This window comes from Cydia amplana, chromosome 19 (assembly GCF_948474715.1).
Source record: "Cydia amplana chromosome 19, ilCydAmpl1.1, whole genome shotgun sequence".
Lineage (NCBI taxonomy): Eukaryota > Metazoa > Arthropoda > Insecta > Lepidoptera > Tortricidae > Cydia > Cydia amplana.
Window position 1 is genome coordinate 10,522,320 of NC_086087.1, and position 1,019,253 is coordinate 11,541,572.

The 1,019,253-nt window shown below is 38.4% G+C and overlaps 33 protein-coding genes and 3 long non-coding RNA genes across 42 annotated transcripts; 17 read left to right on the top strand and 19 right to left on the bottom strand.

Annotated features, from left to right (window-relative positions):
* Nucleotides 1-618: 618 nt before the first annotated feature.
* On the bottom strand, nt 619-8,169 carry LOC134656947 (very long chain fatty acid elongase AAEL008004-like). Its single transcript, XM_063512506.1, has 7 exons — nt 8,118-8,169; nt 5,112-5,183; nt 3,335-3,525; nt 2,891-3,031; nt 2,004-2,109; nt 1,779-1,912; nt 619-819 (listed from the first exon to the last, which is right to left on the bottom strand). Exons 2-7 carry the CDS (start codon nt 5,170-5,172, stop codon nt 643-645), a joined length of 810 nt encoding a protein of 269 aa, XP_063368576.1. The 5' UTR covers nt 5,173-5,183; nt 8,118-8,169; the 3' UTR covers nt 619-642.
* A 933-nt stretch (nt 8,170-9,102) lies between these two features.
* Nucleotides 9,103-56,061, top strand: LOC134656933 (sn-1-specific diacylglycerol lipase ABHD11-like). 2 transcript variants are annotated; one of them, XR_010097567.1, is made up of 4 exons: nt 9,103-9,578; nt 9,887-10,257; nt 10,721-10,932; nt 56,044-56,061. XR_010097567.1 is itself a non-coding variant. In XM_063512487.1 (3 exons), exons 1-3 carry the CDS (start codon nt 9,180-9,182, stop codon nt 10,866-10,868), a joined length of 918 nt encoding a protein of 305 aa, XP_063368557.1. In that variant the 5' UTR covers nt 9,103-9,179; the 3' UTR covers nt 10,869-10,945. The 2 variants fall into 2 exon arrangements, 1 of the variants encoding a protein (XP_063368557.1); XM_063512487.1 differs by lacking the exon at nt 56,044-56,061 and having other exon boundaries at nt 10,721-10,945.
* LOC134656778 (sn-1-specific diacylglycerol lipase ABHD11-like) lies at nt 11,345-13,227 on the top strand. The gene is made up of 4 exons (XM_063512302.1): nt 11,345-11,690; nt 11,910-12,132; nt 12,536-12,903; nt 13,061-13,227. Exons 1-4 carry the CDS (start codon nt 11,530-11,532, stop codon nt 13,200-13,202), a joined length of 894 nt encoding a protein of 297 aa, XP_063368372.1. The 5' UTR covers nt 11,345-11,529; the 3' UTR covers nt 13,203-13,227.
* On the top strand, nt 14,467-16,449 carry LOC134656926 (sn-1-specific diacylglycerol lipase ABHD11-like). Its single transcript, XM_063512479.1, has 3 exons — nt 14,467-14,995; nt 15,437-15,804; nt 16,139-16,449. Exons 1-3 carry the CDS (start codon nt 14,561-14,563, stop codon nt 16,275-16,277), a joined length of 942 nt encoding a protein of 313 aa, XP_063368549.1. The 5' UTR covers nt 14,467-14,560; the 3' UTR covers nt 16,278-16,449.
* Nucleotides 16,769-27,541, top strand: LOC134656865 (phenoloxidase subunit 2-like). Its single transcript, XM_063512395.1, has 12 exons — nt 16,769-16,917; nt 17,382-17,577; nt 18,021-18,129; nt 18,678-18,801; nt 20,601-20,809; nt 20,884-21,136; nt 21,477-21,629; nt 22,136-22,270; nt 23,118-23,299; nt 25,035-25,177; nt 25,507-25,742; nt 27,298-27,541. The coding sequence occupies exons 1-12, from the start codon at nt 16,807-16,809 to the stop codon at nt 27,523-27,525; spliced, it is 2,079 nt and encodes a 692-aa protein (XP_063368465.1). The 5' UTR covers nt 16,769-16,806; the 3' UTR covers nt 27,526-27,541.
* Nucleotides 18,795-20,280, bottom strand: LOC134656899 (2-(3-amino-3-carboxypropyl)histidine synthase subunit 1). The gene is made up of 2 exons (XM_063512447.1): nt 19,925-20,280; nt 18,795-19,846 (listed from the first exon to the last, which is right to left on the bottom strand). Exons 1-2 carry the CDS (start codon nt 20,163-20,165, stop codon nt 18,828-18,830), a joined length of 1,260 nt encoding a protein of 419 aa, XP_063368517.1. The 5' UTR covers nt 20,166-20,280; the 3' UTR covers nt 18,795-18,827.
* On the bottom strand, nt 33,564-37,741 carry LOC134656726 (MOG interacting and ectopic P-granules protein 1-like). The gene is made up of 2 exons (XM_063512238.1): nt 37,473-37,741; nt 33,564-36,960 (listed from the first exon to the last, which is right to left on the bottom strand). Exons 1-2 carry the CDS (start codon nt 37,492-37,494, stop codon nt 34,331-34,333), a joined length of 2,652 nt encoding a protein of 883 aa, XP_063368308.1. The 5' UTR covers nt 37,495-37,741; the 3' UTR covers nt 33,564-34,330.
* On the bottom strand, nt 40,745-43,762 carry LOC134656779 (protein unc-45 homolog B). Its single transcript, XM_063512303.1, has one exon. The coding sequence runs from the start codon at nt 43,599-43,601 to the stop codon at nt 40,761-40,763; it is 2,841 nt and encodes a 946-aa protein (XP_063368373.1). The 5' UTR covers nt 43,602-43,762; the 3' UTR covers nt 40,745-40,760.
* Nucleotides 44,330-50,268, top strand: LOC134656812 (T-complex protein 1 subunit zeta). The gene is made up of 6 exons (XM_063512337.1): nt 44,330-44,506; nt 44,920-45,119; nt 45,645-45,784; nt 47,888-48,035; nt 48,480-48,673; nt 49,289-50,268. The coding sequence occupies exons 1-6, from the start codon at nt 44,370-44,372 to the stop codon at nt 50,063-50,065; spliced, it is 1,596 nt and encodes a 531-aa protein (XP_063368407.1). The 5' UTR covers nt 44,330-44,369; the 3' UTR covers nt 50,066-50,268.
* LOC134657052 (CDP-diacylglycerol--inositol 3-phosphatidyltransferase) lies at nt 52,453-54,973 on the bottom strand. The gene is made up of 4 exons (XM_063512606.1): nt 54,854-54,973; nt 54,642-54,776; nt 53,895-54,212; nt 52,453-52,650 (listed from the first exon to the last, which is right to left on the bottom strand). Exons 1-4 carry the CDS (start codon nt 54,900-54,902, stop codon nt 52,484-52,486), a joined length of 669 nt encoding a protein of 222 aa, XP_063368676.1. The 5' UTR covers nt 54,903-54,973; the 3' UTR covers nt 52,453-52,483.
* LOC134657161 (uncharacterized) lies at nt 56,060-112,303 on the top strand. Its single transcript, XM_063512714.1, has 10 exons — nt 56,060-56,469; nt 91,205-91,315; nt 97,085-97,343; nt 99,695-99,854; nt 102,704-104,705; nt 104,780-104,881; nt 108,555-108,653; nt 109,259-109,994; nt 110,891-111,208; nt 111,989-112,303. Exons 1-10 carry the CDS (start codon nt 56,308-56,310, stop codon nt 112,042-112,044), a joined length of 4,005 nt encoding a protein of 1,334 aa, XP_063368784.1. The 5' UTR covers nt 56,060-56,307; the 3' UTR covers nt 112,045-112,303.
* A 7,064-nt stretch (nt 112,304-119,367) lies between these two features.
* LOC134656989 (oxysterol-binding protein 1) lies at nt 119,368-163,736 on the bottom strand. Its single transcript, XM_063512554.1, has 16 exons — nt 163,495-163,736; nt 160,278-160,466; nt 158,934-159,038; nt 157,208-157,364; nt 156,261-156,417; nt 144,841-144,965; nt 143,776-143,853; nt 140,716-140,823; nt 139,837-139,948; nt 139,371-139,557; nt 137,202-137,289; nt 135,091-135,264; nt 128,678-128,866; nt 122,799-122,941; nt 120,902-121,034; nt 119,368-119,586 (listed from the first exon to the last, which is right to left on the bottom strand). Exons 1-16 carry the CDS (start codon nt 163,638-163,640, stop codon nt 119,368-119,370), a joined length of 2,310 nt encoding a protein of 769 aa, XP_063368624.1. The 5' UTR covers nt 163,641-163,736.
* A 2,760-nt stretch (nt 163,737-166,496) lies between these two features.
* On the top strand, nt 166,497-176,428 carry LOC134656811 (apoptosis-inducing factor 3). Its single transcript, XM_063512336.1, has 4 exons — nt 166,497-166,542; nt 166,719-166,808; nt 167,514-167,848; nt 175,102-176,428. The coding sequence occupies exons 2-4, from the start codon at nt 166,742-166,744 to the stop codon at nt 176,398-176,400; spliced, it is 1,701 nt and encodes a 566-aa protein (XP_063368406.1). The 5' UTR covers nt 166,497-166,542; nt 166,719-166,741; the 3' UTR covers nt 176,401-176,428.
* Nucleotides 176,429-181,292: 4,864 nt separating this feature from the next.
* LOC134657008 (signal peptide peptidase-like 3) lies at nt 181,293-210,514 on the top strand. The gene is made up of 10 exons (XM_063512576.1): nt 181,293-181,467; nt 185,104-185,211; nt 193,774-193,925; nt 197,755-197,874; nt 199,758-199,934; nt 202,539-202,701; nt 205,803-205,939; nt 206,908-207,023; nt 207,954-208,112; nt 210,360-210,514. Exons 2-10 carry the CDS (start codon nt 185,141-185,143, stop codon nt 210,432-210,434), a joined length of 1,170 nt encoding a protein of 389 aa, XP_063368646.1. The 5' UTR covers nt 181,293-181,467; nt 185,104-185,140; the 3' UTR covers nt 210,435-210,514.
* A 4,181-nt stretch (nt 210,515-214,695) lies between these two features.
* LOC134656970 (coiled-coil domain-containing protein 86) lies at nt 214,696-215,808 on the bottom strand. Its single transcript, XM_063512535.1, has 2 exons — nt 215,517-215,808; nt 214,696-215,006 (listed from the first exon to the last, which is right to left on the bottom strand). Exons 1-2 carry the CDS (start codon nt 215,705-215,707, stop codon nt 214,706-214,708), a joined length of 492 nt encoding a protein of 163 aa, XP_063368605.1. The 5' UTR covers nt 215,708-215,808; the 3' UTR covers nt 214,696-214,705.
* A 247-nt stretch (nt 215,809-216,055) lies between these two features.
* LOC134656965 (actin-related protein 2/3 complex subunit 3) lies at nt 216,056-218,262 on the top strand. The gene is made up of 5 exons (XM_063512528.1): nt 216,056-216,196; nt 216,274-216,450; nt 216,688-216,883; nt 217,275-217,336; nt 218,103-218,262. Exons 1-5 carry the CDS (start codon nt 216,191-216,193, stop codon nt 218,196-218,198), a joined length of 537 nt encoding a protein of 178 aa, XP_063368598.1. The 5' UTR covers nt 216,056-216,190; the 3' UTR covers nt 218,199-218,262.
* Nucleotides 218,263-218,544: 282 nt separating this feature from the next.
* Nucleotides 218,545-221,381, bottom strand: LOC134657041 (short-chain specific acyl-CoA dehydrogenase, mitochondrial). The gene is made up of 5 exons (XM_063512594.1): nt 221,241-221,381; nt 220,751-221,128; nt 219,834-220,249; nt 219,169-219,411; nt 218,545-218,740 (listed from the first exon to the last, which is right to left on the bottom strand). The coding sequence occupies exons 1-5, from the start codon at nt 221,275-221,277 to the stop codon at nt 218,597-218,599; spliced, it is 1,218 nt and encodes a 405-aa protein (XP_063368664.1). The 5' UTR covers nt 221,278-221,381; the 3' UTR covers nt 218,545-218,596.
* Nucleotides 221,382-222,562: 1,181 nt separating this feature from the next.
* Nucleotides 222,563-228,956, top strand: LOC134656851 (polymerase delta-interacting protein 2). Its single transcript, XM_063512376.1, has 6 exons — nt 222,563-222,733; nt 222,805-223,084; nt 224,396-224,573; nt 225,206-225,369; nt 226,647-226,852; nt 228,746-228,956. The coding sequence occupies exons 1-6, from the start codon at nt 222,645-222,647 to the stop codon at nt 228,858-228,860; spliced, it is 1,032 nt and encodes a 343-aa protein (XP_063368446.1). The 5' UTR covers nt 222,563-222,644; the 3' UTR covers nt 228,861-228,956.
* Nucleotides 228,957-233,876: 4,920 nt separating this feature from the next.
* LOC134657001 (5'-AMP-activated protein kinase catalytic subunit alpha-2) lies at nt 233,877-249,137 on the bottom strand. Its single transcript, XM_063512567.1, has 8 exons — nt 248,745-249,137; nt 247,810-247,919; nt 247,266-247,461; nt 246,393-246,692; nt 244,957-245,152; nt 241,309-241,435; nt 235,475-235,594; nt 233,877-234,171 (listed from the first exon to the last, which is right to left on the bottom strand). The coding sequence occupies exons 1-8, from the start codon at nt 249,000-249,002 to the stop codon at nt 233,907-233,909; spliced, it is 1,572 nt and encodes a 523-aa protein (XP_063368637.1). The 5' UTR covers nt 249,003-249,137; the 3' UTR covers nt 233,877-233,906.
* Nucleotides 249,138-249,557: 420 nt separating this feature from the next.
* On the top strand, nt 249,558-275,292 carry LOC134656911 (zinc finger protein 569-like). Of its 3 annotated transcripts, none has more exons than XM_063512461.1 (10): nt 249,558-249,870; nt 250,792-250,917; nt 260,928-261,051; nt 261,587-261,681; nt 264,134-264,223; nt 264,549-264,667; nt 266,368-266,519; nt 270,722-270,885; nt 274,855-274,905; nt 275,004-275,292. In XM_063512461.1, the coding sequence occupies exons 1-10, from the start codon at nt 249,835-249,837 to the stop codon at nt 275,067-275,069; spliced, it is 1,023 nt and encodes a 340-aa protein (XP_063368531.1). In that variant the 5' UTR covers nt 249,558-249,834; the 3' UTR covers nt 275,070-275,292. The 3 variants fall into 3 exon arrangements, with proteins under 3 accessions (XP_063368531.1, XP_063368532.1, XP_063368533.1); XM_063512462.1 differs by having other exon boundaries at nt 260,967-261,051; XM_063512463.1 differs by having other exon boundaries at nt 260,976-261,051.
* A 3,378-nt stretch (nt 275,293-278,670) lies between these two features.
* Nucleotides 278,671-293,673, bottom strand: LOC134657162 (glutamate receptor 3-like). The gene is made up of 11 exons (XM_063512715.1): nt 293,354-293,673; nt 291,934-292,085; nt 291,376-291,598; nt 290,573-290,756; nt 287,082-287,257; nt 286,322-286,542; nt 285,954-286,059; nt 281,930-282,108; nt 281,222-281,326; nt 279,493-279,659; nt 278,671-278,908 (listed from the first exon to the last, which is right to left on the bottom strand). Exons 1-11 carry the CDS (start codon nt 293,502-293,504, stop codon nt 278,671-278,673), a joined length of 1,902 nt encoding a protein of 633 aa, XP_063368785.1. The 5' UTR covers nt 293,505-293,673.
* Nucleotides 282,480-284,793, bottom strand: LOC134656852 (large ribosomal subunit protein uL1). The gene is made up of 5 exons (XM_063512377.1): nt 284,713-284,793; nt 284,371-284,526; nt 283,764-283,919; nt 283,202-283,367; nt 282,480-282,674 (listed from the first exon to the last, which is right to left on the bottom strand). The coding sequence occupies exons 1-5, from the start codon at nt 284,715-284,717 to the stop codon at nt 282,504-282,506; spliced, it is 654 nt and encodes a 217-aa protein (XP_063368447.1). The 5' UTR covers nt 284,718-284,793; the 3' UTR covers nt 282,480-282,503.
* A 600-nt stretch (nt 293,674-294,273) lies between the features above and the next one.
* LOC134656752 (farnesol dehydrogenase-like) lies at nt 294,274-308,348 on the top strand. Of its 4 annotated transcripts, XM_063512270.1 has the most exons (8): nt 294,274-294,356; nt 296,990-297,089; nt 300,659-300,694; nt 302,214-302,379; nt 302,544-302,685; nt 303,546-303,675; nt 304,183-304,320; nt 308,278-308,348. In XM_063512270.1, exons 2-8 carry the CDS (start codon nt 296,994-296,996, stop codon nt 308,320-308,322), a joined length of 753 nt encoding a protein of 250 aa, XP_063368340.1. In that variant the 5' UTR covers nt 294,274-294,356; nt 296,990-296,993; the 3' UTR covers nt 308,323-308,348. The 4 variants fall into 4 exon arrangements, with proteins under 4 accessions (XP_063368340.1, XP_063368338.1, XP_063368341.1 ...); XM_063512268.1 differs by lacking the exon at nt 300,659-300,694 and having other exon boundaries at nt 296,990-297,125; XM_063512269.1 differs by lacking the exons at nt 294,274-294,356; nt 296,990-297,089; nt 300,659-300,694 and adding exons at nt 300,713-300,808; nt 300,958-300,993.
* Nucleotides 308,349-310,022: 1,674 nt separating this feature from the next.
* Nucleotides 310,023-328,977, bottom strand: LOC134657306 (putative tricarboxylate transport protein, mitochondrial). Its single transcript, XM_063512879.1, has 5 exons — nt 328,692-328,977; nt 320,348-320,474; nt 313,316-313,539; nt 312,406-312,570; nt 310,023-311,032 (listed from the first exon to the last, which is right to left on the bottom strand). The coding sequence occupies exons 1-5, from the start codon at nt 328,888-328,890 to the stop codon at nt 310,794-310,796; spliced, it is 954 nt and encodes a 317-aa protein (XP_063368949.1). The 5' UTR covers nt 328,891-328,977; the 3' UTR covers nt 310,023-310,793.
* Nucleotides 328,978-329,267: 290 nt separating this feature from the next.
* Nucleotides 329,268-334,985, top strand: LOC134656725 (SWI/SNF-related matrix-associated actin-dependent regulator of chromatin subfamily B member 1-A). Its single transcript, XM_063512237.1, has 7 exons — nt 329,268-329,432; nt 329,732-329,922; nt 330,337-330,499; nt 331,297-331,444; nt 331,965-332,176; nt 333,965-334,141; nt 334,807-334,985. Exons 1-7 carry the CDS (start codon nt 329,352-329,354, stop codon nt 334,951-334,953), a joined length of 1,119 nt encoding a protein of 372 aa, XP_063368307.1. The 5' UTR covers nt 329,268-329,351; the 3' UTR covers nt 334,954-334,985.
* Nucleotides 334,986-351,877: 16,892 nt separating this feature from the next.
* Nucleotides 351,878-846,773, top strand: LOC134656855 (uncharacterized). Its single transcript, XM_063512379.1, has 29 exons — nt 351,878-352,163; nt 601,911-602,202; nt 776,862-777,019; nt 786,847-787,002; nt 787,766-787,910; nt 789,613-789,810; nt 798,392-798,499; nt 799,779-799,919; nt 803,764-803,916; nt 824,916-825,046; nt 828,853-828,927; nt 836,207-836,360; nt 838,043-838,204; nt 838,472-838,571; nt 838,650-838,788; nt 839,002-839,174; nt 839,327-839,409; nt 839,511-839,675; nt 839,747-839,854; nt 839,927-841,838; nt 841,931-842,030; nt 842,240-842,477; nt 842,571-842,968; nt 843,054-843,241; nt 843,610-843,757; nt 844,134-844,264; nt 844,564-844,694; nt 845,258-845,458; nt 846,308-846,773. The coding sequence occupies exons 2-29, from the start codon at nt 602,071-602,073 to the stop codon at nt 846,449-846,451; spliced, it is 6,072 nt and encodes a 2,023-aa protein (XP_063368449.1). The 5' UTR covers nt 351,878-352,163; nt 601,911-602,070; the 3' UTR covers nt 846,452-846,773.
* LOC134657163 (trypsin-4-like) lies at nt 384,649-394,978 on the bottom strand. Its single transcript, XM_063512716.1, has 7 exons — nt 394,794-394,978; nt 394,294-394,552; nt 393,634-393,759; nt 388,112-388,305; nt 387,380-387,647; nt 385,465-385,590; nt 384,649-384,795 (listed from the first exon to the last, which is right to left on the bottom strand). Exons 1-7 carry the CDS (start codon nt 394,892-394,894, stop codon nt 384,649-384,651), a joined length of 1,221 nt encoding a protein of 406 aa, XP_063368786.1. The 5' UTR covers nt 394,895-394,978.
* LOC134657029 (uncharacterized) lies at nt 461,345-500,960 on the bottom strand. The gene is made up of 2 exons (XR_010097584.1): nt 500,923-500,960; nt 461,345-461,512 (listed from the first exon to the last, which is right to left on the bottom strand). It is a non-coding gene; the product is annotated as an uncharacterized LOC134657029 (long non-coding RNA).
* On the bottom strand, nt 531,505-916,610 carry LOC134656957 (protein D3-like). Its single transcript, XM_063512518.1, has 6 exons — nt 916,522-916,610; nt 915,445-915,531; nt 911,543-911,666; nt 910,665-910,878; nt 909,940-910,105; nt 531,505-531,516 (listed from the first exon to the last, which is right to left on the bottom strand). The coding sequence occupies exons 1-5, from the start codon at nt 916,591-916,593 to the stop codon at nt 909,967-909,969; spliced, it is 636 nt and encodes a 211-aa protein (XP_063368588.1). The 5' UTR covers nt 916,594-916,610; the 3' UTR covers nt 531,505-531,516; nt 909,940-909,966.
* On the bottom strand, nt 730,593-731,468 carry LOC134656817 (uncharacterized). Its single transcript, XR_010097561.1, has 2 exons — nt 731,088-731,468; nt 730,593-730,697 (listed from the first exon to the last, which is right to left on the bottom strand). It is a non-coding gene; the product is annotated as an uncharacterized LOC134656817 (long non-coding RNA).
* Nucleotides 852,902-855,169, top strand: LOC134656744 (uncharacterized). Its single transcript, XM_063512260.1, has 2 exons — nt 852,902-853,228; nt 853,849-855,169. Exons 1-2 carry the CDS (start codon nt 853,053-853,055, stop codon nt 855,116-855,118), a joined length of 1,446 nt encoding a protein of 481 aa, XP_063368330.1. The 5' UTR covers nt 852,902-853,052; the 3' UTR covers nt 855,119-855,169.
* Nucleotides 861,189-870,783, bottom strand: LOC134656896 (histone deacetylase 3). The gene is made up of 7 exons (XM_063512444.1): nt 870,330-870,783; nt 869,513-869,701; nt 868,365-868,639; nt 866,635-866,822; nt 865,367-865,507; nt 862,499-862,608; nt 861,189-861,387 (listed from the first exon to the last, which is right to left on the bottom strand). The coding sequence occupies exons 1-7, from the start codon at nt 870,568-870,570 to the stop codon at nt 861,230-861,232; spliced, it is 1,302 nt and encodes a 433-aa protein (XP_063368514.1). The 5' UTR covers nt 870,571-870,783; the 3' UTR covers nt 861,189-861,229.
* LOC134657014 (protein D2-like) lies at nt 878,128-891,743 on the top strand. The gene is made up of 5 exons (XM_063512582.1): nt 878,128-878,365; nt 882,629-882,752; nt 886,434-886,564; nt 890,357-890,439; nt 891,575-891,743. The coding sequence occupies exons 1-5, from the start codon at nt 878,207-878,209 to the stop codon at nt 891,711-891,713; spliced, it is 636 nt and encodes a 211-aa protein (XP_063368652.1). The 5' UTR covers nt 878,128-878,206; the 3' UTR covers nt 891,714-891,743.
* LOC134657164 (protein D2-like) lies at nt 895,396-901,113 on the top strand. Its single transcript, XM_063512718.1, has 5 exons — nt 895,396-895,581; nt 895,798-895,921; nt 896,995-897,125; nt 899,416-899,498; nt 900,966-901,113. Exons 1-5 carry the CDS (start codon nt 895,423-895,425, stop codon nt 901,111-901,113), a joined length of 645 nt encoding a protein of 214 aa, XP_063368788.1. The 5' UTR covers nt 895,396-895,422.
* An 869-nt stretch (nt 916,611-917,479) lies between the features above and the next one.
* Nucleotides 917,480-917,864, bottom strand: LOC134657039 (uncharacterized). The gene is made up of 2 exons (XR_010097586.1): nt 917,804-917,864; nt 917,480-917,676 (listed from the first exon to the last, which is right to left on the bottom strand). It is a non-coding gene; the product is annotated as an uncharacterized LOC134657039 (long non-coding RNA).
* Nucleotides 917,865-918,654: 790 nt separating this feature from the next.
* Nucleotides 918,655-942,939, bottom strand: LOC134656884 (uncharacterized). Its single transcript, XM_063512424.1, has 2 exons — nt 941,977-942,939; nt 918,655-919,451 (listed from the first exon to the last, which is right to left on the bottom strand). Exons 1-2 carry the CDS (start codon nt 942,896-942,898, stop codon nt 918,844-918,846), a joined length of 1,530 nt encoding a protein of 509 aa, XP_063368494.1. The 5' UTR covers nt 942,899-942,939; the 3' UTR covers nt 918,655-918,843.
* Between the last annotated feature and the right edge of the window lie 76,314 nt (nt 942,940-1,019,253).

Below are 1,019,253 nucleotides of genomic sequence, written 5' to 3' on the forward strand. Positions count from 1 at the left end.
ACCACAGATACAGTATCAGTTAAGGGCTCCACACACCCTGCAATAAATCGTACGCGGTTTTCGATCCTTTGACGACTGCATTCAATTGATATTTTTGGCGAACCGCGAGTTCTCAGTTCGGGGCGAACTACTAGTTATATATATTGATAAAAAGGTACGGACGTAAAAGTTCCAAAGTTAAGTGTGTGGAGTCTCCATACGGTGTGATATCTATAAAATCCGTTAAGCCGTTTGAACTTGAACTGAAGCGTGTCAAGGAAATATCTACACATACAATAGGGTATTTGACTGTATTTAAAATAAATTATTTTACACCATGCATGAAATAATCACCAGAAGATTAATAGAAAAACGTAGACAGCAGTTATTTTTAGACACAATTTCTATTTTAAAACCCGTATTAAACTATAAAGCGTAGGTAATAATTTGATTGTGACGTCACATGCTAGTGTTTCATATAAATTGCATAGAAGCAAATCAAGCAAAATCGTTTTGACAGTTCGAAAAAAGAAACTGATTTGACTAGCAGTCAAACACCCTATATAACTTTGACTTATTTCTGTTGTTATACACAAATATTACCTACTTTGAAATTAAATCTAATAAAATCAAACGAACTTGTATAAATAAATAATTTATTACCTACGAAGTCTTATTGCTAGTCTTCTTGTAAACATACTCCTTGAAGTAGAAGTCCAGGAACAGGAACAGTATGAAGATGTTGTGTGGGAGGAACACCAGGGAGACCCATTTGGGGTACTCGCACGATGGCTCGAATAATACGTGCCCGAAGTGGAAGATTAGGAGGGCGAACTGCAGCTGAAATAAGGAAATAATTGCTATCACTACATAGTATATAAAAAAAACCGGCCAAGTGCGAGTCAGACTCGCGCACGGAGGGTTCAAAAAATAGAGCAAAACAAGCAAAAAAGAAAACAAACAAAAAAACGGTCACCCATCCAAGTACTGACCCCGCCCGACGTTGCTTAACTTCGGTCAAAAATCACGTTTGTTGTATGGGAGCCACACTTAAATCTTTATTTTATTGTTTTTAGTATTTGTTGTTATAGCGGCAACAGAAATACATCATCTGTGAAAATTTCAACTGTCTAGCTATCACGGTTCGTGAGATACAGCCTGGTGACAGACGGACGGACGGACGGACAGCGGAGCCTTAGTAATAGGGTCCCGTTTTTACCCTTTGGGTACGGAACCCTAAAAACAGCCCTTTATCGCCCACTGCTGAGCATAGGCCTCTCTTCTAGTACGCCACTTGTCCCGGTCCTGAGCTAATCTCATCCAGAAGCCAGAAGCGACCCGCAATCTTCCGGTTATGATGAGTATAAAACAAAGTTGCTTCCCGCTGTCTGTCCCTACGTATGCTTAGATCTTTAAAACTACGCAACGGATTTTGATTCGGTTTTTTTTAATAGATAGAGTGATTCAAGAGGAAGGTTTATGTATAATTTGTTAACCCGTGCGACGCCGAGGCGGGTCGCTAGTTAGCATATAAAATAAATTATAAACTGATGGTAGGAAGATTACAATCTAACCCGACCTAACCTAAAGTGTCATTCTATGGAACTTGCTAACTATGTAAACAAAAGTCACTAGTAAATTGACATTCAGAGACGATTTCAATATGGCGGTTTGTTTACAAAGTTAGCAAGTTCCATAGAATGACACTACGTGAGATTGCAAACTAACGTCTGCACAATCTTAAAGTGTCAGACAAAATGAGAAGAGAAGCATGAAAGTATTAGTAGTAGGACACTTACAATCTGCAGCTGAGTGATGTACTTTTTCCACCAGCGGCGCACCCACTGCGGCCGCACCACGGAGATCAGGTAATACGTGTACATCACCGTGTGTACCACGGAGTTGATGAAACCTAGCATCACCCCGTGACCACCTGTAAATACGCAAACATAATTATATGAATGTTTCATATGATACGCGCATTTAGACGTAGCTCAGCCAGAAATGAGCCCAGTGTCTCATACCTGGCACATATTTGTTACCGACGAACCCGAGCAGGCACATGCCGAGGTGGTGGTACACGTGCAGGAACGACACTTGTGAGAACTTCTTGCGCAGAATGAAGAACACCTGAGAACCAACAAAAGTATTTATTTTATTTATTTAAACTTTTTTGCACAAAGAAAGAAAGATGTAGGTACAAATGGCGAACTTAATGCCAAAAGGCATTCTCTACCAGTCAACCATTGGGTCAAACAGAGACATAAGACATAAATGTTGGTGCAGGAGAGATTCATAAATTATAACTAGAAATGGAACCGATAAGTCAAATATTATATATAAACATACAAAATTATGATTAAACATGTTTAGGTTGTAGTCTTTGTAAATACCTAATCCCTGTCAAATCACGAACCCCGCCATGCAGTGTTTACCTCGCGCGCAACTTGATTCGCTAGCTAGACTTTTGCTGAAGACGCTGGACAGCACTCGTCGACTCTTAGGGGTTATGACTGATGACATTTTATTATCATCAATATATTTTTCTTCATTTAAATCCAACTTTGATCAAAACCATCTCTTCCAATGGATAATCTGGTTTAACCATAAGGTTAACAGAACTATCAAGCACTTTAAACGCTAAATCATGGGCGCATGTGACTATCCTCAGTTACATGCATGAGGATGTGACGACGAAAGAGTAGCTATGACTTCAGACATTTTCGGCATCCAAAGAGAAACTGAAAACTATAGCCACTAAAGGGACCAGTCCGCCGAACGATATCGGCCTGTCAGTTGTTCGGAACTGTCAACTTTTGCGTTTAACTGACACACTGATATCGTCCGGCGGACTGTTAATCAGTGGGCCCCTTAAAATTTCGCTTAGAGAGATAGAGAGAGCCTAACACACCGTATCCAGTAGATCTATAACTTTGATAACGTAGTACATGTAGACGTGGTGGATGACTATCTTCTCGAGTGGCGACTCGTCTGTTACCATCTTCTGGCACCAGACGCTGTAGTGCCCCGGCAGGTACAGGATGAACAGACACTGTGGACAAGTAGTTAGTTGTAACAAATCTTTTCTTGGAATTGCGTAATTTCTAATAACATTTTTCTCATCTGGGAAGACGCCTCAATCTTTAATTAGGTACTTGTATTACATTAGGTAGATTTTTTAAAAGACTGACTAGAAAGTGTTACAAGTTAAATTACCTATGTGTATATACATACAGATGTCCACAACGACACTGTAGTTAAATCTTCATAAAAAGAGTACGTAAGTAAGTCAATTAATTTTAAAGAGACACCATCTTTAGTTGTACTATAATATTAGTAAGATTTATATACTTACACGTATAGAGATGTACCCGGACAGATAAATCTGTATAATATTATACAGGGTGATAAGTTTCTTAAGCTCGAAGGGCGGCCGATTCTCCATCATGGCGGGGCCCCACTTTCGCACGAACTGGTGGTACAGGTACATGATTATCAGGATGGGGAACGGACTGGATACTAGGAAGAACTTTTTTGTCCGGGGATCTGAAAGAAGCAATACAGATAGAGTCCTACTGCGGCCGGCCTTGGGCACCCCCTCGACCACTGCCTCGTGAAGACACTCGATCAGTTTGTTTTAGCTCAAAAGACAAGGGTACATGTTCACAAAGATCACCCAGCCTCGTCTACGCTAATTTATAATTTTGATTCGAAATACGACAGCTGAAGTTGATTTCGCTGTACGTGTACATTATGCGGTAACTTTAGTTGTGAAAAGTTGACGTTTGAGAATCCATTTATCACAAAATATGTATAGTACCATCTAGTTCGGCTATCAAACTCGGAAGTACGATTTTTCCTTAGGATCTATAGGTACTTTACTACAATCAATACTTTACGCTTTATTTCATTTCCTTTGCACTGACTTGTTGTAAAATTAAACTTATTATTCCAAAAACTAAGTTGTACCAATAATATCTAGTTTTTCCCCTAGCTTGAAAAGTCAGATGGGCCAGATGGCAGGGTTCTTTTAATTCTCAACTAGAAAGTGCTATCAGGAAGCTATCAGTCTTTTAGGCATTGTCATGCATTGTAGACATGAATTTAGGGTAAAATATACAGGGTGCCCATTTGCCCATAAAATAATAAGATCGTGTCTCTTTCCCAAATAAAACTACTTTTTGTCTGCAATTTTTATAGCAAACATTGATCTTGATATTATCTGATGCTTCATATGAACTAAATACTTATATTAGGTAGTACCTAATAGGTACTTTAAATAGGTATATAACAAAGTATTTTCCTCATACAAAGTTATAAGTATTATATTCAAAATATGCAAGAATTCCCTTACCATGCTACTTACATTGAGCATAATGTGTGACCTCCGGACCCGTGACATCAATCGATTATGCAGTGACTTAATATTCATTCTATTCTATAACGGCAACGTAAAAGTACCTGATAATCTGGTTCATTGTCTGAACTCCAACCGATGACATTATTTATTGAAAATTATAAGACCGCATAAGTATTTTCATAAACGTCACCTCGGGCCGTAATGTCCGTAATCGTAAATAAGCATTTATTCGCTACGGTGGCTGAAAAGGATCCTTTTCAACCAAGAGAAAAGCTTTTATTTTTACAAGATTGCGCTTCGTGATTACTTTTAAAAAATATTTTGAAAAAAAAAAGAAACTTCCAAAGGCTAAGGCCCTATAATTAATGGCCGGCCGTCACAAAATATGGCGGTTTTCACTAGTCGCTTCCCTGTCTGTCTGTATGTATGCTTAGATCTTTAAAACTACGCAACGGATCTTGATGCGGTTTTTTTTTTAATAGATAGAGTGATTCAAGAGGAAGGTTTATGTATAATTTGATTACTTTTGTTAACCCGTGCGACGTCGGGGCGGGTCGCTAGTATGAAATAAGAGTGAAAAAATCGTCGCTGTTGTGCTTAATGTCCCTACAGAAGATGAAAGTGCTCAAAACTAAAAGTAACAAGTTTATTCGTAAAATAACTCAATTTCAATTCAATTCAATTTCAATTTCTTTATTCATAACGTAACTCAAACTTGCACTTAATGACTAGAATAGTCTTCACCAACACTATCATAAATACTGAAACTCACCAGCAAGATCCTCGTTGACATAGTGGTAGAACTGCGTGATGTTGTTTATAAGGGTCCCCATTTTGCTGGTCCCTGAAATATCAAGCAAGTTGTTAACAATAGATAAGATTGAGACCACACAGATCGACGCTTAAGGCCTCTACAGACCTTGCAACAAATAACATGCGATATACATTGTTGGTTAAGTAGGTCCAACTATGTAAAAAATGCGATTTTTAGTTAGATGAGTAGATATTCAGTCTGATTACCTAAGTGTTGTTGTCTAATATTTATGCACATGTATTATTTTACATGTAGGTATTGTAGGTAAGCACTAATTTTTTGGCAATTATCACATACGCATGTTTTTATCAGTTCCTGTTTAGCGTCAAACCGCAACTGATTTAAGTTTTGACTACAGCAGAAACCATCATCGTGTGAATTGAGTTTTTTTATGTAATATTCTGGCGTTTTGATACAAACACTTTGATATCAATATTATTTTAGGTACCTACCTGCTCTTTTCGTCACTTATTATAAACTATATATAAAAGTACTAAACCTATGTGAGTATGATGTGAGTAATGTAAATCGTCTAGTAGAGATACTCTCAGACCATATTTTACGTGTGGCTGTATGTTTATGGATATCCATAGGTGTGTAATTGCCTGTTGAATATCTTTCCGCATATTATAAAATAATAATAATAAATGTAAACTTCCTGCAGTCCGTGAGGGCAGCACGTATGCAGTGTCTATGCAAATCGGATCTATTGGATTATGATTTAATCACTTTTAATTATATAAATCCGTCATCACATTTTGACTTATTAATATCAAGAGAGCGATATTATAGGTACCTACCTACAAAGAAATATACCATATGCTTATTTTGAATTAGTACCGTTTTACTTTAGGTATTAATGTAAAAGCTGCATGCTCCGGAAGTTTCGTGCCCTAAATGCGCTAATTTCTGAAAAGCTCTTTAATTATTACCTAACGTTACGATTGTATAAAATACTTTTTTACAAATGTACTGTTTTATGTAGTCAATATAAAAACGTGTTTTTAAAATTAAACTATTTTTATCAAGAATGTAGGCGCTTTTCGCTACATACGGGTTTTCCCATGTAATCGGCTACGCTCGTAGCGCGTAGCTCGCGTCAGACTGCATCTTTATTAAATAACTTATATAATTCTGAATAACACTATTAGTACTTTAGGTAATTTTTTATACGCATGTTCTTACATGAACGCAAGAAATAAATAAGTTATGAGTTGGATTGACCTCTATGTGCCACTAACCGCCGGGTGCACCAAACCGTCTGTATTACTGTTTATTGTTAAAAGAGTTCCGTAGTTCTCTGCAAAGTTAAGTTAATCATCAGCCCATCGATTGTGATTGCAACCGGATCTTAAACCTTTATTCATAAAACTTTACTAGCCTAATTTAGTTAAAGTATATTTTATCCCTTTCTTAGAAATATACGTCAAAATGACAGATTAAGACAAACAATTATTAGCTAATTGAAGTTTGTAGCGTTATGAATAAGGGGGTTAATTTTTAATTTTCTAAGCACTTGCACCATTCCACAAACCCAGGGTTAACCGGTTAAACCTGGAGTTACCATGATTACCAGTACAATTTGACACTGGGTTAGCGGTTTACCCGGTTAACCTCGGGTTAGTGGGATGGTGGCGCTAAAGATGCTCCTTCGACTTTCTGCGTAAAAAATAAGACAAACAAAAAACAATGGATTCATTCAAATCATTGGTAAACAGACACACCAAGAGCATCGACATTTTAATAAAGGTTCAATCACCTTGTAGTGAATTACAATGAAAATTACCGAATGAATTAAAATAATAATGACGTAGGATTATTCGCGTAACCTTTGTACACTCCCTCGTCGCTGAGACACCCTGTATAAAATGTCGTTGGTTCTACATCGACTATGACAACGCTAAAATAAAGGAAAATAAACACTAGGTAAAGGTAATCCAATATTTGCTATTGGCTATTGGACATATATATAATATATGTACATATTGTAAAAAGTTAAAAACGATCTATGAGAATTAGGATGAAATTTTAAAGACGCTACATTTTGCAAATGGACTGTTTTGTTGACAGGGTGTATTGTAACACTGTTACAATAACAAGGGAAATTATACTACAGAGACTGATCCCTCGGTAAAGGGTATTTTGATAGAGTAGGACCAAGATAACTCTGCACAGATTTTGAAATGCCACCACGAGTGGCAAATTCGTATGAATTACTAGCGACCCGCCTCGACTTCGCACGGGTTATTACACAAAACCGTAAGAAATTATACACCTAAACCTTCCTTAAGAATCTCTCTATTGATAGGTGAACACCGCATGAAAATCTGTTCAGTAGTTTTTGAGTTTATTAGTAGTATTAGACATGACCTATTCCAATAGTCAGATAGCATTTTCATTTGAATTTCATACTGTTATTTTATTATAAAATACGTACGAGTACGACCACTAAACTAATCGGAAAAAATGTTTCTTTTGTTAATCAGTGTTAAATATTAATTAAAACTGATGAAAATAATCAATTAATAATGTATAATTAAAGAACCTTGTTATTTGCAGTTTGGGTACCTATATACCTACTAATTTTCGCAAAATTTCTGTCACTGATAGGTATCTTTGTACATTTTACAGTTACTTTTAGCCCGCTTTTTTTGTGCAATGAAGTTTAACCGCTCGAAAGCACTTCTATGTTTCAAAATCCTTTTAACTCCGGCATCGCGTCGGTAACGTCGGTATATTAACGACTTAAATCACTACACCTTATAAAACAAAGTTCCCCGCCGCGTCTGTCTATTTGTATGTTTGCTATAAACTCAAAAACTACTAAACGGATTTTCATGCGGTGTTCACCTACTCGTATCGATAGAGTGATTCTTGAGGAAAGTATGTGTATAATTTGTTAACCCGTCCGAACCCGAAGCGGGTCGCTAGTAAATAAATAAAAGTAACAAATGGTGGGCTCACCAGGGACGTCCTCCTCAAGGCGGATTAGCGGCAAGATTGAACGTTATACGCCGTTTACAACGTACGACATCGTCAATGAACTGTATTAATTACAAGTATATTGTGCATATCTTTACACATCGCAGCGATACATTGTGGACATTATCGTTCCTTTACACCATTTCTGCAATTCGAACGCAAGTGTATTAAAATCGGTCAAAAGCATGTTCAGTGTACCTATGTACCTACCTAGTCACTAAGATGAAGATATTGATGAGAAAGGCTGGTTTTAGTGTCACGCGGACCGTCCGTGCGGATCGCTCCGCACCATCAAATTGTATGAGAAAGCTGTCCACGCGAAGGTCGTCCGCGCGGACCCGTCAGCTTTACTCTAAAACGCTCCCTGAACTTAATACATATTGGTCCGGTGCGGAGCGATCCGCACGGACGGTCCGCGTGACACTAAAACCAGCCAAAGACGGACGTATCCATGACATTTACCACCAGCTTTTCGGTGATGAAAAAATCGTATAGTCGTCGTAAATGAGTGTAGGTACTCTATTTAGCTAGCTATAGCCCAATCCTCATAACTGGCCTGAGTCACAGGTTAAGTATATCCCGCCTGATGCGCTTGAGTCCAGTATGGTCCAGTATTAGGGCGTATTATAAGTAGGCTAAGATTGTTTAGGTACTTATTATTAGATATTTCTTTTTAATTTAGAATTTCGGACAACTGTGAATTGGCCTAATTTCTCACAACGGCCACCTCGATGACACCTGCGGGGACACCTCACTGTGCCATCTCATCGTGAACAAGTAAAAGGCTTCAAAACAATTACCCTTTATTTATTTTACTTACTTACATCTATGATTCAAAACCTTAACTTCGTCTACCTATTTCCTTATTATCTGACAACTGACGCGAAATGTCACATTACTAGATACCAATAATTTCAGCGTAATTGCTATTTATTTTCAAACACTTATTAAATATTAACAAAACAAAACAACTAAGTAGTTCAAGAAAATGTTATTTTATTGTAATCCATTGCTCCATTGGCTACACATCGTTGTTTGACATGAATGGATGTGTGGCCTCGAATGCAGTTCTCTAGATTAGTGAACATTTTGTCTCCCATAACGATTGGAACCAGGACTGCTGTGAACTTATCTTTCAAAATCGTAAGCGGTCCCGACAATGAACCGCCTGACGAAAAACCTCCGCTTATAATCTGCCACGGTTTACTAGGAACGAAAGAAAATTGGAAATACTTAGGGAAAACTATTCACGCGGTGACAAAAAGGGTAGTTGTGCGGATAGACTTGAGGAACCACGGGCTCAGTCCGCAGACCAGGTCGCATAAGTACGAGGAGCAAGCTGAAGATGTTCTGCAACTTATGGACAAGCTGGAGTTGAACAAAGCCAGTCTTATAGGACACAACATGGGTGCCAGGACAGCAATGTCAGTCGCTTTGATGAAGGTACCTACACACATTTAATATTATCCATCGTTTACTTTGAATCCTTTGATCCTTTCAAGGCTGATGCCCTAGGATGGTGTAAAAAAGCAGTTTGGGTCATTTCTTTCCTTCCCAAGGCATCTCTTGCTTAACAGAATGATGCTAAGTTGACTTGAGGCTATTTACAGATATCTTCCAGGTCAAAAAAGTAAAGATGTTCTTGATCACGTCTGTCATCTCATACACGTTAAAATTTCTATCAAAAATAGAGTTTGATGATGGTTAGCTTAGCTTCATTAACTGTCATCCAAAGCTATTTTGTCTTTCAGCCGTCGGCAGTAGCTAGCCTAATCTTGTTAGACATGTCACCCGCAACTACAAGCGCGGAGTTTACCACACTCTTCCCAAACATCATGAAAGCGATGACCGATGTTAAATGGAAGGAAAAACGCAAAGTCCACAGAGCTAGAAAAGATATCAAAGAACAGTTGAAAAGTATCATTACCAATGAAATCATTATGGCGAATGTGTTATCCAATATCAACATTAAACAAGATGGCACTATCGGGTGGACGTGCAATCTAGAAACGCTAATTAGACATTTTAAATACATTTCGTCGTTTCCATTCACTTTAGACAAAAACAAGAAGTACTTCGGACCAGCTTTGTTCATAGGCGGACAGTTATCGGAGTATATTCCGTAAGTATATAAAGTGTTTTTCTTTCATCTAAATCGGGGTTCACATCTGCATAAAGTTTTGTTTCTGATTCGTAATATAATACTTAATACCTGGGAGATAACATATAAAAACTCAAAAATGCAAAGCGCGCTAAGCGCCTAGAAAAACCTAGCTAGATCGATTTTTCGCCCCCGAAAACTATATTTCATCGAAATCGTTAGAGCCGTTTGCGAGATTCCCGAAATATATATGTATTATATACAAGAATTGCTCGTTTAAAGGTATTAGATTAATTAGATATATAATTAATTAGTATTCTACCAAATAAGACCCTATTTTGCATGGTTTAGCATTCCTTTTTTAACGTAGGTACAGGTTTTGTATCTAGGTAACAACAGTAGAGTGAAGTGGCGTACCTACTGTCGATTTGACTCATTAGATCTCTAGGGTAAATGTGCCCATCCAACAATATGGTTGTTCCAGTGCCGACGACCTACCGAGGATCAGAGCGCTCTTCCCCCGAGCCGTGGTGAAGTTCGTCCCCGGCGCCGGTCACTTCGTCCACAAGGACGAACCCAAGGCCGTGCTGGAACTGGCCATTGGCTTCCTCAATCATCACAATAATAACTAAGCTTTGTTGTGGATATTTGTTATAGAGCGTGTTGGATGTGCATTTGTGTTAACGTAATAAACTAGTATTTATGACAAGTCATTTCTCATTTTTATCTGTCGTCCTCCTGCGACACTCAATGCTTGTGCTAACCTAGGCTTTGCTACTTAGCACCCCCGAACTGGAAATTAACATGAAATGGAAAAACCCCTAGGCGCAAAAATCTTCGAGTCTGTTCGGAAAGAAAAGAGTCGTGGAATGTATTGGGCCCCATACATTCCACGACTCTTCTCTTTCCGAACAGTAGAGTCTGTGCGAAAAGAGAAGAGTCAGAAAATGTATGGGCTTCCTTACATTCCACGACTGTTCTCTTTCCGCACAGACTCTACCATAATTATTATACCACTTACCTACTTTACTCTTTGAGGTATACATTACCAATAAAGAGTTTTCTCTAAAAAGGACCGCCTCTGCGTTTAGTTGAGTAGTCATAATAACGTCGTAAACAAAACGCTGAAAATTTATAACAATAATCAAACGTCAAATAAAGTAGAAATACATTGAAAACGATAAATAATGCTTTAAAAATGTGATAAATATTTTCACAAAATCATATGTGTACCTAATTCGTCTATTTGCTGAAATGACATGATCCCAAATCCCTCGTTTGACCGGATATGGCATGAAGGTTTTACAGTTACTGCGGCACTGTTTCCTCGACTTACACACTCCGATTAGGATCCAAACACGGTCAGCTGTTGATTTGGCTTACAATGTGTACGGAAAGAACGAGAGTGGCGGCTCACCGGTGGTCGTCGTGCATGGATTATTAGGCTCCAAGAGGTAATGATAAATAAGCTGAACACAAATGTTTTTGCTTTAGCAGCCAAAAAACACTCATCAGTCTTGGACAAAAGGGAGGCCTTTGATTTACGTACACAACACAACAACCTTTTGAGCGCTACCCTCAGTTTTCCGCAGTAATTTTGTTTGCACATGTAATATTCCTAAATACCTGTTCATGGTGTTATTCTAATAGACGTTCTTGTTTATATTCAAAAGGAACTGGGCGAGCATGAGCCAAAAGATTTCAACAACGTGCCACCGGATGGTCGTAGCTGCCGATGTCCGCAACCACGGAGACAGTCCTCACGACAGTTCACATACCTACCACGAGCTGGCCGCCGATGTGGCCAAGCTAATTGACACCTTGGGTCTGAAGCGAGCTACCGTGATAGGTCATAGCATGGGCGGTAGAACTAGCATGGCTTTAGCGCTTACACAGGTATTCGATTATGTTTGCTTTTTGTACCGCTGGAGTGACGAAGGCCAAAAAGACCTATCCGCCCTCGGAATACCCAACTGGCGTGAAGTGGCGCAGAATAGGGTAGTGGCGCTCTCTTATGTCAGAGGCAGATCCTTTTTGGGTCACTGAGCCAGTGATGTATGTATGTGTGTGCGTGTTGCTTTTTGTATCGCAGGGGAAGTATTTTGCTGTAGTACTTTCTACGAACAAACCTAAAAGTATCTAGTGCGTATAATTATTTCGATGCTCTTGTCCAGTCAATCAAGTTTTTCAGCTCGTTGCTAATTAAATTATTACCTATCTCCCCTGATCGAGCCTAGACGGGAAGTAGGCAAGAACTTAATAGTCCGTTTGGCCTCAAATTTTATTCCTTGTATTACAGCCAAGGAAAGTCCACAGTCTGATCGTAGTCGACATCTCACCTGTCTCCACGGCTGGCGTCCTGAATGAATTCTTTCCAGTTCTAATAGACAACATGAAAGCCATCGATTTCCAAGGAAAGGCATCTGTAACCGACGCCAGAGCTTTTGCTAAAGAGAAATTACTGGCCACTGGCTTGTTCGGGGGAGGCAGTATCCATTTCATTCTAATGAATATCGGTAAGCGAGGCGACAAGATTGGTTGGATGTGCAACTTGGAGGCTCTGAAAAAGCATTTTATGGACATCGCGACTTTTCCGGAAGATTTAAAGAACATGCAGTATGAAGGTCCGGTCCTATTTATAGGTGGTACAAACTCGAACTACTTGCCGTAAGTACCTATGCATTAAGTAACTAATATGTCGTGTGTATATTTAACATGTGTCTGAAATAGATGTTCTTTATTTAGCAACTTGGTGAGATGATAATTATTTGGTTGAATACGGAGTGGTTGAAGAGTTGACTTAATTCTTTTATAATTGTTTCAGGACAGATGATTTAAAAGGAATCCAAAAAATATTTCCGAATGCTGAGCTCAAATATGTACAGGGTGTCGGCCATAACGTTCACGCCGAGGATCCAACAGCCTTCTTTAATTACGTCAATGAGTTCCTTACAAAACATAAGTAAAACCGTTACGTTGTCTACAGAAGAATTTCAATTATTCCTTTTTGGATTTGTACCAATCTTATATAGAAAAAAAATACTTGAAAATATGAAGGTTAGGTACTTCATTAGAGCCGTGTAATATTTATAGGCATTCTTAATATTACGAGCATGATGAAAGCACGACGCAATACTATTATTTATTCTGTGACGACGTTTTAAGAGCGGTTTCGCACTACGTCCGATCCGAATCCGATCCGAAGTCGAACTCGAACCCGTGAAAATATGGTCCGAAGTAGCCGTAGAACTATTTCTATGGTAATTTACGCCCTAGATCCGTCTGATTTCTTTCCGAAATCGGATGACGGAGTGCGTAATTTACCATAGAAATAGTTCTACGGCTACTTTGGACCATATTTTCACGGATTCGGACAGAACGTAGTGCGAAACCGCTCTAAGGGATTGTGCGTTCGATTCGAAGGGTTATTTGTTCTTCCACAGCAAAGAGGTTGACGTGTTATGTAGGTACGTTCACTTGCCACAGGCCACAGGCCTGTTGTTCAAAAGCTTGTAAATTATATAGACTGTAACCACGCTAAGTTTGCACCAACCTGTCAGTGTGCATACCTACATAAAGAAAAGAGCGTACCTACTCCCATCTTAAAGGCCGGCAATCTTTGCAGGCAACGCACTTATAATCACTCGGGTGTCCATGGATGACGGTAATCGCTTACCATCAGGCGATACGTCTACTCATTTATTTTCTACAATAAAAAAAAGTATCCCAAATTAAACAACATTTAAATATTGGCATGAAAATCTAGGGTGTTCCGACTTGGTTCTGACTCTAAAATCTTTCTGACACGTTTTAATTTGAAGGAGCATATGGGTATCCCCTTGATTTTAACGGAACACGTACCTATAGTTTGTCAAAGGACTGTCTCATTTCAAATATAAATAGAGAGAATCATACTGTCTTTTCTTACACTAGTACGAGCACCCAAAAGAAAAGGATTAGTATAGTTTTTTTTGTTCCTATTTACTGACAAATTGGTTTGACCAACTATAGCTGGTCAACCAAATCTTGTCAGTAAATAGGAACCAAAAAAACTATACTCATCCTTTTCTTTTGGGTGCTAGTACTAGTGTAAGACAAAGATAGTATGAATCTTTCTGTCTATGTTTGAAATGGAACAGTCCTTTAACACACTATATGTATATATATTACAGTTGTGAACTTGTCGACTTGTGTATCGAACAAACCTATATGAGAAACTATGTCTCAAACCGTTTCTTAATGTCACACAAATGTCACTTTTGACATCAATCATGTAATTTTACTATTTTTTTCAAAATTCTGTTTACAAAATTATCAGTGAAAAATGTTACCCTTCAAAGCTAATCCCAGGATTCTGGCATCATTTTTCAAAACATATCCCGTTATATCCTCACAAATCGTAAGGAAACGGGCGACATTCACTTCAGAAAATTCGGAGTCTGTCGATTTGTCTTACGCTTCTTATGAGAGCACTGAATCGGAGAACAATCCACTTCCTCCGTTAGTAATATTACATGGGTTGTTGGGGTCGAAGAACAATTGGAACAGTACAAGCAAGGCTATCCATAGAACTACGGGACGGAAAGTAATCAGTGTAGATGCCCGTAACCATGGCGACAGCAGGCATTCTTCGCAACATAGCTATGTCCACATGGCTCACGATGTTATGAATCTGCTCAAAAAGTTGGAACTGTCTAAAGTGTCTGTACTAGGACATAGTATGGGTGGCAGGACTGCTATGGTGCTATCATTGCTTTGTGTAAGTTAAAACTTTTTTATTACTGATTAAAGTCAGAAAACCTGCCAAGCTATTTTGTTTAATTCACATAGATTTTAAGTTCGTAAATAACTAGCCGTTTTGTTTAGTTCCTTCCTTGTGGATTAAAATTATACAACACATTTCCTGCACACAGAATAAATAATAAAATTAATGATTTAAAATAAAACTCACATAATTAGTAATTATACATCTGCGAAGAAATTCAAAGGTGTATGTGAAGTCCCCAATCCGCATTGGGCTAGCGTGGGGACTATAGCCCGAGCCCTCTCGCGCATGAGAGGAGGCCTGTGCCCAGCAGTGGGACGTATAAAGGCTCAATTATTATATTAATATTTTATTTTTCTTTGGTTATTCAATTACTGTTGTGTTATTTAGTTGTTAATTAACTTATGTCAAATTAATAATTATTTTTCTTTTCAGTCTGATCTAGTATCAAGTCTAATAGTGGTGGACATTTCACCAGTAAAGACCAGCCCACAGATAAACACAATGGCAAGCCTATTTGATGCTATGTCCAATGTCTCCGTGCGCCCTGGCATAGCCATGTCCAAAGCCAGGAAAGTAGCTGATGAACAACTCAAATCAATAACTCCCGATGTCAACTTGAGGAACTTCTTGATAACAAACCTGGTGCAGACACACACAGGAGGTTATACTTGGAGAGTGAACCTGCCAGCCCTAAAGGAGAACTTCACGGCACATATCTCTAACTTTCCATCCAGTTTGAAAGGTCTACAGTACTGTGGGCCAACTTTGTTTATAGGAGGATCTCTGTCAGACTATATAGGGTGAGATACTTTAAATTTATAAGCTTTTTGCTTGGTAAAATGGTTCAGAACCATAAGTACCTACTGTTTCATGAAGTCAAATAAACAGGAGCTCCTTGTTAGCATTTAATAATTTTCAGGATTGAATTATTTTATAACTAAAGTTGCAATTTCATTGCAAGTTGATTTCATTGAATAGGTGGTTAAAAATAATCTTTAATTATTGTTTTTTTTACTGGTTACCAGATTCATTAAAATTGTAATTGTCATCTGTAATCAAAGGTGCACTTAAATACCTTTACCATAAATTCTCCCGTAACAACAATTTCCTTAATTTTATTTGGTCTATTTTCAGTAAACATGACCTGCCAGAGATCCAAGAATACTTCCCACTGGCAGAACTGGTGTTCATCGAGGGTGCCGGCCACTGGGTGCACAGCCAAAAGCCTCAGCCCTTCCTGGAGACTGTGTGCAAGTTCTTAAAAGAAAAATGAATAGTTGCCAATTGTAGATATTATAGCATAATTAATTAGATGATATAATTTGTGATTTTGAAGTGATTACCATTGGAGATTTTACTTATTTTAGTTAACATTGTGATAGTGAAATGTACAAAATAAATCAGTTTTGTTGTTGTAAATATATATTTTTGTTGTTAACCGTAAAGTTTTTTTTTTGTCTTAGCAATAATGACTTTTTTCGAAATATGTGATAACACTACAGAAGATTTTGGAAAAGGGAAACCTACAGGCACTTAAAAATGTTAGACACATTAATTATTTTCGTGTAGTCAACTATGTTTAAAAATGTAACCACATTTCTGATAACAAAGTTGCACTCATCGAAAACCACATATTATCGTTGGTACATTGTGGTTTCGCACTCCCAAACATGTTGCACGCCTCACAACTAGACACCACTATAAAACAGGCCCCAGGAGCTCAGCACACCATTCCCACTTCACACTTCGTGAAGTGAGCACCAACATTCTTTTGTTTTTGTTTTTTTTTTCTAATAAAAACAATGGCCAACGTGGTGAACAGTTTGAAGCTGCTGTTCGACCGGCCCAGCGAGCCGCTCATCACGCCGAAGGGGGAGAATAATGCTGTGTTCCAGCTTACGGAACAGGTTCTGGTAAGTACCTTCTTTTATATCTTAATAGCCTCTGCCCGCCACTTGGTCTGTGAAATAGTTAAACAATAAACTGCCTTTGACTTTCTCTATACTTAATTTCATTTAAATCGGTTTAGAAATTTAGCAGTGAAAAAGCAGCAGACAGGGTATTACTCTCGCATTTTATAATATTTGTACGAATGTCTTTGAATTGGGCAGTATTTGAAAAAGATGCTCGGATGTGCTCTCCTAAAACCTGGTTTTAGAAACAGGGGGTCGTGTTTTCGAACCGCGGCTCGTAACGACTTTTTGAAAGTATGAACCTGCCTTTAGTTACCAGTCGCTTTTCGGTGACTAAAAACACCCTGAGGACCTATCTGAAAAAGGCCTAGTTACCCCTTCTGGGGTGGGAAATCTGGTGGCATTGTATCCATATATTCTTGGGTACCTAACATTAGGAAATGACGATGATATTAAAATTCTAGCCCGAAGAATACTCCTCCAACGGCATCGAGCTCAACAACCGCTTCGGCGACGATGCTTCCGAAAAGATCCCCGTCAAGTATCTCAGCCAAGTCCCGCAGTTCAACAAAGCGAGACAGCTGCCCGTCGACTCGGACTTCTCGCTCTTCATACCCTTACATCAGGAGTACGCCACTGAAGTCATCGACGCGCTGATGCGTGAGTAACATAAAAGCTGAGGCCTAATTTCGTCATATATTGACCTCTTTATCATTCTAGTCTAATACGCAAGAGCCCTAAAAGCAAATTCTTAAATTGCGGGCATCTTTACAATTACGCCTTAATAAATGGGCCTTAAAATGAGTAAAAGAGAAAGATGCCCGCAATTTGTGAACTTCGGTGTTCACGGTAGGCCCTCTGAATCTGACGATATTATGTGTAAACCGTGGTCTTTGGGGGCCTACCGCGGACTTCAAAATTGTTGTAGCTAGCTCTATCTTCAGTCTAAGGTCTAGGAGTACCTAAAAGAGACCAGATTATATCTAAATACTGTGTGGTTTTGATTTTCACCAACAACTCTTCTCTACTCTACAAATAAATAATTAATACAAATAAATTTTCAAGTTATTTAATTAAAAAATAATATAAATATTTTCCTCCAGGTGTCCCTGAGAACCAACTGCAGGATTTCCTGTCGACGTGCGTCTTCGCGCGCGCCAACCTGAACCCTCAGCTCTTCAACTACTGCTACTCTGTAGCTCTCATGCACAGGTAAGAATCTAGCAGTGATTGCGATAAGCCTTTATTTTTGACAATGTATTTAGAACTTTCGCGTATAGGGCATAGAGTACAATTTTCTATTCCCATTCCCAATCATTTGGAACCTTGGCACCTTTACGTGTTTAAGCCTGCACGAACCACGAACGCAGTTTTCCGGTGATTCAAATATTTAGCCTCGGAAAGTTTACTACTTTAATACACGGCTTTATATTAGGCTGAATATATTCAAGAGCAATGAAAATGGATTACTTTGTATCAAATTTCCACACAGAGAAACCATTGTCTCCCATATCAGTGCTTCTGAGTATAATATGATAATTGATCATGTTCCCACCACATCGCGAGACATTATAAATAGTATAAATACCAGACCAAACTAGTTTTTCATTTAAACAATTTTTTAAGTAGCAAAATTCTTTGTAAATCTATTCTACAAGTAGTATGTACATAATATTTACAAAATTCCAACAATTAAAATCAGTAATCAGTATCCAATGTAAAACATTAAACAATAATAATATTATATCACATTGTTACAGGCGTGACACTAGGAACGTCCCCATCCAGAACTTTGCAGAAACCTTCCCCTCTAAGTTCCTAGACTCCAAAGTGTTCTCCCAAGCGCGTGAAGTCGCGAGAGTAACCTCGGGAACCGAGGCTGCCGTAAGTACTAAGATTTGTACTATTTCCTATTTCCTCTCTTTCCCTTTGCCACCACAGCAGTTATCACACACCTTGTCACCTTCAGAGCATAACACCGGCTTGTAATTCGGAGTCCACGGCCCCAAGCTGGCATTCGAATAGAAATCCATGGGATATGTACCATCATCTTTCAGCCATTTACTGTTTCCTAGCGACACTGAAAACTCATAAGGAGTCAACAGGGGCCTCAGGAACGCTGTCCCCCAATCTATGGACAATCGCGGACATGCCACTTGCACAAAAGCATCAAGGTTAAATAGGGATAGTTTACTAGGAAAAATCTCGGATAACAAGATTTTTACATATTTCTTATCTACATTTTTAATTTGCTTTTCTAGATTGCTTAAAACTTTTGTACTCCCTTGCCGCCCAAGAGTCCCTAAAATGAGACCAAAGTTACCAGCATCTTCTGCTATTTTTATTTGATTCTGCCTGTTTTCTTGCATCAAGCTATGCTCATATAACTCTGATGTGAATTTCTTTTCATAAGGATCATATTTATAGGCTGGAATACTAGGATTGGCTATCATAATTGCTTCTAAGTGGAATCTCCCATCACCAAGATATATTATGTACTCTGAGTCAACTTTTGGTGCAGTGCACCCTAGAATTTCTCCCGGAGAAAGTGGTCTGCATTGTGGAACTGTCACTATGTATTCATCTGACCGAAGAGTTTTAGCAATGGCATGTAGAGTAGTGACAAACTGGATTGTGCTAACTATGGCTAGGTGTGATCTTTTAGGGAAGTTTAATTTGATTGTGTCTATAAAGTGTGACGGGTCAATCTTGATGTCCACAAATATGTAGAGTACCTTAACATCAGTGGTTTGGTCAATGGGTATGAGGCAGGAGTGTCCGTAGTGCACGAGCAGGTCGACACCGAGCGCGGCCGCGGTGAAGTCGTCGATGCAGCACGCCCCATATGTCACATCACCCATTATTAATGTGTCAGCCTCTGTGAATGTCTCAATGATGTCACACAAAGTCGTAGCGAAAATCGTTAACCCTGAAAATACAAGAAAAATCCTTAACATCATTCTTAAAAGCTTTGAAACTACGAAAAAACGAGTGATAGTTTACATACCTTCTGGCAATTGAAGAGCCACTCTTTTAGCACCAACCGATCTTATCCTCCATATAGTCTTATGGATTTCGAAGTTGTAGTTCTGAGGCAACGCTTCACATGCTCTGTTCAGTAAAGGATCATTTAATAACTCGTCAGGAATTTTATTCAAAGATCGAACGTTCGGTTTGAAAGTTTTTCTCTGTCCTTCGGGCTTTGCTCGCACTACGACCACGCCAGGGTTTTGGAGTAGGTCTTCCATTACTTCTTAGGTTGCTGAAAAGCTATGCCAAACGCTCACAATATCCAGGTTATATTTTTGTAAAAATATAAACACGCGCGCTGAGAACTCGGTCATCGATAGGTGGCCTACGTGACTTTTGTCATTTTTGCGTTCCGTTCCATAACATCAACTTAGCATTGAGAATCTTGTCTTGAATAATCAATAATAATATAATGTCGTCAATAATTATTAATTTTGATATTCATACACATTCAACTTATTCCAATTAAATTTATTAATTGTGTTCCATGCTAGTAGTAATGAGTTCAATAGTTAATGATTCTATTCTATTTCTCGCTAAAAACTAAATCGTTAACTTCGTGGAACGGAACAAAACATTGACAGCTGTCATCTGAGTGACATCACGTTCCGTTTCAACCATACGCTGTTTTAACTTGTCGCGTTCCGTTCCAGCGTAATCCCATTATCATCCCACGAGACTACACGGCCACTGACTTGGAAGAAGAACACCGTCTGGCCTATTTCCGCGAAGATATTGGCGTGAACCTGCATCACTGGCATTGGCACTTGGTGTACCCGTTCACTGCCAGCGACAGAGCCATCGTCGCTAAGGACCGTCGTGGTGAACTGTTCTTCTACATGCACCAGCAAATTATCGCGCGGTAAATAAAAATCTAAAGCATTAATATGTATATTTGAATTATTTTCCATGCTAAACGAGGGATTTTATTTGTAGTTACAATGGAGAACGGTTAAATAATGCGCTGAAGCGAGTGAAGAAGTTCAACAACTGGCGTGAGCCTATCCCTGAGGCGTACTACCCTAAGCTTGACAGCTTGACGTCGTCGCGTGGTTGGCCCCCACGGCAGGCGGGCATGCGCTGGCAAAGCGTGAACCGTCCGGCTGACGGCATCAACGTCACCCTCGAGACGATGGAAGGGCAGAGGAGGGCTATTGAAGAAGCTATTGCCTCTGGACGTGTTCAATTAGTAAGTTTTATTATTCTAAATTATATATTCATAGGATACATTACTATATAACTGTGGAATAAATCTAATCATTTATTGAGGTCTTTGGTCACTATCTTTCGGTAGGAATAATGACATTTATACTTGGTCAAGCAGATCCTGTCAGTAGAAAAAGGCGGCAGTTGAAAAATGTAGACGCGAAGGGATATCGTCCCATAGAAAATTTGAATTTCGCGTCTTTTTTACTGACAAGATTTTCTTGATCAGCTATAGTTATATCAGTTGATCTGTTTCACCCTGACCTAATCAGGTCCAATACCAGTGTTCATCAGTTTTCCGTTCTAATTTGTTGCGCGTGTAGGCGAGCGGTGGCACCATGCCACTGGACATCGACACGCTGGGCAACATGGTGGAGGCGAGCATCCTCTCGCCCAACCCGCAGCTCTACGGGTCCGTGCACAACAACGGCCATATCTTCTCTGCTTACGTGCATGACCCTGATCACCGGTATCTGGTAAGATGTTATATTACTCGTCTGGGGGGGTTTTTAACGACATAGTTTAAGAAAAGGAACGTGTATCGGGGTCTGTTTTAACCTTTTAACCGCCATAGAATACTCACCGAGCGTGCTCGTGTCGCCGGGGGGTACGAAGTTACACGAAGTTTTGTCTTATTTATCAGACAGCGGCGAAATGAGCCCGATTTTGTATGTCTTATATATCAGTCTACGGCGGTTAAAAGGTTAAAGCGCTCCCGTTCTCCGGCTTTCGCGAAAACCGAAATTCCCAAATTGCGGGAATCTTTCTCTTTTATTCTAATAAAGGCGTAATTAAAGTGCAAGAGAAAAATGACCGCAATTTGCGAACTACGATTTTCGCGGTGTTAGCCTTGGTAGTTAGTATTGAGGACACGACACCATGCGTTCCAGTTGTAAAACTAGTTTTCTTTTTGGGAGTTGGTTTACTCACTTCGTCTTCAAAACACAGTAAAGAAATCTTCTCATATATTTTTCTTACTCAGGAATCGTTCAGCACGATCGCAGACGAGGCGACGACGATGCGCGACCCGTTCTTCTACCGCTGGCACGCGTGGATCGACGACCTGTTCCAGTCGCATAAGGAGTCTTCGTTCGTGGCGCGTTATACTCGGTCTGAGGTACCATCAGTCCACCATTTATTTATTTATTTAAACTTTATTGCACAAAAGAAAAACTTATCGTACAAAAGGCGGACCATTCACCGTGATAACCAGAAGGGTTGGTTGCACCAAACCAGCTGTCATCAGAAACATGTTCGCAGTTGTTACAGGCGTAGGGTTTGCACGACGGATCCGAAATGTATGGGAAGATCCGCGGATCCGGATCCAGATAATTTCATACATTCCGGATCCGGATTGCAAACCCTATACAGGCGTGACACTATTAGGAACGTCCCCATCCAGAACTTTTCAGAAACCTTCCCCTCTAAGTTCTTGGACTCGAAAGTGTTCTCCCAAGCGCGTGAAGTCGCGAGAGTAACCCTTACATTTTGAAATGTATGGGATTTTTTCGTAGTTCTCTACTAAGAGACTGATCAAATGTCAATTGGGTTTGGTGCAATTGGCTCTCATAACACTAAGTACTTTCTCTCTAGCAAATAGCTGCCTTCTCTTACAGCTGAAAGCAGACACACCAATTACTCTATCATCGATAGATGTCGCGATCTCCAGCGTGCTACGGTCGCATTTTTATCGCTTGTCACCATGCCTGACACGTTCTAACAAGTATGAAAGTGGCGGGCATAGTGACAGACGATAAAAATGGAACCATGCTGCGCCCGCAGGATGAAAGATATTTATCAAGTCAAGTCTGATCGTCAAGTACTCCAAGGTCCACTATACTACACGCTCAATAAGATACATGTCGTCATCCTGGATAGCGCGCGGCGAGGTGTTCCTAGCATTCGCGAAAGAAACGGCTGTTGTTAAGCCTACTAACCTACACGTAACGGTCACGCTGTTTCAGCTTGAGAACCCCGGCGTAGCAATAACATCAGCCACGATCCAGAGCCAAGGCGGGCAGCCCAACACGCTGAACACGTTCTGGATGCTGAGCGACGTGGACCTGTCGCGCGGGCTCGACTTCTCCAACCGCGCGCCCGTGCTCGCGCGCTTCACGCATCTCAACCACCGCCCCTTCCAATACGTGTTAGTATTCTAATCTAAGTTACCAATAAAACCGGCCAAGTGCGAGTCGGACTCGCGCACGGAGGGTTCCACACCAACAACAAAAAATAGAGCAAAACAAGCAAAAAAACGGTCACCCATCCAAGTACTGACCCCGCCCGACGTTGCTTAACTTCGGTCAAAAATCACGTTTGTTGTATGGGAGCCCCACTTAAATTTTTATTTTATTCTGTTTTTAGTATTTGTTGTTATAGCGGCAACAGAAATACATCATCTGTGAAAATTTCAACTGTCTACACTGTTCGTGAGATACAGCCTGGTGACAGACGGACGGAAGGACGGACGGACGGCGGAGTCTTAGTAATAGGGTCCCGTTTTTACCCTTTGGGTACGGAACCCTAATAGATCACTAAAAGATGTCTCGCCGAGATTGTTGTCGATCCCATATTGGGATACCCTCTTCCAATCGAGGGGGGATTTAAATCTTCTCGAGGCAGAGGTGTAGGGTTGGAGCCGGTGTAGCTTTATTTGACGTTCAGTGCATTGTAATATGCCTACTTGAATAAACTATCTTTTTAACTCAAAGCATTTTAACTCTTCAGGAAGTCATTCAAATTATTGGTTCTTTTTTCTATTTATTTTATGGTGAAGGGAATGCATGATTAAGCACAAACGTAATCTTACATCCCCAGCAGAACTGGGGTATGTTACAATTACAATCCTACAGCTTGATCAAACGAGGAGCTATTTTAAAGAGTGTTGCCGGTTTAAATTGATTACATCATAACTTTTAGCTTTGCAAGGGGTCCCGACGGTTTTATAAAGCTACAAGTTCCCTACAACACGTAGTATCTTCTTATGCCGTAATTCATAAACGGCTGCTAACTTAGTTGATGATCGTTTGTCCCTATCCCTATCTGTCGTTATGCCAAAGAGGGACAAACGACGATCATCAGCTGACTTGGCAAACGTTTATTAGCCGGTTTAAACTCTCGCGCGAGCCACGAGACGAGCCGCGAGCCGCGCCACGAGACGCGAGTGTAAGCGGTGGGCTCGCGGCTCGTCTCGTGGCTCGCAAGCTCGTCGAGCTAATATAATTTAAACACTAACGGCACGGTATAAGGTTTATAACCGAATGACAAGCCGAACGCGAGTGTAAGCGGTGGACTCGCGTCTCGTGGCGCGACTCGCGGCTCGTCTCGTGGCGCGACTCGCGGCTCGTCTCGTGGCTCGCGCGAGAGTCTAAATTGGCTATATGAATAACCCCGTTAGTAGTTTGTGCTTACAACCCTGATGGTGTGTGTTTGTATCAGGGATGTTACGGAGCTCCGTTTCCGTTTCCGTTAAGTCGGAACTTCCGTTTGGTATTACACATCCGTTTCTGTTCCGGTTCCGTTACTTTTGAAACGGAAGTTATATCGGATGTCAATGCTTAGCGCGGCAGCGGGACGTGAGCGATGTACATCAAAAACAAACAGGTTTATACCAGTCATTCGCTCATGGCCCCGCTTGCCACGTGCTGCAGTAATTAGATGTTCTGGTATATCCGTGTTTTTGAATTTAAAGTACGTATTTGTTTGTGTTGTGTTGTGTAATGTATACCTACTGATAGTACTGACTCAGGCTCCGGTTCTGGTTCCGGTTCCGTTTTCGGTTCCGATTCCGTTTCTGGTTCCGATAAACTAAATTGAAAACATCTGGTTCCGCTTTCGGTTCCGATAAAACCACATCCGTTACATCCCTGGTTTGTATGCAGCATCAACGTGAACAACACGGGCGCGGCGCGGCGCACGACGGTGCGCATCTTCCTCACGCCCAAGGTCGACGAACGCAACCTGCCCTGGAACCTCAACGACCAGCGCAAGATGTTCATCGAGATGGACCGCTTCGTCGTGCCCTGTACGTACCTACTTAACAATATTGAGCGTTCAAGATTGATAGAAACCTAAATATACCTATGGAGGCTATGGGTTTAGAATCGCTTAAGGTTCCGTCTCACAGGCGCGTTTTCTGGGCGGGGCGCGCCGCTTTTACATATATATATACCGCTCAACGTCCTGCCCGGAAAACGCGCCTGTGTAAAGGAACCTTAGGTGCTCAGAATGTTTTTATTGCCTGGTGTAAGTATCTCGATTTCTCGTCACACCAATTTCGAAAGATTACGGCCTCGAAATGAAATTTTCGAATTTCCATATATGCCGTCTCACTAATATAATAATTTTTTGCAGTGAACGCCGGCCAAAACACCATCACCCGCCAATCCACCCAGTCCTCCGTGACCATTCCGTTCGAGCAGACCTTCCGCGACCTGAGCATCCAGGGTGCCGACCCGCGCCGCGACGACCTGGCCACCTTCAACTACTGCGGCTGCGGCTGGCCGCAGCACATGCTCGTGCCCAAGGGGACCGAGGGCGGCGCGCAGTACCAGCTCTTCGTCATGTGCTCCAACTATGACCTGGACAGGGTGAGTGAACGGGTTATTCCCACTAGTTACCACCAAGTTGTTACCAGTGGGTTACCACTGTAGTTATTCCCAGTAGTTATACTGGGAATTTTTTTCCCACCTTTTACCACTGGTAACTACTGGGAAAAATTATTCCCAGTAGTTACCACCAACTCGGTTTAGTGGTAACTACTGGGAATTTTTATTCCCAGTAGTTACCACCAAAACTTTGTTAAAGTTAAATACTAATAAAAACAGTATAAATAGTATAGTATAAATATCGAGTGATTTAATAAATAATTGTTAGTCGATTAGTGTTTTAGTAAACTGCCTTAAAAGTGACCAAAAATATAGTTAAACAGTTTAACCGGTACTAGTACAAAAACTATAATATATGTAAGAATAAATGTAATAATCCATTTAGATTATTTTTTAAGTGATTTTATTAGGTAATTCAAAATCACTCTGAATTTATACTCTTACTATTTATACTGTTTTTATTAGTATTTAACTCTAACAAAATTTTGGTGGTAACTACTGGGAATAAAAATTCCCAGTAGTTACCACTAAACCGAATTGACAGTAACAACTTGGTGGTAACTAGTGGGAATAACCCGAATGAACTGAATGAAACATTCCAGCAGACGCTCCGCGACCTCAGCATCCAGCGTTCGACCAGCTTTAGCGCCCATTTTTAAAATCCGGGACCATCTATCCGGTTCGAAGGACCAATTTTTAGGATGAGCCTACCCAAACCTATTAAATTCGGTAATAGATAATATCGCTATACATAGTCTTGCATAACGCTGTTTCGCTCGCACAACGGCGGATCGTGCGGAAACTGCATAAATGATGATACTGTTTGCCAATCAAGTAAGTACAACAATTACAAGTACTTGTAAGAGATACTAATAGTATTTTATACAATCGTGATATAATGGGGAGCTTTTCAGTCGAGTACCATGTTTAGGCAACGATGCTTGCTGAGTTGCCTAAGTAAGGTACGAGATTGAAAAGCTTGATTATATCATTATTGTATACAATACTTTTTCTACGAATCAACAAAAAAAATACTTAAAACTAGTAGAAGAATCATATATGTAGATAAAAAAACAAAAGTATACAGCTAAGATGCGCGAGCAGCCGCGATACCTTCATACTCGTACGCGACCCGGCACCCGCGCCCCGCGCCCCCGGCCGGTTGGTCAACGACACCTTCTCGTAACTCATGAGTCATGAGGCCCTGGTACTGGCTCCGCGCTTTCGATTGGTCAATTTCATTATAGTTGACTAAACTGTATCGAAATGGATATTATAGTTGACTAAACTGTATCGAAATGAATATTATAGTTGACTAAACTGTATCGAAATGAATATTATAGTTGAGTTTGGGTCCCATAGTGAAAAAAGTATGCGATTTCACTTTGGTATACGAAGTCTTAATTCAAGCATTGCAGTCGACGAGTAAAAAAACTAAGCTTTGTTACTAACTTATTTTAATAACGGTCCTTTAAGACACACAAAAAGATCATAACCATTTACAGGACATGTAACTTATCCTTTTATTTAATTCCAGGTGGACCAACCCGACGGCACGGAGCTCACCTGCGACCAGGCCTCCAGCTTCTGCGGCCTCAAGGACCGCCTGTTCCCCGACAAGCGCGCCATGGGCTTCCCCTTCGACCGGCCCTCGGCCTCCGCCAGCAGCATCACGGACTTCATCCTCGACAACATGGCGCTCACTGACGTCACCATTCGGCTGCAGAATGTGACCGAGACCAACCCGAGGAACCCAACAAATTAAACAGTTTAAAGGATCGACCACACCGAAACTTGACGCAGCGTATGTTTTCATATATGGGGCATTATCTATAAAAAGGGACTATTGTCGATGGCGCTTACGCCGCAGTGTCGCGTGGCATTGTATTTATATAGGAGCATCGTTAATAATGGCGTAAGCGCCATCGACAATAAGGTCCCTTTTCATCGATAACGTCACATATTGCTTCGTAAATATCTTTTAAGCAGTGGTGTGGGCGACATTAAGGGCTAATTTAGACGGAGCGCAACCTCGCATGCGATTTTAGTTACATTCCGGACGGTTGGTTACGTCCAAATCAACCAACCGATCAAAACCCGCAATATGTAATGAAACTCGCATCGTCTAAATGGGCCCTAAGTGTAACTAAAAGATGAAATTATATTCGAGAAAATGGCAAGTTAACTGGCTACTGATGCTAGTGTACATGCATAAGTATCTACACTATTCGTAATTTAGTTGAGCATAAAATTAAAAACGAGAGGCAGATAGACTAGTATTGTTATTGTTGTAATTAGTTTTAAAGTATTGTACTAATGTAATAGTAAGTAAACCCGTTTGTAGCGTAAGCAAGTATAATAAAGCAAAACATGAATTACTATTTTGGTTTCATATTCTATTCCAGGGGACCTAGCCAAGATGACAATCGTTTGCAGAAAACGGAAGTCTATCACTCTTCCATATTAGTTTGATAGAGACAGAGCGTTTCGTTTCTCTGCGGACGATTTGTCTTCTTGGCTAGGTCCCCAGTACGAACCCCCCCAAGTACAGTAATAGTATTTTCGCAGATGCTGATAAAAAATAAATTTAGTATTTAGTAAAGGTAGAATTTAGAAATGAAAAACAATTATTATTTAATACTTTAATTTTTTCTCAAGTCATAGTTTTATTCGGATTTAAAGACCACAAGGATGACAAAAACAAACATTTAAAAAGAAACTAAGCAATTTTTTATTAAACAAAATACAAAGTCAATAATACGTTACATTTTTATTTTATTTTGATTTTCTTTTACTGTACGCTAAGAATATAGAGTTAACCCCTTACTTCATGTCATAAATAAAAAGTATTTGTTTAAAAATGAACTTTAATAGTTGCTATATAGGGCTGCGCATGCGGTAAAGGGTTAAGTAGATACCTAAGTTTAAGTTACCTATCAACTACCTAGCTTGCATATACATAAAGGAGCCTCGTCTGCCAACAAACCACTCTGTGGTTTGGCAGAAGAATATATGTAATTAGTTGTAAGCAAGATCTCTGAATAAACGTTTTATTTTTTTTATTTTTTTATTCACCACATAAACTGAGACATATTCTACATTTCCCTTTCCAAACTTCATTCTTTTTTATACTGGTTTAACAATGCATACACATTTACAAATTCATCCAAAGGACCACAAGGGACGGCACTGGGCATAATTTTATTGATGACAATCTTGGTCTAGTCCAACCAAGTCCAATGTTCCAGCCTTCTATGAGTTTCTGATCAAGTCATCAATCATCCATTTTCTGACTCGTCTAGTAACTTCTTGTGGCAGCCCTTAGATCTGTAACAAGATAATACTATTTATATTCTGATAAGGATTTGTATGAAGGATTGAGACAGTAATGTATATTAAATCAGGCCTATCATTTTGGTATCATGTTGTTATCAATGTAACACATTTTCGGCTCGTGTTTGATATCATCATTACAATATTGATTAAAAAGTCGGATGTACTGTATATACAGGCAGCTTTAAAAAAAAAAGTTTTTAGTAGATATTTCATCACACAAAAGTTGTTCTGAAATTGTATATACTTGGTCAAGCAGATCTTGTCAGTAGAAAAAGGCAGCACATTTGAAAAATGTAGGCGCATAGGGATATCTCCCATAGAAAATTTGAATTTCGCGCCTTTTTTTACTGACAAGATTTGCATGAACAGCTATATCTGTTATGAGGGAACTACAGACAACTTTTTTTTTCACAAGTTCAATATAAAAAAACATACCTATGAATGTCTGAAAGCAGCAGCAGCGGCATGGCTGTTCTAGAAATAAAAATAATGAACAGTATTAGCTTCACATCAAAGTAACATATTTTTAAATTACATTCCAAATTGTGTCAGGCCTATCATTTAAAATCACGTGTTCATCATATAACACATTTTGGCTCTTGTGTTATTTCATCATTATCATCACTACATAGTATAAAACAAAGTCGCTTCCCCCTGTCTGTCTGTATGCTTAGATCTTTAAAACTACGCAACGGATTTTGTTGCGGTTTTTTTTAATAGATAGTGATTCAAGAGGAAGGTTTATGTATAAGTTGTTAACCCGTGCGAAGCCGGGGCGGGCTAGTTATGTATAAGAAAACTATATAATACATATATGCACATACACAATTGTATGTGCAATTATGTGCATTTTTGTAGGTTATGTTAAACTGTTGATCTCAAAATTACCTATGCCATTTTTTAGGTTATATTAGTTTAGTTTACTAAGCGCCACTTGCACCGTTCACTAACACGGGTTAGCCCGTCAAACTGTTAACTCAGTATCAAATTGTACTGGTAACCATGGTAACTCCAGGTTTAACCTATTAACCCCGGGTTAGTGAACGATGCAAGTGGCCCTAAGTAGGTAGTGTAGATATCAGGTTTCAAGAGGGAATTGAAAAAGTTTTAAAGTAAACACGCCTAAATAAACATGCAGAAGCATTTTTGGAGCCGATCGATACTATTTACAGAGCTGTTTAACTTCCTAATCTTATCTACTAGCTGCTGCAAAAACGCTTATCGTAAGCATTTAAATAATCATAGTTATCGAAAACGTTAAGAATACGACTTATCTCTCATCGTCGAAATTCTCTCAAAATTTAAATAGGGTTAGCACGTGCCGAATTTGGCACGTGGTTTGTAGCTTACAATGAAGATTAAGCTAATATTAATAAATATATACCTGGTAAACGTTACTACTTCTTGGAATTACTTAATAAATTAATAATTTATTGTATAACTTTTTCTTTAATCACAATATATTAAAATTAGTAAAATAATGTACAACTCACCTGTGCAAACTCGGTGCGCCAGCCAAAGAACACGAAGAATATAAAATGAAATGAATGATTGAAAAGAATGGAATGAAGTCATTATGTCAAAACCATAGATCTAGTATATTTTCTATAGATGTGCTATACGCGTGCGCCCGTGAGGGACAGAACATACACAATGCGACAAATTAAAAAGATTCCTAACAACATACTAAAAATAAATAAGGAACAACCTACGTAATTTAGTCGGATTCATTGCTACCCACCAAAAACCATACAAACAAAAAAAAAAGAGACTGTGACAAGGACAAACAATAACGCTTTCTCTGCTACTCCTAGTTCCATAAGAGCATCTCGTTCGGTCATCCATCCCCGGCTCTACCATTTCATCTCTATACTATTGTACCTCTAAAGCTTTGAGCGCCTACCGCGAACCACGTTCGACGTGTTGCCTCTCTGTCGCACTTGTAAATTCGTACGTAAGTGTGACAGGGCGGTAACACGTCGAACGTGGTTCGCGGTAGGCCCTCTGGTTTCCTCCGATAGCGGTGCCGTCATATAGCGGCCGTCTCCATACAAATACTACGAGATCCATATTTAGCCGTATTATTTAGTATGGAGACGCCGAGACGGCCGCTATAGCTGGTCAACCAAATCTTGTCAGTAAATAGGAACCAAAAAACTATACTCATCCTTTTCTTTTGGGTGCTAGTACTAGTGTAAGACAAAGATAGTATGAATCTCTGTCTATGTTTGAAATGGAACAGTCCTTTGACACACTATATATGACGGCACCGCTATCCTAGGAAAACCCATCTTAATTACTTAACCTCTATGTTAATGAATGAAGTTAAAGCGAGTGAATGGATTGTCGAAATTTACATTGGCGGGAATTTTTAAATAATAGATTAGAGGAGAATATTTAGAAATCCATTTTTCAAATTACATTATTTTTTTATGTACTGAATTCATACTGAATTGCATTGTCACCTGGGTGCGTAGACTAGATTATATATATAGCTGGTCAACCAAATCTTGTCAGTAAAAAAAGGCACGAAATTTAAATTTTCTATTACCGATTTTTGAGCGAAACTGATAAAACATTATCTAAAGAAGCTGTGACCTTAATTGCAACGCTTAAATGGCCAATTAAAGCACATTTTTAGAGCCTCAAAGTCTTCTTGTTTAGGGCCCCATTTTGCCGATACCTAAAAAAAGGACACAGGTATCATATCTTTAGCCAAGCTATTATTAGCCTAAAGCAATTCTAGTCGGTCTTTAAGCCAAGTAACCGTCGTCGATCAATCGATATATCGATATCGTCCTTTCGTTTAGGGTTCAACACAGACAAAACAAAAAAGCGGCAAATTTAAAAAATGTAGGCACGAAGGGAAATTTCGCGAGGCAGCCTACAGCGAGGCGTGCGTGACAATAGTGACATCGCCGACAAAATGCAGCAGCAGGAGAGTAGGCTGCGATGGTATGGCCACGTAAGGAGGAGACGACAGGGCCTACCGCGAACCACGTTCGACGTGATACCTCCATGTCATACTTACGTACGAATTTACAAGTGCGACAGAGAGGCAACACGTCGAACGTGGTTCGCGGTAGGCGCTCTGACCACATCACCATGTGGTACCTATATATAGCTTGGAAGAGAGAGAGAGAGAGAGAGAGTATGCAACTGTATACCTAGTATAATATGATTTGAGTTGCCTAGCGCATTAACTGCAGGTAGGGGGTCCTACGTGACGCGGTACAATTAACCATACATTGTTAATACAATGCTAGCTGCTCCGGTTTTCTCATATTTAAATATTAATATTAAGATAAGCGTATTGATATACTCTTAATCAATTTTCTTAAGAATGGGTTTCTTAACATCAGAAGAGCTCTTACAACGACAAGGTTCTAAAGAATCGAAAGTGATCTTAATCAGTAATAACATATACTAATCTATGATCTTAGATCGACAACAACCTGTAAACACGCAGTTAAAAGTCAACATATTGCATTTCTCTAAATTTCATGTAAGTAACAAAAAAAAGTATTTTAGGTAGGTAACAGTAATTTAATAAAGTAATCACTACGTAATTTCCAACTGTCTTGATTTATTGGTGTTTTTGGAATCAGAATCACGTTGAAGTTTGTAATTAGAAAGAATTACGACATTTATTTATACTGTAACAAGTATAAATATTAAAGCGCCTTATCTCTGTCATAGGTATTCGCGACGCGTTGCTATTAAAATAATGCAGGCGTCTCAAAGCGATGAAACTTTTACCTTTACGTGTAGGTAATTCAGACTGCATTGCTGGTCAATTCTAACTCGATATTTTCATTTAGTTACATTTTTTATATTGCCTGGTCGAAATCCTAAAGTGCGATGCGTGAATCGTGCACGACGAATCGTTATTGGTATACTTTTGTAACTGATATGGAATATCTATCGACGACTCCACCTAAATACCCATTTTGAAATATACTAAGTAGCTACGAGCGAACTCGTTATGTAACAGCTACAACCAAAATGTGTAGATACAAGTACCTATGTATATAACGTAAATACAAGTTGCTGTAAGTTACGTCGTAAGCTACCTTGGCATTATAAAACGTCGTATCTGATATGGGATCTTCCATGGAGTTAGTACCTTTTGGAGTTTGGACGTTAGGTACAGGCATCCAGTGGCGCCCCCTGTCGGGCCGACTCGGCTCCCAGGCATGATAATAATAATACCTCCCCCCCTGGCTGCCACGACTCGGCGTCTTGCCGAAGCCGCCATCTCGTCGAGCTTTCCATGATACGCGCCATTTGAAGGCGCGCCATGTGCATTTTTCGCGCGCTATCCCCTAGCAACCAGTGGAGGTCAACCTCCATACAATGTTGTACTTAAGGTTGAACTATGACTATGGGCGTTAGTATGCTAATATGAATCCTTTTAGGATTTTCTTACTATATTTATAATTATATATGATTTAAAAGATACTCAAATACAATGGTATTTTTATTAAATAAAAAAAATACATTATTTTCAGTTCTATAAGTACATTAACAATTTAGTAAACTTTTACCAAATCAACACTCCAGTCCAGTCTGTTAATCTGAGATCAGAAATAAATAAGAAGATCCAATGTGTATTGTGAGTCTGTGTCTAACTCGATTTGTAATTTTGAAAGAGACGGGATTTGTGTTGAAATATTATTGTACTTAATCTAAGATTACACTCTACCTTAACTAATCTATAATAACGATTCATGATTATATTGTACATACATAGTGAAACATACTTAAAATAAATATTTTACAATAGATCCAATGCCAAATTGAACCATGGTCACATTAAATTAAACTAGGCTTACAATAGTCGTTTTAACAGCAATTCCATAAATAAATAGGATCACTTTCTGAGGCACACGCGAAACTGCATTCACACGCTTACATACCCGACTACTAAATCACTGTATACAGGCAGATCTGTTATGCCACTGCGCCCACAGGGCCACAATGAGTCACAAGTATTGGAAACAAGAAGCTATTTTACATAGTCACAAAATATACCTATACCTTCTACTATGTAATAATTGTATCCTTGTATTATACACTGAATTTACAGCTTATATCGGGAGGCTTTTCAAAATAGCATTCACACTTCATAAACTAAATGGTCACTATTGGACGCGTTAGAGTGCAGAGGTTTAGGTCTATGTACACAATACTGCTGAGTTGGTAAAAGAGAGGCAGGTCCGCCGGTCCGCCCGCTATTTCCCCTTGGCGGTGATGGTCACGCTCGACTTGGCCGGCTGCGGGATGATCGTTATCTCGTCACTGATCTTCAGTGGCTTCAGGAGTGGGTCAGAGTTGGCCGCCGGCGGGGGCGCTTTGCTCTTGTCCATAACGCGCTTGGCGACCACACTGTGAGCCGAATACACGTGGTTTTCAAACTGCTTGTACATCCCGAATGTAGCAGTGCAGACCGTGCACTTGTAAGATAGGTGGGCAGGTTTGAGCGCCATGTTGTGGTCGCGGGCCACGTGGCTGAGCAGTTTCCACTGGTACACGCGCCCGCAGACGGGGCAGCGGCCCGCGTCCTTGCCCTTGTTGGCGGCCTCCTGCATCGAGCTGGTCACCAGCCCGTGCGAGCCCAGCAAGTGCCGCTCCAGACCCTGGTCCGTGAAAAACCTGAACTGACACTTCTGGCAGTTCAGAGGTGGTCGGTTATAAATCATCTTAGGATGGATTTTCACTTTGTGGATCCACTGCATGTGGTTCCTCAGCTGCTCCAAGTCTTTGATGTAGCCATCGCAAATCTCACAAATTACGAAAGTCGCCTTCGAGTTGGGGGCGGCCGAGGACGAGGGCTGCGGCGCGCGAGGGAGCGGGGTGATGGATATTTTGGGGGTGGAGTTGTTGACTTGATTGTTTCCGATGGGATAGTTGGAGATGGTGGCGATGGTCGAGGGTTGGTTGTGCATGATCATGACGCCGCCGCGGATGAGGGGCGCGCCGGGCAGCGGGGCGCCGCGCGCGCCGGCCAGCGGCGGGCGGCCGCGCGGTCGGCCCAGAGTTGGCATTTGTGCTAGCCCTGGACCACCCACTAGTGGCGGTCTGCCCATGATGCTGTTCCCGGCCTGCACTCTATTTACGTTCGTCGGGTAAGCAGACCCTACGTTGTTCCGCGCTCGCAGCTTGGGTATTTTCGCAGGAGGCTCCCATTCTAATGGGGGTCCGAGGTTGAACTCTGGCTTGAATTTCTTGGCGCAGGCGATGAGATGCCGCGCCAGCTTGGTCTTGCTGTTGTCCTCGAAGTGGCAGTTGGCGCACTGCTGGTAGGCGGGCGCGCGTTCTAGCCGCCCACGTATATTATGCTCGGCCTCCATATGGAACAAAATGTCGTGAGGACTGCGAATCTCGAACGCGCAAGTGTTGCACTTGTAAATATTGTTCTTCATGTGAGGTGCTTCCATGTGGTGTGACATAACGAGCATAGATTCTGTCTTAAAACTACAAAATTCACATCTAATCTGTTTAAGTGCAAAGGGAGCATTAGTTTTCTTACTAAATTCTAGATTTTGAGTGAGTGAGGTGATAGCGGATTCTGTAGCTTTTGTACTTCGTCCGGACTTTTTCTCTTTGTAAAGTTTACGATTCTGTTGCTTCAGGAGGTCAGTTTGTACATACTCTTGGACTAGGTTCAGTCCAATGTTGATGAAGAACTGACCTAGAGTGCAATCAAAGTAGCTGTCTTTTTTACCAGACAGTCCTTTTGCTGTTAATCCCATTGCATCATTGACTTCGGCTATGGGATCATCTTTATTTTTAATGACTATGGTGTCATCATCACTCATTTCTGAGTCAGATGACTCACCATCCCATGAGTCATCATCATCTTCACGTTTTCGTTTCTGTTTCTTTTCTTTCTTTTCCTTAGGAGGTTCTTCTTCAGCACTCTGGGATTCCTGACTTTCCTCTTCGGAAACTTCTTCACCCCGCTCTATTCTTTCTTGTCTCTCTTTTTCTTTTCTTTCCTTTTCCGCTTCTTTTTTCTTTGCTTTCTCCTGTTCCTCTTTCAGTTTGATCTCTTCTAGCTCTTTACCAAGCTTGTCTACAAATTCTCTAAATGGTTGAATTGATGGTTTTTCATATACATATGGTACAATGAATGAAGGGGCCTCCACTACAAACATGTCATCTGTTAGGGAAGGCAGTATGTTAGGTTGTGGGGTGGGAGTAGCATTTTGAGTGGATGGGGTATTTGTCGTACTACTGCTTTTGCAGCTAACTGGGGTGATTGTAGTTCCTCGAGCCGCAATGCTTTGGCACAAGTTCTGGGCATCCATGGCCAAGGTAGAAGGGGGCTTTGTTTGAGCAGGTGTGGCACTTTTTCCAGACAAGATTGAATTAGTATCAATGATAACAACTGTTGGTTCTTTTTGTTCCGCATCATTTGGTCTGTTTTGTTTAGCGGCCAGTTCAACCAGACTTTTTGTGTCACTGATCACTATAGGTTTGGTTTTGTTCTGTGCTTGATTGAGAGGATCCTCAATGGAGACTTCTTCTATATCAGATTCATCATCACCATTTTCAATTTTTGTTTCATTCTCTTTTTCTTCCATAGCTTTGTTACTGTCCTGGGAATCACTTGAGCTGTCATTTGAGTCTGTACTCGAATTGGATGACTCGTCATCTTCATTTTCTCCGTTGTCTTCATTAGTAACCATGCAGTCATCATCATCATCACTGGTGATTTCATGAACTTCTGGGCTGGGGCATACTCCATTCTGCTCCTGGGGTTCATTTTCATTTTCTTCATTTTCATTCTCAGAATCACTGCTGTCTTGTTTTGGGTGGCTTCCTTGTGAAGTATCATCATCACCTTCTGTGCGGTCATCTGTAAATAAGGAAACTTCTGTTTAAGATGAAGATGAATTCATTTTAACAATTAATTACAAGTAAAAACATAGATTTGCATATACTTAATTAAAATCAGCTGTTTCACAGTAGCCTGATTGGATAGTTATTTAATTAAGCATTATTACTACGTATTTTAACATATTAAGTAGGTCATATCACGAACTTGACCGTCTTGACGAGAGGTCGCCGTGCGACGACTTAAAAAAAAAGCTAAACCGCTGGAAAGTACGTAAGAAATCGAAACATAACCATTAAACTTGAGCACCCTTAACCTACATTTGTTCGCATCCCCGGGGCCATAAAGTACATCAGATTGAAAGAAAAATATTATATTTAACAAATAGCGTCACCAAATCATGTGGTGCGGGCACCGCCATATGGGGTTCCATGGCATTTCTTCCCAATTATTATTTTTACTATTCAGGAGCAAATAATGAAAAATCATACAAAAATAACTTTCAGGAATATGTAAACACATTTAATTATTACCTGTAGCAGTAGATATCGACATAATCTTGCGATTTTATTACCGAAAACCAAAAAAATAGCACAATAGCACAGTAGCGGAAACCAAACCAAATCAAGCTGTCATTTTAAGAGGTTTTTAAACAAGACGCGTTCTCTGCGTTCCGAATACAAGTAACGGTTTTTTAACTTGATCAAGTTTGGATGAACTATTAAACAAAATAACGTAATCTATTACATTAAAAATACTGTTTCACGTAATCTGTAACTATGTTCGATTTGCCATTATTCTGTTGCACAAATATCCTAGCCTTCCAAATATTACCGACCACATCATCCACATAAAAGACCTTCTGTTAAAAAAAAATGAGCTTAGGAATGGGAGAATGGAGAGGAATATGAGAGGTGGAGGGGGAAAGACGCGGTATTCGGGTAGCGCGCACAGTAAAAAAAGCGCTAAAGTTTAAAATTAGTTCATATGGAAGTAATTACTAATTTTGACTCTTTTATCATAATTACTCACATATACTTATGCCAAAAAGGCTAATATGATTAGTAAATTACGTTTAGTTTATCAAATAGTTTCATCTAAATTTTATAAACAATAAATGAGGGCATGGCGAGAGACGATGGCAAGCGCCCCGACGGGGCAACATTGGTGCCGTGGAAACTAGGTAGGGCCCTGGTGTGGGACGCAACGTGCGTAGATACCTTCGCACAGTCCCATATCCAGGCGACCCGCAACCAGGCCGGCGGTGCGTCTGACCAGGCCCAGGTTCTCAAGCGCCGCAAATACTCGTCCTTACTTAAGGACTACGAGTTTGCGGCGCTCGCAGCAGAAACACTGGGCCCTTGGTCAGCCGACATGCAGGCCTTTGTGAGGGCTCTGTCGGGCCCTGGCAGTTCAGCGAGGAAACGCCGCCAGCGTAATGGGCACCATGCCACAGGCGGACCTGCTGTATTGAAATTAGTATTAATTTTAATTTGTTTGTAGTTTTAGTTTATTTTAATAAGATAGTTTATATTTCATATGTTATTTAAGCTTTAGTCGTAATCTAATTTATTTGTTATTATATAAATAAAACTTAATTGGTATTATCCATAAATAAATACATCTATATACCTCATAAATGAGCAATAATAGTACGAGGGCTGTTTGATAAGTACCCGTTTATGAAAAAAATAATCAGTTGTTTTTGTTTATATGCATTTATTTTTCTTCATAGTCTCCTTTTAACTCTATACACTTGTTCCACCTATATTCAAGCTTCAATAAACCATCCAAAAAGTATGATTTCGGAAAGTCATTAAAATAGGCCTCTGTGGCGGCAATGACTTCGTCATTTGATCCAAATCGCTTACCACCGAGCCATTTTTTCAGGTTGGGAAACAAAAATAAATCGCATGGGGTCAAATCTGGAGAATACGGGGGGTAAGGCAATAGGGCGTAGCGTAATTGTGTTAATTTAGCCATCACAACTCTAGACGAATGAGCTGGTGCGTTGTCGTGATGAGACAGTACTTTTTTATTTTTTAAATGGGGTCGTTTGTCCTTCAACCCAGCGTCAAATTCATCCAATAAATTGGCATAGTACTGCCCTGTTATCGTTTTCCCCTTTTCTAAGAACTCAATATGTATAATACCCTGCGAATCCCAAAAAACGGTCGCCATGACCTTTCCAGCCGATGGAACGATTTTTGCTATCTTTCGCGCAGGTTCACCCGGTAAAATCCACTGCTTCGACTGCCCTTTCATTTCCGGGGGGTAGTGGTGACCCACGTTTCGTCTACGGTCACGAAACGACGCAGAAACTCCTTCGGGTTACGTTTGAACACGGCCAAACACTGCTCCGAAGTAGTCAGTCGGTTCCGTTTTTGCTCCTCCGTGAGTAAACGCGGCACCCACCTCGCCGATACTGTCTTCATACCCAATTTTTCTTCTAATATGTTTTGTACCCGCTCGATTGGAACATTTACAGCATCAACGATTTCTCGAAGTTCAATTCGGCGGTCGGCTAAAACGATATTTTCAATTTTCTTAACCATATCGTCTGTAGTCACCTCAATTGGGCGGCCTGGGCGATCCTCATCAAAGACGGTTGTTCTCCCCCGCTTAAACTCGTTAAACCAGTATCTGACGGTTGTCATAGAAGGAGCACATTCATGGTAAACCGCTTGCATTCTTACTTTTATTTCATCACATGTTTTTCCTTCCAAAAACAAGAATCTAATTACAGACCGATACTGCTCTTTCTCCATTTTCACAATTTTAAGTTCACGCTTTCACTGAATCGCTGTCAAATGAGAAATAAACAAAAGAATGCTGTTTTTTTTTAAATTTTCCCACCTCTGAAAAATGGCTTAAAACGATTGTATACATATTTTCGGTCCGTGATATTAATACATTTGGAAAACGGGTACTTATCAAACAGCCCTCGTAATATCATCACTGCGCCCAAGTTGCGTGTTTAAACTTCTTTAAAAGTAATAGTTTCATATAGTTAAGAGAGATGTTATGTATAATTATCATTGGAGAGATTTAAAAAAATTAAGACCTTGGCGTGGGTAATTTATTTCTATTTTTAAGTACCTATGTGAAAAATATCATACCTAGTAAGTATGTTTTTACCGAAATACAGCCGAAGTTATTACCTAATCGCCGGCTTGACGGTGGATGATAATTAATAGGTAATTTATAGAGTATTTACCTAATAAATAAATAAAATACGAACGAGTCAGAATGAGGGACTTGTTCCTATTATCACTATCACTACATAGTATAAAACAAAGTCGCTTCCCGCTGTCTGTCTGTATGTATGCTTAGATCTTTAAAACTACACAACGGATTTTGATGCGGTTTTTTTTATAGATAGAGTGATTCAAGAGGAAGGTTTATCTGTAATTTGTTAACCCGTGCGAAGCCGGGGCGGGTCGCTAGTAATTTATAAAATGCTATTATGGCATGACGGTTAGTAGAATAGTAAAACACTGCAATAATATAAATAGTACAAATTTTATTTACCCCTATATCATATCATCCTACCCATACAAAAATTAATCTCTTCATTATTTTATCTAGTTGGGATGACACATGTCTTAGACAACTATTAAGTACATAAACAATTATATGTAGGTATGTATATAACTATTTTCAAGCCAGTTATTGGAATAAATTTATTGGCAAAATATTAAATACTTCTGTTTTTTAAAACTCCTGCAAGTTTATTACGAGCAATTATGCATTCACGACATTGCTCTGATTATTTTTCAGGTTTTTTTATTCCAATACCAATTAACATAATGCTGTTAAATTTATTTTTCTGGTTCATCCTCAGGCTCCTCCTCATCTATTTCTTCTATAGGCGGCTTTTTTCCAAAGTTTTCGTCAGGCTTCCTTATAACGCCCAGCTTTTCTGCAGCATCCAAGCACTTCTGAGCATATTCCTTAATCCTAGTTTGTTCTGGATTCTCTATTTTAGTCAAGGCCATCAAGATTTCCATTACTTCCGTTTCAAAAATCCTGGCAGCGATGTCACTGTCCCCATTTATAATATTCAGGACTATGTAGGTGCCTCTGTACTGAATCTCAGGGATAGGATTGGCTAGTAAGCACTTTAGTGTCTCCAGCCAGGGTCCTACATCCAAAAGCTTCCTACAGCAGACCTTGCTCACTGAAGTAAGAATACACAATGCTCCAGCGGCAGCCAAAACTGTGTCTTGATCTTCCTCTTGACACAAGATGTAGAGATATTTCGTTTTATCATTATTTCCTTCATAGGATTTGAGGACTTCTTCAGATTGGAGTAAATTACAGATGCACTGTGTGGCTGCCCTTATGAGCATTGCATGATCTTCATACAAATAGTGTTCGATTTTAGCCAGTCCTCCCTCCTTCAATATTCTGTTCCTGGTGGTTTCATTCATTCCTGCCAAGTTGCAAAGGGCCATCAGAGCCTCAAAGTTCTCTAAAGCACTGCAGTCTGGATGAAGTAGAGCCACCAAGGGTCTGATAACTTCCAGATTTCTCTGTCCAGGGAAAGCTACTTCTGGATTGATGGTGATCCCAATTCTTGCTAAAGCCTGAGAAGCCTGTTTCTTCCCTTTGTCAGTGCCTTCCAAAGCCATTGGTATCAACACTTTAGCTCCACCCTGCTGCACCACAATGCCCCTCAATTCTTGCAGATTGCAGATAGCATTAAATACTCTTGATATCAGTTCCCTAGAGTTGTGACTCTCTGTTTTGGCAAGGGCTACTAAGCCAGTGGTCACTCCAGCTTTGGCTAAGATTGTTAATCTTTTGTTTACAAAGTCTTGGTCATCTAATTCATGTTGCTCTGGCACATGATGTTTGGCAAACTTTGCTAATTCTAACATTTCAGGTAGGAGCTCCTGCTTGTCATAAGCATTACATAAGTTGACTAGGGTAGTGACTACACCATAGAGGCATGATTGGTCTCCAGTTTTGGCCAATTCAATTAGAGATTGTAGGGCAGGTTTGTCTTCCACTAACTTTTCCTTCACATCTGCATCAAGAGTAAGATAAGACAGGCCTTCTGCAGCCCATTTCCTCATGTCCTTGTCTTTTGCAGGATTGACTAGGAATCTTCTGCAAGCCTCTGCTAACTTCTTAGTTGAACCTTCAGCAAATGGCCGGATAGAAGCATCATCTCCACCAAAACTGCCAATTTTGCAGAGTCCCACCAAGGCTCTGACCCGGACAGAATCATCCTTGCTCTGGTATAGTTTTTTAAGTATGTCTACTCCTTTGTCAATGATGGCTCTAGCTTTGTCTTTCTTGGAAGCAGCAGCAATCAGACATTCACATGACACTTTTTGCTGAAGAGGGTCCTCAGTTTGGGCCATGACCAAAATCATTTCCATGATGCCTTCCTTTGAAATAATGTAATTGCCAACATCAAGAGGCCCTCTGAGTAGTGATGTGATAGCTACTGTCACTCTGACTTTTGACTCCAGGTCAGGTGCAAGAAGTTTGTCCCTGACAAATTCATCAACATGACTATTGAACTTTTCTCTTGCTTCATCATAGTACATGTTTTCATATATCCTTGCTAAGCAGGCAGCAGCAATGGTTCTTGAGGAATTAGTGATGGTCATGGCTGATTCATATTTGTACTCTTCAAGTTCACTGCACACTTCTAATAGTCGTTCCAAGCCTTTTATTTCAACAAATCTTTCAGCCCAGTTAATTGCTGTGTAGTGACAGTTCCTCATAATCAGCTCCATGATGGCATCTCTCGCTTCACCAGTAATGACTCTGTTAGTGATGGAGTATGTCAAGCAGCTGAGTAGCGTGTCAATTTCACTCTTATATTCTTCACACACTTTGGTATCCGGCTTGCTGTCCTTCTTGGTGTCCATGCCGGTGAATGTGTTCAGAATCACTTGTAAACAATACTGTGCTGCACTCACCCGCTCCTCGACATTACTGTCAATTATCTCTAAGATCCATGGAATGCCCACAATTTTTATAATGTTTTTTGTTCTCTCAACATCGCCCTTGCAGAGTTGACTGATAACCCGGATAGCATTTGTATAGATGTCTTGATTCTTCTCAACCTTTAATAGCTTTTGTATTTTCTGAACCACTCCATTGTTGAACATAACACTAGCACCTGAGTTTTCTTTTGCCAGCACCACCAAGTTAGCCATGGCTTTCTCTCGTTTTTCTTTTTCTTCCGCTACATCGAACACCAGTTTGAACATCTGTTCGACTTTGTTGCCGGTCTGCGCGGCCTGGCGCGCGCGCTCCTGCACTATGGCATGCAGCCGCGCGAGGACGGGCTGAATCGCCTTGTTCGTCGGCTCCACCGTAAACACCGCTTTCGCATCTCTGTATGCTTCTTCAAACTTCTCTAAACTTTCTAGCGCCTGCGCTCTTCGAAACAAAGCTTTCGGATCTTCTGGCACGATGCGTAGAGCCTCATCGCAGTCCTTCACCACCTTATCATACTCCTTCGTCTTGAGATAAGCGGCCGCACGATTTTTTAGGTAAGTCGCGTGGTCCCGGCTGTCTTTCTCGGATAAATCTACCGCCTTGCTGTAGTATTCGATAGCCTCTTCGTAGTTTTCGGCTTTGTAGGACTCGTTGCCCTTATTCTTGTAAGTTTCAGCTTCTTCGCTGTGTACACCCATTGTTACGTTTCACTGTAATGACTGCGGTACGTTGCGCCAGCTCGCTTTTAAAGTTTAATTAAGGAATATTCTGGTAAACTCGCGAACATTGCAAATGCACAACTAAAATAGAAATTTATTTTTATTCTCCTCCATATACGTAAAGTAGGCTGAAGTAAGACGGTATGTATTACAACTCAGGAACGTTCTGGAACTTCATGCCAACTTGTTTTTAATATGTCAAATACCCAATTAATTTTTACTTAGTAAACGATGTTGTTTTGGTAAACTATTTAAAGATCAAACGTAATTATTAGCAATATTAAACATATTGTTTGTGTATTTTTATTTTTAAAACCATTCTTGTCATGATTTACATAAACATTTGTATAAGTATTGCACGGACATAGTATTTCAACGCACGGCCATGACTAATCTGTCAAAACTGACAATTTAGGGATACCACAAGAAAATATTTATAATATTTATTTTATTTCAAGTTGTGAAGGTTGCAATTTTAATATACAAAATAGCAATCAAAACTTAAATCCAAATTAAACTATAACCTTTCAAATAATCCATTGACATTAAACTGTTAAAATAATAATACAACCTCCTGTCGTCTCAAGTCATTCGTTTTCGTTCCCAGTCACAGTTCGTTCCATATTCGTTCGATGAGTGTTGATAATTAATCTGTGGTCTTGTTAATCTGTGGTCTTGTTCTGCTCATCCTCGTGTGCTTTTGCTTTTGCCGAATTTCTTTGAAGTATTTAGTTAATAACTGCAGATATGGCTGCTATCAGTTTGTTAAATCCTAAAGCTGAATTCGCAAGGGCGGCCCAAGCTTTAGCCGTAAACATATCAGCCGCAAAAGGTATCCAAGATGTCATGAAAACTAACCTCGGCCCTAAGGGAACAATGAAAATGTAAGTAATTCCATTATAAATGAAGACTTTCCCTATTTCATTTTGAGTTAATATACAATTTTATATCTCTAGTTTTTCACTGTATCGATGCCTCAGCGCTTAATCGCTTTCAGTCACATTTGAAGCGAAAACAAAAATCATATGACCAACCGCTGACTATGCACGATCAGTGAAATTTTACATATAAGTTTTTTTAACTAAAAAAATCAATCTTGTATCAATACATACACCAACTACTTTCAATATAAATTCACTATCAATATGAACTGGGTGCAGCCTGTCTTTAAAAAGTTAAACTCATTAGTTAAAGCAGCAGTTTTAAACTTTCGTTCACGTATGAGTGCTTAAGCAATAAAGCATATGACGGGTTACGTTTCAAAACCGATGTTAAAATTATAAAAAAAAAATTGCAGGTTGGTATCAGGCGCCGGAGACATCAAGATCACAAAGGATGGCAATGTGCTGCTCCACGAGATGCAGATCCAGCACCCGACAGCGTCGCTGATTGCGCGCGCCTCGACCGCACAGGACGACGCTACGGGCGACGGCACCACATCCACCGTGCTGCTCATCGGGGAACTGTTGAAGCAAGCTGACATTTATATTAGTGAAGGTATTGCATTTATTCTATATTATCTTTTATGCTTAGATCCACTGGGGTAGATGATGTAACAGGCACCACATCTCAAAAAAAACCGACGTGACATGGCTGATAATTGTTAACTGAGTCCATCAAAATCATTAAAAACAATTAGTAAGGTAATTACAATATATTTATTTGTTAAAGGGGCCAATATTTTACTTCTATAGTTGTGGCTACACAAGCAAAATCAGTTATGACCCTCTGAATCCTCTGATGATGATTTGTCTCATGACATGATGTGTTGCTTATGATTGCTCTGCATCTACACTGCCAGGTACCACATTAGAACTTTGATTATTCAGACCTGTTTAACCAATACTAGTTTGGATAACCAAAACGTGAGGACAAGCAGACCTTATAACATAAAAACAACAGTATATTGAAAATTTACATAATAGTTCAGGTTCCACTGTACAAGTATTTGGATTCACTTCATAACTAGTATGTAAAGCAAAGCTACAAGAATTAGTACACACTTAATATTTTTCATTCCAGGTCTCCACCCTAGGATCCTAACAGAAGGTTTTGATGTTGCTCGCAATAAGGCTCTGGAAATTTTAGAAAACATGAAGGTCCCCATTGAGATCAAGCGTGAAAACTTGCTGGATGTTGTCCGCACATCCTTGAAGACTAAGGTAAGCAACTATTAGGCAAGGTCTGGATAATCCAGATTGCACACATGTACCAGAAACCACATTACTACAGTATTGAGCAGCTATTTTTTGTTATTATTTTGTCCCGTTAGCCAGGGGACAATATTAGAAGTTACAAAAACTATTGTATCACTTTATACAAGTATGCTTAGTAGATGGCCCTTTATTGAAAGGGTTTGTAACTATTATAAAAATGTTTTGTTGATTTAAATACAATAAAACCCGGGTTATAACAGTGACCTAAGGGAATGTAACTTTGGCATGACTGAAAGTTGATTTAACCTACAATCTTGTACTGGCCGTGTAAAAAATAAAACTTAACATATAAAACCTATAATACATCTTTTTCTAATACATTCTAACAGCAAAATATATGCCACTCAGCATAATGCCGACGACTAAAGCCGCGTCTCCATTACGCGCGGCGGCCGCGCGAGCAGTGTTCGACCGCGGCAAACCTGTATTTTGGCTCGCGAGCCTAGTTCGGCGCCATCTTGAACTATAGCTAGGGTTGCCATAATTAGTCGGAACTGATAAGGGACAGTGGTATTCTAGGGCCATATTGCGCCTCAGAAACTTTCGCTGGAGCTGGGGTAAGCTCAAGAAGGCTTGTGTTATGGGTACCCTACTCGGACAACGATATATATAATATATAAATAAAAATACTTCAATAGGTACATAGAAAACAACCATGACGCAGGAACAAATATCTGTATCACCATACAAATAAATGCCCTTACCAGGATTCGAACCCGGGACCATCGGTTTCATACTCTTCATAGGCAGGGTCACTACCCACTAGGCCAGACCGGTCGACAAAATACGGGACAAAAACGGGACCAGTAAAAATACGGGACGTGATACTTAAATACGGTGACAGTCCCGTATATACGGGACGTATGGCAACCCTAACTATAGCGCGGCGGCCTCGCGCGGCAGGCGATCCGACGAATTCGACGATCGATCAGTTTGTACTCGGGAACCGTGGACGTACGTCGTCGTGCAGCTGCCGCTTTTATAATCGAACGAGCGAGCGAAGCGAAGTGAAGTTCTTACATTCAACTTGGAGCACACGGCTGGCTAGGGGCACGTCCCGGCATTTCGATGTTTTTAAGCTGAACTATCAGAAGATAGTTTGATACACAATAACTTAAGTAAATTTCTTCTAATTTAAATTAAATTGGGTAAACGTGTAGTTGAGGGCATTCTATTTTAGTCATTAAATTATGAGCAGGCTCGATCAAGGGGTTATTGAGCTAGAAGAGCTTAGAAGGCTAAAAAGCTATTTGTGAGGGGTCTTGCTATTCTGGTCATTTTTTTGCAAGAAAGTATGGTCGAGTTTGGTATCAAATGAAAGTGCTCGGCTTACACATTTATAATATAGTTTTTAAATTTACAATTTTAAAATAATGATGTTACATTTTGGCGAACCGCGAGTTCTCAGTTCGGGGCGAACTACTAGTTATTTATCATATTATTCACAAGAAACCTAAACGGAAAGTTCGATGGTGGATGAAAAAGATGTTTATGAATAGAATACTACATGGTGGTGTGAGACGTGAGACTTATGGAAGACATGAGATATGAAGTTGATTACAAAATTTCACAAGAATGACATCAAAAGATTACGAACTTTTAAAAGCATTAATTCCATGCATCACTTCTTAATGATCTGTTGCGATAATCACTACATTTACTATTCCATAGAAACTGTTTAGTTCCGTATAATTTAATTAAAGTACGACACTTTTCATTATCCATGTCTGCTGCCGCGCTCGCGAGCCAACTGAAATATGTACACATCCGTCCCAACTGCGCGCGAACATTCCTTTGCCGCGCGCCGAAACACCGACAATGAATGGTTCGTCGCGAGCCGCGTTCGAGCGAGCGAATGATCGAGTTAGCTCGCGAGCCAGCCCGGTATCGATTACGCGCGGCTGCCTCGCGAGCCAATGTTCGATAGCTTGCCGCGCAATATGGAGACGGGGCTTAAGATACTTAGGCCATGGCCGCTGGTTTTTAGGGCAACCAGGGAAAACACAAAATAAAACAAAACTAATTAAGCAGAGAACTTTATGTTGCCAGGTGCACGCCAGTCTCGCTGAAGTGTTGACGGACGCGTGCGTGGACGCGGTGCTGGCCATCCGCACGCCCGGCAAGCCCGTCGACCTGCACATGGTGGAGCTCATGGAGATGCAGCACAAGACCGCCACCGAGACCACACTCGTCAGAGGTAAAATGAACCAAATAATCCATTTTGTACTATACAGGTTACCTTTTATTTTTCTTCTAATACGGTGAACTACCCTATGTTTGGTGGTACTCTACAAAAATAGGTGTTAATAACTGATAGTTTTTAATGTGAATCATTGGGTTTGTGGATTTACTAAGGTGATACACCTATTAAAGATTATCACCTAGGGTTAAGGGTTATAATTCTCCTGTGTAGACACGTAAATTAATTGAACCCCTCACTTCCCAGCTAAGAGAATTTTGCTACCATGTGCTTTTCACATCACCTTCACCCACCCAGAAGAAAAAGCACTTTGGCTTTTCCAAACAGTTGATGCGAAAATCAATCATAATCCGCAGAGTCGTGTTTGGGCTGGCAAATTTAGACCCATGGGTGTTGAAGGTTTAGTGAATGAGCAGATAGTCACAAAGTGATTTATTCCAGGTCTCGTGTTAGACCACGGCGCGCGCCACCCGGACATGCCCAAGCGCGTGGAGAACGCCTACATCCTCACCTGCAACGTGTCGCTGGAGTACGAGAAGACCGAGGTCAACTCCGGCTTCTTCTACAAGTCGGCCGAGGAACGCGAGAAGCTGGTCGCCGCAGAGAGGGACTTCATCGACCAGAGGGTCCAGAAGGTTACATTTCTTTTGTAAACTATAAATTGTTTGGGCGGCTAGCAGAGGCAAAGTGGGCTGTTGGATTTCGATAGCCAAGGTAAAAGACGACGGGAATCGGCAGTCCTTTGTCTTTTAATATTAGGCATTTCAGGATGCACTGACTAAAATTACCAGAGCTATGTGTAGATCGAGTGGAACTCCTTATTAACCTTTTCAACGCCAAGAGCTACTAAAGTGGTCGAGTGCTGTCGTGCCCATGACGCCAACAGCCACTAAAAAGGCTATGACGGACGCTGTGAAAGCAATTTTCCTGCTGACAGATAAGGTTTATTTTCGCTCTTCATATTGCAACCATTTGGCGTATAAGCCACATTTTAGTATGGGACGAAAAGCGTTGAAAAGGTTAACAGTTACAGTCGACTGTGGCCGTCATCGAAGTCTTGCCACGGACGCCAACAACGGCTACAGCCGACAACTTCGCCAATGTAATAGGGATTTACGCGGGACTCCGTAAAGTTCAATTTCGCTTAAATAATTGCGATCGCCCGGCGTCGGGAGCACGGCATATTACTTCGCCGTCTGGCGGTTAAAAGGTTAAATCAGCGTCGTAAGGATACCATATTTTGTTTACAGATTATCGCCCTAAAGAAGAAAGTATGCGACGGCACGGACAAGACGTTCGTCGTCATCAACCAGAAGGGCGTGGACCCGCTGTCGCTCGACGCCTTCGCCAAGGAGGGCATCGTGGCGCTCCGCCGCGCCAAGCGCCGCAACATGGAGCGCCTCGCGCTCGCGTGCGGCGGCCAGGCCATGAACTCCGTCGACGACCTGCAGGAGGAACACCTTGGCTACGCCGGGCTCGTCTACGAACACATCCTCGGTGAAAACAAGTTCACCTTCGTCGAGGAGTGCAAGAACCCGCTATCCGTCACCATCCTCATCAAGGGACCGAATAAGCACACGCTGTCTCAAATCAAGGATGCTATCCGCGACGGTCTCCGAGCTATCAACAACACTATTGAAGACAAGGCGGTCATCCCCGGCGCTGCAGCCTTTGAAATTAAAGCTAATGTTGAACTGCAGAAGTTCAAAGACACTGTTAAAGGAAAGGCCCGTCTCGGCATCCAGGCTTACGCGGAGGCGTTACTCATCATTCCCAAAACTCTAGCGATCAACTCCGGATACGACGCGCAAGATACCATCGTGAAACTGCAAGAGGAGTCGCGCTTGAGCCCCGACCCGGTTGGCTTGGACCTGAGCACCGGCGAGGCCATCAAGCCTATGGATCTTGGAATTGTTGACAACTACATTGTCAAGAAGCAGATCCTGAACTCGTGCTCCGTGATCGCCAGCAACCTCCTCCTCGTCGACGAGATCATGAGAGCTGGCATGAGCAGCCTCAAGGGATAGTCGCCAATTATTTTTTGTGGTGTAAAAATAATGTCTCAAAATAATGATTTCGCTTTATTGAGAATAATTTTAGTTTGTTCAACAATATTTTGGTTTAAATAACATTGCATTTAATGTTACTACATATATTCTTATACTCTTTCACTTTTGCATAAATGCTGTTCACAAGTATTAATATTAAAAATAAATATAACTAACATTGATTTTGTTTTTTTTTGTTTTTTCGTATATCCTCCGAAAATATGGTAGCACTACACATTGTACACTGTGTATTTTACATAGTGATATAATTATTGTTTATGTGTAGCAATAACTATAGTACCATTGTCCATACAGTTAAATAATTTTATATTTTGTAGTTAGATTGAATTTTATAGCTATAGCTCTTGTTGAATATCAGTCAACTGGATATACTTTTTAATAGGGTGTACGTGGATAAAAGATAGTAATTCTATGATCTATGCCCTGGTAATAGTAAATACGATACAAGTGCAAAAACAACGTTTTACAGTACATATGGCCCTTTGAATTTTCGTCATAGTTACGTAATCTGCTAATTATCGCACTAGTGCGGTAAAATAGCACCATATGTAGGTATGAACTGTAAAATATATTATATAAAGTGGTCGTAAAATGCACAATTCAGTTTATAGGAATAGTTAACAGTTTGCACCTATCCATTAAATATAATAGAGACATCGATTTTCCTTATTCTAGATGTACTTAATTAAAAATCTTATCATTCTATTGAGAAATAAAATATTAAATAACCAATAGGCCATGCCTCTTGAAAAATGACTGCAAAAAAAACCAGACCTCATTGAAGATAAATGATAAATTATGTATTTATTGACTTAATTAAAACCCTTTATTACATGACTTTTGTGTTGTTAAAAATAACTGATATACTTTTTTTTTATTAGGTAAATACTGCCTCCGATATTCCCCATAATATTTTGACTGTACCTACAGGTCCTACACCTACTTTACTATAGGCTCTAGCTAATGTCCTTTTTGCATATAGTTTTATAAAATCCAGAACCAAGATTACAGTTCTGAATACCAGATAGGTGCATTACCGATATCCTATTTTGCCTCGGAGTTCGTACACAGTCTAAATGGAAATCATTTTCTGACAGTATTTACCGTTTTCAAAATCAGATTATTAGAGATCAAAACATAACTACAGCCTACTCGCATTGGGTTTTAACATTGAATGGTGACATCTATACACAACAAACAGTTCTAAAATTATCATTAATTAACACATTTAATATTACTATGTTATAGCTACTTACATGTACCCAACAAATACGTATTTTTTAAATACAAATAAAAAGTTAACATCACCTGATGTGCCACATAATAAAAAAATAGAAAACACAAGTTGCTTGTGGGAATCAAAACTGATGACTAGTCACATTGACATTATGATATTTAAGAGGTTTTTGTAAATAAAGCTTTAAATGATCTTATTTGTACTTATATTATACTATACATAATAAGGTAAATTCGTGGTCAAAATAATTATAGTCATTAGTAACACTTTATGATGCGCGCCCAAAATGTACAAATATTGACAGGTTTATAATTTGGCAACGCAAATGGGAGTCAAATTTAAGTCACTTAAATGAAGGGTTACCACACTTAATTTGGTTCCAGTGAGTTCCGGATTTTACAACCTGAATGTTCTAGGAACTGAAGTAGATTAATTTCGCATAATGTTTATTGATGGTAAAACACTGGTAACCCTGCTTGGAATAGTTGGAATGGAAGTCATATAGCCAGCCAGCAGTGACTAAAACGTTCAAACAGCATTCCCGTCACCTCTTAACACTATAAGTAAACATCTTAAAGATTATTCCTTGGTAAGTGTAGTACTTTTTAGCTTACCTACACCAGTGCTTAAGATATTCATGCATCATTGGCACAGCAAATTGTACGCAAAGCAAATCTGACGAATGGCATTTGCAAATTACTCGCGCACGGTACATATTGCATACTATAGTAGTTTCCCGAATAAGCTGTTATATGAATTTGAACCATATAGATTAAGATGGTAAAATTGCTTGTTCATTGTTTCTTCTCAGTCAGTTCGGATGTTATCCTTTCGGTAGCCACCACACTGCATACAAAGATTGGACTCTTAGCTCAAAAAAACACTTGAGTAAAGCTCTACTATACTAGGCAATGCACATGAGGAATTAGCGAACTCTTCGCCAAACAAAATACGCGTTCACCACATCTATGAATAGAAAATATGAGAAAATCGAAATTTCGTTATCTGCCTCTTTATCCCTAATGCATATTCGAGAGATAAAAACGCAAATAGACGAACGAAAAGTGGTGTGCGGTGGGTCTAGACTGGACGCTTCTGAGTAACACAGATGGCTGGCCAAACTACAACTAGTTATTAGCTTAATTAGCCTTGTCCTGCTTCTGGGCGGCCGCGGCGCGCTCGGCGCGGTCGAGCGAGGCGATGTTCATGGCCGCCACGATGCCGTGGAGGACGGAGATGGCTGCCTTCACCACCGCCACTGGCATGGAGACCAGAGCAATGAGCTTGTACAGGCCGATTCCGAGAACTGGAAAATAAATTGTAGCATTTTTAATATGTTATATAAAATTGTGAAATGGGTATGCTGCAAAATATTAGAATCTCTTGAAAGTTATAATAAAACAATAGTTGTTGGATGGTTTTACAACTTATTTGTATAGGTATTATTTATTAAAAATGCTAAAGTAATCTAAATTATCTAAAATTCTAAAATATTTGCACAAGGCGTTATATAGCAATCAACATTAACAACACCCATATCTGCCAATGATAAATGAGTAACAGATTTCATACTAATACAAAATTTTGCAAGGTTTTGATACTTTTGTTGAACTGACCATCTTTGGTGCTTGTCGTTCTACAAGGTTTCCAATGTATTTTTCTTAAATGGTTGTAATGTAACAACTATAATTTCATATAAAAGGAAATTATAATTAAAAACAACATTTAATATACTGTACAAGTTGTACAACAAATAATAAGGAAATACTTTTTTAACTATTGTGTTCTGAGTGTTCTGACTTCTGAAAGTACCTATCTATTTAGCATAGGTTGATGCACTGAATACATAAATAGTCAGAACTCACTGTTTGCTACTAATGGTTTGTTTGCTACTTATTCATTCATCAACACAAAACAACGACTTAGGTCAAGATGATAAGATTACATATATACAGTCCTGTTAACAAACGTACAATATAAAATAAGAATTACAATAATCAGCTAAGCTAAATATTTGGTGGGACTTTTTTGAATCCTATATGCTTTCATAATTTGACACACTTTTTAGGGTTAAAACGGGACCCTATTACTAAGACTCCGCTGTCCGTCCGTCTGTCACCAGGCTGTATCTCACGAACCGTGATAGCTAGACAGTTGAAATTTTCACAGATGATGTATTTCTGTTGCCGCTATAACAACAAATACTAAAAACAGAATAAAACAAAGATTTAAGTGGGGCTCCCATACAACAAACGTGATTTTTGACCGAAGTTAAGCAACGTCGGGCGGGGTCAGTACTTGGAGGGGTGACCGTTTTTTTGCTAGTTTTGCTCTATTTTTTGTTGATGGTGCGGAACGCTCTGTGCGCGAGTCCGACTCGCACTTGGCCGGTTTTTTTTAATTTATCCTCGTAAGTGTACTTGTACAAGTACAAATTAAATTCGAGTTTGAACTCGACACAAATAAAAGAAAGTTCCAAATTCAAAAGTGCCAAAATTGGCCCGGGTCTTATGAGGCTTTAGCAAACTAAAATAACTAAATGCATATTACCTGTAGGGCCAGTGTAAAAGTACATAACATACAGAGCCGCATAGAATGCTTCGTTCCCAGCACACATGAAGAAAAGCACATTCTTGTTGGTATAGTACAGCCGCATGATGGGGTTCCCAGACATGTCAATCAGCTTGTGCGAAGCCTTGCCCTGGACAGTCACCGAGTGCAGGTAGAGCCAGTGGCAAGTGATGTCGATGGCCATGGAGATTTGGAACCAGAAGGTGTACTTGGGGTAGAAAGTGGCGAGGGTCATCATGAGGCCTGCAGTGCCAGCGCGGTCAGTTAGCTGGTCTAACATTCCTCCAAACTTAGTACCTAAAAACAATGATATGCAAATAAATGAGTATATTATCACAACAACAACATTTTTTTTATAAAGTACATATCATTCATATACACATTTTAAATAATTTGTTTTTGCATAATCAATGAATATGACTTTAATCTTACTGTGTGCTGAAAACTTCAATACCTACGTGAAAGTACTATGATTGTACCTATACATACATAGTCTATGCAAGACTATTTATTGGTCATAATATTTATATAGGTAACTCATTTAGACTACAAAATATGATTAAATTAGCTTAATTTATAAGTTCTATTAAATTGATCAATTCCCTATTCATGTATTCGTTAAAAACAGTACACACAAAAACAGTAAACGCAGTTAATCTAAGTGTACGGGTCATGAGGTCATTCTAAGATAGGGTAAGTAATTGAATTAAGTGATGCCTTACTTACTCTGATTAAAGAACCGCGCAGCATGGCCATCCACGGCGTCCAGCAGCGCCGAGGTCACGTAGCAAATCACCGCGAAGACGCAATGCGTCGGCATATAGTAGAAGGATATGATAGCCAAGATGACCCTGACGAATCCTGAAATAATATAATGTAAACAATACAAATCAATAGTTCGCCATTTGTTTACAGTTACACATGACCAAAACACTTACCAATGATATTGGGAACAAAGAGAAATATGTTTTCTTGGGTTTCTGGCATCTTCGAAGATAGGTGTTTTAAATTGAATAAACTTTAAAATATAAAATAATATTATAGGCGGCGCCCCAGGAACAGAATTTGAATGAATGTGAATGGTGAATGAGTATATGAGGAACAAACAAGGAATGACGTAATGACATAACACAGCGGTTCTCAATCTATTTTTTGACGGAACCCTCTTGGAAAGCGAAATACTTGATGGAACCCTCTACAATACGGTGGCGGCTTGGAGGATACAACTAAACGGAGTAGCCATTAACAGGCTTTCCCCTCTGTCGAAAATAGGCGGCCAACGGTCATACACAATGTATGGACTGACGTTTATCTGACATGGCTATTTTTACGTTACGCATACATTTGACGTTCCCCTCCCCCGCAAAAATCGGCAGACTGTTTTGTACAGAAAATTACAGACATGGCGTCTCCGTTTGATTATATCCTCCAAGGGTGGCGGCATACTAAAATTTTTCGAGGCGACTAAAGCATAGTGTTCTAAATTCTTGCGGAACCCCTGCAGGGGTGTCGCGGAACCCTAGGGTTCCGCGGAACACATAGAATATGGCTGACATAACATATCATGATATCATAAATCTAGATCTAGTATAACTGGATCAGGCAGGAGCAGGGGAATGACCTAACGGGATAGTCTTATGTATCTTTCAGTAGGAGTAGCACAGAAAGCGCTATTATTGTTTGTCCTTGTCACTGGCTCACTTTTTTAAATTCCCCACCGTAAAAGTCATAACACACTACCGCACCGCACCGCGACCTTGGTGCCCTGCATCCATAAGTGAGAGCGAGAAACAGATATCTCTTTCGGTACAAATAACCCGAACAAATGTCGTGTTTTAGTATGTTGTCAGGAAATTTAAATATTTTCGCAGTGCGCATGTTCTGTCGGTTCTCCCTGGTTCTCCCTCACGGGCGCACGCGTTTAGCATATCTATAGAATATATACTAGATCTATGGTTATTGACGTTTAAGTGAACGAATGATAATGACAAAATAAATAAAAATAATGAAATAAAGTAATAAAAACATTAAATATTCTTTTATTATTTCTAAGTGATATGCCGATCAACAATGAATAAATTTATATTTAATTAATTTACAACCATGACAATTTTACTTCCACGGTGAGTTACTACTGAAAAAAAAAAACCAGTAGTTGACGCTGTTTATCGCTTGGGGGCGTCGTGTTCGTTAAAAAAATGTTAGTAGGAATCTGTCGAAAATGAAGAATTCGGTTTTGCTAATAGTTAGAACTTTAGTTATGTTGTAGGCGAATATTTTATCATGGTGTTTTATTAGCTAGGTAGTGAAATATATAATTTCGAAGGGGCAGGCGGTGAATCCGGTGCGTAAAGTCATAAGACTTGTGTCATCTGACTGCACTTCCTTTAAGATGGCTCCTCCGCCGGAGTATGATAAGGAACCAAAAGCCCCGGATAAAAGTGCGACTAATATTCCCAGTGAAGATTCAAAAGCATTGTACAATCTAGTTAATGAACATCAAACCAATTCGGACTCTAAATCTACGAATTCGTCTGCCAACGCCGAAGTGGAGGTAAGTTGACCTCTTTGCTGCCATTTTATTTAAATTTTGAAGTCTTTGCGAACTCTGTCGGTTTTGCTACCGGCTGTAGCTAACTGGCGTCGCGTGCCGTACAAGTATTTCGTAAACAGAAAATTGTGGTCCTATGTGAGTGATACTCAACACGTTTCGTGTGTACGAAAGTGAAAAATGGCGAAGTAATTGAATGTCAAAAACAATTTGCACTTTTTATCAAACAAGTGGTAAGCATGAGTTTGCACTATTTACAGACTATATTCTATGCATCCAGTAGTGATCATATTGCCCTTGTGAACAGTAATACAATTCCTTTGTTGTTAACCATACAAAATAAAAATGTACAAATACCTGTTTATCTATGACTACCTACGAAATATGATCTTGCTTGAAGTTTATGTGACAAATACGACTAATAAAACTGTGCACATAATACTTTTGTTAAGAAGTAGGTATAAAATGTAAGTTCATAAAAGTAGGTTGTGGCAACAAAAACAGGTAACTCAAATTAAAGTCAAGGTTTCTACTCAGTTACAAAATTACTACCTTGATTATTGTTCAGGCCAGGTATTTACAATCAAATTTTATCTAAATGTAAGCTACAATGTTACCTATTTTCTGCTTTTATGACACCCTCTTTTCTTGCAGAATTCTATTACAACATAATTTTGCACTCTCATATTATAGTCTCATATCAATCTCAAAATTTTCGGCTTATATTTTTCTTTAAATATTGCACAACTTTCACCACAACTCACTATTTTTGGACTTACTTGGATTGAAAACTGGAACACCATAATATTCTTGTATATTAGCTAGAGCTAAATCAGGTTAGCAAGGTAATGTTATTGGACAATAATTAAATTCGAAATTACCACTATGTATACACAACCAGCGATTTAAAACCCTAAATTATCTACCAAAAGGCATACATTACACAAGAGAAAGAGATTAAGAAAAATATAATAACTGATAAAAAAACAACTTGATTATATGTATAATATTCCAAATAAAAAAAAGTGTAGTGTAAAACATTAAATAAAATGGCCCACATACTATTTCCGGAATCCTCATACTTGTTTATACATAAAGAGTCAATAGGGAATAAAAACTTGTCAACATAGAACACTTCTATTCTAAAGCATGTAGATTATCTATATTTATTTATAAAGTGCAAGATGGAATATCTAAATGAATAAACTCACACAAATGTATCTAATTATTAGTATATTATGCAAATATGCACACATTCTTATTCTCAACCACACAACTTTCTAATGAGCAGTAATCTAATTAATGGCTCTTTATTTAATCTCGACTGTGTGAGACGGTGGCATGTGGAGTAATGGCTTAATTTTTTGCCATTGTGAGTTGGAACCAGTGAAATGCTCACATCTCAGACAGTTAGTTACGAGTAACATATCGGCTAATATTACAGAGGTTAGGTGCAGATCTTTGAGGGGGTGATAAAGGTATTTTTTAACATTTTTAGCCAAATGTCTTAGAACGAGGCATGTTTTATCAGTATTTTTCGTAGCACAGAAAAAATTCTGTCTAACCTAATTTTTATAACACCTCAATTTTACTTTTGTGCCATCAATGATTCTAAAAAGACATTTCTATTGGTCCAAAACACATTAATTTATCCGAAATAAAAGATTTGGTTTACAAACACCGCCTGCAATTCGAGAAGGAACACTTAGGGATCGTCCATAAATTACGCCACGCAAAATTTCAAGGTTTTTTGACCCCTCCTTGGATGCCAAGTGTGGCAGAACATGCATTCATGTAACCCATCTTTGCATGCCAAGTGTGGCAGAACATGCATTCTTGTAACCAATCTACTGACATGACAAATTGTACCATCTGTGTTCTAGCAAAATAAATGATTCTGATTCGCCCCCTCCTTGTGACACCTAGTCACATTTGGCAAAACCCCTGGTGTGACGTCACAACATCCTTCTCCTAAACGTGTGACGTAATTAATGAATGACCCCTTATTAGGGTACTAATAACACACCTAACTGTCCAATTCTATGTATTTAAAAATAAAAAAAACACACTGTATAATATTTAATTGTGATATAGGTAGTGATAATTGAAGTGTATTCTGTTATTTTTATTGCTATCATTTTAATGAAAATATTTGGGAGACCGAGCTTTGCTCGGAAAACATAGAAAAACTCAAAAATACGCGTTTTCCCAGAGATAAAACCTAGCTAGATCGATTTTTCGCCCCCGAAAACCCCCATGTAGCAAATTTCATCGAAATCGTTAGAGCCGTTCCCGAGATCCCCGAAATATATATACATATAAATATATAAACATATAAATAAATATGCAAGAATTGCTCGTTTAAAGGTATAAGATGTTTTGTTCAATAATACTACCAAAACTATTACATCAACTTCTGTCACAAGGCAAATGAAATGCAATTATTATTTTACTAGTCTTCAAAGAAACAATTCCTTATCAAAATCTACACAAAGCTCTATTGTTAAAGCTTCTAAAATTAGCAGTCAGGCGCCAGACAACAACTGCCACTCTGGCAGTGAAAATGTGCACAAGAATAAAGAAATTTGTCAGTACGATTAATTTTTATTCCAACAAAGTTCTTTTTAATATTTTTAATAATGGTAATATTATTTTTATTTAATTTTTATTTCAAAGTTTCAAAAATGTATTTGTTCAACATAGGTAGGTTACAAGATGTTAAATAAATGTTTCAGTATCACTATGTCGTGCCTATTGGCATACAACTTCAATAAAAATACACACTCTAATCATAATATCACAGATAAACAATAATAGTCAAAACAGGGTTATCTCATGCAGTAAATCTTAATAAAAATAATCTTAATATTATGTGATAATAGTGGTCAGGATTCGTTGTCAATACATTTTAATTTACAAATCAGTCAAAAATTCTGTTATAGAGTAGTATGCTTTCTCGGTAAGAAAAGCTTTTATTTGTCAGGATTTTTTTGCAGATTGCTCAATTTTGCTTCTCGTAGCCCCATTAGTGCTATATAAAATTATATATTAAAAAAATCTGTTTATTTTATAAAAAAGCATGCATACTTAACTACTAATCTTACTAATCTTATTAATCTTACTAATCTTAAATAAAAAAAAAGCGGCCAAGTGCGAGTCGGACTCGCCCATGAAGGGTTCCGTATTTAGGCGATTTATGACGTATTAAAAAAAAACGACTTGCTAGATCTCGTTCAAACCAATTTTCGGTGGAAGTTTACATGGTAATGTACATCATATATTTTTTTTAGTTTTATCATTCTCTTATTTTAGAAGTTAGGGGGGGGGGGGACACACATTTTACCACTTTGGAAGTGTCTCTCGCGCAAACTATTCAGTTTAGAAAAAAATGATATTAGGAACCTCAATATCATTTTTGAAGACCTATCCATAGATACCCCACACGTATGGGTTTGATGAAAAAAAAATTTTGAGTTTCCGTTCGAAGTATGGGGAACCCCAAAAATTAATTGTTTTTTTTCTATTTTTGTGTGAAAATCTTAATGCGGTTCACAGAATACATCTACTTACCAAGTTTCAACAGTATAGTTCTTATAGTTTCGGAGAAAAGTGGCTGTGACATACGGACGGACAGACAGACGGACAGACAGACAGACATGACGAATCTATAAGGGTTCCGTTTTTTGCCATTTGGCTACGGAACCCTATCAAAGTGCTTCTAATACTAATCAAATTTAGCTTCTTGAATGTTTCTTGAGATTTAGGTAAAGGTAAGTTATATTATTAGTATGTCTGGGCATACTAATAATATAACTTACGCGGCAAATTAATACCTAAAAGTTTGTAACAATAAATATGCCCCATAGAATACGGTAAAACTATATCACTAAAAGTTACATTTAAAGTCCGTCAACCAAATCTTGTCAGTAGTAAAAGGCGGCAAATTTGAAAAATCGCGGGTTAGCAACACTGTGTTCAAATAATTCCAAAACGCGTGTCATCTGTGTTTTATCTGTGGAATGTGGATCGTGAATGACAGCCGTCACCTTATTTGTTTTCATTTGGTTTTCATTCTGAATCGTTTCTGTTTCAAGAGATATTTCTGCTGTCACCATTAAATACCAATACATTAAATAAGAATAAGCAAAGCTAAGGGGCCTACAATGTACAATCATGCTCGTTGATGGAAAACATTACTAAAAATTGAGGTTATGACAAGTATTGGAAGAACTCTTTCGAACTTTTAAGATTATGTTCAGTTTTTTTGTTTTAGGGTTAAAAGGCATAAATAAAATTAAAACGTATGCCTAAATCTATCCAACAAGACCATAAATTGTGTCCTGGAAACCGTCCATAGGCCCACATGTCTAATATTTTCAGCAATCAGTTGTGACTATTTACAAAGGTAAACCTTTTAAACAGTATTAAGAGCCATGATTATATCGCCGTTCTTTTGCAATATCTACCTAATCCATACATGTTTGTTGCAGGATTAAATCTTGCCCAATATAAGGCGTTCGTAGTAGGTAGTATCTTTTCAGACAATTACTTACATATGGCGGTTTATGTACGTGTACAACGCAACCAAGTCGAAAAGTGACCCTTATCTTATTTACCTTTAAATTAAATAAACACCCAAATATCAGTTGTTTTATTTTTAATATGTATATTGTACAATATATACCAATCAAAAAAATTACACAGGTATGTCATATTCATCCAGAACAGTACACTAATTTACATTAACAAGTGGCATATTATATTGTAAATAACAAATGTATGCACTATCTAATTATCTGCATTTTGATATGATTTTATTTTAGTAAACTTAGAAGACATAGATAGGGAACAAAGAGAATATAAGCACTACGATAGGGAGTTGTTTTTGATATCTTCAAATTTGTTCATCATTTTGATTAACATTGTTTTAACATCGCTTTTAAATTGTCCGTCCATGTTTCAATTTTTTTCAATAAACCGCGAGTGACAATTTGAATTGACGTACGCAGGGCGCGCTCAGCGGAAAAAAAACTGTTGGTTCGATGTACATTGCTGCTTTTCTTAGCGCAATACTGCTCTTTGAGTGTTGCCCTACTTTAGTTTGCTTTACATTGCTGCTGACAAGATTTGGTTGACGGACTATAGTTTATACATGATATGGACAAACTTTCTCTGGGGGAAAACAATACGCTAGCCAAATGGACTCATATTACCTTTAGGTATAACAATAGTAAGCCGGGAAGCATCGGGTTTCGCATACATGTGAGAACTCCATAAAATGATTATTTCCATTTTCACTCTCTTTGTAAAGAGAATCTTGCTGTTAAAGCTTAAGGTCCAATTTGATATGATTTATGGGAGACATAAATCGTTTTAAAAATGCTTCTCACGTAGGTACCTACATTTTGACGTCATCCAGAACACCATGTGTTATGCGAGTCTTCGTTTGAATTGGCATTTTTTCGATTCAAACTAACTGCCGAATAAGTCGCGAAAGTGCGATGAGTAAGTGCCATGTGGTCAGGATTATAATTTTTTTGGGGTTCCGTGAGGTCAAAAATAACCCAACGGTGCAGTAGTTGGAGTTGGAGAGCATAAGTTACGTAAACACTTTTGAACGAGATACCATGACTCCTTTTTTAAAATCACAGAAACTATAGTAGACCAGACCCCACCTCCTTTTGCGTGACCCCACCTTAATGCAAAAGTAAGACCACTTCTTGACCCCTTTTCTTTATCGCGCCCCCTCGACTTCTCTAGTGGGTCCCTCAATTGATAAGTCCTAACAGAGACGGTTACAACTAAATCTGTTAAATTGGATCTCAACCTGTTTTTCTCTGCTAAAGCTAAACGTCCGTTGCTATTTCGAAATACAAGGTGCAAGGTACTAAGTTTGACACAAGTTAAGGAGTTGTGATATTCTCAGCACGGAACCCAGAACGCACAAAATGTAATCAGAACTTGCCATGTTTTTGTTGGTTTTTAAATGGAGAGTCATTACTAATCACTACGTATTGTAGTGTAGTATGTAGTGGGCGTCGCGATTGCGTTTTTTACAAGAGGCGCGGCGTACATTTTAGGCAACCGAGCTCGTGCAAACGCAAATGCAACAACTCAGCAATTTGCTGTAATGACAGCCTCGTTAACTCATTATGGTTTTGTCTTCGAATTGTGGCGCTTTTGCCATGTGAAAAATAAGCAGCGCAGTGTTTAGACTACAGGCTATTGTTGCTTATTATTACCTTAATTATATTATTGTTATCCTCTCAGAAGGCACGTCATTTGGTGTTGTTTGATAACAACTTTTAGCCAATTATGTTACTGCGTGAGTTATTTCTATAATTCAATTACATCGCCTTGTCACCTTTATCTTCAGATTTACTGCGTTATTTACCGGCTATCTCATGTCTATTATCTGTAAATTAAATAGACACTTAGATAAAATCTCGAATTGCAGTCGTAGTTTTGGCCTTTGTCAATCTGTCCAAGACACAGGCTATTATAATACGTAGCCCATAAATTCTACTCCGAATTTACATTGACAACCTATTTATTTTAATGTCGTTTTGTTTTCCTACTCGTAGGAAGTAAAATACCTCTGCATCATCATGGATGGGACCTTATCATGGGGAACCTCGGGTGGGCGCAGTCTGCAGGAGGGTGTCTTCCTGCAGCTTCTTAGAGCTATTTATTCGATTATCTCTTCTCTACATTATGTTTTCATGTAGCGAACTTAAAAGATGTCAGCAAATTCTCTTAATTTTAATCGTAGTGTAAATAGGTACCTAATTTATTTATTTAATTAATCCCGCTCTTTCATTTTAATCAAGTATTTTAATTACATTGGCGTATTAATAATAACATCAATAACCACAGGCAGCAGACCAGTGCTTGTAAATGAATTGATAATTATTGGACAGACTTTCATGTCATATGTGATTTCGTAATTACAATTTAATGGATTTAAAACTGGAGGCTATTTAAATCGTATCGCAGACCACATTATGAATAGCTATGGGCTTTGCCAATCGAGTTTTCAAATTGTACTAATTTATTAGCCAATTGTTGTCATGCCACTGAAGAATTTAGGGCCTTTTATAAATATGTTCATTTCTAATTGAAGCAAATATGATATTGTAATTGCTAGGTTTAGTTTAGACAGATATTGAAATGTTTTATTTACATTTTGTAGGCATTATGACTTATTAGACATCTCAACATCTGGCTACATTACGTATTACTTGCAGATGACTTATTACTGTGACGGCAAGTAGCGCTCCTACAGTGTACTGCAGGCAACAAATGTACGCCTACTTACGCGGACTGCTATGTCTAGTTATAACCGATTTTTTTTACAGGGAGGTCAGTATTTAAATTTACTTGTTTAGAATTGAAATAGGCAATTATTTGCACACAAACCTGCAAAATGTATAGCTTTCGGCGAAAGTAAACGACAGACGACAATGAGCGTCATATTTTGCTAAATGAACACCATTATTGCATCATTACAGGGTCGAACTTAGGTCAGTGGTTACGGTTAGGTTACGGTCACCGGATCCCGCGGCGACGCTGGCGCCCTGTAACGGAAGCCTAGGCGCCTCGCTTTGCCGAGGCATAGAGAAAAAAATACATAGAGTGCTCACTCCATAAATCAGTTTTAGTACCAAAAAGACTATTAGCATCTAGCATCGAGTAGCGGAACTATCTATAATTGTCAAGTAGCAGTACTGATAGTTCCGCTACTCGATGCTAGATGTAGACACTGAAATTAATAGTCTGAACTGATGTATAGAGTGAGCACTCTTGTCTTATTATATTTTTCTATGGCCGAGGTAGGAAGAGGGAATGTAGCAATGAGTAATAAGTATAGGTAGTCAGAATAAGTAGAATCACGAATACTTGATGCTAGGAAAAGCGGGGACTTGCGTAGAGAGCTTTACCCTTGAATTTCCCGCCTTTTACTAGTCAAATTGCTGTCGTGGCTGTATATTTCTATTTTCAGTAGGTTTTACCGCCAGTATTGAAAATACTTAGCTGTATATCCATCTGTATAGCTGTCTATAGTGTCTATGGTTAAGAAAATGCGACGCAAAACTTAAGATACAAGATTAATGGACTCTTTTGCTTTGGCAAGATACCTGCTCAATTGCCTATATGCTTCATGGTTATTTGTTTACCTAATAATGCCGATTCAGTATTTGTAAAAAACTGTTACTGGTTTTCCGGCTATAAAAATATTAAAATAAAGAAAACATGAAATATGTGCGGAAATCTTTCGTTTCGAGTAATGTGATGTGTCATGTTACTCGTGTTTCGATAGCCCCTAATGGTTTTTTCCAGTCGTGTCATGATACGCCACGCCATGTTTTCAGACTTTAGTGTATTAGTATATTTTATAGAACAAAGGGTATATTAAAAGGCGCAGTGAACATTCGCTTTATGTTGTACAAGTCAGGGATCGAATACCGGTATTTTTTGTATTGGAACGAAAACCGTATTATTTCGTTCTTTACTAATTATTTCATTTCTAATTGGGCAATCTAATAAAACGAAGTCGTTACCTAAAAACACAACTGAGTCCTACATTTTGAGTATAAAATAATTCGAAAAATATGGTTATTTCGAAGTTTTTGCAAAAAACCGGTTCCGATCCCTGGTACAAGTAACGTCGTTATCGTAACAAAACTTACAATCTGATATGCATCATGTATTTATATTTCAGTAGGTAGTTAGGTACATGTATTGTAAACTTTGTTAGCTCTGCAAAAAGTTGTATATTCGCAATCGAAATCGCCTTATAAAATTTCAGCGGTAGCCGAATGGTTTTTACCACGCGGTTTGTACGACTTTTTAAAAAGCACCTCTGCTCTAAGCACCTTGAAATAACTCCAATACATCTACGAATAAATTCACGGCGTATGTGTGTGTGTGTGTGTGTGTGTGTGTGTGTGTGTGTGTGTGTGTGTGTGTGTGTGTGTGTGTGTGAATCTCAATTTGCATGGGCAATCATGGGGATTAGAGACTAAGCAGTAGGTTAACTAAACCTTCTAATGAGAAGAATACAGGTGGCTCTGTGCTCAGCAGTGGGATAAATACCTATAAGCTGGTAGTCTGGTAGGTAACGATAAGGCCTAAGGGAGGTTTTCAATATTGACAGAGTTATAGGTCAAGGTGAGGCGAAGGCTGTTACAACGCGCTCGCTGACGAATGAATTATCTTGTTGAAGACAGAGCTTTGTTGCTCGTATGCATCGCTTGCTCGCTATTGGGTATTGATTGATCCATTGTTGTTCTTGTTATGATACGCTTATTCTGTTGAATTACCGACTAAGATTCAGAGCCTGAACAATTCCTAAACATTGAATACTTACGCCGATTCTCGTTGGCTGACTCTCTGAAGTTAGATATTTCTTAAAATATTTACGTTGATCTTATGAAGAAAGTGCCAACTTCAAAACTACTGATGAGATGTGTAGAGACACAATGTAACAGGAATTATAATAAAATCTTAATTGATATCCAGTGACTTTCAAATTAACATTCCTTCTGATCCCGGAGTTAGTGGTAGTGATTAGAGACACCTACAGATGTAAAAAAAATGTACATTGTTACGTTTCTAAAAGTAAAAAAAACTGCTGTGTTAAATAATGTACTATGAGTTATTTATTCTTATACTTGTTGGTAATTCACTTATCTAACTTACCGAAGTTTTAATTTTTAAGCAAGTTAAAATGTAAATGTAGGACGGCTTGTAAATTTTGTAGCTTAAATATAATTAAGAATAGATTACAATCAGGGCGTGTGATTCAGGTTAGATAGCGTTCATTGTCGCCAGTCTGATCGACCGCGCATGCAGGGAAACGGCGCCGGTGTCCAGAAAAATGAAAGATTCCTGGCATAATTCCAACACTGCAGGTTATTGTAGGTAAGTTCCAAAAGTGTTGGCGTGTCTCCAGTGCATTTAGTTCCTTTAATACCTATGTAATTTTGACGATTAGACTGTGCATTTTTACGAAAACATTTCCGTTTTATAAATTACGTGTACGCTGATCGCGGGCCGTAAATCGCCGTCCGGTCCGATTTGTTAACAACAAACGTCTTATATCTTAGACAGAAAAGTCGGATTTCATATCTACACTACATAGCATAAGTAATAGGTATCTATTACCTACATGAATGAACTAGGATACAAGAAGGTCTTTATCGCTCTATGTATATCTGATACTGTTAAACGAGCGTGACTTCTCTAAAACTGCTGTAATGACAAAATTTTCAGTATATTCAGGCTTACTAAAGTGATAAATCTAGCTATTTTTCCATCTTAGTGCCAATTTTGTTGCGTTGCATCGCGTAACTGTTGTTACAGTTTAAAAAGCTCGCGAGGGTGATTGCACCGCAGTCCCGTTATCTGTTTCGGCCGCCGCGCAACAGTTAGTTTTGCACGTGTAAATCCGCGGAGGAAGCAGGGTCCAAGGGCGCTATCGATTGCGTGGCCCGACCCTGACCCACGGAGTCCCGGTGCCGGGACTCGCAGCTAGGTAACGTCAATACCTTGCAAACATTCAATCATTGTGTTGCGTTATCTTATCAGTATTACAAAATAACTGTCACCCTTTCTTATCCCACGCTGGTAAATAAAAGTATAGGCTAAGCTCAAGTGCGTCGCAACAGTATCCCTTTTAGTAAAATACAGTAACAAAAAGACGGGTAGCTTAAATGTGTATAGGTGTAGTGTGTGAGACTTTGTTGTTTATCTTTTTTTTTTAAGTTCATGAACACGACGCAATGCAGATATGTAGAATGCTCCGCGTAATTTACAATGAATTGCATTACCCACGATAATGGCTATTTTTGGCTATGAGAGTTGTGACGAAGTGTTTACTAATACACTTCGTCACAACTCTAAAATAATAGACTATTTCTCATACGACTAAAAATAATGTCCTAAATGTCCTAATCATGCATTCTGCATTTTGTCATGACAATGAATAAGATAGACAACTTGAACAGCGTTACCTCAATAGCTATAATTAGTAAACAGTGGCATTATTTCAAAAGAGAACCATACATAAGTGTCATTCAATGAGATTGAATAGGTAATCTTTACCTTAAATTAATATTAAATGACTCCGTTAATATAATACATATACTCATTTACAAATTTAGAGAAACGCAAAAAAAGGTTTAACTACTGGATTACAGCACCTAAAGTCATTTCAAAAGTTAGTACTTTTAACTTTTATTTGCGTTCCTCTAAATTTGTGTATGAATGTATGAGCGAAAGTGCGGGCAGATAATTGTATTATTAAATTATAGAAGAAAATTTAAAATGTTTAATTAAATACGAGTAATATCCCCGCCATGCTTCGCTTTGAACTGTCGGAAACGCAAAACGCCACCATCTATCTGATCTGCGGGCTCAGCACGGTTCCATTTTTATCCACTATCACTAAGCCCGTCACTTTCGCACTTACATACTTGTTAGAACGTGACAGGCATGGTGATAAATGATAAAAATGCGACCGTGCTACTAGGGCTGATGCGATAAATCATGCTAACTCGACTCGACTCTTTGTTTTGTCGCGTGATAACTTAATAAAACAATTTTTTCCCGTAATATGTACAATTACCGTCAGATTCTCGGGAGTTGACAAGGCTGCGATATTCTATTAGGTATAAATGCGTCAGAGTGCGTGCCTAGATATTTTTGAGGTCATTGCGCGCTAAGGCCACATATGATGGCTTCTTTACGAATGTATTGTTACCTACCTGTAAACTTTAACCTTTTCAACGCTTTTCGTCCCATGCTAAAATGTGGCTTATACGCCAAATGGTTGCAATATGAAGAGCGAAAATAAACCTTATCTGTCAGCAGGAAAATTGCTTTGACAGCGTCCGTCATAGCCTTTTTAGTGGCTGTTGGCGTCATGGGCACGACAGCACTCGACCACTTTAGTGGCTCTTGGCGTTGAAAAGGTTAAAGTACGTAGTGTGTTAAAAACAACGTCGAATCGAAGTCATACAGTTGCCCCAAGATAAATCAGAGCGGCCAAGGTGTTCAACTGTTCACAAATATATGAACAAATCTAATATATCTGATGGCGACTGTACTCTTAAAAAGTAATTGTGAAATGGTTTGCATTTTGACTAATTATGATACATAACACAATAATACATATTATTAGTATTTACGTAAGCTGTTAGTGTTAATGCTGTTCTAATGTAATGCGCGGAACGTGTGGACAGGTAATTAGACTGGCGCCAAATTGAATTAATTAGGGCGATCGATGGTTCTGCCTTTAAACGATCGGTTATCAGGCCAGCGCGAGGTATTCGGGTTGATTTCATGTGCGATGGCGTGAAATTATATTGTAAATATTGATACTTTGACTTGGAAAGCTGTTTTTAAATGCAAGATATACCTAATACGGATATGCCTCACCTAATCAAATATGTATAGGTATGTAATTGTTAGTTATAGCGCAAAAAAGCTGCAAAGTTTCCGACGTCATCAGTACACTTTCCGTTGCATCATATTCAGGGTTTTGTGAATATGGATTTTGCGAACGGCTGTCACGGGCACAGTAGCGTGTAAATTTAATCACTGGTCTTAGACTAATACTTAGTAGATTTATATGAAACTAGCTTCTGCCCGTAACTTCGTCTGTGTGGTATGATGATTATGATTGATATGCCCTAAGACCTTTCCCGGACCTCAAACTATCTCCACACCAAATTTAATATAAATCGGATCAGCAGTTTCAGCGTGAAGAGGTAACAACTTAACAGACAGGAGACAGGCAGAGTTACTTTCGAATTTATAACAATATCTGGGAGACCGAGCTTTGCTCGGACAACATATAATAACTCAAAAATGCGCGTTATCCCAGAGATAAAACCTAGCTAGCTAGATCGATTTTTCGCCCCCGAAAACCCCCATATAGCAAAATTCATCGAAATAGTTAGTTAGTTTAAAGTTATTAGTAGGGATTAGCGCCTCCTCGTAAATTTGTTCTCGTTAGAAGTTCAAGAACTTGATATAATTTTCCGGTCACTGGTTCTGTAGGGTTCTGTAATGGGAATATCTAAATTAGCAATAAACAATATTTAGCAGCTGCCACCCCTGCCCGGCGAGACGGTATGTCTCGCAGTCACCGTTTCGGCATTTTTGGCATGCGTCCACATATCGGCATCGCGCCGTGAATTATGACATCCTCGCGAGGCAGACACGTTATCTTGAACGCGCTAATTGTGCTAGCAAGTAGAGACAAACTGACCTATACAAGTGTTACGTAAAAATATTGTTCCTTATCAATTATGTGCACGGAACATCAAATAGAAGTGACGGCCAAAGTGGCCAAATATATCAGAACACATCCTTATTTTTATATACAGGTCAGTTGACTGTTGTATCGGTGTCAGTATCAACGACACTCGGTGTAAGTGCTTAACGATGACAGGAGACAGGATTTTTTGTATCGAGCGGTTCAGATGTCCGAAAGTTATGAAAGTTTAACCATCACGGGCCTTTACTTTGTCACATAGTTATTCATAAATTGTACTTATACAATTTGAACGTCATCAACAATTAATTGACCAGTCGAAAATTCGTATTTAAACTTTTTTCCAACGCACAATGTTTATCAGTAGTAATCTTGAATGGGTTTCTGTTAGAAATAATATGCTCCCTTCCTTCTTCGCATCGATAGAAGTCGATGAAATGAGTAATCAATGGTACTCAATGTACTCATGCTAATGTATTAGTTACTCTAAACGTTCATCTAATCCAGATTATATAAACCGTGTAAAAGCCACATATTTCCGAGAGCGAATTTGCGTGAGTGGACGACCCCGACTTACATGGATGTCCGTAGTTACGAAAGACCTAGAGAATAAGAACATAGACCCAACGACGACCCGGGACAGATATAACTGGAGAAAATCGATTAGGAGAGCCGACCCCAAATAAAAGTGGGATAAGGCCGGAAGAAGAAGAAGATTTCCGAGAGCGAATTTAACGTATGTCGCTGACCGCTGTCGGCAGTTGTCACTCATTTGTCTCTTTAAATACATGCTTGACAAGGGATTTCTCCGAAAAGATTGGCCTTCTCACATTTCTAATCGTGAAAGAAAAAAAGTGTGTGTATCAGCTCCCGCACTAATGGAGTTCCACACAAAATTCCGCAAATTGACAGTTGTTATTTGTTGACATTAAGCAAGATAAGTTAATGATTTTAACAATGATTTTACTCGCCATACATTGTCATACGGGCTTCTAATTATGCATATGAAAATCGATTCTTAAGGAAGGTATAAGAGGAAAGGAAAACCGAGGAAAAGGTGGATGGACTGTGTGAGAGATGATATGAAACGAACGCAAGTGAATGATTAGATGACGGGCGACAGAGAGGTATAGAAGAGAAAGACATGCTGCGCCGACCCTAAGTACCTAAATGGGACAAGGGCAAGCGAATTATGAAGGATTAAACTTCAAAAAGCTTTCGACGGTTGACGGTATCTTACTGGCCTTGCTGACGGTCACCAAATAGCTAATAATATTGTTATCACTAATATTATCACTACGCTAAAAAGGGAGTCAAATAATATGGTGCGCCCGCGCATGGCTAAACAGGAAACACGCAATATCGCGTCACAAACTATTAACACTTAATAATCGTTTGTTATGTAACATTGTTATCGTACTTTTAGGTCTATTTATCTTTCTATACAGTCGACCGATTTGTTTGACCATTGTGATAATAAATTATTAGTTGTTTGTGTGTTCACTGTCGCGTAGGGCGTCGGTTCTGCCTCTATTCCCAAACTACTTTAGAAGTTCGTGGCTATTGTATTTAGACACTTAGCTTATTACCTAACGTTGGTAATCATAGTTCACCGATATTCTGGTAAAACTACACACATCGGACAAATTTGTGAATTAGTAGTGTAATATAAACGCGACATCGTAGATATTGGGCTCGGCGTAATAATTATGGCGTGACTATCGCACCGGCTGACCCAAGGTGAACATAGATGAGAAAGGCACACTACATTTTCTACTGGTAGTTTTCAGGTGCTAATTGACGTCTTTAAAAGCCAAACTTTTAAATGTAAATAATATATTTGTCATAAATTAAATAATACAGCTTAACTATTCCATTCGGATTTCATAAAGGCAGAGGCGCTACCTTTTTTTACGGAACTGACATCTATACCTATAAAGTATAGCTTATACCTTTATCATATTTTTACCTACATCCCACTATATAGCAATTTTCCCCCAATATTTTAATGTTATGACCTTGACCTTGTATATTTGTCCGCTGGCACAGATAAATTACCTAATCATAAGACGGAGCGTATTCTGACGCCTCGCTGTAACCAGGCGATCCCAATGGTCCCATACTAATTTAGCGAATCTTATGTGAAGGATTTGTTGTAGGTCCTTCAGCGATAGCCACCGCTATAAATTCTGGTCCACGAGCCAGGCGCAAATTTCGTCAGTCATCGCCTCCCGGGTGAAAACTCGTATACTGGTTAACGGCCATATATGATGAACCCTCGTGGACGTCAGCTGCCGCTACGTTGGTGGGTTGAGGAATGGCAGCCACCGAAACACGTAAAAAAAAATTTTTTTTTCAGTCATCGCCTCCCGTTTGATACTTAGTCAGATGAAAGTTTAGGTGCTATTGTTAATAAAAATAATCGTCAGCCGGTTGTATCGCGGTGGAATCACCGTCAGCTGTACACATGAACATGTAAAAAAAAATTTTTTTTTCAGTCATCGCCTCCCGCTTGATACTTTGTCAGATGATAGTTTAGGTGCTATTGTTAATAAAAAGACTCGTCAGCCGGTTTTATCGCGGTGGAATCACCGTCAGCTGGTCACATGAACATGTAAAAAAAAATTTTTTTTTCAGTCATCGCCTCCCGCTTGATATTTTGTCAGATGATAGTTTAGGTGCTATTGTTAATAAAACAAATCGTCAGCCGGTTGTATCGCGGTGGAATCACCGTCAGCTGGTCACATGAACGTGTAAAAAAAAAATATTTTTTCAGTCATCGCCTCCCGCTTGATACTTTGTCAGATGATAGTTTAGGTGATATTGTTAATAAAAAAAATCGTCAGCCGGTTGTATCGCGGTGGAATCACCGTCAGCTGATCACATGAATTTATAAAGCAAATAAATAAATACAATCTAAAATTTAAAATAATTGGTTTCAGTCATCGCCTCCCGTTTGATACTTTGCCAGATGATAGTTTAGGTGCAATTATTAATAAAAAGAATCGTCAGCCGGTTGTATCGCGGTGGAATCACCGTCAGCTGGTCACATGAACATGTAAAAAAAAATTTTTTTTTCAGTCATCGCCTCCCGCTTGATACTTTGTCAGATGATAGTTTAGGTGCTATTGTTAATAAAACAAATCGTCAGCCGGTTGTATCGCGGTGGAATCACCGTCAGCTGGTCACATGAACATGTAAAAAAAAAATTTTTTTTCAGTCATCGCCTCCCGCTTGATACTTTGTCAGATGATAGTTTAGGTGCTATTATTAATAAAAAGAATCGTCAGCCGGTTGTATCGCGGTGGAATCACCGTCAGCTGGTCACATGAACATGTAAAAAAAATATATTTTTTCAGTCATCGCCTCCCGCTTGATACTTTGTCAGATGATAGTTTAGGTGCTATTATTAATAAAAAGAATCGTCAGCCGGTTGTATCGCGGTGGAATCACCGTCAGCTGGTCACATGAACATGTAAAAAAAAAAATTTTTTTCAGTCATCGCCTCCCGCTTGATACTTTGTCAGATGACAGTTTAGGTGCTATTGTTAATAAAAAACATCGTCAGCCGGTTGTATCGCGGTGGAATCACCGTCAGCTGGTCACATGAACATATCAAGCAAATAAATAAATAAAATCTAATATATGTTCATAAGTTCATATGACCAGCTGACGGTGATTCCACCGCAATACAACCGGCTGACGATGTTTTTTATTAACAATAGCACCTAAACTATCATCTGACAAAGTATCAAACGGGACGCGATGACTAAAACCAATTATTTAGGTTTCCGTGCCTTCGCTTGAACCACTTACGAGATTGCCAGCGCTCGGCTGCTTTCTCTTCAGTACCATATAAGCCGGCAAGGCCCTTAGCGGTGGTTCAAGCGTCGGCAGGAACCTAAATATCCGTTTTTTACCCTTCGGGAAAAACGGTTCTATTTAGGTCTTCGTGCCTTCGCTTGAACCACTTATGAGACGTGTTTAAACCTCTGCCAGCGCTGGCCCGGGCGTACTGTGACTGTTAATATTTATGCAAAAATCACATAATGAGAATATGGGCCTGAAATTTATTCCGTATTGACATAATAAATAAAGGATTGATTGCGTCAACCTTTAATTAGATTTTCATCATTTAGAATTATCGTTATATGAGGTTATTCTTAGCACTGACTTGCCACAGAAGATAAATATTGCGACTATAAAAGTACTTGAATTTTTATATAAAACAACGGTTTGACTTTTAGTTGATTGACCTTTCCTTAAATGATTATTAAAGTCATAATCTTATATGAACCTGCATGTACTATCTTACGCAAATAAATTCATTATGAATTATAAGTAGGTACGTGTAGGTTGTACACATTTTTGTGTAACCACTATCTGAAGTAGAAGTTCTGATGCTTGTAAAGTAAACCTCATCAAGTGAATTTTACATCATACCCATTCAGACTACCTCTGATGATACAACAACCCACTAGGTGATAAAAAGGTTTTGTTGTATTATGTAATGATATTATTTCACAAAAAAAAAAAAAAATACTACTTGTCTATTGCTTAAACACAAATAATAGCACTGTCGGCTCATCCAAAAAACTATTTTAAATTTGTTACTAATAGGAAAAGCTTGGATCCTCTCTGGTTTAACGTATTCTATCAATTTAATGTAAATGGTAAGATGTATCATTGGTCAGATGTAATGTAATATGTTTTTTTTAATGTGGACAAATACCCAAATATTGTCAATATTTAGACAATAATAGTTATTGACTTGGTGTATCTTTATATCTATGATACTGTGCGTTGACTTAAGGTACCTCTATAGGATGTAGTATCGGCTCAGTTGAAACTATTACTAGGTAGCTGAGAATTGTTACTAGTTAATAACGTATACATTAAATCGTGAAGTGTCTTCTTCACTTCTGACGCTACTTTTAGGCAGAGGAGTGCTCGATTCGAAATAATATTAAATTATTTTCGCAAAAATATTAAATTATTTTTGCGTGCCTTTTGTGTCCGAGGCCTTGGCAAAGTGGGCTACTTTATGCCCCACCGATGAACGTCCTGACAACTTGGTGGCGCAGAGAGCGTGGGATGACATCCTGTGCAAGCTCGCGTTTTCGAAGTTGCAGAGTGGGGCCTCGGGAGCCGACCTGGCGCGCCTCATGGCAGTGTCCAGGCCTGAGTCAGGAGCGTGGCTGCATGCTTTGCCGTCTCCGCACCTGGGCACACTGCTGGATAACGACTCGCTGAGAATTGCAGTGGCCCTGAGGTTGGGATGCAAGGTGTGCGACGCGCACCGGTGTATTTGCGTGGTGTTAGTTGAGGAGAACGGCCATCACGGGTTAAGTTGCCAGAGGTGCGCCGGTCGGTTCCCTAGGCACCACTCTTTAAACGAAATTGTACGGCGGGCAATGGTGTCGGCCAATATCCCGTGCGTACTGGAACCACCAGGCTTGTCTCGGTCGGACGGGAAAAGACCCGACGGGCTCACCTTGGTTCCCTGGCGAAGGGGCCGGTGCCTTTTATGGGATACGACATGTGTTAGTACATTTGCAGCGTCCCATCTAAGGCACACGGTTAAAGCGGCAGGTTCGGCGGCAGAAATAGCGGCCAAAAGTAAGCGCGCCAAGTACTCCGAGTTGCAGGGGGCGTACGATTTTGTGCCGGTTGCTGTGGAAACGGCCGGAACCTGGTGCAGCGAGGCGGGCGAATTGTTCAGGGAACTGGGTCGGCGGCTGGCGGAGAGGGGTAACGACCCCCGTTCTGGGTCTTGGCTGGTCCAACAGGTCTCCATCGCCATACAGCGCGGCAACGCTGCAAGTGTGATGGGGACTTTTGGACCGGGCATAGCACAGAACGGGTTTTAGGTTAGGTTTAGGTAGTTTTAAGGTAGTTTTAAGTAATATATGTAGGATTTTTGTTAGTTTTGATTGTGACATGTGATTTTATGTATGAATATTGTGTCTTCTTTTATTTATAATTGTAAAAATTGTATTGTAATTTTAATTGAATAAACACCTTTTTCGCAAATAAACACATCATGTACATAATTTCTTACACATTTACGGAATATGTTGTCCTTATGTAATGGGCTATGTACAAATAAAGCTGGTATACCTAGTCAATAACTATTAATGTCTAAATCTAAATAATGTCAATATTTGGGTATTTGTCCACATTAAAAAAACATATTACATTACATCTGACCTAATATCACGTTGCCGGGTCTATTGATACTGCAAACAGCCTTATAGACGCGAGAGAATTGAGATAAATACCCCAGACGGGCCGACAATAGCGACCGGATTACACGATACGGACAAAAACTAGCAGCGGTGCCACGAAGCTTAGCAAAGAGAGCAAAAACTATACACGTCATGGGCCCCTCCGTGTATAATAACCTGCCAGCAATAATAACAGACGCACCTAGTTTGTTACTCTTTAAGAACAAACTTAAAACTTGGCTTGTTGAGCGGTCGTTCTATAATATAGAAGAATTTCTGACTGCGAAATATTAACGTAAATGAATGAAAATATAAAACTACGCAAGTAGCGAATCAACTTTAATACTTAGAATACTTTGTAATTTTTGTTTTTATTATGTTATTTGACAAAGGGATGTAACGATACCGATACGGATACGATATATCGGCCGATATAATCGGCAGGCCGATATATCGGCATCACCGATTTAAATACACCCGATATCATAACAAAATGTAAACATCCCACAGTAAGGTATTTTATTGGGCAAGAATATTCTTCACCTCAATTTTAACTTGATGTGTCAAAACTTACGTAAGTTTTACTACGATAGATTACTTACTCAACGTAACAGTGAAGCTGCTATAATCGTGCTATTTTGCTAATAGGAATATATTTTTCTTTGTTTTTATTTTTTAGTTTTTCACACTTTTTAAAATCAAATGTCTATTGAACATAAGTATGTTTTATGCATATAAAGGATATAATTATTAATTTATTTCAATAGTCAATAGTCAAAATATACTTTATTCATGTAGGCCTAGCAACAAGCACTTATGAATCGTAACATACTTATAAATTATCTTAAGCTAATTATCAGAGCAATTTATTGATGTTATTATTCCATAATAATATTGGATTATTATACAAATCTAATTTAACACAAATTTAAGAATTTCACAAAAGGATCATCAAACATGAAAAAAAACTTGTATAAAAAATACTAGTCTAGAATGTTTCTAGAATAAAATCTAAATGTCAAATAAATAAATAAAAAACACAAAAGAAGTACAAACATCGGAATATTCGGAATATCAATTTCCTCATCGTTAATCAAATATACCTAATAAATAAATAATCATTTCGAATAAAAATTAATCCCACGTTGTTTTATCATTCATGTAGTCTTGTGTGGTATAATTAGTGTTGAGTTGCTCACTCGTGAGGCACCTCTTTTGTACCACGCATTTTGTTAAATCGTCGCAGTACTTCACACCGCAAAAATGTCTTACTTCACCCCTCTATTCATTTTACTCATTTACTCGCGCGCATCACAACAGGTCTTACCATACAAATCATTCAAACACTTCATTTGAAAAAACCACTCGCGGCTGAGGCGCGCGAGCGCGCGATGCGCACAAGTACTCACAACTCGCAAGAGTTGCGATACTCGCGAGCGCGCGAGCCGCTCGGTACTCGCCGACATTCAAATCCTCATTTGAGTCTCAAATGAGTCTGTTAACTGCCGAACTACAAACCTTAAAGACAAAAGGTCCACCGAGAAATTCGTTGAAGTTTCGCTCACCCCCTCACGCGTCACTGACTTCCCAGTCAAAATGAAACAATGAATTATATTTATCCAAAGAGGGAGTGAGACAGACACACGCCCAACTTCAATGTCGCCTCGCCGAAAATGACACACGAAAGACAACAAGCGTAAGCGCTGCAGGCTTTCATACATCTTAAATATGTCTTTCAGTCTATACATTAAATATTTTTTGTTGCCGTTGGAGTTTTTTGAAGCCGGAGGAACGGTCGATGCAAAAAAAATTGTAGTACCTCACCTCATTTGAAGTAAGACATTGTAGTACTTTATTTTAGAAAATGAGGTACTCATACAAACTCATTTTAAATTGATGTCCCACCCATCACTAGGTCTATTACGCTTTAGAAATAAGTTTACGCTTTACATCATTAGATAGATAGATAGATAGATAAAAACTTTATTGGAAAACCATATCGTGACAAAAAAAATTGAACTTATGATAAGAATAAAACTAAAACTTATGTCTAAGTACTAAACTAATTACTAACTAACTACATACTAGGTTTGTTTTTTTGTCACGACTGTGTAGTCGCGAAAAGGCGCCGACTCAGCATGTGCTGCAGCATTGCTGCCACAGCGCTGGTATTCTGCCGGGACCTAGCAGTGCGCGCGCAGACTCACGGTATCAACAACAACCACCAGTGACAAAAATTACTAAAAAGTTATAGAGAAGCGTTATACAAAGAAAAATGGAGAAAACATTTGTGAATTAATTTAGATAACATAAAATTTAATCAAGTTTGCGTACAAATTATATCTAATTTTAAAACAAACAAACGGACTTGGGGGCTTTAGGTATTTTCCTGCTTTTGGATTGTTAATAAATACTGTTTGAGCTTACGCTTAAAAGTGTACTTCGACGTTGTATTACGAATTGGTGGGGGAATATTGTTCCAACACTTTGAGGCTAAATACCTAAAGCTTCCTCGAAAAGCAGCTGTCTTGTGTTTGTATGGAACCAGGACACTTGCTCTAGTTGACCGATATTTAATTGCCATGGACGACCAATTTAATTTATCAGATAGATAATTTGGGCTACCAGTCTTAATAATGTTAAACAGTAAACCAGCAAACAAGTATTCTCTGCGATTAGACATATTTAACATGTTACCTTTATTTAAATAGGGAGTAATATGAGAACGTGGAGGTACAGGGAAACAAAATCTCACACAGGCGTTTTGTACCCTCTGTAAAATTCTGTGCGTTTTCATTAATAGGCAAGAGCCATATGATGTACAACAATAATTGAACTTCGAGAGAATCAGTGAGTCACAGAGGCGGATACGTAGGTCAATGTCCAAATATTGGCGGATCTTGTACAAAAGTTTCAGCCTATAAAAGCAATTACGTGCAAGTTCTGCAACATGATTTTGGAACTGCAAAGTTGAGTCCATCAGAACGCCGAGGTTTCGGGCCTCCTGCACCATTTCAACCTCATTTCCCTGTATGGCTATTTTCGGAGAAAACTCTTCAACCTTTTCTACTTGTCGCTTTGACCCAAGTATCAAACTCTTCGACTTAAGTGGATTTAAAACAAGAGAGTTCATAGATGACCAGCTAGCAACCCTATCCAGATCTTCGTTAAGACGCCTAACCGCTTCATTAGTATCGGCAGGTTTAAAAGAAATATACACCTGCAGGTCATCAGCATACAAGTGATATTTACAATTTTGAATGTTCTTGCAAATATCAGATGAATAGATTATAAACAGCAAGGGGCCCAAAATGGAACCCTGCGGGACTCCTCTGTTTACAGGTTTCAAGTCCGAAAATTGGCATAGACCATCTGTGCCCTCCAATTTAGTCTGTTGCCAACGACCTGTTAGGTAACTTCTGAACCACTTTAAGGTCGAAACTGAAAAACCATAGTATTTCAATTTCGATAATAAAATAGTTATATTAAGTGTATCAAAGGCCCTTGAGAAATCGAGCAACGTCAAAATAGTGCCCATTCCATTATCTTGGGCTGTTAAGATCTCATCGATAACATCGTGAAGAGCAGTATTAGTACTTCGACCCTTCCTGAACCCAGATTGTAATGTAGGTAAAATATTGTTGTGTTCTAGAAAAGAGATTAGCTGATCGTAGACTACTTTTTCAAGGATTTTTGACAAAAATGGTAATAAGCTTATTGGCCTTAAGTCTTTTAGTTCTTGTGGATTGGTTTTTTTTGCGATTGGTCTAACAATGGCAGTTTTCCATAATTGGGGAAATGTCGACGACTGGATAGATGTATTTATTATATGCACTATGTACTCAAGAGTAAAAGGTAGGGTTAAAAGAACCATATCCGCAGTAATTCCATCACAGCCAAGCGCATTCGACTTGATACCTATAATTATTTTAGAGATAGTTTGTACATCAACGGGAATCAGTTCAAAATTATTAGAGCCAAAAGAGTTAGATTCATAGTAGCTTAGAAGAGTGCTATCAGCATAGTCAGATCCGGGAATATCTAAAAAGTGAGTATTAATTTCATTTGGGTTATTAATATGACTAGGTATTTCAATGGATGGCGTTAATTCTGTTAGCACATTTTGCTTTAAATGTTTCCAGAGTTTTTTGGGATTTTCGATATTTATATTAATATTTTTGTTAAAGTATGCTTTTTGTTCTTGAAACATACAGGTGTTTACTAGTTTCTTTAGAGTTTTGTACTCATTTTTATCAGACTCTAGTTTAGTACTACGATATTTGGAATGCGCAATATTGCGAAGATTCATCATATATCTTAGATTAGAAGTAAGCCATGGTTTGGAGTTGGACTTAATTGTAGTTTTACGCAAAGGTGCAAAAGTATCAAATAGAAACAGGATAAAATTGTTAATTAAGGTTACCTTTTCGTCAACCGTTCTTACTTCATATATTAACTTCCAATCTAGTTGCGTTAGAGCATTATTGAAATCAGTGATGTTAATATTTTTAAGCGGTCTACTTATAAGGCTTTTTGGCAGTAACTTCGGTTTTTTAACGTTTATATCGGCCAGTACCATGGCGTGGCTATTAAGATCTGGAATGTAGTCTGAAATAACATTCGTAAGAATATCATCAGAGCAGACAATGTCTATAAGAGTTTCACTGTGGGGTGTAAAATTAGTGGGAGAGGTAACATAGTTTTTTAAGTTAAATGAGTTCAGAAAAAGCGACAATCGGTGGGTTTTTTGGTCGTTTTTATCAAGAAGATTTATGTTGAAATCGCCCATCAAAATTATTTTATCATACTGTGAGAAAGAGGTTATAGTTTCGGCTAAACCATCCAAAAAGACATCCACATTTAGCCATGGAGGCCTATACGCTGTGCCTATAACATATTTCATTTTGTTCAAGGTTATCCGTATCCACATTTGTTCAATATCCGGAATCGGTGAAATTTTACAACATCTAAAACGTATACCTCGCTTGACATAAAAAGCGACACCACCTCCAGCCTGCCGCGTACCTAGTACCCTTGGAACATGTTGGAACTTATAATCAGACAACACAGGTGCCCTAGCCTCTTCGTCATTTCTTAACCATGTCTCGTTAATGGCAAGTATATCTGGAGAGTGTCGCTCGGCGGCCACCACGAACTCATTACGTTTGGTATTAAGGGATCCAGCGTTCAGTAATCCAACTTTGAACCTTTTTATTTTAACTATTTTATATATATTATTTTATCTTTCAGAACGCGTTTCTCAGATAAAGTTGAATCATTAATACTTGAACGCTTAATTTTCTGCCAACAATTTAACACCTCATATACAGAAATAACAGCATGCCTAGGATAAAATAACCTTTCTCCCAAAAATACACCATATAAAAAAGAAACCATATATGCACGTTTATATTTACAAATATCGAGTCGTCCATGTTCACGGGCCTTACAACTAAAATAGTCAAATGTTTTTATACGGTTAAAGCAACCAGCTAAACAGCGCATTAAACATAAGAGAATAATATTGCTATTGAGATTGAGACATGTAAAAAATATTATAATTGTAAGAACGAACATATTTATGACCGAAAAATCCTGTCCAGGTCAGAGTCCGTACGAATACGATTTTTTGTCTCGCCGTGAGCTCGTCGAGCGTATATCTTGCCGTCTCGCGTCCAGATGTACCTCCATTTAGCAGCTTCGGAAGCTTCTCGTGCTCTATAGAATAACTGCCGGTTATACCGCGACAGCCTTTCGTTTACAAAGAAGGACCGCGCAGGTGTCGTTAAACCCATGCCATCCGTGGTTAGACCACGTCGAACCCTTGCAGCTCGCAGGAACTGATCGCGGGTGACGCGACGCGTGAAGCGCACGACGATCGGGCGCGATCATTCTTAAATTTATTAATAGATAATTCAGTAATATGGTTTGGAAGTTTATTATAAAATCTCACACAATTACCCATGAATGGTTTTTTAATTTTATGGAGCCGAGTGAAGGGCACTGCGAGCTTATGTTTATTTCTAGTATTAATATTATGAATTTCACAATTTTTTCTAAAATTTACAATCTTTCTATGTACATACAGAATATTCTCATAAATGTATTGACAGTGCACTGTCATTATGTCAATTTCCTTAAATTTATCTCTAAGTGAGTCTCTATGGTTCATTTTGTATATTGCTCGAATAGCCCTCTTCTGCAGAACAAAAATGGTATTTATCTCTGAAGCACCACCCCACAGTAAAATACGAGGGGTGTTCAAAATATTCTCGGTATGAGAATGAAAACAAACAAGTACGAAAAGTTTGATATTTTTATTTTTCAATATACTCCCCCCCTATGTTCATACACTTAAAAGATCGATCAATTATTTTTTTTAATCCTGCATAAAAATATTTTTTATCTTTGGTGTAAAAATGCTCCTCCACTGCCGCCTTCAATGCTTCATCATCGGAAAATTTATTTCCACGCAGATCCTTTTTAAGATTGGGGAACAAAAAGAAGTCGCTGGGGGCTAAGTCCGGACTATACGGTGGGTGAGTAACAGTTTCAAACCCATATTCAACAATAGCTGCCTTGGCAATATGAGCAGTATGGACGGGGGCGTTGTCATGCAGAAGCATAACACCTTTGGTTAACTTTCCTCGCCTCTTTTCTTTGATTGCATCCTTTAATTAACGTAGAATGTTAGCGTAGTACTGTCCTGTGATATTTACACCTTTTTCTTTATAATCGATCAGTAATACTCCTTCACAATCCCAAAATATCGTGGCCATGACCTTGCCAGCTGAAGGGATGACCTTGAACTTCTTGGGATGAGCTGAACCCTTAATGTGCCACTGCATGGACTCTTGTTTACTCTCTGGGTCATAATGATGAACCCAGGTTTCATCTCCAGTAACTATTCTTTGCAGCACCTCATCAGGATTTTCACCGCACAGGTCAATAAAATCGGAACAACAAGCTACACGCATGTCTTTTTGAAGCCGAGTTAGCATTCGCGGAACCCATCTTGCACTTACTTTTGACATATTAAGATGGTCATGGATAATATCATGTACGGTACCAATAGAGAGATTGGTTACTTGTGCTATAGATTTTACCTTCACTCGACCATCTTCCAATATAAGTTTTTCCACTTTATCAATATTTTCGTGTGAAGTAGCTACTACAGGCCGGCCAGGTCTAGGGTCGTCTTCAACACTCTCCCTTCCACGTTTAAACTCGCTTGACCACTTTTGAATGGTAGATAAAGAAGGAGCAGACTCACGGTAAACACAATCCATTTCCTCTTTTATGGTTTTTTGATTTTTACCCTGTTTAGTCAAGAATTTTATCACGCATCGATGTTCTAATTTAGTTAACATTGTCAATTCCCACATGATGTTCATGTTTGTTCAGCAATTGCAGAAAAACAAAAGAACATCTCGGTTCGAATTATACTTTTTTTTAATGTCAATGAATAAACCTTAGCGGCCAGTAACGAAAGAAATTTTAGAAGAGGTTGTAAGATATCAATACCGAGAATATTTTGAACGCCCCTCGTACCATATGCCATAATGCTATGGAAGTAACTAAAATATACTAATCGAGCTGTTTTCATATCAGTTAACTAACGGATTTTGCTCAAAATCTGCAGAACTCAGTCTATTCGAAAGAGTAGCAATATGGGGACCCCACTGGAGTTTAGAATCTAAAGTTATACCAAGAAAAACTGTACTATCAACTAATTCCAATTCCTCATCCCTCACAATGACACTTGTTTGCACATGCCTAACGTTACTACTAGTGACAAACTTAATATATTTAGTCTTTTTCTCATTTAACAATAAATTATTAACATTGAATTATTAACATTGAATTTTATTTGATTTATTAACTAACTACCAGGCTATCGATATCGGTATCGGTATCGGTATCGTATCGGCAAAATCATGTATCGTTACATCCCTATTATTTGTATTAGCTATGTAAGTTGACATGTAATCACCTATTACCAATAAAGTATTAGTATGAGTATGAGTATGATACAAGTTACCAATTTACATTAAACTTATAGAAAATATGTTAAAAGAGGACCCAAGCTTTTCCTATTAGTTACAAATTTAAAACAGGTTTTTCGATGGGCCGGCAGTGCTATTATTTGTGGTTAAGCAACAGACAAGTAGTATTTTATTATAATTATTTTCTTAAAATAATATCATTACATAATACAACAAAACCTTTTTATCAACAAGTGGGTTGTTGTAAAGAAAGCATCAGGTAGTCTGAACGGGTTTGATGTAAAATTCCCTTATGAGGTTTATTTTACAAGCATCAGAACTAATACTCAGATAGTGGTTACACAAAAATGTGTACAACCTACACGTACTAAATTCATAATTTATTTATTTGCGTAAGATAGTACATTCAGGTTCATATAAGATTATGTCTTTAATAATCATTTAAGGAAAAGTCATTCAAGTAATAGTCAAACCGTTTTGTTTTATATAAAAATTCAAGTAGTTTTATAGTGGCAATGTTTAACTTATGTGGCAAGTCAGTGCTAAGAATTGTCTCATCTATCGGTAAATCCATATGATGAAAATCTACTTAAAGGTTGACGCAATCAATCCTTTATTATGTCAATACGGAATAAATTTCAGGCCCATATTTTCATTATGTGATTTTTGTATAAATATTAACAGTCACAGTACGCCCGGACCCGCGCCGGCAGAGGTTTAAACACGTATAAGTGGTTCAAGCGAAGGCACGCAGACCTAAACAGAACCGTTTTCCCCCGAAGGGTAAAAAACGGATATTTAGGTTCCTGCCGAAGCTTGAACCACCGCTAAGGGCCTTGCCGGCTTATATGGTACCGAGGTGAAAGCAGCCGAGTGCTGGCAACCGGGCGGTATTATTACTTGAGTGGCGCGATAAATGTCGCTACTAGTTGATGAATTCGCTAGATTATGTCTGAGTTAGGGCTTGCAATCCGGATATCCGGATATCCGTCCAATTTAATATCCGTATTTAGATTAAGTAATACTACAAATTTTAAGAAAACTATCTTAAAAACTTTGAAATTTATAATAGTATTCACGTTTTCGGTTGATTTTATTTATTTGGATACATTTTTAACGTTATAAAAACTGTTTATTGAAATATTACTCCTTGATTGCCGACTCTTCGTCGATATTCTTATGCAGATCGACCTAGCTCCGTAAAAGTAACTTTGAGCGTACTTTGTACCGTGTTCTTGTCAAACATGATTTGCTGTTATTATTGTTAGCGTCCGAATACTTACGTTATTAACAAAGGGCGAACAGAACTAAAACGAGTCCAACGGAGGAGGACTTCGGTTGATATTGAACTGCCGAACGAAATGCAGTAGGGTTTAGCAGACGATAAAGAAGGTTTTAGCATTTTCTATTTGAATAAATCTGTAATGAAAACCTTGATTGACTTTAAATGCAATGTAAAATCTCAACAAGAAGAGACTGGTCTAACACTTAGAAGATATTCGATTCTCTAAATATTATCAAAACCCCTATCAAGAAATAAATTTCGCAGCGCAGACTGCCAATATTAAATTGAGGGTTGAAGTATCGCCATAACCTAGTGTCAATAACGGCCATACAAGAGTCTCTCAAACAGCCTATAGATGGCGCGACGGTTGCGTCAATGGAGCAACGTCACTGCCATCAACACGTCAAACCACTTCTTTCCCATCGTGGCCGCAAGAGGGCGCTCGTTCGTCACAACAATGGCGCCAGCATTCCCGCCAAAACGGACCAATCGGCGGCGTTCGTACCAATCACGCCACTTGCACCTCACAACGTGATTGGTCGAGGCAACTGTAACCAGATTATTGGAGGGGAGTTCGTTATCCAGCCGTTTGAAAATGGAGACCGACGTGGGCATTACGCTTTGAACCTTCATCGAAAATACAAGTGTAAAGTGATTGGTTAAGGATAGTGCTAAAAGATAAGTACTAGATTTAGTCTTTATAGTTATTACCTGTGTCCTTGGTAGATTCGCTGCTTGTTGATTTTACAATTAGTATCTAACGGTTTTCGGTTGCTTTCCTTATTGTATTTAAATAACGGTCACGTTTGTGCTTAATATTAATCTTTAATTTAGATAGCGTTTTGCATTTAACCGTTAACTATAGTGATAGTGATTGGCTTTATTGGTTAAGTGTTGTAATTCGAATAGGGTTACGAGTTATCATTTGAAATCAATTAAAGTAGGTTTAATGATTCAGTTGTTTGGTTTAAATTGATGAGTATCCTTTTAATTCAGTGTTCCTATATAATATTGCCAGTAATACTAGAATACCTAGGTATTCTAGTATTTAGTACTCATCACTTTGGAAGCTAGGTTTTCTAGATTTAATTATTATTGTGCATTATGGTTTCAATTATCGTGAATATGAAGTCTATAGTTTAATAAACGTGCATTTGATTTTGATATGGTTTTCCTTATTCTAAATTAACCTTCACAAAGTACCCTATTTGAATCTACTCTCAACTGACATATCAGCGCAAGTAGTTAAGCAATAATTGCATTTTTAGGTGTTTGCTATTAATAAATAATAGGCGTAGCGATGTTGGAATAAATGACTCTCAGGTCAGGACATTGGGTGTTGTTTCTTTATTAACAATTGTTTAACACTAGTAAATTAATACTAACTAGCGACCCGCCCCGGCTTCGCACGGGTAACAAATTATACATAAACCCTCCTCTTGAATCACTCTATATATTAAAAAAAAACCGCATCAAAATCCGTTGCGTAATTTTAAAGATCTAAGCATACATACAGACAGACAGACAGACAGACAGCGGGAAGCGCCTTTGTTTTATACTATGTAGTGGTATAGTTTGTATCACCTGTTCGAAAAACCATATCTAATCTAGTCAGGCAATTAAAGGTTGTGTATGAAATCTTTGCCGAAATTCATTTTTAGTTTTTGGAGAGTATAATTTAATTTTGCCATTACGTGGCAAATAACACAATAATTCGTAGGTACTAACTTAACTAACCTAACTTCACGCGCGGTTACACCAGCTGTATGTTTGCACTTGCACATCAACTTCAGATCATCGGCGAAAAGGTAGAACGCCATAAATAGCTTAATACTTGCTGGTACGCAGCCTTGTGTACGTAATAGTAGTTTATGTGACTGCTACATACTGAGAGGCATTAAAATACGAGTGTGGGTTTAAGAAACGAACGGTAGTGAGTTTCTTAATAGGATCACACGAGTGTTTTAATACCTAATTATGTACAGTTACATACACTACTTTATCTAAACACATACTTAAAACGAATTAAAAGATCAAATGGCGGTGAATGAAAATTTTTTCAAGCATGTCACGCATCCGTAGTTTTTTAAATTACTAGACAAAAGAATGAAGTCCCTAATCTCATGTCACTCGAGATCAAATATCGTGCGGTTTATAATAAAAAAACATACTAAATTGACGTTTCGTATCGATAAATATTTTAATACCTGTATGGATACTAGAATAGAGACCCACTTGAGTATTGACTGCTATTCCAAATTTAAACTCATAACCTTACAACAATCTATAACATTATGTACATTAAAGTACAAATTTTCCTACTACCACAGATAAGAAAGTTCTCATAGTAAATTTAGTTGTAATAAAGCTGGTCATTTCCTACGGTTTCTGAACACATTATAGAGCACTAATGACATGTGTGTAGATAAAATTGTATTATATTACACTTTTTATTAAATTCATCTGGGTTTTATGAAATAAAAAGTAAGTATTCTAATTCTCCGTTTTATCCAGATATCCGGATACTAAAATAATAAATATTCCAAATATCCGGATACGAAAAATGGGCCGATATCGCAAGCCCTCGTCTGAGTTACAAGGGTGTTATCTCGTAAGTGGTTCAAGCGAAGGCACGGAGACCTAAATAATTGGTTTCAGTCATCGCGTCCCGTTCGATACTTTGTCAGATGATAGTTTTGGTGCTATTGTTAATTAAAAAACACATCTGGATCACATGAACATATATTAGATTTTATTTATTTATTTATTTGCTTGATATGCTCATGTGACCAGCTGACGGTGATTCCACCGCGATACAACTGGCTGACGAGTTTTTTTATTAACAATAGCACCTAAACTATCATCTGACAAAGTATCAAGCGGGAGGCGATGACTGAAAAAAAAAATTTTTTTTACATGTTCATGTGACCAGCTGACGGTGATTCCACCGCGATACAACCGGCTGACGATTATTTTTATTAACAATAGCACCTAAACTATCATCTGACAAAGTATCAAGCGGGAGGCGATGACTGAAAAAAAAAATTTTTTTTACATGTTCATGTGACCAGCTGACGGTGATTCCACCGCGATACAACCGGCTGACGATTTGTTTTATTAACAATAGCACCTAAACTATCATCTGACAAAATATCAAGCGGGAGGCGATGACTGAAAAAAAAAATTTTTTTTACATGTTCATGTGACCAGCTGACGGTGATTCCACCGCGATACAACCGGCTGACGATTTGTTTTATTAACAATAGCACCTAAACTATCATCTGACAAAGTATCAAGCGGGAGGCGATGACTGAAAAAAAAAATTTTTTTTACATGTTCATGTGACCAGCTGACGGTGATTCCACCGCGATACAACCGGCTGACGATTTGTTTTATTAACAATAGCACCTAAACTATCATCTGACAAAATATCAAGCGGGAGGCGATGACTGAAAAAAAAAATTTTTTTTACGTGTTTCGGTGGCTGCCATTCCTCAACCCACCAACGGAGCGGCAGCTGACGTCCACGAGGATTCATCATACGTGGCCGTTAACCACTATAGGAGTTTTCGCCTGGGAGGCGATTGGTCATGGAAACCTGTTCGTGGCTCGCGGTCTATTCGGGGGTCTCTAGCTTTTTTGCGCTATCACAGTGTTCAAGGTCAATACAAAAATAATATAAAGACTTACCAAACATTATTGTTATAATAATTTTAAATGTGATAAGATCCAATTCAAAGTGGCGCAAAATTTAATGTAGTTGACCCTTTAAACGAAACACTTAACTTTAGATTTTATCTAATATAAATAAGGTTTACAATCGGTTGTCGTCGATGGGCGAGAGCCTTGGAGGATACAACTAAACGGAGTAGCCATTAACAGGCTTTCCCCTCTGTCGAAAATAGGCGGCCAACGGTCATACACAATGTATGGACTGACGTTTATCTGACATGGCTATTTTTACGTTACGCATACATTTGACGTTCCCCTCCCCCGCAAAAATCGGCAGACTGTTTTGTACAGAAAATTACAGACATGGCGTCTCCGTTTGATTATATCCTCCAAGGCGAGAGCCTGTCCGTGAACGTTGGTCCATTTGATAACAGCGGGTCTATTCTCAAAAGCGCAGATACGCCGGGGTAACCGAACCAATGACGGATTGATCTCCAAATTCTTACAGTACGATTCGTTCGCGCAAGTGCGCAGCGACGCTATTTTTCCAAAAGCGCTGACTAGACGCCGACGCTCAATAGACGCCAGTGTGCGGTCCTGGCCCTTAGGTATTAGATAGGATAAAAGGCGAACCACAGCATCTGCTGTGGTCTCATCTCGCGCTCGCATCTGCGTATGTAGCACTAGCGTAGACACGTAACTTAATGATGAGTAGGTAAGGCCCCACAGGCGCAGTTCCGCCAACAATACTTCAAGCGAGATGCAGTACGGAGCCTCTCTAAGCTTCTACATATAACTCTATAGTCTATCTATACATTACAAGTATTACAACAAGCGTGCGCCGGAGTTCGCAGTTCGCATACGCAGTGCCGGCCCGAGCCCTTGATCAGGGTAGAGCGAAATCGGGTTTTGGCGCCCTTCGTTGGAGTTTTCAAGCGTATTTTCCATCTTATTACGATATTCTGAACTACGGCGTTGGTGTCGCAGTGGGCCATAGTCTTAACATTCTGGACAAAACATGCGGCCTTTATTAGCCTTTACTTGCCATCATGCGCCTGTGAGGATGTGCCGAAAACTAAATGTATGGAGCCTCTCTGTCGTGCGTTGGTGTGGTCCACGAAAAGATGTAAACTCATATGCAATTAGGGATTGCAGAACCGGTACTGTTTAAAAGAACCGGGATTTTCGGTACCGGGCAAAAATGGAACCGGGATTTCCCGGTATTTTCGGTACTTTCGGGACTGCCTTCAAAAATCAGTTTTCACATCAATTTTCAGTAAAAAAAAGCGTAAAACGACCACGGATTTCTTAAAACAATAAAAAAGTAGCACAGTGAAGGTACACACTTCTTTTGTACCATAATATGTGTCTTTACGTCACACAATCATTAATATAATTTGTTTTTCCTAAACTACATGATATTTTAACTATTTTTGTTGATTGGCAAAAACTGAATTGTGGCTCAGTAATGTCATCATTTGTTTTAAATATGTAAGACGTTTTGTGAAAAAGGATTAAAAAATTGATAATTTCGCATGCGTTCAAAATGGGCTGTGGACCTTCGAACATATAATAACAGAACTATCAATACGACAAATCAAGAAATTATTATTCAGCCAGAATTATTAATTCATTTAAAATATCATTATCATATGTGAGTTTCTTATACCGTGTTTGAATTTGAATCAAAAGTAGTATTTTATTAATTACAAAATTGTCTCTATTTTTGATTCTAGTTAATATACAAATATGAAATAACTAATTGTTCGTATAAAATTATTTATCGTACAAACATTTATGCCCTTAAAGTATCAAATTACGCAATTTTATATTGTTGGCATTGTCAAACCCATTGACTTTTTTTTTTAATTTATTTTAATGTAGTGGTCAGCCGTAAAAGTATTACCATCAGCCTTAGATTGATAAAATATATTTATTTTCTTTATAAAACATGATATTTCATGCTAAGTAACAGAAAGCAGTCAAATATTGTACCGGAAATTTTAGTCCCGAAAATCCCGGGAGTACCGGGATTTTAATTTTGAAATTCCGGTTCTTTGCTTGGCTCTAAATCCCGGGAATTCCCGGTATTTTCGGTACCGGTATTTCCCGGGAGCAAACCCTATATGCAATGCATGTCACTCTGTTTTTTTATTGTGTTTCGTTAGTACTTACACTTACACTTTCTTACACATACTATCACTCTTAAATGGCTGGGCCAAAATCAATATATCAAAATGTAACAAAGTGTGTTGTATTGTTGCAGAACAACAAACACGTGGAGACTCTAGACGACGGCCAGCTGCGCGCGCTGCTGGACGAGGCCATCACCTACAAGTGCCCCAAGGACCGCGAGGGCAAGAGCAGCCTGTTCAAGGTAAACTAACAATGATACAGGAAACGTATGCACCGGCCCTGGGGTCAACGAACCGAGCTCGCGAGCATGGAAGTACGATTGTGGCTCTTCAAGCCATCCAAAAAAATCACACTTAGGGCCGATACAGACGGACTGCGATATGTATGGGAATTGCACGCCAACTGCAACGTCGGTAGAGAGAGACATTGATTTATTACGATTATTTCAATGTAGCTACTTCGATTTGGGAGCTAAGACTGACAAATTGTTTTGTTTTTCTTCCTTAAATATAATTATTTATTTATTTGTTAGCCTGTTGTGTCCCACTGCTGGGCAAAGGCCTTCCTTTCTCTGTAACTGTGTATTGTAATACAAGATTATATTACCACAAAACATCAATTGCATGAGTGCATACTGCATACTATCATCCCATAGTTACTCGAGATAAATGCTTTCATTCATGTTCATTACAAGCAATGAATTAAAACCCTCATGTATTTTACTACTCTCACTTATTAGTATATTATTGCAGAGGCCGGGAAAGGACAATTCGTGGATGAGTTTCGATTTTGTCGGACGACGCGTAGCGGAGTCCGACAAAGAAGACGAATCCACGAATTGCTATTCCTGCCGAGGCATATATAGTGCTTTTCTCCAAAAAATGCGAGGAAATAAAGTAAAATAATAATTATTTAAGCATCGAGCATCACTCAAATCGAAACTTCACATCAAAAACGTCAAAAACAATTTCCCTCTTTAATTTATTATTAAAAGTTAAAGGCACAAACATATTCTGCCATTCAGTACCATTCAATATTCGTTCATTGAAAATATAGTTGGTCAAACCAAATTGTCAGTAAATAAGAACAAAAAAACTATACTCATCCTTTTCTTTTGGGTTCTAGTACTGGTGTAAGACAAAGATAGTATGATTCTCTCTGTCTATGTCAAACTATAATAAAATTGTGCAATATAAGCTTTATGAACACGGATGAGATCCTTAAAAAAATATAAAAATAATCTTTGATTTTATTAAGCAGTATTCGCACGATCATACACGAGCACAACGGTCTTGTAAGAACGAGACATGTAAGGTCGTTTATATTACTATCTCACTCTATCCTATAGCTTGAAATGATAGCTGATCGAGTCGTGTAGACGCGGCCCGCGGCTATAATAATTGGCTGTTTGCGTTTTTTATTTAAAAAAAGTAAAAAACACTACAGTAATAAGTTATTACTGTAGTGTTTTTTTACTTCCCGTCCGCTAGAACAGGACAGCGATAGTTTTATTTTTTTAAATTAGAGTTTGACAATAAAGAAGTACTTCCGGTACTATTTTTGCTACAATAAGGTGAACATTTCCGAGCATATTGGAGAAAAAACAGTTACCTTCTTATGATAGTGTTTCGTTTTTTTATGACCGCGACATTTTCCAAACTCGTTATGACTTTTTCGACTTGATCTTTATGATAAATTGATAATTGTGATAAAAGTTCGGACCAAGTTTGTAATTACAATTATTACACAACTGGGTGCAGTCACCACCAGATATATCGGAGCGGGCAAGGTGCTCAAATATATCTGAACATGCACATTATGCACAACATCATGATGATAGGATAGGAGGCGTTGGTCAGATTTTTGTGAACTCCTTGGTTGCTCTGATATATCTGATGGTGACTGTAATTGTCTCGCTGGTCAAATCATGTTTTTAATTTTTAGTTTCAGTGTTCTTTGTACAGACGGGATAAACCTAATATTTACATTAAAAGCGAGGTGGTATTTTAATAAAAACCTATAGGGAATGCTACTTTATAATGCTACAATAATCGTTATATTAAGTGAAATCCGATAGAAAATTTATGCAGCAGAGCTAGATTTGGACTGGACATAAAATCAAATAAATGTTGCGCAACTTTTTCTGTCATAGTCGTCTTTCCGACGCATACCTATATTTAATGCGATGAGTCTATTAGCTATCTACGTAATTATGACGTGCGAATATTAGTCCATGGCGGCGTTTTTACATTGAGTAATGCGGGAGCCAGGGTTGGGCAGTATTTCAATTACATGTATTTGAAATACGTATTTGAAATAGAAATTAGTATTTTGTATTTGTATTTCAAATACTACCTCAAAAGTATTTTGTATTTGGTATTTCAAATACTGCACTCACATGTATTTAGTATTTTGTATTTCAAATACTTCAAGCTTCAAAATACATTTCTATAAATACATTTTATTAAATTCTATAATCCTAAAATGTCTAATCTCCCGTACAAGCTGTGAGCCGACCGCGAACCTCCGATCCAGCCGAGATACAATTTTCATTGGCTGGATACTGGATCTATATTAGGTCAACTTCTGCGGGGAACTTTTCGTTTAAATCTAGGGGATAGGGTCATTGCAGTAGTTTCCGTCCATGCACTAGTTTTCGACGACTTGACGGATTATCAAATATATATTTCATTTTTAATTTACTACTTTTTGCGAAATCTTCATCTTCCTCGCGTTGTCCCGGCATTTTGCCACGGCTCATGGGAGCCTGGGGTCCGCTTGGAAACTAATAATAAATTGGCGTTGGCACTAGTTTTTACGATAGCGACTGCCATCTGACCTTCCAACCCAGAGGGTAAACTAGGGCCGTAATTGGAATTAGTCCGGTTTCCTCACGATGTTTTCCTTCACCGAAAAGCGACTGGTAAATATCAAATGATATTTCGTACATAGTTCCGAAAAACTCATTGGTTCGAGCCGGGGTTCGAACTCGCGACCTCCGGATTGCAAGTCGCACGCTCTTACCGCTAGGCCACCAGCGCTTCCTTTTTGCGAAATATCATTGTTATATGTAGACAGATATATTGCTTAGACGCCTTAGACATAAGGATTGAAATCAGTCCAAATTTGTGCAGGAATGTAGGTATATATTCAAATTTCGTCAAGTGGACGTAAACTAGAGCTGGACGAAAACTAGCGCAATGACCCTATAAGTTTATATGAAAGGATATTCGTTAACGTTAAAACTAAATGCTAAACAAAAAAATAAATAAAGGTATATTTTGTAATTGAAATACATTATTTTAAACACTGTAATTTGTATTTTGTATTTCAAATACCCGTCACCAAAGTAGTTTGTATTTTGTATTTCAAATACTTTTAAAAATGTATTTTGTAATTTGTATTTCAAATACGTGGAAGTCAGTATTTTGCCCAACCCTGGCGGGAGCTAGAGAGTCGAGCGCCGAGCTCTCGGGCAACCCAGCGTAGTGTGACATCCAGACCGTAACCGCTGCGGCATCCGCAGTTCTCACTGATACTGGTTACCTCAACGCGAATCGCAATCGGAACGACGCTCCAGCTCGGGGCGAGTGCCAGTGCCACCGACCGGACGACCTCCTTCCGAGCCTGGCCTGTAAAGCCCCCGTGTTTGCGCAGCGAGAATACCGCCCCGGGATTCTCCGTATGTGGCACGCAACTAAATACTCTAATTACTTTCTCTAGTCTGCTTAATTTTAACAAAATATATGAAAAAAAATTGTGCCTTAAGTTGGCTTTATATAGTTTGTTGCAACTGGTATGTCTAATGTAAACTTATGACAGCTTGAGTTACTGGCGTCTGCATTAGCTTTCAAATTTAAAGTACGACTACGAATACTTCTTAGACTTTACACTCTTCTATAATCTACTTTGATGTTAGCTTAGGGTCAATTTATTAGGAATTAAAAAAAAATAGTGCCGCGAAGGTATACGCAAGAGTTGCAGACGCATTATCACTACGTCTCATGCGCCGGTGTGGGGTTATACCTTTAAACTCCTGACATAACAGTTGTTTTATTTCCTATCAAATTGGCAAAACACCAAGTCGCTTCGTTAACTATTGTTGGTCCGATTGGAGCTTGGCTGGCTCTAGCTTGCAAGCCATGCAGCTTGCCAGCAAAACCTTGAGTTATCTTGCGTTGTGATCTTTGCCATTAATTTTTAATGGCCACAGTTACTCGTGTGCATTTCGCTCAAATATGACAACGCAGGAGATACGACTTTGTGGTAATATTGTGAAATGAATTCATTTTATAGCTCTGAATTCAAATGTTTTACCTCAGTTTTGTTGATTTTGGCCAGTTGCTCATGCGGAAAATATTGACAGGAAACCCATTATTGTATAATGGTGTGTGATTTTTATTGTTTCCGGAACACACTAGTAAAACACGATTTGGTTGTGAGATTTTAGAGGTTTCAGTCCGTGTAACAGTTTGGATATCAAAAAAGATAGTGGACAGGGACATTGACAAAGTATAGAAAGCATGTCGTGGATGAGCTTAGTCCTCCTTAAACAAAAATTGAAAGGTAGGTAAAAGAAGAAGAACGCACGAACGAAACCATTAAACACAAACACCTTACTGGGTCAAAAATTTATTGAATAATAAACAACAACTGATTATTAACGCGTGACTTGCAAATTGCAATGTGTTATATTAATATTAATGCTCATCATTATTTTTGCAATACAATAAACTCTGTAGAATCAACTTAATACGATTTCCCACATAATATGCTTTTCGCTTAAGACGCGATTTTTTACTACATTTTAAAACCGTAAAGACAAAACTTGCAATATGTAGCACATAGTTGGCAGATCCGGTCACAAAAGGTTACGAAAGGTTACTTATCTGGCTGTCTCAGCCAAATCCGCAATATGTAGGTGTGTACGTACATAAGTAGGTAGTTAGGTACAATAGGTACCTACGCGATACGATGATTGGCGCCGGCTTACGCAATTACCTACATTACTGGGAAATTATAACAAGCGTTTTATTATTGTACTCAAAACTGGCATGCGAATGTGAAGAAAATGCGACATTTAAGTTTGTACCTCGAACTTGACTATCTTCTTATCGTTATCTATTAGTGGCAACTTTTTCTAATTAGAGTAATTATCTTACTAGCAGTTAAAACATTAACTTTTAATTTAATTATCTTAGTATTCTAAGTATCCGCCTTTGATCAATCATATAATATTAATTATTACAGTGATTCACAATATCCATGCTATTACTAATAGGAAAACAAATGAATACCCGGTGTCAGTTAATCGACTGTAACTTAGATAAGCCTTTATCCTTGTTAATGTTTCCATAGGTTTAGTCAGGCATCCAAATGGTTATTTTATCTTAACAACCGTACCTATCTTTCGAAGGAGCTATGACATTTTCTCCACCAGGCGCCACCGGAAACCAAATCTGGGCATCGGTAGTTAGTTGTAGAGTTAAATGACTACTAAGTTTATGAATGATAATCAATTGTTACCAACCGGATAGTCAGGAGTTCAAGCTTTCAATTCTTAAACACAACAAAAAATCAACTCAGTTCAATAGGAAGTTCGAGGTAGTAGGTAGGAAGTAGGAGATAATATTTGACAAAACAGTCAGAAAAGTCAACCCAGGATATACTTCTCCGAAACCTCTCTAGCTCTGATTCATTTCAAGTCATAGAGTCATGGTAAGATCCTAATAGATGTGATTTTCGCGTGCGTCCGTGAGGGTCAAAATATAGGCAATGCGACACTATGATTGGTCGAATTTATTTGTCGCCCATCATAAATTAATAACCCATACTAATTTATGGTGGGGAATAAAAAAAAAGTGAGACTGACTCCTACTGAAAGATACGTAAGACTATCCCGTTCGGTCATTTCCCCCACCCCTCATGCCCGATCCAGTAAAAATACTCGATTCATGTTTCAAGTATATCTGCTGCTCGCTCGAAATTTGTGACCTCAATGTTGTTGCAGGAGCTCCTCGAGGAAGTGGAGCAGGACGAACAGGACGAGCAGGCGTGCGCGGCGGCGGCGCGGCTCGGCGGCGGGCGCGCGCGGCGCGGCGGCGGGCGCGGGCGGCGCGCGCTGCCGCACTCCAACTCGCTACAGGACCTGGTGGCCGCGCTGGCCGCCGAGCCCGCGCCGCGCCGCGCGAGACACAGCCACCACCCGCCCGCGACCGTGTCCGCGAGAGCCATACACGGCGGCAGTCTGCCCTCCGGCGTCGACACGTGTACTTTACCATCAACTCTTTGCATGACTGTGGCTAATACATTCTGTGTGGAAAGAGAAGAGTCGTGTATGGGAACCCAATACATTTCACGACTCTTCTCTTTCCGCACAGAATCTATAGATGGGATGTGCAAGTTGGCGATTTCCTGGAAGTTGGAAGTGTTCTCAACATTTTCTGTACCGTGGCGTACCGTGAACTAACCAAGGCGTGGGCGAATTCAGATCGGCGAGTCCCTTAATTTTCTTTCAAGGTGTATTCAAAATATAAAAAAAGCGGCCAAGTGCGAGTCGGACTCGCCCATGAAGGGTTCCGTATTTAGGCGATTTATGACGTATAAAAAAAAACTACTTACTAGATCTCGTTCAAACCAATTTTCGGTGGAAGTTTACATGGTAATGTACATCATATATTTTTTTTAGTTTTATAATTCTCTTATTTTAGAAGTTACGGGGGGGGGGGGGGGACACACATTTTACCACTTTGGAAGTGTCTCTCGCGCAAACTATTCAGTTTAGAAAAAAAATGATATTAGAAACCTCAATATCATTTTTGAAGACCTATCCATAGATACCCCACACGTATGGGTTTGAGGAAAAAAAAATTTTTGAGTTTCAGTTCGAAGTATGGGGAACCCCAAAAATTTATTGTTTTTTTTTCTATTTTTGTGTGAAAATCTTAATGCGGTTCACAGAATACATCTACTTACCAAGTTTCAACAGTATAGTTCTTATAGTTTCGGAGAAAAGTGGCTGTGACATACGGACGGACAGACAGACGGACAGACAGACAGACATGACGAATCTATAAGGGTTCCGTTTTTTGCCATTTGGCTACGGAACCCTAAAAAGGGTTGCCTCCCATGGGGGCTCAAGTGCCCTGGACGAGAGGCCTCTTCGCCCACGCCTAGCTACGGCACTGTCTCTAGACAATTTAATTATATTTGGAGTATGACACTAATAAAAAGCCATTTATCGTCGCGCTACTAAATCCGTTACATTTTACATCAAGATTTACTTTCTGGTCCATTTTGTGCCACAGAAGCTCGCATTTCGTTCGCTTCGTATTAGCAAAACTCACAGACAAGACATCATCTAGACTGAGCATAGTAGCGCTACCCCCAAATGCCACAAATATACGGTAGTTTTACTCCATCTTCGAGTCAAAGTGTCTTTGTGTGACGTCCGTGTCTTTGAACGGACCAATCACGGCACGGGACTCGCTCACCTCGTCCCCCGCACCCCAGTATTTTTGGCAGCATCGGTTTCATGAAATAATTGCTCTAAACTCCGTCTAGAGGATTCCTAGTCTAATTTAAAACTAGATATTTTCCTTGGACACGACACGGCTCACACAGTTTTGCGAGCCCGTTCGTCAGTCCGGTTTGCGGGTAGTCAGTGTAACTCGTTAGCTTATTAATGAGCCTCTCGTGTATCACGCGAGAGGCAACACTTTTCACACGTCTGCTTTCAACAGATGGTCCATATTTGCACTCCTTTAGTAAAATACGTGGTATAGATGGTGAAGCAAATCTTGTCAGTAGAAAAAGGCGCGAAATTCAAATTTTCTATGGGACGATATCCTTTCGCGCCTATTACATTTTTTTAAATTTGCCGCCTTTCTCTACTAACCAAAATAAGATCTGCTTGACCATCTATACATGCGTCTATCTACGTGTATACCTATTTACCTCTGTTCTACCTATATTCTATATTATATATTTGTCTGTATACGTAATAACAGGGAAGAACCGGACACTTCAAAATCCCACCCGCACCGTGATTGGGTTATATGGCCTTACCTATTTCGATAAACGCCGGATAAATGGCTCAGTTTGAATAATAATGTTAAGTCGATAAAGTGAAACTTTGCAAATTTTATATTGGATACTAAAACTACAGCGTGAATAGTGAACGCATAAAACGACTGGTCAGATTCAATTATATCCTTATCTAAGATAGCCGACATATTGATTAATTAGGTGGCCAATGAACTATGGACATTTGAGTTACAGTTCAAATTTGTAGGTAACAAAAGCGTGAATATTTGCCTGGTTAGGTAATAAACGATGTAAATATAATATAGTCGTAGTATTTAATAAATATTACACCACCAATACCTATCCATAAATGATTACGCTGTGTTACGCTCTCGTAATAATTCGCATTGTATCTCATTACACTCTCCGCCGTAACACTGACGTCAGTTGTCTCCTACGCGATCAGCATTAGCGTAGGTGGCAGCCTGGCAGCCACAGCCAGGTTTACTCCCAAGGGATGTGACAGGAATAGCTATGTGTTTAGCTCGAAATTCGAACAACTTAAGGGTACATGTTGACTGTTGGTTGTCCACAGCGTTTCTTCTAAGCGAAGAGCCGATGCGCGGCGCGGTGGCGAGCACAGTGGGCGGTGCGGAGTACGTGGCGACGGTGCGCTGCGTCAACCCCAGCCCGCTGGCCGAGCGCCGCGTGTCCGCCAGCGACGCGCACTGCCCCGACACCGACGCGCTCAACAGGTGAGTGCGGGCGGCCGCAGTACGTGGCGACGGTGCGCTGCGTCAACCCCAGCCCGCTGGCCGAGCGCCGCGTGTCCGCCAGCGACGCGCACTGCCCCGACACCGACGCGCTCAACAGGTGAGTGCGGGCGGCCGCAGTACGTGGCGACGGTGCGCTGCGTCAACCCCAGCCCGCTGGCCGAGCGCCGCGTGTCCGCCAGCGACGCGCACTGCCCCGACACCGACGCGCTCAACAGGTGAGTGCGGGCGGCCGCAGTACGTGGCGACGGTGCGCTGCGTCAACCCCAGCCCGCTGGCCGAGCGCCGCGTGTCCGCCAGCGACGCGCACTGCCCCGACACCGACGCGCTCAACAGGTGAGTGCGGGCGGCCGCAGTACGTGGCGACGGTGCGCTGCGTCAACCCCAGCCCGCTGGCCGAGCGCCGCGTGTCCGCCAGCGACGCGCACTGCCCCGACACCGACGCGCTCAACAGGTGAGTGCGGGCGGCCGCAGTACGTGGCGACGGTGCGCTGCGTCAACCCCAGCCCGCTGGCCGAGCGCCGCGTGTCCGCCAGCGACGCGCACTGCCCCGACACCGACGCGCTCAACAGGTGAGTGCGGGCGGCCGCAGTACGTGGCGACGGTGCGCTGCGTCAACCCCAGCCCGCTGGCCGAGCGCCGCGTGTCCGCCAGCGACGCGCACTGCCCCGACACCGACGCGCTCAACAGGTGAGTGCGGGCGGCCGCAGTACGTGGCGACGGTGCGCTGCGTCAACCCCAGCCCGCTGGCCGAGCGCCGCGTGTCCGCCAGCGACGCGCACTGCCCCGACACCGACGCGCTCAACAGGTGAGTGCGGGCGGCCGCAGTACGTGGCGACGGTGCGCTGCGTCAACCCCAGCCCGCTGGCCGAGCGCCGCGTGTCCGCCAGCGACGCGCACTGCCCCGACACCGACGCGCTCAACAGGTGAGTGCGGGCGGCCGCAGTACGTGGCGACGGTGCGCTGCGTCAACCCCAGCCCGCTGGCCGAGCGCCGCGTGTCCGCCAGCGACGCGCACTGCCCCGACACCGACGCGCTCAACAGGTGAGTGCGGGCGGCCGCAGTACGTGGCGACGGTGCGCTGCGTCAACCCCAGCCCGCTGGCCGAGCGCCGCGTGTCCGCCAGCGACGCGCACTGCCCCGACACCGACGCGCTCAACAGGTGAGTGCGGGCGGCCGCAGTACGTGGCGACGGTGCGCTGCGTCAACCCCAGCCCGCTGGCCGAGCGCCGCGTGTCCGCCAGCGACGCGCACTGCCCCGACACCGACGCGCTCAACAGGTGAGTGCGGGCGGCCGCAGTACGTGGCGACGGTGCGCTGCGTCAACCCCAGCCCGCTGGCCGAGCGCCGCGTGTCCGCCAGCGAGGCGCACTGCCCCGACACCGACGCGCTCAACAGGTGAGTGCGGGCGGCCGCAGTACGTGGCGACGGTGCGCTGCGTCAACCCCAGCCCGCTGGCCGAGCGCCGCGTGTCCGCCAGCGACGCGCACTGCCCCGACACCGACGCGCTCAACAGGTGAGTGCGGGCGGCCGCAGTACGTGGCGACGGTGCGCTGCGTCAACCCCAGCCCGCTGGCCGAGCGCCGCGTGTCCGCCAGCGACGCGCACTGCCCCGACACCGACGCGCTCAACAGGTGAGTGCGGGCGGCCGCAGTACGTGGCGACGGTGCGCTGCGTCAACCCCAGCCCGCTGGCCGAGCGCCGCGTGTCCGCCAGCGACGCGCACTGCCCCGACACCGACGCGCTCAACAGGTGAGTGCGGGCGGCCGCAGTACGTGGCGACGGTGCGCTGCGTCAACCCCAGCCCGCTGGCCGAGCGCCGCGTGTCCGCCAGCGACGCGCACTGCCCCGACACCGACGCGCTCAACAGGTGAGTGCGGGCGGCCGCAGTACGTGGCGACGGTGCGCTGCGTCAACCCCAGCCCGCTGGCCGAGCGCCGCGTGTCCGCCAGCGACGCGCACTGCCCCGACACCGACGCGCTCAACAGGTGAGTGCGGGCGGCCGCAGTACGTGGCGACGGTGCGCTGCGTCAACCCCAGCCCGCTGGCCGAGCGCCGCGTGTCCGCCAGCGACGCGCACTGCCCCGACACCGACGCGCTCAACAGGTGAGTGCGGGCGGCCGCAGTACGTGGCGACGGTGCGCTGCGTCAACCCCAGCCCGCTGGCCGAGCGCCGCGTGTCCGCCAGCGACGCGCACTGCCCCGACACTGACGCGCTCAACAGGTGAGTGCGGGCGGCCGCAGTACGTGGCGACGGTGCGCTGCGTCAACCCCAGCCCGCTGGCCGAGCGCCGCGTGTCCGCCAGCGACGCGCACTGCCCCGACACCGACGCGCTCAACAGGTGAGTGCGGGCGGCCGCAGTACGTGGCGACGGTGCGCTGCGTCAACCCCAGCCCGCTGGCCGAGCGCCGCGTGTCCGCCAGCGACGCGCACTGCCCCGACACTGACGCGCTCAACAGGTGAGTGCGGGCGGCCGCAGTACGTGGCGACGGTGCGCTGCGTCAACCCCAGCCAACGATGACAGCGATGTTAGAAGTCACATAAAATATTGAAAATCCACCTACTTCTTAATTCTGACCGTTAGGTATTTTATTCTGGTTAGATTGACAATGTGCATGCATGTGACTGATTTATATTGCAGTATAATTTAAAACCGTAGTAGTACAGCAAGAAAGTTGTAATTCAACAATTCTAAATTACGATCCCACTAGAGGGGTTATGACTTAAACTTAAATAATCCTTATTCATAGTTTTTACATAGTAAAACACCGCTGCGCGATAGTATTGGTCTCGTGTGGTGACCGCTGACCGGTGACTGATGGTGTTGCAGGCGTAGCAAGCCGGTGTTCCCGATGTACACGGCGCGTGCGACGCTGGAGATCGGCAGCGGCAGCGTGTGCTCGGGCCGCGCGGTCACCACCACCACCGCCTCCAACCAGGTGCGTACCCCCCCTCCCCACACACCAGGTAACACCCCCCGACCGCGCGGCCCGGAGCCGGCCCGCCGTGTCACGCCACTGACGGCCAGAGACCCCAGAGGGAGGAGCGCCCGCCCCCCGGACCCCGCGAGAGACAGAGACAGAAGCTTCTGGCACGACAATGCGTGTGTCGACAAATGGTATCGAGGTCTCGAGGCTTACAATGCACCGCTGGATTGCCTGAGCGGCGCTATGCTCGACAACAAAGACTTTTATAAAAACGAGCAAATCGACGATTACCATCAAAACTCGCCACATCGAAGTCCTGTCAAATTACCTAACAATTCTATCGTTACGTCGCGCCTTATTTTAGTATCTAAAGATAAATACATTCCGGTAGCTAGTGAAAACCCTTATGAAAAGAAACATTATTCGGATAACCATGACATACCTAAAATGTTAGATGTAAAAGATGTTGAGGAAGCTATGGCTAGACAAGCATATCGTGAGCGTGTAGGAAAAGACTTAGTCGCGCCGTCTTTAGTATCTTGTAATCCTAAGAACGTTAGGAGTATGTCGATAGGCCCATCTTTGCACGTTAATATCGATAAAAAATATCAAAACCCAGGCACTAGTGACACCCGCGATAAGAATAAAGATAAATCTAATCGTAATACGCGTAATAGAAATGAACGCAATGCGAATGTCAATGTCGTCACTGATAAACCTGCACCGGCCAAGCCCGATAGTAGTAAACCTGACAGACGAAGTGAAATGAGTCATAGTGGTATTAGTAGTGCCGGGAAAACTAGGTCGCCTTCGCCTCGAACACGAAAATCCGAAGTTAATCGTAACTCATCCAAACGAAATAATATCGAGGATAAAAGTAGCAAGGATAACGACCAGGAAAAGCCTCGGAAGGATAAAACGCAACTAGAAAAAGACCCAGTTATTATGAAAGAAAATTCTCAAAATAATATTGAACTAACTAAGATAGAAAAGGCTGAAGAGAAAGAAAACCCTATAATAGAAAACGGTGAAGGGAAGGAACATCCTACAATAGAGGACAATGAAACAGGAGCAAAACAAATAACTCAAAAAAGCTTCTTTGATTTTGTTAAAATGGTGGCTGATGAAGAAAATCAGCGCAACGCTAACGATGACAACATAAGTTTCGTTGAAATGATTATGACAAAAGACGAATCTCGAACTGACGCAGAAAATACTAAACCTGAAGTCAAAGACACAAACCTTGTTGAAATGGTTTCAATGGAAAGTTCTCCTGAAATTGAAAACTCAAATGAATTTTCACTATTCATGGCGAATCAACAGCGATTACTTCGAGCTATAGAATCAAATAACTCCCACGACGAGCATAGCAACGAGACTTGTATTCCCGAAACAGAAACTTCCAAAAACACTGAACGACCAGAAGACCAAGAGATGCCTAATGTTGAAACACCCACCGTAAATCCATTTATACTCACAGTTGAAAGAGCGCTTAATCCAGTCTCTGAAATGGACTGCTTTGATGATAAGGACTCTGAAACTAGCGGCACAGAAATGGTGGACATGAGGCGGGCCAGGACATCCGACTACGCGCAGGAACTGCCCGTCAACGCGTCCTATTTCCTAACGCTTTACAAACGCTTACTCACATCCTCCAGTAACATAGATAACACAGTAGATATTAAACCCAACGAGGCCAAGCCGCCGCTCGTCGCCCTCGACTCCACGGCCAAGCTGCCTAAGAAGAAAAAAGACAAAATAACCGCCCGCCTCGCCAGAAAGCCGCACAACGAGAACTCGAACAAGAAGAAAGACATCATTAGAAACGCGCTTAAAAAGCTTTTTTTCGATAACGTAACGCAAAGCGATAGTGCAAAGCTGCCCAGCAAAGCTACCACAAAAGAGGTAGGAATTTGCGCTATAGTGATTGTGTTTACCTTTGAAAAATGCAAATTTCTAAGTGTTACATATGTCCGCAGGTCGATTCCGCTATACCGTTTAGTTGCATCACCAGTCCGGAGGTGGTGGCGAGCTGCACGACCACGGCGTCGGCGCAGGCGGCGGTGCCCGTCGACCCAAAGGTGACTCATCCCGCGTACCTTCACTCACATTTACCACACCATTTGCAAGCATTCGAGTCTCTGTCCTATATTTTTCTTCCCGTCATCATAGCTTTGTACCAGCAGCTTTTTATCAACTAAAATTGGTAAAAACTTGATAGAAAATCACATTTCTAGCTAATAATCAAATGTTCACAATGCAAAATGCACAGCACGACAACATTAAAGGCAACATTGCAAATTCTAATTGAATTTTCGCATATTCTGATAAGGTTTATTCAGAAATATTTTCCATCTCCGCTTTAGAACTATTGTACGGATTAATTCACCATTTCGTTCATGAATTTCATGATATTGATGAATTAGTCGATCTCGTGGTCGTGTCGTGTTGGGTATTTTCATGCGATCCGCGTGTTTGCTAAGTGATTATCATTGTGACTAAATTTAAATATCACACGCAAAGATAAAAATTCCAAATGTGATTTGTGCTAAATGGGAGAGAATAGGTCTTATGAAAATCTAGGTGCGGTGAAAACTATAGTTCATTCAATATTAGGTAGTTAGCATGGTTCAATTTAAATGTGATCAACTACATATTACAATCCTAAAAAAACTTATTGTACTTAGTTGTAAATGATAAACTTTCATTTACCTTCACCTAAATACTTTAGCTATAAATAACACCAACTTGACAATTATTTACGTTGAGTGTCGATTGTCAAGGCATCTAATAATGGACGAGTTCAAACCATACATCCAGGCCAAAAATAAATAGTGATTACCATCCAAGGATCAAATTTCTAAAATTGTAGTACAAATTGTAGATGACAGTTGTCAACTTTGAATAAATGTCATATACTAAGAAAAAGTGACCAAGGCCTCCAGTGCCCCAGGCTGGAATCGAACCAGCGTCCTCTGCTATCGCGGCAGGTGTCTGAGCCATTCGGCCACCGGGCCACAGCGGCATAGGTCGAATTTCTCCAAGTATATGCACTTCTTACTGAAGGCTTATGGCGCCCCCAGTTGTCAGTTATACAAGTTGTATTTCTCGTTTACCGCTGAGTTTTCTCTTCGTTGTTCACTTGTTTTGTTCATCTGCAAGTGGAATAAAGGGAGAATACAAGTGAAATACCCCGGCCACACACTCGACGAATGGCAAGGGAAGTAGGCAGAGACGTAGGTACCTAGCGTGGCCGCGTTACTCGTCATCGGCCACAGTATTTCCCTGCCTACTTCCCACGCCACTCGTCGAGTGTGTGGCCGGGGTAATATGGTTCCTCTACACGATGGGCCAACGCCGACCACTCCAAGGGACGCAGCCATGCGGTAGAATGAGATAGCAATATCACTTGCTCCCTCTAACGCATAAATGCGTCCCTTGGAGTAGCCGGCGTTGGCCCATCGTGTAGAGGAGCCAATAAGTGATAAAATACAACTTGCCGTCGTACAAACTAAGGAGCGACCGCACAATGTTATCAGTGTTCATTATCAACTTTAACAAAACGAATTATACGGCTTTTTAAAATGGCATTAGACATACATAGTTGATGTCAGTTATGCGTGACTGACAAACATATTACATTGTCGATTGGAATCAACTATGAATGTTAATAGGTAGTTTTTTTTTGTAAAAATGGACTAACATTTCAAAGGGAACACTTGTAAAGACCTATAGACTAAAGCGGCCCACTGATTACCAGTCCGCCGGACGATATCGGCCTGTCAGTTGTTCGGAACTGTCAACTTTTTCTTCTAACTGACAGGCCGATACCGTCCGGCGGGTTTTTAATCAGGGGGCCTCTTCAGAAAATATCGTGTATCGTTTGACAGCTGAACGCTATACGGCGATTACGGCGCCATCTATAAAAACCGAGAGTTGCCTTGCCAATCCTATGGTTAGCCATCGCTCCATGGCCGGCGGTTGTTCGTGTTTTATTGACCGCACTGTAGCTTCTATACACTCTCCGTTGACGTACGGATCCGACGGACCTCTATACTTGAAGCGCTTTCATTGGATCTTCTTTCTTTGTTTTGTCGGAATATGTACCTATAAGTATCATTTGTACAGATTTGCTTTTCAGAAATTGTCGTCTTACACGGTTTACGAGTACACAAATCTAATCTAATAGGTTATCTTTTAAATGGTTAACTAGTTGTAACTACTGGGGTTTTTGTCCACCACTGAAAACGTCTTAGAAAATAGGTTTTACATATTTCCTCAGTCTAAATAATTCCCACTATTCCCAGTTTTTAATGTTCGCACAACTAATTCCTCTATTCTAACTCGTTCACATTGCTATATCGTATACAGTCCACAAACCTAAAGTTGTCCTGTTTCTCATTGAATTCCTAACAGGTTAACATGTCTACATTGTCTGCAGTTATTACTACAAACACAGTTTTACTGATGATGAACTTCAATTTGCTTACAGAGTTTAAGATTGTATTGTATCCAACTTAAGTAATAACCTGATAACTATTACTCCGCAATCTCTCTTTCATTTGTCGAAGAGAGCTATTGACCAATCAAAGTCTTCGGCGGACCACTTCGTTTGTCTATTTGTCTCTCTATAGTTCGAATATGCAAGAGCGAAACTTAATTGACATATTTGACATAATGACAAAAATTACAACTTTGTTGTGATAATGTGTGGGGTTTAACGCTCAGCGCTCTGCGTACCAATATGAAACAGGTTGTCTGAATGGTAATTGGTTCCGACATTTTATTCTTAAGTTTAATTTCAGTTTTATTTTACCTAATTAAAATGTAGGTTTATAATATGGTCGATGTAAATAAACACCTCCTGTTAGACTTCGAACTTAAAGTTATGAACAGCTATGAAATGAGCAGGGGTCTCCAATATACCTACTATAAAATATTCGGTGGGTACAGTCCGACTAGCATAAGTAAAACAATATTGAGGTCGTTAATCGGTCCTAGGTGCAATGGTCCTGAATCTTAGCTGCTACCACTTAGGGCTCATTTAGACGGTGCGAGAACTCGCATGCAAGTCTCATTACATTGCGTCGTTTGATCGGTCGGCTGAATTGATGTCACCTCAATGGTCCGCAATGTAACTAAAATCGTATACGAGTTCGCGCGCCGTGTAAATGAGCCCTTATTGATAGTATTTATGCTAGGTATATGTAGTTAGGTTTATGATTAAGTATTGAGGCGATCAGTAAATGGGGGTTTCGTTTTAAAAAGTGAAGTAGGCGATCTTCCCTTGCGTTTTATAAATTCGATTGAAACCGGCCCTACATCTTAAATCAGCAAGTTAGTTTCGCCGAAACTAGTAATTTCCCAGCGCAAGGTTCAACGAGTACGCCAAGTTTCAACGATTATAAAGTTATTAGTATTACTCACTGTTTTTTTTTTACTATAATAACGAAGAGGTAATAACGAATAGCTAATAATTATAAATAATTCAGGACCTTTCAATATACATATGGCGCTCTTTTTGTATTATTTCCTTCCAAGGATGTTTGCACTCACGACCTTCCCTGTTTTGTGTCGAATTAAGGGGTGAGGTAACCTTACGTAGGTCGCCTATATTTGACTTTCATTTTGACACGATCATTCTAAAACAAGTGTAGTTTGGAGACCCCTGAAAGCATTGCGAATGTATGTCGTTCGTGTGGTGGCACTCGTGCGCGCCAGTAACCAGTACTAAACCCGTGTTGTTGGGAGCAGCCGGCGCGCAGCATGGCGGCGTCCACGTTCAACGGCGCGCCGCTGCCGCGCGCCGGGCCGCACTTCACCACCGCCGCCGCCGAGCTGGAGTTTAAACAGGTCAGTTGGTGGCTCAGTCGATAGGTGGAGCTGTACAGGCCGCTACGTCGCGCTGTCGACGTATATGTTGGATTGTTGGAGTTATTAATACCAGGCGGCGTAGCACGGTCGCGTTTTTATCGCTTGTCACCATGCCTGTCACGTTCTAACAAGTATGTAAGTGCGAAAGGGACGCGCATAGTGATATGCGACAAAAATGGAACCGTGCTGCGCCCGCAGCTATTATCAAAAGTAATCCGATCTGTCTAATAAATACGTTACTTACGTGTAAATTACTGTATTGATTTTAAATAGAATTTGGGATAAGGAGAATATGTGAACCCTAGGGGTTATTCATAAATTACGTCGTAGTTACGGGGGGGTGTTAAAAATCGTCGACGTAATTTATGAACAGCCCTCTAGGAAATTTTGGGGATATTTTGATAGTTTTAAAACGGCCACTAAATTTGCATTATTCATTATTTTCACGGACTGTTTGTGTAACAAGTTAGATTATTATACATTCTTGTTTACCTACTACTAAGATTGCGAATAAAAATATGTTACGGCTGAAAAACTAAATTTCGAAGTTGCCCCTGATTTGAGCTTATTTTTGTATATTTCAGAAATCCTTGGACGAGAACGGCAACTCGGTACAGGGGTTCAGCTCGCCCCAATCGGGCTCTAGTCAACAGAAGAAGCAGCGGAGAAAAAAGTCTTCCAAAAACGAGACCGTCATCAAGTCGCACCACATCGACGGGTACCAGGGCAACAAGGACCTGAACGAGGTGCTCCGGTTCATAGAGTCCAACGAGCCCGAGCGTCCGAAACGACACGACGATAAGAAGAAAAGGTCCGCGGAAAGGCGCAAGGATAAACAGCCCCGGGCGTCGAGCCTCGACGACTTGTCCCGCGCCGCGCCGCCGCCCGCGCGGCCCGCGCAGCCCGCGCCCAAGCCCGAGCGCCGCTCCTGGGGCGACGAGCGCCAGCCCTTCTACTTCCGCGACCCCAACCCCGAGCCGGACCCCGAGCTGACCGACTTCCAGACGGTTACAAAGAAGCGCAAGCCGCGCCGCCGCGCCGACGAGCCGTCGCCGCGGCCGCCGCGCCCGTCGCCGCCGTCGCCGCGCGCGCGCTCGGACCGCTCCAACGACTCCAACGACGACCTGGACTCGGTGCACTCGCTGCCGGCGCTGCCGTGCCGGCCCGCGCCGCCGCCCGCCAGCTACGCGGACATCGCGCGCACCAAGCACAACATCCCGGACCTCATCGAGAGCTGCAACTACTACGGCGAGGGCGCGCCCGACCCGCCCGCGCTGCCCGACCCCAAGCCGCAGCCGGGGGACGCCGATGGCTATCCGGGTGTGTATCATACTCCTAAGCTAAAAAGCGGTATTTTCATATAGTTTTCTTAGAAAATACGGCCTTTTACCTTAGGAGGGTAGCATACGTATTTGCTTATATGCATGCTCGCTATCGGTTTGGACGGTATTCCATCTATCCAATATCTTGGTCCAATGTGTATTCGCGTCATACATTATGCTTAATGAGAGAGTGAGACGCGATGCACATTGGATAAAGAAAATTGGACAGGTGGAATACCACCCTTATACGCCTGTCACGAATCACACGACAGGTTTCAAGCGGCTCGACACTGACTGATATATTAGTTAAAAGCTTTGTTTCGACTTGAAACCAAACCTTCTGGTTGCTCTTATATTACACGCACCATTCAAAACGTTCCTGACACTGAATATGATAATTTTAAAGATTAAAAGTTGACTACGATCATAGAGAAAAAAATACATAGCGTGCTCACTCCATACATCGGTTTTAGTACCAAAAAGACTATTAGCATCTAGCATCGAGTAGCGGAACTATCAGTACTGCTACTTGACTAGATGTAGCACCGACCGGAAAGTCTTATGCTGTTGAGATAAGATTTTCCGGTCGGTGCTACATCTATTGTCAAGCAGCAGTACTGATAGTTCCGCTACTCGATGCTAGATGTAGACACTGAAATTAATAGTCTGAACTGATGTATGGAGTGAGCACTCTTGTCTTACTATATTTCTCTATGCTACGACAACGATCAAAGCGAGGAGAGTGTTAGAAGTTCGGTGATTTTAATAATTACTTTCGTACGTTATCTCGTCGCAAATGTTAATATTTCGTTTCAAACTTTATATTCTCATAAATGTCATGAATTTATCTTTTGAATTTATTTATTAATTTGATATCGTGTTCTGGTGTTCCAGCGCTGGACCCTCGGCCGCGGCTGCGCAAGCAAGGGGGCGGGGCCCGGGCGCGCAAGGAGCAGCGGCGCGAGGCGCCGGACGTGGTGGCGTCGCGGCCGCCCGTCATCCTGCTGGACTCGGCCGCGCGGCCGCGGGACATGGACGGCGTCACGTTCGGGTTCGACATCGACGAGCGGCTGCTGGGCGCGCGCCGCTGCGACCTGCTCGCCTGCGAGCCCGTGCCCGTGCGAGCTGGCAACGCCGCGCTGCGCTACGTGCAGCCCGCGCCGCCCGCCGACCTCGCGCACCTGCACCAGATCGTCGACTACGTGGGCACAGGTTAGCATTGAGTCCCAGGGAAGTTGCCAGGCAAAAAACGACCTTAAAGTTTTAACATTAGAATTGGTTTTTGATTATCATTGCTGACCCGATATCTGACTGAATCTTGGAGGATATAATCTAACGGAGACGCCATGTCTGTAATTTTCTGTACAAAACAGTCTGCCGATTTTTGCGGGGGAGGGGAACGTCAAATGTATGCGTAACGTAAAAATAGCCATGACAGATAAACGTCAGTCCATACATTGTGTATGACCGTTGGCCGCCTATTTTCGACAGAGGGGAAAGCCTGTTAATGGCTACTCCGTTTAGTTGTATCCTCCAAGGACTGAATCGAGATCAAAAAAATAATAAGAACATGAACTTGACTAGATTTAATATTGTAAGTGATGACAGTCTCAACTAGACCCTGGCTACGTTTTTGCAGTGACAATGCATACATAACAAAACCCATAGGAGCGCCGTACTTGACGTAGTACTTGGCATGAAAACATAGCGTGATCGGATTCTGAAAAGGAAAAATGCCCGTTATTACTAAACTAGCAAAGTAATACCACTTCTGAATAAATTCAAATGCTTAACCTCTCGAATGCCGGAACGTGGATCTGCGCCGTAAGTATTGAATTCTAATTAATTCATAATTAGAATTCAATACCTACTATCGTGGATCCGCGTTCTGGCATTCGAGAGGTTAAATATCGAAAGTCTTTATTAAATGATTTGCACACAGTACGGTATTGTTTTTGACATTTATTTTATAATCTTTATTCTCATTTTCAGCATGGGAGGACGTGGTGCGGTGCAGCAGCGGCAAGGTTCGCTACTTCAGCGAGTGAGCGCGCACTAGCGCCGACTAGTCGCTTAGTCAGATCACTACAGAACTACTGGAACAGTCCCACGAGGACTCGTGTGCAGTGCAGTGCAGTGCAGTGCAGTGCAGTGACAGTGTAGTGGGGGTTGCAAACCCCAACCGCCCAGCGGCCCAGTCCAACTTCGAGCGTATATTAAGTGTTTTCGCTGTGATTGTAAAGTGACTCTATTTTCGCTTGTAAATAAGATGTCCACGATCTATTCTGAGCATTTATTGCATTAAATTAGCACTCGGAAAGTGCCGGCGACATCGGAGTCGGGAGTTCGGGACCCCCTTAGATAGACTTGTTGAACTTCTGGAAATGATTGGCAGGAGAGGGTCTCGGGACCAGGGGTGTTTCGTTTCAGTTGAGCGTTTGTTTCTGTTATGTTTATTGTGCTTGATTTTTGTTATGTAATCACAAATATTTGGTAGACTTTCTCTAACTAGCCACTGTAGAACTCACAACAGTCTGATTTGTTATGTATTTCTAAGTTTCACCATTTTAAATTGTAAATAAAATAAAGATCTTATAAGGTGTATCTAGCCATATAAATTTAACTGGATCTTATGTGAAAAAAATATAACAATCTTAACCGATATATATATATTTATAAAATGGAAGCTAACCTTATTATTGTGTTTGAAGGTTTGACCAAGCCGTGTATTAATCTAATGATACATATTGTACATAGAGCAGATGTTTGTCTGAAGCATGTCCACACACTCGCCGCATTTACGTTAACAGCGATGATTGAAATAGCTTTCTGTGGCAGCGAGCGAGTGTTAGCTTTGTTCTGCCGTGTCGGCTGCCCGAGTGTCCGCCGTACTAGCCATGCGCTTTAAAGTGCGTCCATATCTGGCGAACGCGCCATCTTAGTACTATGCGCTGCGCACGAACAGTGCGAGAGCGATTCGCGAATAGGGTTGCCATACGTCAGGTTTTCCCCTGACATATATAATTTGTCAGGATTCTGGGGGGACTTGGCAAGTGTCAGGGTTTTTAGAAACTTGAACTAACCACTAAAAGCTAGCTAGAGTTGGGCAGAGCAAAAGGGAAATTAATGAAGGTTAGCTACAGCATATGATGGCGAGTAATGGGGCTAATAGCACGCGAAATGTTTTGTAATAAGGGATTTATTTTGGGTGAAATTTTTCATACGGCAACCCTCTTCATTTACGGCGCAGTCGCCAGGTCTGCTGCGTACCTGTAGATGCTAATCGTTTATGTTTGTTCCTATAGGTCATAACTGTCGCAGGGTTATTGCTACGAGCCCTAGTCTAGTCTGACGGTGTTTGATATTCACCGACATTCCGATATGTTGTATCGTGATATGGCGAGGCATATCAGGTGAGAACGATCATAGTACGTATACACAGGGAGAGTGCGGTCTGATTGTTATCTAGTTTCTCATCACCCATCTCTTTCTACAAGAATATTAGATAACTGCTTTAAAAGCTGCGCGACTAGATTTCGGCGTATTTTGATCCAATTTTGATATGGATAGAGTCAACGAAACCGACTGATATTATTTATACTAAGCTTGGCAGTGGTTATAAAATATCAGAGATTACTGCAGAACAGAAAATGTTACATAAATGTATAATGTAAAAATAAATACTAATTTTAGGGACGTTCTGCTGTTCAATAATATAACGCATGATAAGATTGAGCTTAATACTTCATAAGGTGTAAAACAATGATTAAAATTATTAAGATAAAATAATGAAAAAAACAATGATTTATACAGTGTATTGTTTAACTCTTGTGTTTTGTTGTGTACTTGTCACTCGTTGAGATTTTCAATATGAATACAACGTGGGTAACACAGTTAAATAGCCCTGCGACTCACTACGTTAAAACATGCAGATATACATTACGATGTAACAATTACCAATATCACTTAGTAAAACGTTTGTATCGTTTTCAGGTAAAATCATGGTATAATAATATACTCTGCCTGGTACTCTTCCGACCACGCGACTGACACAAGCCTACGTCATCATGCGACAGCGCTATATAAAGTGGCAATGTTATTGTGACGTAGGCTTGTGTCACTCTGGGAAGAGAAGACGCATGTTTTATTAGACTATGGGTAAAATGTGACAAGTTTGTCTTACATTGTCAATAGGGCTCTACAATTATGAAAACAACCGAAGGGTACCTTTCGCCTGTGAACGTTACGTATATCGCGAGATCGCATTGCAGAAGCATTATTATTACTTCATGAGTAGGATGTATGTGTAATATTCAGATGTTTAGTCCTATTAAATGTAAATACGTGGCGAGGTCGGTTGTTTTAATGAGTTATACGTTTTCTGGAAGCACTTTGTTGAGATTTATCTATGTACTGAAAGGACGCTCATATCAAAGGTATAGAAATATTATTTATTATTTCTTTCCCTTGTAAAATATGTAAATAGATGTGCAGAAAAATATTGGATATATGTTTAGTGCATATTAGATATTGTAGGTGAAAGATCTCTGGGTTCGGATGTTGTGACAATATTAAAGGCGCGCGACAAGTTTTTATTGCATATCAGAATTGTTTGAGTCCACACAAAATGGTAACCGGATTTGATTAAATATGTCAAATGAGTGTAACAAATATTGAGGACTTGAATAATTTGAATATGCATCGACGCTAGTTGTATAGTAACGCCCGGGGCCACTGATGGCTGTATCGAACCAAACGAGCGTTTCGTGCCACAGCGTGATGGCACATTATTGTATAGGTATAGTCAATGCTTAAAATATTATTGTGTGGAAGCGTTCGCATCGAGTTCAGAAAATCAACGATATCAAATAGTCTGGTTAATTAAAAGGAGTGAATCCAAATATTACGTGGCAACACTGGTTTATTGTGTATGGAGTATGCCACGTAATGTTTTGGTATTTAAATGTCGTGGCGGGGCATCGCGCGCGCAGTGCGCGTAGATTGAACTATTGCCTGTTTGATACAGAAGAGTAAATGCGTACTTGAACTCTACTTTCTTTAAACTTATAAAGCTTATTGTTCTATGCGAAACGCCTCGAGATCTTAATACGTTTACTTACTGCTGTGTAAAGGAAGAATGGATGAGCTAAATTAAAATTATTTCGGAGCTGAAAATAAATGTAATTATTTTTTTTAGGAATTGGAGTGATAATTACTTAGGAAAGAAAGCTATTTGGCGATGTGTAAATGTATAAATTAATGTTGCTATGTAAGTTTACGAGTGTCTCCTTGCCTGAGTCTAGCATTTGTTTTCCCAAAGACGATTTCATATTTTGGTTTATAAAAACCTATACCATTGGATATTATATCTGTGGCCATAACTATGTTTGTAACTTCCCTGTATTCAGGCAAAGAGACAATTGATCTGTATCATAATATCTATCAATATGAGGAATTATTTATCTGCTTTTTACATCTAACTCTTAATTCTGCGTTTTTCCTCTGCTCATGTTGGTTTGCCAAAGGAACTAAAGGCTTGTCTGCAAGAGGAGTCCTATTTTTTCTTTTTCAAATTGAAACGTTTTAAATTTGTGTTATTGTTTGTAATAATTCTAATTATAAGGATGTTATGTTATTTCGAAATTGTCTTATTGCAGTTTTCAATTACATAGCTGGTTCATAATATTCTGTGCTTTGAGTTTGACCTGAGAAACACTAGTTACAATTTATTGTTGTGTGTGAGAGGGTCGTAATAGTTGATTTTAGGACTGTTGTCAAAAATTCAGTAGGAACTCTAGTAATGTAAATTCATTCGCTCTTATGTTGTTACACATGTCATGGAATTACATTGGTGGTCGTTTATGATGGTCTGGTCCTTACCAGACGCCTTCGTTGTGAATGTTAATCTAAATAATTTGTAACCCCTAAGTAACCTGTATTTATCAAAAAATACCTTTACGACAGATCACTGATAACACGTAGCAATCTTTAGTGAGTTTTGTCGAATGTTGTTAATAAATAATGTAAAAACAACATATTAAGACAATATTTTCTTTGTAGTATTTTCGCGACGTTATTCAAACATGAGCAGGGCAAAATTGGAGATAGTTTAACTGTAAAAGATTTGTTTATATAAACGGTGTTGTAACCAGCTGCAATTTACAGTTATGTACTTTTTCACTGTTTCCGTTTTCTTAATAAAAATGTTGAAAATATATTTTCTTTTACTTTTTAAATAGTCTAGAACTAAAGATAACTGAGCCCCTAATCTCTGCAGCTTACTGTACACTTGAATCCCTCTCTACGCCCAGGATTCTATTTTATTACCTATAGAATCCTTTGCTTTGTTCAGAATTCAATGTTCTTAGGCTTTGCTGTGGACTTTTGTTAGGGTAAAATATATACAGACTAACTCGAAGACATATTTTGCTTGAAAGCGAGAATGTTACTTTGACTTTTTGATACCATTTCGCAGCGAAATCAAGGCGTCCAAAACGTTTATCAAGGTTAACTACTTTGACATTAGCTGAAAGGAATAAAATTATAAATAAAAAAGATTGCGACATTATATAATTTATTTTATATTCAACATGATACAGATGTTATGGCTTTGTATTCAAATATCGTTCTATTATAATAAAAATATTAACAAATTATCTTACATCCACTTGACAATGTACAATTTGTAATAGATCTTACAAAATATCCTAGACCATCACGAGATGGCGTCAAGAGCACATCCAACAGTTTCCCTACGTCAGATCGATACTGAACAATGATTTGATATCAGGGCGTTTTTTTGTTGTTGTCCCAAACACTTTTTTTTCAAATTTGGGTTTTTTTACGTTATTTCTACTCAGAATCACGAGCTCTTTCTATCCTAATAGGAGAAAAAAAGTGTCCTAAGATTTTTATTTCCATTCCGTCACCATTTTTCATAGACTTTGTATGGTGGTCGCGTAATGGAAAGATCGAAAAATGTATGGAAATTTTGGGACACTTCTTTTCTCCTATTAGGATAGAAAGAGCTCGTGATTCTGAGTCGAAAAAACCCAAATTTGAAAAAAAAAAAAAGTGTTGGAACAACAAAAATAAAAACGCCCATCAACTCGTGTTCGTTCAACACTTACATAGATATTGCCTATTTCATCTATGATAAGGCATTAAGTTTTGACAAGTTTTTCCTATTGGGACGAAGAGATAGGTTTTAATGCCCACTACATTCATTGCACACGTCTTCCCATTATCCAGTGCAGAGTGGTGAAGTTTCACTCTACTGTGCGACTGTCACCATACTATTATGCTAACTGTATATAAGTAAGATAAAATTACAAGGTACAGCCAGAAAATAAAACGGGAAGTAACTGAAGACATTAAAACCACGCAGGTGTAAATCTGACCTTACAGTACATTAAACTCTTATCACCAGTCTTCATGAATATTAACAAGCAAACAATGTATCAATATTTACTTTATTATACTAGAAAGCACTTGCGTTTTTAAAGAATTAGTCGAGCAAAATTTTTCCTTAAAATCACGTAATATAATGTGAAGACTTCGTTGTGTCTCGTGCGGTCACACCCGCACGGCAGTGGACGCCGCCCCGGCCAAAAACAAAATAATTGAAAACATCTTAGTTTATTTTAAAATTATCTTTGTTTATTATAATTAAATAGAAAAATAATTGATATAATAAAATCACAAACAATTTTAAAATTCAGTTGCAGATATCATAGAATCGAAAAACGTCATCTAAAAGTTTGGTCATTCATTTTGCTTTTCGTTAGGGCGGCCGAAATATCAAAAGTTAAAATCACTTATCTAAAAGGATAGACTCAACTTTTAGCAGTTTAAGGTTTTTTTTGTAACAGAATCTTTTTTAAGGTCGAGTCGAGAGTGCGAGTCATCGTCTTGAATCTAGATTCTAGACAAGCGGCGAAGAATAAACACAAACATATTAATTAGGCCTCAGCAGTCTGCGGATATTAGGTGAGTCGCAATGTCTATAAATAATGTATTTACACATCGATTGAAATCAAACAACTTAAAATTTCGATACATAACAATAAATAAAAAACAACCACAGAATCGTGTTCTGGAATGAGACGAAATTTTATGTAAGAAACGCACGCGGTGAGTTATTTATTTAATCGTACACGCTAAGATACCGTCAATATCGACACAGTTCTATTTTTATTAAAACATTTTAAAAGGGGGATCCGTCGTTCGGCGACAAATGCAAAAACGAAATTCGCACGGAAACGAGGCGGATATCGACGCGGCGCCCGTCGGCACTTGCCATCGAGTAAGCTTAAGACGAGGGAGGGAGATAAAATACGACGACCACTAACTGCGCGTCGGCGGGGCTTCAACAGATCTGTACGTGTTCGTATAGTTTGTAGCTTTCTAATAGACCCCGAAGGCTAATCCTATTGTCTATTGTTAAGAAAAACCGCTCGTGCCACGTGCCACAACCACCTGCATAAAAAATCGGTACTTCGGTTACTGAGTGCCGGCGAGTCGAACGCTACAGAACCAGTCTAAAATGTGCCATCGAGATGCGTAACAAAGGCGCGTTATCGGAGAGCGCACCTACACTGGTTTTTTGAGCGTTGGACTAGCCCGCGCTCAGGTGCCAAATAGAATAATTAGGACCCTTTTTTGCAGGTAAGTAGCACGTGTGGTTTTACTGAACAATAGACAATAGGATTAGCCTTCGGGGTCTATTAGAAAGCTACAAACTATACTCGGGATAACGAGCGGGCATCGTCGCGATCTCGCGGGTCGGCCGCCCGAGGCCGCCGACGACCGGGCCGTTCCGGTCGCTACCGTAAAACACTACACGCACGAGTTACGTACGTTCACGAGTTCACACGACTACGTACGGTCACTTGCAGAAAAATCTGTCTTTTTAGCAAAGAAGTTTGAACGCGTTCATACTTATTGCGGGAGACTGGGCTGTTAAGATTGGTTTTCCTAGGATAGCGGTGCCGTCATATAGCGGCCGTCTCCATACTAAATAATACGGCTAAATATGGATGTCGTAGTATTTGACATCCATATTTAGCCGTATTATTTAGTATGGAGACGGCCGCTATATGACGGCAACGCTATCCTAGGAAAACCGATCTTTAGACTCGATCGTAACCGAACCAAACTCGGCAAACACACCCGGACCTCCTATAATTTAATTACGCCAACTAAGTCGGAAATACTTTATGAACTCGTGAACATCCGGAGCGCCGGCGGGAGACAACACACGGCCGAGGGGTTCAAGGAGATCTTTAAGATCCCGAGAGCGGACGAGTATATCTGTTCTATTGTCTCAACCGTGTAGACGGGGCGATCGCGGCGGTCGGTAGAAGATGCCGCTAGAAGATGTCGGGGCAGCGCGCCCAGTCCTGGCGCTGCTTGCACTCCCAGTAGGTGTTGTTGTAGAGATGGCGCAGCTGCGCCTCGCCGGGGCCGGCGTCGCGCGTGAACCACAGCGGGCGCGGCGGCTCGGGCGCGGGCAGGCCGCGCGCCGCCGCCGCCTCGGCCGCCGCCTCCTGCGCGCGCCGCTTGCCGCGCTGCTTCTCTTCTAGCCGCAACTGGGGGGGAGACACGTTCAACGTTACTGCCCAGTTTTAAGGTACGTCTGTACGAGGATCCCTCGACGTCGGACCGGCCCGGCTTCGAAAGCTCGTTTGGCCATTAAAGCCCGAGCTCACCGGCTGCGTGTGCGTAGACGTGCACGTAAGCCACAGACAATCCAACCTCTAGACATAGCATAGTCGCGCTACCCCCTCTGCCACACATACGGTAGCGTTACTCCATCTTCGAGTCAATCCCGTGCCGTGATTGGTCCGTGTCTTTGAACGGACCAATCATGGCACGGGATTCGCTCACCTCGTCCCCCCGCACCCCCGTATTTTTGGCAGCATCGGTTTCATGAAAGAATTGGCCTAAGCTCAGTCTAGAGGTTGGATTGTCAGTGACGTAAGCGAAACACATGTCACGCAAATGGTGTGCCGTGTCTTATAAAGATCTATACTACGACGCACACTAGACGTCTCCGTACACGCATCTGGTGTGCCCGGGCCTTTTAAGGAAGCACCGACCGGCTGCCGACCGGAGAGTGCGACCAAAGAAAACACCTAACATAATGAATCGATGATCTGGCGAAATTTGCAAGGAAATTAAAATCCTGAAAATCTATGTAACTTATACTCGGCTGGGGACGTCTTTCGACTGATAATAGTAGTTTATGTGACTGCTACATAATGAGAGGCATTAAAATACGAGTGTGAGTTTAAGAAACGAACGTTAGTGAGTTTCTTAAAAGGATCACACGAGTATTTTAATGCCTAATTATGTACAGTTACATACACTACTTTATCTTAACACATACTTAAAACGAACTAAAAGATAAACTGTACGTCAAATGGCGGTGAATGAAAACTTTTTTCACGCATGTCACACATTCGTAGTTTTTTTAATTCCTAGACAAAAGAATGAAGTCCTTATTCTCATGTCACTCGAGATCAAATATCGTACGGTTTATATTAAAAAAACATACTAAATTGACGTTTCGTATCGATAACTGTTTTAATATCTATGGGTACTAGAATAGAGACCCACTTGAGTTTTGACTGCTGTTCCAAATTTAAACTCATAACCTTACAAAAATCTATAACGTTATGTACATTAAAGTACAAATTTTCCTACTACCACAGATAAGAAAGTTCTCATAGTAAAATTGGTTGTAATAAAGCTTGTCATTTCCTATGGTTTCTGAACGCATTATAGAGCACTAATGACATGTGTGTAGATAAAAACTTGAGCCATAAAGCCCTTCCCATTGTTAAATACAATGGGAATCGTGCCCGTGTCGCTACAATAATGTGTAATGTAATGATGTGGTACCTTCTCCGCGTTGGCCTCGTCCCAGAGCCCCTCCTCCATGAGGCGCTGGTCGGGCCGCAGCCGCGAGTCGGTGGGCGCCACGCCCGGCTCCGGCTCGTTCAGCTGCGCCGCCAGCAGGGTGAAGTTGTACCATCTGGAAACAACATCATAACTCATTTAAACTACGCCACTCTTAGGAGTTGCAACAAAAATTATCCATAATTTTCTATCCTGAAGTTATGACATACATTTATTTCCTGAACAGGTTTCTGGTTCCGAAAATACTACTACTTAAGCTTTGGATACCTCCGAAAACGGTGCCGTTATATGACGGCCGTCATATAGCGGCAGCAAAAGACGGCCGTCTTTACGGTGACGACATGTGGAAAGTACCACGGCGTCATAACACACCGTCAGCCACCAAGGTCAAAGCGGCAAATTTGAAAAATGTAGGCGCGATAGGATAACGTCCCATAGAAAATTTGAATTTCGCGCCTTTTCCTACTGACAAGATTTGCTTGATCATCTATAATTTACTTGGAGGATGAAATATCATCAGAAGAGGAAAATAACCGTAGTACGGAATCATTTATTCAAATCTCGTGTCATTTATTCAAAATGACACAAGGGTGTAGCAATCCAGAGTGTCCAAAACGTAAGGTTATTAGGGTTCGACTTAGATTCTACTCTTTCGTGGAAGATGCATATAAATACGGTCTGTGGAAAGTTAGCAAAAGGTGTATATATCCTTAAGCAGTTAAAAACACTTATCTCTAGTGATAGTCTAAAGGAAGCGTACTATGCTTATGTCCACTCAATCCTGTCATACGGAATCTTGTTATGGGGAAATGCAACAGATTTTGAGCGAGTTCTAAAAATGCAGAAACGTGCAATTAGAATCTTGGCTAACGCAAAGTATAGGGAAAGTTGTAGGGATCATTTTAAAAACCTAGGTATTCTAACATCAGTATCAACATATATTTATGAGATATTACTATATGTAAGAAGAAACCAAAGTCAATTTGTATGTGCTAGGGATATCAGTATACGCCCAACAAGGTATCCAGACGATCTGAGGCCAGTAAAATGTAGATTAAATATTACAAAAAAATGCCCTAAGATAATGGCTCAAAAATTATATAATAAGTTGCCAAAAGAAACTAAAGCCGAAACTAATTTCAACACCTTCAGTCGCCAAGTAAAGAAATTGCTACTCAAAAAGACAGTGTACAGTGTAAAGGAATACCTAAATAATGAGTACTGACTCCACCGCAAACATGTAATTTTAACTGTTTAAGTAATTTAGGTAATTATATCTGTAAATTGAAAATTAATAATGTTTAAGGCATGTACTGTTCAATTATATTAGGTATATTATCTGCTAATTCTATAAATAATTTAATTAATCATGTGGATATTTTGACGATCTTGATATGTATTCATCTTTATATTCGATTGTAATAAAAACATGTAATACTTATTGAGAAATAAATGAATCTGAATCTGAATGGCGTCACCGCTATCTAATAAAACGTTCACGAAACTATCGACACCGTCAGGGCGGCCGTCATCTTACGTTACGTTGGCAATCAACGCCGTCTAGGAAACCGCGCCATCTTGTTTACATAGACAACGTTCTAGTGACGTCATTCACCGCTATATTACGGCCGTCATATGACGGCACCGTCTTCGGAGGAATCCAAAGCTTTAGTGATTTTTGATACCATCAAAATATGTTATCAGTTCACGTAAACTAAAGACGAGTCTTCAGCATTTGTCCTGTGAACTTTGCCAATGAATGATTTTGATTCACTGGTTCAGCTTATTATATATACTTCAATACACCCAGTTCACGTATCTGTTCCTTTGCCTGAAGTTTAATCTGTTTTGCGCTAAAGTGTCGCGGCAGTATACGTACTTGTCGGAGTCTGGCGGCGCGTCGACGCGCTGCCAGGCCACGGTGAACTTGCCGGTCTTGCAGACCGTGTTGTCGGGCGACGCGCTGGTCACGGGCGCCACCTCCACACGGCTGTCCCAGTGCCCTTGCAGTACGTAGCGTGGCTGCAAACACGAATTAGTCTAAAGCAGGGATCGGAACCGGTTTTTTGCAAAAACTTAGAAGTAACCATATTTTTCGAATTATTTTATACTCGAAATGTAGGACTCAGTTGTGTTTTTAGGTTACGACTTGGTATTATTAGATTGCCCAATTAGAAATGAAGTAATGAGCAAAGAACGAAAAAATACCGTTTCCGTTCCCATACAAAAAATACCGGTATCCGATCCCTAGTCTAGAGGCCGTCCATAGAGTTGTTGGAAATGAACAAAATCAGCTATGAGACGAGATGCGAGTTGCACTTACAATATGTTTCAGGAAGAAAGAAAATGGGTTATCTTTAGGGTTAACCAGATGCACTAATCACTAAATATCGGTTTTCCTAGGATAGCGGTGCCGTCATATAGCGGCCGTCTCCATACTAAATAATACGGCTAAATATGGATGTCGTAGTATTTGTATGGAGACGGCCGCTATATGACGGCACCGCTATCCTAGGAAACCAGAGCATAAGACACTTTGGCATTCGTTTCGAGTTCACGATCATGTGCATGTGAGTATGTGAGTCTAAAGCTTTGGTTTCCTCCGATAGCGGTGCCGTCATATAGCGGCCGTCTCCATACAAATACTACGACATCCATATTTAGCCGTATTATTTAGTATGGAGACGGCCGCTATATGACGGCACCGCTATCCTAGGAAAACCGATCTTAACAGCTATAGTCTGGCGTTAAATTAAACACAAGTCGTCTCCTTCACGATTTTCGTAGACATCTCTTCTAAATACCTAAAACTGGTATGGATGTGTTCCTCGTGGTCTCTAGAATACGAATTGACCGGTTTTAGTTTATGGAGAGGGGGACGTGTCGATTAGGGCTTGCAAATATTCGAAACTTTCAGATATTCGAATATTCGACTTTTTCTGACGACGTATTCGAATATTCGAATAATTATTCGAATATTATAAAAAATAAGAAAAAGAACGAGAAATCGGTTTATTATCGTTTTATTCAAAAGCTTTTTTCACAGATTGCTAAAACTAAGGATATTTTGGCAGAAATCCACTTAATTGACTAGATTTTATCATCCTACTATAAGATGCCCACATTTATAAAAACAAGTAAAACGCCAAAATTAGACGTATTTAATATTTCTAGATAAAACTTATTGTAAATGCGTCGTTGCGTGAAATAATATAACTTTAACCATCCAAACACCTAGGTATGTAAGATATTTTTAGGGTTCCGTACCCAAAGGGTAAAAACGGGACCCTATTACTAAGACTCCGCTGTCCGTCCGTCCGTCCGTCCGTCTGTCACCAGGCTGTATCTTACGAACCGTGATAGCTAGACAGTTGAAATTTTCACAGATGATGTATTTCTTTGCTGCTATAACAACAAATACTAAAAACAGAATAAAATAAAGATTTAAGTGGGGCTCCCATTCAACAAACGTGATTTTTGACCGAAGTTAAGCAACGTCGGGCGGGGTCAGTACTTGGATGGGTGACCGTTTTTTTGCTTGTTTTGCTCTATTTTTTGTTGATGTTGCGGAACCCTCCGTGCGCGAGTCCGACTCGCACTTGACCGGGTTTTTTTTAGTAGGTAATTATTTTCCGATATAAATTAACTTGTAATCACTCAGAGGCCTGTAAAAAGGCCTTTAATTTTATTGTATTTTGAATCTTTATTGACTTTATTTGTTTTGGCAAGTTATTATTCCTAATGGTCGGCTAATTATATAATATTGGAATATTTAAGGGAAAAAGTTATTTGAGTACTGGGTGGATTATTCGTCAGCTAAAGGTGCATGGTTAGATTACCAAGTTGGGCAGGTTTGGTATGATTAAATTTGAGAATTGCGATAAGTGGCAAGGTTTAGACTTCAAAAATTCGCTTAACGTACGCTTGTACTGAATAAACAGAATGACCCTTTAACTTAAAACTTACGCACCGTAAAAATAACATACTTTTTGATTTCGTTTTCTTTTAAATTGAGTTAGGTTTCACTGTGTTCACGAAGTCTATCGAGAGGAATACAGTAAAAATATTATTTCCTTCGTATTTGGGTACCTACCGTTCCTCATTCACTGTAAATACCCGGAAAACACACAGAAACTGTAACTACAGCGGATTACATAGATTTTTTTATAGTAATAAAAAATATTCGAATATTCGAAACCTGAGCGGCCGAATATTCGAATATCAAAACAGGTCGAATATTCGACAAATTCGAATATTCGAATATTCGAATTGCAAGCCCTAGTGTCGATAAAAAGGGGGGGAATGTGGGCGGCCGACCAGCATTGATATTTGTTCACATCTTGAGTCCTATGGGACCGATCGGTTCGTTTCAGGTGTCGTTTGAAAGAGTATTAAACGTGCTATTATTGCTTCATAATAACTGTAGTCATAACTGTAGTCGTTTAGAAAATATTTTAAAATATATGATTTTTTACCGTGCATGGATGGCAAAAGTACTGACAAAACATGCGTCTAACTCAATAAATTATAACTTTACCGCAATTAATGTTATTACAAAATATACGAGAAATTTCATTAGCTTTCTAAAAACATAAGGTTTATTGGTGAATGGTATTATATAACCATGTAATGATGAATTTTGTTCAGCATGGGTCACTACGCACCGTCACGTAAATGGCGGGCGACCGACCACAACTGTTCATTGTTTCTCGGGTTCTATTTTACTGATCAATTGGTGATGCATACCATTAGAAAGAATGTTAAATGTACAATAATTGGTTTCTAATAACCGTAGTCATAACTGTAGTCATTTACAAAATAATTGAAAATATATGATTTTTACCGTGCATGGACATAAGTACTGGTAAAACATGCTTCTAACTCAATAGATTATAACATTACCGCAATAAATATTTTCAAAATATACGGGAAACTTTATGAGCTATCCAAAAATATAAGTTTTATTGCTTTATAATGTTGTATAACTAAGTAATCATGAATTTTGTTCAGCATGGGTACTGTGCACCGTCACGTAAATGGAGCCCGGCCATCGTTGAGTTTTCATTATATTTCAGGTTCTATTTTTCTGATACATGGTGGATACCATTTGCAAGCATATTAAATTTTCTGTGAATACTCGATTGTTTGAAATCTGAGGCCCAAAATAACCATTTTAAAAATATTAAAGAAAATGTTTAATTTTTACCTTAGAGGTTTGCTTAGTGACTGAAATAATTTGAGAAAGAGATAATGTAGTAAATATAGCGTGAAATTTTTAGAGTTAAATCAGCAAACTATTTATTAACTTTCCAAAAATATTGTTTAGTTACCGTACAACTATAAACATATATGTAGGTATGCCAGGACCAATTTCGCCAAGCAAGCAAACACACGGCGCGGCGAGCGCCTGGTAGACCAGCAGCATTCTATTATTGTTTGACAGTACATTTTATAATGTAGGTATCCAAAATGATAAAATATCGATATAAATGATGGTTTGTTTGTTTTGTTTTTTTATCACAGGAAACTTAAGTATAGTTTGACTCTTTTGACAAAAGCCCAGTTCTAGGTTCATAACATCGTTAAGTTCGTAGCTTTCATGATTGCAAAACCACTGCATATGAAGTACTTAATATCTGTGTTGTTATTTGACTCACGCGTCTACACGTAAAACGTTTTCAAACCCACTCCGTAGTTAATAATTTAAAATCACCTTTTTAGTGAGATCTGAGGCTTGTGGCGTTAAAGAGATATTTGTCGCCGCACGCTCCAGGATGCAAAATAAGTGACTACTATTTGAGTAGCAGCGTAAGTATGTCCACATAATAACTATCCGTGAAGTCCGGTTTTAAGTATAGTAATAGTAAGATAAGGTCAATATTGAGTAAACTATCTATATTATATTTATTTACTATTTTATTTTACGGTCTAATTTATAGTTTTTGCTTACCTATTGATTCATTGGCGTTTGGCATTGTAGTTTTAGCTTGTAAGTATGACTCTATTGACAGTTATAAGATGTACTACGGTATTTAAATAACGCTCGTCTGTAACTACATGATCTTAGATCTATAATAGCGACTCATAACTTCTCTGTTCGACTGTAAGTCATACAAGAGAGTTAAGTAGCGATTGCGATATAAAAAGCTATAAGTAGAAGGCTTTATCACACGTTTAGAACCTTAAGTGCAAATTGCAGATTATTACTCATATAGATGTTAAGGGTGTTCAATTCACTTTGAGCTATAAGCTATAATACTAGCAGCTTAACATGCAATATAGCGCCCAAAACAGCTACTGTAGATCTTAAATCTTTAGATGAACCTTTTAAACACTTTTATCTCACCAGAGTCTGTAAACTGTAAACTAAGACTATAGATGTAGCTATTCTAGAGCCAGGCTGTCTTTAGGTAAGAAAATAGGTACTGCTAAGTGTCGCCTAATTGTTTGTTGGGATTTATATGACGGTGCGCAGTGACCCATGCTGAACAAAATTCATTATTACTTGGTTATATAATATCTTACACCAATAAATCTTATGTTTTTGGAAAGATAATGAAATGTCTCGTATATTTTGTAAATACATTAATTGCGATAAAGTTATAATTTATTAAGTTAGAACCATGTTTTAGCAGTACTTATGTGCATGCACGGTAAAAAATCATGTTTTCAATTATTTTGAAAATGACTAAAGTTATGACTACAGTTATTGAAAACCAATTATAGTACGTTTAATATTCTTTCAAATGGTATCTATCACGAACTGATCAATAAAATAAAACCCGAGAAATAATGAAAAGTTGACACCGATCTCCTGCCATTTACGTGACGGCGCTTAGTGACCCATGTTGAACAAAATTCGTAATTACTTGGTTATATAATATCATACACCAAAAAAACTTATATTTTTGGAAAGCTAATGAAATTTCACGTACATTTTGTAAGAATATTATTGGAGTAAAGTTATAATTTATTGAGTTAGACGCATATTTTATCAGTACTTATGCCATCCATGCACGGTAAAAAAATCAAATATTTTAAAATATTTTGTAAATTACTAAAGTTATGACTACGGCTATTAGAAACCATTTATTGTACGTTTAATAACCTTTCAAATGGTACCTATCAGCAATTGATCAATAAAATAGAACCCGAGAAATAATGAAAAGTTTACGTCGGTCGCCCGCCATTTACGTGACGGTGCGTAGTGACCCATGCTGAACAAAATTCGTTATTAATTGGTTATATAATATCATACGCCAATAAAACTTATGTTTTTGGTAAGCTAATGAAATGTCTCGTATATTTTGTAATAAAATAATTGCGGTATTGTTGTAATTTATTGAGTTAGGCGCATATTTAATCAGTACTTATGCCATCCATGCACGGTATAAAATCAAATATTTTAAAATATTTTGTAAACGACTACAGTTATGACTACGGTTATTATGAAACAATAATAGCACGTTTAATACTCTTTCAAACGACACCTCACACGAACCGATCGGTCCCATAGGACTCAAGATGTGAACAAATATCAATAACGGTCGGCCGCCATCTTTGCCCCCCTTTTTTTCGACCCGTCCCCCACTCCATAAACTAAAACCGGTCATTTCGTATTCTAGAGATCACGAGGAACACATCCATACCAGTTTTAGGTATTTAGAAGAGATGTCGACGACTTTTCTCGAAACAGGCCGATTTCCACCTGTCTACTACTGTAGTGGAGGTCACGTGAGGTGTACAGCTGTCACTCACCACGCCGTTGGGGTCCTTGATGACGCCGGTGACCTTCCGCTGCGTGTCCTTGCTGAAGTACCCGTAGGGCTGGTACTTGAGGTGCGCCACGTAGCCGGCCGCCGCGCCCGCCTCGCCGACGATGTCCATGTCGCCGTGGTTGTCCACCCACAGCTTGCCCACGATTATGTTGTGGACTGTTGTCGTCACCTGTCATAACGAATACAGGTATTTTATTCTTTGTATGGACTTATATAGAAAATTATGAAAACGCATATGTAATTATGCAAAAAAAGACATATTGACATCACGATACGATCGATGGCTAATTTGATTTGAACAAGATGGACGTACGTAAACAGAAAAGATCTATAGGTATTTGAATCAAATGTTCATCAACGGGGAAGACCTAACCAAATACCTATTTTTATGTCCACGAGTGGCGGTCGAACATAACTATTTTATTTTTAACTACATATTACTGTAAAGCAGGGATGTTGCGGATGCCGATTTTTTGACATCCGCGAAGGCGGATGCGGATTTTTAAAGGCTCACATCCGCGGATGCGGATGTCAAGATAGGTACATAAAAAACGTCAAATAGGTATACATTTTAGTAATTTTTATTAAAAAAAAAACCGGCCAAGTGCGAGTCGGACTCGCGTTCCAAGGGTTCCGTACATTAAGTCCCATTCACGCTTGACTGCTCATTTCTAATAGTTTTTTTTGGCTACCTAATGACTAAATTACCTAGCAGTCTAGCACTTACGCCAATGCTAAGACGTTCCTGTACCGACCTGTTCCACATCCGCATCCGCATTAAACTCCGCATCGATTTTATGCGGATGCAGATGTTGAAAATAATGCGGAAGTTCCGCGGTTGCGGATATTCGCAACATCCCTGCAGTGTAAAGTTTAATACCAAGACAATCCTAAGTATATCTGCAATGGCAACAGTGCTACGAATCTTTTGGTTGCGTAGTAACCTGATTAATCCAATAGTACTTGTTCCCGCTTCGCTTGAAGGTTAGATTCCTGGTGCACGTGGGCTCGACCTTGATCACCTGGCCCCGGAACTTGCTGGTGAACGAGTACACCTGCAGCATCGTCCACGGCCTGCCGTCGCAGTGCGTCGCCGACGCGGGCGGGTGGTGCGACACCTGAGACCGGGACTAGGCTATTCCTACGTAGGCTGATAGCGGGCGCGATCACTGGCCCTTCGTTTATTCGCGTCGCGTTCGCATAGATAGGATCTGGCGTCAGTTAGGAACTGACTCTTACTACGTCTAAATCTCCCTATGCTAAGTCGACTCTAGTAAGGCCAAATGAAAATACTATGGCACAGAGGCATTTAAGCTTTGGTTTCCTCCGAAAGCGGTGCCGTCATATAGCGGCCGTCTCCATACAAATACTACGACATCCATTGTTGTATCGCATAAAAGACCAAAATAATGTTATAAAACCAGTGGCATTTGCCAGTAAAAAATTAAATGATACCCAAATTAAATATCCCATCCACGTCGCCAATGTTGTATCGCTAATTAACTTGGTGTAATTAATTAATACGACCAGATAATATTCGACATGCAACGTTTTATTTTAGAACACACGAACAGAACATGACATTGACAGATGCTGTCCATAATGGCGGGAGACTGCTGCTGAGTTGCCAGCTCTATATATACAACATCCATATTTAGCCGTATTATTTAGTATGGGGACGGCCGCTATATGACGGCACCGCTATCCTAGGAAAACCGATCTTTAGTAATTATATATTAACGCCACACGTATGTCAAGCCTCTGTCGCACCGAAAAATAATTACTTTCAAAAGGTACGTGTTACGCGTGAATCCGTACGCGTCTCGCTTTCAACACGTCTGTTTAGAGTATGTCGTAATCGCTCATTTGTACGGAGCTAACATTATAATGACAGCGGTACTCGTTCCCGCTGCGATGGATGCTGCAAGCATGCTGCTGGGACGAGCTCGGCGGATAGTGGACCCGGGACCATCACACTAACATCGTAACAGGCGCGGTACTCGTTCCCGCAGCGGTGGAAGCTGCAAGCATGCTGCTGGGACGAGCTCGGCGGATAGTGGACCCGGGACCATCACACTAACATCGTAACAGGCGCGGTACTCGTTCCCGCTGCGGTGGAAGCTGCAAGCATGCTGCTGGGACGAGCTCGGCGGGTGGTGGACCCGGGACCATCACACTAACATCGTAACAGGCGCGGTACTCGTTCCCGCTGCGGTGGAAGCTGCAAGCATGCTGCTGGGACGAGCTCGGCAGATAGTGGACCCGGGACCATCACACTAACATCGTAACAGGCGCGGTACTCGTTCCCGCTGTGATGGAAGCTGCAAGCATGCTGCTGGGACGAGCTCGGCGGGTGGTGGACCCGGGACCGTCATAACTAACATCGTAACAGGCGCGGTACTCGTTCCCGCTGCGGTGGAAGCTGCAAGCATGCTGCTGGGACGAGCTCGGCGGATAGTGGACCCGGGACCATCACACTAACATCGTAACAGGCGCGGTACTCGTTCCCGCTGCGGTGGAAGCTGCAAGCATGCTGCTGGGACGAGCTCGGCGGGTGGTGGACCCGGGACCATCACACTAACATCGTAACAGGCGCGGTACTCGTTCCCGCTGCGGTGGAAGCTGCAAGCATGCTGCTGGGACGAGCTCGGCGGGTGGTGGACCCGGGACCATCACACTAACATCGTAACAGGCGCGGTACTCGTTCCCGCTGCGGTGGAAGCTGCAAGCATGCTGCTGGGACGAGCTCGGCGGGTGGTGGACCCGGGACCATCACACTAACATCGTAACAGGCGCGGTACTCGTTCCCGCTGCGGTGGAAGCTGCAAGCATGCTGCTGGGACGAGCTCGGCGGGTGGTGGACCCGGGACCATCACACTAACATCGTAACAGGCGCGGTACTCGTTCCCGCTGCGGTGGAAGCTGCAAGCATGCTGCTGGGACGAGCTCGGCGGGTGGTGGACCCGGGACCATCACACTAACATCGTAACAGGCGCGGTACTCGTTCCCGCTGCGGTGGAAGCTGCAAGCATGCTGCTGGGACGAGCTCGGCGGGTGGTGGACCCGGGACCATCACACTAACATCGTAACAGGCGCGGTACTCGTTCCCGCTGCGGTGGAAGCTGCAAGCATGCTGCTGGGACGAGCTCGGCGGATAGTGGACCCGGGACCATCACACTAACATCGTAACAGGCGCGGTACTCGTTCCCGCTGCGGTGGAAGCTGCAAGCATGCTGCTGGGACGAGCTCGGCGGATAGTGGACCCGGGACCATCATACTAACATCGTAACAGGCGCGGTACTCGTTCCCGCTGCGGTGGAAGCTGCAAGCATGCTGCTGGGACGAGCTCGGCGGGTGGTGGACCCGGGACCATCACACTAACATCGTAACAGGCGCGGTACTCGTTCCCGCTGCGGTGGAAGCTGCAAGCATGCTGCTGGGACGAGCTCGGCGGATAGTGGACCCGGGACCATCATACTAACATCGTAACAGGCGCGGTACTCGTTCCCGCTGCGGTGGAAGCTGCAAGCATGCTGCTGGGACGAGCTCGGCGGGTGGTGGACCCGGGACCATCACACTAACATCGTAACAGGCGCGGTACTCGTTCCCGCTGCGGTGGAAGCTGCAAGCATGCTGCTGGGACGAGCTCGGCGGATAGTGGACCCGGGACCATCACACTAACATCGTAACAGGCGCGGTACTCGTTCCCGCTGCGGTGGATGCTGCAAGCATGCTGCTGGGACGAGCTCGGCGGATAGTGGACCCGGGACCATCACACTAACATCGTAACAGGCGCGGTACTCGTTCCCGCTGCGGTGGATGCTGCAAGCATGCTGCTGGGACGAGCTCGGCGGATAGTGGACCCGGGACCATCACACTAACATCGTAACAGGCGCGGTACTCGTTCCCGCTGCGGTGGAAGCTGCAAGCATGCTGCTGGGACGAGCTCGGCGGGTGGTGGACCCGGGACCATCACACTAACATCGTAACAGGCGCGGTACTCGTTCCCGCTGCGGTGGAAGCTGCAAGCATGCTGCTGGGACGAGCTCGGCGGATAGTGGACCCGGGACCATCATACTAACATCGTAACAGGCGCGGTACTCGTTCCCGCTGCGGTGGAAGCTGCAAGCATGCTGCTGGGACGAGCTCGGCGGGTGGTGGACCCGGGACCATCACACTAACATCGTAACAGGCGCGGTACTCGTTCCCGCTGCGGTGGAAGCTGCAAGCATGCTGCTGGGACGAGCTCGGCGGATAGTGGACCCGGGACCATCACACTAACATCGTAACAGGCGCGGTACTCGTTCCCGCTGCGGTGGAAGCTGCAAGCATGCTGCTGGGACGAGCTCGGCGGATAGTGGACCCGGGACCATCACACTAACATCGTAACAGGCGCGGTACTCGTTCCCGCTGCGGTGGATGCTGCAAGCATGCTGCTGGGACGAGCTCGGCGGATAGTGGACCCGGGACCATCACACTAACATCGTAACAGGCGCGGTACTCGTTCCCGCTGCGGTGGATGCTGCAAGCATGCTGCTGGGACGAGCTCGGCGGATAGTGGACCCGGGACCATCACACTAACATCGTAACAGGCGCGGTACTCGTTCCCGCTGCGGTGGAAGCTGCAAGCATGCTGCTGGGACGAGCTCGGCGGGTGGTGGACCCGGGACCATCACACTAACATCGTAACAGGCGCGGTACTCGTTCCCGCTGCGGTGGAAGCTGCAAGCATGCTGCTGGGACGAGCTCGGCGGATAGTGGACCCGGGACCATCATACTAACATCGTAACAGGCGCGGTACTCGTTCCCGCTGCGGTGGAAGCTGCAAGCATGCTGCTGGGACGAGCTCGGCGGGTGGTGGACCCGGGACCATCACACTAACATCGTAACAGGCGCGGTACTCGTTCCCGCTGCGGTGGAAGCTGCAAGCATGCTGCTGGGACGAGCTCGGCGGATAGTGGACCCGGGACCATCACACTAACATCGTAACAGGCGCGGTACTCGTTCCCGCTGCGGTGGATGCTGCAAGCATGCTGCTGGGACGAGCTCGGCGGATAGTGGACCCGGGACCATCACACTAACATCGTAACAGGCGCGGTACTCGTTCCCGCTGCGGTGGATGCTGCAAGCATGCTGCTGGGACGAGCTCGGCGGATAGTGGACCCGGGACCATCACACTAACATCGTAACAGGCGCGGTACTCGTTCCCGCTGCGGTGGATGCTGCAAGCATGCTGCTGGGACGAGCTCGGCGGATAGTGGACCCGGGACCATCACACTAACATCGTAACAGGCGCGGTACTCGTTCCCGCTGCGGTGGAAGCGCATCCAGCGCGTGCGGTCCGGGTGGATGCTGATCACCTGGCCGGTGAACACGCTGCTCCACGCCTGCTGCTGCGACGAGCTCCACGCCGCGCTGTCCAGGTGCATGGCCAGCGTCGGCGGGTGGTGCTGGACCTGGGACCGTCACTTATCACTCACCTTGGAATGGGCGCGCGTAGTATATCACCTTAAGGCTAAAAGCAAGTATAGACATCAAGTCAGAACGGATTGGTTCTATAGAACTTTCAATAGCAGCAGCAGAGAAAGCCCTATTATAGTTAACGTTACGTGTTCTTGGCCGTCAAGCTTTGGTCACCCGACTAATTTACATAGATTGTCTTTGATATGTTATCAGCAAACTCAAAACGCGTTTTGAATTTCGTCGCATTGCGAATGGTCTCTTCCTCGCGGTAGCAATTCTATTGTAATACTTGCTTTTAGCCGTAAGGCCAAATGCGAGATATTGAAGTGGCAGTACTAAAGTTACTTACGTCCTTGGTAGATGTAGCAGCGTATTGAATTCAGTCATTTTTACAATCTCTAAACTTTTACAATTATAATTAGAACCGATACAACGCGGCGCGGCTGTTAGCAAAAATTAGGAGTTTTATTTACACATCCCATTTGGCCTTACAAGAGTATCTAATATAAAACATAACTAACATGTCTAAAGTGGAGACGTTTAATGCAATAACGTCAACACTCTAGTCATGTTATTTGAACCTACCGACCTATTGTTTATTTCGTTCCACCGCCCGCTTTCTTCCTGTTCTATACCAAACCTGTCAGTCGTTATGAGTCATCAAAACTCTCTCGACCTATACTTTTTTCCGAAGTGACAACTGGATCTTAGAAACTATAAATTCCCGATCTAAATTGATAACACAAAAATAAAGTATAATATGTTCACGTACTGAATTATCTCGATGTGTGTCGCCTGCCTTACCTAACACAACGAAGCGCGCATGTATATGACTCTTTCGTGCCTCTGCCGTGTCGAATACATGTAGTAACGTGTGTGTGTGTGTGTGTGTGTGTGTGTGTGTGTGTGTGTGTGTGTGTGTGTGTGTACCTTCCTCCAGGTGTACTTGTTGCCCTGGCTGGGGAAGCAGGCGGAGGCGGCGCCGAGCGGCACCACCTGCAGGTACTTCCCGCGGAACTTGGTGGTCATGGTGAACTCCTGCCAGCACTGCCAGCCCGCCACGCCCTCGCAGTGCTGCGCCACCATGGGCGGGTGGTGCGACACCTGCCCCACATAACCACTTTAAAGCACCCTCCACACTCATGCGCGAAGCCGCGAACGCGAATGTGAAGTCGATTTTCGGAGACAGCGAAATCGACTCCACACTCGCGTTCGCGGCTTCGCCCGCAATTCACGCACATAGTCTGGAGGGGGCTTAATGGGTGGCCGAAACAGCGCGGACGGGGTACGTTCCGAAACGAGATGTAATTGCCGCATTTAATGGGGTTGGCCGGTCGAAGGTTTTAACTGTTGGTTACTCAATTGCTTCAATTTTTAATTAGTAAATCAGAATATGTACATAGTGAAAAATCGAGATATTATTTGATTTTATTGATGACATAATTATTTATTACTGTTAGTCCTACGAATAATGTCAATTTTATATCTTATGGTGCGTCCAATGATGATCCCTAGGACATTTCATTTTTATACGGAGCAGCTGTCTCGTAAAATGTTTGTAGAATTTTTTTAGAAGCATAGCACATTAATTTATTTAGAAATGTAACATTTTTTTTTAAGTAAGAAAAATACGGTGAAATATATTACTTCAACGATTTTTTAAATTAAAATTATCCAAAAGCGACTTGAAGGTTGAAGGAACTGCCATTCGACGCGTGAAGTATAGAGACCGGTTAAACCTACGTTGGCGCCATCTATGTGAAGTTGTTAATATGCGTTTTAAATATGCGATTTCTCGCCCTACCCACTGGGCTAGCGCGATTTGCGCTTGTATTAGGAACTCGTTTTAGAACGTACCCGTAATTATTGTTTTTTTTTTTTTGGAATTTGGAAAAGGTGTGAGGCGAGTGCTGGGAGGATAGGCGAGGAAGGAGACAGGCAGAGCGGGGAACGAGGCAGAAAACGGGCGGGGAAGTGGGATGGAACATCAGGGGAATTTGGTTATCAACAAAGGATTTTAAAGGCTGTAACTCACTTGGTCGTATACATTCTTATTTCCTAGATATTATTTGGGCTGCATCTTAATCATTAATATTACAAAAAATTTGTATTCCCATCTGTGCCCGGCGGGGATGGATGGGAATACACCCAAAAAACGACAGCCAAGTTAGTTTCAGCTGCAATAGTACATTACAAGTGCGAAAAGTAGGAAATTCAAAACGAGTGACGATAAATTAAAACCCGGACGAAGGGAGTGTTTTAAATCGGCACGAGAATTAACGATTCGCATGTGTATCGTACGTTTTACAGTACATATGTATCGAAAATTTAAAGGAATATATTTCTTTAAATTTTCGATACGTATAGTGCTAATTACCGTACTAGTGCGGTAAAGTAGCACCATACGATTGGGAAAAGTAGTACCTATATTCGTAACGAGTGGCGATACGCTCTCTATTCTATTCTATAAATTAAAACTCGACCGAAGGTGCGAGGTGAGTGTTTTAAATCGACACGAGTTGCATTCGACAGTGGTCAGGATTGCTCTTTTGGATGCATCCACACCGCAGTATATGTATGTGTAACAATTGTTTATGTGGACCAACACTGTGCAACAGTATGTAACCAGGTAAGTTACCTAATGTTACAGTGTTTAAATGTTGGATGCTTGTAAAGCAATGTATTTTTTAACACGCTTTTATTAGGTCGACCTGTATGTAACTAACATGTAATGGAATCTTGCAAGTTAAATTTGATCCACTTCCCGGTTTCCGATTGAGCTGAAACTTTGCATACACATGTAAGTCGGGTGACAATGCAATATTATGGTACCATCGAGCTGATCTGATCATGGAGACAGGAGGTGGCCATAGGAACTCTGTGATGACACAACGCAACCTAATTGTGTTAGGGATTTTTAGAATTGTCTCAATGAGTATTAGTTGTCTGTCGTAAGAAAAGTACAGTCAGCGATAAAAGCGTGTACCAAAAATGAAATTTTTGCCAAAAACTTATTATTTCGGTTAGTGTCCAACAGTTACCTGTTCCGAGATACACCGCCAGCCGAGGTCTGACATTCTGTCGCACTCGTACGTCTCGCCTAGTAGGGGGTTGAAGGGCTTATTCGTTCTGCAACAAGAAACACCTTTGTAGAATCACTTTTAGCAAAGAGTTATTGGTCGTAATAGTAATTAATGGGATTATTCGTGGCGTATTCCCATTTGTCCCCCCCTAACAGAGATGGGAATAGGTGTTTTCATATAAATCATTCCCATTTTTTCCCTCCTCGTGTATGGCGGCGGTCTCGTGGGGCGGGGACAAAATTTAATACATCTTATTCATAAATGTTTGTCATTATCTAACAAACCGCTGATGATCGTTTATCCCTATACGTCATTTTGACATTTCTGTTTGTTAGAAAGAGACAAGATTTAACAGAGGTTTGTAAGTGGTTGCTAAGTTTTATGAATAAGGGGGATAAAGTTTAAGACGCATTAATAAAATTCAACTCTGATGAAGTTGGTATAGGAACCAATCGGACCGGTTCCGATTTCAAACACAAATTATGAAAAAATTGTGTAAAAGGTATCCATGGCCCAGGCCGGACTGGGCTAGTACCGTGTGTTGGTAGTCACCTGCAGGCCGTGGTGGCGTACGCGGACACGGTGAAGGCGGCCACGTAGGCGAGCTGCTGCGCGGGGTCGTTGACCCGCGCCTGGTCCAGTACTCGCGTGTTGCTAGTCACCTGCAGGCCGTGGTGGCGTACGCGGACACGTAGGCGAGCTGTTGCGCGGGGTCGTTGACCCGCGCCTGGTCCAGTACTCGCGTGTTGCTAGTCACCTGCAGGCCGTGGTGGCGTACGCGGACACGGTGAAGGCGGCCACGTAGGCGAGCTGCTGCGCGGGGTCGTTGACCCGCGCCTGGTCCAGTACTCGCGTGTTGCTAGTCACCTGCAGGCCGTGGTGGCGTACGCGGACACGGTGAAGGCGGCCACGTAGGCGAGCTGCTGCGCGGGGTCGTTGACCCGCGCCTGGTCCAGTACTCGCGTGTTGCTAGTCACCTGCAGGCCGTGGTGGCGTACGCGGACACGGTGAAGGCGGCCACGTAGGCGAGCTGCTGCGCGGGGTCGTTGACCCGCGCCTGGTCCAGTACTCGCGTGTTGCTAGTCACCTGCAGGCCGTGGTGGCGTACGCGGACACGTAGGCGAGCTGTTGCGCGGGGTCGTTGACCCGCGCCTGGTCCAGTACTCGCGTGTTGCTAGTCACCTGCAGGCCGTGGTGGCGTACGCGGACACGGTGAAGGCGGCCACGTAGGCGAGCTGCTGCGCGGGGTCGTTGAACCGCGCCTGGTCCAGTACTCGCGTGTTGCTAGTCACCTGCAGGCCGTGGTGGCGTACGCGGACACGTAGGCGAGCTGTTGCGCGGGGTCGTTGACCCGCGCCTGGTCCAGTACTCGCGTGTTGCTAGTCACCTGCAGGCCGTGGTGGCGTACGCGGACACGGTGAAGGCGGCCACGTAGGCGAGCTGCTGCGCGGGGTCGTTGAACCGCGCCTGGTCCAGTACTCGCGTGTTGCTAGTCACCTGCAGGCCGTGGTGGCGTACGCGGACACGTAGGCGAGCTGTTGCGCGGGGTCGTTGACCCGCGCCTGGTCCAGTACTCGCGTGTTGCTAGTCACCTGCAGGCCGTGGTGGCGTACGCGGACACGGTGAAGGCGGCCACGTAGGCGAGCTGCTGCGCGGGGTCGTTGACCCGCGCCTGGTCCAGTACTCGCGTGTTGCTAGTCACCTGCAGGCCGTGGTGGCGTACGCGGACACGGTGAAGGCGGCCACGTAGGCGAGCTGCTGCGCGGGGTCGTTGAACCGCGCCTGGTCCAGTACTCGCGTGTTGCTAGTCACCTGCAGGCCGTGGTGGCGTACGCGGACACGTAGGCGAGCTGTTGCGCGGGGTCGTTGACCCGCGCCTGGTCCAGTACTCGCGTGTTGCTAGTCACCTGCAGGCCGTGGTGGCGTACGCGGACACGGTGAAGGCGGCCACGTAGGCGAGCTGCTGCGCGGGGTCGTTGACCCGCGCCTGGTCCAGTACTCGCGTGTTGCTAGTCACCTGCAGGCCGTGGTGGCGTACGCGGACACGGTGAAGGCGGCCACGTAGGCGAGCTGCTGCGCGGGGTCGTTGACCCGCGCCTGGTCCAGTACTCGCGTGTTGCTAGTCACCTGCAGGCCGTGGTGGCGTACGCGGACACGGTGAAGGCGGCCACGTAGGCGAGCTGCTGCGCGGGGTCGTTGAACCGCGCCGCCTCGTCGAGCACCGACGAGTACTCGTAGTCCTCCGCCAGCCGCTGCAGCATCGACAGCGGCTCGCTGAAGTTCACCGGGATGGGGATCTTTGATAACTCTTTGCCTGTCAACGAAAGTAAAAGTTTAGTTTTTAAGCGAGTTAAAGATTGAGAAAGTTTTTCATACTTTGTCATGGGCTTCTAAGACCCCGCGTACAAATTTTTGTACATATTACAAGACTTGGGGGGAATACAGTCGCCATCAGATATATCGGAGCGGCCAAGATGCTCACAAATATCTGCCTCTATTGTCAAGGCGTTTGAGTGCGTAATCAGATATTTTTGAGCACCTTGGCCGTTCCGATATATATGATGGTGACTGTACAAGTCTTACAACTACATACCTATGCAGTTCTTCATGATGGACCAGAGACTGAGCGGGTAGTTGGGCTTGTCGGGCACGCGCGTGCGCCGAGGGTGCCCGTCCACCATCGACACCACCTGCGACACGTGCGGCTGCAACCAACAAAAAACCTCGTTCAATAATATCCCAGTAATCGCGGAATATTTATAAAATCACACTAAACAGATACGGCGTTATTCATAAACGTCTGCTAAGTTAATCAGCTGATGATCGTCGTTTGTCACTCTCTATGGCATACCGACAGATAGGGACAAACGACGATCATCAACTGATTTAGTTAGCAGCCGTTTATGAATAACGCCATAGCTGCCAAGCTTATGACAAAACTGTGATTTGACGATAAGACAATTCTCGCACATAAACACTCGAGCCATTCAATGCTCGCCCAATGAAATTACAGTTCAGTCTTAACATTGCCTCTACCTATCATTCAACTCTGTGTTGAAAATAAATGGAACAAATAAGGCCACTATGCCAGATTGTTAATTGGGCTTTTGACTTTTTAAATGTGCAATAACTTATTATAAAATCCCTATTTTAATCCACCTGAATTGACCATAGAAAATTGTTTTAACTTTTTATGTTTCATTAACACATTCAGTGCCAGCGACTCGCTAGAGGAGTTCACTGTTCGTAGGCGCTTTCCGCTACATACAGCTTTTCCCGTGTTATCTGCTACGCTCGTAGCGCGTAGCTCGCGCCGGCACTGAATGAGGTAAAAAAGTAGTTAAATTTAGTTACATATATGTATGTCATGAAATGTCTATTTAGTTTTGCTGAGAAGACATATCAGATGACATTGTGTCATTAAATAAATAACCCTTTCAAAAGTTCTGATGTGTGATGTGTGGGTACTCACCCAGACTGTGATGTCCATGGTCTTGGAGTCCGCCGGCGGTTTGCTGGTGGGTGCGGCGGAGTCCACGCCTCCCATGGAGCTCTCTGGTCGCTCCTCCACGAAGTAAACCTGGTACAAATTAACAATGATATTATATAACCATAGATAGGTTATACTCATACTTGAGGAGCACAAAAAAAATACTTCTATATTTATTTGTGTGCCTACGAAGAAATCTCTTATTTTTGATTAATTTTCTCATTCCATCCATCTTTGTCACACTCGTTGTTAAACATAAGGTCGTCTCTTTATCTTTCGGTGTGCGGGAGCTCGTTAGCACGTGCACATTTCTCGCTTGTCCAGCCGCGTCTAAAGGCAACTTGTCCAATTTGTCACAAGTTAAGCGCTTCAATTTTGGAACGCCTATAACCTATCTTGAGTTATAAATCATTGCAAATTAAACAATGATTTCACAAGTGTGCCCCCGCTAAAACTTTTGCCATACCGCTACTCAAAATACGCTGAGTTGCGTCAACATCGCAAGAAGTGATTATAGCGTTCTTATAGACGCGATCACAACGGTAGCTGTAACGTGACGCATGAGTCACGTCGAACCAACTACAATGTGTTAGAGCAGCGTGTGGTTGGTTTTTAATTTGTTAAGTTCAGCAGCTACAAAATATTACGTCTCTTGTATTAAACTTCACTCGTAACATAACTATGTAATAGAATATTGCAAGAGTCAAGACGATTTTTATATAGGTAGTGGTTAGATTACCTTGAAAGGAGCATATTTATATAATATAATAACTTAGCTTACTGCTCTATTATAAGATAACGTAAACATAAAACTCAGTTAACTAGTTTCCAGCTAACATAATTTCAGAAACGACTCACATCACGACAACAAAATGAAAGTACTAAAATAAATTCCATTCATAAGTACTTTTCTGTCCACGCGATCTCGCAAAAAATTCATGTCGAGGACTCGTACCCTGCCAAGAGTGCTGGTGCCAAGTTACATACATTACACACCTCATAATTTCGTGTTTTGAAAAGTATACTTTATATCGTCAGGTCAAGGTCGCTTTTATAATTAGAACGGTGCACTGAAATGCAAGGTTATGAAAGTAAATTAGTTTTTTACGTGTAAGATTGAAAATGTTGTTTTATGAGAGTAGAAGTAGGTTTCTTTTGCTTAGATCTTTTTTGGGAGATTAAATTTTAATCTCGGTGTAATTTAAAAGGTGTTTGCGTCTCTAAAGTCCCCAACCCGCATTGGGCTAGCGTCGGGATTGTAGCCCAAGCCCTCTCGCGCATGAGAGGAGGCCTGTGCCCAGCAGTATGAAGCATAAGGACTCTTCTCAAATGGAAAGCCACAAATAGGTTCGGAATGCACTCCAGTATACATATAATTTCTTCTAATCATAAAAATATTCCCAGCATCTGACTGAATTAATTATTTTCCATATAGATAAATGACAGAAAACCTAATGAACGTTATTTCCACAATAGACCTACTCTTGGCGCGGCGCCACTAAATGGAATTATAAGTATAATAACCATCACTATCGACTAGTGGTCTATATATAAAGGATTTAGTATAAATAACGAGCGATTCACGTGTTTCCTCAATTGATAAACACCTACTTCTTGGCGAGCTATTAAGTTTCAATTAAAGCGCTCATTTTCATTGACATCGTTATTTATTCAGAGGTTTTCCTTTCACTTAGTCCTCGGTCGGACAGCGTAAAGTCTATTTTTTAATTCGGTAGACTAAAATGACATTTCTTAGTATGAAATGACATTTTATGTTCATACTATGAACTGTCATTTCAGTCTACCGAATAAAAAAATAGATTTTAGGGACTTGTAAACCTTACATTTAATTGATTTAATTACACCCCACACCTTTTCGGTTTCGGAGTTGAAAAAGGGGAACCTTTCTAAATTTTTACTTTTATTCACAGCTATACACTTTAGTCACTAAGTCTTAGTGTATGTGTATTACACTATTACAATAACTAACACTGCATCAGATGTACATTAATTGAGCAAACTTAAAACTGATAAATATGTAGGTAAAATACTTGACAATATATGCCATATGGTATGGTTTAATTCACACGTTAAAATAGTTATATAAACGTCAGCGTCATCCTAATACTCATGTGTTTGTAGTCGCGTTCTGTTAACAATGTTCAAAACAATAATACTTTTGTCTATGCACCATCAAGTGTGACTAGTTTAGTTTCCGACGCTAAGAATTTATAAATTATGCAAAATAAGTGTGGATACGATTGCCTGCCTATTGTTTAGTTTAATTTATAAACATTTAATAAATAGGTAGTATAAATGTTATGTACACTTTTTAAAGGAATGTTCAGAGACTGCACAGTGCACAGGATCGAGAAGACTGGAAAAAGTGGGGGGAGGCAGCAGTGGAAGTGGGACACTATGGTCTCCCAATAATAAATAAAAATATCGCACATTTCGTCAGTCAGTTATGATTTTTAGCGTGTTGTTTTCCTGGCGCAGATGACATCTTAGCTTTCACTTATAACAGACTTGTAAAAAAGAAGAATGTCTTAGTATACGACAAAACCAAGTGGTGGCTGAAGCTTTTCTGCATTTTTTTACTGCTATATTTAAAATACTGTTCGGTGCAATCCACCTTAACACGTTTCAAGCCTCGTGCGGTGCGTGCGTCTAGTCAGCAAAAGATGCATACCTCAATCATTTACAGTAAAATTACTTTTAGTGTACTTTTCGGGACCATCGCGACTGGGTGCATTCGAAATTAACATTCACTATTTTTAATAACATTATAACATTTTACACTTAACTTATTTAACATTTTAAACTCTATTATTGAACATTGTAATACAATAAAACCCCTTTTGCTACTACTCTCCGGACGTTTTAACATCACCGCCAACCCGCAACCCGCACAAATACTAAGAATACTTTTAATTAGAATAGCAGGAAAGGTATTTAATAGGTTATTAATAGAAATAAATATAATCGAAGATAAGAAACAATAGCGAGGCTTATAATAATCATCCAATAAACATTACTAACCTGCTGTGTCTCTGTTACAATCTCAGGCTCCGAGTCATCGGAGCTTTCTCCGCTTTTTACTTTGTTTTTTCTGTTTACCTGCAAGGATACACACACATGGGGTGAACTATGAGTGACTTGATCCATGTACATACGATATGACAGTTGCTGAAAGGCAGAACTGGCAAAATGCTTTGCTTTGAACTTACTTGACAAGACTTGCAAGTTGCAAGGTCAGAAGATTAAAAAAAATTGCCACAGGCCTCAATTCATAGTTACGGATTTGTCTGATGGATTACAAAGAGTTAATAGTTTTTATTTTACGAAAAATATCCTTCTTTCCGCAGAAAGGAAGGAAATTATTTATAAAGGACACTATTTTATAGTGTAACTGATTCCATATTATCATTATATTTGGTAAGTAAGTAATCCAGTATGTTTACTTGTTTAGTGAATGATATTTAATGCAATGTTCTAAAATTTATAATAATATAGCTCTTGTATATATTCTTTGTACACTTTTTGCTACTTGAATATTATCTATTATTGTCAGTCAGCTAATGACTCATTAAAATGTTTACATTACTGGAACATTAACAAAAACAACACAGTGAACTGATTCTTAGAAACAACTACAGAATACCAAAATTCAGGTTGCTAAACGTAACGATTTTACCTCCTCATAACTAGTTGTGAATAAGAGGGTTTGTTTATGCAAAATGTTTGTTATAAACATACTTCCTATTTTGTTTACTAACTTAGTGCATACATTGTTATGAATGACTGTCTCAAAACAGATTTGCTTCAATTAGTGAATGCTATCTATGTTATTATTTAGATCAGCGGTCGGCAACCTTTTAGCAGCCAAGGGCCACATAGTAGTTAAGGAAGTTGACGCGGGCCGCACTTTGTTAATATTGTGTGACTTTATCAGACATTGTTGTTTGACAATATTACATACAAAATAGCCAGGAGCGCTCGCTGGCCGCTTGTTGCCGACCGCTGATTTAGATTATTGTTAACCTTCAAATGGACAACGCTATTAAATAGAGTTTACACTTTGATAATTATTAAAAAAATACTTACAGGTACTTTCATTACAAATGAATTGTGTGCTTTGTCGTCCGTGGAGCTGACACCATCTTCCATGGCATCGAAGAATTCATGGTCTTCGTCCTCTGTTTCATTGCCCTGTCCTGTGCCGTTACCCCCTGCACAATAAAAATAGGTTAGCATTCTTATACTTATAACACTTTAAACTCTCGCATTTTGTACACATATTTAATTACACAAATTGTTGGGACGTCAGTCTTTCCGTGACCACAACTGGTGCAACTCAGCTGAAACGTTGGAATTAAAGGTAAAAACAATAAAATTATAGCGCGGTAGACCCGTTTGTGTAATTAAATATTCTTATACTTGCAAAAACATTGTTAAATGAAATATAATTTACAATGACAACATAACTAAAGTTTATCTAGTTCAATATATAAGTCGAAATAACAATAAACATAACCAGTTTATCTAATATTAATATTCACTTTCACCATTTTAAATGATAGCTAGGTCTAGGTATGCATATTAAATATTTGTCTAATACATTACATTAGAGATTTATAAATATTTACGGATACACAAACATTAAATTAAAGGAATGGGTAGATTGTATAATGGTATGTTTCCTAAACAATGATATAATTGTAGGCAGTAGGTACATCACCAAATAACCATCGTTTAACAGTGTAATACAGCCATGATAGATAACTAGTCATCTCCTGATTATGTAGGCTTGTATGTCACCTATAAAACATACAAACACTATAATTTCCATATGGGAACTATGTCCAATCTAGAGTTCTGGACATTAAAAAAACCGGCCAAGTGCGAGTCGGACTCGCACACGGAGGGTTCCGCACCATCAACAAAAAATAGAGCAAAATAAGCAAAAAAAAACAAGCAAAAAACGGTCACCCATCCAAGTACTGACCCCGCCCGACGTTGCTTAACTTCGGTCAAAAATCACGTTTGTTGTATGGGAGCCCCACTTAAATCTTTATTTTATTCTGTTTTTAGTATTTGTTTTTATAGCGGCAAGAGAAATACATCATCTGTGAAAATTTCAACTGTCTAGCTATCACGGTTCGTGAGATACAGCCTGGTGACAGACGGACGGACGGACGGACGGACAGCGGAGTCTTAGTAATAGGGTCCCGTTTATAGCCTTTGGGTACGGAACCCTAAAAACAACAGTAAAGATGGTGAACATTGAATTACTAAAGACATTTATTATATATCTATCTCTATATCCAAGTGTTAATTTAAGACTACCTACAACCAACTTACAGTGTTTTACTTTTATTAACCAAATTTTATTTGTGACATTCCAATTCAATATGCTAACTAGGATTTTGCAATACCCAGGTTAGGTAAATTATTCCCAGTAGAGTTCAATTTTTATCAAGTGACAGTTGTGTAATTTACAGGTATATGCTAGCTACTCAAATGTGTATACAGTTACCAATTATGCATTTGTGAGTTTGAGGGTACTTTTCAGACCTTATTATTTTTATCACACTGCCTCACAAAATCTATTATATTGCCAAAATAATTAGCAACAAACAGTTTTTATGTAGAACAACAATATTTTGGTTGTGAATTAAAGCAGCGGCACAGTGAAATCATGGAATGAAATCTTTGGATTGCAACAATCAGCCAAGGGCATAGATAAATATAGTAAGACAAGAGTGCTCACTCCATACATCAGTTCAGACTATGAATTTCAGTGTCTACATCTAGCATCGAGTAGCGGAACTATCAGTACTGCTGCTTGACAATAGATGTAGCACCGACCGGAAAATCTTATCTCAACAGCATAAGACTTTCCGGTCGGTGCTACATCTATTGTCAAGTAGCAGTACTGGTAGTTCCGCTACTCGATGCTGATAGTTCCGCTACTCAATGCTAGATGCGAATAGTCTTTTTGGTACTAAAACTGATGTATGGAGTGAGCACTCTGTATTTTTTTCTCTATGGCCAAGGGTCACCCTAAGCAGTGCAAGATCATGCTGGCAGGAGAGAACTTACGTGAAAAACAATCACATTCAAATGGTCACTCAGTGAAAATCCCGCCACATATTAGGAGGACTAAAATAACAGCCATGGGATGACAATGATTGCACTAATGCTGATTTCTCCGGTTCTGTGATTTTACTCACTTACCGCCCATGACGTTACGAAGCACAATTTAATTCGTCATCGGAATCAACTGTGATTAAGCACGAAACTAGCACTACACTAAACAAAACCAAACGAACCAAGATTACAATTACAATACAAACGCCCGACCGATCGAACGATACAGCTGCCAAAAGACAACACGTCTGATGCGGCAGACGGTAATTAGATAAACGAATACGTCATATTAACAACCAATTGAAGTTCTTTATGTGAAGCAACCTTGAAATCACCTAAAAACTTTAAATGAAAATATACACAGCGTAGGAAACGCAACATTTTTACGATAGCTCGCAGAGCTGTCTTACGTACCGAACAGTAGCAGATTAAAGGTTTAACATTTTTAATTTAATGAATAAGGTGATTTTTAAACCTTGAAGTTTACAACATTTAAAGAAATTTAATTTATTATTCGACCAGAATTTCCACTCAATATCACATCACTCAACCAACTCACACAAGTCAATTTTGACGGTCCGTTTCATTCATTCAGTGGTTTATGGTATGCTTTTTATGCGCAGCGCAGCAAAAGCGGAGTCGCTTCGTTGCGTTTTGTTTTTGCAGACAAAGGAGACGTTCTAAATCTAATCATTTTCACAATTCATTTTCCTATTCTGTTTTTGGTTCCCATTTTATTTATTGATTTATCGTATGGCTATTAAAATACACTGTATGTATATTAATTCATTCGTTTATAGTCTAATGCGAAAGTCTAATGGCGTTATTCATAAACGGTAGCTAACCATATCTATGTAGCTAACTTAATCAGTTGATGATCGTCGTTTGTCCCTATCTGTCGTTATACCAAAGAGAGGGACAAACGATGATCATCAGCTGATTAACTTAGCAGACGTTTATTAGCCGTTTTAGATATGAGCGCCGCGCCGGCGCGCCGGCGCGCCGCCGCCGCCTACAAAATTTTCGCACCGCCGCCGCCGACGCTGCGCTATCGGCGTGGCATCGGCGTGACCTTGGTAGTTACTACTACTTTCAGAATCAGATAATATATTTTTAATCGAGTTTAGATCATTAACGGCGCCACTTCGAATAGTTTATAAGCATTCAAAAGGTATTTTAGGCCCATATAATTCAAAAATATCGAAGGCAAATGCAAACTAATCTATCTAGTAACCGCGCTACTAGTCTTGGGGAAACGAAATTATTTAATATCAATTTTAACATCAATATGCTTGTAATAAACATACTGATTTCCTTCCATTTTTATTGTGGAACGTTTCCACATTACAATTTATAGATTGTATACATATATACACTAGACATGACAATCACAATGAAAAAATTTACTGTGATCAACTCTGGCTAACGTGAGACTCGAACCCACATCTTTGGATTGCTGATCCAATGCATAACTAATTTTGCCAGCTAACCATCCGTCATTTACCGCGAATTTAACCATTGCAAGCATGGTTAAACGTCTTTAAAAGGTATAAAATGGGGTTAATTTTGAGATATTAAGCGTTTCCACGTCCAAATGACCGGCCGTTGGCTTCGCACGGAAGGGCGTCGGAATCGGGTCTCAATTAAACTTGGCCACTGTTGAAATTTCAAGCTTTGCTCTCTCGCAGCTCAATCTTTGGCCTTGCATCGCTGGCATGGAATTAAGCCGCTATCTCAACCTGCAAGTTTTTGGCCCTGTTCGGAGCTCAACTTTCGGCCTGTTTTGGCTGTTTTAAAACGCTTGAGCATTGGTCCTTATCCGATCTTAGCTCCATTTCAGCTCGGCCTTTGGCGTCGCACGAATGGAATGCGCCCGCAGGAAAGCTCCAGATCTTTAACACTATGGCTTCAGTCTTTATCGGCCTGCACTCTCGCTCTGCTCTCTTGCAGCTCGGCCTTGCACAGAAGCGCGCCGCAATCGGCGCTCCTGGCGTTCAGCCGTCAGCCAAGCTTACACTTGGCGTTCGATTCTAGCTGTATGCTTACCTGCAGCTCATCCTCTGGCCTCGCATTGGCAGGCGTCGAAATCAAGTCTTTGGTGTTACATGGAGCTCGGCGTTGGGCCTCACTTTTTGACATAAATCGGTTTTGTTGGGTCGATATTGGTTAATGACGGATCTCGTTTTTTTTGGACTGTCGACAAGACGTTTCCCTGATACAGTCAATCGGTCAATCCGCAATTTTTAACTTAGCACAAAAGATAAGGGCCTCGCTAAGATCTTCCGGCCAAAGCCTCGCCATGATTAAGACCGCCTCTGATGCCGCGCGATACCGCTTATCCACAGTTTATACGATATCAATTTTTTTCTTACCATTATTCAATAAATTATCCTTGAAAATAAAAAATGCATTCATAACTTTCTTACAGCAAAAACATGTTTTTTCGGTAAAATTTTGGTTTGAATTCTTTTTTCATTAATCGAAGGTGTTTCAAGACCACGCCGCCGATTCGCCGCCGCCGCCGACCAATTTTGACCGGCGCATGGACGCACTCTATATTGAAAACTATAACGCGCCAACCTCGAACGTCGGCCCGGCCGAATGAAACTCGCGGATTGGACCATTTCAATGCTGCACCGCATGAGCCAATCACGGCTCCGGATCGCGACGCACCGCGCGTGAGCGACCGGATACAGATCCGCACACGCCGCTCCCGCGCAGTTCGGCAACCGACGCGATACGAGTAATAACGTGACTATCCTATTTTGTAAATCACAACAGTAATTTAAGTGCTAATTCTAATAAGTGTCCTATACCCGTGAAAGTACTTAGCAGAATACACGATTATACCGATATCTGTGTTGTTTCCACTTAACTTAGCCCTCAATCAACGAACCCCGAGCTAGCTGAGGCTACAAAATGGCTGCCCAAGTGTGAGGCTAAGTGAAAAAGTGGATTTTTTGTGCCGTGACTCATTAAAATAAACAATATAGTGTGATAAAATGCCGACGAAATCAAAGAGAAATCGACGTGTGTCGACGCCGACGCGAGAGGACGTCGAGCCCGCTCGTGAAGGTTCTTTCACCAGAGATGACGTCGCGACGCTAGTGGAGTCGTTACAACGGTCGCAAACCAACGCCTTCAGGGAACTGCTGGAAAGCGTCATCACGACCACTAGGCACCCGTCGTCGTCTGCTACATCGACACCGTTTCCAGTAGAAGGAGGAAATTTCTCTCGCTGCAAAGCTCGATTCGCTGGAAATTCCGATGAGTCCATCGAAGGTTTTATTGACGCCATTGAAGCCTACAAAGATTGTGCAAATATCTCGGACGATAACGCCATTCGAGGGTTATCTATGCTATTAACGCATTCAGCCGCAGATTGGTGGCAGGGCATAAAACCTGAGACAACTTCATGGGCCGAAGTAATTGACAGCTTGCGCCATACCTACGGTGACAATCGAGCTCCGCCGCGCATTTATCGCGACTTATTTGCTACACCTCAAGGCGACGAAAACACTCATATTTACGTCGCGAAGTGTCGAGCGCTGTTTTCAAAATTGCCGCGCAACGAGTTAACTGAGAAAATACAGTTAGACATGGTATACGGACTTCTACACAAACGAATACGTAAACGTGTTAAGAGGGAAGAGTGCGCAACGTTTAAGATATTGTTACAAAAGGCGCGCGCTGTCGAAGAATCGTTGAACGAGAGTACAACCGATACAAAGGCCGCCGCCGCCGCTTCCAAGAACGTGAGCCACGCCTCGCCGAGTCGTCCCGCCGTCGTGTCAAAGCCGCCGCGCGCTGCCGCGAGCGCGAGCGCCGCGCCGCCGCCCCGCGAGCCCCGTGCGCCTCCGCCGCGTCGTACAGATGATAACAGTGATAATAACAATACCGCGTCCGCCGCGAAATCTAAATCGTATAGTAAGAAGTGCGGGTATTGTAAACGTTACGGTCACGTAAAAGAAGAATGTAGAAAGTTAAATAAAGACTCTAGCACGTCTAATGATAATAATAATAACGCATCAGATGTTAACGTGTTACGTTGTTATGGATGTGGTCAAATAGGCGTTATACGCATAAATTGCGAAAAATGTAATTCTACATTCTGTACTGTCAACTGCAGCATGGATTCGTCCAATCCAGGGTTAAAGGGCACTGGTAAGCAGACTAAGAAGCTCTCCCCGGTGAGTAGTTCTCTTATCACTATACCTAATGTTCAAAATGATAAGCTTGACGAGACCTTTTTGTCTCTCACTGATTTTCAACATGCACTTCCTGCAAATTTCTTTGGTGACGGTTTAGTAGCAAGGCCGGTGACGCCCCGCGCCGCCGACAGCTCCCAGGACGACCCCGTAGTTGTTCAACAATCGTGCACACTTTTTGCAAAGTCCTTTATTGATAACAGTGATAAGCAAGTTAATAGTTCCCATAGTAAGGAAATGTCATTTTGCACCGTGTCAAACAATATTTGTAACATCCCTGTGCTGCCAGAGCAGGTCATTGACGCCAAACCTAGGTTGACTACAGCTGTTTTCGAATCAGCTGATAACAGTAATAATAATGGTCACAATATAACTAGTTACAGTATGTCATCTTTGGGTCACAGTATAGATAATTCCAGTATGTCAACCAAACCTTGTGAGGGAATTATATTTTCAGCTGTGGATTTTTCAGGGACAAACCAGAAGGTTGAGGACTCCAAGGAGCCTGCACCTGTAACCCAAGTTGACCAGAATGACACTGAGGACCCCGTGTTGGAATTATTTGAGACATATGAGGAATACACAAATAGACATCAGCGGCCAATTTTAGGGATCGGAATCCTGGATATGCAAGGTATTGCCTTATTGGATACAGCTGCAAAGAGAAGCTTGGCTAGTCAAAAGCTCTACTCACTGTTACTTGAGAGAAAGCAACAGTTCTGCGAGAAGCAAATGAGAGTGACATTAGCCGATGGTATACCTCAAGTTAGAAATGTGCTCAAAATCACCTTAGATGTCAAAGTGAAGGATAGAGTAATACCTCAAGAGTTCCTTATCTTACCTGAAGCTGAAGAAAATGAAACTTTACTGGGAATTGATTTTCTGAAAGCATCCCGTCTCGACTTGGACTTTGACACCCATACTTGGTGCTTTCCAGGTGGTGAGAGGTATCCCATACAGTATGAATCTGACATGCCAATGCAATTGTCAATTGCTGCAAGCAATATACTTCATGCTGAAGAAGGATCAATGCTCAGCGAAGGTGAAAAGATGAAATTAGCCGAAGTGTTAGAGAGGAATAGTGCAGTCTTCAGTCTAGGGGGAGCGCCCACTCCAATTGTTGAACATCATATTGATACAGGAGACCATGTACCTATATCTGTACCTCCATACCGGCTCACACCTGCAAAGAAGGAAATAATGAAAGCGGAGATTGAGAAGATGCTCCGGGAAGGGATAATAGAGGAATGTGAATCTGCTTGGACCTCACCGGCAGTTCTTGTCCCTAAGAAGAATAACACTGTCCGATTCTGTGCTGATTATAGAAAGCTGAACAGCGTCACAAAGACAGATAACTATCCCTTACCCTTAATTGATGAGCTGCTGCAGTCGACAGGAAGACATTGCTACATAAGTACCATAGATCTGAGATCCGGATACTGGCAAGTAAGTGTGAATCCAGCTGATCGGGATAAGACTTCAGTGATCACACCATTCGGTACTTACCGTTTTGTACGGATGCCATTCGGTTTAAAGAATGCACCTGCCACCTTCCAGCGGTTGATGGATAAGTTCAAATCCGGTGCCAGCTTGCAAAATACTACGGTTCTAGCTTACCTGGACGATCTCCTGGTTATATCTGACAGTTTCGAGAAACACCTGGAAGACCTGCAACTTGTGTTTGACCGACTACGTCAGTTTGGCTTAAGAGCAAACCGAGAGAAATGTGTTTTTGCCTGCAAAGAGGTCAAGTACCTTGGACACCTCATCACCCCTGACGGTATAAAGCCAGATAATGGGAAAGTTGAAGCTATTTTAGCCATGAAGGAGCCAAATAATCTCAAGCATCTCCGGACATTTCTTCAAACCTGCGCTTGGTTCAGAAAATTTGTTCCAAATTTCTCAGCGGTAGCTCAGCCGCTTACCAAGCTTACTAAGAAAAATGAACCATGGAAATGGCAAAACGAGCAACAACAGGCCTTTACGGAGCTCAAAACCAGATTAACTTCTGCTCCAATCCTGGTGCAAGCGGATTACAGCAAACAATTTATTCTGCGGACTGACTCGAGCAACTATGCCCTCGGAGCTTGCCTTATGCAAGGCGAAGGACATGATGAGCGTCCCATTGAGTATGCCAGCCGGCTGCTCACTCCAGCAGAACGCCGTTACAGCACAACGGAAAGGGAATGTTTGGCTGTGATCTGGGCGGTTGAGAAGTACCGGCCCTATATTGATGGTCATACAGTTTTAGTGAAGACGGATCATCAGCCGTTGAAATGGCTGCTGACTCACAAGTCACCAAGTGGTCGCCTTATCCGGTGGGCACTTAAACTGCAAGGTTTTGACATCAAATATGAATACACACCTGGCAAGGCCAATGTCATAGCAGACACATTGAGTCGACCGGTCTGCGATGAAAACTCCAAAGAAGAATGTGGAGTCTGCTCTATTATTATTGATATTCCACAAGTTAACCCGACGGAACTACGTACTGCTCAGCTCGAAGATCCAGAAGTCGCCAAGATTGTTCAAGACCTGGAAGACTCTGATCTCATTAACTCAACCAGATGGCTAGAGAGAGGATATGTCATGGCCCAAGGGGTTCTCTACTATTATAATCCCAACTCTGAGTCTGAGGAAGCTCAGCTGGTAGTACCTAACTCTATGAAGGAGGCCGTCCTAAAAGAGTACCACGACGCCCCAACAGCAGGTCATCAGGGCGTAGAAAGGACTCTCGCACGCATCTGTCAAAAGTATTACTTTACAGGAATGCGCAAATACGTCACGGAATATCTAAAACTCTGTGAAGAATGCCAACGCTACAAGATAAGTAACCAGAAGCCTATGGGACTACTACAGACCCCAGTGCTTAATCAAAGAGGAGAGGTACTAGCCATAGACCTCTTTGGCCCTCTACCTGAAGGCGATAATGGAGAGAAATGGGTGCTGCTCATCGAGGACACGGCTACACGCTGGGTGGAGCTGATAGCCCTCAAGGACGCGACAGCAGACGTCTGCGCTCCAGCCCTTATCGAGCAGTACTTCCTACGGTATGGATTCCCAAGAAGAGTCATTTCAGACAACGGAGTTCAGTTTGTCTCAGCTGTGATGCAGCAGACCATGTTCTTGCTGGGGATCAAGCAGAATTTAATACCACTCTATCATCCTGAGGCCAATCCTGCAGAACGCAAGAATAGAGACCTCAAAACTCAACTCTCCATCCTAGTGAAGAACAATCATCGTGCGTGGCCCAAGTTCCTGCCAGCGATCAGGTTCTCGATGAATAGTGCTCTTTGCGCCACTACTGGATGCAGTCCAGCTCACATGATGTTCGCTCGAGAGATGAGGACTCCTTTTGATGCTCAACGTGATTTAAAGGCTATTCTATCAAAAGAAAACTTTCTGCCACAAATAACTCCTTACTTGAAGAAGTTTATCGATAACTGGGATGTTATCAAGGAGAAAGCAGAACGCCAGCAGGACCATAAGAAAAGCGACGCTGACCAGCACCGACGGCAGTCACCTTCGTTTTGCGTTAATGACCTAGTTCTGGTAGACACTCATTTGCTTAGTAACGCTTCTAAAGGTTTAACGAAGAAATTCATGCCAAAACGGGATGGTCCCTATCGCATTAGTAAAGTAATTAGTCCAACTTCTTATGTTATATCCGACATTCAAACCAATACCGACCTGGGTAAATACCATAGTTCTGATTTGACACCATTCACACCAGGTCAAGGTATTCCTTCGGTGCCTGTCCAACCACGGCGACTGCGTGGTCGCCCTCGTAACTTAGCGCGAGATGTTAGTGTTACCAAGTCCCCAACGGGTCGTTCTGGGAACTTGGAGGGGGAGTGTATAACGCGCCAACCTCGAACGTCGGCCCGGCCGAATGAAACTCGCGGATTGGACCATTTCAATGCTGCACCGCATGAGCCAATCACGGCTCCGGATCGCGACGCACCGCGCGTGAGCGACCGGATACAGATCCGCACACGCCGCTCCCGCGCAGTTCGGCAACCGACGCGATACGAGTAATAACGTGACTATCCTATTTTGTAAATCACAACAGTAATTTAAGTGCTAATTCTAATAAGTGTCCTATACCCGTGAAAGTACTTAGCAGAATACACGATTATACCGATATCTGTGTTGTTTCCACTTAACTTAGCCCTCAATCAACGAACCCCGAGCTAGCTGAGGCTACAAAACACATTTACCCCAAATACCCATTCCATTTTGGAGAAATTCGGGACAAAACATTTTATTTCGCAAAACTAAATTAAAACTCGGTATTCAACTTAATCATGAATTTATTATATTTTATATTGCATAAATATCGATAAAATATAACATTAGAAATATAGATTTTACTGCTATAAGTAGGTACCTATTATACTTTACTCTTTGGCTATAAGTATAAAATGCATGCACCTAGACTTAAGAAATATTGAGCGTCCTTACAGCATGTCGTACCTACCATTTTCAAATTGTAACTCCTAATGTATAATTATATAATTATCAGCGGTAGTCTGGCGGTACATCCAATATATCAGTTGGGTAATCCAGTGTTTGTTTGGTACTACTCCATTGCCTCTTGGAGCCGTATCTTTTGAACTCGTTCGTGTTGTAAGGCGCGACATATATATCATCAACTAGCACTACTACCTGGAATGTAGGAATAGAGTATATTCCTTACCTGTGCGGTGAGAGACGGCTTTGTCCAAGCTGTCGTGTTGTCTGGCGAGTTACTCTACCACCTCTTGGAAGTGTTGAAGTTGAAGCCGCAACTTTTGATATCGCTCTTGGTGTCTAACACTATACTAATCTACTACAAAAAAATATTTTACTTCTCTTGAATGTAACTAATATTGACTGTCTAAGTAGGCGTGCTGTCTGCCGAGTTACTCTACTGCCTCTTGGAAGTCTTGAAGCCGCAACTTTTGATATCACTTTTGTTGTCTAACACTACTAATCCACTACATGAAATTTACTTTACTTACCCTTGAATATCGTTAGGTGACAAACAAAACTCACTATTTACTACTACAATTCAGAGCCATAGAATGGTACCAGTACCGAAGGTTGATTTTTGTTTAATAGTTTTTATTAGTGAGTTTTGGTTGTCAGCTGACGATATAACCACATTAACTACTGTTGACTGACCTGTGCGATGACTGACGGCCTTCTCCAAGTTGTCGTGTTGTCTGGCGAGTTGCTCTACCGCCTCTTGGAGCCGCATTTTCTGATCCCGCTCGTGTTGTAGGGCGCGCGACATTCGCGCGCTTGAAGCTGCCGCTGCGCTCATGAATTCTGAACATGCCTGCACAAACATTTACGGCGTTATTCATAAACGTCTGCTAAGTTAATCAGTTGTCGTTTGTCACTCTCTATGGCATAACGACAGATAGGGACAAACGACGATTATCTACTGATTAAGTTAGCAGCCGTTTATGAATAACGCCATTGGTATTTACGTCAAGTTTGATAAAGATTATTGTTAAGTAGGACATTTCACGCTTTGACCGCCAAAGACGTCAACTGATGCGCACGGCTACAGCTACGGCCCAATACCAACGTTCGTGTTGGAACACACTAGAAGCGTGGCTTTCATAAGGTTAAAATGAGGTTCATTCACAAAAATGAGGTGGTATAGTTTGTAGCTTTCTAATAGACCCTGAAGGCTAATCCTATTGTCTATTGTTAAGAAAAACCGCTCGTGCCACGTGCCACAACCACCTGCATAAAAAATCGGTACTTCGGTTACTGAGTGCCGGCGAGTCGAACGCTACAGAACCAGTCTAAAATGTGCCATCGAGATGCGTAACAAAGGCGCGTTATCGGAGAGCGCACCTACACTGGTTTTTTGAGCGTTGGACTAGCCCGCGCTCAGGTGCCTAATAGAATAATTAGGACCCTTTTTTGCAGGTAAGTAGCACGTGCGGTTTTACTGAACAATAGACAATAGGATTAGCCTTCGGGGTCTATTAGAAAGCTACAAACTATACCAGTGTATCCTACCTCAAATAAGGTGAGGTACCTTAATCCTTTATCCTCCAATTTTGCACTTTCTTGCGGAAAGAAGACATATTTTGCAGATTATGAGTACTCACGTTCATCATGGCGTTACAGGATATCCGGAAGAGCGTGGCTCGCTCGGACACCTGCTTGGTGGTGTCTGAGGGTGGGATCTCCAGGTCCACCAGAGACCGTTGGAGGGCTGAACCGTGCCGCGCCACCAGCTCCGAGCAGGTGCGGAGGTCGTGGAATCTAGAACAGGGACCGTTGACATTCTAAATTAATATTACACTAACCTCTACCACCAACCCAACCTACCTCTATCCAATAGGGTATTTGCATGACTACTAATCAAATCGGTTTCTTTTTTCGAACTGTCAAAACGGTTTTGCTACTATGGAATTTATATGAAACACTAGCATGTGACGACACAATCAAATTACCTACTCTTTATTATAGTTTAATACGGGTTTATATGTAATATAATTTTCACCTCAGCAGCTCGAACAAGGGTACTTTGCTACTTAAAAACATTGAGCAAAATCGCATTTTGCTCACTGAGTGAGACAAAATAAGCAAAATGCGATTTTAAGTAGCAAAGTACCCTTGTTCGAGCTGCTGAGGTGAAAATTTAATTGTTGGTATATCTTAAGAAAACATGAGTGAATAGAGGCAAGTGATGAAGAAGGAATACATTTTTCGGGTTCTCTAATATGTTCTCACTTCTGAGGTGAAAAGTTTTGTGAACTACACGAGATCAAAGTTATTTACATCTCGTGCGCTTTTGAGTCCCTTACTACGCTAAGATTCTAATATATCAAGAAAGATTCAAGATTCTAGTATAGAATCTTTCGCTTGCACGGGAATCAAAATAAGCACTCTAAGAAATATCAAACTTTGATCTCTTGTTGTACAAATAACTATTGTGTCTAAAAACAACTGCTGTCAACGTTTCTCTATTAATCTTCTGGTGCTTTATTTCGTGTATGGTGTAAAATAATTTATTTTAAATACAGCCAAATACCCTATTGTCTTTGTTTATGTTACTGTACATTTCTTGTAAATTATGTGGAACAACTATGAGGAAAATAAAAAAATCTTAGTGTTGACACAATCCGATGCTTAAACAGATTATTTAAGCTAAAAAAATAATGTGCAAAATAATGTAAAAATAGTGTGCTTGAACAGAAAAGTGTTACTTTGATCCCTCCTACCAGGGAGGAAAAGTGCCACTTTGATCCCTCCTAGCAGGGAAGAAAAAGCTCTTTTCCGAATAGGAGGTGTGAAAAGAGTATTGTATTGTATCACAATAAGATGAGAACGATGATGATTGCTTGTTGACAGCGCTCGTCAAATGAAAACCAGTCATAATAAACAGTGATCGGGGATTTCTATGCCACACCGCGGGATATCAAGTCGAAATGGTAATATGGATACGCCACTTGGCCCGCGATAGGAACAAAACTGTTCGAAAAGTAAACGCTATTTCGGTGTTGGTAATTCGTTTATAAAATAAAGGACTGTAAAAAACATGGGTCTCGACTCGGTCGTTGAAAGGCAATGCAAAACTGTTAAGGTAATGCGAGCTTAGTGGCTTTATTGATATATTCAATTGATCTGTAATCAAATTTTCAATTATTAATATTATTAATATATGCAATGCATGATTAATTGATTAACAGTAACATGCCAAAACACTCTCCTATATCGCACACGAATCCCGGATTCCCGCGGCATATCCATACTAGCATAATGATTGAGGTCATTCACCCCAAGTGGCATAGAAATCCCCGATCACTGATAATAAAGAAGGAAACACACCTGGCAGCTAGTTCGCGCGCGATGCCGCCCGCGTCTTCGCTCTCGCCTTCAGCGCAGGCCGCCGCCCCGCCGTCCGACTCGTCATCGTCTGACTCTTGTGCTCGACTAGAAAAAATATATTGGTTAGTTATTGGCACAGACAAGACATCCTCCAGACGTATAGTAGCGCTATACCCTCTGCCACAAATATACGGTAGTTTTACGCCATTTTCGAGTCAACGTGTCTTTGTGTGACGTCCGTGTCTGAACGGACCAATCACGGCACGGGACTCGCTCACCTCGTCCCCCGCACCCCAGTATTTTTGGCAGCATCGGTTTCATGAAATAATTGCTCTAAACTCCGTCTAGAGGATTCCTAGTCTATGGTTATTGGTTGTCTACAGGTTTTTGATTAGTATTACTAGTGTCTTTATTGTTAAAAATTTACACTTCCGGCAGGACTTGAACCCGCGACCTCTGCACGGATGCAGGTATTGCAGAGATCGCGGGTTCCAGTCCTGCCGGAAGGGTAAAATTTTCTATTTTTCCTTTAGTATAAAATTTCTAATACTGGGGTGCCGAGAAAAGGGTGAAAACAGTCAAAAATTATTAAACATTTTACACGAAAATAAGAATTTTAATGACTGAATGACAATCGTATTGTTCGCAGAAATCAATATCATAGGAACTGGGATAACTATCGGAAATGTGCAGAAGTCATTTATCTCAGGCTGTCTCACTCACACGAAGCACGATGACCCAGCTCTGCTGCTCCACCTTGTCGTGCGCCCTGTAGGCCTAATACCACAGGAGGGGCGCGACAGTATCTCTCGCTCTTTTTCTAACTGTATCTGAATTAATTAATAAGGGACGGGTAGTCGTATCTGATCTATCTCGCGGGCGAGATACTGTCGCGCCAATCATGTGCTAGCCCAGCTGATGAGAAAAAGGTCTGCGTGCCGCCGTTGCTGATCAAGTGATCACGAATGTACAAGTCAGATAGAGATGGTATGTGTCAGGCTGTCTCACTCACATGGCCTTGGCTTTAGCCAGCTCCAGCGCGGTGACCCAGCTCTGGCGCTCCACCTCGTCGTGCGCCCTGATGTGGAAGGTCTGCGTGCCGCCATTGCTGATCACGAATGTGGATGGTGCCTCGGCAATAGTCAGAGCGAGAGTTTGTCTCAGGCTGTCCCACTCACATGGCCTTGGCTTTAGCCAGCTCCAGCGCGGTGACCCAGCTCTGCCGCTCCACTTCGTCGTGCGCCCTGATGTGGAAGGTCTGCGTGCCGCCATTGCTGATCACGAATGTGGATGGTGCCTCGGCAATAGTCAGAGCGAGAGTTTGTCTCAGGCTGTCCCACTCACATGGCCTTGGCTTTAGCCAGCTCCAGCGCGGTGACCCAGCTCTGCCGCTCCACTTCGTCGTGCGCCCTGATGTGGAAGGTCTGCGTGCCGCCATTGCTGATCACGAATGTGCAGGAGTCCGCCGTGTGGATCAGGGCGCCGAGCAGAGAGATGGTGCCTCGGCATGTGTGCGCCATCTCTGCTTGATTTCTGGAACGATTGGAAAATTTTCGTTAGTTAATTTTAAGCTGAAATTGCTACAGGTCACTGGAATGTCAAACATCAACTTTTGACAGAGTTACCATATAATGTAAGGAGCCAAACGCCTTAGCGCTGTCTAGGAACCAACTGCGCAACTTGGTAAGGGTGCTTACTGGGCACTGCTGCCTAAATAAGCACATGCACACCATGGGGAAACGTGACATGGGGCGGTGCAGACTCTGTATGGAGGAAGAGGAGACGCCCTTGCACATCCTCACAGAGTGCCCTTGCCTAATGCCTACTCGTGACTTAATCCTGGGCGAACACACATTGCGCCCGGAAGAGTTAAAGTCTCTCGAGATCAAAAAGATCCTGCAGCTGTTTGAAGTTGCAGGTTTGCATCGAGAGTTGTAGTAGGTGGCGATCACAATAGATCAGGGATGGTCGCAGTGATACATAGGCTTTGGAGCCTTATATAGCCCCTAACAACAAGAAGAAGAAGGAGCCGTACAGCGCCATCTACATCAGCTGCCAAATACGCAGATTTATGTCTTAGACTTTACTCATTTTATACAATCAATGAATTTTTGTTCTACACTTATACAAGCTTCTTAAATTACTTGTTAGTATAAGTGTGTAGTGTACATAGCACCGAAACGTACGTAAGTACCTAAGCGCTGGTGGCCTAGCGGTAAGAGCGTGTGACTTGCAATCCGGAGGTCCCGGGTTCAAACCCCGGCTCGTACCAATGAGTTTTTCGGAACTTATGTACGAAATATCATTTGATATTTACCAGTCGTTTTTCGGTGAAGGAAAACATTGTGAGGAAACCGGACTAATCCCAATAAGGCCTAGTTTACCCTCTGGGTTGGAAGGTCAGATGGTAGTCGCTTTCGTAAAAACTAGTGCCCACGCCAATTCCTGGGGTTAGTTGTCAAAGCGGACCCCAGGCTCCCATGAACCGTGGCAAAATCGGGACAACGCGAGCAAGATGAAGAAGTGTGTAGTGTACATAGCACCGAAACGTACGTAAGTACCTAATGGCCTTATACATAGAACATTAAAAATACATAGTAAATATTATGAAGATTCTTAAAAATGTGATTATAACTTAATTTGAATTCAACAAGGTCAACCAGTATGGAATCCTAATGAATTAATAAACGTATGGGCTTCCCCCAGCATGAGGAAATCCCCACATTTCATTGCTTATTAAACTATAGTTCTATCTCTCTATTCCAAAGAAATATAAAAACTCGACCTTGGGCGGTTTATATTAATAAATTTAAATTTGTCGACAGTCAACACCATACCATTCATTGGTTGTGTACCTAATTAGCATAAGAACTGGTTATATTATACAGCTGATAAGATTCCCGGCAGTGCTAACCAAGCTGCAGCAGACATTATCACAATTAGCATCTCCTTAAGTAGAACATGTTTGTGTTGTTTTTTTTTTGCTGTATGTAAATTCCATGTTGACGTGTAAAAGTGCCCTTGTGGCCTATTTGCTGAATAAATGTTGATGTTTGATGATGTTTGATGTGTTTAAGCAATACATTACATTGTCTAACATTACTTTTCCTTACAAAAGTTTATATTAAAATGTTTCTTCAGAAACACTATCATATCTCATGATTTATTAAATAAATCCAAACACTGCTTATCTACAAACATATATCCAAGATACAAATATTAGTATAGTTATAGACAGGTTTTTATAACTATATATGACTTTCTGCTTACAAGGATTTTTGTTTTACTTGAAACAGATGTTAAACTATTTCTAAATACTCCAGATTCTTGGGGAATGCAAAAATTCACTCAATATTATGAAATTGCGGGAGGAATTACCTGGAAGTCCTTTATCATTAAAATTGTAAACCTGTTAAAGTTTTGATGATTTTAAAATGAATAAATGTATCTTTTTTATACACACATGTAATAAAAAACCTAAATAAACTTTTCTAAATAGGTACACCTAAACATCTTTGATCATATTTTTATCAAGTATCTGTGGCATTCTATCCAGTCATGGGGTCATAACCGTTAGATGTTTATAATGAATTCTCTAAGTCATTATCACAAAAAAACTATGTAAATACTATGTATGTGTAAATGGACTTTACTCAATGCCGCAGTATAATTAAGAGTTGTTAGTATCTTACATAATTGCCGTTGAGAGATAATGGTTGTGACTCATCTTGTTTGATAATGCTACGACCAGATTATTTTGCAGTGACATACTATAAATATATTATAAATTTTGTATGTACACATAGGAGGAGGCATGAAATAAATTAAATATCTATTATTTCCTGACATTTACTGAAATTGTTGGTTGACACCTTGGGTAACCAAGAAATGTAGGAACCAAAAAATGAAGGTGTCTCTCCCTCGTAACTTTTGAACCATGGATTCAAAAAATATGATAAAGATCATGAAAGCTTACTTAAGAGTTTCAATCAAAACTATAGCAGAAATGATTGGTTAAGTAAGCCAGTAGTAAAAAGTCATACATAATCTCCCAGCTGATTTTCGCTTTGCAACAAAATGAGAGACAAGTATTGTACATAAATTTTAAATCATTTACATACTTAATAGAATTGTAATCTCCATAACAATCTCATTGCCAATTGGAAGTACTAATAAATACACAGATCATAATAAATGAAACTCATTAACATGCCAAGAGACTTGAGTAATGGGCAGTGAAGGATACCCATGCATGGCCTATCAATTATTGATAACAACTGCCTAATCACTGCAGTTGCCCATACTGCCGCATAATGGGGCTACGGATGCTGCGACCTAATATAGAAAACTTCACGACTGTCAACTTTTAGCTATGTTTTATCTAAAAATAGGAAAAAACATTGGAATGTCATTAGTTAGAGTGAAAATGATAAGCACAAAATAAGAACCGGATACGTACTATGTATCAGAATTATACCGATTATGAAACTTATTACAAGCTAACACTTAGATTTCTTATTGTAGGAAGAGGAATAACAATAGAGTTATTAGTAGCGTTTACCTGTAGTAAGATAACAATCCATTCGATAACACGAACCATCGTCGCTGATAACCTTTTAAGTAATTTGTCCACTTGAACAACCACCCCTTCTTTTCAGGATCGCCGCCGGGAGTCGGCTGACCCTTGGGCACAATCGCTTCAGACATTTCCTTATTATATTATGACGATGAAAACATAATACAACAAAAAATATTCACCACCTAGGCCACGTCCACCATAATCAGTAGACTGGTGACATTATGAACGTACATCACAAAATGTCAATATCATTTGCAAGTTATTTACTATTATCTTGTCACTGAGTCTTATGATATATTTAAGGGAATATACAAATAATTAGCCCTTCAATAATTTTTTTTTTTAACATATGTTAATATTTTTATTATTTTATTTATGAATATAAATAGAATTACATGCATTAGTATTCGAACGCTTTTCAAGATCTTTACAAAGATGCGTTCATTTATTTATTTTTTAATTTAATTTGAATGCATGAATGTTACCAGCCTTTTTTTGCATTTAACCCAGATTTTGATGATAATTTTGCACCGACTTGAATAGAACAAAGTGAGAAATAGAGTCAATAAAAACGTCTTATTTTTATTAAATTTGACATCAACGATGTATAATACTTAATGATTCAAATGCCATGCAGAGGTATAGCTGGTCAAGCAGATCTTGTCAGTAGAAAAAGGGGGCAAATTTGAAAAATGTAGGCGCAAAGGGTGATCGTCCCATATAAAATTACTTTTTCTACTGACAAGATCTGCTTGACCTAGCTAGTAGCTTGGGCCGACTTTATTTAAGCGGAGTCCAGACGGGATGATCAAATCGACCGATTTGATCTGAAAAGAAATAGGCGTCGATCTCCAATTTAATCACCAATTTCAGTTTTATGGCGATATTGGAGCATTCTATTAAAGAAGCGCTGGTGACCTAGCGGTAAGAGCATGCGACTTGCAATCCGGAGGTCGCGGGTTCGAACCCCGGCTCGTACCAATGAGTTTTTCGGAACTTATATACGAAATATCATTTGATATTTACCAGTCGCTTTTCGGTGAAGGAAAACATCGTGAGGAAACCGGACTAATCCCAATACGGGCCTAGTTTACCCTCTGGGTTGGAAGGTCAGATGGCAGTCGCTTTCGTAAAAACTAGTGCCTACGCCAATTACTGGGATTAGTTGCCAAACGGACCCCAGCCTCCCATGAGCCGTGGCAAAATGCCGGGACAACGCGAGGAAGATGATGATTGGAGCGTTCTAAATTAAAAAAGTGCCCCTAAAGGGCCCAAAGTCTAATACTGGAGGCACAAATTGGTATTCTTGCGTCAGCACCTCCATTTTATCGGTAATATTGGTCATCATCGGCGATTGAAATCAGCGAGCGAAATTGGCGTATGCGTCCGCACGTCCTGATTTATTTTTTGAAATTGAATCATTTATTTCGAACAAAAGTCCATAATGTGTTAGTAACATAAATACTAATTTTTAAAGCTAGGGTTAGTACGAGTACAAACATAATCTTAAAATAAATTCTGACACACTGGGGCATGTAGCCAGTGCTTCAGCCACGGTGAGTCCCACCGGTCGGCCAACGTGCACAGCATGGTATTGGAGCTGGCGCGCCACCGCCTCAACAGCGAGCTACACCGCTTCCTGATGATCGCGTGGAAGCCATCGATCCGTCCCTCCGTGAACATACCCGAGGCGCTACAGTGTCGCGGCACGGCAGCCCGAACACCACCCTGTACGCATTGTTGTACTGGACCCGCATTTAATCGGACAATTTCATCAGATTGTCGAAAAATTGTCCTCGTCTGGGCACGCCTTATAAGCGATGGTTTGAGCATTTCTCAAATAATTTGTACATTCGATGATCTTAGATTTCTATAAAAATTAGTATGCTGGTAAAGTACATGAAGCTGAACAATTTCCACCATATTTCCCAAAATGTCCAAGACAGTTTGTATGAAACATTCCTTTTTTGTTACCAAATGTGTAAGGAAATCTGTTTTTTTTTGAGAAATGCTCGTTAAATTTTATTAATCTTCAATGAATTAATAAACAAACCTCTATGAAATTATGATGTTTAAATAACACACTCCACCGCAGAAAACGCTAGGAGTCAAGCTGGACCATCTTATTCGAGAAGTCGCCGAGATCAGATTCAACAGCCCAAAACCGTTATATTGTGTGAAAGTGGCTTCACACTTACAAACGTCGTTAGCACAGAACTTTTGGAGGCTACAATCAAAACTATGGTGGCATCGGCTGCTGTGGTGGTTTAATTGACCGAAGCGTAGCGAAGGTCTACGTTTTGACTCGGGCATTTTGCTTTTGTATGTCCGGATGTTCTCCTCTACAGGTCACAATTCTCAACCGATTCTTGTGAAATTTTGTGACCAGATTCTATGAGTAATTTTTTTTTGTCGATCTCGTTTTTGGAAATTTTCAAAAATGGAGGAGTTGTGATACCTCGCGCTTAAACAAATAGTCGTATCGATATCATAAGAGTATTTTCTTTTTGAGACATATTTACATAGTAAATTGCAAAAAATTCAGAAAAATTGTATTGCTGGTTTAGGCGGTATTTAGATATTTAGTTTGTACTCGAGAATGAGTAGCCGAATTTCGTTAGCTTAGCTAAGAACTATCATGGCGCATTTTGTAAACAATCGCTTTTTTTGTTTGCACACAGAAAGTCTGGGTTCGATCCCCAGTAAGACATAACTTTTTGTATTTTTTTTTTCACTTAAACTTCGTAATTTTTTTTAATAAATTAAAATCTTTGTATTGTTGATTGATCAAACCGCTGTGTGGCGCTGTCATCGTGCACGGTCCCAATAAGCTATGCTCGCGAGGTCTACAGCTCACAGAGCCACTAGTTAAATGATTCTTTATTTTTCCCTGAAGTCAGGCTAAAACGATTGAGCTGGCAACAGAAAAATGTGACAGTCATTTGACAGCTGCGTACCACTTTTTTAATATGGTCGTGTTTTGCAGCAGAAGTGGTTTCTTGAACAAGGTCGTTAGACGTATTGTTCAAGGTAATTCCTTTCCCTTAATTTATGTTACTAATAGACATTACACACTACGCTTTTTATTCTACATAAGTTGTTGTTACAATTGATCGGAGTTCTTATCGTATAATCTTATGAAGGTCTAAGAAAAATAGAGCGAAATTCAAATTAATCTTATTAGTTTAAATAATATTGGTTCACAGGTTCAGTAGTAAATACTAATAAAATGGGTACCTCATTTTCGCGGACTTGTAATATAAACTCCACATCAAGCAGGGAAACCAATGAAAGACGTGAGTACTATAATTTTTATTATTCTTGTTTATATGTTGTAATTAAAAGGTAGGTAAACCGAATAAGCATCTGTGACGGCCGTGACCGCGAGTTTAATAAGATTCAGTGTTAATTTCAAACCTTAATACCTGAACCAGTGTTGAGTGTTACTAAAGTTACAAAACAACATATACACACATTATCTTAAAAGATATCTACCCACTTATGATGAATATGCATAGTTTTTATACTAACTTAATTTTAATGTATTGCGTGGTGACCTTACAAAAGTGACCCAGGAGACAGTATGAAGAATTGGTTAATAAAATATTCAGGACATAAAAAAATAGTTATTTTCGATACAAGTGCGAAAAAGAGGAAATTCGAAACGAGTGGCGATAAATTAAAACACGACCGAAGGGAGTGTTTTAAATCGACACGAGTTGCGAATTACCTATTCGCACGTGTATCGAACAACGTTTTACAGTACATATGGCACTTTAAAGTTTCGACATACGCACGAAAAGTGCTATTTTACGCACTAGTGCGGAAAAGTAGCCCCATATGTACTGTAAATATATTACTGTAGGTACCTACTTGAATAACAACAATCATATATTATATATTTTTCATATATTATCAATTATATATTTTTTTATTTATTTTAGTCACTAGCTTGTCTGCATTTCCATACAAAACCTAGTAGGTAAAAATATTTTTTTTAGGTGGCACCATTTCCCGCTTGGAATCAACCAACAACTATGTAGAGTCAGTTGTCTGCAATCAAGATGACTTGAAAGACAATGAAATGAAAGTCTTCGATATCGGAGATGAAGGAAAAGTGCTGCTCGTCAAACAGAAAGGGGAATTCAGTGCCTTGGGCACTAAGTGCACTCATTATGGGGCTCCGCTGGTGTCTGGGGCTCTTGGAGACGGGAGGATAAGGTGCCAGTGGCATGGAGCTTGCTTCAACATCAAGACGGGGGATATTGAAGAGTTTCCTGGCTTTGATTCACTGCCGTGCTACAAGGTTACAGTTACTGAAAAAGGAGAAGTCAAAGTGAGTCCTTAAAGACTTATTATACTGACTGAAGTAGGTTAGGTAGATTAGTACATTCAAATGCTTTAATTTCCTACCCATATTGTACTTTGTCACAATGACAATAGTATGAGGTCACTCTCTAGCGACTTTCATATTGATTGTCACTCACTGTGACAAGGTATAAAATGGGTCGGAAATTAAATTCTTTGACTGTGTCCTACACGGGCCTACCGCGAACCTCTAACGAAGTCTTTGCCTCTCTGTCCCATTTCATACTTACATACGAATTTGGAATTTATAAGTGCATCAGAGAGGCAAAACTTCGTTCATGGTTCGCGGTAGGCCTCTAGGCCCTCTGCGTCAGTGTGATACCCACGTAAATATCGCAATAGAGGAAGGAGGGGACTGACTATGCAGTATTTTAAACGCTAACATTGCGATAAGTAAATTTGTTCAACATTTTTCACGTCCCTCATACTATGGTAGAATTGCCTTGACTAATATACCTATTATTAGCAATTGAGCTGCAAAAAACTTTGACTGTATTACAGAAATGTACTGTGAATAATATCTGGCGCGCTATCTTATGTGTCATGTACTGGTTATCATATAATCGGAGGTCAAATTTTACCTATCACGGCTTACCTGCCGTCTTGTATGAAGTGATAATTTCATAAGCATAAGGCCGCGAACTGGACGCAAGCGACTGGCGGCGCGGGCAGCGGAACCTCTGTCGTCTATAACAGATTCACTCAACTCAAGTCTATACATTTTGATCGAGTCGCGCGAACCACCGCCTGCGCCGATCGGCACTGTGGGATCCGATCAAAATGTATATATGTACTTGAATGGCTGTTTTAGACGACAGGGTCGACAGCGGTCGCAGTCCGCTGCCCGCGCCGCCAGTCACGTGCCTCCTGTCACCTGTCCGCGACTTAATTGACTAATTGTACCTCTACTATTTAGCCACGATCGTTTCCCGCGTTTTCCTCCTTTTCCTTTGAACAAACCGCGCCCAAATATGTTAATCTACAAAAACCCCAAAACCTAGTCAGACGATAAGATTAGCTCACACATGACATCACTAAGAATAGTTCGTAAAATAGCGATTAATTTTATAATTATTTCTAGTTTCAACGTAAAATGCTTGTTCCATGCGAACGGAAGCGACGAAACTATCAGGGATTTATTTGCAAAATGGCTACTGAACCCAAAAAACTAGTTCTTAAACATACATTCTGGAAAACGAATGTTATAAGTTTAGAGATACCTAATATAGCCATTCACATTTTTATATTTTTGGAAGGGTCTAAACCCTTCTATGAGTATGTGCTTATTACGTGGGCCAAAGTAACTCTCTCTTGGGTCAATTTAACCTGACCTTACGTTACCCAAGAGACAGAGATGTAGATATGTATGTAACCGAGGCAACCTAGATAAAGTGTAATCTAACGATGTCCCAGCGAGATGGCCATGCTGTGGTTATGGCTCCACTACACGAGGGCCCATCGCTGGACCAGCGAGATGGCCAAACGATGGTTGGGAGCACGCACTATGGAATGGGCCACGTGTAGATGCGTACCTACGCACCATCGCTGGCCCACTAACTTTGATGTGCGGACGAAAAACCTACACCGTGGCCATCCCATCGCCATCCCGCCGCGCCATAAGCCATCCGTCACCACTACCCTCTCTACACACTGGGCCATCTTAGTGGGCCAGTATGATGGCCCATCGTGTAGAGGGGCCGTAAGCTTTGAGCCAAGCTTCTTTCGATTTGTAAGAAGAGTCGAATTAAAACCCTATAAAATATAAGGTTTTCAATAGTCACTCAAGAGACAGACACGTTGCCAAAGCAACAAGCTATGAGCTTTCTGGCCATGGACCATTAGCATAATTTCACATTTTAAAAATGTAAAACAGGTAGGTATATAAATATGAAGTGAGTTCTAATAGTGTTTACGTTGAACGGAATTGTTCATATGCCGTCAGACAGACGACGGATCGTGTCTAATTTTAACTTATTGCATTCGCAACACTCATGTTTACAAAAAAATCATACCTACATTACTTAGTCTGTTTCCGTTGTGGCATCTTTCAAATATTTGTCGATTTCTAGCGTATTCCGGGCTTATTCTAGTACCATCCTGGTGCGTAGCGTAGCATGCCAACTAGTACAAGAACTTAGATCTCGAAATGTTGTATGACGTACATTCATGGAGGACGCCTAGCTAGGTTCCAAGAACCAATTCGATTGCAGCCCGCAGCACCAGGCGGTCTAGCATGAGTTGCGTTCTCGCGCGCGACTCCATACTTGAAGTGGCGCTAGATTTATGGAGTCGCGCGCGAGAACGCAACTCATGCTAGACCGCCAGATCTTACAATTGAAGGAATGTTTACAAAAACAACAATAACTGCTTAGAGCGGTTGTCACTTTTTTAAGAACATTGTTAATCGTTTCAGGTGTCAACCAGTGTAGTCAGTTATGTTGTTTTTGTAAACATCCCTATCCCTTCAACTTTAATCACACTACCTATTGTTATTTTCAAGTGACTCCAATCCAAACAAAAAGGCAGGCAGCGATAGACATTTTTTTAAATATAATTTAGGCTTGACCTTAATAATACTGGTAAAGGTGTTAAAACTTATCTTTCATTCTAATCAATACTTGACAAGTAGTCTCGGTAGAGGTCACAATGTTGTTGACCTGGCAGGCCAGATGCGGAAATCGATTGTAGGTACCTATTATATTAGTAGTCCATACTCCATATTATAATAATGTAGAATGCAGGTAACCTCAAGAAACTTATCGTCCCTGAAACATAAATCATATACCTACCTTTAAACGAGCAATTCTTGTACATAATATATATATTTCAGGGATCTCGGAAACGGCTCTTTTGTTCAGTTTTGATATGTTTTCCGAGCAAAGCTCTGTGTCCCAGATATTACATAATAAATCACCAAACAGCTAATAAATATGTTGAGCACTGACCACGCGGAAATCAATATATTTCTGGACCACTCTGTATAGGTTTAGGTATACACCAAATTGAGTACATATGAGTATATTGAGTATACTTAATCTGAATTCGTTTTGAATATTTCTTTACATTCTACTAGGAACGCCTCAGAAGATCGACCTCGGGGAAATAAAAGAAAGCAGGGTATTACGTGAAGGAATTTAATTAAAAATGAGAGGATCGTGCGATATCGCTGCATTCTTTCATTCCATTGCAACCCCCTACATAAATATTGGGAACGGATCTGTTCCCATTAATAATTATTTATCAATATACTTAGCTGTATTAAATACTGTATAAAAAACTAATGCCCTACTGCCCTACTTTAATTTGACATTCATTATTGGTCAATAACAAGCAAAAACGTCTGCGAATGAGGGAAAAAAATGTTTATTATAAAACTAGCTTCTACCTGCGATTTCGTCTGCGTAGAATGACGATTCCTGTGATAAAAACTGTCATATTCCCTCCCGGAATCAAACTATCTCGATGCGAAATTTCATCCAAATCAGTTAAAAATTTACCTAATCGTGAAGAAGTAACACAGATATACTTGGTCAACCAGATCTTGACAGTAGAAAAAGGCGGCAAATTTGAAAAATGTAGGCGCGAAGGGATATCGTCCCATAGAAAATTTTAATTTCGCGCCTTTTTTTACTGACAAGATTTGGTTGACCAGCTATAGAGAGTTATATTCACATTTATATCTCGCTTCTGCCCGCGACTTCGTCTGGGTGGAATGATAATGATTTGATAAAAACTACCCTATGTCCTTCCCCGGGCTGCATAATTACCAAATTTCATCTTAATCGGTTTACAAAACAGATAAAACGACGACGGTCAACAGACAGAGTTCTTTCGCATTTATAATATTCGTATTTAAGGATTATATAGTAATACATATTTGGTAACTATCTGTCTGGGGATAGGGGTGACATTACTAATAAACAATTTAATCTTTAAATGATTATTATCGATTAAAAATGCCAATCAATTAAATTTATCAGTGTGATTGATTACCAATTTACCATCGATATGACGTCTCGTCGAAATGATATCTTTCAGTTCCCATGATGCCGAAGTAAAAATGTCATTACCAAACCCTGTTTATTATCAATGTTGCAGTTTGTTGAAAATAAGGGTTAACCCTAATTTTGCCTGTATTACATATACATAACTTCGACTTAACTATAATTTAATCATAATTGGGCCTTTCTATTTAAAGTTGATATTTTAATATTATTTCCACTCAGAATCACGAACTCTGTCTATCCTAATATGGTAGACGGGTAGATAATTTTGTCAACCCTAATTTTCAATGAATTGCAGCATAATAATATATAATAACGGGGAGTGCTATTACCTATTATTTACTCATCAAGATTGGCACTGAGTATAGATGTCGTAGTATTTGTATGGAGACGGCCGCTATATATGACGGCACCGCTTTCGGAGGAAACTAAAGCTTTATAGCAGTCTAATGACTACTAATGAGCGAGACAGAGATCGTTTCATACGACTCGTGCGTTAGAGTGGGACGAGATGATTCGGGTTTCTAATAAATAGATGTCTACTAAAATAAAAGTACAATCAAAAACTTATTCTGGGCCACTGGACTGGGGAGCTATTTTCTTGTCCTAAACGTCCTTTGATGCATTACAGTTGTCAGGTGGCTTAAACGAGTACCTACATCATATGTTATTAGTAGGCGATGATGTCATATTCGTAAACTGCCTTTTTTGCCATCGTTTTATAATGAACATTATAAACAATGATGCAGACTGCAGTACCTGGGTTAGAAGTGGTAAACAATATATATAATACATGTAAAATTTTGAAATAAGTAAAAACAACGGGTTGCACTCCGGGAGTGCCGACAGAAGTGAAAACTCAATGACTAGTCCAAAATATCTGCAGCATTGACCCATCCTCCTTTCTATTGAAAAACTTTAGTTCCGAAATTGCTGGCCAGTGAGCTTAAATTTGTAGCGTTAATTGTTTAAAATTCGAATAGAAATTGTAAAGTTACCTTGCAGACCTCGCATCTAAATATAGTTGGTAATGATATTTTGAGTTTTATTCACCAGTACTAGAGTTCACTTTTATTAGCGAGTGATATAAAGTTAGAATGTAACTGTGAGATCCTCGTATTTCAGCCCGTACAAGATTAGAACCTTTTTCATGTAATGTCATTGAGTTTTTCTTTATTGATTTAAATGCCATCTAAACCTTACGGTCACGTGATCGCCTTACGGTCACGTGATCGCCTTACGCTGTCTCGAGTTTATCATTTTTTCCCCACCTCAAAAAGTGCCCAGCGCCGCTAAAGAAGTTTTCACTTCAAAAAGCTGCCAGGTGAAGCCAAACTAAACTAGTAGGTACTTACCTACACATACTCACATACTCAAATGGCTCGTGAGTTGCAACTTGATAAGTATCTAAACAGTAGTTTAGGTAATGTGTCTACTGTCTATCTAATAGTAGGTAAACGAGGAAAATTATAGTTTAAAAATTTAAAATTATAAATTAAAGTTTAAAAGACAAACATTACCTAATTACGGCCCGGATCTAGGGTAGAGCGAGTGGAGCGGCCGCTCTAGGCGCCGGATGGCAAGGGGGGCGCCAGAATAGCAAATGAGAAAAAAAAGTTTTAAAAGACGCAAGTGTGGCGGGGGCCCAAAATACGCTTGAAAACTTCAACGAAGGGCGCCAAAACCCGATTTCGCTCTATACTGATCAAGGGCCCGAGCCGGCACTGCTAATACTAATACCATTACCAGATACCAAATACGACTACCTACCTAATATAATAAACGTTATAAGAACTTGAGGAAGGTCTGTAATTGTTTTACACTGGGCTGTAAAATAATTGTGTTTCCTCAATTTAAAGAATGACTTTGTAACTTTGTCATAGGTGATTAAAAAAATTGATGTCTGATGTGATGTGCGTCCGTGCGTCATAGGTATTGTTGATAATTTTTACAAAATTTTGCGTTTGTGTCTCCTAGAAGATATGTTTTGATTTAGTTAGATTATTGTAGTTATAATTTTTAGTTACATTTTGTATAAGAAGTGTACGTTAAGTTTTAAAAGTTTGCTAAACATATTCATGTATGCCCTGTAAGCCCTGTATCTAGTACACCTGTCAACACCAATCAATGTGGCCAGGGTCAGCCTGTTTGACCGAATTCGGAGCGGTTTACTAGTTCACAACGGTGACTCAATAATCTGAAGGTCGACCGTCTCAACTGTAGGTTGTTATAGTAGGTACCTAATAGTAATAACTCATAAAATGTGGCTGAATCACAAGAACGTGTTCATATGAGTGAGATTGTTTACTTATTAGTTCCGGCCAAATGGTTCTCTGACTCAATTTGCAGACTTTTATGCATGAAAATGATTAAAGACAACACCTATTTCAGTTACTTACTTTAAATACAATGTACGTGCAGTCTTTTACACTGCGATATCTAAGATATCTTACACACGGAAACTCGAAACAAAATCTTAATTACTACCTATTTTCAGAACCACAAGAGCATGTCATATACTTTCTAACATGAGTGGAAATTGACGTTACTTTTTACATTTATTGCCACTAGTGCTGCTTCTATCCCTAACTAATTTTAACCCATGGAGCGCCCTAGTATCACACGTGTGATACACTCCATATACTGTTCTGGGCGCTCCACTGGTCGTCCCTTACTCCCATGGCAGAAAGCATGAATCTAATAAGAACCGGGGTCCCCAATTTTATGGTTAATGAGGCAACTTTAAACATTAAAACTGAATAAGTAGGTACCTACAGGAAATAGGTAGTCAATTCTTATAATGACTAAGCTTAACTTGACGTAAGACTCATTTACACATCACGATAGGTATCTAGTCTCTCGAACAGCTTTTATGGCGAATCGGTGCAAATTGTATCGTCAACTATAACATACGCCATCGCCAACGCCAAAATGCACTGCGTCGTTGAATACACTGTCAAGGTAACCCAACTACGGGTGTGCTGTCGGCTTCTAGAACGATATCTGCATATAGTCAAATCACAAAGCAAAACCCACTAATTGCATAAAAATAATTAAACAAAAATCAACCTTGTTTTGTTACTAGTACGGTTCACTATGGCTCTGAAGTTCTTGTAGTATACCTAATTAATAATTATCGAGTTTTGGTTGTCATTTGATGAAATGTGCGTACAAGCGTTCCTACTACATACTAATATAAACCGCCTCTCTGCTTCAGGTACGCGCCAAGATCAGCGACCTAAAGAGCAACAAGCGCATCAAGGACCTCGGCAGCCCCTGCAGCGCCGACGGCTCCTCCGTGGTCATCGTGGGCGGCGGCCCCTCGGGCGCCACCTGCGCCGAGACCCTCCGCGCCGAGGGCTACCGCGGCCGCATCACCATCGTCGCCAGGGAACACTTCCTCCCCTACGACAGGATCAAAGTGTCCAAGATAGGAACAGCCACCGACATAGAGAAACTCCAAGCAAGGACACAGGAATATTACAGTGGATCGAATATTCATGTTATCACAGACACAGAGGCCGTTAAAGTCGAGCCTGATGCGAAACTAGTACATCTGAGCAACGGCTCCAAACTGTCTTATAATTCTTTGTATTTGGCCACCGGATGCAAACCCCGTGTGCCTGATGTACCTGGCATTGATCTTAAGAATATATTCACTGTCAGAGACTTTCAGGATTCAATGGATATTTTGAATGCTTTAGGTGAGGGCGGAGATAAGAACGTAGTCGTTTTAGGCTTGAGTTTCATCGGTCTTGAAATAGCCTCGTCTTGTGTTAAGAAAGCAAAGTCCATGACTGTCGTTGGGAAAGACGACGCGCCTTTAGGGCTCGTGTTTGGTAGAGAGATAGGCCAGAGCCTCCAAAAGCTGTTTGAAGAGAACGGTGTGACGTTCCATTTCCAAACCACAATCGTGAAATGCAACGGTGAGAACGGTGTTATCAAATCGGTGGAACTCGCCAACGGGACCACATTGCAAGCCGATATGCTCATTTTGGGTGTGGGAACTACCTACTACACAGACTTTTTAAGAGATACCGGTATCGCTTTGCAACCCAACGGCGCGGTTAACGTCAACGATAAGTTGGAAACTAATATCAAACATATTTATGCCGGTGGTGATATCGCGTACGCTCCCGTGTACAGTTACGAGAACAAACAAATGAGCATAGGTCATATTGGCTTAGCTCAGTACCATGGACGAGTGGCAGCTTTGAACATTCTGAAGAGGGAAGCGCCTTTAAGAACAGTTCCATACTTCTGGACTATGGTATTCGGGAAGTCTATTCGCTACGCTGGGTGCGGGCGCCCGGCTAGCACGATGATAGATGGCGATATCGCTGGCCTCAAGTTCGTCATTTTCTTTTTCGATGAGAAGGACAAGGTGATTGCCGTGGCGTCCTGCATGAGGGACCCGGTCGTGTCCCAGTTTGCGGAGTACTTACATCAAGGGAAATCTCTGTTCAGGAAGGACCTCAAAGATGACGCTTTTGCGTGGACCAAAAATATTAATTAATTTCAATAGGATGTTTGGTTGGTCGAATATACTTATGAAAACTTGATAATAATTATTTAAGAGATTTTTTATATTAGTTCCCGAAGTGAAGTAAATTTCAACTTGAAATTAAAAGTATTATTTTAACATTAAATTGTAGGTTTATTAATGTTCTCAAGCACAACAATGAGATGCTACTCAGTAAGATCACGATGTCTTATTTCTGAAGATTTTGAAGAAGAGAAACTGAATTTGTTAAGTGTTGATATTGGTACCTATAGTTCGTTTTTTTAGCATTAGAAATAAGGTAAACAATCTTTATGTGTCTTTTAATTGAAAAACACATTTTAAAAATAAGTTACGGTAAATATGTAACAATTACGAATCTAATACGATCTTTTATAGTCTTCTGCTTTCATAAGTAATAGTTATTGATTTTTAAAAAGTGTTTTTCAATTAAAAGACATGTCAAAATCGCTTACCTTCTTTCAAGTTCTTTCTAATGCTAAAAAAACGAACTATAGTTATCGGATGAGTTTTTTCAGTGTATAAATTGTAATGCCTAGTTTCTATAATAGCCAATAATGATCTTATGATGTTCAAAATGATTCCACTAAATCAGTGATATTTAACAACACCCTAAATAATGTAAAATGTCAACAAGTGAGGTAGCAATCCACACATGCATGCCAATGCAACATATGTCATAGTACATGACTCATGTACCTATGTTTGTCATGTATGTAAAGAAAAATGAAACTTAACATTGTGACAAGACACAAGTACCTACATACAAAATATGTTGCACATTTAATTGAACACCATAATATATGTTACTAAACTTTATCTTTATATGCTTTAAAAACGTGACAATTTCATGTCTGGTGTTGTTCACAAATTGTACTAAAGTTCGTGCACTGGATAAGATTTCGCTGCATAAACTGCATTGTTTTAGTATTAAAAGATATACTTAAATATTGCTTATTTTTCAGTTGCAATATTTGTTGCAGATTGTAATATTGAATCTTTTTAATATTTATGGCCAGAGACCTTACTTTAACATTTTCGACGCCGTGTCAAACATAAAAGCTGTCTCTCAGACGCCACGTCATCAAAGTGTCAAAACTGAAATTGAACTTTATGCATATGCACCTAGGTCTATGTTGCTCTGTGGTCTATGACCGATTAATACGTCTTTGGCGTTGGACCTGCGGTGCGTATATATCGGTCATTGGCGTCCAAAAGGTTAAGAACTTTTATTACATTAGGGTTATAGGTTATAGGATTTATATAAGAACTAGCTGTTGCCCGCGACTTCGTACGCGTGGATTTGTATATTGGTGGTTATATATTCTACATTAGCTTAGAACATTGTGCAGCAAGTGATTGCGGTAGGACGGTTAATCATTTGTTAATTATTAATATTATACAACGCATGAGACTTGTCTTTCACAACCTACGAAGTTTCAAGCCCCTAACTGAATAAAATTGTCCTCGATATAATCCCTCTAAACCCCCTTAGAAGATTTTCATGTCCTCTATTTAATAAAACCTACTACCTAACTACCTATTTACGAAGTTTGAAGTTCCTAGCTTTAAATAAAATTTGAACCCTATACAAACTTTCAACCCCTTTTTAATCATTTTAGGGGATGATTTTTTAAAAGCTGAAATTATTTTTCTTGTATTCTAATAATATGCCTTTATACAACGATTCAAGTCCCGCACTCAAAAAAATGTTTGGCCTCCAAACAAATTTTCAACCCCTTTTTCACCACCTCGGGGGATGAATTATCAAAATCTCTGAAATTAGTTTTCTTCTCTTTTGATAAAATACATTTTTACGAAGTTTCAAGTTTGTAGCTTTAAATAAAATTTGAACCCTATACAAACTTTCAACCCCCTGTTTTAACCCTGTTAGAGGATGAATTTTACAAAACGCTAAAATAACTTTTCCTGTCTTCTAATAATATCCTCAAATAGAAAGATTCAAGTCACGCGTTCGAAAAAATGTTTGATATCCATACAAACTTCCAACCCCTTTTTCACCACCTTAGGGGATGAATTTTCAAAAACGCTGAAATTGGTTTTCTTGTATCTTAATTTAATACCCTTTTGCAAAGTTTCAAGTTCCTAGCTTAAAATAAAATTTGCACCCTAAGACGAACTTTCATCCTGTTTTATCCCCCTTAGGGGTTGAATTTCCAAAAACGTAGCAATTACTTTTTTTTGTAATCGGCTATTATGCCTTTCTAAGAAGTTTCAAAGCATTTGTAATGGATTAAAACTTTCAACCCCTTTTTAACCCTGTTGGGGGATGAATTTTACAAAACGCTGAAATTATTTTTCCTGTATTTTAATAATATCCCGAAATACAAAGATTCAAGTCCCGCGTTCGAAAAAATGTTTGATATCCATACAAACTTTCAACCCCCTTTTTACCACTTTAGGGGATGATAATTCAAAAACGCTGAAATTAGTTTTCTTGTATTTTAATAACATATATTTTTACGAAGTTTCCAGTTCCTAACTTAAAATAAAATTTGAACTCCATACAAACTTTCAACCCCCTTTTAACCCTGTTAGGGGATGAATTTTACAAAACGCTGAAATAACTTTTCCTGTCTTCTAATAATATCCCAAAATACAAAGATTCAAGTCCCGCACTCTCAAAAATATTTGATCTCCGTACAAACTTTCAACCCCGTTTTTACCACCTCGGCGGATGAATTTTCGAAAACGCAGAAATTAGTTTTCTTGTTTTTTAATTTAGTACCTTTTTACGAAGTTTCAAAGTCCTAGCTTAAAATAAAATTTGCACCCCAGGACAAAGTTTCATCCCCTTTTTTACCCCCGTAGGGGTTGAATTACCTATAACGTCGCAATTCCTTTTTTTGTCATCGGCTATTTATGTCTTTCTAAGAAGTTTCAAAGCACTTGTAATGGGTTCAAACTTTCAACCCCTTTTTAACCCTGTTAGGGGATGAATTTTCAAAAACGCTGAAATTACTTTTCCCGTCTTATAATAATATCTCCATATACAAAGTTTCAAGTCCAACACTCCCAAAAATATTTGATATCCATACAAACTTTCAACCCCTTTTTCACCACCTTGGGGGATGAATTTTCGAAAACGTAGAAATTAGTTTTCTTGTTTTTTAATATAGTACATTTTTACAAAGTTTCAAATTCCTAGCTTAAAATAAAACTTGCACCCCATACAACCTTTCATCCCCTTTTTAACCCCCTTAGGGGTCGAATTTTTCAAAATCGCTTCTTATCTCTTGTACACTTTATAAATTCAACCTAGTGTGCAAATTTCAACTTTCTAGCTTTTGTAGTTTCGGCTCTGCGTTGATGAATCAGTCAGTCAGTCAGTCAGTCAGGACACTTGCATTTATATATATAGATTAGCTCTCCTCTCTGCCATCAAGAGGTGATAATAAATGCATTTTAACATATTTTTGCACTTTGATCTTTGTATTTATCGTTATTAGATATTGTTCAGTTAATCTTTATCCCTTCTGTTTGCAAATAGTGACACAAATGTATACTATACTATTTTTGCCTGCTAAAGGAGCTACATTGTAAGGCATGCATGTTTAGCTGATTGATATAAACGAGAGTAATGTTTTAATCAAGGATTATAACTGCAAAGTGAGAATGTCTGCTAAATGTGATATTGTATGTTGATGATATTATTCTGTAAGGTATTTACAATTTATGTCCATGAATAAAGTTGTTATTTATGTACAATAAATGATGTTTCTGTTATTTCAAATAAAATTTGAGCTAAATATCTAATTTATTGGCTATATTAAAATAAAGTTATATATAATTTGTGTAGCAGTATAACAAGTAAACCCTTCATGGCAGTTTTTCAAGCTTATTCAGGACTACTAATAGCATTTGATAACACAATGCCAAGTTCTATAGATATGGTATTGGAATTTTTGCTTAGTTTTTTCTTTTAACCTTTACAGTTTACAACATTGGGATTAAGTGTTGTTAAAAGTTAATATTCCCTTCTTATCTTGCTACTTGTACAATACATCATTAATCCCATGACTCCTTCACACGAAGGTGACTAAAACGTTCATATAATGTTACATCATTTTTGAATATCCTTCTAGATTCCTCCTGAAATTTTTGTTTCCTTTTGTCAGCGTTTCCCAATGCCTTTGCGTGGCCTGCACTTTCAGCCTGGAAACAAAAATATTAAGTAATTTTTTACATTGTTTTTGACAAAATTAGTTCAAATGATTATGCCATAATAAAAAATGAACATTTCACTTGCATATATCAATGAACTGATATTACTTAGAGTACGAACCTCTGTAAGGTAGGGAAATCGCAAATAAAACATATTGTCCTCTTCTACTTGAAAATCCTGTGCCAGTTTACGTAAATGTAGTGGCTCCACCTTTTTCACTAGACGATCTTTGCCTCTAAACAAATGTCCATTGGGGAGTCGATTACGCCTCAGTAAAAATTGTGTTAATTTCATTTTAGTTAATTGAATCCAAAATTAAGATTATAAAGAAATAATACCATCGGATCCAGATATAATATTATCGGATCGGATCTTTGAGGTTAAGATCAAATGTCAGTGTCAGACATATATGACAGTGAGTAAAACGTTTGAGCTATATAGTTAAACGCTCAAATTTTTCCTCGCTCACATTCGGATATCACTGATATGGTACAAAATCAGGTGAGCCAACTTCCGAATATTATTATTGAAAAAATATTGCCACTTTTAGCACATTCCATTGAATAATTTATTCAATTATATTAAATAAAAAAATCATATTCTTGCGTAAATTAATAAAGACGAATGAAACTAAATTTGAAAATTATTATTATCTCCCTGCTATTTTCATGCCATTGTTCTTGACTTCTTGAAATTGCACAACACTAGCTATCTATGATGGCCGTCGATTGGCTGTCGGACGAGTGTAGGGCTTTTATGTAAATAAATTTTGTGGATAGCAGTTTACTCGATGTTAGTTTAATATTAAGTAATAATTCTTAAGCATGGGATTACGGGGCTGACAGTGATATAATTGAAAGCAGTCCCCGGCTTCGGTGAGTGTGTTTTATGTGTATTCCCATCAGTAATTAGTACGCTTCTGTAGATTGTTTTGGAAGACTTCTCTTTTATTTATTTCTCATCAACAACTGATCAATAATCAACAATTATAATTGCAAATATCGTCGGTAAAGCAACTTAATGGAGGTCGTTTTCTCCAACAATACATTGACCGAGACATATTGGAAGTTCGTTTCGGTATTTACCCTTTCACTTTATTGTACATTATTTTCGTGCTCTACTTATTCTGATCTTTTTGGAGACAATTGACGTATTAAAGCGACGTATCTCCTTTCGGCATTGTCCAGAAAAGTTGCTATTTTATTTCATTTTGTGTGAATTTTCTTTAAGTTGTAAATTCATTTCTTTACACTAAAAGTGACCTACTTAGATTTTCTTTGCCTTATCTAACTATTAGACGTAGTCCTTACTGTCCTCCGGTTTAATGACCCCTGTTATACAAATATACATCCCTACAGTAACCTCTTGATAGTCATGTTGTAAGTTTAGTGAAGCTATCTGAAACTACTTATTCATTTACACACCTATCTGACATAAATAAACATACTAGTAAACAATATTGTAGCTTAATTATGGTTTATGAATGCTTAAGTTTTATTACGGCACACTCTATAAAAGTTCAGAATAGATTGTGGTATACCTATGTACAAAAAATTGTACAAGGAGAGGCTACTAAGTAACAATTTTTATGTCTTGATAAGTCAGTCTCAAGAAAGCAAAGTTAAGCAAAAGTATAAATAATAATTGAAGTCACACTCCATTTATTATTAATATAGGAAGTCATTCTGCCCCAGGGCACTGCCCTCTTATCAGAAAAGGGTTCTATGCACCAATAACATTCGCTGGAGCAGGTGCATGGTGCATTGTTAGAGAATGTTTACACAGGCAGTGGTTATTGAAGTTAAGTGTTATATAGCCAATCATAACTGTGTTATTTAATCTGAATCTGATTGTTGTAATATATCCATGTAAGCAGCTATTGATATCTTTTTCTGACTGGTAACTTTGTGGTAAATGTATTGTATCAAGCTTTCTGTAGAAGTTACATCAGCTAATTCCGTTTGAGGAATTCAGACTCGTTTTCATCACTGCTGGAAATTGCTAGCATCATGCTGAGATGAGGCCATTTTATGGCAGTTTCTCCTTTCTGTTTTTTTTTTATAATTTTCTCGTTTCTGTTTACAAATAAAGTACTTCTTGTCTATCTTATTAGGATATAACTTATAGTTATGAACCTTTACAACCTAGGTAGGCAAAATAGTCCCCAATCTAAGGATTGTGTTAAAAAAAAGTTATATTCAGATGAATATGATATTTGCGTTGCGTATAGGCGTAAGGTAAAATAGCCCTTTCTGACCTCTAGTTATTGATAGTTATTCATATATTTTATTATAATAGATTAAGTACAATAATAACCTTAGATCACAGCACTTGCATTTAAAGTACCTAAAAACCTACATATGTTCGTGCCATCGGTTTTAAATGAAACACTACATAGGTATTATTGTTACCAGTATCTTCAAATATCCAATGTTATGAGGTAATTCAGGTTGATTTAAACATCATGCCGAGCCACTCCAGTTTCACTGCTGGTTTGCCACAGGTATACAAAAAGTTATTTAAGTTTTTATAGTTCAAGTGAAAGTGATTGGCTCATAATCCTTCCCTTTTGATGTCATGCCTACTATAGGTATAAATATTATTGTAAATGCGATGGTAACTTTGTCTATCGGTGAACCACTTTTAGATGAAATTTGGTATGAAGTATTTTGAAGCATGGGGATACATGGGATAGTTTATCAATCATCATCATCATTCCATGGAGACGAAGTCGCGGGCAGAAGCTAGTAATAAAAAAAACTGTCTTTGGAAAATAAATGTTGGTATTTATTTATCAATGCAGGGTAAGATTTGGGAGGATGTCTGTGAGATAATGTTTACATGTGATGTAATGTTTGTTTGACATTTGGTTGGCGTGGAATGTACTACTGTTTGTTATTATTGTAAATAAACGTATTGTATTGTAATGCAATGCGTGTTTTATTAATTATAATTATATTGATGCAACCATAAATTCAGTAAGAACAAAACTTATTTTATCTTTACATCAAATTTTGGAAGGCAGTCTCGTGGGCCAGGGGAAATAAACAATCCAGGATGCTAATTGTGATAAAAACTCAGCCAGTCATCAATTTTAGTTTTTTTTACAATGCCTTTTAAGTTTATAGGTATGCATATACAACAGTTATTTAAAATATAGTTAAAAGTAGGTATCTATGAGCGTGGCCAAAATGACTAAAAAAGTTAGTCACAAATAAGGGTCTTGGAACACTGAAATACTGTGTCTAGATTTATGGTAAAATTTATATTTGTAATTGATAACTTTTCTCTGTCATATCAAGATACGATATTGGATAAGCTAGTCAAATAAACGTAGAACCGGAAACGATAAGCGATGCAGTTGCCCATGTCCTTATTGATTGTTGCTTTCGATCCTTTCGAGTATACATCTAATAACATAATTTGTTTTTGGCGCGTCGATTCGTCAAACATCTAGGTACTTTGTCGGGAACATGACGCGTATGGCAGCTACAATCTTTCTATATTATATACCTACCGTTGAATTTAGAGTTAAGTTATCAAAACTTATCATGCCAAATATCAGATTCTTAAGTATATTACAAGTGTTAAAAAATAGCGTAACGAACTCGACACTTTTCTGGAATGCCTCATTTGCTTTTCACCCATTCGAGTGACGAGTACAGTCAGCAGCAGAAGTTGCTAAGCAGGCACGCTGTTCAAAATGATCTTGACGCGACTTTATTGTTAAGAGAACAAGAGCGCGTCAAGGTAACACCTCGCCCGCTTAGCAACTTCTGCTGCTGACTGTACTTTATTACAACAAAATTAATATTTGGCGTGTCGAAGATATCAGTTGTTCAAGCCGAAGCTTGTTTGGCTTTATTTTATTCAATACCTAATATTATTTATTACGTCTGGAATAAAGATAACGCGGGATAAGTCAGTTATCCAAAAACAGGCAAGCCAGTGGGAATCCAGTCCTGTGAAAGGCTGAAAGCCCCGCCAATCCCGCCATTATATTTAACAGACACAGACTTAATAAGTGTTTCCCCGCATAAGATAGGTACATCTTTCACAGGCAGGGTTTTAACCCCTTTTCATAACCTTGCTCATGGGAGCCTGGTGTCCGTTTGACAACAATGACAACTAATCCCAAGAATTGACGTAGGCACTAGTTTTTACGAAAGCGACTGCCATCTGATCATCCAACCCAGAGGGAAATTAATCCGGTTTCCTCACGATGTTTTCCTTCACCGAAAAGCCGCATTGAAACACCTTTTGTTATCACTACATAGTCTAAAACAAAGTCGCTTCCCGCTGTCTGTCCCTATGTATGCTTAGATCTTTAAAAGTACGCAAAGGATTTTGCGGTTTTTTTAATAGATAGAGTGATTCAAGAGGAAGGTTTATGTAGGTACCTATAATTTGTTAGCCAGTGCGAAGCCGGGGCGGGTCGCTAGTAGCTACATAAAAGTGTGTGTGTGTGCACTGAGCTTTAAGAGCTAACAATAGTTGTGTTTTGTTTGCAGCCTGATCTCGCCCGCACCGCTCCTCGGCCGGTGAAACATGGCACAGGTGGGCGCCAACATGGAATACCAAGAGTACAAGTGGGCCTACTCAATCATGGACTCCTCCAAGTAATTATCATTTTATATCCCTCGTTATACTTGTAAATTTCGTGTTATTTCTGATTAAAACCGCAAAAATATTCTGATAAGGTTTTCTTTCTCCAATTGTACTAAATCACAAAGCGGAATTTACAATCACAGGCCTCACAGCGTCTCTCTTTACTCTTAAGATACAAAGTGGACTCGATCGCGAGCCATATCTGCAATTATCTTCCTAGCGTTGCCGTAACTAACTGCCCGGCAACCAGATCCCAAGAATTGGCACAGACACTAGGGTTCACGAATACGACGGCCATCTGACCTTCCAACTCAGAGGGGTAACAAGGTCCGAAGGTTAGTCTAGTATCCAGATGATGTTTTACGTCACCGAATGATGATGATTATCAGACGATGTCTTCATAATATAATTTCTCGTTAAGCTATTGCTATTACACAGCCAACTGAATTAAGAATTCCCTTTTGTTTGAAGTTATGTGGGAGTCCGTATTTTTTTAAATATTAGTAAAATGCTATTACAAGCGTCATGTTATTATCCCGAGACGTTTAATATTAAATCAAATTGAAAGTTGAACAGCACCCTGATGTATATTGTGTTGTACATTAAAAAAAACTAAACCTTCCTACGTACCTAATGTGGTCGACAACGGAAAGAAAAGCCCATAAATTTAGCCCATAAAACACAATAGCTATACGTTTACGGGCGAAGTGTGATGAAAAGTAAACACCTCTACGTATCTACTTTCCACACAGTTTGTTGACTTTTCGTAAACCTTATTGCAAAAGGTACAGGGTCTATCAATGGTCAGAGGGTTGCTGTGATCATACCGTGTCGTTGATGACGTTGATGTGAGCAGGGAAACCTATAAAACCCTCGCTAGCTTGCCTAGCCTGATGGACAACGGGTATAAAACGCTTTCCGAAATGTTTACCGTAGTTTCACTCGTGAGAGTGCAAAATCTAAACTGAAAATCTAAAATACTTGTGACAAACACAAATCAAAATATTTAATAAAATAATTTGATTCGTTATTTTACATATCTGAATTTTAATTTCATTCTAACACCGGAAAATGGTTTTTCTGTTGCCGCGAACAGATGTTATCAGGAAAATAGTGCAGCAAACAACTGAAAAGTCTTTATTTGACAACGTTCTGATTGTTTCGTTGTCAACTGTAACAAACCAACGGTTCTTCCATGATTATAATCACAATTATTAAGCGTGAAATGGTGTCAATCCTCTCGGCCACAACCATAACGCTTGTCGCTTGCTTTGGAGTTCGAACGACATTAAACATATTTTTCACCTCAGCAGCTTGAACAAGGGTACTTTGCTACTTAAAAACAGTGAGCAAAATCGCATTTTGCAAAATTTGTCAATCTGACAAAATGAGCAAAATGCGATTTTGCTCACTCAGTGAGCAAAATACGATTTTGCTCACTGTTTTTAAGTATCAAAGTACCCTTGTTCGAGCTGCTGAGGTGAAAACTTAATTGTTGGTATATCTTAAGAAAACATGAGTGAGTAGGTTAGTGATGAAGAAGGAATAAATTTTTCGGGTTCTCTAATATGTTCTCACTGCTGAGGTGAAAAGTTTTGTGAACTACACGAGATCAAAGTTATTTACATCTCGTGCGCTTTTGAGTCCCTTACTACGCTCAAGATTCTAAATTAGATTCACTCGCTACGCTCGTGAATCTATTATACAATCTTTCGCTTGCACGGGACTCAAAATAAGCACTCGAAGAAATATCAAACTTTGATCTCTTGTTGTACAAATAACTATTGAGTTATTGTAAACACCTCTTTAGTCTTTATTTTAGACAACTGCCTATTTTAATTTCTGACCAAATACGATACGCTGGCTTTCTTGTGCTGACACACAGTGGATATAATCGATTCTGCGGCGAGCATAATTATTACCTATTATTACGTCTTACCTAATTACTGGGATGTAATTAACGATCGTATACACGCGATCATGGTTAACACTTTAGAAATCGTATCATGTAAAAACGTCTATGGACCCTGAACATAGACCCTGAAAATACTACAAATTATCTATTATAGGTTCTGCATAATTAATTGAGAAATGGTTTGTTTAATTTATTTAATGTTAGTAACAATGATTGACAACATTAAAACAGAACTGACCAGCGAACTGTAAACTAAGCTGCAAGCGGTATTGACGTAAAAATAATCAATGGTAATGGTATTAATGGTGGTACAACGTATATAATACATCTGATTGAATCAAATGTTAGTCAGTCAGTTCATCTAAACTTTGCACACACACAGTAATAAACCTACCGCCAAGATATTAGCGTGTTGAAATTATTTTAACATTAAACTCTATTTCGTATGGTAAAATTTAAAAAGAAACTACTTTGGCTGATTGATACGGGTCTAAACTACACATACGTTTAAAAAAATCATCATAATTACTTAGAAACTGTGACTCTGTCATTAATCACAAAAGGACCCGCATAGTCCACCGCTGCCTAATCAAATGTAAGAAGGGTTCGTTTGAGAAAACCTACGATAGTTGGATTATTGCGGACGTATTGTGTATTTCTTTCCTTTGAAGTGATTCATACTATTCTTTGAAATATTAGTAAAAATGTGATTGTTTAATGAAATCTTTCTCCACATATTTTTTCCTGCATTTCTCCTGGTTGCATCCTAAAGGAGCCCGGGGTCCACGCTGGCAATCTAATCCCAAGAATCGGCGTAGGCACTTACAAAAGCGACTACAATTTGATCTTTTAACCTATAGGGGGAAATATTAAGCCTTGTTGAAATTAGTTCTGTTGCCGCGCGATGTAACGTTTTTCTTCACCGAAAGGTGATAAGTATGCACCTAAATATAAAAAAAGTGTATCGTAAAAATACATATTACTTTCTAAACACAAAAACTTATGACACGGAACACGAAGAGTCAAGTGAAGTAAAAATTACCAGTTTATAAGAACCTTTAAAGAGCCGCAAGAGATCTCGAGCAGTTTTCGTATTGCGTATTGTCAACGCTTATACGAGGGGTGTTCAAAATATTCTCGGTATGAGAATGAAAACAAACAAGTACGAAAAGTTTGATATTTTTATTTTTCAATATACTCCCCCCCTATGTTCATACACTTAAAAGATCGATCAATTATTTTTTTTAATCCCTCGTAAAAATATTTTTTATCTTTCGTGTAAAAATGCTCCTCCACTGCCGCCTTCAATGCTTCATCGTCAGAAAATTTATTTCCACGCAGATCCTTTTTAAGATTGGGGAGCAAAAAGAAGTCGCTGGGGGCTAAGTCCGGACTATACGGTGGGTGAGTAACAGTTTTAAACCCACATTCAACAATAGCTGCCTTGGCAATATGAGCAGTATGGACGGGGGCGTTGTCATGCAGAAGCAGAATACCTTTGGTTAACTTTCCTCGCCTCTTTTCTTTAATTACATCCTTTAATTGACGTAGAATGTTAGCGTAGTACTGTCCTGTGATATTTACACCTTTTTCTTTATAATCGATTAGTAATACTCCTTCACAATCCCAAAATATCGTGGCCATGACCTTGCCAGCTGAAGGGATGACCTTGAACTTCTTGGGATGAGCTGAACCCTTAATGTGCCACTGCATGGACTCTTGTTAACTCTCTGGGTCATAATGATGAACCCAGGTTTCATCTCCAGTAACTATTCTTTGCAGCACCTCATCAGGATTTTCACCGCACAGGTCAATAAAATCGGAACAACAAGCTACACGCATGTCTTTTTGAAGCCGAGTCAGCATTCGCGGAACCCATCTTGCACTTACTTTTGACATATTAAGATGGTCATGTATAATATCATGTACGGTACCAATAGAGAGATTGGTTACTTGTGCTATAGATTTTACCTTCACTCGACCGTCTTCCAATATAAGTTTTTCCACTTTATCAATATTTTCTTGTGAAGTAGCTACTACAGGCCGGCCAGGTCTAGGGTCATCTTCAATACTCTCCCTTCCGCGTTTAAACTCGCTTGACCACTTTTGAATGGTAGATAAAGAAGGAGCAGACTCACGGTAAACACAATCCATTTCCTCTTTTATGGTTTTTTGATTTTTACCCTGTTTTGTCAAGAATTTTATCACGCATCGATGTTCTAATTTAGTTAACATTGTCAATTCGCACATGATGTTCATGTTTGTTCAGCAATTGCAGAAAAACAAAAGACTATCTCGGTTCGAATTATACTTTTTTTTAATGTCAATGAATAAACCTTAGCGGCCAGTAACGAAAGAAATTTTAGAAGAGGTCGTAAGATATCAATACCGAGAATATTTTGAACTCCCCTCGTACCTAACCAATTTTATTGACATCTAATATTATACGGCACATTGCTACTGGTAAAAAATCCTACTTTGAAACTCAGTGTCACGGGCTATGCTATAACTCAGACTATTACACGAGTGTTGACTGCTCCGTTACACATACCGATTCGTGTAATTATAATTGTAAAGTCAAGCTCCGTGTCAAAACTAAAGGGAATGATCAACAGCTCGGCTTTACGATAATTTCTACTTTCGGTTATAGCCGTTAGAGATTTATGGCGATATTTAAATTTAAAGTTTGTTTGAAAGCGCCCTCAGGTCTTATCTTTAAAGGCCTGGGCTGGGACTGCCTAAGTCTCATGATTATGATGAATGGCATAAGGCATAGGCACTAGTGTTTTGATGAAAGCAACTGTCGTCTGCCCAGTCTGCCCTTCCATCCGGAGGGAAAACTAGGCCTTTGGGACAACGATTTTTGGTAATAATTGCGCCGGTTTTATTAAGACATTTTTTATTCGCCGATAAGTCAAACCATTACCTATAAAATAAAATTACAAACACTTTGTTAGGAATCAGGAATCGAACCTCTGCTCTGATTTGTATCCCATTTATTCAGTTAAAGAATAAACATGCAAAAAATCAGTATCCCCTCTTATACGGCTTCTGTGGGGACTAAACTGGCTTCTAAACTGGAAAAAACTGCGGTCACGGTCCCATCCGGTGGTAAACATAATAAAGCCGGCCGCTTTGTGTTGAGGTTGACCCGTTGGTGCTAACGCAGCGTGGCTTGTATGTCTAAATTGTCTAAAGGCATAACTAAAGGTATGCTTTATTTCGTGAATACTTAAACTCGAAATGGGCCGATATTTATTTGTTTTCGTTTTATTGTTCTCGTAAGATTGCGATAAAATTTGGTGAAGTTTGTGACAATCAGTGCCACTTCTCCCTCCACCGATTTAGCACCTTCCCAATAGAGCATATACAATCGTTCTGAAATTGTTATTGGTAGGTACACAGGTTGTAACAGAATAATAAAGTAAACTTATAATAAAAAATGCTCCCTAGTCACCTTCGTGCGTTATGGTGCGTAAGAAGGCTGGCAGCGTTACCGTTTTGGATGGCCAGGCTTATCCTCTGGCCGAGGTAGCTGCCAGCCCTCCGGTCACCTGAAATTTCAATAAGGCGCTGATCGTTCGTTCGTTCAAATCGTTCTTAATTAAATAATGCAAATAGGTGTCTGAAAAATGGGGTCAGGATAGTAATTGAACTCGGTCGCAGCTCATTCCGCGCTAATTAAGACACGTTGTCGTTGTGGTTTTATAAATATTTTCACTGCAGGTATGTGTACACCGGCCTTCTAGATGCAGGAGGTCCCGGGTTCGACACCATTTATTTGTGTGTTCATCACATACTTTCCTGAGTTATGGATGTTTTTTCTACGTATTTAAGTGTTTGTTTATCGATATACTTATATCGTCTTGTATTACCCACAACACGAGCCTTATTGAGCTTACTGTCAATTGTATAAAGTTGTCTCATAATATTTATTATTATTTATATCAAAAACATGTAACGTAGCGCTGAATTAATTAAACAACGTTGACTTTAACCATCTTATAAAGAAATTGCACTTGTCTCGTTGTTATTGTTATGAACTCATGTCATTACAACTAGCTAAACGAGCATACTGCAAATTGCCTTTAATTACACCTGAGAGTATCTTAACAGGCCGTGTCAGTGTGTTACTGTTAGCAGCGTGTGCGCAAGCCAATCATCGGGCGCCAGTGTAACGTGACCCTGGGTGCGTAGCCAACATGGTACTTAATCGTTTACGCTCCGTAGCGAACGAAATGCAACAGTCACTGTCGTACTAATTTGAGAGAGTGATAGAGGGACACAAAGCGTTTCGCTGTCGTAGCGCAAGCGATTATCATCTTGGCTAGGCCCCCTATACTGTGCTATCTTTGTCTACTCCACTGTACTTATTTGTTGTTTTAAGTACCTCAACGATTGCCTTGTGGTTGATAAGCGTTAGGAATGATATACATTACATTGTACGATTTACACAAGTCAGGGAAATTGTATGGGTCTGTTACATAAACTGTTTCCGGTGAAGTACCGTATCGAAGATTACCTCATTTCATTTTATTGTGAGCTAACTGCCGTTTAAATCGATTTTGCGATTAGGTACTTGACGTTGCGTAAAGAAGGCTAATAGATTTTTTTTGTAACAGTGGCGTAGCGTAAAACATAATCAGGGACAACATGATCGTATTTACGAGGGGCGTTCAAAATATTATCGGTATTGATATCTTACAACCTCTTCTAAAATTTCTTTCGTTACTGGCCGCTAAGGTTTATTCATTGACATTAAAAAAAAGTATAATTCGAACCGAGATGTTCTTTTGTTTTTCTGCAATTGCTGAACAAACATGAACATCATGTGGGAATTGACAATGTTAACTAAATTAGAACATCGATGCGTGATAAAATTCTTGACAAAACAGGGTAAAAATCAAAAAACCATAAAAGAGGAAATGGATTGTGTTTACCGTGAGTCTGCTCCTTCTTTATCTACCATTCAAAAGTGGTCAAGCGAGTTTAAACGTGGAAGGGAGAGTGTTGAAGACGACCCTAGACCTGGCCGGCCTGTAGTAGCTACTTCACAAGAAAATATTGATAAAGTGGAAAAACTTATATTGGAAGATGGTCGAGTGAAGGTAAAATCTATAGCACAAGTAACCAATCTCTCTATTGGTACCGTACATGATATTATCCATGACCATCTTAATATGTCAAAAGTAAGTGCAAGATGGGTTCCGCGAATGCTGACTCGGCTTCAAAAAGACATGCGTGTAGCTTGTTGTTCCGATTTTATTGACCTGTGCGGTGAAAATCCTGATGAGGTGCTGCAAAGAATAGTTACTGGAGATGAAACCTGGGTTCATCATTATGACCCAGAGAGTAAACAAGAGTCCATGCAGTGGCACATTAAGGGTTCAGCTCATCCCAAGAAGTTCAAGGTCATCCCTTCAGCTGGCAAGGTCATGGCCACAATATTTTGGGATTGTGAAGGAGTATTACTGATCGATTATAAAGAAAAAGGTGTAAATATCACAGGACAGTACTACGCTAACATTCTACGTCAATTAAAGGATGCAATCAAAGAAAAGAGGCGAGGAAAGTTAACCAAAGGTGTTATGCTTCTGCATGACAACGCCCCCGTCCATACTGCTCATATTGCCAAGGCAGCTATTGTTGAATGTGGGTTTGAAACTGTTACTCACCCACCGTATAGTCCGGACTTAGCCCCCAGCGACTTCTTTTTGTTCCCCAATCTTAAAAAGGATCTGCGTGGAAATAAATTTTCCGATGATGAAGCATTGAAGGCGGCAGTGGAGGAGCATTTTTACACCAAAGATAAAAAATATTTTTATGCAGGATTAAAAAAAATAATTGATCGATCTTTTAAGTGTATGAACATAGGGGGGGAGTATATTGAAAAATAAAAATATCAAACTTTTCGTACTTGTTTGTTTTCATTCTCATACCGAGAATATTTTGAACACCCCTCGTATTATAAATCTATTTTCTATATTAATATTATAAATGTGAATGGAATTCCGTCTGTCTGCGTTGTTAACGGCTAGACTGTTGACGGATTTTTAAGAAATGTAGCATATAGAATAGAAACCTTAAGCCCCGAGAGGTGCACAATTGGACGTAGACTACTTTTTCATTCAATATACATCATGGGTAGGAAGACGAAATGCAGATCATTAGAATGGTCTAACGATGCAGATGCATTGGGGCTATTCATAAATTACGTCATCTACCTCGTCTTACCACTCTTACCTCGCATATTTACATCGTTTATTATGTATTCGTTTGAGTAGTCGACAGCGTATGTATTCAAAAGAAATCCTGTTCCCATGACACATGTGAATATTTATCCACCTATTGAATTTAAATGCTTTGTGTAATTAGTGTTTTTAGGGTCCTGTAGCCAAGTATGAATGAATATAGGTATATAGTTTGGTTTGTTCATGCATGTCATCACGCCCAAGATTCATTGATTGTATAATGGTTGACTGGTAGAGAACTAGAGAATGCCATGTGGCATTAAGTCCGCCATTTTTACCTTTTTTTATGTGCAATAAAGTTTCAAATAAATAATTAATAAAATATGTGTAACTGAATTGTCAAACTTTAACTTTTGACAATCAGAGTTACCGCATTATGTGTTCAATCAATAGCTCTGTTTTTACAGAGTGTCAGCGTGCCTGATCTCAATGTTGCTGATCGTCTACGGCAGCTTCCGCTCGCTGAACATGGAGAGAGAGGCCAGGGAGCGCGCGGAGCGCGAGCGGGAAGCGTCGCTTCTGGGAGGCACCAAACCTCCGCCCAGCCAGGCTCACAGCAGTAAGTAGTGCTGCTCGTCTACGGCAGCTGCCCTCGCTGAACATGGAGAGAGAGGCCAGGGAGCGCGAGCGGGAAGCGTCGCTTCTGGGAGGCACCAAACCTCCGCCCAGCCAGGCTCACAGCAGTAAGTAGTGCTGCTCGTCTACGGCAGCTGCCCTCGCTGAACATGGAGAGAGAGGCCAGGGAGCGCGAGCGGGAAGCGTCGCTTCTGGGAGGCACCAAACCTCCGCCCAGCCAGGCTCACAGCAGTAAGTAGTGCTGCTCGTGTACGGCAGCTGCCCTCGCTGAACATGGAGAGAGAGGCCAGGGAGCGCGAGCGAGAAGCGTCGCTTCTGGGAGGCACCAAACCCCCGCCCAGCCAGGCTCACATCAGTAAGTAATAAATAATAATAGACTGAAAAAACTAACATCAACATCAACTTACTCGTAGAATTCTAGGTACTTGGGCGAACAGTGGCGGCGCGTCCATAAAAGCCGATTCCCACCGGCTTGCCTGTTTTTGGACGTTTGAGCAGAGTTGTAAAGGAAATATGTAAACCAAATTAGTCCCGGCTTGCCTATGGATATGTTTGACGCGCCGCCACTGTGGGCGAATCAACTTTTTAGTGTCACTCATCCATGGCCAGGGGAAAAGCAACTCTTAAAATCCTAATACGTCCGCATTTTGCACTTTCATCATTACCTTGCCAATAGAACTGATGTTCTTCCAATCCGCCGCAATGGGGTGAGGTATAGTACATTACTGCAGACGCCGGGAAAGAAGCGCTTGCCGGGTGAGTAGGTATAGCCGGCCGACCGTAGGGAGGCCGGATAGTGATACGAAGCCGGCAAGACCTTTTCACGGCTAGGCATGTATAGTGCTTTTCTCAAATATGCAATGAAATAAAAAAGCGGCCAAGTGCGAGTCGGACTCGCCCATGAAGGGTTCCGTATTTAGGCGATTTATGACGTATTAAAAAAAACTACTTACCAGATCTCGTTCAAACCAATTTTCGGTGGAAGTTTACATGGTAATGTACATCATATATTTTTTTAGTTTTATCATTCTGTTATTTTAGAAGTTACAGGGGGGGGGGGGGGGTAGGGTTGCCAACTATTTTTTGGTGGAATATAGTATTTTCCTAAGGCATCAAAAATATAGTACATTTCAAAAAAATATAGTACTTTTAGATAAAATACTAAACATAAGTGTAATATACGTTTAATCATACTTACTAGCACTCTGTTAACTATTCCTTTTGTGTAGACCACTTTCTGTTGTCAAAATCATCCTATTCCTAGACTCCAGCTATCTTTCGGATCAGTTAGTCATATATAATATGATTTGATGTGAAATTGTCAATGTAAAACTGCTCACTCGCCATCTCATAACATACCTATGCCCAGTAATAATAAAGAAAAAAAAACAATCTTTTTAATAACATTATTTATTTAAAGTTTAAATTTATATTTTTTTGTGCTCTGTGCACACTTTAGTAATGTCTGATTTTTAATAAAATGAGACAACGATTCAGTACATTCATACTTAATATTTATGACTATTAATAGCTCACTTTTTATTAAATTTATGTCAGCCCTGTTGCGTTCCTCACGCCATTTTGTCTTCATAATTGAAAAAATTCTCTCTGTGAAGGCGGAAGAAGCAGGTACTGACAACAGAACTGATAAAATTTTAAATATATTTGCCAATCCATTCTCGGATTTCTTAAAAATATATTGCCACTTTTTGTCCGTTGACTTGTCATCAAAATCTTGGCTCTCATAAGAGTCTTTGATCCTTGTTAAAATTTCGTTTAAAATTGTAATCTCAGAATATAACTCATCCATATCAATATTTAATTTGTGCTGAATATTCAGGGTTTCCAAAACCAGTTCAAAGTCATCAAATGCCAAGTTGTTTTTTAAATTCAGCTTTTGTATTATACAGAGCCAGTTACTTTGTTCGAAGTTGAACCATTTGTTTAAATAATTTAATGATTTTTCAATGAAAAATAAAAAAAAATTCTTTATACTGTCACATTCAGTTTTTGATTTTTTTTCAAGATTTGCTAACAATTTCTTTGTTTCATACCCAAAAAAAATATTGCATTTTTTAAAGTAGTCATAATGTCATAAACATCTAAAATTGTGATGTTGTTGGCTTCTAATTGTTTGACCGCTTTATAAAAAATGTGAAGGAAATGACTTGTAAAATTCAAAAATGCTTTTATTTTTGTATCCCCATCAGCTTCATTTAATAATAGCAAATTTTGCATAAGCATTGGGCAGTCATCCTCCAAACTTTTAAAATAATTGAACAGTGCAGTCCAATTTATTAAAATTCTATCTACACAAGGTAGCAAAGACAACCACCTTGTGCCCACGTGCCTTATTAGTTCGTGCCATTCGCCTTCAACTTCAGCAACAAATTTTTTTAGCTCTTCTCTCCTGCAAGCTGATGACGAAAAATGATTATATATTTTTAAAATTACATTTTCAACATCATATTTTAGAACACCCATTGCATGCTTAACAGTGTTGTGTACTATATGTGCGTGACAGTTGCCTTTTATCAAGTGAGGTGACATATTTTCAATGTTTTTAAAAAGGGAATGGTGTATACCATAATTTGAATTTACATTGTCCGCACTCAAACCAGACACTCTGTCAAATGAAAGCTTGTGCCGAGTTAGTGAGTTGTTAATTGCCTGAAACATACCATCAGCTGACTCATCCGGGTTCTCATAGAAATCCAGCAGCTTAACCATTAACCAACCGTCCGATAACCATTCATTATTTCATTCACTAAAAAAAAATATATATATATAATTCGGCTGTTTAGCCTGTTCATGGACACAGACCCCATGTTTACATTAGAATTTAAAAAGAAATTACTTCCCGGCCTAGGCCTTCAATTTCGTATGAAATTCCTTTACAGTTCTCTGGAGTTGCTCCGCCCTAAACGTGATACTTCGAAGCCTGATATAACGCCCGGAGAGACGACATTTCATTGCATGTTTGAGAAATAGTACATTACTGCAGACGCCAGGAAAGAAGGGCTTGCCGGGTGAGTAGGCATAGCCGGCCGACCGTAGGGAGGGAGGCCGGATAGTGATACGAAGCCGGCAAGACCTTTTCACGGCTAGGCATGTATAGTGCTTTTCTCAAACATGCAATGAAATAAAAAAATACACCACTCAAAAAAAACAAATTTATAATCTTTATAATAAAAATCCAACTTCACAACAAAAGTTTTTTAATTTTCCTTGCAATCCCGCCATAATTGTTTTTTTTTTTTACGGAAGTCGTCCGTATTTCGCGTGTGTAGTGTTCGAATAGACCTTATTAGGGCCATATACACGATCTGATAATAAAAATCTCAATTTCTATAAATAAAATAAATGCAGAGGATTTTAAATATTGTCTATGGTCTCTGGTGACTTACGTATAGACAAAATTTTAAATTTATTCATCAACACATTGAATCATACAGATTCGTATTCTTATAATCAGTACGTTCGTGTATAACAGACGTTAACACGGATATTTTGGTCCGATAACCATTCATTCTCTAAAAAAAAAAAAAAAAAATATAATTCGGCTGTTTAGCCTGTTCATGGAGACAGACCCCATGTTTACATTAGAATTTAAAAAAAAATTACTTCCCGGCCTAGGCCTTCAATTTCGTATGAAATTCCTTTACAGTTCTCTGGAGTTGCTCCGCCCTAAACGTGATACTTCGAAGCCTGATATAACGCCCGGAGCGACGAAATTTCATTGCATGTTTGAGAAAATGTCATTTATTGCGTGACACTGGGTCTGGTTGTAAGCGGGAATCTCTCTGTTGCAGACGTGCAGACCCTCAACACGATGCAGGCGCTGTGCTTCCCCCTGGGCTCGTCGGTGGCGCTGCTCGTCATGTTCTTCTTCTTTGATTCCATGCAGACGCTCGTCGCAATCTGCACTGCCAGTGAGTACCAGCCACACAACTATTAAACATTTAATTTTAACTGACATATTATGAACCTAATTGCAAAGACATATTCGCGCTTCTTGGAACATACCTACCAAGAAGACTGGAAGAAGATAAATTACGAGGGTTGTTTGAGAAGTAACTTGGTTTCATATCAAAAAATAATAATATTGCAAATGTATTTATTTTATTTCTTTACGTAATCCCCCCGAAGTTCTACGCACTTGTCCCAACGAGTCTGCAACATCTCTATACCTTCACGGAAGTGCGTCTCTTCAAGGGCCTCGAAATACGCATTGACCTCCCGTATAACCTCCTCATCGGACTTAAAATTTCGCCCTAAGAGAAATGTTTTCAGTTTCGGGAAGAGGTGATAGTCCGACGAAGCCAAATCTGGTGAATAAGCAGGGTGTGGAAGAAGTTCCAATCGTAACTCCGACAATTTTTGTGCAGCGACACGACTTGAATGCACCGGAGCGTTGTCATGGTGAAAAATCACATTATTTTTTGCCAAACCTGGACGTTTTTCGGCTATTGCCGCCTGTAACTGATCCAAAAGTGATGCGTAGTATGCTCCAATTATAGATTTTCCCTTGGCCAGGTAGTCAATTAAAAGTATCCCTTTGCGTCCCAAAACACAGACGCCATCACCTTTCCAGCAGACGGAATGCATATGGCTTTCTTTGGAGTTGGCTCACCATGACCAACCCATTGTTTCGACTGATGTTTCGTCTCCGGGATGTAGTGATGGATCCAGGTTTCATCCATAGTGACAAAACGGCGAATAAAATCTGTTGGATTTTTTTAAACACCTGCAAATCTTCATCAGATGTTCACATGCGAACACGCATTTGTTCAGAGTCAGTAATCGCGGCACTTACCTTACACAAAGCTTTTTCTTGTGCAAATCGTCGTGTAAAATAAAATGCACCCGCTCAGAAGAGATGTTTGTGACTTCAGCTAATTCGCGTATTTTCAATCTTCGGTCGGCTAAAACTAAATCATGGATTTTATCGATGATTTCGGGTAAAAGTGCTGTTTTCGGGGCTCCAGGGCGAGGTGCATTTTTAATGCGTGTCCTGCCTCGCTTAAACTCATTTACCCAAAGTCAAACCGTTCCCTAGGAAGGACACGATCTACCCAACGTAGGTAAAATCCTTTCATGGATTTGTTTCACAGTTTTGCCTTCCAAAAAAAAGAACTGAAGAACTCCACGAATTCCAATTTTCTCCATTTTCCCGCGTAACTCAGACCAGTTTTGTTTAAACTACTGTCAAATGACAAACTCCTGCCAAAAATGACATGACGCCACATATTAAATATGTTTAATTACTAAACTAAATCAATACATACAGAGTTGAAGCCAGCGCCATCTATACATAGGCGAAACAAGTTACTTCTCAAATTACCCTCGTATAAACTGAAATAGATGTCATCACTACATAAAACAAAGTCGCTTCCCGCTGTCTGTCTGTATGTTTAGATCTTTAAAACTACGCAACGGATTTTGATGCGGTTTTTTTTTAAATAGATAGAGTGATTCAAGAGGTAGGTTTATGTATAATTTGTTAACCCGTGCGAAGCCGGGGCGGGTCGCTAGTGGCTAGTGGTGAAGGCCGGATTCGAACCGGCGTCTTTAGCAATCCGGGCTAACGCCTTGAACCCCTTGGCCACCCCGCCACGGTGGAACCCGTCCCAATTTCTCGACTATATGCCATCTTACTAAGACTAGGCGTCTTTAACCAACTCTAAGGGCTAGCAATATGCGCTTGCACCTCCTATATGAATTCCTTACGGAATTACGATATAGCGAGAGAGACTGGTGCTGCCATCTTAACACAACTTTAGAAGATAAAGTAACTAAATACCATCTGTTCCAGTAATCGCGTGCGCGGCGCTGGCGTTCCTCCTGACGCCGCTGTGCCAGTACGTGGCGGGCGGCACGGGCTCGCGCGCCGTCTGCGGCCGCTACTCGGCGCCCGAGCTGGCCGCCGCCCTGCTCGCCGCCGGCATCGTGGCCGTCTGGGTGCTCACCGGCCACTGGCTGCTCATGGACGGTGAGTGTCTGTAGCCACACGTCTGCGGCCGCTACTCGGCGCCCGAGCTGGCCGCCGCCCTGCTCGCCGCCGGCATCGTGGCCGTCTGGGTGCTCACCGGCCACTGGCTGCTCATGGACGGTGAGTGTCTGTAGCCACACGTCTGCGGCCGCTACTCTGCGCCCGAGCTGGCCGCCGCCCTGCTCGCCGCCGGCATCGTGGCCGTCTGGGTGCTCACCGGCCACTGGCTGCTCATGGACGGTGAGTGTCTGTAGCCACACGTCTGCGGCCGCTACTCGGCGCCCGAGCTGGCCGCCGCCCTGCTCGCCGCCGGCATCGTGGCCGTCTGGGTGCTCACCGGCCACTGGCTGCTCATGGACGGTGAGTGTCTGTAGCCACACGTCTGCGGCCGCTACTCGGCGCCCGAGCTGGCCGCCGCCCTGCTCGCCGCCGGCATCGTGGCCGTCTGGGTGCTCACCGGCCACTGGCTGCTCATGGACGGTGAGTGTCTGTAGCCACACGTCTGCGGCCGCTACTCGGCGCCCGAGCTGGCCGCCGCCCTGCTCGCCGCCGGCATCGTGGCCGTCTGGGTGCTCACCGGCCACTGGCTGCTCATGGACGGTGAGTGTCTGTAGCCACACGTCTGCGGCCGCTACTCGGCGCCCGAGCTGGCCGCCGCCCTGCTCGCCGCCGGCATCGTGGCCGTCTGGGTGCTCACCGGCCACTGGCTGCTCATGGACGGTGAGTGTCTGTAGCCACACGTCTGCCGCTACTCGCTACTTTTTAGTTAAACCTAGTATTGCATGATAATTACTTTAAATAATTTATTTTACTAGTATAATTAGTGTAATTGTGAATTTTATTTAGTTATTAAGTAACATGTTCTATATTGTATGCCCTAGCAGGGTGTCATGCACCTACGAAGACTATTAAAATGTAAGACCTATTGTACTGATGAGCGTGAGAATAATGGATTAAATGAATATGAATACTCTACCGAGCTGGCCACCAGAGATGTGACTTATTTGAAATACTTGTATTTAAAATGCAAATACTAAATGCAAAATACCTATTTTGTATTTTGTATTTAAATACCTTTTGAAGAAAACTATTTTGTATTTTATTTCAAATAGTTTTTGGGACCTATTTTCTATTTTCAAAATACAAAATACTTTATAGTAGGTAATGTAGGTAGGAGTTACAATCTCTTCTGATGTTACAATCCTGGCAACTCTCTCATACTGTTGAATCTGTTTAGTAACGTCGCACATGACCACAAGCGTAGCGAGTGGTTAAAAAAGTGGAATCTTGAGTGTTGCGAGGGTTTCAAGGTACGAGAGGAGAACAAACTTTTCTGCCCTGATGAAACTTTTCTGCACAAACGAGACGTTTTCATCACACTAACGAGAGGCATTATACTAGCTGTAAAACATTACAAATCTAAATTAATGCTTTTAAAAATTGTCCGTTATAAACCATCATCCATCCATCCTTCCGGTTAATATGAGCAAACTAGAAATTTGCACTTAGAGGACTGATTGACACACTGTTTTCAAAGAATGAAGAGAGTATTTTCAATTCGGATATTTTGAGTAATACTTTTTAATTCAGACTAGGTATTCACTATTCAGAGTACCTTTTATCGCAAAGTATTTGTATTTTTAAAAAGTATTTTGAAAATACCTATTTCGTATTTTGTATTTTAAATACAAATTCAAAAACTATTTTGTAATTTGCATTTGAAATAGTATATCAAGGAAGTATTTGTATTTTGTATTTAAATACTTTTTATAAAGTATTTTTCACATCTCTGCTGGCCACAGCCTTAGGGCTCATTTAGACGATACGAGAACTCGCATGCGAGTTTCATTACATTGCGGGTTTTGATCGGTCGGTTGAATTGGACGTAACCAACAGTCCGCAATGTAACAAAAATTGCATGCGAGGTTGCGCGCCGTCTAAATCAGCCCTTACTCGCCACCGCCATCATCGTATGAATGCCCAATGGTCATGCCGGAAATATATCGCGTATTTACAGAACTTTCCAGTGACAATCGGACCTAAATTAAGGAATCCAATCTACAAACGTATGTCAATACATTTTTAACTTTCTTTCAAAAACATAATCATTACAAAAACGTCGTTTTCGTCCGGTACCGCCGTGATCCGGATAGCCTAGTGGTTATGGCCTCTGCCACGAATGTAAAACACACTAGTTCGATCCTGGCTCTGGGCACTGGAGGCCTTGGTCCATTTTTAGGGTTCCGTACAATCCGTACCCAAAGGGTAAAAAACGGGACCCTATTACTAAGACTTCGCTGTCCGTCCGTCCGTCCGCCCGTCCGTCCGTCCGTCCGTCTGTCACCAGGCTGTATCTCATGAACCGCGATAGCTAAACAGTTGAAATTTTCACAAATGATGTATCTCTGTTGCCGCTATAACAACAAATACTAAATATAAAATAAAATAAATATTTAAGGGGGGCTCCCATACAACAAACACGATTTTTTTGCTCTATTTTTTGTTGATAGTGCGGAACCCTCCGTGCGCGAGTCCGACTCGCACTTAGCCGGTTTTTCTTTAGTATATAACAGCAGTTTACTATAAAGAATTATTTTGTTTTAGCTATGGGCATGGGCCTCTGCGTGACCTTCATTGCTTTAATCCGGCTCCCCTCACTGAAAGTGTCCACCCTGCTGCTCACGGGGCTGCTGCTGTACGACGTGTTCTGGGTGTTCTTCAGCTCCTACATCTTCACCACCAATGTCATGGTCAAGGTCGCCACCAGGTCAGTTGGAGACATCCCTATAATCCGCCTCCCCTCACTGAAAGTGTCCACCCTGCTGCTCACGGGGCTGCTGCTGTACGACGTGTTCTGGGTGTTCTTCAGCTCGGACATCTTCACCACCAATGTCATGGTCAAGGTCGCCACCAGGTCAGTTGGAGACATCCCTATAATCCGCCTCCCCTCACTGAAAGTGTCCACCCTGCTGCTCACGGGGCTGCTGCTGTACGACGTGTTCTGGGTGTTCTTCAGCTCGGACATCTTCACCACCAATGTCATGGTCAAGGTCGCCACCAGGTCAGTTGGAGACATCCCTATAATCCGCCTCCCCTCACTGAAAGTGTCCACCCTGCTGCTCACGGGGCTGCTGCTGTACGACGTGTTCTGGGTGTTCTTCAGCTCGGACATCTTCACCACCAATGTCATGGTCAAGGTCGCCACCAGGTCAGTTGGAGACATCCCTATAATCCGCCTCCCCTCACTGAAAGTGTCCAGTCTGCTGCTCACGGGGCTGCTGCTGTACGACGTGTTCTGGGTGTTCTTCAGCTCGGACATCTTCACCACCAATGTCATGGTCAAGGTCGCCACCAGGTCAGTTGGAGACATCCCTATAATCCGCCTCCCCTCACTGAAAGTGTCCAGTCTGCTGCTCACGGGGCTGCTGCTGTACGACGTGTTCTGGGTGTTCTTCAGCTCGGACATCTTCACCACCAATGTCATGGTCAAGGTCGCCACCAGGTCAGTTGGAGACATCCCTATAATCCGCCTCCCCTCACTGAAAGTGTCCAGTCTGCTGCTCACGGGGCTGCTGCTGTACGACGTGTTCTGGGTGTTCTTCAGCTCGGACATCTTCACCACCAATGTCATGGTCAAGGTCGCCACCAGGTCAGTTGGAGACATCCCTATAATCCGCCTCCCCTCACTGAAAGTGTCCAGTCTGCTGCTCACGGGGCTGCTGCTGTACGACGTGTTCTGGGTGTTCTTCAGCTCGGACATCTTCACCACCAATGTCATGGTCAAGGTCGCCACCAGGTCAGTTGGAGACATCCCTATAATCCGCCTCCCCTCACTGAAAGTGTCCACCCTGCTGCTCACGGGGCTGCTGCTGTACGACGTGTTCTGGGTGTTCTTCAGCTCGGACATCTTCACCACCAATGTCATGGTCAAGGTCGCCACCAGGTCAGTTGGAGACATCCCTATAATCCGCCTCCCCTCACTGAAAGTGTCCACCCTGCTGCTCACGGGGCTGCTGCTGTACGACGTGTTCTGGGTGTTCTTCAGCTCGGACATCTTCACCACCAATGTCATGGTCAAGGTCGCCACCAGGTCAGTTGGAGACATCCCTATAATCCGCCTCCCCTCACTGAAAGTGTCCACCCTGCTGCTCACGGGGCTGCTGCTGTACGACGTGTTCTGGGTGTTCTTCAGCTCGGACATCTTCACCACCAATGTCATGGTCAAGGTCGCCACCAGGTCAGTTGGAGACATCCCTATAATCCGCCTCCCCTCACTGAAAGTGTCCACCCTGCTGCTCACGGGGCTGCTGCTGTACGACGTGTTCTGGGTGTTCTTCAGCTCGGACATCTTCACCACCAATGTCATGGTCAAGGTCGCCACCAGGTCAGTTGGAGACATCGCTTTAATCCGCCTCCCCTCACTGAAAGTGTCCAGTCTGCTGCTCACGGGGCTGCTGCTGTACGACGTGTTCTGGGTGTTCTTCAGCTCGGACATCTTCACCACCAATGTCATGGTCAAGGTCGCCACCAGGTCAGTTGGAGACATCGCTTTAATCCGCCTCCCCTCACTGAAAGTGTCCAGTCTGCTGCTCACGGGGCTGCTGCTGTACGACGTGTTCTGGGTGTTCTTCAGCTCGGACATCTTCACCACCAATGTCATGGTCAAGGTCGCCACCAGGTCAGTTGGAGACATCGCTTTAATCCGCCTCCCCTCACTGAAAGTGTCCAGTCTGCTGCTCACGGGGCTGCTGCTGTACGACGTGTTCTGGGTGTTCTTCAGCTCGTACATTTTCACCACCAATGTCATGGTCAAGGTCGCCACCAGGTCAGTTGGAGACATCCCTATAATCCGCCTCCCCTCACTGAAAGTGTCCACCCTGCTGCTCACGGGGCTGCTGCTGTACGACGTGTTCTGGGTGTTCTTCAGCTCGGACATCTTCACCACCAATGTCATGGTCAAGGTCGCCACCAGGTCAGTTGGAGACATCGCTTTAATCCGCCTCCCCTCACTGAAAGTGTCCAGTCTGCTGCTCACGGGGCTGCTGCTGTACGACGTGTTCTGGGTGTTCTTCAGCTCGGACATCTTCACCACCAATGTCATGGTCAAGGTCGCCACCAGGTCAGTTGGAGACATCGCTTTAATCCGCCTCCCCTCACTGAAAGTGTCCAGTCTGCTGCTCACGGGGCTGCTGCTGTACGACGTGTTCTGGGTGTTCTTCAGCTCGGACATCTTCACCACCAATGTCATGGTCAAGGTCGCCACCAGGTCAGTTGGAGACATCGCTTTAATCCGCCTCCCCTCACTGAAAGTGTCCAGTCTGCTGCTCACGGGGCTGCTGCTGTACGACGTGTTCTGGGTGTTCTTCAGCTCGGACATCTTCACCACCAATGTCATGGTCAAGGTCGCCACCAGGTCAGTTGGAGACATCCCTATAATCCGCCTCCCCTCACTGAAAGTGTCCACCCTGCTGCTCACGGGGCTGCTGCTGTACGACGTGTTCTGGGTGTTCTTCAGCTACATCTTCACCACCAATGTCATGGTCAAGGTCGCCACCAGGTCAGTTGAAGACGTCGCTTTATGCGCGCTTTTATTTGGAGAGTCCCCCTTGTGGCCGAAAATGAAAACTTGGTGGCTCTGATGACAGAGCTCTGGAGTATATCGATACTACCAGAGGCCGTGAGTTCAAGTCTCACCCAAGACAGTAATTTTTCCACTTTTAAATTTATTCTAAGCTTAAAATGAAAACTTAAAATTGTGCTAAAAAAACTTTGTGCTATTCCCTACTGATCACGTGTAGCAGGTTTCTAGCAGATTTGGTCTCCTCTGTGTTCTCAATAAATGATGTGTGTGTGTGTGTGTGTGTGCAGGCCGGCGGAGAACCCCATGAACGTGGTGGCGCGGCGCCTGCAGCTGGGCGGCGCCATGCGCGACGCGCCCAAGCTGTCGCTGCCCGCCAAGCTCGTGTTCCCCTCCATGCACCACCAGGGACACTTCTCCATGCTCGGTAAGGTCCGGTTTTCTCCTACGCTGACGCTGGTCGCGCGTAATATACAGTGAAATCTCGATAATCCGGCACTTCGATTGTCCGGTATACCCAGTAATCCGGCACTAAAATTGGGGTACAACAGTAAAATTTTCTTTGAATTTAGTATTTTAGTAAAATTTATTTCTACCACATGCTAAAATCGAAATGTATGTATGTATAAACTCTTTATTGTACAAAACACAAAACACAAATTTATGGCACAGGATAGGCAGTACAAAGGCGAACTTATCCCTTTAAGGGATTTCTTCCAGTTAACCTTTGAGTAGATGAGATTTGATGAAGAACGTAGACAAATATAGCACTGAGTACAATAGACTAGAGGAAAGTCAATAAAATTATAAAAGAGGGCGAAAATAAATAATATAAGATAAAAATTAGAAGTAACAATATTTCAAATATAAAGAATACCTACGTTATATATAATAAATATAAATATGCAGATTTGCTCTAATTCCAGTAATCCGGATCTTTTGTGTCAGCATTAGTGCCGGATTACTGAGATTGTACTGTACAATGTTCTATGAGACATGGCACACCATCGATAGATGGCTGCTTCCATATTTCCGCTGCTTCAGCTGTGCCGGGCCGCTATCCCACAGCCGTGGAGCGAGAGGCTGATCAGAGGGTCTACGGCGAACCACGTTCGACGTGTTACCTCCCTGTCACACTTACGTACGAATTTACAAGTGCGACAGAGAGGCAACATGTCGAACGTGGTTCGCGGTAGGCGCTCAGAGTAGTAGTGGCTCGCTACAGCGCATACGGTGCGTGTCGGATAGACTGCCATCTCGTAGTGGAAAAAGTTTTAAGCTACAAACTTGACATTGCCACTTCACGCCAGTAAAACTGGTCCTGCCCCGTATTATTTATATCTTTTAGCTATGTTGTCATAATACTCATAATTATACGCTAACATTAATTGTCAGGTCTGGGCGACATCGTGATGCCGGGTCTGCTGCTATGCTTCGTGCTCCGCTACGACGCGTACAAGAAGGCCACGCTCGTGTGCCAGATGGGGCAGGTGCCCGGACCCCGCTCCATGGTGAACCTTCTCTAAATACTTTACTAACCTACCGACTACATGGTACGAGTTTAAATTATCCTGGTCCTTCTTCCGCAGGACTTAAACTATTTCATTACCATATTTTCATCTTAATCAGATCAACGGTTTAGCCATGAAGAGTTTAACACATTCAGTGCCCAAAACCCAACTATCGGGTATTTTATGGGCCGGACAGTCGGAATCGTGGTACTAAAGTTCAACTTCAACTTCAACATTTATTCAGCAAATAGGCCACAAGGGCACTTTTACACGTCAACATTGAATTTACATACAAGCAAAATAATAATAATAATACATCAACAATTATTAAATACAACTACAACTACCAAATCAAACTAACGTAATACAATTACTTAGAGATGTATAAGGTCTCTTAATGTCGAATTACATAAAAAAACTATAATAATAATATTAAAATAAAAACAAAACAGATACATGGAAAAAAAAATTTAAACTTATTTAGAGGTGTAAATGTCTCTAAGTGTCAGAAGCTTTATATGACGAAATTTTTGTGGCCTGGCGCGGATGTCTTGTTTGGCTGGGTGGCAATGAATGTGTTAAGAGGTACACAGACAGACAGACAGACAGTAGTACATTTCAATGCAAATGTGGAAAGTGTGTCATTATTCCATAAATAGTCTTCGGTTAACATGCACGTATATTTCAATTATAGTCCCGAGATGTCTTTTATGAGCCGTAGGCGAATATCATATCACTACATAGTATAAAACAAAGTCGCTTCCTGCTGTCTGTCTGTGCCTATGTATGCTTAGATCTTTAAAACTACGCAAATAATTTGTTAACCCGTGCGAAGCTGGGGCAGGTTTCTAGCGATTGATAATTATAACCGATTCACATGTTTCCCAGCTCTCAGCATTTTTCATCACAGGGTTGTGGTAAATGTTCCAGGGTTCCCGGCTGACGTACTTCCACTGCTCGCTGCTCGGCTACTTCCTGGGGCTGCTGACGGCCACGGTGTCGGCCGAGGTGTTCAAGGCGGCGCAGCCCGCGCTGCTGTACCTCGTGCCCTTCACGCTGCTGCCGCTGCTCACCATGGCCTACGTGAAGGTAACCACCTCCGGGCTAGTCTACCCTGCTGCTGACGAGGTGTTCAAGGCCGCGCAGCCCGCGCTGCTGTACCTCGTGCCCTTCACGCTGCTGCCGCTGCTCACCATGGCCTACGTGAAGGTAACCACCTCCGGGCTAGTCTACCCTGCTGCTGACGAGGTGTTCAAGGCCGCGCAGCCCGCGCTGCTGTACCTCGTGCCCTTCACGCTGCTGCCGCTGCTCACCATGGCCTACGTGAAGGTAACCACCTCCGGGCTAGTCTACCCTGCTGCTGACGAGGTGTTCAAGGCCGCGCAGCCCGCGCTGCTGTACCTCGTGCCCTTCACGCTGCTGCCGCTGCTCACCATGGCCTACGTGAAGGTAACCACCTCCGGGCTAGTCTACCCTGCTGCTGACGAGGTGTTCAAGGCCGCGCAGCCCGCGCTGCTGTACCTCGTGCCCTTCACGCTGCTGCCGCTGCTCACCATGGCCTACGTGAAGGTAACCACCTCCGGGCTAGTCTACCCTGCTGCTGACGAGGTGTTCAAGGCCGCGCAGCCCGCGCTGCTGTACCTCGTGCCCTTCACGCTGCTGCCGCTGCTCACCATGGCCTACGTGAAGGTAACCACCTCCGGGCTAGTCTACCCTGCTGCTGACGAGGTGTTCAAGGCCGCGCAGCCCGCGCTGCTGTACCTCGTGCCCTTCACGCTGCTGCCGCTGCTCACCATGGCCTACGTGAAGGTAACCACCTCCGGGCTAGTCTACCCTGCTGCTGACGAGGTGTTCAAGGCCGCGCAGCCCGCGCTGCTGTACCTCGTGCCCTTCACGCTGCTGCCGCTGCTCACCATGGCCTACGTGAAGGTAACCACCTCCGGGCTAGTCTACCCTGCTGCTGACGAGGTGTTCAAGGCCGCGCAGCCCGCGCTGCTGTACCTCGTGCCCTTCACGCTGCTGCCGCTGCTCACCATGGCCTACGTGAAGGTAACCACCTCCGGGCTAGTCTACCCTGCTGCTGACGAGGTGTTCAAGGCCGCGCAGCCCGCGCTGCTGTACCTCGTGCCCTTCACGCTGCTGCCGCTGCTCACCATGGCCTACGTGAAGGTAACCACCTCCGGGCTAGTCTACCCTGCTGCTGACGAGGTGTTCAAGGCCGCGCAGCCCGCGCTGCTGTACCTCGTGCCCTTCACGCTGCTGCCGCTGCTCACCATGGCCTACGTGAAGGTAACCACCTCCGGGCTAGTCTACCCTGCTGCTGACGAGGTGTTCAAGGCCGCGCAGCCCGCGCTGCTGTACCTCGTGCCCTTCACGCTGCTGCCGCTGCTCACCATGGCCTACGTGAAGGTAACCACCTCCGGGCTAGTCTACCCTGCTGCTGACGAGGTGTTCAAGGCCGCGCAGCCCGCGCTGCTGTACCTCGTGCCCTTCACGCTGCTGCCGCTGCTCACCATGGCCTACGTGAAGGTAACCACCTCCGGGCTAGTCTACCCTGCTGCTGACGAGGTGTTCAAGGCCGCGCAGCCCGCGCTGCTGTACCTCGTGCCCTTCACGCTGCTGCCGCTGCTCACCATGGCCTACGTGAAGGTAACCACCTCCGGGCTAGTCTACCCTGCTGCTGACGAGGTGTTCAAGGCCGCGCAGCCCGCGCTGCTGTACCTCGTGCCCTTCACGCTGCTGCCGCTGCTCACCATGGCCTACGTGAAGGTAACCACCTCCGGGCTAGTCTACCCTGCTGCTGACGAGGTGTTCAAGGCCGCGCAGCCCGCGCTGCTGTACCTCGTGCCCTTCACGCTGCTGCCGCTGCTCACCATGGCCTACGTGAAGGTAACCACCTCCGGGCTAGTCTACCCTGCTGCTGACGAGGTGTTCAAGGCCGCGCAGCCCGCGCTGCTGTACCTAGTGCCCTTGACTACGCGCTACGCGACACCAGATAGCACTATCTTATAAATAGTAATCCACAGATAGTAATCCAGACTCGTGTCACTTCCCTAGTATTTTGTACTCCATGGTTAGATTAGTTTATAATCTTCCTACCGTCAGTTTATACGGCTCGGCCACGACATTGAGCGACTTGCGACGGCGGCAGCGATAACCAAAGGTTAGAGCGAGACAGCGATCGGACCTTACGTTCCCACCTATAGTTGTCGCTGCCGCCGTCGCGTAATGTCGTGTACGAGCCGATAATTTAACTAGCGAAATTGTAAACTGACGACTTTACAATTTTACGGTGACATATACAAACGATTTGTAACACGTGTGTACTATTCGCAGGGCGATCTCCGGAGAATGTGGAGCGAGCCGTTCATCGCGCCCACCGGCAAGGGCGGCGCCGACTTCGACGTGTGACTGCCTCGCCGCCGCCCAGGCGGGTAGGACTCCACCTCACACACCTCCGCTAACGGGTACCTCCCATTCATGAACACTCTCGCTTAACTAAGAAAAAAATACATAGAGTGCTCACTCCATACATCAGTTCAGACTATTAATTTCAGTGTCTACATCTAGCATCGAGTAACGGAACTATCAGTACTGCTACTTGACAATAGATGTAGCACCGACCGGAAAGTCTTATCTCAACGGCATAAGACTTTCCGGTCGGTGCTACATCTATTGTCAACTAGCAGTACTGATAGTTCCGCTACTCGATGCTAGATGCTAATAGTCTTTTTGGCACTTAAACTGATATATGGAGTGAGCACTCTATGTATTTTTTTCTCTATGACTATACAGATGCGTGCAGAGCCCGTACCATGAGTCACTGACAGTGTCAAAACTGACATATACGCTATCGAGAACGTATTTACTTTCTATACATCTCGTTCGCCCTAATATGCGAGTACGAGCGAGATGTACCGAAAGTAAATTACGTTCTCGATGGCGCTTCTGTCAGTGCCAAACTGATGGTAGCCGTACAGATGTACTGCTTCTCGCATCCACGTGTTATTGTAATCGCCGCACGCCCCGCTCGAGCGTCCACTCAGTTCGTACACGGGCCCATTTAGACGGCGCGCGAACTCGTATACGATTTTAGTTACATTGCGGACCATTGAGGTTACGTCAATTCAGCCGACCGATCAAAAGACGCAATGTAATGGAACTCGCATGCGAGTTCTCGCACCGTCTAAATGAGCCCTAACGAATATAGTATCCGGTGGCTTGGTCTCCGTTATATTTTAGTCACCCTGTATTTGTATTACGACCGTAATATTTGTTTTCTAATTGGTACGGTGGTATAACGTGCTCGATGTGATACTACGATGTACTTCTAGAATCCTGAGCATAGCGAGGGATTTAAGTGACACCACCTTTGATTAAAGTTATAATAAATACTGTAAAAACACCTGTAAAAATGTACTGTTAAAGCGAGAACCAAGTTTCATGTTAACTGGCTTGCCAATGGAAAGGTAACCTAAATTTTATCTAATTATAATAAGTTTATGGTTTACGCAAGATTTGCTCTGATTAAGGTCTAGTGTCAGAACACTAGACCTTAATCAGAGCTTAAGTCAGAACTTGTGTGGTCAAGCCGCATTTGAGCAGCTCTTATTTTTTAAGGCTTTCGATCAATAAAGGACACTAACCGTACTTTTGTATATAGCTCGTGTTGCGGGCTAGGGAATCAGACGGACAAGTGTCATCATATTATCTATGTTGATAGGTAGCCAAGATTATTTTACAATGACTATTTGTTTCTTTTAATTTCCAAAAAGCTATAAAAAATATAATGATATTTCTAGGTGAAATATATGAGAGGTAGCTAATAATTTATTTGAATGTTAAGGTGTAAAGAATTTTAGCGATAACCAAGCAAAAATCATTCCACCACATGTTTTATGTAACAAGTGTAACAACCATAGACTAGGAATCCTCTAGGCGGAATTTAGAGCAATTATTTCATGAAACCGATGCTGCCAAAAATACTGGGGTGCGGGGGACGAGGTGAGCGAGTCCCGTGCCGTGATTGGTCCGTTCAGACACGGACGTCACACAATGACACTTTGACTCGAAAATGGAGTAAAAGTACCGTATATTTGTGGCAGAGGGGGTAGCGCTACTATGCTCAGCCTGGAGGATGTCTTGTCTGTGGTAACAACCTATGTTCTAGCTTCAATTGGTACATTTGGTACCAATACTAAGTAAAACAAAACCTTCCATTTCTCTCAATCACTAGTGTACTTGTACTCTCAAGTACTAGTGCACTAGTGGTATAAATTAGGTGGTATAACTTCCCTCTCGCCTCTCGAGCTGTACTGCTCTCGGCTATATGAAGTGAATTGAAGCGTTAACGTAAAGACATATTATAAGGTGTATGATAGGCTAGATGATACGCTTTTTTTCTAATTAATAAATAATTTTAGTCGAAGGGAAGTTACAGCACAGGGTAACTTTTAACACCTCTTGTAAAGTATGCTAAGGAACAAGACCAGTGCGTTTTATTCGGTATTAAGTTTAATTTCATTATTGTATTATATTCTTCACTAATTTAATCATTTCAGTGGCATCTAATACACAAGTGGCAAGCTACTTGAGCCGCCTACTTTGGAAGTTTAATTGTGAAATTGGCGTTTAATAAGATAAACGAAGTTGTCAATGTTAATTTTCGAATATACTTAAATGTAGAAATGTATGAGCGTAATTGAGCTCGTCAAAAGTATATTTTGTTGAACAGTGTCGTTACTTTCCTACATATTTCATATGTCATGAACAATCAATTACTTCCCAGTATTTTATATGTATTATATTCAGAGCCCTTCAATTATATGCGCAACTACATATAACTGATGTAAGAATATGCCAACATTACGCTTACTGTAAGGAACAAATCACATGTCTCATTTCAACCTTTTTTTTTTTTTCATTTTCATTCACATTTCATCTGAACTTAGTGTACAACGATATTATGACATCACAATACTCAAGGAGAAGCATTTTTGCAGGGTTTTGTAATCGCCTTTTTAAACTGTAATGTCACAAGCTACATGCAATGCATCTATATTATTAGGTCGGCAACCCTCGTGGGCGAGGGATGTTTAAAGCCAAGCGTGCCAAAATAATACGAAGAAAAAGAACGCCAAATAACTTGCCCTGGGGGTTGTCATATGTACTCAGTTTAAGTAAAATTGATTGCACGTATAGGCATAGAAAAATATAGTAAGACAAGAGTGCTCACTCCATACATCAGGACTATTAATTTCAGTGTCTACATCTAGCATCGAATAGCGGAACTATCAGTACTGAATCTTATAGATGTAGCACCGACCGACCGGAAAGTTTTATGCTATTTAATACCAAAACTGATGTATGGAGTGACCAATCTATGTATTTTTTTCTCTATGGTATAGGCAAAGATCTCTCTAAGAATCTCTTTAAGCTACTGTGGATTTGATATATTTTGATACGTGTCACAAATGAGTTGGTTGGGATCTTTAAACTGTTGTATGTCAAAGCATACGGTTTTTTTTGCTGATGGTAACTTAGTCATTTTGAAACCGCCAAATCATCATTTTGGTTATATCAATGATCAAACTATGTTGTCACTGCCTTAGACTGATGTTTTCAATAAAGATTTAGAATTTCTATATGTTATGGGAGTTAGTTGGATGTAGGTGTAAGCTATGTCTAATGTTGTTATTATTCACACAACTGTATTGTTGTTGTAAATTATTTGATTGAATTTAATGAATGATGTTATGTAAGACACTACATCATAAGATTCATATTATGATAATTAATTATATACTTGGTATGTGTGATTTGATTTTTGATTTACTTTGAATAAATGTTTTTAGTAGTTATTGATAAAGGATAATAATAAGTTTACAATGTGGAGATATACATTAAACAGTATTTTTCTGATTATGACGAAAAGTGATATAATTTATTGAGGCTTACAACTATGTATGGAATATGAATTTGAAAAGCATCAATTTATCTGTTTGTATTGTACGAATATTAGTGTTTATGATAAACTAAACCTATCCTAATAAAGTGTTTCTACGGAATGTTTAAAAGTAACATGTTTTGTCTATTTTAAGGGTGATCATTACTTATTTTGGTGCATTTAGATTTTATTGTGTAAAGTACCTATCATTCAGAGTTTTCATTGATGTACATACAAACATATATACTTAATAAAAGATTGATGTTGTATCAAGTATCACATCTTGTCTTGTCAAAGATTGCACTACTGATGTAAATATCGCCCAAATTAACATTCAGTATCCACAAAATTGGGAAAAAGCATTTAGTATTTTTATTATATAAGTACTGTGAAATAATACTGACAGAATACCTAATAAAAATATTAGATGGAAGTAGAAAAGTATTTTATTTAAAAACCCTTATCAAAATACAGTTGGAAATATTCCCAATTACAAGTGTCTTATCATTTTGCAATCAAAGCACTACAATGCATTGACATTTAGTTTTGATAATATTTCGTAATCTAGTAACTGAACACATTCACTGTCCAGTGCCCCGCATATGGGTCACAGCAAGCCTCTATTAAAAGGCCGTAAGGTTGACAGTTGGGACAGTGAATGTGTTAAATTTTGTTGTTATGTGTTCTTGGGTTGGTGAAGACAGCACCATTCAATAAAACAAATCATATGAAATTTCTATTTATTTGCCTCAACTTCTTTATTAGTGTCCCGTTTTTGGACGAACCTCAGCTGCTTCTTACGCATCCTCTTCAGTTTGGCAGAGTTAGTGATGACCTGAACAACCTCAGCCTTTGCCTTGTTCTCGGCCGAACGCTTGATATTCTCTCTTCTCCTTTCTTTTCTCGTTTGTTCTTTTTGTTTCAATTCTTCTAAAACTTGCCGGGATAATTCTTTAGTCCTCTTTAGCTCTAGCCTTAGGGCAGTTTTCTTTTTAAAATCTTGCGTAAGCCCTTTTGTCTTATTCACTGTTGCAAACCTGAAAGGATACATATGGGTTATTTTATTTAGGTAACTAGTAGAGGAAAGATTATAAAAATATACTAGATTATACACTGTGTTTTTTTTATTTCCGTTAATTTCAAGGGTGCATTCCTGAGCTTAAATCAAGTAACTTTCTCAAAGACACCGATATTCTAATTAACTCCATTTCGGAGATAATCAATAATTTTTTTTTTCTTATAAGGCCTCTACAAGCGTGTACACTTGCCTTAGGGCTGGTTTACATATTGATTAGTGTTTAGAATGAGTTCATACATTTGCTACTAAACTTAAGTACAATCTCGGTCGATCGATGTTCGAAATGACATTGATATGTCACAGATTTCAGTTGTTTGGTTGAGTTAAACGTAAAACCCGTGTCACAACAACGCTATATGCTTTGAAAATTAACTATGCCATTTAGTTCTCTTAAACGTACTTAACCATACCCCGAAGTTAACGGAATTCAATAAAAACACGGTGTATAATAAAGTGCAGGATATTTTACCTTTCTTTTTGCGTTTTCCAAAAGCGCCCCGATTTAGGACGACCCCTTATAGTGTCTGGGTTTTGTGTCTTCTCTTTATTTGACGAAGACTTAGAAGTTTGAGTTTCAACTGTATCTTCAAGTTCCTTTTCTTGATTTTGTTTTAAACTGTTTACTATAGAGAGGACTTGGTCCTCTACAGGTTGTGCCATTTTCAACACTGAGTACACTTACACAGGTAAGAATACAATAAATAGCAACTGTAATTCAATTTATTCAATGAACTCACGAGAAATAAACGTGAAATAAACACACGTGTAGGTAGTGTAAATGTTATGTCACTGACACTCTTGACAGTGGTTAGGAGTGTTAGTGTCGCTGTTTTAGACGCCTATATTCTAATGTTGGCTAACCTGATTGTACTCTCATTTGGAAACATTGGGGAACGTTCAAATACTGTATTGTAATCTATTTTGAAAATAATCACAAATGATTCATATCTGTCAGTTCTCTGTGTGTGACTAAATTTTGATTTTTGATAAATTTGTGATTTCAGTTTAGATTTTACAGGAAGTTTGGTCAATAGTGTGTTCACGAATTTCTGAAACGCTGTGAAATCCACCTTAAGAATTAAAACGAGAAGGTGTAGTTTTTAGTGGACGATTCACACAAGGAAAACCACGAAACTGTAAAAAATGCCTGTATGTCGTGTTAAGATTATAGTAAATTTGCTATTTCAAGTGTGCTATTACAAGTTTACAGTGCCCTTTGCTTGCAGGCGTATCATTCAACGTTAACGGACTACACTCAGTCGATCGGCAACCTGGCGTTGCTGCCGCTACGCACGGCCAACCGGGGACCCGCCCCGAACAACGCCAAGTTGGAACTAGACATTATCGATGAAGCACTTAATTATTTTAAAGCTAATGTGTTTTTTAGGTTCTATGAAATTAAGGTAACATAAGCAAAATTCTTATTATAAAATTAGTTGAAATGTATCTAATATTATAATACTACTCCTCTATCACCCCAAAAGTGAAGTGACTTTTCAGCACCAATATTGGGTCAGTTTACCTTATCTGGCCAAAGAACAGTTTGTTCATATAAAAAATGTTTATAAATGCCATAAGTGTGTTAAATTGCCATAACAAATAATTAACCTCAATGAATACTTATGGTAGTCTTTTTTCAGTCTGACGCAGACAGAGTGCTCATCTACCTGACCCTGTACGTCTCTGAGTGCCTGAAGCGGCTCCAGAAGTGCTCCAACAAGAACCAGGGCCAGCAGGAGATGTACATGCTGGCCATATCCAAGTTTGACATCCCTGGCGAGGCAGGATTCCCGCTCAACTCTGTGTATGCCAAGCCCTCTACTCCTCAAGAAGGTGGTGGGTGATAAATAGTTTTTCCAAAAATTTTTTCTCTTACAACTTACAAACATTCCTAAACATGTTTGGGTTTTGTTGAAAAATATTCTGCTATTTATTGTTGCTCTAACTGACACCATTGTTAAGGAAATATAATATGGCACAGGAAAATATATAATGTGCAACTGGTTCCTTTTGGGAATATGTGGTGAATTATAATTGTAAATATTTAACCAGGAATTACGGGTATAATTATTATTAGCAAACTTCACTTTACTTTTTTTCGACTTCCTATAAGTATGTTGGGGTTAAAGACACAGTTTTTTCCACTTTGGGCAGTTTGAGTCACCTGAATAATGTGTCCATAAAACTATAGAGTGAGAAAATGTATAAATGTGGTTTTTTTTTACAGATTTGATGCGACAGTATTTACAGCAACTGAGACATGAGACTGGTGCTAGAGTCTGTGAAAAGGTAATTTTTTATTTATTGAAGCCATCACTACTGAGAGTTGCAACTTCCAAGTGTACACAGACAATGGTATCTGCTTCAGGGGAAAGTTACTATTTTTCGGCCTCGCGTTGTCCCGGCATTTTGCCACGGCCCATGGGAGCCTGGGGTCCGCTTGGCAACTAATCCCAGTTATTGGCGTGGGCACTAGTTTTTACGAAAGCGACTGCCATCTGATCTGACCTTCCAACCCAGAGGGTAAACTAGGCCCGTATTGGGACTAGTCCGGTTTCCTCACGATGTTTTCCTTCACCGAAAAGCGACTGGTGAAATATCAAATGATATTTCGTACATAAGTTCCGAAAAGCTCATTGGTACGAGCCGGGGTTTGAACCCGCGACCTCCGGATTGCAAGTCGCACGCTCTTACCGAAAGTTACTATTATGGTTAAAAAAAAAATACGAGATCTAACTATATATCTGATTCTCTATCTATCTATTGAACAATCATAATATATCTGAATCCCTATGGTCCAGTATGGCAACTTTTTAAGAATATAGCTAAAGAACGGTCTGTCGGCTTTTTGGTCACTTTGTTAGGACTTTTTAAGCCCAGCCTGTCTTTTGAGATTTAGAGCTTTTTTTTGTAGTTTAAATTTTTTATTTAACATTAAGATTTAAGTAACAATGGTGAGATATTTATAATTCTATAAAATAAAAACTATTCAACTGACTAGGTACATAGAGTACATAGTTGACATAAAACTGATACCTATGTACTATTGTTCCAGGTGTTTGCCACAGAGGACGGAAAGCCCAGCAAATGGTGGCTCTGCTTTGCCAAGAGGAAATTCATGGACAAGTCCCTCTCCGGGCCCGGACAGTAAAACAGGATGCAAAACATTTATGTACTCACTTTATATTTATATTATAAGCATTTATTTTACTTATCATGATTCTTACACATTAAATATCCTTTAAAGAATTTTATTGTTTCATCATAAGAGTATTATAGCAATAAAATACTGAAAATAGTTGGCATTTGATTTGAGCGTGTAATAAATAATACCTAACTTGTATATTTTATGTAAAATTTACAAATGTATGGCATTCATTCAGTCAACTTTAGATTTATTGTGCAAATGATTTTTAAATAGTAAACAACTTTTAAAAACTAAGTTGTCTCTAAAATAAGTTAATACATTTTCTCATGAAGGAGCATATCAAATTATGACGTCATGGACTTCACCATATTTCTATGACTATTGTTTTGAGGTAGGATAGTTCAAAGGCCATACTCTTTGATGAGCTGCCCAGCTATAACGAGCCTCTGTATTTCAGATGTTCCTTCGTATATTTCGGTAATTCTGGCATCTCTGTAATGTCGCTCTGCGGGCATATCTGATACATATCCCATGCCACCAAGGATCTGAAACAATATAAGTATTTTTAAATCATTGTGTACCAATCATTAATAAAATGAGTCCTGCGACGAGTCGGGAATTGAAATGGTTGCGCCTAGGGTTTGCACGATGGATCCGAAATGTATGGGAATATCCGCAGATCCGGATAATTTCATACATTTCGGATCCGGATTGCAAACCCTAGTTGCGCCTATAGCAATAGCCTATTTCAATACACAACTCATCCTAAGTTTGTAAACTTTGCCGCCATAAAGGTATGCTTAGATCTGGCAAATGTGCCGCTGCTAATATGAGCTAGAGTCCATAGCTACCGTTTCATAGTATGATGTGCAAAGCTTGAGCGGATCATGAACGCGCTAGCAACGCATTCTCATTCAGGCCGGTTGTCAACTGGGTACGGGACCGAGCTACATTTTTTTGTCATATTGTGTACCTGGATGCACTGATGCGCCAAGAATGTCGCAGCCTCCGATGCCGCAAGTTTAGCCATGGCGGCCTCCTTAGTGAACGGCATCTTGTTGTCCTTCAGCCACGCCGCGCGCCACGTAAGCAGCCTCGCGGACTCGAGCTGGACCGCCATGTCGGACAGCTTGCTTTGGATGGCTTGCAGCTTCATTATAGGCTTGCCGAATGCCATGCGTTTTGATGCGTATTCTATGGCCACGTCTAGGGAGGCCTGAAAATAATGAATAATTTATTTCTTTTATTAAAAGCTTAAAAGCCCCGTCTCCATATCGAGCAGCCGCGCGAGCCAATGTTCGATAGCTTGCCGCGCGATATGGAGACAGGGCTTTACAGGCTAGTCAGGTATATAAAGCTATTTATTGATTTGTGATAACATTTTTATCTTAATTATTGTCATTCCTAAGTTGAGTAATTTATTAAATAAGTAGAGTCAGACAGACCAAGATAACTCAGCAGCGATTTTTATACCACAGACGTGCAAGTGTTATTTAAACATTATAATTTCATAAAACTTTTACATTTAAAATAATACTTGTATGTATATCTGAGCTATAAAAATCGCTGCAGAATTATCTTGATCTGACTATACCAATATACAATCGGAAAATAAATATATGTTAATAAAAAATTTACCTGAGCTATGCCTAAAGCCTGGGAAGCAATACCAATCCTCCCAGCATCCAAAGTCATCATGGCAATCTTGAATCCCATACCCGGCTTGCCCAATATATTCTCCTTCGGGATCGCACAGTCCTCAAATATTAAAGAGCAGGTTGATGACCCCCGGATACCTAACTTGTCTTCCTTCTTCCCTAAATCTAAGCCCTTGGTAGGCTTTGGTACTAAAAATGCGGAGATCCCCTTGTGTTTTAGACTCTTGTCTGTGGTAGCGAACACAACTGAGGCTTTGCTCTCGTATCCATTGGTTATCCAGCATTTGGTTCCGTTTAAGACCCATTTGTCTCCACCATCTTTGGCCATTGTTGATGCTGCACCAGCATCAGAGCCATTTCCTGGCTCTGATAGAGCAAAACAGCCTACAGGGTCACCTAGATAAAAAAAAAGAAATAAAAAATAAAATATCCCATTGTAAAGCAGGGATGTTACGGAGCTCCGTTTCCGTTAAGTCGGAACTTCCGTTTGGTATTACACATCCGTTTCTGTTCCGGTTCCGTTACTTTTGAAACGGAAGTTATATCGGATGTCAATGCTTAGTGCGGCAGCGGGACATGAGCGGTGTACATCAAAAACAAACAGATTTATACCAGTCATTCGCTCATAGTCCCGCTTGCCACGTGCTGCAGTAATTAGATGTTCTGGTTTATCCGTGTTTTTGAATTTAAAGTACGTATTCGTATGTGTTGTGTTGTGTAATGTATACCTACTGATAGTACTGACTCAGGCTCCGGTTCTGGTTCCGGTTCCGATTCCGTTTCTGGTTCCGATAAACTAAATTTAAAACATCTGGTTCCGCTTTCGGTTCCGATAAAACCACATCCGTTACATCCCTGTTGTAGTCATTAAATGTGGATAATGAAAGTATCATTTACCAGTGCAGAATGGGGTTACAAACTCCTGCTTCTGCTTGTCATTGCCAAAGTGCAACACGGGCCCCAGATATAAGGAATTATTGACCGACATGATGACGCCCGCCGACGCACACCCTCGGGATATCTCTTCCAGCGCTATAGCATACGCCAGGTAGTCCAACCCTGCCCCACCAAGCTCTTCAGGCGTTGCAATGGCCATGAGACCTAAGTCACCCATCTTCTTGATTGCATCCCCAGGGTACAAATGCTCCCGATCATATTTAGCTGCGTTGGGTTTAAGTTCCCCCTCCGCAAAGTCCCGGCACGTCTTCTGGAGCATTTGGTATGTGTCGGACAGAGCTGACAGTGAAGCTATGCATCTTGAATTACGGATAGGAGCTGCAAATTAAAACTAGGATTACATAAAAACAATATTTATGACCACGAAATACTACGAGCATTAAATTGTTTTTAGTACCACTACGAGGGTAGCATAACTTTGGTAACTTACCTAATGCCGGAACAGATTTAGCCAGAACACTCAACATGATCACTAATTAATAAAATTAAATGCTACGTAATTTAACTAAAAGTTAACGAAAACAAAACAATGATAAAAAGCACTTTGAACTCTTCAAAGCTGTCAATCGAAAGTATTAAGTAGAGTCCAGACGAGCTGGGCAAATCGACCGATTTGATCAGGAAAATAATTGGCGCCAATCTCATCTAGCGTCCACACGTACACAATTTAATCACTAATTTGCATTCCATAGAAACTAACTTCGAAAATTGGCATTTTTGTGTCCGCACCTGCTGATTTGATCGGGGAATTGGCGTTTGCGTCCGCACGGCCTGATTCGATCGGACAATTTCATCATTGGCGAAAAATTGTCTCGTCTGGACTCCACTTTAAATTCGATTGACAGCTTGGGCTCAAGGTTGCCATTTGTTTGTCACATAGATATAAGTTTGTCAACTTTTTATTATTGCAATCGATTCATAATCGATTAAATTTAAAGACTGAATTTAAAATATTTTATATTTGAATCTTTTTATTTATAAAAAGTTTTATCGTCAAAATTTAGTACAGCTACATGAAAATTAAGTCAATAGATCTCGTAACCAGGCCATAAAATCCAAAAAAAAGCGGCTAAGTGCGAGTCGGACTCGTCCATGAAGGGTTCCGTATTAAATAAAAAAAAAAGCGGCCAAGTGCGAGTCGGACTCGCCCATGAAGGGTTCCGTATTTAGGCGATTTATGACGTATAAAAAAAAACTACTTACTAGATCTCGTTCAAACCAATTTTCGGTGGAAGTTTACATGTTTACATTACACATCATATATTTTTTTTAGTTTTATCATTCTCTTATTTTAGAAGTTACAGGGGGGGGGGGGGGCACACATTTTACCACTTTGGAAGTGTCTCTCGCGCAAACTATTCAGTTTAGAAAAAAATGATATTAGAAACCTCAATATCATTTTTGAAGACCTATCCATAGATACCCCACACGTATTGGTTTGATGAAAAAAATTTTTTTGAGTTTCAGTTCGAAGTATGGGGTACCCCCAAAATTTATTGTTTTTTTTCTATTTTTGTATGAGAATCTTAATGCGGTTCACAGAATACATCTACTTACCAAGTTTCAACAGTATAGTTCTTATAGTTTCGGAGAAAAGTGGCTGTGACATACGGACGGACAGACAGACGGACAGACGGACAGACAGACAGACAGACATGACGAATCTATAAGGGTTCCGTTTTATGCCATTTGGCTACGGAACCCTAAAAAACAACAATGTGACGGATAATTTTAATAATTTCTATCGTAGGCAACATTCACTTATGTCTGTCAGCTATTTGTCAAACAAAAACATCTCGATAACACGAAAAAAATAACTATTTACAATGATAAAATGGAGATATTATTGAGATTTGTGCCAACAAATCCATTAAGATTAACCGTTTCTAGAATTTTAGTTAACCAAGTAGCTCATTACACTAGGTAAGCCTTGTACCTTCTCATTTGTGTGCATCAAAAGATTACGTACATAACCTCTTAATTTAAATTTTTAGATTGGCGGAAGTCGGAAAACTCGAAGCTCCGAAGACTTCTGGCAAATATGACACCGGGCAGTTAATTCTACACAAGGTTTTCGGGTATAGGGGAGTGATTCTGTTCCCTTGGCTGGCGAGAGTGTATGATAGAGATGCATCTAATAAGAAGGAGAACCCTGAGACCTCGGGCCCCGGAGAAGCCTCCGGGGACACGCTCTCTAACGTAGGCAAGGAGGTCAAGGGCAGAACTCACACCTTTTACCAGGTGCTGATAGATACTAGGGATGCACCTTACATAGTAAGTGTTTATACAAATTTTATCTGTATTATTAAGCATGGCTTGTACTGGTTGCCGTTCTGTTCAATTAAGTCCCCATCCCCATATTGATATCATCAGCATCATACTTTGAAAAAGAAAAATCCCGACTCTTGTTATCATAATCAGAGCTCGGAAACAGGACTGGCTATAGTTCATACCACTTTAATTTACAGCTAGTACCATATAGTATTTTATGCCATAGAACTAATATGGAACTAATTTTAATATTTGCTTTTTCAAAGTAATCCCATTACTAGTTATATATAGCTTAATATTTGTGTTATATTTCTATTCTGAAATTTATTTATTTATTTTTCTGAAAAATTATCTGCTATTTATAGGTGTAAGTGTAATAGACATGTATATTGCTTTTCTTATATACATAAAATCAATCTATGGGTGTGTCTATGGGAGTACAATATATTGGTGTTTGGCTTAAATTATGATATTAAAATGTTAATTTTTGGCTCTGCAAACAACCTACGACATGAGACCCGAGTGGAAAAAAAAGGTACCAATCAAAAGTGGATTATTATAAATGTTTGAATAACAATTGTTAACCAAGGTGCTTATTGTTGTGTGATTATGCAGTTTAACTGTTTTTTTACTGATATATTTTTTAATGTTGTGATGCTTTGATATGTTTTTGATTGGGTTATTTTCAAGATGTAACTATTGGACTAAGTTCTAGTTATTGATTAATTGAATTGTATGACTTTCTAAGCAATAAGGATTGGAAATCGCATTTGTTTTTATGTTTGAAGATGTAGATTAGTTTTTCTTTTGCTTCAGCCATACTTACATCACATTCCGTAATTGAAAATTGTTGGTAGACAACCACACCTACCATTTATAGATAGATCTAATATTTCCTTATTGCCAATGACAACTGAGACATCTAACAATAATACTTTAGTTGAAAAATATAAACATTGCATTTTTGTAATTATGTAATTACTTATACAGTTTTGTAAATGATTATTTGGACAAGGTAAATTACATTAAATGTAATAATGAACTGATTAGTTTGAACTCCACTAAGAGTAGTATTATTCTACAGGTCAAAGATGATGATAAAGATGGTTTGACTTCATGATATGATGATGATACTGACTGTGTTTCTATACTTTCTATTTAAATGGGGTTTTTATCAGAAATTCTAGATCATAATTTGTTAACTATATACTATGATCCTTAAACAAGTCTGATATTTTATAATGATACTGATAGATTACAAAAAACTGATTTGAATTCTTAGTGTTCCCGATTACATAAATAAACTTTTTGTAGCGAGCCCAAACGGAGGCGGTGACGTTCCTAGGCAACCAGGAGTCGTCCCGCAGCCTATACGCCATCCCGGGGCTGGACTACGTGGCGCACGACGACATCATGCCCTACTCGTCCGTGGAGCGCGTGCCGCTGCAGCACGAGCTGTTCGACAAGTTCCTCATGCACAACCCCGACAAGGGTGAGTGGACACACCTGAGGGGGATCTTTCTCTTTTACTCCAATGAAGGTGAAATTAGAGTGACAGAGAAAGTTGCCCGCAATTTGCGAAGTTCGATTTTTGCGGTTATAGCCCTGAAACTTTTATATTATATGCATGTAAGTGGAAATCTTTAAGAAATTTACCATTTCTAGACCATGAGGGAGGCAGTACCCACAGGCCATCCTTCATCCTACGATTTTTGGGCTCCCTAGACTTGATAAGTACTAGACTGTACTATTGTTAGGGACAGGCATTTACATTAGTTCCTGGCAACCAAAAATCACTGTGAAAGTAATCGATCTTTAAACGCTGTTACGAACTATTAAATATATTAAAAACGGGTCACTAACGTATTTTAAGTCGAAAACGCTCGACACGTTTCACTCCGTACCATCGGGAGCTTGCGTTGACGGTGACGGACCGGCGCAGACTACGGGCCGTAGCCCTCTGCGCCCGATATTAAAGCGGTTACGATCTATTTCGGCTATTAGAGACATTAGGATATCACTTTTAATCGGTATGCAACATGGCATAAAGAAACGTCCATATAAAGAGCTGTTTATTTCCATTTTCTTGTACATCTGTACTTACTTAATATTGATTTTGCGCAGACCCACCCTTCATAGCGCAGGAGACGCTCCGCGCGTGGCAGAAGAAGAACCACCCCTGGCTCGAGCTCAGCGACGTCCACCGCGAGACGACAGAGGGCGTGCGCGTCACCGTCATACCGTTCTACATGGGCAGCCGCGAGAGCCAGAACTGCGCTGTCTACTGGGTAAGTAGTCACTGGCTCGTCAGCGGCGTCCACCGCGAGACGACAGAGGGCGTGCGCGTCACCGTCATACCGTTCTACATGGGCAGCCGCGAGAGCCAGAACTGCGCTGTCTACTGGGTAAGTAGTCACTGGCTCGTCAGCGACGTCCACCGCGAGACGACAGAGGGCGTGCGCGTCACCGTCATACCGTTCTACATGGGCAGCCGCGAGAGCCAGAACTGCGCTGTCTACTGGGTAAGTAGTCACTGGCTCGTCAGCGACGTCCACCGCGAGACGACAGAGGGCGTGCGCGTCACCGTCATACCGTTCTACATGGGCAGCCGCGAGAGCCAGAACTGCGCTGTCTACTGGGTAAGTAGTCACTGGCTCGTCAGCGACGTCCACCGCGAGACGACAGAGGGCGTGCGCGTCACCGTCATACCGTTCTACATGGGCAGCCGCGAGAGCCAGAACTGCGCTGTCTACTGGGTAAGTAGTCACTGTGTTAGTTCGGAAGAATTGTAGGCACCAAACAGCAGACAACCCGAGGCCCGAGCGCCACGGGGCGCACGATCTGAGCGTCCTCATGACCGAGGTATTACGCTTCCTTCAGTTCGAAATTGCACACAATACCGCTCATGCTAGGACTGTAGTATGGTTTATGCGCTCTTACACTCGGTCGTCGACCGCAGGTCTATGTTCTGTGGGTAACCTTCGGAGCTCTCGTGCTAACATGGCCGTTTTGTCGACAAAGCCGTGTAGTTTAACGAAATTGGCACCTTATTTTCTAAGATGCCTGTAGCGAAGATCTGCGCTGGTTAAGTGATAGATAGTTATTTATCCTCCATATGAAATAAGTTTCAGGCAGTCGCTTCCGTAAAAACTAGTGCCCACGCCAATTACTGGGATTAGTTGCCAAGCGGACCCAAGGCCGTGGCAAAATGCCGGGACAACGCGAGGAAGATGATGACTAATGGGCGGACGACGGATGCAATATACGTCAAAATCATGTTGTCTTATTTAAACCAATTTCGTATATCGTTTGACATGATTTTGACGTATATTACATCCGTCGTCCGCCCATAATTCATTTATTGCATTTATAATCATGTGTTACATAAGGTCTTACAAAGGGCATTTTACAGCTAGTGTTCACATGAACCCTGTTAGGGTACATAGCAATGTACTTAACTAAAACTTAATACTAAAGTAAATTTAAACTAATTTTTATATACTATTAATGATGACGAAATGATTTTTGAATAAAACATAAAAATCATTTATAAATCTTTGTTCAGTGGCGGTACTGCATCCGACTAGAGAACCTCGGCGCAGCGGCGGTACAACTGCGCGAGCGGCACTGGCGCATCTTCTCCCTCTCGGGCACGCTGGAGACCGTGCGGGGCCGCGGCGTGGTCGGCCAGGAGCCCGTGCTGGCCCGCCACTCGCCCGCCTTCCAGTACTCCAGCCACGTGAGCCTGCAGGCGCCCTCGGGACACATGTGGTATGTCATACCGCTAGAGAACCTCGGCGCAGCGGCGGTACAACTGCGCGAGCGGCACTGGCGCATCTTCTCCCTCTCGGGCACGCTGGAGACCGTGCGGGGCCGCGGCGTGGTCGGCCAGGAGCCCGTGCTGGCCCGCCACTCGCCCGCCTTCCAGTACTCCAGCCACGTGAGCCTGCAGGCGCCCTCGGGACACATGTGGTATGTCATACCGCTAGAGAACCTCGGCGCAGCGGCGGTACAACTGCGCGAGCGGCACTGGCGCATCTTCTCCCTCTCGGGCACGCTGGAGACCGTGCGGGGCCGCGGCGTGGTCGGCCAGGAGCCCGTGCTGGCCCGCCACTCGCCCGCCTTCCAGTACTCCAGCCACGTGAGCCTGCAGGCGCCCTCGGGACACATGTGGTATGTCATACCGCTAGAGAACCTCGGCGCAGCGGCGGTACAACTGCGCGAGCGGCACTGGCGCATCTTCTCCCTCTCGGGCACGCTGGAGACCGTGCGGGGCCGCGGCGTGGTCGGCCAGGAGCCCGTGCTGGCCCGCCACTCGCCCGCCTTCCAGTACTCCAGCCACGTGAGCCTGCAGGCGCCCTCGGGACACATGTGGTATGTTGGCGATACCCAGTGATCGGGGATTTCTATCAGGGATGTTGCGAACATCCGCATCCGCAACCGCGGAACTTCCGCATTATTTTCAACATCCGCATCCGCATAAAATCGATGCGGAGCTTATGCGGATGCGGATGTCGAACAAGTCGGTACAGAAACGTCTTAGCGGCGGCGTAAGTGCTAGGTAATTTTGTCTAGAATAGTCTAGATCCAGAAAAGTCGGTCAAGTTACTGTTTATTAAATATAACGCACTTATATTCTTGTACAAATACTAAAAGTTTCGTTTTTTTTTAAATAAAAATTACTAAAAATGTAATATTTGACGTTTTTTAAGTACCTAATCTTGACATCCGCATCCGCATCCGCGGATGTCAAAAAATCTGCATCCGCAACATCCCTGATTTCTATGCCACTTGGGGTGAATGACCTCAATCATTATGCTAGTATGGATATGCCGCGGGAATCCGGGATTCGTGTGCGATATAGGAGAGTGTTTTGGCATGTTACTGTTAATCAATTAATCATGCATTGAATATATCAATAAAACCACTAAGCTCGCATTACCTTATCAGTTTTGCATTGCCTTTCAACGACCGAGTCGAGACCCATGTTTTTTAGTCCTTTATTTTATAAACGAATTACCAACACCGAAATAGCGTTTACTTTTCGAACAGTTTTGTTCCTATCGCGGGCCAAGTGGCGTATCCATATTACCATTTCGACTTGATATCCCGCGGTGTGGCATAGAAATCCCCGATCACTGGCATACCGCATGACTTGCGCAGTTGCCTTTGCAGCTCGGTGTACTGTCAAGTGTAAAAACATGGGTACACTCATCATACTCAAAAATATGTTTTTGAGTAAGTTGTATTCACCCATATTTTTACAATAGGGAATATTACGCGAAAGTCTGCGTAGGGGGCGCCACTCCTACAATAAGTGACAATCTAAAGATCTACCGCAAACGAGAGAGTCGACATTTTGTTATCTAACCTCTCTGTCACTTTTGGGTATTCGAGCGATAAAGAGGCAGATAGCTGAGTTTCGATTTCGCGTTTCCCGGTAGGCCCTTTGTAAACAACCGCCTTGATGTATCAATGTCATATTTGATTGTCTGGGAAAATTGTCAAAAAACAGTTTAAGGTGTACCAAGTTTATACTGTAGTATGTATAAGTTACTCTATGGTATACTTAAGTCAATAGTGCTGCACTCGCGGCAAAACATTGCAGTAATACTCCCTATTGATTGTACAACGACCACTAAATATTGTTTTTTTTTCGTGCAGGGGAACGTTTCGTATGGAGCGCGAGGACGGCTACACGTTCGACTGCCGCATCCCGCCATTCTCCCTCGAGAGCAAACCCGACGATGCGCCCGCGCCGCCCGCGCCCTCCGCGTGACGTCACACGCCTATTTAGTTGGCGACGAGGAAACTCACGGGGCGGTCTTTAGTTGGCGACGAGGGAAGCAGAACTAAACGTTATTTAGTTTTATTAGCTATTATTGTTTTTTTATCAGACTAGTCGCGTTGAAATCAAACTAAAATAACGAATAATATTCACCATAGACCGTATAATTTGTTGATATTATTATTTTTGGTGACACTTGATATCTAGCAGTAATTAATGAAACTATAATTATGCTAATAACTTAAGTTTCTATGGGCAATTGAAATTGTAGTTTGAGATTAAGTTATACTTACAATAAATACTCTGTGATAGCATAAAATTTATTATCATTTGTCACAATGTAATATCTGAAAAGATCATACCAATTGTTTAGACTTCTGCTTCCTAAATCTCTATCTAAATAGGAACAGCAATAACATCGTAATTGTGATTGTATAATATCACCATTTTAGAATTGTGACTACTTGTAACTACTAAGCTGAAAAACGAACTTCAAAACACCTTTAAAATGCACCTAATAAAAATAAAACTAAACTAAAACTTGAAACACTATTCAGTTTAAGTTCTGTAAATTTTATAAAAATAATTTAAAACTGTAATGGCTCTAGTTCGAAGGACCACATTGTTCTATTCAAATCCTTGAACTTGTTAATATGTATTAAGGATTATAAGACGATATAGAAAAGCAATTGAAATAGAAAAGGATGTGTGTCATACATTAGCTAATATCTCTGCCTCTGTCCCACCGCCGACGACTAGAGAGTGACAATAAAATCTATGTTTTCTTTTAGAAAAAAGTTCCGTACAGAATTTTTCTTCCATATGTACGTTTTTTGTGCAAGAAAACTGCAAATAGCTATTCCCCGCTGGTGGAACCGGTGCCTCAATGATGGAGATTTTATATCAAGTTACCTCATGGGTCTTTCCGCGTAACTCGGACATGACAACGAAAAAATAAACTATTGAATTTAGAATGTGTTTGAATGTAGAATAATCAAATGAGGGTAGCAGAACAAATTTTATAACCTTAAGTCAATAATAAGTCAACGGTTGTCATAATTTCCGACATTGTAAGTGCTGCTTGCGGAATCAACTACGAACGTAAAATAAGTGATTATAAATATTACGACTTTAATTGATTTTTACGCAAAGAAGAGGTAAGTAACCTTTATTTATCTGTTGTCTATTAAATTATTCACGCGTTACTTTGATTACAATTATCATAAGTTGAAAGAAAAATATGTAAGAGGTGAATGAAAATTGCATGTCGTTGAGTAACGTGAGTAACGTAAAAAACAATATTTTTCATTTACTGTACTGAAGTTTTGGACAAACGAACTTATATTGAACTATGTGTATGATTGGGCTTAGATGGTGTCATTCTCGCGGTTTATTTCTCCGCATAAGTGTTATTTTATAGAAATACATGACTTGAGATACTTGTAACGTGAGTCACAGTGAATCGCGTTGTTGCAACTGTAAAGCGAGTAACTAAATATTTGAATGTATTTTGTAGCTACAATGCCTCTATCAGCGGCAGAAAGGGCAAAAAGAAGAAGACAGAAGCTGAAAGACGACGGAAAGTACGAAGAGTATAAGAAAAAACATAGGCTTGCCGCCAAAAAATCAGGCAAAAGAAGAAGTTGCTAGATAACATGACTCAAAAAAAGAAAAACCAATTTATAAAGGATGAAAGAGAAAAAAACAGAAAAAGAGTTGAAAAACATATAGATCAAAGAAAAAAGCTGAATAAGCAAGAGCCTTAGATAGTTCAATTGCATCCTCATCTTCGATGTTAATTAATCGCCAAGCTTTGGGTAGAGCTAAATAACGTATCAGAAAAGTTCTAATTCTAATAATAATAAGTAAAAAATATGCTATTTGTTTGCTAGAAATGATAAAAAATATCAAAATATTCTAGGTAGTCGCAAGTAACGTGATTCACGAAATCGCTGTAACGTGAGTTCGTAAGGTTTTATATTTTATTTAAATAAGGGTGTATCTTTGATTTTATTTGGTTAACTATTAAAGAAGCTTGCATATTTATGTCATTGTTTTGTTATTTTGTTAAAACTAATTCATTCAATAATCAAAGGGAAATCAATAAACACAAAAGGCGTAAAACTCCGTGTCCATTTCTTGTAACGTGAGTCATGGAGTTATTTTCCACTTTTCTCCAATTTTTATAATTTGATGGAGAAAAAGTACTTCGATAAATGATTCGCAGTAATGTACTCTGTGATATTATTATCAAGTTTTCGACGTAGAAAGCTCTTGATCTCAAATATACGACATGATTGTTAGGAATAGTGACTACAAAGTAACGTGAGTCACCGTGGATTTACCCTCATACATATAAGCGGATAATCTAATATCTAGTTTAACATTTCTATTTTGAATTTCGTTTCTCAGTGGTCCTTAACCTCAAAACCCGTTATTTTATGGACATCAGTTGATTCTAACTGTTATCGAATAGACGATATTAACATTCTAGCCATATATTTAGGAAAGGTAGTATGTCGCTGTCCGAAATAGTTGTATTTATATTATAATTTAATTATAGTATTTATGAACCTATACTGCATCGCCTTGTTTGTTCCACTTGAAATTCTTTAGTCATTTTTTTAAATAAATGGATAGATCTTTATTAAAATTACAGTATTGTGAACGTTTTATTATTATTCATATTGAATTGCCCTTGATATAGAAATAAAAGATCGCAAATATTTCTAAGAGGTTTTAATGACTCGGTAATTAACTAGTTAAATGGAAGTATACATTTTACATTGCACTAAACATTTTAAGCTGTACAGTACGCTCCTGCCAAAACAAATAAATTAATAGTAATAAAGTGCCTAAGGCCAAACCTACAGAATTGAGAAGACTGTATGTTACCTTCACATTTTTTGCGCCTTAGACAATTTCAATCATAACCCTCGCAGTCAACAAAGGCGAAAATAAGGTATTTTCAATTAGAACATAAACAAAATGCGGGTTAACTAACCGTATTTGTCGGGTTATTCCCACTAGTTACCACCAAGTTGTTACCAGTGGTAACTACTGGGATTTTTTTACCACTGGTAACTACTGGAAAAAAATAACGAGTTTGGTGGTAACTACAGGGAATTTTCATTCCCAGTAGTTACCACCAAAATTTTGTTAAGAGTTAAATACTAATAAAAACAGTATAAATAGTATAGTATAAATGTAGAGACTACTGGGAATAATTTTTCCCAGTAGTTACCAGTCAAGTGGTAAAACGTGGGAAAAAAATCCCAGTAGTTACCACTGGTAACAACTTGGTGGTAACTAGTGGGAATAACCCGTATTGTCCGCACCCCTCCAATGGTTGACACCTTCAACCTATTTTAAGGCACAACTTTTCTACAACAATAGGTGTCAATGACTGGTGCTTTAGGGTAGTTAACCTACAATGTCTTGTATTTTAGATCAACGACTGCGTGTACAGTCGCCATCACGCCATCAGATATATCGGAGCGGCCAAGGTGTTCACAATATCTGAACAAGCACTCTAAGGCCTTGACAATAGAGGCGTGCTCAGATATTTGTGAGCACCTTGGCCGCTCCGATATATCTGATGGTGACTGTACTTCCGTTGCATAGACACTTCGGCTATCGACTTACGAAATACAAAGGCACTTTTATTCTGATTCCTGACAGATTTCTTTGGCAAAAGAACTTTTGTATCTAAAATTATTTATATCACAATAATGCTGTTTTTTTTTCATATTAACGATAGCGGATGGTGTTTATTATTATTGTTGATTTAATTATTTTTGTGCCACATATGGTACAAAGTTAAAATAATCGCCTTGGAACATCGCACTAACCATCAAATAACAATATCCTACAATCCCAATTAAATATTATACAATTACATATTAAGAAAACCAAAACAAACATTATACAAAGGTATAATACTGAATCAACTTTAAGGAATTATTAATATATACAGCATAGGACAGGCCTACATTTCTTGGTTAGACTACAATTTCATAATTTCACTTACATTATTTACGAAAGAAAAATTTGTTGTTGCCATAATACATAATTATTTCGTGATTGTTCCAAATTTGGAACATTCGGTCTAGACTAGGCTATTATCTCGCTAGCTCTGATTATACACTATGATCCAAAAAGCAATGCACCATCAAAAAATATTTTTGTTCTTTATTAAGCACATTGGGCATAACTGCAACTAGTGTTTCTTTTCTAAGATCACATATTTGACAGTTATGAATTCACCCTTATGGATATGATGCTAAGATCTACCGTTTAACTGATAGCCTTAAATTAAAGTCATATATATAAGGGTCAATTTGTAACTGTCAAATATGTGATCTTAGGTTGCGGCGACTATAAGTTATTACTTATAGTCGCCGCAACCTGTATGACAGGTGATAAGAGCGAACATTACGAGGCAATGCACCCTAAAAAAACTTTTTCACCTCAGCAGCTCGAACAAGGGTACTTTGCTACTTAAAAACAGTGAGCAAAATTCGATTCCGCTCACTGTTTTTAAGTAGCAAAGTACCCTTGTTCGAGATGCTGAGGTGAAAAATTTAATTGTTGGCATATCTTAAGAAAACATGAGTGAATAGAGGTAAGTGATGAAGAAGGAATACATTTTTCGGGTTCTCTAATATGTTCTCACTGTTGAGGTGAAAAGTTTTGTGAACTACACGAGATCAAAGTTATTTACATCTCGTGCGCTTTTGAGTCCCTTACTACGCTCAAGATTCTAAATTAGATATTATAGAATCTTTCGCTTGCACGGGACTCAAAATAAGCACTCGAAGAAATATCAAATTTTGATCTCTTGTTGTACAAATAACTATTTGTCCCACAAAGAAGGTCATAACCAAAACTTTATCTAGCTAGCTGTATAATGAGTGCCGCACACATCTCGAAGAACTCCATAGTGTGGTGTAGCTGTATGACAGGTGATAAGAGCGAACATTATGAGGCAGTGCATCCTAAAAAAAACTTTTTGTCCCACAGGTCATAACCGAAACTTTATCTAGCTAGCTGTATAATGAGTGCCGCACACATCTCGAAGAACTCCATAGTGTGGTGTCCCTGGGGCTGCAGGTTCTGGAGGCTCGCAGAAGGCGGTGCCATCGGCGGTGGGGGCGCCATGGGGGACGCCAAGTCGTCCTCGGAGTCTTCCTTCTCCCCGGAGAGGGACTTGAAGTCGAGGAGGTAGGACTTGTAGTCCACTTGGTACAGCTGGAGCGACATCTTGACATGTTTGGTTGTCATTTTGTTTAGTGTGCGGACCCTGGGAATAATGAACATTGATTGCACAGATTGTTCCCGAGTCTTGGGTGTTTTCTATGTATTTGTATCTTCGATCAACACTGAAGGGATGCGGCATTCGCACTATTTCCCCTCTGCCTAGGTACAAGATCAACTGATCTAGCGCGGGTAATAAAACTAGTTGCGCTCAGATTTTTAACTAGACCGAGTCCAGACGCGCGAGTGAACACAGCAGCAGAAAAAATGCCTAATTGCTCGGTTTTTTGGTGTAAAAAGAGGTCGGGGACATCAAATTTACAAAAAGAAGGTGTAACATTTGACATGTAATATTTTTTTACACGTCATACGTTTAATTACATTTAAACACAATTATTATATTTTAGTCTCATGTAATTGCTGGATTTATCGATTTTGCTCGCCCAGTACAAATTGCGGATCGGTCGAGCGACAAATCCAACTTCTCATCTCTCAGAAAACAATAAAATTCTTTGACGAAAATGTGTTAGTGTGCGTGTTGTGACACTTGTGATTCGTCCGTACACAAAAACAGATCGAGGTGTGCAAGATTTGTCTGTGTAGGGTGTCATTTTCTATGTATTTGTGTCGTCATTACAGATTGGATTTTGTATGTAAGTGTGTGAGAAGTGCGACTGTGTGCACGTTCCCCCCCGCGAAAAATGGCAGAATGATTTGAATGTCAAGATATCGCTTGGGCCTATCCCTTCCGACCTGTCGGAAGCCCGTGTTGATCGAAGATTTGTATATTATATATATCGTTGTCTGAGTACCCACAACACAAGCCTTCTTGAGCTTACAGTGGGACTTAGTCAATCTGTGTAAGAATGTCCTATAATACTGATTTAAACTTTCACGATTTTTACATACATTAAGTCCCGTTGTACAATTTAATAATGTCCTATAATATTTATTTATTTATTGATGCAGAGTGGATTTTTTACAAGCTTTTATTTAACTTGCAATGTACCTATGTATGTGTGTTTGTACGGGTCAAATCTTCCAAGTTAAATTTGACCCACTTCCCGATTTCCAATGAAGCTGAAAATTTGCATGCATATGTAAGTCTGGTGACAATGCAATATTATGGTAACATCGAGCTGATTTGATGATGGAGACAGGAAGTGACCATAGGAACTCTGTGATAAAACAAGGCAACCAAATTGTGTTTGGGGTTTTTAGAATTGTCTCGATGCGTATTAGTTGCCTGTGGATAGAAAAGTGCCAAAAACTTATTAAATGTCGGGTTTGCTCTAAGAACGTACGCCCAAGTGCCTCAGGTCCACGACACATCCTGGATACGGACTAACCTGACGTGGTAGGGGTTGATGACCTTCCACTCGTAGTCGAGCGCCTTCATGGCGCGGAACACCTCAAGCATGATGTCGTTGGGCTTGCTCTGAGAACGGATGCCCAAGTGCCATTTAGCTCTGTAAACGTAAAAAAGGAATAAATCCGGAGTAAGATAATGTTAGGCTGGTCTTTTGCTTTCATCTATTTCGTGGGCTGGCCGTAAGTTAAAGTTAAGCGCTAATAGGCGTGCATAGAAGCCGTAACTTGCACCATCGACGCTGACGCCGATCGTGGTAAAAACGAGACCTTATTACTCTAAGACTCCGCTGTCCATATAGACAGATATCTGTCTGTCACCAGACTGAATCTCATGAACCGTGATAGCTAGACAGTTGACATTTTCACAGATGATGTATTTCTGTTGCCGCTATAACAACAAATACTAAAAATAGAATATAATAAATATTTAAGTGGGGCTCCCATACAATAAACTGAGGTGAAGACCGGTATCGGAGAGAGGGTGGTTATGAGTGATACACACAACGGTTGGACATCAATTGTATTTTGTAATAAAATGTGCGTGCTTATATTGGAAAGCATTTCCTTTGTTCTTTACACGAGGTCTAAAGTACAAGGTTGAAGGAAATGTAGCATTATTTTTATGTTTGCAATATCGAATTACATGGTATCATATTACACTCGGAAATGAACAATTAATTTATTAAATCGATTCGCGGTGGGTGGTCTCAGCTATGTGTGAGTCACTATATGCTACAAAACGTTAATTTTTTACTGCCGCTACTGGCAAGGTACAAGACTACTCCGAACAGTGCGAGCTCGCAACGTTGCACCATATACCCCACGTACCTCTTGACGGGCGTGCCGCGGGCCTTGTCCTGCAGCGGCTGCACCGGCGAGGTCTTGTCTCGCAGCGGAGCGATCCTCTCCGGGTGCGGGCGCCCGCTCTCTGTCACCGCTACTGGCGGGGTACAAGACTACTCCGCACAGTGCGAGCTCGCAACGTTGCACCATATACCCCACGTACCTCTTGACGGGCGTGCCGCGGGCCTTGTCCTGCAGCGGCTGCACCGGCGAGGTCTTGTCTCGCAGCGGAGCGATCCTCTCCGGGTGCGGGCGCCCGCTCTCTGTCACCGCTACTGGCGAGGTACAAGACTACTCCGCACAGTGCGAGCTCGCAACGTTGCACCATATACCCCACGTACCTCTCGACGGGCGTGCCGCGGGCCTTGTCCTGCAGCGGCTGCACCGGCGAGGTCTTGTCTCGCAGCGGAGCGATCCTCTCCGGGTGCGGGCGCCCGCTCTCTGTCACCGCTACTGGCGAGGTACAAGACTACTCCGCACAGTGCGAGCTCGCAACGTTGCACCATATACCCCACGTACCTCTTGACGGGCGTGCCGCGGGCCTTGTCCTGCAGCGGCTGCACCGGCGAGGTCTTGTCTCGCAGCGGAGCGATCCTCTCCGGGTGCGGGCGCCCGCTCTCTGTCACCGCTACTGGCGAGGTACAAGACTACTCCGCACAGTGCGAGCTCGCAACGTTGCACCATATACCCCACGTACCTCTTAACGGGCGTGCCGCGGGCCTTGTCCTGCAGCGGCTGCACCGGCGAGGTCTTGTCTCGCAGCGGAGCGATCCTCTCCGGGTGCGGGCGCCCGCTCTCTGTCACCGCTACTGGCGAGGTACAAGACTACTCCGCACAGTGCGAGCTCGCAACGTTGCACCATATACCCCACGTACCTCTTGACGGGCGTGCCGCGGGCCTTGTCCTGCAGCGGCTGCACCGGCGAGGTCTTGTCTCGCAGCGGAGCGATCCTCTCCGGGTGCGGGCGCCCGCTCTCTGTCACCGCTACTGGCGAGGTACAAGACTACTCCGCACAGTGCGAGCTCGCAACGTTGCACCATATACCCCACGTACCTCTTGACGGGCGTGCCGCGGGCCTTGTCCTGCAGCGGCTGCACCGGCGAGGTCTTGTCTCGCAGCAGAGCGATCCTCTCCGGGTGCGGGCGCCCGCTCTCTGTCACCGCTACTGGCGAGGTACAAGACTACTCCGCACAGTGCGAGCTCGCAACGTTGCACCATATACCCCACGTACCTCTTGACGGGCGTGCCGCGGGCCTTGTCCTGCAGCGGCTGCACCGGCGAGGTCTTGTCTCGCAGCGGAGCGATCCTCTCCGGGTGCGGGCGCCCGCTCTCTGTCACCGCTACTGGCGAGGTACAAGACTACTCCGCACAGTGCGAGCTCGCAACGTTGCACCATATACCCCACGTACCTCTTGACGGGCGTGCCGCGGGCCTTGTCCTGCAGCGGCTGCACCGGCGAGGTCTTGTCTCGCAGCGGAGCGATCCTCTCCGGGTGCGGGCGCCCGCTCTCTGTCACCGCAACTGGCGAGGTACAAGACTACTCCGCACAGTGCGAGCTCGCAACGTTGCACCATATACCCCACGTACCTCTTGACGGGCGTGCCGCGGGCCTTGTCCTGCAGCGGCTGCACCGGCGAGGTCTTGTCTCGCAGCGGAGCGATCCTCTCCGGGTGCGGGCGCCCGCTCTCTGTCACCGCTACTGGCGAGGTACAAGACTACTCCGCACAGTGCGAGCTCGCAACGTTGCACCATATACCCCACGTACCTCTTGACGGGCGTGCCGCGGGCCTTGTCCTGCAGCGGCTGCACCGGCGAGGTCTTGTCTCGCAGCGGAGCGATCCTCTCCGGGTGCGGGCGCCCGCTCTCTGTCACCGCTACTGGCGAGGTACAAGACTACTCCGCACAGTGCGAGCTCGCAACGTTGCACCATATACCCCACGTACCTCTTGACGGGCGTGCCGCGGGCCTTGTCCTGCAGCGGCTGCACCGGCGAGGTCTTGTCTCGCAGCGGAGCGATCCTCTCCGGGTGCGGGCGCCCGCTCTCTGTCACCGCTACTGGCGAGGTACAAGACTACTCCGCACAGTGCGAGCTCGCAACGTTGCACCATATACCCCACGTACCTCTTGACGGGCGTGCCGCGAGCCTTGTCCTGCAGCGGCTGCACCGGCGAGGTCTTGTCTCGCAGCGGAGCGATCCTCTCCGGGTGCGGGCGCCCGCTCTCTGTCACCGCTACTGGCGAGGTACAAGACTACTCCGCACAGTGCGAGCTCGCAACGTTGCACCATATACCCCACGTACCTCTTGACGGGCGTGCCGCGGGCCTTGTCCTGCAGCGGCTGCACCGGCGAGGTCTTGTCTCGCAGCGGAGCGATCCTCTCCGGGTGCGGGCGCCCGCTCTCTGTCACCGCTACTGGCGAGGTACAAGACTACTCCGCACAGTGCGAGCTCGCAACGTTGCACCATATACCCCACGTACCTCTTGACGGGCGTGCCGCGGGCCTTGTCCTGCAGCGGCTGCACCGGCGAGGTCTTGTCTCGCAGCGGAGCGATCCTCTCCGGGTGCGGGCGCCCGCTCTCTGTCACCGCTACTGGCGAGGTACAAGACTACTCCGCACAGTGCGAGCTCGCAACGTTGCACCATATACCCCACGTACCTCTTGACGGGCGTGCCGCGGGCCTTGTCCTGCAGCGGCTGCACCGGCGAGGTCTTGTCTCGCAGCGGAGCGATCCTCTCCGGGTGCGGGCGCCCGCTCTCTGTCACCGCTACTGGCGAGGTACAAGACTACTCCGCACAGTGCGAGCTCGCAACGTTGCACCATATACCCCACGTACCTCTTGACGGGCGTGCCGCGGGCCTTGTCCTGCAGCGGCTGCACCGGCGAGGTCTTGTCTCGCAGCGGAGCGATCCTCTCCGGGTGCGGGCGCCCGCTCTCTGTCACCGCTACTGGCGAGGTACAAGACTACTCCGCACAGTGCGAGCTCGCAACGTTGCACCATATACCCCACGTACCTCTTGACGGGCGTGCCGCGGGCCTTGTCCTGCAGCGGCTGCACCGGCGAGGTCTTGTCTCGCAGCGGAGCGATCCTCTCCGGGTGCGGGCGCCCGCTCTCTGTCACCGCTACTGGCGAGGTACAAGACTACTCCGCACAGTGCGAGCTCGCAACGTTGCACCATATACCCCACGTACCTCTTGACGGGCGTGCCGCGGGCCTTGTCCTGCAGCGGCTGCACCGGCGAGGTCTTGTCTCGCAGCGGAGCGATCCTCTCCGGGTGCGGGCGCCCGCTCTCTGTCACCGCTACTGGCGAGGTACAAGACTACTCCGCACAGTGCGAGCTCGCAACGTTGCACCATATACCCCACGTACCTCTTGACGGGCGTGCCGCGGGCCTTGTCCTGCAGCGGCTGCACCGGCGAGGTCTTGTCTCGCAGCGGAGCGATCCTCTCCGGGTGCGGGCGCCCGCTCTCTGTCACCGCTACTGGCGAGGTACAAGACTACTCCGCACAGTGCGAGCTCGCAACGTTGCACCATATACCCCACGTACCTCTTGACGGGCGTGCCGCGGGCCTTGTCCTGCAGCGGCTGCACCGGCGAGGTCTTGTCTCGCAGCGGAGCGATCCTCTCCGGGTGCGGGCGCCCGCTCTCTGTCACCGCTACTGGCGAGGTACAAGACTACTCCGCACAGTGCGAGCTCGCAACGTTGCACCATATACCCCACGTACCTCTTGACGGGCGTGCCGCGGGCCTTGTCCTGCAGCGGCTGCACCGGCGAGGTCTTGTCTCGCAGCGGAGCGATCCTCTCCGGGTGCGGGCGCCCGCTCTCTGTCACCGCTACTGGCGAGGTACAAGACTACTCCGCACAGTGCGAGCTCGCAACGTTGCACCATATACCCCACGTACCTCTTGACGGGCGTGCCGCGGGCCTTGTCCTGCAGCGGCTGCACCGGCGAGGTCTTGTCTCGCAGCGGAGCGATCCTCTCCGGGTGCGGGCGCCCGCTCTCTGTCACCGCAACTGGCGAGGTACAAGACTACTCCGCACAGTGCGAGCTCGCAACGTTGCACCATATACCCCACGTACCTCTTGACGGGCGTGCCGCGGGCCTTGTCCTGCAGCGGCTGCACCGGCGAGGTCTTGTCTCGCAGCGGAGCGATCCTCTCCGGGTGCGGGCGCCCGCTCTCTGTCACCGCTACTGGCGAGGTACAAGACTACTCCGCACAGTGCGAGCTCGCAACGTTGCACCATATACCCCACGTACCTCTTGACGGGCGTGCCGCGGGCCTTGTCCTGCAGCGGCTGCACCGGCGAGGTCTTGTCTCGCAGCGGAGCGATCCTCTCCGGGTGCGGGCGCCCGCTCTCTGTCACCGCTACTGGCGAGGTACAAGACTACTCCGCACAGTGCGAGCTCGCAACGTTGCACCATATACCCCACGTACCTCTTGACGGGCGTGCCGCGGGCCTTGTCCTGCAGCGGCTGCACCGGCGAGGTCTTGTCTCGCAGCGGAGCGATCCTCTCCGGGTGCGGGCGCCCGCTCTCTGTCACCGCTACTGGCGAGGTACAAGACTACTCCGCACAGTGCGAGCTCGCAACGTTGCACCATATACCCCACGTACCTCTTGACGGGCGTGCCGCGGGCCTTGTCCTGCAGCGGCTGCACCGGCGAGGTCTTGTCTCGCAGCGGAGCGATCCTCTCCGGGTGCGGGCGCCCGCTCTCTGTCACCGCTACTGGCGAGGTACAAGACTACTCCGCACAGTGCGAGCTCGCAACGTTGCACCATATACCCCACGTACCTCTTGACGGGCGTGCCGCGGGCCTTGTCCTGCAGCGGCTGCACCGGCGAGGTCTTGTCTCGCAGCGGAGCGATCCTCTCCGGGTGCGGGCGCCCGCTCTCTGTCACCGCTACTGGCGAGGTACAAGACTACTCCGCACAGTGCGAGCTCGCAACGTTGCACCATATACCCCACGTACCTCTTGACGGGCGTGCCGCGGGCCTTGTCCTGCAGCGGCTGCACCGGCGAGGTCTTGTCTCGCAGCGGAGCGATCCTCTCCGGGTGCGGGCGCCCGCTCTCCGTCACCGCTACTGGCGGCGAGTTGTCTGCAGACATATAGTGAATGTTTAGCGTTTCTCAAGGGTTATTCGTCATTGTTGTTTAGGCAAATATAATAGGGTATTTTTCTATATTTAAAATAAATTATTTCATTTATTTGACACCATGCATGAAATAAAGCACCAGATAATTATTAAAAAACAGATAGTTATTTCTAAAAACAAGTTCTATTTAATAAATCGGATAGAAAGATAAAAAGTAGGTGTTCGGTGCAATGCACCTTTAACACGTTTTAAGCCTCGTGCGGCGCGTGCGCGCCCTGTCAGCAGAAGACGCGTTGACCAATAATTTGCATTAACTTAAGTTCAGTGTACTTTTCGGATCCATCGCGGCCGGGTGCATTCGATCACTATAACATTTCATAACATAACTTTTAACAATCATATAACTATTAACATTTTAACATTAATAAACATGTTCTCTACTTTTCTCTCGACTTTTAACATTCATCGCGAACCCGCACCCGCACAGTAGGTGAGTTGACGGTGACGTCACGATGTAATGTTTCATATAAATTCCATATTAACAAATCGTTTTGACAGTTCTAAAAAAGAAACTGATTTGACTAGTAGGAAAATACCCTATTATAATAAAACTAGCTTTTGCCCGCGACTTTGTCTGCGTGGAACTAGTAATTTAGGTAGCTATTTATTTTATCCAATCTGCTTTTTGTTGATTCCCCATACAAACTTCCACCCTCCTTTTCACCCCCTTAAAAGGCGATTTCTGGCATAAAAACTACCCTTGTCCTTCCCCGGGACTCAAACTATCTCTACCAAATTTCTACTAAATCGTGCACCAGCACCAGCGCGCAGGCGGTGCTACACCCACTACACCGCGCGGGCGGGACTATTCCTATCGACAAAGTTTGTTATGCAGTTGTTGTTAATTTCCCATTAAAAATGCCACCCCCTTAAGGGATGATTTCTGGGATAAAAACTATCCTATGTCCTTCCTCGGGAATCAAACAATTTCTATAACAAATTTCATCTAAATCGGTTCAGCGGTTTAAGCGTGAAGAGAAACAAGACAGACTTCCTTTTATAATATTAGTATTAATTAAGGTAAAAGGAATCGTTGAGAATGTTGAGATTCTTATATACAGGGTGCTTCCTGTAACAGGAGCAATAAATTAAACTGTATAGCATGTGTGTGTGTGTGTGTGTGTGTAGAGGGCAGAACAGCAGCCTCCTTTTAAAAGCTTGAAGTGTCAATATCAAGTTATTCATTCCGAATTACGCCACACCGTGCAGTATCCAATGCGCGCAGCGACATAGACGCATTGATGATCAATTAATTTAACTAATTGCGAAATTAGCGCGGCTCGGCCGCAGCTAGCGAAGTGACGCGATGAGTGCCACCGGACAGAGTGCACCCATTGTGAACGAGCTCCTCGCCTTTCTGCAACAGAAGCTGCTGCTGGAAGGAGTGATGGATACGGTTTCTGCTGTCCAGATCTGTTCGTCGAGTTTTTCCGTCGAAGATATCTGTGCAGCAAAGAAGGTGCTGCACGAGGCCCTCGGGAGCGCCGGCACGTATGTACCTCACCGGAGAGGAGATGAAACCGGGAAGAAGACCCTAGAGGACATCATCAGAGTTCTAAGGGAGAATGAAGACCGGATTCCGGAGTTTGCGACGACGGGTGCCTCCAGCCTGCCGTCCTATATTCCGGATCATGTCGACGTTAGCTGCTTGTTGAAGGAAATCGTGGCCCTAAAAACAAGTCTAGCGGGTGTCATTTCGAAGTTTGATGCGGCCCAGGTCACTATAACCGAGTTACGCAACGAAGTCATCAGATTGCGAAACATTGCCCTTACTCGGTCGGCGGCGTCGAATTTCAAGTGCGATGACCGGCAAGCCACGAGCGCCGAGTCGGTCAGTTTGCGAGTTGCTGACACTGTAAAATGTGTCGCCTCAACTGCCCCCCGCCTCCTCCAAATCATCATTTCGTCATCGTGTTTACGCGGATGTCGTCGCCGGTCCGAAAGTCGCATCGAACCGGGTTAGTGTACCTATAAAGGGTACTGAAGAGCGAGCGGCTCCCAAGGAGAAGCTCCCTGTTGCCATTGTGGATGAGGAGGATTTCACACTGGTATCAAGAAAGAAGGCGCGCACGGCGCCTCGTAAGACTCAATGTGGTACCGCCGAACCGGCTAATTCTGGCTTGCGGGTTGCTACACCGAGTAAGGCGCTGTACGTATCGCGCTTGCATTACACCGCCACGGCTGCTGAAGTGGTGGAGTATGTGCACCAGAAGACCGGTTACACGCTGAGGGTATTCCCGCTTCGATCGTGCCACTACGTGCACTTCAACTCTTTTGTGGTGCGCGTGCCGCGACCGCTGCAGGGGACCATCGAGTGCGCCGACTTCTGGAAGGGTGTCGTGTTTCGGAGGTTCCGGGGCAAACTGCCGAATCCGACACAGGAGCAGCCGATGCAACGGAGCCACGCCGTTTTATCGACTAAATAACTAGTGTTTAGTTTTAAGTTTATAAAATACATATGTTAGTCTGTAAGGTATTTGTAATATGGGCCTTGTTGCATGAATTAAATTTCTAAATAAAAAAAATATACTCACTGGCAACATAGAAGTCCTTGATCTCGGCTTTGGCAGCCTCGTCAGCAATCCTCTTGTTGTCTATGACGAGGTGGTAGGCGATGGCGAGCTGGTCGTGGGGGTCGCCGCTCAGGAGCGCGTTGTGGACTGCGTGCTCTTATAATAATGATACTCACTGGCAACATAGAAGTCCTTGATCTCGGCTTTGGCAGCCTCGTCAGCAATCCTCTTGTTGTCTATGACGAGGTGGTAGGCGATGGCGAGCTGGTCGTGGGGGTCGCCGCTCAGGAGCGCGTTGTGGACTGCGTGCTCTTATAATAATGATACTCACTGGCAACATAGAAGTCCTTGATCTCGGCTTTGGCAGCCTCGTCAGCAATCCTCTTGTTGTCTATGACGAGGTGGTAGGCGATGGCGAGCTGGTCGTGGGGGTCGCCGCTCAGGAGCGCGTTGTGGACTGCGTGCTCTTATAATAATGATACTCACTGGCAACATAGAAGTCCTTGATCTCAGCTTTGGCAGCCTCGTCAGCAATCCTCTTGTTGTCTATGACGAGGTGGTAGGCGATGGCGAGCTGGTCGTGGGGGTCGCCGCTCAGGAGCGCGTTGTGGACTGCGTGCTCTTATAATAATGATACTCACTGGCAACATAGAAGTCCTTGATCTCAGCTTTGGCAGCCTCGTCAGCAATCCTCTTGTTGTCTATGACGAGGTGGTAGGCGATGGCGAGCTGGTCGTGGGGGTCGCCGCTCAGGAGCGCGTTGTGGACTGCGTGCTCTTATAATAATGATACTCACTGGCAACATAGAAGTCCTTGATCTCAGCTTTGGCAGCCTCGTCAGCAATCCTCTTGTTGTCTATGACGAGGTGGTAGGCGATGGCGAGCTGGTCGTGGGGGTCGCCGCTCAGGAGCGCGTTGTGGACTGCGTGCTCTTATAATAATGATACTCACTGGCAACATAGAAGTCCTTGATCTCAGCTTTGGCAGCCTCGTCAGCAATTCTCTTGTTGTCTATGACGAGGTGGTAGGCGATGGCGAGTTGGTCGTGGGGGTCGCCGCTCAGGAGCGCGTTGTGTACTTCGTGCTCTTTCACGCCGAACTTGTCGCACACTTCGCTTATGGCTTCTGTGTCGATTACGCTGCTGTCCTATGGAGAGAAACTGGGGTTTAGAAATTGTATATACATGGTTCTAAGATAGAACAGATTGACTACTAGAGTTATTTAAGTATACCTACTCCGGAATGGGACGTATTCCGGAAGGTAGTGACTTTCGGATGACACATATTTTTGTAGGTATTTATACTCTAGAATATATTTCAGACTCTAAAATGTAGTCCCTGGCACACACGACAAAAAAGTGCGATTTATGGCAAATGATGATGATGGAATTTCCTTTTGCAGAGTTGCTCCTTTTGACTCACAGATTGATTTAGGAAGGGGAGCTAACCGAATTTTTGATGCAAAATTTTGACTTCAAGGGGGGTGCCCCCTGAAATTTGTAAAAAATTTACTACAATTTGTAACAAACTTATTGCAGGTGCTTGCATAAATTTATGATTGTATGGGACAAATCACCCAAACCTTTTCATCCCGACCGTACAAAAAATCAAGGTGGCTCCTTCCTAAAATGATCTAGGGCTTCTAAGGACTCATTATGCTAAAAGGTATCTCATCATCATCAAACGCCGTAATTCTAATAGCTGTAACATACATCGTTGTATACTATTCGGTGAGCTTGTGGTCGAAAGTAGGTCTACATTTTATTTTTTTTCTTTACATTTTTTTGAAATAAATATTCCATGTGTATACTTTTTATAACGAGGAATTGTAGGGCTATTTCATGAAATTTTTATTTTTTGTGTATATATTAAAATAAGGAAAATTTTGGCATTTATTCCGAAAAAAAAAACCTAATTTTTATCTTTCATTTTTTTTCAAATTATTTATATGAAACCATATAAATTAAATATCAGAAATGAATTGAGCATCCTTGAGTTACACGAAAATGATACCAAACTTGACCAAATAGCAAAACTTTATTTTTTACAAATTTCGGGGGGCACCCCCCCTGAAGTCAAAATTTTGCATCAAAAATTCGATTGGCTCCCCTTCCTAAATCAATCTGTGAGTCAAAAGGAAATTCCATCATCATCATTTGCCGTATATTTAAGTCTGCACCAGGGACTAATTGCAGTCAAATTGCCCCAACTTGTTCAACGATTGGTTCATTTATTTGGAGAAAAATATTGGTATTTGGGATATACAGTGCTTAGTTCAAGCAATTTGGTACCTACTACATTCATCGCATCTACCAACGCAGATGATACAGTTTGAGCAATTTTAAACCTTAATCTAATAGAATACTGCCTATTTTAGTGTAACTCACCTGTTCAACCGGCGACGGGAACAGATACCCGGGCAGGTCCTTCTGGAACCACTCGTGTTTCTTCACATCCTCGATGCTGGCCCTCTTCATGGGGTCCACTTGCAGCATGGTGCACAGCAGGCTGACCACGCTCTTGTTCAGGTATTCCGGGATGGGAAATATTCCGGACTTGATTTTCCGGAAGAGGGTTGGGACATGCTCGTCGTCGAAGGGCAGGGTGCCGCACAGAAGGGCGTAGAGTATGACGCCGCAGGACCATACGTCCACTTCTGGGCCGGCGTAGAGCTTGCCAGATATTACCTGTAAGATTAAAACTAGTGTGAGACTTAGTGTAAGGCCTGAGTGGACGCTCGAGTTGGACGGGGCGTGTGGCGTGCATGTTAAACAAATGCAAGCGTATAGGAGCGGCCTTAGTGGACGCTGCTCAAATCACTTGTGAGCCCGACGCCACGCTGCACGCCCCGCCGAACGCTCCGCTTCGAGCGTCCACTCAGGCCTTACACTTAAACATATTATCCCTATGAACGCCACGCTTACCGTGCGCGGCGCGTCATGTGAATCTCAACCTTGTCGGAATGCACGAAGGTCGATATTGGCAAATATTGGACTGTAGCTGCGCGCGTCAGTTGAAGTCTTTGGCGGTCAAAGGGTTAAAAAATTGTATCAGGTCAATCACGCAATCTAGGTCTAATTTCGGTCAACATGTATTGTTTCAATCGGTTACTATTACTACTATGAGTAACAAGAAACATCTCGAGCGAAATTCAATCTTGTTTGTATATATTTTTATGGCTAGAACAGCCGATTGCAGATTTAAAATAAATAAAAAAATATATTTTTAGGAACTAAAACTATAACAAAACAGGTACATGCCTCAGGGGCCGCATAGTTGGGTGAGCCACAGGAAGTCCTCAGAAACTCTCCATCCATCATCATATTAGACAGACCGAAGTCCGCAATTTTGACGTGCATGTTGTGGTCAAGCAGCAGGTTCTCCGGCTTGAGGTCCCGGTGCACGATCATGTGCCTGTGGCAGTAGTCCACACCGGAGATTATCTGTTGGAAGAATCTGCAAAGAAAATTTTGGGAATTGTAACTTCTAGTCTTCTAATATGTGCTTATTTACATATGTGGCTTCAATAGGGCTAAGATGGTCAGCTCTTTATCATTTGAAACCATGCCTGTCACATTCTAACAAATATGTAAGTGCGAAAGTGACGCATGGCATGACAGGTGATAAAAATGGGACCATGATACCGCAGCCGATCTTTTGACCCCAGATCATAATTTTGTGCAGATGATTTTTTACAAAAAACATTTTTTAAGATTGAGCACCCTCCTTGAGGCTATTGGCCACATTAGTTGTCCTATTATGCTCTTTTATTTCACTTTATTTCATTCATTCATGAGCACGTACCTGCGAGCTTCATGCTCCTGCAGCTTGCCGCGTTTTACTATGTAGTCAAACAACTCCCCGCCCGACACATACTCCATTATCATAAATATGTCTGTTGGAGTGGAGATCACCTGGAACAAATTAATACAAGTCTACAGTCGGGAATTTAGTCAAGTGGTATAATATAAATCTAGATACAGAAGGTACATAATATACAGTGTGGAAAGATAAGTCGGGCCCTGGAGGGAAACTACCTTAAATCCTTAAGCTGGCTCATTTTACTTAATGGAGACATTCCTTTATTTTTAAAAAGAAACAAAACTGCATTCAAAGTATTTTTCTTTTTTTCTTCAATTTGGCTTGTCTAAAAAAATCTTGAGTACTAAATATTACATTTTATGGATATTTTGTACGACAGACGAGTTTAAGACCTAATGTTTCTTGGAGAAATGTTATCATTAACATTAACTGTATCAACTAGTAGTATAAAATTGTGAGTTTTTATTTTTTGGAATTTTTAGTCGGTTCGAGTCCCGGGCGAGGCAAGCGAGTTTTAGAAGATCTTTGAATGCAGTTTTGTTTCTATTTAAAAATAAAGGAACGTCTCCTTTAAGTAAAATGAGCCAGCTTAAGGATTTAAGGTAGTTTCCCTCCAGGGCCCGACTTATCTTTCCACACTGTATAAACAAGATTGTCAATGTCAACAAAGACATCTTATTTCAGTAAAATATCTTGCATGCTATTAAAAGGTCAGGGTCATGACCCTACTACATTAACATGTTGAACTCCACACCGTAATTTTGCATACAAAAATCGATCTTCAGTGTGCTACCAATGTCTCAATCTGGCAACCAAAGGCTTAATGGTCTTTAGGTAGACCAATCAAAATGCAATATTGTTTGTCTTTTGGTCACACTAAGACCTACATGATTATCTTCACCAAAACGAACACATACCTGATACAATTTGATGATATGAGGATGCCGGAACAACTTAAGATTTTGTATCTCACGACGGATTTTCCCAACAACATCGAGCGACTTGATCTTCTGTCGGTTCAGGATCTTGACGGCCACCTTATGCTTGGTGAGTTGGTGTTCGCCGATCTTCACTTTCCCGAAGGTGCCGACCCCGAGCGTGGCGCCCAGGGTGTAGTGCCCGATCTTCACGATCGGCTGCACCCCGCTCGCCACTGGCTTATCAGGCTTCTCCATTTTAACACAAACTGTTACGTGACAGTAACCTTACATCGATCCACTTTGATTTGCTAGTTAGATTAGATCACGTTACTTAGAGCCATTAACACGAAAATCTACTTTTGAAATTGAACGTAATTACATTACTCACAAAAATAACCAGGAACACGAGATAGATGAATAATTTTTGACAGTATTCACACTTCACAGATGTCAACAAATAAGTGTGTCAAGTTGAAACGGGATTTAAAAAGATGGTTCTGCATAATATGATTATTTCAATTATGTGATCCAGTGCTGTAAGGCGGTAACATGAAATATTCAGTCAACAATATCTAGTACAAGTAACTCAAAATGATAAAAGGTTCAAAAGGATATGAAGTTATGAACGTATATTAAGCAATATCTATATTATTTAGATCGAAATAGTGTTTTTATAATACTTTTAGGATCCCTAAAAAGTCATTTTGATACAGTTGCCATATAGAAGCGTTCCCGAATAAAATTAACACCGTTTAAGACTTTTGTAATGTAATCTTTCGGATAATATATATCATTTTTTTTGGGTTTATATACTTTAGTGTAATGTTTCTCTGAAAATAAACTGAAGGAATAATCTATATTTCGATAAAATGTATTGATTTTCAATAAAAAATACCATTCAAAACTTAAGTGCTTTATAGGCTGGCAACTCCTGCGTCGCCGTGCAGCGCAGCTCCCGTCCCCCCTTCATTCCCCGCACGGCTCGCGCTACCATAGCCTACTTTTTGAGGAGCTGTCGTAAAATATCAATATTTTCGGATTTTTATGTGTTATTTACTTGATTTCTGTGAAACTTTACATCTTCACGATGGACAAGTGTGGAATATGCGATAAGCCCGCTGTTGTAAGTGTTTTTTTGCCAATTCTATGCGATCTTTTGTGTTATTCCATTACTTCTTTTTTGTTTTCTTTGGATTGTTATAAAAATAACGCCTTTAGAAGAGCTTTCTGCTGGTTTGACTTCACCGTTATCGCTTATAAGTGAGTTTTAACAGTTTTGCGGAGTTGAAATCAACTATAATGCAATTCTCTGTGACCATGAAAGCAAAAAAAACAGCTCGAGCCTGCCGCACATTTTTTTTTATTTCTTTTCCTGACCTGGCTGTGTGTTTTTTTACGTCTGGCTCAGCTCCGTATAAAAAACAACTGGCTTGTTTTTTTCTGAACACGAGTAGGTAGTGACTTGCTGCAGTTGATATTAACCAAAATCGGTTTGTTCTCAAATACAAGCCCAGTATTTTTCCTACTTTGTTTATTATTGATCTAGATTTGGTACGTTTTTAAGACTAGAAACTTATCTATGTTCATTTATTAACTTTTATAATAATAATTATAAATGTTATCATTTTACACTCAAATGGCGGTTTAAAGTACTTTTTACCAAGCTTTTATTTAGTTTCATTGGTCTGTCCGCCTCCAAAGCTGGAAGTTAAAGTTGGCCAAATTTCCAGGTTCAAATTAAGCTAAAACGTATTATACCTACGTAAAATAACTTTGGTGACAATGCAATATTTTGTTACAATCTAGGCCTGCTGATCTGATGATTGAAACTGGTGGAATCCTCGCCACCAGTTTCAATCATCAGGTTTGATAGGAAATCAGTAATAAGATTGAGTTAGAATTACCAAGTCCAAAGAAAAGACAGTTGGTACCTAATTAAAAGCTTATATATGAAAATATTTCCACAAAAATAATGTTACACAACAGCACAACAAGTTAAAGTAATAAAACAACACCCAATAATCTGCTTAATGATTAATTGCAGCAATTGTTTGAGACCGGCAAGGATGGTGTGTATGCCTGCTTCAAGTGCCAGCCGCTGGTGCCAGAGGTGACCATAGAAGATGATGTTACGGTGGAGGAGGCGTCAGACCCACTGGATGTCTCTGAGGTAACAACGAAATTACCTATTAGGAAGAAAAGTCCAAAAGGTTTTCAGAGAGAGTAATGGTAAAGGAAATGTTAGATTAACATGATTCTGTAAATGTGATATGGTCACAATAAAAGTCAAAAACTTTGAAAAGTTAGCTATGTCTTTCATCATTTCTAAGAGTTGTAATATTTAGTACCAAACAACCTGTATAGTGTTAAGATTTTTCCGTAACTCAACCTGGCGGTCTAGCATGAGTTGCGTTCTCGCGCGCGAGTCCATACTTGAAGTCGCGCCAGATGTATGGAGTCGCGCGCGAGAACGCAACTTATGCTAGACCGCCTGATAGCAAAAACTCATAAATGACACCTAATTACAAAAACATATTAAACAAAGTCATCAAGAGATATTTAGAACAATAATTATGCTGTGCTACCCAATCAAGTGCACACATGACTTTGTTATGTCTATAATTATAACTATGTCAAAGTCAGCAAAAAATAAATTTGCTTACTTTTTCTAGATTTGTAATTAATATTAGCATATTTTGATAAGGCCTTATGTGTATTTGTGGATATGCTATTGTTAGAGTACTTGCTAACTCTAACATTTACTTGATAAATATCTTGATAGTAATTTGGAACACGAAAGACGATTTCTTGAAATAAACTGATTTATTATAACTTGATAGGTGTGCACACTTATAGAGTAGCGAACGTGAATATATTGAATGCATGAATAGGTACTTATTGACTAATTACGAAACCTTTATATAAACAAATGCTGATGGGACAAATGAACAATATGATGCATGTGCAATTTACTTGTACATATTCCGGGGGGCGGTTGAGATGAGAGAAAGATGCTGCGTGAAAACTTGATCATACATTAAATCTAAGTAAAAGTAACTACTTTAAACGAAGGGGAAGTCGCTTTATCTACTCGCGAAGGATTTGTCTTCTCGCAGTGATCTTCGTCGCTGTGTTGGCGAGTCTCGCTGACTACTGCGAAGCGCGGAGACGCCCGGGGCGGGGTCGGCGTGGCGGCCGCTGGCTCCTCGACGACGGCTCGAGACGGCGTTGACGGCACTCTCCATTGAACCCGTCGTATTATGATAATCAGTGCTGTAGTTCCGATTACTCCGAGGATCACGTATATCATAGCGTAGTGATGAATATCGTGATATGATATGCTCTCGGAGTTAACTTCGGTGTTCTTCAACTCCTTGATCTTTTCTTCAAGATTGTTAGTTTCTGTTTGTAGATCTTCAGATTCGTTTTTGTGCTGTAGGTGAGGTATGGTGATGTTGATGACGTGATTTATCGGTGCCATAACTGGGTTGTATAAATCTGGTTTCATTTTAATTTCGGACCAGTGAGGTTTATGTGGGAACACCGAGAAATTATCGGTCTTAATAATGCAGCCATGACCTACATTTATAAGCCCGGCATTCGTCAGCTGGTGAGCGGTTACTTGATCCGCGCACAGTGTTCGAACTTGACACTGCTCACAACAAAAGTAAATATAGGTATTTAGTTCATTGCTCTCTATCCAGTCATTTATGCATGTTGTTGTGACAGTCTTACAGCCTGATTTGTCTGACTCACAAAAACTGTTGTCACCTTTCAGTTGATAGACTGGTTTCTTGATGTAGCAAAAATAAGAGTCCGATGATATTGTACATGCTCTAATATCAGTTTCCGAGATAGGAATATACATATCTTTTTTCATGTTTATGGAGACATAATCTGATACAGGTATTACAGCGGTTATCCTGTTTCCAGCTTTTTTGGGTATCGGAATGACCTTTAGAAGTTCATAAACATCTCTGCTAACGAGAGGCAGCCTTATCTCGAAAATAAGGACGTCTTCCATCATCCTTGTCTTTACTTTTAGCAGGTTATATATCTTGCGGAGATCTGTGTGTAAGTTGTCGATTGGCAGGGAAACATCTCTTGGTAGAATGCTTGATATTGTACTTAACTCATTAATAAGTTGTTCCGGAGTTAGCAGGTGCAAATTGAAACGTCCTTGATAGATATCGGTGATGGTGTCTAATAACATGTCTTGCATTCCTTTTAGGTTGTGGAGCATATTACTTGCTATAGTGGCTCCTAAGTTGAAGTCGTTGATAATGTTGTTAGTTTCCACCTTTTGTTGTAACTTCTTGAAAGCGTCATCCAAATAGTTCATATGTTGATGTATCATTTTATGTTGCTGATTCATAGTGTCCTCGGTACGTTTTAATAAATTATATTCCGCTTCAACTATGGATGTTTGATTTTTCCAAAGAGATGCCATATGTTTAGCGTTGTCTCGTATAAGTGTAATATCTTTCTTATATTGTTCGGCGAACCTTTCATCCAATACGCCGAATAGACTATTAGCGATGTAACCGACACCGTTGGCAAGGCCGCGTCGGTGTCGTAGTACTTGTAGTGAGGTTTGTCGCGTGCTCGAATGCTGACTGAGTAACATCTGGTTATAGTACTCGAGTTCGGAGAATCCATGACGTAGTTGTAACGATATTATGTCACAATGGACTTGTGTCTTGATAGTTTCGCAGGTATCTTTTAAAAATCGGGTGTATTTTTGTAATGCGTTCGTTGCGTCCCAATAAGGCTCCATGTTATAATAGACGACTAGCTTCCATTCATCCCGAATTAACATCATGTCTGCTAATTTATCGAAGTATAGCCCCTGTGTTTCACGAAATGGTATTATGTTGACATCGCACTGACCGGTTGAGAGGCATGATAAAAATAATAACAGTGCAGCGAACATTGATGACAGTGAAAACTTGGCCTTGTTTGCCTTTGGTTTTTGCGGACTCCTTGTTGAGTTTTGCTTATCGAGTTCTCGGTTATGTGGCGGCTTTCTCTGATGCATCTTAGGTAGTTCTTCTTCGGGGTGTTCCAACAAAATAGAGAGCTTGAGTACTGGACGCTTTAATGTGCCGTTTTTTGTTTTAAGGGTAACAACCCTTACATATCCGTCTTGTCCCGGATGTAGCTCTATAACTTTGCCCATTGCCCATTTGCCCGGTGGCAGGTTATCATCATGAATGAGAACGACGTCATTAAGGCTGATATTGGCTAGAGGCTTTTTCCATTTACTTCTGGAGTTTAATAGTGCTAGGTACTCAGAACGCCATCTTTTCCATAAATCTTGAAATATTTTCTGAGTGAGTTGCCATCTTGTACGTAAGTCTCTTTCTGTTTCTATCAATGTTAGAGTTGGCCCGCTGCTTAGAAAGTGCGAAGGAGTCAAATAGTTGATGTCATCAGGATCTTCTGATATAGCGCACAGTGGTCTCGAGTTCATACAACCTTCGATCTGTGCTAATAAACTGCTGAATTCTTCATAAGTGAGTTTTTGATCTCCGATAACCCGTTTTAAATGGTATTTGAACGCTTTGACACAACTCTCCCACAAGCCTCCTGCTGTTGGCCATGCGGGTGCATTGAAGTGCCAGGAGATTCCCATGTCGGATATCGCACCCAGACACTCTGAATTCACGATGTTCTGGATTTCGAGGTATTCTTCCTGGAGTGTCTTGCTTGCTTTAAGGAAGTTTCTCCCATTGTCGCTGTACATGTGTAAGGGAGTACCTCTTCGAGCTGCCATTCTGCGCAACGCCGCTATGAAAGCTGATGCAGTCATGTCCGATACCAGTTCCAGATGTACAGCTTTAGTGGCCATGCAGACAAACACCATGGCCATGTAGTCTTAATGCCACGACCCTTGTTGGCCTTGAGGAACACGTGGCCTGTGAAGTCTACGCCAGTGTGTTCAAAGGGACGAGATGGATTGCTTCTTGATGCAGGTAAGTCTCCCATGATTTGATTTTTCATATTAGCTTTTTGTTTTTTGCAGGTCACGCAGTGCTGAATAAATTGCTTAGTAGCGCTGTTGCCTCCGACGATCCAATATTTGTTTCTTATGAAATTTAGGGTTAAGCGTGTACCGCCGTGTAGAACCATTTTATGTGCGTTATCGATGATAAGGCTAGTTAAGCGATGCTTGTGTGGTAAAATGATGGGGTGTTTCATGTCATACGCAATGTATGCGTTTCTCAATCTTCCCTTAACTCGTAGGATGCCCTCTTCATCTATGAATGGACACAGATCAAGTATGTTGCTTTTAGTCGAAATAGGTCGACCCTTCTTCAAATCTTGATATTCGTCTTGAAATTCTGTTTTTTGGACCCGCTTGATAATTAAGGCCTTTGTTTCTCTTATTTCCGATAGATGAAGATATTTGTCAGTTTTTCTGTCTTGCTTTTTCGTGATGAATCTTCGGACCCAGGCTAGTACATGCACTAGTTTTGATAACGAACTATATTTGTCAATTAACTGGTCGATGATATTGGCTTCTGTTTCAGTGTTTACGGCGACGTTAACTTGTATAATTTTTTGCTCTTCGTTCGTAGTGTAGGTAATGGTTTTATCTTCACTTTCTGCTTGAAACGTCGGTAGCCAGGTGGGACCTTCCCACCATAAAGTATGTTGTTTTAGTTGTGACGCGGTAAGTCCTCTGCTCGCGCAATCCGAAGGATTCTCTGCCGATTTAACGTAGCGCCAGCACTCGGGGGGGATGACTTCTGTGATTTGTCGCACCCTGTTGGCGACGAATGTATTCCAGCGTCTAGGATCACCTTGTAGCCACCCCAAGACGGCGGTCGAATCCACCCAACCATAGATCTTGATATTATGGTCGGTTAAACATTGTTTTACCTTGATCGTCAGTTTTGCAAGAAGATGGGCTCCACACAATTCTGCTCTTGGTAGCGAGATAGTTTTGCTATTCGGCACCAATCTTGATTTTCCGGCTAGTAGTACAATTTTTGTTTGACCTTCTATATTTATTTTGCAATAGATAGCGCATGCATAAGCTCGCGGCGTCGCGTCGCTAAATGCATGTAACTCGATATCGCTGACAACGCCGGTACCGATCCATCGTTGTATTTTAAATGTGTTTATATTATTGTTTATATCTTGTTTAATAATTAACCATTCCTTATGCATATCGCTTGGTATCTTGTCATCCCATTTCAGAGGGGTTTTCCACAAAAGTTGGAAAAGCAGCTTCAAGTTGGTGGATATGGGGGTGAGCCAGCCCAAGGGGTCGAATAATTTGGAGATTTCTGATAATAGCTGACGTTTGGTAGTGTCTTGCGGGACGTCCGAAACTATTTCCATTTTTGATTCAAAATGAAATATATCTTGAGAAGGGTCCCATTGGAGTCCTAATGTTTTTCTTGATTCCATTTCTTTAAAGTTGTAGTTGTTTTCATCAGACGTATCTTGATTGTCTGTTCTGGCCAGGTCTTGGTGATTTGACATCCATTTTCTTAAGTAAAAACCTCCAGACTGTAATAGCTTTTGCAATTCTTGCTGTAATTGCTTGGCTGATGAGACGGAATGGGAACCGTGGAGAAGGTCATCCATGTAGAAGCATTCTTCGAGCGCTTTTGTGGCTTCAGGATGGTTTGACCTTTCGTCATGGGCTAATTGCTTTAAGGTCATCATTGCTAGGAAGGGTGCCGCTTTTTGACCGTAGGAAACTGTTGTTAGTTGGTATTCTTGTAACCTTTCTTGTTGTGAATCTCTCCAGATAATCTTCTGCAAACTCTGATCATCTTGATGTATCCATATCTGCCTAAACATTTTCTCGACGTCGGCGATGTAAGCTACACGGTGCTGTCTCCACTTCAAAATAAGTGATAAAAGGTCCTTTTGAAGGTTAGGTCCTTTGTGCATGATATCGTTGAGGCTGACTCCTGTAGAGGTCTTTGCTGATCCATTGAATACGACACGAAGAGCTGATGTGCTTGACTCTCTTAAAACACAATGATGTGGTAAGAAGCACTCAGTCGTCTCATGTGCCTCACATGCCTTATTCAATTGTTTAGTCGGCGATATTGTCATATGACCCATAGATAGGTATTCGTGTATAAATGACTTGTATTGTTGCGCAATATGTTTATTGTTGATGAATTTATATTCCAATTGCCGGAATTGCGCCACAGCTTTACTTTTGGAGTGGCCTAGTTTCTGTAGACCATCTTTTTTCAGAGGAATCCGTACTTGATATCTTCCGTCTGCTAACCTTGTCGTTGTTTCCTTGTAGTATTTGACACACTCATCTTCTTCGTCGGCATCGAGTGTTTGTGTTGGTATATCTTCGATTTCCCAGAATTTCTGGATGTCTTCGATGTCATTTAACACCAAATTGCATTGAAAGCTTTGCGGTACTCTCCCGCATACAATCCATCCCAAGTGAGTCTCTTGTACGACAAGGGATGAGTTTTCATGCTTGTACATTCCATGCATTAAAATAGTTGTGTAAACTTCAGCGCCCAATAATATATCGATTTTGTTGTTGATATTATAATTGGAGTCTGCCAGAGGTAACGTATCCAAAATATCCCATCTTGGTTTGGGAAAGGTGAAATTGGGTAATTTTCTTGTTACATCCTTCATAATAAAGGCCTCGGTGTTGAAGGAATATTTTTCATCCGATGATAAACAGGTCACATACAGCCTGCCTTTACATGTGCTATCCGTAAGGCCCACTCCTGTGATCACTCCCTTTCTTTGCTGTCGTGGCAACCCTAGTTGTTGAGCGGCGTTTTCAGAAATCAAACACATCTGGGCCCCTGGATCTATTAAGGCCCGCATCGTACAGGGTACTCCATCATTTCCCAGAATCTTGATCATAGCTGTGGCTAAAAGTATATTTGGGTCTTCATAGTCGTCTTCACGTTGTTGTGCCACGTGAGTCCCAAATCCTTGTTGTAGACTTTGATTTCCGACCGTATTTAGCGACGCTGCATTTTGATTGTGAAATGACTCGTGTAAAAGTGTATTATGATACCCGTTGCATTCTTGACACCGTTTAGTAGAATGGCAAGGCTTGCCATTATGATTGTATAAACAATTACTACATAGATTAAGTTTTGTAATTGTTTTTCGTTTAAGTCCTGGAACCATGTTTTTGAACTCAGTACAAAAATATATACCATGATCTTGCTGGCAAACTGGGCACTTGCGCCGGTATTCGAGGCCTGTCTTGCTGGTTGGAGTCTTGTTGCTTGTAAAATACTGATTAAAACGGCTTGATTTGTATTGATTACTTGATGTAGATGGAGTATTGAAACTTGTTCGATTAACAGCAGCTTCTTGCTTGCGCCGTGATGACTCCATAGCGGTAAATTTGCTCTCCAAAAATGACAAAAATTCCTTTAATGATGGTAACTCTCTGGGCTGTTTCAGAGCCGTCATATATTCGTTGTGAGTCTCGGTGTCCAATTTCTGTTGCAATAAATGGACTAATATCGGATCCCAGGTGTCAATGTTGACTCCTAAGTTTTTTATACCGTTTAAACTTTCTATAGTGACGTCATGGAGTCGCTTGACGTGACTTGACGTAGCTTGTTGCATCACAGGAAGGCTTATGACGTTGTTTATGTGAGTCGTAAATATTAGCTTCTTGTTGTTATATCGATGGTTTAGTATTTCCCAACACGTATTATAATTTTCAGAACTGATGGGTAAGTGCTGTATAAGTCTTTCTGGTTCGCCCTTGATCTTGCTCTTCAGAAATTGCATCTTTTGTGCGTTAGATAAACATGGATTACTGTGGATAGCTTCGGTGAATAGATCTTTAAACGAAACCCATTGTTGATAGTGACCATGAAATACGGGGATGTCTAGGCGTGGGGTAGACTTTTCTCTGTGCGACGTTGACCACAACTTGCTGTTAATTTGCTTCTTCATTGCTGCATGCTCGTTTTCGTATTTTGTAAAGGTATTCTCGTAGTCTTCATCAGTTCCCCCGAGTTCACTATCTATTTCCCAGTGCAGCGAATCGATGGCAGCCCAGCGAGAGTCCAGAGATTTTATGATATCTTCAAGCTCCCATTTCTCTGCAACACTGTCTAGCTTGATATTAGCTAGTGTTCGGGCTAATGCCTTGAAATTGCTACTTTGCTTGCGTAACATTTCATCTAGCTTGCTGTTATTCCCTTGCGGCGTAAACGAGGGTTCGGACTGATTTATCTCGTTTCCGGATGCTGGCAATGTCGTCTTGGCTGCTCCAGGTGGCTGTCTTGGCGTCGGTTTAATGTTGAGAGGGTTAAACTTGATCGTTTCAGTAGGCGCGGACGTTGAGGGGACTGATTTTTGAATTAATTCTCTTGTTTGCATGTAATTGTCATATGTATCGTCATAAAGATTGTTGCAGAAGTAGATATGATTAGGATTGTCAAACTCACGTAACTTTTCGTCATTGTTGTTGAACTCCTCCCAGTGCAAGTCTAGAGAAGATAGTTTCCTCTTGATGTAATCTTCAGTCTTACGATCTTGGCTATCTTTCTTGAAGTTTATTCTTACTTGTTTGATTGCGGTTTGCAGTTGAATCTGATTTTGATACAGATCCTCCATTCTTGATAATTAGTAATATTGATAAAAAATAACTTGATAATGATAACTTGCTGGTTCTCCTCTCTTGACAAGACGTGTTCACTTTACTTGCTTTCTTGATTGTTCGCGTATGTATATCTGCCTTGTTGCTTAGTTGACCTTGTTGTCTTACTTGATACCTTGATGATTGCTTGCTCACTTGCTGGTTCAATGTTCTTCGTGCACTCCGCTAGATCTTCCTTCTCAACCCAGTCGGTGGAACCCGCTTGTGGGAAGCCAACTGAGTCGAACTGACCTCAAACTAAAGGAGCACAGAAGACGGAACTCGAAGGACCAATAATGTTAGAGTACTTGCTAACTCTAACATTTACTTGATAAATATCTTGATAGTAATTTGGAACACGAAAGACGATTTCTTGAAATAAACTGATTTATTATAACTTGATAGGTGTGCACACTTATAGAGTAGCGAACGTGAATATATTGAATGCATGAATAGGTACTTATTGACTAATTACGAAACCTTTATATAAACAAATGCTGATGGGACAAATGAACAATATGATGCATGTGCAATTTACTTGTACAGCTATTCTTAATACAACTACATACATATACAACTTTTGATTCTTGTAAACCTGTTACTGGTTGCAGGGAGTCATTCCCTTTTGGGGTCGTCCAGAAATCATGTGATCGTTTAGAGGGGGGTGGGGGTAAGGAAAATATCACGATTTCAGAGAAGATATCACATGTAATTTTTTTTTAAGCGGGAGAGCCAAAAACAACAATATTACTCGAAAATTTCCAGATCAAAAATAGGCCAAATATGATCACATGATTTCTGGACGACCCCTTTGTTATAATATAAAGAACATAGACATCACGAAACAAGTAAAATAACGAAACAAAATGGGAATTATTTTCTCATAGCCAACATGTGTTGTATAAAACAAATCGTTAGACAACCTAAACTCGCTAAAACAAAATATAGTCTATGGTACCTTGATTAAAAGTTACAGACCTCAACATTCTTCATTTATCTATTATGAATATCTAAGAAAACTAAAGATTGTCGAGGCTTATTTATACCGCTTATAACTTAAAATTTTAATAACAGGACTACGTCACTGTGTTCTAGGTATTGTATATTAAATTAAACAATCTCGTATCAATACCGATCTAAAGGTGCGTTCAGATTTCGCGTATCAGCGCTCACGAATAGTTAACTTGCCTTTTGCTAACAGGAACGTTTACGTCGTTCACCAGACCTGGACGCTCCAAAGATTTGCTAGTTACTCACGTGCACGAAAAACCGCACCTTCAGCACTATGACCGTATACAGAAGTACCTAGAGTACCGGGTCCCGGCGGTTAGAGTTAATCCTTTATAATTTACTAAGCAGGCGGTCTTCGCGGCGGAGCTGCACGCCGCTCCGGTTTGCAAGTGAGATATAGATATATACGTGTAAGCGCTGTCTCGCTCGCACACCAGACCGGCGTGCGAACCCATATTAGTGTGAAAAATGCGTAAGATACGAGATTTTATACGGTACCTAGTGCTAGCGAGTTTTGGTTGTTCGGGCGAAATGGGAATCACTGGTTGCAGGAGGGCAATGGCTCACTGTTGTGTGGCATTTGCCACAAGACGTTTCAGAAGAACACCCAGCTGCAGAACCACCTGCGGAACCATCGAGCCGAGAGGAGGTTCGTCTGCACCTACTGCAATAAAGGTATGTTGTGTTTTTGTATTGACAAGAAGTTAGAAAAGTTTGTAATACTTTGACGCTTCGTTTCCGTTTTTCAATCTGTCCCTATAGTTCGTTTTTTTAGCATGAGAAAGAAGGTAAACAATCTTGACGTGTCTTTTATTAAAAATTATTGAAAAACGCTTAAGAAAATTGTTTATATTACTTCTGAAAGCAAAATAATGTAAAAGATCGTATATGATTTATAATTATATCATATTTGCACTTTTATTTATCAATGGTGATTTTTCATAAAAAGACATGTCAAGATCGCTTACCTTCTTTCTAATGCTAAAAAAAACGAACTATAGATGTGTGAAGAAAAAAAAGATCTGTCTAGTTGAAATGGCGGAGAAAATTAATTTCGTTCTTTATTTCACTAAGTCATTAAGAAAAGAGAAGGTATATCTAAATTTGACACTTAAAATTTTATCGAAAGTTGAACCATTGCGAACATAGGGTGGGTAAAAAAACACCCAAAGGTGGTAAAGGGTACATTTTTTTCTTTTTACGTCCCCAGCATTCTCCCAGTCTAACAACCTGCGCGCGCACCTCCGCATACACACCAACGAGCGCCCTTACAAGTGCAACGAGTGTGGGAAGGCTTTTACTCAGGTAACTTTTTTTTATTTTTGTAAAAAAAGGTAGGAACCTTTTTAGTCCATCTAACTTTTTTAATTTGTTTTTCATTAGGTAATTAGAATCGTTAGTGTTCTCCAAATGTTAAGTTAGATTTAATTGATACACATTTCATAAACCATTTACTTGTTTACAATACTTGAGAAAGGAAAAAAAACATTACATATTATTGGCATAATAAATAACAACCTTAGGTCGTCTTATAAAACCACCTATAAAAGTCGTCAAAATTCTACTTTTCAATGTTGAGGTATTTTGACGGACATGGGTGTTGAGGGGATATAGATGGGTGCCTTTTAAAAAACTTTTTTTATATATTCGGGGTTTGCATTGAATGTGAAGTTAAGAAAAACTTCATGCGGCTTGTTTAGATAAATAAGATAAGAGAATCTGGAAACAAAATGTGCACAACAGATGTTGCGACATAAAATAAGGTTAACCTTTCTTTTGTTTACACCCAGGGAATGTAGTATTGTTTAAACTGCATAGTTGTTTAATGAAATACTGGTCACCAAAACACGTATTATTATTTAAATATTACTACAGTCTAACAAACTTAAACTCTAAAGTAAAATAATAGTAAAAACGCCTTTTAAAATATTTTTAACTAATATTCAATGTAATTCTCAAGGCTGGATAGATTTCGCAAAATTTATTTGTAACCAAAATGGATTGAGTCATGGGTATGACAGTCGAAAGTAATAGTCATGGTCCAGTTACCATGTTGTCGCTGAGATTTAAAACAACAATGTGGGTACACTGGCTGGACATGTAAATTATATTAAATGTTTAATAATATTGATCTATCACTTAGATATGATTAAGATGTTTAAGGTGATGCCATGGTATTAAAGGAAATAACAAGTTAAAAAAATAATGAAAAAAAACCGGCCAAGTGCGAGTCAGACTCGCGCACGGAGGGTTCCGCACCATCAACAAAAAATAGAGCAAAACAAGCATAAAAAAGCGGCCAAGTGCGAGTCGGACTCGCCCATGAAGGGTTCCGTATTTAGGCGATTTATGACGTATAAAAAAAAACTACTTACTAGATCTCGTTCAAACCAATTTTCGGTGGAAGTTTACATGGTAATGTACATCATATATTTTTTTTAGTTTTATCATTCTCTTATTTTAGAAGTTACAGGGGGGGGGGACACACATTTTACCACTTTGGAAGTGTCTCTCGCGCAAACTATTCAGTTTAGAAAAAAATGATATTAGAAACCTCAATATCATTTTTGAAGACCTATCCATAGATACCCCACATGTATGGGTTTGATGAAAAAAATTTTTTGGAGTTTCAGTTCGAAGTATGGGGAACCCCAAAAATTTATTGTTTTTTTTTCTATTTTTGTGTGAAAATCTTAATGCGGTTCACAGAATACATCTACTTACCAAGTTTGAAGAGTATAGTTCTTATAGTTTCGGAGAAAAGTGGCTGTGACATACGGACGGACAGACAGACGGACAGACAGACAGACAGACAGACATGACGAATCTATAAGGGTTCCGTTTTTTGCCATTTGGCTACGGAACCCTAAAAACGGTCACCCATCCAAGTAGTGTCCCCGCCCGACATTGCTTAACTTCGGTCAAAAATCACGTTTGTTGTATGGGAGCCCCACTGAAATCTTTATTTTATTCCGTTTTTAGTATTTGTTGTTATAGCGGCAACAGAAATACATCATCTGTGAAAATTTCAACTGTCTAGCTGTCACGGTTCGTGAGATACAGCCTGGTGACAGACGGACGGACGGACGGACGGACAGCGGAGTCTTAGTAATAGGGTCCCGTTTTTACCCTTTGGGTACGGTACCCTAAAAACAACGCTATTTATCCTCGCAAGGCCCACCAACATTTTCCTATTTTTTTATTTGAACCTTGTATGAATTTCTGTGATTGAATTAGTGTACAATTGTAATGCACATTGGGACTTACGAGGATAACGATTGTTGTCAATATATGAATACATTGAATACCTACCTACCTGTGCACGGAATGATGATGGAATAGGTAACTTTAACACATTCATTGCCACCCAGCCAAACAAGACATCCGCTCCAGGCCACAAAAATTTCGTCCGGCCTGGGAACGAAATCATAAAATACCCGATAGTCGGGTTTTCGGCACTGTATGTGTTAAACTGACAGTGACGTTTATAGGCATGTATTTAATGATATGACCATTCATTTCCATGAAAAATACTTGCCAAATATACCTTCGAACTGCTGGCATTTACCGTAAGAAATATTAAATAATCAATTAATCATAGATATAGCTGGTCAACCAAATCTTGACAGTAGAAAAAGGCGGCAAATTTGAAAAATGTAGGCGCGAAGGGATATCGTCCCATAGAAAATTTGAATTTCGCGCCTTTTTTTACTGACAAGATTTGGTTGACCAGCTATACCTAATATGGTGTGTGTAGGTGACCAACCTGAACAACCACGTGCGCCTGCACACCGGCGAGCGGCCCTTCGTGTGCCCGGAGCCCGGTTGCAACAAGGCCTACGCACAGGTAACTAATACTATAGTTTGTCAAAGGACTGTCTCATTTCAAACATAGAAACGGAGAACCATACTATATTTGTCTTACACTAATAGGTACCCAAAAGAAAAGGATGAGTATAGTTTTCCTGGTTCTTACTGACTGACAAATTGGTTTGACCAACTATATATTTTTTTTTTAACACCTAGTTGGTAGTGAATTGGCCTACGAACTTGACAGGGGCCAAAGAAGTAAAGATAACTACATTTTCGGCCTAAAATTGGATTTTTTATTATCATATCATAAAAAGATCTTATCATCGTATATATGAGGTTTAAATGTAATTTGTTTGCAGGTGACGAACCTGAATCAGCACCGCAAGCGGCACCTGGGCGGCCGCACCGTAGAGAGTACTTATGACTGCACCATTTGCGGGCAGCAGTTCCAGCAGCGCAACCATATGTACACGCACAGGTACATATATAATAGTACATAAGCTTAAGGTTCCATGAGTACAGGTCCTTATCCGAACGCAGCATGCCGAGCACTGAGCGGACGGCCGTGCGTGTCTGTGACCGCGGATATCATTGTTATTTTTAATAAAAAAAACGACGGGTTGCACTCCGGGAGTGCAGAAGTGAAAACTCAATGACTAGTGCAAAATGTCTGCAGCACTATGTGTAATTGAGGTTAACGCCATCTAGCGTTATTTCGTCGCATTACTTGAAACCCCTAAGCCCATCACTGTTAGTACTCGAGTTATATTAATACCAGTTAGAGGGAAACTCACTAGATGGCATTTAAATCAATAAATAAAAACTCAATGACATTACAACAATGCATTGTAACAGTTTTTCGATCAGGTCACGTGTCCGTCTTACGGTCACGTGACACCTGTTACGAGTTTAAAATTTTTTCCCCACCTCAAAAAGTGCACAGCGCCGCTAAAGAAGTTTTCACTTCAAAAAAAAAGGAAACGATACCTGTCATATTTATATTAAAAATAACATTACTCATTTGCAGGAGCAATTTTAGCGTTAGTAGTTTTTGTGAACAAATAGACATTTTTAGTGGTGCGTTTTAGACCTACCTATGTAAAATCGTAATTTTTCTAGCGAATGAAAGTTCTTTATTCGAATAAAGTTACTAGAGAGAGGCTCTAGGCCGTTTGTATACGATTCGCCGGACAATAGGCTACATGACTAATTTTTTTTATGGTATCAATCGATCGGGTTTGTTTTTAGGATCAAATGTCTATATGGGACCCATTGCATTAAAGTAACACAAAAGTCATAAATTGTAGTCAAAGTCCGACAGTCGCACTTCACTCGCGAAACGCCCTATACAAAACGGCCAGAGGCCGTGACGTCATCGCCCACGTTGTAGTATGGACAAAACAAGAAAATTGCGTTTTTGTCGGTGAAATATTGCGTTTATGTATATAGTTGCTATACAATATTTTTTTTGGTGAAATGTAAGGAATCGAATGGTACCCTTACTTTTATCGTTTTTGGAAGTTAAAAAAAAACTTAAATTTTGAAACTTTCAGGTCCTGTATTTTTGTAATTTTTCAATATTTTATTTTAATATCCACATTATTGTGATAAATTGCTCGTTTGCTATCTATTTTACTAGATTTTGTTATAAAATTCAACATGTGTCAACATCCCTATTGTCTGTGTTCGGCTAAGATGTCTTGTTTTCTTGGGTGTAGCCGGTAGCCACACAAAACTGGTCATAGTCGCTGGTCTGTTCTCCGGTGAAAACACTGCACGTCTACCAGCGGCCTAAAAGTATCAGAAAAACAGCGTTTGTAAGTGACATTTTGACGGCTTCTAATGTGAATCAATGATTTATAACTCAAGATAGGTTATAGGCGTTCCAAAATTGAAGCGCTAAACTTGTGACAAATTGGACAAGTTGCCTTTAGACGCGGCTGGACGAGCGAGAAATGTGCACGTGCTAACGAGCTTCCGCACACCGAAAGAAAGAGACGACCTTATGTTTAACAACGAGTGTGACAAAGATGGATAGGATGAGAAAATTAATCAAAAATAACAGATTTCTTCGTAGGCACAGAAATAAATATGGAAGTATTTTTTGTGCTCCTCAAGTATGAGTATAACCTATCTATGGTTATATAATATCATTGATGTGAATGGTGTTGTTTCTAGACGCGAGGCGCACTACGGCGCGCGCAGCCCGGCGCGTGCGCCGGCGCGGCACGCGTGCAAGCTGTGCGACCGCCGCTTCAGCACCGAGCGGCAGCTCGTCGCGCACGTAGCCCAACATGTACCAGACCACCAGGACCAGCAGGAAGATGAGAGTTAGTATTTTTTATCGATCATGCGTGGATGATGTATAGACCCCGGACTTTTGACGCAATGACGTCACAATAGGGTAGTTAGGGGAGTAAATGAAACGGTGTTAATTAATACGGCTGTATTAATAAAAATTTAATAATCACGATATAAATCATCTATAAGTTAATACAAATAAATCCAAGGAACCGTTACAACTCCTGCTTTGATAAAAGCAAACTTTTCAGATATGTACCAACCTACCAATAACATCTATCGAGGTGGAAAGATTTTCCTTTTTGAAAAGGATAATATTCTGATAGAAGACGTAGGCTCACCGCAAACTTTTGATTTGTTACGGAGAGTCAGTTACCGAAAGAACAACGTCCATATCGGTATATTAATCAATTGACAATTAACTTATAGGTAATAATTATACCGTAGATGCCTGATTAACACAAGCGTATTAATTAACACCGCTCCATTTACTCCCCAGACTACCCTATTGTGACGTCATTGCGACAAAAGTCCGGGGTCTATTGATGTAATATGTTGCGAAATATTGCCCTATGACCGTCTAAGGCCTGAGTGGACGCTCGAGTGTGGCGTGCAGCGGGGCGGGGCGTGCGGCGTGCATGTTAAACAAATGCAAGCGTATAGGAGCGGCCTTAGTGCACGCTGCTCAAATCACTTGTGAGCCCGACGCCACGCTGCACGCCCCGCCGAACGCTCCGCTTTGAGCGTCCACTCAGGCCTTAAGCTAAGACGTCAACTGATGCGCGCGGCTCCAGCCCAATATCAACCTTCGTGCATTCCGATAAGGTTCATGATGACGCTCTGCTAGATATGAGCGCCGCGCCGGCGCGCCGCCGCCGCCGACAAAATTTTCGCGCCGCCGCCGCCGCCGACGCTGCGCTATCGGCGTGGCATCGGCGTGACCTTGGTAGTTACTACTACTTTCAGAATCAGATAATATATTTTTAATCGAGTTTAGATCAATAGTTTATAGGCATTCAAAAGGTATTTTAGGCCCGTATAATTCAAAAATATCGAAGGCAAATGCAAACTTATCTATCTAGTAACCGCGCTACTAGTCTTGGAGAAACAAAATTATTTAATATCAATTTTAACATCAATATGCTTGTAATAGATATACTGATTTCCTTCCATTTTTATTGTGGAACGTTCCACATTACAATTTATAGGTTACATATATACACTAGATATATGTCAATCATAATGAAAAAATTAACTGTGATCAACTCTGGCTAACGTGAGACACGAACCCACATCTTTGGATTACTGATCCAATGCATAACTAATTTTGCCAGCTAACCATTCGTCATTTACCGCTACTTTAACCATTGCAAGCATTACCATCTTTAAAAGGTATAAAATGGGGTTAATTTTGAGATATTAAGCGTTTCCACGTTCAAACGTCCGGCCGTTGGCTTCGCACGGAAGGGCGCGGAATCGGGTCTCAATTAAACTTGGTCACTGTTCAAATTTCAAGCTTTGCTCTCTCGCAGCTCAATCTTTGGCCTTGCATCGCTCGCATGGAATTAAGCAGCTATCTGAACCTGCAAGTTTTTGGCCCTGTTTGGAGCTCAACTTTCGGCCTGTTTTAAAACGCTTGAGCATTGGTCCTTATCCGATCTTAGCTCCATTGCAGCTCGCCCTTTGGCGTCGCACGGATGCGCCTGCAGGAAAGCTCCAGATCTTTAACACTATGGCTTCAGTCTTTATCGGCCTTCACCCTCGCTCTGCTCTCTTGCAGCTCGGCCTCGCACAGAAGCGCGCCGCAATCGGAGCTCCGGGCGTTCGGGCGTTAGCCAAGCTTACACTTGGCGTTCGATTCTTAGCTGTATACTTACCTGCAGCTCATCCTCTGGCCTCGCATTGGGAGGCGTCGAAATCAAGTCTTTGGTGTTCGGCACATGGAGCTCGGCGTTGGACCTCACTTTTTGACATAAATCGGTTTTGTTGGGTCGATATTGGTTAATGACGGAGCTCGATTTTCTTTGGACTGTCGACAAGACGTTTCTCTGATACGAGGGGCGTTCAATATATAATGAGAATGAGATGCAAACTCTTTAAATATTAGGAAAGTAAATACTGGCCGGTAAAGCTAATCTACCTAGCTGATTGCCATGAAAAAAAAACTAACTGTTTTTTGTTTTAAAAAAAAATACGGCGATTTCTTTGCGATGCTGTTGAGTACGTTAGCGAAAATGGAGAAAATTGAACTGCGCGCCGTTATTAAATACTTGTGTTTGAAAAATTTTTCTACGGAGCAAGTCAATTTAGATTTACGGGACACTTTAAGGTCTAATGCTCCTCCGTATTCGACAGTTACACGTTGGTGCGCCGAATTTAGAAGTGGAAGAACATCGACCATGGATGACCCCCGCTCCGGACGCCCTACTACAGCAGTAACTGAAGAAATTGTGAAAAAAGTCGAAAACTTAGTTTTGGCGGATCGTCGTGTCACGGTTCGTTTTATTGCTGAAAATGTAAAGATTTCAACGGGGAGCGTGCATAATATTTTACATGAACGCTTGGGTATGAAAAAGGTATCAGCGCGTTGGGTACCCAGAATGCTTACTGACACGCAAAAACAAACTAGAGTCGAGATTTGTCAAGAAGCTTTGGACCTGATACAGCAAGACCGGGAACTTTTTTTGGCGCGATTTATAACAATGGACGAAACATGGCTCCATCATTACGACCCTGAAACGAAACTGCAGTCTATGACATGGAAAAGGCCATCATCTCCAACTCCGAAGAAATTCAAGGCCGATAAGGTCATGGGCTCTGTTTTTTGGGATGGTAAAGGGGTCGTAGTGATTGAGTATCTCGAGCATGGAGCCACTATTACGGGCTCTTTATATGCCAAACAAATAGCAACATTGCGCAATGAGATCCGTGAAAAACGGCGAGGTAAACTCTCGAAAATTGTGTTGTTCCATCAGGACAATGCACCGGCACACAAGTCCGCCGTTGCAATGGCTGCAATACGTGATGCTGGGTTCGATATCCTTAAGCATCCTCCGTATTCACCAGACCTCGCCCCTAGTGATTTCTACCTATTTCCGAGATTGAAGAAATACCTAAGAGGCAAGAAATTTGAAGACGACGACGCGGTAGTCGCTGCAGTACAAGATTTTTTAAGTACTCAAGATAAAACCTTTTTTAGAAATGGAATATTAAGTTTAGAAAAAAGATATACTAAGTGTATTATGCTAAAAGGTGACTATGTCGAAAAATAAAATAACATTTAATAAAAGTTGTATATAACATACTCATTCTCACTTTTTATTGAACGCCCCTCGTACAGTCAATCCGCAATTTTTAACTTAGCACAAAAGATAAGGGCCTCGCTAAGATCTTCCGGACAGAGCCTCGCCAAGATTAAGACCGCCTCTGATGCCGCGCGATACCGCTTATCCACAGTTTATACGATATCATTTTTTTTTCGTACCATTATTCAATAAATTATCCTTGAAAATAAAGAATGCATTTATTTCATCAATTTCTTACAGCAAAAACATGTTTTTTCGGTAAAATTTTGGTTTGGATTCTGTTTTCATTAATCGAAGGTGTCTCAAGGTCACGCCGCCGATTCGCCGCCGCCGCCGACCAATTTTGACCGGCGCGCCGCCGCCGGCTATATGCCCATCGGCGCTCATATCTACGCTCTGCACACGATAGGCGTGGCGTTCAAGGGTTTAGTAAAGCGCGCCGGCAATGGATATTCGTACGACAATGCCGGCCTAGGCCGTAACCTTGTGCCACTGTGCCGAACGTTGACATTAAGCTTAATAGTATGCAGTTTGTAGGTTGTGTTTCCATCTACGCAGTTTTAGAGCAAAAAAGCACTAGTTTGAATCTGAATTTAGTTTTAATGTTTGGTTAACTGGATGTTGTTAAGCAATAATGTGTCAACCCACATAAATTTTTCAATAAGATGTCAACTCAAGAAGTTGACGCTTGAAGTTGACATTTTATTGAAAAATGGATGTGGGATGACTCATTTTTGCTAAACACCATCCATTATTTACTTTTTGTTCTATAGGTAGTTTAATACGTTTGATCACCGCGACTGTTTTATATAACGTGCGATAGTAAAATTAGTAAACTTTATTAGAACGCAGTAAGGTTCATTTTATGCTGTAATCTTTGTGGATTATGTCCCAGTCCCAGCATGTATCAATGATACATTTCCCAGACTCGGGCACGTTCTCGTGCGTGTTCTCGTCGTGCGGCGCGCGGCTGGCGTCGCCGCGCGCGCACACGGAGCACCTGCTGCGCGCGCACCAGCTGCGCGTGCACGCCGCGCGCCCGCAGCACGCGGCGCCCCCGTCGCCGCCCAAACGAGGACGCCCGCCCAAGGTAACCGGGGCTTTTTTAGGGTTCCGTACCCAAAGGGTAAAAACGGGACCCTATTACTAAGACTCCGCTGTCCGTCCGTCCGTCCGTCTGTCACCAGGCTGTATCTCACGAACCGTGATAGCTAGACAGTTGAAATTTTCACAGATGATGTATTTCTGTTGCCGCTATAACAACAAATACTTAAAACAGAATAAAATAAAGATTTAAGTGGGGCTCCCATACAACAAACGTGATTTTTGACCGAAGTTAAGCAACGTCGGGCGGGGCCAGTACTTGGATGGGTGACCGTTTTTTGCTTGTTTTGCTCTATTTTTTGTTGATGGTGCGGAACCCTCCGTGCGCGAGTCCGACTCGCACTTGGCCGGTTTTTTCATTTTTTTATTAACACGAAGCATTTATACACATTCAAAAAATTATGACAGCGAACGAAGCCCCCTGAGGCTTAACTGCCCCTTTAATCGCTCTTATTTACTCTTAACACGTTCACCACCAGACAAAAAACAGCGCACTACCCCAGAAACCGGTCGTCTATAGCTGCGTATAAAACAACCCGCCCAGCGGGTTGTCCGGCATCTGAGCAAAGTTTACGAGCGCCCACCAGGCGGATTCCTGGTAGTGAATGTGTTAACGTTATATTAAACTACGGAGTATTTCTTTTCACGAAGTCTGCAATCGTTTCTTATTGTAAGGTGTTAGAGTCTAGATTTCCGCATATACCCCGCCTTCGTGATATGAAAAGTATACATCGGTAACTCGTGACATTTAGGTAGCACTTAAAAGATTAGTGATGAGCACACATCGGTAACTCGTGGTACTTAGGTAGCACTTGACAGTTTCTAACAGACTAGTGATGTGACAATGTTCTTCCTATACGAGTCGAGAAAAAGAAACCACTAAAACTGGCATTATTTGCCTTTATCTATACAAAAAGCGAAACCATGTAGGTAAATACATGGTATTGCTTTTTGTAAATAGATTTGCGTAGCAAAAAATCCTATATGTATCATAAAATCGAATTGGTCTCTCGTATTTGTTGGGTTATTCCCACTAGTTACCACCAAGTTCTTACCAGTGGTAACTACTGGGATTTTTTTCCCACCTTTTACCACTGGTAACTACTGGGAAAAATAATTCCCAGTAGTTACCACCAACTCGGTTTGGTGGTAACTAGTGGGAATTTTTATTCCCAGTAGTTACCACCAAAATTTTGTTAGGGTTAAATACTAATAAAAACAGTACAAAAAAATTAAAAATAAATATAGAGTGATTTAATAAATCATTATAAATAAAATAAAATAAAATAAAAATCATTTAATTCAGAAAACAGGTTCCATAATTTGGTTAGTAACTATTAACTTAACTTAAGACCTATGTTAGAGATATAAAAATAATAAATAAAAAATACACACAAATCACAAAATTTTACAAATTAAAAATTAAAACAAAAGATGCGACTCTCCCCCCCCTCTGCCGCCTCATGCATCCCATGAACTCCGCATAACATGCAGATCCATGAAGCGACCGAGGACGGGCGAGTCCAGCCTGTCCGCAATCATCTGCAGGATACTGTTGCTGCTCCCTCGCACACGTCGCATAACGGACGCCGACTTTTTCCGTATTATTGCATAGAAATCGTCGACGGCCGCGTCGGCAAACATACCCGACGCGCTGCAATAGCGAGGGAGCCGCAACAGGGCCCTGAATGCGTTATTGTATTGCACTCTTAGTGCATTGTACGCCCGCTGCGTAAAACTGACCCATAGACCACTCGTGTAGAAACTTTGGCAGTACGCTCTAAAAAGAGATAGTTTTACAGGCACACTACAACGAATGAATCTATGAGCCAGCATATTGCCGCGAACGGACAATGCCCTTCGCTCACGTTCTATATCTTTATCATCTTTAAGGTCTTCGGCTAGCACATGGCCCAGATATTTAAATTCTGTCACTCGTTTCAAAGGCGTACTGTTTAAAAGAAGTGGCGGAATGTATAGTGGCAACTTGTTCCTGCCTTTGAAAATCATGAACTCACTTTTCTTCACATTATACCTTAAGCCATGCGCATCCGCATACCTTTCACATATTTTTATCAGCTTTTGCAGTCCATAGAATGACGGGCTGAGCAGCACCATATCATCCGCATAACTTATATTATTTACGCTGATATTATCCAGGCGGCAACCGACATGCATGCTACTCAGCTCGCCAATCAGCTGATCAACATATAGGTTAAATAACCTTGGCGATGTTAACCCTCCCTGCCTTACACCACAGCTGAGTGAGTACTCGTCAGAATACACATTTGCCCACCTCACTTTGTTCTTTTGATTACCATACCAATATGAAAAAAGACTGACAACCTCGGGTGCCACGCCTGTCTTCCTTAACTTGTTCCAAAGTAGATCGTAGGACACAAGATCAAAAGCTTTGGACAAGTCCAGGAAGCATGCGTATATAGGCGATTTTCTATTGATATAGTAATCAACAGTATGCTTCAGCGTTAGGATTGCGCATTCAGTACCTAAACCTACTTGGAAACCAAACTGTTCATTACACAGTTTTATATGTTGACTAAGATGAACGTCCAGTATTTTATCCAACACTTTAGCAACAACTGTAGCAAGCGAGATGGGGCGATAGTTCGCTTTGTCAGAAATGTCACCTGTCGAGTTCTTTATCAGCGGCGTCACAACAGTTTTCATAAGATCACATGGTAAATATGAGTGGCGTAAACAAAAGGTAAAAAACATGGCCAAAACTCTGTACAGATGCGGACCGGCGTGCTGTAGATGTTCTATACTTAGCCCATCGTGTCCCGGAGACTTACCCCTTTTCATGCACTTTATAGCCCGGCCCACCATTGTACTCGTTATTTCAAAAACCGGACTCGATGTAGTGTCCAATGGATTGAGCACCTCACATGACTTTAGGGGTGAGTCTACCTTAAAAAATTGCCCAAACATATTGGCAATGTTCACGGGATCGCAAATACCATCAACACTGACAGGCAGAGATACTTTACCATTCAACTTTTTCGTGTTCTTCCAAAACTTACTGAACTGCTTAGATGAATGTTGCGAGGCAAGAATATCCATGTCGATTTGTTCCTGATTGACTTGACAAAACTTAAGCCTAGATTTAAATATTTTTCTACTATGACACATAGCCTCATAAACAGGCCCGCACCTTGGTCTATTATGTAAGATATATGTGCAAAAATCCAGCCTAGCCTGTTTATGCGCCCCTGACACATGTCTATTCCAACCCCGCAGACATCTATTTCTATTCCCTACTCTAGCAAGTTTTTTAGTACACGACTCTATAGCCGCTTGCCTCAGAGTATTAATAATATTCTCATAATATTTTTCTATAATTTTCCTATGCATACCATCCTTACACAATTTATCTGCACACAATTGAAACTCAGAAGGAAAATCTATTAATTTTAATTTATTATCACATATGTTACTATAGTTTTCAATTTCATCGGGATTTCTCAGGCCCCAAATAACATATTTATTACAGTTATCAGTGCTTATTTGTAACTTACTTCCATTACATTATTAAGTCGATTAGTGTTTTAGTAAACTGCCTTAAAAATGACGAAAAAATATTGAAACAGTTTAACCGATACTAGTACAAAAACTATAATATATGCAAGGATAAATTTAATAATCCATTTAGATTATTTTTAAGTGATTTTATTCGGTAATTCAAAATCACTCTATATTTATACTATACTATTTTATTAGTATTTAACTCTAACAAATTTTTTAGTGGTAACTACTGGGAATAATTTTTCCCAGTAGTTACCAGTGGTAAAAGGTGGGAAAAAAATTCCCAGTAGTTACCACTGGTAACAACTTGGTGGTAACTATTGGGAATAACCCTATTTGTTCTATCGAGTCACCTTCTTGACAAGATTTAAAATAAAACACATCCTATAATCATTATTTCACCTTGTTCCAGATTATTAAAGTGGGGTCAATGGTTGACTTCAAAGATTCAATATTTAACGATGTAAGTATCCTATTTCTACAATACCACTATCTAGAACAACCTCGAGATAGATTTAATAATGAGTAAGTATTATAATAACTCGCATTATTTAATTGCAGGTAAAAATCATAAAGCAGGAATCTCAATTTCTGCCCAAACTTAAAGTGCAGAGTTTATTCCAGTGAACTAAAAATAAGTGTAACACAGTGGACATAGTTCTAATGAGTTGACCACTGGTTGGTCTGTAACACAGTGGACATCAACTCGTAACACAATGGACTTGAAATTAGTGTTAAGAGTTACATATAAAAATTATGGACCTTGTTAATGTAACTTTGAATCTAATAGGAAAATAGGAGCGTTAAATGTCGAAGTAAGAAGTGCTTTAGAATTCGATGTTTGCACTTTTACTTACATATTAACGGTATGGAGTTGTTTTTGTATTTGAATATGGCCTTCCATTTTTAATTACGTGTAATATTTTGTAATTACGTTAATAAAATAGAAACTATAGTCAAGTCATACAATTCTAAGATTTATATGGTACTAGCTTTTGCCCGCGGCTTCGCACGCGCAGGAGAGTTTTTTTAATTTTGGACCCCCATTTCACCCCTTTAGGGGATGAATTTTGAAAAATCCTTTCTTAGTGGACTCCTAGACCTTATAAGGAACCTACTTGCCAAATTTGGACTTTCTAGTCCCAGCGGTTTGGGCTGTGCGTTGATTTAAGTCAGTCAGTCAGGTCTTTCACGTTTATATATATAGATTTCAAATTTAAACGGTGTAGTAGCATTTGAACAGAATTCGATTTCTTGTAAAAAGAAATATGTTGTGATTTATGCTGCAATAACAAATAGCCTTGACTGTACTTAAAATTTTCTTACAAATACGTAAGTCAAGATGACAGAATAATACAAACGATTTTTAGCCAATTGAATGTAGCTTATGAATAAGGGGATTAAATTACAAAATCTTTCACATGGATCTCGTTAATCAAATTGTTGTATCGGAAACGGAAATAACCGAAATGCATTCATTATTTATTGTGAAATTTTCCAGAGATTAAGAGATCTTTTCCAACTTTTTGGAAAGCTACTTGCACATGCGCACTTGTGACCTTAAATGCAATCGTTATTTTATTATACTAAACGTACTAATGCTTTTAACTGAGTCAACGGGTTATATTTTGATTTAAAAAATAGGCCGAAGCGAATGCAATAATACGAAATGCACTTAATAATAGTTTTTTATTAATATAATAAGTGTTCAGTGCAGCAGACGTATAAAGTAGAAATTTGTTTTTATAAATATTTTAAGAATTCTTTGGCCAAGGATTTAATTTTTTGTAACTTTTTGATGCACCTTAAGGTGGTATTCCACCTGTACAATTTCTTTGTCCAATGTCATTGCGTCTCACTCTCTCACTAAGAAAAATGTGAGATGCAAATACACACTAGACCAAGATATTGGACAGGTGGAATACCGCCCTTACATAAATATTTTAATTATGTGAAGTGTTATACTTTGAGATTTGATTAGTCATTGTAGAAACCTAGATGCACTGTTGTATTAACATTAAATTTAAATGAAAATTATGGAATTAAAATAATGGTACAGTCTGCATCAAATATTTAGACAGTAATTTTTTTTATTTTGCAATATATTTGCGTCAGTACATTACTTACATACATACTGGAAATACTGAAAATTCCTGGACTGGCCACTTAGAAAAAATAAGTCGTCTCATATATATCAGAATCCAGAAACTTTCAGTATGGCCCACGTACAAGTAACATTGTCATGTCATACGTTGTTTCGTCTCTCATATTTTCATTAAAATTTGTTGCCTACTGTATTCTTAATCAAAATTTAACAATGTCTTTATCTAAAATTTAAAAATTAATGTGATTTAATGTAAAGCTATTAATAGATAGTTTAAAGTAACTTTAAGAGTGAATTGTAAGTTATCAAACTGTATAATCAGTAAGTTACTTGGCTGTTGAAAGAGCGAATCAAGTACATATATATATATTTCAGTTGCACTCCATTTAGCCATCTCTTTCGCACTTAAGCAATATATATGGTTTCTGAAAAGAGACTGATAATTTATATGTTAGCAGGAGAGGTATTGATACAGATTTTATAAAAGATATGCTTCCAAAGTTCATACCCCATCTACATAAACGTTTTAGGCAATGTCAACCTAATGTCTTATTTTATAGAGTCGCCTTTCCTTTGTTCAGTTTAATAAACAATATAGACACAGTACCCGGCGATAAATATTGCACATCGGTCTTTAGAAAGAGAATATTGGAGACAACGAGAGAGAAAGAGACAACGCTCTACGAAACCGGAATTCCGATGTGCAATATTTATCGCCGGATACTATACATTATGAAGTTTATTTATGAATGTATTATTAAAATGTAAATATTTTCCTAGCCCTAAAGTTCATGAGTTGACCTTTATATTCTGTCTTATGCTTTAGCATAGAAAAAAGAAGTGAGAAGACGCATAAAGTGGTGTAAATATATACAGCATACTGCAAAAGTGCGTACCCACTCTATAAATTAATTCCATTTATAAAGTGAGTAAGTATGCACTTTTGCAGCTGTGTGTAGTCTGGGTTGACAGCTTAACTAGATGGTGTCGACGGTGTCAACTTATGACAGCCGCGAGTGACTTACTAATGTCTCTTAGACTTTTACACATCTAATACAGTCAGCAGCAGAAGTTGCTGAGCGGGCGAGGTGTTCAAAATGATCTTGACGCGACTTTATTGTTAAGAGAATAAGAGCTTGTCAAGGTAATTTTGAACACCTCGCCCGCTTAGCAACTTCTGTTCCTGACTGTACAAACATTGAATCTTTGATACTACAGCGCCATCTAGCTGTCAAACAGGTACAACATACGTTTTATTGGCCCATTTTGTGCATGTTCTTATCTATGTGAATAAGGCAATAGTTAGGTTAGGCTAAGGTGCAAATGTTCCTATGAGTGTAAGAGTATCTGAGTAGCATATGACATGTGTGTACCGTCGACCATTTATAGCTCTAGCCTTGTTAAGTGTCAGTATTTCGGAGATTTTTCTATTAACATACAAGTACGGTATCAAAATATACATATTTCAATTACACGGTGTCTTATTACTTATACTTAGATATTTCATCTTAGATTATTATATTTTCGGTGATTTCTTCGGTTGCGGTGTCCGAGACGCAGTTTACTCTTTTCATTTCTGAAAACATAAACATAATTTAGCTGAGGTAGGCCGTGACCTTTTTTTGTATGTGTGGTTCGATTTTCTATCGACTCGCATCGCCATTTAGTGAAGATGGCAGAGCAAGGTTTATTTTAAAATTTAAAATTAGCCATTCTAGTGGATCAGATCTTTTACCTCGTCGCCAAACTAATAACTCTAGAATGGGTAAGTAATACAGTCAGGGTTGGCCGAACGTTAATTTCAACTGACCATTAACCAGTATAAATTGAACCGTAAACCGTAACGGACGTGTTACCGTCGTTTACGGTTCAATTTGTAATGGTTAATTGTGACGTTATACAATTAACCATTGCAAACCGAGTGGACGCTCCAGCGAGGTGTCCGGCCCGGGATCAATGTTAAACACATGCCAACATACGAGTGGCCTCAGTACCGCTGTACAGTGGCGTTCAAAAGTGCATGGATAGATCTCGACCGTAATGCCTTAATATTACGGTTGAAACATGTCCATGCAGTTTTGAACGCCAGTGTATATACCTACAAACCCCTGCAGGCCTAGTCGTTCACCACAGATGCGGCACACTATGCCTCGGGATTTTACCTCGTCGCTTAACCAATATCTCCAGTCCAAGTATCGGCAGCGTCAATGCATAAATTGCCAGCAGTACGCGGAAGGCGGGCGCAACGTCGCTCAGTCGTACCGCGTTGAACATGGCAGCACTAGCGCCGCAGCGGGGACGCTCTGGAACTAGGCGCCGCGCCGAGCGGCTCTGCACTCCCACTTCCATTATGCGGTTAGCACTGCAGTACAGAAGATTTTTTTTAGTCTAGGAGTGTTTAGGGCAGACAGGACACTCAAAAAATATACAGTATATTTTTTGAGTGTCCTGTCTGCCCTAAAGAGCCACGACTTAACCGAATGCCTAGATCGGAAACGTGACTAAAACGTGCAATACATTTCGCGTACTCTAGCGTTCCTGATAGTCGTTGGGTCTCTCAAGTCTTACGTAAATATTTTCAAGAATGAAATGAACGAGTAAATCAAGTAAATGTTTTGTAGGACCTCAGTCCAAAATCCAAATTTTACGGTGTCCTATGAGGAGTGGATAAGTGCGCAAAGCCCAAAGTAGATGGCGCTGCAATCATGTAGGTTTCAACTATGGCGGGTTTGGCTAACGGCTTCCAGGTTTTTTTGAAAAAATTAAGAACTTGAAGTTCACGACAACAAAGAAAAACATAAGTTGCTACAAACTTATTGCATGTATCCTACCCTAAAAATCGATATACTGGAAAACGCACCGCCAGAGTATAGAGATGGAACCTGTTTCTAGCGCCCTCTGTAGTGGGTAATCGGCATTTTTTAACGCTATTAGAAAATAACCTACCCGATCCTAAGCATCTCCTTGATAGGCGTGATCTGCGAGAAGGCCACGAAGGGTGACGTATTGGACATGTACTTGATGAAGCCCAGGTTGCACTTCTCGTCCTCTAGGAACGTCTTCTGGATCTGGTCGAAGCCTGCCGTCTTTTCTACGTGGAACGCGAACATGCCCTGAATATACACGAATGATTACGTAGGTATCGCTGGTATATAGGGCTGATGGAACGCAACGGGGTCATAATGTATTGTTTGTCATTTTATCATTAGTCATAAAACTGAAATCGTTAACATTTCAGGATTTTCGTTAGTTTAGGTTAGGTTAGGTTTGTTTTATGGCAATCCTGAAAAGTGACGCGTTTCTGAACCAAATGAATTATGACTAAGGAAAATTTGGACAAACCATACATTATGGCTTAAAACTATTTGGGAAACAATAGACCCGAACGCGACACGTGATCGACAGCCCGCCTGCTTCCGGCCGGGCGTCCCTACACTACATTGCCACATATAAGTAGGCTGGGTGAGTAGTTGAGTCATAGTATAGTACTTATTCTCACTTTCTGTACTTGGGATATAGTTAGGGCTTGCAATTCGAATATTCGAATATTCGAATTTGTCGAATATTCGACCTGTTTTGATATTCGAATATTCGGCCGCTCAGGATTCGAATATTCGAATATTTTTTATTACTATAAAAAAACTATGTCATCCGCTGTAGTTACAGTTTCTGTGTGTTTTTCGGGTATTTACAGTAAATGAGGAACGGTAGGTACCCAAATACGTAGGAAATAATATTTTTACTGTATTCCTCTCGATAGACTTCGTGAATACAGTGAAACCTAACCCAATTTAAAAGAAAACGAAATCAAAAAGTATGTTACTTTTACGGTGCGTAAGTTTTATGTTAAAGGGTCATTCTGTTTATCCTATAAGCGTACGTTAAGCGAATTTTTGAAGTCTAAACCTGGCCACTTATCGCAATTCTCAAATTTGATCATACCAAACCTGCCCAACTTGGTAATCTAACCATGCACCTTTAGCTAACGAATAATCCACCCAGTAGTCAACTAACTTTTCCCTTAAATATTCCAATATTATATAATTAGCCATTAGGAATAAAAACTTACCAAAACAAATAATAAAGATTCAAAATACAATGGAATTAAAAGCCTTTTTACAGGCTTCTGAGTGACTACAAGTTAATTTATATCGGAAAATAATTACCTAGGTACCTACTAAAAAAATATCTTGCATACCTCTTAGGTGTTTGGATGGTTAATGTTATATTATTTCACGCAACGACGCATTTATTATAAGTTTTACTCGAAATATTAAATACGTCAAATTTTGGCGTTATACTTTTTATAAATGTGGGCATCTTATAGTAGGATGATAAAATCTAGTCAATTAAGTGGATTTCGGCCAAATATCATTAGTTTTAGCAATATGTGAAAATAGCTTTTGAATAAAACGATAATAAACCGATTTCTCGTTCCTTTTCTTATTATTTATAATATTCGAATAATTATTCGAATATTCGAATACGTCGTCAGAAAAAGTCGAATATTCGAATATCTGAAAGTTTCGAATATTTGCAATCCCTAGATATAGTATAGTCCCTTGATGCGGATACGCACGTGTGACCGAGACAGCGCTATCGCTATACCAGTTCATACTGTTCATAGCAATATCCCGTTCGCACACCGGAGCAGCGTGTTGAAGTGGATACCTACCTCTCTAACTTTGCGTATGCCATCTTCAACACTGAGGAAACCTTTTTTCCCCTGCGAATTAATTTTACGATCTGCTAGAAGACGATGAATTGGACGTGACTCGTGCTGAAAAATAACGTAAATTGATAATTACTCATGTATTATTAAATTGTACCAGAGTCGATCGTGGTCTCGGAGTCTTCTCCGAAACAACGGGGACAACGCCGTCCTCGAAACGACGGAGGTAAATCTTAAAACTTAGATACGCGATTAAGTCCCGGTGTACAATTTAATAATGTGTAAAAATCGTGAAAGTTTAAATCAGTGTTATCTCTACCTACTCGTTGGTACCTAGTTATTTATTTAGAGCATTGTATAACAACTTTTTTACAGGTCATTGGAGTAAATTAACATATATTTCTGAAGCGCATCAGACTCTGGGCAGCTGACACTTGTATTTTGTACTGATGTGGACGTACGTGGCAAAGTGAATTTTCATCTATCCAGTGGACCCAGAAACTGTTGTTGCGTTTCGAAATGTACGTGGGGTCTCAGGAGGCTATATACCTAGTCGCCAGAGTGGTGCCAGTCTTGCACGCAGCCAATACGGTTGTGACACTTGCGAGTAATTTTACCCCGAACATCTCAAATTTCATAGATTTGACATGTCTCCTATGCCTGCCATAGTTCTGCACAGCCATACACAACCGTATACGGCTTATATTTTACCTCGAACATCTGCCACGCATACACGACGTCCTGCGAGCCACACGCCACAGGAGACGTCAGCAGAGTCTCGATGCTGTTGATGTCGTTGGTGGGCGACTGCAGCAGCGCCACCACGTTGGCGGAGTACGCCGTGTACAGAAACATGAACGCCATCAGTCCCAGCAATAGTATCTGCCGGCCTGTTGGTGGAATATTGACGATTTTCCTAAACTTACACATGTAAAACGACGTAGTTTTAGAAATTGTAGATAATACTTATACCTACCTAGTTTGTCATCAGCATTACCCAAAAATCTAGTTCTATGCATTGCAGCATTCCTTACTTATTTTGCATTTATTGTCTCAAAATTGTAATATATTTACGAAAACGTATTTATTTCGTACGAACGTGAATCCGCGTAAGAGGAAACTATGCCATTATTTATTTTTTGATTCCAGCTGTATCCAGTAACAATTTGTTTGTTTTACTAAAAATTATGATAGGAGACGGCAGTGCAGTGGTAAAATTTAAAAAACAAATGGTCAATAAGGTAGTTAAAAAAACAAGATATTTAGTAGTCCAGTATATTATAGCTTAGTACAATCTCTGGGGCGGGCCCATGGTGGATTTCATGTGCAGCGAGCGCACGTTCTGCCAGTGCTTCTTGAGCAGAGACACGAGGAAGTTAATGGACAGATGCACATTCTGTGCAAGCTCGTCCGGGGTCATGTCCACATGGCCGACTGCCACAGATAGACACAGTACCTGGAAAAGGATGGATTCATTCAGTATTCCATTTGGTAGTATTGACAGGTGGATGATTAGAATGAATGATCAGTGAAAGTTGGTCATCAAAGTATTTTCATTAGATAATACATGCAATTTTGAACATCATATCGACTTATTTGTAGTCCTATTTTCTAATTGTTATGAACTGCGACTAACTCTTTTAACAAAGGTGTAAAAATTTTGAAAAACTTGGGATAAAAGTGGCATAACCAAACTAAGTGACTATGTCACCCCTGTAGTGAGATCAAGTAATAATGTAGAAGCGTAGCATTACTTACACCACTACATTATTTTTAAGTATAGGTTGCACATCATCCTGGCCTCGTCCGATAGAGGCGATGCCAGGACGACGTTGCAACTCCCTAAGTTGGTAGTTTTGATAAATGTCATGTCACTCCTCAGCGCCTCGTTGCAGACAAATTCCATCAACACATGATGGACGTCTTCTATTTTATCACACTCTAACTTATACATCACTTTAACAGAACTAGCAAAAAGATTACCTTCTTCATCTGGAACTTGATGGTGGCCTTGACCTCATCAATCTTCTGCGTCATGGACTCCTGGTGGGAGAGCAGACCAGGGAACTTGCCAGCCTTGTTCAGACCGGGGCCCAGCAGACGCGGGATCTGTTTGATCAGGGATTCTGATGCCAGGAAAGCATCGTATCTGGAAATAAGTTGAAGGAAATATTAAAATCTGTTACAAGTGACATACAACATGAAATAAAATCTTACTCTTAAATGGTATGAAAATATTATTGACAGCGTATAGTCAACACTATGGAAAATTGCATCGCTGTGCAGTTGCACCAACGTTGCGTTAAGCAGCTGCCATAGAGTTGACTAGGCGCTAGCGCTCGGGAGAAGCTAGTGTGGAGGTGGCTCTTAAACTGTCATCTATTGAGCTGTCAAAAAAAAACATCCCTCTATCTACCCAGGCCGGAGATCTGTCAGTATCCAAGCAAAGCTCAAAGCCTGGACAAATGCGTATGGCTCTTTTTTGGCCGGAGGGATCTCCGGCTTGGATAGATGACATGTCTAGGTCAATAGATATACAACTTACTTCTTAGCTAGTTTCTTGACAAGCTTCTTGTTCTTATTAAGTTTCTTCAAAGCCTCGGCATCCATGCACGGCACATCCAAGTTCTTGGCCTCGTCGCAGTGCTGCTGGTCTCCCAGGATGCACACCTGCATCTTGGGGCGTGGGATGTACTTTAGCCTGCAATTGATCACTGCTTTAGTGACAAGTACAAAGGTATAGAAATCTGATTAAAATATTTAGGAGTATCAGAGAAAGTTTTTCATCAAAGTATTTTCATTAGATAATACATGCAATTTTAGTCATCATTTAGTTTCATCTAGTTCTTTTTTAAATACAGGGCTAACTGTGAAATTAGCCTATAAAATTTTGTCAGATGTAGAGGCATATTGTTCAGTAAATATTGCCCAACGGATATTAGGGTCTCAAGAAATTAATTCACTAGTTAATAATAAGTAATCGAAGGCTTACCACTCCTTTATAACCTAAGTTAGTCGGAGAGCCGAAGCTCGCCTACCCGATATTTAAAGACTCTGGGTAGAGTCCCGTCAGCAAAAAGCCAACTCCCTGTATTTAACCACTTTGGTGGCCGCATGGCGACCACAAAAATGTTTAGTACAGGTCAACGTACTTGACGGTGCCAGAGAAACGCTTGTCCTTTTGGGGGTCATAGTTCTTCAGACCGATCTGGATTTCAACTGTCTCCAGGAAGCGGCGCTTCTTGTCCTTTGACGACTGAAGCACGGCGTTGACGCACTCATAGAGCGTATCACGAGATACTTTCGACCTAAAATAAGGTTAACATCGGATCATACACACTTTATAGGTTATATCGCCAACGTGTTTCATACATGCCAGTAATTTGTAGTCTACATTGATTGATTTAACAATACTACAGTTTCAGTTCAGTAGTAAACAAGTTCTAATAATCATAATAGTTGTTAATAGTATTTAAACAAATGAAGAAACTTACGACATCGTCGATGAATAAACCACTCCTCACGAAAGTGACAACCGAAAGAAAGAACGTGTAATGGCGGAACCGAAGTGGGGTTAGTGGGGGGTGGAGAACAGTGTTGCCAGATTAAGTTTTTAAAAATCGGTAGGACGACACTAAAAATCCGTAATTTATTGGTCAACAAATCCGACTGGTCGGTTCGGACCGAACCTTACAAGGTTTTCAAAAGTTATTAATACTTATAGTGCGACAAAATATGAAATACTTGGAGAACCGAGGAAAGTTTCATTTGCAGTCTAAAAGTTTTATTCAGTGCCGCTGTCATCACTCTGTTGTTTCGCAGAAAAATAACTTTTTTGTATAACTTTTAGTAATAATAGTCTAAAGGTTAGTCTGATATTCCATAGATTCAACAATAATTTCTGTAGATCAGTAGATCCAAGGCAATTCTGTAGGCACACGGTCTAAATACTGTAGATCTACGGATTTTTTCGTAATGTGGCAATGTTGACGAAGAGCGCATGCGCGTCAATATTTTTTCTTTACACCGGATTCCGACTTTTTTGCCCAATAACAAATTATAGCTGATCAATTAAATCTTGTCAGTAAAAAAAGGCGCGAAATTCAAATTTTCTATGGGACGATTTCGCTTCGCGCCTACATTTTTCAAATATGCCGCCTTTTTCTACTGTCAAGATCTGGTTGACCAAGTATAAATGTGGTTATGTTGGTAGCAATGGAAATTGTAGTATTTTATTTAATAACGTAACCAAAACGTAACGACGAAGTGTCTTTTCATAAACGGATATCCTAATAAAAAGAAATATTAGAATTATACTTGGTCAGCCAGATCTTGACAGTAGAAAAAGGCGGCAAATTTGAAAAATATAGGCGCGAAGGGATATCGTCCCATAGAAAATTTGAATTTCGCGCCTTTTTTTACTGACAACATTTGGTTGACCAGCTATATTAAAAATAATTATAGCTGGTCAAGCAGATCTTGTCAGTAGAAAAAGGCGGCAAATTTGAAAAATGTAGGTGCGAACTATGGGTGCGAAGGGATATCGTGCCATAGAAAATTTGAATTTCGCGCCTTTTTTACTGACAAGATTTGCTTGCCCAGCTATAGGTATCAAATATTATCATAGTGGTTATATATATTCTCTTTGTGTATTATGTGTGTACATACAGTACATATTATGGCCAAAGTATGGCTTACACGTTAACAATCTTAGTTTTAGTTAAATTTAACTTACTGGCTATAGAAAGCGGATCAGCTGCAGTTCCTTGTTGAAATACTAAACACAGCGTATCAAAAAATCCATCGGATATTTTTTGAAGCCATGACTTGTCGTAATTCTTCTGTAAATAACATCTTTTAAAGTAAGAAGAATTTCGTGCAATGATCCGCTATTTCCTATCTCTATTGCACGCGCGTAATTATATTGCTGTCCCGCTCATGATGCCTGTAGTCAATGCCACTGTGGGAGCGGGACAGCATTATGAAAGCCATAGGAAATGGCGGATCAATGTCAATGTACGACATTCTTCTTGCTTAGCTTCCTTACTTTAGTTATTATGAGTTTAGGTAGTTTATAATATTTATTTAAACAAAACAACTTACCATACGATCCTCTCCAAAATAAGATAAAAATAAAGTAGAGGTTGATATAATAATGAGAACTACAGTTGAAATCCAAACACCAACACCAAAAGGTAGAACGTAGATGTTAGTCACCGATGCAAGCGCCGGCTTCTTGAACACGAACATAGCTTCAATCTTCGAAGGGGGCAGGACGTAGTTCAAGTATTTTACACGTTCTTTTTGTACCATCATACCGGAACCTGTGAGAGTTTAAGCACATTATTTGTTAGAAAATCATCATCTTCCTCGCGTTGTCCCGGCATTTTGCCACGGCTCATGGGAGCCTGGGGTCCGCTTGGCAACTAATCCCAGTAATTGGCGTGGGCACTAGTTTTACGAAAGCGACTGCCATCTGACCTTCCAACCCAGAGGGTAAACTAGGCCCGCATTAGGATTAGTCCGGTTTCCTCACGATGTTTTCCTTCACCGAAAAGCGACTGGTAAATATCAAATATTATATTATATTATTATATATTATATTATTTGTTAGAAAATACGACCACAATATAACTAAAATATGAATAAAAATACATAAATACTAGCAACCCGCGCCGGCTTTGCACGGGTTAACAAATTATACATAAACATAATCTCTTGAATCACTCTATCTATTAAATAAATCTGCATCAAAATCCGTTGCGTAGTTTTAAAGACCTAAGCATACAGTATACAGACAGACAGACAGACAGACAGCGGGAAGCGACTTTGTTTTATACTATGTAGTGATTAGATGTGCAACCTGCTATATCAGCCCGTCCATCTTGCATTTCACGGATGATTCCGTCCCACTGACCATCCGGTTGCAGGTAGCCCCATGAGGTAGTCCCATTCAGTACCTTGGTTCCATTTACCCACTCTACGAGGTGCGTACACATATAGTATACTACTTTAGTTATTGTGTCTCGCTCCCGGTGCCTGAAAGAATATTATGAGCAATTATTTGTATAAGTGAGTAAATGTGCGAAGTTGGTGGTGGGGGAAACACAAGGGACGCAAGCGCACGACGCGACGTGGTGTAAAATACCTATGCACTTTTGTGGGGCGACATCTTCAGTTGCCAATAGGGCTTGCAAATATTCGAAACTTTCAGATATTCGAATATTCGACATTTTCTGACGACGTATTCGAATATTCGAATAATTATTCGAATATTATAAAAAATAAAAAAAGGAACGAGAAATCGGTTTATTATCGTTTTATTCAAAAGCTTTATTCACATATTGCTAAAACTAAGGATATTTGGCAGAAATCCACTTAATTGACTAGATTTTATCATCCTACTATTTATAAGATGCCCACATTTATAAAAACAAGTAAAACGCCAAAATTACACGTATTTAATATTTCTAGATATAACTTAAGTTATTATAAATGCGTCGTTGCGTGAAATAATATAACTTTAACCATCCAAACACCTAGGTATGCAAGATATTTTTTTTAGTAGGTAATTATTTTCCGATTTAAATTAACTTGTAATCACTCCTGTAAAAAGGCCTTTATAATTTCACTAGACGGGCCCGCAGCTCCGCTCGCGTAAATGAAGTAAAGAGTTTGTCTTATGTTTAGTTAGATACCGATATTATGATGTATTGAACCCTGCCAGGGTTTATAACTGTGATAGGGACTTCTTATTTATAACCGTTATTTGGATAACTTTATTCGCAAATTTCTCAAAAAATGATGTGATTTGATAAAAGGCAAGATTGTATTTTTTCATCTACGTAGGTATTTATTTAAAACTTGTTTCAACATAAAATTATTATTTATTTTTATAAGCCCAATTGCAAAAACCACCGCCCATAAATCGTATTTTCATACAAACGTAAGTAGTCCCCATTTCCTTGTCTGGATATTGACATTACTTACGACGGCTACGGTGACGCAACGACCCAAAGTGAGTCCTGGCCTCCGACACCAGATCACGCCATGTTTCCCGGTCTTGCGATAGCTCTCGCCAGTCGCCATGGCCGAGGTTGAGCAGATCTTTAGCAACTACGTCGTTCCAGCGATACCTGTAGGACGTCCAATCGGGCGTCTCCCATTTCGTTGTCCCAAGTACGCTCTCTTCACGACACTATCCTCTCCCATTCTCTCGTATCCGAGCCACTGAGCGATTAGCCGCTTTGGTCTCTCCAATGCCCAAATACATCACCACTATAACGGAACACATCCTTATTTCTATGCAACAAAGTTATATTACGATATATTTGGCTACTTTAGCCTTCACTATTTATTTGATGCTGACTGTACATTTGCTTCATGAATTTGTAGTCTCCATTAGATATATACCGGAGCCACCAAGGTCGCTCAAAAATATCTGAACATGCACTTTAACTACATTATAATTTACATTGTTCAGATATTTGTGAATACCTCGGCCGCTCCGATATATCTGATGGTGACTGTTCAGCATGAAGAAAAAATCCTACCTGGTCTAGTCGTATCGTATTACGCGAGAAAACAGTTCCCGAATTGGTTATATCTGTAAAGTCATTAAAGTATAATTATCATACACACATTATTACGGGCACCATCCCTTAAACTGATGGGCTTCATATTAAATAACTTAATTGCTATCAACTTTGTATTTTTGGCCCATCTCGGCAGCCCGTTCCCCGGACGAATGGCAATGTTTGCCGAAGCCGTGAAAAGTCAATCTGAATAATATAACTCAAAAAGAAATGTATAACAATTAAATACAAATTATTAACACGATAATCATACGATAATACTAATTTGATTGATATTATTGATAAGTCATATATTGCATAAGTCACTCGTATGGTAAGCCCAGACTAAGGTTGAGGTTGACATCACTTTTTATTTTACTTCGTGTAAATCGTGTAATAAAACGCCGCAATAACTGTATACCAACATGACAAACAAAATCATTTGGTATGTCTGTAGCACCACATCAAATAATGTTGTCTGTAGCACCACCGAAACGAAACCAACCGAGAGTTGCCGAAAATGGCCGATCATCGTAAAATGAAGATTGTTATGAAAATTTCTTTTGCTTATTGTAAATTAAATACGCATCGAAAGCGATAGTTTTTATGCTCTAGTTCTATTCTCATATTTAGATAATAGATTTAAACAGTTTTTTCTTATCATACGTGCGTGGTATTCGAGAAACGTGTCAAAAACTTTTTTAGAAATTTGTAAGGCGCCATCTCGCTTCTTCCCTCGTTTTTTATCCCGTTCTGGTTTTTCAATTTTATATATATAGATTGTATTTTGAATCTTTATTGACTTTATTTGTTTTAGCAAGTTATTATTCCTAATGGTCGGCTAATTATATAAGTAATATTGGAATATTTAAGGGAAAAAGTTAGTTGAGTATTGGGTGGATTATTCGTCAGCTAAAGGTGCATGGTTAGATTACCAAGTTGGGCAGGTTTGGTATGATTAAATTTGAGAATTGCGATAAGTGGCAAGGTTTAGACTTCAAAAATTCGCTTAACGTACGCTTGTACTGAATAAGCAGAATGACCCTTTAACTTAAAACTTACGCACCGTAAAAATAACATACTTTTTGATTTCGTTTTCTTTTAAATTGAGTTAGGTTTCACTGAATATTCACGAAGTCTATCGAGAGGAATACAGTAAAAATATTATTTTCTTCGTATTTGGGTACCTACCGTTCCTCATTCACTGTAAATACCCGTAAAACACACAGAAACTGTAACTACAGCGGATGACATAGATTTTTTTATAGTAATAAAAAATATTCGAATATTCGAAACCTGAGCGGCCGAATATTCGAATATCAAAACAGGTCGAATATTCGACAAATTCGAATATTCGAATTGCAAGCCCTAGTTGCCAAGTTGCCAACTGTCAATCAATCACTTATTTATTTCTTAAAGCAATATTTCCCACACCCACTAGGGCGGCGCTACAGTCGCACGTGGAGCGAATATTAATAAAAGCTTGTTCTAGCCCGCAATTAATTGAGGGAATTGCAATTAATGAGGGAGCTGCGAGACCTTCACATAAGTAGAGGCCAATATTTGATGCCGGTTATGCTCTGGTTTCCTAGGATAGCGGTGCCGTCATATAGCGGCCGTCTCCATACAAATACTACGACATCCAATATTTAGCTGTATTATTTAGTATGGAGACGGCCGCTATATGACGGCACCGCTATCCTAGGAAAACCGATCTTTAGTGGTGAGGAATGAAGACTCGGTGCCTTGTTCTAATTTGCTGCAGTGTCTTTAGGCTTACAGATAGTCGGGCATGTCTTCCAAAGTTCGGTTGTGCAGTAAAACGGTTGGTACTACGACATCCGCGCCGCGCAGGTCGCGCCGCCGCACCGCCGCCTGCGCCGGCCGCGGCCGGACGAAGCCGGCCGGCGTCCACACGCCGAGGTCCTCCCATATCAAAGGGAGGTGGGCTTTTATTTTATACACTGGAAAGAGGTGACAGATCTCTAATACTGTGGAGGAAAGTATATATTATAGCTTTATAGCCCTTTATTGCGAAGTTGGTGTTTTATAAATAACCCGTGGGTATTAAAAAATAAGTTTAGGTATTATTAGTCATAGAGTGATTAGGGTGATAGGGTATGTTTTGTTCACAATGGAAATCTAAAGTTACAATTACTACTATTAATTTACTCACGTAAGTATTAATACATAATTACCTTATACCTCATTATAATACTCAATGCATGTATTAAAATTATCTATAAGTAGGTATACGGTTAAACAGAAATCAATTTACAAAGAAGGAAATTAAGGTTTGGTTGTAGGCTTTTTATACAGGCCCTTTCACCCTAAAGGCCGATTCTGATTTAATAATTTGTTACGGTTTTTATCTCGTTTTGACACGACATTTACGATCGCTAACGCTAAGAGCCCTACACAAGCGTATCCCGAGCGTCGCGTCGGCACGCTGCGCTGCTGCTCGACTTGCCACGCGCCTTTATTCCTAAGCGTGTAAACAAAGTGATGGTCGAGTTTAAATCTTGCTCTTTTTCTTTAATTTTAATTATAATTTTCATTTTTATAAAGATACAGAAATCTTACCTGAATATAAAAGTACGCAGTTACTTCGTTGGAATGCAACATAGACCTCCGTATTTATATTAATATACAGGTTAGTGAACTGATCTTCAATGGCTCGTTTCTCATCAATGTAATCATTATTTGCTATGGAGTTTATATCATTGTAGCGATCATTATTCGGATCATTCTTATTGGCAAACAGTAGCCATCGACTGGGACTCTTCATCGATTCATCCTTGATTGCCTTGATAGATTAGAAATTGAGCTTAATTAGATTTAGTTAGCTACTTACTAAAACAGTTTCGTAGGTAGTATTTCTTGAGGTAGATAGCTTTTATTGAACAATTTAGGTAAAATGATCGTTATTTATGGAATAGGGATTTAAATTATAGAAATGGAAATTATATGACAAATCAATTTATAAACGAATAAGTACCTATAGCTAGGTAATTGCATGGCACTGTTCTGTGTTGCTGGGAAAGTAAAACTTCCAAGGCTCGAAATTATTAGTTCGTTCAAGTAACCAATGCCATTTTCACCTATTTTCAGAGTATGAGAAATGAAAACTAAATTAGGTACCTTGTACAATAGGTCCCGCGCAGATTTACCGTGTAAGTCGACCAAGTGAACGACATCATCAGTATCCTTAGATAGCGTATATTGATTTTTAGAGGCTATTTTAAATTGTTTGTGATCAGCAGCTAGCATTTTGCACATTTGCACATGTTCTTCTGAAATGCAAGAGGAAAACAACTTACTTAAAAGTCTTTTCTGTGTTAATGACGTATTAGACATAATTATGCTGCTTCATGCGGTTGCGAACGTTTTCGCTATTAAAGCCTGGACTATAACCGCGAAAATCGAAGTTCGCAAATTGCAGGCATCTTCCTCTGTCACTCTAATTACGCCTTCATTGGAGTAAAAAAGAAAGATTCCCGCAATTTGCGAATTTCGGTTTTCACGGTAGCCAAAAAAGATTGCTACAGGCTACGGCTACAGGCACATCTGCGCACTGAAAGGGTTAATTTGACGCAGATACATATAGGTATATAATACAATATTGAAATGAAATTGGTACTATTATAGCTGTTACAGGAAGGCATTTCATGAAGTTTCATAGTTTTTACTCTACGCTTATTTTTTGCTATAAACCGGAAAATCCTGCTACGAGCTACAGTGTAACTAAGCCACGTACCATATGTATTAATGAAACAAATCTAATTAACTTATTACACCGAGTTTTATTATAATTACAGCGAGGAAATGCTGCCAGCATTTACGGCACCATGCCGCAGGGGTATATTTAGTTTTTCTTAATAAAAGATAATACCTAAGGTTAAGTTTTTAGTTATTTATATTAAGATTAGTTTTACTTATTTTTAGATTTAGTTTTTAAGTTTTATAGGTTAATGTTTTTGTATATTTACTGAAAATAAATTACCTATGTCTCAGTATAAAAAAAAATATAGGTACCGTAAAACGGGGTGAGTAGGTTTCGCGGGGAGAGGTGGGTTATGAATGGGGAGAGAAGGTTTGAGAGGGGGGTGAGAAGGGATTTTAGGGCTACTGCTACAAAAATAATGTATTCCAATTTAAAATGGAGCTATAGTAATACGCATAATAAAAAAAAATCGATCCAACAATCTTCCAAAATCACCTTTGTATGAAAACCCCTCTCACCCCAAATACGAGGCACTACGGGGTGAGGTGGGTTTTCCTCTTTATCGTCAAAGTTATGAAATGGAACTACCCAAAACAAAATAAAAACTAAAATACAAACGTCCGGAACACTTATTATATACACCATTCAGTTTTCATATGTAAAAATAAAATGTTATCGAGTTAATAAATTTCAGTTTTGACCCTACTCACCCCATTTTACGGTAATATACCTATATTATATTTATATATTTGAAATGTAGACCGGTACAGTCGTCTGATTGTGTGTGGAAGATAAACTAAAGGAAATTAAGTACTTAATACGTGCTTAATTCTTTACTTTTACTCAGTTGCATATGCGAGACAATAGTCGATGACCTTCCTTCGCGTTGCAGAAAACCTTTCAGGAATTCAACGCGACTCAAATCATCAGATTGTGCTTTCGAAACACAAATGAGTGTCAAGATGAAGAATAATTGGAAATGCGCCATCGTTGGATGGAAGCGAGCGATTTACAAAGGAACTAGAGTTAAGATTCTATTTAGGTAAACTAGGGTGAAGTATTCACTAATTTGTTTATGTTGTGCTGTAAACGTACGTTTTGAACTCTGGACTCGTAGTCACTGTTTGAAATTGTAGATCAAATTATATTGGACGGTTAAGCCGTTTAAAAAGAAAAAACACTGTCTTGATATTTATTCTCGAAAATAGTACCTACGAAGTCAACCTCAATTCTTAATCAAAGAATAGCACAGCCAATTTTAAAATGTTCCTTTTTGTCGACAACAGTAATTTGCGGTTGAATTTTTTATTTGCCTTGCCGGAATCAGTTATGGCCGTAATTTACTTTTTGCAACCTATAATCAAGAGCTTCTTAGCGAAAGAATGGTCGATTGAATAGTTGACATGGTAATTTATTGTTTTGTAATTTTTAACGATGGCCAAAGAATACTTAATAAATAGAATTTTCATTAGCTTTATCATGGCTGTCGGCCATAATTATCAAGGTTAGGTATAAACGCAAAACAGTATTGCCGATACTTGAACTAGTTGAACTCTGTCGTTGGAACGCCATCATAAACACGGAGATTTTATACTTCGCTCGTTTAGATACAATATCTAATTACAATCATGACAATACCACAGTATTGCGAGCTTTAAGGCTTGATACAGAAAGGTCAGTTTCGTCTGTTGGAGTACCAGTCAAGGTTTGCTGAGCAGGTCTGACTTTCGACAGGTTTCCCTCCACAATGAGACCATATCACTACTTTGTTGACGTTGCTCCGGAGTGCGCGTGCGACTGCTGTGGTTGGTTATTACGCGTAAATTTCGATCTTTACTGAGTGAGTTTTATCATGAATATATTTTTTGTGGCTTTAGGGATAGAGGGAAGGAAGCTTAGGTCCGGCAGTGGGTTGCCCTAAAAAAAACCTGAAGTTCAATAATGAATAATTAGGAATAATAATTTGTATCAAAAATTTAATTTTTGACAAATACTTATTTTTTTTATTTTTTTTTACTAATAACAGAATTAAACCTTATTTTGTTGACTATGTGGAATTAAACTTTGCGCTTTGCGCGTTGCTCGAGTGAGGTAAAGGTGACCCTGTTCAAAGCCTTTTACCAATGTTTTTATACTTGTCAGCTTTGGAATAGGTACACCAGGCACTCCTTCAACGCGCTAAGGGTACAGTACAACAACGCCTTTCGTATTTTGTTGAAATTACCGCGTTTCTGCAGTGCCAAGGGTATGTAAACATACCGCAAACTTGCGGACGCGAGAGTCCCTGACTTCTTCGCCATTCTGAGACCCAGGTCAGCTGCCTTCCGGGCGAGACTGCTAGCCTCTGACAATGAAATTCTGTCACGGTAGCTAAAGACTACAGTGACGAATTTAACAAACATTGGCGAAAATTGCACCGGTCTGAGAACGGCCATCTTTAGTGCAAAAGTTTGTAAATGTTTTATTTCATTTTTTTAGGTTGTAAGTTTTACTATTTTTTACTGTATTTTATATTTACTTTTACCTTTTATTACCTATATTGTATTGTATTTATTTTTTTGGGTGGCAAGAAACCCAAAAAAATAAATACAATACAAATAAAGAATTTATTATTATTTATTATAAACGCTTAGCTGTGGCATGTTGTGGTAGGCTTTTGCCGAAAAAGCTGGTGGCCCTGAGTTTTAATTCCGGTTACGTTGAGTTATTGAACTTTGTAAGTACCTACCTACCTATATATAATCTTGTCGTGCTGTTTACTTGATTCTTGATGGGATAGGTTAGGGACTGTTTATTTAGAATAAGTATAGGTATAGGTATTCCAAGTCAGTACACATTACATACCTATTTAACTAAGATATGGGTTTAGGTATGGTATAAGTGAGAACAGTTAGCATTAAATCTTAATTAAAAATGAGTAATAAAGTTTGCCCAAGTGGCCGTATTGCAGGCATCATACGATCTATTTGACGCTGACTGTACCTAAGATGGTTAAATTCAGGCCGTAGCGTACGTAGTTTGGAGGGGGTCCCGTTGTTTCCATGGGAAACAACGGGTGTTTCCCATAAAGTTTTAAGTCATAATGTATTGTTTGTCATATTATAATTAGTCATAAAGCTGAAACCGTTAACATTTCAGGATTTTCGTTAGGTTATTATCCTATAGATAGGTTAGGTTTGTTTTATGGCAATCCTGAAAAGTGACGCGTTTCTGAACCAAATGAATTATGACTAACGAAAATGCGGGCAAACAATACATTATGGCTTAAAACTATTTGGGAAACAATTAGAGACCCAGTTTGGAGAGCCCTGGGTGAGTGTAGTTTGGTCTTTGTTGGTTTAGATTGAGATCACAATAGGCAAATTGATTGTCTCAAGGTTGACGCTTTTACGGTTGATGTAAATATTACAATTGACATAATAGGTAGGTAAGCCACCGAGCTACGTAGGTATTTATCAATTTACATTATGCTTCAATTAATATAAACAAAAGGAAAATATATTTTTCACCTCAGCAGCTCGAACAAGGGTACTTTGCTACTTAAAAACAGTGAGCAAAATCGCATTTTGCTCACTGAGTGGGACAAAATGAGCAAAATGCGATTTTGCTCACTCAGTGAGCAAAATGCGATTTTGCTCACTGTTTTTAAGTAGCAAAGTACCCTTGTTCGAGCTGCTGAGGTGAAAATTTAATTGTTGGTATATCTTAAGAAAACATGAGTGAATAGAGGTAAGTGATGAAGAAGGAATACATTTTTCGGGTTCTCTAATATGTTCTCACTGCTGAGGTGAAAAATGTTGTGTACTACACGAGATCAAAGTTATTTACATCTCGTGCGCTTTTGAGTCCCTTACTACGCTCAAGATTCTAAATTAGATTCACTCGCTACGCTCGTGAATCTATTATAGAATCTTTCGCTTGCACGGGACTCAAAATAAGCACTCGAAGAAATATCAAACTTTGATCTCTTGTTGTACAAATAACTATTTTCCCGCCACTTTTCATAAAATAAATTAAAATTTATTAAAGGAGTAAAGGTGGAAAATTAAAAATAAAACTAAGCGCGAAAGGTCTAAGCTACATTTGGATCTTAGTCGGTCCGGAAAACGGTCGTCTTTACCTATGGGCAATTTTGTAACTGGACTGTGCTCAGTTTGTTTACGATTTTACATTTTTTTACTAACAACCACAAAAGTAACCATTCGTTCTAACATATTAATCACAATGTAAATAGTTAGTAGCTAATTAATTCATTATTTGGATAGAGCTCTCTCTAGCTGTTTGCTTAGAATGCTTAGATAATTTCAATTGATAGAAATACGTCTGTATACCGATCTGTATAGGAGACAAAGTGTAGCGGCCCGACTCAACCGTCATATTTCATAGGGATTCAGGTTGTTGGTGGCGCTTTCATACTTTGGTAGCTTACCAAGACAGCGCAGTTAGATTATTAATGATTTCTGATGTTCTCAGGATAATGGAGCGCTGGGTCGGCAAGACTGCGGTGGTGACAGGCGCTAGTGCGGGCATCGGGGCGGCGGTGTGCGTTGCGCTAGCTGACGCCGGGATGAAGGTCGTCGGCCTCGCGAGGAGAGCGCCGTTAGTTGAGGTTGGTGATGTTCTCAGGATGGAGCGCTGGGTCGGTAAGACTGCGGTGGTGACAGGCGCTAGTGGGCATTTCTATTTAAAGTTGTACCATGACTCAATTGACGAGTTGAAAATATATTTTGCATTATTTGGTACTTTTTCATGTAATTCTATGAGTAAATATATTCTAGTTTACCAAACAAGAATCGTCATATTTATACGATAAACCAGTTAAAATTAATATTTAATAGGATGAGGGAGGTTTTTTGTGGTCCGTTTGGTTACAAATGGTTTTTGATGTAGTAAATAAACGACATACTTGAAGCAAATGTTTTTATGTTCAAAGCTTAGAACTGTTAATAAACAAACTAAAAACAATCATCATTGACCGATTAAGAACCAACATTTTTCATAAAAGGGAACTTTAGGTGGTTTGGTTACGAGGTGACCCCAAATCGTACCTTATTTTTACGTTTATTAAATAGTTATTGGTATTACTGCCATGTGACGAATAACAATCATTAGAATTAACAAAACATGTGACTATTGTCAAAAAAATTAAATATTTTAGCTTTTAAACGTTAAATAAACAATAAAAATACTTTTGAAAACAAGGGGACATTTCCAAATGGACACCCATGTAACTTAATGGATAAAGTAAAGACGAGATCACAATAATCAAAAATTTACACAAATACTCAGTGAATAAAAAAAGGACTACAATATATGTACTAAAATCAGTAGATAGAGTTTTAAACATAAAAAAACTTAATATTACTTCATAAAATATTACTTATTAATTGCACATGAATTAAATAAGTACAGACAAAGTCACGGTAAAAACTACATATACTCAATGTGCGTGCGACTTTACCGTGTCCGTTTGGTTACATTTTTCTAGTCCGGCTATATGTTACGCTTCAAATTGTTACCAAACGGACGTAACGATTTGTCTGGGCCAGAATTAAATATATTCAAAATAATCATTGATATAGAATAAAGAACTGGATACCCAATCAGCCGCAAAAAATGGCCCCACAAAAGTGATGTTAAAACAGATCACGCATTACTTTTTCGTTTAGTCTTGTTTGAAACGCTCAAATGTGAAGTTGTCAACAATTACGAAATGTGCCGTCGAAATATGTAAAAATAACAATGATAAAACATGGAAAAAGGATGGAATGTATTTCTTTCGGTTAGTTCTTGGGATAGTATTACATAATTTATGTAATCTGGTGGTAATTGTATGGTTTTGAATAAATTAATTTGTTAGTACCAAAGAAGGGATGTCAACGAACAAAAATCTAATGAGTCGATGTGATTGTGAGGTCAATATTTTTTTATATTTTTATATGGCATTCGTAACGAATAACATTATGTTCAAATTCAAGACTTCCAAGAAAACCTATGACACGTACAAAGTGGACTGCTATTTAATTATAGCAAGAGATAGGGGTGATGCAGTTTTAAACAAGGCAAAACGGCACTTGTGCGTTCGGCCCATTTCCCTATTTCCTACATATACACCACCAATAAGGGCTTATATCGACTAACTGTAAATGCTAAACCTGTCTGAACACAGTGACAACCACAGGATTTTTTTTTATAAAGTATGGACTTTATAAAAACAAGCAACAACGGTTGCACTCCAGGAGTGCCGATAGAAGTGAAAACTCACCTCACTATGTTACCGACGCCCGGTAACATGATACATACGTTTAGCGGAGGTATTCTATTTATTAATTATATATTATTATCATTCTCAAATAAGATCACACTTTTTCATTGACATGTTTATATATTTACATACTGCCATGACAACGTCAAATTATTTGAACATAGGTAAAGAGTCTTGAAAAGGAGTCCGCAACATAAATGTCAAATAACATTGAGTTTTTCTTTATTGATTTAAATGCCATCTAAATTATGAGTGGCCACCTTACGGGGCTTACGGTCACGTGATCGCCTTACGCCCCTTACGGTCACGTGATCGCCTTACGCTGTCTCGAGTTTATCATTTTTTCCCCACCTCAAAAAGTGCCCAGCGCCGCTAAAGAAGTTTTCACTTCAAAAATTACCCACCTCTCAAAAATCCAATCAGTACCAATAAATGTCCCCGTGCACCCGTGCGATAAGTAAATGTAGATCTAAAATACACAGTTATTTTATTTAATAAGTTGTTTTGTATTTAATAAGTTATCTGATTAGGTTTTTACAGCACATTTATAACTCCCGTAACTATGCCAACCTTACTCTGCGTGGTACAATTACTGTCGGTGGCGACACGAGCACGCTCGATCAAAAATTGCTGGCGGTTAAGAGGTTAAAGACGTATACTTACTTATTAAAAATTAAATTTGTTTGAATTTGAACCACGATTTCATTTTATTTGAGCTCCCGATTAAATTAAATTTGTTTTATTTATTACTTCAATTGGTTTTTCTGTACAGTAATACCTAATAAAGTGTACCAAAGTGACTCCATTCGTTCATTATTCTCGTTTGACGTTGTTTGACGTAAATAAGTTACGTTTAGTGCCATCGGACTAAATTTTTTAACAGTGTTGGTACCTATGTTTGCAAATTTGACACTTAATGCTTACGACATTAAGCTCTTTTATGTACGAAACATTTATCTTGACTCAATATTTACGTAAGCGTTTTTATCATCAATGCAAATGGTGCGAAACGTCATTGGGATCCACATTTGTTGACGTTTTTGTTCTGCTTTGTGTGTCTATTTCTTTTATATTAAGTCAGTGAATATAATACAAAACTAACCACAATATTCAACTTATTTACTTGACAAATAACTGTATGAGACATAGTTTTATTTAATATAAACAGTATTTCAGTTACTTAAGGTTTAAGCTGCATAAACTCTTGAACAAAACGGACAAAATATTGAGTAAAATTACATGTCAACAACAGCAGGTCACGATGGTCGCGATTTTGACCGTTTCAAATCAAATTTAACGTTTAAATAAGCTTTATCTGTGGTCACAGGTTTACCAGGATAAAATAAAACCTAAAATGTTGGTAAAAAATATTTCGCTACTTGGCGAAAACTGCGTAACCAACCCGGACTATGTCCGATTCGCGATTTCGGCGGGACAACGGTTTTATCGAATTTAGACCCTATTATTGATGTTTTTAAAGCTGTTTTTCATCAATTACACATTTTTCAACATTTAAACTATGCCAGGAATGCATTACTTAGTGTTGCCTTCATAGAAAAAATATGTGTAAAAGTCCATCAAAAGTTGAAGTCGGTGAAGGGGACAGTACTACGGGGTGATTTTATCATATCTAAAAACCCGATTTTAAGTAAGAAAAAAGTGATTTATTGAGCATTAAACTTAATAAATGATGTGTCCATATAATATATTTCAATAAAAAACATCATTTGTCCAGTTAAAAAATTCGTCTTAAGAGTAAATCGCAAAAAATGCAAGGGGACATGCGAAAAACTCAAGGGTACAACTTTAAATAGAAATGCCCTAGTGCGGGCATCGGGGCGGCGGTGTGCGTGGCGCTAGCTGACACCGGGATAAAGGTCGTCGGGCTCGCGAGGAGGGCGCCGTTAGTTGAGGTTGGTGATGTTCTCAGGATGGAGCGCTGGGTCGGTAAGACTGCGGTGGTGACAGGCGCCAGTGCGGGAATCGGGGCGGTGGTGTGCGTTGCGCTAGCTGACGCCGGGATGAAGGTCGTCGGGCTCGCGAGGAGGGCGCCATTAGTTGAGGTTGGTGATGTTCTCAGGATGGAGCGCTGGGTCGGCAAGACTGCGGTGGTGACGGGCGCTAGTGCGGGCATCGGGGCGGCGGTGTGTGTGGCCTTACTGACGCCGGGATGAAGGTCGTCGGCCTCGCGAGGAGAGCGCCATTAGTTGAGGTAAGCCGCAAGTACCTACACCAACTTGAGGATTACAGTGGTTGTAGCGGTAGCAAGTACCTACTGCTGAATTGATAAGAAGATAAGTGCGACAACTGCCAGCCCAAACATCGGCCCTGAGGGCCCTGCAAAGTTGCGTGAAGCTGACATGTTTGGATGAAGTTCAGGAACTCACCAACGGAGAGCTGGCATAGGGATATTTTAACCGCGCGATTTCGCCAACTAGTGATGGGTAGGACATCAATTTAAAACGAGTTTGTATGAGTACCTCATTTTCTAAAATGAGGTGTTACAATGTCTTACTTCAAATGAGGTGAGGTACTAGCATATTTTCAGCGTCGACTATTCCATTAATTCCAACGGCGACAAAAATATTTAATGTATATACATATTTATGTATTCATCACTTCCTTTATAAATAAATAAATAGTAACATTTTATTGGAGTGCAATTCTGGAGGTTAAGAATAGAACTTTTAGGAGAAAGATAATTTTAGAATCAAGTAAAATGAATAGAGGAGTGAAGTAAGACATTTTTGCGGTACGAAGTACTGCGACAAATTAACAAAATGAGTGGTACAAATGAGGTGCCTCACGAGTGAGCGACTCAACACTAAACTACTACATAAACCCTAGAGGTTAATAGTGGCATGCTTGTAAAATGTTGTATTAAAATTTAAAGTGTATAATAAAATAAAAATCTACGTTGTACGGCGCAGAACATACGAAGCGGAGCAGCGTTTCGCTTCACGGCGTCGGCATTATTGTACATGTACCCACCTATTACATATCCAATACGATATGTAATACAATTTCAATATAGAAGCTCTCCGCGTGGTTTCTTAAATGATGCGTCTGTCTTGTACTGGTAAAAATTGTGCTGTCAGCGCTCGAGGTCCAAGGTGTTAGAGGCGTGTGGTTGAGGAAAGTATGACTCACGTTAGACGCTTCCGGCGCTTTGTTTTCTATGGTAAGCACCACGTGATCCTGTCATAGAAAAGTAGTTAAGCGCCGGAAGCTCCGGCCCGGACACGGCCCGGTCGGCCCGGTCTAACGTGAGACATCCTTTACTTGGAGCTGCGTCAACCGCATAATACCTACTTAACTGTCGCCTGTCGCTTGAAATACGATCTGTTGTTAGCATCTTCTTCCCACTTTTCTCATATATGCTATGTGAATTTCTTTCTATAGGTTGAATGCGATTAAACATTTTACCCGCAGAAACTGCAGTCGCGCGTAACAGGCAAGGGGAGTATAGTGGGCAGACAGTGCGACGTGTCGCAGACAGGCGAGGTCGCGGCAGTGTTCCAGTGGGTGGACGACACGCTCGGCGGGGTGGATGTCCTCGTCAATAATGCTGGCGTCTTGTTTCATGGGGGTATGACTGGTGAGTGACAAGGATAACAAACAATAATAGCAATTAAACTTGAGTCCCGGCCAAGTTGCTTCGGCCTAGCGTTCCCGTGGGAGGATAACTCTCGGTGAGATTGTCGAAATAAAACACCAGTACGTTTACCTGTTCGTTATCATCTTTCTCAACATATTTTCCAGACGTAAGTCCGAAGCCAACGCCAGAAGAGAATCTGTTGAAATGCATTGACGTGAACGTGAAAGGTGTGGTGTTGTGCACACGCCGCGCTATCGCCTCCATGCGTCGGCGCGGCGTCGCCGGACACATTGTCAATATTAACAGGTCAGATTAATAAAATTAAATAAGCTACAGAACAAAACGTGTTGTAATGCACCTTAGACGTAAACGTGGAGGGTGTGGTGATGTGCACGTGCCACGCTGCTGCCTCGATGTGTCGTCGTCAAATTGATCAGCCAGCCTATTATGGATAGCTTTATCCATCTTTATCCACGTGATAAAATAACTGTCACTGTTTAACACCGTGGGAAAGAAAGTGACGGACACCGTTTTATCACGCTGTCACGTAGACAAGAACGACCATCATATCCGTACAGATTGTGTTATTACCGGTCTACTATTTTCCGCTAATAAAATGAAAAAAATATAATTGGTGAGGTGGCGTTCACGTTTTTGCCATCTCTGCCATCTGTGTTATGAAGACGTAATTTTAAACAAGCTATTATATATTTATATAAACTAGTTAGTAGAAAACGATTCTAAACAAGACACTGAATATTTTTTGCCCGGCGAACAAGTGCTTTTTTAAGGAAAGAGGGTGAGGGTAAGGGATTCAAGCCCGTAGCTCTACAACAGAAAAACATAGGTTATTAAATTGAGGTGGCACCGACTTCACAGAGGTTGAAGTGTTTAGGTACGTAATCTACGTAATAACCTCCGTTAGCTTCAATCAATCGAGATTAATTGATGGACCGCGACAGGAAATTTTTAATCATTCGTTTGTCTCTAGCGCTAGCTAGGTTTTGAAGATTAGGTATGCACCGGTCTCCTCGGTCGGTATACCGTAATACCGATTATAAATTTCGGCCAGGTCTTGTTCAAAAGCGTGGAGGATGGAGAGATTAGGACACGGGCGGGTCCGTGAACTAATGAGCGAGAAATCATCACCAACGTAAAATTTTCAGTATTGCGGGCCACTACATTCCCTTCGACTCGATGTTCAACGTGTACCCGGCGAGTAAGCACGCCGTCACCGGCATCACCGCGTCTCTTGAGAACGAGCTCTGCGACTTCGGCAGCAAGATCAAAACAACGGTAAGTTCTGAACAGTTTGTCCCGCACCCTACTAAGTTTATACCTACTTGGTTGTTAGTGTAAGGCCTGAGTGGACGCTCGAAGCGAAGCGTTCGGCGGGGCGTGCAGCGTGGCGTCGGGCTCACAAGTGATTTGAGCAGCGTCCACTAAGGCCGCTCCTATACGCTTGCATTTGTTTAACATGCACGCCACACGCCCCGCCCCGCTGCACGCCCAACTCGAGCGTCCACTCAGGCATTACACTTAGACGACTCAGAATAATATAAAAGTCTCAGAATCCAACCCACATTCACAGTCATTAGAGTGCCGGCTGGGCTAATTAGCTGTAAATTTTATGGTCTCCATAGGTAGGGTTTAGAAAGGTATGCTTAAAGGCTGGAACGATGGCTGTTCAGACGTCAGGCTCTAACATTCGCACACGTTTCTATAGTAGTAAATAACCATTGAAGGAAATTACAGTCGTATATGAACTTATACTTTATGATTTTTTCAAAAATCTTATTTCAGAGTATATCCCCCGGGCTGGTGGCCACGGACATGGTGACTGCCGAGTTGGACGGCGCCCCGCTGACGGCGCCGGCGCTGCGGCCCGAGGACGTGGCCGAGGCCGTGCGCTATGTTGTATCCACCCCGCCCGCCGTCAACGTGAGTCTAACTTGTACGAGGGGCGGCTGAAAAGTACCGGCCTTAGAAAAAAAAAACCGGCCAAGTGCGAGTCGGACTCGCGCACGGAGGGTTCCGCACCATCAACAAAAAATAGAGCAAAATAAGCAAAAAAACGGTCACCCATCCAAGTACTGACCCCGCCCGACGTTGCTTAACTTCGGTCAAAAATCACGTTTGTTGTATGGGAGGGACTTAAATCTTTATTTTATTCTGTTAACCGCCTTCAAAAAAAAGGAGGTTCTCAGTTTGACCCGTATGTATGTATGTATGTATATTTGTTCGCGATTATCTCGCGTTTAGCAGAACCGATTTTGATGCGGTTTTCAGAAAAGTGTTTGTTACATTCTGGAGAAGGTTTTAGTATACATAGATCTGAGCTAATACTGAACCCTGGCTGTACCTAGTGGAACTCAGGTTTGGTGCATCATAGGCACACGCTGTTTTGGTCATCCGACACGCCTTGATGAGCACTTGGGAGAGCAGTACCCAAGATAGAGCTGATGCTGAACCTTGGATGTACCTAGTGGAACCCAGGATGTACCTAGTGGAACTCAGGTTTGGTGCAACATAGGCCCACGCTATTTTGGTCATCTGTCACATCTTGATGACCACTTGGGAGAGCAGTACCCAAGATAGAGCTGATGCTTAACCCTGGCTGTACCTAGTGGAACTCAGATTTGGTGCAACATAGGGCCACGCTATTTTGGTCATCTGTCACATCTTGACGAGCACTTGGGAGAGCAGTATCCAACATAGAGCTGATGCTGAACCCTGGTTGTACCTAGTGGAACTCAGGTTTGGTGCAACATAGGCCCACGCTATTTTGGTCATTTGTCACATCTTGATGAGCACTTGGGAGAGCAGTACCCAAGATAGAGCTGATGCTTATCCCTGGCTGTACCTAGTGGAACTCAGGTTTGGTGCAACATAGGGCCACGCTATTTTGATCATCTGTCACATCTTGATGAGCACTTGGCAGAGCAGTACCCAAGATAGAGCTGATGCTGAACCCTGGCTGTACCTAATGGAACTCAGGTTTGGTGCAACATAGGTGCACTCTGTTTTGGTCATCCGACTTGTCTTGACGAGCACTTGGGAGAGCAGTACCCAAGATAGAGCTGATGATGAACCCTGAATGTACCTAGTGGAACTCAAGTTTGGTGCAACATAGGCCCACGCTATTTTGGTCATTTGTCACATCTTGATGAGCACTTGGGAGAGCAGTACCCAAGATAGAGCGGATGCTTAACCCTGGCTGTACCTAGTGGAACTCAGGTTTGGTGCAACATAGGCCCACGCTATTTTGGTCATCTGTCACATCTTGTAGAGCACTCGGGAGAGCAGTATCCAACATAGAGCTGATGCTGAACCCTGGCTGTACCTAGTGGAACTCAGGTTTGGTGCAACATAGGCCCACGCTATTTTGGTCATCTGTCACATCTTGATGAGCACTTGGGAGAGCAGTACCCACGATCGAGCTGATGCTGAACCCTGGCTGTACCTAGTGGAACTCAGGTTTGGTGCAACATAGGCCCACGCTATTTTGGTCATCCGTCACATCTTGAAGAGCACTTGGGAGAGCAGTACCCAAGATAGAGCTGATGCTGAACCCTGGCTGTGTGTGTGAACACTTTGTTTTGGTTAGCCGTAGTCGTCGTGATATTGCAGAGTTCCACTAGATGGGTCGATCAACTTTTTTCTAACCGCCTTTAAAAAAAGGAGGTTCTCAGTTTGACCCGTATGTTTGTATGTATGTTTGTTCGTGATTATCTCGTGTTTGACTGAACCGATTTTGATGCGGTTTTCAGAAAAGTGTTTGTTACATTCTGGAGAAAGTTTTAGTGTACAGTACATGGATGGTTTGAAAAACCAATTGGACCCGGTAGGTGGCGATGCTATCGGTATACCTACCATAAAATTTAAGTTGCTGAAACCGATTTAGATATAAAAAAAATAGTGGGAGTGGGAGTCGGATTCGGACTCGGACTGGGAATTGGAGTGGGAGTGAGACTGGGACTGGAAGTAGGAGTGGCAGTGGGAGTGGGAGCAATATTAATACAAATCGCTTAGCACCGAAACGTCATATTATGTTTTGTCGCGATTATCATCGAGTTAGGCCATCAGTTCAGCAACATTACTAAAGTAGGTAGTTACTTACTAGCCCAAAACTAAATGGAGATCGTACCAAATTAGTATTTTAGCCCAAAACCCAAATGAAGTATTAAAAAATAAAATCACTAAGAAATAAAAAACAAAATTAAAAAAAAAAAAAAAAAAAAATAGAAAACCAAAACAAAATAACTTAATACTAAATTACACTAAAACTAAATGGAGAGCCTAACAAACTAGTATTTTAGCCCAAAACCTAAAATAAATGATTCACCTATCACTAAAAAGTAAAAAATAAAATAAAATAAATAAAAAAGAATAAAAAAAATTAACAAAAAAAGAATTAAAGAAAAAAAAAAACAAATCCAAAATAACTGAATTTTATTACTTTTTTTAAAAAAAGGGAACCGCCTTCAAAAAATCAACCCACTGAAAAGCACAAAATAATTTTTATATACCCCACCACTGTCCTTGTCCAGTCCCTATCCCGTCGTTAAGCATTCTGCCAAAAAGTAGTTAATACCTAATAATAAGAAAATTTATAACTATCCGGGTAATTACTTAGTTTTTGAAGGCGGTGCCAAACCAACAAAAATATTCTTTGCTGCCAAACAGAATAAAAAACGAGTATAGTTAGTAGTGCAAGAACTAAGTTAGTGAGACTCTAAAATTTAAATTTTGGGTTGGCACCGACTTCAAAAACTAAGTAATTACCCGGATGGTTATAAATTTTCTTATTATTAGGTATTAACTACTTTTTGGCAGAATGCTTAACGACGGGATAGGGACTGGACAAGGACAGGGGTGGGGTATATAAAAATTACTTTGTGCTTTTCAGTGGGTTGATTTTTTGAAGGCGGTTCCCTTTTTTTAAAAAAAGTAATAAAGTTCAGTTATTTTGGAATTGTTTTTTTTCTTTAATTCTTTAGTATTTGTTGTTATAGCGGCAACAGAAATACATCATCTGTGAAAATTTCAACTGTCTAGCTATCACGGTTCGTGAGATACAGCCTGGTGACAGACGGACGGACGGACGGACGGATGGACGGACGGACGGACGGACAGCGGAGTCTTAGTAATAGGGTCCCGTTTTTACCCTTTGGATACGGAACCCTAAAAACCGATTTCCAAGACCAGAGTGATCCCATAAGCGTTCCGTGAACAAAGTTTTGTACGGATCACTAAAAATGAAAGAGAGTATTATAGTCAATCTTAATTATTAATCGTTAGTAATGGCGGCAATATTTAAACTGCCAAAAAGGCGGGGAAAAAACCGGTCAAGTGCGAGTCGGACTCGCGCACGGAGGGTTCCGCACCATCAACAAAAAATAGAGCAAAACAAGCAAAAAACGGTCACCCATCCAAGTACTGACCCCGCCCGACGTTGCTTAACTTCGGTCAAAAATCACGTTTGTTGTATGGGAGCCCCACTTAAATCTTTATTTTATTCTGTTTTTAGTATTTGTTGTTATATCGGCAACAGAAATACATCATCTGTGAAAATTTCAACTGTCTAGCTATCACGGTTCGTGAGATACAGCCTGGTGACAGACGGACGGACGGACGAACGGACAGCGGAGTCTTAGTAATAGGGTCCCGTTTTTACCCTTTGGGTACGGAACCCTAAAAAAGTAGCATAGTTTTTTTTATTAATTTTCCTTTTATTCTAGCTTAGGCCGCGAATATTTCAGCCTCCCCTCGTAGACTATTCTACAGACCATATTTTCAAATATGGTAATCTTCGCTAGGTAGGTATTTGCTTATTTTTGTACCGAGTTTTTATAATTATAAGTCACATTGTAGTTACACAATGAATGTTTTTTGCAGATTAACGAGTTAACCATTACGCCTGTCGGTGGAAAACGGCTTTGAGACCTCGGAATGGAGAAACAAATCTTACTCTACACTTTTATTGAATAATATCCAATTATTATAATATTTGTATCCAATAATTGAGGTTGATAAGGCCCAGGTTTAAAGCTAAGTTTAGTCATAAGCTAATTAATATTTTGTTGGCAGATAAAAAGTGTGTTAATTACACAGTACCTATAGGTACATATGTCTACTGCAATTTATGAATATTTTTTTGTGATATTAAGTAATAACTATACATATTAAATATATTATAAACGGGTCACTCACGTATTTTAAGTCGAAAAACGCTCGACATGTTTCACTTCGTACCGAGAAGTGTCATCAGGCAAGCTCCTGATGACACTTCTCGGTACGGTTTACGGTGACGGACCGGCGCAGACTGCGGGCCGTAGCTCTCCGCGCCCGATGACTCGGCGCAGGCGCCGGTGGCGGCAGGGGTGGGGGGGTTGGGGGGGCGAGAAACTACCCTCATTTATGGCATTATTGTCAAACGATACGTGAATACGTGAGTGACCCGTTTTTAATATATTTAATATGTCTTTGTCTCACGGAAGTTTTGTTATTAAAATAACTATACATACATATTTATCTTTAGATTTTTAATTTGATTCCTGAGATTATATTACACTCGTTTATTTTAGTTATGTCTCATAGAACTTCATACACAGATTCATCCAACCATTTGCAAGACATGACATTCCGAACAGCCTTACACAGATAGGTACACGTGTTGCTGATGATAGTGATGATACCTATCTAAGAAATGGGGAATTGTAAAAAAATCTAAGATCCTTTAAAATAACTACAAGTTATTTTATTTTAAAATTTTATTTCATAAAAACGAAAATAAATAAATAGTAGCAACATGTCAACATTATTAAAACAATAGTAAAATATAATGATTTGTAATTAAACGCAGATATCAATGGAATGTCCGCATAAGACCGAGGTGCCAATAGATATTCTGATAAAAAAGGGGATAGTTCGAAAATTTCGTGCTCTAGAGGTCTTAAAGGATCAAAAATGAAAGAGTACAAAAAGAAATGCATTGGTACTAATAAATGGTTTAAACATTAACGAGTCTGTTATCGTTATGTAGTCGTTGAATTCATCATTTGTACTTACTTATAACTATTTATCTTAGGAAACTGCTCCGTTTAAAAAATATATAAAAAAATCTGTCGTTACAAAAACATCACAATACATACAAATTCGGATACATTCTGCAAATGTATATCATTTATTAAAAAAAAAATTATCACATGCCATGATTCTGCATAAAATTTTAAAAAATAACTCACAAAATACATTACATTGCAATAAACCTTTATACCACGTAATCTAAGACTTTTATAAAACAAAAAACAACAAAAAAATACATGAAACAAGAAACCCTGCTAAAGTCATAGTCATGAGTAATAATAAATACGGTCAACACCATAAAATGTTTACATCTGTACACCTACAAAAATATACTTTCGATGATTTTACAAAAAAATTAACACTTATTACTTATACGTCGCGATTACATTTCACTTACATCTGTCAAGCGCATGAACATTTGTACAACTAAGCAGATAATGTGACTAATAACTTCATGTTTTGTCACAATATATAGTAAAAAATACTAATACTATATCAAAACAATCAATTGTGTATAAAATACTTATGTTACACTTCGTCGCTGGCAGATTTTCAATTCGAAAGATAAAAAGATAATATTGTATTTTTAACTATACGCGTTAGAACTTATCATCTACCACATTTAGCTATCTCTTTAGCATATTCGATAACGACCATGTCCTCTTCAAATGTGACAGTGACTATTTCTAAGTTATAAACGGGCGGACAGCTAAAATACCGCCGAAGGCACTAGTGCTATATCCTACAACGATTCTTCAATTCCCAACGGTCTTTTGTCGCAAGCAAGCCAATATCGTATTATTAATTGTCATGAGAAATATCTATCTGTATAATATTCAACATTTTTCAAAAATAAATATGTTTATGTTTTGGAATTAAGTCTTGTCATATTTGTCACAACAATTATTATTTAAGTAGTCAAAAGACCCGTCGCTCAGTAAGCCTTATTTTCCATAAATATATCAATAACGAGTGCAAGCTACTACCACCCGTTTATAAGATCTAGGCTCAAATCAAACTTACTAGCTATTGGCGAATCACTCGCATTGAGCCCTTTAGGCTAAAAACGTGTACTGTGTCACTTTTATAAGTTACAACAATGATGTTTTCTTTATATTGTAAAATGATCACTATCAAAACAACGACATAATATAATAAGTCTGCCTTGATTTGCATTTAATAAAATTATTCTATAACATTATCATTTATCTTTCACTTACGTAATTAAACTGATGATGACAGGACACATCCGGACTCTATTAGTCCTACAAGTCGGTAACACACATTGATGTAACTTATACCAGCGTACCCCACACCATAACCCCTTACTTCCACACATAGTTGAACACATCCATGATACTGTCATAGATAGTGAACGTGATGGCTACATCGAACACCACTCTGCTCAGGCGAGGTACCGTGCCCTTGTAAAAGGCGAGGGGGCCTTCCGACTTCCAGGTCTTGATGAAACAGTCCCATGTGCTGCGGTACTTTGCGGCTTCGAGGCCCTGCATGCGGGTTTTGACGACGTCGATGGGTGTGTTGCCGAATACGGATGCGGCTCCTGTCAAAGATAATATAAATATTGTGATATAATGTTACACAAATGATCTAAGAGAGTAATATATGCCATTTTAGAAAGACGGGGTCTTTGACCAACTCTAAGGGCGAGCAGTACGTGCTTGAACCTTCTAAACGAATCCATTACGGAATTGCGATGTAGCGAGAGAGATGGTGCTACCATCTATACAACTTTAGAAACAAATCAAATTATTTTATCAACTATTTTGATTTGTGTAAAATCACTACATAGTATAAAACAAAGTTGCTTCCCTGTCCCTATTTAGATCTTTAAAACTACGCAACGGATTTTGATGCGGTTTTTTTTAATAGATAGAGTGATTCAAGAGGAAGGTTTATGTATAATTTGTTAACTCGTGCGAAGCCGGGGCGGGTCGCTAGTATTTGATAAAATAATTTGATTTGTTCCCAAAGTTATAAGTTATATCATTTAATGATTACAAAATGAAAGTTTCTATAAATACGAGTATTGCATAAGTCAACATTTGTTGATCACAAACATGAGTCGTGCAGGGCCATCTTATCAGCTGCCATGTTAACTATAAAGATAACCAAACAGATGATATGATTTAAATCTGCTTACGCGTTTACTCGTAGATTAAGCATTTCGTAATGTCAACTTATGAAACGCTGCAATATTATGTATTAAATACTACGAATAAAGCGTTTTTATTGTGATTTTCCAGGTCATAGATATGACACTGTCTGTATTAGGTAGGTACATCTCCAATTCCATGGTTATCAGACAGTAACGTCTTAGCGTCAACCAACAAGTTACATTTTACTTTAAGATTTATAGGTTTTAATCTGTCCAGCAGTGGGTCACTTCTGAGTTTAGCTTAGGACCGAGACTGGAAGATGTCATAATGTATTGTTTGCCCACATTTTCGTTAGTCATAATTCATTTGGTTCATAAACGCGTCACTTTTCACGATTGCCATAAAACAAACCTAACATATCTGTAGGATAACGTTACGAGAATTCTGAAAAGTTAACGGTTTCAGTTTTATGACTAATGATAATATGACAAACAATACATTATGAGTTAAAACTTTATGGGAAACAAAGGGACCCCGGAAGATAGGCCTATGCTCAGCAGTGGGCGATAAAAGGCTGAAATTATCGGCGCGATTCGGGAAATGAATTAGAGATTCACTAGATATTAAATAGTAAAGATATGTGACGTTCCACGGCAAAAGGTACCTTATGGCGGCTGGCGCTTACGCTATTATTAACGCCGCTCCAATATTCAGCCGGGGCAATGGTACCTTTTGCTGTGGAACGTCACATATCTTTACTATTTCATATCTAGTGAATCTCTAAATCATTTACCGGATCGCGCCGTATGGCACTTACCGGCGATACCACCGAATAGACCGACGATGTATTTGGGCACGTGTTTGTCGCGGTCGCCTCCCTTGTACCAGTCTCGGAGGGACTCCATTACGAAGAACCGTATGGCTTGGTTACTGCCCTGTTTCATTATAGTTGCTGTTACGCCCTTGTACACCCCGCCAATACCTGAAGATGGACAATATTATTGAATTAGGTAGGATGAGCTTGAATCCATCTGGTGAATTTACGGATTTTGGACTTCAAAACACAAAAATGAGGAAAAAATTCACAGGTTTAATCACTACGTAGCAGGGATGTTGTGAATGCCGATTTTTTGACATCCGCGGATGCGGATTTTTAAAGGCTCACATCCGCGGATGCGGATGCGGAAGTCAAGATAGGTACATAAAAAACGTCAAATATTACATTTTAGTAATTTTTATTTCAAAAAACCGGCCAAGTGCGAGTCGGACTCGCGTTCCAAGGGTTCCGTACATTAAGTCTCATTCACGCTTGACTGTTTATTTCTAATAGGTTTTTTTGGCTAATGACTAAATTACCTAGCAGTCTAGCACTTACGCCGATGCTAAGACGATCCTGTACCGACCTGTTCCACATCCGCATCCACATTAAACTCCGCATCGATTTTATGCGAATGCGGATGCAGATGCGGATGTTGAAAATAATGCGGAAGTTCCGCGGTTGCGGATGCGGATATTCGCAACATCCCTGCTACGCAGTATAAAACAAAGTCGCTTCCCGCTGTCTCTCCCTATGTATGTATGCTTAGGTCTTTAGAACTACGCAACGGATTTTGATGCGGTTTTTTAATAGATAGAGTGGTTCAAGAGGAAGGTGTATGTATAATTTGTTAACCCGTGCGAAGCCGGGGCGGGTCGCTAGTGCTAAAATAAAACCTTTCTGTACCAACCTTCTTCCCTAACAATAGTCCTCACGCCGTGGAAGAACCCCTTGAACCTTGGCTTCTCCATCCGCATGTCGTTGATGAACTTGACCTTGACGGTCTCCATGGGGGTCACCGCGAACACGGCCTCGGCCACGCCGGCGGCCAGCCCGCACCCCAGCTTCCCAGTGGTGCTGAGAGTGCCATTGTCGGTCACCATGTATAGTTTAGCTTGCTCGAATACGCCAAATCTGGGGAATATTTTTTAAATGTAAAACAGATTATGAAGCTCACGTATTGTCGTTCACCATGTATAGTTTAGCTTGCTCGAATACGCCAAATCTGGGGAATATTCTTTTAATGTTAAACAGATCATGCCGGTAAAATAATGATTACGAAAGCTGCTCTATCTGGCAAGCCAATTTTACCAGTAGAAAAAGGCGGCAAGCTTGAAAATTAGGCGCGAAGGGTTGAACGGGAAATTCATACAAATTTTTAATATGCTAGGTTAAAGCGCCTGGGATTTTTTCTGTCAAGTAAAAATATAAATGATAGTTCGTTTTTTTTTAGCATTAGAAAAGACTAGGCGATCTTGACGTGTCTTTTAATTGAAAAACGCTTTTTAAAAATAAGTAACTATTACTTATGGAAGCAAAATAATGTAAATAATCGTATATGATTCATAATTGTTACATATTTGCGGTGACTTATTTTTCAAAAGTGTTTTTCAATAAAAAGACACGTCAAGATCGCGTAGTCTTTTCTAATGCTAAAAAGCGGCCAAGTGCGAGTCGGACTCGCCCATGAAGGGTTCCGTATTTAGGCGATTTATGACGTATAAAAAAAAAACTACTTACTAGATCTCGTTCAAACCAATTTTCGGTGGAAGTTTACATGGTAATGTACATCATATATTTTTTTTAGTTTTATCATTCTCTTATTTTAGAAGTTACAAGGGGGGGGGGGACACACATTTTATCACTTTGGAGGTGTCTCTCGCGCAAACTATTCAGTTTAGAAAAAAATGATATTAGAAACCTCAATATCATTTTTGAAGACCTATCCATAGTAGATATGAGCGCCGATAGGCAGCTAGCCGGCGGCGGCGCGCCGGTCAAAATTGGTCGGCGGCGGCGGCGAATCGGCGGCGTGGCCTTGAAACACCTTCGATGAATGAAAAAAGAATTCAAACCAAAATTTTACCGAAAAAACATGTTTTTGCTGTAGGAAAGTTATGAAATAAATGCATTTTTTATTTTCAATGATAATTTATTGAATAATGGTACGAAAAAAAATGATATCGTATAAACTGTGGATAAGCGGTATCGCGCGGCATCAGAGGCGGTCTTAATCTTGGTGAGGCTCTGGCCGTAAGATCTTAGCGAGGCCCTTATCTTTTGAGCTAAGTTAAAAATTGTGAAATGACTGTATCAGGGAAACGTCTTGTCGACAGTCCAAAGAAAATCGAGCTCCGTCATTAACCAATATCGATTCAACAAAACCGATTTATGTCAAAAAGTGAGGCCCAACGCCGAGCTCCATGTAACACCGAAGACTTGATTTCGACGCCTCCCAATGCGAGGCCAGAGGATGAGCTGCAGGTAAGCATACAGCTAAGAATCGAACGCCAAGTGTAAGCTTGGCTGACGGCCGACCGCCTGGAGCGCCGATTGCGGCGCGCTTCTGTGCAAGGCCGAGCTGTAAGAGAGCAGAGCGAGGGCGCAGGCCGATAAAGACTGAAGCCATAGTGTTAAAGATCTGGGGCTTTCCTGCGGGCGCATTCGTGCGACGCCAAAGGCCGAGCTGCAATGGAGCTAAGATCGGATAAGGACCAATGCTCAAGCGTTTTAAAACAGGCCGAAAGTTGAGCTCCAAACAGGGCCAAAAACTTGCAGGTTCAGATAGCGGCTTAATTCCATGCGAGCGATGCAAGGCCAAAGATTGAGCTGCGAGAGAGCAAAGCTTGAAATTTAAACAGTGGCCAAGTTTAATTGAGACCGGATTCCGACGCCCTTCCGTGCGAAGCCAACGGCTGGACATTTGGACGTGGAAACGCTTAATATCTCAAAATTAAGCCCCTTTTATGCCTTTTAAAGACTTTTAACCATGCTTGCAATGGTTAAATTCGCGGTAAATGACGGATGGTTAGCTGGCAAAATTAGTTAAGCATTGGATCGGTTAATCGGTAATACAAAGATGTGGGTTCGAGTCTCACGTTAGCCAGAGTTGATCACAGTTAATTTTTTAATTGTGATTGACATATGTGTAGTGTATATTATATACAATCTATAAATTGTAATGTGGAACGTTCCACAATAAAATGGAAGGAAATCAGTATGTTTATTACAAGCATATTGATGTTAAAATTGATATTAAATCATTTCGTTTCCCCAAGACTAGTAGCGCGGTTACTAGACAGATAAGTTTGCATTTGCCTTCGATATTTTTGAATTATATGGGCCTAAAATACCTTGTGAATGCCTATAAACTGTTTGAAGTGGCGCCGTTAATGATCTAAACTCGATTAAAAATATATTAACTGATTTCGAAAGTAGTAGTAACTACCAAGGTCACGCCGATGCCACGCCGATAGCGCAGCGTCGGCGGCGGCGGCGCGAAAATTTTGTCGGCGGCGGCGGCGCGCCGGCGCGGCGCTCATATCTAATCCATAGACACCCCACACGTATGGGTTTGATGAAAAAAAAATTTTTGAGTTTCAGTTCGAAGTATGGGGAACCCCAAAAATTTATTGTTTTTTTTTCTATTTTTGTGTGAAAATCTTAATGCGGTTCACAGAATACATCTACTTACCAAGTTTCAACAGTATAGTTCTTATAGTTTCGGAGAAAAGTGGCTGTGACATACGGACGGACAGACAGACGGACAGACGGACAGACGGACAGACAGACAGACAGACAGACATGACGAATCTATAAGGGTTCCGTTTTTTGCCATTTGGCTACGGAACCCTAAAAACACGAACTATAAAACCAGAAAAAAATGGACATTGAATACTTTAGCATTGAAAATGTCTGGCAAAACGTTGAACGGTTACAGCATAATATTTGCTCTGTAAGTAAGTACCTAAACATTGTTGTTCTATACCTACAATAAGGCGGAACTTTTCACGGATGCCATCGGATAGAAACGACAGAAGTTAGCATATTGGCGATAATTTTAACAAATGTTTAGTATAAACAGCACGTTATACTTGAACATTTCGACATGTAAAAATCGACATCTTCATTTTGTCACGGTATATCTGTGCTTATTTCAGTGATAAAATATTCTATGTATCTACAATTCTACATTATCCACACAAATAGATGCCCTAACAGGAACAGGGATTCGCACCCGGGAACTCCAGCTCACAGGCAGGGTCACTACCGATTAGGCTAGGAAATCCTTAAATGAGGTGTAAAAAGGGACCGATGTAAAATAGGGTATTATGATTGTGGGAAATCATAATTAAACCAGTATCAGCCTGTCAGTTGTTCGGAACTGTCAACTTTTTGTTCTAACTGACAGGCCGATACCGTCCGGCGGACTGTTAATCAGTGGGCCCCTTTAGACAGCATAGATGACAATCGTTCGTAGAGAAACGAAACGCTGCCTTTTTTATCGCACCTATACGGATGAGTGATGATGAGTTTCGTTTTCTGCAAACGATTATCATCTTCGCTAGGCCCCCTGAACGTGTTAAGTGTGTGTTAAGTGGATTTAACTACGGATATACCGGTGAATGTCAGTCAATATCATCAGATATCATGTCACGCGTCGTCGGGCAACCTCCATTGTGACATAATGAACTTGTTATCGTTATGCTGATAGCGACACTTTGCTGAAACACGATACGGTGCGAATTGAACGCCTTGGACTACGGACCGCGTGTTCTCGTGTCGTTGGATGGTTAATTAAAATCGACCATTCTTTAAGCCCGTCACAGACGGAGCGATAATATAGCAAAAGATATCTTATAGCAAGGCATCTTATGATATATTTTACGCTGAACCGATTTGGACAAAATTTGGTATGGAAATAGTTTGGGCCCCGAGAAAGGACATAGGGTAGTTTTTATCGATCATCATCATCATTCCACGCAGATGAATTCGCGGGCGGAAGCTAGTATCATATACTATAGGTATAGGTAGTTCTAGTCCCAAAACTCAGCTATACCTAATACCTAAACCTTCTACTAACAACCGCGTAAGTTCTTTACCAACCGCCTGAGATAACTGGTAGATCTATAATTAAAATTCCCATTAAGTCGCCGGTATATATGACAATATGACGTTTTTAATTTAGACCTCACTTTGCGCAAACAATTTGTTTAATAAATGTTTAATAATTGCATTAAATTACACGTAAATTTGTTCACGAAGAAGCCGTTGCTATAGTATACCATTTAACTACATTGTGATGTAATGATGATTTATTTGTTCAGTTTGTAGGACGAATTGGCCAATCTCCACTGTGAGGTGTGTCTAGTACGTCAATAACACGCAATTGGAATACTTATTCGTGCGTCTACGTCACTAGTCTATTTCCACACACGCCAAACATTCACTGCTTTCAATTAATTTTTGTAATACTAGCGACCCGCCCCGGCTTCGCACGGGTTAACAAATTATACATAAACCTTCCTCTTGAATCACTATCTTATTTAAAAAACCGCATCAAAATCCGTTGCGTAGTTTAAAGATCTAAGCATACAGAGGGACAGACAGACAGTTGGAAGCGACCTTGTTTTATACTATGTAGTGAATGAGTCTTCTCTGGGCCAATTTTTATTTTTGTGTCATTTTTTTCAGATTTCGATAGCAATTTTTTTAAATAAAAGTGAAAATCTTGCAAGTCGCGGTGAGCTTTTTCTAGATTTCAATCAGATTTCTAAATAGCGATCCCAAATAGTCACCCCATTGACCTAGTTGCGGGGCGGTCTGCTGACGTTGGTCCCGAGATCGATTTCAGGGAGTCAAATATTCAAGTATGTTTCCGTACACACGAAACACCACTTTCATCTGTAGTACTTTTAACCGCCTTCAAAAAAAGGAGGTTCTCAGTTTCGCAACTAAGTACTTTTTTGGCAGGGAAATAGGCAAACGCCGGGAGAAGATAACTGGTTAGAATTTAGGTGATTATGTTTGACGATGGTGTGCCTGGTAATTTGACCGGTATCGCTGCTGTATCTGTCAATCTCATTGATGAAATGAGTGACGTTTGCCGTCGCATTACCGCCGCGATAATCATCAATCCGTCACTCGTTTTATCAAGAAAATTAACACATATAGCGACGGCATTAACGCCGCTGCAGTTGTGTCGCGACATTAATGCAGCTGCACATCCGAATGGCACCTAAAATCGACTTTGCCTTAATGTGGTTAACTATAACAACAAGATTTTACGTTTCCTGTTTTTTCATAATGTTAAATTAACATTAAGTTTACACAAGTGGTGTTTGCATATAATTAGCTGTGCAATAAGCTTAAGATAACGAAAACTCGAATGTATACCTAATACAGTAAAACCTGGATAATTGCAATCTCAAGGGACCGGCAATTTTTTGTCAATTAACCAGGTTTTTCATTTAAGCAGGTCGTGCCAATTAACGAGGTTCAAAAAATCGTTGTTGCAATTATAGAGGTTCTCATTAATAGAGGTTGCGTTCCGAGGAAATTGCTTTTATGGAGGTTCAAATAACCATTGAAAGTAGATTCTGGGTTTCTGGTCTGTATATTATATAACTTGCACATTTACACTTAACTTAGTTACTGCTTATAATCATTTGGTTTATTTTTAATAACCCCTTGAATTGTAGAAGAAAGTTTTATTGGAATGTAAAAAGCATATTATACAAATACAAATACAAATAATTTATTGAGAAAAGTATAGTACAGTGGTTGCTCTTAAAGACTAAGAATTTATAAAGACAAGTGATTTACAAATGCCTGAACTAGGATTCCCTGTGTTTCAGGCAGCGAAGGACAATATTAACTATTTATTAATTATTCACTTAATTATAAACTATAAGTAGTACACAATATAAGTCTTATTACCTAAACAAAAAAGTAGGTTCTTAAGTATTAAATATCAGAATACAGTAGGCAGTAGGTAATCATTTTACGACTATTAGTAAGTTCTCTGTATCATCGTACGTCATTTTTTGAAAGGCGCGTCGTAGAGTATTCTTGCAACAAGCATAGCTAAGTGGGTATAAGTCTAGTGTTGCATTTAACCTGTTGTACAAAAATGGGCCCAAAAAGACAAAGAATCTAGATGAAAATACGTATTTTCTTTGTACGGTTTGCATGCATATAATATCTTTGCGCCTTTTATTTCTATAATCAGTGTTGAAAGGAGTTCTGGCGTGCTGCTTTAGTACTGTGCTTAATATATATAATTGACGAACAGTTAGTACTTCACATGATTTATAAAGGAGGTCAGTAGGGTATAGGAATGGGCGGGAAGTGGCTACCTTTAATAAGGCTCTTTGAGATTATGTTTTTGAATTAATCAAAATTGTTTCACCTACTAGTCTGTGATAGATACCCAATTAATAAATTGAATTCTGGGTGGAGATTTAAAATAAAATTATCATTGCTATTAAAATATGGTTTCTGCTCTCTTCAAGTCTACATTATTTCAATTACAGAGGTCTTACTTATAGACTCGTGTCAATTATAGAGGTAATAAAAAGAGCTAAAATAACGGATTTTTTTGCACAGTGTCAATTATAGAGGTCTTAGTTGCGATGTGGTCAATAACAGAGGTAAAATTACGAAAAGCACTAAAATCTAAATTTCAATTATAGAGGCCTTTTGGTCTCAAGGGACCGGGACCGGACCTTTGGTTGCAATTATTGAGGTTTTGCATTTATCCAGGTGTCAATTAACCAGGTTTCACTGTACATAATGTATAATAATGAAAATAAAAATGTAAATTTCCACTGTCTAGCTAACATGGTGGATACAGCTTGGCGAAGGTGGTGGAGTCTTAGTAATAGGGTCCCGTTTTTACCCTTTGGGTACGAAACCCTAATAAAAAGATGTAGGGTCTCACCTGACGGCAGACTTGGGTATGGAGCCGTACAGCAGCACGCTGAGCCCCCTGTACAGCCCGAAGAAACCATGGCCCTGCACGGTCTTCTTTACGCAGTCTCCGATGCCCGTGTACTTCTTGGTACCACCTGGAAATACAACAATATGGTTACACTCAGTTTAAGTAGGTACCTTTAGTTTGTAAAAGGCGAGTCGGCACAGAACGAACTGCCTCGCGAAAGTCGCGAGGCAAACGCGCGGGGACTTCTGGCCAGCCCAGTAAATATCAGGCAGATTACTTACACCCGTGTTACTTACGCGTATCTCACGAGTTTCTCATAATTATTTAGATAGATAGATAGATAGATAAAATCTTTATTCAACCACAACTTACATGTTTTGTGACACAATAAATAAATAACAAGAGGCAAAAAGAAAGTTGACAAGAGACAAAAAGAAGAAAGCAACATACAATTTGACACTAATAGCAGTAATAGCAATTTACATATTTATTTTACCTAAGTAGAGGGTCATGTGTTGTGGTAAAGAATAGGCGCTGACTCAGCATAGATACTGCGGAGACCGCAGCGCTGATCTTCCGTCAGAACCTTAAATAAACCTACAGTAATGAACGACCAGTGCAGCGCCAGTCGATGTATGTATGAAATACGTATATATTTATATATATGTATTTAGTAAGTAGCATTATCAGTCACCAGGTCAATTGCAAGTTTACGAAGTTCAACGACCTCGACAGGCATTAAACAAGCCATGATTGATTGCGGTATACTATAGGAAGTCGTAGTAAACTCGTTCTACGTTTTCAGAATTATGCCTTGATCAACCGAGTATAGTGGCCTCGGCAGAGTACTGAGGGGCTACCGCGAAAACCGAAATTCGCAAATTGCGGGGATCTTTCTCTTTTACTCCAATGAAGGCGTAATTAGAGTGACAGAGAAAAATGACCGCAATTTAGAATAGCCCTGAACGTGTGTTCAGAACGTGTGTGTGTGTGCGTGTGTGCCGTGTGGCCGAGGCCCTACGTAGAGAAAAGTGTCGTGAAGTGAGCGAGGTGTACGAGCGAGTTATAAATGTGAATAATATAAGAAATGTGTAAGTAGTGGTTATATTTTATCAAGTAGTTTTAGTTGTTTCCATTGAATAACTAAGAGTATTGAAATAAAGATAGAGTAAGTCATTTAAAATTTTGAAGAACATAAATTGAAGCAGTATAAACTTTAAAATTACCTGCAATTTAGAAGTTCCAAAGATTGTATGGCTTTAAAAAAATATTTATTCATTTTCTTATCAGATAAATTTTATCTTATAGATTATCTAGTCTAAAAAAAGAATCTTTGATTGATAATTTTTTACTTTCATGATTGTGTGATATGTGTACATGCACATGCATCGGCATGAGTTAAACATGTTTAACCCCTGTATGTTTAATACTTCAATGGTTCATCATATAAGTGTCACTATTTTTGATAACTTGATAACAGTATCCAAGGCAGATGACTTAAATAACAGTGGGTAGACTTATGTATGAGATGTGGGTAGGGCGGATTATGAATAAACAGTCTTAGCAATGCACTCGTGGTCTCAATACATCATCCTGCCCAAATCAGTACTTTACATGGCGCAGCCGGTTATAACCAATGGTTTGATCGTTATAAGTAAACGGGATTAGTGTAATTTGGATATTGAGTGATAGATTGAGTGGAGTGAAATTTACAAAGCAGTGTGTTGTGACTAGCGGAAAATGGATACAGTTCTAAGGCCGCCGCCTCCATTTTGTTTCGAGAATAATTTGTCGAGTGTTACGTCGGGAAACTTAAGTAGACAATGGTTAAAGTGGAAGAAATCGTTTGAGATATACTCTAAAGCATGTGAGCTTAGTAAAAAAACTGAAGACGTACAAGTGAGCATTTTATTGCATGTCATAGGAGAACAGTGTCGCGGTCTATGAACAGTTCACAGATAAAATAACTACTATAAAAGGATTATTAGAAAATTTTGATAAATATTTTCTACCAACAAAAAATCTGACTATCGAGCGCCACAAGTTTTTTTCGAGAGGTCAACAAGAAGGCGAGTCCGTTGAACAATATACATTTGAGTTAAACAAATTAGCTATGACTTGCGAGTTCAAGGACCTGAAGGACGATTTAATAAGAGATAGGCTAATTTGTGGATTGAGAGAAGACGCGATGAGGGAACGTTTACTTCGGGAGAGCGAGACCTTGACTCTAAAGAAAGCCGTGGATATGTGTCGTATAGCGGAGATGTCACGCATGCAAGCGGGCCGTATAAAGCAAGAGGATACAGGAGAGTATAATGCATACGAGCTCACGACTAAGGCTGGGGACAAGCAACAACAGTGTGAAGTGCACTGGGTAGGACGTCCTGCAAAGAGTCGTCCTGGATCGAGTCGAAAGGGCCGTTGCGGCGTGAATGCGCCGCCGCCGCCGAGCCGAGCGCCGCCGACGCCGCGGTCCGGCGCGCCCGTGATGTCATCGCGCAAGAATGCGCCGTCACACGGAAACAACTATAGGCAGTGTGATTATTGTGGATCGAATCATGAAAAGTTTAAGTGTCCCGCTTATGGTCAACGCTGTGCTAAATGTCATAGATCTAATCATTTTGCGAAGGTGTGTCGTATGTATGCAGTACAGGGGGATTCCACGGATCAGGTATGTCTCATTAATTCCATAAATAAAAATAAGCGCTGGAGCGTGGACCTTTTAATTAATGGAGCTAGCATAACGTTTAATTTAGACAGTGGGGCTGATACTAATGTTCTGCCTTTGCGATTTTTACCGGAAATCGGGTATAGTGTAAACGACTTAGTACAGACTCGTATCAGATTGACAGCATATTCAGGAGACCAAATTAATGTTGCAGGCAAGTGTCACTTAAAAGTAAAATACAAAAACAATTCACATGTTGTAAGTTTTATTATAGCGGACGTGACATCACCCCCGGTACTAGGTAGATCAACTTGCGAAGAATTAAACTTGGTTAGGCGCGTTATGAATATCGAGACCTCAGGGTTGAATAGTTGTTTAGGAATGTTAGATGAGTATGGGGATGTGTTTGAAGGCATGGGGTGTTTACCCGGCGAATATAGGATACAATTGCAGCCTAATGTGCAGCCAGTCGTGCATGCGCCGCGTAAGCTGCCACTAGCGCTGCGGGACGCGGTAAAAAATAAGCTAGATGAAATGCTACAGCAACAGGTCATCGCGAAGGTTGAGGGGCCCACGGACTGGGTCAACAGTATGACTGTCGTGAAGAAAGCTAATGGAGACCTTCGCATCTGTTTGGATCCTCGAGACCTAAATAAAGCTATTCGTCGAGAACATTTCAAATTACCAACTCTGGACGAGATTACAACGAAATTATCGGGTGCAAAATATTTTAGTACTCTAGATGCTAAACACTCATTCTGGCAGGTAAGGCTACACGATGAGTCAACTGACCTTTGTACCTTCAACACGGTGTTTGGCAGATACAAATTCCTTCGTATGCCCTTTGGAATTTCTTCCGCATCGGAGATTTTTCATAAAAGGCTATTTGAACAGTTTGATGATATAGAGGGCGTAATACTCTTTATTGATGATTTGCTTGTGTATGGAGAAACGGAGGAAGTACATAATACACGTCTTCGTCAGGTGCTCGACCGGTGTAGGAAAATCAATATTAAGCTAAACAAGGATAAATGCAAGGTGGGACTTTCTGAGTTAAAGTATTTAGGGCACAGAATATCATGCGAAGGTATACGGCCAGATGACTCGCATACGTTAGCTATTAGAGAAATGCCTAAACCAGAAAATACTAAGGATTTGGAAAGGTTTTTAGGGCTTGTAACCTATGTTGGCAGCTTTATACCACATTTGTCAGAAAGGACCCATTTGCTGAGAGAGCTTCTTAAAAAAGATATAGCATGGCATTGGGATGATAGGCATCAGAAATGTTTCAATGAATTAAAACAATGTTTAGTGAGTCCTCCCGTATTACAATATTTTAATTTAGAAAAATCGGTTACGATTTCTGTTGATGCAGCAAAAAACGGGTTAGGTGCTTGTCTTATTCAAAATGGACTACCAGTTTGCTACGCGTCGCGCTCGTTAACTAAAGCCGAGCAAGCCTATGCGCAAATTGAAAAAGAATTGCTAGCATGCGTGTACGCATGCGAAAAATTTTATTGTTATATTTATGGGCGTACAGACGTGACAGTGGAAACTGATCACAAGCCACTAGTAAGCATAATTAAAAAGCCTATTGCTAGTGCCCCGGCACGTCTTCAAAGAATGTTGCTAAGGTTACAACCATATACATTTGAGCTGATGTACAAGCCGGGCAAATACCTGTACGTGGCAGACGCGCTGTCGCGCGCTGTGGCGCCGGCCGACTCGAGCGCAGCACCGGAGGAGCCACTAGATCATTTAGAGATGGAAGCGCAAGTATGTGCCGTGGCCGTTGACAACCCTTTAACTGATTCACATTTCATAGAATTGCAAAGACACTCAAAATTGGACAGCGAAATTGAAGCCTTGAGAAAAGTGATAAAGAAAGGTTGGCCTACACATCGTAGTCAGCTAGAACATATATTACGACCGTATTGGGATTGCCGAGACGAGTTGACAATCGCATATGGCATGGTATGGAAAAACAACCGTATAGTTATACCTAAATGCATGCGTCACTCCATGTTAAAAAAAATACACATAGGACATTTGGGTGCTGAGAAATGTAAACTGAGGGCTCGAGAAATCATGTACTGGCCCAATATGAATACGCAACTTGATGACATGATATCGCACTGTCAAGCCTGTTTAACTTATCGCAAAGAAAACTGCAAGGAACCAATGATATCACACGACGTCCCCATGAGACCGTGGTCAAAAATAGGAGCGGATATTTTTCATTTCGGTGGTTTATCTTTTCTAATTGTCGTTGATTATTTTAGCAAATTCATTGAAGTAATAAAATTAAATAACATGACTTCATCTCATGTTATTGATCAATTGATTAACATATTTTCTAGACAGGGCGTTCCGGAAACAGTTTTTACAGATAACGGGCCGGAATTTTCATCAAGTTTGTTCCACAATTTTAGTAAAGATTGGAAATTTATTCACATGACATCATCACCTAGGTACGCACAATCGAATGGCCAAGTCGAAAGAGCAGTACAAACGGTAAAATCAATTTTAAGAAAAACTAGTTGTGACAATACAGACTATAGATTAGCATTATTAGAGTTTTTAAACACGCCAGTTAGTGATAGGATAGCCTCTCCTGCCGAGATATTAAACAATCGCAAACTGAGAAGCATCTTGCCTTGTTCACCAAATTTATTAAAACAAGCCAAAATAGATTATGCACAGGTTAGACACGAACTTAAGGCGCGACAAGATAAACAAAAGTACTACTACGATAGGGGAGCCAAAAATTTACAAACTTTAAGAGCGGGTCAGCCAGTTAAAGCACGTATTAATGGTAACTGGGTATACGCCACGGTTCTGAATCTCGTAAGTCCGAGATCTTATTCAGTAAAACTGGAAACGGGCAGGTTAATTCGTAGGAATCGTCGTCAGCTGATAATAGACTCGATGCGACGCCCCCCCGCCCGCGCGGATCCCATTTTATACGATAACATAAATCTGCCGGTCAACAATTCTCGCGCTGAGTCAGACATGACAGTCAGTCCCACTGTCCCATGCTCCCTACAAATTAATAACAATAACAATTCTGGTAATAATTATGTCACACGTTTTGGCAGGACAGTGAGACCTCCTGATCGGTGGGGATACTCTGAGCTAGGAGTACCACAACGCAACTAAATAGGTACCTAGGAATAGCTATAAGGTAACTGCATCAGTATTCGATTCGTAATAACCCATCAAATTGCAAGGTATTGTAATATTCAAGATATGTATTATGTTATGTAGCATTAACTAATGTGAGAAACTGTATTCAAAGTTTTACTTTACATATTATGTAATTGTAATTAATAATAAATTGTAATCAATTTGTAATCAATTATAAAATAATATCGACATTGTAAAATAAAAAAAGGCAATGTGCGTATATTGTATAAGTTAGGTATAAAAAAAAAATAAAAAATAAAATATGAATCTTGCATGTATCAATTACCTATTGTTTTTTTTTATAATTAACTGTTGTGCTAATGATGTTGCATACCTGCATGATAAAATAATGATACCTATACTTACCGCAAGAGATAAGTGTATGTTAGATTAATAAGGAAGTATATAAAAATCGTTTCAACAATGTTCTAAATCAATGAAGCAAAAATGGTTAATTTTACAATAAATGTACTTAGTATAAGAAGGCTAGGTACCGTTATAATATATATATACTTAATACAACATTAACTTAAGTTCATAAATAATATTCATTCAAAAATATTGTGATAGAAAGTATTACACTTTGTTTTTATTTTGTTTATAGAAAAGAAAGGGGTTGTGGGTAGACTTATGTATGAGATGTGGGTAGGGCGGATTATGAATAAACAGTCTTAGCAATGCACTCGTGGTCTCAATACATCATCCTGCCCAAATCAGTACTTTACAATAACTACACTTTATTCAAAGGATTTATTTAGCATCTTAAATCGTACAAATAACGATATATAAATCTGTGCTAATTGTAAGAATAAAAAGTACATTACATAGTAACAATTAATAAGTATAATTGGAACTAGTTTAGTGAAAAAGATCCATCTTTAAAAAAAAATCATTGAAATTAACTCTTCTTTTTCAGAACAGGTTAAATTTTTAATGACAGATTCTTGTAGGTTGGAACCTTATAATTGGGACCCATAATATGATAGAGGTCATAATAATATTGATTGATAAAAGATGTATATGGAATGAAGCGAGCCAGTAGATAAGATAAGAGTACAGTATTGATCTTTTGATTATACATGCCATGATAACAGCTCTCATGATGATGTACTTAATGTCAAAGTTATCAAGGATGTTTATGTTTGCCGTAGCCACAGTTGTATTCCGAATAAGTGTATACTGACAGCATACAAATAGAAATGATTGATTAACAGTAAAACAACCTCTTAGCCTCTCAAGCAGGTCCTGGTTTTTTTTAACCTATGAAAATAAAAACAACTTTCATCCAAAAAAATATACATATAAGGTGCCAATATGATAAACTAATAAAAAATGCTTGCAAGACTCAGTTCACTTTAATTCTGAAGGCTGACATAACATATGCATGTAATTATAATCATAATATTTATGAAACACCATATTTTTTATACTACAATAATTGGAACAGTTTAAAAAGTTTTTTGCATTCACACTGAGTACCTATTGATAAACAAAGTCAACTTTAGCTATGTTTAAAAAAAAACATTATCCAACCAAACCATTTTTTATACTACAACAATAATTGGAACAGTTTAAAAAGTTATTTTGAATTCACACTGAGTACCTATTGATAAACAAGGTCAACTTTAGCTATGTTTAAAAAAAAACCATTATCACTGTAGTGAGCCTGAGCTGCTAGCCAGATATCTTTCTTAAAAAGCTATTAAATCTTACTGCTTCAGAATAGTTCTAGAAAATGGATGAATAAAATACCTAATTAAATTAATGAATACAAAAACAACAGCATTACCCACAAACAAGATTGCCTTAACAAATTGAACCTTAACATAAAGTAGTGAAGGTACATGATAATTATTATGTCATGGCTATGGTTTCTAATGAGATTCTAATTAGTACACAATTGTAGAAAATTTTCCTTTTGAATGCTGCCCACAGAAAACAGGTGATTGGTCTATGAAGAACCACTTTTTAAGTAGGTTTAATTGATTTATATGTGGTTCTTTTCCTAGTTACGGCGTCGGCATAGCGACTAGTATTAAATATGCATGGATTTAGATATAAACAAGACAGACGTGACCTTGAGTTAGAGTATGAGCGTCTTGTAGGTTTTCTGACACGCAAATAATATTAAGAGCAAAGTCCACATTTATGTGGAGTCGAGTTGAGTACTATCGCGTAGGAGGAAAAAGTGCTCGATGATGGAAATATTTTTAGCGGTTGCCATTCGATAGAAACACAAATAGAAAATTTATATGTATTATGTAGGTTTCCGCCGTATGTAAGCCACGGAAAGGCGTTAAATTGAAACTAATGGCCATCTCTATTTCTAGAATCGTCGTTAATTCCACAAGAAACATAATATCCAGAGATGGTTAGATATAAATAGGTCAATCAACAATGTTTACTATTACGCTATTACGTTATCGAAGGTTATAATCACATTGATGAATGAAGGTGAACCCGTTTATATCGTGACCGGTTATCACTAACCTTTTTCGTCTAATTGCAGTTGTGTTTTTACGTATTCGGTTGGGAATGTAATACAAATTTCAATGCCACCAGTGATGCCGCCGGCAACGACTCCTTTCATTCCCACTGATCCTGAACCCCCAGCTGCAGCCGCTGCGCCACTTTCCGTCATCCATGGCCTTTGGAATGGATTCTTAAAACTTCCGGTCCTGTTAGACATGGTTCTAACTGAAAACACTTCAATCGATTCCCACAACGGCTGCAACACCCTCCCCGTACAACAGCTTCACACTGACTGATGTTTTTTTTTAAATTTTTTTTTGATTAGGGATTGATTTGATTTGATTACTTTTATACAACTTCGTTCATGAACGAGAACACGAGAACGAATGAATTTCCCGGATTTTTTTCTGTATGGTATCCCCATGATAGATTGTTTGAGGCATTGTTTGGAACGATCGAAATCGATGCCAACTAGCAGCAAAAAACCGGTAATTACTGTCAATGGTAGGTACAACCCTAGAAGTTTGACGACGCCATTTTGACAGGAGGCCGGACCCATATCATAAATCGAGTTTTGTGTTTCAATACTTTCGATTTTGAGGCATGTTTAGCTTTATTTGTTGGAATTAGTGTTATTTAGTATCTTACTGAGTTGGAATAAATTAAACAAACTCCAACATGGCTTTACGGACGTACGGCGATAAGCCGATTAGTTTCCAGATTGAAGAAGGAGGAGAATTTTATTGTGTTGGCTCAGAGGTGATTATTTGGTTATTTATTATTATTATATTATATTAATTAATACACTAGGAGCTGAAAGCTGATGCGTGTATATCACTGCACTTGATTTTTTTACGATTAATGTTCATTTTGTTAGTTGTTTTAAGTGTTTGTCAGGTCTGTTTTTGAAACTGTTCACTGAAGGAGCACATATCACTGCTTCTGCACATATCATTGTTGTTTATTTATATGGCTAAAAAGTTATATTTAACAATCATAAATAATATTAATACATTACCTATATGCCTTTGTAGTAATAAGGTATATTTTGGTTTTAGGTCGGCAATTACCTGCGGTTGTTCCGTGGGTCTCTATATAAAAAGTACCCTGGCATGGTCAGGAGGACCCTGACCAATGAAGAAAGAAAGCGTCTGGTAGACAATGGGCTGGGCCAGCATGTTCTATCAAGTTCTGTGTCACTGCTGAAAGCATCTGAAGTAGAAGATATTATTGAAGGCAATGATGATAAGTAAGTAATAAAGAGTTCTTGTAGATAGTGATCTAATGATGGCAATGATTCGTTAATCATAATAAACATCATATTACATAATACATACATTCATTAATATAATCACGCCTATTTCCCGGAGGGGTAGGCAGAAACATACCTGACATACCTCTTTCGCTTCCGTCACTTTCATAACATTCCTCATACACACTCGCCCATTTAGGGTGCTCTTGATCTGGCATTTCTTCAGGATTTCCCCAATCTGATCAGAGAAAGTCCGCGCTGAGGTCTGTCCCTTCCATCTCTCTCTTCATCATACATCATTCTCTCTACATCATATTAAGAGTCATAGTAAAAGTAAATTGGCCAATCCTGATACTGAGGTTTCTGTAGTTTAAAGTTCAGGCCTTTGTGCTAATAATTCTTTATTTGCAGATACAAAGCAGTATCAGTCAGTCAGGAGCTAGCGACGCCTCGGGAAAGTAAAAGTAAGAAGCCACATAACCCGTCATGGATGCCTGTGATGCCAAACTCCTCACACTTGGATGCGGTGCCTCAAGCCACTCAGATTAGCAGGACCAGGGTTCACAACAAGAAGGTAAAGATATATATAAAGCTAACAAAAGGGGTCAAAATAATCTAAAGGATTTTAACAGTGTGCTGATCATATTTTGAAACTAATATGTAAAACAAGAAATTCCTTTGGTTTAGTGATAATCTTCTTGCTTCTCTCTCTTTAGCCCTTTTCTACCCTTTGTGTGTAGGCCTCCTTTATTTTACGCCACTCATCACGGTTCTGCGCAACCTGTAGCCACTTCTTCCCTGCAGTTGTGTTGATGTTGTCGCCCCAACGCATAGGTCTACTTTGAGGACGCTCTTCCTCCCATGATCGCCACTCGAGTAGATGTTTACTCCACGAAGCTCTTGTTTCTCATCTCTAACCAATAATCATTTCCATTCCATTCCTTTTTAGGGTTCCGTACCCAAAGGGTAAAATCGGGACCCTATTACTAAGACTCCGTCCGTCCGTCCGTCCGTCCGTCCGTCTGTCACCAGGCTGTATCTCATGAACCGTGATAGCTAGGCAGTTGAAATTTTCACAGGTGATGTATTTCTGTTGCCGCTATAACAACAAATACTAAAAACAGAATAAAATAAAGATTTAAGTCGGGCTCCCATACAACTAACGTGATTTTTGACCGAAGTTAAGCAACGTCGGGCGGGGTCAGTACTTGGATGGGTGACTGTTTTTTTGCTTGTTTTGCTCTATTTTTTGTTGATGGTGCGGAACCCTCCGTGCGCGAGTCCGACTCGCACTTGGCCGGTTTTTATTTTATCTATTAAGATCTTAAAAATTTCTATGGAAATTATAATTTATATCTGTTTATGCTCCAGGTGCGCACCTTCCCTCTATGCTTTGACGACACAGACATGACTGCGATGCTGGAGAACGCCTCGCAGAAGCAGATCCTCGTCCCGATCCGCCTTGACATGGAGATTGAGGGCCAGAAGCTCAGGGACACTTTCACTTGGAATAAGAATGGTGCGTAGCTTGTCAGCCTGTGGATCTCAGTTGTATTCAGTATTGATGATTGATACATTTTAATAAGAATGGTGCGTAGCTTGTCAGCCTGTGGATCTCAGTTGTATTCATTATTGCTGATTGATACATTTTAAGGATTTATTCCATTTAAGTTGTACATTGCCATTGCTTTACTTTAAGGTCTCCTCCTCATAATTTGCACATACAATACTATACATATTTGTCTGTTTAAGATCTTGCATTGCAGTTGGACCACACTAAGTTTTAATGCCAAGTGCCAAAATGCATTCTTACTGCCAAGTATGTGCAAAGTTAGCGTGATTAGAGTCTAACTCTACTGCAAAAAACTCCAAGACTCAAAACAAAACTTCACAAAACCGGAGTCAGAATGATTGTCAGAGTTATTTCATACATATTTATACTTTGTATACGTACTTTAGTAATTATAGTAATGCTTCATTAGATAAAAGCCTTGAAAACTACATGAAAACAGTTCTAACGAATAAATCTTCCGATCTAGAATCAATCATAACCCCAGAGCAATTCGCGGAGGTTCTCTGCGATGACCTGGAACTGAACCCGAGCACGTTCGTGCCCGCCGTGGCGTCCTCCATCCGACAGCAGATCGACGCGTTCCCGAGCGAGCCCCCGGCCATATTGGAGGAGCAGAGCGACCAGCGGGTTGTCATTAAGCTGAACATACACGTTGGGAACACTTCGCTTGTTGATCAGGTTAGTGAGCACTCGACCATCCGACAGCAGATCGACGCGTTCCCGAGCGAGCCGCCGGCCATATTGGAGGAGCAGAGCGACCAGCGGGTTGTCATTAAGCTGAACATACACGTTGGGAACACTTCGCTTGTTGATCAGGTTAGTGACCACTCTACCATCCGACAGCAGATCGATGCGTTCTCGAGCGAGCCGCCGGCCATATTGGAGGAGCAGAGCGACCAGCGGGTTGTCATCAAGCTGAACATACACGTTGGAAACACTTCGCTTGTTGATCAGGTTAGTGACCACTCTACCATCTGACAACAGATCGACGCGTTCCCGAGCGAGCCGCCGGCCATATTGGAGGAGCAGAGCGACCAGCGGGTTGTCATTAAGCTGAACATACATGTTGGGAACACTTCGCTTGTTGATCAGGTTAGTGACCACTCTACCATCTGACAACAGATCGACGCGTTCCCGAGCGAGCCGCCGGCCATATTGGAGGAGCAGAGCGACCAGCGGGTTGTCATTAAGCTGAACATACATGTTGGGAACACTTCGCTTGTTGATCAGGTTAGTGACCACTCTACCATCTGACAACAGATCGACGCGTTCCCGAGCGAGCCGCCGGCCATATTGGAGGAGCAGAGCGACCAGCGGGTTGTCATCAAGCTGAACATACACGTTGGAAACACTTCGCTTGTTGATCAGGTTAGTGACCACTCTACCATCTGACAACAGATCGACGCGTTCCCGAGCGAGCCGCCGGCCATATTGGAGGAGCAGAGCGACCAGCGGGTTGTCATCAAGCTGAACATACACGTTGGAAACACTTCGCTTGTTGATCAGGTTAGTGACCACTCTACCATCTGACAACAGATCGACGCGTTCCCGAGCGAGCCGCCGGCCATATTGGAGGAGCAGAGCGACCAGCGGGTTGTCATTAAGCTGAACATACATGTTGGGAATACTTCGCTTGTTGATCAGGTTAGTGACCACTCTACCATCCGACAGCAGATCGACGCGTTCCCGAGCGAGCCACCGGCCATATTGGAGGAGCAGAGCGACCAGCGGGTTGTCATTAAGCTGAACATACACGTTGGGAACACTTCGCTTGTTGATCAGGTTAGTGACTAATCGCCTGTTCTCGAGCGAGCCACCAATGATCTACGGAATTCAATTTGGTCCACAAGAACTTCAGATTTTGACTTCAAATTCAAATACTTATGCCGTTAATCGATGGATTAAACTTTCGTGAGACATATTTTTGATATTTTAAACTGTTTAAAGTCTATTTTTTTATTCGGTAGACTGAAATGACAGTTAATAGTATGGACATGAAATGTCATTTCATACTATTAACTGTCATTTCAGTCTACCGAATAAAAAAATAGACTTTAGACGACAACGGTTGCACTCGCTTGAATTTTGGGCCCAAAATATGTCGCCAATAATGACTAAAAATTCAAGTGAGTGAAACTGTTGTCGTCTAAACAGTTTACTTATGGCGTTATTCGTAAATGTGGTTTAAATTTAAATTTAGGTAACAAACGTTGATACAATTTCTGTTTGTTTGAAAGAGACAACACCTTGGTTTGTAAGGAATTGCTAAGTTATATGAATAAGGGGTTGTTATTTGATTAATTTAGCGAAAGAGGTATGTCAGGATCGTAGCCAATGGACATCCGTGGTCTCTGCCTACCCCTCCGGGAAATAGGCGTGATTATATGTATGTGTATGTATGTATGTATATGTATGTATGTATGTATATGTATGTATGTATGTATTTGATTTATTCTGTGTTGCCAGGTCGAGTGGGACATGTCAGAAAAGGAGAACAACCCGGAAGCATTCGCGACCAAGCTCTGCGCTGAACTAGGCCTAGGCGGGGAGTTTGTGACAGGCATCGCTTACTCCGTCCGCGGTCAGCTTGGCTGGCATCAGCGGACCTTCGCCTTCAGCGAGGCGCCTCTGCCTGTCGTTGAGGTAAGGCTACTCCTTATGAGTCGCTTAAAGTGCTTCCATACTGAAAAGAGAACCTAAAAGTGTTTACAAAGCTATGTACAGAACTAGGACTAAAGTCTAGGACTGAAATGACAGTTAATAGTATGAACATGAAATGTCATTTCATACTATTAACTGTCATTTCAGTCTACCGAATTAAAAAATAGACTTTAGGCAATATTACCACGAAATTGTGAAAAAAGATTGTCAATGATGCAAGATTATTTTTTAATACAATAAAACATTTACAGCAATAAAACTACGACGGACTGCGTAGCATTGCAATAAACAGTGTCTTGAAGTTTGTTGTTCACATGACCATAACTGACATTTTATTTAACTACTAGCGACCCGCCCCGGCTTCGCACGGGTTAACAAATTATACATAAACCTTCCTCTTGAATCACTCTATCTATTAAAAAAAAACCGCATCAAAATCCGTTGCGAAGTTTTAAAATTCTAAGCATACATACAGACAGACAGCTGGAAGCGACTTTGTTTTATATTATGTAGTGATAGTGATATCTACATGATGTACGCACATTATAGGCACATGTAAGCTACTTGTACCGACACTATCTCAGGGCCAAATAGAATCCTGTCAGGCTTTCCATAGCAATGGATTTGAACCTGTAATTTGGTCACAGACGCCGTACCGCCAGCCCGCGGACGCGGAGGCCTGGGCCCCGTTCCTGGAGACCCTCACGGACGCGGAGATGGAGAAGAAGATCCGCGACCAGGACCGCAACACGCGCCGCATGCGCCGCCTCGCCAACACCACGCCCGGTTGGTAACACACACGCGCACACACACACACACACACACACACACACACGCACACACACGCACACACACGCGCGCGCACACTCACCCAAAACACACACACACACACACACACACATACACACACACACACACACACCCCTACCCATCCACACCCCCCCCCCCCCACACACACACCCACACACACACACACACACACACACACACACATACACAAATAAGTGCTTGTTTAAATATTTTTGATCATCCTGACCGCTTTAATATATCTGATGGCGACTTTACACCACACACTACTTGGAGTCTCTATTCCGATTCGTCTATAGCCTAAGAGCGGTTTTACAATTTGCTGATCTGATATTTAATGTCGGATACACCCATAAAAAAAATGCAAAAATTTGCCTTTTTGTATTTACATAATTATTTATAACTCCTAGAATAAACTAAATTATTTTTTTCTATGAAAATAATATACACAATAAAAAAAATTCAACAGAGCGCGCTATAAAAAAAAAAAAAAAAAAAATAAATAAATAAAACGTTTATTCAGAGATCTTTCTTATAACTAATTACATATATTCTTCTGCCAAACCACAGAGTGGTTTGTTGGCAAAAATATATCTTACTGCATAGGTCATCCGATATCGGATATCGGGTCGGATAATGTGAAAAAGCTCTAAGGTTCAAATCGAGCAAGAATAAATAATAGTTGACTTTGAAATCAGAATCAAATCATTTGTAAGAAATAAACCGAATTTCTTTTTTTGAAATCGAATTGCAATTCTGTTCTGATTGAAAACAATACACAAAAAAATATGATCCATAATTTATTTGTATTTAATTTGTCTACATTGAAAAAGTCTCAAATTTATCACCATACGATATTATTAAGCATTGCCTTTTATTCGCTCAATCTTATTCTTCTATTTATTAATAAACGCTTTTTATTTGGCAGCATTAAATTATGTAAACTTAGCAATGTAGTTATGAATCCTGATACTTTTTACTATCCTTCAAATGTATATTTAAAAAAAAATCAATAATTTGATCATCTTTGATAAATTATAAAAATCCTTCAAATGTATATTAAAAAAAACAATAATTTGATCATCTTTAATAAATTATAAAAGACTCCCATATTTTATATCCCTAAGTGTTTTCATAAGTGGTATTGAATTTTAAAATATTATTGACTACAGTATTTTATTGTATTTGTGCAATACATTTATGAACTTTACAATATTTTTCGTTATGATAGGTACTTAATGAACGTTAATAGGTATTAAGGTGGGGTTTTGGGTATTTATAATTAATTTATTTTAGTATTAAAATTTCTGATTTAACACTAAATATATGACATTTCACGGGTAAAGGTAACTTACGGCGATTGGCGCTTACGTCGCGTAACACCTCGGTATTGGAGCTGCTCCAATACTGCTCCAATGGAGCATCGTTAATAATAAAATGAAAAAAATTGCGTTAGCGCCAACCGCCATAAGGTACCTTCACCCGTAGAACGTCACATTATTATAGTAAATAAGCACCTGAAACACACATATTGGCTGATATTGGAATACTTACCAAAGACGAACACGGAAGCTTTACACTGCCTAAATGTAATTACGTTTTGCTAATTTATACATGAATCGGAAACCAAATAAACAATGTGTGTTTCAAGATAATGTTGTGCACTTTGGGGCTGTTCATAGATTACGTCATCTATTTTTGACGATTTTTGATCCCCCCCTCCCCCTAAAATCATCCAAAAATCATGCGTCGAATGACCCCGTTTCCTCCTACGCCAAGCTACCATCATCCGATGTCCAGACCCCCCCCCCCCTCCTAATTGGAAATGACGTAATTTATGAATAGCCCCTTTGCGCATAAAAAGGAACGCAGCGAAAAACGAACGTCATACGAATCTAGCCGCCTCCATACATTTAAAGTTACGCTCTCATTTAAAAAGGACATTCCGAAATAACTTTAACATTCAAGTAACATTTATCTATGTCTGGCATTGACGTATATCTCAGGACCAGTCCTGAGATATACGTCAATGCCAGACATCCAGCCAGCCCTACGGGCAATAGAATGGGGCCAGTACAGCGGTGAGACACCGCTACAACGCGATTGGTTGATGAGTTCGCATCACGCGCGCGATTGGTCGCAACTAGTTGCGTTAGACTGCACGATTGGCTCGAATTCGTGAGTAACACCGCTGGACTAGTACCATTTTTAGTGCCCGTAGTGCCCGTCCTGAGATATACGTCAATGATGTCTGGTACTTCGTTGGTAGAAATTAGAGCGGGTATACTAAGTTTTACATACAATACATATAAGAATTTTTAGCAACGGAAACTCGGAAACTAGTACCAGTACCAGACATAGATATAATATATGTTACGTAAATATTCGTGCCTTCATGTAACGCATGCAGCACAAGTATGTCTTTTAAAACTTTTTAGAGCGTAATTAATGTAACTATTTCTTACTACACTTCTATTGTATGAGAGCGTCTATTTGGCGGTAGGTTCGTGTGACTCCTAGCTAATTCTTCGTTCTATCGGTACACTTCACGCAATACATTTATGAAGTATGCAGAGGCCTTATATTAAAATCTTTAGATAAATTAACTTTTGATTAACATTTAATTGTTAACTTAACACACTTTTAATAGTCGTTTACATAAGAATGGAATATAATTATAAAACATTAGATAAATCCGGCCTTATTTGTCTAATATACGACTGAAGAACTTTCTAAGCTTAGTTAATAAACATTTTTTGTTTTTGAATGTACCTATTTACAAACTATATATTTAAGAAAAACTATTTAACTATTTGAAGTGTTTGACTTCGACCATGGAAAACGTTTTTTTGCTTACCTACTCAAACTCCTTTCAATCGCAATTACTTTACGGAGTGTTTTATGCGAACTTTATGTACAAGATGTTGTCTGTGGTACAAGTCACAAGTAAAGGTTATGAAGTACAAGTCATTCAGGAGGCATCAATGACTTTTAGTCAACTAAGGTAAAAAGTTTAAAAAAATATGGATTCATGGACAAATAATATATATAAAATCAGAAATAATAGTTACCGAACTGTATATTTTTATCAATTCATTTCTTGAATATCAAAACTAAATCATTGTTTACTTAACTACCTACCTTGTTTTCGTTTTCATTTCAAACGAAATTTCTTCATTTGAAATGAAATTGAAAATTCAAATTCGTTGAGTAGAATCTGCAGTTGATCTCATATTTATTGTGACTAGATTGGTGCCGGCTGCATGGACCCTTATTTATTATAATCAGAGATCGGACAAATTTGCGACATTGCTCGCACTAATGTGGACATGACTCCAAAATTGATTAAATAATTAATCATTTAATTAATTTCTTACCTGAGGTTTAATTTTGATTCCTAATCAATAAAAAACACAAAGATTTCTTATAATGTAAATTTATTAAAGAAATTAATCAGTATGTTTTCCAAATTTTCTGTAGGTACTCATTTTTTTATATAAATAATATATTTAAGTGCTATTTATTGACGAGGGAACAAAATTAAAACTCAAGTAAAAAATTAATTAAAATAATTAAATGATTAATTATTTAATCAATTTCGGAGTCTTGTCCACATTATTGCGAGCAATGTCGGAAATTTGTCCGATCTCTGATTATAAGTAACTTATTAAAATTAGATAATTATATATTTGCTATTACATATTAAATTTTATTAAATAAGAATAATGATGCCTTTTATAAGTACAATTGCAAGGAGACTTTGACATTAAACATTGCAAGAAAATATGAACAGATCAAATGTTAGTAAAATATATAGTAGATTTGATATTTTCTTGTGATTTTTACTGTCTTTATTAAATTAATAATTAAACGTAAGTGGACTGTTAAAATTTCTATCACATTAAAGTTTAAAAAAATATAACATCGTTTTATTTAAAAATATCGCAAAATTTCTTCGAACTTGCTCTGGGTGATTAAATTGACACAATCTGCTTACCACTATTAATAAAAACTATTAAATATTAGTCTAAAATTGCAATAAAGTAAAAATACTTATTTTATTTAGCATGGTAGCTTTTCATAGTTTTTTTATCACATCAACCGACTGAAGTCAAAGGATTTTGAAGCTTATAATCAGTAGTTAGCATTCATATTTAAATGGTAGCGACAATCTCCACCAACACGTATAATCCAGAGGACCTATCGCGAACGCCGAAGTTCGCAAATTGCGGGCATCTTTCTCTTTCACTCTAACTATGCCTAAATTGGAGTAAAAGATAAAGATGCCCGCAATTTGCGTACTTCGATGTGTGCGGTGGGGAAACTTATTTAAATCTATACCGTATTCTTGCGGTATAAAGTACATATTCGGACTGACTTTGCTATGGGTTGTTATGCGTTTACATATAGTCGTAAGCGCGCGTCGCTGTCATTTATAAATGGACCCTGACTACTCGATATAAAGTTCAAATTCCTTCGACTCAGTTGTTACAATAGTGGTATTTTTCTGTGGCAGATGTGTCATTGGGGCGCGCCGTGAACCGCCTGAATCGCGCCGACGAGGCCCTGTTCCAATCGACGCCGGAAAAGAGGAGGAAAAAGATTTAATCGCCCAGTACAGAGCTCGGGAGAATGGTGACAAGTTTGTCAAGACACTGATTTAAACTTTCACGATTTTTACACATTATTAAATTATACAACGGGACTTAATCGCGTATCTAAGTTTTAAGATTTACCTCCGACGTTTCGAGGACGGCGTTGTCCCCGTGGTCTCGGAGAAGACTGGCTTAAGTTGACATCAGCATCGTCTAACCGCGCGAGTTTTTCGAACTACCCGCACTTGGTGTTGTTTATCCGCTTGAACAGCAGGAAAGTACGGGAAGCCATTGAAATCAAAAAACATAGTAATTTCAATCGGGACGAGGGTTTCAAGATCTCATCCACATGGAATCCAGTCATTAGTAAATGTAAGCGTAAACGAATATCGACAGTCGATAAATCGAATATCGTTAGTGTTGTGTGTCGACAGAGTGACATCCCTAGTGCGCAAAACGTTCAAGCGGATAAACAAGACCAAGTGCGGGTAGTTCGAAAAACTCGCGCGGTTAGACGATGCTGATGTCAACTTAAGCCAGTCTTCTCCGAGACCACGGGGACAACGCCGTCCTCGAAACGTCGGAGGTAAATCTTAAAACTTAGATACGCGATTAAGTCCCGTTGTATAATTTAATAAGTTTGTCAAGACCCTGCCAATAGGGAATAGGGGGTATTACTAGGGTTACCATACGTCCCGTATATACGGGACTGTCACCGTATTTAAGTATCACGTCCAGTATTTTTACTGGTCCCGTTTTTGTCCCGTATATTAATTTCTCGTATTTTGTCGACCGGTCTGGCCTAGTGGGTAGTGCCTATGAAGAGTATGAAACCGATGGTCCCGGGTTCGAATCCTGGTAAGGGCATTTATTTGTATGGTGATACAGATATTTGTTCCTGAATCATGGTTGTTTCCTATGTACCTATTTAAGTATTTATATATTATATATATCGTTGTCTGAGTACCCATAACACAAGCCTTCTTGAGCTTACCGTGGGGCTTAGTCAGTTTGTGTAAAAATGTCCTATAATATTTATTGATTTATTAATAGCGCTCTAGAATACCACTGTCCCTTATCAGTCCCGACTAATTATGGCAACCCTAGGTATTACTGCAATGTACTGCCGCCAGAGTGCAGCACTAGCACTTATCGTCAACCATAGAGTAACTTTTACATACTGTACTGTACAGGTTTTTGATAAGTTTTCACTATGACTGATGCAGTGATGCATCGAAGCGGTTAGTTTACAGAGAGTCTACCGCGATCGAAATTTCGTTATCTGCCACTGTATCGCTCGAATATGCAGATGATAAAGAGACAGATAACGAAATTTCGTGTTTCGTGGTAGGCGCTCTTTTTGTGCTAGTGGCGCCGCCTACGCAGAGTTTTGCGTAATATTCCCTATTACTGTTGGCATACTTGTCACGACACTCGTTCGTAAGATTGATTTTAACCCCTCAACTTATAATTGCCGCTCGTAAGAATACTATAAAAGTGTAGCAGTTAAGAGAGACGAATGGAACGAATGATATATGAATGGAATGACACATGCAGGTAAAATGTACCTATAGAAATAACCATCTAACTTTAAAACGTAGCTGAAGCATTCCATGAAGTTGTCCACCGTTGTCCCATACGCAAATTTTCTGAAGATTTGCAGGTACAGGAAAAAATACCTTTTCCTGTGACAAATGGTCAAAAATATGCCCATAAGAATAAACATCGAAAAAGGTACTAATAGGTACGCGAAATAAGATGCCTTTATACGTGACAGGCCGTTGAATGGTTCCACTGACGGTTTGATGTCACGACTTGGTTTTCTAAAATACGATACGCACACATGCATAGATCGATTCACGAAAGCTGGCACGAATGGAATGAACGAAACTTTCATTGTATGAGTGACACATGTATCGGTATACAGTCAGAGCCACCATTTAATTGGTTAATGTGATACACACACATATTTTCATTCACTCATTCATTCCATTCGTGTCAGCTCTTGTGAATCGACCTGTATGCAGATTGCAGGGTGTTTGTCCAAACCATATGATACAATGAAAAGTGAATGTGTATGTCGAACTGAACGATTTTTAAGTAGAGTCCAGACGAGCTGGGCAAATCGACCGATCTGACCAGAGAAATAATTGGCGCCAATCTCAACTAGCATCCACACGTACACAATTTAGATACTAACTTCGAAAATTGGCATTTTTGTGTCCGCACCTGCTGATTTGATCGGGGAATATAATTGGTGTTTGCGTCCGCACGGCCTGATTCGATCGGACAATTTCATCAGATTGGCGAAAAATTGGCTCGTCTGGACTTTACTTTAGTATGACACCAACCCCGATTTCTCTGCTGTACCTACGAAGACGTTCAAGGATCTCAATAACGAACAGATTTAACCAAGAATTCCCTAACCTTTGGAGGGTTAAAAAAAGCTAGTTTTCCTCGCGCGACATGTATTGCAGGATCGCTTGTGCCTCACCATAGAGAAAAAAATACATAGTGCTCACTCCATACATCAGTTTTAGTACCAAAAAGACTATTAGCATCCAGCATCGAGTAGCGGAACTATCAGTACTGCTACTTGACAATAGATGTAGCACCGACCGGAAAGTCTTATGCTGTTGAGATAAGACTTTCCGGTCGGTGCTACATCTATTGTCAAGTAGCAGTACTGATAGTTCCGCTACTCGGTGCTAGATGTAGACACTGAAATTAATAGTCTGAACTGATGTATGGAGTGAGCACTCTTGTCTTACTATATTTCTCTATGGCCTCACGCATTCGACGATAGCTATATGTATCGTAATAAAATAAACGAGTAAATAATCATACTACATAGAACTTTAATTTTACTTTGTCATTGTGTTTATATTCCATTTATTGTAATCTATTAGCGTTTAAGAATTATTGTCGTATAATAAAGTAAAAATAATACTGAAGGTTAGTTTTATTTGTGAAATCTGATGATAAAACGTCGACCTCTTCGACGGTGACGTTTGTGGCATGGCTACCTTAATGACGATCGTGGACGGCCGCATATGTCTACCAAACACTTACAAACAATGCTACAAACGTATTCCTTACATACCTAATAGATTTTTTAGAAGTATACCTAATAATACAAAACACTTAGCAAAAAAAAATAGTGATATTCCGTTTATAAATATAGTCATATTCGGTATCGTGTTCCGGGTTTATGCGTCGTTGGACTAAAAGTAAATATGGCGATGTATAAAAATGTCTACTTGCATAAGTTCGTGCGTATATAATTTCGACGAAGTATAAAAATGTGCATCTGTATATTAGACCAAATACAAATATGTTGCGGCACTAGACTAAAAGTAAATATGGAGATGTATAAAAATGTCTGCTTGCATAAGTTCGTGCGTATATAATTTCGACGAAGTATAAAAATGTGCATCTGTATATTAGACCAAATATAAATATGTTGCGACACTAAAAGTAAATATGGCATATATAAATATTAATTAATATATTTTCAAATGTTCTCAGTTTTTTTTTATAATTTATAGATAAAAGTTTGTCTGTTTAGAATTCAGCTTGTTTGTTGATCGCTTATCTATTATTGTAACGGCACCAGTCATGGGACATTTAAGAGGAAATTTGGAGTATTTGTGATATTTCCCTGATACATGTAAAAGTTCTACCGCTTAGCTTGTTAAAAGATGAATATCCTATCCTTCTTTCATGTTTCAGGCGTGTTGTATCAAAGATACTGCAGTTAGTTTCCACATAATTAATAAATTAAAAGTATGTTTTTTTTCTCCAGTCATGGACACCAAAGCTCCAGTAATGGAACCCCGGTAATGGACGTGGATTCAGTAATGGGCGATTCTCAGAGATGACGTTCGGTGCCTGACTTCGGTGCCGAATTTTATTTTTTACTTATTTGATACACGACTTCATTTCCTAAAATCTAGCCTTAATATAAAAAATATTGGTAGTGGAGGCCTCCATTAGAACCTTATAGTTTTTTTGATATTTGAGATTTAAAAAACACCGAAATCATGTGCAGGCACTGAAATCAATTTGCCTCACCGAATTCAAAAACGCTTACACAGAAATCACACTTCAATATTATATCTAAATTATATTATAATCTATTCATATTTTTCATTATTATTTGATGATAAGTGATGTATGGGGTTCTTCAAAAAAGGAGTGTACAGGTTTTTAAAAAAAGGTCGGCAACGCGCATGTAACACCTCTGGAGTTGCAGGCGTCCATAGGCTACGGTGACTGCTTACCATCAGGCGGCCCGTATGCTTGTTTGCCACCTATGTGGTATAAAAAAAAATGTAGCGAGGCTAATGATATCGCATAGCTTACATAAATTTAATAGATAGTACCTTTGTTTACTCGAGATTTTAAAATAACCAAGTTGCGGCTTATGAAACAACATCTCTAGAAGATATCCCACACTAATTGACTATCCTCATACAATAGGGCGAAGTACGTATGGTCCCGAAACGAGTTTTAGACATGTCGACCACAAATTCGCACATACTTAAGTGCCATGAAAAAGAAAATGTTTGTTTCACACAATCCAACGGCATACTCATCAAAAAGAAACTTATGTTACCTACACCCGATAAACAAGATACTTTTGAGTGGTGTTCAATGCTCAAAAATTTTTTATGCACTTATAAAACAATGTAAACAATACGGAAAACAAGTATTTTGCTAGACTTAAAAATATGTAGTATTTTTGAATGACAGAGTTTTAAAGCGTGTATTCCCTCAATTTAAAACTATTTAAAGTTGTTGACTAATGCTTAAAGATCTAATCACCTATTCATTATGATCTCCTGCACCGTCAAACACTTGAGCTAAATTGTAACTCCGATATTTAGACATAAATACATCAGACATTGAGGATTGTTAAAACATTGGCTATGTTGAATTTGTGTTCATGGCTATGCTTTAGAAATATTGATCAGTACCTACCTACGTTCAGTGCCTTTGAAGCGATCTCGACATTCGAAGGCGACTTTATTTTTAATCCCTTGTTTTGTGGGTGCACCTTGCATAGTATGTAACTACACAAGTTATTTTAAACGAAGTGGGATCTAATTAACTACATTTATTTAAATTGGCTCAAGTTCAAGGTATCGTGGTGTAGGAGGGCCACAAGTGATACAGAGGACAAATTCACATAATATACTCCATTGGTTTGAAGAGAAATTAAGACAACAGCGGATAGAGAGAAAGAGACATTGGGTCTACGATTTTCAACATACGTCTTGTGAAAAAAAAAAACTACTCATTGTAAAGTAGTGATTTTGTTTATCTATACTATGATTTAATTTAAGTACATAGTTTTACGTTTATAAAACATATCTTGTACTTTTTAGGTGTGATAAGTTGGAAAATAAAGTACAACAAACTAGTTTACAAAGCAGGATTTGAACTCGGTGATCACTTTCTTGATATCGGTGGTCAAAAAATCCACTGAAACCAAGGAAATCAACACCAGTGATGTCAAAATTAATCGCTTTTTAGCAATTACAGAAATAGTATGAATGATACAGAGGAGATGTAATAATGATGGGTTTACGTACTTTCGAGGATTTCTTAATCACTTGCGTAACGATAAAGACACTAAAACTGTGGGAGAAAATTGCACCACCGATCTCAAAAAAACATAGAACCAAACCCACCGAATGACAGAGAAACATTTAAAAAACTACCTTAGTATACTGTGACTGCACCTCTACTTTATTCAACGGTTAAGGCACAACTAAAGCATACTTTGTTTGAGCCACTGAGTTCCTGGTCTACAACTTTGTAAGTGTACCGACATGGTTTGTAAATTACAACGAAATCAGTCAGTAGCCCGGGACACATCGTAAATTTAGTTTTATTCAATGTGTTGAGCTAACACATTATTTTGATTTATAGAATATGATCAGTTAACTAATACCTTATGCGTGAATACCGATAATAACTTCGATATAATTCCCCATCTTGAGTAATAATTTTTTGTTTCAAAAAATCTGGGCGCGGGACACGCCCACCGAACATCATTTTTCGCATTTGGATATTTTTTTCATGTATTATATAAATAACAAATAATTAGTTTGATAGTGTTCCAGACAGAATATATGCTGAAGATCATGCCTGAATTAATTCAGATTTATTAAACAGTAAATTCAATAACTTTTTGCCCCGGACACGTAAAAATGGCCCTCCTGAGAAATGCCCTAATGGGCCCCCTATAATGGGCATACCTTATCAAAGTATAAGATATTGGAATAGGGAATAAGTTTTTGGAAAAAAACTAGTTATTAGTCATTTTTGTCACCCGATTGCATTGTCATCCGATTTGCATACGTATCCAAAATTTCAACTCAATCGGAAATCCAAAAGTGGCTCAAATGCCATTTCCAAGATTTGAACCACACTAACTAATACAGGGTGGATTTTCTTTTTGGGTCAGTGAGGGCAGCTACCAGATCCCGTGCTGCTACGAGAAAACGGTCTTAGAAGACCTTCCCTCGATTTCAAATTAATGAAGATTGGCTCTTACAGATTTTGGAAAATGCAATTTGTATGAAAATGAAAACTTTTATTTTTCACATGCTATTTTTGTATGCCAATCGATTCCATTCCTATCCAGTATCAATAGTTTCTTTGGGGTCAAAATTCAATTTCACATTTTCTCCATAGTAAATGTATGGAAAAAGTTTTTATTAATTTGTGATTTTTTAGTACATTACCGTAAGTTGACCCCAAAGAAACTATTGATACTAGATAGGAATGGAATAAATTAGCATACAAAAATAGCATGTCAAAAATAAAAGTTTTCATTTTCATACAAATTGCATGGGAAAAGTTTTCCTCGATTTGTGGCTTTTCTAGCCGGAATTTTTTTTTGGTTCCATACAAGCTTTTGATTCTCAACAGGAATGGGATCGATTGGCATCAAAAAAAAGTTTGTCAAAAATTACCTTTTTCTCGCACCCTGTATGTTTTTTCCAAAATCTGTAAAACCCAATCTTCATTAATTTGAAATCGAGGGAAGGTTTTCTAAGACCGTTTTCTCGTCGCAGCACGGGATATGGTAGCTGCCCTCACTGACCCCAAAAGAAAATCCACCCTGTATACAAACTAACAGGGCAAGTTAAATAAAATTATGTAAAAACGATATTAATTTATCCGATGTCCGAGGAGACCTCCTGACATAGTTCGTACGAGTAACTACATTATACTTCTGTATTGTTTAAACATGAAATTACGCCATGGCAAGCATCATTATGTAAATTATCCCATCATAGGAGGTATGCAGTTTTACAGCTCCTATAATGGGATTGGGCAAAATACCACTATTTTTTATACATCTCTAGAGTCACAACAGAATGTGTTGTATACCTTATCTCATGGTAAATGCAATTAACAAAACACATTCTAGTTTACACCAAGTAATAATTAATTAAAATTTAATATATGAACTCACCTCTCTTAGCGAAGTTGTTAAGAATTCTTACTGGTTATTTTTTCCAGTGACACGACAACTTTTAGGTTGGCGCCAATTTCTTAAAAAGTAACCGAAATTAATAAAAAGTCAAACTTAAACAGCTCTTTGACTCTTATTTATGGTAAAATATTGCCAGTGTTTATAAACTACTTTTACATACTTATTTTAGAGGATTTGTGGTTTTATGTCCCATTACCGGTTCCACGTCCATTATAGGGTCCATTACTATAGCTTGTTCATATTTATTGAATATTATTCGTTTTAATTTAAGAACTAGATGTTACGAGGGGATGAATTTGTTCCGTATATGTATTATTATAATCCTGGACCTATGTAAAGAAAGTAGTCATTTTAATATTCCGACTTGATAAGACTTAGACATTTGTATACTTTGAAAGTAGTCATTTTTATATTCCGACTTGATAAGACTTAGACATTTGTATACTTTGAAAGTAGTCATTTTTATATTCCGACTTGATAAGACTTAAACATTTTGAAGTATTGGCTTTCTAATACTCGGACCAATTTTTATTTTATATCTAGACATTTTTATACATCGCCATATTTACTTTTAGTCCAACGACGCATAAACCGTGTTCCGTCATATTAGGAAAAGTAGAAGTTTTTTTTGATTACGAACTCTTACAAAACGACAAAACCAAACAACCTTGGCCTCTTTTGTTCTTTTTTGCTGTCACTAACTTTCATGTGTGAATACTGTCAGTATCACTAAAATTGTAAAAATACTAATCCGAAAGCGTTTATTCGTAAATTAAACGAGAATAAAATGCATTTAACCTATGGGAAAGCTATACTTTTAAAGAAATCCTTGATAATTGATGTGCGTTAATGAAGATGAGTGAGATGTGAAGTGAGTTGGTGATGTCATCAAGGCCTCAGCAAAAGTGCAGCTCGTCAAGGGTAAGGTATTCCTATATTCAGTTACACTAAGTGTAAGGCCTGAGTGGACGCTCGAGTTGGGCGTGCAGCGGGGCGGGGCGTGCGGCGTGCATGTTAAACAAATGCAAACGTATAGGAGCGGCCTTAGTGCACGCTCCTCAAATCACTTGTGAGCCCGACGCCACGCTGCACGCCCCGGCGAACGCTCCGCTTCGAGCGTCCACTCAGAGGGCCTACCGCGAACCACGTTCGACGTGTTACCTCCCTGTCACACTTACGTACGAATTTACAAGTGCGACAGAGAGGCAACACGTCGAACGTGGTTCACGGTAGGCGCTCAGGCCTTACACTAACGCAGCGTACTACGTAGGCCAGCGGTTCTCAATCTTTTTGTGTTGACGGAACCCTTTTGGAAAGCGAAATACTTGATGGAACCCTACAATACGGTGGCGGCATAGTAAAATTTTTCGAGGCGTCTAAAGCATAGTGTTCTAAATTCTTGCGGAACCCCTGCAGGGGAACACACTTAGAGTATGGCTGACGAAGGCGAACAACACGCGAACGCGAAGCGATGCGGCACGGGGTTAATCAATCCTTTGATACCTATAGAAGTGTCCTACGTGGGCGATCGCGTTGCGTGAGACTGCCGCACCAATTCTCTTTGTGTAAGGCCTGAGTGGACGCTCGAGTTGGGCATGCAGCGGGGCGGGGCGTGCGGCGTGCATGTTAAACAAATGCAAACGTATAGGAGCGGCTTTAGTGCACGCTTCTCAAATTACTTGTGAGCCCGACGCCACGCTGCACGCCCCGCCGAACGCTCCGCTTCGAGCGTCCACTCAGGCGTTACACTTTGCGTTCGCGAGTTGTTCGCTTAACGTAAGACGCAGCGTAACGGCCTGGTGGCCAGTGGCCAAGACATTGCGTGACTGGCTTCGGCTAAGGCGAAAACCATTAGGTGGGAAGGAAAGGTCCGATCCATCCATCAACTAGTTTTTATTAGAAATAGATTTCGTTGGTTAAGGCTTTTGTTAAGGTAATCGCTTGTCTTAGGATGGTATTCCATCTGTCCAATATCTTGGTCCGATGTGTATTCGTGTCTCACATTTTGCTCAATGACAAAGTGAGACGCAATGCACATTGGACAAAGAAATTGGACGGAATACCGTCCTTATCTACTAGCTCGTAGCGCTACGGGCCGCGTAGCTGTTGCGGGTGCTACGACTTGCTACGAACTTTTTATTTTTCTTGCCGTTACCACTACATAACACGTAGCCCCAGTTGGGCGTAGAGGGGTCTACTGGAAATATTATTTTATAGGTATTCAAAATCGTTTAAAAAAAATCTACCTCTCTACTTGAATATTCGTCCATAATTTTTTTTTTGAAGTGAAAACTTCTTAAGCGGCGCTGGGCACTTTTTGTGATGGGGAAAAAATGTTAAACTCGCGAGAGCGTAAGACGTAAGATGTCATTGAGTTTTCACTTCTAGCTTTTTTTTTTTAAATATTTAACCGAAATTTAGATTTTCGTGGTAGGCCCTCCTCAAATCGCTTGATTAAGAAAAGGGGTCACATTATTAACATATTGTCAAACTGGTTGTTATGGCGGTTACGGGAACTATATCCAGCCGGGCTAGCACATGATTGGCGCGACAGTATCTCGCGGCGAGATAGACTACCCGTCCCTATTTTATTAATATAGTTAGAGAAAGGCGATTAGTCTATCTCGCCGCGAGATACTGTCGCGCCAATCGTGTGCTAGGGGTGCTGCAGTGGATCTCTATCTGTAGGCCTAGCACATGATTGGCGCGACAGTATCTCGCGGCGAAATAGACTACCCGTCTTTTTCTAACTATGTTTATTAAAGAGGGACGGGTAGTCTATCGCGCCGCGAGATACTCTCGCGCCAATCATGTGCTAGCCCGGATGATATGATGATGATGGCGCAAAGAAAAATAAAGAACAAAAGCGTTTAACTCCAACTTGGACAAATCCCTCAAACGCATCATTTCTCTGGTCGGGTGTCAAACCCCAAACTTTATGGGGATGTTTTCGTTTATAAATACGCCTGAGAGATTTATCGGTTACAGCCGGTGTTGTCATCGCTTGCTGAGTGCTGGCGAGTGCCGAGGCCTATTGAGATCAAATTATTTTCAAACTTAGAAGGCCGCTCTAGCTTCGCTGTCAGTCGAACCACGGATAGTATTACTTACCCGTGGCGCAACCAGTTAAAAAAAAAATTAAAATTTGAACTGTTTATTTCAGTAAAAAGACATTGTATAATACTAAACTTAACTACTAATCTTAAGTTAACTTAAAAAGATTTTTGAGTTAAGGAGTCTTAAATTATTTACAAATTCATTTTTAGTTTTTTTAGGTACATAATAGACAAGACCGTAATTAAGTGATTTCGGTGCACTGCCCTCTCATTTTAACTAAGTATTTTTTAATAATATTTCTAGCTTGTTTACTCGTCCGTCCTTCTATAAGTTTTAATAGTTCCTTTGAAAATCTATTCAAGGTGCTCGGTAAGACGCATTTCCACACTCTCAAGTTGGACATAGCGGTTGGACCACGGGTCGGGAGCGTGATCGATCTCATCAGTCTCAGTGCATCTCGCACGTAGGTACAGTCAGCATCAAAATTAGCGGATCAAACTACGCGCCAAAAGTATCTAATGTGTCATTCCTTAGAACTTACTAACTATGTAAACAAAAGTTACTAGTAAATTGACATTCAGTCTCAATTTTAGTATGGCGGTTTGTTTACATAGTTAGCAAGTTATATTGAATGACATTTTAGTGTAGATACTAACTATTCTCTAACAGCTTAACAAAAACAGATATCTCTTCAAGTGGCAGGAACCGGCTTCCGGAAAATTTAAGTCATTTAAATCTGAAATTCGATTAATTGAAATAAAATCGAAATTCCAGCAACTCAAATATGACATATGCCACTTGAAAGGATATCCATACCTACTATGAAATTTGGTATAGAGATAGTTTGAGGTCCGAGGATGGACATAGGATAGTCATTATCAAGCATCATCCCACGCAAACGAAGTCGCGGGCAATAGCTCCGGTACCAAGTCCGGATGGATAAAGCAATCCCTTAAAAATAGACAACATTTGTAAACAGTATTTTCACTGGTTTTCCTTTCGCATACAACTCTGTAAGCGATCAGAAGGACGATATAGACGTTGGATGTAAGACGGATTCGAGTTTCGAATTGCGAAAAACAGGTTGGACGCATGCGCGGATTCGACCAATGTCGTGGTGCGTGACTGTCTCGCTCGAGATCGCTAGGGATGCGCCGTGCGCTTGTCGATAGGGGATGAGGGATGAAAAAAATAGGTTATGTAAAGTTCTATCGATTTGCAGTAGTCGGGCCAAAAGTGTTGATAAAACTTTTTGAGCATAAGCAAATGTTTTGGAAATTAATAATTTATAATGGGTTAATGAAGTTTACTAATTAAACATAGTTAATTTACAGTAAAATACAACTAACTCGATAGTTTAAATAAGTCATTAGGTCATTGACAGGCGTTAGATATCACAAATTGGCTGAGTGCATTGAGTTTAGTTTCTGGATTCAAAGATGACGTACTAGATATAAGATTGGTATGAGGGATTTAATGTGGATATAACTTATTTCATTTAGTATAAATAAATAAATATTAAACGACATTATTACACAAATTGACTAATTGAGTATGAGGGGTTTCATGCGATATCTAATATTAGTAACTTTGTTTTGTTCAAAATTGATTAAATCTGCATAACATAAGAATAAAGCCCCAGTTATTCGGAATAAATAAGATTTTTATCAAAAGAGAAAAAACGCCGTGCAACATTGCAAGCTCAAGTCGACAGGGCGCCACCCTATCGGTAGATTTTCACATCGCTCAGTGCGATAACATGTTCGGGCGAAGCAGCGGGAACGTGGGCCTTCGCCCTCTCCCGCGGTCGCGAAATTCAAATTTCGAATTGCCAATTTAAAAAAAATATGTACTTACATAGACAATTAAAACTTTTGGCAAAGTTTTTAAAGTTGAAATAGTGTGTGAAGTTTAGTCTTAAACAGTTTCATCGTGTTTTGATTAAGTTTATTTAGAAGAACAAATTATGTGAAAGTTGCGTGTAAAATGACTTGGCAGTTGGAGGGGGGTTATGGGATTTCTTCTTCATAAGGTAACGCTAGTTTTTTTTATTAAATAAGATAATTAAAACGAACTCATGGATTTTTTTTGTGGAGTAGTTTTTCCACGCAATAAGACATTTATGCCTTTTATTTTTCAACAGGCGTAAAAAAAAAAATACTTAAAAAATCATTATAGGTATTTTAGTTAATTTACATAAAAAAAAATGTTGAGCCTATTTGGCACAATAAACGTGCTGTTAAGTAGAATGCGGTATGTTGTGCCAAAATAATAAGGTTGCTTACCGTATTAGCTTGGCTTTAGTCCACGGATGCAGTGAATTAAGAAAAAAGTTTTTCTGCGTTTGGTTTGTACATATAGGTACCTTTGCCTGTATTATGCATGCATAGGTGTGTACTACTAGATTAAATTTGATTAAAATTCGTAAGAGAATAAAGAGGTAGTCTCGTCTCCAGCCGTTACATAAGTCTACAGATCACATACTAATCAAAAGACTTTAGACGTCTTACAGTCACCAGTCACCACACATTTTCACGTCCATACTACTTTAGTATGACAGCGCTACCGATCACATGTTTTAGACGAACTCATCTAAGTCAAAGTCAAAATATACTTTATTCATGTAGGCCTAGCAACAAGCACTTATGAATCGTAACATACTTATAAATTATCTTAAGCTAATTATATCAGAGCAATTTATTGATGTTATTATTCCATAAGAATATTGGTCTATTGGTGTTATATTTAACTTAGTGACGCGTCTTTAATAGTACTCTAACCGCACAGTCGACGTCAAAGAGAATGTATACACTTTCACACCTTACTCCTTTGTAATAAGGCGAAAAATGTAAAAATTGTAAACAACCATTTACATTTGTCGCAACAACCATTGAAATGCCAATTACAATTTGCAATTTGTTGCGCAAGAGTACCGGAAATCATGATGACCCTGAGGTTATGCTTAATGCTGATGCGACAAAAGGGTTGGGCGGTCGAAGTATATAGTTGGCACCAGCAAAGCTTTTTCCTGTCACTCCGTAGAATTGTGACAATTTTTTTTGGCCCGGATGCCAGCCTTTTAAGCCAAACCTCATAGAACAAAACTAGAAACAGGGGAAAGCTATAATAGCGTCATCTATGCAAACCTTTGACAGTTGCAAACTCCATTGATGACATATAAGTATATGTATACATGTAAATTGACAAATTACCACGCAAACATTTCCTGAATCTTCATATTGACAGTAAGCCACCTGTCACCTGTCGGCTTTATGAATAGCGCTCGGAATAGCGTTGGCAAAGAAAAAATGAATCATTGTTACATGGAAAGAATATTTGTGACGTTCCACGGCAAAAGGTACCTTATGGCACTTGGCGCTTACGTCGCATAGCGCCGCAATAATAATAGCGCGCAGCGGCGGAGCGGCGTTAATAATAGCGTAAGCGCCAACGGCCATAAGGTACCTTTATCCGTGGGACGTCACATTTGGTGGAATATACAGTAATCGTCGTGTAAATAATGAAGTAGTAACGTAGGTATAATTTACACTAACAAAATGTGAAATGCCAATATCGGAAGATCGGAACACATCTTTATTTCTACGCTAACTCTAGGTAAAGTGTGTTACGATATATTTGACTACCTACTTTGGCCGTCACTACATATTTGATGATCATAGTTACTGGTTTGTTAAAGGCGTTAGAGCCATTCACTCGCTCTACTCAGTAGGGATAATAATACGACCTCTGTATTTCATTTTCTATGTATTTTTAACAGGTAAAATTCTATGTATTTTTAACAGTTACTGTATGGTGCAAAATAAAGAATAATATTGACTTACTTACTTACTCTGCTGATGAAGTATATTTGATACGACTGATACGAGCACGAGTGGCTTGCAGACAGTATTCCAGGCACGTATATGACCCTTAATGTACCGTCAACAATTATATTACTCACGAACAATTCTATTTTGCTGGCATTTATAGTAGAGATGTCACGAATATTCGACAACTGTTCGGTATTCGGCCTATTCGGCCATTTTGCCGAATAAGTATTCTGTATTCTACCGAATGTAAGTTCGGCCGAACACCGAATATCTGTTGCACCTACCTAAAAAGAAAAAATATACATGATGATTTTGAATGAATCAATAGTTGGTCAAGCACATCTTGTCAGTAGAAAAAGGCAACAAATTTGAAAAATCGCGGGGTTAGCAACACTACGTTCGAATTGTTCGAAAATCGTGTGTCATTTACCTATGTTCATCTAACATCGTTGTTCGATATCTACCTACATTGCTGCTTTTTGTTCGTTTCCTAGTGATACCATACTTTAGTTTGCTTTACATTGCTACTTTCATATCCAGCTTGAGAGACATTATAGTATTTTCCTCACATTGGTGTGGTGAAAAATTTGGTGTTTCACTTGGTGGCAAATGTACGGCTAACTGATATGATTCCAAAGTGATTCAAATATCGGTTTGATGTCAGGTCACCACGTGCACGTCCGAATTGGCCTGAAAGACGGTCTAGAGTTAGCTCGGTGGAACATACTGGAACCTTATGAGGTACAGAGCATTACGGCCCAAAGAATCTCGAATTTCCTGGATTCAACGGGCATTAGTAGTGAAATTTAAAGGGGTGTTACACTAGTAGTTCACCCCGAACTAAGAACTCGCGTTTCGCCAAAAAATCAACTGAAGGCAGTGCTACTTAGTCGTGAAAGGATCAAAAACCGCGTGCGATTTATTGCAAGATCTGTGGAGCCCTTAATTGATAAATTTAAGTCACCATAGAGATTAAAATAAACTGTATCTGTGGCAAGCCGTAATCTTTATTGTCAAATATCAAATACTAAAATTATGTTTATTTTATTTCGTTTTTATCTTGCTAACTATTTTAAAATCTTAAATTAAAAACAATATTATAAATGTGCACCGAGCACTTTCATTAGATACCAAACTCGACCTTACTTTCTTGCAATTAAAATGACCAGAATAGCAAGACCCCTCACAAATAGCTTTTTAGCATTTTAAGCTCTTCTAACTCAATAATCTCTTGATCGAGCCTGTTCAAAATTTAATGACTGTACAGCCACTGTTGCATGTGCCTGCACAGACTGCGTAAAATAAGGTGGGAGGCGATAGCAAGGGATCCTATTGGCCTAAGTCCCTACTTCCCTAGCCCTAACTTATTCTATGACAAGGATGTCTGTACCGGGAGACCTATCGGTAACAGACGGATTCCCTACGGGGGGGGATCAAGGTGGTTTGGATGGATACTTGCTGCCGATCGCCCAGGCTCAAGCGACCGATTAAGGCTGAAGGAGTCTTATGCCACAGCAAGGGTTCCTGTAAAAAGGTGGTGGATGGGAGCCTCTACTCTCAGAGTGTCGCCCTGAGCACGCAGAGGTTTTTGGGTATAAAGGTAGTGAAACACCAACGGACAATTGGTATCTGATTTATTTACAATTTGCATTTCTTTATATACACAACTTTACCTATAGCACACATATGTAAATCTTATTTGTATTACATCCGTGTAAAGTGCAACTAAGACAATATGTTTTTGCTGGTTTATGCCCTAGATTGATCTGCGTGGATCAGCGCGATGCGCTGACGCAATCTGTTGCTTAAACATCCTGGCGACTCCCGAAGGCAGCGGGGATGATGGGAAGCTGCTCTATAGCGGCTGTATCGGACGTAACTCTATTTCTTCGAACTGGCTGCTGTTGGCCGTTGGGTTTGTTCTGTGGCGTTTGGGTTTCGGTGGAGCCGACCTGGCGGGGGCGGCGGACAGCGGAGCAGACCGCTGGCTGGTTGTGCAGGAACGAATGTGCAACAGGACCTTTGGACCAGAACAAACTGTTAGTATCATTAGAATAAATACTGCTAATGACGAACCGAGACTAATTGCTACTAAGTTACTTTGTATCTGTTTCCAAATTGTATTGTCTAATTGTTTTTTGGAGTAAATTCTCGTTACTAGTGAGATGTTAAATATGTCTCTGGAGCTGTCAAATACTTCCTCATCTCTGGTTATATCTTCTATTTGATTGGTTGTTTCGTTTGTATTTAATGAAAAGTTGGCTTGTCTTGAGAACGTTGCTAACACCGATATTGTGTTAGCTCTTCTTGCTGCTAGAATGTTTCTTCTTGTTTTGATAATACAGTTTTCTGCAATGTGGATGACAGCTGTATTCTGGATCATAATTTCTTCCCTTTCTCCATCGCAAATTATGTTGTGATATACTTCTAAACTGTATACTTTTCCTTTTTTATTTTGCTTTGGTACTGGTGTCACGTGAATCAAAGTGTATATATATATATATATATATATCTTGTAATGCGAAATAACCATATCCTTTTATGTATGTTGAGTTTTCTGTGACCTTCGTATCTATTAGTTGATTTTGCACTATTCTTAGCTTCGTTGGTTGGTTGTTTGGTTGTTTGGTGGTGGTTGGGTTGGTTGGTTGGTTGGTTGGTTGGTGGATTGGTTGGTTGGTGGGTTGGTTGGTAGCTTAGCTTGGTTGGGATGTTGGGTTGGTTGGTTGGTTGAGATGAATCATTGAGTGATGGGGTGTGTTGCAAAAATGACACAACACTGTACTGTTACATTTCTCTGCCGAGTCATGATTTATGCAATTGTAAAATTTTTTTTCGATCTCGTACCACCTTAAGGCGCTCGGGAATACTTAGCAATTTAAACTTTGCGCAAGAATAAGTTGTTGAGTTTAACAGCGTCCATGTTGTAAGATTGTCAGTCAAACCCTACCAAATTATTTTATACCTAACCGTGGGAGGACAATGTTAACAAGGTCGCGGTGTATAACGTACCTAGTGGTGGAGGGTGAATTTAATAGTCGATACTACTGACTGGTTGGTTGTCAATATCACCGACTCAACAGACACCCCTTAAGTTACCATGTACTCATAGCAATGTTATCCTTAAGGGAGATCCGGTTCGAAGGACCATATGTACAGCCACACGCTAAGGCCGAGTACCTGGATTGCTCAATGGACTGAACCGTTATGGAATTAACTGGTACTCAGGCGTTGCATGTGCCTGCACAGACTGCATAAAATAAGGTGGGAGGCGATAGCAAGGGATCCTATTGGCCTAAGTCCCTACTTCCCTAGCCCTAACTTATTCTATGACAAGGATGTCTGTACCGGGAGACCTATCGGTAACAGACGGATTCCCTACGGGGGGGGATCAAGGTGGTTTGGATGGATACTTGCTGCCGATCGCCCAGGCTCAAGCGACCGATTAAGGCTGAAGGAGTCTTATGCCACAGCAAGGGTTCCTGTAAAAAGGTGGTGGATGGGAGCCTCTACTCTCAGAGTGTCGCCCTGAGCAAGCAGAGGTTTTTGGGTATAGAGGTAGTGAAACACCAACGGACAATTGGTATCTGATTTATTTACAATTTGCATTTCTTTATATACACAACTTTACCTATAGCACACATATGTAAATCTTATTTGTATTACATCCGTGTAAAGTGCAACTAAGACAATATGTTTTTGCTGGTTTATGCCCTAGATTGATCTGCGTGGATCAGCGCGATGCGCTGACGCAATCTGTTGCTTAAACAATGACTAAAATATAATGCCCTCAACTATACGTTCATCCAATTTCATTTAAATTAGAACAAATTTACTTAAGTTATTGTGTATCAAACTATCCTCTGATAGTTCAGCTCATAGATTTATAAGGCACAGATGGAGTGTTCGTACATACCATGTGAAGCCATTTCAAGTGCGACGTCACGTCGCACTCGTGTCACCGTATTCGAACCGCCCTGGCAGTTCTCGAGGTCAAATTGGTTTGTGTACACCTCCCGTTTAAAAATCAAAAACACAGGAAAGATGGTTGTTTGTGCAGTGAATGGGTGTCACAACGCATCATATTATAAAAACAAACAGATTTACATTACATTTCACGCGTAAGTATCGAGTTTAATGTGATATTTTTACGTAATCGTCATACCCCGCAACGGAGCTAGCAAAACCGTAGCATATGACAGTTCTGTGTCAGGGTTGGCGATTATGATGAACCATTTTGCTTTAACTTTATTGTATGTAAGATTAGTAAAATTGATCGAGAAGGTTGTTGACCCTCTTCCGATGTAACCCGGTTTAATTTACTGTCAAATAAAATAAATAAACAGGTCAATGTCAATATTAGATGCGTTTCAATGTTTCTGTTATTTTGTTTATAAAATTACGTTTTTTTCGCATTTCTTTCAAATATTAACATGAAATTTTCATTGCTTGAAAATATTGGTGTGTTTGAAAACAAAGAAAAAATATTTTTTGTACTTTAGTTTGTACGTAGGTACTACCTACGTACTCTACGTAGTAGTGATAACACTGATAACCCTGACGTATAACTGCTACAGATTTGCTGGCTCGGTTGCGAGGTATGGTAATCGTAAATACAAAAATCCTAAGTTTCTTCAGCCGCCATTTCTTATAAATGTTGCCAGTGTAGTGATTTTTTTTTCCTCAAAATGAGACATGACGTTTACATTCTAAAATAAATACGCTTAATTGAAGTTCCTTGTATAATTGCATAAAAAAAATATTTTTAAGTATTTCATTATTTTATTTCAATTTATGTATTATTTTTATTATTTTATGCACATTTTAAATAAAAATAGTCAAACTGTATCAGTTTTTTTATTGAAAACTTATACTTATTACAAAGTACAGATATTCAAAAAATCCTTAAAATGAACATAAAAAGCTTTTGCTACAAAATCAAATCTACACACATACAAATTATTAATAACCAAGTGTTAAGGATGTGGTTAAAATACCCCACTTTGAGAGAAATATATATATACTGGCAACACGTTTTGTATATATGTGTGTGTTGCTGAGCGTAAAACACGAGCCTCGCACGCACACATCGATCGAGTTTCGGCTTCACTTTTGACAGGTCAGCCGTATGGGGACTATCTGTCTATGCGTTATTCGTTTAAGGTTAAGCTTAAAAACATCGAAATGCCGGGACGTGCCCCTAGCCAGCCGTGTGTTTCAAGTTGATTGTAAGAACTTCACTTCGCTTCGCTCGCTCGTTCGAGTAGATCACAGCTTGGTCGAAGTGGCACTCAAAGGCCCACAACACCCTAATAATAATAGCTCGGTGCGACTATAAAGTAATTTGTGCATTATTCAGGTAAATGTTTCCATACAAATCGTCTATAGATAGATAATAACATTCTCAAATTCGTGTTTAATTCGACCGTAGTCAGAGGTCGCATCGTCCATTTTGGGATGCGCAATTTGAATTTAAAATGAGGGTAGGTTCTAAGTAGCTTTATTTCACACCTTCGGCCGCGGCTAATCAACGAATGGTGTTTGAATTTTGATGTATTTTGCTTTTATTAAGGGATCCCAAATTGCGTCTCTGACCAAGGGTTATATTCTATAAGTGATGTATCGGCGATGACCTTTTTGCTTAAACTCAAGTTAAACACAATGTGGAAGGATGTAATTATAATATTTAAAACTTTCGCGTTTTGAACACATATTAACTCACATTTATAGACGGGTCTAACGCGAAATTTATTCAATTACCTTTATTTACCGACGTTTCGACACAGGTTTCACTGGTCATGGTCGCGGCTAACTGATGTCCCAGCAAAATGTCAAAACAGAGATTTGTGCAACTACCCGACGAAAAGTGTATGAAAAAGTTTGGGGTATTAGACATCACATTTTCAAACCACCCACTACACATAATGTTAATTATTGTCAATAGTCCGACACGCAACACTCACAATATCCACGCACACGTCCGAAGATAGATCTAAAGAAGCATAATTGTGATCATTCTGTACACCTTTATTCAAGGAATCCATTTTGGCGGGTATTCGGGCCAGGAGACCAGGTTTGTCGAAATAAAAGTTGTTCCGAATAGCTTCTCAAACGTATAATCGAATTTAGAATTAAATTACACTTGTAACACAGTATTTGACATAGATTACTTTCGATTAGAATTAATATGGCGTTCCACCGTAGCACGTGAGGCGCGAGCGCAACATGGCGACCTCCGAATCATAACTGTCACTCTAATCAACATGGCCGCCACCCCAGCGCTCGGTGTTACGTCACTTTGACAGCTGTCACGTTTCGTTCCGAAATCAAACACGCGATACTAGCGCCATCAAGCCAATTCTCTTGATGCGCCGTCACGGCCAACCCTGACCGTCGCACGCCCTCGTGCGATTAGTCACCAAGTGGAGCATCTGCAAGAAAAGATATGGCTTCAATATTTGTTCGCTCGACCACTCCTGACTGATAATGCGAATGCGTGGTCCATAAGTTGCTAATATCAAACTCAGGTGTAGTAAGCCTGCTTACGCACATTTATGATCATCCCAGCACATAGTTAAACTCTTAGGTGTGGACCGGGCGCTCACGGCCCTTTCGACCAACCTACTTTTACTTACTAAGTAGCCCGGGCATGCTGAGGCCCTTTCGACTGACACACATCAACACAAGGCGTGAACCGGGCGTACTGGGCCCCTTCGAACAGCCTGCCATTACCTGCGGCGTAGACCGGGCATGCTAGGCCCCTTCGACTAGCCACCATCATCATGAAGCATGGACCGGGCGTGTGAAGCCCTTCCGACCAGCCTTGAAAACACACTTGTGACGCGGACCAGGCATCTAAAGCCTCTTCGACCGCCCACCAACGCTGATAAGATTGTGGCACAGGCATACACGGCCTTTGCTGCCGGTACCAATACTAATGGCCCATATTCGGCAGCTCATTTACTGACTAACCTCAATATCCCTGTCTATATCTATAACTAATACAGACTGCAAGTTATGTACAAGATCCTAATAAAGACTACTCAATTTTATCGGACTTACTTTCATTTGCGCGCCCTTCCTTATTAGGGATAACTAATCGATCTTCATTATCTGAATCAGAGAGGGTGTCTGAGCCGGCGGTCATGGTGCGATCACTACCCACCGAGAGTGTATCACTGTCGCTATCGTCATGGTCTACTTGTTCCCTATTAACCGCGCTCTCGGCCTCCTCGTTGTCTATTAAATTATTAGCAATTTCAACCAAACCCTCGAAACCCTTCGGCACTAAGCGCAGATTTTCGTGCGAATATTTGTAGACACGATTACCGCCAGTGATAGCCCTCAACTCATACCTGTCGTTTTCTAGCACTTTCGTGATAACAAAGGGTCCGCGGAATTTTCTGGATAACTTAGTTTGATTTCGCTCACTACACTTAATGAAGACGTAATCTCCTTTCGAAAATGCTTTTACTTGTGCCCTACCGCGGTTGAAACGGTCGGCGTCAGCTAGGGCTGCTTTTTGGATACTACGCGCGGCTTCATTTCGAATTTCGTTTAAGTTAGCGCGTTGGGGAGGCTTTATATTGGGACATGTTTTAGAAAGGCCTAGTGATTGGGCGCTTATGCCAAACATGAGTTCAGTTGGGGTATATCCTGTTGTTCTTGAACGTGTACTGTTCAATGCCAGTTGCACGTTGTTAAGCTCCTCTCGCCACACCTTATTGGAATCGTTTTCTATAATGGTAAGGAGACTTTTTAGGGTGCGCATGACACGCTCGACCTGTCCATTAGCCCGAGAAGAGCCGGTCGCTATCAGGTGCAGTTCAATGTTGTGCTCATTACAAAATTCTTTAAAGCTCGAACTAATGTAGCACCGCCCCTGATCAGCTATGACTCTTTTCGGTGCTCCAAATAATGAGACAGCCTTCCGCAAGGCTCTCACGGCACACGTCGCATCTAGGGACTGGGTATATTCGAGTAAAACGTACTTTGTAAAACCGTCGATAATAACTGACGCGTATTCTTTTCGATCGCTTTTGCCACTAAGTTTGCCCGTGAGATCGATGTGTATGGTGTGCCAGGGTACCGATATCTTAGGGATGGGGTGCATTCTTACTTGTTGAGCTCCTGATGGTCCTTTGGAGGCCTTGCACACTATACACGAATCGACGAACTTGCGGACACTTTTTGCCATTTGTGGAAACCAGTACTGCTCATAAATCTTATCCAGAGTTTTGTCGTATCCTAAATGTTTAATCTCGCAGTGGACATGGTTAATAAGAGTCCAGATAAGTGATCGCGGGACAATGGGCAACCAAGAGCTTATCTTATTACGCTCAACCTTCCTGTAGAGGATACCGTCGCGTACGTCATAAGTATGAGCTAAGCCTTCTGGAAGCTGATTATTTACATGCTTACTTATTAGGTCCTGAATTTCAGGGTCACGCTTCTGTTCTACTTGAAGCCAGCTATCATGAAGTTCGACAAAGTTAACCGCTTTGCAGCGAGTGTTTCCGGTCCTACTAAATTCACAAGTGTTATTAGCGGTTGTCGGTGAGGCAGGGAGAGGGTTTCGGGACAAGTAGTCGGCGTGCTCCATATTACGACCCTCTTTGTACACGACATCAAAGTCATAGGCCTGTAGATAAGCCCACCAACGGTGGACTCGAGGTGACAAGTCAACTTTAGCTTTAGAGGCTTTTAGAGAATTGCAGTCGGTGAAGACCGTAAAATGCTGTCCATAAAGGTAATGTCGGAAGTTCTCGACAGCGCGCACCACCGCCAATGTTTCCAGTTCATACGAATGATATCTGGATTCCACCTCGGTGGTGCGGCGACTGAAATATGCGACAACATGTGGTACATTATTCTCCCTCTGAATTAAGATACCGCCATAGCCGTCTGAGCTCGCATCCGTATGGAGCTCTATCGGAACATCGGGGTTGAATATCGTCAAGACCGGTTCGGAAGTTAATATTTTCACGATTTTGCTATGAACCTCTTTATGCCGGTCGGTCCAGGTAATAGGCCCCTTTAACTTTGTGAGCGGGTAGTAGATATGAGCGCCGATAGGCATATAGCCGGCGGCGGCGCGCCGGTCAAAATTGGTCGGCGGCGGCGGCGAATCGGCGGCGTGGCCTTGAAACACCTTCGATTAATGAAAAAAGAATCCAAACCAAAATTTTACTGAAAAAACCATGTTTTTGCTGTAAGAAAGTTATGAAATAAATGCATTTTTTATTTTCAAGGATAATTTATTGATGGTAGTACTTACGAAAAAAATTGATATCGTATAAACTGTGGATAAGCGGTATCGTGCGGCATCAGAGGCGGTCTTAATCTTGGCGAGGCTTTGGCCGGAAGATCTTAGCGAGGCCCTTATCTTTTGTGCTAAGTTAAAAATTGCGGATTGACTGTATCAGGGAAACGTCTTGTCGACAGTCCAAAAAAAAGAGCTCCCGTCATTAACCAATATCGACCCAACAAAACCGATTTGTGTCAAAAAGTGAGGCCCAACGCCGAGCTCCATGTAACACCGAAGACTTGATTTCAACGCCTCCAATGTGAGGCCAGAGGATGAGCTGCAGGTAAGCATACAGCTAAGAATCGAACGCCAAGTGTAAGCTTGGCTGACGGCTGAACGCCTGGAGCGTCGATTGCGACGCGCTTCTGTGCGAGGCCGAGCTGCAAGAGAGCAGAGCGAGGGCGCAGGGCGATAAAGACTGAAGCCATAGTGTTAAAGATCTGGCGCTTTCCTGCGGGCGCATTCGTGCGACGCCAAAGGCCGAGCTGAAATGGAGCTAAGATCGGATAAGGACCAATGCTCAAGCGTTTTAAAACAGGCCGAAAGTTTAGGTCCAAACAGGGCCAAAAACTTGCAGGTTCAGAGAACGGCTTAATTCCATGCGAGCGATGCAAGACCAAAGATAGAGCTGCGAGAGAGCAAAGCTTGAAATTTCAACAGTGGCCAAGTTTAATTGAGACCCGATTCCGACGCCCTTCCGTGCGAAGCAACGGCCGGACATTTGGACGTGGAAACGCTTAATATCTCAAAATTAACCCCATTTTATACCTTTTAAAGACGTTTAACCATGAGCATGCAATAGTTAAATTCGCGGTAAATGACGGATGGTTAGCTGGCAAAATTAGTTATGCATTGGATCGGTAATCCAAAGATGTGGGTTCGAGTCTCACGTTAGCCAGAGTTGTTGACAGTAAATTTTTTCATTGTGATTGACATGTCTAGTGTATATATACAATCTATAAATTGCAATGTGGAACGTTCCACAATAAAAATGGAAGGAAATCAGTATGTTTATTACAAGCATATTGATGTTAAAATTAAATAATTTTGTTTCCCCAAGACTAGTAGCGCGGTTACTAGACAGATAAGTTTGCATTTGCCTTCGATATTTTTGAATTATATGGGCCTAAAATACCTTTTGAATGCCTATAAACTATTCGAAGTGGCGCCGTTAATGATCTAAACTCGATTAAAAATATATTATCTGATTCTGAAAGTAGTAGTAACTACCAAGGTCACGCCGATGCCACGCCGATAGCGCAGCGTCGGCGGCGGCGGCGCGAAAATTTTGTCGGCGGCGGCGGCGCGCCGGCGCGGCGCTCATATCTAGCGGGTAGAGCGGACTGACAAGGGTAGCAAACCCGGGAATGAACCTCCTAAAATAAGACGCTAACCCCAAGAATTGTCGGACCTGTGTAGCTGTGGCTGGGGCTGGCGCGTCAACGAGCGCTTGTATTTTCCGCGGATTGGGTTTTACTTCGCCTGCTTTTATCGCATACCCAAGATATTGGACTTCAGTTTTCATAAATTTACATTTCTTAATGTTGAAGGAGAAGCCGGCTTCAGAGAGAGCTGCTAAAACAGCATCCAAACGACGTAAGCCTTCGGTAACATCTGGTGAAAAGCAAAGCACATCGTCCATATACGCGAGAGCTACAGTATCTTTAAGAGACTTCAAGGCTTTGTTAATGCAACGCTGGTAGACAGACGCTGCATTCCGTAACCCGAATGGCATTGCCAAGTACTCATATTGACCTTCCGGGGTCACGAAAGCGGTACGTTCTACCGAGTCAGGCTCTACTAGTATCTGGTGATAGCCAGATGCCATATCTAGTGAAGAAAAGTAATGGGCACCGGTAAGGCGATCTATTTGATCGTCGATCCTCGGAAGAGGATAGTGCTCCGGTCGTGTGTTCCCATTAAGCTCCCTATAATCGACGCACATCCTGTCGGAGCCGTCCTTCTTTTTCACCAACAGGATGGGACTCGCGAAAGGAGAAGAGCTTTCGCGGATAACACCCGCTTTTAATAGTTCCTCTACTTTGCCTTTGACGATATCTTTTTCCGCGACGGATAGTCTATACGGCCTACGTTGGACGGTTTTGTGTGGATCAATCGGCTCAATTTTTAAACTGCCGGTTTTTACGCGACGTGTTGGGATACCTTCAATGAAGTATTCACTGTACTTTTTCAAGATCTCTAGCAACGCTTCTTTTTCCGCACCTACAAGATCCGTATCGATTTCGCCTAGATCAAAGACTCGTGTACTATTACACAGATTTGTTTCCTTACGAATAGAGAACCTAAGGCTATCACTGTCGATTTCGGCGTGAATACCCAGTGCTAATACATCTCTACCTATTATAATTGGTTCCGGCACCACATGGTCTGGCACGACATGAAATAGAAGGGGTAAGGTGATATCTTGAACCACCACCGTACTCATGATTTGTTCAGTACAGCTAATATTATCTCCTATTCCCACTAGACAGATAGAGTCGTTATGCTTTGTGCCAATTAGCCTATCTTTAAAACTACATTTAATCAATGAGCAAGCAGCACCTGTGTCAAAAAGGAATGAAATGACCTCACCAGACGATGTCGACAGGGTACCTCTGGCTGACCGCCGCTCGCAGATGTGGACCTCCTTGCGCGCGATAGTCTCACTCGCTGGTTTCTTCTTTCCGTCGGGGCAAGTAGTGCTGATGTGTCCCGGTTTTCCACAGGTAAAGCAGATCTTCTCTTTTTCTTTGTCTGGTAGCTTTGTGGCCTCCTTTGGTTTTATGGAGTCGCGGCGCTTGCGGCAGTCTTCAATTTTATGTCCTCGATTGCCGCAAAAGTGACAGGTGCCGGTAAAGCGCGTGTCCGTCGCGCTAGTGAAACGTGTCTTCTTTGAGTCCGTTTCGTTAGTTTCATGGTCATCGTGGCGTCTCTTGAGTGATATACCTCCAAGAATTCTGCAAAGCTGGGCTCTTGTTGAAATCACGTGCGAGTTCAATTCTCTGCGAATTAAGGGGTCTTTTTGCGACAGAACTGAAATGGCAAATCCAGTGACGACTTCTTCATTCATTTCCACCTTTGGTACACGTTCAATAAGATTCCATAGACGCGCAGCTGCTTCCGTAGCGGATTCCTTGCTTCCTATTTGAAACTTAAGGATATCATCAAAATAATCCTGCATAAGCATCTGACGGTTGAATTTAGCAAGCAACGTTTCTTTTATACGGGGCCATGTTAAGTCATTAGCCTTTAGTGAGGTGAGGCATTTAGCGGCGCGTCCCTTTAGAGCATGCGTTAGAGCAAGCAGTAGCTCAGGCCCAGCCAGATTACGGCTATTGACTATGATTTCGGTCACATTGCACCAACCTTGTATGTCTGCGTCGGTTTCGTCCGGGTCGAACTTGACAAGCTTTGCCTGAGCATGGCCTGAAGGTGCATTCTGTGTTGCCGCGAGTAAGCGAGAAAAAAGTGTCTCCATGTTGCCAAAAAAAAATTTGCACTTCCGTTGTCCGTCCTCGGGGGGTCGACAGTTGCGTTACTGGTCCCCTGAATATCAGGCCCTCGGTATCCCACTTCTGATAAAGAAGCATAATTGTGATCATTCTGTACACCTTTATTCAAGGAATCCATTTTGGCGGGTATTCGGGCCAGGAGACCAGGTTTGTCGAAATAAAAGTTGTTCCGAATAGCTTCTCAAACGTATAATCGAATTTAGAATTAAATTACACTTGTAACACAGTATTTGACATAGATTACTTTCGATTAGAATTAATATGGCGTTCCACCGTAGCACGTGAGGCGCGAGCGCAACATGGCGACCTCCGAATCATAACTGTCACTCTAATCAACATGGCCGCCACCCCAGCGCTCGGTGTTACGTCACTTTGACAGCTGTCACGTTTCGTTCCGAAATCAAACACGCGATACTAGCGCCATCAAGCCAATTCTCTTGATGCGCCGTCAGATCCTTTGGCTATTTGGCTTTGTATTTGGATACAGAAGTTAAAGCCAAAGGATCTATCTTCGGACGTGTGCGTGGATATTATGAGTGTTGCGGTTGCAGTTCTAAAAAAGAAACTGATTTAACTAGTAGGAAAATACCCTATTGTGATGGAATTGTACCAAAATGGATTAGAGTAAACCGTAGCCTCAACAACAAAATTTCGAAGACCACTGAATCTATTAAGTATCCGACAAAAAATTAAATCAACCAGATTCAAATTCGTCCCCAACGCCCAACCAATTTGATTCGCCTTATAACTCCAATGTCTTTCATGAACTCGTATTTAGATTGGTATTTAGTGAATCATTTTAAGTAAATAAAATTGAGACTTTTTATTCTCAGAATACGGGTGAATTTGCAATAAGCGTTCGTAAAATGTAACAGTGATTTTAAAACATTTGATCATAACTCCGAATTTGAATAAGCTTTAGGTACAATTGGAAATTGGGGTTACAAGGTTATTTTGTACGGGTTTTAGTGCTGAATAAAAAATATTGTGTTGATGCCATAACAAAATGACTGACCATTTTAATGAAAGTGTGTAGGTAGGTATGTCAAATAAAATTGCCAGTAGCATTGAATTGTTTTTTTTTTACAAAAATTAAGCTGCAATAAAATATTATTCAGTTTGATAAGTACTAAAACATGATAAAATAAATAATAGGGACAGTCAGCATCAATAGTAGTACCTAGCGAATGAAACAACGCACCAAAAGTACCTTCTTATCTGCCAACCTGGAATACTTTTCCAAATAGAGATTATATTCTTCTTCCTCTTTTGACGCGTATAGTCTGCCGGCCTAGCCAAGCTAACAATCGCTATCGCTTCGACAATGAAACGCTTTGTCTCTCTATTACACTTTCATATTAGTGCGACTATGACAGTTGCGTTTCGATCGCTACGAAGCGTAAGCGATTGGCACGTTGGCTACGCGGCCGGATCCGCTACTTTTGTTGCTGACTGTATGGAGCTGTCCATAAATTACGACATCTATTTTTGTCGATTCCCCCCTCCTCCCTAAAATCATCCAAATTCATGCTTTGAATGACCCCGTTTCCTCCTACGTCATGCTACTATCATCCGATGTCCAGACCCCCCCCTAATTTGAAATGACGTAATTTATGAATCGGTTCACTTGTAAAAGGTACACTCGGTCACGTTTTAACACCAAACTATCCGATAGCACAATTCTTTTGTTTGTTATTAGAAGCGAGATGAAGTCTCGAAGTATAATCCCGGGAGATCCCAGCAGGTTAGACTGCGAAAACTTTCCGCTTATTGTATTAATCCATTGTGTGTGTAGGTGGCCAGATTCCTTTATAAATATCGACTATTAGGTACCTATTCCATATATGGATCAGAACGTTGGGATGAATAGTGAGACCCATTTTTAGGGTTCCGTAGCCAAATGGCAAAAAACGGAACCCTTATGGATTCGTCATCATGTCTGCCTGTGTGTCCGTCCGTATGTCACAGCCACTTTTTTCTGAAACTATAAGAACTATACTGTTGAAACTTGCTTTGAACCGCATTAAGATTTTCACACAAAAATAGAAAAAAAAAACAATAAATTTTTGGGGGTTCCCCATACTTATATAGAACTGAAACTCATACGTGTGGGGTGTCTATGGAATCTATGGATAGGTCTTCAAAAATGATATCGAGGGTTCTAATATCATTTTTTTCTAAACTGAATAGTTTGCGCGAGAGACATTTCCAAAGTGGTAAAATGTGTCCCCCCCCCCCCTGTAATCTTCTAAAATAAGAGAATGATAAAACTAAAAAAAAATATATGATGTACATTACCATGCAAACTTCCACCGAAAATTGGTTTGAACGAGATCTAGTAAGTAGTTTTTTTTAATACGTCATAAATTACGGAACCCTTCATGGGCCAGTCCGACTCGCACTTGGCCGCTTTTTTTCTTTTTTAATACCACAGTTATATAAACTTGCTACAATCTATGAATCTAAGTCGATTTTATCCTACTTTTAATAGCCGTATCGTTTTAATGTTACTATCCAGATAGGAAAATGGGGACTACGTTTGTGTTGAAAAGTGGACACGTGACTTCGTCGTTATTTGTCTCAATAAAGTACTAGGATAGCCTTACTACCTAATAGACAGTGGGTAATTAAATTTAGAGTGTATCTCGGAGCTCGAAGGCTCTCCTACCGAGTTTTACGATCACTAGCGCAGTGTTCGGCTAACATTCTAGATTATCTCCACGTAAATGTTTAAGTGCGGTTAAAGTTATACTTGTATGTGAAACGTAAGTTTTCTTGATGTGGAAATGCCTGTTGTTGAAATAAAGTAGTGGTACCTACCTACGTGGATAATATCTGTCAGTGAACAATAGCAAATAAAATACTTATGGAACACGACCCACAGGTGTGGATTGTATTTTAATGAAGAGTTCACGGGATGCTTTAATAGTCTCTTCTGTTGCTAGGTACTAAAATCTCTAAAGTTCGCTTTCATAAGTACTTACTGTATCTGTTACAGTCTAAGGATATGATTCTATTGTTAAACGAATACACCAATCATCATTAAATAAAGGATTTAATACAATAAAATCAGAAATAACTTGGGGATGTCCACTACGACGATGCCGCCATTGCGGCGATGCTCATCTGTCAGTCCTTGTTGCGCTATAGTGATGTGACTATTTCCAATACCGATTGTACGGCTGCACTTATCGGTTATCACTACATATTAATAATACATCCTGCTTTTGACGCGTGTTTGGATCCGCTAGTTTCGATGCTGACTGTACCTATACACTCTTAGAGTCTGTGCGGAAAGAGAAGAGTCGTGGAATGGGCCCAATACATTCCATGACTCTTCTCTTTTGGAACAGACTCTACGAATTGCGTTTTTTGGCGCGACCCACAGAAGGCGTAAAAAGCTGGATTCTGCTCGTTTAAAAATAATTAGCGCTTCCCGCCGCTGTCATTTCCGAGACGCATTTTTTTCACAGATTGCCTCCGTTCACAGAACTGAATATTCAAAAGAACGTAAGCGGTCCTAATAGCTTATAATGTTAGGCTCTTTTTAAATAACAATATTTTGAAGCGTGCGTTTGTCTCTATATTTTTTATAAAAAGTTTGTGTTTTAGTCGATAAAAAATATGTGGCTCTTTTAGTACTTTAAAATAACGCTCTAACAATTTATATGTCAGTGTATGTTGCAGGTTTTTAAAGCAGAATACCAGCCCTAGTTTTTGCCAGTCATTGTCGTTGTCAACCCTGAAACCACAACGTTATTCAAGTTTTCCTACATTTGTAATTTCACGGGAATATAAATCGTGTTCGTTTAGCGGTCGGCGTTATCGTAAAAAGGGCCCCACAGGCGCGTGGGGCTCGTTTAAGGCCGGTGCACACCGGCTGCGTGTGCGTGACGTGCACGTGCGCGTGCAGCGTTGTAGTATACAGATCCTTATGAGAGACGGCACACCGCTTGCGTGACGTGTGCGTGTGCGGCTCCAACATTTTAGCGCACGCGCACGTGCACGTCACGCACACGCAAGCCGGTATGCACAGGCCTTTAATCGCCGGCGCCAATAGGGATGATGACACCATGTTGAATTTTATAACAACATCTAGTAAAATAAATAGCAAATGAGCAATTTATCACAATATTGTAGATATTAAAACATTTACACAAACATATTAGTTCATACTTCAAGATGCGCTCTCAGTGATCTTGACGTTACGTTCACATAGCGATTTGTTTGGGGCGTTTCGGACTTTTGTATTGGTTTAATGCAATGGGTCCCATATAGACATTTGATCCTAAAAACAAACCTGATTGATTGAGAGACTGCCGAGAGATTGTATACACCTATAGAGCATTTAAAGAAGAACCAGTGTAAGCGTACTTTGTATCAACTCATCACAACTTTTTGACCGAGCGAGCGCGAAGCGCGAGAAAAGCGTTTTCGTTTCAGCGGCGGCAAAACTTGCTTTCGTTTGGGCAAAACCGGCTGTTCTCCTCTACAGGCATTTCTCAAAAGATTCTCGTGAAATTTTATGAGTAGGTTAGATAGGTAGTTATATTTAAGCCATAGTATGGCTTTTCTTCTTGTTGATTTAAAATTTGGAAAAAAATCGCGCATCATGCTTAGTGGGGGTCCTTCTTTGCGTCTGTTTTGTTTCTTATTCTGTGCGTTTGAATATTAGACGTTAATAAATGTAGATATTTTCTTGTTTCTTTCAAACACATTTAATTTGTAATGAAATGATTTAATGGTCGCAATTGGTCGATATTATTATTAGTTTTTAATAATACACATACCTGCAACTAACACTTAGTATTATATATTGGTTGGTTCCTTTGAGCGGTGCTCTCGTAAGCAATAACAAAAATAACATAGGAGTGTTATTCATAACACCATACCAATACCTTGACCACAGAAATACCAGAACTCCGATCACACCTAGTTGTTACGAATCTAAGGGTCTAGTTAAAAAGTACGAGATCACCGTCGAGGCTAAATGCTTCGTGAGTAGAAACTGGATTAACTGTTCTGCCTCTAATTGTGCGGCACAAGAGTGCCACGAAATCTAATACAAATCGTAAATCGAGTCCCTTAGCCTGTGAGTGCTGTAATAGAGTTAGACCAAGAAAAGTCTGCAGCGATTTTGATAGCCCACGCAGTGCAAGTGTTATTAAATTTATACATCATTTCATAGAAGTTTGACATTTAAAATAACACTGGCACTGCGAGGGCTGTCAAAATCGCTGCAGACTTTTCTTGGTCTAACTCTACAAGTAACGTAACTCATTCACCTTTCTTGAGTCTATGTATTTATTTATGTATTTGTATATATTGTCATGATTTTTGGTAATTATATCAAAAAGTGTAAGCAAATATGAATTTTACTTGGCAACTTTCTGAAAATACCTGAATTTAATATTAGGGTAATGGGTAATGTTTAATGACTTACCTGGCAACACTTGAGTTAGCAAGTGGTAGGGGTAAGTGGGAGTTAAACGGACAGTTGTGCAGACTCGTTCACTTGGATTGGGGAGTCAAAGAGAGAACATCTTGATGGTAACGGGTGAGCAAAGTTAAAGAGGCACCACCATTTTATAATTAGAACAATCATAGATAAATTTATAATATTTCAGAAGTGTTAACGTACCACTAACCCACAATAAGATTTTTAGATTCGATCGGTAGAATAAAAACGTAAGTTGTCTTTATTTTATTTCAATAGTAGGTACCTAAGTACCTACATAATGGATTGATTTTATGAACCTCGAGTAGTTTATGTGTTTCGAATGCAGTTTTGTAGCTGTAAGAAGCTTAGACTTTCTTTACATTGTTGCTTTGTAGTGTTGTTTTAAATTATCAAGATATTAAAAAAAAAAAAATATAAGGTAGTTTTATTATACATGAGTGGTAGTTGTACCTATAATCAGCGACAAAGTAAAATTTTACGTCAATTCATTGTAAAAGTATTGAGTTTAGTTTGGTTTGTTTTAATGAAGGTAGGTAACCAGCATTTTGCTAACGGTAAAAAGTTATATATTTAATTATATACTCTTAGATGGATGAGTAATTAGAGTATCTGATCTAGGTACGTGTTCTTTGCAAAAGTATTTGGAATATAACCATAATTTTCGATATCATTTGAATGGTACAATTATTTTAGTCGGTTGCTATTACGACATCTACCTACAATGAAATTATAATTATTGTATTAGTATTAAAGCGGCAGACTTTTGATTTTGGAATGAGTTCATAAGTTAATAGTTATGTACCCGTCGATTTAATGGCTATTTAGCACAGATTATTGTTTTATATGTACCTATTATCTACTATAAATGATCAAAATTATTGTCATCAAATTGCAACGTCGTAAGAAAATTGATACATTTATGAGTAGATAAGTACATATTTGAAATGCCTATTATTTTGATCTTTTTGTGTTTTATGATTACAGATTGATGTGTGGGCTTGTGCTGGTGATCAGTGATCGGAAATTTGTGCTATTGAATTATGTCTTATTTATTTCATAAAATATAGTACATGTGTAGCATATCGCGGTTAATTGGGACGGAATAAGCCTTGTTCATTGAAACTGAACTGATTAACTATAACCTATAGTTTTTGTCCAGCAATTTTTAGTGACAACGGTACTTTGTTCCTCTCGGTTAAAGCCTGTTTGATTTTTTTTTGTCATATGCAAACTAATAATATTTTATGATACAATATAATCATTACAATTAATTTAAATGAGTACCGTATAAGTAGTATTGTGCAATGCAGTGCATTTACGAAATAAATATGACATTAGTAAGATAACAATAGCACAGGGATCCTGATACTTTAAATCGACGTTAATATGAACTTGCCGCGTAGCCAAAATGCCAATCGCTTACGCTTCGTAGCGATCGAAACGCAACTGTCACTGTCGCACTAATATGGAAGAGTGATAGAGAGACACAAAGCGTTTCGTTGTCGAAGCGATAGCGAATGTAACCTTGGCTAGGCCAGCTTGTGTCATTTGTGTTTGACGTGAAGGCGTCTTTTGTGTGACGTGGAGGCGTCTTTTGTGTGACGTGGAGGCGTCTTTTGTGTGACGTGGAGGCGTCTTTTGTGTGACGTGGAGGCGTCTTTTGTGTGACGTGGAGGCGTCTTTTGTGTGACGTGGAGGCGTCTTTTGTGTGACGTGGAGGCGTCTTTTGTGTGACGTGGAGGCGTCTTTTGTGTGACGTGGAGGCGTCTTTTGTGTTTGACGTGGAGGCGTCTTTTGTGTGACGTGGAGGCGTCTTTTGTGTGACGTGGAGGCGTCTTTTGTGTGACGTGGAGGCGTCTTTTGTGTGACGTGGAGGCGTCTTTTGTGTGACGTGGAGGCGTCTTTTGTGTGACGTGGAGGCGTCTTTTGTGTGACGTGGAGGCGTCTTTTGTGTGACGTGGAGGCGTCATTTGTATGACATGGAGGTGTCATTTGTGTGTGACGTGGAGGCGTCATTTGTGTGACGTGGAAGCGTCACTTGTATGACATGGCATTGTCATTTGTGTGACGTTGTGGCGTCATTGATGTTGTTTTGTATGACGTGGAGACGTCATTGAAGCTGAATTTTTGACGTTGGGGCGTCATTGAGGTTAAGTTCTATATGACACGAAAGTGCGTCATTTGTACTACTTAAGCATGCGTTATTGGAGTTTCGTTTTGTGTAACGCGGGTATGCGTCTGATGAAGATGACTTTTTATTTAAATTTGAAAATTTAGAGATGTTTGGAACAAGTAAAATACATAGTATAGCGCGCGTGTACGTTATTTAAAGTTAAAAAATAAACTGATGTGGATCTGACAGGCTAATGTTGATCATTTATTGCAGATCATGTTAAAATGTTTATAGTGGAAAAAAGTAGGCATAGATATCGTGAGAGTGCAGAGGATTTATGTCGTACTAGCGACAGCTCCACAGATTTTTTTTATTAATATTCTGGTAGTTCTTGTTGTGTTTTTGTGATAACAAGCATTTTGAATCTATGTAAGACTGAGTCTGGAAGGTTGTAATGTAAAGACATGAAAAGGGTTTGAGTACTTACATTTCAAGTATTTTAAATATTTCACGGATAAGTACGTGTATTATTTCGATCGGGTTGCGCAGTAAATGTTAATGTCTTATTCCTCTTTTAAAATGTCGACGTGGTTAATGAGAGATACTGCAAATAGTTTCAACATAATGAACAAATTGAAATAACATTAAGAACAGTATGGGAGTAATTCTCTTAAAAAGGACAGAAGTTAATGACAAGTAAAACTTTACCAACCATATGACTTGGTCAGTCTAATAGGATGAGTTCGGAGTTGATTTTTTGATCCCTGTCTTGTGCGAGTGATCTGTTTGCACGGAAATGTAGTTATGTTTTCATTAACGTGTTTTGCAAAGTCATATTAAATGTATTGAGAAGGAAGTGTAAGAATTTTGTTTATTTTAAAATGATCATGTGCTGGAGTACGAGGTGGAACAAACGAGATACGAGAAACGTTGAAAGCATCAAAGGAAGTTGATATTGGTTTTGACCTGCTCAAATAGCAGTGAGGGGTCAAGGTGACTGAGAATTGTTGAATGAATTGTGAAATGGGGTCAATGAAAATTTACAGAGTTAGTTAAAATGTCACATTTGTGCTAACTTTATAACAAAGGTCAGAGAATATTTTTTTTTATACCAGAGAACTCTTGTCATTGGCGGAAGATTGAAAAGAGTAGTTGGTTTTTACCTCATCGGGTTTTTCTAATGAATGTAATTTTTAAAGTAAAAACTTCTTAGGCGGCGCCGAGCATTTTTTGTGATGAAAAAAAAAAATGTTAAACTCGCGAGAGCGTAAGACGTAAGATTCGTAAAACGTGGGACGGGCACGTGGCCTGGTCGAGGGACTGTTACAATGTCATTGAGTTCTTCTTTGTTGATTTGAATTGAATGCCATCTGGTGACTTTCCCTCTAGCTGGTACTGGTATGGCTCGAGTACTGACAGCGATGTGTTTGGAGGTTTCAAGTGATGAGACGTAATAACGCTGGATGGCGTTGGCCTCAATTGAGACAATTGTCATTTTGCACTGGTCATTGAGTTTTCGCTGCTGGCGCTCCCTGGGTGCAGCCCGTTTATACTGTATGCAGTTGTTTTTTTTTTCTTTAAGTTGCGTTACCTATGGAAACATAAGGAACATTTTTTAGTATCTGTTCCGCAATAACTTTGGTACCTAATACCTATACATACAACGTTATTCTGATCTTTGTGAAGTTTGATACGATTATAGCTTTATAGCTAGCAGGATTATTAAATTGAGAGAGTTACCTATATGCAATTGACTCAGAGGTCTTGATGTAAGTATTAGTGGTGATCTCGATGACGATAAGGTGCGATCGAGTTTGGTGTCATGTAGGGGTTGGGCTTGATTTCCTCTCTTACAAAATAGTATTTAAGTATCGTTACATGCGGTCTCGAAATATTTTGAAATAAAAATGTACTTTCTCTATGATTGAAAGTTTGATGCGAGTTTATTTTTGAAACTTAGAATATCCAAATGAAAAAAAAGCTCTAGTAAATTAGATATCAATGTCAAAAGGTATTTTATTTTTAGTTGTCTGTACGTCTATATGAAGAATATTTAGGGTTATATACAGTTACAAATCACGTTATAAAAGCGAAATTGTAGAAATGGCTGAGTTTGTGAAGAAGTTTAGAGCTACAGCCTCTAGATACGTAATAATATGTTTGAAGCATAGAAATAATAAAGTACATGTATAGTCGTAAATTAAAAAAATAATACTTGAATTAGGTATTTGACTTAGATTTTGGTTAGAGACATGAAATAGGTAACATTCATTGCCTATGCGTGATTTCAGTAACTGATTTGCTTTTAAATTATGCGAATTGTGAGATTAGTCGTATTTATGCCAGTGTCTAACTCTAAACATACTCTGCTTGATTATTATTGATTTGTTAATCGATTTAAAAAACAGTGTCTAGAAGAATAGTTTATCTAAATGATGGGATAGCATTAGTAGTTGTTAATAACTGTTCTAGCATATCTAGAAAGGGTTATATAGGGTAACATATACATCAATGATCGAGACATCCAAAATTAAAACCATCCTATCTCTCTCGTATTCAAAGTTATGATTGTGATGTTTCATTCGTATCAGGATCAGGATAAAAAAAAAATGTAATTCAAAATTCATAATTTTCATAAGTTGTAGTTGGTATATCACATGACTTTCCACATTTCCGCTTTTAATATCTAGTTTCTGTATTATTTACGTTCTATTTTCAAAAAGTTAATTTCGTGTCATTGTGTCGTTTGTTCATTTATTTATTAATGAAACACTTACATTTTGAAGTTCATCTTAACAGAGGTAATAAAATAATATTGAAACGGTTATTGATTAGGTACTTAACATATGTCGGTACGCTTAAAAAATGTATGTCACATAAAATTGTTTACTTCAAATTGAATTTGAATACTGTCAATACAGTTGAATATTATAATTGCCATAAATGGCTTTATATGCACTATAGATAGGTACTTAAAATCAATTAAGTTAGTATGAAAGAAGAAACCAATTGCACCAATAAGATTGGTTTCGTCAGAAATGTTTGCATTGATTTGAAAAATCTGCTATCTTTGCATGATTGCTGTGAGAAATAATATTGAAAGAGTGTGAAGAAACATGTTTTTTTTTGGAAAGCTTACTTTGATTAAAAAAAAAAAAGAGATAAATTGCCATCTTTAGAAGACTGCTGTAACGAATGATATCAAAAGGGTGTGTACAAAATGCAAATCTTCCGTTTGGTCCGACCAGTTGATTTATTTCTGTTACAATAGATGAAATAAAATAAATCTTCAAGAAAAACTGGTAAATTATTAGATATATTGGGTGTCAAATAGACTTTGAAATTTAGAAAATGCATCAAAATATTGGACATTATACAATTATTTAATATTATTTGCAAAAATAAAAATCTACAATTATGCATGATAAAATTGATAAAGTCTGCGTTTTGCTACTGAAACCTGTCTCAAGTGTTTCTGTCGACTTTGAGTTTAATATTCGGAAACAGGTTAGCAAGGTTATATGCTAATAAAATAAAGAAAATATGTATATCTTAAGTAACACCAATAGCTAAAGACCTGTAACGTACGAGCTGAAAATAGTATTACAGTTAAAAATCATAAACGATAAATAATGAAAACATTTTTTTTACTATAAATGTAGCAGCTACGCTTTTGTAAGTTTGAGAATTGTTTTTATCCCGTTTTTTTTTTGGGTACCTATTCGGAAATAAACATACCAATATGGATTTACACTCAAGAGTACCCTAGTACATACATACTCGTTGATACTATAAAGCATAAAGGGGATTGTAACAGGCCAAGTTTCTTCCTAGAGAGGTACCAAAATCTGATTTATTTGTCAGGTCTGTTTCAGAGAAATACAATAAAAAAAATAGTTTGTGTTCATAATATTAAAATTTAAACTTTTAAAGGTACAATATCATATTTTACTTGAAGACTATCGAATTCATTGAATAAAATCTATTTATTGCATAAACTTATATCGCTGTATGATGAAAAATGTTTTAAGCGTTTGTAAGACACGTAGTAAACATCAAGTAAATAATTAACTACAAGTCAAATTCTCATAAAGCTAAACATATGCAATTGACAGTAAACATAAAGAAAGGAAAGAACTGAAGGCCGAATGTCATGATAGACGCGAGCTCAAACATATTGATTTAAAACAAAGTTTACACATTTAATGTTATTGTTTACAACTAGGTATAAGAAGCTGAATAAGCATTTCGATCTCAGAGGAATTTCATGGAGTAGGTACGATTTATTTCAGTGTATAAGAAATGTTTTATAAGTGTTTCTAAAGGCGCTTTCTTAGCTATTTTCTTTTCAACCTTAAATTGAGTTTCGTGCGCCGGAGTCATGCACGAAGTAGGATGGCCGAATGTCATGATTTTTGGTAATTATATCAAAAAGTGTAAGCAAATATGAATTTTACTTGGCAACTTTCTGAAAATACCTGAATTTAATATTAGGGTAATGGGTAATGTTTAATGACTTACCTGGCAACACTTGAGTTAGCAAGTGGTAGGGGTAAGTGGGAGTTAAACGGACAGTTGTGCAGACTCGTTCACTTGGATTGGGGAGTCAAAGAGAGAACATCTTGATGGTAACGGGTGAGCAAAGTTAAAGAGGCACCACCATTTTATAATTAGAACAATCATAGATAAATTTATAATAATATCGTTGTCTGAGTACCCACAACACAAGCCTTCCTGAGCTTACTGTGGGACTTAGTCAATCTGTGTAAGAATGTCCTATTACATTTATTTATTTATTTATTTCTGTACCTAAATTAAGCTAGAAGAACCTGATTTTTGGAAATATGATGAATACATTTTAGTACATGATCGTGCATGTTGCTCTCGTTGACCTACTGAGTTTCTTAAGTAGCAAAGCGGAAGGCAAAGCCAAAGCCTAGGTCTTTCATTAAGGTACTAATGATACATCGAGGGCCTGGACTAGATCAACCCCGCCAAAGAACCATTAAATGTAAGCAGCGCACGACCTGCGTTTCTGAAAATTGGACACCACGTATTCTATAATGCCCACTCCAAAATATCAACTTCTGGCTTCCGAAAGATTTTATTTCCTTGAACAATTTCAAGCCTTATATTTCTCTAGGACAAATGGCTTCTTAATCTTTCGTAAGAAATTATGTTTAGACTTTGACTGAATTTCCATACCATAAAGTGTCGTCTTCAGACTTGAAATTGTTTATTAAGCAGCACCCATATTTATCAAAGCACTTTGCGAGTTTTCAAGGTTTTATAATAAGTTAATTATGCTTGTGTGGCTGCCCCGCCCGAAATGGCTTTTATTCAAGACCAATTTACTTAACAATCGGGTCCCAACAAAGTATGATGAGTACAATGGACGCTTTACAAAGTGATGTTTTCAGACGACGTCATTATTCATTAAATCCTGCACTTGTGCATGTATATATAGGTGTAGAACGGGCAGTAATGGCTCGGTAAGCTCGGTAGGCTTTTCTGGTATGGCTTTTTGTATCGTATGAAAGTACGGAACCCTCCATTCTGCGTGGCCCGACATCCACTTGGCCGGTTTTTAACACCAATCTTCGTATGTAGTCAGCGAAATTATTGTTTGTATGCAGCGGTGCTAAGCTAATAGTTTTGTTGACTGTACGTGTGTGGGTGTCTCATGATCAGCCCAACGAAGCCTAGGATAAACATGAAACTTTGGTAATTTCCCGCTGCCCTCTCTATTGGTCCACGAGCCAGGCGCAAATTTCGTCAGTCATCGCCTCCCGGGTGAAAACTCGTATACTGGTTAACGGCCATATATGATGAACCCTCGTGGACGTCAGCTGCCGCTACGTTGGTGGGTTGAGGAATGGCAGCCACCGAAACACGTAAAAAAAAATTTTTTTTTCAGTCATCGCCTCCCGTTTGATACTTAGTCAGATGAAAGTTTAGGTGCTATTGTTAATAAAAACAATCGTCAGCCGGTTGTATCGCGGTGGAATCACCGTCAGCTGTACACATGAACATGTAAAAAAAAAATTTTTTTTCAGTCATCGCCTCCCGCTTGATACTTTGTCAGATGATAGTTTAGGTGCTATTGTTAATAAAACAAATCGTCAGCCGGTTGTATCGCGGTGGAATCACCGTCAGCTGGTCACATGAACAAGTAAAAAAAAATTTTTTTTTCAGTCATCGCCTCCCGCTTGATATTTTGTCAGATGATAGTTTAGGTGCTATTGTTAATAAAACAAATCGTCAGCCGGTTGTATCGCGGTGGAATCACCGTCAGCTGGTCACATGAACATGTAAAAAAAAATATTTTTTCAGTCATCGCCTCCCGCTTGATACTTTGTCAGATGATAGTTTAGGTGATATTGTTAATAAAAAAAATCGTCAGCCGGTTGTATCGCGGTGGAATCACCGTCAGCTGGTCACATGAATTTATAAAACAAATAAATAAATACAATCTAAAATTTAAAATAATTGGTTTCAGTCATCGCCTCCCGTTTGATACTTTGCCAGATGATAGTTTAGGTGCTATTATTAATAAAAAGAATCGTCAGCCGGTTGTATCGCGGTGGAATCACCGTCAGCTGGTCACATGAACATGTAAAAAAAAATTTTTTTTTCAGTCATCGCCTCCCGCTTGATACTTTGTCAGATGATAGTTTAGGTGCTATTGTTAATAAAACAAATCGTCAGCCGGTTGTATCGCGGTGGAATCACCGTCAGCTGGTCACATGAACATGTAAAAAAAAAATATTTTTTCAGTCATCGCCTCCCGCTTGATACTTTGTCAGATGATAGTTTAGGTGCTATTATTAATAAAAAGAATCGTCAGCCGGTTGTATCGCGGTGGAATCACCGTCAGCTGGTCACATGAACATGTAAAAAAAATATATTTTTTCAGTCATCGCCTCCAGTAATAGCACCTAAACTATCATCTGACAAAGTATCAAGCGGGAGGCGATGACTGAAAAAAAAAATTTTTTTTACATGTTCATGTGACCAGCTGACGGTGATTCCACCGCGATACAACCGGCTGACGATTTTTTTTATTAACAATAGCACCTAAACTATCATCTGACAAAGTATCAAGCGGGAGGCGATGACTGAAAAAAAAAATTTTTTTTACATGTTCATGTGACCAGCTGACGGTGATTCCACCGCGATACAACCGGCTGACGATGTTTTTTATTAACAATAGCACCTAAACTATCATCTGACAAAGTATCAAGCGGGAGGCGATGACTGAAAAAAAATTTTTTTTTTACATGTTCAGTTGACCAGCTGACGGTGTTTCCACCGCGATACAACCGGCTGACGATTTTTTTTATTAACAATAGCACCTAAACTATCATCTGGCAAAGTATCAAACGGGAGGCGATGACTGAAAATATTTTTTTTTTTTACGTGTTTCGGTTGCTGCCATTCCTCAACCCACCAACGGAGCGGCAGCTGACGTCCACGAGGATTCATCATACGTAGCCGTTAACCATTATAGGAGTTATCACCTGGGAGGCGATTGGTCATGGAAACCTGTTCGTGGCTCGCGGTCTATATATTTAGGAAGGCTAGACTAAAATAACACAAACTTTCTCGTTTGGAGCTGCAGTGCTGTCTACATAGAGACTGTTCAAATAATTTAACACGTGTCTAGTTCTGTTTTGTGACACATTATATGATATGTCAGCGGTCTGACCATTTATTATTTCTAAAATATTTAAAGGAATAATAACATCAGAATGTGTTTAATAAACTCCATATCATATTATTATCGTAATAATAATCGACGTAAGAATTAGAATTAGTTACTTAGAATTCGTTTGTATATTAATGTAATAACATTTTATATCCGTCTTTATAACATACGATTTGATTTTTTTATTCCAAAAATAACCAAAGATTTTTTTATAAAACCCTGTTTTATAAAAAAAACTTATTTTTAAGACTAACCTAATTTATGAACTTGGGGCGATAGGTAGGCATAAATATGCGGCATAAATAGTTTTTCTTGTTTGTTATTGCAAGAAATTGAATATAACTTAAGTGGCATCAGGTAGGCTTAGGGTTGCCAGATGGTCGGGATTCGGCGGGATTCTCCCGATTTTTAGCATGTGTTCCCGATTCCCGACAAAGTGAAAATTGTCCCGAAAAACAGCATCACGTTATAAAACAATAATTTCAAGTTCTGAACTGTCGTGGAGCGAACCAGCGACCCGCGTCGAGCCCGTCAGCGGGCGCGCGTGGCGAGATCGGGCAGAGCAGCTGACGTAGTGCTAATAATGTAAAATATCGTTGTTTTTAATACAATTAATTTAATTTGAATGGTTCATTTTCCCGACTTAAGGCCCAAAATCCCGAAAAATTCATATTTTTTCCCGATAATAGCGCCTTTCGATCTGGCAACCCTAGGTAGGCTGTACCTTTCTTCTTCCGCAGCCGGCTGTACCAATCTGTAAACCCTTTGGTAAAATTCTTCTTTAATTAAGATCGGAACTCTCAGCACGAAAGTATCAAAATACAGCACACACATTTAAATAGCCTTGGCCTAGGCTAGGCAAGCATATTCTAACCTTTTTTTCAGACGTAATCTATCATCCTCGGAAAGATACACTAATATAGCCTCTGAAAAAGCTTCTCGCATATCCAGACTTTTCACAGAATATTGATTACATTCGAATCTAGTATTAACATTGCTTATCGAGCTATCGCCTCGGTCTGTTTCTGATGCACACCTCGTTCATACTTTATATTTGGTACAATTACTTTGGTGAGTTCGCATGCCGCAATTTTTTTGTCTCACATACTATTTCAACACCATCACGAATTTAATAAGATATGACATTGAGCGGGTTTACCTCTATAAGCTATTGGAATAGCAATCCTGGCAATCTGGACAAACTTATTCGAGCTCAAACTATCGCTACTTTGTAATGGCTTTGCGCACTTGTAAAATAGACTTTGAATCTTGCTGACAGAGTTTAATTCTGAATAAATCCGAAACAATTAAATACACGGTTAATTTTTTCTGTCCAATTAGTCGGGAGTGCATCAATTCTTCTTTATTATTAAAGAAAATATTCAAAGGCATTATTGAACAAAGTAATGAGTATTTATATTCATAAGATTTCTTAGCGTAGGGTTTTAATTAAATCTGTTCTCTTACACCCACAGTCATCGTAGGATTTCACCTTCGATTGAACTTTTGACAGAGAAAATCACTTCTGGGAAAAGAGGGCATTTAAGAAGTTTATGACCTTTAAAATTAATCCTTATCAAGACTAAAAAATATTATGTAGTCGGTGTTTGTATGTATCCACAATTTGTACAGTCGAGTGTAATGTGCATATAACTTAGGTACTCAAAAATATGTTCTTAATTAGCTGACATAAGACCTAGGGGACATATTTTTGAGTATGATGTGTGCGCCCATATTTTTACACTTGACTGTCCTACATTTATTTATTAAATAAAACTCCAATATCCACGACGAGCGACAAATATGCTCACTATTTATTATCATCAAAAATTGACAGCATGTTGTGGGCGTTCCGGATTCTCGTTACCGATGGAAAAACGGAGTTTCGTGTTTGCACACAATTTTACATGTTTCCTCTAGTTATTTGTTATCCGATCAGCAAGTCAGTCGGGCGCGCTATTGCGGAGTATTCCTACTGCTTCTCACATGTTCGCCGCACACGTGTCATGTCACGTGACCCGCACGACTCGCATGAGCATGCTTTATACTTTGTTTTTTTAACATTAGAAAAAAGGTAAACAATCTTGACGTGTCTTTTTATCACAGGGCGGACACGCCATACATCAAAAATGATTTGCGTTTATATGTGTGCGCGGCACGTCTGTACACGCGTCATTGAGTTTCTGACGGAATCCTGACGGAATCTCAGTAGAGCGAGTTACGCACACATTCATGTCGCGGCCAGTCGCGGGCGAGGTAATCCGAGTCGGGGCGGGGCGGTGTGTGTCCGTTCTGTATGATAATACTATTACTTATTCTGTGCTTTTTATTGAGAAAAACTTTTGAAAAAGAAGATGGCCTCTAGGACTAGGAACTAAAAACAGGTGCGGTGAATAATCCTTTACCATCGTATTTTTCGGAAACGCACGAACGTGTTATGCTATTTCAGTCAGTCTCAGTACAAAAAGTATTGAGGTTGACTGAAGTTCATGACAAATTCAAACGTTTCCGAGAAAATATGATGGTAAATTAATAAAAAACGGATTGTTCACTACATGTGTAATTTCGGTAATGCTAGTACTCGTATTATAGATTCTGCTTGATGGTCTTGCTGATCCACTTGACGTATTTGGACACCCTGGTGTACACTGAGGAATGTTGGCCGCATCCTTCGCCGTACGAGACGAGCCCGATCTGTACGTTGTTGTATGTTAGTGGACCACCGCTGTCACCCTGCATATAAAACGGCAACTATAGTATGTTTCAAATAGCTTGGGTACGGTTACAACCATAAAAAATAACCTAGCTTTCATCACGAATTAACTTTAAATACTGTTAATGTATAAGACGAATAATAAGCTGCAATAATAGAATAGAATAGAATAGAAATAATTTTATTCGTGAGCACAAACACAACATAGAAAATTATACATAAAAGAGAATAAAAGGATAAAGCGCCACGAAATGGTTTCACCTCAGCATGTTGCTGGCGACTTCCAGCGCTGATCTTCCGATGAGACCATCCGGTGAAACACAACGGTAATATGTTACACAACGAAGGCCGCAAAAATATCTGACACGAGCTTATTTGTAGAGCCACATATTCACATATTTTTGCTGCCTTCGAAGAGTAACATATTATTGCAGGTGACTGACTGTATGAACAGATCTACGGTGGATTTGTCCACAATAAACATCTGCCACACAGTTTTGACATCAGAGGCCCTACCGCGAAAAACAAAAAAAATCGTTATCTGCTTCTTTATCGCTCTTGCATATTCGAGTGATAGATAGGCAGATAAACAGTTTTCGATTTTCGTTTTTGGCGGTAGGCCCTCTGATGTCTCCATACGTAGGTTGATAAGAATATCAGCTAATGATGTTGATAAGTAATTGGTTTACCCAGCAGGCATCATGGCCGTCCGTTCCCGCGCAAATCTTGTAGTCAGTCAGATCCACGTAGGTTTTCCGGCAGTTGTCCTGCGACTCAACCGGTATTGTCACTTGGCGGAGGTTGTTCTCATAATACTGTTGGAAACCATAAACATTAATTGAGTGCAGTGTTTTGTAAAAAAACCGGCCAAGTGCGAGTCGGACTCGCGCACGGAGGGTTCCGCACCATCAACAAAAAATAGAGCAAAACAAGCAAAAAAATAAGCAAAAAACGGTCACCCATCCAAGTACTGACCCCGCCCGACGTTGCTTAACTTCGGTCAAAAATCACGTTTGTTGTATGGGAGCCCCACTTAAATCTTTATTTTATTCTGTTTTTAGTATTTGTTGTTATAGCGGCAACAGAAATACATCATCTGTGAAAATTTCAACTGTCTAGCTATCATGGTTCGTGAGATACAGCCTGCCCTGGTGACAGACGGACGGACGGACGGACGGACGGACAGCGGAGTCTTAGTAATAGGGTCCCGTTTTTACCCTTTGGGTACGGAACCCTAAAAACGCTAACACTTTCACAAATAGCTTACCAATTAAAATATCACTAGGTAATAGGGATGATGACATCATGACACATGTTGAATTTTATAACAAAATCTAGTAAAATAGATAGCAAACGAGCAATTTATCACAATAATGTGGATATTAAAATAAAATATTGAAAAATTACAAAATTACAGGACCTGAAAGTTTCAAAATTTAACTTTTTTTTTAACTTCCAAAAACGATATAAGTAAGGGTACCATTCGATTCCTTACATTTCATCCAAAAAAATATTGTATAGCAACTATATACATAAACGCAATATTTCACCGACAAAAACGCAATTTTCTTGTTTTGTCCATACTACAAGATGGGCGATGACGTCACGGCCTTTGGCTGTTTTGTATAGGGCGTTTCGCGAGTGAAGTGCGACTGTCGGACTTTGACTACAATTTCTGACTTTTGTGTTACTTTAATGCAATGGGTCCCATATAGACATTTGATCCTAAAAACAAACCCGATCGATTGATACCATAAAAAAAATTAGTCATGTAGCCTATTGTAGGGTTTTATAGTCGAGAAAAGCAAACCACCACAGGTACAGTCAGCAACAGAACTTGCTAAGCGGGCCATGTGTTCAAAATGATCTTCACGTGACTTTATTGTTAAGAGAATAAGAGCGTGTCAAGGTAATTGTGAACAACTCGCCCGCTTAGCAACTTCTGCTGCTGACTGTACATGTTCTTTGCTTTCTGTTGGCTACCATCGTCCATACTTCAACAATTTATTATTCCCATTAGTTACCACCAAAGCGATTTGGTAGAGTTAAACCAGGTGTTATTTTAAACGGCAAACTTCTATGAAATTATGACGTATCAATAACACTGGCACTGCGTGTGCTGTCAAAATCTCTGTAGACTTTTGTTGGTCTAACTCTAGGTACAGTGGGCCAAGAAAGTGGTCTACCAGTTTTGACAAAAGTTTCTGCGAGATCTGGCGAGATCTAACTATCGCTAAGGTTGACTCTTAACGTTGACGTTTAACGTAAATCGACCTTAGCCCGTACCATGAGTCACTGACAGTGTCAAAACTGACATAATTATACGTTATCGAGAACGTAATTTACTTTCTATACATCTCGTTTGTACTTATATGCCAGTACGAGCGAGATGTAAAGAAAGTAAATTACGTTCTCGATGGCGCTTATGTCAGTGCCAAACTGATGGTAGCCGTACTTGTTGTCTCATGACGTTCAAACGAACCTCAACCGTAGGGTGGTAGACCACATTTTTGGCCGACTGTACTAGTTACTGGGATTATTTTTCCACAGTTGTTAACACTTATTATCACTGGAAACACGTAAACCAAGTTTGATAGCACTTACATATCCGTCAGTTGAACCCCATCCAGTAACGTTGACCTGAACTCCTTCTTCTACCTTCAGCTCTTCATCAGGCAGATAAATTTTCGCCACTTTGTTCCCAAACCGTATAGGCTCCATCAATTTCAAGAGGCAGATATCATTTATGTTACCAAAAGGGATGAATGACTTGTAGCAAAGCTGCTTTTCCATGTCTATAAAGAATCCGGATTTCTGTTCTAAATTGTCGGAACCCACCAGAACCTTTATTGAAGACGTGTCTTCGATACTCCTGTGAAGTTTATTTATTTTTATAATTTAATATAACGCGATTAAGGGATCATTTAGACGGCGCGCGAACTCGTATACGATTTTAGTTACATTGCGGACCATTGAGGTTAGATCAATTCAGCCGACCGATCAAATGACGCAATGTAATGAAACTCGAATGCAAGTTCTCGGACCCTCTTAATGAGCCCTAAGTCCCATCGTTGGACGAATTAAATGGTATTGCTTCAACTATTATACGATACTGCCTAGCCCGAGACATATCATATAAATATTCACTTGATATGTCTCGGGCTAGGCATATCGTATAATACAAATGGAACTTCACTTACAGGTAAGTTCGTTTAATTTTGTAATTATATCTACTATTGCATCACCTAGTTTTTGAAAGACTTAAATCAAGATAGTTTGAATTACTACAATATTCTGCTTGTTCTGTCTTCTCTTACAGAAATAAACTATAGGTACCTTATGCAATGAGCTGCAGTCAGAATAAATCTTTCATGGATGATGGATCCTCCGCAAAAGTACCGGAATCCATAATAGTCTCCAAACAAAGCCGCCATGTATGGCGCGTCTTCAATAGAGATAGCATGCCCACCATAAATACCCAAGTTGTGAGCATCCAAAGTATGCAAGGCTGAAAGTAAATGAGAAGTAAGTTTTGAAATTTAAATATCAGTACATTATATTCAAACCAATATTAAATAACACAATTAAAACGGATTATATCGCGTATATTGAATTTATATTACAATCCCGACGTTTCGAACCCAGCGTTCGTTGTCAACGGGTGAGTGTGGAAAAACTACACTCACAAATGAAACGAAACGTCTGGATGTAGTATAAATTCAATATACGCGATATAATCCGTTTTAATAGTTTTAGTTTTATTTAATATTAAATAACATTCAAATTAAATATAAAAAAAAAACTAATGGAAAAATCGCCCCTGCGGAATGAATCGGTTCCATGCTAGCAGCATGGCTGAATCATCTGGCGAAATACCCTAGTCCGTACCTAGGGAGTGCAATCTCGATCTCGCAATTTCGAGATCTCGCACGAATTTGCGAGATTCAATTCAATGATTACATAAATCGAGATTCAATGGAATCTCGATTTATGTAATCTTGGTCGAGATCTCGATTAAAATTCTCCGTAGTTAAATGACGATTTGGATTTTTTAAATGATACATATACCTACTTAGGACGCAAACGCCCAAGCCCAAGGACACTCGCAACAGAGGGGTTGTAAATGCACTGCCAGCATTTAAGATGGGAGTACGCTCTTTTCTTGAAGGTAAATGGGCTTTATCTAAAATAAATATCGAAAACCTGATTCTTTCAAATCTGGACATACTTGGGCTCATTCTACTCAGAATCGACAGCACTCTCCAATGTCCATTCCATTACGTCACGTTTTATTATGAGACAAATTTTCACTTGTATAGACGTGACGTAGTGGAATGTACAATTTTCATACAAATTTTTGGGACATTTTTTTTTGTCACCAGAACCCAAAAACACCAGGATCCGTGAGAATCGGGTTTTCAATATTTATTTTAGAAAACGCCTAAATACATAGCTAATGGTCAACTTGTTAAAAAGAAACACATTATATAGTACCTATATACGTTGTGTAGATTTGAAAGTAATATATTATTTATTTACCTGACCCCCATGCTACTGGAACTAATACATTAACAGCAATAACAGTCGCACATAATAATTTCAGTAAGCTAGTCATCGCTACACACGCTAATATGTACGAAATAATATGTAATGTGAAATTACGATTGGGCATATTTATACCCGATACTGTTAGGTACTTAATAATTAATTAAATACCTAACTGTATCGATGACATAATTTAATAAATTACTAACGTTGCTAAGGATTCAATATCTAGATTAGGTATTATTTAACACGAATCCTAATTTAATAATTTCGATCGTTTGTTTTTGCTTAAAAATACGTAATACGTATTATGATCCAATATGGAATGTTGGTGTATCAATTACTTATAAAAAAACGGTTGTAATTAGTTTTATATCACTATTATACATGTTCATCCAGGTAATTTGCAAAGTACAGTCGCCGTCAAAGATATGTTTAAATTTTTCGCCTTGTTACAAAGGAGTAAAGTGCCAAAGTGTAAACATATCTTTGACTGTACATAACACAATTTGGAATGAATACCTATATTAAAATAAAGTTTTTATTATATTTGTTTAAAATGACCATGTAGGTACCTGTAATTTAATCAATAATTTAGTGAATTTAATCAATAGTGGTTTAATTACTATGATAATGTCCGAAATGTCTGAATGTGGTAAAATCCCCATATACATAGTTAATAGGTTTCCGAGAAGGGATTCACATTATCCGATCCGAAATCTCTCGAGTAAAATGCCATCTCCTCGGTTAATTAGATTAGGCGTGGATGAGGCTATGCCGTACCCAAACACTACACACATACCATCTTACATACTATGCAATTTGCGATCTTAGAGATTTAATACAACGATAAATTTTATTCATCAAACTCATCAAATTTGGCTACAGCTCATAACAATTATTAAATATTACCTACAGTAGTTGGGTACAGTAATTGCCAACGAAAGAACATTTAAAAAAGTACGAAACTCCTGCGAGACTCGGAAATACATATTAGATATATTAAAACGGATCACTCATTTTACTTGCCAAAGAGAACGGCCCTAGATAAAGTTGTTACGGAAATAAACTCTGGTATGCACTATATTATAGAAGTACCTACGAACGAAATGCATAGACAAATGCCTGATTCGAGTTTTATCTTTTCGCATGTAATTTCGACCATAAATAAACTAGTTAGAATAGAATAGAATAGAAATCATTTATTCAGACAACACATCAATACAAACAAAACACATATTGCAGATACAAGGCAAAGATAAACAAATCAGCGGATATAGTATAGAGATGTGAAGCCGAAATGGTCTCCACTCAGCAATGCAGCTGGCACGACTAGCGTGGCCAACGGCGCTGGTTTTCTGTGGAGCCAGCGGAGTGTGCGGGACAGCATGCAGTGCAGGACACGTTGTGGACGACGGGAACAAATAATATTTAATACTATTATAAATAAATATATATCAAAATTATATTATATATAAATATACATAACCTAACTGGTGAGTAACTAAAGTACAATATATGCAATAATCTGTATTTTTAAATATAGGGGTTCAGGCAGCAAAACTTTGTTGGTCCATTAGTTAGACGTTAGTTACACGTTATTATATTAGCTTGGTGCAAGAATATAGTCATTTTATTACCGTAATTAAACAGAGAAAATTCCTCTACGCAGTAATAAATAAGCTACACTGAAAACGTCATACCATAGGGAGCGTGCATTAACTGTAGGGTCAGTACAAGGAACCACCTGTATGTTGGTGCGAAGTGTGAATGTTAAGTTTAAGTTTTAAATTTAGGCCACTAGATGGCAGACCATTCAACGCGCACGGTGTCTAACGAACGAAGTGATAACAATCTGCGCTCGCTTTATCAGCATTTAACATATTACATAATACTTCATTATCTGCTACTGGCTGTGGGCCCGATTCGGGTTTTGGACTAGATATCTATTAGATATCACCAAAATACGACAACGATATTTTTAAGATCTATCGTGTCAGATTTGACATTTCCGCGATTCAGGAGATACTCTTGAACGATTTCCACAATGTCTAAAACGTCTCGTTATGATCAGTATTTTTAGATCTCAAAACGATTTTGAAACGATCTTACTACGATAATTTAACGTAAAAGTGACATTGGTTGCCCGAATTGAGCTGCAAAAGATATCTAGTTGAAATCTAAACTACCAGATATCGAGTACATATCGTATCGTTCTCTTCTCTAGAACGGATCTTGTTTTCCGAATACCGCGGTGTATCTTTTTAAACTTGTCATGAACTGGCCTCCTAAATTGTAACACCTTATTATGTACATGACAATGCAATATTGAATAAATGACTAAACTTATATTCTATGGATATCAATAGAAGGGCTTCGGAGATTGCGCGCTAAATCTGTGTTATCCTTAGTGGTTTTACTAAAAAACCCGCACACGATATTCTGCTTACAGTTGAAGGTATGTATAAGGATAAACGTGTTTTTCGCATTCCTTTAGATGTCTCATGTTACACAAAGACTTAAGCTTGCTCAATAGGCGTAAATATAAAAGCGGGTTTTACATGGTAGGTAGAGTCTGTTCGAAAAGAGAAGAGTCGTGGAATGTATGGGGCCCAATACTCTTCTCTTTCCGCACAGACTCTACATATTGCAAATGACAGTCAAATCATTTTTGGAGTAGCATATATAAACCGATGTCCACTGTTAGGTCTGGCATTTATTAAAAAAAATGTCATAGGAAATATGGATTAAAATGAGAATTGGACTGTATGTTTAAACTAGTTTAATCAAAATTAAAAGAAAACATAGAAAAGTAACAGTCTTTTTCATTAAACTCATTGACAATAACTGAATTTTGTTCAATGCCAATATTGCCATATCTATTCAAACAATGAATATGTTTCTCAGTTAAAACTGTATTAAATGGAATATAATTGATTATAAGATTACATTAAATAAGGATTACAGCAGTAAGTGTAAGGCCTGAGTCGACGCTCGAGTTGGGCGTGCAGCGGGGTGGGGCGTGCGGCGTGCATGTTAAACAAATGCAAGCGTATAGGAGCGGCCTTAGTGCACGCTGCTCAAATTACTTGTGAGCCCGACGGCCGACGCCATGCTGCACGCCCCGCCGAACGCTCCGCTTCGAGCGTCCACTCAGGCCTTACACTAAAGGTAATCTAGAATCTAGACGTTTTTGAGGATATTATCATGGATCCAGTTGACATAGCTGGAGACCCTGGTGTAGACAGTGGAAACGAGCCCGCATCCGTGCCCATAGGACACCAGGCCGATTTGCACGCCCTTCAGTGTAAGAGGGCTTCCGCTGTCACCCTGTATAGATAAATAGAATTAGCAAGATTCCGATACGGCAAGGAGACTCCAGATTGACTTTGTAAGGCCTGAGTGGACGCTTGAAGCGGAGCGTTCGGCGGGGCGTGCAGCGTGGCGTCGGGCTAATAAGTGATTTGAGCAGCGTGCACTAAGGCCGCTACTATACGTTTGCATATGTTTAACATGCACGCCGCACGCCCCGCCCCGCTGCACGCCCAACTTGAGCGTCCACTCATTTATTACACAAGTATTGTAAAGTCTATTTTTTTTATTCGGTAGACTAAAATGACATTTCATAGTATGAAATGACACATGCTGTTCATACTATGAAATGTTATTTTAGTCTACCGAATAAAAAAATAGACTTTAGTGTAACGGACTCAACGGACTATTCTAGAGTGCTTGTTGCAAGTCCTATAGTTACTAGAATAAAGTTTGGGTTTATTTTGTTTGAAAAGTGGATAAAGAAATCCATTATTGAAGATTATGGATTCAATATGAGCGTCCAAAGGCTCATATTTTGAGATGCGTCCTATTTTTCCAACCTACAGTCATGTATTAATTGTATCTTGTAGCGGGAACTGCGCTGGGCTATAACCGCGAAAATCGAAGTTCGCAAATTGCGGGCATTTTTCTCTGTCATTCTAATTACGCCTTCATTGGAGTAAAAGAGAAAGATCCCCGCAATTTGCGAAAAACGGTTTTCGCGGTAGCCCCTCTGAGCTGGTCCGCCACTCTTTGCGTGGTGATATATCGGACAAGTAAGAAAGCGGAAGATATTAAACGTTTCTTAGTAGAAAGTCTGTGGAAATTTTACTAACAGTAACACTCGTAACTGACTATCTATTTACAAAAAGTTTTACGAATTGTCCCGTTCATAATAGATCGTCCGTTATATTAGGGCCACCTCACACAAGCGTCTTTTGAGCGTCGGCGTCTCGAGTGTGGGGTAGCCGTTAGTATGGACAATGGTAGGTATATACCTTGCAAGCGTCGTGGCCTCTCGACCCAGCGCAGATGAAGGTGTCAGTCAGTTCCTCGTATTCATTGCGGCAGCTGTCTGGCGACTCGATAGGTACCGTAGTTTGACGGAGAGTTTTCGGGTAGTACTATTTAGAACAAAATACATTTAGCATATGATTTTCGTACTTATGGTAATAATATAGATACATATTTAGTATATTTACATGCGGCCGATCAAAGTGGAACTGGGGCTTTAAAAAAAGACAAAAACAAATTTTATTCTTCACTTTAGGAATATTACTACGAGTATACACTTTAAAATAAATCAATGACAACACCACGCAGCCCCGAGGAGATAACTGCTCAAAAATCTCGGCGGGACCAAATTTTGCAAAACAGTAGGTACCTGTATGAAATTTTTAAAACATAATAATGCTTAGTTCTACCAGATAATATACCTATCAAAAAATGTATGAGTAACAAAAGTCCCCAATTTATATGAAATAAAAAACAAATAAAAATATCGACATTTGACTGTTGGACGCAAATAACATTTGATACCTTTTTTAACTGGATGCCAAGAAAATTGAAGCTGTACTGTAGTAAGGTTTCATTAATATTTGACCGAGATTACACATTTGGCTATCTTATTTTATTCTACTACTACTTATAATACTTACATATTCGTCTGTTCTCCCCCATCCGGTGACATTAACCAGCACACCTGCTTCTAACTGGAAGTCTTTATCGGGCAGCGTAATTTTTGCCATCTTGGCGCCATACTCAATATGCCCCTTTAATTTCAACAGGCATATATCATTAACTTCTCCATTGTAGCCTTTATGACAAATCTTCTTTTTCACTTCGTAAAATATTCCGTTTTCTTCATACAAGGTGTGTGTTCCGACCAGAACCCTTATTGCAGTCGCTTTCGTATCCCTGTAATGATTTATAGCGTTATTTATTGGTGTATATGATATATGACGCACTACAAGCCTGAATTAGCTATTAACCGTTTGTCTTTATCTGTCATTTTGACTTATGTATTTGTAGGAAAGGGATTAAACGTAGTTTGGTTAATTAAAAGGCTCGTAAAATTTTATGAATAAGGGGGTTAGTGATTTAGTGAAGTTGTAAGTTGTACAACTTTATATTTAAGAAACTGATAATTACAACTTACTCAAAGCAATGCGCAGCAGTGAGAATAAAACGTTTATGGACGATAGAACCTCCACACAGGAAATCGAAATCATCGCCGTCTTCGACGAATATCGCGGCCATGTAGGGGTTGTCCTGGATGGAGACATTCTGCCCGCCGTAGATGCCCAAGTTCTTGTTGGCTGCGTGGAAGGCTGAAAACAAACTTAAAATAAGATAAAGATAAACCAGTCAAATCAAGTGCAAGTTGAAATTATGGGGGGAAAGTGCCCTTAAACCCTTAATTGCGTTACAAAATATTCAACTGTACGGATATGATGGTCGTTCTTGTCTACGTGACAGCGTGATAAAACGGTGTCCGTCACTTTCTTTCCCACGGTGTTAAACAGTGACAGTTATTTTATCACGTGGATAAAGATGGATAAAGCTATCCATAATAGGCTGGCTGAACTGGTAATAATCGTAACCAGAATTTGACTTATTAACTTTGAATTTTTTTTATTATCATATTTACTATTTTGTTTCCTATTCTAATTCTTATTCTAATTGTCAAGGAGTAGTATTTATAAAAATATATTTAGTTGGACGCTCTGCTCGGGTGAACAGTGTCTATTTGGCTATGACCGTACCCACAAATGATTGATTATGCTTACCTGATGCCAATGCTGCTGGAACTAATAAACTCACAGTGACGAAAACGGCGACTAGCAGGCGAGCCATAGTGAAACGCGCTTTAAAATGTACCCCTAAACTATTATGTCGTCTATTTATACTATTTTATATTCAATAAAAAGTTTGATAATTGATAACTTCCTGCATTTTTTAAATTATTAACCTGATTTGTATTTTATAGCTTAGATAAGATTGTTTGTATTTAGAAATAATTGCAATTAGTTATATCAATACTATTTTTATCAACATGCACCGATAATAAAATTAGTAAACACGTCTTTTTAAAATGATAGCGTAACTTCGATTGTATGACAGTGGTTTTTTGGCGGCGGCTTCGTGTGACTCTTAAAAGATCGCCTCTTATTTATGATAAAAAAATACTCGCCTAAAGACGTCCCATGTAGTACCAAGATCCCGACTATCAACTCGTCCGGGCAGGAAACGAAATCATAAAATACCCGATAGTCGCGTTTACAGCACTGAATGTGTTAAAGTTACTATGTCATCGAAAACTAATTAGTATTTTATGCAACCGTTGTTAAGAGAGGTCAAAAAAGGCGAGTGGCGTGAGTAACAAGCACTTGAAATAAAATTGTAAATTTAATAAATATTTTTCATTCAACGAAAATAATTTTTATTTTTTTCATTTCCATACGCGACCCGGCCACCGCGCCCCGCGCCCCCCGGCCGGTTGGTCAGCGACACCTTCTTGTAACTCATGAGGCCCTGGTATTTGCTCTTAGTTAAACTGCAATTTTGGACAGTTTTTTTCTCGATTTTGGCCCCAGTAGCCTATGGAGACTAACAAGCAACGCTAAGCGGTGTTCGTAGTCTATGGATCTTGCTATATTACGGGTGTCACATGCGCGTTTCTGACTTCTGAAGCAATTTTATTGTTTCTACTATAGAACCTAATGAATATTTTGTAAATTGGCAGCAATGCACTTAGTACTCATCTGTCAGAGATGACAATTAAAATTAGGTTGGCAACAATGTATTTCATACAATATTTTTTAAGTGGTGATTTCACGAAGTATCGTAAAAGTACCAAAAAGATACTGTGTGTATGCACAAATACTTTTTTGGGGAATAGACTAAAGACTTGTCTTGACAACTATAACATAGGGGTTTAAAGGTATGTGTACGACCTTTTAAACGACAAATAAAAGTACGGGAGTAGAAAAAGGTTATTAAATAAAAGACACCTCACCATTTCATACATGTAAACGCGTATAACCCGCGTGTTACACCGGCCTCCAAATGAGATTAGTCGGTCGTTCGCTCGGCCGAAGTCTTACAACAGTGTCAAATGCTGCGAGCCTGGTGTTCGTCTTGAAGTGCAAGTTGCAATATGAGCACCACAGAATAGGATATATGTTGCCTTTCTTCCTGTCTAGCTAGACTTAAGAGGGGCTCAACGACAAATTAGAAAAGGAACAAAAGATATGGCGCGCCGCGATGAAACTTGCGACGTAAGATTTGCGGGTTTTAACGTTTTACCTTAATAACTCTGGAAGTAGGTATACTTCTGTTTAAAATTTTGCGTTACTGGAAGCGTGCGAATCTTTCAATTTCATCCTTTAGGATTACTCTCCTAAAGTCAGCAGCAGAAGTTGCTAAGCAGGCTAGGTGTTCAAAATTTCCTTGACACGCTCTTATTCTATGAACAATAAAGTCGCTTTAAGATCATTTTGAACACCTCGCCCGCTTAGCAACTTCTGCTTCTGACTGTACCTAATGTTCAAGCGAGCTGTGGTAAATGATAGAAGGATGCATGACACCACGGTGCATTCGAAACACGTATTCTGCAAAGGGTGCATTACGTGGAGGGATTACTAGATTTATTTTGAAGGAGAAGACTGTGTTTGATGGCTAGGATGGGTTTGCTTTTGGCCAGACCTGAATTTGAGGTTTAAATAATTAATCATAATTTGACAACGTATTGAGTATTGAGATTACTCGCAGTGCACTTACTTAGATTGGTGCAGTTCAATATCAAATTAGTTGGACAGTGGTAGGAGTCTGTGCATACATGGATAAAAACACTTTCAAAGCGTTTAAAGCTGAAAGTATTAACTTATATAGGACATCGCTTTAAGCTGATAATTACTCAATGCTAAAAGAACGTGCACAGACAGCAGAAAGGCGAGATTATTCACACCGCTATCTGCCGGAAAAGGTCACATCATTTTGAAATGAAATGAATGAAATGAAAATAATTTAAGTATTTGAAACAACACAATCTTAAAATTAATAAGGTTTATTTGAGTCATTCCGGAAATCGGGTAATCCCGAAAATCATTGTAAAATCACTCATATTCCGTTGTAGTAAGAGTCACCATTCGGAATTATCCGCCACTATCGTTCATTCGGAAATACCCGAATACACCTTAGATGATAAACATGTTACATAGTTATGCAATTGGTTGTTCCAAAGAGGATACCACTCAGCATGTGTCGGAGCACTTAGTGCAACGACGTTGATTTTCAGTGGACCCTTAAAACTTATAAAATAAAAAAAAAACATTACTAACGTAAACATACTAAAAACAATGCGAAGCAGGTAGTCTTAAAAAATAATAATAACTGGCATAGAAACAGAATTAGAATTCTTTCGAAAACAGGTTTTAAACAAACACGCTGTATTTATCGTTGTTTGAAACACGCGTGCAGATTGCGAGTAGTAAAAAACAGGCCAATTTGAATCAACATCACACTCACTTCAGAATAATATCTGAATCATGTTATGTAGTTATCGTGCGTCTCGCCCACGCCAATACAAGTTACGTACGAAATAAATGATAACTGAATGACATCAGTTAACTAACTAAATATTACGGCTCAGCGACCCAAAGAGGATCTTGGCCTCCGAAACTAGAGCACACCACTTTTCCCGATCCTGCGCCGTTTCCTACCAATTATTGGCTTGAAGCTGACGCAGATCCGCTTCCACACTGTCTCCCCAGCGGTATCTGGGCCGACCTACCGGGCGGCCACCAGTCAGTCTTCCCAGGTACGCCCTCTTGGCAGCCCGGTCCTCTCCCATTCTCAATAGGAGACCGAACCAGCGAAGTCTGTGGGATTTCGTTTCGCCGATGATATTGGGTCCGGCCACCAGCTCCTCGATTTCGGCATTCCTCCTTATCCTCCACGTGCCGTTGTCTCTCTTGATAGGTCCCAGGATTTTACGAAAGATTTTCCTTCACACAGTCACATCAGTTAGATGTTCGAATTTGCCTGTCGAGTCGTAAACAATAATGTTTACGTTAAGGGTTTACTCCGTGTTTACATTAAACGGGAATGGAATTGGATCCGGAACACTCATTGTTTATGTGGTTCATAAAATAGTTAAAGCGTATTAAATTAAATAAATTCTTACCCACTCACATGATTCTGGAGACTAGAGTTTCCAACATTGCGCACCTCTAAAATGATCGGTATAAACAATTTTTAAAACACAGACCAACGTGACCATATTTAAAAAAATGGTGTGTAGGTGTGAGTCTAGTGCTTCAGCTACTGTCTATCATCTTTGCGTTTTTCTAGTAGCCTCCTAAAGGTGCCTCGGATCCACTTGACAGTTACATATAATTGGAATGAAAATTACATTTTAAGTTGGTTTAATGTTTCGCCAAACTGTTAGGCAGTTTGTTGGCATCACGTTACTTATAACAAATAAAAAAACGGGCGGGTATAGCTGTGTTTAAAATACATGCCAAGTTCCAGGGAGGTAAATGAGGACTACGTGTGTATGGAGAATCGATTGAGCCCTTTCCTCTGCTGACCACCACTCTGCAACCCCAGCTTCGATAAATGTGTATGTCTTAGTATACTTACTATCAAAGCCGCATTTCATCAATCCTTACATGGTCTTCTATAATCTGCATCATATCTTCCTCGCTAAAGCGCCTTATACTAAATGAACCAGCAACGTTAAAGTATCACGGTGCCTGAAAACCTATATACATAATCGCTTTAAAGGCTTTCCTACAAGGAAGGGTTTAATCAAGTCGACTCACAGGATTTGTCGGCTTAAGCTATTAAGTTAAACAAAATCCTGAAACCCGTTTGTTTTTGAGTTTGCGTCTGAGTTGACAGTCTCAAGTTATGCAACTTGAAATTCAAATTACTATATGCAAAATAACTAGAGGCCCTGAGAGCTGTACACCTCACGAGCACAACTTAAAATTGACTAAATGTATGGCTACGCCGTTTAAAAAAAAAATATATATATAGAAAATTTAATTATCGGACCTGCTTACAAAATTTCACGAGAATCGGTTGAGAATTGTGGCCTGTAGAGGAAAAGATCCGAACTGCCTGCTGTATAAATTTACCCTGGTATAGACGCTAATAAATATGTTGAATGGGAATAATGCGTTAATATTGAAGACGGTCTAATTAGGGATTAGTTAGTCTATCCACTCAGAAATCGGCTTAACTCAATTATCGGAAGATTTTTCTTGGTAGATTCGATAATCAGAGGATACATTTCGTAAGTAGACGAAAACAGCTCAGACAATTATAATCAACTACTAGAGAGGATTATATTTTTAAAATTTTGCACAAAACGCAAATTATAAAAATTACTTAGGTATGTAAATTATGACAGTTTTAAACTGTGAATTAATTTGCAGTGCAAAGTGATTAAAATTTGATATGATTGACCTTGAATAGTTATTTACGATACAAGTTGTGCGAAAAAATAGGAATTATGCCTGTGATTTCCTTGTTAATGAAGCATCATTTGTTTTTTCTATGTGTTTATGTCTCTCAAGTTACAAGTATATGCCTATAGGCAAGGTAACGGTACCTGTATAAGTATATATGTACGTTGTTTGCGCAATTACTTTCCAACTTGTCTTAAGCGGCAAACAAATGGCCTCGTTACGATGACACGCCTCTACCTACTACATTTGTATATACATTATGTACTGTCAGCTAAACACACTTGCATATATGTTTATACTTTTATCATTGGCAACATGGGTATACGGAGGTATACGGTGTACAGTCGTCGTCAGATATATAGGAGCCGCCGAGGTGCTCAAAAATATCAGAACACGCGCTCTAACGTCTTGACAATAGATGCGTGTTCAGATATTTGTGAGCACCTTGGCAGCATCTATTATTTAGGGTGGCATTAGTAGAGCTTAACACTCTCGACCCTTTTACTCGATATCAACTTATTTACATCTACAATTCATTAAAAACATCTAGGGAAAAGAAATCAACCTAAAACAAAATAACTCAGCGGTAAAACTACAATCAATAGATAAAGCGAGCGGATATCGTGTTTTATTTTGTTGAGAGCTGTATAAAGTTCCCGATATCTCGTTCCTAACAGGCAATTGGAAAGTTAGTTGTGAATGAGCCAGTGGCTACAACGGAATTATAGGTTAAAGTGTTGGGGGCATGTCGTGTCGCGACCTCATTGCCGCATGCTCTCGCGATAAATACTTGCTACACTGACCCGTATAAGGGCATTTTGACTTAAAAGTGTACCATTTAATTTTTCTCGAAAATTCATCAACTTTTGGTTTATTTCTACTCAGAATCACGAGGACTGTCGATTTAAAATGAAAAAAAAAAAATTGCCCCAAAAAATGACCTTGTTTTTCGAAAATACTAAATGGTGCCATTTTGTCTGAAAACCCCCATAAGGGTCCAGCCAAGTTACAGTCGGTTATAGAAAACGGCGATCGTAGCTTAAATAATGTGTAACTTTTTGTTCTCAGTTAACTACCAAAATCACAGGCAAATTATGCATAGCTTAGGTATGTATGACGATGTTTGGGGTTGCAAAATAGTTAAGCGCAACTTTTAGAGGAATTGTTTCCATCTTTAGCAGCACTTTTGTCTGTCTTTCTGTTGGTTACTTGATTGCCCCGCCAAACCGATTTAGATGAATTTTGGCATGAATATAGTCTGAGTCCCGGGGAGGGATATAGGATAGTTTTTGTCGCGGAAATCATTATTCTACTCAGACGAAGTCACGGGCAGAAGGTTCCTAACTTAAGTGATAAGTGATAAGTCGGTTGTCTACAAACTTTTTTGATTTCGTGTGGCATGCGACAGGATGTGGAGGCGTTATCACAACATTCGTATGCGGGCGCCGTAAGAATCAATAAAGCGCCAAAGGTTGAAGAAATTTCATAATGTTATCATGTCCTTGGTGCTGTGGTGGATGACAGATGAAATTAAATATGGCGGGCGTGATTTAGTTTGAAAGACTGTTAATTAGTAGGATGAGTAGGGGTAGGGTGAATAGGATTAGGGGTGACTTAAAAATGACTTAGGCTTTGCAATTTCTACCCTCCACTGAGTCATCTAACCTCCTAAGGCCCAAGGTCCTACCTATAGTCACAGGGCGGACACGCCATACATCAAAAATGATTTGCGTTTATATGTGTGCGCGGCACGTCTGTACACGCGTCATTGTGTATCTGACGGACTTCTGGCATGCTCTCAGTAGAGCGACTTACGCACACATTCATGTCGCGGCCAGTCGCGGGGCGAGGTAATCCGAGTCGGGGCGGGGCGGTGCGTGGCCGTTCTGTATGATAATACTATTACTTATTCTGTGCTATAGTACCTATTCAGTTCGATGTAATTTAAACCATGTTCAATTGGAACAGAGTCGCTTTTGCTAATTTGTTTCGTTCAATTTTCGAACAACGCAAAATCAACTCTATTTCCTACAGTTTAAGTTAAAATTTCAGTGGCAAATTTTGGATGTTTCGTTTGTATGGCTGGGCCTTAGTATTGTATGTCAGCCGCACCGTAGAGTTTCCCATTTCTAAGTGTCTCCCGGGGCTTGTCCACTGCACACAGAAATGGATTCGCTGTAAATTGAATCACCGCCTTGTCTCGTCGGATTGATTTTGTTTTGTGAAAACAATTTGTTGGGTGAGATGTTCTTATCAACACACTTCCATCATACACATATTTTAAAATAGAGGTTGGCACTCGTGATATACCTACTTAAAAATATACCTCACTCTCTGGCCTCCTAGATATTGAAACTTAATATACCCCAATCCCACAATAATCCCTTAATATACTTAATCCCATATTGGGATACCCTCCTCCAATTGAGGGGGGATTGAAATCTTCTCGGGGCAGAGGTGTAGGGTTGGAGCCGGTCTACCTAGCTTTATTTGACGTTCATAAGCGCATTGTAATTAATTATGCCTACTTGAATAAACTATCTTTTATCTTTATCTTTAATACAACCATTTTGTCCCGGTCTTGTTATTATTACTATACGTTGTTTATACTTTTTTATGTAAAAGGAGGTAAACGAGCAGACGAATCGCCTGACTTTCTACTTAGGGCCCGATTCGGATTTTGTAATAGACATCTAAAAGATATCTTTTAGACATCGCCAAGATACGATAACGATATGTTTAAGATCTAACCTGTCAAATTTGATATTTCCGCGATTCTGGAGATACTCTTGAACGATTTCCACAAGATATTACTTAGAGATCTAATTCACATCGAATAGATATCTAACACGATCTATCGTAAAAGTGACATAATTGGTTGCCCGAATTGCGCTGCAAAAGAGAACTAGTTGAAATCTAAACTATTACGTACCTAGAATGGGTCTAGTACGTGTCGTCTCTTGAATATCTTGAAGTTCGAATACGGCAGTTAGTCTCATAATCATATCGTTATCGTGTAAATTTTTATCGTTATATAAAACATAGTTTTCACTAATTTCGGGACTTGCACTCTAATTTCGGGCTCATTAATTAAGCCACCAAATATACGTCAGATAATATAATCGACTAACCCAATATTACCCGATTAAAAGCCGTAATTAATACGCAGATAAACGTTAGCGCTCAAGTTTAGTTTGATAATCAAGCGTGCGGAAGGTACGTCCAGGATGAATAATGGCCCAGAACTTGTCTAATTTATCTGAGGAACGTGCCGCGCGGGAGGCCGGTTCTGGTTTTTAGAGTTCCGTACCTCAAAAGGAAAAACGGAACCCTATAGGATCACTTTGTTGTGCGTCCGTCCGTCCGTATGACTTTCAAGACCCTTTAGCTTAGGAACGCGATGTTATTTCGAACATGATCGTCTCGAGATAGTATATAAACTATTGTAAACTCCTAAGTAATAGTATAGTATACTATGGTAGTAGGGGCTTTATCAGCCAAGGTTACAATCGCTATCGCTTCGACAACAAAATGCTTTGTGGCTCTCTATCACTCTTCCATACTAGTGCGATAGTGACAGTTGCGTTTCGATCGCTACCTACGAAGCGTAAGCGATTGGCATCTTGGCTACGCGGCCAGTACCCCTAGTGTAGATTTCATTCAATAGCCTGACGCCGTACGCGTTTGCGTAGTTTTATTTTGTATGGGATTTTGAGTTTCCAAAACGTCCCGCTTGGCGCGCTGTTCTTCTGTTCTGTCTTTGTAGAAAATAATATATCTTTGATAAATAGGTACCGTAAATTAAGCTCAGGAATGCACCCTGGAAATTAACGGAGTCAAAAAAACACGATGTAAGTAAATTGAAATTGTTTTTCTTATTGTTCTAATAATATTTTCATTAGAAAGATAATTTTAGAGATGAGTCCTTCTTGGAAATATCAGGATAATTGGAACGAGTGGACAATAAGAATAGCAGTCAAGGGCCGAAGGGTCTTCAGGGATAAACATGGGACAGGATTTTAGTAAATAATGGCACTGAGAATAAATATTAGGAGCAGGGATCGTAGAAAAATAAATAAAACTTGGAGCAGCGCAGTGAATCTGTTAGGTACTTTATGTAGTAGCAAGTAGTAGCATAAATACTTAGGCAATAGGGGTAATAAAGTAGGGATCTACTTATTGACCGAGCGACCGAAAATATTGACAACGGACCATTTTCATTGACTGTTGACCATAAAAAGAGATTCCAATATTGGATTCCAATACCGGTATCATCCGATATTGGATGCCCTAGTTAACCGCGTGTACCAGTCGTGGTAGGTCGAGTTTTTATCGCCTGTCACCATGCCTGTCACGTTCTAGCAAGTAAGTGCGAAAGTAACTCATGACATGACAGGCGAATAACGCGACCATGCTAACGCTGCAGGAATACAATCATCATTCTGCTGGAGACTTAACAACAATCAACCGTCATCTTCGTAATTGGGCACTATTATGAAGATAACGCCCGTATCGTGGGTACATTCAGTTTATTACCATAGCGTATAGCCAGCGGTTTTTGAAAAATCGTAGCGCCTTTCTAGATCATTTAATACGGTTGCTAAAAATATGAATAACAATCTTGAGGCCTTTCTTTACGAACTTCATGGATTCGAAACCAGAGGGGCTACCGCGAAAACCGAAATTCGCAATTTGGGATCAATCACGGGGATCTTTCTCTGTCACTCTAATTACGCCTTCATTGGAGTAAAAGAGAGAGATCCCCGCAATTTGCGAATTTCGTTTTTCGCGGTTGCCCCTCTGATTAAGTAATTTTCATAAAAAATCAGGAACATAATTAAAATAATCATAAGAGGCCGTTGAAGATTTTAATACACATTTCTCATTATCATAGCGTTAGCATTGGTGGTTAGCCAACCTAAAGGCCTGTCTACACATCAGACTTCCGTCGAACTAAGAGTAGGTATAACGACCAAAGAAAACTCATAACGACAATATTTATAATAAGTTCGCACATCTTCGCTAAATGTTAGGTACACAAACGGTACACACTTGTATAGCGCAGCACGTAGCGTTAGTGTGGACACACCTTTAAACCCTAAGAAATTTGATGTTCTTTAAAACCGCCGAGTAAATGTATTAAGGAAAGTAAACGCTATTAGGACCGCTTGAAGCGTTCGTCTCACGCGTGCGTTTGCCGACACCACAGACCATGGATTAAACTAGATACCGTCGGTATCGTAAACTTGGTCAACATTCATTAAATTTTTTATTAATTTAATATTTTATCTGTTCGCGCGCCGTCTAAATGAGCCCTAAGTCAGACCTTACGAATTCAAAACACCCATCACGATAATAACATAGGTAAGGTAAGTATGATGAGTGAAATCTGTGTCCGATAAGTCGAAAATAAAGGTAAATAAATAATTTTGCGAAAAAAACTGTTACATATTCGACGTTGACGGTGTCTAGCTCAGTATATATCTGGGGCTGAGACTAATTGAGGGCGGCTGGTAAACAACTCCAAGTGTAATACCGAATATCTTTAACCCTCCATCTACCTCTAGCGTTGTTCCTGCTTTTTGCCTAGGCTTCCTTGTTGCTTGCATTTGATGGGCGTAGGCACTAATTTTCGCTATACTGCGGTCCGCTTAGCAATCCTATGCTAAGGATAGGTTTTTATATTTGTGGGAAAGGGACGAAATGTAGGTACAGATATCGTGATCAGTTACTTAAAAAAATAACGAACTATTTGTTTTACAGGTACGCAATACAGTTTTTCCCTGTTCATGGAGATAATGATTTCTCATGGATGAAGGTAAAATTTATATCCTAAAAAGACTAATAATGATTTCGTAAAATAAATAAAAATAAAACCCCTAGGGTGTCCATGGGCGACGGATGGCTTACCATCAGGCGATACGTCTAATCGTTTGTCTCCTATATCATAAAAAATATGTCTGAAATCATACTTAAGTACCTACATACCTACTACAAAAAATTAATAATAAGTATTTTAATACTTTTAAATATCTATCTATTCTATCATCTATTTTATTCTGAATTCTAGTTGTTTTTCGATAGTAAGGCTAGTTTTCTTTCAAAGTCCTACATGTACATCAATGGCACTCCGCCTTTCAAACCCTTAATGCAAATGGAAGCCGAATTCCAGAAAATAACCTTATTAATTCAATTCTGGAGGCAGATTCGGCTTTAACAATTGTTAAAGCATCATTGGATGAAATAAAACTATTAAAACGGATTATATCGCGTACTTATGTTGAATTCATTCTACATCCCGACGTTTCGAACCCTTTACAGCGTTCGTGGTCAACGGGTGACTGAGAAAGAATTACACTGTGCAATTCTACCCACTTACAAAATAATGAACCAACATAAACTAGAGTCTGTGCGGAAAGAGAAGAGTCGTGGCAGAAACGGGAACTAACATTTTCAATTTTATATGGTAATCAAACCTTTGACACCTGTCTTGTAAAAAGTAAACAAACTTCTGTCATTGTATATTTTTATTAACAAAAACCGCAGATTTTATGTATAAAATATTTTCAAAACACGATAAAACCGTAAATAAAACCACAAGGAAAATTATATTTAACATTGTTCACTTTTGTCAGCGGGAAGAAAACGGCTAAAAGCCGACTATCGACTTGCAAAAAGTCGAGAACGTGTTTCCGCTATTGACGGGTATTGATGTTGTATATTTAATGTTAAATAATTACCTATTTAATAGGCCCCCTAAGTAACTTGTCTCCGGTACATAATCGGTAAGTATATTCATTCAAAATATATTCATTTTCATAAATATGCAGGTCATTCATGATCTTTAAAATAACTGACAAATATTCTTGATACTTGCCATTTTATGCATATTTATATGTAATTTTTTTTTCAGGATTGAGTAAAATTACTTACGGTATCTCAAATAAAAGACCACTAAGTAGGTTATAATATGCAAGAATTTGTAATCTACGTGCCGGATTCAAGCACATCCAATTCAGATGAAGATAGTTCTATGAGTCTCCCTGGTTCTGAAGCTAGCTCAAACATAATTGTGTGATAAAACAGAATTAAGTGACATTGAATAATTTAGACTTCGATTACAAAGAATAAAACTTTTCAATAAAATATTTCTTTATTTGTTCGTTAGTTACGAAATTATATTTCATATTTAGCAGTGACTTTTCGGCGAAGTAAAATATCGTGAGATGAGAGAACCGGACATATCACAATAAGGCCTACCTACTTATGCACTATTTTTATATCCCAGATAGTTCTAGTTTTAGTAGTTTTGTCAATCGCACTGTCACTTTAATATCTGAGACATTAAAACGAGAGTTTGTTTAAAAAAAATATGAATAAGGTAGAAAAAAATTAGTGCCTGCGCTAATTCAGAGGACTGAGTTGACGAGCCGACAGCACCACCAGGCTCCCTTTAGTAAACCGTGGCCAAAAACCGGAACAAAGGGATTCAAGTATCATGACCTTTAGTGTCGTACTATAATCACGTGACCAGTGTTGTCAGCATAGCAAAAACCGTAAAATAGCACTGGCGCGCCCTCAAATCCCACGACTCTTCTCTTTCCGCACAGACTCTATACATTTTAAGGCCAGTTATACATACAAAATTGGCGCGATGAAGCTACGCCGGTCGTACCGGTCGGTTTATTTCATGAGTAACTATCGCGGTAACTGAAGACAATATTATGCATCATTGGATGGTTGGATGGTTATCATTTTCAATTTAATGGTTTTAGAAAAATGAGTTACGGACAGAAAATCATAATCGCGGCAATAATGCGTGGCGAACGTCACTCATATTATCAAGAATGTTGTTAGTGGCGGCAACAACAACGCCGCAACAGCAATGCAGCTGCAGTTGTCATCCGAACGTCACCTTAATGCTCATTGGACCTCTCGAAATGCAATCATGAGTCGTGTCAATAGGCATTTTTCTCTGTCACTCTAATTATGTCTTAATGGGAGTAAAAGAGAAAGATCCCCGCATTTTGCGAGTTCCGGTTTTCGCGGTGATGTTACGAATCAAGGTAATATCAACACAGGATGAAAACGATATCGAAATGTTAAAACAGAATCGGCCTCTAGCCATTTTCCTCTCTCGCGCGCGAATGCTCCGTGAGTTGAATACCTATAAGTATTAAAAGAAATAACTTACGCAACCGCTTGTCTAATCCTCACGTTACATTAGAAATTGAACTTTCATAACGGAGTTTTAAGGTTGGTTTTCTGAAACGACTATGAAGGCTAAAGCGAGTTTTTAACATGTAATCCAATTGAGTTAAGGCAAACTTAATGCAGCTGATTGAGGGCGCCACTGTGAAGGAGAAAGTTCAAGTTAGTGGGAGATTGCGTTAGTTCTATATTTCGCCGTAAGAATATAGGTAAACCACAGATCTCTTACCCAGATGCGGTAAATTGAGCATTACCATGCACAGGATGGGAGCGCTCATTCTGATTTCGGTATGAGAGTGCGCCTTCGTATTTCAGTAGCGTCAATATTTACGACCGTAATTTACGTGCTATTATAAATAACAAACTTGCTCAACATTGCCTATTATTATGCCAAATATTGCTGAAAAAAAAAGAAGTCTTATGGGTCTAAGGAATGTTGAGAAGGTTCATATTTGAGTATAAAGGATCGGTTACGCGCATGTGATATTTTTGGAGTTTAAAGCGCCCAAAAGCTACGGTTTCCGTTTTTCGTTAAATGAGCTGGGCGCTTGTTTGCCAAGTTGATACGTTGCTAAGAAAAGATAAAAAATTCTAGGTGTAAACATGGACATTGAATTGTGTAAAACAACTTCGTGGTAGCGCAGCGTACAATTCCTACCTGTAATTAAAGTCCTTGATGCTAGGTATGCACGAAAAATTTCGTACATTGGTATGCCATTTCCTATCTTTATCGCGCGCGATTAACTATATTGTATACATTAATATTTCTTTTTATTATGCCATTGTTTTATTTGTAAATTTTATATTCAATAATTTTTTTCTTTCTGCTTTTTATGTTAAATTGACGATCTTTTCATTAAAGCCTTTGTTTTATCCTGTTGTGTAAAATACTGTGTCTTTTTCTTTAAGAAATAAATATATCTAATCTAATCTATTGCTGTCCCGCTCGCACAGTGGCATTGACGCAATATAATGTTTAGGTATACGCGTGCGATAGAAATAGGAATCGGCGTCCTTACTGTATCGCAAGTGTTCTGTTTCACAATGCGGAGTCTACGAGTGTTAGTCTGTGTGTCGGACGCCGGCGGAATCCTTAAAAGTGAAGTTATTACGGAAAGATAGCGATGTTTGTCGTGCTTCCGAATCGATAGGTTTTCTGTCCCTTTAGATGTCGGCACGGTGATATGAGCTCTTTCTTATTAAGCGTAAAAAGTAGACAATAATAATAATATACCTACAGCGTGTTTTTTTTATATAACCGCAAAACGTAAACTAGACCTAGGTTTTAGTGCTATCAAAAAAAGACTTAAAGATTTTTTTAATTTAATCTTAATTAATTTTTGTTTGGATTTCGAGCGGCAATGTGGTTTTTTTAAACTCCGTTAACTTCGGGGTATGACTAAGTACATTTACGGAAATTTAATGGCATAGTTCTTTTTTTTGTGCAATGTAATTAATACCGAAGACCGGGCAAAGTGGAAAAGACGCTAGGTTGAAGAAGAATGTAATTAATAGCGTTGTAACACGGACATTTTATTTAAATCCACCTTCTAAGTAAACTGGATCCTCCAGTTAACCTCTGAGTACATGAGAAAGGCCTGAGATACACTTGTAAGTTTTACTTACGTAAGTAGGGACAAAGCTATTTGTTAGAATGATATAACGATATTTATCTCTCATTCTGTAGTATTGTGTCCCTGCTTACGTAAGTAAAATTACAACTCGACGTTTCCTACTCAAATACCGCATAAAATGTTTCCGTTACTCTATTATATTATAAGTTTTATCCCAGTCATGAAGTCTGTTTCCAACTTTTGGATCTTTGAAGTGAACTGTCTAAGTTGTTAATATTATCTCGTTAGCGTAACGGAGCTTCAAATAGATTGAAGAATCTACTTTGGAACTAGTAAAATATTTGGGAAATCTTAGGGTCAATGAAACACGCTTTATATTCCAACTGTATATTCGCAACTGAAAACTACCTACATACATGACAGAACTATCTAATACCTTTAAACGAGCAATTCTTGTTTATTTATATACTAGCTGTGCCCGCGGCTCCGCCCGCGTGGAATTCGGTCTGTGTCAGTAAGCTAATTCATCCCTAATTTCTCTTTCTCTCCCCTGGAGGCGGATATTGAATTAAAGTTGACAGATGGATAAGATTAGCGGACTGAAGTCCAGATAAAATATTTTACAATTAGGTAGGTACCTACCACTAAACAAAACTACACTCCAAAACCAATAGTTTTTTTCGCCCTTATTCCAATATAAGACGTGATTTAAACGACACAGAGTAGTAGGTGTATAACGGACAATACAGTACTACTTTTGTATTTTTACGTCCTTGACTGTACCTGCCTATCCAAATCATGTCCATGGCAAATATCATCCAATTCTGTCCTCCAGTCAAATAAACAATATACACATTTTTATAATATAATGCCATCTTTATCAAAGTAGGCTTAACGCTTAAAATCGTATAAAAAACGCGAGCGCAGCGAGCGCGAAATTTTTTTGATAGAAAAATGTGTCAGATCAGCCGCAATAGTTAACATGAAATTTTGGTGTGGATATCTAATGCGAAAGCCGAAGGCCAAGCTCCATGTAGGGCCGAAGGCCCGAAGCGTCCAGGCTGTCAGTGCTTAAACACAGAACAATAGTATAAGTGTCTAAATGCGAAGGCCGAAGGCCGAGCTTCGCGTAAGGTCGAAGGCCCGAAGCGTCCAGGATGTCAGTGGTTAATCACAGAACAATGGTATCAGCGTCTAAATGCGAAGGCCGAAGGCCGAGCTCCGCGTAGGGCCGAAGGCCCGAAGCATCCAGGATGTCAATGCTTAAGTCGTAGTAGTAGTCGCTCGGTAATAAGTGTTTAAATGCGAAGGCCGAAGGCCGAGCTTCGCGTAGGGTCGAAGGCCCGAAGCGTCCAGGATGTCAGTGCTTAATCACAGAACAATGGTATCAGTGTCTAAATGCGAAGGCCGAAGGCCGAGCTCCGCTTAGGGCCGAAGGCCCGAAGCGTCCAGGATGTCAATGCTTAATCACAGAACAATGGTATAAGTGACTAAATGCGAAGGCCGAAGGCCGAGCTCCGCATAGGGCCGTAGTCCCGAAGCGTCCAGGATGTCAGTTCTTAAGTCGTAGTAGTAGTAGTCGCTTGGTAGGGTGCCCAGAAGGCCACCTTTATCAAAGTAGGCTTAACTTTTAAAGTTAAAAACGCGAGCACAGCGAGCGCGAATTTTTTTGATAGAAAATAATTGAAATTTTGGTGTGGATATCTAATACGAAAGCCGAAGGCCGAGCTCCATGTAGGGCCGAAGGCCCAAAGCGTACAGGCTGTCAGTGCTTAAACACAGAACAATAGTATAAGTGTCTAAATGCGAAGGCCGAAGGCCGAGCTTCGCGTAAGGTCGAAGGCCCGAAGCGTCCAGGATGTCAATGCTTAATCACAGAACAATGGTATAAGTGACTAAATGCGAAGGCCGAAGGCCGAGCTCCGCATAGGGCCGTAGTCCCGAAGCGTCCAGGATGTCATTTCTTAAGTCGTAGTAGTAGTCGCTTTGTAGGGTGCCCAGAAGGCCACCTTTATCAAAGTAGGCTTAACTTTTAAAGTTAAAAACGCGAGCACAGCGAGCGCGAATTTTTTTGATAGAAAATAATTGAAATTTTGGTGTGGATATCTAATACGAAAGCCGAGCTCCATGTAGGGCCGAAGGCCCAAAGCGTACAGGCTGTCAGTGCTTAAACACAGAACAATAGTATAAGTGTCTAAATGCGAAAGCCGAAGGCCGAGCTTCGCGTAGGGCCGAAGTCCCGAAGCGTCCAGGATGTCAGTTCTTAAGTCGTAGTAGTAGTCGCTCGGTAGGGTGCCCAGAATGCCATGCCACCTTTATCAAAGTAAGCTTAACTTTTAAAGTTAAAAACGCGAGCGTAGCGAGCGCGAATTTTTTTGATAGAAAATAATTGAAATTTTGGTGTGGATATCTAATACGAAAGCCGAAGGCCGAGCTCCATGTAGGGCCGAAGGCCCAAAACGTACAGGCTGTCAGTGCTTAAACACAGAACAATAGTATAAGTGTCTAAATGCGAAGGCCGAAGGCCGAGCTTCGCGTAAGGTCGAAGGCCCGAAGCGTCCAGGATGTCAGTGGTTAATCACAGAACAATGGTATCAGTGTCTAAATGCGAAGGCCGAAGGCCGAGCTCCGCGCAGGGCCGAAGGCCCGAAGCATCCAGGATGTCAATGCTTAAGTCGTAGTAGTAGTCGCTCGGTAGGATGCCCAGAATCCCACCTTTATCAAATTAGGCTTAATCTTTAAAATCGTATTAAAAACGCGAGCGTAGCGAGCGCGAAATTTTTTTGATAGAAATAAATTTAGAGAGGCTATGTCAGTGACACAGCCGCAATGGTTTACGTGAAATTTTGGTGTGGATATCTAATGCGAAAGCCGAAGGCCGAGCTCCATGTAGGGCGAAGGCCCGAAGCGTCCAGGCTGTCAGTGCTTAAACACAGAACAATAGTATAAATTGCAAGTCCCAAATTGTTTGACATTTACAAAAACATAATATTTAAAAACTTTCGCGTTTTGAACATACATATATTAACTCACATTTATAGACGGGCCTATCTCGAAATTTATTTTATTACCTTTATTTACCGACGTTTCGACACAGGTTTCACTGGTCGTGGTTGCGGCTAACTGATGTCCCAACAAAATGTCAAAACAGAGATTTGTGCAACTACCCGACGAAAAGTGTATGAAAAAGTTTGGGGTAGACATCATATTTTCAAACCACCCACTTCACATAATGTTAATTAGTGTCAATAGACCCCCGATAGACCCGTCTATAAATGTGATTTAATATATATTTGCAAAGACGTTTGACATTGACTAAGAAAAATATTGTTTTTTTTACAAAGTACCTACACAAAAAAAAGTTTGCACCACTTTCTTAAGTTAGCGCCATTAGATTCAGGTGCAAACATAACTTAATTGAGTGTAGTGGCCACCCCCCCCCCTTTTAGGGGTTGAATTTTTCTAGCCTAAAATATGGCCAGGGATTTTCTTGACAGATTAGTAAAGTTTTCATCAAAATCCGTTAAGCCGTTTTCACGTGATACGCGGTCAAATAAACAGACAAACAGATAAACAGACAAACAGACAAAAATTCTAAAAACTGTTGGAACGTGTTCTGTTATCGATTCTAAGTATCCCCAACCAACTTTTTTTCGAATATCTTCCATGTACAGACTTTCGACCCTCTTCAGCTTTATTATATGTATAGATAGAAGATATGTCACCGTAAAATTGTAAACACTCGTCATATTATAATCTCGCTAGTTACATTATAAACGGACGGTAGGGAGATTATAATCTAACCTAACCTAACCTACGTTAGATTATAAACTAACGGGTTCACAATCTTACGGTGTCATATATATTTCGGGGATCTCGTAAACGGCTCTAACGATTTCGATGAAATTTGCTATATGGGGGTTTTCGGGGGCGAAAAATCGATCTAGCTAGGTCTTATCTCTGGGAAAACGCGCATATTCGAGTTTTTATATGTTTTCCGAGCGAAGCTCGGTCACCCAGATATTATATTTATATTTAAGATAGGAAAACTATGTTCTTGGTGGGTGAATCAACTTTTTCTTAGTTACTCGTTACAAAAGTTACGGTCGCCTGGGTCACTTTTTAATTCTCGGCTTTATGACATTTAGTAAATTAAGCGTACATACTGAAAATATGCTACTAATGTCGCCTGGCTGACGGGACATAATACAACAAGAAATATATGATTCACCATGGAGCAATTTATGTACAGTCGCTGTCAGATATATCGGAGCGGCCAAGTTGCTCACAAATATCTGAGCACGCCTCTATTGTCAAGGCGTTGTGAACACCTTGGCCGCTCCGATACATCTGATGGCAACTGTAAAACACCCTTTTATTTTACTAGAAACTGATTAACTCAGACTAGATTATCCTAGTCTTCCTTCATTGAAATGTGACGAGATGAATCCTGAATCCATATGGCTGAGAATCATGCCCACTGTTCAGATTTATATAGTAAAAAAAAAACAACGGGTTGCACTCCGGGAGTGCCGACATAAGTGAAAACTCAATGACTAGCCAAATTGTCTGCAGCACTATGTATAATTGACCCATCCTCCTTTCTATTGAAAAACTTGAGTTCCGAAATTGCTGGCGTTAATTGTTTAAAATTCGAATAGATATTTTAAAGTTACCTTGCAGACCTCGCATCTAAATATTTGGTCATGATATTTTGAGTTTTATTCACCAGTACTAGAGTTTAATTTTATTAGCGATTTCATCAAGATGTAGCTTTATTGACTTTAGTGAAAACTCAATCACTATTGCAAAATGTCTGCAGCACTATGTATAATTGAGGTTAACGCCATCTAGCGTTATTTCGTCGCATTACTTGAAACCCCTAAGCACATCACTGTTAGTACTCGAGTTATATTAACACCAGTTAGAGCAAAACTCACTTGATGGCATTTAAAATTTAAATCAATAAAGAAAAACTCAATGACATTGAAGTAACAGTTTTTCGATCAGGTCACGTGTCCGTCTTACGTCTTACGGTCACGTGACATCTGTAAAGAGTAACATTTTTTCCCCATCCAAAAAGTGCACAGCGCCGCTAAAGAAGTTTTCACTTCAAAAGTATGTTGACATCTACTACTACTATGAAAAGTAAAATATTACGTTTTACAGAAGATATAAACCTAGCCAGACATGACAAACGATGAAAGTGATTTATTTACAGCCGAATATCGTTTGTCATAGCCATAAGTTGGCTTCTTGCCAGACGAAAAAAATCTTCATGTGTCGAGATATTTTTTGGGTTTTTGTTAAGGACTTCCCTAAATATTATTTATCTCAATGTTGAATATTTGTGATGTATTGTTTTACTTATTGTTATGTATTAAAAACATCTGTAGGCAATATATATTATTTTATGAGGTATGTTGATAGTTTGGGTCTCGGGAAAGGACATAGCATAGCTTTTTGATTAAAAACTGTTCAGTATTATTATGAATATTATGATATAATATTTAAACGTATTAGTTTGTGTATGTATCTACCCAAATTGTATTTACACCTAGCTATCTGACAAGTTCTCTGCGATAATATTTGTTTGTATCGTATCTCCAGACGATACCATTACCGCAACGAACACAGAAAACGCAAACTCACAGAACAACAAATACACAACTGTGTGTAGCCACACAGTTTGGCACTGACATAAACGCCATTGAGAACGTAATTTACTTTCCAAGCATCTCGCTCGTACTCGCATATTAGTGCGAGCGAGATGTGTAGAAAGTAAATTACGTTCTCGATAGCGTATATGTCAGTTTTGACACTGTCAGTGACTCTTGGTACGGGCTCTGAGGATTCGGCAACTTTTTGTACGTATTGGTGTCTAAGTTATTGGCGATTCAAATATACGTAGGTGAATTTTACCCAGTGTCTACCTACCTTGTCTACTCTGCTATGTCTACCTTATTCCTATAACTGAGGCCAATTTTTCTGATAATTTAAATCTAATAAGGTTAATGGATTCGACCTCTGGTGCTAGTAAACATACTCAGTAAGTATACGGAAATAATCCAGATATTGGTGCTCATCACACTACTGACTGGTTCAAAGCCACGATTACCAGCTTTCTGGGAGAGGGTCACTAACCCACCACTTCTTGCTTGGAGCTTGGTGGAACTGCTAAGTAAAGCGGGCTTTAACCCATTCACTGCCAGCAACCCGCCAGGTGCAATATCTGTAGTCGCTCTTCGCTACATACGGTTTTTCCTATGTTATCGGCTACGCTCGTAATGCGTAGCAAGCGCTGGCACTGAATGTGTTAAATTAAAACCGCTAGGCGAGTACTCTGCTCGTAGGCGCTTTTCGCTACATACGGTTTTTCCTGTGTTCTCGACTACGCTCGTATTAGCGCGTGGCTTGCGTAGGCAGTTTTGTTTTCCGTGGGTCCGCATAACTGCAGGTTGAGTAGTTTCTGTTTAGTGCTAGGATTATCTTAAAGCATTAAGACCGCAATTCGAAAACAAACCGATTAAGAACATGAACCACTTATTTCAGATTCAACCTATAGAAAGCAGAAACGTTCCATTTTATGCATTCACCGCTCGGTTTCATAAAACTATTAGGAACGACAAAGACTCCCCAAGGGTCGAAATAAGAAATATCCCAGTTCCCTGGCGATTTCCATTGTACCATTGTGATCTTACAAAGGCCTGAGATCCTATTCACATTACTTACGCAACTTATACCTCAACTAAACCAGTATCAATAAGCTCTTGAGATGCAAACTGTCTGTGTGAAATTGGAGATCAATATTATTTAGTCTCGAATGATAATGACGCCTTTGTTAGAAGTGGTGGGAACTAGATAGTTCCACGTCTGTATGTTAATGGACATGTACTTAGCGATTTGGGTAGAAATGGAACGTAGAAAAGGTGTTTAACCTTTTGGACGCCAATGACCGATATATCCGCATCGTAGGTTCAACGCCAAAAACCGATTAATCGGTCACAGACCACAGAGCAACATCGACCTACGTGCATATACATAAAGTTCAACTTCAGTTTTGACACTTCAATGATGTGGCGTCTGAGTGACAGCTTTTGTGTTTGTTTGACACGGCGTGGAAAAGGTTAACGGCAGTATATTATATAACGGCTATTGTGACAACTTGATCCTGTGAGATGTCAATATATTTTATGTTTTTCTATAATTATATTTTTAGGGTTCCGTACCCAAAGGGTAAAAACGGGACCCTATTACTAAGACCCCGCTGTCCGTCCGTCCGTCTGTTTGTCTGTCACCAGGCTGTAACTCATGAACCGTGATAGACGGTTGAAATTTTCACAGATGATGTACATATTTCTGTTTCCGCTATAACAACCAATAGATCGGATGGAAAGAGGCCCGACGGGTTGACATTGGTCCCGTGGGAAATGGGCCGTGGTCTGTTGTGGGACGCCACGTGTGTCAACACTTTTGCTGCTTCGCATGTTGGCCGCACCATGCGCTCGGCAGGGGCAGCGGCTGAGTTAGCGGCGGCTCGAAAGCGGGAAAAGTATGCGGTGTTGGCGAACTACCTGTTTGTCCGTCTTGCCGTGGAAACCGCTGGCTGTTGGCAGGGCCGGATTAAGCATGTCGGGGCCCCTAGGCAGTGCAATGCTCGGGGCCCCCTTACAGTAAATTCTACATACATAATGTTCAGTTGTTCAGTACAAGGATGTAAGTTTGCGATTTTAATTTCAACCTTCAGGTGTCAGTTGAGGCATCCGAACATGCCGAGCGATGTCGTTTTCGCTCTTATTGCGTGGACATAAAGCTTTTTTCTATCAGTTTTTGCCGATTCCTTTTTGCGTCAAGTGTGGGGTGAGCCCTTTTTTTTCTCAATAGGTAGTTAAATATTTTGTCAGGCTCAACAGCGATTGTCCGACCATTAGACCATACGCCGAGCCACATGATTAAAATTAACCTAATAATATAGACTTTCCATTTTTAAATGACACTTCACTCACCAGTCAAGCTAGCATGTAGGTACAGAGTCAACCTGAAAAGCAGCAAAAAACGCGAGCGTAGCGAGCGCGAAATTTTTTTGTGAAAGCGTGTTAAAAAGGCCGGGCCGGGCCTAAAAATCCGAAGTTCCCCAGTGAGGCGTGCTTTCATGCGAGGTCAAAGCCGTGTTTCAGGATAAGCTCAGCTAGAGCACAGACGCCAATTCCATTGTATTAAAAAGCGAGGCCGCAGGCCGAGCTTGGCGCAGCGAGGCCAAAGGCTAAGCTGAAGAAGAGGAAATTTGGAAGACAAACCAAAATTGAGGTACAAAGTGAGGCTGAAGTTCGAGCTCAGTAATCTCCACATTACTGACTTTCCATTGATGAGGTTTTAGGCCCTCGAGGCATTACAGACTTTAAAAACTATAAAATAACATAATTTAGGTTCATAATCATGTAATGTTTCTGTGTCTGAGGAACTGATATTGGACATTAGGTATGAGTAGGTACCTACCATATTTTTTTAATGAATTTTGGCTATTTGGAACAAATATTTTTTTACGAGCTCGGGGCCGCCGGGGCCTCCTAGCCGAGGCGGGGCCCATAGGCAGTTGCCTACTCTGCCTTAGGGTTAATCCGGCCCTGGCTGTTGGTGTGCCGAGGCCAGGTCTTTCATTGGGGAAGTGGGCAGGCGGTTGAGGGAGGGGGGTCAGGACCCTCGCTCCGGGTCGTTCCTTATGCAAAGGTTGTCCATCGCGGTTCAGCGTGGCAACGCGGCGAGCGTGATGGGCTCCTTTGCATCTGGAGGGACTCGCGAATTTTGTGAATAGTTTTTGTTCTGTTAGTTGCTAGTTTAGGTTAAGACATTAGTAATTATTAGATTTGTATTGTATTGTAGATTGTAAGATTTGTATTGACGTATAATTAATTAAAGAGAGAAATAGATGATAAAAATAAAATAGCATACTATAACAACACATACTTAAAACAAAATAAAATAAATATTTAAGTGGGGCTCCCAGCTCCCATACAACAAACGCGTTTTTTTTTGCCGTTTTTTGCGTAATGGTACGGAACCCTTCGTGCGCAAGTCCGACTCGCACTTGGCCGGTTTTTTTACTATGATGTTGACTAAAATTTTCACAATGCCGGGACAGATGATGTTAAAAGTGGCTAAATATTCTCATTCTTATACTCGTAAGTGTCTTAAACGAAAATAATAGAAAATTCCTTCCACAAACACTCATAGGTATAAATCAAAACAGAATCCTCTCAAGACGTATAAGCTGAGTCCCGAGCAGCAAAATAGATTTATCTCCAGACGTTTCAAATTGTAATAGATGCTTTTAACAAAAACCATTTGCAGAAAATGCAATATAAATACGTCGTGTTTGTGACACGAGACACGTCGCGGACGAATCTACGGTATTTCAGTTGAATTTAGGAGTTAGACTTAAGTCTTACGGGGTGTGTGTGCTGTAGGGACCATCAACGTCCATGATGTAGACATACTGTTGGTGAACTCTTAGGTATTTATAACAAGAAACAAAATCCACGGTCCGAATGGCGGCGCCTTAATAATAATAGTAAATAATAATTTGAGCCTATATACGTCCCACTGCTGGGCACAGGCCTCCTCTCATGCGCGAGAGGGATTGGGCTATAGTCCCCACGCTAGCCCAATGCGGATTGGGGACTTTACATATACCTTTGAATTTCTTCGTAGATGTATGCAGGTTTCCTCACGATGTTTTCCTTCACCGAAAAGCCAGTGGTAAATATCAAATGATATTTCGTACATAAGTTCCGAAAAACTCATTGGTACGAGCCAGGATTTGAACCCACGACCTCCGGATTGAAAGTCGGACGTCATATCCACTCGGACACCACTGCTTCCTTATCCTTATCCATGATATAATCCATGATAAAGTTTACTCCTTTGAAGAGGCTCGCAAGGAGCTCAAGGCACGTCCAGCGGTAGCCATCGTATACAATTAGGTCGGTGGTGTGTTAACATGCCTAAAATGCGCGTATGTAGGATCCTTTGTCAAAAAAATTGAGTATTCAAGCCATGTAAGGGCGCACTGGAGAGTGGAGCAGCTACAGTCTAACATAATGTAGGTAATATGGATTAATTTTAATTTAGTTTTATAATTCTGTTATATAAGAAGACATTAGTGAAGCGCTGGTGGCCTACCGGTAAGAGCGTGCGACTTGCAATCCGGAGGTCGCGGGTTCGAACTCTAGCTCGTACCAATGAGTTTTTCGGAACTTATGTACGAAATATCATTTGATATTTACCAGTCGCTTTTCGGTGAAGGAAAACATCGTGAGGAAACCGGACTAATCCCAATAAGGGCCGGGCCTAGTTTACACTCTGGGTTGGAAAGTCAGATGGCAGTCGCTTTCGTAAAAACTAGTGCCCACGCCAATTATTGGGATTACTTGCCAAGCGGACCCCAGGCTCCCATGAGCCGTGGCAAAATGCCGGGACAACGCGAGGAAGAAGAAGATAAGAAGACATTAGCTAGGGAATTTAACAAAGGTACCCTACTCGTGCCGTTTGGTTACTCAACTTTGGAAAGGTAATGGGTAATGGCTTCCGCTAGCTACGAGTAAGTTTACATAACTTAGTAATCATAATAGTATGTGAATATTGAGCATATAATAACATGGTAGGGTATGTTTCACTACCTACAACGGAGTGCTCACATCACGTAGTTCTCAAAAACAATAAGAACGGGTCAAGGCAGTGTTGTGAATAACGCTTATTTTTAGGCTTAAAGACTCGAGCGTTAAGCCTCGAGAGTCTTAAGGGTTCGAGTCTTTAAGCCTCGAAATTAGCGTTATTCACAACACTAGGTCAAGGTCTATGCAAATGTCTGATACGATTTTTTACGTCACATTACCACACAATTTTATGTGGTTCTTATTACCAATACCTTTATTACATATTTAACTCTAATATTTCTCCTACATGTTTAGCGGAACTGTGAAGTCGCAAAATCCCTGCATATCATTATTTTTTACCTTTAGAATAGTTTAAAATAACAACTTTTCACGAATATGAAAATAAAATTCCCGTTCGAAGCGAGTCGTTAAAAGTTTAAACATGTCGAAGGTATCGACATCGACATATTATGTTGGTGGATTTCGGAGAACGCGAGACTCTGTGATATTATGCATGAGATGAATCTGCAATATGCAGTGAACTGTGAAAAATCAACGTGAAACAGATAAAGTTTGACACACACACATGCGAAAATAATATGGAGAAAAGAATTCTAAAATATAATTTTCTGCAGATGAAAACTTGTGAGAACGTCTATTGTATAGGTTAGCACCAATATAATATTCGTACAGGCCTCCTTTCGTAGTATAATAGGGTTTGGACTAGATCCTATATATCCGCTGGTAAAGGCTGGCCCAAAAATACGCTGACAAAGAATTTTTAGGAATGTTTTTCCTATATACACGTTTTTTATTAATATAATAAAAATTAAAAGTGCGATCATTTAACTAATAAAACGGATTATCTTTAAAATATTGTCCTTTAGCTTTGATACACAAACGGAAATGATTATTAAAATTATCAATTTTGGGGAATTCACCTCGTTTTTAAATATCAATGCAGGCATTTGAAGGTTTTCTCCGACCAAAAAGGAACTGTTAAATACCAGCGACATTTTAACCTTTATATACAAGTTCCAACAAGAAAGTCCAAACGCTCATTAGAGTCAGGGTTTGAATCCACAATCATAAGTTTAAAGCTGAAATAATAATAATTTCCTAAACCATATTATTAAAACAGATCGATAACTCAATATTATTCTTTACGGTGCTATGAAACTTTCCAATTAATTAGTACCTGCATTCATTAAAATAACGCAGTAGAACAGAACGAAGCCATTTCTATTGTTTTAACAGCAAGACATTTTCTTTATAAAATTACGAGAAAATTGAAATGCATTTTCTGATTGAATTGATGTAGTGAATGATATTATTGACCGAAGCGTAGCGAAGGTCTACGTTTTGACTCGGGCATTTTTCTTTTGTATGTCCGGATGTTTTCCTCTACAGGTCGCAATTCTTAACCGATTTTCGTGAAATTTTGTGACCGAATTCTATGACTAAATAATTTCTTTTTGTCGATCCGGTTTTTGGAAATTTTTCAAAATGGCGGAGTTGTGAAAGCTCCCGCCTAAACAAATAGTCGTATCGGTATCATAAGAGTTTTTTCTTTTTGAGATATGTTTATAGATTAAATGGCCAAAAATTCAGAAAATTTGTATCGCTAGTTTTGGTGGTATTTAGATATTTAGTTTTTACTTGAGAATGAGTAGCTAAATTTCGTCAGCTTTAGTAAGAACTATAATGGCGTATGGCGGTTTGCAAACGTTCGCTTTTTTTGTTTGCATCGGCAGGTCCCTGGTTCCATCCCCAGTAATTGTATACTGCTACATAACTTTTTGTATTTTTTTATACTTAAATTTCGTATAGTTGTTTTTTATTTCATTTTTTTATTATGAAAAAATGAAAAATTTCGTATTTTTTATTTATCAAGCGCGGGTTAAGCGTATTCGTTTAATTTTTGTTAGTATCTTTATGTAGTTTTTAATTTTTTGTTTATATTACATGTACTATACCTATATTTGAATAAATTTTTTTGCCATACATTTATTCAGTTTTAAGCTCTGCTCGCGAGGTCTACAGCTCACAGAGCCACTAGTTTATTTTACACGGATAATGATGGGAATTGGAGGCACTTAGGTTATACCTATTAAAATACTTGACTTTTGCAATAAATATACATATATAATCTAAGTATACAAGTGTGCCTAAAAAACAAGAGGCTCATTTAGACGGCACGCGAACACTCGTATACGATTTTAGTTACATTGCGGACCATTGACGTTACATCAATTCAGCCGACCGATCAAATGACGCAATGTAATGAAACTCGCATGCGAGTCCTCACACCGTCTAAATGAGCCGTATAATTCCTCTTCGCGATAAAAGGAAACGGTTTTCTTCAAATAGTCATTATAAATAATACCTTCTCCACACCAAAAGTTGAACGTGAAGGTATAACGGTTACGCGAAATTGGCCCTATTTTCTCATTTCAAACATGAATTCTTGATTATATTAGCTTTGTTTACGGTTATTTTAACAACAATGAGTCAGGTGTTCATGTTCATGTAAAGTTAACGTAATGTTCAGCGATAAAAAGTATTGTTATATTACAAAGGTATTTACAACGTTACGTTGCCTAGTTACATTGCGTGAGATTGAACATGGTTATACATATTAGCTTTAATCCGTGTTGCAAGTCGATTTACTATCTCATTCTAGTCTATTGCTAAAGGGTTGGTAAATATAAGATATCCTTTATTATTCGATAATTCGCCGTGTCGCCAACATTATTAGATAATTTGGGTCCAAGAATCGTCCAACCCATTCCTCATTTTCATCCATTTTATTTCTCATCTCAGAATTCCTTGCAAATTACAGCTTCCCATAGCCGCAATAAAACTAGCAATCCAACTATAGTAAGCCGAATTTAGAAAAAAAACCGGCCAAGTGCGAGTCGGACTCGCGTTCCAAGGGTTCCTTACATAAGTCCGACTCACGCTTAACTGCACATTTCCATACCTCATTAGGGTTCCGTTTTTTCCTTTTGAGGTACGGAACCCTAAAAAACATGGCACGCTGTGCTAAATTTGCGACAAAAGATCTGGCCATCGCGCGGGGTTTTTACCTTTTACCTCAATAACTCTGAAACGGATGTATTATCGTTTAAAATGTTGCTCGTCAGATTCCTCGGCTATATACCTACTGGCTATATACTAGCTACGAATATTTTATATCAACATTATACTGCTATTATATGCAGGGTAACAATACGTATATATAACTGAAAATAACTAAAAAATAGACATGTTTTCGTGTTTTTTTTTATCGAGCCTACTTTTGCCCTTAGGAAGTTTAATTTATTTATAGAATTAAGATATGATGTAGAACTTTTATTTACATCTGAGGGCCCAGCCAAGATGACAATCGTTGCTAGAAAACGCCGATCGAAACTTACATAATATATGGAAATAGTCACGTGACATTTCGTAGCATCTGTCATTCCAATACAATTTTTCTTGTCGTTTAGCGTTTATTTATTTATTTAACCTTTACTGCACAATGCAAGAAAGTACAAATGGCGGACTTAATGCCATAAGGCATTTTCTATCAGTCAACCATTGGGCCAAACAGAAACTTACAATTGGTGCGGAAAAGAAAATACCGTCAAAAACATTACATGTAAAATGGTGGAAGTCTCGCAACGCTTTTAGTACAAAAAAGTTTTGAGATGTAATGTGAAACCAGGTCAGTTATTTTAATCAGTGCCAGAGGGTGTTAAAACCGTATCAATAAGATATCTTTAATTTTTAATACGTATAATGACTTGGCCATCGCACGGCTGCATAATGACATAAGGATCATCGTCACCTATTAAAAATAATTCTAATTGAACATAACGCTAGCGCTAATTGCAGTTTGAGCATTACACATATTTACGAGTACGGTACGAGTAAAGCATTATATGCGATTGCCAAGTCATTATATGTATTACAAATTAAAGATATCTTATTGTCAATACATACATAAATATACATAATACATAATATAATACCCTGGTTTATTATGTAGGTACTATTATCATTTTAGCTAGGCCCCTGAGCACCCATTACACAATTTTCATTTTAATAGCTCAAATATACGAAAGTACGAAACCTCAAAAAGCTGTGAAACTCAAATAAAACTTTATTTTAAAGTCGATTGTTTTCATCTAAGAGTTGACTTACAAAAATGACTTCCCAACTCTCTGAGCGGAATAATAATATTTTTTCATTACAATTTTCACCATTTCAATGCTGGAACGAAATAAAACTGGATCTAAAAATAATACGAGTATTTTAAAGGTGAGTGATATAATAAAGGTAGGTAATGTTTAACAGGTTAAAGTACTAAACTTTAAATAAATGTCATATACTAAGAAAAAGTGACCAAGGCCTCCAGTGCCCCAGGCTGGAATCGAACCAGCGTCCTCTGCTATCGCGGTAGGTGCCTGAGCCATTCGGCCACTGGGCCACAGCGGCATAGGTCGATTTTTTCCAAGTATATGCACTTCTTACTGAAGGCTTATGGCGCCCCCTGGCCACCTCTAAGGTAGAACAGTATGGTTCGACCTTTCTAACTGGATCATCTCAGGTGATACCGAGTTAGCGAGAGAGACTAAAGGCTGAGGCTAAAGTACTAGTCAATGTCTAATGTATTGTACGAAATGTATCAAATGATAACGACAATCATTAAGTAAGTACCTATCAATAAATTAATTTTGATCTCACTTTAAGAACAGCTTAAAGTTGTTTAGGGTCTCGGACATTTATGGAAACGGACAATTTCGAATTTCGTTCGTTGCGTTGCAACAGCTTTTATTATATGAGAGCGAGCGAGATGTGCTGCGAGTGGTGTCAGGTTGAGATCAAATATCAAATTCCAAACTTAGAACGCCGTTCAAGACCTTCTATTAGGCGAAACATTATTTCAGTCACATAGCACCAAATGGCAATTGGTGTCGCACAATAGACGCAGAAAAGGTTCCAAAGCGATGCACATGAATATGTATGTGTGGATGTAGGTGGCTGTGGTACAAACTTTGCCACGCCTTTTGTTGAAAACGAGTTCAATTGTGTACCTTATTGCATAAGAATAGGGCGGATAATAGAGCTTTTAAATGTTACGGTACTTTTAGAATAAAACAGAGATGGGCTGATATTCCTGTAGTTTACTGAAGACGAGGAATTGCTCTAGAGAACATGTTATTTACATGTTATAAGATTCTCACAAGCGAGAAACCGAATATTAGTAGGTGTTAAGGCTCCGTTAACGATTTTAGAGCCAAAATGTAAAATTGATAGATTTAGTCGTTGAAATTGTACTCCTTTTGTTACGTAATATCTAAATATTTAACAAGTATTGGTTTCTATTAACACGTCTTCTCATCTTGCTTTTTAATAATAAGGTCCCGAGCGTGCGTCACCGGCAATATATGACGAAAAGGGGCAGTTTTTAAAAATTCATCAAATAATTATAGTTATAAATTATAAAAAAATATGTATAAGAACAGTTTCAGGAAATGTTGTAGATTATTTAAGTATCAAAATTACGTTGAAATTAAGTCGATTTTCACGAAAAATGTTCACTTGTTTTGAAGTAATTTCTGGTGAAAATTGATTTTGTCTAACTTTCATTTACTCTTGTTCCATATCATATAACAAAAATGTAGTCTATGCAAGTTGGAGTACAGGATATGTGTAATATAAAATTACTATTTTTAGCAGTCCAAACCTTACGAAATTTACAAATAAGATCGACTAAATCAGTGCTTTACGCGCGTTTACCTAAACGTCGATCAGAAAAAAAATCATTACTAATTTAGTGAGTCAGTTTTCAAAAAAATGATCTGTACAAATGCAAGATAAGAAGACGTGCTAATAGATACCAGTACTTGTTATTTCTATTACGTAACAAAAGGTGTACAATTTCATCGACTAAATCTATCAATTTTACATTTTTGAGACTAAAATCGATACCGGCCTCTTAATCGCCGAGCGATTATCTTATATTTTATATTCATGCGAGAATCGAATGACTACCAACATGTTATTGATTATATTATGTACTGAAAGAGTAGGTTAGGCTTCTCAAATCATCTAGAAAGGACTTCCAATCACCACCTAGTGTTTCGTCGTCCAGGTACTTCCCATCAGCTAGTACCCCGACAGTACCACAAATAAAATTTTGAATTTAGGTTTGAAATTACGGGGTGGATGGCAAGGGTGAATATTATTAAACTTGGCATAGACAGAAACCAGTCGTGACAACAACATCTGCTCTTGAAGTAAAAGATATTGTTAGTTAGGTTAGGACATAACGCATGTCAAACTCCGTGAAACCATACAGCCTGTGAAAGAAATATTTTATAATAGAGTCCTATTTTAATTAGCTATATGTCATACAACAGGGACGCACTCCTACGTCAAAATTAAGCCGCTCCAAATCCGGCATTGTCAAAACCTCGCTCGTGAATCTCGTGATTGAATTCTATCGAACACATTTTCAATATGGTATACAGTTACCAGTTTAGCAACTTACGTGGTAAATTTGTCAAGTTATGAAGCCAAAAATTGTCTTTATTCTACACATTTAGTTCTCAATTAAATAATGAACGGTATAAAATTTAGCTACTTTTAAATTTCTGTTAAGCAACTTTTAAATTTTGAATAAATGTCATATACTAAGAAAAAGTGACCAAGGCCTCCAGTGCTCCAGGCTGGAATCGAACCAGCGTCCTCTGCTATCGCGGCAGGTGCCTGAGCCATTCGGCCACTGGGCCACAGCGGCATAGGTCGAATTTTTCCAAGTATATGCACTTCTTACTGAAGGCTTATGGCGCCCCAATTATAATTTAATTTGTTCTAATACATTGATTGGCAGCGCCATCTCTCTCGCTAACTCGGTATCACCTGAAATGATCCAGTTAGAAAGGTCGAACCATACTGTTCTACCTTAGAGGTGGCCAGGGGGCGCCATAAGCCTTCAGTAAGAAGTGCATATACTTGGAAAAATTCGACCTATGCCGCTGTGGCCCAGTGGCCGAATGGCTCAGGCACCTGCCGCGATAGCAGAGGACGCTGGTTCGATTCCAGCCTGGGGCACTGGAGGCCTTGGTCACTTTTTCTTAGTATATGACATTTATTCAAAGTTTATAATTTATAGTAGTGTGTCTACTTGAAATAAAATAGTAGTTTATGCAACAGTGATATAATAAGGGTTCTTAAAATTCAAGGGTCGAAGTTACAAAACGAGACGTAGTCGAGTTTTGTAAAAAAAGACCCGAGAATTTTAAGAACCAATTATGAGCTGTTGCATACATTACTTTTTCTATGACAGCTGCAGCAAAAAAAAAAAAAAAAAGAGATTATTAAAGAAAAAGAGTTATTATTAAAAAAAAAGAGTTATTATTTAAAAAAAATTGAGTTATTATTAAAAAAAAAAAAGAGTTATTGTAAATGAAAACATACCTCTTTCAATCAAGATGATCGGAACTTGTATCTTTAAAAAAAATAAAGCAGTTGTATTATACTCATAAGATGACTGCTAGCAGTCATCTTATGAGCCTATAGACAAAGCATTCAAATGACATTGCTTTAGATATCACTGTCAGTCATTTAATTGACACATTTAAGTGCTGGAGTAGAAAAACAAATTAAAATATTTTCTGAAAATAATTTAATTTGTTCTAATACATTAACTTTTAAATTCTCGGTTGGCAACAATGTAGCTTGTGTGTGTAGACTGAATACATAACGTAGCTGTATGTGTGTTACATGTTAAATTACAGCATTTCTAATTTCCGGTTTCCTTGACTAGATGTTACGTTGGTAAGGACAGTTGCAACAATTGTATCTTTTTGGCAAAAAGGAGTGCAAGCATCTATAAATTCCATAATTTAGCAAAGAAAGTCGCAAATTTGCTTATTTTCTTCGAGGAGGATAAGACACTAAATAATCTGAAAAGCTTTCCAGTGGAAGTAGGTTTTAGATGTGATGTCACTTACTGTTGTCGTTAATTGAATGTAATTACTGCATTTGTGAATTAAAACATACCAAAAATTTTACCTTTTGAAGACTTTGAAGGCCACGTCTAAAATATATAATGCGACTTCGTAAACCTTATTGGAACGCACGAAGGTTCATATTAAGCTGTAACATTGCGCGTTTGTGGCTGTCTGTGGCGGTCAAAGTTTTGAGAAAATAATTAATTATGTTCGACTTCGTCAGAGTTGAAGTTAAAAACTTCATTGTTCACATTCAATGCAAAACAACCTTCGTTGAATTAGTAATAGCCAAGACCACAGAAATACGGTAGCAAACAACAATACTTGCTAAATTACAAACACTTGACACGACACAAAAACTCTCGTATTTGTTGATGGTAAGTGGTGCTGGGCGTTTGTTCCTGTGAGACAAAATGGATTGTAAATTGGATTGGTTTCTTGTTTCGTTATTAGGTACCTACTTTTTGTAGAACCAGGATATTTGAATTTGTGATGATTTGGGCCGATACAGACGGACTGCAACCCAACTGCAATATATGTGGGAATTGCACGCCGACTGCACGCCAACTGCATACAGTTCCCATGTAACAACTTACATGGATGTATGATGCAGTGCAACCAGTTGGGTTGCAGTCCGTCTGTACCGAGGTAGCCTCTATGGGAAGTAGGCGACGATATACATACATACTTATATAGATAAATATATACCTACTTAACATCCATACCTCAGGGACATAAGTGACATAACACACTAATAAATGCCCTTACCGGGATTCGAACCCAGGACCTCCTGCTTGGTAGGCAGGGTCACTACGACCGATTAGGCTAAGAGGCCGTTTTCCGGAGGAGATCATGTTACATATTACATTCAATAAATATCTATCTGAAGAAATATCTGGGGCAGAGGGTGGGATATCTTTATAAGTAGTACTAGCGACCTGCCCCGACTTCGCACGGGTTAACAAATTATACATAAACCTTCCTCTTGGATCACTCTATCTATAAAAAAGCGGCCAAGTGCGAGTCGGACTCGCCCATGAAGGGTTCCGTATTTAGGCGATTTATGACGTATAAAAAAAAAACTACTTACTAGATCTCGTTCAAACCAATTTTCGGTGGAAGTTTACATGCTAATGTACATCATATATTTTTTTTAGTTTTATCATTCTCTTATTTTAGAAGTTACAGGGGGGGGGGGGGGACACACATTTTACCACTTTGGAAGTGTCTCTCGCGCAAACTATTCAGTTTAGAAAAAAATGATATTAGAAACCTCAATATCATTTTTGAAGACCTATCCATAGATACCCCACACGTATGGGTTTGATGAAAAAAAAATTTTTGAGTTTCAGTTCGAAGTATGGGGAACCCCAAAAATTTATTGTTTTTTTTCTATTTTTGTGTGAAAATCTTAATGCGGTTCACAGAATACATCTACTTACCAAGTTTCAACAGTATAGTTCTTATAGTTTCGGAGAAAAGTGGCTGTGACATACGGACGGACAGACAGACGGACAGACAGACAGACAGACAGACAGACAGACATGACGAATCTATAAGGGTTCCGTTTTTTGCCATTTGGCTACGGAACCCTAAAAACCCGCATCTAAATCCCTTGCATAGTTTTAAAGACAGGGAAGTGACCTTGTTTTATACTATGTATAGTGATGTAGTGATGCGTTCTGCAGCTTTTGAATTAGATTGAATATGAATATATATTTTTCACGCAGAATATATGCCTTGTTCGCTTAAGGCGTTTTTCATTAAAGTAATCCGGCCCCGTGATTGCGTTAGGCGGTGTTGTGTCGCGATCGTGTTTAAAATTGAAATTCTTCTCTAACTGCCGACGGTAAATCCAATTCTGTTTTAACAATTTGATAAGGTTCTGATCTTATTTTGACACCATCAAAAGCTGTAACAGACGAGCGTTCCGGACCACGACCTTAGTCCGGTCACTGGTCAGCATATCTCTCTCGCTCTCACTTATAGCTGCATCCTTAACGGGCGTACGGCGGACCACCTTCTATATGATTGGACAGGCCTCGGCACGCGCGTCTGTTATTAGCTTTAAGACATCATGACATCAGGCATCTCACGTACGTATATAAGTGCGAGCGAGATGCCTTCTGAAACGACTGCTGATTGCATTTCCTGCCAGCCTATTATGGATAGCTTTATCCATCTTTATCCACGTGATAAAATAACTGTCACTGTTTAACACCGTGGGAAAGAAAGTGACGGACACCGTTTTATCACGCTGTCACGTAGACAAGAACGACCATCATATCCGTACTGAGGAGTAATCATTGTTATCGGCTTAAGCTGATTGGTGCAGCGGCGCAAGCTTACTCAAGGTCGTATCAAAATAAGATGAAAACTATATCAAATTATAAAATAGAATCGGTCTCAGTGAACTAATCAGTCGGGATTAATTTGATTTGAATTCGTAGCGATTTTCTCTTTCACGTTTCCGCACGAATGGCCTTTGAGGTTTTAATCGTTACCTTTTTGAATGTCTTTACAAATTATTTTGTAACCTTAAGGTTATATTTATATTTAAGTACCTAATTGAAAAAAAAAGTACACATCACATCGTCAATTTTCAAAAATGATTCTTGTGAGGGCTTAGAGCAAATATAAGGGCTCTACAAAACTTTCTTTTCTTAGCCAGGATTCCAACATACATACGTAGGTACACCTATCCAATTCTAAAGTTGCACCATAGACATAGAGAAATAAGTAAGACAAGAGTGCTCACTCCATACATCAGTTCAGACTATTAATTTCAGTGTCTACATCTAGCATCGAGTAGCGGAACTATCAGTACTGCTACTTGACAATAGATGTAGCACCGACCGGAAAGTCATATGCTGTTGAGATAAGACTTTCCGGTCGGTGCTACATCTATTGTCAAGTAGCAGTACTGATAGTCCCGCTACTCGATGCTAGATGTAGACACTGAAATTAATAGTCTGAACTGATGTATGGAGTGAGCACTCTTGTCTTACTTATTTCTCTATGGTTGCACACACGTTGCACACAAGAATCGCTCGGCTTTAGCAGCACAATTCTTTCTCGTTATTTAAACACACTAGGTAAGGTACACTGATTTAAAAATCTGTCGGTCGTCTGTGAAGTTATTCATACAAAATATAGTGACTATATACGTGTAATGAGATCACATAGTGGTCACAGGCTCACAGGCACTGGTCTTATTAATATTTTTCACATAGCTTGGGTACGGTGACTGCTGTTATTTCCTTGCAAATTATAACCTTCCATTATTATAACCTCAAAACGCGAAATTGTGTTGAGATGACAGACGTTACCGTTTGCAAGTGGCTGTCCATAAATTACGTCATCTATTTTTGACGATTTTTGACCCCCCCCCCCCCCCTAAAATCATCCAAAAATCATGCTTCGAATGACCCCGTTTCCTCCTACGTCTTGCTACCATCATCCGATGTCCAAACCCCCCTTCCCTAATTTGAAATGACGTAATTTATGAATAGCCCCAAAGCTATGTAAAAAGCGGCCAAGTGCGAGTCGGACTCGCCCATGAAGGGTTCCGTATTTAGGCGATTTATGACGTATTAAAAAAAAACTACTTACTAGATCTCGTTCAAACCAATTTTCGGTAGAAGTTTACATGGTAATGTACATCATATATTTTTTTTAGTTTTATCATTCTGTTATTTTAGAAGTTACAGGGGGGGGGGGACACACATTTTACCACTTTGGAAGTGTCTCTCGCACAAACTATTCAGTTTAGAAAAAAATGATATTAGAAACCTCAATATCATTTTTGAAGACCTATCCATAGATACCCCACACGTATGGGTTTGATGAAAAAAAAAAATTTGAGTTTCAGTTCTAAGTATGGGGAACCCCAAAAATTTATTGTTTTTTTTTCTATTTTTGTGTGAAAATCTTAATGCGGTTCACAAAATACATCTACTTACCAAGTTTCAACAGTATAGTTCTTATAGTTTCGGAGAAAAGTGACTGTGACATACGGACGGACAGACGGACAGACAGACAGACAGACAGACAGACATGACGAATCTATAAGGGTTCCGTTTTTTGCCATTTGGCTACGGAACCCTAAAAATACTATAGGTAACAACAGAATTAGACACCTAAAATAGATACTTAGACACAATATGTAACATAGTGCAAGTAGCAGTACTTAGATACTAAAAGTTTTCATGATTTAAATAGCAGTACATACAATCTGCGACACCGATTTACATCCGTGATTAAATAGAATTTAGAAATGTTGACTTCAGGTTGGTTTAATCGAATAATCCAACGACACGAGTGGAGGTGTACGATTCGATACAGACTAATAGGTTTTTACGTAAATATTTTGCTTGATATTTGGAATATTTTGGAAACAAAATATTTGTTTAAAGAATCGTCTTACACAAATTGGATTTGAAGTTTTTGAGTCGCGTCTTCAAATCGTATTAATTTGAGATACATAAGTATATTTTGACGTTAGATATTGGTCATTTTGCTCCCTAAAAGTAATTTTTAACAGTTTTGAATGATTGACGGTCTACACAAGGTCTACGGTCTACCTTTTAAAGGTAAAAACAATGAAATTATATCGCGGTAGACCCGTTTGTGTAATTAAATAAGATAAAAACCGTTACAAATCATTAAAATCTGTGTCGGCCTCCAAATCCCATCCTAATAATGTCTGATAATGGGTGTTTTCGTTACAGGTAATCCTACAGGGCAGGGCCCAATTAGCGAAGGCCGTTACGGTAAGCTTATTGCTTAATATATTCTGCTGCGAGTACTGTAGGAGTTTTAACTTTTTTAATTTCGTGTTATGTGATTTACGGGTTTTCTCATTGGCACCTGGAAAAAATACAGCGAAAAGACCGCATATCAAGAGCGATAAAATTTTCAATATACAATTTATACAAAACGCCTTAATTCACTTTATTGTAAAATCGCCGTTAGACACTTTCGGCGATTACGAAAACGGACATCCTTCTTTATAATAAAACCCAAGAAAATGACACTTTTATCACCTTGTGTACGACAATAAAAGGCGGAATTAAGAAAAAAACCGGCCAAGTGCGAGTCGGACTCGCGCACGGAGGGTTCCGCACCATCAACAAAAAATAGAGCTAAACAAGCAAAAAAAACGGTCACCCATCCAAGTACTGACCCCGCCCGACGTTGCATGCTTAACTTCGGTCAAAAATCACGTTTGTTGTATGGGAGCCCCATTTAAATCTTTATTTTATTCTGTTTTAATATTTGTTGTTATAGCGGCAACAGAAATACATCATCTGTGAAAATTTCAACTGTCTAGCTATCACGGTTCGTGAGATAGAGCCTGGTGACAGACGGACGGACGGACAACAGGGGAGTCTTAGTAATAGGGTCCCGTTTTTACCCTTTGGGTATGGAACCCTAAAAACAAAGCGAATTGGCCTACGAGTATTTGCCTCCTGACGCCATAAAATATGCAGGCAAGATGTGCCATTTGAAATTAGAATAACAATACAGGCGAGGGTTATTGTCACGGGGCGTTATTCTCGTGCAACGAACGTTTTAGACGAAAATGTATTATAACACTTTAAACTCTCGCGTTTTGTACACATATTTAATTACACAAACGGGTCTAACGCGGCATTTGCTGGGACGTCAGTCTTTCCGTGGCTACAGCTTTTGCAACTCAGCTGAAACGTCGGAATTTAAGGTAAAAACAATGAAACTATATCACGATAGACCCGTTTGTGTAATTAAATATGAAAATGTATTAGTACAGTTAGACAATAAAGAAAATATAATGTTATTGAAGACGCCACTAAGCGTATGCGTGCAACATTCTAGGTATATGATGTGTCACATGATGGTTATAAACGCAATATTAAATATCCACGTTAGAGGCAGTTTCAGAGTAAAGCTAATCGACGAAATACTCTCCGAAAATCGCTTATCGAGAGCCTTGTGGACGCGGGAGACCCGAGATAACATGGATAAGTCTTGTAAAAAAGAATCTTAAAGAAGATAGAATACCACCAGAGACGAAGCGCAACTGTCACTGTCGCACTAATATGGAAGAGTGATAGAGACTAGAGAGACACAAAGCGATTCGATGGCGAAGCGCAAGCGATCGTCACCTTGGCTAGGCCGCCTGGACAGACGCCTCCGGGTGACGTCATATAAGGAGCGTCGACCCCAAGTGAATGGGATAAGGCTAATAAGTAGTGAATTTGTTTTATATCAAATTTATAATGTATTTTTCTTTCTGAATTCAGCCCACGGTTACAGGTATAAGCGCTCCGACCTCTCCACCAATATGGAGGATCGACGACAGAGCGAATATGGTATTGTTTCGATTTCCGGGGGATTGTACGGGCAATTGAAAAAGGATCGTTAGGAGATGAATAGAGGAAATAGAACAAATATCCGATTTTGTAATGTAAATCTGTTGCATACAGTCAGTTCTATCTCAGTCAAAAAGTTGTCACGCTTTGTAATATTTGAGAATTTCTTATATTCAAACTTGGATCTGGCCGGCTACCTTTATGTTTTCGTATTACTTGTCCAGAGGGCCTACCGCGAACCACGTTCGACGTGTTGCCTCCCTGTCACACTTACGTACGAATTTACAAGTGCGACAGAGAGACAACACGTCGAACGTCGTTCGCGGTAGGCCCTCTGCGTCCGTCACTTTTACTGTTCGGACTTCAATGTTCTCCAGTGTGTTATTTATTCAATAGAATTTCGTATGCTACGAAAGGTCAAACTTACAACAAACATTACACGACAACTTACTTAAAACAAACATTTCACTTTCAAAGGATTTATTAACGAATGTTTTTGTTCATGTAGGTGCCTTGCGTAGATTTAATATAGAGAGTATAAAAAGTTGCCAACTTGGAAAATCCTACTTAAAACTTTAGTTTACTTTTTAAAAACACGAATATAAATTCTAGCATTCTCTGGAGTTTCTATTCTAAAGAGGTTAAAAATACGTTTAAAGTTTGTACAAAGTATATGTGAAATGTTAAGTAAGAGCATGAATATTTCTGTTTGTCCACTATTTATTGATAAGCAAGAACATTCATTTCGGAGTTTTCCCCCTAAAGAAAATGAAATAAGTTTTAAACTTTAAAATAACAAAGTTAACGCGAACGAAGTCGCAGGCAACGGTTAGTGTACAAATACAAATGTTAGTCTACGTGAGGGTTTATCTGAGATGTTATTCATGTATTTGTAGGTAGCTAAATCTGGTTTGTTCCTGGTTCGTCGTATTCCTGTTTCGTCATTCCTGATTCGTCGTATTCTTGTTTCGTCGGGTACATATAATTAAATATGTCGTGCAGTAAACCAGTATTTACTACCTAAATATGAAGATTTAATGTAATCACCAGTGATCGTACTTTTTCTAGCATTTTTAACCCATTTTGACGAATCAGGAATCCGACGAAATAGGAATACAATGAACCAGGAACAAACCCTAAATCTTTTCTGCACAAAATTCCGTCGAAAAGCTAAAGAGTCTCCCGAGACACACAAATATTTGGAACGACACATCTGATAAGGACGTAAGTGTAGTTTCGTGTACCTACAGCGAAAGAAAATAAATGATAGTAGGTATCTGACTTCCACTTAGTTAAAGGCTCGCTTTAAAAATATGCAATTACTTGTAGACTAGACTTTCAAGTCTCAAGAGGACTTAAACTAGATCTGAGATGAAATTAAAAAAAAACATGTCTTTGGTCCACTTATTTGTCAGAGATGACATTTAAAATAAGGTTGGCAATACTGTATTTCATTCAATATTTTTTAAGTGGTCATTACACGAAGTATCGTAAAAATCGCCAAAAAGGTACTGCGTGTAAGCACAAATTCTTTTTTGGGGAATAGACTAAAGACTTGTCTTGACAACTATAAGGTAGGGTTTTTAGGGGCACGACCCTTTAAATGACAAATAAAAGTATGGCAGTAGAAAAAATAGTATAAAGATTTGAGCTCATAATAATATATGCCACGATCGTTGCGTTTGATTACCCTACCATGCTCTTCGCACGTAGCCAGTATTGGCAATATTATAATAACAGCAACGTCTTTAGTGCACCCTTTTAGTACATGAATGTAAAAAAAAATGTATTGGTAAGACGCTGTGTCAGGAAGGCTTCGATTTATTCTTACTGACCTTTTCACAATAGTTTTGTTGCTTAATAATCCGCCTTCTGTATATATGTACAAGTGCTATCTAATATATATTTCTATAAGTAAGTATTCATAAATTGAAAAGCCAATATCTTTAACTGTATCGCAAGCGTTGGCAAATGTCAGCTAACCGCGTTATAGCCACGTTATTTACATCCAAGGGCCTTACGATACGTTATACGTGCACATAGCGGTTTATGGGACACTCTATAATCCCTGTCAATGGGTTCATAGTGCACATAAATAAGCAGTAAGTCAGATTTTAACTTTTTACATGTGTCTTCCATGCTCAGAATTTTGTATTAGTGGTAGCATGTTGCACTGCGCTTGAAATTAAATTAGTATCATGAGCAAGTATTCAAATTTTTAAATCTGTTATGTTTTTGATATTAGTTGGTCAAACCAATTTGTCAGTAAATAAGAACAAAAAAAAAACTATACTCAATCTTTTCTTTTGGGTGCTAGTACTAGTGTAAGACAAAGATAGTATGATTCTCTCTGTCTATGTTTGAAATGAGACAGTCAGGACAAACTATCGTGCTCTGTACGGCTACCATCAGTTTTGCACTGACATAAATGCCATCGAGAACGTAATTTACTTTCTATGCATCTCACTCGTACCTACTCGCATATTAGTGCGAACGAGATGTATAGAAAGTAAATTACATTCTCGATAGCGTATATGTCAGTTTTGACACTGTCAGTGACTCATGGTACGGGCTCTAGTGTTGCGGATGTCCATGGGCGACGGTAATTGCTTACCATCAGGCAATTCGTCTGCTTGTTTGCCTCCTATACCATTCAAAAAAGATATCTTATGAACCAAAAGTTTTGTAATAAAACTTATCTTACTGTATATATTCTGGTGCTGCGAGCGTAAATAGATTTTTTCGCCACGGGACACAGACTAATTTGATGGCCTCTCTTATGCGGATAGAGCTGCCTGGATTAAGAGATTTAGATGCCTGACATTATTTTGCGAATATAGGCGGCCTCAAAAGTCACAGAGCGGTTTTATTTTGCTGTAATAAATAGTAATAGCCATTAGGGTGCACTACGTTTTATACTCGTATAATTACTGTTAATATATTATAGTTTTATATACAGTTATTTTGAATTTAGTTGTTAAGATTATTTATCTAGCGGTAAGCCGGTAATTGTCTATTGAAAACTAATTAATTTAGGATTAACGGTATTAGAATATGACAACTGTTACCTAATTAAGTAATTATTATTAAATATTACCACCAATTAGATTTATTTGAAAGATGTGAACAAAAACACCCCGATCCAGATCATTCATATAAAGCCTGACCTATATGCTCACGCGCCATGTTGCAGAATTTCATTGGAACAATTTTTTTCATACTGTACTTAACTGTCACCCTATACATGATAATAACAGCGACCTCTTGACAATAATCATATATGTATTACTGGCTTTACATAGCTCACTTAACGATTGTCACTTCGGCTACGTCCCTATTATGTATATACATGGTAGGTATATATATCTAAAACACACAACATAAGCTATTCCACCCTGTTCACGACAGAGGTAACCTATAACAAATGATATAATTAATTGTTCCACATTACTATACCTAGAGTGGTATAATGCTTTTGTAGCCCAACTAATCTGTATCGGCTGGTTATGACAAAACAATCAACTAGAACAATGGGTTAATATTGAGATAGGTTAGGGATGACAGTCGTATTGAACACCATATGGGAAGTCTATCAATTAATATTTGGGGTTAGTCACAATCACAAGCTTGGTCATTGTACAACCTACGCAAAAAGTGTAGCTCTTCCTATCCCTACTAATATTATAAATGCGACGGGAACTATGGTCGGTCTATCTGTTACCTCGTCAGGCTTAAACAGAGAACAGATTCATTTCCGATCATTTGAGGATCAATTTAAGGAAACAACTCAAAATTTACATCAAATTAAAACAACAAAAAAATGAACATTAATCGTTAAAAAAAACAAGTGCAGTGATATACACGCATCAGCTTTCAGCTGCTAGTGTATTAATAGTAGTTTATGCAACAGTGATATAATAAGGGTTCTTAAAATTCAAGGGTCGAAGTTACAAAACGAGACGTAGTCGAGTTTTGTAAAAAAAAGACCCGAGAATTTTAAGAACCAATTATGAGCTGTTGCATACATTACTTTTTCTATGACAGCTGCAGCAAAAAAAAAAAAAAAAAGTCGAGTTTTGTAAAAAAAGACCCGAGAATTTTAAGAACCAATTATGAGCTGTTGCATACATTACTTTTTCTATGACAGCTGCAGCAAAAAAAAAAAAAAAAAAAAAAAAAAAAAAAAAGAGTTATTATTAAAAACAAGAGTTATTATTAAAAAAAAAGAGTTATTATTAAAAAAAAGAGTTATTATTAAAAAAAAAGAGTTATTATTTAAAAAAAAAATGAGTTATTATTTAAAAAAAAAAAGAGTTATTATTGTAAATGAAAACATACCTCTTTCAATCAAGATGATCGGAACTTGTATCTTTAAAAAAAATAAAGCAGTTGTATTATACTCATAAGATGACTGCTAGCAGTCATCTTATGAGCCTATAGACAAAGCATTCAAATGACATTGCTTTAGATATCACTGTCAGTCATTTAATTGACACATTTAAGTGCTGGAGTAGAAAAACAATATAATAATAATAATATTAATAGTCCGCCGGTTCCTCTCTCTGCAGCCCTGACCACCGGCAGCTTGGGCCTTACCCCGCTGCTGGCGGCACCCTAGGTTAGGTTTTTTTTATAATATGTTTATAAGTATTTTGTATTGTTTTTGTAAATGTTTTTGTATTTTATTTTTATATCCATGTTATAAAATAACCTAACCAAGAAAAGATAAATAAATAAAGATAATAATAATAAATTAATTTGCTTCTCTTGTGGATAAAATCACAAAATGCAAGTTTCTCTCAATAAAGAGAGCCGTTACGAGCTGTAGGGCTAAGATGGCCGGCTCTTTATCATTTGTCACCATGGCTGTCACGTTCTAACAAATATGTAAGTGCGAAAGTGACGTATAGCATGACAAGTGATAAAAATGCGGCCATGATACGCTGCCTGGTCTGGTGAAAAATATGTTATTTAGGTATTAAAAATACTTCAATATTCAAAATCAAGCACTGTTTCTGTTAGGTAAGTACTCATCTTCCTCGCGTTGTCCCGGCATTTTGCCACGGCTCATGGGAGCCTGGGGTCCGCTTGGCAACTAATCCCAGTAATTGGCGTGGGCACTAGTTTTTACGAAAGCGACTGCCATCTGACCTTCCAACCCAGAGGGTAAACTAGGCCCGTATTGGGATTAGTCCGGTTTCCTCACGATGTTTTCCTTCACCGAAAAGCGACTGGTAAATATCAAATGATATTTCGTACATAAGTTCCGAGAAACTCATTGGTACGAGCCGGGGTTCGAACCCGCGACCTCCGGATTGCAAGTCGCACGCTCTTACCGCTAGGCCACCAGCGCTGTTAGGTAAGAACTATTAGAAGTAAATGCTAAATCAGCAAATAAGATTTCTGTTTGTGTAAAACAGAAATCTTATTCCCTAGTCGTCGATAAAACGCATACTATTTTTAAATCAGTTTTATTAAGTACTAGGATTTCATAAGTTCCGAGATATTCAACTTGTCAGTAACTATCGCCCACTTTCACTCCTTCGCTAGAATTTATTCCTATTTTCTAGAGCTACACTATCAGCGTTCTAAGCTATTTTCATTACGTGCTCCTATAACGTACGTGGGTTTAATCTAATTAGTTCGCTTGACTTTTACTCTTTGATGCGCTCCTGGTACCTTCACTTTGTAGATACAAAGTAACAAATTTGTTATTTGCTTTTATGATGTGGGTATAAATAAATTTTTTTGAGGTGTCCAAATGTTACTTACCTAAACGTTATTCCTACAAATCCTACATATAAAAAAAAATCTAATTCTATAAAAAAAACGGAAACAATAACTAATTAGGAGGTCTTAAGTAAAGTTAAAGAAGCGATGCATAACAAGAACCATCGAAAATAAAAGAGGGAACATGTTGGGATATCTGTTATACCATCCACCATCGTTGAAGGGAAAGTCGAAGAAAACAGTAAGAAAATGATGCCAAGAAGTGCATTTTAAGGAGAAAGAGTACATCTATTCTTAGGCTATTATTAAAAGGTTTAAGAAATAAATACACAGAGATGCGCTCTTGTCGGTAAAGCAAGTTTATTAGATTAGTTTATTCCTGTAATTTAGCACTTAAGCGACTTTACACAATCTTTATTTATTATATTTTAGACAGGATATTTTCTGTAAATAAAAGCCCCTTCTACATATATTTAGAAACGATTTTACGTGTATCTATAGAAAAATCTTTTTCTAATTCCCTATCCTAGCTCTTCCACGAAAAACTAATATCAAGAAAATTCTGAGAAAACTCATTCCATGGTTCACCCACGTATTTTCCACTTAATAAAATCTTATAAGGTTCAAATTTTTTAGCGCATCGACGCTGCACTATCCATTACCTTATGACACCTTATTACCCTACATTTTACATTTTATCCTGTGAATAAATTAACTGTCAAGTGCTCGTTACAATGTGCACTAGATGGGTAACTGTGCTTGAAAAACAGAACTCAAGCCTTTTTTGAAATATATTTTAGTTTGATGATGTTACGTCTACTTTAGCCAATCTTTCCTCGAGGCCACAGGGTAAATGCCGTCCTCTAAACGTCGAAGGTGATTTAAATACTCGATTTTACTGAATGAAGTGCCATTTACGTAAATAATAATGAGTATATTACAAAATTGTTGGTTGAGTTAAGCAATTGATTACTTATTTTGCATCACACATACGATTATTAGCAGGAAAAGTACAAAAAAAGTACTTCGGAGAAATAAACTAAAAAAATATTATTTGACGACATAAACTAGGCTTAGAATAAATTAAAAAAAGCAAGCCACCAATCAACTTTCGGCAATCTCGGATAGTTGACTTTGACTTTGGGAACGCTCCATATTCAAACTCAAACTAAACTCGCGAGTGCCACTTAACGGCTTCGAAAATGGATCGAGTACATGAGGGCAATTCGAACTTAAACTTCGATATCAAAATTATGTCATTTTGTTATCATTCGTACGTGCCTCGTACTTATTCGTGCATGTATTGTGCAAGCTATAAGGTCAAGGAGGGAACAGTGACTCGAAAAAAATAGCCGGGTACAGTGGCTCACTTAACTTAATTTCAACATGAGAGAGGTTATTTTAACATTCAGTAATCGAACAAATTAAAATAGATATATGGGCAAATGAGCCACTGCTTGCGTTGAGCCACTGTTCCTGCCTTGACCCTATGCAGAGGCGAATGATAACAAAATGACTTCCAAAAGTTCGAATTAGCCTCTAGTTACTTTGCATTCTAAATGACAAAGTTTGTACGAAATGCCTTCATGACTATAATGTAAGAAGAGGGAAGGAAGGACGTGCATTTAAAATCGGTATACCTATCCCTAGTCAATAAGAGACAAATAGTATTTTATACAATCGTGATATAATGGAGAGCTTTTCAGTCGAGTACCGTGTTTAGGCAACGAAGCTTGCTGAGTTACCTAAGTAAAGGTACGAGATTGAAAAGCTAAGCTATATATACAGCTAAGATGCGCGAGCAGCCGCGATACCTTCATTCATACTCATACTCGACCCGGCCCCGCGCCCCGCGCCCCTCGGCCCGTTGGTCAACGACACCTTCTCGTAACTCATGAGGCCCTGGTACTTGCTCCGCGCTTTCGATTGGTCAATTTCATTATAGATGACTAAACTGTATCGAAATGAATATTACAGTTGACTAAACGGTATCGAAATGAATATTATAATTGACTAAACTGTATCGAAATAAATATTATAGTTGAGTTGGGGTACCATAGTGAAAAAAGTATGCGATTTCACTTTGGTATACGAAGTCTTAATTCAAGCATTGCAGTCGACGAGTAGAAAAAAGTTATTATTATATTAGCAGATAAGGTGAAATTATCGCATGAACACCGATGTACCTGGTAATGTTATTACTCCCGTAACAAGATAACAATAAGTGTTAATAAGTGTCAGTGTATAAGTTTTACTCGAAGTCTTAAGCCATTCAATTACTCATACCACTTTAATGGCGTGGCGGTGAACAGAGTCGATGTTGTGCGTGACCTGGGTGTAATTCTAGACTCCAAAATGACAATGAGAAATCACGTTGACTCCATTGTTAACAGATCATATCGCAGTTTAGGCTTCGTCATGAGGACCTGCAAACCTTTTCATAGCTTGTCATGTCTAAAAGTAATATATTACGCATATGTGAGATCCATCCTTGAATATGCATCACCTATCTGGTCAGTTTGTTACGCTGTTCATAAAGACCGCATCGAAAAAATTCAAAAAATTTTTATAGCTCATTTAAATTTTAAATTTAAGAGAGCATCTGTTGGGTACGAAGGTAATTGCCGCAAATATAACCTCCTTTCACTTGAGGCTAGGCGCAAATTGGCTGATATGAGTCTACTTTTCGACATAACTAGAAATCGTTTAGACTGCCCTGAATTATTATCTGGCCTATCGTTTCGAGTTCCAAGACGTCGAACTCGGCACACAACTCTGTTTCATGTACCCTTCCACTCCACTAACTATGGTTCTAACGCCGTGTTATCACGGATCCCTCACTTGTATAACACCGAATTCTGCACTGCTGATCCTTTTGTAGGGTCAAAAAATAAATTCAAAAAATCAATATATTCCATTTTGTTCAAAGAAAATTAATATAAAATCAGTTTCTGTTTTTATTATTATTGTAATTTTACATGTAATTATACAATTTTACATTTAATTTCAGTACTGGTAATAATTGCTCCTTAAATAAAAAAGTAAATATGTACATCTTATTACAATATCTCTTTACATCATAACTTTTTCTAGCTATGTGCTCCTGGGTGCCAGGGTTATGCAATTAGTTGTACGTTATAGGTAGGTACCTTTCTAAATTCTAACTCCTAATAATTCTAACTTACAATAAAACTTCAGTTTGAGTACTACATTATGGTGTTTATCTTAAGATTTTTTGTGAATGTCTGCTGGTGTCTGATTTACAACTGATGTAATGTCATGGTTTTGTTTTGTATCAGAAGTAGGTATTTTTTACTACATTTTTTAACTACATTACTTAAACTTTGTACAACCGGTTTATAGTATTTCTAGCGTATCGAGCATTTGTGTGTATTATACATTCTCGTTGTTTTCTTATCTTTGCTATTTTTAATCGTTATACAATGTAATTCAATGGATGACTGTTATTGGCCTTATTTTTATGTAAGCATTAATATGTCTTAGTTATATTTACGGCTGTTGTTGTCCTGAATACCAATAAAATAAAAAATAAATAAATAAAATGTTTATCGCAAATAAAAGATTCTTATTATTATTACTCTCACCTGAATTGAGGACAGTTTTACCTTTCTCAAGAATATTTCGTTTAGTGTTAAAACTGTTACACTTAAGTAAAGTCTGTAAGATACGAGTACACCGAGAAAGCTCCATTTGGCAAATGAAAAATCTGCTTTAGAGCGCTGTCTGTACAGTCAGAGTAAAATCACCTATACTTATTGAGTAGTCTATTTTTTTAAACATAAATTGTTTCACGTGGGGGCCATGCGCAAATATAAAATGTGATACGCTACAAGAGGAGTTTGGATTAACTTGGACTTGTTTCACGAGCAGTTACTGCAGTTGAACCTTTAAACGCAGAACGCAGTATCCTAAATATTAGGAGATAGACTACTGCGTTCTTTTATTCTTTCTTTAGTCAAGCGATGAAATGTACCGAGGTGTTAGAACGGCTTGAATGACAGCGAAAAGGTCAAAGATTTTTAAGTTAACTCTACTTGGATTTTACCCGATTGCCACTAAAATAAAAACCGGCCAAATGCGAGTCGGACTCGCGTACGAAGGGTTCCGTACGATTACGCAAAAATTGACAAAAAAAAGCGGCCAAGTGCGAGTCGGACTCGCCCATGAAGGGTTCCGTATTTAGGCGATTTATGACGTATAAAAAAAAAACTACTTACTAGATCTCGTTCAAACCAATTTTCGGTGGAAGTTTACATGGTAATGTACATCATATATTTTTTTTAGTTTTATCATTCTCTTATTTTAGAAGTTACAGGGGGGGGGGGGGCACACATTTTACCACTTTGGAAGTGTCTCTCGCGCAAACTATTCAGTTTAGAAAAAAATGATATTAGAAACCTCAATATCATTTTTGTAGACCTATCCATAGATACCCCACACGTATGGGTTTGATGAAAAAAAATTTTTTGAGTTTCAGTTCGAAGTATGGGGAACCCCAAAAATGTATTGTTTTTTTTTCTATTTTTGTGTGAAAATCTTAATGCGGTTTACAGAATACATCTACTTACCAAGTTTCAACAGTATAGTTCTTATAGTTTCGGAGAAAAGTGGCTGTGACATACGGACGGACAGACAGACGGACAGACGGACAGACGGACAGACAGACAGACAGACATGACGAATCTATAAGGGTTCCGTTTTTTGCCATTTGGCTACGGAACCCTAAAAATCACGTTGGTTGTGTGGAAGCCCCATTTAAATATTTATTTTATTCTGTTTTTAGTATTTGTTGTTATAGTGGCAACATGAATACATGGTGACAGACAGACAGACAGACGGACAGACGGACAGACGGAGAGACGGACAGACGGACAGGCGGACAGACGGACAGACGGACAGACGGACAGACGGACAGACGGACAGACGGACAGACGGACAGACGGACAGACGGACAGACGGACAGACGGACAGACGGACAGACGGACAGACGGACAGACGCACAGACGGACAGACGGACAGACGCACAGACGGACAGTCGGACAGACGGACAGACGGACAGACGGACAGACGGACAGACGGACAGACGGACAGACGGACAGACGGACAGACGGACAGACGGACAGACGGACAGTCGGACAGACGGACAGCGGAGTCTTAGTAATAGGGTCCGTTTTTACCCTTTGGGTACGGATTAACGGGACCCTAAAAACGATAATGTTTTTCAAGAGTAAAATCCTGATTGGTCCTTTTGATTAATGACACAGTTTATCGAATGCGAAATAGAATTTGTCGAATAACGTCTAATACATTCACCGGAAGGCCAGTATGGTTGAAGAATATTTAAAAGGAAACTTTATATTTAAAATACCTACCTTGATTATTTGAGAACATTCTAGTAAAAATACTTATGTAAATACCTAGCTAAGTTTAACGCAACTGTAGCGACACCATCTGCCGTTTAAATAAATTACGAATGGTACAAATTTACGTACCTATATGTTCGCGATAAAAGTTTTTACAACTTAGTACCTATCAAAGTAAAGTTAGGTTAGTTGAGAAAATTTCCTGACAGAATTAAAGATAAGGGTCAGCACAGGAGATACCGTGACCCTGGGTGCCACGTAGTCCCAAAACTACTTTAGAAGTCAAGAGAACTAATACTCGTACAAATTACGATCAAGAAGTTAAAGATGACCTATTATGTTCATCCCTCTTATACATAAAACTTAGCAAACCTCTGTTAAATTGTCTCTCTTTCTAACAAACGAAAACGCCAAAATGACAGAGAGAGACAAACAATCGGCGGCTTGTTCGATATAAGAGACGCAGTAGAGTCCTCTGAGTTAACTTTGCACCTACTTGAATAAAACAAAGTGGACTGTCATTATAATCGACATATTTTCTTCACAGAAATTTGACCGTGCCACACTTTGTCATTGCGAATTCCATGCATAGTTATCCTGGCCCGCTCTAGTTTAATTCAATCCCATAATAACAGGAAAATATAATGCCAAAAAACAACCTACATAAAAATCAGCGCTTCGTTTCTAGAACTTTTTAATCCCCTGTTATTCCCTTCGGCTATCGCTCGCCAACGAGTTAATCAGTATAAACGTGACCTCCAATTACAAATAATTGCTAGCGGCTTAGAGACCTCAATTAAAATGGTCCTAAATTTTATAAAAACGGCTGGACATCGATAGCTGAGGTCTATAACGGGTCTCATGTCCGAATTTACACAATAACCTATATTGACTGGACTGGACAAAAACCGGCTTTACACAGTTTAACTCCATTAGTATTTTTAGCTTGAAATATTCTGGCAACGAGTATTATAATTTTTAGGTAGGTAGGTTAGCTTTGTAACGCTTTTCACTGGAGCATTATCACTGGGCATGAGTACCTATAGTTTTTTATTTTACTGTTACACATAAAATATGTTATAGTCATATTTATTATACCTATTAGCGTTTATGCTATTTATTGATGATGGTAAACAGACAAGCTGGGTCTTCGACTTATGACTAAATACTACCTAATTAGAAAGCTAACATGTAATGTAAATGTAGAGTCACACACACAGACTCTACTGAAGTATACCACTCAATGTATCCCAAGGTTATTCAAGTATGGATTATAATAAGTTTTATCATGCGCTAGTACATACATTCGCGTTACTACCTACGAATTTCTTTATTTACCTATTTTAACCAGCGTCTTACAATTTAAAGTGTCATTCAATAGAACATGCTAACTATGTAAACAAACCGCCATACTAAAATTGTCACTGAAATTCAATTTACTAGTAACTTTTGTTTACATAGTTAGCAAGTTCTATTGAATAACACTTACTTACAGGAGCTTACAAGACAGTCAAAGTGACGAAACCTTACATCATCGGGCCTGTTTTTGACAATGGTTCTTAATTTGGGCGGTACCTATTTAGCCCGATGATAAATTGCTGTTGTTCAACGGGGATATTTTATCGCTGTCAAATCCATGCCTCGAAGTGGTTTGTCTTAGGGAGTTGTGAGGGTCATGCCTCGGGGTCGTTTTAGTTCTGAGCCTTATAAGAGGCTTTAGGGACCTTTTAACCCAATTCTGAGGGAATATAAACGGTTATGTTGTCACGTTCTGCTTGCAATAATACGAGCCCTTTAATAGGTTTGTTCTCACCAAAATAATCAACCTTCAGCTTTAAGACACGGCGCTGCATACATACTATACTAGCGACCCGCCCCGGCTTCGCACGGGTTAACAAATTATACATAAACCTTCCTCTTGAATCACTCTATCTATTTAAAAAAACACATCAATATCCGTTGCGTAGTTTTAAAGATCTAAGCACACATAGGGACAGACAGATAGCGGGAGGCGACTTTGTTTTATACTATGTAGTGATATTGTATTTATAGCGTTACAATATTAGAATATACACAATTCAGGTAGATAATGACGTATTAATATGCGTTCATTTCCGTCAAAATGAATACTTACAGTATAAATATACCCTGAGAAATTAAAAAAACCTTGCAAAGGCAATTTATCATCGAGCTAAATACCGCCCAAATTAAGAACCACTGTCAAAAACAGGCCCGTTGATATAAGGTTTCATTACTTTGACTGTCTTATAAGCTCCTGTAAGTAATTTGTAAGACGCTGGTTAAAATTAATAAAGAAATTCGTAGGTAGTAACGCCAAATTGTACCAGCATATGATAAAACTTAATATAAATAATATATACTTGATTGCTTCAACGTGATCAAATTAGTTACCAGAGCAACAGAAATTGCGCGCCGAATGGAGGTACAAAGCGAAAGAGTTACTAAACGTTATGGAGTGCGCTCCAGGGGGTCAAGAGCTGCCATTAAATATGAGGAGCCCTGAATGGGCCGGCTGCCAGCTCGCCCTTCGTGTAGGGTTTGCAATCTGGATCCGGACTGTATGTAATATCCGGATCTGGATCCGAATCCGCGGATCTTCCCATACATTTCGGATCCGTCGTGCAAACCCTACCTGCGTGTATCGATACTTTGTATACTTTTAGTACCTAACGTATTTTAATTCTACTAATTGCAGTCCCCAGTGGGTTGATATTCATTCATCAAAACTGGTCTCATGTCCGAATTTACACAAAACCTTATATTGACTGGACAAAAACCGGTTTAATTCCATTAGTGTTTTTAGCTTGAAATATTCTGACAACGAGTATTACACTTTTTAGGTAGGTAGGATAACTTTGTAAGGCTTTGTCACTGGAGCATAGGGCATGAGTATAGTTTTTTTTAACCGACGAAAAAACGGAGGAAGTTCTCAAGTCGACGCGTATACATATATATTCTTTTTTATGTATGATCACGCATAACTTTTTACAGAGTAGTTCGATTTTGATAAAATTTTTTTATTGGAAAGAGTATATCCCGAAGTTGGTCCCATATAAATTTGGAAAACAAAATCCAACCTTAAGGGTAGGAAAATAGGGGATGATTGATTTTTCACTCACCGATTGTAACGTATGACCACGCATAACTTTTTACAGAGTAGTCCGATTTTTTTTCATTCATGTGTCGCGCTCTTAACAATGCGTTAAAACTAAAAATGGAAAAATAAAAACTTTTACAAAAAAAACCGACTTCAAAAAGGATGAAATAAAATATTCAGTCCAGTCAAAAATAATCAGCTTTATGGCTATAAATCCCATTTTTGACTGGTATTGTTACTACTTGGCTTGGCACCGACTTCAAACATATCAGTTGGTAACGCATAGACTTCAAAAAGGATAATATTTTATTTCATCCTGTGACTGGTCGTATGCCTATTACATACCTAGTATTAACCTAATTTGTTCATTACAAAACACACAAACTAGAAAGAAATACCTTGAATACTAAAATCCCTTTCAGTCGCGTATTTCATGCATGATTCCAATGAATGATGTCACAATTACAACTTGAAGTGCACGTTTCGTATTTCACCACTTGTGGTTTCATTAAATATATAACCCACTATAAATTTTTTGCTATTTAGATTAATAACTTGCGTAAAATAACCATTACAAGTTGAAACTAACCCAAATATGTGAACTTTTGGCATTAGAATGACAGTGACATTGACAGCGTGACGTTCGGTCGTATTGAAGTCTGAACTCCTAGTACAGAGTTAATACAAACAGTCCAAAACGCCTAACGTGAACGTAAAATACTTCCACACAGGAGTGTTTTTCGGAAAGAGACTAAAAGTATCTCAAAGTAAAATAATACTTGCAGGTTCGTGCGTGTAGAGGGGCCATAAAGCGTTCCCTTTTATTATAATTTAGTCTACTCAAACTGACTACCCGATTATTGCCTGTGAATGTGTGCGTAGACGTCATTGAGAATATCTCCGTCTTTCTCTAAGACGCAAGCGTGAAAGGGATAGATCTTGGTAGCATCGAACTTTACGACTTTTGACCTCTTCCTCGGTTATGGTAGCCTGGTACTTTTGGTAAACATTTGTCTTAATAAATCACTGGTCGTCGGTTGCATATCGCTAATAGGTACGGGGCAAATGACCTCTTCCTCAGTCATGGTATCCTGGTACTTTCTGATTAATGTTTGTCTCATTATGTCGCCGTTATGTCGCCATTATGTCGCCGTTGTGTCGCCGTTATGTCGCCAGTATGTCGCCATTATGTCGCCGTTATGTCGCCATTGTGTCGCCAATATGTCGCCGTTATGTCGCCGTTGTGTCGCCATTATGTCGCCATTGTGTCGCCGTTATGTCGCCATTATGTCGCCATTATGTCGCCAGTATGTCGCCATTATGTCGCCATTATGTCGCCGTTATGTCGCCATTGTGTCGCCAGTATGTCGCCGTTATGTCGCCATTATGTCGCCATTGTGTCACCGTTATGTCGCCATTATGTCGCCGTTATGTCGCCATTATGTCGCCAGTATGTCGCCGTTATGTCGCCAGTATGTCGCCAGTATGTCGCCAGTATGTCGCCGTTATGTCGCCATTATGTCGCCGTTATGTCGCCATTATGTCGCCAGTATGTCGCCATTATGTCGCCAGTATGTCGCCGTTATGTCGCCGTTATGTCGCCGTTATGTCGCCATTATGTCGCCATTATGTCGCCATTATGTCGCCATTATGTCGCCATTATGTCGCCATTATGTCGCCATTATGTCGCCATTATGTCGCCATTATGTCGCCATTATGTCGCCAGTATGTCGCCATTATGTCGCCAGTATGTCGCCATTATGTCGCTGTTATGTCGCCGTTATGTCGCCAGTATGTCGCCATTATGTCGCCAGTATGTCGCCAGTATGTCGCCATTATGTAGCCAGTATGTCGCCAGTAAAAGAGTATAAAAGGCAGGAGCGGACCGCCGGTAGGGATTCATTCTTCAACCATCGGCTAGCAGTGACTCTGGTTCTCGGGCGTTTAAATATTCGGTGAGCAAAGTTCCTCTACTACTGTTACTATGTTTGTTTTTGCCGCTGAATTATCCTGGTGAATTTAAACGTGGAAATGGTGTCTGTGTTTGGTTTTACGGGGACAATATCGTCGAAAGCTGATCTTAGACTTTTGTGGAGATTCTTTGTTACCGAGTACGGGATTTAAATATAGTGAAGTTTCCTACGCAGTGTTTTTTCTAAGTGCCGCCACGTTATGCAGGGACAATATCGTTGCATAACAGGGACTTGGAAAGTGTGTCTGTGTTTAGTTCTACGGGGACAATATCGTCGTAAAACTGAACTTGGGCCATTGCGGGGATTCTTTGCTACTGTGTGTAGTTATAGTGAAGTTTTCTACACTGTGGTTTTCTAAGTGCCGTCACGTTATGCAGGGACAATATCGTTGCATAACAGGGGCTTGGAAGGCGTGTCTGTGTTTGGTTTTGTGGGGACAATATCGTCATAAAACTGAACTTAGATAGCGGTGTTTAAGGGAATTTCACTTCTGTGTTTAGTTAGTTTGATTTTGTGAGTAGTTTGGTTCATAAAATTGAACCTAGTTATTTTAGTGTTTTACTATGGGGTCTTTTGCTATATAGTTTAAAACCAGATCATTGTTTGGACTGACTGTTTGTCCGGCTGGACCGCTCACCCCTTGCGGTGTTAAATGTGAGCTGTCTAGGAGTCTTTTTGCTCCAAGATGAGGGTTATCTTGGCACCTTCTCTTTACCAACATAGAAGATGAAAAACGTCTCCCTCCTTAGCTCTCCAATGTCCAGCTGTTAGATGAATAATGGGGATGTCACGTGCGCATCATCCGGAGTAATCTGGGCCCATTTGAAATCTACAGTATTTGGAGGCTTCGTATATTAAATATATTTATTTATACCACTTATATACATAATAGGGCCCTGTCTTACCCATGTTGCCACCCTGCCTTTGTGCAACCCGCCATGGGGGGAGACAAGTCCACGAGCTGTTAGGTTGCATTCTCGGAATCGCTCGCCGAACTCTTACAGCTTCTTAGTAGGGATACACTTGCGTATATTCCAAAGTACCAGGTCGATGGTAAGTACGAACTGTGCTTTGGTTATACTAGAGTAGGGACAAGGGTAGGTTTAGGGTAAATTCACACACTAATTATTCGGAATTTAGAGTTCGTTCGTTCGTTTTGGTCTGTAAAACTGATGTATTTCTCTTTTTAAGGGACTTCAACTACGGTCTTGCTAAACTAAAATTGTGCGTAAATAGGTATAGGGTTTCAACTGCTTAAATCTTCCAATATTTTAATTTATTTGGGGAAAATAATTAATGTAAAATCTTATCTCTATTTTTATTTATGAAATTCTGGTTTTCTGGTGTAGAGACGAGGTACTGAGTATTATAATCTTGTTTCTAAGGTATTTACACAATAAAATCTTAAATATCAAGCTGGGATTAGGAACACAGTCTATTCGGAGATAGAAAATCGACGTCTAGCTGTTTTAGGGAACCTTTGGCAGGCAGGAGTAATCCAAAGGAAATTTTGAGTGAAATAATGCTCATCTTGATATTTCAGTCTCATAAAATATAGTATATTTTTAACAAATAAACTTAGTACTTCGTTTATACTTCTAAAAGACTAGAAATACAGTTTATATTTTAGTTCTGGGGAATGGAAATGGGATTCGCATCCCTAGTTTTTGAAATAAAAAAGAATAGTAATTTTGATGACTGATGGATACTTTGACACTTCTTTCCATAGCCATCTAGGTACGCATAGGTTCCGAAGTGTTGGTCATAGCCCGTCTGGCTAAAGAGTAGGGTAGGAGTTCCAATTGACCTTGCTGATTGGACTAGGAGCCCCCAGTCCTGCATCGAGCGTATGGGTAGCATATTTCGTATAGAAGCTGGTAGTTAATAATATTAACTTGAAATGCTAGGGTGTAAATGGGCTTACCCCAGGAGTGCTACTCATATGTTATCCCGGAGGCTTAATAGATTGTAGCAGGCTTTTACCAACCCCATTTTTAAACTCATTTTATCAAACATATTTCTTTTATATTCATATTATCATATATGCTGCATTTACCTAAATAACATTATTTGAAGTAAAATATAACAACATTTACATTACAATAATAAATTCTGGTAACTTTCAGTACTATTTCTGTATTTTAATAAATTATTCTAGTAAGTTACTCATTAACATCATAATAAATGTGCTTCCAATTTCATAATATATTTTTCCCAAAGTCCAGGTAATTGTAAATAAAATCAGAGTCCTAAATTTAGCTGATACTCATTAAAGAACCTAGGGTACCGCGGTTCACTTCGAGGGGTCCTAACGCTAGACTAGACGATCACGACTAAATCACATGGCCAAATTTCAGGGGTAAATCTAAAGGGGGTGTTTATATTATGGTTAGTTAAGTAAGTAAGTAAGTAGGTAGTGGGAGGTTACAATCCTTTTTGAAGTCGGTTTTATATTTTTGTAAAAAGTTTTCATTTTACTGTTACACATAAAATATGTTTTCCAGACTATATGTATTAATATTAGGTTTATGCTATAGATGATGGTAAACAGTCAAACTGGGTCTTCGACTAATGACTATAATTATATACTATCTAATTAGAAAGCAGACCTGCGTGTATCGATACTTTGTATACTATTAGTACCTAACGTATTTTAATTCTACTAATTGCAGTCCCCAGTGCATTCATTGTCAAGAGCCAAATAGTTGATATATATCTTTTACAAAAATTTGCGGTGATCACATATCTTAAGAAAATTAAGGCTGAAATGTAGGTCAAAAATACATCATACTAGCTCATACTAGTCTACGAGTCATCTTCAATAACAATAGGTACAAGATTACTAATTTGAGTTTCCAAGTAGAGTATTAATACTCTACTGTAACATTGGGGACCTTTTACATTACGAAATTTAATGTATTATTAACCACAGAGACTATATATACATCTCTGTTATATTATAGTAATTATTTATTTTAAGATTATTGCAATGTAATGTTTACCCAGGTATTGGCTATTGTTTAAAATTATTATTTATTAGAGATAAATCACAATTACATAATATTTAGATCCAAAAGCATCGTTAAACCAGAGTGGTTTGTCTCGATACTCCATTCCGCAGTACTGGTATTTATAAATATTGCAATGTATTCACAATTTTACGTGTCATTGTAAATCTTGTACGTACTGACTTGTGAAAGAACCCTTGAGGCCTACTACAAAAAAAAAGATATTACGTGAACTGTAGACAGCCCAAACAAGTTGTTTACATGCTAACTCGAATAATATAAGTTTCGATTTTATCCTATTTCATATTATGTAAGGAGACCCACAAGATCAGAACAAATCTACTTTCAAGCGCATGTTGCGCAATCGTCTGTGTGACAAGATTCAGTTATCGTCCTCATGATGTTTCATAATGGGTATAAATGTATGTATGTACCTACTTCCCTGTGTTTATTTATTTCGTATAATAATATATGTTACTTATGTATGTATATATGACATGAAATAGTTTTGTGTCACAATAGGGTATTTGAAAAATGTTGAATTTTGTAACGAAATCTAGTTAAATAGATATACAATGAGCAATTTAATACAATACATTGGCAATTTAAAAAATATATGGGAATAATAAAAAAATACAAGGCCTTAGGGCCCCCCCACATCTAGCGTCTCCCGAACGTCGACGCCTCACCAACGCCCGCGCGGCGTCGACGCCGCGCTCCCGCAGCGCCGACGCGACGCTGCGGCGCCTCTCGAACGTCGACGTCGCAGTGACGTCCGCGCGGCGTTGGCGCCGCGTTAGCGCCGCGCCTCCTCGACGTCAGTGGCGGCTGTCAAGCGTCGGAGCGTCTGACTGGACGTTGGTCGCCGCTGGCGTCGCGGAGGCGCTGCGCGGGCGCGGCGTCGGCGCCGCGCGGCCGTTGTTGTGGCGTTGACGTTCGAGAGGCGTCGCAGCGTCGCGTCGCCGCTGCGGGAGCGCGGCGTCGACGCCGCGCGGGCGTTGGTGAGGCGTCGAGGTTCGGGAGACGCTAGATGTGGGGGGGCCCTTATGTTGCAACAATTTTTTTTTAAACTTGGAAATAGAAAAAAAAATGATACCATTCGATTCCTTACATTTTAATTAAATAAATATTGTATAGCAACCATTATACATAAACGCAATATTTCACCGACAAAATCGCAATTTCCTTGTTTTCCATACATTGAAACTGCTTCTAACGTTACATGGTCACGTCACGATGTATTGCCTTTCTATGAAGCGTTTCGTCAGTAAAGTGTGGGTGCCAGACTTTGAACATCATTTGTGGATACTTTTGTACTGCTTTAAGACAATGGATCCCGTACAGACATTTGATCCTCAAAACAAACCTGATCGACTTATACCATTCATAAAAAATTGTCAAATACCCTATTTTCTACATTGCACATTAAATCTTATGACCCTGCACCAACTAGTATTTTATACAATCGTGATATAATGGAGAGCTTTTCAGTCGAGTACCGTGTTTAGGCAACGAAGCTTGCTGAGTTGCCTAAGTAAAGGTACGAGATTGAAAAGCTATAATCAAGCTTCACGCAATCACTATTGTATACAATACTTTTTCTACGAGTCAACAAAAAAAATACTTAAAACTAGTAGAAGAATTATATATGTAGGTAAAAAAACCAAAAGTATACAGTAAAGATGCGCGAGCAGCCGCGATACCTTCATACTCGTACGCGGCCCGGCCCCAGCGCCCCGCGCCCCCGCCCCGGCCGGTTGATCAACAACACCTTCTCGTAACTCATGAGGCCCTGGTACTTGCTCCGCGCTTTCGATTGCTCAATTTCATTATAGTTGACTAAACGGTATTGAAATGAATATTATAGTTGTGTTGGGGTCCCATAGTGAAAAAAGTATGCAATTTCACTTTGGTATACGAAGTTTTAATTCAAGCATTGCAGTCGACGAGTAGAAAAAATATCTTTCGGTTTAGTCCATGGTTCTTTCTGGCTTGAAATCCGCCATAATGTTCGCTATAAGGTTTAAATATGTATACTTATAACCATAATAAAACGAGTCCAAATTGATTACTTACCTGTTATTATAACCAGAATAAGCCTCGTAGTCGAAAATGTACGCTTTTAAAATTGTTTCTTGAAAAACCTACCTAAGTCTACAATTATTATTCCTAGAGGAAAATTACGATGGATTTTCGTGATCAAATATTCACTGCCTTTTAACAATCGGTAAGAATATTCCTTATTAAGGTACAATTAAGGAAGCTGGGTTCTGACTCCGGATTATAATATATATCTATTTACTTCCTTAGGTATCGTTGCCAGAAGTATTAAGTTCTCTTATAAAGCTTGAATCTTTAATTATGAACCCTGAATGCTTGTTTTTACGATGGGTATCTTTGCATAGAATAATGGCAAATTATTGCTTCAAACACACACAAAAATTATGGAATGTGTAATAAATAAACACAGACAAGACATCATCCAGACTGAGCATAGTAGCGCTACCCCCTCTGCCACAAATATACGGTAGTTTTACTCCATTTTCGAGTCAAAGTGTCTTTGTGCGATGTCCGTGTCTTTGAACGGACCAATCATGGTAAGGGACTAGTTCACCTCGTCCCCCGCACCCCAGTATTTTTAGCAGCATCGGGTTCATGAAATAATTGTTCTAAACTCCGTCTAGAGGATTCCTAGTCTATGGTAATAAAGAATCACTGACAGTATTTACGAATTATATTCAATTTTAAAATGACACTTTCAGTTAAATTAATTTTATATCAAGCAGAAAAGTCTTCTTACGATGCTATACATACTATGGTGGAAATATTAGCTGTATTTGGTAAGGTCTTGGTTGATCAGATGGCAGAGCACTGGGCTAGCGATCCAGTGGTCGTAGGTTCAAGTCCCACCCAAGACAGTGAATTTTTTCACTTTTAATTTGTTTCTAACCTTAATTTGTCACTTTCAGTTTCCCACCAAAAAGATGTAATTAAGTTATCAATGTTACATTCGCCTGTGCGTTCTCGCTCGCCCAATACCCAATACATGTACGAATTAGTGCGAGCGAGATGCACGCACGAATGATAACAAAATGACATCCTTGTGATGTCAAATTGTAAGTAAGTAACAATACCCAGTCACGTAATGAATGTTTTTTTCGTGTAATGTTCCGTTAATAACGTTGAAACATGAGCCCTATATTCCAATCGCTGGCAGAGCCCGGGTCAGTCGGTAAAACTGTAGGTATCCCACCAAAAATATTTTCATGTAAAATGTTGCCAAGTCGAGACCATATGGGTGAACCATATGGCATGTCAAAAAGTCATCAGATCTCATGTACAGCCACGCTTCTATCTCTACATGTCCTAACTCTACAAGCCCTAACTTCACAAAATACACCACTTACTTTTTTTTCTTCTCACATATTTGCAATGTATTGGTTGATCTTTTTAATGTTGGTATCTATTTGATGTCTATTATTTATGTGGATCTATATATCATAATGTATACCAATTCATATAAATTAACACAGCTTAACATTTTATAATGTAATGCTATTATGAAATATATAAAATTAAATCTTACGGATGAAAGTTCACAATACAATGGAGCCCGATTCGATTCGCATACTGGGGCAGGTTAATTAGCGCGAAACCGATACTCAGTTATTAATCGGTTCACGTTTGTTTGAGTGATTAATTGATTATTTCGATTACACTAACGTAAACATGGATTTTGTAAGAACATTTAAATTAGGTATTACAATAATGGTACCTAATATTGCTATATGTATATTACCAATAATATTTGTTTTGATCTGAGATCAATTACAAATTCAACCTTTTTATCAATAAACCTTAATACATCTAACTTTAAATGGAAACTAAACATGAAAGCAATTATACCCACTGAAATAACCCACCCCGGGCTCCGTAATGATATATGTGACGTTATCTATGAAAAGGGACCTTATTGTCGATGGCGCTTACGCCATTATTAACGATGCTCCGATATAAATACAATGCCGCGCGACGCTGTGCGGCGTAAGCGCCATCGACAATAAGGTCCCTTTTCGTAGATAATGCCCCATATATTTAATAAAAACATATATTTCAGTGCGGCACAGGTCTTACTGACCCTTTACAAGTATGAGCTAACGTAATTGCCGCACTAAAGGTGTTAACAAAATACAGCCGTTTAAATAAAATATCGGTTCTGTTTAAACTTTTGGATTCCTAGTAACTTAGTATAAGTCCAGAAACTTTTGGATTCCTAGTAACTTAGTATAAGTCCATCAAGATTGACGTGGTTGGAAATCGTCACTTGACCATGTAAAGGGGCCCACTGATTAACAGTCCGCCGGACGGTATCGGCCTGTCAGTTAGAACAAAAAGTTGACAGTTCCGAACAACTGACAGGCCGATATCGTCCGGCGGACTGTTAATCAGTGGACCCCTTAACATGCACTCCGTGGGTTTTTTATTTATCGCCATCCACGCTAAATATAAATTTTCGAAAAGGCTTTATGTATACTATATTTAGCTGGTCTAGTGGTTGGCCTTCGTGTAATCTGCAGAGATAACTGACCCCCCTGTATAAAAAATGTTTCCAGGGGGGGGGGGGGAGATCAGTTATCTCTCCAGCTTACTGTACTTATGGAACCCTAACTGGATAATATTCTATAGCGATCTCGTCTAGTCGGGGTTTACAAGAAGTGTTCGTACGTGCCCAGTCTCCATTGAATCGCATAATGCCGTTCGTTCAATTCGGCTCCGCTAGTGATGTGCTGTACACTGAAATATTTCCATACTGTATGGATGTTAACCATCAGACCATCACAATGTTTAATCCGGTTACACTAATCATGAGCGACGATACGCTATCTCAGTGTATCTCAGGAGATTAGAATACAGAATTACAAATAAGCGTAAAACTCAGGAAAAAATTAGGAATTTTCCTGCCATTATTTCCTTAATTTAACAACTAGTTAGGTACCTAAGTTAGAGAAAATTTAATAAGATTTTCAAGCTGCCTGCCTGCCTGCCTTTTCGCCAAAGTTTTATTGTCCAAATTTCACTAGCCAACCAACTTTTCGCAAATGGTTAAGTAGATCATTTTGACGTATTATGACATAAGTACTTACAACCCTTGGAAATCTTGGAATATATTTCATGCATCAAATCATTCAATAGCTAAATATGGATTCATGTAAAATAGTCTTTTGACAGAGTCAAGATAGGTGCGACGACGAACGAAGCGAAGAGGAGCGTGTTATGATATCTTAATCAATGTTTCCTGGTATGAGGAATATTTCCGGGAATATATAGCTTTGGTACAGCACTAAGGCCGCCACAGTCGAATGCGCCCCGTTAAAAGATTTGCAGCTGCTGTAGAACCTCTGCCAAATATCGATAAGCTTTCGAATCCACTTTTATTCAGTTTTCGCCGCTTTTAGACAGCCTTATTGTCAGCAGTTTAGCGTTTTAATGCTGTTTATTTTTATTTGGAACCTTATTTATTACGGCAGAAAATATTGTTTAGTTTGTCTTGCCAAATATGAGCGCTATAGTAATCTAGATTCAATGGAAATGATAGGGCAAGAACTGCCGATTGTTGCCTTTTTGCTTTGTTAGTTTTTTCTATTTTAAGAATTAAGAATTGATTTATTATGGTATAGAATATAATTTTTTTAGGTCCACTATGTGTGACTTCAGAAGTTTAACTACTTTTGTCTAATTAACTAGCTGAACTCACTGAGATCAAAATTCATAATAAAGTAACTGAACATAAGTAACAAACCTATGGGTCGGTGTATAACACAAAGTTTGCAAGTCCCAATTTTGTATAATTAGTGGCAAATAAGATAATAAATGTCCTTTAAAATTGCGACATTACCTACGAAGTAATGAAGGTAAATAGATTTGTTTAGATCGTTGTTTTCTTTAATATCTCTTGTGCCATTCATTATAAGCTTGTTTCCATACTTTTGTCCTGGAATGTATTTTATCTAATTTATACCACAGATTGTCTTATAAATTTAATGTAGCACGTTAAATACTCCTATTTCGTAAATTACTGCTTTCATCACTTAAACGGGGAGTATTAGAATACGCCCTTGACTCCGGGACAATACAATCTTTGTGGGATGTCGCGCCAAGGAAATTGATCCGCTTATCAAACTCAAACGTTCAGCGTAGTTGGCTAAAATTAATATTTGTTTATTTAATTTAATTTAAGATAAATTTACAATAACTAGGTAAATATAAAAAAATAATTATACATATGCTATTGGGCCATAGGTACCCAGCTAAATGTGCCCAGCACGCTGCTGGCGCTTCCTCTTTGGACGAAAGTATTTGAGAGTATTCCGATTTATTTGAAAATGAAATATAAGAAGTTCACATCGAAATATTTCAAGAGTGAATATGGAAATATTGCAGGACGTAAATAATTTACAGGATTAAAACATATCCGAAGTTATATAATAGGTTGAAAAATGCCTTTTCTCGTCAAATTGTCAGACTTTATAATATTTGATTGAGTATAATATAATTAATATAACATACATTTGTCTATATAAGAAATATATAAGGCCTCCAAACGTCAAAACCCATATGATATAATAAAATAAATATGATCATGATAATAAATTAATAACAAACAACTACGACAACGATAACAGTAATATCAAACACGATGATGATAGGTTATGAAAATAAAAACATGTGTTTGTTTCTGAAAAAGGGCTTGTTCTCGTAATATCCTCAAACTGCAAGCGTATTATGGTTGGATTTATCCACGTGATAAAATAACCGTCACTTTTTAACAACGAGCCATTGACAGTGATGGACGCCGTTTTATCACGCTGTCACGTAGATACGAACGACCATCATATCCGTGCTGATTTTTTTAATGATTTTGTGGGCAGTGTGAGTACATTTTTCCATCATAAAAATAGGGCAAAAAGTCTATCGAGATTTTTAAATAACCTGGAGAGGGGCATATGATACTTTTCCTAGTAATGGATACTATAAATAAAACCGATAAAGTTCGTCTCGTCAATTTTCCCGTCAGAATACGTCCTTGACCCCGGGACGATCTTGATAATGCCATGTCATCGAGATGGATCTGTGTGCTTATTGTTCGGTTACGTCTGCGACTAGTCAATAATATGGACCTCCAAAGTCGGGTTCATAAATAATATGACTATAGAGGATAATATTATGAAGCGCTGGTGGCCTAGCGGTAAGAGCGTGCGACTTGCAATCCGGAGGTCGCGGGTTCAAACCCCGGCTCGTACCAATGAGTTTTTCGGAATTTATGTACGAAATATCATTTGATATTTACCAGTCGCTTTTCGGTGAAGGAAAATATCGTGAGGAAACCGGACTAATCCCAATACGGGCCTAGTACCCTCTGGGTTGGAAGGTCAGATGGAAGTCGCTTTCGTAAAAACTAGTGCCCACGCCAATGACTGGGATTAGTTGCCAAGCGGACCCCAGGCTCCCATGAGTCGTGGCAAAATGCCGGGACAACGCGAGGAAGATGAAGATGATGAGAGGATATAGTACATTATTGCAGAGGCCGGGAAAGGGCAATTCGTGGATGAGTTTCGATTTTGTCGGACGACGCGAAGCGGAGTCCGACAAAGAAGACGAATCCACGAATTGCTATTCCTGCCGAGGCATATATAGTGCTTTTCTCCAAACATGCGAGGAAATAAGGTAAAATAATAATTATTTAAGCATCAAGCATCACTCAAATCGAACCTTCACTTCAAAAATGTCAAAAACAATTTCCCTCTTTAATTAATTTTTAAAAGTTAAGGGTACAAACTTATTCTGCCAGTCAGTACCATTCAATATTCGTTCATTCAATATATTGTGCAATATAGTTGGTCAAACCAATTTGTCAGTCAGTAAGAACTATACCCATCCTTTACTTTTGGGTGCTAGTACTAGTGTAAGACAAAGATAGTATGATTCTCTATGTCTATGTTTGAAATGAGAAAGTCCTTTGACAAACTATATAAGCTTTATGAACACGGATGAGATCTTTAAAAAAATATAAAAATAATCTTTGATTTTATTAAGCAGTATTCGCACGATCATACACGAGCACAACGGTCTTGTAAGAACGAGACAAGTAAGGTGGTTTATCTTACTATCTCACTATATCCTATAGCTTGAAATGATAGCTGATCGGGTCGTGTAGACGCGGCTCGCGGCTATAATAATTAGCTGTTTGCGTTTTTTATTTTTAAAAAGTAAAAAACACTACAGTAATAAGTTATTACTGTAGTGTTTTTTTCATTCCCGTCCGCTAGAACAGGACAGCGATAGTTTGATTTTTTTTTAATAGAGTTTGACAATAACGAAGAACTTCCCGTACTATTTTTGCTACAATAAGGTGAACATTTCCGAGCATATTGGAGAAAATAATTATTATCATCCTCTATTCGGTCAGAGACCGATAAGAAAGTCTCCTATTCCATTCAATGCAGTTTTTCTTGTTACTAAAATCGATGTCATGGTTCCTAAGAAGAGATCGTCGTATGTATTTTAGTTTCAGATTTTCCCATACTGACCGATCTAAATGGGCCACCCTGTATAGCGCCGGTAGTTGTCACTCTATGGCACAACCTGTTATTGAATACGTAGCGAACCACACCAACCATTCTTAGTGCCCGTAAGGCCCGACATTAGATATACATATTACATATGTCAATGGTGGAGGGAAGACAGCCTGAGGATAATCCAGAAGCCTTTCTTCACACTTGAATTTACTACACTGAAATACTGAGCTCGCGCTTTAGCGAGATATGTATTAGAACGGGTCACCGGTCGGGGATCATTCTGATCCGGGTATGGCGAGGGTGGCTGTTTCGCTAAACCTAGCCTGGCTGAGAAAACTTGAGCATAAAACCCATCTAAGCTCGATGACTGTCAAGAGTGAGGTCTCGCGAGGTTGTAATGTTCCAAATGATATGTCAGCTGATACATTTTTTTGCGTTATGTGCCGCGCTCGTCCTTGACATCGAGTCAATCTTGCTGAGATGTCATGTCGTAAAGATGGATGTGTTTGTCAAGTGTTGGGTTACGGGGGAAGTTGGGAAGGTCAGGACTTTTGGCTGTAATAGTCAATACAAGTATTTTGACTGAATGACTGAGATAATTGGTAAAATTTATTTTCCCCATTACTTGTGCCTGCCTCTTCTAGTTAATTTTCATCAAAATTGTCGATTCCATAACAATGTTTTTATACCAAGCATACGGCCCGAATGATGGTCAGCAGTTACCGTAGCTTATGGATGCCTGCAACTACAGGGGTTACAAATGTACACGTACATTACATTACACGCTGCCGACCCTTTAAAAACATGTACACTCCTTTTTAGGGTTCCGTAGCCAAATGGCAAAAAACGGAACCCTTATAGATTCGTCATGTCTGTCTGTCTGTCTGTCTGTCCGTCTGTCCGTCTGTCCGTCTGTCCGTCTGTCTGTCCGTCCGTATGTCACAGCCACTTTTCTCCGAAACTATAAGAACTATACTGTTGAAACTTGGTAAATAGATGTATTCTGTGAACCGCATTAAGATTTTCACACAAAAATAAAAAAAAAACAATAAATTTTTGGGGTTCCCCATACTTCGAACTGAAACTCAAAAATTTTTTTTTCATCAAACCCATACGTGTGGGATATCTATGGATAGGTCTTCAAAAATGATATTGAGATTTCTAATATCATTTTTTTCTAAACTGAATAGTTTGCGCGAGAGACACTTCCAAAGTGGTAAAATGTGTGTCCCCCCCCCTGTAACTTCTAAAATAAGAGAATGATAAAACTAAAAAAAATATATGATATACATTACCATGTAAACTTCCACCGAAAATTGGTTTGAACGAAATCTAGTAAGTAGTTTTTTTTTATACGTCATAAATCGCCTAAATACGGAACCCTTCATGGGCGAGTCCGACTCGCACTTGGCCGCTTTTTTCCTTCTTGTCACGGTCTGATGAAGTTTCTTACATAATTATTACACTTACTGTTATTGCAAAACAGTTCCATCAGTTAGACACCGCCATTAAGTTGCATAATGCTACAGTAGTTTTTTTTTATTTTGAAATATAAAACCTACTATTTTCTCAAATATAGGAATCTCTCTAAGAAAGAAATCATTATTACAACGGTCGTTTGTTTTCAGACAACTGAAATATTATACCCATAAAAACGCTTTTGTAACAGTCAGTCTCTATGAAGCTAAAGTAGACGTATTATAACGGTCAGAAATCTTGAAACTTAGCCAAAGACACTACATTAGTGTACAGTGAGCAATACTATTAGCTTAGCAACCCTGCTGACTGTACCTAATACCCCTCATTAGTTTCCGAGTATTATGTGTAAGTTACGAAATAGTTTGAATAAGTAGTGCATAATCATCATGTATGAATAAGATCTTAAATACACAGATATGATTTATGAAGATAGGAGACAGTTGAATGGCGTCCGGGCATTGACTTTCTAATTAATGGGTGTGAAATGTATTCGAATATTGTAAATTTGTTTGGAATATACTTTATGTATAATATTGTAGTTTTGAAATATATAATATCGATGTTTAAATTAACGCTTAACTTAAATCTACAAGTCACAATAAAAAATAATAATTTACACCAAAGTAAAAACATGGTGGCGTCACCTGTTAATCTGGATTTGTCCTTTAAACCTTTTTTAGGGTTCCGTACCCAAAGGGTAAAAACGGGACCCTATTACTAAGACTCCGCTGTCCGTCCGTCCGTCCGTCCGTCTGTCACCAGGCTGTATCTCACGAACCGTGATAGCTAGACAGTTGAAATTTTCACAGATGACGTATTTCTGTTGCCGCTATAACAACAAATACTAAAAACAGAATAAAATACAAAAAGAATAATATAAGTGGGGCTCCCATACAACAAACATGATTTTTGACCGAAGTTAAGCAACGTCGGGCGGGGTCAGTACTTGGATGGGTGACCGTTTTTTTGCTTGTTTTGCTCTATTTCTTGTTGATGGTGCGGAACCCTCCGTGCGCGAGTCCGACTCGCACTTGGCCGGTTTTTTCTCATTATAACATACTTAGTTTGAACGACCAGAGTATCAACTCGTAGGCATGTATTTTCTTTATTTCTAATATTTTCCGTAACATTTCAGAATGTCTTTCCAATACTCATGTGTTTCAATGCGTGTAATACCAACGTCAGATATGATAAATACTCCCATCGTAGATTAAGGCAAAAGACAGCCCGTATTATTAGATAGGACATAATATATTATATTTATCTATCCATCCCGCGTGTCCACAACTGACACCGCTGTCAACAGTCACCGCAACCAATGACGATTCCGGTCACTGCACATCAACATCACCTGATAATTCAATATGGCTGCCGGAAGCTGGCGTGATTGCCTTGGCAGTGATGAGGACGTCACATCCGGTGTACAGGATGAACTGTCTAATGGAAGTTTGAAACTATAAGAAATAAACGTAATTTAGATTTTGGAGATCGATTTTTGGATTACGTGGTGGTTTTTGGATGGAAGTGTCATAAGGATTTGGTATAAAAAATGTGACGACAGAGTTAGACCAAGATAAGTCTGTAACGATTTTGATATCACACGCCGTGCAAGCGTTATTTATACTTAGGTCATAATTTCATAGAAGTTTGACGTTTGTATCATGGGTTACTAAACGAGTAGGTAATTCAACGTTTAGGATTTGAAATAAGTTTTAGTTTAATTTTATTATTAAAAATAAAAATGGTTAGGCGAAATTCGGGACGGGTGGTAAACTTAGGGTATTTTTTTTCTAGTTTATAACTATTTAGACGAAGCTGTATTTATTATTTTAATATTTTACTCGGACAACACTAGGCACGATAAGTTTAGGTTGCCTACGGTAGATAGTTTTGCCCACCGTTTTCAATGAATTGAAACATTGATAACGGGCTTTGCTCACTACACCCAAAAGGCTGTATAGAGGAGATTAAGATAAGTCCCGATCTATAGGACTTGGGACCAACGCAGCCTGAAAGGTGGTATTATGGTTTCATTTATGAATAGGATTGGTAACTAAGTCTTGGCTTTCAAAGCGTCTGTTTAAAGTGAGACTCTGACGTTGGTTTAATTTGTTTCCCTCCTGATTCTACCGCATTATATCTAAAGCCTGACCAGTAATATATGATCATTGTCCAGAGGGCGCTGTTCTTCTCATGTATAGGGTGACAGTTCAGTATAGTATGAAAAAAATAGTTCCAATTAAATTCCGCAACATGGCGCGTGATCATATAGGTATTCCTGGTCAGGCTTTAATACAATACTCTTTACCTACTGCAAAAATTAGTAACCATGAAAAACGATAGAAATCAAAATCTTATACGTAGATGTAACATATTCAGCGGTCTTACTCATAAAGAGCGAACTCTTCCAGACAATCTTTACGTAGTGGATTAACTGCATGAATATTCATAGTTGAGTACTTATTAAGTATTAATAAGGCTTTATAAACTTATTATCAATAATATAGGTAGCCTATGAAGGCTTAATTCACAAATTAACTGTAATTAAGCACTAAAACATCTTCTCATTGACATTACTCGAGTAAGCGAATTTAGTAATCTGTGTAGACAAGTAAGACAGGAGCTGCAAATCAGTGCAACTAACTGCACCAGTATTTAGTGAAACTGTAGCCGTTTCAGTGCTCTGCTCCCATTGGTCTAAATGTTCAAGCTCCTAGTCCTTACTGCTAATAACATAAGGCGTTGGAGGGTACCATTGTGGGTTCTTGCTCGTTCTCTGCGCTAGGTGTAAGCAGGGATCGGGAACGGTTCCCAAAAACCATTTGATATCGCTCTTAAACCGTTATTAATTTCGTTCGTACGAATACCGGTTTATTACGGTAACGTTTTTGTAAAAGAACAAAATAATTTCGGTTACCGATATTCAAGAAGAACGAAATCATTTCGTTCATTGAAATAATTGAAATACCGGTTTATTACAAGAACGTTATACGAAAGAACAAAATGATTTCGGTAACCGATATTCCCGAAGAACGGAATTATAACGTTCTTCCCTAAGAACGGAATTATTTCGTTCTCAAAACCATTATTAAACTGTTCCGAGCCGCGCGCCTAGTTTTTCCTTTGTAGACGCCGACACAGAGCTGCCGCCTTGTGCTCTCTCTTTCCCACACGAAGATAGTCCGTATTTTTGTTTCGCTCGGTTAGCCATCCACGTGCTGTGCTGTGCACCTGCGCCGGCCGGCAAGGCGCACGGCACTGAGGATCTTTTTGTTTTGATTACTTGAGTTGCAACTTTCGAGGTGATAGGTCTTAGGTGTAATTAAGAGTTAACTGTGAGTGTGCTGACCTGCACCTGTCATAACAATGCTAACACACGTTATCGAGGCAGGCGGTGACTTGTCGCTGACTAGATGGGCCCCTAAAGGCTCCGTCACACAGGCGCGTATTGCGGGCGGGGCGTATTATTGCCTAAAATAGTTTTTGAAGTGAAAACTTCTTTAGCGGCGCTGGGCACTTTTTGAGGTGGGGAAAAAATGATAAACTTGAGACAGCGTAAGGCGATCACGTGACCGTAAGGGGCGTAAGGTTTAGATGGCCACTCATAATCGGGGAGCGCTGCTCGGGCCCGGGCCCGGCGCCGCGGTAGGGTGCCGCGCTTCAATAGAATAGGTTTGGTTAGGTTAGGTTAATTTAGATGGCATTTAAATCAATAAAGAAAAACTCAATGTTATTTGACATTTATGTTGCGGACTCCTTTTCAAGACTCTTTACCTATGTTCAAATAATTTGACGTTGTCATGGCAGTATGTAAATAAACATGTCAATGAAAAAGTGTGATCTTATTTGAGAATGATAATAATATATACTTATATATAATCAATAAATAGAATACCTCCGCTAAACGTATGTATCGTGTTACCGGGCGTCAGTAACATAGTGAGGTGAGTTTTCATTTCTATCGGCACTCCCGGAGTGCAACCGTTGTTGCTTTTTAATCTAATCTAAAATACCTTCTGTAGGTAGTTGACTGCATTACTGCAGGAAATATGCCTAATACCTTTTTTTTTGAAGGCGGTTAAATATGTTTTTTTTTCTTCTATAAAATGACCTTTTTGATATTTCCTGCAGTAATGCAGTCAACTACCTACAGAAGGTATTTTAGATTAGATTAAAAAGCAACAACGGTTGCACTCCGGGAGTGCCGATAGAAGTGAAAACTCACCTCACTATGTTACCGACGCCCGGTATCCGAAATGTACGTGAAATTTCATTAGCTTTCCAAAAATATAAGTTTTATTGGTGTATGATATTATATAACCAAGTAATTACGAATTTTGTTCAGCATGGGTCACTAGGCGCCGTCACGTAAGTAAATGGCGGGTGACCGGCGTCAACTTTTCATTATTTCTCGGGTACTATTTTATTGATCAGTTGGTGATAGATACCATTTGAAAGAATATTAAACGTACTATAATTGGTTTTCAATAACTGTAGTAATAACTTTAGTCATTTTCAAAATAATTGAAAACATATGATTTTTTACCGTGCATGCACATAAGTACTGTTAAAACATGCTTCTAACTTAATAAATTATTATAACTTTACCGCAATTAATGTAATTACAAAATATACGAGACATTTCATTAGCTTTCCAAAAACATGTTTTATTGGTGTATGATATTATATGTGCTATTATCTATGAAAAGGGACCTTATTGCCGATGGCGCTTACGACATTGACATCGATAAGCAAAAAACGTAGTAGTTTAAAATTGGGGATTCTGGCACATGTTTAGTTGTTTTGATTCCCAATTTAGCAATTAAGTTTCTTTGAATACTTGAACAGTCAATGTTGCTGTCTATCCAATGCGGAGGTCAATTTATGTTATGTGACGCTGATGAACTGATCAGTCATGTTGTGTTAGAAAACTTAAATCGGATTTAAAGGTCCCTTTGTAGTTTTTTATAAATAACTCTTAAACGGTGACCTGTAGCTAAAATGTTCTGATACATAAGTAATCTTCATAAAATTGTCTACATTAAATATTCTATACGCTTTTTCGCTAGGATCAATATTTAAAAAAATATTTAAGGGAGAAAGTTAATTATAATCAATTGTTAATATTTTTTGTAAATAACTCGTATATGGTGGCCTGTAGCAAAAAATGTTCTGATACATAAGTAATCTACATAAAAATTTCTACATTAAATATTCTGTACACTTTTTCGCTGGGATCAATATTTAAAAAAATATTTAAGGGAGAAAGTTAATTATAATCAATTGTTAATATTTTTTGTTAATAACTCGTAAACGGTGGCCTGTAGCAAAAAATGTTCTGAAGCATAAGTAATCTACATCCAATTTTCTACATTAAATGTTCTATAAAAAAAATCGGTAGGTTCAATATTTAAAAAAATATTTAAGGGAGAAAGTTAATTTTGTCCCAGGCGATGCCGCTTGACACAATTGTTCCTTGGATCATACTTAATTGATCTGAAGTCTTAACCTGGATATTAACTTTTGATTTCCCCCCAAAAAGGGAGAGGAGAAAAGTGGTTCCGGCGGTACACTGCGCTCTGTTTGATATAAAGCCGTAATCCGATGATTGATTGACATAATTGTTCTCCCAGAAGGAGGTTCGTGGGGTATTTGTCTTTGGTACGGTCGTATAGAGGGCGGCTGGGTGACCTCCATAAAATTCCGACTTTTGGTCTACCGCTTCCGGTCAGAAAAATGTTTGACGGTCCGGCCAAATGGTCAGACCTAGGTGGGGGATGCTCGACCAAATGTTATAGAGGGACAGGGCAGTTTGTGACGCCGCCATTTTTTTTTTCAAAATGGCCGACTTTTTTATTTTAATTTTTTCAAGTTTGTCCTAGCGCGCTGAAATTTTGGTCACGGAAACTCGGGGTCCCCTAGATTCCTATAAAAAATTCTTTTTTTGAAAAATGTTTTAATTGCGGAAAAACTGGGCACTTCTATTTTGTATGGCAACTTTTAAACGGTGCGTGATAGGTGGGGGGTGCTCGACCAAATGTCATAGAGGGCCTCTAGGGAAATAAAACTGCATTGAAAAAAATTCAAAATGGCCGACTTTTTTTTTTTGAAGTTGGTCCGAGCGCGCCGTGATTTGGCATGGCAGAAGATAGAGGCCTCTAAATTCCTATGAAAAAAATCATTTTTGGAAAAAACCCAAGATGGCGGAAAAAATGGCAATTTTTATTTTGTATGGTAGCTTTTAAACGGTGCGAGATAGGTGGGGTAGACGTGTGCGTCGATTAAAAAATGATCGGCGGCGGCGTTTGCCAAAAAATCGGCGGCGGCGGCGTGTTTTCGGCGTGAAATCGGCGTGACCTTGACTTTCAGGTTTCTAAAGTAAAATCATTAATTTGTTGTTTTTCTTGACAATTTGATCAATCTAGGTTGCTGGTCAGTGAACTACGTATAGTTTTGAACAGCCTTAGAGTGAAATAGGATTTATAAATGAATATATGTACTTCAATATAGGATAGGCATGATAACTTGATTTCCCTAGTAACTGGCTTGCATTAAGGGGTTACCTGGTCCCAATGACCTTCGATCATGCTTTCCATGGCTTGTCGTATTAAAAATGACGAACTTTAACAAAACAGAACTCCAAATATCCTAGAAATTTGCTAGATATAGTGGACTGCTATGGTTTCCTTTTAACGGTTCTCTTGTCGTACAAGCACCAGGTTTACTGAGACGGATCTTCTTTCTCGTTTTCTCATTGAGGCTGAGGATCACGACCACATGTAATTTGTCTCCATTTCGCCCGGTCATAAACTGCTGCAAGCCGACCTTTTCATAGCGTTCGACCATCTCACACATGCTCCAAGTCGAGTACGTTTGCCATTCATTCGGCCTAATTTCATGTTTCTCTACATCATGCATTGGAAACCGCATAATATGTCCGAAGAATCTAAGGGCTCACCATGGCATATTGTGAAGAGCTGAGTGGCGATATTGAGATTTGAGCTCTTTTTAATCAGAGCCTCCAGGAAAATGATATCATCACTAACTACTGTTGAATATTTTATGTTAATTCTTTCCATTTGCCCACTCCACTCGTTGAGAAGAATGGTGAAGCTATCGATCCCACATTACGCACAAACAAACGTACGTTTCGGCTCCATACTGGAATATTGAAAACACGACAGCTCGTACCAAGCGCACTTTAGTTGCATTCGAATACCTCTGTTCGTCCAGATTTTGTCGAGGTTAGCCATAGCACTCTTAGCCATGCCAGCTCTGCGGCGTTTCTCTGCGGTGCAACCACCGGCACTGGTTATCAACCCAAGATATACAAACTAGCTCGCTTATTCGTAATCGTCGTGCGTCGTGCGTCGGTAAATGGGAGTGCGTTTGCCCTGTCTACTACCATTAATTTTACTTTGGTCTTGAAATGGTTATCTTAAGACCTCCTAGAACTTTCATCTTCAATTTTCCTCAGAAGAGCCGCCATTTCGATGTATTTCTTGTTGTTACACCACCTTGCAGAGGTCCTATGGTAAATGAGCCTTGAGATTTCGTTGCCTATTCAATTGTAAAGCCTACTTCATATATCGCTCTCTCATCTTTCTTGACGCTGAATATTGAGGATTCTCAATTACATTAATGGGTGTGTCAAAATTGATGTATATTTGACCACTGTAACATATATAATTCCAAATAATCCATATTGTAATCAAAATACCAACATGCAATAGCTAATTAACAACACTCAAGGTCACGCCGATTTCACGCCGATCATTTATCGGCGGCGGCGGCGTGGCAAAAAAGCCCGGCGGCGGCGGCGCGCCGGCGCGGCGCACACGTCTAAGGTGGGGTTGCTCGACCAAATGTCATAGAGGGCCTCGAGAGTAATGGAATTGCATGTAAAAATTTTCAAAATGGCCGACTCTTTTTTTTTCAAGTTGGTCCGAGCGCGCTGACTGACGAATCAAGCAAAATCCTATACAAAAACTGTGTTAAGCGAGCCCGAAGGGCGAGCTTCAGGCTGGGGAGGCCGAAGGCCGACCCCGACGGAGGACCAAAGGCCCGGAGCCTTCACACCGACTCCCAAGCGTGCAATCCCCAGTAATTTAAAGCGAGGCCGAAGGCCGAGCTGCGTGAATGCAGCGCTTCCAAGCGTTCTACCAAGTCAACTGTCTTGATAAGCGAGCGTCGGCGAAGCGCCGAAAAAAAGTCGGCCATTTTGAAATTTTTTAAATGCAATAGGCAGTGCGAAGTTTGGTTTTCATATGAAATTCTTTGTGACAAAGTCGGATAAGATGATTTCGCTTATAGTGATAAACCGCTTACTATGACATATAAATACTATTTTTATGGAATTATGTCCGGTTATACTGACAAATTCGCTGGTTTTCGAGGCCGGCCCCACATTTTTCCCTGCGAGGACGTCTGTGGCGTTTAAATTGTTTTAGTTTTTACTCTCGGTGAAAGTTGATAATTGGTATAAGGTTAATAAAACTCATCTCTCACAAAATAGTTTGAGATTAATTTGGAAAAAATAAAATAATAAGTTTATTAACTATGCTTTGTATGACATCCGCTTAGTATGTTTGTTACTTCCCTTCAATGTCATTATAAGCGGATTCTACTGTATATAGAAAATGCCTAAAGCAAACATAAGTTAATAAAATAGTCTACTTCATTTGGCATAAAACCATCCCTATTATCCTCGCAATTTAAAAAGTCGTATGTTGTTATGAAAGTCGTATGCAGTTGTTACGTTTTAGCTTAGCACGGTAGTATTGAAAAAATGTCGTCATGTTTATTCCAAATTTTACTAAAGTTATCTGTTTACTACAAGTGAAAAGTGATTCCACTGTCCTTGATATGAACTAAAACAACTTCTGCACCACTTTACGACACATGAAGACATTTTTAATTACAAAAAAACGTAGTTTTTATAAACCAACTTAGCCATCCGTCACTGAATGTCATCTAGGCCGAACTGAAGTTGTCAATCGAACAGTCTGTAAGCACCGCCTACAATCGAATACTTTACGTTGGGTCATAATTGAGCGGACAGAATACTTCCATGGTTTATATGCGTTCACTGGTTGTAAATCGCTTTCTGTTTTTGTTCCACTAACACTTAGTTTTTAATCTTAATTGTTACTAACCATCATGGGCCATTGTTGTCTTTTAAATAAATAAATTGAATTGAATTGAATTGAAACTTTGAGGTCCTGTACTTTGGTAATTTTTCAATATTTTATTTTAATATCCACATTATTGTCATAAATTGCTCGTTTGCTATCTATTTTACTAGATTTTGTTATAAAATTCAACATGTGTCATCATCCCTATTCCATTACTCTCGAGGCCCTCTATGACATTTGGTCGAGCAACCGGGTGGGGTTGTCTCGCACCGTTTAAAAGCTGCCATACAAAATAAAAATTGCCATTTTTTCCGCCATCTTGGGTTTTTTCAAAAAATAATTTTTTTCATAGGAATCTAGAAGCCTCTATCTCTTGCCATGCAAAATCTCGGCGCGCTCAGACCGACTTCAAAAAATTAAAAAAAAAAGTCGGCCATTTTGATTTTTTTTCAATGCAGTTTTATTTCCCTAGAGGCCCTCTATGACATTTGGTCGAGCACCCCCCACCTATCACGCACCGTTTAAAAGTTGCCATACAAAATAAAAGTGCCCAGTTTTTCCGCAATTAAAACATCTTTCAAAAAAATAATTTTTATAGGAATCTAGGGGACCCCGAGTTTCCGTGACCAAAATTTCAGCGCGCTAGGCAAAACTTGAAAAAATTAAAATAGAAAAGTCGGCTATTTTGAAAAAAAAATGGCGGCGTAAAAAACTGCCAGGGTCCCTCTATGACATTTGGTCGAGCACCCCCCACCTAGGTCCGACCGTTTGGCCGGGCCGTCAAACATTTTTCTGACCGGAAGCGGTAGACCAAAAGTCGGAATTTTCTGGAGGTCACCCAGCCGCCCTCTATACGACCGTACCAAAGACAAATACGCCACGAACCTCCTTCTTGGAGAACAATTATGTCAATCAATCATCGGATTGCGGCTTTATATCAAACAGAGCGCAGTGTACCGCCGGAACCACTTTTCTCCTCTCCATTTTTGGGGGGAAATCAAAAGTTAATATCCAGGTTAAGACTTCAGATCAATTAAGTATGATCCAAGGAACAATTGTGTCAAGCGGCATCGCCTGGGACAAAAGGGACAACTCAGTGCACTAACTTCCCCATTAATTAACTTTCTCCCTTAAATATTTTTTTAAATATTGAACCTACCGAAATTTTTTATAGAACATTTAATGTTGAAAATTGGATGTAGATTACTTATGTTTCAGAACATTTTTTGCTACAGGCCACCGTTTACGAGTTATTAACAAAAAATATTAACAATTGATTATAATTAACTTTCTCCCTTAAATATTTTTTTAAATATTGATCCCAGCGAAAAAGTGTACAGAATATTTAATGTAGAAAATTTTATGTAGATTACTTATGTATCAGAACATTTTTTGTTACAGGTCACCATTTACGAGTTATTTACAAAAAATATTAACAATTGATTATAATTAACATTCTCCCTTAAATATTTTTTTAAATATTGATCCTAGCGAAAAAGCGTATAGAATATTTAATGTAGACAATTTTATGAAGATTACTTATGTATCAGAACATTTTAGCTACAGGTCACCGTTTAAGAGTTATTTATAAAAAACTACAAAGGGACCTTTAAATCCGATTTAAGTTTTCTAACACAACATGATTGATCAGTTCATCAGCGTCACATAACATAAATTGACCTCCGCATTTGATAGACAGCAACATTTACTGTTCCAGTATTCAAAGAAACTTAATTGCTAAATTGGGAATCAAAACAACTAAACATGTGCCAGAATCCCCAATTTTAAACTACTACGTTTTTTGCTTATCGATGTTGCTTAATAACTACGTCTTTGATTGAATTGCCATAAAACTACCTCATTAAGCTATTTATCCGAAAATCCTACATAAATAATATTTGTATTACTTGTATATATATTTACGCCTTAAACATGCTAGAAAAAATGGTTATAGATATAATTTCTTGCAGACTTTGTTCTGATAACGTTCAAAGTGATATTAATTACATAATCACACAGAAATATGGTCTAAGTAATAAATAAGTGCATTTTAACAAATTCGCTAAATGACACCACCAAATTTGAACTCTTTGCGCAAATGCTAAAGATTAAATTTCCTTGCGCGCGGGGATAGTTTTGATGCGGGCGGTGGCGGGAGTTCGTGCCAAGGACGCGTGGACAGTGTGTGCGTGGTATATAGGTGTGTACCTACAAGTGACGTGCGCGGGCGTCTCGCTCGCACCAAATACTTGTGCGGCCAAGTCTGAGCGAAATAAACGCGCGCGTGAATGATGATAGCTAATTAAAAATAACTGATATAATTTCCAATATTATTCTAATATTGGTTGATGTTCAAATTATATTCGTAATTATATACCTACGTCGATTATGAACCACTGCAAAAATAAAAATTGCGCCTGACTACCACCGTTCTTATTTAATTTCAGAATGGTATAGTGTGGAGTGGCATTATAAAAGGAATACTTATTATCGTAGTCATTTGACAGTTTTGGTGACACTTTCACATTCTGTCACAGCGAAGTGTGTGTAGGCCCACGCTAGGAATTTATATTATAGTCTATCCAACAACTTTGTCAGTAGAAAAAGGCGCGAAATACAAATTTTCTATGAGACAATAACTCTTGGCGCCTACATTTTTAAATTTGCCGCTTTTTTCTACTGACGGAAATGGCTTGACAGACTTTATATTTCAACAAACGCATCATATTGATTTATTTCTATTCAAAGTCTACGTCCCTAAGTTCCGTGATTGATAAGTATAAAATAAGAACATTAACCAACACAACAAATTTTCTATTATAGTACGAGACCCTTCTGCAAATTGCAGACTTCATTATTTTTGTAGGAATAAAAAACGTGCATGGCAGATAAGAATTTTATTTTAACCATGTATGTTGAAATAAATTTTATTTGTTATTATATTACTGTAGTCGCAAACAAGCACACAACTAAAGTTTTGACAAACGGACGTCCATTAGGCATCTAGATAATTATGTACGTGCACTTGGCCTGTTTTGTAAACATATGGCCTATCGCAAAATGTCGTTATCTGTGTCACTTGTATATTTGACAGACAGATAACGAAACTTGGATTTTTGATGCTCGTGGTAGATCTTCAATTTTTGATTATTTATGGGTAATTCAAGTAGTTGGAAATTGTTTTGGTTTAAAAGAGGCTAAAACAATTACGTGATTAACAAGGGAGGTGTTGTCTTTAAACCACGAGCATAGCGGGTGCTTTAAATAATGGAACATTGAGAGTTGCGAGACTTGCGAGGGTTTCAAAGTACGAAAGGAGAGCAGCTGCCGAGTGAAACTCAAAATTTCTAGCGCACTATGTGTGGATATAGGTATGATACATTATCTAGACACGCACACCAAGTGTTAAGCCAAGTTCAAAAGAAGAGAATTGGCGACGCAGCTGCCCTATGTTGTATTACATGGAGCCACTTTTGACCCCTACGTACCTCAAAGTCTATTAAAAATAAACATATGTATATGAAATTTTGTTGATTTCTTAAGACCTTTTAATGCTAACTAGAATCTCACATTTTTATGAATATAACTCAATCGGTTATTAACATACAAATATCTAAAATCTGGATTTTTCTCACGGACTGACTAACCTAACATAAAAAAAATAACCCATATCCAGATGGCCTAGCAAGTTGAAATTGGTACAAGATGACGTTGAACTAATAATTTCTGTACAAAAAGTAATGACATCCCAACAAAAACAAAAAACAACGGGTTGCACCCAGGGAGTGCCGGCAGAAGTGAAAACTCAATGACTAGTGCAAAATGCACTATGTATAATTGAGGTTAACGCCATCTAGCGTTATTTCGTCGCATTACTTGAAACCCCTAAGCACGTCACTGTTAGTACTCGAGTTATATTAATACCAGATAAAGCGAAACTCACTAGATGGCATTTAAATCAATAGAGGAAAACTCTGTAACATTATTAAATTGTACAACGGGACTTAATCGCCTATCTAAGTTTTGAGATTTACCTCTGACGTTCTCCGAGACCACGGGGACAACGCCGTCCTCGAAACGTCGGAGGTAAATCTTAAAACTTAGATACGCGATTAAGTCCCGTTGTACAATTTAATAATGTGTAAAAATCGTGAAAGTTTAATCAGTATTATTCTGTTGTATTCTGCTTCGGTTTTGTTTTTATGTTCTGTGTTGTTTTGTGTTTGTTTTAAGTGTCAATGGGTACACTGAAAATCAGCGTCGTAACACAACTCATGTGCTGCGACACATGCTGAGTGTTATCCTTTTCTGGAACCCCTCGCAACACTGTTACTTACCTACTAATTTACCTATGTAGATTTAAGCCTATTTTAGTGTTGTTGTGTATGCACAGACCAACCCCTATAGACAGAGCTTATAGGACGACTCGCGGTCACCACTCGTGCGAGCAATAGCGCTTATACAATATTGCTCGCGCGCCGCTCCGATCAGTTGCGTCCACGATCTGTTAACAGTGCGCGTGTCTACGAAAATAAATCGCAATTTATTTAACACAGTGGGAAATAATGGGATTTTGCAGTGTAAAATGGTGTGGTTAGTCATCTAAGACTTCCACTTACAAAACAGATGGAATAACATTCCACAGGATGGTCAAATTAATTATGTTCTTGAAAATTGTTTCTGGTCCGCGAGGTTCATACTATATAGTATAGTATAGTATAGTATCGTTTATTGCAAACCATGGTAAAATATAATAGATGTTACAATAGAAACAGATCACATGGCACCCTGGTAGGGTATGGCAATTATCCTTAAGACTACATTAACTAAATATAATATTTAGTACACTTAAATATACTTTGCTTGCTACTTGCTACTACATATTATTATTTTCTATGTTTAGGAACTTTGTTTACAAATATTATCATAATAGATCATCCTGCATAAATTCTTCGATGGTATAGTATGATTTTTGCAATAGAACGGACTTGAGTTTTTGTGTAAATAAATGATTTATTTGCATGTTTTTTATTTCAGTAGGTAGTTTATTATATATATTTATTGCTCGGTAGTACGGTCCTTTTTTATAAATATCTAAGATTGGTTCTGGGAGAATGAGATTATCTTTGCGACGCGCACTCTTGTTAAATTCAAATAGGTGTAAATTATTTTTGACAAATGAAGTTATTTCCAGGATATACAGAGAGGGGAGAGTCAATAATTGAAGTTCCTGAAAATGGGGTTTGCAACTGTCGGTCTGTGGAATATTTACCAATATACGGATGCATTTTTTTTGCATTATAAATAGGTCGTGGGCGTCGCTGCTATGGCCCCACAATAGCAAACCATAACTGAGCCAAGACTGTGCATATGCGTAGTAAGCGGACAGGGCGCAATGGATATGTGTGTTTGATTTTAAAATGCTGAACGCGTATAGGAAGGAAGATAATTTTGCTTTGACTTTGGCTACGTGTTTTTTCCAGTCTAGGTGGGTATCAATAGTTAGTCCTAGCAGGGTACATTCAGTCTCTTCTATTATGTTTAAATCTTGTAATAGTGGTGTCAAGTCAGTCGGTCGTTTTTGGTGTGGTCTAAATTGTATAGTCTTTGTTTTTGCTGTATTTATAATTAAGTTATGGTCTTGTAGCCATTGTGATATGTCGAAGAAGGTTTCCTTTATATGTGAAAAGTTATTGTTTGGGTCATTATCGTGTTTAAATAAGAGGGAGATATCGTCGGCAAATACTACGTATTTATGGTTAGTAATTTTTGGGAGGTCGTTTATGTATATTAAGAAGAGCACACATCCCAGTACGCTGCCTTGTGGAATTGAGCTGTTGACAGTTTGCCAATTTGACTGGATTTTTTGGAGCTGCCCGGAATCATTATGGTAGTGGTCAATTTGCACGAATTGTTGTCTGTTTTCAAGGTATGATTTTAACCAGTTGTAAGCATTGCCTCGGATACCTATTTCGTATAATTTGTTAAGTAGTATTGGATGGGATACTCTGTCGTAAGCTTTGGACAAATCTAGCAGAAGGCCAATGGCATAATTTTTATTTTTGAGATATTCTAATATATTTTGGATGTATGTGTAGACTGCTAGGGTGGTTGAACGTTTCTGACGGAAACCGAACTGATTTTCTTCTAGTAGGTGATATTTTTCTAAAAAATTATAGATTCTGTCTGCCATGCATTTTTCAAATATTTTCGATATGGACGGTAAGAGCGCGATAGGTCTGTAATTTGTGAGATCGGATTTTTTCCCGCCTTTTTTGAGGATAGGTTTAATTGCTGCTATTTTTAATTTCTCTGGAAAAGAGCATTCGTTGAAAGATTGATTGATGAGAAATGTAATAGGTGGTGTTAACTCGCTATTACAGGTTTTTATCAGACTGGGTGGGATTTCATATATATACTGTTATATATACTGGTCAATATGGTTGCACTGAGCAGCAGTGAAGTATGCCCGTCCCTTTTCGTCAACTTGAAAATGCAATGTGCTATCTCTTTCACGTTAACGGCTAGTGGTGTGACGATGATGTTTTCGTCAGTTCGTGCTTTCGCTCGTACCGTATTGTACCATTTGTTTGTATTACCAAATTTGTGCCAAGAAATGTAAAATATAACTGTGATTCTCTTTTATTTTTAATTGAGAATAATGGATGTGTAGAATCTGTAGTTATTATTAGGTACATGGTAGTTTATCTTAGTAGGTATTATGTAGTTTAATTTTTAGTTAGTACATATTTAGTATGACCATTATTGAGGTAGCATCAAAATAAGAAAATAATCATATTTTTAGCAGGTTTTCAGAGCCGAACATGTGACAGTCTCCTATATGCAAGCGTCCATAGGCTGCGTTTGCCACCAAAGTGACGAAGTATAACAACTATCTGCATTTTTGAAATTCATAATTGATTTATGAATGATAAATGAATGACATGTTTTTCTTAAGAAGCTAAACCACCTTCAAATATCCATGAACGTTAAACATTAATGAAATATTTCAAGGCTGACACTACCGTACCGCAACCCTGCCGTTAAGTTTCACCACAAAATGTATGCAACATCGAATACATATTTAATTTCATACATAAATTCTTATGATAAGAACCTTAGCTCATTAATATGCATAGTAAAAATATTAGATACATTTTTTAAGTACTTAATTAACGATGATATTGTTTTAATATTATTACTTAAGTAATTTTTCTATGGACTTTAATGATATTAATTTTACCACAATAAATTACGGTACAACTCGTACCAGTACCACTGCCTGTAATGAACATGTCCCATCCCTACGCCTACACGTGTCAGCGCACCATGTTTGAAACGACCAATCGCAACGCCGTGAGCACCCCTCCCGCACCTCACAGTTTGGTGATTTGCGTCGCGAACAAAATGGCCAATATTAGGTTTCTATAGGCGGTTTTCTGTGTGTGTATGTGTGTTTCGAATAAAGCATCATTCATTCATTCATTCATTCATATTGCTTGATAGCTGTCCGGTCCCTTATTGAAATCTATACGTAAACTACCTACTTGAATACTTTGTAGTTGGATCTCACACTATATATTTCAAGTGCTAGGTATGCAAATTAGTAAATTCTGCCAATTCTTTTTTGAAAATTTTTATTTAAAATTATATCAGCAGTCATCATTCATTTTTTTTTTAATAATCATTGAAAAATCACTTAAATCTGAACTGATTTATTACGCGTTACGTTTTATCACCGCTATCACACTATGTGAAAGATTTTTTTGTTAATTCTTATAAATCATTAATTAATGTAATCTCTACTACTACCACTACTAAACTCAGTCTAGGTACGCACTAATTCACAATTAAATTAAAGGATAAACAAGTATTAAGCAGTGTTAACTCTTACTTAGTTTCCCGGCTGCCGCGAACCGCGAAAGTTAATCAAACAATCAAACATTTCACAACAATAATAAAAAATGGTTTTGATTTCGTCAAATTCAAAATCTCAAACAAAATACTTGTTTTGGCCGAGTCCTTCTCGTATTATAAAAAAAAACATTATAAGCTTTACAGGGACGCATTAGAGTTTTAAATCTATTGCAGATGCAGAAAATCTTATTCGTAAGAATAGGTATTAGTGAAATTTGCGACAACTTAAATGATTAAATGCAACCGCGGCGATCGGCCACGCGGACCGATCCGAATTGTTCCGAAGATAGCCGAAAGCATCGCAGAGCGAGAGCGAGCGAGCACTGAGTGCGAGTGCGAGCGAGATAACAACACAATGATGGCGTGACTACCTGGCGGGCGAATAAACATGACAGTATCACAAGCTGTATTACACATTACGCGCTCTGTGAGTAGACTTGAACTGACCATTCATATCGGCGCGTCAATCTATGTGGAATTGAATCCATTACGCGCACTTCGGCCAGTGGTTGGTGCTCGCGCGGATGCACCCTCGCGTAATGAATGATTTTTTAAGAGATTATTACGAGCATTACTTACTACTTACACATGTCTACAGTTGACAGTAGAAAAAGGGCGGCAAAATTAAAACATGTAGGCGCGAAGAGTTGACATCCCATAGAATTTTTTTTTTCGCGTCTTTTTCTACTGACAAATTGGGTGTGTTTCAGTATAGCCCTATTTAATTGGCCTATTATTGTATTCAATTTAACGCGCACGCAAAGACGGAAAGTCTGCAATTACTTAAAATTTACTTTCTTATTAACAGCACTCTTGCTCAGTTTAAAGCTGATAATTAGTTCCAATCTAGTCTTCCATGATATTTGCGTTCACTGGTACATGTCTTGTGCGAGTAGATATATGTGATGTTATCTATGAAAAGGGACCTTATTGTCGATGGCGCTTACGCCATTATTAACGATGCTCCGATGTAAATACAATGCCGCGCGACGCTGTGCGGCGTAAGCGCCATCGACAATAAGGTTTTCATATATAGATAATGTCCCATATTAAGATTAAGGTTTTAAGTAGTTTATTATAACTGCACTACCACGATACTTTTTTTAAATATTCGCGCTCGGGGCGATGGAAGTGTCAATGGTACCTAGCCGACCGTACCTTGCTCTGGCTAATAGTGCATGGCCGCCATCTTGGATTCTAAAATGTTAATCATTTTCGAAATCTGCACCCCCTAAAACCTTTTAAACTACACCCATGACGACTTTTATGACATAGTGCATGGCCGCCATCTTGGATTCTACAATGGCTATCATTTTCGAAATCTGCACCCCCTAAAACCTTATAAACGGCACCCATGACGACTTTTATGACATAGTGCATGGCCGCCATCTTGGATTCTAAAATGGTCATCATTTTCGAAATCTGCACCCCCTAAAACCTTTTAAACGACACCCATGACGACTTTTATGACATAGTGCATGGCCGCCATCTTGGATTCTAAAATGGCCATCATTTTCGAAATCTGCACCCCCTAAAACCTTATAAACGACACCCATGACGACTTTTATGACATAGTGCATGGCCGCCATCTTGGATTCTAAAATGGCCATCATTTTCGAAATCTGCACCCCCTAAAACCTTATAAACGACACCCATGACGACTTTTATGACATATTGCATGGCCGCCATCTTGGATTCTAAAATGGCCATCATTTTCGAAATCTGCACCCCCTAAAACCTTATAAACGACACCCATGACGACTTTTATGACATAGTGCATGGCCGCCATCTTGGAATCTAAGTACTAATAATAAAAGTTAAAGTATACTACTATACTACAATATAAATATAATGCAACCAATCCAACTCTAACGTCCACGCTGGCAAAGGACGATCCTTTGAAATGGCCACCGCGCCGCCGCTTGCCCTTGTCTAATTCTCGGAAAATGTATTTGGGGCTGCGGCTGGCGAAAACCGTTTTGATTTCGTTCTCGAGAACGGAATTAGCTTTTCGTTCCCGCGAACGGAATTAGCTAAGAACCGTTCGCTCCCAAAACCATTTCATAACCGGTAACAGAGAACGAAAACGTTATACATGGTTATACGAAAGAACGTTTCAATTCCGTTCTTTGAGAACGGAATCGGCGTCAAACGTTTGTTCCCTGAACCATTTAAAATACCGGTTAGCGAAACCAAGAACATTATAATAACGGTTTGGGGTCATTGTACGAAACCGGTTTGAAAAAAATACTGGTATCCGATCCCTGGGTGTAAGCGTAGTTGGTCTTGGTGAGATGTGGTCAATTAGCAAGCGGAAAATAATAAATACAAGTAGATAAGGTTATAGTTGAACGTAGCATCTTGATTGATTAGCTTCTTCGCTCATTTATACAAGTTTTCGGGAAACGTTTTTTTAGGAGGAGATTGTTGAAACCCAAAAAAGTAGCATGTGTCAGTAATTGTGCAAAACAGGTAGTTTTGAAACTACCTAGACGAATATTTGTGCAATCATTAATCTGTGGCGGAGAGATTCTCTCGTTCTTAGCAATTACTTACACTCATCTTTCACTTTTCTAACTTCTCTCCTACTTCTGTATTTTTTGACGTCTGTCGATTTTATTTCCGTGTCCACGACGGACTTTATTCAACACTCAAGCAGAGCGGGCGCCTCAACAGGCGGACAAATTATTCATTGACGTTATTAGTACATCTAAAAGGCATGATGTGTGAGATTGTATTGTTATTGTACGTTCATGTAATTAGCATGGCAGATCGTAATGCTCCGCTCAACAATGAATGCAGCCTTACCCGTCCAGTTCAGTGGTTCCCAGGTAATTGCGCCTTTGCGAATCTTCAGGCAATTTACCGCTTTTTGCGGTAGCTCCTGAAATCCGCCATTTCAATGCTTAGTTCAAGCTGTGAAGAGCGGAGTTTCTTTTGATAATGGTGTTTGCTTTTAAATAAGTGTCTGGTAAACATACTTTATAAGAAAAGTATGTTTATTTTGACGCTAAAAATATCAGGGCTTCAACGTGTAGAATAACAAACGCTAAGATTCGAAATAGATATTAATACTAATAAAATATATTTAAATATAAATATCTGGGTGGCCGAGCTTCGCTCGGAAAACATATAAAAACTCGAAAATGCGCGTTTTCCCAGAGATAAGACCTAGCTAGATCGATTTTTCGCCCCCGAAAACCCCCATATAGCAAATTTCATCGAAATCGTTAGAGCCGTTTCCGAGATCCCTGAAATATATATATATATATATATAAATAAATAAATATATAAATTAACAAGAATTGCTCGTTTAAAGGTATTAGATAAACAGAAGACAAACTAAAGTCTATTTTTTTATTCGGTAGACTAAAATGACATTTCACAGTATGAAATGACGTCATTTCATACTATGAAATGTCATTTTAGTCTACCGAATAAAAAAATAGACTTTAGTCTCTTTGCATGTAATGAAGATGTAAGTTTTAATTATAAAAAAGGCCTTATGTATTAATAATACTAATAACGCTGGGCAGCTTGTGGCGAGCTGTTAGAAAGTACTCCACGTACTCGAGTGATCCTGGGGGGGGTCTGTCACCCGAAGGTGGATGGGTGTTACAGAATTCTCTGCATCTGGGTTGCGTTAGCCGGGCGTCCAGAGTGGAGCCGCGAGAGCTGCATTCTCGAGGCTCGAGGGTAGACGTGGAAACATACGTGACGAGTTGGCTATGTGTTTAAAGTTCAGTGACACCTCTGCACTCTTACCCTTACACTGTTGATGCCCTTGAGCCATTCTAGATGTCGCTTTATGTGGGGACTGGGAGCCCATCTTGTGGGAACGAGTCCCCTATTGCCGGAAATAAAGTTGTATAAATTAGAATAATTGTACCCACACTTAGCCTAATACAGATTCGCAGGTGTAAGTATGCAACTATGCAGGTCTCTCTCGTTGTTTTTCTTTGCCGAAAGGAACTTTATTTTCGCTTTTATTAGTTGGGTTGATATCAGATCGTGTTAAAAGTTGACAATCTAGTCTTTCAATATAAAACCTTCATTTTTCCTTTACCCAGCTGAAGCTTGAACACCGAAGAAAGGTGATCCGGCTCGCTAGAGTGTTGCAATGTCGTGTATCGGGATAAGCCAATCGGCCGATTTCATAGAAGGTAGGATCCTATAGAAGTGGTATACACGTGCCTCCGTGAGGGACAAAACATAGGCAATGCGATACTATGATTGGTCGAATTTCTGTGTTGGCCACCATAATACATACTAAATTTACGATGGGGAATAAAAAAAAATTGAGACTGTGACAAGAACAAACATTAATAGCGCTTTCGCTGCTACTCCTACTGAAAGATACATAAGACTATCCCGTTCGGTCATTTCCCCCACCCCTCATGCCAGATCGAGTTAGATACTAGATTCATGGCCGATTTCCATGACACCGCGGCTCCAGTGTTTCATGTAATGTCATTGAGTTTTTCTTTATTGATTTAAATGCCATCTAAATGAGTGGCCATCAAAAATCTTACGGTCACGTGATCGTCTTATGCTGTCTCGAGTTTAACATTTTTTCCCCACCTCAAAATTAATTATCATAGCTGTAAGTAGGATTAGATTATTACTCGTACTCGGTGAGCATGATAGTTTAGTTGCTAGTATTAAGTTCAATGTTTTTGTACGCCGTTTGGCAAAATATAGTGAAACTGTACATATTATAAACTGACCACCACTGTAATTCTACCTATATTCACAAATAAAACACTTACTTACTTACTTACTTACTTACTCAAAAAGTGCACAGCGCCGCTAAAGAAGTTTTCACTTCAACATGACGTGACCTTAATAATATACATGGTTAATACCCCGTTTTCAATAGCACTTACAATCTCATTCATTTTCATTTATTGGCACATCTTCTTACTTGTTACGTCAGCGGTGCTACCTTGAGTATCGATTCGGCAGCTTGACCTTGTGAAACCTGTTATCCTGGTCACTGACTCCTGTAACGAAAACATCGTAAACAACGATAAAGCTACTAAAACTGATATACACTCATAAGGCTGTAAATCGTTTTCGTCGCCATTTTGTACGCTGATGGAGCGCACGTGTGGAAGGGTTGACAGAACTATGTTTGCTTTTGGGCGTAAGATAAAAGGGTTCGCGATGTTAAAAACTGTTTGCAGTGTTATCTTTGCGGTTGTTCCCTGTTTATGTACGAATTTTCAAGTTGCTCACTTAAAAAAAAAAAAAATTCCCGTAATTCCCTTAGGGGAATTTCCCTTGAGGGAATGATTTTCAAAAGGCTCAAATAACACTTCTTCTATTCTTTAATAAAATACCCTTTCACGAATTTCAAAGTTCCTAACTAAATTACATAAAATCAACCACTTTCCACATACAAAGTTTCATCCCCTATTTTACCACCTTATGGGTTGAATTTTATATTATGTTTAATACGTCTCAGCCGAAAGCGCAATACCTACATGAACATTGAACTAGTATCTTCGAGTGCTTACCCTAACCAAATATGGCTAACTAGGTTCTCAAACTAACTCATATCCATAAATTACACACTTCCTAGTTTCTTCAACAATGTATTATTGTCGCTGTTGTTCTGTAAATTGCGCCAGCCCTAAACGAGAACAATAGAGCCTTCATCTCCTGCGCCGCGAGGTAAGAGCCATTTTGCCCCAAAGTTTCTGAACAACCATAAGATTGCGAGGACATTAAATTTGCTTACGACAAACAACGTTTATGGAGAAAACTGTTCGTCAAATGATTCTGAGGCATGATAATACGGAAATGGAAAAAAGGACTGAATATTTTTTTACAACGATAGGTGTCGATGAAGGTTTCTGATTTTAACATTTTTACGATTTAGTTTCAGCTAGTGTCATTAAAATCATGGTTGGCCACAAAAAGTTCGAGACTACGAAGACATGAAGGTAATATACCTTCTTTTTTTTTCATTTATATGTATATTCTATTGAACTCCACTTTAAATACGTATCAAATCATTCATCAAAGATATAATAAAGCGTCTTGCGTCATTGTCAAGTTTCCAAAGCCGTTTCCTAGTACGTAGGTATTTTAATAACGGTGCCGTATTTCAGCGAAGCCGATTGAAATATTTGTGGATAAGTTCCTGGAAATACGTATTCATGACGTGAAACATACCTATTTGTCTTCTCTCGGAATTATTTGTAACCTGTACAGATTTTCTCAGAATATGTTCCGTACTCAACAAGAAACACTCAACTCAACTGTACATTGCAAGTCGTACGCTCTTACCGCTAGGCCACCAGCGCTTTTCGATCACAAATAACTAATAAAAAAGCGGCCAAGTGCGAGTCGGACTCGCCCATGAAGGTTTCCGTAATTTATGACGTATTAAAAAAAAACTACTTACTAGATCTCGTTCAAACCAATTTTCGGTGGAAGTTTGCATGGTACATCATATTTTTTTTTTTTAGTTTTATCATTCTCTTATTTTAGAAGTTACAGGGGGGGGGACACATTATACCACTTTGAAAGTGTCTCTCGCGCAAACTATTCAGTTTAGAAAAAAATGATATTAGAAACCTCAATATCATTTTTGAAGACCTATCCATAGATACCCCACACGTATGGGTTTGATGAAAAAAATTTTTTTGAGTTTCAGTTCTAAGTAAAGTCTATTTTTTTATTCCGTAGACTGAAATGACAGTTAATAGTATGAACATGAAATGTCATTTCATACTATTAACCTGTCATTTCAGTCTACCGAATAAAAAAATAGACTTTAGGTATGGGGAACCCCCAAAATTTATTGTTTTTTTTTTCTATTTTTGTGTGAAAATCTTAATGCGGTTAACAAAATACATCTACTTACCAAGTTTCAACAGTATAGTTCTTATAGTTTCGGAAAAAAGTGGTTGTAATATACGGACGGACAGACAGACATGACGAATCCATAAGGGATCCGTTTTTTGCCATTTGGCTACGGAACCCTAAAAAGTCCTACCCATCAAGGAACTGCTGCGAGAAACTATCCGACCTTTTATTTAATGGCTCCCAGAAGTCCTTTTTACGTCCAACTGATGGAATGTCACTCGCTTAAAATTTACACGTTCTTTTAAAACAATTTAATCCAAACCAGGGGACATAGGTCATCCAACTCTATCTCAATTAAAAATGCTGTTTCCCTTCGTCCTAACTGTCACTCTTCACACGTTGCGTCAGGCCCAGCCGCGAAATTTTCCCCGACGCGTTACATTTTCCCGACGCGTAACTTTTTTTGGTCGAGTAACGCCGACAATATGTCCGTGTTCCCCTTGATTTACGATGTGCCGAAGACAATTACTTTGACAAGCAGATTCGTTTTTAGGGTTCTGTGCGGTTGAATTATTTGCTGGTGCTTGATTTGGGCTGATCTGTGATTGTTTTCATATTCCATGGGTACCCGAGCCAATGAAAATTCTACCCCGCCCCGCGTCATACAATTGCGTATTCTGTAAAATTATCAGAGAATAATGAGGTGTGCGAATGAAATAATGTGAAACTAACACTAACCTTCCTACTATATTATTAGAGGATACTGTCTAAACATTAAAATACTAACATGAATAAAACTGATGAACCGAAACAAACAGCCGGTTTAAATATTTAGTAAGCATACGTAACTATACCTAGTTTTTAACAAATGACGATTTCCCACATAGGTACATTTAATTTAACATTGATTGTATTTGCTGAATCGTAAAAATAATAGTTATTAGGGACTAGGTACGAATTTAGGGCAAACTTCAGAGTGAACTACATAGGTACAATGAATTTAAAACTCATTTATTATATAATAAGTGGTATAAAATATGAATTAATTGGTACTCGGGAAATAATAATTGGTACCTTAATCATGCAATACATATCAAAAGTTTTTAAGTCATTAATTGAAGTATTCATAATCAGCAAACATTAAAAATTAATACTTATAGGTAAAGTCAGTAAATTTTCTTAGTGCACCATAAAGTAAAATAACCTACAGAAAATGAAATTATAAAAGCAACACGCGGTCTTTGATTAAAAAAGTACCTTTGGTAACATGTAGGTATACGGAAAAACCAATGTATAATATAAATGAAATAAAAACTATTTATTTCAGGAAATAACCGACGTCTATCCAAAAAATCATTGCTCAGTGCTGTAGATTGGAAGCCCTTATTGTAATTGGTATATTTTTAAAAACTTTTTAATTTTTCCTTGTGCCACTTTGTCCTTTATAATCAGCAATATCATAACTTATATAAGATAACGAGAATGCTCGAATTAGCACTTCGAGTTACCGTTCAAAGAGCAGAATTGACAAAGTTCCAAGTCGCCTCGGAAAAAATATGAGAGAAACTTCATAAAAAGCTGTTAAAAACAAAATCGAAGAGACAAGATTTATGGAACGAAGAGAGGTCGAGGTCGAGGGCCTCGATATAAATCAGTGGGCCTATCGCGAAACATGAAAGTCGACATTTCGTTATCTGCCTCTCTATTACTCTTCCATATTCGAGCGGGATGGCATTGAGACCTTCATTAAAGCTAGCTGACATCCGTGGCTTTGGTCATTCTCAATTAAATAACTTCATTAACTGTGCTTTGATGTGGCTGTTTCAAGTTTCGGTACATTACGCCTTTGAATTAGAAATGTCTAGTATAATTTTAATATGTATTTATAATTGAACATTATGCCAGACAATTCGATTATTCAAGTAAAATATTTTGTACAACAAGAGATCAAAGTTTGATATTTCTTCGAGTGCTTATTTTGAGTCCCGTGCAAGCGAAAGATTCTATAGTAATTCTGTAGTAATTTAGAATCTTGAGCGTAGTAAGGGACTCAAAAGCGCACGAGATGTAAATAACTTTGATCTCGTGTAGTTCATAAAACTTTTCACCTCAGCAGTGAGAACATTTAGACAACCCGAAAAATGTAATCCTTCTTATCACTTACCTATTCAGTCATGTTTCTTAATATATACTAACAATTAAGTATAATTACCACAATCAAACACAAAAACAAAACGTAGTAAATTTCAGTAAAATATTATATGAAAACAACGACCATAATTGATTGACATTTGTATCGGCAACTTTTTTTTTGTAAAAAAAAAAACATTGTAAGATACGGTCCGAATTGCGGATACTTACTATTTGTATACTATTGTAGAGATTCTTAAAAGTATAATTATTTATTTTATGTGATATACTGTGTATTTTTTGAGTTCATTATTTTAATCGTACAATAAATTACGTAAAATATAGTGTTTTTATCAGTTTTTATCAAATCTGAAACTTAATTTTCATTAATTACATATTAAGAATTCATACTTGTATGTGTTTTGGAACGATGCGTTCTGACGTTTTTCGGGGGTCTATTATAAACCGTCAATATACCGTTGAATGTCGTTTGATTTTTTTTTGTCTCTTTCTTTTTGCTAACGACGTGAAAGGGACAGAGATAATAAAATCCAAGTATTTCGAACTTGTATTAGACCCCGCATGTTGAAATGACATTTGAATATTAAGGTCACTTGAATGTCATTTTGTCTCACTCAGTGAGCAAAATGCGATTTTGCTCACTGTTTTTAAGCAGCAAAGTACCCTTGTTCGAGCTGCTGAGGTGAAAATAACTATATTTAGCAGCTTTCATATTTAAGATGTTTCTCCGATTCTTATTGCTTTTACTTTACGTATACATTACCTACTAAGTAGTTAAAGTCTATTTTTTTATTCCGTAGACTAAAATGACATTTCATAGTATGAACATCATGTGTCGTTTCATACTATGAAATGTCATTTTAGTCTACCGAATAAAATAATAGATTTTAGGTATGTATAAGAGATTATTGGCAGAGAGAGATTTTAACGGACGAGTGTAAGCGAGGCCGTAGTAATGAGACAAAAATACTCTATATTCCATTCGAAATATGCTTTTTTTAATGACGTCATAACTTCGGTGGCAAACAGCATACCTGATGGTTAGCAGTCACCGTAGCCTATGCGCATTGCCGAGCCTAACATACCGCACCCTCGTTGAGCTCTGGCAACCTTACTCACCGGCAGGAACACGACAACACTACGATTGATAAACAATTTTCTCAGAAATAACGTACGTAGTGGAGCGTAACATACAAAACAAGGTCATTTTGTCGTCCTACGTTCACTAATCTATTCAGTGCGTATTTTGCCAATAAAGCACTATTTAGGTAACTCCAAAAACCAATTTTTTTTATTCCTTCTCACAATTCTTAAAGCGACGTAGTAAGACGTGCGGATAAACAGCCGGCCGTAATAAATAGCCCCCAGACGGCCGCCTAATTGAAAATGCCGCTGTCTCTTAAAGTTAACTGCCGGCGTGGTTCTTTTTAATACCAGGCATAGAGTAGGAATCCTCTAGACGGAGTTTAGAGCAATTATTTCACGAAACCGATGCTGCCAAAAATACTGGGGTGCGGGGGACGAGGTGAGCGAGTCCCGTGTCGTGATTGGTCCGTTCAAAGACAAGGACGTCACACAAAGACACTGACTAGAAAATGGAGTAAAACTACCGTATATTTGTGGCAGAGGGGGTAGCGCTACTATGCTCAGTCTGGAGGATGTCTTGTCTGTGATACCGGGATACAAGGGACTGTATTACACTAGTTTTTGTACGGTTTTTCTTTCTTTGGGGATGCTGAAGTATCATGTCGGTCGTTAGTCATATAAAATGTTTTGGTTTGGCTTGGTGCTGACATTTAGACTTTTTATTTGTATGTGTACCTATAATAAGGTTTGATAATATTATAAGTTTTACTTATGATGATTTTCTTAATCGAAAGAAAGATATCAAATGATAATTTGTACATGATTTCCGTGGAATTCATTGATTGAGACGGGATTCGAACAATGACCTCCTGTTCAGAAGCCACAACCTTAGGTACCCATGGGCTACGAGCACTTAATGGATCGCCATACAGATTAAGTGTTTATATTTTTCTTATCTGTGTTCCAAAATTTAAAAAACGGGGTTGGCAACTGTAAAAGGTTTTAAAAATGGCGCTAGCATTGGCCTTCCCTGGTTTTTTGATCTTCTTTCTTTTTCTCTCTAACTCACGAGTGAGTTATAGCTTTTTTTTAAATTATGTCACTTATTCATATGAACCAAGTCAACCAAGTAGGTTTAAACGAGTTTTACATTGAAAATGACGTTTATAAATTATTTTTTATCTGTATGGTTATAAATATTTAATTTGATTAATTTAATAGCCGTTTAAATAATTTTTACACAATTTTCAATTATGGCTGAATCCGGATGGGTCTGTGCCTTCGAATCCTAACCTGCCGAAACAAGACAATATGGCGGACGAATGTTTGAAATGTCACCGTATTTAAGAATGATTTCGCTTAAATGGGATTTGGCTTTAAAGGGTTATAAAAAAATGAACTCGACACTATTGGTAGGACTGGCAGGAAAACTTATAATGGCGCCATCTGTTAAAAGCTTCAACCGGCCAACCTCATTTGTGAAAAGACTTCCCATTATTTTGACACTCGAGAAATTTCGACTGTTCCCGCTTCGGACCATTTGGCAACGGCCAGAAATAAGGCTCCAGTGTCCTTATCTTTCGGGTACAAAGGGGGACATTCGTTTTTTTGAGTCATTTATTAATTTTTTTTATACCATATAGGTGGCAAACAAGCATACGGGCCTAAATCAATTAGTTTAGTTATTTAAAGACTTTTTTCCACCCATCTGCACGTATGAAAACCAATTAGCACACTTAAGGACGCCCTGGATGTTTTATGCATATCTCGAATCCCTGGCCTCTATATTTCCTAGTGTATCTAGGTCACTTCCAATCGTTGCCTAGCGACGAGGTGGCTGGGATGCTCTGATAAAATGAAGGCTTCAAATGCTTCTATATTGCATTTCCGTGACTTAGGCAACTCAACTACTAAGGATATTGCGTAGTAAAAGGTCACGTACAGCGAGATGCAAAATTTCATGGACATTTTATGAATGGAATTAACACAAAAAAATTATAGACACTATATTATTTTTTAGTTTATTGGTATTGAGGATAACAACAGCCGTAAATATAACTAAGTCATATGAATGCTTACATAAAAATAAGGCCAATAACAGTCATCCATTGGTTTACGTTATGCAATAGTACATGCATAATGCAAAAACATCATAGTGTACATATATTTTTTGCGACTGGGTGTACAGCGAGCAGTAAATGTGCATACCCACTTTATGAATGAACTCCATTCATTATGTATTAAACCGTTGTTCGAATGCGCCAATTGAGGTTAAGTTGATATGCTGAAGTTATCATTGAGACTTCCATTTCTCATCGTGTTCCCACTTGAGCGCTGAATTTCTTACGACGCAATTCGACACTAGTGATTTAAGAACTGAACAATATCAACCTTCGAGCTTCGTGCATGCCGCCAAGGTTCACGATGACGCGCCGTACACGATGGGCGTGGCGTCCAATAAAGGGTTAACTAAACGGATATCTGTGCGTTATAATAGACTAAGAGCTAACCCTGGCAATAGTAGATCTGGGCGTCTGGCAACTGTTCATCGGTGGAGATGAAGAAGTCCTGGTAAATCTCAAAACTCATGCAGCTGCATGGCTGAACACACTGAATGTTAATATTTGACTTTATAATTATTTTTTTGTAGTTTAAATTTTTAATTAACTGCCTATGCCATACGACTAAATAAATCGGTGGAGATCAGAGTGACAGACTAGCAAAAAATATCAGTTACAAAAAGGAATGCCAAAGAGCAACAAATTTGTATATAAAAGTTCAGTATGTTGACTACATTTCATATGAAATTGAGCATTGGGTTAAAATTAATATAGTTGAATTTTAGACACACTGGTGAAATGCTTCAATTGAGGTTAAGTTGGTATGCTTCTATCATCAAGGCCTCCATTTCTCATCGGGTTCGAGACCACTTGGGCGCCGAACTTCTTAGCGACGCGATTCGAAACTTTCAGAGAACTAAGACGGGACTTAAAAACAGTTAATGGTTTAATTAAACCGATGTCGAATCGAGAACTATGAATATTCCCATACAATAATAATTAATGAATGCTTTAACGGTGACAGACGGTTTGGTGCACCGAACCGAACCACCAGAAAATATATTTATGTTTATGTCATACATACCTATAAACACTTTCATAGTCAACATAGTTTTTGTGTACCTAAAGTACCTAACCACTTTATATGTGGGAGTGATGTTTACGAGTATCTTTTTGGTTTTTAATATTATCATTAGGCATCTCATGTGAGATATCTAATGTCACGAGGTCACGACTCAAGGTCGTGTCAAAACATTACCACCTTAACAAGTTGTTAAATCAGAATCGGCCTCCACACATTGTACGTGAAAACCAAGTATAGTTTTAAAATCCCAGATCCATTTTCACGTGGGTGTCCATGCATGCTAACCGACCAAACTGCGGGCAACTGTTGCCGCGAGGTATGAATTTCGAGGTGTAACGAATTTATCTCGAAATAGCAACACCTGCCCGTGAACGATGCATTGGGTATCGGGTGGCTAGACAGCGGGGAAAATCGTTAGGTTACACAATATGTATAAACTAAATAAATATACTTACCTTTTAAATATATTTTGACAACCTAGTTTTAGATTTCTATGCGTTATGTTTATTCAGAACCACGAGTTATTTTGATTATGAGGTCAAGTGCGAGTCAGACACGCGCCCAGGGTTCCTTACCATCACTCAATCTTTTACTTTTTTTTTCAGGCCAACTCACGCTTAACAGTTTTTATTGTTGCTAAGCAGTATTTTTGTCTTCATTATCATAATTAAATATTCTATTTATTACGGTTTTTGAGATACAACCCTGTGACAGACAGGACAGCGGACGGTTAGTACTTAATTGTGTGTTTTGTAAACCTAAAAAGTGACCAAAATATATGGTTCTCCTCGCCTTGTCGAAATTTCGAATTTCAAAGTTCGCGAAGGAAGCCCGGAGTTCAAGTTCATATTTAAAAATAGCATCTTAATTGGAAGCAAATCTTTGAACACTTTTTTTCAAACTTTGTACTGTTTATTAAAGTTTCATTTATGTAAGTAGGTTAGGTACGCTATATTTATATACGAAATATTTCACCAATTAAAATTTTAAAGCGGCGGTTAAAATAATACTATACTTTGTTTCAGATGTTCCCTATGACAAAGTTATACTCGTAACGAAACCTATTAAGACGTACCGGTCGCTGCAGTAACGGCATTAGACGTGACCTAGTGGGATCTTCTATTCTCATTGTTTGTATCATATCATAGATCTAGCATTACACATAAGGTGTGAGTTCTCAGAATGCAGCTCGCTGAGCACTGCGATTGTGTTTCGAATAGATGAAGTTACTAGAGAAAGTCCAATTCCAATGTGTTTGGGTTAGCATTGTTCATAATTATTCCAAATTTTAAATCTATAGCTTCAGTAGTTCTTGAGATATTTAGCAATGTGACAGACAGACGGACAGACGGACGGACGGACGGACAGAGTCGCACCATAAGGGTACCCTTAAAACTTGTTACTTAACTTATTATTCTAAAACTCTGCTGACTGTACGCACTGCACCTAAATGAGTAAATAACATATTTAAAAGAGTCCATTAAAATTTTATTTCCTAAGTTCTGACATCGGTTTTACCGGTCAGAGAACTAGAACATAACACTGATTTAAACTTTCACGATTTTTACACATTATTAAATTATACAACGGGACTTAATCCCGCGACGCGATTAAGTCCCGTTGTATAATTGAACTAGAACATTAAAACAAGCAACAACGGTTGCACTCCGGGAGTGCCGATAGAAGTGAAAACTCACCTCACTATGTTACCGACGCCCGGTAACACGATACATACATTCAGCGGAGGTATTCTATTTATTTATTATATATTATTATCATTCTCAAATAAGATCACAGTTTTTCATTCATTGACATAAGTTTTTCTTTATTGATTTAAATGCCATTTAAATTATGAGTGGCCACCTTACGGGGCTTACGGTCACGTGATCGGCTTACGCCCCTTACGGTCACGTGATCGCCTTACGCTGTCTCGAGTTTATCATTTTTCCCCACCTCAAAAAGTGCCCAGCGCCGCTAAAGAAGTTTTCACTTCAAAAATTCTTTGGTCCGCTAAAAAGCTGAAAATGAATGTATGAAATCGAATTCACATTTCAGCCCCACACATTTTGTCGATATCCGTTCAGTAAATAATGAACCGACTGAAATGAATGTCTGTTTGATCCTGGCGCAATTTGTCTGTATAAGAAGACGTGTCTTTATTTATGTAACGTAAAGGCGTCTTTTATTGCTACATCTACCCTCTATCTATCTACGTCCGTGGGAATTCTGCATTAAAACATATATTACCGTAAAACGGGGTGAGTAGGTTTCGCGGGGAGAGGTGGGTTATGAATGGGGAGAGAAGGTTTGAGAGGTGAGAAGGGATTTTAAGGCTACTGCTACAAAAGTAATGTATTCCAATTTAAAATGGAGCTATAGTAATATGCATAATAAAAAAAATCGATCCAACAATCTTCCAAAATCACCTTTGTATGAAAACCCCTCTCACCCCAAATATGAGGCACTACGGGGTGAGGTGGGTTTTCCTCTTTATCGTCAAAGTTATGAAATGGAACTACCCAAAATAAAATAAAAACTAAAATACAACCGTCCGGAACACTTATTATATATTATACACCATTCAGTTTTCATATGTAAAAATAAAATGTTATCGAGGTTTGAATTTCAGCGGGCTCAGCACGGTTCCATTTTTATCTACTATCACTAAGCCCGTCACTTTCGCACTTACGTACTTGTTAGAACGTGACAGGCATGGTGATAAATGATAAAAATGCGACCGTGCTACTAGGGCAGTTTTGACCCTACTAACCCCATTTTACGGTACAAAACGTGATAACAAGCGAACATGACAAAAATGTAACGACACTTTGAGTTTAAAGTTAAAACCTGATCTTCTTCATTCATTACTTAGTCGGATGAAAGTAAACAATGCCAATTCCTAAAGCCGATATCCTGGAAGTCGAATGTCGAAACCGGGATCGGGTGACTGGATTGATGGCCGCTATCTCTTTAATTGTCCTTCGGGAAAAATGATCACATTCCCGGCCGAAATGGGAGACGATAACGAACTTTGCGGGTGCTGTTATTGAGCTTTTATACTTGACATAAAAGAAGTAAAGGAAAATAGTTACTTTCAAATGTGCAGTGAATTGAGTGAATATATGTATTAAATAGTATACTAGTAGTTCTGTGAGCTGTAGACCTCGCCGACCACCATGGCTCCGCCATTTTGAACAAAAATAATAATAATAACATACTAAATAGAAATAAAAAAAATTATCCAACCTGCTTACCAAATTTCATGAGATACGATTGAAAAACGCGACCAGTGCAATTCACGTCACCATAAATAAAAATCTCATCGTACTCGGCGATAGGTGAAAAATTAAAAAAAATCATAACTCCGAAAATACGAAAAATCGCGGAACATACATGGGGGTGATTCAGATAGCCCTCTAGGTCCTCTACCTCCCAGCTTCAGTATATCACTACTTCTTGGGACACCTTGTATATTATTTAAATGTTCGGCTCGCCACTTAAATTAATCCACTTCAAGAATCTAATTGAGTTGAACATCTAATAGTTCAACTAAGTATTTGCAAGTATTTACCGCGACAATTCAATTTGTGGTTTGTTATTGGGTATATTTATTCTCAACTATTCGCTAGGTGCACGACTGGCGCTGCCCTCATTTTGTCAGACTTTCTACCTTAAATCTTATGGAGTAAAATTAGTTCAAGCGGCTGCCGCTAGTACTATTGTCGGACATTCCATAAGATTACCTGTGTTTATGACGATCAGCGCCACTTCCCCCTCCACCGACTTCGCACCTTGCCAATAGCTTCTGTCAGCTTCTGAATGATAATGATGATTGATAACAACTATCTTATGTCCTTTCTCGGGCCTCACACTATCTCCATATTTTTTTTATCTACATCGCGTTTTTATCGCATGTCACCATGCCTGTCACGTTCTAACAAGTATGTAAGTGTGAAAGGGACGCGCATAGTGATAGGTGATAAAAATGAAACCGTGCTGCGCCCGCAGTTCAGTGGTTTATGCGATAAGAAAGTTACTATCGGAGTTATAATATTAGTAGGAATAGTCAAACTATAGTGTTGTAAATACGCATTGCGTATTACGCAACACACTAGTGTATACTTATACACTACATAGAGTACAATAAATACGGCTACCATCAGTTTGGCACTGACATAAACGCCATCGAGAACGTACGTAATTTACTTTCTATACATCTCGTTTGCACTTATATGCGAGTACGAGCGAGATGTATAGAAAGTAAATTACGTTCTCGATGGCGTTTATATCAGTGCCAAACTGATGGTAGCCGTACAAGTCCTTTTATGCAATACGTATTATTGTTGGCTTCGGTGACTGATTTACAAGTGAAATGTAGCACTTGTGCTGGAATAATACATTTTGTATTCAGCTTCGACCACTTTGGCATACTTTCCGAGGAGGGAGTTCTGGTTTATTTGGTTTAATTTGACTTGTAGCAAAGAAATTTAAGTAGGTAGGTGAAAAACTTTGCCGTCTTTGTGAATTAACTTCTCTCAATACTATGTAGGTACTATCGTTGTAATCGCAGTAGATTATCTTATCCAGAGTTACTAAAAAAATATTGTATGTTAGATCTTAGTTCCAGACGCTCGTTACTTGAAGCAAAAGTATTATACGGCATCTGTAATAATCAGTTTGACTGTATTGCTCTTAACAACAAACTCAGTTATAGAGTACCCAGTCGCAGTAGGCAGCGAGAGGCGCGCCCGCACCAGCTGTTTGTAACCGGCCGCTGCCGCACGCACGCTGGTGAGCGCGCTCCTCTACGCAGACTTGTCTATACTTACAATAAAAAATTTAATCACGTAGATATTTTTGGTTGTAGTTTAAGTGTTTATAAAAAACGTATTATTGATGTTTTAACAAACCCTACAATTTAAGTAGGTACTTCTTCTAGTTTCTTACTTATAATGTATTTCCAGTACCTACCAAATATATAAATATAACTAACCATTCTATGTTGTTGTTGACACCGGGAGCCCTTAAGACTAACGGTGATTAGTTTAGCTCTGAATGAACATTATTCATACTAATTAGTGGTAAGCGCCGTGGGCCACACATATGGTAGATATTATGGTAATTAGTGTAATAAGTATAACTTGTAGTGGCTGTTTGTTTACCTAAATAAATGAAAAAAAAAAAAAAAACTTAAAGCCCAATGTCGATTCGGACTTGCAAATTGGTTTAAGTTTGATCTTATTATGATATCACTTGCACGTTAAACTCGTTCGTATAATCAATTAATCAGTTATAAATCAATGAGTTCTAGATGCGCTTCGAGTAATCTGTGCACTTTAAGGTTTACCATATAAAATCCTGTGTTAATAGCTTTAGAATGGAAATGAACAGAAAATTAGTTATGCACACATTTTATGCTTCTTCAACCAATTTTAACAATAATTTTCAGATTTATTTTTACTATATAAAAAAAATATTTTCTTACCTTAATGGAAAATAAATGTACATTTTTTCTTGATTTCAGGTAAAAACTACAGAAGTGCCTCACGTGTTCACAAATCAATATATTTTCATGTAGTTCGAGATCATTGGTTGAACATTATCAGGTAAAATATTATATAACTTAGCTTTCTCAAATAATAGCATTTTGTTTGAAGTATGAATGAAAAAGAAGAATGAGTTTGCAGCTTTTAGTAACTGAACTGACCTATCCAGGAATTGTTCGTTTTATAAATATTTTCCATAAAAGTATATATTTATTTGGGACAATCGAATCACTTTCAAGTTAATGACAATTAGGTTAAGGGCTTAGCTTTCATGTGAAAACATGGTTTAAATATTCTACGTTGAAAGCCAACTGCCAGCAGGAGGCAAATACATATCAACAATTCTAAGTAATTCCGGGGCTTTTTCGTGACGTCGCGGGGACTTGAGTGACGGCATAGAGAAAAAAAATACATAGAGTGCTCACTCCATACATCAGTTTTAGTACCAAAAAGACTATTAGCATCTAGCATCGAGTAGCGGAACTATCAGTACTGCTACTTGACAATAGATGTAGCACCGACCGGAAAGTCTTATACTGTTGAGATAAGACTTTCCGGTCGGTGCTACATCTATTGTCGAGTAGCAGTACTGATAGTTCCGCTACTCGATGCTAGATGTAGACACTGAAATTAATAGTCTGAACTGATGTATGGAGTGAGCACTCTTGTCTTACTTATTTCTCTATGGTGACGGCGACACTCTTATGATGTACGACTTTGCGCAGTAAATATTGTTAAAACAGTAAGATTTTATAATCCTAAAAGAAGAAAATACTTTGGGTGTAAACCTCCGACATCCGTCCGTTGTATCTGTATTCCTATAGATAGTACATCATCTTCATCATCTTCCTCGTGTTGTCCCGGCATTTTGCCACGGCTCATGGGAGCCTGGGGTCCGCTTGGCAACTAATCCCAGGAATTGGCGTGGGCACTAGTTTTTACGAAAGCGACTGCCATCTGACCTTCCAACCCAGAGGATAAACTAGGCCCTTATTGGGATTAGTCCGGTTTCTTCATGATGTTTTCCTTCACCGAAAAGCGACTGGTAAATATCAAATGATATTTCGTACATAAGTTCCGAAAATCTCATTGGTACGAGCCGGGGTTCGAACCCGCGACATCCGGATTGCAAGTCGCACGATCTTACCGCTAGGCCACCAGCGCTTCTCTATTCCTATAGATAGTACAGTTTATGTAATTCTGAGCAAGAATAAAAGAAAATGTGAATCCAAACGATTACGATTTCGGCTTTTCATTTTCAAATCTTACCAACTTATTTTTATGCTGTGCATTATCGTCAAATCCCGTTTATCAATGTTGTAATTCATTGGAAATCAGGATTGGACAAAATACGTACTCTAGTTTCCCTTTAGTACTTATCATGGGTATGTGAATTCATAGAGGCGTATTCAAAATATCAATGAATCACACGTTAGTTATTTAGGTATATAAATAATCCCAATTTTATTAGAAGCAAGACTGTTAATGACTTATAAAGCAGCATTGATTGCCATATAATTTAAATTACAATTGGATAACAACTGAAAGTAATTTAAATTAATCAATTTAAATTAAAAAAAAATAGTTTACATTAATTTATGTTTAGTATCGCTCATTATATTTAATCTAATTAATTTACATGAAAACATATTGACTTGCATATAAATGTACTTATCATTACCTAATTGAATAATTGTTTTGTTCTTCTAATTGTAAATAATTTTTGGATCTGACGATGTACAATTAATACAAATAAATCTATTCTATTATATTCTAACCTACTGTTCACAATACGATACCGTGAGATGGGGCGACGATTTCTCTCGGTGGCTTTTTGCCCCCAACGTGACATGTACGCCACGTCTATTTTGTGATTCTGGAAGAATAATGTCTGGAGTTGAGCTTGTTTGTGTTATGTCGACTACAATGGTACAAATGGAAGGTCATGTTGCGTCAATGTTGTTTATGATTCACTTCTTTCTAAATAAGTAGTAAAATCATAAACCAAAATAGATATCATACTTTTTTTTTATTAGCCTATGTGTGTGTCCCACTGCTGGGCAAAGGCCTCCCCTCTCCTTTTCCAATCCTCCCTGTGCTGAGCAAGATCCCGCCAATCCCGCTGGAATGCATCCAAGTCGTCCCGCCATCTCTTTCTCGGTCTGCCTCTGCCTCGACTACACTGGGGATGCCAGCTAGTGGCTATTTTGGCCCATCTGTCAACATGCATCCGGCAGACATGTCCAGCCCAGTCCCACTTTTGCCTGGCGGTCTTCACCCCAACATCAACGACTCGGGTTTTGGAGTGAAGCTCTGTGTTCCTCACCCTGTCAGACCTTCGGACACCCAGGATACTTCGCTCCATTGCCCTTTGGCAAACCTTGAGCCGGGATTTCTGCGCCTCAGTTAATGACCAGGTTTGGGCACCTTAGGTGAGGATGGGCAAGATATCATGTCACTAAAGAAAATTCGACCAAATCCAGCTTACGCGGTGAAGACGCGGGTTCGATTCCTGCCTCGGCCACCGGTGGATATGGTCACATTTTCTTTAGTGTAAGTACCTATGATATCTATTTCAATTTATAACTTAAATATAGTAGTGGGACTTCTAAGAGAAAAAAAAACAATATATTTTCATAAAATAGTTCGAAGGTCTAAAATCATTGATTTTAATAATATACCTACTTAAGACGCACCAGTAATATTTTATTTTAATTATTTGGATTTAGATTAGCTGTCTCTTTATCATAATACTTATACTTAATAGTAGTTTTTCGAACGCTATCAAGAATTAAACCACTGTTTTACACGATAGGTACTGTTGAGCAACTGTACAGTAGGTACCTACTTAATTCTGATTCATAGGAAATATTCTAGTAAGTAATTATACGGGATTCTGCGGAGGGCGCGTCTGTGCCGTGATAGATTAGACTGCAATCGATCGGCGACTGTCGTTCCGTGCCAGTCAGTCGCTTAATGGAACTGTAGAAGATGTAGGTACGAGACCGGAGGACAATTCAAACTTACATTTTGGTATCCAAATGATGTAATTTTGTTCTGATTCGCTCGTGCGTCACGCCCGCGCCAAGTACGAGTAAAATACATGCGCGATTGATTACTAAGTAAAATAATTTAGACAATAATATCGTTTTGATGTCAAAGTGTTCGTTCGCTCGTATTAAATCTCTCGAAAGGCAGTATGTGGAATCTTATCTCCTTTATTTTAATCAATTAAGTCTTATTCCATAAAAAATTGGATTGGTAGTTGGAAATTGGATTGGTTGATTGGTAGAGAATGCCTTAAGGCATTAAGTCCGCCATTTGTACCTTCATGTATTGTGCAATAAAGATTAAAATAAATAAATAAATAATAAAAAAACAATTTAAGAATGACAAAAGTGTCGGTAACTCGATTAATTAAGTGAAAGGTAATAGACGCCTCTAGAAATTTCCATTCTATCCCCAGTATTTTCAGCCTGTTTAAGTGGTATTTGAGATTTTAGTGTCCCTAAAAAACGTAAGATTCGGATTTTATGGTCACAATTTAGATGAGATTAGTCTTAATTGCTTCTACAGTCTGTTGCGGGTCATTTAGAGGGGAAGTGTTCAATTATAGGCAACAGTTTGGAACGAAATGTCTCATTATTGGCTAAATTCCAGTTTTTTCTTGATGGCGTACTATATTGGGCTGAATGTGGAGATTTGAGTCGAAATATAATAAGGCGTTTGTTTTTTGTAAGTAATTTTCTCTTTCGGCAGCTAAATTACTATAATTAAATCTCTAGTTTTTTGCGAAAATATAACTTTTACATTCATATAACGACTTCATGAAGCGCTGGTGGCTTAGCGGTAAGAGCGTGCGACTTGCAATCCGGAGGTCGCGGGTTCGAATCCCGGCTCGTACCAATGAGTATTTCGGAACTTATGTACGAAATATCATTTGATATTTACCAGTCGCTTCTCGGTGAAGGAAAACATCGTGAGGTAACCGGACTATTCCCAATACGGGCCTAGTTTACCTTCTGGGTTGGAAGGTCAGATGGCAGTCGCTTTCGTAAAAACTAGGGCCCACGCCAATTACTGGGATTAGTTGCCAAGCGGACCCCAGGCTCCCATGAGCCGTGGCAAAATGCCGGGACAACGCGAGGAAGATGATGATAACGACTTCATGAATATTCCAAGTATTTCTTCGATAAGGTGACTACTGAAAGTGCTTTACTGTTGCGACATTACTGGGCGTTTTTTTTTGTTGTCCCCTACACTTTTTTTTCACATTTGGGATTTTTTATGTTATTTCTACTCAGAATCACGAGCTCTTTTCCTTATCTTCTCCTAATAGGAGAAAAAAGTGTCCTAAGGTTTTTATTTCCATTACGTCACCATTTTTCATAGACTTTGTATGGCGGTCGCGGAATGGAAAGATCGTAAAATGTATGGAAATTTTGGGGCACTTTTTTCTCCTTTTAAGATAGAAAGAGCTCGTGATTCTGAGTAGAAATAACATAAAAAATCCCAAATTTGAAAATAAAAGTGTAGGGGCCACAAAAAAAAACGCCCATAAACTTGCAAGACAAGCACCCCTTCGTGAGGTAGAAAGCTTTTTTAAATGTATTTTTGTATTGCATTGAAATAACAAATTTCCTTTTCTAAAACTATTGATTTAGAAAAGGAAATCTCTGATTACGTTTCCAATTTTATTCTGTATTTATATAGAGAATAGAAATGATATTAACCGGAATGATAATAAGCTGAATTTACTCTTACATTTTTTTAAATAAGAAATGTCGTTTTAACGAATTCAAATACATGGATCACAAAATTATTTATGAAACACTACATTGTAAAAGTCTTTTGCACAGATAACAAAATGCGAAATGCATTCAATGTATTGAATTGTAAATTAGTGCTAGTACCCAATTTGCATAATTTATTCATTCATAAAGCTATAACAAAAGTTTATATCACGGATAATTTCGAGTCGCAGAGTTCATGTCGAGAAACTGCTTAACTTGTCTCGTAACTTCATTTATTGATCAAGTTATTCAAGTTTTATGTGTGTAGGCATTTTGAAAATCATATATTGATTTAAACTTTCACGATTTTTACACATTATTAAATTATACAACGGGACTTAATCGCGTATCTAAGTTTTAAGATTTACCTCCGACGTTTCGAGGACGTGTCCACGGGGACAACGCCGTCCTCGAAACGTCGGAGGTAAATCTTAAAACTTAGATACGCGATTAAGTCCCGTTGTATAATTTAATAAAATCATATATTTTTAGTAAACTAGGTCAGAGTTTGTGAGCAATAAACTATAACACCTTGAACAATAAGTTCAGTTCAAAATGACTAAATTTTACGTGACGGAAGACATAGGTAAACCTTGGAAATTTTTAAGTCCGTTAAAAATTTTACTTTGATCATCATATTGCAATAAACCTTCCTGAGATAAGATAAACGTACTGGTGCTCGACGCGGTACCAGTACATCATCTTGAAACTTAAGTCATTGTCAATAGAGGTGACAGCAGGGTGTCATCTATTGGGCATTAGCATATCGAGCACTAGTACGTTTACCCTTATCAATGGCTAAAAAGGTACATAAAAAGTATCCAAAAGAATTCCAAAAAAATTTCCTTCCTCCTTGGAAATTTTTAGTTGAGTTAAAACTTTCTGAGAGAGATTTAAAACGTCCTAAAAATGCTGTAGGGGTACCTATTTACCCAAGGCACCGATACATTTTTGGCATCCATTGAACCAAATCAGCCTAACGACTCCGATCATTGAATTCTACGCTACGGTGTTTTAACGACCGATAATAAGCTCTCAATGGACCGATGTTAACATTGTTCCCGATCAGACATAATGAAAGAAATGGCCAATGTGAAACCTTACCGGTATTGTTAAATGAGTAAAAAATATTGTTCATTATATAAGGGTAATTACTTAAATGAAAAATGAATTGAATGAACTCACTCACTGGATGGAGGGCTCCGTCAATTTTTCTTTAACCCTTTATATTTATAGTCTCAGAGAAAATATCCGATAACGTCATCTTTTTGTATTTTTTTCTTGTACAGTATTTTTAGGACTATAGATTGGAGATGAGGCCTGTATTGACGACTTTTTTTAGTCTTGCCAGGGTTAATATATGACATCTATTTCAGCTTATAATTTATATACTTATAGTAGTGTGCCTGCTTAAAATACAAACCAAAGCTGTGAACTCATACTGAATTCACGATTCCATATGCATAATTATATTACTCGATGCAATTAAATCGACCTGAATCAGACTATTCAATGGAATCAGGCTATACTACTAATTGTTTTAATTAAACCGCGGGTTGGGCAGACTCTGAAATATAACAATCTAGAGACATAATAAAATAAAAATAGTAATAGATAAGTCAAAGTTTCGTCTTCTATATCGATCAACAATTGCTATTCGTGTCTGGCAAAGAAGTCTAAGTTAGAAGGCTTTGGTAGAATAAATCATTATAAAAAATGTCTGTTCCATCTTCGTATAAAAAAAAAGCGGCCAAGTGCGAGTCGGACTCGCCCATGAAGGGTTCCGTATTTAGGCGATTTATGACGTATAAAAAAAACTACTTACTAGATCTCGTTCAAACCAATTTTCGGTGGAAGTTTACATGGTAATGTACATCATATATTTTTTTTAGTTTTATCATTCTCTTGTTTTAGAAGTTACAGGGGGGGGGGGACACACATTTTACCACTTTGGAAGTGTCTCTCGCGCAAACTATTCAGTTTAGAAAAAAATGATATTAGAAACCTCAATATCATTTTTGAAGACCTATCCATAGATACCCCACTCGTATGGGTTTGATGAAAAAAAAATTTTGAGTTTCAGTTCGAAGTATGGGGAACCCCAAAAATTTATTGTTTTTTTTCTATTTTTGTGTGAAAATCTTAATGCGGTTCACAGAATACATCTACTTACCAAGTTTCAACAGTATAGTTCTTATAGTTTCGGAGAAAAGTGGCTGTGACATACGGACGGACAGACAGACGGACAGACGGACAGACAGACAGACAGACATGACGAATCTATAAGGGTTCCGTTTTTTGCCATTTGGCTACGGAACCCTAAAAACATGTACTTTACCCATATAACTGAAATAATGATTTTTTTCAAAGCTAATTTATTAATTAGCTACCTACCTTACCTATTACCTATTATTATAGGTAGATAGATAGATAAATTCTTTATATTTATACCCACAACATGCATGGCATTAACATCAGATCAAACAAAAAGGAAAAGTATAAAATAAAAACATGTAGGTACTTACTGCTGTTTTCTAATAGTGCCCTTTGACCTTTTAAACTTTTCCAAAGCCGGCAAATAATGACAAGTGATTTATGAAATTACACCTCGTTTATTCTTGTACCGGCCGCATTCAACTTGGCCTGTTATCAAAACGTTTTGTCATATTTTCAACCTTATCCATATACTTATAAAGTATTTTTTGTATAAGTTTGTTTACCAAAGACAAGGTTATTGTTAAGACACGACAGGCGCCGTTACATCGGAGTTTGCGTCGACTTGAATTAGTGTGAAAAAGCGGGAAAGTTTTTGAAGATTTTCTTGTTCCTTGAAAAACATTCATAATTCATAATTTATTTATTTAATTCATACACAAATAAGAACTTACGAACTATAGTCATCCTTTTCTTTTGAGTACTATAGTACTGGCGTAAGACAAATATAGTATGATTCTCTCTGTCTATGTTTGAAATGAGACAGTCCTTTGGCATATAACACTTTAAGCTCTCGCGTTTTGTACACATATTTAATTTCACAAACAGTCCTTTGGCAAACTATATTTTAATATTTAACATTTTTTTAAACTCAATCATATCTAGTATACCCACCGAGACCGAAGAAGGGAACTACAAAAATATTAATCTTCGTGTATCGGGCAACCATCGTTTAATACTTGTACAGTCACCTGCATTAATATGTTACTCTTTGAAGGCCGCAAAAATATCTCACACGATCTTATTTGTAGAGCCATAAGAGCGTGTCACATAATTTTGCGGCCATCGATATTAAACTTTCGTGAGACATATTTTAAACTGTTTATACGACAACGGTTTCACCCACTTGAATTTTTAGTCGCTATTGGCGACGAGTTGCAGTCGCCGCGAGCACTCGAGCCTGAGGATGGACCCGCGAAGGGCCCGAAACATGTCGCCAATAGCGATTAAAAATTCAAGTGAGTGAAACCGTTGTCGTATAAACTATTTTTGCGGCCTTCGAAGAGTAACATATTATTGCAGGTAACTGTACCAGTGGAGCAGAAGCTTATGTTGACGACGCTTTATGATGCATCTCGCTTAAAACCCACTTATCGAGTTTATAGCCCGAGATTGCTCATAAAATAGTAGTAGTAGTAGTAAAATACTTTATTGTACAAAAAGAAACATAAAACATGAAAGAACACACATCGTTAGTACAAAGGCGAACTGATCCCTTTCAGGGATCTCTTCCAGTTAACCCTTGAGCAATAAAATAGGTTACTGTTTCGCGGTACAATGTGAAAGTTTGAAGAAATGGTGCTGTAAAAAAGCGCTGGTGGCCTAGCCGTAAGAGCGTATATGTACGAAATATCATTTGATATTTATTTATTTATTTAAACTTTATTGCACAAAAGAAAAACTTATCGTACAAAAGGCGGACTTAATGCCAAAAGCATTCTCTACCAGTCAACCTTAAGGCAAAGCAGAGAGATTGTGGGCGGTGCAACTGCTACTACTACTAACAAAATTTAATATAAACCGCAAAGCTAATTTAAAAAATTTAACACACATAATATACACGATACATATAATATAAATACATATACCTAACAATTTAAATATATACAATAAAATATATAAATTATATAACTAAAACTAGGAATCCTTCATTCTACCAGCAAAGAAAGCACGTACCGATTTCTTAAAAGCGAACTTGTTTGGGGCATTTTTAATACTAAGGGGGAGTCGGTTCCAAAGGCGCGCTACCTGCACGCAGAACGAATCTGACATGAAGCCAGTACGATGTGGAGGGATGGATAAAGACATATTGCCAGAAGAGCGAAGCTGACGGTCGCGAGAAACGCCGTAGTATTGAAAGAGTGACTTGAGGTATACAGGAGAGAGTGGATCGTTAAGGACAGAGTATAAAGAGCAAAGCATGCGAACACTGCGTCGTTGACGGATGGGAAGCCAGCCAAGCTGGGAGCGGTACGCAGAGACATGATCGTACTTACGCAGGCAAAAAATGAAACGAATGCAGTTATTGAGAAGGCGATCCAACTTATTAAGAAGTTCTTCAGATAGGTCCGGATAACACACATCACCATAATCAATTATAGGTAGAATTAGAGTGTTTAAGGAGAATTTTAGTCTTAATGGGCAAAAAGTGCTTTAGCTTGTTTAGTGAATGAAGAGAACCCATAACAGTAAGAACCCAAAATATGTAAGTACCAGTCGCTTTTCGGTGAAGGAAAACATCGTGAGGAAACCGGACTAATCCCAATAAGGCCTAGTTTCCCCCTCTGGGTTGGAAGGTCAGATGGCAGTCGTTTTCGTAAATACTAGCGCCAATTCCCGGGATTAGTTGCCAAGCGGACCCCAGGCTCCCATGAGCCGTGGCAAAATGCCGGGACAACGCGAGGAAGATGATGGTTTTGTAGAAAAACCCCTGTCTAAGCGCTGTTGTCATGATCTTATTACGTTACATAATTTTAAATAGATTATTAATCATGAATACTTTTGCACCATATCTATTTTGTAACTACTTTGTACAAAATTTCAACTTCATTTGGCAATATACAAAGTTGCTTTTGGGACAATCTTGTCGACTAAGAATCCCGGAATACTAAGTGGTATTTAGAGCAACTATTTAGTCTAAATGGAGCCAATAACCTGAGTAAACTGTGTATTAGCTCTGATTAACTCTAAACATTCTTAGGGTTGACAATTTGGGTGATGTCGCGATGTCGGAAAATTAGAACATGCATGTATCATCGCTGATCAAATATCAAACCAAAATCTTATCTGCAAATAGGCTACAAAAGTAATATATTTTTTATTTCAATAAAATCAATATTTTAAATCACTTTATGTAAATTATAATATTTATAGGTAGGTAATATTTACTTATTGTGTTTTTGATTGAAATATTTTACATGATGAGATTTATGAGTCCTGTGAAATGAAATATTGTTTTTATTGAATTAATTAAAACTTAAAACTAAAAAAAACTCCTGTCACTAGGTACTTAAATCACTCTAATGTAAAAAAACTGCTATTTTAATGGTATTTATTCTTTTACATATTGTACACTAACATAGATATAGGTAGTTAAATTGTTTTTTAATATAATACATTTAAGAAAAGAGGGATTCATTTATTAATATAATAACTAACTATAAATTAAATATTTAAAAACTAAACTAAAATTAAAATAAACCTACTTAAAAAATTAAACTAATACTTACAATATTATATTAAAACTAAAATATACTAATAAAAAAAGATGAATATAAAAAGAAGTTATAAAAAGAACACCCCTTCTAAAACGTCCGCCTGCGGCATGGAGCCCATAACGCTGGCTGCGTTACCTCTCTGTATTGCCAGCGATATGCGCTGGGAGAGGTAAGCGCCAGCCCTATGGTCTCCCGAGGCGTCGACCAGCCGTGTCGACAGGTCCCCCATGAAAGTTTTCATGTCCGCCGACCAAGGACCCATTGTTTCTACTGCAAGCGCCGCAAACTCATAATCGTGCAGTAAAGATGAGTATTTGCGGCGCTTGAGTAGTTGGGCCTGGTCGGCAGCAGCGCCAGCCTGTGCCCGGGTAGCCTGGATGTGGGACTGCGCAAAGGTGTCTACGCATGTAGCGTCCCACACCAAAGGCCTACCCAGTCTCCACGGCACCAATGTGGCTCCGTCCGGTCGCTTGCCATCGTCTCTCGCCATGCCTGAGGGTTCTAAAGTAGCAGGCACAGAAACGGTAGCAAGCGACCGCCGTATCAAATCATTAATGGTGCCGTGGCGATATAAACGGCCGGCGCTTTTGATGCAAGAGAGGCCATGTCGACCTAGCTGGTCCACGTCCTTGCCGCAAGCACAGGTGTGGGCGGAGCATATTTTGGCTCCAATTCGCAGGCAAACTGATTGCAAAAATGAATAAAATCGCCTTTTTAAATCTAATTAAATCACGGATTTTTGATACACGTAATATTTTTAATTTATAGTAACTCGTGATGCCGAGTGATAGTAAAAAGTTAGAGACGTCAGGATGTTTTTTAAATTAATTAAGGGTGTGTTTTATTATAATACAGTATTATCTCATGAATTAGCTGACTTGAAACAAACACAGATGACAAGTTGACAACCCTATCGTAACGGCAACACAATTAGACATAATTTAATTTAATGCGGATCCTAATTGCAAATAGGTTGTGGCTGTTGTGTACTAGTTGTTGCTTAAATGATCGTGATGTTTATCTTTGTGTAAAATATTTCATTTTTTATATGGCTATCGGTCGTTTAAGGGGACGGTATATGACGTTTTCGATTTAGAGCTCACTTTGTACAATCAATTTGTTCAAGAAATGTTTAATAACTGCATTAAATTATACGTAAATTTGTTCACGAAGAAGCCGTGTACCGGCTCTTCACGGCATAATATTTTTTATTTGCTGTAATTCTCTACAAATCGACACTAAAAGTATCCAAAAATCAAAATATGGAGTTCCGTTTGAGCAACACGCATTACAGTTTTGCCTTTAACAGTAATTGAGTTGTTGTGTGATTTTGAAAGCTAGATAACTAAACTAGCAAATTATTATCTACTTATATTTTTACTCACAAATACAACACAGAAATTCAATCCCAAATGTAAACTTTCGTACAATTTCCATACATTAACGACATCACTCAAAATTCTTCTTCGAGTCAGATGGCCGCTGGCCTTGGATCGAAGCAGACGTGTACGTCGTCATAGCTCGTTTTTGACATTATTTAGACATTTCATCATATACGCATACGAAAATGTATACCAGTAGATAAATTGTATTTCAAAAAATAGGGTAAATAAATTTATTTAAAATTTGATTTGTTGTTATTTACAGGTCGTAACGATCGAAAACAGCAGTAAACTATGCTAAAACAATACGATTACAATTGAATTTAAGTAACTTGTTCCTTCAAAAACCGCTTAAAATGAAAAAAGTTTAAAGACTCGTTTTACTGATTGGGATTGATTTTCATTATGCTGGTATCAATTTTGCGTCATTAAAAAAAAGTATATGACTTCTGTACGTCAATGACATTTGATGTGAATTGTAATCTTGTATTTACGTTAGAGAATATTATATATTCATTTAAATATTACTTACCTATTAATACGAAGCGTAATTCGTTTAATACCTGAAAGTCTTAGTGTCTACACCTACTTTGTTGCCGTTCGTTCCGTCTATATGTGTGCGATTACGTGCTGTTCTCAATAATCAAGAAACAAGCCATAATCTTCAAGAATAAAATAACAGCAAGACCAGCATTTAGTACTAACTAGTTTTTGCGGATTTGGAGACAAGAGATGAAGCTTACAGGCTAATACCGCTGCGGTCTGGTTATTGTTATGTGTATATATCGAGTATTATATAAATTTACTATAAAATAACAATGTTTTATTTCAATGACATTATGTGCGTAGGTATGTATGTTTCGGTGATTATAAGAATTTTGTCCACACAATAATTGTGCAAAGCAGAGACTGCATCATGCTTTCTTTACGGTATAAGCGGTATGGTACCGTTATTATTTATCAATACCGGTTCGTTTTGAAGGTAAAACTATACCGGTTGAAATACAAAGTACGGTACCGGTATAAAATTACAGCAGGGACAACCATTTTTATAGGTGTACAGTCAGCTGCAGAGAAAAGGTACGACCAGATAGATAATTGTATGCAGGGGTGGTACCTTTTCTCTGCAGCTAGCTGTACCTAAACCATCATTGACCGAGCGTTGGCGAAGGTCTCCGTTTCAACTTGGGCAAAAATGCTTTCGTATGTCCGAATTCTTCTCCTTTGCATATCACATTTCTCAACTGATTCTCGTGAAAATTCGGTAGTCCGATATAATTATTCGGTTTCTTTTTTTTTTGAACAATTTAAAATAGGCAGAAATTGTCATAAAGGACTTAAGCGCCAGTAGGGTCTGTGCATAGAATACCGCCTATAGAAACCTAATATTGGTCATTTTGTTCGCGACGCAACTCACCAAACTGTGAGGTGCGGGAGGGGTACTCACGGCGTTGCGATTGGTCGTTTCAAATATGGCGCGATGTCACGTGTCAGCGTAGGGATGGGACACGTTCATTACGGACAGTGGTACAGTGGTACAGTAATTTATTGTGGTAAAATTGTTATCATTTAGTTTAGGTACTTAAAGTAAACTTATTTAAGAATATTATTGACTAATAATATTTTAGCAAAGTACAAATAAAGGTAAAATCTAAAAATTTTACTTAACATAATGGCATTTATATTTAAAGTTGTTCCCGCATCTTGCATTTTAAACTTTAGACCTTTATATTATTTCCACTTAAAATCGCGATCTCTTTCAATCCTAATACGAGAAAAAATTGTCACCGAAAGTTCATACAATTTACTTTCCGTTTTGTTACGGTCATTATAGTGTTCTATTAAAAACATAATGAAATAGGCCAAAAAAATTTGGTACATTGTTTTTTTCTCAGTAAAAATGGAAATGGTTTGTTATTCTGAGTAGTGTCGCGGGTTCGAAACCCGGCTCGTACCAATGAGTTTTTTGGAACTTATGTACGAAATATCATTAGATATTTACTAGTCGCTTTTCGGTAAAGGAAACATCGTGAGGAAACCGGACTAATCCCAATAAGGTCTAGTGTACCCTCTGGGTTGGAAGGTCAGATAGCAGAAGCTTTCGTAAAAACTAGAGCCTACGCCAATTCTCGGGACTAGTTGCCAAGCGGACCCTAGGTACCCATGAGCCGTGGCAAAAGCCGAAACAACGCGGAGAAGATGATGACGTATGTCTATCACAAACCAAAACCGAGTTCCCTCGCACTTCTTTGAAGTTCATCGTCGGGTCCATCTCGTGACATGAGACCTAACTTATCTCCTAGAGGATTCTAAAAAACCCACACAACATATGCCTATCACAAACCAACACCTAGTTCCCTCGCACTTCTTTGAAGTTCATCATGAGGCCCATCTGGTGACATGAGACCTAACTGCGCACCTACGCGATTCTAAAAAAACTCACCCATTTCTTATTTTAATACTAGAACTCTATAATGATTATACTACTAGCAAAAAACGAAAATACGTATACCTACTTAATATTTAAGATAAACTACCATTATATTAAAACTACAGATTAATTACATTATTATATTCAATTAAAAGTAAAAGAGAATCACAGTTTTGTTTTATATTTCTTAAAATGGTACAATACGGTACGAACGAAGGCACGAAGTTCGCGCAACTGACGAAACCATCATCGTCGCATCCCTAGTCGTAATGTGAAAGGGATAGCACATTGCATTTTCAAGTTGACGAAAAGGGACGGACATACTTCGCCCTGAGCTTATTGACCACTATAAAATGAACCCCGCGGACAAGAAACAATTTTCAACGAAATAATGAATTTGACTTTCCCGTCGAAGGTAATTTCATCTGTTTTGTAAGTAGAAGTCTAAGATGACTTGCCACACCATATATTACGCTGCAATATCCCATGATTTCCTCAAGAATTCAATAGTTTACGATTTATTTTCTTAGACACGTGCACACTGCTAACAGGTCGTAAGCTTGGTCGCTACTGATCGGAGCGGCGATGGTGCGATATTATATTTGACCTATGCACCATACGGGTGGTGACCGCGGGTCGTCCTATAAGCTCTGTCTATAGGGGTTGGTCTGTGGGTCTGTGACACTTAAGACCACTGCGATTATTAGGTACTTACTGGCCCCTATTTCACCACGACCACGGTGACAGGTGCGACAGTTGTCGACATCACTGTTGCTGACGTCACAGGCCTCCATAGGCTACGGTAACCGCTTACCATCGGACGGGCGATGTGCTTGTTTGCCACCAACATTTTATTAAATAAATAAACTCCATTATATTGCCACTAAAAAATTCTTATTTTGCGAAGCTAATGACAATTGTCACAAGAAACACGGCAACTGTATCGAAATTGCGACACAGAACTCATTTCCTGTCAAGACTTACCGAAAATTCTTTGAAAAATCTTGTGACAAATGTCACAAGATTTTTTCGCGAGAGAAATGTCTGTTTTATCCGATATAATAAAGTTTTTTTTTTAATAATAGGTACAATGACGGTGGCAAACACGAATACGGCCCGCCCGATGGTAAGCGGTAACTGTATTATTAAATTGTACAACGGGACTTAATCGCGTATCTAAGTTTTAAGATTTACCTCCGACGTTTCGAGGACGGCGTTGTCCCCGTGGTCTCGGAGAAGACTGGCTTAAGTTGACATCAGCATCTTCTAACCACGCGAGTTTTTCGAACTACCCGCACTTGGTCTTGTTTATCCGCTTGAACGTTTTGCGGTTCCGTTGTACAATTTAATAATGTGTAAAAATCGTGAAAGTTTAAATCACTGTTAGCGGTAACTGTAGTCCATGGATGCCTATGGCGTCAATAACAGTGATGTTTTTGTCGTATCTGTCACCGTGGTGAAATAGGGGCCAGATTACGCCGCGCCGCGTGGAACGTAAGGTGCATTGGGGTAAATGCATACCATTCACTCAAGGAAAATAATCTCCCTTATAAGATCACTCGTGTGTCTGCCATTTTGTTAAAGCTAATTTTCACCGTAACTACTGGACTAGTTCAATTGAAATTTAGTACACATATGTCAAGTAAGGAAGTAGTAAGTCGGTGATCCGAAGATGAGTAACGTAAATAAATGAACTTTTAACTTTGCGGCGATTTTTGGTATCATGTGACATATCAGACATAATTATAAGTAGGTGAGCAAAAATGTACCATAACCTAACTCAGAATTGTATTACATAAATACATATACAAAAAATAGTTCAACGCCAAAAGATTAATGGAAGACCTATGTCCTATAATAGGTGAGTTGGTCTTAAACAAAAAATATGCAATATAAATGTGTAACTGTGGAACCCATAGTGAATCCTACTCGTACATACTCGGTTTTTATATTATGTACCTATAAGATATTTTCTACTTTATACTTTATAAGTGTACCTACATAATATTTACTTATAAGCAGTTGTCACGTAAAATATTTGTAGATTTTTTTGGAAGTATGTGTCACATCATCATCATCTTCCTCGCGTTGTCCCGGCATTTTGACACGGCTCATGGGAGCCTGGGGTCCGCTTGGCAATTAATCCCATAAATTGGCGTGGGCACTAATTTTTATGAAAGCGACTGCCATCTGACCTTCCAACCCATAGGGGGTAAACTAGGCTCTTATTGGGATTAGTCCGGTTTTCTCACGATGTTTTCCTTCACCGAAAAGCGACTGGTAAATATCAAATGATATTTCGTACATAAGTTCCGTAAAACTCATTGGTACGAGCCGGAATTGCAATTCGCACGCTCTTACCGCTAGGCCTCCAGCGATTTTTTTGAAGTATGTATAGCACAATAAAAATATTTAGAAATGTAACATTTAAGGTAGGTAATTAAAATACGGTATAAACATTATTGGAGAAGACTTGGAGGAAGTGTCATACGGATCTACATTCGATGCGTGGAAAACAAGTTCTTTTGTCTAATTATAATCCATCGGCAATCACGCGAGCGCATAAAACGAAAATCATTTCTTTTTCACTCCCTAAAACTCCCTTAACCTAATAACAGTAAAACAAAAAATAAAATATAGAGGGTTACCAACCAGCCAAAGAATTATAAGTAGATATATGCACTTATCCCAACGCACCTCACGTTCTACTCTGCACGGGGTTCATTGCCGCTCCTACCGCCGTAAGTAACTATCAACACCTACATTATCAAGGCTACGATCGAAGATAATCGCTTCAGCACTGAAATAATACCGGTGGAATACCGGTATAATATTTTTTATTTTAATTGTATTAATTTAATAGTGAAACAAAAGGCGAATATACCACATAAAAGTAAATCGGTAAAGATATTAGGGGTACATTAGCCAACACTGTTTCCATATATTTTCAAATTTTATTTTGTCCGCCTTAATTAAATTTTGCACCCTGCCGGAACTTTATTTATTTAAATTCTCATTTAATTGATTTTGAGCCTTATGAAAAGTCGTATAGAGTAGTAAATAAAATTTTACATCTGACTTAATGACATCTGGTTTTATTCGGTTTAACTTTAGAAAACGCGTATCTCGACAAAGCCATAATGTAGAAAATTGTCAACAACCAAATGAATTATTAGAATTTAAATACGTCACGTGTGACATGAACAGACAAGGAAAGCAAGATTAAATGTATTGTTTCTCTTTCTTCTTTCAATGGAACGCTTTTCCTAAAAGGAGGCCACTAAACTCAAAACGCAATCTTAAAAAAAAACTTGATGGGTCAGTGACCTGTCCCAGTAAAGTGAGGTAGTGTGCGTGAAGTGCGCTTGTGTGTGAAATGGGGTAAATTGACAGAATCTGAAAATTTACCCACCTCTACCGTCACCTTAATCGAGAGTGGTCGTTCTAATCCAGGAGATCTCGAACAGAAGAAGCGGTCGTCCTAAGTATCCTCTCAAGTTCGTATCATGTTTATTATTCAATGTGAAGGCTGTTTTGCAAACTTAGTTCCTTTCTGATAAACTATATTTTTAAAAGGCCGATCCTTATTTGCTAAATAAATACCGGGAATCGGTCTAGGTAATAATAATGTTATGTGGCTAAAGGATTAGCTGCAAATCTTTAAAGTTCCATCTCTGAAATACCTATAACATTATAAATACTTTTATAGTACTATAACGTTTAAAGTAAGAAGAGGTTATTTTAAAAATTAACTTTTGATATAGGTAACTATGGTTCTATTTGCAACAATGATATGTAGATTTCATAAGTGTTATTAAAGACATATAGGGTACTGATGTGGTCGGACCCCTGACCGCATGTTGGGTTCTGTGTCCCAAGCCATACCGACAGACGACCGTGATTTGATGTGTTATGAATTTATTATTAAATACCTGAACAGATATTTAAGCAAGTATGATTCATTTAATAGCCGTTTAAATTATTTTTTACACAATTTTCAATTATGGCTGTGCAATTATTTGAAATGTTACAGTTTTAAGAATGATTCCGCTTAAAATTTAGTTTTTTCTTCGCAAATGTAAACATTGTGTGTATTTAACTCCGGGGGTAAAAATATTGTTACTCGAGTCTTTAATTCACTCCAGCCTGCGGCTGTCGTGAATATATATTGACTCTCGTACAATATTTCACTTACCCCCCTACGTTGCACTATGTACTATTAAGCTTCAATATTGTTTAGTCAAGTTACGGTTGTTTAGCTATTTGTCTAGCAATGTAGGTATTCGGACTGTTACGTGTGTGATATAATGATGATGTTGACAATGGTTTTTATAAAAGATCAAATTTATAAATTACAAAATTGTTATTATCAGACGTTCAAGTAACCTCGTAAGGTTCGAATATGAGATCACTTTCGTAAAAAGTGGCTGCGCCATTTATTGGGACAAGGTTGCCGAGTGGGTCCCAGATTTAGACGGCGCGCGAACTCGTATACGATTTTAGTTACATTGCGGACCATGGAGGTTACAATAATTCAGCCGACCGATCAAATGACGCAATGTAATGAAACTCACACGCGAATTCTCGCACCGTCTAAATGAGCCCTTAGTGAGCTGTGGCCATAATACTGGGGTGCGGGGGACGAGGGGAGCGAGTCCCGTGCCGTGATTGGTCCGTTCAAAGACACGGACGTCACACAAAGACACTTTGACTCGAAAATGGAGTAAAACTACCGTATATTTGTGGCAGAGGGGGAAGCGGTACTATGCTCAGTCTGGAGGATGTCTTGTCTGTGGCTGTGGCAAAAAGCTGGGAAAGAAAGATGATGGCCATAAAATAAAACATTGCACTTGTTCTCTCCACGCCCGCCTGCCGCGTCAAAGCGTATTCTTTATAAAACTTCAGGGGCTTTCTAACATTTTTTATTTATAATTTATTTCTTCATCCAACTTGCGAAGTCCGCTTCCGGACTGGGGCGACGTAATTCTAACGCAACGAAATTATCTAGTTAATTGAATAATTCTCGAGTTTTTGAAAGAAACAGGGGAAAACTGGAGGGCAATTCTGTTTTAACTTTTTGATGAGGTTTTGATCTTATTTTAATACGACCTACGGTTACCACGATGACACTTGACGCTTTCTTCGTTGGAAACTGCGTGAACTCGATCGCAGTCCATCTCGGTCGCACTGATATATTATATATTATTTATTAGTCGCTAGATTATATGTCAAATTTAATGTCAATTCGTGGTACGGCTACTTGAGTCATGTCGTCAGGCATCTCACGGGCGCCAATAAGTGCGAGCGAGACGCCTTATGAAACTATTCCTGATTGCGTTTCGTGAGTACGAGGGAGGACCAATTCAGTTGGTGGCTCACGGTCAGCGGCGATAGCTGACTCAAAGTCTCATCAAAACAAGATGAAATTCAAATTGTAAGCGGAATCGGCTTCCAGAGACGAAACTTATTAAGAATTGCGTTGGTCTTTGTAAGCGTAAAAGTTTGAGATCGTGTCAAGAGTCGTTTTATTTTGTTGCGTTCGTGCTGCCCGTCAGCTGTAATGACCTATTAATTAGGGATCCTGATGACTACTTCTGTAATTATACAAAGCGTTATATCGAAATGAGATTATGAGGAAAGTGATCAAAAATAAAGTTGGTTCTTAGGAATTGCTAAACTCTTAATGAAACCCTTTGCGGAAATGGATAACCTAAACGATAAGTAATGTATAATATTATTATGGAACCCATGTACCAAGTAAGTACAATAGAATCCAAGGCAATCCGACCAATACGAAACACAAAACAAATCTCACGTAGGTACGTACGGAGCTAACAATGCCACAAACACTATACACAGATACTGATGTTAAACATTACAACACTCTTCTTATTAGGCTCCTCTTTTTGCTTCGGTTAGCAACCAGACCGATGAACCAAGTTCGACGGGTATAAGATAAACGGTTAGTATTTACACGTTATCAAACGGCGAAAGTTACATGACTTGTAAAATTGGAGTTTACCCACCGGCTCGTTTGCCACGAGTTTCAGTTTACTCTTTATGTTTCTGTAAACTGTTTCCATTGGTTATTTAAGTTGGTCCAGTATAATGTGGTCTTGATTCGTCATAAGTTTGAGCTATCAAATATCGTATTTAAACTGGTTATCTCGAGATAAACGTTCGGTAAAAGATGAGAATAACATTAATAGCTGCGTATAAAAGTCGTTTAACTGCATGTCAATGTTTAAGAGATTTTAGAACACAACCTTTCAATAATTAGGGCGAAAATTGCGTAAAAGGCAAAATGGAGTTGGGTTATTTAAACATATTTTTGTTCTTTGGAGCTTTTTGCCGAGGTGAAAATGGGGAAATATTTGAGTGTAATGAGTTTGAGGATGGAATTTAATAAGCTATAAGGTTTATGTGATGGTTTAGTATGTCGTTTTACACACATCTATAAGGAAATTCTTGGCTATTGCCTTCCTTCTTTTGCTTAACTTCTACCTTGCTCTTCAAAATGATTTATCCACGTGATAATATAACTGTCACTATTTAACTCTGCCGGATAGAGAGTGACGGGCACTGTTTTAACACGCAGTCACGTAGGCATAAACGACCATTATATTCATACAGGTGTTGTGTATTTAGTAGATAGTTACATCAAAAAAATGTTAATAAATAAATAAATAAATAATTAACATTTTTTTTTACACAAATTGACTAAGCCCCACGGTAAGCTCAAGAAGGCTTGTGTTGTGGGTACTCAGACAACAAACAAGCAACTACGGTTGCACTCCGGGAGTGCCGATAGAAGTGAAAACTCACCTCACTATGTTACCGACGCCCGGTAACACGATACATACGTTTAGCGGAGGTATTCTATTTATTTATTATATATTATTAACATTCTCAAATAAAATCACACTTTTTCATTACACACTGCCATGACAACGTCAAATTATTTGAACATAGGTAAAGAGTCTTGAAAAGGAGTCCGCAACATAAATGTCAAATAACATTGAGTTTTTCTTTATTGATTTAAATGCCATCTAAATTATGAGTGGCCATCTAAACCTTACGCCCCTTACGGTCACGTGATCGCCTTACGCTGTCTCGAGTTTATGATTTTTTCCCCACCTCAAAAAGTGCCCAGCGCCGCTAAAGAAGTTTTCACTTCAAAAAACAACGGGTTGCACTCCGGGAGTGCCGACAGAAGTGAAAACTTAATGACTAGTCCAAAATGTCTGCAGCACTATGATAATTGACCCATCCTCCTTTCTATTAAAAAACTTTAGATCCGAAATTGCTGGTCAGTGAGCTTGTTTAAAATTCGAAATTCAAATTTGTAGCGTTAATTGTTTAAAATTCGAATAGAAATTGTAAAGTTACCTTGCAGACCTCGCATCTACATATAAATTTGGTCATGATATTTTGAGTTTTATTCACCAGTACTAGAGTTCACTTTTATTAGCGATTTCATCAAGATATAGCTTTATTGAATTATATTTGAGTGATATAAAGTTAGAATGTAACTGTGAGATCCTCGTATTTCAGCCCGTACAAGATTAGAACCTTTTTCATGTAATGTCATTGAGTTTTTCTTTATTGATTTAAATGCCATCTAAATAAGTGGCCATCTAAATCTTACGGTCACGTGATCGCCCTACGCTGTCTCGAGTTTATCATTTTTTCCCCACCTCAAAAAGTGCCCAGCGCCGCTAAAGAAGTTTTCATTTCAAAAAATCAAGAGAAATCCCCAATTTTACAACTTTTTAGGGTTCCGTAGTTTTCTTCTGCCAAACTGCAGGACAGTTTGTTCGCAGAGGGTAAAATTATGTGTAGGTACTTATAGAAAATATCGTATCTTTTGGATTTATTCAGTAAACAATATATTTGCTTTCACTTTAAACCAATCTATCGCCTCCAGCTTCGAACGCTTTCAAAATCAATTTGAATTGAAATAAACAGCATCGGATCTCAATAAGATTCAAGCCCGGCCTCGGGGTCACGTTTCAATCTAGTCGCAGCAATACCGAGCTGTTTATACCAAGCGTTTTGCCTGTTCTGGTCTGAGAGCCTGGTAGAAATTGTTCCTTTAATATAATAACTATTATTCCTTTTGTGGTTTATATCGCCTGTCTCGCTCAGGCAGGCACAATCGGTTGCGTCGTTCAAGGAGAGGTTAAAGAAGCTATGGACTGATTAATTTGTCTATATTTCTATTGTATAATTGCTTTATATCTTTCTAATTCTTTCCAATTTTTAGTGTATTTTCCCCATTCCTTTTTGTGTAATATATGTATGTTTATCCTATACATTTTGTATGTATTTATATCCTTTATCTTTCTGGTACCTTGTTGTACATTTTGCTGCATTTGTCACCCGCTTTTCACTTTCTCCTCTCATCTACTCAAAGGTTAACTGGAAGAGATCTCAAAGGGATAAGTTCGCCTTTGTACTTCTTACTAATTGTATGTTATTTTTAATATGTCTTTTTGTACAATAAAGAGTTTACTACTACTACTACTACTATATCGACACTACTTTAAAAAATAGACGTATCTTGTGGTGTCATTCTTAAGAAAAATGTGGTATGATGTATGGGATGCATACCTACAGAGTTACGCCTTTCAACTTTGAGTAAATAGCAGTAAGTTCAAAGTAGTGCCGATATGCATATCAATCTATATTATAGGACTAAACTAAATACTTGCAATAAAAAGTTATTGTGCGCAGATTATGGTTAAAAATGAAGTTACACCATTTTATTCAAAACGTGTTAAATTTTAAAGTTTAAAATTACGCATGTACTTACTTACTATAGGTAAGGGACAGCATAACTTTTGACTTTATTTTTGCTTTTGATTTCCTAACCAAAATCATTAGACAATAGAGACAAACGTCAAGGAGATTTGAATTTAATAAGATGAGTCTAGGACTAAGAAGTTAAAGTTGGTTGGAAATACGGCAGAATCAGACAATTTTCGGCTCAATGTCATTAAAACATCTCCTACAAACTGTTTCCTTAAATTTTAAAGGCAATGGCATGGTTATAAAGTTAGTTTTAATATGACACACGCGTTCAACTTTTGACACCCCACAAGTTAGAGATTATGAAATGCACAGTTTGATTGCAATTTCCACTTTTCGGTACGAGGCGGAAGCCATTTCGATGACGTCATTATGCGGGAGATGATTTCCAGCCAGAGGCTCCCGACAGCAGTTTTAGGTTTGTTATTATATTTTATTCAAGTCTCACTCGCACCAATATACGTATGGACATAAATGATATCATTTAGATATCATCTTGATGTCAAAGTGTACATTCGAATTGACTAGGCTAATAGGAGGCCGTTTAAATATATACGGCCGATAATACGTGAGTTTTCATCATTTCAGTTTAAATTATATTACACATATCTTAGCAGACGAAGGTGTGCATGTCACCTCCACATTTTACATCACCTGACATCGAGTAATCAGTGCGAGATAGCCGGAACTCGCGCACTTAACTGACACTGACGCGGGTGCGGCTATCATCCCATCAATCTTGGGCTAATGTGAGATTCCTTCCAGTACAGAAATGAGGTTCACCCATTTAAGGGTCTTGTTGGCTTTACTATCTTTATTTTATCTTATAACAAGTTTATTTTCTGCATCTCTGGGTAATGACATTCGGTTGTATGTAAACTTAGTTTTTTCGCTACGTATGACTCTTTCTCTTTACTCGTACCAATACCAATGGCCGGCTGTTGTCTGTTACTCTTAGGAGGGCGCGTAAAGATAGAAGATAACAAAAGATATGGCGCGCCGCGCGAAACTTGCTAAAGAAGTTATGGCCGTTGTGCGGGTTTTTACCTTTTATCTAAATTACTCTGAAAATATATTATTGTTTAAAATTATGCTCATCGCGTCCCTCGACTAACTATATCACTAGCTATTAAAATAATAATAATAATAATTGAGCCTTTATACGTCCCACTGCTGGGCACAGGCTTCCTCTCATGCGCGAGAGGGCTCGGGCTATAGTCCCCACGCTAGCCACGAATGCGGATTGGGGACTTCACATACATCTTTGAATTTCTTCGCAGATGTATGCAGGTTTCCTCACCATGTTTTCCTTCACCGAAAAGCTAGTGATAAATATCAAATGATATTTCGTACATAACTATTCACTAGCTATTATCTACCAAAATTAGGTATATTTCTGTGGTATGCAGGGTAATAATATGCAATTCTTCAGGGTAATAAGTTAATAATATACAATTAATCAGGGTAATATGTTTTTGTGATTTTTTTTCTATCGAGCTTCGAACTTTAACCTTTGCCCTGCTTGGAGTCTGCCCTTGCAAATATAATCTAGTTTCCGTGAGAGTTTTTCCATCGAATTTGCCATCGTTAAAACGTGTGACGATTCAATAAAATAAAAGGCCGGATTCGAACTGCGGATTTCAGCTGTCGCGGATAACGCCCTAGGACCTCTAGGCTACCCCGTCACGCGGTATCTGTCCCAGTTTGTTGAAGATTCTTGAAAACCATTGTTACCTCCGTAGCACGCAGGTATTTATCACTCCATGAAAATCGAGTGAGATTTGAACCGAATAACACTTGCAATTGCACCTTGCTCGTACTGTCTAATATCGTAATTATATCAATAACTAGCGACCCGCCCCAGCTTCGCACGGGTTAACAAATTATACATAAGCCTTCCTCTTGAATCACTCTATCTATTAAAAAAACCGCATCAAAATCCGTTGCATAGTTTTAAAGATCTAAGCATACATACAGACAGACAGACAGCGGGAAGCGACTTTGTGATAAATCAAAAACAGCTTTTTAATAATACAATTCCGCTGACAGTAGGTATTGTATAAGTATACCAGCTATTAATCCTATGTTCAGCCAGGCGTGTCTCACTCCGCGATTTCGTCGCTTTGCTACTGGTAGCTAAAAGTAGGATCCGTTCGGCCCCAATTTTGGGGAAAGCCATAAGCGCGGCGTGTCGCTGTCGCCAGCTAGCGGCCATATCTGTGCTGATCGTAACAGACGCGTTTTGTTAGAGTGAGTCTTCTGTACTTAGTACTATTATTTATTCTGTGGTTCAGCCGCAAATGGGAAAAGTTCCGGTTTGCGGTGCTCTCGACCGCGTGCCTCGACACGCAATATCGGTGTTTACTTGTTCAGGTAGTTCTAGTACTTTCTGTTAGTGTGTAAACAAGTATTATGTTTATTAGTGTGGCACTTGCAGCTATAGAGTTTCAGCAATAGGCTAGGAGACAAGTTTTTATTAATGGTATCACTGCTGTATTTGAACTTCTAGATATTCACAAGAGTCGACACGTACTAGATCCATTCTAGATATAGTTCAGATTTCAACTAGTTCTCTTTTGCAGCGCAATTCGGGCAACCAATGTCACTTTTATGATAGATCGTGTTAGATATCTATTAGATGTGAATTAGATCTCTAAGTAATATCTTGTGGAAATCGGTCAAGAGAATCGCGGAAATGTCAAATTTGACAGGTTAGATCTGAAACATATCGTTATCGTATCTTGGCGATGTCTAAAATATATCTAATAGATGTCTATTACAAAATCCGAATCAGGCCCTCAGTCGATCAGGTTTGTTATGAGAATCAAATCACTTTACGCCATCTCTTAAAATCAATTATCATTGATTTCAAGGTTCCAATTTACCTGATTCGGGAAGGATTATGATTGATGATAAAATCATGTACACATGTATATAGTCTATTGTACACCGTAGTCTCAAAATTACTGGGCCGATTATGAGATAAGTAATTTAGCGTAGACCAAAACTGGTCTGTATGAAATACTAAGGTATTACTTATTCTACGTCAGTACCTATATCGCAAAAAAACATTAAATATTGGAAAAAAATATTCATCCTTCGTGGGAACGAAGAAAAAGTTTGAGAAACCCTGCTCGGGAACGCCTCCACGTCTGCCCTAGAATTAAAATGTAAATGTCAATCACTGACAACCTCGATCGCGACCCAATTACGGTTCTCCTAGTAGTTTATGATAGCCTGGTAACTCGGGCTACGTTCTGTCCTGAAAAATTAGATTTGTAGAAATTTATCACGTTTTTATCCGGTTATAGTAGAAGACAAGATTATTTATGATTTGCAAAAGCTTTTTGACTCGCCTTACAGACTTTTGGAGTTGTGTCATTTCTCTTCAGTTAGACAACTTTACGACTTGAATGTACCTCTACACACTTGCATTATGTATTATTATTTATCTGGGACGACCTTATTAATAGAACCATAAGGAGGTGCAAGATTACTATTGCAGGCCACAATACGACAGGTCAAGGAATATAACTTCCTTGCAGCATTACAATCGCACATGCCCACATCGCGCGTTACGAAGAGACCATTAGACCATTATTATGTATTATTAAATTGAAGACTCTTCTCCGAGACCACGGGGACAACGCCGTCCTCGTAACGTCGGAGGTAAATCTTAAAACTTAGATACGCGATTAAGTCCCGTTGTACAATTTAATAATGTGTAAAAATCGTGAAAGTTTATGTAGTATCTGACATATAGTGCCATAGACTAGGAATCCTCTAGACTATATACAAACATTCACAAGTACAAGGGTCGATTTATATCTACTGATATTGAGCGTAAGGCAAAGGTAACTGTGGCTCAGGTGAAAAAGAGTAACTTGTACCCACAGACAAGACATCCTCCAGACTGAGCATAGTAGCGCTACCCCCTCTGCCATAAATATACGGTAGTTTTACTCCATTTTCGAGTCAAAGTGTCTTTGTGTGACGTCCTTGTCTTTGAACGGACCAATCACGGCACGGGACTCGCTCACCTCGTCCCCCGCACCCCAGTATTTTTGGCAGCATCGGTTTCATGAAATAATTGCTCTAAACTCCGTCTAGAGGATTCTTAGTCTATGCTTGTACCCATTGTCAAGTAAAAACTAATAGGCATAGGATTCTGCGCTAAAACTTATTAGTCAGTCGCGGCAAGTGAGCACCTTTTTCCGTCAACAAGACAAGACCCGAATGCCACCCATGTTGCCTTGGCACACTTTCCCTGCCTAATATAACTGGCACGTATATCACAAGGGATTCTCTATTAGATCCTCCATTCCGTCAGGAATGAATTATATGAAGTACACAATTTTATACTGTTTACTAAATAAATAAAAAATGTAGTAGTAGTAAAACACTTTATTATACAAAAATCAGAACAAAACAAGAAAAATAACATTCCTCATTACATTACAAAGTACTCATAAGTAAGTAAGTATTAGTAATAATTAAATTAAATTATTTCCAATTCGCCATACTTCCGGTCCATAAAATGACTGGAGTACAGGTAATTACCTACACTGAGATTTTGTTAATATTTACTAGCAGTTACATACTTATATATTATTATATTATTTTTCATTAACTTTTAAGTATAAACAAAAAACATTCTACGTCAACTCAAGCCAGTGGAAAAAAGGCTACCTACCCAATGATGACAATGCTTCATGTAGTTTATATGCACCATCTATAGGGGTGAGTGATCCGAGTTATGTTACCTACAGAAGTTGCATCCGTTTGACGTGTCTCTGAGTGTGCTTTTAAGGTGTTTTTCTTTGTCACGTTTTGTTTAGAAATTCTAAAAACAGATGGTAAAAGAGTAAATTTGTAAATAGGATTTTCAAAAAGTTTTTTGAGTAAACCTGGTCTTAAATTACAGACCTCTACTAGTATTTTGAGAAGTTGTATACGTTCGCTAACACGGAAATTCGGGTAATTCCGATAAATCACATATGAGTCTTATGATCATTTCATACTAGAGTCCATTATACAACATGCCTGAATAAACCGTTCTTGTTTTTGATTATTAAAATATTTATATTTTCATGGGAATATTAAATTATAGTTTCTCAGAATAGAGTTTTAACACTAGAAAAAAACATGAATTTGAAATGTCATGTCGCCGTATCTCTTAATTTGCTCGATAAAATGACTAACGGATTGAGCGTCATTATCGCGGCGTTAATGATGCGGCGGATGTCACTAATTTTATTCATTTTATTATTCGAATGTCACCTTTATCTGTTATAGAATACATACAAATGCAAACGGTAACAAATTCCAAGAAAATGATTTCCCGTAAGACCTATTTGCAATCTACATTAATCTTTCAAACTCGCGAGATTCAGCAATCTCGCACTCGACTGCAGTCCGGAGCGCCCACGCTATGCCTATATTTACACTAAGAGCTAGCCCTGTAAAATGGTCTTTGATAATGAGAAACACGGCTGTGATGCGAAAGCCCAAACCATCCAGCATAATCACTACATAGTATAAAACAAAGTCGCTTCCCGCTGTCTGTCCCTATGTATGCTTAGATCTTTAAAACTACGCAACGTATTTTGATGCGGTTTTATTTAATAGATAGAGTGATTCAAGAGGAAGGTTTATGTATAATTTGTTAACCCGTGCGAAGCCGGGGCGGGTCGCTAGTAGGTATAATAATACAAGAATGCAATCGCGCAATGTCACCGGTCCTCCTGAAGACCTGATCGTCATGAGCGACAAAACATTAAAGTGGCTAACTGGTCCTTGTGTAGATATGTGTATGTACTGTTTTTATTTGTACAATATATACATACAATTCAATTCAATAATATTGAGAACAACGAAACCACTCTAGTCAGTAATACTATCCTTATTACGAGTTCCTGGCGTCTGGCAGCTATTCAACGGTGGAGGTCTGAATGACAGGCCAGCGAAACTATACTGTTAGAAAAAAGGAATACCAAAGTACTTAAAAATCCCGATATATAGGTAGAGAGTTGATCCGATTTTTATTTAAATCAGCTTTATGCAGCCAACCCTTCAACCAGTCCATAGCTGACCATCACAACCAGACCAGTTAAAGGGTAGAAAGATGTCTAGTTTGATTCGTCTCGAAATTGTGAACCGTTTTCCGGTGCCAGCTCCCCGTGTTCGCCTACGAACAAGAAACAAGCGAGTTCCATCTGTCTCGGTATCGAGCAATAAATCAAAACTTCCTCGGCCCGGCACGTGTCATGCTGAAACTTGGCTGTCGCGGCTGATGGGGTCTTTATTTATTACTTGTGCTGTTATGTTCTACATGTTATAGTGTGTCAAACATAGAAGGTAGGATCCTATATAGAAGTGGTATACGCGTGCCTCCGTGAGGGACAAAACATAAGCAATGCGACACTATGATTGGTTGAATTTATTTGTTGCCCACCATAATCCATGCTAATTTATGGTGGGGAATAAAAAAATTGAGAGACTGTGACAAGGACAACAATAATAGCGCTTTCGCTGCTACTCCTACTGAAAGATACATAAGACTATCCCGTCCGGTCATTTCCCCCACCCCTCGTGCCCGATTCAGTTAAAATACTAGATTCATGGTGTTTTAATGTTTTAATGTTTATTTGGGCACAAACGGTACATGTTTCTTATAACTAATGTCTATACATAATTCATAAACCAATACAGTTGCCACCACTTATTAGCTCAATCAAGAAAAACAAAATTCGGGATAGCTAGATTTTAAAAATTAACAACAACAGTCAAATTAGGACAAGGGCTTAAATTAATGAGATATAACTATTTTTATACATTAAATACGCAATTAAAAGGACTGTCTCATTTCAAACATATACAGAGAGAATCATGCTATCTTTGTCTTACACTAGTGCTAGTACTACCCTAAACCCCAACTACTAGTACTTACGCAAAAGAAAAGAGTATATTTATTTTTGTTCCTATTTACTGACAAATTAGTTTGACCAACTATACATGCAAGTAAGATGGAAGCTGATTATTTCACACGAGCTGGCGCCATTTTATTTAAATTTGTAAGTGCACAAAACTTTTTTTTTAATTTGGAAATGTTATTTCTTCTCACAATCACGCGTTATTTCGGTCGTAATAAAAAAAAAAGTATCCAAAAATGTTTATTTCAATTCGGTTGATATAATTTATATAATAACATATTTTTTCATGTCGTTCACCAAGTGAATACTTTATCACCTATTGTACCTTAAAATACTGTACTACATGTTGTTTTTAAGTATCCTGGCTCTAACTGTATTTAAACAAGTAGTAACCATATTATTTGTTTTTTTTGACATTCGTTAGAAAAAATTTGAACCTGAACACTATGATCCTGGCAATTCATTTAATGTAACGTATTCCACAAACATTAAGCTGCAAGCAAACTTATTCTATTTGCATGGTGAGTTAAATTAATATCTCTTTGAAACAGTAAATTGATATGTCAGCTCTTCCTGAATACATTATTTCAATTATATTATACTAGTCTACATGATAAATTGATAATGGAACAATATAATTATATTACTCGTGTCAATTTATGTTATAAGTGGGTGCTGTTTGCAAACGGTAGATTAATTAAATTAATTCAGTGCACGAAATGAACTTGTTGTTAATTTAAAGTCTGTTGTGATTTCCAAAATAAATTGGTGTCAATTCATTTAGAATATAAGAGTCTGTTGTATTTATCATATTATTTATACTTACGTATTTTGTGTTTAACATTTTTGAATCGTTTTCCTCGTTTCCTCTCTTTCTGATTCAGAATTTAGCACTTCTTTCTGATTTTAGCACCTCATTCACCACATCAAGCTAGCAGATTGTCTATAGTAACGCGATGACGGAAAATTAAATTAGCCAATGTATTTTACCAAGTATAGGTGCTTGTCAATTTCAGTAACATTAAAACGATTTCCTAAAATGGCGCCCTGTCATATTGATATAAGAAATTGTAAGCTTTTTTTTGTTATTTTATGCAAACCTACTCTGCGCCCTGTTTAACATATCCTCTATTCAAGTCTTTCCGGATGATTTCCGCTACATTACGTTCTTCGTACGCGAAAACAGCTTAGCGTTGTTGGTAGCATACTTTAGCAGTCGTTGTGTGGCTAGAAATAAATTAGCGTAAAATGGGGTGAGTAGGGTTCGCGGGGAGAGTTGGGTTATGAATGGGGAGAGAAGGGTTGAAAGGAGGGTGAGACGGATTTTTAAGGCTACTGCTACAAAAATAATGTATTCCAATTTAAAATGGAGCTATAGTAATACTCATAATAAAAAAAATCGATCCAACAATCTTCCAAAATCACCTTTGTATGAAAACCCAACTCAGCCCAAATACGAGGGACTACGGGGTAAGGTGGGTTTTCCTGTTTATCGTCAAAATTATGAAATGGAACTACCCAAAATAAAATAAAAACTAAAATACAAACGTCCGGAATACTTATTATATACACCATTCAGTTTGCATAATATGCAATATTATGTAAAAATAAAATGTTATCGAGGTTTGAATGTCAGTTTTGCGCCTACTCATCCCATTTTACGGTAACAAGCAAGTATAAGCTAAAGTTACTCTCAATCAATCAATAGGAAATCCAGGAATCTTCAAAAATTAAGCTGCTCTCATCAGTTTCATCTCAACGGTTTCCTTCTTTGCGAACTTGACTAGGAGGTCAATTCGAACTTACAGTTTGACTTCAAATTGATATCTAAATTATGTCATTTAGGGAACTTTTGTTTAATGAAAATTATTGGTGCAGAAACAAAGTTCTTTAACCTTCCTTATTGAATAAACATGTGCCTCAGTCTTAAATTAGTCTTTTGACGATTTTCTAACCACATCATCCATAGACATAGTTCATATAAATACATTTTATCATTTAGTTACATCAATTATCGCGAGCGAGACTCACAGGCGAATGAGAATAAAATAACATCCGTTAGATAGATTTATGTCATTATATGTCAAAACGTAAGTTTGGATTAGCCTCTAGATGGTCGTTCCTTATTTTTATACCTAAATATTTAAATATATCAGATTATTTTTATCTTAGAAAAATAAAATAAACAAATTCACCGAGGATACATATTAAAAGTAATCAAAACTTTACTCAATTTCTTTATCTTCAATTAAAATTTATTTGTTCTCAGCGTCATTATTTAACATAACATTTAATATTACTATGTTGTATCTAAACCTCGCATACTCTTAATAGGCAAACTTGTAATACAGAAACTAATTCAATAAAAACTGTACATGTCCTGTTGTTTGCTAGAGTTTCAAACTTTGCGCCTCGCTGGCGCCAATTCTGCTTTAACAAATTGATATGACCTGTATCGCCCTTGCGGCTACCACGAGCTTGTCACTGGCCTGACACTGACATATTCGCTAACGTCTGCGTAACTTGCTTTTTATACATCTCGCTCGCACTAATATGCCAGTACGAGCGAGATAAGTACTTACAAGCTCGTATAGTAAGGCTATACATATCAGTCGCGCTCGCGTCAGAACGCATTCACTGCCAGCAACCCGCCAGGCGGGTGCTCTGTCCGTAGTCGCTTTTCGCTACATACGGTTTTTCGCATGTTATCGGCTACGCTCGTAGCGCGTAGCACGTGCTGGCATTGAATATGTTAACACGCATCTCGCACGCATGTCACGCGCCAATGACGCGCAATGATCTGATTGGATTTGCGAGGACCAATTGGCGTTAGAGTCTGTGCGGAAAGAGAAGACTCGTAGAATGTATGGGGCCCAATACATTTCACGACTCTTCTCTTTCTGCACAGACTCTTAACGCGTTAGCGGCTCACACTGATAGCCAGCTGCGCACGATGACTCAAGGTCGGATCAAAATAAGATAAATGTCAGAATCGGCCTCCGACCTCTCTGATACGAATAATTATTGTGCATGCATGGAATTCGTTCCCAACTTTAATTGAATTCTGCGCTGGGAACTTAGAGGTAAGACAAAAGACAATGCATCGGTTTTATAGTTTTACGACTGTGGAATGTTTTCTATTTAAGTTTACAGGTGTTGAATATTGAATAATTTTACGGTTTAGACTCACTTGTTTTAAGTCACTCGCGCGACATGTTTCGGAGAGCCTAGGTCTCCTTTCTCAAGCACTAACAGTGGGAAAGCCCAAACACCACTATGCCCGCCTACAATGACAGCGGAAGACCTCCCCCAACCGGTTTTCTCGGCGCGCGCGCAGTGTGCGACGCGGCGTGCCGCAGTACGCGATACACGGCCGTCGTGAACGCTGCTCGCATTGTTAGTGCTTGAGAAAGGAGACCTAGGCCGACTTTAGGCTCTGCAAAACATGTCGCGCGAGTGACTTAAAACAAGTGAGTCTAAAACATACAATTATTCAATGTTAGTATGTCTTACAACAGTTTAAATTCGATTATGTTTACAGGTGTTATGGGGGCACAGAGAACTTCAGATTTTATGGATAACTTTATTTTTATGATTCATATATAAATACCCACCCCACCCACCCACATGTATAAATTGTCATAACATAACCCACAGGAACACACTCGCTCCTATTCGTTAAATTTAATAGGAGAGAGAGGGCCTAACCTCCAAGGAGTTCAGAAAAAGCGCTAGACCTGGGAATATATGGGTTAAAATTAGTGACTTTCGTACTTGTTCGCATAAAATGGAAACATTTGGAACTATTCAATTATGCCAAGTTCTGTAGCTTGTACTCCTATCATCAATTTCGAGCCGAGCAAGTTTACAAATCCTAAACTCATAATTTTAAAGCTCATAGTCTATGACTGCATATTTATTAGCAAAACGCTATCTGTGCTACAAGATAACCACGTCTGTGGCATTATGAGCTACACGTGAGCTGTTTGCATGTTAAACTTTAGTCTTCGTTATTAAAAATAAAGTTGTCCATAGAGTCGTCTTTCTAGAACCAATTTCAGGTTTATCATGTTATATTAGAGGATATGTATAAGTAGGTAAGTATGTATAGAGAGCGGGATGAAATTGCAATTTTTGCATAATGGTCGCCCGCGATGTTAAAATCGAAAATGTGTTTTATAAAGACGTGCCGATGCAGATAGGTAGTAGGTAGTAGAGTAGGCATTTTCCGAAATAAATATTGAAAACCTGATTCTCACAGATCCTGGTGTTTTTGGGTTCTTTCAACTCAGAATCACTAGCATATTCAATCCTGATGATAAAAAAAAGTCCCAAAAATTTGTATGAAAATTGTGCATTCCACTACGTCACGCCCATACAAGTGAAAAATTTTCTCATACTATAACGCGACGTAATGGAATGGACATTTTGGGACATCTTTTTTTAATGGCAGGATGGAGAATGCTGTCGATTCTGAGTAGAATGAACCCAAGAATGTCCAGATCTGAAAGAATCAGGTTTTCGATATTTATTTTAGAAAAAGCCCAAATACATTAGATGATTTCTAATGGTATAAAATTTTCAATGTCATCTTTGTATGATATTGTTTTGACATACTATATTACTCACAGTACATCTCCTTCGTATTTTTTTTCAGCTAGCAATATCAACTCGGAATCAGATTTCAAAAGTTCAAGTGTTTATCGAGAATAGCAACTTTACAAGTTATAAATATTGATAAACTTTGTTAATTTTAGTTAAATCATTAAAACCTTAGGAATAAAAAAATATGGTAGCTCTTATAATTCGTTTTTTTTTAGCATTAGAAATAAGGTAAACAATTTTGATGTGTCTTTTAATTAAAACACACATTTTAAAAATAAGTTACGGTAAATATGTAACAATTATGAATCTAATACGATCTTTTATAGTATTCTGCTTTCATAAGTAATAGTTGTTGATTTTTAAAAAGTGTTTTTCAATTAAAAGACATGTCAAAATCGCTTACCTTCTTTCAAGTTCTTTCTAATGCTAAAAAAACGAACTATAAGTACGTCCAATTAACGTTTACAAAATCACAAAGTTTCAAGTTAAAGTATTTACCGCATCCAGAGCTGGCGACTGGCAAATAAAGATAAGGCATAAATAGCCCTAATTACTGGCAGAAGGGTTCTTAATAATCAGGGCTTTTCAGGGAAGAGCTTTTAGAATTTTCAGTTAAAATTTAGCTTGAATGGATAAAATAATAATTCATTACGCAGGTCTAATATTTTAATAACAAAACTTCTGTGAGACACAGACATATTAAATATATTAAAAACTGGTCACTCAAGTATTTTAAGTCGAAAACGCTCGTCATGTTTCACTCCGTACCGAGTAGTATCATCAGGAGCTTGCGTTGACGGTCCGTCACCGTCCGTATTTAACAGGTCTAATATGTTACAGAAGAGTAAATCAACTATTTCTTGTTGTTATTATTATTACGGGCGAAAATAGTAGCAGTTTGTCAAAATAATAAAATTCAGGTTGTACCACGTTATAATTATTATCGTGCTAGGTAAGATGACCCATTGTGCAAAGCAGGGATGTTGCGGATGCCGATTTTTTGACATCCGCGGATGCGTCCCACTCACGCTTGACTGCTCATTTCTAATAGGTTTTTTTGGTTAATGACTAAATTACCTAGCAGTCTAGCACTTACGCCGATGCTAAGACGTTCCTGTACCGACCTGTTCCACATCCGCATCCGCATTAAACTCCGCATCGATTTTATGCGGATGCGGATGCAGATACGGATGTATACGGATGTTGAAAATAATGCGGAAGATCCGCGGTTGCGGATGCGGATGCGGATATTCGCAACATCCCTGGTGCAAAGGGCTTATATGTACCATAAAAATGCATGTATGATGATTTTAAATGCCATAGAGTCTGAGTTAATGTGTTATAAAAAGCAAATTCGATGTGTTATTAAATTGTACAACGGGACTTAATCGCGTATCTAAGTTTTTAAGATTTACCTCCGACGTTTCGAGGACGGCGTTGTCCCCGTGGTCTCGGAGAAGACTGGCTTAAGTTGACATCAGCATCTTCTAACCCCGCGAGTTTTTCGAACTACCCGCACTTGGTCTTGTTTATCCGCTTGAACGTTTTGCGCACTAGGGATGTCACTCTGTCGACACACAACACTAACTATATTCGATTTATCGACTGTCGAACAAGACCAAGACCAAGTGCGGGTAGTTCGAAAAACTCGCGCGGTTAGAAGATCTGATGTCAACTTAAGCCAGTCTTCTCAGAGACCACGGGGACAACGCCGTCCTCGAAACGTCGGAGGTAAATCTTAAAAACTTAGATACGCGATTAAGTCCCGTTGTACAATTTAATAATGTGTAAAAATCGTGAAAGTTTAAATCAGTGAAATTCGATGTGGTATGAAAAGTAAATAATCATAATCACCCTTTAAACTCTTTTAAATCGTTAAAAATGAAAACACCGAACAAAAAATTCACAATTCATCAGTTTTTCCTACATTCAGACCATTTCCCGGTTTTTAAATTCGCATTAGCCGAGTCGTTAGTGCATTCTATCGGCGTCTCGTCTGGAGGATCAATGACATCATTAATCATCAGAAAAACCTCCATTCAGCGGCAAAACTCTTATTCTTGTAGCTCATCCTGTAGGTTTTAACAAACCAGCTTTAGTTGGACCGTGAAATTCGCAGAAACTATAGGTAACGTTGCTTCTGGTTTGCCCTATATAATATTTCGGAATAATAACCCACCTTAGGTATACAAAATACGATCGAGTATCGTTCGACGGACAAAGTGATCGAGTTTGCGGTAATGTTGTCAGCTAAACGATTTATGATTGGATTTCATTCATATTTAATATTTATAAGTTAGAACAGACATGCGCGTGAAGAGATTTTCTTGTTTTGCGATTCTCTCGAGAGTGGATCTGTTCCATGTCGCTCGTAACCATGGTTAAATTTTTATATGCTATTTATTATTTGGGAGGTGTCTGATTTAAGAGTCACACGAAATAACGACAATAATTCATCCACCCTTATTGAGGTATAGCTTCGAAACGTAATACAAATAAAAAGTTACATGTGCTACCTAATAGAATCGGCAATGAATTATAATGCCATTAATCTCTGAAACTAAGTTGAACTTGGCGACACCACAAAGGCCACCGCGACCACTAATTGCAATTCAGAGCTCGCGAGTTGCGATGCGACATAATTATTGCGTGGTTAGACTAGTTTAGCCAGGTGCCGGCTAGCTTGGCTAGGCTGACAATCGCTATCGCTTCGATAACGAAACGCTTTGTGTATCTCTATCACTCTTACATATTAGTGCGACAGTGACAGTTGCGTTTCGATTGCTACGGGGCCTGAACAGCCCGCGTAGCTAACGTGCCCATCGCTAACGCTCCGTAGCAATCGAAACGCAACTGTCACTATCGCAATAATATGAAAGAGTGATGGAGAGACACAAAGCGATTCGATGGCGAAGCGCAAGCGATCGTCACCTTGGCTAGGCCGCCAGTTCATCAGAATAGTTTTATTGCTATTTTTTTGTATCTCGCTATAATTTAAAATTTCCAAAGTAATGAATGAATGAATGAAACTAGTTGCCCATACATAAATACCTTAAAACTAGCATACATATTATAAAAATATAACTAAACACTAAAAAACACATTATGATTGCGATGCATTACGCAACCCCGCAGTGTCAGGGAACCGGCCGCGGAACCGCCGAAACTTGACACCCTTCGGCCAAAAGTCCTCCTTGGTGAAGGTCGCTAGATATTCAGTCGGAACGGTCACCACAAACGAATTAAAATTCGCATTGTGTCGAGATTCCAACTTCGCGACCCTCAGGATGAATCCGGTTTTTAATTTCACATACTTTACGATATCATCGACCTTCGTAAGTTAGTGTAGACGGGACACATACAGCAGCGTCGACGGTGTTGCAGGACGCAGCAAATGGTAATGTTAGCCATGTCTTTAACTCAATGATGCTACCATGAATGAAACTAACTACTGAAACTAGATTACCTATCACTAGATCCCGTCCCTTTCAGCTCGTCGTTTGATTAGACCAGTTATTTATACATGCGGGTCGCGGCGATGCAACTCTAAATTCAGGGATAAGTGCGGTCGAAGTCATCTTTAGGCCCTTAATCTTGGGGCTATAAATGCTGAAGAGGGTTTGTTCCTTATCCGTGACATTGACAGTATTGTACAGTCACGTTCGTTCAGGCTACAAAACAATTCTTTACAGGTTTGAAGAATCTATTGAAAGGTTTTTTGCCTGACTCATTTGCGCTTTGTCGTTTCTAGTTGGGTATTTTTTTATTTTTTGTCGGTTTTTAATTTTTCTCATCACGAAATTTGTAGTTCCCTGTTTGTAATTGTACATCATAAGCGCAATTTCATCGTACGTCCTACAAAACCTTCCACTGAGTTACGTATGGACATGGGGCTTCATGGTAGCCGCTGATGGCCGCTTGAATAGACCAAAACGTAAGGTGAGCGGAGTGGAAAATACGATAAGCTGTATTCAAAAGATACGGTGGGGATTTTTTTTTGTGTTTCCTCGGATGAAATAATTCAGATTGGGTCCTAGAATCACTGGGCCAAGCGGCTTGCTTTCTGCATAAAATGCAGCTTTCGATGCAAATATCGCCGTAAGCCCTACGACTTATTCTCAATTATAAAAAATCTATTAATATACAATAGATTACATTTTGTTGTATATATAGGTACCTATGTACTTACTCGTACCAGTACGATATTATACAAAAGCAAATAATTTACGCAATCACACATTATTTCTGAGTACAATATCTGCAATTTTGATATTTGATAGGCAATCATAAATACATTGGAGATATATTATGTGATCTGTGATATATCCCAAGCTTATGCAAGCCCTCACAAGATGGCATTAAGACTTAATGCTGACTTATTGTTAGTAGGGCCCTTATTACGACCTATTAGGGAAAATAGGTCAAACGAGTTACTACTAAGGGCAAATAAATTTAATTATCTTCTGCAGTTTAGGGTTAGGCAAAAAAGGGCCTTGGAAACAAATCATTGGTTTATAAGTAGGTCAGGGGTTGCAAACTTGATAGATTAATTGGGATTTTAGTATTCAATGCTAAGGCAGATTTATCATACTAAGGGCTCATTTAGACGGCGCGCGATCTCGTATACATTATACGATTTCAGTTACATTGCGGACCATTGAGGTTACACCAACTCAGCCGACCGATCACATGACGCAATGTAATGAAACACGCATGCGAGTTCTCGCACCGTCTATATGAGCCCTTACATTATATTTTTCTATAATTTTATTTGCAGGAAAGAAATTTTGTATGAATAATAGTTATATATTACATCTTGAAAAATACTAAAGTCATAGAGAAATATAGTAAGATAAGAGTGCTCACTCCATACATCAGTTCAGACTATTCATTTCAGTGTCTACATCTAGCATCGAGTAGCGGAACTATCAGTACTGCTACTTGACAATAGATGTAGCACCGACCGTAAAGTCTTATCTCAACAGCATAATACTTTCCGGTCGGTGCTACATCTATTCTCAAGTAGCAGTACTGATAGTTCCGCTACTCGATGCTGGATGCTAATAGTCTTTTTGGTACTAAAACTGATATATGGAGTGAGCACTCTATGTATTTTTTTCTCTATGCTAAAGTTTATTAATAGTGACACTCGAACATAAATACACAGCCGGCTTCTTGATTTAGTTATAATTAAATAAAATGTGGAAAGAAGATACGCTTTCCAGAAAGATTTTCGTACATTTAACCGCTTGTTGCTATCTCTATTGCACGTGCTTAATTATATCCTGAGATTAAAATTGAAGATTACTGTTTCTGCCGCATAAGATTACAGATAGAGATTAGGGAAAATCGAAGACCCAGTAAACGATTAAATCGTTTTATATATTTTTTAACCTAGAAAGTTAAAAATATTCGACGACTTAATTTGCAACCAATGGTTACATAGCCCTGGAGGTGAGAATACACGAGTGAGTTGTGGCTAAACCCGGAAAGACGTCACTAATTATCTAAGAAAATTCATTACCGGTTCATTAAAAGTCTTTTTGGACTTAAGGGCGCTAAACTGAAACGTAAAAGACGTAGACGTATTGCTACTCTTATGCCTCGGCCATGAAACGCACGCTCGAGCGTCCTAAAAAGGCTTGAAATCCGCTTGAAAATGTAGCTCAAGAATTGCCAAATAAAGCAGATGATATGTCAGTGTCAAAAGTGTCATTTTTATAGTTCCGTAGCCAAATGGCAAAAAACGGAACTCTTATAGATTCGTCATGTCTGTCCGTCTGTCTGTCTGTCCGTGTATGTCACAGCCTCAAACCTCAAACTCAAAATTTTTTTTCATCAAACCCATACGTGTGGAGTATCTATGGATAGGTCTTCAAAAATAATATTGAGGTTTCTAATATCATTTTTTTCTAAACTGAATAGTTTGCGCGAGAGACACTTCCATAAGTGGTAAAATGTGTCCCCCCCCCCCCCGCTGTAACTTCTAAAATAAGAGAATGATAAAACTAAAAAAAATATATGATGTACATTATCATGCAAACTTCCACCGAAAATTGGTTTGAACGAGATCTAGTATGTAGTTTTTTTTAATACGTCATAAATCCCCTAAATACGGAACCCTTCATGGGCGAGTCCGACTCGCACTTGGCCGCTTTTATTTGAAGAAAGCCGTTAGTGACCACCCTTGTTGTCAAGATGTTTTCCTTCATCTAGTAATGCGGTTATTTACAGAAATATGTTTAATGAGTGTTCGTTATTGTCGGTTGTCCGCATTATGTTATTTGTTTTGCTCAGTAATCTCTAGGTTCTTCGAGTAATTGGACATGCTTCCTCGTTCCGTCAAAATTGACAAGACTTGTATCTATGACAATAGGCTACATGACAAAGTTTCTTTTATGGTATCAATCAATCAGGTTTGTTTTTAGGATCAAATGTCTCTATGAGACTCATTGCATTAAAGCAATACAAAATACAAAGTCCGACAGTCGTACTTCACTCGCGAAACGCCCCGAACAAATTGATATGTAAACGTGACGTCAAGGTCACTGAGAGCGCATCTTGAAGTATGAACAAAACAAGAAAAATTGCGTTTTTGTCGGTGAAATATTGCGTTTATTTTTATAGTTGCTATACAATATTTTTTTGGGTAAAATGTGAGGAATCGAATCCTTACTTATTTCGTTTTTGGAAGTTAAAAAAAAATTTTTTTGAAACTTTCATGTGCTGTATTTTTGTATTATTTCCATATATTTTTTAATTTCCACAATATTGCGATTAATTGCTCATTTGCTATCTGTACTAGTTTTTGTTATAAAATTCAACATGTGTCATCATCCCTATTACATTGTCAAGGTTCACAGCCACTCCAACTACTGTCGCCGATGCCAAAACAATGCCTGAACTTCAACTTCGAGTCTTCTTTTAATTAATCTTCAGAGTAATTAATCATGACCTCTTCGTCGATTCGGCATTACAAAAAGATTAATGGAATATTTAATCGAACCGTCTTCTTTAATATTTCTTTTTTCGATTACGCGAATTGAAATACTTTAAGTTGAAGCATAAGTCTTCAGAAATTCTCAAGCTTCGGTCTTTTGGGACAGTTTGAGTAGTCCGCGAACTTTGATAAGAGAAAAATGGAGGGATGTTGTCAGACGAGAAACATATGGTAGCACCGATAGATAACAAAATGTTGCAGTATTTTTACTTCTTAAGCTTCGATGTAAACGACAAAGTGTCTTAAATGCTGAATGGGTAAAATAAGAGTTTTTCTACTCGTCGACTGCAATGCTTGAATTAAGACTTCGTATACCAAAGTGAAATCGCATACTTTTTTCACTATGGGACCCCAACTCAACTATAATATTCATTTCGATACAGTTTAGTCAACTATAATGAAATTGACCAATCGAAAGCGCGGAGCAAGTACCAGGGCCTCATGAGTTACGAGAAGGTGTCGTTGACCAACCGGCCGGGGGCGCGGGGCGCGGGGGCCGGGTCGCGTACGAGTATGAAGGTATCGCGGCTGCTCGCGCATCTTAGCTGTTTTTTTTACCTACATATATATTATGATTCTTCTACTAGTTTTAAGTTTTTTTTTTGTTGACTCGTAGAAAAAGTACGAGTATTGTATACAATAGTGATATAATCAAGCTTTTCAAGCTCTCCATTATATCACGATTGTATAAAATACTATTGTTTATTGACGGTATTTTAATTCTGTCATTAGGTACTTTACACAATCGTAGCGTATAAGTTGGCTTACAAAATGTTTTATTTATTTCGAGCATGATGTTACATCCATGTTTTTGACGGGGCTCACGAATTTAGTACGCATCGTATTCAATTTTTTAAATGCAGCCAGTATTAAATAAACCAGTATTTTTAACGAATGCAACAATTTTAAATCTAATTCAAATACAACTGGATATTTAACTTGTAAGTTGGCCAAAACAAACAAGGTAAATAAGACAACAGTACAATGCCAGGAATCTCTGCAGGATTACTTTACTATGCTAAATTAAAAAGTTGTCTCTGTATACCAGCTTCATTGGAATGCACGGCTTTTAAATTTGGTCGGCAGACTTTCTCTTACGCTCGAGCGCCCTCCACGCCAGCGTTCATTAGCGTTAGCGCCTAGGCTTCATTCCTATCTCTTACCAAACATTAATATCATGCATACCAGTATACGCTTGTCTTTAATACCCATAACAACTGGAGATCACACTTATACTGGTCCTCCTGGGACAATGTGCTGGGATATTGGTGAGAATAACCCTACTCGTCGAGTGTTGCGCGAACTAACCCCTTATTTTTTAAAGACGTACGTGACACGTTCGAGGTTTTGAAAGAACAATTGAGTCGATAGGCAGTGTCAAGGAAATATTTTTTAAAAACTTATAGCAAAGCTTCGAAATTATACAGTACTTCAGCAGGCCTTGAAGGGAATAAGAAATATACGCCAGAACCAAACACTGGTGTGTATTCTTACTGAACTAAAATAGACTGGCGCGATGTATAGGTATGTCACCGTAAAATTGTAAACACTCGTCATATTATAATCTCGCTAGTTACATTATAAACTGACGGTAGGGAGATTATAATCTAACCTAACCTAACCTACGTTACATTATAAACTAACGGGTTCACAATCTTACGGTACACATTGGTCCTCTCGTAACAGCGACTTCGACATCCCTAGCACAACTGATTAAATACATTCCGTTTGCTTTTCATTGGCTTTGTGAGGAATGTGGGCTTGGGGAACTAAGTGAAAATTCAATGACTAGTGCAAAATGCACTATGTATAATTGAGGTTAACGCCATCTAGCGTTAGCGTTAATTACTTGAAACTCCTAAGCACATCACTACTCGAGTTATATTAATACCAGTTAGAGCGAAACTCACTAGATGGCATTTAAATCAATAAAGAAAAACTCAATGACATTACATGTAACAGTTTTTCATATAATGTCATGGAGTTTTTCTTTATTGATTTAAATGCCATCTAAATGAGTGGCCATCTAAATTTTACGGTCACGTGATCGTCTTACGCTGTCTCGAGTTTAACATTTTTTCCCCACCTCAAAAAGTGCACAGCGCCGCTAAAGAAGTTTTCACTTCAAAAAAAAAAATCCAGCCGCAAGGCACCACCCCTTATTTGGAACGCTTTCAACAGCTGAATAGTATTGTAAAACTTTCAAACACCGACTCTATTTCGCTGGTCGGGAGAAAATAATTATTGTACCTATTATAGACTTTGTACATTTCATCCACAGACAATCCAACCTCTAGACATAGCATAGTCGCGCTACCCCCTCTGCCACACATACGGTAGCGTTACTCCATCTTCGAGTCAATCCCGTGCCGTGATTGGTCCGTGTCTTTGAACGGACCAATCACGGCACGGGATTCGCTCACCTCATCCCCCCGCACCCCCGTATTTTTGGCAGCATCGGTTTCATGAAAGAATTGGCCTAAGCTCAGTCTAGAGGTTGGATTGTCAGTGATTTCATCTAAGGTTCTAAAATCATGAGCGGGTTGTAAGTTTTCCCTTGAACTTGAAACATTATAATACATTAAAAATCGAAAATAGCTTACTGACAATGTGACAAAAATTAATAAACACTTCATACTCACTGGCTTCATTGCACTACCTGCGGCACTAGCTGTGGTAAAACAATCACAGGAAAGTAACCTCATTTTCATTGGAATTTCCAAACCAATATGTTACCTTTGCAGTTGACCGTACAATTCCGGTCCAAACTGAAGATATATAAAGGAAGTTGTACAAAAGGGCCAACTTGATTGTAGCGATTGCAAACCTGCGACTATATTCTAGCTGTTCCTATATAAGTATGACCTTTAGGCCCTTAATTACTTAGCACGATTGGAGATCATTTTACACTGGAAGCCCTGAGGCAATGCTTAGTAAGAGATTGTGATAGGAACCCTTATCTATTGGTTTACGGGCAAGGTTTGGATCGGATCAGAGAAGGGTTTACTGCCTCCGATAGCGTCGGTTCGACACCTTTAGCGTTTCAAGTAAATCTAGTGGGTTTTATGAAGCGTTTAGAGGGTCACCGTTGTAAAGAAGGCATTAGTTGTACGTACTTATTTAATTAACATTATAAAACAATGACTGACCGTATGGCGAAGCATACTGATACGTTATTTCAATCAATTTAAGACTTAAATTAGGCCTATTTTTTCCATGTAGAAAAATTTCCGTCTTCTCCAAAACCACGGGGACAACGCCGTCTTCGAAACGTCGGAGGTAAATTTTAAAACTTAGATACGCGATTAAGTCCCGTTGTACAATTTAATAATGTGTAAAAATCGTGAAAGTTTAAATCAGTGTTATAGTACAAACATTACAATTAATTATTTTATTCCGTCAAGATAAGGTTGAAACTTATTTAACTTCATTCTAACATAGTTACAAATTTCTTTCATGTCCAGCAGAGGGTTCCCTTAATGCAATAAGGTAGTAAAAACGTAGATTTAACACAACCGGTTCTCTAGCTCTAACATTAATCTTGATATCAATATCAATATCTGGGAGACCGAGCTTTACTCGGTAAACATATAAAAACTCAAAAACCAGCGTTTTCCCAAAGATAAGACATAGCTAGATCGATTTTTCGCCCCCGAAAACCCCCATATACCAAATTTCATCGAAATCGTTAGAGCCGTTTCCGAGATCGCCGAAATATATATATATAAATAAATAAATAAATAAACAAGAATTGCTAGTTTAAAGGTATAAGATAGAGTGCACCTTAAGACGGATATTTCGCAAAGTAGAGGTGATCATACCAGGGATGTTGCGGATGCAGATTTTTTGACATCCGCGGAAGCGGATGTCAAGATTAGGTACTTAGAAAACGTCAAATATAACATTTTTAGTATTCATTTATTTAAAAAAAACGAAACGTTTAGTATTTGAGCAAGAATATAGGTGCGTTATATTTAACCCACGACGTTCCTGTACCCACTTGTTCGACATCCGCATCCGCATATTATAAGCTCCGCATCGATTTTATGCGGATGCGGATGCAGATGCGGATGTTGAAAATAATGCGGAAGTTCCGCGGTTGCGGATGCGGATGCGGATGCGGATGCGGATGTTCGCAACATCCCTGGATCATACCATCCAAGTAGGATTAAATTAGCTTCAGCGAATCCAGTGATGATAATGTTATATTATTAAATTATCATTCCCATTTATATTCTTTTGTGCTATAAGACGTGTAGCTAAGTACCTAAGTAAGATATTTACATAAATTATGGGACTGAAAGACGCCAATGGCTAAAGTGTCAATGTTAAAAGGGCGTAAAATATGAAGGTTAAGAGTCTCACACGAACTCACATAACGCTATAACGCAAGCCGGAAACGCCTATAAGGAAAACGAATAGAAAAATACACTCGCATGGAAATTAATTTATAGCCTTTTAGGACGCAGTAACGAATTTAGCTACAAATATTGTTGGGGGGGGGGTCACTTAATCAGCAATATTATAGTATCAAAAGAGTGAAGACGAAAGTTTTATTATTGAAATTCGTTCCTGAGTTACGGATGGTATTGGTGTATATAAGTATATATAAGTATATATTTATCGATATAAGTACGTACATGTATATCATCACCTATAGGTAATTAATATACTCATAGTACAAGCTTTGCTTAGTTTGATGGGTCTAGGTCGAACTGTATAAGATGTAATATAAAATTAATTAATTCTGTTTAATATAAAATTTGTATAAGATGTTCTTTAATATTTATCTATTTATTCAGTAGGGTATTTTCCTACTAGTCAAATCAGTTTCTTTTTTAGAACTGTCAAAACGATTTGCTAATATGGAATTTATACTTGGTCAAGCAGATCTTGTCAGTAAAAAAAGGCGCGAAATTCAAATTTTCTATGGGATGCTATCCTTTCGCGCCTACCTACTTGTTTCAAATTTGCCGCCTTTTTCTACTGACAAGATCTGCTTGACCAAGTATATATGAAACATTACATCGTGACGTCACGGTCAACTCACTTAGTTTTTATATTTCTATCCGATTTATTAAATAAGACTTGTGCTTAAAAATAACTGCTATCAATGTTTTTCTAATAATTAAATATCTGGTACTTTATTTAATGCATGGTGTGAAATAATTTATCTATATATATAAATGCAAGTGTCCTGACTGACTGATTCATCAACGCAGAGCCGAAACTACAAAAGCTAGAAAGTTGAAATTTGCACATTAGGTTGCATTTGTAAAGTGTACAAGAGATAAGAAGCGATTTTGAAAAATTCAACCCCTAAGGGGGTTAAAAAGGGGATGAAAGGTTATATGGGGTTCAAGTTTTAGTTTAAGCTAGAAATTTGAAACTTTGTGAAAATGTATTATATTAAAAAACAAGAAAACTAATTTCAGCGTTTTCGAAAATTCATCCCCCAAGGTGGTGAAAAAGGGGTTGAAAGTTTGTATGGAGATCAAATATTTTTGTGAGTGTGTGACTTTAAACTTTGTATATGGGTATATTATTATAAGACAGGAAAAGTAATTTCAGCGTTTTTGAAAATTAATCCCCTAACAGGGTTAAAAATGGGTTGAAAGTTTGAATCCATTACAAATGCTTTGAAACTTCTTAGAAAGGCATAATAGCCGATTACAAAAGAAGTAATTGCGACGTTTTAGGAAATTCAACCCCTAAGGGGGTAAAAAAGGGGATGAAACTTTGTCTTGGGGTGCAAATTTTATTTTAAGCTAGGACCTTGAAACTTTGCAAAAAGGTATTAAATTAAAAAACAAGAAAACTAATTTCAGCGTTTTTAAAAATTCATCCCCCGAGGTGGTGAAAAAGGGGTTGAAAGTTTGTACGGAGATCAAATATTATTGAGAGTGCGGGACTTGAGTCTTTGTATAAAGCCATATTATTAAAACCCAAGAAAAGTAATTTCAGCGTTTTTAAAAATTCATCCCTTAAAAGGGTTAAAAAGGGGATGAAAGGTTGTATGGGGTTCAAGATTTATTTTAAGCTAGGAATTTGAAACTCTGTAAAAATGTATTATATTAAAAAATAAGAAAACTAATTTCAGCGTTTTCAAAAATTCATCCCCCAAGGTGGTGAAAAAGGGGTTGAAAGTTTGTATGGAGATCAAATATTTTTGTGAGTGTGTGACTTTAAACTTTGTGTATGGGTATATTATTATAAGACAGGAAAAGTAATTTCAGCGTTTTTGAAAATTCATCCCCTAACAGGGTTAAAAAGGGGTTGAAAGTTTGAATCCATTACAAATGCTTTGAAACTTCTTAGAAAGGCATAATAGCCGATTATAAAAAAAAGTTATTGCGACGTTTTAGGAAATTCAACCCCTAAGGGGGTAAAAAAGGGGATGAAACTTTGTCTTGGGGTGCAAATTTTATTTTAAGCTAGGACCTTGAAACTTTGCAAAAAGGTATTAAATAAAAAAACAAGAAAACTAATTTCAGCGTTTTTAAAAATTCATCCCCCGAGGTGGTGAAAAAGGGGTTGAAAGTTTGTACGGAGATCAAATATTGTTGAGAGTGCGGGACTTGAGTCTTTGTATAAAGCCATATTATTAAACCTCAAGAAAAGTAATTTCAGTGTTTTTAAAAATTCATCCCTTAAAAGGGTTAAAAAGGGGATGCAAGGTTGTATGGGGTTCAAGATTTATTTTAAGCTAGGAATTTGAAACTCTGTAAAAATGTATTATATTAAAAAATAAGAAAACTAATTTCAGCGTTTTCGAAAATTCATCCCCCAAGGTGGTGAAAAAGGGGTTGAAAGTTTGTATGGAGATCAAATATTTTTGTGAGTGTGTGACTTTAAACTTTGTATATGGGTATATTATTATATGACAGGAAAAGGAATTTCAGCGTTTTTAAAAATTCATCCCCTAACAGGGTTAAAAAGGGGTTGAACGTTTGAATCCATTACAAATGCTTTGAAACTTTTTAGAAAGGCATAATAGCTGATTGCAAAAAAAAAGGAATTGCGACGTTTTAGGAAATTCAACCCCTAAGGGGGTAAAAAAGGGGATAAAACTTTGTCTTGGGGTGCAAATTTTATTTTAAGCTAAGACCTTGAAACTTCGCAAAAAGGTATTAAATTAAAAAACAACAAAACAAATTTCAGTGTTTTTAAAAATTCATCCCCCGAGTTGGTGAAAAAGGGGTTGAAAGTTTGTACGGAGATCAAATATTTTTTAGAGTGCGGGACTTGAATCTTTGTATAAAGCCATATTATTAATTCTCAAGAAAAGTAATTTCAGCGTTTTCAAAAATTCATCCCTTAAAAGGGTTAAAAAGGGGTTGAAAGATTGTATAGGGTTTATATTTTATTTTAACCTACGAATTTGTAACTTCGTAAAAAGTTATTTCATTAAAAGAGAAGATAACTATTGTTAGCGTTTTTCAAAATTCAACATTTAAGGTGGTGAAAAAGGGGTTGAAAATTTGTATGGAGGTCAATATTTTTTGTAAGTACGGGACTTGAATCTTTGTATAATGACATATTATTAGAATACGAGAAAAGTAATTTCAGCGTTTTTTAAAATTCATACCCTATAAGGGTCCAAAAGGGGTTGAAAGTTTGTATAGGGTTCAAATTTTATTTAAAGCTAGGAACTTGAAACTTCGTAAAAAGGTATTTTATTAAAAAACAAAAAAACCTATTCAGCGTTTTTAAAAATTCATCCCCCGAGGAGGTGAAAAAGGGGTTGAAAGTTTGTATGGAGATTAAATATTATTGAGAGTGCGAGACTTAAATCTTTGTATAAAGCCATAGTATTAGAACACAAGAAAACTTATTTCAGCGTTTTTAAAAATTCATCCCATAACAGGGTTAAAAAGGCGTTGAAAGATTTTATAGATTATAATTTTATTTAAAGCTAGGAACTTGAAGCTTCGTAAAAAGGTATTTTATTAAGAGAAAAGAAAACTAATTTCAGAGTTTTGAATAATTCATCCCCCATGGTGGTGAAGGGGGTCGAAAATTTGTATGGAACCCAAATATTTATCGGAGTGCGGGACTTGAATCGTTGTATAAAGGCATATTATTACAATACAAGAAAAGTAATTTCAGCGTTTTTAAAAATTCATCCCCTAAAAGTTTAAACAGGGGTTGAGAGTTGGTAGAGGGTTCAAATTTTATTTAAAGCTAGGAACTTCAAACTTCGTAAATAGGTAGTTAGGTAATAGGTTTTATTAAATAGTGGACTTGAAAATCTTCTGGGGGTTGAGAGAGATTATATCGAGATTATCGAGAACAATTTTATTCAGTTAGGGGCTTGAAACTTCGTAGCCAGGTTGTGAAAGACAAATCTCATGCGTTGTATAATAATGATTAACCGTCCCTACTGCTATCTTTTGCTGCATAATGTTCTAAGCTAATGTAGAATTTATAACCAACAATATACAAATCCACGCGTACGAAGTCGCGGGCAACAGCTAGTTTTGAATACAGGAAAATACGATATAGTTTACCGTATTATCGCGCAACAGATTCCAAATTCAACCTAGTTTTTCAATGTTCCAATCAAAATGTTCGCTAGCGAAAGTGGACTGTATTAGCGAGAAAGGGGCGAAAGAGAATCGAATTTAATCGAATTTAAACTGTTGTGAGACATACTGTTGTTAAAACAAGTGAGTCTAAACCGTAAAATTATTCAAGGGCGAAAGAGAAAGTGAAATTTAGGGCCGATGGAGCAAAAAAGTTGTCGGAATAAACAATATGGAAATTAGAACTAAATTGTATAAATGTGTAGACGAAGTTACCTTGGATCCGGAAATTGTGGGAACCAAATCGTTGGTCACCGTTGAAGACCGCTGGCGGTGATTCTATCTTTCTGTCGCAAGCTAGAGGAAGCGTAAAATCGTTACCTGCAGTCGCCGAACTTAGTGTAAGGCTTGAGTGGACGCTCGAGTTGGGCGTGCAGCGGGGCGGGGCGTGCGGCGTGCATGTCAAACAAATGCAAACGTATAGGAGCGGCCTTAGTGCACGCTGCTCAAATCACTCGAGCGTCCACTCAGGCCTTACACTTAGACCTTGGATTTCCACTCCACGGATGAGTTCGGCGTCCTCCGGTACATAACACTGATCTTAATAACGTACTAACTAAAGTTTACTAACTAGTGCTTTAGATAGCTCTTACGGTTGTTATGCGTGTTGCAGTACTATCAAACTATTCACACGGCCGTTTGGCAGTACAAAGGACTAATTAATACGCATGGGCACCGCAATGTGGTCTGACGAGTGGCTGCCGTGCATTAGCAGATACGGTGGCTATGAAAGGGCTTGGTAATTACGAATGTAGTTTAGTTTAATTGCAGTGAAATTGTAAGTTGCTAATTATAGTAATTATGCTCACTTCATGTACTGAAGATGTGTTCAGAATGTTGAGGTAGTTCGCTGTGTGAAGGCCAAAAGTTAACACATTCACTGCCAACGTTAGCGCTACGCTCGTAGCCAAACCCAGCGTTTTCCCGATTTGTAGAGAAAAGCGACTGCAAACAGAGAACCGGCGGGCAGGGCCGGTTTAAGCGTGTCGGGGCCCCTAGGCAGTGCAATGCTCGGGGCCCCCTTATAGTCAATTCTGCATACATAATGTTCAGTATAGGGAAGTAAGTTTTCGGTTTTAATTTCAACCTTCAGGTGTCGGTTGAGCCGATCCGAACAAGCCGAGCGATGTGTTTTTCGCTAGGTAGTTAAATATTTTGCGAGGCTGAACAGCGATTGTCCGACCGTAAGACCATACGCTGAGCCACATGATTAAAATTAAACTACTAATAATGATTTTGTATGTATTCATTGACCAGTTAAGCTACCATGTAGGTACAGGGCCAACCAGCAAAAAACGCGAGCGTAGCGAGCGCGAATTTTTTTGGAAAAAAATTGTGAGAGCGTGTTAGAAAGGCCGGGCCGGCCCTAAAAATTCGAAATTCCCCAGTGAGGCGAGCTTCCATGCGAGGTCAAAACCGTGCTTCAGGACAAGCTCAGCTGGAGCACAGACGCCAACGAATGTCCATTGTATTAAAAAGCGAGACCGCAGGCCGAGCTTGGCGCAGCGAGACCAAAGGCTAAGCTGAAGAAGAGGAGATTTGAAAGACAAACCAAAAATTGAGGTAGCCTCACTTTTGGCTGAAGGTCGAGCTCAGCAATCTCCACATTACTTAACAAGCCCAAAGCGTACTTATAACCAGCGAGGTGAGCTTTCATGCGAGGCAAAAGGCCAAGCTTCTGAAATCAATGTTGATATTTGTTAAAAAGCGGACGCCGAGGATCGAGCTGTAAGAAAGCAGCGTGCAGCGCTCTGACACGAACCAATCGTCAAATCGGCCGAAGTTCCATTGATGAGGTTTTAGGCCCTCAGGAGCCTGAAATTCGTGCTCGACATTACATACTTTAAAGGCTATAAAATAACATAATTTACATAATCATCTAATGATTGTGTGTCTGAGAAACTGATATTGGACATTAGGTACCATACATTTTATTTTGACCATATGAAACAAATATTTTTATTTGGCGCGCGTGGGGCCCCCTAGCCGAGGCGGGGCCCATAGGCAGTTGCCTACTCTGCCTTAGGGTTAATCCGGCCCTGCCGGCGGGTACTCGGCACTCAATGTGTTGAAAGAGCGACACAATGCGAGTACTTATAAATAAATAAATATGTCTGTCATTAAGGCAAAGTTGACAGCAACATCTTCTAGCTGCGCGAGTTGTCATGTAAGTCATGTTGATGTCAACTTTAGCCAGTCTTTTCCGAGACCACGGTGACAACGCCGTCCTCGAAACGTCGGAGGTAAATTATAAATTTTAATTATATGATCAAATCCTGTTTCATAATTAATAATGTCTAGATATTGTGATATTTTAAATCAGTGTTTTTACATTTAAATCATTGACTTTTTTGACAGTAGTAAATCCTCTTGTACAAAATAGCCTTAACCTCAACCTTAAATACGTTAACCTAACCTTGAAACAAGCATACCTATTTAAATACTGAGACAAGTTAATTCATCATAAATCAAAGGTATTTACTAAGTGTGAGCTTCTAGAACCCTACGTTTATTTCAACAAGCTTCCAATCAATTCAAAACTCTTTCATCATTTTAGGAATCTTTGTCAAAAACACGATCAAAGAAAGCTCTCGAGTCTAGCGGCCTAGCACTCGGAAAACAGCATAGTCACGGCTATTCATTAGACCAGGAGCCCATTCAGATTTAACATCTTGTTACGGTTGTGGGCTGCGTTTGATATGACCTGTATCCTTATCAGCGAGTTTAACTCCGACAGATTCGCTATCGTCTGCGTCTGCTTTTTTTTTTAAGTAAACTCTTGCTCACATTGCATCTCCCTTGTGCTGACATTGGTGCAAGCTAGATGCACTGCGCTTGAGTTGATGCATTCGCTAGCGTTTTAAACTCTTGGTACTTGATGATCGTCTTGGTGATTGGCGCGTATCTCACGCACTACTTTCACATTTGGGTCATACATATTTTATAGTATGCTTAACTCGTTCGCGTCTTTCCTGAAGACATCGCTAGGTCAAGGAAATCTTAAGCCAATTATTATAATACACTTACTTTTCAGTACCTTAGACTCAATAAGAAAAACGAGGTTTATGTACCTACCTGAAACGTTAACTTTTATTATATTGCTCACAGAAGTTAACTTTTCTAAAATATGTTTGACCCATTTCGCATGTACGTAAGGTCAAGGTCGTATCAAGATAACGTCAAAATTGTGACAGGTTATTAAATCCGAATCGGTCCCCAGACTAGACGTAACAAGCTTGGATGTATAATATGTCTTAATAAAACCTGACGTTGACAAGGGTGCCGAAGGATTTGCGTGTGCCATATTTATTTCAATAACACTTATAAATGCCAAAGTTGAGACTTTATTTAACAACAAGACCGGCATCGGCAGTATGACAAGATTGTTCCTGTCATTCTGAGATTTAGATTATTGCAAAACATACTTACCTAATCAAAATGAGAAAGCTATGCTGTACATTAAATTCTTTTGAAATTGTTTTTTTTTATTTCAGACTTAATATCGTCCATATCATTGGTCAGTAACAAAAATCAAAACAAAACAAAGCAATTAAAAATAATGTTAGTATTACTTACGGCTAAAATACAAACTAATAACTAAACATAACTTACAACAGTTACAACTACGCAGTCTAGATTGCCCGCTGTCACCGGACATGTAATTTCAACCAGTGGTACTGGAACGGGCAATCCAGCCTGCTGGCCACCACACGTAGGATTTACGCACAATGGCGTAAATCGCTAAATGTTTTTAATAAAGGGCCGTCAGACAAAAAAGTACTTCAGAAGATACGGGCGTAGGTACTCTTGAGAGGCGTATGATTAGAAACGGATAATAGTTTCCCTGTATTAATTTGTTTTACGATTCTAAAAAACCAAGGTGATTTGAACTCAAATAAAAAAAAAAAAATCCCAAAACCTAAGCTTCGCCTTTTTCCTTCGTTTGATTGAAAATTTTGCCGAAATACGAGGGCGGTGTTCATTTGTAATCATTTTTTGTATAAAAACTCGGTTCCCGAAGGCCGACTGTGTAATAACAATTTGATAAGGTTTCATTGTTTTGATACGACCTTGAGAGAGAAAGAGAGAGAGAGAGGGAGAGACAGAGAGACAGCATTTCGCGAGCACCAATCGGTCGGTATTAACGGCTCACGCTGATTAATGATCGCGAAATGCAATCGGAAGTCTCATTAGGCATCTCGCTCGCACTTATTGGTCGGCAATTACAAAATTGTTTAAATATTTACCGGGATAGGGTAATTGGCCAGTAACTGGCCACCGGCCAATAACTGGCCACCCTAAACTAAAAACGAATTCTATTCACCTATAAATATAAACTTTAGTATAAGGTTTCAATAACTGGCCAGCCTTTAATAACTAGCCACCTTATACTATTGTAAATGTATTCTGTTTATAGGTTAATAGAATTCATTTTTAGTTTAGGGTGGCCAGTTACTGGCGAATAACCCTATTATATTTTAGTAATAGGTAAGATTCAATTTGTATAGGTACCTACATTATACTTAGTATTATGCTATAGAATTGTACTATAAAGAGTATCTCAGTCGGTCCCAAACTAAGCGCAGCCTGTATCTTGGGAACCGGGAAAACTGACTTTACTAAGAGAGCCTAACATTACTGAATATTTTTTGATTCAGATATTTAACCTTTTAACCGCCCTAGACTGATATATAAGACATACAAAATCGGGCTCATTTCGCCGCTGTCTGATAAATAAGACGAAACTTCGTGTAACTTCGTACCCCCCGGCGACACGAGCACGCTTGATGACGTTTTCTATGGCGGTTAAAAGGTTAAATACCTATAATATTAATACAATTGGGAAATTAGAATCGACCTCCTAACCACAGTACGTTTCTTTTCCCTTGGGTCGGGCGTTCCTGCTCGAAACGTATGATAATTTGTTATAAATTAAATGTAAATTGATACGATTTGTTTTGTCGAAATTCTATCAGAGTATTAAGAGTCGATGTTGTTTACGATAAAACCTGCTTATGGGTATAAAAGATTAATATTTTTTTTATTTGCAAAAATACTTCTAAAATACATAGGTGTTGTTTTGTTAAATGGTGTACCTACAGAATTCAGTCGCACAAAACGACATGCATATTTTTTGACAAAAAAAGTGTTTGATCAGTTTGATGACAGACAAGTAATGATGAGGTTATACTTACTTAAGAGTCACACAAACCTACAATCGCCATACTATCAAAGTTACAGTCAATACACTAATTTCAAGACGATATTCTGAAATAAGATGTTTTTATACCGAGTAGGTAATTATTATAACTATGATAAGATTTATAAGTCTACTGTACTTTACCTTTATATTGAAGTTTCAGTAAAATGTATCGTCCTAGCCAGTGTAGAATAATTAGTAAAATATGCATCACATGAGATTTGTAATTAAAAAGAAAATAGAAATGATGGTTTAATTTGAAAATGCATTTCAGCGCCAGAACGCCTTCAGCACGCCTAGGGTTTGCAATCCGGATCCGGAGTGTATGAAATTATCCTGATCTGGATCCGGATCCGCGGATCTTCCCATACATTACGGATCCGTCGTGCAAACCCTAAGCACACTAAAACAGACGCGAAGGCGTGATTGGCCCATCAGCGCGGGATCAGCTAAGCCGTTTTTGTTGTTCCATTAATCACCGAGATTGCCTTATCCTTGAGCACATTTGGAGCCAAATTTACATTTTAATCGGACTCGCAACCTTTTTTTAACATGAATGAGGCTTTTTCTTAAGTGCGGTAAGTGTATTTAGTTTGGGTAAAGTGTAGCTCAAAAGGTGATGTTGATTTAAATTAGATTGGATACAGATTGTACCTGAAATTGTTTTTTATGGGAGGTACGAGATTTGTATCAGTTTTTAAATAGTAAAAAATATTTTATAACCTTAAAACGAAAAATTGTATTGAGAAGACAGCTGTCACCGAACCCAAGCTATGTGAAAAATATTATGTCAGAAATATTTTTTGAGAATTTATACTATATATTTCTTATTCTGATTTATATTTGATGACATTTAAATGTATATTTTGCACCAATCTCTGGAAATACATGTATGGCGAAACGGTAAATTTAGTCATCATCGATATATAAATATTATTCTATAAGGACTGAATTATAAATATAATAAAAAACAAAATAGTTATGAATGGTAGAAAATCAGTAAAGAAATATAATTATGAAAAAGACGTGTGACGTAGTACGGCCTGTAACTATGATTGTCAAAAGTTAATTGCCAAATTAAATTTACCATCCGACCATAATATTACCCGACTGGTTGAGCTGGGACATTTTTTATTAGACTTTAGGTATATCTCTTCTACAATAAATAACTTTCTGTTCATAATCCAAATTCTGGAAGTAGCGGTTGAATAGTTAAAGAGAACAATAAAGAAAGTAATCTATTATTTCAACGTGCTCGCAGCTAAGTTTCCGTAACATGTAACTTGCAACTCGGACTTGCTAATACAATTGCTTGCCAAATAAAAATTAGTTAAACGCTCATGAGGACCAGTATAAATGTGACTTTCAGATCCGTAGCACGGTTAGTACAGTCACGCTCCGTGATTGTTATGCCATTTAGGGTTCTAGCTGAATTGCACATTCCATAGCGTAAGTATGGAACAACCAAGCTGCGGGCTCAGCACGGTTCCATTTTTATCCACTATCACTATGCCCGTCACTTTCGCACTTACATACTTGTTAGAACGTGACAGGCATGGTGATAAATGATAAAAATGCGACCGTGCTACTAGGGCTGGGACCCTAAATGGCGTAACAATCCCGTGTGGTGACTGTATTCACGAATATTTAGCAAGTGTCACTATGTACAACCTTTATACATGTATGGCGTTATTCATAAACGGCTGCTAACTTAATCAGTTGATGATCGTCGTTTGTCCCTATCTGTCGTTATGCCATAGAGAGGGACAAACGACGATCATCAACTGATTAACTTAGCAGACGTTTATGAATAAGGGGGGTAGGATATACTATAAAGATACCTGTTTTTAGGGTTCTTCAGTCAATAAGAAACCTTTTTAGTTCATCATTGCTCTGGCCCGTCTGCCTATCATTCCGCGGCTCAGCTGATTAAACATTGTTGCTGGAAATATTACGTGATTTGGCATAATTTGTTTAGACCTTTGAAAAGGGGTCTACATAAGTAAAAATATTTTTGAAGTGAAATTTTCTTTAGGTACTTTTTGAGGTGGGGAAAAAATGTTAAACTCGAGACAGCGTAAGACGATCACGTGACCGTAAGGCGTAAGATGTAAGATGTCATTGAGTTTTCACTTCAGTCGGCACTCCCGGAGTGCAACCCGTTGTTTTTTTTTGTTTTAAGTTTTAAATTGATATTGTTTGTTTATTAATTAATGAATTTTTTTATTTTTATTTTTCAAGTAAAAGTTAAGTTTTAGTAGTATGTTTCTTTATGAGGAAAGTGTCTTCATTTTCTTTAATTAACTAAAATTTATCGCATCAGAGCAGCAGTGTAGGTATAATGTACCTATTATTATGAATCTAATACCTTTAAATGAGCAATTCTTGTTTATGTATTTATTTATTTATTTATATATATAATATTTCGGGGATCTCGGAAACGGCTCTAACGATTTCGATGAAATTTACTATATGGGGGTTTTTGGGGGCGAAAAATCGATCTAGCTAGGTCTTATCTCTGGGAAAACGCGCATTTTCGAGTTTTTATATGTTTTCCGAGCGAAGCTCGGTCACCCAGATATTTATAAATAGAATGAGCTAATACTCGCTAGGAAGCCTTCGACTCGCCTCGGTTCTTTAATCAATTGTAATAATACCCCGGAACGGAGAGGTTTCCACTCAGTTTGGGTTATTTGTTCTACTTTAAAACAGTTTGTGTTTCTTAAATCTTTCTCGGACTTTATGTGAGTGAAGTGTTTGTTTGTGGCTAAACTATTTCATTGTTTTCTACCCGTTTTTTGCTTAGTTTTTGTTTATTTAAAAGTATGTACTTTCATAAATCATCAGTAAATAATGCAGACGAAGGCAAAATAAATGATAAATGATTAATGACGTAATATAAAAATCAGTTCCGTAGTTTTATTAATATCAACCTGTATAAATAAAATGATTTACTGAGTATCTACCTACTGTTGAATATGAGTTTAACATTATAATTTTCAAGAAATTATATTATTACCTTTACCTACTTTCCTTTTGTTTTCCTGATAAAGGGAATCATATTTAATATTGAATGTCGCTTAACTTACACGAGCAAAATATGAATTTACTTCCTATAGAGAAGATTCTAAAATAATAAGAGAAATTTGTCTTCAAAAGCTTAAAATCTTGTCCGTAAAGTTGTAAATATTTATAAATGTAAATTAATTAATTTCAATCACTTTGTAGACCCTCTCGGTATTTGCACTTGGGGGGTGGCTTTAATGTATCGAAATAAAACTGAAATATATAATCGGTCAGAGTAAATTTTAGATACAAGTCTTACAACTTTAGGAACATGCGGTAAGTATAGTACTTAATACCTATATGTATTTACCTATACCTATTGTCTTTTAGTAATTTATATTAATAAATATGTACTACTAGCTTTAAGGTATTATATTTATTTATGGGTTATATGTATTTTATACTTTTCTAATATGGGAAAATAAAAATAGAATGTATATTTACTCTGTAGCAAAATGATTCTTATATTGGCAAGCTATAATGAATAAAATTCCTAGCAGGGCTCAAGATTTCATAACAGATTCCTTGTAGTCGATACCCTCAGCATAGATAAGTATGTTATATTGAACACTTATTACAATAAAATTAAAATATCGATTTACTCTATTCTGGAATTTTCCTTCAGCAATCTATAGTAAATTAAATATAATTAACTATTGTTATTGAGTTGCTCAATACGATCAAAGTGCATAGCTCAAAGTGCAAGTGCAGCACATCTAAAACAAAGTAAATATCTTCTATTCAACAATGACAATGTACTCACACATACTTTGTGCTGAATGAAGAGTTCCTGGTTTACAGCCAATTTTATGGAGCACGATTTCCACTGCAGTCTTTGCTGCGTTCGCTATCGGGGCTGTTATAACCACCGATGCTAAGTATAGTGCATTGGGAGAACCAATATAAAGCTTAGAAATACATAAAAAGTGTAAAAGTTCACTGTCTGATTCAACCGCGACTCTGGATCACTGAGCTACCGAGACTCCTTTTGATGACAGCCAATATTTCCATCGTATCACTCATATCCTTTCCTCTGTGGCTTGCCAAAAATATGCTATTTAAATAGTGATATATAAGTTTATATATTATTGAATTTTAGAACTGCTCAACGACCGATGCTCGATTTGAGCCTCGCCATAGAGGAAATAACAAATGCGCCATAGGCTTAATGTTTTCCATTTTTCATTTATTACTAAGCTTTGTAGTATCGTTTGCAGACATTTCTACTTAATACAAAATAAGTCAATATCAGTTTTGTTTCTAGGTCTGTAATAGTTGAAGGTCTCCCATATAATGATTTGCCTAATACAAATGCACTCTGTAAGCGTTGCTAACCACGTGTGCCTAACGTACGTAACTAAGGCTGGGCACCAAAATCTCTTCATTTTTATGTGTTTCTGGTAGGACTTGAGGTTAATAATTTTACAATGTATTTTATGTAGAAACTATGAAGCCCGTTTTATAGTTGATTTTACTATAATTTGATAAATAAGCATAGTACTATTGTAGTTCTCAATTGATGCGACCTGATTTATTTGAACTCTGGCAAAATTGGATAGGTACGTACACTTTATAATAACCCCTTGTTCATAAACGCGCTACAAACCTCAAATAGCTAATAATCGTTTGTCCTTATCTATTATTTTGACTTATGTATTGGTAAGAAAGGGATAAAACATAATAAGGGGATAATAATATAATTAATAAGCTGGATCCGCCTCCCTGTCCACGTGGGGATCTGTGTTTACATTTTCTCTCCACCCCCAAAATTAAATGATTTTATAAAAGAAAGCTAGCTACGCCACAGAATAAATAATAGTACTAAGTACAGAAGACTCACTCTCTAACAAAACGCGTCTGTTACGATCAGCACAGATATGGCCGCTAGGTGGCGACAGCGCCACGCGCGGCTTATGGCTTTCCCCAAAATTGGGGCCGGAACGGATGTTCTTTTAGCTACCTGTAGCAAAGCGACGAAATCGCGGAGTGAGACACGCCTGGCTACGCGCGATGCTAAAATTGTCACTTTGCTCTTTAGTTTAGCTGTAAAATTGAAACAATAAAGAATTGAATTGAATTGAATTAAACAGATATAATACATATTATCTTCACTGCAATAGGAATACAACACAATATATAATACAACATAAATGGTGTTCAATTTTAATATCAATGCTTGATCGTTTTCCCTGCAGGAGCACATAAAGTCTTCAGAAATTCAAAACCATTACCCTCATAACGAATATAAAACATCGCTTTAATATGAAGCCTGGAGTGGGGACAAATTCTTTGCGCCTACAATTTCGCTGTGAATGAATTATTTTCACCCCATTGCTCTGTATATGCTCGAAATGTCAAAATGTTGAACTAGGTATGTAGTAGTTAGCGCACTCGTCGAAAAAAGATAAGAAATATAAGTATGTACCCAATTATAATATTGTATTTCACAAAATAAAAATCACATTTTTTTTTGTGCAGCAGTTATGTAATTTTCTCTTTTACTTCAATGTGGATACTTAAAAGTGATTTTTCAGCGCCTGTTTTACTTACATAAAATATACTCTCTGATCGACTTCTACCACAGACAAGACACCCTCTAGACTGAGCATAGTAACGCTACCCCCTCTGCCACAAATATACATTTTACTCCATCTTCGAGTCAAGTGTCAGAATCCCGTGCCGTGATTGGTCCGTGTCTTTGAACAGACCAATCACGGCACGGGGATTCGCTCACCTCGTCCCCCGCACATATTTTTGGTAGCATCGGTTTCATGAAATAATTGCTCTAAACTCCGTCTAGAGGATTCCTAGTCTATGACTTCTACAGACTAATTGCAAAAAGGGAATACTTACAATAAACAAAAAAAAATGATAATTGAGAACTTGCGTAAGTTAACGACTCTAATTGATTTAATCAAACTTGTTACGTTTTCCATCTTAACGAAATAAAATCAAGGACGGTAATTCGCCAGTAACTGGCCACCTTAAACTAAAAAAAGTATAAGGTTTCAATAACTGGCCAGCCTTCAATAACTAGCCACCTTATACGAAAATGAATTATGTTTATAGGTGAATAGATTTATTTTCTAGTTTATGTACGAAATATCATTTGATATAATACCAGTCGCTTTTCGGTGAAGCAAAACATCGTGAGGAAACCGGACTAATCCCAATACGGGCCTAGTTTACCCTCTGGGTTGGAAGGTCAGATGGCAGTCGCTTTCGTAAAAACTAGTGCCCACGCCAATTACTGGGATTAGTTGCCAAGCGGACCCCAGGCTCCCATGAGCCGTGGCAAATGCCGGGACCATCAGGCGTGTCTCACTCCGCGATTTCGTCGCTTTGCTACAGGTAGCTAAAAGTACATCCGTTCGGCCCCAATTTTGGGGAAAACCATAAGCCGCGCGTGGCGCTGTCGCCACCTAGCGGCCATATCTGTGCTTATCGTAACAGACGCGTTTTGTTAGAGTGAGTCTTCTGTACTTAGTACTATTATTTATTCTTTGCCGGGACAGCGCGAGGAAGATGATGAGAATTATTTTCTAGTTTAGGGTGGCCAGTTATTGGCCGGTGGCCAGTTACTGGCGAATTACCCTAATTGTCATAACACGCTTTTAACATTTGTTAACAGATTCTACGGTTTACTATTTAGTAAACAGTAGAATCTGAAAATGGGATCGTATAAACGGTGCATTGCATTCAATACTTCCAGCAAAGTTCACTGGCTGGGAAACAGACATAAAGGCGGAATCGCTTTGCTTTCCGCTATTCTTGGCAAGCGGAAGCATTTGCCAGGTACGTTAAGTGTAAATGTTTAGTAACTTACACGTATTTGCACGTATTTCGACGTAAGTATTATGACGAGCTGGATTTATAACCCTCTAGTTGATACGAAGTTATAAAATTGAAAGATTTGCAAAATATTTTTTATGATATGCACTAAGAGGATTATAAGTTAATCATTGAAATGATGTCTCGTTATTAGAATGTAAGGTACTTGTAATTAGAATAAAAGTTGTGTGATAGGTACTTTAATCTGCCAATCACACAATATTATAACAAAATACATACAACGTACTCACAGAACATTGCATTGATAATCATAATCACATAAGTAATTTGAATAGTTTACATCCAAATTACTACTTAGTTATATTCAACCTAAAGCTATTTAGCACACGTCCCACTTGTAACTTTTCCGGATACTCCAGCTGGGTTTGAAACTTTTACAAGTAGAACTGTGGCAAACTCTTTTATTCCTCTGTTCTCCTGGTACACGAATAAGTTTTTCGCACTTGAAATCGTCAGTTAACGCATGACACAAAGGTAAAGAAAATAGTAGTTTATAAAAAAATATCATGGAGGCCTCATTCTAATATTACAACAGTATATTATAGTAGTAGGTATGTTATAGTTTTGATTGTGTTATGATATGACTTCCTGTGTATTTCTCGTGTACTCACTGAAAGCACGGGACCAATCAGCGTGAACGGTCGTCAAAATCATAACCATAACTGAACCATAACCCGAAATAATGGTCTTCAAACCTACACGTGGAAACGGGTAATGTGTTCGACATTACTTTGTCGGGAGAAAACAAAAATAAATCGCATCCAGTAATGGATATAAAATAATTTGACTGGAGAATTTTGTTTGTGGACCGGCTCCGTAACTGTATGTTTTATTCATACAACAACAGTGTAGTCCGTAGCTCGCATTTTAATATAGACCGTATAATTCTGTGTCCCTGGTGAGGTGTGTACTAATGAAGTGAATTTGTTTTGTTTGCCACATCGATGTGATATTTGTAGAAGCCAGCAACCAATAAAATAATCTATGTAATTGACTATACATTTTACTCCATATATTATTGACTTTTGACTCATACCCATTATTGATATTTTCTGAATTTATTTTAGATGACGTCATTTCAACAGCGATGCAACAACAGGAACGCCCATATCTCGGACACATTCTTAAAGACCGAGTTAAGATAGAGGAAAGGATCCAAATCAGCTGTAGTAGAATGCGTGTGTCATTTTATATGTCCTAGAAACAGAATTACAATGCAAGTAAAAATACCTACAGTCCTACATACTTAATGATCCAATTTCAATAGTTTGTCACTACTCTTAGAAGAATTTTAAATTAAATGTCTGTCCTCGAGGTGGCGTTGTTGAAATTAATCATTATACAGGGTCATTTTTGGACCGTTAGCCATATTGTGCGAGGTGATTAGGTAGGTCATACTGAACAACTTTTTCTACGGGAACAACCCCGAAATCCCAAAAAAAATTTGGCCTCCCCAACCCCATAGAAAACGTCGACATCCACTCGACCAAAATGTATGAAACAGCCAAAAAAATTTTTCTGATTTCGAAGTTGGTCCCATAGAAAAAGTTGTTCAGCATGGCCTACTTAATCACCATGCACAATATGGCTAACGGTCCAAAAATAACCTTGTACTTGCCCCATTTCAAAAGCACTACGAGTAGGGTTTGCAATCCGGATCCGCAATGTATGAAATTATCCGGATCTGGATCCGGATCCGCGGATTTTTCCATACATTTCGGATCCGTCGTGCAAACCCTAACTACGAGTATGAGACTGATTCCATTAACTAAAACGTTGAACTTTTAACTTGACTAATCCAGCATTAAACTAACAGTATCACTGGCGTGCCGGCGCTAAAACAATTTCCAATTTAAAACTTTTTCCGTCCATGGTCAGTATAAACTTTTTGACGAGGACGATTTTATTTGTTCTACCATAGAGAAAAAAAATACATAGAGTGCTCACTCCATACATCAGTTCAGACTATTAATTTCAGTGTCTACATCTATCATCGAGTAGCGGAACTATCAGTACTGCTATTTGACAATAGATGTAGCACCGACCGGAAAGTCTTAAAATCTCAACAGCATAAGATTTTCCGGTCGGTGGCTACATCTATTGTCAAGTAGCAGTACTGATAGTTCCGCTACTCGATGCTAGATGCTAATAGTCTTTTTAGTACTAAAACTGATGTATGGAGTGAGCACTCTATGTATTTTTTTCTCTATGGTTCTACGGATACTTTGCTGCCTTTGCGATTCCGAAGTACGATTACACCATGTTTTTGGTATAAATCGTAAATCTTTCCAATCCGTTTCATAATGTTTAGGTACTTTACTAATTGTAAGAATTTCTTAAAAACGACGCCACTTTTTTTTGGAAAGTTTCTGTGAATTTTAAGTATTTAGGTGTGTCGTTTATACCTCTCGCATTAGCATTTTCCATCGAAAAAGGGAAAAAAATCTTTACATATCATAGTAATTACGACGGCTATACTATTTGTAATCGACTTTACAAATATTAGAGCAAAAAGTTTGCTGCTAGGAATATTATTAAAAAATGAGAATTTATATTTGGTAATAAACTGCCGATGTCAATGAACTCGCGCTGTAGAACTGCTTTTTCCCTGAGTAAGGCAGACAATGCGATGCTTACCCATTAGTGAGTGCAATATAATTATGTTACTAAAAGTAACTTGTATAATCTGTGTCTACGACCGCCATGATAAATCGTATGGTGTGTGACGGCGGTGTCATGACAAATCGTGCCCCATTATCATATCTCGAGTGATTTGTCAAGGATTTCCCCAAATGTGCATGACAAAAAAGGAATTTTTGTTTTATGTGACGGCAGTTTAAACTGCGGATGTCGAGCGTTTTTCGACTTAAAATACGTGAGTGACCCGTTTTTAATATATTTTTTCTACTCCCGTATTTTTATTTGTCATTTAAAGGGTCGTGCACACACCTTTGAACCCCTATCTTATAGTTGTCAAGACAAGTCTTGAGTCTATTCCCCAAAAAAGTATTTGTGCATACACGCAGTATATTTTTGGCACTTTTACGATACTTCGTGTAACCACCACTTAAAAAATATTGTATGAAATACATTGTTGCCAACCTAATTTTAATTGTCGTCTCTGACAGACGAGTGAACGATTATTTTCCCGCCCGTACCCTCCCTTCTTTGCTACTTCTTGAATGAAAAATATTTGTTAATTTATAATTTTATTTCAAAGTAAGTGCTTGGTCGTAACGTATTGTATGCAAATGCAACGTTATTTAACTGAGTCAAAAAATACTCGTGGCGTCTTTATTAACAATTTTCGCTTCGTCTCAAATTGTTACTCACGCCACTCGCCGTTGTAAAATACTATAATATGTTGCAGATTGTCTTGTACTTAAGTTTATAAATCTATCTAGATTTTTTTTTCTTTTTTCCTCAATATTTATTAAAAGACACTCGAACAAACCAAATATAAAAACATTAGCCGAATATTAAGAATAGGTAGGGCAAGGTAGCGTGAGGTAAAAGGGTGCCAGACATTTTCGCCGACATTTTTACCTTAAGTAAGTGAGAAATGTGAGCGCCGATATTTGGTGATTCGTGAGTCAATTTACTAGATAGCTTTTAGGGTTATTGTGTGCGTAAAGCAGATGACTCATAGAAAAAAAATGCACTAGGTATGCCTCAAATTATTAACGATTATCATAAATTATAAGTCTATTGTGTTAACGAATGTCGTTATTAGATATATTCCAAAATCTGTATTGCCAGACGAACTCAATTAAAAAGTTAAGCTAGGTCTTCTAAGATCAGCTCTGCAGGGCTGCTATCTACAGCCCTCAGTGCCCTATTAAAAAATTGCACTCTGTATATTAAAGTTTTAAGATCGAATCCAACGATAGAATTCTTGATAATTAATTAATTATACTTACCAAGTAATCCATCCGATCGCTATCGCTGCCGCAATATCTTATATTTTAACTTATTTTTCTAAGGAACTTAAACATACCTGCTAAAAATAGTTTGTTTACAATCAGTTATATAAATTCATAATTAATATTATTAATGCGAATAGAGTTTACATTGTAAAAAAAATACATAAATAATACTCGTATTGAATTGCACCTAATGGGTAATGAAAATGAATACCAAAGAAGGAATGAATGAAGGGCCGGGACACACACACTAATACCTACCTATATTAGTGTGTGTGTCCCGGCCTTCGTCAGACGCTCTCAGCAAATCGTACAGAAACACTGGGTGTAACACAATAATCCTGCTAAATTCACTTATACTGCCTTCGTTTTCTTGTGTAAGTAGTAGGTATAGGGGAGAGTGGGTAACAGTGACTAACGGGGCACGGTGACTAAAATGCCGCTGTCCGTGTATTTACGCACACAAACACTTGTACTCTTGTCAAACGTTCGCCTCGAGTGTTCCCCCCGCGCCGCGCTAGTTGCCGCCACGCTCGCACGCTGGGTGGTCACGCGCCGGCAGTGTACCGCCAAAGTAAGTAACAAATTAAATTTTTTCGTGTTTTTAAAAAGTGTGTGGTGTCATATTCTTTAAGGGTTTTGTGTGTTTGTGGAATATTTAGTGTTGTGCAGTGTTTCGGTTAGCCTAAACTGCTATTATTTTGCCCGTAACATGAGTGTATATATTTATTCCCAATTTTTGATTTCGATAACGGTGGTTGGGTCACAATGGATAATTTTAACTTGGGTTACAGTGGATAAGTATCCACTGTGACCCGTATGTTTGTTCTGTACATCGCTTTAATTATTTTATGTATTTACAGATCCAACTATTCATCGCCAGCAAACTCCAACGCCACCAACAACTAGTCGGGAAGGAAATCAAAAGGAATCGTAAGCTGATGTTATGGATCACAACCATTCTAATTCTCTAATGACGTCGACTGCTCTAGTATCATTAACCGTAACTCCTGATGAAATTTTAACTCCTGAGGCAGGGCCTTCAAAAGATTTTAAGAGCCCTTTAGACATATGAGGATTACCTAAACAGGCCCTAGAAAAAATACTAGAAGTCCAAGGAGGAAGTAGGAAAGGTAAATCAATGATAGGTACATACACACCTAATAAAGATGATATCGAAGAACGAGTCCAAGAAAAAAAGCAAGCGATGAAGTGGACGACCGTCAAAGGAAAGTGTTACTTTGCATTACTTTCCTTTTGACGGTGTGAGTGATGAGGAAAACGATACTTTAAGTGTTCAATTCGAGGAAGAGGGATCGATGAAGAAAAATAAATGTGACCTTATAAAGTAAATTGATTAATAAATAATATTTGTTAATTGAGTTTTTTTTTAATAAATCCTGCAAATAATCACTGTGACCCATGAGGTTCACTGTACCCCAAGGGCTTAACCACTGTAACCCATGGAAGGGGTACAGTGGATAATTTCCCATTTCTAAAAAAAAATACTTTTGACTAAAATCTATTGCTGTTGGAATGTTTGTCGTCTGTTTTTTGTGTACCCTGATAGTGTTACGAAACGATGGATTTAAATGCTAGGGCTATATGTACTTTACTTCAGAAATATTGGGCTTCAAACAAAAGTGTATCCACTGTTACCCACTCTCCCCTACCTATGAAATTGATTGTACCACCGTTGACAGTTACTGATCTTTCATAAACCTTAGTGTAACGAAATAAGGCCTAAAAAATGGCAGTGTAGTGTGGGTAGACTCGGTAGGCTTCCTAATAATGGATCGACGATCTGATGATGTTATATATGTAATTGAATTAATACAGATGGGCGTTTTTTTTTTAAGTTGTCCTCACCACTTTTTTAAAAAATTTGGGATTTTTTTATGTTATTCCTACTCAGAATCACGAGCTCTTTCTATCCTAATAGGAGAAAAAAAGTGTCCCAAAATTTCCATACATTTTTCGATCTTTCCATTCCGCGACCGCCATACAAAGTCTGTGAAAAATATGGTGACGGAATGGAAATAAAAACCTTAGGACACTTTTTTCTCCTATTAGGATAGAAAGAGCTCGTGATTCTGAGTAGAAATAACATAAAAAATCCCAAATTTGAAAAAAAAGCGTAGGGGACAACTTAAAAAAAACGCCCAGATATGTCACGAATTTAGTGTGCTCAAAACTATAACCACTCACATGATTCCGATTTTAACAAAAGGTGCCCTGAACTGCTCCGCCATTTCGCAGATACGACGGCACAGTGTCATGATATTTTCAAAAATCGATAACTTTACTTCTGCTAAAGCATTTGCAACGATTATTTTGGTTTTTTAATGATAAAGAAACAAAGAATTTATTTTACTACTACAGCATTGTGCTGTTATAATAAAAATAATTATTAAAAATTCACAAAGTTGACCCAATGAAATAATGTCCGCGTTATAGTAGAAAACTATTTTTAATTAAAAATCTAAATCGATAACGTATCTTTTTTTTGTATTCAATTTAAAGAAGACTTAATAAGCTTTTAATTGGTACTAAACATCTTGATAGCTCACCTATGAAATTGCCGAGTAAAACTAATTCAAATTCCGATAAGAAACTTTCGAATTGCTCAATCTGCTGTGAAACTATATATTATGTTCATGATTTTTTTGTGGCTAATTTAGACACTGAAGTACTAAAATATAGTAAAAAACAGTTTAAGACACTAATAATCTTGAAATAAAATGCATAACTTATGCAATTATAACGATGATAGTAGCTATATAACTTAAAATAACAAAAGAGTATCTACGTACCTACTAAATTTTGGTGTTTTTATAATTGCCGATCACCAACAACCGAACTAACTTATAACTACACTAACACGTTTAATACATCCACCATAACACACACTTCACAACATATTAAGCACAATAAACCAATAATAACTATTAACACATAAAATTATACTGATTACAAACGTAAATAAGCCGGTAAACTGACTTCTTCCATCTCAAAAATAAAGATGGCTACCCATTTAGGGTGGAGACACAACAGCGCGCGGTGCAGATGTTCAACAGAAATAGGAACTTTAAAATTGTAATACCTAATTAATTATTTATTTAATCGTATAATTATTTAGTTTATTCAATGTAAATAGCAAAGAAATATTAGTAAATACAAATTATAAGTAAGTAGTAAAAAAAATCCCAAAACGCGTATGCAACGCGTCTAGTACACCACATGCCTTACGATATGCAGAAATGCTTTAAGCAACCACAGTTGCCGGGTTTGTACTTACAATTTACCGTCACATGTTTTGATCGCTAATCCTGTGTAATACACAGTGATTTAATACATTCTATGGTTTATTAATGTAACTTAATAATCGAACTATTTAATGTCTATTGGTTGCTCAAGATATATTTAGTAATCTTAGAAATGTAGGGCATTCAAATAAGAAACACGTCAAGAATCTACAGAACTATTATTTTGAAGTGATATTATTTGGTCATCAATATTAAGTAGGTCTAAAATATAGTTTTAAACTAATAGACCAATAAACGCGGAGTAGTTTAATATACATTACTAATAGAAATATCTAAATTTGAATACTTGAGGCATTTTAAAACACGCAGCAACTTTTTACACATCGCACTTCCTGAACAACTTGCAAAGTAAAATAGATAAGAAATACTGTGGTTGTGTCTATATGGTTGAAACATTTTTTAAATATTGTCACGTTGGTAGTCTGTATTTTAAAAATTGTTTATACCGTATCTGTGCAGCCCTTCACAGATAATAAATAAAAAACCGCATACACTCCTTTTGCAACTCGAGTTGCGACGATCATTTTAGAGGTGCGCAATCTTGAAACTCTAGTTGCTGGAATCATGTGAGTGGATAATAAAATGTATATGCTCCCCTGGTACATCGTTTGCAAATAGTAATTTACATGGTTCAATATTGATGAACAACAGAAAGATTTGTTATGTATTAAATTGCCAACTACATAGCAACTTTGAATATCGGAGGAATGTACCGAATTTGAGAAATAATCTATATCAAGAATAACGATGTTTTCACAATTTGCAAAGCTTAACTCACTTGTACGAGTAATTCAACGCTCTTAATTTTAACCTGAGCTTGGCTTACGGAATCCAATCATTCACTCAAACAAGCCAATTCGAAGGTAAACTGACATCAGAATTATATCTGAATGATGTCATATTGGCAATGTGCGAAGTCGGTGGAGGGGGAAGTGGCGCTGATCGTCGCAAACAGGTAATCTTATGGAATGTCCGATATTAGTACTGGCGGCAGCCGCTTGAACTAATTTTACTCCATAAGATTTAACGTAGAAAGTCCGACAAAATGAGGGCAGCACCAGTCGTGCGCGTAGCGAATAGCTAGCTAATCGTGCTTTTCGCTCGCGCCGATATCTGCACGAAACCCGCACTACATGAAATGCACGATATCTGATTGACATCTATGTTATTCTGATATCAGTGTACGTACGAATTGGCCTGTGATTCGATCAGGCGCAGTGGGGCGGAATCAAGTTGTTATTTACATTAAAGGGAGTAATGTTACATTTAAATTACAATGTTGCTACTCTTTAGTTAATGCTGCAACGAGTTGCAATGCAAAACTAACTAGCACTGATTTTTTGAGTATTTTATTTGCAAATCGAAACTGCAGATTGACCGAGTTTACTATTTCCATCGTATTGTATTAACTGCTCAGCTCTCAATAGGCAACCGCCATACCTACTTACTCATAGATATAGCCATCACACATTCCGTGCTACAAATCTCCTCAACTTCAAGATGGCGCATAAAAAACGGATAGTCTACATAGGCGCTCGCGTGCTAATGGTAAGGTTTAATTTCAAGCTTTCTTGTGTCTAAATAAGATTAAATTTGAGATGACACAATTAGAATGTAGACATTTGAAAAAAGTATCGAACATACGCTAATAAATCAAGTTTTGATCCGAATTTAAGTGAAGATAGACGTGAAAATGCAGTGGCAAACAAAGCTTATAGGTACCCAAGTGTATCTATTTAAATAATGAATATTGTCTTCTCTAGCGGATGAATTTCGCTAACATTTATATTAATTTTTGGTATTGAGACCCGCACAAACTGTTTTTGGTTTTCTTATTCCCACCCAAACGCTTTTTGTTTTTTTTTAAACCAAGTCAACCTTTTTAGTTATTATAAAATAAGGTCTTATAAATTTTCAGTACCGGGACAGTGAAGTGGGAACCTATTGTTCCAACGACTAATCTCTCGTCTGCCGCCGACGGCCGAAATTGATGGGCCTAAATGCTACAATATGATGTACACGAAATATACCCACAATTTGAATCCGACTTATTCTGGCTACAGTGTGAAATACACAAAATATACCTACAATCCCAAACAGACGTTTCCTGACTTAATATTATGATATACACGATACAATTTGAAACCATCGTTTGCAGACTACAACATAATACACATGGAATATAGCTGCAATTAAGAGCTGATGGGCCATTTTATTTAAAGTTGGACATACACTTTTTTTTTTAATTGGGATTTTTTTATGTTAATTTTACTCAGAATCATGAGCTCTTTTGATTCTATTAGGAGAAAAAAAGTGTCCCAAAATTTCCATAAATTTTTCGATCTTTCCATTCCGTGACTGCCATACAAAGTCTATGAAAAATGGTAACGGAATGGGAAAAAACCTTGGGACACTTTTTTTCTCCTATTAGATTAGAAAGAGCTCGTAATTCTGAGTAGAAATAACATAGATTCTCACAAATAAAAAAAAGTGCAGCGGACAACTTTAAATAAAAAAAGAACTTTAATAAAATGGCCCATGCACCTTATGATTTATTTGCTCAAATTATAATAATTATTATTTTTGATTTCAGTCTTTATTCTCCCTCAAAATTATTAAGAGTCCGTCAAACTCTTCGCCGACCTGGCAGCGACCGAGTGTAACAATGTTGCCATACTTGTCATGCTCAGTGATACTGATAAACATCATGTTTTTATGATTTTGGCGTATTTACCTATTTAATGACAGTCCTTCTCTATCTAACTGATTATTTAACAATATTTAAATATTAACAAACCCTTACAGCCAGTTTCAATACACATATTAAATAAAAAACGTAAAATATATACAGCTGCTGCAAAAATATAATTTCTTTTGTGCCGCGAAAAGCTTAAAACTGTGTTGTGAGCTCGTAAAACTATTAACGAACTCTTTCACTGGAATACAATGTACGGCAGCAAAATATGTGCTTTTGTAAAATCATAAAATCACAGAACAATAGTAAAATCATAAAACGACAAAAATATACTTACATTGTTTTCGCTTTGAGGATAGCCTGCATTATAATCACTACATAATATAAAACGAAGTCGCTTCCCGCTGTCTGTCTGTCTGTCTGTATGCTTTGATCTTTAAAACTACGCAACGGAATTTGATGCAGTTTTAAAAAAAATCGATAGACTGATTCAAGAGGAAGGTTTATGTAATTTGTTAACCCGTGCGAAGCCGGGGCGGGTCGCTAGTGGGATGATAAAGAAACGTATTAGAATAAATTATTTGTGACTTTTTTTTATTATAATTGTTTTAGTTTTTATTTCAGACAGTCCTGGTTCATTCATCATCATCATTGGCCACAGCATCTTTGCAGATGATAGTTACAGCGACGGTAGGTATTTTGAGGAGGTAGTCTAGGTCTTGTCCATTACAATAGTCATAACACTCATAACTTTAACAATTTAACTTAAAAATCAGAGGGTTTAAAAAAGTTAGAAGTTATTTCGTCACAAGTAGAATCGTCCTAAAATTAGGTTGAGCCTCACTAGCTAGACTATTATCATTGGCACGTAGGTATTTAACCGGTCAACTAATTAATCGAATTTGGGTAGTTTAAAAAAATAGAAATGGCTGCTTAAATTAATAGTTTGGCAACAAAAACGAAGCCTTAAAATATATCAATATGAGTTGTATTTTAATGTCGTTACAGCTTTTGATTTTGCTGATGGCTTGATTTTGTTGCCAGTTTTTTTAATAATATGATGCTTATATTTGAGGCTAAAATATTTTTTTTGGCGCTAAAATATTAATGCACAGCCAAATTATATTATTATATGCCCAATGAAAGTTCCTGTTTAATATTTTAGTTGCCCGGTTAATAATAAGCCATTATCATTTAGCATTAGCTTTGAGGCCAACTTCGGACATAATAAGCAACGCACTTTTTACGATCTCGTAATCTGAGCCTTAAATCTGGTAACGTAAAGTTAAAATTCCATCAACAACATATTGGATATAGATCTGTCTTCTATTAGCAATGTGCAGTCTCCACTTTATTATGCTATTCCCACAATGAGATGCCATTTAAGGGATACATAGCAGAATGTCCAAGTCGCAAAATGTGCAGGCTACGTAAAATGAGCAAATCGCAAAATGTGCAAATCTCATAATGAGAAGATCGCAAAATGTACAGATCTCATAATGAGCAGATCGCAAAATGTGCAGATCTCATAATGAGCAGATCGCAAAATGTGCAGATCTCATAATGAGCAGATCGCAAAATGTGCAAGCAGATCGCATAATGAGCAAGTCGCAAAATGTGTAGATTTTGAAATAGAGCTCAGATTCTACAGGTCCAAAAAGCGTAATCGTTGCCAATAAGGCTTCTGTTGATTACCGAATGTTAAAATATTTTGAAACAAACCTGCTATCTTTTTTATTATTTTGATACCTTATCGTGACCTTGTTTTATGAGCAAATAATTTATGAGGCAGTGCTTTGAAATATGCCCGTTGGACTTTGTACCATGCAGTTTAACTAGGGACGACACACAAAGCAAACGACATTACTATATGCACCTTTCGCGACCTGCACTTTTTACGATTTGCACATTTGGCGACCTGCGCTTTTTATGATTTGCACATTATGCGGCCTGCACTTTTTACGATTTGCACATTTCGCGACCTGCACTTTGTACGATTTGCACATTTTGCGACCTGCTCGTTTTACGATCTGCACGTTTTACTACCTGCACCTTCTGCGATTTGCACTAGTGCTCATTTTGCGACTTGCACATTCTGCTATGTATCCGATTTAAGCCTCTTCCTCTTAATGTATGGCGCTCTCCAAATTGCTTGCTCCAAATTATAGTGGTATAAAATGATATGCCAGCAGAACGGTGTTACAATTTATTTTAATGACTCACTGAGTATGTAGATTAATTATGTGTGGGTTTCAGTAGATATTGCTGTATTTTGTGGGACGTGAATTGAAATATAATAAATCGTGTTTTAAAGGCATTGTATTTTACTTGTAATTTTTCTTCGTGCAAACCGTTTCTTTTGCCTACTTGTTAAGTATATTTCACATACGTATGAAAGATTTACATAGTTGACAATGCAAATGTACGATGATGATTGATGTCGCTCTGATCTGATTAAATAATCCGGAGGAAGTGATAGTAACTCTGTGATGAAATGACGCAAACTCATTGATTTTGGGTTTGTTAGAGTTGCAACTCTAGTTGCCTCGATGGTTAGTAGATTAAGTTCAGGCAGTATATAAGTATCAGTCGATAAAAACTTGCATCAAATTTTTGATAAAAATAATTGATGAGTATCAATTTGCGGTTTCGCGAGCAGTCTTTCCAGTATCCATAAAAACTAAATTGACTTTGATTATAACACTAAAATAAAACTGTACTAACTTTACAAGATGCAATTAGTTAATTTATATTTTATCAATTTTTACAAATACATAAGTGAAAATAGATGTAGACATAACGATTATTAAATAATTCTGTTAATGAATAACCACTAACCTTTACATAAGAATATTCTACAAAAAATTCAACCGAAAAGCGCATTCTTTATTAAACTTCCGTTTTATCTTTAAAATACGCAAATTGAGTGCAGCTCGCGTCAAGAGTTCATCACGTTAACAGTAACACATTTAACGTCTGAATATCTACTCACGCCTCCATTTTCAAATATATTTCGCACACAATAAGGTTCATTTTGCAATGATTGGCCGTAATTTGCTTTAAATGAAAAACATCGGGGGCCACTTGCAATTACGGTCTTATATAATTCTATCGGACTTCGACAATGTGGCAATTAAAATGCAATGGGCTGTATTTTGTGACTTTTAGGGGCCGATTTGAGTCGTCATTGTAAAAAAATGTTTTTTTTAATAGACCATTTTTCCCACTGCTGGGCAAAGGCCTCTCCCCTTGATCTCCACAACTCCCGTTGTTGTGCTATTTCCGGCCAGTTACTGATGAAGGCGTCTAAGTCGTCCCGCCATCTCTGTCTGGGCCTGCCACGTCCGCGCTTTTTTTGCGGTATCCACTTGGTGGCTATACTAGCCCACCTATCACTTTAAAAAAAAATTGTTACTTAGTCAAATTTTCTAATGAAAGTGATATTGGATCTCACTCGTACGTTCGAGTTGGCCTTATTACGCTTGGCTCGAGCCAATCACGCTGACCGATAGGTGGATAACAGCGTAGATGCAGCGTAGCGCATGTACGACGTAGCGTTGGTACGAAAGCGTAGCTTATACTTAAAATTATCGAAAGTCGAGTGTTTACACTTTAAGCTACATACATGTAGTTAAAATGTATTTATGTAAATGGCATGAAATCCAGAAAGTAAACCGGAGGCTGATTTTAAATTTAAAATCTGAACTACTTAAACTAAAAGCCGATTCTATTTCGGTGGCTATAATTAGGAAAGTACATAAGTTTTGTATTTTTAACAATTTTGTTATAATTACTTGAAAAATCGAAATAATAAATAAATAAAATATCACATACACAAAGATATTTTTGATATCAAAAATGTATACAGGATTAGAGATCTAAATGTTGTAGTAAAAGTGATAATTACTTATTTCAAATAGACCTCTTTGTTCACAAGCACACATTTATTTTATCTATTTTCATTTTTTACTTTCCCTCACTGCCCTATATAAATATATCAATCACTCTGTATTGTATCTTAATATATCTCCATCTCTCTGTCCCTTTCCTTTCCCTTGAGTTTTTAATCAGTCTTTTTACACGCATTGGTTTTAAGCATACATTTTCTTATTTTTCTAAACTTTCTGACGAAGGCACCGAGTTAAATGTAAACATTGCACTGCTGACACGTAATTTAAACCGACACTGACATACCTGAGCACGTACCATGAGTCACTGACAGTATTAAATTGTACAACGGGACTTAATCGCGTATCTAAGTCTCCGAGACCACGGGGACAACGCCGTCCTCGAAACGTCGGAGGAAAATCTTAAAAACTTAGATAAGCGATTAAGTCCCGTTGTACAATTTAATAATGTGTATAGGTAAACCAGAACTTTGGGAGTATTGTCAAGAGGGCGCTCGTTTTGAATTTTATATAGCAACAATTTGTATAGTGGGGACAATGGAAATTGGCAGATGATTTTTGTTTTATTCCGACAACTTTAATAAGTGCGAAGTTTGATGTTTGGATATTTCTTCGGTTTTTACGCTTAAATGGCTGACTCGATTTAGATAAAATGAATAGCGTAAAGTCATTTTTCTTTTTTTGTTTTCTTTTTTTTAGGTTTGGTCGTTTAATTCCGCCCTTACGCCCTTCGCTAGCAATCCGTGATACCGATGCATGCGATACACCTATAATACACAAATCAAATGATTACAAGACATCAACTAAATCGTGACGACCTGGGTAAATCCACGGTGACTCACGTTACTTTGTAGTCACTATTCCTAACAATCTTGTCGTATATTTGAGATCAAGAGCTTTCTACGTCGAAAACTTGATAATAATATCACAGAGTACATTACTGCAAATCATTTATCGAAGTACTTTTTCTCCATCAAATTATAAAAATTGGAGAAAAGTGGAAAATAACTCCATGACTCACGTTACAAGAAATGGACACGGAGTTTTACGCCTTTTGTGTTTATTGATTTCCCTTTGATTATTGAATGAATTAGTTTTAACAAAATAACAAAACAATGACATAAATATGCAAGCTTCTTTAATAGTTAACCAAATAAAATCAAAGATACACCCTTATTTAAATAAAATATAAAACCTTACGAACTCACGTTACAGCGATTTCGTGAATCACGTTACTTGCGACTACCTAGAATATTTTGATATTTTTTATCATTTCTAGCAAACAAATAGCATATTTATTACTTATTATTATTAGAATTAGAACTTTTCTGATACGTTATTTAGCTCTACCCAAAGCTTGGCGATTAATTAACATCGAAGATGAGGATGCAATTGAACTATCTAAGGCTCTTGCTTATTCAGCTTTTTTCTTTGATCTATATGTTTTTCAACTCTTTTTCTGGTTTTTTCTCTTTCATCCTTTATAAATTGGTTTTTCTTTTTTTGAGTCATGTTATCTAGCAACTTCTTCTTTTGCCTGATTTTTTGGCGGCAAGCCTATGTTTTTTCTTATACTCTTCGTACTTTCCGTCGTCTTTCAGCTTCTGTCTTCTTCTTTTTGCCCTTTCTGCCGCTGATAGAGGCATTGTAGCTACAAAATACATTCAAATATTTAGTTACTCGCTTTACAGTTGCAACAACGCGATTCACTGTGACTCACGTTACAAGTATCTCAAGTCATGTATTTCTATAAAATAACACTTATGCGGAGAAATAAACCGCGAGAATGACACCATCTAAGCCCAATCATACACATAGTTCAATATAAGTTCGTTTGTCCAAAACTTCAGTACAGTAAATGAAAAATATTGTTTTTTACGTTACTCACGTTACTCAACGACATGCAATTTTCATTCACCTCTTACATATTTTTCTTTCAACTTATGATAATTGTAATCAAAGTAACGCGTGAATAATTTAATAGACAACAGATAAATAAAGGTTACTTACCTCTTCTTTGCGTAAAAATCAATTAAAGTCGTAATATTTATAATCACTTATTTTACGTTCGTAGTTGATTCCGCAAGCAGCACTTACAATGTCGGAAATTATGACAACCGTTGACTTATTATTGACTTAAGGTTATAAAATTTGTTCTGCTACCCTCATTTGATTATTCTACATTCAAACACATTCTAAATTCAATAGTTTATTTTTTCGTTGTCATGTCCGAGTTACGCGGAAAGACCCACCTGACTATAGTGACATTTGTCCATAAGTTTGAAACTTACCCGTCAATTCAGATGCTAATTTCGTTATGTTTTTTTATGGAAGAAATTTCTCTCCCGCACGTTTTTTTTCCAATAAATAACTATATACACTATTTACAACTTTTTTCTCTGTAAAATCTAAAACTTTCGGCATGATTATTGCAGTCTAATAATAATTCACACGAAACTAGACAAAGCAATGTTTACATTGTCAATATTGACAACTACCATGTTGTCTATTATTAAAATTGTTGCCATTGCTAGAAATTAGTACCAACAAATTTCCGTAACATGGCGCACCCTCAATAGATCCTGGTTCACCTATAAAAATCGTGAAAGTTTAAATCAGAGTCACTGACAGTGTCAAAACTGACATTTACGCTATCGAGAACGTAATTTACTTTCTATACATCTCGTTTGCACTAACATGCGAGTACGAGCGAGATGGATCTTCAGTTGTGCCGTTCTTGTGCGAGAACATTCCCCATGAAAAACGGAGAACGTTCTCGAGAACTATATCTAGGTCTGTTGCATATTCATGAACCTGCGAGCTGACACTTTAGCGGTTATGGTAAATATCCACTTTATGGTAACATTAAGATGTCAGACTCTCCTGGGTTTAACCCCCGACAAAAACAGGGGTGTTATATGTTTGACGCCAATGTCTGTCTGTCTGTCTGCGGCATCGTAGCTCTCTAACGGATACAAATCGATCTAGTTTGTAGAGCATCAGCTCTTTTACAAAATGATTTTAGGCGTTTTTGGAATATTTTTACATTATTTGATTATTTTAAAGAAACCATTTAGAGATTAAAGATTTCAAATAACGTGTCAAATAAGATGTCAAATTTTTGACGACCGGTCTGGCCTAGTGGGTAGTGACCCTGCCTGTGAAGCCGCGGTCCTGGGTTCGAATCCCAGTAAGGGCATTTATTTGTGTGATGAGCACAGATATTTGTTCCTGAGTCATGGTTGTTTTCTATGTATTTAAGTAGTATTTGTATATTATATCTATCGTTGTCTGAGTACCCACAACACAAGCCTTCTTGAGCTTACCGTGGGGTTAATTTGTGTAAAAATGTCCATTAATATTTATTTATTTATTTAAATAAAATAAACTACCTATATAAGTAATAAAATGGTGATTGACAAGACAGTATTCTTTAGAAAAAGGCGATTTTAGTTTAAAGATTTAAAAACTTGCTAAATGAGTACATATATACAAGCTAAACTGCCTATATATTTTAATAATTTGTACTGGAAGAGAATCATCAAAACGAATGCAGTGTTTTAGTTGTAGTTTTAATGTGCAGTTTTAATCCTTTGGACCATTAGTTGCCCGAAAATCGGATATTTCAGTCAATTTCAAAACTTTCCTTGGTTACGCCGTATGTGTAAAAGTGTAAATGTCTGTATGTACGTCTGTACGAGTACGTATGAACAGTTAACACAAACCTGTAGGTCGACAAGGATAAGCTCAGGACGCCTATTCTGTTTGTAAGAACAGGTTATTAATTTTATTTGGATTTGAGAGCAAAAAATCTTCAACCAGAATCATATTTTTTGGCTCTGACAGATCATATCCATTACTAATTCAGATCAAATGCATTACCTGTTGTAACAATTAGAATACGCCTCCTTTATTAGTATGCAGGGAGCGTGCCATTTGATTCGGATTTAATCCTCCCATTTCCAACACACACTAGTAATTATAAACTAAATACCGCGCTATGAGTGAAAACGTGATTCCAACGCTTTTCAAACATTTGGTATACCTAGGCTTTTTTTGTATCGATAATAAACACTCTATTTACGAGTGTTGAATAATTTACTTCTACATATAATAACTACAAAAAAATGTCGAATATCAAAGGGCACACCCATTAGCGTAGAAAAATAAAGAATAGAAACTGTATTTTATACTGTCTACTTATTGTGTCACTTGCAATAATATGTTACAGTATAATTGGGCTTTATTGAAATATATAAAAAAATCTCTCCCTCTCTATAGTTCGTTGTTTTTAGCATTAGAAAAAGACTACGCGATCTTGACGTGTCTTTTAATTGAAAAACACCTTTGAAAAATAAGTCACGGCAAATATGTAACAATTTTATTATGAATCATATACGAATGATTCACATTATTTTGCTTTCATAAGTAATAGTTACTGATTTTTAAAAAGCGTTTTTCAATTAAAAGACACGTCAAGATCGCGTAGTCTTTTTCTAATGCTAAAAAAAACGAACTATAGAGCTTCTGCAAACCCGCAAGTTTTCAATATTTAACACTTCACAGATCGTGCCAAATTACATTCTAAATCTTACGTTTATGTTGCAAGCCCCTTCACTCAAAATATGCAATAATCACAAAAACATACTGCTTTACTTGACTTCAGCCCAGAGACCAAAATGCATAATACATTTCAGCATTATACAGAAACAGTTTTTGGTCCAAATTGTGCATTATTTAGTTCCTTGTTTTCTGTGTGTATTGCATTTATAAGATTATTTTAGATAAGTATAGAGGTAGGTGGGGCACTTTTAAAATTGTTTTTCTACTCCAGCACTTAAATGTGTCAATTAAATGACTGACAGTGATATCTAAAGCAATGTCATTTGAATGCTTTGTCTATAGGCTCATAAGATGACTGCTAGCAGTCATCTTATGAGTATAATACAACTGCTTTATTTTTTTTAAAGATACAAGTTCCGATCATCTTGATTGAAAGAGGTATGTTTTCATTTACAATAATAACTCTTTTTTTTTTTAAATAATAACTCAATTTTTTTTAAATAATAACGCTTTTTTTTTAATAATAACTCTTTTTTTTTTAATAATAACTTTTTTTTTTTTTTTTTTTGCTGCAGCTGTCATAGAAAAAGTAATGTATGCAACAGCTCATAATTGGTTCTTAAAATTCAAGGGTCTTTTTTTTTTTTTTTTTTTTTTTGCTGCAGCTGTCATAGAAAAAGTAATGTATGCAACAGCTCATAATTGGTTCTTAAAATTCTCGGGTCTTTTTTTACAAAACTCGACTACGTCTCGTTTTGTAACTTCGACCCTTGAATTTTAAGAACCCTTATTATATCACTGTTGCATAAACTACTATTTTCTACACACAGTGAGATTAAATTTCTCAGCGAAGAATATAAATACGCAAAGTGTATCGCTGAAATTGTTTAAATATAAAACATGTCTTTAGATAAGTATGATAAATATAACCGCCAGATTTGTATGGTCCTAAGACAGCCACGGTAATAACATAGCTACCATCGTGCACACTGCTGACTGACAATTCATAACCCTTATTGCATAGACTTAAGGTTCATGGATGGTCAGCGAATATTACTTTTAGTACCGTGTATTACGAGCCTAAAGTATAAAGCTCTTCAATTATGTCACCAGATAATCCGGAAGTATAGTAAAAACAATTGCAGTACAACTGGTTTTGACTTGGAATGAGCTGCAAAAAGGATTATTGGGACTAATGGTAAATAACATCAAAATCATCTCTAGTTTACGAGGTATACGGTTTTATATTTTTATTTTATTTTAGCTAAGCAGTTCCTTTACTGATGTTGTTAAGTTAAATATCTTATTAAGAAATACAAAGAATTTCAATTTCAAATCAATTAGGCTGCGCGATTAGCTCGAACTCGTGAGTGACACCGCTGAATTAGTACTATTTTTAGTGCCCGTAAGGCCCGACCTGAGATGGGAAGCGCTGGTGGCCTAGCGGTAAGAGCGTTCCACTTGCAATCCGGAAATATCATTTGATATTTACCAGTCGCTTTTCGGTGAAGGAAAACATCGTGAGGAAACCGGACTAATCCCAATACGGGCCTAGTTTACCCTCTGGGTTGGAAGGTCTTGGCAGTCGCTTTCGTGAAAACTAGTGCCCGCGCCAATTACTGGGATTAGTTGCCAAGCGGACCCCAGGCTCCCATGAGCCGTGGCAAAATGCCGGGACAACGCGAGGAAGATGATCTAAAAAAAATTTTCAAAATTTAATCTGTTTATTTCATAAAATAAGCATGCATATTTACAAAACTTAACTACTAATCTTAAATTAAAAAGATTGATTGATGATGAAGGCCCGACCTGAGATATTCTTCAATGCATTTTAACCACAGACTTAAATATACCATAGATCAAGCAAATATCACTATTTCTATTGAAACCAAGCGTGCCGACTTTTTACCACCTACTGTGACGTCACACCCGCAATTTAGTGATGGGAAACCCTAACCGATTCAAAGACACCGATGCCCCTCTGCCCCACTACGATTTAACTGTCTTGCTCATACTCATAGATTTTATATCTGCGGTCTCGCTCGCTCATTCCCCGCTCCCCCGCGAACCACGTCAAAAATCACAAATCGATTGTCATGAATGACATCGATTTTCTGACAGACGAATGATAAAGACAGACGAATGATAAAAACAGACAAATGATTTCATTCCCAACTTTTCCCTTCAATGAAACTGGTATTTTCAAAATCTATGACTGGATCATGTGGAAAACAAGAATAATGAAAGTTTTTTTAACACAATAGAAATTTATAACCCTACTAAACGTATAGGCAGACATATAATCGTATGTGGTTAAATTACCCTTCTTTTTAAAGGTGTCGTGTAAAATTAGGACATGATTTTTTTATCAATAACTACTAATAGTTTTGTTTAAATAGTTAATATAATGATATGAATTAATCTGTCCGATAATAATAATAATAATATATAATAAAGTTCTTAACAGTCTTTTGTCAGGAGGCAACAAAGTGCGCGCCTTCAACGCCTGGGTAATGCCCCTACTCACATACTCCTTTGGCATACTAAGGTGGACACAGACCGAGCTGGACGCCCTGGATCGGAGAGTCCGATCACTGCTCACCGCACATCGCATGCTACACCCACGCTCGTCAGTTATGAGATTGTACATCCCACGGAAATGTGGAGGCCGAGGCTTCCTAAACGCCAAGGATCTCCACAACCGCGAGGTGTACAATCTCAGGAATTATTTCCTTAACAACGAGTGTGGGATGCATCGTTATGTGGTGGCAGTAGACAGGAACCTCACGCCGCTCTCCTTGGCAAACGAGAACTGGCGCAAACCTGTGGTACTAAGTACTGCGGATCGCAAGGCGGCATGGGAGAGTAAGGTGCTACACGGGCGGTTCTACAAGGCCCTCACGGGACCCGATGTGGACGTGCTCGCGTCGGTGAACTGGTTACGATTCGGGGACCTCTTCGGAGAAACCGAGGGTTTTGCCTGTGCAATTGCGGACGAAGTAATGATGACGAACAACTATCGGAAATATATCCTGAAGGACGGTACGGTCGACATTTGTCGGGCATGCCGCCGTCCCGGAGAGTCACTCAGGCATATTATTTCCGGTTGCTCTCATCTTGCTAACGGCGAGTACTTGCACAGACATAATCTCGTAGCCAGGATTATTCACCAGCAGCTTGCTCTTCTATACGGCCTTGTGGACCGCGAAGTACCGTACTACAAGTATTCACCTGCGCCAGTTCTCGAGAATGGTCGTGCCACGCTCTATTGGGATCGATCTATCATCACTGACAGGACTATTGTAGCCAATAAGCCTGACATTGTGATAATTGATCGATCGCAACGCCGGGCCGTGCTCGTTGACATCACCATCCCCCATGACGAGAATCTCGTGAAAGCCGAGAAGGACAAGTCCAGTAAGTACCTAGACTTGGCTCACGAGATAACCGCCATGTGGGATGTTGATTCGACGATCATTGTCCCGATAGTTGTTTCAGCGAATGGTCTAATAGCGAAGAGTCTCGACCAACATCTTGAGAGACTCTCGCTAGGTGGTTGGGTCAAGGGCCAGATGCAGAAGGCGGTGATCTTGGACACGGCGCGGATAGTCCGCCGGTTCCTCTCTCTGTGGCCCTGACCACCGGCAGCTTGGGCCTTGCCCCGCTGCTGGCGGCACCCTAGGTTAGGTTTTTTTTTATAATATGTGTATAATATTTTTATACTGTTTTTGTAAGTGTTTTTATATTTTAATTTTATATCCATATTGTAATAAAACCTAACTTAAGACGAAAAATGAATAAAGAAAAATATATAATAAAAAATATAATTAATCTGTCCGATATCGATTAAAATCTATTATAAGAAGCGATCGGTAGAACGAACAACACTAGTCGCTAAATTTGACGGACGAATGATAAACGGCCTGTACCACGAAGTCGAAGCGATGCGCGACAGTATTGCTAGTTCCGATATTCATCGTCTCTTAACTCACAACGTCAGATCAAACGCTCAAAGCAAACGCGCAATGTAATGTAAATATAGTTTTGTAACGTTAATCTATAGTTAGGTAGGTATATTATTGGAATCACAACTTGGAATACTTAAAAAATTGTTTTAAAATGAATTTACGCATAATATCATTTTAAAATTACTTACCTGTGATAGGAAATATGTCCTTGCCCTTGGGTGCTTGCAATTTTTGGGCTGTTGCAGTTGATTATCACGCAACGAGGCATTTTTTAATTTTTTACGGAATACCGGCTGCAACAACTGGCGCGCGTGGAATGTCAATAGCGACGGCCAACCTCGACGCTTGGTCGGGGTTCGGACACGCAAAGTAGATGCATTTGCGTCATCTAGGTATATTTAAGTCTGTGATTTTAACCTTTGCTCATAGAAATGTGAATCAGTCTGTACGTGATACCAACTGTTTTAATTCTATAGATCGTAAACATATAACATAAAATATATTTAAAGTAAATTACTTAATTAAATATATCAACTTAAGGCTCACCAACATAGAAAAATGGAATTTGGTTATCTGCCTCTCTATCGCTCTTGCATATTCAACCGACGACACTTATCTTCAGATTCCGATCTAAATGCCCTACGGAATCTTTCACCAAGCTACCAGGGTATTATAACTTGGCGAGCGTCCAGTCGACGTGGGAATTAATAATCCCACTGGATCCTGAGTGGCTCAAACAAATGGGTTGCTAACTAAATCCGATACAATGCGGTGCCAACAATTCGGACGGTTTCACTAATCAATGCAGTTTTATGCAGATATATTAATATGTACAATGCGAATTGCCAAAGGCTTTTAACTTGTAAGCGAATATAGTCAAAGAGATATGATTTATATCCAGCTGCAAAAGTACATGGCCGGAAGATAGAAAATTGGTGTTAATTGTAATGGACGTTTTTCTCCGATGGTGTAAAGGCAGCATTAGGGTCGCGAACCGTCAAGGAACATAAATCATTCACGAGCCAAATGAGCCGCCCTGATCCTAATGTTTATGTTAAAACACGCTTGAACGATTGCACCAGATAAAACGTCAACTCGAATGATCAGTCAGAATTACTAGGAGATTTTCTCTACACTCGTGTGTTTACGAAGGTTGGTAACTATAAGTGGGTCAAACACAAAACTGTGTTCGCGTCTTTCCTGTAGACATACACAAAATTTAAGGTTAATTCTCTTATTTAAAACTTATCCACAAGAAAAGGTACTCCTTTCATTTGGAAAAGTATGATCCAACCAGTTCTGAACAAGTTTTCTGGCCTTGAAACTTCTTAACACAGACATATAATACATAAATAACCTGAATAATGATGAGACAGAATGCCTCTATTTTACTCCCTCAAAGCATCGAAGCTATATATGTATAACGGGCCACTGAAAATCATGAATCAAATCCACTCTCTCCCATTATTCTTTCGACTTGTATGAGGGAAACGCCCAGTCAAAATAAAGAGCCTCTAGAGAGCAGTGCCGCAGTAGATTTAGCAGAATCGGTAAGTAAGATTAGGGTGCTTTCGTGATTTAAACGAACAAACATTTCTTCAACCAGAAACATCGCATCTATCACTGGTCTCTACCAGTGATAGATGCGATGTTTCTGGTGGCATAGGAGGAGTTTTGGCCGAAGGGTGTCAAGTTTCGGCGGTTTCGTGGCCGACTTCCTGACCCTGACACAGCGGGGTTGCGAAATGCATCGTAGCGTGTGTTTTTAGTTTATAATATATATTGTACAATATGTATGCTAGTTCTAATGTATTTATCTATGGCCCAATAGTTGCTTGATAATAAAGATTTTTCATTTCATTTCATATCCCAAATTCAGATCAAATCTATAACCTGTTATTACACGCTTCCAGGAGCGAAACAGCGAGTATTAAAACAATTTTAATACATGGGGGGATTAAGGATTAGCAATTTTTTAATTTTTAATAACAATGTAGGTACATATTATATTTAATAATTAAGTAATTCAATGTTCGATACAATAATTATTGTAAACAAACAATAAATAAACAAGCAACATCAACTTATAACGTGATCTTATTGTTTCAAATAAAACCACTGTGCTATCGCAAGGGATCGGAATAAAATATGAGTATGAATTGTCGGATATTTCGCTAAATGGTCTCGCAAACTTGTGATACGAGCGTTTTGTTTGGAGTTGTTTCGGCATCGCTATCTATGTTATTCATGACTTTCGTGATATCTATGTTTCAGTGAAATATAAAGGAGTTTTAACACTAGTTTGTGATAATAGTTATGGGCAAAATGTAACTTTGATTCCGACTTGATTCCAAGACCACGGGTACACGGGGGACAATAGTACCATCAGCATCGGTATTTTGATTAGGTGTATCATCATTATCGTCATAATCTGGTAGAGAATGCCTCATGGCATTAAGTTCGCCTTTTGTTCATTAAGTTGTTCTTTTGTGCAATAAAGTTTAAATAACAACACAACACAACATAACATTATATTGTAATAGTTGTTTGTTATCCCTAAAATGAATAAAATAAATAAATAAATAATCATCATCTCCTAGCAGTTTCGGTCCACAGAAAGTGCGTTCTACGCGCTCTCTGGTGACTTATTTAGGTATGTATGAACACTACCTAAGTTCCAGTTGTACCCAAAAACTGTAAAAATCTTTAAATTCTGAATAATTACCTAGTATCATTTCCTAAAAACTCATATGAGCTTCTAACAGGCGTAACAGACACTGACAGATCAGTATCATATCGCAAACAGATCGAATAACTAAAATTCGAATACGCCTGTAACTTATTGCGTGAAAATAATAAACTTGTAAATAATAAGTATAATATTATGAACGGGTTCCAGTAGGCGTTCTACATGACATTAAAGCTCTCCAAGGGGCCTCTACGTGTTGGATCTATATCCCCACGCAAGCCTACCAAAAGACCGGGATTTATAGGCCCCTGAAATCGAAGGAGTATAATAACACAAATAACTTTATAGTAATTACTCTTAAAATTAAATTCCAGTTAGTAGCTGACTTAACCCTCCCACCGCCCGGTAATTAAGACCAAATGCGAGTGGGAAGCAATTTAAACAGTTACTCGTTTTAAAATATTGAATGAAACGTCAGAGGCAGGCGCACCCTGAAATAGCATGAAATGGAAAATGCAAGTTTTCTTTGCGATCTCTGACTTTTTTATTTATTTTTTTTATTTATTTATTTACTCAATAAAAAAATACACAGCAATACATTACACATCTTCTTTCGCCAAACTGTATGACAGTTTGTTGGCGAACGGTAGCACTCAACAATCTTCCTTAATCTACTGTGTAAGGTATTAAGTAGGTACTATCGGCAATACACTTACCTGACCAGTCGTTAGGCTTTGTCTCGGTGCAGTAAGGTTCAAAACCGGTCAGAGAACTGTGACGCCGATGGAATGTTTGTTAACAGGTAACATACTTAAATACAATCTTATTTCTAGTACTATGCTATATTATATAATAATATGTTTATTCTAAAGAAATTTAACAATTAGGAGCTAGTATCAGGTACCTATGTTGCACTTGATAGCATTATAGGTAAAGTAAGCATTATAGGTTCATACAGACTTATTCAATCAGAATCTTATTATCCAGAACATTACGTCGATAATTGAATGAAATAACTTAAGAACGAAAAACAAGTTAACACCACGTTAATCTGCTTTTGTGTAATTGTCTTACTGACAATTACTGACATTGTTGTCATTTTTTTCTAGCATCTGAATTAATAGTTATAATCTTATAATACTTATATTTGCAAGTATACGTACAGTGAACGTGAAAGTTATAATAAAAAAAATGTTGAAGGGCTAGATCCAAAATGATCTTTATTGTTATGAGAATGCTACGATATGCATGTTCAGGACATTTTGAACACATCACCCGCTTACCTACTTCTGCGGCTAACTGTACAGATAGCCGATATCCAATGACAGCTCTAATGCCGTCCCTTTACCTTTACCAACCTTTCCAATAGAACAAATCGTTCCGATACAGATATTTAGGGCTCGATTCTGATTTTGAAATAGGCATCTACTAGATATCTTTTAGACATCACCAAGATACGATAACAATATTTTTAAGATATAACCTGTAAAATTTTACATTACCGCGATTCTGGAGATACTCTTGAACGATTTTCACAATGTTTAAAACGTCTCGTTATGTATTTTTAGGTCTCAAAACGATTTTGAAACGATCTTAATACGATAATTTAACGTAAAAGTGACATTCGTTGCCCGAATTGAGCTGCAAAAGATATCTAGTTAAAATCCAAACTAGTTGGTATCTAGTACATATCGTATCGTTCTCTTCTCTAGAAGTATTTTTTTTCACTTATAGGTAAATAAATACTTGTAAACACGGACTTATTTTTTTGTAATGTAATGTATCGATTTAGATTTGAAATAAAAGGCTTTTTATTTTTATTGATATGAGAACATTTTTGAATATTTTACATAATTTTACCATCATCATTAGCGACCTGGGGCCCGTTTCTCCAAAGCTTGTAACTTGTAATACAAGTGGAAGTCCCTTACTAACAAAAGCTGTCAAAAAGTGACATCCGCTTGTATTACAAGGTACAAGCTTTTGAGAAACGGGCCCCATGCTACGCTCCATCTGGTGTTAAGTAATCTGTGGCATCAACGTACATACTCCGAAGGTCGCCTGTCCTATTTTGTATCCTTGGATTGTTTATGATGATCTCCAGTGTTCCGTTATTGATTTATTTCCCGAAACCTATTTACGATTTCTGGAAAGGAAGGCTGTTGCGATGCGGGTTTTATACTTTTTTGCGTTTAGGTATTTGGTTTTCTGTAAAGTTACTGGTTTCTTCTTATGTGTAGGTACAACATAACAAGACAGACTCAGTTTTCAGTTTTACCGGGAAAAATATTTCTTTAGGTCTAAATAAGTAGTACTAAACTGGCAATAATTATTTATTTAGATTCTCAAGGTAAGTTGTTGCTTGTTGCGAAGTAAAAACATTCTACATGTTTTTTTTTCTTAGCCCGTTATAGTGTCCCACTGCTGGGGAAAGGCCTCTCCCGTTAATTTCCACAACTCCAGCTTTTTATGCCAGTTACTGATGTTCTACTTATACAGTCAGCAGCAATAGTTGTTAAGCGGGCGAGGTGTTCAAAATGATCTTGACGCGACTTTATTGTTAAGAGAATAAGAGCGCGTCAAGGTAATTTTGAACACCTCGCCCGCTTAGCTACTTCTGCTGCTGACTGTACCTTTAAAACACCAACGACAAATGAAATGACACTGGTTTAGCGACATAATTGGTTTGACGTTATGTTGATGTGACAATTTTATAGTACAGTCAAGTGTAAAAAAAAATATGGGTGAAGACAACTTATTAGAAAATATAGATGGTCAACCAAATCTTGTCAGTAGAAAAAGGCGCGAAATTCAAATTTGCTATGGGACGATATCCCTTCGCGCCTAGATTTTTCAAATTTGCCGCCTTTTTCTACTGACAAGATTTGCTTGACCAGCTATATGTCCCATAGTTCTTAATTCGCATATTTTTGAGATGATTTGTCCACCCATATTTTTACACTTGACTGTACAACAACTGGAGATGTTGACAACGGTCCATTATTTTTTATTCCCTTCGTCTTTTTTCCCTTCCTTTTTAATAATTGTAATTATATTCAAGCTTAAACTCAAATTACACGACGCTACTCTCTGATAAATCAAATTCACCAATGTTAGTTGAATATCCGCGAAGCAGAACTCAAACTGGCAACAAACTAGCCTAATGTTCGAGTTAGCCCATCGAGTAATTTATACAGGATGCTGTAGTTTGAGGATTTTATCTTATTTACACGAAAGTTTCGAATGCTATTAAGATGGGACGGCCCGTTAAGAGGAAAGTAGAAGACCGCTTCTTTGACACGTACCTAATACCTAATATGTGTCAAAAAAGTCTACTTTCAAAAAATATTATAAAACCAATGAATTCAAATGTCGTCACACGAAGTCCCGTGTGCCGGAGTATAATAATGTCTATCATGGAATAATACGTTAACGTCACGATCTCACTTTGGCGGCATTCCCCATTGAATCTTGCTTACTGTATTTATTATATTTCTTTAGCTCTGTGAGTGATAACAAATCAAGAACAGTTTTTTAACGTCCAATGTCGTTCCTCGTCGTGACTTATCATATATACAAGTTTCAGTCTTGTTAAATACAATATTTAATCAAAAGTTGCAAATATTATGAAACCGAATAGTAATTGTTGGTAATGAATTCGACATAATTTAATGGTTTTACTTCGAATCCTATTTGGAAACTGAAAGAGCCCTTGGTCCGAGCGTCACAGAGCGGGGTTTGTGGTCACGGCTCACCACAGAAAAGGCTACATTGACCGCCTGTTCGCTGGGTACGTTTGCACATTTGGAAGTTTGTTTGATGTAGCGCTTTTAGGCAACATGCGTTCTAAGCGCGTATACCTAAGCGTAAAAGCGTGCGTCAATTGTACTTTCCAACATGCGCTTATAAGCATCTATTTACTAGCGAGAACATAATTACAAGATACAAGATATTTATTCATAAACAATGTTTTGTGTCAGCTATCAATAAGTGGATGTTGGCACGATAATGTAATATGTGGTATCTGTAATAAGTAAGTGTGGTTTATAAGTAGGTATACTTTCGTATGCCTTCTGATATTTGTGTGAGTTTGGTTCGGGCGTTAGAAAGCGGACGTTGCGGTCAAAGGCTCACCGCAGAGACCGCTGATGACTGCATGGGGCTATGTGCTTGTAGCTTTGTTTCGCAAATCTCTGTGACGTGTTTATTAAGTCGTTTTAGCTACAGTTAGAGATGCATTCTTGCTATAAAATAAGCCTTGCCTTGTTCAATGGAATCTACGATAAATGATAGGAATTTTATATAGGTACCCAGCCTTTCTAGGTACACAGCTTAGGTACCTATATAGAATTCCTATCATTTATCGTAGGTAAAAGTGGTTAAAGGATTATTTAATACATTGCCGCACTGAATTTTTATCACGACGTGTTGTTATATATATATATTAAGTGTGTGGTCTCCGGTGCAATATGTACCAACTACGAGCAGTATTGACCTACATAATATGATATTGGCCTAGACGTTTGTATTGTTAGTAGCATAATATATTGTGTGTTGAGGGTATTGTAGACATGTGTAATCGTTTGGTAAACAAAAGGAATCGATTTGGAGTTATAGTTGCAAATACATGGTTGGTTACGAATGCATTCATGAACTAGTGAATCAAAATCTGATTAACATCACTTAGGATGCCACAGCAGCGTTAGGATCCAGGCAGAATATGCAGACCATATTACCGGGTGTAGCCTGTAATACGAGCAAAAAATTTAACTGTGGGCTATACTCCTCAAACTGACCAACATTTGTTCAGCGACTTTTAAAAATAATGAACACTTAAGTATTCGTATTTTTCATTAAAAATAAATAATTATCTTCAATGTACGCCAATATCATTGTCACGCCTTAAACTTAACAAAATTCGCAATACATTGCGTCTTAAAAAACTTAAGTGTATGTAAAATCGAAACACAAGTTATTTTTAAAAGCCAGTTGGTCAATTTGATGAGTACACCCGACAGTTTAATTTTTGGCCACACGTGTGTAAAAATATGCTTAACTTGAAACACCCCTTACTTAATATTTAGCGTCACGATAAGACCTTAAGATATGAACGAAACTCTTAGTGAAAATTCGCACTATCTATAAAACATTTTATTCCACTTTCAAGTTAGCGTTCAAAGCGGCTTATTTTCATTGATCGCGCTTGCGGTAAATTGGAGCTGTCTTCACACGGGTCTCTCATAGGTCTAGCTTATGTTAGAAGTATCAATATACTGAATTAAAATCCAAAGATTTTCTGAAATGATTCACGTCTAGGTGAGATGAGAAAAAACATTAAATAACATTGTATCAAACTTAGCGCTTGTTCAAATTTTGTTTACAAGCCTCATTTATATGAAAACTTATGTTTTATAAAATGAAACTATTTATTATTAGGTACATTTTTTTTGCCTCTGCTTGCATAAAAGTTATAAAAAATTACTTATTTTCCTAGGAATTAATTTCCAAAATTATTTCTCATTCCAGTTTTAGAATATTTGAAAATTATAAGTCTAAAATTTCGAAGTCATATCTTCAATGATTTAGGTTGTGCGTTACCTTTCAATACATTTTTAGTGCGATAGTTTTAATTATTATTAACATTAAGTAGCATCGAGTATACAGGGTGCCCAGTAATTAATGGATAACCTTCTAACCACCGACAGGGCACCTTAGGCTGGTCCAGAAAATGCACTTATAGTTCTAGTAAAAGTTTCGTGGTTTCCGAGATAATCGCACTTTTCTAAATTTGAAGTATGGTGCTATCTATTAAAAAAGATAGAAAAGTTCGATTATCTCGAACGCCACGAAACTTTTACTAGACCTATAAGAGCATTTTCTGGACCAGCCTAAGGTGCCCTGTTGGTGGTTAGATGGTTATCCATTAATTACTGGGCACCCTATATGTAAGAGTATTTTTAACTTGACAGCGAGTATCTGTGTTTGGTAATACCTATCAAGTATTGATGGGATAATAAAACTAGAGTAATGGAGTCGCCTCTAGTGATTTCAGGGTTTATTCAACAATAAAAATGTGCTAAAATATTACTTGCTGACTTTTATAGATTTAGGCTACGGAACCGCTCGAATGTAGGTATAATTAAAGGTCCAGGACGGGTTATTTTAAATTTAATTTTATAATATTGATGGATGAAATTGTATGTAGATTTTATTTCACTGTTTTGTAATTACCTAATTGCTTATTTACTTCTTAGTTTTTAGGTATGTATTTATCATTAATTTAAAGATAGCAAGCGATCTTGCGACGCAAAAAACTTAGAAAATAATACAGGAGCTAACCTCAGAACCCCATATTAACAGAATTTTCTAACATTTTATTTAATTTTTAATTTTTAACAAGCAGAAACGTCTGCGATCGATGCATCATAACTGGTGAATTTCCAATATGATTTGGAACTCCGGTGGCCGTTCAAGAAGTGTAAAGCTCTTACGGTAGATGTCGCTTGGGTCCCCTTGACCCATATGGTGGAAAGATTTGCTGGCTATGTATGAGGTCTTGGTGGCTCAGATGGCAGAGCGCTGGAGTATCGATCCAGAGGCCGTGAGTTCAAGTCTCACCCAAGACAGTAATTTTTCCACTTTTAAATTTATTTTATTTCATGATATTTAACGGCTCCAGAAATTAGAAAACTAAAACCATTCATCTCCTAATTGAACTATCTCGAGACAATCCCAAGTTGCAAGAGGTATCGACGTCAGCGGCAGGTGACAAATTTCATCCACTTTGTTTCCGCACTTGATAAGGTTAATGGACCGGCCTAGTTGGAGTTGAAGAGTGCCTGAAGACATAATGATCGCTTTATCGGGATTATGACAATTTGGACGTGGTGGTGCGAAAGCTAATATAAAAAAAACAAGTGCGTGTCAGAGTCGCCAACCGAGGGTTCCGTACTTTTTAGTATTTGATGTTATAGCAACAACAGGAATACGTCATCTGTAAAAATTTCAACTGCCTAATAGCTATAACGGTTCACGAAATACAGCCTGCGCTGCGGCCCGTTTCTCAAAAGCTGGTATAACTTGTAATACAAGTGGAAGTCCTTTTCTAACAAAAGCTGTCAAAAAGGGACTTCCACTTGTATTACAAGTTACAAGCTTTTGACAAACGGGCCCCTGGAACGTGTCTATTTCAGTCAGTCTCGGTACAAAAAGTTTTGAGGTTGATTGAAGTAGCATGACAAATACGACGTTTTCCGAGAAAATACGAAGGAAAACAATTATGCACTACATCTGTAAGATACGGAATCAGAACAGCAAAGAAGAATTTAAGTCCATTATTATAAGGTCCGGCACACACGCCGTTAACAAGGGTCGCGTCGTGCCGAGTGTGCCGAGTGCTCTTCTTTGCGCCCGAGTGCTTGCATAACAGGATGGCGCAAGTGATCAAATAAGAGCGGATATGCTTTATTAGTGAGTATTAAGGCTCAAATTAAGTACAAGAATTTATCGAATGTTTAATAATTGGACAGGTAAGTACATTTTAAAACAAACTACTTAAATATATCTAAATAAAATTATGCTATAGTCTTCTAAGCCCCAGAGTAATAATATGCAGTTTTGAATTTGGAACTTGTTGTAGTTTGATTTGAATTTGCCCGTTAAAAGGACATCGGGACATAGAGTTATTACAAAATAGTAACATTCAATAAATAACATTTTTTTGTTTCAATATACTGAAGTATGATAAAGTTAGGAACAACAAGAAATAATTCAGAAATACTATGGTAATATTTGCTACAATACAAGGCGTACTAAGTCCTCTTGGTATTGAACTTTTGCCAGAATGCTACAAGTATGCTTAGTAAAGATTGTGATTTATCAAAATTACATCATTTGGGATAAATTAAACCCGATGCACTTTATTAATTTTTGATTAACTACCTAATCTGATTTTCTAGTCGAACCGTATCAATTAAAACATCATTTATTATCAGGCAACTAATGTCCATTTGCTACATAATTCAATCATTGAGCTCTCATAGAATTTTATCTGTTAAAAATTTGCGGCCCAGTTCAAGGTCACGACCATTTCGTAATTCTCTCCTCTTCTCACTTGGACCGCACAATTAAGAACAAGGCGCACAACTCCAAATTCACCGCACAGATTTAAATCAAGCCCGAACCCAGGACATTTAGTGCAAGCTAGCAAGTACTTGATCATGTAACGGACGTTTCGGGACAGTTACTTGCTCTGTTGCGGCTTCTGGGCTGTTTAATTAGTAAAGGGATAAAGGAGGAGACATTTCTAGTAAGCACATGTACATTTCAAATACCTACTAATTTATACTAAAATTCAATGTTGAAGTGTTCGACTTAGCGCTACTTGCACCATTGCACTAACCCGGGGATAACCGGTTAAACCTGGATTTACGATGGTTACCAGTACAATTTGACACTGGGTTAACGGTTTAACCTGCTAAGTCTGGGTAAGTGGGATGGTGCAAGTGGCGCTTAGTCTTTTGAACGATACCTATATCTCATGTTCAAAGATGTCACTCATATCACTCATATGGCAAAATCAAAGGGCGTGAGCGAGGCAATTGCAACTTGAAATCTGACCTTTCAAGGTTAAGTTGGTAGCGTACGTCATAACACTTAAGGTGACATTACAATGGCAACTGTAGCTGCATTACTGCCACGGTCACTCTCAATTAATTGCTAAATTAAGTGACAGATTGCCATCCAAGGTCGAACATCTACGCCAAACCGAGAACAAGATGGAAGGATGTAGTGCTAAAGGCTTGGAGGATATAATCAAACGGAGACGCCATGTCTGTAATTTTCTGTACAAAACAGTCTGCCGATTTTTGCGGGGGAGGGGAACGTCAAATGTATGCGTAACGTAAAAATAGCCATGTCAGATAAACGTCAGTCCATACATTGTGTATGACCGTTGGCCGCCTATTTTCGACAGAGGGGAAAGCCTGTTAATGGCTACTCCGTTTAGTTGTATCCTCCAAGGCTAAAGGACATGAGTGAGTGCAAGTTATTCGAGGACGATATCGTGGACAGGGCGAAGTGGAGAAGGTTAAGCAGGAAAGCTGACCCTATCACCATGTGGGATGAATAGCTAGGAAGAGAGAGAGAGAGAGAGAGAGAGAGAGAGAGAGAGAGAGAGAGAGAGAGATTGAACATTCTAATCGCGGCCGTAGTGCAGCTATTACGTACGTCAATATTGACGAGCTGAGTTTAAGTTGTGTTACCTACACACCATAGCATATCGATCCACCTCTTTATTAGGGAACTCAATAAAACACATATGTGGCTTTCTATCAGAGAAGGGTCCGGGTATGCTTGATGCAGGCATCAACTCGTCACACCAAAATTTTGTTCTAACCGGTCACACCGCCAATACACGTGAAACCCCGTTTTCAAAGTATTAATAAAATTTTGTTTTTTTTTTAACCGTAATACATTTTTTTGTTCTTACAGAGGAAGCGCTGGTGGCCTAGCGGTAAGAGCGTGCGACTTGCAATCCGGAGGTCGCGGGTTTGAACCCTGGCTCGTACCAATGAGTTTTTCGGAACTTATGTACGAAATATCATTGGATATTTACCAGTCGCTTTTCGGTGAAGGAAAACATCGTGAGGAAACCGGACTAATCCCAATACGGGCCTAGTTTACCCTCTGGGTTGGAAGGTCAGATGACAGTCGCTTTCGTAAAAACTAGTGCCCACGCCAATTACTGGGACTAGTTGCCAAGCGGACCCCAGGCTCCCATGAGCCGTGGCAAAATGCCGGGACAACGCGAGGAAGATGATGTTCTTACAGAGGTAGGTTAGGATTGATTACTGATTCTTGTACAGGGATATAAGATATTATTATATACATTCTCAGCTACATTCCTTATGCCAAGCACAGATTGAGGACCCTACACTCGAGTGCTTACGTAACACGAGTCTAGACACGGAGAAAACCCGAGGCTTTAGGCGTTACACATGTTTCATTCGCTTGGATCCTGGAATACCTAATACATAGCACTAAGTGGCACTGGTTCTAAGCCGACGAAAACCCAGTCCTATATACAGTCAGCATCAAATATATAAGTATGTAGTGACGGGCAAAGTGGCCAAATATATCGGAACACATCGTTATTACAATGACATCAAAGGTGTGTTACGATATATTTGGCCACTTAGACCGTATCTATCTATTAGATGCCAACTATTACTTTCAAACCAGAGATCATGAATTTGAAACCAGAATCAACCAAGTACTCGCAAATATGTTAAAATATAATTTCACATTTACACCAGTATCTTTGTGACGAAGGAAAACATCGCAAAGAATCCGCACGAATCCCATAAAAGCCTATTTGGATTTGAGGATAAATATAGATTACAAGTTGTTTTCGTAGAAGCTAGTGCTTACAAATTCGATATTTACCTTCCGCATTTATAGTTCAAGAGAACTTGACTTTCCAATAGTATTTCGAAGAATAATCTCCGTTTGTTATTGTTTTAAACTTATAACTAGTAACAAAATATATTTTATCTGTGTTATTTTAAGTAGAAATTCTTCATAATTTATAGTCATAGTATAATTTACTTAATAAAAACTAAACACATTCGTCATTACGAAGTACCATTGTACTAAATTAAAGGAATACCGGTATAAATTGTAAAAACAATACTATACTAAAGTGTTACAAATATTAGTGAAGTGTTGAAAAATATGTCATAACATGGAAGAAAAGGTGACCAAAACCTCCAGTCCTCAGAATCAAATCAGCGTCTTTTGCATTCGCGGCATACTAAATAGGTACTATGGGTATAATAGGTACGAGTAAGTATTAAACTTATTTCTTAGCCATAAAAAAATGAGACGTTATCCATGAAAAGTGACCTTATTATTAACGATGCTCTGATATAAATACAATGCCGCGCGACGCTGTGCGGCGTAAGCGCCATCGACAATAAGGTCCCTTTTCATAGATAATGCCCCAAATAAAGAAATAAAAAGTCTACAGCTTATTCAGCAGATATACTGCCAGTTGATAGCATTCGCTCTCCAAAGCCATTAAATTTCATTTTGGCGGAGAGCCAACTTGTTAAGAATGCATCTTATTGAAAAAAGAGCTTGCATAAAATGGGGATAGAATTTATGATGAGTTTACTAAAGTAGGCTTAGGGCTACGATTTACTTACCAAGTCGTATTAGTGTTATTTAATGTTTATACAAAGTCGTAAGCGATTGAAGTTTAATAAATATAGATATTATGTGTTAATTTTACACAAATAAGCTTAACTGTAAGTGTAAGCTCAATAAAGCTGTGGGTAATATACTTTGTTTTTTTGGCGTTAGATAAAATCTTTACGTATCTTTTTTATTGAAAAACACTTATGAAATATAAGTCACAGTCAGTAAATATGTCACAATTATATAGCAAATTATGAAGATTCTTTTCGGCCCGCAAATCAGCATTCGAACTTTGAGCATTATTTGCAGCACATCATATTTGGACCAATAGCAAGGTAGTTGCAGAATTATGAATATCAAAATGGATCAAACTGACATTTCTATAGTTCTATTTGGAATACTACTGACATGTAAGATATTGAATATTGAATAATTTTACAGTCTAAACTCACTTGTTTAAGTCACTCGCGCGACGTATTTCGGAGAGCCTAGGTCTCCTTCTCAAGCACTAACACCATAAAATTATCCAATGCTAATATGTCTCACAACAGTTTAAATTCGCCGTAAGATATGTTTTTATGAATGACAGTACTACTCGTAGTACTAACTACATAATTGAATGTTCGATCGATGCTCCGTCCCCCTAGTCGTCATCCGGCACCTCTCGACACAGTGGCGCCGTCTAGAGATTGCCACCGTCATCATCGATATCGATGTTCCGTAGTTACCTATCGATAGTTAGCAAAATGTTCAGAAAACGTTTTATTTATGAAAAAAGTTAGATACTCATGACTTTTGGAATTCCGGATATTGTAGATATTGGTTGTAAATTTAAAAAAATTGTGTTAGACGTAGATCTATGTCATATATCACTAGCTTCCACCCGTGACTTTATCTGCGTACCTAGTCGTTAAAAATATTCAACCTTATTTTCAAAAAAACCTTTTTAGCGGAACGGTACATTAGACAAATATAATATTATGTTACCAACTTCAAGTTGAGACATTCAACGGTTTAGGCTGTGCGGTGTCTACTGTCAGAATTATAGATATCCAACCTATTTTGAACGTGAATTGTAACATGTAGATAACGACGATCGGTTCTCATTATTATGCTTACGCAGCCATATTAAATCATGTTAGTTAATTGTGGGTGTTACGTTGCAACTGATTCCTGGAACGTTATATCGGTTGATGCGGCTGATTGATCGTCGATCAACCGGCTTCGCTGTATACGCTACACTGCCTTATTGATTGCTTTACCTCTCAACTGATAGGTGGCCTCAATCGGGGTGATTTAGTCAAATTTGGGTTTTAAATAAGTCTAATAATATCGCTTTTTAGCGATAAGACCGCCTGTTGTTTTCTGTAATGAGGTGTGCAATTAAGAGTATTTGTATTGTATTGTATTTGTAATGATAGATGATGTATGCCAACTGATTTAAGAAGAAGTGAAAGGTAAATGTTTTTTGCACAGTATGATACTATAGTAGTTTATGCAACAGTGATATAATAAGGGTTCTTAAAATTCAAGGGTCGAAGTTACAAAACGAGACGTAGTCGAGTTTTGTAAAAAAAGACCCTAGAATTTTAAGAACCAATTATGAGCTGTTGCATACATTACTTTTTCTATGACAGCTGCAGCAAAAAAAAAAAAAAAAAAGTCGAGTTTTGTAAAAAAAGACCCGAGAATTTTAAGAACCAATTATGAGCTGTTGTATACATTACTTTTTCTATGACAGCTGCAGCAAAAAAAAAAAAAAAAAAAAAAAAAAAAAAAAAAAAAAAAAAAAAAAAAAAAAAAAAAAAAGAGAGAGAGTTATTATTAAAAAAAGAGTTATTATTAAAAAAAAAGAGTTATTATTAAAAAAAAAGAGTTATTATTAAAAAAAAAGAGTTATTATTAAAAAAAAAGAGTTATTATTTAAAAAAAATTGAGTTATTATTTCAAAAAAAAAAAAGAGTTATTATTGTAAATGAAAACATACCTCTTTCAATCAAGATAATCGGAACTTGTATCTTTAAAAAAAATAAAGCAGTTGTATTATACTCATAAGATGACTGCTAGCAGTCATCTTATGAGCCTATAGACAAAGCATTCAAATGACATTGCTTTAGATATCACTGTCAGTCATTTAATTGACACATTTAAGTGCTGGAGTAGAAAAATAATTAAACATGACCTTGAAATCAACCACTATTCTAGCTTTGTAAATTTATAGAAGTTGTGATACGCTGTGATATAAATTCTGTTACTTTTACTATTATACTAAACATGTATGTGTATCACCTACCTATACTAAATATGTATTTTTTTAGATAATAGTGGACACAAAAGTGGTCCTTCTGCCTATTATTTCGTCCTTCTATAGTCGTTAAAAATGTACAAACCCATTTTCGCCTCATTAGAAAAACTTTTTTACTATTTACTATAAATATTTCCGTTTTTATTTCAACGTGTCCCCTCCCTACACCCCTACCACCAGGAAAAACTGAAGTGAAATAATAAATGTTACCACTCGTCGTTAGCTTTATTTGGCGACATTGGATCCAACAGGATCCACATTAATTAGGCGCCGTTATTTAATCATCTTTAACCGAAAAAAACCGACTTCTTAAACTGTTTTAAGAAGTCGGTTTTTGAAATGCTATTACAATTATTTCAGACCATAGTGCATTTTTCAACAATTACCTACAATTATTAGTCCAAAGATGTAAACTAATAAAATTTGAGTCCCTGTATTCTCAAAAAAAGTTCGATAAGTACATGTTACACCTACTCAATTAAGCTAAAACGTTTCTAATAAACAACCAAGTTGTTTATTATGCATTTAATTATACTTCTTTTCATAATTGTTTCTTTATTAAGCATTATTTGCTTTACTGCATTTACTGCTTTCAATTTCTGCTAATGGCGGGCACGGATTGGTTTGATTTCGAATTTTTCTCTTAGAAATTAAAAACAGCTTTGTTAATTAATTCTTTCTGAAAGAGTAATTGAATTTGGCATCCCATTATAACTCGTTTACTAATAATGCCCCATTACGTAGATATGCGTACCTACCGTAAATGACATTGAAAAATTACTTAAGGTCGTTTTGAGCAGTGAGCAGAATAGGTGCAAATAAAACTATTTACTTTTTACGTTTTAGCAAAAATAAATTGCTTCTCGATACTATAGTATTTCCCTTAATTAAGTTACAAATTATATTTATATTCTAAAAAGAATTCAGATAAAAACGATAATTTTTGTTTTAATAAAAATACTATTGGTATTCAATGTATTTTTTCCTTGTTTCAGATGCCGAGTGAAAACGACAAACGGTTGTGCGCAAATAACAAATATATAATGAGATAGTTACATAAGTGCCAAAAGTGAAAAATAAAACTATTTCTCGAAAAGTGTAAATAAAATTTAAAATAATAGGTATAAAAAAAGATTTTAATGCCATTGGAGAAGCATGAAATTGAGCGTGAGCGCGTACCGCGCGCACGCGTCTGCGCACAAGAAGATCCTAACATCGTCGTACCAGCAGCACTACGGGAGCACCGCCGCGCCGCCCATCTGTAACCCGACCAACTTCACGCCTAAGGTACGAATTTTAATTAGTCAAAGTCAAAGTCAAAGTCAAAGTCAAAATATACTTTTTTCATGTAGGCCTAGCAACAAGCACTTATGAATCGTAACATACTTATAAATTATCTTAAGCTAATTATCAGAGCAGTTTATTGATGTTATTATTCCACAATAATATTGGATTATTATACAAATCAAATTTAACACAAATTTAAGAATTTCACAATAGGATCGTCTAACATGAAAAAAAATTGTATAAACAAGACTAGTCTAATATATTTTATATACCATTAACCCTTTGTATAATACAATAAAGACTTTATACGTCTAATATAATGTTTCTAGAATAAAATCTAAATGTCAAATAAATAAACAAAAAACACAAAAGAAGTACATACACCGGAATATCAATTTCCTGATCATTGATCAAATATACCTAATAAATAAATAATCATTTCGAATAACAATTAATCCCACGTTGTTTTATCATTCATGTAGTCTTATGTGGTATAATACGCTTTAGAAATAAGTTTACGCTTTACATAATTTTTAAATTTATTAATAGATAATTCAGTAATATGGTTTGGAAGTTTATTATAAATTATACTACTAACCTACTTTCTCACTTATGATGATGATGATGATGCATTCCTGTTATCCCTTAGTAGGGCTTGCAGAACAATCTTCCATTTGTCGCGATCTTGAGCGTCAACTTCCAGCTCTTTCCAGCCGAGTCCAGTTAAGCCAGCCTCCTTCTCAACTGATCACCTCCATCTAGTACAAGGCCTCCCCGACCGTCTACTGCCAGCCGACTGCCAGCAGAGACCCTGCTTAGACTTATATTGGCACAAAAAAAATGGTGAATTGAAGCTTGAAGTGTAGTTCGGCGTACAAGTAACAAGTAATAGCTAACTAAACTTAGATGTCTTATTTTAAACTTTTATTTTTATTTGCAATGAAACATCGAAAATGTGTAAAATCCAGTACCTAAAAGCACTTTTCATTAAACGCAACAAACACTTTATTGAAACTCTGTTACTAATGAGCAAAAGAATTTGAAGTAAGTTCACTAGAAAGCTTAGAACTTTCACATTGGGTTGCACAGAAATTTAAATACCATACCCATTTGTACTTTTTGAACAAGTTTACATTATTTATGTGTCAATGAAAACCTTTAATTTGAATTTTAAAACAAAAATCAGCTTGAATTTTTTAATACTAAGTATACAAAAAAAAAACAAGACATCAAAATTATATCAGTTTTAAATCAAAATGGTGTCATTCTGTTATCATTCACCCGTGCTATTCGCTCGTTGCTGTATACATACGCGAATGATAGCTAAATTACATCATTTAGATTACAAAATTTACGTTCGAATTAGCCTCCATTAAAAGTATTTTGCAAACGTAACATTTTAATTCAGACACCATTCTAGGTAACGGGCTCTTGCAAAATGCAAGTTGATTAGAAAGCAGCATTAAAGATGCCTGCATTTTATCACAATGTTAGAATAAAACTACGAGCTATTGTAGCAGAAACAAAAGCAGCACGAAATTCTTTTGTTTTGAAGAGAATGCTCAGCATCATTTATATTTTAAGTTGAAATTTGTGAAGTCGGTATTTAAAACGAATTATTTTTTGCACCAATTTCGCGTGGTTTATGAAACAATAAAAACTGCCAATACAAACTTAAAAAAATGCTCTGTTTTATGGATAAAATGGTATTATTTTTACGTGAATTTTATTTATTTGCAATTCAAATGTACTCGTAAACTGACTAAATTCATGCTCCAAACGAGGAATATCGGACTGAAGGTAAACAAACGCACGTGATAAATTCAAGAAAAAGCTTTAAAAAAATAATTAGCCTATCACTATGTAAATCCAAATGGTTGGCTGACCAGGCCAAACTTGCTTCTAAATATTCTATTATTTATATCTGGGCTCACGATATACATCGTCCACACTGTTTATTATTATCATCTGAAGCGATCAGGAGGACTATGTATAAACATTATCCACTATTTTATCTGTTAATTACATTATTCAAAATATTAGTTGTGCAATTAGAGGTACGTGTTATATTTTCTTTTGGCAGACAGGTCAAAGCCTAGCAGAGCTCCATAAACCCGAATGCGGAGTCAAGGTTCTAATAAATCTCCAACGTGCACCGCATGTCCGAATTATTTGCTGAGATGTCCCCTGTCAATCCAAAAGGACATATATCACTCTAAATACCTGCTTACTTTAGACCTTTTTGTAAAAAAACGAGTAAGTGTTCCTTATCGTTGTAAAACGACATTCATTTCTTCAGATTACATATGTTATAGGCTGTTTTGGTAGTGAATTTACGTCCTAGTCAGCCTTTATTGAATTTTCCTCGCATTGTTACGGCGGTGAAGGTTTTTAGTGTGATTTAGGACTCTAGTCATATGCGAAGTCGTAAAAGTCTGTTCAGTTTGGGTATTTGGAACACGTTTGTTTAAAATATCGTAAGCTGCATTAACTTAATTTAGCTAGGATAAAAACAATGTTTGAAACAGCATTAATTTACACAGTTTAAATGCTAATCTATTTTCAGAGACTACTGAGCCGGATAGATATTTTTTAAGCCAGTCAGCATCGATACCATAGATTATAGAACGCTGTGTTTTTTTTATGGGACCACGTTTTTCATTATCAGCATTTTCTAAAACTATGCCGAACGAAAATTTCTGAATGATAATTTCTCGGGTGCTCAGTTCTTCCACAAATCAAACGTGCAAATCCGACCATACCTACTTGTATTTCTATTTATACCTATTTGAATTTCATAATTTTCATAAATATTTAGCTAGTTTCAATTTTGTTCAGAAACAGAAGACGGGACCTAATTGTCTGAGCGAGGCATTACTTCCAGACAGAGCGTAATGGGAAGATGATACTCTTTTTAATGAAAGGCCTAAAGCTGTACAGGCGGATTTAATGGAAAAGCTTTATTGGAGCTCTTGTCTTGTATATGTCGCAGGCATTTTGTAAGAATCCGCCGTTTACAAACGGCGTCGTCATTTTATAAACGTTTCGCCGTTTGAAAATTGCGGCCCGTGAACCTGTCACTTGCGGCCCGCGAGCCTCTCTGGCTATTTTGTATGTAATATTGACAAACGACAATGTCTGATAAAGTCATAAATATTAACAAAGTGCGGCCCGCGTCAACTTCGATAACTACTATGTGGCCCTTGGCTGCTAAAAGGTTGCCGACCGCTGCCTTATGGCAGTTATGGCATTAACGGCGCCGTTTGTAAATTGCCCAAGGCGTTTAAAAAACGTTTCGCCGTTTGTAAAATGACGACGCCGTTTGTAAACGGCGGATTCTTACAAAATGCCTGCGACATATACGTATACGGATATACCACCCAACCACAGTATAATAAAGAGTACTAGCGTACAGTATGGACGCTCCCTGCCTCCCGTTGAAAGTGCCGCCCACCCGCTCTCGGTTATTACCTCACAGTTACCCTACAATGTCTTATCTCACTCACACAAGCATGGTACGCGTTCACCTACACGAGCTTAGGCTGTGTGCGTAGGAACGCGTTTGTTTCATACATTTGATCGCCAGTGTCCGAGGTGTGACCCTACTATACCGCTCCGGTGGGTGAGCATGATAGCGATAGCCATGTCATGTCATTTTTTTGCCAATTGTTTTTTTTTTTTTACAAATAGGTACATAAATTTATGTATACTTTAGTAAAACGATTATTCGGATAACTTTAAGAGAGGGTTAACGCAAAATTGTAGTTTTCTTATTGATTTTTTTACAGATTATAATCAAGAGCAAAAGTCATGAGAAAAATCACGGAAATAAGACTAATTGCAAGGGCAGAACCTAAACTTTAAAATATAAAATCACGAAAACATGTTTAATTTTCAATTACTTATTAGCAGTTGTATATCGTTACCCTGCATAACAATACGAGTATAATTCTGGTATAAAATAGCTAGTACCAGGCGTGTTTCACTCCGCGATTTCGTCGCTTTGCTACAGGTAGCTAAAAGTACATCCGTTCGGCCCCAATTTTGGGGAAAGCCATAAGCCGCGCGTGGCGCTGTCGCCACCTAGCGGCTATATCTGTGCTGGTCGTAACAGACGCGTTTTGTTAGAGAGTGAGTCTTCTATACTTAGTACTATTATTTATTCTGTGCTAGTACTTAATATTGCCAAGGGATCTGACAAGCAAAGTCCTAAACCGAAATATATATTCAGAGTAAGTATTTGAGATAAAAAGGTAAAAACCCGCGCGATGGCTTTTCTTCCGTCGCATGTATCGCGTGGCGCGCCATATCGTTTGTGCACTTCTTATTTCCTGGCTTTACGCCCTCTTATATAATATATGCCCATGACTTGAATATGTTGCTTTTTATAACTAAATGCAATGACAGTAGTCGTATTAGCGTATCTTATAAAGGATATCCTATAAAGATTCGACAATTTGTGACATAAAGTAATAGAAAATGTTCGGTTCATTGGTCGTTCCGGTGGGCAGGATAATTCTTGATCAGGGTGCGATAGCCGATACTGTGGATATCGTTCAAGCTTTGATATCGTCATAAAAATATCGTTATCGTAACGGTATATTACGTTTTGGTTATTACACACATTATCATAATAAGGATCTGTTTTTATTGCCTTAATTATTTATTATATGACTAAATTGTAGTAAGTTTTTAACACGTTAAAATATAGGTAATTTTAATAGATGTTTTATAATTAAAATATTTTGTATCCATAAATGTTGAGTAGTAAGTAATCGTAATCGTTAAGTAATCAATTTCATGCACAATAAAGCACTAGAAAATGGTCGGTGCATTCTTTGTTTTGGCAGTAGGTATATAATAATTTATAATATACTAAATTATCATTTTAATGGTTATTGTACTAAGTGAAAAGTGGATTTGACAGCGCGCAGTTCAGATAGCATTGAATATCCTTCTAACTTAAATAGGTACCGTTTTAATAAGCGTTACGTTTAATAACGTTATTAAGGATAACGTTCTTATAGAACAGCAATATTTCAAGCCATTCCGATATCACGCACACGACCATTGCATATTCGTATAATAAAATATTGGTGCCGCGTCGGTAGCAATAAGGATGCCATTCCTTGGACGGGAATGGAACGGGACTATTCTAGGAAACATCTTTGTGTAGGCATAGAAAAAAAAAATACATAGAGTGCTCATGCACTCCATACATCAGTTTTAGTACCAAAAAGACTATTTGCATCTAGTATCGAGTAGCGGAACTATCAGTACTACTACTTGACAATAGATGTAGCACCGACCGGAAAGTCTTATCTCAACAGCATAAGACTTTTCGGTCGGTTCTACATCTATTGTCAAGTAGCAGTACTGATAGTTCCGCTACTCGATGCTAGATGTAGACACTGAAATTAATAGTCTGAACTGATGTATGGAGTGAGCACTCTTGTCTTACTATATTTCTCTATAGTGTAGGTAATGGGAAATCCAATGATGTTGATGATACTAGCTTTTCTAAGCCCACAGGGTTCACTAATTCTATTCAAGTACAAACTTCAGATTTCCGTTTAATTTATGCGAGAGCTAGTCCAACTTAAATACATGTATATACATACTTTTGAGTATTCTTCCAGTTGCTGGTTAGTATTTAAATAAGCACTGATGCAGGGTCAAATATTTATATTAAACCTAGGTTGGTTTATGTTTAGAAATAGTGCCTATGTTTGACAAGGTTCACTTGTTAATGGAGCTCACACCTCTGTGTAAGCTCCATTAACAAGTGAATCTTGTCAAACATAGGCACTAGGATACTGTTTTTCTTCTAAACAAAACCAATCTTAAACGGGTGTTCGATGTATGGAATTTCGTCTCATCTAGATCCTATAACCGGATCCATATTAGTTGAGTACGGATCCCAATCCCTATTTTATACCCTCCAATTTAAATTTAGTCTCCACATGTAATTAAGAACCACAATACGATAGTCCTTCAAAGAGACAATCGAGATTATTCCGCTTGTGCAGAATAAACCCTCCAAAGCTTGTCCCCGAGGGAATGAAACAAGTAATTGGATAATTACGGTCCAGTGCCGGTTACTGGCGTTATATGAATTGTTGCCTACTGCCTTTTTAGGGCTCCGTAGCCAAATGGCAAAAAACGGAACCCTTATGGATTCGTCATGTCTGTCTGTCTGTCCGTCCATATCTCACCGCCACTTTTTTTCCGAAACTATAAGAACTATACGGTTGAAACTTGGTAAGTAGATGTATTCTGTGAACCGAATTAAGATTTTCATACAAAAATAGAAAAAAAAAAAACAATAAATTTTGGGGGTACCCCATACTTAGAACTCAAACTCAAAAAATTTTTTTTCATCAAACCCATACGTGTGGGTATCTATGGGTCTTCAAAAATGATATTGAGGTTTCTAATATATTTTTTTTCTAAACTGAATAGTTTGCGCGAGAGACACTTCCAAACATTGATATTATTTAACCATAGATAGGTTGTACGCATACTTGAGGAGCACAAAAAATACTTCCATATTTATTTCTGTGCCTACGAAGAAATCTGTTATTTTTTATTAATTTTCACATCCATCTTTGTCACACTCGTTGTTAAACATAAGCTCGTCTCTTTCTCTTTCGGTGTGCGGGAGCTCGTTAGCACGTGCACATTTCTCGCTTGTCCAGCCGCGACTAAAGGCAACTTGTCCAATTTGTCACAAGGTAAGCGCTTCAATTTCGGAACGCCTATAACCTATCTTGAGTTAAATCATTGCTTCCAAAGTGGTAAAATGTGTCCCCCGCCCCCCTGTAAATTCTAAAATAAGAGAATGATAAAACTAAAAAAAAAACATCCACCGAAAATTGGTTTGAACGAGATCTAGTAAGTAGTTTTTTTTAATACGTCATAAATCCCCTAAATACGGAACCCTTCATGGGCGAGTCCGACTCGCACTTGGCCGCTTTTATTAACTGTGGCCAAAGATAATATAGTGTATAATTAGGGATTTACTGTCATGGTATATTTACCATGACAGTAACTCCCTAATAATTATATGGCGCCATCGCGCGAAAAGTTTGCATCATACCTTTGGCCTCAGTCGAGTAGATGACTTTACTTTTTGATATTTAACAAATTTAACACATATCATCAGTGAAAGAATAAGGATAAGGAAGCGCTGGTGGCCTAGCGGTAAGAGAGTGCGACTTTCAATCCGGAGGTCGCGGGTTCAAAACCCGGCTCGTACCAATGAGTTTTTCGGAACTTATGTACGAAATATCATTTGATATTTACCAGTTGCTTTTCGGTGAAGGAAAACATCGTGAGGAAACCGGACTAATCCCAGTAAGGCCTAGTTTCCCCTCTGGGTGGGAAGGTCAGGTGGCAGTCGCTTCCGTAAAAACTAGAGCCTACATCAATTCTTGGGATTAGTTGTCAAGCGGACCCCACAGGCTCCCAAGAGCCGTAGCAAAATGCCGGGATAACGCGAGGAAGAAGAGAGTGAAAGAGTAAGGATTAAAGTCAAATGACGTTCTAACAGTTTTAATCTTCTGTCGAAAGATGGCAGAAAATTTACTGTGGCTACATAATTTACTTTGACAATCCGTCTCCATTTCGAATTCTCTTTGCTGTGGTGTTTACTGTATCGAACATCCGGACAATATGTATGTTTGAAAACTTAATAATATGGTTTGTTATCTCTACTATCCCTATTTAGGGTCGGGTGCACAAAACCGTCTGTCACTTATAGAGTTTTGCTAAATTTTATTGAATACGAAGTTTTATATTTAGTTCAGTGCTTATTGGTGTTGATCAGCCTGTCTATTGTGGTTGATGGAACTGGCCTTCAAAGAAGAAGATATAATTGTCTTTACTATATGCACATTATACGCGACGCACGTCAAAATCGGCTGACTATAAAAAAAAATTGAAAAAAGATCATATTTCGTTTTTTATTTTTTATTTTAAAGCTATAAACTTTTGGGGGCTCAAATTTTGCGTGTTTTAACCGTGGTACCACGGCTTTTGTACCACAGGGGACCACGGGTAATTTCTTTTCCCTGTAGACTCACTGCACCAAAATGGGACTACGGGTAATTGAAAAGAACTGTCTTTTACCCGTGGACCACCGTTGTCATATTTGGAAGGTTATATAGGTGGGATTAATTATTACATTCTCTTACATTTAATTATTACAAACGGCGTCGTCATTTTACAAACGTGAAACGTTATGTAAATTGCCGAAAGCAAATTGCAAATTTAGTGTTTCTTCTCCAAAAACATTTGCTTCACAACGTAACTAGACGGAGCCCCGCTTCGCGGGGCTCCTATTTCTGGGCGGTTTGCCCTTCGGGCATCTGAAGCTACCTAACGAACCTAACCTACCTACCTATGCTTAAATTGAAGTGGGTCTATGGGGAAATAAATTATCTGAGGAATGACCCGTGGGCCCACGGAAAGTTTCGTATTCAAAAAGATAACTTAAAACTGGAGCAGTGGGTCTACGGGGAAAAAATTACCCGTGGTCCCCCTGTGGTACAAAAGCTGTGGTACCACGGTTAAAACACCAAATTTTGCATACTTGTGAACTTTTCGCTTCGAACCATAATCTTTCAAACAAAGGCCATTGTCTCTATTATCGCAAACCCGCCAGCTCGAGCGTTAGCACGTGCCAGTACAACATTCATATTGAAAAACAACCGGTATCGTCATAGTATTAAGGTTCAAATTTAATGTCACTGATATTCTAGATATTACGTTTTGGTAGTGTAGGACGATAGACCGCCCCGAAGCGATACGGCACTCATATTATTTTGATACTTAGTGTGGTGTTAAAAATGAAACGTGGTTATCTAATCTAATACCTTTAAACGAGCAATTCTTGTTTATTTATTTATATATATATATATATATATATATATATATATTTCGGGGATCTCGGAAACGGCTCTAACGATTTCGATGAAATTCTTATCTCTGGGAAAACGCGCATTTTCGAGTTTTTATATGTTTTCCGAGCGAAGCTCGGTCACCCGGATATTTTATGATAAAGCGTTGTATATTTGTTATATAACAAAATCTAAGGTAACAATGTAAATTTAAGATTAATAAGTTTAACATAGGTATAATCAACATTTTTCCGTGTAGGTATATAAACAGTTACCTACTTACTAAGTACTAGATAAAATCGTGTCATAAAAAATCAGATATAATAAATTTCTTGCAATCAAAATCCAGGGTCACGTAAGCAGATCGTCAAGTTTTTAACAATATCGGGCAGAGTACTTATATAAATAACACGAAGCACACGGTTAGGATATTAGAAACCGACTTAAGCCTGATGTAGGGTCGGTAAATGATAAAATAATGTACCCCACTACTCATGCACACGGATCTTGCACACCGCTCTTCTCGTAAACCTATTGTATTTACCTATGCAAAACAATAGTGGTCAGGTCGTAAATCCTTATCAGTGTTTTTATTGTCACTATGCGTCGGCATCACATCAGAGGTGCTAATTTCACAGTAGGTATCGTTATTTTAAAGATAAGAAAAAATAACAATGCTTGCAGCTGCACCTTTGTAAATTATTACATTTACCACCGCAAGCTAATAATTTAAATAAAACAATATAATAAATATGTAACCACGTTTCATTTTTAACACCACACTAAGTATCAAAATAATATGAGTGCCTTATCGCTTCGGGGCGGTCTATGGTCCTACACTACCAAAACGTAATATCTAGAATATCAGTGACATTAAATTTGAACCTTAATACTATGACGATACCGGTTGTTTTTCAATATGAATGTTGTACTGGCACGTGCCGGTGTTTTTCAATATGATACAACATTCATATGGCACGTGCTAACGCTCGAGCTGGCGGGTTTGCGATAATAGAGACAATGGCCTTTGTTTGAAAGATTATGGTTCGAAGCGAAAAGTTCACCTCGAAGAGCCATACTATACCAATACAAAGCCACATCATCGAAAAAAATTACAAGCCAAAACTCGCTGGGGGCAGATTCACTTAGCTTATCCTGCCATGGCCTTTCTTACCTATTTTACGTAAACAATGTCGCGATTAGGAGCTTGTTTGTATATATCTTTTTTTTCCTATGTTTTGTTTAACGTCTAAGTATAGTTTGTAGCTTTCTAATAGACCCCGAAGGCTAATCCTATTGTCTATTGTTAAGAAAAACCGCTCGTGCCACGTGCCACAACCACCTGCATAAAAAATCGGTACTTCGGTTACTGAGTGCCGGCGAGTCGAACGCTACAGAACAAGTCTAAAATGTGTCATCGAGATGCGTAACAAAGGCGCGTTATCGGAGAGCGCACCTACACTGGTTTTTTGAGCGTTGGACTAGCCCGCGCTCAGGTGCCAAATAGAATAATTAGGACCCTTTTTTGCAGGTAAGTAGCACGTGCGGTTTTACTGAACAATAGACAATAGGATTAGCCTTCGGGGTCTATTAGAAAGCTACAAACTATAAATAATTATCAAGTACAAAATTATAATATATGTAGTAATAACACAATTAACCATTGTTAATAACAAAAACGTATAGATATATTTTAATATTATTTTTACAAATTGTACCAGTTTTTATAACGCTGACCAAATTACAAGTGGCAGTTTGCTACGCTATCATTAACTCATGCTTGTTATAAAACTAACAGAACTTCGCCACTTAAAAAAACTTCCATCCAATCAAAGGAAAAATAAAATAAAACCCATTAATAGGCAATCTGAAGTTTCAAACGCTATCGAACTTTCGCAAGTTAAAAAGGGTAACTTTAAAAACGGTACCTTTGAATCGTACCGTTTTTTTATAAACTTGGAGTGTAACGAATTTTAAAGGACCTCCGAGAAGTCAATTTCGTTTTAATTATCTCTTCATTGTGTTTATTTTACCTGACGTTCATTAAAACTGAGTAATAGGGGCATAACTCAAGCAACGTCCGCGTAATGTCCCAATATTTTGAGCCATTTTAAACTTTATGTTTGCACATTTAGAGTTCTTTTTCTAAAGACAAGTTCGACTAAGATAGGAATTATTGATGCTTATCAGTTTTAATGTTCAGTGCTTGTGAGATTAATGGATATCTGGAATTAGAAATACGTCAAGCACGAGTCCGCTGCGAAAAATAGTGATAGTACCTAAAAATGGGGCATGGACAATCTTAGACAAAACATCATAGTCCCATCGTTAGGTTAGTACCTAAGGTTTAGTATTGCGGGTACTAGACGATGATATATAATGATATAGGTACCTATACCTAATATATAGTATCCTAACTATTCTATATATTAGGTATAGGTACAGTCAAAGAATTTAATTTCAGTAGGAATTTAATACAATTTTAGTACCGTTTCGTACCTTGTCACCGCGAAACGGTACTAAAACTAAATTCCTACTTACACACATCGAAATTCAATCTCGAACAAAATATCCGTGTTAATTACACAAATATATGTCCATGCGTAAATTCTATCCCCGCACCAGTAGCTTCGCAGGCTTAAACTAAATAACTATTAAAAACCGGCCAAGTGCGAGTCGGACTCGCGCACGGAGGGTTCCGCAGCCGCACCATCAACAAAAATAGCAAAAGCAAAAAAAACAAGCAAAAAAACGGTCACCCATCCAAGTACTGACCCCGCCCGACGTTGCTTAACTTCGGTCAAAAATCACGTTTGTTGTATGTTAGCCCCACTTAAATCTTTATTTTATTCTGTTTTTAGTATTTGTTGTTACCTATAGCGGCAACAGAAATACATCATCTGTGAAAATTTCAACTGTCTAGCTATCACAGTTCGTGAGATACAGCCTGGTGACAGACGGACGGACGGACGGACGAACGGACGGACAGCGGAGTCTTAGTAATAGGGTCCCGTTTTTACCCTTTGGGTACGGAACCCTAAAAATGATTTTCTATGAACATACTAATAAACTTAAGCAAATTTTCTGCTACTGTCTGTACTATAAGTAGACATATCCGGTATCACGTTACGGAACCGCCCGGCGTGCGACGTCCGGCCTTCATTAACATCGTAATCCGGTTATTTGTCCTGCGCGACGCGGTTAACCGTACATCCGGACCTTCCGAAGGACGGCTGAGGTTTTCGACGCTCTATTGACTAGAAATTCTGTGATCGTGTTGAAAAGGACGGTCCCTTTATGATGTAGGTATAGTAATAAAATTTTGTTACATTGATTTGTTGATTCCTTATATCACAAAAAAATATAAAGGATTTGATTTGTGTTTTTTTAAGTAGTCACACTACTATATATATAAATTATAAACTGAAATAGATGTCATCATCCTCCTTGCGTTATCCCGGCATTTTGCCACGGCTCATGGGAGCCTGGGGTCCGCTTGACAACTAATCCCAGTAATTGGCGTGACCTTCCAACCCAGAGGGTAAACTAGGCCCGTATTGGGATTAGTCCGGTTTCCTCACGATGTTTTTCCTTCACCGAAAAGCGACTGGTAAATATCAAATGATATTTCGTACATAAGTTCCGAAAAACTCATTGGTACGAGCCGGGGTTCGAACCCGCGACCTCTGGATTGCAAGTCGCACGCTCTTACCGCTAGGCCACCAGCGCTTCTCGGACATCCGGACCGCTCGAAGGACGGCTGAGATTTTCGACGCTCTATTGACTAGAAATTCTGTGATCGTGTTGAAAAGGACGGTCCCTTTATGATGTAGGTATAGTAATAAAATTGTGTTACATTTATTTGTTGATTCCTTTTATTACATATATATAAATATACACAACTTTGGGAACAAATCAAATTATTTTGTTAAATATTTTGATTTGTGTTTTTTTAAGTAGTCACACTACTATATATAAATTGTAACTGAAATAGATGTCATATATTAAAGAAAAAATGACGAAGCCCTCCAGTGGTGAATATGACATATATTTCAGTTTATAAGAAAGGAATATATTTATTTGACTAAATTTAAATAAAATAATAGGGTGTATTTATTTATCCGTCTACGGGCAGGATTTTGATTCTAGAAGTAGGCACACGTGTGGATGGGTGCTTAGGTATGTCGTGTGTTCGCCCGTAGGGCGAAGAAGAGGCGATTTTGGTAAATAACGTGTTATTCGCTTCGCTTCTTAGAACTGAATGACATACGGCGCGATTCGGAAAATGAATAAGAGATTCACTAGATATGAAATAGTAAAGATATGTGACGTTCCGCGGCAAAAGGTACCATTTCCCTGGCTGAATATTGGAGCGGCGTTAATAATAGCGTAAGCCCCAGCCGCCATAAGGTACCTTTTGCCGTGGAACGTCACATATCTTTACTATTTCATATCTAGTGAATCACTAATTCATTTCCCGAATCGCGCCGTTAGGCTACATTTTCTACCGGTTTCAAAAGAAAGGTCTTGTACGAGAATAACGATAGTCATTCACTTTGCTATAGTTCGTTTTTTGTAGCATTAGAAAGAAGGTAAGCGATCTTGACATGTCTTTTAAGTTTTAATTGAAAAACGCTGTTTAAAAATCAGTAAATATTACTTATGAAAGCAGAAAAATATAAATGATCGTATCAAAACGTGTTTTTCTATAAAAAGACACATCAAGATTGTTTACCTTATTTCTAATGCTAAAAAACGAACTATAGGAAGTACGAATTTCCTAGAACAACAATTTCTCCAAAGTGTGAATATCAAATCACATACATAACATCTATCGTCCACTATGAATCATGAAACATATCGATTGATCCTTTGAGCCAGCATATGACTTTCACGCAAATACGAGTAAAAGAAACTGAACAGTACCTACCCTTACTATGAATTTACCTTGGCGGTAAACGCTAGCGACTATCGGCCTGATTCGAACAAAAATTTGCTAAAACAATATGGATCGGATATGTCAGTGTCAAAAGTGACCTTTTTTGAAGAAACGTCGCTTTTGACACTGACATATCCGATCCATGTCTTATCTTTAGCTTTATGACGTATCTTAAAGTTCGAATCAGGCCGTATGTCAACTCACTCGAAGTGCACCCACAGATGAATGATCGCAATGATCTGAAAAAGTCAAAAAGTACTGTTGGAAAACACGAAACACTTCGTAATGAGTTTTTTTCATAAACCCCTTTCTGTTTTAATATTATTTCTCTTTTGGTATTTTACGGTAGGTACTTATAGCATACACTTGAGTGACCAATTTGGTACCTTATCTCATTAGAGCAGGGTTCCCAAAGGCAAAGATCAATTAATTGTGTCAATAATAAAGACTATAAGCACAACGGGCACAACTTTTGTTAACTTCTGTGATGTCATGAGTTAACTTCTATTGGCTTAAAACTACCTGTGAAACCTACTCTTCTTTTATTTGTGGTTTAATTAGTATGGGTTGCAAGTTAGAATTAAGTACCAAAAGACAGTTGTTTTTTTAGTTAGAATTAAGTACCAAAAGACAGTTGTTTTTTTTTTAATGTTGAAATAAAGCTGTTTTTGCCGACAAACTGTCGAGCGGTTTAATAAAACTGTATTTTTTTTTATGAGTTACTTTACGTAGTCGCTAGCGAATTTAACCGCGTTAAACTCGTGGTAGGGGTACTGGCTATGCAATCATTCAAACTAGTATTCATTGGATCCGCTGATTGATTGATCGCCTGCCCTGGCTTAATCCGGAGCCGTTTTTCTTTTTGATACGTTTCCTGCCAGCCTATTATGGATAGCTTTATCCATCTTTATCCACGTGATAAAATAACTGTCACTGTTTAACACCGTGGGAAAGAAAGTGACGGACACCGTTTTATCACGCTGTCACGTAGACAAGAACGACCATCATATCCGTACTGATAGGCGTTAACTACGTCACAAACGTGCCGCGAAACGTTCGTGACCAGATAATGATTCTGCATTTTGATGACTATTTAATTTGACCCTCTCCTCTCTCTCTCTTTTTACCTCTCTCCTCTCATCTACTCAAAGGTTAACTAGAAGAGATCCCTCAAAGGGATAAGTTCGCCTTTGTACTTCTTACTTTTTTTTTGTTATTATTAATATGTCTTTTTGTACAATAAAGAGTTTACTACAACTAATATTTAGCTTGAAAGTGTATTACTTGTATTTAGATTATAATATAAAAGAAATATTAGTGAACACTTGCTTTCATCAATGTATGTGCCAAATTTATGCTTATGGGTAAATAAAAGTAAGTAATGGTTAAGTAAAAAAGAAAATAATACAAACAGGTTAAGCATAATAATTATAATGTTTTAAATCCTGGATGGATTTAAAACATTAAGTAAAGCTACTAGGTGTTACTATAAGATAAGTCAGCGTCCACAATAGTGGTGACGGCCAAAGTGGTCAAATATATCGTAGCAAACCTTTGCTGCCTACTACAGAAATAAGGATATCTCCCGATATATTTGGCAACCTACCAACTGACGCCATATATATTTATATATAGATAAGTACATAAAAACGGAGATAAGATAACATAACTCAACAGAACTCAGGAACACAAAACATTCATGCTCACTACCCAGAGATTCACACGGATTCCAATTCGTGACCGTTAAAGATAATTGACTGTAATAAACAAATGACTACTTAAAAGCAGTTAAAACGTTGAAATAACAACACTTTATATAAGTATCACTACATAGTATATAACAAAGTCGCTTCCCGCTGTCTGTCTGTCCCTATGTATGCTTAGATCTTTAAAACTACGCAAAGGATTTTGATGCGGTTTTTTTTAATAGATAGAGTGATTTAAGAGGAAGGTTTATGTATAATTTGTTAACCCGTGCGAAGCCGGGGCGGGTCGCTAGTCACATCTAATTTAATCATCATGGAATATTGAATAGCTCAGATAACTCTATCAATTCAACAGCGTAATGCGAAATAGTGGGAACTATTGGAATCGTCACTTTAACTTACACCACTTACGTAGTTTGTGAGATCGCGACCGACTGCACTTCCGAGTTCCATTATGGAACTCCGACTATTTGCGTGAGTTGCAGTCGGAGTGTATGCAGACGTAACTAGTTGGTGGTTGGTTGATACTGGGAGTAGTTAGGCGGAGAGGCTGCGATTTCCGGTCTATTCGAACTCATAAATGTATCTCAATATATCTCATTTGACATCACGATCGGAGTAGTGTATCCGTTAAAGATTACTTCTAGTATGATGCCTTGTTAGTGATATTAAAGATAATCAAACTATAAACTGAAATAGATGTCATATATTAAAGAAAAATTGACGAAGCCCTTCAGTGGTGAAGGCCGGATTCGAATCGCGTCTTTAGCAATCCAGGCTAACTCCTTGAACCCCTAGGCCACCCCGCCACGGTGGAACCGGTCCCAATTTCTGAACTATATGCCATCTTATTAATACTAGGCGTCTTTGACCAATAAGGGCAAGCAATATGCGCTTAAATGTATCAGCGTAGTAATGCAGTTCGTATTTTAGGCTGATATATCCATAGTTGTTAAATGTCATCATGTACCTAATGTTTATAAGTTTTATAACAAATCACTTTTCACTCATAATTTTATTATTACTTTACGAATACCGTTATTTTTAAATTATAGCATAGTCCTAACCTAAACTACGTTTTCAAAAACCTCAGAAAAAAAAGAAAACATTACAATTATGTTGACCAAGCGAACGCTGCCAATACCTATATCGACATGGATATATATATATAAATACATTTACGAGTAACTCATATTACTTTGTTCATATATTTAACAGTTCGTTTGAGTTTATCCTGATTTTACATATATTAATAAAGTTTTATCATAACATAAAGGGTAATGTAGGTTCATGTTCTATTTCTAACTTTTGTTTGAATAAATATTCAGTGTGAACGTGTCGAAGTTAAAAGTAATTCATATGTAAGTAGGTATGCAAAACACAGGCAATTCGTTATCCACTCAGCAAAAAGTGACAATGTAATGTAAAGTCATTTCACTAGGTGGCGCTGACGCCGTTCGCACGCTCGGAAGTTTTATAGGTCGCAGTAAAAACCACACGAGTGTGGGCTTATTCACATCGTGACGAGCGACTTGCCTCATAGTCCCTGGTGCACACGACAAAAAAGTGCGATTTACGGCAAATGCTGATGATGGATTTTCCTTTTGCAGAGTTGCTCCTTTTGACTAACTGATTGATTTAGGAAGGGGAGCCAATCGAAATCTCCCCTTCCTAAATCAATCTGCGAGTCAAAAGGAGCAACTCTGCAAAAGGAAATTCCATCATCATCATTTGCCGTATAATTAAGTGTACACCAGGGACTATCAGGGAACCAATTAAGTAAAACGCACCAAAGTATACGCTTGATGCGTTAGCCTTTTATAGGGCACACAGATATTAAGTATGGGGTCCCTTTTTTCCCATAAAGTTGTAAGACATAAGTAATGAATTGTTTGTCATATTATCATTAGTCATAAAACTGAAACCGTTAACGTTTCAGGATTTTCGTAAGGTTACCCTATAGATAGGTAAGGTTAGGTTAGGTTTGTTTTATAACAATCCTGAAAAGTAACGCGTTTCTGTACCAAATGAATTATGACTAACGAAAATGCGGGCAAACAATACATTATGACTTAAAACTTTTTGAGAAACAATAGGATCCATTAAGTATTCGTGACAAATGGCCAAGATATAACATCATCTTGTAAGTATTTTTTTACAGAATTTTTACGACTTTAAAGAGTGTAACTATTTTTTTTTAACTATTTTATGATGAAACGGGCAAAGTCGCGATCAGAGCTTATACGTCATGAGTGAGAAAAAAGCATAGAATGTAATTTAATAAGAATTCAAGGATAGATTTTGTTTGTATTAGTTTTAGTTTACTGGTGTTCGTGAGGCAATGCGCACAATAGTGATGAAAATAGCATTACAGTTTCCGGGAAATCCGCCGCTTATAGTTGATTACTAAAATATGCGAGGGAGCGAGACCACATTACTTTGATGGTTGAAATTATTAGGCCATCTCGTTTGGAACAGACAGTGATGTATGTTGTTTTCGCGTAGTTATCCGTTGAGATCTTTTTATGGATCTTAAGAAATGGGGGATTTACGAGTAATACAGTGGAACTGCCTTTCGAGTGTTGTTCAACCATTAATCAAAAACTTATAATCTCTAGATTAGTTAAGTTTTACGCAGCTGCTACTGACATCCGCTAAATATTTAACAATATTTTGAATTTATTGTATTAATTAAACATTACCACTGTGTTAGATACCATTATCTAACACAGTGGTAATGTTTAATTAATACAATTTAATTTTGTTTCTATTGTAGGTAGGTACCTATAAATAATTATTGATAATTATTGAAACCAGTTATTGAAACCTCATACTAAAATGAATTCTGTTTATTGGTGAATAGAATTCATTTTTAGTTTAGGGTGGCCAGTTATTGGCCGGTGGCTCAAACAAGCCAATTCAAACGTACACTGATATCAGACTAACATCTGACTGATGCCATTCAAATATCTTGCATTTCGCTCGTACTCGTCGGTACATGTATTGGCGCGGGCGAGACGCACAATAGCTAAATAATATGATTCAAATATCATTCTAATGTCAGTGTATGTTCGAATTGGCTTGAAATTCATATGGTAACAACATCAAAATTAATTTTTAAAGCTAAATACCGCTCCGAATTGTTTCTCTAACGCCGCTTGGAAAAGCATTTTAAAATTAACTTAGTGGCGAATGTCCTGTAAATCCCTAAATAACTTGATTATTCGGTGCTTGGATACATTTTCTTAATTTAAGGTTTGCGGCTGTTTGTTTTTGGAGCTTATCTTTAATTTATAACCCTGTGATAAATAACGGGAGCGGGAGAGATACAAGTATTTATATGAGAGGTAATTTATTTAATGGAATGACTATATGTTCATATGTGTTCGGTGAAACACGCAGTAGTACTTAACATCGTTCATTAAAATAATTAGTTAGCTCATGAATTATAAAGTACCGTCCAGTTATCAATCATTTTAACCTACATAGTATGGTGTGACGTGTGTTATCAGGGCCGGATTAAGGCTTGGCCAGACAAAGAGCGCGACGCAGCGCCGCGTCCGCGCCGCGTGATGCCGACGCGATGACTGTTCAAACAGGCCGCGCGCGGACCGCGCTCTCAACACGCCCTCATCGCGCGCGCGAACGCGGCGCGGCCGCGCGCCACCGCTCGCTGCCTAACGTCCGATCCGACTGATGTGACCCAGCGCGACGCGGCGGCCCGCCGCGTCCCGCCGCGTCCGCGCGGCGCAGCGCTGCGCGGACGCAAGGGGCCGCGCGGCGCGGGGCGCGACAGAAGCGGGGCGTGATACCGGCGGGACGCAGTCTGTTTGACGTCGGTAACCTGTTAGCATGTGCCGCGGTCGCGCGGCGCGGACGCGGTGCTGCGTCGCGCTCTGTGTCTGGCCAAGCCTTTATGCATGTCGGGGCCCCTAGGCAGTGCAATGCTCGGGCCCCCTTACAGTCAATTCTACATACATAATGTTCAGTTGTTCAGTATAGTATGGCTCTTCTCAGGTGAACTTTTCGCTTCGAACCTTAATCTTTCAAACAAAGGCCATTGTCTCTACTATCGCAAAGCCGCTAGCTCGAGCGTTAGCACGTGCCAGTACAACATTCATATTGAAAAACAACCGGTATCGTCATAGTATTAAGGTTCAAATTTAATGTCACAGATATTCTAGATATTACGTTTTGGTAGTGTAGGACGATAGACCGCCCCGAAGCGATACGGCACTCATATTATTTTGATACTTAGTGTGGTGTTAAAAATGAAATACGGTTATTTATGATAAAGCGTTGTATATTTGTTATATAACAAAATCTAAGGTAACAATGTAAATTTAAGATTCATAAGTTTAACATAGGTATAATCAACATTATTCCGTGTAGGTACATATATAAACAGTTATACGTACTTACTACTAGGTAAAATCGTGTCATAAAAAATCGGATATAATCAATTTCATTCTTATAGTCGCTAGGGTCGCTAAATGATAAAATAATGTGCCCCACTACTCATGCACACGGATCTTGCACACCGCTCTTCTCATAAACCTATTGTATTTACCTATGCAAAACAATAGTGGTCAGGTCGCAAATCCTTATCAGTGTTTTTATTATCACTATGCGTCGGCATCACTTCAGAGGTGCTAATTTCACAGTAGGTATCGTTATTTTAAAGATAAGAAAAAATAACAATGCTTGCAGCTGCACCTTTGTAAATTATTACATTTACCACCGCAAGCTAATAATTTAAATAAAACAATATAATAAATATGTAACCACGTTTCATTTTTAACACCACACTAAGTATCAAAATAATATGAGTGCTGTATCGCTTCGGGGCGGTCTATCGTCCTACAGTACCAAAACGTAATATCTAGAATATCAGTGACATTAAATTTGAACCTTAATACTATGACGATACCGGTTGTGTTTCAATATGAATGTTGTACTGGCACGTGCTAACGCTCGAGCTAGCGGCTTTGCGATAATAGAGACAATGGCCTTTGTTTGAAAGATTAAGGTTCGAAGCGAAAAGTTCACCTGAGAAGAGCCATACTATACAAGGATGTAAGTTTGCGATTTTAATTTCAACCTTCAGGTGTCAGTTGAGCCGATCCGAACATGCCGAGCGATGTCTTTTTCGGTCTTATTGCGTGGACATAATGCTTTTTTCTATCAGTTTTTCTCGATTTCTTTTTGCGTCAAGTGTGGGGAGAGCCCTTTTTTTCTCAATTGGTAGTTAAATATTTTGTCAGGCTGAACAGCGATTGTTCGAACATAAGACCATACGCCGAGCCACATGATTAAAATTAACCTAATAATATAGACTTTCCATGTTTAAATGACATTTCATTCACCAGTCAACCTAGCATGAAGGTACAGAGTTAACCAGAGTTAAGCCGGGCCTAAAAATCCGAAGTTTCCCAGTGAGGCGTGCTTTCATGCGAGGTCAAAGCCGTGTTTCAGGATAAGCTCAGCTAGAGCACAGACGCCAACCGCTTTTTAATACAATGGACATTTTGTATTAAAAAGCGAGGCCGCAGGCCGAGCTTGGCGCAGCGAGGCCAAAGGCTAAGCTGAAGAAGAGGAAATTTGGAAGACAAACCAAAAATTGAGGTAAAAAGTGAGGCTGAAGGTCGAGCTCAGCAATCTCCACATTACTGACTTTCCATTGATGAGGTTTTAGACCCTCGAGAGCTTGAAATTCGAGCTCGACATTACAGACTTTAAAAGCTATAAAATAACATAATTTAGGTTCATAATCATCTAATGTTTCTGTGTCTGAGAAACTGATATTGGACATTAGGTATGAGTAGGTACCATAATTTTTTTTTAATGAATTTTGGCTATTTGGAACAAATATTTTTTTTATGAGCGCGGGGCCACCGGGGCCCCCTAGCCGAGGCGGGGCCCATAGGCTACTCTGCCTTAGGGTTAATCCGGCCCTGTGTGTCAGAGATTGGACAAATTTGCGTCATTGCTCGCAATAATGTGGACATGACTACAAAATTGATTAAATAATTAATCATTTAATTAATTTCTTACCTGAGGTTTAATTTTGATTCATAATCAATAAATAACACAAAGATTTCTTATAATGTAAATTTATAAAAAAAAAACAGTATGTTTTCCAAATTTTCTGTAGGTAGTAATTTTATTATATCAAAAATATATTTAAGTGCTATTTATTGACTAGGGAACAGAATTAAATCTCAGGTAAAAAATTAATTAAAATAATTAAAAAAAAAAAAAAAATTTTTTTAAATTTAAACTGTTTATTTCAGTAAAAAGACATTGTATTACTTACGAAACTTAACTACTAATCTTAACTTAAAAAGATTTTTGAGTTAAGGAGTCTTAAATTATTTACAAATTCATTTTTAATGGTTAGGTACATAATAGACAAGGCCGTAATTAAGTGATTTCGGTGCACTGCCCTCTCATTTTAAGTAGGTATTTTTTAATAATATTTCTAGCTTGTTTACTCGTCCGTCCTTCTATAAGTTTTAATAGTTCCAATGAAAATCTATTCAAGGTGCTCGGTAAGACGCATTTCCACACTCTCTGTCCGTATACATTGTTTGTTTTTGCAACTTCGAATGTCGGAAGGTTGGCTAAGTTACGTAATCGATCGTGTCGGGTTTTTTTCCTCAATTCAGTTATATGATTGTAGTATTGAGTTACTATGGCTAAATCAACCTTTTCAAACACAGTTAATACTTTGCAGTATTTGAATAGATTTTCATAGTTATCTTTGAATTTATATTTAATTTTTGTAGGTACAATCGTTTTAAGTAGTCGTAGTTGTAAGTTGTAAATGTCGTTTAGATATGTTTTATATGTTCTTCCATAGCTTTCTAAACCGTAACTTATGACTGAATCGGCCATTGACATGTACAAAAGTCTTAATGTAGTGTATGGAACCTTGTTTTTAAGTACATATAGTTTTGACAAAATAGCTCTAAGTTTGTTACAAACATGATTTATCTGTGGATTTCAGTTGAACTTATGGTCTATTTTTAATCCAAGGTAAGTGTGTTCCTGTACAATCTCGAGATGGGCACAATTACAGGCTGCGCGGGGCATGTGCATACATTTATGTTCGTGGGCCACGACTTTAGGCGTAACGGTTACGTTTTTATAAGGTGAGTGTATATACATAAGTTTGGTTTTCGAGTAATTTATCGATAAACCCAGATCGTGTGCCCATTTGCACAATGCATCAAAGTCGTTTTGCATCATGTCCTGCGCAGTCTCCAAGTCTTCGTGAGCTACAATTATACAGGTGTCGTCTGCGAATTGATATATGGATCCATGCTGGAATATTTGACCCATATCATTGACGTATAATAAATATTCCGTCGGAGCTAAAATTGAGCCTTGTGCGGTGCCGCATAAGGTGGGAATTAGGTCGCTTTGTTCGCCTGCGATGCTAACCGCGTTGTGTCTATTAGTATGGTAATTTTTTATGAGTTCCAGCATGGGTCCTTGTATACCATTTTGTTTTAGTTTTTCATAAAGTGTACTGTGACATAAAGTATCAAATGCTTTAGAAAAATCGATCATTATGGCAAGTACATGGTGTTTTTTGTCTAGGTAGTCATTGATTTCATCAGTAAACAGAGACAGAAGTTGGGACGTACTTTTATTCCGCTGGAAACCAAATTGTTTTTCGTCTATGATGCCGTTACTTGATAGAAATTTATTTATTGAGTTTCCTAGGTATTTTTCTATGACTTTATCTATAACAGATAAAATTGTTATCGGCCTATAATTATTGGTGTCCGTGTAATTACCTTTTTTATGTATGGGTCTTACAATTCCCATTTTCAATTTATCTGGATATGTAGATTTTGATATGCATAAGTTAATTAAGTGTGTTAGAACTGGCGTAATTTGTCCGGATATGTACTTTATGTCTTTAGCTCTTATCTTATCATATCCTGGGCTTTTTTTGTCATCTATTTGTAGTATGATTTTATGTAGAACTTGTTCATTAATTTTTTGTAATCGCATTGACACCAATGGAGAATTTATATAATTTTTCTCGTCAAGTAACGGCGTATCACAGTTTATTTTTATTTTGTTGACATTATTTTCGAAGTCGATAGCAAATTTGTTACATAATTGTTTTTCTCTTAATTTAAAGGACTTAAGGATGACATCATCGATAGCTTTGACAATTCTACCCGTCAATCTGTTTATAATTCCCCACAATTTTTTTGGATTTTTAAAGTTATTACATATTTCCTTCTTTATATAATTATTTTTGGCGTTACATATTATTCTATTTGTCCTGTTTCTATATTTTTTATAAATTAATTCATTTTGTTTATTTGTAGTGTCTTTTAAGTATATTTTTAACAGTTCTTTCTTTTTATCACACATGTATAGTAATTTGTCAGTTATCCAGCTGCTTTGTTTTCTTTTATTAACATGCATTTTAGTCTTATAGGTACATTTATTATAAATTGTTTGGAATTTGCTAATAATAAGATCAATTAATTCATTCGGGTCGCTACAACGGAATGCTGGGCTCCAATCTATTTGGCTTAATTCTAGTTTTAGTTTTTCATTATTTAACTTGGTTATAGTTTTATTAGTGGTTACGCTGGCCTCGCTGATAAGAGCGAGTCCTATTATATAATGGTCGGCCGGCGCTTCGCGGATAACAGCTGAGCGCGCAGAGTACCCAGACGCACCCCGTTTGCATGCGTCACGAATGAACAAATGATCGATACATGATTTGGATGTTCCATTTATGTTCGACTCGACTCTTGTGAACTGTTGTATAGAACAATTAAATCCCAGTTCATTTAGACTGTTTAAGTATGCCTTAACAGTAATGTCTGTGCACGAGATGTCAATGTTCATATCACCTATTAGTATGCAGTCCGAGTTACTAGGATATTTTGTTAACAAATGCGACAATTCACTAATGAAAGCAGACTTACTTAGATTCGGCGGTCTATAAATTGAGCACACGTTTATTTTATTGCCCTGAAATATTTCCACTTCACCACATAAACACTCGAAGGACATTGTCTTGACGGGACTCTTGATGAAAGATATACTTTTATGCGCGTATATGATTATGCCGCCTCCTTTTCGTTGGGTTCGTAGCTCTGTGTACATAGCATAGTCATCAATCGTAAACAAACTTGCAGTTGTTGATGTGATGTTAACTTCCGTTAATATTATTAGATGTATTACTCTTGGACTGTTTGCGACGATGTACTCTATTTGAGAGAAATTTTTGATTGTTGATCTTATGTTGACGTGCAGTAAAATCATTTTATTTTGCGCGTCTGATATATCTTGCATGAAATCTGTCCATGAGTCGTGGGATGTTTCCATTATGTTTAAATCAGTTGGATGCATATTCCGCACTTTAGTTAATATTGGCCAGTTGACTTAAAAGGTTGACGAAGTATGGGATAATAATAATAGGTAGTAGGCGCTTTGGTACGTACCTATGTTTTTTGTAAGTCCTTTCCAACTCGCTCGATATCTTTTTCATTTCTAATGTAGTATATTTTATTGTCACCGTCTTTTTTGCGCACCATTATTTGTCCGTGTTTATACCATACATATTGGCACAGTGATTTATCCCTTAGGTTTGTTTTAGCTTTCCACAGTAGGTAGGACGTTGTAGGTGTGAGTGCCTCTCTTAGATAAACCTTCCTTTCGTCTTCACCGCCAATATCCTGTGCAGTTATTCTTGAAGATTTTGCCACGTCGAGCCACTGGTCGCGTCTCCCCTCGCGCAGGGTGACCGTTATGGGCGAGTCTACCCTGGCGCGCTCGGCTTGCGCGGATCCGGGTCGAGTCGGCTTCTTTTTTCTGTATGTTCGAATAATATCATTTGGGTCTTGATTTAGAAGCTGGCATAATGTTGTCGCGACTTTCTTGACATCTTCGTTTTCTTTTTCGGCTACTCCACATATTTCAATGTCATTGTACGCCTGTGCTTGTTCGCTTTTATGCAGTTTTTGTTCCATGACTTCATTTTTTAGCATTAAGTTTTTACACGTATTGGCTATATCCTTACATTGATTTTCCATTAATTTAAATTTTGTCTCATAGTCTATCATTTTACTTTCAAATTCATCAATCTTGTCCGAATAAAAGTCGAGGGTACGTTTAAGTTCTTCTTGTATGATATCTTTAACGGTCTGGCGTAGCTGGCGAATTTCTTGTCGCATTTCTAGTAATACTTTATCAGCTTCGTTGTTTGTTGTTGTTTCGGCTTCTGACTCTTCGTCCTCTCGGTCTGGTAAAATAACCGATATGCGTTTCTTGGCAGCACCTTTTGTTTGGAATGCACTTTGGACACTTCCAGTCAATTGAGTCCGTTACTGACAAAGCACTGAGTTGTTCGGTAGATAATGAGGCACATGATGCGTGCCACCACTTACTACACTTGTTACACTGTGCACCAGGGGCCTTGATATTGACTACCCTGTTGCAATTACAACACTTAACCATTTTGTACCGTTAATTTGCGTGCGCGCACTCACGGGTCGCTATGTCACAACCTGTCACTAGCGCGCTTGCGACGAGACTGAATTAAATGATTAATTATTTAATTTTGGAGTCATGTCCACATTATTGCGAGCAATGACGCCAATCTGTCCGATCTCTGGACTTATAGTACTTTTCTAACAGTTTTAGGACTTTATTCACTAAATTATGTATCATATTCAACAGAATAGGTACCAGGAGAGCAGAAAGCAGCGGTGCTCAGCTCCTCAGGCCACGCAGGCGAAGGAATATGTGCACCCCACCCTGTACTCTCTCGCCTCCATGACCTGAGGAACTGGGCAGAATCATCGAAGACGACGAGGGATCGCCAATGAAGTCTTAACAAATCAGTGATTCTATTAAATGGCGTATAGGTATTGTTCCTATTTTAATGTTCATAAGGTTAGTTAGGGTAAGAGAAACTGTGGAGCAAGAGGACCACTTGTAGAGAAAATGAACTGTTAGAGAAACTTAAGACCCCACCTGACCTTATTTTATATATTATTATTCATACGATATTTTTCCTAGAAATATTGCTACAAAGTATTTATTACATTATTACTAATTTGCCTTTATTCAATTTTGTTCCAATTGTACCCCTAATTTAATTCATTAATTTTGAGATCTATACATAAGTGTTCTTTGTAAAACAGTAATTTTACAATGTACTAAATGTAGACAAAATCTTCAACTTTTACTAAGTACCTACATTATATTCTGAAAATTAAGTAAGTACGACTCTTGAGTGCCGACGAGGTTTGAACTCACTACCATCCTCTTTATGATGTCCTGATACTCAACGTAGTTACCTGGCTTAACAACCTCAAAACTGTAGGTACTCTGATTGCCTAATTATGCATGCCATACGATTAAATTATATTATGTTTGTAACGGTAAATATATGTAAAGATAAAATCCTTAAAACGTTTTGACAATATTTTTTCAAGTCAACATTTCATAAACGCTCGGTACAAAATTAAATCAAATTATAAGGGGCACCTCTCCGGCTGTTTTTACCCATTTTCTTGGGACGGGTTTCGCAAAATTACCCACTCTCCATCTTTATGATAAAGTAACTGTGTTCTGAAAATCGGATCATGAGCTATATCTTTACTTAAATATATATTTATGAGGAATATGAGTATTTTGGAATTTAAGCTTACCTTAGTATTTTATAGCTTACTGTATTTTATGTAGGTACCGAGAAAAAGTTATGAATAAAATATTAAACGTTTGGAAATTTAATTAAAATACAAAATCAATAACAGAAAATATTACAGTGTCCAGCAATTTAAGTAAAGTTAAACAACAGGCGGTCTTATCTTTAAAAAGCGATCTCCTTCAGCATACTTTTAGGTAGCGGAAATCTAAAAATTACTTATACGTATAAGTTATAAGAGTTTGTAAGTTCTCGTTTAAAAGTAGCATCTCGGCAAGCCTGCCTATGAAATTGATGGTATTTATGTATGTGATGGCTACAAATGTGTATGTCTGGGTCCAGGATGTCTTTTTCGTATTTTTATTTAATATATATGAATTTTTATCCTAAACACTAAAATAACAATTTATAATAGGAACCATCAAACGAGCTGGCTTTTATAACAATAATGTGACGTACCTATTACTAAATATGTATACATAAATAGTAAATTATTACTATATATGTTGTCGACGAAAATGTATCTACTTACCCTTAACAAAAGTATTATTCAGCTGACTGTAGAACTTAGTAGGTTTATGTACGAATCTCCTAAAATGTTTGATATTTATTCTATTATTAGGTTAGTGCTTTTAACATGTAATCCGGTATGTCTAGGATAAGTCATTTTTTGCCCGCCTAATGGGTCGGGTCGGCGACTAATGTGTTCTTTGATCGAACATAAGATTACATAATGTCTGGTTATTAGTTTGTTTTGGTAAATACATTATTAGTTTATCATTGTGTGAATGCGGATCACTGTTTATCCAGGAACTGGAACGAAAAAATATATTTAAAAAAATACCGACATCAAAATGTTTATAATTATGGTCTTATTCAGCATTTCTATTTCATCAAATTTACGAGTTACTATAAAAATACACAAATCACTTTAGCGTGCATTTTTTTTGTAAGTGCAAATTTCATCTTAATGAGTTTTAGCATTTTAAGAGGTAAGATGAATAAGACTTTTTAAATGAATGAATGTCTTTGTCATGTGATATTTTCTATTTAACAATCTAACATCAAAGACAGATAGTTGCTTAGTAAGAGTTGAGTTGATTGGATCTGGGAATACCTTGACGTCCCTGTTCCATTTAATCCGTATTTCCTGGAACACCCTGTATTGTATTATATTATAGTAGGAGCTGGGTTACAATAGTGCTTTGCGTCAAAGGAGAAATTGTGCAGTGAAAGTGCCAGCTTTACTAAGAGCACATGGTGTTATTTACAAGGTTGGCTGGAAGAGACCCATTTTTAATTATAAGACCATCTGATATTACCGTTGTGACCTTTTGTATTTTTAGTATAAATGATAATGTATTGTACAATAAAGTTTTGACATATCTGTTTGTCTGTGATCGTTAATACCTACTAGAAAACTGCAATTTGGTATGGTTATATTATTATCACGCTGACAAAGTAGTAAAATAAATACCTACTGAAAAACCATAGGTATTTAGATAATTAAGTAAGGTGAATATTTTCGGAAATAATCCCTTCAAAAGTACAAAATATAACGATACAATATTTACTTATTAATTGGTATTTTTAGTCTATTCTATTTTACCTGTTTAATATTTACTCTACACTTTGCTTTGCCAGCGCGATTGGATTATAGTGAATTACTACAAACTTGTTCGCTGTTCAATATTTATAGTATCTGCAAGCTAGACTTAATGATAGAAAAGGCTTAATCTTGGAGATTAGCGCGCAGCTGGTAATCTCGGCCTCATATTCTGCGAGTTCACTACTCACTGTTAAATCGCTGCATAGTCACGGACCAAGTTATAGGAGGAAGCATTAAACCAAAAAAAATGTTATAGATTATCAGTGCACCCTTAAATTTAATAAGCAAGGAGACCACGTGCTTATTTTATAACATCTTTCGCTTTTGGCATAGGTACTTAAGTTTCATTTCACTAGTGGCTCTATGAGCTGCAAACCTTGAAAACTCCAATTTTGTTATTTTTTTTTTTTTTCAAAAATAGAATCGACAAGAATTTTATATTTTTATCGCAACTGCTCACACAATTTCATCAGAATCAGTTGAGAAATGCGGCTTGTAGAGGAGAACGAACAGCCCGACATTTTGGCCACCATAAAGCTCTAAACAATCTAATACTGATTCTAAAATGGTACAAAACAGGCTATTTAAATCTTTACAAACAAAGGTATGGCCTAGATGGTGATATTGGTGATTGAAGTTAAGTAAGGTCCTGTTAGGTATTAAAAAAGACAAAAAATATAGTTCTCTGTAAAGTAAAAAAAAAAATTGCGTGATAATAACGTCATAAGAAAACATTGATGAAAAATTGCATACTTTTATACGTTACCATGGAGATCTGTCCACAACGTTACCATGGAGATCTTTCCACAATATGACCCTTTTTAGGGTTCCGTACCCAAAGGGTAAAAACGGGACCCTATTACTAAGACTCCGCTGTCCGTCCGTCCGTCCGTCCGTCCGTCTCTCACCAGGCTGTATCTCACGAACCGTGATAGCTAGACAGTTTAAATTTTCATAGATGATGTATTTCTGTTGCCGCTATAACAACAAATACTAAAAACAGAATAAAATAAAGATTTAAGTGGGGCTCCCATACAACAAACGTGATTTTTGACCGAAGTTAAGCAACGTCGGGCGGGGTCAGTACCTACTTGGATGGGTGACCGTTTTTTTGCTTGTTTTGCTCTATTTTTTGTTGTTGGTGCGGAACCCTCCGTGCGCGAGTCCGACTCGCACTTGGCCGGCTTTTTAGTGCATGCTACCGGTGTTCATCGATTTATAAGACGTTATCACGTGAAAAAGTTCGATTATATCGAAAACCAGGAAACCTTTACTAAATATACCTACCTATTAGGGCATTTTTGGACCAGACTATAAGGTACCCTGTCAGTGGTTAGAAGGTTATCCATTAAATACGGCACCCGGTATACGATACACTGCTCCTACTGCTTCTCGCTTGTGCACTACACCACATACCTCGACCCGTTTTATACATGTCTCAGTTTAACACGCCGTTATTGTTTCTTTTCGCAGTCGCACACTTCGAGCATTGACTATTTATTTTAGTTTTCTGAACGTTACTATTCCCTCGTTCGTAGCGGAGTTCGTGAAATAGTTTTTTCCATTTGAAATTGTCTCGTTATTCCTTAGTATTTATTTACAAGCTTATAAGCTTTTACCTATAGGAATGATTAAGGTATGTTGTACAATCAGTTTAAAAAGATTCGTAAACAAAAGTATAACAATAACAAAATATTAATACTCGTTAAAGCTTGTAAATAAATACTGGCAGCATGAAACTTTGGACGTAAACTTTTTTTTGCAAATCGCAAATCAAAGAAATATACGCTTGGACGGCATATCCCCTATGACGGAATTACCCACATTGACCTTACCTACTTAGACCATTGTTGCTTCTTGAAACCTACATATCAGGAATTACAAATTAGGTTCATATTTTAGACCACTTTTAAGTTTTTCCGCAAGTGTTTATCTAGTGCTGAGGATATGCTTCTCTTCCCTGCAATTGTCTTTTTCTAAGTATAAATAACCCCCATTATTTTGGGCCTTTTGAGAATGCGGTATATGAAATAGTAGTAGGTACATACAATCAGCGAAACGGTTAACTGCCGATTTGTGCACTTTAATGCAACTAACTAATGAACAGTTAAGAGCAAAATAGACGACCGCTTCTTGATACAAACGTATAGTTTCCATTTTCCTCTCTAGATTTTTTATACTAAGTCGGTGGCAAACAAGCATACGACCTGATGGTAAGCTCTCCGTAGCCTATGGACACCTGTAACTCCCTAATACAGATATTGACATTATGGAAATATTTTTATATGGTTTGATGTATTGACCAAATTTGTGCCCATTTTGACTTTTTTAATTAGGTACCTACCTATTAAAAGATTTAGTTATGGTAATTTATATGTACTTGATACTTCTTACTCTCTCTAACATATAAAATTTATCAAAAATGTTGCAATAAAACATTGTAGATTCCGATGAAGCGAAGATATAAAATGGCATCTCAAAGTTTTATTTTATGACCATTGTGTTTTACTGTTCTATTCGTACTTCGAAAGAGATTTGCTTCAATGTATTCCGTGTGAAATATGATGATATAATTTATACTTCTATTTTTGTTTTATCAATAAAATTGCTTGCAATGAGATACAAATAATAATAATAATAATTTGTATCGTAGATAGTTGTATCAGCGAACGGTCTAATAGCGAAGAGTCTCGACCAACATCTTGAGAGACTCTCGCTAGGTGGTTGGATCAAGGGTCAGATGCAGAAGGCGGTGATCTTGGACACGGCGCGGATAGTCCGTCGGTTCCTCTCTCTGCAGCCCTGACCACCGGCAGCTTGGGCCTTGCCCCGCTGCTGGCGGCACCTAGGTTAGGTTTTTTTATAATATGTTTATAAGTATTTTGTATTGTTTTTGTAAGTGTTTTTGTATTTTATTTTTATATCCATATTATAAATTAACCTAACTTAAGATGATAAATAAATAAAGAGAATAATAATTTGAGCCTATATACGTCCCACTGCTGGGCACAGGCCTCCTCTCATGCGCGAGAGGGCTTGGGCTATAGTCCCCACGCTAGCCCAATGCGGATTGGGGACTTCACATGCACCTTTGAATTTCTTCGCAGATGTATGCAGGTTTCCTCATGATGTTTTCCTTCACCGAAAAGCTAGTGGTAATTATCAAATGATATTTCGTACATAAGTTCCGAAAAACTCATTGGTACGAGCCAGGATTTGAACCCGCGACCTCCGGATTGAAAGTCGGACGTCATATCCACTCGGCCACCACCGCTTACAATGAGATACAAAATAGACATTAATTATTATCGACACATTTTTATTATTTGGCTTAAGAGGATAGTTTATACGTTCTGGATCATCAAATTAAGCAAAAATAATGTACATGATGTTAATTTACCAGTAAAGGAAAATTTTTATGGAGATTCTCCATTGGAAAAGCGGTCGTGCACTATGATCTTCCATTATGTGTATGTATGTATGAGTCGGTAAAACCAATAAAATTCCTTCGTATAGTCCGATAACAACTCATGTCTAAATAAGTAAGTTAGAATTCATCTTGAAGCGGAGTTGCGTTCGGACTTTAAAAAGTAACCTGCTCCATACCTACTCCATATAAAAATAAACTGTCATATTGACCGTCATTCGGCGCGAGAGATAAAGTTTTAACTGTCTTGTATCCATAGGTACCGTAATCAAACTTATTAAGGACACGATGACTGTATTGATATATGACTAATAGTAGTTTATGTGACTGATACATAATGAAAGGCATTAAAATACGAGTGTAATCCTATTATGAAGCCCATTTCATTCGTTTCATAAAGCCACACTCGTATTTTAATGCCTTTAATTATGTAGCAGTCATATAAACTACTAGCTATAATAAGATAGATCTTAAGTCACAAATGGCACTGTGGGGTCTCTATTGTTTCCCAAATAGTTTTAAGTCATAATTGTTTGCCCGCATTTTCGTTAATTGATTTGGTTCAGAAACGCGTCATTTTTCAGGACTGCCATAATACAAACCTAACCTGACGAAAATCCTGAAAAGTTAGCGGTTTCAGTTTTATGACTAATGATAATATGACAAACGATACATTATGACTTGAACCTTTATGGGAAACAAAGGGACCCCGCCAATGTGTTCTCACAACAACGCGAATGCCACACCTATAAGCCATGACAAAATGCTTTACATCTAGGTGTGAAGCAGGAATGTTGCGGATGCCGATTTTTTGACATCCGCGGACGCGGATGCGGATGCGGATTTTTAAAGGCTCACATCCGCGGATGCGGATGCGGATATATGTCAAGATATGTACCTACATAAAAAACGTCAAATAATACATTTTAGTAATTTTTATTTAAAAAAACCGGCCAAGTGCGAGTCGGAGTCGCGTTCCAAGGGTTCCGTACATTAAGTCCCACTCACGCTTAACTGCTCATTTCTAATAGGTTTTTTTGGTTATTACCTAGCAGTCTAGCACTTACGCCGATGCTAAGACGTTCCTGTACCGACCTGTTCCACATCCGCATCCGCATTAAACTCCGCATCGATTTTATGCGGATGCGGATGTTGAAAATAATGCGGAAGTTCCGCGGTTGCGGATGCGGATGCGGATATTCGCAACATCCCTGGTGTGAAGGAATGGTCGACCGAGCCCACACAATGGCGAACAGCCTATTAAGCGTAATTGGAAATCGAGGATAGATTCCGTCTCTTAATTAGAGTGAGAGGGTAGCAAACCGTCCTGATCGAGAGTTATGGACGGTGAAATTGTAATATCGAGGGCATGGGTTGAGATAGTTCATTATAGTTCACAACTTTACACTAAAGGTTGAGAAACGAAATTTTACAATAAGTATTTTGCAATAAACCGCAATATATTAAAAAAAACGTACGTAAATCATACCTAAAAAAATAACCAATGCAAAATGTATGTATATTTTTTATGACTTTCCGGTGGGTAGCAAATATACCTACAGTTAATACAGTCCAGTCGATCTCATGGTAAACATCAGCAAGGAGTTTATTCAATATTCCTTGACCAATCTTGATCGAGCGTAAATAATTAGTTTTTCTATTAATCATCAAATAAAATATACGTTTTGGAAGTGGATACCGTAGCATAATGATCTGAATTTTCTTAAGATAATTTTATAAGCCACAGCTTGATATTTGTTGTACGTGTAGGTACTGAAGTGACAAGCAATAACCAAAACATAGTGCACTAACTACGTGCTTACAGAATATGGCACGTGCAATGTAACATGCCCATTCGAGTGTTGTATGAGTCCATAGAACCGTTAGATTGAGCGTGGGTCTGCCATTGCACTGGTAAAGCTCTAACAGGGTCCACACCGACCACAGGTGCATATAATTTGTAAGTGTTAAGGTGACAAATCCGGATGGCAACTGCAGCGCATTTCTGTATGATACGTTACTGGCTGCGGCGCGCGGCGTACTTATTCGTAACTTCTTCTTATACCCGACATTGACGTCGGAGCAGTCACTATTAATTTACTTTACGAAATAAATTACGGATTGAACGTTCCAATCGCGACAGTAATACATAACAAATTTGGACGTCAACCCCGCAGCAGTATTGTCATCCTAAGGGTAACATTCCATTTCTGACCGCAGCTGCACTACTGGTACCTACTGAACGCGCCGCTGTTACTGTCAATTTCCATAGTAAAATGAACAGTAGTACAACTGCGGTTGGAAATGGACTGTCACCTTATGGCTCCTCTACACGATGGGCCAGCGCCGGCCACTCCAAGGGACGTAGCCATGCGGTAGAATGAGATAGCAATATCACTTGCTCCCTCTAACGCATAAATGCGTCCCTTGGAGTGGCCGGCGCTGGCCCATCGTATAGAGGAGCCATTAATGGTGACATTTGCATGGAAGCTGTAATTACTGTGACGGCATGAAATAACTAAGACATATATAACAACCCACACAAGACACATTATTATATAGCATAGATTCAAAAATAAAAGGAACCCCACGGCCTAAGTAGGTAATTTAAAATTTTACCTTTTTCCCTCAAAATGTGAATTTTCTACCATTTTCTTATCTATAAATAATTTGGTTTATATAATAATTTTGATGACACTTCAAGGTTACTTTTGATTTGTTATAAATATTATTTTGAAATTAACACTTCATGATAACTTATCATCAGTCACTTATCATTGATAAGTGTTTTTTATTTGCGATTTTCTTTCAGTTTTTCTGAAATGGGTGTGACTAAAATAACTTTATTTCAAGCAATTACGGGCAAGCTCTGGTAGGTTTAGACCCGTCTAATGGCCGATGAGAACCGATGGATTAAACTGCAATTGCAGCTTCGCTTTGATACGGAACCTTTTGGCTCCCTTGTTAGCCTTTCACCAGAGACAAAAGACTGTGTAATCAATCCTCTACGTCGCCATACTGCGTTTTATTTCAAGACAATTAAGGTTGAAATTTCAATGAATTTGGATGGTTGTTGATTCTTTTTAGGTGCAGGGTATCAAATTTTTAATCCGTTGACTGGGAATATCAGAACACTTTTGGACTACATTTAAGTTAATAAAACTAGATTGGTTTCCTGGCTCTACGTTTCATTTGTGGCTGTTATGGCCCTTATTTATTTATTTAAACTTTATTTCACAAATTTTCACAAAATGAGTACAAATGGCGGTTAAGTCCGCCTTGAGGCATTCTCTACCAGTCAATGCAGATGCAGGATTGTAAATAGTGGATATGAAAATAGACACAAGTCGAGACTACTATGACACTATACTTACACAAACATACATTTTAATGCCTTATGCGGTCTTATACGGCCTTTTGCGGGACATAATAGACAGCCGAACATTTCACAGAACGTGTAAAGCTAGTTAAATAAATATAATAGAGGGGTATAACATCGCTGTGTTTTAGGTACAGTCTCCAAACTATACAATCTATATATTAGCTAAGTGGACGATCGCGCGAAAAATGTAGTCCCCATTTTCCTCTCTGTATATTAACATTATAGAAAAAAAAAAGAAATAAGATGGAACGAAGAAGGGGTAGCAGCTATGGTACTCGTACAACAAATCGCAATAAGGTACTACCTACGTTTTCTCGAAGCGCTTCGTCGTTTTTGGTGGGATCGTGTATTTTTAGGGTTCCGTACCTCAAAAGAAAAAACGGAACCCTAATAGGATCACACGTCTGTCTGTCTCTCCGTCCGTCTGTCACAGTCTATTTTCTTCGAAACTACTGGACCAATTAAGTTTAAATTTGACACACATATGTAAGTTTGGACCCAAAGATGGACGTGTAACGTAAATAAATGAATTTTAAATATGGAGGCCATTTTTGGGGGGTAAATGTGAAAATTAAAAAATAAGTTTTTCACACTATATCGTGTTACATATAAAATGAAAGAGCTTATTGTAAGAATCTCAAATATATATTTTTTTAATTTTAGGATAAATAGTTTAGCAGTTATTCAAGAAAATAGGCAAAAAATGACCATTCCCCCCTTATCTCTGAAACTACTGGGTCTAAAATTTTGAAAAAAATACACAAAATAGTTCTTTACCTATAGATGACAGGAAAACCTATTAGAAATATGCAGTCAAGCGCGAGTCCGACTCGCACTCGGCCGGTTTTTTTCCCATAATGTCAATATTCAGAGAGGAAAATGGGTACTACGTTTGTATGGAGAACCGTTCGTCCACTATCCTTAACACCCTTGCATACAAACATTTCGTCGGGTTACATCAGTGACTTCACTTTGTTCCAATACATATCTGTAAAGGATGACTCACGTTAGACCGGGCCGTGTCCTGGCCGGAGCTTCCAGCGCTTACTTTTCTATGACAGATGACCGGTGATCACGTGCTGCTTTCCATAGAAAACAAAGCTCCGGCCCGGTCACGGCCCGGTCTAACGTGAGTCATCCTTAATCTGTCTTCACTTCTGTTATTAATCTATGTTTTGTAACCGGCATCTCAGCGCAATACTGGGAAAGCGGCGCCGCCAAGTTTCCAAGTACTTACAGTTTGAGCCAGTATCAACTCCATACATTCGTAATTGGTTTAACGATACGTTACTTGAAACTAACTTTGTGGACATGGCACTAGGATAGTTTAGCTAGCCTCTTGTTAATGTAATAGTGAAGTTACTGTAGTATGGTAACAAGCTAGTGGCTCTGTCAACTGTAGACCTCGCGAGCATAACTTAAAACTTAATAAATGCATGGCTCCGCCGTTTCGAATAATGTTCAAAAATTAAATCGATAAAGAAAATATGTTAAATGATCGAAGCTGCTCACAAAATTTCACAAGAATCGTTGAGAATTGCGTGTAGAGGAGAATATCTAGACATAGCAAATCATTTTTGCCCAAGCTTAAATGGAGACCTTCGCTAACGTTCGGTCAATTATATTATTTACTTATAATTGTTACTCATTGCTGATGGCTGAAGTTTTTCGAGATTTGTAATACCTAAATAAAGTACCTAAATGCAATTGAATGCAAGATTTTCTTAGAACAATTTCTATTGAAATACGCCAAAAGTAAAAAAAAAGGTTCTTGCTTACTTTTTTTTGGAGAAACATTATTAGCGTAGTAAAGTAGCGACCGGTAAACAATTTCTTAAGAAAAACATATTGTTCTGATCCCATGTATAAAATAATACTGGTTCAAAATGAAGGATCTCCCGATTGTCGCATACGTTTGCCGAAAACAACAAAAATAAACGGCGTTATTCATAAACGTCTGCTAAGTTAGGTACTTAATCATCTGATGATCGTCGTTTGTTCCTCTCTATGGCATAACGACAGATAGGGACAAACGACGATCATCAACTGATTAAGTTAGCAGCCGTTTATAATTAACGCCATAAGTCTTTACCGAAATATAAAGTTACCTAAGTAGGCCTCGTGCTTACTGGCCAGCTGTCGTTTCCCGGGCGTCTTAACCCAAAGAAAAGGACTTATGGCGTTATTCATAAAAGGCTGCTAACTTAATCAGTTGATGATCGTCATTTGTCCCTATCTGTTGTAATGGCATAGAGAGGGACAAACGTCGATCATCAGCTGATTGACTTAGCAGACGGTGTTTTTCTTTTATGAATAACGCCGTTAATTTTTTGATTTGCAGCCGCAATGCTTTCAGACATAAAATTCCGAAGATAGTGGTAAAACTATCATGTTGGACATAGTTTAAAAACGAGTGAAAAAATGAAACGTAGTGTCATTTACCTCCCTGGATATTACTTAAAATTGCAGAAAATATTTTTATATAATTCAATGATTTTTTTAATATTAGAAGAGTTAGCTGCTTTTAAAATGTTCATACATATTTTATGCTGCGACCAATAACGAAACTTTACGCTAGAACAAATAAATAAATTTAGATATAAGTAGGTACACGATTATATAGCATAATTATGTCATTGAGGTACTCTTTGATATGCCAGTAATAACTTTATTTTTTAAGCCTCCAACACACACCACTAAACACTCAGCACTAAAACGTTGTAAAAACATTTTCTTTTTACTAGTAAATTGATTTTTTTTCTGTCGGTGAATTTGTTCGTCAAATAAAAACACAGCATAAAAGTTGTCTCTTATCACTTGGGCGATAAACAGTTTTTATAGTCGTTCACATTTTTTAGGTTTACGACGCACCCGTACGCCGCTCAGCAGATATTAGCCATAAAATCTAGGTAGGTATACCTTTTTGATTTACTGTAACTTTTGTACCCTTGAGAAATACTTGAGAGTGCCTAGCCAAGATGACAGTCGTACCATCACGCTCCGCGATGGTTGCGCCATTTAGGGTCCTAGCTAAATTGGTTGATCAATACTTACGCTATGGAATTTCCAATTTAGCAAGAACCCTAAATTGCATAACAATCCCGTGTGGTGTACATCAACAAACGCCAAAGGAAAAGTAAAAAAAACCGGCCAAGTGCGAGTCGGACTCGCACACGGAGGGTTCCGCAAAAAATAGAGCAAAACAAGCAAAAAAAAACCGGCCAAGTGCGAGTCGGACTCGCGCACGGAGGGTTCCGCACCATCAACAAAAAATAGAGCAAAACAAGAAAAAAAACAAGCAAAAAAACGGTCACCCATCCAAGTACTGACCCCGCCCGACGTTGCTTAACTTCGGTCAAATATCACGTTTGTTGTATGAGAGCCCCACTTAAATCTTTATTTTATTCTGTTTTTAGTATTTGTTGTTATAGCGGCAACAGAAATACATCATCTGTGAAAATTTCAACTGTCTAGCTATCACGGTTCGTGAGATACAGCCTGGTGACAGACGGACGGACGGACAGCGGAGTCTTAGTAATAGGGTCCCGTTTTTACCCTTTGGGTACGGAACCCTAAAAACGGTCACCCATCCAAGTACTGACCCCGCCCGACGTTGCTTAACTTCGGTCAAAAATCACGTTTGTTGTATGGGAGCCCCACTTAAATCTTTATTTTATTCTGTTTTTAGTATTTGTTGTTATAGCGGCAACAGAAATACATCATCTGTGAAAATTTCAACTGTCTAGCTATCACGGTTCGTGAGATACAGCCTGGTGACAGACGGACGGACGGACAGCGGAGTCTTAGTAATAGGGTCCCGTTTTTACCCTTTGGGTACGGAACCCTAAAAAAGTATCGCAATGACAGATTCTACGAAAAGTCACGTGACTATTTCCATACATTTATTTAAGTTTTGATCGGCGCTTTCTATCAACAATTGTCATCTTGGCTAGGAAACTTGCCTATTTTAGCCACAAGTGTAAGTAAACTAAATGGAATGTTAAGTTTATTAAAAATGGTAATTAGATAGGTACAGAAATTTACAAACTTATAACTAGGTAAATATAAAAATTTAGGGTAAAAATACCAAAATACCAAATATTTAGTAAATTAAATTACCCCAAAGATAACAATAAAACACATCATGGGTTCTACGAGACCACATGGTACCTACAGGTAAGTGGTACTCGTGGTGTTATCGTGAGTTTTTTCATGGCATTTTCCCTTGATTAAAACGTGTAAAACTTTAATAAAAAAACAACAATTTTGCGTTGGCCCCCCCTTAATTATGTCATCAGAACTCGCATTATCAGTTAATTCAATGCTCCTGCGACGATAACAGTATTTCAAATACCCTGATTATACCAACAACACCAATAAAAGCTTAGAATTAGCATTTATTCCTAATTACATTACCATAATAATGCAATTCTACTTTCTTGCACAAAATAACGTACTTAATAGGAAGCTCCCATCGCCTACGTCATTTTGGAAGCAGAATTCTAATGAGTTATTTTAAAATAGCATAAAATACCAAGGAAGGGAAGGCGCATACGTCTTTCTTATTTAAATAAGCAAATTCTTAGCTTAGTAGCCTAATTGCAACGTTCGCCGAATGGCAACTACCTGATTACTTGATTAGCTGACTTTGTGTAGTTAAATTTAATGAAAGTTGCCTGGATGAGGTTTAAAGTTTTGGCACGACTGTGTTTGAGTCATCGGATGGGAGCACCTGTATTATTAAGTCATTACAAAGATGCAAATGAGAATTATTACAATAAAGTTACTCAGCAAGGTTTTATCATTCATGAATTTATTCTGAGTGTAGCATTGGTGAAACACAATCACGTTTAATTATCAAAATGTAAGATTATAAAAAAATAGAATGAGCAACAACAAAAACATGGCGCTAGTGCAGAGTAGACGGGTTAGGTACGGCTGCACCGTCATTGAGACCGAAGAAATGTTGGATGGGTTTGAACTTGTGCCGTGTCCCACGGATTGTGATTTTCATTAGTAAGTATCACAAGTTAGTATCTACATGTATATTGTGTACTCTATTATAGTTAAATCTATCTATTAGTGCATGTAGGATGCCTGTATTACTATTACATTAATACAAACGCATGTGGTGCAGTAAATAGGTCAAAGCGATGAGAGTTCCAGTAATTAGGTACATCAAATTCGAATTTGTAATAAATACATAATGATACCAATTTGACTCTAATGTGCGTATTTAGTATTTACACGCCTCTGTGATGACTGATGATATAAAAATCAAATCTGTAATCTCAGATTATTATAAATTAATCTCGGTTTCCTAACTTACACTAAAACATTTGTTAGCTTTATAGGTATGTAACTATTCCTCGACTTAATATTAAATTAGGTACCTATATACCTACTCTCGATGTTAGTAAATAGTAATTGCAATAACTGATGGAGAAAACAGCCTCAATCGCGGTCCATTTAATATTCATAAGCCTTTATTTAATCCTGAAACGAATCGGTTACCTACCTCCGAAATTGAGATGGATTGGTTTTGCTCTAGGTTAGATGTACGATGTACCTTTCAGCCCAGGAGGGCCTTATTATGTGTCCTTATTGCTTGCGAAGCTCGTGCGAGTGAAACTTTTACCAACCAGTACCAGTAGAAATGTGAACTCCAGAGGGCCTCCGCCAACATCGAAAAATCGAAATCGTTATATGCCTCTCTATCGCTTTTGCATAATTATTCGAGCGAGGTATTATTTATGAGGTATATATGTATTTATATTTATATACTCTTTATTTATGAGTATAACCTATCTACCACCTTTCAATGATTTATAACTTGAAGCGCTTACCTTTTGACAAATTGAACAAGATGCCTTTTAGACGCGGCTGGACAAGCGAGAAATGTGCACGTGCTAACGAGCTCCCACCGAAAGAGAAAGAGACGACCTTATGTTTAACAACGAGTGTGACAAAGACGGATGGAATGAGAAAATTAATCAAAAATAACATATTTCTTCGTAGGCACAGAAATAAATATGGAAGTATTTTTTGTGCTCCTCAAGTATGAGTATAACTCATCTATAGTTATATAACCTCACTGGACCACCCTTAATCTAGAAACAATGAAAATAATTAGTCAGTATTCGGGGTCGAGTGTGGAACAAAGCCGGGGCGCGTCGTTAGTCGCGCGGAAACGAGCTGGCGGCCATATTGTTACGAAATAGGCCGCGAGTGCCACGAGCGGCTGATTGGGCGGCTCAGTCCATTGAATTAAAAAATAATACTTCTAAAGGTCGAATCATGACTATTTATTTATTTAATACTTTATTTCACAAAGAAATACAATTATGTACGTACAAATGGCGGACTTAATGCCAAAAGGCACTCTCTACCACTATTATGTTGAATCGGATTATTACACTGCAATATCAATTTCATATTATCCTCTTAAATAACCTCAATCCAGAGCATACCTGTTCCAATAGAGCTTATCGGCCATTCAACGCAGTAACGCTGTACCAATCCCATAATCCAAAATACCTAACCCATTTTATATACAGGGTGGCGCATTTAGATCGGTCAGTATGGGAAAATCTGAAACTATAAGACGTACGACGATCTCTTCTTAGGAACCATGTCATCGATTTTAGTAACAAGAAAAACTGCATTCATACATTTAAATTTTTTTTATGTAAAATGTATTGAAAAAAATGGTGGCCATTTCGAAAACATACTAAAATAAATTAAAGGATATGAAAACAATGCATTTTATTCATTTCAGACATCATGTTTCATAGTAACATTTACTGCTTAAGACCTACACAATCGATATCTAAATAGAAATAATTTTAGATTTTTTTTTTCAAAACGTCCGGGTTCGATTCCCGAGCTGAGTACACATTTTTTTTAAATGTATGAATGCAGTTTTTCTTGTTACTAAAATCGATGACATGGTACCTAAGAAGAGATCGTCGTATGTCTTATAGTTTCAGATTTTCCCATACTGACCGATCTGAATGCGCCACCCTGTATAACATATGATATAGGTTATTTTTAAGGATTTATTCATGCTTATGCTAGTCAACTTGATATTTTATATATGTACCTACCTATAACCATAAAGTTCCTCTCTCATCATCTTCCTCGCGTTATCCACTACTCAAGGTAGCCTGGGGTCTGCTTGGCAACTGATCCCAAGAATTAGCATAGGCACTATACGAAAGCGACTGCCATGCCCAGAGGGTAAACCAGACCTTATTGGGATTTTTGCCATAGAGTTCCTCGTTGCACTCTGTATATTTACTTATATATTTTTGGGTAGGTGTGGGTAGGGTTGTTTTGTTAATCATCATAGGTACACGTCACGTCATAGACGTTAGAGAATATGTCAGATTGACACTGCTAAGGCAGTCGTGGAAAGGCTACTAGCGAGTGGCAAAATACATACATAGTTTATCTCCATTAAATATGTACTACCTGTAAACTAGCAACAAAGTCTACATAATATTTAACTAAAAACTAGCTTACCAACAAGACAAAATTAAACTAAATAGAACCTCAACATAATTTCTAAACAACCCGCGCTACCATTTGTCTACAAAATTAAAGGCAATAAATTGCTTAAGCCCTTAACCGACCCACGGTTTAATGAACTAGGTATTAAAATTCAGTACACTCTGTTCAATATTCATTCGGCAGAATTAAATTACGAGTAATCTGTAGAAAAACGGGGGAAACCGTGGTAATTGCAATTAGGAATAGCTTTGTTACTCGAGTAATGCTAGTAGGTATTAAATATTGTTGCTGGATTTGGATCGCTATTGGTTGATTTAGAATATCATCTTACATAAAAGACGGAATGGAGTGAAAAACATGGGGCACGTTCTTTTTTAATTGGGTCAGAAAGAGCATGTGGTACTTTTAATGATGCATAAAAATAACGCATTTTTACAAAAACTGTGTGTGCGGGATTTTTAGAAAAACCAAATTACCTACGTACTTACGTGGTTTTACTAATCTAAATTCCAGTCGAGTAATGCTTGTAGGTATTAAATATTGTTGCTGGATTTGGATCGCTATAGGTTGATTTAGAATATCATCTTACATAAAAGACGGAATGGAGTGAAAGACATGGGGCACGTTTTTAGGGTTCCGTAGCCAAATGGCAAAAAACGGAACCCTTATAGATTCGTCATGTCTGTCTGTCTGTCCGTCTGTCTGTCCGTCCGTATGTCACAGCCACTTTTCTCCGAAACTATAAGAACTATACTGTTGAAACTTGGTAAGTAGATGTATTCTGTGAACCGCATTAAGATTTTCACACAAAAATAGAAAAAAAAACAATAAATTTTTGGGGTTCCCCATACTTCGAACTGAAATCCAAAAAAATTTTTTTCATCAAACCCATACGTGTGGGGTATCTATGGATAGGTCTTCAAAAATGATATTGAGGTTTCTAATATAATTTTTTTTTAAACTGAATAATTTGCGCGAGAGACACTTCCAAAGTGGTAAAATGTGTGTCCCCCCCCCCCCTGTAACTTCTAAAATAAGAGAATGATAAAAGTAAAAAAAATATATGATGTACATTACCATGTAAACTTCCACCGAAAATTGGTTTGAACGAAATCTAGTAAGTAGTTTTTTTTTATACGTCTAAAATCGCCTAAATACGGAACCCTTCATGGGCGAGTCCGACTCGCACTTGGCTGCTTTTTACAATTAGGTCAGAAAGAGCTGGTGATACTTTTATGATGTTCTACGCTTAAAAATAACGCATTTTTACAAAAATTAAGTGTGCGGGATTTTCGGAAAAACCTAATTACTTACATGTTTGTTTTTTCTACTCCCGTACTTTTATTTGTCATTTAAAGGGTCGTGCACAAACCTTTAAACCCCTATCTTATAGTTGCCAAGACAAGTCTATTCCCCAAAAAAGTATTTGTGCATACGCACGCAGTATCTTTTTTAGCACTTTTACGATACCTACTTCGTGTAATCACCACTTAAAAAATATTGAATGAAATACATCGTTGCCAAACTAATTTTAATTGTCATCTCTGACAGATAAGTGAACATTAGACATGTTTTTTTTATTTCATTCATTCTTTTCCCGCCTGTACGGCATTCTTTGCTATTTCTTGAATGAAACATATTAGTTAAATTTACAATTTTATTTCAAAGTAAGTGCTTGGTCGTATAAAAAGTATTGTATGCAACGTTGTTTAACTGAGTCAAAAAATACTCGTGGCGTCTTTAAGTATTAACAATTTTCGGCTTCGCCTCAAATTGTTACTCACGCCACTCGCCTTTTTTGACCTCTCTTAAACAACGGTTGAATAAAATACTATTACCTAATCAAAATTCCAATTAAAAGTTAAAGGTGACAGAGTAGACAGTAACACGAGCTTTTCTAGAATGAGTATGTGAGGCTGATATTTATTTAAAAATTGATTAATTTTTTAACCTTGTTATTATACAACGTTGTCAAGGCGTTATTATCGCGTATTAAATTATGATCAGATTTGCAAGTATAAATGGCCTTAAAGGCAAAAGGCCAGGTTTAAAGCAAGTTTAAGAGTATTTATGTTGTCGGTATTAGCAGGCGTGTCTTACTCCACGATTTCGTCGCTTTGCTACAGGTAGCTAAAAGTACATCCGTTCCGGCCCCAATTTTGGGGAAAACCATAAGCCGCGCGTGGAGCTGTCGCCACCTAGCGGCCATATTTGTGCTGATCGTAACAGACCCGTTTTGTTAGAGAGTGGGTCTTCTGTACTTAGTACTATTATTTATTCTGTGGTATTTAGCTAATCTGGGCGCTGCAGGCGTCCACGTCTCGTGAAGCCAGTCCACAGTCCACACTGCAGCTTATTAAACTTTACTGTAAATAAAGTGGAGGTGAACCGGGATTTTACAATACACGCCGACTAGACGCATTTAGCCACAATATTTAGTGAGTTTCCTTTCTTACGATATTAAACTGGTGAACAAATGATATATGTACCTACTTATTACCTACTGAACCATTCAAAACTTACCTACCTAGGTACCTATTAGGTTGACTTTTTGTTTACGATACCAATGTTTTCGGTTATGGATAAAAGAAATGTAGAAAAGCAAGCTAATTAAATATACAAATAGTATAATGAATTTGTCAATTATTTAAAAATATTATTTGGTGATTTTCCATAATAACCTACAATATTTTATGCGTTGTTTATTTTATATCATTTATTTATTTATTTTACTGTTGCCATTTTATGTGTATTAGAAACAAACCCCCTACCCATTTATAGCATCAGTAAATTATAGTTATAACGGATTATCTACACGTCTGTTCTTTTTTTTTCCACTTTTAGTAGGCGAATAGAGCAACATCTCAATCATAAATTTAAATACCCCTGTTGTCAGGGGAATAAAGAATATCACATACAGGCCAATTCTAGTTTTAGTTATTAGATCTCATTCCAATATGATACTGATTTGTCAGTGTCAAAGGTGACGTTTTTGGTTGAAAAATGTCACTGTCAATCGTAGAAAACACAACAGTCAAAGTTTAAGAAAAGAGTGTGCAGGAATTAAAAAAATGTTTGGTATCCAGCGCTCATAATCCATAATATCTTTGGATTTCGAATTTAAACTGTTGTGAGACATACTAACATTGAATAATTTTACGGTTTAGACTCACTTGTTTTAAGTCACTCGCGCGACATGTTACGTGTGTACGTGTGTGCGTGTTGTGTAAAGGAGACCTAGGCTCTCCGAAACATGTCGCGCGAGTGACTTAAAACAAGTGAGTCTACACCGTAAAACAATTCGATCTTTGGATTTGCAAACTTTCATGGGCTACGATGGCTGCTACTAAGCATTCTGCATGTCAACTTAATGTACCATGTTTAAGCAAATAAATCATTCATTCATTCATTCATTCAGTTATGTTTTTGCCAGTAAAGCGCTCTTATCAGCCAGGTAAAATGCCCTATTTCGTTAGAACCTGTAAAATAATGTTCTACGTACAACTTTATTATTACAATGTTAGTAAGTAGGCCCTTTACGGCGGGTAAGTACCTGTTTACATGAAAGCTTATTAAATTGTCTTCGAGTGCTCGGCTGCTCTATAGCAGAACGAGGTAAATCGTTTTTTCCGAATTTCAAAAGAGCTAAAAGGTTTTTGTTAAATTTAACCTCGAAAATACCAAATAAGTAAGTAAAAAGTGGTTACATAAAAATTATATTAACGAATAAACAAATGTTAATGTTTAATATTTAGGTAAGTGTGTAGGTAAGGTACCTACTTTTTTTATTACTTAAATCGAGAACATACTCATATTAGTCAATTCACTAAAGCTGGCGCGGATCTTATGTGAGAATTATGAAAGTTTATTGCCAATTTAGCGCCAGCTGTTATGAATCTATAGGTAGAAATCTAGTTAGAGGTACATTATTTTGTCATGTGTTTGATGTAAATCGAAAACAGCGAAACGAATTTAACCTTTTGGACGCCAATAACCGATATATCCGCACCGTAGGTTCAACGCCAAAGACCGATTAATCGGTCACAGACCACAGAGCAACATAGACCTACGTGCATATGCATAAAGTTCAATTTCAGTTTTGACACTTCGGTGACGTGGCGTCAGCGTGACAACTTTTGTGTTTAACATATTCATATTAAGATCTGTAAATGCATAGACATTGTTTTGATATTGAATTATACCCAAACTTTCTTTTCATATGCGTATGTCAGAGATTATTTTTTCGTAATTGCCATAAAAAATATTTCGAATTCTGTCGTCATCTCGGTTTTGTAAAAATGTGATTTACCTACTTTGTTCTGCTATGGGGCAGCCGAGATTTTGGGAAATGTGTAAAATGCCCTGAAAGGTTTGCCCCGAACCGTCCCATGTAAATATTTATATTGTCATTTGAAACCCGTTAAGATGCGAATGAGACATTGATATTTTGCTTAGTAAACATTTATTATTCTTATGATTTAAACCCATTCAAAATGTGCTAATAATTTATTTACAACTAGCGACCCGCCCCGGCTTTGCATGGGTTAACAAATAATACATAAACCTTCCTCTTGAATCGCTCTATCTATTTAAAACAAACCGCATCAAATCCGTTGCGTAGTTTTAAAGATCTTAGCATACATATGGACTAACAGACAGCGGGAGGCAACTTTGTTTTATACTATGTAGTGACGTAGGTTGCACAGAAGCGTTCGGCCCGCTTGTTAGTATGCCTTACAAGCCAATTCGAACGTAGGTACACTGCCATCAGAATGAGTTTTTTAGAATGCATTATGAACGATAATATGAATATGAATATTTTCTACCCTAAAGTAAACACTTCGTACTTTCCTGAACAATTCACCCGCAATGACAGGCGTATCCCACTTTCCGAATACCGACTGGCGTTTCAACGAGTTCCCGAACCCATCGGCGCACTCCCTCTAGACCTGCGTAGAGCTCATGTCACCAGACGTCGTCAGCAACAGTTTGCTCGACGTGGTCACTAAGGGCTTCGTAGTCATACCTACCGGCGACCAAGATTCAACTCTGGATTCAACGCAATAGGACTCAATGGCTGCTCTGCCTGATTCGTACTGGACTGTCATACATGACAGGTAAGTTATAATATCTTAGATACCTTGGAGCGTCACCTGCATAGAACTGTATCTAACGAACGTCATTCAGCCATATATCGTGCATTTCGCTCGTACTTGTCCGTACATGTATTGGCGCGGGCGAGACGCACGAGAACTAAATAAAATCACTCAGATATCATTCCGATGTCAGTGTATGTTCGAATTGGCCTAGTTTTTTTGGATTCATGGAAATCAAAGAGGCAACTTCTTATGAGATGTTTGTCAGTAAACTCAAACAATATTTAATTGATAAAGCCTTTTATAGTGTTAATGAATTTTATGGACATTGATTATAATATAATTATTTTAAGAATTCATTTTGTGGGTACTAATATTGTTAATATTTTCTTTAAATTAGTTCACGTGTGTGTAGTTTAGGTTTAATTAGTTTTAGATGTGTGTGTGTGTTTGTTTTTATTTTTGTATGATAGTGACATGTAAGTTTACACCGTATTAAACGAATAGAATTGAATTGAATAGTTAATTACATTGAATACAATAATATATAAGTACTCACTAAATTACTTCGGTAAGCAATATCATTCTTCTAAAAGTAAATTCTTCCGTAACTCCATAAACAAGCTTTCTCACTCCATCTAACAGCAGATGGGTTACAACCGCACGACCTATTAGTTAGGGAAACTAAACATAGATGGCGCTGTCTACACCGTGGGAAAGTTATAATGGGCTTTGTTATCGGACTTGCTAATAGCTGTGCTAATAGTTTGATTGAATTGGGGAACGTTAAATATTAGTATGGTAATAAATGTGAATAGAGGTTGAGACATTTGAATTGTTTTTTTATTGTAAATTATATTGCATATTTCTTACATACACTCAGAGGCACCCTCAATTACTTTTTAACAAGACTTTATATACTAACATACGAATAGAATTTATATTATTTCACTTACAAATCATCCAAATCGCTTACCTAAATATGTCTCCACCGCTGCGTGTACTTGTATAACCTCAAAACCAACTCAATTCCACTCGGCTGATCAATAGCGATATAGAATTTGGGAATAAAACTTTTATCTCCGGCGAAATATTCACCGTTTTACTGCTGGGCAAGTTTATTTTGCGTTTGGAGATTCAGTTCGGTTGATGAAACTATTCGCATTTTTAGACAAGAGCTTTTTTTCATATAAAAAGTTAGTTTAAATTATTCTAACTTGTTGGTATCTATACTACATATAATTCGTACCTATTTTGCTTATTTGCTTAAAATTAATATTTTATAACGTATGGTTTTACCAAATAACTTTTACCAACTGCTATAAAACGGTCCAGGTACTTTTATTTGACTTAGAAAAGGGTTGTTAAACATATAATAACCCAGTTTAAAAACTCCTCGGCATCTAAAGGGTTAAACTGCGCTTTTTACTCTAATAAATAACTTCCAAATTGCTTTACAATGTCTTTAACTACGCTTGGAAGTTAGTCTCATTTATCAAGCACCATAAATTAATTATACATTGTTAAAACCTCAAAGTTAATGTAAACACGTAGCGAGAGTGATTAATTGCATAGTGTGACGGCTTTTGCAACTATTCGATGGAAAATAGACTTTATACTGCGGTCGCAAAGTTTAAATTGGTTTAATTAGTTCGGTTAATAAGTGGGGCCTTTTAGCTTATGAGATCGGGTGATGTAATTTTTGCGTTGTATGAGCTTGTTTAAACGACATAATCATTGTGTCATACCATACGGTTACAGTTATTCATTATTTAAGTGCATTTCGGTGTAATAATAATATTAAGTTGTGCTTACCATTATCATCATAGTCAGCATACAAAAGTCCCATGATTGCTCTTACGTACGAGACAGTAGTGGTAGTAGAAAACTCTTTATTGTACAAAAATAACATACAATTAGTAAGAAGTACAAAGGCGAACTTATCCCTTTGAGGGATCTCTTCCAGTTAACCTTTGAGTAGATGAGAGGAGAAAGTGAAAAGAGGGTGACAAATGCAGCAAAACAGCAGACAGTTGTAGCACTTGTAGCCAGCTATATTTACTTGCCACGATATATACAAGTAGGGCTTCACACACAGTCTAAAATTGGTATTTTTATAGGTGTGTGCAAGTTTTCTGGCGTCGTGTTTCGGTGACTTAAGTAAAAAAACCGGCCAAGTGCGAGTCGAACTCGCGCATGGAGGTTTCCGCACCATCATCAAAAAATAGAGCAAAACAAGCAAAAAAACAAACAAACAAAAAAACGGTCACCCATCCAAGTACTGACCCCGCCCGACGTTGCTTAACTTCGGTCAAAAATCCCGTTTGTTGTATGGGAGCCCCACTTAAATCTTTATTTTATTCTGTTTTTAGTGTTTGTTGTTATAGCGGCAACAGAAATACATCATCTGCGAAAATTTCAACTGTGATAGCTAGATTACGGTTCGTGAGATACAGCATGGTGACGGACGGACGGACGGACGGACGGACAGCGGAGTTTAGTAATAGGGTCCCGTTTTTACCCTTTGGGTACGGAACCCTAAAAATAAGCAATTCTTACATAAGTTTCAAGAAATCATCAATTTTTGCGGTCATTTCTCTACCCGAATATTAATGATTAATCGATGTGATTAAAGTAACATCTATCCAGATAATTGGTACTTATTTTAGTATCTCATTACCCGCTGCGTAAACGCTAAGTAGGTACCTAAGTACCTAGGTACATGAAGTAAACTTATCACGTGATTTCTCGTCTCGGACGATAACGGCGGTCTGCTGAGTTTCAATTTCCTCCTTTTCCGCCAGAATCAGATAGTGGCCCCTGCCCAATATTCGTTTAGTACTATTTAGAACGTAAGGTAGTAAATACAAATAGTTAGATTTCGACTTTATGCTAACGGCTTAAAATCTAAATTGGCTGTAAAACTTGTGTGTGTTTGAAAGTACTTTAGGTCAGCAGAAACTCATGCGAATTTGAATCTTGTCTTATTGATATAGGGTTTGTTATAGCACAAGAATTATGAAGTATGTCCCTACCTTGTTCTTCGTTCACTCAAATTTTAGCCAAGCAAAAATATCTTACAGAGGATCTAACCTGAAAATACATCTTTGAAAGCTAAAACAAAAATACCTACTAACACTTCATTAATATTACACTCCTTTTTAGGCAGTCATGTAAACATAGGTAGTATACCTATTTTGAACTGAATATGATAAACTACATGCCACATTTATAAAACAACCACAATCATATTTAAAACAAGTGTTTATTTTTGATCTTTGATGATTGCAAAAGTCAATAATTAAATATTTCAATTACTACCTACAAGTAGAAACCTACTGTCAGTTCCTTGAGGCCATTTTATCGCAGGGTTTTGTTCCACTAACTAACTACTAGCGCCATCTATACTAAGTATGACTCGCATTTTCAATTTCTAACATTACCTATGGTCTCGCTGTCATTTGCTCTAGTCGCTCGCGGTTTTAGGTGTACCTATCTATGTGTGCAGCGATGAAATTTCCACGATAATCTCAAATATTAGTTAGGTACCCTCGCTCGGAAATTTAACGTAATAACCCTAATACACCTAATCTCTTTGTTTACAAACAGTTCTCCTAATTTGAATGGATGAATTATGTATGAAAGGGGCAGTGGGGCGCAGTAAAACTACGTAATAATCACGCATAATTCGAAAACTGTTGAGAACCTTGAAGGGTGCATATTTTGTGTAGGTAGGTATTACCTACAAGAGCTTTGTATTTAAGCGGGAAATAGATGCGGGCCTAGTTTTTTTGTTTATATACTTTCCAGCAGTAACTACACTCATCCAAATTTTTTGTTGAGAAAACACAAAAGGTCGAATTGTCGTGATATGAATTTCGTGGCCATCTTGCAACTTATCACAGTCATACCAATCTGAGTCTCACAGCGGTATTTCACATCTTTACATTGTATATTTTCATCAGTCAATGTCCGTGACTAGCTAGGTACATGTCTATCGTTTAACTGAGATGATTGGTAAGAAGTTATCAAGGTCTGCAGACCTAGCTTACTAGCTAGCTACGCTAGCTAGCTTGCTAGCTACGGACTGTTCGAACACCAAGCTGCATGAAGCTATTTTTATTAAGTGTACTTAGCTATTCAAAGTTGCGCGAATGAATCTAGTTTTTCAACTCCCCTACGTGACCTGATATTCCATACAACTATGCGTAATAAATAATAAATATTTGGGTGACCGAGCTTCGCTCGGAAAACATATAATAACTCGGAAATGCGCGTTTTCCCAGAGATAAAACCTAGCTAGATCGATTTTTCGCACCCGAAAACCCCTATATACCAAATTTCATCGAAATAGAGCCGTTTCCGAGATCACCGAAATAGATATATAGTAACGGCACCAGTCATGGGACATTTAAGAGGAAATTTGGAGTATTTGTGATATTTCCCTGATACATGTAAAAGTTCTACCGCTTAGCTTGTTAAAAGATGAATATCCTATCCTTCTTTCATGTTTCAGGCGTGTTGTATCAAAGATACTGCAGTTAGTTTCCACATAATTAATAAATTAAAAGTATGTTTTTTTTCTCCAGTCATGGACACCAAAGCTCCAGTAATGGAACCCCGGTAATAGACGTGGATCCAGTAATGGGCCCCCTATAATGGGCATACCCTATCAGTATAAGATATTGGAATAGGGAATAAGTTTTTGGCAAAAAACTAGTTATTAGTCATTTTTGTCACCCGATTGCATTGTCATCCGATTTGCATACGTATCCAAAATTTCAACTCAATCGGAAATCCGAAAGTGGCTCAAATGCCATTTCCAAGATTTGAACCACACTAACTAATACAGGGTGGATTTTCATTTTGGGTCAGTGAGGGCAGCTACCAGATCCCGTGCTGCTACGAGAAAACGGTCTTAGAAGACCTTCCCTCGATTTCAAATTAATGAAGATTGGCTTTTACAGATTTTGGAAAAAACATACAGGGTGCGAGAAAAAGGTAATTTTTGACAATCTTTTTTTTGATGCCAATCGATCCCATTCCTATTGAGGATCAAAAGCTTGTATGGAACAAAAAAAAATTCCGGCTAGAAAAGCCACAAATCGAGGAAAACATTTCCCATACAATTTGTATGAAAATGAAAACTTATATTTTTCACATGCTATTTTTGTATGCCAATCGATTCCATTCCTATCCAGTATCAATAGTTTTTTTGGGGTCAATGGAAAAAGTTTTTATTAATTTGTGGCTTTTTAGTACATTATCGTAAGTTGACCCCAAAGAAACTATTGATACTAGATAAGAATGGAATCAATTGTCATAGAAAAATAGCATGTGAAAAATAAAAATTACCTTTTTCTCGCACCCTGTATTAGTGTTGAGTCGCTCACTCGTGAGGCACCTCATTTGTACCACTCATTTTGTTAATTTGTCGCAGTACTTCGTACCGTGAAAATGTCTTACTTCACTCCTCTATTCATTTTACTTGATTCTAAAATTATCTTTCTACTAAAAGTTCTATTCTTAACCTCCAGAATTGCACTCCAATTAAATGTTACTATTTATTTATTTATAAAGGAAGTGATGAATACATAAATATTTATATACATTAAATATTTTTGTCGCCGTTGGAATTAATGGAATAGTCGACGCTGAATATATGCTAGTACCTCACCTCATTTGAAGTAAGACATTGTAACACCTCATTTTAGAAAATGAGGTACTCATACAAACTCATTTTAAATTGATGTCCTACCCATCACTACCCTGTATGTTTTTTCCAAAATCTGTAAAAGCCAATCTTCATTAATTTGAAATCGAGGGAAGGTTTTCTAAGACCGTTTTCTCGTCGCAGCACGGGATCTGGTAGCTGCCCTCACTGACCCAAAAAGAAAATCCACCCTGTATACAAACTAACAGGGCAAGTTAAATAAAATTTTGTAAAAACGATATTAATTTATCCGAAGTCCGAGAAGACCTCCTGACATAGTTCGTACGAGTAACTACATTATACTTCTGTATTGTTTAAACATGAAATTACGCCATGGCAAGCATCATTATGTAAATTATCCCATCATAGGAGGTATGCAGTTTTACAGCTCCTATAATGGGATTGGGCAAAATACTACTATTTTTTATACATCTCTAGAGTCACAACATAATGTGTTGTATACCTTATCTCATGGTAAATGCAATTAACAAAACACATTCTAGTTTACACCAAGTAATAATTAATTACAATTTAATATATGAACTCACCTCTCTTAGCGAAGTTGTTAAGAATTCTTACTGGTTATTTTTTCCAGTGACACGACAGCTTTTGGGTTGGCGCCAATTTCTTAAAAATTAACCGAAATTAATAAAAAGTCAAACTTAAACAGCTCTATGACTCTTATTTATGGTAAAATATTGCCAGTGTTTATAAACTACTTTTACATACTTATTTTAGAGGATTTGTGGTTTTATGTCCCATTACCGGTTCCACGTCCATTATAGGGTCCATTACGTTATATATATATATATAAATAAATAAATAAACAAGAATTGCTCATTTAAAGGTATTAGATATAATGATGATAACTATAACGTTATTCGATTTTGTCAGTTCAGGGAAAATCAGGTGAAAACCATTATAAACTGGTTTTCCCTGGGCCTCCGATTTACAGCACTAGGTCAATCGAATAACCGCCTAGTCTTTGATAGCACCTATGCTGTTTGCGGCGCCAACGCCAACTTTGATATCCGTACCATTGAAACTCAATCTCCCTAACACAATCCCAGAGAATCTAGTGACCAATTTATGAGCAGAATGCGACCATTTCGGAGCATGTTTGAGAAAATATAACGATCACATCACTTTTAAAATTTGCATCTGTCATCCGGATACATTTTTACTTTTCAATTAGCGTTTGTCTGAAGTCAAATCTTGTCTAGCGACAGTATTTAAGTAAATGTTATCACTACATAGTATAAAACAAAGTCGCTTCCCGCTGTCTGTCTGTCCCTATGTATGTGTATATTTCAAAGTACGCAACGGATTTTGATGCGGTTTTTTTAAATAGATAGAGTGATTCAAGAGGAAGCTTTATGTATAATTTGTTAACCCGTGCGAAGCTGGGGCGGATCGCTAGTAATATATGTATATTCGTTAGGTGCACGACTGGTGCTGCCCTCATTTTGTCGGACTTTCTACGTTAAATCTTATGGAGTAAAATTAGTTCAAGCGGCTGCCGCTAGTACTAATGTCGGACATTCCATATGATTACCTGTGTTTGTGACGATCAGCGCCACTTCTCCCTCCACCGACTTCGCACCTTGCCAATACTCTTATTCCATATTTTGTCAATAATAGTGGCGCTTCCACACTGCTGCTGCTTTCCAATCACACAGTAAACTTTGGCGGGCTGTGAACAATGCCGGGATTCTGAGATCCTGATTGAGATAAGGTACGCGTATTACCTAAATTAGTGTCCATTGAACCATGACGATGGTGATTAGTTAATTATGTCATACGTAATTAACCGCGGCTGTGAGATCTAATCTGCCATATCCGTTGTATAACTAAGTTATATCCGAGTTTATCGCTTTACTAAGCAAAATTATATAGGTATACACGACACGGTATTTTTTACGGTAGCTTCTTTGACCACAACGATTTGTTTAACATAACTTAAGAATAATAAAAAAAAACAACGGGTTGCACTCAGGGAGTGCCGGCAGAAGTGAAAACTTAATGACTAGTCCAAAATGTCTGCAGCACTATGTATAATTGAGGTTAACGCCATCTTTTTTTTTTTTTTTTTTTTTTTTTTTTTATTTGTTATTATTAATACATGAATACTTATAATCTAATACAGTTCCCTGCAAAACTGTTTGCACAGTTTGACTGCAGGCGCGAGTCTCTGTTGTAAGTACTTACATAATCAACGTAATTAACATATTAAAAATTAAAACTAACATCGTAGCTATAACTAACTTCACTTGAGTGACATTTGCAGGCACAGGCATACAATTGTCACCCAAGTGTTTTCAGTAAGTGCAGCATTAGTGCTTTTTTAAATTTAATTTTATTGGGCTCGAGCCTGATATTTTCAGGCAGACTATTTAAAAAATACGGCAACCTTTTTCTTAATGTTCTGTCTCCATAATAGTTAGTAACGCGGGGTATTTCATATTTTTGCACAGCCACTGATCTTGTATTATGTTTATGTTCTAATCGTGTCGAGATATGCACCCTATTGCCATGGTTGTTAACTGCTAAGAGATATTTGTGTTTTAAACTGACCGGGAGTATTTTACAAATTTTAAATAGTTTATTATAATTACCTTTACAGCTGTTTCTAGTTTTATTATTGACAAGTAACTTTAAGAATCTAATTTGTAGCGCTTCTACTTTATCCATGTACGATTTAAAAGTGAGACCATAGCAATCAAGAGCATAACTTAACAAGGATTCAACTATGGCAAAGTATAAGCATTTTAATACATTAGTCGGTACTTTAAAGCTAAGGTGGTAAAATCTTCCTAATAAAATCCTAAGTTTGCTACAAATATAATTTATATGTTGTTGCCAAGAAAATGCGGAATCTATTTTGACACCTAAGTATGTAACACAATCAACTTTTTCTATTGGTATACAATGGCAATCGTGTAAGTTATTATGAAGGCAAGTGAAACTGTGGGTGTACATAGGGAGGGGCATTTCTGTTGTACTTAAATATGGCGATTGTATAATTAGGAGCTTAGTTTTATCTGAATTCAATATAATGCCATTGTCATGAGACCACTTAACTACTGAGTCTATGTCTTGTTGAACTAGACGACAAGTTTCTACCATATTGTTTCCTGCGCGTAGGGTGCATAGATCGTCCGCAAACATGTGTGCGGAACAGTTTCGCAAAACTCCACATAAGCTATTTACATGCACTAGGCAACACACTGGGCCACATACGGAGCCCTGTGGTACTCCACAATGTACCAGTGTCTCATCACTTAGGTCGTCACCAATCTTTTGAAACCCCTAAGCACATCACTGTTAGTACTCGAGTTATATTAATACCAGTTAGAGCTAAACTCACTAGATGGCATTTAAATCAATAAAGAAAAACTCAATGACAATACATGTAACAGTTTTTCGATCAGGTCACGTGTCCGTCTTACACTTACCAAGGTTTACGATCAGCTCTTCCAATTACTTGAAGTACACCATTACAATTATATCTTTACAGCTCCTCGTATAAAATATTACACACATAAAATGAAACGTCGTACAATTAATTACATTTCTCGTACAACAAACTTCCCTTTTATTACCTAGGCCTTATTTTCATTTAGGTCCTATGACAATAATGTTAATTATTACTGTTTTAGTTAATTACTTGTATAACATACTTACGCTATATTAAATTAATATATGCCCGTAACTCGGAAACTATATGGAATTTTACTTCCTGCTATACTTTTATAAGGTCAATGTAAGATAAATACGGCTAAGTATGGCATAATAGGGATAAATGTGGCTGGCCTTCACATTGGGGCCTTCTTAGTGTAAGGCCTGAGTGGACGCTCGAGTTGGGCGTGCAGCGGGGCGGGGCGTGCGGCGTGCATGTTAAACAAATGAAAGCGTATAGGAGCGGCCTTAGTGCACGCTGCTCAAATCACTTGTGAGCCCGACGCCACGCTGCACGCCCCGCCGAACGCTCCGCTTCGAGCCTCCAATCAGGCCTCACTTACTCATCGATTAGTATTTTTTACGAGTTCATACATTTGCTACTTGCTACTCGCGTTTAATACTTGCTACTGCGAGTTCATAGGTAGAACTCGCAAGTTCATGTCAAATATAACAACTCGCAGTAAACACTAATTAACAGAGCTCGGCGGGGGTGAGCTATTTACCTTATAATTGGACAAGTCTTACGTCATATTATAAGGAAAATAGCTCACCTCGCCGAGCTCTGTTAATCAATGTGTAAAAAGGTTCAATAGGAAGGCCAGCCGCACTTACCCTTATGCCAAATTATCCGTATTGACATTACCGTATTCCAATTAATTATTTATATGTCTATAAGCTTTTAAGATAACTATCAGTGCAAATAAGTAAGAGATAGAGGAGGTAATAAAATAACTTAAACAGAGTGAGCAATGCAACTGAGATAGGTAAAGTCGCCATCAGATATATCGGAGCGGCCAACGCGCTCACAAATATCTGAACACGCCTCTATTGACAACGCGCTAGAGTGCGCGTTCAGATATTTTTGAGCACCTCGGGCGCTCCGATATATCTGATGGCGACTGTACTAGGGAGAAGTTAGTAAACATCTCAATTGTCTGATTTTACCTCCCCACCATTCCTCAACCCAACCTAACCTAATCAGTAGGTACATTATGAAAGTAAATAAGCTAGGCAAGATAGCTATCGCACTAAATACCTAGCCTTTTCGCTGAAACAGCGAATATATATTTATTGGAATAAGTCCAAATTAATTTACTTGTGCCAGAGCAGAGTTGCAGTTAGGGACAGAGTTGTATATTACCTGCTTCCTCATGGCAGCTTACGAGTTGGTTTGCCAGGTTTTGTCGATACTTCCCCCTTTCCTGTGTGACAAAGGCTAGAAAACTTATACTGCTGGTACTAATGTCCACAACAACTGATAACTTTACTAAGCCAACTTCAGCTAACGGTTATCTGGCATCTTAGCCCGGTTATTGTTCCATCTTATTGAGAGTTTTGCACGCAGTGTCATGCTACGTGTAAAGACGTTTTTGCTGTGGTTTGTGAAGAAGGGGGTATTGATGTACTGAGCTTAAAATTTCAATTATTATTTGATTTTTTTGTGCTACACCGTTGAGTTAATTTTCTCAGGAAGTCCGATAATTTCTAAAATATTGGCCGATAAGTCTTAAGTCTAATTTAAAGGTATTTCGCTGGCGAACCTAACCAACGCGTTCCAGTTTAACGACTCATATATGTACAGTCAGCAGCAGAAGTTGCTAAGCGGGAGAGGTGTTCAAAATGATCTTGACGCGACGTTATTGTGCTAAGAGAATAATAGCGTATCAAGGTCATTTTGAACACCTCACCCGCTTAGCAACTTCTGCTGCTGACTGTATAAAAGATTTGGCTCATGGGCTCACGTATGAATTAAAAAAGATCCTTGTCTCCCCCAAAATACAACTTCGTAGCTTCTTATTGAATGATAACAACAACAAAGTATAACTGATGAACAACCAGCTTGTAATAAGAGGAAAGATATACAAAACTTGTCGCTTTGCGTACCGTAAACATTAACTTTTCATCGTCTTATGTTTTACCTAACAAAAAATATAAATTAGTTTTATAAGGTTTTACTTAACCTAGACATATATTGTGATTGAATTATCTTGTTTAAAAATTTGCAAGCTTTTTCAGCCATACTCTGTTAATGATTAGAATAAAAGTGCGTACCGAACATAGTGGTTAAAAAGAAAGAATAACTGCGAACGCCATTTCTAAAATATACATTTTCATTATATTTGAACTGTCAAATAAAAAGAAATATTTCAGATAGCCGCGAAGCTGGCACCACGGTTGTGTACGAGTAACACATTGAGCATGGTATTTTTTCTGGTATTCATTTTAAAATTTGGCCACGTATCACAAGCATTTTTACAAACATGTACTTAATACTATTTCTAAATTTTACAACTACACAACAAAACCTTTAATTTATTTCAAATCAAAAACTTTTCATATCATCCCCAGCAATATTAATTCTGCGTCAGTAAATATCGCAAAGGGAGAGGACGGACTGGAGGTTATTTCCAAAGTCAAATACTTTTTAACATTCCCAATATTAGTATAAGGAAAACCAAAGTCGAGCGAGTCAACGCTGCATAATAAACAGGAGATGATCATAGCTTTCGATTTTAACCCCGGCGATGGGTCGCGAGTAAATAATATGGACAGTATTGTGATATTTGTGATTTGCGCTTAGGTACTTAGTCTACGTGTAACTAATAGCATATAACTACCGCTTTCGAGTGCATTTGAAGCCGAGATCAACCACGTCTACCGGCTCTGTAGCTCCCGAAGCAACTGAACTAAAATCGGCCAAGCATTCAAATAAAAAAACACAACAAACAAAATACAAAAGGGTCCGTATAGGTAAAAAGAACGGCAATTTGTATAAAAATGATAAAAACATTTGTGGTAAACATTCCGTTGTAAAAAGTATCCATGCAGCGTTATTTTCTCGTTTATGTTATACATAATTTTGTGACTCACGGCTTGAAAGTATCTCCGGCGATTAGCTAAAAGTTCCACAGGCAAAACCTCAAGTTTTTACAATATACGACTCCTTCAGAAAAATACTAGGACTTGTTTGGAATGTTCCTTCCGATTTGGCGAATTGGAATCTATGTTCCTTGCGATGTTTCATTTAATGAAGTACTTGGGAACTGGTGGCACTATGTTAATTTATGTAGAAGGTATAATTTATAATTTATTACTAGCAGTTAATGAGTCATAATACTGGTGAAAATATTTACCGTGACTAGACAGAAACCTTATAAGAATAAAGTGCCGAATGAACCGTGAAAATTGAATAAATTTCTCTTTTTAAGGTATGACAGCGTTTGTGAAATGTTTTTATCTTCGCCAGAATAAAGTGCTTCATGGATGAATAGGATTGTTTCTTGCTTGATATACCAGCTTAATTTAATACTTACAAGCTTCTGCCTGTAACTTCATCTGCGTGAAATGATGATTTTCCTGAGTTTTTCTCACTCGTCTTTTCCCGGGACTCAATTTTCGTGAGTTTTCTCACCGTCCTTTCCCTTTTATGTCCATACTAATTTATATTTCAATCGATTTAGCGTTTAAGCGTGAAGAGGTAACATGCAAACAAACAGACAGGGCAGAATTATTTCGCATATGAATAGACATTTCGTTTAGCAATGTTGAATAGGCCAGTCGGGCTGATTTTTATTTGCATAATTGTCGATTTTTTTTTGTCAGGTTTCGATGAAATTTGGTAGATAGAAAAAAACAATTTAACTAAGATAGTAAAACTCCATCAAGACTATTCAAGATAGAGAGCCAAACCGAAAGAGAACTGCATAAATGAGAACCACATTACAGTTTTCAATCCCCAAGGGATACCCTTTCACATAAATAAATGATGAAGCCCTCAAAAGGATCAGAACATCGATTTTTCTTACTTCTCAACTGAATATGTTAAAGAGTAGTTTGGAAAAACTTGTTAGAAATAACATACAAGGCCTTGATGAAATACAGGCCTTTATTTTTAACAGCTTTTATAAGTGATTCATGTCAGTTTGTGGTTTATATCCATGTACCATCGTGTCAATTAGCTATGACCGGCTGTCAAGCTTACTAGAAAATTGTGCACCATTATCGAGAGCCTTGGCTTTTCCAATTACCTACTTGTACTGGCGCGCTCGGCTCAGGTAACTTCAAGCTGTCAATCCAGCGAGAATCCAGAACGTTACTCTCGTCACTCGTAATACTTACACAAAGAAAATAGAACGACTAAATTTTTCGTACAAAACTTCTACTAGCTCTATTTTATTTGTATTACAACTTTTATCAAAAATAAACTAGTAAAATATACCTACTACTTATCGTATTATCGTGATACGTAAGTAATGAGTTACTTTCTGTACCTAAACATTTTTCAATGTCTAGAAAATAACAACGCGCTCATGTAACCCATGTCAACTTTTACAGCTTAAGGCTGAAAGAGATCTAGGAGCAACACTGAGGTCAGGGAATTCATTATCTTCAGGACTGACTTCTGGCAGACCTTTTAAAATTCCATGTGCATTGTCATTCTAGCGGGGTTTTTATGGGCCGTAAAACAATGATTTATGGTCGAGAATAATGACCACGACGATTTCTACGGGGAGATAATATTTAATACATATTATGTATACTGTAGGTACAGTCGCCATCAAATAGGTTTTTAGTTATACTCTTGTATGTAATGTTAGTTTTAAGTTAATCACGAATAAAATACTTGATTCTGATTCTGATTCTGATATATCGGAGCGGCCAAGCTGTTAACAAAATCTGTGCACGCACTCTAGGTCCATGCACGCACTCTAACGCCTTGACAATAGAGGCGTGTTCAGATATTTGTGAGCACCTTGGCCGCTCCGATATATTTGATGCCGACTGTACACAAACTAAATTAGTAGTTGAGATGATCTGTGCCTTACAACGTATTAGCACGTACCAAACATAAGCCTCCCAAAAAAAATTCGAAAATGATTGTTTTTTTTTTGTGTTGTGTCATAGTCGACTTATAATCACTACATTGTATAAAACAAAGTCGCTTCCCGCTGTCTGTCTGTATGTATGTATGCTTAGATCTTTAAAACTACTCAACGGATTTTGATGCGGTTTTTTTTAAATAAATATTCATGAGTAAGGTTTATGTATAATTTGTTAACCCGTGCGAACCGGGGCGGATCGCTAGTAATATAATATATAAACCTTCTCCAAAAAGACTGCTTGAGATGAGACGACGAGTGATCATAGGGCTGGCTATCACCTAGGCATCGCTATTCAACGTGGGAATGTAGCTAGCCTTATGGGCACCCTTCCGCCAAGGTTTCTACCAATAAAGCGTTACGTAACACCATCAAATATCAGGTAATCACACGTTTTACGTATAGATATTACGCTTCACATCAAGGGTTTCATTACGCAATCTGTTCATATGAGGAGAAATTGGTTGAACATTTATTACAGCATTAAATTGGCTGTTACGTGTAATATTCAATTTATTATCATTGGGGCTACCGCGAAAACCGAAAATCGCAAATTGCGGGCATTTTTCTCCGTCACTTCAATTACGCCTTCATTGGAGTAAAAGAGAAAGATCCCCGCAATTTGCGAATGGTTCCCGCACCCAAAACCCCGATGTAATTATGAGGGTCTACATGCGCTTTTTAAGTAGATAAAAAACTCAAACAGGTAGTTTTATTTGAAGTGTGTAAAAATCAAGAGTACAATCAATCCTGTTACAATCACTAACTCATTGTATCCTTACGATGTCTTAACCCCAGTGTCTGGTCGGACCATAAATCTTTTATACGTCACAATAGTGTCGATTTATATCTTTATGCTACATAGACTACATAGTGCGTTGGTTGCAACAGTAAGTCACATAGCAAAGGTATTTAAATGTTCATGGGTCAATAACACTGAACTTTAGAATATGTACTTAATACTGCATCGTAAAATCTACGCCGAAAATACATCTTGTCAAGTCCAAACTTATGTGGTTGTGCACTGAACGTAGAGTACCGGACGTCTAAAAACTAAAGGCTAGGTTAGATGATAGGTTTTTATTAATGGTATCAGTCCATCAGCTTTGCAAAACCATACAAATTCAGAAATGAGTACACTAAAGAGTATGGTTATGTCACGTCATGTTAGTTATTAATCACATGAAGATTTAAGAAAAAACCCTTTTCTTACTTTAACATCGGCCCCTATTTCACCACGGTGACAGGTGCGACAATTGTCGACATCACTGTTACTGACGTCACAGGCCTCCATAGACTACGGTAACCGCTTACCATCGGACGGGCGGTGTGCTTGTTTACCACCAGCATACCTATTAATTAAAAAAACTCCATTATATCCAATAATTAAGTACTTATTTTGCGAAGCTAATGACAATTGTCACAAGAAACAAGACAATTGTCACGAAATTCCGACACAGAACTCATATTCTGTCAAGAATTACCGAAAGTTATATTAAATCGTGTGACAATTGTCATAATCATCATCATAAACTTCGAAAGAGAAATACCTGTTTTTGGCGGATATAATAAAGTTTTTTAAAATAATACAATGATGGTGGCAAACAGGAATACGGCCCGCCCGACGGTATGCGGTAACCGTAGCCCATGGATGCCTGTGACGTCAGCCACAGTGAAATTTGGCGAATTGTCGCACCTGTCGCCGTGGTGAAATAGGGGCCAGTACTCCTTCACATTTATAAGTGCGTGGTAGGCTAAATTGGAGAATACAATAGAAAAAGGGATAAAATAAATAGAAATACTGTAGCCCCCCTTGTATTTCTTCGTCTATGGATAGCCAGCTGCGCGTAACGACGTGTAGTGGCCACGCTGCGCGCGATATAAAACACATGTCCCACTACGTGTAGGTATTGCTGGTAATTGGTCGGATTGTGCAGGGGTACACGTATCCTATGGTGCTTGCAACTGCTACTCTTTAGAACAGAAGCAAATTATTGAAGTGAAAACTTCTTTAGCGGCGCTGGGCACTTTTTGAGCCGGGGAAAAATGATAAACTCGAGACAGCGTAAGGCGATCACGTGACCGTAAGATTTAGATGGCCACTCATTTAGATTTTAATCAATAAAGAGAAACTCAATGACATTGCATGAAAAACGTTCCAATCTTGTAGGTACGGGCTGAAATACGAGGATCTCACAGTTACATTCTAACTTTATATCACTCAAATATAATTCAATAAAGCTACATCTTGATGAAATCGCTAATAAAAGTGAACTCTAGTACTGGTGAATAAAACTCAAAATATCATGACCAAATATATTTAGATGCGAGGTCTGCAAGGTAACTTTACAATTTCTATTCGAATTTTAAATAATTAACGCTACAAATTTGAATTTAGAATTTTAAACAAGCTCACTGACCAGCAATTTCGGAACTAAAGTTTTTCAATAGAGTCTGTTCGGAAAGATATTGGGCCCCATACATTCCACGACTCTTCTCTTTCCGCACAGAGTCTAGAAAGGAGGATGGGTCAATTTTATACATAGTGCTGCAGACATTTTGGACTAGTCATTGAGTTTTCACTTCTGTCCGCAATCCCGGAGTGCAACCCGTTGTTTTTTTTATTCGTGATAGGTAGGTTAGGTACTACACACCACAAGAGAAAAGAGTGTGACAGTCACACATGAAAAGTTATATGTATGCTAACTTGGTGCATTCCGTGTCCGATTATAAATTAAACTCAATAAACGCCGGGGTTATATTATACAAATTTAGAATTTCCTGACAAAATTCCTGATATCTGAATATTTTTCCTGACATTCATATTTTTGACGACCGAGGGGGGGGGGGGGGGGGTCTCGATTTCTAAAATATCTATGTATGTATGCTTGATGATAAGTTGAGTGAATCTCATTTATGATTTTTTTACTGTGTTTTTGGATTACTTTAAGCAAATAGAAAGGTACTTTATAAAAAAAGTTTATCAATTCAAAAAAATCCTGACATTTTCGTGTTCCGTCCCCATTCCTGATAAAAGGCCAAAATTCCTGACATGTCAGGAAAATTCCTGTCATCTGGTAACCCTAACCAAACTAGTACTATTTAACCTTAGTTGAGGAACTTTGTAAGCCAGTCTACGACTCCTATACAACTTGCGCAATGCTATTAGCAAATAGTTCATCAACTTCAAGTACTTACTATAAAGCTGAATGGGATGTTTTTTGAGATCCAGTTATTTTAGCTCCCGTCCAATGAAATGTTCATGAAGTTTTACTTTGTTTAAACAAATCCATAAGTACCTAAGTTTATAAGTTAGTACCTTTAGCTATATGGTAGTACATTTATTTATTTGAAATCGAGTGACATTATCTGCAGGAATGCTGCCGCCTTCATCGTAATGCCAGCCAGATGTTCATCTAAATAGCATTGCAGAGTGTAACTTATAGTACGAGTAGGAATGTCTAACAATAATGTTAAAAGATAATTAAACTAATCCTATTCTTATAAATACAATTACGCTCGAATACGCTACGCTATATTGGAAAAAGGGATATTTACAGTGAAACAAATACAGTAACTGCCTATTTTTTTATATTTTCATTCTTAAAAGTTCAAGAATCTTAGTAGATCACAAACGATTTTCTAATTAGGTATTTTGTTTTATTTTTCAAACCTTAGTTACTTTTTTTACTAGCGCCATCTATCCAACATTGGCGGAACTAGCACCAAGTTGAGCCTGTGATGTGCTGAGGTTCGAAAGGTTTTCCAAAGCTACGTTTTCCTGTTTTGCTAGCGAGTTTCTGGGGACGCGATTTCATATTGCTTTTGACGACTCTTCACATAGCTTTTTAACAATTAAGTGATTTGTTTTTTTTTTTTACCTAAATTTTAACAGAAATTCCTCTTACTGAGCAAAATAAAATAAAAAATCGAATTAAAAAATATTCTGAAAGTAGGTGGGCGTTTTCTAAAATAAATATTGAAAACCTGATTCTTTCAAATCTGGACGTTCTTGAGCTCATTCTACTCAGAATCGACAGCATTCTCTATCCCGCCATTAAAAAAAGATGTCCCAAAATGTCCATTCCATTACGTCACGTTTTAGTATGAGAAAATTTTTCACTTGTATGGACGTGACGTAGTGGAATGTACAATTTTCATACAAATTTTTGGGACATATTTTTTTATCATCAGAATTGAATATGCTAGTGATTCTGAGTTGAAAGAACCCAAAAACACCAGGATCTGTGAGAATCAGGTTTTCGATATTTATTTTAGAAAAGGCCCATGTAGGCCTCAACTGCTAATTCGAACATTTAGAGTGACCTGAGTGACATCATAATAGTAACATGAAAAAAAATGGGAACATTCATAAATTTAACAGCCAGTAGGTAGCTTATAATAATATAATAATCTGAGAATAATAATAATATAATACTCTCGCTAGGTGGTTGGATCAAGGGCCAGATGCAGAGGGCGGTGATCTTGGACACGGCGCGGATAGTCCGCCGGTTCCTCTCTCTGCGGCCCTGACCACCGGTAGCTTTGGGCCTTGCCCCGCTGCTGGCGGCACCCTAGGTTAGGTTTTTTTATGTGTTTATAATATTTTTTATATTGTTTTTGTAAGTGTTTTTATATTTTAATTTTATATCCATATTGTAATAAAACCTAATTTAAGAGGAAAAATAAATAAAGAGGTATAATAATCTTAAAAATAAAACATGTATATAGTAAAAATAAAACCTACCTTACCTTACCTATTTAATCTAATTTAGCGCTGGCGGATTATTTTTCCGCTTCAAATTCAATTTAGCACCTAAGCTAAAAAATCGATAAGTTTAATACTTTTGAACTATAAGTAGGTAGGTATTAGTACCTACCTCACTGTACATATAACCTTCACCGTTATATTTCTCCTTTAACCCTTATCTTGGCATTGTAACACCCGTGACACATGGAACTTTAAAAAATCTAGTTAACTTTATTACCTAACAAAATAATTCTGCCATAAATATGTCGAGCTACCCTCCTTTATTATATAAAAAAATAATGGAGACAAGTGTCATTATAAATTAATTAGTAATAATCAACATGGCACCGCGGAAACAACAAATTTCGTTTCGTATTGGATGTGTTGCACTTATTTCTTAGATTAATATGTATTTTCCCATAATCTACATTTTGATGCATTAACTATCTGTTAGTGCATAAATATTCCCATTGCGGTCGAATTTTAAAACATTTAATACACAGAATCTTACATGAAACTATTATGTATTATCTTTGATACATTACCAAGAACTCAAAAATGTACATGTCAAAAGGATTGTATTACATTTAATACATTGCCAAGTTGTCATCAAAATAGGTTTACATGTTTTTAAATATTTTTTATATTTGTGGGGTTACAAAATATGTTTCAAATATGTCATATTAGTTATCGTATTATTTAGTTACTGAACTTTGATTTTTTTATAGTACTGAATGAATGAATGAATGAATGATAATTTATTCGAAACACACATACACAACAACACTAAAATAGGCTTAAATCTAGGTAAATTAGTAGGTAAGTAACAGTGCTGCGAGGGGTTCCAGAAAAGGATAACACTCAGCATGTGTCGTAGCACATGAGTTGTGTTACGACGCTGATTTTCAGTGTACCCATTGACACTTAAAACAAACACAAAACAACACAGAACATAAAAACAAAACCGAAGCAGAATACAACAGAATGTGCAGTTGACACTGTAATTTGTTTATAAAACCGGGACATGTTTATTTATAAATATTTGTACAATACATAAATAGATACATATATCTATATAAACTCTATAACACAGAGGTCGGTATAAATACAGGTGAGGGTAGGTCGGCTAGGTGGAGATCGTTTGTTCCTTGAGAAGGTGTAGTTTCAGTTTAGATTTGAACACGTATAGTGAACTGGCATTTCTTATTGGTGGCGGGAGGTTGTTCCAGCACCGCGTGGCTGCGTACCGGAAGCTGCCACGGAAACTAGCCGACCTGTGTCTTGGACAGATGAGGCGGGAGGCTTGCCTTACGTGTTTACGGGAGAACGTGAGTCTTTCATAGAGGTACGATGGTTGTTTGGTCAGCATAATCCCGAACAAGAGGGAAGCAAAGTGTAATTTTCTACGGGCCTCCATCTTAAGCATATTGCCACTATTTAAAAACGGCGTCACATGTGTTCGCGGTGGAATCGGAAAACAGAATCTGGCACAAGCATTCTGAAGCCTCTGTAGCTGAGTTTTTGTACGAGATAACAAGCAGTTTCCAATTACCGTATCCGCGTAGTTTAGTTTAGACAATACAAGGGTGTCACAAAGTTTTATTCGCATGTCAACACTTAAATAGTTCCGAATCTTGTATAAAACTGTGAGGCGGTAAAAACAATTACGTACAGTTTTTTAACTGTATATTCGTACGCTGTAGCATTATTGCTACGCCGTAGCTCGTAGCGCGGAAAAATTTGTGGATGCCCAAAAATGCCCGCTAAGTAAAAAAAAATATTTTTTTTAGCTTTTATTTATTTGTTTACTTTTCCTTTTTTACACAACTGCTTGTTGACGACTTTTTTGAAACTTTACGGGATCAAATTTTTCTCCCATGTTTTCAGGAATTCGTAGATATAATTTATTTTTACGGGTGTAATATTTATCTGATGCTTTAGATTGCGTTTAATAAGCAATAAATGATGATTTCTGTTGCACTACATGTTTTATTTTTATTAAAATCCACATTTTTCTTTTAAACAGGTTTGTCGAGGGATTGGCATTGTATCAAATATGATACATATGATTTTCCGAAACTGGGAAAACTTGGATTATTTTCCTTATTTTTTTGTAATCTAGTATGCTCAATAGGTGACCAAAATCTAAAAAAAATATTATATTTGAGATATTTTGAGCCTTGCCAAGATAAGGGTTAAATATGATTTAAGGGCATTTTCACTTAACTGCGTAGGTACCAGCGGCCAGTGAGCAATCGTCACAAAACTGACGGTCAATGTCAAACCAAACTCCATACATTTTGTCAGAAATGTAACGTTTAGACGTTACTGAAAAACGACTCTTAGAGCTACCTTAGTTGTGTCATTTTCATATTGTAAATTGTATCAGGTATAGTATAATATAGGTACCTAATAGCTATAGTATATTAGGTATATGCTTTTTTAGCTAACCATGAAAGATTCGTTACATTATGATGAAAATCTTGCTCCTAAAAGTATTATTGAATCCGTGGTTTTCATACATTCCCTTTACAATAATGTTATTAGCTATTTAGATACTTACGTATGTCATCGTGGAATATCAATTTGGTTCCTTTGAAATATTCAAGTCGGGCGACGTTCTACTTTCATAAGACGACATAAGGTACATTTTCCTTGTAAAACTCAGGTTTGACGATTGTGTGAGTGAGGCACAATGGATGGACCTGCTCTCAGTGAGTGCTCACCGCAATAATATATATGGAATACTCGTAACTCATATTATTCGAAATTCTAACATTTTAACTTCACTAGGAAACATACTAAAACTTGACTTATATCGACCGGGATATGAACCGTGATTACCTTAATTTTGTATTGTTTTCTAGCTCCCAATATTTCGACGCAGTTAGATTCATGCATATTGTTCACGGTTCATATCCCAGTCGATATAAGTCTAGTGATCTAGTGAAACTAATCGTGAATCATTCAAAACTGTTATACTAAAACTTGTTCATGTTCAGTTAATCATGTGTAATAACTTCTTTAAGAATAAAACCTTAAAACCTGACAAGACAAACAGGTTTCTGGTTTAGGTGCTAAATAAAGGACTCTTATTTTTCAACTTACAGTAGCTACGAGAATATCTTTAATATTTGATATTAGATTCAATTGAATTTTACGTGTTTGTTTCGTTGATTTGAGTTATCAATTCGTAATGAAATGTTGCTTCTGTTTTACAGGTAAATACAATCCTTTATCAACAATACGGCACCAAGTATGTAGAAAAATAGCAATTGGTTTATTAAATATATATTGATTTAAACTTTCACGATTTTTACACATTATTAAATTATACAACGGGACGGTATAAGACGGTGTACACTCCTTTATTCAAAGTAGCAGGGAGCCTAAGGTCACCGAAGGACGTTATTCCGTATCAGTCACCTGGCGTTTACAAAATTGATTGCAGTTGTGGTAGTTCCTATATCGGAGAAACAAAGCGCACAATAGCAGAAAGAGTTAAGGAACATATCGCAGCTGTCAAAAATCGTCAGGTGAACAAGTCTGCCGTGGCTGAGCATTTACTGGAGTCAGGACCAAACCACTGGATTGAGCTGCATAACCCTAAAATCCTGTCCACGGATCGTCATTTTTCGATCGGTTTTAAGATCTCATCCACATGGAATCCAGTCATTAGTAAATGTAAGCGTAAACGAATATCGACAGTCGATAAATCGAATATCGTTAGTGTTGTGTGTCGACAGAGTGACATCCCTAGTGCGCAAAACGTTCAAGCGGATAAACAAGACCAAGTGCGGGTAGTTCGAAAAACTCGCGCGGTTAGACGATGCTGATGTCAACTTAAGCCAGTCTTCTCCGAGACCACGGGGACAACGCCGTCCTCGAAACGTCGGAGGTAAATCTTAAAACTTAGATACGCGATTAAGTCCCGTTGTATAATTTAATAAATATATATTGTAAATATTTATTTTAAACCTTTCAAACTGTGAACAATAACATACCTAATAAAATTATGTGTGTAGTAAGTGGTCTAAAAATGTGATGTCTATCCCAAAATGTATTTGTAACTGCATTTTTGCAAATAAATAATTGAAAAAAAAAAATTGATTTATTGATTGAAACTTTTTCATACATTTTTCGTCGGGTAGTCACACAAATCTCTGTTTTGACATTTTGCTTGGACGTCGTTTAGCCGCGACACCGTCCATTGAAACCTGTGACAATACGTTGGTAAATAAAGGTAAAATAAATTCGCGATAGACCCGGTTATAAATGTGTTTAATAAAACTATAGCCGAAATAGTAACTTCTGTTACCAATTGTGCTCAAACTTGAATCTAATGAATACTTGACCCAATAACAACTTTTTCTTTAAAAATCATGGAAAAATTAGTTTCATCGTCCACGCTTAACTTTCACTCCGTAAAGACATAACGTCCACCAATGCTCAGTCAACTGACGATGCTGTTAGTATTTAAAACGGGTCTCTATTGTTTCCCAAATAGTTTTAAGTCATAATGTATTGTTTGCCCGAATTTTCGTTACTCATAATTCATTTAATTCAGAAACGCGTCACTTTTCAGGATTACCATAAAACAAACCTAACCTAACCTATCTATAGGATAACCTAACGGAAATCCTGAAATGTTAACGGTTTCAGTTTTATGACTAATGATAGTATGATAAACAATACATTATGACTTAAAATTTTATGGGAAACAACGGGACCCCATTTAAAACTCGTTCCTACTTAATGTTACTGCCGCTTTCAACTTGACTGCACTTCATGTAACTTTCGGCTAATTAGTTCACTATTGTATACGGAAACTTTAGTTTATTCAAACGTTTTGAGTGTTTTAAAACTTTTAATTAATATCCATTTTGACATTTGCTGTGACTGTTTTAACTTTTAATGGGTATCAAATAGCAACTAGACATTTGTTTACATAATTATTATGTTTACTTGTTTTTTAAGGATTTTAATCGTATATCTGGATATAATTTAACCACATTTACCATCAGAGAGGATGTTGTGGTATAATAACAACCGCTTTATTTTTAATAATCATTTGGAGACTAATGTAACCGCCCCAATCAACGAGGTGGTTATCACTACATAGTATAAAACAAAGTCGCTTCCCGCTGTCTGTCTGTCTGTATGTATACTTAGATCTTTTAAACTACGCAACGGATTTTGATGCTGTTTTTTTTTTAAAGATGAGTGATTCAAGAGGGAGGTTTATGTATAATTTGTTAACCCGTGCGAAGCCGGAGCGGGTCGCTAGTTAATAATAATTAAGAACTATTAGCACACGAATATGTAAACATTAATTTATGAAAAAATGCCACAACCACAGGAAACTAGGGGGACCTACCTAGCCAGGATGTTAATCATTATAGAAATAAAGGCAATCGAAACTTAAATAATGTATAAAGTGCCATTCTATGGAACTTGCTAACTATGTAACCAGAAGTCACTAGTAAATTTATAATTATTTTTGACAGTTTCAATATGGCGGTTTGTTTGTATAGTTAGCAAGTTCCATAGAATGACACTTTAGAGATACGTGACTACGTAGCATCTGCCATCTCGATACATTTTTTAGGGTTCCGTACCCAAAGGGTAAAAACGGGACCCTATTACTAAGACTCCGCTGTCCGTCCGTCCGTCTGTCACCAGGTTGTATCTCACGAACCGTGATAGCTAGACAGTTGAAATTTTCACAGATGATGTATTTCTGTTGCCGCTATAACAACAAATACTAAAAACAGAATAAAATAAAGATTTAAGTGGGGCTCCCATACAACAAACGTGATTTTTGAGCGAAGTTAAGCAACGTCGGGCGGGGTCAGTACTTGGATGGGTGACCGTTTTTTTTGCTTGTTTTGCTCTATTTTTTGTTGATGGTGCGGAACCCTCCGTGTGCGAGTTCGACTCGCACTTGGCCGGTTTTTTCTTTTCGTTTGGCACTTGTAGATATAGGTTGTCTAAGTCTCGTTTGTCATATTGGCTAGGTTCCCAGTAAGTGCAAAAATATATTTCACATGTTATCCTTAGCTACGAATCGTAAACACCCAAGACTTCAAGAGCAAGTAGGGAGCAAAAGAGATGGCTGTTGAACAAACAAATGAAACAGCAACACTCTTAGACATAGATGGACCTTAAGTATTTGGAATAAGAATGAATTTTCAGTGAATAGTTTTGACGGTATGTTTGCTACGTAAGTTTTGTCGTTCGCATTTTGTTATAGAGGTAGGTACTGCTGGCACGGTTCCAAATCATGGGGTGTAAGGTGCTCATAGTGTGTTTACATTTTGTATGATTTGTATCCTTTCTTTGTATTACTTCAAGGTCATAGTTATACGTTGCCGTTTTGCCTCAAAAGGGATAGGCTTAGGCTTGGCTTTGCATGAAATTTAATAACTTTTTTTGGAAAGGGCTTGAAAAATACGGATTACAAAATAGATGAAAAACTTTGCAACGTTGATGCAATAGCAAAATGCGATACACGTATAATTCGAGTAGGTACATGCATTAGTATGAATATGGAATACCTTGCCTACCAGTGGCGGCGCGTCCATAAAAGCCGATTCCCACCGGGTTGCCTGTTTTTGGACGTTTGGGCAGAGTTGTAAAGGAAATATGTAAGCCAAATTAGCCCCGGCTTGCCTATGGATATGTTTGACGCGCCGCCACTGTTGCCTACAGTATATGAGAACATGCTACTGTAATGTTTGTTTGGGCCCATGTTTAAGTAAGGATTTTACATAATTATGTTCATATGTTATCTTGAAGATACAATGTTTTCCTTCATCGGAAAACATCAAATCCTACACTTAAATATATACCTATCAAATGATATATTTCATACAAAAATTCCAAGACACTCATGAATACGTACACTCCCGGCCAAAAGTATGGAAACAAGCTTGTATTACAGTAGAAAAATGTATTTTTTTAAGCGATGGATTGTATACCTACTACACATTGACAATTTAATAAATAAATGGTTAAAATAATAATACAACATTATACATATAAAATACTCAAATGCTGGCTATGATGTAGCCAGTTAAACATTTTGTTAAAATGTATGTGTTAATTAAAAGGGTATTATAACATTTTCCTATTTACATATTTACTTTTTAATAATAGTTTAGGATGTTTTGATTTTTATCCTGTATTTTTTATTCTTTTAGGGCTGCCTAATGTAAAATTTAGAATTCAAATATACCAACAACAAAGAAAACAACCTAGATTCCATACTTTTGGCCTTGGGTGTACGAATTAACAACATTAAACTGTATTCGGCGTTTACCCGTACACATCTAGGTCTACCCAACACTGGGAGGGTAATGTTTGAAGTAATGTGATGATGCAAAACCTAACATTACCCATCCAGTGTTGGGTAAACCTAGATGTGTATAGGGGCCATTTTATTTAAAGTTGTCCCCTATACTTACTTTTCAAAAATTTTTTTTTTTTTTTATGTTATTTCTACTCAGAATCATGAGCTCTTTTGATCCTAATAGGAGAAAAAAAGTGTCCCTTAATTTCCATACATTTTTCGATCTTTCCATTCCGTGACCGCCATACAGTCTATGAAAAATGGTAACGGGATGGGAAAAAAACCTTGGGACACTTTTTTTCTCCTATTAGGATAGAAAGAGCTCGTGATTCTGAGTAGAAATAACATAGAAATTCACAAATTAAAAAAAAAAGTGTAGGGGACAACTTTGAATAAAATGGCCCTAGGTAGACGCCGAATACAGATTATTGTCGTTTCAATTTTCGGACTTGGCCCAAAAGGCTTGGATAATAGTTATACCAGGAAAAACTTGAGTTTAATTAACCTTCTAACATTACCCGTAACATATACACAATCTTCATCTGTTTTACGGTCTCCATGTCTCCATGCATCATAGACTAGGAATCCTCTAGACGGAGTTTAGAGCAATTATTTCATGAAACCGATGCTGCCAAAAATACGGGGGTGCGGGGGACGAGGTGAGCGAATCCCGTGCCGTGATTGGTCCGTTCAAAGACACGGACCAATCACGGCACGGGATTCTGACACTTTGACTCTAAGATGGAGTAAAACTACCGTATATAGTGGCAGAGGGGGTAGCGTTACTATGCTCAGTCTAGAGGATGTCTTGTCTGTGCCATGCATCAATTCAATCTACTCCGTATACAACCTGCGTCGACGTTTTTATTGCTTCCTCTCCATTTCCTCTCACTTTGACCTGAACTACTCGCCATCCTCTAACCACATGTATATACATTTGCGCTGTTTCATTACGCATTACAACGACATTACCGTACAAACAGTGCAAGTGTACGATCTTGAAACTAATTGCCAGAGAATAAAGTACGTAAACGATTCTACGAGTGTGTGTTTATGTTAGGTTATGTTTTTTTTCAACTTTTAGCCATATTTTTTAACAATGCATTTAAGGTCATACTGCGCACATTTTAGCATGACACCAACCAGCGGAGTCGCAAAAAAAATGGCTGTTTCATACCTACATTTCGGCTGATAAAATATCGCCAGACATTTTTTTGCAATTTTCGGGTTGGTCTCTTAGTAAAAGTTGCTTAGTATGACCTAAGTACATACCTCGTAGAATTTTATATGAGCATATAAACGTGAGCCCTACTGTTTTGAAGCCTACTAAGGTAATTGTCATAAAATCCTATAAGTACCTAGTATTATGATGTAGGTAGAGAAAAACAAAGGAATGTTCAAATTTAATGTGCTTATTGTACTAACCAAACTCATTCATATGCTTAAACTTCTGGAAGAACTTAAACTTCTGGAACTCATATTTAATAGGTATCAAAGAGATTGCTTACAGCGATAAGACCGCTAGTTGTTGACCTTTATTTACACTGTAAATGTGATTTGCATAAATATGCATAAAATAAAATGCCTAAATAATATCCTTTGGAAACCGCGTTTTGTAAAATAATAAAATATTTGGTTAACATATTTGAAGAGAGCCAGATGGCAGGCGCATTGGCATGGTAAAATATATCGGTGTTCTGAAAATATATTCAGGTTTGTCAATTAGGAGAATTCGTAATTGAAATTTTATCGTATTTTTGTAAATTCGAAGAGAAGGTTATATATAAATATTATAGAAATCGTATTTAAATAACAATAACGCAAACAGTTTTGTGAATATTAAAAAATAAATTTCAGAATATAAAATATCAAATCGACTAGATTTATTCAGCTATTAAGCTTTTTTTACAAGGTTTTATTTACCTATTCCGTTGTCTGTCTGTATTCAAATCTTGCAAGTTTAATTTGATCCACTTCCCGGTTTCCGATGAAGCTGAAAATTTGCATGCATATATGTAAGTCGGGTGACAATGCATATATGCATAACATTATGGTACCATCAGGCTGATCTGATGATGGAGACAGTAGGTGACCATAGGTCATATCGATGGGTATTAGTTGCCTGTGGAAAAAAACAACGGTTGCACTCCGGGAGTGCCGATAGAAGTGAAAACTCACCTCACTATGTTACCGACGCTCGGTAACACGATACATACGTTTAGCGGAGTAAAAACTTCCTTACGCTACGTCTTACGTACGTAAGCCGTAGCGTTAGCGGCGCTGGGCACTTTTTGAGGTGGGGAAAAAATTATAAACTCGAGACAGCGTAAGGCGATGACGTGACCGTAAGGCGATGACGTGACCGTAAGGCGATCACGTGACCGTAAGGCGATCACGTGACCATAAGGTTTAGACAGCCACTCATTTAGATGGCATTTAAATCAATAAAGACGAACTCAATGACATTACATGAAAAAGGTACCAATCTTGTACTTAGTACTTACGGGCTGAAATACGAGGATCTCACAGTTACATTCTAACTTTTTATATCACTCGATGAAATCGCTAATAAAAGTGAACTCTAGTACTGGTGAATAGGGGAAACTGGGGAGGGTTGATCACCCCTTTTGTTTTTAGCATACATTTTCTTAACTATTTGTAGTATTGAAAAATTTTATAGACCATACGATTCAGAATTTATCTCTTCATTAATAGTTTGAATTAGAATAGATTTGTGCAATAAATTAGACCATTATTTAATGAAAACCCATACTGTTGACTTTTACCATGTGTCCCCTATGTAAGGGAGACTTGTTTACCCCTGGTCGGGAGCCTTGATCCTAGGGGGATCAAGTGACCCTGGTTCTTGGGACACATGGTAAACAGATTTTTACCATGTCTCCCCATACCAGATTCTCATTGATTATATAACTCGGATCGCTATTAGCAATGCATCTATAATTTGTAAAATACACAGCAAACATATATATATTGCATCTTCCATGCTTTGAAGTTGTATTTCCGGTAATCAGATGTCTAAGCCGAAGGGATCAAGTCTTCCAGATTTGGGGACACTTGGTTAAAAGATTTTAAGCGGCAATGTCATATTTCGAGGGTAGTATCTACATTAATTTATTCACTTTATCTACAGAAAATTAATATATGAAGATATCAAACACATATTAATCCATAATCTTATACTTTTAAAAAACAATGTAATCGTATTATCCATAAAACAACATAAAATAGGGAATAAATTTTTGAACCAAAAAAAAAGGAAAAAAAAAAACAAAAATCTAAGTTATTAACATAAAATTTCTTGTAACAAGCTAAATTTTTTAAAGTTATAATGAAGGTATTTTTAGCGTCAGATACCTACAGCAATTTTAAATTTTTTACCCATCTCTGGTCGTTATTGTTTACTATAATAAATAAGTTTAGAAATTTACTGCTCACGTTTCGAGGACGGTGTTTGAGCTGCATAATCCTAAAATCCTTTCTATGGACCGTCGGTTCTATAGTACATAAGGTCGGAAAGCCATTGAAATAGCATTTCATCCATAAAAACAAATATCGCCGGTTGAAAACCAAATATCGTTATAAGTGTTGTTTGTCGACCGAGTAACATCCCCTGTGTGTAAAACTTGATAAACAAGACCAAGTGCGGGTAGTTCGTAAAATGTTGATGTCAACTTTAGTTAGTCTTTTCAAAGGCCACGGGGATAATTCCGTTTTCAGAGTTCGGAGTCGGTTGTATAAATAAAAACTGAATTATACGCCATTAAATCCCGTTTTAATAAACAATAATGAGTCAAAAACCTTGAAAGTTTAAATCAGTGTTTCTCTGGTCGTACTTTTGCGGCATGATTTACTAAAGATAAGAAAATATTTATGATAGCTCTATGAATCATTTTGTAAGTAAATTTATTACAATGTATACTTGATCGCTTTGGGGGTGACATGATCCCGGAAACATATCTCCCCTGAAGAAAAAGACAAAGTCTCCCCATACATAGTAAGATTATAAAACGTGCCGTACTCGAAACGTGTGTTCGCGTATATCAATGTAATTAAAAAAAACAACAAATAAAATAAGCACACTCACTAACATCATTTCCATCTCATATTATAAAATAAATCCAGTTAAAGCTTACCGAAAATTGAATATAGTACGCAGAGAATCTTTCACCGTCCGCCATTTTTGAACCACTGACTTTTCCGATACAGTGCCACGACAGAACGTGAAGTTAGGAACGAATGAATGAGTGTTACCAGTGCAAAAAAATGTATCTCGTTTGGTTTGATTAAAAATGAAGTTTACCAAGTGTCCCCTAGGGATCGACCCTCCCCACCCTCACCTAAAACTCGAAATATCATGACCCAATATATTATATTTAGATGCGAGGTCTGCAAGGTAACTTTACAATTTCTATTCGAATTTTAAACAATTAACGCTACAAATTTAAGCTCACTGGCCAGCAATTTCGGAACTAAAGTTTTTCAATAGAAAGGAGGATGGGTCATTTATACATAGTGCTGCGGACATTTTGGAATAGTCATTGAGTTTTCACTTCTGTCGGCACTCCCGGAGTTCAACCCGTTTTTTTTTGCCGAAAACTTATTCTAGAATAAAAAACGACTAACGACATCTATGTTGAATACAACAGGTGGTCTAGCATGAGTTACGTTCTCGCGCGCGACTCCATACATCTGGCGCGACTTCAAGTATGCAGTCGCGCGCGAGAGCGCAACTCATGCTAGACCGCCTGAACGATCATATGCACTCCTCCCGGCGCGATTCGGGAAATGAATTATAGATTCACTAGATCTGACATTGTTATTTTTTATGTTCTATTGTCTTTTATCTCTTATTGTTTTTAGCTGTTAATTGGGAATTTTAATTTGACTTTGCAATATTATTATTTATTCTGACATTATATTAACTAGGGTGCCCTAGCATTATATACATTTTGACCGCTTTATACTCTGCAAGAGATAATTTTTTTAACATAGTTTATATTTTGACATACATAGGTAATTTTTTGACATTGTATTTAGTATGTTTATTATGCTCTGACATTCTCTGACATTTAATTTTACTGTATTTAACTTTTACTTTTAATTTTTATTATGATTATTAATTGATTGTTTTATATTTTTTACTTAATTCTTAATTATTTTAATGTATTATTGTTTACAATCTGACGATCTTTTTGTGAATTCATGTTATTTGGAAACATTGTGACATTGTTAAATACCATGTAATTTCCAATAAGAAATAAATAAATCTATTTATCTATCTATCTATGAAATAGTAAATATATGTGAAGTTCCACGGCAAAAGGTACCTTGTGGCGGCTGGCGCTTACGCTATTATTAACGCTGCTCCAATATTCAGTCGGGGCAGTGGTACCTTTTGCTGTGGAACGTCACATATCTTTACTATTTCATATCTAGTGAATCTCTAAATCATTTCCCGAATCGCGCCGTCCGGCTCTAATGTATTTGAAACGATCTTAAAGTCGTAGCACATGATTATATTATACTCATACTGCTACGAAACTCGTTGTCTACGCCGGCTGCTACGCTGTAGCACTTGCTACGAGTCCTTTTGACAAGAATCGCTAAACTCAACTCAATATTGAAGTAGGTAAGGTAGAATTTACAATGGAGAATCCGTTGGTGTCTTGCAATAAATCTAGCGAAATGATTCAATCGTTCTATGAATGTAGCAAGTTTTGGACTGAGATTTGTTTCTGGAAATTGAGCAGTGACATTTAGGTTTTATGATTCTTTTTCCCAAAATTAAAAGTGTATGTGACGATTAGTACTACATTGCTGCATTACTGTTGCGCCATTACTGACGCAGCGTTGATGCTGTCGCTCTGTCTGTCAATTTCTTTAGTAAAATGAGCGTAGATTTTACTCCATAAGCGAGGCAGTAATGCGGCAGCAAAGGTCACTAATTGCGGCTGTAGTTGACATCCGAATGTCACCTTTAACCTTTTCCACGCCGTGTCAAACATAAAAGCTGTCACTCAGACGCCACATCATTGAAGTGTCAAAACTGAAGTTGAACTTAATGTATATGCACGTAGGTCGATGTTGCTCTGTGGTCTGCGACCGATTAATCGGTCTTTGGCGTTGAACCTACGATGCGGATATATCGGTCATTGGCGTCCAAAAGGTTATCGCTTGAGCGCTTACGCACTTTACTTAATTCAGTAACCGACGACAGGGACGCAGCAATGCGTAGAAGTGAGGTGCAGATAAAATATACAGGTTGGTCCAAACATCGACGTCCAACATTTTTTTTTTTAGATTCCTCACATCGTGGGCATGGATGTTAGTCGTTTAATTGGTTCGGAATTCCGCGGAATTTCTTACCAAAGTCAAAAGTTCAATAATTCATAACTCGAAAACTACGAAAAATCGGCTAACATATATGGGGTATATTCTAATAGCCCGCGATGAGAGGAATCTAAAAAATTTTTTGGACGTCGAGGTTTGGACCACCCGGTATAAATAAAAAAAAATGTATAGCTGTAATGTCTAGTGTCTACCTAGCTTTATTGCCGTATTATGCAATGCCATGATTCGTGCCCTTATCAAATATCGGGGGACAATAGATTTCATGCTTTAGGATATGTTTTGTTTATACATGTCTAAAACAGACTGTAAGTGGATGAATACATGCCGGATTTGCGAGCAACCCAGGTGGTCTCAACGGATTCAAGGTTGGTTACTGTCTAACAAAGCGAGACGGATAGACAAAAACATGTCTCTAATATAAACATGCCTATCACTACATAGTATAAAACAAAGTCGCTTCCCGCTGTCTGTCCCTATGTATGCTTAGATCTTTAAAACTATGCAACGTATTTTGATACGGTTTTTTTAATAGAGTGATTCAAGAGGAGGGTTTATGTATAATTTGTTAACCCGTGCAAAGCCGGGGCGCTAGTTAAGTATACAAGGTATTACGCTGAATTTAGGTCTAGCTACGAACTGCCTGATACGAACTCTACGATACGCCAAAAAGTGCTAAAGATACGATATGGATCGGATATGTCAGTGTCAAAAGTGATGTTTCTTCAAATAACGTCACGTTTGATACGGACATATCCGATCTATATCGTGTGTTTAGCAAATTTTTGACGTATCTTAAAGTTCAACTCACCGTAAGTCCCTAAGATTTATCTCTTGAGATGTTTATTACCCCCATCAAAACGGCGGTATAGGTATGCGTTTAGAGTGGCAGGTTATTTGTTCTGCAGATCATTAAAATTTCGTAATAGTTAATCCCTAAGATGGATGCTTTATAAACACGACGATAATAATGTTTAATAATACAAACGATAGGAATTCATTACGAGAAAATGTAAAAAAAAATTAAGGCAATTTCCTATTATTCGCTTCTCAAAGAAACAGGATCAGGAAGTAAGGAGATTAAGTCACTTCCGACCAATTTTTTCGTGCCTACTTTTGTGGCTTTGTTTGACGTTTTATAATGACTGTAGTGTGGTTGTTATGGCATCCATGGTGGTTACCTCAAGAGCCAGATCGTTCTTGTAGATAAAAGTAACTACTTAGGTCATACTGAAAATTCCTGGACTGGCCACTTAGAAAAAATAAGTTTTCTCATATATCAGAATCCAGAAACTTTCAGTATGACCCACGTATAAGCTTGCTTCGAGTCTGCAAATATAATCTAGTTTTCCTATTATTTTTGTCATAACATTTGCCTTTGTAAAAATGTGTAACAATTCAATATAAAAACTAGAATTTTGCATTAGCCACCTTTTAATAGGTCCGGCACTCATCCTGTTTTACCATTATGATAACTATTTTAATAACAAAACTTCCGTGAGACAAAGACATAGTAAATATATTAACGAGCGTTTTTCGACTTAAAATACGTGAGTGACCCGTTTTTAGGGTTCCGTAGCCAAATGGCAAAAAACGGAACCCTTATAGATTCGTCATGTCTGTCTGTCTGTCTGTCTGTCTGTCTGTCTGTCTGTCCGTCTGTCTGTCCGTCCGTATGTCACAGCCACTTTTCTCCGAAACTATAAGAACTATACTGTTGAAACTTGGTAAGTAGATGTATTCTGTGAACCGCATTAAGATTTTCACACAAAAATAGAAAAAAAACAATAAATTTTTGGGGTTCCCCATACTTCGAACTGAAACTCAAAAAATTTTTTTTTCATCAGACCCATACGTGTGGGGTATCTATGGATAGGTCTTCAAAAATGATATTGAGGTTCCTAATATCATTTTTTTCTAAACTGAATAGTTTGCGCGAGAGACACTTCCAAAATGGTAAAATGTGTGTCCCCCCCCCCCCTGTAACTTCTAAAATAAGAGAATGATAAAACTAAAAAAAATATATGATGTACATTACCATGTAAACTTCCACCGAAAATTGGTTTGAACGAGATCTAGTAAGTAGATTTTTTTTATACGTCATAAATCGCCTAAATACGGAACCCTTCATGGGCGAGTCCGACTCGCACTTGGCCGCTTTTTAATATATTTACTATGATAACTATTTCATCATTTTTTGTTTGCTGCAAGTAAATTCTATAATTAGTGCCAAAATAGTTCAAAAATGTATAGCATGTTATTTTCCAAACTTTCATCCTATTGAAACTAAGGGCTCATTTAGACGATGCGAGAGCTCGCATGCGAATTTCATTAGTTTCATTACATTGCGGGTTTTGATCGGTCGGTTGAATTGGACGTAACCAACAGTCCGCAATGTAACTAAAATCGCATGCGAGATCGCGCGCCGTCTAAATCAGCCTTAATTCGGAAGAGTTTCAAAGTTAAATTAGTTAACTGACAAAAAACTCTAGTTAAATCAAGTTTCAGACAAAAGCAAAAGCTAAGTGGAAGTCTTGAAAACTCAGGAAAACTTTTAATAACATCGACATCACTTTGGAGATTTGTTACAATAAAAAGAATTATAATTATCCAAAACCTGAAAAAAACTTAACAGACTTTGGTAGCGAGACTTGAACAATTTTGCATAAGCTAAATAGGTCTTTCGCGAGCTAATTCCACTAATTAACAACTCGAAAGACAATCCGTTTGAGTAGCTGAGTGTCCCGGCATCGCATTCTGTACAAACTGTACTTCAGTTTGAGAACGGCCGCGGATCGGCTCGCAGCGTCCCGGCGCGCTGCGCGACTTGCGAAAAACAACTTCATAACAATAAAAACAAGTGATAAAAGTGGGAGTGGAATGAAGTGAAAATGAAGTTTAAATTTTAAATGGCCAGTAAAAATAAAGTAGTGCGTTTGCCGTCAGTGGTAAGAATTTGTGGAAAAAAAGCACAAAAAAAACTGGCATGTTTACAGGTTTACATTGTTGAGTAGATAATGCCTGGCTTTTGAGCACTGCTCGTACACGGAATGAACACAGCTTCCCTGCATTTTGGAACACCCACATAGATTATGGAGTTTTTTTAAAACACCCCGGAATGTTTTTCCCTTAGATAATGATCTGATATAAGTGAATGTCTGTACTAATAAATTGTTATTGACGTGTAAGAATATCATTTTGTATAAAAAAACGTTCGCATTTAGCGTTCCCGCTTTCTTCCAAAGTTAGGTTATTTTTCTTACTTACGAGAGGGAAAGGATCATTATGGCGTCAAGTGCTTGTAACATAATTCATTTCTCTTATTCTTGGACGCCTCTGTGTTTACCGGGATAACAAAACAAGCCTATGACGTATTTAAAAAAATATTTCGGCAAAATTAGGATTCGTGTTTAACCTACAAACAAGCAGCCTTATCCATTCCAACCGATTTACTATAACTACGATAACTTTATATTTTTTCGTTTGTGAACCAAATTCCAAAAATGAATTCTTAAACTTAAATAAACTTAATGTCAACAACACTGGTCACTTATTTATGTAAGTATAGAAACTTTTAGAACTCGTTTCCATCACTCTTGCGTGCCTTTACAACAGGAGTAATTTTAAGTTTTAATTAATTATTTAAAGATAAGAATCGTTTAAAAGAAAATAACATTATTTTTCAAGCCATCGTACCCTACGCGAGTACGTTCCATTACCTACAGAAGTGAAACCTCTCAAATACTACGACCGGCCGCGCCCGCACTGACACTGCGTGTCTTGGAGCCGAATTGACTGTATTTGTTCCAGATTTGATTGGTTCTGAAATGCAATGCCGGTTCGTAGGTTACAAGATTCTTTGCTTTATCTACTTTAATACAAATTCCTGATTTGATATTCTTCATATTCTTGTTTTAAGAAATTATGCTTAACAAATAACTGCTTTTATAAAAAAATATTATGATGCAATAGGTATAGCTGCACATAGTCATAATTATTTGTTTTATATGATTATGACTTATAATAGGCCGATTTAATTGTCGTAAACTAAACTTTTCCCATAACGAATTCGGTAATAGAACCAAAACAATTATTTAAGTTTTAAAATAATATCGTATTATTCTGTTATACATACAAACGTATTATGTTATGGGGGGAGGCCTCTGCCCAGCAGTGGGTTACTGTTCAATAATTAGGCTAATATTTTTGTTATATTATTTCTTTTCAATTATTGATCGTGCGTTAGCGAAGGTCTCCGTTTCAGCTTAAGCAAAAATGCTTTCGTATGTCCGGATTTCATCTACCGCGATAACCGAAATTCGCAAATTGCGGGGATCTTTCTCTGTCACTCTAATTACGCCCTCATTGGAGTAAAAGAGAAAGTTCCCCGCAATTTGCGAATTTTGTTTTTTTTTTTGCGGTAGCCCTCAGGTTCGATGAATTAATATAATTTTATGTCGATTAGTTTATTTATTCAGTTTTAAGTTATGTCCGCGAGGTTTACAGCTCACAGAGCCACTAGTACTATTATTTTTGCAATCTATAACTAAGCCTCACCCATAGACTAGGAATCCTCTAGACGGAGTTTAGAGCAATTATTTCATGAAACCGATGCTGCCAAAAATACGGGGGTGCGGGGGGACGAGGTGAGCGAATTCCGTGCCGTGATTGGTCCGTTCAAAGACACGGACCAATCACGGCACGGGATTCTGACACATTGACTCGAAGATGGAGTAAAACTACCGTATATAGTGGCAGAGGGGGTAGCGTTACTATGCTCAGTCTAGAGAATGTCTTGTCTGTGGCCTCACCTCACCACTGAATTAATAAACTTCAATTGTTTGAAAGCTATGAGGTCATAAGCACAACCCTACATAGTTTGCAGGGATTCAATTTGAATGATGGAGAACTTTGTCGACTCGCAACATATATGTAATTGATTCTGATGGACGGTTATCTGTGCCCAGAGGCAAAATTGATTTATCGTTCCTCTTATAAGACCAAACTATTTTCAACTATAAAGCCCTTTAATTTGATACCACACGCGATAGATTTTTGAACAAAAATTGTTTTCCCATACAAAAAAATATGACTCATAGACTCAAACTTCTTTCACCGAAAAGCAACTAGTAAATATCAAGTGATATTTCGTACATAAGTTCCGAAAAACTCATTGGTGTGCCCGGGTTTGAACCCGCGACCTCCGGATTTAAAGTCGCACGCACTCGCTAGGCCACCAGGGGCCCGTTTCTCAAAAGCTTGTAACTTGCTTGCTTTTGTTAGAAAGTAACTTCCACTTGTATTACAAGTTACAAGCTTTTGAGAAACGGGCCCCAGCGCTAAATATTTTCCACAAACAAGATACATAAAGAAGCACGTAGGTTACATGTTAAATCCTTTGACATACATAACGAGATTTGTTTCAACAAGTTTCTTAATTATCATTTTAATAAGTTTGATACACGCTGAGTGAGGTCTCGGTACGCCGACAGTTTGGAATTAAATTTATATTTTGTGCCCTCAGTTTATGAAAACATAAAAGCAATTAAGTAAACAATTAACTCGGTAAACTAAAGTGTAAACAAGGTTAGCATAATTTGAGTTAGCGTGTTATACGGGAGATAGAAAATAGAGTTACCTACCGTAAGTAATGTTTTTTTACAGTAGAGTGTTTCGAAACGTTGTATTAATCTCAGCCCAGGTACGTACAATACAATACAATACAATACAAAACTCTTTATTGCACACCTCACATACACGTAATTTACAATAAATGTACAATAACATAAACAAAGGCAATAGAGGTAACAACAGGCGGTCTTATCGCTTAAGAGCGATCTCGTCCAGACAACCTTTGGGTATCGGAGACAAAAGAATTAGAATATACGGTAGGTGGCGCAAAGAAAAAATATGAAAAGTCGAATTGAATATAACCAAACAACACAAAACATTAATAAAGATAAACATACTTAAATACGTATAACCATAAACATACATCTAGACATACATACATACATAAAAACTATGCATTAAATAAAGAAACAACAGTGTCAATTATTATAAAAATAAAACTAAGGTAGGGAAAGATAGTATTCCTTAAGCTTTGATTTGAAGGAGGTCATAGATTGAGAACGTCTTAACTCAACAGGGAGAGAGTTCCATAGTCGAATGGCCCGAAAAGTAAATGAGCAATTATAAAATTTGGAAGAGGAAGATGGCACAGATAGGAGCAAATTTTGAGAGGATCTATGAAAATTAACATAATGGAAACGCATTTAACGTATTTAACTTTTATTTTATATCTTTTTCAGTCCATCTCGCTCGCACTGATATATTGGTGCGATAGAGAGGGAATGCGATCGAGTTCACGCAGTCGCTAACGTAAAATGTCATGCCAACTGGTGGTAGCCGTGTTGTTAATGTTGTTATTACAATCAGAATAAGCCTAGAAAGCTCGTTAGTGACAACACAAAAAACAAAACTGTAGTTAGTAAATAGATAAGTATTGTAAGCACACACATTTTAGTAAATAAGAAGACTCTATTCTGTGTTTTGGCTTCACTCCAATACATTAATGACATAGGTCTGGTTGGCAATTCCAATTAGATATTCAGAGCTTAATTAAGAGGGTTCCTTCGGGGTTTTCTATGAATACTGTTCTATATTTAATTAAAGTAGCCACACTGTGCCGCATATAAATACATTTTGCCAATTCCTTAACGTTACATTATATAAATCTTATACCTTTAAACGAGCACTTCTTGTATATTTATTTATTTATATGTATATATATTTCGGGGATCTCGGGAACGGTTCTAACGATTTCGGGCGCGAAAAGTCGACCTAGCTAGGTTTTATCTCTGGGAAAACGCGCATTTTTGAGTTTTTATATGTTTTCCGAGTAAAGCTCTTCTCTCTCCCAGATATTTCGAATTAAATAGATATTTCTTAATATTTTACTTATCTACTTTATTTTTATTACTACGAGTTCTATTATAATTTTCCCTTTCACAATCAGACAAGGCAAGAAATCAAATGCACCACTTACATTCATTTTGCCACAAAGTGCATCGCATTTTATTTGCCTCGCTCGCCGCACGGGAAGGGAAAGCCGATTAGTGTTCAATTTCAATACTGGGGTGTCATTCCAAATGCTTACCGTAAACAGACAATGCAAAGACTATACCTAACAAGAAAGAACACTGAGTAAAAAAATCCTTTAAAACAATTGAAATTGCATTAACGTTTAATGCTTTTCCAATACCACTACCACCAGTTTGGCACTGACATAAACGTCATCGAGTACGTAATTTACTTTCTATGCATCTCGCTCGTACTCGCATATTAGTGCAAGCGAAATGTATAGAAAGTAAATTACGTTCTAGAAAGCGTTTATGTCAGTTTTGACACTGTCAATGACTCATGGTACGGACTCAGATGAGCCTATCGAACCAAGCAGTAAAGCTTACTGTTTACTATACGTTACGTAAGAACGTACGTACATTTGTTGATATTGAAAAAGCAGTTAATCTTAATGAAATCATTTTAATGTGTGCTCGATAGATCATATTTTTTTCAGTGAACGAAGGCCATGAAAAAACTGCTTCGAACGAATTAACGCGTGGAGCGTCAATTTAAGAGCGTCGGAACGCTGCGCTGCTCCAAAAACGACCGATTCGTTTTCAGCAAATTTTATGGTTTTCAGCAAATTTTATGGTTTTCAGCAAATTTTATGGGACGGAAAAGGTCGAGTCAGGGAGGTTAATAATCGATACATCAAAAGACGTGATATGACGCAAAACGATGTGAAAAGAAGCGGAGCGTTGCAAAGTGATGGAAAACCAAGTAAATAATAATATAAAACATAACTTGTTTTAGACGCTCTGTGTTATGAACTGTTTCAATAGGGACGCGCCAAAGCGCTCTTTACCTACAGTCATGCAGGATATATGTGACGTTATCTATGAAAAGGGACCTTATTGTCGATGGCGGTTACGCCATTATTAACGATGCTCCGATATAAACACGTAACGGGTTGCACTCCGGGAGTGCCGGCAGAAGTGAAAACTCAATGACATTGTAACAGTTTTTTGATCAGGTCACGTGTCCGTCTTACGAAGCGTCTTACGTCTTACGTCAACATATTTTTTCTTGACTTTTGCAGTTTTAATTTCCTATATTTATTAAACACAATGAACGATGCTATACAAATCTATGCCTTGCTTTGCCTTTAATATTCCTTGAGAACCGATATAACTACAGAAATATCTACATTTCACCCGAGCGAAACCGGGTTTTCATCTAGTATATTTATAAAGTACTCATTTTCTTTCGCTATTTTACACAGACGGTCAAGCCATCATCAGTCACAGTCGCAGTCGTGTGAATTAATACACATGTATTCTTATATATTTGTATCATTCAAACGCTTTTTAACGCGCGTTGAAAAAGCTGCCACGCGAATAGGGCCTTACGCTTGTTTAAAATTTGAAATTCAAATTTGTAGCGTTAATTGTTTAAAATTCGAATAGACATTGTAAAGTTACCTTGCAGACCTCGCATCTAAATATATTTGGTCATGGTATTTTGAGTTTTATTCATCAGTACTAGAGTTCACTTTTATTAGCGATTTCATCCAGATGTAGCTTTATTGAATTATTTTATTTTAATTCATAAAATTTACACAGCATTACAGCGGACCATTGATATAGTATAAAGAACTGGATACCCAATCAGCCGCCAAAATTGGCCCCACAAAAGTGATGTCAAAACAGATCATGCATTACTTTTTCGTTTAGTCTTGTTTGAAACGCTCAAATGTGAAGTTGTCAACAATTACGAAATGTGCCGTTAAAATATGTAAAAATAACAATGATAAAACAAGGAAAAAGGATGGAATGTATTTCTTTCGGTTAGTTCTTTGGATAGCATTACATAATTTATGTAATCTGGTGGTAATTTTATGGTTTTGAATAAATTAATTTGTTAGTACCAAAGAAGGGATGTCAAGGAACAAAATTCTATTGAGTCGATGTGAGGTCAATATTTTTTTATATTTTTATATGGAATTCATAACAAATAATATTATGTTTAAATTGAAGATTTCCAAGAAAACCTATGCGACGTGCAAAGGGGACTGCTATTTAATTATAGCAAGAGATAGGGGTGATGCAGTTTTAAACAAGGCAAAACGGCACTTGTGTGTTTGGCCCATTTCCCTGTTTCCGACATATACACCACCAATAAGGGCTTATATCGACTAACTGTAAATGCTAAACCTGTCGGAACACAGTGACAACCACAGGATTTTTTTTTTATAAAGTATAGGTAGACTTTATAAAAAAAATCCAATCAGTATCTAAATGTCCCCGTGCACCCGTGCTATGAGTAAATGTAGATCTTAAATACACAGTTATTTAATAAGTAGAATTTATTTCAAGGAAATTAGTATTTAAAGACGTATACTTACGAATTAAAAATTTAATTTGTTTGAATTTGAACCACGAATTAATTTTATTTGAGCTCCCGATTAAATTAAATTTGTTTTATTTATTACTTCAATTTTAATATTTTCCTGTACAGTAATACATATTAAAGTGTACCAAAGTGACTCCATTCGTTCATTATTCTCGTTTGACGTTGTTTGACGTAAATACGTTACGTTTAGTGCCATCGGACTAAATTTTTTAACAGTGTTGGTACTTATGTTTGCAAATTTGACACTTAATGCTTACGACATTAAGCTCTTTTCTGTACGAAACATTTATCTTGACTCAAAATTTACGTAAGCGTTTTTATCATCAATGCAAATGGTGCGAAACGTCATTGGGATCCACATTTCTTGACGTTTTTGTTCTGCTTTGTGTGTCTATTTCTTTTATATTAAGTCAGTGCAGCGGACTAATTATGTCATTGAGTGGTCCTTACGGTCCTTACGCTCTCGAGTTTATAATTTTTTCCCCACCTCAAAAAGTGCCCAGCGCCGCTAAAGAAGTTTTAACTTCAATAAAACGCCGCGCGACGCTGTGCGGCGTAAGCGCCATCGACAATAAGGTCCCTTTTCATAGATAAAGCCCCATATTGTCGCTTACATTGAGCCATGATTGACGGAGACTCTGCCGACTTTGACATGGGACCTGACAACTGGTGATTAATAAATGGACATTTTATCCCTAGTGATATGTTGGAATCTCTGAGTGAAAGCACTCTTGTAACCTTAAGCTCCAATGACCGTTTTAAGCTTCTAAGCTGTTCGCATTCGCTGTGAATCTGCATTAAGGCAATACCAAAAATTAAGGCAAGCCTTAAACCTAGAGAATTTGACGATAATACATAATAAGTACCTCCTTATAAGTTTCACAATAGCGTACAGGGCTATTAACCGCGAAAATCAAAGTTTGCTAGCACTCAAATTACGCCTTTCATTGGAGTAAAAGAGAAAAATCCCAGCAATTTACGAATTTAAGAAATTAATTAATTTGTAGTTAAGAAAGCACATCAAATATTTTATGTTGGTACTTAATTCATAAGAATCAATCAGATTTATATATGTTTTCCCATTTATTTTAATAACTATATTTCCTTTTCCTTTTGTAAGAATTTGATATGTTTTCTGAAAGAGCTACGTATTTGTATGATTCCATGTACATATGTATATATTTTTAAATCTAATTTCTATTACACCTTATGTGTATAATTGCATGAATTCTACAGTAATTTAAATTGTATTTCTTTTTCCTTATTTTCTCGTAATGCATGTTAATTATAAGATGTAATTTTTTTTGACAAGATGTGTCCCGCCGAGTTTATTGCCGGTCCCATATTGGGATACCCTCCTCCAATTGAGGGGGGATTTAAATCTTCTCGGGGCAGAGGTGTAGGGTTGGAGCCGGTCTACCTAGCTTTATTTGACGTTCATAAGCGCATTGTAATTATGCCTACTTGAATAAACTATCTTTTATCTTTATCTTTATCTTCATCTTCGGTTTTCGCGGTAGCCCCTCTGCTTTTAGCTGCCAGAAGCAGAACTACTACAGACTAATCCAATTACGCTAGAAATTGTTTGCCCTACGTTTCAATAACCCTAACAAACAACTAAGCTCTTGCCCAGTAAATACTCTTTTGCTAAAAGGGAAATAAAGAAAGACCTTTTATATTGAATTTTATTACTGCCGTTTGTAGATTGAGCAGTGATAAATAGATTCGATTAAACTTCAGAATTTAAATCGGAAAAGCCCCATTTAACGATCATAGAATTTAAATCACCTGTAGGTTTAAGACAAAAAGAGCAATCACCGAATTTGTGCTTAAGTGCCTTCGTAATAAGGTGCTTTTTTTGTTGAGTAGGTTTGCGTTGGTTTTGGCCGTTTGAGGGATACAATCAGCCGTTTGGATGTTTTCAGCTCGTTGGATGTGAACTCGACCAGGCGTGTCTCCGCGATTTCGTCGCTTTGCTACAGGTAGCTAAAAGTACATCCGTTCGGCCCCAATTTTGGGGAAAGCCATAAGCCGCGCGTGGCGCTGTCGCCACCTAGCGGCCATATCTGTGCTGGTCGTAACAGACGCGTTTTATTAGAGAGTAAGTCTTCTGTAGGTACTTAGTACTATTATTTATTCTGTGACTCGACGCAGTTTCTTTATTGCCCTGTTTATTTGACATCGGGATTTCGGTTTGTAAAAGTCAAAAGGAAAAGGGGAAAAAAGAAAGTTTTTTATTACAGTGGACATTCTATAAAATATACCACAAATCAGGCTTGTGTTTTTGTATCCTAAACTTTGTTTGCCTAAAGCTTATGCTTACCAATCTTTTACATAAAGACTTACTATAAAGAGCAGACCCGACAATCATTTAAAGATTAATTATAATCAAAATTCCTATAAGTAATCTAAATAAATAACCAAATAGTGCTCGAAACATAACCAGAATAAACAGAATGACATACTTACAGTGCTATAACGACGAAAATCGAAGTTCACAAATTGCGGGCATCTTTTTCTGTCACTCTTATTACGCCTTCATTGGAGTAAAAGAGAAAGATCCCCGCAATATGCGAATTTGGGTTTACGCGGTAGACTCTCAGCATACATTCGCGCGAAAATTAGTAAAACCTTGAGCCAATTCCAAATAACGGGAAAGCTAATGTCAATAAACCAATAAAGTTGGCGGTATTTGGACCAATAAAACGTCCAGAATTATAACCAATCACAACACGGCCTTGATTCTCCTGTAAAACAACAACTTCTGCATATTTACACTGGGGTTCAAGATAAATCATTCATTATGAGCCAATTTTGATGAACGAGGTGTCGATTGATTTCTTTTTATGACGCGAATGACAAGCTTCGTTTTACCAGGCGTGTCTCACTCCGCGATTTCGTCGCTTTGCTACAGGTAGCTAAAAGTACATACGTTCCGTCCCAATTTTGAGGAAAGCCATAAGCCGCGCGTGGCGCTGTCGCCACCTAGCGGCCATATCTGTGCTGATCGTAACAGACGCGTTTTGTTAGAGAGTGAGTCTTCTGTACTTAGTACTATTATTTATTCTGTGGTTTTACACATTCATTGCCAGCGACCCACTAGGCGGGTAGGTGCTTTTCGCTACATACGGTTTTTCCCATGTCAACGGCTACGCTCGTAGCGCGTAATGTGTTAACTTACTTTGAGAAGAAGACTTTAGTGTGTAGCACTGTAGTAAAATGAGATAAAAACTTGTAAAAAGGCTAACTCTAGTTAAAGTTGTTCAGACGTTTGCCTTCTTTATTTTCCGTAACAAGAGTATGATTAATTAAATGAAGGATCTCCTTTCGAGTTATTATCTTGCTTATTAATTATCGCAATTCATCGAAAGCCAGACGAAACATTTATTCAAAAGCAGCTTAATTGTTTCGACGACGGTAAAACCAATATACTTAGGGACTCATCCCATATTTTGCACAAATAGTTTAGAAAATTTTCATTTCATAAAACGTAAGATGATTAAATTAGGTACCTGACTTATTGGAGATTAAAAGTACTAGCCTTTCATGTAGACGAAGTGTGCACAGTCTATCCTTCGAAGATTATTTAATAAGAGGCACCTGCCGCGATAGCAGAGGACGCTGGTTCGATTCCAGCCTGGGGCACTGGAGGCCCTGGTCACTTTTTCTTAGTATATGACATTTATTCAAAGTTAATAAGATGCAAGTGCTCAAACTGTAAAAAAGACATTTCTTCGAATTTAAACTGTTGTGAGACATACTAACGCGTTGTGTTGTGACAGTGTAGTGGACATAGTGAGTTCGTGCTGTATATCGCTACAAGTGTTAGGTGACCAAAGCCCAAACACACCACTATGCCCGCCTACAATGACAGCGGAAGACCTCCCCCAAGCGGTTTTCTCGGCGCGCGCGCAGCGTGCGACGCGGCGTGCGTGCCGCAGTACGCGATACACGGCCGTCGTGAACGCTGCTCGCACTGTTAGTGCTTAAGAAAGACCTAGGCTCTCCGAAAAATGTCGCGCGAGTGACTTAAAACAAGTGGGTCTAAAGCGTAAAATTATTCAACGACACATTTCTTACTTAAATATTACTAAACTATATTTAAGCTGTTTTTTTCAGACTCCATACAAAACAGTATATGATCGAAGGAATTGAATTAAACTTTGGGAAAACCGAAATGCGTTCACAATGTCGGGATAGATTAATTCTGGATTAGATTCAAATATTCGCCAGTTGTCCCGGCCTAATCTATTTGAAATGAGAAGAGCCCTTTGTTGTTATTTCAAACGCTTTACATACACTACACTATCTCCAGGTTGACTAGAACCAGATTTATACGATGGGGGATTCATGATTCATGAAAGTCAGGGAGTATGGTAATACAATACTGGCAATATAATAGCAGCATTCAGGGATCGGAACCGGTTTTTTTGCAAAAACTTCGAAATAACCACATCTTTCGATTTTTGTTAAATACTCGAAATGTAGGCCTCACTTTTGTTTTTAGGTAACAACTTCGTATTATTAGATTGCCCTATTAGAAATGAAATAATTAGCAAAGAACGAAAAAATACCGTTTTCGTTCCCATACAAAAAATACCGGTATCTGATCCCTGGCAGCATTGATGACGTAGGCCTATGTCATCCAACGTAACGTGACCATTAATTATGTTTCGGATTACTTAACCCGTTTTACGAAAAAAAAAATTCTGACAGATAAAAATTTTGCAAATGAAACAACGGATCTCAACGGAACGGATTTCTGTCTCTCTATCACTCTTACATAATTATTACTAAGAGACAGGCCCCATAGACAACATGCCAATCGCTATCGCTACGTAGCGAACGAAATGCAACTGTCACTGTCACACTAATATGAAAGAGTATTATAGAGACAAAGCGATTCGATGGTGAAGCGCAAGCGATCGTCACCTTGGCTAGGCCGCCAGATAGCGTTTCGTTGCCGTAGCGCAAACGATTAGCATCTTAGCTAGGCACCCAGATATTTTCTTATTATAATAAAATCGTGTACACATATTTCTGGCGCATTGTAGATATTTTCCTCATATTCGTACTAGCTTCCTCTTAAACTTGGCTATTCCGGGAACCTCAACTTTTTGCTTAGTTTTTTTCTCCAAACTACTAATAGTCCTAAGATAAAAGTTGAGAATTCCGTCGGCCATGTTTATTAAGTTACACTGGGTATCCGCTAGAATTCCGATGCACGTGGATATGGCAGCGGGTGCAAGTTTCAGCAATTATCTAACTTATTAATGCGTTTACATTGAGCTTTATAGTGATGACCTTAAGATTCAAGATCGTTAGCTCGGTGTCCTTTGTAAAGTTGTACTACAATGCTAAGTTTCTTGTATAGGACTTTGTAGATGAAGGCTAAAGGAGTCTAAGTTAAAATTCTAAGACTTAGGTCATTAAACTGTAACCCTGAAACACTAAAACGTTTCTACAATTATGAATTTTTAATGTTTTTTTTTTTAATTCTTGATGATTTCATATTACTCTGAGTACATCTTAAAATTTATATTAAATTACGTAATTCCACCATTTTAGTTTTATACCGCTCTATGAAGTAGGTCTATCCTAAATTACGGTTTCCTCTATACCTACCTTTAATTTAATTTGATAATCTAAACTTACATTGTAGGTACTTATCCAAATAAATAAATTACCTGAAACTACCTCGGTAGGTTTGGTTATCGTTTGTCCACGTAAAATTTGATCTCGATACGATATGGATCGGATCTGTCAGTGTCAAAAGAGAAGGCCGACAGTGTCTAGTCTAATCTCGTAGGTAGATTTAATTGTTGGTGTGTCCCATTTGCCACAGCCTAATCTAATATGTATGAACCTGTATATTGATCTGGAGTAAGCTTGATTTATGGAACTGACGTAACTTTGAGTGACATTGTCTAAGCCATGTACCTTGTGGCTAATCTGAACAGACAACGTCCATAATACTAGAATGCCTATTCTGTTTTAACAATTTGATATGGTTTAAATCTTATTTTGATACGACCTTGAGTCACCTTGCGCGGATTCACCAATAGGCGTAAGTGGCTCACGCCTGATTGGTGCCCACGAAATCCAATCAAATCAGGAGTAGTTTTATAACTATTTGGTGCGCGTGAGATGCCTGACGAGAAGACTCAAGTTCGTATAAAATTAAGATAAAAAAAACCTTATTAAACTTGTAAAACAGAAGGGTCTGACCTGAGAAGTTTGTAATTAAGACGAAACAGGAGCTGAAATTTAAATATTTTAGGTAAATATACCCGTCTCGCTAACGGAAGGGGCTCCTAAAACTAGTGCGATAGGCGAAAAATCCTGCGTAAAAGTCTCAAATATCGAGGTTTCGTACTCGACTGTTTCCTCCTCCAAAACTTAACCAATCGTAACCAGATTTGGAAATCTAAATGATTATGAAATTATCTGTGTCGGACCGTTTTGCTTTTTTGGCTATTCGATATCAGTTTTGAATACCACTCCTCTCATTGCGGCATAGTCAATTAGGCCATTTTGGCCATTTTTGAAGGGCTCTTAAAAAACAAAAATATCAAAAAAAGCAAAACGGTCCGACACAGATATTGACAATATTAATCTGTGTTGAAAAAATCATAGCGAGTACGTTTGTATGGAGAAATGACCACTCCTGTTGGCTCTTAAGGAATTGAAAACAACACCTCTATTACTCATCACCTAGGTACATACTCGTACTTACAAGAAGCGCACAGCAATTGTGAATATACCTACATCACATTGCGTGACAATATTTTCCATAATTTAAATATCCAGAGAGGAAAATGGGGACTTTGTATGGAGAAGCGGTCGTCCATGTTTATATCATTAAGTACAGGAAATTGTTTTGGAAAATAGCCAAATACAAAGTAGCCAAAACGTACGCCGAAGGCTTACGTAGGTTTTAAGTCACTGTCTTGCCTTTGCCATTATGTAATTAATTTAAAAATATGAATTTAGCACATTAAGGGAATTTAATCTTAGAAAATTAAAGTTCATGACATCAAATATATGACAGCTATTAACTGATGTGATTCCAATATTTTTCAAATATCGGTTCGATGTCAGGTGCACGCTCGAGTTGGCCTGAATGTGATGTTTGAAATATGATGATGTCACGGATGATTATACTTGGTAAAGCAGATCTTGTCAGTAGAAAAAGGCGGCTAATTTGAATTGTTCGAAAATCGCGTGTCATATATACCTTACCTGTGGAACTGTTTTATTTACATTTCATCGTTGTTCGATGTACATTGCTGCTTTTTGTTGGTTTCCTAGGGATACCATAATTTAGTTTGCTTTACATTGCTACTTGCATATCCAACTTGACAGACTATACATTAGTTACTTTCGATCACATTCTAGTCACGTGCCTCTAATAACGCTTGCTAAAAGCAGATTTTGTTATGCAAAAAAGGTTATTGTGCAAAACCCTATTTGTACGGCAAAAAAAAACATGTTTCAAACCTGAAGGCGAGGTCGTTACACGTGATTTTCGTAATGGGCTCTTATAAGTAGACGCCGTAACATAGAATATTGGCGCGTGTAATGTGAAATTTATTGAAATCTTTGAATGAGGTAGGATTAATACTTGCGTAGCAAATTGTTAGAATTTTTGTAGTGTATTTAGCGTGTTGTAGGTTTATTTATTAATGAAATATGAAATGAAATTTCTTACGGGTACGACTGCTTTGTCTAACAACTTACAGAAGCGAGTACTAACAAACAAAAAATAGATACATGAGATATATTATATCGTCAAATATATATTAAAATACTTGTTACATTGAACAACAGATGAATGAGAGAATTACATTGATGTTGACTACTTAGAGCACGTACCTACACAATTTATTACCCTGTTATATGTACACTTTTATTTGGTGACACCAATATAGTTTGGTTACACCAGTATATATTTGCTTCCTATTTATCCGTATTATATTTAATCCACATATTACATTACTATTTTTAATAAATGTCTATAAAGACGGCTGCAGGTACTGCCACGGATAAAACACGTACTCTTATTACAAGGGATATATAAGCATCGAAATCGCAGTAAACGCATACCGCCGCAGGTCTTTCATACCGCTATAGCGGTAAGCGACTGAAAAATTAGCTGTCTTGTGCAGGACAACGCTAGCTTAGCGGATAAAGCATATGAGTTGGCTCGGACAGTTGGTGATGCAACTTCGAATCTTGCTAAAGGAAATTGGTTTTCAATTTTCAATCTGGTTTCAAGTCAATGAAGTTGGCCGGTCGAAGTATTTTACAGATAGCGCCAGCATAGGTTTTACCTGTCAGTCTCTATAATTCTGTCAAATTCTTGTTTTTTAGGGATCTGTACCTCAAAAGGAAAAAAACTGAACCCTTATAGGATCACTTCGTGCGTCTATCTAAAAAAAAATTAAACTGTTTATTTCAATAAAAACGAGACACATTATATAATATTAAACTTAACTACTAATCTTAACTTAAAAAGATTTTTGAGTTAAGGAGTCTTATATTAAATTTACAAATACTATTTAACTAATTTTTAGGTACACAATAGGTCTTATAATTAAGTGATTTCGGTGGACTGCCCTCTCATTTTAATTAGGTATTTTTTAATAATATTTCTAGCTTGTTTACTCGTCAGTCCTTCTATAAGTTTTAATAATTTCTTTGAAAATCTATTCAAGGTGTTCGGTAAGATGCACTTCTACACTCTCTGCCCGTATACATTGTTTGTTTTTGAAGTGAAAACTTCTTTAGCGGCGCTGGGCACTTTTTGAGGTGGGGAAAAAATGATAAACTCGAGACAGCGTAAGGCGATCACGTGACCGTAAGGGGCGTAAGGCGATCACGTGACCGTAAGCCCCGTAAGGTGGCCACTCATAATTTAAATGGCATTTAAATCAATTAAGAAAAACTCAATGTTATTTGACATTTATGTTGCGATTATGTTAATAATTTGACGTTGTCATGGCAGTATGTAAATAAACATGTCGATGAAAAAGTGTGATCTTATTTGAGAATGATGATAATATATAATAAATAAGTAGAATACCTCCGCTAAACGTATGTATCGTGTATTACCGTAGTTAAGGTTTTAAGTAACAAAAAAAGGTCGAACCTTTTTTTGCTTGATTAAAGCATGAAACTTGGCACAGTTGTTCCTTATATCAAAATAAGCCGATTAAGATCGGTAGCCCGAGGGACCCCCCGCTTAAGCCCGAGAGGGGGGGGATCAAGTAGCGCCCCGCCCGGCTTCATTCTAAAAATTCTAACAGGCCCCGTTTAGCTAATAGGTCATATTTGGTATCAATTTCGGATAAATAAATAACGTAGAATTCATTTCTGGTATAAAAAATTGCAATTTGTTGAAAAAAAAATTAAAAAAACACAAAAAATCTAATTTTTCAAGTGTAATTTTTGTTTTTTATTTATTGTCAAAATTAAACTGCTTGGTTTTTCTACATGCAAAAAATATGACAATAAAGCCTATTTAATGCAGATTTTAAAAACATAACTTTTACTAACCTTTATGAAAAAGAAATTGCATTAAAAAAACATATATCGTCCCGCGCCGGTGAATATCTTGTTACCGACATAGGCATCGATATAAACAACATCCGAAGTACACACTCTGGAGACCGACTAAATGTGTTGTTTATTATTGTAGATCATATATTAAAGATAGAAAGGCGTACATAATATTTGATTAGAAAAAAAATGTGTCGTTCAGTGAAAAAAGGGACCTTGGAAAAATTTATCATAGAGCCTCTCTTTTGTATAGAAGCATAGTTAATTCCAACTACTCCATGGACTCCATGGTCCCTGTTCTCAATGAATAAGAAGTAAACTGTAAGTATTATTTAATCTACTTACTTATTACATTATAGAATAATTTGCCAGTAACTGGCCGCTTTAATAACTAGCCGCTCTAAACTAAAAATGAATTCTATTCACCTATAAACAGAATTCATTTTAGTATAAGGTTCCAAAAACTGGCCAGCTTTCAATAACTGGCCACTGGCTAGCCTAAAATGAATTTTTGGTTTTGGGTGGCCAGTTAGTAAAAGTGGCCAGTTACTGGCGAATTACCCTACCACACTTTAATTTTGCGTCTTGTGTCGTAATACAGTTCCTTCCCCAGACACATAAATGCGTACATTTCATCATTCATGTAGTTGCATCGCGTTTTTTATTCCGGTTTGCATTTACTTCTGGTCAGTTCCAACCATATTCTGACCAAAGCAGGTGTCAGACCAGTGTCGAACCCGTCGTCTGCTTCTTGCTTCCATTCCCAAGAAGTCTGACGGACTGAGCAAGTTTGACGACGAACTAACGTCTGAACTGAACCTAAACATCAACCCCTCGGTACACTGCGCGTAATAGGGCATTTATATGGCTCCCTTTTGTTAGAAGTAGGGGTATACATTATGGAATTTAATAATAAAATAACTTAGCAGTGACTTAATCTCATAGAACAGGTATAACATTATACAACTCTTCATTTCAATATCCCGGTGTAACTTGCCTTCTTCAATATTGCACTTATTACCGAGCATATAATAACATTTTAGTATTTTAGGGGAATGCTTTTAGCCACTGCTATTGCTCCATCTTGTAAGGGCTTGAATCCTTGTAGTGGTTTGGTTGAACTCTGAACAGATTCCATGCTTCGAATTCACTTTTTCTCCCCTTTCCACTGAATGCTCGAAACAGGGCTAAGACTTCCGCTCTTTTAGGGTAAATAAAAGATAGTTTACTTAGCTTATAGAATAGATAATTTTATTAGCTTAAAATATAATTCCCTGACCTGGATGCAATGGTGTGTCATATGATATAATTGTGTTTTCCACTGTGTCAACGTGAGCCCACAATTCCTGTAGTTGGGGAAATATTCGTACGCATGAATCTAGTCTAGCTGCTATGACTACGTTCGTGTCTACTGTGCGTATCAATACCTTGCAATGACTGTTTTACAGCATCTTCAATTCTGCAACTAGGGCCATCATATTAAATGAATCGGACTTTTCATGGTTCTTGGACTATTCGGAATCTCACGAGGAACATTACTTGTGACATGTTTCTCTACACAATTTCGCGATGGCATAAATAAGGACTTTTAACTCTTCGAAGTTTTGTCAACACAGTGTCTCAAAATGATTTACCTAGTGGTAAAGAAATGAGTTTCACTAAAAGATCAGTGGTTATAAGTGAAGCTTACCGTCATGGTAAATTAAACTCTAATTTATTTCTATCGGGCCCTGAAAAATCAGGAGTCGTACTCGTATTCCAAGCATTCTCTCGATCGACCTTGTAATACTGTAAGCTCAATAAGACTTGTGATGTGGGTACTACGTGATATATATCATATATATTTGATACATACACTCAAAACATCCATAGGTAATTCAGGAACAAGTATTCACGATAAACAGACAAATAAATGCCTTCTAGAATTTGAACCCGGGTTCCCCATTTAATATAAGGTGTATAAAAGTGAGATCTAAGCTCCTATTCATTCAAGCTCCTACAGGATGGAGCAATAGCAGTAAATAAATAGCATTCGCCAAAACTTTATTATACCTTTATATGATGATAGGTGAAATAACCTTGTAAAGCAAAGTAAAGTGATACTTACAGATAAAGCCGTTGCAAAATAATTAAAAAATGCCCGAAATAATTCTTTACATGAATCGACTACTGAAATAGAAGCAGCTTTATCAGGATAGGATTATATGTTTGGGGTCAGACTTTAGTTCCTCTTTAAACTTGCTCAGTCCGTCTTCTTGGGAATGAAAGCAAGGAGCAGACGACTGTTTCCAAACTGTTCTGACAACCCTGCTGTGGCCAGAATATGGTTGAAGTTGAAACTGACATATATACGTGAATGACGAAATGTACCCATTCATGTGTCGGGGGAAGGAACTGTATTAATACACAAGACGCAAAATTAAAGTGTGGTATAATGTAATAAGCAAGTATATTAAAGAATACTTACAGTTTACTTCTTATTAATTGAGAACAGGGACCATGGAGTCCACGGAGTGGTTGGCACTAACTAAATACGAGTATGCTTCTATACAAACACGAGGCTGGCTGTGATAATATTTTTAAGGTCCCTTTTTCACTGAACGACACATTAAAAACAATTGTACGCTTTTCTATCTTTATAATAGAATCTACAACAATAAACAATACATTTAATCGGTCTCCAGAGTGTGCACTTCGGATGTTGTCTATATCGATGCCGATGTCGGTAAAAAGATATTCACCGGCGCGAGACGATATAAGTTTTTTTTATGCAATTTCCTTTTAATAAAGGTTAGTAAAAGTTATGTTTTTAAAATCTGCATTAAATAGGCTTTATTGTCATATTTTTTGTATGTAGAAAAACTAAGCAGTTTAATTTTGACAATAAATAAAAAACAAAAATTACACTTGAAAAAATAGATTTTTTGTGTTTTTTTATTTTTTTTTTCAACAAATTGCAATTTTTTATACCAGAAATGAATTCTACGTTATTTATTTATCCGAAATTGATACCAAATATGACCTATTAGCTAAACGGGGCCTGTTAGAATTTTTAGAATGAAGCCGGGCGGGGCGCTACTTGATCCCCCCCCCTCTCGGGCTTAAGCGGGGGGTCCCTCGGGCTACCGATCTTAATCGGCTTATTTTGATATAAGGAACAACTGTGCCAAGTTTCATGCTTTAATCAAGCAAAAAAAGGTCATTTCACTTAACACCCTCACTACCGGGCGTCGGTAACATAGTGAGGTGAGTTTTCACTTCTATCGGCACTCCCTGAGTGTAACCGTTGTTGCTTTTTTCCTCAATTCAGTATATATGATTAATAATCATTGATTATAGTATTGAGTCTGTCCGACCATTCCCCTCCTTCATCTCCGAAACTACTGGGTCTAAAATTTTGAAAAAAAAAAATAGTTCTTTACCTATAGATGAGAAGAAAAACCTATTCGAAATGTGCAGTCAAGCGTGAGTCGGACTTAATGTACGGAACCTTTGGAACGCTAGTCCGACTCGCGCTTGGCCGGTTTTTAGGGTTCCGTAGCCAAATGGCAAAAAACGGAACCCTTATAGATTCGTCATGTCTGTCTGTCTGTCTGTCTGTCCGTCTGTCCGTCTGTCCGTCTGTCTGTCCGTCCGTATGTCACAGCCACTTTTCTCCGAAACTATAAGAACTATACTGTTGAAACTTGGTAAGTAGATGTATTCTGTGAACCGCATTAAGATTTTCACACAAAAATAGAAAAAAAAAAACAATAAATTTTTGGGGTTCCCCATACTTCGAACTGAAATTCAAATTTTTTTTTTTTCATCAAACCCATACGTGTGGGGTATCTATGGATAGGTCTTCAAAAATGATATTGAGGTTTCTAATATCATTTTTTTCTAAACTGAATAGTTTGCGCGAGAGACACTTCCAAAGTGGTAAAATGTGTGTCCCCCCCCCCTGTAACTTCTAAAATAAGAGAATGATAAAACTAAAAAAAATATATGATATACATTACCATGTAAACTTCCACCGAAAATTGGTTTGAACGAGATCTAGCAAGTAGTTTTTTTTTAATACGTCATAAATCGCCTAAATACGGAACCCTTCATGGGCCTGTCCGACTCGCACTTGGCCGCTTTTTTTGTTTTCAATTTGTATGGGCTGGATGATAAGTTGATAGGTTTTACTTATGCTGGTGCCATCTATGCAAACCTCTGACAGTTGCCAACCCCATTGGTCGACTACTGCCTCGCTGACTCAAAGAAACTAAAAATTGGGAGGCTTGAAAAATAACGATTATGTTAGCAGACTGTTATTTAACACAGTTTTATTGTATGATATCAAAATGTAATATAAATTCTACGAAAACTCACAGAAAATACGCGGTAAAATACTCCAAAAATTATTACATACTTTTTAAAGAAGGCCTTGAAAACAAACAAAACAATCAAATTAAATGTAAGCAAATTTCCATACACAGAAAAACACACATTACGTGTGATAAGAGAGGGCTAAACACGTCATCCCAGGCTTTCCCCAGACGCAAATGGTTTACAATTAATGAATTCAGTCGTCTCCAGGCTAATCCGACAAAAAAATGCGTTTTTGTTAAGCAATTTTTTATATAAGTAGGTATGTTTTCCCGCTTTGACCTTGTTTGTTTAAATTTAGGTCATTTCAATGCCATTTGTTTCATCTATAAAGGGGCCCACTGATTACCAGTCGGCCGGACTATATTGGCCTGTCAGTTAGAACAAAAAGTTGACAGTTCCGAACAACTGGTAATCAGTGGGCCCCTTAAGATTGAGATCCCATGATGTGTTCAATCTTTGTGTAAAAAGTTTTAGTTTTGTGAGATCTTTATTAATTGACATTCAAATTAAACTTTCGAGTTTTGTCATAATTGGATGAGCTGCCTGTTTCGCTCAGACAGGCACAATCGGTTGCGTCGCTCAAGGAGAGTTTAAAGAATCCATGGTTTTCTGACTGATTAATTTGCCTATATTTCTATTGAAAGTATAGAACGTTGCTTTAGGCATAACTTTTTACCCTTTATAAATTTTTTGTGTATTTTTCCCATTCCTTTTTGTGTACCTAATGTATATTTATTTTATCATATATTTTTTTCATGTATTTACAATATATCCTTTATCTTTCTGGTACCTTGTCGTACATTTTGCTGCATTTGTCACCCTCTTTTAACTTTCTCCTCTCGTCGACTCAAAGGTTAACTGGAAGAGATTCCTCAAAGGGTTCGTCTTTGTACTCCTTACTAATTGTATCTCTTCTTCCTCGCGTTGTCCCGGCATTTTGGCCACGGCTCATGGGAGCCTGGGGTCCGCTTGGCAACTAATCCCAGGAATTGGCGTAGGCACTAGTTTTTACGAAAGCGACTGCCATCTGACCTTCCAACCCAGAGGGTAAACTAGGCCTTATTGGGATTAGTCCGGTTTCCTCACGATGTTTTCCTTCACCGAAAAGCGACTGGTAAATATCAAATGATATTTCGTACATAAGTTCCGAAAAACTCATTGGTACGAGCCGGGGTTTGAACCCGCGACCTCCGGATTGCAAGTCGCACGCTCTTACCGCTAGGCCACCAGCGCTTCCCCTTACTAATTGTATGTTATTTTTAATATGTCTTTTTGTACGATAACTACTGCAAAAAGACTTTATCCTGTCTTAAATTGAATAGAGCGATAAAAGTAAAGTTTTTACTGCTAGCTCCATAAAAGACTAACTGCGACGCACAATGGATGTCGTGGTCTAAATTTGGTGAAACTATGTCAAGGAATATATATTCTTCCCCATGTTTTATTTAGTAGCAAAAAGACGATATACTTTATCTGCTAAAGCTTTATACACACAGTCTGCATTTAAATAGTGGACAAACTAACAGGCCAATTCGAACGTAAACTTATATCAAATTGACATCTAACTGATGTCATTCAAATATCGTGCATTTAGCTAATACTTGTCGTATACATGTATTGGCGCGATCGAGACGGACGATAACTAAATAATACTTATGATTCAAATATCATTATAATGCCAATGTAGGTATACGAGTATACGTTCGTATTGGCCCGTATGAAGCTGTCTTTGCATCTCCGGTACGGATATGACCAAACCCGTAACGATCAAATTATAAAACCTTTTTACACATTTTTAACATCAAATTCAACGGCCTTGTTAGAAAAATACATTGTAATTCAAAAGGTGGTGACCCTAATTAGAATATGCGACGTACCCTCTGTATCACATGTCAAATGACAACCCTAACAAATCCATATAAAGGCACCTCGAGTGCTTCAAATTTATACTTTATGTATTACGAGTTAAGTCTAGATTTGAGTAGAGAGTACGAATCGAGATACGAGATACTGATAGGTATGTACGATGTGGTCTGGAATATTCATTCCTGTTTGCCTTCATAATAGTTTCAGCGGGTTTTGTTTTGATAACGTAATCGAGGGGGTTACTGTGTGATTTAAGTTGAAATCATTGAATAATTTTACGGTTTCAACTCACTTGTTTACGCGACTGACTTGTTTGTTGTTGTTGTTGTGTGTTGTGTACGCTATACACGGCCGTCGTGAACGCTGCTCGCACTGTTAGTGGGCGTTTTTTTTTTGTTGTCCCAAACACTTTTTTTTTCAAATTTGGAATTTTTTCTATTGTATTCTATTTAAACTTTATTGCACAAAATATATACAACAATGTACAAATGGCGGACTTAATGCCAAATGGCATTCTTTACCAGTCAACCATAGGGCCAAACAGAGATACCTTCAATTGGTGCAGAGAGAGAAAATATATTGAGTTAGTTTTTTATGTTATTTCTACTCAGAATCACGAGCTCTTTCTATCCTAATAGGAGAAAAAAAGTGTCCCAAAATTTCCATACATTTTTCGATCTTTCCATTACGCGAGCACCATACAAAGTCTATGAAAAATGGTGACGGAATGGATATAAAAACCTTAGGACACTTTTTTTCTCGAGATTCGAAAGAGCTCGTGATTCTGAGTAGAAATAACATAAAAAAACCCAAATTTGAAAAAAAAAAGTGTTTGGGACAACAAAAAAAACGCCCAGTGCTTAAGAAAGGAGACCTAGGCTCTCCGAAACATGTCGCGCGAGTAACTGAAAAGTGAGTCTAAACCGTAAAATTATTTAATGTTAGTATGTGTCACAACAGTTTAAATTCGATTATGTTGAAATCCTTCATTGTGTTTTGATATCTACACACACAAAAACACACATTACCTTATTTTTTGGTTTTGTTGTAAGTGAATATCTTACGTCATTATTGCACGTCGACGGAAACTCGTAAATTAGGTACTCGTGGGATTTGAGATTCAATTCACTTATGTGACAAAAACAAACATATAATTTCAGTGCTAATAAATTATAGAATATAAATTTCTCTTGGACGTTAATTGTAATTGGGAGTGAAGCGCGAGCGTAGCGTCTCCGTTTCAATTTGAGAAAAACATTTTCTAATGTCCAGCTGTACCTTAAATAATATGTTACTCTTCGAAGGCCGCAAAAATAAGTATGTAGGCACGCTCTTATCGCACTAAATACAAATAAGATCGTGTCAGATATTTTTGCAGCCTTCGAAGAGTAACATATTGCAGGTGACTAGACAGACAGTCGCCATCACATGTACCTAACGGAGCGACCATGGTGCTCACAAATAACTCAACACGCCTCTATTTGTCGTTATTCCCTTGCTGTGTCATTACTTAGCCATATGTTCGCATTACAATGTGCCTTCTTGAAACCATAAGACCGGTGTAATTGGATAATGAGCATCTCTTCAACAACGTACTGCGAATTACGAGTAATCGATACTGGAATTTTACATCCTACTTATAAATTTGAATGTTTGTGTATTTGTGCCTCGATCATTCTCTACGCTCCTGGTCCAATTTTAACCGGATACTGCCTGACTGACTTGACAGAGACATCTACAGTCAGCCGCAAAAATATTTGACACGCTCTTATGGCTCTACAAATAAAATCGTGATATTTTTGCGGCCTTCGAAGAGTAACACATTATTGCAGGTGACTGTACCATCAACAGCATTTACGCGCACACAATTTTCGACAAATAGCAAATCTCAAGCATGATTTTTGCATCTTCAAATACGCTCGTCTTATCGCTACTAAGATATTTTTCTTGAGTACTAAAAGAAACACTATTGACAATAATAGACGTTGAAAGTAAGAAGAAAATATTTCGCAAAATACAAAAATAAACAAACATTTACATCGATAAAAGGACGAAGGATGCCGTTGCATTCCATTAAACATGTTTTCAAATTAGTCGTTGACATGACCTGTAGATAGGTACTTTACTTACTGACATTTTATTTGAATATAAATGATTACGCACATTATTGCCATATGTAAGCTGCTTGTATCAATACTATCTCAGGGCAAAATAGAATTGTGTCAGGCTTTAAATGAATTGAGTTTTGAGTACCTACATCCTACATCCCACAGTGGGATGTAGGTTACCTATATCTGTGACTTAACTATCCCATCCCACTTATCAAACCTTATGTCGTTGAAACGCTTTGCTGTGTCTAAAATGCACTTCATAATTTCACAAAACACTACATGCAGCCATATACAGGGTGTTGTCTGTAACACAAGCAAGTAATTAAAACATATATTATACTCCTCAAACTATAAAACTTTGGTTAAAAAACAACTTTTAAAAATTATGAATTCTTTAGACTTCCTCTTTTTCATACAAAATAAATATTGCCTTCAATGTACGCTGACATCTGTGTGTTTGACGTTGCTTGTCACGCTTTAAACATAACAAAGTTTGCAGTACATTGCGTCTTAGAATAAACTTTAAAGTGTAATAAAAATCAAAACATAAATTATTTTTAAAAGTTGCTGAACAAATGTTGGTCAGTTTGAGGAGTATAGCCTGGAAACACCCTGTATAATCCTCTTCTTAATTATAATTCGAATCGACAGGCCAATTTAACAACGAACAAACTGCCAATTGCGGGTGCAAACAGAAGTGTGTTTATTCATTCCCATTTTCAATATTGTGTGAGTGCGATATGAGTGTGATTTAAATTGGAATGTCGCGGATAATTATTGGACGAAATAATGCTTTCATTATTATGAAAAATTGGGAAATTTATTTTACTGGATAATCGAATCCAGGCGCATTTAGTTAATTAATATTCATCAACTACTTTTTTGTTGCTATTTTGTTCTGTGTACACAACATAAGCAATTTCTTCTAACAAACAAAGTCTAACACTTTCTACTCGAATATTATTAGTACCTAGTTGACCAATAATGAAAAAGGCTTATACCACAAACATACTTAACAACAAATTTTACCCAAAAAAACACGGTTAAAGAGTGACCCAGAAAATCATGAAACAGTTGAACCTTCCAAGTTCAAAGAACTATTATATTGTATTAGCGACCCGCTCCGGCTTCGTACAAATTATACACTTAAACTTTCCTCAAGTATCAGTCTATTGATAGGCGTAAACTAACGTAGTTTTTGAGTTTATCGCGAACATCAAGATATTATAGACAGACAGACGCGGCGGGGATCTTTGTCTTCTAAGATGTAGTGAGCCGTTTGTTATCATGAGATGACCCCGTTATCTTGTCGCACCGACATTGCTTTTCTGTAGAGCATTAATGTTTTTTTTATCGACTATCTAAATGTCGATAGAGTAGAACTTAAAGTTATAATTTCATTGTCACTGATAATTTCAAACCGCCGGTTTACATTCGGTTTGCAAGGGATTGCGTCTGTCAATGTGACATGCAATTGCAAGTAGGTAAATCATTTTTTATCTAAGGTTATCGCTTCACGTAAGACCAATGAGGTTATCATCATCATCATCATCATCATCAGGCTATATTAGTCCACTGCTGGACATAGCCCTCCCGTAAAGAGCGCCAAAGCGCCCTGTCTTCAGCTTGCCGCATCCAGCATCTGCCTGCAGTCTTTCGCAGATCGTCATCCCACCTGGTCGGAGGGCGTCCTACACTACGTTTGCCGAGTCGCGGTCTCTACTCAAGAACACGTTTACCTCAGCGGTTGTCGATTCTTCGTGAGATATGGCCAGCCCACTGCCATTTCAGCTTGCTAATTCTTGAGGAGGATTCTTGTGATGAGGTTATCACTTATTTTTAATCAAGAAGTTTTCATTGAGATTGAGCATAGACTTAATATGCGAAAATTCAATTTCATTATTGCATTACAATCATTATATAAACATCGATATCGAGATGGTCGATAAAAAAAAAACATTCACGCTCTACGGAAAAGCAATGTCAGTGCGACAAGATAACGGGGTCTAATTCATTAGTTTGTACATCACCCCTAGCACATGATTGGCGCGACAGTATCTCGCGGCGAGATAGGCTACCCGTCTTTTTCTAAATAAATTAACAAAAGAGGGACTGGTAGTCTATCTCGACGCGAGATACTGTCGCGCCTATCATGTGCTAGCCCGGCAGGTAACAGATATATGGAATGGACATAATAATAAGGCGACTGGGTCAGACGAAGCCGGGGTTCAAGGCAATTAGTTCAACCGGATTAACATTGTGCTAGTCTTTCAACCTATTTATATTCTTTGTTGTAGGTATTATACTTTGAATGCATACTTATAAAACAAAAATGTCGAAGTTTTTATGCTGATACCGGGCTACTTGTTTTCAAATGGTTTAGGCACAAAACAGGAAAACACGTTTATTGTATTTTGAAGTGAAAACTTCTTTAGCAGTGCACTTTTTGTGATGGGGAAAAAATGTTAAACTTGCGAGAGGTAAGATTCGTAAGACGTAAGACGGACACGTGACCTGATCGAAAAACTGTTACAATGTCATTGAGTTTTTCTTTATTGATTTAAATGCCATCTAGTGAGTTTCCCTCTAACTGGTAATAATATAACTCGAGTACTAACAGTGATGCGCTTAGGGGTTTCAAGTAATGCGACGAAATAACGTTAGATGGCGTTAACCTCAATTATACATAGTACTGCAGACATTTTGCACTAGTCATTGGGTTTTCACTTCTGCCGGCACTCTCGGAGTGCAACCCGTTGCTTTTAGGGTTCCGTACCCAAAGGGTAAAAAACGGGACCCTATTACAAAGACTCCGCTGTCCGTCCGTCCGTCTGTCACCAGGCTGTATCTCACGAACTGTGATAGCTAGACAGTTGAAATTTTCACAGATGATGTATTTCTGTTGCCGCTATAACAACAAATACTAAAAACAGAATAAAATAAAGATTTAAGTGGGGCTCCCATACAACAAACGTGATTTTTGACCGAAGTTAAGCAACGTCGGGCGGGGTCAGTACTTGGATGGGTGACTGTTTTTTTGCTTGTTTTGCTCTATTTTTTGTTGATGGTGCGGAACCCTACGTGCGCGAGTCCGACTCGCACTTGGCCGGTTTTTTTGCTATTTTTCTTCGGAGGTATATCAAAAAATGTTTTCTTTGAGAATTGGGCTAAATAAAATTATTTTTCACCTCAGCAGCTCGAACAAGGGTACTTTGCTACTTAAAAACAGTGAGCAAAATCGGATTTTGCTCACTGAGTGGGACAAAATGAGCAAAATGCGATTTTGCTCACTCAGTGAGCAAAATGCGATTTTGCTCACTGTTTTTAAGTAGCAAAGTACCCTTGTTCGAGCTGCTGAGGTGAAAATTTAATTGTTGGGATATCTTAAGAAAACATGAGTGAATAGAGGTAAGTGATGAAGAAGGAATACATTTTTCGGGTTCTCTAATATGTTCTCACTGCTGAGGTGAAAAATGTTGTGTACTACACGAGATCAAAGTTATTTACATCTCGTGCGCTTTTGAGTCCCTTACTACGCTCAAGATTCTAAATTAGATTCACTCGCTACGCTCGTGAATCTATTATAGAATCTTTCGCATGCACGGGACTCAAAATAAGCACTCGAAGAAATATCAAACTTTGATCTCTTGTTGTACAAATAACTATTATCCAACTTTAAAAAAGGTTAAGTTAATTCTCTCAAAGTACCTAGTATAACATTATCAATATTATCCAACTAGTATAAAATGGAATTCAGGCGCCACTCTAAAAAAAGAAAAAAATTGATACTGTTCATTATAAATAAATTTCAGAGGTACTTACATTACACTCAGTTACAATCTTACAATCTCTATCAGGGATGTTGCGGATATTTAAAGGCTCACATCCGCGGATGCGGATGCGGATGTCAAGATTAGGTAGGTACTTAGAAAACGTCAAATATTACATTTTTAGTATTTTTTTATTTAAGAAAAATGAAATGTTTAGTATTTGAGCAAGAATATAGGTGCATTATATTTAATAAACAGTAACTTGGCCGACTTTTCTGGATCTAGACGATTTCGTTATAGGTAATGACGAAATTACCTAGCACTTACGCCGCCGCTAAGACTTTCCTGTACCGACTTATTCGACATCCGCATCCGCATAAGGTCCGCATCGATTTTATGCGGATGCGGATGCAGATGCAGATGTTGAAAATAATGCGGAAGTTCCGCGGTTGCGGATGCGGATGCGGATGTTCGCAACATCCCTGATCTCTATATTTGGAGTTTATCTTAACTAAGTTTAGCCTTATATTTATTGTATTTGTTTTAGGTAGTTAGTGCTTACATGTTCTCAAAATCCTGTTTCGATTTTACAACCAGATCACGTTGAAAGTAGACACGATCAGCATACAAAGTGTTGAAATAAAACTATTTTTTTACTGCCACCCTGAATTGAAATACAATTTGTGGCGAGGTTGACAAATGAGTTTGATATTCGAGTAGACGATAACATTTGATGACTGTCTTTTCAAAAGGACTTATTTCTCCATGAAATCCATACGGATTTCAGGGGTGACTTTTCAAAAGGGTTTATTTATGTATAGAAATTAGTCCTTTAGAAAAGACACTCCTCATGTGTCTCGAATATTCGCTAAGGAGAAATAATGTTCTAAATGTTGAGCGTTTGAAGTTTGGCTGTCATGACTTATGTTTCCAATCCATTTAAGTGAAAATTTAAATCATTGTTTTACTTGTACTTTGATGTGACAAAAACGTTAATGAATTCAACTTATCGATACTCAAAGTGATGAAATTAATCCTGCCTTTTGTGCTGTTAATGGAATACGGAACCGCATCGCTTTAAGCTGAATGAGGTTTACCGGCTTTGTGAAAATACTCTGATTTATCGTGGGTCATAAAATACTTCAACTGTTTTTCAAGCTGTCAACTTTTGTTTGTGAGCTTAAAATAAAGTAACTTACGGTCGGTTACTTTGCTTTTTCTATTTTAAATATTGCTTTTTTTGTTTCTCTTTTTCCAATCATAAAAATATTGTTATTTGCATCAATCAGGATGAATAAAAAAAGTAAAAAAGTATCGGGATCACTTCACAAGCCAGCTCGCGTTGGTAGTAAATATTTGAAATTTAAATTTATATTTTATAATAGTTTTGAATATCATACCTTTCTAAAGTTGCCATAAATTTAAATAAGAAATAAAAGATATTTCATAAAACAATTTTCTTAGTACCGGAATAGACACCTTAAAAACTTTTATTAACCCCTCATTTCCCAGGACCTCTCAAATCCATACAATTCCGACTCCTATTGGAGCCACTGGGAACTGAGAGGTTAAGTATTAGACTTTGATCTTCGTGCAATATTTCAATAATAGGGGCAAAAATACGAAGGAGACATTTTGCCTTATAACGATATTTTGTTTCTCCTTTGAACATAAAAGGTTATTCATAAATCATCATCTGGGGGCACGGTAGTGCCCCCGCCAAGACGAGCAAAGCGAAGCGCAAGGGCACTACCTACCTTTTCTCGAAGCGCTTCGTCGTTTTTTTTAACCCTCATAACTTGGGTTTGGATTATACCAGATAAACAAAATTCTCGGGATATGATGTCAATAGTGGACTTATTAAACATAAAAAATTTCAGTTGCGTAGCTCTTATACTTAAGATATTATTCATATCTAAAAAACCCCGATTTCGTCACTGACTCACTCACTCACTGTTGATCATCAAAACCTCTAGGGTACTTCCTGAAGTCCTAGGAAGCTGAAATTTGGTAAGTAAGATAGTATTAGTACACAAACTACAAAAAAATTCAAAAACTTGAAATTTTTTGCCCCTAAGGGGGGGAAAAGGGGGGTGGAATTTTGTATGGGAAATCAATAACCGCTGAACCGATTTAGTTGAAATTTGGTATGTAGATAGTTTTTGTAATGGGGAATGGCATAGAATAGTTTTCAACCCCAAAATCACCCCGTAAGGGTGAAAAGGGGGTGGAAAAGGGCGTTAGGGGAAAAAGAGGGTTGAAGTTTGTATGGGGAATCAGTAAAAAGCAGATTGTATAAAAGATGCCCCGAGGTACGTATTTTAGGATTTTTAATAGTAGGTCCTTAAATCACACGCGCAACCCTTTGAATTAGGGGATGGAAGCAACTTACAAAAATAATTGAAATCCCACCAAAAACATTTTCATGTAAAATGTTGCCAAGACGAAACCATAAGGCTCGCACTGACAAAAAGTTATCAGATCTCTTGTAGAGCCAAGCTTCTAACTCTACAAGCCCTAACTTCACAAACTCTACACCTTAGTCAAAATATGTGGCTTGGCCTTTTCGTTACTCCAAGAACTATTGTATTATAAAAATAATGAATAGTGAATACATTTTTCACCTTACGTCCATGTGACAGTAGCGAAACGGTCAAGCCACATATTTTGACTAAGGTGTAGAGTTTGTGAAGTTAGGGCTTGTAGAGTTAGAAGCTTGGCTCTACAAGAGATCTGATAACTTTTTGTCAGTGCGAGCCTTATGGTTTCGTCTTGGCAACATTTTACATGAAAATGTTTTTGGTGGGATCCTCTTTTCAGTAAGCTTTCATATTTAATTAATTTCTGAAGCAATTAATTCGAACAGAATCCAATATTAATTTAAAGCCCCTTTTGATTGGCATTAAGTTTAAGTAATATTGATTACTGGGGTCATTCTCTGAGTATATGTCTGCGGTTACGACTAATTGCCACGACTCTTTTCATACATTTTGTATGAAAATACATGGGCAGACATATTTTTTGAGACTGACCGACTGATGTGCGATGGTTTGAGGCGTAGTTTGATATTTTCTACGTGCATGTAGTACAATTGAAGGGATGTTTACAAAAACAACATAACTGCTTAGAGCGGTTGACACTTTTTTACGAATATTGTTAATCGTAACTCGAGACAGCGTAAGGCGTAAGGCGTAACCCCCTCTTTCTACCGCGCGGCGAAAATGTATGCCTGAACCTGCTGTTTCGTTTTTATTCACCAAAGAACTTTAGTCATCATCAGTACGGCTACCATTAGTTTGGCACTGACATAAACGCCGCGCCGTCGAGAACGTAAGTTACTTTCTATACATCTCGCTCGTACTCGCATATTAGTGCAAACGAGATGTATAGAAAGTAAATTACGTTCTCGATAGCGTAAATGTCAGTTTTGACACTGTCAGTGACTCATGGTACGGGCTCTAGTCAATTGTTTAAAACTGGACTTTTATATTAAGCAATAAAGCTCAATCTTTTAATCTTGTACTGGCTGAAATACGAGGATCTCACAGTTACATTCTAACTTTATATCACTCCAATATAATTCAATAAAGTTACATCTTGATGAAATCGCTAATAAAAGTGAACTCTAGTACTGGTGAATAAAACTCAAAATATCATGACCAAATATATTTAGATGCGAGGTCTGCAAGGTAACTTTACAATTTCTATTCGAATTTGAAACAATTAACGCTACAAATTTAAGCTCACTGGCCAGCAATTTCGGAACTAAAGTTTTTCAATAGAAAGGAGGATGGGTCAATTATACATAGTGCTATAGTGCTGCAGACATTTTGGACTAGTCATTGAGTTTTCACTTCTGTCGGCACTCCCGGAGTGTAACCCGTTGTTTTTTTATAGTTATTTATCAGCTGTCCTAATCTGTCATTATGACTTATATATTTGTAAGAAAGGGATAAAACACAAGTTAACTACCTAATTGAGGCTTGTAAAATTTTATAAATAAAGGGGTACTTAAGTCTAAACTGTAGACAATGATTAACAGAACTCTAAGTATGAAAAAAGCAGATGAATAGTTACCTAAATCAATTTCATATTTATACAAACTAAAGAAAAATTATATATAATATAAAAATACTTTTTTGACATTAATCATCATGTTCATGTTGTAACTCACTGTTTTAATAGGTATCACACTCACGTTTAATTATCAAAAATGTAAAATTATAAAAAAACAGAATGAGCAACAACAAAAACATGGCGCTAGTGCAGGGTGGTATAAAAATACTCGTTTATCGGTGGTATATAATAATACTTGGCTTGGCTATGGCTTGTAGATTGACATGCCTGCAATTTATAATGTAATCTGTATTATGAAATAAATAAATCTATCTATCTATCTATCTTAGTAAATCGGGGAAAAAATTAAATACCTTAGATAAAGGTCTTTTTCTACTCGTCGACTGCAATGCTTGAATTAAGATTTCGTATACCAAAGTGAAATCGCATACTTTGTTCACTATGGGACCCCAACTCAACTATAATATTCATTTCGATACTGTTTAGGCAACTATAATATTCATTTCGATACAGTTTAGTCAACTATATTAATGAAATTGACCAATCGAAAGCGCGGAGCAAGTACCAGGGCCTCCCTCATGAGTTACGAGAAGGTGTCGTTGACCAACCGGCCGGGGGCGCGGGGCGCGGGGCCGGGTCGCGTACGACTATGAAGGTATCGCGGTTGCTCGCGCATCTTAGCTGTATACTTTTGTTATTTATTACATATATGATTCTTCTACTAGTTTTAAGTATTTTTTTTTGTTGACTCGTAGAAAAAGTATTGTATACAATAGTGATATAATCAAGCTTTTCAATCTCGTACCTTCCTTAGGCAACTCAGCAAGCTTCGTTGCTCTCCATTATATCACGACTGTATAAAATACTATTATAAATTCTCGAATCGTATCATGCGGGTTTTATGAGAAACGCTTGAGCTCCTTTATTGTCCTAACACTATTATTTGTGGTGTCATAGAAATTTCTCGCTACAGTTTTATTTGTTATGAAAACGTTTGAAAACTATTGTTACTCAATCTTTATTGACGGGGTTTCATGTGGGTTGACATCATAAACCTTTATGAAGTATCGAAGTTTTATTAAAGGAATATCTAGCTAATAAAAACCTGGAGATTGGCAGGGATTTAGTGTTACATGTATAATATATGGAATGATAAGACATGGTCCAAAAACGAAAAGAGTTTTCAAATGTTTTGACGCTGGCACGTATATGTACTAGTGATATTTAATATCAAGACCTACATCCTACATGCTATTAGGATTATGTAGTTTATATTCGTTTAATCTTCTAATTATTTAATAGGATTTACAACTAAATATTTTTTATTAAAAAAACACCAGATGTGACGTCACTCCTATAATGTTTGTTGACACCAAACCTAAACTAAGCAACTTAAAATAAGCCTAAAAAATAATGTAAGTACTTGCATATATTTTTCACAAGCAGGTAAATTTTTATTCTTACCTTGACAACAAAGACAAATAGAAACGGTAAGTAGGTACTTACTGAAAAATAAACAAAAAAAACTTCGACATGACAACTTTTCTCATCTATCACCCTTCAGTTTCACGCAAAAACTACTCAGTAACCACAAAGTCAGACTTGCCAGAACACATAATTTGAACTGAACAAATCAGACCGCGGCACCTGGTACCAACATTACGCGACTGATATTAATTTAATGGTGATCCTACACTGGCTACTATAAAATGGTATGTAACATTTTGTGACAGGGACAAAATAATAGAACACAATCAATACTATCATGTTGTCCCTGTAATACGACATTTTATAACATTATATAACAGACAGTGTGGGAGTACCATAAACCACGTGAATGAAATATGTAACGAGGCGAGGAGAAAAGGATAAGGGTCTAACCAATAATCTTAAAAATCTTAAAGTGTTAGGTATATATCCTGTAACTTCAACGGCGTATATAGATAAACTTTTGAAAACAGTCAGCTAGAATTTGAGAGGAATAAGTATAACTTTATTTAAAATTTTAAATAAGCAGTCAGCACAATTTTAGCAACACTGCAGAATGTTTTATTACAGATAAAGTTTTAAATGTGAAACAATCGTCGTGGCACACAACATACCTAAGACTTAAACTAAAATGATAATTCCATGCTCAGTGAATTCTAAGTTAAAATTTAGTCTGTGGAGGTAAAATCCTAATCCGAAATTAAATTAAAATTATACGTTCGTTATTTTAGCTAAATCCGCACTTAAAAGCTACAGATATCCAGCGAATGGGTAAAGTAGCCAACTTTGCTAATTAATAAAGGTTAATAAAACTATATTTTTATAATAGCTGTTCGTTGCAGTATGTAATTATGGTTGACTGTATGTAACTTAACCATAAGATCTTACCTTGTACCATATTCTAGCAAATAAAGATATTTTGATTTTTTTTTTATATTGAATGAGACTGGGCTGGACACGTCTGCTGAATGCCTGAGTTTTGGGGCAAAATCACTACAGAGTGCGAGCCAGAAACCCCGAATCAAGGATCTGGCAGACCCCGCCAGACAAAGCACTGAACCAAGGCAAGGCCAATAAAGAAATTGGGGGAGGCCTTTGCCTAGGACACGAAAGGCTACATATAATAATAATAATGGTATGCGGCGCTGCCTGGCACGGAATTAGCCAGTTTACCTAGTATCGGCAACCAACCGAGTAATCGACTACTTTTATGTTGTATTTTCTTTACCGATATAGTGTCTCTTGGTATTACAATTTTTTACTTTTTTCCTGCTCGTAGGAATCTAAACCAAAAACAAAAGGAACATGGAACTTCTAAAAACTTGGGCCTAATTTATTGACATTGACAGATCACAACGTATGAATGTGATTTCTTGCCGCAATTTATCAATCAATATCTATTTACTAATAAAATACGCGCGTAAGAAGCATATATTATCACAAAAATATATTTCTATTTTACGAACTGTAGATATACCTACATTTTAAGTAGATATACCAGGTGGACCCTTTAACAGGAGCAAACCAACCTCAACCCCAAACTGACATATGTTATAAGTTTTTAGGGTTCCGTACCCAAAGGGTAAAAACGGGACCCTATTACTAAGACTCCGCTGTCCGTCCGTCCGTCCGTCCGTCCGTCCGTCCGTCTGTCACCAGGCTGTATCTTACGAACCGTGATAGCTAGACAGTTGAAATTTTCACACATGATGTATTTCTGTTGCCGCTATAACAACAAATACTCAAAACAGAATAAAATAAAGATTTAAGTTTAGCAACGTCGGGCGGGGTCAGTACTTGGATGGGTGACCGTTTTTTTGCTTGTTTTGCTCTATTTTTTGTTGATGGTGCGGAACCCTCCGTGCGCGAGTCCGACGCGCACTTGGCCGGTTTTTTTTTAAATAACTTGTGTATTGATTGATGTTCAAAGTGTGATAAGCAACGTAAATTATAATGATAACAGGATACATTGAAGATAATAATTAATTTGCATGAAAAATAAGAGTTTTGATGAATGATTATAATTACAATATATAATGTTTTAATTATTTGCTTGTATTACAGGGCCCACCCGGTATAAGATTATATAAGGAAAGATTATTGACCACTATCTCAAGAGGCTAGATGGCTTGATCAAAGGGTCAGATACAGAAGGATGTACTCTTGGTCACGGCACGCGCCGTCAGCAGGTTTTTAGAGTTCCGTTTTTGGGGGTTCCCCATACTTAGAACTGAAACTCAAAAAAAATTTTTTCATCAAACCCATATGTGTGTATATGTGTGGGGTATTTTTATTTTTTTATTTTTATTTTATTTATTTACACACATACAATTATCATTACAGGTTGCACCCAATGCGATAATGTAGCAAAATATTACATACAAATACACAAGTACCTATATCTAACAAATCATATTTTTACCTATTCAATATAACAAAGAGTTATTAAAGCTACTTTAGTGAATTCACTCGTAGTACATGAAAATAGGTCTATATGCGAGGCTATTAGGTTCAGGGTGCGCACGGCGCGCGTCATCGGCGCCTCGCGCAGCAGCTTGGTGCGCGCGCGCGGCACGGCCAGTAGCCCGGGCTGACGGCGCGCCACGCAAGCGCGCGGAACACAAATACCCACCGACCCCAATATATCCGCATTGTATATTTTTCCCCTAAGCAGCTTAAAGATGTATCTATGGATAGGTCTTCAAAAATGATATTGAGGTTTCTAATATAATTTTTTTCTAAACTGAATAGTTTGCGCGAGAGACACTTCCAAAGTGGTAAAATGTGTGTCCCCCCCCCCCGTAACTTCTAAAATAAGAGAATGATAAAACTAAAAAAAATATATGATGTACATTACCATGCAAACTTCCACCGAAAATTAGTTTGAACGAGATCTAGTAAGTAGTTTTTTTTAATACGTCTTAAATCGCCTAAATACGGAACCCTTCATGGGCGAGTCCGACTCGCACTTGGCCGCTTTTTTTTCTCCTGCAGTTGTAATAGTTAGTTAATTTTAATGTTGTATTGTTCAAAAAACTAATTTATTTCAAGTTTTTTTTTCAAAAATGTTTCTAATTAATTATTCTACAGTTGAACCGAAGAACCATATGATTATGATTACTTATGTTGTTTTTGGGAATTTAAGAGAGTACTGGGGACCGTCTCTCAAAAGCTTGTAGCTTGTAATACAAGGGATGCCACTTTTTGAAAGCTCCTGTTAAAAAGGGACTTCCACTTGTACCTATTACAAGTCACAACGGGCTCCTGGTCGTAATTGTATGTGTAAACGTAACTGAAATAAACGGTCGCGCTCCCATACAAAATTTGTACCTACGAGATTTGATTTTATTTCACTACCATATTTTGTTGTTCAAATTACTTTGGAAACGTAGCCATCTTTGGGCCCGATTCCGATTTTGTAATAGACATCTATTAGATATCTTTTAGACATCGCCGAGATACGATAACGATATATTATGTTTAAGATCTAACCTGTCAAATTTGACATTTCCGCGATTCTGGAGATACTCTTGAACGATTTCCACAAGATATTACTTAGAGATCTAATAGATATCTAACACGATCTATCGTAAAAGTGACATTGGTTGCCCGAATTGCGCTGCAAAAGAGAACTAGTTGAAATCTAAACTATAACGTACACTCAGAGAAAACTATTGCGAAAATAACAAAAAAACGTTGCTAAATAGGAGCCGACAGAGTAAATTTGCGGGCGCAGCAAACTTAATTTTGCGATAAAATATTGCGTAAATGACAAAGCGGAAGCGTTAACTTTGTCAAAAAGCACATAGCGAATTTCACAAAGTCAAGTTTTTCACAATTTTACTCTGTCGGCTCCTATTTCGCAATTTCAACTTTGTGAAAAATCATATAGCTAATTTCACAAAGTCACATTTTCGCAATTTTACTCTGTCGGCTCCTATTTCGCAATTTTAACTTTGTGAATATTCAGCAATGTCGACATTGTGAAATAACGTTGACAATAAGACATAGTAAAAGTGGTGGTTTATAACATTGCTAATTTAGCAAATCTTTACATTGCAATATGAACATTGTTAATCTAACAAATTTAGTTTTTAACAATTTTTCTTTGATGCCTATTCTGTACATAGCTATCTTAGCAATTTTTATTTTGTGGTTTTATCAAGTGAACTTCGTTATATACACAACATTGAAGTTGTAGTTTCAGCAAAGTTGAAAGACAGAATAGAGAAGACAGCAATGTTGACATTGCTAGCCCAGCAGAGTAATATTGAGGGGATAACAATGCTGACGTTGTTAGCTCCGCAGTATAATATTGCGGCGATAGCAATGCTGACGTTGCTAGCTCCGCAGTGTAATATTGCGGGGGTAGCAATGCTGACGTTGCTAGCTCCGCAATGTAATATTGCGGCGATAGCAATGCTGACGTTGCTAGCTCCGCAGTGTAATATCGTTAAGATAGCAATGCTAACGTTGCTAGCTCAGCTATGTAATATTGCGAGGATAGCAATGCTGACGTTGTTAGCTCCGCAGTGGAATATTGCGGGGATAGCAATGCTGACGTTGCTAGCTCCGCAGTGGAATATTGCGGGGATAGCAATGTTGACGTTGCTAGCTCCGCAGTGTAATATTGCGGGGATAGCAATGTTGACGTTGCTAGCTCCGCAGTGTAATATCGTGAAGATAGCAATGCCGACGTTGCTAGCTCCGCAGTGTAATATTGCGGCTATAGCAATGTTGACATTGCTAGCTCCGCAGTGTAATATTGCGGGGATAGCAATGTTGACGTTGCTAGCTTCGCAGTGTAATATTGTGGCTATAGCAATGTTGACGTTGCTAGCTCCGCAGTGTAATATTGCGGGGATAGCAATGTTGACGTTGCTAGCTCCGCAGTGTAATATTGCGGCTATAGCAATGTTGACGTTGCTAGCTCCGCAGTGTAATATTGCCGGGATAGCAATGTTGACGTTGCTAGCTCCGCAGTGTAATATTGCGGGGATAGCAATGTTAACATTGCTAGCTCCGCAGTGTAATATTGCGGGGATAGCAATGTTGACGTTGCTAGCTCCGCAGTGTAATATTGCGGGGATAGCAATGTTAACATTGCTAGCTCCGCAGTGTAATATTGCGGGGATAGCAATGTTGACGTTGCTAGCTCCGCAGTGTAATATTGCGGGGATAGCAATGTTGACATTGCTAGCTCCGCAGTGTAATATTGCGGGGATAGCAATGCTGACGTTGCTAGCTCCGCAGTGTAATATTGCGGGGATAGCAATACTGACGTTGCTAGCTCCGCAGTGGAATATTGCGGGGATAGCAATGCTGACGTTGCTAGCTCCGCACGTTCAACATTGCAGAACTAGCAATGCCAAAAGTCTTGAACGACAATAGCTACCTGAAAAAATACAACAATATTAATTATAAAACTAACTTTTATTAATCAAAAACTTACATGTCCATAAGAATAGAAAAAAGTGTTGCCCACTAAAATACAAATAATTTAAATTATAATGGGTAACTATAATTAACATAAGAGTGTCCAATGCAAAAACTATTTACTAATATGTATATCAAATTCAAACACTCGGTGTTTCGAAACCGGGAATTAAACCCGATAAATGAAAAAAAAAAAAAGACCTGCAAATTTTACTGTACCAATCGTAAGTGTAAGGCCTGAGTGGACGCTCGAAGTGGAGCGTTCGGCGGGGCGTGCAGCGTGGCGTCGGGCTCACAAGTGATTTGAGCAGCGTGCACTAAGGCCGCTCCTATACGTTTGCATTTGTTTAACATGCACGCCGCACGCCCCGCCCCGCTGCACGCTCAACTCGAACATCCACTCAGGCCTTACACTAAGGCTTAATTACTATGTTATTTCGAAGAGTCGTTTGATTAAAGGGGCCCACTGATTAACAGTCCGCCGGACGGTATCGGCCTGTCAGTTGTTCGGAACTGTCAAAATTTTGTTCTAACTGACAGTCCAATACCGTCCGGCGGACTGTTAATCAGTGGGCCTTTCGATCGGTACATCAAAATTGAAGGTTTTTTTTTTTACATTTAGCGGTATAGGAACAATTAAGCTATGTCAGCTATGATCTGACTAGCCAAAACCCATATCCGTAGGAACGGATCAACGGAACGCCATCAGTCCCGCCTACCAACCATTGTACAATTAACTGGTTATTGCAATAATATAAAACTGATTATTGTTCAACACTAAAATAGGTCCCCTAGCCACTATACAGAAGTACCTACCGTCATATGTACTGCTAATGCGGGTTTGATTCCCGGATCAGACAGGCGATTTCTTTAATTTCTTTGAATGCAGTTCGTATTGTTTTAAAATAAAAATAGAAATGAAGCTACCTTTACTTCCACTTGTCAAATATTTTGTGGCAACTCGCCAAATATATCGGAACAAAACCTTATTCCCATGGCAACAAAGGTGTATTGCGACATATTTGGCGACTTTGGCTGTCTATTTGAAGCTGGCTGTACCTACTAATTTAAAGTTAAACGGATGCGAGTGGATTAGAAGTATGACCCAAAAACAGTACCCGAGGGACAAGCAGGTAAATTGATTAGACTTAATTCCAAAAAGCAAAAACAAGGAAAACAAGCCTCCTAACAAGCCACCGCGAGCTCGCAACGTCGCCATAGCTTCCACAATGGCACTGACACTAACGCAGGAGCCTCTGAAAGGTGCAAAACTAGCCCGATAACAGTACCCGAGGGACAAGCAGGTAAATTGATTAGACTTAATTCCAAAAAGCAAAAACAAGGAAGACAAGCCTCCAAACATAACCCACGTCATCAAGCCGGTGTTCAACATCTGTGGGCTGGAGAACGGGAAGCGGCTCAAAGGGCCGTCAGAGGCGTCCCTGAGAAGCCGAACACCGACTTAATAAATGCCCTGGAGAAACTGGGACACTCCGTGGAATATGCGAAGCAAATCAATGCGAGAGCGGGACGCCCGGGCTACATCTACTTCTTGCAGTTTCTTGCGCGGGGGCATCTACTGGGTGACGGAGGATCTCCACATGAGAAGAGTGAAAGTGGAGACGTGGCGCAGAAAGAAGGGGCCCGCGCAATGTCACCTCTGCCAGGGCTTCGGTCATTCCTCACACGGCTGCCATCGAGAAATAGCCTGGTACTACACTCGGGTACTGATGTTATTGGGTCAGTTTGCACCTATCTGTATATTGGAAATATAAATATAATTAACTACATAACCTACATGCATTAAGCTGTTTCCTTAAGTTTTCACTTTGAATAAGTAGGTACAGTCAACTTCAAATAGACAGCCAAAGTCGCCAAATATGTCGCAACACACCTTTGTTGCCATGGGAATAAGGTTGAGTTCCGATATGTTTGGCGAGTTGTCACTAAATACTAATAATAGAAGTAAAAATAGCTTCACTTTTATTTAAAAACAATACGAACTGCATTCAAAGAATTTGAAATTAAATTGCCTGGCTGATCCGGGAATCGAATCCGCTAAATGTGAAAAATAATACTTAGCATAACATTTTGTACACGTCTATTAACTATTAACTAAAAATAGTGGCCATAAAACAAACTTACAATGTATCTTACATCATAACATAACATAACATATTATATTAAACTAATTACTGTATTACCAAGACTTCTTTACCTGACTACGTCAATCTACCTTTGTCTAGCTAGATTGAAGATTTAAACAAGATACAAATATGGGTCGACAACGAAGAAAACACTCAAAATCTGATACGTTTTATAAAACATGCCTCTATGTATTATAATTAAAAGTCGCCTTGCAGGCGTAGCACACGATTGGCGCGACAGTATCTCGCGGCGAGATAGGCTACCCGTCTTTTTCTTACCGCCTTCCGTTCACAGAAGTGGCTTTGAATGTCCGATGTAGATGGCACCAAGCTTAAAAACGCCTTGCTCACTTCCAATCTAGAAGGATTCCACGGTCTTCTGGTTCCCTTTACGGGAACAGTGTGTATTTGCTTCAGTAATAGAGGAACGGATAGAAAAGTAGCTATGTTTGCCTGTTCCTCTCCCGCTGCAAAAATAATTAATACTTACTTTAGTAATAGTTAACAGTTACTTAAAGTTTCTATTGAGTAAAATTTGTCATCTCCTCTATCTACAGTACTGCACTTCCAGCTGGCGTTAAAAAAATCCACCCCGTATAATAGTTATTTACGATACAAGTGCGGAAAAGAGGAACTCGTGTCGATTACCCTTCGGTCGAGTTTTAATTTATCGCTACTCGTTTCGAATTACCTATTCGCACGTGTATCGCACAACGTTTTACAGTACATATATGGCCCTTTAAACTTTTGACATACGCACGAAAAGTGCTATTTTACGCACTAGTGCGGGAAAATAGGGAATAGGGATGGGTGGGATGTACGGTAATTATTTACAGTACATATGGTCCTAATTTCCCGCACTAGTGCGTAAAATAGCACTTTTCGTGTGTATGTCAAAAGTATAAAGGGCCATATGTACTGTAAAACGTTGTACGATACACGTGCGAATAGTATCGTAAATAACTATTTACAGTACATATGGTCCTATTTTCCCGCACTAGTGCGTAAAATAGCACTTTTCGTGCCTATGTCAAAAAGTTTAAAGGGCCATATGTACTGTAAAACGTTGTAAGATACACATGCGAATAGGTAATTCGCAACTCGTGTCGATTTAAAACACTCCCTTCGGTCGTGTTTTAATTTATCGCCACTCGTGTCGATTTAAAACACTCCCTACGGTCGTGTTTTAATTTATCGCCACTCGTTACGAATTTCCTCTTTTCCGCACTTGTATCGTAAATAACTATTTACAGTACATATGGTCCTATTTTCCCGCACTAGTGCGTAAAATAGCACTTTTCGTGCCTATGTCAAAAATTTAAAGGGCCATATGCACTGTAAAACGTACGATACACGTGCGAATAGGTAATTCGCAACTCGTGTCAATTTAAAATACTCCCTTCGGTAGTGTTTTAATTTATCGCCCCTCGGTTCTAATTTCCTCTTTTCCGCACTTGTATCGCAAATAACTATTTCATCACACTTGCTCAAAAAGATCAAAATATCATGATGAACATAAAATGACACAGTAATGGGAACCATAATAGTAATGTTTAATCTAGTTTATTTTGATCGTATAATAAAATTGCATGACACCTTTATTACTGAAAAATTTTACTTTTTAGGGTTCCGTACCCAAAGGGTAAAACGGGACCCTATTACTAAGACTTCGCTGTCCGTCCGTCCGTCCGAGAGAGACAATAAAAAGACAATATAGAGGCAATAAAGACACTGATTACGGATATTTAATTGAGAATAAAACGATAATATAACTTACAAGTTGCAAGATCCAAAACAGTTTGAATGGAAGTGTCAGCGCGTGTTAGCTGTTGAGCCTTCTCATCTAGTAGTGATAGCAGGCGACCTTTCACTACCGGGAAATTTTCTTCGAACTTTCCTTCTATATCAGGGTATATTTTGTCAAAGTCACTGGCCAGCTGAAAGTAAACAAAAATCAAACATTTGTTCTTTAAGTAGAGCTTATAACAGCTCTTTCACAAAACCAAGAATGTTGCAAGTCATCAATCATCATTCATAATCATACAACGAGAAATGTTGCTAATGTATATATGAGTACCTATTTAAAATGAAAATCAATAACCCGACTGCATAATAATATACCCTAATAGCTGTACCCGCTACTCCACTCGCCACAGGCCACAGGTAGACACACTTTCGCATTTATAATATTAGTATGACCGACTCCGACCTGTCCGACTCCGATTTGATTTATTTTGATATGTTATAGAGTACTCTAAAATAACGGACACGTATTTTTTTTTAGCTGCCCAAACTCAACCTGTTAGGAGAAAATGGCCTTCAAAGTACTGAAAATTTACCAAATCTTCTAATTTCTGAGAAGAGATTTGAAAAAAAAATTGATAATTAATTACTATAAATATATATATAATAAATATATGTTTATATAAAAAATGAGTTTGTGGTGAAATGACAAAACAAGTCCCCATTCTTTATTCATGTTCTCCAACATATAACGAAACGAGTATAGATAAATATTATTATAATTACCACTAATTCAGTTGATGTTGTAGCAACAGAGGATGAACTAGATTTTTGGCTACTTGATGGAATCACAAAGGAGTCTTGCTTTTTGATTGGAGCTATAACTTGCTGTACATCTACATTCCTCTGACCATTTTCAACTCCTCTCTATAAAGAAAAAATAAAGTTAGGAGTGATTAATTTAACCATAATACCCATTAGCATAATTTTATTTATTTATTTTATTTATCATATAAGTAACACAGCATTACAGTAAAACCAAGGCACTGTGAAACTAAATAAAGAATAACAGAAAATACTAGGAGACAAAGAAAAACAAGATAATATTATGTTGACACATGGACGAGCAAAGATAAAGTAGTACTTATATGCAACTTTGCATATGATTATGTATTAAAACACTTGTGTCAATATTACATCATACGCTTCCGGTGTAGCTCGGCCTTAAAACTAAGGTCATGTAAAGTATAATCAATAAAATTGACTGAAAGTAATGAAAACATCTAAATTTTGAATCAAGTAGGTACCTATATGAAAAAAATATAGCTGCTCACGCGTTCTCTCTCACGATCTAACGCCATGCGCAGTTTTCCTTTCTGAACTATTGCTGGGACCAATGTCGACAGTTCATGGTCATTTGCTTTTAACAAAAAATCAAGATCCGCGCCCTGATCTATAAGCATAGAAATAATAATAAGTACTACATAAATGTACACATTCAACCAACTGCACTTACTCAATCCACTCATTTAAATTCTGCAGTCGTGTAAAAAAAATAAAAAACATTACAATCCAAAATACCTAAAAATAATTATTTTTAATAAAATTAAACCACTATTCACTGCTTGCTTAGTACAATAATACATTTTTAACCAAAACAACACCGACGCTAAAACCGACGCCATTTTATAGACGCCATAAGTATTGACCGCCGAAGACAATCCATTTTCTTACGACTTCTAATAGTTTATTTGGATGAAACAAATATCGATTACGAACGACAAAGTCACTTATTGCATTAACTAGTAACTAGTTAGAACTTAGAATATAAATTATAACTTACCATTTAGCGATCCATAAAGGTGTATCAAATCACAGTTGAGCAGAAACACACTTAAGTCGTCCATCCTTTATATTAATAATTAAAAATGTTTTTCACTATCGATCTTTAACAGTCTTTAACTTTAAAGAAACAATTTATATTTTTAACACAATATGAAACGTGAACGGGGTTTGTGGTTTGCGATTTGTCACGCATCCTATCCGTACGAATGTTGCCAGCGAAATGAACGAGTCTTTCGTCAATTTTGCAAAGGACTAAGTCAACATCACTATTTTAACAAAGTTTACATTGTGTCTCTAGCTATGCTTATTATTATTTCGCAATGTAAAAGTTGTGAAATTATCAAGTTGAGAATTTTTTTCCTTGTGAATTCCGCAATTCTAACATAACATACCTTTCTTAGAATTCCGTTTTTAGGGTAAAGGCATTAGTAAGTAGGTACAAGTACCAATAAAAACAATTATAGATGGTCAAGCTGATTTTGTCAGTAGAAAAAGGCGCGAAATTCAAATTTTCTATGGGACGATATCCCTTCGCGCTTACATTTTTCAAATTTGAAAAAGCTGCCGTGCGAATGTGGCCTAGGGATAGACCATGGAGTTATAAGAAGGAGTGAACTGTCACTTTTTTTGCCATACTAAATTGAACCTTATCACAGAGCCAGAAAGACGTTCGTACCAGTACAGAGAAAACGGTCCACTTGAGATAGCAAAGGTGGGCCGCGGTGTCTCACTCGCACATGTTGCCAATGTTAAAAATATACCATTGTGGTAGTATTTATATCAATATACTACTAAAATTAAATACCTTCTTATATTATTTAAGTGCTATATTCAGAGTACGGTTCTGATATCTTTTAGGAAATTTGTAAATAATTATAATGTCAATATTATTAACTGATTTAACCAAGCATGTGCACAACAATAAAAAACACTAATTTTGATATGGTAGACATTGTAGTAGTAAGTTTGAATATTAATTGGTATCCCTAACCTGATGACATATTTACAAAACACGTGAATGCAAAATTTCTTAAAAATGGTGAAGAAATGTTGCGTTAAAGGTTGTGGGAGTGAAATAATTTCTAATGTGTAATATCGTTTCACAAGGAAGCCACAATTATTACATTTTACGATAAAAATACAAGTTAGACATTATCAAACTCATTAGGGTGACCATGATGTCGGCACGATGTGAACCAGTTTTACCACTTCCTTTATGGTTTTACACAATTCTTATTACGTACTTAAACGTAAGCTTTCATAAATAGGTATGTATTTATTTCGGCATGTTTAAATTGGTGAAATGAGAGCCAATACAGAATAAATAATTGCAAAAATTGAAATCCAAAGTCCTTAAACATTACAGACACATTTATAAATTGTTATAATAATAAAAAAACACATAGATAATAAAAGAAAAATAGAAGTTTATCGTAATTTACTGACTTTTGGGACGATACCAGAAACGTTACTGGGAATTTAGCCTTCATAAGCACGAGCGCTTTTTCAACGCGCGTTACAAAAGGGGTTGAATCCGTTCACATGCTAAATTCGATTTAACGACCAACGCTTAAAGTCGAAAAAAAAAACAAGGCTTGATAAAAAGCGCCACCACCATCGTGTGAACAAATACACATGTTTCCATTTGTTTCATTCTAACGCGCTTTTTTAACGCGCGTTGAAAAAGCGCTCGTGCGAATGAGGGCTTATATACCCTCTTTGGAAAATTTACTGGGAACGGCACATCACTAGTTTCTTTACATTTCACGACTCTTCTCTTTTCGCACAGATGGCCTACCCTCGTGAACACCGAAGCTCGCAAATTACGGGCATCTTTCTCTTTTACTCCTATAAAGGAGTAATTACAGTGACAGAGAAAGATGCTCGCAATTTGCGAACTTCGGTGTTTATGGTTTTCGGTGACGCCGAAATAATTTTTAGCTTGTAAGATTTTTACTATTGTACGTATGTTAGTTTGTAAGGTATGTATCTATGGGCCTTAGTCGCCTGATATTTATTTTTTTAATTTAATTTATGCTCCAGTGATAAGCGTCCTAGTTAAAAACTATAACAAACGGGCGTAGCGGATCCACGCGACCCTGAGGCAGTGGCGGATTTGCTCTAAGGCCGAGTAGGCCCGGGCCTAGGGTGGCAGTCTATATGATGGGTGCTGAGAAAGGGGCGTCTAGTGCTTGCTACAGGGCCTGGGGCCTAGGACGGCAAATACTGTAAATCCCCCACTGCCCTGAGGGTCTACCTCAAACCACTTTCGACATTTTGTCTCTCTGTCGCACTTGTAAATTCGTACGTAAGTGTGACAGAGAGGCAACACGTCGAACTTGGTTCGCGGTAGACCCTCTGGTTCTGTCACCATATCTGTCTCTCTATCTCTCTCACTCATACCCGTGTTCTTGACAGACGTTACGGCGGACCACATTCCTGACGATCCACCATGTTCGTGGTCCAGTGCGCCTATTAGCAACAGCTTTTAGAACAACTAAATTAAGTGCCTAAGGTTGTGTGAAGCGTTTTACAGAAGAGAAAAAAACTATATCCATCCCTTTTCAGGCCATAATACTAGTACAGCGAAAATACAGTATGATTCTCTATAACTATGCACGAATAAGAAAAGATCCTGGCCAAACTATATATTCAATGTTATCCTAATATCCCACATACATATGACTTATGGTCACCCTAATTAGAAAGAGATGCAACGGCCCACCTTGACTTCTCATGTGGATACACTTTTTGGCTAATGTACTCTGTCCGGTTTACTTTCTAGGTCCGTGGGATAGACATAGATGACGTCATAAACGCGGGGATACCATATTGGTAAAAATTACCCCAATATTTGATATCACGCTTTCACGCTGGTGCGATTACCCTGGAGGCAATTAGAGTCAGACCGTGAAAAGTCTGCAGTTTTCTAGTTTGACGGTATTAAAATTGTTGAATAAAATGTCAATGGGCCGTTCTTTTCAGGCGTATGAACAATGAAATATCTATAATTCGCGCAGGTGGTACAAAACTAACCATTTATAGTAATAGAAAAACGTAGAATAAAATGTGTTCTGAGTTTTAATATCAATAAATCACAATCAACAAAGGATACTTAAAAACACACACTACACTTCACTACACTAAAAAGTAGTACCTGACGGAAGACCTGACCTGTAAGTTTCAGTTCCCGTTTCGGTGCAAAAAAAAACCTAGTTTCTCCTTCCGGTAGCTGATATCCATTTATTACGCGTGGCTGCATGTCGTGGAAATCTGGAGATAATAAACGAAATATTCATATTGTAATGTGTTAATCTTATTGCAAAATAAGAATTAGTGCCTGCGCCATATCTTTGAATAAGATTCTCTGAGTCGTGGCAAAACCCCCGAAAACGCTAGAAAGATGGTGATAGAGTCAGACCGTGAAAAGTCTGCAGCGATTTTGATAGCCCACGCAGTGCAAGTGTCATTTTAAACGTCAAACTTTTATGAAATTATGACGTATAAATAACACTTACACTGCGTGGGCTATCAAATCTGCTGCAGACTTTTCTTGGTGCGACTCTAACCCTAATGCTTAAATTTAATTTAGATGTTAATTTAAACACAGTTCAATTTTGTTGTTCATATATATCCAGTTGTACAGCAGTTATTTAAATAAATATAACTTACAATTAATATGTAAAATGTTATTAAAATACAAAATACCCCAATTTTGGGGTAATTATATGCATCACGGGCTTCGAATAATAATAGTAATGCGACTAAATTGAATACATGTTATTAAAAGGGTGACTGCTTACTGTCAATATGCGTACTTACACAATTTGGTCGGGTAATTTACCAGGAAATACTTTTCCCTGAGTTATTTTTACTATAAATGCTTTTTCTAATCAGATTTTGATTGATATAGATTGTAGGATGTTGTTACTAAGCATGATAATGTGACCAAAGTGTAAAATACTGTACTTACCTGTGAAAAGTTACGTTGTCCTGTTTTTGCCGACAGTCACTCGTACAACACATATAGTTGGTCAAGCAGATCTTGTCAGTAGAAAAAGGCGGCAAATTTGAAAAATGTAGGCGCGAAGGGATATCGTCTCATAGAAAATTTGAATTTCGCGCCTTTTTCTACTGACAAGATTTGCTTGACCATCTATAATTGAGCAATTTAACATATTCTTTGAATTCTTAAGTTCAAATACATTCACATAAAACACGGGTATCAATATTTTTCCTTATAATCAATATAATCTTTGCACTATTCACATGGTTCACAAGAAGTTGTCGTATGCGCACTTGTTTATATTCCACCATTTTTAAAGGTGGGGAACATAAAAAAGTGAGACTGTGACAAGGACAAACAGTAATAGCACTTTCTCTGCTACTCCTACTGAAAGATATATAAGACTGTCCCGTTCTGTCAGTTCTCCCCACCACTCATGCCAGATCCAGTTAAAATACTAGATTCATGACGGTAGTACTATTATTTCTTCTGTGCCTGTGTGATGGGACCTAAGACCTAATATGTATAAGCTAATTTGACTAGTCTAGTAGGAAAGTAGCCTTTTATGACTCCTTCTACAGTTCTAACATAACCTGTACCGCGTACTGTGGTGCAAGTTATTACTTTCCTCAATACTTACCATACAATGCTCAGTTTTATAAAATGGTGCTAGTAACACCTATATATACCTGCGTCACTTTATTTCCAGAACTATTAATATTATGAATTTAATTAAAAGAAATTCAGTGGGAGCTGATACTTTAGACATAAATAGGTATGTAAAAAGTGAGATTCCCGTAGGTACAGTGACACGTTTTGCTGGTCAAGCATGCAAATGTTATAGCTACACGTGGTCTTAATCTATTACATTGTTTACTTAGAACTATAATTACTACTTAATATTACTTTACTACATATACATTTGTAGGAACTCATTTAAAGAGTACTTAAAACATTTGTTTTTTTTTTCTTTTTACCCGATCGACGAAGATCTTAGTTATCTTAGCATTATCAAATACTACTAAATATTCTTTATATTATACAAGAAAATCGTAATATTGACACTTGCTTCAGTATATTTTAGGAGGCATCGTAAAACTGAACTGATGTAGGCAAAAACTAATCAAGTAGGTAATCAAGTAACCTTTTGAGTGCCAAGCAGCGTATGTATGGTTTTCTAAAGCGGCGAATGACGTCGTGGCGTCAGTGGCACGACTTTCCGCTGACGTGATTTGCCGTCTTTGGCGGTGAAAATGTTAAAACAAAAACCTATTATTGGATTATTTACCCTTGTAACACCTGCAAACATTGTAAATCAACCTAAAATTTGTAGAGTCCGCAACGTTCTCTTTTGTGAGTTTGACAAAGGCTCTCTTAAAGTAGCTAAAATCACAATGTATTAATCAATGTGTTTTTGAACACTGTCAATCCCCAAACTTTAGCCGTGTAGATTCCGCAGAGTTCTATTTTGTTATTTAGACTTGAAGTTGCTAATATCACAAAGTAAAAAACAATGTGGCGGCGAACATTGCGAACCGCACAATCTTTAACTTGAAGATTTCGCAGAGTTATCTTTTGTTATTTTGACAAAGGTCCTCAAAGTTGTTAGCATCACAAGGTATAAATCAATGTGGTTGTGAACACTGTCAACCCCCAAACTTTAGCCGTGCTTAATCCGCAGAGTTCTATTTTGTTATTTTAACAAAGACTCTTGAAATTGCCAATGTCACAAAGTAAAAAACAATGTGGCGGCGAACATTGCGAACCGCACAATCTTTAACTTGAAGATTTCGCAGAGTTATCTTTTGTTATTTTCATAAAGGTCCTCAAAGTTGTTAGCATCACAAGGTATAAATCAATGTGGTTGTGAACACTGTCAACCCCCAAACTTTATCCGTGTTTAATCCGCAGAGTTCTATTTTGTTATTTTAACAAAGACTCTTGAATTTGCCAATGTCACCAAGTAAAAAACAATGTGGCGGCGAACATTGCGAACCGCACAATCTTTAAGTTGAAGATTTCGCAGAGTTATCTTTTGTTATTTTCACAAAGGTCTTCAAAGTTGTTAGCATCACAAGGTATAAATCAATGTGGTTGTGAACACTGTCAACCCCCAAACTTTAGGCGTGCTTAATCCGCAGAGTTCTATTTTGTTATTTTGACAAAGATTCTTGAAGTTGCCAATGTCACAAAGTAAAATACAATGTGGCGGCGAACATTGCGAACCGCACAATCTTTAAGTTGAAGATTTCGCAGAGTTATCTTTTGTTATTTTCACAAAGGTCTTCAAAGTTGTTAGCATCACAAGGGATAAATCAATGTGGTTGTGAACACTGTCAACCCCCAAACTTTAGTTGTGCTTAATCCGCAGAGTTCTATTTTGTTATTTTGACAAAGACTCTTAAAGTTGCCAATGTCACAAAGTAAAAAACAATGTGGCGGCGAACATTGCGAACCGCACAATCTTTAAGTTGAAGATTTCGCAGAGTTATCTTTTGTTATGTTGACAAAGTTCCTCAAAGTTGTTAGCATCACAAGGTATAAATCAATGTGGTTGTGAACACTGTCAACCCCCAAACTTTAACCGTGCTTAATCCGCAGAGTTCTATTTTGTTATTTTGACAAAGACTCTTGAAGTTGCCAATGTCACAAAGTAAAAAACAATGTGGCGGCGGACATTGCGAACCGCACAATCTTTAAGTTGAAGATTTCGCAGAGTTATCTTTTGTTATTTTGACAAAGGTCCTCAAAGTTGTTAGCATCACAAAGTATAAATCAATGTGGTTGTGAACACTGTCAACCCCCAAACTTTAGCCGTGCTTAATTCCCAGAGTTCTATTTTGTTATTTTGACAAAGACTCTTGAAGTTGCCAATGTCACAAAGTAAAAAACAATGTTGCGGCGAACATTGCGAACCGCACAAACTTTTACTGTGAAGATTTCGCAGAGTTATCTTTTGTTATTTTGACAAAGGTCCTCGAAGTTGCTAAAACCACAACTCACAAATCACACGTTGTGCAATGAGCAAAGCTAAACTATGTTAAATTCGCATTTTTAACTATGCTATTATGACAAGGCATCGAAAAATTGATAGTTTAACTAAAATTTTATTGTTAGTTTCGCAATAATTGCGTTTCGCAAAAAAAAAGTTGCTGCGCTAGCAAAGGCTAGGTTGTTAATGTCCCAAAGTAGTTCTGTGTTTTTATCAATAATTCGTTCGCAACGTAAAACTGCAGCCTTGTCTCCGGATTTTTCTCTGAGTGTATCTAGAATGAATCTCGTACGTGTCGTCTCTTGTGAATATCTTGAAGTTCGAATACGGCAGTTTGACGGTTTTATTAATAGATAAGATCTAAACACAAGCTGCTTCTTCTTAGTACCTAAACTAAATAGAACGCACGTTCGCAGTAACAAAGTTTGCCCTTAAAATAACGTTTTTGTAAAGAGAAATAATGTCTCAGGAGCACATTCGTCTCATCGTAAAGTACTTTTAGTGTACGTGGGCTGTAAATGGGGTCGCGAGTCTGCAAAGAGTGTATTGTTGGAGACGAAATGCGAATCATAAAGCTGCATATTGCAGTACAGCTTATGGGCGATGTTGCCGTGTAAACAGGGGTATTCATTTAACTGAGGTTTACAGTTTTGTATTGCTTTATTTTTGTTTTCTTTAATTATTATTTTGTGTGCTTGGTAGATAAGTTAGCGCGTGGTAGGTAGAGTAAGTTAAAAAACACCACCACCATTTCAGAATTTATACTAGGTACATCCCGACGATTCGAACCCTTTACAGCGTTCATAGTCAACGGGTGACTGAGAAAAAACTACAACTGTCTAGCTACCACGGTTCATGAGGGACAGCCTGGTGACAGACAGACGGACAGTGGAGTCTTAGTAATAGGGTTCCGTTTTTACCCTTTGGGTACGGAACCCTAAAAACAGTAATACCTATTTTAAATTTGACATTAAAAAAAAAACATTTTTTTGATGACTGTGTTATGACATGACATCCTACCTACATTGTTAGTGTTATCCTAGCTAATACTTGTAAGTAATCTCATCTTAGGTACATACAACAACATTTTCAAAATTTTCTTCAAGACATTCTACTCTCTTTCAGACCAATCAGTAATATTTCCTAGGGCACACTGACGTGAACTTTATACTTCCCCTTAGTGTAAGGCCTGAGTGGACGCCCGAAGCGGCGCGTTCGGCGGGGCGTGCAGCGTGGCGTCGAGCTCACAAGTGATTTGAGCAGCGTGCACTAAGGCCGCTCCTATACGTTTGCATATGTTTAACATGCACTCCGCACGCCCCGCCCCGCTGCACGTCTCGATGCTGACAGATGTGATTCCACCCTTAAGTATACGAACGAGAACATTGTTTAAAAACATTTCTTTTTGTTTGCGAATAAACTTTTTCTCCAGCAAAGTCGTTTCAAATTGTACCTATCCACGATATGAACACGTCACTCTGCCAATGAACACCTACCCAACCACCTAAATATTACGAATATTGTAAAACTAAATAAAAGTGTCCGGCAATTTGGGACGAAATTTAGGGATAACTTAGGAGAGCAACGTGACAACCGGCTTCCAGTAAAATATTTAGGACAACTTACAAACTAAAGCATTATATACAATATAAAGTGACAAATAAGTATACATAGACAATTTATAGGTATTAAAAAACCGGCCAAGTGCGAGTCGGACTCGCGCACGGAGGGTTCCGCACCATCAACAAAAAATAGAGGAAAACAAGCAAAAAACCCGCCCGACGTTGCTTAACTCCGGTCAAAAATCACGTTTGTTGTATGGGAGCCCCACTTAAATCTTTATTTTATTCTGTTTTTAGTATTTGTTGTTATAGCGGCAACAGAAATACATCATCTGTGAAAATTTCAACTGTCTAGCTATCACGGTTCGTGAGATACAGCCTGGTGACAGACGGACGGACGGACGGACAGCGGAGTCTAAGTAATAGGGTCCCGTTTTTACCCTTTGGGTACGGAACCCTAAAAATTTAAAAAAATATATTATAGGACATTCTTGCACAGATTGACTAAGTCCCACAGTAAGCTCAAGAAGGCTTGTGTTGTGGACTCAGACAACCATATATGTAACATACAAATACATAGATACATAGTAGTATATATATAACCTCGACAAAAATAGTGAAAAAATTGTTTACTTAAATGTTAAATTAACACCCGTATAATAGCCATGTGATGTTCCTCAAAACATTCCTTAAATTACCGGCAGCTTAACTACTAATCGAGTACCTAACCCACTTATCAGACGTGCCTACTGAGGCCTGCGGTATGTATCAAACTATCCAACTAAGTCTGTAATACCTCTCGAACTAATCTCGAACTTCAAACTAGGCTTGGGGAAATAATGATTTTACAATTTGAGGTACAATTTCGGATCTGTTTGGTTTTGTAAAATACTAGTAACCCGGCCCGGCTTCGCACGGATAAAGCTTAAAGAGTTGTACACTTAAACCTTCGTTAAGAATCACTCTATTGATAAGTGAAAACTGCATGGAAACCCGTTCAGTAGTTTTTGAGTTTATCGCGAACATACAGACAGACAGACGTGGTTTGTCTTATAATAAGAGGTATAGATTCATATCATTAAGTATAAGATTGCTATTATTGATGTTAAGACAAGTTTAATTTAGTTTGCCAAACTAACACAGCTACTATAGAACATGGTAGTAGATACTTTCTTGTCTGTTATTTATTGATGCAAGCGTTAAACATTCAGTTCCTACGTAGTTACTGTGTTTATTAAATAGCATATGAGTAATAATTACTATATCACTCATATTTAAACAAACTATGAAAAACGCCTTTTTAGCGCGCCAAAAATATAAATACCTACCCACTTATATTCACACAGCATTAAATACTTTATCTCCCTAATTATTTGCTTGAGTAAAAATATTACTTCCATGTTTCATAAAATATTGCACTTTAGTCACGATTAAATAAAAGTTGAAGAAGCTTCAGACGTTGAACCGCGCATCAAATATAACTTTACTCGGAAACCAGGGCGGTGAACTAATAAAAACGGAAACAATTTGATACACTTCTCCGTGTTGAATGATTTATGAAGGAAGTTCAATCGCACGATGAAACACTTGAAGATAGTCACCTCCGATCTTTTGAAACAAATCTAGGTCAGCGATCTACCGTGTTACTACCGGGATCACATCACTACACCTTATAAAACAAAGTCCTTCGCCGCGTCTGCCTGTGTGTATGTATATTCGCGATAAACTCAAAAACTGCTAAGGTTTAAGTATATAATTTGCTAAGGTTTTGTGTAGCCCCTGCGAAGCCGGGACGGGTCGCTAGTCTAGTTATATATAAATGCGTGTGTCCTGACTGACTTGTCAATGCAGAGCCGAAACTACAAAAGAAAGTTGAAATTTGAAAGAAAGAAAATACATTTATTTACTTCAAACCAAAGGCTGTGTAGCAGGATAGCCTTTGAAAAATGATCATGATTATGATTATGAAAATTGCTCCCAGCGCTTTTGGTTCGAAACTATAACCAAACGATGCCTTTTAAGAAGATAATACTTTGCACAAAGTTTCAATCCCCTCCGACCCCCTGGGGGTCCACAATACCCGATAAACCCCAAAACTATTTTATTTTTTTCCTCCAAATCTATGAGACGGACGGATCCCCAATTTTGCTCAAATATTATTGGAACTAAAGGCCATTGTTGGAAAAAATTACAGCTCTCTATCTCATTCCCAGGGGTCGGACAAAAAGTGCGGATGACGTCAAACCACTTATAGGATGATTTCAAATAGTATTTTTGATTTTCATAAACAATTATCACTTATCATTTATCAATCTCTTTATTAAACGATATCGCCACTTGAAATGAGTAAGTACGTTTTTGACTGACACATTGTCAATCAGATGAACAATAAATTGACTTCGTTATTGTTTAGCTATTGTATCTTCACGATTATATTTAGCTAAAATTTAGCTATAAAAGTATAATAACATCAAATTATCTTTTTTTATTTTTACTAATCTTACCTACTGTTCCCACTTTTGACTATTAAACCTATTTATCTGAGGATCCCACAGACTTGTTCTAAGTGTTCTTACCTTATGGTAACAAGTTTCGTGAAATTTATTTTATTCACTACATCACCCTACCACCTGTATTATTAATTCCATGGATTTATTTACGATTATTTTATTACTTCATTAATACTACTTTGTTACTACATGTCACACGGAAGTTTAAATACAAACTCAAACATCATCCTGTGTGCAAGATTACGTCATTTTTACGTCATCCGCACTTTTTGTCCGACCCCTGCTCATTCCGTTATAAAAAAATATATAAAAAAAATTTTGTAACACCCTGTATAATGACTTCCAGTCTTGGCACAATAACCATATTTTTTTTAAATATGTACTAACGTCTTATCTACGTCATATCCAAAATTCATCCGCTTATCAAGGGTGCAACACTGTGAAATAAATGTAAATGTACCATTTAGTACCTACTTTTACTATGTAACCCAGGCGGAATTATGAGTTAAGTATTAGGTACTTACCTAATGTACCTATGTGTAAAAAACAACTACCGGCCAGCCGATATGCCCCTCGTGTTGGATTTCAGAACGCAATGGTGGTGTTATATAAATATGAATGAAACTATTGGTATTTATACGAGTAAGTGTTACAGTTTATTTTTTCATTTGACATAAGAGATAGAGAGCTGTAATTTTTTCCAACAATGGCCTTTAGCTCCAATAATAGGGTAACGGCACCAGTGGCCAGCCAGGTACCAGTGGTCAGCCTTTTGAGTCGTTTATTGGTCATAAATATCTGGTATATTCGTTTAAACAAATCGCGAGTACTCAAATAGGAGCTTTGATTTCTTATTGGTTAATACGTCACACGACAGGTACGGTGAGGGAACGGGGGGAAGAAATATACTCGTTCATACAGGTGCTGTTTGTCGACGAGTGCAATAGTGTCATGTCCGCCATATTTTTTACTGCACGTGGTGTTCTCTTAACAGGCAAGAAAAACTATGTTTTAATGTTAAAAGTTATTGTTTTTGTTAATGATTGGTTTATTTATTAGTTTATCTATTAAATTGCATTATATTTGAATGAAAATATCAATATTTCACTTATAAATTGAGGGGGCTGGCCACTGGATAACACTTTTTTCCAAAGAATCCAGTGCCCAGCCCCCTACGGCTGACCTTTGGGTTATTCGTTTATTTTATTATTTTCGAGCCAATGCGACCGTTAGGACCGTTAAATTTACATTTTCAAATTTAGTTAGGCATGCCCTAGTCAATTTAAAGTAAAACCCAGTAGTCAGCCGCATTTGAAATAACGTTTTAATGCGGCTGAGCACTGGGTTTCGCGGATCCAGTACTCAGCCATTGACCTTGCTTGGTACGTCGCCGCCAAAAATATGTCCACATTTTTAAACCCTACCTCATTGAAATAAGGTTTAAAAGTGTATACATATTTTTGACGTTAACTATACATAACTATCATTTTGCTTTTTCCTGGTCGGTGTATGACTTTGTTTATTAATGATAATTAGATCTGCATAGACTCGATTAATTATTTTTTACCGAATACCTACGAAGAACATACCTACCTACCTACCTACTTGATTACCTAGTTACCTGATTTACCTTGTTAATTTTTGACGGATTAATTATTAGAAAATAAATATTGCGATTCTTAGTTTGCAAGAATAGTGTTAGTTAATTAAGTCCCTATGGCCAACAAATTTCGTGTCATAAGAATTGTATGTACCTATAAGATTTTTTTTTATTAAATAAGGAAACAAGTAGGTAAGTAATACATATATGCAAAAAAATTATAAACTAAAATTAAAAACTACAACTAACTACAATAACAATAACTAAAATTATTAATAAAAAATAGATATTGGTATAACATCGTTGATTTTGATATATGCAAAAAATTATAAACTAAAATTAAAAACTACAACTAACTACAATAACGATAACAAAAATTATAAAGAAAAAATAAATATTATAACATCGTTGATTTTGATATAAATATTAGTGATTTTGATCTAATTATTATGAATAGTTTATATAGGCTGAGTACTGGGTGCACAGAGGCTGCTTACTGGATTTTGGAGGCTGACTACTGGAGAAAAGTGCCACTTTTTGTTTAAACTTAATTAGAGTTATTATAAATAGGGTTGTTATTTTTTTTAATATTTTGTTTTAAAACTATGATAAATAATTGATCTAACCATGTCATTTGTTTAATTATCCGACTAATCCTGTAGAAATGCCGAACGTTCAAACTTAAAAAAGTCGTTATAAGGCTGACTACTGGTGCCTTTACCCTATTTGAGCAAAATTGAGGATCCGTCCGTCTCATAGATTTGGAGGAAAAAAATAAAATAGTTTTGGGGTTTATCGGGTATTGTGGACCCCCAGGGGGTCGGAGGGGGTTGAAACTTTGTGCAAAGTATTATCTTCTTAAAAGGCATCGCTTGGTTATAGTTTCGAACCAAAAGCGCTGGGGGCAATTTTTCAAAGGCTATCCTGCTACACCCTTTGCACATTTTAGCTTAGAGTTTAGAGCTTAGAGTGTGCCTGGTTGGTTAGTTAGCGAATGTGATACGAGTACATATCAGACATTCATATTGAATTGCAAGTTTATCAACAGAATTCAGGTCCTGAACAATAAAATAAATTGAATTTCAGTCTAGTGTCTAGGTATACCCCAAAATCAATTTATTTTCCTTGTTGAAACACTCCATGTTCATTAACGCAATGGACAAAATTAAACCCAATTCATTCAATGCATCTGATATATATAGCCCACTGAACTGTGACCTTTACTGTAAGGCCTGAGTGGATGCTCGAAGCGGAGCGTTCGGCGGGGCGTGCAGCGTGGCGTCGGGCTCGTAAGTAATTTGAGCAGCGTGCGCTAAGGCCGCTCCTATACGCTTGCATTTGTTTAACATGCACGCCGCACGCCCCGCCCCGCTGCACGCCCAACTCGAGCGTCCACTCAGGCCTTACACTGAGTGGAAGCTCGAAGCGGAGCGTTCGGCGGGGCGTGCAGCGTGGCGTCGGGCTCGCAAGTAATTTGAGCAGCGTGCACTAAGGCCGCTACTATACGCTTGCATTTGTTTAACATACACGCCGCACGCCCCGCCCCGCTGCACTCCCAACTCGAGCGTCCACTCAGGCCTTACACTTATTCAGAGCAGGAAATTCTGGCATTGTTTACCTTTACGATTAAAATTTTAAGTAATTAGATTTAGAGTGGCGACGGGGTCCCTCTCAATTTGGGGTTGGATTTGATTGAACAGGATTTTGGGATCTAAAAGCCGGAGGAACCGCAAACGTTTTAGGAACCCTTCCTTCATCATTTCCTTTGTCCCTCATCATCAAGTTATATATTAGAGTGTTGTTGAGAGTCTGTGACTCTTTCAGAGAGCTTGACTTGAGTTAACGAGAGTGCATGCGCTTAAAATACTGCTCTTTTTAAGGTTCCGTACCCAAAGGGTAAAAACGGGACCCTATTACTAAGACTCCGCTGTCCGTCCGTCCGTCCGTCCGTCCGTCTGTCACCAGGCTGTATCTCACGAACCGTGACAGCTAGACAGTTGAAATTTTCACAGATGATGTATTTCTGTTGCCGCTATAAAAAAAATACTAAAAACAGAATAAAATAAAGATTTAAGTGGGGCTCCCATACAACAAACGTGATTTTTGACCGAAGTTAAGCAACGTCGGGCGGGGTCAGTATTTGGATGGGTGACGGTTTTTTTGCTTGTTTTTTTTTGGTTGTTTTGCTCTATTTTTTGTTGATGGTGCGGAACCCTCCGTGCGCGAGAGCGACTCGCACTTGGCCGGTTTTTCAATCACAGATTGATAATTTTCCTATATTTTTTAATAAAACTAGTTGGTTAAAATATGATTTGTTTAGGCTAGCGTTGTAAAAACGCATTTTCCATAGTTAAAACTATTTTAACTGAAACTAATTTTGACTAACTAGTTAAAACTAGTCTTCACAAAGGCACTTTGCGGAAACAGTTTTAACTAAAATGTCATTCAATAGAACTTGCTAACTATGTAAACAAACCGCCATACTAAAATTGACACTGAATGTCAAATTACTAGTAACTTTTGTTTACATAGTTAGCAAGTTCTATTGAATGACACTTTAGTGTGAACACGTTTTCAACAAGGGGATACGGAAAACTAGTTTTAAGGTAATCTATACAATGAATACTGACATTATCTATTTTTCAGTCACCGTAGGGTGTAGGTACTAAGTGAAACCACTTTAAGATCACTCAAGCGGTCTGTCAGAGCCTCAGAGGCACTTTTCTCGCGTCAACTTCGACTAATGGCTTAGGTAGTCTATTTATTGTGTCGATTTTTACAGGAATTTTAGGATAACACAAAACATACTTAGGGCCACTTGCACCATTCAATAACCCGGAGTTAACCGGTTAAACGGAGTTACCATGGTTTCCAGTACAATTTGACACAGGGTTAACGGTTTACCCCGAGTACTTAAGTGGGATGGTGCAAGTGGCGCTTAACGATATAAACACACATAAAATACCCATCTGTAATTGTTTTACATTATTCTAATTATTTGCCACTTGTATTGAACTCTACTTAGCATTGCAACAATGCTCTTTCACCCTATTGTTGAAACAACTAAATAGATATGAGGTAGACATACTTTGGCTTCCCTTTTTGTATTCCCTTTCCAATCTTTAATATTGCTATTTAGGCGCCAGTCTTTCAAATTCCATTAAACTCAAAGCTTCTCTGTACGACACGTATTCCCAACTCCGATATTTTCAGACGGAGCTCGCATAACGACCTCCGAATAACGACTATTTCATGGACATGTTTGGTTTGGATTATATTTATTGCGTTGTAAATTTAATGACAATTGCTCCGGGTATATTTTAATGGAATTGTTCGGGATTCTTCGGGAGTCATCCCCTCCTCTGAGAGGACAACGGCCACCGCTGCAAGACCAGATTGCATACGACACTGACGCGCTCGCACGTACTTGCGTCCTTCTTAATTTTGATTAACTAAAGCCTAATTATGTAATTAATTAACTACTACGATTAAAACGAATCATCAAAAAGGCGTTTTTTAATTGAAGAAAATCATCAACCATAAATTTGGTTCTTTCGACCCGGACGTCATGCCTTAAGATTTGAAGCCTAACCAGGATCTTCTGCCACATTAAGCATTAAGAAGAGGATCTCTTTATGGATTGCCTAAAATCGGTGACGTGACGGTGTAATGTGAGCCAGTGATTACAAGCGAAATCCACATAGCAACAAGCGAGCGGTCAGAGTGAGTCCGAACCATTTTGTTTGCCCCTTAGGTATTTGTAACTTTGTGCCTAAATCACTGCCTTCTTATAGTTGTTTCATTAATTATTGTGTAGATTATATCCCCCTGTATCGAATTTAACAATAAACCGCATTAAGGATCGGTTAATTTCCATAATATTTCAAGTAAAAATCTTTAAATTATAACTACACATCTAATTATCTTTAAGTGAGCGGCCGGGCGCTGCATAGCGATAAGGAATACAAAAGGCAGTGAGTACTTGCATTCTGGTATGCCGATAGATTAATTATTACCCGTTTTTTCAATAATTTATGCTCGGAAATTTCCTACATTACGAGATCGGAAATTTCCGACGTTTTCGTGTCAATTAGTTTGTGTATACATTTAATGTTATTTTGCCTTTTCATTCAATATCGTAAATATTGAAATGCAAATGGGTTTATTTCGTATTTGACTATTATTTTGTATTAATTTATTGGTTTGGTTAGTTCGACTAGTGCGAATTAAATCAAATAAATTGTAATTATCTTATGTGAACGTTACATATGCTGGTATGAAAAAACAACAATTAAAATTATTGAACTATTGTTGCTAATTAGGTATTTCATTTAATTGGGAAATATTTACGTACTATTGAACAATAGTATTAGTGAATATTTATTATTGTTGTAACTGTATAAATAATAATTCAATTTGATTCATATTAATAACTTTATTTAAACATAATGGCACGATTAGCCGAGCTGGTGAAAAAACGGGGAACTTATAAAGGTCGTTTAACTAAATTTCAAACGTATGTTGATGCTTTTAAGGATGTTTTACATTCCAGTGAAGTCGAAGTCTTTCGATCAAGGTCAATCAGAATTGCCCGAAGTAAGATCAAATGTAGCATCAATCACTATCAAACAAAGGGAGTTGTTTCCGTTTGCACGTTTCTCGAGTCTACGTAAACTAAAAAATATCATGGCTTATGTACAACGTTTCATTGCCAATTGCAAAAATAAAATAAAATCAAAGGGCACTTTATCATTGTCTGAAAAACAATCAGCGTTCGATTCTTTAATAAAACTGTCGCAAAAGGAATCATTCGACGAATATGATATTTTAGCTAAAGGTAAACCGTTACCTACAAAAAACAAACTGTTGTCGTTAAGCCCGTTTATTGACGAAAGGGGTCTACTTAGAGTAGGTGGTAGAATCAAAAACGGTAATTTTACATTCGAAAAGAAACATCCAATCTTACTCGTATCGAAACATATCTTAACTAAACTAATATTTCGGTTCGAACATGTACGCTTAATGCACACAGGACCTCAACATCTGCTAGCATCAATTCACGAAGAGTTTTGGCCTATCGGGGGCCGTAATTTAGCTCGATCTATTGTCCACAATTGCCAGCGTTGCTTCCGTCTTAACGCACAAACAGCCCGTCCGATGATGGGGAATTTGCCAGAGCAGCGCCTTCAGCCTGGCTATCCATTCCAGACTACAGGAATGGATTACGCGGGTCCTATTTTAGCACTTAATAAGAGAGGTCGTGGAAGCAAGACCGAAAAGGTATACATCGTCATATTTATCTGTTTCACCACCAAATGCGTTCATCTCGAACTCGTTAGCTCGCTATGTAAAGATTCCTTTCTAGCCACGTTACGTCGCTTCATTGCTAGACGATCTAAACCTGCTACATTGTTCTCCGATAATGGAACTCAGTTCGTTGGTGCACGAAATGAGCTTTATAAGTTCCTGAACGATAATGCGAGTTCTATAATTGATGAAATGTCTAGCGAGCGTATAGACTTCAAATTCATACCTGCATATGCACCACACATGGCCGGTCTGTGGGAAGCCAATATAAAATGCATAAAAGCCCATTTACATCGCGTGTTAGGGAACGCACATTTAGTATTTGAAGACCTCTATACAATTTTAGTTCAAATTGAGGCCTTACTCAATTCACGTCCCTTAACCCCACTCTCGACTGACCCACGTGACATGAGACCTTTGACTCCGGGGCACTTTTTGGTAGGACGACCGATGACTGCTTTGCCCTCGCCTCCGCTTGTCGACGTGAACCAGAACCGTCTCACTCGTTTTGAAAGGCTGGAGCAATTACGCCAACACTTTTGGGCCAGGTGGCACAAGGAGTACATTACTGAACTTCAACAACGCACCAAATGGCGCACGTCTAAGGGTCAACAATTAAGAAAGGGAGCATTAGTCCTTATTAAAGAAGAAGGACTCCCGCCGATGAAGTGGCGACTGGGTCGCATCACAGAGATATATCCAGGGAGCGACGGAATCGCCAGGGTCGCGGATATCAATACTACAAGAGGAGTGATACGCCGTGGCTTCAACCGCATCTGCCCGTTGCCTACCACTGACATCGACGAGTTGAAAGTTAACCCTTTCAACGCCGGGGGGCATGTTCGGGATTCTTCGGGAGTCATCCCCTCCTCTGAGAGGACAACGGCCACCGCTGCAAGACCAGATTGCATACGACACTGACGCGCTCGCACGTACTTGCGTCCTTCTTAATTTTGATTAACTAAAGCCTAATTATGTAATTAATTAACTACTACGATTAAAACGAATCATCAAAAAGGCGTTTTTTAATTGAAGAAAATCATCAACCAGGAATGAAGAAATGGTTTTGCACGGGTATTTTACTTGACTGAAGATTAAAAGAGGGTAATGCTTTGCGAGTGTCACAATACATGATAATGTATTGGTTTCACTTAATATGGCCTCGTTTTACTTGAGACACTAAATAAGTGAAAACAATGAACAACTAACACATTTTTTGTAACATTACGAGTACGTGAAGTGTCGTTATATTCGACTAACTGCAAATAACCGTGCACATTTAATAAAATAAATAGAGTACCATTTTGTACCATTTGGAGTTGAAACTCTAGGTCCATGGGGTCCCAGCGCGCATAAGTTGTTCGCAGAAATCGCGAAGCGTCTGGTTGACCTAACTGGTGACCGAAGAGCTGGCGCGGCTACCTCGCACAACGTATCAGCATTGCGATACAGTGAGGAAATGTCGCCAGCGTCCTTGGTACAATTCCTCAAGGGCCTATTTTAGATTTAAGCTAGTTTTTAATTTCTGTTAGTAATACCACTGTATAATATATCTTGATTATGAACAATTTTATTTATTGATGTAGTTTATAAGTATAGTTTGCTTTTTTTAAATATATTCAATATATTTTCTCTCTCTGCACCAATTGAAGGTATCTCTGTTTGGGCCTATAGTTTATTTAGCATTAAGTCCGCCATTTGTACAATGTTGTATATATTTTGTGCAATAAAGTTTAAATAAATAAATAAATAAATAAATTAACACATTTTGTGTAACATTACGTGAATTGTGGTTATATTAGTCTAACTGCGAATATTTAATATTTAAATAAATCGAAACTTATTTGTGGGATATTAGGCCCATACTTTGATTTAAAGTGAGTACTACGGATCTGAGTAATACTGATGTATTTATAGTGTCGATTTCTTACCGTCACGTCAGGAAGGGGTACTAGAAACAATATAAATGGATACATGGATTTTTATATTTTCAACAAAACACTATCAATTACATAGGTATTTATATAATCCCTCGAGTCTAGTTAGTACATATTTCATTTTAATACCATTATACTTAAAGCGGCCCTGACACGATGCGAACCATTATTCGCAAAAGTTTATGAAACTACCACTTATCAAAATCAATAGCGTCGATAAGTATCAGTAGTGGCAGCTATCCGTAATGTAGGGTAATCATCGCCGTGGCCCGTTACGTAGTGATGTGCCTTAATTCCTCTCCAGGAAATATTTCCTACGCGGGAATTTTTCAAGAAGTTCACAGTTAAGAAGATTTTCTCCCATTCAGCGCTAATCACGACACGTTGTCGTTTTGCCTCTGCCTAGTATTTTTCGCTGCATATATATGTTATCGGCTACGAGGTAAAGCTACGACCGTAGCTCAGCGGTGGATGTATTCATTTCGCATTTATAAACCACGATGCCGTGCCGTCTCCTCTCCGGGGATATCCATCGAATACAATCGATTCTTGAAATTCGGTACCCCCGTAGGTGTGAGTCCCGAAACAATGCTTAATTTGCTTATTGTTTAAATAAATTAAAGTGATATTTTAAATGTTTCCTCACGACAAAATGCAAGCAGCAACTGAACAGGCTGATATCTGTCTCTATTTGCTGTCACGTAGACTTGGGTCAATCTCCAGTCAAAAATATATGCACATGGTTACCGGATTAAAAAAAAATGCTCATGCGAACTTTGTTCTCCATATTGCCACTTACCTAGAAACTTAATAGGAGATTAAACACTATGAGAAATATCGCCGTAAAAATTATAAATAATGTATGCAAATGCATATAATAGTAGTTTATGCAACAGTGATATAATAAGGGTTCTTAAAATTCAAGGGTCGAAGTTACAAAACGAGACGTAGTCGAGTTTTGTAAAAAAAGACCCGAGAATTTTAAGAACCAATTATGAGCTGTTGCATACATTACTTTTTCTATGACAGCTGCAGCAAAAAAAAAAAAAAAAAAAAAGAGTTATTATTAAAAAAAAGAGATTATTTAAAAAAAATTGAGTTATTATTTAAAAAAAAAGAGTTATTATTGTAAATGAAAACATACCTCTTTCAATCAGATGATCGGAACTTGTATCTTTAAAAAAAATAAAGCAGTTGTATTATACTCATAAGATGACTGCTAGCAGTCATCTTATGAGCCTATAGACAAATCATTCAAATGACATTGCTTTAGATATCACTGTCAGTCATTTAATTGACACATTTAAGTGCTGGAGTAGAAAAATATCATAAATAGAATAACAATATCGAAAAAGTGATCAGCACGGAAATTATGGTCATGTATGTCTACGTGACAACGTGATAAAACAGTATCCGTCACTTTTTATCCCGCGGTGTTAAAAAGCGTCAAGGCCCGATTCGGATTTTGTAATAGACATCTATTATGATATCTTTTAGACATCGCCAAGATACGATAACGATATGTTTAAGATCTAACCTGTCAAATTTGACATTTCCGCGATTCTGGAGATACTCTTGAACGATTTCCACAAGATATTACTTAGAGATCTAATTCACATCTAATAGATATCTAACACGATCTATCGTAAAAGTCATATTGATTGCCCGAATTGCGCTGCAAAAGAGAACTAGTTGAAATCTAAACTATAACGTATCTAGAATAGATCTAGTACGTGTCGTCTCTTGTGACTATCTTGAAGTTCGAATACGGCAGTCAGTTATATTTTATCACGTGGATAAAACGATCCATACTACGCCTGCTAGAGATTTTCATCGAGACATCACTATCGGCGTCCCTTGATCTGGCAACTTTGTTTATTACTTTCCTAATTTCGCTTTATTGTCCGACTAACTCTCGGCGAGTAGGTAAATAGAAACTAAATTGTTTTCGCCATACCCTTATATCGTGGCTCCTTTGTTGGGAAACTTTTAGGGTTTCGAACCCAGAGGATGCCAACGGGATTCTTTTACTAAGCCTAACGTGTCCGTCTGTCTGTACCTATGAGAGTCAGCGGGCTGTATCTCATAAATAAGCTGTAATAAGTAGACTGTTTGCGCCACGTATTAAATACTTAACCTATGAATTCTGACCTCCTTGTCGGGTTTTCAATATAGACGGCAAGGCGATAATAAAAAGAAAAAAAAATGTCACATGTCACATCAATACATGTAAAAATAAAACTCGATTCAATATTGTGTGTTGAAGAAAATGAAACCAAAGGGATCCCTATAATTAAGTATACATACAACAAAATAAAGTGCCGCCGAATCAGTGGATACTGGAGACTCTATAAGGAGGAAAACGCAGAACCAGTGCATGTAAGTTTTTCCGCATCCCCATTTTTTGGCCTTTGAACCGGTTTCCAAATTTACCTTTAAAAATATTACATAATAACCTTGTTGCTCACTGAATCGCGTAGGTACAAAATATAATTTCGGATTTCCTTTCGGTTTCTTAATTTTCAAAAAAATGTTCCCGTCATAATTCTATTTCAAAGTACGGTCAGTAAACTAATTTATTTTTATTGTCTGTTATTTTTATTTCATATTTCATTTACGCGTAGCGTGTGGGATTATTCATCACGCTACCTTATAAATGCGTTACAAATAATTTTCGTATTTTGTAACTGTCATATTGTGACATAATTTTCACGGAACATTTTTGCACACCATATTCGTTAAGTATATAATTTCAGTGTATTTTAAGTTACTAAATACACTCTACTAAACTGAAAGCTACGGGTAAATTATTTCTAAAAGCCTCAGTTTTTCATAAACTGTAATTAACCTATTGCGAAGGTTACACTTGTATTAAGGTATTATACAAGCGTAACGTTCGTATTTACTTCATTTTCCTTCGACTTGCATTAAGGTATTATACAAGTTGAATATAATTTATAATTATTTGTGCATCTTAGCACAAATTGTTCATATTTTTTCGTGCTGTCATAGTAATAACTAGGTAACCATGGCAACGCGACTTAAGCTCGCGGAAGCAAAACGTGCTCAATGTTTCATGCGTTTACAAAATATTTATGACATGATTCCAAAGTTAAGCAGTGACAAGAAGGCTTTCTCGCAGTTCATCGCGCAAGCTCGATTGGTCGATCAACTGAGAAAAGAATTTATAGAGTTGATGGATGAAGTCAATCTTCTGAACTTGGAGTTGGACCCGGAGTACATCGTCAACTACAGCGCAATGAATGCGTTTGAAGATCTCTACTGCGTAATCAAATGTCAAATTTCGAAAATTGATGCACCTGTTCCGAGCCTCTCGGCATCCAGGGATTCGAGCCATTCATGTAAGGACGACTCCATTAAAATCCCTCGGATTGAACTTCCTTCTTTCGATGGAGATATTCAAAACTTCCCATTCTTCTATGAAACATTTAAGCGTGTCATACATGAGAATAAAAAACTTACGGATTCTGAGCGTGTTCATTATTTGTTTAGTCATTTGACAGGAAAGGCAAAGTCGATCTGTGCGGGAGTTATACCTGCCGCAGAAAATTACAACACAGTTTGGGAAGCATTGATCGCGAAATATGATGATAAACGCGCATTAGCTACGTCATATTTAAACCAGCTGTTTTCGATGAAACCTGTCAACATCAACGGTCCTTCGGCATCTAATTTAGAAAAAATAATTGATTCGTTTGCTGCTACTATTTCAGCAATAAGACAACTCAAGCTCGAAAACTTAAGTGACTTTATTTTCATTCACCTGGGTCTTAAGTTATTAGATTCAGATACCACAAAGAATTTCGAGATGTCTATTCGGAATTCTTCTACAATGCCTACATATGACGAATTCATTTGTTTCGTTAGGGAACAAGTGAAGATTTTATATCGGACATCGCAACGAACGCCAACTAAGGCTGAAAGCGGCTCCGCTGCCAACACTAGCAGCGTGCGAGCTCCCCTCCCTCGCACGCCCCAAGCGTATGTTAGCACGCAAGGGCATGACAACGGAAGTTCATGTGCTATGTGCAAGAGTAATGATCACTCGCAACTTTATAATTGCAATAATTTCATGAAACTCACGCCTAACGAAAAATTTAATTTCGTTAAGGAAACTCACGCGTGCACTAATTGTCTGAACACGCATCATACTGCATCGAAATGTTCCTCGAAGAAAACTTGTCGTAAATGTAAAGGCAAACATCATACAACGTTACACTTCGAAAACTCAAAACCTGCAATGAATAACAACGAGTCCAAGTCTTCATCTAAGGATGATAGTGAAGCTAGCACAAGTTCATCCGTAAAGGACAACGGTGCCTCTGTATGTACTCATTCGGCATCGGGACAGACTACATCACCCTTGACGGAAATTCTCGCCACTGCTCAGGTACTCGCTAGTGGGCGTAACGGCAAGGACAAGGTTTTGAGATGTCTGCTGGATCCAGGATCACAGAAACATTACGTTACATTGAAGTGCTGCAAGAATTTAGGTCTTCCTGTACACAGCAGCCCAGTGACGTCAATAAATGGATTAGGTGGAACAACGATAACACAACCCATCCGAGGAAATGTCAACTTAACATTTAGGTCAAGATATGATCCTAAACATCAATATACTATCGAAGCGCTTGTTTTAGATGAGATCACGCCTGATTTACCGACCTGTCATATTGATCAATCTGCAACTGATCTGTTTGATAATTTACATCTAGCAGATGACTCTTGGGCGATTCCAGGTGAAATTGACGTACTTCTTGGTGTTAAGTTATTCACCAAATTGTTAATGTCAGATAAAATTGAAAACGAGCCTGGTTTGCCTGACGCTTTAGAAACTACACTGGGGTACATCATACTAGGCGATGCTCCCGCAGTTAACGCTTCCTACTCAGCAGCTGGGTATTTTACTTCGGTTGATGTCGGAAATTTAATGCAAAAATTCTGGGAAATTGAAGATTTGGATGGAGGAGTGATTCATAGTCCAGACGAGAAAAAAGCTGAAGATATTTTCAAGAATACAATCAATCGTTTGGAAGACGGACGTTATGAAGTAGCACTTCCGTTTAAATTGGACCCAAGCAATTTAGGCGATTCTTACAAGACTGCTGAACGCAGATTTTTAGCGCTTGAAAGAAAATTCGTCAAGCAACCTGAATTAAAACCAGCTTATGATGAAGTTATCCGTGAACATATCGATAAAAAATATTTATCTGAGGTTCCAAATGATAAGTCAAATGATGCTTATCACATACCCCACCACGCAATTGTCAAAATTGACAGAATAACCACAAAGGTTAGAATTGTGCTGGACGCTAGTGCACAGACCACAAGCGGTTTATCGTTAAATGACATACTTCACGCAGGACCAAGTCTTCAAGCTGACTTGTTCTGCATTCTCCTAAACTTACGATTGTTTGGTATTGCTATCACGTCTGATGTACGTCAAATGTATCTGTGTATTGACGTACGGGGGGAGGATCGTCCTTATCAGCGTATACTTTATAGGTTTAATCCTGAAGAAACTATAAAGGTATTTCAGTATAATAGGGTAGCCTTCGGTCTACGTAGCAGTCCTTTTCTGGCACTGCGAACTGTTAAACAGTTAGTAGCTGATGAAGGTGATAAATACCCACTCGCAAAGGAAATTGCATCTCGTGATATTTATATGGATGATGTAGCCAGTTCCGTTATTGATGAAGACCAAGCTATGCAAGCGACTAAACAACTGCTGGATTTGTTCTTGAAAGGTGGATTCCAACTGGCAAAGTGGTCGTCAAATTCTGCAGCTGTTCTGAAAGAAATACCGAAAGGACTACATTTATCCCAAAGTGTCACCTTCGACGATGATACAACGTTGAAGATTTTAGGTCTGCGTTGGTATCCTGGTGAAGATGTATTCAAGTTCCAGGTTAGTCCCGACGATCGACCGTGTAGTAAAAGAAACATTCTTTCATCGGTAGCTCGACTATTCGATGTTCTGGGCCTAGTTGCCCCTGTAATTGTGTTCGCTAAGCTTCTAATAAAGGAGTTATGGCTTTTGAAAATTGATTGGGACGAATTGCCGCCTGATCATATTGTACGCCAATGGCAACAGTTCCAAGGTGAACTACCGCTACTATCTAACATTAGCATTCCCAGACATATTGGTGTCATTGAAAACTGTTCATTAACTATAGTCGGCTTTTCAGATGCTAGTGAAAGAGCTTATGGTGGAGTGGTTTATGCCTACGTCACTTTTCCTAATGATGACCGAGGTGTCATTAATTTAATTTGCGCTAAATCTAAGATAGCGCCCGTGAAGGTTGTCAGCCTAGCAAGACTGGAATTATGCGCAGCATTGCTATTGTCACAACTTATAAAAAGGGTGGTTGATACCTACTCAACCAGATACCCAATCGACTCTGTGTTGGCCTTCTCCGATTCAACAGTGACACTTTGTTGGATTCATTCGTCGCCTCATCGATGGCAAACTTTTGTGGCCAATCGAATTACCAAGATCCAAGATAACTTATCAAGCGATCATTTTTATCATATTAAGGGAACAGAAAATCCAAGCGACTGCCTGTCTAGAGGCTTAACTCCAGCTCAACTGGTGATCCATCCTCTATGGCTATCAGGCCCTCCATGGATGAAACTCCCGAAAAACGAATGGCCGATTCAGGCGTTTATACCAGACGAAGTCAACGTTCCTGAAGAAAAAACGGTTTCTTTAGTGACTTGTGACAATTCGAACGACAACTTAATTTATGATTTGTCTAAACGGTTCTCGTCATGGGTTAAATATGTACGCACAGTTGCCTATATCTTAAAATTTATAAAACGATTACCTAAAGGCCCTATTAGTGCTGATGACTTAACAGCAGCCGAATTAGAAATCGTACGAGCTCTACAAAGAGTTTATTTCAGTCAACATATTTTAGATATGACCCTGAAAAAAGGGTTTACAAAAGCTTTAGCAAGCCTGAAGCCATTTATTCAAGATGGAATCCTTCGCATCGGAGGACGTCTCAGTAATTCTGATGAAGATTACGATTATAAACATCCTTTGTTATTGCCACGTCGTGATCACATCATTAACCTACTGGTCGATTATTATCATCGACACCATTTACATGCAGGACCTGAAACTCTTATATCTATTATACGACATCGATTCTGGATCATAGCAGCTCGATGTATTATTCGTCATCGCATTCATTTATGCAATTACTGCTTCCGGACCAAGCCAAAGGCTAACTCCCCAATGATGGCAGATTTACCAGCGTGCAGGGTAAATCAAGTTGAGAAAGCCTTTATACATACTGGCTGTGATTACGCTGGTCCGTTGTATTGTACACCTGTTCGACGAAGAGGCGTGAAGAGTCAAAAGGTTTATTTGTGCTTATTCACATGTCTCACAACGCGAGCAATTCATTTAGAACTTGCAACTGACTTAAGTACAGCAAGCTTTATGTCAGCATTTAAGCGGTTTTTATCCAGACGTGGTCCTGTAAAATATATGTACAGCGATAACGGAACCAACTTCCAGGGAGCCAATACATATTTGCAAGAACTTCATAATTTCCTTGCGAATGAGTATCGAGACGCTTGGGAAACTGAACTATCAGCCAATAAAATAATTTGGCGATTTATTCCCCCCAGTGCTCCACATTTTGGAGGATGTTGGGAAAGTAACGTTAAATGCGTCAAATCACATTTGTTTCGTACGATAGGTAAACAAATCTTGTCATTTCAGGAATTAATGACAATTCTATGTGAAATTGAGGCTTTATTAAATTCTAGACCGCTATCCGTGTTAAGCTCTGATCCAGCTGAACCTTCCGCATTGACGCCAGCTCATTTTCTTAATGTTACTCCATTGAAATATCTTCCAGCTGCGTCTGTTGCGGAGGTAACATCTGATCATCTTTTGCAAAGATATCAATTATTAGATCGCTTAACGCAATCATTTTGGAAGAGGTGGCGCGATGAGTATTTGCACACGTTGCAAACCAGACAAAAATGGAATACTCCTTCTCAGCCTATTAAGGAAGGAACTGTTGTAGTCATCCTTCAAGATAATGTTATGCCTCTACATTGGCCGTTAGGTCTTATAACTCAACTCTTTCCAGGCAAGGACGGTATTGCCAGAGTTGCTTTGGTTAAAACAAAATCAGGCACACTTAAAAGACCTTTGGTCAAATTATGTCCTTTGCCTTCTCAATAATATAATTTCATATTTCTATTAGTATTTAGTTATCTCTCTCAAGTTATGGAGGCTTCATATGTTTATGTCAATTTAGTTTTCTCTGAGCAATAAGGATGCTATTATGTAGTAAATGATTTATTTTAAATAACTTTTTGAAAGCTATTCCTTTCAAGGCCGGGGGAATGTTTGCGCCACGTATTAAATACTTAACCTATGAATTCTGACCTCCTTGTCGGGTTTTCAATATAGACGGCAAGGCGATAATAAAAAGAAAAAAAAATGTCACATGTCACATCAATACATGTAAAAATAAAACTCGATTCAATATTGTGTGTTGAAGAAAATGAAACCAAAGGGATCCCTATAATTAAGTATACATACAACAAAATAAAGTGCCGCCGAATCAGTGGATACTGGAGACTCTATAAGGAGGAAAACGCAGAACCAGTGCATGTAAGTTTTTCCGCATCCCCATAGACTGTTGACATTTTTAGTGTATATTTAAATCCCATCAAAAACATTACATGTAAAAAGGTGCAAGTCTCGCAACGCTTTTACTACAAAAAAGTTTTGAGATGTACCTAATGTGAAACCAAGTCGGTTATTTTAATCAGCGCCAGGGGGTGTTAAAACCGTATCAATAAGATATCTTTAATTTGTAATACGTATAATGACTTGGCCATCGCACGGCTGCATAATGACAAAAGGATCATCGTCACCTATTAAAAATAATTCTAATTGAACATAACGCTAGCGCTAATTGCAGTTTGAGCATTACACATATTTACGAGTACGGTACGAGTAAAGCATTATGTGCGATTGCCAAGTCATTATATGTATTACAATTTAAAGATATCTTATTGATACGGTTTTAACACCCCCTGGCGCTGATTAAAATAACCGACTTGGTTTCACATTAGGTACATCTCAAAACTTTTTTGTAGTAAAAGCGTTGCGAGACTTGCACCTTTTTACATGTAATATTTTTGATGGGATCTCATCTCTTTTTGTAGGCAGTCCTTCTTTTCGGGTACTCATACCCATACTATGTATACAAATATCATAACTAAACATATCTTCATTCATACTCACATCGTACATCGTAGTGTACCTTTACTTTATCTACTATTTGTAGGAACTGCAACAGTAACTTTGTAATATCATATATTTATATGGAATTACAAACTTACTTATGCAGTTCTTAGATCTTTAAAACGTGACTGATATTGCAATATTTTTAGGTTTATCCTTTATGTGGCCATTAAACCCTAACTCTGTACCAAATTTCAGCTCTCTGAGTTTATGGGAAGTACTAATTCTATTTTGATGATCATGAGTGAATGAATGAGTGTCATAAATGCGAAACTTTGCTTTCGCTTAACTTCGGAACTAAATGACCTACAGACTTGAAATTTTGGATTTTAAGTAGTGAATTATAGCTTACTGGAAGACGAAAATTTCTGCATTCTGGTCTTATCCAGAGGTTCTCAAATAGGGGCCTGAAAATGCGGCGAAATGGTTCCAGTAAAGGATGGTACGGCAGTGTTTGCTTCGCGCTCGACTTGGCGGGGGCACTGCCGTGCCCCCAGATTGCTATCATAACAAAAAAATAATCTATATTTGCTGTTTCTAAAATGCTTATAGATATACTTATTTATTTGTATTACTAAACACACAAACTACCTAAATAACAACAAAACATTATAAAACTCAATATATAAAGCGCACATAAATCTTAAAGAATAATAATTTTAACTTTTTACGAAAAAAATAAATAACGGGTTGCACTCCGGGAGTGCCGACAGAAGTGAAAACTCAATGACTAGTCCAAAGTGTCTGCAGCACTATGTATAATTGACCCATCCTCCTTTCTATTGAAAAACTTTAGTTCCGAAATTGCTGGTCAGTGAGCTTGTTTAATATTCGAAATTCAAATTTGTAGCGTTAATTGTTTAAAATTCGAATAGAAATTGTAAAGTTACCTTGCAGACCTCGCATCTAAATACAGCGTGTAAATCCAATACGGGCGAATATTTAAACGGTGGTTAGCATAGGACCTAAAAAGTATATTGAGATAGATTTTACTTAGAAATGCATTGAAAATTATAACCATACAAAATAATTCGGCCCGCAATGTAATACACCACACACGTTACGGGATACGAGCTTTTTAAAGTAACTGTCAACGCTTGTTGGCAGTTACTATGAAAAGCTCGTATCTCGTAATGTCATTATCATCTTGTTTCTTAATGTTTACAGTACATTGCTGCTCGGTACATGTGGAAAAAATTAATCACGGGGTTATAATTAAGTGTAACTTAAAAAAACATCTTAATTAATGATAAGACGGGTAAATTCTATATCTGGTTTAATTTATTGCCCGTATTTGACTTACACACTGTATATTTGGTCATGATATTTTGAGTTTTATTCACCAGTACTACAGTTCACATTTATTAGCGATTTCATCAAGATGTAGCTTTATTGAATTATATTTGAGTGATATAAAGTTAAAATGTAACTGTGAGATTCTCGTATTTTAGCGGTTACAAGATTAGAACCATTTTCATGTAATGTCATTGAATTTTTCTTTATTGATTTAAATGCCATCTAAATGAGTGGCCATCTAAACCTTACGGTCACGTGATCGCCTTACGCTGTCTCGAGTTTATCATTTTTTCCCCACCTCAAAAAGTGCCCAGCGCCGCTAAAGAAGTTTTCACTTCAAAAAACTTTATGTTTAAATGCACTTCACTAATTTTTGATCTCACAATAATTTGGTAAACCGTTTTTTATTGGAACGTACTGTAACGTTGACGTGGTAATGACTGTAATGAGATGAATAAATAAACCCCGGAAGCAAACACGCAAAGTTAAATAAACGTGGCTTAGATTTGGGCATTTTACTTTTAAGGACATTTTATAGGTAAATGAAATAAAAGTCGATATAATTTGAGAGGGTTATAGGATATATTTATTACACCGACAGTTACATATGATATTTATAACTTCTAAAATATTGGATATAACCGACCGAATGCGTCTCCGTTACAGAGAGGCTTCCGCGAAAACCGAAATTCGCAAATTGCCGGGATTTTTCTCTTTTACTGCAATGAAGGTGTAATTAGAGAGACAGAGACAGATGCCCGCAATTTGCAAACTTCGATTTTCTCGATTATAGCCCAGGTTGAGCAAAATAATCATACTTAGGAGGGAAGAATAGCTTTGCGATCCTAACGAAATAACGGTACTTAGAAGCTCAATTTCGGGAGAAAACGGTTTCCACTAACTAAATCTTAACAAATCACTTTAATTTTTAAGTCGATCGCTTCAGAATAATATTATATTCTAGGTTTAAAAGTTATGCTCAACAAAAAAAAAGTACCTATTGTAAATTTTGAAAAAAGGAAAACCTTATAAACCTTATTTTTATAAACTTAGTTTTTCATTTTGTCAATAACATACTAAAAAATCATGGAGAATGGAAAATATTTAAAGGTGAATTGTTTGGACGAGTACGTGCTATACTTCCCAAGTTGCTCTGAAAAGCTTTAAAATAGACAAACCATTGGAAATAGCGCCTGCCTCGCCAGCGGTAAATACAAACGGAAGGGTTTCAGAGGGCCTACCGCGAACCACGTTCAACGTGTTGCCTCTCTGTCGCACGTGTAAATTCGTACGTACGTGTACGTGTGACAGGGAGGCAGCATTTCGAACGTGGTTCGCGGTAGGCCCTCAGGATAGTACTCCCTTGATGGGGGTAACGTGTGTTACAAAAATAGGTTTGTATAAATTGATTTCGCGAGGTACTGATGCGCAAGTAAATCTGCTTTTTATTCAAATGTCTATGTTTCCTTCCGCAATGTGTGAGAATAGGAATAATTTTATAGTTTAACTTGCTTGTCTTAAGGTGAATTCGGACAGATTATGAACACAGACAGATTTATGTTCGTAAAAGGGAGTACCTACCTAGTCCTAGAAGTGTACTATTGTTAAGTGCTTTAAAATGTCTTTTTAAGGTTCCGTAGCCAAATGGCAAACAACGGAACCCTTATGGATTCGTCATGTCTGTCTGTCTGTCTGTCTGTGTGTCTGTCCGTCTATCTGTCCGTCCGTATGTCACAGCCACTTTTTTCCGAAACTATAAGAACTATAGTTCGTTTTTTTTATCATTAGTAAGAACTTCAGAGAAGGTAAGCGATTTTGACATGTCTTTTAATTGAAAAACACTTTTTAAAAATCAATATCTATTACTTATGAAAGCAGAAGACTATAAAAGATCGTATTAGATTCATAATTGTTACATATTTACCGTAACTTATTTTTAAAATGTGTTTTTCAATTAAAAGACACATCAAGATTGTTTACCTTATTTCTAATGCTAAAAAAAACGAAGTATATGTGACGTTCCACGGCAAAAGGTACCTTATGGGACTTGGCGCTTACGTCGCATAGCGCCGCAATAATAATAGCGCGCGGCGGCGGAGCGGCGTTAATAATAGCGTAAGCGCCAACGGCCATGCCATAAGGTACCTTTACCCGTGGGACGTCACATATACTGTTGAAACTTAGTAAGTAGATGTGTTCTGTGAACCGCATTAAGATTTTCACACAAAAATAGAAAAAAACAATGAATTTTGGGGGTTCCCCATACTTAGAACTGAAACTCAAAAAAATGTTTTTCATCAAACCCAAGGTCTTCAAAAATTATATTGAGGTTTCTAATATAATTTTTTTTTCTAAACTGAATAGTTTGCGCGAGAGACACTTCCAAAGTGGTAAAATGTGTGTGTCCCCCCCCTGTAACTTCTAAAATAAGAGAATGATAAAACTAAAAAAAAAATATGATGTACATTACCATGCAAACTTCCACCGAAAATTGGTTTGAACGAGATCTAGGAAGTAGTTTTTTTTTAATACGTCATAAATCCCCTAAATACGGAACCCTTCATGGGCGAGTCCGACTCGCACTTGGCCGCTTTTTTTTATACTGCGCCTAAGAAAAACAATCGGGTAAATTTGTGCAGCTAGTTCTTATTGCTCTCGGTTGTAGATATATTTAATTAGTAAATTGGCCAAATAATTTGTGACTTTCCGTCACAGAAGGGACCTAATGCTTCAAGAACAATAAGGACCTTTTTATCTGAAATTCCAACATACATTCTGTAAGAATGGTCCTTATTGCACATGAAGCATAAGGACCCTTCTCTTGTGGAAAGCCACATTTATTTATAATAGTGTGATAAATGCGGTAGCGAAAAGGGGAATGAAATTTAAAACCTTCGCGTTTTGAACACATATTAACTCACATTTATAGACGGGTCTAACGCGAAATTTATTCAATTACCTTTATATACCGACGTTTCGACACAGGTTTCACTGGTCATGGTCGCGGCCAACTGATGTCCCAGCAAAATGTCAAAACAGAGATTTGTGCAACTACCCAATGAAAAGTGTATGAAAAAGTTTGGGGTAGACATCACATTTTCAAACCACCCACTACACATAATGTTAATTATTGTCAATAGTCCGACACGCAACACTCACAATATCCACGCACACGTCCGAAGATAGATCCTTTGGCTTTAACTTCTGTATCACTGGTTCCCAAGTTGGCGATAAGTTGAATCCATCCTCCCTATTAAAATTCCTGGGGTGTTTCTTGATTTCAATTGTTTCTCGCACAACTCGAGTAGTTGCACAAATCTCTGTTTTGACATTTTGCTGGGACATCAGTTGGCCGCGACCATGACCAGTGAAACCTGTGTCGAAACGTCGGTATATAAAGGTAATTGAATAAATTTCGCGTTAGACCCGTCTATAAATGTGAGTTAACAGGGGAATGAAAGTTTTTAACGGTTGAATGAAAGCATACGGAGGCTAAATATAGGTACTATATGTATATTTATTTATTAAGTGTTTGTGAACACAACAGTGTTTGTTATCTCAATCTACGTATCAACACACGTGGTGGTTGCACGTTTGTTTTCAATTACTTGTACATCATGCGTTTCAACAATATAAGCAGAACTGCACTTGCATGTTGTTCGGGAGGAAGCATAAGAGTAAAGAAATGGAACCAGAGTAACAGTTTCTATCAGAGCATATATTTATAAATACCTACTACATATTAACATTAGAAAGAGCGTGCAGTTTTTATCAAGCTCTGTAATTATCTAATGTAGCATAGTCAATACTTATAATTTACTTCCAAATATTACCGCAAAAAAGCACGATTTAGAACCACAAGCTTACTTCTGTGAAGTTCTTTCTAATGCTAAAAAGCGGCCAAGTGCGAGTCGGACTCGCCCATGAAGGGTTCCGTATTTAGGCAATTTATGACGTATAAAAAAAAACTACTTACTAGATCTCGTTCAAACCAATTTTCGGTGAAAGTTTGCATGGTAATGTACATCATATATTTTTTTTAGTTTTACGTTTCTCTTATTTTAGAAGTTACAGGGGGGGGGACACATTTTACCACTTTGGAAGAGTCTGTCGCGCAAACTATTCAGTTTAGAAAAAAATGATATTAGAAACCTCAATATCATTTTTGAAGACCTATCCATAGATATTCCACACGTATGAGTTTGATGAAAAAAAAAATTTTGAGTTTCAGTTCTAAGTATGGGGAACCCCCAAAATTTATTGTTTTTTTTTTCTATTTTTGTGTGAAAATCTTAATGCGGTTCACAGAATACATCTACTTACCAAGTTTCAACAGTATATTTCTTATAGTTTCGGAGAAAAGTGGCTGTGACATACGGACGGACAGACAGACAGACAGACAGACATGACGAATCTATAAGGTTTCCGTTTTTTGCCATTTGGCTACGGAACCCTAAAAACGAAGTATAGCGTGTGACAACTCTGTCACATTTCCCTAGATTATCAAGCACCTTGTCCTGAGGTCGACTAACAATGACGTTGGCCATACATAAGGATAACGGGCACAGTGGTATTTTTTTTTATGGATGGGTGGCAACAATGTGTCACTTGATGCCAGTTACACCATCCACACAAACTGATTAACGGCAATCGGCCGTGAAGTATGAAACTTCCCATACAATAAAATTTAGCGAACGCATTAACGGCGACAGAACCTTACACCCTTAGGGCCACTTGCACCATACCACTAACCCAGGGTTAAGCGGTAAAACCATTAACTCAGTGTCAAATTGTGCTGGTAACCATGGTAATTCCAGGTTTAACCAGTTAACCCTGGGTTAGTGAAAGGTGCAAGTGGCCCTTAAGTCGCGTCAATTAAGGCAATAGATGAAGTTATTACATTTTGACAGTTGGCATGTGCACGTTTGTCGTCGTGCGGATGTAGTACTTAGTGATTTGTGAACTCTCACCGTACTGTTGCATGTAACTGTTACTCCGTCCACGTTATTTTACTCTTCAGCTAGAAGTTTGTTTAATTAGTTACGTGTTTGATTGCTTTCAGTTGTTTAAGAGAAGTTGATCTATTAGTTTTGTTTTGTTTATAAGACAGCGGCCATTAAACTACGGCCGCGGGTTTGCGAACTTTAGTCTAAGTTTACGTTAGTCTAAAATATAAACAGTTACCTAAATATTTTCATTTAATTAAAACTTTACTATGGTGTTGTCTTTTGTTTATATTAATTATTTACAAGATCAGTGTTGAATATCGGTTATTGCTTCGTTGTGTAAATCTATAAAATTCATAGTTTATACCTCAAACAATTCGGTGTCCATAGACAACTTTGGAGAACCTGTTGTACGGCATTATTTTTTCACAATTTCGGGGTGGGTCATCTCGCAGAATGTTGAGAAATCATAAGTATGATGACTCACACTAGAACGGTTTGGGTCTGGGCCGAGACGCCCGATACTCCATTTTCTTTAGAAAGCATTATTAATCACCGATCACTGGTTATAGAAAACGAATCGTCGGTAGTCTCGGCCCGGACTTGGACTGTTCTAGGGTGAGTCTTCTTTAAGTTGTTTTTTTAGGCTTGCCCATTGAGAGCCAAGAAGGTTTGGACTAACGTTTTGATGCAAATTACGTGTTAAAAAATATTTTCTAAATGATTTTCTTTGGTGTGTAAAATTTCGTACCAGATTTAGCAGGCTAACATTGTTAAATTTATAAATATAAATCAATGCAAATGTGTATTATCTAAAATTTAAACTTTATCCTCAAATAACAGATTATTATAACTCGAGCGGAATAGAGGGTGCAAATTTCTGATTAACGTCACGAGATCCGATAGATAGCGCAGATAGTCAAAGCTTAGAAATTGGGTCGTGTCGTCACTTATCGCAGCCGGCAGTGTTTGAGCTCAGCCCGTCAGCCTGCGTTGCCCTAACTTGTGGTGCATTCTCGCTTACAAAGTGAGTATGATATTGTAGCCAAAGTATAACTACCTCATTATCAATATAACTGACATATATACCTAATACGACCAAATACTGGGTACAGATTACAGTCTTTCACAAGATGCTTTTGGCAACAGTTTAGACACCATATTTAAATAAGAATTTTCGCAAACATAATGTGCCGGTTTCTTCACTATGTTTTCCTTCACCGAAAAGCAAGTCTGATTAAAATATTAATCGCACAAACATAAGTTTCGACCAGTTTAGATGTCGATTGAGATATCGCAGATAGTCAAAGCTTATAAATGGGGTAGTGTCGTCACTTATAAGTAATAATGAATGTGAAACTGGCCATCCGTTTAGAAAAACCACCTAATGGAAGAATAGAAATAAACGAACTGAGAAATTGAGGACAAGTCAATTGACGAACCAGGAAGTGGGAAACGTACGAACAGAGACTGTCTAGACGAACTGGTAATAGGACGAACTGAGCAATTGACGAAATGGGAACCAGACGAACGGAGCAACTGACGAACCATGATATTGACGAACGGAGGCCGACTAGACGAACGGAGAATCGGACGAATGGTGCAGAATGGAGATCACATAGGTAACACTATTTGAGCAACTTGTTGAACAAATCCTGGCATGAGTTGCGTGCCAACGAAGTTCATAAAGACACATTCCCATTCAATTTGCGATAAATATCAATGAAATGCGATTCTTGGCAAGATAGCAAAGTGACAAAACCTCATAAGTGCGAGTCGGATTCGCCCACCGAGGGTTCCGTACAAATCTAATTTTAGTACTTATTGTTATAGTAGCAACATAAATACATCATCTGTGAAAATACCAACTGTCTAGCTATCACAGTTCATGAGATACAGCCTGGTGACAGACAGACAGACGAACAGTGGAGTCTTAGTAATAGGGTCCCGGTTTTACCCTTTGGGTACGGAACCCTAATTAAACACTATAGGCAAACCCCGTTATAAATGCTGCAGTTCATTGAAAAATGAGGGTCGGCAAAAGGACGTACCGAAGGGAGCCCTAACTTCGCCCTAGTAAAATATTAAAATAATGGTTTGTAAAACAGTTATCGTATCAGCCGAAGGAATATGTGACAAGCTTCTTTTCAACGACCGGTCGAACGTTTCCTAAGGGCTAAGGATAAGTTCTGCGATCTTAGCCAAATGGAAAAGGCTGATGAAGGCTAATTTTGGATTCCATACAATGAGAGAGAGAGAGAAGATGAAGGAAACCACATAAATTCAAAAGATTTTTCTTGGACAAACCTTCTCTTTTTAACCTTTAATAAACAACCTTCCAATTTTATATTATTTTGGAAAACATTGGTTCCCCATTTCGGAGTAATTTTGACGAAAGATCCCACTATACAATTTTTTTTATAACCGTTATTGGCAAGATCAGTCTGACAGTTGCACCATGGTTAGGAGCTCATCAGCTTAATTAGATACCTACATCTTACTAAATACTCAACAAGGAATTACTGAAATACAAGGAATAAAGAAGGAATTATTGGCTACGGAATTCTAAAAAGAGTACTTAATTGGAAACAAATTATCGGACGCGGCGCGGCTGACGGACGCGGCTGACGCGCGCGACATAAAAGTGTGTACAGTCAGGAACATCCAGCGCGCCAGATTTCTGTCGGATGTCCGAAGGCTCAAGGTTACGTCCACGGCTTACCTCCGATAGTTTGCACAGTTCAGTGTATATTCATTATCTAGATACCTATAAGTCGCGGCTCTGAGCCGCGTCCGTCAGCCGCGTCCGATAATTTGTTTCCAGCTTTATTTCTAAAACAAACTGCCCCAGTCGACAGTTTTATCCACAAATAAAACCCGCCGCCGCCGCAGCCGCCTCTTCAAACGGATCAACACAGATTACCATCCGACGGACGAAACCCTGGACTTAGTGTTAAATACCACTAACTAGAAGAGTTTCGTAACTTTATAAATACTGTTATAATAGTAGTCATAGGCATGATAAGATCTAAGGACGCCAATATACTGCACCCAGCACCCCTAACACATGATTGACGCGACAGTATCTCGCGGCGACATAGACTGTTAGGTACCCGTCTTTATCTATGTTAATAAAAGAGGAACAGGTAGTCTATATCTCGCCGCGAGATACTGTCGCGCCAATCATGTGCCCGGCTGACTAATGGATCAACTGATATAAACTTGTCAATAAAGTTCCATATCAACATCGTACGAACTTATCTACCCGTGTTGTCTAAGAAGTATCAATTGCTTTTTGCCAAGGGAAAACTCAGTTAGGAAACTTGGCTAATAAAGCCTTTTTTCCCCTCTGTGCTAGGATTTCAGATGGCACTCGCTCAGTAAAACCAGAGGGCCTACCGCGAACCACGTTCGACGTGTTGCCTCCCTGTCACACTTACGTACGAATTTACAAGTGCAACAGAGAGGCAACACGTCGAACGTGGTTCGCGGTAGGCCCTCAGTACCTGCGCTAAATCGTGGCATTTGTTACGTGAGGTTAGGCTGGCGTTATCAAAGTCAATCAAAGTTACGCTCTCATTTAAATTGTATGGAAGCGGCTTTTTGGCAGCGGGTTTGTGTGACTCTTAAAAAAAGGATTTAACCAAACACTGGAGTACCTCTTTTCCGTTGCCAATGCGCTTTCCAGTCTCACAATTAATTCCATGGCCGGGAGATCCTAATTTCGAATTCGGGGTCACAGTCGCTTGTTTACTGAAGAACTGTTTACATTTATGTGACGGATTTCTCTGCGGATTCTTCTGTGAAAGGAATAAGCTCGAGAATCTACACCTATCTATTCAATCAATCGAATGGAAGGTTTTCATTTATCTGAAGCGCGGTTTCCTGAGTCATGCTCACGCTATTTATGTTTCCGGATATGCTGGATGAAATTGATTTCAAGCGAAGATGACCAATTCTTTTTCAGACTACACCAAACCACCTTTGCCAAAAAATTATTAATTATTCAGCCTTTATACGTCCCACTGCTGGGCACAGGCCTCCTCTCATGCGTGGGAGGGCTCGGGCTATAGTCCACACGCTAGCCCAATGCGTGTCAGTGAAACCTGGTTAAGTGGGACCTGGATAAGTGAGAAACCTCTATAGCTGGGACTCATGGTGCGGTCCCCACACTTTAGCACTGAATTACCTCTGTTAGTGAGAAAAAACGAACCTCTATAACTGGGATTTGTTGTTGTGATTTTATAGTCACATTTACCTCATAATTGAGACAGTGAATGTATTTTACCTCTTTTACTGAGACTATATTTATAAGATTACATTTTCCTAATTGTTTTTTAGAATTTTATAGGAATTGACCTCTGTATCTGAGATAACGTCAATCTATGACCTCTCTAACTTGGACTTTATTGATCAATTTCCGTATTCTTACTAACTCTTAGTCTATCACAATTTCCGCATTTGCTTAATTGTGTCTAAACGACTTCAAGTTTCATTTAGTTACTTTATGTAGTTAAAATTATCGAAACGAAAGCTGAAATCTTGATAAGTAACACGAATAAACAAATTTTCTATTAATAGATTTCTAAGACGCAAAGAAGTCCGTATTAAATTTAATTGAAAAAATCTATCCTTTGGAGAATCATTCAAAATAAATTCAAAGAAATATTTAAACAGACTTAAAAAATATTTAGGGACAAGGATTATTTTACCTTATTTATTTTTAAAGATAATTACAAAATACCTTATTAACCACCTCTATAAGTTAGATAAATCTGCTCGTCCCTTGAAGTCTCACTTATCCAGGTTTCACTGTATCACTTTGTATTTATGTGTGATTCTTTCCAAACATCTAATTTTCAAATCAAAGAGTTTTTGTTTTGTCTTTACTACTCAAAAAGGCCTAATTTTCCCTTAGAATTTTCTAATACATAACTGTATTTTTTTCTCTATGACATAACTAAACCTCTTTGTGGATGGAGTAAAGTAAGGCAGTGTGGATAACTGCTGACATCCACTTATTCTGCTCTGTCAACGATGTAACGAAGATAGGCAGCAGGCGCGCTTCTAGCTTTTTACCGTGATTTGAACGGGCAGGGTATTGCAAGCTTTTAACCCGTATATGATGTGTGTATACGTAATCCTATGGAATTATGTTACACAAAAAATAACCGACTTCACTACATAATTTAAAATGCCATTATTGTTATGGTCTTTATTGAAGTCGTATAGTTTTAGAAGTCGGTAAAAATGGATATGAACTTTTATTTAATAAGATTAGGTGTCAAATTTAAAATCTATAATAGCTTCTTCCCGGGCGGTAACTCGATAAAAACCGGAAGGATATTTTTTTCTAAGCCTACGGTGGCTTCCGTTCGTTAATTCATCAACGTCGCAGCAGCCGACTTTGACAAGGCTTCATTATACAGGGTGAATCCTAAGTCGTGAACAGAAATATGTGTTTCTTACTGTTTAACTTTAGCTAAATGTTTAACATTTGGACGTGACAACATGCGAAAATATGTAAACGTTGTTTGTTAATTCGTGAATTAAAAAAATTGTTTTAAATTTACTGAGCCTCATGGTCACCCTAATTACTACGTTAAACTGTCATACTGCCGTATTCGAACTTCAAGATATTCACAAGAGACGACAGGTACTAAATCCATTCTAGATACGATATAGTTTAGATTTCGACTAGTTCTCTTTTGCAGCGCAATTCGGGCCACCAATGTCACTTTTACGATAGATCGCGTTAGATATCTATTAGATGTGAATTAGATCTCTAAGTAATATCTTGCGGAAATCGTTCAAGAGTATCTTCAGAATCGCGGAAATGTCAAATTTGACAGGTTAGATCTTAAACATATCGTTATCGTATCTTGGCGATGTCTAAAAGATATCTAACAGATGTCTATTACAAAATCCGAATCGGGCCGGTAGACCCATAGCATGTTACTAAGATTAATCATTTAACCTTAGTAACATGCTATTTGCCTTTTTGTATTTGCTGGTAAGAACGTTGAAAAAATATTAAATTGACAATGACACAATCAAACGTCATAATAAGTCATAACATTACGCTACGAATTTAAACTGTAAAAATAATAATTAATAATAATTCGACAATCTAGGTTAGACTTTTATTGAACGTTTCGATATGGTAAGACCACGCTCGAACGAATGTACAGAGCAAACACGAGAAGGATTTCGAGAACGTTACCCCCCGAATCACCGTCACGGAACTCCAGCTCATTTTTAACGTGACGTCCGTAATTACGGATAGGCCGAAATGGACCCATACACCACCGCGTAGTCTTGACTTAACTTTTGACGAAGAAAGGTAAAGGCCGACAAATTCGAACTAAGGAGAGTATAGGGTGAGGGGTAGGGGTTGGTGTTTTTGCTATTAAAAATTATTATCAATAAAGTTTAATTGTTTGCTTCTAGACTTACTGCATTGAATTGCCTTAAAATACTGTGATATTTAGAAACAAACATTTCTGTTTACGACTTACGTTTCACCCTGTACATCTCCCTTAACCACTTTACGAATATGCGCTATGAGTAACGAAATTTGTTACTGGCTCGGGCTCTATACGTATAGAGCGTTTATCATCAAATATACATGTAGGTACATTAGATTATTATACGTTACTCGATTATGATCCCTAATTGCAGTTCTGTTCAGCCATTAGAACAGATTATAGTGTTAGGTATGTTGCGACTGATTGCTGCTTGATTTTACATTTCCAAATCTCTGAATATGTAACTTTTTACGTAACAAAGTCCTATATACCTACAAGTCGGATACTTTTTAACAATTTCCTTCACTAACCGACACCTAAGTTTTTTAAATTAGTTTTTTACATGACATCTATTTTCGTATAAGTATATTTTAAGACGTGTTATTTTAGTTTAATTAGGTACATTTTTTTTTTTTTTCAAATAACGTTACACCTTGTATATTTGATGTTTCAATTTGTTTTTTGTGTACCTTCGTTGGTTCCTGCGGATGGCTATATAAACATCGGCCCTGACGATTCGCGTGCAGGTTTTTTCGTTGGTTATTCTCGCTGAATTCAAGCTTTGCCTATGTCTCGTTTACACGTGCCGACGCTGTCTAAAAAAGTGTTATCCGATAATAAAATTGGTAAAATCCCGTTTGCCTGAAAGAATATCGTTTGTGCCTCTACGATCCGGACGGGCTCGTAATATCTTTAAAAATCTGTACGCATAAGTACTTAATCCAATATGCTCGAAATTGTTCAGCTTATTATAGCAAAAAGATAGGTAGGTAGGTATTTGAAGAAAGTTAAATACTTAAGTATATACGGCATTAAAATAAAGTCAAAAATTTACGTTTAATTTACTAAACTCAAATATCTTAACAAAAGTGTTTTATTTTTGCCACGTAAGTACGATAATCTCGAATTTAAGATTATAAAAACACACTGTTATTTCACGCCTAGCGTTAAGGGCTAAGGAAGTAATTTTGAATTTAACGTCAATTATTTATGATTAAACTTAGTTATGAAATAGCCATGAATTTGGTTCACAAACGAAACAAATATAAACTAACTGGCATTTACTGGATAGGCTAACTCATCGGTATGATTGTATGAACTAAAATAATATGTGACGTTATCTATGAAAAGGGACCTTATTGCCGATGGTGCTTACGCCATTATGAACGATGCTCCCATATAAATACAATGCTGCGCGACGCTGTGAGGCGTAAGCGCCATCGACAATAAGGTCCCTTTTCATAGATAATGCCCCAATATTATTTTGCTGTTGGGACTTTCCAGGTTTTCGCCAATTTCTATTTTATTTGCCAACTTTACCTCGTAATGATTGAATGTAATGGTTGGCCAGACTTTTACTAAACTTAAAGCTATAGGTAGTCAATTTTGGTTTTCTAATAGTAGCGCACGCAAAAACGTAAAATCTTATACCAGTTTAATTTAATTTGTACCTAATTTCACTGTATCTGTGCAAAAACATTTTCCTATTTTAAATACGATATGTCTTGAAAGCCTAATTTAGGGTGTAATATACTCTCAATGTATATCGTGATACTTATATATACCTACTTATACTAATACAAAGTTTCAAGTATAAAATTACATAAATGAGAGGTTTTTGCAAAATCGAAAACATGTATAACATACATAATGAAGAAACGATTCCACTAATAAGAGTTCAGGTGAGTTGATCGTTTCTTAGAACAATTTTTATATATGGTCCACTGTATACAGGATGATTTAGGAGACATGAGCACAACCAGCTCTGCACATGACAGTAAATGTTAATTAATGGTTCACCATCGTATCTAAGTGAAACGACCACACATATTTTTCCTTTTTTTGTTTTTGTTCAGTAAAAGTTAAATTCTTTACAATCATGGTCACCCTACAACCATTAATTTAAAAAATAAACCTATTTAACTGTAACGACGGGACCTTGATTATGAAGGAAATAAATTGTACGATGTTTTAAAGTAATGTCTCTAATGACAATAATTTTGACACTTATCACGGATAATCGATATTTGACAGAAGTACCTAGTCTAAAAGTAGAGTGACCATGCATAGCGTGTCATAAATTAATTTAAAACTTTTTGTTTTTAACACTTAACAAGATGAACATTAATCTCGCTCATATTAGTAAGAAACAAAGCTCATATAATTGTATAATTTACTGAATCCGTAGGGTTACTCCTGCTCACGTCTCCTGATTCACTCTGTATATGTTTTTTTTTTCAACATACAGCCCCTCTTAGCATAGTCTAGTTTATACTTACTTAAATATTTTAGTTTAAGACTAACATTCAAATGAGTAGGTACTAGAAAAAACTGGCTGTTGTATTCATTTCGGATTTCGGTTTGTGATATTTTTCTCTGTCAGCCATTTTTTTTTAATTAAGGTGTTGAAACTTATTACAGTCAAAACGTGGCCAGACGTTGATAAAACACTTTAAATTATATTATAACTTAACAGAATTAATTAAAGTCGAGGAAATGGTTTAGTAATTAATATCGACGTTTACTCTCGGGGCACTTACTTTCTTCATCAAAAAGGTTTAAGATTCTTTTGACGACCAGTCTGGCCTAGTGGACAGTGACCCTGCCTGTGAAGCCGCGGTCCTGGGTTCGAATCCCAGTAAGGGCATTTATTTGTGTGATGAGCACAGATATTTGTTCCTGGGTCATGGTTGTTTTCTATGTATTTAAATATTTGTATATTATATCTATCGTTGTCTGAGTACCCACAACACAAGCCTTCTTGAGCTTACCGTGGCGCTTAGTCAACTTGTGTAAAAATGTCCATAATATTTATTTATTTATTATTTTTATTCTGCTTTAATTATAATTGCTAAGATTTTGGAGTTCTTAATCGTATTCTAGAGGCCTGAATTTATAAGTGACCAACCTTTTGTAAGTAGATACCTAATATTAATTATACAGAGTGTCGTAGGAGATTAAGATAAAATAAAAAATAGTACAGCGGCGTACGGTTTTTAGTATATAAACATTTTGTTTCTTATGATTACCCTAAAGTAATAAGTGAAATAAAATAAAAAATCTTAATTATATAAGAAAAATTATACATGTATGTAGTAGACGTAAATCAATATATGTTTGCATTTACACTTCAAAAATATAAACCTCCATTTTTAAAACAGTATACGCAATTGATCTAATGCAAATTGAGAACAAATTGAATGAAGCATTTGGGAAAATTCAGGTCAATAAATATTGCATGCACTTATTCCCGATTTGCATGACTATCTGTAGTTTTAGATGCACTCTATGAAACTAAAAAAAAAACTATAAAAAAATACCATAGGAGGTCGATTCTAATTTAACAATTTGTTATGGTTTTGGACTGGTTTTGATACGACCTTGACGATCGTTTTTCTGATTGGCGCGCATCTCACGTACCACTTTCACTTCTTACGCATGCACCAATCAGCGTGCGCGACCTTCAAGGCCGTATCAAAATAAGATCAAAACAGTAACAATTTGCATGGAAACTCTGAATAGGGCTTCTGTTAACTCGAGCTAAAATACGGTTTTGTTGGTAGTTTTTTTATCATTAGTCGCTGTTGTGATTAAAAGACTGTCTAAATTAACAGCGATAATATTAAAACGTGACCATAATAGTCCTACACCAAAATGTTTAAAGCGCAAAACTCAACACAGATGTCGCTAGTTTACGCTGATGTAAAACAGTCCACGAACTGATTTCTCGAAATATTATTCTGAAATCATATTATTGAGTAACAAAGTGTGTTGTTTTTTGTTGACAGGCAGAAGAAGGCAATTCTCGGACCTCAGAAGGGGAAGACAACGATGGGAGCGAGATAAACGCAGGTTCCTCAAGAGTCCTCTCTGCTGCTACGTCTAGAGAAGACGATGATGACTCCAGCAACAATGCAAGCAGCGACTGCAAGAGCCCGGGCCAAAGGTGAGAATATTTTAAAGTATTTTTAATATCCTAGAAATGTTTTCACTAAGTGGCCAGTCACATTACCACCAGAACCTATATAGGTTAGATTAGGTTAGGTAAACGGATCACAGAAAGCTCAACAGAAAGCATAATTTGCTAGAAATAAATGCCTCTGATATAGTAAATATAAATATATAAACCTACTGAAGAAATCCTACGGTATAGAACATAATAAAAATATTTAGGTATTAGGTTATGTAAGTAGTTAATTTAGGCGAAAACTCGGCAGGGTAAAATCTCTCTTTCTCTCATCTCCTGACCGATTTCGGCCACATCGACTGCATTATATTATGCCTAGGAGCGGGAACTGAGGGGCTACCGGGAAAACCGAAATTCGCAATATGCGGGGATCTTTCTCTTTTACTCCAATGAAGGCATAATTAGAGTGACAAAGACAAATGCCCGCAATTTGCGAACTTCGATTTTCGCGGTTATAGCCCTGATCTAGTCCGGCCGCTCGTGCGCCCTCATGTGACTGCAGTACCCAATCTTCGTCTGCAGGTACTTCTAATTATACTTTCTACAAAAATTAGTAAGATAAAGCCTCTAACGACTGGCCTCTTAGTGAAATACAATGACTAAAATAATTTATAACATATCATTTTGTTTGAGCTATTTTTAGGTTAACATAATGATATGGAACAGGGTTGGAAAGACAGTAAGGAATATCAATAAAACTGTGACAGGCGAGATAGAAATAGGGTATTATTTTGTATTTTCCGGTGCACAATAGCAATAATTAACAGCGGTTGTCTACAAGCTCCTAGATCCCTCCATGGACAAAGGGCCTGTCAACTTTGTTCCGTACAATCGTTGTTTATAAAGTATTTGTCTCCCTCGACTAATTATCGGGAAACGCTCGATACTGCAACTGTGGCTTCGATTTAACTTTATACTGTAAAAGTACGGTTACCGGCCAGTAATATTATCACAGTCATGCTTCGTTAAAGATGTTTTTAAATATTTTTCCGTTAGGTCATGCAGGTTGAACACAACACAGAATACAAAATGCAGGTACTTATCTTTTCGTATAAATTTTCAAGATATTTTTTCAATAATTTTCAAACGTTAGTGTAGCATAATATCCTTCAAAAAACATAGTAAGAGTTCGTTCTGATAACAACGAAGACGTATGTACCTACAGTCACCTGAAATAATACTACTTTTACTAAGTTTTAAGCGGCTTAAAATCAGACGCAAATATTGTTTATTGCCAAAGTTGAAGTGCAATTTGGCCCAAATTACCAACTTTCCAAAAAAACAACAACATAAACAAAGGGTACTTTTAGCTGTTAGCTTTTAAAGTTTACAGGCACGCTAGGCCGTCTAGACCGTGTTAAAATAATTCAAATGCCGTGACCTACATTCAAGTTTGGAGGTAGATGTATTTATACGTCTTATTCCCATCTCAGATAGCAGCTGCTTTACTTTACAAAGTGGATAAAGTTTCACTCAAGTTTACAAAATATTAAAGTAGGCCGATAGACGAACTAGGAAATAAATACTTATATTCCATTATCATTGGAAGTTAGATTTGACACAAAACTGTACTAACTTTGCCTTTCATGTTATTTAATGTGACAACATTCATACTTACTTTAAAGTTTAAAGTGCTGTAAAATTCAATACAGTATCTCAAGACATTGGCAGGCTGCCAATATTTGGCAGACTACAAGGAAATTTACTATCGTAATTTTAAATTTCACTATGTTAGTTAAGTAGTTTAGCTTTTTTTATCAATAAGTACAGGATGGGGTACATTTAACCATAGATCCAGAATTCCAGATGCTTAACAAAATTCGATTAAGAAATGTTGTATGGCTTACTTGAGAAAGTGTTAGTTACGGAGTTTTATTTATTTATTTTCCAAATTGATAACGGATCGCATATAATATTTAAATATGAATACTACTTAGGTACTTATAATATAATAATTTTTAACATCGAAGTCTCATTTAATCAAAGCTTCCACTTAAATCAAGATATAAACTAATTAAGATTCGATACATCATCTACAACTTTTCCAGTAATTTCCAATAGGAAGATAATTATCTAATACCGCTGAAACTCCAATTTTCAAGGAAAGATAAAATTATCGCCGAAAATTTTTTCCAGCTCTCCTTAACGTTATTTTAGCGACCTTAAAGTTTATAAAACAATGTCATCGTCTCCAACTTCAAGTTACCTTTTTCAAACTTCTTTATTGGTTGTAAATTCTCAAGGATATACTTACCTATATCAAATTATAGAGTTACCATTGCATCGTGTGAGAGTGTTAAGAACTGTGAAAGTTAGAATGGGTAAATATAATGTACTTATAACGTACTCGCAACTGATGCAATAAATTTCATAATAAGTAGGGGAGCGGGGGGCTTGTTGTAACAGTTTTAGGAATAAGGCGTGTATTGTCTAAAATATGTATAATTTTATGATTCTGAGTATGAGGGTTTGTAAAGTATTTATCTAAGCACTAATTCCGATTACAAAATAATTTTAAATGTTTACGCATCTTTTACACCAAACACTTTTTGAAAAACTGGGAGTTGTTACCCCGTAATTTTTTTTCAATACCTGCTCGAAACAGAGCTCGTATGCACATTCACTCGCTTCGATGTCCGGCGGGGCAATGGCGGTGTTTAGGTTATTCCTCGAGTTATAAGAAAGTAATTCAGCAAAAAAAAAATGTTTTTAATTCCCCGTCTAAATTGAGCGTTAATACTTACCCCTGATACATTAAGCCCCCGGCTCCCCTACTTAAGTAGGTACCCATTAGCTACTAACTACTATTATCGTAACTGATAATGGGTATATTACGTTACGTAGTATTAGTTTATAAATTATTTACGGTTACTAAACAGATGTTCGAAATTATTTTGGTACTAAGCTTAGAATAAATTGCAAAATTACTGTCTCGGATGTTTTGGGTCCAGAGGCCGTGAGTTCAAGTTAGTAATTTTTCCACTTTTAAATTTATTCTAAGCTTAATAGCATCGTTTGCAGACGTTACTGCTAGTTAAAAATTAAAATTATTTTTGTACTTAAATAGATAATTGCAAGGTCCCTTCAGGTCTACATGTATGTAATCTAGAAGTCATTTTTATTTCGCATGCAGTAAATGCATGCACCAAATTGTAAAATCAAGCAAACAATCTTCATGTAAAATGATGCTTGTAATTTTATTAGGGTTTTGCATAATACAATATTTGATTGATTGATTGCCATTTATTTCATATTAATAAATTACAATATTAATTCGGCTATGTAAATTTACACAAATGTATATTATGATCGTTAATAAAACATCAATATTATTTATCTTTACAATTAAAATGTCAAAAATGAAAAAAATACAAAATAAAAATAAATAACCATAATAAAACCTGTCAAACGTAAAAAATAAGAAGTTGTCTCATAATATAGGTACCATACGTATTAATACTTCAAAGGGTATATTATTATATTATTCACAACCCAATATTGCTAAGTATAATTCTAAATCACACCGTAAAGTTAACAAACCCGGCTCTTTCTGTAGTATCCATGATTTTTTGATGTGATAAATGGCAGTCTCCCATCTCACAAGCCAATTCGAAATACAGCTGACATCAAACCGATATTTGAATCATATTGGAATCATATCAGTTAGCTGTCATTCGCACCGGCCTCTCGCTTGCACTAATACATGTGCAGTTTGCCATCAGATACATTGGAGCGACTGAGGTGCTCATAATTATGTATCTGAATACACACTCTAACGCCTCAGCAATAGAGGCGTTTTCAGATATTTGTAAGTACCTTGGCCGCTCCGATATATCTAATAGCGACCGTATGGACAAGTCAGAGCGTAATGAACGCGCGAATGACAGCTAACTGATATGATTCCAATATGATTCAAATATCGGTTTGATGTCAGGTGCATGTTCGAATTGGCCTGTTGGATTATTGATTGAGGTTATTCTTAGGCAGCATTGACATTTGTTCACACTGCAACTATTCCTGAGCTTTAGGGTCGTTTATAATTAGGACGTTTATCCATAGGCCTTGTTCTAATTGACCGAGCGTAAGCGAAGGTCTCCGTTTCAGCTTGAGCAAAAATGTTTTTGTATGTCCGGATTAGCATCCATATTACCTATAGAGTATAAGTGTAAGGCCTGAGTGGACGCTCGTAGCGGAGCGTTCGGCGGGGCGTGCAGCGTGGCGTCGGCCTCACATGTAATTTGAGCAGCGTGCACTAAGGCCGCTCCTATACGCTTGCATTTGTTTAACATGCACGCCGCATGCCCCACCCCGCTGCACGCCCAACTCGAGTGTCCACTCAGGCCTTACACCTCCTCTACAGGCAATTCTCAACTGATTCTCGTGAAATTTTGTGAGCTGGTACGATGATTAAATGGATTTTCATTCATCATGGAAAAATATCATAATGGTCGCCCATATTTTTATTCATTTTTAAGCTTCAACGGGAAACAACAAGAATTAAGTATTATATTAAAATAAATCCGCGTCTCTTTTGGTTTTCTGGCGTTTTCATATCGTTTGAAGGTACGGAACCCTCTATTTATAATTCAGCCTGTATACGTCCCACTGCTGGGCACAGGCCTCCTCTCATGCGCGAGAGGGCTTGGGCTATAGTCCCCACGCTAGCCCAATGCGGATTGGGGACTTCACATACACCTTTGAATTTCTTCGCAAATGTATGCAGGTTTCCTCACGATGTTTTCCTTCACCGAAAAGCTAGTGGTAAATATCAAATGATATTTCGTACATAAGTTCCGAAAAACTCATTGGTACGAGCCAGGATTTGAACATTTTGAACCCGCGACCTCCGGATTGGAAGTCGGACGTCATATCCACTCAGCCACCACCGCTTCGTTAAAATTAAGATATTCAAAATTCTAAGCTTCAAAAATTATGCATTATGAAAGATCTTTTACCAATGGCAAAAGGTCTTAGCAACTTTTTTGTATTCCGTTCCAATGAGATTGTCCAAATTAGATGAAAGAGTGTTTCGTGACTTGTTACAATCAAGCTTTTTACGTAGGTAACAAATTACGATCCCGAATTAGCTAAATAGCCTCTGGGATTAAATTGGATGCAAAATTGTACTGTCTTCAAAGAATTAACTTTCTTATTATTAAAAGAATTCTCTTTCTTTGTCCTTTTAGGGTTCCGTAGCCAAAATGGCAAAAACGGAATCCTTATAACACAGGTGAACAAAAAACGGTAATAACAAAACGACGTAAGTGCCGCGAAGATACGCTTTTTTACTTGTATGTTTGTATTATATGAAGCTACGGAACCCCCCGTTTTTAAGACGTCTATTAATTTGAAGAATCCAGTGTAAATTAAAAATGGATAAGATATTCAAAGAGAATTAATTATGTATCAAACAGATTTTTACATGAAGCAACTGAGTTTTAAAAAGAATAACTTATTCTATTTTTAGGAGATAAAGTATTCCGACTAGATTCATAATTTGTTTTGTTACAAATAGTAAATAATATACTGTGTACTTTGTACAGCTTGATATATCCGGACTAAATTAATTGAAGAAAGCACAAATTCATTCCATCATTATTTGCGGAAATATTTGTGCTAATCTATTTGTTTTTAACAAGCTTTTATTAGGTCGACCTGTATATGTAACTATGTAATGGAATCTAAGGTAAATAATTTAACCATCTTCTAAGGATCGTAGCGTCATGAAAATTGGCAGCTGTATGTAGTTCTGATGACAATACAATAATATGGTACTGTCGAACTGATCTGATGATGGAGACAGGAGGTGGCCATAGGAACTCTGTGATGAAACAACGCAACCTAATTGTGTTAGGGGTTTTTAGAATTGTCTCGATGAGTATTAGTTGTCTGTCGTAAGAAAAGTACAGTCAGCGATAAAAGCTTGTACCAAAAATGAATTTTTTGCCAAAAACTTATTTGTTGTTTTTCTTTCCCGTTTGCCAGATGGCAACAGTTACAAAGATTATTTACGAAAACGGGACTTAAGAGTGTACAATTAAGTTACAAAATTACCTACGACGTTTCGAGGACGGCATTGTCCTCGTAGTCTCAGAGTAGATAGTCTACGGTAATAATAAAGTTAGAAAGATTCTTCTTCTTCCTCGCGTTCCCGGCATTTTGCCACGGCTCATGGGAGCCTGGCGTCCACTTGACAACTAATCCCAAGATTTGACGTAGGCTCTAGTTTTTACGAAAGCGACTGCCATCTGACCTTCCAACCCAGAGGGGAAACTAGGCCTTATTGGGATTAGTCCGGTTTCCTCACGATGTTTTTCTTCACCGAAAAGCAACTGGTAAATATCAAATGATATTTCGTACATAAGTTCCTAAAAACTCATTGGTAGGTACGAGCCGGGGTTTGAACCCGCGCCCTCCGGATTGAAAGTCGCACGCTCTTACCGCTAGGCAACCAGCGCTATATAAAGTTAGGTACAAAGATTATTAGAAAAAAATGCTGTAACACATATGCGATAAACCCATTCCATGCCCATCTTATTTTTAAGTATGGCCAAGTTACGTAACCATGGCAACCAGTTGCACAAAAAAATATGCACCGTTACAAGGATAATATTTTGCCGAATGCGCTAATAATCTAGCCTTTTTTGTTTCTCATAATCTGTCTTCAGAACTACAGCTCTCCGTCCTCAGAGGCTCAATTTAGGTGTTAATTTAATTCGTCGGAGCTTCCCTGTCGGCTCTGAAGTAATTAATTGATGTGGGTTGAGCTTTGCAGCACTATTCAAAGATTCACTTACGAATGTTTAAGTAGGTACCTATGTCATTGTACAATGACTAACGTCATGCCCTCATGCCGTTCTCAAAGAAAGCACCAGAATTATTTGTAGTTATTATTAACAACGACGGAACTTAATCGCGTAAAAAAAAGTTTTAAATCGTGAAAGTTTAAATCAGTGTTTATTTAGGTAGTGTTAAGTTAAAATCACAAGGGGATCGTCAAGACTTTGCTTTTGTCTCATAATTTCTACAGCAATTGGATTAGGTCACTACACTACCTGCATAACGGCAACAAGTTATCGAAAAAAAATGGCCATAACCAAATAGCTCTGGGAATAAATTGGATGTGAAACTGTACTGTCTACAAAGAACATTATACAACATGTAGTAAATACAAAAAGACTGGCAGCTAGATGCAAGAATGTCGAAACTTCTTGTCATACTTGTATGTACAATAATTGTGCGTAACCTTATTTTAGTAAACGCTAACTAGTACAGACTTACGTCGCTATTTATTTATATTACTTATACCTATAAACGCCCATCGACATATTATAGGTATTAGTATAATGTATGGCTGGAGTCCCGACACAGTAGGTTGACACAGGGAGCTTGGTTTATGGCTGTTTTATAGGGGTTCATCGGAAGGAACTTATCGATTTTGACAGGTATCTTGTATGTCGTAATTCTATCTTTACTCCGGCTTCCGATAATCCCTATTGATAGGGTGAAATATTTTACTTGCTTAATTTTCAAAATGTGCTTATTTATTACGAGTACTAGTTAAAACATGCAATGTAGGTACTTTATGTAAGTACCTACTATTTTTCTGGTTTTAATAATTTTGATTTTTGAATAGAATTTCAATAAGGTAATTAAATACGCAGGTCTAAAATTCGCCCCAATGTTATCCCGATGCATATCTACATTTTATTAGATGACTAATAATTACATTCTTTTGTGACCCCATTCTCATCTTTTTTTTCTGTTACTTCTTTTCAAAAATGTTCATAAGGTATAACTATAGAATAGTAGCAATATTACCCTATGATGAAACATGTAAATTATATTATATTATATTATATTATATTAAGGGACATCTTACACAGATCTACCTAGCCCCAAACTAAGCAAAGCTTGTACTATGGGTGCTAGGCGACGATATACATACTTATATAGATAAATACATACTTATATACATAGAAAACATCCATGACTCAGGAACAAATATTTGTGTTCATCACACAAATAAATGCCCTTACCAGGATTCGAACCCAGGACCATCGGCTTCACAGGCAGAGTCACTACCCACTAGGCCAGACCGGTCGTCATATGTCATTAATATGTAGGTTAGGTATTTTCATGATAGATTTCCAAAACTTTTATATATTTTAATGTATTGTTCAAAGAAAGACAATAAATCCTAATTTTCCTAACCCGTCTAGATTGTTGAGCAAGTTATCGCCATTCACGACAAATGCGAGGCCCGACGATATGTAAGTGGCCAGAACTGGCAACCTCCGCTTCGAGAGCTTAGCCACCCTAGGAATGAGCACGACCCGAGCCGACTGACGCCTGATAGTGAGTGGTTGATGCGGCTTTCAACTCACTAAAAATAATTTTATTATATGATAAAAACCAAACAGTTTTAAATCAATAACAGTTTTGAATGATTCACGGTTAGTTTTACTAGACTTATATCGACCTATGAACCGTGATTACCTTTTGTATTGTTTTTGAGCTCCCGAAATTTCGACGCAGCTACATGCATCTTGTTCACGCTGAAGATAACGGGTGGGTGTCAAAGTTATGTAGACCGTGCGCGGTCTACCCTCATTCGTGCGCATCGGCTGCGTTCGCTTTCAACGTTACCACCGACCGGACACGCGTTCTCGCTCGTTGGTCGGGATATCGGGAGCTCAAAAACAATACAAAAGGTAATCACGGTTCATATCCCGTCGATATAAGTCTAGTTTTAAATCAGTAGATTAAAAAACTTTATCATACTTATGATGCAGTAGGTACTGGTCAATAATAGGGTAATTCGCCAGTAACTGGCCACTCGTTAGTAACTGGCCACCCTAAACTTAAAATGATTCTATTCACCTATAAACAGAATTCATTTTAGTATAAGGTGGAGGTGGCTAGTTATTGAAGTCTGCTTATACGAAAATGAATTCTGTTTATAGGTGAATAGAATCATTTTTAGTTTAGGATGGCCAGTTACTAACATGTAGATTGTAGCCAGTTACTGGCGAATTACCCTATACATTATACATATTACCTTTAAAAAAAAAGGTAGGTACTACCTCCTGAAGTATTCTAATGTCATATCATGAGATGAGGTGAGGATTGTAAACTCCTTGATTGACAATGGAGATGTGAAAATGTCGATGACAATAAGTAAATTGTTTTAGAAATGTTCCATGATCTTTTAGATAAAACTGTTACTGACCAGTATTTTTAGTTAATTTCAACTAAATTATAAGATACTACAACATGCACAAGTGACTTGGAAGCCACATCAATCGATAACGCATTAAACAAACCGATACCTACGTAATTGGTGCCGTACCGCATCGCATTATCACAAAACTATGTTTGCAAGTTGCATAGTATTGATTAGTTCACGACTGCACAGCTGGACGAATAGGCGTCACTGTAATGCTAATCCATACACGTAATTTGATACTTTGTACTGTCCAAAAGATAGAGAAGCTGATTTATTTTATTATGTAACTATGCATGTTATTCTTTTGTGGTGTCTCTTTGCCACAGTGTATTGAGGAGACCGTGAGTTTTGAGCCAGCTTAAAAGTGACAATAAGCGCATTATCTATGATTTCCTATAATTTCACTTAAGAACATGGTTGGTTATAAAAGCCATGTGGCACCCTTTTTTATTTGAAACTTTTAAATATGGTTTGTTTACGTTTTTTGGTTAAGTCGCTTTCGAAACTCACGGTGGGGTTTCACGAACAGACCACACACTGTACACTGCTATCGTGTAACACGCTGCATCTATTATAGGCGACCGATCATTGCATCGAGCTCGTCAAGCTCTCACAAGTCCATGCAGGACACAAAGCCCGAGAGAGAGGAATCTGACCCTGACAAACGGGGGCATAAATGGAGGCACGTCCAAGCTGTCATGGCATACTACCAGGCTCTCAGGAAAATAAAAAGGTTCGATTTGAGGGTTCGGTAAAGACGCCTGGTTGTCGATTGTTTATTGTTTGTTTTGATTTCCCACTAATGTGCTACCTTCGTCTGTGTCTAGGCCTTCGGGAATGATCTCACTGGATATGTGTGTTTCTTGTGGATATTGTGTCTTACTAGCTCACCTTAAAGCGATTCTACTTTCTTACTGTCACTTGGGAGATCAACTTGTATTCAATGTTTAATTGCATCTGTTTGTACGTTTAAATATTTGAATAGATTTATTAAAACTCTAGTATTAAGCTCCTGACTTTAGATGCAGTTTAGTTCTAGTTTTAGATACTTACGTCGATTTTATAGATACACACTCACTAATATCTTACCTACTCTACAAATATACTTTTTATATTTATGCAATTTTGTTTATCTAGTGTGAATACTGCATAGTCGCATGTAAATACAGGTAGATGATTGTTTGCACGTATATAAATTACATTTCAATATAAATAAAATCTGAAAAGCACAAATAAATAAAGATATAAAGTGTGTATAGAGGCATCTTTGAAATTAAGATTCATTTGCATTGTGTATGTTTATTTACAAATTTCTAATTTCCAACCAATTCAAATTTAACGAACTATCTTTGAACTTATTGGCGAAACATTTGTGAATATCTAACTTGTAATCTTCCTTGAGCCAAATTTAACTTTCTGACAGCATGATAACTTTGCTTGACAATACCCTAAATTTGTTGAAGCATCTGGTCTAACTTGTGTGTGTGCATATGCAGAACAAAGTCGAACCAGCGATGGATGAAGCTACGGACGACGGTCCAGTTGAGCTCGGCGATGCAAATGAAAAAACCTCCCCTGAAGAGAGAAGACTCCTTCCTGAAGAAATTCTCCACTCGCCACATACCAGAGACACAGGAGACTGTGAGATTTTGCTATCATTACCACGATTTATAAGCATGCTTGATATTCACCCGTCCTGTGTATGCAGGTCAGGCAAATGTAGAAATTTTTAAATAATTTTGAATGATACCTACAGTTGAATCAGATTTAACACTTGGCTGCCATGATTACACTATTCTAACACAATACGATATCGACTTGATAAAAAATATTGTTAGTATCTATTCACTATAGGTATTGCTGCACTGAGAGCTATTTTCTAAATCTTATATTTGTGATCCAAACATCGCTATATCCAAATTATCCACTTACCTTTCTCGGTCCTCATTGTAACTACTTTTCTGTGGCAAGTTATATAAGTATTCTTATAAATCAAACAAGCCTTTCGGTTTTCCAATTTAATCCAAAAAAAAAAAATCTAAATTATAGGCAATTATTGTTACGATTGTGAATAGAGTTCGCATGCAATGTATGGAGTATAAACATTATTTACTACCATCATGCAGCTTCAAAGATAGATTAAATTGTTGTTTGACATCTTTCTTAACATCTAGAACATTATTCTTTAAACAAATTTTGTTTTATGAATATGAGCATGTTAGTGTAAAATACAAAAATATGGCGCAAGAACCCCGCTTTTAAGGGAACTGAAATTTGCAAATCGGTACCTGTTATGACGATACCATCGATTTTAATGCATTGCAATTCTTTGAGTTTCGTGTAGATATCCTATGTATCCTTAAAATTATTATTTATTAAAGTAAAAGCAATATGATTCCTTATGTAAAAAGTGTTATTGTATATGTTTGTGATTAATTATTTAAATACTGAGGTAACTTCCGTCTTTTAAACCCTTGATTTAATTTTTTAATGTTTCATGAAGCTGTATGCTATATATGTAAAGGGTTCCGTAGCCAAATGGCAAAAAACGGAACCCTTATAGATTCGTCATGTCTGTCTGTCTGTCTGTCCGTCTGTCCGTCTGTCTGTCCGTCCGTATGTCACAGCCACTTTTCTCCGAAACTATAAGAACTATACTGTTGAAACTTGGTAAGTAGATGTATTCTGTGAACCGCATTAAGATTTTCACACAAAAATAGAAAAAAAACAATAAATTTTTGGGGTTCCCCATACTTCGAACTGAAACTCAAAAATTTTTTTTTCATCAAACCTATACGTGTGGGGTATCTATGGATAGGTCTTCAAAAATGATATTGAGGTTTCTAACATCATTTTTTTCTAAACTGAATAGTTTGCGCGAGAGACACTTCCAAAGTGGTAAAATGTGTGTCCCCCCCCCTGTAACTTCTAAAATAAGAGAATGATAAAACTAAAAAAAATATATGATGTACATTACCATGTAAACTTCCACCGAAAATTGGTTTGAACGAGATCTAGTAAGTAGTTTTTTTTTTATACGTCTTAAATCGCCTAAATACGGAACCCTTCATGGGCGAGTCCGACTCGCACTTGGCCGCTTTTTTTTTTTAATGCTGGCTAGATTGACTGTTGATAAAGTCTCTTAGTAATCAGTACTATTTGTATGTACAACAAATTGCTCACTCACTATTTTTTTTTTCAAGTACTCTCTTTTAAAGGACAGGAATAACACAGCTTCATCAATACAGTTTATTCTGACATCATGATCGACTTTCCTCCAATCCTCACTATTTGCTCCTTCTAAATCGAGACCGCCATCAAAATAAATCTCAATTACCCTCAGGTAGAAGACACAGGGTCGGAGGGGGCGACAGGTGACCACAGGTCGACGAACCGGCAACGGCGGAGGAAAGTACGAGCGCCGAGAACAGTTGTCAACCCTGACGAGAACTTCTATTTCTACTGGCTGTGGGTCATCACTGCGTGCGTGTTGTATAATCTGTGGACGCTCATTGTGAGGCAGAGCTTTCCTGAGTTGCAGGTGAGTTTTAAGCTTTATTTTTAATTTATGGGATGAAGTTTATAGGTAAAGTTGTGTTACCTGGGATGTTTTTATTAGTCTATGTTATACGTACATAGACTGATAAAAACATCACAGGTAACAAAACTTTTAGAAGCCCCGTTAGAAAGGGACAATATTTTTTTACGCAGTTGATTTTGTATTAATAAATTTATGCATTATGTTGTGGCCATTAATTGAACCAGTTTATGTTTAACGTTCATTTTGTAAACCATGTGTAGGTATAGTAAAATGAACCCGTAGGCCTGACTTGCTCGCATCGGAGGGTAAATTAAGTTAATGGGGTATGGGCCACAAACACGATGGATTGGATAACAGAAAGCGTAACAAATATTTACCCTGATGGAAACCCGAGTACCCACGTGAATTTACAAGGCTTTGCACGAATAAAATTAAACTGTCCATGGTTCAGGCGGAAGGTGCAGCCCTGCCCCCTGAGTTTTGGAAAACTTGTGGCACTTGTGTTTTGAGATCATAATTCGGTTGCCAAAAAATATTAATAGCAATTTCGAGGCCTTATTTTTAATAACTATGCAGATGAATTCGAAACCTGATTTAACAACATTCGCTCTATTTACGAGCAAAAGAAAAATCAAGAACATAGGTCTAAAACGCATCATTAAAAATTTGTAACCATTTTTGCACGAAAGCTAAAAATATGAAAATTGCTTCTAGAAATGCGCAATTTAATTTTTTAACGTGATCATTGTTTTTTTTTATTCAAACTAAAAATAATTGAAAACAATGATATCCGCGATCCCGAGCACGCACAGCCTTCTCGCTCGTTCATTGAGAGTGAGAAAAGAACCTTAACTCACGGCGCCTTAAGAGTCCAATAACTCAAAATCATCTCTAATAACTAATTATTATAATTTTCTCAGTTCTTCGATTATGTAGATACTTATATATTGCTAATTGTATAAGTTAAAAGACTCGACTTCTGAAATGTTGAATCAAGCAGAAAATCGCTTCAGTAGAAACGATTTCTGCTTACAACATAAAATTATTGAAAGAAATATAATATTATCCCGTATTAAGAGGCAACAGGAGTGGTCATTTCTCCATACAAACGTACTCGACTGTTTGCTCCGTGGGTTTTGAAGCTAGAGCAATGATTTTTTCAACACAGATTAATATTGTCAATATCTGTGTCGGACCGTTTTGCTTTTTTTGTTTTTTAAGGCGCTAGAGCCCTTCAAAAATGGCCAAAATGGCCTAATTGACTATGCCGCAATGAGAGGCGTGGTATTCAAAACTGATATCAATTAGCCAAAAAAGCAAAACGGTCCGACACAGATAATTTCATAATCATATAGATTTCCAAATTTGGTTACGATTGGTTAAGTTTTGGAGGAGGAAACAGTCGAGTACGAAACCTTGATTTTTAGATTTTTACGCAGGATTTTTCGCCTTGTCCTTATCGCACTAGTTTGAGGAGCCGCTTCCGTTAGCGAGACGGGTAGATTTACCTAAAATATTTAAATCTCAGCTCCTGTTTCGTCTTAACTGAAGTGAGAATATAAATACCCGCCATTAGTACTCAACCGTCCGAGACCGTTCAGGTACTTTATTCTAATGTGAACTCTACCCCAATGTAATATGATTTAGAATTGTTTAACAACCACACGTAATCCAGAATCAAACGTTTTAGGAGATGTGTTTGATGTAAAACTAGTATTGACAGTTCAGATATAGAGAACGAGTTTTATCTAAGAAGGCAATTCGAGTTTTAGTTATTAGATCTGTTTCCAATATGCTCCTGATCGGCCCGGCCAGTGTCAAAAAGTGGCATTTCTTCAACCAAAAAAACGTTACTTTTGACACTAACAGAGCAGTATCATATAAATCATATTGCTAACAGATCTAATAACTAAAACTCTTGCCTTAGATACTCCTGGTGCTCAATTTCTTTTTATTAAACTGTTTATTTCGTAGGGCAAGTCGGTCAATCCTGGCTTATATAAGTTTCTACATGCTTTAAAATGAACTAGACGTTGAAGTCTCCATGCCTGATAATATATAAGATAAAGTTATCAGTAAAGTATAATACAATGAGAAGTATTTCTTATTTCACAAGATACATTTTACTCCAGTGAGCAAATAAGACCATAAATATCTCAAACAAATCTCACTTGCTCAGACCTTTTCAGTCTTCTATACACGTGTTATATTCTATATCGATTGTCTCTTGTTTACAAACAGGGCCAAATTGCTATTCCTCAGGGACGACATCATTATCTGACAAAGCTACAAAATATATACTTACACCGAGATGTATTCGCAACTGTTGCCACCCGTCTCGGCGTATTCAGTACCCAGGCAAGCATTTGACTCAGGTTGCCAGTGTAAGAGGCACCTCGCCTCGCAGGCATGAATGATTGTATCGATAAAATAATAACCGCACTTTATAACACCACGGAATTGAAAGTGACGGACACTGTATGTGTCACGCTGTCACGTAGACCAGCGGTTCTCAATCTTTTTTTTTGACGGCCTTTGCCCAGCAGTGGGACACTCTAGGTTCATATAAATAAATAAATATAATATACATTATATTAGTAACAAAGCTTTTTAGGTATAAAATACTGAAACTTGAACAGGAAAAATTGCTAAAGTAATAGTTTCAGTCAGTTTTTTTACAAAACTTTTTCAATGAAAAACCGTTTGAATGAAATGAATGAATGAACTTTTCTAAAGCAAATCTTCATTTCTAATAAAAACCGGCCAAGTGCGAGTCGGACTCGCGCACGGAGGGTTCCGCACCATCAACAAAAAACAAGCAAAAAAACGGTCACCCATCCAAGTACTGACCCCGCCCGACGTTGCTTAACTTCGGTCAAAAATCACGTTTGTTGTATGGGAGCCCCACTTAAATCTTTATTTTATTCTGTTTTTAGTATTTGTTGTTATAGCGGCAACAGAAATACATCATCTGTGAAAATTTCAACTGTCTAGCTATCACGGTTCGTGAGATACAGCCTGGTGACAGACGGACGGACGGACGGACGGACGGACGGACGGACAGCGGAGTCTTAGTAATAGGGTCCCGTTTTTACCCTTTGGGTACGGAACCCTAAAAATAACCTGCTCACCTAAATCAGCAGCAGAAGGTTCATTGGGACTTACTCTTTCATTATTTCCCAAGACACGGGCTAAGTAAATACGAAACGATAGTACGATCTTAAATACTCCCTCGAGAGCCACTTGGGCTGTAGACAGCTCTTGTCTGACACTAGCATTTGGTGAAACAATTGCCAAGACACTTTCACCTCTAAACCTTAATAAGTAAAGACTTGAATAGTTTTTAGTGTCAGCAAAGATAATTTTGCAACTACGTGTGCAAGAGTTTGAGTAAAACATCGACTGAAAGACAATAAAATTAACTGATCTCTTTTTATTGCAATGGATTTTCTCTTGAAGTCTTTTTTAAGGTCGCTTTTAACAACAAGGTCATTAGCGACCACAAGAGAATTACAATTTTTTAAGTATAGGTATATATCAATAAATTTTATAAATCTAAGTACCTACATGTAAATATCCATCATTTAAACAATCATTTAAGTTGTTAGGCAACTTACAAATTTCTTTTTCTTCCTTATATGCTAAACACTCAATTAAAATATGGCTCACAGTCAACTCCGTTTCTATGCAGTTGATTGGATAGTTTTCTCCCCTTTCAACCTTAATTTTATTAACTTTAATCATTTACTTACATAAAATTTTAGAACAAGTATCACTTAGGTAATTGAGTATTTGAATGAAAGCAGCATGACTGGTTAATGATTCGTGATTACTTCAAATAAAAACTTTTTAGAGCGCTGTCAACTAAGAATGACATTGTGAGACTGTTGGCTACTACTTAATAAAATCTAAATTAAAGTGGATATTTTAAAAGCATTATAATTTAATTACTAGGTACAGCCGTTTTATTTGCATACCTATTAAACAACGTTTAATCCTGGAAAGGAAACTTTAAAAATTATTCGAGCCTAACTTTTAATTATCATTCTTAATAGATAGAATAAACTTTAACAATGAAAGAGTTATGGTTAGGTACTTAAACATAGTTTTTTTTTTAACTTTATAGATGATCCAAACAGGAATAGTACTTTTAAACCGACGAAAAAAACGGAGGAGGTTCTCAAGTCGACGCGTATATTTATGTATAACCACGCATAACTTTTTACAGAGTAGTTCGATTTTGATAATTATTTTTTTTATTGGAAAGGGTATACCCCTAAGTTGGTCCCATATAAATTTGAAAAAAAAATCCAACCTTAAGGGTAGGAAAATAGGGGATGATTGATTTTTCACTCACCGATTGAAACTAAAAATGGAAAAATAAAAACTTTTTACAAAAAAAATAAAACCGACTTCAAAAAGGATGAAATAAAATATTATCCTTTTTGAAGTCTATGCGTTACCAACTGATATGTTTGAAGTCGGTGCCAATCCAAGTAGTAACAATACCAGTCAAAAATAATCAGCTATAAATCCCATTTTTGACTCGTATTGTTACTACTTGGCTTGGCACCGACTTCAAACATATCAGTTGGTGACGCATAGACTTCAAAAAGGATAATATTTTATTTCATCCTTTTTGAAGTCGGTTTTTTTTATTTTTATAAAATGTTTTTATACTTACCTATTCTATTGGTCATCACTAAAATATTGCGTAAAATCATATCTCAAAGGATTTCGCGCTTCAAAATCGATACACTGTCCGAATGACCCAAATAAACAAAGCAAAATATACGATACCTAGTTAAATAACGCATTCTTAGAAAGGCTTATAGTTCTTCTACGCTGTTGAAAAGTATTTCTTAAAGATAAGACACTAAGGTTGCATTTATATTTAATATTGACATTGAGATACTGTTGGGTATAGTCCGGATAGTGTATCTTTAGTCGTAATGACATAAAACACATTTCCACCATATTGCCGGGTCCATTTATTGCGCCTAACGAGCCTTGGCCGCTCATCAGTGAGAAGAATGTACGCCCTTACACGTTAGGAGGGTGGGTGCGTGTAACACGTCATAAATATCTATACACATTCCGTATTCCACCTTATTACGGAGACTACTCACTTGGCTCATAATCGAGTTGCGCTAGGGTGAGTGCTAGTTATTGGCCACTAAATAGTAATCGGCCACTCCTAACAAATCAGAAATAAACAAGCCTTATTGTTAAGAGTGGCCAATTACTATGTAGTGTCCAATAACTATGTATAGCAGTCACCTCAAAAGTGACGCGGCGCGGTTTCGCAACGCAAAAAATAACAAACTAAGCAATGATTTATAACTCAAGATAGGTTATAGGCGTTCCAAAATTGAAGCGCTTACCTTGTGACAAATTGGACAAGTTGCCTCTAGTCGCCGCTGAACAAGCGAGAAATGTGCACGTGCTAACGAGCTCCCGCACACAGAAAGAGAAAGAGACGACCTTATGTTTAACAACGAGTGTGACAAAGATGGATGGAATGAGAAAATTAATCAAAAATAACAGATTTCTTCGTAGGCACAGAAATAAATATGGAAGTATTTTTTGTGCTCCTCAAGTATGAGTATAACCTTTCTATGGTTATATAATATCATTGAAACTAAGTGTGTTGTTATTTTAACCACGCACAGCAAATAACAATAGCAGTTTCAATATTCTGGGTAATTAGTGTTTGTTAACTTTGTTATAAAGTTAATTGAGTACCTATTTAGAGTAGATATTTTATTATTATAAAGGTTACTACATATACCTGACAAGAAAGACAAATTAAGAACGTACATATTATCCATGGAAGAACTCAACATAGTACCGTTTAAAAACTATAAAACACCTTGAGAAAAACAAAAAAGTCTTTATTTAAAGGTCTTGCTTGTATCTAATCTTGTCTGGGGTGATAAAACTTTCATCTCCATCTGTCACCATGTGTCACTGTTACCAATGATATTATATAACTATAGATAGGTTATACTCATACTTGAGGAGCACAAAAAATACTTCCATATTTATTTCTGTGCCTACGAAGAAATCTGTTATTTTTGATTAATTTTCTCATTCCATCCATCTTTGTCACATTCGTTGTTAAACATAAGGTCGTCTCTTTCTCTTTCGGTGTGCGGAAGATCGTTAGCATGTGCACATTTCTCGCTTGTCCAGCCGCGTCTAAAGGCAACTTGTCCAATTTGTCACAAGGTAAGCGCTTCAATTTTGGAACGCCTATAACCTATCTTGAGTTATAAATCATTGACTGTTACATAATAAACACAATTTTAATAAACCGACTACCGACCTACATTTGGCTGTAGAGTAGGTACCTATGTTTGTAGTTTTCGCGAAACTTAATAATACTGCGAATTCGAGAGCTTTACTGTTTACGCCAGACCAGATCACGTTAACACAGAAAACGCATTTATTTCATTCGATGCTCAGTTAACTGAGCATATAATTAATTAAGTTTGGCACTTAATTGTAAAAGATAATTATAAAATAACATGGTTGCAACGTGACGCCAATACGGCTAGGTTCTTGTACTTCATAGTCCGTAAATTTGTGATAATTTAAACAGTATCCTAACCACCAGTTGGCACTGACATATTCGCTAGCGACTGCGAAAACTAACTTACAATGCATCTTCCTCGTACTGACATTGGTGCAAGCGAGATGATCTAACGTTGCAACAGTAGTACCTAATGCTGCTGCTGCCGCCATCCGAATGTAACCTTACTTTCTATATATTCCCCATTTCTGAGGAAACTCTTGCATAGATAGCTAGATAGATAATAGTTTATCCATCACACATGGTAATAGGTACATTTAAAATATACATAATGTACACAATATCTATACTACTAACAAGTGCGACTAGTCAAAAATTAATTATTAAACTTCATTAAGTTCTTTTATGCTGCTATACAAAGTCTTTGTTAATAATAGGTATTTCACTTGAGCACGAAACACTGTCAATCTTGATTCCTTTTTGAGATGTTCAGGTAATTTATTATATAGTTTCCGACCAATAACTCCTGGCATTTTTTTTGACATCGCGAGTTTGTGAGGGCTTAAATTAAACAGAGGTCATTTGTATAACGATTCGGGCGCTCAGATTCTCCTTTCTTTCGGAATGTGTGTATATTCTCCCGAACAAACATAATAGCTTCATATATGTATTGAGCCACTGACGTCATGATTTTCAGGGTTCTGAAAAATTCTCGGCATGTGTCTTTGTATCCAGCATTCATGATCACTCTTATAGCCTGCTTTTGCATTTTCAGTACTCTCTCATGGTCCGATGAGTTTCCCCACAGTATTATACCATATGACATAATAGAGTGTACATAACGCATAATATGATTGGATTAGACACCCACGTGAGATAATTGACCGTAGTTGTTTAAGGACGTAAATGCCAGTTGCCATTTTAGCACATACATGGTCTATATGAGTCTTCCATGTCATAGCAGGATCAATATTCGAGCAATAACGATAGAGAGGCAGATAACGAAATTTCCCTTTCGCGGTAGTTCCTGCCAGGCAAATAAAATGTTTCCACCCGTAAATTAGCGCGCAATCGGAACAACAGTAATAAACCGTCCTCATGATTATTATATAGCATCTCTGAGCCGTTACTATTTCCCATAGGACCTCTGCAAATCTGGGAGCTCACAAAATTAGCGCTTGCGGCGATTTATTTGATTGTTCTTGAGTCTTTGGGTCGGTAAAATATTTTTGACACACGGTGTAAAAAAAGAATTCTAGAGTATTGTTCGGTGGTGTGAAACTCTGTATTTAAAAGTATATTCTAATATAATTGGCTGGGTACAGCATTATTATTATTATAGTTCATCCAATATCACCAGAAGTCAAGCTTTGATCAGTGTTTCCCGTCGGAGTCACACCGTAAAAGTTGGGAGACAAAACAATTGAAAGTTTTGTCTTTATCTGTTTTCTGTTTACTCCTCTCAGTTCGTTGACCCTCACTATAACTACATATTAAACTAACTGAAGCTAGAAGCTAGTTTGATAAAATGATCTAATCAGCTCAAGAGCAATGCCACTGCTTATTTTTTCAACATTAAAAAAAAACAAATACTTAATTTGAAAAATGCTCCAAGTAATCAACAAGTAACTAATAAGTAAATTTTTGGTAACATTGATAATTTTTGACCTACCTCCATTACTCCTACAATACAAACAAGTCAAACAACAGTTTGTTACAGTTTCTAAAGTTGAAATTAAAGCTTACCGAGTGTTGTGTGGGTTGTGGATATACATCCACATATTATTAATTGTGGATGTTAACACGTAAATATTTAATTGCCTTCTCATTAGAACCTTCGTTAAAGTTAATCATTAATTTAATTGAATATAGAGTTGAAAAGAAAAGTTTGATGATTGTTTTGGTACCTCTATTGGGTTTCATTTGATAAGTCTTAAAAATAATAATGGTTCTAAAACCACTATAAAAATAATTTATGTTTATCACTGTTTAAAATAACTAATGTACGAAATAACTAAGAATAATGTACCCAATCGCGTTCCACAGATAATGTTCCACATATTCTGGGTGACATGCGACGGCATCAGCGACGCAGTGTTCGCGTTGGACCTGGTCGTGCAGCTGCGTACAGGATATCTGGAGCAGGGGCTAATGGTAAGTGTTCCATGACTTCTAGATATTTCTTGCTTACGACGGCACTAGCGACGAGGTGTTATTCGACTTGGTCATGCAGGTGTGGACAGGATACTTGAACATTGGCTCATGGTGTGTTTCACAACTATACTGTTCCAAGCCTTCTGATATAATTAACGGCTGTGGTTTTGACCAATCAACAATCGTGCAGGCGCTGACGTAATATAATATTTGTTACTATTTATTATTAACATACAGTATAAGGCTTAAATCTATGCAGATCCCTGCAAAACTGTATATACCTACTGTTATCTGAAACAGGGACTCATATTAAGAGTTCCACGAGTTATGCTGCTCCATCATCCTAGGGATAGTGTAAATCTTTTCAACTGAGCTAGTTTACTCAAAGAGTCTCAAGAATAACTACAATACCATTGAGTGGTAAACCACAAATTAGGATAACTACCTCGTAGTAAAAGCAGATTATACCCGCCCTGAAATGTTAGTATAATTATATTAACGACTCTATTTCTTTAAACAATAGACTACAAAATACACTAACTAAATAATGGCTAACATAACTTTTTTTGCATTTTGCGCCTACTACTACTCTGACTACTTCCCTGTCGTGGCTAAGGTGGATATGACTTTACAAAAGATTGAATATGATATTATCTTTTTAGACCATTTGAACCCCATTCAACAAGGAATAAGGTTAAAAATTAAAATATACATGCAATTTACTTGTAACTTATTTTGTAAGTAAACTAGTTGGCGCCTACGAGAACAAAAGCAGATAATAGCATTGTAATAAAACAATGCCATAGTTAGACAGGTAAGTGAACAAGCTCAGTTCAAAAAAATTGTACTATAGTAAGGTTATACGATATCTCGCCCCAAATCGTACAAGAAACTCAACCTATGTAAATGGACCTTTACCTCTACAGTCAGAAACGAACGGGATGTCGCCGACACAGGTGACACAAATGACTTGAGTCGTTTACATTCCGCCCTACCATAATCTCATCCCTTGTACGTGATTTCCACAAAATATACATTTTGGTTGATTGGAGAAAGTATAAAGTTATTTGAGTTATTTTTACAGAGTAAAAAGTTTGAAAATAGTTGAATATAACACTGAAAACATTAAATAAGAGTAGGTAAGGTTGGCGAAACATAAAATGTGCACCGATCTCTCGAACAACGTCTACGACAAATCCTAAGTTTGTAGTATTAGGTACATGTAGTTGTAGTTAAATAAACTATAGAGTAAAGTAACGACTGTTAACTTTTTTTTTAGGTGTACGACTCCAAGAAATTAGCCAAGCACTATTTAACGTCGCGCTCCTTCCTGCTCGACATCGCCTCGCTGACACCCCTGGATCTGCTGCAGCTTAAAATTGGTGTTAACCCTATCATTCGCTTTCCTAGATTTTTTAAGGTAAGCTATAACCAACATTCAGGTTATACATATATTTTAAAAGTGGTAACTCCTGTGGACAACCATATCTTAAGAAAGGGTATCTTTATATGGTAGGATTCAATCAGGAAAGTAAGATTCCAAACTATCCCTCTATTTTAGGAATGTTTACAGAAAAGACATGACAAACAGTTAGGTATGTCCAAATTTTATTTTGTTAATCTCTCGTTTTTACTAGAAAAAGTTCTAGGTCTAGACGTGAATGCAGCAACGTAAATGTTGTTTCATTTAGAAAGTAATAGTTTAAGTTCTACGTTACAACTGAATCCTTAGCATTTTTATTTAAATACATTATAGGTACTAACGGAATAAGTGTCCAATAAAATGAACAAACTAAATAGAAAACTAATCCGTATTACATTCAAAAAAAATTTCAATGCAAATTTTAATTAAACTCAAATCCAATTTCTTCCTCGGATTTCAAAAATGTGGCCAATAAGCGGGGATTTAAAACGGGGGATCGCCGTGAATCGCCATAATGATGCGTATAAATCGAGCCGTTTTCGCGAATGGCCCTGTCTCGCAGTCAAGACTTCGCTCAATAACTGGTGGATAAACGGGCATAATTTGAGTTTGCGCTGACGTCATTTGTTTTTTCAATGTCAATCTTAGAGTCTGTGCGAAAAGAGAAGAATCATAGAATGTATTGGATCCCATACATTTCACGGCTCTTCTCTTTCCGCACCGACTCTACCGGTTATTCCCACTAGTTACCACCAAGTTGTTACCAGTGGTAACTACTGGGATTTTTTTTCCCACCTTTTACCACTGGTAACTACTGGGAAAAATAATTCCCAGTAGTTACCACCAACTCAGTTTGGAGGTAACTACTGGGAATTTTCATTCCCAGTAGTTACTACCAAAATTTTGTTAGAGTTAATAAATACAAATAAAAACAGTATAAATAGTACCTAATAAAATCACTAGAAAAATAATCTAAATGGATTATTAAATTTATCCTTACATATATTTAGTTTTTGTACTAGTACCGGTTAAACTGTTTCAATCGTTTTGGTCACTTTTAAGGTCGTTTACTAAAACTCTATTCGATGTATAATTATATATTAAATCACTCTATATTTATAGTATTAGTATTTAACTCTAACAAAATTTTAGTGGTAAAAAAAGTAAAAAAAGGTGGGAAAAAAATTCCCAGTAGTTACCACTGGTAACAACTTGGTGGTAACTAGTGGGAATAACCCGACTCTACGTTTGGAGCAGGGATGTTGCGAATATCCGCATCCGCATCCGCATAAAATCGATGCGGATTTAATGCGGATGCGGATGTGGAACAGGTCGGTACAGGAACGTCTTAGCATCGGCGTAAGTGCTAGACTGCTAGGTAATTTAGTCATTAACCAAAAAACCTATTAGAAATGAGCAGTCAAGCGTGAGTGGGACTTAATGTACGGAACCCTTGGAACGCGAGTCCGACTCGCACTTGGCCGGTTTTTTGAAATAAAAATTACTAAAATGTAATAACTGACGTTTTTTATGGTACTATCTTGACATCCGCATCCGCATCCGCATCCGCGCATGTGAGCCTTTAACCCCTGGAGCGCCCCAGAATTACCGTAGTATGGAACTCCTATACTAGTTACTAGCACACGTGTCTTGTTTGGGCGCTCCACGGGTTAAAAATCCGCATCCGCATCCGCATCCGCGGATGTCAAAAAATCGGCATCCGCAACATCCCTGGTTTGGAGTTATGACACTCGGAAATAATCACCTTTGTTCGAGTTGTTGAAGTAAAAGGATTAGGAACACGATAATAGTCATTTGTTTTACAACGGGACAAAGTTGTTGTTGTAACCTCTCGTACTAATATCGATAGTATCAATATCAGTTTAATACCCGAGCAAGCGAAAAATGTCATGAGTGTAGTAAAAAATGGGCTCCAGGAACAATAAAATTAACACTTTTAGCTTTCTTTAAAACCAGTTTATAGTAGATCATAAAATGGAGAAATGCTAATGCATTTCCTTCAGTTAAATGGTACGAGTATCTATTACTAGTAATTTAAATTGTTCATGTGAACTACTTTCTTTAAGGCAGCTGTTTAATTTCCTTCACTGAACCTGGTTTTATAGTTAGGAATACTTCATTACTTTGACCGTCAAAGAATTCACTTTTCACATTATGGGTGTGCTAATGAAAATGAATTACTTAGTGTAAGGCCTGAGTGGACGCTCTAGTTGGGCGTGCAGCGGGGCGGGGCGTGCGGCGTGCATGTTAAACAAATGCAAACGTATAGTAGCGGCCTTAGTGCACGCTGCTCAAATCACTTGTGAGCCCGACGCCACGCTGCACGCCCCGCCGAACGCTCCGCTTCGAGCGTCCACTCAGGCCTTATACTTAGGTACTTACTTAATATACGGGTTTTTGTATATTGTGGTGCTGGAGGTCATCACAATACACAACAAAAGCGGCCAAGTGCGAGTCGGACTCGCCCATGAAGGGTTCCGTATTTAGGCGATTTATGACGTATTAAAAAAAACTACTTACTAGATCTCGTTCAAACCAATTTTCGGTGGAAGTTTGCATGGTAATGTACTTACATCACATATTTTTTTTAGTTTTATCATTCTCTTATTTTAGAAGTTACGGGGAGGGGGACACACATTTTACCACTTTGGAAGTGTCTCTCGCGCAAACTATTCAGTTTAGAAAAAAATGATATTAGAAACCTCAATATCATTTTTGAAGACCTATCCATAGATACCCCACACGTATGGGTTTGATGAAAAAAAAATTTTTAGTTACAGTTCTAAGTATGGGGAACCCCCAAAATTTATTGTTTTTTTTTTCTATTTTTGTGTGAAAATCTTAATGCGGTTCACAGAATACATCTACTTACCAAGTTTCAACAGTATAGTTCTTATAGTTTAGGAAAAAAGTGGCTGTGACATACGGACGGACAGACAGACAGACAGACAGACAGACATGACGAATCTATAAGGGTTCCGTTTTTTGCCATTTGGCTACGGAACCCTAAAAACTACTCCTACGAGATTACTACTAGACTAAGCACATAAGACAATTAATTGTCTTATGTGCTTACCAGCATTACTGCTGCAGTATTGCAGCGCGAAATTACTGCCGACTGCATTACTGCCGCAAATATCAAAAATCCGGGTAGCAACATCGATTTGCCACAATAATACTGCTGTAGTATTGCGGATGTAGTCTGAATCCACACGGTACCTTTAGTTGGCCCAAGAATGCTCTTCAACGATAAGAATGGACTGTACATATGTTAACATATGTTATGTTACCTTAGACACGTATAAATCTTACTCTGCCTCGGGCGAAGCATAATGTTGGTCATTATTCAGACCTGGCTGGTCTGCCAACTACAGATGCTGAGCAAAACTGATGATATAGTTGTACAGCCATTAGTGAACAATACCTAATGCTACCGCTGCTAAATGATGATGGTATATTATCTACATCTAACAATATATACCTGCTAAAATCGAATTTCAAACTAGGTACCTAACTAACTAATAACTTAAATACATCATCAATTTTTTAACAAGCGTATGTGCGATCGATATACCAATTTTTATATTGAAGGATGTCGCTGTACGCCACCCCAAATGCGTGTATACATAAGGGAAGGAATGGAAAGATTTGCGATGTCCTGGTAGGCTTCCGTAGCTCAATTGGTTAAGAGAAACTCACGGATTGTGGAGGATGCGGGTTCAAGGCCTGCCGGAAGCGTAACTTTTTCCATTTTCTTCCTTTTCCTTTAATATATTTTTTTTAAACTAACAGAATGCTTAAATTGCTTATATCTCTCCAGGTATACAGAGCAGTGAGCTGCTACTACATCGTGGAGTCCCGGACGGTGTACCCGAACTTCTGGCGGGTCATCAACCTCATCCACATCCTGCTGATCCTGGCCCACTGGTTCGGATGCTTCTACTTCCTGCTGTCCGAGGCTGAGGGCTTCCAGGTATGTGCCTTAATCGTCAATACATATTATAAAACAAAGTCCCCTGCCGCGTCGTATGTTCGCGACAAACTCAAACACTACTGTACGGATTTTCATGCGGTTTTCACCTATCAATAGAGTGATTCTTGAGGAAGGTTTTCGTGTATAATTTGTAAAGGTTTTGTATAAATTCATTGAACTACCTGTGCGAAGCCGGGGCGGGTCGCTAATCATCGATACAATGTTTTAGGCTTTAATGTCCAGTGTGGCTACCACCAGTTTGCCACTGACATAAACGCTATTGAGAACATAACTTACTTTCTATGCATATCGCTCGAACTTGCATATTATAAAATGAAATTAAATGAAAATAATTTATTTGAAACAGCACAATCTTAAAATTAACAGATAATAAACATGTTACATAGTTGTGCAATTGGTTGTCCCAAAGAGGATACTACTCAGCATGTGTCGATGCACTTAGTGCAACGACGCTGATTTTCAGTGGACCCTTAAACTTATAAAATAAGAAATTAGTGCGATGTGTAGAAAGTAAATTACGTAGAAGTTGGTGTATGTGTTAGTGACTAGGGGTACGGGTACAGAACGGTTTGGAACAAAAATAAATTGAATTGGTAACACTTAAGTTTCATTCTCACGACTTTAGTTTCATTTTAACGACAGTTAAAGGCAAATGGCTTCCACGCAAACAAAGTCGTTAACAGGGGGCCTACCGCGAACCACTTTCGACGTGTTGCCTCTCTGTCGCACTTGTAAATTCGTACGTAAGTGTGACAGAGAGGCAACACGTCGAATGTGGTTCGCGATAGGCCCTCAGAGGTCATTTGATCTACTCTAAACGTGGCACGTGTAGGTGAGAGTAAAACAGGCCAATTCGAACGCACACTGACATCAGAATTATATCTGAATGATGTCATTCAGAGGGCGGGTAAATCCAAGAAATTAGAAAGGAATAACAAATATGGAGCCGCGCGAAACTTGCGACGGAAAATTTGAAGTTTTACCTAAATACTCGTAACTCTAAAAGTAGGTACTTATACTTCTGATTAAATTTTCGCTGATCAAATACCTCGGCTAGCTCTAGTTATTTTATAATAAAATTATACTGCTGTGGTATGTAGGGTAAAGAATATATGAAATTAAAAGAAATATAGAGATGTTCTCGTGATTTTTCTCTATCAAAAAAACTTTAACCTTTTGGGGTATTGCTATAGTTTGCTCTGGTAAATATAGTCTATGCAGTTTACGAGTGATTTTTTTTTCAAGGCATTTGCCCTTGTTTAAATCATGTAAAAAAATCATTAATAAAAGGACAATTAGCTCCCTCTTCAGTTATCGTGCATTTATCGTCAGTGATCGGAATAGGCAGAGTATATTTACCTAAACTTGGTAGAACAAAGTCATGAAGTGGAGACTTCCTTGCGCTATTATTTTTTTCCGGGACTTCCCGGATTTTAAATTCGGTAAAATAAATAAAATCTCATAATGTATCCCCAATGTACGTAAAATTAAATAGTAACCACAACACTACAAGTTTGTACTTACTAGTTTACGAGTGATAATATAACATTATTGTATTTATATTATTTCAAACTTGTCCGTCTCTTTTACGCCAATACCAGCTGTGTTTAAGTGAAAGAGATAGAAATAACAGTATTACTATCAACTATGTTAATTGTACTTTCCATTGTTATCGTCTAAAAGACAAAGCAGATGTCGTTATCACTTATCGCTGTTACCTGCAACCCTTTTTATGCATTAAATAGAAAGTTGACATCAGTTTCTTACTATCCCTTGTCGAGTACGTACGGAAGTGTAGATACTGTGTTTTTTGGATATTTGACATTTACTTGTTTACTGGAATTTCTCCTGCTATACTTGATTACACACGACCTGAACTCGGACACCGATTTTGCTTTGATTGGATTTGGCGATTACTGGATACTGAAAACACCATGGATACTCCAAAACTACCAAGTTTCAAGGTAAGATAATGTATTTATTATTTAACATTTTTATCCTTTTCATTGTGTGTATAATCGAAAGTAAGAAAATAAAGGCTGAAATATAATTATGGTCACGAACTATGACTATTGATTTGAGTCACTTGCCTATGTTCATAATTTGGCCGTGTAATGTATTAAACCTACATACATACATTATTACAAGTGCGGGTAGTTTCAAAAACTCGTATAGCTAGAAAATGTTGACACAACTCCCTACCCGTATGCCTCTGACCACGGACGTAATGTGACATCCGAAACCTTGGGCCAAATATTAAATATAAGTGTTACGCGATTAAGTCCCGTTTTCATTTAATAATAGGTATGTGTGAAAATGGTGTTAGTTTAAATCAATATAATAATTTTGTATTTGTAGATTGAGTTGCAATGTTATTTATATTTAGACTTAATAAAATAATAATAACTTTGTAAATAAAGAGAGTTTATTAAAAATAAATATAGAAGAATCCGTTTCATTTTATGCCTATTTATTGTATTGAAGCAGTTTTCATTGTTTTTTGTACTATTCAGAACAATATTAATTATTCGGTAAGTTCCCGGGACTTTAGTCCCGCAAAAAAAATTTGTCGTAAGGAAGTCTCCACTTTTTATCTATGTTCTACCAAGTGTAGGTAAATATACTCTGCCTATTCCGATCACTGTTTATCGTACATGTCCGTACATGTATTGGCGCGAGCGAGACGCACGATAACTAAATGACATAATTATGATGTCAGTTTACGTTCGAATTGGCCTGAAAGTAAGTGTCAAATGCGATCGAAGTCAATTGACATCAATATTTTATGAGTAGGGACCCACAAGCCAAATTTCGGGTCGGAGTAATATAATTTAGTGGAACCTTGTCCATAACAAATATTATGGTATCGTGATATTACACTAAAAATAAATGAGCACTGGGAAATGTTACCTCTTTTTTAACTCATTTCCGTTAGGTAATGAAGTAGGAACATTAGGTACGGTAATGAGAATATAATATTTCATTTTGATAAGAAATGAATGATAATGAATGTGAATAAAATCAAACCGGTGTTTTTTTTTCTACTCCCGTACTTTTATTTGTCATTTAAAGGGTCGTGCACACACCTTTAAACCCCTATCTTATAGTTGTCAAGACAAGTCTTTAGTCTATTCCCCATAAAAGTATTTGTGCATACACGCAGTATCTTTTTGACACTTTTACGATACTTCGTGTAATCACCACTTGAAAAATATTGTATTGTATAATTGTCATCTCTGACAGAGGAGTGAACCATAGACATGTTATTTTATTTCATTCATTCTTTTCCCGCTCGTACCCTCCATTCTTTGCTACTTCTTGAATGAAAAATATTTGTTAAATTTACAATTTTATTTCAAAGTAAGTGCTTGGTCCTAGAAAAAGTATTGTATGCAACGTTGTTTAACTGAGTCAAAAAATACTCGTGGCGTCTTTATTAACAATTTTCGGCTTCGCCTTAAATTGTTACTCACGCCACTCGCCTTTTTTGACCTCTCTTAAACAACGGTTGCATAAAATACTATTAATGCCACTCTCTAACATTCCGTTGCCAATGAAAAATATTTAATATTTATCATAAAAAAAATATCCTTAAAAATGTTACTCTTAAATTATTTAAGATTTAAAATAAAACAAATTAATTAATTAATTTACTCAACGATAAAAGTTTACTTTATGATGATAAATTTTATATTTCATACCATATATCACCCACCACTGTCGGACTGATTCGAGCTTTAAGATACGTCAAAATTTTGCTAAAGATATGCGGATATGCCAGTATCTAAAGTGACGTTTTTGTTTGGAGAAACGTCACTTTTGACACAAACATATGCGATCCAAGTCGTAGCCTTAGTAATTTTTTGACGTATCTTAAAATTCGAATCAGAGGGGCTACCGCAAATAGCGACTTTCGCAAATTGCGGACATTTTTCTCTGTCACTCTATTTACGCCTTCATTGGAGTAAAAGAGAAAGATCCCCGCAATTTGCGAAATTTTGTTTTCGCGGTAGCCCCTCAGGTTGTGTGACGTGATTATGATATGAACGGCCCTTAGATTATATGCTAGTGAGATTCAGCTAAAGCGGAGTGCCAGTGAATTTCGGCTACGAGAGATATAATCTTCGCATTTCCCGTCCCATTTCGTCTTGTTTCCTTGTACATAATCGCACGATCAAACCGTGCTTGCTAACGTGTGGTAAACTAATATTTGTTCGTGACTCTGGGCCCGATTCGGATTTTGAATTACACAGATCTTTTTTAGACACAAGTCTGACACAATCCTGCGGGAACTGAAAGATGTAAACACTAATAGGCAATAAACGATTTCTGATTCTGATTCTGATTCAGATTTTGAAATAGACATCTGTTAGATATCTTTTAGACATCGCCAAGATACGATAACGATATGTTTAAGATCTAACCTGTCGAATTTGACATTTGCGCGATTCTGGAGATACTCTTGAACGATTTCCACAAGATATGTCTTAGAGATCCAATTCACATCTAATAGATATCTAACTCTATCTATCGTAAAAGTTACATTGGTTGCTCGAATTGCGCTGCAGAAGAGAACTAGTTGAAATCTAAACTATAACGTATCTAGAATGGATCTAGTACGTGTCGTCTCTTGTGAATATCTTGAAGTTCGAATAAGGCAGTCTGTCAAAGTTAGCAATGTGTACTTACTTTCATCACATGTTATGTAAGCTGTTAGTTGGTACTTGAGTATGAGAATTCCCTGCCTTGGGAAGTGTAATGATACCTTAGCTACCTATCTTTGGTAGGTTCGGTAGTGATAAAGACTACTAAGTATGTAGTTTTTATTCTACTTATTATTGTATTCTACTGAATAGAAGAGTAATTAATGGCGAAAATATGTTTTTTTAAATTAATGTTTCTTATGTTATTTTGAGCTGACTAGATTAAACATCCCTTTAATTTAGTGGGTTATAATATTTAAAAATAAATTTAAATCGTTGTTCTGCTGTCTAATGGCTCAAGGAAGTTGAGTCTTGAAAGAAGGCGTGAACCTACTACTTTACCCCTCAGCTACCAGTCTCATCATCTTCCTCGCGTTGTCCCGGCATTTTGCCACGGCTCATGGGAGCCTGGGGTCCGCTTGGCAACTAATCCCAGTAATTGGCGTGAGCACTAGTTTTTACGAAAGCGACTGCCGTCTGACCTTCCAACCCAGAGGGTAAACTAGGCCCGTATTGGGATTAGTCCAGTTTCCTCACGATGTTTTCCTTTACCGAAAAGCGACTGGTAACCAGTCTCGTTTAGTGAAAGTATCTCTTTCTAACAAATAATATGATTGTTAGAAGAAAAAAAACGGACTAGTCTGAGTCGGACTCGCCCACCGAGGGTTCCGTACTTTTTAGTATATGTTGTTATAGCGGCAACAGAAATACATCATCTGTGAAAATTTCAACTGTCTAGCTATCACGGTTTATGAGATACAGCCTGGTGTCAGACAGACAGATGGACGGACAGAAAAGTCTTAGTAATAGGGTCCTGTTTTTACCCTTTCGGTTCCCCTAAAAAGATTAGGGCAGCGCTATGTACCTACGCAGCGTTTTAGTTAACGCGCCGTCGACGGGTGTTTCGCACAGACAAGACATCCTCTAGACTGAGCATAGTAACGCTACCCCCTCTGTCACTATATACGGTAGTTTTACTCCATCTTCGAGTCAAAGTGTCAGAATCCTGTGCCGTGATTGATCCATGTCTTTGAACGAACCAATCAAACCCCTTCAAATCAAGGGTGAATAGGCACCTTCTGGGCAGACTCGCTCCATCGTAGGCCACGTCTTCGCCCCGGCTAGTCTGTGGCCATGAGTAAGCCCATTTTTAATAAAAAAAAAAAAAAAAAAAATCACGGCACGGGATTCGCTCACCTCGTCCCCCCGTATTTTTGGCAGCATCGGTTTCATGAAATAATTGCTCTAAACTCCGTCTAGAGGATTCCTAGTCTATGGTGTTTTGTCACGACAACGAAACGCTATCTGTCTCTCTATCGTACTAATATGTAAAAGTGATAACTAGTTGTGCTGAAAGCAATTGCTGGACGTAAAATATGTAATTAAAAAACGGTTTTTTATTATGTACCTACTAAGCGCAGACATCTTCTAGCAAAGTTATAAATTTCAAATTATAAAAAAAATTAAAATGCACCGGTGCGAGCGAAGTTCGAACTCGTGAACTGAACCTGACCTTTCATCGAGGCCTACATACTACATACATAATATAAATGTTAAACCTTTCACTGATTCCAGTTATGATCAGTGATCGTTAATTTTCCAGCAATTTTGGTGCAGCATTGTTGGTTAAAAGCACCTGTATGCCCTACTCTAGGTGGAATAGATAATTAGGGTTAATAACAGTAATATTAACCTTAACCAATCCTCTCCCTAGAAAAAAATTGAAGAAAATCCTTTATTTTTACTATGTTGCACCAAATATGCTGGAAAAGTAATGATCACTGGTTATGATACACGAAGGCACTAAATCATTGGGTATTTAAAAATAAAATACAATCGGCGATAAAAACTTGAATCGAAATTAACTTTGTTAAGCTTATTTTTGTAGTCGATTATTTCTTACAGTGTACATTTTAACGAGACTGATCATCGTTTTTCATTAGTTTCTATTCATATGCCTGGTGTGCCCTGTAACACGAGCAAAAAAATAATACATATTGTACTCAAACGATAAAACTTATGTTTAACATGTTTTTAAATTATGAGTTCTTTCGATTTCCTATTTTACATTCCTACTAAACTTATATTGTCTTTGTCTCCAATGTACGCTAACATTATTATGATTGACGTTGCTTGTCACGAACTAAACATGACAAACATTGCAATACATTGCGTCATTTGCACCTTAGGATGAACTTTAAAGTGTAATCGAAACACAAGTTATTTTTAAAAGTTGCTGAAGAAATGTTGGTCAGATTGAGGAGCCTACAGTTTAATTTATTGCTCCTGTTACAGGCCCCGCCCGGTAGAGTTACTCAGTGTAAGCGAGTGTTTAAATTGACTCCCGATCTAAATTCGGATTCCAATATTGATGGTAATCAGCTGTGAGTAATGCCCGACGTAGTTTGGTTTGGGGCACAGACAAGACATCCTCCAGACTGAGCATAGGAGCGCTACCCCCTCTGCCACAAATATACGGTAGTTTTACTCAATTTTCGAGTCCAAGTGTCTTTGTGTAACGTCCGTGTCTTTGAACGGACCAATCACGGCACGGGACTCGCTTACCTCGTCCCCCGCTCCCCAGTATTTTTGGCAGCATCGGTTTCATAATTTAATTGCTCTAAACTCCGTCTAGAGGATACCTAGTCTATGGTTTGGGGCTGCGGAAGGCGATACGAACGAGGAAGAGGCTATATTTGTTTGGTTTGGAAAGTTTGGAAACCCTTGTCGATTCATTTTATTGTTTACTTCACTACAACGTATAAAACAAAGTCGATTCCCGCTGTCTGTCTCTATGTATGCTTAGATCTTTAAAACTACTCAACGGATGTAGATGCGGTTTTTTTTTAATAGATAGAGAGTATAGATAGAATAGATGAGATTCAAGAGGAAGGTTTATGTATAATTTGTTAACCCGTGCGAAGGGTCGCTAGTTTGAATAAAAAAGCATTATTTATTACATAAAACAAATTAGATGACATTTAAAATAATGTGACTTAAATGGGTTAAAATTCTATGAACCGGTTTATTAATTTATTGAAACGTAGGTACTTATGTATTTTAATCATTTATATGTAGGTACAGACAGCATCAAGAGTAGCGGATCAAACAACACATCAAACGTATTACTGTACTGTACCTACTGCCATTCTGTATCAACTTAACAAAAAGAGATATTTTTATTTGTAGAACAATTTAAGACTGTAAATAAAAATTAAATGAATTTATTTCTAAACGAGATTACACAGCACATAACAGTGCACTATAAATAAACTTAAAAATAATAATATAAACAAATGAAAAACCCTTTAAAAAAATATGATGGAGTGCAATAATATATTATATTCCGTTATTTCGAGTAAAATTTAACATACTCTTATGATTCAACCTAAAATACTACCTATACATGTGTCTATACATGCAGATTTGTCTCCCCCCACACCCCCGGCCCGCGCGGTCCTCTAATTAGTTGACACCTACAGACAGACGAAATAAGACATGCACCTAAACGCCTGTGTGGTGCTCCGCGAACATTGTGAATTTCGGATACCTGGAAGAATCCTGTGCCCTGGCCGAGTCCTCTGTGCGGATCACAAGCCCTGGAGAAAGGTTAGTGCTGTCTGGACAAACTGACAAATAATTATTTATCCCAAAATTGTGTACCTACTTGTCCCGTTCTCAAACATTTTGGTAGCAGAGCGTGGTTAGATCCCCTCTTTAAATAATTTTTACGCCCCTTGCTATAAACAACTACAATTCCCCCTTTCTTAACTTTATTCCCCCGTTCAGTGAATTACCTATAGTTTTAAATCGTAAAATTGCATTCTGGAATTGGTTACATAACTTTATAACGGTATCCTGCAATCAACTCGTCTTTAGATTAACCCGATCGCCGTATGGTAATTAGTACCTTATTTCAAGGGCCGACGGCTCAATATCGCTTGCAAGTTTTAATAACTAACACGTGGATTTAAAATTTACATTCAATAAAATCAATGCTATATAATCGTTCCCCTTAAAAGAAATTCGTTTAACTAGTATTCTTTAAACCCCCTTTAGTATTCTGACTGCAAAATAGAATTGTTAATTTTTACGTAAAATAATTGTTGTTGTTAGGCAAACCATCGCGCTTCCCAATTAGACCCTTATCTGCAAGTGCATACGTTTCAATTTAAAGTGTCTTTACGATTAATATTCAATTTTCCTGTTGCTAAGTGGTGTTTATCGTTTGAGTTATAATGGGTGAGGACGGAAATAATGATACAATTAGATCGACATTATTCACGGAAACTGCTGATTATAGAAAGTCAATCGGGACTTTAAGATTAACCAGTGAGTGGATTTCGAATGCGCACTCACAAATTAATACCGCGGACCGCGCCCGACTTATGGTTTATGTAAATGACCTTGAAGAACAATACAAGGAGTTTCGGGAGGCTAGTGCCCAACTCCTTGGCGGTTTAGACCAGGCGATAGATGTGGAGGAATATACCTATGTTCAAGGCCTCGTTCGCACAGTGCGCGACCAAGTTGTCGATATTAAAGTTAAACGTAACGAGATAGTCGCCCCTATCTCCGCGAGTACTCCAATGCGTTCGGTGCCCGACCGGGCTACTATTGTTGCCGCTGATTTTGACCTCCCGCGTCCCCAAAAATTACCTGATCTTCCAATCCCACGGTTTAATGGGCGATTGGACGCTTGGATTAGCTTTATTGATCAATTTGACAGCGTCGTTGATACCCGAAGTGATTTATTACCCACCCATAAAATGCATTATTTAATGAGTGCTTTATCTGACGAACCAAAACGTTTGGTACAACATTTGAAAGTCGAAGCCGGTAATTATTGTGTAGCCCGTGACCTTCTTAAAAGAAGGTATCATAATACGCGCGTCCTGGCCGATACCTACATTGCCCAAATAATATCCCTGCCGGATATTAGTCCTCGGTTGACTGGACTACGCGCCAGTTTCCTCAATCCTTTACTTACTGCCTATCGTTGTTTAGAACGACTCGAGTTACCAGTGAAACACTGGTCTTATATACTTGTTCATATTTGTTTTGGAAAGCTTCCCGCGGACTTGAGGTCACGTTTTGAACGCCGCCACGGGGACGGCCAAAAGGATTTGCCTACCTTTGATAAGCTTATAGATTTCTTAGAAGAAGAATGCCGGCACCACGATAACGTTGGAAATACCTCTCTGGTGGATGCCGCGCCTTCCTACTCCAAAACCGGTACGGTACCGCGAGTCCCACGTGACCCACGTCATGCGTTGGTTGTCGAATCCAATGGCCGTTCCTCGAAGTGCCCTATGTGTTCGAGCCAAGCTCATTACCTACGCGAGTGCAGAGATTTTTTGGATATGAGTCCCCGCGATCGCTCGAATTTCGTAAAATCAAATGGCCTGTGTTATAGATGTTTAGATAAACACTCAATCGCATCGTGTACGCGCGATTATCGTTGTAGTACTTGCCGCCGTCCTACCCATCACACACTTTTGTGTTTTAATGACCCGCGTAACCCGGTATACCCCCGTGAAAACCCGCAGAATCGATCGGTTGCCTTTCGTCGCTCTCCTGAACCAAACAGACCTAGCTCCCCCCACCCTCGCACGGGCGGGGGTGCTCGCTATTACGTCATGAACCGCTCTTCACCCCGTCCTACTTCACCGACCTCACCCCGTGCATCCCCCCCTCCATCTTCTTCTAGATCATGGCGCCGCTCTCCGAACCACTCTCCTACACGGTACTCTTCCCCACCCCCTCGTCGTGATGTGCGTTCCCCTACCCCTACGACTAGTAGAGATAGGCGTGCAGCGTCTCCACGCCCTTCTCGGCCTGAAACTTATAAGGGCTCTCACCGCGAGAGTCCACAATAACTAGACAGCCCCCCTCCCCCGCTCCCTTCTCGTGCTTCAATAATTATAAACCCAGATCTGGTCGTACTCGCTACTGCTGTTATTCATATGAAAACCTCTAACGGATATTACGTTGAAGCACGGGCTCTGATTGATAATGGTGCTCAAGGCTGTATGATTACTTGTAATTTAGCGGTAACCCGGCTCAATGTGCATTTAACCCCTCCCCCCTCATCTCCAATGGTACTTTATGGCATTGGAAATATTCCCGCCTTGACAATACGCGATTGTATCCCTGTCACGTTCAAGCCTGTTCACTCCTCCTCACCAGTTACTACGGTTACCTCAACTATGGTCGTAGATACAATTGCCGGTATCCACCCGGATGTGGAACTGCCCCTATCGGTCCGATCAGCAACACGATCACTGCACCTCGCCGATCCCTTATTTTATAAACCCGGCCAAATAGATGTTTTATTAGGAGCTGACGTTTTTGGATCCTTTTTACAACCCGACGTAATTCAGCTACAACCCTGCGGTCTAACAGCTATATCAACTAATTTTGGTTACATCATATCTGGGCCAGTTACGAATCTCCCTAGTTTAAAGCCCCCTATGACAGCCCTTTCTTTAACTCAAGTCGTTGAGCGATTCTGGAAAATAGAGGAACCCCCTGAGCCACCTCAACCCAACCCTTTAGATATTGAATGTGAGACATTTTTTAAGACCACCACTACTAGAAACTCTGATGGTACCTTCGTGACAAGATTGCCTTTCCTAAGTGATCGTCCCTCCCTCGGTGAGACCCGCGGTATAGCTGAAAAAAGATTCCTTAACTTAGAAAAGCGGTTACAAATGAACCCACGGCTAAAATCTAAATATATTGAATTCATGCGCGAGTATCAGAGGTTAAATCACATGTCAATATCCTCCGTAGATTTGCGTTCGGTAGAGCATTATTTTGTACCCCACCACGGAGTATTTAAAGCTTCTGACAGTGAAAAGCTTCGCGTAGTCTTTGACGGCAGCAGTAAAAGCTCAAACGGAATATCTCTTAATGAGTGTTTACACACAGGCCCTAAGTTACAGCGGGATATTACCCATATACTTCTCAATTTTCGTAGGCATGCAATTGTATTTGTTACTGATATCCGTATGATGTTTCGAATGTCGTGGATACATCCCGAGGATAGGCGGTTTCAGTTACTGTTATGGCGCGAGTCCCCTTCGGAACCTCTCCTTACCTATGAACTTAATACCAATACTTATGGCTTGCGATCAAGCCCCTACATTGCGATCCGCGTACTTTTTGAACTGGCGGAACAAGAACGCTCCAAGTACCCTCGTGCAGCGGCGGTAATTGAATCCGACGTGTATGTTGACGATTGCCTGACAGGAGCCTCAACCCTTGAAGAAGCTCGTGACCTTAAAAATGAATTAGAATCTTTAATGCGTGCCGGCGGTTATGAATTGCGGAAATGGCTTTCAAACAAGCCAGAACTGTTAGATGATCTCCCCCCTGATTACCTCCAACCGCTTCATACAATCCGAGATGTTGAAAACCCCCAAACAGTAGCGGTCCTTGGAGTCCAGTTTAACCCCGTGACTGACGCATTCACATATACGACGCGAGTAGACTGTGATAAATATCCTACTAAACGGAAGGTGCTATCTCTGATAGCTCGTACCTTTGATCCCAGCGGTTGGATTTCACCCATCGTGTTTAAGGCCAAGGTCTTTATCCAGCGGCTTTGGCTTTCGGGCCTTGATTGGGATGCCCCACTTACTCCAGAACTAACGACCGAATGGTTAACATTTACTGAGGAGCTGATGAATACCATAAAACAGATTTCAATACCTAGATGTATTTTTCCCCCGAAACCTCAGACTTATACTTTACATGGTTTTAGTGACGCCTCAGAGGCTGGATTCGCTGCCGTAATCTACCTTCGCGCTGTAGATCAACAAAATAATTGCTCCGTTCATTTGTTAATGTCCAAAACAAAGGTCTCCCCAGTTCGGACCCGTCTCACAATTCCAAAACTGGAATTGCAGGGAGCTGCGCTCCTTTCAAAATTAGTCCAACACGTTGCCTCCTGTCTGCAGAAGTCAATAGTGTTAGACGCCATCTATGCTTGGACGGATAGTCAAATTACTCTTGCCTGGCTTAATACTTCACCACATGAACTTCAAACTTTTGAAGCTAATCGTGTATCTCAGATTAAAAATGCTGAAATCCCATCTATATGGAGACATGTTCCCGGCAGTCTCAACCCTGCTGACTGCGCCTCCCGGGGCTTATCCCCTCGTGCGCTTCTAAATCACCCTCTCTGGTGGTGCCCGAAGTGGCTACAACAGCCACCATCTAGTTGGCCATTTGACAAATTATGTCCGATCGCACAACTTCCTGGACTACGTTGTCTCTTAGTCACCAGTGCAAGTTGCATTCCAAGTCCTGACTTTCTGCTAGAACGCTTCAGCTCATTCCAAAAACTAATCGGCGTAACCGGTTTTATTCTTAGATTTTATAAAAATGCTCGCTCACCTAATCATCGTGAAACTTCCCCTTTCCTGACTGTAACTGAAAGAAAAAATGCTCTTGTCTTCCTCATTAGGCTTGTACAAATGACCTCCTTCCCCACAGAAATTGATCTCCTCAAACGTGGATTAACAGTTCGTTCCCCTAACATTCAAAAATTAAGCCCATTTCTTGACACAACCGGTTTAATCAGAGTAGGTGGCCGCATACGGCACGCTGATATACCATTCGATGCGCGTCATCCTTTACTTCTCCCAAACACTGGTAATTTCGTGAAAATTCTTATCTTGTACTACCATAAAGAAAACTCGCATGCCCCACCTGGCGCGTTACATAGTATACTAGCCCGTGAATTTTGGATCCTGTCAGTTCGACGACTAATAAATAATATTGTGTTTAAATGTCTGCCTTGTTATCGTTTAAATGCCATCGCGAAACAACCTTTCATGGGTGACCTCCCAAAAGACCGTGTAACAGCCGCACGTGCATTTAAAGGAGTTGGTACAGACTTTGCTGGCCCATTTTATACGAAAGTACAAGCGGTGCGTAATAGGAAACTCGTAAAAACCTATCTGTGTATATTCGTGTGTCTTGCGACTAAAGCGGTCCACCTCGAGGTAGTCTCGGACCTAACTACAGAAGCCTTTCTCGCAGCACTTACACGTTTTGCCTCTCGACGCGGTTCACCCTCTCTTATACGATCAGACTGTGGACGAAACTATGTAGGCGCGGACAATCATCTTATTGAAGTTCATAATTTCCTAAACCTTAATAAATATACAATAGGCTCAGAGATGGCAAAACGAAATATTACCTGGATTTTTGATCCCCCGACCACCCCTCACTGGGGCGGCCTATTCGAAGCGGCCGTAAAATCGGCAAAGGCCCATTTAAAACGAGTAGTCGGAGATACCCCACTCACATATGAAGAACTTACGACGGTTTTCACGAAAATTGAAGGGGCCCTTAATTCTCGGCCGTTGTGCCCCCTATCGCCAGACCCTAACGATCTTCAGATTCTGACACCGGGACACCTTATTATTGGAGAACCCCTTACTGCCATTCCTGAATATCCGCTACAGGATATTAAAACTAATAAACTCACCCGATTCCAGCTGGTGCAACAGATGTTTCAACATTTCTGGTCACGGTGGCAAACAGAATATCTATGTACCTTGCAGACAAGGCCTAAATGGGCATCCTATACAGACCCCCCCGCCGTTGGGGACTTAGTACTCCTCAGGGAAGATAATGTTCCTCCGTTAGAATGGCGACGCGGTCGCATCATATCAATCCGTCCTGGGAAGGATGGCGTTGTGCGCGTTGTACAGGTCCGGACGGCTACCGGCGTTCTGACCAGACCCACCAATAGAATTATTCGTTTACCCGTTTACAAACCTGTCAATTAACCTATTCCATTCCAGAATGCAACAAATTACTAGAAGTATATATAAATTTTTTTTCTCGTAAACATGGTGATGTTTAGGGCGGGGGTATGTTCAAAATACTACCTATACATGTGTCTATACATGCAGATTTGTCTCCCCCCACACCCCCGGCCCGCGCGGTCCTCTAATTAGTTGACACCTACAGACAGACGAAATAAGACATGCACCTAAACGCCTGTGTGGTGCTCCGCGAACATTGTGAATTTCGGATACCTGGAAGAATCCTGTGCCCTGGCCGAGTCCTCTGTGCGGATCACAAGCCCTGGAGAAAGGTTAGTGCTGTCTGGACAAACTGACAAATAATTATTTATCCCAAAATTGTGTACCTACTTGTCCCGTTCTCAAACATGTAGGTATGATAACACACGATTTGTATGAGTACTTATTCAATAACAAAATAAGTACTTATAAGTAATGGTACTGGTAATGGCACTCGTATAAGTATACCAAGTAATTTGTATAATTTTATACAAATTTACACATACAAGTCGAGTAAAGGCTGGCGTCCACTAGACTCGCCGAGGCGAATCGAATCGAATCGCAATAATTCGCCTCCTATATTTTCTAAGGCTGCGGTCGTACTGCAGACGCCGCACGCAGCCGACAACGTCACGTCGCACGCAGCGTCTCACACCATTCAGACGCTGCGTGCGACGTGACGTTGTCGGCTGCGTGCGGCGTCTGCAGTACGACCGCAGCCTAATGCAACTGCGTCCATTGACGCGCTCATCGTCAATGGACGCAGTTGCATTAGAAATATAGGAGGCGAATTATTTGCGATTCGATTCGATTCGCCTCGGCGAGTCTAGTGGACGCCAGCCTTAACGTTTCTATTTTAATCGATTGTGGCTCTTTTCTTGCCAATTTTGGCAGTTGTGTCAAATTATCAACTGAAAACTTAACAAATTCAAACGGAGCGTTTCAATAGAACTGTAGTTAATTCCAGTCTAAATGCATTTGAAACGACAGCTTAGCATTTAAATACTGGTCATGAAATGCTATCTCTAGGAAGCCGATTCGGATTTAACAATTTGATATGATTTCATCTTATTTTGATACGACCTTGTTGTGCCAATAAGTGCGAGCATAGAGAAATAAAGACAAGAGTACTCACTCCATACATCAGTTCAGACTATTAATTTCAGTGTCTACATCTAGCATCGAGTAGCGGAACTATCAGTACTGCTACTTGACAATAGATGTAGCACCGACCGGAAAGTCTTATCTCAACAGCATAAGACTTTCCGGTCGGTGCTACATCTATTGTCAAGTAGCAGTACTGATAGTTCCGCTACTCGATGCTAGATGCTAATAGTCTTTTTGGTACTAAAACTGATGTATGGAGTGAGCACTCTATGTATTTTTTTCTCTATGGTGCGAGCGAGATGCCTTATGAGACTCCTGATTGCATTAAGTAAATGATTGCCAATCAGTGTAAGCCGTTTACGGTGATTGGCGCTGTCTGATGATGACTCAAGGTCGTATCTAAATGGACCTGGGTATTCTTTATTTAAACAAACACAAGAGTAAATGATTGCCAATCAGTGTAAGCCGTTTACGGTGATTGGCGCTGTCTGATGATGACTCAAGGTCGTATCTAAATGGACCTGGGTATTCTTTATTTAAACAAACACAAGTACCTATAAGTTTACAGCTAGGTACCTATGCCAAGCACCTATGGTATGTCCTTAATGAATTTGGATATCTGCTTAAACTACGTCCAGCCAACGGAGGCGTAGGGCACAGTGAAATACGATCTCGTACGGATCTGTAGCAGCCCAACTGGGGAAGTACCACAGCCATAATAGCAATGCTACTTACCTTAGGCATGTAGTGTTGTGTTCCTGATGGTGACCATGGTTTCCAGTGCTCCCAATGATGAATCCTTGTAGGGTCGGCAACTCCACTAGAGTTGCAAGCGCCCATAGGTGGCTGTTTAACATCAGGCAGTCTGGACGCTTGTTTGCTACCGCCGTGGTCCCGTAAAAGTATAAAACTTTTCCCTTTAACATAACTTTGCCCACCGCGTCACAGTTCAGTAAAAGCGATTTCTGTGACGCGGTGGGAAAAGTTATGTTAAAGGTCAAAGTTTTACTTTTACGGTAAGTATTAAAAGTTGAAAACCATATCAATTTGTTGAAGCAGAATCAGCTAGGGCTCTAATTGATAGTCGTGGGTAATCAGCAATATAATAGATGCTCACAGCCAAGTAATTAACCCGCGTATTTAACGATGAGCTTTTGTGACGGTTTTGAAACGGATTTTATTTAACTACAGGACAGTTCATAGGAGCTGAGAAGGGCTTTGTTAATATGTTAACATGGAAGCGATGCTGAAACGCATCGCAACGCAACGCATTTTTATGCATCTCTCTACTAGTCAGTACGAGCGAGGTGATTCCATAAGCACTTCATACTTTATTATTTATTTATTGCGAGCCTATTGTGTCCCACTGCTGGGCAAAGGCCTCCCCCCTCTTCTTCCACTCCTCCCGATTTTGAGCTACATCTGGCCAGTCGCTCAAAAAGGAGTCTAAGTTATCCCGCCATCGCCGACGAGGTCTGCCGGATCCCCGGTTCGACTCACGGGGCACCCACCACCCAGTCATTCAGCATGCGGCAGACATGACCAGCCCATACTTTAGCAACACTATAATATTTTTCACATAGTGGGTTCGGTTACAGCTGTCATCTCAATACAATTTTACGTTTTAAGGTTATAAAATGTATGGAGACGACAGCTGTCACCGCAGCCAAGCTATGTGAAAAAAATTATAACGCTACTGCATATACTGTTTTTACCTACATAGTAGTTTAGTCAATATTTACCATTTTCAAAATATACCACTTTCGAAGTTACCCCAATGTACCTATACTTACTTACCTTAGATCAGGCGTGGCTCACTCCGCGATTTCGTCGCTTTGCTACAGGTAGCTAAAAGTACATCCGCTCCGCCCCAATTTTGGGGAAAGCCATAAGCGCGTGGCCACCTAGCGGCCATATGTGACGTTCCACGGCAAAAGGTACCTTATGGCACTTGGCGCTTACGTCGCTTAGCGCCGCAATAATAATAGCGCGCGGCGGCGGAGCGGCGTTAATAATAGCGTAAGCGCCAAGTGCCATAAGGTACCTTTATCCGTGGGACGTCACATATCTGTGCTGATCGTAACAGACGCGTTTTGTTACGGCTCAGCCACGACATTGAGCGACTTGCGACGGCGGCAGCGAGAACAATAGGTTGGAGCTAGACACAGCGATCGGATCTTTCGTTCCCACCTATGGTTGTCGCTGCCGCCGTCGCCAGTCGCGTAAAGTCGTGGCCGAGCCGTTAGGGAGAGAGTCTTCTGTACTTAGTACTATTATTTATTCTGTGCTTAGATTAAATTCTACCTATAGCATAGAGGACTCATCTGAAACAAAATAACGTTACAACAAACTTATTCTACATTCAAATTCGTTATTTTTTTTTTAACTTACATTTAATTTGTTTTCATGCTATAGGCGCTCACTGCCAAGTTAGTTAACCCGCTTTTGAAACGGTTTTTCTTAAGACGTATACGAACATTGGTTAACAAATATATCATTATATTTTTATACCACGTCAGCGGCAAACAAGCAAACGGCCCGCCTGATGGTAAGTCACCATAGCCAATTTTTTTTACTTTTTTGCACAAAGATATAAAAATGTACAAATAGCGGACTTAATGCCAAAAGCCATTCTCTACCAGTCAACCATTGGGTCAAACAGACATAAATGTTGGTGCAGAAGAGATTCATGAATTTATAACTAGAAATGGAACCGAAATGTAAAATTTTAAATAAAAACATAATAAAATAAACCTACAAGCCTATGGAAGCATGCAAATCTAAACTCTATATCTATCATAATAATAACTTGCTTGAATTACGTTCTAATTACGTTTGTTAACATATTAATAATAACTGATAACAATTTTATTTACTCAAACCTACTTATATTGTCTATATCGATATTAGGAATCATTCCGATTTGATAAACAAAGACTAAATTTGGATCAGTAACTCGTATTTGATATATATTTTTAATTAAGCACCAACTTAATAAAATAAAATAATATATTTACGATATATAAACAAACAAGTAACTTACAAATACTAATATATCATACAACCGTCCTTTAGACACGCAATTCACACAAACTTATGATTAATTCCTTTCCTGACACATCACACGGAACTCACGTGTTATCTCGGATACTATACCGACTAAAGTATCTACCTCGTATTGTATAGAGGAAGCATTTCACAGCTGTCAGGAGCTACCCTCGTAACTTATACAGAATGTCCCTAGCCATTGGATAAAACCGAAATGTACATATGCATAGGGTATTTAGAAAGAGTATACAAAGTATCATAACAATCAGTGTAGCGGTTACGAAGAAATTAACAAATTACGATTTTTTACTTTGGAGCAACCTGTATGTGTTAGTAGCTCCTGAGGTAATAAATAGTATGAAATCTTCTTCGACCGTTTTGATTATCTTTTTTATTTATGACATTAATAAGATTCAGACTTTTGACAAATGCCATAATTGCTGCACATTTTCAAACAAATTGTCAGAAGCACTGCCAATGATTAATACAGTAGTACGAGTGCCTATTTTGATTTTTGACCTTTTTGTTGTCGATTATTGGAAATAACTTTTGTTTGAAAAATATTTTTAAAGTGAAAACTTCTTTAGCGGTGCTGTGCACTTTTTGAGGTGGGGAATAAATGTTAAACTCGAGACAGCGTAAGACGGTCACGTGACCGTAAGACGGACACGTGACCTGATCGAAAAACTGTTACATGTAATGCCATTGAGTTTTTCTTTATTGATTTAAATGCCATCTAGTGAGTTTCGTTCTAACTGGTATTAATATAACTAGAGTACTAACAGTGATGTGCTTAGGGGTTTCAAGTAATTAACGCTAACGCTAGATGGCGTTAACCTCAATTATACATAGTGCATTTTGCAATAGTCATTGAGTTTCCACTTCTGCCGGCACTCCCTGAGTGCAACGCGTTGTTTTTTTATCTTTTGATCTTATTAAAAAAATATTAACGTTAGAGCATTCCTGAGAACCAACCCTACGTGGGATTTCAGGGTTTATCCAATGGTCACCCTGTATAATAAGTAATCTGGAACACTAGTCGTGTTCAATCTAGGATATTTATATTTCTAAAGGGGCCCACTGATTAACAGTCCGTCGGACGGTATCGGTCTGTCAGTTAGAACAAAAATTTGACAGTTCCGAACAACTGACTGGCCGATACCGTCCGGCGGACTGTTAATCAGTGGCCCCCTTAAGGCTCCAATGGATAGACGTTACGTAACAATTTATTACTATCGAAACATCTTTCTGTAAGGAAAACGGGTTATTAAGGGTTCCATTTTCCATGTATTGGTACTGAAATAATTGTGGCACGGTAATTTATTTTATAGGTTTTAATTACGTTATTAGCTACTTGCAACTTACTTTATCGGGGTTGATAGTTGTTCAAAAGTGACAATTAAATATCAATGGCAGTCTTATTCACTGAATATAGAACACATATTTGAAGTCCCGTATGTGGTCGTTAAATTGCCTCTTGCTAGTTAAGGGTGAAGTGTTGAATTGAATTAGTTTGGATGAAAAGTACCTGTGTGGCTACTACCGTTTGGTACTGACATACACGCTAGCGTGAGTGTAACCTACTTTCTATGCATCTCGCTCGTACTGACATATTAGCGCGAAAGTAAATTACTTAGACGTGTCTGTGTTGACACTGTCAGCGACTCATGGTACGGGTACTGTACCTAAAAGAATATGTCATTATACCGATAAAATGATAAATTCTAACGTAATGTACGTCAGAAATTATCAAAATGGCGAAGCTCTTAGTACCTAAGCAAGATAAAAATGATTTCTGGGAAAGTGCGGCATACAGAGTAATCGAGTTTATGTTTTCTTATCATTTTCCTTGGCTTTTTCTCAGTAACATTCAATTATGTCGCATACTTACTCATAATTACGTAACGAAAACCGGCGGAATACTTGCTAATAAAACTCAAACATATTTGTACACTTACGAAAGTATATGTGATTTTCTCCATTATTTTACTTAGCATTGTACTCTGCTGTCCTTTGCTTAGGACTCTTAAGTACTCGTACCTATCCAATACCATTAGATTTAAGACTACGTGCTATTTTCAGGAGTTGCTAGGTACTCCGTAATCATAGCGCTTATAACATTACTGAAAAATCTAAATATCATTTAGAAGTGAATTATTGTAGAAGAATTTAAGTTACACACCGATCACTTCTTATCCCCGTCGGGATAATGGGCGCACCTGCGTCAAAAGTACGTTCGTATTAAATTTAAAATTGGTTTAGTAACTAGTAACTCATTCCAATATCTCTTCCCCAGGGTGACTGGGCCTACCCCCACCGGCCTGGAGACTACGCCACGCTCACCCGCAAGTACCTGGGATCCCTCTACTGGTCCACCCTCACACTCACCACCATCGGAGACCTCCCCACTCCAGAAACCAATGCCGAGTAAGTATTTACTTAACGTAGAGTCATATGTAGAGCAGTGAATAACAAATTAATGTAGTCCTAACATTAGAAGTAGGTAGGTAGTAGGTAGTAGTAAACTCTTTATTGTACAAAAAGACATTAAAAAAGTAAGAGTACAAAGGCGAACGTATCCTTTTGAGGGATCTTTTCCAGTTAACCTTTGAGTATATGATAGTTTCTTTGGTTTAAGTAACATTTCAAACCAAAGAAAGAAAGTTAAGGTAATTCTTACTAGTTTAATAGTACGGCCGAAGTATCGTGACACTCATTAGTGTCAGGTCATTTTAGACACAAATTTTGTGTTAATGGCAAGACGAACCGAGCGAGGAGTCGAGAATTTTACAGTTTCGTGGAACAATTGGGTAGTAGTACCTACCTGTAGAGTGCAATTTCATACTACTTGGACACCAGCACTCCATGTAATATGAACTTTTAACTTGATACTATGGCTAAAATTTGGATAAATAACAGTTATTATTGTAACATTATGTAGATAATTACCTAACAAGGCTCTCTGGGTTATAAAGTAGCAATTACCGCCCGCCGAGCGAGCAACCAACATCGCTAACAGAGGGCAGTTTCCGAGGCTTAAATTTACAATTTACAACACCAACAACATTTAAGCGTTTTAGAAGTGTCTAATTTAATTTACCTGTGCTTTTACATCTTGCAAAAAACTTCAGTTACCTGCAGGAATAACTGATCACCCCTGCATAAAAACTTCGTAGACGGGTCAGATTTCTCTGCAATACTACAGTATCTGTGATTTTGTAAAATGGGGCACTGGCTATGAAATTTTAAATGGTGTAATTGGGTAGGATAGACATTAATAAGCACTAAGAATACTTTAGTGTTTTCACGTTCATCAGCTTAGGCCACTACGATTTTGTTTATTCTGAGTTATGAAAACAGATTTCCATTTGATTACTACAATAGTACCTTAAAATTGTACAGTAGACAAACATTAAAATTTATTTCATAACGCCTGTGTTCTGTTTTGCGATTTATTTACTCCAAAGAGTCCAAAGTATTTGCTAACAAGCCGAAATTAATTCACAAATGGCTCTTCAAGAATTCAGAATTAAAACGCAGTTTGGAACAAGAGTGATTACGGAATACTTCCCAATTTTAATTGGATTTCCTTAACGACTAACGCTTGGTTGATTAAAAATGCTATAGGTACCTATACTTTATAACGGAATTTGAGAAATAATTCAATTATTTGATTACTAATGATCCTTTCCTGTTTCATCGGATTTATGAATGGTAATCCGAATTCGAATACTTTCCCCAAAACATGTTTTGAATTCGCAAGCAAGTAAGGATTGGTCCCTTCTTATGCCATATCTGTTTCATGATCTGATAACTGTTTAATATTAAACACGAAAGGAGATTACTTTTCTTAGAAAGATCCTTGAACGCAGTATTCAGTAATAAATTCTACTCCATTGGAATAAAATTGGTTTTCGAATGATCGTTATAAACCATATGAAAATGTAATTACCGTTAGAGATGGTTAATGTGGAATCAGTATTTTTTTGCTTACCATTATTTCTGGTTGAATTAATAAACAAATTCTCTTCAATATTTGTATGAAAAGTATTTACCGTTTTAACTTAAAATAAACTTTACAAGCAATAATCAAAGCTATAGAACTATTGAAGTAAAATCAGTTTTTTTAAGGTGTCAAATTCATATATCACGGACAATAAAATAAATTTAAACATTTCATATTAAATAACAAGACAAAGCACAAACATCATTTACCCAAAATGTCTCTAAATTAATCTTCGCTCTGAATAAATATAGGTTTATGATACACCCGTAAAACATATAAATTCTTATTTTAAGTGTTCAGGAAATGAATAAAAGATTTTTAGCATGCATTGCAGACCGCATTCATTAAGTATTGAATGTACAATACGAGTAACGTACGTAAATACTTTTAAAAAATGTTGTTATATTTGCGCAAATAACTAAAGATTTAACTGCGATGTTATAAACTTAAACCCTTAATAAAAATAAAAAAAACGATAGGTAGTTTTAATTAGGTATGTCCTTGTAACAAATCTTCATAGGGTAAAATCTGATGACGTGTAGACTCGTATGAATTAATTTCATACATTTGCAAAAGAAGTGTGCGCTCTATCCTATCTCTACCATAATTTTCTATTATATTTAAAATTTGATGATTATGGCAGTAAAAGCTGATAGACGTATGATTCGAAGGTCAATTATTATAATTAAGTAATTACTAAATAAGAATCTTTTAAAATATCTACCTACTTTCGAATTGTTTTATCACTAAAGTAATAAGCCACTAAAGTTACGTCATTTCTGATCATATAAGTATCTACACATAGCAATTAACAATTTCGCAAAAATTAAATACGATAAATATTTTTATCGGTTTTGAACAGTCATATTTGTAAAAATAGTCACAAACATGAGAAACTCGAGATTGTAAGGAAAAAAATCAAAAAGTAAAAAATGCTAAAAGGTTTTGTAAAATCGCCTTTAAATCATAGATTTTACCTCTAGCCCAGGCGTTAGATACAGGGGCTAACGCCATCGCCAGGGCGTCAGCGGGCAATAAATTCTATAGCAAACTTATCTGACCCAGTAACTGCGTCGCCATGCGGTGTTGTGTACATTCTACACTGAGGCGTTTCTTGGTCGGAAATCGCAGGAGCTTTATTGCACTAGTGCTCTGAATTTAGATCAAATCTAGAGTTACCATATAGACTGATCCTAAAATGCACTAAAACTGACTAACGATATAGTCTGTGGGAAAAGCTTTTCACTAGATTTAACGGCGTTATTCATAAACGTCAGCTAAGTTAATCAGCTGATGATCGTCGTTTGTCCCTCTCTATGGCATAACGACAGATAGGGACAAACGACGATCATCAACTGATTAAGCTAGCAGCCGTTTATGAATAACGCGGTTAATGTATAATTTATGCCTGCTATTAATACTCCTTATGACATCACATTTCGGTGTATTCGTCCGATTACATATTAGTTTATTATGTAAAGACCGTTTAAGTTAAGTTTGTAGCCACTTGGCATCGACAAAATGTGGCTGCGCCAACATAAAGGACATAAGGTTACAAGGGGTGAGAGATACATTGGGCCATGAGAGAAGCACTTGCCTATTGCCCCGAGTAAAATAAACTATAGTTCGCCCCGGACTATCTCATTTCAAACATAGACAGGAAGAATCATACTGTCTTTGTCTTACGCTAGTACTAGCGCCCAAAAGAATGGGATGAGCATAATTTTCCTGGTTCTTTATTGACTGACATGTTGTGTTTGCCGGACTATATTGTTTCTCTTACCCCACATGACCTTATATTATATTAATTAAGCCATAAGGTCCATTAGAATGGCGACTGCTTCAACATAACTGTTCCATCGTGGACGCGGGCGCCGTCACTGTCGATTCCATTGAAAAAATAAATAAATGAGTGACATATTGTACGTTCTCATCGGGACAGTAATGCAGTAATGATAGCAGCAAAATTTATCATCATCGCCCACGTCACCACTGCAGGAGTAACGTTGCAACAGTAATGCTGCTGCAGTCGCTATTCGAACTTAACATTTACTTGCAAAATTCGACTAAGTGTGGACGCTTGAGCGTGATCGATAGTTTATTCAGACAGGAATGCATGCGAAAATAATAACTCATTATATGTAATAACCTATTAACTAGTTAGTACTAATATAGCTCTGGTTCACCGGCGCCATGTTTCGCATTAACACAAATGTATATGTGCTAGCACGGCAGGAGGCCCCAAATTTCTGCCGCGAAGAGGACTCAAGTCCCGCCTTCTGCAGTTCAAGTCTAACCGAGGGTATGTCCAGAATAACGCGGGCGATTGGTCAGATCATGCTTTATAACTTCATAACATACAATATAACACACTAAAGTATTTTAGATTAAGCAAAGAATATAGCATACTAAAGAATACCCAAATAAAATAATAAGGAGATGGTAACTAGAATGCATGGGTCTTTTGAAAGGAAAGGAATGAAAATTAATGTAAGCAAGACGAAAGTAATGGTATTTTGAAAAGGAAGAAAATATGACTAACTGTGAGATTTTGATTGGTCAAGAAAGAGTGCAACAAGTGAAAGAGTTTGTGTATCTGGGAACCTTGTTCACTAGGGACGGTAAGCATGATAAGGACATTGAAAGGAGAGTGTATGCTGGAAATCGCGTGAATGGGGCACTTAACGCTTTTATGAGCAGCCAAAAGGTGTCGCAAAAAGCACGGTTGGCTGTGCATAGAGGGGTGTTGGTGCCTACACTCATGTATGGTAGCGAAAGTTGGGTATGGCAGAAGAGGCATCAGAGCCAAGTGAATGCAGTGGAAATGAGAGCGTTGAGAAGTGTGTGTGGTGTGAGATTACAAGATAGAATTAGGAACAGTGTGATAAGGGAAAAGTGTGGACTGAACGAAGATGTAGTGACAAAAATTGAGAAAGGTATGTTGAGATGGTTTGGACACATGGAAAGAATGAGTGAAAGAAGGCTGACAAAGAGAGTGTATAAGGGAGAAGTAGAAGAGGGAGTTGGAAGGGGCAGACCTCGGCGGACTTTCTTCGATCAGATCGGGGAAATCCTGAAGAAAGGCCAGGTCAAGAGCACCCTAAACCGGCGAGCGTGTATGAGGAATATTATGAAAGTAACGGAAGCGAAAGAGGTATGTCAGGATCGTAGCAAGTGGAAATCCGTGGTCTCTGCCTACCCCTCCGGGAAATAGGCGTGATTATATGTATGTATGTTTATATGTATGTATGTATGTATGTATGTAAAGAATACCCACTAAAGAACCCATTAATTTTATCCACCAAGAACCTTAACTGTAGTATTTTTTTAAATGTATCAGATTTGTAATTATCTCACAAAAAACGCAAACCTGCTTCTGGTGGAAATTTATCATGTATTTAAACTGTTTAAATGAGATGAGTTTTTGCCGTCTTATGTTTTCTTAGCAATTTTCTAGTAGCAGATATCAAATTATTACACTTGTAAATATTTTTACACGAGATGCGAATGTACCGACATCACTAGATAGCATTGTTGATCCACATCCGACGTCATTTTTATAAGGACGTTAGTTTTGACTAAGTAGATTATCGTGTGAAGATTCTTCAAGAATTCTGCTTTGCTTCGCCAAACCTGGAATTTAAGTGAAAGGTAATTTAAGACTCCCCTTCAATATTCTCACAATTTGAAACACGTCATTATCAAACCAGCATCTATTTATTTTTAATTGGAACTAAACTCCATCGTTAAATGCAAATTGAGAAAACATAAATAACCAACGCTATTGTCTCTTCAGGACACCAATAAAGTCGATTTTAAGGTAATTTAAACGGATAAATATAATATGTAATTAAGCCTGCGGGCAGTTTTGTTCAAAATTAAATCGTTTTCCTGAATCTCGATCGCATAAAATTAATGGTCCTTTTTACTTGGATGTTGTGGCGTGTAAAAGCCAAAAGGCCTTTGTAATTTGGCATAATTGTTCTCGACCGTTTAGAACAAATCTGCTGGGGATTAGCTGGAAATTAATATCAATTTTATATCAAATATTAAACATACATTCGAAAAGATTAAACACATTTGATTTTAACCTTTTATGGGCTATTCTATAGAAAATAAGAAGTCACGTCGACTAAAATTGATGAACACGTAGATATATTAAAATTCTTTCTTTATTGTTTTTCTTATATTGAACGCTAAATTCATATATTTTTCACGAAATGTCCCAACGAATATTATAGGTAACACTTTCTGAGAACAACAAATTATACCGGCAATTTCCTCCTCAAATCTTGACACATCTTTTTGTAATCTTCTAAGAAAACTGCTAACAATAAATCAAGAAGGGATGTAGGAAGAGCCTCATTTTAAGACGATAAATAACGTTGTAAGGTCAAAGGCCGTCCGAACTATAGCATGTCCGTGAAATATAACCACAATGGACATTTCATAGTTTTTGATAAGGGTCGGCCTTTTTACGTGAGGATGATTTTCAAATTTGCTACCTCAACATTTGTCCTAAGGTACTTGTTACGGCAAATAGAATCAGACCAAGTAATTTCTACACCGACTTTGCAAGCGACACAATGTTGGAGTGCCGCCATGAACGTTATATTACAGTGAAAAGACAATTATAGTAGCACTTCCACAATTTTCCGCTACAAAGTTAGTGCTTTAGACCGATTCTAGGATCCCTTGGAAATGATAGCTAGTCCTGGATTCTAAAAAAATGATGCTGTGTCTGAGTCTAGATCGATAAGTAAGATTTTTCCCGAATTATTTGTAGGTTTAGTCCTTAATATACGTATTCTATTCACTGATATGTGTTAAATTTGTTAAAAACATAAAAGTGGCGACATCTACATGAGTATAGGCCAAAGGTATAGCGCCATCGCTCGTAATTGTGTTTATTTATGTCGATGATCGATATTCTGTAATAATTCACCACAATAAAGTTGTTTACTATCTCGCCAGTTATATAGAACTGCGTAGAAACTTGTTACCAGATAATAAGGAAAAGCGAACGTGAAGAAGATTTCCTTGACGCGAACTCGCCGAGGGAACGGTTAGGGGGACTATAAAGTCTATAAACTCGGTTTCGTAGCGCAGAACGGATGGCTTAGTGTAAGGCCTGAGTAGACGCTCGAAGCGGAGCGTTCGGCGGGGCGTGCAGCGTGGCGTCGGGCTCACAACTCTCACAAGTGATTTGAACAGCGTGCACTAAGGCCGCTTAACCGTTTAATATGCACGCCGCACGCCCCGCCCCGCTGCACGCTCAACATGAGCGTCCACTCAGGCCTTACACTTAGATGTACTTAGCTCTTGAGTACATTGTCTATTTCAAAGTATAGTAATTTTATATTACATGTTTAAATCACTGCCAGTTTTGGTAAATAATGTTATAACTCTCTCGAACTTACGCAAGATCTTGAGTAGAGCAATTTAGGTGTAGGTACCTACCTACTATCCAGAGGAGAGGTGATAACCTTAATACTAATTAGAAAGGTATACAATAATCGTATAAGAAAGGCACGCGATATAATAAAAGTACACAATTTTACCCGCTCAAACATCCAATACGATATATCGATACGATACGCTGTCGTAATTAGGCATTTTTCGATAATCAACATCACTATTACATTATATCGATAGATGTCTAACTTATTTCATACATACTCGTATTATTATACATGTATTTGTATATCCACATTATTGGTTTCCTCATAATGGTTATTTATAACAGCCATTCTCTCGCATTACTAGCGGAAATGCCATCCCGTCAGTAATATACTTACGTAGACACCGACATTGGAACGCGTAGTCTATTAAATTTCAAAGCACAGGGGTGGTAATCCAATCCCTTCCTTAGCCCAGGCGAGTCGAACACTTATCCAAACCTGCGTATTATCGGTCTTCGATTACCACATAGTTGTTACAGACTAAGACCAATAATTACTCTGATCCGTCGGTCCTGTTTGACTCAAGAGCTATGGGAATATAAGATAAGCTCACATAACGCAAAGCAACGATTAAAGACGATACCCATAAGGTTTTTCTTAGAAATGCCCTGATAAACACTGAGTAAGGCTTTTAATATTTAGCTGAATAAGGACGCATTTCTTTAGCTTTTGAATTTTATATTATAAGAATGCGTACCTTTTTCCTTTCGACATAAAATCTCTTAAAATAATTGTTAAATATTGTTACCAGAAGATTTTGCTTTTATCTGGTATACCTTCGTTCACTGAGTATACCCTTTGTTCATTACTTTTATTTATAAGGCATGAACAAATTTTAAAAATCAAAACTAAAATAGGTATCATGTGAAAAAGAAATAAAACATTTGAATGTAGACAAAATCGTAACAAACTCGTTAAAATTTCAGTGGCAGCCCTAACTTTACCGCTACTTAGGTATTAGATCAAAAATATTTATATAAATCAGTCAGTCTATCTTGGTCATAAAGTAGGTAACTCACTATCAATAACGTTTTAAAACTTATAAAAAGACTTAATTAACCACTGGTAGTGACGTAAGGTACGCAAGCTTTCTTTCAATATCCGGGCAGGCTTCGAACGCCTCGGAGAAATTTTATTAAACCCTTAATTTCCGTAACGACGTGGCTCGGAAAATACTGCCGTGCACGGCAAAAGGAGCCTTTAATGCAACGGACGGGACGGCTACGTGAATTTAACACATAACTAAAACGTAGTGTAGTTCTTTGATTTGATCTAACTACCCTATGCTGTTAGATCCATTTTGCTGTGATCAGCGTGATTCGGCGGCGTATAGCTTAGCCGTAAGTAGATTGTTATGAGAGACAAATGTTAACTACGGATTTTCTTTGCAAGATTTTTTTAGGGAAAACTGAATTTTCACTATCAGTCCCTTGAGTAAAGCTATGTTGTACTTTTTGTAGTATTTATTAACTAGATATCGCAAAATTAGTGTAACCAATTTAATAACTAAAATTAAAATTAGATTTATAATTGTATCTTCAACATGTAACTTAGATACTATATTGTAGGTACCTACCTATTCTACTTAAGTCAATTTTTGTAACAATATAAACATTATTAGTTTCATGGAGTATTTATTTACACCTGAACCCATTACCCTCATTAACTGAAAAGGGGTTTTGGGAAATTTGGGTCCATCATTCTCCGTATAATAGTATCCATGTTATCATATTACTTTGATGAAAAAATAATGAATACTTGTTTTCTGTACGGGTTCCTATAAAGATCAAATTATTCTACTTTTAAAATTGCGAAATATTATAAACGAAATTAAAACACAAAAAAGAGGCAAAAAAACGTAATTCATTTAGATACTTAGTAACAGATCAACTCTTTCATTGTAATATTTCCTCTTGTGACCTATCTTTAAACCTTGATATCTTCGTGTTAAATTTGCCTAAAACCGTATGTACAAGAATCTCCTCCTACCGTGGCGTGCAACATATTGAGCTACATTTGCGACACAACTTGGCATATTTTTTTTTAATAAAACATTATTTATTTTCAAAACAAAATAACACTTAAAATTGAAACTTATAAATAAAAAATTTGGCCTAGGTCGTGGTCGCTTAGTCGCCGTTTAACTTAGCATAATTATGTTCTTTGCTTATTCATCTTCTTCTTTCGTATCGAGGTTCCGTAAACAATGAATGCCCAGAAGACATCGAACTACCCATTATCTTAAGCGTCAAGATTTTTAATTACCCACAGATTCCGGCAATCGGTAATGTCGACATCCGAGAAGCCGGCCGCAATGTTCCATTTTCAGCTCAATTACATTCATTTGTTTTACTCCCCCGTTGTCTAAGACTCACAATCAGTTGTTGTAAAATATACGGCGCTGTTGTTTTGTTTATTATTAAACAAAATTTTATTCATAAAAAATATGTTGCTGTGCCGCTGCTGTATGTTTCAGAATTTAAATTATAAACAGGTTTCCTTGCGTTCAAAGAAAATTAAGATTATTCTTTATCTTTGCGTTCTCCTTTTTGGTAGGTATTGTATAAAATTTAATTATAAGATTGAATAACGTATATCTCTATCTAAATAATACACATGATCTGACCAGTCGCACCGCGTTATAACATAATAATCTAGGTATTGTGTACGTCTTATAATCCTATTAAAATATTTCACACTTGGCTGTTTCTTTCAAAATAACCGTAGGCTGTCTCGAAAACGTCAAGAATTCGGCAAAAACCAAGGAAGTTGCAAAACTTTGATATAGATATATTATAACCAAATGTTAATGGAAAAGGGTACAGTGCACAAAAGGACACCGTAGACAATCCGATTATTTACTTAGCGGAAAAGGTCCTGATCCTGATTCAAAATGTACTTTATATAGATTGAATAAATCTCGTTTCACTTGGTCCTTTCACAATATGCTTACCTAAGTAAAAAATAAAGTTATGGGTAACCTTACGTTCATTTGGCTCATCGACCTCTATGAGCTTTGTAGGTACACCTTTGTAGAAATCAAAATATGGGAGTGATGAATTAATAATATTTTCATCTTGGTAACAATTTCTCTGAGGAAAGTGTCCCACGGTAACGTGCCGATCATTTGACACGACTATTATCGTTAATTAGGTACCTAAGTGCTAACAACCAAACTTTTAACTAACTATTGGTGGACCTTATTGTCTTTTCAATAAGATTTACGAAGAGTTAGTCAACAGCGTGGAAGATGATGCCTAATTTGCAACAAAATATTATAGACGCCAGTCCACGAATTAATAATACAAATAGCGCTGTGCTGTCAATCTATCTATCTAATACCTTTAAACGAGCGATTCTTGCATATTTATTTATATGTATATATATATTTCGGGGATCTCGGGAACGGCTCTAACGATTTCGATGAAATTTGCTATATGGGGGTTTTCGGGGGCGAAAAATCGATCTAGCTAGGGTTTATCTCTGGGAAAACGCGCATTTTTGAGTTTTTATATGTTTTCCGAGCAAAGCTCGGTCTCCAAGATATTATTTTGAAGGGAAACAGCCCATGTGAAGTATTTATTATACTCTTAAAATGGCGGCGGCAGAAATTTGGAGGCTGTTCGCTTCACGGCGACAAACTTTGGGTAACGGCGATAAATGTGACTAGTTCTTTCATGAAATTGTCTTTTTATTTGTTCTTTTTCCTTTACTCATCGATATCGAAATTGACGCGAAGTTTTTGAAAGTTTTCGAACAGCCTTCATTATTTGTAACCGCCATATTGTAATCGTATCGTTTTCTATCTGTATATGCTTTGGGGTGTTTTGTATATTTGCAACTGTTCGAAAACTTTGCACTTTATCGTTTTTATCACAACTTTTTGTAGAAATCTTCTTTTTATTTTTTATTCCATTTTTACACTTTCTTATCAACATCATGCTCATATTATTAGTTATTCTTTAAAAAAATAGACCTTTTGCATCTAATAACCTAATAAAATTACATTCAAAAGCGTCTTTGATTTCATTAAGCATTTTAGTATCAATAGTAAACCTTCCTTCATCTTGCTTATCCATTTCACTATATAAGTAATGATATTTTTCGTATCTTTTTCAGATACGTGTTTACAATAGTAAGCTACTTGATCGGGGTGTTTATTTTCGCTACCATTGTCGGACAAGTGGGCAATGTCATCACAAACAGGAATGCCAACAGGCTGGAGTTTGAAAGGCTGCTTGATGGCGCAAAGACTTACATGAGGCACCATAAGGTAATTTACAGTTTAACCACTCATTCGCCGCTGAAACTGAACGGAAAGGAGACGTTCTTTTTAAAAATAAATATTAAGCTATTGAATAATAATGTAACTGTGGTCGTTTAGGTACATTCAAGTGTAAAAAAATATGGGTGCACTCATCGTACTCAAAAATATGTCCCATAGATGGGACGTAATTTGTTTGCACCCATATTTTTACAGTTGACTGTACTAAGAGTGCAGCTATCAATTCATCAAGAAATCACTAATCCGACAGGCTGAAAATCTGCACCTTGCACCCACGCAACAATTTGGCAAACACTTTTTTGTGAATTCCGTCATTAATAATCCGTCCTGGATTTCGACATCGTTGGCTTCATCGTTAGAGATACATTTTTAGGGTTCCGTAGCCAAATGGCAAAAAACGGAACCCTTATAGATTCGTCATGTCTGTCTGTCTGTCTGTCTGTCTGTCTGTCTGTCCGTCTGTCCGTCTGTCCGTCTGTCTGTCCGTCCGTATGTCACAGCCACTTTTCTCCGAAACTATAAGAACTATACTGTTGAAACTTGGTAAGTAGATGTATTCTGTGAACCGCATTAAGATTTTCACACAAAAATAGAAAAAAAACAATAAATTTTTGGGGTTCCCCATACTTCGATCTGAAACTCAAAAATTTTTTTTTTCATCAAACCCATACGTGTGGGGTATCTATGGATAGGTCTTCAAAAATGATATTGAGGTTTCTAATATCATTTTTTTCTAAACTGAATAGTTTGCGCGAGAGACACTTCCAAATTGGTAAAATGTGTCCCCCCCCCCCCCTGTAACTTCTAAAATAAGAGAATGATAAAACTAAACAAAATATATGATGTACATTACCATGTAAACTTCCACCGAAAATTGGTTTGAACGAGATCTAGTAAGTAGTTTTTTTTTATACGTCATAAATCGTCTAAATACGGAACCCTTCATGGGCGAGTCCGACTCGCACTTGGCCGCTTTTTAAGGTATGATCAATACAATTATGAAGCGTCTTCGTAAAGGCAGTTACCGTTAAATTAGCATGAGAATGGCAGACTATGAAATTAGCACCTGCTAAAGCGTTTTTTAGGGTTCCGTAGCCAAATGGCAAAAAACAGAACCCTTATGGATTCGTCATGTCTGTCTGTCCGTCCGTATGTCACAGCCACTTTTTTCCGAAACTATAAGAACTATACTGTTGAAACTTGGTAAGTAGATGCATTCTGTGAACCGCATTAAGATTTTCACACAAAAATAGAAAAAAAAAATTTTTGGGGGTTCCCCATACTTAGCACTGAAACTCAAAATTTTTTGTTCATCAAACCCATACGTGTGGGGCATCTATGGGTCTTCAAAAATGATATTGAGCTTTCCAATATAATTTTTTTCTAAACTGAATAGTTTGCGCGAGAGACACTTCCAAAGTCGTCGTGTGTGTGTGTGTGTGTGTGTCGTGTAACTTCTAAAATAAGAATGATAAAACTAAAAAAAATATATGATGTACATTATCATGCAAACTTCCACCGAAAATTGGTTCGAACGAGATCTAGTAAGTAGTTTTTTTTAATACAGCCTACGTCTTAAATTACGGAACCCTTCATGGAGGAGTCCGACTCGCACTTTGCCGCTTTTTTAAATTGCGAATGGTGCCATTAAATACGTTTTGTCTGTGCAGGTTCCAGGAGGCATGAAGCGGCGGGTGCTCCGGTGGTACGACTACTCCTGGTCGCGGGGCCGAATACAGGGTGGTGGTGACATCAACACAGCCCTAGGGCTCCTGCCAGACAAGCTCAAGACGGAGCTCGCATTGCATGTCAATTTGAGCGTTCTTAAAAAGGTAGTTTGTGAGATAAACCACCTACAAAAAATTTTACTGTTCTCTTATGCTGACTGGTTTTAGAGAAAGAATGCCATATGGCATAAAGTCCTTGTATGGCTTAAAAAAAATTCAGGAAAGCTTTTATGCAATAAAGATCAAATATAAATAATTTAATGAGCTTTCACCGAGGGACTGTTGTTATCAAACACGACCCGCGAATTTTAACATTCAATAACGGTTGCTTTAATGATTTTTTGATCCAAAATAATGAATGAAAATTTACAGGTTACAATTTTTCAAGAGTGCCAACCAGAATTCCTGCACGACCTCGTATTAAAGATGAAAGCCTACATTTTCACCCCGGGGGACTCGATCTGTAGGAAAGGTAAGCGTGTTACGGAATGAGCATTAGGTATTTTTATGGATTTAAATTTTTAGGAATAACATTAACATTATTTTTCAGGTGAGGTTGCCCGAGAGATGTTTATAATTGCCGATGGCATATTGGAGGTTATATCAGAAACAGGACGGGTCCTCACAACTATGAAGGCAGGAGACTTTTTTGGTGAAATCGGAATTTTGAACCTAGATGGACTTAATAAGTGAGTGTTTGTCATTAATCTCTGCTATAATGTTTTAATAAATAACAAGTTTTATGGGAATATGAACTTATAAGATTCGTATCTTACACATAAGTAGGTACATATAAAAAATGAATGGTCGTTAGAACAATATTATTCATAAAATTTGTTGTATTAATGACTGCTTATGAGATTTTTTGGGACTTTTCACAAAATTTTACATGTGAACTATAGGCGTACTGCAGACGTGCGTTCTGTGGGATACTCCGAGTTATTCTCGCTGTCTCGAGAAGACGTACTGGCAGCGATGAAGGACTATCCAGAGGCACAAGACATTTTGCAGACTTTGGGAAGGAAGAGGTTACAAGAAGTAAAAAGCATGTCAAGGCAAAAGGTCAAAGGTAAAGGTAATATCATAGAGGAATCAACTATCGCAATGGCTATCATAACACACAGTTTTCAATATTTAAGTACCTAATCAGCTCCAGCTTCCGCTATCTTTAGTAGAGTAATTCATAACAAAACTCAGCATTACTGATATCAATTTATTTTTAAACAGGAGAAATCAGCCCTGATAAAGGCGGAGATGACAAAACGTCAAAAAGAATAGTGCACAAACTCCGCAGTGATGTTAAGGTACCTGTAAGAGCTATTGCATACTAAGCATGCTCAAGGAAGCTATCGTAATATTGAAATATGATGACCAGCATGAAATGTTAATGAACATAATAATAAATTTTCAGGGTATCCGAAATGCTATTCGTAGCAGGTCTAGAGCAGGCCGACGTTCGGGCGAATCACTGGAACTTCAAGCATTGACAGGTGAAAAAAGATCATCTGTGGATGGGAAAACTCTCAAGAGAATGGCTAGAGTTGAAAGTGATGACTCCCAGCATATAAATCAAGATGTAAGTACTCACTGTTAAGAGGTTATAGATGACAATAATAGTGATATAATAAATAACAAATTCACTTTAAGGATACTGGAGAAACGACGTCCGGCAGTAAAAATGGAGAGAAATGCATATCACCTATTGGAGCCGGTCTACCATTATTGTCTAGATTAAAATTGCTGAAAGAAAAACAGGTCTGAGTTTTAAATTTATACGCTTGTTTGCGTTCCTAGGTAATAGATAAACTCATGTTTGATTTTGCACAGGATCGTGAGGAAAAAGCTGCAAAACAACGGCATTCCACATCGTCTGTTGTTTCGCCTCAACCTCAACCGACACCATCAACAAGTTCGGGGCCCCAAATTGAACCGGAAGTCATTGGTGCGGGATTACCACTCCTACAGAGGCTTTTACTACTTAAAGCCAAGGAAGAACGGGAAAAAAATCAGCTAACCCCAATGAATAGCAATCAAGCATCAAGTTCAGATACCATTAGTCCAAGTTCCATAAAAAGTCCTTTAAGCCCTACTATAAAAACATTAAGCCCCATAAGAAAAGGTTCCGAGTCTAGTTCGCCAGGAAAACTTCACAGTCCAACTGCGAAAAATTCTCGCAAAAATTCCTCGGGATCTAGTGATGGCACATCAAAACCTAAAGTGAGCTTTAGAGATAAAATATTACAAGTCCAAGGTGACGGAACGGCTGTTTGTCAACCACTCATGAAAGATGCCAGTGAAAAACCTGCAGCTGTCGTTGAGCCAACCCCGAAAACCGAAAGCAACTTTATTTCAATCCCCCATTCAGTTGTCAGTAAAATAAAGTCACCGGCTAAAGCAGTAGGATCAACTTTTAGAGATAAACTAAAGATGTTACAAAGCGGAAGCTCCCCAAAAGAATCTGGAGGAAGTTCGCCAAAGGATTCAAGTATTGATAAAAATAAAATGCCATTACAAGAAAAAACATCAGCAGAAATTTCACCTATCCAGCAAAGTGAACATAAAGAAGAGACAAAACCTAAAAAACCGTGGTCGAAATTGAAAAAAGCCGCAATCCTAGGAGAGTCAAAAAGTCAAAGTGTATCAAACGAGGAAAAGAAGGAAATCGAAATTGCGAGCCAGGAAGTAAAAGAAGAGTGTAAGCCAGAGGCTGCTGTAAATATTTGCGTGCCTATAGTTACAGCGGAGCTTGTTAGAATAGACAATAATAATGTTGACGTTGATAGTGATAATGCTAAGCAAGATAAACCTAAGATATGCTTAACAGGCCCTTTGGAACCCGTCCAAGAAAAATCTTTAGATTTATTAACATATTCTCCAAAGAAAAATATTGTCGCAAAACCAAGTGACTCTAACAGTACTCACTTTACCGGAGGCATGCTTTTGCCAAAAGCTAAGAAATATAGATCAATAGACGATCTCTCGCCAGAATATGGAGGGTTACCATTCGTAAAGAAATTGAAAATTTTAAACGAAAGGCAAAAATTAGCAGAATTAGAAAAAGTAGTTAAATTTCGCAGTTCTAGCTTAGACTGCACTAGTTCTTCGGAAGACTTATTATGTGATACCCTAACCCGAAGTCATTCTGAAGGCAGTACTATGGATAAAAGAAAATACAAACGAAAATCAATCGATTCTCTTGGAAGTCATGGATCTAACGAGACACTAGAAAGGCGAACACTCAAATCCATTCTTAAGAAGTTATCAGAAGATGTCACTCCTGCTGAAAGTCCTGAAAGGAGCAATGAGTTTAAAAAATTAATCCGAGCTCCAACGTTAGAGGGATACGCAGCAAGACATTCAAAGTTTTCTAAAAGTGTTACATTCCACAGGCACACTTTGCCTTCACCTCCTGCGAGCTTTCCGGTTGATGCCAGATGTGAAATATTCCAAATGCCAGACGTACGCAATGAAATTATGCCTGAAGTTCCTCCTGCAGACATAAGTGCAGAAGGAGTTCCAGAGCCTATTGACCCTAGTAATCAGATAGCTCCTCCATCCACTGAAACTGTCATCACGCAGGACTTAGATATACCAATAAGAGCAGATTATGAAATTAAACAAAATATTGATCCTATGTATGGATTTAAAACGTTAAGACCTGAAGAAATAAAAGTACCTTCAGAGAAACCTAAGCTGACTCTTATTTCCGCTGTAGCCAACCAACGGAAGTTATTGCGAGGTGAGCTTTAGCTCTAAGTTTTGCAAAATTTACATCAAACCGTAGTTTGTATGTTTATATCGAAAACCAATAAGATTTATTTGCGATTTCAGGATCTCTAGAAGAACAAGAGTATTTCGGTGAAGTTCTTTTAGGCATAAAACAAGTTATTCAAGGTCACTTACATGATGTTCAAGGAAAATTTCAAGATAGGTGAGCAAACATTTTGAATGTACCTACCTATACTTAATACTACTACTACTATAAAAAAAATATTTATTAAACCAACATAATTTATTATTATTATTTATTTTACATTGCGTTTATTGCATACATTTTTGTCTATTACTCTTGTCTATTACATAGCATATGTTGAATTCCTTCGCCTTCATTACCAATAAAACTCTGTGTTTCATTTGTAGATTTAATAGCCTAGAAAATGAGGTGAGAAAACGGGATGAAATAATCAGTCAACTTCAAAAACGTATTCAAGAGTTAGAACGACTTGGCTTGCCAGGCATCAGCCCTACAGAAGAACAAGTAGAGCCTCCACAACAATCTCCAACTCACCCAGAAGAGGAAAGTGCCGCAAATACCCCCCTTTGTAAAAACGGCAGCTCTGGTAGTGAAGACATTTCTGGTGCCGATGAGGGTTTTATGGTACGAATTATACGAATTCTGAAATTATGTGTAGTATGCTAACTTTTGTACTCGCATATTTCATTTCTCATTTCACCGTTATTTTATTTGCAGAGAGGTGATTCACTAGATACAGTTTTTGCAACATCTCCACCTACAGTAAGCGCAGAAGAAGAAGAAAAAGATGCTCCAGAACCACCATCATCACCTAAAGAAATATTAACCACCGAAGACATTTCGGAAGAAAAACTAGCAGAAATGACGGAAGGAATAGAATTAGCAAAATTATCATACTCAGAAATCCAAAGCTTAGCTGAAAGAATATCAAGCAGGACAGAAAAATCTTACTCAAGTAAGGAACAATGGACAGTGAGCAAGTCCAAAAGGTTAGATTTGAATTTAGATGGCAAAGCTGGAACTTATTCGAGGAAACGGGCAGCGAAATTGAGGCAAAGGAAGTCATGGGAGGACCAAAGTGATCAAGAGAGCATGGAAATGCAAGATTTAACGAGGTAATTTCGACATGACAATATTTTTAAGACTTTACTCTAATCAAAATATTGAAAAACTAGTGATGTATGTATTATTTTTGTGTAGGCCCATATCTCCTCACTCTTCGGAAGATCGTTCTCTGCTCAGTCCAGAACAGTCAAGCTTGAGGACCAGCAGACGCAGCATGCGACCTTTCCATTTCTTCGGCACACATTTAGACAACACCAAGTCAAAAATTAAGAAGACCCTTTCTGTTGACACTGGCATGCATCATACAGGGACGAAAGAGAAAAGTTAGTTTTGCATATTCTGGAAATATTAAAAATTTCATCAATTTAACTGAGACCTCGGCCTCTAAGAATGCCAATAAACCTCACAGTAGAACCAGGCCTCAATGCGCGATTTTTGACTGTATTGAAAACTGCTTTTTTTGCTACTACCAATAAAGTTTTTATATCATAGTCATAGTCATTTATTTATAATATTTTAAATATTACATGTCAATTTATTTAGGTATTAGGTTTCGTTGTTATATAATATTCAAATTAATTAAGTAATCAGCGTATTCTCCAATAAATTTAGATTAGCAGCATAATGACCAATTTATTTTAAAGCGAATGTTTCTTTTGGCTTGTACTAATAAATATTTTTTTGTATTTAGTTGATTTAGGTCGGCAGCGGCACCACCGCAAGTTCAGTCTTGGCTCATTCTTCGGATACCATCGCGGTTCACAATCGAGTCACAAACCGGCGCACAACTGCAATGACGTTGTTCTGGATATAGGGAGCGACTATAGTTGGAGTGACACGTAAGAATAATTCAAGTTTTCGAGTAATAATCATTATAATGTTAAGTACAAGTCAACTCACGAAAATTGGCGCGGATTTGATATGAAAATTTTAACATTTCAGTCTAAATCTCGCGCCAGCTCTTATTAATTCACCTATAAACTGCTTTTTGAAATTCGTGTTGTAAATGTTTTTGTTGCTATTTGCACCACCTATTTCCGTTTCGTTCAATTTTACAGTCAAGAAATTTACTAGCAACCTTTTTGTCACTTACGGTACCTACTTAGTCCTGAATGGATGGATATGATTTGCTCTAAAGCATTAAGCTGTTCGTAATGTAGGTACCTACCGATAAGTTTATACAACTAGTAATTTGCTTTTTATACAATTCCATAGGAACTCAACATCGTCAAGCAGCGATTCAGAATCGATGCCTCGCACGCCGGTGTTCGAAGAATTTGTGGAAAGCAGTTCCAGACGAGGCAGAGCCAGCAGTTCCAGTCACGGAAGTTTATCTCCCATAAGAAGTGAGTACAAGGGTATATTCGATCGTAAGTTTTTAAACTAAGGCGTTTTTAGATATCAGTGGCCTGTGCAATCATATTTCAGTACTACATTAAGCGTGATAAAAAGATAAAGGGTTAAGATCCTGTTGTGCAATGGGTATTTTTGTGATAAACAAATCAGACGTAACACGTCCATTAGTCATTTAGTCATTCATTTATTCAATATTGCATAGGATTCCATAGGTTCATAGATTTCACAATATAGTTGTGTATGATATGGAATATCACAAAAAAGCCAAATTTGAACATTAATGTTACAGCCATGGCTGGGAGTGGCGGTGACTGGGAAGTGATGATGTTAGCCGAAGAACTGGACAAGAGGGAACGAGAGAAGGAAAGGGAAGAAAATAGGAGGCACCACTATTCCACTACCCTACGAGAGTTAGAAGAGGTTGGTTATACATACTATTGTGCTACCTATGTAATTTGTATCAAATTGTTTTAAAAATGATTGCCGAGAGGCGGGAGGTCTGTCAGTGCAGAGGGGTAGATAACGCCTCTAGCATTCTTGCGACCATGCTTTGGGGAAAATCTTTTATATTACGTTTTTAGTTTTGTTTTGTTTTTAGCATATAAATTGTACTTTAATTTTATTATAATTTCTAGCCACATATTTTACTTCATATTATATGTATAATGTAGATTGTGCTATTTGTGCTTATTGATTACAGTTAATTTAAATTATAGCATCTTCCTGTGTTTTTGCTATGCTTTATGTAAAAAGCAACCCCTGGTTATTTCACTTCCTCTTTCGTTATTCTCTCTACATTTTTAATGGAGCATATTATTATTATTTGGAGCATACATGAATCAGATAAAGGAAACACTCTACGTCGTGTCGTATCAGGCTGTCAAAGAGAAGGCAGAGGACCGCCAAACATGGAAATTGCTCCACCGACAAAAGTCTTACTCTTAAATTTATGATGATATGATGAATATGGTGATATTTTGCAGGAATCCGACACTCCACAGCGTGAAGACAGTCTCGACGAATACTCCAACATCGACGACTCTAACTCCTCGTCCACGACGCACCTTCTCTCCCAGTCCATGAGTGATCCCTCGCAGAGGTCGCTGGAGACGTCGTTCACTGAACGCAGCAGTCGGACGGGCAGAGAGCCGAGGCAGCAGAGAGGGGGGTCAGTTGGTGAACCGGTGAGTGTTTTACACATTAGGAAAACCTGACACCACTACTATAGTTGGTCAAACCAATTTGTCAGGAAGTCAAATGTTCCACCTTCACTTTCCTCTTTTTGTCACCTTTATCTAATCTAATACCTTTAAACGATATATCTAATACCTTTAAACGAGCAATAATCTATCTATCTAATACCTTCTTCTTTATTTATTTATATATATATTTCGGGGATCTCGGAAACGGCTCTTAACGATTTCGATGAAATTTGCTATACGGGGGTTTTCGGGGGCGAAAAATCGATCTAGCTAGGTCTTATCTCTGGGAAAACGCGCATTTTCGAGTTTTTATATGCTTTCCGAGCGAAGCTCGGTCACCCAGATATTTTTGATTATTTAACACAGAAAATGAACAGTCTTTTGAATTTCTGATCCGTAATATTTAGTCCATTTGTCAGTCCATAAATATTAATTAGATCATAGAGGCAAATTACGTCAAATATTAGATATCCAAACGATATGGATTGGATATGTCAGTGTCAAACAAGTGTCAAGTGACGTTTCTTCAAACAAAAACGTCACTTTTGACACTTGTTTGACACCGACATATCTTGGTGATGTCTAATAGATATCTAGTTCATAATCCGATTCGGGCCCCATGTCCCGCTATAGCTTTGTCATTAAAAGATTGTTTATTCTATGAGTTTTTCCATTTTTTCTGTGTAAGTAGATTGAGTCTGTTCGGAAATAGAAGAGTCGAATATACGGCCCAATACATTCCACGACTCTACTTTTTTCGCACAGACTCTAGTTAATTTTTTAATGGGACAGTTGGGTTCAAATTTATGATATATATATTTTCTTCCTCAGATCCGTTCAGACTCCCCCCTAAGACAGAGAGGGTTGATCTTGCGAGCAGCCAGTCTCGATCGCGAGACCACACCGGCGCCCGCGCAGGCCCGCCGCTTCGGCTCTCTGAAGAGCGCCAGCACGGACTCGCACAAGAGACTCTGATCCGGTTCGCCACACGGATCGAGCCGTGGGTCCGCTGACGTCAATAGTGCAAACGCAGCTCAAATTTGTTGTGACGAACCTTTAAACGGACAGGTAAACGGAGGTGAAATCAGAAGAGAGAGAGGCATAGTTAGGAACGAACGAGAGAATGAACTAAGTATTAATTCGAATGTAAACGGTAGCGACGACGACCGGGCGGTTGTCGGTCAATTATATGTGGTGATCGTTTTGTTCTACGAAGATTACGATTATTTGATATTTTTAGTTATAGAGTAGTTTAACGTGTATGACATCGTGAACTGATGCCGATATATATTCATTTCGGACTATATATTTTCGTAACGTGTATCGCTGTTTCAAGTGACTGGTGTGACAATCGACTCGAATCATTATCTGTTAACGATGTCTTAAATATTTTAAATCTGCACCATTTAAAATATTTAAGACATGTACCCATGACAAAATTTCCATAATGAGAAATATTTTTATTACTCAATTTTCAATGTATTGTCCAATCCATTTAGTTTTAAATGTGCTCGAAGCAGTCGGCACTTAAAGATTCTGTAAGTCGAACCATAGAACCTACTTAACGAATGTTACAATCGAATTTTAAATTATTGTTTTTTTTTTGTTTTTATCTGTATCAAAGTGAGTATAATGTTCATGTTTTTATTGCCGTTCAATTTTAGTGCCCTTGATATTAAGTACCTACAAATGTATTTTGGATATATGCACAAAAATAATAACATTATTATGTGTGTATTACCAAATGTAAGAGTAATATATGTTTAAGTAAAAAAATGTGTCGAGTTCCTAGAATGAGAATATATTCTTATTTTTATTTCAACATTTTATGTATACCTAATCAAGAAATATTTTTTTAAATGAGCTATCTCAAATGTTTACTATTGTTTCAAGGTCCTAATTGTACTAGGTTCCTATAGATATTTATATGAAGTATAGGTATGTATAATTATAACTCATAGAATTCAACGATTTTTATTTAAACAAACGTATTTACATTACTCAAATTCTATAATCATTAAATGAATCTAGTGCCAAAAGTCTAGGTATACCTAATCATATTTGTAATTTTCGAATTCTATTAGATATTCTATACGTGTTATTGTATAAGGTTATTTTACAATATTGTAAATATAAATAACGGTTATGTTAGATAATAATGTAATATTGTGTATACTTATTATAACAGTAAATAATAATAATGAACTAGGGCATATGCCTATATAGATACACAATTTGCATTAAGGCAATTAATGCAAAAGAAGTAAGGTAAGGTAGGCAAAGTTCTCCTATGAGACAAGTGCACCTAGGTATTCTTGAAATACAAATAGAACGTAAGGGTCCCATAACCTAGGTAGGTACCTTACTTAGCTTTTACCCTTTTACCTAATCAAATGTACTCCCGGAAAAAATGCATCACGCTGGAAGTGCCTCTAATCGATGCATTTGCCCCATAGGTGCTCTTTGTCCCATCTGACCTTTGTTTGAAAAATGGAACAAAGGTTTTTAAATGCTTTTCGATAACACGATAACACCATGTAATATAATTATTATATTATATTATCAAAAGGAGTCAAAGTACCTAAAACTAATTAAAAGTGCCAAACGTGTCCGCTATTAAACATAAAATATGTTCAAGACATGTTTTATTATGTTGAATGATAATATGCGATGAATACTCACCCCGTTGTATGGTAAATTTAGATAGGATAAAGGGTGACACAAAGATATTATAAATAAGTTTAATTTTGAGACTCTAATTATACTTAACTGCCGAATTTATTTCGAAGTAATCGCTATGTTATGCCATAGAGAAATATAGTAAGACAAGAGTGCTCACTCCATACATCAGTTAGACTATTAATTTCAGTGTCTACATATAGCATCGAGTAGCGGAACTATCAGTACTGCTACTTGACAATAGATGTAGCACCGACCGGAAAGTCTTATCTCAACAGCATAAGACTTTCCGGTCGGTGCTACATCTAATGTCAAGTAGCAGTACTGATAGTTCCGCTACTCGATGCTAGATGCTAATCATTAATAGTCTTTTTGGTACTAAAACTGATGTATGGAGTGAGCAATCTATGTATTTTTTTCTCTATGGTTATGCCAAGCCCATTTTTGCGCTTAATCTTAGTCAAACATTTTTCTCTCAATAAGCACTTACCTAAATATGATTTTAAAGATAGAGAATAATTAATTATTCAACATAATATTGTTATATGCCCACGTAGGTACCTACCCACGAAGGTAAATGCGCGATTGCCTACTTTAAAAAATCTCATAAGAATATTGACCCCTAGCTTCATAATTTGCAAAAAAATATTATTACATTTATTTGTTACTTCTTATCTAGACAATTACTTATTATCATCTCAAATCAAGAACTGGCACTCTTTCTAGGTTAGCTGGAATAGGCTCTGAAGTAAATAATTGTAGGTAACTTACGAAATTTACAATGATTAGTGGAAAAGTGCAGCAAAAGGTAGCTAAACGCCAAAGATAGGTTAGGTTCTAAAATATTTATTTTCACATAGGCCAAAAACCGAATTTTAATAATGAACATAAAGTCCGTCAACCAAATCTTGTCAGTAGTAAAAGGCGGCAAATTTGAAAAGTCGCGGGTTAGCAACACTGTGTTCGAATAATTCCAAAATGCGTGTCATCTGTGTTTTATCTGTGGAATGTGGATCGTGAACGACAGCCGTCACCTTATTTGTTTTCATTTGGTTTTCATTCTGAATCGTTTCTGTTTCAAGAGATATTTCTGCTGTCACCATTAAATACCAATACATTAAATAAGAATAAGCAAAGCTAAGGGGCCTACAATGTACAATCATGCTCGTTGATGGTAAACATTACTAAAAAGCGGCCAAGTGCGAGTCGGACTCGCCCATGAAGGGTTCCGTATTTAGGCGATTTATGACGTATTAAAAAAACTACTTGCTAGATCTCGTTCAAACCAATTTTCGGTGGAAGTTTACATGGTAATGTACATCATATATTTTTTTTAGTTTTATCATTCTCTTATTTTAGAAGTTACAGGGGGGGGGACACACATTTTACCACTTTGGAAGTGTCTCTCGCGCAAACTATTCAGTTTAGAAAAAAATGATATTAGAAACCTCAATATCATTTTTGAAGACCTATCCATAGATACCCCACACGTATGGGTTTGATGAAAAAAAAAATTTTGAGTTTCAGTTCGAAGTATGGGGAACCCCAAAACTTTATTGTTTTTTTTTCTATTTTTGTGTGAAAATCTTAATGCGGTTCACAGAATACATCTACTTACCAAGTTTCAACAGTATAGTTCTTATAGTTTCGGAGAAAAGTGGCTGTGACATACGGACGGACAGACAGACGGACAGACAGACAGACAGACAGACAGACATGACGAATCTATAAGGGTTCCGTTTTTTGCCATTTGGCTACGGAACCCTAAAAATTGAGGTTATGACAAGTACATACTGGAAGAACTCTTTCGAACTTTTAAGATTATGTTCAGTTTTTTTGTTTTAGGGTTAAAAGGCATAAATAAAATTAAAACGTATGCCTAAATCTATCCAACAAGACCATAAATTGTGTCCTGGAAACCGTCCATAGGCCCACATGTCTAATATTTTCAGCAATCAGTTGTGACTATTTACAAAGGTAAACCTTTTAAACAGTATTAAGAGCCTTGATTATATCGCCGTTCTTTCGCAATATCTACCTAATCCATACATGTTTGTTGCAGGATTAAATCTTGCCCAATATAAGGCGTTCGTAGTAGAAAGTATCTCTTCAGACAATACTTACCTATGGCGGTTTATATACGTGTACAACGCAACCAAGTCGAAAAGTGCCCCTTATCTTATTTACCTTTAAATTAAATAAACACCCAAATATCAGTTGTTTTATTTTTAATATGTATATTGTACAATATATACCAATCAAAAAAATTACACAGGTATGTCATATTCATTCAGAACAGTACACTAATTTACATTAACAAGTGGCATATTATATTGTAAATAACAAATATATGACTATCTAATTATCTGCATTTTGATATGATTTTATTTTAGTAAACTTAGAAGACATAGGGAACAAAGAGAATATAAGCACTACGATAGAGAGTTGTTTTTGATATCTTTAAATTTGTTCATCATTTTGATTAACATTGTTTTAACATCGCTTTTAAATTGTCCGTCCATGTTTCAATTTTTTTCAATAAACCGCGAGTGACAATTTGAATTGACGTACGCAGGGCGCGCTCAGCGGAAAAAAAATCTTATGGTTCGATGTACATTGCTGCTTTTCTTAGCGCAATACTGCTCTTTGAGTGTTGCCCTACTTTAGTTTGCTTTACATTGCTACTGACAAGATTTGGTTGACGGACTATATTTCAAAAATCAGTCAAACAACTTTGTCAGTAGAAAAAGGCGCGAAATTCAAATTTTCTACGAGACGATGACCCTGCGCGCCTTTTTTTTTTAATTTGCCGCTCGTTTCTACTGACGGCCAAGGCTTAACAGACTATAGATTACAGGTGAGAGTAACGGGTACAATTTATACATATATTTAGTACCTACTTATGATCATTTTTGTAACGTAACGTAGCACAACGTTAGTTATACTATAATATTTCTGAACAAACAGATACTTATAATATTATTAATGTTTATTATAACAAGCCCAATTAATGGTACGATTGATAGATTTTGAATAGAAATATAATGTAATAAATAATTATGATAGGTACTTAAGAATATTATTAAATGATAATAAAAGCACTTAGTGAGATAGATATCTATGACGAAAATTAAATTAATATTGTATTTAGAATTAGGCATCAACTCATGAAAAACCGATGAGAATAAAGATACAATTAAAACATGCATTTTGTTTTTATTGCTTCTATAACTTTAGTTGCATGAGAATATTAATTAATTTACTAAACATAAGCACCTAATAAAGTCGTTGGGTATTCAAAATCGTCTTATTAAACAAGCGCGAAACATTCGTAATCCTCGCCTAAATTGTGCCTAAATATACGTAGACGGCAGAAAAATAAAGCTGGTCAAGCAAATCTTGTCAGTAAAAAAGGACGCGAAATTCAAATTTTCTATGGGACATGGGACGATACCCCTTCGCGCCTACATTTTTCAAATTTACCGCCTTTTTTACTGACAAGATTTGGTTGACCAGCTATATATCAGTTTGTCAAAGGACTGTCTCGAGCGGGACGGGATGATCAAATCGACCGATTTAATCAGTAAAGAAATTGGCGTCGATCTCCAATTTCAGTTTTATAGCTATCGAGCTATTGCTATTGGCTATTTATGGTTGGAGCGTTCTAAATTAAAAAAGCGGCCAAGTGCGAGTCGGACTCGCCCATGAAGGTTCCGTATTTAGGCGATTTATGACGTATAAAAAAAACTACTTACTAGATCTCGTTCAAACCAATTTTCGGTGGAAGTTTACATGGTAATGTACATCATATATTTTTTTTAGTTTTATCATTCTCTTATTTTAGAAGTTACAGGGGGGGGGGGGGCACACATTTTACCACTTTGGAAGTGTCTCTCGCGCAAACTATTTAGTTTAGAAAAAAATGATATTAGAAACCTCAATATCATTTTTGAAGACCTATCCATAGATACCCCACACGTATGGGTTTGATGAAAAAAAAATTTTTGAGTTTCAGTTCGAAGTATGGGGAACCCCAAAAATTTATTGTCTTTTTTCTATTTTTGTGTGAAAATCTTAATGCGGTTCACATAATACATCTACTTACCAAGTTTCAACAGTATAGTTCTTATAGTTTCGGAGAAAAGTGGCTGTGACATACGGACGGACAGACAGACGGACAGACAGACAGACTTGACGAATCTATAAGGGTTCCGTTTTTTGCCATTTGGCTACAGAACCCTAAAAAGTGCCCCCAAAGGTAAATTGGTATTCTTGCGTCCGCGTTATTGGTCATAATCGGCGATTGATCTCAGTGAGCCAAATTGGCTTTTGCGTCCGCACGTCCTGATTTAATCGGACAATTTCATCAGATTGGCGAAAAATCGTCCTCGTCTGGACACGCCTTTATTTAAAACATAGAGACAGAGCGAATCATACTATCGTCTTACACTAGTACTAGCATAGCACCCAAAAGAAAAGGATAAGTATAGTTTTTTTTTATTTTATTTACTGACAAATTGGTTTGACCAACTATAGGTCTCTAGGCTCTCTGTAGTTTCGATCAAAATGCCGCAATGTATCGAAAATCGCATGCAGCTTGTGGCAAGGTCTATAGAGCCCTGGAAAACCGAATGAATGATTTGTAAGACTGTCAATGTCAAAACAAAGAACCAATCAATACCATTGAATGATATGAATGGAATTTGGCCAAACTAAAGTTAACTAAACAATAGTCAGGGGGTCAGGACAAAAAACAATTCTGTTTTACGAGAAAACTAAGAAATATCTAGCCTTAAACGCAAGAATCGTTTTACTGTTCCTTTCTTAATAAGTGCAACTTAAAGGCACCGCGTAATTGAGTAGTCCCTTCCTTGATGACTGTCTTAAACGAACAGCGATGTCGCCACGAAAACAGCCAAATAGTTTGTTTAAAATCTGCGTTAGAAACTGTATTAGTTTAATTAATTCTGCTTGTTATGTTATTGAAGCGAATAGTCCGGAGAATAATTTTCACGAATGCGAGGCTGAGGCGATCGCGCTGAAGTGCCAATTGATGTCGATGCTTCCAGCCAGGTGAGTCAGGATTTAAATTAAAAATAATGTGACCAAACTGCGGGAACGTATCATGTTACATTTACAAGCAATATTAGTGAAGGTCATTCTAATGAAAAAACTTTGTTGCAACACAGGCAGTTTTGTTTATTATTACTATGCAGAATGCCATTTCTAAGAATGAAATTGTATGCAATTTTATTTTCTCCCACGCTTAAAGTTGGTTGTAAGTACCTAATAGTAAGTAAGCATGCGATTTAAAATCAGGCACTTAATATATAGAACCCCTGCAAAGTATGCTTAATTGTGAGTTGTGTTAATAAAATTTGATGTAGGTAAATAATGATGCTTGTTGATTATATTTCACAAGCAGTCTCCAATTAAAATCATCATACTAACTTCTGCCAGATGCACCATCTGCACTTGACAGACGGATCAATGTCAGCCAGCTCGCCGCGGCGGTTTACTATGAAACTATTCATACAATAAACTTTAGCAAACTCTTTAATGATGACAAACAGTATGGTGCAACCAACCCTAAAACTTACACACATTCTGTAGTTACTGCAACTGAAAAAAAAATAATGCAACAACTTACTCAGAACAAGATTTGTCATTCATTAACAACTTTTCTTTTCCAGGTTATTTGATGTCCTCTGTTCTGAAAGAACATGCTGCCAATACCGCGGTGACCCTCGTGTTCAACTTCGCATTCTGACGCACCCCAACCTCAGAGCCTTCCGTAAATGTGACCTAGATAACGGCATTCCTCAGGCATTCTGGATACAAACCCTCCCCAACTTCAGCCGCTTAGTTATCCTAGATCTCAAGTTCATTTGCACCGATGAAATACTCCAGGTTATTGGAGTCAGTTGTCCATTGCTAGAGGAAATAAATATTGTGTCAAGGGTTGATATTTGTAAATCTCTCTTCAATGCTTCCGTACTCATCAGAAATGTCTCAGATGCGGGACTCCGCTCAATCGCAAACTTGAAACAGTTGAGGATTCTCGCCATGGATCCACCGAGGAATGAAAGGGCTAATCGTGTAGGTCGATGTGTATCTCAAGCCGGGATTATAATGCTGGTTAGTGAGCTTCCATATTTAGAGGAGTTAAGGATAGAATCTTGTGATATCGGGTCAACAATGATTGGTACAGTAGTGGACATCGGGCCTTTGAGTCTAAGGAAAATAAACTGCCATTTTGCATCAGCAGATGGCATCAGGAAGTTGATTAAAATTTGTCCTCGTCTCAAGGAGTTGTCAGTAACACATTTGTCAGAGCATGACAAAGATGCTATATTGGAACAGATATCAATTAGTGATTTAAGGTTAAATAGGTTGGATTTGTCGTTTTTCTCCTATTCGGATTCTATGCAGCAGCTTCTACAGGTTAAAGGTGTTTATTTGACACATTTCTCTCTATGGGAAATTGATCATTCATTGACTTTAGATGCTGTACTGTCTTTGGGAACTTGCTGCCCTAATCTATCATCCCTCTGTATAATGACACAATCTAAATGTCTAGTTATACCTAGATATTTTCGGCGGCCGAGCAAAATGTTCTCCGAACTTCGAAATTTAACGATAGGCAACGAAAACTTTAACATAGACCACATATTAACGTTTTTCCTTGAGTGCACTCAAAATTTGCAAAAACTAGTGCTGAAATATCAAACTAAAATCAATGTGGATCAGACGATGCTGTATTTGTTAGAAAAAGGTAGTTTCAGAAATTTGAATTACTTGTGGTTAGATTGTACTCTAGAAGTATCTAAGTCTGTAGTGAAGCAGATAATTCAAAGTTGTGAAAAACTGCAGATGTTCACAGTGGACTTTACGGAAGACATGAGTGAAGTTCACAGGTACATCAACGAGAATAACTTAGATTTGAAGTTAGGTAGCTATTGAGTATTTGTAATTATGTAGTTTATTTTATAATAAACTTTTTTTATTCAAAAAGGTGGTTTTACTTATTTATACGGCACATTTACTTTAGGATTAGGGCCAATGTTATTAACTTTGGACATTATAGTCGGCGCAAAGTAAGAACCAATACTTGACACTTCAGATTTGACCCTTATAGATATGAAGCTAAGAGCTATCGTTTAACTGATAGCCTTAACCTTTTCGACGCCGTGTCAAACGCAAAAGCTGTCTCTCAGACGCCACGTCACCAAAGTGTCAAAACTTTATGTATATGCACCTAGGTCTATGTTGCTCTGTGGTCTATGACCGATTAATACGTCTTTGACGTTGGACCTGCGGTGCGTATATATCGGTCATTGGCGTCCAAAAGGTTAACGTTATTTATTATACACATATATATATACAAGGCAATACATAATACTGATTTAAACTCACGATTTTTACACACTATTAAATTGTACAACGGGGTCTTCTCCGAGACCACGGGGACAACGCCGTCCTCGAAACGTCGGAGGTAAATCTTAAAACTTAGATACGCAATTAAGTCCCGTTGTACAATTTAATAAGGCAATACATATCAGTCAAAATAATGGTTCTCACCTTGCGCTGACTATACCTACCTACCGAACAGTATTTATGCGGTACTTAACTGACCTACTATAGGTTAGTCCATGATGACTGACGCAATGCCGTGAAACACGGAGCCTAGGTACTTATAAACGTAACATATAACTGTAACACATTCACTGCCAGCGACCCGCTAGGCGGGTTCTCTGATCGTAGGCGCTTTTCGCTACATATGGGTTTTCCCACAGAGCGCGTAGCTCGCGCTGGCAATGAATGGGTTAACCTGTCAAATCCCACGATATGACGTCACCATAAGCGTTCTGGCTCATATATGAGCCGTGGGAGCTGACAGATTAATATCTCAATAAAAAACAACGTAGTTTGTGTAAAATTATAATTAATTTAATCTTATTCTTAAACATTATATTTACAAATTTCATAATTTTGATTATCATATTAAAATATATATAAAGGCTGACCAACAAAGCTCAACATAATCATATTATCTAACTTAAAAAACTTCCACGCCATGTTTATAAAACACAATTTACACAATCTTTTCCTACATTGTAGGCAAATATCGATCTAAGACCTATTTAAACGTACAGTCGCCATCAGATATATTGGAGCGGCCAAGGTGTTCACAAATATCTGAACAAATCCTCTATTTCCATGACTAAAGTGCATGGTCAGATATTTTTGAGGACCTTGGCCGCTCCGATATATCTGATGGCAACACAGAAATTAAAATTTTTTTTTATTGGGTTTACATAACTGATAACCAAAAAGTTACTTAAGATATTTTTAATATTAATTTTAATTATAGACAGGTGCAATACATTGTAGTTGTTTTGACAGCTAAACTAGATGGCGTCGTATGGTCCTGCACATTACGCCTTCACCTACTATATTTTGCACATAACCATGGTATAATAATATACTCCGCCAGGTACTCTATTCCGAGATTCGCGAATGACCTAACTGGCACTTGCCTACGTCATCATGCTGTTTACAGGTTCTCAAACTTTAAAATGTGGGAGAATTTTAACCAACAGTGAAAATTATTTTAACGGCATTAATTTTAAGTTATTCATGTAGAAACATAGTAAAATAAAACAAATCTATACTGCACTTTTCACTCCTACTCTTACAGTTCCGAATAGAGCAGCCAACCATTTTCGTAACAAAACATTAATTAAAAAGCTGACGACGTGAAAAGTTTGGAAAACACTGCGACTGCTGACACTGAGCGAGAAGGGAATAACAATTAACACGCGTTCGACAAGGACGGTCGGTCAGGGACAAAATGGCGGATTGTCAAATGTGAAAGCGCTATCCTGTGTTGCCAGTAGTGTAAACAGAATTACCCGAACGTCTGAAATTTCTTTCGTGAATCGGAAGATATTGCTAATGCATAATTAAAAATGACGTGTTATTGTAAAATTTAAGATAAAATACATATAAATGAAAATTATTAAATTATAAAGAAATAAATTAACTTATTAACCATAGATATAATGTACCCATGTAACATGTTATGTTGAAATAAAGTGGCAATGTTATTGTGACGTAGGCAAGTGACACTCTGGGAAGAGAAGACCATGTTTTATTAGACCATGCACATAACTCAGCCCAGTAAATTCACCTTAAACCAAATAAAATTAAACTAATTTTTTACACAAATGTGTTCAAGCCGCGTCTCCGTGGTAGCTTATACTAACGAACTGACAATTTCAGCGGAGACCTGGCTTAAAAATTAAAACGGCAAAAAAAAATTAACACATTCACTGCCACGAACAGAGAAGCCGTCTAGCGGGTCGCTGGCAGTAAATGGGTTAATTCATAATTTCGACGACATTATTAATTATTACCTACTTACAATCTACTGCTTAAGATCGGTTTTCGTAGGATAGCGGTGCTGTCATATAGCGGCCGTCTCCATACTATATAATACGGCTAAATATGGATGTCGTAGTATTTGTATGGAGACGGCCGCTATATGACGGCACCGCTATCGGAGGAAACCAAAGCTTTAGGGTTGAATTTCCAGATATCTTCATGGAGCTCTATTACATTCAATGGTGAAGGCTGTGCGTTGCCTGTCAAAAACAATGTGAACTAATGCTCTGGTTTCCTAGGATAGCGGTGCCGTCATATAGCGGCCGTCTCCATACAAATACTACGACATCCATATTTAGCCGTATTATTTAGTATGGAGACGGCCGCTATATGACGGCACCGCTATCCTAGGAAAACCGATCTTTAGGGGGTGAAAATGGAGTCGAAAGTTTAACGACTCCTAATCGACCGAATTCGCGGACGGAGGATAGAACAATATTATAAGGTACACCAAAAAAGACCCATTGTTATTTTAATTTTTCTTGTTTAATATGAACTTGCAGTTTTGTTTATGGTAGGTGTAAGTGGTAGGTAACTAGGTACTATAGTTCGTTTTTTTTAGCATTAGAAGGAACTTGAAAGAAGGTAAGCGATTTTGACATGTCTTTTAATTGAAAAGCACTTTTTAAACTATTACTTATGAAAGCAGAAGACTATAAAAGATCGTATTAGATTCATAATTGTTAAATATTTACCGTAACTTATTTTTAAAATGTGTTTTTCAATTAAAAGACAGATCAAGATTGTTTACCTTATTTCTAATGCTAAAAAAACGGAAGTATAGCGAACATGGATGCAAAATTTGATCCATTGACACTTATAAAAGTATGACATTTTGAAAGCAGTACGGATATGATGGTCGTTCTTGTCTACGTGACAGCGTGATAAAACGGTGTCCGTCACTTTCTTTCCCACGGTGTTAAACAGTGACAGTTATTTTATCACGTGGATAAAGATGGATAAAGCTATCCATAATAGGCTGGCTGGCAAGCTTAAGAACCGAGCCTTCTTTGGTACCTTATTCACTTAAACTACTTCCTATAGTGTGTCTGTCAAGTAGCGACGTTCATATTTAAGTTGCTATATTACATTATTAGGAAGCATAATTATTAATGTGTATGTCCCACCAGAGTTATTAATTCGATGACATAAAAGCTATGGGACATATATATTTTTACACTTGACTGTACAGTATATTGTTTCCCAAAAAAGTATTGTTTGCCCGCATTTTCGTTAGTCATAATTATTTGGTTCAGAAACGCGTCACTTTTCAGGATTGCCATAAAACACACCTAACCTAACCTATCTCTATAGGATTTTCGTAAGGTTATCCTATGATAACCTTACGAAAATCCTGAAAAAACTTCAATCCATAGACCGGTATACTGTTCATTTTCTAAAATAGTCCCAATGTCTGCTGAGACCGGTCCATGGGTGTCTATTGTTGCACCTGTGAACGGGTTCCAGCAGGCGTTCTACATGACATTAAAGCTCTCCAAAGGGCCTCTACGTGTTGGATCTATATCGACACACAAGCCTATCAATAAACGGGGATTTATAGGCCCGTGAATTCCAAAAAATTATGACAACACATGACTTAAAACTTTATGGGAAACAAAGGGACCCCAGACCAGCTATCATGGTCGCATTTTTATCACTTGTCATGACATGCGTCACTTTCGCACTTACATATTTGTTAGAACGTGACAGCCATGGTGACAAATGAAGAGCCGGCCATCTTAGCCGTAAAGTATATTCACATCATCAAGGCTCGGAGCCGGTTTTTTCTTCATACAAAAAATACCGGTATTATTTCGTTCTTTTTCGTTCTTTGGTTTATTATTTCATTTTTAATGGGACAATCTAATAATACGAAGGTGTTACCTAAATACATGATTCATGCCTACGTAAAGAGCATACAATAATTAAAAATACTGGGCTATTTTGGGTTTTACAAAAAAACCGGTTCCGAGCCCTGCACATCATAGAAGGTAGGATCCTATAAAAGTGGTATACGCGTAAGTAGGGACAAAACATAGGCAATGCGACACTATGATTGGTCGAATTTATTTGTTGCTCACCATAACCCATACTATAGTTCGTTTTTTTTAGCATTAGAAATAAGGTAAACAATCTTGATATGTCTTTTAATTGAAAAACACATTTTAAAAATAAGTTACGGTAAATATGTAACAATTATGAATCTAATACGATCTTTTATAGTCTTCTGCTTTCATAAGTAATGGTTATTGATTTTTAAAAAGTGTTTTTAAACTAAAAGACATGTCAAAATCGCTTACCTTCTTTCAAGTTCTTTCTAATGCTAAAAAAATATATGGTGGGGAATAAAAAAAAAGGGAGACTGTGACAAGGACAAACAATAATAGCGCTTTCACTGCTACTCCTACTGAAAGATACAGAAGACTATCCCGTTCGCTCATTTCCCCCACCCCTCATGCCTGATCCAGTTAAAATACTAGATTCATGATTCACATGAACTTCTTGTAGTGTGTGTGTCAAGTGGCGCCACTGTCGCCGGTGGCGGCCGGCTGCTATGGCATAGAAAAAAAAAACATAGATTGCTCACTCCATACATCAGTTTTAGTACCAAAAACACTATTAGCATCTAGCATCGAGTAGCGGAACTATCAGTACTGCTACTTGACAATAGATATAGCACCGACCGGAAAGTCTTATGCTCTTGAGATAAGACTTTCCGGTCGGTACTACATCTATTGTCAAGCAGCAGTACTGATAGTTCCGCTACTCGATGCTAGATGTAGACACTGAAATTAATTGAACTGATGTATGGAGTGAGCACTCTTGTCTTACTATATTTCTGGGTTATTCCCACTAGTTACCACCAAGTTGTTACCAGTGGTAACTACTGGGAATTTTTTTCCCACTTTTTACCACTGGTAACTACTGGGAAAAATTATTCCCAGTAGTTACCACCAAAATTTTGTTAGAGTTAAATACTAATAAAAACAGTATAAAATAGTATAGTATAAATATAGAGTGATTTAATAAACAATTATAAGTCCATTAGTATTTTAGTAGACTGCCTTAAACGTGACCAAGAATATTGAAACAGTTTAACCGGTACTAGTACAAAAACTATGAAATATGTAAGATAAATTCAATATTCCATTTAGATTATTTTTCAAGTGATTTTATTAGGTAATTCAAAATCACTATATATTTATACTATACTATTTTTATACTGTTTTTATTAGTATTTAACTCTAACAAAATTTTGGTGGTAACTACTGGGAATAAAAATTCCCAGTAGTTACCACCAAATCGAGTTGGTGGTAACTACTGGGAATAATTTTTCCCAGTAGTTACCAGTGGTAAAAGGTGGGAAAATTCCCAGTAGTTACCACTGGTAACAACTTGGTGGTAACTAGTGGGAATAACCCCATCTAGCATCGAGTAGCGGAACTATCAGTACTGCTACATCTATTGTCAAGCAGCAGTACTGATAGTTCCGCTACTCGATGCTAGATGTAGACACTGAAATTAATAGTCTGAACTGATGTATGGACTCACTATATTTCTCTATGGCTATGGCTTCTTGTAGTGTGTGTGTCAAGTGGCGCCACTGTCGCCGGTAGCGGCCGGTTGCTATGGCTCCTCTTTAACGACAGCCTCCTTGTCGTGGTCGGTGTCACCATCGTAGAACTCGTTTTTAGGTTCCACCATCTTGTCGGCCTCGTCCTGGCTGATGCGGATGTCCGGGTCTGGCTCGTCTTTAATCTTGTAGTCTTCGGGGAAGAAGTCGCCTAAAAAAGATCATTCATTCATTCATTCACTCACTAGCGACCCGCCCCGACTTCGCACGGGTTAACAAATTATACATAAACCTTCCTCTTGAATCACTCTATCTATTAATAAGTTTTTGGCAAAAATTTTATTTTTGGTACAAGCTTTTATCGCTGACTGTACTTTTCTTACGACAGACAACTAATACTCATCGAGACAATTCTAAAAACCCCTAACACAATTAGGTTGCGTTGTTTTATCACAGAGTTCCTATGGCCACCTCCTGTCTCCATCAGATCAGCTCGATGGTACCATAATATTGCATTGTCACCCGACTTACATGTGTATGCAAAATTTGAGCTCAATCGGAAACCGGGAAGTGGATCAAATTTAACTTGCAAGATTCCATGTAATGGTTAGTTACATACAGGTCGACCTTAAAAGCTTGTTAAAAAAAAACCGCATCAAAATCCGTTTCGTAGTTTAAAGATCACAAAAGCACACATAGGGACAGACAGACAGCGGGAAGCGACTTTGTTTTACACTATGTAGTGATTCATTCATTCATTAGATATGTATAGCCTGACCAGTAATATATGACCATTGTCAAGAGGGCGCTGTTATTCTTATGTATAGGGTGACAGTTTCGATGAAAAAATTTGTTCCCGAGTAAAATTCCGCAACATGGCGCGTGAACATATATTCCTGGTTAGACTTGTCATTAGAAAAAGGCATGAAACTCAAATTTTCTATGAGAAGTCAACTCATCACACCTACGTTTTTTAAAACGTCGCTGTGCCAGAGTATAGTTGAAGTTTTTAAACAAAATGTGAGATACAAATATAATGTATATGGAATTCCAATTCCACCCTTAGCTGTCGATTTCGAAGAACAAATGGTTTTAAGACTTTCCATATCTTAAGCCCCGTCTCCAGCGCGGCAAACCATCGAACATTGGCTCGCGCGGCAGCCGCGCGCAATGGATACCGGGCGCATCGAGTTGGCTCGTATCCATTGCGCGCGGCTGCCGCGCGAGCCAATGTTCGATGGTTTGCCGCGCGATATGGAGACGGGGCTTTAGACTTTCCATATCTTACATAATCAATGAATCTTGGTTGATATTGTAATTACCTGGCACATGTGACATCTGTACGGCGGGCGAGTGCTGACACATCCTGAGATTGTCGTACGTGTATTTAGTTATAGCTTCTAAGTACTGCTTGCTGTTGGCGTTGTTCGTGCTGAAAGTAAAAACAAGCTTTTTGACATGAAATAAAACTATTAAAACGGATTATATCGCGTATATTTAATTTATACTACATCCCGACGTTTCAGACACTCCACCACGTTGACCACAAACGCTGTAAAGGGTTTGAAACGTCGGGATGAAGTATAAATTCAATTTACGCGATATAATCCGTTTTAATAGTTTTATTTCATGATAGTAACTATCGCGGTATCCGAAGACAATATTATTTTTTCTGACAACAATTTCATTTTTGATACCTGCAAGCTTTTATCGCTGACTGTACTTTTCTTTCAACAGGCAACTAATACTCGTCGAAACAATTCTAACAAATGTAGACACAAGTAGGTTGCGTTGATTTGTCACAGAGTTCCTATGGCCACCTCCTGTGTCCATCATCAGATCAGCTCGACGGTACCATATTATTATATTGTCACACAACTTACATATGTACGAGGGGTGTTCAAAATATTCTCGGTATGAGAATGAAAACAAACAAGTACGAAAAGTTTGATATTTTTATTTTTCAATATACTCCCCCCCTATGTTCATACACTTAAAAGATCGATCAATTATTTTTTTTAATCCCTCGTAAAAATATTTTTTATCTTTCGTGTAAAAATGCTCCTCCACTGCCGCCTTCAATGCTTCATCGTCAGAAAATTTATTTCCACGCAGATCCTTTTTAAGATCGGGGAGCAAAAAGAAGTCGCTGGGGGCTAAGTCCGGACTATACGGTGGGTGAGTAACAGTTTTAAACCCACATTCAACAATAGCTGCCTTGGCAATATGAGCAGTATGGACGGGGGCGTTGTCATGCAGAAGCAGAATACCTTTGGTTAACTTTCCTCGCCTCTTTTCTCTAATTACATCCTTTAATTGACGTAGAATGTTAGCGTAGTACTGTCCTGTACTGTCCTGTGATATTTACACCTTTTTCTTTATAATCGATTAGTAATACTCCTTCACAATCCCAAAATATCGTGGCCATGACCTTGCCAGCTGAAGGGATGACCTTGAACTTCTTGGGATGAGCTGAACCCTTAATGTGCCACTGCATGGACTCTTGTTTACTCTCTGGGTCATAATGATGAACCCAGGTTTCATCTCCAGTAACTATTCTTTGCAGCACCTCATCAGGATTTTCACCGCACAGGTCAATAAAATCGGAACAACAAGCTACACGCATGTCTTTTTGAAGCCGAGTCAGCATTCGCGGAACCCATCTTGCACTTACTTTTGACATATTAAGATGGTCATGTATAATATCATGTACGGTACCAATAGAGAGATTGGTTACTTGTGCTATAGATTTTACCTTCACTCGACCATCTTCCAATATAAGTTTTTCCACTTTATCAATATTTTCTTGTGAAGTAGCTACTACAGGCCGGCCAGGTCTAGGGTCATCTTCAATACTCTCCCTTCCGCGTTTAAACTCGCTTGACCACTTTTGAATGGTAGATAAAGAAGGAGCAGACTCACGGTAAACACAATCCATTTCCTCTTTTATGGTTTTTTGATTTTTACCCTGTTTTGTCAAGAATGTTATCACGCATCGATGTTCTAATTTAGTTAACATTGTCAATTCGCACATGATGTTCATGTTTGTTCAGCAATTGCAGAAAAACAAAAGACTATCTCGGTTCGAATTATACTTTTTTTTAATGTCAATGAATAAACCTTAGCGGCCAGTAACGAAAGAAATTTTAGAAGAGGTCGTAAGATACCGAGAATACCGAGAATATTTTGAACGCCCCTCGTATATTGATGTGAAATTTCAGCTCAATCGAATAATGGGAAGTGGGTCTAATTAAGCTTGCAAGATTTGATGCGATAATACATACAAAGCAATATGGAATATTACTCGAAACCCTACGTAGGGGGCGCCACTACCATAATCAGTCACAATCTCAGGGTCTACCGCAAACGAGAGAGTCGAAATTTTGTCATCTATCCCTCTTGCATATTCGAGCGATAAAGAGGCAGATAGCTAAGTTTCGTTTTTCTCGTTTCCCGGTAGACCCTTTGTAAACAAACCGCCTTGATCTATCATATGTCATTATATTGTCTATGAAAACTTGTCAAAAAACAGTTTAAGGCACAGTATGTGTAAGATACTCTATGGTTTACGATGGGTGCTAGTGCTGCACTCTGGCGGCAGAACATTGCAATAATACCCCCTATTAATCTTTTCCACGCCGTGTCAAACACAAAAGCTGTCACTCAGACGACACATCATTGAAGTGTCAAAACTGAAGTTGAACTTTATGTATATGCACGTAGGTCGATGTTGCTCTGTGGTCTGTGACCGATTAATCGGTCTTTGGCGTTGAGCCTACGGTGCGGATATATCGGTCATTGGCGTCCAAAAGGTTAAAAGCTTGTAATAAAATTGGAATCATCATCTTCCTCGCGTTGTCCCGGCATTTTGCCACGGCTCATGGGAGCCAGGGGTCCGCTTGGCAACTAATCCCAGTAATTGGCGTGGGCACTAGTTTTACGAAAGCGACTGCCATCTGACCTTCCAACCCAGAGGGTAAACTAGGCCCGTATTGGGATTAGTCCGGTTTCCTCACGATGTTTTCCTTCACCGAAAAGCGACTGGTAAATATCAAATGATATTTCGTACATAAGTTCCGAAAAACTCATTGGTACCCGGTTCGAACCCGCGACCTCCGGATTGCAAGTCGCACGCTCTTACCGCTAGGCCACCAGCGCTTCCAATGCTTGTAATAAAATTGGAATATCACCTGTTAATCTCTGGATGAAGTTGGAAGTCGGGCGCAAACAGCTCCAAGTATTCCGTCAAAGGAAGCTCGTTGGAAATGTTCTCGTCCACCAGAAGGGAGGTCTCGTACGTCCAGCAGCGAGCTACGTTACGGAGTGTGTACCTGCAAAGTAAAATAAATATTATAGCACATTGAATAATTTTACGGTTTAGACTCACTTGTTTTAACGCACACTCACTTGTGTACGCGATACACGGCCGTCGTGAACGATGCTCGCACTGTTAGTGCTTGAGAAAGGAGACCTAGGCTCTCCGAAACATGTCGCGCTAGTGACTTAAAACAAGTGAGTCTAAACCGAAAAATTATTCAATGTCTCTCAACAGTTTAAATTCGATTATAGGACATTTTTACACAAATTGACTAAGCTCCACGGTAAGCTCAAGAAGGCTTGTGTTGTAGGTACTCAGACAACGATATACATATATACAAATATGTACAATACAACTATGACTCAGGAACAAATATCTGTGCTCATCACACAAATAAATGCCCTTACCGGGATGCGAACACAGGACCGCAGCTTCACAGGCAGGGTCACTACCCACTAGGCCAGACCGGTAGTCTTATCAACTATCCTTTCTCAAATAAATATGTCGTCGAACAATATCGCCATTTCGGCAAAAGTAAAATATTGCTTTTGGTGGATTGGAAGGACACATTGGACGGCATTGCGCTAAAGCCGCGTCTCGATATCGCGCGGCGGCCGCGCGAGCATTGTTCGACCGCGGCAAACCTGTATTTTGGCTCGCGAGCCAATTTTGGCACCATCTTGAACTATGGCGCGGCAGCCACGCCCGGCAAGCGATCCGACGATCGACCACATTACATCACAAAAACAAATTATTCGGAACGAAGTATAGCCAAATAGAAAAATAATCTGTTGCGATAATCACTACATTTACGGTTCCATAGAAACTGTTTAGTGCCGTATAATTTAATTAAAGTACGACACTTTTCATTATCCATGTATGCGGCCGCGCGAGCATAACTGAAATATATACACATCCGTCCCAACTGCGCGCGAACACTCCTTTGCCGCGCGTCCAAAAACCGACAGTAAATGGTTCGCCGCGCGGCACGTCCGAGCGCGCCAATGATCGACTTGGCTCGCGCGGCAGCCCGGTATCCATTGCGCGCGGCTGCCGCGCGGCCCATGTTCGATGGTTTACCGCGCGATATCGAGACGCGGCTTAATATATGTATATGATGATATTGGTGATGAAACTTACCCGCCACCACCAACAACTAGCGTAGGCACGTTAAAGTTCTTCACAAAGTTGACGCACTCCCCGTGGCCCTTAGTGGACAAAGAAAAACACCCCAGCCGGTCTCCTGCCAGGGAATCCGCGCCGCACTGCAGCACGATGGCCGTGGGGCGGTAGAACTCCATCACGCTGGATATCACCGGTTTGAATACCTGGAAATGGATATTTCTTTATCAACTTAGATGGAATAGATCAAATGACCATAAGAAATGGTTGGTTAACCTAATAAAAATTAAAAAACACCGGCCAAGTGCGAGTCGGACTTGCGCACGGAGGGTTCCGCACCATCAACAAAAAATAGAGCAAAAAAATCGTGTTTGTTGTATGGGAGCCCCCCTTAAATATTTATTTTATTTATTTTTAGTATTTGTTGTTATAGCGGCAACAGAGATACATCATTTGTGAAAATTTCAACTGTCTAGCTATCGCGGTTCATGAGATACAGCCTGGTGACAGACGGACGGACGGACAGCGAAGTCTTAGTAATAGGGTCCCGTTTTTTAGGGTTCCGTAGCCAAATGGCAAAAAACGGAACCCTTAAGGATTCGTCATGTCTGTCTGTCTGTCTGTTCGTCTGTCCGTCTGTCTGTCCGTCCGTATGTCACAGCCACTTTTCTCCGAAACTATAAGAACTATACTGTTGAAACTTGGTAAGTAGATGTATTCTGTGAACCGCATTAAGATTTTCACACAAAAATAATAAAAAAAACAATAAATTTTGGGGGTTCCCTATACTTAGAACTGAAACTCAAAAAAAAATTTTTCGTTAAACCCATACGTGTGGGGTATCTATGGATAGGTCTTTAAAAATGATATTGAGGTTTCTAATATATTTTTTTTCTAAACTGAATAGTTTGCGCGAGAGACACTTCCAAAGTGGTAAAATGTGTGTCCCCCCCCTGTAACTTCTAAAATAAGAGAATGATGAAACTAAAAAAAATATATGATGTACATTACCATGCAAACTTCCACCGAAAATTGGTTTAAACGAGATCTAGTAAGTAGTTTTTTTTAATACGTCATAAATCCCCTAAATACGGAACCCTTCATGGACGAGTCCGACTCGCACTTGGCCGCTTTTTTTACCCTTTGGGTACGGAACCCTAAAAATAGAAAATTCGAATTGAACTGTGGCAGGCGTGGCTCACTCCGCGATTTCGTAACGCCGCTACAACTACATACGGCTTACACCAATTTTGGTGTCTAGCCATAGTAGTTGCCGCGCACTGCTAAGGAACGGGCGCCTGCTCGCGCTTGCGCCACCTAGCGGTCATATTTGTCGTAAAAGACGCGTTTTGTTAGAGAGTGAATCTTCTGTACCTAGTACTATTATTTATTCTGTGACTGTGGTAAGACTGGTAAGTATACCCTTGTGGCCAATTTGCTAAAATCTAAATAAATGTTTGAATATTAAGTAGTAGTAGTAGTAGTAGTAGTAAACTCTTTATTGTACAAAAAGACATATTAAAAATAACAATAAAAATAGTAAGAAGTACTAAGGCGAACTTATCCCTTTGAGGGATCTCTTCCAGTTAACCTTTGAGTAGATGAGAGGTGAGACTGAATATTTTATAAGAAATTAATTTTACGATAGAACCCACGTGTTTTTAATCAGTCGCTTCTTTGCGTCTCATTGATTGACTTGAAATAATGTGATTTAAACCGTAAAATGAGCATATCTATCAAAAACTCACCATAACATAACTCTGGTCATCAATCCCTTCCTTCAGCGGCACATTCACTGAGTAATACCTCCCACTCTCAGCCCCGACCTCATACATGTCTCCGGTCCCCGGGAAGAAGTAGTTCCCATACTTATGGAAGCTGACGGTCATCACTCGGTCAGTCAGGTAGAATGCCTCCTGGACCCCGTCTCCGTGGTGGACGTCTATGTCAATGTATAGTACTCTGGGATGGTATTTTAAGAGCTCTAGTATTGCTATGACTATGTCATTAACGTAGCAGAATCCTGGAATCGTTAAAAGATAGGTCAGTATAGGTTTAACAACTATCATTGAGAACTTAAGAACTATTAAAATGTGTCTCTTTGTACGGAAACTATTATTATTATTATAATTTAGGGGCTATATAAGGCTCCACAGCCTATGTATCACTGCAACCATCCCTGATCTATTGTGATCGCCATCCTCTACTACAACTCTCGATCCAAACCTGCAATTTCAAACAGCTGCAGGATTTTTTTGATCTCGAGAGTCTTTAACTCCTCCATGCGTAATATGTGTCTGCCAGGAATTAAGGTACAAGTGTGCTTTATGGAAACTATACAATAAGTTGAAATTGTCATTTAAATATTTGCCATTAACAAGAAGAAATACTAAAATTGATATAATTAGACAGTAGTACTGCAAAATTTGACAAAAATATGCTATCAGTACCTACTTCAAATATTTTAAACTCATAGTCATAGTATATTTCATTTCTATCAGAAAGACAGACAGACATGACGAATCCATAAGGGTTCCGTTTTTTGCCATTTGGCTACGGAACCCTAAAAACGAAATCTCTGAGTTTGAAAGCAGCATTAAGGAAAAACTAAATCTCTGCATTTGAAAGCAGCATTAAGGAAAAACTAAATTTTGCGTTTGAAAGCGGCATTAAGGAAAAACTAAATCTCTGCGTTTGAAAGCAACATTAAGGAAAAACTAAATTTCTGCGTTTGAAAGCGGCATTAAGGAAAAACTAAATCTCTGCATTTGAAAGCAGCATTAAGGAAAAACCACATTTCTGCGTTTGAAAGCGGCATTAAGGAAAAACTAAATCTCTGCGTTTGAAAGCAGCATTAAGGAAAAACTAAATCTCTGCATTTGAAAATGTGACTTACCAGAAGGCTCAAACTTCTTAGCATGATGCAGACCACCGGACCAGTTAATGGCAATGTCACACGCATTATTGTTAAGCTTCATAGCACCTTCTAGAGATGCGCCCGTGTACATGGAGCAGAAATCAAACAGCCCGTCAAAGACTGGGCAGTCGTCTCCAACATTGTAGTGGAGCAAGTCTTTTGAATAGCCTAGAATAAAAGTAAAATATTTGAAAAACTGTTGCTGAGATATGTTTTTAATATAATATTTAAAACTTTCGCGTTTTGAACACATACTAACTCTCATTTATAGACTGGTCAATCACGAAACTTATTTTATTACATTTATTTATCATTTTGACACAGACAACACCAGTAAACGTGACAAGGTCAGTTAATAATGTAATAAAAAATAAATGATAGACCCGTCTATAAATGTGAGTTAATATGTTTTTAATGCCTAATAAAACAGACCCTGATTGGAAGTTTGTTAAAAAATTGGGTATATCACCCGTTCCATAAAAATTGATTAAACAGTTCCATCATTAGGTGGAACACATAACAGTAGACTACTAGATCAGATTCCTTCATTTTGGTTTTATTATAATCGGGTTAAAATTTATGTATGCAGTAAAAATAGTAATGTAGAACTACCATACAAAATTGCCCACATGGGATGGCTATTTAGCCCAAGATCAGAATGCATGACGGAAACTGGAGGAGGCCTATACTCAGAAGGGGATCCCAAAACAAAATACTAAGAAAACTATTTATTATGTTAATTATAACTTATTGTGTAACACATAATTTTATTGTGTTGTGTGTAAACAATACTCACTCTGTATATTTTGCGGCGTAACATTGGACAGAAACTCTATGTAGTCCTCACTGTGAAACCGGCACATGTCATGCGCACTTGCCCTATACGGCTTGTATACCTGCATTTTCTTATGCAGCCCATACTTCAACACCAAACTATGCGTAACAGAAAGTCTATGGGGCTTCATCGGGTGCCCCGGCCCGTAGTGGAAGTTCCCCACGTCCGCATTGTAGAAATAAGCAACCCTACGGCTACTCATATCGGATAAATAAATACGTACTCCTTTAAAATCAAAATAATGCCGAGAACTAATGCGATCACTACTAAGCGTTTGGTTAGATGGATGTCACCTAGCATGCTTCAGGCATTTTTATTAGATTTGTAGAACTTTACAATGCACATTTTAATACTTAATTGATATAATATTAATTGTTTAGGGCTGTTATTTACTTGTAATTGCAGCAAAATAACTGCACTGTCTGCACTGCACTGCCTACATGACAGCCATGACAGAACAGATAAGATAAAGTAGACAAAACATCATCATTCAGTTGCATTCAAATTACAAAATATCTATTCCCTAGCCTTGATTGCAAGGTCTATGGAGCCCTTAATATATTTATTTTAAATCGGTTCGTATCATTCAATTCATTCATTCATTGCGTCTAGTTTGTCAGGTTGTCTATGCTACCAGTGTTGCCAACTTGGCATAATGGATGCCAGATCTGGCACTTTTTCACACTCTTTGGCATCCAAATTTTCCATTTAGCATCTGGCATAATTTTTAGCATAATTAGTGAATTGTGTCCCTAGTTTGAACCCTACTTGGCAGTGTAATTCATTGCACAACCGTCAAAGGAAATTGTATACATACGACGAAACTTATAACAGACTACCGCACCGCAGTTATTTAAAATCACATGACATTTCTTCTAAGGTCAGTACGTCTGTAGAGGCCTATAGGAATTATGACGAGTTGGTGCTCGAATCTGTTTTGTGTTATCTATGGTATTTGGTATAGTTATAATTGTCATAAACTAGTTTACAAACAAAATCTGTTACTTTTTCACGGCCGGTTTGTTATTATTTTTGTCGGTAATAAATACATATACAATAAGTGGAAAAACAAAGACAATGCAATGGCGCCAACAAATTATAAGTAAATGTACGGCTCCGAGTGGGAAAGATTGCCTGATTTTAAAGATTGGATACAAGCACAGCCAAGACATCCTCTAGCCTGAGCATAGTACTACCCCCTCTGCCACAAATATACGGTAGTTTTACTCCATCTTCGAGTCAAAGTGTCTTTGTGTGACGTCCGTGTCTTTGTACGGACCAATCACGGCACGGGACTCGCTCACCTCGTCCCCCGCACCCCAGTATTTTTGGCAGCATCGGTTTCATGAAATAATTGCTCTAAACTCCGTCTAGAGGATTCCTAGTCTATGGCTTGACCAAGTATAGCTAACCAAGTCAGTGCAAAGTTAGCTTGGTCTGACTCTATAAAAATTTCAGAAACAGCATTGTTTGATTTATGTGGAAGACACTCATTTTTAGTTACCTATATATTGTTTAGCATTTTTTTAGCACTTTTCCAAATTATTTAGCATAATTCTGGCATAATCTGGACATAAGTCTGGCACTTTTTCAAATTCCGAGTTGGCAACACTGTATGCTACAATCTAACTGTCAACTGTCAACTCAACTTGCCGGTAAAGACGCGTGCATTATAAGTTAACTTTCAGTTTATTTTGCATTCTATTTTCGCTGTAAGCAGGAAATCCTGCGCTAAACGATAAAACCAACAAACAGGAGTAAGTATACTTTTAAATACTGGTACTAAAATACAACGACTGTCCTATATATTTATATTCTGAACAGCTGGCTAAATTTATTTCGTATTGGAACTTAAAGACAAACTGTTATCTATCTTGGGTAAATTATCATATTACGTAACGCTTGCAGTTTGCAAGTCATTTATCTACATTACCTTCAACACACACAGTACAGTAACTGTTAACCTTACACCTAGCTTGTTATGATTGTATGCATTGTCGAATGTCTTATTTTAAACATTTCTACCCACATACTGTAGGTACACATTATAATCAAGTGTTTCATGGCAGTAATATCATACTCTGGCTTAATTATATCAATTCTACAAAAAATGAGCCACAATAAGCATGTAGGAAGTCTGTAACAAAAGCACTAAATAGTAATGAAGTGTGACTAGGTCACACCAAATGAATTTTTTTTAGAAACAAGCGCTTATGGAACTTGAGTTTCATCGGTATCCTACCGGCCGGTTGCCAATACTTTTAAGCTAGTACCTAAGCGTCTGTCCTTTAAACATACGGGGCATCACAAATTGATTAACATTTTCGGCGCCAGTACAAAATGAACACACATACAATATGTTCTTGGCAGTGAATGTGTCCAGAAATTTCAAATAAGTTGTGCTAGGGTAGTATAGTGCAAACACTATGGTCTATTTAAGAAAGGTATCTATTTTCTTAAATAGATCCTATCTTAAAAAATTGATGCCTATTTTTCACTAGCAAATTACAAATAAGGAGTAGAGAATAGTTTTCAGTCTTACAAAACACAATGTATTATTCTTATCATATATTGTTAACCTTGAAGTAAACTGATAACATTTTATTGCATAATCAAAATGAGAGTTTTTTTTTTCTTAGTATCCCACTGCTGGGTTAAGGTTAAGGCCTTTCCCCTTGATCTCCACAATAATATACAAATGAAAATATGCTTGAACAAAATTTAAAACATGTAGGTATAGTCAGTCACTTGCATTAATTTAATAGGTTGCTTATGATAATAAATATTAAGGGACTAGCACTCTGTCACGCTTCTGACATTATTATAATCTTCCTGAATAAATTTATTTTCTTTCTTCTTTCTTTCTTCTATTTTTAGTCGTTATCAAATAAAATAAAAATGTAAAAAAACTAAATTTCACCCCATACAAAAATCTCCACTTTTTGGGGACCAAAAACAAGACAAGGAAAAGAATTCTGACCCTTTTAAACAAATATACTGTATAAAAAATCGTAAAAAACTAGTTCAAAATTCGAACCAAAAAATGACTTGAAGCTCATTAAGGGCTCATTAAGACGATGCGAGAACTCGCATGCGAGTTTCATTACATTGCGGGTTTTGACCGGTTAGTTGAATTGGACGTAATCAACAGTCCGCAATCTAACTAAAATCGCATGCAAGTTCGCGCGCCGTCTAAATCAGCCCTAACGCTTCCAAAACTAGGTATTCCTTGCACGAATCGGGAAGTGTAGCAAAAAGGTTTTTGTCTTTCCATTGTACATATGTATTAGTACCCAAAGTGGGGAAGTAGGTATATAGGACCCAACCCAAATCTCAATAAAATGCAACTCCCTCCCTCCCTGTCCCTGTCTAGATGTATACGGTTCTTACGACGATTACACAGACAATGCACTGAGTAGTCACTAGTCAGTCAGACTAAACAACGAGTGACAATGGCGCTAACCGCTCGCATCGACTCTCGACCGACGCCCACCTGAAAGCGTAATGATCAAAACTACATGCGGGTACACAAGTGCATCAAGCATTTTCATTTGACGTGCTGTAAAACTCCCGTTTAGTGTAAGGCCTGAGTGGACGCTCGAGTTGGGCGTGTATAGAGCTCCCGATACACGTGTTACACGCTGACACGGGTACCCGTGTTCTTAAGCCCGGCGGTATTAAGAACCCGAACTACACGAACCCGCCCGGATTCTGAAACGTTTACCCATGTACCCGTGTATTTCGTGTACCCGTGTACACGGATCTTATTTACCCGCGGGTTCGACCCTTCACTCTCGTGTTGGGGAGATTCGTGCTCGAAGACATACGATTGAATTGGAAAATTCGATTACTTTGCAGTTTTACCTCAATAATTCATATTTTTAGCTTTACTCTAAATAATATTAAAATTAACAATAGGTATCTTAGTATCCGTTGATTTCATTGATAGCTCGTTTTCTTCATTGTAGTTTTTTGATAATAAAAGTAAACCTAAATGATAATGTAATACAAAAGTAGCTAGTTATGCTTACTGAAACTACCACGAACGGATATGTCATTATTTTCCTTTGTAGCGCGAGGGTGGGCAATTCTGATGCTTGAACAAACCAGTATAATAATACTATCAAGACCCGAGACATACGTATAATAATACTAATAATATAGCCATTGATTTCCATACAAATTTACATTTAGTCGTTTTTTCCTTTACATGGCCCCGCTTTGGGTAAAGGCCTCCTCCATTTGTTTCCTTTTTATTCTGTCTTGTGCTTTAAGCTTCCAGTCTCTACCAGCAATTCTTTGGATTTCGTCAATCCAGCGGTCTTTGGGTCTCCCTTTGCCTCTTTTTTTCCCGATAGGGCCCGCCCATTCAGTTACCCGTTTTGTCCCTTTTCTGTCTGTGATGCGAGCTACGTGTCTCGCCCATGTTCATTTCAGCTGTAGAGCGTGTTGTCCTGCGTCTATTAATTTAGTTTTCTCGCGAATGTTTTCGCTATTACATCTGTCACTGAGCTTAATGCCCAGGTTACTTCGTTCAATAGCTCGCTGATATGAACGTATTTTTGTTTTTATTATGTCCTTTGTGAAGAACCATGCTTGTGCACCGTAAGATAGACAAGGCAATAAGCACGCATCTCTGACCTTTTTACAAACATAAGTAGGTACTAGGTAACCTAAAAGCTCTCTTACATCGATTAGCGTGATCGATCAATTCGCCGCCGCTCCAGTGTATTTACAATCGTGCTGATAAATAAACTGTGTTGTTTTATCTAAATGTTGAATAGCGTGAAGAAAATGTACAAGAATTCATACATACAGTTCATCACAAAAAGGGATTAAGTATTTAAAATGGCCATATGGTATGCAATAAACAAAGTGCAGGTGTTTCATTCAATATACCGTGTTGTTTTTACAATATGAATTGGTGCTTTTGGTGTTATCTCTTTGTAACAAGCTTAACACGTCTGCAAAAAATACAACAACTAATCATTCAGGTAGAATTATCTCATTGTTTTGTTGCAACGCGGCACTAAAGAGCATTTTGCTAATGACAAAGACAGCAAGAAATGAATAACATCTGTGCCTAAGATTTATAAAGTATCTCATCACGTACGGTATGGTCTTTATTTTATCTATGCATGTTATTCTACGTCTACGACGATAAAGAACTAAACCGTAAGTACATGTTTTTTGTGTAGCTACCTAATTATTACTTGAATAACGAGTTATTTTGTATAGGGGCTGTTCATAAATTACGTCATCGATTTTTGACGTTTTTTGACCCCCCTCCCCCTAAAATCATCCAAAAATCATGCTTCGAATGACCCCGTTTCCTTCTACATCATCCGATGTCCAGACCCCCCCCCCTCAATTTTAAATGACGTAATTTATGAATATCCCCATATCTTAAATGATGACAAAGGCAATACATAATTAATTAAATTAGTATAATACGTATCAATTACATTGAGAATCCGATAAAACTGATCGGATTCGATTCCAGTCGGAGCTCCTGATTCTGAATCTTTGTTTTATTTAAAGCTCTATACATTACTTCAATCTCCGCTACACGCCAAGACGGGTTAGGCCCGCGTGTATTTATGTTCCGTTCACCGTGTACACGGGTACACGGGTACACGGATACACGGATCTTAATTACACGGGTACCCGACTACACGTGTAGAACGGGTCAGAAAACCGTGTACGTGTAGTTCGGAAACGGGTACCGAACACGTGTACACGAAACACGGACACGACCGCGAGCCCTAGGCCTGTAGCGGGGCGGGGCGTGCGGCGTGCATGTTAAACAAATGCAAGCGTATAGGAGCGGCCTTAGTGCACGCTGCTCAAATTACTTGTGAGCCCGACGCCACGCTGCACGCCCCGCCGAACGCTCCGCTTCGAGCGTCCACTCAGGCCTTACACTTAGGCTGACATATGTAAAAATGACATTTCTTCAAAAATCCGCCCATTAAATCTCTTATTCTAAAACCTTTCATGCGCCATTTACTCCTTAACTTGTCACAATAAGATGTAGCTAGTAGCATAACCTTCCCTTTTCTCTACCAACTCCAAACTTTTAGGTGCTTTTAGCTAACTTCTAGTGGTTAGTTGAGGTTTCTAAAAAACCTTGATTTAAAAAAACGGATCCCTTATTTATAGGATCACTCGTGCGTCTGTCTGTCTGTCCAACCACTCCCGCCTTTATCTCCGAAACTGTTGGGTCTAAAATTTTGAAAAAATGTTTAGCCCAGCAAATAAGAAATGTGCAGTCAAGCGTGAGTCGGACTTAATTACGTGGTTTTTGATCCAACCCCTACGGGTTTATTAAAGACATTTCATTCACGTTCCACATAAAAAAATACATTGTTAAAAATTGGGTAATGTACGGAACCACTTAACCGGTTTTTTTTTTAATAAACGGTAATTTCAGATATTCTCAGTGTGAGTCTTGCTGAGTAATTGGCTCCCGACAGTCGATTTATTTTGCGTTTGGGAGCTACAATGGACGACAATGTACGGACAAATGCACGAATATACCTGGATAATAGATATACATATATAATAGTTTGTGTCTGCAGATATTAGGTTAGGATAAAAAAAAAACAATTTTTAATTAGGTACCATGACAATTTAATTACAAAACTCACAAAGTAGGTAAATAAATTGATGTCTGACGATAAAACACTTAAAAATAATAATTAGGTGGGTAACCATAAATGTTTTAGCACTTTTAGCATTGTTATTAATAATTACCTAACTAATTAAAAATGCTTATTTTCTGCTACTTTGTTAACAAATAACACCTTCACTGCGACATTATGTAATGTAGTTTTAAAGATTTGAAAATAAGTGATATTTGATATTTGATTTGAGTTTTTCAGACTCATATACGTCATTTAGTCGAAACTCGAGTTCTTTTCAACTTGTTAGACAAAGACCCTTAACTTGAGTCCTCTTCAGCAAACTTTCATATAACTCGTTCATTAATTAAATTATTCAACCACTTCAAGCCAAGTAAGACTGAGTATTAGGTTGAAAATTTAGGACAAATGAAATTTCTATAGTGCGTCAAGCAAATCTTGCCAGTAGCAATGTACTGCAAATTAAAGTAGGGTAACACCATGTAACACTCAAAGAGCAGAATTGCGCTAGGAAAAGCAGCAATGTACATCGAACAAAACGCATACAAAACGTGTTTATTTTTCCGCCTTTCATATTTCATACGTCAGTTCGAGTGAATTATCATAACCTCAAATTTTAGTAATGTTTACCGTCAACTAGTATGATTGTACATTGTAGGCACCTTAGCTTTGCTTGAGGTCATGCATAATCTTGGTATTTAATGGTGACAGCAGAAATTTCTCTTGAAATAGAAACGATTCAGAATGTAAACAATAAGATGACGGCTGTCATTCACGATCCACATTCCACAGATAACACACAGATGACACGCGATTTTGAAATTATTCGAACACAGTGTTGCTAACCCGCGATTTTTCAAATTTGCCGCCTTTTACTACTGACAAGATTTGGTTGATCCAGTATATGTGCTAAACCATCTCCAGCAAAACTTCGATTATTACTCAACATTTCATCCCAAACACTTCATTCATTTATTCATTTGGTATTCATTTCAAATACAGTTAGATCCACACACTAGTTAACACTTTTTAGCTCAACACTACGCCTCGCGCATTCTGTAACCGGTTACACTTATAAACAACACTGGCCTTATAAAGCTTGCATTTCACTCCCAACCGGTCACTAGAGCTCTCGCGTTCTCAATTTAAAATTATTATTTTTCTTAATTGTCTATTCCAATTTTTTTTTTCAAAATGTTTTGGATACTGAGATGTTCGTTGATTTTTTTGATAGCGGTCAGCATGGTCAATTTTAGGGTGTTCACGAGAGCAATGTCGACGGTGTCCAAGTCGTTCAGCACTCACGGCGTCGTCTCCGATGTCATCCCGGTGGCTCCAGGGGCTCTTGCTGCCGTAAGTACTTTTTTATTTTTATTTTAATAAAGCCGTCCGTCGGAAAAAAACCAAAATAGCTAAATTTCTACACAGAAAATTCTCTAAAATTGACTGATTGAATATTTCGGATATTCCGTTTCCAAAATAAAAGTTTCTTATGTATCCTGTGAGATTTATATGGGATTTCCGAGAAATTTTCCAACTTTACGCGACTTGCACATTTGTAGTAATTGTGGTCTGGCAAACCAGTTTTGTGTACCTTTATTACCTACTTTTAAGTCGCTATAACATTTGTAATAAAAATTGAAATCCGTCAAGTTTCACTACACAGTTTAGGAAGAAAAAAATAATTCGCCTTTTGTACTAGGTTTTTCTTTTGTGCAATAAAGATTAAATAAATAAATAAGGCATTGTTTGGCTATAGTTTCCAGCTCCAAGCGTTGGGGGCAATTTTTAAGGCTATCCTGCTACACACTTTGCCAGAATATAGTACAAAAATATCTTCCTTGATGTTTATAAAGGTTCAGATCAAGTTATAGCAGGTTTTGAAACTAGATTTCTTAAGGCAATTCACCTGGCAACAAATCGCATGCGATTTTGCTAGCTAAGTAGATTCAACGAATTCAATGGGGTTGGCCGGTCGAAGTATTTAGCAGATGGCGCCATCAAGCCATCATAGCTTGCCCTGCATAGATATAATATTTGTAAAGATGGACCCTAAGCGAGCTGTCACTGTTGCCACTTTGTTTTTATGTACGATTAACCTTGCTGTGGCCATGTCGATAAAGTCATATCGATAAACTATCGACATTTCTTGCAATTTGAACTTTTCTTGAAAAGTTTACCGATACCTAAAATGAACAAAAAACGCTTTTACTCTTTATCGTGGTTATCAGATCACGATTTTATCGTCACGCCACAGCAGGGAACGAAGGGAAAGTTCAGATTTTTAATTACAATACATAAATACGTACTAAAATATGTGTTCCGCAATAATTGAATTGTTTTATCATATTATAATATATTCATAATCCATTAGCATTTTAATTTTGTTTATTTTTAACGAAGAAATTGAAGCTTTAATTAATCGCTTTTCCGTTCCGCTGTGTAGCGTTTATCGATATATAACATAATTAAAATCGACTTTTCACGTCCCTGAAAATGCACACATAGACGTTTTTACGCACACATACGCAACTTTGTAACCACCAAAACGGCAAGAACTGGATTTGAAGTTCGTCTTGTCAACAGTATAGTTGTCCTTTTTTGACAAGTGGCATTTTCACAAGAGGGAAGAGAGTGAAGTGATACTAGTTCCTGCGCCGTCAAAGAGAACAGACACGTTGGGGCCTTGTTTCCCTGTCAATCCATAGAATTGTGTCAAATTTTTGTTTTTTTTAATGCCCTGGATGCCAGTTGCCAACCCTATTGATCGATTAAAAAGTCGCAATGTATCAAAAATCGCATGCGATTTGATGCAAGTTGAGTAGAAGCCTTATAGAGGATTTTTTACACTAGAACTGTTTTCTTAAGCCGAGGTCATAAAATGCTAATGATTGTTTTTGTCAGGTAGGTAGGTACATTATCTATATTTAAGGCGAAGCATAAAAGATAAAATATAGTTTATTCAAGTAGGCATAATTACAATGCGCTTATGAACGTCAAATAAAGCTACACCGGCTCCAACCCTACACCTCTGCCCCGAGAAGATTTAAATCCCCCTCAATTGGAGGTGGGTATCCCAATATGGGACCGGCAACAAACTCGGCGGGAACATATGTATTTTCAAAAAAAAAATACATCTTATAATTAACATGCATTACGAGAAAATAAGGAAAAAAATACAATACCGGTTTTCGAATTTAAACTGTTGTGAGACATGCTAACATTGAATAATTTTACGGTTTAGACTCACTAAAACAAGTGAGTCTAAACCGTAAAATTATTCAATAATTTGGTTTATGTCGGAACCGGCTTCACACCTAGGTGTTTAATAGCTAGCTATTACAATTTTAATTATTTTTTACGACCTGTTTACTAAGCCTTTTACTTATCTGTGGATTATCCATAATTTAATAACCGTTTTACCGTTAGGTACGTCTCATGGGGGTCATGGGTCATTCTTTAAAAACAATGATTTTAGATCATATTTATTACCGAACGCGCATTTTTGTGGTAGTTACAAGCCCACTTTTTGGGGCCTAGACATTTTTAGGGTTCCGTAGCCAAATGGCAAAAAACTGAACCCTTATAGATTCGTCATGTCTGTCTGTCTGTCTGTCTGTCCGTCTGTCCGTCTGTCCGTCTGTCCGTCTGTCTGTCCGTCCGTATGTCACAGCCACTTTTCTCCGAAACTATAAGAACTATACTGTTGAAACTTGGTAAGTAGATGTATTCTGTGAACCGCATTAAGATTTTCACACAAAAATAGAAAAAAAACAATAAATTTTTGGGGTTCCCCATACTTCGAACTGAAACTCAAAAATTTTTTTTTCATCAAACCCATACGTGTGGGGTATGTATGGATAGGTCTTCAAAAATGATATTGAGGTTTCTAATATCATTTTTTTCTAAACTGAATAGTTTGCTCGAGAGACACTTCCAAAGTGGTAAAATGTGTGTCCCCCCCCCCTGTAACTTCTAAAATAAGAGAATGATAAAACTAAAAAAAAACATATGATGTACATTACCATGTAAACTTCCACCGAAAATTGGTTTGAACGAGATCTAGTAAGTAGTTTTTTTTTATACGTCATAAATCGCCTAAATACGGAACCCTTCATGGGCGAGTCCGACTCGCACTTGGCCGCTTTTTAATAGTTTGGGTAACTCAAAACTCTGTTTTGCTAGTGTCTCCTGGCTAACGGGACGGTGTAGCAAGAAAAAAATAGGCGTAGATAGATGGTCAACCCTTATATACTTCTTGTTCTTACATAAATACATAATATGTAATATTATTTCTACCTTCCTGTATTCCAGGTTTTAATTCGGCTTTTCATACGTTTTGTATTAGAAGGTAATCAATTTTATTGTTAAAATAACGTCTGAAGTTCGAAGCATAAAATTCGATTCCTAAATTGAGAATGTTCACAAAAATTGGTACTAAGTTTTCGCTATGGTAAATTTTCCGTATTAAATGTGTATACCTTCCTGATTAAAGTAGTATTGATGTTTCAGTACGATAACATTTCGTATGAATTAAAACTTAACGTCCGTAACGTTCGTTGTTATCCTTTAGAATCAAATCACAGTTGACACATACGCATATTAACTTGTATAAACAGTCGTGTATTAAATGCACACTGCGTCGGTGCAATCGCAAATGACCACTTGTGGTTACAGGTACAGTAATAATTACGAATGACGTTGCTGTAACCGACAGTATTCTACATCAGCGGTAGATTTAGGGCCACAGTTACACCAACCACAATTTAGAGGACTGATCAACGTCACTCAGCAATAAACTATTGTAACTTCCCATACAGTAAAATTTAGCGCATTAACGCTTTAGTAGTGACAGGCAGAGGGTTTGATGCAACCGCGAATTATTTGTGCGCCAAGCCGTCCCATTCAGCGCTAATCACGACACGTTGTCGTTTTGTTCGAAGTATTTTCGCTACATACCGGGAAACCCATGTTTTCGGCTATGACGTAGCGCTATATGTCCAAAGCATGACGGTGAATGTAGGTATTAGGGTTCGAGTGCTCGGTCTTCGTTTGTAAATCGTATCGTCACTTGTCCACCAGCGAGTTAAGAGTGTTACTGTTAGGTACCAGTGCAGTGTAATAGCTGTTATCAAATCGTCAATCTGTAGAATTTCCATCGCACCTCGTTATACAGAATGAAATTCTAGTGATTATTTACGTATTCCGGTCTATAATGAACATCGTTTGTTGTTGTAGTTTTTACCATAACGAATGACATTTGCTGAGTCTGTGAGGCTATAATTAGGTATGTAAACTTGGTAAGTTCTTTCGTATGTGTAAAGTTACAGTAAACATTATTTGGCTGTTTGTATCTGGCTGGTTTTAATACCATTAACAGGATAACATTTACAAAAATAAAAAACCTGTTTGCAGGCGTTTTTCTTCTGTTTTTCTCTACGGACGTGACGAGCGAAATGCACACGCTAATGATAATTAAATATCATTTAAATATCATTTGTACGTTCGAATTGGCCTCATGGTTTAACAACCGTTTTGACGTGCTGAAAATCGTGAAACAAAGACCAAAGAAAATTCAAGCCTTTCTAACATTAGTTACTAAAACGATTGTTTCAGGTGAAATACCCCAGCGGAGCGGTCGTGAGCGAAGGCAATGTGCTCACTCCCACGCAAGTCAAGGACATCCCGCAAATCAGCTGGAACGCCAGCCCGGATAAGTACTACACCGTCGCCATGACTGGTGAGTCTTGAGTGCGAAGTACCTCAGCGTAGCGGTCGTGAGCGAAGGCAATGTGCTCACTCCCAGGCAAGTCAAGGACATCCAGCAAATCAGCTGGAACGCCAGCCCGGACAAATACTACACCGTCGCCATGACTGGTGAGTTTTGAGTGTGAAGCAGGGATGTTGCGGATGCAGATGCGGATGCGGATATTTAAAGGCTCACATCCGCGGATGCGGATGCGGATGCGGATGTCAAGATTAGGTACTGAGAAAATGTCAAATATTACATTTTTAGTATTTTCGTATTAAAAAAAACGAACCGTTTAGTATTTGAGCAAGATTTAATAAACAGTAACTTGGCCGACTTTACTGGATCTAGACGATTTCGTTATAGGTAATGACGAAATTACCTAGCACTTACACCGCCGCTAAGACGTTTCTGTACCGACTTGTTCGGCATCCGCATCCGCATAAGCTCCGCATCGATTTTATGCGGATGCGGATGCAGATGCGGATGTTGAAAATAATGCGGAAGTTCCGCGGTTGCGGATGCGGATGCGGATGTTCGCAACATCCCTGGTGTGAAGTACCTCAGCGTAGCGGTCGTGAGCGAAGGCAATGTGCTCACTCCCACGCAAGTCAAGGACATCCCGCAAATCAGCTGGAACGCCAGCCCGGACAAATACTACACCGTCGCCATGACTGGTGAGTTTTGAGTGTGAAGTACCTCAGCGTAGCGGTCGTGAGCGAAGGCAATGTGCTCACTCCCACGCAAGTCAAGGACATCCCGCAAATCAGCTGGAACGCCAGCCCGGACAAGTATTACACCGTCGCCATGACTGGTGAGTCTTGAGTGTGAAGTACCTCAGCGTAGCGGTCGTGAGCGAAGGCAATGTGCTCACTCCCAGGCAAGTCAAGGACATCCAGCAAATCAGCTGGAACGCCAGCCCGGACAAGTATTACACCGTCGCCATGACAGGTGAGTCTTGAGTGTGAAGTACCTCAGCGTAGCGGTCGTGAGCGAAGGCAATGTGCTCACTCCCAGGCAAGTCAAGGACATCCAGCAAATCAGCTGGAACGCCAGCCCGGACGAGTACTACACCGTCGCCATGACTGGTGAGTCTAGAAATTCGATATGAGCATAAGCAAACTATGTGCTCATGCAACGCTTGATGTCTTTAACTTCATATTTTTCTGTATACGTTGTGCTTCCCTCACATACATTATTACATATAGCCATCCATACATGCCTCACAGTCTTTGGAATCTCCCTGGTGATGACAACTACACACACACACACACACACACACACACACACACACACACACACACACACACACACACACACACACACACACACACATACACACACATACACTTAAAAACTTGTTTGCCTTATCATTTGTTTTGTTTCTTTGTTTTCTTCTTTATCTTTATATAATGCGTAAATACTATGTATAATGCGTCTAGACTTAGATAGATTGAATGTGATCCGGGAGAGGTGGTGCTTCGTGCCGTCATACAGTTTTTACTAGTACGGAGGAATCGTTTCCTACTCTTACGAACAACATGCTGTAATGTTAAAATTGTATTTAAAGGAAATAAAAAATAAATTGAATTGAAATTGAAAAATTGAAATGGCGAATTAGACTCAAAAAGGTGGACGATTATAGCAATATTTTTACAGTCCTTTATTTAACTTGCAATGTACCCATGTAAGTTGTAGTTGTGTAACTATGTTTTTACGGGTCAAATCTTGCAAGTTAAATTTGACACACTTCCCGACTTCCAATGAAGCTGAAAATTTGCATAGGTACATATGTAAGTCGGGTGACAATGCAATATTATGCTACCATCGAGCTGATCTGATGATGGAGACAGAAGGTGGCCATAGGAACTCTGTGATAAAACAAGGCAACCTGTGTTTGGAGTTTTTAGAATTGTCTCGATGAGTATTCGTTGCCTGTGGAAAGAAAAGTACAGTCAGCGACAAAATCTTGTACCAAAAAAGCGGCCAAGTGCGAGTCGGACTCGCCCATGAAGGGTTCCGTATTTAGAGGATTTATGACGTATTAAAAAAAACTACTTACTAGATCTCGTTCAAACCAATTTTCGGTAGAAGTTTGCATGGTAATGTACATCATATATTTTTGTTTAGTTTTATCATTCTCTTATTTTAGAAGTTACAGGGGGGGGGGGGGACACATTTTACCACTTTGGAAGTGTCTCTCGCGCAAACTATTCAGTTTAGAAAAAATGATATTAGAAACCTCAATATCATTTTTAAAGACCTATCCATAAATACCCCCACACGTATGGGTTTGACGAAAAAAAATATTTTAAAAAAAAGTATGGGGAACCCCCAAAATTTATTGGTTTTTTTTTCTATATTTGTGTGAAAATCTTAATGCGGTTCACAGAATACATCTACTTACCAAGTTTCAACACTATAGTTCTTATAGTTTCGGAGAAAAGTGGCTGTGACATACGGACGGACAGACAGACGGACAGACGGACAGACAGACAGACAGACAGACATGACGAATCCTTAAGGGTTCCGTTTTTTGCCATTTGGCTACGGAACCCTAAAAATTAAATGTTCGCCAAAGACTTATTTCCCATACTTGTCACAAATGTCTCGGCCACTTGTCGATCTCGTTTGGACCGGCGCTGGCGCTTGTTTCTACCGGTGTCGCTATCGCTAACAAGCCAATTGCGGTGCGGTGATTGGATAATAGGATTAATAAACTAAACCTGTTGATTTGGTTATGAGTAAGGTACCTACAAACAACGGTTACGAATGTTGCGATGTTTATAAAATGCCTAACCTGGATATAAAAGACGCGTCGTATCAATGTCAGTTTTTTTAGGGTTCCGTACCCAAAGGGTAAAAACGGGACCCTATTACTAAGACTCCGCTGTCCGTCCGTCCGTCCGTCCGTCCGTCCGTCCGTCCGTCCGTCCGTCCGTCCGCCCGTCCGTCCGTCTGTCACCAGGCTGTATCTCACGAACCGTGATAGCTAGACAGTTTAAATTTTCACAGATGATGTATTTCTGTTGCCGCTATAACAACAAATACTAAAAACAGAATAAAACAAAGATTTAAGTGGGGCTCCCATACAACAAACGTGATTTTTGACCGAAGTTAAGCAACGTCGGGCGGGGTCAGTACTTGGATGGGTGACCGTTTTTTTGCTTGTTTTTTTGCTAGTTTTGCTCTATTTTTTGTTGATGGTGCGGAACCCTCCGTGCACGAGTCCGACTCGCACTTGGCCGGTTTTATTTCAAAACTTAGTTCTAAAAGAAAGATTATAAATTATTTAATTATAGGCAGATGGTTGTTGTCATTAATTCAAACTAAGTCAAGCCTAGATAGACTTTTGACTCCTGGGTTTTATTCTTGGGCAGTTGCCTGTTTACACAAATAGTTAGAATTTTTAAACACACGGTCGCTTTCAGCACTGTTCAAAAGGGTATTTGAACTACTACGACTACTACTCAAATCAGTTTCTTTTTTCAAACTGTCAAAACGATTTTGCTAGTATGGAATTTATAGCTGGTCAACCAAATCTTGTCAGTAAAAAAGGCGCGAAATTCAAATTTTCTATGGGACGATATCCCTTGGCGCCTACATTTTTCAAATTTGCCGCCTTTTTCTACTGTCAAGATCTGGTTGACCAAGTATATATTTATCTTTCAGACCCCGACGCGCCATCCCGCGCGGAACCCAAGTTCCGCGAGTGGCACCACTGGCTGGTCGGCAACGTGCCTGGCAGCAATGTGGCGGCCGGCGAGACGCTGTCCGCGTACGTGGGCTCTGGGCCCCCTCAGGTACGGTACACGTCCCGAATGTATACAGACCCCGACACCGGCATGGAGCCAAGTTCCGCGAGTGGCACCACTGGCTGGTCGGCAACGTGCCTGGCAACAACGTAGCCGCCGGCGAGACGCTGTCCGCGTACGTGGGCTCTGGGCCCCCTCAGGTACGGTACACGTCCCGAATGTATACAGACCCCGACACCAGCATGGAGCCAGGTTCCGCGAGTGGCACCACTGGCTGGTCGGCAACGTGCCTGGCAGCAATGTGGCGGCCGGTGAGACGCTGTCCGCGTACGTGGGCTCCGGGCCCCCGCAGGTACGGTACACGTCCCGAATGTATACAGACCCCGACACCAGCATGGAGCCAAGTTCCGCGAGTGGCACCACTGGCTGGTCGGCAACGTGCCCGGCAACAACGTGGCTTCGTGGGCTCCGGGCCCCCGCAGGTACGGTACCCGTCCCGAATGTATACAGACCCCGACACCAGCATGGAGCCAGGTTCCGCGAGTGGCACCACTGGCTGGTCGGCAACGTGCCCGGCAACAACGTGGCTTCGTGGGCTCCGGGCCCCCGCAGATACGGTAAACGTCCCGAATGTATACAGACCCCGACACCAGCATGGAGCCAGGTTCCGCGAGTGGCACCACTGGCTGGTCGACAACGTGCCCGCCAGCAACGTAGCCGCCGGCGAGACGCTGTCCGCGTACGTGGGCTCCGGGCACAGTATACTAAGAACAGTAGTGAATCTAAGGCCGCTCCATGGACCTAGAATATTACGGACAGAGTTTCGCTTACAACACAACTGTGATTCCAACATCCACCAGTTTCATAGTATTTACGCGTGACACACACACATTGACAGCCCACATCCACCAGTTTGCCCTCAGACGGACGAATCGAAACGTCATTGAAGTAAACATGTCGAAGAAAAATATAAAATATGCCGGCATCCGTAGTAAAATCCTGCTAGAATTGTACCGATCGAAAGAAAAAAAGTCACGGAATAACTTTTCATACTTAAGTTTATCAATTAGTACGTAAATTCACGATAATTTGTTGTTTATAAATTATCAAACTGCAAAACAGGAGTGTGACCAGTAACATGAATAGGGTAATTTCCCGAAAGTAGGGTAATTAATACCCTTCTTATTAAATCATTATGTATTAAGAGATCATTTAGGTAAATAGTTAAATTATTGATTGTGCATTTCAAACTAGGTCGGTATGGTAATTTCCCGATACTAAGGAGATTAGACGCTTACATGCATGTTTGATAGTTAACGTTTGTTTGTTATGTATTATAATTTTTTTGTTGAAAACCAGATATGTTTCAAGTTAAATGTATAAATTAAAAAAAAACATGACGAACTGATTTCATTACGATGCTAAGTATCATTAGGTATTGAAAATAATGTTTGCACAAAGTAATTGTGCAATATTGCACATTTTCAAGACCTATAAAATCAGATACGTACACACCTTTTTTATTGTCTAACGTAAAACTGTCCTAATTTTTTTATTTGAAAACAAGGACGATATTAAAAATAATTGTTTCACCATTAGGGGAGAATTTGTGTTACATGGTAACACTCGTCTACACGCACACATTCAAACCGTCCGCCATTGCAGTGTCACAGTTTGTCTTAGGTGACAGTCCGTCCGTAATATTATAGGTCCATGGGCCGCTCGGCAAGTTATTTACCTACTCTTGCGTTGGCGCTCAGGGTTGTCACTTTTATTTTTAGTCAAATATTATTTGCGTATTATGAGTAGCACTAGGTTTCTATTTATATAATATAATGAAATGTTCTATCCATTCAGAAATGAGGTATAAATTAAGGCCGGTAAGAGCAGGCAAATGCGAGCGTACTCGAATGCGCGCGATCACAGTCGCGGTACGGCCCACACTGCCGCCACCGTATTCCCCCGTATATTATGCTAATGTGTGCGTGGCAGCGCGTGCGTACACGGCGCCCGGCGCGCACGCACACATTCAAGCCGGCAGCGGCACATTTCTATGAAGATTCATTACTGTTCTTGTACTGTGCTCCGGGCCCCCGCAGGTACGGTATAGTTTGTAGCTTTCTAATAGACCCCGAAGGCTAATCCTATTGTCTATTGTTAAGAAAAACCGCTCGTGCCACGTGCCACAACCACCTGCATAAAAAATCGGTACTTCGGTTACTGAGTGCCGGCGAGCCGAAGGCTACAGAACCAGTCTAAAATGTGTCATCGAGATGCGTAACAAAGGCGCGTTATCGGAGAGCGCACCTACACTGGTTTTTTGAGCGTTGGACTAGCCCGCGCTCAGGTGCCAAATAGAATAATTAGGACCCTTTTTTGCAGGTAAGTAGCACGTGCGGTTTTACTGAACAATAGACAATAGGATAAGCCTTCGGGGTCTACTAGAAAGTTACAAACTATACACGTCCCGAATGTATACAGACCCCGACACCAGCATGGAACCAAGTGCCGCGAGTGGCACCACTGGCTGGTCGGCAACGTGCCCGGAACAACGGCAAGTTTTCGGGACGTAGATTTTCAGCTACTGAAATCCGTTCCTGAAAAGACCATGCGTCAATATAGTCCAAAAACCAATAGGGTTCAGTTATTTCGTTAAAAAGGGACTTATGTTTAACACATTCATTGCCACCCAGCCAAACAAGACATCCGCACCAGGCCACAACAATTTCGTCATATAAAGCTGTAGTACCACGATCCCGACAATCGGGTCGTCCGGCCTGGGAACGAAATCATAAAATACCCGATAGTCGGGTTTTCGGCACTGAATGTGTTAACCTCCCAAGGCCCAGCCTTACAAACGAAACATAAACTGTAGGAAATATAGTTGATTTTGCGTTGTTTGAAATTTGAACGAAACAGCAAAAGCGACTCTGTTCCAATTGAACATGGTTTAAATTACATCGAACTGAATAGGTACTATAGGTAGGCCTTAGGAGGCTATGATAAATAAATAAATATACGGGTACTGAGATATTCATATTTTAGTTATAAATAAGATCTATCAGTAAATAAATATGTCCTACTCTCAGCTCTAATGGTTTTTGGGCCAAGTTCCATACAAAGTTGCCTATTATACTTTAGAAATCTAATTCAAAATCAAATATTTTATCATATAACGTGGAAAAGTAATATTAAAAAACTATTAGTAAACTAGAAAAAAATTGCGGTTCTGTTAAGTTGTAAAAGATATGTATGTTAATTATTGCGTGTCCGGAATTTGAACCCTCAGTCCCGAATTTTGGGTAAAGCATGAATCTAGTATAACTGGATCAGGCTGTGGGGGCAAATGACCGAACGGGATAGTTTTATGTATCATTCAGTAGGAGTAGCAGCGAAAGCGCTATTATTGTTTGTCCTTGTCACAGTCTCACATTTTTTCTATTCCCCACCGTAAATTTAGTATGGATTATGGTAGGCAACAAATAAATTCGACTACGGATGTTTTGTCCCACGGACACGCGTATAGCACATCCACTGACAATCCAACCTCTAGACTGAGCTTAGGCCAATTCTTTCATAAAACCGATGCTGCCAATAATACGGGGGTGCGGGGGGACGAGGTGAGCGAATCCCGTGGCGTGATTGGTCCGTTCAAAGACACGGACCAATCACGGCACGGGATTGACTCGAAGATGGAGTAACGCTACCGTATGTGTGGCAGAGGGGGCAGCGCGACTATGCTATGTCTAGAGGTTGGATTGTTTGTGAGCACATTTATTAGGATCCTACCATGTTGAGGTAAAGTAAATCTAACCTGGTAACTATGGTAACTATCCACAGGGCACTGGCCTTCATCGCTACGTGTTCCTGGTATACCAGCAGCCCGGCAAGCTCAATTTTGACGAGCCCAGACTACCTAACACGTAAGCATATAGTCTATTTTTTTTTTTATTCGGCAGACTAAAATGGCAATTCATTGTATGAACATCATGTGTCATTCCATACTATGAAATGTCATTTTGGTCTACCGAATAAAAAAATAGACTTTTAGTTCGTTTTTTTTAGCATTAGAAAGAACTTGAAAGAAGGTAAGCGATCTTGACATGTCTTTTAATTGAAAAACGCTTTTTAAAAATCAGTAACTTAAGTATAAAAGCAGAAGAATATAAATGATCGTATTAGATTCATAATTGTAACACCTTATTATGTACATGACAATGCAATATTGAATAAATGACTAAGTTAACTCTGCAAGTGTGTCTGTGAGTACAAGATTATTCACTACATCCAAAGAGAATAGATTATATAGAGAGTTACGGTCATAATTTTATGTAGCCACAGTAAATTTACCATCTTTTGACAGAAGATTAAAACTGTTAGAACGCCATTTGACTTTGATCCTTATTCTTTCACTGATATGTGGGTTAATCAACTTTTTCTTGTCACACTTTGCTATGGTTACGGTCTCCTGAGTCACTCTTAAAATTGTAGGTTTTTCGTATTTAAATGAACCAAACATGCATTTTATGGTAGTTATAAGACCTTTCCATAATGGGACATCTACTGAGCATGTTAGTAGAACATGGCACAGCAGTTCCTCTAACAATCTATGCTACTATTGTCTCCTCGCTGATGGGACAGAATAACAACAAGAAATAGTTGATTGACCCAAGTGTTAATTTGTAAATATTGAAATTAACGCCATCTAGCCGAGCATAGGCCAAAGGTATGGTGCAATCTTTTCGAACGATGGCGCCATAACCTTTGGCCTATGTATTAACCTTTTGGACGCCAATGACCGATATATCCGCACCGTAGCTTCAACGCCAAAGACCGATTAATCGGTCACAGACCACAGAGCAACATCGACCTACGCGCATATACATAAAGTTCAACTTCAGTTTTGTCACTTCAATGATGTGGCGTCTGAGTGACAGCTCTTGTGTTTGACACGGCGTGGAAAAGGTTAATGTTCACCGTAGATACCTTTTAAATTTGTATATTAAGATTCAAACTGCCTTTGCCGCTTTACGTTGACAAGTCTATTTTTTTTTAAAGATCCGGTGACAACCGCGGAGGGTTCTCGATCCAAAAGTTCGCGACCAAGTACGGGCTGGGCGCTCCCATAGCCGGCAACTTCTACCAGGCCGAGTGGGACGACTACGTCCCTATCCTGTACAAACAGCTCGGCGCCTAAGACGGACGCTTGGATCTTAACATCTCTCACTTAACATGCTTAACAGTTAACACGTTTATGGGTATATTGTGATTTGTGACGACCAAAGATACATTTGAATTCAGATTAACACATTAATTGCCACCCAGCCAAACAAGACATCCGCGCCAGGCCACAACAATTTCGTCATATAAAGCTGTAGTGCCACGATCCCGACTATCGGGTCGGCCGGCCTGGGGACGGAATCATAAAATACCCGATAGTCGAGTTTTCGGGATTCAATGATCAAAGAAATTAATCAGATATAATTGACAGGTGTCCATGGTGAAATTATTTGAACTGAGTTTTATTAACATTCAGGGTTTTTTTTATCTTTTTATATTTTTAATGGGTTTTGTCACACAGTAACTATGTCACCCCATTCAGGGTTTGAAATCAGATATAATCAATTAATGCCACTTGCACCATCCCACTAATACGGGGTTAACCGGTTAAACCGTTAACCCAGTGTCAAAGTGTACTGGTAACTCCAGGTTAACCCCGGGTTAGTGAATGGTGCAAGTGGCCCTTAGAATAACATTTTATCATAAATGTCTACAGCTTTCGGATACAGTTTTTCAATTTTGCTACAACACTGCGAGACTTATTTCACCGAGTGAAGCGATGATCTAAGTTGGGCTGATGTTTTGAACAAGTATGATTATACAAACATGTTAGCAGCTCCATATTTGAAAGACGATTTTCGCAAATAAGTGTTACTATCCACAAACGTGTTAATAGCGAGACTTAAGGCGTATAGAACTTAAGACGAATTTTTATTAAGTAACCAATAAGATTTAAAAATAAAAAAACAATAATTAGCTTCCAAGTCTATGGACTATAATTCTATAATTGTGAATAATTGGCATAATAATGACTTTCTAAAGTTAAACTATAAAGGTAACTAAATAGAATCGGCAGAAACGAATTCTCCAAAGTTTTTGTTAAGATCCAAAATAGTATTTAAGTTTTTTAAGACATTTATTTGTGCATTTATTTCCCCATACCACTTGCAACTTGTCCTACTTTTCTAAAGAACGATTCAATGTTAGTTTTGTCATTGTGACATAATCACATCACTGTACGGCTAAGATGGCCGGCTCTTTATCATTTGTCACCATGGCTGTCACGTTCTAACAAATACGTAAGTGCGAAAGTGACGCATAGCATGACAGGTGATAAAAATGCGACCATGATAGCTGGTAAGTGGATATGTAAATCCGTGTTGATTTATCCTAGATACAAGAGTTTTATAATCACTACGTATGCGTAATCCTGTTATGGGGTAATGGTAATAAATAATTAACACAGAATATTGTTTTATTTTACTCATTTCATTATCTGTAACCAACCATTCACATTCCTTAACCTTTTCGACGCCGTGTCAAACACAATAGCTGTCACGCTGACGCCACGTCACCGAAGTGTCAAAACTGAAATTGAACTTTATGCATATGCACGTAGGTCTATGTTGCTCTGTGGTCTGTGACCGATTAATCGGTCTTTGACGTTGAACCTACGGTGCGGATATATCGGTAATTGACGTCCAAAAGGTTAAGGTTTCTACAAACGTTGCAATAAGGCATACGATTTTAGATAATATCTGACTAAGCTAATGAGCAGCTAATTCAATCTCTCGATCAAAATAACTGTACCTACTGCCTAACCTGTGCCTTATTTGTGTTTTGTACAATAATAGTTATTTACGATACAAGTGCGGAAAAGAGGAAATTCGACACGAGTTGCGAATTACCTATTCGCACGTGTATCGTACAACGTTTTACAGTAGATATGGCACTTTAAACTTTCGACATACGCACGGAAAGTGCTATTCCCCGCACTAGTTCGGGAAAGTAGTAGGTACCTACGTAGTATACTTACTGTAAAGACTTTTTACATAGGTACATACAAATGCCGCAATGAGATCAGCTCAATCGAATACTGGGACGCAATATTTGACCCAAACAATTTTCAACAATAGTATGTAAAACTATGTCTAAGATAGGCATTTATAATAGTAATTTTTACATTAGGTTAAAGCCTCATTTATAGTAGGTAATGGTACAATAACTCGTATGCTATTTATTTTCGTTATATTTACGGTATTCGGCTGAATTTGTACTCAGGGCTATAATCGAAGTTCGCGAATTGCGGGTATTTTTCTCTGTCACTCTAATTACGTCTTAATGAGAGTAAAAGAAAAAGATCCCCGCAATTTCGGTTTTCACGGTAGGCCCCCTGCATTTAGTTTATTAGTGTGTTGAATATTGCATCCAAGTTGAATAACAGTCTAAATGTGGATATTGACTAATGCATTGACATAGATATCTAGGGACTGGCTTTACGGGCAATAATAATGAGGCATGACAGGGGCCAGTACAGCGGTGTGAAATCGCTACAACGCGATTGGTTGATGAGTTCGTATCACGCGCGCGATTGGTTGACTAGTACGCATTACGCGTGCTATTGTTCGCAACTAAACTGAAAATCGTAATTAGATTCCAAAAAAAGTAAGAATGTTGCCACTGCAATAATTTGTTTTTAAAATAGCAAATTCCTTTTTATAAATAAACACGCTAAGATAATTTATTTATTGGTAATTTTACTCCTACGATTTAAAAAAGTAGTTTCATTTACTTTTTTTTACATAAATACAAGACGCGCTAGTAAAAAGTGGCAACATTGTCTTACTTTTTTAGGAATCTAATTACGGTTTTTAGTATAGTCGCGTTAGACTGCACGATTAGCTGGAATTCGTGGGTAGCACCACTGAACTATTACGATGTTTAGTGCCCCATTAGCCCGTCCTTAGATATTATACGTCAATGGACTAATGCTAATGCAAAAAATTTACTGCCTAGAAAGACACGATTCATTCCGAGTCGAAGTAAATGATAGCATTTCATTGCATAAACTGAAATAAAAGTGGCACTAAATTTAAAACCAGTAGAGTTGTACAAACACCATATCCCGGGGTTATATATATAACTTCGTTTATTGAAAAATAGTTACCAAACTATGAATTTTTATATTAAAGGAGAAATGGAAATATCTCACCTCCGGCAAGACTCGAAGACTAGAGCGAACTCGACTGCAACCATTGGAATTGGATACACCGGGTTCAAACCAGGGATCGGAACCGGTTTTTTGCAAAAACTTAGAAATAACCATATTTTTCCAATTATTTTATACTCGAAATGTAGGACTCAGTTGTGTTTTTAGGTTCCGACTTCGTATTATTAGATTGCCCAATTAGAAATGAAGTAATTAGCAAAGAACAAAAAAATACCGTTTCCGTTCCCATACAAAAAATACCGGTATCCGATCCCTGGTTCAAACGCTACTACCTACCAAATGAGCTAGGTACAGTACAGTAGGCAGTGCCCGAGCCCTTGGTATATATCTACTACGATTCTACTTACGATAATTAATACAGGGTCATATAAACAAGCATAACATTTTGAACATCGGTAAACATGCAGTTTTGCGTTAAGTTTTGTATATATACCTACCTATAAAAGTTACTAGATTCACACACAAACACTTTATCACAACACTACATGTTGCACGCTCTGTAACCGATTACACTCATAAACATCACTGGCAAATAAAACTAGCATTTAACTCCCAACCGACAACTCATCGTGTTCACAATAAAAAAATATATATATATTCTTTTTTTTTTTTCAAAATGTTTCGGATACTGAGATGTTTGTTGATTTGTTCGATAGCGGTCAGCATGGTCAATATTAAGGTGTTTACGAGAGCCATGTCCACGGTGGCCACGTCGTTCAGCGCTTACGGCATAGTTCCCGATGTCATCCCGGTGGCTCCAGAGGCTCTTGCTACCGTAACTTCCTATTTTTTAATAACTACATTAAGAGCTTCTTTTCAAAAGAGCTTGTTTATTTATTTTTTTTTACTTTAATGCAGTTCTGATTTCTGATTAAACCAGAAAACTACATATAAAACCGCTTTTACATATAAAACGCTGTGTGACGGAACCTTTATCTGTTAGACGGTCTACTCCACATTGACGTAACACCTAACTAAATGATTGTTTCAGGTGAAGTACCCCAGCTTAGCGGTCGTGAGCGAAGGCAACGTGCTCTCTCCCTCTCAAGTCCAGGACGTCCCGCAAATCAGCTGGAATGCCAGCGCCGATAAATACTACACCGTCGCCATGACTGGTACCTATAAGTCTTGAGTTTGAAAGCAACCATCGGTCTTTCTTTCACGCTCTAAATATGGTTGTTATGATAAATCGATCGTTTATGCCATAGACAATGCGGGGCTTCTAGCAGTACCACGGCCAGAATTAGGGGCATGGTTGCACGTGTTGCCTTTGCTCCAATGGGGTTGGCCGGTCGAAGTATTTAGCAGATGACGCCATCATAGCTTGCCCTGTCAATCCCTAGAATTTTGTCAAATTTTTGGGGACAAGCTATGATGGCGCCATCTATGCAAACCTTTGACAGTTGCCAACCCCATTGGGCACCTTAATCGATGGCGACTCGTTGCGCGTGGCCGTTGATCTCCGCCTGGACTGCGACGTTTGCCAACTACATTTATACATCTGCGGTTCCATGGTGGGTGCTGTCACCACTCATTGAGGACCACACACCGATAAACAGGTAGACATCTGCGCCACCATACGCTAAACTATACTATCCAGAAGACCCTTAAGTCGGCTGGTGTTTTATCGGTGCTTAAGCCACCAAGTCGCACCGATGGTAAACGGCCTGATGGCCTGACTTTAGTACTATGGGATAGAGGAGGCACTTAAAACTCAAGCGGATTTAAAACGGCAAAAATATGCTCCTCTCTGCCCGGACTAGGTACATTAGTCCTCCCTTTCTCATTAGGTGGGTTACTGGGGAGGCAACGCGAACCGCTTCAAATGCGAGATGCGAGTTAGGACGTCGACTCAGAGTTCAGACAGAAGGGGGAGGGTCCCCGCTTCGAGTCGTTCCTGGCGGCCTAGCCAAGGTAACGATCGCTATCGCTTCGCCATCGAATCACTTTGTGTCTCTCTATCACTCTTCCATAATAGTGTGACAGTGACAGTAGCGTTTCGTTCGCTACGGAGCGTTAGCGATTGGCATGTTGGCTACGGGGCCTGGTGCACAGGCTGTCCATAGTTATCATGGGCACCTTCGCACTCAGGAACGGCAGGGAGCGGTTTAATTTTATAAATTTATTAAGTTTTATTTGTAATTTAATAATAAAGACTTTCATTCTCAATAATTTTAATATTTTTCAGACCCCGACGTGCTCTCACGCAAGGTGCCTACGTTGGGCGAATTCAGGCACTGGCTGGTTGGCAACGTGCCAGGCGACAACGTGACCACTGGCCAAACGCTGGCCGCATACATAGGCGCCAAGCCGCTACCGGTATGATCATACGTCCCGATTTTTACGGTAACCGTTCCAAATTTTACGGTACCAGTCCCGAACTTTATGGTCCCAATCCCGAATTTGATAGTACCCGTCCCGATTTTTAGGAACTAAATTTATTTGGTTATGTCCGAAATTTGTCATCAAAGCGCACCCCATTTGGGAATCAGAAATGAAGCACCGCAAGCTCTGTGATCACAGAATATTATCTATGGCACCATTAAAAAAAACTCATTAAAGTCTATGGTAGGTACCTGCATAGACAATGTATGTAGGCTTCGGGACCCCGAAATGACAGCACTTGCTGGTCGGCAACGTGCCTGGCAACAACGTGGCCGCCGGCGGGACTTACTCCGCGTACGTGGCCTCTGGGCCCCCGCAGGTATATACAGTGTGGAAAGATTAGTCGGGCCCTGGAGGGAAACTACGTTAAATCCTTTATTTTTAAAAAGAAACAAAACTGCATTCAAAGATTTTCTAAAACTCGCTTGCCTCGCCCGGGACTCGAACCGACTAAAAATTCCAAAAAATAAAAACTCGCAATTTTATTCTACTAGTCGATACAGTTAATACCTAACATTTCTCCAAGAAACATTAGGTCTTAAACTCGTCTGTCGTACAAAAAGTCCATAAAATGTAATATTTAGTACTTAAGATTTTTTTAGACAAGCCAAATTGAAGAAAAAAAGAAAAATACTTTGAATGCAGTTTTGTTTCTTTTTAAAAATAAAGGTGTCTCCGTTAAGTAAAATGAGCCAGCTTAAGGATTTAAGGTAGTTTCCCTCCAGGGCCCGACTTATCTTTCCACACTGTATACCCGACTTACCTACTGTATCCAGACCTGGATGCTCTACCTCTTGAAGCCGATGATCCGCGAATGCACCGCTGGCTGGTCGGCAACGTGCCCGGCAATAATGTTGTCGCTGACGAGACACTGTCCTAGTGCTCATGGGCTGAAATTATCAAATAAAGAAATCGCGAAATGTTCATGGAATATTGTAGGTGGGTACCTACCTAGGCCATATGGCCTAGCGTACCTACCTATGGCTAACCTATCTTCTTCTTCCTCGCGTTGTCCCGGCATTTTGCCACGGCTCATGGGAGCCTGGGGTCCGCTTGGCAACTAATCCCAGTAATTGGCGTGGGCACTAGTTTTACGAAAGCGACTGCCATCTGACCTTTCAACCCAGAGGGTAAACTAGGCCCGTATTGGGATTAGTCCGGTTTCCTCACGATGTTTTCCTTCACCGAAAAGCGACTGGTAAATATCAAATGATATTTCGTACATAGGTTCCGAAAAACTCATTGGTACGAGCCGGGGTTCGAACCCGCGACCTCCGGATTGCAAGTCGCACGCTCTTACCGCTAGGCCACCAGCGCTTCCTGGCTAACCTATATAAGTTATATTAATATATACCATAAAACAGGTACCTATCTAACATAGACAATTATAATTTCTGTATCTCCGCAAATGGCACCACCACCGGCATGACGATCGCGTACGTGGGCTTTAGAACCCTACCAGTCCCGAATATTTCGGGACAACCCGATTTTCATCTACTGAAAAAAAGGACTATGCGTCAATATGGTCCAAAAATAAACAGGGTTCCGAGTTAAGAGCCCATCAACATGCACACTAGCGCCACTGCTAGATAATCGTGATTAATTAAATTTAACAAAATATATTTTTAAAAAGGGGGCCGCTACGTACTGTATCTTGTATTAAAGTACCCTTTGAATACATCAAACTAGTTTCTATGTTGCTGGATTCGTCAATCTATGAACTCAAAACAAAAATGGCCGTTTTAACTTCGGACGCATGGGCTCTTAGTGTAAGGCCTGAGTGGACGCGTTTTATTTTTCTATCCGATTTATTAAATAGGTCTTGTGCTTAAAAATAACTGGTATCTACGTTTTTATAGTCAATATTTGATGCATTATTTCATGCATGGTGTGATAATTTATTTTAAATACAGTCAAATACCCTATTACCTACGAAATAAGTTAAATCTACCCTCAAGAACGCAACTCTATTCATGTTCAAAAAATATATCATATTATTAGATGTGATATATTTTTAGAATTCTCTCAGAAAGCCCTTTCGTTTAATACCACACACGATAGGTGACGGAGCCTTAACGGATTACAAACTGTCGGCTCATCAAGCCCGGTCATTTATAAGGCATGCGTGGGGATACAGAACCAACACGTAGAGGCCGTTTGGAGACCTCTGATCATGTAGAACGCCTGCTGGAACCCATTCATGTAATATGGTAACTATCCGCAGGGCACCGGCCTTCACCGCTACGTGTTCCTGGTCTACCAGCAACCTGGAAAACTCAACTTCTATGAGCCCAGACTACGTATCACGTAAGCATCTAAAATAATTATTCTTAAAAACATAGGTACCAGTGGCGGCGCGTCCATAAAAGCCAATTCCCACCGGCTTGCCTGTTTTTGGACGTTTGAGCAGAGTTCTAAAGGAAATATGTAAGCCACTCTCGCTTTTTCTCGTAATGCATGTTAATTATAAGATGTAATTATTTTTGAAAAGATGTGTCCCGCCGAGTTTGTTGCCGGTCCCATAATGGGATACCCTCCTCCAATTGAGGGGGATTTAAATCTTCTCGGGGCAGAGGTGTAGGGTTGGAGCCGGTCTACCTAGCTTTATTTGACGTTCATAAGCGCATTGTAATTATGCCTACTTGAATAAACTATCTTTTATCTTTATCTTATCAAATTAGCCCCGGCTTGCCTATGGATATGTTTGACGCGCCGCCACTGATAGGTACCGTAAAATGGGGCGAGTAGGGAGAAAACTGACATTCAAACCTCGATAACATTTTATTTTTACATATGTAAACTGAATGGTCTATCTATATAATAAATGTTCCGGACGCATGTATTTTAGTTTTTTTTATGATTTTGGGTAGTTCCATTTCATAACTTTACCTTATATAAACACAAAATCCCTCCTCACCCCGTAGTACCTTGTAGTTGGGGTGAGATGGGATTTCATACAAAGGTGATTTTGGAACATTGTTGGATCGATTTTTTTTTCTTATGAATATCACTATAGCTAAGTACATTTGTAATACAAATACATTATTTAGGTAGCAGTAGCCTTTAAAAACCATGTCACCCCCCTAGCATCCCTTCTCTCCCCATTCATAACCAAACTCCCCACGCAATCCCTACTCACCCCATTTTACGGTATCTATAGAACCTTTTGTGGCACGTTACGAGTGCTTGAAAAAAAAAGAATCATCGGTAAATGCTATCAATAAGTCAAAGCAGGTTCAAGAACGCAAATTAATGAAGGCTACCGTTTTTGTGCTCACCAGTTGGCGCCACTGTTGAGTAAGGACTAAGGTCCAAAGGCTGTAGCTTTGGACCTTAGTCCAAACACACCCTACAGGGCTACAGTACCTTAGTAGTGACTAGCAGTGTCAAAGTTATTTGTTATTATGGGCGCGACTAAGCTATTTCGACAGATATGTCGAGCTAACACGCCAAATAAGGTTTATTCTGGTAATTCCGGAAATCGGGTAATCCCGAAAATCATTGTAAAATCACTCATATTCCGTTGTAGTAAGAGTCAGCTTTCGGAATTATCCGCCACTTTCGTTCATTCGTAAATACCCGAATACACCTTATGTCCGGTAACGACGGCCTAAGTGGACAAATATTTGGATCATTGGATTGAAGGATAATTGGCCACTTTGGCAGTCACTACCCATGTATTTGATGATGACAGTGAGCTTTTTTATTTATATTTCGGGACGCAAATAAACTGTCTTTGGCGGTATGTGTTGTGAAAACAACTTTTTTTTTCAGATCCGCTATCAATCGCGTAACGTTCTCCATTCACAAGTTTGCAGTCAAATACGGCCTGGGTACCCCCATTGCAGGCAACTTCTTCCAGGCAGAGTTCTCACTCGGGTTGGGAAAAACGCCCCTCTTATTCAAGTGGTTTGGCCGTTAGGCGGTTTAGATCTTAACGCATGTTACTTAACATGCTTAACTTTATTTATTAAAGTTAATTTTCCGTCCTAAGGTGTGCTTGAACCTACGTTTTTTGAACCTCGCATAATAGAACCTATAAACGGAGTCTAAAGGGCGTCCGTTTAAAATTAATGCACAGTTGTTATCGGAGCGGCCAAGGCGCTCACAAATATCTGAACACGCCTCTATTGTCAAGGCGTGATGGCGACTGTATACATAACTATATACCACAAGCTCCAATATACATATAGGTAGGTACCACAAAGCTAAAGTCAACTAACTTGTAAAAGTAAAAACTTTTTGTCGGTACCTAGTGAACATATCTGAAATAGTTATTTGTACAACAAGTGATCAAAGTTTGATATTTCTTCGAGTGCTTATTTTGAGTCCCGTGCAAGCGAAAGATTCTATTATAGATTCACGAGCGTAGCGAGTGAATCTAATTTAGAATCTTGAGCGTAGTAAGGGACTCAAAAGCGCACGAGATGTAAATAACTTTGATCTCGTGTAGTACACAACATTTTTCACCTCAGCGCAGTGAGAACATACCTATTAGACAACTTGAAAAATGTAATCCTTCTTCATCACTTAATACCTGCACTCATGTTTTCTTAAGATATACAAACAATTAAGTTTAATTACCGCAATGGAACACAAAAACAAAACGTAATAATAAATTCCTGTAAAATAATATAGAAATAACAAACATTAACTGACACTTCAATCGCCAACTTTGACAACAAAAAAAATCTTTGTAAGATACGGTCCGAATTGCGGATACGTACTATTTGTCAACTATGGTAAAAATTCTTAAAAGTAAAATAATTAATTTTGCGTGATGATCTGTGTATTTTTTGAGTTCGTTATTTTAATTGTACAATAAAACACCTAAAATATAGTATTTTATCAGTTTTTATGAAATCTTAAACTTTATTTTTATTTATTAATTATTAAGAATTCATACTCGTACGTGGTTTGGAACGATGCGGTCTGAAGTTTTTCGGGGGTCTATTATAAACCGTGAATATACTGTTGAATGTCGTTTTAACTTTTTTTTGTCTGTTTCTTTTTGCTAACAATGTGAAAGGGACAGAGATAATAGAACCCAAGTATTTCGAACTTTTATTAGACCCCGCATGTTGAAATGACATTTGACTATAAAGGTCACTTGAATGTCATTTTGTCTCACTCAGTGAGCAAAATCGCATTTTGCTCACTGTTTTTAAGAATCAAAGTACCCTTGTTCGAGCTGCTGAGGTGAAAATAAATTTATAGTCACCACAGACACATTTTTATAGGGATGATGACATAATTGTTGAATTGTATAACAAAATATAATAAAATAGATAGCAAATGAGCAATTTATCACAATAAAGTGGATATTAAAATAATATCATAATATATATGGAAATAATAAAAATATACAATTACCTGAAAGTTTCAGAATTTAGGTTTCTTTTTTAACTTCCAAAAAGGGAAAAAGTGGTGCCCTTACTTTTATTTTACTTTTATTATTGGTACCTTATTATATATAAAAAAAGATTATAAAACCAATATGGATGAGGTCTTGGTAGCTCAGATGGCAGAGCACTGAGCTAGTGATCCAGTGGTAGTGAGTCCAAGTCTCACCTAAAACAGTAAATTTTCCAATAGGTAGGTAGGTGCACGAGGTTATATTTTTCGCCGAATATCTTATTGGACGTGTTCGATAGGCGGTTTGATGATGACAATAATGAGACAAGTGTTTAGTAGGTGGGTTTATTAGCAATAAGTTATTTTTTCTACTCCAGCACTTAAATGTGTCAATTAAATGACTGACAGTGATATCTAAAGCAATGTCATTTGAATGATTTGTCTATAGGCTCATAAGATGACTGCTAGCAGTCATCTTATGAGTATAATACAACTGCTTTATTTTTTTTAAAGATACAAGTTCCGATCATCTTGATTGAAAGAGGTATGTTTGCTGGCTGTCATAGAAAAAGTAATGTATGCAACAGCTCATAATTGGTGTTTAAGAACATACAATCATTTTAATATACACTTTATTCTAACATTTTAACGTTTTTACAAAATAAATAACATTTCTTCTGCTGTGTAAAAAAATCAATAATCTCATACAGAAAGAACAAAATCATATATATCTCTAGTCAATGTCAAGAAAACTCAATTCAAAATTAGTACGGCGATCAGCGGCCAGCACCGCATGAAGGTAGCACCATGTAGGCGCTAACATACTCCCCCCCCTCGAGGAGGTAGAGCCTCGAGGACGAAGAAAGCTTCTTCCGGTTTGGGTAGTGGACATAGACGATGAACTGCTCTTCGTATTATGCCACGTGCCGTGCTAACATCCGCCACTCTGGATACGTTGTCTTGTCCGGGGTACAACTTAACTATTCGACCCATTCTCCATTTCATTGGAGGGACGTTTGTCTCTTTAACGACAACCACGTCGTTAACTTGAAGTTGTTTTGTGTCGACCTTCCACTTAATCCGTTCCTGTAATTCGGCCAGAAACTCCTTGTGCCAGCGATTCCAAAATTGCTGCCGCATTTGCTCGATGTGCTCATATCTGCTTAGCCGATTTGGGTTGATGTCCAACAGGTTCGGAGAAGGTAAAGACATCAATGATTGTCCGATCAGAAAATGGCCTGGCGTTAATGGCTCCAGGTCGTTGGGATCGGTCGATAAATAGGTCATCGGTCGAGAATTCAAGATGGCTTCAATTTGATTGAAAAGCGTTGACAGTTCTTCAAACGTCATGTGGGTATTGCCAAGGACCCGCGCCATATGGAATTTGGCTGACTTAACTCCGGCTTCCCATATCCCTCCGAAATGTGGAGAATAAGCCGGCGAGAATACGAATTTTATACCCTCATTAGCCCCCCACGAAGCTACAGAATTATTGCTAGACTTCAGAAAGGAAGCAAGTTCGTTACTCGCACCTACAAAATTTGAACCGTTATCGCAATGAATCTCGGATGGATAACCACGACGAGATATAAACCGTCGGAGACATTGAATAAAAGCGTCAGTCGAAAGACTACTTACGAGTTCTAAATGTAAAGCCCTTGTCGAAAAACAAACGAAAAGAGCTAAGTAAGCCTTGGTTATCTTACAGCCTCGTCCTTTACGATCTGTAATCAAGAAGGGTCCCGTAAAGTCAACTCCACAAACCTTAAAGGGCAGACTTGGCGTGACTCTGGTTTCAGGTAAGTTCCCCATTATAGGATTTACGGTTTTTGCTTTCATAATCCAACACCTTTTACATTTATTAACCGTACTCCTAGCTAAACCTCTCCCGCGTATAGGCCAAAATTCATTACGTAGATTAGTTAGTATTAGCTTAACAGATCCGTGCAAAGTTCTATTATGCTCATGTTGAAAAAGCAGCTTCGTAAACGTGTGTTTAGCATCTAATAATGCGGGGTGCTTTTGCGTGTAACTGACTGAAGAATTCTGAATACGACCACCAACACGTAGTAGTCCGTCCTCATCTATAAATGGTGTAAGCTTAAGTATTCGAGACTTTAAAGGTAAAGGTTTACCTTTTTGCAGTGTGCAAAGATCATCACCGAAAGACTCTAGTTGAGATTGCTTTGTCAGATATTTTAAAGATGAATTTAATTCCTCTGTGGTTAAATAACCACAACGTTTAGACGCAGGATTTCTTAAATTGTAGATAAATCTTTGCACATATGCAAAGACTCTTTGCAAAGTCGTCAGCTTTGAATATCTTTCAAAGTCTACGACACCGTAGTTTTTATCTAAGGTATTATCGATAAGAGTAAACGTTTTCATTTCGGGTATGCAACTTGTATCGCTGATGGACTGATTCAGTTGTGGCCAGTTTGACATATGGTCATTAAGAAAAGAGGGACCCTGCCACCAAAGGTCGGCGGTACATAAATTTTGAGGGTCAACCCCCCTTGATGCCAAATCAGCAGGGTTCATCTCTCCTGGCACGTGTCTCCATGAACTATTTTGAGACAATTCGTGAATCTCACCAACCCGATTTGCTACGAACGTTTTTAAACTCCGGGGCTCCGCTTGCAGCCAACTTAGAACGACAGCTGAGTCAGTCCAGTGGAAAACTTGCTCAATATTACAGCGTAGCGATTTCTGAACCTTGACAGTCAATCGAACAGACAGTAACGCGCCTAAAAGTTCCAAACGTGGAATAGATGTCGGCCGCAAAGGAGCAACCTTTGCTTTTGCGCACAGTAAACGTGTAAGTGTGACGCCCTCAACGTCTGAGGAGGTTAAATAAATGCATGCAGCATACGCATCCTGAGATGCATCTGAGAATGAGTGTAGAGTAATGTTTACGGGTTGACTACACAAAACGTATCTCGGTATATTCATTTTTGTCAACTGTTTGAGCTTGTCTACAAAATCTGTCCATTTTTTACATAAATCATCCGGAACTGGATCGTCCCAGTCCAGTTTTGATAACCACAACCTCTGAAGAATGATTTTAGGCGTAATTGTAACCGCACTTAGTAAGCCGAGAGGATCAAATATTTTTGCCGAGTTTGACAAAATAGTACGTTTTGTTACTGGCGGTATGGATTCAATGTCCACAGAAAATTGTAAACAATCGGGTGCTGGTTGCCATTTTAAGCCCAGAACACTCGACTGGCCATCTAAATCTAAATCCTTAGGTATCATGGTACTTAGGCTGGCTTTGACAATAGTAGGAGCGTTCGTATGAAACTTACGAAGAGGTAAACAAGCTCCGTTTAATATATTGGTAACTGATTCGCATATGTTGCCAAGCTCCGCTTCAGTTTGCGCGCCAGTCAGAAGATCGTCCATATAGAAATCATGCTGTATTATTTGGGCGATAGTTTGACTGTCGCATTCCTTCGCTAACTGCAGCAAACATCGCGTGCTTAAAAAAGGCGCTGAAGCAGTTCCGTATGTAATTGTATTTAATTGTAATATACGCATCTTTCTAGTATCTGGGTCTTTTCAAAGAATCTGCTGGTATTTACGTTGGCTGGGCTCTACTAGAATCTGTCTGTACATTTTCTCTACATCCGCTGTAACTACGTATTTATGTTGCCTAAATCTTAACAAAATAGACAACAGGTCGTCTTGCACTACGGGTCCTACATACTGTATGTCATTTAAGGACTTACCTGACGTAGTTTTTGCTGACGCATGAAACACGACACGTAGTTTGGTAGATTCACTCTGTTCCCTTAAAATAGCATGATGAGGGAGAAACTGACTACCTTCTTCAGCTTTCGAGACTTCAGTCAAATGCCCAAGGTCTTCATATTCCTTAATAAAATCAGAATAACCTTTTTTAAGTTTAGGATTCTTAGACATTTTCCTTTCAATACTATAGAGTATCCTTTCGGCCATTTTGTATGAATCACCAAGGGTATCTGGCGATTCTCGAAAGGGGATACTCACGATATATCTTCCGTCACTATTACGGTGCGTAGTATCGCTAAAGAACTTTTCACAATAAGCATCATCTGAAGATACTACAGGTTTCGAACTAGGTAACTCTTCCAGTTCCCAAAATTTTGACAACTGATTTTTAATTTCTTGTGAAAAGTTACAGCGGATAGTATGAGAACTCGTAGAGTCCCTGGGCCTCCCCCCCGTAGGGCCAGCCACTATCCAACCTAGCTCGGTTTCTACTAAATATGGTTGTCTTATACCTAGCTTGATTTTTCTTTGCCCAATCAAGTCCCAGTATATATCGGAACCAAGCAAGAGATCGACTTCTGCCGGCGACTGAAACTTAGGATCAGCTAGGGTAATATTGTTAGGAATATCTACTTTTACTCCTATCTTGACTGCAGGAAGCTCCTCCGTAATCTCAGCTACAATATAGCACCTCACTTCAGCTATAAATGACGTGTGGAGTGAATGTAAATTAAGATCACAATATTCATTTATAAACAAAGGTATTTTATTAAGACACGAAATGGAGCGATTTACAATAATTGTACTGCAATTAATCTTTTGTTTAGCCTTTTCAGTTATAAATGAGGACTGACTACCATTGTCTAATAACGCGCGCAAAACAAACTTGTTTCCGTGAATAGTCACCTCAACTAGAGCTGTAGCCAACATAATATGACGACGATCTGCCGCTGTTAACGTGACAGTCGTGTCAGTCGAGTTTGTTGCGATAGACGAAAGCGAAGTCTCATCATAACTTACGCCGCCGCTAGCGTCTTTATACATAGAGCGCGATTCGACCCACGGATCGGCGCGCGGCAGTGCTAGTCATGCTTGAGGCCTAGATTCTTGACTTACGCTTGAAGGCGAAGGAGCTGCTGACATTTGAGGACGTGAAATATTATTACTAGGTCCAGCAGCTGCTTCCTCTTCACATTGTTGCTGGTTAGTCATTTCTTTATGTAATATGGTGTTGTGCCTTTTTTTGCAAACCCTACACGCAGTGCTGGTGTGACACTGATAAGCAGTGTGGCCGGGGCGTAAACAGTTTTTGCACAACTTCCATTGACTTACCTGTAGAAAGCGCTCATCAACCGATAAAGTATTAAATTTGGGACAATCGCTTAGCCTATGATCCTGATTACAATAATGACACTCATTTACCACCACGCTAGTCGACGATTTCGGTGACAGGCCTGACGAAACAAAGCATTTAGTTCGAGTAACGTTCTGACGTTTGTCGTTTTTATTTAAATCCGTCTGAATTTGACGTTTGTCGTTTCTCGAGCTAGATACCGTTTCTAAAACGTCAGCTCTGTTACGAAGGAATTTATAAAAATCCTGTAATGACGGCGAAGTTATGTCGCTACGAAACTCTTCCCATTTTCGCGCGGTACTAACGTCAAGTTTTGACGAGGCCATATAGATAACCAAGGTATCCCACTTATCGGTCTCCTCACCAAGAGACTTGAGTGCTTGTAAATGTTTTGACAAATTGTCAATTAATTTGCGTAAACCCTCATCACTTTCCCTCGACAAAGGCTCTATGCTAAACAAACCCTTTAAATGCTGGTTGATTAACAGACGCTTATTATCATATCGCTCGCGTAAAAGAGACCAAGCGATAGGATAGTTCTCAGCTGAGACGGACACAGAATTAATAACTAAGCTTGCATCGCCTTGAAGGTATGACTTGAGATAGTGAAATTTACAAACGTCATCAATGTTCTCATTGTCATGTATTAAAGACAGGTAAAGGTCTCTAAATTCTAGCCACTTATCTGTCTTTCCATCAAAGGGAGGAAGTCTTAGCTGCGGGAGTTTCACATTCTTCGCTCCTCCGCGCTGACGGCTGCTCTGGCTGAAGAACTCGTCCCCTTGATGGTCTTTTTCCTTAAAGGCGGCAATTACCTCTTGGGCCTGAGCCATTACACAATAAAACTCATTTTCTGTGGCCTCTCGAGCATCCAGCTCATTCTGAGAATCATCCTGTAATTCAATATTAGTTTGAATTTCATCGAATAGATTAAATGCCTCCTGTATTTTAGACAACCTAAGAGTGCATTCATTTATAAGAACTTGAGTTAGATTCTTTTTATCTAACAACGGCGTGAGGAATTTTTTGAATAAAGTTACAGCTCTCCGAACTGTTCCTCTTTGTCGTTTGAGTTCTTCCATTTTGAGGGTGCGAGATTATTTTAAACTGCTAAATTATACTTGCATACGCATTAAAGCAAATTTAGGTACATAGAGGTACTTACAGTAATAATCCCGCGCTTCGTAGAATTACCCATTAATTACTTACGATAATTTAATAGCGATTGATAGTTGATGGGTACCAGCAATAGCCATCCGTGCTCTCACCGGCTCAAACTCACAACATCTGGTAATCGTTATTGGATAAATTGGGACATTCTCCGAAGAATAGTCTTCATTTCAACTCAGCGCAATCTTCATTCAAATATTGCGAATTTCATCACGTTTGGGTCACCACAATATGTTTAAGAACATACAATCATTTTAATATACACTTTATTCTAACATTTTAACGTTTTTACAAAATAAATAACATTTCTTCTGCTGTGTAAAAAAATCAATAATCTCATACAGAAAGAACAAAATCATATATATCTCTAGTCAATGTCAAGAAAACTCAATTCAAAATTAGTACGGCGATCAGCGGCCAGCACCGCATGAAGGTAGCACCATGTAGGCGCTAACAATTGGTTCTTAAAATTCTCGGGTCTTTTTTTACAAAACTCGACTACGTCTCGTTTTGTAACTTCGACCCTTGAATTTTAAGAACCCTTATTATATCACTGTTGCATAAACTACTATAGTTTTACTCATTCTTAGGTTTATTTTAGTTTATAATTTGTATGTTTACTCAATTGTTACATTTCTTTGATAAATTAGCATTAATAACAAGATAAATATACTGGATCAACCAAATCTTGTCAGTAGTAAAAGGCGGCAAATTTGAAAAATCGCGGGTTAGCAACACTGTGTTCAAATAATTCCAAAATCGCGTGTCATCTGTGTGTTATCTGTGGAATGTGGATGGCGAACGACAGCCATCATCTTATTGTTTACATTCTGAATCGTTTCTATTTCAAGAGAAATTTCTGCTGTCACCATTAAATACCAAGTTTATGCTTGACCTCAAGCAAAGCTAAGGTGCCTACAATGTACAATCATGCTCGTTGACGGTAAACATTACTAAAATTTGAGGTTATGATAATTCACTCGAACTGACGTATGAAGGGCGGAAAAATAAACACGTTTTGGTTCGATGTACATTGCTGCTTTTCTTAGCGCAATTCTGCTCTTTGAGTGTTACATGGTGTTACCCTACTTTAATTTGCAGAACATTGCTACTGACAAGATTTGCTTGACGCACTATAATAAATTAGACTCCCAAGCTCTTATACAGCAGCGGGACGTAGTCGTCGAACTGTGCGCGGTAGAAGTTGCCAGCGACCGGCGCTCCGAGGTTGTACTTCTCGGCGAACTTCTTGGTAGAGAACGCGGCGCGGCCGTCGATTGATCTGTGGGGTAAGTTTGTATAAAAATAAGTTTTTTGTCAAATTTTATCGCTGACTGTACTTTTCTTTCAACGGAATTTGTACTCGTCGAGACAATTCTATTTTTAGTGTTTCGTACAAAACTTTGTTCACGGAACTCTTGTGGGATCACTTGGCCATGTTTTTTCCTTGACAATTTTGAGTGTTAATATTAGGCATAGACCTAGGACATCCTGCAACGCCCACGGTTCTTAGGAGAATGGAGTTAGGACTTGCGTGAACTAATTTGTGGCATGAATTGACAATAAGAATCTTTGCCATTAACAGATTGTCAGGCGTTCAACTATTTGGATACCATTACAATTTCTATGATTCACTATTCCGGATTTATCACATTCATTGCCACCCAGCCAAACAAGACATCCGCGCCAGGCCACAAAAAATTCTTCATATAAAGGTGTAGTACCACGATGCCGATCCGATCCGGCCTGGGAACGAAATCATAAAATACCCGATAGTCGACTTTTCGGCACTGAATGTGTTAAAATTTGTGTCAAAATAAATGAAATAACGTGTAACTTACTTGTTGGTCAGTCGGGGCTCATCGAAGCTCAGCTTTCCAGGCTGCTTGAACAAAATGTACACGTAGCGATGAATGCCAGTGCCCTCAGGGGGTCCGGAGCCGATGTACCCTGATAGCACCTCGCCGGCGGCCACGTTGTTGCCGGGGATGTTGCCAACCAGCCAGTGGTGCCACTCGCGGTACACGGGCTCGGGGCCATCGTAGTTGTCGGGGTCTGAAAATAAAGGTAAGCCAGGTGAGGCCGTGGAGTTGGAGCTGCAGGTTACTGTCCCGCGGCATTCTGGCCGCGTAGCCAACATGCCAATCGCTAACGCTCCGTAGCGATCGAAACGCAACTGTCACTGTCGCACTAATATGGAAGAGTGATAGAGAAACACAAAGCGATTCGATGGCGAAGCGATAGCGATTGTCACCTTGGCTAGGCCGGGGGTATGTCCTTAAACTATGTCCAAAAGAGAGGTATGGGCACAGTGAATGTCATCTCGCTTTGTGTGGTAGGGCACAGCAGATGTCGTTCCAGATCTAGAATGCCCAACTGGGGAAGCAGAAATGCCCAACCTTACAGAAAACCGCAGGTATACCACTAGACCCTACTCATAGTGTGTGTTGTGTAAGCAGTCGCTGTAGCCTATAGACGCCTGGAACTCCAGAGGTGCTACATGCGCGTTGACGCTCCTAACACTCCGCGCCCTCGTTGAGCTCTGGAAACCTTTGCTTACCACCAGGCGGGCCGTATGCTTGTTTGCCACCGACGTAGTATAAAAAAACCCACACTATTCATCAGATTGTTCTCTTGCAGAACATAAGGAAAAACTTACACTATTCTCCTCACATCTTGTTCTGTAGAATAGAAGCTTAGGTACCTTATCTTATCTTACCAGTGAAGACGAGTGTGTAGAAGGCGTCAGCGTCAGCCTCGTAGGTGACGGTGGGCTGGTCCTTCACCTGGGTGGGGGTAAGTTCGTTCCCCTGTGCGGCCTCCACGCCGCTCGGGTATTTCAACTGGTAAAAAAAAGCAGCACAAATTAATTTTGTTTGTGAATAGTTGGTGGCTGAGTTAATCAAGAGATTATATTTCCCTCAAGACTAGGACTTGTTACGTATGATTAATCCATAACAGTGTCCGATCTTATCCCGGCGATCCTTTTGCCCCACATGAACTTAGGAAAATAAAAAATGAAAAAAATACATATTCGTTTTTAAACAAGTACTTATGGTTACAGGTTAGGATCTTCTTTTAAGCAACAGATATGCATTGTGACAAACTTTTGAATCGGCTTAGTAGGTAGGTATCTAGAAGGAAAACAAAATGCGCCGTTTAAAAATGCGCCGTTGAAAGCTTAAGATCTTTTGAAGTGCACATGACTGGTAATGTATAAATTAAAATTTAACAACAGTTATACAAAACTGTCATTACGACGATAACACTCGAAAAAAATTGCAGAAAATTGTTAATGATCCTGTCAAAATCAGAGTAGGTGCTGGAGAAAGGCCCTTACAATGGTGATTATTAAGCGAGTTTGCTCTTATTTTAAAATGTAACTCGTGTTAAACACTGCTTTCATTGCGTGTAAGTCCAAATAACTGTGCATAAGGCACCAAAAATGGCATAATTTAAAAAATACCCCAATTTGAAAGAGCTCGCTTACTGCAAGCTAAATTTGCATCAATTAAGTGCTACCTTAGAAGGCTTGAGAAAGTAATTTAATTACTTATTGTCATTTGCATTGTAGGCTATAATCGGGGTTTTTGTTTTATAGGTAGAACGTCCTTTCGATCATGGCGCCCAAAAATATTATAGGTACATTATGTAAAATTTGCATGACTTATTTAGTCTAGATATATGGACCTGTGTAAATTAGCCTAAGATTTTGTATATACTATATCTATCGCAAATAAAGATTTATGATTTTACGCTTCATATGTTTGTATTTGTAATAAACACACATAGACTAGAAAATAATTACGAGTTAATAAGTAGTTATATATGCAAATACGATCCGCGATCTGTATTTTTATATAGGTAGGGACTAAGAAAATAAATGAAGCACATATATCTAAGTATTCAGACAAATAACTAGTGTGAATTGTCAGTCAATAACTAAGTAAGGTCGGTGGAATCGCTGTAATGTTTCCTTATGACCGTCTTGAGTAGGTATTTAGTATTTAAATACCTACGTCATAACATACAATCTCCTCTACGTTTATCGGCTCGAAGATAACCGCATCCGTAAAACCAAAACAACCTTCTTATACTTATTTGCCGGTTTACTTTAATTATTTTTAATGCTCATTCCGTCGATATAATACAAGATGTTTATTTAGTTAGGTACCTGCAATAATTTACGGGTCATATAGGTCATACTGAGTAACTTTTACTATGGTTCCAACCCCGAAATCCAAAACAGTCCTGTAACGTAACGGACAGGCAGGCATGTCATGTCATGGTCAAATCAAATGCCTACGATGAAGACGTTCTTACGTGCTCTCACTCTCTTACTCCTACGGCCCTTCGTTATTAGATTGGTACTTCTACACGTACAAAAAGTTTCATAATAATATTGTAGGTAAGTACATACTCCACTAAGACTGCAATGCTAATGCAGCCAGCGCGTTTTTTTGCCTACGTTTTTGGTGCCCCCCTAGACGTGGTGCCCTAAGCACGTGCTTGTTTTGCTTATGGGTTAATCTGGCACTGCATGTCCATAATTTAGTAACTGACTGGTAAGTAGTAACACGCCCGCATAATTTTAAAATGTCCAAATTGTACCAAATCATGTCGTAAACATGTCGTAAAAGGGAGTGAAAAGTGTAATTTCCGCTGTCGACTGACCGAGTTGTGTCGAAGTGCTGATTTATGCGATCGCTCATTATTGTCATCATTATAAATAAAGCCTGCGTAATTAAGGACCCTTGTTATGTAGAAATAAGAAGTTCAAAGTTTTATGTATGAAAAGTATTCACTGTTATCTAAAAACTTCAGTGCATCACGCTTCCAAAGTGCACCTTGCCGATCTAAATTCTAAACTAATATGTACATCATAGACATCCTTTACTGTTCTAAATATACATATGCTAAATGCAGGCGTATATGCAATGGTCGAATCGAATATAATTATGTAAATTGAGTAGCTACCTTAATACCTTTTATATTAGTATTTATATAAAAATACCTACAAATATTTTAAAGAGTTGCAATATATAATACCAAACATTGCAATATGTAGGTACTTAATTAATACTTAATTAAGTGAATGCGGTTACATATTCTTATTTTTGTTATGCGTTAACGATAATCAGTTAAATAATAATTGGAATGTTAATCAATCAATTTTAATGGGATAATCGTAATCAGATAAAACCATTTCAATTTTAGTTTTAATATATAAATCATCATTATGCGCAGACGTAATCTTAGATAATCTTTAATAAAAAAAACCATAGCGAAATATAAGTAAAGAAAGAGTGGTAACTTCATACATCAGTTTTCTTACCAAAACCACAGAATAAATAATAGTACTAAGTACAGAAGACTCACTCTCTAACAAAACGCATCTGTTACGATCAGCACAGATATGGCCGCTAGGTGGCGACAGCGCCACGCGCGGCTTATGGCTTTCCCCAAAATTGGGGCCGGAACGGATGTACTTTTAGCTACCTGTAGCAAAGCGACGAAATCGCGGAGTGAGCCACGCCTGCCAAAACGCGAGTTATTTCGTAGTCGACATCTAACATCAAGTCGTGGAACTATCAGTACCGCTACTTGTCACCAGATGTCACAAGTTTCGCTACTGACGAAAAATGTAGGTACTACTAAAACAATTAAAGTTGAAAATAGAGTTCCGGTTAATCCGGTTATAATATGAGCTAAAAATTGTCGAGCATTAGAGTTTTTGCTTGCCGCTACATCTATTGTCAACTAGCAGAACTGATAATGTCCGCTACTTGACGTTAGATGTCGACTAAGAAATAACTCGCGTTTTGGTAAGAAAATTGATGTATGGAGTTACCACTCTTTCTTTACTTATATTTCTCTATGGAAGAAACTGACTTACAAAACAGTTACCACCTACCATTAAAATCATCCACAACTATAATCTCATTTTTTTTAAATCATAATTAGCCTTAGGACGGATAGAGTCCGTCTAAGCTAAGTCTGTACCGACTAGGCGGTGACAGTGCCACTAGAAAAATCACATTTAAATAGAAATTTCACGTTTATGGTGGCGCTACCACACTTTATCGCTTGCCAAGTTGGTGCAGAGTTAGCTTAGAAGGATTCTACGTAGTCTACATCGTTACATTATGGAGTTTTTCATAATTAAGTATTTTATAGCTTAATTTGGCCCTAAGTACTTTTATGAGCATATAATATTTACTTCGAACCGCCAAATCAAACATACTTGCCTGTTGAGGAGTTCCGTTCTGGTTTTTCATCTATACCTACCTAGTTATTTTTTTTTGCACTAGAAAGAAGGTAAAAAATCTTGACGTGTCTTTTGATTAAACAATATTGAAAAACGCTTTAAGAAATTAGTTTATATTACTTATGAAAGCAAAAGAATGTAAAAGATCATATATGATTTATAATTCTAACATATTTGCTGTGACTTATTTTTCAATGGTCATTATTAATAAAAATACATGTCGTGATCGCCTACCTTCTTTTTAATGCTAAAAAGACATACTATACGAGTAGCAGTAGGCACTTTTTATTTAAAAAAAATGATTTTTGTTTGAATAGAGTCCTAGCGTAAGCTAATTAAATATTAAAACTTACCCCAATGGTGGCAGTGGGTGCCGTGGGGATGACGTCGGGCACGATCTTGCTCGACTCAAAAGCGCGCGCTACCAGAGACATGGTTATCTAAAACCGAATTAAAACAAATGAAGTTCAAGTTATTAGGTAGATCTAGGTTCAAAACTCAGAAGTCCCGGATCTCGGTACAGTTACCTGCAATAATATGCTCTTCTGGGTTTACAAATAAGATCGAGTCAGATATTTTTGCGGCCTTCGTAGAATAACATATTATTTGCAGGTGACTGTACAAAATAATTTGAAATCTGGTAAGAACGATTAGCGACCAGGGGCCCATTTCTCAAAAGCTTAACTTGTAATACAAGTGGAAGTCCCTTTCTAACAAAAGCTGTCAAATAGTGACATCCGCTTGTATTACAAGTTACAAACTTTTGAGTAACGGGCCCCAGCTCTCCTCGGTTAAATTAATTTAATGAAAAATTAAAACTTTTTCAGAATTGTTGTCAGTTTGGCAAAAATAAAATATGTAAGTACGAGTACCTACCTACTTACATAACTATAGCTTTCTTGGTTTCACTTTATTTACGTAAGAATTTCATGTATTTATCTATATTTAAGTGTGAAGACTTTTAGTAACACAATGGAGAAAACAAAAAGAAACTAAACGTTAAAATTAAAACTAAAATAACTATAGCTAAGTAAAATACAATAATATTTCAAAACGAATGAAATATAATTGCAAGTTATTAATAAAGGGTTCAAATACACATGTTGCTAAAGAGCATCGGATATTTATTGTAAAGTCAAGTATTGTGCGTCTTGGATTGCATACCATCTCTTCAAACAAATCATAATAAAATTAAATTTTGGCATTGTAATACAATAGATGATTTTTAAAGATTGAAATGTATGTACTTAGTTTTATTCATGGGGCCTACAACGGGGCAACGCTAATAGGTATACTTAAACGTAAATAATGTATTGAAAAGATAGCGTTTCGTTTTCTGCAAACGATTGTCATCTTGGCTACCCCCAGGTACCCCTTTTTCGGCGATGTCTGATTTTTCGAAGTGTATTTAAATAAAGAAACAAACTTACCAGTTTCTCGTGCGATGTCTTGAACAACACTGAACTCTGATAAAGCGCGGAATTTGTTGATAACATGCACATTCGCAAGCGAATGCCTACGTTCAAGTACGTTCACATAGACTAGGTGCGGCATTTGCAAACACATACATGCTAATTTTGTGTACGATTACGAGTACCTACGATAAGGGCTCATTTAGACGGCGCGCGAACTCGCATGCGATTTTAGTTACATTGCGGACCATTGAGGTTACAACAATTCAGCCAACCGATCAAATAACGCAATGTAATGAAACACGCATGCGAGTTCTCGCACCGTCTAGAAATTAGCCCTTAATCTTGTACCTAAAAATAAACGAATAAATGAGGCAAAGGAAAAGAATTTCAGTTGCGAACAGGGCTCGGAACCGGTATTTTTAAAAAACCCCGTAATAGCCCAATAGTTTGAATTATTTTATGCTCTTTACGTAGGACTGAATCATGTATTTAAATACATCATTATGTTACTTAAGTAACAACTTCGTATTATTAGATTTTCCCATTAAAAATGAAATAATAGGCCAAAGAACGAAAAAGAACGTAATAATACCGGTATTTTTGTATGGACCAAATACCGGTTTCCGACCCCTGTTTGCGAAACCATGTATCGGATCGTGAAAATAATATCTTAGTACCTATACATTCCGTAACAATTACCAAACCTAAATTAAGTACTTAACGGAACAGATAAATTCAACGCCTCGATCGAGACTCGAACTATATCTCCAGGACGTGGTACGGCTACAGTCTCTACCAACTACACGCTGTGTACTTAATTTCAAAAATTGCGTAATAATTTATGTGATTACCTACCATAAGTGTCATAATTTTTTGCCTTTCTCGATGAAATTGTAATAAATTCATTGTGATACCTACGCTCCAAGTACTTAGTTGGTGCCTGGGGAATTATAAAAGAAACAAAACTCAAAAGGAAATTAACAAAACACTTTTATTGTTTCAAACAAGTCTAAGAAAATAGCTATTACAATTAATTAACAATTCAAACACAATAAAATGAAACATGAAGAATAATGCACACTTACGAAAATAGATTTATTAGTATTTTATTTCTAATTCAAAAATTCATTATGAATAGCTTTTATTATGACTTTTTACTTATAACAAAAGCTCCTAGGGTGACTACTATTAGTAATTGGCCACTCCTAATAAATGAGAAGAAACAAGCCAATAGAAGTCTTATAGTTAAGAGTGGCCAATTACTATATAGTGGCCAATATTTAACTATAGCAGTCACCCTATATTATATTTTCAGTGCCATCACAGTCATGCAAAGGTGAATTCATCCATAGGCTATGCTATGACCACCCAGAGTGCCAAAGTTTATCACGTGCTAAAATTTGCCCGTCCCGTCTATGTTTTATCATTTTTTAACGTGACATAAGAATATAGGTGTAGCTTTTTCAACGACCGATAAACTTAGCTAACTAAGCACCTTCCAATAACTCTAAACTCGAATAATGCCAATTGAAAACAGACATTACATACACAGTAATAGAATTGAAAATACAAAGCAAGCTTCCAAAACACGTCTTTGCACCAAAAAATTTAAAAGCAAGCATCGACTAGGATTCACACAAGACAAGAAACCAATTCAAATTGAAAAATACTTAATATTATGGCTACTTATCATAGATATTCCTATAGAATACATAAATAACAATCCATTTTCATTATTTCTTCCGAAATGGCCCGACTGCAATCTCTCTCACAAAGATTGGTGGCATTTCTATTCAACAAGAAGTGATGGCGCTACGCACTTAGCAGTATTTTCTCAAATACGCGTTTTGTTTTTCAAAGATAGGTAATAGAGATGCATTTGAGCAAATACGTCGAAGTATTTTGACGCTTTTGTGACACGTAGCCCGGGCTAATCATGTTCTTATTAATCTTAATATTTTAGAGCCACCAGAACTTATTAAACAATCTGCTCCTTCTATTTCCGAGCCGATCATGTATTAATTTTTATACGAATTATATAGGTGCAACGTATTCATAAATAACTAAAGATATATACCTAATGATATAAAGCGGTGCAGTATAGTCAAACTGTACGAAGTAAAGTAGGTACATAAGTAGACAGTACATTTTAAAATGATAATAAATAACTATGATAAAGTAAACACACATTTAAAACCACACATAATTTTGACTAAAATACTAACTTTTAAAAAGTTCTATTTGCGGAGATTAACTTTATACAATTGTATTTACACAAAAATCCCGGCCTAGCCTTGTCTTAAAGTAAAACTAAAATACGTATGATACAACTAAAAACTAAACCACTTGGACTGTGGCAAAAGCACTGAATGTAACTTTCTTTGGCGGTTCAGCACTACAGGTCCTCACTACAGACCTTTTCGAGCCATCGTGGCCGTCTCTAGTCTTCAGTACTGGCTTTAGATTAGCCACATCATTATGTGACTGAGCTTTAAACCTTCCAATAGTATTGCTGGGACTGCCTAGGTCTCTCAGCTTGTTGGTTAAGCCTGTAATCCGATGTGATATGTTGGAATAGTTGGTTTTCTTCGGCTCGGGTTTGTTCTTCTCGCTTAACTTCATGGGTAAGTCGAGGTTTTGCAGTGACGCGTATTTGCGATGGTCTGTGGTTAGGTTGATGTTTCTTTTGATTTCTGTGGTTGGCCTAGGGAGCCTGGGTGGTCGTTGGAGGAAGTTGTTAGGCCTGAAGGGTAGTGGGGTGAGTTTAGGCTTGGGGTCGCTGGCCAGCCGGTAGTATTGGGGCACGGGGTCGATCCTGGGGGGTTTCCGGAGGGTGAGGGCCATGGCCATCTTGGTGGGGCGGGCGAGGCTGTCGAACGCGGTGGTGGAGAACTGCGAGCGGCTGCTCCTCCATTCTTCGCGGTCTGACTCGTACCCAGTCGCCACTGTAACATAGAGAAGTGACGATTAGTGATGCATTTAGGAAATGTCCGTCTTATCTAGGTTTGCGCCGACATAAAAAGGGTTTCGTGGAAGAATCACCACAAACGTCTTTCTTACGTTCGTTCTTAATATGACCTCTCTCTTAGTCGTTGTCGATGCAGAGCTATCTGAGAATGACTCGGAGGGATGTTTGGTAAAAGATTTTTTTTTCATTTCCTTGGCTACAAAATTTTCGGCACGCGTAAAAAAATGAAAATCATTGCGTGTAACGAACACCAAATTCATATTATCTCTCCCAAAACAATATGGCAGATAAACAAGAAGAATTACCATAACAATGTATTGTTCCACTTGGTATCGCGTGACTTGAGGTCAAGTTTACATTTACCTAAGTCTCTGAGGTCAATACATTTTTAATGAACCAATTATAATGCAATGTAAGTTTCCTTAATAGCGGTGTTTTTAAAAATGAGACAGAGTAAATATTATCTTGTTTTTGGTCAAAAATTTCGCTTGCCTTATTATGAAGGGACAATGCTACAATGCCGCTAGTATTTTTTGGCACTTTTGGACAGCCGGAATGGGGTATAGGCTTTTAAATAAGTACTGTTGTAGTATTTTGTTACTTAAGTTAGTTCTTCATTTATTCTATGTTTGTGTTTTATGTTGACCTCTTATTTAATTATTTTATTTATATATTATATTTTATAAATAAAGATATTTTATGTAGATAGGTCTGTAGGTACCTATTAAATGAGGTCAGGTGAGGCTATGTATATCATTATCATTATTATTCTTATCATTACCAACATTTAGTTTAAGTGAGAAAATCAACATTGTGTAATATCAGTCGAGCTAATGTTTATTGAACCAAGTTATCTTATTACTATTTATAAGTTATCGAGTTTACTCAATATCGAATTTAGCGACAATATTTGCATATGCATTTATAAAATTGAATAAGTTTCACAAATATTCGTGAAATTTCAAAAGGTGTTAGTGTTACCTATGTTGTCAACCTTGTAACATTTTATTTACTGCTCAAATTGAACCAGTGAATACTTAATAGTAGTTTGTGTTACAATAAGGAATCAAAATGATATATTTCCGTCAAGGTCGTACATTGAATCCTGAATGAAGCGAAGGATTCTAAAGTAGAATCCTGAGCGTAATGAGGGATTCAAGTGTTAACGCCCAAGACGAAATAATTTTGATACCGTGTGACACATACTGCTTTTCACATCAACTATGAGGAAAATAAAAAATCTTAGTGTTGACACAATCTGATGCTTAAACAGATTATTTAAAAATAGTATGCTAGAACAGAAAAGTCTTACTTTGATCCCTCCGAGCAGGGAGGAAAAGTGCCACTTTGACCCCTCCTAGCAGGGAAGAAAAAGCTCTTTTCCGAATAGGTGGTGTTAAAATAAATATAAAACATTCTTAACTCAGGAACAAATATCCGTGATAAACACACAAATAAATGCCCTTACCAGGATTCGAACCCGAACCACTACCGACTATTAGGCTAGAAGGCCGGCCGTTATGGTATTGGAGGTCCATTCGAACTTAAATTTTGATATCTAAATTATTATTTTTTTTATTTACGCCTGCATTTCGCTCGGGCTTATTGGCGTAGGTACATATTTTATTGGCGTGAGTGAGACGCACGGGCGAATGATAACAATATGAGATCATATAAATATCATTTTGACATCAAAATGTAAGTTTAAGTTGGGTGGTTTTACAGTAAACATCTTGCTTCACTCTTAAAGATGACTCACGTTAGACCGGGCCGAGTCCGGGCCGGAGCTTCCGGAGCTTCGTTTTCTATGGAAAGCATCACGTGATCAACTGTCATCTGTCATAGAATCGTAAGCGCTGGAAGCTCCGGCCCGGACACGGCCCGGTCAGCCCGGTCTGAGTGAGTTATCCTTTATACTGAAGTCTCTCAGGTCTGCCGCTACTTACATGGAACCAGCGATCGGATACCGGTATTTTTTGTATGGGAACGGAAACTGTATTTTTTCGTTCTTTGCTAATTATTTCATTTCTAATTTGGCAATCTAATAATACGAAGTCGTTACCTAAACACACCACTGAGTCCTACATTTCGAGTACCTGTAAAATAATTCGTAAAATATGGTTATTTCGAAGTTTTTGCAAAAAACCGGTTCCGATCCCTGCATGGAACTAAAACCTTTCATTTCAATGCCTATAATTTTGTTGCGTTCGTTCTTATAATTGCAAAATTGCTAAAATTGTGTTACTCATATTGCATTTCTGCAATGCAACAACATAGAAATGATGCAAGGTAGCATTCATCGGATGTGCCAATTTGTAGGGTCATTGTACGCACATGACAATACTGCAAACTGGGCTATAACCGCGAAAATGAAATTTGCAAATTGCGGGTATTTTTCTCTGTCACTCTAATTACGCCTTCATTTGATTGCCCATCTGATCAAAAAAATCTGATGCCCATAATATATTTTTTTTGTGCTTTTTGACTCAGTACTAAATCATCGCGGACCTTTCTTAAGTACCCTAGGCCTAGACAAAAAAAAATCCTGCATTCTTTGTAAAGGAGATTTAAAAGTCCAACAAAATAAGAGTCTCAATAAATATATTTTCATAAATAAACGTTAATTGTTTATCTTCACAAATATATCATTATATGCAACATAATTATCAGTTTAACATGATTATATCTTTGGCACTTTTGGGCTGGGTGGGGGTCGGAATGGGGGCGATAAGTAGGTTAGTTTATTAATAGTGTGCTTTTTTATTTTAAGGTAGTTTTAGTGTCTTTGTTTGTGTTTTTTTAAATTGGATTATTGTATTTATTAATTTATGAAATAATGTAATATTTTAAACTAAACTTTAAAAATATCTCGATTTACGAAACTTTACGAGAAATAAATTATCAGTTTAGTAACATTTAATTGGCATTGCATTGGCGTGTAATTAATAGCTATATGATAGTAAATCGGCACGGCATTGCCGTTGGCAAGTTTTGGTAAACCTGTTTATTGCTAGAAAGATGATACCTAAATATAAGGAAGTGCTATAAGGATAACTGAGAATAGTAGACAAACTAAACTTAAGGTCAAAGGAAGTACTTAAATAAAGGTTAAATAAAAGATTTATTGTCTCGCAGACCATATTCGACACTTAAAGATGGTAAAGTAAACATATAGTAGGAACTTAAAGAAAAATATAAAAATGTAATTTCGAGTTTCCAGTACTTAAAGAGTCGGACTAATTTGATCAATATGCATGTAACCAATGAAAATATCAACTTTACCAACTTTATACAAAATCCGTTAGAAGGCTCCACTCCTCACAGCAAGTATCACAACACTGGCCAAAGCTGCAAAACTAAATGTCAACCGATCACCAGTATTAAATCAAATATTTGTCCCGCCAATTTGGCAATGTGCACAGCTTGCACCTAGGCTTTATTTAAATTTTTGTATGCGATCCGTGCGGAAACCCGTGCTTGGAATGCTGAGCTCAAAACTGATGTAATTGGTTGGGTTTAGGTTCGTTGATTTGTCACCAATACAAATCGTCTGCACATTTTGCCTTAGTTTTAAAACGACGTGTAATTTAATTGATTCTTATTAAGAAACGTCCTTTTAGATACAATAGGGCAACATTGCAATTCGTCAAGTGGACATTGCAAGTGCAGCTGAGTTGGTGTCTAAGCGTTATTTGAGAATGCAATGCGTGTACCTTTTTGTTGCAATACATTTTTGCGTAAACCGGCGTAATACAGAACATTCGAAATGAATTAATAAGAAGATTTACGCACATATGTAGGTGAAATAATTATATTATATTTCAGAATTATGTGCTTATCCATATTTGTAGGTATCTTGTTTTAGACGTGTAAGATCTAAATTCCGAGCAAGTTTTGAAAAACATCATTTGACACCAATACCTACTAGGTAGCTACCTAGCTACTTTACCTACTGTTACATTCACATGTGCTGTAATTAAACACGTACCGGTCGAGCATGAAGGGCTCTCGCGCAGATCTTTCGTCGCCTCACACCCAGAACGGCGCAAGTCCCGAACGGTTGGGGTGAAAGAATGCCGTTTTGAAATGTAAAACGTTTGCTTCCTTATATGCGCCTATTAGTGCCTGACGGCGAGTCAAATCAACACCTGCAGGTAATGCAACACCAGTAACACCGCTACATATGTATGTACAGGCAACAGAAGTTGCTAAGCGCGCGAGGTATTCAAAATTACCTTGACGCGCTCTTATTAATTCTTTTAACAATAAAGTCGCGTCAAGATCATTTTGAACAACTTGACCGCTTAGCAACTATTGCTGCTGACTGTACGCCGCGCATCGATATTCACATGACAAAGCAGTCGATTTGAAGTAGGTACGTAACATGTTAAAAAAGCCGACACTGACCTTCCGTTTCTTATTGTTAGGGTTCCGTACCCAAAGGGTAAAAACGGGACCCTATTACTAAGACTCCGCTGTCCGTCCGTCCGTCCGTCCGTCTGTCACCAGGCTGTATCTCACGAACCAACGAAGTTAAGCAACGTCGGGTGGGGTCAGTACTTGGATGGGTGACCGTTTTTTGCTTGTTTTGCTCTATTTTTTGTTGATGGTGCGGAACCTTCCGTGCGCGAGTCCGACTCGCACTTGGCCGGTTTTTTTCAGGTTGTCGTGATTAAAGTGATAAAAATTAAAATAATCATACTTTTACTGAGTATGATATATTTGTTCTTTATCATCTGCTAACCTAGCCGCGTAGCCAACGTGCCAATCGCTTACGCTCCGTAGCGATCGAAACGCAACTGTCACTGTCGCACTAATATGGAAGAGTGATAGAGAGACACAAAGCGATTCGATGGCGAAGCGATAACAATTGTCACCTTGGCTAGGCCGCCTAGACAGCTATGTATCTTTTAGCTTAAGCGAAAGCACATCTAGATACATAAGTACATTGGAAGCCTACACAGTATACTTATGGGTGCTAGCAATTACCGTTGCGCCTCGATCACATAGAAAAAAATCGTATCCACCTCGAAAAAATCGACCTTTTCTTCCCATGCCTCCTTGCTTCGTTCTTTGATTGAGAATTCCTGTTGTTCTAATAAATCACTACATAGTAAAAAACAAAGTAACTGCCCGCTGTCTGTATGCTTAGATCTTTAAAACTATGCAACGGATATTGATGAAGTTTTTTAAATAGATAGAGTGATTCAAGGGGAAGGTTTATGTATAATTTGTTAACCCGTTTGAAGCCGGGGCGGGTCGCTAGTTAACCATGTTACTCGATTCCTCGTTGTTAAAGACGCAAAACTATTCATGTCAAGTACTTTAACCACTTGCACAAATTGAATACTATGATTACTCCAGAGTTTCAGGAACTAATTCCGAAGAAGCCAGTAACGGTCCAACACTGTGCATTGTTGGCTGGCCAATATGGACGTTTATGAGCTGTAGTTGCGTGCGCGCAGGCGGATCGAATCTTCAAACCAGTATAACGTGACCTCGAGAGATAGAACTCAAGTACCATCGGCTTCTCCAATTTTAAGACTGTTGAGCAATTTTCCTCGAGCTTGAAAAGAGAAAAGCGAGGTTTTTAAGCCGGCTTGTCTACGAATATTATTGACTCGTTGCCACTAGTGTACACTGTACAGTATGATGAGCAAGATCTCCGTAGATTTTTAAGCTGATGGGGCATTCCAGAAAAGTGTTGGATTCTTTATTTGTCACGATAGCGTTTGATAACATAGCTTTAATTTCAACGGTATTAAACAAATTTTTGCAGGTTATTGCGGTAGCAAAGTAGACCTTTATGTGGAATGCCCCAGAGGGTGTGCAGACGGTGTGCTGCAAGGGCAGGAGCGTGGTGTCAAGCGGCACTCTCCAACTATTTCCAGTAATGTCCAACGAAACACTTATCCTGGTCTTCATGAGGCGTTGAATAGTCTGTGCGGTTGGAGTGTCAGCTCTGCGGTCTGTGGCGAGCCTAACATACACTCGTTAAACTTTAATCGAAGGCTTTGGCTAGTTGCGTGACTATACTGTATGGTGGTCACTCAGTACTGGTAGTACATACAAATGCAGGAAATAAAATTTATATGTAAATCTGATTCTTTTTTCTTTGAAAATTATTTTCCACGCTTGGTTGCTTTTATGTTTCATATTTAGATACTATATTTTTGTATATATACCTAATTATTAGAAAATTGTGAAATAGTTTTGACGCTTAGTCTTATCTGTTGCTTTGAAGCTTAAATCAAATTTTAATTAGGGCAAGTCAAGTTTGACTAATTATAGAGGCGTAATTAGTTTAGCTGTAATTGTAGTAAGTCTGCTGATGAACATATTCAGACGAACTCGATTATATAAACTTTTTGAATGTATAAAGGCAATTGCATTTCGAAGCATTGTTGCGCCACATTCTCTAATTAATGCTATGCTTTTGTTTATTAGTTTTAACAACCTTTTATTGTTTTACTTTAAAGATTAATAGTACCTAGTTGTAAAAATAGAGGAGTCGTAAACACAATATTTTATGCAATGTTTAAATTGCCAGTCGACAGTGGGCCCGATTCGGATGTTGAACTAGATATCTATTAGACATCACCAAGATACGACAACGATATTTTTAAGATCTAGCCTGTCAAATTTGATATTTCTGGGATTCTGGAGATAGGTAGGTACTCTTGAACGATTTTCACAATGTATAAAACGTCTGGTTATTACCTATGTATTTTTAGATCTCAAAAAACGATTTTGAAACGATAATTCAACGTAAAAGTGACATTGGTTGCCCGAATTGTGCTGCAAAAGATATCTAGTTGAAATCTAAACTAGTTGGTAGGTATCTAGTACATATCGTATCGTTCTCTTCTCTAGAACGGATCTTGTTTTCCGAATACCGCGGAGTTGCATTTGTCGTTTATCGCATATCCTCCATATTGTATCTTTGACGCGATTGCCACCATCACAGTGTAAACAAATAGGTACATCTGGACCAACAGATTAAGACAAGAGACATCATGGCGATGCGACGTGTCAGCAGTTTTCTTTTAGTATAATTGCTGCTGCCATGTTCGTGTCACATGATCACATTATCTTGTTTGTCAATTCAGCTAAAAACGTCTGAGAGTAGCTTCTTAGTTATGTAAAACTCAGTCGTAAAATGAATTGAAGAGAGTTTCTCAACGAAAAAATGCATTCTTTTCAATTCGCATTTCCCACGTAATTGCTGTACCGAATTTATTCAATCAAATTTCGTTACGACAGTCACGATGTGGATTGAATGCACAATGATGCGAGACGGTAGCTGAATGCATCTTGTATTACGAAATAATATATTTTCGTACTGTTGACAGGATACGTTTCACAATCAATCTGAGCAGCTTTAAGAGACCATCAACGTGCACACTAGCGCCACTGCTAAATAATCGTGATTATTTCAATTTAACGAAAGAAATTTAAAAAAAAGCGGCCAAGTGCGAGTCGGACTCGCCCATGAAGGGTTCCGTATTTAGGCGATTTATGACGTATAAAAAAAAAACTACTTAGTAGATCTCGTTCAAACCAATTTTCGGTGGAAGTTTACATGGTAATGTACATCATATATTTTTTTTAGTTTTATCATTCTCTTATTTTAGAAGTTACAGGGGGGGGGGGGACACACACATTTTACCACTTTGGAAGTGTCTCTCGCGCAAACTATTCAGTTTAGAAAAAAATGATATTAGAAACCTCAATATCATTTTTGAAGACCTATCCATAGATACCCCACACGTATGGGTTTGATGAAAAAAAAAATTTGAGTTTCAGTTCGAAGTATGGGGAACCCCAAAAATTTATTGTTTTTTTTTCTATTTTTGTGTGAAAATCTTAATGCGGTTCACAGAATACATCTACTTACCAAGTTTCAACAGTATAGTTCTTATAGTTTCGGAGAAAAGTGGCTGTGACATACGGACGGACAGACAGACGGACAGACAGACAGACAGACAGACAGACAGACAGACAGACAGACAGACAGACATGACGAATCTATAAGGTTCCGTTTTTGCCATTTGGCTACGGAACCCTAAAAAGGAGGCCGCTACGTACTGTATCTTGTAATAAAGTAAGTACCTTTTGAATACATCAAACTAGTTTCTATGTTGCTGGATTCGTCATTGTGGGGCATCATCTGATTCATTAATGTAAAATTTCTATGAAAATATGATGTATATAATTATCATGACACGCCCTCACTATGTTCTATTAAAGTCGGTGGAAAGTTAGCTTTAACGGACTCTACGCAACTAACATAAAACTATTATGCAAAAGATTATCTCTCGTCTAAACTACCAGCTAACCAAGTGCATTAGGTTGCCGAGCAAATCTTTCACAAGGAAGATTTCTGCAACGGAATATATGGTAAATATTAGACGTGCCTAATAGAGTGCCCATTATGCTAACAAACTAAACTTGTAGAAATATGGACAGACCAAGATTTTGAAATACACGGAGTAAACCAACAAACTCTGAGCACGGTCGTATTCCTGAGTATTACGTATGAGTACTTACTGTATATACTTATGTTAGTAGTTTTTATGTAATAAAAATCGTTAGTTTTCTGTGAACAGTGCCTCTTGAATTCGATACATACAGACGAACCATAGGCACATGAACCTATAATATTACGGACAGAGTTTCGCTTACAACACAACTGTGATTCCAACATCCACCAGTTTCTAAGTATTTACGCGTGACACACACACATTGACAGCCCACATCCACCAGTTTGCCGTCAGACGAATCGAAACGTCATTGAAGTAAACATGTCGAAGAAAAATATAAAATATGCCGGCATGCGTAGCTAAATCCTGCTAGAATTGTACCGATCGAAAGAAAAAAGTCACGGAATAACTTTTCATACTTAAGTTTATCAATTAGTACGTAAAATCACGATAATTTGTTGTTTATAAATTATCAAACTGCAAAACAGGAGTGTGATCAGTAACATGAATAGGGTAATTTCCCGAAAGTAGGGTAATTGATACCCTTCTTATTAAATCATTATGTATTAAGAGATCATTTAGGTAAATGGTTAAATTATTGATTGTGCATTTCAAACTAGGTCGGTATGGTAATTTACCGATACTAAGGAGCGATACTTAACGTTTGTTTGTTATGTATTATAATTTTTTTGTTGAAAACCAGATATGTTTCAAGTTAAATGTATAAATGAAAAAAACGTGACGAACTGATTTCATTACGATGCTAAATATCATTAGGTATTGAAAATAAAGATTGCACAAAGTAATTGTGCAATATTGCGCATTTTCAAGACCTATAAAATCAGATACGTACACACCTTTTTTATTGTCTAACGTAAAACTGTCCTAATTTTTTTATTTGAAAACAAGGACGATATTAAAAATAATTGTTTCACCATTAGGGGAGAATTTGTGTTACATGGTAACACTCGTCTACACGCACACATTCAAACCGTCCGCCATTGCAGTGTCACAGTTTGTCTTAGGTGACAGTCCGTCCGTAATATTCTAGGTCCATGCATAGGCATATAAATATTATATTGGTTGTGGGATATGAACTTATTTTCAAAACCATACTTGTCTATTCAAAATTATAAAGATTCATGAAACAAAGCGAATTATAATGCGTAATATCATTAACATGTGTATCCCGAAAAGTCGGGATGTATTTCTTATAAGAGTTATCAGTATGCGATATAGAAAATTCGTGGTTTTATTTCATGAATCTCTATAACCAATTTAAAGACCAACTTACATAACTTCATTCAGTTGCGTGTGGATTTTAAAGTTCAGTATACCCATCTAACGCAGGTTTTAAAATTATACGATTTAGAATATTCGCTGTTGACTTTCCTAATGCGTTAGTATTTGCTCATCAAGTACCAGTTCTAATTGCACAAGGCACTGCCACAGGTCCTAAACTGTTATTGCTATTATGCTGGCCCAGACCAATCATTGTTGATCTCCGACTTTTCTTGGTAAAGTCCCAAGACCAAGGATCTTAATTTGTATGACTATTTTCTGGATCGCTGAGCTCCGGGCTCCGGGGCCTTCGAGGGGCGGAGTAAGCAGAACTTCTTGAACAGCTTTGGTCAGGTATGGGATGGCAAACCTTCATGCAGATGCAGATATGATGGTTGATTTTATCTAAGTGTCAGCTTGATAATGACAGTCATGTCTGTCTCTTTCAATCATGCCGTATTAAAAAGTGTCATTTTATTGCGGGGATAAAGCCATCTATCTGATCCATCATACCATCTGATCCAGCAGGCGTAGGCCTGCTCGGCGCCAAATCTTAAAATACGCCACTGTTGAGTTCACGTTACTCTGGTCCAAACATAGTCCAAACTCACTTGCGCCCGCGCCACCCAAGACAATATACGTCGTGCACACGGTAAACGAGCGATTGTTTGTATTGTACGAATCGCGGATGTTTGGTGAAACATATCCGCGCTCTCTCCGCTTTCTGCAGTGTCAACTTTGCGAGTGCCTAAACTTTTAAAACACGATATGTTTATTTCACCTTAACCCTTTCCATAGTCTAATAAAACATGGTCTTCTCTTCCTAGAGTGACACAAGCCTACGTCACAATAACATTGCCACTTTATATAGCGCTATCGCATATTATCATATAGCGCTGTCGCATGATGACGTAGGCTTGTGTCAGTCACGTGGTCAAGGTCAAGTCGGAAGAGAGTATATTATTATACCATGACCCTTTCCTAGTTTCATCCTACTAAGGCCTTTACACAACCTTCTAAAATTTGTCGCAGGAACTGGTTTTTACGAAAGCTACTTTTCAAGCACATCAACCTAGAGGGAAATTATACCTTACCTATTGGGTTCAGTCTAGTTATGTAACGATTTTTTCCTTCACCGAAAAGGAATATAGGTGTTAATACAAAATGAATAACACTAGCCACCTGAATCAAAGGATGAAGTAAATTATGCAATACCATGTATGGGCGTCTGTCACAACTCACAACATAAAGAGGATGTGTAAGTATCTGTCAACATTTGCCAATTCATCACTCGGTTGTCGTAAAGTTTAACGTGTTTATTATACGGGTTTCACGTAAATTTTCCTTAATGTTACATCTGGATTGCGACCGGTGGTGTGACGCAGGCGAGGTACTGTTAATTTCACTACATATATACCTAGTATAAAACAAAGTCGCTTCCCGTTGTCTGTCTGTCCTTATGTATGCTTAGATCTTTAAAACTACGCAACGGATTTTGATTTTGATGGATTTTGATGATTGCCACAATAATAATAGGGATAAACAAGTAACTAATCATTTCTAACGCACATGAATAATAATCATAAATACTTACTGTAGTACTTATACATCTTGTTAATGATATCGTAAATACGCTTTAATTTCCGTTTAAAATAGGTTTCCACTTCCACTTGTTATAGATCTAACGAAAGACTGACATATAGGAAAAACATATGTAGTAATCATGGCATAATATCGTATGTAATGTTCTGCCAATATGTACAGTTACATACCCACGTACTTACTTTACGTTACGTCAGTTCATCATCGTCTCTGATCTAAAAATAATTGGAGACAAAATCAAGTCCAATGCCAATGCATGGCTTGAAAAAAAAAGAAAAAAGAAAAAAAATATATAGGAAATTGGCAGTCTCGCGACTGTTCGAAACACAGCGGTCTAGTAACTAAGTAACTAGGAGTAAAGAGTACTTAACTAACTGGAATATCGAATTCTTCTTTCTTATTGTATTTATGTAAACCCCTTTGAAATGCACGTAGATACATCTATCGTAACAGTACCTACTTACTACATGTACCTACTTTTTGATTAAACTGACGCCCCAGTAACCAAGTGCTACTACCTCGTACCCCACACTAAATCAATCTTGTAGTTACCAAGCAATTAATTGTTAATTAAGTTACATTTTATATTATATTTATATATATATATATAAATTTAAAGAAAAATTAAGATGATGTCTAAATTAAAGAATACAATCATGACTGATTGTTAAAAAAAAACTGTTTGTGCAAACTGGTAGATCATTCGAAAAAAAAACCGGCCAAGTGCGAGTCGGACTCGCGCACGGAGGGTTCCGCACCATCAACAAAAAATAGAGCAAAACAAGCAAAAAAACGGTCACCCATCCAAGTACTGACCCCGCCCGACGTTGCTTAACTTCGGTCAAAAATCACGTTTGTTGTATGGGAGCCCCACTTAAATCTTTATTTTATTCTGTTTTTAGTATTTGTTGTTATAGCGGCAACAGAAATACATCATCTGTGAAAATTTCAACTGTCTAGCTATCACGGTTCGTGAGATACAGCCTGGTGACAGACGGACGGACGGACGGACGGACGGACAGCGGAGTCTTAGTAATAGGGTCCCGTTTTTACCCTTTGGGTACGGAACCCTAAAAATCGTGACACGTTAGGTACTACTTAACTTATAAAACACGACTTGTATCATCAGTAAATTTAAACACTTCTCATACAGAAATGACATAATCACTACAATATCCAAGTACTTCTAGTTTTAACCTTGAGTTCTACCATAAACATTTACTTACAATAATGTTGATCCTCAAATTAGTAAGTAAGTATACATATTCAGAATTTAGTTGGTCTGGGTCTTGAAGCATATGTGAAACCTAATATGTAAGTATACATATTAATAAGTAGTTATTTCCGTTTTCGTTTACATCTTAAAGTAGGTATCAGTTCAAAAATCATTATGCACTATTAACAATAATTTCAAAGGATGTAGCTATGGAATCTGACAAATTCGGAATGGTTGTAAGGTCAGTTGGCATTGGTGGCAGTCGCTTTCCTAAAAATAGGCATTTTTAGCTAATTTTGGGATAGAGTTAACGATCGGATGGAAAATCGCTTAAACAATAAAGTTTGAAATCTAGGTTACAATAAATAGGTAAGGTGAATTCGGGTAATTCCGAAATATCTCCGAAACTACTGGGTCTAAAATTTTGGAAAAATACACAAAATAGATCTTTACCTATAGATATAGACAGGTAAACCAATTAGAAATGTGCAGTCAAGCGTGAGTCGGACTTAATTACATAGTTTTTGATCCGACCCCTACGGGTTTTTTAAAGACATTTCATTCACGTCAAGACTCGCACTTGACCGGTTTTTTTTATACGAGTAACTGATGTTAATCCTCTACGTAATTCTTATACAATTTGACAGGTGAGCCCCCATTACATACTACCACAGATTATGTTCACGGAATTCAAATGCTCGTTACGTCACAGACTACATATATACAGACGCTGCTATCCCATACATTCAAATGTGACCGCCTAAAAGCGCATCATTACTAGATGGCGTCAATGAAAATGCACTGTTGCCTATCATGGATACAAGATGGCGCTGTGTCACATCCAAATCATAGAATTCCTAACGACATCTATACGTCTTCATTGAAAGTTAGTAGACATATGTCGTTGCCAACGATTAGAAGTAATCAACAGATGTCGCTTTATAGCGTATTGAATAAATCATGAATCTAGTTTAAAACTGGATCAAGCATGAGGGGTGGAAGGAAATGACCGAACAGGATAGTCTTATGTATCTTTCAGTAGGAGTAAAGAGAGTTCGGGTACTTAAGGAGTACAGGGAGGGAAGGGAGAGGCAGGGTACAGAGAAATAGCGTAGCCAAACGGTATAACCATAAAGTAATTTCGGAAAACGATACTGTGGTGATGATAATATTTATATATTATAAGAATGCTACATAAGTCTTGCCGAAACTATTTAAACCGGCTGAAAATAAATACCTGTCATAATAATTTTGCGCATGCTACCATTGGTGCATGGCAAAAGGATTAGACATTACTACTGGCGTAAGTCCGTCTATATGCCACCATGCCACTGGTACTTGAGCGTTTCTTTATATTTTTTTAATCCAATTGCTCAAAAAGTTTTTAGTTTTTGTAGCTGCAAATTGTGCGTAAAGTTTGATTTTTTTACACTAGTGCTAAAAAGTAATCTGATTGATACATTTTAAATAAATGAGTATTATGCGAGACCCGCTTATAAATGACCCACCTGAACAACGCGCGATTGGGCATAAAGGAGTATTATTCGAGACCCAATAGTATTACTTGAACAACGCGCGACTGAATGAAGCTGACGTTCGTACAATACACTTTATACACTTAATATAAATGTAATTAATTAGATATATATCAATATAATGAAATAAAAAAAGATTCATGTTTTTTTACATATAGCTGGTCAACCAAATCTTGTCAGTAAAATAAAGGCGCGAAATTCAAATTTTCTATGGGACGATATCCTTTCGCGCCTACATTTTTCAAATTTGCCGCATTTTTCTACTGTCAAGATCTGGTTGACCATGTATAATTATATGTTCTGAAAATTAATTTTATTAATTTTAATAATACAATTTCTCTTCAATTGGCATAATGCTGACAACAGTGACAACAGAATCCACATTGAAAAACATGGCAATTAAAAGTAAAACTTTTTTTATTCCCTTCCCGCCTTTTTTATTCAACATTTAAAGTGATTTATGTTTGTAAGTAATTGCCAAGAAAGCATAAGTTATTAAATAAAAATGAGTGATTCATACGATTTTGGAGTTAATTTAACGCCACCAGATATCAAAGCAAAGGCATCCGTTGTAAGTGACAGGGCTATAACCGCGAAAATCGAATTTCGCAAATTGCGGGCATTTTTCTCTGTCACTCTAATTACGCCTGCACTGGAGTAAAAGAGAAAGATCCCCGCAATTTGCGAATTTCGGTTTTGGCGGTAGCCCCTCAGTATATTACCGGAAAAATCGAAAGCTCGGTACTCGTGCAAAATGACATACTTCTCGCACTTATATCGAAAACTACTATTTTTTGCCATTTTTTATATTGTGTACTTTTTTGCCACTTTTGTGTTATTTGTACTCAAATTCACGAGCTCTTTCGATCCTAATGAGATAAAATACCTCAATTCATGCTCAATTCACTCTTATCGTGCCTTCTAAAAATTTACGATACAAGTTGCATTGCAATAACTGTAAAAAAGTAACTGATTTGACTAGTACGAAAATACCCTATTGTAACAATACAATGCGACGTTGTCGAGTTAAACTGGACTCGCTTCGCAGTAACTCATAGCAGTTTGGCAACGTCGCGTCGTGCTTTTATTTTTAAGCAACAGATTTGTACATGATTTGTACCATCTTAGTACCTATACATACAAAGATATGTTTTCATAACGTTCCTTTTCAACTTCTCCCATGGCAAAACCCGTACCTATCAAACCTGAAATTATTACACAAAAGCATTTAATGTTTGTTTTAATAAACTTTATCTGTTATAATTAGAATAAATATATCTAATTTTGCGTATATTGACCAGGCAGGTGTTTGTATCACTAATTATGTGACCTATAAGTATCGACAGACAACAGCGTGCACAGAAACGTCAAAAACGGCATCAAGAGCATCAAGTAATGATTATTGCTATTTTAAAATTAGTCCCCTACTTCAGGGTAATGTTATACGCCTGTTCCTTAAAAAAGCAGAAATGGACACTGAGGCATAATTATCATTATTTTGGAATTTAAGTACTATATAATATTATTTGTAGTCTTTTGGAATATCATATTTTATTTGAACTAATAATATTGTATAATAATAAATCATAAAAGCTCTATTTAGGGACAAGAAAGAACTTTCAACGGCAACACTAAAAATTAACTGTCAAGTAGTCAAGTCGCCACAAAGCGGCACCGCGTTTGTTGCCTTTGCTTTGTTTCTGTTTATACAAACTTTTTAATTTCATATTATAGCTTCATTTGAAATATAGTACAAGTACGTGAATAGAATACCTAGACGTGTCTTGCTTGGTGCAGTTGCGTAGGTATGCTAAAAGGAACGTTGGAAGACCGATGTGGCGCTTTAAAGACTGTGCTAAGCGTGATATGTGCCCAAAATATGGGAGGTCGTGCCGCTCACGCATCGGCCTCCACAGTCACCAAACCCGTTGTCTAAACAGCAATGCATAAATCGTCTGCAATAGACGGAAAGACCTGTGATGATGACGTGAATTGCCGATGTAGTAACGGAACACTACTCATCGTAAGATCTACATATGAATCTGACAGTGTCTACTGTTTGCCAATAAATGATAAAAAATTAACACTTCAGGTAAGTTTGTTTTGAATACAAAGGTTAATTAAATAATTTATCACCACACCAACTGGTAAAGGCCCCCTTGATTGTTCAAATACTAATGAGAAAACTAAATTTACTTTTAAATGATGATTTTGAATTATAAATTCTTTATAATGTTCATGTGGATTTGATTTTTTTGGTATTTTATAGTTGGTATTTTCCCTGCTTTGGCATGGTGATAAATTCTGTGTTTCATTAGGTGGCAATGTTTGTTTAACCCTCGTGCCTTGAATTCTCACAACGCTCAAGATTCCACTTCTCGAACCACTCGCTACGCTCATAGTTCAAATCTTCTGCTTGCTCTGGAATCAACATTAGCATGAGCGGTTAAACAACTGCTTTGCCCCCTTGCCCACTAATAACTATTGTCAAGTTTTATTTTAACCCCCCATGCTAATATTGATACCCGAGCAAGCGAAAGATTCCAAAGTATTTAGAGTTAGAGCAAGAAAATTCTGCAGCGATTTTGATAGCCCACGCAGTGCATCTGTTATTGATACATCATAATTTCAAAGACGTTGGACATTTAAAATAACACATGTACTGCGCAGGCGATCAATATCGCTGCAGACTTTTCTTGGTCTAAATCTATACAATGGTTAGTGTTTGCCACTTAATGCAAGTGAAAGTAAGCAAATGTATGTAATCAATTTGCAAACAGACTCCAATGTGAAGGCAATGTGACTTTATTGTGATATTATTACATTTTATATATAAAAAATATGTTTCTGATTTCAGGACCCAGCCTCTAGCCACTAGAAGTTACAATGTACTCGTATGCAACAAGAGAGTGAAGATGAAATAGTCAATGCATCTCTGTACAGTCGCCATCAGATATATCGGAACGGCCAAGGTGTTCACAATATCTGAACGCGCACTCTAACGCCCTGACAATAGAGGCGTGTTCAGATATTTGTGAGCGCCTTGGCCGCTCCGATATATCTGATGGCGACTGTACCACAAGTAAAATATTTTGAATGGAAGATGGTTGAGATTGATTCCTGTTTCAACGGACAGACACATGCTATGAAGATTCTCTTAAAAATAATAAAATACAATTAATAAATTCAATGTTTAACATGATAGTGACTTTATTTTGTCTACCCACTAACAACCAATTTGTTCAATGCTGGCGGGCAATGGGGCGGTAAACTTAAATATTTGATGTGGTATGAAGCTAAATGTTTTGAACATAATGGCAAGCCACTAAAAAGTTTTAATCCTAGATTAGCCATTAAACTGTGGCTAACAGTCTGATTTGTTAATTGTTATATAAGTACAGTCAGCGTCATATAGTAGGTAGCATCCAAAGTATTCAAATAGTTCGGTACACCATATTATTTGTATGGCGAACTGAACTATTTGAATACTTTGGATGCGACCTACTATACGACGCTGACTGTACTTAATTTAAACATATATAAATTGTATATTATTTCTACGGCCTCCTAGCTAGTCAGTAGTGACAGTGACCCTGTTCTGCCTATGAAGTAGGAGGTCCTGGGTTCAAATCCTCATAGGACATTTATTTGTTTTTTAATTGTGTGTGTATATATTAATGGTCTATATCTATTCCCATCTGTCCACACCTCTTGTATGGCGGCGGGGACAAATGGGCCACCACCATGGGACACCATATTAATACACTTTTAGGGGGATCCGAACCTAGGACTTCCAGCTTTTATATGATCACAAAATATAAGATATGTATGTATTTACATTGTATTATTGCTCTCATACATATAGGGATATTTTTTTAAATGTCGGATGTCTCTTCTCTTTTGAGCATGAATAGAAGCAGGGGATAACTGACAGAACGGGATAGTCTTATGTATCTTTCAGTAGGAGTAGCAGCGAAAGCGCTATTATTGTTTGTCCTTGTCACAGTCTCACATCTTGTTTTATTCCCCACCGTAAATTGACCACCGTGATTGGTCGAATTCATTGGTTGCCCACCATAACAAATAAATTCGACCAATCATAGCGGCGCAATGCGACGCTATGATTGGTCGAATTTATATGTTTTGTCCCTCACGGAGGCACGCGTAGACCACTTCTATAGGATGCTACCTTCTATGCTTTTGAGCAAGTTTTTGTCACCTGCCCTGCTATTCAAACTGCTCAAGAATTTACAATGTTTTGTTACCAAGTAGGTCGCTTAGTGTAAGACTGTCCTAAAATATATGTATAGCTATATGAGGACAATTTTGCAATGCGTAAGGTTAAGTAAATTAATATACAAACAGCAACACTCCTAACTGTACATCGGTACAGTTAACACTTAACAGTGTGGGTGATGATACCATGTAGGTTTAATATATTTTAATATTATCACGTTTCTAAGAACAATAGTACATTATTGTCGAGGTTCGGAAGTAGCTACTTGCAGGCTGAGGATTCGTTTTAAACGGACGACCTTGGGAGTCCGTTTAATTGAATCCGAAGCCAGCAAGTAGCCTTCCAGCCGAGTCATATATAGTGCTTTTCTCAAAAATGGTGCAAGAAATAGAAATATTTTACAGAAGCAACGTTCTAATTTTCACAGAGAAAAGTAAAACCATTAAAAAGATTTGCTTGCCGCCTTTAAAAAAAAATTGAAGTGTATTTTTCTGCTGAAAATACGCCAACGTATTTGAGACACCTAAATAGTCGCGGTACCAACATTATAATAATAATAAGTGCTGATCATCTGTTTGGCTGTTTAATGGACCTATGCATGCATTTGATAAGGCCATTTAAAGTTTTAAAAAGTTTGGAACTCGTTTAATAATGGAATTTGTATGCAACATTGCAGTCCCGAAATCGAGACTGCAATGTTTTTAATTTTTAGAATGACCATAAACTACACACTTCGCGACCTATTTTTTAACCGGCAACGTCGACTTTGCCGTCCATTTTTGAGATAAATTATATTATTACTTAATAATGTTGATATGATCATAAAGTATGAGGATTTACTACAGTGACATCTATTGATAGTCTTTCTCAAACAATCGAGCTATTTAGTGTGTTACAACGGCAAGAAACTAACTGTCTAGTAATGCGATAGATGGCGCTTAGAATAGTTCAGGCCATTATTTATTAATTTTTTTCTGCGTCGATTTACTATGTGTAAATGGATGTTTTAAAAGGTTTTTGTTGTAATATGCTAAATAAATTAGAACTATACATGTTAATTTAAAAATTGGCAAGATTTGAAATAACACAAATATATATTTAGGCCCAATGGTGCTCTGAGTGACATCTCTTGAATTTTTGTGGAACTAAGCGAGGCTTGTATGGGCCGACTACTCTATACTATACTTACTTTATGGTTACGTCTATTGTCTGTGGCAGATTTGGTGAGCGAGTGAATGACCGGTTACGAAAGCGACGGACATCTCTGGCCTTGGCATTTTAAACTTCGCATTTGGCATTCTGTGTTTGTTCGGGCTGATTTTTAACTTGACGAAAGTTCTTGTAAAGAAAAAACTATATAATTTCAACACATTAATTCAAATCTTTTTTAGATAGGTATGTGCAGTTTTGACTTAACCGCTAGCAAATACGTCAGATAATCTTCGTGTTATTTAGTTAACTAAAACTAAAACTGACCGGCAAAGTCTCGATTACCTAGCCTGCAAACTGTGTGTACATTATGTTTACCGTCGTGTAAGACTCCGTTTGTGAAATAGTTTGTAAACCATCGATTATCGGTTGTTTCCTAACACGACTATTTTCCGAAGTTTCTAGCACTGCTATAAAATTGCTCGTTTACTTTTAACAATGCATCATTAGGAACATAATAGAAAACAAAACGCCCACGTTCGTAATATTTATTTCAATTGCTTCATAAAAGTAATAATTTAAGGTTTCTTACTTATTCACAATGTTTTTTTCCGTTCGTTAACAATCATACTAAGCATCAATAATTATCATATTAACTAACAATCAATATCTGGGAGACCGAGCTTTGCTCGGAAAATATATAAAAACTCAAAAACCAGCGTTTTCCCAGAGACCAGAGACATAAGACCTAGCTAGATCGATTTTTCGCCCCCGAAAACCCCCATATAGCAAATTTCATCGAAATCGTTAGAGCCGTTTCCGAGATCCCCGAAATAAACAAGAATTGCTCGTTTGTCGAACTGACAAAGTTATACAACTAGAGTCTGTGCGGAAAGAGAAGAGTCGTGGAATGTATGGGGCCCAATACATTCCACGACTCTTCTCTTTCCGAACAGACTCTAAAATAAAAGGCTGCGATTTTTGAAGTGAAAACTCTTTAGCGGCGCTGTGCACTTTTTGAGGTGGGGAAAAAATGTTAAATTCGCGACAGATCACGTGACCGTAAGACGGACACGTGACCTGATCGAAAAACTTACAATGTCATTGAGTTTTTCTTTATTGATTTAAATGCCATCTAGTGAGTTTCCATCTAACTGGTATTAATATAACTCGAGTACGGACAGTGATGTGCTTAGGGGTTTCAAGTAATGCGACGAATAACGCTAGATGGCGTTAACCGCAATTATACATAGTGCTGCAGACATTTTGCAATAGTGACTGAGTTTTCACTTCTGCCAGCACTCCCGGAGTACAACCCGTTGTTTTTTTTTGTTCACTACCAGAGACAAGTAATGTGTATAACCTAGTACGTTACCTTTGGAAATGGACATAAGCTTTGAGAAATAATGAAAGTGAATCACCAGTGTAAGTTGTATCACGATAATAATATATCAACTCTTAATGCAATCAAAATAATTATAGATCTACCGTTTGACTGAAGCAGTTGGTAAGAAGCTATTATATGGTTAGGTAATAGGTACGAATTGGCTGAAGGCTTGTATTATGTTAAATAACAATGTAATACCTACATATAATGTATTTTTAACCCCAAAACTCAGCTACCTCCTACTAGAAATTCACACCGCAGCTTTTTTATCAATCGCCTGAGATGAGGTAGACATTTGGTAAAAAATTCTACCCTGCCGTTTATAGCAATTATTCTTTGAGCAAGATAAATTAAATGGTAATATTTCATTAGCAAATCATTCTGCAATGGGGTTTTAGATCAATTCGTGATTCTTTATTTCCTAGTTTTCTTTGCAAAACAAGGAAGCTCTTGGGTTAGATTGCTAAGTTTTCTGTGATTGCTAATCAACCGCATTGATGCAAACTTTCTATCGCACGACATTCTAATGAGAGACTGTTAATGATCCGCGATTGCGGCAGGTTTGCTTGTTTACTCACACTTTGATGAATTTTGTGATTATTGTATACGACTGGTTAGATCAATTTCCCAAAATCATAATTTACCTGTAGCATAATTTCTATTTGCATTTTTTCCTATTCTTAATTTACACTAGACGCATTAATTCCTAACATGATTTTTCCATTCGCATTTTTTCCTATTCTTAATTTACACCAGACGCATTATTATCCTAGGTTAAATTTTTCTCATAATTAATACTTTCCAAGTCGTTTTATTCGCATTCTTTTTATTTCTTAGGCGATAATATTACCATGGTCCGCACCGCACTGTTTCTTTCCAAAAAAACATTTAGTTTACAACTTAGCTAGACGGGCGGTCTGAGCTGGAGTCTGGGCGGTTTGCCCTTCGGGCATCTGAAGCTACCTAACGAACCTAACCTACCTACACTTTTTTCCCCAAAGTGTAATGATTTCATGGACGTCACACTAAATTAATAGGTTAGGTAGGTTAGGTTCGTTAGGTAGTTTCAGATGCCCGAAGGGCAAACCGCCCAGAAATAGGAGCCCCGCGTCTAGCTAAGTTATGAACTAAATGTTTTTTTGAAAAGAAAGTGGGGTGGGGTAATCGATTTTTTGATTATAGAATAAACGCCGTAAGAAATATTTGTGAGTGGCTAAATTGTCTAATGGGAAAATATGCGAATGGAAAAATCATGTTAGGAATTAATGCGTCTGGTGTAAATTAAGAATAGGAAAAAATGCGAATAGAAATTATGCTACAGGTAAATTATGATTTTGGGAAAATGATCTAACCAGTCTTCAGGCACGCCCCAAACTACGAAATGTGCCAGCTGCGTGCAACGCTGAATAGCCAAGTTTATTTGCTGAACCAGCTAAGAAACAGACCGAGGGTTGCAAGTGTTGCAACCCCTGTCTCTCAACTGGTGCCCTATATCACTATTTTGCTTATCTCTGAATAGTGGAGTCTGCTTTCGGTTTGTACGTATTCTCTGACAAAGGTGAGACATTAAGAACTGAAAATGAGGTAAGTAAATTGTGTTACGATAACTCACCTTTATTACTGGCCGACCACAAATTGCTGGCACCATTCTTCTTAGGTTTACTATCTCTAAACATGAGGATATCAGGGACTTTGCTTTGTTTGTTATCCTTAGGAACCACATCTGGAACTCTTTCAACGTTCACTCTAACGAATTCTCCTTTAAGTACTTTCGTTTGATTATCTTTATTATTTGTAGGTACTGGAGGAGGTGGTGCTTTAGGTTTTTTATGGAACAGCCTTTTCCTGTCAGGTTTGGTTGGTATGTCTACGTTAGTATATATGACACTGTCGATTTCGCCCGGCTCTTCGCTTCTGATGTCTATGAGACTCATCGGCTGATCGAATCGGGAATTGTAATTCTTCTGCTGCACCGTCATGTACGTCAGATCGTTGTCGGTCGTCTGCATCAAATCAAACTCCGCTCGACTTTTCTCGAAACTGTAATCGTCGATACTATTTTTCCTATTCTTAAATATCTCGTACGTCTTCTTTTTCGAAAACAAATTATCGCTACTCGCGTAATTGTTGGCGTTGTTCGTCAGTCGATTACGCATCTTGAAATATTTGTACGTGAAATATATCCTCTTGAAGTCCTGCTCGTTTTCGAATTTGAGGGCTATCGCTTCTTTCGTCAGGTTTTTGGTTACGTAAAAGACTAGAGTGTTCTCGCAGTTAGGGTAGTTTTCGACATTGACGCAGTTCGTTATGTCGTCGATGGAGATGTTTTCGTATTTGTTTTTGAGTTCTGAGAATTCATCGTCCTTTGTGAGGAGTTGGAGTTGGTCTTTCTCGTTGAAGCCGACGACGATGTTGTAGGTGGTGGGGTTGGTAGGCTTGATGGCGAGGATGTCGAACTGGTTGTTGTTGTGGAGTTTCTGTCGCGCGACGCACGCAGCGAAACCGCCGCTGCGGGTAGTCTTCTTCACCGTCATCGTTCTGTAACAATGACATTGGATCTTTTATTATGGCATTTTACGCTTTGTTTAAAAAAGAAGCACATGTAAATTGTAAATGTTCAATTTATATTCAAGTCACTTATGTCTATTTTAGATTTTTTGTAAAAATACGTATAAATAATTATTTTACTAAGCAATATGGACAACCATATTTCTTAATCAAACACTACTAATGTACTGAACACTGAATCTATATAATATATATTCAGAACAAATTGGAAGATAACGGAAGGTTGGAAAAGTGAATTATAAATGAATAATGAGCATGATGCACAAAATTGCTATCTTCTTGTTTTGATAAAGTTACTTACAACTTACAACCAAAATAGTTCCAGCGTTTTTAAGACTAGGTATTATAAGTATAGAGTCTTAGAATTCTTATTATATCGAATTACCCACTACGAGTAACATACTCGTGAAGTCGTAAACAAAAAAGCAATTTAACCTCAATAATTCAAGAAAAACACGATTTATAAAATGACGAAAATTAAGCGTTAGAATTGGTTCTAGTTATGCGACTTTTGACAAATGTTGCATGTTAAAAAGTTTTCGCATAATAATGTGACGAGTTCAGTATTGCCACATTTCGCCATATAATATAATTCCCACTATTCGTCACTTTATATAACGTAATCTTTATTGCGTGGAGTGAATTTTTAAATTTAGTGTTTTTAAGATGAACCAGTAACCCCGGAATATGTTATTTGGAAACAACGTGTATCAGGCATGAATACATGAATACCTACTTAAATTTTTCCGTTACTTTTGTTTTACTTGTGGGTCAAACAGATTACTGTGTTATCGTCTTTCCTGTAGACATACACAAGAGTTAAGGGCTCTAAAGGTTAATTTTCTTATTTAACCCTTATCCACGTGAAAAGGTCCTCCTTTTATTTAGAGAACTATGATAAAATAATTACTTACATGCCCACAAGCTGTTAACTATTGCCCACAGGAGAGAAAAATGTACAGTTAGCGCTAACACCTTAAAGGGATAAGTTCGCCTTTGTACTGCCTATCCTGTGCCATAAATTTGTGTTTTGTGTTTTGTACAATAAAGAGTTTATACATACATACATACATATAGCCCTTAACTCTTGTGTATGTCTACAGGAAAGACGATAACACAGTAATCTGTTTGACCCTTGTACTATGAATACTCGTAGGTAATTAAGCTCTTGTAAAATTGCAAGTAGAACCGTGATACTAGATGTAAACTTTGTCTGAAATATACTAACTTACTAACAAGAAATAACCATCAAAAATACGATCTACGTTGGCCTCAAAATACAAACTTTAACAGATAATTACCATAACAAATTAATTATACAAATATACCAACTAAATGGCCAACGACGATTAGAAGTTATAGCACCTATTAGCAATTTACTCCGAATCAGTGAAACGAATGTTTGCGATCAAAAACGAATACGTTAAGTGGTCGATTTATTTCGGAAACTTTCACTAAGATTTTATTTTCGCTTAAAAGCTTTAATAATGAATTGGAAAGATTAATATTTGTCCTTATTTCCCTACTTGATTAAGCGCCACTTGCACCATCCCACTAAACCGGGGTTAACCAGTTAAACCTGGCGTTACCATGGTTACCAGTACAATTTGACACTGGGTTAACGGTTTAACCGCTTCACCCCGGGTTAGTGGGACGGTGCAAGTGGCACTAAGAAATGTAAATAAAATGGTAAAATGTGCTACGCGAACCAAGACTAATAATGTCTAATTACCAGTCATGTTCCTCAATAGCGATTAAGAAGATGTTCTACACGGAAGGTATTCTGCAAGGCACATCGATAAACATCTAGACATTAAACTAGTAGGGCTGGATCCAATCGGACTTCCTACTTTCACATATTTACTGGTTACATTACGTTTTAGTAATTGTTTATCTTCCGCTGGCGTAAACTGGTTAGAAAATCGTCTGGTTTCTTGCTATTTATTGCAGGCATTTGAATATTTGAGTAAGGAAATATCTGGACGACTAAGTTCTATTTGACTAAAGCTCCGCCAAAAAAGCATTTTTTAAATGGATGCCAAAGGGAAATTAGGAAATTAGGTTCAATGTTTGTATGAAATGTACCGAGGCATGGCACGGAACATAAGCAATACAAATTAAAGTTAATAAATACATACTTATAATAAATGTTATGGTATATAAATAATAAGAAATATATTCGATAACGTACTTATACTCCGAGAAGAAAATCGTTATGAGTACGTTTTTATGAAATTGCCGCCCAGTATCCTAATATTTTGCTATGGGAATCAGTACTAGAAAGACTAGTAATAGGTAATTAGAACTTAAAAGTTATTAGAAAACACAGTCGTTTACTTTCGCTTAACAAAGCAAATACTTTAATTTATAACTCAGTATCTTCAAGAGCGCAAGTGACCTAACAATAACATACCATCTACGCAACCTAATATTTACCGAAAGATATAAAATAAGCCCTACCATATCGTTATATAAGGTTGTTTATTCTTCTTAGTATTTTTAGCAGTTGTGACCTTTTTAATCTTAAACAAATCACCAAACAAATAAGTGTAAACGGCAATTAACATGTTGCTTACACGTCGTAAAATGGTATTTTATTGCAAAGTAACAAGAGGATAGTGAGAACTAGAGAAAACTATCACCATAAATAAACGATTTTATTGTCTTTTTCAACCGAGCAAACAGTTTGTAGCTGACAAGTAGGTTCTCGTAAATATCCATACAATCTTGCGTTGGGCTTGGTCACTGACAATCCAACCTCTAGACTGAGCTTAGGCCAATTCTTTCATGAAACCGATGCTGCCAAAAATACGGGGTTGCGGGGGGACGAGGTGAGTGAATCCCGTGCCGTGATTGGTCCGTTCAAAGACACGGACCAAACACGGCACGGGATTGACTCGAAGATGGAGTAACGCTACCGTATGTGTGGCAGAGGGGGTAGCACGACTATGCTATGTCTAGAGGTTGGATTGTCTGTGGGCTTGGTCTATCACCATCAGCCACGTAGGTCTGTGATCCTATTACATACCTACTTAACTGTGGTTAGACGGACGCGGGTGCAATTTTGTTTGACGTTTAAAAAGTGCGACGACAAATAAAACTTACAAGTATAAACCGATGTCGATAAATTTATAACGAAAGTAAGAAAATAGCGTCATGTAATTTTTAAATATGTACATATATTATCATAAGAGTCTGGGCGGAAAGAAAAGAGTCGTGAAATGTATTGAGCCCCCATACATTCCACGACTCTTCTCTTTCCGAACAGACTCTAATCGTTTTTAAAATTTACAAAATTATTATTCGATGTACTCTTTTATTGCGAATGATGTAGGTAAAATATTTACAACTGCAATAAAATTAAATCAAAAAAGTGTGCACATAATTATGTACCTAGATAATAAAGTAATACCTTTAAACGAGCAATTCTTGTTTATATATATATATATTTCGGGGATCTCGGAAACGGCTCTAACGATTTCGATGAAATTTGCTATATGGGGGTTTTTGGGGGCGAAAAATCGATCTAGCTAGGTCTTATCTCTGGGAAAACGCGCATTTTCGAGTTTTTTTATGTTTTCCGAGCGAAGCTCGGTCACCCAGATATTAAAGTAACTATGTAACATTCTTATCCTCTACACATAATAATAATTGTGGCGAGCTGTTGGGGAGTAACGACCCCACGGACCCGAGTGCTCCAGAGAGTCGGTCAGGGTCTCCGTCTCTGGCGTGTCTTCGTCGGTCGGAGTGGACCCCAAGGGGACCCGCAGGACTCTCGGCTCTGGCTTGCCTTCATTGGCCGTCCAGAGAGGGGTCGTTAGAGCTGTATGCTCCAGGGGTGGAAGTGAAATTTGCGTAAGCGCGAGTTGGCACAGTGGCTGTTTACAGCCACTGGGTAGAAAGCGGTGTACACCTCTCGACACCCCTGAGCCGCTCACACCGATGTTGCCCCTGGTCGTCTTTACGACGACAGTTTCAGGGGCCCATCTAGTCAGCGGCGAGTCACCACCTGCCTCGATAACGTGTGTTAGCATTGTTATGGCAGGTGTCCGGACTTCTTTACAATAGCCCAGTATCATTGTCCACCCAAACTTCAATCCATAGACTGATATACTGTTTACTTTTTCTACAATAGTCCCAATGCCTGCTGCGACCGGTTCATGAGTGTCTATTGTTGCACCTGTGAACGGGTTCCAGCAGGCGTTCTACATGACATCAAATCTCTCCAAGGGGCCTCTACGTGTTGGATCTATATCCCCACGCAAGCCTATCAAAAGACCGGGATTTATAGGCCCGTGATCCCAAAAAAAGGAGATACAAATAATAATAATAATAAAGCCATTTATTCCATATTTTTCATAAAGTTATACATTTTACAGTTTTTGTTAGTAAGTTATAGTAAAAAGAATAGAAAATAGGTAATTAGTATGTTAGTTCTTAATGTTTAATAAAATATGGACCCCTTCTGGGTAAAGGCCTCCTCCGTCCTCTTCCATGCCTCCCTGTCCTTGCCTAACTGTATCCAGTCGGCTCCTGTGACTTGTATGATATCATCAGCCCACCGTGTTATTGGTCGACCTGGATTCCTTTTTCCAAATGGTCCTTTCCAACGTGTGGTTTCTATAGTCCATCTTCTGTCTTTGAGTCGTGAGATATGTCCAGCCCATCTCCACTTGAGTGAGAGCGCGTGCCTGAGAGCATCAGTGATTTTCGTTATTTGTCTAATGTTTTCATTCTTTATTTTTTGAATTCTTCTAATTTTTAATATACTTCTTTCCATTGCTGTTTGGCTACATTTGATTTTCTGTTTTATTTCGTCTGTAAATGTCCAAGTTTGGCAGGCATACAATAAGCAGGGTAATAGGCATGTGTCAAATACAGTCTTTTTTAGGTGCAAACTGTAGTTTCCTTTTAGAACTTCTTTCAAAGACCAAAATTTTCTCCAAGTTGCGTTGATTCTTCTTGCTATTTCCTCTTCGTTGCTAGACTTTTTGAATGACAGCTGCTTCCCCAAATATATGTAGTCATCGACATATTCTATATTGTTTCCTTTAATCACGATAGGTCTTTTGCGATGATTGGTCATAATCTTAGTTTTATTTATGTTCATTTCTAAACCAATTTTTGAGCTTTCGTAGTCAAGTGAGCTCATCATTTCCTCAAGGTCTTTAGCAGTTTCAGCAATTATAACTATGTCGTCAGCGAACCTGAGATGGTTCAGATAACGTCCATTTATCCGCACTCCCTTATTTTTCCATTCTAATTTCTGAAAGATATTTTCGAGTACTGCGATGAAAAGTTTCGGAGATAGGGGGTCCCCCTGTCTAACTCCTCGTTCTATATTTATTTCATCTCCTGTAGTTTCTAGTCTAACTCTACTTTTACTGTGCGTGTAAATATATTTCAAGATGTTGATATATTTACCTACACATAGTCCTTACCTTACTATTTTTGGTGCGTAGTTATGCCCACCATGCTTAAAGAATTTACTCTGAAATCAGAGAAACTAAGTATGGGATTTGTCTTGAACTTGATCGTGCCATTCTGGAATTTACAGTAAGTTTACCAATTAACTGTCACACATGATCAGTACAAAAAAGTCACTTGTTCAATTTCATACAAAGCGTGAATCCCATGCGTGTCTAATCTCCTTAATCTTGGCGACATAACGTCTTGTCAGAGTCAGATGTAATCCGCGATGACTGAAGGCAGAAAAATAAGAAAACAATAGATTTATATGTCGAAAGCGTGCGACTGCGCGCTTCCTCGTGTGGTTAATGAATTATCTGCTCACCGTCGCTGAGTGGTCTAAGCGACAAGCGACAAATTGAGAAATTAATAATTCTTTTTAGACCCCTGGCCCCGTAGACAACATGCCAATCGCTATCGCTACGTAGCGAACGAAATGCAACTGTCACTGTCACACTAATATGGAAGAGTGATAGAGAGACACAAAGCGATTCGATGGCGAAGCGCAAGCGATCGTCGCCTTGGCTAGGCCGCCTGAAACGAAACGAAACGCTATCTGCCTCTATCGCACTAATATGTAAGAATGATAGAGATACAGATAGCGTTTCGTTGTCGTAGCGTACATCAACAAACGCCAATGGAATAGAAAAAAATTACCGAAATGACAGATAGTACGAAAAGTTACGTGTTTATTTCCATACATTGTTTAAGATTCGATTGGCATTTGGCGTTTCCTATCAACGATTGTCTTGGCTAGGCCTCGATGACCATGTCATGTGACAATTCGATTAATTGTCTTAATGTATCTACTTACACAATTTATCGTGGAAGTAGATACGTAGGTATGAACATACAATCATAGTATACCTACATACCCACATACATACCGGTCTAAATCATAACCCTCCTTTTGCTTTGCCGTAGTCGGGTAAAAACACGACTTAAGTTAAAAGGTGAGAAAATTAGACATAGGAATTTGATGCAAATTGATTAGTAGGTAGCAAGAATGAGAAGATTCTGTATCCATTTCCGTCCGTTCCAGTCACCTATATGCGCATATATCTTTTAGGGTTCCGTACCCAAAGGGTAAAAACGGGACCCTATTACTAAGACTCCGCTGTCCGTCCGTCCGTCCGTCCGTCCGTCTGTCACCAGGCTGTATCTCACGAACCGTGATAGCTAGACAGTTGAAATTTTCACAGATGATGTATTTCTGTTGCCGCGGCTATAACAACAAATACTAAAAACAGAATAAAATAAAGATTTAAGTGGGGCTCCCATACAACAAACGTGAGTTTTGACCGAAGTTAAGCAACGTCGGGCGGGGTCAGTACTTGGATGGGTGACCGTTTTTTTGCTTGTTTTGCTCTATTTTTTGTTGATGGTGCGGAATCCTCCGTGCGCGAGTCCGACTCGCACTTGGCCGGTTTTTTGTTATGGCGCCTTTGCTAGTGACTAAAATCGTTACGTAGGCTAGACTACACTACCATCTACATTTTACCATCTTAAAATAAGGAATTAGTACCCGCTCACCCTTCAACACTTGCGCCATATTTTTCCAGATGTTTCTAAACAATGGCTGATCTCTGCGTGAGAGACGGAATTTACATAATATTTAGTGCATTTCCGACAGTAACCGGGTGAACTGTTTTAAAAGTGAGTTAATATCGACTCTGATTATAATTGAGAACGAGAAAAGTGTAAGATCTGAGTAGGGAGATAAACTTTATGATCTGATTAAGATTAAACATTTTATTTTGTAAGTTGATTCATTAACTTTTAGAAACTAATGTTAACAAATATTTATAGGCATCCTAATAAAGTGAAAGTTTGTATTTGTATGTTTAGTTAGTAGGTAACGTAACAAAAATCCTTTGTAATATTTACACACGGTTAACCCGATAATAGTGATAGTAATATACAGATCATTAGTGTAAATTGTTCATTTTTACTTAAACGAGAAAGAACAAAATACTTCAAATATCATACCGTTTATAGCTAAGCGTTAATACACCCAAATGTTACACAAAACGTTATTTATATAACTACTAACTTGTATAATCTTAATTGTGATTACACTGATTACCGCCTAAGCATCGAATCGCTCATCTGAGGACTTCATGTTTGCTGTAATAAACTGTTGCCTAAGGTATTACACGATCACTAAAGATGAAAAACACTCTTGATTTAAAGATGGCTTATATTTTACACCGGGCCATACCAGAGGGCCTACCGCCAACATCGAAAATTCGAAAATCGTTATCTATGTAAGTACCTATATCGCTCATGAATGTATATTTGAAGGAGCAGAAAGCTCTCTGACACGAGTGTTGTCGCCGCCGTTCCGTCAAATTGGTTAAAGATTAAAATAGGTAAATGTCAAGATAAAATACACACTTAGTACAAAGTTGCTACACGAGCAGTACACCTAGCGTAAATTTCACGTTTGCGTTAAGTGAAATTTTGTATGAGATTTTAAGTTTCCATAACGCCGCGCTTGGCGCGCTGTTCAAAATCCCATACAAAAATAGACATAAGACATAACGCAAATGGATGTTTGGATACTTTGGATAGTACATTCGACAATTGAAATTTCATTTTTGTATCTGGGAAATAAAAGTAAGTAGGTACTATTGGTACTAAGTGCCAAATCAACCTAAATATTTTTATGTAGGTAAGTTATCGACTTCTCGAAAATCTAAATTAAAATTAACCATTAAAATTAATGACTGTAGCTTAACTTAATCTGTTTAATCTGCCTATGATTTATATCACAGAACGGCTCAGCAATTTATTGGTTACCTTACCAAGGAAGCGAATAAAGTTTGTTGAAGTGAAAACTTCTTTAGCGGCGCTGTGCATTTTTTGTGATGGGGAAAAAATGTTAAACTCGCGACAGGTCACGTGACCGTAAGATTCATAAGACGTAAGACGGACACGTGACCTGATCGAAAAACTGTTACAATGTCATGTCACTTCTGCCGGCACTCCCGGAGTGCAACCCGTTGTGTTTTTTTTATCTGATGACATTATTGAGATTAGATTAAGTTTCAGTCTGTCACACCCACATATTAACTATGCCGACATCGGAACGAGTACCTAGCTTCGAATCAATAAATCGTTTAACCATTTCAATAAATTCGTTTTTTAAATAATAACTCCAAACGTTTTTTAAGTAATTAACAAAACGCGGAAGCGACATTTCCCAACGAAATCTTGTAGTGAGATCTTTCTCAGATCATCCTGTTCGGAGACAATGGTTCGCACAATTATATTCAATGCCAAGCTTTACTTTAACTGAAACATAATGGACATGTTTTCTATTTTCGGATGTTACATAATACCTAATAATTAATATAAAACATGGAAATATTTGCTTGCTTATTTCGCCGCATTTTTTTGCATTTTTTAAATGATAATTTTATAGAAATATTGGTCGAATATAATGTAGTAATTCATACATGTATTGATTATCAATTTGTACTTATTTATTGAGGAAAAAACATACATGGGATAAACAAAAAAACTTAAAATAGCATAAAATGTACTTAAATATACGTACAGATGCTTCCATATACGTACGTATCTCATAGTCATAGAGAACATTTGTACTCGTATGTTATTTCAAGTTATACGATAATTATAGGTGCGTGCTCTCCAAAATTTACAGAACTGGTTAATTTGATTTGCAACACAAAAAATTGGCAAAAATCGCTGTTTTAGACATTGTATATTTTATACCTACCTAAAGATTTCGTTTGTTTTAAAACCAAAAGGCATCAAAAGCAAAAATAAAGAATTATATACCATAGGTATTTCCGAACATAGACATACTATATTATGTAGGTAGGTACCTACGTTAGATTTATTTACTAGATTAATGATTGTTTTTTTTTGCTGCATCCCAACATTCCCAACATACAAATATAGTTACTAGATAATTAATAAATACAAACAGATCATAAATCCTGTCCACATTATGGAGTTTAATATCTGACCATAAACAACCCACATAAAAAGATGTCGCCCTTCGTCACTAGGTCAGTGGACGAAAGCGGCAGTCGTGTCCTTTCTGCCAATGCTCTTCCGAGTCGACAAAGGGATATAAAGGCCGAATAAAGGATGACTCACGCTAGACCGGGCCGTACCCGGGCCCAGGCGCCCGACATGTAATTTTCTATGATGGCTGATCGGTGATCACGTGGTTCTTTCCATAGAAAACGTTGCACCGGAAGCTCCGGCCTGGTCTAACGTGAGTCATCCTTAATAAGGCTTTAGAACAATTAGATAGCCCTATCGTCTCACAAAACAAGTTTATTAAAAATGCTACCTATCTGTTCGGGAAGCCATTTCCGACCGTTTTATAACCTTCCCATTGAAAATTTGTTTGACCGACTATATCTCGGTTGACAGACTTTACCTATGTAATTTTTTGAGGAGTTCCATCACTTCTATATAGATAAAGTTTGTTTATGGTAGGTACCTACTTCCATTAAAAAAGTTTGCGCCCTCCACTAGGTCATATTATAGACTATTATAGAGTGGACAAAAGAGGCAACACGTCCTTTCATTCAATGCTTCGACTAGTTCCGAGTAAGATAAATAAAGGCCGGGCATTCGCTATCAGACATCGGATTAATTAAATGCTTCCTTAGCTAACCGGTTTGTATATTACGAAACATGCACATGTGTAGGCCTCCCCGTTTGCCTGCGCGATACATATTTGAAATACATTTTGAATTTAATGCATAAACAACATGTTTTCGCAAGCAACTGCAGTCACAGATTATAATTACTATAATAGTTCTTACGACTGCAGTATTGATTCCTTTTTTTTTAATTGTAAAAGAATATAGGTAAGTATTAAATAAAAGTCTCATTCCATGTCGTGAGGTATGCAGACACCTTATATGTTTAGCTAAGAAGTTTAATTTTGTCGACTTATTGTCATGAAGATAAAGCATAAAACAGTTGTCAAGTTGAAAGTATTTATCGTATGCGTTTTTGTAAAGTACCATAGAGACACAAACACACAAGCAATAGGTCGGAACTTAATTTACCTATATAGGTACTTGGTCAAACAAATCTTGTCAGTAGAAAACGGCGGTGAAAATGAAAAACGCGAAATATCGTCCCATAGAAAATTTTAATTTCGCGCCTTTTTTTACTGACAAGATTTGCTTGACCAGCTACATTCAATTTTTTTTTTATGAAGTCCAACCAATAGAGACTTTAAGGAACTATCATGGGGGCTATCATTCGGCGCGAGAGGTAAATTACTTAGTACGCTGACATTTTTTTCCAACTCCTGTAGTATCCACCTTTTATAAGCGGCATTGAAAATTGATTCTTAATAGAACATTCAAATTGCGTCAACTTGCACCGCTAGTCGTTATCAAGATTATTCTATTATTTCTGTAAGTTGAATAAAATGGTGACTGTCATTCCCCAAAGGTTGGTAATTGGACTTGGTACAGTTACAATACGAGTACCTACAAAGTACAGCTGAATCTCCGCTCTGATCTCTAGAAAGGCGACTTTCCCGGCTATCTCCACTCCCGAGATATCACCATGGGAACCCAACACAATACCCTTTGTAACAACACTATCTTTACTTTACATCCACGTAACACTATTATAGTCGTTAAGTATCAAGAAAGAAAGACGATACATGAATGGGACGACAGCAAAATTAAGTTTGTTAAAAATGTTTTGTGTCACATTAAGAATTTATATTGCAGATTATGTTTTAGTCACCTTTGTGTGTGTAGAAATTTGTCGTCTGCGTCAAGATAATCTGTGAGTAATTAATATGGAAATGCTGGGTATTACATTTTCATACAAAGACTGTAAGATTTCGCTGCATGCTGACATAACAACACAACTAAAGAACCATTGAAGCTTAGTTTTTAGTTTCTTTTAGTAATACCACTGTATATCTTGTTTGTAAATAAATATATTTTTTTAAGAACCACTTTGACTTGACTACTTTGGAAACAAAAGCAATATTTAACGATTTTGAATCAGAGTATTTTTCACTAGATATAATAAGTTATGTACTTAGGTAACTTATATCTGAACGCCATAGCACATGGATCAAAAACTAAGGAATAATATGGGCCATTTACCTGTTAAAACCGAAATATTACCCTAATGTCTTCGTTAGTTTAAAAAAACGCTCAAAATGTGTTCCAGTGACCGATAATCTCATAATTAAGATGAAATTTCACATCGTTTATCAAAAGTTGTACAGTTTACTTATTTTTATTGCCGTTTCATTAAGACTGTTCAAGGTAGGTATACAGGGTGGTCCAAACATAGACGTCCGAAAATTTTTTTTAGATTCCTCACATCGTGGGCTATCAGAATATACCCCATGTATGTTAGCCGATTTTTCGTAGTTTTGAGTTATGAAGTTTTGAACTGTTAAATTTGTTAAGAAATTCCGGGATGAACCAATTAATTTATTTAAAAAAGAACTATTGAACTTTTTTGAATGTTTCTTTTTGTAGCACAATCCTTTACAAACGGCGCAATAAGTAGCTAAAAAAAGTCAGCATCCTCACTTGACTGCGAGTTGGAAAAAAGGGATGAGAGGAATCTAAAAAAAATTTTGGACGTCTATGTTTGGGCCACCCTGTGTAAACCATGGGTAAAATTTAATTTTATAAACATTTTACAGCTATTTTAAACTCGGACTCATAGGTTACCTCAGTTCAAAGACACTCCTTATATCTTGACTTAAAGCTACACACAAAACCCTAGAGCGATAACTGCCAATGCATTGTTTCATTTCATTGGGTGATTAAACAATAGTTATTATTATTGTCTTTTATGTAGTGTTGTGTAATCAGTAATAGTACTTAGTGGTACAGTCAGCGTCAATAATAAGATAAGTTGCGTCAAAAGTATTCACTAGACTAGAAGAATTGATTGTCTAAATTATTTACCAAAAAAATGTCTCTTCTCGACGAGAACAGCTATTATAGACATTGTAGTACCTATAGCAGATACGAGTACTTTTGCCTGCGATATATATAATTATATATACTAACTTTGTTTCCCGTTAAATGCGTTTTTCTTTAATAGTTTAACCAAAAGATATAGATATAGATATTTAACGCATTTAACGGGAAACAAAGTTAGTACGGAACACTAAAACATACTTACCAATAGGTACCTATACGATTTAGTTTATTTCTTGCAGACACTTTACAAGAATTGTTGTTCATTGTTGTCTAATTACAGTTATAATACATTAATATGAAGATGTACAACAAGTGGTAAACATTAGAAACTTAGAAAGCCGTATGTGTTTTATATAATTCGGCATAATGAGCCGGTCTCGTTTTAGCGACGGCGCGGGCGCAGCGCGACTGATTAACGCCTGACAAGACCGCGACTTACACCGAACCGAACCGAACCAAACAGTTTGGCCTATAACTGTTAACGGCCTTAGGTAGGTATAGGTACTCGTTTCTCCTCTGCCAATACCATCCTATCCAATCTCCATTCATCCATTTCGACTGAACATCAGCATAGATAATATTTAAAATTTTGTAAATAATATTCGCGTAATTTTTGCCATCATTTGAAATATTTCTCATGAATTACCAAGTCTCATTATGTATGTAAGTATGTACCTACAACTACATATGTATAAACTCTTTATTGTACAAAACACCAATTTCAATGGCACAGGATAGGCAGTACAAAGGCGAACCTATCCCTTATCCCTATCTTTCTTTGTTAGTATTATTTCTTAGTTGTATAATTATTGACTGAAAGAACCCCTTTGAGGGTATAAATCTAGTTATGCATTCTAAATCATCATCAATTCATCGTTTCTAAATATAATTATAAATATCGATAAAAGATACATATCGGTGTGACACGCAGCCAACGCGTCCGTCTACTTTTACTTTATATGTTGGGAAAGTGTAGTGGGTGATAAATGCCCGACTACCAACTCGTATGGATTTATAGAGAACGTGTATGACAATTATTACTGGAGTTATAGGTGCGCGTGTAGGATATTACATACATTTATACTAACTGGTTTAATGTTAGGAAAAGACAACACACCCGGGTGTTATTATGAAAGTGTTATAAAAAAAGCGGCCAAGTGCGAGTCGGACTCGCCCATGAAGGGTTCCGTATTTAGGCGATTTATGACGTATTAAAAAAAACTACTTACTAGATCTCGTTCAAACCAATTTTCGGTGGAAGTTTACATGGTAATGTACATCATATATTTTTTTTAGTTTTATCATTCTCTTATTTTAGAAGTTACAGGGGGGGGACACACATTTTACCACTTTGGAAGTGTCTCTCGCGCAAACTATTCAGTTTAGAAAAAAAGCGGCCAAGTGCGAGTCGGACTCGCCCATGAAGGGTTCCGTATTTAGGCGATTTATGACGTGTAAAAAAAACTACTTACTAGATCTCGTTCAAACCAATTTTCGGTGGAAGTTTACATGGTAATGTACATCATATATTTTTTTTAGTTTTATCATTCTCTTATCTTAGAAGTTACGGGGGGGGGGGACACACATTTTACCACTTTGGAAATGTCTCTCGCGCAAACTATTCAGTTTAGAAAAAAATGATATTAGAAACCTCAATATCATTTTTGAAGACCTATCCATAGATACCCCACACGTATGGGTTTGATGAAAAAAATTTTTTTGAGTTTCAGTTCGAAGTATGGGGAACCCCAAAAATTTTTTGTTTTTTTTCTATTTTTGTATGAAAATCTTAATGCGGTTCACAGAATACATCTACTTACCAAGTTTCAACAGTATAGTTCTTATAGTTTCGGAGAAAAGTGGCTGTGACATACGGACGGACAGACAGACGGACAGACAGACAGACAGACATGACGAATCTATAAGGGTTCCGTTTTTTGCCATTTGGCTACGGAACCCTAAAAATGATATTAGAAACCTCAATATCATTTTTGAAGACCTATCCATAGATACCCCACACGTATGAGTTTGATGAAAAAAAAATTTTTGAGTTTCAGTTCGAAGTATGGGGAACCCCAAAAATTTATTGTCTTTTTTTTATTTTTGTGTGAAAATCTTAATGCGGTTAACAGAATACATCTACTTACCAAGTTTCAACAGTATAGTTCTTATAGTTTCGGAGAAAAGTGGCTGTGACATACGGACGGACAGACAGACGGACAGACGGACAGACAGACAGACAGACATGACGAATCTATAAGGGTTCCGTTTTTTGCCATTTGGCTACGGAACCCTAAAAACGTGGACTCTTTGAAAAGGCGAGAGGTAAAAGATAAATGCTCTGTACGGATATGATGGTCGGTCTTGCCTACGTGGCAACGTGATAAAACCGTGTCCGTCACTTTCTATCCGGCGGTGTTAAATGGTGACAGTTATTTTTTCACGTGGATAAAACCATCCATAATACGCCGGCTGGACAAGAATGCTTGGGTTTCGTGGACAAAATTCCGAACCAAAGTCCAGGAGCTCGGCATCAAGCAGCAGTCATCTCTTGTGCAATTTCGTATCCACATCTTCTTTGGGCGTGTACGAGTATGCCACCAGGGGGATGTGGCTATTGGGCAATGTGTGGTCCAAGGAAACGATGGATGGTATACGAAGGCACGAACAAAACTACCAAGGATTGAGGAACTAGGTCAAAGTTGCGTGTTGTGAAGCTCGTCACCAATCGCTAAAGAAGTAAGTACAGCAGAATGTATGTTCAGACAGAAAAATACTTCTTACTTCATAGCCCTTAACTTCAGGTTCGTCCACAGGGGCGTGAACCTAATGGTTGTGAATGGCCCTTATAGAGATCATGCATTCATTAATGGACACAAAAAAGCACAAGTCACTTTTGTTCTAAGGTACGTCTCATACAAAGATGCTGACGTCGGCATAAACGCCTTTATCATTACGTAACAATTAGGAGAAGGTACCTGAATTAGATACTAATTAATTTAAGTGCATTTCTCACAGCGCTTTTACGATCTGATAGTAATTACGTAATTATATCGACCCCACATCCGGATCAAGTGTATCGGTTACGTCTTAAAACGTGCGATCACTAACCTCCCGTGCAAAATGGCTGACTGAGCTATGTTCCGAATCATATGTGCCTTTCGTGATTTATATCTATTTTATTTCTCGAGAAACATTTATGTACATACTTGTAAATAAATTTGCCGGTGTTTTTTTATCACATCAAAACAAAATTCCAAAACTTTGACCTGTCTAGGTATTATCAAAGGTAGAAACAATGAATAGGGCTATAAACAGGCATCCGGTCGGATTTTATGGAATTTGGCATTTTCGCGGGCTGGAATGGCCAGTTCGGGTCTGATACGGCCCGCGGGCCGTAGTTCTCAGACCGCTGCCCATGAAACACACCTCAGAACTTTAGATCAGTAACCTGATACTATTAATTTTAGCAGGAAATTTTACGACGCTTTTAGATAATATAAATACACAAGGAAACCCTTTATCGTACGCATCATAAACTTCTGGTACCAGGGAATCAGCTTGCACATTCTTATAGAGCGCGATATTAAAAGCGAGTAGACTTCACGGACGAACGAAAGTAACGCGGTCTCGAAAGCTATTCCTAAGTCAAGAGCGCTCTTATAATGGTTTGTAAAACCTTAGAGTTATTGTTGTTTGTAAAGCGATTGGAACAAAAGCCCAGAAACACGAGGTGCAACAATATAGCATGACCATAGTTGCGTGAGATTGCGCGCCCGCGGCGCCGCTCCCACGGCTCCCGATGTTACTCGAATATTTACGATCTAACCCGAATGGAATGCCGGCAATTGTTTATTGGCAGGGTTAATTGTTACTGTCCGTGACATTACTCAAGCGAATAGCCAGCAGTTTGATAAAGTACCTAATCGAGAGGGAGCGAAACACAAGGACCCGTTATCTGTAAGATACTATGAGCTTTATTGAATCACTTCCTATCACATTAGGTTATAAAGGAGACGTCGAGATAGTCAAGATCGCCACACTCCGGTGGATTATAGAGTACAAACCAATACAAATCCTCTTTATTGCACAACCTCAGAATAAATGTACATGGAAACATAAATAATCCCTTATCACTATCCCTTAATAAGGCCTTATCACTAAAGATCTCTTCCAGAGGGAGAGTAATTTAAACAGTTTTAAGAAAACTATAAACGAGGGTAGAATATCTCAGTCTATAGATTATCCCATCGCATCTGATGAAAATTGTGTCACAATGCATACACTTAAAAATGATTGGCTAATTCAAAGGTGTATGTAAAGTCCACCCGCACTGGATCCTATGTCCTATAGTCTAAACTCGGATATTGGATCAGAAATATAATCAAGATGTAAACATAGTTCTTTAACCAATATCGGAGATCGGAGCGTCGGGTAAAATTGGTTACTTTTTAGAAGTTTCAAACGATTTGTTATAAAGTTATAATATGAATTAAGGGTATTCTTTGGTATGGATTGACCAAGTTATAACATCATTATGTCTATCGTAATGTCACTAACATTACGTTACGATCGACATAACACAGATAATGATTCAAAGAATGAGTCAAAAATTGTTTAAATTGTGTATGTACACCTACCTACTTATGCTCTATTAGCCGCCCACATTGCCCACATGTCATAACTTGCCATTTTGATTCGTCAAAATTAAAATTCACAATCGAATGGAATGGAAGAACTTTTTATAGGTCTCTGGGCGGCTTGGCGTTAAAATGTTTCTGTTTAAGAGTCCGATCTCCTATTCTCGTAGAAATTCTTGTTAATATTAAACAAGTGTAATATATTATGAAGCGTGCTATTTATTTAACCGTAGGGTATGCAAACCATGCGGTATTCGGTACCGTAAGAATGGCCGCCTATCTGCCCGTTACGTACTATTATGTTTCGGAACAATGGAGGCACCCAGGCTTCGTGTTAAATTATGGCTTTTCCGTCGAAGAGAACTATTCCATTGATCGAGTATTCAAGGAAATTGATTGGTGGTAAAGTTAATGTGGAAAATAAACGATGAAGAGAGTTGGGTAGAATGTAGAATCGTAACGATTTAAAAACATTCAAGGAAGGAATTTATCGCCGCTACATTACAGATGTTCCACTGCTACCCTCATTGTAGAGTTTGGGTTATATTCTAAAGTGGAGTCGGGCCAGAGTATGAACTCTTTACTCAAAATACCAGCAATAATTTTTAACAACCTATATTTGTATATATGTATATATTTTTTTTCATTTTTAAATGCTTGTTGTATTAGGTGATTAAGAATTATTTTGTGGCAATTAATATATTATGGAAATTGAATTTCTGAAAAAAATAATTATTACATACCTCGCACAACGTAGCATTGCGATACAGCGAGGAAATGTCGCCAGCATCCTTGGTACAATGCCGCAAGGAGGGCCTATTTTAGATTTAAGCTACTTTTTAATTTATTTTAGTAATACCACTGTATATATCTTGTTTGTAAATAAATGATTATAATTTTATTAAAATAATTATTTGATTTTATTTAAAGCTTAAAATATAGGTACCTACATTGTTATGACTTATGAGTATCTAAAGCATCACGTTTAATGTAAGTTCGTTTTCTGTAGGTACTATTTCTTTTATTCAGGTGTTCAATAATATTCTTCTTGCACTTACCTATTATTTCAGCTCTATCTACTACATATACCAAGTCTAAGTAAAAGCAACGGGCACACACGCCAGGAAGTGAAGTTCACAGTTTCGCACATCACTGTGTGGTCCGGCGTGTGAATCTCAAATTATGTTTTTGCACGCCCGCTAGATGGAGCCACGGTTACGTAATGCGGCAATTTGGTTTCAGGAAACTGCTTTTATATGTATATTTATGATTGTAAAGTGAGTTTTGTATGGGAATATGATGATAAATGCTTCGATACATCGCACATAGTAAAAGTCCGTATTATTGTTATGGCGATTAGATGCTTAGAAACTTGGAAACTAATAAAATCTTAATACGGCATTTTATGTTTTCAAGTGTATAAGTTTTTGCAATAGGGAGTATTACTGCAATGTTTTGCCACCAGGGTGCAGCACTAGCGACTTAAGTATACCATAGTGTAACTTATTCACACTGTACCTTAAACTGTTTTTGACAAGTTTTCACAGACCATAAAATATGACATTGAATGTATCAGGCGGTTTGTTTACAAAGGGCCTACCCGGGACACGCAAAATCGAAACTCGGCTATCTGCCTCTACGTAGCAAGAACAAAAACCAAAGAGTTATTAAAGTACGCCATTGTAAGTAATTTTCATAAAAATAATCTAAAAGAAAGCTTCCGCCAATCGTTACCAACATTAAAGCACCTATTACGATTCTATAGTCTCAATACTCTTTAAAAAAAACGATAATGGCCGATTGCATTTCACCGCATCGGTCATCGGCAGTGTTGCCAGATGTAAAGGGTAATTACTTGGTCAAGTGCGAGTAGACACGGGCACCGAGGGTGTCGTATGGTTCCGTACCACAAAATTTATTTTTGACTCTGGCAAGCCAGCTTCGTCAGTAGAGAGTGGTGAGAAATTTGAAAATGTAGGCGATAAGCATCGATATCCCGTATTTTTTTTTAATTTCGCGCCTTTTTCTTCTTTTATTTTTATATAAACTGCAAATATAAATAACACTTAAAGCGGTTAAAACCATTAAAAATAATATCAAATCAATTACACTCCTTATATTTTGTGATACTGGGTAAATGGTTATCTAGAGTTAGACCAAGAGAAGTTTGCAACGATTTTAATAGCACACGCAGTGCAAGTGTTATTTTATACGTCATAATTTCATAGAAGAATGACGATTATTGTAACAGTTCATAATTGTTGCAAACTTATCTTGGTCGAACTCTACAAACGATTTCCAAACAGTGTCATCAATGTAACGAGAGACCGTTGTGTGACTGCGGCCTTGAAGAACAAACCACTCTGCGGGCTCAGCACGGTTCCATTTTTATCGACTATCACTATGCCCGTCACTTTCGCACTTACTTGTTAGAACGTGACAGGCATGGTGATAAACGATAAAAATGCGACCGTGCTACTAGGGCTGTACATTGTTGAACGATGCCCAAAAAGACGTTTCCAAGGCGACCCGGAGGACCTCTACACCAATCTGACACCTGACGCGATCAGTTGGCTGCGTGGCCTGGATGTCGACTTATAATAGTTATACTTGGTCAACCAAATCTTGTCAGTAAAAAAAGGCGCGAAATTCAAATTTTCTATGGGACGATATCGCTTCGCGCCTACATTTTTCAAATTTACCGCCTTTTTCTACTGACAAGATCTGGTTGACCAGCTATATTTTAGTTATAATTGCCTACAATGTTACGCCATACGCTTAAATAAGTGTCATCAAGCTATTCTTCCTGCTGGTTTCTTCATTCTTGCGATCAACCAACTTGTCGGTCCTTAATTAACCCAGCCTTTTCATGATGCGTCTTCGAGAACCTTCCGTCACGGAACCCTAATAATTATTGTCGATGGCGCGATAACAATGAGACGATATGGCAGCAAAAACGCCTCATTGTCTGATGGGAATCAGTATCGAGTAATAACAAAATTGTTACTAAGTTGGCCAAGGATATGTTTGTCATTGTTTCGGCCATTTAAATTATGTTGTGGGGATTAAATGTGTTACATAATTGATTTAGCTGATTAATAATTGATTGGTAATCAATCAAATATGAATTTTTAGCAGGTACCGTAAAATGGGGTGAGTAGGGTCAAAACTGAAATTCAAACATCGATAACATCTTATTTTTCATATGAAAACTGAATGGTGTATATAAAAAGTGTTCCGGAAGTTTGTATTTTAGTTTTTATTTTATTTTGGGTAGTTCCATTTCATAACTTTGACGATAAAGAGGAAAACTCACCTCACCCCGTAGTGCCTCGTATTTCGGGTGAGAGGGGTTTTCATACAAAGGTGATTTTGGAAGATTGTTGGATCGATTTTTTTTTTATTATGCGTATTACTATAGCTCCATTTTAAATTGGAATACGTTATTTTCGTAGCAGTAGCCTTAAAATCCCTTCTCACCCCCCTCTCAAACCTTCTCTCCCCATTCATAACCCACTTCTCCCCGCGAAACCTGCTCACCCCACCCACGGTACATAATTAGTACCAACTTTGATACTTAGGATTTGATATTAATAAATGCTGAGAGGGTCACATCATCACACTAATTAAGGAGATCTTTGGCGTAGGTTCCTGAGCCACTATCGCGAAAAAAGAAAATAGTAATGTATTTATCTGCCTCCCTATCGCTCGAATATAAAAGATGCAAGAGCGATAGAGAGGCAGATAACGAATTTGGCTTAACTGACAGCAAAGAGCCATATTCCATAGTCTGTATTTTTTCCTTCGAATTAGCGCAAGCCAGTTTCTAGCATAAAATACTATTACTGGTTCTATGTATCAAATCAAACTAGTAGCACATGTGTTCGTGTACCCCTATTAGCTGTAACTGGCACAATAGGCCGATTTCATCTTTCCCCGTCCACAGATAATCAAAGATTAGTTTTTCCATGTTGCCACCATTTTGCCGCCGTGCCGCGCGCGTACTGCACGGGCACAATACAGTGAAAACGAAAGTTTCGATTACTTTTTGCTATAGTTCGCTTTCTTTGGGTGCCGATAATGCGTTCGGCTTTGTTATTATACCTATTGATGGCGGTATCAGGTTCATGAAATCTTATAGCTCACTTTCGTAACTGATTGACATTTAGAGATTTTTGCGACTACTTACTTAGGGATCTTAAATGCAAATTGTTGGAACCACAAATAGTAACACATTTGAACTGAAAATAGTCATCTAACGTAATACCAATTTAAATTAATGAGGGTCCAAGACTCAGAAACACCAAGCTTTAATACGCAAAATTTAATTGAAATGATAGCTGTCACCCTACCCATCGAGTTTGAAAAATACTATAACATTTACTGAGTGTGTAGGGTTGGTTCTGCACGTTTCATGAATCACCCAGTACTTCTGGGCCAGTAGGTATAACGTTAATTGTCGTGATTAAATCAGTCTGAAGCAGGAATTCAGAACGTTTAGATATAACTATGTAACAATCATTTACATTTTTAATTCGTGGCCTTCCGGGAATGAACCAAAATCTATTAGTAAAAAGCTTTTACCAACTACATACTCAGATAAATTTGGCAAAACTTTTTTTAATTACCTATGTCATAGAAAAACAGTCGTGTGACTATGTTACTAAATTAATAACTAAAGCCCATAGACAAGTCAATTAGCCCAGTGGCATACAAACCTACCATTAACCCTTCACCCGTCCTCAGTCACGTACTAAACGGTATCGTTGTCATTCTACCGTTCTGTCTAGACCACTAATTGTATATTCTAAGTTTGCCAGCATATTAGCATGGCTGGCTCTGCGGGAATGTCTTATTCTTTGGCGTTATTTAACTGTATAGTCAAAGAATTTAACTAAGCACCAAAGACAATCAATTATGTAAGTCGATAGGTCCCATACTATTTGTCACTGTGATAAGGTACGAAATGGTACTGAAATTAAATTCCTTGAGTGTACCGTAAAAGTATAAAACTTTGCCCTTTAACATAACTTTCCGTCCTTTAACATAAGTTACATACACTTTCTTCACTTTCTTCAGAAAGTGTATCTGTAAGTATGTAGGTAAATACTCTTTGCCGAGTATCGTAGTCAACTGCTAATATCTGGCATAGATGTTGCTTACCGTACAATTTCTCGCCAATTTCCGCGGTTGGAGGTCATTGTGGCAAATTCGTTCAGGGGTCGTTCCATGGCAGCATTAATTGGCAATATAACTGTTCATTTTCATTAATAATTACCTATACATTTTCTTCACACCATTAGAATTTATGATGGTCGGGGAATCATACATCGTAACTATCGACTAAAGACAAACGGCATCATTGTTAACAATTATTTGCGTATTTGTCATCGTGTCCTTGATGATGTGCCGACTATAAACAATGCAAGATGAATCATTTATTTTATTGCGAACCTTCTATTGGCCGACTGCATCCTTGCATCATCGTTGTAAACTAAATACCTATTACCTATTTTGTTTTAAAAAAGAATGTATGCTACTTCTACTAATGTAATGTTGCAGTAGGTACCTACGCCGTGTCACGCCAAACTCCGTTAACTCGAGTTACATGAATTACGGATAACCAGTCTTAATCGTCTTAAAAACCATTAAATATATATCTTCTAAAATAAAATTTTGAAAATCAACTCATGTCACTTCATTTTTTTTTCCGAGGGCGTCAAACACAACTCGGTTAACTTGAGTTGCATGATATATGCATGACTGACACAACCAAAATATCACCATCGTTTCTTAAGTTACCGGAGTTAGGCATGACTGGCCGAGCGCTTGGTCTATACGACAACAATATTATTTCGCTTGATTATGCAAAAATGACACGTTTTATCTAGTAAATACGATATTGTTTATGCGCACGCGGAATCATCCTTTTTGCTTAACGCAGGTATTGGTTCTATTATTTAAATCATACTTATTAACAAAACCCATAAATTGTGACGTTTTTCGGCTAAAGGTACGACTTTGTCGGTTGTCGATAAGGCGCTAATGCCATAAAGATTAATTTGGAACCTTATAACAACCGACAAAGTGGTACCTTTTACTAAACTCAAGCACAATTCATGACATTTTATGCGTAACAAAAAAGGATCAATTAAATTGTTGATAAATTTGAGTTCGACGAAGACTTGAATCAGGTACAATAGTTTTTCAAATGCAGAGAAAATAAGTCAGGAAACTTATTGGTAAAGAAATACGTGCCACGTCTGATCACGCGTATGTCATGTAACTTGACTTACATGACTTCGTGTGACCACTATAGTATGGAAGTGTTGGTCATGCGAAACCATTCAATTCGATTAAAATGAAAACTATACAATTATGCGAAAAAAAAATTAAAGATCCTATGCTGTGACCACATTTCCTACATGTAGATTAGAAATTTTTTTAAAAATACGATGAACCGTCAACGATAACAGCATTTGTATCTTTAAAACTTTAAACGTAATTATCTCGAAACTCAACTTCTAAAGTTACATGAGATGCGTGACACAGCAGTATATAAAATAAACATGAATATAAATTCAATCACAGTCCTAAATTATCAACAAAGCGAAGGTTAAACTATTTTAAAATAATCATAACGCCATGGAATCGTATAAGAAAAGCCAAATAAGCGATTATGGGAACAGTAACATTGCACCGTTGTAGGCCATTATATCCTAATGCGGCATTGCCAGGGTTAACGCGGCAGTTAACACGTTAAAAAGGTTATTTTGCGGTGATTTGTTACATTTGTGATTATACTATATTGTGTTGATTATAATATGTTGTATTATAATAACAAAATGTTATTAGCAATATTTTATTGCAATTTTTTGCAATTAAGTTCTAATAGAGATTGTATAGAAACAAACAATTGTATAATTTTATCATGACTTTTACCACACAGTGTGTCTTATCCAGTGCCTATTGAGTTATGGACCACGCCAGGTGGATAGAAAATGTGGTAAACAAAACATGATAGCCACACGAACCAACAGATTTACCTACACCGTGAAAAATCTTATCCCACTTCAGATACCCACTCAAGTTAAATAAAAACATTAAAAATCATATAATCTATTCATCTATCACCATATCAACCTTTTATCGCCCACTGCTGAGCATAGGTCTCTCTTCGAGTACGCCACTTATCCCGGTCCTGAGCCAATCTCATCCAGAAGTGACCCGCAATCTGCTGAACAGGCACTCCTTTCGTCTGAAATGGCCACCATTCCGTTAACATTTTGGCCCACCTGCCATCACTCTGCCTAGCAACATGTCCCGCCCAGCTCCATTTAAGTTTTATAATCTATTAATATCACTAAAATCTTTTCACTCACCTACCATATACCAAAGTCTCTAATTAGCGCATTAATAGAAAGTGTGAGATGCGAGCCGCCATTTAAAAACAATATGTCATCTCATTACCATACAGCTGTCGCGCGTGAGAAGATCTTTTGTCAGCGTATTTTATCGTGTCGCGTTATCAAAAGATGTACTATGATAATCGTAGATATAATAGTTTTTCGATTGTTCCATTGATTAATGTTTTTACATCAATACAGTACTTATTAAACCATCTATACGCTTACTGATATCCGAATAAACTGAAATTGAACACAGGTACTATTAACGCAGGTACTTAAAACGCGGCCTCTTTTAACTGGGTTTGAGCTCGTTAGAATAGTTGTGATGATTTGATGACGATAGAAGTAAAACTGCAAAAAATAAAGTCTAATAAAAGTTTGTCATGAAACTAAAATGTTTGACTTGTTTCTTACTTATACTGCGGGCCTATTCGAATTTTGAACTAGACATCTATTAGATATCTATTAGACATCACCTAGATACGACAACGATATTTTCAAGATCTAGCCTGTCAAATTTGACATTTCCGCGATTCTGGAGATACTCTTGAACGATTTCCACAATGTCTAAAACGTCTCGTTATGTATTTTTAGATCTCAAAACGATTTTGAAACGATCTTAATACGATAATTTAACGTAAAAGTGACATTGGTTGCCCGAATTGAGCTGCAAACGATATCTAGTTGAAATCTAAACTACGAGGTATCTAGTAGTACATATCGTATCGTACTTTTCTCTAGAACGGATCTTGTTTTCCGATTACCGCGGCTAATCTTGTGATACAGAACATCTGCCATTTGAAACTAACAAGAATTAATAATGTACATACTCGTATTACATCATAAATTCAATTTACCTAGGTACTTCTTGTAACAACAAAAAACCATACACATTAAACATTTACACTCGCATTTTAGAGCATACACTCAACGGAATAAGATCTAAAATTGCTTAAACTTTTCGCAAAACATAAAAGCTTTCCGTGTTGAAAATAATAGGAAACCATACTTCCTTGCACCTAATTAGAGTAGCCGAGCTGTCGATAATGTATGGCAATCATTGATAATTGCATGGGATGAACAATGCAGTGTTTTAGACTTTAAAATTAGCTCAATTATTGTTTCAGGAAAACCGGGTGTAGGTACTTTGGCGAAGTAAATTGGAGCGCCAGTAATTATTTTTCAAATTATAAAAAGCCAATGAGTATAAGTATAGTCGACATCAAAGATATGTTTACATTTATCGCCTTATTACAAAGGAGTTAGGTGCAAAAGTGTAAACATAGGGCCCGATTCGGATTTTGAAATAGACATCTATTAGATATCTTTTAGAGCGGTTTCGCACTACGTCCGATCCGAATCCGATCCGAACCCGTGTAAATATGGTCCGAAGTAGCCGTAGAACTATTTCTATGGTAATTTACGCACTAGATCCGATCTCCGTCATCACCAAGTAACGATAACGATATTTTTAAGATCTAATCTGTCAAATTTGACATTTACGCGATTCTGGAGATACTCTTGAACGATTTCTACAAGATTATGACTTAGAGCTCCAATTCACATCTTATAGATATCTAACTCTATCTAACGTAAAAGAATTTTGGTTGCCCGAATTGAGCTGCAAAAGAGAATTAATTGAAATCTTAACTTTAACGTATCTGGAATGGATCTAGTACGTGTCGTGTCTTGTGAATATCTTGAAGTTCGAAGTTCGAATACCGCTGATAATCTTTTACGTCGACTGTACGTACAGTGTGATAAGGACCCTTTTCTGATTGAAAGGTCCTTATGTCAATAAAGCATAAGGATCCTTCTTTATGGAAAGCCACATACAGTTATAAGTACCTACATAAAACAGAACCCGTTAGGGCCCACATTCATAAAGCATAGTGGTTCTACTCAAGCACATTCAATAAGATAGGTCAATAAGATAGCATATGTGTATTGAATTTATATAATATGTGGAAAGGGCTGTACCTATAGTATCCGTAAGTGCTACGAGTAAAATGCAGGTACATACATATATACTGGGATACCATGCAGTTATACCACTCAGGAAGTCGATTCTATTTTATACATGTATTACTTATTGTTTTGAACTGGTTTTGATAGGACCTTGATGATCATCGTGGTGCGCATATCAGGCACGACTTTCAATTCATTTCGCATGCACCAATCAGTGTGAGCGATCTTCAAGTTCGTATCAAAGTAAGATCAGAAACGTAACAAGTTGATAAATCTGAATCGGGCTCCAGAACTCAGCATAAAAGCATGTAATAAAATAAAGGATACATAAAGTTATCAGAGTTGCGCAACAAAAGCCATTTCACAGCTTGATGTCTTTATAGTGTGTTAAATTTTATTTTATCGTTTTAAGCATAAAAAGATGCCTATAACCTTTGAATGTCAAAGAATACGTAACTAAATAGACAATATGCGTATTATTTCAACGTATTTATTCACATATTTTATGTAACAAGTATTGCTATCACTACACACTACACCTTATAAAACAAAGTCCCCCGCCGCGTGTCTGTTTGTGTGTTTGTATCTTCGCGATAAACTCAAAAACTACTGAACGGATTTTCATGCGGTTTTCACCTACCGATAGAGTGATTATTGAGGAAGGTTTGTGTATAATTTGTTAACCGGTGCGAAGCCGGAGCCGGTCGCTAGTTTACATATAAGGAGACCGTCCCAGTGCTCGACACGCTAATACCTAATAAATGACACTCTGTTATCGCCTCTATTGCTAATGACGTAATTTTCAACATGTCATAATATACTAGCGGTGGGCGGTACGATACCGCTGTGACTTCTTATAAGCATTGTTCGAATCGGGCCTTATATAGGACAGTAACAAGCACACGGACGCGTCTACCTCAACTCCAGTACTATAATGGTTATTATTTAAGTTAGGTACGCAAAACTTTTAGTGTGGCCCTTGTAACTCTGTTTTTACTTTATATTGCATTCCTCGTTTTAACAAATTTTTCTTTCCAACTAGGGAACAAATCAAGTTATTTTATGAAATATTTTAATTTGTATTTTTTTAAGTAGTCACACTACTAATATTATATAAATTATAAACTGAAATATAGATATCCGGTGTCCAGTGGACTTGGTCACTTTTTCTTTAGTGTATGATATCTGTATCTTTGTTTTATTTTACACTACCTACCTGGTACCTACCGCAATAGACCCTAAAAGGACCGTGGTTGCGATTGACAATCGAAATCGAAAACACAATCGGATCGTGTCCGAGAATCGTAATATTGTATAGAACTTTATTTCACTAATCGAGAGAAAACGTGATGATAGCGGGTCCAGCGAATCACGCACCGATTCGATTATCGAACCGATTTTGTAATCGACTATTGTGTTCGAACAATAATCGTATGTGTACGATAATCATATTTGACCTAAGGATCAAGATGGGGCAATTGTTATCTGTACAACATTTTGGTTGTACCTAGTTTGTGATAGCTGTTTTTCTTTCGTATAGGTCAAAATAATTATTACAAGTAACAAGAAACAATTATTGTAGACTTAGGTACAGGTAGTCAATCCAATCACTCAAACTCAAAACCATATTTCAATCGCTTATCTGGAATATTAAGTAGGGATACAGACTTCTAAGTACCTATATATAGGTACAGTCAGCATTTGGCATCAATATTAAGTACCTAACCGATTTAAAGACGCGTCAATAAATATCTATGTGAAATAATATCCTTTCGTTTCTCATTAATTGATTAATTGTCAGTATAAAAGACTACTGAACCATGATTCCATACATTTACTTTTAATCGCAAATTCCAATGTCTGTTAAAAAATGTGTGTTCCAATGTGTGTCAATGTATGTTCCAATGGCTGTTATACATATATACGACTGATAGATAATATAAGTACATCCAATTTCACTAATAAATACATATTTATCGCAAACTGACTTATACCACCAAAATTTATTTAATTCTTGTTTCAAAAGGAAATTATTACCTACCAATATCAATAGGTACCAGTGACGTTGTTATGGTTTACACAATCAAATTTCGTATGTATCACACAGAAATCGAATATGGTAGAGAAATATCGCATTATACTGACACTGATACGCGACAAACTGAGGCATATTACATATTACAAAACGATGTGTTCGTAATGCCAGAGACCAATAATGGCCCGATTTTTATTTATTTGTCTTATTTTTTTTCGTCACATTCGATAAAATCTGGTTGATAGAGTTCCCTATTCTGTACAATACGAGTACCTACCTGTAAGTGCAATTTTACCGTGTGTCCTAAAAATACTTCCTCTGAGTTACACAAACTTATTGTATTTCAGTAACTCGAAGGAAAATTACATACATTTTTTACGAAGGTCTTCAAACCAGCCATATTTTATCCAAATGTAACGAAAAAAAATCGACAACAAAATGAAAATTATTAGTTCAGTAGAGAAAAATGAGCGTTCCGTACTATTTTTATGGGCAGTGGGTACTTCTTAGTTTAAAAAAAAGTATTTAGATGACGGCTGACGGCACAGTTTAAATTTACCTACCTATGGTTGTACAAAGTTGTATGATTGTACCTATATGGTTTTGGTTGTTATACAGAGTATAATAGTGACGAGTAATGCGAGTTTTTAAAGAGATTGACAGTATTTATTATTCGCTGGTGTTTGGCAAAGGTAAAGCCAAGCAAAGGTGCAGTTATACTGTAATTTGATTCCAACCTAATGGGCGTAATGTGTAAGTACAAATATTTGGGTATTTTGTAATGTTAGTTGATATGGGAAAATTAAGCTACGACCGGCACTTTGAGAGCTGAGGGCCTACCGCGAACCACGTTCGATGTGTTGTCTTTCTGTCACACTTACGTACGAATTTACAAGTGCGACAGAGAGGCAACACGTTGAACGTGGTTCGCGGTAGCCCCTCTGTAGTAGGTACCTCATGTAGGTATATAAATCGAAGTTTTCTATAGTAATTTTAGCTTTTCTAAAAGATGACTCACGCTAGACTGGGACTTGCGGGCCGAGGCGTCGGACATGTCATTTTCTAAGACGGCTAATCGAAAACGTGGCGACGGAAGCGCAAGCCCGGCCCGGGCCCGGTCTAGCATGAGTCATCCTTAAAGGTGATTTTTGGATAATAACTGTAGCAACATTACTGTTGCGGCATTAGGTACAGCTGCAATCACCGTCAGTTTCCTTAACAAAATGAGTGACGTACACGGGTACACGGTGACGGGGTATTACTACGGTGATTAGAACATAGATTAAAACGCAATGGGAAAAAAACGCGATGGAACGAACGAATGGTAATTATTGTTGTTCACCTGACTTGTTACCCTGAGAGGTTTTGCTCGTGTTTTTGTGGAACATTTACCTGGAAAAATACAAAAAAATACGGTTAAATACATTTCCTTATTAGATAAATAAAAACTGTATAAGAAAGCCTTAATTTATGCGTAATCTGTCAGATCCTACTGTTTACACTAATTAGAAACCTAACCAGAATTATACGCTACCTACGTATAGGTACAGTTAATTAATATTATCAAATAGGTACCATAAGGAATAGGAGAGTCAAGATGTTAGGACAACTGGGCCATAACCGCGAAAATAGAATTTCGCAAATCATTTTTCTCTGTCATTCAAATTACGCCTTCATTGGAGTAAAAGTGAATAATCCCCGCAATTTACGAATTTTGTTTTTCGCGGTAGCCCCGCTGGTACGACACAACAGCTGTTTCTTAAATATTCAGGAAGGCTGGATTGAAGAGATGAGAAGTGGGGGAAACCTATACCTAACCGTTTTATAACCTCAAAAGTAGTGATAACTTTTTTCCTCCAAAATTAAATCTGAGTGTTGTGTTAAAAATTAAATGTACCTATATACACGTGCTGATTATAGTGTCGTTTACATATTATTTTACCGCAATATTAGATATCATCAGGATATCATAGAAACTCTAGCATTTCGGAAGAAAAAATAATTACCACTACTTTTGAGGTTAGAAAATGTCAAATGATAGTTACACCTAAAGATAGTCAGTTTTATGGGGCCCACTGATTAACAGTCCGCCGGACGATATCGGCCTGTCAGTTAGAACAAAAAGTTGACAGCTCCGAACAACTGACAGGCCGATATGTATTCTGCATGACTTATGTATTAAGTAGTAATAAGTAGTTATAGTTATAGTTATAAGTTTGACTGTTTGTACGCCTAATGTGGCAAGACCATGGTGATTCTATATTTTAATGTTCCATCATTGTATATACCCATGTTCTACAGACAATAAACGAATTATGAATTATTATTATGAATTATGATATCGTCCGGCCGACTGGTAATCAGTCCCCTTTAGACTATAGTTGAGTGGGTGTTGCGACTTGCGATAAGTAAATAGTATTTTATACAATCGTGATATAATAGAGAGCTTTTCAGTCGAGTATACCGTGTTAGTAAAGTAAAGGTACGAGATTGAAAAGCTTGATTATATCACTATTGTATACAATACTTTTTCTACGAGTCAACAATAATTATTTGTACAACAAGAGATCAAAGTTTGATATTTCTTCGAGTGCTTATTTTGAGTCCCGTGCAAGCGAAAGATTCTATAGTAGATTCACGAGCGTAGCGAGTGAATCTAATTTAGAATCTTGAGCGTAGTAAGGGACTCAAAAGTGCACGAGATGTAAATAACTTTGATCTCGTGTAGTTCACAAAACTTTTCACCTCAGCAGTGAGAACATATTAGAGAACCCGAAAAATGTATTCCTTCTTCATCACTTACCTCTATTCACTCATGTTTTCTTAAGATAGGTATACCAACAATTAAGTTTTCACCTCAGCAGCTCGAACAAGGGTACTTTGCTACTTAAAAACAGTGTGAGAGTGATACAAAATGAGCAAAATACGATTTTGCTCACTCAGTGAGCAAAATGCGATTTTTCTCACTGTTTTTAAGTAGCAAAGTACCCTTGTTCGAGCTGCTGAGGTGAAAAAAAAATACTTAAAACTACTTAGTAGAAGAATCATATACCTATGTAGGTAAAAAACCAAAAGTATACAGCTAAGATGCGCGAGCAGCCGCGATACCTTCATACTCGTACGCGACCCGGTCCCCAAGCCCCGCGCCCCCGGCCGGTTGGTCAACGACACCTTCTCGTAACTCATGAGGCCCTGGTACTTGCTCCGCGCTTTCGATTGGTCAATTTCATTATAGTTGATTAAACTGTATCGAAATGAATATTATGGTTGACTAAACGGTATCGAAATGAATATTATAATTGACTAAACTGTATCGAAATAAATTTTATAGTTGAGTTGGGGTCCCATAGTGAAAAAAGTATGCGATTTCACTTTGGTATACGAAGTCTTAATTCAAGCATTGCAGTCGACGAGTAGAAAAACAAAGATTAACCAACACATGATTACAATGTTATTGCTGCCCTTTATGCGGCCCACAAAAAGTACCACATCCACAAACCGTAGAGAATCATCATTTATCACTTTACGTAACGTTGATAGTGTTGATACGTCATAACGACCATAGATCATGGAAGATAAAGGTGTGAACATATAGACAAACAATAGGGAATATTACGCGAAAGTCTGCGTAGGGGGTGCCACTCCCACAATAAGTGACAATCTAAGGGTCTACCGCAAACGAGAGAGTCGAAATTTTGTTATCTAACCTCTCTGTCACTCTTGCATATTCGGGCGATAAAGAGGCAGATAGCTGCGTTTCGATTTCGCGTTTCCCGGAAGGCCCTTTGTAAACAAACCGCCTTGATGTATCAATGTCATATTTGATTGTCTGTGAAAACTTGTCAAAATACAGTTTAAGGTACAGTATGTATAAGTTACTCTATGGTATAGGTACTTAAGTCACTAGTGCTGCACTCTGGCGGCAAAACATTGCAGTAATACTCCCTATTGTGCCAGTAACAGTGGAATAAAGAATTATATACTAAAACATACCCACCTATGTAGTAGAAAAATGCGCGAAATTCAAAATTTCTATGCAAAGTCACTCTTCGCGCCTACCTTTTTAGGGTTCCGTAGCCAAATGGCAAAAAACGGAACCCTTATAGATTCGTCATGTCTGTCTGTCTGTCCGTCTGTCCGTCTGTCCGTCTGTCCGTCCGTATGTCACAGCCACTTTTCTCCGAAACTATAAGAACTATACTGTTGAAACTTGGTAAGTAGATGTATTCTGTGAACCGCATTAAGATTTTCACACAAAAATAGAAAAAAAACAATAAATTTTTGGGGTTCCCCATACTTCGAACTGAAACTCAAAAATTTTTTTTTCATCAAACCCATACGTGTGGGGCATCTATGGATAGGTCTTCAAAAATGATATTGAGGTTTCTAATATCATTTTTTTCTAAACTGAATAGTTCGCGCGAGAGACACTTCCAAAGTGGTAAAATGTGTGTCCCCCCCCCTGTAACTTCTAAAATAAGAGAATGATAAAACTAAAAAAAATATATGATGTACATTACCATGTAAACTTCCACCGAAAATTGGTTTGAACGAGATCTAGTAAGTAGTTTTTTTTTTATACGTCATAAATCGCCTAAATACGGAACCCTTCATGGGCGAGTCCGACTCGCACTTGGCCGCTTTTTTAAATTTGCCGCCTTTTCCTACCGACAAGGTCGCTGTGCCTGAGTATATATAGGTATGTTACCGTAAAACTGTAAACACTCGTCAGATTATAATCTCGCTAGTTAAATTATAAACTAACCTAACCTACGTTAGATTATAAACTAACGGGTTCACAATCTTACGGTGTCATATATATACGTATATATATATTATAAACAAAAAAAACAGTATGTTTTTCTTTACCTACGCTGAACTGACCAACGACTTGCCAAGCTATATAAATTCAGCTAATAAAATTAGATTTTTTTAAGTGTCCAAACGAAGAGAACAAACCTTCTACGCGCTCTTTTTTTCTTTATAAATAATAAGTAAAGTAACAGTTTTAGGAACGAAACGATTTGACAAGGTTTTACGCAATGAAAATCATTCATCATATCAATATAAAATCTCTACATCTCTTCATTACATAATTCGGTAGCATGCGCATACGTACAATCAACGGAAACAATTTGCGCCGACGCAAAACAAGTGAGCGCTCATCAATCTGCCAGTGAAAGTACAGGGGTCGGCAACTTGATCGATCGACCCAATATACGACTTCATTATTCTGATCGAACTTGCCTCTGTCAGCGATTTCGTCTGCGAAAACGTTATACTCTTTCCAACTTTTAGTACTTCTTCACCTTTTTAGTCTAGCAAGACGTGTTTATGCTAAAAATGAAATCTAGCGATGTGTTGAAATTGACAGTTAAAATTTAATCGACCCGGATAAATGTATTGGATGAGGCCTAAAAAGGTTCCTGTGGTATAAAGCGTCTTATTATAGGTAGGTGTACCCAAAAAATAAGAGGAACTACTGAGGCCTAACTAAACCAAATTTTACAAAAATCTGTCATTTCTATGTATTAAAAAAGCGGCAAAGTGAGAGTCGGACTCGCCTATGAAGGGTTCCGTAGCAGCAAGTAACATAATATAAAAGTTCTTGTAGGTAAATTGCGGTTTACTATTTATGACGTATTAGAAAAAACTACTTACTAGATCTCGTTCAAACCAATTTTCGGTGGAAGTTTGCATGGTAATGTACATCATATATTTTTTTAATTTTATCATTCTCTTATTTTAGAATTTACGGGGGGGGGCACACATTTTACCACTTTGGAAGTGTCTCTCGCGCAAACTATTCAGTTTAGAAAAAAATGATATTAGACACCTTAATATCATTTTTGAAGACCTATCCATAGATAAGTACCTACCCTACACGTATGGGTTTGATGAAAAAAAAATTTGAGATTCAGTTCTAAGTATGGGGAATTTATTGTTTTTTTTTTCTATTTATGTGTGAAAATCTTAATGCGGTTCACAGAATACATCTACTTACCAAGTTTCAACAGTATAGCTCTTATAGTTTCAGAAAAAAGTGGCTGTGACATACGGACGGACAGACAGACAGACAGACATAACGAATCCAAAGGGTTCCGTTTTTTGCCACTTGGCTACGGAACCCTAAAAACAGACACCCATAACATCGATACATATATTATGCTTTCAAAATTCACAATATTTGTAGAATCAGCCCGTTTATAAATATTAGCTATAACTTAAATAGGACCTTAATGATTAATAGTTTCAAGGGTATTTTTTGAATGGCAGCGTATAAAAGATTATGCGATCGAAAGATATAATCACATTAGATTTGATTACTGATGTTAATAAATTGAAGTAGTGATTGTGAGTGTAATGAAAGTATGAATACATGCGTAATCGTCTTGTGAGTATGATTATTGATTTTATGATTGATTACCTATGCATAAGCCCTGGTTGAGTTGTTTGTGAGTCTAAATTAAGTGGACGGAGACGATAATATAATTAAGCTAGTGAGTGTTTGGAAAAAATAAAAAGTCAGTGAAAATAAATGAAATAAAAGTTGCAATCTAAATAAATATATACATATTTTTTGTTTTTTTTTTTAATTATGTATGTTTGATTTCAATCTTTTAAGGCCATATTTTTACTTCCCCTTTCCTTTTCTTACGGATGAAACTTTTTTCTATAGGTTTCTGTGAAATAACCATCAGGCTGCAAAAAAATTTGGTGTTTAAGAATAATATCCTTATTTGTAGATCAGAAAGGCACAAAAAATGGTCCATATTCAAAACTCTGTTTACAATGTTCTTAGTAAGAAGTGTTAATAGATATACATATATGTCAAACCGCACGTGCAACGTGTAAGGCAAACCACATTAACAAATTGATCACGACCACTCTAGACACAGTATAATCATATCATATCACTTATATACCTTTATTCAACTACTATATCTCACACAAAAGTGGTTTCTAACACCTTTGTAATAGGAGTTATAATCGTATAAATATTATTTCTCTAGTCACTAAACAGTTGCCAAGATGTCATTCTTATAATTATAATTATCACTTCACGCTAGTCGTCACCAACGGTTGTCGAAGCCTGTATAATTATATCATCTTGCACTGATACCGATGGTTGGCGACGTCTGCTGGCATTAATTAACATGTATTACGTATAAGTGTACTAATCGCTATCTCTTAGTGCAATCCTATCATTAAGGATAGCAAATACTCTTCTTACTACGGTGTCTTTAGAGTCTTTAGTTTTATTTAAAATGTATCATTTATACCGCATCGAATGATGGCGATATATGGAGTTATAGCTTTATTTTTTCACAATCTATAGGAAACTCTTGCAGGAACAATATATAGGCCTTTGTTCTTTAGTATACCTGCATGAAAAGATCTTTACAGTACACATGGGGCTACTTTTCCGCACTAGTGCGTAAAATAGCACTTTTCGTGCGATGTTAAAAGTTTAAAGGGCCATATGTACTGTAAAACGTTGTTCGATACACGTGCGAATAGGTAATTCGCAACTCGTGTCGATTTAAAACACTCCCTTCGGTCGTGTTTTAATTTATCGCCACTCATTTCGAATTTCCTCTTTTTCGCACTAGTATCGAAAATAACTATTTCGAGCAAGTGTAATGAAAAATATGGAACTGTATGCAGGAGGTACATAAATCAACCGGATTTTTAAAAAAACGCATCGAATGATTCACTCATCCGTTCTCATTCCTTTCATTCGAGTTTGACTTGTGCGTCAAATCCTACTTTTGAAAAGGATATTAATGTTTACCAGATGTCAATATTTACTCTATTAGGTTTTCAACGTATACTATGATTCAGCACGAATGACTTTTAGGGTTCCGTACCAAAAAGGTAAAAGGGAATCCCTATGGTGCGACTCTGTCCGTCCGTCCGTCTGTCACATTGCTAAATATCTCAAGAACTACCGAAGCTATAGATTTGAAATTTGAAATAGTTATGAACAACGCTAACCCAAACACATTGGAATTTGATATTTTTTATTTATTTTTTATTAATTATGGAAAATGCCCAATATAAAGAGGGGGCAATCTCTTCGAATATCTAAATTAAAAAATCTATTTTATCTCGAGTGTGAGTCGAATCGTGTTTATTGAAGTGAAAACTTCTTTAGCGGCGCTGTGCACTTTTTGTGATAGGGAAAAAATGTTAAAGCCGTAACAGGTGTCACGTGACCGTAAGACGTAGGACGGTCACGTGACCTGATCGAACAACTGTTACTTCAATGTCATTGAGTTTTTCTTTATTGATTTAAATGCCATCTAGCGAGTTTCGATCTAACTGGTATTAATATAACTCGAGTACTAAAAGTGATGTGCTTAGGGGTTAATGCGACGAAATAACGCTAGATGGCGTTAACCTCAATTATACATAGTGCTGCAGACATTTTGCAATAGTGATTGAGTTTTCACTTCTGCCGGCACTCCCTGAGTGCAACCCGTTGTTTTTTTTATACCATACATAACTACAACATAACGGGTAGGTATCAGACAATAAGTTAACCTGCCAATAAACCTCTAAGGTCGTGACACGTTCTATTCATAACGCATCTATTTCGGTATGTGGCGTGCAGACGCATCAATCAAGCTATTATATTCAGCCTTCTCTATTAATAAACAAATATATCTGTATACGAATTGATTTCTAGTATAATTAGAACCCTAAACTCTCAACAAACATGCGTTAACGGGGATTAAGCTTATATTGGTCGCGGTTTGGGAGTTTTGTAAATATCGACCCAATATGGATGGCGTATATCGATGGCGTCTAGTCTCGTCTGCCAATAGTAGTAACGTCATATAAATGGCCTAGAATGCAGTTATTATTGTTACGACATACAATTTTTAGTAGTAAACAAAAACTATGCCAAAATTAAACCACGTGTGTTCTTATGTTTCTTATTTCTGCTGAGTGTGACTTATTATTATTAGTCTTGAAAGATACTTTATCAAACAAAAGTAGTTTAAGGAAAATTTTTGAAGAGGGTGTTTTTTCGACATTTGTATGGCAATTTTTTATTTTTGGAAAATCTGATTTATAATCATCGTTTTAGGAAGGATTCTTAACAACAAAAAATATACTGTATGAGGCACCACTCTACTTTTTATAGTTAGCTAGATATGGACGTTTAAAGATCGAAATTTGTATGCCACTATTTAGCTATTTGTAAGGCGCTTTTGACATGTATAAGGTATTTTTTCGACATTGTATGGCAGTATCAAAATTATTAATTCACAATTTAATAATTTTGTGGCATTTGTAAGACCCTGACGACATTTGTATTTGACACCTTTTCGACATTTGTATGGCACAATGTCGACATCTGTATACCGCAATCGACATTTGTACAGTCAAAATAGCCGTACAAATGTCGCCATACAAATGGCGCCACTAATGTTTTTTGGCGAAATTTCCTACACAATATAACCGATTCACTTATTTATTTTACTATATATTTTAACACTATATTTAACTATTATCATGTAATACACATTTTTATTTCGACTGTGCACAACAACATATTAAGCGTCCATACAAATGTCATTGTAGTCGTACCAAAATATGTCGAAGGAGATTTTTACTTTTTTTTTACATAAATAAAACTGTTTCCGCGTGCACACTTGATGGTGATCGACGCCCAACTAACCGCACTATTGCGTGGTAAATTTAATCTTACCGTTATTCAATAGGCAAAGAAGATTTTGGGGGGTATCTTCAAGTCATAACAAAACAAGTGTCGCGCGGTACAACGATAAAAAGGCTTCCCTTGTTTTATTAAATAACGCATATCATTCATTATAGAAAAGATTAAATCAATTCTCTAGAAAATGCTCTTTATAAAAATATAAAGCTTTTAATAATACGTTGCCTACATCCAAAGTTATGATTGTTTTGTTGGGCTATGCCGCCACTGGGACACGCGAAAAAGCGGCAAATTTCGCCGTTTTTGGACCTTCAAATGCGATTTTGTCAGAAACAAATAATATTTAAGGTACAGTTGTACATTCTTTTTTAAGTTTATAATACACTGAATGAAAATATATACATACCCAGTCTTTTAATCTTATTGACTTCGAGTTTTAGCCGTGGGACAGCAAAAATATCAAAATTCACACATAATTTATTTCCGTTTTCCAAAGAGAAATGGTTAGTCTAGTAGGTTCTTCTAATAAACGCGTCAAACAATGGGGAAGACCTCGTTGCTTTTATAAAAATTGCCTGTCAAATTCGACGCCCTTTTTAGGGTTCCGTACCCAAAGGGTAAAAACGGGACCCTATTACTAAGACTCCGCTGTCCGTCCGTCCGTCCGTCTGTCACCAGGCTGTATCTCACGAACCGTGATAGCTAGACAGTTGAAATTTTCACAGATGATATATTTCTGTTGCCGCTATAATAACAAATACTAAAAACAGAATAAAATAAAGATTTAAGTGGGGCTCCCATACAACAAACGTGATTTTTGACTGAAGTTAAGCAACGTCGGGCGGGGTCAGTACTTGGATGGGTGACCGCTTTTTTGCTTGTTTTGCTCTATTTTTTGTTGGTGACGCGGAACCCTCCGTGCGCGAGTCCGACTCGCACTTGGCCGGTTTTTTACATACCTGCTTTATTACCTACACACTTTTATTTAGCTTCACTCCGTATATGTATATTTGTTTCTTTGATACAAATCTTGTAACTTAAATTTGATCCACTTCCTATGTAATTCAGTTGAAATTACTCCCGTAATCCCGATGACAATGCAATAATGTGCTATCATGGAACTGATCTGATGACGCAGTCGGAAGTTAGCCAAAGGAACTTGCTATCTTGCTATCAAAGGTATTTGACAATACACAGACAATCAAATTAACATTGCCTGTCTCGATACATCGTCAAAATATGGCAGCCGTAGAAAGTGCGTTATGCGTTTGCGCGTGAATGTTTTCCGCATTTCATGCAGTTTCCGACCGTTTTCACTACGTGGTTTACTCATAGCTTGGATAGTTCTGACTATCGTTTAACGAATTATCGCCATAGATGATAGTGGCGAGTTTTCCATTAGCTAGCCATAAGGTAAACGTACCGTAAAACAGGGTGAGTAGGTTTCGCGGGGAGAGGTGGGTTATGAATGGGGAAAGAAGGTTTGAGAGGGGGGTGAGAAGGGATTTTAAGGCTACTGCTACAAAAATAATGTATTCCAATTTAAAATGGAGCTATAGTAATACGCATAATAAAAAAAATCGATCCAACAATCTTCCAAAATCACATTTGTATGAAAGCCCCTCTCACCCCAAATACGAGGCACTACGGGGTGAGGTGGGTTTTCCTCTTTATCGTCAAAGTTATGAAATGGAACTAACCAAAATAAATTAAAAACTAAAATACAAACGTCCGGAACACTTATTATATACACCATTCAGTTTTCATATGTAAATATAAAATGTTATCGAGGTTTGAATTTCAGTTTTGACCCTACTCACCCCATTTTACGGTACTAGTATTCGACGCGGTCCCAGTTCATGCCATCTTGAAACTTAAGTCATTGTCAATAGAGGTGACAGCAGGGTGTCATCTATTGGGCATTAGCATGTCGAGCACTAGTACGTTTACCTTATATGCGTACCTACAGAGTACAGATTTCCCGTCAGATCTGTCTGACAGATGTGATAAGTGTGATAATTAAGTCTGTTAATGTATGGCTAGTATTAAACACATATTAGAACCAATTTGTATGTAATCTACTTATATGGTTAGATGTAGAATCCGATTCCCACCAGCTGGCTTATTTGAATTGAATGGAAATTACGTAACATTGATACAAAATAAACGTTTTTCTACTCCAGCACTTAAATGTGTCAATTAAATGACTGACAGTGATATCTAAAGCAATGTCATTTGAATGCTTTGTCTATAGGCTCATAAGATGACTGCTAGCAGTCATCTTATGAGTATAATACAACTGCTTTATTTTTTTTAAAGATACAAGTTCCGATCATCTTGATTGAAAGAGGTATGTTTTCATTTACAATAATAACTCTTTTTTTTTTAAATAATAACTCTTTTGTTTTTTAAATAATAACTCTTTTTTTTTAATAATAACTCTTTTTTTTAAATAATAACTCTTTTTTTTTAATAATAACTCATTTTTTTTTTTTTGCTGCAGCTGTCATAGAAAAAGTAATGTATGCAACAGCTCATAATTGGTTCTTAAAATTCTCGGGTCTTTTTTTACAAAACTCGACTACGTCTCGTTTTGTAACTTCGACCCTTGAAGTTTAAGAACCCATCACTGTTGCATAAACTACTATTGTTACGTGACCTTTAGTGCCATTAGCTTCAAATTTTCTATTTAATTAGTATTACTAAAGGTACCTGTAATTGTAGCGTCGTGTACACAAGTATTAATGTGTCATGACGGGCCATACATGACTTATCTATTAACCTGTAGTTCAAGGGCAAAAACTGACAAAACATAAAACGTGAACATTTGCACTGAACTCATCAATGTCGACATTTACATTAGCTATCTTGCGTAATCTAAGACCTATTTCTGCTAAATGCCTAAATATTATTTCTTATTATAGGTACACACAACGAAACATAAAATAAAGTAAATTCTAAGGTAGGTTTTTAAGGTAGGTTGACGACCGGTCTGGCCTAGTGGGTAGTGACCCTGCCTGTGAAGCCGCGGTCCTGGGTTCGAATCCCGGTAAGGGCATTTATTTGTGTGATAAGCACAGATATATGTTCCTGCGTCATGGTTGTTTTCTATGTATTTAAGTATTTGTATATTATATATATCGTTGTCTGAGTACCCACAACACAAGCTTTCTTGAGCTTACCGTGGGGCTTAGTCAATTTGTGTAAAAAATGTCCTATAATATTTATTTATTTATTTATATACGATTTATAATATTTATTTTCAAAATTAACGTCTTTACATCATTAGGGGTTCAAGTGGTTATTTTTGCCAGTGGATCTAAATTCTATGTCTTGGCACAATTTTAATGACTTGCTAATTGTTATATTCTAGATTCCGTAATGTTTAGTTATTTACTGAGTTTATAAGGCATTTGCAATTTCTTAAAAAAATATATAAGATATCTACTGTGCTAGCCTGGACCACGCTTAAAATTAAATAATTATTTTCATATCAACAATGAGACCATATTATAATTATAACAAGGAAGCTCAAAACAGAAAAATCTAGAACATTTCGTTGCAAGTCACGGGGTTAAGCAAGCAAGTCAAAGTTTGGGCCATTGTTGACGTAATAGTTCTCAGACAGTGACAGAATTGAGTGGCCCCATGCGAAATGTGAGAAACATTTGAAACATTGCACATCTTATGAAACTTTACTTGGACAGGCGTGTCTCACTCCACGATTTCGTCACTTTGCTACAGGTAGCTAAAAGTACATCCGTTCGGCCCCAATTTTGGGGAAAGCCATAAGCCGCGCGTGGCGCTGTCGCCACCTAGCGGCCATATCTGTGCTGATCGTAACAGACGCGTTTTAAGCTTAGAATAAATTTATTTATTTATTTATTTAGACGCGTTTTGTTAGAGAGTGAGTCTTCTGTACTTAGTACTATTATTTATTCTGTGACTTGGATTAGCAATGTTGACAGGTTAAATCCTCGCGCATAATACACTTGTCACTGTCAAATAACTTCCTGACATACATTCCATAATCATAACAAATCAACAAATATAAATAACTTTTTATTAAGTACATTGTCAAGCGTGTTATTGAACGAAATACAAAAATGTCCCAGGAACAATGATAATAGGCCATTGTTGACGCACTTGTGACGATGAACTATTAAGGTAGATCGAAGTCCATGGCGGGAAGCCAGCCCTAACCAAGGGCTGTACTTCCTTCAACGATTTTATAACATTATTTATACATGGCAGGTCTCTATTGACGCATATAAAAACTAATTAGGTACATGAAAACGTCTACATTTTCGAAATAGGTTTAATAGTTTCCCGAATAGTTAAACATGAAAATGCTAGGGAAGCGTTTATTGAGAACATCCTCCTGTTTTGAAGTTAGTTAAAGAGAAAAAAGAGTTTATGAATGATCAAAAATTCGCATGTGAAATTACGCAGGCTACATAAACCGCTAATTGTACTACAATGTATATGTAATGCTACTGGATGACACAATCCGCCATAATTATCTATTCTGCCACCTTCGAAACCCTCTCCAAATATAGATGTATGTCTACAGTCTAATAGTTCGAGTTCAAATGTCAGTCTAATTATTCTACTTATTGAGACATTAACGCTTTTGGTTAAGCTAGTAGAGAATGGTATATACTTTCAACGCATAGTCTGATACGCTACTTTTGATCCTGGGCTATAACTGCGAAAATCGAAGTTCGTAATAAATTGCGGGCATCTTTCTCCGTCAGTCTAATTACAACTTGATTGGAGTAAAAGAGGAAGATCGCAGCAATTTGCGAATTTAGGTTTTTGCGGTAGGCCCGCAGACTGTCCTGGAGCGTCGCAGTTGAATGCACACCGCGATCCCGCGTCGCTCCGTTATAGGCGGAGTTGGCACTCGTTGGGTTTTTTTAGACGGTAGTAGGTCTCGCCGTTTAGTCCGTCATACCCGTCTTGCTCCCCTCGAGACGGGATGCATAAAAGCATTTTCCCAACGTAAAAAAAAAAAAAAGGCCCGCAGACTGTACACGTATTTGCCTTTGCATAAAAAACAATAAACGATCATCTTAATTTGATTGATTTATTGAATGTCATGGCCTACAGAAGTGTTAGTTTTTTGCAAGTTAGCCAAATATGCGCGGTTCCTGTTTATTACGCAACGAATAATGAAGTCACAGATTACTTACCAACCGTAATAGTCCAAATCTTCCTAACTACGGTCCAAAATAAACTCGTTTCTCTTGGTTTAGGTGTAGTCTTGGTTGGTTATTTAAATTAAGTACTTACTTCTGGAGCAATGTAGTATCATAAAATACACAATTACGAAAACAAATTAGAATTTTACGACGAATCACAGTCATCATATCAATTGGGGACCCATAGCTTTAGCATTTAACATTTTTATTTAATAAGTAACTGCTACGCCGCAAGCAGCATTACGGAGTTGCATCCTACACTAATTTTATACACTACAAACTACATAAATTACGTTGACATTTTTTTTACTGCATAAATCTTGTTCGTGGTTCGTGGTCTGGGCATGTTCGTGGTTAGAATTCGATTTTATATGCGCCATCTACGGAATCTATCGTTTGTAGTCTACGAATGAAGTAAAAGGCGCCCAAATGTAGCTCGCGGGCATCTCGGCCGATGTTATTGTATGACTGTTTTGATTGTGTGTTAGCGCCTATTATGTCAGAGCAATTATAACTTTACTTGCGCGTACGAAGTGCAACGGTTTTCTACTCACGTAACTAATGGACCTTATATTAAATCCACGTTAATCTGGTTCAATATTGGCCGGAGGACGGATGGTAGAAAAACACTAAACTTACATAGGCCCACTTGCACCATCCCACTAACCCGGGGTTAAGCGGTTAAACCGTGGGATGGTGCAAGAGGCGCTTAGCGAATACGATGTTTTTTCGAGTTATTCGGTGACATCTTTGGTAAATCGGATGATGAAGGTGATACCGACGAACGGCCGAGGCCGGATTCAAACCGACGTCTTCAGCTTACGCGGCTAAAGGTCCAGGGGGCCTAGCCAAAATGCCATTTTTTTGCGCCGTAGCGAACGAAACACTAATATCTCCCTATAACTCTTCCATATTAGTGCGACAGAGGTACATCGTTTTGTTCGCTACGGCGCAAACGATTGGCATCTTGGCTAGGTCCACGGGTCCGGTTCGATTCCGGCCTCGACCACTGAATGGTTCGGTCACTTTCTTTAGTATATGACATCTATTTCACTTTATGAAATAATATTTTGAAATGGGGTTTGTAAGTTATTATGTTATTAATATCAATCAATATCTCCACGGACAAAGTCGCGGACGGAGCCTAGTTATAATTAATTAGATAGTTACTTCCTGTTTACACTTTAATGATTTTATACATAGATGGTAGTATTTCTATAGATGTGGCCTACCGCGTGCCCCCGTAAGGGATAGACATAGATGACGTCACAAACTCGGGGATACCATATAGTTAAAAATTACCCCAATATTATCAAATATTGGGGTAATTTTAATCACGTTCGCGAGTTGTTCGCCTACGTAAGACGCAGCGATAAATAAAATATCAATGGGCCAATTTACTTTTTTTTATTTTATTTATTTAGAAAACAAACAGCCTTTTACAAATAAGTCTTACAAAAATGACTAAAAATAGGCCTAAAGTTTCATACGTTACTAAGTTGACTATTACAATGAAAAGTAAATAGGTTACTTAATTATAAATTACCCTTAGGTATAGTTGTGAGTACAACACGCAAATAAAGTAAGAAAACAATGCAAAATATTTACTTGAAACAATTTTTCAATTACTAGTAAACAAAATATGCCGAACTTTATTCTTGAAAACGGACAAACTATGAACAAAAATGTCTATATCATTAAGCGATTCATTATACATATTACAAGTACGCCTAAAGAAAGAATTTTTAGCATACTGTGTGCCACAGGAAGAAATAGAAAAGGTAGGTTTTCGTAATATGCTTTGAGCATATTCGGCAGTTTTGCGTCGGTGCCCAGTTTCTCCTTCCGGTTGCTAAAATCCATTTAGCACGCGTGCCTGCATCTTGTGGAAATCTGGAGGTAATAAACGAAATATTCATTTTGTAATCTGTCACTCTTATTGCAAAATTAAGAATTAGTGCCTGCAGCATATCAATTAGATTCTCTTGAGTCGTGGCAAAACCCCCTATAACGTTAGAAAGAATCCGTAATGCTTAAATAAATATAATTTACATTCTAATTTAAACACAGTTCAATTTTATTGTTCGTATATGTCCAGTTCTACAGCAAAATTATTTATAAAAATGTTATTAGATAGAAAATACCCGAATTTTGGGGTAATTGTATGCATCACGGGCTGGTATCCCTCGAATAATAGCAATGCGACTAAATTGAATACACGTTATTAAAAGGGTGACGGCTTACTGTCAATATGCGTACGTAATTTGGTCGGTTAATTTATCAGGAAATATTTATAGGTTAATTTTTTTACCCGAGTTATTATTTACTGTAAATGATTTTTCTACTCAGATTTTAATTGATATAGATTGTAGGATGCTGTTACTAAGCATGATAATGTGACCGAAGTATAAAATACTGTATTTACCTGTGAAATGTTACGTTGTCCTGTTTTTGCCGGCAGTCACTTGTACAGCGCAAAACTGAGCAATTCACCATATTTGTTGAATTGTTAAGTACTACTACATGCACACGAAACACTGATTTCAATATTTTTCCTGATAATCTTTGCACTGTTCATATGTTTCACACTAATTTGACGTTTACGCATTGTTTGTATCCCACCATAAACTACGGTGGGGAATAAAAAAATATGAGACTGTGACAAAGACAAACAATAATAGCGCTTTCTCTGCTATTCCTAGTGAAAGATACATAAGACTATCCCGTTCTGTCAGTTATCCCCACCACTCATGCCATGCCCTCGATTTTATATCAAATCCGAAAGCACCCGTTAAACAACTATTGAATAGTATTGAACAAAATCTTACGACACTATCTTCTCTTACGCAACCAAATTAAGATAATTATCATGACTTTCACATTGAAAGTGGTGGCAGGATTTCGGAAAAAAACCGTTGCAACGCTGTTCTACAGACACATATGTAAGTAGACAGGGCATGTAAATCCAGGAACATAATATAAGCACAGGTCGATTCACGAACGCTGGCATGAATGGAATGTACGAGTGGTTAGAAATATCTATGTCGCTTACATAGTATAAAACAAAGTCGCTTCCCGCTGTCTGTCCCTATGTATGCTTAGATCTTTAAAATTACGTAACGGATTTTGATGCGTTTTTTTTTAATAGATAGAGTGATTCAAGTGGAAGGTTTATGTATAATTTGTTAACCCGTGCGAAGCCAGGGCGGATCGCTAGTAACAGATAAACCAATAAAATTGTAACTCTAGCTGGCATGCGTCAACCCCACAATGACAGATATAATTCTTTTCGCTCATTCCATTCGCGCCAGCTTTCGTGAATCGACCTGTGCATGCGACGTCTATTCACATAAAGTCTCTGTGCCGATCGATATGCAGTCAGATGCGTTTTTGTTTTTGCTGAATCGAATTATATAAACACGCAGTGTAAATACTCTACTCCAAAGAATAAAATCCAGTAAATTACACACGCGATTATCGCACTAAAATCATACGTACTTACGTCCTAAACTCACGTGCATTTTCTTGTAAACTTGAGACGTCCTGCGATATCGGACAGAATTGTATAAAGAGGACTTTTTGTATTAATTTCCGTAACGTATAAGGAAGCGCATAAGAATGTTTTAACATACTGTTGTTTTGTTGTGTGGGGAATGCCGAATTTATGCAAATATGCAGGTATGCAAGGATAAGTTAGTTTTATTGTCGACATTCAATATGGCCGTATATCATTATGGGTGAGTTTTGGCCGAAGGGTGTCATGTTCCGGCGGTTCCGCGCCCGGATCCCTGACACTGCGGGGTTGTGAACTGCATTGCAGCCATAATTGTGTGTTTTAGTTTTTTGATATACATTGTTAAAAGCGAACATTGGCCGATAACTTATAGCACTCACCCTAGCTATCAGAAGATTATTACGTAGGTATACTTTTAAGATACGATAAACCTATAGCTACAAGTCCTTATTCACGTTACCTATACTTACTTACTTAAAGAATGTACCAGAATTGAAATTTGATTAATACCTATCAGAATTAAAGATTTATGATTATTTCGACCACCTTTAAGCCTCCATTTCTCCATTTTAAAAACAAAATGGCAAATATTAAACTCCAATGCTGCAAGAAAGCTATATTCGTCTGATTAATGAACAACCATACAAGGAAACGGTAAAATAATTAAAAGGGGCCAATATTTCTGCGATTGCATTGAATCGGACTCGAACATCGTAAATCTTTGGCATCATAACACCAATGCAGTACCTCGGAGCATAAGGTATTGAAAAGAAAAAAATTTGCGTTTAAACCGAGAAATTATTATATTTTTCGAGTAGGTATATAATTAGGTATACTGCCGTATTCGAACTTAAAGGTATTCACAAGAGACGACACGTACTAGATCCATTATAGATAAGTCGTATAGTAGTTAGTGTATTGTAATGTATTGTAGATTGTAAATAAATATATTATGGTTTATAGATAAGTTACAGTTTTGATTTCAACTAGTTCTCTTTTGCAGCGCAATTCGGGCAACCAATGTCACTTTTACGATAGATCGTGTTCGATATCTATTAGATGTGAATTAGATCTCTAAGTAATTAATATCTTGTGGAAATCGTTCAAGAGTATCTCCAGAATCGCGGAAATGTCAAATTTGACAGGTTAGATCTTAATCACATCGTTATCGTATCTTGGCGATGTTTAAAAGATATCTAATAGGGGAGGCCCGGGCAAAACGCATATGTTAAGGGAAAGTGACAAAATAAAATAAAAGTAAGTAATAAATATTATTCTTTTTACTTTTAATTTTTTTTTAAATACAGCTTATGAAAGTACAAGGGTATTACATTTTTAGGAGTAAGTATTCTATTGTTAGACAAAACGGATATGCCACTAGGGCAAAAAGGATAACTCAAAAACAACACAGTCAGCCTTGGCATTAGGCACAAAAGCCAAGCACCTACAACTGCTTATGATGTGCGATTTTCATACGCCCAATTTTGGCATTCGAGATACTTCCTAATTTTAAGTAACGTTGCAAGGTAATAAATGGAATCCCAAACGATTTCGCGGCAGAATTTATAGATTTTCCTTCTTCTTTTACTGATTTTACCGCTCGCTCTAAAGATTTTTCTGACCACGATGCCCTCTCACGCTTTCTTTTGTAATTTAAAACTATAAAAAAAAAATCTGTAATAAAACCATCTGTAATAATTATCCGTCTTGCCCATATTCGTTTTGCCCATAATACCAATATTAGATCGATAAACAAAATTAAAATGTTATTTGTAGATTATGAAAAAAACTAGTATCACAAATTATATTTAAATAAATATGCCATTGAACAAATAAAACTTATAATTATTCACTACATACACTATAAAAAAGTTGATGCACAAACCTTTGCGAAAATCGTAACAAAACAGTACAAATTCTTTTTTTTCCTCCTCACAACAAACGAGCGCTTACATTGTTTTGGTCAAACTGTCATGACGTCGCCGACCACATGCCGAATCATGGTGGCAAGTGTCAAAGCGCTATCTGTTACAGTTTTTTAGAAAAATCGGATATTCTTCTTACCCACATTATGCGTATTGCCCGGGTTTCCCCTAGATGTCTATTACAAAATCCGAATCGGGTCCATAGTTCTTTAGCAGGCCCAGAGCTGTCTAAACAAGTCATAAACAAAACTGATGAACAACTAATAGCCGTATTCGAACAATAAGATACGTTTCTTCAAACAAGACCGCGTCACTTTTGACACTTGTTTGACACTGACATATCCGATCCATATCGTTTCAATCTTATTTATTTAGGTATTAGGGGTCACCATGAGATGTTGGGATAAATGTTACGATTTTATTTAAAAAAAATACCTAACTACCCAAGTTCCTTAAGTGTTTGTTATATAATGTAGTTAACCTAAAAATAAACTTATAATTCCTTTAACCTGAAAGTATATTTATTTATTTGAAAGTTGAATCTAAAAAAAAAACATAATTTCTTCACAATTATCGGCTTAAAGTTTAATAATTTACAGACTGAGACCACTTTTATATTGTATATAAAAGTGGTAGTATTATTAATTGATAACAACTCTCACATATCACGATATGACCCCTTAACATTAAGAACCAACGTTTACGTCTTATTAGTGACGGACAGTTACTATAAACTTTGCCATACGTTACCTATAAGTACATCGGCATACACCGCGTCTGAACTCTTGCGTACATTTTTAAATTTTCGCCTATTGACTGGCATTTGTGTCTGAATCGACATCGTTATTTCTTCGAATACAGAAACGTCACACATACAGGTAACAGAAGTATACAAGAATTTGAAATAAATAAGCTTTTGTCAAAAATTTAATTTTTGGTAGGTACACGCTTTTATCGCTGACTGTACTTTTCTTACGACAGACAACTAATACTCATCGAGATAATTCTAAAAACCCCTAACACAATTAGGTTGCGTTGTTTCATCACAGAGTTCCTATGGCCACCTCCTGTCTCCATCATCAGATCAGCTCGGTGGTACCATAATATTGCATTGTCACCCGACTTACATGTGTATGCAAAATTTCAGATCAATCGGAAACCGGGAAGTGAATCAAATTTAACTTGCAAAATTCCATTACATGTTAGTTAAATACATACAGGTCGACCTAATAAAAGCATGTTAAAAAGGAACTATTTACTTACCGAAATCGGACATGAGGGTTTCGAATTATTGGTAATATAAGTACAGTCAGCAAAACCATTAGCTTAGCACTCTTGCATAAATACCTATTTGTATGTAGGGATGCTAAGCTAACTTGTAACTCTTGGTGAAAACACACCCGTGCCTACATTGTAACGTAAGGTTGATAAGTACATGTAGGTACTTATACCACACCCGAATGTCCTGAATACAAAACCTTCTTGTTCTTAAAATTGAAGTCGGTAAATGACGCCCACAGTCGTTTAGGCTGCGGTCGTACTGCAGACGCCGCACGCAGCCGACAACGTCACGTCGCACGCAGCGTCTGAATGGTGTGTTCGAGAATGCTCGGGAGTGGTCGTTTTCGCTCGCTGCGTGCGGCGTCCCCCCGCCAACACCATTCAGACGCTGCGTGCGACGTGACGTTGTCGGCTGCGTGCGGCGTCTGCAGTACGACCGCAGCCTTAGGCTGTGTGACATCTCTTCACCGTCATCACCGTGCAATACCTACAATACAATGAAGAACCTAGTATACTATTTTGACACAAATATTACCTTTTTTCCTAGATCGACCAGACGTAAATAGTATTTTATGCAACCGTTGTTTAAGAGGGGTAAAAAAAGGCGAGTGGCGTGAGTAACAATTTGAGGCGAAGCCGAAAATTGTTAATAAAGACGCCACGAGTATTTACTGACTCAGTTAAACAACGTTGCATACAATACTTTTTCTACGACCAAACACTTACTTTGAAATAAAATTGTAAATTTAACAAATATTTTTCATGTCATCTAGTGGACTTCTACCTACGGTATCTACCTGTTTTTAGTGATTCTTGCGGTGCGACAGTGTGTTAAGACTATAAGGTTGGCAACAATGTATTTTTTAAATGGCCATTACACAAAGTATTGTAAAAGTGCCAAAAAGATACTACGTGTATGCACGAATTCTTTTTTGGGGAATAGACTAAAGACTAGTCTTGACAACTATAAGATAGGGGTTTAAAGGTGTGTCCGCGACCCTTTAAATGACAAATAAAAGTACGGGAGTAGAAAAAAATTAAAAATCAAATATTCTTACCTAGAGCAAGAAAAAATGTGTTCAAAAACAATGTTTTCTCAATGGTCATCCAAATTTATAACAAATTACCAAAACATATATTAGAAACTGAACCGAGGTTATTTAAAAATGCCCTACGTGAATGGTTATTACTGAAGTATTAGGGGAACGGGGGGTAATGAGAGCCATCGGGTAATGAGAGCGATGGTATTTTACCGAAAACTACCCCTATTGGCGCACGAGTGACCACTCGGGCGTATTCTTCGACCTTCGGGAATGTTAGTGTAACGCGGCCGACTCGTTGGTGTGCAGCATTGAGTCGCAGGAGACGGTTGTTTGTTTTTCGTTCCGTGCTTATAAAAAAAGTTCTAATTGTCAGCGACGAGATAAGCATGGAAATATGATATTGTTGAACAAGTTTGTATTAACTGCATACACAAATTAATCATCTATCAAGTGCCATTCAATCGATTCTGATAGAAAGCTGATTAAAATATATATGTAATTATTTATCAAAATGGAGGTAAGCGGGTAATGGGAGCCTAGGATTTATCTAAAGATCTAGCTAAAGATCTGAAGGATCTAAAGATTTATCTTTATTAGCAGAGTAAGGTTTTGCTGATTTAGTTATGGTAAAAATCATATCCAGCAAGATTCTAAATTATGGCTCTCATTACCCTTATGAAAATTTATTAGGCTCTCATTTTCCGAAGTGTGGGGTAATGAGAGCGAATGACTTTTTTTATATTTTGATTTGTTTTTCCAAAAAGCAGGTTAGCAGGTTCAAAACGTGATTATCTGATACTCAAATAAACAAGGTTTATGTTCATACTTGAAATATATTATAATTTAAACATATGTCGTTTTTATTAACAATTTTCCTTAGTAGGCTCCAATTACCCCCCGCTCCCCTACTATTTAATTCAAGAATTCATGTCCGACGAAAACCAATAAGTTGTGTATTAATTATGTTGTTATTCATGATGTTGACATATTGAAATTTATCATTAGGTATTATTACTTAACGCCTGGTAATTTATTTAATTTATTCATTTGTAATTCAACAATCTGATACTTTGTAATTTAATAATTTTTAATTGTAATTTTTATCATCCGATATAATATAAAATGATTATATTTAAAATTGTAATGTTTGCATGCTTGCTTGCCGCTTACTTTGCATGCCTATCATAAGGTAGAACATATAAGGACTGATTTTTATTTTAAGACCAGTGATTGTATCAATCTAACACTATGTTCTCGCAATAAACATATTTCATTTCATTTACTTATGTATTTGTTGTCATGTGTCATAGAAAGACACTTAATTAAAGAGCGTCAGCCCTTCTCTGAGATTACGGAAATCCTGAACTTTCATTTCTGCGAAGAGCCGCCGGCGCGGGCGCAGGGCGATGCCACTTTCCTCTGATTGTCAGGAGCTGAACTCTGAACCACGCGCGTTTTCTACCAACTATCTTGTTACTACTAGTATGGTAGTATAGTAATTTCATGGTTCGTATTTGTAATTAAAGGTTGACTCACGTTAGACCGGGCCAACCGGGCCTTGTCCGGGCCGGAGCTTCCGACGCTTAATTTTCTATGACAGATGACAGGTGATCACGTGATGCTTTCCATAGAAAACGAAACGGAAGCTCCGGCCCGGACACGGCCCGGTCTAGCGTGAGTCATCCTTAAAGTCAACTGGCATTAAAAATGATGATGGAATTACTTTCGTTGATACATGGATTCAGAAATTAACGGGAAATGGTACCTACTAAACAGAAAGGTTAAATACGATTTATTAACATGTTACTTACAGGAAGCCAGTAGGAAACTATTTTATAGCGACACAATTCTAAGATAATTTTAACTATTTCTACATGTTAATGCTTTATTTTAGTTTGTACCTACATAAATATATAGAAAACAGCCATAGGTATATAGCGTGCGAACATATCTTACAAATGATTTTAGGTAGTTAATATTTACTTTCTTGTTATCAAACTGCCCGAATGATTATTTTTTTTACTTTTTTCAAAATTATATTTCCTAGTTCTGGATATACAGTGTAGTCGCCTTAAAGTCGATTAAAAAGCTCCACGCCGCAGTCGCACGCGCACGAAAGTGAAAGGGCGCGTCGTTACATTACGGCACCGGCGCTTTGATCTTCGATCCCGGCTCCGGTCAGCCAGGTGTCATTACCATCCACACCGTCAACTCATCCTGAACCTTAACACAACGTAGTAAGGTCCACCAACAGGCAGCTATTTTTGTTAACATCGACAGGGTTACTTGAACTTAAGCCATATTACAACGTGATAAAGTCTACCGATGGGCACGTGTTTTGGTCGTTTATACATGTGATAAGCTTGTGCTGACAACTCGGCACTTACCATGTAATTATGAACCATATTTGCTGGGCATTAATTTTTAGAGTCTCAGATTAACATTTAGCAGGGTTATGTCATCAAGAAAACGGGTTGCTTATTACTTATTTATATATTATACATATGTTTGAATACATACAAACATACAAGTCATACATAGGCTACGTCACTCTATGGGATCAAAGTGATACTTATATTAAAGAAGACGAATATAACGCTACTAAAAAATACAAATAAAACAAAATACAAGCTGCTAAATTACAAGCTGTTCAGCCATAGGCTTTTACAAGCGGACTTTTATTATCATAGTCGCGTTTTCACAAATTTCGAAGTTTAACCTGCTGTCTATTGATGTCCTCCGTCCTGACGGATAGTTTCGAGCTATTATACTTAATTTACTATTTTGGTTTCAAGTGTCGAGAACGAATTTATGTACCTATTTCTAAAATGGATGCTTCCTTTAATTCTTGTTAATTTAAAAAAAACTGTAGACTTTTCCATATGTACTGATATTTTATCCTTTTCTTAGCTCCACTGCGAGTATTTCGCTCCTACTCTCACATAAACATCCGTGTTTCAGAAACATATAATTAAATATGTTCACGAATGGAGCTTGCATGCGGCGCACCGCAGGATGCATTGCACAGTGCAATATGCTTGCACCCAATTACTCCACTTAGCCATTTCACTAGCCTGTGGGTTACCACGATTTCAAAATAAGAGAATGTAGTTTCTAACCCCCTTATTCATAAAAATGTACAATCGTTTCGGCCGCATTCGAACAATGCTTCTAAGAGATGACTGTGGTAGTGTACGAATAATGATCAGTCAGTGTCAAACGTGGCATTTCTTCAAAATCGTCACTTTTGATACAGACAAATCGGTATCGGAACGCAGTGATCACTTAGAAGCATTATTCGATTCGAATAGGGTCGTTAATTATTAATTTATGGGTTATCCTCTTCTCCACTTTTTCGGCGGTTCCGGGGCAACTACGAGTCGGATGACGCAACGGAGCCATGCTTTTACGTTGTCTCCTAATCATTTAATTTATGTTTTATATTATATAAATACATAAATAATAAAAATAAATAAATATTATAGGACATTCTTACACAGATTGACTAAGTCCCACAGTAACCTCAAGAAGGCTTGTGTTGTGGGTACTCGGACAACGATATATATAATATACAAATACATAAATACCTACATAGAAAACACCCAAGACTCATGAACAAATATCTGTGCTCATCACACAAATAAATGCCCTTACCGGGATTCGACCCCAGGACCGCGGCTTCACAGACAGGGTCACCCACTTAGGCCAGACCAGTCGTTAAAAGCCGACTCAAAGTCGTACCTACCCAGGTAGCAAATTGACGTCAGCGACGCACAGGCGACGTCATTTATAGGTCATAATAAGGTCGGTCATTTATTCGTCGAGAATAGACGTTTTACTGACGTCCATTTGGGGTCACTATCAGGACGTACCTTTTTGTCACAAAATTGACGTTTTAATGACGTCTATTTAGGGTCACTATCAGGACGTACTATTTTAGTCACAAAGTTGACGTTTCACTGACGTCTATTAGGGGTCACTATCAGGACGTACCTTTTTGGTCACAAACAAGACGTTTCAGTGACGTCTATTTGGGGTCACTATCAGGACGTACCTTTTTGTTCACAAATACGACGTATCACTGACGTCTATTTGGGGTCACTATCAGGACGTACTATTTTAGTCACAAAGTTGACGTTTCACTTACGTGTATTTGGGGTCACTATCAGGACGTACCTTTTTGGTCACAAATACGACGTTTCACTGACGTCTATTTGGGGTCACTATCAGGACGTACCATTTTAGTCTAAAGTTGACGTTTCACTGACGTCTATTTGGGGTCACTGTCAGGATGTACATTTTTGGTCACAAACATGACGTTTCAGTGACGTCTATTTGGAGTCACTATCAGGACGTACCTTTCACATAATTCATTTATAGATTATGGTTATTTTTGTTGGCAATTAACTCTAAAATATTTGTAAAATTATTTGGAATAACATGTTTGTAATATTTTGCATTAAAATTCACAATTTAGCAAATGTAAAATTTTGTTGTTATAGAAAATTTATTACCAAATAAGTCAAGAGATGGCGCTTTGTTCCCAACGCGTCTGTTCTACAACGCGGTGTTAAGATTTTTCCGGGCTTATATATAAGGTTCGAGGAACCATAGGTCGTCAATTCAAAAGCATTAGTGAGTGTTGTACAGTGTACAGTAGTGTAAATAGTAAATGAAGTGGTAGTTTTATACAGTGTTATTTTTGAACCTCGTACATGGTCCTTCGAACCGGATAGTTGGCTATTCGGTCCTAGGATTCGACAGCAGAGCGCGTTACTCCAATTTCTTGGCTGCCCTAATACGTACGGCCCAGTAACGTCCCTATGAATCCAGTATATGACGTCACTCCAACGTCAGTGGCTGCCCTAATATGTACGGCCCAGTAACGTCCCTATGAAGTCAGTATATGACGTCAGTATTACGTCTGTAAACTGACGTCTTGAGGCTGTGACAAATTGACGTCATCTGCTGGGACCCCCCGACGTCAAGAAATGACGTCTCTTACGTCGAGCAGTACCGTAAACGGACGTCATAATGACGTATAAATGCTACCTGGGTATGTACCAATTGTTTTTTTTGTTTCCATGTGTTTTCTTGTATTTTGTAGTTACGCAGTGCCTTAGTATTACTGTAAAGCTGCGTTACAAATTTGATCAGTAAAATAACATACAAATAAATATCGTCGCCTAGTGCCCAGTACAAGCTTTGCTGTTTTAGAACTAAATCGTTCTGTATGAGATTGTCCCTAAAAAAAATATTACTCTTACAAACCGAACAAAAACTAATGTTGTCTCTGTTCAAGAACAAAAGGTATCATTCTATTTTTGTTGTGTCTATGGCCACAAGTTGCTGGCAACACTTTTTTTTTCTTCTTCAACAATCAATCATGGCCGCATCATTGTACGGCAACATATAATTGTGTTTTTGTAACAATAAAAGTTTAAAATGTTCTTTCCGTGTATAATTTCTAATACATGGAAAGTGGTCCTTCGTGAAATCAATAAATAAGTGAAGTTTATCAACAAAATTGAACAATTCGCGTGTGCAAGTGAAAGTGCCGGGCGTGATCCTATTTGCCAGGAAATCTATAATTTTCGGCTCCGCCTGTGTTTCGTTTCGGCCCGTGAAGCATTCGCTCTGCGAAAAACAGTGATTTGCACAACAAATTGTTATAAGTACGGCTATATCCATACTTTGTGCATACAAAAGTTCGAGGCGATTTCCAAGAAGTCAGCGGCCATATCCGCGGCTCGTTCCCGCCTCTGTTCAAAATCTGCGATCAAATCGGTGATGACAGCGACGTTCAATGACAGCGCTTCGTGCTTCAAGTTGGCAGCAGTGTGAAAACGTCAAACTAGACGGATGATACAAATGTCAGAATGACGTACGAATGACATCGTCGTAGAGGCTATTTATAGAAAGAAATTAGATTATTTAGCTTAAAAATGACTCCAGAGGAAAAAGCTGCAATGGAGGAACAACTAAAACGACTGAAGGCTAAGCGGAGTGCGCTTAAGGGAGCCATCACAAGAGCGGAAACATTTGCTAGTGACTGCACCACCGCCACAGAAGGCGAGTTACAGGCAAGAAAAGAAAGTATTATAAGTACATTTAAAACTTACGAATCAGTGAATATAGACATATTAGTTATTGATGAAAGTGATAGTGAGGACGTTTCAATCGTGGAGAACAGATACTTTAAAATTATAGGACTTTTAGACAGGGCCATGAAAGCTTTGAAAACTCCACTGAATGAGCAGGCACAAAATCCACAGACTTCTCAAAGCTCTAAGATTCCTAATATAGATATACCTTACTTTAGTGGAAAGGATTTCACCAAATTCAAACCTTTCATGGACCTCTTTTGTGCGGTATTTGATAAGAACCCAACACTTTCTGATGTTCAAAAACTATTCTATCTAAGAAAGTATGTAACTGAAGATGCCTTAGGCATTATAGTAAACTTACCCATTGTAAATGAATCGTACCATGAGGCGATGGAATTACTGAAAAAACGGTTTGATAACAAACCACGCCTCATCAGCAACCATATTGCTGTGCTTTTAGATATGCCTTCTATGCAAAAAGGGACTGCTGCAAATATTAGGGCTTTTATTTCCCAAGTACAGCAGCAATTATATGCACTGAAAAACTTGCAGCAGCCCGTCAAGGACTGGGATATGCTGTTAATATCTATTTTAACTAGAAAGTTGGATCCATATACCAACCGCGCATATCATTTAGACCGTGTGGACCCTGATCAAATGCCAACTATGGCTGAATTTATAGCCTTTTTGGAAAAGCGTGCTATGGCGCTGGAAGACAGTCCACCGGAGAAAAATCCTATTCAAGAAGCTAGGTTTCAATACAAACCAAATAGCAACAACAAAGTTGTAAATGTAGTCACAAGCAGCTATAACAGTCCTTGTGCATATTGTAAAAAACAGCAGCATCCTCTATATGGATGTACAAAATTTCAATTGGCACCTGTGAATGATAGGCTAGAATTTGTAAAATCAAACAGTTTATGTAATGTGTGCCTGAAACAACATAAAAATGATTGTAAATTTAATTTTAAGTGCAAAGTTTGTAAAGAAGGGCACAATACCCTGTTACATGAAGACAAATCTTCAAGCACAGCTTCTGAACCAATGGTCAGTTGCCATTCAAATATAAAAAAATGTGGAAATATCTTGTTACCTTCTATAAAGGTCAAGCTTTATGACACAAATGGTCATGAGCACATTGTAAAGGGACTCCTCGATAGCTGCTCCCAGGCTTCTTTTATTACAAAAAAGTTAGCTGACAAATTGAACTTAAAAGCTAAAACTGAAAATTCAGACATTACTGGCATCAATAAGCAAACAAATAAAATGCAACAATATTTCGATGTAAAAGTTTATTCGTGCATACACAATGTGAATTGCGAAGTCAAGTGCTATTTACTTGACGAAATAACTGAACACTTGCCACAACATCCTGTAGATATTTCAAAGATAAAAATCCCACAAAATATTCAAATGGCAGATGTAAATTTTAATGAGCCATCAGAGATAGACATACTTTTAAGTGCAGATATATATTTTAGTGGGCTCCTAGATGGTATGATACAGTTGGAAAATGGACCAACATTGCAAAACACTGTATTTGGGTATGTTGTGGGAGGTAAAGTGGATTGCTTGAAAGCTTCATGCCGCGTCTCAAATGCCACTTTGGTTTCAAATTTTGTTGCCTGTGGAAATAGAAATGATCAATTAGAAAATATTATGGAACAATTTTGGCTCTCCGAGAAAATTCCTGGAGAACCTGCAATAAATATTGACAAAAATAAGCAATCTAGTGAATTTATAAAAGCAGAGGAGACATTTAAGAAAACAGTAAAATTAGAAAATAATCAATTCCAAGTGGACTTACCGTTGAGTGCTCCTATGAGTGAACTTCAACTCGGTGATTCCTTCTCTGCTGCCTTGCAAAGATTCCTATGTTTGGAAAGAAAGTTTAAAAGCAATCCACATTACTTCAAACAGTATAAAAATTTTATTAAAGAGTACCTGGAATTGGGGCATGCCAAGATTGTAGATATAAATGACTATGACATATATAATGGTGCTGTCTACTTTCTTTCACATCATGGTGTGTTAAATGAAGCTAGTAAAACTACAAAGTTAAGGGTAGTATATAATGGAAGCATGAATACAAAAAATAATAAATCTCTAAACCAAGTCATGCTGAATGGCCCAGTAGTCCAAAATGAACTTTTCGATATATTAGTTCTTTCACGCACGTATCTATATACGTTAATATGCGACATTGCAAAAATGTTTAGAAATATTCTTATAAATGATGAGCAAAAAAGCTTACAAAACATACTCTGGCGTGACAGTCCGTCGGAGCCTATTCAGTGCTTGCAGTTGCAGACAGTTACTTATGGGTTAAAATCATCTACATTCCTGAGCACTCGCTGCTTGATAGAGCTTGCGTCTAGGTACGAAAAGGAATATCCCTTGGCCGCAAAAGCTATAAGGCAAAATACTTACGTTGACGATGTTATCGGCGGTGCTGATGATGTAGACTCTCTAAGAAACCTGAAAAAAGAGCTTATTTCTCTATTAGAACTAGGCGGATTTAAATTGCACAAATGGTGCTCAAATGTTGATGAGATGCTTTCAGATATACCTGCGGAACAAAAATACTTTGATCATTTGGATCTTAATAAAGATAACGTTATAAAAACCTTGGGGGTTAAATATGATATAAATAATGATTCATTTACATTTGAAAGCCCACAAGAAGATGAAAATAATTTAAATACAAAAAGGGCTATTCTAAGCTTTATTGGAAGAATTTTTGATCCGCTGGGTTTAATTAATCCAATCATTGTGTCTGCCAAAATCTTCATGCAGGAACTGTGGGCTTTGAAGGTTTCTTGGGACTCTGTCTTACCTGAGCAGCAGCTTGACACCTGGAAAAAATATCTGAAACAGTTAAATGACATGGATAAGATAGAAATAAAAAGATGTTTAAATGTAAAAGAAATTGCAAAAGTAGAACTGATAGGATACTCAGATGCCTCATTTAAAGCCTATGGTTGTTGCTTATATCTGAGAGTAACAGATAAAAATAATAAAGTCAGTGTAGATCTACTGTGCTCCAAATCTCGAGTCGCACCCCTAGGTAAGGTACTTACTATTCCACAGCTTGAGGCAAATGCTGCCTTGCTATTAGCTAAATTGGTAAATAAGGTCAGCAAAACATTAAGTTCTCGATTTGAGCACAACACAATATTGTTTAGTGACTCTCAAATTGTTCTTGCATGGATCAATAATCCACCTAAAGGTAATACATACATATATAACAGGGTAAAACAAATACATACCTTAACAGGATCCGCTGTGTGGAGCTATGTCAAAACTTCAGAGAACCCCGCAGACTTTTTATCTCGAGGGTTGTCTCCGGAGAAACTAAAATCTCAGGCTTTGTGGTTTCATGGGCCACCATCTTTATTAGATCCACAATTTGATATAAAAATGTGTCCTACTAAATATGAGCTACCAATAAAGACTGTCTTAGTACAAACAAACCAAGATAATGAAAGTAATAAAGACTGCATAGATTTATTAAATAAATATTCAGACATAAATAAACTTCAACGCGTTGTAGCCTATATGCTCCGCTTTTGCAATAATTGTAAAAAACCCTCTGACAAAATTACTGGTTCTCTGACACCGCAAGATTTAAATAGTTCTATGATTGTCATAATAAGACAAACTCAAAGACACTTTTTTTCAAAAGAAATTAATTGTTTATTGAAAGACATTCCAATCAAGACTGGTTTTAGTGGATTACACCCCTTCCTAGATCAGAATTTAATTCTTAGGACTGGTGGTAGGTTACAAAATGCGAATAATATTTCATATGACAAAATGCATCCTATTATAATGCCAAAAGCCTGTCACATCACCCGCTTACTTATACATAGGGAACATCTAAGATTATTACATGCTGGTGCCAAACTCGTGCTAAGTTCATTAAGCCAAAAATACTCAATAGTAAATGGCATCAGACAAGTTAAAAATGTCCTATTAAAATGTGTCAAATGTTTTCAACTGAAAGCTGCAGCTGCTAAGCAATTAATGGGTTCCTTACCTGCTCAAAGAGTAACAGCTGCACGCCCCTTTGAGGTTACTGGAGTAGACTTCTGCGGACCATTCAACCTGAAAGTGGGGAGGATCAGAAAACCATTAATAACCAAATCTTATATAGCTATCTTTGTCTGTTTTGCTACTAAAGCAGTGCATGCAGAATTAGTTAGTGACTTAACTACAGAAGCATTCTTGGCATGCCTCAAAAGGTTTATAGCTAGGCGAGGAGTTCCTAAAGAAATATTTTCAGACAATGCCAAGACATTTAAAGGAGCTTCCAATCAATTAAAAGAGCTTTATGACTTGACTTCCACAGAGGCTCACCGCCAAAAAGTTGACAGTTTTTGCTGCAACAACTATATAAAATTTAAATTCATCCCCAGTTACTCTCCTGAGTTTGGAGGCCTGTGGGAGGCAAGTGTCAAAAGCCTTAAATATCACCTAAAAAGGGTAGTTGGAAATGTAATACTTACCTTTGAAGAATTTTGTACGGTGATCACTCAGGTCGAAGCGGTGTTAAATTCTAGGCCTTTGTTGCCCTTAAGTGCGGAGACCAGTGATTACAGATATTTAACACCTGGGCATTTCCTTATAGGTGCACCATTGACCAGCCTTCCAGAAGTTGATCATACCAATGCAAATGTAAATAGATTGAAATTTTGGAAAATTGTAGAAAAATTAAAACAAGACTTTTGGAAGTTATGGTCAAAGGACTACCTCACCCAACTTCAGAATCGGCCCAAATGGCAGAATGTTCAGCCCAACTTGAAAGAGGGTGATCTCGTTATTGTAAGAACTGATAATACTGCTCCCTTTGAATGGCCGATGGCTAGAATTGTAAAGGTCATACCAGGACCTGATGGTAGAGTAAGAGTGGCAGAGATAAAGATGGCTGGCTCTGGAAAAATATTCCTGCGCTCTTATAGAAAACCCATTAATGATGATTAATTAAGTAATTTTTAAGGCATATGTTATGCAATTTTTAAGTTTTAATTTTTTGGGCATATTCTGGCCGCCCCAACTATGTTCAAGAACAAAAGGTATCATTCTATTTTTGTTGTGTCTATGGCCACAAGTTGCTGGCAACACTTTTTTTTTCTTCTTCAACAATCAATCATGGCCGCATCATTGTACGGCAACATATAATTGTGTTTTTGTAACAATAAAAGTTTAAAATGTTCTTTCCGTGTATTATTTCTAATACAGTCTCAGTCAGAAACGTCTGCGAACGATGATATTAAGCTTAGAATCAAATTAAAAGTCGAAAAATTCACTGTCTTGTGTGGGACTTGAATTCACGGCCACCGGATCGCTAGCCCGGTGCTCTTCCATCTGAGCTACCAAGACCTTACCCAACAAACCGCTCCGATCCGGTGATCGTGGGTTCAAGTCCCGCCCAAGACAGTGAATTTTTCCATTTTTAATTTAATTCTAAGCTTAATAGCATCGTTCGCAGACGTTTCTGACTGAGACAACATTAGTTTTTGTTCGGTTTGTAAGAGTAATAATACACAACAACACAACGAACTAGATTTCTGTCGCTAGCAGATCCTAGTCGGATATAACTCACAGTTCATGTTACCGTCAAAGTTGTAGGTGTTACAGCGCCCGTTAAACTTGCCATACGATGTTTACGAGTCGGCGGCACGCTAGGCGTTATCTTATTGAATCGTATGCTAGATTGTGAAGTGTCTATCGTTTGCGAGCTTAGGGTTGCACTGTGAGTTTTTTAACTTAAATTAATGCGAAACAATAAACACGTGACATGTTTGAGAAAATGTATTATTTAAAGCTCTATACAACGTCACATTAAGGATGACTCACGTTAGACCGGGCCGTGTCCGGGCCGGAGCTTCCGGAGCTTCGATTTCTATGAAAATCATCACGTGATGACCTGTTATCTGTCAGGATAGTAAGCGCCGGAAGCTCCGGCCTGGACACGGCCCGGTCTAACGTGAGTCATCCTTTAATCACATTTGCTTAGGTAATTGTGAAGTACATTATCTACGTTGATTGAAGTCGTTGAAGAACAATTAGGTACCTACATGTAGTCATAATTGTTCCCTTCCGTGCTATAATAACTTTCTCACCAGTCAAATAATACCTAACCATTAAATTCGTGACAAAGATTGTTAACGCAATCAAAGCAACTGAAAGCCCTGGTAAATGCAATAAAACTATGATATTCTATTACCTTCTGTGTTTGCTGCAGGGAAGCGGGAGGCTTTTTGCTTTTTGGCGAATTGATTTAGGGCTCATTTAGACGGGGCAAGAACTCGCATGCGAGTTTCATAAGCATAACATTGCGTTATTTGATCGGTCGGCTGAAACGTAACTAAAATCGTATAAGAGTTCGCGCACCGTCTAAATGAGCCCTCATCCTATAAAACTATTTTAAACAATTACTTATATTTTTTTACTGGTGTGATGTTACAGTAACGCCCAATTCTATACATACAGATAACTTTGTAGACCTTATTTGACCACATTATATCTCGTATAAATCTAGAACTAGGTCGTATGCCTACATCATTATTTTAGACATGTTTCATAAGACAACCAGACAACATTTTTCAAACAAATCAAAATTAAATCAATTATTTCAAATGAAAAAAGTATATGTTATGTAGAGACAAAAATAACCTAAACTGTAAAGATAATTTTAATATAAATATCTCGATAGATTTCAATTGCCGATGACTTTGTAGATAACATACCTAAGTAATTTAAGTGGTTGAAACTAGTTTCCAACACTATTAGGAAACTTTTATAGCGGCTATCATTGAAAAGTTTCCAAATCAAAAAGGTTATCACGAAAACTTGAACGTTTAATTCGAGAAGCGAGCAAACTATCCAACATTCTGCTCACACGCGAACAGTTTATTTCGAAAACTGATAATTCTATACTGTAAAGTATCAGAGAAATTAAAAAAATATATATTGCTATTTAATTTTGTACTTTATTCCACTCACAAGTATTCGAGAATTTCATTACATAAGTAAAGTGTTAGGCATTATACTACCGGGTAGGTATTAACTGTCTAAACCCGCGTTAGTAGCTGACACTTTAAATCTTAATTTCTAGGAATACAGAAAATAAAACACATTTGCTCTTAGAAAAAGGCTGTCAAATATTAGCAAGTTACCTATTATACAGTGTGTGGCCTATAACGCGGGAGAAAAATTAAAACGTAGATTCTACTCCTCAAACAATAAAACTTTTGTTCAACAACTTTTTGAAATTATGTAGTCTTAAAATTGTCCCTTTTTCAAACAAACTAAATAATATTTTCAATGTACTTTAAATTCCGTCTAATTGACATTGCCCGTCAGTCTTGTCACTGTACAGGCATAATCAATTTCGTAATACATTGCGTGTTCGATTAAATTTTAAAGTGTTTTAAAATACAAACCACAAGTTATTTTTAAAAGTCGCTGAACAAACATTGTCTAGTTTGAGGAGTAGAATCTACGTTTTAATTTTTCTCCCGCGTTATAGGCCACACACTGTATACAAATAATGTGTGAAGGTAACAAAACGCCATTAAAATTATGGAAATGGGACACTTTAGAAGACAATTAAAGGGACTCATGAACAAAAATCTAAATGCAAGTTATTATGTTGCTTTGACTGTGTGTTTATCAGTTTTATCATAAAACGGAATAGTCGGAATTCAGTTAAATTGAATTGCGTCCAGATAACCCTTCAAGTCTAACACTAAGTGGTCCTTACATTACCTTCTATCACGTAAGATAAGGACTTATTTCCGCGTGAACGCACCACCACGCCAAATCCCATAGCCAGATAATTTGATAACTAGTAGGAACTTGGGACCATTGCGATATATGAAATGACGTCACGTGTCAACTCTATCAGAAACGGTACACCTCGATTCTTAGTGTTGGAGCTAAAATGAATCTTAAAAGCTTTAGTATAAAGATTAGTTTCTGAAAAACATTGTCAATAAGAGATACAAGATCAAAGAAAGCGATCTGACGCTATTGAAACAACGTTGCGATAAGGTCAATGATCTTTGTGTTATAAAAGATAAAGATAAGATAAAAGATGATTATTCGTGACGTGATTCGTGACAAAACGTGTACCTACGGACATGTACAGACAACAACAACAGCAAGAAAAGAAGAAATTAATAAGTGTGCATCACGAAATGGATCAATCTCCATAAATCTTTCTGTTATTGATATAAAGTAAATAGAATACTTAAATATATTGGCTATGTGCGAAGTGTGTAGTGGAGGAAATGAGAGCAACGACAATGCACAGTGTGGGAAAAATATTAGCTTTCATGGGACAACATTTTCATACTTTTGAACAGACGTTTATTGAGAACTTGAAAGGCGCAATTTTTTTGTTTTGTCCATACTATAAGATGGACTCTCAGCGACCGTGACGTCACGGTCACTTATCGTTTTGTTAGGTGCGTTTCGCGAGTGAGGTTCGACTGTCGGACTTTGACTATAATTTCTGACTTTTGTGTTGCTTTAATGCAATGGGTCCCATAATTATAGACATTTGATCCTAAAAACAAACCCGATCGATTGACACCATAAATGAAAATGAGTCATGTAGCCTATTGTCTACTATATAAGCATTAGAGAAATATTATAGGTGATATTGAGACAGATGGGCTAGCCTTAAAAATGGACGTAATTCAAGGTGATTGGCCAATGGTTATGTATTTGCATAGGTAACATTTATAGAGAAGACGGTGACATTTTTTTTACACGTGTAACTTTAAATATAAAACTGGATCGCCAGTTTCCAAATAAGTAAAATGTATTTAAAATATATGTTTCCTAAAAATTTAACTTATAGCAGAGACAAGGGAAAAGCATAGAGACTGTTCTCTCCTTGTCTTGCAAAATTAACTCGTGAAAATATCGGTAGATGGCGGTACAAAATCGGAAAATATGCATCAATGTTAAATCAAATTGAAATTAGACGAAAGATACAATCAATTCACCTTCTTAGTATTCTTGTACTTACTTTATTTACTGAAACCATTATGATTAATGTAGGTATAATATTGGTATTATTTCCAGACACCATAATTTACCTGTAACAAAAAATAGGTAATACATAAATATACAATATCACGCCACAATTCAAAAATATAGATATAAAAACGTGTAGCTATGTGTACTAATTAAAAAACAATAAAGTTGTAAGTACAGTCGCCATCATAGATATACCGGAGCGGCCGAGGTGCCCAAAAATATCTGAACACGCACTCTAGCGCCTTGGCAATGTGTTGTTTGTTTGTTGTGTGTTATTAGTACCTTGGCCGCTCTGATATATGTAAATCTGATGGCGACTGTACAACTGTACACATTTTTGTCACTGTTCACATCGACATTTTTAACCCTGACCATAGAGAAAAAAATCCCTGACAGTGCTCTGTTCATGTCACGATTAACTGCCAAGGATGTCAACCGATCCAAAAGGAAAATGACATTCCCACCTTGAGACACATGAGTCAAAGACAAGTCAATTTCATATGGACATGTATGGTAATAGCTCGTATAATGTGTGACCAAAGATATATTCATAGTAGAAGAGGTGTATTCTAAAAAAAAATATTGGGTGTCTGTAAAGTCGGTTTACGGACGATAATTTTGCGTGATAACGTCATAAGAAAAGATTGATGAAAAATTGCATACTTTTATACGTTACCATGGAGATCTGTCCACAACGTGACACTTTTTCGTGTATGCTCCCGGTATTCATCGATTAATAAGACGTTATCACGTCAAAAAACGTTTTTAAGAGATAAAGTATTTTACACTGTACAGTCTCGTACAGTCTGTAGGTACGAGGAAACTGTGAATTTACAAAATTGAACTGTTAAAATTGAACCCCTACCGCCAAAATCGATAAACAAAATTTTATTTTTAGCCGTCTCTATATCGCTCTTGCATATTAGAGCATTAGAGATCTCTCGAGAATAGACAAAATGACGAACAAAATGGTTCGCGGCAGGCACTCAGTTACCACAAAACAGGTGGCACCGTCTATACTCTGTACCATTAGGTATTTAAATAAGAGTAAACAAAATCTACCCTCAAATGGTTTCTTAAGCCAGTTGAGGGTAGATAAAAGCATTACATGATCAAAATAATGTAGGTTAGTCAGGTTGTTCAGTGACTGAACCAGGCGGTTTTCTATTTGGTTGGTTAACCAATAAATGTTGTAATTACCCGAAAATGCACAAATTGTTTGTGTACTTTTATTTAAATACCTAAAGATACAGACTGTAGTTCAGTTGTCAAACTTAGAGGGCACGACTTTTCAATCAATCAATCAAAACTTTACACCTCTTCTACAACCTACACCTCTTCAATAACTCTTTGGTATTCGTAATGGTTGGTGTCAAGGTAATGTCTGCGCCTATCCTTATCTTTAGTGTGTGAAGCACGCGATCTGAGCCAGATACAGTTAGGTTAAGCACACGTTTAAGTACAGTGCTCAATTAAAAAAAATTAGAATTGAATTGAATTATCATTTATTCACAAGAACATATGGTACATGGGATGTTACACTAAAGACACTGAACCTTAATACATTCGGCCGTTAGGCATGTGAAAATTAGAGTTGTTTTAACCTAGTTAACTACATATTCTATTATTCTAGTGCATGCATATTATTACTTATTTAAATATGTAGTAAAAATAATTATAATGTTATATAGTCAAAATTTATAGAACAGGAAGAGAGTTAAAGAGAGAAAAGTAACAAAAGTTTTAAATGAATCATTCATGGATTGAGTGAGAAGAATACAGCATCTACATATTTTGCAGAAACAAAGTGTAAAATGCTAGGTATAGTCGCCATCAGATATTTAGGAGCGGCCATGTTGTTGTCAAGGCATTAGAGCGCGTGTTCAGATATTTTTGAGCACCTTGTCCGCTCCGATATATCTGATGGCGACTGCACTACTTATACCTAATTTCATAATAGAATAATTGCGGTACCGTACCAACTGTATCCTTTAGCAAGCCACGTGTTTTCGCACGAAAAGGTTTGGTGGGACTCGAACTTTATGATGATGACTATAGATACAATCTATAAAAAATATAAACTAGCTAAAACACAGCACAAATCGAGCCTAGATATTTTTAAAGCAATAGCTAAGTAATCAAATAAATCATCTGCCACATAGGTCCATTACCTAGCTCGTTTGAAATCGGTTCACTCGGGTTTAATATATGGACATTACGTAATGTACTTATTATAATCGACTACAATACCCGATGTCCGGTTTTATAGTGGTCAGTGGCAGTTGATAAAGTAGACTGTCAGACACTTAATTTGACAGATGAGCCAGAAACACGATGTATTGAGAACGATAGAATTTAATCCCAAACATAATCTTAATAAATTGCAAATAAAATAAAATTCTATTTTACGAGTTATTTCTGAAAGTACTTACAAGCAATTTTTAATCTTGGTGTATGTAGATACTTTATATTGGTCCTGTTAATTTTGCAATTATATAGTTGTAGTTTGCAAATATAAAACAGTGAATTACTTTAACGGACATAATCAGACAATGGCGTGTCTAGTCGACCTGGGTGCTGATACAAAAAAACCGGCCAAGTACGAGTAGGACTCGCGTTCCAAGGGTTCCGTACATTAAGTCCGACTCACGCTTGAGGTTCTCAGGTTTTATGTTTTTCTTTTATTTTTTTTATTTTTTTCAAAATTTTAGACCCAGTAGTTTCGTAGATAAAGGGGAGGAATGGTCGGCCAGACCGACAGACAGACGCACGAATGATCCTATAAGTTCCGTAAGGGTTCTGTACCTGAAAAGGAAAAAACGGAACCCTAAAAATCGTCAAAAAATAAACATCACAAAATTTAATAGGAATTATTCATCATCACTATATAAATGCAAACACTAGGCGGCTAGACGGAGTAGAGAGCTACTAGAGTATAATAAAATAGTGGCACATCTCGACAGGAAACTGGTCGAGACGTTTTCTATCGCCACATATGAAGAGGAAAGCTGTGTGCACACTGGCTTCTATTTAATCTACTTGACAATATTATATTTAGAGATGCCCCGAATAGTGGTTTTGGCCGAATACCGAATATTCGGCCCCTCTCTCGGCCGAATACCGAATATTCGGCGACCGAATATTCGGCATGACATGCGAACATTTTGAGTCACAATTATTATGAAAACTGATCGCTAACAAAGCTCAACGTTAGATGACGTTAGCTAAGATATATTTTTATTGAACAGCATTAATGAATAGAGTCAAACAAAACAGACTCATGATAAAAATAAAATGTTTTTTAATTAACAAATGCTCAAAAAAGGGTCTTCGTATTTAACAACTTTCCAAGAACACATTCTAAATATACATAGTTTTTGGTTATTTTTATTGTGCAATTTTTCTTTGTAAGTAGGTGCAACAAATATTCGGTACTCGGCCGAATAGTAGACAACATTCGGCCGAATACCGAATATTCGGCCGAATACTGAATATTCGGCAAAGTGGCCGAATAGGCCGAATACCGAATAGTTGCCGAATATTCGTGGCATCTCCAATTATATTGTTTGTCAAAGGACTGTCTCATTTCAAACAGACAGAGAGAATCATACTAGCTTTGCACTAGCACCCAAAAGAAAAGGATGAGTATAGTTTTCCTGGTTCTTACTGACTGATAAACTGGGTTGACCAACTATACTTCTTGTATTAGAGGATGCGTGCACTCTTGGAGCTTTACTGTAGGCATCATACAGGGTGTGCTCCTCAAACTTAATTTAGCTACTTGGTTTAACTTTGGAATAAAAAAAGATTTCTTGGTACCAATTTATACACTAATCCGTACTACTAATACACAAATCCATACTAATATTATAAATATGAAAGTGTTTCTGACTGTCTGTCTGTTACCATGAATTAAACTCATCGTAGTATTTTAAGTATACCTAAACGTACTTATACCATAGAGAAATATAGTAAGACAAGAGTGCTCACTCCATACATCAGTTCAGACTATTAATTTCAGTGTCTACATCTAGCATCGAGTAGCGGAACTATCAGTACTGCTACTTGACAATAGATGTAGCAGTACTGATAGTTCCGCTACTCGATGCTAGATGCTAATAGTCTTTTTGGTACTAAAACTGATGTATGGAGTGAGCACTCTATGTATTTTTTTCTCTATGCTTATACTTAGATTGTTCTACCTGCATGTAAACAACTACCTATCCATTTTGTTGCCGATCCCATATTGGGATACCCTCCTCCAATTGAGAGGGGATTTAAATCTTCTCGAGGCAGAGGTAGGGTTGGAGCCGGTGTAGCTTTATATGACGTTCATAAGCGCTTTCTAATATGCCTACTTGAATAAACTATATTTTACCTTTATCTTACCTTTTATCGTAATTAAATAATAAATTAATAACCACAGCTTTCTAACAATCATTATAACCTTTTAGTATAAACTATCGGAGCCAGTTAACATCGTCATTAAATAGATTTTTACGTCGTTATAATGAATTTAACATCACTATACATTAAATTTACTTAGCTTTAGTATGATTAATCTACCAAATAAGTAACAATGTGTTAAAATAGCATGTCCATTATAAAGGTAACATTGCTGAGTCACTTTCACACGATAATAGTTAAGAAATTACTTGAAACTTGTTTTCCAATTTCTTTCTCTAATATAATAGTAGTGACTTGGAATTTCAGGTGAAATTCCGATTAACAAAAGATTTAAAATGGCGTTTGATGAGTCAAGGGTAAAGTGTCGTGTAACTAGAAATCTACGTGGCCCGTAGGTTGCCAATTATATTATACACACAATAAGTAATACATGTGAAAGATAATATACAACGGATTCGCATAAAAAAAACTTTCTTTTTCTTTGTATTTCAGTACCTAGATTTTAAGTAGCCAGCTAAACTGCCATTGTTTGACATGTTTGGGAGCGTAACATCAAATATCATGAATATCACTTTTTACATCAGTTGCGCCCGCACTCTCATTAGTATTGCGTACCAATTAAATTAATTAACCGAAGCGTAGCGAAGGTCTACGTTTTGACTCGGGCATTTTGCTTTTGTATGTCGGGATGTTCTCCTCTACAGGTCACAATTCTCAACCGATTCTTGTGAAATTTTGTGACCAGATTCTATGAGTAAATATTTTTTTTTTGTCGATCCCGTTTTTGGAAATTTTCAAAAATGGAGGAGTTGTGATACCTCGCGCTTAAACAAATAGTCGTATCGATATCATAAGAGTATTTTCTTTTTGAGACATATTTACATAGTAAATGGCAAAAAATGCAGAAAAATTGTATTGGTGGTTTAGGCGGTATTTAGATATTTAGTTTGTCCTCGAGAATGAGTAGTCGAATTTCGTCAGCTTAGCTAAGAACTATCATGGCTCATTTTGTAAACAATTAATCGCTTTTTTTGTTTGCACACAGAAAGTCTGGGTTCGATCCCCAGTAAGACATAACTTTTTGTATTTTTTTTTTCACTTAAACTTCGTATTTTTTTTAATAAATTAAAATCTTTGTATTGTTGATTGATCAAACCGCTGTGTGGCGCTGTCATCGTGCACGGTCCCAATAAGCTATGCTCGCGAGGTCTACAGCTCACAGAGCCACTAGTTTATAAACGGATTTATTCCGCTTTATTAAAACAGTATTTTTCAACATGTGAGTACTTACGACTCCTTGGGGAGTCCCGAATCTTCTGCCGAGGTTTTCTCGAGGGGTTCCGAATCTTCTCTCGAGGTTTTCTCAAAGGACTACAGTATGGGATTCTTCAAAAGAGGAGTGGCAGGTTTTAAAAGCATCGGCAACGCGCATGTGTGACCTCTGGAGTTGCAGACGTCCATGGGCTACGGTAACCGCTTACCAACAGGCGGGCCGTATGCTTGTTAACCAACAGGAGGTCGTGTTAGGCTCGAGAAACGGTGGACCAGCGGAGGAAAGGTGTCACCAATTTTTTTTTCTATCTGTGTCGTGACACTCGTGACTTCAAAAATGACCTTAAAACAGCAAATTTCGTTAATAATACAGTCCTTAAAAAAATAACTTAAAAATATCTAAATTAATTAATGGACTACGAATAAACTAGTCAAAAAGACCTCCGCGAGGTGCAAAGGCGCCCATCACACTGGCTGCGTTGCCACGTTGGATAGTGATGGCCATCCTTTGCACCACGTACGAACCCGCGCGAGCATCAGAGGTCCTCTCTCTCCTTGAAAACTTATTTACTTAACCCATATTTTGTCTATGTTTATGTTTTTCTTTTCTTTTTGTTTCGTTTGTATTCTTAATTCGTTTTCATGTATAAATTTCTGTATTCTCTGTTTTCTTAATTACTTCTTCTGTGTATCTTTTGCAAATGTTTTAATATGTATCTTTTTGTGTTATCTGTCGTGGCATCACCGAATGGGCCCTACGGAAGACCAGCGCTGGCTTTATAGCTAGCATTATGCTGAGTTGGGTCCATTTCGTGATGCACACTTATTGTTCTCTTCTGTTCTTGCTGTTGTTGTCTGTACATGTTCGTACATGTCGTGAACGTCACGAATAACAATCTTTTATCTTATCTTATATTATATTTTTCAAAAAGGTGCACCTTAGGTTTAGGTCAGCGTATCCGCACAGTGAATGCATCCTAAGTCGCGAGCGCATCACGCTTTCACCCCGTGAGAACGGCGCGAGCAGGCACAATAGCGTCATTCCATATCACCGCGACCCAGTCGTGGGCCACCAAACCCGTATTGGACGCCCTCGGATTACCCATAGTTGGCACCGAGCTCGAGGTCACAGTATATTGGATGTTAAGATCGTCGCTTGCGCTTGTAAAAGGTAGTATGCTGCTGGAAACTGGGCCCGGAGACATCTGACTTTATTTTAATTAATCGCAACCGCATATTGTTTACGAAAAGTTGAAATTAGAAAGGCTATTTTGCTTTTAATTTTGTGTTAGAACTAGCTTTAGCTTGAATGGGCTCTACAGACGGTTGCGTTTTTCCAAGACAGCAGAGTGAGATGAAAGTATATTTAGAAATATACAAAAGTATGATAATATAAAGTAGAGATTACTAAACGCCTAACTAAGGGTTCTTACTGTGACATAAAAAAACAATATGTAGTAACGTAGATACATAATATCTGGGCGACAAAACATATACTCGTAAAAACTCAAAAATGCGCGTTCACCCAGAGATACTTATAAGACCTAGCTAAATCGATTTTGCGCCCTCGAAAACCCCTATATAACAAATTTCATCGAAATCGTTAGAACGGTTTCCGCGATCCCCGAAATATATATAGGTATAAATAAATAAATATACAAGAATTGCTCGTTTAAAGGTACAAGATATTCAGCTAAATTATCATTGCAGCACTGCCCTACCACGCATTAAAATATGGCTGTTAAATAAAATAAAATAAAATAGCCTTTTATTTCGACCAATTTTGTAGTTTTGTCACATTGCTTATTGAATATTTGTCAAAATAGACATGTCAAACATATTTAGTACATTATTTAAATTTGTATTTAGATTAAATTAAATTTGATTGTCATTTATCAAATCAGTTCATAGTTGACATCGGTCGACTTGCCTCCCGGCATAGGCCTCCCCTAAGACCTTCCATTCCTCTCTGTTAGTCGCTCTTCTTGTCCATGTCCAGGTTGGTCCAGCGATACCTCTAATGTCGTCTTCCCATCTGCGGTAAGGTCTGCCTCTTTTCCTTTTCCCGTCTTTGGGGTACCATGTTGTAACAATTTTTGACCATTTTTGTCCTGGCTCTCTGAGCATGTGTCCGGTCCATTTCCATTTAAGGCTATCTGTTACATAGGAAACATCCATTAATTTTGTGTTTTTTCTTATGGTGCTTAGTCTTATTTTGTCTTTCCTTTTGATGTTGAGAATACTTCTCTCTATGTTGTGTTGACATACTTCTAGGGATTTCCTATTTTTTTGTGTTAAGGCCCACGTTTGGCAACCATATGTCATGCTAGGGAGGATGCAAGAGTTAAACAGTTTACTTTTGCATTTTAGTGGGATTTCCGGATTCTTCATAACCTCTTTCCATGACCAGTATTTTTTCCATGCAATACACACTCTGTTTTCTGTTTCCTTGTCATTCTGGTGTTCTGGAGAAATTATTTGTCCCAAATATGTGTATTCGTTTACATATTCTATTATGTTGTTGTTTATTGCCATTTCAATTCTTTGTCCATTTGTCATAAGTTTAGTTTTTTCGGTGTTGATTTCCAGACCCACTTTTCTGCTTTCATAAGAAAGTTGGTGTAGCATTTCTTGCAAGTCATCTGTGTTTTCCGAGAGAAGTATAAGATCATCAGCAAATCGCAAGTGGCTCAGCAACCTTTCGTCTATTTTTAAACCATATTCTTTCCAGTTCAAGTTTCTAAATACCTGTTCTAAAGTTGCTGAGAACAATTTAGGTGACAGCGGGTCTCCTTGTCTCACTCCTTTTTTCAGTTTGAATTCCTCTCCTACTGTTTCTAGTTTTATTTTTGCTGTTATGCATTTGTATATATTGCTGATTATTCTTATATATTTGTTCTGGACGTTTTGCATTTTCAGCGCTTCCCATATATAGCTGTGGAGTAGGGAGTCGAAGGCCTTGCTGTAATCAATAAAAGCTAGGTAGTATTTTTTTCCATACTCATTGCTCTTTTCTATTATTTGTTTAATGGTATGAATATGGTCTATTGTTGCAAAGCCTTTCCTGAAACCTGCTTGCTCTTTGGGTTGGTTTTCATCTAACACTTTTTCTATGCGTTGTAGTATAATTTTGGAAAATATCTTGTATAGGTTTGACATGAGGCTGATGGGCCTATAGTTCCCGACGTCATTTCTGTCGCCTTTCTTGTGTAGCAGGATGATAGTGGAGGTGGTCCATTGTTTGGGTATTTCTTCTTTCTGAAGGATCTCATTGAATAACGTGACGATGTTTCTGAGTGATACTGGGAGTATACATTTAAGAAGTTCGTTAGAGATTTGATCTTCGCCAGTTGCTTTTCCATTTTTTTGAGTTAACACAGCTTTTATAACTTCATTTTCTTCAATTTGTGGTATTATCTCCTCGTCGAGTTGATACAATGGCTTTAAGTTTGAGGGGGTAGTATCTTCGCAGTCATATAATTCTTTATAGAATTGTGTGGCAGCTTTTGAGATATCCTTACGTTTTGTTTCTAATTTTTTGGTTCTTCTGTTTCTCATGCTCGGTATCCAGCTACTATATTCCTGCATTTCCTTCATTGCTTTAACTGTCCCTCCTGTTTGTTCCAAGTGACGTTTGAATGTTTCAGATTGTATCTGCTTCTTGTGTTTTCTGATGCTGAGGTTAATTTGTTTGCTTAGCTGTGATATTGCAGCTCTGTTATTTTTTCTGTCTTCCAGAAGTAATTTTCGTTCATTTATAAGGTTTCTGGCATGGGGACCAATTTTGTCTTTCTGTTTATTCGCAATATTTATTTGTTTGTTTATTTGTTGTAATCCATATTCGAATTTATTATATTTTTCTTGAAGGCTTTGTTGTTGTTGTATATTGTCGAGGTAAGTTTTCAGATCTCGGATTATGTTTTCTGGGAGTATTTTTGGGACATGGTTTTGGCCGGTTTTTATATTTTTTCTACTTTCTTTTGGGCAGTTGGAGTGTATTTTACCTTGTAACATTCTGTGGTTGGTATTGAAGTTAAATTGGTTGATAACATTTATGTCTAAGAACCACCTGGGTTTATTGGTTAATATAAAATCAATTTCATTTCTTATAGAGCCATTTGGTGATATCCAGGTCCACTTCCGGTTTGGTTTCTTTTTGTAGACACTATTCATGATGTGCAGGTTGTATTCCAATGCTAGGTTTATTAGTCGTTGTCCATTGTTGTTGCGTTTGCCTGTGGAATATGGCCCAAGGATATTATCTTCATTCTTTTTTCTTATACCAAGCTGGCTATTAAAGTCACCCATTAGAATTATGTTTTTGTGTGATTTATCTA

Bases quoted from the DNA above. Each gene is read 5' to 3' on its own strand.
- LOC134656896 (XM_063512444.1), bottom strand. From the start codon at position 870,570: ATGAGTAGCCGTAGGGTTGCTTATTTCTACAATGCGGACGTGGGGAAC. The intron at 868,640-869,512 runs GTAAGTCACATT...TAACGATTCCAG, and splicing joins TAAGAAGTTTGAGCCTTCTG to GATTCTGCTACGTTAATGAC. The intron at 862,609-865,366 runs GTGATATTCCAA...TTTTACTTTCAG, and splicing joins CTTCATCCAGAGATTAACAG to CACGAACAACGCCAACAGCA.
- LOC134656965 (XM_063512528.1), top strand. The intron at 216,451-216,687 runs GTAACATAAGCA...GTCTTTTTTCAG, and splicing joins TTAGGTTCTATGAAATTAAG to TCTGACGCAGACAGAGTGCT. The intron at 216,884-217,274 runs GTGGGTGATAAA...TTTTTTTTACAG, and splicing joins CTCTACTCCTCAAGAAGGTG to ATTTGATGCGACAGTATTTA.
- LOC134657001 (XM_063512567.1), bottom strand. From the start codon at position 249,002: ATGGAGAAGCCTGATAAGCCAGTGGCGAGCGGGGTGCAGCCGATCGTG. The intron at 245,153-246,392 runs GTGAGTTACACT...TTCTCTCCATAG, and splicing joins TCCCGTCGCCGGTTGAACAG to GACAGCAGCGTAATCGACAC. The intron at 235,595-241,308 runs GTACGTGGGGTA...TTACGTTTACAG, and splicing joins CGCGGCACGCCCGTCAAGAG to AGCTAAATGGCACTTGGGCA.
- LOC134656989 (XM_063512554.1), bottom strand. From the start codon at position 163,640: ATGTCTGAAGCGATTGTGCCCAAGGGTCAGCCGACTCCCGGCGGCGAT. The intron at 160,467-163,494 runs GTAAACGCTACT...CAATCGTTCCAG, and splicing joins GGATTGTTATCTTACTACAG to AAATCAAGCAGAGATGGCGC. The intron at 140,824-143,775 runs GTTAGTAATGTT...AATTTGTACCAG, and splicing joins TTGTAACAGAGACACAGCAG to GTTTACTTCGTGGAGGAGCG.
- LOC134656933 (XM_063512487.1), top strand. From the start codon at position 9,180: ATGGATGTGTGGCCTCGAATGCAGTTCTCTAGATTAGTGAACATTTTG. The intron at 9,579-9,886 runs GTACCTACACAC...TTTGTCTTTCAG, and splicing joins TGTCAGTCGCTTTGATGAAG to CCGTCGGCAGTAGCTAGCCT. The intron at 10,258-10,720 runs GTAAGTATATAA...TGGTTGTTCCAG, and splicing joins CAGTTATCGGAGTATATTCC to TGCCGACGACCTACCGAGGA.
- LOC134656812 (XM_063512337.1), top strand. From the start codon at position 44,370: ATGGCTGCTATCAGTTTGTTAAATCCTAAAGCTGAATTCGCAAGGGCG. The intron at 45,120-45,644 runs GTATTGCATTTA...TTTTCATTCCAG, and splicing joins TGACATTTATATTAGTGAAG to GTCTCCACCCTAGGATCCTA. The intron at 48,674-49,288 runs GTTACATTTCTT...TTTTGTTTACAG, and splicing joins TCGACCAGAGGGTCCAGAAG to ATTATCGCCCTAAAGAAGAA.
- LOC134656865 (XM_063512395.1), top strand. From the start codon at position 16,807: ATGGCCAACGTGGTGAACAGTTTGAAGCTGCTGTTCGACCGGCCCAGC. The intron at 16,918-17,381 runs GTAAGTACCTTC...TTAAAATTCTAG, and splicing joins AGCTTACGGAACAGGTTCTG to CCCGAAGAATACTCCTCCAA. The intron at 18,130-18,677 runs GTAAGAATCTAG...ACATTGTTACAG, and splicing joins TCTGTAGCTCTCATGCACAG to GCGTGACACTAGGAACGTCC.
- LOC134656778 (XM_063512302.1), top strand. From the start codon at position 11,530: ATGAAGGTTTTACAGTTACTGCGGCACTGTTTCCTCGACTTACACACT. The intron at 12,133-12,535 runs GTATTCGATTAT...CTTGTATTACAG, and splicing joins TGGCTTTAGCGCTTACACAG to CCAAGGAAAGTCCACAGTCT. The intron at 12,904-13,060 runs GTAAGTACCTAT...TAATTGTTTCAG, and splicing joins ACAAACTCGAACTACTTGCC to GACAGATGATTTAAAAGGAA.
- LOC134656752 (XM_063512268.1), top strand. From the start codon at position 296,994: ATGGAGCGCTGGGTCGGCAAGACTGCGGTGGTGACAGGCGCTAGTGCG. The intron at 297,126-302,213 runs GTTGGTGATGTT...TTTTACCCGCAG, and splicing joins GGAGAGCGCCGTTAGTTGAG to AAACTGCAGTCGCGCGTAAC. The intron at 304,321-308,277 runs GTGAGTCTAACT...TGTTTTTTGCAG, and splicing joins CCACCCCGCCCGCCGTCAAC to ATTAACGAGTTAACCATTAC.
- LOC134657041 (XM_063512594.1), bottom strand. From the start codon at position 221,277: ATGTTGAGTGTTCTGGCTAAATCTGTTCCGGCATTAG. The intron at 221,129-221,240 runs GTAAGTTACCAA...TTTAATTTGCAG, and splicing joins TAAATCTGTTCCGGCATTAG to CTCCTATCCGTAATTCAAGA. The intron at 220,250-220,750 runs GTAAATGATACT...TTTTTTATCTAG, and splicing joins TGTAACCCCATTCTGCACTG to GTGACCCTGTAGGCTGTTTT.
- LOC134656884 (XM_063512424.1), bottom strand. From the start codon at position 942,898: ATGACGGTGAAGAAGACTACCCGCAGCGGCGGTTTCGCTGCGTGCGTC. The intron at 919,452-941,976 runs GTGAGTTATCGT...TCTATGTTACAG, and splicing joins GTGGTCGGCCAGTAATAAAG to TGGCGACTGGGTACGAGTCA.
- LOC134656725 (XM_063512237.1), top strand. From the start codon at position 329,352: ATGGCTTTACGGACGTACGGCGATAAGCCGATTAGTTTCCAGATTGAA. The intron at 331,445-331,964 runs GTGCGTAGCTTG...CTTCCGATCTAG, and splicing joins TTTCACTTGGAATAAGAATG to AATCAATCATAACCCCAGAG. The intron at 334,142-334,806 runs GTAAGGCTACTC...ATTTGGTCACAG, and splicing joins CGCCTCTGCCTGTCGTTGAG to ACGCCGTACCGCCAGCCCGC.
- LOC134657162 (XM_063512715.1), bottom strand. From the start codon at position 293,504: ATGGCGCATTTCCAATTATTCTTCATCTTGACACTCATTTGTGTTTCG. The intron at 286,060-286,321 runs GTAAGTTGTTTT...TGTTATTTACAG, and splicing joins ATTTTGGAGAGGATCGTATG to AAGAATTACGACAAGTCATG. The intron at 282,109-285,953 runs GTAAGTTAAATT...TTCCACCAACAG, and splicing joins TGATCCGCTTTCTATAGCCA to GCCGGCAGATACTATTGCTG.
- LOC134656855 (XM_063512379.1), top strand. From the start codon at position 602,071: ATGAAATTGAGCGTGAGCGCGTACCGCGCGCACGCGTCTGCGCACAAG. The intron at 787,911-789,612 runs GTGAGATTTTGC...AATTACCCTCAG, and splicing joins TACCAGAGACACAGGAGACT to GTAGAAGACACAGGGTCGGA. The intron at 843,758-844,133 runs GTAAGAATAATT...ACAATTCCATAG, and splicing joins GACTATAGTTGGAGTGACAC to GAACTCAACATCGTCAAGCA.
- LOC134657161 (XM_063512714.1), top strand. From the start codon at position 56,308: ATGGCTCCTCCGCCGGAGTATGATAAGGAACCAAAAGCCCCGGATAAA. The intron at 91,316-97,084 runs GTAAACTAACAA...ATGTTGTTGCAG, and splicing joins GCAAGAGCAGCCTGTTCAAG to GAGCTCCTCGAGGAAGTGGA. The intron at 109,995-110,890 runs GTGTGTATCATA...CTGGTGTTCCAG, and splicing joins GGACGCCGATGGCTATCCGG to CGCTGGACCCTCGGCCGCGG.
- LOC134656779 (XM_063512303.1), bottom strand. From the start codon at position 43,601: ATGGGTGTACACAGCGAAGAAGCTGAAACTTACAAGAATAAGGGCAAC.
- LOC134657164 (XM_063512718.1), top strand. From the start codon at position 895,423: ATGTTTCGGATACTGAGATGTTTGTTGATTTGTTCGATAGCGGTCAGC. The intron at 897,126-899,415 runs GTATGATCATAC...AACTATCCGCAG, and splicing joins TAGGCGCCAAGCCGCTACCG to GGCACCGGCCTTCACCGCTA. The intron at 899,499-900,965 runs GTAAGCATCTAA...TTTTTTTTTCAG, and splicing joins GAGCCCAGACTACGTATCAC to ATCCGCTATCAATCGCGTAA.
- LOC134657163 (XM_063512716.1), bottom strand. From the start codon at position 394,894: ATGGCCGCGATATTCGTCGAAGACGGCGATGATTTCGATTTCCTGTGT. The intron at 388,306-393,633 runs GTATATACCTAC...TAAATTTCAAAA, and splicing joins GAGGCCACGACGCTTGCAAG to CTTACTTCTCATTTACTTTC. The intron at 384,796-385,464 runs GTAAACCAATTA...TTTTATATGCAG, and splicing joins ACGGCCATGATGCCTGCTGG to GGTGACAGCGGTGGTCCACT.
- LOC134656957 (XM_063512518.1), bottom strand. From the start codon at position 916,593: ATGTGCATGTTATCAACAAATTCCGCGCTTTATCAGAGTTCAGTGTTG. The intron at 915,532-916,521 runs GTAAGTTTGTTT...ATTCGGTTTTAG, and splicing joins AGACATCGCACGAGAAACTG to ATAACCATGTCTCTGGTAGC. The intron at 910,106-910,664 runs GTAAGTTACACG...CTTACCCCACAG, and splicing joins GAGCCCCGACTGACCAACAA to ATCAATCGACGGCCGCGCCG.
- LOC134656947 (XM_063512506.1), bottom strand. From the start codon at position 5,172: ATGGGGACCCTTATAAACAACATCACGCAGTTCTACCACTATGTCAAC. The intron at 3,526-5,111 runs GTGAGTTTCAGT...TGCTTCTTTCAG, and splicing joins TGTCAACGAGGATCTTGCTG to ATCCCCGGACAAAAAAGTTC. The intron at 820-1,778 runs GTAAGTGTCCTA...TCCTTATTTCAG, and splicing joins ACATCACTCAGCTGCAGATT to CTGCAGTTCGCCCTCCTAAT.
- LOC134656899 (XM_063512447.1), bottom strand. From the start codon at position 20,165: ATGGAAGACCTACTCCAAAACCCTGGCGTGGTCGTAGTGCGAGCAAAG. The intron at 19,847-19,924 runs GTATGTAAACTA...TTGTATTTTCAG, and splicing joins GGCTCTTCAATTGCCAGAAG to GGTTAACGATTTTCGCTACG.
- LOC134656744 (XM_063512260.1), top strand. From the start codon at position 853,053: ATGTCGCCACGAAAACAGCCAAATAGTTTGTTTAAAATCTGCGTTAGA. The intron at 853,229-853,848 runs GTGAGTCAGGAT...TTTCTTTTCCAG, and splicing joins ATGTCGATGCTTCCAGCCAG to GTTATTTGATGTCCTCTGTT.
- LOC134656726 (XM_063512238.1), bottom strand. From the start codon at position 37,494: ATGTCGATATCTACTGCTACAG. The intron at 36,961-37,472 runs GTAATAATTAAA...CCTTATTTACAG, and splicing joins GTCGATATCTACTGCTACAG to ATGACCGCACAGAAGGTGAT.
- LOC134656851 (XM_063512376.1), top strand. From the start codon at position 222,645: ATGGAGATATTATTGAGATTTGTGCCAACAAATCCATTAAGATTAACC. The intron at 222,734-222,804 runs GTAAGCCTTGTA...TTAAATTTTTAG, and splicing joins CAAGTAGCTCATTACACTAG to ATTGGCGGAAGTCGGAAAAC. The intron at 226,853-228,745 runs GTATGTCATACC...TTTTTCGTGCAG, and splicing joins GCGCCCTCGGGACACATGTG to GGGAACGTTTCGTATGGAGC.
- LOC134657052 (XM_063512606.1), bottom strand. From the start codon at position 54,902: ATGCCAGAAACCCAAGAAAACATATTTCTCTTTGTTCCCAATATCATT. The intron at 54,777-54,853 runs GTAAGTGTTTTG...ATATTATTTCAG, and splicing joins CTTTGTTCCCAATATCATTG to GATTCGTCAGGGTCATCTTG. The intron at 52,651-53,894 runs GTAATATGCATT...TTTATTTTCCAG, and splicing joins CTTTTACACTGGCCCTACAG to TTCTCGGAATCGGCCTGTAC.
- LOC134656926 (XM_063512479.1), top strand. From the start codon at position 14,561: ATGTTACCCTTCAAAGCTAATCCCAGGATTCTGGCATCATTTTTCAAA. The intron at 14,996-15,436 runs GTAAGTTAAAAC...TTTTCTTTTCAG, and splicing joins TGGTGCTATCATTGCTTTGT to TCTGATCTAGTATCAAGTCT. The intron at 15,805-16,138 runs GTGAGATACTTT...GTCTATTTTCAG, and splicing joins TCTCTGTCAGACTATATAGG to TAAACATGACCTGCCAGAGA.
- LOC134656970 (XM_063512535.1), bottom strand. From the start codon at position 215,707: ATGGCACAACCTGTAGAGGACCAAGTCCTCTCTATAGTAAACAGTTTA. The intron at 215,007-215,516 runs GTAAAATATCCT...GTATCCTTTCAG, and splicing joins TGGAAAACGCAAAAAGAAAG to GTTTGCAACAGTGAATAAGA.
- LOC134657306 (XM_063512879.1), bottom strand. From the start codon at position 328,890: ATGTCTAACAGGACCGGAAGTTTTAAGAATCCATTCCAAAGGCCATGG. The intron at 313,540-320,347 runs GTGAGACCCTAC...AATATTCCCCAG, and splicing joins ATACCCAAGTCTGCCGTCAG to ATTTGGCGTATTCGAGCAAG. The intron at 311,033-312,405 runs GTAAGTGCCATA...TATCTTTGACAG, and splicing joins TCTATTCGGTGGTATCGCCG to GAGCCGCATCCGTATTCGGC.
- LOC134656852 (XM_063512377.1), bottom strand. The intron at 283,368-283,763 runs GTAAGTTGTATA...ACTTATTTCCAG, and splicing joins GTCAAGAAACTAGCTAAGAA to ATACGATGCTTTCCTGGCAT. The intron at 282,675-283,201 runs GTAATCTTTTTG...ATCCTTTTCCAG, and splicing joins TCAAGTTCCAGATGAAGAAG to GTACTGTGTCTATCTGTGGC.
- LOC134657014 (XM_063512582.1), top strand. From the start codon at position 878,207: ATGTTTTGGATACTGAGATGTTCGTTGATTTTTTTGATAGCGGTCAGC. The intron at 886,565-890,356 runs GTACGGTACACG...AACTATCCACAG, and splicing joins TGGGCTCTGGGCCCCCTCAG to GGCACTGGCCTTCATCGCTA. The intron at 890,440-891,574 runs GTAAGCATATAG...TTTTTTTTAAAG, and splicing joins GAGCCCAGACTACCTAACAC to ATCCGGTGACAACCGCGGAG.
- LOC134657008 (XM_063512576.1), top strand. From the start codon at position 185,141: ATGGCACAGGTGGGCGCCAACATGGAATACCAAGAGTACAAGTGGGCC. The intron at 197,875-199,757 runs GTGAGTACCAGC...CATCTGTTCCAG, and splicing joins CGTCGCAATCTGCACTGCCA to TAATCGCGTGCGCGGCGCTG. The intron at 199,935-202,538 runs GTGAGTGTCTGT...ATTTTGTTTTAG, and splicing joins CCACTGGCTGCTCATGGACG to CTATGGGCATGGGCCTCTGC.
- LOC134656911 (XM_063512461.1), top strand. From the start codon at position 249,835: ATGGACAAGTGTGGAATATGCGATAAGCCCGCTGTT. The intron at 249,871-250,791 runs GTAAGTGTTTTT...GATTAATTGCAG, and splicing joins TATGCGATAAGCCCGCTGTT to CAATTGTTTGAGACCGGCAA. The intron at 266,520-270,721 runs GTTAGTATTTTT...TACATTTCCCAG, and splicing joins GGACCAGCAGGAAGATGAGA to ACTCGGGCACGTTCTCGTGC.
- LOC134656811 (XM_063512336.1), top strand. From the start codon at position 166,742: ATGGGTACCTCATTTTCGCGGACTTGTAATATAAACTCCACATCAAGC. The intron at 166,809-167,513 runs GTGAGTACTATA...TATTTTTTTTAG, and splicing joins CAGGGAAACCAATGAAAGAC to GTGGCACCATTTCCCGCTTG. The intron at 167,849-175,101 runs GTGAGTCCTTAA...TCTCTGCTTCAG, and splicing joins CTGAAAAAGGAGAAGTCAAA to GTACGCGCCAAGATCAGCGA.